The sequence below is a fragment of the Melanerpes formicivorus genome, unplaced genomic scaffold (genome assembly GCF_026170545.1).
Source record: "Melanerpes formicivorus ecotype bairdi unplaced genomic scaffold, bMelFor1.0.p_v2 SCAF_2, whole genome shotgun sequence".
Taxonomy (NCBI): domain Eukaryota; kingdom Metazoa; phylum Chordata; class Aves; order Piciformes; family Picidae; genus Melanerpes; species Melanerpes formicivorus.
The window spans coordinates 44,263,473-45,227,100 of record NW_027142354.1 but is presented as its reverse complement, the minus strand read 5'-3'; the positions used below and the strand labels follow the sequence as shown (position 1 = coordinate 45,227,100).

At 40.3% G+C, this 963,628-nt stretch overlaps 6 protein-coding genes and 1 non-coding gene across 30 annotated transcripts; 4 read left to right on the top strand and 3 right to left on the bottom strand.

Annotated features, from left to right (window-relative positions):
• Positions 1-4,338: 4,338 nt before the first annotated feature.
• PANK3 (pantothenate kinase 3) lies at positions 4,339-24,686 on the top strand. 2 transcript variants are annotated; one of them, XM_068158556.1, is made up of 7 exons: positions 4,339-4,985; positions 11,390-11,742; positions 13,478-13,731; positions 14,350-14,526; positions 16,036-16,159; positions 17,777-17,902; positions 18,341-24,686. In XM_068158556.1, exons 1-7 carry the CDS (start codon positions 4,958-4,960, stop codon positions 18,389-18,391), a joined length of 1,113 nt encoding a protein of 370 aa, XP_068014657.1. In that variant the 5' UTR covers positions 4,339-4,957; the 3' UTR covers positions 18,392-24,686. The 2 variants fall into 2 exon arrangements, with proteins under 2 accessions (XP_068014657.1, XP_068014665.1); XM_068158564.1 differs by lacking the exon at positions 4,339-4,985 and adding an exon at positions 5,051-5,127.
• A 5,277-nt stretch (positions 24,687-29,963) lies between these two features.
• On the top strand, positions 29,964-30,035 carry TRNAD-GUC (transfer RNA aspartic acid (anticodon GUC)). Its single transcript has one exon. It is a non-coding gene; the product is annotated as a tRNA-Asp (tRNA).
• A 36,696-nt stretch (positions 30,036-66,731) lies between these two features.
• Positions 66,732-91,584, top strand: LOC137451174 (rho GTPase-activating protein 7-like). 6 transcript variants are annotated; one of them, XM_068158475.1, is made up of 13 exons: positions 66,732-66,849; positions 74,277-74,348; positions 75,839-75,920; positions 77,242-77,305; positions 78,542-79,896; positions 80,335-80,505; positions 81,450-81,609; positions 83,016-83,214; positions 84,861-85,080; positions 86,937-87,051; positions 87,560-87,696; positions 88,556-88,637; positions 89,776-91,584. In XM_068158475.1, the coding sequence occupies exons 1-11, from the start codon at positions 66,825-66,827 to the stop codon at positions 87,596-87,598; spliced, it is 2,502 nt and encodes an 833-aa protein (XP_068014576.1). In that variant the 5' UTR covers positions 66,732-66,824; the 3' UTR covers positions 87,599-87,696; positions 88,556-88,637; positions 89,776-91,584. The 6 variants fall into 6 exon arrangements, with proteins under 6 accessions (XP_068014576.1, XP_068014560.1, XP_068014570.1 ...); XM_068158459.1 differs by lacking the exon at positions 87,560-87,696 and having other exon boundaries at positions 88,034-88,637; XM_068158469.1 differs by having other exon boundaries at positions 87,560-88,637.
• On the bottom strand, positions 90,306-107,905 carry RARS1 (arginyl-tRNA synthetase 1). 2 transcript variants are annotated; one of them, XM_068158520.1, is made up of 16 exons: positions 107,840-107,905; positions 106,131-106,230; positions 103,044-103,178; positions 102,369-102,557; positions 98,702-98,813; positions 97,610-97,710; positions 97,011-97,132; positions 96,563-96,683; positions 96,121-96,250; positions 95,704-95,808; positions 94,534-94,712; positions 93,400-93,509; positions 92,560-92,665; positions 91,707-91,879; positions 90,820-91,067; positions 90,306-90,457 (listed from the first exon to the last, which is right to left on the bottom strand). In XM_068158520.1, the coding sequence occupies exons 4-16, from the start codon at positions 102,519-102,521 to the stop codon at positions 90,348-90,350; spliced, it is 1,770 nt and encodes a 589-aa protein (XP_068014621.1). In that variant the 5' UTR covers positions 102,522-102,557; positions 103,044-103,178; positions 106,131-106,230; positions 107,840-107,905; the 3' UTR covers positions 90,306-90,347. The 2 variants fall into 2 exon arrangements, with proteins under 2 accessions (XP_068014621.1, XP_068014612.1); XM_068158511.1 differs by lacking the exon at positions 106,131-106,230 and having other exon boundaries at positions 107,840-107,901.
• Positions 107,906-109,296: 1,391 nt separating this feature from the next.
• Positions 109,297-180,274, bottom strand: WWC1 (WW and C2 domain containing 1). The gene is made up of 23 exons (XM_068158446.1): positions 179,965-180,274; positions 149,646-149,755; positions 144,278-144,481; positions 142,834-142,910; positions 141,828-141,907; positions 140,768-140,897; positions 140,084-140,230; positions 138,998-139,071; positions 132,845-133,087; positions 131,098-131,187; positions 128,245-128,774; positions 123,129-123,237; positions 121,313-121,393; positions 120,445-120,531; positions 119,487-119,679; positions 117,384-117,536; positions 116,692-116,792; positions 115,740-115,893; positions 114,903-115,067; positions 113,430-113,522; positions 112,372-112,602; positions 110,571-110,692; positions 109,297-110,053 (listed from the first exon to the last, which is right to left on the bottom strand). Exons 1-23 carry the CDS (start codon positions 180,081-180,083, stop codon positions 109,987-109,989), a joined length of 3,360 nt encoding a protein of 1,119 aa, XP_068014547.1. The 5' UTR covers positions 180,084-180,274; the 3' UTR covers positions 109,297-109,986.
• A 15,710-nt stretch (positions 180,275-195,984) lies between these two features.
• Positions 195,985-882,396, bottom strand: TENM2 (teneurin transmembrane protein 2). 17 transcript variants are annotated; one of them, XM_068158288.1, is made up of 33 exons: positions 882,196-882,396; positions 813,322-813,432; positions 728,480-728,766; positions 689,152-689,427; positions 502,208-502,291; positions 431,482-431,691; positions 381,335-381,569; positions 366,633-366,871; positions 325,584-325,703; positions 313,771-313,976; positions 305,312-305,507; positions 301,946-302,047; positions 298,121-298,153; positions 283,829-284,023; positions 277,792-277,992; positions 276,142-276,354; positions 252,193-252,339; positions 239,748-239,958; positions 234,162-234,281; positions 232,406-232,667; positions 231,433-231,700; positions 229,817-229,960; positions 228,042-228,291; positions 225,374-225,394; positions 221,027-221,259; positions 219,426-219,580; positions 218,059-218,933; positions 211,408-211,583; positions 209,618-209,853; positions 204,831-205,127; positions 202,335-203,949; positions 198,627-198,757; positions 195,985-198,110 (listed from the first exon to the last, which is right to left on the bottom strand). In XM_068158288.1, the coding sequence occupies exons 3-33, from the start codon at positions 728,703-728,705 to the stop codon at positions 197,349-197,351; spliced, it is 8,439 nt and encodes a 2,812-aa protein (XP_068014389.1). In that variant the 5' UTR covers positions 728,706-728,766; positions 813,322-813,432; positions 882,196-882,396; the 3' UTR covers positions 195,985-197,348. The 17 variants fall into 17 exon arrangements, with proteins under 17 accessions (XP_068014389.1, XP_068014424.1, XP_068014397.1 ...); XM_068158323.1 differs by having other exon boundaries at positions 276,169-276,354; XM_068158296.1 differs by lacking the exon at positions 882,196-882,396 and adding an exon at positions 881,837-881,852.
• A 29,453-nt stretch (positions 882,397-911,849) lies between these two features.
• On the top strand, positions 911,850-958,755 carry LOC137446106 (RNA-binding protein 25-like; the record flags this gene model as incomplete). Its single annotated transcript, XM_068148469.1, is given in 5 exon segments — positions 911,850-911,907; positions 929,278-929,288; positions 956,782-957,268; positions 957,271-957,867; positions 958,571-958,755. Coding segments are annotated over 5 exon segments (1,338 nt in total), but the record flags the coding sequence as incomplete, so codon positions are not given.
• Positions 958,756-963,628: the final 4,873 nt, after the last annotated feature.

Below are 963,628 nucleotides of genomic sequence, written 5' to 3'. Positions count from 1 at the left end.
ACAGTGGCTCTGTGTGCTGTCACAGGAGGCAGCTGGTACCTGTGTGTGTAGTGGCCTCAGGAGAGCATAATGACAGCAGTGCCAGGAGGCTGCTGTAGATGATACCACTGCTACTTTGGAGCTAGCACCTCATGGAATAACAACTGATTGTGCTGTTTCTCTGCTCACACTCACTGAGGTGCAAGCCCTGCAGGCCTGTACAGTTTATTACACATCAGGACTCTATGCTGAGCTGGTAAGTATACACCCCTGCAGCCTGTGACACCTCCTGTCTACATAAGAAAGCACAGCTGTTCCTCCAAGCACCTCAGAACCCTACAGGCAGCAAGGACCTCCTCAGGCACATAACGGAGCACATGCTATGAACACTATTTATTAGGATGAGGAAGCATAAACTTATTCTATGACACACAGGGGCATCTTGTAGTCTCACAAGCAGAAGGAGTAGAGGTTGCTGAGACTTGCATAGCTTTAATTCTTGTTCTTACATAATCTCTTGACCTTCTCCTTTCCCAGGGCCTCTGTGCTTTCAAAGTAAAGTAGTCTGGGGAAGGCACTGCCTTCTCCTACTGTCTGTGGTTCTTGTCCCTGTGGCACAAGGGTCATTTCTTTTGTGTAAAAATAATTTTACAACTGTTGTGTCTCACCTGGGGAGGAAGAGTTCACATCCTACCTCAGAGAGAGGTGGAAGGGAGGTTAAACAAGCCCCACACGACCAATGGCTTTTGTACTCAGGGGACAGTTCAAAGCTCACAGGAAATCAGATCAGTACATTCCCAGTGGGCCATTTTTCCAGCTAGTTTTCCACCAGCAGCACTTAATGAGACAGCTCTTCTGCTGTGCCTCACCTGCAGAGGACAGTGAACCTGGACCTTGCACCACTCCAGGCTGCTAGCTGTACACTGCTCTTGTGCTGGCACCTTTATCCTGCCACACCACCTTGTCTCCGGCGCTGAGACCCAGATGCTGTGCTACAGCATGTGATGAATTCCTGCAAAGAGACAATGCCAGAACTTAGGTACAGATTTCACTTCCATGGCAAAATGGCAAGAGGCTTTGGCCAAGAACAAGGCTAGTCATCCCTAGCCTCACCCTTGGAAGATGTTTCATCTGAAACTTAAAAATATGGCAGATGAAATAGCACAAGGCAGACAATAAACATGAAACTTTCACTTGAGGAGACTGAAATTTTGTAAAGAAGTGACAAGCAACTGAAGCCAGGGTGTTCCACTGAGGAAGGTTGTTAATGACAAGCAGATGATTCAGCCCTGCCACAGACATTTTGCATGCAAAGCAAGGTTACAGGAATACAGTACCACAACGTAATTTACTTTTGGACTTTGCAACATAACAGATGCTATCATGCTTTCACCTAGCATGTGATAAGAGTATGCACAGCAGGCAGTAACTACAGAGAAGCTTTAACTTCCTTAATTACACACCAGTATATTTTTCATCTCTTAAATTGCCCTGGTTCCTTTAAGGTAAAGCACTCTCTGAATTGTTGGGGTAGTGGTGATGGGTTTATTTCTTCTTTTTACTGTGTAGAGGGAAATACCAAAGTATGCTTTAAGGCACTAAGATCCAGAGAGATCAAGTTGCTTATACCAAAAAATAAATGAGATTCTAATATAACAATGAAACATTGTTTAGCTCACCCCAAAACATCTTAAGTCATACTAATTTAAAAACAAAAATCCTTGCTGTCTGGTGTATCATTCCCAAAGAACCCTCTTCTGGTTCCATCACACTTGGACACTGTACAGTACCTTGTTAACAACTATCAGGTGGAGCTGGTTATATAAACATATATACATTTATAGAGCAAATCAGGCATTCACCTTCAGATTTGTTTCTGATTTGCAAAGCAGCGTGCTTGCTGAAGCACAAGTAACTCCAAGCTACCAGCGCTTGTAACCTATGAATCAGTTTGATCCACAACTTAAGGAGTGCTCTGAGCTTCTCACAGGCCAATGTTAAACTCACTTTGAGCTAAATCTCTGCTTTGAGATGGATTCCAGATACATAGGAGTTGAGTTTGGCTTGGTTGTTGGGCTTTTTTTTTTGTTTTCAGATATTCTGTCTTAGCCAAAATATTCAGCATTTCACCTTCTTGTGAAGCAGTGCTTGAACTGAACTTTCAGATTTGCTGATACTGTTTTCAACTGAACAGCACTCAGACCATGAATTATCACAGAGCCCTATATTTATCCCCATTTTTTACACAAGAAAATGAATTAAGAAGGTTTGCTAGCTTAAAGTAGGCACCCAGTGTACTCAAATTCAGCATTTGCTCCTAAGAGGCCCATGCACGTGGTTTTATCCCTGAGCAAAGTCAGAGGCTTGGAAAGCAATCACCAAATCTGCATGGCTGGGAAAGAAGAGCTTTAATTTCCTTAGTGAAAGGCTGGCTCAGGAAGTTTTCTGCCTGTTCCAAGACAGCAGGAATTGGACAGCTGTCAGGCTATTGACTAGGGGGTTTTGTTTTCTGGGTTTCATGTATATGTTTATTACTGGCACTTCACAGGGATGGTATTTCATAGCCTCTAGAGTTAGAAAGTGTGTAGGATACGTAGTCAGAGTGCAGGCACTGAAAAACCTCAGTGCAGATCTGTTTTCCCCAGCCCCACCAGAGACGTCTGTGTGACACCAGATAGCTCATTTTACACAAAACATTCCACACCACATAGTCTAGTGACAGGCAGGAAATTAAAAGACTCTATCTTACAATCACAGCGTAGATTTATGAACAGGCACAAGTTAACTTTCAGGTAGCAGCTAAATTCTTGTATTCCCCATATGTATGTAAATACTTGTCTTTAAAATTTCAGTAGTGAACTACATTGGAGCAAAAAACCACAAAGCCACACCAAAATTTCCCCTCTTTAAGAATAACACATGGGAATTTCCACATTTACATGCAGCTTACAGGAAGACAGAAGTTCTGTACTCTTAACTTCCTTTAAAAGCAGGAAAAGAAATGTGAAAAAGAGTTCAGAGCAAGTTTTCCACGTACAGACACATCAGAAATGAAACGTGGTAAATGGGACATGGCATCCACCTAGGAATTACAGCTTTTAAAATGCAAGATTCTGAATAAAAATCTTAGAATCACACTCAACAAAATTGCAATCCTCAAAGCAGATGAAGAACCACAGAATGAGGCATCTGGGCTCCCTTATCATGCACGAAAGTGCTGTGTTCAGCAAAGCTTTGAAGAAGCAGAGGTGCTCTGAAGGTGGCTGTCCAAGGGCATCTCTGGGCTGCCAGGCTTGGGATCAGTTCTTACTTCTGGCGGAGGTAAGAAGGTTTGGGAGCAGATGAATGACTTCAAAAGCTGGCTCATCGGAGGGTCCCATGGGCCAGAGGATGGATTCACCACAGTCATGGCTGGTAGTGCCATTATCAGTGGTGTTGAGTGACCACAGGCCACTGCCTCTGTTTGAGTGCCTCCCAGATGGAATGCGGGGGGGCTCCCATTTTTCTGTCACACACCTGACAGCTTAGCCAGATCTTTATGGGGGGGGGGACTGGGGGGAGACTAAAAGAAGTGTTGGAGGCAATGAGTTCCAACTCAATGCCGAAATGGAAACCAGTTAGGAGTACTCTCCCTCAAGGGTTCCTACCAGGACCAATATTAATATCTTCCCCAGTGACAGGGGGAGTGGGATGGCGTGCACCCACAGCAAGCTTGTAGAGGGCACCAAGCGGAGTGTCCTGGAGGGACAGGATCCATCCACAGGGATGGGAATTCCACACAGAGGAAATGCCCTGAAATTATGCCAGGGGAGGTTTAGGCTGGAGATCAGGAAAACTTTTCTTCCCGAAAGAGCAGTCACTGGAACAGGCTGCCCAGGGAAGTGGTGGAGTCACTGTCCCTGAAGGTGTTCCAAGAAATGCGTGGACACGGCACTCCAAGATATAGTTTAATGGCTATAGTCTTACGTTGAAGGTTGCACTTGATGATCTTGGAGGTCTCTTGCAATCCAAACAATTCTATACCAAGACGAGCGGGCCGGCCGCGCTGACAGAGAGCCTTCGCCGAGTCCCCTCAGCGCCCCCTCACAGCTCACAGTCAGCGCGAACCGCCTCGGTCCCGCCCGCCCGCGCCAGGCGGTGGCGCCTCCCGATTGGCGGCGGGGCCGTGGGGTGAGCCGCGCGAGGCCGCCGGGAGCTGTAGGCAGAGTGCGGCGGTGTGCGCCTGGCCGGACTGCTGCTCCCGGCGCGCCTCGCGCCGCCCTGTGACAGGGCGGGGGGGCAGCGCTGCGGCAGCGGCGCAGCGGGCGCGCAAGAGTCGCTTCGCTGCCTCGGCCCCATTGTGTGGCGCGGCCGCGGCACCCCGGTGCCGCCCGCCATCTTGTGTCGGAGCGTGGGGGTGCTCCGCGCCGGGCCGCCGCGTTCGTCTCAGCCGGGGCCTTCGCGGAAGGAGAGGCCGAGGCTGCGGCCGCCGCCGTCCTCCTGCCGAGAGGGACAGCGGCGGCGGCGGGCAGACTGCACATCGGCCGCGCCCGACCGAGGCCTATCCTGTGTCTCCGCCCCTGCGGGCGGCCCCGGGCCTTTCTCCCCGGCCGCTGCTGTTCCCCGAGGAGACAGGAAAAACCCCGGGGCAGATGCTCGGCTCCTTGCAGCCGGACACAGCCACCCCGCCCAGCCGGAGTTGAGGACCACTCTGCGCCGACTCCCTCCCCATCTCCCCGCTCCAGCCCGAAAGCCGATGCCGCCGCTGGACCAACAGCTGCCCGGGCCGGGGGCGTAGCGGTGGGCGCTGCCAGCACCGCTTCCGAGGAGGCGGGCGCCCGCCGCCCACCGGCCGCGGATCAGGAGACCCGAGGGCCAGCCCCGCAGAGCTGCCGCTGCTTCCCGCCCCATCAGGCGAGGGGCAGGAGACCCACCCCGACTGCCGAGCCGCGCCCCGCCCGCCCCAGCCGGCAGGCGAACCGGGCCGCCGCCGCGCACCATGAAGATCAAGGATGCCAAGAAGCCGTGTAAGGCCGCGGGCTGCTGCCGCCGCGCGTTCCGTCTCCCAGGCCGAGCCGGGGCAGGCGGCATGGGGACGTGGGGGCTGGTGCGGCGGGAGGTTCTGGTCCGTGAATCCGGGAGCTGCCTGCCGAGACTCCTCTCGCTCGTGTGCGTCCGTTTTCAGTGAGGTTTCAGGGTTCAGGAGATAGTTCAAACTCGTGTTTGCTTTGGAAGGGCTACTCTTTGAAGAGGAAGTAATCAGGTGGGGGAGGGATGGGTGCTGATTTTAGGGAAGGTGGCACTTAGTGTACCCAACACCACCTTAGGCGGCTGCATTTGCTATTTTAAGATCTAATCAGGCTTTTATTTATTTTTCTAAGGGATAATATTTGCAAATATTTGGATACAAGTCTTCCATTGACGATGAATGCTTCCTTTCAGTAAGCACAGCTGCAGTAATAACTTCTGTTATTTTGGAGTATCATATTTGGGAGGGCACAGGCATGGTTCAGACTCGGGTGGATGCAGACAAACTGTCTAAGACTACTGGTACTTTTTTGTGGGAAGAGAGAATTGGTTTGAGTTAGCCTACCTACAAGTGGTGGTTTTCCAGTGTAAGATACCCAGCTGTGCAACTCAGCCGGCCTGTCAGACTTAATCGGGTGTACCTATAGTGAAAGGAATGCAGGTATTACTCAGTGAGGCAGGGTTTCATTTTGTCACCATACTCAAAAGACTTATATCGGGTGTGAGTTAGTGTGGAAAAGATGGCCAGTTCTGAAGAGCTGGGACTGCTGCTGTTCTCAGTAATATGATGTGTCTGAAGAGTGTGGAGCTTATGTATATTGAAAGTGTGTGTATTAAATATATCGTTTAAGCAGTCCAACAAAAAGGAAATCACCAAACGTGTATTAACACGGGAAGTATTGGTGTTCTTTTCCCTAGTGTAATACTTAAAGAATGATACCAAGACCCTGAAGTAGTAATTGGCTCTAAGAGGTTGTAGTGGGTTGGCAATTTAAAATGGTGACAGTGTGGCTGCCTCTCCTGCAGCAACGGGATAATTTCAGGAGTGTCTCAGCTGGGCCTCCAACACTTGTTTTCTGTAGTGGTGTTTTAAATAACAATGGCAAATACTATCAAAAATTTTAACTGCTTAAATATGCTAAACTTGTAGTTGCACTCTTCCAGTTCCTGAGCTTGGAGGTTGGATTTATGATAGGATCCAGAAACAATTTTAACTGCATAAGCAATGGAGGAAAAAATGCAGCGTAAAACTACGTTGTTATTTCATCCTGACTCTTCAATATACTTTGAAGCTGGTGGCTGTTTTAAAGACAGTACCACTTAGTTTCATAGGCAGTGAACCTCAGACGCATTCTATGGATCTCTGTTCTTGATTAGTCACACTAACTGAACTGGGACAGCAGCTGTGTATTTGAAGAGGAGCAGATCCACAGAAGCACTGAAGATGGAGAAGTCCACTGATGTTCAGAGGCTTTAATGCCCAAGTGCTGCTGTCAGTTCGGCCTATATGCTCAAATTGACCTTAAAGCTGAGCTAGGTTCACAATACCACTTGTAGACTGTCTAGTTACAAATTATTTGGTGTTGACAGTTGTAGGCTATTGTGAGCACTGGCAAAGTGGAATTGCCATCATGAGAGAAAGAACAATTGCACAAAGTGCCATGCCTGTCATAAGAGTTGACATGGGAACACCTAGCGAGTTCAGGATTTCTGATGAGGTGTGTTGTTCAGACATGCTGGTTTCAGTCCTTCCTTTCAAATTTTCACCTGGTTAGTGATTTTGCTACTTTGGTGTTGTAAAAACTGTGGGAAATGGGGCTGAATTGTTGGAACATGACTCTTGCAATTGGCTGTCCTGAATGAAAAGAGGCTAGTAAGGTGCCATTTAAATGTCTTTTGCAGCTGCTGGGAGGTGATGAGCATTAGAAAGCACAGCAGAAATTCAAATTAGGAAAACCTTGTACTAAGTAGTGTAGGAGTGAAAGCTGGAGGGTTTGTGGAATCTTCCTGTATGGAGGATTCTTAAAAAACGTCAGAGGTCTGCAGTTCATAGCTGGACAGCACTGTAGCTGACCTCATCTGGTGCTGGCAGTTTTCCTGGTAGTGTGAAAGAGAGGCTGGACTAGATGACTTCCAGAGAACCCTTCCCACCAGTTGCATGATAACTCTTCTGAGGAAATGCCGATGGGAAAGAATGGCTGGCTCTTGTAAGAGAAGTTTCCAAAGGTTATTTAGGGGTGGGATGATAAATGGGAGAACAGACTGACTTGCAGGACCTGTGCTATGTAGTATCTGTCTAAGGGGAAGAGACAAGTTGCTCCTTTACAGAGAGCTCTTCAGGCTGGAAGGGGTGGGCAAGGCAGCCTAGAGGAGGGAAGTGCCAACATGCTGTGCTCTTCAGAGGAGATGGGGTTCTTCATCTTGGCTCTGGAGTGTAATGAACCACTGAAGGGAAGGCAGAGACTTCTAGTATTTATTGCACAGTGCATGTTACTTTTTAATTGTTTCTTTAGTTTGAGGAAAATGCCTGTTTCCCTTGAGGTGTATTGAGACATAATAGTGTGTGAAAGTGCATAGTGGAAATTTGCAGAATGCTGAATCAGTATAAAGAAAATACTGACTATGGACACGTAGTTGTGGACACAGTGATCCCATGCAGGATTTGTGTAGTAAAATTCATTAAAAATTCATTTAGGTTGGTGGAGAATCTCTTAAATTGATTATTCTGTTTGTAGAATTTGTTGCTGAGTTTTGTGGTATCCAAGCATTTTGTTACTAGTATTTGAAAGCTGGTGATTATCCCACAGCAGATGTTACAGGCTCTTACTTCACTGCAGTTGAAAAATGTATTTCTTAAAATGGGTTAACGCTTGCCTGGCATAGTTCATACTGTGTTTACATCAGAAGGTATTAGGTTAAGCCTCTGTGTGCTGTATCTCACTATAATAAAAACACCTATCCCCAAAGAGATTGCTGCTGGAATGTCAGCAAAAATGAATAGAATGAGCAAGACGGGAGAAGATGAAAGCACATATATTTTGTATCAGCTTTATGTGGTATACACTTGGATGTGCTAAGTCTAATGAAGAGCAGTTGCAGTAATTGCCAATTACCACCTATTCTCCCACTGCTAAACATGGCCTTTCTGTAGTGTGCCAAGAGGTGGCTAAGTGGAATAGTGTGGTGAGTACAGTTTGTTGGAGAAGTTCCCATCAGAGGTATGGTGGGATGTGACAGTGCATGTCAGAGTCATTGAATGCAGGATTTTATTCTGTCTGGCCCAAATCTATTTTGAGCTGTCCTTGGGATATTTGAACAAAAAAACTGTTAGAAAACTAGTTAGGCAGATAAACTCTCCTGTGTCTCAAGGGCTAAGGACACTTGATGTGCAGTTTTGCTCTGTAGAGGCTCATAGGCACACATCTGTGTAACAGGCACAGCACAGGCACTTTGCTGCCTAGCCAGCAGGTTAATTCCACTTGATTTAGCAGTTAAACAGCCTTCGATGTGTTTTTTCTTAACTTGTCCCATTGTATGTTATCTGCCTTACACTACTAGATGCTACAGGGATTAGAGTTTATTTTTAGTCTCCTGTATGCAGATGTTTTGGGGAAATACTGGAAGTATAAGAATGCCTATGTGTGCATAGGGAAAAAGGCATTTGGAGAGACTTCAAGATAAGTTTAGTTTGTTTCTGTGTTTAGAAACACAAACTGTGTAATAGTTCAGTGTAACCTCTGTAGACTTAACCTGTTTGTTTTGACAATAATTAGATAAGAATTGGGATCAAGGTTAGCTTTGTTAGCTAAGGCTACATACTGACCTGAATTAAAAGGTAAACTTTGCATCAAAACTGATAACACCGCATACATTCGTATGCTATGGTGGCAGAAGTATATGTAAGTTTTCATATGATTTCACAATATTTTTTCATTATTGTATTTTAATCCAGTGTAGAATCATGAACTAGAGCTTTGGCAGTTCTTCCCCAAGATGTGTTTATACTTGAAGTGCAAGTCTGATGTCTTAAATATAGTGCAGATCTCCCTACTTGAAGTGGGGGTTAGCTACTCTTATTTGAATGCTAGTCCCTGTTAATTTAGTGTAGGCTTAAAACAGGTTTATTTTATTTTCCAGTGGGAAGGAAGTATTTTAAAGGTGCTTGTGTTTCAAATGCCATTGCATTCATAGGAATGAGTTTAACAGTAATCTGTTTCTCAGTCTTTAGAAGCTAAGTACAAATAGAGAGTTAAACTGAAGAACCTTATATTTGACTGAATAAGGGGGAAATAATTAAGCCTCTCAAGTATGTATTTCTGCAGCTTTGGATTCAAAATGTGTGTAAAGTCAAAGTAGTAGTATGAGGTCTGGGTGGAGAACGTTGAATGTCCTCTGCTGTGCTAAAGCAGGATTCACAGGAAAGGAAAACACTTCAACCTTTGTGCTGTATTGGCATGAGGAAGAATTTTTATTGTAATTATTATCCTTCAGCATATAAAGACCTTACATGATAAGATATAAGTAACTTTAAGATTGTTGCCAAGAACTATGCATGTAAGGAGCTTGAGAAATGCAAACAGGAGAATGAGGCCTCCCTCTGTAGTTCTCAAGGACAATTTTTAAAAACAGCTATCAGCATGAGTTTTCTTACTAGGCAGAACTGGTACATCAGTACCTGACCACAGCATGTGTCAGCACTTTTCCCATGTGGGAAGTGCTTTTCTACATTGCACGAAGCAGTTCTAGAGAATCCTCTTAAATGTCATTATTTTTTAACTGAGAAGTTTGTCTTTCAAAGTTATCATCACAGCAGGTACAGAACAATCCATAGCTTTATGATGGCAAAGTTTCCTGCTTGCACTGTCGATGCAGGGACCACAATAGCTCCTGGCAGAGCTAGGAGTGAAAGAAAGTCTGGATTTGTTATTAAGGAGGTTGGATATTGTTCTACTCCTCCTGCTGTCCTATCCAGACAGTTCAGTTCAGCATGAAGTATCACATTAAACCACCAGACTTTTGAGTTCCCAGTTTGTGTTCTACTTTGCATATTTAACTCTTCTCATATAATAAAAATCTATATTATATGTATTCTTAAATAGAGCCTGGCTTGACTTCCTAAAAGCAGAATGCAAGTTTGTGAAGTATTTTTATAGTCTATCCAAGGCCATTGGGCTTGTTCAGTAAAAAGCTTGATTCCTGCTCTTCTTTTTTCAAATTGCAGCTGACCTTTGCAGAGGGGAGCCGAACTGGGAAAAGACAGGGAGCTAATTTGTTCTGTGAATAACAGTTAAATTCTTGGCAAGGAATACTTCTGAGCTGTGTATCACTTTTTGTAGAGTGTACTTTGCAATAGGAACAGTTGTATTGAAGAAGAGCTAAGAAAAATCTTTAAATGACTAAATCCACATAAACTGCATAAAGGAAAAAAAAATTAACACATTGAAGCTGCAAAATGATGGTTACAGCTGTGCAAGTCCTCAAACCTCCTATCTTCAGAACTATAAGCTTGGAACAGAGGTGCAATTGGTACTGGTCTCATCCAGGCAAGTTTCTTTAACCACGCCTGCTGTGAGGATCAAGATGATGGCTGGGGATACTTTTTCAAAAGATTATGCTGCTGTCATTCTGCTCCTAAGTACATCACTCAAAGATCCTTGACCCTCAGATAAAACTATAAATCCACTTTTAATAGAATCTTTATGTATTCTCAGCCCAAGGTACCTGATGTGCTATTTTTCAGTTGTTACAAGACAACTTTCAAATAGAAGATTACCTCAAAATTACTCTTGGTTTTTTTCATGGATTTGAAAGACTACCAGCTATGAATGCTGGTATATATGCTGCAAATACCATATGTAAGAGTGAAAGCTCTCAAGCCTCAAAGAGCAGCAACATCACCTTAAGCAGAGTGCTTATGCATGTGTAAAGTAATGCACATATTCCTTGTACACATGGCATGACTTAAAGTAGAGGTGTCATCTTCAGACATTACCACGATTAGCCTAGCTGCTTTTCTGGAGGGGAAGCCTTGTGGAAGACTTGAGTGTGCTCTCCATAGTATGTTTTCTGAGTAGTTGTACTGCATCTCCCCATGACTTTATCACTCTTTCAGTAAATGTAAGAGGAATTGGTGTTTTCACATGGGTTCCCGTTTCCTCCATTCCCCTTCCATCCAGAGAGGATGGATCCTGAGCCAGGTTTGGGGCATTCTTAGCTGGGCTTTCTGAGCACATGTGACAGCATTTAAATGTGAACAGAGTGGCTCATTTTTCCATTTCTGCCTGTGGCCAGCAGGACTTTATTTTGTTCCTGTGAGGACTTCTTTCATGTTTTCTTGTTGAAAAGTAAAGTGTTGCTTTTGTATTAAGTTACATGTAATCAATCGACTCTTGTATCTTTACAGCTTTTCCATGGTTTGGCATGGACATTGGGGGAACTTTGGTGAAACTTGCCTATTTTGAACCTATTGATATCACTGCAGAGGAAGAGCAGGAGGAAGTTGAAAGCTTGAAGAGCATTCGCAAATACCTGACTTCCAATGTAGCCTATGGATCCACTGGCATTCGAGATGTCCACCTTGAGCTGAAAGACTTAACAATTTTTGCTCGAAGAGGAAACTTGCACTTTATTCGATTCCCAACTCATGATTTGCCTACTTTTATCCAAATGGGAAGAAATAAAAACTTTTCAACACTGCATACGGTGCTCTGTGCCACTGGTGGTGGTGCTTACAAGTTTGAAGAAGACTTTCGCACAGTAGGTAGCCTATCTTTCCTCCTGCTGAACCTGATGCTGAAAGCATTGCTCAAGCAGTGCTTTGAAAAACTATGTAATGCCCCCAAAATATTAGTAATTTTTTAAAGTAAGGTAATCTAGAAATGTGCTTTCTGATATTGTAATAAATGTTAGTATCTAATGCTAACAGCTAATTAGAAACTTACATTAATACAGTGAAATGCAGGACATGTTTGTGGAAGTTAACTGTTTCCTAATCTCTTTTATGTGATGAGAAATGTGCTTTAGCTGCTGAGGTGCTTGAGTCACTTTGGATTTTCTTTCCTGAGCAGTCTTTGATAGCTTTTCAGTTTTTGTGGATGGAGTTATTAATTGTGTGACATCACGTGTATCTCAAAGATTCTTTCAACTGCAGAGTGGTTTGAAATTTTACTGAGGGATTTTGAGTCTTCCATTGATGATCAAAATTGATCATTTGTTTAGATGTAATTGCCACCTGAAAGTAGTTGGTACTGAGAATCTTACCACAAGATCCACTGTGCCTGTCCTACCTACTTTTAAAGTGGCAGCAGACATCTTGCACTTCTGGAGACAAGACGACTTTCAAAAGGTCTCTTCCAACCTCTGCACTTCTGCAATTCTGTTTGGTTTCAAAAATCTGTTTGTATTTTCATTCTGGTGCCAGTCTTGTGTTGACCTGGTACATATGTTTGTGGGGGAGAGTCACCATTTGTGCAGTAGAACTAATTCATTATCTAAAGCCCCATAGGTCTAGTTGATGTTGAAACAGTTCCCTGATCTGCAGTTCCCTGGAGCTTCACAATTGTGCCATGGCAAAAAAAGCTGAGGGGACCTAGGGAAGGACTGGCAGTACTGTCATCTGGCACTGATGTAAATCTAGATCTGATTGTATGACTTCATATTCTGATACAGACTACTTTCTAAATGTGAGCTCACCTGATTCAAAGAAAGATTTTATGGGTGTGTTCATTCTTGGATTACCTACCCCACTGGGCACTCCTAACTGTTGGAACTCCCTGCTAGACTAAGGAAGAGAGCCCAGCGGATTAAGTGGATTAAGTATGGCATGAAATTACAGCCTTCCTGGAAGTCACAGCACCTGTTAAATTGTCTCTGCTTTATAAGAGAACAGCAACTTAAATGTCACATGCAAAACTGTGGAAGAACTGTAATGAGGCTTTACTCCAGTCAAATTTCTGATCTATGGTTTCCTTGTGGTCCTTGGAGTGTTAGTATAGTTGCAGGGATAGTTAGTTGGATGCTATTGAAGTTTTTATTTGCTGGCATCTTAAAAATGACAGTTAGACTTCTAAGATGGGGAGGAAACCCACAAAACTTGAAAAGATGTGCACATGTGTGAGCTTTGCTAAGATTACCCTCAGTGGGGCCTCGGGGTATTTGGTGATGTTTTTCTGATTTAGATTGATGAAAAATGTTGCTATTTTATCAGTGGATTAATCTCCACAGATATCCTGGTGCTTACCAAAGCAGATGCTCATACTGCCTGTGTGTTCTTGATTCAAATCGGAGATCTAGTTTTATAGTCAGAATAATTTGCTAGGAGGTGTATTCAGAATTTACTTCTGAACGCTTTGGCTTTATAATGGGACTGAAGTCCCTGAATTAGTACCTGAGATAGCTTCTTAAAGTTAGACAGTACAAATGTACTTACAAATTTGTAGCACATTTAAGCAATGCTAGAACATGGTGACAGTTTTTTTCTTTTTTAACACAGATTGGAAACCTCCAGCTGCACAAACTGGATGAGCTTGACTGCCTTGTCAAAGGCTTACTGTACATAGACTCTGTCAGTTTCAATGGCCAGGCAGAGTGCTATTATTTTGAAAATGCCTCAGATCCTGAGAGATGCCAAAAGATGCCTTTTAACCTGGATGATCCATACCCATTGCTGGTTGTTAACATTGGTTCAGGAGTCAGCATTTTATCAGTCCATTCCAAAGACAACTATAAAAGAGTAACTGGAACAAGGTAACTTAAAAACTTAAGTTAATGTTGTTGCTTTACAGAACAATGAGCCTTCTGTTTTCAAAGTGCTTCCTTTCCCTGACTCCTCCTGCTTAGCCCTTCTCTCACTCTGTTGTATGGAAAAGTACTTTGTCTTTAATTTACAGCTGCATTCATTGAAGCCATAGATCTGTTGAGGAGATGTAATTAGCGTCTTACCTATCAACTTAATAAGTGCTAGAAGTGCTGCACGGTGAGAGTTTTGTAGGTTTTGTCTTCAAGTTTTGACAATGTTCCATGAGCCTGTGTTTCTCTTGCTCCTTAATAGTAAATCTGTCCACTCATGATGTCCAGTAAATGATCAGTGACATGGTGTGGATACTTAGGGAGTTTGTCTGTGATTAAAACTCCAGCTTAGACTTTGAGAGTTTTTATCTATTAGCTCTTACTGTAGGGTCAGCTTCTTATAAGCGACTTAAATAAATGTTCAATTGATTGACAGGTGTCTATGTAGTGAACCTGGAGCACACAAGCAAACAGCTTGGTAACTAAGTCAGAGGGCTTTATTTGTTTATTTTGTTAGACATAAGAATCTTTGTGAGGAAATACTATGTAAAAGCAATTAGTCATCTTTCTTCTTAGTCTAGGTGGAGGGACCTTTCTTGGTCTATGCAGTTTATTGACAGGCTGTGAAAGTTTTGAGGAAGCTCTGGAAATGGCATCTAAAGGAGACAGCACACATGCTGACAAGCTGGTTCGAGACATTTATGGAGGAGACTACGAAAGATTTGGCTTGCCAGGATGGGCTGTAGCATCGAGGTAAGAAAGATCTTTGTTGGCTCTTTTGCTGGTTTAGGGGCCTTCAAAAGCAAGATTTGGAGCTATTAAAACAGAGAAAACTGATATTTGCAAATGTTTATTGTAGTAGTTACATTTTTGTACTAAAAGGACATCCCAGCTTTCCTGAAGACTTCAAGCCACATCCAACTGTGTGTGTCATACAGAGCTTTACATGAGTCAGAGAATGCAAGGTAATCACAGGAGTAAAGAGAACAAAGTGCAGAGAGGAAACAAAGCTAGTTACGTTTTAGCTTAAAATCTTTTAGCAGGCTGGCTGTCCAGAGGAAAGGTGAATGGGAGGTGGCATTTGTGTTGCTCTTACAGTGGCATCTCTTAATTTATTTATTTCTTTGAAGACTGCTTTTTTGATAAGTGATTGTCAGTACATGCACCTGACATAATGCTTTTAACTACTTTTCTCACAAAGGATGCTGAACAGTTTGTACCATGAGAATGGATTCTTTTACTGCCAATGACAGGATTTTTGTCATAGCTGCAATTTTTATTTCCATCGGGGAAGATTACTGGTGATAAGTGTGAGAAGAATAAATTTCAGGAGTGGAACTAATATATGCATAAGAGAGTTCATTAAATTTTTGCCCTTATTTGGTAGTGAGAGATCTTATTTCACAGTAACTTAATTCTTCTCCTGCTCCAGCCAGCTGAGTCCACGTCTCTTGCAAGAGCATATACAGAGAGGTTTTAATATGAGGAAAATTTACCCTTTTAGTCAATCCATCTTAACTCACTGTGTAGGTACTTTTTGTTCTCTTGCACTTTTTAAGACCCTTAGGATCTTTAATGGGTGTTTGAGTTTTAGAGTAATCAGGATTCTAGCACTTTGAGCTGACTTAGATACGGCACAAAGGCCGTACTGGTAAAATGTGTAAGTTATGGATTCTTGTCTTGTTTTATTTATAATTCATCAAGGCATTATCTACTGCATATTGTAATTGAAATGCCCTTCTAATCTAGAAATGTTCATTTATACAATCTAAATTTCAGTCAGTCAGCTGTTTATTTTCATTTTTTGAGGATTGCATTACATCATAAAACCAGCTCATTTCTGGTTTACTTCTGCTTTGAGAACAGAAGATTGGACAGATACTGTGAGTGAGGAAGAAAGCATGGAGTTGGAGGATTCACCAGTCAGACTTAGCTGTTCACTTAACTTACAGTAACTAGGTATGCAGAGTAGTCTTACCTGAAAATTAAGACTACTTTTTGCTGTAGGTGCTTCTTCATGGAAGTCAAACAAAAATACTTCATTGGGGGCCGTGATTGTTAGAAGATTGACTGTTTCCTGTGAAGTAATAGATACACACATTGTAGTTTCAGTTGTCAAATTACCGCATTTCATGTAGGCTTAAAAAGGGAGTTAAGAACCAGTATGGGGCTTAAGTTCTGTTACAGCATAAAAAATAAATTCTGAAATTACTTCAAATACTTTTGAATCACTTTGTACTTAACATTTTTTTCCTATTCTAGTTTTGGGAATATGATCTACAAAGAGAAGAGAGAGTCTGTTAGTAAAGAAGATCTTGCAAGAGCCATATTGGTCACCATCACCAATAACATTGGGTCTATTGCCCGGATGTGTGCAGTAAATGAGGTAAAAAAGCTTCTGACAAGGAAGTTATCAATCTATAGTCATGAGACTTCACTCTTTTTTGACACCTGTTGACTTACTGGTGGATATAGGGAGGCTTCCCTGCCATCTTCTGTTTCTCAGATCTCCACTAAACAGAACCAGTATGCATTCAGTTTCAATATGATTAGCATGGACAGCCAGGAATACTGAATTTAGGCTTTGAAGATAAGAATGTCTGGGCACCAGAGATTTCCTCATTTATTATGAAAAAATCTTTGAACAAAATGAGGTTTAATAATAGATTTCTGTAAGAAGACTGGGGGTAACTGTTAGGTTAGAGCTCTGCTTAAAATCCACTGAGGCGAAATATCAATGACCATGTTAGTTGCAGCAACTCTCCTTTTGCTTAGGAGCCAGACTAAACATAATTTTCTGGTTTTAATACTAGAAGTTCTCCCTCAGTTTCCTTTTTATATGTGTCTTGAAGAAGAAAGTTAGTTTTGTGGGTATTAAATTTATTTTGGCTTTTTGCTTTGTGACCAAGCTTGGTAACAAAACAGGCAAAATGCAGGTGAAGTAGAAAGTACATGCTAGTTGTCTGAGGCAAATGTATGCAGTTTATATTTAAGGTAAATGAGTACAATTCAGAACTTGCAAACTGCACAAATTAGCTTTATTCCAAGTTCTTTTGGTCTAATTCCAACTGTGTCATAGAACTACAAATCACCAGAAATAGTCACTAGTGATGTGCAAACATAGTATCTTGAACTGATGTATAAAGATAAAATGAATTTAATTATTTTAGCTTTCTGCTATAAAGCTGAATTGTGTTTGAGTGCCTTAACAGTCTATTTGCTGTGTCTTCACTGTGAACTATTCAAGATGGTGAAGAGAGTTGTACGTTGGTCATTTGACTACAGCTTGAACTGTAAAATTAGTGTTTGTAACAACTTGGATAGGAGTATCAATCTAATATAATAAAGCACTTAAGCACTAACACAATTTTTCTTTGGTTCTTGCTGTCATGCCATTAACCCAGTGTTTCAGGTTATTTTCACTTTGTGTTGGATTTATTTCAGTGAATGGGGAAAACTTAATGAATTTAACTTTTTTATATTTGACTTGGTTAAAATTTACAGCTCACTTTAGTATTTAAGTCTTAGTCTAATGTTATGCTGATGTGTGTCAGGGTCTGAAGATGAAAGGAACTTATGTCTTACTGTCTTCGGCTTCTTTACAGTGCTGCCTTGTTGCATATGGATCAAGCAGCATTGTACAGGGCTATGAAGGCACTGAGTCTTCTCCACCAAACAGAAGTATTTTTATTTAATTTCACTTTTAGCTGGGCTGTTTCTGTGGCTTAATTATTTAACAGGCTCACTTAATTTGAAATGCAAATGCTGTTTCTCTGTAAATTAAGTCCTTTAATTCTTGAGGGTTGTGGGGTTTTTTTGTTTTGTTTTGTTTTCTCCAAATATGCTGTGCTTTTAAATTTTGGATCCATGTTTCAACTGGAAGTTGTTTTGGGGAGTTTTTTCCTTGCTCTAGACATTGAGTTCTTTGTTAGCTGAAATTTTCCAAGCTTTGTTAAACAGCGAAAAGACTTAATCCTTTGCTGGTTTTCTCTCTTGCTTTCAGAAAATAAACAGAGTTGTGTTTGTTGGCAATTTTTTACGTGTGAATACTTTGTCAATGAAGCTTCTTGCGTATGCACTGGATTACTGGTCAAAAGGCCAGCTGAAGGCCTTGTTCCTAGAACATGAGGTACGTTGTGGCTCATTTTTCTGTATGCACAGTTGTACCATCAATCAAACGTGCATTTATTGAGTAGCTCTCCTAAGTGTGGTATCATGAGATGCCAAGAACTCAGTAAACGTTGAAAAGGAGGCCTCTCTTACTGTATTGGTTCTCTGGGCACAGCTTTCTCTGTCAGGGAAGTACTTCAGTCACTTTGGGCTATTTTGGTTCACACTATAGATCTTTGGAAAGGGACAAGAAAATGTTAAGCTCTGTATGAAAGTTCAACAGTCTTTCCTTGGGTTTGGGTGAAAACAATAGCAAGTATTGTATTTCAGAAGATTATAGAGATCTGAAGCACAAGCCTTTGAAATACCTACATTGTTCTTAACTGAGCTTGAGCAATGTCCTGAAAGTCAAGACTGCTACTTGAACCTGAAATATTTTTTTGTTTCTTTTGAACAGGGATACTTTGGAGCTGTTGGTGCTCTTCTTGGGCTGCCAAATTTCAGTTGAGATACCAGATGTCACTACACTGAGCTATTTTTCTGCCTGAACGACACTTGTTTATGGCTGTGGGAACTAAATGTGGGGAGGGAGAAGAAAATAGCAGATTTTCTGTAACTGTTCTCAAAGTGATTAGCTACTGAACATTGCCATTAGAAGGAAGGGGGGTTCAAGTCTGTTGGGCATTGAAAAATGAACTGTTCAGGGATATCGTTTATGTTGTGTGGTACATGTAGCCAATACTAAACTTGTTGATATGCAGTACATCCTCTGAAACAAGCTTCCAAAAGAAGGAATGCCCAGACCTTTGTGTTCAATGTGGAAATACTGCAATTTTACTCCTGAGGCTTTAGGCCCATCAAATTGGTAGAATTAAAAATTATTTTCATTAGTCATACTGTATTATGAGCACAATTTCTTGTGTGTACTTACAGAAAACAACTTGAAAACCAGTAAGGTACTATCTGCAAGATGAGGAAACTGTAGACAATTGCTTCCCACAGTGAGAATAGTCATTATTTTATGTGGGAAGAATAGAAACACAAAAAATCAGCCAAAGTAGCAGATTAAGCAGTGAAGATGCCCTTCACTTGCCCTTTTTACTTATTTTAAAATGCTACAGGTACTTTGGCAGGCTCCTCTGTCTTTGGGTGAATTGGGAAACTATTGTCATGATTAATGAAGGCATATTTCAGGGTTGGGGTTTATTTAGATTTTGGGTTCATTTGTTGGGTTGGGTATTTTTGAGGACCTGACTACCAAAATGCTTCCTGGTTGTCTTTTAGTGTCTCTCTTATAAATTCTGACATTGTTTGTACAGGTGGCACAAAGCCCTAGGGAAATGAAGAAATCCTTCTAGAATAGACTAAATACAATTCCAATGCTTTGGCTCATTTCTGTGAAGGTTTGGGAAATTTTCTGCCCCATTCTACTAATTTGAAAATGTGACTTCTCCTTAATTATATGAGTTGATCAGAATCTAATTAGATATTGAAAATGAAAGGTCGTTAGCTTGCTTTTGGTTTGGAAGCTTGTTTTTGAAAGTTGAGGACAGCATCAGAGTTTGTATTGCAACACCCAGTGGACCAATAGTTCATGTACTTGCAATATGAAACCACTCATCAAATTGTGGCCTTGGGATAAAATCCATCCTCTGGAACTGTTTTTTGGGGGTTTCTCTATGCTTTTAAAATTGTGATTATTGTAATAAGTTCGGTTCTGCAACCAGGGCACGACTTCTTAAACTTGTAAGACACAGTCATTAGCTGTATGACTGTGGACTACAAATTACTACCTAATTTCTGATACAGTTTTAAAAGTAAACATTTCCTATAATTGCATGAGGACAGCCAGACTAGAACACATTCATATCCTGGGTTTTAAGGTATTTTTGAAACTACTCACTTGAGTATACCACAGCATGGCTGTGTTCCATCAACAGATACATCCACCCAGTGTGTTAGAAACCTCTGCGTGCTATTTTCAGTCTTCTTTCTTTTCTTAACATTCAAAGCCCCATACTAACGTCATGGGGTTTTAAAAAAAAAAAAAAAAAAAAAAGTAAAAAAAACCTTTGTGGTCCTTTAAAGGGGATTTCACTGAGAGTAGCCAGTTCATTAAGCCTGATGCCAATCACAAATGCAGTTCCGTTGATTGTTGCTTCGCCTGGTACTCATATTATGTTTTCATTGTACTTTTTTTGTTTCATTTAAGATCCTAAGAAAAACAAACAAAAACAAAAAAAAACCAACCACCAAACAAAAAAAAAATCAGGCAAATTTCACTCACAGTTTAACTGATGTAATGCTAAATCAGAGCAGGGGTTTTATAGAATGTCTTTATAAATGCTGTATACTGTTCCTTTGAAATTACAATCAACCATAGAAAGTAACCTATATTTGGTTATAGAACTTTGGACATACTTCATTTTCTCAAGGTTCTGACATTCTCCTGAAATTCTTGCAAAACCAACGGTGTGTATTTCTTGCAAAGTGAGGTCCTTCAAAAACCTACTACAGCTTGATTAGAAACTATTGTATCTAATTACTTCAGATCATATTTGTTACTACTTCACTTCTCCCTTTTTTGATACTAAAAGAGCTGCTCTTGAAGCAGTTGTTAGAAGTTACTTCTATATTTAAGCAGAATCATGTGTAGAAGATGATGGCCTAATCACCATGGTTCATTTAAACATTTGAATTTGAAGATGAATACTTCTTGAAAGGAAAGAGAGTTACAGAATAAACTGAGTAATTCTTGAACAGCTGTACTGTAGACAAACTACTGTGAAAATCAAAATGTCTGCCCTACCTCTATTTTACTTCCCTTGAGCTTCTACAACAATTGGCTTCCTTTTGCTGGTTTTATCAGCACAATTGTTACTTCATTACTAGAGCAACCAGAGAAGTTTTCAAACCCAGTTGTAAAACCATGGTGTCCTCTATTTAAGCCACATCTTTGGGTTTCATCTAATTTTTCTCTCAAGCTAGAACTTGCTCCTAGAGTCTCCAGAGGTGGACTCTAGTAGAAATGACAGGCATCACAAAATAGTTGCAAGATAAGCCTTAAAGTGTTCTCATCAACATTTTCTTATAAATAAGCTGGAAAAACTTGTTTCTTTTACACAAGTCGCTTAAGTAACTGGCTTTGCTTTCACCCTTGTCATTTCTTTTCCTCAAAGCTAACTTACTGAAGCAGCTTCAGAGTGAATTGATTCAATGTGATGTACTACAACAGAGAAAATTTGGGGTTTTCTCAGGGCTACTGTTGTCTTCTCAAGTGGAAACACTTCTCCAGAGGAAAGTTTTATGATATTTCTTCTTTGGTGAAACACAAAACTCCTTTTGGCTGTGTAATGGTTTCCAGTTCAATCAGCCATCTGAGTGCCTTTTAATTTTTTTATATAATGCCAATTTTGATGGTACTGGGACTTCACCCGTGAGGTTTCCTAAACCAGTGTTTCTTTCCAGAGAAACAGCAGATAATTTTATTGGTCATGGAGATGATCCCTTCAGTGTAAGTACAGAAAACAATATCAGGTTTCTAGATTCCTAATCCCTGCAGCCCTTATCTGGAGGTAATGCTATTGCATTTCCTTGGTCTCATCCCTCCAGCTTGGTCTTTTAATGTATTATGCACAGTTCTACTGTGTATCTCCATGAAAATCCTGCAGATTTTTTGGTCACAAAGGTGTAGATTTCTGGCCAAAGAAGTCTATTTTTAGGTGAAGCTACTCCAAGTTGATGCAGCTATGAAACTTAACCACTTCCACCTTTCTATCTGTTTTTGCTTAGGTAACTGCAATTTTTTTTGAATGAGATTGGAACTTCTACAATACATTTTGAATATTTAGCATGCTTGAATGAACACATCTTCAGCAATCTGCACTGAAGCTAGCAGAGGTTTAAGTATAAACCTTTTTTTGTTTTTTTAAAGGAGCAATAAATTTAACAGTTCAGAGAGAAGCAGCACTGATACATTTTGTCTTATAGTTTGGTCAAGATTTTCAAAGAGTGAGCAGAAGTCTAACTTGCTCTTTGAAGATCTTTCTATAGTGTTTTGCAAACAAGCTCTTGTGTGATTTTACCAACACCTCTATTTAAGACTTAGAGCATGGAGAGAATGAGATCACGCTGTCCCATTTACTCTCAGCCTGTACATTAACGACACTGTTCTGGCTTCTAATGGCTTAAATATTCTTTCAGCAGTACTGTGAGATTCCTGCTTGCATCTGAGCTGTTGGAAGTATATGTGCAAGGTGATTATATTGCCTTTAAGGACTGCAATACTAACTCTTTGTCGCTATCCAGTGTAGGTCTACTTCCAGATAAGTTGAAATAACTTATTTCTAAATGTTTCATATTATCAATGGGATTTTAATATTGGGACCTAATTAAAGTGTTAAATCTAGAGGAAATCTGTGCTTCTTAAAGACTAAATGGTGTCATAGGCATTCAGGCATTAATTTACATTAATGCCTAAATTTACATTCAATCTATTTCAAAATACCACTTTTCCTATTCACATTCTGGATGCTCGGTGGCTACAATCCTGAGGAAAAGCTGAGTTCAAAGCAGACACAAAAGACAGTGTGGGTCTTTTGATCTAGTTGTGGTCAGCTTTTTATCCTGAGTCCACTTGCATATGTTGTAAGACTAGTTGGTCTCCTTGTCAGTGTTTTCCTAGCAGTAGGGTTTTCTGCATCCTTTTGGATGGTGCCAGCTTAAAAAAACAGCAGTTATGTAATAGAGCTTTGCTTAGGTTAAAAAGTGAACAAATACCTGTGGGTCCGATGAGAAGACCTGTAGGTCACCATGCAGAGCTAGGAACACACTTGCTGCATACAGTTACTGCTCTGGTTGTATTAATTTTTCCATTTCCCACTGACGCACGGTGAGAGGGGGGCAGACTTCACAATCATGGACAAAATGGATGAATTAAGCCCTTGGACGTGACCATGGGAGATAAAAAGTGGTTTTATCACAGTATAAAGGGATAGTTCCCTGCTTACATTCTTTTAAGTTTTACTGCTCTGTTCCAAACTAGACCATCGGTATTCTGTCGTTTGTGATAAAATTACTAATTCTAGTTTAAAAAGTCTGCAAAGAAGCCTGTTTCAGTAGTTTTGTTTGCTTCACATACATAACTCATACAAAGTATTCTTGAAAACACTTCTGAAAACATCTCAAAAGATGCTGTAATATATTTGTAATTATTAATGTGCTAATGGAATATGTTTGAGCAGTCTAGGTTTGCATAACTGAGTGCCAAATCATGCTTTCTTCAGTTACTTGAGTAGGTGATTCTCTTAAATGGGGACTGTTTTAAACTGAGGAGCAAGATTTGGCCTCAAGGTCCTCTGCCTGGGGAACACAGTAGTGCTACTTCACATATTCCTGCTGGTGCTAAATCATTTGTTGAAAATAAAGATTCTAATTAGAAATTGTAAATAAAATATATATGGCCTGATCCTTCTGAGAGACTTAAAATGTGTCATTTGCAAATATTTTTTTTTGGCCTTCATTTGAAGTTTCCCTTTTGTTTTCTATATGTGAATTTTGTTTGTTAATGTGGCAAGTCATTGACAGGTTTGGCTTCCTGTAAGGCCCATAACATTCCCGTTCTGCATTATGGTACAGGTGAAATTCATTGCTGGATTGCAGTGTTACCCTGCATTTTGTTTTGTCATAAAAACGGTGTCAAGTAGAACACAGTTGGCATTTGTTTTCTGCTAAATCTTAAAAAAAAATCAGCCGTTACTTTACTGTAAGCATTTGGGAAGCTGTGGAAAATTAGAAAAAAAATAATAATTTTAAAAGCTAAATGTGCTAATTCTTGCCTCTAAAATAAACTGGAATATAGTGTGTTGATTGCTAACCTTTGCTATAAATAGCATTTCACAGTTCCTCTAGCATCCATTTCAGACCCTTGTACATACAAGCTTTGGGAGGAGCTATATTAGTTTCAGGTTGTGCATTACAGAAGAATTCAGTTGTAAGACTAGTAAATTAGTAGTTGGAAATAAATTACATCTAGAAGTCATCAGAATTAGTGTGTTGATGCTATAGCGAATAGGATATAGAGTGCTTTTGGTAATCTGCACTTCTTTATATTCCTGAATTTTGGCATTTTAGCAAGCGAGTGTTTAATTTTCTATCTACTGTCTCCTCATCTGCAGGCCTTCTAATCACCAATCGCTGTCTTCAGATATTTGTCTTTCTTAGTTAGTGAAACGGACAGGCAGCTCTATAAATTGTAAACCCTTGTAGGATGGAAATTCTCTGAAGAGCCATTTGGTTAAGTTGCCTTATTCTATTACATTGCACTCATCTTATTTCTCCACTTTCTTGTTTACTGTTCAGACACTGAAGATGTGATGTAAAAATACATGCTACAAATTTTTATTCCTAAATTACTGATGAATACCTGTTAATACAGGTCTTGTAAATTATAATCTTTATGCCATCTGTAATACAGCTCTTGTAAATTGTTTAAATTATTTTTTCTTTTTATAGATCCTCATTATTGAATGTACAGATTAGAACCCTTTAATACGTCACTGAATAATTTGACTGGGGGCGCAACTATGGCCAATGCTGTAATTCATCCCATCGAAACTGTAAATAATTCTTTGCTGCTTGTTTGCATGAATGAAGTTTGGATTTTGTTTACTTTGGCATAACCCAGCTCTGCTGTGATGGGCCTACTTTATACAATTTGTTTTCCTGGCTTTATTACCATTTGTTCTGTATGAATGTTAAAACAGTACTTTGTCTTTTCCTAATAAATAACTTGAGATTGTTCACTGTTTGCCTACATTTGTGGGTTTTGAGGAAAGGATTTCTTGGTGGTGTGGGTTATTTTTTTTCTTTTAGCATTGTAAGTTATTGTGCTACTCAATACTGGGGATTGTTGTGTAGCATTTTATACTGAGGAAACTTGACTGCTATGGTTTTCATGTTTGGTTTTTCCTCTCCTTTAAAAGCCTATACTTGACAGTCCTTAGATTCAGTTCCTGTTTGTAAACATTTGATGTCCTAAAGAATGTTAGTTTTGGAGTCTTGATGTAGAAAGCATGCCAGGAAGCTACAACAAGCTTTTGCTTTCATATTAACTTGAGAGCACATGCTGATTCTTGCTCACAGGTGACTCAATGTTATTTTCCTGTGGAATAAAATACTTCAGGTATAAACCCCATGTGATCCATAAACTGCAATTAGTCCTTTGGTGGAGTAGTTCTTCGCTTATGTTTTTTGAAAGTCAAAGGACACGATCCTGATGTTGTGACTGGACGCCTAACAGGCAAGAAGTTGTTGGGACTGCAGTCCATGGCACAACAGCATGCTGGCAATACATCTTGTGACGTGCTTGCTGTGTCAGACACTGCTCTTCAGGGTTTGTATATGCATTTTAGCCATCCAAACTACAATCTTGCTTTAAACTGATAAAAATGCAAGCCTGAAAATTCCCTTGTATGTCATACCGCCATTCTTTCTACCTAGGGAAAGTGAGGCTGGAAGTACAGGCTCCTTTACAAGGGTTTGGGGTGGTGATTTTTAGTCTGCCTTTTAGAGTTTTAATGCAGAAACCTTCCTTTTTTCTGTGAGTGAACTGTAGTAGCCTTTTGTGGCAGCTGGTTTGCATTTCAGCTAGGGTCCTTAACTGCTTCCTGGTGCAGCCTGTGTGCAAGTTCAGGGGAGGGTATGAGCTGTGTGAGCTTTATTTAGTTCGTTCTTATCTGTGTATTGAATGGAAAAAAAGTAATAATTCTGAGAAATATGTGACTTCCTCTTCCTGTAACACTATTCAGCAGCTGCATTTGATTTTTTATTGGACTCAGAAATCCAAACCTAATTTAATAACGCTTGCAGGTTCCCTCTTGTTGTAACTTTGGATTAAAAAATAAGTTTGCTTTTTGTCCCAGAGTAAAACCTCCTTGCTCTGAAGTCATTTCAGTCCATCAGGTGCTCAGTATAGCCACTTTCTGCCACTTCAGGCTACAGTATAAAAACATGGTAGCACTCATCTTGTGCACCGCACATGGCAGTTAGCAGGGTGGTTGACCATGTTCTGTTTCTAGTCTGGCAGGTGCAGACAGAACACCACACCCTGGGGCCTCAGCAGGCATCTGCTGCCCCACAAGCATCTCTGTGCTTCGAGGATGTCCATCCTTGTGGCTACAGAACAATCTGTGTGGCTCCATGTCCACAGGCCAGAACGGTGAGAGAATTGTTGTGCAGCCTGGAGGCATGTAGTTCAGAGAAGGGATCTGGCAGTGGTGGCTCCTTTTTAGCCTTACAAGATCACAGGACAAACTGCCTCCAGGAGCCTGCAGGCACCTAGTGTGGGCCTGTGCAGCTGGGTGCAGGAAGGGAAACTACGGGAATAGCTCTGTTAGATCAGAGGTCATTTCTGAAGAAGCAATATCAACTTTCTTTGGCTACAAATTTCTATTCCGAGGTCATAACACAGCTCTTCACTTCCTGAAGGCGCTTTTCTTGGGAAGGACATACAGAAAGGAAGTGCACCAGGAGTTCTTAACTCAAGCACATTTCTGAGCCCTTGAGGAGCAACCTGGCATTTTTTTCAACATGTGGGAGGACATGCCTCTGGTAGATTCTGAGTAGTGTTGAATAAACAAAGCTGTTGGCCATTGCAGCAGATGTATTATTTTCCTTTACGTAATTCTAAAGGAGATTTAAATACTACTACTTTGCCCTAAACCAGCTCATGCATTGAGCAATGACTGGAGAAAGTGTTCTAGCAGATTCTTGTATGAGGAAATCTGAAAGGAATAGGGAGACAAAATGACAGCGTATTTCAAGCAGATGATTAAATGTATTTCATCAGCTGATGGGGAAGAAATACAAAGAGTAAAGATCCATAGTCAAACTCCAGACTCCTCAGGTCCTGAAAGGTGAAGTGCCTGCAGCCCATATGACTGTAAGGCAGAGCAAGCACCTATGAAATCAAATTTTGAGTAGTTTCTCTACTACTTGTCAGCACCCTTTGAGTCTGGTTCAGCCAATTTTCCAACTACTCTGTTGCCCACCTGTTCACTCTGTATTTCACCAATTTGGCTTTAAATTAACTATGAGAGATGATGTCAAAGGCCTTGCTAAAAGTGGGATAAACAACATCCAGTGCTCCTGCCATTAGACACAGAGGCAGTCATCACAGAAAGCTGTCAGGCTGTCAGTCACAATTTGCCCTTGGTAGCACCACGCTGTTCCTAGTCGCTGCCTTGTCCTTTATGCACCTGGATGTGTCTTGTTCTGTACTCTTTCGGGGCACTGGAGTGAGGCTGACCAGCCCCACATACATCTTGCTGAGGACTGGTGTGGCATTTGCCTTTCTTCCACCATGAGGAATCTTCCTTGGTAGCCATAACCTGCCTGTGGTCACCTCCATCCTTGGCCTCCTGTCTAGTCCCATGGCATCAAGTGTGCCCATCCAATTACAGGGCTCATGAATTGTTTTCCTCTCTAGTGGGGAAAGCCTCATTCCCACCACTTCTGAGGGCAAACCGTGGAAGTGAGAACCAGAGGCAAAGAAGGTACTGACTACTGTAGACTTTCCCCATGTGGCCTGTTACTAGGGGTTGTGGGGCTTAACAAAATGGGGTGGTTGTGTGCATAGAATCATGGCCTAAGCTGGAAGGGACCTTAGTGATCATCTACTCCAACTTCCCCACCATGGGCAGGGAAGCCTCTCAACTAGATTTGGTTGCCCAAGGCCTCATCCACCCAGGGAGAGGCAGCCACAACCTCCCTCAGCAACCTATTCCATACTGCACCCAGCCTGGATTTGTGCCTGGGATTGGCATGACCCCAGACCTTGCAATTTGACTTGTTGAACCTCATGCAGTTGGCAGTGGCCCACTTCTCAAGCCTGTCAAGATCCTTTTGGATGCCATCCTTAGGTGAGTCCAGTGCACCATACAGCTTAGTGTCATCAGCAAACTTGCTGAAGGTGCACTCACTATGCTACTGCTTGTGTTGCTGACAAAGGTGTTCAACAGCATTGGACCCAGTACAGATCCCTGAGGAGCTCTACTTGTCACTGGTCTCCACCTGGACATCGAGCTGTTGATCACAACCTTCTTAGTCCATCCATCTAGCCAGTTCCTTATCTGTTGGATGATCCATCCATCGAGTCCATGCCTCTCCATCTTGGAGACAAGGATGTTGTGCACAAGTCCAGGTAGATGATGTCAGTTGCTCTTTCCATATGTACCAGAACTGTAAACGTAGCAGGCTACCAGATTTGTTGGGCAGGATTTGACCTTTGTGAAGCCATGCTGGCTGTCACCCATCACCTCATTATCTTCCATGTGCCTTAGCACAGTTACCAGGAGGATCTGCTCCATGATAAGGCATATCAAGGCAATGGCCCTGAGTTTTGACCAGGTACTGGTTATCAGAGGCTGCTGGCAGCAAAGGAATGCTAACCTGGTAGCAGGTAAGGAGACTTGCTTTGCACAGTAAATGTGGAGAGCTAACAGCCAAATTGGTGGCATTACAGACGTAGGGGAGAGGTATCACTGGAGGCACTGGCTGCAGAAAATTAAGTTTGCTTCTGTTAAAAAGTACTCTCAGTGTCATAGAGCTGGAAGCTGCACTAGCTGTTCAGGATTACGTCATCTGCACTATTTGACTTTGAGTTTATAGCCCCTTATCACTGTCCTGTGATCAAATTAATCTAGCTTATCACTTCATTGGCATTCCCTTGGTCCTCACCTGCTTTGAGGATTACCACAGGAAAATTCATGACATGAAGAAGGACGGAGTAAAAAAAAACCTTCAGAGAAACAGATACTAAGTTTTGCTGTGGCATAGTTTTAAAAGGTCAGTTCTAGTTTCCACCAGGAACGTATTGCAGATGTTACAAGCATCTAGTAGTGCTGCTCTTTGCTCATATGGGGTGGGAGTGGAACCTCTGGAGATCTCATCAAAGGTGTGTGTGATTTCAAGTTCTCCATTTTCATGTGCTCTTCTCCTTCAGACTGGAACCCAGCATAGGGAAGCAGGGCAGAGAGGTGCCAATGCAAACAGCTCCACTGCCAGACCAATGAGGAGCTTTAGGCAAACACTCCAGTATGTCAGAGGCTCCTTTAGCACACAGATACAGTTCGAAAACACTCTACAGCACACTCCATCCTGGGATATTAATGCAGTATTAATTTAAAGCTGTTTGGTAACAGCTCACTAGCTGTGGTTGCACTTCAGCTCTGTGTCCATTTCCTCTATATCAACTAACAAACCCCAAATTAATCTTGACACAAAAATAGCTGCTCGTTTCCATCCCTTCACTCTTTAGGCACTGCCTCTGTGTGGTGGTTTCCCCTGCCTGCAGCTGGATATGATTGATGAGGATGAGTGGGAGTCCCCTCTTGCCTGTGTTCCCCTCTCAGTCTGCTCTTCTCCAGGCTAAACAGCCCCGGGTTTCATAGCTTCTCTTCAGATGCAGATGCCTCAGTCCCCTCAGAATTTTAGTGGACCTCTGATGGACCTTCTCTAGTAATTCTCTGTCCTCCTTGAGCTGGAGAGTCCAGAACTGGCCATCGTACTCCAGGTGCAGCCTCACCAGGGCAAAGAAGCGTGAGAGGAGAACCTCCCTCGACCTCACGCTTACAAATGCACCGCAGGACGCTATGTTATGCATATACATGAGAGGGTGTGTATGCAAAGGAAACACTGAACCCCGAGCTTGGCCCTTGGAACCCTAGGAAGGTTTGTGGTGAACTCCTGCCCCAGCTGGCGTGGGCATAGTTTGCACACGCGGCAGAGGCCTGGACAGGGCCCGCGGTCACCACCCCGCCGTTAGAGCCGCCTCTGTGCGCCAGGGTGCAGGGGGTCACAGAACGCCAGGTTGGAAAGGACCTCAGGATCATCGGCTCCAGCCAGAGCAACCACAGTGACCTGCGGGAGAGCAGGGTTGGGGGCAGAACAGGAAACCGCCTCCTCCCGCGGGTCACCATTAAAGGATCATTGATAGGAGAAATCACTTAGACAATACAAATTACCCAGGTGGGTCTTCCTTTTGTTAGCTCAAGTACCGAGCAGACAAACAGGATTACAGCTCCTCGTTAGTATAGTGGTGAGTATCCCCGCCTGTCACGCGGGAGACCGGGGTTCGATTCCCCGACGGGGAGATGTGAGATAATTTTTCATCTTACCTCGCCGCGTTCGTTTTTGTTTGCTCTCCTGCTCGTCCGGTAACGGACGCGGGTTCTGAAGAAGTTGGAGGCTGGGGAGCGGTGCTGCCTTGTTGGGGGCAGTGAGAGGCGGCGGGGACGTGGCGCCGGAAGACAGGGAGTGCGTTTATGCCCGGAGAGATGGTGGCTCTCGCATCCCTGGAACCATTCCAGGGCAGGCTGGACGGGGCCGTGAGCGACGTGCTCTAGCTGCAGATGTCCGTGCTGACGGCGGGGACTGGACTAGACGAGCTTTAACGGTACCTCCCAGCCCAAGACAGTCCATGAGTCTCTCGGTAGCTCATGTGGAAGCGAGTCGTACCATCGGCAGCAAGAGCAGAGCGCTGGCTGGGTAATGATGCCTCCTGCGGTGCCGAGGGGCTCCCCCCTGCTCCTCGGAAGATGCTGGGCTGTGTACAGAGCAGAAGCCTTCATGACGCTACAGTATGAACACTGTGTAAAAGGGAGAAGCACCCCCCACGCACATGAATTTGTGTATTAGCTGCCTCTAGTGATTATTTTAAGAAACCTAAACTTCATTTTATTAAACGGCCTACTATGATCATTGATGATCTGTGTGATACCTAAATAGTCTTATTTCAAGTCTGTATCTCCTTATCATCATCTCCATGTTTACATTATATGTCAACCATCTGAAGCATTCAAACGTTGATCAAAAGACATTTTTGAAAGCAAACTTTCACATGAAAACTGCAGGGTTTTTTAACTGGCCTGGTAAATCTGTATGACTCCTGACAGTTCCAAGAGGAACTGTGCACTCCACGTCAGTCACTCGTTTTCAGAAGCGAGCGCCCGTTGTGAAGCCTGCGTGGCCGCCTCTGCTTTCAGAGCAGACCCTGGTCTGCTCTGGTACTCCGGCTTCTGGTCCCTGCAGCACACTTCCTTTGAGTTACAGGCTTTTTTGTAAATGTGTTTGATAGCTTTATGGGAAAATTATTAAACACCTTGTACAGAAAGAATGTTTACATAAGTTTCCTGATGAGCAAGTATTTGTTTAATCAATTGTTTTATAAGCAACATGTCTGCCCTAGGAGTCACAGCCATAACTCCCGTTCCAGAGCTTCTCCCTGAGAATTAGCAAGTCCCTTTTCAGTTCCTGCAGAGCTCAACTGAGCTCTTTAGGAGCAAGGAAATCACTGTGATAGTGATCATCTGTTAGTTTATGTTGGCTTCTGCAACTCTTTCCCCTAGAAGTGGTGGCTGGTTCCAGCTGGGCTTCACTGGAAGGCTGAAATCACTAAGGATGTGAATCTGTGTCAGCTTAGTAAATACGTTTGAAAATAACCTTAGAACTATGTTTTGTTAATCTGTACTCTGGGACACCTGCTTGATCTGAGAGTGTTACTATGGCCACTGGGGTTTGGGGCATCCCTGGGGTGTGCCCTCATCCCACAGCATGCTGCAGTTGAGGGGATGGGGGTGCTGCACCCCAGAGCTGGCCCTGGGGACCTCTACCATGGAGAGCAGCTGCTCATGCTCATTTGTGATGCTGCTCATGAGTGGATGATCTGAAACATGAAGTGACTTAAAGAAAAGTGTGTAACTTCTCATCAGAGAAGGCCCATGCAGCTGCTGCAGGACACATAGGTTAGTGTGGTGTGAGGTGCTGTGTTCCTGCTGCCAGCAAGTTCTGCACAATGGGAGTATAAACTGGGGAGGCTCGAGAGGAAATATTCAGCCTCTGCTTACCTTTCATGAGCAGATGCAATGTGGAACATCACGGTCTCTGATGTTTGGGACATGCAGTTTAACATGAGATTTAACACATCCAAGTGCCGGGTTCTGCACATTGGCCACAGCAACCCCATGCAGTGCTACAGGCTGGGGTCAGAGTGGCTGGAGAGCAGCCAGGCAGAGAGGGACCTGGGGGTACTGGTCAATGGCAGGCTGAACATGAGCCTGCAGTGTGCCCAGGCAGCCAAGAGGGCCAATGGCATCCTGGCCTGCATCAGGAACAGTGTGGCCAGCAGGAGCAGAGAGGTCATTCTGCCCCTGTACATCGCACTGGTTAGGCCACACCTTGAGTACTGTGTCCAGTTCTGGGCCCCTCAGTTTAGGAAGGATGTTGACTTGCTGGAACGAGTCCAGAGAAGAGCAACAAAGTTGGTGAGGGGTTTGGAACACAAGCCCTATGAGGAGAGACTGAGGGAGCTGGGGTTGCTCAGCCTGGAGAAGAGGAGACTCAGGGGTGACCTTATCACTCTCTACAACTACCTGAAGGGAGGTTGTAGACAGGCGGATGATGGTCTCTTCTCCCAGGAAGCCAGTACCAGAACAAGAGGACACAGTCTCAGGCTGTGCCAGGGGAGGTTCAGGTTGGATGTTAGGAAGAAGTTCTATACAGAAAGAGTGATTGCCCATTGGAATGGACTGCCCAGGGAGGTCGTGGAGTCGCCATCATTGGAGGTGTTCAGGAGGAGACTTGATGGGGTACTTGGTGCCATGGGTTAGCTGTTTGGGTGGGTTGGATTGGTTGATGGGTTGGACGCGATGATCTTGAAGGTCTCTTCCAACCTGGTTTGGTTTATTCTAAATAAAGGTTTATTCTAAATAAAAAAAAACCAAGCATGTTACATTGTGCTCTGATGGCACAGTAACGCTTTTGGTCTCTCCCAGCAATAGCCGATTAACACATTGCTGGTCTCTAGTCACTGGGTTGTAGGATCTTGAACACATTTTTTCTGAATTAGAGGGTATTAACAAAATACTAAAAGAAACGTCACGCTTAGAAGCCTTCTGCCCAGTCACTGCAGCTCACACTGATGGAAAGTGTTGCTGGAGGGGAAAAAAAAAATAATAAAAAATCCAGTGCTTTTGAAGAGATTTAACAGCACTTTCAACAGATATGAAACTAGACACGTTGAAATAACACATCTTGTCACTGGTGTGTTTGTTTGAAATATGATTCTAGTTTATAGTATCATTCACAATTGTATTCAAACACCTGTGTTCTCTCAAGAATACAAGGCTGGTATCCTGTCTTGCTCCCACTCACGTACCAACAGTATTTTATTCAAAGTGAATATCATTTTCAGGCTCTAATAACCAGCTTCTTGCCTCTGTCTTGAGAGATGCAATGATCCTCTTCAGCTGTCAGGTTTAAGCCTGGTGCAAACTTATAACTATATTGTTCTGAGACAATGAAAACTAAAACTGAAGGGGTTTGGCACAATATTTTCCTTTCACAGAATTTCCTGGGAAACTGAAAGAATCTTATTTTTAAATAAATTAAAGAACTAATTCCTTTAGCTCTGGACTCTGCTTTCCGCTGTGGATCATCTGTGGGTAGATTGATGGAAAATATGTGTTTATTTTTAACCATTATTTTTCAATCTTTATTTTTTTAAAAAGATGTTGTTTGGGTATTTTTTTTTACTAGATGACTCCCTAGAGCCCCCATGAAGCAGCTCTGCAAGGCACAGCCTCTTCCTCCCCTGCCTCACTAGTCATTCCTCAGCGTGTAGAATTGCTGCTGTGGCTCTGGTGAACACTACATCTGTTCCAGTGTCATTCCTACCTGTAGACATTTCTGAAAGCCTGCACAGGCTGCTTGCCTGCAGTGCTGCGTTTTTGGCTTGGCTCCGGCAGCACATACAAGCCATAAGCATTTTGCTGAGTTCTGATCTGACCCAGCTGGAGCTCAGCACTTCTCCCAGGAACTGCAGCCAGGCCTGGGGTGTGCTGAGATGGTGCAAACATGATTGGTAGGTGACTGAGCTGATGCAGCCAGGACTAAAGGCCCTCTGGTGCTCCATGCATTTGGTATTTCTGTACTTCTATCACACACAAAATAATTATTTGTCCAGAAAAAGCACTTGCAAGCATGATGTGACATACATTAATAGGCTGAAAGAGCCAGCAGTGGGAGGTGTCACAGATGTGTGATTGACTCTTCTGTAACCCTGGGCAATATGTACGTCTTTTCCACACAAACCCTGTCTGTGACAGGGTGATGAAGTGAAATTGTTCAAACAAGTTTTCTTTAATGACTTAGGCTGAATAAAATCTTCCTTAAGCCTCTAAGTGGTTTCTGTAAAACCTAACATTGGTCTTTTTGAGTCATCTGTTGTCACCTTCAGCCCTGGTGCTATTACTGAAATGGATCTGTGTTCCTTCACCGTAACAACACCCTGGCTTGAGCTAATACCTTTCCTTCTAGGGCAGCAGCTCCAGGGTCTCCCTTCCTGCACATCCAGCGGTGCTGGTTAACACCCAGTTAATGCCTCATGGCAGCAGCTGAAGGAAATGCCTCCAGCTGGTGCTTACATTTAAATGTTTGCACTAGCATGTTCCCACTAGGCTAGCTGAATAGCAAAATATTGAGTTCAGTGCACTCTCACTACTTGATGTTTTTATCATTTAAGGCTTGAGACAACTTGTAAATGCTTAAAATAGTGTGAAAATCCCTGTGCTGGCACAGACTCCCAGCCTTATTGGAAGGCTGTCTGCTGTTCTCCTGGCATATAAGTTTCATAGTTTCCACAGAACAATTATGGCAAAGCAAAATTTTAAATAACCAAACCTATATGATAGTTCATAACTTCAGGGTGTCAGAAAAGGAAGTTGACTGAAAAATAAGACTTGATGATCGAGCAGCTGTCCATCACCTGAGTACCCAGCCTTCTGTGGGCTCCATTACAGCAGCTCCATGGATTTCCAGAATTTCTCCACAGAGGTATTAAATAAAACTTTGTTCCTAAAAACCTACAAATAACTACACTATTTCCAGGTTCTTTTTATTGGGAATGTAATGCGTAATAGAAAAATTTCTGAGTAAAGGCATAGGGAACTGGGAAGAGGGTGAAGTTTGATCCTGAGGGCAGCTCAGCTATGGGTACAAGAGCTCATCCTGGTGCAGGGAAACAAATCGTTGCAAGTACATCAAGCTAGCAAGTCTTTCCACATGGATAGGTTGGGCCTGTTCCTCATTTTAGCAGCTCTGGCCCTGGACCTGCTCAGAACCCCATCTTTCCAGGCATCGATGCTCATGGCTGTGTGCTTCCTAGAGTAAAGCTAATGTAGGTCTGCCTTTTCTCTCCTGTGAAACATCTCGTCCCTGCAGAGCTGCCAAGAAAACACATTTGCCTGTATATCTGTCTCTGTTCTGTAACACAGTGCTGTTTGTCCCTGCCTTATATAATGAATCTTAAAATCCTGGTCGTTACAGGGTGCTCCAAACCCCGCCACCCTCACCTCCACCAGCGGAGGTTTGAATAGGGGAAGACAAGGGCGCAAAATTGCCTTCCTCTCCCCCTGGGGCCAGGGTAAAAGGCGCCCATTCTTCCCGCCGGTGAGGTCCCTCACAGGTATTTACCCGGGCGGGGGGGGGAAGGAGGGAGCCCGCTGGGATTTGGAACTGTGATTGGCTGGGTTCTTCACGCCCAGTGTACATTGGCACTGGACACATTGTCTAGGAAGGTCTTAAATGGAGTGACCAGGAAGCGGTCGGGCCTCTCTCATTTTGGGCTCTCTCACTTTTGCGCTCGTTTTGGTTCTCGCTCTGGATTTGTGGCGAAATTGGAGAAACCAGCACTCGGACCTGGCTTCTCCCTGGACCTCCCTGCCCTGGGGTTCTGCTCCCTGCCTGCCACTGGATTGACCCTGCCCGCCGTAAACCTGCGGCTTTCCTTGCACTGCTCAGACAGTGCTGCTGCACGAGTTTTCCCTCGTAGAAGCCGTGGCTACGGACACTTTGATTCTGGCGGGTCGCTTTTCCTTTGGATTTGTGCCACGTTATCCGCAAATTGGATTATAAACCCTGCCACCGAAGAAAGACCTAGGGACTGTCTCCAAATTCGTGCTCCGTCCTCGTGAGTACCACCGGAATTCTCATTTCCCCCCTACGGTCCTGGTTTGCCTCTGATTTTATAAGTGCGTTGAAGCTATTTTGTGGCTTAGCCTTTTCTATTTTTTCTGAATTCTCTAAATTGTACTAAAGTTGCCCACAAGCATCCTGGTAGAATTTGCAACCAAATAGAACCTATAAATAATCAGTTTTGTACAGAATTTTGGGGTAGGGTTTTTGGGGAGAATAACGATAACTATGTTTTTATAATTCCCGCCTCATCAGTTTAATCCCAGTCAAAACACTGGTGAACACTCCTCTTCAGAAGGAAAGAAGCTGTGTTACTGCTTGTAACAGAGGAGTAGGACTGGAGGCGAGAGAGATTTTGTCTGCTTTTACCAACATGGTATTTGTAAATAACCTTATGGATGACAGCAGCTTTGCTCTTTGCTCTGAGTGAGAACATTAACTAGGGATATCTGATCTAGTTACAACCTTCCTCTGCTACTGAAATATCCCCCTTGGTATGGAGCCTGCCTCGGTAAGTGACAGCTTTAGCCGAAGGAAATTTCTTAAGTTGGTATCTAGCAGATGAGATGGCCAATTTTGCATGTGAAGAGAAATCAGACATCCTTCTTGAGACTCTCATGTTTTCATGCCAATGCCTAGCCCTCTATGCTTGCTTGCTCACTACATGCAGACGCAGGACATTGCTTAGCTCGCTCTGGCACCACTCCTTGAGTACTGTAAGAGGCCTTTAGCTAAATGATAAGCCATTTATCTTCAAACTATATTTTGCTTATTTAACTGTGAATAAATACTCCCCTCTGCTGACTAATAAAACTCTTTGGGCAAAAGAGTGACTCAAGTTTACCTTAGCTGTTAAGGCATTAATTATCTTTTTTAACAGTATGCACATGCTCACACCCCCATTTAAATATTTCTGTAAGAGAGTGACAATACCAACACGTGGTTACCAGCTGCATCCAGCTCAAACTAAAACATCACACCCATGGCCTCATTGGGGAGCAGATGAAATTCAGCTGCACAAATGCTCAAGTTGTCCACAAAAGAGGTGCAAAGGTGTGGGGTGTCCCTGCCCATGGCAGGGGGGTTGGAACTAGATGATCCTTGTGGTCCCTTCCAACCCTGAATGATACTATAATACTATGAATACATAGAAAAAGTTGTATCTTGGCCTTTAACATGATGGACAGGCTCAGATTGTGACCAGTTGTAGGCTTTTTATTTTGTTCAAATATCTTGGTTTAGTATTATGGATCATTTGAAAATCCCAGTGTTGCCTAAACACATCCACTGAGTAAGGATGTTTGCTTCACCTCAAAACAGCCTGATGTTTTGGGAAATATTTCAGCCCTTGCAGGAGTCCCAAGGCAGAGATATGAATGTGAGGAGTTTCTAGGAATGTGGATTGACTTTACTGGGTTTTTTTTCTAACCACAGCTTTATTTTTATCATGCCTTACATTTATAGGTTATGTCTGGGAGACAACAGGAGATATTTTAGTTCCTCTATGTGAATATACTGACTCTTTATTCTGGATTATTTTTGCTTTATGAAATATATACTGCTCCAATTAAGGAGTAACCCTGAAAAGGTGTGCAAAGAAGGGGGGAGGTGGTAGCCTGCTTTGCATGTGACAGGATGGCCAAAATACGAATATGACCTGTGCTCACAAACTTCAGGGGACTTAAAGGAGCTGCAGAAGGTTGGTTGCCATTGCTCCTGTGCTTAGTCTAAGCATCATGGTTTAATGAAGAAACTGTTAAGGTGGATAATGATTTCACTGGATACCGTCTAGGAGATCCAGCTACTGGATCCCTGTGGTTCCTCCTGGCTTCATGGTCTCCAGCAATGACAGAGGGGAGCCACATGAGACTGTGGTGGCTCCTGCGCTGCGGCTCCTGCACTGCCTAGCTGCTGTCACAGGGAGGCTGAAACTCTCTGCATTCGGAGGAGCCTCAGAAGAAGAGTTATTAAAGAAAAGGCAAAATGGTCATGTTCTCCTGGTGCTCTTTCTGGTTCTCCTCTCTGATGCCAGCGCCTACCCTGACAAACCACCTCCACATTGCTGCCCAGATGGCCCACCAACTGCACAATGTCTGCTTTCTCACTGCAAGCTGCACAGAAATGTGCTTTGTAAACAGGCTAAAAATACCGAGGGCCCAGGAGTTCAGAGAGGCTGGGAAGGAAGACGGGGTCAGTCTGCCTCGGGGGAGCAGGCATCACACAAAGGAATGGAGCCATCGGATGATCCCGTCCAGCTCTGTAGCAATGGGGGCTGACTAGAAGAGACCAAACAAATCAGACACAGCATCGGTATCCTGCCGCCCTCGTCCTTCCATGTCAGTGGTGCCAGGCCTGCTTGGGTTAGTTCCAGTTGTGACTTGGAAAGCCCCAAAGCTGTGTTTGAAGCCCAGAGTGGCAGTGGGGATAAAGCTTGGTTTTGGTTCTGCTCCGCTTCTGTAGAGCAGTTGTTCTCTTTTTCCATGTCGTTGCATTATTAGGTGGTGCAGATACTAGTGTACTGCAGAATGCCAGCTGGGGTAACACTGTCTTCTGAGCTCCTTTTCTGAAGGGTGTTTTATGTGAGATTCATGTCACCATTTCCTCTGATATCTGGATTGTTCTTTCAGACACCCTATTTCAGAAGCAATTAAAAGCTCATTTCTGTTCTCGTCACACCAGTGCAAGGTGTTAAAGTATGTGACTGTGCTACCCACATCCCAGCCAGGGTAACCAGGACCCAAGTCTGGATATCTCCACAAATGATACAGAGGAACATTCCATCTAGAAAGCCCATCAGGAGCCCTTGCAGTTTGCTCTGCAGGGTTTGCAGGGTTTCTGTAGGGTTTCGTAGTTTGCACCACGAAGACCTTTCACTGCAAGGTAAACTCAAATCTTGATCAGCTGCCTCTCTTGCAGCCAGAAGGAATTCAATAGAGAGATTGTTTTAAAGGCAATCAGCTTTGTTGCGTGAGAGGTTCACCGTAAAAGCACTGCACTTAGCACTCTTTTGCCATTGCCTCTGGCAAAGCCCGAGCAGAGTGTGAGGGGTGGTGTCCGCATTACAGCCCTCCGCAGTCTGCTTTGCACTGAGCTCATTTCGCTGGGCCACGCTCCAGCTGATCGAGGATTTCTCACTGTTGTAGCACCCGCGCTTCAAGTAATCCTGCATGTTCACACGGCTGATGTAAACTGAATGCATCTTGCCTTTGCGTCTTGACAGTGTTTCTTGCTGGGGCCCGTGCCACCCACACCTTGGCTCTGTCAAACTCAATCCTTGTTGTAAAGTCGGTTGTAGATGCTGATGCGAGATGGCAGCCAAAGGGGCTGCTGCTGAATACCGAAGGAAAAGGAGAGGAAAAAACATGGCAGAGATTCGGCGAGATGCAAAGAGTTGCTGGAGGGAGCTGTGACCGAGCTACTCTTTCCCAGGGAGGATTCTCCACCCCATCCTGGGTGGGATCTTGAAAGTCTTGCTTAAAGCCGAACAGTCAGTGTTGGAGTTTAGCTGTCCCAGGCAGGACTTGCTCGCTTGCAGGGACACGGGAATAACTTCTGCATAGGACAGTGGTACGTTGCGGTTCACTCTCCCCATGGAAGGTAGGAAGTTTATTTTATTTTCTTGATTTTTTTTTTCCTCATGAATGTTATTAGCAGAAAACAGAGCATGAGCCAGTTTGGGGAATGGGATTACAAACGTGTGGGTCTGGCTGTTCCGTGCTGGGGATGTACTGCTTCTCTTTGGGCTGGTTTAGACAGAAAGTTTTACAACGACGGGGTTTTGTCCAGAATTTAGAAGAAAAATGCAGCTCTTGGGAATTTTGGAATCTAATGCTGTAGCGTCTGAAAGTCATACACGGAGCGTCTAATAATACAGCAAAGCCCGATTGCTGCAGCACAGTATGCGGGTTTGGTGCTCAGCAGGTTTCTCCTCTAGAGGGTAGCAGCTCCTTTCGCTGTGCGGGAGCAGCGGCTCTGCGCGGTCCGGCTCTCGGCTGCTGTGCCGTCCCGGCGTACGACACCCCCGAGGAGGACCGGAGAGTGTTTTTTTTTGGGGGGATGAGCGTGAATACAGGCACATGAGTATGGTTTATTTTTCTCTACCTCTCACTAGGTTCTTACTCATTAAATTCCTCGTGCTGGCCAAGAAATGTAGGGTTTCGTTTGTTAGATAAAAAATGTCCATGTCTCCCAGTATCAGCTGAGGGCGAAGAGGGCATCAGGAGAGGACAATGGATTCTCCTTTGAGGGATCACTAGGACCCTCAGTGCTCGCCGCTGAAGTCTCGTCCTTGCCGTGTATGTGCAGCAAATGCAGGAGAAGGCTTCCCGCGGGGACTGGAGTGGGGTAGAGGGCAGCAAGGGAGCCGGGCAAGCAGCAGCAGTACATCCTCGGTAGGGAAAGCATGTCAGACCATCACCATTGGAGAAGGCGCTGAGCATTGAAGAGTAATGGCAAAGGTGACCTGTTTACTGAGAGGAAAGAAGCTGAGAGGTGGACCTTTGGGGTGTCTCGATTGGCTTGACCCCCAATTTTCTCCCACTTCACTCGTGCTGCTACTCTCACATGAGGGCTAGAGACCCTCAGCAGCACCCCTAGCCTGCCGGAGCTGATTCTCCCATGCTGGGGTAATCCTGGCACTGCTCTGACCATCAGCTAGGCCAGCCTCAGCTCCTGCCTTTGTCAAAGGCTTGCTTTGTGATGCTGGAGACATCGTGCAGTAACTGACAGACGTCTATGAGGGTATTCAGAGTCAATATGTCAGATGGTAGCTTTTGTTTTATCACTCTGTGTAAAACATTTTGTATTCTCTGAGCAGGAGGTGGAAGTGTTACAGTGAATGTTTTCAGAAAATTAATTGGTGTCATGTTGTCCCTTCCCAGCGACACTCCCCTGACAGACAGCCACTGGGGCTGCGGCTGCCCAGCCTCACCAGCAGTTCCACTCTCACAAGGGCTTTGAGGACTATTTGCCAAGACCACAATTGGGAATAACATTGCATTTCTTGTCCTTTGCCTCTCAGTAAAATACATCAAGCTGAGTTTTCAACCCTCTGTTTGCTGATGCTCTCCAGCCAAGTTCTGAGTCAATTTATTTCTCATTACTTTGTGTCACCCTGGCGATGTGCAGAACACATCACTGAGAAGAAACACAATTAGTTTGCTGCATTTGAGGCCAGGGCTGTGCATCCATCCATTGGTACACACAGGTCTCCTAGGCAGTGGAAAAGGTGTATTTTGTAAGGTAGAAAATTGCTTGTCTTTTGGAAATGAATAAATTGTTGACATAAGCTAGAAGTCATAAAAGGAGTATGGGTTATGCCAGATATTTGCCATGAACATTATTTTCTTGAGTGCTGATACAACAAATGCAGTGGAAGTGACCCAGAGGGTTGCTGGCTGGAGGGTAAGAGAGACAGGAGGTCATGCCTTGCCCAGTGGCGGGGAAGGATCTACCTTGCCCCATGACTGCTGTGGCAGATGGATGCTGGCCAGGGAGGAGCCGTGACCTATGCTCTCTGTGCACTACATTCACTGGTGAGAGCTGCCTGTAAAGCCTGTAGAGGTGCCCATCATGAAGCAGAAGCCTGAGCCAGGCAGTACCTGTTTGGGGTGTGTGGTGGTAGGGAAACTTGCTGGGGTTCTGCAAGGGTCTTGTCCTGTGGTTGGAGAGCTGTCAAGAGTCAGGGAATTGATTCTAGGGCTGTTTTCATGTGGATTTTTGGTCTTTTTTTGGTATAAATTTGCCATTCCAGTTTGTAAACTCCACCATTTAGTAACACTTTTAGGATTAACACTATCTGACACCTGCCAAAACCTGTTGATTGTGATCTGACAAGACCCATGCAAGGGGGACTGAGCACACGCACTTCCCACTGAACCAATCCCTTTTCCACCTCTTTGCATTTCCTTCAGTGCTCCTGGGAAAAGCAGGACCTCGAGCTGTTGAAAGGCATGCTTGTGTGGGAAGGGATCTTGGTTTCTCTGGTGAAAAAGTAGTATCAAATAAGTAGCTGGTTTATGCATTAAAACAGCTTTGTGAAAGGCAAATACAAAAGAAAGGCCCTGCTGACAGCTCTCTGTGTTGTACTGTGGTGCCTGATGTATTCTGGCTGCTGGAACCTGGAGGCTACTTGTGGGTCTCGGCTCGATTCAGTGACCTCAAGCATGTGAAGTAGGATTTGTGCTGGCTGTCCTGGTTTCAGATTTCCAGCACTGTGGTTCTGTACTGCAGAGCTTCCTGCTGCTTCCATCGTCTTCCAGAAATGGGGCAAGAGTGGGGAGTTTGCAGTGAACAAAATTTTGTGGTGGGTGCACAGAAAACGGTTATGTGAAGAGGCCAGTGGTTACGTGAAGAGGCCGGTGCTTGTGTGCTGCACAGCAGCTTCCTGCTTTCCTTCCCAGCTCTGAATTCTCACACAAGAATGAGCATCCTCTTGAAATCTGACCTTATTTTTTTCTGTTTTGATCCTCATATTTGGTAACAGTCCTTTCTTTCCTTCACAAAGCAGCACGATAACCAGATGATGTCTCTGACTTGTGCTAACCAGCCTTGCTTGATGGGACCTTTCTATTTGTTAGGCAAAGCTTATTGATTTGATTTCTCTGTTGTTATTCAAGCTAATATGGGAATATGTCACTGATGATGGTGCATGAAATCGAGCAGAGTCTGAATAAAAGGGTGAAATATTAAACACACTTTGCCAGAGGGCAGGAAAGAGGTGGAGGTGAATGTGCAATATGTTTACATGGTGCCATGACATGGCTGTTGCTCTAACTTCCAGCTGCATGCAGGCTGTTAACACCTTCAGTTTCTGGGAGATGTTGACAGGACCACCCAGGCTGGTCAGACACCAGCACTGGTTGCTGCTGGGGTACATGGATCAAAAGCTATGTCAAATAGTGAATGGCCAGGATAATACCCACCCCCAGCTAGCCACTGTACAGCTGCAGCTGTGGCTCTGAGGGTGGTGCAGGCTAGCAGATAGCTAGCTGGGACAGGAAGAGGATGGGACCTCCTACTGTAAGGAAGGTGAGAGCTGTCTGCTGAGGTGGACATACTGTCCCTTTCAGCAGCACACTTTAGCCTAAGGAGAAATAGCTGCCATACTTGCTGTTACACATAAATATGTATTTATGCATAAAGATGCCTCTGAACAGAGCAGCACGTCTGGATCTGGTTGTCCAGGGACTGTGTGAACGACCCTTCAAACACAGATTTCTCTGGCCTCTTGGGGTAACTTGCCACTAGATGTCACAGCATGCTTGAGTTTGTGATGGGGGACCAGGAAGTGTCACTGGTACTGGAGACCCGCACCAGACCCCCGAGAGCAGTTCCCTAAAGCTCTTCCCTAAAGCCCCTGTGTTGGACTGATGCAAATAAATACCCTCTTTATGTCTGTTCTTTTCTTTTAGAGCATTTTGGAAACATTCTGAGGTCTCATATGTCATTGAGCAAGGTCTGAGAGACCACCAGGTGAATAAGGAAGTTTGCCTGCTGCAGAGATGACCTCAATGGCTCCCCGCCCCTGTCCAATATGCAGTGCCCCCCCTCCACTGCAGCAGACAGCAACCTGTTTAGCATCAGTTAAATTAGCAGGAGCACATTAAGTGTTTCAAAAGCTCTTGCTGTAAGGGGGGCACGTTTTATCATCAGTCCCATTCCCACCAGCACAAGGCAAGTGGAAGCCAGTTCTCATGCAGCTGTCTGGTGCTGACCTCTGCCTAAACCATATCAAACAGCTATTTATAGGCACACAGGAAACCGTGCTGGGCCCTGTGCTTCCGCTCTCCTCTGAGCTGCGTCTTTAGTCAGCTTTGTGTGCTTTTGCATTGAACGCTGAGCTGAGCAGTGCTAGATCTATGTAGTTAGGTCTGGGCAGGCTGGTGACCAGATAGGCAAGTCATCTTCTAACTTGTTACAGTTTCATTAAAAAGTGGGCACGTTGTTAAAAGATGAAAAGTAGATTAGAGTGTGATGCACTTGCTGAATAAATCAATGAATGACAGCATTGAAAACCTCGTGATGGATGTGATTTATGTACAGAGTCAGACTGGTGAGACCTCATCACCCATATCCAGGCAGTTCTTTGGTGAGGTTCAGCTGTTGGAGTAATGGTGGCATCACTCTACTGCATTCAACTGCCATCAAGAATGAGCATGTTTTGGACAGTCTCACATTGAACAAATGACATCTGTGATGGACAGTGGTATTCCTTCCCCGTGTTTAGTAGCCTCACTGATCCTGAGACTAGGATCTGCCTAGCCAGAGCAGGGATCTCATGCTCTGAACACTGGTCTTCAAACTGGAGGGCAGTTCCTCAGACAAGACGCTGCTCCCTTCTTGCATGGGGGAATATTGGCCTGAGTCAGGCATGCTGTGAGAAGAGGCAGGACCTGCATATGGAAAGGAGCTAACATTTGTGATCTCTGGCATGCATGAGTGAGTGTCCTTGAGGTCCTTTTCTCAGGACAAATCTGGGGACCTTCACACACAGTAAGCACTTACTAGTCTAGATGCACTGGAGTCTGGGGGCAGCTACTTCGGGTAGTCTATACAACTGAGTAGTTGACTTATCTTTCTGGACAGCAGCTGCACGTGAACCCCAGCTCACATACTTCTGTGTCACAGGAGGTGCCCTACAAGCAACCCTGAAAGATCAAGAGACCACTCCCAGGCTGGCCATGGTGAGCAGTTCCCTGTCAGACACCCCTGCCAAAGAGGGAAAATGCAAAGCAATGCTTTACTTTATAAGTCACACGTTTGTCAAGCGTGTATCCAATTCTTTTCTTCTCCCCATGTGCAGAAGCAGGGCTGTACCCATGCTGGCTCTGGCTGCCTGCCTGCTATGTCAGCATGTGAATATGCTCTCATAGGGTGCAAGGGGTTTACAAAAGGGTCCACAATTAAATAAAAAACATTCCTAAACGGTTTGTAATTTTCAAAAGTTATCTGGAAAAAAAACTCATTTTGAACCACTGAGGCTGTGAACCCAGTGCCGCCTCAGAGCAGCATAGCAGAGGGCTCTGTAAGTTCAATGCTTTCACTCATTTGGTTACTAACTACAGAAGCTAGAGAGTTGTTTGAAGCAGCTGTAAGGAGAAATCACAGGGATTTTCCTTCAACTGTTTCCAAATGAATAGGACTGTACACAAAGAAGAACTTAGAGAAATTTAAATTGCGTCTTGTGACCTGGATGTCAGACATGGTGCTGCACATGCACCGAGGAGCTGACAAGATGGATGGGCTATAGCTGCAGACTACTTGCTGCTATTAATTTTCACCACATGAATCTTTCTGACCAATGGCACATTATCGTGTTGCTTGTCTGGCATTGCCTTGTTGGTTGTTTTGCCCTCATGGCACCAGTCCAGAATACGTACAAATCTTATTTAGCCACAGTTAGGGACTGTGCCTTGATACTTGGAGTCTCTGAAAGTTCTTACTATGCTGCTTTCTCCTTAAAGAAATTACTTGAGCAACTCTATCATTCCTGTCCATCTACAGTAACTGTCACAGTTGAAGGCACTTGGAGCAGAGCAGGTTGCTACTCTGGAGAAGAAGGGTTTTTGGGTTGGGAGCCAGACCTCGGTGCTGTGAGGTTGGAGCCTGTTTCCAGCTCTGGGGAAACGGTGTAGCCTCATGGCATTTGCTGTTTTCATAGAGGTGATGGGATGGATGCTCAGGATCCATCTGGAGGGGAGAAATTGAAATGCACAGAGGAACCAAGAACATCAGCAAAAGCTTCTCTTGACTGTTCTGCCTGGGTCTTAGGGCTCAGTGAGGTCCTTACAGGCAGCACTGGTGCATCTTTCATGGCCTCTTGGCAGTTCCCCGGTTGGTCCAGGCCATTCTGCCCTTGCCAGGGGGGAATTACTTCAGTCTTGTGAACACAGCATCACACGGTGTGGGAGCAGCCCAGTGCCAGCTCCATGTTCTCACCTGGGTCTGTGACATGGGCAGAAGTGGGAGCTGGCAGCCAGGAAACCAGCATCAGCCCACAGGGCGACAGCCACTGCCTGGCTCCTGCTGGAACAGCCAAAGGCAGGTGATCCCTTCTGCCTGAGCCTCAGTTTTTGCTGGAGTGTGAGGGGGAAAAAAAACACCTGCTGTGTGGACATACTGGTGGCATGAGATGGTGGTGTTATTTGACAGGTTTACCGCTGCAGGATGGTTCTGGGACTTAGAACAGCAACTCTGGCAAAAAAAGCCCAAACAAAAACCCTGAAACAACCAATAAAACAAACAAAACCCCCTAAAAACCAAAACCTAATGCTTAAATTAAAATAAATCTAATTTTCTGTAGTTATCAATCTCAGGTGAATTCTGCAGCATGACCAAACTGCTGGTACTGGTGAGTATATTAAATGTGATTTCCAGACACATTTGGCTTCTCAAGAAGGACATAGATAAGGTGTGGGCTGGCAGGCAGTGGCCCTGGGTGCTCTGCAAGAGGAATGTGTGGGCACAGAAACATGCCAGGCTCTGAGTTTCCTGTCACTTGCTGGGTTTTTTTCCACTCCTGTGCTGTTCTGTTACCCTCAGATGCATCAGCATTTGATCTACACCAGCGAAAGAGCTGAGCCCAGAGCCTGGCAATTAAAACTCCCCAAGGAAAGCCTTGGGTATATTGAAGAGCAGCGTGGCTGGACTTGGCAGTGCTGGATTAAAGGCTGGACTCAGTGATTTTAAAGGTCCTTTCCAACCTGAAAGATTCTGTGACTCTGTGATGTTAGTCTAGCTCCAGAGCAGATGATGGGAGGAGAGCAATGAGGCTGTCACTGGGGCTGCAAGGTAGGTAACTCACTGTTCCAGCAGCTTGTCCTGAGCAGTCATGCAGACAGAGTCTGACAGAGGCTTTAGCACTGCTTCACTCCTTGCCTATGACTACCTGAATACTTCTGGAAGTGTAATGCGCTAGCTCCTCTTCCTCCTGAAGTTAGAACCTGACTTTTTCCAGTTCATCATGCTCCCACATCAGCTGGATCCATACAGACATGTGCTGGTTTCCATGTGACTAAGTGCAGTGCCCTTGGAGCTGTGATCTGCTGGAGCCAGGACAGTCTGCACTCCGTAGCTCCAAGGAAGCTGCCTTTTCAGTTTGCTTCTAGGCTCTACCTTCAGAGCTGCCCAACTTTTTAATGTCTTAATGCAGTGGCACTGAAAGGAGCTGGAACTTACTGGTGGGCAATGCTCCTGAGCCCCCCTCTTGGCACTCCGTGCACCCACCATGGGTCCTGCAGCCTGGTGGGGCTGGGCTTGTACAGGTACAGCTACTGCATCTGCTGCATCCACCATCTCAATGGAAGGGGACTGCAAGCACACATCAGGCTCCTGAGGTGTAGAACTTGCCCATCTCTGGGAAAGAGAAATTCCTCTCTGGGGCCTTTACTGGAAGCATTGAAGGGAATGTGATGCCTCTTTTCAGGTGAAGAGTTAGTGCTGATGCCCCAGAGACAGCATACCTCCAAGTGGAAACCACCCCCAAAATCATTCTCTGTCCAGTGAAAATACACAGGAGCCAAGCTGCTCATTATTTACCTGAATTAAGTATCTGATTCAGTAACAGACCAGTTGAGTCAGTAGGCCTATTTCATAGAATCATAGAATCAATAAGGTTGGAAAAGACCTCAAAGATCAAGTTATTTCCTTTGATTTCAGAGGTGTAGTGTAATTCCTCCACAACATGCTGACCAGACTTTGGGGTCCATCACACAGTCAGGCATGGCAGTGAGCTGGAATGATGGGAGCATGCTGGGCATGAATAAGAACAACTTTGACTGAAATCCCAGGACTGCTGCATGTTTCAAGACAAACTGCACACTCTTGAGCGTGCACAAGCAGAACACACATGCAGTCCCAAGGTATGGGATCCACCCCTCAGTTTGTCCTGGAGTCACTGCAGCAGTTGGCACAGGAGTGATGTTCTGTTGCCAGGAGAAGAGAGCACAGGATGTTCAGGGAGGAGAGGTCAGGTCTCTTCCTGTTTAGATGTTTTGAATAAATGCTTGAGCATTTTAGTGGAAAAATGACTGAGGGAACCATCCAAATTCAGCAACAGGAAATACTGCACTGGCATAAATATAAGTTTGACAGCTGAAATGAAAGACAAGTGGTTATCAGGTAGGGCTGGTAAGGACAGTGTTGTGCCAGCTGCTCGTGCTGAAGCTCAGCAGTCAGGAAGTGTGTTCTCACTGCCACATGCATCACTAGTGTTCAGCCAGCTTGGCTGTCAGAGCCAGGTCACTGAATGTCTTTAATCTTGGGTTCTCCCATCATGGTGCCAGCAGTCAGTAAGATGTGTCCTTCAAGTGGGGAACTCTTAGTATTTCCAGCAGTGGATACTGAAAGCTATGACATTAAAATCAGAAGTTTTATGGAGTATACATTAGAAGCAGACTTTCCAGTGCCAGGTTACCTGTGTAATGAAATTAGCTATTCACAGCTAATGTCAGCCCTTCTCTTGATCCTTTCTCCCCTTCAGCAAATCACCGAAACTCCCCAAGCCCCCTCCTAGCTGTACGTAAAATAGATGTAATGTTTTTAAGCCTGTGCAATTACTGAATTACTCCTGCACCTGATTGCAAGTAATACACCCCTAAAGCTATGACTCAGCTTTGCCCATTGATTTGCTGTGTGACCTTGAGCAACACATTAAATATACCTTTAATATTCAAAGAACTGGTGCTCATTTATACTCATGATCGTGCTATCCAAACTCCTACTCTATACCAAACTTTCCAAGCCAAGTCTGCTTGTTATTTATTGTGAAATTTAAAGACAGGAGCTAACCTCTTCTGAAATACAAAAGAGATCTGGGAGCTTAAGTTCCATTCAAATGCACCTCAAGCAAGTTTCAGTGGAGCTTGAAGAGTCTAAGAAATTTAGATACTTCTAAAAATGTCACCCTTGCTGTACCTCCAGGGTCTGACATTACCCAGACACCTGAATTACTAAGGCAAGTTCCCTTTGCTGATCCAACCTGATTGCTTTGGAGCTTGCAAAGCATCAAGTATGCACATATTTAATGTCTGCTAATGCTGGAGGGGGAGGAGGCCTCAAAGTGAAAACTACTGTGCATTTAAATGTCTTCTTCAAAGCTCATCTCAACCCCAAGCCGAAGGGCTGTCTGGTGTTGCTTGCTTTCCTATTTTAGTCGCTTCTATGTTCTGTGCATTGGAAAGCTGAACTATTGAATCAAGGTGTGGTGTCTTAAGAGAGGTCTTCTGGAAGAGTGAGTGGCCAAGGGAGCTGTGTGGGTAGAGTGTGCCCTGTCACTAAGATTAGCCCCTGCCCTGTGACAATAACAAGGCCTTTGAGAGTGCTTTCTCTTGGGCATGTTTGTATAAGAAGCAACTGTGGTTTTCTTTAACTCTGGAAGATCATTGTGAAACAACATGGACAAGAAGCAAACCTGTTTTCTGAATATTCTAGAACTTGGACCTTAGTTGGTTTTTTGTTTTATTTTTGTATGTTGACTGGAAGTAAACAAGGCTTGGGAAAGCAGGCAGTTGGGTTTGACCCTGAGACCATTCTGGGAATCAGAGAACACAAATAACGCTTTCCTAAAAATGTTCCCTGCATTCACCCTTCGGGAGTGATCTCTGCCATCGTGTAAGTCTGGGCAGCACTGGCAGATGATGTCTGAACTTCAGCTCTTGTTCATCTTGGCAGCTACTCTTATGGCACAAATAGCTCCCTGAAACTAGGAGGCGAATTTTGGGGAAACCATGCAGAGTGAGAGAGAACTGCAGTGCCTGGTTGCTTGTCGTCCCAAGCCAATGAGAAGCCATGGGCTGGGGACAAGAGTTAGGAGTGGGACCTCAGATACTGTGGCAGTAGGATTTCATCCCCACTTAGTGTTCATCTCCATACCTGTACTGAAAAGGATTTAAACTGCAGAATGCATCGGTGCTGTGAGCAGGCAGTGCTGGCACCTCTGCAAACAGGAGCTCTGCTGTGCAAGCTGGTTCTTTGAATCTGAATTCTCCTTGCCTGAGAAACAACATAGAAATGAGCATGATGTGTAATTCCTCCAGATACTCCAGTTTCTACAGATGAAGCCCTTTAACCACTGAAATAGTTCTGCAACATCAATGAAGACGAGGGCAGCAATAGACTTGAATAGTTAAAGAAAGTAAAGCTACCAGACATCAGCTGTGTTCTGATTATTTTCTTTGAATTTGCTTCTTTTTTGTTGCTTTTTTTTTTTTTTTTTAATGCTGAGGCATAAATAATGTTAAATTCCAGATCACCCACGGGTCTGAAATTTAGCTGTAACAAGGACTTCTGCCAACTTTTACGAAAGGATTTTGCTAACATGAAAGAAAAATAGCTCATACATAATAAACACCCTTCCTGACCCATGTTATCCCTTTGCATTTAAGGTCAAACATCTCTGAAAGGGAAAAAAAAAATAGATAAAGGGCATGCAGAGAATCAGCTGCAACAACAACCCAAACCTCTGAGTGAAGGTCCTCCCATCAGGGTTTTGGTTTTCAGACTGTTCACAGCTGCCACTACTTTTTTTTTCTTTGGCCTGAATAATGCAAATACTGAGCTGGTCGTGCTTTCCTTTCCACTGGTGTAGATCTAGTTTGGAGCTCAGACCTGGACTTGACCATGCACACACTTTATCCCTGGGATCTCAGCAGGGTAGCTTGTGGTATGAAATTAATCATGGGTGTAAATCTATGCAGGACTTCTGCCCAGTTCTGTGACTTTGGCTTCAGATGACCTCAGCACAGTTCCTCTGGACTTTAGCTGGTGCAACACAGGCTGAATTGGGTTTAGTGCATTCTGCTGTTCTCACTGTGGAGATTCTAACCAAGAGCAGCTACTTGGTAGCAAACTGATAATTTTGAAATTCTCCCTGCTTTCTTTTACTTAGCAGTATGTCTCTCTGTCCTGCCAGAGAAGATACCTGTAGGTTTCATAACTGGTTTATTCTGCTGCTGAACTCATAATGTATTTTGAATGGCTAAAGTAGATGCTGAAAGTTTTGCAGATGAGTTAAATACTTACCTCCTTCTTACATGAACTCCTTTTTCCAAGCCCTTGCCCTCATGATTCATGGAAGACTAGTGTATGTTTAAGATGCAGCAGGGGCAGACTGGAGATGTGATATTGTCATGCAATGGCCAGTTTCAAATTCTCCTGATGGTTAAATGAAGATGCTAAAAATGCACTTGAAAGAGGACTGGCTGGCTTAGAAGACTGGCAGCAGGAATGAACTTCTTGGTGGTTGAGGGCTGTGTTGAGGTCCACATTATGGGTCAAAGTGTGGCCAGGCTGAGGAGGCCAAGCTGCCTTTTGCCTGCTACCCTGAAAGCTGCCTGGCATACCAGGGCTGGGATGCCCCTGGATAACCATGACATGAAGCTGGACTTGAGGCTGCCGTTCTGGTAGCCCACCAGTCTTTTCCCCCAAGTGCAGTCAGAGGAAACATCAGTTTTCAGAGACTTTTCTGATATAACATATTCTCCTTTGACAGTTTTCTAGGGTTTGGGCAAGCCTGACTCTGTTTTTAAAAACTAATTTCTTCAATCTGTTTTGAAGGGGGGGGGGGGGGGGGGGGGGAGGAAGGCATTCCCTACACCAGGAAACCAGAAAGTGACCAGGCCATGCAGTACAACTCGTTCATTCCTCTGTGCTAGCTTCACCTTGTGCCTAGAAAAAATATGCATTATAAAGAATAACTCCTCAACATGAGGAGCAACTTCTTTACAGTAAGGATGATGGAGCACTGGAACAGGCTGCCCAGAGAGGTTGTGGAGCCTCTGTCTCTGGGGACCTTCAAAACCGTCCTGGATGCGTGCCTGTGTGACCTACTCTAGGTGATTCTGCTTTGGCAGGAGGGGTTTGGTCTCTGGATGTCCCTTCCAATCTCTAGCATTCTGTGATTTCTAGGACACTTAGCACAAGCAGCATGGCAGGAGAGGAATTGCTAAGGGTAGCTGACTGAGGATAATGGATAGTAGGATGAAATTGAGAGGAAAAACTTAATTGGAATTAACTAGCTGAGAAAAGCCTCTTGATCTGTCAGACAGTGAAATTGCCTCCCAAGAGCAATGGTATAGTCCCAACCATGTGGGCATTTAAAGCCAGTGTAATGTCTATGATTCCCCGAGTTAACTGGAGTATCTCAATAATTGGAACTGACACTGAGATTTATCTTCTTTGATTGACTGGCTTTCATAGAGGCTCATCTCTTTGTGGTACTGCACAGAGCTTTCAGGGCAGCTGTTTGCACTTAAACTGCCAGAAGCTGACAATATGTATCCATTTCAGCTCTTCAAATGTGTTCTTTGAAAAAACACTTAAATCACTAGAATAGACAGTGCTAATCAGTCTGCAGGAAAATGGAGCATCCTTACCTGGGGCTCCCTGCTATAAATCTTTCTGTGCCAAAGCTTAGTCATCATACAGCAGTAGAAAGCCATTTAGGCACATTACTGCCAAATGCCCAATGAGCCTGAAAAATTGGGCTGATTTTGGCCGAGACAATGAAAGGAAAAGGTGTTTTGCCAAACACATAGAAACAAATGGCTGGTATTTCAGCAGAAGCTCCCATTTATGATAGAGAAGGATTCATTCCACTGAGATGATGGGGATGGTATCCCATGAGGATTTCAGAGAAGACAGTGTGCACAGCAAGCTAGCCATAAAAGGTGAGGGTTTTAAGGAGGTTTTGTACTCCGTATTGCCCATCCATCTGCTGTGTAACCTGTACAGTGGCAGCATATCTCCTGTCTTGATCTGCCCTCTCCAGTCTGGTGTAGCTTTTCAAAGCAACAGCTTGCCTCCGTGTTTTGGTCCTTTTTACAGTATGCCGTTAGGATCCGGGCAACTGAGGGGTCTCTCTTGCTGTGGTGAAGCACGCTTAGGAAATCAGAGCTTACAGAAACATTAACTCTGAAGCTGACTAGTGTATGAGATTTATGAGATATGTCTAAACACATCAGGTTGGAAGCAGATAGAGCAGTAAGCTATTGCTGCCAAACGTGAGATCTGCTTGGCATGTTTGCTAACTGCAGCATCTGGACAAGCTTCACGTAATAGCTCATGGCTGCAATTTCATCCTTGCAGGGTTGTAGGAGGACTGACTCGTAGCCTGATTTCTCAGCCTAGAGACACAGCCTTTCAAAAGCATCCCAGCCGGTAGGCATACCTTTCTAGGGAGAAAAGTTGTGCAACCTCCATCTTCAGGAAAAGAAGCCAGAGCAGTGCTGCTGACTCTCCTGCAGGTTTCCTCTGAGCAAGTCACTTAATCTCTGGCTGTTCCCTCAGACTACTCCCTCTGCCAATCCAAAGGGCACTGTCATGCTTCTATCAGCGTCTGCCTCACTTGGAAAAAGGAAGCTTTTATGCTCTGATGGTTTCTCTAATGTTTCAAGCTGTCAGAAATCTTGCTCTCCATTACACCATTAAGGTCACTAATGGGTAGATGTGCATGTTCTTGTGCCTCTGCAGGTTCCTCCACCAGCCATGGTCACTTTTTGCCTGTAGGCTAATGTGGAAGGTGTGGGAGTATGAGACATTGCCTTTGCACCAGGATGTGTGTGTGTGTGAGTTTATTCTCTTGCTTGCTCTCCCTATTGGTTTTTGGCTTTATGTGGTGAGACAGAGGAAACAGAAGTGCAAAGCAGTTGGGAAAATAGAAGGACTCCTCCCCTGGGGCTTCAGACCCAACCGCTGGTGGGAGTGGGCAGCTCAGAACGGACAAAGGTGACAAGGAGGGGATGCAGAATCAGGAGATGGGGTACTATGGCACTCTTACCTTGTGAGTTGAGAGGTGCTGGCTTGCAAGCCAAAGCCGTGTGGAAACCACTCATCCCATTGTACCAGAGATATCCCCTTCACTGGTACCTGTGGGTTCTGGGAAGTGATAAGCTCCTCTCTATTTAAAAGCATTTCTTATCCCAAGGTTTCAAGGTCTTCAAGTGTGGAGAGCCAATTTGTCTTTCTGTATGATCAGTTGCACTATTATGGCTCTGCTGTTCACTGCCTAAATGAGACCTAGTTAGGGAAATGAATGTAAATGAAATATGCTAATTCCTTGCCTGGAATGTTGTCAGGTATAGCACTATGAGGATAATGTACTGATTTACTGTTGAAGAGTAAATGGTTATAAAGGAATTTGTATGTCACTGAAGCTTTATTTTTTCAAACTGCTGTTTCTTGGTGTGACTGTTTTAGGCCACACCTTGAGTACTGTGTCCAGTTCTAGGCACCTGAATTTAAGAAGCACATTGAGACACTTGAATGTGTCTGGAGAATGGCAACAAGGCTGGTGAGAGGCCTTGAGCACAAGCCCTATGAGGAGAAGCTGAGTGAGCTGGCATTGTTTAACCTGGAGAAGAAGAGGCTCAGGGGAGACCTTATTGCTCTCTACAACTACCTGAAGGGTGGTTGTAGCCAGGAGGCAGTTGGGCTCTTCTCTCAAGCAACCACCACCAGAACAAGAGGACACAGTCTCAAGCTGCACCAGGGGAAGTTTAGGCTCGAGGTGAGGAGAAAGTTCTTCACTGAGAGAGTCGTTAGCCATTGGAATGGGCTGCCCAGGGAGGTGGTGGAGTCACCGTCCCTGGAGGTGTTCAAGAGGAGATTGGACGTGGCACTTGGTGCCATGGTTTAGTCCTGGGGTCTGTGGTTACAGGTTGGACTTGATCTTTGAGGTCTTTTCCAACCTTGGTGATTCTGTGAGTCTTCTGCTGTGAGAAATTTGGGTAAAACAGATATATATAGATACTGGGGGGAAAAGTGGAAAATGTAAAGTGAAAATTAAAGAGATAGTTGATAGAAAATTGTTATTTAGAGATTAAAAAACAAAAGGAAGAAAAAGATAAATGTAGGCTTTGGGTAATATCTGCAAAGCTAGAGGAAACTGGTACAGCCAGGAATTTTACACAGATGTTTATTCCTTACTACACTTATATCAAGTTTCTTCATTCTTTCTGTTGTTTGTAAAGTGTTCTCCACAGATCATACATTCTGCTGAGCCCAGTTGTCTCTGCATGTGAGCACTTTTCTCAAAAGAAGAAACAACTTCATTCCAAAATATCCCCATTGAATGAGCTGGGCACAGACTATTGGGGAGTCCTTTAGCTGATCAGCGTGGACCAAATCCAGCTAGTGGTGGCCACTGAAGCATCCCAGATAAAAGCCCTGTTGTCACAAGATCCTGCTGCCTTTCCAAACACCCTGCAGCAGGAGCAGCAAGCAGCCTCTCTATTTGCTCTCCACTTGATTTGGGAGAGTTTTGCTTCTGGCCCACCATTCCCAGGCTGGTTTCCCATACCTTTTCTCCTTCAAAAAGTCCTTGAGGAGTGCTGTCCTGAAACTGCCAGATTTGTGTGACAAGCCACAAATCCTGCTACTTCCCACGTTGTGCGAGAGTGCAGATAAATATTGGTTGTAAATTGATTCGGCCTTTACGAAATCCAGCTAGAATGCTTGGCTTTTAGTAGCATCAGCCCCGAGTTACATGTCTGGACTACACACTGCAGAGATGAATTTCCTTTAATTCGTTCCAGAGTAACTCACCATTTAATTTAACTGAGCAGTTCCTTGTTCTCCTGTTCTGGAATGATGGATTGTGAAATGCACTCCTTTGAATTAATCCAGATGCTTGATTTCTGTCAGCAGAGTAATCTTTCTCAGTGGTATGCTAAGTATGCTTTTAAAAGGTATGGTGAATATGAATGCTATGCACTTGGTTGATGATTTAAGTGTTTACACTTTCCAAACATTGCAGAAAAAACAAATGTGGCTTAGCTGCATTTTTTATAACCTTTCAGAAGTGATCATTCAAATAGCAGCAAAAGGACTTAAATGGATTTCTAAATTGGATGGTACAAGTGAGGGCAACTCCCCCCTCATCAGAGAACCATCAATTTGAAATGGGGCTGAGCAAAGCTTATAATGTTTCTGATTGCAGGGCTTCCATAGATCATCCAGAAAGCTTTCTAGTGGAGCCATTAATGGTAAAATATTTCATGTGGCTGCTGTCACTGCTTATGCTGGCTTATGATGTTGCAAGAGAGCAATACCCATTTATTTTTTTTTTTTCTTTTGTTGTTTTTACTGCTTAAAGATGAAGTGGAGTGATTCTGGAGAGGAGAAAAGAGGGGCTGTATGAAGACTTTGTATGACTACATTGTCTCCTTTGCTGGAATTGCAAAAAATGATAGTTGAGTAAGTGATAATGATGTAAACCTACCCATTAGGTTCTATCAGCCCAGACACTCCCTCACTCTGTGTTATCAGAGGTAAGGACTATCTGAAAGCCACAGCCAGAAACTGCACAGCATTCCCTGGGTTCAGCTGGAACCTGACAGCAGTAGTTATTCTTAAATGTGGGAAGACAACACAAATCCTCCTGTCACTGAAATATGTGGCAGTGCTTTGTAGGCAAAGATAAATGCCCCTAAACTTTTAGCAACACACAAACTGCAGTGCACACTTTGCTAAGCATTCATTCTCGGTGGGTTTACACCTACAGAAAGCACCACATCCAAAAACTGAGCCTGGCTGAAATCTGGGTTCCTACTTTGTGTATAAGGGCAATGTGCTGGAAAAGACATTTGGAATCAGGCAGCCTGAAACCTTTTAGTTCACCAGTGGTAGGCATAGAGATGATGCCTCCTCTGCAAAACAGATTTAGATCTATGAAATATGTAAAAGGCTTATATTATCTAAATATTAGGTCAAGATGTTTTGCAGAGAGGGAGAAACTGAGCTCTTCTGCAGGGCACAGCTTACAAGGTGATTGCATGTGCTGACATGCTAATATCGACAGGAAAATGTACTTTTTTTTCTTGATCCTATCATAATGTTGAGTCTTTTATGTATGGAATGCATACTTGACTTGTTACCTTGCCTAGATGGCTAATGTGTACCTCATACTTTCCAAATCTAACCCTGCGCCAGCCACGTTTGGCTCAAACCATTGTGTGGATATTAGGCAAGCAGAGGAAATGGCATGTGTATTGTCTACTATTCTGACTTGGTCACCTTTATCTGCCTTATTGCTTAAAAAAAAAGGTGTAGGATTGCAGCCTGATTCATATTTCCTGACAGCGCTCTCTCTGGGCAACACGTATTGTTGTGACCTGTCAACTCCACAGCCTATAACGTAGAAGGAAAAATAGTTTGGCTCAATAAGGTAGGAGTTATGTTATGCCTGGATACAAACAAGAACACACACAGCCTCCCATCATAAGCAGGCTGGCGCCAAACTTCAGTCTTAGGCAAGGACTGGGTACTGCTGCAAGCTGAAGTGAACTAAGGCAAATCAAGGTCTGTTGATCTGAGGTGCTTTTAGTGCTTTGGGTGGTTTAGTGTCGGCATTTCTTTTTTGAGCTCTTTGACAGCAATCTTCTTGGAATACAAAATTTGTGACATACTCTTCTTTTGAAAACTCAAAGTCTTTTATAGCAAAGTAGTTCAATAACCAACCTAAAGACTTTTAGGTCTTAAAACTAAGCTTTACTGTCCTTGCTGTGTTTCCAGAAAAGAAACAGCGTAAAATTCATTTGCAGTAGTGCCTGGTTAGCAGATGCCTGTTACACTCATCTCCAAGTGGAGAATTTGTGGCCAGCTAGAGATGTTATGGAGGATACAGAGAGTTATCTTAAAGATATATTAAATCAGAATGAAAATCCAGCTGAGCTTTTGTCTTCACTTCAGACTGTTGTGTAGTAGGACCGTTGGCTTATGGCCCTTCTTAGAACTGGAAAGGTTTCCTAGCTAGAATGGATGCTTTCACTCCTGTAGAACAGGAGCTGGACGAGACTGAAGGACCTGACAGAGATCACAGACCCAAAAGTGGTTGTTGATGTCTTCAGTAATGACTTTGGGCTCTTTTTCGTCACCTAAAACATAAATCATGACTAAACCAGGACTAATGCTTGGTGTCTCAGACAATTGCACTGTGAGTACCTAGCTTGTCTCACCAAAGGACTTTTTGCTGGATGCTAAGAGCCTCTGAGGTGCTTGCCAGGGGACTTTGCATAAGCTGTTGTGAGTCACAGGCCACTCCAGAAGAGCTGTGCTTGCTTTGGGCTGACCAGCTTGGGTACACTTGACATTTCTGGATGTCTTCTAAACATGTAGTGCTGATAGAAATAATGTTTAAATATTTGTGAGTTATTTAAAAATAGTGCGTCAAATAAGCAGCCTTGTGACGCCCGACAGATCGCTGGCTCCGACCAATGCTTCGGAGGAGAAGGAAGAGGTCAGCATGAGTTATGTACACAGCCTAAATGCTGATGAGAGATGTGCTGGATCCATCAAACACAGAACAAAAGCAGTGCCCCTTTGGAAAGCCCCCTTGCACATGGGGCTGAGCAGTGGCAGCTGGAGTCAAGCGTGGCTGGAGGGATGCTGCCCATCTTCTGGCAGGTCCACAGTTGGGTTGTGCCTGCTTGGCATTTTCATGTGCCGTGGGCTTGGCGGCCAAGAAGTGTGGATGTGCATGCTCTCTTGAGACATAGAGGGCAGGCAAACTATACTGGAGACTGCCAGGCCTCCCTGCCTTCAATTTTGGGCTATTTAGGTTCTCTCAATATTTTCCCTGCTTGGTACCCATCTACATTTTTAGGAAACTAAATTCTCAGAAGCTTGAGAGAATGAATTTGCAATCTAACCATCATTACGCAGTTTTTTCTCAGTATTATTAGACAGAATATTTTAGGTCAGGACAGATGGGTGCTGGACAGAGGGGAAATGGGATTCCTGTGATAGATGTAAGAGCTGGACATGATCTATTAATTATATGAAATATTTATGTTATGAACTTTAAAATATTCATGGAATGCTGTAAAAGCTGCTTTCATATGTGAAGTGCATTCTCTTCTTTCAGTAAACAATTATCATGTAGAGATTAAAATAATCTACCAGGTATTGCTGAGATACATCATAGTTTGTTACAGAGGCTGAGCCTACTATTACATTTGAATCTAGTTTTGTGTTGCATTTAAATTGGTTTGACACCAATTCCAGACCTACTGTAAAAACGAGATATGTGATTAGAGCACCGCTGTCAGCTTTCCAGGGTTCTTCCACTTTCTAGGCTTGCTGCAGAGGAAATTATTTTTGAAGTGTTCAGAATATTGACCTGTTTCTTGGCTCTTGTCACAATCCATATAGTGGTTGCATTGGGAGATTCTCTGTAGTTAGCTGTCTAGACAACACATTTTGTACATTTGGAAAATGGATTTACAAGTGACTGCTGCAATTTTACACTTCGCCTTCCAGATTCTGATCTGTAGTCTATTTTCTTTTTCTCATCAGTTGCCGCCTCCTTGTTCACTTTGACAGCTTCTTCTTACTTAAAGTGCCAAAGTGAAAAGCCAAAATGAGTCTCAACTTCTCTGAGGTCCAGATACAAGCTGTCCTGCTTTTAAGATGAAAATGCTATGTCTACTTATGGAATATATTGAGGCTATTCATTGAAATCTTTTGGCTATTATTTCTTTCAAATAGCAATTGCATTTTCAGAATATACTATGGGCTTCAAATTAGTGGTTCAAATGAAAAGTTTAAGCAAAGAGTACACAGGAAAAAAAAATAAGAGAAAAATAGTATCATGGTATAGTATCATAGTGTTAGTCAAGGTTGGAAGGGACCACAAGGATCATCTAGTTCCAACCCCCCTGCCATGGGCAGGGACACCCCACACTAGATCAGGCTGGCCAGAGCCTCATCCAGCCTGCTCTTAAACACCTCCAGGGACGGGGCCTCAACCACCTCCCCGGACAACCCATTCCAGGGTTTCACCACTCTCATGGGGAAGAACCTCCTCATGTCCAGCCTGAATCTCCCCACCTCCAGCTTCATTCCATTCCCCCTAGTCCTATCACTACCTGATAGCCTGAGAAGTCCCTCCCCAGCCTTTCTGTAGGCCCCCATCGGATACTGGAAGGCCACAATTAGGTCACCTCTGAGCCTTCTCTTCTGCAGACTGAACAGCCCCAACTCCTTCAGTCTGTGCTCATAGGAGAGGTGCTCCAGCCCTCTGATCATCCTCGCGGCCCTTCTCTGGACACGCTCCAGCATGTCCATATCCCTCTTGTAATAGGGGCTCCAGAACTGGATGCAGTACTCCAGGTGGGGCCTCACCAGAGCTGAGTAGAGGGGGAGAATAGAATAGAATAGAATAGAATAGAATAGACCAGACCAGGTTGGAAGAGACCTTCAAGATCATTGTGTCCAACCTATCATCCAACCTAATCAACTAAACCATGCGACCAAGCACCCTATCAAGTACCCTATCACCTCCCTTGACCTGCTGGCCACACTTCCCCTGATGCAGCCCAGGATCTGATTCGCTTTCCGGGCTGCAAGTGCACATTGAGAGCTCATGTTGAGCTTCTCGTCCACCAGCACACCCAAGTCTCTCTCCTCAGGGCTGCTTTCCAGCCAGTCACTGCCCAGCCTGTATTTGTGCCTGGGATTGCCTCAACCCAGATGCAGGACCCTGCACTTGGTCTTGTTGAACCTCATGGGGTTGGCTTGTGCCCACCTCTCCAGCCTGTCAAGGTCCCTCTGGATGGCCTCCCTTCCCTCCAGCGTGTCTGCTGCACCACACAGCTTGGTGTCATCAGCAAACTTGCTGAGGGTGCACTCAATGCCACTGTCCATGTCACCCACAAAGATGTTGAACAAGACAGGTCCCAGGACTGATCCCTGAGGGACTCTGCTTGTCACTGGCCTCCACTGGGACATGGAGCCATTGACAGCTATGAATAAAATTAATAATAAAAAAAAGAATTACGGTGTTTGGATGGACGGAAAAGGCTGAAACTTTTCAAAGACTTATCTGTTGCTAATAAACTTGATCCAAGAGAATACCAAAGAACCAGTCCATAATCTCTAATAATAGGTTTGGTTCCAACTAACCACCACACTTTCCTACTTCTCCCTGAAATTCTTTAATTCTCTGCCTTTTATTTAGCTCAAAGGCAAAAAGTTCCTGGAGATCTCACAAACAAACCTGTTCTCAGGAGATTTCCAACCAAGCAGATCTGACCTCATGCATAGATAAGCTTGGGATAGTCTTTGATCTAGTCTGGCACTTGCTTGTTGCCACTTCCTTAGCTTGTTAGAATATTGTTAGAATCGGCAACTGTCTTTTCATGTGTAACATCATTCTGCTAAAATTAGGAGGTACTGGCTTTGGCTGATTGGCAGAGATTGACCTGTCCAGCTGCTTTGTTTTGTTGCTGGAACAAGCATCCTCTGGATCTTTAAAGGATCCTCTGTCCAGCTTCTTTGTTCAACATCTGAGATATAATGAAGATAGGAGGAAAAATAAGCTTTTTTCCCTGCTTTTCTAGTCAGGCAAGAAACAGTTGTTTTTCAAGAACTATGACTGAAAGATGATCCAGACTTTGGATATAGGTCCTATTTAACCTGGTCTTGGCTCACAGCAACATCTGAACTCCAGAGGGAAAGCCTTGGTTGTCTGTCAGTCTGCATGTTACATCACCAGCTTAACACAGGACAGTGGCATGCTGCAATGCCCTGAGGAATTCCCACCTGTGACACAGTTTCCTATGTACCAACCTCAAAGCCCAGTGCAGTGGCTGTGCTGCCATCTGTAGGGATAGTGTCAGTGTGGCATCATGATGGAGGCACGCAGCTTCCCCTGCTTCTAGCATGGGCAAAGAACAGGCTAGAATGGACTCACCAACAACTTTACACCTTCAGCCTTGGTCTATCTGGCAGCAGGACATTGCAGCGTGGAAGTGATCCTTGTTGACTATTTTATACCAAAGGTGTCATTTCTTGAATAGATCCTCTTCATGCTGGAGTCTCAGCCATTTTGGAGGCATGTTGGTAAGACATAGAGCAGGCAGATTGGTTTTATTTATTTAAATAGTTGAAAATGCCCTGGTGAGTCTGTTCTCTCTATGTGCTGCTGAACTGACAGTCACTCCACCCTGAAAAAAAACAGGGTTGATAGCTGGGTGCTCCTGGGAAGTGCTGGTGGGAGGGTAAATTTCAGTATCATTTCAGAAGACATGGAACGTTGCAGAGTATAGGCTGCACCTCAGAGACGAGACAAAGGTGATCTGCTTCTTTGCCCAACTGCTTCCCTCATGTAAGATTCATACCTTGAACAGAGATGGCAAAACCTTTCAGAGAGGATACTTGACAGCAAGTAGGAAAAGTAAGAAATTGCAGCAAACCCCATTTTCCCCCCTGCAACCTATGCAAAATTACTATATTTTTTTTTAAGGTTCAACAGCTTGTTCATATGAATTCAGAGTGCTTTGGAACTTTGGAAGTTCTATTTATCCAAAACATCAACTACATTTTAGTGGAAAGGACTGAAGTTAATCCTTCAAGGCTGTGTTACCAGGTAGCTATGTGCTTTCTTTCCTCAGATACTTCTGTCTGTGAAGACAGATTCTGCAGAGCTGTGTCCCTCAAGCATTGTGTGAATGCTTTTATGTAAAGACTTCAGAAGAGCTGGTGGCTTTGCCTTTACTGTCAACTTTGCCTTTGTGATTGACTCTTGAGATAGGAGAAAAAGATAAGTGACTGAGAAATCAGTGTTTACTTTGCTCAGTTTTCTCCATTGTCAGCAGGTCAGAGCTGTGAGTTTGCCTTGGGTGCCCTGTTTTCTGCACCAAGCAGTTAAACTCTTCTATTCACCGTTCCTAGGCAGGAAGGTTTGACAGGGATACATATTCCTGGAGGGGAGACACCTCAAGAACTCCACATGCCTCTTCTGAGCTTTTCCAAGGTAAATGTTCTTGGTGAATCTTCAAAACAAGATACTACATTCTTTGTTGCTACATTATCTCCTTCACATTTTAGGAACTTTGCTGGTTCTGGAAGATTCTTTAATTTGTTTAGTCTGACCATAAAAGTTCCTTGAGAAAATCCCTGGAATTCATTGTGATAGTGTTTTCCACTGCTTGACTTTCTAACAACAGTAGACAAAAGCTAAGTTCCAGATTGAGATTTGACCTGCTCTGAAGAGAGGCAGATTGCACAATTGTAATGGAAGCAGGGATACAGGGATTTAAAGGAGTGAAGATCAAACAAAGTCATTATCACCTGCTGAACAAGACAACACTCCATGCTGTTTTCCAGGATCAGCAATTCCACAGTATTTGCTTTCATAACAACACAGGGGAGTTGTGGGTATTGTAGCAGCAGATAAACAGCCATATATGAAGGACCAACTTCTTCTAAGGTATTCTAAGGTATGGGAATATCAAGGATGCTTTACCCTTCCCTTTTAAAAAGGGGCTGTGTTTTATTCAAAGTCCTGGTACCTGGTACTAGAAGGGGAATTCTCCCTGGTTTTTATTTTGCAGGGATTTCTAGAAGAGGTGAGAGGTACATTTCCTACCATTGTGGGTAGTTATGACCAAATTGTTGAAGGTTGAGTTTTGAAAGGAGACATAAAAAGAATTAATGATTACCTGACCCTGTCATGGACCAAAATCCATGGCAGGACTGTTTCTAGATTTCAGGTCTGTGTTTCCAAGGTGAGCTTGGAAAACAGGAGAGCTTTATCTGCTTCAGGTTTCACTAGAAGGTCCCAGCCAAGTTCATGGGGAGATAGAGAAAGTACAATGAAAACGATTTAAAATATTTTTATCGTGTAGTAAGATTTAGATGGTGCAGGCTGTGAAAATGAGGCCTGAGTGGTTTAGAATGACTACAGCCTGGGAAAAACCATGAGGATATGACTTGGAGCCACACCATTTAATCTTGATTTTCAGGGGAATAATCTGCTGTTAATTACAGAGAGCCATTGAATGTGCTTGTTTTCTCCTACTTCTGTTCTCACAGATGCTTTCTGACAGGAAGGCCAGAATGATAACTCGATGCTGCTTTTACAGTATGATGGGTTACTGTTTTGTCTTTGCCTCAACATCACTTTAGTGTATCCAAGAATCTTATTTTTTAACAATATTCTTATACTCTTGTAAGCAAGGTTAAAGACTTTATTCAGCTTGCTCTTGCACAAGAGAAGAAAAATAGCCATGCAGTCCAGGCTTTCACTCATCCATCTTGCTCCCTGAAATACACATACCAGCACTTTGTCTGATCTGCCCTACCTCATAAATGATAAAGCTTCAGTGTTTGTCCTTCAGAAAACACTTTTCAGTCAATAGTTTTCCCTATAGGGAAGGTTGTGCTTCAGTTATTTTTTTCTTAATTTTATCTATTTCCTTTCTTATGTCCTTTCCTATTGAGCTTATTAATTTTCATCTTTGTAACTGACAATTCTTTCCTGCTACTTTTACTATTCATCCCTTTTAACTCCATTTTAATATATTGCCTATATTTTGTTCTGTGTTTTTCCTCCCAATTGGTCTAGCTCCTTAATTAATCACACAGCTTTTCTCTGAACAACTTGTTGCCATAGAAATATTTTTCTTGATGCCTACTAGATGCTGAAGTTAGATTTCTTGATCTCTTCCATTAACTCCAGATCATCAAGCAAGGAAAAAAATGGAAAACAATTACTTTGGGATTTTGCTAAGAGAAAGTTAGAAATGGAATTCCATTCAGCTCTGATTCCTCAGCAGTGTGTGTTGTGGGAGAAGGCAGTGAAAAGGAGTGAGAAAAGAAGGGAGGAAAAAAGAGAAGTGAGAAGTGATCCCTGCTAAATTTATTTGCATGGGAAATATTCCAGTGACATCAGAGTGAAAATATGTGAGAAGCTTGGCTTTAATGAACTGTGATTCCATTTCTTGGCACAGTGCCTGTCAAACAATTTCAATAACTTGGGGCTTTCATACAGTTTTGGTTATGTATGAGTAAGGAATTTAGAAGTGGCAGTTAATAAAAATTATTAATTTTGTTCATGAAGTATTTTTTGAAGTTGTTTAAAATGACCCACTCTGGAGTTGCCTTCCTCTATATTTGAGCAAGGTGGAATGTAATTGGATGGTGTGCAGAACGCCTATGTGTGCTGACCTACAGTGGGCTGATGGCTGGGGTTTGGGTCAAGCCAGCTTGGAACACAATCCTTCAGACAGACTCTGGAGAGTCTCCAGTGAGTGTATGTGGTTTCAGAAAAGAGGAAATCAAGTACTAATGACAATTTGGGAAAAAGATCCCATTTTCCAGGCTTCGGTCCCAAACAATGGCATAAGCTTTAGCCTTTTAGTAATGCTATTGGGTGGTCCTTGGTTTGCTGCAGAGCTGAGAAGAGAAAATCCCAGATGAGCAGGAGGTAGATTTTCTTGTGGGGCTGCCAATGGAGGTTCCCATGCCGGAGGGAAAGATGACAAGTCCACTGCTAGGCAGCTGTGCATTGAGGGTTTGACACACTGCGAAAATACCCAAACACCTCTTTGGAAGCTGAGGCATCATTTTTCCAGACACCCTTCTGAAAACAGTAATTCCTATTTTAGATATAGGTGCTAAGTGCAGCTCCTGTAGAGTGCAAACTTACTATGTGGGCTGAACCTCTTCTAGTCAGGGACTGATGCAAGGTTCCTCCGTGTTTATTGTACTACAGAGGACACAAAATGATCAAGAGAGGGAATGCGAGCCTTCAGAAATTCCTCATTTCATGCTATGTTGTACTGCAGTACTTCTCCCTAAGACTTTCTGTAGGGTCTTTCTTGATCACTTACCCATACAGCACTAGGAAACTTGTCATAAGTTTTTGAAAGGGAGACAAAAGCAGCATTGTAGGGCTATGCATTGTCACCTTATGGCAAATGCCCCCAAAAAACAAAAGAAGAGTGAGAGAGCACTGGAGCATTGGAGCATTTCTATCATATGGAAGCAGTTCCCTGATGTTATCCCAAGATTTATATTACACATTCTGTCTCCCTCACCCAAGCACATAGCTAAGAATTTAATCAGTGCAGGGTGTGTACTTTTTTAATATTGCTTGGGTGGGTCTGGCAAAAAGCATTTTCTTAGATAATCATAGCTAGATGCCATATATCACACCACTCTAATTTCTTTTGTATTGTGCAGCTCGGGAAGACCAAAGATCAAACATATTTTCTATTGTGCCATGAAAACTGCCAGTTTAGAAACTAAATACATGAAAAAGTAATCAGAACTGTGTAAATGTTGCATTTGGTTGTCATACTCAAAACAGATCTAATGCCAATGAAACACACCCATAAACTGCATCTTCGTTAGGGTATAATGATCCTAAAAGAAACTGGAGTAAAATGGAATGAACAAACAAGTGTTTTAATCTCCACATTGTAAGAGTCTAAACATCACAAGAAGTTGTCTACAGAAATGTAGAGCCTGATCTGTTTATCTGGCGTGGCTCATAGAGTTTGAATTATATTTTGACCTCTGTAAATGAACCCAGCATCCCACTCTTACAGGGTGCAGGAGCTCTGGCTCAGTCTGCCCGTGGAGGTTGTGGAGCTTCCTGTGAAGAGATTCCCAATCCACCTGGACATTGTGATCCTGGGCAGCGTGCTGTAGGTGTCCATTCTTTAGCAGGGGTGTCGGGCTTTAAGATCCACAGAGGTCCCATCCAACTCCCACCGTGCTGGGATTCTGTACAGCCACATATCCTGTCTGAGGGAGACTCGATGGTCCGTCTGTCCTGCAGCACAGACAGCGTGGCATAGACGCGCAGCGCGATACAGCACAGGCGGGGCAGCAGTGTACGCGGAGCGCAGCACGGGAGGTGCTACCGGGCCCGAAGCCACCGCACCAGCCATCGCTTCGGGCCCCGCGGGTCGGGACAGCGGGGCAACACGACGACGAACAGCGGGGCCGCGGAGCAGCGAGGCATCGGGGCGGGGCGGGGCAGGGCGTGGCCCCAGGCAGGCGCGGCCTGGAGCGGAGCGGAGGAAGCCGGGGTGGCGGCGGTGATCTGTTAGGGAAGTCGCGGCGAAGCCGTCCTGCACCCAGAGGAGCGGCTCACGGTGGCTCGGGCAGCCGTGCTGCGGCAGATGACATCCCTGGGTGAGAGGCCAGGTGGGTGCTGCGGGACCTCCCGTCCTCCTCTGCTCTTTCTGCTGCTGCTCTCCCAGCCTGCCGCGGCCACGCTGCCCTCACACATGGGCTGTCCGCACTTTAACTGTGCTCTTCTAGCAGCTGCTGCTTCTGCTTCATAGCCGAATGCGTTCAGGGAATGCTTATTTTCTGACAGTGCTGAGTATTTTTGACTATCAAGCAGGCATATTGAGCAAGTAAAGGGCTGTCCATTGACCTGAACTAGGCAGCTGATAGCAGGCTCAGTTTGTACGTGCAGCAGGCTCTTGCACTAGTTTTCTTCTAAATATAATTTACTCACTGGTCAGCTTCGAATGGGTTAAATAGTTCCTAACATGTGGGCTGAGCCTGCATCACATGCAGTGGCATTATTGGCATTTTGTAGAATTACGGAAAAGTTAGTGCTATGTGATGAAAGAGCAAGGACACTGCACCGGTTTGGGGGTTTGCTACTTTGCTATAGGTTTACTGAAATAAGCAGTCACCCTCCCTGTTACGACTTTTACCTCAAATGTTCCTCAGTCACATACAAGGGTCCTGGAGAATAAGAGCCATAAGGAGCATCTGCAAGCAGACAAATATAGCTGTTCTTGCTTTACAGCCAGCAGGACCAAAGCGCAGAGGACCAATGTATCTGGGATTAGACTGCAGCGAAATTAATCCTCTGTCTCTTACCCCAATTGCCTGGACAAGAGTTTTCTAGTGTGGATGTGGAAATTAGGGAGTTACACTCTTACTTCTCCTAAAATCTGTAGGAGTTAGACACCTAATTCCCCTGAGCACTTTGAAATTCTTGTAGAACAGACACCACCTTCTCCAAGTTAAATTGAAGCAATTAAAAGGTCATCCAGCACTGACAAGCTAATTAATGTGGTCTGCAGAGAAAATGCCTTGAAACTTGTGTAGGTCCCAGTCACTGACACTGGAGGCTAATGACAAGGACCTGAGTAAAGATCCTAACATCAGCCTGGGAGTCGTAGTAATCGGCTTGGGAAGTTAATGCCAAAGAGCTGGATAAAGATGCAATTAAGTTTGCCACAAAGTACTGGGATACATTGCAGTTCCCAGCTGTGATAACTGAAGTATTGGCTGCGGTTCCAAAACATCAGCATGGTAGTAAAGAAGGAATGAGAGGACAAATATCTTGGCCTTTTCATTTTCCAGACATTTATATTCACTATCTGCATAGAGCCTAAATTATCCTGGCAAGATTCCAAGCAATAAGTCTTCTTTACTTTCCTCTTCTTCAAGTGGGTTGGTAAAGTACAATTAGGCTTTGCTATATTGCATTACACAAGGGACAACAGAATAAACATTTCCACTTATTTATGATCCATCTCAGCTTGTGGGGAGTGACTGTTTTAGAAGTCCCTTACTGCTTACCCTGGTCAGCACAAATGCCCTCCTTTGGAAGCATCATATTAGAGCCTTCAGCACTGAGTAGTCAACATGTTCAGACTCTAAGTAAGAGGAGATAAGGAAAAAATATCCTTAGAAATTCTGCCACAGGTATAATGCAGTCTTGAGCATCCTCAGAAAATCATGGTTCTAGTGCTGCAAACACATAAAATGGAATATTTTATTAGCAGCTCTAACTCATAGGGAAGTAATACCAATTTTTATAGCTCCAGGAAGAAAAACAGATCTGTAAGATGTGATGGGAATTTTGTCTTCAAATGGATCTTGACAAAGCCCTGTTGCTTCTACCACTGCCAGCACAACCAAAAGTGACAGCAGCTAAGTCACTGCATAAAGGACCTGGCAGCTTACAGCTGATGGCTTATGAGCTGTAGGAAGAATGCATTGCAGAGTGTGACACGTGGCTGCCAAGTGTCCTCAATGCTTGTTGACATTAGTTCTGGAGGAGTCTGAGAAGGATGCCACTTTGGGATTGTTGGTGAGGAGAGGAGGCAGCAGCATCTCGCTGTGCTGTGCCAGATCAAGCAGGTTTCGAGGCTCTGGGTGTCTGCTTGTCTGCTGCTGTTTTAGGAGAATTACGGCCATGTGGAGAAAAAAGTCTTGGTATATAACGAGAGGTTGGGAAAGAATAAAATTCTTTGGATTCTTTTCTAATTCCTTTCCAGATAGGTGTAATATGTATTCAAAGAAAGTCAGAGTCACTTCTACCCTCTTTTCTGTTCTCCTGTCTGTACTCATGCCATGGGGAGGAGAGGCCATGTGAGTGCCTCCTTGTTGAGGAAATCTGTTCCTTTTGGCAATCACTGCCCTTGTGTGCTACAGAAAAGTGGAGTGGTAGGTCCTGGAGTACATAATGTGTAGAGGTGCTGCAAACAGCAAGAAAATCTGTCAAACTGCTTACTGGCATGGTTTTGGAAGATGTTCAGATCTGAGCACAAATCTCTTTAACTCATTAACACCTGATCACCAAATGGTTCTTACTGGAAAACTATTTTGTATGAAGATAGATGAAAGAGTAATGCATCTACCAGGGTTTTTTAAAATACTGAAAAACATCCCCAGACTTTTAAATTGGAGAGGTCTGTGAAAAACAATGCACAGGTTGAGGTTCCATACCTGATTCAGCTGCCCCAAGTTAGGCTGCTGGGCACTGGTGGGCAGTTGCACTTCCCCATGCCTCTCCTGCATGTGTCCACCGCTACCCTCACCTTGCCACTCATGTTCATTGAATATGTGGTAGCTCAGAAAGCTAAAGCACTACAAATCTGATCTTGCCAAGCAAAGTGAATAATCCCTGCCCATTTGGTTGGCCAGACCTGCCCTCACAGGTTGCAGGATGGCAGCGGGTGGGGTAGGAACATGCATTCATTGGAGAGGAGAGAAACAGGACTCTGGCTTTGGAAGCAAATCTGTGCAACTGGAAAGTCATGCTGCATCCTGAGAATAAGGTTCATTGTACTTTTATACTTTCACACAGAAATTTGTATCCTCTCATTTTATTTAGAATAGGTATTTCTGAAAACGTGAGGTAAAATTTGACACTCAAGCCAAAGTTTGTGATCATCTTGTAGTGAGACTGGCCTGTTTCATATACATCTTCTCAGTGGTTTCAGTAAGTATGGTTTCACAGCAAGCATAAAGCATCTCCCTGCTGTTGTGTGGCCAGCAGGAGCAGGGAGGGCATTCTGCACTGGTTAGGCCACACCTCGAGTCCTATGTCCACTTCTGGGCCCCTCAGTTTAGGAAGGAGGTTGACTTGCTGGAAAATGTCCAGAGAAGGGCAACAAAGTTGGTGAGGGGCTTGGAACACAAGCCCTAAGAGGAAAGACTGAGGGAGCTGGGGTTGCTCAGCCTGGAGAAGAGGAGACTCAGGGGTGACCTTATTACTCTCTACAACTACCTGAAGGGAGGTTGTAGACAGGCGGATGATGGTCTCTTCTCCCAGGCACCCAGTACCAGAACAAGAGGACACAGTCTCGGGCTGCACCAGGGGAGGTTCAGGTTGGATATTAGGAAGAAGTTCTATACAGAAAGAGTGATTGCCCATTGGAATGGGCTGCCCAGGGAGGTGGTGGAGTCGCCATCATTGGAGGTGTTCAGGAGGAGACTTGATGGGGTGCTTGGTGCCATGGGTTAGCTGTTTGGGTGGGTTGGATTGGTTGATGGGTTGGACGCGATGATCTTGAAGGTCTCTTCCAACCTGGTTTGGTTTATTCTAAATAAAGGTTTATTCAGTTGCTGCCTCTCTCTTGTTAGAAAACTGCTTCTTCAGGTGGGGAAAATATCTCCTAGAAAGCCTAAATCTCAGCACAGATGTCTTTACAAGCCTTCCTGTTAACATTGATATTCATTCTGATAAGGGTTTAATACATGTAGCACCTGATTTCTAAGTACTTGATGAGTCTGAGTTTGCCCTTTAGTCCACAAACAGAACCATGCTCAGCTGGGGCAATGCAGTTTTTCAGGTCTTAAGCCAAACTGGATGGAGGAGAGGAAGAGTCAGACAATCTGATGTAGATACTGGGGCTCTGAAGAGAAGGCGGCAGTGGAGCACACAATGTCATCACACTGGGGAAAGAGGGGCAGTAGCCATGGAGGGCAGGGTTTGCTGGGGTGGTTGGGACAGGCAGACTGTGGCACAGCCATCATTTGGAGTACTTCTTTCAGTGAGACTAAACTGAATCGTCATCACGAAATGGACCTTTGTAGCATAGGACAGCCAAAGGATGGCACAGGTCAGGTACTTGTGTATTGTTTCCTGTTAACTATCTGTTAGTAACATATCTCTACAGCCCATGGGGAAAGTTAGCCTGGCATAGAAATTTTGCTGGCAGTCTCCAATCTAAGGTAGAATTCAGTTTTGTAGGTAATCCACCCCCCACCCCCACCCCTCCCTTTTGTAGCAACTGTGTGCTGGCTGGGATTCATGTCATAAAGGGTGAGGTAGAGTCAACAGGCTGTGAAGCTAAACTAGGACTAGAAGCCACAAATGGATCTCCTGCACTAATGTCACATCTGTACTATTTGTCTTGGTGAAAAATAGTATGAGAGTCCTTTCAATAGCCCAAAGAGTCTTCAAGAATATTATCTCTGCTTTTCATGAAGAGAGCTGATGTAGGAAACTGAACTTTGGCAGGTATAAAGCATGATTCAAGATGCTGGGACTACTGTGATCGTTGCTTTAGCACCTCCTTTGGGGCAGTGTTAGTAAGTATCTGTTGCACATTTGTTAACAGCTGCTGCCCAAGGTGGGTATGTTAGTGTTAGCCATTATTGCCACCCATGATCATTGCTCTTTTTACAAATCTCTCTGACTTTTACTCCAGGAGTTTAAGAACTCTCCAGGGGTTCTGATGGAGGGCACTGTTGGAGTGCTTCATCTGTGTTCTGCCATTAACAATGAGTTTTCACTTGTCCTCCAGGCTGCAAGTGCCATAAAAGCAAAGCAGCCTTGCGTGTCAGTGTTGAGTGCAACCCTATGAGAAGCAGTTACTTCCTTTTGAGCAGCCATTTCTTATTTCCTTTTTATTTTCTTCTCTTATATTGATAATTTTCATAGTAACACAGGCTCATCTGGGAATTTCCTTCTACCAGAATAGAAATCCTAGGCGTTCATTGCCCCTTTATGCATTCAGTTTCCAGTAGCACTGGGGGGAGGCCGAAATACACAGCTATCAGTAGAACCCTTTGGGTAGTTGCTTGAACAGTGAAATAATCACAGAATGTCTTATGGTGGATAATTGTAGACATGCAAGGCAAGAACTTGTTAGTGTTTTGTTTGGTGTCTCCTAATTCAGACTCCTAGTTCAGACTGGACAGGAAGAAGTTCTTCACTGTGTCAGTGGTGAAGCCCTGGAATGGGTTGTCCAGGGAGGTGGTTGAGGCCCTGTCCCTGGAGGTGTTTAAGACCAGGCTGGATGAGGCTCTGGTCAGCCTGATCTAGTGTGAGGTTTCCCTGCCCATGGCAGTGGGGTTGGAACTAGATGATCCTTGTGGTCCCTTCCAACCCTGACTGATTCTATGATTCTAATGGATCAGTGGCATTGCAACGTGGGACCATGCAAGGCGTGTTACAAGGTCTGAAGATTTACATCAGCGAAGGAAATTTCTCCAGCTCCTGTGTCCTTGTCTTACAGAAGAGGCCACCTCTAAGTGCAAGAGTGCCACTGTGTTTCAGGCATTGAAAATGTCCTCACCAGCTGCCAAATATTTTCTAGATTGTTCTTATTTGCATCACTGCTTATGGCTTGGTTTGCTCTAAAGATAGAGCTGTACTTTCAACATCCTGGCACAAGCTTCAGCCCCTCCACCTTCACTCTTCTGAGCTCAGCAACACTGTACACAGGCCTGAAATGAGGACAGCTATAGCTTCTCCACATCTGAGGTGGTTGAGTCTACTGTATTTTCCTAAGAGAAGGTGCCTTTGTCTTTGTGAAGACTCAGTGTTCAACTGGTCATCCTCCTGGCTCTTTTCTACAGATGTTTCTTTCCTGTTTTGTTCTGAGTACAATGCTAGTGTTTTATCAGTCTCCCTTGCCTTCATATTCAGTAAATGCTGTGATAAAGTTTATGATCAATTATGGCACTGAGCATAGTAATAAGTGTAGGCAAAGTGTCTATGGGATATTGTGGAAGAAATTAGCTTCTGCTCTGCAGCTTGGGGACAAAAAAGAGTCATAAATCTGTTGTATATTGAAATACTTTTATCATCCTGTAGTAGCAATATTCTCAGATGGAAAAGCCATAGAGTTTTGTGCAGGAAAGCCATTGTCATGGATGGATTTGTCCAAATGAATCAAATTATAATGGAAATAATTTAAAGTGTGGAAGCAGAATAATAAAATAATGGAAATTCTGTAAGTTTTTGGGTTTTTTTTTCCAGCCTGTTGCACTGATGACTTAAAACTAAGAAGTTAGAGCAAAGCAAGCAATGAATTTGAATAGGTGTGTATGTGAAGTATCTTGGAATCCTCAGCTTTTATCACAGATGTAAAGGAAATACTTTAAAGAAACAAGGCTGTTTCTTTAGGCTAGCATGCTACATTTTAAGGTGCTTTAAAAATATCTCTGCTGAGCATGTTTGATTTTAAGGAACTTTTAGAACACTTCTTTTCAATCTTTTCCTTTTGGTTGGTGTATTGTAACGTGCTGGAGTACCCATGGCCATACAAAGAGGGAAAGGGAATCCTCTCCTCAATAAATCCACTCATTCCTGGTACTTACAGAGTTTGGAGCCTGCTGGCATCTACTCATGCTAAATATGTTTATGGTTTTGAGGCATTGGGTGAGTGTTCTGTGATTCTGTGAAGTTATTTGCTATTCCTGCTCCTGTGGGAATGTTACAGTGCTGGCCATAGGGCTTTATGAGTTGTCACAGAATGAGCAGTTAATTCTTGACATCTGCTGTGCTGAAGCGACTGCCAAGATGCGTGGGTAGTTGGCAAGGAGATAAATATTGATAGATCCTAGCAACAGGTACTCCTGAGAACTCTTGTTCTGGGAATACTTGTGCTGTGTCCAGTGTTGCTAATGTTGTGATAGCATTTGGAGTTTATTTATAGGATTTGTTTGTGTCTTATCACCATCTCCCAGAACTGGAATGCATAAATGGGCTTTGCTGTGCAAAGGCTATGTGATACATGTGTATCCCATAGCCTTCTCTGGTGATTCATTGCAACATGCAAAAGATGCTTCACTGCACAAATCTCAGGGGTAGTTGATGTGAATGGATGCCTGACATAGAATCATCTCAGGTATGTGCTCATACTAGACCCTTGTATGTTTGATGTCTATCCTGTGTTGGAATGACTGTTCCAGAGTCATGTACATGTAAGTGCATCTGGTGCAAGAACCTATGGGGGTTTAGTGATATACTAACAAAACATTCATGTACAAGAATCCACTAGATGATAAAACAAGCTTGCCTGTATTATGAAAGCACTAACTCTTGTGAGTGCTGTTAAGTGAACAGTTTTATGTTCTCATTGCAGAAATTGAAGCCAGAGAAGCCTGCAACTGGCTGAGAGCTGCTGGGTTTCCCCAGTATGCTCAGCTCTTTGAAGGTATGATACTAAGGACTTCTCAAGCAGCTGATGCTGAATTCAGGCAGAGTTGTTTACATAAATAATCTTTCAGAGCCTGAAACATTTGATGGAAGCACTTCCAAGTTCTGTAATGTCTTCATGCAAACCTGCAAAAAGCCAACAACCTAGTGTGCTGTCTGGCAGAAGTGATATCCTCAGTAGGTTACCATGGACTAAGGAGAATTCTGTAGAGGACTAAATCTTTCCTGGTTATTATTAGACTGCAACTCAGTCATGCTTCTGCTTTTGTAATTTTTAGTCGCTTGAATTTTTCTCAGGCTCTTTTCCTTGGAGTGTTGAGGGTTTTTTTCCAACTCACTGATTGCAACCAAAACTCATATAAGGCTCTTCAGCCTGTGGTCTTGAGCAAGACTGTTTTATTTAAAAAAAAAGAATGTTGGAAGAGTCCTCTAGAAGTCACAAGTTTTTTAAAACATGCCGAGTAGCAGCCAGCCACCGTAAAAACCAAACACGTTTTCAGTATGTTTTCATGCTGTTACAGCTGCAAAGAGTGCTTGTTAATTGTGGGGGCGATAGGGGTTTGTTGACAACTTGTATAATTTTCAGGCAAAACTTGTGCTTATACCTTAAAAAGGTTCTTTAAAATATGTTTGTGAACACTGAATGTAACAAAAGCTAATCTATTTTTGAGAGAGATTTTATGGAAGCACAACAGTTAAAATACCGAAGAGAGGCTTCTGCCTGCTCCCATTCCCGCTTCCCCTGTTCACTGCAAAATCAAACCCTGAAAGTTAAGCAGTATAGCCAAATGTGAAAGCTCTGTGCTGTGAAACATGGTATCTCACGGAAATGCTTCCTGTTTGACCAAAACAGGTTTTATTATCTAATCTGTCAGTTAAAATAGCTTAGATATAGTATACATTGTCTTGCTTCTGAGTCATGAGTCCCCTGTGTTACCTTGCTGTTCATGCAGTGTCCTGACCTGACTAGGTGAATTAAGTTTGAAAAATAAGCCAAGATATGGATCTTGCTGGTTCCATCATCTGCAAGGCTAAATTTCAGCTGAAACACTGAACTCTTCAGCTGGTGTATTGATTATCTTCAAACAGAGCATGATTTCTCAGGGTCACTATGCCTCAAAGAGCATCTGTCGTGTGCTGCATGGTACCTTGCCATCAGCAAAAGCCTATGGAAAAACTCCTGGCATTATACTGTGCTTGAAGGCAGAAGTGCAGAGAACCTAACCAAAACAAAGCTTTATTTCCTGTATTTCTAGGCTATAGTACTTAGTCACTTCAGGCTCCTAGAAACGCAGCAAGTGCTTGTGTATCTGTAACCAATGGCAGCAAGCAGAGACTGATGTGTTCTCCCTCTTGCTCTATATATTTGTGTGAATATATAGCTATAGAAAAAGATGTAGATTTATCTCACCTGTGATAAATATGTTGCATGATTCAAAGTCTTTGCAGTTACAACTCATATTTCAGATTCACCTTTTTTGTTCACAGATAGGCAGTTTCCTATTGATCTAAAAACTGTGAGGAAAGATCATGAATTTTTAGATGGAGATGCAATTGAATCACTGTTCAGGTAAATATTAATTATGATTCATCCTTAATACCTCCAAGCTCCAAAGTTATTTGTCATTCATCTTTTTATGTCTTAGTTTTTGTCAGAGACTAACCAGTCAGCAATGCTGTGACTGAAGGAAATCACTTAGGCACATATTTTAATACTGCTGAAGCTGGTGTTTTAAGAATTTAAAGGTAGAGTGAGCATGTATGTGTGCATCTTCATCCAAGGTCTCGGTGACATTATCCTAAGCATCACATCTGTCTTTGCTCCTATGTGAAATGTCTGCAGGCTGAGGAAGTATAATCAATTCCCTGCAAGCACGTGGTAGCGTGACAGTGTGCTCTCTAGAAATGCCTATTAGAGAGCACAGGGATTTCCTCTGACTGTGAGATTCCCCAGAGCTGTTCCATCAGATAAACAGCATAAGCTGCCATAGCTGCTTGCAGCACAGAAGTGAAATTGCATCAGTGCACAAACTGTTTCCCCACCTAAGAATGCCAGCGTGGTGTAGAGGTGTTCTTTACTATTTACTGCAGTTTTTGAAGCATTCCTGTTATGAGATGGTTTAGGAGGTGGAATGAACTCCACGCTATCCATACCATTCCACTGGATCAATACAAAGAAATGCAGTAAGACCTCCTACAGGACTGTAAAGTTTCGCTTCCGGCAAAGCAGTTTGTTCCTTTTCTGTGTTGTGAGGTCACCTGAATCCAAACTCTGTACTAAGAACATCAACAGGAGCTGGAAGCCTCTACATCAATAACATACAGCAGATATTAAAGAGCTTTGCATATATTTTGTTTCTTGATATGACATCTGTCCTGAGTGCCTCCTGTCTACTCCCAGTGTGTCTCCCTGTTGATGCCACACATTTGTTTGACAGTTAGGTGTCTGGGTAGTTTGGGGCCTTATTGATTCCGTAAATTGTCATTAAAATGCCACATAATGAAGTCCTTATGAGGATACAGGTTAATGTCTTTTGGGGTTTTTGTCTTTTTCAGAAGCCACCTTGCAAGTTTCTTTCATTTTCAAAATCTTAGCTCAGTATATACAGTTTTTCACAACTGTTAAAGCTCATCATATGATTTTTAATTAACTAATTATTTATCCTCCTTTTCCTCTAATGTTAAGACAGCAGAACTGGAACTGGGACCATCGTGGGGTGGTTAGTTGGTGCTAGTTGTGGCAAAATGGATGGGGAGCCCCCAGGCCTGTCAGCCTTTGACCCCAGTAATGAGGACTCTTTGTAGACAGACATACAGAGCTACTTTGGAGCATGTTTGCATTCAAGAAATAAAATAGTTTAAAACTTCTGTCTTTTTTTCTTACACTCTAGACGGCTGAACACATTGAGCAAGTGTGCGTCAATGCAAGTGGAAATAAGCCGTCAGAGGAAACAGGTCTGCTTGTTAAATGTAGTTAGTTTTCTCATTAAAAAGATGTTTAACTATGATTTACATTTATAAAAAAAGCCTGGTTTTAAAAGGTGTATGAAGGGTTAGCTATTCTGAACTTGTTGCTGTTCCAACTCCATCGTGCAAAGCTGCTTCCTTTGCATTTTCCACTGGAAAACATAGTGATGGAGATTGAAATTATGTAATGTTCCATTTGTAACTTGGTAAAGTAGGTTAAGGGCAGGTTTTGAAGTGGTTTGTAGAAGTAATTTGACACACATTACTGTCCAGTACTTGCACCAGGGCCCCACCTCATCATGTGTTTTCTTGCTTTCCTAAGTAGTTTCATGTCTTATTTAAGAACCTGAAAGTGAAATTTAACTCTTCTTGACTAAACAAATTATAAAAAAACCTAAAAATGGACAATCCACACAGTGCCACTGCCAAATGCCCAGCCAGTGCAAGCTGGATATGTGTTAGCTTTGCTGTAGTTGTCTCTCCTGCAAAAAATGTACTGTAGCTAAAACAGTTACAGCCACATCTTGGATGCTCAACCAGGATTAACTGCAGGACTAGCAAGAAAATATCTTTGGGGAAATGTCTAGTTTTTGGAAAGTTCCACTCTGCCTTCAGGAAGAATGGGGCAAGAGAAGGTCCACAGAGAAGAGACAGGTGATTCCTGTCTCTCTAACAGTTTGCTAGCCAGGTGCTCATGTGGCATGGGGACCAGATAGCTAGCCAACGGAGCACCTGGCACAAACGGACAGTGAGGCTGAGGTCTCCAATAGGCATGCCAGACACTGATGTTACCACAGTCCCACAGCCAAATGATTCTTTGCTGCAAAATGGATGAGTTTTGGTCAGAGAATAGTGAAAGAGTGGTTGATTTGTTTGGCTTAAGGGAGGACCATGCAAACTGAATGCAGTTAACTTTTTCAAAACCTTTGGATTTGCCAGAGATCAGAATGTTTCCTCCTCAGATCAAAGCTGTCACCTCTTCCTGTGATAAACTTACCAGATGCTTGGGAATAATTTGTCAGCAGGTTTTTCAGCTAACAGAACAGAGCTCAGGGCAGACCTTCAGTAACTGAATGGTTACATATCTATATGTTTGTCTTGGGGGATTGGAGGTAGGCAAAAAATTTGTCTCCCTTTTTGTTACATTTTTTGGTAATTAAAAGTTTGCCAAACTGCTCTTGACCTGTACTTTTCTTTCTTTCTTTTTTTTCCCTCCCTTCTAAGAGTGATGAATCTGAAGATGATGAACCTTGTGCAATAAGTAACAAATGGGCTTATGAGAGGTGTAGTCAGAGATGGTCTCGTATTGAGAGCCTGGAAGTTTTCCCAGGAGAGGAAGGTGCTGGTACATCACTCCCAGGCAGTCCAATACTGAAGAGCATCAGCAACAAGGATGATGTCTTTCTGGACCATGGAGAGAAACATGATGTGTCCTCAATTCACAGCGCTAGCAGTGGTGACAGTGACACTGTTAGCTTCCCAAAACCTTTTGAGGATGTGATAACCAGCACGAATTCTTCAAGATGTTCCTCAGTTAAGGTGACTTCACTGGACTCTGCTTGTAGTTGCTCTCCTCCTCCCAGTGAATTTTTAAGTATTACCAACGAGGAGAAGCTTGTGGAAAAGTCACCATACAAAAAGAGGAATAGCCTTCTAAAGAAAATGGAGAAGTTGCACTTAAGGAGCTGCAGCTTAAGGAGTGGTCAGTCAAAGGCCAAACCCATAATAAGTGAACCTGTTCTTCTGGAAGGACTTAATGAAGAAAAGATGAAGATGCTGAACTGTGTAAATATTTCTGACCTCTCTGGCATCCAAATAAAGAACAGTTCTTCCTTTTCTCCCCAGAGTTACAATAGCAGCAACCAGTCTGAAAACAATGGCACAGCGAGCACTCCAAGTCCTGCTATGAAACCCCAAGGCCATGCTGAAGGAAGGGTCATGTATGCAGAGGACTTGGATTCTAACAAGCTCTTTCTGTGGAATGATCTATCTCAGCAAAATCTGAAAAATGACATGGAGTTACAAATGACCCAGATGTTTCACATACCACAAGGCCATAAACCTGGCACTTTCCCTATAGTGCTTACAAACAGCTCCCTGTCTTCAGCAGAAAACTCTTCCATCCGCTGGAGAACTGGGAGTTTTCATGGGTGCAGGAGGAACAGAAACAGAAGTAGTTCCAAGGACTCCAAAGCCCCCAGAAGTCCACTTTCATGCACAGATAACAGACTAAGTATCTATGACAACATGCCCAGTATTGAACTTGATAATTTGGAGGCAGCACAGGTTGGTGATGATGATGTGTTTTCAGAACTGAACAATGTTATAGAAGATGTCAATGGTCTCAAAAAGTTGGTTGATCAGTGGACAGAGAAGTTCTCAGATGATGGGGATTTGGACTTTGCCAGTGACTTGACCTCTTTATATCCATCCTCACCTAAAGAAATCTGTCTTGAAACAGAGGGCTCAGAAGATAAGACAGCAGAGCTTCCATCCACTGAGGGACAAGGCAACTGTGAGCTCAGCAAGATCAGTTCTGCAGACTTGGCGCACATAACAAACTCTAAAAACACCAACAGGTCAGCCATCCTTGGGTTTCCCTGGTAGACTGCCCCTTGGGAACCTTTCCCCATTGGTTCTCCCCCCTCAAAGTGTAGTTGCTTCTCCAGAACAAAGTATTCTTAAGTAAGTCTGTTCTGGATATCAGGGTCTGCACCACTTGTGCCAGGTACCATTGGTCTGTAGGCACTCAGGTATCTATGCCTGCTCTGACCTCTCTTGCAAGTAGGTGACTCATCACCTGCACAAGCACTTAGACTAGCTAGCTGCAGGATTTCTCATTGGACATTTTGTATTGCCAGAGTACCTCCTGGATGAGAAGTGCTTTGTTTAAATGGAACTAACCATGTGGTGTCTGGGAGCTGCAAGTCATTTAGACCTGTAGGTGCCTCACAGGTGCAGGCAGAAAACTTACAGGGACAGTGGGAGCAGTCCTAAGCTTAATATTTCCCCTGTAGGCATGAGAAGCAACACTGGTCTGTGGAAGAGAGCATGAGCTTGGAAAGCCTTTCCGTCCAGACTGATAGCCAGACAGCCGCCCAGCTGGCCCGGACACAGAAGATGGCTTTGTTGAAGCTCACTGCTTTGATGGACAGATACTCCCCGTCCAGCAAGCATGGCTGGAACTGGTAAGTTGTCCAATAATAAAGCAATTTGTGTTGGAAAGAGGGCTTGAAGTAAGCAGGTGAATTCCTGTGTCTGCCTAGGTTACATGTGTTCATAGAATCACAGAATTCTTTTTTGTTGGAAGAGACCTTTAAGATCCTGGAGGATCTTCACCTAGCACTGGCAGGTCCACTGCTAAACCACATCCCTCAAGCACCACATCTACAGGTCATTTTAAATCCCTCCAGGGAGGGGGACTTGACCTCTTCCCTGGGCAAGCTGTTCCAATGCTTCATGGTGAAGAAGATTTTCCTGATATGCAAACTAAACCTCCCCTGGCACAGCTTGAGGCCATTTCCTTTTAAGACTATTCAAGATGAGGAATGTCACTTGTTAAATCATTGGCAGTTTCATGGTTATTTCAATGGCTCCAGGATTTCCTCTGCTATGGACTGGACTTTTGCTCCCCACTGGTCATGTTGTTGCTGATTTTAAAGCATGTAACAGTTACCTCTTTAAATCTGCCTACTTTCAGGTCTTTCTCTGAGGTCTTTCACAAAAACTGAAGGACCTGAGGTGAGAGCTGGCTGGGCTGAGAATCCATCTCTTCAGCATCAAGCCCCTGTTTGAAATAAAGTCTATCACTCAGAAGACTTAGAAATATCAGTTAGCATCTTAGGATAGGGATCTGATACTTGAATATAGAATGAAGTGAGAAAAGCCTGCAGTGTCCTAAAGGGATGGAACTTATTTCATATGAGTGTGCTTTACTAAAGCTAATTTCAGGTGTGAAGTGAGGAAGTCATCCTGGTGATTGCCCTTCATGGTTCTCTCTCATGATGCTGTGTGTAGAGGTATGTGGCAGGATGTGGGGGCATGGCAAGTGTAACCCATACAGGTAATGGAAGTGGCAGGCAGAATTGTGCTGGAGAGCTAATGAGTTGCACACACTGGTTTTTGTTTTCAGGACTATACCAAAGTTCATTAAAAAAGTAAAAGCCTCTGACTACAAGGACAAAAATGTGTTTGGGGTTCCTCTCCTTCTGAATGTCCAGCGAACAAGCCATCCACTGCCCAATGGCATACTGCAAGCCCTGGACTATTTAAGAAGCCATTTTCTTGACCAGGTATGAACTTGAAGAAGCCCAGATCAGCTCTATGCCTTGAACAGATCTCCTCCAGGGAACCAGTCTCTGCTTCCAACTTTTGCACTTTACTTGCATGCCTCCCAAGGCTCTGAATAGTAGAAAGGTGTAGGGCTGAGCAGGTGGCCAGCAAGGAGTTACCAATGCTGTTACTTGGGAATGTACCTTTAGTCCTGTATTGTGTGTCTGTGCCTTGCCACACTGACAGCATCTGCAGCAATACTCTTGGTGCAGACACTCTGTCTTCTGCTGACATTGTCTCTTGCTCCCTTAGGACACAAGGCTACTGTACAATGTCGCTCCTGCCTCTGTCCTGCTGTTAGTGCCAGAGCTAATGTCACAATTAATCTCATTTCAGCTGAAATGTGCCACTAAGCAGAGATAAAACACGTTAGAGCAGTGCCTGAAACATCTTTTTCTGGTTCTTAAATCTGTATTTATCCACTAAGTGGAGATGTGTGCATGGTGGTGAAAATAGGTGTTCCATGGGCTGTTTCTATAGGAAATAGAGGCCTGTGCCATGAGACATAGGAGTCAAAGAAAGGGCTTTTTTTTTTGGTGTTGTTATATTTGTTTGTTTGTTTTGTTTGTCTTTTCTGTGCTTGGCAGTTGTCTAGGTGTGCAATATCATGCTGAGGTAGAGAAGTGTGTGCGTGCTGTGAAGTTCCATTGCAGTTTGGAGGCACATACTGGAGTGCAGGCAGGCAGCGTGTTCCATTTTGAGGTCCTGGTGTTCAGTGGGGGTTGGACTTGATGATCTTTAAAGGCTCCTTCCAACGCCTGACATCCTATGCATGTAAATACTGCCTCAGTGGCACACAGTGAAACATTCAGCAGATGCTTTGGTGAAGTGAAATTCATGGGAAACATATAAATCTAGTTTTGTCTGAAACTGGACCAACATTCATGTTAAAGTCATAGCTTCTCTCAGAATAACAGTTTGTCCTTTGCCAACCTGTAGACCTATTAGATGTATGAGAAGTTAAATCTGAGCCTTGTGGACCTCACACTCTGAGATTGTTTGCTCCAGCAAGGGCATCAGTGTGCATCTGCTTTTGGGGGCACACAGTAGTGCACTGGAAACTTGCAGTTCTAATGTGTGAACACAGCCTGTTCAAGCAAACTGTGATTCTGTGATATGATAGTAGTAATGATTTTAAAGGTGAAAAAAAAAAGAGTAATTTTGCATTCAATAAAAAGCAAGCAAAGGAGCAAGCTGGTTGCCTGGAAGGAATATCTGTGCTGCTTCTAATGACACACAGGCAGTTTGGTGTTAGATCCCACTGCCACAGGGTCTTTGCTATCAAAAGTGAAGGATCAATTATTTGTCAGAGATTTGATCCCTGATGACTCCTCTCTTTGCCTTTAATATTCTCTTTTACCTGCAGGTTGGCCTCTTCAGAAAATCTGGTGTTAAATCCAGGATTCTGTCTTTGAGAGAAATGAATGAAACCAACCCAGACAATGTATGTTACGAAGGGCAGTCAGCCTTTGATGTGGCAGACATGGTGAAGCAGTATTTCCGAGACCTTCCCGAGCCTATATTTACCAGCAGGCTCTGTGAGTCCTTCCTGCACATCTACCAATGTGGGTAACAAAAGCTATGGTTTTCCACTTACTTGAATAGCTTCGTATTCGGCTGTACAAGGCAGTGGCAGACTGGGACTAGTGCCATGTGCCCTTGTAGTCAGAGAAGATAAGTCAGGCAGGTTGTGTCTGAAAAGATTAGTTCAGTGTGGCTCTAGACTTAAGAGCCTCACATTAGTTATCTAAAGTGCCTTTTCTGGTCTTAGAAGAACAACAGATGCTGCAGCAGCCCTCTTAAACTATGGTTTTAAACAGTCATTTCCATATGCAAAATTAAGAAAGAAATTAGTCCCCTCGTTCACAGCATGAAGCAGTTGCTTGTGCAGAAGTCATACTGATGAAATGTCTTTATTAAAGTGACCAAGCATAGCTGCTGTGAAACAGCATCTTTGCCTGGAAACCCTAGATACTTTCTGCTTATGCTTTCACTGTTTCCATCCTAGAGACTCAACCTGAAAAAGAAGGAAATGTGAAGCTGCAATCTAGCGTTGAACACAGTCTTAAGCAGGTTCCCTCTCCAGTACTTTACCCTCAAGCAATGACCTTTCAAAAAGCTGCTGGGCAGGGGATGGAACTTGCTGGAGTGACTCATGATAATGTTGGTACAGGAAGATTCTTCTTCCTTTGATAAAAGGTTTTGAAAACCAGAGATTTCTGAGCTGTTTTCCAGCCTTTTTAAAGTGACTTTTATTGACATGAGTACATGGGCTGCTGCTCTCCTGTGTATGATGTAGGTTTTGCTTTTTTAGCCTGTCAGAATTCTACAGTTTTGTCTGGAAATGGTTGGTTGGTTTGTTTGCTTGAAGCAAGTTTTCTTCTTGCATCCACATATCCTTTAGGTAGGGAAGTCCACAATTCCCATGTTCAATGGATATGGAATCATTTTCTTCTTCTCTCTGTTGTAATCTTACCACTGTCCACCTCCCATCTCTTGTTTTGGGATAGAAACAGCAAATGACTGAACTCACCCATCTTGTGCCACATGTGACTTGAGCAAGCATCCAGATTAAATTACTGTGGTGTTTTCACTAAGCATGTTTTGTGTGGTCTGCATTTGTGCATATACCTGAAGGGAAAGAGGAGTGACTTTCTGCCCTTTGTAGTGCTGTAAGTTGGAGATGTCCTCATGCATGGCAAGATGAACCATAGCTGCTCTCCTGCAGGAGCTGTTTAGGCACAGTCTCACTGGCTTTCAGTGTGAATTAAAATCTGTTGGCAAAGCCACTGATCTCTCACTTGAGTTAACTGAGACCATCTGTTATCTTCATGCCTGAAGCTGAAAGGAAAAGACAGTAGAGTAGCCATCTGCTCCAAAGTATCATTCCAGAGCAGTATTTTATGGGGAGACAAGCCCTTATTTGGAGTGTAACTGAAGCCTGCTCAGGAGAAGATCATTAGCATAGCCTGCAAGATAAACTGGAAGTCAAGCACCAGCATCACTATGTGTAAATGTGCCTCTTGACAGGCAATAGGAGGAAACTGTACTTGTTGATGTGACCCTGATAATGGCCTCTGCCTTGTCTGCTGTGACCTAGAGTGACAGAAAAATGGATGAACCTGCAGGTTCAGTGCCCTGCTTGGATCTCTTTTGATGGATGCTTCCTCTGCAAGTTGTGTGTGATGTTCATCGTTGTTTCTGTTTTCAGATGTGCCTAAGGATCAGCAGTTTCAGGCTGTCCAGGCTGCCATTCTCCTTCTCCCAAAGGAAAACCGAGAGGCTTTGAAAATACTCCTGTTCTTTCTGCGAGATGTGGTTGCTTTTGTTGAGGAAAACCAGATGACCCCAACCAACATTGCTGTCTGCCTTGCACCTTCTTTGTTTCACCTCAACACCCTCAGACGGGACAGTTCCTCCTCTTCTACTAGGTATTAGCATCCCAGTGCTGTCCATAGTGTCTTTCCTGGAACACTGCTGTCCATAGCTATCCTAGGATCAGTGTCTGCTTTTAAGGGAGAAATAGTATTTGTGTCTTGGGGAAATAGTGTTTGTCTCAAACATAGTTGTTCAGGTCTAGCAGGAGCTGACCACAGCAGTGGTAAGGCCCCATTTTCAGGCTCCTAGCCTGCCTTCTTCATGGCTGCTGTGCTCTTTGCAGCTGCCCAGGAATCCAGCATATGGCCACTGTTTGCTGGCCATTGAAAATGTAGCCTCTGCACTAGCAATCTAAGCTCATGTGCAGCTCTAAGGCCCTGCAGATACCTGGCAGATGGTAGCAGTAGCTGGCACTGGCTCTGCTGGGTGATAAGTGGATCATTCCTGCCAAACCAAGCCACAGGGATTCTGTAAATTTATCTTAATAAGTGAAAGTATCTGAGTTGCATAACATCCCTGTTAGTACGTGCAGAGAGGAAGGTGCCCTTGGGCCAAAGTAGACAAATAATAATCTCTAGGAGCTTTCATGCCTTATCTGGCCTCTTGAGCAGGGCTGTTTGCTTTGCTCCGTGCTCCTGTGTACAGACAGACACGTATCAGGGAAGGAGAGGACAGCTGACTTGGATGGAAACATTGTGCACCCATCAACAGAGCAAGCTTATCACCTCACTTGGGGAGCTGAAGATGAGGACTGGTTCTTCTCCCAGGCAACCCCCAACAGAACAAGAGGACACAGTCTCAAGCTGTGCCAGGGGAGGCTTAGGCTGGATGTTAGGAAAAAGTTCTTCATAGAGTGATTGGCCATCGGAATAGGTTGCCCAGGGAGGTGGTGTTTAACTGGATGAGGCACTTGGTGCCAAGGTTTAGTTGACTAGATGGTGTTGGGTGATAGGTTGGACTTGACGATCTCCAAGGTCTTTGCCAACCTGCTCTGCTCTGCTCTATTCGATTCTATTCAATTCTGACTCTGTTCTATTCAAAGCAGAAGCTGTCAGCTGTGCAAGTGGCATCCTTCGAGGCTAACAACAGGCTCTGGATGCCAGAGGGGGAAGAAAACATTAAGAGCTTTTTTTTCAAGCAGTACGTGACATCTGAGCATGTCAAAGCATGGCCAGAGCCTGGGGCTGCCCTGCCCTCCCTGGGCTGAGCTGGCACATGGGAGCTGTGTAGTCATTGTGAGGGTGGCTGGGGATGTGATGGAGTGACAGTGCAGTGGCAGCAGGTCCTTCCTGGATTATGGTTGTGTTTGAGCTCCTAGGAGTTGTGCCTCCTTAGTTTGCATGAACATTACTCTGGAATAGTAGGAGCCCAAATTGGAGAGGTGTTTCCTCTTTGTTGTCTCTCTTTAGCAGCTGTGATGCTTTGAAGCTTTGGCATTTTTGTAACTGGGCATTAATGCCATAGTGCAGGGTTTTAGCTTCAAAAGGTAGAAGCTGACAGGTTCGACTTTGAGGAGCAGCACTGAGGACTCATCTTCCACTCAATTTTCAAGCCATTTGGTAGGAATGCACATAGATAAGAGCATTAGATTCCAGAATTAATGATGGCATGTAATGATTATGTTTGGTGTTTAGTGTGGGCCAAAGGATTTAACAGGTTCTACATGGGTTTTGCAGGGTATCAAAGGGGCTGGATATTTGAAGGTTACATACGAACCAGCTTGAAGTCAGTGCTGTCTTTGGCCAAGAGTGTGATGATGTTTGGGGAATAAAAAGCTCTGATTTGCCTTTCTTGGGCATACATTACCACTTCAGTCCTAAGGCTGGAAACCAGCCTGAGTAGGCATATGCTGCTTGTGGGTCACACATCTTGCTCACACAGCCTTCTTTTCACCTTCTCCCCTCCACAGATCTAGTCAGAGGAAGTGCAGCCTGGGGAAGCCAGACCAGAGGGAGCTGAGTGAGAACCTGGCAGCAACGCAGGGCTTGGCCCACATGATAATGGAGTGCAACAGACTGTTCCAGGTATGTCACTTGCTGGAGCAAAGCAAAAGCCCTAAGCAGCCTGATGCGGGTGGCCTGCTTCAAGCAGCTGTCTGGGCCAGAGCCCCACAAAGGTCCCTTGCCAGCCCAGCTGCTTCTCTCAGCCTGTGGCAGGTGTGAGTTCTGCTGACTCCAGGGAACAGAAAATAGGTCAGTGCAGATTTACCCACAACTGTTAGTGAGGGCTGTGAGACCATTACTCCACTTCCTCCTCCATCATCCATCTACGACAGTCCATTGACTCCCTGAGCTTAGGGCCAATTTAGAGCTGCCATAGGCTCTTGGAGGGAGGCCCTGGCCAAGGCCAGCCATCCCTTTTTGTGGGAGTGGGTGGAAGCTGAGGTTTTGCTGCTAGGGCTTGGCCAGAGCAAGAGGCCTGTGCCTGGCTGTGAACCCCAGTAATCGGGACCTGGACATTGACCCACAGACTGACTTCCCGGCTTGACCTTGGCCTTTCCACATCAATATGGACTTGCCTGGTGATCACTAGGCTGCTGTCACTGGACCTGATCCTGACGTCCCTTGCTAACTCACCTTCCTGGCTCACCCTTGGACCTCATCACCATGGATGTGCCTGAAGAGCTGGACTCTTGGCTGACCCTGGTTGCCACCTCTGGCCTGGCTCAGGTACTGTGGGACCTGGCGGCTGCCCTGCCAACCCTGTTATCTCACTTGACTCCTGGCTCCTTTCCCTTGGGGGTCCATCACCCCTTGTGGTGCACACTGACAGCTTGGGCCTTCTTGTGCTCTGCTCCAGCATAACTGGGCAGGAGCTGATGCCCTGTGGTGCTCTGAAATGAGACATGGCCCCACCCTAGGGTTCCTACCCCAGCACTGATTCCCCCACAACCAGCTCCTGGCTTCTGAGTGGCACCTACTCCTCCCTAGCCCAGCCTGGGGTCCAGTGTCTCCGTAATGGTCCCCAACCAGGCCAAGGCTCCTAAGTGTTCCCCTCTGTCCCCAGCCAAATCATGGGTCTCAGTTTCTCCGTGGTGGCCTCAATCCTTCTTCCCAGCCCTGACGCCGCTTGGGATGCTCTGACATCTGCTGCCTGCCCTGCACCCTACAGTCAGCCCCAGTGACATGGGAGCTGGCTTCCTCCTTGGCTGCATGGCTCCCCAAAATGGCCCTGCAGGGACTCTGAGCTGCCCTTGGACCCACAGACATCCTGCAAGCTCCTGCCGTGACTAAGGACACCAGGCCTGTGAGCTGTGGAGCTGTTGAGGGGTGACAGGGTGTGCCTCTGTCCTGCTGGGCAGAGGTTTGGTGCCAGCACCCAGAAACTGTCTGGAGAGAGATGTCCCCTTCTGCTGATGACCTCGAGGAGAGCCTGCAGGCAGCTGCACAGGGCAGCCTCAGCCATGCCTGTGCCTGGACATGCACCTGCTGCCCTGAACCTTGATCCTGATGCTCAGATATTGGTCATTGCTGGACTGCAGCTGATGCTGCCACCACTGCCGAACCTGACTGCCTGGTTTGTCCTCAGCGCTGATGGATGCACTGCACCTGCAACCAGGACTCAACTGCTCACCACTGCCATCCCCAGGCCCGTCGCTCATCTCCCTCAGGTATGTTGGGACAGGGTACTGGTTGGTGAGGTGCTGCTCAGTCCTACCCCATGGTACTCTGCTCAGCACCTTGGTCCCCCAAGCAGCCAGCAATGCTGCTGCTGCCAGACTCCATAGTGGGTATTCCAGAAGAGCCTGGACTCCTGCCTGTGCCCAGCCTAGCCCTGGGAGGAGGAAGAGCATGGCTATGGCAGGAGTAGGGGTTTGTGAACAGGAGATGGCCAGGGAGCACAACAGCTTGGGCAGCTGGTGAAGCCCCCAGCACGTATGGCTGTTGCACTGCTGCCAGCATGGCACCAGAGCAAGCTCTGGTTTTGTTTGTGGGCATTACTCAGCCAGCCATCAGGAGTGTCTGTTTGCAGAGCTGTGTGCTGGCTTTAGTGCCAGACCTGCGGACATGAGGTGCCAGGCGCTGTCTAGCTGCCACAGCTGAGCCCTTCCCCACAACTGCCTGTGTAGAGACACCCTGGGTCATCAGGTAGATATGATACAGCTTTCTTTTGTATCTTGATACTGATCTGTACAGAGGTATGTGTACACACACACACATCAGTGAGCACCTAAATCAAATGTTACACCTACACTTATAGGTAGCAAAGCCTCAGGTTGGTGCGGCTTTACTGCACACAGCAGAGCTTCCAACAAATCCCAAGACGAAGGCAGGAGCCATGGCCCTCTGCCTTGCAGTTGGCCTTGTGGTTACCAGTGATCAAAATGCCCCCAGCAGAGGTTTGCTGACTCTGCAGGGATTCAAAACATCGCTGTGTGGGGAAAGAAAATGCCCTTGTATCATCCTCTGAGGGAATCTAGTTAATCCATCTGCTCCTCCCATGGGCCTCCTGCTCCTCCAGGTGAAACTGTTGCCTGCCTGCCTGCACCAGCACTGCTGGCAGCTGGTGGTGGTGCTCCCACAGTGTGCAACCTAACAGTGCTGTCCTAAGAGGCACTCAGGAAGCCACCATCCCTTATCTGAGGGAGGGCTGGTACTGGCCATCTGCACAGGGCAGTGATGTGTGTTTGCCTGTAGTGGTACACTCCACAGCCTGGACTCAACTGCCCTGCTGTGTGTTGTTTCACACCTCCCTTGTGTGTTATGTTGAATTTCAGTCATGACTGTCATGTTTGATCTCTTCTGCAGGTACAGGAGTGCTGCCTTGGTCAGCTCACAACTTCCATGAGACAAACATTCTGAGCACCAGGGCCTCGCACTGAGGGCCGGGATGAGACCACCTGGCTCTCTTGAGAGCTCAGTGCTCTGCTGGGGGATGCCGGAGATGACATCAAAAGCTGGCTGAGCTGCTCACACCTGGCATGTAAAGTAAAGAGGATGGCTGGGGTTATTACAGAAAGGCAGCTCCGGGACTGTGGGTGACTGTCACTGTGCTTGGAAGGTTTCAAGGAGGTGACTTGGGCGTTCCAAGTTCTCAGTCCTTTAACTCTGCAGACTGAAGCAAGAGTAGCCCCAGGCATGGGCTTGTGGAGCTTGACTCCTGCACAGAGAATTGCTCTGAGCTGTGCCCATGGCCCTCTCTTACTTTTCTTCCTTATTCACTTCCCCCCTCCTTCCTTTCATTCCTCCCTTCCTTCTTGCCTTTCATTCTTTCCCTTCTTTCTCTAAGGGGTGCTGCTCCCCTAGCGCATCTTCCCCACCCCAAAGACACAGATACCTCCAGCTGTTTAGTCCCTTTATTGTCACCCCACAGGGCACAGTTACATCCTCTGCACAGGCTTAATGCCCAGGATGTCGAATCCTTTGGCCATAACGGTGGCAGTGGCTTCGCACAACAGCAGCCTCCACATGTTCACCTTCACGATCTGACCTGCAAAACACCAACACAGGAGCTAGACCAGTGGCTCAGAACAGCCAGTACTGCCTTCCCCAGGGCAACCCCATTCACCCACAACCTTGGCTGGGCAAATCAACCCCCCTCCTGTTCTCCCTCAGCCAGGCAGATTTGGCCAGCCCTCGTGTTCCTAGATTCCTGGCTGCTCACAATTCTGTACTCAACCTTCCTGCTCACAGGCTGCTCCAGCCACTGTCAGTCCTCCCCCATGGACAGCACTTGCTCTGCAGCAGCAGTAGCGTGACAACAGCCTTCCCAGCACAGGGAAACACCCCACACATTTCCTGTACCATGGTATATGACACAGGCACACAGAGCACCCCTAGGCCGGCACTCACCACTCTGCCTGTCCTTCTCAACACAGTAGCAGTTGTCATAGAACTCAGTGAAGGTGGTGGCCAGCTCATAAAGGTAGTCACAGAGTGTGTGCAATAACAAGTCGTCCAGGATCTTCTGCAGAATCTCAGGGAACCTCAGGATGCACTTGCCCAGTTTCCATTCCTTCTCGTGGTCAAGGATGAGCACCTCCTCCCTGGCTGCTTTCCGCAGCATTTGCTCATCAATATTGGCCAGGCGAGCAATAGCCCTGAAACGGTCCAGAACACAGCCTGTTTGTGAGGGCCCCACTGCTCCACCTGCCACAGGGCCAGTCTGCAGCTCATCACCTAGCTGGTCTGTCTCTGGGCTAGCACTGGCCCCCTGCTGATCTCCTCCTTCACCCAGCCCTGGGTTTCCAGGCCAGAAGATAGCACTGAGCCCTTGGAAGGTACAGGGGGGTGCTGCCCTCCAAGCAACCGAGCAGGGCACTGCAGGGGAACAGGGAGAGATGCGCTCTGGGCACATGCACTGACAAGTACAGCTGCTGCTGACAAGCAAACCAGGGCTCAGGGTGCCAGAAAGGCTGGGGGGACCAGTGACACCTGAGGCGAGTGTCTGCTGGAACAGCTCCTGCTTTTCCAACCACCTCAATGCTCTGATGGAATGAGCACAAGCTCCCCTCCCTGCCAGCTGAAAGCCCAGAACACACTACACAGAGGAGCCCTGTCTCCGATAGCAGAGAACACCATTGCTGATGACAAATAAAATCTTGCCTGTGGCACGTACCAGATGTAGCTGGCTTCTCTTACCAACTGCCCCCACCACCACTGACATAACTGAGTCACCCCTTTCCCCACACCTTCCTTTGTGATAACGATGCAGAGCATCAGAGACTCCCTGCACCTACCTGATCCGTGTGAAGGCATACAGCAAGTAGGCAGCTGTGTTCCCTCGGTCGTCCAGCATCTTGTCAAAGGAGAACACGTAGTCGTTCAGTCTGTTGTGGGACAGGTCTGCATATTTAATGCACCCAAAAGCGACTGATGTCTGGGCAGCCTTCAGCTCTTCTGCTGTGAGGACCTGTTGCCATTCCAAAGCAGGCCACAGTCAAGAGGAAGAATGCTGTGTTGGCATCACAAACCACAAGGCAGCCTTGGTCACTCAGCATGGCTCACAAGGGAACCCATGCTGCTGAGGGGATTTTACCCAGGTGAAAGGGTCACACCCACCTTTCCACCTCAGGGCATCAGACAACCCCATACTCAGTCCTCCCTCCTCCTGCAATCACACAGCACTGTAGCCCTGCCCAGATTAAGACTGAGTCCCTCTGAAGGCCCCCAGGACCTCTGTGCCCCATCACATACTGTCTGCCATACATGCTTGACACCCATTCTGTGCTCTGCTTCCTGCAGATCCCTAACCATCCATCACTAGAAGTCCCTGATAGCCCAGCAGGCCAAAGTTGTAACTTTACATTCTCCCACCACCTGCCAGGTACAGCCCTCCTCTCCCACCCTCAGAAAGCTCTGCAGTACCAGCCAGAGGCCAGTGTGCTGCCTGCAGCTGACGTCCTTCTTTTCCCATGACAGCTCCCTGCCCGAACTGCTACCAAACAATCTCACCGACTGTACACTACCTACAGCATCTCCTGGGCTGCTAAGCAGCACCCATATTCTCAGCTCACACCCAGAATGTGGGAGCCACAAGTCTGAAGAGATCTGTAAAGTCCTCAGGAAAGAGAAGCAGTTTTTCACAGCTACCTTGTCCCGTTCCTTGTCCTTCAGCTTGTCCATAGCTCGTTTCAGCCCTTCTTCCAGCAGGTCTATGAGACGCACTGTGTCCCCTGAGCGAGTTTTGAACTTCTTCCTGAAAGCACACAGCCAAAATTACCGCCTGCTAAGAGGCAAAACACTTCCACTCCCTGTCTAGGCACTATGTGTGCCCAGGCAGATCTAGGATATACATCAGAACTTCTTGCAGGAATTTCCACTGCTCATTCCTTCTGTCTCATTAAAAAGGCACATGGCCACAATCCCCTCATATTAAAGAAACTGACTTCACACAGAGCTACAGTTCTGAGAAAACACTATGGGGTGGCCCAGAGGGGTAACCAGGAAGGCTCCAACAGTCAGAGTTGTCCCAGACTCTTGCCCAGACCAGCAAGACACCTTTCATTTTGTAACAGACCCACAGCACACACACCCAGTCTGCAATGACAGGCAACTGTCAGTGCACTGATCTAGCCACAACTTCAAGACGTGTGGCTGTCACAGGAACAACCCTGGAGCACATGGGCCTGCCCTGCAGACTAGGACACAAGAGGCTCTTTTACCAACTTTCCTCTACCACAAGGCCTTTGCTTTGATACATTTTCACATTAGCTTGCATTGCACTTCCACCAGCCATTCCCAGTGCCCCTCCCCCAAATGCTAGGCAGCAGAAGCTAGGCCCAAGAGTGAACCTGACCACAGGACCAGTGACTATGTAGATCAAGGACCATGACACAATGAAATGACACAGTTACAAAGAAGAAGTCTTCTCCATTCACTCAAACATCTTCCAGAGCATATCCAGAGGAAGAACTATATCCAAAGACTTACTTGTCTTCTCCCAGCACCACTCCAAAGGCAGCATGGGCCACTCTGGTTACTTTGGGATCATACCAGCCGATCATCTGTCCAGCTGCAAACACTGTTTGTAAATGCACCGACTGCCAGGAACAAATACCAACAACTGGTTCTCAATCTACTCCTCCATGTACAGTTTTATTCCCAGCTTTACTGCCTTCACAATGAGAGTTAAAATGTCCCCAGACAGATTCCACTTCAATCTGGCGAATTCCCATCACTGCTCAGATACAGAGCTGACAATTTTGCATTTCCTTATGTAAGGAGAAACCCAAATCTTAGTCCAGATTCATCTACTGAGATTTAGGCTTCACCCACCTCCAGTGGTAATTAGGTCTCACGCTTATCAATCAGTTTAGGGGGCTCTTAGGAAGACTGCCAGTCCCCAAACTAGATTCCCTGTTACATCAACAAGGGCATAAGTAAACATACCAAGTGCACTAAACCCCTACCTACGTTACTGTTGCATTCGCTGGTTAGCATCAGGAGAAGTGTGGCTAGCAGGTCGAGGGAGGTGATCCTCCCCCTCTACTTAGCCCTGGTGAGACCCCACCTGGAGTACTGTGTCCAGTTCTGGAGCCCCTATTACAAGAGGGATGTGGAGGTGCTGGAATGTGTCCAGAGAAGGGCCACAAGGATGATCAGAGGGCTGGAGCACCTCTCCTATGAGGACAGACTGAGGGAGTTGGGGCTGTTCAGTCTGCAGAAGAGAAGGCTCCGAGGTGACCTAATTGTGGCCTTCCAGTATCTGAAGGGGGCCTACAGGAAGGACTTCTCAGGATCTCAGGTAGTGATAGGACTAGGGGGAATGGAATGAAGCTGGAGGTGGGGAGATTCAGGCTAGATGTGAGGAGGAGGTTCTTCACCATGAGAGTGGTGAAACCCTGGAATGGGTTGTCCAGGGAGGTGGTCGAGGCCCCATCCCTGGAGGTGTTTAAGAGCAGGCTGGATGAGGCTCTGGCCAGCCTGATCTAGTGTGGGGTGTCCCTGCCCATGGCAGGGGGGTTGGAACTAGATGATCCTTGTGGTCCCTTCCAACCCTGAATGATACTATGATACTTTCTGATGCTCTGTGCCAGCAGTGGCAGCAGGGCTTGGCATGCTCACCTGGCCACTGTCAACAACGTAAATGAGGATGTCAGCCTTCTCTTCATACAGCCTGTGTTTAAGAGCAGCCAAGTCAGATGTGTCATATGTGTAACCTCCATCTGACTTCATGATTGTCAACGGCACAGGGAAGCCTGGGACAAAGACGATCTTCCGGCCATCATCAACCTGGACAAATCCTGGAAGAGCAATGGAAAATGTCCTATGTTGGACTGCATGGGGGGGGAGGAGGTGGGGGTCAGGACAGGCAGAAATATTCCCCTTTCCAGATGCTACCTGCAAGAAAAGCCCATGCACTCATGTTATCAAGTAATTCATGGCTCCAAATATAGAAAACCTCAATGAGAATTCCCTTGCCATATTCTGAACTGTACTTCCAGAACTCAAGAGCATGCATAAGGAAGTGAATCTGTACAGATCTGGCCTTACCACAAAAGTCCTAATTAGTCCAGTTGTGGACTGCAATAAGGTGTCTGAGCCTCCTCTTCTCCAGGCTAAGCAACCCCAGTCCCCTCAGCCTCTCCTCATAGGGCTTGTGCTCCAAACCCCTCATGAGCTTTGCTGCCCTTCTCTGGACATGTTCTAGCAACTCAACATCTGAACACTTCAGATGCTGTGACTAAAGAACTACCAAATACAGACAGGAACATATAAAACCAGAGACCTGTTATGCTCCCCTAAGCTTCTTGCCAGGCTCAAAGTCAGCATGACCCAAAAATGCCACTGTCTTCACAGAGCTGTCTCCAAGTTCTCATACAGTCACAACACTAAGATCAGGAAGTCTGTTATATTGCTCCTTCACTATTTACTAAGGATACAATAAATTACAGTACTACCCTCATGCTATAGCCTGCAAATATCACAGATTAACTGCTTTTGGCATCAGCAAGAAAGATTCAAGCTTTATGAAATGAAATATATCTAAAGATAAATTCTGCTAATGCTTCTCTGTGAGGAAAAGCCACCAAAGATCCACTTAGGAAGTATGGCTGAGAAAAAGAACAAGGGTAGGGAACAAGAAAAAGAACAAGGGTAGGGAACGAGAAAAAGAACAAGAGTAGGGAACACACAGCTTCAAAAACTTCAGTCCTAAGCCTCACTGGACAGGGGTGAGGTTACCTCACTCACTGTGACTGTTGCAGAACTTCAGACTGAGACCAAAAGCCTCACCTTTATCTTCAAATTCTTTCACAATGTCTTTCATCATGTCATGGTAGAATGATTCTCCTCTCTCTACAAGTGTGATGTCCAAGCACTTGTAGATTTTCTGGAACTCTTGAGGAAGGAAACAGAACAAAATGCTTCCATTACATGTATGCTACAGGGAGCAGTGGCGTACAATTACCAAGAGGTAGATGGCAAGTTCCCTCAGACTAGGACCGAGACCAGATTCTAGAGACAGAAGATCTGGCCGAAAGCCTCCACAGACAGTCCAGTACTTTGGCTGTACTGGGCATTTACTCTAATCTGCTCACAGCAGTACAGCAGTGCTTTTCAAAAGAAACTAGAGGACGGACTCAGACATAAAGGTGAGGAAAGCAACACTGTCGTACTGCTGAGATAGGTTCCTGAATCTGGGCAAGTCACCTTTCCGCGACACGTCACAGATCAGTTCCCACGCCTTAATGAAGTCTGGGTTTTTGCTCTGCAGCAGCACCACACATTGGTATGCACGTTTCTTGAACTCCTCTTCTGTGTCAAACCTCCTCTTGGATTCCTAGGATAGAACACAACACATGAAAAGCACTGCTCTCTGCCCTCAACCAACCTAACATTCATTAACAAGCTCTCCAAGCAGTCATCTCAAAAAGCAGGGAGGCAGCATCCTTACAAAGTCCTCTGGTCATGCCCCACACGGACAACTCAACACCAGATACCACAATTCATTACCCGGTGGCAGGTCACTGCAATAGTCTTTCAACAGTGATTCAATTCTCCAGTCCCCAAAGCTACGCTGCAATTTGTAAAGTTCCTCGATCTGCTTTTCAGATGCTGACATAAATATCACACCCTTTTTTGTGACAGATACCTTGTAAAAAGCCTGGAGGTCCCCAATGGGAGGAGAAACAGTCAGGTAATCTGGAAATTTGTCTTGGAGGTGAGCAATGAGCATTCCAAACTGGGTGCCCCAATCTCCTAAATGGTTTAACCTTGAAGCAATCAAAGAGGACAATAATAATGATTTCTCAAACATATGTTTTAAAATACATGTGTTTAAAAAAATATATGTTCTAGAAGAAGAAATACACATCAGAAACCAAAACCATGCAGGCTTCCCCAGTTTTGCTGCAATTAGCCTGCTGCCCACCTTGACTCCTAGCCCTGCTACACTTGCTCAGCTTATGTGTAGTATGTTACAACACATAAAGGATTATTTGTTATATGCTTATAGCCAAAGACCAATACAGACCAAAGCACAGAAATGGGTATTACATAAATCAGCTCAACAAGGACACCATAGCCAGAAACTGACTCACCTCAAAACATCATAACCTGCAAATTCGAAGAGCCGGCACATACTTTCTCCAATGATAGTAGAGCGCAGGTGGCCAACATGCATCTCCTTTGCAATGTTGGGGGATGAGAAATCCACCACCACCTTAGACAGTATCAAAGGTACAAAGCATAATAAAATCCAGCAGTCATTATCACACCCTGTGTGTTTCATCTGGGTTTTGCTGGCAGGTGGAATGGGAAGAAAGAGGCTCACCTCTGCTGCCCCTCACATCCTTTGCTGCCAGCAGCACACAGCAAAAGAGAAGGGGGAGATCAGAGCAGGCTTCCAGCCTGAGGCTCTGCCGCACCCACCCAGCACAGCGTCAGAGATCGCTCTCAGACTGATCGCAACAGAACATGCAGTCCTCAGGGAGTCCTGCCCCTTACCCACCAGAGACCACACCAGGTACACATGGCCTACTCTGCAGTCCCCAGCCCCTAGTCACAGCCCATTTCTCTGATGTAACAACCAGCTGACATGGCCATCTGCTCAGTGAATCCCTTCAGGGGGAACTGTAGAGCTCCCTGCAGCCCATTTCATCCCTATGGGGACAGGATGACCCTTTCCTTCCTGCCATACCTTTTTCCTTTTGCCAACAGCTGGTGGCTGAACTCCATTCATCAATAAACTGCTCAGCTGCTTTGACACAAAATCCTTTCTCAGGTGGACATTGATAAAACCTTTAGAGGAGAAAACCAGCATTGAGTGCTGGGGCTGCAAAAGTGCCTCAAACCAATTTTTGATTCCCTCCCTCTGGATTTCTGCTTCCTTGCATCAAGGACAAAAGCATATGAAGCCAGCCTGAGAAAACAGAATTTTCCAGCAACAGGACAAAGCTGTCACTGGAAGAGAATTTCTGTTCCCAGATTACAAGCATCTGTTTCACACCAATATAGCCTTTAGTGCAGGAGTCACATGCTGCAAGCTACTCCTCTGACATAACTCCTTGCATAGTGTCACTCAAAGCTGAATTCATAAAAACATTTCTAATGTTTTTCTAATGTTTGTGGAATGCAAAGCCAAACCCTGTTCTGTCTCCTTTTAAAAAATTCATATCCTCAAACAAACATCTTCACCTGGGATTATCCAGGCTTGTGGGGTGACACTACTTTATTCATCCAGCTTCACAGAGCTAATGCACAACCTTCTGCCCAAGCACTCAAAGGGCTGTGCCATGTATTTTTGGGTTCGTGTTGGAGCCCTAAGGCGTATCAGCCCTTGAGTTTATTCCTGGGTCACAAGGACGAAACAGACACAGCAATTAATAACCTCCATGCTACTGCAGCATCTCAGGCCTGAGAGGACAAGGTCTCCTCACCATGCAAGCGTCAGCTGGAAGGGCCTATTGATTTTTGCTGTGATTTCATGACTGTGGCCTGATACCCATCACCAATATTTGAAGGTGAAAAGCTGATCCCTTAAGGATCAGTGAAAAAAATGCTAATTAAAGAGCTCAGGGTTGCACTTGCCAGTTCTAATACAGAGGTAGATTTTCTGATGCCGCACAAGTCTGAGGGCTACAAAAGCTCACTAAACCAGAAGGCAATCCACCCTGTAACTGCAGTTTAAAATCACAAAATAGTTGAACTCATCTTCCCAGCACACCATCCAGTAAAAAATCTCCCTATCTGCTTTAGAACATACACAGTGTGTAACATGAATCCATCTTACCAGGACCGGCGATTTCAACCTTCTCAATGCATTCGTTGGCAGGAATGTTTTTTGATATTTTCTCTGCAATTTCTCTTGGGCTAACCTTCTGCTCCTTGGTTTTGAGCAGAATCTGAAACACAAGAAGATGAAGGAGAATTCAATCCTACAAACCATTCTACAGAGTGAAAGAGAAAGCACAGACACTGCTCACTGAAAGACGCTCATAATTCTTTAGCTTCATAATAGAGAGCCACACAAAGGGAAAACCTTTCTAGGAAATTTTATGGGTTAGACCATCTCTCTCTGCTCAGTATAAATCTAACTAGACCAAACACATTCATTCCTTTCTGCTAAGGATAACTGAAGGCTAGTCCCCGCATCAGAAGAAAATCTTCCAGGCTATTGTTCAACATCCGTTAAGTGGTTTGGGGAATGTGTACCTCTCTAAGTCAGCAAATAGGGACAAGCTCTTTGAAACTCAAGCATGTGGCTTCCCACTCCTGTTCCTCATGCTCATGGATATCTTCAGCTCTGCCAAGATCCACATTGGAAGTTTTAATGCCAAGTGTGGTTTCAGAGCAAGTCTCCTGATTTTTGATTAAAAGAAGCTAAAGTAAACTGCCCTGAGTCCTACCTTAGACTCAAACAACCAATAAATGAGCAGATAAAACCCAACAACCCAAGCAAACAATAATCCTAGCACTGCCCAATTTTCTTCACAGGGCATCAGAAAAAAATGCTGTAGCCTAGCTCTTCTTTTCCCTCCAGACCTAAGTGCCCCATCGAGGAGCTCAAGCAACACTAACATACAATGTTAGCATGAGTATGGTTTGGGTTGGAAGGGACCTTCAAAGATCTAGTCCAACTCCACAATTTCTCAAGAGCATCTTCTCACATTGCTTTTTGTAGATGTCACAAAATCACCTTTTAGGAGGATTCTGTGAGCTAGCCAAACCCATCCTTGCAAAACACAACACTCCCACTATAAAATTCCCACAACTCTTTGTTTCTGAGGACCATTTTCCATTCTTACTCTGATGTGTTTGAAATAATCTATCCCTCTCACTACCATCAGGGCCACACGGTGCATGTACCTCTGTTAACTCAGCATTTACACTCACTACTGCTTCTATTTGCTGCCTCACAGTCTGCTGCAAAAGGTGACTTCTACTGAAGTTTCAGCTGCCTGTTTAACCTGTCACATAGCTGATTGTAACAGGACCCTTCTAAGAGAGTAAAAGCTTAGAACAGGTAAGAAAAGCAAAACTCTGTAGCTTTTAGTAAAAGCCAAACTACAGGAAAAATAACTGCAAAACCAGATTAGGGGCACTGCACACCAGTTTAAAAGCATATTGCTGGAATCATTCCAGAAACAGTCACCATACTCCATTACTCCAAGGAGCAAGCAGAGGTCCTGGCTCAAACCCCAGGCATTAATATGCTAACGAGCTCCCGGGAAAACAATAGGCATTTGTGAGGGCTGCTTCCACATCAGTGCACTGCAGGGAGAGGCTGCTGCCTGGCACGTACTACTGCTGCCCAAGTCAGGGCATCTCCTGCTCTTTGGCAGCCACTGTGACTGCTGTCCAGCTCCGTGCAGGGCACACCCTGGGGAGATGTGCATCACAGCCAAGTCCCAAAAACTTAAGTTGATGGAAAATCCATAACCTGCTGCTCTCAGAGAGAAGTGACTGCACTCCATCCCCTATCTGCTGTGTTGGCATGCTCTGAGTGTGCTGCATGTGTCAGTACTGCCAAGCTCAGGCCCAGCTCACACAGCACGTCTTTCCAGGGAATAAACTCTATAGCCTGCCCAATGTCAGGAACCCCTGTTCACCAGCACAGCTGACAGTCTGGAACTTGAAACCCTGGCTTGAAAGGGACGGTTGAGACAGAGTTATGTGAACGACGTTGATGGTGCGAAGTCAGAACTGCTGGAGAATCCAACAGCAACTTAATTGGGGTGACACAGCGGTCAGGAAGATGGCAAAGCCCTGAGAGGCCATGCCAGTGCAGTCACCCAGGGTGCTCCTCTGGCTGGAGCCCAGCCACAACGTGCTAACAAGACCAAGGCAGGACGACACGTATTTGAGGGCTGCTTCCGCCTTGGCGCTGCAGGGCAGGAGCCTGCTGGCTGGCACGTATCAGTGCTGCCTGGGGAGTCCAACACATTGCAGCAGGACAACAGGCATTGCAGATGACAACCTGGGACAGCAGAATTCCATGAGGGTCGGGCAAGTTCAATGTCAAAATTACGAGTCCAATAGATTACTAAAGGTGAAATGGCAGCAGAACATTTGAAAATACTGCTTCTGTTGTTGACTGAAAAATAGAAGATCTGCAATCACAGAAAGTTTGCCTGTTCGTTCAGAGGCATTAATGCACTGGAAGTTTGGGTGCTTTAGCACCTAAGCTAGAATGCACCACCTTCCTTCTCCCCCACCTTCGGCATTTCCTTAAGCACAGTCCTGGTCCACTGAACAACTTATGAAATGTCTCCTATTCTGTTTGGGTCCTCTTTGGCCAAGTATCTTCCAGGAAGCATCAATGCCATAATTTCCCAAGTAACTGCTGATACCAGCCAACAGCTGAAAGAAGCCCACTCCCTCCTTTGGACAGGCTTAACAGGTGCTCTGGAAAATGGAACCATTCTTACTGTTGCCCAAAAACCTCCGAGATGAGAATATCATAACAATCCCTCCAAGTTTCCTGCCTTTTGCTCTACTAAAAGAAATCTAGATGCTACCAATCACATACAAGTGTACACACATCCATCTGGAAGTGTGTTTGTCACAAAACTGAAAATGCTTAAAGGGACACAACAATCATAAGCCAAATTCAGCTGTAACCCGGGAATTAGAGAAAGGCTTTTGAAATCAAGGAGTGAGCTGAAGGTCAGTTCCTGAGCAATAGTCTACACCTGACTGGACATTGTTAGAAGGTGCTTCACATGTACCACAGCCTGTGAGCAGGCCCAGCAATGACCCGCACCAGCAGGTGCCTTAAATGGCCTATGCTCATGAAGAGCAGTTCAGGACGGGGCACACTGGGACCCATAACCCACCCAGGCACACAGGCCAGTGCCTAGGCCCTTCCTCACTGATGCAGGTGTTGGGTGGCCAGTAGAAAGCTCAGCTGTCACACCAGAAGATGTGTGCAACAAGGGCTAGAATGTTTGTAACCCACCTGCCCTTTGAGAAGGGGACTGTGTGCACAGAACTGTGTGCAAATGTGTGTGGGGAGACTGTACTTTCCTGGTGTTACACAAGAGCATTCAGACATTATTAGGTGTTTATTAACAGTTTGTAACTGTTCAGAATTGTGATTTACTGTTTTGATGATACTAGTTACAAACATACAACTCACTAACTGGTACCTAATTGCACATCATAAGTAAATCAATGCAACACTTAAAGCCTGATTTGATTTAGATCACATGAACTGAACAGCTTTCCTGTGAAATGTGGAAATCTCTCATATCAGTCATCTCAATGGGTTTAAAACTCTTCTCTCTGAAGGCTGATGGTGCTTCCCCTAAAATGCTCTTAAGATACTCACTGAATTCTCAGCCCAGAGGCCTGCAACAGGTCCAATACTGCAGCCTCTCACCGTGCTGTCTGTCCCTCAGCTTCCAACAGACAACATGCCCATTTTTTCTTCTCTTTGTAAGATGGTTCAGATTTACCTGTGTTATGCCCATGGCGCTGTTACACTGGTAATCCCCAAATTTGGGCTGCTGACTGGGTGTCACCACTAGTGGAGGGTTTTCTAAATCTGGGTAGGCAGCCTGAATAGCAGCGCCAAAGATCTCCTGAAGACAGCTGTTGATATTAATCATACTTTTGGCTGTTTTGCTTCTTTCCTCTTGAAGGCTCTGAAAAAAATCAAAATCCAGAAGGCTAAATTCACTACATCTGAGGAGCCATTACATCCCACATTTTTCCTTGGCTGTCTGGCAAAGCATAGCTGACAGATTTGGCTGACACTTCTAGGCACAGCAGCAACACATACAACATAAAAAAATCACATATTCAAGCGCTGCTTCTGCCTTTCAACCTTCCCCCTGAACGCAGGGCTGCATTACTTCTCACACCTTTGGCAGTGGTGCTGGCAGAGAGCTCAGCTGAAGAGCCAAGACTGTATGGTGTGCACTTACTCATCTACTGACATTTTTCATCAAGTAGGTTTCTGTTAAAGGAACCAGGAAATATCTGATGTGCCACCAACAATTAAGGCACCAGAATGCTGACTGAGCATGCTGTCACACATCACTGGCTGTAACAAACTGACATCATTTATTTAGCTTGCCTTAATGAGAAGAAAGCCCACAGGCTACAGCCTGAACGCTCCACTGCCCTACCTTTCGAAGGAAGTTTAAGCGATACTTAAGCTTTGCGTTTTCGTCTCGCAGCCCTTCCAAACTCGGGGAGACTCCCAAGCATCCAAAGTTCTTCAGACGCTCAATTTCTGCAGTTAGCAACTTGATCTCGTTTTCCTGAAAAGCAAATTCAGCTGTGACACAGCAGTTCTTGGGGTGGGGGGACAGAGGGTGAGGAGCTGCGAGATCTCAGATACAGATCTAGTTTTGCCTCATAAAGGCAATGATAAGGAAGTTGTGTAATTCCAATCAATTTCTGTTTAAAGCTGGTTTCTCTTTGTGCCAAAACGAGTCAGTGAGACAATCAGCTCCTTAACATCATGACAGAAGTGCCAGAAGAGCTCATGCTGACAGAGCATACTCAAAAAATGAACACTCTTCCCACTTTTTTTCAGTCTAGTAAAATGTCAAATGATTTGACTTGAAATTCCCCAAAGCCTTTGGCCAGTTTCACCACCTCAGTTTCTATTCCAGAGGCTGAACTACAATTATTCATGAAACCCCAGAAAGATCAAACACCAGCTGAAGACAGTACAGTGTGCTGCTTCACAGGGGAATTCATAGGGCCACCTCTGCAGCATGCATTCACTGCCACCTCACCACACCTTTCCTTCCCTAGCTCCAGCATGGCTTCTCCCTGACAAAAGTCACTCCAGAGCAATCAGGAATTTGAGGTGGACCTCTGTGCTCCCAAATAAACAAACTTCTCTAGGATTCCTCATTCCCCTTCAGATTTCACAGCCCAGGACACAGGCAAATGCTTCAGAAGGCAGTCCTCAGCTCAATGGTTGGAAGCTGCTGCAAGCAGCAGTGTAACTGTCCTCACCCCATCCCCTAAAGAAACCAAGTAACTGAAACATCTGCCCTGCTGCCCAGCTCTTGTCCTTCCCCGTAATAAGCTTTGTGCCAATCAGCCACAAACCTGGCTCACAAATAGAAGTCTGAAGGCTACTGAAAATTTAAGTGACTTGGTGCCACTGCTGAGGAAAAGGCAGCTAGAAGGCGCAAGAACTTCCCGCCTCAGCTCACCAGCCCCTCATCTGACTCCTTCAGCTTCTCCTGTAACAGAACTCCCACAGTGGGAGGCATCTCAGGTTACTACTGTAGTCAAACAGGCCACCAAACCTCATCAAAAATGGTTCAGTTACTTTGTTGCTTTTGAAACAATTACAATATTTAATTAAGGAAAACAAAAACTGTCCATCAAATGTTCTCGTCCTGTATGTTCATCTGAACAACAGCTCCCACAAATGTCACTATAGCAAACCACAGATGCTACAAAACCCAAAACTGAGTCAAAACCATCTTAAGATTGGCCTGTTTGTGGAGCAAACTGAAAATCAGTACTCTTGAGGTCATTTTGAATTTGTGCCTCAGCTTCCAGCACTTCTTTTACAGTCTCAAGGTCTCCTCTCCTACAGAACAGGATGCTTCCTGCAGACTCAGATGTGAAGAGGGGAAAAAAAAGTTATGCAAAAATCTTTGACTCTGATTTGGCATTGAGCCAACTAAAAAGTATGAACAGTACAGCTGTACCTCAAAAGTAACTCCATAGTCCATTGCAGCTTTTCCTTTTGCAGGCTATTGCTTCTTGTTTTAAACCAAGGCAGCGTCCCCCAGCCTAGTTTTATCTTTCACATACATACATAAACCTTCTTCCATATAACCCACAGACACCAGCAGGAGCTTACATTTGACTTTTCTTACTGTTCTGAACTGCTGGCACTGCATGTAACTTACAAACCTATTTGAAAGTAAATCAAACTGAACTTCATGTTTAAAATAGCGTACGAGATCTCATTGCATTGCTTTACAGGCTTTTCACTGTAAGCTTAAGCAAACATTGTTGCTACAGCATGACTTACAGCAACAGCAGAGCAGTGACACATAGAACTTATCCCCCCTCACTCCAAATATGTGCTTTAAGAAAAAGCACACAGGAATAGGCTCTTCTTGCAGCATCTGTACATTCCGTGTCCACTCAGTATTACCTACTCCCTACAAAAGTCACAGAATCAGGACAAGTAAGCAAGAACCTTAGGAGAGTTTTGTTCAGATCCAAAAATTTATATTCTGCTTCTGAAATTAAAATTACTACATATCTGAGCCTAGAAGCAGTGGTATCCTAGTTGTCTACCCCAAAACTGCTGCTGCCATGCATGTCGTGCTTTTTTGCCCACACCAGTAGCTATGACAGGTGATGAAACGAACTTTGTATTTCAAACATCCCAGCAGAAAAAGCTGAACTCCACTGAGCTCCAGAATTAATGGGGTTAAGATCACAACAGCTGGCCTGGGGCAGCTGCACAGCTGGGCACAGCTATCAGCTCCAAAAACAGCAACAAAGGAATCCTCATTCATGGGCCAGTCAGGAAGAGAATGCCACTCATGACCCTCCTCTCTCTGGTAACCAGCAGCAAGACATGAGAACGAAGGACGAAGCTGCACCAGGGCAAGTTCAGACTGGACATTAGGAAAAGGCTTCTGACTGAGAGGATGGCGAGTCACTGAAGCAGTTTCCCCAAGGAAGTGGTCATGGCACCAAGTCTGTCAAGTCCAAGATGCGTCTGGATGACATGCTCAGTCGTATGGTTTAGTTTTAGGTACTCCTGCAGGAAGCAGGGAATTGGACTTGATGATCTTTATGGATCTCCTTCAACTTGACATGTGCTGTGATTCTATGACCCATGCACCCATAACTGTGTTGCCAAGCTCACCTGGAAAAAGGTCTTTAGAAGTTCACACGTTCTCTGTATTACAGCAACCTGTTACAAAGCTAATTCTCTAGCAAACCACCTATGAACATTAGATGTTACTAAAGAGGTATTATCAATTATACACTCTTTCTAAACAAATTACTACATTAAACTACAAACGCTCTTTAAACTCCTCTCTCATAGTCCCATCCAAATGGGGAAAGGTGATAATGCCAACACACCTCTGACCTTCAAAACATGTGATTGAGAAAAGGCAGGCAAAAGCTGCTGTTCAAGACACAAAGATTCACTCCTTGGTTATTCTCCCTGCACAGCCCTGAACATATCACAACTTGTCAGTAAACGGTCATACCTGATGACCACCTCATGAGAAGCTGCGGGAATTACATGAGGCCTTGCTGACATCTCCAAGGGCTCTTTGGTCAGCTGAGTATTAGAAATCTTCCCCTCACCTGTGAACACAAAAGAACTATAGCTTTTTCAATAGGACCAAAATCGCCCTTACATCTTCCTTTAGCACATGGTAATGTCTTCCAAAGACCCCACCAAGTTAATGCTAAACTTGCATGGCCTTCTGTATCTGGGCTTTAATGTGATGGAGTTTTTCTTTACTACATTAAAAACCAAAACAAACCACCAGAAAAAATGGCCTGAGGAAGTGTGGTGAAGGGAGCAGATCACCTCTTCTCCTTTCCCTCCTACTGGCCTGCACAGTTTTATCTCTATTCCTACTCTGCCTTTGGTGAGCTGGCTCAGTGCAGTAACTTGGCACACCCTGTTCTCTGCTGCAGGAAGCACATAGCTGGGGGTGAGAGAGCAGGTAGATTCTGGCTTAGTAATTCCACGTGGCCTCCTTCAGCTTCCTAGAGTTAAAGAACTGAACACAGTCCTTCTTGTCTTGCCCGAGTGACTGGCATTTGTTTATGGACTAAAGACCAGTTAGCAGTGATAGCAAAGGAAGAATCACCTTGCCAGAACACCCAAGATGCCATTCCTCTCCTAGCAGCTATAAAGGAGAACTGCAAAAACAACGTCAATACGGAGATGCAGAGATTCAACAGCCAGACTTACTACCTCAGTATTTTATGGCAGTGCTTACTGAACATGTGAATGCGCTGAAAAGTTACTCAAGAACGTGCATATGGCAAGCAAAAAATCTACTGGGAAGCAAAAGAGCTGTCACTGCCTTTTCTTGCCAACAGAAAGCACCTTACAGCAGGAATAATCCTGTTTGAAAGGCAGGACTGCCTCTAGCATACTTGCTCTCCACCAGGTCCTCTGAAAGTGCTTCTCTGGCTGCTACGGGCTCCCAGGAGCCAGCAGCCCCGGTGCTACCCCTCCTGAGAGCAAGACACCTTCCTACCCATCACCTCGCCTGGCAGCAGAGTGAGCCTTGCATGGCTACCACTGCCAGAGGCCAGCCAAACTAACAGCACAAAAGAGAAGGGCGGTAACAGAAACCGCGTTTGACTGCTTCCGGTTGCTTTTCGAAGTTCTCGTCAGAATTTCATCTTAAGCCGTCACCCTCACTGGGAACTGCCATGAGCTGAACCGCGTGCTCTAACCTAACAACAGAAGGTCTCTGCAACAAGACCCGCACTGCTTTGACTCTACTCTTTTGTCTCATGATGAATGAAAGCAGCCGAGGAAGGTGCCTCAGCCCCCGCCAGCTTGCCGTCTTTCTGCCCAAGCCCAGTCCTTCGCCTTCCCCGCAACCCTGACGGCACGGCAGGACCCAGAAGCCACTCCGGGCTCCATATGCTGCTGAGGCTTCCCCGCGGCGGGACGCAGTGGAGCCTTCCACCGGCACTCTCGTTCCCGCGGGCTTGCCCACCGCCTGTGCCCCTCAGACCCCTGAGACCTTCGCCACTCTCCCCGACGGAGGCCTCCGAGACACGCCGCCAGGGCCCCATTCTGTCCCTGGGCAGGGCGGCCTGCACGGAGCCGGTCCCGCCAATGAGACAGCGGTGCAGGACCCGACCCCGCGCTGTCCCAGACTGTGCCGCGCACCCTTGGCCCGCCCCGCTCCGGCCCTGGTCCTGGTCCCGGCCCCACCCGCACCTGCCGCGCCAGCCGAGCTGCGGACTGCGCCACCCGCGCCTCCATCCTCGAGCGGCCGGAAGCGGACGTGGGGAGAGCGGAAGCGGAAAGCGCGGGGGACGGGCAAAGCCCTGTCGCGGGGGCAGCGCCCCCGGGCGGCAGGGAGGGCTCGGGCAGCGCCCTGCGGCTGGCGTCACCTCCTCCCCAGCGGGCATGGCGGCGCCGGGGCGGTGGGACTGGAGGACTGCCTCCAGAAGCCTCAGAAATCCTTTACTAAACATCGAGGTGGTGTAACGGTGCCAGGCGGTGCTTGCTCAATTCAAAGCCAAGAAGGCAGAAGCAGTTTTGTGCTTCATTAGGAAGGGAAAACTCACAGAAATTAACTAAAACTCAACTTTTAGGTGTGATGAATTGGAATTTTAGAAGGCAAAACCCACATAACATTTAAACCCGATAAAAGGCAGGCATTTTTTATGCTGAGGGGTGTTGCCCAGAGGGGTGGTAGATGGCCCATTCTCAGGAACACTTCCAGGTCAAGCTGGACAGGACTGTGAGCAGCCTCATTTATTTCATGCCCCTGCTGACTGGAGGGATGGTTTTCAAAGCTCCCTTCCCACCCCAAAGCATTCTAGTTCTATGACTACCTTACAGCAGCCCAGTATCTCCACGGTGAGGGCTGCCCCTGCCTCCTCTGAGCAACAGGGCACCCAATAGAGGCCCAAAGCACAGTAACCACCACCCTTACATGGGTAGTTAACTCCTGGGGAGACTCTGACTGGACATGAAGAAAATTCTTCATGAGGACCAGCCACTGCAATAAACCTCCCCAGGGAAGTTGTGACCTCCTCAGCACCCAACACTTAAGATTCACCTTATGGACCACCTTATGTAGATCGTGCTTTTGTGAACACAAGGTTGAACCAGATAGCCTTTGAGGTCCCTTCCAACCTAGGATTCTGTGATTCTAGTATGGGCAAGTGAACACCTAGGAAAAGGCAGTAAATGTACAGAGACAGGGAGGAAAACCAACTAATTCTGTCAGTTACAGCATCTCATGAGACACAGAAGTTGCACTTCAGGTGATGGTAGTGAGTAATGCTACTTGTGAGCAGCCCAAGCACAGTGAGAAGCTTGGCACAAAGATGCTGGGGCTGGGGTTAGCAATTAAGTAGTTCTTACCCAGCCCTGTGCAAAATAACATTTTTTCTGTACCAAATTAGGGAGGAGGTGAGTTACATCTCTATCACCTTTAATAAAAATCTGTATTTAGAAGAAAGGGGGAAACCTCCAGGAGCAGCAAGATTACTCTAGTGCATACTCACCACTTCCTCTCAAAAATGCCTGGTATGAAGGACATAGAGCAAAAGCTATATACTGTCAGCTAGTGACAGAAAAAGACCCAAAAAACCAAACAACTGAACAACAAATTGGATGCCGGCTGATGAGGATTCACATAAGAAAAGAAGCAAGAGGACAGGTTTGTCCAGAAAGGTCACTTTATTGGAAAAACCTAAAATGGACTTAAAACCTGCAGCCCTCCTTCCACAGCAGTGGTTTCAATGGGCTCCCCACGTTACCTTAACAGACCCATTACAGACATGAGCTGCAGTACAAATGTTAAAAGTGCAAGTATTCCGAACTTCACACCCACTTTTATGACCTGGCAGGAAACACAAACGCTTCACAGCTCACAGAGAATTTGTTCACAGCACGTGGGAGTCGAGACTGGCTCCCTGCACTCCCCACAGGGTACAACATACACCACTCAGAGCAGAGTCTGATGCAGAACATCATCGAAGGTAGGGGTGAGGTTCCTTCAATTTATTTTTTTATTTTATTTTATTGCAGTAAAACCTCTAAAAGGTAGAGCTGTACAAAAAGTCTAAACAGCATTATTTAAGAATAACAGCACCTTCTGCTGCATTTGTTCTTATTTAAAATTCTATTTCCCAAAAATACATTCCTAAATATACAAACTATACAATCTTGTCACTTTAATGCTGGTTTCTGTGGTGATATAGCTTTAACCTAAAAATCTTCAAAACATCCACATACTGACAAAAGCTCTAATATACAAATGCCTCGGTACCTTCATAATACCACATAAATAACTTCAAAACCCAAACTGCATTCGTAGCGTTGTCCCGAAAGCAAATACTTTATGGCGATCACACATCGTCCGCAGAGAGCGTTGGAATGTTGATCCTCGGCCGCGTGAAAAATGCCATTTTCTCTCTAAAAAAAGATGATCACTTGTTAATGCAGCAGAAGTCTTGCCAGAAACATCCATCACCCACATTAGAATTTATCCCACCGGCTGTCACCACCAGGAGCAGCAGCATGTCCTCCCACAACCTACATCTCTTAGTTAAACATCAGACATGGGGCATCCTTCCCCCTGAAACTCACCACACTGATCTTATCAAAAAGCCAATTCAGAAAGGCTCAGTGTTTTTTGGGTTTCTGGGTGTGTTACTTAGGGAAGAAAATGGCTGATTCTGTGTAAAACAAAGGATTTGTGAAGCTGTTGGGAGGCAGGGGAATGATCAGGAGTACTGCTGGTTGCTGTGAGATTGTGTACAGTACTGCACCTATTTTCCCGCTCAGAGATTACACATATAAAAATACAGTTCTTTGTTTAAGCAGAACTACTTATACAAAGATTAACTTTCTTCATCAGCATCTTGGTCATACACAGATACATCATGGTGGCAGTCAATTTCTCCTCCCCTTACCAGTGACCTGTAGTTACCTGAATGATTGTACTTCCAAAGGCTCCTTCCGGCTCTGCCCTCGCAGCCTGTGGACATCCTTGGCAGCAGCTCTCATCATTTTATCAGCCTTAAGCTCACACTTGTGTTCTGTTTTTTCCACCTAGATAAATCATGAAAGAGATCTGTTTGTGTTTCCAGAAGGAATCATTTTATCCCAACTCATCTCCAAATATAGTAGAATTGCAGATGCAAATCTAAGGGGTTTGGAAGCTGTCAGCTCTGGAACTCATGAGCTAAAGAAGCTAACCTGAAGGCTTGTCAGCTAACCATGTAATGGAGAGAGCTTTTTGTAAGGTCTTTTTCCAGCCCTTTGTTAAGAGTGATGGGTGCACTCTGCACTTTCCTGCCAGCATATCAGCACACACAGGAATGTGGCAAGCCATGTTCCATCTGTGCCCCACAGAGCACCTTGTACCAACTCACTGCTCCAGCTGGTGCCGTCAGAACATAGTTCCTGCTTCATGTCAGCAGAGGTGCCCCAATAAATCAGAGGCTGAGAAGGAGCCTTGTACAGAAGGGAGGGCATGATGTAGACAGAACAAGGTGAGTGCTAACCATGGCACACCACACCTACTGTGGACTGGGAGACCGCACTTGGCTTCTCCTATTTGTGCCTGTGCTAAGGCAGGAAATCTCTGTGCTGAAAAATGCACAGGTTTGGGACTAACAGAACTCTACAGAAGTTAGAGAGGACAAACTTCAGTGAAGAACAAACCAAAAATTAAAAAAAAACAACCAAGCCTCTAAGAGATGAAGATAATCACCTATGGAATAATACTTAAAAAAACTCCCCCAGTGACAAAACCCCCACACGTGCCAAGGCTGCCCACTTGGTGCATCACCTACCCAGGCTTTTCAGACATCTCTGAAGCTTCACCTACCTTTCCTATAAATACATTCCTGTTGAAGCTAATGATTTTTATTTCAACCCTCTCCAGGAAAGTGACAGTGCGGTGAAAGACAAATTTCATAGAAGCAAACAGAATTGTTTAAGGAACTGTTGGTTGACATTCTTAGTAATCAGTTCTATCTCCTCTCCATCACCGCCCTGCAGCCCACCCTTCCTAAGCAGAAAGATAGATGCCATTAAGCTCTTAAAGGCAGAAAGTCTCCTACCATCTGACTTACCGCTTCATATGCATAAGGATCCTATTCTAAAGCCAAGTGTCATCCATGCACAAGTTTTATGCAGCCATTAGTTCTCTTAAAAAAGGCAAAAGACAGCTGCCACCTTCCTAACCCCTGTATCTGGCAGGCACAGACTGCAATTTGGAATGGGTCCAAAGGAGGCCACAAAAATGATGTGAGGGCTGGAATTCCTGTGCTGTGTTGGGCAGGCTGTGAGAGTTGGGGTTGTTTATCTCTGGAGAAGAGAAGGCTTGGGGGGACACCTTATTGGGGCCTTTCAATACTTTAAGAAGGCCCTTTTAGCAGGGCCTGTTGTGACAGGACAAGGGATGAGGATTTAAAGCTAAAAGAGGGGAGATTGAGAGTAGGTAGAAAGTAAGTTTTTTACACTGAGGGTGGTAAGCAACCTGATCTGGGGGTTGGACTAGACTTTTAAAGGTCCTTTCTAACCCAAACCATTCTGTGATATTATAAATACCACAACTGAGAACAGCCAGACACTCAAGGGCTGCAGCTTCCATTATTGCTTACTCGATGGAGCCATGACAGGAAGACAGAAGTGGCTGTAGTGCTCAGGCTTCATTTCCTAGCTGTCTAAAGACCCCACTTCTTAAACATGTTGAATAAAATGCAAGGGCAGGTATTACTCACTCGTTTTTCCACTAGCCTCAGCAGCAGTCGAAATCTTTCATCCTCCTTCACCCACTGTGGTAACTCTTTTTCACCCTGACTTTGAGCTCGTTCCAGCTGTTCCTTCAATTCCCTCAGCACCGAGATCTCCTGAACCAGCCGATCGTGCCAGGTTTTCGAAGCCTGAAGGTCCAGCTCCAGGTCTAATGAAGTGCGTATGAGGCGCTCTGGACCACAGGACTTGACTGAAGGCTAGAATAGAAAGGGTGTATGAACACAGTGATGAGAGCTGTCCCAACTGCTGACCCATGAAGGGCCACATAGATCGTAAGACCCATTTTCCCCACATGTTTTTTCCCCACACAAAGCATCTCTGCTGATCCTGCTTCCCAATCCATCTCAAGATAGACATCACAAATGCAAGCAAGTCTTACAGATGAGCTTTTTCACTTCAGTGTTTCCACTAAACTTCTTCCTTGGCAGTTTCTCCCAATCAAACCAGTCTTGCTTGCACACCTTGCCCCTAAGTTTAATGTCTCATCTTCAGATGAGTTCATGATGTTGCAGAAAAAAACTGTGTTTGCTTTTTCCAGTTTCAAACTAGCTTCAAACACAAGGAAAATACCTTGTTAAGAGCTGAGCATCAGTATCCCAGGGGAATTTCAGTGATTGCCATCATGATGGGCACAGAAGTTCTTTGTGTGACATGAAGTTACTACAATACCTATGTATCTGAGACATCATTTTCCTTACTGTCCTCTTCCCAAGTCCTCACCTTCATTGTAAGACTCTCACAACAATATACACAAAACTGTTTGTGTGGCTTCTCTGACAAGATGGAAAATACAAGGAAGCATCTTCCTAAACTGATTGTTCTAAATGACTTGCAGCTGAAACACTCCTGTCATATTCTGACATATGAAAGCAGCCTTGAGAGACTTCTCACACACAAAGAAAAGGTTGTGAATGAAAGCACATGGCAACTGATTTATGTTTGCAAATTCTTCCTTTAAAACAGTTTCATGGATTTTGCAAGTGTCTGTGTGCAGGAAAAAAAAAAAAGGTGGTGTTGTTTTTACCCGTTTCACTCTGACGCTTCGTCTCTCCATCGCGTTGCGAACAAAGGGAGGCTTTTTGGATAGCGTTGAACTGTCACTGTCACTGCGGTTCAGCTGAAAATGAAAACCACATCTTTTTCATGAACAAAATACAAACAGTGCATACACACATCATTAGCAAGATCAGAGGGTTCTGTAAGTGACTACAGGCAGTGATGTAAGCAGAACTACGAAGCTTTGTAAAAGGCCACAATGGACAGCTGGCATCCACAGCTGAGGGCACAACATACAATCTATTTGGCAAGGCCACAAGTTTTGAACTTGTTCCCTTTTTGGGAACAAGCTGCACAGAAAGAGAGCCACTAAGTTAGGGTATAATATGAGACTGCCCTTCTCCTGTGCAGGTAACTAGACCAGGCAAAACAGCCTAGAAAAGTAAGTTAAAAAAAAAACCCCAAAACTTCCAAACAAGTTGCTCTTCTAGCATCTGTAAAATATGGGACTATTTTATCAGAGATTTCTCTTTTCTCCAGTCACCAGTACTTTAAGCTAGTGCTGCAAGAGGTAGGTTTACCTGTAAGGTATCCCTTTGGGTTTTTCAACTTAAGAGTTGTCATGTTACACACATACAGCCTGCCTTCTTTTGTCATTGTCTCTAGACCCTTCAAAAGAGCTCAACTCGAGTAGGGTTTAAGATCCTTCTCATGTTTCCTCTCAAAGCTGAGGGCGGAGAGTGGACAGGTGTGTGGCTTCTGCACGTGCTGGGCACAGTGCCTCTTCCACCCGAGCAGAGGCCACTGCTGCAAATTAAATAAGGTTTGCTTGTACAGAAGCACCTGCTGCTGAGTTAGAGAAAACCTGCACATCAAATATGGCTCAGCTGTATTAGGAGTATCATACATGACCTGTCCTGAGTGGGCACAGAACACAGTGCATGCTTGGTTACCAATTCAATTTCAAAGATGAGTTCTTTATAGTTTAGGCTGACCCTCAATCAAGGAAGTAATTGTGAATGAACATTTCAAAGCACTGGAAGTGACATCCTGACCTGGTACTTGGCCCATTGAGCAACCTTTAGACAAGGCACACTGAGGACTTTCAAGCTTCCAGGTTTCTTGATAACATTATCAGGTACTTACCCTTTCCATATCTATGAAACTTTCACATTCACCTTATCTACTGGCAGGTGAACACAGCTAACTCAGTTCTAGTTAACACAGGAATGGGTTTGATATGTGGCTTCTTCATCACTGTCTTACAGCAGCCCTTCCAGGGTAGCTGGCTGCACGTATTGCAAAGTGCGTGCACGTGTACAAATTGGTGTTTAACACTGTTAGTTCTGAGGAAAGATACTGTCTTGAGCAACTTCTCAATTCAAGTAGGAGAGAAGATAGTGTTAGGTCTCTGTAAAATGTTCAGACCAAGTGAACACTGATATCATGTAGTCATCAATACAATTCAGCCTCTATAAGCTCAGGGCTTGATTTTCCTTACCCGACACACGTACTGACTTTGTGGTCCTGGTGAAAAGGTTTTTGAGCGGATGATGGTGCTGCCTCTGACAAACTGGGCTTGGGGTGGATTTGCTGCTCTCTTGTCTTTCGGACGAACTACAGTGGAAGCCTGTGTGAGGCTCTCTGTGTTTGTCTCTTTATCCACCTGAAAGACAGATACTGCTGTGTAAATGCCAGCTTGCCATCTTACCGATGACACGTATCCAGGGCTGTCTGACAGCCACCTGTGATACATCTCCCCTTCCAGTCCCAGAGGCACTGCATTCAAAAGCAGATATTCTTTAGCCCTTTTCATGCAGGGCATCTTGACATTTCACTCTTTGAACTCGGGAGCTGCTACATTAACTGTATCGCTCCCTAAGGGCTCCACATCCATTGATTGCTGTACAACACAATTGATTCCAACAAGCTTTGCCTGTGTGACCTGGCAGTTCCACACAGACAGAGCTATGATTTTAAAGACTGTTCCCTTACTTGTTGTGCATCTGCAGCACAGATCCAAATCCCTGTATGTACATGCACAGAGAGCACGTGTGCAGCGCACGTTTGATAGACTGCTGCTATGTTCTGAATTAAACAAGGTCAAAGCCACTGTCACGTTATTGGAAACAGTTTTCACAAGCAGCAAAAAGAAGGCATGAAACAATGCTTTGTTAAATGTGGGACAAAAATGGCCATATGGAGTTATTTTAAAAGATTTCAGGCAGATAAACATTTAAACATCAATGATGAACCTTCAAAAAACTTCTGTAGCTTTTCTCAGCTGAGCAATGGGAAGCTTAACTTTTCTTTCTGTTCAAAAGGCCTTTGACTTTACCTTCACTGCTATTTCCATGTGCAGCTGGGAATTCAGACTTTCTTCTGTTTCCCACAGCGATTTTCCAGCACAGAATTCTTCCTCCTCCTCCTCCTCCGCTTCATTTTCACTGATCTCATCCTGTTCTTCCTGATCAGGGACTTCTTCGTCTTGCCTTTTAAGAACAGCTTTGTTATTGAACAATGATGTTATTGTGCACACCACTCCTGTGCTACAGCAGGAGTTATCTCCTGTAAGCTGCTGGACAGGAACATGTCCCCAAGGCAGCCAAGTTGTACCTGGCAGGTCCTGTAGCCACTGAGATTACACAAACAGGCTTTTAAAGGAATAACTAAAGCCAGAGCTGTGCTGCACTAGTAGGCAACCATTACAGCCATGAACTTTGTACTGATCTTGCTTCATAAGAGGCAAGCTAAGGGTTCAGCCATGTGGTCTGAACTTAAGGTAGGTGCACCTCAACCAGAGCTCTCAGAATGTCATTAATCTTAGCTTAAAAAGTGATGCTAGACAAAATTGAAGCATTGTTTTAATATCCTTTTCAGCTCTTTTGAACTCACAACTGGCTTCTCCATCAAACTTACTGGTCAGGTTTCCCTTTCATTTTAAATGTTGAGGTTCATTAATAAAATCAGACTCTGAACCACATAAACAACAGCCAAAATTAATACTCAAGCAAAGCCTTGCACCACACAGTGGAGCTTTCACAGACATCCATAGAACATTGTAGAAATAACAACATTAGCATAATGCTATTCACTATTTCCAATAGTTATTATCAGCTTTGTTCTCCATTTCTCAAGCACAGCCTCCAGAACAGTAGAAACAGAATCTTCCACCAAAACAGAAAGAGACAGAAGCAGCATCCCACAGCTCTGTATCATCTGGTTTTTAATTTGCACATGAATCCCCAAATACACCAATCACAATGCTAAGATAGGGGGATGCTACCTACCAGCTCTCTCCACTAGTTAAAGTGCTTCTGCTTTCCTCCAGCTTCTTCTCCACAGCTTCCAGTTCAACAGCTGTCTGCTCTAAGAGAGCTGAGACAGAGTCCTGAGGAGAGCAAGAGGCTTCTTGTGAAGATGTGGCTCTGAAACTGCAAGGCACCCAGCCTTTCTGGTCAGAACAACCCCAACCAGCTTTCCTCTGGAGGCAAGAGGGAGTGGTAGCATCTAGGACCGGTGTGTTCAAGCAGCCTGTTGCAGGTACAGTGCTCAGTGCAGCCTGTGTGAGTACAGCAGATCCACTTCCCCCAGTTACACCAGCTTATGCACATGTGCAGCTACAGGCTGAGTGCATTGCATGCTGTGTGTATGCAAACTAAGTCCCTGTCTTGACTTGTTCAGCAAGTTGATCACAGCAAGGTGAACTGTCTAGTGGGAAGAAAGCTCAGATCTCACACATCATCTCACACATACCACACCTCTCAGGTTCATGAGGAGCAGGTTTCAGTAAGTATTTAGCCTAGGACAAGGGCATATCTGTAATTGACATGGTAATTATTTTGCTGCACTTTACATTTCCAAGTTCTAAATATAAACACACCAGCCTTCATTTCTCTATTCTAATAGTCCTTCAGCCATATAAACCCTCTCATTATTACTGTGTAGAAGAGACTTCTTTGATTTGAGCTGTTGTTCTTACTGTTTTTTCAGTGCAGGGTACTTCAGAGTGAATGTTTGCTTGTTTACTTTTCCTGTTTTGCTTCTGCAGATACTTATAACTAAGGAGGTTGTACCAACGAGTTGATTTCTCTCCGGATCTACATATTTCAGCAAGGCTAATTTGTGCTCCACCCTGTTGAGAGCAAAAACCACAATCTTAGTGTAATATTAAAATGAACAACTACCACATCAGAAAGAAGAAAAGAGACTGAAAATCCAGGACTACTTGATTTCAGCACTTCTGTACCAAAAGCAAAATTGGCTTGTTTATCCCTGTTTCAACAGCACTAGCAATGCTTTATGTTTCATTATTTTTAAGATTTTCTTTGGCTTCCAATCCAAGCAGCAAGCATTTCCCTACAGCTTCTCTGTACAAGAATCCAGAAGTGTGAACAGTGCTACTGTAGCCAGGATAAATTGCAGCCAGAGATTCCATCAAAGAGGAAGGAGCAGGAGAGGAGAACTCCCATTCATGAATTGTGTAAGGCTTACAGAAATCGCTGCCTCAGACCACGGTGCTTTAGCTTTGTGTATTCCATTCCTCTGCCTTATTTTTTTACTGTGTTATATTTAGTACCCAGCCTGACACACATAGAACCCAAGTAAACCTGATTTGTGGTTTCTGTAATCCAAATCCAAGTGGACTCCACCATGCCTGCCCAGTCCAACAGACCACAAAGCAGAGCAGACCTCCTACAAGTTAGCATGGTCCCACCTGGAGCTCAGCTACTGTAGGACTGTTACACACTATATGGAATGAAAAACACCTTTGGAAAACAGATCCTTTCCTGTACCAAAGTCTACTTTGTGAAGCAAGTAGAGGAAGAAACATGGAAGCACCGTAAAACATAGAATCACAGAATGGCTTAGGTTGGAAGGGACCTCAGAGATCATGTACTCCAACCTCTCCACCATGAGCAGGGATGCCTCTTAACTAGACTTGGCTGATCAAGGCCTCATGCAACCTGGCCTTGAATAACCTCCCTGGGCAGCCTATTCAGAGTCTCACATCCCTTGTACTGAAGAACTTCTTCCTAAGATCCAATATAAACCTACTCTCCCTCAGCTTCAAACCATTCCCCCTTGTCCTGTTGCTAGACAACCTTAGACACCTCTCCAGCCTTCCTGTAGGTTCCCTTTAGGTATTAGAAGGCAGCTCTAAGGTCTCCCTGGAGTCTTCTCTTCTCTGGATTGAGCAACCCCAGCCAGTGCCTTCAGTTTATCCTCACAGCAGTGGTGTTCCAGTCCTTGGATCATCTTTGTGGCCCTCCTCTGGACTCATTCCAGCAGTTGCATGTCCTTCTTATGATGGGGACACTGGGACTGGACACAGTATTCAAGGCGGGGTCTCAAAAGAGCAGAGTAAAGGGGCAGAACCACCTCTCTTGTCCTGTTGGTCACACTCTTGATGCAGCCTAGGTCAGGGTTTGCCTTCTGGGCTGCACGAGTGCCCTGACAGCTCATGTACCTCTCCCACCAAGGGAATCAACACATCAACTTTTCTGTAACTTTACAATTGCTTATGTCCTAGCTCAACACACCTTACTCATGTTCTGGAGTACAATATTCCTGAAACAGTTCTATTGAAGTCAACTTGTTCAGGTAATACCTAACAGCAAAAAAGGCCTTCTAATAACAGGAGGTCACTACGGCAATATTAGCACTGAAAAAAACCTACCCTCACATGGATTTTAATAATGTTTTAATAATAGCAGTTTTTAACAACTCCTTTAGACCCCTTTATTCTACAGTGGCACATGCCTGTAAGTCCATTCCCAATTACATGACAACAATTGTTTCCAAAAGTAATAAAAATAGGTAGGGTTTCATTCATATGAAATCACACGAGAAGAGGAATCCACTGGGCTGACAGAGTCACTAATAATTATGTAAGCAAACATTTAGTACACAGATTGGGTTTTTTCTGATCAAAATTGTTATTGCAAAGAACACTGTCTGGGAGAGATCACACAGTTAAGGGTTATTAAGAACACTTTCATGGGAATTGCAATACTTCAGAGTTTAAAATTTTGTCTAATTCAAAAGAGGACACAAAGATATTAAAATAGAGATTAATACTGACCAAGCACTCTTCAAGGTGTGACTTATCTACAGTGCAAACATCAACCCTTAATGTCTTCTGACGCAGAGCTGGGTAAGAGATAGAAACCCAAAACACTTCATTGTACACCAGATTGTCCGAAGCTTCCACTGGTCTTGTGCGAAACAAGCAGCTTGTGCTTTCTGAACAGGGCAGGACAGCCACACGGATGTTCCTGTTGGAAAAACATGGTGATCAGTACTACCCCACAGGTTTGCAGCTCCCTGTGTTGCAACAGCTTCATAAGTCTGTAAGTGAAACTCATCCTAAGCACTGTGGACATTACTGCCCTATCCTATTTGGCATATCAGTCGGCTGAGGGGAAAGGAACATCTCATCACAACATTAGAGACATGAAGTGGCATGAGTTGTCACAGACTTCACCATCCTTCTGAATCTTGTAATTGAGCATCATGACACTGTTTTACATGGCTGTTTATGTCTGTGCAACTTGTCACATTGCTATTGTACCCTTTTGTGGGCAGAAACAGCTATGCAAAGATGAATCATTTTTGTCAGCTTATTCATTCACCACATAGCTGAAAACACCTGTGCCAAGAACAAGTGCAGTAGAAGCTGTGCACTTCCCACCCATGTACCTGTGCAGGTGTCCAAAGATGAGTTCCACAGCAGAATATTATCCCCCTCCACTTGATGCAGTCACAACTAAGTAGTGACAACCTAACTGCTACAGTTAAGAACCTTTCTGGCTAGTTCTAATTCCAGGCAGGCATTTTCCTAGCAGTTAGAGACCTTTGAGATAAAACCAGCACCTAATTTCAGTTTGAGTGTTTGTTAGTTCATACATGTTGCTAGACATAGCAAAGTGTTGCAGAAAGGATAAGTTTTTAAGAGTGTGAAAAACCAGACTCCAACATCTGTTTAATTCCCACTGGAATTCAATCCAAATACTTCAAGTGTGTTCATTTCATCCACTTACACTTTTTGATCTTCTTGTAACAGCAGTGCTGGAACATTACTCAGCTGGATGACCAGTATAGCAAATTGTTTGGTTTTGTCATCATATCTGAATTGGAAAGACACAAAACCCCATTATTGTTAGAGAAGTCTGCCTTGGACTCTATGAATGAGTATTCCACTTGTTTCACTAACCCAAACAACATAAAAAATTTACAAACAAGTAAAACTGTAATGTGACCATGGCTCACCTACAGTTCTGGACAAAACTAGTTTCATATTGCATTAAGTTTTGTTACCAGAACATCCAGAATTTAGATGAGTCCAGAACATCCAGAGCTTGAAGATTCAGATACAATGGACTACAGATTTGACCTAACACACATGGCTTTTCCTGGGGTCTAGCTCAATTGCTCTATTGTAACTGAAACCTTTTGGAAGGCCTTACGTAATCTAAAAAAGTTACAAGTAGAAATACTTGAAGAACAGTGAAGCCTTACCCATTACTTGCGGGACTCAAGTGTGGTCAGAGATTACGATTGCCATTTACTCTCAGCAGTTTTCCCCCCTGCCCTGCACACTAAAGGACACTGCCAGGCAGCAAGTCTTTCTCTAGCCCAGGACTGTCAATGCTCCCATTTCTGGCTTACATTGTCATACCACACTATCACCAGCTGACTACCACTGACGTGAAAGAGGATAACTGGGTGAAAGACCCCCTGGAGTGAAGGGTAGTTCTCAAATCACACTAAGAAGAGGGCAGTCATTAGTTAATACTAACAGAAGAGGATAACAGGATAAGAAAACAGAGCAGAAAGCACTGTATTTTAAATCTCAGGTATCATTCTTCCCATTGGAAGGCAAATCCTGTAAAAGTGTGTAGCACTTACCTCATTGCAATTTGCACTTTAGCTGTCCCAACTGCTTCTGTATCATCATTGTCAAACACCATCACTTCTGACACACATGGTCTGAAAGAAATCAAAGACAGTTAAGGACATGATTCCCCTCTCACTGAAGTGCTAGCATTTCAGTGATACAGGATCTTTTTCCTTCCATTCAGGGGCTGGGTATATGGATTTTGTAAAATTAGCAGCTAAAAGAAAGCCCATTTAAGAAGTAAGTGCAATCATCCTTAGAGGTATGCATTACAGTGCTTATCAGCAGAAAGTCATATGCCTTTCCCCTTCACTGCCAAAAAAAGCCACACAAAAGACTGCAAAAATAAGGCAGTAGGGGATTTTTAAAGGGTTCCCTTGACTGGATTTTAGCAAAGACAGCTGACTGCCCAGCAACAGAAATAAGACTTAAGAACTACAATCCTGTTCTGCTTCGTGACAGCAAAAAAATCTCAAGTTTGATTAGATTTAAGTCTTTCCTTTGTTTCTTTATTAAATAAAAGCTCCCAAAGCACATTAAAAGTGACAGAGCACACTGACTGGTCTTTCTTGAAACAGCTACCTGCATCATTTCCCTCCTAGTGTACTTCTCCAAAGTTTTACGCACTGTAAGTCTCCAAAACTACATTCATTGTTCAACTCAAACTATGCTATAGCAGATGAAAACAGGATCAGCATTCTTCTTGTCTAAGTATTGTCCACATTACGTAGCACTCTCTTGCATGTTAGATTTCAGATACAAAGGACAAATCTATTGCTCACCCTGCCCTCACCATTTATTACAGGCATCAAAATGATACTGCAGTCATTACAAAGGTGGGTAAGTCAACAATCCAAACAACACTGAGTGACATCAGTCACATAAGTGGGCAGGGGATGTCTCCTGTCATTGTCCCTCCTGCCCTGTTGGGGGGACACAGGGGCCCCATGACACCCAGTTGTCTGCTTGGCATGAACCCACTGGGTCTAATTCCATTTTTTTTTCTTGGCAAATTGTGCTGTAAACAACAAAAAAATTCCTCATTTATTCAGAGAATTAATGAAGATAATCAATCAATGATCCTGAGAAATATAAGATGAGCAATTTTTCACCTCTAGGGTCATGTCTTGCAACAAATGACCCCATAATTCATCTCAGAACCAGTGAAAAACAGTAGGGAAAACCCATGTTAGATGCCGCCAAAGCAGGTATCAAGATGATCAGTATCTTACAGTGAAACTTGTGTCAAACCACTCCAGACAGCTTTACCAAGCAATGAAAAAGGTCCAGAAACTGAAGAGCCATGACACTCAGCTCAGGATATAAAGACTTAAACGGAGACGCCTGCAGAAACCACCACATCCTGAATCCAAGAGCTCAGGAAGTGCATCACAGCACATACACATCCGTGAGGCAGCTCAAGGTGCTTCTGCTATCCTTAAATGTCCCAAAGTCCTCTCAGGCTGACTGAGGGCTGTCATTGTCACCAGAAGGGCTGACTGACAGAAGGAGAACTTTACACCTGTCAGATGGCTCTGCTACTCCTGTCGAGGCAGCAATCACAGCTTACCAACATCTTCACAAACAAAACAGCTGATCAACCAGTTCTCTGGGAGCTTGCTTTCAGCTGCTCCTCTTAGGGGAAGCATGGGCCGTTTTGATAACCAAGTTCAACCTGCTCACAGTATGTTCAGAAGTATTACAAAATCTGGGACTGAGAACTTGAGATATCAAATTACAAAAAAGATCATAACCAGCAGTATTCCAGCTGACTCTTGTGTCAGGCTGAGTCATTGGCTTTTTCCTAGAAAGAGATCTGATGTCTACCTTTGCACAGATGCCTCATACACCCCGCTATCTCCAGCGACAGATTCATCAGACACTGCAGCTGACACACACGCCACCTTCAGTGCTGTCCCTCCAGCTGTATTTAAACCTATCAGAGAAGCACAGAGGAAAATAAAAAAGCAAGTGTTAATGAAAACAAAGTGTCTGGATCAGGAGCAGCTTTTTTTCTTATCCTGCCCTCAAACTGCACTTTTCCCCCCACCCTTTTGCCCCAACCATGTAGCACATTTCTGAAAATGGAGAGGACCATGATAGGGAGAGCTGAGCTCAACAAGTGCCCACTTACCCTAGCGAACACAAAGCCCCTGGACAACCAGAGGAACAGCCTATGTGGTGCTGGTGAGAGCAGGGCTTCATTGCACAGTCAATGCCCATTTCATATTTGGGTCCTGCAGTAACCGCAGTCTGAGGCTATGCATTGGTTGCATCAAGTGCATTGCAGCTGGCTACCCCTGGTACATCCATGGGGACAGGCACCTCACAGGCAACGTGAATTTTAGAAAGGCAGGGAGGGATCCATGACAAGAAGAAAAATGTACAGAAGCAGAAGTTCTAGTGAAATGATAAATATGAACCAATAAAAGAGCTCCTACTGGAAGTCACCCTAAAGCAGGCAATAGGCTTCCTGGTCTTTGCTACCCAGAGAGCAGCAGCTGGCAAATGCTTCTGACCAAGCTCTGGTCAAGTATGGATTATGTAGATGGGTATATTCTACCTGGATATAAGAGGCAGAATAGCAAAATCCCACCACCTGTCTACCCCTAAACCCAGAAGGTTAGCATGTAGAAGACAGGTTCAGGAAGATCAGGTTAACTAGTTCAACGTGGAGAAAAAAGAGAGACTCTAGGACTGAGAATAGCAGCCACACGAAGGAATGCAACGAAAAGGAGGTAAGGAAGAGAAAGCAAGGTAGCTAAAGCAAGGTGTTTTGCCCAGAGGTGTTATCTCATGTAGATGTCTTGTGCTACAAACCAAAGATACACCTGGGAAAATTCTGTAAATTCTGCACCTTTTCACATAAACCATCATATTTGTGCTGAGATAAGCTTCACTTCTACAGTCTGTAGAACTGTCTGCCAAGGTAGCTAATGACACAGGGGTATACTCAGCTCTTAGCTCCCTCTCGCTGTCAGGGCTTTGGGAGACATGCTCCAAGACTGAGGAGGTGCCACTTTGTCACACTGGGAGCAGCTGTAACCCCATAGCAGAAACAAGGCAATGTGTTCCTTCCCAAGGCTCTTTCATCTTTCCTGTACCTTTAGGAAAGCATGTCTCCAAAGCCATTTAAAGAAGTAAAAACAGCTTTGAGAAGGTATTGGTGCAAAATGGGTTTGATGGGTGGACCACTAGATGGATAAGGAACTGGCTTGATGGCCACACCCAAAGAGTGGCTGTCAATGGCTCCATGTCCCAGTGGAGGCCAGTGACAAGCGGTGTCCCTCAGGGATCAGTCCTGGGACCTGTCTTATTCAACATCTTTGTGGGGGACATGGACAGTGGCATTGAGTGCACCCTCAGCAAGTTTGCTGATGACACCAAGCTGTGTGGTGCAGCAGACACGCTGGAGGGAAGGGAGGCCATCCAGAGGGACCTTGACAGGCTGGAGAGGTGGGCACAAGCCAACCTCATGAAGTTCAATAAGAGCAAGTGCAGGGTCCTGCATCTGGGTCGAGGCAATCCCAGGCACAAATACAGGCTGGGCAGTGACTGGCTGGAAAGTAGCCCTGAGGAGAGAGACTTGGGGGTGCTGGTGGACAAAAAGCTCAACATGAGCTCTCAATGTGCTCTTGCAGCCCGCAAAGCCAATCAGATCCTGGGCTGCGTCAGGAGAAGTGTGGCTAGCAGGTCGAGGGAGGTGATCCTCCCCCTCTACTCAGCCCTGGTGAGGCCCCACCTGGAGTACTGTGTCCAATTCTGGAGCCCCTATTACAAGAGGGGTGTGGAGGTGCTGGAACGTGTCCAGAGAAGGGCCACAAGGATGATCAGAGGGCTGGAGCACCTCTCCTATGAGGACAGACTGAAGGAGTTGGGGCTGTTCAGTCTGCAGAAGAGAAGGCTCCGAGGTGACCTAATTGTGGCCTTCCAGTATCTGAAGGGGGCCTACAGGAAGGCTGGGGAAGGACTTCTCAGGATCTCAGGTAGTGATAGGACTAGGGGGAATGGAATGAAGCTGGAGGTGGGGAGATTCAGGCTGGATGTGAGGAGGAGGTTCTTCACCATGAGAGTGGTGAAACCCTGGAATGTGTTGTCCAGGGAGGTGGTCGAGGCCCCGTCCCTGGGGGTGTTTAAGAGCAGGCTGGATGAGGCTCTGTCCAGCCTGATCTAGTGTGGGGCGTCCCTGCCCATGGCAGGGGGGTTGGAACTAGATGATCCTTGTGGTCCCTTCCAACCCTGAATGAAACTATGAAACTATGAAAATGTGTGCAAGCTCCATCCAGGGAATAATATAAGGACTTGTTCTCCAATCAACAGTAGAGGGTGCTCCAGGTAGCACCAATTTATTGAGTGCACGTGTCCATCTGGTTTTTGACACTACTATTGAATGGTGGTTTTCTTCTTGGTGTTCCTATGGTAGAAATAAATGTCCAGACCTTTTCCCCATAGACCAAACCAGATGAATAAAAGTTAGCATTTCCAAGGCAGTATGTCAGTCATTAACTAAAATAAATGGCTCCATTTAACGTGGGCACTCACAGTTTAATCCATCCTCCCTCCTGATATGCACAAAGGCCTGGCCTCTGCTGCATTCCTGATCACAGCCTGTGCTGGAGGTATGTGCCAAAGCTATGTTTCTCCTTCCCTCAGTGCTGCTTGTACCTCCTGTTTCCATGGTTTTAATATGAAACTAATTTCTTCCCTGCTGGTTGGATTTCCAGATTATGTTGTTTGAGGTTTACTCACCAGTCCCAGAAATGCCACTCCAGGAATTCATTTGCATGAGGTCTGCTTACTGGGAAGGACACCACTGGTTGGGTTCCACATGTGTAACCTCTTTTCATCCTTTGATTATCAATGCCATCTTGTCATTTCAACTCAGAAAGCTTTCATTTTTGGCCCCTTCACCTGAGCACCTTGCAGCCAAGTGAGGCAAATACAGAGGGTGCACAAACCCCAGCATTTAAGTGGGTATCAGTTCATATAGCAGAATGATGGAGTGCAAACTCAAATGAAGAGGAATGGTTCCCTGAAAAGGTTCACTGTGCAGCCATCACGTTCCTTACTTCTTTTTGCAAAAGATTTGGAAGCTCAGCTCTGTGAGTCTCACACTCACTGAATCTGGCTAATTAACACAACATTTGGATTTTCTGTTTGAAGTCTTAAGTTTCTGAAGAGGTACCAGACTAAAAAGAAACTTTATGGAAAAGTTCAGAACCAACTCAACTCTCTTCTGTATTTCCAAGTACTGCAGATAACACTTCCTAAGTTTTTTCACCATTTTTTCCACCCATGTCAAGAACTAAATGTTTGTCCTTTACTTCCTGCCATCCTGCCTCCCATGGCCTCTTCTGGACACACCATGACCTGGATGTGGAGAGCCACCTCATGCACTGTTTTTATATCCACACCACTTCCTCAGAGAAAGCCAGACCCTGACAGATTCCAGGTTTTGCTTAGTTTCACCTAAATCATTCAGGCATCATTTGGGTGGGGGAGGAAACCTTATTTCAGCCTCAAAGGTAGCAGAGGTTCTGTTCTAAGAGAAACAACCCCCAAATCCCTCAGATATATGTTATTCAGCTCTACTTACAGGAACATGTGAGCATGCTTTGCCCATGAGGCCAAGTATTGACCACCCAGATCCAGTCACTGTGTTTCGGGTGTTACACCAACTCCCCACAAAATGCCTGAGGAGTAAAATCTCATCTCATTATTGCCCTGAAATAAACTACTTATAGTGATTATTTTGTCTGCTGACTGGCTAACAGCAATAATCACTTAATCTGCTTAACACCTGAGCTTTCACTTTAATGGCCTTGACAAATCTCAAGGAGCTAAAAAGGTTAAAACTAATTAGTGCCCAGTTCTAATAGGAATAATTAGCATTTCCTACTCAAATGTATAATAACCTCTTGCTTATAGAAAAATGGGGGCTCAAGAGGGAAGATCTATATTTGTGTCTTTGATTGTATTTCAAATAGTGCCAGCTTCCGTCAGGCAGAAGCGAAAGCAAGGTGCTAGTTCCCTGTATTCACATAGGCTGGTTTATAATCCGATGAACACCAAACCGCATTGCTTGTGCAAGTTTATATTGCCTCTAAAGCTTTTTCTTCAGTGCAATTACAAAGCCAGGCATTTCACTCATCTCTATTGGATTTAACCCAACTACTGTCACAAGGGCTTCAGGCAGGCCCTAGCACAAGTGCCCTGACTGTTGTCTGCTGCTTCCCACCCACCTCAGCCCAGCCATTGTCCTAACAAAGGATGAACCCTTCCCACCCACCAGTAAGCCATATGCATGTATGAGAACATCCACTATCTCCAAATGTCTTACTTTATCGTGCTCACAATCTAAACACGTTTTTGTTGCTAAGAGACCATCCCCCTCAAACCAGCAGAAATTCAAGACAGCCTTGACATGGCTGCTCAACTGAAGTTAATAAATTCATTGCTACTGATTTACTGGGAACCAGAGCAGGACATTGTGCTTCCTGAGGTGATGGGGAAGGGGTTTTATTACCATTTGTTAACTGTTAAGCTAAATGGCTTCCCCAGCTTTCCTCAAATGCATGCCCAAAAGTGTGTGTTAATGTGCCTCCCAGACCTAAAACACTAGTTGACATTCAGAATATTTTAGTGCTAAATTAAACCAGGACTCCCACCACAACCATTTATATTTGCACATGAAATCCCTGCAGTTTGTGTACACATGCATATAAGTAGACCAAAACCACACCGAGATTCTGTCCCCTGCAAGTCTCATCAGCTCAGCAGGATTTTCATGTACAAATTAAACCCCTTTGTCCCATGCAAGATGCAACACACAGTTAAACACTTTTCAACACAAAGACATCAAGATAACAGACAGCTTTTGAAATACTCCCTTCGCAATGTTTTAGAAGCAACAGTAAAAACAAATGCATGCATGTTAACATACCTTGACCTAGACGTTTATCTCCTGCTCTATGCTCTTCCAGTCTACTGTTGCCACTCCCACTGTTTAGGGTGAGTTCTGAGAGATTTGTACTTATCTCTGCATCATCAAAATCCATATGGCTTGAAAAGGCATCACCAGTTAGGAGTGGGTCTATCACCAGTGGAGAGCAAGGTGGAGATGGAGAAGAGAGAGACGACCTTGGAGATAGCGATGTCATGGATTTTGGAGTACCAGAGAACGATCTCAGAGCCTGTACACGACTGGTGGTATCTGCTTTGTGTGGTTTTGCCACTTCATTTTCGTGAATAGTGGTGATACAGCCTGAGGGTCGAAATCCTGTGGCTCCTTCTAGGAGCAAGTCCAGCTTGTTTTGATAGTCTGAGTCCAACTGCTCCAACTGCTCATAGTAGAGATCAGTGAAACTGGCTGAGGTGGATGAATCCTGGCTGGAGGTGGCAAGAGATCCTCTGCTAGATGCAAGAGAACCAGGGCTGCTGCTCGAGGAGAGGGAAAGCATGCTGGTGGACAGACTGAGGAAAAGAGAAAATCATCATACTGTATCTCCTAATTCTCAGCAAAATGCTGCAATGTCAACAGATCTCTAAGTCCATGCAGTACATTTTGCTTTGTTAGCTCAGGCCATATGCGTTAGTCCCCACAACAATCCAGAACCACAGACTAACCAGTGGAACAGTTGGGTCACTTTTCAGTCAAATTAAACAGCTCCTATACCTTTTTTTTTCACTCACCATATCAACCTACTAAGAATCCTTATTTAGTCCAAAACAACTCTAATGAATAGTTTCAAATAAATTAAAATTAATTACAGCATTCTCCTCCCACATCTATCTGGAAAAAAATTTCCAGTGGGTCCTGTTAATTTCCAAAGCAGACCACAAAACTAGCAAGGCTCATGCAAGACAATGAAGTTATTGCATTGAACTGTCTGACCATATGGAAATTTATTTCCATTTGTCTCAATCTCAGACCTGCAGCCAAAAGACAAGATCATAGCTGCCTGGAACTGGCCCTCAGAGATCACAACAGCCAGTAGTTACCAGGAAACTGGCAGGATTTACCTATGTGAAAGACTGCTACATGGAATTCAGGGCCAGCAGAACAAGGGAAAGAGTTGGGGCTGGGCTGTGAAAACACTTTGCACAAATTCTTTATCCCTAGAGGTCTGGGTTTAGAACATAACTGACAGCAAAATTAATTTTAAGCAGGTGCTGAAAAGAAGTCTGTCCAGATGAGAAAGTCCAGACACCACATCACACTGTTTTATGGTCACAAACTAAGATGCAGCAAATACTCCGTTACTGACTGCGACACAGACCATTCCCAGAAGTTCCATTTAAACCAACACTCCTGCTCCAGATATTTAATACCTTGCTCCTTACTAACTGTTTCAAGACACTCATCCCTCACTACAGATATGGATTAACCACTGAAAAATTTCTGCATATGTATAAAGTGGTTTAAGTTGCCCCACTGAAAAACAGTGAGGATGTCACTATGCCTAATAATCCCTTATTATTTATAGAGTAAACCCTAGAAGCTGCATTTGTATAATATGCCTATGACCTTATGAGGAAAAGGCAAGTATGCAGAATTTAGTAGAATTTTGGGCACAAAACATCTTCAGAATTTTTATGACAGATGTGGACTGTATCACATTAATACAAAAAATCTTTTGGGTGCAACATAACTGAAACATGCTGGATGTTTTTGGTTTTTAGGCAAGGACTAATAAATTTACAACTTTTCAGTGTATTTCACTATGAAAGGGTGTGTGTGTATGTTAATTAATCCTTTCCCTGTCAGCAAACTGGCCTCAACTTCATTTTGTGCATACCTTTGAATGCCAGACATTTTGCAATATGGGGTTATTAACAAATGCTTATTCTTTTGAAGGAGCATGCCAAGGACACTGGGCACATAGTCAGGAAGAAATTAGTTTCACATGCTTCTTGGTCACCTCAGAATATCCCTAATCAGCTAGATGACATGAAAATATGATGCATTTCCATCGCATAAGAGCATCACAGATAGCTATTCTCCACGGTGGCTTATTTACATGTCAGTCTTGCACTATGGTTTCTTTCCAGTCTTTTCGGTGTCATCTTCACAAAATGAAACAGAATCCAAGTGCAGCAGAGGCTACAAACAGAGTAAATTCAGTACACACTGACAAAAGAAACCTCGACCAAACAAAACTCCCACCGAACTCTCTTCCTAATCAAAAAGGTAAAACCAGAATGATTATCTGGCCTTACTGCCTGCAGTCATGCATTTGTCTGCAAACAGTAATCCTATGCTCTCCCAAAACTGCAGTCCAAACAACCAGACAACATTGTAACTGCAGAAACATTTTTATATACTCGACAAACTAGAGGAGATTCAGGGATATCTCAATATGTTGTCTACATTACAACCAACAGCACACTTGCAACTAATTTAGAGAGGCTGTGTCACGACATACACTAACATGTAGTTGCATTGCTAAGATTCATTTCACTTGCTGTGTGTGGTAAGCTGTCTTTAACATATTTCAATAGAATACTTCAGTATTTCAAATATTAGTAGGTTAACAGCAACAAAAAAAAAGGAAAAAGAAGTAGTATCTCAGATATCCTTAGTCATCTAAATGTTTCATGTTGCAAATAGAAGGGATTGTACAAATTCCTCCCGGTTAGAAGCACCACCACAAGGTGGGACGTAATCTTTGAGACTTAGGTCGGTAAGTGAGAAGACTTTTGAACCTCCCAGCTGGCAGATGAAATTGTTACCAGAGAAAGGCAGTTACACATTGTGCAGTTAAAGCACCTATGACTTCTGTCAAAGGTTACTTACCTTTTCAGCTGGGTGTGCAGCATGGCAACTAATCGTGTTGTTTCTTCCAGTTCTCGGACTAGCTGATTTCTTTTGCTACTCAACTTCAATCTAAGAGAAGGCAGAAGAAAAAGATGAGCTAAAGCAGCATTTTCTATGTAAAAACAGGAGTAGAGGAAAGGTGCTTTTTCTCCCCTTAAGAAATCCGACAAAAGTTAGTAAGAATACACAATAGGACAGAATTTAGTCAAGACATGTAGGTGTTTACCAACTTCCAATACATGGAACTAACATTCACAAAAAGCAAAGTAATTGCAGCTAGTACTACAAAAGTTAACGTTTCTAGGATCAGGCCTCAAAAATGCCCGGCAGATTTTGCTCACTACATTATTGCATTCTTTTACTACTGTGCTATTAAGCATAAATGCTTTCATTTGCTTTCAGTAAGGTCTAAGGATGACCAAGGTTTACACAATTTAGTTATTAACTATCTTGTTAAATCTTTACATGAATTATGGACTTCAGCAATATCTCAGTTTTATTTCACACCTGAACTAGTTTGAGACCAATACAAGTGCACTTGGGTACTCATACCCTAACTTAACAGGCCTCTGTACAGGAAATCCTTTGCCACAGCCAAGGTATTTCTTTGGCATACTAGAACAGGCACAGATTCCTAAAAATCACATATGAAAGTGTGAGACCAGAAACTTTTGTGGAACCACAGATTTTTTCCAGGCTGGTAAAAGTCCTGCAGTTGAAACACCTGAGATGCCAGTGAATGGTTTGGAAGATGTGTCATGTGAAGAATGGCTGAGGGAGCTGGAGAAGAGAAGGCTAAGTGGAAATCTTATTGCTCTCTACAGCTACTTGAAAGGAAGTTAGAGTGAGGTCTCTTCCCCCAAGTAACAAGTGACAGGATGAGAGAAAATGGGTTTAAGTTGTGCCAGGGGAGGTTTAGATTGGACATTAGAAAAACCTTCTTTACTAAGAGAGTGGTGAGGTGTTGGAACAGGTTGCCCAGGGAGGTGGTGGAATCACCGTCTGTGCTCCGGACACTGAGCACGTAGAAGAAATGCAAATATGCAGCCACCGAGAGAGTGAATGCAACATGCCTATTCCATACATATTAAAGAGACTGCAGCTAAAAGCAGCACTGCCATAGCCACCCACGCCAGTGCATCCAGATTGTAAAGCACTTGTAGGCAATGCCTAATGCTGTATTCATCCTCACGGCACATTCCCGCGAGATCATCCCCTGCTACACAACTGAAATTAGGGAGGATAGTTGGCATTTCTGCAGATAGTTTAGATTCATAGGATATGCGACGCAACTCCCACAGCCCTGTCAAATACCAGTTCCTACAGGAGTCACACACAAGGATGTTCAGAACAAACAAATTTTAAAAATTTAAAATTCCATCTGTTGACATTTACCAAGCTCCAGACTGCACAGGAACTGTAGGAGCTGCTGCAAGGTGCTGGCTGCATACAGAAACAGTATAGTATACTAACATGACACTGAGCTATTTGGAGCATTTATTCCATTCTCATAGAAGATCCATTTGGACGATAACAACCTTTCTCACATGGGGAGTAAGACTTGCAGGTGGTTTCTGTAGGACATGACTTCAGAAACCTTATAAGGAGAAAGTGTCCTGAAATCTGAGAGCACACCGATACCAGCATTCACTCAGGGGATGCCGCTGCTTGCTCTTGATTAGCTCTTGCCCAAGAAGCAAGACCTATCCTACCCCCAGTAACCTACCTCTCAGTTAGAGCTTTACTCTGAGTGTCTCTAGCAGCCTGAAGATCTTCCTCCAGGCGCCTTCTCTCCGTCTCCAGTTTTTCCACCTCTCCTCGAGTCCATTTTCTAGGACTAATAAATCGCATTTCTTTTAAGAGCTCCTCCTTCTCATTAATTAGTATCAGACGATCTCGCTCAGAGTCCAGCACGCCAGGCCAGGCCTCGCTGTCCAGCTTTGCCAGTTGTATTTTCAGGTTTGCTATTCTGCAAAAAAAACCCCAAAAAATGAGAAAAGGCACTTATTCCAGGAGAAGTGTCCGAGTTACTGCTCCAGACACACAAAGGTGCACCAGGACCAACAATATCTTGCCCTGAAGAAGGCTCTCAGTTCTGGGACAACTACCCTCAGTCTCACACCCTGTTTACCAGGGCACTGTCAAGTGACGGCACTGCTGGGAGGTTGAGATGTAAAAAGAGATTTGAACTTGGTCAAGTCTCTAGCTAACCTGCAGTGTCTACCAGTCAGGGAACAATGTAACAGAAATTCTGGATCTCTAAAGAAGCTGTCAGATGTACTATAAGGAGTTCCATACTCCTCACAGTACTTGGTGTGGAGAATATCATGTGTTAAATATTTGATCTGTAATCACTTTTATGGAAAAAAATGGATACTGTTCATATATGATTCAGATAAGCTGAGAGAGCAGTGGTTACTCAAAGTAATTAGATTTGCCTTTACAGTGAGGAACATAATTATATGCATACTGCTACTGGAAGAATCCAACTATTGATTCAATACAAAGCCTTTTGGACACACTACAGAGCTACGCGGCTACTGGTGCAGCATGCACCCGAGGATGCGCACAGTCGAAGAGGCAACACGATCCTACCTAAATCCAGAGCTGCTTTTTCGCATGAAAGTCTGCTGTCATTAGAGGCATCATTCCAGATTTCAAATCTGTATCACTAATTCTTCAGCACCATACCACATTATCTCAGGGAGGAAAGATGATTACTGAGAGCAACAGCAGTAGAGATCTAGAATTTAGCAAGAGCTTTGATTGACAGCAGGACACAGCTCACAGCAGGTAAGGAGGCTGCTCATGCCAACTATCTGCCCATTCCCAATTTGCCCACTATCTGAGCTGCTCTGTCAGCTTCACAAACGGTCAGCTTTGCAACACAACATACAGAGGGGATCAAAAAAGCCAGCAGGAGGCCAGGACAATCATAGTAGTGATCAATAGCACAGATAAAGTTTAGTAAGAGTTACCAAGGACTTGCATTTCTGGAACTCATATTGAAAATGGTTGAGAAGGGAGTAGGGAATTGGGAGGGCAGAATGTGCTGGGGTGGAGAAATTACAACATCTGCTGATTGACAGCTGCCTAAACGTGAGCCAGCAGTCTGCCCAGGTGGCCAAGAAGGCCAATGGCATCCTGGCCTGCATTAGGAATAGTGTGGCCAGCAGGAGCAGGGAAGTCATTGTGCCCCTGTACTCTGCTTTGGTTAGGCCGCACCTGAGTACTGTGTCCAGTTCTGGGCCCCTCAGTTTAAGAAGGACATCGAAACACTTGAGCGTGTCCAGAGAAGGGCAACCAGGCTGGGGAGAGGCCTTGAACACAAGCCCTATGAGGAGAGGCTGAGGGAGCTGGGATTGTTTAGCCTGGAGAAGAGGAGGCTCAGGGGTGACCTCATTGCCCTCTACAACTACCTGAAGGGTGGATGTAGCCAGGAAGGGGTTGGTCTCTTCTCCCAGGCAACCAGCACCAGAACAAGAGGACACAGTCTCAAGCTGTGCCAGGGGAAGTTTAGGCTTGAGGTGAGGAGAAAGTTCTTCACCGAGAGAGTCATTAGTCATTGGAATGTGCTGCCCAGGGAGGTGGTGGAGTCACCATCCCTGGAGGTGTTCAAGAGGAGATTGCATGTGACACTTGGTGCCATGGTCTAGTCATGAGGTCTGTGGTGACAGGTTGGACTTGATGATCCTCAAGGTCTCTTCCAATCTTGTCAATACTGTGATACTGTGATCTTAGAAGGCAAAAGGGCAGTAACTTGCAGTATAAGGCAAGATATTCGCAAAAATAATTAATCTGACTGAAGACCAGAGAGTCAAGGCACACAGGCCCCTTAACATGATTAACTCAGGTTAATTGCTCACTCAGGTGTAGCAAGTACATAAGAAATGGAAGTGAAATGCTCCACGTGTAAAATGAGTCCAATATTCATCTCCCTTTGAAAAGGGCTTTGAGATCTGATGGCAGAATTACTGGGCTTGAATTGGGCACAACAAATAGTTACAGCTATTAATTGGGATTCATCCCTTTCTAGAACCTGTTTTATGCTACAGAAGTGCACAGGATGCTGCAAACTCCTCCAGAAAACCACCACACATACAGGCACACAGCAAATTCAACACCAACTAGCAAAATCAAAGTGTGTGGAGCGCATAATAAGATGCGGATCTGGGCAGCAGCAGCTACACGACTGCAGAATGGCCTTGAAGAATAAAGCTTTGTCTTCCAAGCTCTGGAGGCCAACAGGAACTCAAGCCCCACGAGAGCCTGTGAAGACTCATACAGACTGACCTACCTCCCCCATCACAAGAGGTAAGACTAGAGATCACCTGTCTGAGGAGAAGGCTCACTTTCTGTAAACCCATTTCCCACAGCAGGTTGCTTAGTCTAATTAAAGTTCCATAATTGATAGATATTCAGCTCAACTATTTTTAGGTCTTCTTAGGAGCGGTTTTGTTTTTGAGTGCTTGATTAAGTGCAATACTGTGCTCCACAGAAGAATTAACAGTGGCATTAATTCATAATCCAAGAATTCCTCTGTGCATTTTGAAGGGATATGAGTTTAAGAGGATTGGTTGGCATTAATTTGATCACTTTTGGCATACATTTGCATGGATATGGCTTTTCCACTGGAATTTGTTCTCTATGCATTTCTGAGTCCAACAGCTTTGTTAAACTAACCTCGAGTTTTACACTTCATGAATGACCACTGTTTTCCCTCTTCTCAGTTAAAAGGAGGTTTATTTTTCAAATAAAACAGCACCATTACGAAAGAAATGCTTTGCAGACTGCCTGGTATTTGGCTGAAAACTCCAGCCCTTCAGCATTCACTGACAGAGCCTGAACTACCTCACTGCTGAGCCACGCTGGGTTTGCACTGCAAAGAAACCAGCAATACTGGGCTCTGGTCACGCTGCCCTTTTGAATGGCCACTGAGTTTGCAAGACTGAACAAAATACAGAACAGGAAACTCAAGCTTTATTTAACTGTTTTCTTTTAATCTAGAAAAGGCAGTAGGGTGACTTATGTATTGTCATAGAAGGTCTTTTATTCATGAGGGACAGGGGGTACGTACCTGTGACACAGGCATAACATGAAAATTTGTAGTCTCTTTGGAGATAGTTCAGAACACATGCACCTCCACAAAACTGTACATTAAGGTTTGTAGCCACAAACAGGAATTAATACTCCTGTATCAGATCAGCCTCTGTTCTTCAGAACCAAAAATAATACAAGTGGGAGGTGTGATCTAAAACCTGGCCAAATACCCACCATTGTTTCAATGTTGATGAATGTGACAGTAAAATATTCCATTTTAAGAGATTATAAAACCTGCTTTTACAATCCCTGAAGTCACACAAAACCCAGGAGGGAAGTTTAATTGTCAAAGGAACTAAAGCAGTGCACAGAGTGCAAGTGCCACATAACTGAGGTATTGCAATATGACTGAAATGGTACAGCTTAATTTAGTTGCAACTCTGATTGCCTTTATGCTGCAGTAGTCATTTCCGTGTGAGATGTGGCAGTGACATCTTTTGACACGTGTCCACTTACCAGTTTCCAATGCAATGAAGCTAAAGGTGAATGGTGGGTAAGGGAATACACAGAATTGCACCCTGACAGATCTGGTGTGCTGAATTCAGCAAGACAATCACCTACATCTATGCCTTTAGTCTGGTCACAATTATGAAAATCCTATCTGCTACCATCCACTTTCAACATCATCAGCCCCTTATAAATCTAGTCATTAATATGGGATTATCTTGATTTCAGGCCTTTTACCTTTCCAGATAATGCAGAGCTAGCAAGATATATTTTGACCATTTGCCTCCCTTCATAGTATATGCATGGGCAAAGTACTTGCTTTTCTATTGTGCTTCTGGAACTTACTAATACGATGCTGTAGGGATAGGAAACACTTCTAACACTGCAAGGAGCATTTTTTACAGGACCAGAAGGTTCCTCGTGCATCACTATATCCATATTATTGTTCCAGCTTAAAACAAGTCAAGGTATTTGCTTCTGCAGCTCCTACTAAAGACCACACCAAACCACAGCGCTCTGATAGTTCAAGAACTTTTCATTTTAGCATCAATTATCCATGCCCATTCAGATCCATCTTTCACCATGATAATGTTATATGAACTCTTAAGAAAATCTATAGATTATCTAAGACAGATATGAAATATCAAACCTTCTTTAAATGCTAGATTGTGTTGTATGCCCTTTACTTCAAATGAAGTACTGTGCTGCCTTTATAGAATTCTGTCTCATTTCAAAGAGTATATTAATTATCTTCTCAGGTTTGTCATTATTCACTCACTCCTCCTTGGAAAAGCTACAGGCTAAAGTAAAAGTGTTCCACTTCAGTTTGAAGATATAAAGTCAGTCAGAATTAAATTGCAGTCTTCAGCAAAGCTTAGAAGTGAAAAGTAATTTTAACTCTGAAAAATTAACTACTGTATCTGGAAGATTAATAATTTTATTTTTAAAAGCCACAGAATTATTTGAATGTCAAGATAGTTTGGTAAATCTCTAATTGATAAAATAGACCATCCTCCACTCTGCTCTCCTGAGACCCCACCTTGAAAACTGCGTCCAGTTCTGCTGCACCCATTGTAAGAAGGGCACAGAGCTGTTGAAGCGAGTCCAGAGGAGTGTCACAAAGATGATCTGAGGGCTGAAACAGCTCAGCCATAAGGATAGGCTGAGGGAGCTGGGGTTGTTCAGCCTAGAGACGGTAAGACTCCAGGGGGACCTTAGAGCTGCCTTCCAGTACCTGAAGGGATCCTACAGGAAGGCTGGAGAGGAACTTTTCATAAGGGTGTCTAGCAACAGGACAAGGGGGAATGGTTTGAAGCTGAGGGAGTGTGGGTTTCGACTGAATCTTACAAAGAAATTCTTCAGTATGAGGCTGGTAAGGCTCTGGAACAGGAGGTTCCAAGGAGGTTGTGGATGCCTCCTTCCTGTGGGTGTTCAAAGCCAGGTTAGATGAGGCCTTGAGCAGCCAAGTCTAGTTGTGAGACTTCCCTGCTTGTGGCAGGGAGGTTGGAGTAGATTATCTCTGAGGTTCCTTCCACCCTGAGCCATCCTACCTCTAAGCAGAGACTGGAGAAAACTCCTTCTCTTCTCCTATACCTCAAGTGCAGCTTGCAGCGTACATCTGAAGTTTGTTATTCCAGAACTGCAGTCTCTTTAGAGCAGTTAAAATTGAAGTCACTGCCATTCATGGTTATGTCCTTGAACAAGGACCAGGCCAGTCAATGTCCAAATAATAATGCCTGGTGTTTTTTTCTTTAAATAGTTGATTTAACTGTTATCTATTAAAATAGAGAAAATTTTTGCTAACTTGGCCTGTTAAGTAGCTACAAAATTTTTAAATCTGTTCTTCACTCATCTGAGATAAGAGAACAAGGGTGAGCACTCACAGTCTTACTGATAGGCAGATAAGTTCTGGAACTGTAGCCACTGACCACACCATGATAGGTGTTAACACAATATACATTGCTTCTTATCAGACTTAAAGGCATGCAAACATTCATTTCATTTTGAATAAGGTAAGGAAATGCCTTGCAATTCAGTGTCCTTATTAGGAACGGGGAAGCATTGGCAGCAGGTTTCAAAACCACTTATGTCCCCACAGGTGTGGTCAGACGGAATTCTTCATGTATTAGTCACTCCTTAGTAATTTCTAGGATGGTTATTTATTTCTTGAATGATAGTACTGGCCCTATAAGCCTGCAGCCTCACTGGCTCAAAAATTACCATGTTTATCAGTAATGCTGGACTTCAATCTGAGTGACACATGACCTAGTGAAACATAGCTTCATAAAAAGCTGTGTGACAGCTGAAGCCCACAACAGCTTGAAGAAATTACCTTCTCTTTGCTTCTTCATATTGAAGGCGTAATCTCACTTTCTCAGCCAACTGGTTATTGCTGCTGGTAATAAACTGAAACAGAAAATATATAACATCAGCAACTTGGTAACCACTGTTCTTTTGACATTCCCCATTGTAACTGATAATGTTACACGTTAAACGAGCTTGACAGAAGCAAGCCTATTTGTTAAACCAGTCACAGAACAGGAAAATATGACATTTGATAATTTAAAAAAATTATTTCTTTAAATATTTAAAAACCTACAGGATTTGGAAGCTCCTTTTGACTTAGTTTACCAGAAAATGTACCACATCTATCTCAGGCTTCTATTTTTATGCATATACACATAGCTTTGTAATTTTTCTTCTTGCATGCCATTTGCAATCTTTAAGTGATGCCTTGCATTTTGTTTTGCATGACATCTTGCTTTGGTTGTAAAGCCTTAAAGGCAAGGAACATCCCATTGTGCCTAGTTCTGAAGTTCTTTAGTCACATATGTGGCCCTGACCAAAAGGGGCTGCAAATGTTTTACGTTCACAGGAGAGGCGTCTGTGATGTCCTGTGAGACACAGGATGTACCCACAGCATTGACTGAGTCCTTGCTGAGACTGGCACCAGCCTGACAGTTATAATCTTCTTACACAAGTGGTTTATGAGTGTGTTTGATGGCATCAAAATATTAGAACATATGTCATCATTCCCACTCATAACACACTAAAAGCCAAACATGCTCTTATAGGAAGAGTCCTCATTAGAGCTGAGCCCATATATAGCTGCTGAATATTACTTGCCTAGCAGCATATCATTGCTATGAAGAGCTGAGGGAATATTTGTATCACAAGAAGCTATACCTACAGGCAAAATAAAACTTACTTCCTTCTTATCCCCACCTGAGCTGTTTTAATAGTGTAGGGAAACAGCAGCTTGCCTTTAGAGACACATTAACACAAAACCGATGCTACAGACAAGTTCAAAGCGGGAGAAGCTATCATTTCCTGCACATGCTTGGAAGTTTGTACTACGGCAGTACACTAGTTCAGAGGAATGGCTCCACGTGCACTTGGTTTCTCACACATTACTCACATTTCCTGAAACATCAGTTTGGGAGCTGACATCCAGGTACTGTCGGGGTAACAAAGGGCTGGAGCTTTCCACGGACATGCTGCTGGCCCACAGGTCTGACTGGGATCCTCCGTCATTCACAAAGCTTTCTTTTAACTTGGCTAAGCTCTAAAACCACAAAAAGTCATGAGGTGAGCTCACTTCTGTACAAAGTATCTCAGCAGTTGCATAGCTTTGGCCTTAAGATCTGACCATGTTTGCTGTGTGCACTCAGACTCTGCAAACGTGGGGCCACGGCTAGACTGCACCTTACACAGGACAGAGGAGTCCACAGGCATTAGCACACTGTCTGGCTTGCACAGACAGGTTCCCCGCCAGAGACAGCAGACCAAGCAGGTCACAGCCTCTCCAGGCCTGCTTTGGGACAGCACTGTCACACTGGTTCATTCTTCACTTATAAACCCTGAGACAAACACTCATCACTAAGCAAGTGCTTGCTAACATTAGTTGCTGTATTTTACACTTCCTTATTTCCAGGATCTGAGGAAGAAAAAGGCTGCCATCCAACCAAAATACAGAACTAATTTACATTAATGAAATTCCCACTTACATATCTGAAATACAAAGTACTGAAATTACTTCTCAGAAATTCATTCTGATAGTTATGGTGACACAAAACACTATAAAGCCATCCTTTTACAATACTTGTATGAGGTCTTGTTTTTCCTTCTCTCCTGATGTGATGGCCTTCTTGAGAGCTTTCATTTCACTTAAAATGGCTTGCGCCTCATCAAGTTTGTAGCCACCTTGAGTATCCGACATTTTCATGTCGATTCTGTATGGAAGTTTAAAAAACAAACAAAAATGTAGTAAGCTAACAATTTATCAAGTCTAGTTAATGTCATCATCCTACATACATGCATCTTGACCTTAATTTTTAAGAACACGCTTTCAAGTGTAACAATGACAACAGAAGGAACAAGGAACCCCACCCCCACACTAGCTAAGTTTCTCCACTCAGAAGTACATTAATCTTCAGAGCTCTGATTTTAGCCATGCATCCTCTTTGGCTCCTTAGGGAGCAAAAAGACTCATGCAAAACACCCAGAACAGCAGGTTTGGGCAGATTGCTGCTGGTTATCCTGTTTCTAAAGAGGATCAATGTTGCCATCTATGAGAATTCCCTTGTTTTCAGTCATAATTTCAAAAACCAGGCAAGGACCTGCCATGCATGGATGTATTTGCTTGCACGCCCTAATTACAAGCTGCCTCATCCCTCCTCTTCCTGAAGGAATTCTGCTACAGTTGATGTTTATAATGAGATCTTAACCAGTGAAATTATTTAAAATATGACAGCTGTCTAATCATACAAAGATAAGCACCTGAAACTTTCCTCCCCTTCTACTCCACCCCATATTTTTTATCAGTGCCCTAAAACAATGGCTCTAGTAATTAAGACAAGAACTTGTACTGTGCCATTTGCATTAAGCAATGTTGAATAAAACAGAGTACCATTTAATTGACAAGATTCTGGTTCAAAATCTTTTTGCCATGAAGTCAGCTCTGATGCGGTCATCGCATACAGGCACTGATTTGAGAGAACCACCCCCATGGCTGTGTATTGCTTTCAGTTGCATATCCCTAAAGATAGCAGCAGCAACATATTTCAGCTTGTGTTTAGGCAGCTATTTATAAATGTAGAAGGGGGTGGACTACAAGCCAGAGATATTCTACACTGAAAATAAGATCTTGAGAACAAACATACTTCTTCAGTGTTTGAAATCCATGCTCTTTGTACTGAAGCTCTTGCTTCATGTGAGCTACTTCTCTCTTGAGTTTATTAACCTGCAGCAAAACAAGGTGTTTTTAGAATGATCTTTAATATGACTATTTAAGTACAGCACTACCCATTCAAAAGTTATTCAGTGCAGACAGCACTCTAGACAAGATTTCCAGATAATCAGTTCATCTCAACAGCAGATAACAGCCCTGACTGCCTCCTCATCAGAGCATTACCACTGGGGCTTTACCCAGTACATAGATTACTACACCAGTTCATAAAAGGCTCATGGGAAGGTCCAACCTTCTAAGTGGAAAAGCTGAGAAAAAATTCAAGAGAGACAGGAACAAATCACATGTCAGTTTGGCACAGAAACATTTAAACCTTTCCAGTCATTAAAACAAACATTAAGCATCAGTACGGGAGTTACAAGGCAGAGACAGAAACCATCCTCCAAGATACCAAACTAAAAGGCCCCACTGTATGAGGAACACAGCAGGATGATAATACATATTGTAAATCCACTGACCCTACAGCTTGCTGTTTTATATTCCTCCACAGAGGCTAGACTGACCTACTTTACTTTAGTCCTTTCTTCTTCCCAAACCGAGCTCTGCATGAGAGCGTACACTGCTGCTGCTAACAACCCACACTAAGCTCAGGACAAAACAGCTGCCAGTCTCTGGAGAGAACTTGCAGCTCTCCAGTGCTGCAGCACACCAGCGACCCAGCATGCAGCTCAACACCCCACAGCATATTTCCGTGGCAGGATGTGCTGCCAGCTTCCAAGGAAGTCTAAAGTCTAAAGGAAAAAAACGTGTTTCAAGTCCTTCAGAAGGTAACATTTGAGAATTCTGATAAATTATCTTGTAGATTAGGAATGGCAGCATTAGCTTTTTCAACTGCTTCGGCATCTCCTTTCACTATGTGCCAAGAGGTTTGGAAATATCTGCAGATTACTTGTGGCAAGCAAAGGTCCATTCGTACTTACCCTGGATTTTGTAGTGGCAATCTCCGCTTTGAGGATCTCGGGGTCATACTTGGAACTTGATGATGAGCCAGAGAGCACTACAACAAAGACAACACTCAGTTTAGGAGCTTTAACTTCCTCCCTGCTCTTCCACTAGCCTCATCACAAATTACAATGTCCCATTGCTACAGCACACCTAGCTCTCCACGCATTGCTAGTATAGGCCTTTTGATTATTTGCCAGATTTCACCTCTCAAAAGCAAGGAAAAGGCAACAGTGCAGTGTACACTAAAAAGAGGCCAAATCATATCCTTCATCTCCCTTTAAAGCCTTGCTTCCAGGTTAACACACTTAACTCAAAACTCCCAGATATGTTCTCACTGCATTCAACAGTGCCGCTTCCTGCCATTTCCAAAGGCATTTAACAGAACTGAAGGGACAGACATTGCATAAAGGTTTACTTTCTCTCTCTTTAGAGTTTCTTGTTGAGTAAACAATCCACTGCTTTTCTTTGTTTCTAAACATTCAAAGAAGAAGAAGAAACTGAAAAATATGATGCAAGCCTTCTCACAGCCTTGAGGACATGACCAATCCTATAACATGTCACACTGGATTAAATCATGGTCACATTAAGAGCAGAATTTTCTTCTCAGCATCAGTTAAAACCCTTCTGCTTCAGAAGGTACAGAAGCTCCCCAATGTGCAATGTTGTTAAGAGGTAGCTGTAAGCAAGGGAGATACTTTGATCCTTGCAGCCATCAGTTTATGCCCTATAAAACATAGGAAAGCATTTCTACTTCTTTTTGTCTGTTTGTGCTTCTAAAGACAGATCACATCACACCACCATAATTTATGTTCATGGTGTTCTTAGTGCACAGCTCATAACCAGTAACAAGAAGGAAGAAATTTGGCCTTCTATAAACACCAACTTTCGAAGCAACTGGTATTGATGCTTTCTGTGTGACAAAGAATATGGAGCACAAAACAGTGTTCTTCACACACAGAGAGACACACCACCAATGTTAGATTTACGTGGCAGAAAGCACAGACCCTTAGCTCCCTGAGACAGTCACTCAGCTACCTGGGATGTCAAACTCCAACAGGCCTTGGGAATGAAATTTGAAATGGCCCTCCTTGCCTTGTTTCTTTGGACAGGGGAATTAAGGATACTATGTAACTTATTGTTTTCCTGCTGAGCCAATGACCACATCCTTTCACCTTTGTTGAAGCTCATGCTGAAAGTCTGCACACTGACTCCAGGGACTGAGCCAAGTGCAGTGACGTTTCCTAGTAATTGTCTTTACCAAAGAGGCAGCTGTTGCTTTCAAGACAAAGTGGGCAGACGTAGAGAGTGACACAGCATAATACATCCCAGCATTCTATCAGAGGACTAGCTTCAAGCATTCTACTGCCCTAGGACATCCATGACTAACAGATACTGGATAAGAGTTCACTATCTACTCACAGCTGGTCTGAGAGCCTAGTTTGTGCTCCCAAACATCATGCAGCTGCCGGTATTCTTGCTGGGCCAACTCAAGCCTCTGCTGTTTCACTTGATAGATCTCCTTCTGTGCAGCAATTGCCTCCTGGGCCAGGACAAGGTAGTCTTTCAGCATATGCTCCTGCTCCCGCCGCCATTGCACACGAGGGTCTTCTATCTGTGTTGTTTCTTAGAGACAAAAGATAAGGAGACAAGATCAAATGGTTGCAAGCTTTGCGCTGCTGCCTGGAGAAGCTCCACCTTTGACAGCCCCTTAATACCATCCCATAATAAAACAGTGGAATATGGCCATCTTCCTTTTTTCCTTAGGAGGTGACCATTGTTCCACAATGAACTCCAATTAGCTCTGCTAGGCTGAATTGCTGTATAGAAATACTCATGGTGAAATCATTTTACAGCTCTCCAACTCCTCTGCTGCTGAAGCCATTCTGCCTCTTAAAACATCCACACAAATGCATGCACACACATGCTCTAAGATACTGACACTGACTGTTACAACTTATCTTTATTGCAACTGCTTTATAACATTACTAATAAAGTACTTCTATTTCACTGATAAAAAAAACAAGTTTCAGAAAACATCATTGCCATGTGACTGCATTATACTGCATCTGACAACATGAAAGCAATTATAATTCTGCCCATCCTCTTTGGCTGCCAAGTGGCTTTTATTAAAAAGGGGAAAGAAGCTTTTCACTCAGATTCCATAGGTAAGTAAAAATAAAATCTCATTAAGTCACAGAGTGTATCCGTGAAAACATCTACAATGCCATTATATAAACAGCATCTCAGAAGGGGAGTAAACACTTCCTTCACTGAAAGCAGACACAGCAGCAAATCACTGCAGAATACAGGAGGTGGAGTTTAAGAAAAATATTTTTTGGTAACATAGGCAACAGAGTGAGGAGCAGTTGCACCACTTCCATCTCCCTCACCCCAGCACGACCAACATGTAGCTTTCCAGGTTTCTAATCGTGAAAAAGGCGTAAGGTCACAGACATGCAGCTAGTCCTAATACTAATTAGGCACATTTATTGTCAGTATTTTCCTCAGTTTTGTGAAAAAGTGTCCAAAATATTTTTTTCTTTTATTTTCTTCTTTTTTTTTTAAGGCTACTCTATGTTCTTGCTTGGAACAGGTTCCAATATGCAGTTGACTAAGTGCTCTAAACTGTCTAAACTAGCATGCTTGAATAAGGATCCCTAGTTACCACACAATGAATAATTAATAAAAAGGAGCTGTTTGAAACTATCAGTGGGAATCTAATCTGCATTTCTTAAGAGCCTCTTTAAATATTTAGTAAAAGCTGCCACAGTGGAAGGTATGAGCAGCTCTGAAGCGAGTCAGGCATAAGACTAACACTGCAATACACAGGATGGAGGGAAGAGAACAGCTTGATAATAATCCTAGGAGCCAAACTAGAAACAAGTGATTTTACACAGGGGATAGACACTCAACCATTTTCACAAGTTGTCCATGATCATGCTGAGGAGAAAATTAACAAGATACTCCAGCAATAACTTGTTTTAACAGTCTCAAGACTTGAAAGAACACATGGCATTTCAAGTTACATAACAAAACTTTAGAGAAACTTCAAAAGATAATAAAGACATTTTAAGACACCAACAGTAAAGTTTGCAGAAGCATTTTAACAAAAAGTCCTTTAGAGGTCCTGCTAGTCCTAGTTCAGGACACTGGGTCCTAAGTGTACCTGTAGCTATGGCTTCCTTAAGCTTGGTTATTTCAGTCTTTAAACTAGCAGCCTATTTTCCCCATAATCCCAAGAAGGGCAGTGGAAGCTGCTGCAGGGAAATCCCTCCAATATAAGCAACCAGAAGAAGCATTATGAAAATCTAAAGCCTGAACACTTCTATGAAGTGCTGAAACACTGACAAACATACACCAGGTAACAAAGAGAACACTTAGCAGACAGCTCATGGAGAGGAAAAACACATGTACCAAAACTGTTTTGGTCACATTTTCCTAACTATTCACCCCAATCCTTTCAGTAATCACAGCACTAACTCTGTCTCCCTGATTGCAGCTTTGAGTTTTGATTTTCAAACATGTAATAACAATCAATGAAAATGTTGGCTAAGTGCTCTCGATCTGCCCCAAATAGTGAGACATGCAAAAACCATTCAAAAGTTAGATGAAAAGGACTACAGAAATGCAGGTTATCACATCCTTTATTGTCTTGTGAATTTTTAATTGAATGTTGAGCTTGTCAAATAAATCTGATTGTTTCATGATTGAAGAATGTAGCCTTACTATGCTTGCATCAGCATCTGGCAAGAAAAGTCATCATTTCTTTCTGCAAATCAAATTCCAAAGAAGTTCTCCCAGAAACAGACACTCAGGGCTATGTATTAATACTGTACTAGGAACATTCTGGGTACTCAATTCAATTGTATTTATTTTGCCTCAGAGAGAAGGTTAGCAATGCTCTCCATCTTACTTTTTTCTTAATGGCTCCTGGCTTTAGATTTAATTTAGGTCTGTCCTTGGGCTTTTTTCTGATAATTAGTGTGCAGCAAGAACCAACATGCCTCCATCCCCTTCACACCCTCTGATGACAGTTCCTTCCTGCACAGGGAATTTGCAAGAGACCTTGGAGAGGAAGGAGGTTTTGGACACTCTCCAGAGGATACTTCAACATAAACCACAAAGATGAACCTCTTGATTAGCTGAAAGTAAGTGGATATGGTTTTCTTCATCATGATTTGGATTAGAGCTGGCATAAGAAACAGTGTTATGATTTTGTTTCTTTTTAACCTTTTAGTTGAAATCCTATGTCAAGTCTTGTAGCTTCTGGCATCACATAGAAGTGAAACTGTAGGTATCGGCATGGTTTGAACCTTTCTCTGCTTGCTCTTGAAGCCTGGGGTGCTATTGAGTGGCACTGATCAGGGCTAACTGGACCACAAATGGCTCAAACCTGCAACCAGATCCTTGTTCATTCACCCTGGGGCAAGCTCAAATGTATAGTTGAGATCATGTTTTGTTTGTCCCACCTAGATGCTGCAGTTTCTGCTAGCTGAAACACTCAGTAAGTCTGACAACCTTCCACATCCCACAGCAGGCTTCAGATCAAGGTAACTTTCCTGTACCTGAACTGCAAGCCCCCAAGACTACAGCTAGCCATCCTTGGCAAACACTGAGGAGGAAGTTTTGGCTAGAGTGGGCCGCTGTGACAACAAGCACTCAGGTTCCCGTGGTGTAGATAGGAGAGGAAGACCAATGAAAAGATAAAAAATACATCTCAAATCGGAAAGAAAATTGAGAGGAGACAAGGAAAAAGACTTGGAAACATCCTCTCATCTAAACTGAGCCAAGCTTTTCCCTGTGGTCAGAAGCGACCCTGATGTTCACATCAGAAGCGTGCTGAATATGATTTCTTTCAGGGCAATGCCAGTTGCCACAGAACCTGGAGAGCCCTATATCTACTCCAACAGTCCATGTCACTGCCTGATATACCAACAGATGGAACTGACCCAAAGGAAAAAAACCCCACAGCCCCACAGGTGTTTCACTGGTTAAGGAAGAGGAATAAATACCCTTGGCCAAAAGCGCTGTGCAGGTAAAACTGAATTGGCAGGACCCTCTTAATCCAACACTGCTGCCTAAACACAGCAACTACAAGAGAATATAAGTCTAACCACATTTTTTACTCCTCTGGAGATCTTGCCCAGACTCTTCTCTCTTCCTGGTTGCACACAGTCATGAAAATATTAAATCATTCAGAAGGAAGTAAAAAGAAGTCTTAACCAGAATTCTAAACTCAGCTCTCACTCCTGCTGTGGTCATTACATGAATAACCCAAACCCAAGTGAGACCAGAAAAAGCATTAACATTCAAACTGTCTTTAAAAAGCAACCTCATCCTTAACTCTGCAGAGTGATTTCCTTGTGGAACGGAAATGGACACAAGATATAGGTCTCACAGACCTATAGGGGATTCCAATTTATATCTTTCAATTTAGCAGCTTCTCAAGCAAAGCTCACCCAGCCCTCTCCCCTGCAGATCTCCTGTGTATGATCCTGTAGGCTTGTCTACCTTTCTCCCCCACTATCCTTTCTTGTAAAAGGAAAATAAATCAACATCCCCTGCCTTAAACATATTTTTATTTAGGGCTTTTATCATCCCATTATTACAGTATTTCCATGGCTTTAGCCTAATTATATTTTATATGTCACCAGATCTAGAGACATTTAAGCTTTGCATTACAAAGGGCAGCTTGGACTTTTTGAGAATAGGGTTTTTTCATTCTGCATCTTTAATATCCAAGAGAAGTTCTCAAAATCTGGGGGAGCCAAGTGAAAATGTGGCTTTTCTGGGAAAGGGAAGAGAGTGAAGAAAACCAAGAAAAAGAAAAAACAACTAAACACCCCTTGGCTTCTACATTTTTAGTTAAAAAAGGATTTTGTAACTTGTTGATGAAAAGTTGAAGTTCTCAGTCGAAGTCCTAAAAGATTTAAAATAAAAAACAAAAAAAAAAGCCAACACAACTTCAAGGCACTTTTGTCTTTTACAAGTTTTTCTTCTTTGCATGATTTACAAGCACCTGCAAAAGGGCCTAGGCATGGTTCTGCTGTGAACTTCTGGACTGCAATAGGACCTGTTCTGTGAAGAGAACCAAAGACAATGATTGATTTTATTACTTTTTTCAGGGCAGTTGCTCTATCAAAGCCCAATACACATTTCCTAATGATGCCTGTAATGATATATCAAATTCTCTATTTTCTTATGACACTTCTGGTCTATCAAAGAATCTAGCAAAGACAATAAGCATTAGCTTAGTTTGAGGATAGACACAGAATAAACATACCACATGCCTGAACCGGACTCTTTTCCAGCTTGCACAACTCTCAGGACATCCCAAGCCTATGTGAGCCTTTCCTCTGCCATACAGGTAGCACCTGCAGCAAAGGGAGCTCAGGGAATCACTGAGTTTAGCCCTGCCTGGGAAATCAACATGAGACCTTTGCACTGTTTCCAATGGTCTTGCCACAAGGGCAAATTCCAGCCTAAGAACAAACTCCAGATCACTACTACCTAGTCAGACTCCTCACTAGAGCCAAATCTTACAGGTGTGTCCATAATATCAGCTTGAATGTGACTGCTGATTTGAAGACCACGAAGCAAAAGGTCTCAAATTCCTGTTTTAGAGAGGGCAGTTAACTTGCACAATGGAGAAGGACAGGATTTGATTTCACAAGCTGCAGATCTCATCTGCTCCAAAACATGCTGTTAGCTCTTTTTTTTTGGGTGTTGTGTTCAGTATAGTAAAATATAGTTCAGCATAGCAAAAATATAGTAAGGTGTCACTTACTGGTGTTGTGGTCTATGTAATAAACGCCAACCTGAGGGTCATAAGCTTCTTCCCATCCTAATGGCAATTCATCACTAATGCAGTCTGCAAAGGTTAGTGGTTTAGTGTACCTGAAATGTAAAATAATATTTAGGATTAATAAAAGAACAATTCCACATGTCTGTTCCAAACAAGTGAACAGAAAAGTATCACAAGAGCTTTAGTATAGAAGCCAACAGAAAGTTGAAAAATATTTTAGGCTTTTAATACTGCACAAACTCTTCCCTTTCTTCATCTGAAGTTGCAACATGATGACTTCATTCTGACAGAGCTCCTGAGCCTTGCTCAGCTCAGCCAGCACTCACTCAGCAGAGGAACATTAAGAACTTTGCCAGAAACAATCCCTGTTTCTTAAGTGAAACAAGGCTGTTTGCAGGCAAGTCCTGTATCATAAGTATGTAGACAAGAAGGAGCAAGATGAGAAATGCAATTTGCATAACATGAATAATTAAGACTGCACAATCAATAGCAAGTGCTGAAGACTGTGGGACCACTTGTCATGCAACTCCACTCATTTGCATTGCAATATGTTCAGTTTCATTAATGACAAACTAGATTAGTTTCTCAGTATCACAAAAATGTGTAATCTACTCTGTCCAAATGAGGAAGTATTTCCACAGCATTGCTCAGAGAAGTTTTTCTATTAGAAACTACCTTCAGCAACAGCCTGAAGGCTTCAATGGCTAAAAACACAGTTTGGAGAACCCACTCCTAGAGTGATCCCACAGATATTAGTCACTAAAAACAAGCTCCTTCCACTTTGACTGAGATACTGAAGTTCAGCTTACACCAAAAAACCCCAACCACTAACCAAAGATACCACTGCAGTAGAGACATAAGGCAGGAAGAACTAAGCTTGCAGATATCTCACGTACCCAGCTGCCAAAAGCACAACATGCCACTGGTCCACAGATTCATCACAAGCCCACATGGCATATGTGGAAGGAGGGTCTGTGAGTCTGACCTGCCAGAAGAGCCCTTTGGGCAGAAAGCACAGAATACACCATACAACACTACAGCCCCTACCTAGCACTTAGGATGTGCATACCAAGAGGAACTGGGTCAAAAAGCAGCCATGGGGGAGCAGTAATTAAACTTGTACAGGTGAAGGTGTGCTGTAGATATGAAACATACCTTGACAGCTTAACTTGTATTACACAGTGAGTGGAATTTTCTGCAGTAGAATTCTGCTCAGGACCAAACCCTCCAGTCTTGAGCTGCACCATCAGCCCCAAGACTATTTTCATCAGGCACTGTAGTGCCAACTTCAATACTCCAAAGTTTAATACCAAACTCACAAAGCTTCTGCTTAGCTTTTATCCATTCCTACTTTGCTAGAAGCAGCTGAATTTCTTCTAGATATGCTCAGGAACTGTCAGACTGCACAGGAAGCCAGAACCAAGCAACTGAAGGTTGCTTATTCCTGTTTTCCATATGAAGTGCAATGCATGAACTACATACATCCAGTCAGCTCTTTCAGCTGTAGTTTTAGAAAAAGAGAGGGGGAAAAGCAAGGCAAGATCAGTGTGCTGTAGCAATGACACAAGCCAGCTGGAGACTTGCCAGTTACTAGGGCTCAGAAACAGACAATAATTCCACCTTTGAGATTCCTGTTTTCAGCATATCTCACAAGGAGCACCCACCACCAAGCAGAGACTAGTGCTGTCCTCCCTGGCTGATTGCAAACTTGCAATTATCCCATTTGCACTGAGGGGCAAGTATTCATTAAAGGAGAAATCTGTCATTCAAACAGCAAACAGAAGACTAATTAGTTTTAGAATTAAGAGAGTAATTCCATTTATTACAGACAACATATGTCATATAGCTGTTTCCCCAAATAACTGCAGCTTCATAACCAAATTACTTGCTCTTCTAAACTCCTTTTTTCCTTGCTGTTGTGGGGAAAAAAAAAACTGGCACAAAGCAAAGCAGCAGTGCTACAATTACAGATGAAAGACACACAATATGTTGTGGAGTCAGACCATTAATAAAGCATAAAAAGAAAAAAAAAAATATTTCTTTGTTTAAAGATATGATTTTAGGGGTTGTTATGAGACTGAAATAAACCAATTTTCCAAAAGGAGTCCAAAATCAAGCATCTCCCTAAGCACGCTGACAATGCAGCATGACTGATGAAATGAGCAAAAGGTAAAGCCTCTTTCTCACAGCATGACATGATTCAGTTAGTGTATTATTTCTGCATAAAACAGGACTATTTCTGCATTTGGGAAGTTAAAGCTAGGGCACATCTGCAGAACTATTTCCTTTGAAACATCTCCTTTGTAATTCACAAAGCTTCCTAGCAGCCTCGGAAAAATCTCATCAACTTGGTCCAACCACATTACCATATAATAGGTTCTCTCTGTAGCTAGGCTCAAAGCAGCCATCTAGAAAAATGGACCCCTTTCACCCACTGTGCTTTAGAAGGAAGGAAACCCACAAAACCATCTATGCATTCCATACTCTCCAGGTATATTCACCCAGCTTTCAAAAGAAAGCAGCGCATCTAAAAGTTCAGAAAACCCTGACTTTTGTGACTTTGACTTCTGATCTCCAGTCACAAAGAGGGAACCAAGGGGAAAACTTCCAAGTTAGTATGTATATCATTTTTTATTAAACCCCAACTAGTCCAGTTGAAAGAGATGACATTTTCAGACACATGACTTTGTCTGCATCTTCCAGTCACGCTCACTTAGCTCCAATGCCCTTTAGAGCATCAGTTAGACCAGAATTACTCCTGAAGCACTTCATCTGCTTCTAAGCCGCAGGCTAAACTTGGTGTGGGATTCCTACAAAAGAAACCAGCCTGAGCTAGAGAAGATATTTGTAAATCACAGCCTAACAGGCATTTTAGCTCATCAAAAAGTCACCTACACATTCACCACATATCAGCTCACCTGATTCTCACCTTCATCCTACCTGTAACAGGCATAGGCTAAGAGGAAAGCCATTGTCCACTGGCCAGTGCCAGTGAATGTACTGAGACGTTTTACAAAATGCGTGCCCCAAATAGCTTGAGTATTTGTACAGCCAATGAGGTTTGAATCCTGCTCCCACAGCTAGAAATAGAAAGTCAGTTTCCTAGCTCTAGTTTATAAGTCACAGTTTTAAATGAGGAGTGTTTCTACTTTCCTTATTTTTGATCTATCGCCTTCAGCTTCTTCCACAGAAAACTGAAAACCAATGTTATCATCCACAAACACTATTAAATAGAACCTTGCCCATCAGATTCAGAAAGCCTTTCTATAGTCTTTGGCTCTACTGTTGTCAATCAAAACCCTCATTACATGAGAAACTCAAGGCAAATAATCCTTGTATAACAAGTTTTTGATTGACAGAAGGTTTGTTAAACATGGCTGGAAGATCATAGAGGTTCCTGACAGGAGGAGGAGATGGGTGAATTGCCACTTACAAATCTGGAGTTAATACAACACATTTAACAGAAATAAATTCTACACTTCTTGAAGCAGGAAATGTTCTTTTTGTAATTACTTGATTTCGGTGTCGATTGGTGACCTACAGCAACTGAGGAAAGTCCCATGCAGCGTTTTAGGTAGGCTGGTGGCTGGGTACGTGTGCGTGTATGTGTAGAGCGCATGCCGTGCGCTTGGCTCACTGCAACGGGGAACATTTAGAAACCACCAGGGGATTGCCAAGTTTGTGCTGTACATAAACCCACCTAATCCCTGTGTTTGCAGGGTTCCTCAAACCCACATAACACAGCAAAGCCATTTAAACAGTAGAGCCTTATTTTAATCAGTTCAGTAGAGATCACATGGCCTTACACAAAAGCCTTCATGACTCTATATGGGTGAAACTACAGACCAGGGCACTTCCTACAGTTTACTGTACTGACAGCAACAGCTCACTGCACAAGGAACAAAGGTGGCACCTGGATCACCCGGGGCCTTCACTGTCAGATTCTCGTAGAGCTAACCTCTAACAGCTCAACAGCTCCTTCTGTTCCTCCACTACCCTTTTGTACTCACAGGCACACAGTGAGGGTATGAGGCATACAGGTTTTGTAGGAAAGATGTAAAGCAAGATAACCAAATCATAGAATGGCTTAGGTTGGGAGGGACCTTAGAGATCATCTGCCCCAACCTCCCCACCATGGGCAGTGATGCTTCTCAACGAGACTCAGCTGCTCAAGGCCTCATTCAACTTGGCCTGGAACACCTCCAGGGAGGAAGCATCCACAACCTGCCTGGGCCGGCTGTTCCAGAGCCTCACTACCCTTGTACTGAAGAACTTCTTCCCAAGATCCAGTCTAAACCTACTTTTCTTCAGCTTCAAACCATTGCCCCTTGTCCTATTGCTGGACACCCTTATGAAAAAGTCCCTCTCCAGCCTTCCTGTAAGATCCCTTCAGGAACTGGAAGGCAGCTATACATTACTTAAATTATTATTGAATAATGGGTTTAAATTATTTAAAATCATAATTATTATTGTAAGTTCTAGCAGATACCTCCACTTATACCATTTCTCTTACAAAACCAAATAGATTTTAGACCTAGCCTTCTGTGAAAGAAGCCTAGAGTCAGGCATTATTTTTAATGTCTTCTACTGCATTGTTTGGGGCTTGTTTGTTTTGTCTTTGTTTGTTTGAAATAATTTCTCATTTAAATACAACTTACTGCTCATTATGTGCCAGGATGTGCTAAACAGACCAGGACAGAGAACAGGCTATAAGCACCTCAATTCCAGCTGTGACATTGGGTAGCTGTACTCAAGATTCCTGTGGATCTGAGTTCTGAGGAACCTGTTAATGAGAAGAGCTCCTACTGTAAGTCAGGAGGCTGCTGCAAGAATCTCTGCCAGGAGGCTTGACACAATGACATACAAGCTTCTTTGTTTTTAATGAGGTCATTCCCATTCTCAAGACAGATGCCGATTATTTTTAAACCTCAGCATAGAAAAACCTCTCACTTTGCAGTCTTATTTTCTAGGGCTACAGCAATCTTCTCTCTCCTCACAAAAGCTTTTAAAAATAGACTCCTACACATTTATTACTCAAGTTGATGATCCAGCCCTCAAACACACCAGGGCTATTTGTCACTATAGTAACTGTTTTCCCTTGGAGCATCTTCTCTGGTTGCAGGAAGAATTGCCTTTGGAGGGTGGAGGTGTGGCAGCAAAGAGGCCCTGTTTTACCATCTTGCTGGCAAAGCTTTCCTCACCCTGTCACCATACACCTGGGCACGATGAAACACTCCCTTGTTTTCCCACTCCAACTGCAATTTAGGGAAAAGGCAATGAGAATACCTCATCCCTAACAGCCAGTATCCTCAGCAGTGACACAACAGGCAGCTCTGGGCCAAATGGCACCCTCAATTGCACCAAAACCTCAACAGCTACAATGGGGTCTAGAAGACGGGACCTCCACAACAAGGGGAGCAAAAGAAGGAATTCAGAACCCAACAATCAGGTAAGAACTATGAACAGCACAGTGCTTCCCAGATAACAAGAAGTAACCTTTAAGAAGTAACCATAAATTTGAGAAGGTTCTTGACTATGCTGCAAGGAGTCTGATGAGAGATGAAATATGACATTTGAAAGTTTTGGAAACCAGACAATACTTCAAGACTCACACAAAGGTGCAGCCACCATAAACTTCTAGTTACCAAAGAGATGTCATTTCAAAGACTGCCAGCATGTACAGCATTACAGCCTGGACCTGGTATTGCTGTGATAAAGGATAACAACAGAATTCTACCCCTTAGAAACAAATGGGGTCAAGTCTAAGAAAAACAGCTTACTTGAAGTTGCTGTTGTAAACCACAGATCTGCTTAAAGTATAGCATAACATCAACAGCAACACCCTAAAACCCCAACACATCTCAAGAAACCCAGACTGCAGAGCAGTTCTCTTTTCCTTTGTTGCCATGGTTATTAAGAATCTTTGCAGTCTCCCAACAATCTCTCATCTTGCAGTCTCCCCCTGCCCCTGATGTTTCATGTATTGGGCCATCTCTACAATAAGCAGGCCCAGCATCTATCCTCAGTGCTGATTTTCCAAACTATGGTAATTCTAAACAGTCTTATTGTTAATGAAGACAGAGATGCCCTCTACTGCTCTTTGGCCAGAACATCTTGACTTTTATGTAATTTGCCAGTTCAGACCCTCTGCTACTTTTGCATGAGCAGGAAATTTTTTTTTCTGCAGAAATTGGTCACATGCCACCAATGCAGGTTCTACACAAAGTGGATCAGGAGACAACAAGGACACCTGAAGTCAGGAAACAGCCTGTACTTCCAGCGTTCCAGAAACAAATAAATTTAATACCTTTAATATTAATACTTTTCTAATACTCAGATTCATGGAAGCATTGAGCTATATAATACACAATTTACATCTCCACCAGCCACAACGAGCATGCCTAGTAACTCTCAGGCTAACAGCTCCTTGCTTGTTCTATCCACTTCTGAAAAGGCTTGCATGTTCACAAACTCTACTTTGCATACACTGACAGTTGGTTTGCCTGTGTATTTCTTTTCAGTACAGATCATTTACTCCTGGAAGCAAAGAACTACTACGTTGTTTTCAAGGAGAAGACTATCAAAAAGCATGGACAGATTTTCAATCATTCCCAGAGATTAACAAACTGGTTCTGCTAGCAGGAGAGAGGCAGGAGGTCAGTCATACCTTCTTAATCACTCAAATGTAAAATTCCTGGGATAGTTCAAGGTTAAAAAGTCAGGAAATGGGAGTTGAGGCTTCTCACAACATTAACTTGCCTGCCAGCCTGCATATCCTGCATGCTCTCCTGAACTGATTAAGCAGAAAAGACATAAAGAGTAAGGTACAACTTCATGAGAACAGTGCCATACTACAAAGCTAAAAACATGCAAGAGTTGGAATTTACCCATGCAAGTCATTCAAACACCTTTAGTTTTAAATTATTGAAGTTGGGGGTTGGTTTTTGGGGGTTTAAGTTTGCCTTCAGTTCTAGAAAGAGAAGCAGCCTTGCCACCTACATATCCTGAACAGACTAAAATCAAGTCAGCTCTCTTCACTCAGAGGCTTCACTGTTCTTGAAGAAAAGGACTGGTCCCTACGTAAGAAGGGAGAAATTGTCTACCAAACATCCAGAGTAGTCAGACTAGTTTCTTGACATATTTGGAAGATTATGAACTGGAAGGCTTGTCTATGTTCTTACAGCCTGCACTCCTACTTCTCTGAAAGGCTGACTATAGTGTGGGTGGCAGTAGTTTACATTGGCAAGATGCCTCAAGATAAAGAGGTGTATAGGACAGACTCCCTCCCCTGCAATCCAGATCCTAGAGCAGGGAACCAATAACTACTGTCAGAAAAAGATAAATATTTGAGATTTTGGCAACAAGGTAAGTACTGAACATTTGCTGTACCTCAGCGTTCAGGAACCTGCTATCCCATGGGCCACAGCATGCAAAGATAGGTAGTGACAGCAAAATCAGCTCTGGGCTGACTAGATGTCTATCAAGGGGAACAGATTTGGGGGTCACCCCACAGACAGACTTCACTGGTTACTGAATTTACACTTTATGTATGGGGAATAAACCCCAGACTTCTTTGAGAAGCAATGCATATTACTGCACCCTTAATAAGGCTGCCTGCTTGCTATTTCTGCGTCCTAAATGTACTTACTGAGTTACAGAGGTATTTGATATTCCTGATCCCAAACAGCCACTTTAGCAGGCTCTTTGCCCTGCATCACTCGCAAAACAGAGTCTAGGCAAGCAGCAGGGCATCATCACATCCTTTGCTCTCTGCCTTAAAACATAGAAGCTGCAGCCACTCAGCTTTTGTGTGAGATCTAGATCAGTTCTAGAAACATTCACCACTCTCTGCACTGACAGTGGCCTGTCAGCTGGAAATCTTGTCCAGGTAGAGCGGAAACCAGCTACACATAGGAAGCTACCAAGTCAAGTGAACCCCAAAAGAGCCCTAACTACTATCTCTTGCTGTTTCTATTAGTGACAATGCACTGTCTTCTCAGATCCTGAAAAGTCACACTGTATAAAAGTAAACAGAACAGATGTCCAGAACAATCTCAGGAGAGCAAAGCTTTAGGAGATGTGCAGAGTTAGAAGCATAAGATGAAAACTAATAGGTTTAGTACATTTTTTTATCCAAGATAACAAAGCCTTGATGCATTATGTAGTTAAGCCACAAACAGCCCCCCTTGCTTCTATAGCCAGAATTGTACATAGAACAAAAGACAGCTCAGTATGTCACACATTGGAAGGGAGTCAATACAAATCAAGAACTATTGAAGTTTCTTCGCTCATTTGAGGACAGCAAGAATGAGATTTGCATCACCAAGTGAGTTTAATTGATTTACACTTACAAAGATCGTTTATTTTGAATGACCCACTATCAACATGTTTTGTCAACAGACTAAATTTGCGTTAACACAGAAGTTATGACAGCACTTGCTCTTTGCATTCTCCCTCCCCACCTATCTCACAGCTTAAAGCCCATTTGTAGTCCTTCTGCCAGCTATGGAGTGGTGCAAGCAGCCTGCTGAAGATCTGCATGCCCTACACTCAGCTCAGAAAGAAAGAGAAAAAGTCCATCTGCAGAGGGGTGCAGGCCAGATACTCAGGTCTCACAGTGCAGATCAAACTGGGAGAAGGATTACAGTTCTGGTACTGCTACTTCCAAGAACATGGAAGAATGCCACTAAGGTGAAAGCCTTCTTCAGATTCAGGACACTCATTTCATCAGAAGCAAAGCCAAATATATCAGCACCACAGTATCTTGCAACTAGGATACTGCTGGTAGTACCACCTGCAATTTCCAGCGGTGAGGGAGATCCTTGTGCACAGGGAGTCTCCATAGCTTGTGGGTGACACCAGGAGAGCTGCCCCTTCCCCCTCAAAACACCAGTACACGGCCATGGACAGAATGCTCAAGGGAGGCTGCTTTGCTCTTCTTTCCACAGAATTTACAACACTCCAGGAAAAACAAACAACTTTGCCTAAAGCATCTTAGATTGGTGTATGAGACTGAGAAAGGGGACAGTAATTGTTAAACTCAGCACAAGCATCATCATGCTGATTTGCAGTGTCTCCTGACCAGGAGAAATATTCTAGTCTTACTCAAAATTCAAAAAAATTAGACAAATCCCAGAACTACTATGTCATTTTCCAGAAATCAAGGGAAAACTCATTATGAAAAATTCATTTCCCAAGACTGCTTGCAACTCAAATATTATTGCAGGGAGTATTACCTGAGGATCTCTGTGAACACAAGCTCATGGATGCAATCGATATCAAGTGTTCAAAGAAGATGTAAGTACAAGGGCTCAACAGTTTAAGTACAAGCAATAAATTATATTCTGATCATAAATTATAACTGGTTGACAAAAAAGCAAGGTAGCATTGTTAAACATGAATATGCATGTGCCTGAAGGTGTCACCTTTAGCCAGGGGGGTCACTGACAGTTATTTTGAGGAAAGACTCCTGTATATTTTGGCCTGAAGCAGCTAATCATTAGTTTCTAACTAATGTGGTATATATATTTTTTTTTTTTCATTTAAATGTCCAACAGACCTTTAAAGAAGGACCAGGTATCAAAAGCATCAGTTGTTCCTCAGCTCTTAATACTAAGCATTTCTTTCCACTAAGCAAAGACTCAGCATAGGTACTGCTTCATCACCACTGCTCACACATCACGGTCTAGGTACATGTCAAAGACACAGCTACTGTATAACTTCAGTGTTTGAGAAAAGAGCACAGGAACCTCCTTGAAAATGGAATAAACTTCTGTTTTCCAGTATACTCTGAAGGCAACTAAAAGCACCTTAGACTGTGTCTTTTTAACATTGCTGTATTCCTGCTTCTCCCATCCTTACTTGTTCCTCAGACAACAGATGTGCAAAACTCCTTTAGACCTTGAAAGATGATAAACTCGAGAGAGTAAAGGTAAATCAACTACTCTAACTCTCTTTGGAAGCAACATAACATTCCTTGAAACATTTCTTGTACAACAAATACTCTACACAAAAGAAATCAATTGTCAATGGTCTTAGCATATTATCTTTGCTTTGGTGTGCTGAAGCTTCTTTGCACCATTATCAAATTCATCTTTCTCCATAGTCAGTTTCTTGTTCTTCCAGATTGTAATAAAAGGCTGGATTTACAGCACCCCCTCTTAGGAAAGAATACTTCTAAGAAAATAAAACAAAATCAGAGCAGGCCCTGAAGACTGAATTCTGGGTTCGATTACTGGCATCAGTGTGATCACTGCCACAGTACTGGCCAGTCACCACCAGAAGTCACAGAGCTAATGAGACTATACATGACCTCCTATGCCCATGTTAAGTGACTGAGATACAGGTCCTTATGAGAAAACAATCAGCATTCTACTAAGTGGAAAGCAATCTGGTGGTCCTGTAGGTAGCTCACTCCCCAGAAAGCCAGGTCACAAACTCTGTAGAGTGGGTCAGCATTTAACAATCCACTCCTCCCAATTTTCATAGCATATGAAAGCCGGGGTTATGGAATCGTGCTCAGACCAACAATGAAGCTGACTGGCAAGTCCACCAGTTGTGAGAGAAATGGTGTTTACATAATTTCATTTCCTGCCCAGGAGCAGGCTATGGGCATGCAGCATATGTCTGTAACCAAACTAGATATAGCACATACAGCCTACTGATCCTGACAGCTCTGTCATTCAGTAAGAACAAATACTCTTCCACATGAGCAGAGGTGATAGCAAGACTACTCATTGCACTTCTCAGCAAGTCGATTCAGCTCATTCAACTGGGACACAAGTCTTCGCATACTAGAGCAAATGGAGTGCCCCCAGTCCAGCTCCATCTCACTAAGTAGAAGCCACACCATTTCACAGTAGCTAAAACCAGTCTTCCCCAGTTCATTAGTATGCATCCAAATTCCACACACACACCTAGAGCCTCTACAACTGAAAAAAAAAGATAAGAATTTGAGAAGTGCGACAAGAATTTTGCTTAAACACTGCAAACTAAATATTTAGAAAGACACCGGCAAACACCTGAATTCCTCTAACAAAAACTATACAGCACACAACAGTAAGTTCATATGGCTGTGGAGAGAGAAGTTTTCATTCTATCCTTGCCAAGAGAAAACAACAGTGAATTTTAAGCAGCTGCTCCCAAAGCTGTAGTGCAGTCTCAGCAATAGAAATGCCACAGTCAGAGTCGGTCTGCAATGGCACTCAGATTTCTTCAGGAATGCAGCAGTTAGAGTTCTGCAGTGCATCTTCATAGTCGTAGCAGTTAGTGTTGATTTCTTTGTTGCACTACAAGGGTTGCTTTCTTGCTATCATGACACTTTCCTGGAATGTGCTTCAGGATTAAATGTACTCAATTTTTATTTTTTTTATTTTTTTAAAGGATCAACTTCTAGGCAGTGCAGTCTCTTACCCTGAATCAGCATGTGACTGTGCAAGGACAGAGAAAGGAGAGAGAATTCTGTCAGATCCACAGCACAAAGGCATCAGCAACTGAGCCAGTCCAATGGTTTCTTGCTTCCACAAAAAGCATCTCTCTCACCTTCTGCCCTATGCACCCTTTCCTTGCTTCTCTTCCCAGTTCAGCAACTCTTTTCTTGCCTGTCACAGCCTCCAAGCCCTCCCATAAACTGCTTCCATTCAGTAACACCACAGCAGAGTACCGAGACTTTTCTGAGGGCATTTACAGTTGGGTTAGTGGGACTCAGCAGTTGATAGCATGCCAGTGACAGAGTGTCAGGAACAGAAGCAGCACTGGGGAAAGCCACAACCCTCCTTGCCTGTTGTGATGAGCTGCCTGGCTGCTCACCAGATTTCTGGGCAGCAAACTTGTAGATGAACTGCATCTGCCATGGAATCGTAATTAGACACAGTCCTCTGGAGCAGCCCATCTTCTCCAGCTGCCAGACTGCCTTGCTACTGCCTTCAGACTCAGCATTACTTATAAATGAAGTGCACAGAAATGGTCAGCTGTAGAGGCTGCTCTCTCAGACTGATGTGCACCCCAATCAGGCCAGCTCTGCCACGGGGCCGTGTCTGTGGAAAGGGATCTGCTGAAGATGTCCAAGGAGCCATTTGTTGGAGCTGTGCAGCCACAGCACCCACTGTCAGCCCAGCCGGGCAGCACATTGTGTGCAGCGTGGACGGCGAAGGAATGTGCTCCCTGACTGCACCTTTTCATCTCGAGAATGATTTTCAAGGTCATGTTCGCTTCCCTGCCGGCTCCTCCCCAGCTCCAGTGCAATCCCAAGCATGCAGCCTTGGGCCCTGGTGCGCGTTCCCACCCTCCACGTCTCCTGGACACCAGCACAACCTGTCGCATTCCTCTGCGGCAGCAAACCTCAGCCTTCCGGCTTGCTCACAGCCAGCTCCCTGGGGTTAGCAGCTCCCCTCTCCTCAAGAGCAAGCAGGCACAGCACTGCAGCAGCAGCTGCCTTGCCAGCAGCCCCACCATTCCTGTGCTGCAGGGCCAGCATAACTTAACAATGAGACTTGTGACCTCCAGGATTAATATTTCTGAATTAAGTATTTCATATAAAACAAGGATGCAGCCTGGGCCAAAGCCTGTATCAAGCTCACGGGTCAAGAGAACAGCTTGCATTGCACACACTAATGCACACGGCTACATCGTCTGGTGAGCTACCTTCAAGGGCACTGCAGGGAGGCTGCCATTTGGGACAGCTCCTGTCACCCTGTCCCCACATCCACAGAGCAGCCAGCCAAACCAGCCCAGCATCAGCAGGCAAGGAAGAAGCGCTGCCTGTCAACCCCAGGCTCAGGGAAAAAGCAGTGGTGATGGTGCTGAGCCTGGGAAGCCCTTCTTTGGACACAGGATGCAGCCCCCTCTCCTCCAACCAGCAGCCATTGCTGCACAGATACAACAAGCTTAAAGACCTTCAGACAGTCCTCACCCCACATAAGATTTCCAGATCACAACTGAAGAATCATACATGCTGCCTGCTTACAAAGCCAGCTAATTATTCAATCTGTTAAGCATGTATGCGCACACAACAGTGCCTTGAGTCATTAGAGGACGGGATTTATACTTCACTGCACGCATCTTGCTCTTTGTGAGTGCGTGCCTGGATACAGCCAAAACGAACACAAGTATCTGGAATGTCTGCGGCTCGCCGGCCAGCGCATCTGAATACAAAGCTGAGCCTGCCAGAGTGACTGCCTGTGTGTGACCCCAGTTGCACATACTGCTCCCCTAATCATGTTTAAAATCGCTATGCCTTTTTTTACCACTCTGAGCATCTGAAAGCAGAGCACAGCATAATGTTTAAGCTGTATTCTGAGGCTGTAAGAAAGATGTTGGTGAGGAAAAAGTGTCAGTGCAGGTGATGGGTTGCTAAGACAGAGCTCAGCATTGGACCCAGCAGCTCTGCCTGCCACAATGCAGTCGTCCTGGGTTTTATTGGGGCAGAAGGGCCCTGGCACTCTGGCATGCAGTGACCTCAGTTCCTATGGCAGCAGCCACTCCTCCACAGCCCAACCCACATCAGACAGAGATCTGTGTCCTAGGTGTCTGCCAGACAGATAACACCATGGCACATCAGAGATGCTGTCTCTTCCTTTTAGCCATTTTTTCTTCATTTACTAGTGCCCAGTTTTGCTCCCACTGATTTCAGGTAGACCATCTCTCTCCAGAGAACCCTGGGTGAGCACACAGCACACCAGGGCTGCAGGTCCCCTCCAGCCCCTCCACATGTCCACACACAGCAGTGGCTGGCACGGCCAGCAGTGAGTGGTACAGCACAAAACCACACGGCTGACAGCAGAGGGGATCTGTCTACCTGTGCTCTGTGCTTCCCTTAGCTGCTCCTTTTATTCCTCTTCCCATTAACAAAGCCTTTGGGCACTTCTTATGTAAAAAAAAACAAACCACCAAAACAAAACAAAGAGTGGAGAAAACCAGCTATGTTTCTCATGAGTTATATGGTATTTCCGGCACTTCTGATTTTTAAAGGAATTCATTCTGCTGAGTATTTCACTTCAGCTTCCCAGTTCTCCAAATTATCCAACATTACCTGCATGCGAGCTCTCCTCCCCCAATTCAATTGGCTTCATCCCCATAGCAAGGCTCCATCCTATGGGAAGCCCTACCTTAAGGAATCATATAACTTATGCTGTACTTTCAAAGGGATGCACTCCACACCAGATTTTCCATTTTTACCTCTTATGTATTGCCATTTAGCCTGATTATTTAACAGGAGCTCTAAAATAGAAGAATTTAAAGCATTTGGTGCATAAGGCACAAAATATTATTTAGAAGCTTCATAACAAGTCAAGCCAAACCACCTCCATTTTCACACATTTCTCTTCCATGCATGTTAGGGGAAGTAACAGAAGGCATTAACTCTCTAAGATTTTCAAGTTTGTCTTGGAGAATATGAGTCAAAATAAGCTCCTAAAATCTAGCAGAGATCACACAACTCTAGCAATGTACAGTAGGAAATCACATCTTTCTTTATGCCATACCAAGCCCCAGCACCTGCTCATCTTTAACAGGGTATTTTCACTTTGCAATGTAAGGGATAGAACCAAGAAAAGATGATGGCGGTAAAGCTAAAGCAGCTGGGGAGGTGGGAAGTGTTGCCAGAACCAGACCTCTGTGGGTACACACATCTCCTGTAAGGGAGCTCAGGGCAGACACCAAGGAGTACAGCCTGTGTACACCATGTGTGCTGCTCTCCAATGAAAGTATGCCAGGCACTGCAGATTATCAGTTGCCTGATCTAGACTCAGCTGTAGCTAGTTTATAACTTACTGAAGCTGTTAGAGTACAACCATCACTGTTGCTCAAGGCAATTACCTAAAATATCTCAGCTACTCATTTTCATCCTTCCCTTCAAGTCAAAGTTGTGTTTAATGGCTCTGACATTGTGCCTTATAGCACTGTACATCTGGTCTTAAGCAAGCCATCACAAGAGCTTACAGGTTTGAGATTTGCTACTTTACTGACTACCACTTCACCATCAGCACTTGAACTCCCATGCTAGTAATCTTTTTCAGGTAATAATTTTACTGCATTATCTATTTTATTTATTTCTACCCAAACACTGATCCACACCATCACTGCAGAATTCCCAACCTGTATAATAAGTTCCTCCTATCAGCTCAGCTGAATAAATCATTAGCCTCAGCTCATCTGCAAAGATCAAGCTGAAATCCTCTGGTGAACAAAATACTCCTGTTGCTCTTGTCCAGTATCTTGAAGGTAACCTATAGACTGATTGAGAGAACCAACCTGCTACCAAGTTCCAAAATCTCTGATCAGTCCACATAACTATTAAAAACCACAGATCTTACTGGCAGAGGTCTTTGAACACTCCTCCTTTCCATTAATAATGTCCTTTATTCAATGTCCTTCTAAGAATTGCCAAATTAATGGCATAAACAGATGCTTTCACTGTTCCAGACCAGAGAAAACAAAGGACAGCAATACTGCAGAAGCTGAAAAGCTTGGGATGAACGAAATGTGACATGGTAATTCTCTTTAACAACACTCCAGATAAAAAACATTGAGTGTTTTGGTAGGCTCCTGAGCAACCACAAGCTGAGCAAAGCCAAGATGCAGATAAAATGGTGCCTGCAGTTATGCATGCAGAAGATACGAGGAGAACATCCAGAAAGAGGCACATACCTTTTCAGGTGTCACCTTCACAGTGTCGCAGCAGATGGAATTACAGCCCACAGTGCAGCACTAAGAAAGCAGCAATCTGATATTCAAGCTGTCTGCTTTGAAAGACAAACTATAAGTGACAAGGCTGCCTCACTTAACTCATGCTCACCACCCGCAGTGCCAAGTGAGCACAGCACAACTGCATCACCTGCAGCTCAGGAGCAAGCCATGGCTGCTGGGGAAACCACATTTTGCAGGAAGGTCATTCTCACCCAGCAGGTCACTGCTGCAAAAGATAAGTCCTTGGGCCACTTCAACTTACTGCAGCAACAAAAATTGTGCCCAGAAAAAGAGGGAGCAGTTTTCTGTGTGCCAGTTATTTTAGTGAGGAGGTGGATGTGCCTCAGGGCTGAAGGAACAGACTTCCTTAGCTGCTTCTCAGCCTGCTCCAGGACTGCCATGGAGCTTGTGCTCAGGCCCAAAGACAGACTGCCAGCAGCATGAGAGGGCAAGATTAAACAATGCACTCCAGTTGCAACCAAGCTCTAGGGCAAAGCATTTTGCTTTTTCCACCAGCAAATGTACAAGGGGTCCCTGCACTCTTCAGAAATGAAGAAAGAGGCAATCACTCCTGGTAGCTGAAATGGGGGAAAATAGGACAGAATCAAATTCACATCCTATCCAGCCTCTGCCTGAGCACAGTCATTTCAAAGGTGAGGTTTGTTAACAAATTAATCCCTTCCATTTTTCCTCATTAACATGTGCAGCAAAATATTGATATAAACCCAAGTCACACAGCCTTACAGTAATAGAAACATCATGTCTCATACATCAGCCATTCCCCTGTCTGCACATGAACTGCTTGAAGGGCAGTGTCCACCATACAAAGCCAAGACGTCACCCACTTAGGATTCATTTTAAGGACTGGGTTTATTTGCCCAAATTTTGTCTATTCTGAATAACAAAACCAATTCATATTCGTCAAGTACCCAGTGCTGCATTTTCATCCCCTTATGTGACTAGCCAGCAGGCTAGACACACTGATGCTCTGACATGGCAAACAATAACAAATTCTCAGAGCTGATTGTAAAAGCAACAACTTTTTGGTTACCTGGAAACATTCTTTCAAATCAACCCAAGTACAGCTTTGAACATCAGAGCCCCAGAGCACCAAAGGGACATCACCTCTGCCACATGCTTCCCTGATCACAACACAAGACAGCAACAGGGAATCCAGGGCTCTTCTCTGATCACCAAGGAACAGAACCTACATGTGACCCAATGAGAAAAACAAGTAAACAGGACTAAAAGGGCAATTTTTTACACTTGTGCCAGCTGAAAAATGCATATCTAGTCCTCAGTGAATTGAGTGCATTGCCCTGTTCTCTTGTTCAGTTGAATCAAAGCATCCCAGAAATGGGCTGTTACAAAACAGGAGCAGTAAAGCTAAATCAGACAACGCAATTTTGCAAGGGGGACTAACCAAAGTGGGAAGGAAGGAACGCAAGAACTTTGCTGGCTTTTCCCATCCAGCATGGATGCAGTCCATATTCTTCCCAGTGCAAAACCGATGCACAAAGGATAAAGACCTCACATAGCAACAAAAAGGAGCAATTCCAAAATAAGCCATCAGAAACACCAGAAGAGAGGACAGTAAGCAACATTTTGTGACAGTCCAGATACAACCCACAGCTTTCATAAAGGGCAAAATGAAGATTTATGCTGATGTAACCGAATCTGCTTAGGTATCACAGTATCACCAAGGTTGGAAGAGACCTCAAAGATCATCATGTCCAACCTGTCACCACAGACCTCATGACTAGACCATGGCACCAAGTGCCATGTCCAATCCCCTCTTGAACACTTCCAGGGATGGTGACTCCAGCACCTCTCTGGGCAGCACATTCCAATGGCAAATGACTCTGTCAGTGAAGAACTTCCTCCTCACCTCGAGCCTAAACTTCTCCTGGAGCAGCTTGAGACTGTGTCCTCTTGTTCTGGTGCTGGTTGCTAGAGAGAAGAGACCACAGAGAGGTCCAGTTTTAAGAACTGAGCAGAACTTTAATCCCAGGAAAATATGGTCCTCCTTAACTGATCACAGCAATACTTGAACACCTGTCATCACAAAAGTCCAATGCCTGCTGTGCCAGCAAAGCAGCTGGTAAATCTAGAGGAGACACAGACCTGCTGCCTCTAGCTGCAAAAGGATCCCAGGGACACCAGCGCAGGCAGGAAGCACGTAACACAAGCGCATGACAAAGGCTACTTCCTTCAGACACTGACACTCCAAGCTCTGTCACTCATCTGCCTTGTTCCTTACCTGCAGGGTCAAAAGTTTAGACAAAGGTATTTGACATGAAAATCCATTGAGAAAAACATCCTTACAAGTTTCCAAGTCTATGTGCTTTTTTAGCATGATAAGCTTTACAGTACTTCTTACAAGTCCCTGCTTCACCTATTTTGTTCAAGACTTACTGATCATCCTCATAAAATAATGCCCAAAGCACACCAAAAATCTTTTAATAGAGTGAAAATTAGAGTATCAGATCTATTACACCACCCAGCCTTTCCCCTCCACCACAGAAGCATTAGAGCCTTTGGATATCTCATTTCAACAAGAAGGTTATTTAGTTCTAGAGTTTGGAGTGAAGTATTTAATCACTAAAGGATTTGCAATTTACACATGAATATGCATGTAGCACTTCTCACCATGACATAAATCCTATTGTATATTTATGAATGGATTGCTTTGCCTCCAGCTTCTACATGTATATAAACACCGGGTTTAATCTTCAATTCCTTCCTCCCTCCCTTCTTTTTAAGGAGTTGCTTAAACAAATTTGCATTTTTGGAATCTATTATCTACAGTGCATTTCTTACTTCTTTTTTTTTCTTTTTTAAACTCTATAAACCTCCTTCTCCCATCAGGCAAAATTCTTACTCTATGAAAGGCTTAAAAGACCCTGTAAGCATGGCCATACGAGAACTAAACAACAGCGTTATACAGTTTGTGAGAGAAAGTAGAAGCAACAATTGCTGCTACAAGGAGTGCCCAGAGCATCAGAGGAAACCAAGGCATGAAATGACAGGTCAACAGCTTACCTTCAACTGCAAAGACACTAGCTAGGGGGAAGTAAACTCTCCACAAGCATGTAGGAAGCAACCTACGTAAAAAAACTTCTTACTATAAAATCCTCAATTCATGTTGACTCCATTATTCCCTACACCTTTCACCAGGTATCTAGACTGGTCAGGAAGCAGCTGGATCACAGTAGCACTTCAGCATGTCTTCAACACTCTATTTGGCAAGAGGCACTACTGTCAGTCAAGAAGGTGTTGCCACACATCTGTTCAGCTTCTCCAGGGAAGTAATTCAAACAAGAATGCCTTTAAAGGTCATTGTGAAAGTTATTTAATTTAGGCCATTTCACTGCAAATCTATCCTGCAATAAAAACCATTATGGAGAAACCTACCAACATGCAGCATTCCATCAGAGGCAAGTGTCACCAGTAGATTTCCAAGTAGAACATTTACAGGTGTGAATTACCACTTGGACCATTCTCAATTTTTTACTGCACAGCAAAACTTTAAACACCAAGAAGTTAACTGCACCAGTTGTCTTCCTCTTTCCAAGATGTGGTATCAATTGGCTCTGTTCAGAAAACAGGAGCAGGCATTGAGTCCCACTCTCCACCTTGCTGCTTCACAGTAGAGAGCCCAAGGGCTGTGGCAACAACCACAGACACAGGATGAGAAATAGTCTGACACAAGACTAAGTCCTCCTACCCCCAAATAGTTACCACTTGTTCATGCATTAACACCAGGCTATGAGCTGCAGTCATGTCTTCCTCCAGTAACTGAGGGATATTTCCTGTTGGGAAGAAACACCTGACCAAAAATCTATAGTGAGACCACACTAATAAGGGCCACAAGCCCTTCTATGCTCCTGAAGATGCATCACAACTCATCAGAACTACTATGCAAAATTGCAGGAACCTATGGCTGGGAGGCAGATAGAAAATAAAACAGGAAGCACTATGGGGCATTAGGTACAGACTGCTGGACAAATGGAGAAGAAAGATGAGAAAATTCAACACAGAACATTTGTTTTAGGGATAAGAGTGGCATTATCAAAGGATGCATGAAAACAAGCCTGAGTGGAGGTCTGTGTGACCAGTTGCAAATTTGTCTTTGCAAACTGAGATTTTTATCCATGCAACCCTTTGGAAAATGAGAAAGCCAGGGTCCTCAGCCACATACCCCACCTCCTCCACCCACACATTCTTCTCCTTAAAAGAAATTTCAAAAAGGAAGTGAGGAGTAGTGTCCAAGGAGCATAACAGATCAAGCAAGCAAAAACATGTGCTTTAAGAAAGCATTTTCATTGAGGTTATGCTTCCCTTTGCATCAGCCAAAGATTACAATGGCAGGTACCTTCTAAACTGAATCACTAGTGAGCCAGTTGCACGAGAAACTAGCAATGCCATACAAACAGTCTATGAATAATTAACAGATGACATATGACAACACCTCTACCTTTATTCAGAATTATAGACCAGCTCAACTGGAGCTATTTTAGATGGGATTTAAGATACATCTGGAACCTTCTACATTCAAATTTAAAAAGAAAAAAAAATACAGTAAGGAAGTCTAAAATATCTTGCAAAACCTTGGTGCCACAGAAAGCCATCAGACATGGTAGCAGCCATGACGTTTCACTTTCCTGCATGTATGGGTTAAAACACAAAAGACTAACAGTGAAGACTGCAAGGACATCTCTTTACCAGACAAGTCCACCTGCATCTATAATATTGGGAATCTTACTTTTGAAGAACGAGCTGCTAAATGGCCTAAAGCCCTCTATGTATGTGTCTCTGTAAGAATGAAACAGTCAGTGCCCCACCAAGGCTAGAGACTGCTGAACTTTGATGCTTAGATCTTCGTGTGAAATACTTAGTAGTGACATAAGAAAAGACAAACTGCAAGTCCGGCTCACCGCCTTGCTGGCTGACAAGCTGCTGAGGTTAACGGGATGTAGGGATAACTTCAAGGAATTTCAGAAAAACAAGTGGGTGAACTGACAACTGAAGCAGACAGGGTTCAGATGTTGAGGAATGTTGAATAATACACTGAACAGAGAAGTTTAATCTCCTTATTCTCTGCAAGGTTAATACACGCTACTCAAATACACCCAAGCATCACCGTATACAAGCTCCAACAAAAAACGTCTGCTCAAAATGCTGAGTTGATTTCAAGTTTAGCCATGCCAAAACCCTGTAGTAGTAAAAAAGAATAAATCTGTAACGTGAGCAGTATTTTTATAATATTTTAAAATGTATTTTAAAACACAATTCAGTATGGAAAGATCATCTCAAACACCATATACAGTACAGGTCATCCTAATTCAGATAAGCCTTACAGTTTTATCTTAAAAATACTTCCTCTCCATACAAAGTTCTCCCTTGAGAAAAGTTTCCATTCCTGCTGTACAGGAATTCATCCAGAGCACCGGCAGTCAATGAATCTGCGCCAGTAGCAGCACTCCACTAGTCACAGGGAGCACCTGGAAAATCCTAAGAGCACAGAAGCTGCTGCAGCAGCAAAGACCTTTCAAAAAGGGAAGTTCTCTGGCTAGCTGAGCCCCTCTTGTCCCACCAAAGCTGTAGAAGTCATAAGAAGGAACCAGAATACTGAACCAGAGTCACATCAGATGCTGAGGAACAGCACCAGCAGGCACCATTATGAACAAAGGTTGGGTCAGAACAGTGAAACCCTGTCTAAAGAGCACTGCAACAAACTAACAGCTGTTAAAAACTATAGCAGCATCACTAATGGGACATAGACCTTACCCTGTGCACACTGTTGCAGCAAAACTGTCACCTGCCACATCTCCCAGATCAGTGACATAAGATGCAGCAGCACAGTACACACATGCTGCCTCAGAAACCCAAATAAACCCCTAGTGAACAGACAGTGGAGCACACAGGCTGAAATTTTCTCCTCAGGAAATGCAGCACTGGGTGAGCAGAGATGTCAGCTCCACAGCACCGTGGAACACCCAGGTAAGCTACTGCAACAAGAGCAGCAAGCAGCCCACTCTCACCTGACTAAGTCCCTGCCAGCTCAAGACAAGACCTGCCCCATTCCTGGGGTGCTGCCTGCTTCCCCATTCACACCCACACACCTCCTCCTTGCATTTCAGCAGCTGCAGACCAAGCCAGTTCTACCAAATTAGTATGATAAACCCCACCTCACAAAGAAGTTACAAGCTTCACTGTAGCAAGCACCAGGCTGACTGACCCAGCAACACCCAAAACAGGCCACCAACCCAAGATATTTCACAGGAAACAGACTGGATAATTTGCAGAGCTGCATCACATGTGCCAGTCAAATACTCTCAATTATCATCCCCACCCAAATTCCCTTTGAGATCATTTGGATAAGCAGCTCAAGGACATACTCAATCTTTGAAACAGTCCACCTATGAGAACATCAAATGTTCAGTAGGAAGCTGTCAGTGAGAAAATTCTTTTCATTCACACAGGAGTCCAACCTGGTCCAACAGGTAGCTGCTGCCAACCCATGGTGCCAACCTTCCTGACCCCCTCAAAGGATGTCCCAGGATTTGTGCACTGGATGGCTTGGAGGCTGCACAAGCAAAAGAACAGCCTGCAATGCTGGGCCACCAGCATGCCTTCTAGCAGCTGCAGAGGCTCAAGTGCCATGTGGAATCCAAAGCTGTGCCTGACACAAGCAATATAAACTGCAAAGTTACCCACAGCACAGCTATGTGAGAGCAGGCAGGCCATCATCCTGTGGTAGAGTTGTGAGGGATAAAATAGCAGAGAGCCCTCTCCTGAGCAGAGGACTGCCCTTGTTCCCAGTACAAGGCTACTAAGGCATGCATGAGAAACTTGCAAGTTGTTGCAGGGTCACTTGAGCAATAGCTTCACTTATATTTTAGGTCAGAATACTTCTGTGACTACCTTACATCTCTACTCTGCATAGAGCAGATATGAAGGGTTGCCTCTTGCAAATCAGTACTGTTTATTGCATGCTTTAAATCAATCAAGCTTGCCCCACAGCCTAAATTCTTCTATAACAGTTTCTCTGAACAGTATCATCAGTCCTAAAACACCACCTTGACGTCCCAGCCAGAAAGCACTTTGTCACAACTAATTAATCCCCCACAACACCTCGATAAGACTAAGAAAGCAATTCCTCTGCTTTTTAAATGTGTTGGGTATTGATGCTGCATAACATCATGTCTGGGGTGGAAGCTGTAAGTACCAGCCTAAACAGAGAATAAACCAAGCCAGCAGTACCCATCCAAAAGCATGAAAAACCAGAGAACACTGACAGCTGTAGGACTTGGCTTCTTTGCATCTTCCTGTTACACACCAAACCTCCTGTGACTATCCAGAGAGTCTTCCAGATGTCACTTGACTGGATGAGTAGCAGTGAAAAGCAGCTATTATTCTATTGGGAGCAGTTCTTTCTGTTGTTTGTTCAGCCAATTATTTATGCATGTAGTTTAAAAGGGAGGGGGAGCAGTAACCTTAGGCTCTGTGAAAAAGAACTTCGGGTTTTATTTGAGCAGTTAAAGCTAAGTCTTCATTACCACAAGCAAAGCACAGAACCTTACTAAAGGGGTCCCATGAATGGCAACTATCCAATGTGAAAAGTATTTCTCTCCAAGGAAGTGGCTGATCTACGTAGCTCTTACATGTGTATTTATTAGCACTAGTCTACATACCTCCACCTGACCTTGCCTAACTGCTGCCATCATCCTTTATTCATTTATCTTTTCAGCTAACATTTGCCCTGCTGATGGGGCACCCAAAGACACCAAGTTCTGGCAGACAGGCCCTGCACAGGGACATCAGTAAGGCTTTCCTAAGCCAGCTGTATGATGTCTCCCTTTCTTTAAGAACGACTTGAAGTTCTCCCATAGTTGACACACCTGAGCATCAAGCCCAGAACATTTCAGACAGTGAGATCAGCAGCCTCTATAACACTTGCAGGAATGTGTATAGGGTGGCAACGCTCCTTGGCATGCTGAGCAGAGGGCAAGGCTAGCCTTGGCAGTGCACAGTCACCTTCAGAAGCACAGAATAGTAATCAATCATTTACTAATAGATTCCTCCAGTAACTGAGATAAGAGACGTGTCTGGAAAGGTAGCGTGGCAGGTCAGTGAGAGGAATCAGCCACCTAGCACACAATGTTTTAATGTACAAGTTATTTGATTAAACCTTTTTTTGGACAAGTCTTCCCATGTTTTCCAATAAATTATCTGGCATAAGCTAGAGGAATTTATGTCAGATTCAGACACAGAAAGGTTTTCTGCAAACTCAACTTCCCATAACTGTGCTAGCTATGAAGGCACCAGTGCAAATTACAGCTTTGGGAGATGCTCTGTCCAACCACAGGTTTCATCTGGGCTCCAGCAAGTGAAAAGCCACTCTGCCCATAAAACTCAGTCAGAAATCACAGGCTAAAGCTGAGCACCTCCAGCTCTGGGAACACCTCCTTGGTTTGGCTGGCCAAGGGCCCAACCAGGTCAAGTGCCTAGAGATAGTCTCAGAAGTGCACCCTCAGCAGCATTCCTGGGTTGCCACCAGAGCAAACGCCACTCCCACACCTCCCAGCCTCCTGCTCAGCCCCAGCTGCGCCTGCACAAGCACACGCAACCTGGATCAGTTGTTTCCATAAAATAAACCCAAACTGTACAAACCCCATTTTTCAGCCAGACCAGCTTCCGGACCTTGCTCCCTGCACTGATATGGAATTTCACTCTAGCAGCAGCAGCGGCGGCTTAAGGTTCCCCATCATCAACACCACCAAGCACCCACCCCAGGTAGCCAACACAGACTTCACTTCTCAACTGCCACACCCACATCTTCAGGGAGCTACCAGCCAATTTTCTGCCATTCCAGGGGATGGAGACAAAGACAGCTACTTTGATATGAAAATACATGACCTACATAGGGATGAATTTGTTGATCCTCTTGCAAAATAGTTTCCATTCCACAGCAGCATCACTAACATTACAAACCACGAGTCTTTGAAGCAAAATTAAAGACTGATCTTGTGAGCAAGATGACCTTGCCAGAGCAGAAAATGAAGCTCAACCTATATATTTCTAAAAGCGATTTACAGAGACTTCTTCAAAAGCAATTCTGATCTTTTAAGGTGCAGAACTCACCAAGGTGCATTCAAAAGTTGTTGAGGTGAACAAAGCTTCACATTTTTTTCCATCTTCTGTAGAGAATTTACACAGTCACTGCCAACATCCTCTGTCACTATACATGTGTGCATACCACACCACTTAGCAGTGATGCCCTTGTTAAAATGCCCTGTTGTTTCCAGTTACCCTCCCCAGTTTGAAGCAAGTTTACACACAAGAGAGCACACTGACCACGAAGGCAGTCCCTGCAGCCTCCAAAGAGATCAACACATGCTACATCAGGGTTTGTTGGGGAGAGCCTCAGAAGGAAAAAAACCCAAAATGAAACAACAAACAAACCAAACTCAACAGAATAAAGTTTGAATTTTCAAAGCTAAAGAAGTCTGATTTCACCTCCAATTCAGTTTTTTCCAATTACAAGTTCAGCCTGTGTTAATTCATCTTGGAAGACTTTTGATATTAATAAGTTTAAAACATTTCAAGTGTCACAATAATCTAGCTTGCCATCCTTGTCTCCCTATATGTTAGCACTTACATAAACCAATTCATTTTCATGTACTGTGGAAAAGAAATGGTAAGAATAGCACAAGTCCTACACATTAAGACAACTGTTCCCGGAGATGGCACCGAGATGACTATGAAGACTGCAGTTCTGTCACTCACTTCTGTACTCCTGGAAAATAGTTATCAATGGCATCCATGGGCACACACTGAACTGCCTGTTCTTTATACAATAATCAGCTATTTTGGGGAATGTAAGCATGAAAAAGCAGCAGATTCACACACACATGACAGGGTGTTTGGCTAGCTATCAGTAAAGAATGGCAACAGCAAGCATCAAACTAGCAGCCTTCAGCTGCACACTCTACGCTGTTGCCAGTGATGAAACAAACCTAGGGAAAATAAATGTTCTATCTTTGGGAACTTTTCTCTCTTCTCTTTATGCTTACTGATTTTCATCTACAGAAAGACACAGCTCCTTTTGTTCTTGCTCCTTTTCATTGCCCTCCTTTCTTCAAGTCTTTTTATTATTTAACTCCAACATTTGTTGGCTATATTTAGCTTTATTCCAGTAATTCCAATTATGCTATAGGCAAATAATCCAAGTAGTGGACACTCACATCTAACATTTTAGCATGATGCTCACATCTCTGTACCTTTAATACAGGAAGTTCAAAGTGTGGAGAGAAGCATGGGATGAAAAGCTTCAAGATCAGAATAATACAGGGGAGACAAAATATTCTGCAGGCTTTCACATGAAGCCTAGAAGGCAGACCTGAAGGGGCATGGCTAGGTGGTTGTGCTTTCTGCACAGCATTCTTAGCTTTTCTTCAGCAGGATCCTCAGGCTCAGCAAACTCAAATCTTCCTCAGAAAATAGGTGGCCCTAAGTATTTCAAATGCACACGATGTTCTATATGTGACAGCACACATTGGTACATACTGGCCCTGAATCTTGGCAAGTCTCTTCCCCAATTCTCTTTCCCAAAGCTCTACTTTAGAGGTTCAGATTGGAAAAACTATGATATGAAGTAGGAAGGAATTTCAGTGAGCAACTGCAGAATCTGGGCTTTCATTTAATAAACATCTCCAACCCTTTATATCAATAAGAACCTTAAAGCAATGAAAGGCCACAAGGTGAGGTATTACTGCTTCCAAAAACTGAAAACACCTGCTGCTCTTCGCTTCAGATTCAAGGTGGAAGTGCTCCTATTTCACTAGCTTTCACTCTCAACAGGAGTTCAGTGACTAGGGTACAATAAATTCAGTGAATTCCACCTAAAACAACCTCAGAAAAAACCTGCTTACAACACCATGCCAGAAGGAAGAACACAAAACCACAACTACATGTGGGAGTGGGACAGGTTATCCAGCATTTCCAAATCCTCTGTGCAATCAGGAAGCTTTTGGATTGAAAGGCAAGGAGAAGTAAAAAAAAAAAAAATCCTCTCCTCAAAAAAATCCTCTCCACTTCCAAGACAGTTTGAGGGAGAGCAGATGATTCTCCTAAACCCACTGTAAAGAACCCAAGGACAGCACACCCACCAGAACTCAGACATCCACCTCTAACCCTCACATCTGATGAGAGCAGAAGTCTCCTCTGGGACATTTGCTGCAATTCCTGATTCACACTGAAATTTAAGAACAAGCAGCAGCTAGTGCTAACATTTGGAGGTACCATTCTTCTTCTCTGTTTGCCCATCAGCACAGCAGCTTACACTGCAGATGCACTCTCTGTGCTGAGAAAGCAAGTGGGATAGCTCCCTGGCACGTGTTCCCAAATGTTACGCACTGGTGCGTACTTAAAAGACACATGCCTGCTTTTAAAACTAAGAATGTCAAATTTCTTCCCCTAGCTCACTAAGGTTTGATCTCCCATTACACTGTATCCAAGTCCTCAATAATCTAACTTCAAACAAATCTATGTAAGCCTCCTTCTACACAAGGAAGGACACAGAAGGGTTTGGGGTTTTCCCCATCTAGTCACTAGAACTGCCTTATAGCTTATTACCCTGGAACTTGTTACAAAGTACCTTCATTCTTCTCTGTTACAGCTCAACACAGATAGAGTAATGGTTGGGTCACAAAATTCTTAGATGATTTCCCAGAATGCTCTAACATCTACAGGCTTCCCAGGACTGCCCTGAAATCTAGTATGCTCACAAAAGGGACATGGTAGAAGTGTTCTGAAAAACAGCTGCTTCAAGACTTCAGGTATCTGAGCATCACACAAAATAGCGTTACAGAACAGTGGAACGTCACCAGGTTCCAGTGACTTTCTACTGGCAAAAATCTTGCATTACATGAGAGCTGGAAAACCACCAGCCCAACTTTTGATTTCATATGTCCAAAGCCAGGTGAGGCCCTACGTTACCCCTTCCCGCCTCCCCTTCCCTGATGCTGACGCTTATCCTGCTATACACCCACAGCTCGGCCTGCTTCCCTAGCAGCCTATGAAACCAACCTCAGATAGCAGGACTACAAACCTGACACCAACTGTTGTGACAAAGACAACGGGTGAGCTCATGCCCTGAAGCTAGATCATAGAATCAACCAGGTTGGAAGAGACCTCCAAGATGATCCAGTCCAACCTACCACCCAGCCCTCTCCAATCAACTAGACCCTTGCACTAAGTGCCTCATCCAGTATCCCTGCTCATGTTTATTTCCATTCAATTAAGCCACAATGAAAGATTTAGGGAAAGTTTAAAAACCTGTCCCCTATCTTTAGCTACCAGTTGTTGCTCCCTGAATAAAGGTCTAGTCCAACTGACAAGCAGTTGAGTTCAGAATGAGCCCTAACACATACATCTTCCTCCACATCCATTTGACTTGCAGCTTTACAGCCATGTTTCATAGTATCTCTTGCTTTTTGCTGGGTAAAAGGCATGATGTGTAAGCACAGCATACAGACAGCACTGCAGCAAATACACAAATCAGCCTCTCAGCTGCAGCAGTTTTTAAGATTCCTTGTAAAAGGCTAGGCTTACAAATATTCAAACTTAAAATGCACTAACAAAAGTTCAACAATCAGTGTGTAAATCCAACACCACTGCTGAAAGGAGTAGTTATGACTTGAGCTGATCAGAGATTGTCTACCAGCTAGTTTTCATAGACAGTGGCCATTAGTTGGAAATTTCCTTCCTGTATGTCAGAGCAGGGTTTCAAGTTATACAAGGTGATGGGTAAGTTATCTATCACAGTTATCCCAGCACTGGACCAATAAACTCTTCAAAGCCATAATAATTTACAGGGGGAGTGGCCAATTTAACTTTCTTGGTAGTACTACTGGAAGATGACTCAGATGCAAAGCTCGTCAGGGCCCTGTGTGTTCAGGTGCATTTCTATGTGCACAACAAATATGTCATGTGATAGGAGTTATCAGGAGGTGTTTGAATGTTCTCTGTTAACAGTGGTGACTAGGTAATGGTTCTGCAGCAGCTCAGGACATGTATAAACAAGGAACCCATTTAGTCCTTTCTGTCATTTTGAATCACTAATCCAGGACATTAAAAAGTGTTTATAAGCTAGTATTAGGCCTATTAGATTCCTCACTGGTATTTATCCTCTATTAAGAAAATGAAGATGCCAGGAAAGCATTCCTCACTTAAGCTTGTATTGATTTTTTATGAAGCTTTAAAAACACACCTTGAAACAACTGTGTAACTAGGTTTTCTCAACCACATTACTGAAACAGAAGCCCCAAAACAAATTTCAAATCCCTGGCTGGCAGAAGGTTACATTTATGTACAGTACACAAAAGGATTATTCCTGGAATGCAGAACACTCCTTGAAGTCTTGTAAAACTGGACAATCATTCACAACCATGCTTGACAAAAAACCCCAGCATCTAAGTTGAACTGGAAAGAAGGTAAAGTACTGATATCCCACTAACAATGGAAGCCCCTTCACGAACTGACCGCTGGGGCAAGGGGAAGAAATTTAAACAAAATTCAGGAATTACACCAGCTGCCCTGTAACAAAGGGAACACTCACTGTCAGATGGGGGAAGCATGCAAAATTTATCAGACCACAGTTCCAGACTGTCAGAATTTCCATCTTAACAAGATGGGATTTTTGAGTTGCTGTGTCAGGGAAGTTCAACAGAGTTCAACTACACGTGGAATTTAGGAACTTCTGGATTCAACAGCAATCCAGTAGTTGAGCTCTCTGTATGTTCAAACTACTACTCCTTGCCTTACCATAACAGCCTTCAGGACGGAACTGGACCATGCTAAGACACAGCATTGCTTTGAAAATGAACTGGGTCTTGAACTGTACACCTGTTTGTTTCTTTTACTTTTTCAAGTGAGCAATATAGGGAGAGAACTCATCAGAGCAAGCAGGAGCAAGTGGTGACTGCTGGGAAGCCTGAGCCAGACAGGGGCGATCAGAAACACACCCTGAAGTCAGCGACCTCCGTCATAACCACGCTCACCACGGCCGCAGAGCTGCTTGCAGAAGTGGACCACGAGGCAGGATACGACCCACCGCCACCTCTGTGTCCCTCCTTTGCTGACCTCTCTACAAGAGCCACGGCTGCCGTCGTGAGGTGAAGAGGCTCTGCTCAGTCCCGCCACGGCTCCGATGGCTGCGCTGGTGCCCGCTGCGGCACGCACAGGCGCGGCGACAGGCAGCGTGCAGTGCGGGTCTGCAAGCCGTCCGAGAGGGGAGAGCAGGTGGGTAGGAAAACGAGACGAAAAAGCAGCAACAACAAAACTCTCTGCTGGCGCCCAGAGCCCTGCTAGGGTTGCGGGTATAGAAATGACCGTCCTGCCCTCCCCTCCCGCGGAACCAGGCTGGAGCCGGAGACAGCAGCCATCACCGACCGGGCAACGCGGGAGCGAGCCGAGGACGTGCCGAGATGCCGCGCCGGGGCTGCACACCTCTGATCGCAGCTGCTCCCCGATCCAGGAAAGGAAGAAGGGGACCCTGGATCGGAGCTCCCCGCCCTGCCTGCCCCCCAGTCCCAACGCTGCCACCGCCCACCTGTCGCGGGGGTCGACCCAGCTAGTGGTACGGCTGCCGTGATCGATGTAGTACACCTTCCCGTCGTAGTCCCGCGCCTCCTCCCAGCCCTCGGGCAGCGGCAGCTCCTTCCGCGGCATCGCTCCCACCGCCGGCCGCGCTGCCCCATTCACCGCTTCTCTCAGGGCGGCGGCGGCGGCGGAGGCCGGCCCCGGGGCAGGGCCGGGCCGGGCCTCCCCTCCCGCGGGCAGCGAGGAGCGGTACTGGGGCCGCGCCGGCCCAGCCGCGCAGGGAGGCAGCGCCGCCGGGCAGCCTCACATGCCGGCCCCACGACGGGGGCGGAGCGCGGAGCCGGCTGAGTCGAGGCGGGCCGGGCCGAAGCGCGCGGCCCCACGTCGCTGCGGGGGGCGGGCCGAGAAGGGCAGCTGTCGAGCCCTCGGTCAGCTTTGCGGCGCGGGAAGCCCGGCGCGGCCAGCCCCTCACGCCTCCGTTTCCTGCTCCGACGGCGGCCCGGCAAGTCCCGGGGCGACTCCGCCCCGGGCCCAGGGATGCCGGTTCCTGAAGGCTCCGCTCGCCCCGCCCCGCCGCCGCGTTCACCAGAGCGCCCCCTGCCGGCAGGGAGGATGGGGCACCTGGGGAGGCGTGCGGCGAGGGGTGACCGGCCCGGCGGGGGGAGCCCGGGGAAGGGGCGAGGTCACGAGGTCGAGGTCTCCATGGGGTGACATGGGTGACTTTTGCATTTATGCAGCGTAAAGAATGTAAGCCCTTTGCCGCTGGGTGTGTACGTACAGTAAGACCATTACCAGAGGGCAGGATTATAAAAATAAGTAAGGGCAGCACAAAAAAGTCCTAGGTACAAGCTGTAAGCCAGAAGGGGAGTAATGCCGTCCACGCTGCACGGCTCATTACCCTTCCCAGAGCAGCTGCCGCCATGGCTGTGACCAGTACCTGAGCAGAGCTCTGGCAGAGCTGCAGCAAAGTATGGAAGGAGCTATGAGGACATACACTCCCCAGTCTTTTGTCCCCACATTTAAGTAATTTAGACTTGAACAGACTGCCCATAACAAACTGTCACAATAAAAGCTCATATAACAGTGTGTGATCAGGGCATGAGCTAATATGGGTGCCCTGCACAGCATGGTGATGGAGTTTTGCATGAGGTAGCACTTTCCCTAGGGAGCACCAGCTGACTTGTTTCCTGCTGTCAAGAGTGGGGGAAAACCAAAAGGTTTTTGTAGAGCTCCAGCTATTGAAACGGCAGAATGGTGCAGGGATTCCTGCCAAGCACAAGGGTGGAAAAGGAAACTGGAGGATGGGAAGAGGGGAGCCCTGAAGCACTGGAGAGGAAAAGTAAAAGCAAGAAAGACAATTAGAAATAACATCTTATTTTTATGCCAGATTTGGAGGGTAAGATAACTTCTTCCAGGTTTTCTGACAACCTGCTGGGAGGCAGAACTGCTAATTCACTGGAGGCCAAAGCAGAATGCAGTAGCAGTTGGCCGATGAAGTGGTTGAGCAGAGAAGAAAATGAAGACAAGTAACACTGAAAGTGAGGCATTTGGAAAATAGCCTGATTTAACCCCATTTTGTCTGAAGCCAAACTCGGAGTGGGATACTAAACATGTTTCTTTTATGACCAAGGCCATACACAAGACTTTTAAATTATTAATAAAGCAATAGTGGAATAAGCACTGTATCTGTCCACAACTCTAAACTAAGCTTATGGTTTCTTTTGGAAGCAAAGGCTTGGAGTACAGGGAGCAGTGCCGCTCCAGTGAGCAGACACCAGGACCGCCGGGAGTCTGGGCTGATGCCAGTGGTGTGCAGAGGATTTCTGTGGGGCACTGGGCTAGTCGCTGTGGCCCTTGATTTCTCTTTACTGCTTTTAATCTCGTGTATAATGGTGTTTTTCTCTTTGTAAAACACTCCGCAAAGTGCTTAAGATATTTAAAAGGGAGAACTGTAATAACAGGAAAAAGAAATCAGCAACAACTAATGTTTTGAAATATTTCAAGACAAGATGTGAATAACAAAGAGATAAATTAATGTGTTTTCATATTCTGGTGGTCTTAGTTTAAGCACAGAGGTACTTCCAAAAGGCATATTTCATTTTAAAGCAATTTTTCCAGTTTCCAGAGCATGTGTAGGTGATACAGAAAAAGGCTGTACATGAAGAAACTGACCAAATACCTTTCCTTTTCCAGATGATACTGGCTGTGATTAGGAAGAAAGTAATTGTGGGTTTGGGTTTGTTTTGTTTGTTTTGTTGTGGTTTGTTTGTTGCTTTTTTAAAAAGATAATTGGTTTTGAAATAAATGCTTCAGAAAATACGTGCAGGTAGTTCTGACTCAAGTCAAAAGATCGTATTTTTGTTCTCCTCTTTATTTTTTACCTCAGGACAAAAGAAAACCCAAACACTCTCATTGAACCATATGAATTCATGAATGTAATCAGGAATGTGCATATGGTAACTTACTCCCTGTTACCACTTACACTCACAACAAAAGAATTCAGCGTTATCAGAGTCTGTTTGAACTTTAAAGCAATAAACAAAGAGGTGATTGTTTTCTCATGAGCAAAGAAAGGGAAGGTTTGGTTCCTAGGTAAGCTCTTACCTATGTGAAAAGGAAAAACAGAACAGAGAACAAAGTCTGCAGAAACCTCTTCTGGTTGTTGGTTTGTTTTGGTTTTTTTGCCCTGGGGTCAATGTCTCCAGCACGACCTCATGTGCTGCACACCACAGACACATTCAGCTTTGTAGAATTCACAAATCATTCAGTAACAAGAGCAGCCATTTTCTGTTGGTGATTTCTGTTTCAGAGAAGCTAGTTGCCTGCTGCTCAGGACTGTTTTTTTTTTCCCCAAGAAAAGCAGTCTGTATTTTTGTACTCAGCACTTAAAGCTCTATTCTTAACTGACTGTGAATAACAAAACCACAAATGTAAAAAGCTACTAGTGCCCAATATTGATCTCTTAGCCAGTATCTTCAGGTGCCTGACCTGAAATAAGAGGAAAATTTGGCTTAAATTAAACTGCCAGAGAGCAGTTACATTTTGAAATACCACATTTTAGTTAAAACCTCCAGCATTTTCCAACTTGAAGGAGTCATGTTGTTTCTGTGGAAGGTTACTTTATGTTTTCAGAAAGCCCCTTCTCCACTCTGCCTAGCCCCAAAATGTATGTCAATTTTTTTTCAGTTTCCAATTGGTATCTTAGTGTGGTTGGTTTTTGTTTGTTTGGTTGTTGTTGTTTTGTTTTGTTTTAAGTCAAGACCTAGGTTTGGAAAAATGCAACATCTAATTTTGGAAGTAATCCAAAGCCTTCCTACATTCAGAAGCCATTTCCAGTCCAGTGGGAAGAGCAGAGATGCCACAAAGAACTCATACAACCTGGTGTACTTTCCAGTCCCAACATGAAAGGAACTTTCTGTAAACATTGGCAAAGCTGTTTCATTGTTTTCTTTCATACTCCTTCAAAGACCCATTGCTGGAGGCCTTTAAGAAAAATAAAGTAGCTGCCATCTGCAAAGCTGTCCAGTTGCTCTGGAAGGTATTGGGTGCATCTTGCCCGTATCTCTGCACCCCTTGCTCCAGAGGAAGCAGCTGTTGTTTGATTCTGTATGCATGCTGTATTTGGTACAATCCTTCCTCACACACCATGTTGTGTAGCCTAGGTGAGATGTGAAGAATGGTGAAAGTTTCAGGTTCCTCTGGCAAGGTGACTATTAAATAGGACCCGTGCAGCAAGCTGAATTTCTCACTACCCTGGAAAGCCTTCTGGATAGACTTTTGCTGCATTTTGGCCTCTCACAAGAGGGTCATAAGAGGTCCCTGACTAGCTTGTGAAATATGATGCTGTGGAATCATAGAACCGGTTAGGTTGAAAAGACCAACAAATCCAAGTGCCAGATGCTACGCTTTGGCCACAACAACCCCATGCAGAGCTACAGGCTGGGGTCGGAGTGGCTGGAGAGCTCCCAAACAGAGAGGGACCTGGGGGGTGCTGATTGACAGCCGCCTAAACATGAGCCAGCAGTGTGCCCAGGTGGCCAAGAGAGCCAATGGCATCCTGGCCTGCATTAGGAATAGTGTGGCCAGCAGGAGCAGGGAAGTCATTGTGCCCCTGTACTCTGCATTGGTTAGGCTGCACCTGGAGTACTGTGTCCAGTTCTGGGCCCCTCAGTTTAAGAAGGACATCGAAACACTTGAACGTGTCCAGAGAAGGGCAACAAGGCTGGTGAGAGGCCTTGAGCACAAGCCCTATGAGGAGAGGCTGAGGGGGCTGGGATTGTTTAGCCTGGAGAAGAGGAGGCTCAGGGGTGACCTCATTGCCCTCTACAACTACCTGAAGGGTGGTTGTGGCCAGGAAGGGGTTGGTCTCTTCTCCCAGGCAACCAGCACCAGAACAAGATGACACAGTCTCAAGCGGTGCCAGGGGAAGTTTAGGCTTGAGGTGAGGAGAAAGTTCTTCACTGAGAGAGTCATTAGTCATTGGAATGGGCTACCCAGGGAGGTGGTGGAGTCACCATCCCTCGAGGTGTTCAAGAGGAGATTGGACGTGGCACTTGGTGTCTGACCTTTAACCCAGTACTGCCTAGTTCACCACCATGTTCCTGTTTAACTATGCCGTGAGTGGGCACTGTGTGGAACTAATAGTTTCACCTGGGACTTGCTCTGTAGGAAATGTGCTGATCACTTCCCACAAAGTGCATCTATGCAAGGAAATGCTGCTCTGGTCAGGTTTGCTGCAGGAGCACAAGGCTTCTTTTTTTTTTCCTCCTATTTCCCACTTCACATTAGTAAGGAGTAAAGTTGGGATTTCAGTAGTCTCCCAAAGTGTTTTGCGACAGTATGTATCCATCCTGCTGTGTTAAAACCAAACCCACTTTTTGTCACTATTATTTCTTTTTCCTGATTTGTTTCATACATTCTTAGGTGTCTGTAATGACAGCAGAAAATTGTTACATTTCAAGCTACCTTTGCCACTGTTTATCATGAACAACATTAGTAAATATACTGCAGTTCTTTACACTGTCCCAAGCACTGAAAAACACCTAGCAGAATCCTTCACATTTATTTATTAAGTGGTAAATACATTACTTGCTTTTGTAAGCTCATAGGATAAAATTGTATATCTAAGGGAAAAGTGAAGAATATGTCACACGGAAGCTAAAATAAGAACGAAAAATAAAGGCAAGAGACCTAAGGCTGAGTCTGGAGGCTACAGCCTTAAGAAGCCTCAGCCACTGCAAGCCTTGTGCAAATACATGTGAATTTTCAGCACCAAGTCTGCAGGCCTCTGTCCAAACTGACCCCTCCCCAACCTTCACACCGTGAGTGCCTCATATGACACCGGAGGACACAGGAGTTCTCAGGCTTCCCCGAGCAGATGTTCTTCGAGCTAGTGTTCATGACTGCACACTTGAACAACTTGCCAGGTGTGAAATAATCTTTTTCTAGTCCTTTGTTCTGTGGATATTTTTTTTCAGTGACTGTTCAGAAGTAGCTTGCTGACAGTGTGTGTGGAGGGGGTAATTACACAGGGCTGTTTATGAAACAGAGTGAGATACTGTGGGCTTAGGACAGTCCCCATCCACTGCTGAATCAGGGTCAATATTTACACCAGCACGAATGTTCAGGCCATCCACTGCCACAGGCAAGGCTGCCTCTAATGTAGCAGCATTGTTAACACCAAAGGCAGGAAAACCTGTCAGCTGAGATCTGCCTGGGAACAATGGTTTATACTGTAGGACACTTGTGACAGGGACACACCTCGAGATTGCTGGGGCTGTCTGGGACTACCACTAGCACTTCACTGAGCCACAGATTTACTCTGTGTTGCTCTTCCTGTCCCTGGCACTTTGTACGCTTGCACCAATTATGTTTATCTTTTAGCAAACAAGCCTGCAGCAAGGGAATAAATTCCTACCTGTGACCTTTGAGTGTGCTGAGACTTTTTTAACCTACAAACAAACCAGGATTTTTTTTTCCCCCAAACAACCTTTATCTCTTTTGTTTTATTAGACTCTTGTGTGCACACTGGAAGCACTGTACTGCAATTTTCCCTTGACATTGCTGGGTCTCTGTGTTCTCTGAGTGTGTGGACATCCTTTGTAATGTACACTAGGAGCTGAATATGTGTTTTCTACCTTGCAATAATTGGGAGCTGCTTAACCTAAATGGAAGACCACCTCAGTGAACTTGCAGCTGCTCTAATAGTGGTGAGAGTCTCCAATCTCAGCATATGCTCCTGTGCCAATCCCCAGGTTCTTGGCTGTCTCTGTGGGGCATCAGCAGCTCTTGGAGCTGCTACCCATCTGCCCACCCAGCCACTCAGCATGGGGCTTCGCTGAACTTGGTGGGAGCCAAGGCCATGGCACCAGTGCTCAGGTCCTTCAGCCAAGATGGAAGCAGGTCTGCCCTCACCAGCTAGCTCTGGAGCTGTCGGTGGGAGTTAGGAGTAAGGCAAATAGTCACTCTTAGTTATTAAAAAGTTCTTAACTTTCAATCAACCTGTCATGGAGAACATACATGGCAGAAAAATCAACTGGTTTGGTACCAATTGCTATTTTTACCAGCCTATTATTTTTTTCAAAGGTTAGAGAGACCTCCTCTCATAAGCGTATTGCTCTTGATCATGTGTCAGCCCACCAGCCACAGAGCTGCCACAGCACCAGACCTCTCTGACCAGAAGGTATGATCTTCTGCATTACTGCCAGCATGGCTTATGTCTCCCAAACCCAGTCACCTAATCTTATGAGAGTGTCCCATGGTAGTGGAGTGGTGGGATGTGCACAGGACACATCAAGGCTAGGGCTTGTCCTTAGCATGTGGCATGTGCCTTCCACCGTGCACAAGGAAGGACAAACCTGCATGTGCACAGGCTTGTAAGAGGAAACTTCTCCTTGTGAACCAATACCAGTAATCATTCTTGAGCTGTAAGAACACCACAATGCCATCATCATGCCACATCAAAACGAGCTAACCAAGAACCACTGGGATGGCAACATCCAGGGAAAGGGGAGCAAAATATATTTAGTTTTGCCAACATGCACTATGTTTCTAACCTGCAGATTTGATTTTTCTGTTGGGGTTAATTTGACACTAGGACGGCAACATCAGAGCACTGCAGGTGGGATTTCTGTGTCTAGCATGAGGTGCTGTGCAAAACTTCTGTCTTCCATTAGCCTTAACAAACAGTTTTGGAGGAGCTGGGGGCAGCAGCTCATAGCAGTGCATGGTGAAGGGACAGGTGCCATAGTCTCTCCATGTAGGATGCAGCTGGGTGAGGGACACCAAGGGTGCTCTCATTAGCCAGCTGCTGCTTATCAAGGTAGGAGTGGGACGAGAGCCAAGAAGCTCAGCAGTGTGTCCTGCTGCCTTGGCAATCTGTCCAGCAGCATGTCTGCAACTGTCAAGTGCAGGAACAGCAGAGGGACATGCTTGCCATGAAGTGCCATTGCTGTCTGTAGCATGGCAGGTCCCAGAGGGGACAAGACCACATGCACCAGTGAAAGGCAAAGTACCACGAGGGCAGAAGCAAGTTCTTCAGTGCTTTCTCTTCCTACCTATATGCATCTCATTTGCTCAGCAGCACACTGTTTTGGTCAGACATGACAACCAGCGGCTGGTGAGATGGTGCTGGTACTTGCAGCTTGGCATTATCCCCTTACTACACGGGGCAGGGGTGACAGTCTGAATGGCTGCATGGCAGAGCAGCAGCAATGGTGCTGCTGGATGAATGAGAGTCTTCAGCCCTGCTGCAGTCAGAGGTATATTCCTGTACAGCATGCATCAGCCTCACAGTTCAGCAGCAAAGAAAGAACGAACAAAAAACATCCAACCAACCCCACCTAGTTACTTCGCTACATAAATCAGACACTGAAGAAACAACTGTCCACTTAAAGGAGCCTAGTGTCACTTAGAAAACACTAAACAAGTGGCTAGAACTCTAAAGACCAGTTATTCCAGGATTTGGTAATCCACACGCTGGTCTGTAGCTGCTGCTCAGCCTCATCCAACTAAAGGCATCATGGAGCTGTACTGGTGGAGTGGCTGCCATTCGGCTTTCCTCTTGGAGATCTGGTAGCATTGCACAAGAGACTTCTTGTGATGCCAGGTGAGGCCTGTGACCACAGGGACAGCAGCATTTATCTCCTGTACCTCTCACACCTCAGACCCGGCCCTGGGTGCAGCAGTAGGAAGATCTGCTGCCAGGGCTGGTGGGAGCAGTGGGTGGGAGAGAACTGGAGGCACAAACTGCAAACCTGACAAACTAGGCCAAATTCTTGGGCGTACAGTCAGACACCTTACATTGTGAGCAGTTCTGCAGTGGCATACCCAACATCGAAGTGGACAAGAAGAATTGTTTTCCTATACCTGTGTGAAACCTTGTGAAGAGTACTGGGGCTGAGGAGAGCACAGCAGCACAGCAGCCTGGTGTCCTGCTGACCAGGAAGGGGCAAGGTGCAGCGGCCATCTTGCGCAGCAGTGCCCAGTGCTGCCTGGCAGTGCTTGAGGCCTCTGTTCTGAGCCTGTCTGGGAGCAGAGAAGGCTGCAGGTGGTCTGAGCACACAGGTGCTGAGCACAGGGATGCTGAGTGGGGGGCCCTGGCCACCCACACAGCTGAAGCTACTTTGTGTAATTTTCTGTGGAGTTTAACACAGGGCAGCACAACAGACATTTGGTGTTTCTGTGAAGATCAGCATGGCGCTGAGAACTCCCTGTCCAGCTGCACGGGGGACTTGGTGACACAGAAGAGGCTGAGATACTGAATGCCTTCATGGCCTCTGGTCTTTCGTGATAGGATCTGCCTTCAGCTTGCCCAGGGAGCAGGGAGGACTTACCCTCGGTGGAGAAGGATCAGGTAAGAGACCACCAGGGAGGTGGTGGAGTCACCGTCCCCGGAGGTGTTCAGGAGGGGATTGGATGTGGCACTTGGTGCCATGGTTTAGTAGTCATGAGGTCCTGGGTGATAGGTTGGTCTTGATGATCTGTGAGGTCTCTTCCAACCTTATTGATTCTATGATTCTAAGAGGACACAGTCTCAAGCTGTGCCAGGGGAGGTTCAGGCTGGAGGTGAGGAGAAAGTTCTTCCCAGCAAGAGACATTGGCCCTTGGGATGTGCTGCCCAGGGAGGTGGTGGAGTCACCGTCCCTGGAGGTGTTCAAGAAAGGCTTGGATGTGGCACTTGGAGCCATGGTTTAGTTGTCAGGAGGTGTTAGGTATTAGGTGATAGGTTGGACTTGATGATCTCTGAGGTCTTTTCCAGCCTGGTTGATTCTGTGATTCTGTGATATGGCTGAGCCTGCAGAATAGCTGAGGGACCTGGCAGATGGCACTACCAGGCCATCGTTCAAGGGTCATGGCAATTGAGGGAGTTTCTGGTCAGAGTGGCTGATAAACCAGAGTGTCTTCTGCTGTCCAAGGGCACAGACTGGAGAAAGAGGCTGATAGGAACCTCCTGAACATCAGGAAAGGGAAGTGCAGAGTCCTTCATCTGGGAAGGAACAGCAAGCACTAGTACAACCTAAGGGCTACTCAGCTGGTAAACAACTTTCCACAAAAGGAGAACAACAAGTTGACCATGAGGCAGCAATGCTTCATTGTGAAAAGCAGGCTAATGGCATCTTGGGTTGCATTAGCAGAGCATCAGCAAGAGGTTGAGAAGGTGATCCTTCCCAGCTGCTCTGACTGGAGTGCTGGATCTGGCTGTGGGTGACCCTGTACAAGACAGATACGGATATGCTGGAGAGAGTCCAGCAAATGGTCATGAAGGTGATGAAAGGACTGGAGCATCTGATGTAGGGGGAAAGGCTGAGAGAGCTTGGACTGTCCAGCTTGGAGAGGAGGTGGCTAAGTGGGGATCTTATCAGTAAGAATATCTGAGTGGAGGAATAACAAAGGAGACAGGGTCATCCCAGTGGTGCTGTATGATAGGACAAGAGGAAACAGGCAGAAGTAAAGAAAATTCTGGTTAAATGTAAGAAATACTAATTTTACTGTAAGAGTGACTGAGCACTGGAACAGGTTGCCCAGAGAAGTTGTGTTCTCCATCCTTCAAAATATTTAAAACCCAGTTGGAGATGGTTCTGAGGAGTTCCTAGCAATGAGTTTAGCTTCACCTATCTTGTAATTTGGTAAAACCTAAAGAAAGGGGATGAATTCCAAGCTCTCTGTCAGCTTCCACTCTCAGTACCCCCTGCTTTTTAATAAGGGCCCTGTGCTGTGTCACATGTGAACACTTGTCTCAGATGCTTTGTGACAGGCTGTTTAATGGCTTGGCTTGCCCACCCAGCATGCCTACCAAAGCATGAAGATAAGGATATCTTAAAAAATATCACTACAGAAACAAGAATCTGTTTTTTATCTCTAGGAAGAACTTTTGACAGATGAGTAAGTCTGGCTCATGAAGAAGAGACTATTAAGTCATGACTATTGCTGATCACTAAAAATGAAGATAGTTGGATTACTGATTTATACCACTGTTTCTTCATATTTTATTTACATGATTGCTTCAGTTAATAAAGTTTGGGAAGGGAGAGGTATTTGAGCCAGTCACAAGGCCTGGGCTTAGGCGGAATAAGCAGTAATACAGCCAACACAACTCTGCTGGCAACTTTGTATACACAGCCACAAAATTAGACTAAAGCCTGCCAGAAGCTGTCATCTAAAGATGTGAAACTTCTGTAAATATAATTTCTCCAATAGTAATGCTGTTGAGCTGCTATAGCCCAGCACAGACAGCGCCACAGTATACTGTCTGCCACCTTCTGTACTCATGGTGGCTTTTAACTGCCACTTCCATTGTAAATCCTATTTGTTAAGGATTTATAAATTGGCTGCATTCACTTGCTTCTCTTGGAAAGCTGGCACACAGCTCTCTCCCATGGTGTTTTTTTTACCACATTTTGCTGTATTACTTGCTTTTTTCATTCTGTCCTTTTTTTTCCTTTCTCCACCTTGGCTCAGAAGTACCACAGATGTAGCCTGACTGTAACCCCAGAACCATTAAATCCTCAGTAAAGGCTAAGACATTCCACAGATGCTTTAACAAACAAAAAAATAAGATCAAGCCTAACCTGTTACATTAGATATTTATTTTGAAGAGATAATGCAGAACTTCTGGGGAAAAGGAATACCCCACTCGTGCCACAAGAGGTGTGGGGAAGTCTGGGAAGGGTTGGTGGCACCTGCTGAGCTGCATGTCAGTAGGTGCAAGGCACCTGCTGGGGCTCTGACTCTTGCCTTGATGCAAACTTCACATTCCCCAGGTTAAGAAGTGGCTCTTGGGGCCAGTTGTTGCAGAGGCTGACTGGCATGCAGCACACAGGGTGCTCACAGGCAGCCACCCAAACAATGTGTGGGAGAGGCTGGCAGGGTTGAGTCCCTGCCTTTTATGCCAAGCTGTTTCCTTGCTTGGGTCATCTGGCTGAATGCCTGACACAGGTCCCTGAGCATGTCACAGTAGTGTTTCCACTTCTTGGTTATTGAGTTTTCGTGATGGTGGTGAGGCTGAGATTAAAATGACCAGCCTAGCCCATTAGTGTGATAGGTCCAGCTGTGAGGGCCTGCAAAGCATGTTGTGATGATTGTCATGTGACCCAGTCTGGGCTGCTTGTTAAATACCACTTGCTCTGCCTTGTAGCTCAGGTAATCACCCATGGCTGTTGATACTGCTCTAGACACACATGGTTTGTGACTGCAACTGCCCAGCACCACTATGTTGGGTTAGGCAAATGCAGAAAAGGCTTTATCAATACAGGAGAGTTTGTGCACTAGTATTTGCCTCTAGATACCTTGGTCCTGTTAAAGCTTTGCATAAATATATGCTTATTAGGGTGATGACAGACATACATGGCAAGGGAGAGAATTATTTTGATATTATGGACCTAAGCAAGCACTGACAGCATATATTATTATCTGTATTACTGGGACCCGCGAGCACCAGGAGCCTCTTGTGACAACTTGGTCTCGATGGAGCCACCTGCTAGAGACAGCACACCTTCATTCTTTCCCATGGGCTGAAAGTAATTGTAAGGCTCTAAGTTCTCTCTGCTGATCCAGAGGTCTGGAGAGTAAAATGTCTTTTGCAGCTGCCTCAGCAACTGTACTGTGGCACATGGTGTCTTAAACTCTTCTGTGGGCATGCAGCCCTCAGCACTTGGTGGCACTGAGGTGGACAAGTGAGTCTGATTGCAGAGGAATGACAGATTTCAAATGCAGTGAGTAAAGTTTAAACTAAATAATCTTGTAAATAAGGAACCTTTATGCTGCAGGCTGTACCTGAAGAGCTTGTGAAGGAACTTTTCTTGTTTGCAGAAAAGCTTGGAGGCAGATGGGTCCTGGTACCTCTTCATCACCTCACTTAGCTAAAGCCAGAAAGCTGTTACGCTCTACAGCTGTCTAGTAAAGCCCCATTCCCACATTCAAAATTGCCAGGGGATGTCTACTCAGTTCTCTTTGGAGAAAAAAGAAAGAGATGGCTATAGAAGGTCTTGTCTTTTAGCTCAGAGCTGTATTTACTGAGATTAAGGACCTTTTGCTTAACATTCAGATAGTGTAGGCACCCTGCTTTAGTTTGTTCTTACCTTTGAACAGATGCACAGTGAAATGGCACTATTAACATATTATTCTCATGCAAGATCACCAGATGAACAGAGGACACTAAGATAGGGTGACAGAAGCTTTATCTTTTGATTTTCCTGGGACTATAAGCTCAAAGCTGAAGGGTGAACACATTCCCATGTTCGACCATCACTGGGTGCTTTAGAAATGTTTGCAAGACTATTGGCAAAAGGGTACTCCTAACAGAAGTCACAGCACAAAGCAGTTAATGCACACTGTTCTGATGTTCTTGGATACTCAGGAAAGGCTGATACATGTTTGCTGAGGAAACTGCTGACCAACAAACATGCGAGAACCTTGGTAGGAGGTGCTACAGTCATGTCTGGGGCAGATGAGGGGCATCTAGCTCTTCTGCTCTTGCAGCAACAATGAGCCTGGGCTACATGAAGGTCAGGCGCTTACAGGGTAATATTACAGAAGCAGAATGCTATTGGTACATTAATTTCTGGCAGGAAATGACTTTGAGACTGCATTACCCAAAGGATGTGAGATGAAAACTAACACTACCAGAGCCAGGCTCCTATGCAGGTTTCAGACTGGCTTTGAGCATTCTCAGAGCCCAGTGTCCCTGCTTGTGTCAGCCCTTGAACTCCATGTAGCAAATTGAAAAAAACAATAACCACCACCACCACAAAACCACCTCCTTAATGTTGTGTTGCCCACATTTGTTCCCATGAGGGTATTGTGGAGCCTTTGGCCTGGCTCAGCTTCAGGAGAAGCTTTTGTTGGTGCCTTTGTTTGGGACACATAAGGCCACTAAGGAAGGCCAACACAGCATTGGTGGGGGACCGGCATGGACAGGGCACTGTGAAGAGGCAAGAGCCATCACGTGGCCAAAATGCCATGGCGTGCAACCTCATGAGGCAAAACACCAGTGGTGAGGTGTGCTAAGACATATACCTATGCTGATAGCCAAGTCCTACCTAAGCTTTGGAGTAAGTCAGGAAGCAAACCAGTATTTTCAAGGTGAAGTAGAGAGTTATAATTATCAAATTCCTTTAGTTAAAGCTATCCAATAGGAAAAAAAGAAAAGTACTCTAATGCTGATCCTCCATCTGGTTTTAGCTTCACAGTATCACAGTATAACCAAGGTTGGAAAGGACCTTGAGGATCATCAAGTCCAACCTATCAGCACAGACCCCATGACTAGACCATGGCACCAAGTGCCACGTCCACTCTTCTCTTGAACACCTCCAGGGATGGTGACTCAACCACCTCCCTGGGCAACCCATTCCAATGACAAATGACTCGCTCGGTGAAGAACTTCCTCCTCACCTCGAGTCTAAACCTCCCCTGGCGCAGCTTGAGACTGTGTCCCCTTGTTCTGGTGCTGGGTGCCTGGGAGAAGAGACCAACCCCTTCCCAGCAACAACCACCTTTCAGGTAGTTGTAGAGGGCAATGTAGAGGGCTTCAAACAGAAGCTTGGTTTTGGATTTGCATTTGCTTTGCAGACACCACAGCTTGTGCTTGAGTTAGAAAGGCAAACCTACATTTGAAGCTCGTGGACTGACCCAGGCTCCTCATGCACCTTCCCACAATGAGAAGTGCTTCTCAGGCCAGGTCCTTACATGCCTGCACTCAGCCTGTCCTGGTCACAGTGCTGTTGGGGACACATACACAGTACCACTATTCAAGCCCCTAACTACTCTCTCATAAGAAGGATCCCAGTTCATGTCTCCTTGACATTTCTTTAGGTGAATCACCTAGTCCATATGGAAAAGTGTAGCAAAGAGGCGCAAGGAAAAACAAGAGCTTTGAGAGGAACAGGAGATAGCAGTTTGAGTGAGAAAAGGGAGGGCTGCAGAAAGGAAAAATGAGACAAAAGATACCTCAAGAAACAGGGGAAACTCAGATGGGACTACAGAAGAGTCATTAAGTGGTTAGCCATGGCCACATCAGTCCAGTTAAAGCAATCACTTGTTAAGTGAAAAACTCTTTAGTATAGCATCTAACAGGTAGCTGTTTTTTCCAGGCACAAGAGGATCTAGCCCTTGGTCATAATTGCAAAACACAGTAAGTCTTCCAAGAGCTTTTTAGCTAACTGGGGGTGCTGTGGTTTCTGTGCCAAAGGGACAGGGCTACGAGCATGGAATCTGTATGGATACACAAAGTAGCACAGCAGAGCTGAGGCTGGGAATGACCTTGGTCAGGTCCAGCACAATATCTGGTTGAGTCTAAGAGCTTGTGTGTATGGCTGGGGCATTCCCTGGGATAGAGTTGCACACAGACTTGGGGAACCATAGCTGGCCTTAGATAAATGGTCTTCTGAGTGTTTAGCTGGACCACTTTCAAAAGGTGCATTTAAGAACATCCCGAAGATGCATACGTTATCTGGGAAGAAGCCAGGTACAGAGTTCATCCCTTGCAAAACCTCCTCCCATAGTAATTTATATTAAAAAGGGAGCTTCACTTCTCATTTAACTAAGCTTCCTTTTCAAGCAGCAGAATCACTGATTCTAAAGAGTTTCAGCTTTACGAGAATGATAACAGAATAAAGGACATCAGGGTCTGTACAACACTTTCAACACTTTCAACTGCATGAAAAAAATCCATTCCAAAAAATTACCTAAGAAGCTTTCCAGTACAGTGTGATGGCAACCCGGAGAAGCCGTGCTAATGAAAAATATCTCTGCTTATGATTTCATGTTTTATACCTCTATTAAAAAAAAAGTAACAATACTTCTTTAAGAGGTTTTGCTTGTATAGAAGAGTCTGATAACAAACAACACTTCAAGTCCAGCAGCACAGAAAAACATCTGCAGTGATGGCCATAGAGGACTTCATCCCAAAATGTACCCAGGATAAGAAACAGGGCTTGGGGTTCCAGTGTGTGTGCTGCATAGGGCAAACAAAGTTCTAAGCCTCTGGTCAGAACAGGACCATTTGCACAGCAAAAATTTGGTGCACTTTCTGAGTGCTAGAGGTGTTACACAACACAGGCACTGAACTGTTCTGCTTTAAAAATGTCTCAGAGTGAATTAATGCCCATAATCAACTCAAGCATCTCTGTCGATATCATGAATCATTAAAACCCTCATTTGTAACCCCAAAAGCAAAACTGTTCTCAAAATTAAGTGGAGCTCCCTAGCTACATACTTAAATGAGATAAAAGCAGCAGGACTCTGGTTGATGGATGGTTCCCTTTTAACATCATCAAGAGTGTTTGCTTAAGAGAGGCTCTTTGATCTTACCTCCAACTTTTAAATGTGGTAGAAATCAGCAATCTCCCAAAGAAGACAGATCTCATGGAGACTTCCTAGCTCACAGCACAACCTTCCATGTGCCCGTTAATATCATGTTACTGCGTTTTCCAACTGTTTGGATGTTACTTTAGTGCAACTAAACTAATTCCAAGGTAAACTAATTCCAAGGTTAAAACATATCAGTTTGAGGGTTGCTACTCATGAGGTGCAGGGAGGGAATTTCTAAAGCATTTATCAGCTTTCTGCTGTGTTCTAAACAGAGTTTTGGGTGATGTATATGTAGGACTTTGCTCACTTAGAGATCAAAGGACCAGCCTTCTGTATAATCCATGGTACTGCAGCAACAAACGCTGTATAAGCTGCTATGACAGTGAGACACTAACAGTTTTGCATTGTTAAAAGAGTTCACAATGGAAGACAAGTCATTCACAGGAGTTTTAGAGACTTTATTTATGTATAAACAATTTAAACACTTTGCCATAAATTATCTTTGCCTGTCTCTAGTCTTTGCTTAGCAGCAAATTAAAATTAATATAAAAACTCAATGAACAATTCATACATGTATATTACAAAAAAGTTCTTGTACCAAAGTTCTTATTAGACTTTTTTTTTTTTCTTTTTTTTTTCTTATTTTTTTTTTTTTCCTTTTGTGGTGACTGTAATGTGATTGTCTCAGTTTCTCGACCAAACAAACACACTAATAATTTTTAAATCTGAAACAGTGATTGTGCCTTCTGGCTGATGTATGTACAGGGTGATCTGACGTGGTGCCCATTTGCAATAGTGTAACACAATGCCCACAGCTCTACTGGAACTGATACCAACAAACTACTGAATCTAAACAGACTACACCCTGTAACTGTGTTATACTGTCCACAATGGAAATCTTCAAAGACAAACAGAGTATGAGATTTATTTGTAGTGATTTATAGCCACCATTTTGAATGTAACTTTACACTCTGCCCTCTTTGAATAAGTTAAGCCTCAGGCCAGACAAGTGGAGGGTCAGAGTGCAAGTGTGGTTTTGTTACTTTTAAATATATTTTTTTCTTTACTATTTCCAGTGCGCTCTCACTTGCATTCTCATTGTCCTCCAGTTGCTGCACACAAATCACCCCAAAGTCATGTTTTAAATGCACCTGTATTTTGCTTTAAATGAAAACCTCTTGGATATTTATCAAACAAGCAGTCTGAATCATCTGTGTTTCATCAGCTGGTTAGTGAAAGTGGCCCACTTGGATTTCTTAGTTTGCTCACGTGTGAATGGAGTGAGGTAATACAATACGAGGCCTCCTTTTTGTTTTTCTTTAGACCCAGAACAAGTGGGTAATATTTCAGGGGTACTTTTTAATTTGTATGGTTAGAGTTTTCAGTCTGGCTTTAGTCCACTTCAGGATGTGGTTTTTAATCACTTGAACAGTAGCATCTAACTCAAAAAATATGAGCTTTTTTGCCACTTACTATCCCAGAGTAGCTCAGCCTAGTGCCCCCATTTAGGTCTTCATCTCCTTAGGAGAGGAGATAACAGTTATGACCACTGATTCATCCAGCGAAGGATGACAGCAGGTTAATTTGTTACCTCTTTCCCATTTCATTCTGTCTTAAAAACTGGATGTTGCTGCTACTGTCTGCTAGCTCTGGGTACTGCTCCACAGGCAGGACATAATATCCCTCATAACCTTGAACCCTTCCTGTGTTCAGAAGCTGCTGCTTCTCTCCGTCTGTCCATACACGGCTGCCTTCCCGGCCATCCCGTGCCTTCTGCTGCTCTTTGGCCCAGGCTGATCCCAGGGCTCGCTGCCGAGCCTGGTCTAACACTCTCGCCTTCTCCTCGTCCAGCGTCTCGGGGGTCAGTCCGTAGCGGATGTTGATCAGCAGGGTGGAATGCTGAAATTCAATATTCGTAAACCTTCGAGTCCTCCCGTTGACCAGGAGAGTGGGCTGCGAGACAGTGACGTTGACTCCGCTGTCCAGGACCTTCCGCCCACTGGTCATGGCGAGGGTGACAAGGTCACTGTCAGCCGAGCCTATCTTGACAAAGTAGTGGGTATCCTTCCCCTCGATGCTGTAGTGCATTTTTTCCAGGTAGTGAGCACTGTTAAGGACAGAGGCAATCTTTCTGCTATCGTCTGTGGCTATGCTGGAAATGCCAGTGGTTACACGGCCTTCCTTCACAGCAAACATGATTCCTTTCCCAATGATAGGAGTGGTTGTTGCAAACCAGTGACCTGCTTTTTCTCTAATACTCGCATGTAATCTTTTAGATATCACCTGTCCCTCCAGAGCCATGAAAGCTTGGTTGTGTCTTTCAGTCGTCTGCTGAACTCCTGTAATTAGCTGGGGAAAGTAAAACAAAACAAGAAAACACCAAAGATGATATAGATCTGCAAATACTCATTTCAGAGACCAACATTATCTATGAAAAGTGTCAGTCAAAACATGATGAGAAATCCTGTTAGAGGGTGAGAGGAGCATTTCTTAGCACTGCTGCAGGTAAAGACCTAAGTTTATTGCGATACATATGTTATTAGGATGGTTTTACCCAAGGTACAACAGATGATAAATTACCCTGACAAAGTCTCCCTTTGTCATTGCTAATCAAGTTAATCGAGTTACAACTTGTAAACCAAGGAAGAACTCAATAAAAGACAAACTAATGACATTGTAATTATGATAACAACGAAGGCTGGCAAGAAAGACATATGTTCATTAGTATAAAATCTAGCTATACTCGCTTCATTTTACACTGAAATAAATACTTGGCCGCCTTCTGGAACTACAGAAAAGCCAGCAGGTTCTGTTCATAGAGAGAGACAAACTTGTTGAGAAAAATCATTTAATATTTCTGCCTACCTGCCCATTTTCACATGCTTGACTCTCAGACAACTCGTATGGTGGTGACACAAAGTACATTTTTGCTCTAGGGAAACCAGGAATAATGTTGCTAAGCTGAAATCCAAACATCACCAGCCAGCTTTTGACATCTGTAAGCAGACAAACAAGAAATAAATATATGCAATAAATACAAGAATTTAGGAACTCCACCCTTTGATCTCCTTAAATTCAAGTAGCAATGGAACTTATAATTTCTATGGCACTTTGCAGAATTGTAGCAACTCACCACGAATGGGTGCAGGAAGTAGTGCTTTAAATGTACCCTAAATAGTTCATCACAGATATACTACCTCTGCCATTCTTTTTCCATTACACCACAAGGATTACCCCAACATTTTACTGGCTGCTGTAACCTATGACATGTACTGTAAAATGCTGGTCTAGTAGGCTAGCACTCCTTAAAACATCTGCAAACTCCTTTGGGGGGACACATGGCTCCTCTTCTATGCCCTACTTCTATTAGCTGTTGTCAGGTCTCGGGAGGCTCTGTTAAGCACAGTGAGAAGCTAGACTTGTAATTCAGATGTCTAAATTTAGGCACTATGAACATCCACCTCATCCCTACAGGCCCAGTACAGTACTTTTCTGAAGCTGCATGGGAAGGTTACAGCTCAGCTTGGGGATGAGTCTCGGGAATTTCCAGCCCTGGGCTCAGCCAGTCAAACCTTATCTTCATATATAGGTGAAAAAACCTAGTAACTAAATTAATAACAGTAATTCTCACTCAGCAGGTATTAAGAGCTAATTGTGTATTTTAGTTATCAAAATAATGTTTTCAACAAAAAAAAAAATCTCCACGAATCTGTTTTACATTTCTGTTTCCTGCTGCTTCTCTTTTCTGGCTGTCATGGAGATAAGCAGCAGTGTGGTAGCATGGGCACTTCTCATTTGATTTGGACCCACACTCATGGTAATTTTTGTTTAAAAATCTCTCTCCTGTCTTTCCCAATGGCCTACTATCATCACTGGCCTAGCGTGGCTTCTGATGCTGCTACTACTGCTCTTTTATACAAGGCCAAACTCCATGTGTGAAGAGGCATGACTGTGGCAAGGCACTCTCGGTGCAAGGGGTACTGGCTGAATGTAGACTGCTCCAAGCATGATGTCTGCAACAGATAGGTGCCCAGTGGTCTCTGCTTGCTGCCCACTCACATGCAGAGCACATGTCTGTGCGTACAGGCCTCTGGGGTGTGCTCAGCCACGGCATGGCACCTGCTTGCTCTTGCAAAGCCTCTTTGACCAAAATTTTTAGCACAGGTAATGTTACATCCAAAAGACATCTGGCTGCACAAATCATCTTTTCTTAGCTGTACTGACACAAAATAAGTAGTAAAATGCTCTGCTTCTATGAGAGTATGTGAATGTACCTCCCACCACACAGTGCCTACCATATTTTCCTCTAGCTTTGGGCAGAACAGGGTTACTGCTCATTTTTAAGGCTTCATTTTATTGTATGGTATAAGGAATCCCCTGAACAACTAGGTGCAGCTGCCCTAATTCCACAAAATACCCCCAAACCAACCACGTAAATAAACAAATAAAAAAACCCCACCAATAAAAAAAACCACACTAAAACAACAACAAAACCCCCAAACCAACCAACAAACAAAAATACACAAAAGAGGAGGACCTATATACAAGAAATTAATATTTTGCTTTGCAGCACTGCACTTGCTACAGAAATCCTCTTTCAGCAAAACCCAGGGGTTAACAGTAAGAATGGTCTGGGGAAATGTATTTTGGGTTTGTTTTAAACTGTGACATGTAAGGTGCCACCATAATCACTTCTTCTGCGAGGCAGCCTGTTTAGTCCATACACCAACAACTATTTTCATCACCAATGAAATATTTTTATAGACTAGAATGTGTGTGTGACAATAAAATGCAATATATCTCCCTAGATTTCAGCCAATGGATAAGTAAATTAACGCAATTTCAGAACATAGCAAAATATCCTAAGATGACACTGAAAATCTAAATCAAACAGTAGTGGATAAAAATAGGATTTTTTTTTTTTAATTTAGGTGTGGTGGGTTAACGCCTCTTTCTGAAAACAAAAGAAGAAAGCAGGGTGGAGGGCTTGTGGGTACTTTACACTCCCTGCAGGGCGTTTCCCCCCTGGGAAAGCTGAGTCTGTTCCACTTCCCCCTCCCTGCCCAGCTAGGGTGTAAAAAGCAGGACATCATAGCAGTTGGAGCTCCTTTTTGGCTCCTGCCTCTGCTGGATGAGAGCTACTGCAGCTGCCCTCCTGCTCCTCAGCCACGTGGCCGGACCTGATCCTTTTCCCTGCTGCCTCTGCACCTCCTCAGAGAAAGACTGGTTTTGTATTATTTTTTTTTTCTTCTGTCCCACTCCCATCCATTCTTGTTCCTTGCCCTTGTGAACCTTGTTTTTCCCTGTTATTGTTATATGTATATAATTTGAAGAAAAAAAAAATTATTTGCCTCTCTACTTCCAAGCTGACTCCAGATTGTTGCTTAGTGGATTTGCTCCTTACCCCTTTTTTTTTCCTCCTCTCCCTGTTTGGAGGGAGGAGGTGGGGGGGAGTGGGGAAGAGATTCTCAGCCTTTTCCCATTTGAGCTTTTAACTCTCAGCTAAGGCTCAAACCACTACATTAGGGCAACAGAATTTTAACCCAAGGTAATTTCAGTATTTTCACACTATCATATATAAATCATATACAATCTTCCAGTTGCAAAGTAGCTACAGTAAAATCTATGGTGTGTTCTACATACAGTTAGGTCCCTATTTTCTTATGAAGCTGGCCATGATTTTCCTTGGAAGAAACACACCCTTTTCTTGATATTCAAAGGAATCCTAAAATTAAGACAGTTCCTTTTAAAAAATCATATCCCTGCTCTAATGATTGTACACTGCATATTCAATTCTGGGGGAAAAAAAAAAAAAAGCTTTTCCTGAAGACATTAATTACTTTTCTTTTTAGAACTTGCCAGCAGCTAGTTCAAGCACTGTGTGATCTCAGAGAAAAGTTATTACTAATTATGAAGGTTACTAAGATTTACCCAGTTCCAACCTATGTGATCAAAACCTCATTATTGGTTTTCTTTCTCAGCTCTAACATTCCATAGTCTTTAAAAAGGAAATAATTTTTAAAAAATTAAGACTTTTGTTATAAAGACTAAAGATTATTTGCATGTTAAAAGTTAAATGGGAAAATTAGATCCATTCTTTGTGCTAATTCATAGTGTGCCTGTGGGTTCAGTCAGCAGTTCATTATTAAAGTAGCCGTGAAGGGAAAGGATGATGAGCAGTTCTGATTCCTGATTTTGCAACTAACCTGCCAGTGATTCTTGTAGGTGACTTCACTTTTCTTTACACAGAGTTGGAGTGAACAGATATTTGTACTGCATGAGTTCCATTAGCATAGCAGCACTATGGCAGTGCTGAAAAGAAATAGTTGGGCATTTTTTACTTTTTTTTTCCCCATGACTTATTGTGTCTTCTCATTTGGTGCCCTTCATTCAGGAAGGAGCAGTATAAAAGATGCAGGGCTGGCCAGGCCTGTTCATAGCTCAAAAAGGAAAAAGGCCCAACCTTTATGGGAGGCTCAGCAGACAGGTAGGTAAGGAAGGAAGTCTGATTTCTCTCCCAAATCAGCTTCCAAAACTGTAGTGCTACTTTTAAGACACGTAACAAAGTCTCACCTGTTACATAATTCTTTAGATCCAGTTCATTGCTGAGAGGGTTGTTACTCTTGAACATGTAGAGATTGAAAGGAGCAGGTTCTTTGCCAATGTTTTTCCACATGGTGTAATCAGGAGATGTCCAGCGTCCAGCTAGGACATCATAGTCCCTTTGGGTGAAATGGACGAGTTTGGTTAAAGGATCATACAGCCCTCCGTGGAAACCAATAACCAGCTGGAAATCAGGGTTAGAGTCGTAATAAATCTCCCCATATGCTGTGTACTGAAGCTGTTTGATCATGAGGCCATTAATGCTAAAGACAGCTAATGGAGTGCCGGTGTTATCCGAGGCCACATAATACTCTTCTCCGCTGCTACTCTCCATTGCAAAGAGGTGGCCTTGCAGATCGTAGTACAAAGAGGTAATTTCTGAATTGGAATGATTGTAGACATGAGTTACCCTTGTTGGATTGTGAAGATCAGCGTAAAAGTATTGTAAATGATGCCCCAGGTTAGTCTTACAGGAAGCCCTTCGTCCGAGTCCATCATAACGGTATTGAACACTCCACCCATTTGCTTTGTTGTAAGCTCTTGTTAAGAGTCCTTTGGAGTTGTACTCAAACACATCTGAGCCTCTCTGACACAGGAATCCATCATCATCAATTTTGTAGGGTACGTCACCTAGGCGCGTAATCCTGTCTCTCAGGTCATAGCGCAGAGGCATCAGCCGGACACTGTTTCCAGGATTCAGGAGATGAAGGTTTCCATTCAGATCATAACTGTAACGCCAGGTTGGCCTATCATTTACTGCTACACTTTGCAGCTGCCCATCTCCATCGTAGTCATAGGTGTACTTGGTTGTGTTGGCATAGGGACCAAGTTTCAGTTCTCTTTTAGTGACCCTTCCCATGCTGTCATATTGTACAGTCATCCAGTACATCAAGGATCTGAACATTTCGTACTGAACCTCCTTAATGCGTCCATGGGTATCAAAGTGTTTGCTCAGTGTCATAACTGCTGTAGTAATAATTTGATTTATATCATAATAAATAACTCCAAATTTGCCAAAATGCTCTACTTTGCCAGAAATCTCATCATAACGGTAAAGATCAACTGGCAGAGGTGTCTCACTTATTATGGGTTTGATGCTTGCGATTCGAAAGCTGTTATCATGATAGGTATAGTCAAACCTTGCATTGACCATACCTTCTTCAGAGAACCTGTAGATTTGTTTGTCCACGAGAGGACCAATTTTACGGTAGCGAATTGTACAAGAAAACCCTCCACTTTGCAAGTTCACCATTTTTAGAACACCAGCAGTTTCATCATATCCAAAAGTAACAGCAGTGCTGTCATAAACTATTTCAGACAATTTAGATAGTTTTCCATACTTGTAGAAGACTTGCCGACCAGTACCTAAAAACAGTGTTTTCAAAATCCTCCCATCATCACTGTAATCAAAAATGATGGAGGCATTGCTTTCAGGAGGGTTATAAATGTTCCTGATGTAGCCAACAGAGGTGTGAGTTGACATGCTGTGCCGAGCAACGCTAGGCATGGTGACAGCGTGAAGGCGGTCTGAAGAATCATACTCAAAGATGTACTGGCGTTGACTCTGAAGCAGCAGCACCATTGACTAGAGGGAAGACATTTAATACACAGTTACTAGTTTTCAGCACGTGAGCTCTCAGAGGGCATGAAAGAACAGAAAAGTTTACTGAAGAGGCTCTAATTCTAACTGAATAAAAAGAGAATTAAATACGTGAGTTGGGGACACAAAACTGCTCAGAAATATTGTCAGGTTACCAGATGTTGGGATCTGCTTCTTAGAAATCAATATGCTGTCACTCCAGAGACAGTGAAAGTTCAGAACCTGTTATCTACCCTCCCTTTAGTAGGATTTTTTTTTTTTCCCTGAGAGATGCAGAGTTAGATAAATGACATGATTTATCTTTCTGCTAGCAGTTGTGATTCACAGCTGTTACTGTGAAACATGCAAGCAACTAAGCAGAGAACATCAGCTCTGGTTTGCTTAAAACAACAGATTCAAAGAAGGGAAAGGGAAAACAATATGCAGTTTTAAATTATTAAAGACAATGTCATGATTAAGGTGTCTTAATTAGGCTAAATGAAAATGCATTACAATACTTTCATTTAATAATAATTAGAGATGAATTACCTGTTTCTACATGAACCTTCTGTCAGGTTTACTCATGCATTTTTGGTCTTAATTAAGCACAATTCATTGTGTTAGTTTATGCCATTATATGGCAGCATAACCACTTTCAGGAAAATACTCAAAGACACAAACATGAATGAAGTATTTCCCATTAGAAATTAGTCAAATTTAGTTGACTAATTGAAAAATAAGGAAGTCTGATACCAAGGACAGAGGGATTCTTAACAGCTGGAATATGTCACATTTTAGATAGTTGTGTATGTCTGTCATGTACAGAGCTGAAAATTAAGCCAAACAGTACTTTGCCTCTTTGTAGCTATTGTCTGAACACCACCTACTTTTTCTAGATAGGTGTAGCTCCAGACTTTGCCATCTGCAAACATGCGTGATATGATCCTGCCCTGCTTATCGATATCTGTCCTTTCGCTCATGGCACCACGCTGCAGCCCAGCCAGGCGCCCGTTGAAGAAATAAGAGACGTTGACAGCAGCCAGGCCACTGCTAGGCAGCCAAAGGAAAGGCCGTCCTAGCTGGTCGTAAATTATCCTCAGCGTAAATTTCCGGTGATCATCATAGATTTTTTCCGTGCGTATGTTCCGGTCGTAATCAATGGACAGTAAATTTCTTCCATGCACCTATGGAATGAAAGAAGGCTGCACTCAGTGAGCAGTGGCTACTGCCTCTGTGGATTTTCAGTGTGAAAAGAGCATGCACAAAAGAGAACTCAATCTCCCCACAGGACATCTTCCTATTAACTGGCTTTTGCTTTCTGCTTCTCTGTATATTAAAATATGTAACCTGGAGTGTTTTATTGGGCTATATCCCATCTCCCTGCAGCAAGGGAGCATCTAACAGAGAAAGCCTTTCCTTGTGTCAGAACAGACAGACATACTGTACACCTGTGCAAAGCATTGGCACTTAGCAGAGAAATGAATTATTAACAAAGAAATTAATTATTTGGCATAGAAGGATTTTTTCCACTGCTGCCATCAGCAGTTCTTAGCCTTTTTCCCTACAGTGACTCCAAGAACAACAGAAGATACTAAAATGTTGTGCCTTCATTGAGATTTAGCCACTTAGGTTCTGTAGCTGCAACACTTTGCTTATGAATGAATTCATGTAATGTTTTCTTAATGTACTTTACACATATTCAATAGATGCCTTGGCAATCTGATCACTTGAGATAGGTTTTATTTCTTGTGACTGAAAATCCTGATCATACAGGCTGGGAAAGTTGGACTTTTTGTTTTGAGAAACAAAAGTGTTAAATAATTAGGTTTTTTTTCTTTTTCTTCTCCCCCCCCCCAATTTTTCAGTTTTAATTTTCAAATGCAAGTACAGCAGGAAGTGTTTCAGTCCTAGATTTTTATTTTCTTTTTTATAAAAGAGCAAAACAAAACCAAAGGAGCATTAAGAATGCTAAATGGAGAGGCTTCTAGTGAGAGTGCTATAATGAGAGATACATAAATATATTCACTGGAGGCTAAGCCACAGAATTCAGGCTAACGCTGTAATCTGTTAAGCTTCTTAAGTAATTTAATTGTAGATGTATCATTAATAAAGTAGAAGTCTTTAAATTAGATATAATTTGAGAGCAATGACTACTTAAAAAGTATTCATCAGTTTCTGGAAACTTGGTCTCCAGCTTATATTTTACAGTCACTTTGATTAAGAAATGTTTTCTCTGTTTCAAAATTAAACTGCACATCAAACAACATGTAAATTAACCCTCAGCCTTTTTTCAGGACATAAAAGTTATTCTGAGATATTTTCACTGGCAGGGGTAGACCAAATTCCCATCCCAACCAACTCTCTAGGAATTCAGTGATAGAGAAAGCAAATTTTCAATTAATATGATTTTGTGTTTGCAAAAAAAATGATTATTTCAAATTATCTCTCATTATCTTATTTTTTCCCCCGTTAGTAAAATTTAGCTCTTTAACTGTTTGCATTTCCTCAGTGAGCAATTATTAGAAAAAGCTCTTTTCTGTAGTTTTCCCAAAGGTCAACCCAGCAACACCATCTCCTATGATTCAAAGAAAAGACAGTTTATTTGTTTGTTTTTGAGTACACATTGGCAAAATAAGTAATATTCTGTCCCCTGTTGTAAAGGAAACAAAGCCAGGGAAGCCAAACTTCACAGCAGTATTTTCTCAACTGGTTACTCTAGGTCCTACTCTAGTAGAATCAGTCCTGGTAACAGAAAGGTATCAGAACCCTTTCCTTGACAGAGCTCTTGAGGGAAGCAGAAGAGATCTTTCATTTCTCAAAAACATTTAAAGGGTAGCTGTACAGCTGAAAGATCTTAATTTCTTAAGGACACACAGATATTCTAGAAAGAAAAAAAACAAACTTCAGAAAGATTACAAACTGAATTTTAGCCTCCATTACAGCAGCTGCGACTGCAATCTACATACTGGAGGTCCAGGTATCCTCCCTTTTCTCAAAAACATGGTAAAGGTTTCATCAGTCTTCTTGCCATAGAAAACTAAAGTACTAGGGTTCTTCTCATGCCTACTGAGACAAGAGCTGCACAGGCACACAAACACCTCACCTAGAGATAAAGAAGCATCTGCTTAGATAAATCAATAACTTAATTTTAATTTGTAAAATAAGCAAAACCCGACAGTGTAATTGTAGTGTCACGTTAATGATGGAGAAATCCAAGCAGATGAGTAACTCCCACTCTTCCTGGGAATACTATGAACACTATTACAAGTATTATGACTGAAGACTACCTAAAAAGGTCTGTCTTTGTTCTGCTACCTACATGTGCATCTGTTTCTTCCTTGGCTGCTGCTGAACACGTGGCCCTTGGAACAAGCCCTTTGTGCCTTGAGTAAAGGTCTTGCAACTTATGTGATGTCGCACTGCAACAAAAACTCTTCAGAAGAGAATGCTATCAAGACTTTACCTGAAACCACCACAAGACGCTGAATGTGTGGTGCATAAAATAGCAACAGACAGTAAGTGAGGGACAATACAAAGGTGAAGTGCAGGTCTTCCTTTCTCAGATTGATGAAGTCTGCCCAGGTACGTGTGCAGAGATCAGCAGGTACTGCTGTGATGTGCCTACATCACGAATAAGCAGAGGTGGGGGCCATGGGTAGCAGCACTACCTATGGTTCATGCTGGAAGGGGCCTTTAAAAGTCATCTAGTTTGACCACCCTGCAGTGAGCAGGGACAGCTGCAACTACAGCAGGTTGCTCAGAGCCTCAAACAACCTGACCTGGAAATTTCCAGGGATGGGCCACCTACTTCCCTGGGCAACCTGTGCCAGTGTGTCACCACCCTCACTGTAAAAAATGTCTTCCTTCTACCTAGTCTAAATCTCCCTATTTTAGTTTAAAACTATCACCCCTTGTCCTATCACTACACACTCTACTGAAATATCTCTCCCCATCTTTCTTACAAGTATGCTTTTAGTCCTGAAGAAAAGGGCCTGGGCTCCAGTAAGTACTTCTAAGAGATGAGTCCCCTGTACTATCAAGCCCTTTCAGTAATACTTGACTCTGAACTGGGGATTTAGGAGATGGCTGCACACGCTCTGGATACTTCTGCACCAGTGTACCCTGTCTGTACTGCTTTGTACCCCAGCTGTCCCAGCTGCCACACCCACCCTGCCTGCCACCTGCTCCCCACAATGTTCCAACACTCTTGCTCTATTTCATTCACTAAACAATTTATAAAGATGAATTAGAATAAATGAGATGCAAATAAATTCTCTGTTTTCTCCCTCATTTTCAAATTTCATTTCCAGTCCACTCAACCTGTTATAATCTCTTAGTGATTTTCATTTAAAAGAGCTAAATGGATATGTGATTATTGTTACAGGAACTAGCACCAGACAATTAAATGTTGAGGTGTTGCTAGATAAAGCAGTGTTTTGATTTGCATAAACATGATGCAAGAAAACCCATCTCAGGCAAGGCTTCAGTTCTAAGACGTGTTTAACTTCAGCTAATTACCACAAGTACCTCTATTAAATTTATAGTATTGAGAGTTAGGATTTCAGCAATTTCATTTCAGGACCCTATTTATTTTTATTTTGAACATCCAGTCAAAACACAGTGCTGATCTATTTTCTACTTCTAATCACATTCTGCAGGTCAACACATCAAAAATCAATTATACACCCATGAAATTTAGTCATTAAGGATTAGCTGCTAATCTCATTCCATTTCTTGTCCAACCTTCCCCCTCTTCCCAGTAGGTGCATCCTAAGCATTTGTGAGAAAAATGAAAGGCTTGTTAATTCAGCATTGTGAATTAGATGTTAAGCAATAGGGAAATGCCAGCATTTAACATCTTGAGTCTTGCTTTTTTTTTGTACATTACTACATAATTGTTTACATATATTGCATTTAACATATAATCTTTAACACAGAGAACTGTATCTTATGTCCAGTGTTGCTGAAATAATCATTTAAAGACCTAGGTCTGGCTCAGTGCTACCTTTGCTTTCTGCTCAGTATCTCAAAGCCCTTCCCAACCCGTGCACACTGAAGCATCAGTGAAACTTTAGATACTTAAGGGGTGAAAACCAGGCCAACTAAGCAGAATGGGATTAATCTGGTTGCAGCAGATCTTTAATTTGGCAGGGGATGGATTACATGACCTGAGTGTCTTTCTTATCCTATGCTTATGACTTTGTAATTATGGCAATTATTTTCCAATGGTGCCATTTGGGAAAGGGAATAAACACAATATGCCCATCTCAGTGAATCTGTAGGGGGATTTTACAGAAGCAGAATGTAACTGTGCAAGCTGTAATTGTGTTTGCTCCCTGGGACTAGCTGTGGGAAGCGTGCCATAGCATTTTTACAAATAGTGAGTGGTCAGATATATTTTTCCCCCTCACCTTCAGAAGCAGAGTGACATGCAACAATATTCTGGGTATTTTTACCAGCCTCTTTTAGAAAAGTTTTAATAATGAAGCTTCTATAGCTGATTGCAGCAGTTGATCCCATGCACTTAACTGACCTCTCAAACAAAGGAAAGACTGCCATATCAAAGACAATCCCAGAGTTGTACATTTTTAACAACCCAAAGTAGGAAATGTATGCCATTTAAAATGGAAAATTAATTTTCTGTCCACAGAAGAAAAGATCAGAGTCTACTTACCCTGAGCTTTCTTCCAAACACAGTCACTTTGCCTTTAATCTGTTCCTTCCTCAGACGCCATTCAATTGAGTTTAAACCATTTTCCATTGGTAGAGAAATATTACATCGTCCTATGGTGGGAGTCACAGTCCCAGCCAGGACATGAGGTTCGCTGTGAAAGCTAATGCTCATGCCATTGGCATACATCACTCTCAGAGTACCATTATTACAGAGCTGGTAGCTGTTCCTCACTTGATCTACAGCAATAATGAAAAGAAAATAACTTAGCTGCTCCTGTCATAAAGAAAACATATAGCTTAATTTGATTGGGTTTTTATTGCACTCCTGTTGATGTTAAATGAAGTCACCCTGCAATTACCTCTTATGTGGTACTATGGTGGAAATTACAGATGTTACTGAGTCACGTAAAGAATAGTAGTGTAACAGTGAGCCTGCATAGAGATACTGTGTTTATTTTGTTGTGTTTCCCCCTCAGCCTTAATTGTGAATCAAAATGCACAGTGATATGTGTTCAACCACATAATTTCTTTCTAAAATGAATAAGAACTCCTGAAAACAGAATTGCTGGGTGAACAACAAAGCACTCAACTTCAGGATAAAAAAAAACAAAAGCAAACACTGCTGGACTCTAGGGGCTGGGAAGAAGTAAGCACCTCTTCTTGTTATTTTCCTCTGTTTAAAAACTATGTCCATGCAGAGGCTTTGTACAGAATTGCTGTTTGGCTTTAAAAAAAAACCAGCAACACAGGCTGGCATCCACAGCTGCCTGCCTTCCTGCCACCCCACCAGAAGTCCACTGGCCTGATGTGCACACCCAACCTCTTGGCTGTCAGAGAAGAGTTACCAAAGTAATCCCAAGCAGTTTATGGCTATGTAGTTCACCAGCTGCTTGACACAACCAAGCCCATTCTCTGCCAAGATGGAGAGCTACAATGTGCAACTGTCACCAAAGCATCAATATTTGTCTGACAGGACAGCATCTACCTAATTAATCATCTGGTATAAGAGAAATAAAGCCTTTATAAACAGACATGTCATGGTACAATAGTCTATAAATGCTGACATTTATGTCAGGAGGAGACTATTGGTCGATGATGATATTCTTATTCCAGTGACACTGTATCTTAGCTAAAAAAACCCATCACTCACCAAATTTCTTTCAGTCTGTCTTTGATAACCGTTTCCATTTCATCAGACACAATGCCTGGGTGGTGCTGGAAAGCTCTATATAAACATTTAACCACTTTGTTGCTGATCACTCCTGCAATTCTTGGACTGTAACACTGTTCTTGGAAGTGCCAGCTATGGTGCAGGATCATCCACTGCCCTGATTGTTCTATGTTTTATTTAGTGCTAGTGCACAAATTTGGAAGATTTCCTTTCTAAAGGTAGAAGGGCTGCTGAGCCTCTCTCTAGAAGGATCTCTACCCAAGCAGCCAACATGCAGCAGTCAGACTGCATCTCTGCAGCACTCAGACTGCATCTCTGCAGCACTGAAGTCAGAACCAATTTTGCAGTGAAGTACAGAAACTATGCCAGTGGGTAAAGCAAAACTGATTCAAGAGGCAGCAGCAGGACTAACTTAGACCAGCAGATAATGACGTATTTGACACAAAGCATGACTCTTACCTGTCCTGAAGACCTGTCATTTTAGGGCTTTATGGGAGTCTTGCAAAACTTACAAATTTTCCCCCTGCTCATGAGTGTACTAATGACACAAATCTTTCATAAATTGATTTCTCAAGTTGTGTGTGTGGTTAGGAGATGTGCTGAGAAGTGTGCTTTGGTACCTTGAACAACTGTATAGGAAGCCTCCACAGAGGAGAGATTTGTGATGACTGTGACATCGTCATCCCGATTAGAATTCTCAATGTCGATGGTAATAGACTTTTCCATCTCTCGATGAAGGCTAGTTACCACTCCAGTGGGACGTGTTACATTGGTCAGACGCCCTTCATGATCATAGCTAATGGAAAAGTTAGTGAGAGCAAAAAAAGCATGAGGATATATGTTCAATACCCAATGTATTAATAATGCACCGCATTTGTGCAAAGAAACCCCAAGTGAAACAGCTTATCAAGAACATCCTGGCCATACCTATTTCTCTCTTCTTGAAAGAGTCTCTAATGATGAAATAATAATTTTTAGAGATACTGCTCTCAACTACATGAGTGTAAATCTAGGCCAGCATATTTTAAATTATGAAATTAATTGAATTATTACACTTCTACAGACTGATATTTGGCTCAAACAATTACAATTTCTAAATTAATCTGTATTTCAGTAGTTGCCTTTCACTCTAAGGAGGTGGACTTACACAATTGCATACATGGCACACTTGCAAGAGATTACTTAGTGGAAACTATTAAGTATGGTCTTAAGTGACATATCAAGGAGCAAACTTGCCATAAGAGATTAAAAAAGACATCAGCTTGAGAACATAATTGTTTCATTTAGATCTTATCTGTCGTATTGAACTGTATTTTGGGGTCAGTCTTTTGGCTCATAAAGATGAATGATGAGAGGTCAAATCACAGGATAGGTTGGAGTTGCACAAAGGGCAGCAGTCAGCACTCAGAATATACCTTAGAAGATGCAAAAAAAGGAAAAAAAAAACCCACACAGAACAAACAAACAAATAAAACCACCACAAAAACACACACACACACACAAAAATCCCCAGAAAAACCCCCAAAAACCAAACCAAAACCAAGCCAAACCAAAAAAACCCAACCAACCAAAACCAATCTAACAAACAAACACAAAAAAAAAAGAAAAGAAGAAAAAGGGCTCTCCATGACTTTATTGAGTTAAATTTATTTAGAGGTATAAAGGGGGGGAAGAGAAGGGAAAGAAAAAAGCTGCCTGAAATCAAATGATACTGTTCCTCCCTTTCCTTTAGTATGCTACGTATGTATGCTAAAGAAGCAATCTCTTGGATCTTAAGGGCAAGAAATGTGGACCTGAAACAAAATCAGTATTCCAGTCTGACACTCTGCTTGCTGCAATTCTCTGCTTGTGCAAGAGTCTCTCACCCAGCCGCTACCAAAGTGCACATACTTCTAAACAGCGGAAAGGCAAGAAAAAATGTCCTGTGTAGATAAAGGAAAAAGTTTAGGTAGAGATTGAAACCAACTGGTCATCCTTCGAATGAAGAAATCCAGGGAGTGGGAAGCCTGGAAGAGAACTGGTAAATCCATTGCACTGCCTGAGAGTAACAGAAGAGAAGAGGAGCACATTTAGTATCACAGAGCTAGCCGAGTTCTTTGTATGTTGTGGTTAGCTGTAAAGATGAAAAAAAAAAAATAATCAATGCTTTCAACATGACTTTTTACAATTAAATCATTTAGAAACCTTAAAGCAGGTCACTTGAACTGTACAGCACATCTCCCAAATTAATACACAGATTGTCTCCTCAGTGAATACAAATGTGAAATATAACTTTGAAATCCGTTGCAAATTGTTGCACCTATTCAACTGAATATTTAAGAGGAAGGAAAAAAAAAAAAGAAAAAGAGAAAGAAAAAAAAAAATCACCTGTGGAGCACCAAGTCGTACCAGGCCCAACAGAATATTAGGCAAAGAGCAAACCATTAACACAAAGCATGATGGAAGCAATAATAGAGTGTAAGGAGTGTAAAATGTATTATTAAAAGGAGTCAATAATAATATCTGTTCTTTTAAGCAAGTCATGATCAAATGAAGATTCAGGAGCATGATTTTTCCTAATAGAAGTCACACACACACACATAGATATATATAATTCATACATGTATTAACCATATTGACAGGATACTGGATAAAAGAAAACGTGTTGAGATAATCTATGAAAAGGGATTGGTTAAGTCTATGTAAAAGTCTTCACAAAAAAATACTGCAAAGCACTTGTAAAGCAGAGGTGAGGGAAGTATTTGATCAGGTCAAGCATCCATCTAGCAAAGAAAAAATAAAAGTCCAAAAAATGGACAGTTTCAAAAATCTCAAGGTCACCAATGTCTATATGTGGACTACTTTGGTACATTTTGCCATTAGCAGAGTGATTAAGAGAATATGTAGCTGTCAAATATCACAGAAGAGACAATGTTATTCAGGAGAAACTAGCAAAGTCCATGAGTGGCTTTAGCATGACTATGCAGGGCCTGGTGAACATACAAGAGAAATGGGTGGAGAAATGCCCCATCAGCAAATATATTTTAGGCAATGCAAATGAGACATGAATTTACACTCTTCATCCACATTGCTGGGGTTTTAATTAATGCAGAAAAAATTCCCAGGGATTGCTGTGGGCTACTCACTGAAAATCTCTGTTCACAGTGCAAGGGCAGTTTAAAAAGTAAATATGGATGAGGACATAGGGACTGTAACAGAAAAAAAGAAAATATTCTAATGATATTTCTAGAAATTGGTGTTTTGCCCTCCTCCAAGGAGCCTACATCCCAGTGCTGGGAACGATTTCTGAAATCAGCAATGGCAGGGAATTAAAAGGGTTTATAAGCAAAGGAAAGACACACTTAAAGTGACATGTACAAAAGTACACTCTTGAAGATTTGCAGATAATTTAGCTAGGCATATAAAAAGCTGGCTATACACACTGCAATACAAATGCATAAACCTGCCATTTCTACTTTACCTGTTGCATCAATATTATCCTATTTTAAACAGTACCTTGACAGCAAAAAAAAAAATGTAAAATTGATAAAAACTTTTATGCACTAGAAAATTTAGAAGTGACACATTATTGAAGGGATTTACTTCGAAAAAATGTAAGCATTATGTGAGAGCAATTGCTTAGAAGAACACACCACCTAGACACTGATCTGAATAAAGGGAATAAAGCTATGTAGGAATTAAATAGTTATACCTTTTGTCTTCGTGACATGAACTCAGGTCTAATGAAGTAAAAAAAAATAAAAATTGCCATGGCAAATAAATTGATTGACCAGGGACAACCTGATGTCCTTCAGAAGCAGCCACTACATGCCACAGTCTGTGACACAGCATCAGGCTAGAGGGGTCAGATCTGATAAGCCAATCTTCCGATCTTCAGCTGAGGTGGGTTTTGGATACACTGCAATTTCTGAGCTTTGGTTACTGACTTCAAGTTAGAGTTAAGCCTCTGTCACAGGCTTTTCTGCTCATAAAATTAGAAGGGGAGAGATCCTTTCTTAATCCTAGTACCTTAAAAAAAACAACAGTGTAACATTGTGCCCACCCACTCACTAACATATTGCTAATTGGGACCAAGTCTCCCAAGCAGGTAATGGTTTCCAAGGCTGTGATTGCCAGGACACCTCTGGGTAATGCCAGCCACCAGCAGACAAAAGCTGTGGGCTGGTTCTGCCTGCAGCCTGGAGATGGGGCCTGACAGCCCAGTGACACTGATCCCACCATAGCCAGCTTGCATGTGCTGGGCCACCAAATGCAGCTACAGTAGCTCAACCATAAGACACAGCTGAGCACTTATCTGTCATCATCCCAGATAGCCACAAATGTCTGACCTGTGCAGGCCTTTAGAGGGCTTCTACAAGGCTGCACTCCCATAACCAGTATTATGGCACCTCTTCATCTGCTTGTATCACTTGAGAAAGTACCACCAAAGCAGGTGAGGGTGGTGAGGCACTGGAACAGGTTGCCCAGGGAGGTGATAGAAGCCCCATCCCTGGAAGTTTTTAAGGCCAGGCTGGATGTGGCTCTGAGCAACCTGATCCAGTGTGAGGTGTCCCTGCCTGTGGCAGAGTGGTTGGAACTAGATGATTCTTGAGGTCTCTTCCAACCCTGACAACTCTATGATTCTATGATGCAGCTTTTATTGTTTGCATCCCAGTCACCTTTGAGGTTTGAGATGTGTGTCATGTACAGTACTGCAGGAAGAGGCAACAGCAGCTTTTGGCTAACCACAGAGCAGGGCACAGTGCAGACATTTACACATATCCCTATTTTCTCTGCCTTATAAAAACCATGCAAATTCAAGAAGAAAACTGCAGCATTCTCTTAGGATGCTCCCAAGACCATGCAAATTCAAGAAGAAAACTGCAGCATTCTCTTAGGATGCTCCCAAGACCAAGTGGAATACCACTGAGGACCACTTCAAAGATCTGTGCTTCATGCCCAAAACCAAGCTTAAATTGCCCTATGTGAGCCTGCTGGTAGTTGTCACATTACTTAAGCCTGTTCCTGCTGCAAATAAACTGTGTGTATACAAACATTATATAATGAATATACCTATGGAGTGTATATCCACACCCACACAGAAGAAGAGTTTGTGCATGCATTTCTCTGCATACACATGTGTGCCTGGGTGTACTGCACCAAGTTAATTGCATGAGCAATTCCAAGGCACAGTTTCAGACAAAAGAAAGGAATAGAGCCAGTAAGCTAGCATGGCACTTCAACACCTGGTTGATAAAAATGCACTACAATACATTTTTCCTAAGAACTCTAGTTCATGTAGTATTTTACTACTTCAAAGATACTTGTTCTTTTCCAGTTCTGCTGCCATATTAACAGTTTGGGGTATTGATTATCTCTGTATGAATGTAATGGCACAGAAATGTACCATTTTGGGGGGGCTAGGTATTCATTTAATCTTCAGTTGATATTAACTATAGCTACCAAAATAAACTGCGTAACGATGAATACTACGCCACTTAGAGCTGCTTCAAAGAATGAATAGGAACCAAAAACCAGTGTTGAGTGACTTATGGCCTGTGACTGCTTAGGTTTGTACGTTTGATTTAAAGTATCCTTATAATCTTATTAATAAATCTCTGAACTGTGGGGGGTGCATGAGATGACAAGGCATATTAAGGAGTTACTGCAAGTCAGCTGCTTAGGATAAACCTAAAGGAGATGCATTTATTTTTCTGGTATTTTGTAATTAGTATGTAAAGTTTTAAATTACTGAAATTACTCAATTGAGTAATGAGCAATTAGATTACTCATGTAGAGTTTAAAATTACTTTGCCATTTAATTTTCTACAATTAGTTACTAGTGTTTTGAGAAATAGCTATTTTATATGAATTCTTATCTGAATCTTGAGCTAGCTATTGTGGAGAAAACAACAAAAAGCCTACCTAGAAGGGCATGCACCTCTCATCAGCAATAATGTGAGATTTTACTAGCATCTAGTACAGTAAGCTTTTATTTGATCGTGTAATCAGCAGGTAATACCTTCACGCATTCACATAATTGGATTAATTTTGTAACTAATGTGTGCTAAAGAAATAATCTTGGCAAAATAGGAGGGAGGCAAAAAAAACTCACAACTCTCCACATCGCTACCCATAACCTAGATGAAAAAGCGCAGCCGTTGAATTTCCAGGGCCACATCCGAAAGCGACCACGAGAGGGCACTGCTTTCCTTTTTTACGGAAACAAAGCACACAGTGGACAAAACACTGATGTGCGATGCTGATTTAAGTAACATTTTGAGCAGACTGAGCACAGCCCTTTTTATTCCCGCATTGCTTATGCTATCTCTAAAGAGAAAAGAAATGATGGCCAAGCTGAACGCATTCAGCAGCTAAAAGAGGTATGTGTCATTGTTTGTCATAACCTTAATAAGGCTACCATTTAAAATTAAACAGAAAGCTTTACCCATTCTTTCTACCCACTCATTTTAGAAATGGTATTTAGCAATCATTAATTATTCAAACCAAAATATATTTTTCAATCTATTGTTTAGCTTCCATTTTAAAGACTGTTTTGATCAATAAATGGCAATAAGACCACTAAGAATAGGATAACTCTTAGTAAAAATCTAGCTGCTACTTAGAGATTTTTAATATATTTGTGAACTTTGTGGCTTTCATTTAAAGAAGTATTTCTGTCTTTTTTAATCTATATGCTCAAGAACAGCAATGTGCTTTCGGGTTGTCTACAAATAACGGAAGTGACATCAAGGGTCTGACAGCCTAGCCAGGGATCTCATTTCCTCACTGTCTAAAGAATGAACAATCAGTGAACATTTTAACAACTATGAGTAATACATGAGTCTGAACAGAAAGACCTACAATTTGAATTCCAAAAGAAAGTGCAGCATTAGGGTTCCTAGAGAGAAGCAGCTCAGTAGGAGCCATTGATTGCTGGGGGCTGGTCAGCCTTGCTGACAGCTAAGAGCAGGGGCTCAATCTGGGAAATCAAATATGGGTGTCTTAGTGTGGTACACGGTCCTTTGTGCTGGAGGGGGGTGAGGTTCCCCACTGGCCTCACACTGCAGGTGGGACGTTAGGTGGTTCAGTAGCCAACCAAAGGATGCAGCAAAACTGATGAAACCAAGAAGCCACTTAATCATTTCCAGTATCACACTAGACTGAGACATAATGGCCTTACGCAGTATCAGTGAAAAGCCTACAACAAATTTCAGCAGGGTCAGTTTAGGGCCTACTCACTACCATTTGAAAAATAAATATATGCTTAATATATCCAAAAACATTCTTACTCATAAAATGTTGTCCATCCTGTTTCATCACTCTTCGTTGCTAAGAGACCACTGTTTCCATTATATGTCATTAATCCAAGCTCCAGGGTCTGTGTTGAGACTAGCTTGAGTCCACCATTAGTGCCAACAGCCAGCGTGACAATCTGATTATCCGGCATCAGTAAGTGGCGGGGCATCCCACTGGCATCCCGACGGACCTTCAAGGAGTTGCCATTGTTGTCCATCACCTCTGTGACATCGTTATCGCTGCTATAGGTGAAATTGTACAAGTACTCCCCAGTAACGAGGCTGAGAGTGTACTGGTGAATCCCATCAGCATTGAAGACATACAGCTCCTGTTCTCTTGGAGATGCAGCTTCATATTGGTTAAAAGAATTAAGAATGGGCCTGTTTTTACTGACAGCCCTAATGCGGATATTTCCAAGATCAGCTATGTAGATGGTACCGTCTGGGGCCACAGCTAAGGAAGATGGTGAATTTAAGATGGCATCAGTGGCATACCCATCATCCCCAGAATAGCAATTACAGTTGACATCATTTTTGCAATCACAGTCTGAAGCTGCCCCTGCAAGAAGGCATATTTCTCCATTGGTAGTTACCTGGCGTAGCCGATTAATTTTTTTTTCATCTGTCTCACTGATGTAAAGAACTCCTGTGTGTGAGATGGCAATGGCACTGGCTGATTCAAGTGCAGAATGAATAGCCAGTTTGCTAAGAGAGTAGTCTATACCAGGAACCTGGCAGTGCATGGGGCGTCCAGCAATAATGCTAACTTGATGATTTTCTGTGATCCGTAAAATAACATTGTTCTCTAGGACATAAAGTGAGTTGTCCATGGGATTGACAGCGAGATCAGTAGGCCACTCCAGCCGTACCTATGAGTTGCACAAATTATTACTGTAAAACTCATAACTGAAAAGAACACTTCTAGTGTTTAAAATTCCATGTGTAACAACAGCAAATTAGTGAGGGGTTTATCAGCATAAATCATGAAACCGAGTCATGAATGGCAACTAGTTCAAACAATGACTTTGGTTTTTGGAGATATTAAAGCTATGCGCAGTGGTAACTTTGGCTAATTGTGTTTCTGTGCAAAGAATGAATGCTACATTGTGTAAGCTCTACAATAATTACAGAAAAACAGGCAATTAAGACAATAACTCCCATTAGCGCAACCTTATTTCTCTACAGTTGCATAAATAACCTGTTAGCCACAGTAAAAGGATGGTCCGATCATTTCAGTAATGAATCAAATATGCCATCATCTTGTGCTGCATAATGCATTTCTTAAGTGGCCAGGCAGTCATCCAAAACAGATGCCTAATTTTTCTAAGGTAGAGAAGAAAAGTAATGCAGTAAGATTCTACCTGGGTGACATCCATGCTGGAATCACAGCTGAGAGGTCGCACAGCAGTTAGGTCATTGGAGCCCAGCAGGGTTGATATGATTCCATTCTGATCCACTTTTCTAATCATTGTGGCATCAACAAAATACATGAGTCCATACTTATCCACTGCAATTCCTGCAAACATAAGCCCCAGGCATCAGTGAGGCTCCTAGCTTCCAAGCATGCTTCAGCTTATTAACAAGTTTACAAGATGGTGACATTTATTTACTTCCCCTGTTCATTCCTCCCTTCCAACCTGAGCACAGGTCCTGGAACCCTCCAAATGCCTGTAGTTCTGCTCAATAAATAGCATCAGGCAGATTTCTTTTTTTTGGGGGGGGGCCTTTAATGAAAAGAAACCAACCAAAATCTGAAAAAACCCAACATGCTGAAGAGCCAACAGAATGCATCAGCTTATTTCTACATTTTTCTAAATTCAAACTCTGCATAAGGTACTGCATAAACCATATACACACAAATGTATTTATCTGAAGAATCTCTTGAAGAATTTTTAGAAATCTTTTCAAATGGCTTCAAAAATTCTGAATCATTAAAAGGCCATTACATTCTTTCAGGATGTTTTTTAATTCTTTGACCTGTTGAAGCAAGGAACATGGGAAGAACATCTGGTGTTTCCAGATGAAGAGACAAGGGTTTCCAGCCTAGAAAAAAATGAAAGGTTCAATGTCTCTCACACTGGGAGTCCTTAGAGAGGAAAGACACAGAATGAAAGGGTCCTCCTTTGGAGGAACAGAAGGATGCTGCTGCCTGTTGTGAGGAGGAGCAGGCTTCTTCCCACTTGCCTTTCCTGCTTTGATTTGGCACACTGTCTTGTCTGTTTCTGGGGCTGAAAATAAAATATTGATCTAAAAATTCTGTCTTCCAGTGGTTGCAGTGCTCATGCTATTGGGCAGTGAGAGGAGATACAACTTTGCCTTCCTAACTTCTGTGTAGAGGCTGGAAACACACAAACAGCTCTGCCCTGTTAACATACTCTGTATTTGCTTTTACTATCATCTAGTTACTTTCAACACTGAAACAAAATCCAAAGATGTTGAAACACGTGGCGATACACCTGATTTATTAATCCTTACAATTAAGATGAAACAATGGAAAGAAAACTAATCTTGAAAAGAAACACATCCCAAAATACCTACCATCGTCTTGAAAACATTTTGTTAAAAATCAGATACTGGAAAGGACAAAAATCCTTTCATTTTTCCTCTGCCTCTGAAGAAGAAGGGGATACACAGAATAAAAACTGAGAAAAAAGCCACAGCAGGCAGTTTTTCTCCCCAAAGACAGCATCTCAAACAGTAATTTGTTTCCCAGTTTACATGCTTGCTTCTCGGAGTGAGTGGTATCCTGCTAATTTGTGTTCTGTTCTCCTTTTGCAGTGTTCAGTGTTGGGGTAATAAAGTTTGCTTTAACTAAACAAAGCACGAACACTTGCCAATCCACTGTAATTAAAGCCCAGAATAAAAATTACCGAGCAAGGAGTGATTTAATTGCCAGATAATTATTTCCACATCCAGCTTAGCCTCACACAGTCATTTTCTCCAGCTTCTTTTCCTACGTTACCTCGAGGGCTCATTAGGGTTGCGTCCACTGCCTTCCCTCCATCCCCACATCTTGCTTCATCAAAGGGCAGGCATTGCTCTCCAGTCCCTGCTACCACTTCAGAGTTACCAGCTAGGTCTTTTGTGCCAGTGAGGGACTTGACTTTGTATATCCGCCGGCTATTGGTGTCCGATACATACAGAGAGCCTGAAACAGGGTCCACGGCCAGATAGTATTTATGAGCGGGATTGTTGCTTTAAAGAAAAAGAAAGCATAAAATAGAAACAGCTGAGCAGTCTAGAAACTTCACAGGCTTGGATACTCATCAGGCACAGAGAGATCTGGAAAGAAAGTCTGACACCTTCATACAGTTATGGGGTCTTAAAGGACTACTACCTGAGCATCTAATGTGATTAGGGTCTGGTCAGTCTTTCAGGATTGTCATTTCAAATCTCATTCATCCTACTACACTAAACCTTGCACAGCAGAGCCCAATAAGCCAAAGCTGCACGGCAGACTTTTCTCTTGATCTCTTTAGCCCTTAGATCTGCTCCAGGTCAATTCTCTTTGGCTTACCACTCTCTATGTGTTGCCCCTCCTCCACACCACCTTGTTTAACTTCCTTTGAAAGCAGAAGTCACAGGAGTAAGATCAAAGAATCAGCTTTTGAGTTGTATTATGCCACAAGATTTGTGAGGTCTTGTATAAATAGGAGGCAGAGGCATAATGAATTTATTCCTCAAGCAAATTTGCTCTCATTCATTCTTATCAAGAATCTCATTTACAGCAGATGAAGTTGGTTATAGAACTAAAACCAGAGACCCCAAGTGTCTGACTTTAACTCCAAACCTTCTGTTATTGAAAAACTGGTCCTCAGTTTGTGATTAGAATGGGTGCTCATATGCAAAGTTGCTTCTCTTCTGTAATATATGGTTTTTGACAGCTTGTCACATTTTGGAACTACTTTAGCAAATCATCTGCAAATTGAGAAATGTCACTCTTTACGATATATATACATTCACACATACAAAGCTGCAGTGCAGAAATATTTCCAAATTCTGCCTGGCTACTTTAACTCAGTTTAGTTGGATTTTAAGCACGATGTGAATTTTCCAGCCTTTGGAGCCTATGGGTGAGTGTAAATAAGGTCAATGGTGGTTTGAAAGCATAGAAGACAAATGAAGACAGGAAGAAAAAAAATGAAGGTTACTTACCAGTAACCAGAGGTATTTGCCTCCAAATATCCACACTCCTAGTTTCATGTGGCAAAAGTGCCCATCTCCAAGAGTGAGGATACACAGAGGTCAAGTTATGATGGACAAAAGCCATTTCTTGATCAAACTTGCTGAAGCTATAATAAGGCCACTTTTGGCAGGTGGCTTATTGGCAGTGCAAAGACAACTGCCTTCATGTGGCCATGACCAGATTTGGAGGAAGGAGAAGGCCTCAAAATACCACTTTCTACAGTTATCTTCCTCTATGCCAGTCTTTGACATGTCATGATTTTAGGCCAATAATGGTTTGTTCTAAAACTGTAGAAAGTTGGAAGGACATGGGTTTGATCAGAATTCACTAGGCAGAGATAATACCATCCGCTGAAGTCTAGGAGTGTAGAAATTAGAGATGAAAAAATACAATAAACAAAAAAAATACTTGGCAGGTTTATTTCATGCATGGATCTCAAAGTACTTTAAAAAGATGGGTATTACACCCATTTTACAGAGGAGGAAACTGAGGCACAGAGAGGTTAAGTGGTATAGACAAAGTTATGTAGGGAGACTAGTGACATGCTTGAGAGTAGAGCACAATCTTTATTTCCCAAGTTCCTTGTCTTATCTTTAGCAGCAGACTGCACCTCTTCAGTAGGCCCTTATCACATTCCTTCTCATCTCTCCAATACAAAGCCTAATATTCTTTGCCACACAGATTTCCTTTCACTTACAAGGTTTCTCCTGTTTCTTGAGTACCTGAACCATACAAGCACCTGCACATTTGTCATTATTTTGAAGTTCTGCTCTCTACTTCCACCATGCTTTCCCCTTACACTGACAAACCAACTTTGCTGTCACACTAGTGTTGTGCCACATTTCACAAATACACCCAAACTCAGCTCAGGGCTTTGCAACAGCAGGGGATGAGCCAACAACCGAGTGGTGCAGCTGCAGGCTTGCTGCTGCTGCTGCCTCCAGCCCAGAGTGTCTTTTAAAAGCCTGGTTCTTTTCAAACATGTGGTGTTCCCATCTTGGTCAAACGAGAAGAACCTCAAGCAGGTACAAACCAGAGCTGGGCACAGACATGGCTGCTTGCTGCCAGGTGCAGGTACTTAAATTGGTCTCAGTGGCGGGAGCTGCTCATAGCAGCGCCTAGGGGAGCTACCCCCTGACAGGGAACAGCAGCCACTCCGTGACACTGGAAGGGTCTCTCGTCTTTTCAGACATGATTTTGCCAGCTTGTGCCTACCTTCCTGAGTGAGTACCAAATCACAGAATAGTGAGGGTTGGAAGGCACCTCTGGAACAGTTGCCCAGGGGACAGGCAGTACAATGTCCAGGTGGGTTTGGAATCTCTCCAGAGAAGGAGACACCACAACCTCTCTGGGCAATATGTTCCAGTGCTCTGCAACCCTCTAAGGAAAGAAGCACATCCCTGCTTCCTTTCTGCCCACACCTAGCCTCAGGTGTGTCCCACTGTTACAAGATGGGATAAGATATGAATCAAGGTAAAGAGACTTGGCAGGACATAGGCTTATTCCCCTCTCTTCGCCTGCAGTCACTGGTGTCTCTGTGAAGCTCACCCTTGCCCTTTGCTCCTGGAATCACCCTCAGGGCAGTTTTCCAAGGGAGTCAGTGATCAGCTTTTGTTCCAGGCTCCCTGGAGCTGCAGTATTGCTGCACACCCCTTTGCTCCTTCCTGAACTCAATATGGGAACAGATAGAGGAAGACTCTTCATGTAAAATGGCTGTGAGACTTTGGCAGAAAGCAACTGGTGTAAGGTGACAGGCACTCATGGTGTCCCCAAAGCAACTATGAGATTATCACCTCAAACAGGGATGTATTTTATAAATGAGTTGTAAATATTTCTTCAAACTGGCATCTGAGCAACTAACGACCTCTGCCTCTCTTTAATCAGTGCCACTGTAATCTTTTAAGCCAAGAAGTATACCTTGTTTTAAAAGATTTCCCATAACATTTGGTATTGTTCAGAGGTTTCTGCTAATACCCCTACCTTAAGCCCTCCCTGGTGAATGCAGCGGGTACCACCTAGAGAAGCCTTACTCTGGTCTGTGAGGAAGCCCGGTGCCTGACAGCCAGTGCAGGCAGGATCAGCTTCTCCTCTCTATTGCTCTCAGCTGTGCAGGAAATTCACAACAGTGTAATAATAGCTTTGCCTTAAATGTAACCAAAAGCCTAAGAAGGCCAGAGTGAGTCCCTTAAGCACCTGAAAAATTATGAGCTTTGTTAATGCAAATGAGGAGCCTCCAGCATCACCAAATTGTGAAGGAATTAATCTAGATAAGAAAATCTAGGGTGTTACATTTGCTGTACCAAAATATGTCACAAAGGGGAATCACATGGTTCAGTCCAGACCATCTATTGCACCTGACTTGTATTGCAGAAATGGAAAGTATGGTTTCAGAAGGGTGATGCACAGGATGCTACTGAATTGTTTACAACAGCTCTTCTTGTTCTTGCCCTTGATGTTCTCTCCAGGGTGAACATCCTCCCTGTCCCCGGTGTGGCATGGAAGAAGGTAGAAGCATTTCCTATGCTGCTGCCACGCAGAATGCCTACTGCTCAGGTGAGATGATGAGAAAGCTGTTCTCCTAATGTCTGGAAGGGTTCTGTCTCCCTCATGAATCTCACAGTGTCTGCATCTAGTGGGTGCAAACCAGCCCCACAGGTTGACTGACTGTTAAATGTATTTGATGAAAGAAAATAGAAACTGAATTATGGAAAAAGGACAGAGGGTTCAGAAAATCATTAATGACTGGAAAATTAAGTTTTGACCTATTTGTAGTCATTAGTACTTTTGTGAACCTTCCTGGCATTCATGAAACTACTGCTGTGGTTTACCTCAACCATTTAGACCAATTATAGAAGTGTTTATACAGAAGTTAGTTTGGGGTTCATTATACTTGCATTCTACTAGAAATTTCTAATTACTGTCAGAACTTATTTGGTTGCTTTTTGACTGCATATCATAATTGCTAACGCTCATCATATTCATAACACACAATTAGCACATAAAAATGTTTCTATATATGGTACATGAAGAACATAACAGTACACAAGAAGCACAACACAAAAAGCAAACACAATGAAGCAAACAAACCATATCAAATTATATGGGAAAGAGCTCGTGTCTTACCTATGTTTAAACTCTTTATTTCTTTATAGAAAGGGAACAGAAGGAAAAAAAGAACAAACAGTTAGCTGAAGAATAGATGGTAAAGCAAACATAGTATTTGTTTTATTTTACAAAAGGACACAGGAGAAGATATATCTCTTTTCAGCACTAGCCTTAGCTTGTTTTACAGATGAAGAACGACGGGGAGTGATAGATTTGCTAGCTAGTTCCCTAGGAGGATACCCCTGCCCCCAGCCCCCAACCCCCATATATTTTCACAGGAAAATTTCTGGACTATTGAAAGAGTTTCCACATGGAAATATGTGTAGCTTGTGGGCTAGGAGAGAGAGAAACTGACAGTTTTCTGAATACAGAACTGGCAAAGTGGAAGCACAGGGCTTAGGATATTGTCTGCCAGCTGGAGGCAAACTCTTTAATCAAAATAGTTTTCCAACAGGCTATTTCTAGAATTTGTAACAAATTTCTGCTAGACAGTTCATTTTCCTCTCCTCCTGTTCTCTAAAATAATTGCCTAACGTAAATTTGGATGCTATCTGTTACCTATTTAAGCTTATTGAATCAAATCTCAGGGTGAAAAAAATCCTTCTAAGGGATCAGTTAGATACTGTACATTGAGAAATGTAACAATAATAATAATTGAATTAATAAAAATAACTGACCCCTACTTTACTGTCTAGACCCAAAGTCAAAAGAAAAATTGCCTTTTACTTCCCAGAAGTAAATGACTCTATTCTCCATATCACAGGGACACATTTTGTTTATGCAATTTTCATTTAGGGATATTCACTGAGTGAAATGAACAGGTGCATGACTTCCAAGCTGCAGCACTCAATACACAGCCCCAAACTTGCAATCCCACCATTAAGTATGACATGCAGCACTCGAGTCAAAATTCCTACAAGTCATGTAGCTCAGGCACCTTCATGAAGGCCAGTGTAAAGCAAATATGCACACTGGGATATTCTGACTTATAAAGTTACTGGAGATTTATATTGGCTTATGTAAAACCAAAATTACATCTGCTGTGAAATCTAAATAAAGGGATGTATTTGGTTTGGAATACTTATGGGACATACTATTTGTAACGTTAGTCAAGCTGCTTGGTACTAGCTGAAGACTGCTCTTATCCACACTTACATGGCTCAAATCTTCAAACTGGTACTTGTGTAACTCCTACAGATTTTAAGATGACCACCAAATCATAATTACTGCTGTAGATGATGTTTGCTGGAATGGACCTTACTTCCCCTTACACAGGGGGCAAAAGACATCACTGCAAATCCTAAAAATCTGTGTGTCAAATGATTTTCAGCTGTCCACCAGCACTCAAAATACAATAGCTTTATTGTTCACTGCTAATAGTTACAGCAGAAGCTAAAGAAACTATGCTATGAGAAACCAGTTGTCAAAAAAGCGGACAAAGGCACCTTAAGAAGTCCATCTTCTGTTTCATTGCTAATGTCCTTTCCCATTTTCCCTCACATGTGCTGAAAAGACCAAATTCTGTCTTGTGTCAAGAGAAAGCAAAGTAATGAGACCAACACGGTTGTAAACTTGGAGACAACTTTTTAAAATCCTGGTCTGTAGCTTCTTCTTCTTTTTTTCTTTTCTTTTTTAATATACTGAGGAAAGTGTCAGAGAGTGATTTCAGACTAGAATTGGCCTGAATTGGACCTAATTTCTTTTATGTAAAATTAGAATCCACAATAGTGACATCAACAGAATGACATGAACAAAAGAGAGGTGTAAAAGAGAGCCAGGACTCCTATTCTCAAATAGTGCAAGCATTTTGCACTTTCCCCCATTAATTAAAAGCTAAAACTACAGTGGAAGCAGAGGAACTGGTTATCAGCCATATCATTAAAAAAAAGCTAATGACCTAAATTCAGTCTCTGTACTCAGCAGCTATATCCAATTTCCAAGAGCACTACCACTAATGGCTGAGTGGGCTGCAGAAGTCTCAGAAGACAGCCAGTACAAGCCATTTTTCCTCATTTTTCTACTCAATGGTACTGTAACTATGATGTCCAGTTACATGAGTTACAGTTTGAAGCAATAGCTCTCCTCTCTCCTAGAAGAATGAAGGAAGGAGATGGAACAGAAATGGGTGAAGTGGTACACTCTACACTCATGCCTTCCCTAGTAAGTGACCAAATATAAATGTTTGGGGCAGGGGATGTGGGACAGGGGGACAGAGGTACCAGCTCCAAAAGAGTTCTGACTCTGCATGTTGATCTTAACTGCACTTGTCAACAGAAACAGACCTATGAGTATGGAAAAGAAGAAGGAAAACTTTCCTTCCAGCCTCCTACAACTGTTACCTTTGCCTATTGCTGTGGCTCAGTACGTAAGGGCAGGCAGTGGTGTAGATTTCAAACAAAACTAAATGATGTAGGGTACTGAGAAGAGATTGCATCAGATGATCGCTGACAAGACAAAAGAAGATGGCTTGTGCTTTTTGTGCTAGTTGGTTTGTACTCTTTAACCTTCTCTGTAGTCATTGTTTTGGTAAGCTACGGACTTTGAACTATGCATTTCTGTGCCCCATTTCTCCACTGGAATTTAAATAGGTTGAAAGTGACAATGTTTTACAAAATTATAAAAAGTAATGGCAAAGGCTGATTTGAGCACAGGCTACAGAAATGAAGTGCTAAAATGAACACCTTACCTCAGCTCCAGTATACTAGTGACATTCCTGGATGGGAAGATGCGCCGAATGTAGTTAAAATCCCCAACAAAGAGACTCCCATCAATACCCACTGCCAGTGCTACAGGGGCCAAAAGCTTATTTCCTTCTGCCAGACCATTGCAGCTAGGACAGGATATGCTTCTTCGGCGCCCATTCCCCATGATGCTGGTTATCACAGCTGGCTGCTGAGTTAGAAACTGATTTTCTCCATTGCCTTTGTGCAATATACCTAATAACAAAGAGGACAAGAAGTGGTTATTACCATCATTCATTGCAGGGGACTACAGGTGGTTCCCTTTTCAACAGCCGCTGTTAAGGACTCTACACTGAAATGACTACAGCATTTGGTTCTTCAATGGGGCAAAAAGAGTGTAAGCTTTGCAGTAGTGAAAATAGAAGGTGTAATGAAGGTTTTCTGTGGAAAATCACATGTATACACAATCACAGACCCAAACCTGACCCCAGAGTCCTCTGGTTCTCATTATGAAAGAAACCAATACTATACAACTGGGTTGCCTGGCACAACAGTTTAGACTGTTTTACTAAGTGGAAAGTGAGAAGACAAACAGCAGAGGAGATGTGTTTCCTTTTTGTGCCACTCAGTCCTCTTCTCCAGTTTACTATGCCGTGCTTTGTTTGGACTTTTGTGCTAATCTTACTATTCTCTTTCTACCTCTCAGTCTTTCATAATATTTTCATGCAAAATGAAAAATGAGGAAAGAAGATGCCAGAGAAGACAATAGCACAGAAACTGAAAATACAGGAGAAATATGAAACTCCTAATAGCAGGGATAAAAAGACAAGAGGGAAGCTAGTAGTAAGGATTTTTATTAGGCTTCCAGAAATATCTTTAAGATAGGATTTCTTTCCAAAACATTTGTTTGAAGAGAAGACCACTGCTCCAGGAAGGGAGTGGATTCTCTAACAGAGTGACCATATTCAGTGTCATCAAAGATTGTAGAAAGCCATCTGGAAACTTTTTGCCTCATGTTCTTAGGGAAAAAGAGTTGTATGACCCTAATGTAACTACCTCCACCTTAGTGGCAACAGTGACTATCATTCACTGTACAAGTGGCCATCTTGGTAGCCTTTGATCTGCTGCACAGCAATTCAAGTGTGTTTAAATAGCTTGATCTTGCCTATTGTGACCATGATTTTAGATTCCTTGAGCAACAATATACTTTGTGCTTTGTTAATTTGGGGATCGCAGTGCAAAGCTGTAGAACACAACTTACAGGGATCAAATGAAAGATAGGCTAAGCTTTGAGCTCTCTCTGTTAGAATACCAAGAACAGGAACATTCAGCTTAGGATTTGTAAAGACAAAGAGAAGTGAGGAAAAACAAACAGGTGACACAAGGAGGAGAGAAATTAAACTTGGTGTCTTGTCACAGACCCATACCTCCTTTTTAGCCCCACGCCACATTAGAGAGGAAAAAAGGGCAGACAAAAGGAAGCAGGAACAAGTGTGAGAAATGTCAGCAATACAGAAAATGAAGACAGAGACATTAAAGGGAAAGAAACAGCAGAGCAGAGAATACAGATTAGGACTTTAAGAATGTCATGCTGTGCAGAAGAGGCAAAACTTGATGAAATTCTGCCAAAAATTTCAGATATCTGAAACATCCCATGCTTGAGTGAGCTAAAGATGAAACACAGAGTGGGGGAATTGCACTTTTGTAAACACTATGCATGTAAGTGTTCACAGACAAGACACCACACATCACAGAAAACACATGGAATTAACTAACTCACCACTCTTGACGTTAAGTACATGATGTTTATCCAAAGACCATCCTCCTAAATTTGAAGGTTCTAGTTCAAATCCTTGCAGCAGTGCTGTCCTCTTCTCCCATAAAATGAGACTGGGGCAAGTTTCATATTCAAAACCCACAGAAACTGAAATAAAATAAAATCTAACATACTTGCTGAACAAACACTAAATTAAATGTCCAGAACACATTCAAATTATACAGCATTCCAGTTCTGCAGCCCCTTCCAGAAGATGGAGTGATTATGTTCCTCTCATTTATTCTACAATATTAAATGTTTGACTAAACACAACTCTGCAGGGATCGGGCTAAGGGAGCTGGGGCTGTTCAGCCTAGAGAAGACAAGACTCTGGCAGGACCTTATGACTGCCTTCCAACACCTGACGAGATCCTACAGGAAGGCTGGAGAGGGACTTTTCATAAGGGTATCTAGCAATAGGACAAAGGGCAATGATTTGAAGCTGAGGGACAGCAGGTTTAGTTTGGGTCTTCAGAAGTTCTTCAGTACAAGGCTGGAGAGACTCCAGAATAGGTTGCCCAGGGAGGTTGTGGATGTCTTCTCCTTGGGGGTGTTGAAGGCCAGGCTGTATGAGGCCTTGAGCAGCTGAGTCTAGTCATCAGGCATCCTGCCTATGAAAGGGAGGTTGGAGTACATAATCTCTGAGGTCCCTTCCAATCTCAGTCATTCTATGATTCTTCAAACAGCTGCTGTTGGGAAGGGACTGCATTGGTGAGATTTGAGAAAGGCTATTTAAAAAATAGAATTATTCTATCAGATAACAAGACAAGATCAAAATCTTAATTTGCCAGATGCTCACAGCATTTATTTAGTGTGTTCAGTTTATATACCATATACCAAGCAGCAGTACAAGCTTTATGTGCCTTTAAGCACAGCTGCTCTCTAAGCATTACTCAGGAAAGCAATATTCTATGCAACAATATAAGAAAGAAAAGCTGTAGCAAAGAAGATTTTAGAAATTATGTAAGATTTAAAAAAAAAGTCTTTTCCCCCCACGTTGTGACAGCTCTGATGCCCATTTTCAGCAGTGTTGTACCAAAATTATTCTGATACTCAAATCAAAATGAAAACTTAAAAATATTTTGATCATCACTCTTCTTCCCACCACTAGAATCAAGTGAACCAAAAATAACTCTAGAAATACAAAACTGAACAGTGTCAGAAAACCATCATTTTCACCATCATACCACAAGAGGCTATCACAAAAGCATGCATGACAATCTAAGTGCGCTGAAGAATGCCAGCCAGTCCAGGATGAGATTCATTTGTTAACTGAAACAAAATAAGAACACGGTGATGGACTAGCTTTCATCTAAGTTCCTATAGCCAGTTTTTCCTGTTGTCTGGTCCTAACCTTCTAAATCAGCTACCAGTCAGGAATCACAGGCATGTTGAGGGAGCTTTCACCACGTGAATGTGATCTTTCATGTGTAATAGAAACATAATACAAAGATAAATTGTGTCAGGAACACAAGAATTGTTTCATCTGTATTTGCTTCTCCATAAGAAACCTTTCCAGTTTTCTTACTATAAATTGCAAGTGTTACTTGGAAAGTTGTAGAGCTATAACGATGACTTACCTACAGCATCTGACAACCCATAAACCTTCTGTCCATATGCATCTGTTTTGTCCCAGATAAATGTATATGCCAAGTTGGGAGATGCCTGAAATGATTTTTGAAACAAATGTCCTTCTACTGCTACCATCAAATGAACTTTGATTAGATTCAGAGGCACAAGTGACTGGGTCATGGTGATCTTAAGTAAGGATTTGTATCCAGGAGCACGGGAACTCAGGTAGCTGAGCTTTATACTAGAGCCAGGGATCTCAATTTCTTCGTGAAGAACCTGAATAGGAAAACATTTCATAATTTTAATAATTTCATAATTCAAACATTTCATAATAGTGAGTTGTTATTTTTTAGAATAAAGCCCACACCTTGCATGTTCTAATGAACTTACTACTTTCCACTACTGCAGTGGTTATCCTCAAATGAGTGCAGTGATGCAGTTCAGTTGACATTTCTGGACAAAAAATTATCTAATTATCTTATTTTGAAGAGCCCTCTGCTGTAAGGAGTACAGCTAGTTGTACTGCAAGTTATATGCAAGCAGATCCTAAGAAATACACTCATAGAAACCTGCAGCTTCCACTAATAGTATAAAGACTAACCAAATAATGAAAGAATGGCACCAGTAGAATTTTCCTTTGTCCTAAATAGCACACAAGAAAACACCCTGTGGTTAGCACCACATGCCAAGCTTTTGCAAAACTGTCTTGAAACACCTAAGCTGTCAACTGAGATACACAGATACACTTGATATATTGTATGATAATGAGAAGGTGCAAGGTAGTCAAAGATAAATGTGTCTGGGTGACTTACACCTACGACATCTCCTGCAGACCTCATTAGAAACCTTGGTACCTGTCAGGATGAATGCAGCTCTACAGAGGCATTTGTTACAGCAATTCCAGGGGACAAATGGTGACACCAGGCAGCACTAGCATCTGACCACTGACTTGTAGATCCTTCTTGCTCACACTGTTCTTACCTGAGTTTCTGGTACAATGGGATTCCTGCCAGGAGCATCACTGAAGAAAGTTGAAAGTGGTGATGAAATGATAACTGGGTCAGGACGGACAAAACCACTTAGATCACAGCTGGGAATGGAGTTCTCCTCTGTCTTCATCATAAGTGTGTCCATGGCATAGAAGCTGTTCCACGGCAACCATACTGTCCTCTCCTGACTCATAAATGGGGCCCGTTCAAAGTGCAAGGTTAGGGATGCTCCACCATTTGCAACCAAGTCAAACCTAGAAAAATGTGGGCTTCAGAAGCAACAAGACTGAATAATTCCAGTAATAACATTCCTGGCTAATGAAAAAGGTATACAGGTATGCCTAAAGCAACAGGTATATTTTAAGTGTCATGCTTCAAATGGGATATGAACTTCTGGCAGCTAAACTACTGACATCCAGCCAAGACAAGCAATTATCTGAAGTCACCCAGACAAACTTCATTCCTGTATATTATAAAATATGCATTAAATAAAAGAATACCCCTCCACCTTTAGTATTACAAGTCACCTTTATATACAGAACAAGCGGAGAAGCCAAGTTCATTGTGAGCTGGACACTGAATTATCCCTTTCTTAAAAGATGCTCTCCATCCAGCACAGGATGGGACATGTGACAATAAGAGAATGGGAATGAAAAGTTTTACTCTTTATGTTCTACAAATCAAGTAAGGATTCCTGGCCCCAGGACAATTGATCTATCATTTTTCAGAGAGATTAGGTATTTACTCCCAGCCTCCTACATCAAATCATCATAGCAGTAACATGGAACTGCACAGGCATTATGAAATCTGTCCCCAATGAGTACGACGCTTCCAGGTTGTGCTGACAACAGAAGCAGGCATCAGTTGTTTCATGTAAGTGCTGGCAATGTAACAAATTACTTCATGATTTCAGTAATCTGTGCAGATCCAAATATAGTTCAGCTCACCATTTACTGTTTTATTAATCCAATGACATTATACTTTTATTACAACAGAGTAATAATCTGGGAAACAGGGAAATTAAGTACTCCCTATAGTTGAGCTGACTTGTATTAATTATTTCAATTCAATTGTTTGCATGCAAGATGGAGATAAAATGGCAAATGTTTACAATGCATGTGTCACAGATATGCTAGTTTAGCTACTACAACCAGCATACCAGATAAATCCTGACACATTGGTTTTTGTTTCTCTGAATTTGTGTGCATTTCAAATCAGCTGATACAAGGGGGGGGGGAAGCACTTTTTTTTCTTGCACAGCAGGAGATTGTCTAAATATATTCAATTAAAATATTTTGATTACATTCTACCCTGAAGAAACTCCAAAGACAGTTGATCTTCAAAAAGAAAGAGAGGCAGAAGGTAACTTTTAACAAAATATACTACTCTATAACGACACTTCGGGGTTTTTCTAGCAGTGTTAGCCTGCCTTGCATTTTAAAATAAAGTATTTCTGATCTCAGCTGGATGCTACTGTAGTCCACAAATATTTTCATAGAAATAGAGCAATTTATATGAAAGGAGTCTGCCTGCTAACACGTTATTATCAGAAGTCAGCCTTTTCATATTTACTTGCAGTTAGTATTCAAAATGCCACGTGAAAAATTACTTCTGTGTTTACTTAATAGCTCTTTGCCCTGGGAGGAAAGCAATGCATGATACCACATGGTTCTATTAGATCTCACCATCTGTTGATCAGCAAAGACACTACACACAAAATAGGGAATCAATGAAGCAAGCACACTCACGTGCCGTCCTGACGAGTGATGGTATAGCCATACTTTGGATACTTGACAAATGACACATTGACCCCAACTAGAGGAGTTCCATCTGTAGTCACCACTTGGCCTCTTATGAGAGACACAAGACTGAAAAAGAAAGATAATTAAAGGTATTAAAGTTACAAAAGAAAAGTTATGTTGTTTATAAACTGAGTAGTGGAACACCTGTGCCTCATTTACTCTAAATCCAATTTAACTATGCAGACTTTTAGACTACTGAAGATACCGCAACATTGCCCAGCTCCTCTACTACTTACAGGGAGAAAATGCTGACCCATACAGTGAGATCTGGGTACACAGAATGGCAGTTACTGCCTTCCTTGTCTAACATGGTTTTGTCTTATTGTCCAACGAGGCTATGCAGAGTAGAAAGCCACCTCACGTTCAGCCAAGGCAGAGCTGTGACCCTGAAGCACTGCTGAAACAATGATTGGGCACTTCTCAAAAGTCTCCCCGAGTCCCACAGTGAGGCTATGCATGCCTAACACTTGAAAATTGTGGTGTAATGCCATACATCTTTTTCACACAAGCCATTTTCCAAATTAAGGGTCACGTTCCTCCATCTCCTGCAGTGACTGATGTTTGTACACTGCAGTCAGTCCTGATTTGCAAGCATTGCTTTTCACTTTGACAAAAGGACAAAGGATTTGGCTTTAAAACCAGCTTTATGCACAGGCAAGCAACTTTGCCTAACCCAAAGGAGATGAAGATGGGCTAGTCCTGTCAGGGACATGGGGAGTGCTTTGCTGCTGCTAAGCTGCTGCTGCCTGGCTGGCTGTGTTCTCAGACTCCAGAGCACTGGAAGCATCAAAACCCACTTCTCCCTGCTGCTCTGCTCTTTGTCATGTCCAGGTTGTTCCTGCCCTTCTCTCCATCCCTTGGCTCCTTTCCCTTCCACTTTCCCTGTACCTGAGAGAGGTAGGCTGGTGAGTGGGGGAAGCTACATAGTAACAGGGAGATGGAAAATGAGAAGCTCCTTGAAGATTCCATTTTTACACTGCAAACATGAAAAAAGGAGAAGGCAATACTGGGAAACAGGGAGAGTTAAATCCTGCTGCAACCCATAATCTCAAGGATCGTGTATTGCTGGAGTCCTAGGTGAAAAGATTTCTATTTCAGCACTACATGTTTTTCAGCATGAGCCACTGACTCTCATCTGCAGCTAGAGAGATAGAAAATGAGAAGCTCTTTTTCTGAACTGGCTCTGTGTTGGCAGGACTGGAGCTAGCCCTGAACCTCAGCAGGCTTTGGGCACATCAACAGGCACAGTGTCCTGACATCACCGATTTCTGGACTCAGTCTGAGCTGTAGGACAAGGGGATTAAACTGAGCTGTGTTTTGCTGAAAACAGACAAAACACAGTTGAATCATGGGACAGCTGAACACTTGTATCATCCCCACAGCAAACCCCATCTATTTTCATTACTAGTATCAGGATCTGTTTTCAGATGTTTGACTCTGAAATGCTCAAGGTGCTCTGATGTAGATTTGCAACTGTATGGTACTGGCTATTTAACAACTACTTCCTCAGAATTTTATTCCAAACATGGTGTATTGTTTTTTTCACTATCACATCAAAGAAGCTTATCAATGAAACTTATCAATGAAAATAAGCCATTTTTGTTGCTTTTCTTTTAGCAATTTCAATAATTTCTTGACCCTCTAGGTCCAATTTTAATTTGTGAAATAAACATTTTGTAACAGAGCACAGAATTTAATAATAATTGGTAGGCGTTGGGAAAATCTGCTTGGGAACAAATTGGAACAAGAGAATCATCTTGGTATTACTCATTTTGCTTGAATGATTTTGTGTTACAAACACACAGAAATAGTGCTGGAAGGTAGGCAATCAAGCTTCTATAGAGGAACAGTGCAGAAAGCAGATTTAGAATCATAGAATGGCTTAGGTTGGAAGGGACATTAGACATCATCTACTCCCTGCCATAGGCAGGGATACTTCACAACAGGAATTGGTTGCTCAAGGCCTCATCTAACATGGCCTTGAACATCTGCACTGAAGAGGCATCCACAGCCTCCCTGGGCAACATATTCCAGGGTCTACCATGTTCATGCTGAAGAACTTCTTCCTAAGATCCAGTCTAAACTTACTCTCCCTCAGGTTTAAACCATTCCCCCTTGTCCTGTCACTACACATTCTTATGAGAAGTCCTTCTCCAGCCTTCCTGTAGCATCCCTTCAGGTATTAGAAAGTAGCTTTAAGGTCTGCACAGAGTCTTCTCTTCTCCAGGCTGAATAACCCCAGCTCCCTCAGCCTAAGCTCATAGCAAAGGTATGCCAGACCTTGGATTATCTATGTGGCCCACCTCTGGACTCATTCCTACAGCTCTGTGTCCTTCTTATGATGGAGACAGCAGAGCTGGATGCAGTATTTGAGGAAGAGTTTCACCAGAGCAGAGAAATGGGGCAGAATTCCCTCTCTTGCCCTGCTGGCCACACTCCTCTTGATGCAGCCCAGCACACGATTTGCCTTCTGGGCTGCATGAACTGACTGCCAGCTTATAGTGAGCTTTTCATCAATCAATGCACCTAAGTCTCTTTCTTCAGTGCCACTTTCAATTCACTCTACACCGAGCTTGGATTTGTGCCTGGTATTGGCCAGACCCAGATGCAGGACCTTGCACTTGGACTTCTTGAACCTCATGAATTTGGCACTGGCCCAATTCTCAAGGCTGTCACCCAGCCTCATAACAGAGCTATTGATGTTCATGGCTAATTATTCCCACCTTCAATTTTAACATTTAAGGAAATCATCTGAATAAGAATGCTTTGGACAATAGTCTTCCTTTTTATTTCTAAAATGCCAAAATATGGAAGGCAATGGATTTTGAACTTTGTAGCTAAAAATCTATATAAGACATATCTTGACACTTAGGAGAACCTTTTCTTTGGTAATCTTTTAATACTGTATCTGACAAATGAATTGGATACCTTAAGCCTATTTTTACATGGAAGTTAAATGTGTAAAAACACGTAGCTATTTTTTTTCCCCTGAAAACATTTAATCTTGGTAATGATCAGCGAGATTGAAATAATTTTGCAATCAATATATTTTGTTATTTATTGCTTTACCAAGGTAGGAAACAACTTCTGGTTTTATTTTGCTTTGGTTTTATGATAACTCTGGAAAAAAAAAATCATAGCCATTATTTTGTCCCACTTCTTTGTCTCTTTCAATGGAAAGAGAGGTTGAGTTCGCATTAGGAAGTCATTACATTTCATGGAGCTACTTCTCAAGAGTGTGGCAGCTTCAGGATATGTGAAACTTGGAGTTTAACCCTGTGGCACTTTTTAAAAGTCTAAAAGCATACTTTTAAAACTCCCAGTTTGACAGTATACATTAGATTTGCCTAAATTGGTACCAAAAATAACAGCTGAGCTGTAGAGTTCTCAAAAGCACCTTCACAACTTAGAGGCTAAGGCCAATTTTACAATGTCATTAATATGCCATTTGCAAAGGTATGTTAAAATGCATTGACGTACTTCAGATGAATAAAACAGAGCTAAGACTGCTGCCACTAGGAACCCTAGAAAATATATTTTAAAACAAAAAAACCCCACTAAAATTTCAAAAGAGACTTTTTTCAAAGGAGCTGCAGGATTGAGGTACCCAGCTCCCACTTAGTCTAGAGCTGTACTTCTTGAGCTGTTTTGAAGACTGCAAACCAACCATATATGTACGTGAACAGCTTGATTGGGCTGGAGAGGGACTTTCCATAAACCTGTCTAGCAATAGCACAAGGGGGAACGGTTTTAAGCTGAGGGAAAGTAGGTTTAGACTGGATCTTAGGAAGAAGTTCTTCAGCATGAGGGTAGTGAGACACTAGAAAAGGCTGCTGAGGGAGGTTGTGGATACCTCCTCCCCAGGGGGTTCTAAAGGCCAGGTTAGTTTTTAGTAACAATAAAACTTTATCAGCTAATAGTGAAATACAGAAACAGGAAATACACTAGTTTTTATTCTGAGTGGCCTAATAAAGGAGCAGCTCAAGGACTGGTGTACTTACAATAAGTAACAGGAAACTGCCTGCTTCTCTTTACTCAAGAAAACTTTGCTATCTGTAACATATCTATAAAGCAGCATGTACCAACCAGGCTGTGGACTATGTGCTTTTTATGGTGTAGTCTGTAATTCTTTATGGACAAATTCCTCAGCCTCATGAATTAGTAAGCTTCTTTCTTATTTTCCTTTTCCTGCAACACTGCAGAAAACTGCAAGAATTTCCCCATTTTATTTTTAGGGAGTTGATGGGAAAAAAATCACAGCAAATTTAGATGAAAGCAGAACAATTTTTCCATGTTTTCCAACTAACTCCACGTGTGTACACACACAGTATTTTATAGAATAAAGACTGGAATCCAGAAATAGTTTTAAATTGGAGTAGGGTAGATGTAGGTTGGACAGCAGGAGGAAGTTCTTTATTGTGAGAATGGTAAAATACTGCAATGGGCTGTTCAGGGGTGTGGTTGAGGCTCTGTCCCTGGAGACATTCAAGGTGAGACTTGATGTGGCCCTGGGCAGCTTGGTCTAGTTGGAGGTGTCCCTGCTGACTGCAGTGGGGTTGGACAAGATGACCTTTGAGAGTCCCTTTCAATCCAATGTAATCTGTGAATCTGTAAAATCACTGTGCTCCTGGAGCTTCATAGGGATGAACACAATGGAGACCTGCCTGGTGTTCTCCAAACATATGATCCTTGTTTTACAGACAAATATTTAGTGACTTTCTACATAACCTGGTAGCACATAATGAAATCCTGACTGAAAAGAGTTTCTTGTAACGAGATCCAATCTTTTGGGTCTTATTTGAAATGAAGTTCTTAAGTTTTAACTTTGGCAATATGAACATAATTAACATTTGCATCAATTTCTTAGCATATTTCCATGGAGACATATTTAAATAATATTGATAAATAGTAACACCACTCTTCCTGTAAGTATACAATGGCATCAAATATTATTTAATGAGGTGCTGGCTTTTAGATTCCTTAGAAATATACAATTAACAACTACAGGAAGAACAGACACAGAGAATGAAAACTAAGGAAAAAAAAGAAAACCTAGTCAGATGCATTGATGATGCAAGTAAACTAGCAAGTAAATCAGTTTTGATGTAAGGATTAAATAATAAACTTAACAATAGACTTGAAGTTAATTTGTCTTTGAAAGAGAAATGGTTTTCCATTATTGAAATTTGTGTTAATGACACTAAATAGAATCCAGTATCTTTGTAACTGGAAACTAGTTTGCATTTTCCTTTGTTCTTCATAAAATATAAACCTCATAAGCTTCTGCTCATTGGAAGGAACATTATTCTCAGTGTTGCAGTAAGTTAAAATACTAATAAAACTCAGTGTTACATAATAAAGGCTGCACCATAAACTGCAGGAGAGTGCTCCCAGTGAGACTGATGGCTGTGATTCGAATACGTGAAGCACTTGAGAGAAGCATCTCATGTTAAAACATGAATAAAATCTCTGGGAGAATTTTCCCCATACAATGCAACTGCACAGGTACAGAATCATATTTATAGCTGCTACCTGCTGTTGAAGGGATTTTCTCCTGGGATGATATGAGTGCTGTCCTTCCCCACTAAGAGCTTGATTCGATCATAGAATGACTTCACAGCTGGTGAACCAGAATGGCTCTGCTGTATGATGTCAAGAGGATCACGTGAACCCCGGCACAGCAGGCTGTTTTGACAAGTAGTCTGGAGGCAGCAGTCTGGATCTAGGCAGTCAACCAAGCCATCTGAAAGGGAAGAATCATCAAGATGCAGCCGGCTGCACGGTACTATCAAGCAATAACATCTAATAGAAATCATAAGGCACTGGGAAAAACCATTAATGCTATAACATCTCTACACCATAAAATCAGTAATTGAACCAATAACGCAATAAGGATGAGACTTTCTGAAGTGCACTGGTTAAACACCATTACTGCTACAATTCATTTAAACCACTGTTAGATGAGAAACAATCCAGAATTAAATGTTTAGGGGTTGAAACTAGAAGAAGTAGTGAAAGGAGTACAGGACATTTTGTTTAGGCTTTTTTGTTTGGTTGGGTTTTTTTATTCCCCCTAGATCTTTCCAACTGTTTGTTTCACAAGTCTTTTACATTTCCTGGCTGGGCTGTAAAAGTCTTGAGAATTATGCTGTTTCATTGAATTTGTTCCATCTGGGGAGATGAGGGAAGGAGATGGGGATGACAAAGGAAGTTATTACTTAAGTATAATAAAAATTACATTGTACCCATTTTGGCAATTCATAGGGAAGTGCTGCTGGAACTCCCACCTCCCGCAGATACCTGAATCAGGACTTGTTTGCATGCTTGGATAAAGAAAAAGAGTAGCTGGGTTCAGTCATCATATTACATATTAGGTTGCCCAGTAAGAATGATTCTTAAAAAGCATTTAAAAGAAAAAATAGAATTTAAACACCAGGAATGAAACTCCTCAATGGGGAGATCGATCTGTACAATTAGATAAACCGCAACGGACTATTTTAGTACATAGAGTAACAACTTCTACCATCATCCTTTCCTTCAGTGTTGTCATTTAACTGAAATGTGTTGTCTCAATGGAGTTCTACTGCAATTGAGAAATTAATAACCATTTACTTAAAAATAGTATCACCTTTAACAATTTAGAAACATTTGTTCATCTGCTTTGGCAAGAATCATTACTTAGGTCTGTAAACTTTCAGAGACTCCCCAAAGCATATTCATCTGATGCAAATATGGCCTGGGCATGTACTGAACATCATACACAAGAAAGAACATTCCAGTAGGTTAGGTGACAAAAGCACCTTTGAATAAGATCCTGACTCATGTATTTTCAAGATTTTCAAATGCACAACAGACCAGCATTACCCTATGCAGTGATAACTGGAAAAACAACAACAAACAAAAGCAAAAGAAAATCCAACCCACAGCTGTGATCTTTCAATTAGCCTTCTACTTCAAATGGATTAGGTGTGCCTGAAATGAATGTTTCTGATTTAAAACCAAAATTGCCAAGGTATGATGACAATGTTTCATTCAGCCCTCTAAGGAAATTTAAGTTAGACAAACTACCTTGTTGTGAGAGCTATACATTGCTCTAAGGTCAGTCGCCTAGTCGCATTAAGAGCTCCATTCATCTTGAAATCCTCTCCAACGTGGAGGAAGGAATTGTCTTTTTTTTTTTTTTTGCTATGGTCCATTTTCACTCACTTTATATAATCATGGTAAGGACATTAGCTTCAGATTATAACTCAAACCAGCTATCCTGTTACACTCTTGAGAACTTTTTCTGAGCATCCTGCATTCTTTCTTGGTTTATGACACCTCTACAACTATGAGCTTACAGATGCCACTGTTTAGTCTGTTCAGCTCAGTCATGAGAATCCTTTCAATAAATTATAACTAACAGAATCAAAACACAAAATATAAATGATGCCTTTGGATAAATTTACATTTACCTGTTCAAGCTGCATCATATTTTTGCTATACCTGTTATTAGAGGTAAGCAGATGTTATGCCTGTAATGACCTCATCATGCAGCAGATTATGGGATACTGTGACCCAACACTTCTGATGACACCATGAACTTTCAATTGGCATATCATTCTCTCAGCCTCCTGTCAGTCATGCAATTCACATCTCGATGCTCACAGGCCCCCCTGGATATAGTCTGACATTGCAATCTTCAGTAAATTACCCTGTCACTGCCAATCTCACCCTTATCTCACAAACAATCGAGCAGGCAATCAAACTGCTCTGAATTGCCAGTTCAGGACCTGGGAGGCTAGAAACATCTCCATTCAATACCAAGAAGAAACCTGTATATGATTCCTCTCATGTAGGAAGATTTTTATGCAGTTTTGTGAATTCTCACTTAAATATTCTCAGAGGCTTGCAAGAATAGTTAGAAAAGACAGGAATATACCCCTGACATGAATATACATAGGATTTACTTGTTTGGAACATTAGTACCTAAAATATATGGCTATATTCCCCCATACTAATTTATTCCCAGATGCCAGGATTTGGGAGTTAATATATTTTTACTTTATGCCAACTAGCTGATCCACCTAGTTGCAATGGCAGGACTGAGGTATGGATCTCTTCAGCACATGAGCCAGAACCTGGGCACTGCTCTTTGGTGTCCAAGGCTCATATACCACTGCACTGCTTGCATTCAGTTGCAATGCTGCTATATTTACTTTGTTACTCTGTAATCCCTGACTCTATGTATAAAAGAGCATTGATTACTGTCAGAAAGTATTTGTTTCTGGGTCACGTTTGCCTGATGTGCTATCTGGATGTGTTATCATGAAATGGCTGAGATTAACAGAGACCTCTAGAGATCATTTGGTCCCACCTCCCTGCTCAAACAAGACAACCAAGAATGGCTGCCCAGGACCATGCCCACCACACAGCTTTTGACTATCTCCAAAGATGGATGTTCCAAAATCTCTCTGGGCAATCTGCTCAAGGATTCGGTCACCCCCACCATGAAAATGTATTTCCCAGTTTACATTTGTGCCTGGGGCTGTTCCTCCCCAGATGCAGGACTTTGCACTTCATGAGGTTCCTATCAACCCATTTCTCCAGCCACATTCTGCCATTACATGTGAAGTAAATTGTTACAGAATCATTTAGTTGCATTAGACTTAGTTGATTAAAACAAGGGCTAGAGAAAATGAACCTTCTGTAAGAGAAAACTCTGCCATAAGCATGAATTTTAATTAGAATTCAGTACTTTGTTTTTTAATATATATTTCAGAGCTTGTCATCTTCCAGATTTCCTCAGGCACACTGAATTATTTATATGGTTAATTCAATGACAAAACCCTCACCATTAGCCTGACCAAGATTGTGCTGCTTTTCATAGCATGCACATCTGACTTTAAAGTAGCCAGTTAGCTACTGTGTGCTAAAGGGAAGACACTGTAGAGGGAGTTAAGACGGTGCTAAACCTCCTTCAACAATTTGAGACCAAAAGAAGTCCTGGCTTGGCCTTCATTGAAAAGAACAAAGTAGGAAATTTTGATCTGATTTAAACTGGCAGCACAGGATTAGCTATCCACTGCTGCTCATAGCTGTTCTGCAGTCCCAATTTTTTTCAGAAACAAAGCAAGTGACATGGCATTCCTCTTGAAGTCTTCACTTCTGCTGCTGGATACACACATTTCCTGACTTTATGTGAACCACATCACAAACATTATGGCAGAATTAACTACACAGCTGAAGAAAATGTTACAGTATTACATGTAAGTAGAATAACCTACTTGTACATGTCATGTTTTAAGATGACCTTATAATTGTGCTCCTCTTGAACATCACTGTAAGGCCTAAAAAACTCTCTGTAGAAACAGTGATACATTTTACTGCTGTTGTATTTAGAACCTCTCATCACCAGTTTTCCTTCTCATCAGACACAGGTGCCGGGATTTCAGAATTGTGCCACACCTTTCTTTGGAAAGTTGACACTTGAGCTGGTGTGGGCATTTCAAACTCTTGTACTATCATTAGTTATCTCTACATCTGATACTTTCACATTATGCTTCAGGTTCAAGTCATGATGAATGTGAAAATGAGGCAACTTTGGCCTGACATCCAGCTGCTTGAGAAAATGCTTTCTGTACCCAGCAGGGGACAATTTTGTTTCCAAAGCCAAGCTTCTGAGTACATGCTCAGTAGAGGGCATCCTTACACTTCACTAGCTTCAGGAGCTAGGTGGCTTTCAGAGTGTAATTCCTGGAAATTTTTCTTTTTCCAATAAACATTTCAGTCTGATGATTAAAATGGAGGTGAGGAGGGAGGGAAGAGCAGCTACTATGACCCCTGAGGGCAAAAGGGCCTTTGATCACTCTAAGGGCAAATTAGTTAATTTATCATGATTCGATTTTAATTATGTGTAGTATTAATATACCCAAAGTGAAAGAATTAGAGATGCTCTACCAGATTATCAAAAGCGTAAGCCTTCTCTCTGCCAACACAGAAATATTTCAAATTAACTCTAAAAGCACACACAGGAGTGTTTCCACAGACAGGCTAGTCCACAGCCCAGGATATCTGATTACCAGGAGAGATTATCTAGTATTAAACCCAAATTTTCACTTCTGCAGCTCAGTCTAATTACTGTTAGCTATATTGGCATATATCATTCAAAATAATTCCTCAGAAGTTCCTGGTGCTAATAAGCAAGGAAATGCTTCTAACCCTTTTCTAGACCTGTTCCTCAATTAGTCAAACTGGATAGCCTTTCTGCAAGGTGTCAGGATATCCATTACTCTACTGGCTTTTATAACAAATTCTGAGGACCAGAGTGCTTTCAGAACTGTAAAGTTAAACCCAAACTACCTTTCAGAAAAAGCTGGATTGTAAATCCCAAGATGAGGTAAGGTAGAATAAATCTGCATGTGTGTTTGAATGCCCTCCCCAAAATTCCAAAGAAGGTTTTAAAGTACCCTGGAATAGGACTTTGGGAGAACAATGGCCCCGCTTTCCCTGTCCACTCAGGATCCCTGTGCTGCCCAGAGTTCTGGCAGTTGAATAAAGCCTCATCTCTAAAAGCACCGGCTGGAAGAAATTGCAGCAGGTGTAGCTCAAGATATGCACTCAGTGCTTGTTGGTCCTTCAGAACCTGTGAATACTGGTGGATTATTGATGCTCCAGTATCAGACCACACATTGCTTTGAGCTGACCAAGAGAGTTCCAAGATTAAAATAAGCTTGAAAAAGAATCACAGAATCCTAGAATGGCTTCATTTGGAAGGGACCTCAGAGATCATTTACTCCAACCTCCCCACCATGGGCAGGGACGCCTCCCAAATAGACTCAGCTGCTCAAGGCCTCATCCAGCCTGGCCTTCAACACCACCAGGGAGGAGGCATCCGCAGCCTCCCTGGGCAGCCTGTTCCAGAGTCTCACCGCCCTTGTACTGAAGAACTTCTTCCCAGTCTAAACCTACTTTCCCCCACCTTAAAACCATTCTCTTTGTCCTGTCACTGGACACCTTTATGAAAAATCTCTCTCAAGCCTTTCTGTAGGTATCAGAGGGCAGCTCTAAGGTCCCCTCTGAGTCTTCTCTTCTCTAGGCTGAACACCCCCAGCTCCCTCAGCCTGTCCTCACAGCAGAGGTTTTCCAGCCCTTGGATCATCAAAATACCTTCACTCAGTTCCTGTGTACATATGGATAATTAAGCAGGAACCAGAGCTTCCCAAATCATGGACTGTGCAGTCACTGAATTCTGTACTCTTGCTTCTTCATGGGTTGTAAGAGCACGTTATTGCAGTGACACATCCCGTGAGGGACGGTGCCAGGATAAGCTGGCTCATGTGCAGCAAGGCGATTAAAGCCTGACAAGAGGTTTTAACCACACCGCACACAAGCACACTCATTAGCTCCTGTCAAACTTACACAGCCTCTACTTTTCATATAGATTTTATACTCCTGCCTTCATGATACATTCTGGGCCCCATCCACAACAGATTTCAAGTGCTCATTACATTCAATGTTCTAAAGCTGACTATTGTGAGGGCTCTGGGAAGGTATTTTCTGCGCCAAGAGAATTCTGGGTATTTATATTGAGAACTTCATAAAATCTTTTGTCTGTGCTGAATTAGAGACCCCTGCTGAGGCAACGCTTGTTGAGGCAAGCTAAATTACACGATTTGCTTTTGTGCTGTGAAATACTTGTATTATCTTAAATGTCACAAACCTGATGCAGTATCAAGTCACAGAATTTGTAATTTTCTAAAAGCAATTTTTTTCTAAATGTTTATTGCAGGAAGACACTTCTCTTTTCTTTCTATTTTCTTTCTGTCTAATTTCAGAGATGAGTTTTCTAAGACAGCTCAAATAAACAGCCCTTCAATCAGTCAGGTGCACTGTCCTGGTAGTGAACTTCTCCAGAAATATTATTTTTCTTGTGAACTGAAGAGAATTCAGACTGCATAGCTGCCTTTCTCTCATTCATTATCTTTAATGTATTGTGCCAAACAGAATTACCACCAACTGTACTTCTTGGTGGGGTTACAGCAATATTGTAACAAACTGAAAGGCAAAATTTGCCTTCTGAGAGACATACAACTCTCTCTGGAAAGCCAAGTGGAAATAAATTAAAATACATTTTAAAAAGAATATCCCACTTTGCATAACAAACAAGGAATTCCTCACTCTGTTGAGCTTAATATCTATACTGCTATGGACTGCTTCCTTTCCTTCCCAATTTTACTCCAGAAAAAATTACATTTTCAGAGGAAAATGTGATCTATAAAGTGATATAAGCAGTGGCTGCGTTTAGGCTTCTTCTTCTCTTTCTTTTTTGTAACATGCCTGCACCTGTCCTTTCCACCCTGTTGAAGTCTGAAACAAACTACCTGAAGGGTGGTTATAGCCAGGAAGGGGTTGGCCTCTTCTCCCAGGCAACCAGCACCAGAACAAGAGGACACAGTCTCAAGCTGCGCCAGGGGAGGTTTAGACTCGAGGTGAGGAGGAAGTTCTTCACCGAGCGAGTAATTCGGGAGGTGGTTGAGTCATCGACCCTGGGGGCGTTCAAGGGGAGATTGGACATGGCACTTGGTGCCATGGTCTAGTCATGGGGTCTGTGTTGATAGGTTGGACTCGATGATCCTCGAGGTCCTTTCCAACCTAAGTGATACTGTGATACTGTGATACTGTGAAACCGGTTGAACAAAAATTTGGATTACTATGTCTTTGGGGTTTTTTAACCCAAGATTACATAATTTAGCTGTCTTGACAATAAAAATTAAAAATGTGTAATTTTGAATGGATGCACAAGGTGAGAGAAGAGATGGAAGAGAAAAAAAAAACCCAACACTAATATGAGCAACCCCAGTGGGCAACATGAGCCCCTGGCAGGGCTGCAGAGGTGAGAGCTCTTAATTACCCCTCCCAAATTATCCATTGAGTTCAGGACAGAGGCAACTCAAACATGAACTCCTGGTATCAACTGCATTCAGCATGTAGTGAAACTATACTTCAGAAAACAACAAAAGGCTTTTGCTAGGCATGACATCGTACATTTTATGTGGGAGATACTGCAAGGTCTATGATGAAATCTAGTTAAACATACAGACTTCAGAAGAGTGCCAGGGCCAACTGCATGAGGTTCAACATATCCAAGTGTAAAGTCCAGCATCTGACTCAGGCCAGTCCCAGGCACAGATCCAGGTTAGGTGGAGAGTAAACTCAGAACAGCTCTGAAGAAAGAGACTTGGGTGCACTGATGGATGAGAATCTCACCATGAGCTGGTAGTAAGCTCATGAAGCCCAAAAGGCAAACCATGACCTAGGCTGCGTCAAGAGGACTGTGGCCAGCAGGGCAAGAGAGGGAATTCTGCCCCATTTCTCTGCTCTTGTGAGACCCCATCTCAAATATTTATCCCACTCATAAGGAGGACACAGAGCTGTTGAAGGAAGTCCTGAGGAGGGCCACAAAGATGATCCAAAGGCTGGAGCATCTCTGCTATGAGGATAGGCTGAGGGAGCTGGGGGTGTTCAGCCTGGAGAAGAGAAGACTCTGCGTGGACCTTAGAGCTGCCTTCCAATACCTGAAAGGATCCTACAGGAAGGCTGGAGAGAGACTTTTCATAAGGGTGTCTAGCAATAGGACAAGGAGAAAGGGTTTTAACCTTAGAGAGGGTAGGTTTAGACTGGATCTTAGGAAGAAGTTCTTTAGTACAAGGCTTGTGAGACTCTGCAATAGGTTGCCCAGGGAGGTTGTGGATGCCTCCTCCCTGGTGGTGTTGAAGGCCGGGCTGGATGAGGCCTTGAGCAGCTGAGTCTATTTGAGAGGTGACCCTGCCCATGGTGGGGAGGTTGGAGCAGATGATCTCAAAGGTCCCTTCCAACCTGAGCCATTCTAGGATTCTATGATACACTATGAAGACCGCTCTAAGATATAAATAAAAGTAAATTCAGTTTAGGAACCAGGCACTGTACTGATTTCCTTATGGAATATGTCAAAAGAAATATGAACCTAAGAAGTAACCTTCCTTCTCCCATTCTCAAAATATCATTTCTAATACCTTAATTTCTAAACTAAATCCACTGTGAATTAAAGGGGTTATACATGTCTGTTGGGGGGATTATACATTGTAATCACAATTCTAGGTCTTAAAATAAAGCTATTTCTAATCCCTCCAAAAGATGCTTAATAACTATTAGAGGGACTGATTAAGGAAAGGGATTAGATTTAGAAGTGGCCACAGTAAGTAAATGATGCAATCCAGACATGTTTTGGAAAACAAACATTTTCCAGTTAAAAAATATTTGCAAAGTGAGTCAATGCCAGGAACCCCGTAAGTTTCAGCTAGGCTTCCTCCATACAGAGAAACAAACAGATAAATAAAAGCCTTTAAAGTTCTTTTCAGCAGTCGCCTACTGAATGTAATGACCCTACCCAGGCTCATAATAAAGATTCAGTTAAACCTAGGCCTAGATTTGACATGTGCTTGTAAGGACAAATACAGGCCAACTTCCCAGTGCTGTCTTGGACCACGCACAGCTCTACCTGAACAGCACTAAGGGGAGAAAATAGCTGGACACTCCTCTCTCTGCTCTGGAATCTCCTTTTATTTTTGTGAGTAATACACACTGACATCTCATTTGAAATGAAGATTTGTAAGTCTCAGTGAGACAGGGACACATCTGCTGCTTCTAGGAATAAACCAACTAAAGGACATTAATCTAAAATGGAAAGAAAATATTAAGTATAATCTTTCATTTTTCTCTTTTTGAACTATGGTAAAGAGTTTGCATTGTGGCAGATAATAAGACAAAACAGGACAAATGGGAATCTCTTTGGAGTCAGTGGCAATGCTCTTCTTGACATCCATGAAATGAAGACTTGGCCCAAGGCCTTTGAATCTGATTGTGAGATACAATTGCAGTAAGAATGGCTGAGCAGTGGATGAGCTCCAAAATATGCTAAACCTGTTGCCACAGGGAAGGAAGGTAGACAGATAATGATACTTCCATCTCAGTGAAGGAACTGTACTTTAACAACATGAATAGATGGATGGAAAAAAAGGAGATTCAGCTGTCCAGATAAGGATATCATTGAGGTGAAAGACTATATCTTTAGCTACCCTACTGCCTTTTGAAAGAACAGCCTGCACCTTAGGTACTGTTCCAGAAGTACTTGCTTTTGTTAACAGAGCAGTGTTGATGATGGAGCAGCTGATGAGTTCAACACTTTGCTGCAAATGAACTTTTAACTTTCAAGTGAAAAGAGTGACTGGGGGAAGGGACAGTTTCTTTGACTTCCAGTAATCTTGCACTTTATGTGAAACTTGGGGTTCCAGTAACTAGCTGAATCTAACATTGATTATCACAGGACAGTTTCCAGCTTTGTCTAGGGAGAAAACTGAATTTTATCCATCCCTTAAGTACACAGTCACAATTACTACACACAGTTGCAATCTGCTTGAAACACAGAGCACACATCTCTCCTCCCTCTCCCATCTTGCAGACTCCTGGGGTTTCCTCTGTGCTAGCATTAATAAACACAGAGGTTATAGGATATGTTTCTGACAAGATGTGTAGTGAAACAGACATACAAAGAGTAGTACAGCTTAAGGCAAGACAGAACTACACTTGAAGATACTAAGTGTTGAATGGTTATCTTTATAATCAGTTTTGGATATTTTCCTGGCTCCTGTGACAGACAATTTGACAAACTGATGGGAATGACAATAACTCTGTCCTTACGGCATGTATTGGAAAGAACTTCATGAAGCTGAAAGACATCTGAAACTCAGAATATAATCAAACAAACTAAAACAATTGGCAGCAGTAACCCTTGCTGTGGGTGCCCCTCAACCTGCACCACCTGCCCTGCGCACAGACCACAGCGTGACTGAACCAAAGGTTTTGTCAGCTTGGTGTTCCAGGTTTACCTTGCAGTTACCTGGAGAGAGCGCTATGAACATCACCTAAGCTGCCCTACAGAGAAACTCTACAGAAATCTAATAAGGATACAACTGTTGGAGAACAGGAATGTTCACTGGATTAAGGTCCTGAGCTAATGGTCAGAAGATGAGAGATCAATTTCTGCCTCTATCACAAAATCCTCATGTGAAACTGTGTTGTTCAAATCAAGTTTTCAGGTTGTTTGGACCATGGAACAGGCATAGTTTTTCAACTCTTTCCACTCCTAGAAGAAGCAATAAGCCTCCAGAAAAAAATTACTTCAACTTACAAATGTTGAGAACATCTGAAGAGTTCTCCCCTGAAGCTTTCTAGCCTTCAGCCAGACCAAACTATTCTCTTTGATGTTCAGCTATGGCAAAGCAGAAACCAGGCATTTTGCCTGGCAGTGCTGATGAACATTGCCTATTGCATGGTATATTTATTTCCTGTATTCTTTGCCTCTGATGACCTATTACTTGTCTTCTATAAACTAAGTTTCGTAATTCTGCAGTTTTAAATTGTGATGAACAACTGAATTGTCTCAGTGGTCATCTCCTCCCCGTTTGGCTGTCTGTTTTCCAACTGCAGAGCAGGATCTTGCATAGGTAAGCGAACATCTTATCTCCGTATTTCCAAATAATGTTTTCCAAATGTATCCCTTGTTTGAGGAAAATTTGATGACACATCCATTTGCAAACCTGCCTCAAGTTTTTCGAAGCCTGTAAGACTTGCAACCCTACGCAGTTCACCTTTTAGTTCCTCACACTGCACGTTAACGCAAATTTAGTGGGTTTTGTTGTACAGTTAAATGCCAGCTCATGTAATTTGGCAGTTAAATTCTGCTCTTTACAATTCAGTAACAGCTCTAAAGCAAGTTCCAGTTTCCTGAAATTGAATCAGCTCTCACGCTTCAAAAATATTTCTGTAAGAACTGATCAGATGCGAAACCACAGACTTAACAGAGGATTTACACATTAAAATTAACAGATAATATGGAAGTGTGGTTGATAATGTAGTCAAACTCTAATATACCTCTTCCTCATTTAAGAAGTTACAGTTTCTACACTCCAAAATCTTATATAAACTTGAAGCACTCATTTTAGTGGCAGTTTTGCCTTAGAAGTAGCCATTCAAATAAGCCTGCTTTAGGAACTACTGTAAAGCTCTGAATAACCCACAAACAACAGATGTGGTCTTCAGATTAATTACTGGCCAAAACAAAGCAAAGCTGTCTCAAGGAAGAAACCTGTGTCTGATGTTTGATTTTCATGAAGCACGTGAAAATGAATGAGTGTGAGTGAGTCTACATAACCTACTGAAGACACTGCAATGAAGGGAATAAAAGATCCAATTCCAATGAAGGCGTTAATCTGTCTTGTTTAGACAGCACACCCTCTTAGAACTGCTTCCAGTCTACCTTAGTCTAATACACCATGGAAGGTTCTACAAAACTGAAGTTATCTTTGAAAGTAAATGCAGAACAGAATCTCTACTTAATAGGAATATACCTTACAAAGAAGAGGAGAAATTGAACAGGAATGGCAGAGCCTTTCCATATAGGAGTGCTCCACACACCTCACTCAGCCCTTTGAAGTCTAGTATGTGAGCTGTGCAGTGTGACAGCAAGCTACAACCACTTACACAGGTTATGTGCATGACCCTGGCCTCTAGCACAGACCTCAGTAACTGCTGCTAAAGATTCTGCTCAATCAGCTGCTGTGCTTGTGCACACAAGCACTGTGACTTGTTGCACAATTCACATGGGCCAAGACGCCACAGGAGAAAGTTCTGGACTACTGGGCCATGCTTTCCACTAGGGGCTTCAGTGGGATGTGGGGTGGGACTGAGACTGCCTGTCTGCTCCTGGTGTGTGTGTTGTGGGTCACCACATCTCTCCAAAAGGCCACAGCTCACTAGACTCATACGTTTCAAAAGAAACATAACAGCAACACTTGATAACAATGACAGCCAAAGTCTTTCTGAAGGAAGAGGACTCACGAAGAGAGTGTGTATAACCCTTTGTTCTTTAGGGACTGGGAATTGAAAGACTTGTGCTCACCTCCCTCATTATCCTTGTTATCAGCACAGGCGGTTTCCATGGCAACGTTGCATCCAGGCCCCCTCCAGCCGGTCTGGCAGACACACTGCCAGCTGTTCTGACCCAGTGTGCATCTCCCGTTGCCATTGCACAAATCAGGGCAGCCATCTGGTTGAAGAAATGGAGAAGGTAAATACAAGACACACTTATTCACACTGCCACTCAGACTGCTGACAATATTACTGTGCAGACAAAAAGGCTTGTTCCTGCAGGTGGGACAAAAGCTCTTCTGGCCCAGAGCCACACAGCTCTGAGGTACAGAAGGAGGGTACAGAAGTGTGATACCTCAGAGAAATGGGGGATTTAACTCAAACCAAAAGGCAGGAGGAGTCCTACCATCAGCCCTACCACATTTCAAAGAACCCTGTAAACGTCCAGATCATGAGTTAATAGAAATTACAGTCTGCTGACAGAAAATCACAGCCTCTTATTATTCCCACAGTACACACATGTACATACATCTGAGGGAGAATGTCTTCTTCAACAAGCACATCAATGTTCAGAGCACCCGTTATGACATGCATTGCATAATTCTCCAGAGCTTCTCTAAAGACAATGTTTAAATAAATAGTTTTGAAGATATTTCCCTTCTTTAACAGTCATTTTAAAAGGCCTATTTGTTTAATGCTAATCTTACTTATATAATGATGCAGCATTTTATGTCTTCTGAAAGACACCTTAGAAGAGATACCCCACAAAAGATGTATGTTTTGAATTGGCTATGGATGTGATGTGACTTCTTGTATAATGAGAGTTTAATTTGGAACAAAAATATTAATTAGCTAAGGTGCTTATATGTTCTAACAAAATGTCCATAGATAATAGAAAACTTTGGCTACTTCTGGAAACTAAATGAGTCTCAGGAGGCACTACTGTATCTTACTGAATATTTATTATGAAAGAGGGTTGGGAAACTAAATCTCAGCCTCTGTATATACACTCATCAACACCCAATCCAAAATAGCATGTGTATTTGTCTGTGGAAGTGGCAGAAGACCCCAACAGTTCACAAGCTCTCTCGTTTGGGTTGGAAACACAGTCTAATTCTGACATCTCCAGAACCACCAGAGAACGTGGAATAGTTAATCTCATTGCTGTTTAATCTTCAAATAATTCATAAAGCTTTGTGCTTTCTCATTTTTCCCTCCACCAGCAGTGATGGCTCACTGTTGCCATCAAGATATGCAGGGTCCCGCTGCAGCCCTCCCAGGTCTGAGTGGATGGGTTAAGTCCTTTGCATTTGTCACCATGAACCCAAGCTGTGACTACTAAGAAAGCACTCCACTCCTTTCCCCAGGAATTTGAAGAGCACCAAGGAACTAATGGGCACTCCACCAGAACATGGATACTCCTTTCACCAGCTATGAGTGTTTCCCACTGCTGCCTTCCTCATTCTGAAAGCAAGTGTCTTTTCTTTGTCTGAGCAGCATCACTCCAGATGTGCAGCACAAGACTAAAATGACAGCACACCACCTTTGTGCCTCTTGGCCTCTGCAGGTGACCAGGAATAGGAGCAGCTGTCAAACTAGAACAGCTTTTCCTGCTAGTGCTGAAAGGTTGAACAGCCTTCCAGAGATCACCAATTTAGACTGCCTGTGTGTTTCTACAAACCTGTCAGACAGCCACAGCTCTGAGTGTGTCTCTTCCTACTCCTCCCAGCTGTCTTTGCTGTATCCAGGTGATGCTAGAGAGAAGCTCCTCTGACCCCACAGTGGTTTTCCACACAGCTGCACAAGTTTCCCATATGGGAAAGAGAGCTGCTTTGCATCCAGATACTCACACAACTAGTTTCACAATCTCTTTTACTTTTCCTCATTAGGTTGTTGCCTGATATATTGACAGTGATTAATTAAATTTTAATAGGACTAAGTAGTCCACAGCCACAATAATTTTCAATGTGATTCTGAAAGTTTTCTTTACTGTTTTTTTTTTCTGGTGTGTTTTTGGTTTGGATTTTTTTAAGATGAATGCTGGGCTAGTGGGAAGGTGCTGGGCTGAGACCTCAGCTGTCCCAAAGAAAAAGTTCTCTATAGATAATTGCAATCAAAGTGTTTGTGGTTTGTCCTACAAAAGTGCCTAAACCTGCGTCATTTCTAGCATTGACACAGCAGATCGATCTCCACCAACACTCTGAGGAGTAAGACACCAGATCGCTGTGAATGGCCAAGACCATCCAGTTCATTTTATACAGAAATCCATCAGCAGAGAGAATCAAATCCTAGAACTTTTAGTTTGATGCTGCTGTGTATTAAAAAAATACAGTGCCCCTTTCACTTATATGAAACAGTAATTAAAAGAATTGCACTTACTTTTGCAGCACCTACAGTATATTTCCCAGGCATTTATTTTATCTCTTTCACTTGTTATGTTTTCTGAATAACCACAATGATAACATTTGAGGGGAGACATCATACTGTAGGACAAGTTATTTGTTTTAAATGAAAAACAAATAGTAATTGTGAATATACACACAGAGTTGGCTTTATACTGAGGCACCAGAGAGAATTAAATCAGTGAAGCAGTCTGCTTTGCAGCATATGAGCAAGATGAAAACATGAACACTAGGGAGCTAGCAAAGTCTTTGAGAAGTTTTATGTGCAGCTGGAGATTAATGGACATGACTTTGTATTTGGCTTAAAGAGAGAAGTAAGCATCATTGGTATGGACATGATGTTGCTAGGAAACACTATGCTACCTGTATAGAGTTTATTTTCCAGTGGCCTTCCAAGGACAGACTTTGCATTCCAATAACAAATATGAGAAGGAAACAGAACAATTATCAGTAAACTCCGGTAAACTCCAAGTGCTTGGACAATAATGACCTCGTTGGAAGATGAAATTACTGATGTATTAGCTTTCAAACCAGCTTTAAGTAATGGACAACTATTTAGATAATTTGCATGCCTACGTACTTCCATACGTGTGTTGTCAACGTACGCTTGTTTTTCTTCAAGCAAATAGTTACATAGCATTCTTCCTAACAGCCTCTTGACCAACTAGACACACACCAGAGATCCATTATCATCTATTAATAACAAGTTCTCTTCTAAAAGAGTTTATATTCAGCAGTGTGCCAAATATCTCTTTCAATCTTCCTATGTTTGCACAATTACTAGTACTGGTGAACATCCCCTGCACTTGCAGCATTGGCATGTGGCCAGTGGGCCTTTGATGCCCTTCAGTGGGTTTTGACAGTGGACAAGGTCACAAAGTGGCTAACTTGAGAAGCCTCCAGAATCTCACCAAATGCTCAGTGCTCACAGCTGGATACAAGGTCTTTACTGGAAACATTGTATAAAGCAGATCCTAACACTAAATGCTGTGTTCAACAGCTTTCCCTCAACACTCCTAGTGTGAACCAAGCAGTGTGTTACCCCCTGGCTGTCTTATGAATTCCTTCACAGAATGAGGAAGTCAAAGAGAGAGAAAGGCAGTCACAGAAGGAAGGCCTATCAACATCTAGCCTCAAGAAGTAATTCACGGTATGAAGCTCTCAGTCACAGCAGAGAAAAGGGCCTTTCATGCTAAGCAGACAGGTTGCTGTTCCTGGTGTGTAGGGAAATTCCACTCATCTCTTCTATTACATTATACTTAATGGAAAATGACAAAAAGCTGGGTTAAAAAAGAAGAAAGTGATTGCTTAAAGTGCTGGATTGACAACCTATTTATTCACAGAACAGGCAGAGTACAGGCAACATCAGTTCAAGTGTCTCACACTTTTCTAGCAATGTCTCTGCACAGGCTGCTGCTGCTAGAGGTGAAACACTAATGCAGCCTCCCTTCTGCAGCCTCCAACGTGCCAGCCGGACTAGTAACTGAGAGCTTTAATACAGGTATATAGGCATTTACAATTAACACAGCAAGGCAGAGAGCAGTACTTTTTGCAATGTACTGTCAGGAATCTGTGACTAACATTGTGAGAGAGATCACGAATCAGAGGGAGTTTCAGAATCAAAATGCTTAAATTCATTCCTCTCTATACCACAGACAGACAAAATGCCCATCATTCATTGTAGATGTTTCCTCCCTGGGGCTGTTCAAGGCCAGGCTGGATGAGGCCTTGAGCAGCTGGATCTAGTGGAGAGGCATCTCTGAGGTCTCTTCCAACCTAAGCCATTCTATTATATATATATATATATATCACAGTATCACTAAGGTTGGAAGAGACCTTGAGGATCATCGAGTCCAGCCTGTCTCCACAGACCTCATGACTAGACCATGGCACCAAATGCCACGTCTAATCTCTTCTTGAACACCTCCAGGGATGGTGACTCCACCACCTCCCTGGGCAGCCCATTCCAATGACTAATGACTCGCTCAGTGAAGAACTTTCTCCTCACCTCAAATCTAAACCTCCCCTGGTGCAGCTTGAGACTGTGTCTCCTTGTTCTGGTGCTGGTTGCCTGGGAGAAGAGACCAACCCCTTCCTGGCTACAACCACCTTTTAGGTAGTTGTAAATGGCAATGAGGGCAATACACACACACACAATTCTGACATTAATCCTATTTCACATTATTAATATTCATGAAGAAAAGGAACCAACAACATTTGAGACCTTTGGTTAGAAACAAAACAAACCCAAAGTTCCTTACTTTAAAGGAACTGACTTCTAAAGGCTTAAAATCCAAAAAGCAAAATGAGTTTAAATTACTTGATTTTGTTATTTGCTTGTAGAGCTGCACTATTCATAGTATCATAGTATCATTCAGGGTTGGAAGGGACCACAAGGACCATCTAGTTCCAACCCCCCTGCCATGGGCAAGGACACCCCACACTAGATCAGGCTGGACAGAGCCTCATCCAGCCTGGGCTTAAACACCCCCAGGGATGGGGCCTCGACCACCTCCCTGGACAACCCATTCCAGGGTCTCACCACTCTCATGGTGAAGAACCTCCTCACATTCAGCCTGAATCTCCCCACCTCCAGCTTCATTCCATTCCCCCTAGTCCTATCACTACCTGAGATCCTGAGAAGTCCTTCCCCAGCCTTCCTGTAGGCCCCCTTCAGATAGTGGAAGGCCACAATTAGGTCACCTCGGAGCCTTCTCTTCTGCAGACTGAACAGCCCCAACTCCCTCAGTCTGTCCTCATAGGAGAGGTGCTCCAGCGCTCTGATCATCCTTGTGGCCCTTCTCTGGACACGTTCCAGCACCTCCACATCCCTCTTGTAATAGGGGCTCCAGAACTGGACACAGTACTCCAGGTGGGGTCTCACCAGGGCTGAGTAGAGGGGGAGGATCACCTCCCTCGACCTGCTAGCCACACTTCTCCTGATGCAGCCCAGGATCTGATTGGCTTTGCGGGCTGCAAGTGCACATTGAGAGCTCATGTTGAGCTTCTTGTCCACCAGCACCCCCAAGTCTCTCTCCTCAGGGCTGCTCATGACAGGGTCTAGAAGATGCCATGACAATATCAATTAAAGCGTTCTCCATAGCAAGAATAGAAAAATAAATAGCCTTGAAAACAACACACACTGCTGTTACTGAGATCATTGTGGGTAAAATTGTCTACTGCTTCCTCCAGGCCTATACAATCTTTCATAATCATTTAAAAAACTTATAAGAGATTTATGAAAAGCTAAATTTAAAAAGAAAGTCTGCAGAATCATTCGAAATAGTCAACAAGATCAGTACGCAGTGTGCTTGTTCCTGAGAAAGTGATAGTTCTGGATAGATTTATGGGAGAGTATTTGTGGGTTTCATCTACCATCGAAGTGTTCTGAGACTAAATTGCAATGCAATAAACTAATTTTTGAACTCAGTAAATTAATTGCTAGTATCTGGGCAGCACATCAAAAATTCTAATCCAATTTTTGGGTAACTTCTGCACAGTTCCTTTTCATTTGACTTATGCTCACAAACTCCAGATACACGAATACACAAGTACCCAGCTACTCAGGCATATATGGAGATTTCCTTTGCATAAATGACTTTAAAATTCCAAATCAAACATTTTAAATAAATCAAAATATAAATAGCTGCTGTCCAATGAATTTATGGTTTCACTCTAAACCTTAACATTCATCAGAAATTCCATGTATGGTAGGGCAAATTATTCTGGAAAGGAAGGAAGAGAAAGGGTAGCTAGAGAAAGAGAAGGTCACAGATTTGATTTTTTTTTTTAAGCTTTCAAACTTTGAAGGTGTGGGTAGCCTTTTAGGGCAATTAAAGGACAAAGGGGAACAAAATAGATGGGTGAAAAAAAAAAGTAAAATCTCTCCAGGTGCTCTCTTGCAAACACTTAGAGGAGCAGACATTTTTAGCCTCTACTCAGTCTGTACTTAGAAAACTAGATGTAAATCAAGAGATTATATATGAGTCCTTCTGATCCAAAGCTATCCTCCAAACAGTATCTTCAAGAAGACAGGACAAATTCCCAGCACCTCTCCCCCTTTCATGCACATGTAGTGCAGCTATAGTCTGGAATGTTTCTCTTTATGCCTGACCTCATTTGACACATCCTCATCCAAAGCCTGCTGGGAGTCAGTGGATTTTTTTCACTGACTTGAATTGACATTGGACCAGGTAGTCCTATGAGTGAAGATGCCCTGCAGTATGGAGTGTGTTCCACAGTGCTGTGTTTTTTTCACTCACAAATGAGTTTCAAGGGCAACACTGAAATTATATTTAAATCCTTCTTTTCTCATTCCAGCTCTTAGCTACAGAACTGTGGCAAATAAAAATAGTCTGGGAAAGGACAGTACCTACAGAATAGAGAGACATAGAATAACAGTAGTAATGATAACAGCATGTTTAATTTGGATTTTAGAGGACAAACACTGCTTTCATAGTTTGTGTTCATTCCTTCAGTGAGCTGCTGCTATGCCTATGGCTATCCAGTAAATAATAGATGAGGTACATGGAATGAGGTACCTAGCAACATTGAAAATAAAATTATGCTTTTTATTTACTATTGTTATTTTTTTAATCCTTCAATTCCAAAGCCTGCAGAGCTTAGTTAAAGCCAAAGAAAGGGCACACAAATAAAAATAACACACAGTATTGATTTAGGCACACACAAGCTATTTCCTACAGAGTAATATTTCAACTCAAATAAACTCAAATCCAAAATATATAACTAATTATATGTCAATGCAATATGGTACTGGTTGGACTTGATGATCTTGGAGGTCTCTTCCAACCTGGTTGATTCTGTGATTCTGAGTGAGAGGACAGCTCCAGAACAGGTAGAGAAGCCATGCAGAAGCACTAGCTCAGGTTGTCAAAGCAGGATAGTTACACAGATTGACAAGTTGATAAGAATTAACCCAGCCTTTCAGTGTAATAAAGCCCAATTTCACAGCTGTGCTGCTTTGTTTCCAGGGAGTGCTCACACAGAGCAGGAACTTCTCTGTGGCTTTGAGGCATTTGTCACCAAGATGCTATGGCTGCCTTCCTTTTTTTTTTTTTACCTTTCCCCCCTCCTTTTTGTAATCTAGAAGAAATATTCTTTTTTAAAAAAGTAGGGAGCATCCTACTATACATCCTGCTATACATCAAGCGGAGGAATGTATGAAAGAAATAACTATTTGCAGATGCGTGAGGGGAGATGAATGTGTGCTCGAGTTTCAACTAAAGAATGACCTACTACAATTTCATCCTACGAACAGGCTGGAAAAAAATGGAGAGGTCAAGAAGTAAGTGTTAAGAATCCTGAATTCCTCCACTCTAATACCTTCTGGGCAGGAACACAATTATGAATGTAAAGTAAGGTTCCTTAAGTTGTCTGCAATATGCATGTCACAACAGAATTTCCTTTTAAATTCTATCTATGCAAGTTCTGTCTTTCAGATGTAAAGACAGGAACTCAGAGAGCATCCAGCTTTCCAAACAAAACAGGAAAATGTAAGAAATTACGCATGTCTTTAGAAGAGAAGGAAGCCTCACACACAGGGGAACTGCTGTCGTTAAAAAAGAATTCTCAAGAAGGTCACTTCAGCTTTCTGAGGGGAAAAAAAAAAGAAAAGGAGGAAAGCTCATGTTGCAATACAGGTCTGAGACTGCACCACTCTCCCTTGGCTGTCAGAGCATCAGACCTCGTTTACAAGGGACTGTTCCCAGCAGTGCATTCCAGTCTACCCAACTTCATTTGAAACGACTCAAGCACATGGACTCCCCATTCTTCTTTTTGGGGGAAGATATCCTCAAGGTCTCCCTCTTGTACACACGCAACAGAGTTTTCTAGCTATCAGCAGATTTTAGTGTCACCTCCCTTCAAGCTGACAACAGCTGGGCAGGGAAAAGAGGGTGACAGTTTGTGCTACACTGTCCTGAGACTTGAGCAAACCAAGCAGATCAATAATCAACAAATCCATGTCTGCTACACAAAAGGCTTCAACTGAGCCCAAGAATTTGGGCTGTTTATAATATTTATATTTATATATAAAAGATAGCTTCTAGAAGGAAGGGAGAGTGCATTGATGGGAATATTAGTCATAAGACTGAGAAGTTTCTGTGATGCTAAGAGATCATGTGCTATTTTGTAGCAAGGAGGCCAGATCCAGTCCTGCTGACGTGGGATGTCCACTCAATCCCACTATAATTCTCAGACTGCAAGCAGGGGTAAGAGATGGACTGTGTGGTGTGCAGGCAGCTGACAGGTGATTAGGTGACAGCTAATCCTAACATGAGGACACATCATGTCCTGCACAGAATCCAAATCAGTGCACAGTGCTTTTATCAGTGATTGGGTGACCATCATTTTGGATGTGTAGCCATGTAAATAAAGTAGTTACATGAAACAGATGGACAGAAGCAGTGACACTACTGCAGCCCAAAAACTACAGTACACCTACAGTTTCTCCTATAGGCTAAGCAGATTATTTACTGAGATTTTAAGCAAAAGCTAAAATTTGACCCTTGTAGCACGTTTGAGTTACACAGCGCATTATTCTCCAACAGGACTCTCATTCGCCTCATATTCATAGACCCAATAAAAAGAAACATGACAGATGCAGTAAAATTGGTATTTAAGATAGTTGGTTCTTTCAAGTTAATCTTACTGTAATAAAATCCATTTAGGATACAATTCTGGGTGAAATTGCATACATAAACCAGTACCACAACCACAATCTTTTCTTGTATTAATGTTTCCAATACAGGAAACAAGTACTGGCATCACCCTTTGTAATGTGCAATATAATTCTGAACGAGGAGCCTTCTCAAGTTGGTTTTATCTCTAAACTAGTGTCTACATAAATAGTTTAGTGACAGCGCAATGATAAAGTGACCTAGCAGATAGGTTGTGTAAATTTAGTCAGTTGCAGAGCAACAAGCAAAACACTGACTTCATGGTTAAAAGAACATATAACCTAATTACAAGGTACTAACTAAAAATCCTTACGTTAGCCACAGCGTTATGGCAGACAATTTCAGTTATTTGTTCATACAAATTAGGATGTGCGTGATAATTGTTATTGAAGCTCCTTGCACACAATGCAATTTGCTTTTTTATTATGTGGAATGTGCCAATCACAGCTTTTAAAAAATATGCTTTTGAACTGTTTTGAATAAATGTACTAATTAAGTACAAAGCTTCAAGAATCTCATATACACTGATGCACAAAGTTGTGTCACATTTCCATACTCCTTACCCCTTCTATCCTCTTTGTGTCATAGGTTAAACAATGAGGAAAAATCACAGTGTAGTTCATATATCAACTGGTATCTGTATCTGGCAAAGGGATATTTGCTCTAGGAAGTGAAGCCAGCATTTTTTACAGTGACCTGACAGAATGGTTTCCCTTATATCAGAACTATTTAACAAAAGCTTACAAGAATTTCTAATCCTCATGTAAGGAGTGGAATGTGTGCACAGACAGACACACACAAGTACGCATACATTGTGGTGCAGGTATCACACACTACTTCTCTGGCTTTACATGCCATAAGGGATCCTTAGCTAGGACACCAAGCGGTGAGTAACAGCCTGTCCAACATACAATAAAGAGGGTTGTAGAAAGTCTGCCTTAAAAACTGTGGGCCTGAGTCCAATGTCTGACCCCATAACTAGCCCTGTTTTGAGGAAGAGGTTGGACTAGATGACCTCCTGACACCCCTTCCAAACTGAATTATCTATGATCCCTTCAGTTTTAGAGCTTTATAATTCTCAGGGCAGGGAATCCCAGTTTTCTCTGGCATTATTAAAATATAATTACTTGCTATTCATCAGATATTAATGCCTGCACAGAATTTATAATTTAGCAATTAATTTGCAAGTATGCAAATGCAGATCTTGTGTAAGTGTGCAGGTTATCTGTAGCAGTAGAATAAATATGAGCCTTAACCCAAGTACACATTTTCCTCCATTACTGTGTAACAGATTAGCATGCTTTGTGAGCACCTATTCCTGAAATTCAGTACAGAACTCCGGAATCTCTTCAGGATGAGAAGTGCAACATAGACAGATGTATTATATTTTGCAGCTGATCTTCTTAAAGTATTAATTACATGGATTCCAATAAACGGCTGCACACTGTGTGGTTTCAGACTAGAGAGTCCAAATATTTCAGCTGTCCCAAAGGAAAATCAAAAGGAAATGCTGTAGAAAATAAAAGAGAAGTTTTTCAGCAGCATTGTGGGATAGCTCAGAATTTTAAAAGCCTTGATACCCCTTCTGGCTTGCAGTAATCCTAAATCTTCATAACAGTACAATATGATTGGAAATGACAAAAAAGAAAGGATATTTGATTATTGAAATAAATATATCTCACATGTTAGTTAAAGCTAGAATTTATGGAGTTTAAATATGAAGAAATGTAAAGGATAATTCCCACGCCATAGGAGCAGTATTCTGCCACACAGCCATTGTTTGCAAAACAAATTAAAATACATAAACAATGCACTCTGAGTTATGTGAGTATTTGTGTAGGCTGACTTGTTTGGCAGATGTAGGACAGAAGATGAATATTTCACTACACAAAGTATATTTTATAAACATGCCTTTAATTCTAAAGTGCTAGGCATCCGTTCTGCATCCCTCTTCAATATACATAAGCCTCATGAATATCATGCATTTCTCCAATTTTTATATCTACCAACTGCACAAATAACTAATAAAAGCCAAAGAAATCAAAGTGTCGCATTCACAAACAAGCTGGGTTTAATCCTGCACGCACAGACAAAGCGTAAAATAGCTCTCTCCTTATTCTCTTCACCTGCCAAGCTGGAAAAGCGGGGGAAAAAACCAACAATCATCTTGCAATTCTTTCAAAATAGCCAGTTGTCTTGATATTTAAACAGTAAATAAATCAAGAAAACTGATTCTGATCTGCTAGGGAGATCATCTTCACCATTTAACCCCCCCAAAAAGCAAAGAGTATTTAATCTGCACTTGGAAGAAATCTGAAAGTAAGCTCTGCTTTCTTCACATTTAAATATTTACTATCAGGCAAATGATAGCTCTGCTCCTGCCTGAGCCTCACTACAAGTGCCTTCACTTTCTGAAACACAAACTTAAGATTTTCTGCTTACAGAGTATTTCTTTTCCATTTCACTGCTGAAGCCATCAGAAACACCAGCTAGGCTTACTTGGTTGCCTTACATCTGTATTTGACAGTTTTTAAAGCCATGCTTGGAACAGTCAGGATGTTGTTAGTTGTAAACAGGACTGTTTGCTGGGACCACTTCTCTCAGGAAGACAAACACATTATCTAAGTGAGTTGGAGGTGCAGCCAAGAAATCTAGAGATCACACTTTAGTCACTGATTCCAGTAAGGTAAAAAAGGTGCACAACTATCTCGTGTCTTGATATTTGCATTAGTTTAAATATAAAACAAACAAAGAAAAGCAGACAATGCTATTAGAAACAAAAAACATCCAGAAGGAATTTCCAGTAACAAAACAAACAATAAAAGTAAGCACCATTCACAGGACATCTAAAGGACAATTTGCTGCTGTTTTATGCACTTTGCTCTTCCTTTGCAACACTGACAATACAGCTAAACTTGCTAATGCTATCCCTAGATACATCAAATGATGCCGAAGAAATGTCACTTCTCTGTTTTCTATCTAGGTTATTAACTCTATTAGAAAAGATCAAGGGAAGATTACTAAAAGGTAAGATCACTCTGAAGACTGATATTATTTATTTCCCCTCAGTGTTCAACTAAAACTATAACTTCAGTTATTCTACTCTGCCTGTTTCCCATATTTTCAATGGGGTGAAGTATCATTTCCATTTCTTATACATAGAGGAACTGTTACCAGGTTCTAAGGAACATGTTAGAAACAGTGAAAATAACAATCTGTTCAGAGCTGTGAAACCAAGCAGTATCTAGCAAACTTTTCCCACTGCATGGCAATATTTCATCAGTTCAGAGCAGAAAGTGAGAAAGTGAGGACATGGACCTGATGGAGTGGATCCAGAGGTGGGCCATGTAGACGATCAAGAGGATGGAGCACCTCTGCTATAGGGACGGGCTGAGGGAGCTGGGGTTACTCAGCCTGAAGCAGAGAGGGCCCTGGGGAGACCTAATGGAGGCATACCAGTACAGAAGGGGGCCTACAAGAAGGCTGCAGAGGGATTTTCCAAAGGCCTGGAGTGACAGGATGAAGGGCAATGATTTGAAATTAGAGAAGACAATATTTAGATTGCACGTTAGGAACAAGTTCTTTACCATGGGTGTAGTGGAACACTGGAATAGATTGTGCAGGGAGGTAGTTGAGGCTCCATCCCAGGAGATATTCAAGGTGAGGCTCCAGAAGGCTCTGAGCAACCTGATCTAGTGGAGGATGTCCCTGCTGACTACTGGGGGGAAGGACTAGATGACCTTTGGAGGTCCCTTCCAACCCAAACTGTTCAATGATTCTGTAAGTACTGCCCTAAGTGCAGGGGACTTCCAGAACCATCCACTCGACCATTTAATATCAACAGAAACATTAATCTTAAAAAATGAGATGCATCATATAAACCTTGCTGGAAAGTTTTTAAAAGATGGGGTTTTAGCTCAGAAATGCTGACAAAAAATCCTTAGCATAGTAGGGGAAAAAGAAAGTATAAAGGTTGAATAAACAGATGTGGTCTTAAAAGGAAGGTAAATGTGTTAAATTACTCCAATTCTGCTGAATAAAGATTTCTCTTTACAAAGCATCTCTTATTTAGACCTTCTGTGTAGTAACACTTTTAAAGCAGATAATAAGGATTTTAGGAATTTCATAGTAAATAGAAATACAAATACTGGTCAAAGAAGATAAGACTTTGCTTACTAAATTCTGTGTGTGTGGAAGATTTAAAGATTGAAAGGAATGGGGAAATTGTTGGGTTGTAACAAGCATTGTCTTTATTTTAACAAAATTTCATGCGGTATGAACTTATTAACAATTTCAGGAGACCCTTCTGTGTACCCTAAAAGTTTGCTGAGTGATATTTATCAAAGACTTTATCAAGGTCTTTTAATGAAGTATAAGAACTACTATCTGAAATTAAGGGGGCCTGACCAATTTTGCTTCGCTTTTTTCTTCTGCATATAAGCAAAATTGTTATAGAGTATACAACAAAAGATTCCAATGAGAAATCATAAATCTGATAACCTCCACAGGCACCAAAGGATCTGAATTAAGGTAAGCTGCAACTGCAAGCTAAAGCTTAGGAATCTACATTCATTCATTTCCCCTTCAGCCATCTAGCTACACATGCAAGAGTAGCACAGTATACAGATTGGGCTTCTGATTCTGAACCATCTCTGCAGAGGAATAATGCAGAAATAGTGACTGCAGACCTGTTTACACAAGCCAACACTTTCTACGGTGCAACACTCACCTAGTATTTCCTTCAAGCAACCGCTGCCCTCTCAGCTTTCACAAACAAAGTAACCTTGACTCTAACAACCTGTTCTCTAAATATGGAAGGCTTTCTCCATTCTAAATCAATATTTCTGACTTGGGAGGGGGTGGGGTGGGGTGGTGGGGGTGGAAAAAAAAAACCAGCAGAAACACCATGAAAAACCTGATGTTTCAAACACTCCCAGGACACAATGAAGAATATATATGGATTGGTTTCATGATAAAGAATCAATTAATAATGATCCAAGGGAGGCAATAATGAAAAGCAATTTTACCCCAGTTTCCAAAGAAGCCAACAAAAAGATGAATTTGATCAAAAAATGAGTCTCTACACTTTCCACCCCCCTAAGATTCAACTTCTATTATCAATGCTGCATGGTGAGATGTGTCAACCTTCATTTCATACTCCTAACAAACTCCTATGCAGTGATTTTCTGTCTTAAGTCTAAAACATCCTTTATATAGATATATATATGGAAATAAGAAAAGGCACATTGCCACTATTTTTTCTGTACTGTTATCAGATTGAACACAAAAAAACCCTGTAAGGAGTAGAATTAATCAGAATCTGTTAACATTTTAACAGACTCATACAGTGCAGAAACTTTTCAGCAGTTAATAATGATCCATGGCTTCTTACTTTCAGTGATACTTTTCTTGTTCAATTGCAAGTGATTCTGCAATTTCAAATTAAAAGAAAACAGGGAAGAGACAGAGATATACCCATCTTTTTCTTTATCTGCTTAATTCTGGGCACATTATCTTCCACTGTAAAACTGTCTGCTATAATGTAATTCCTCTATTAATTTCTGAGCAAAGTGATCTGTAACCCAGTACATACACACTTTGCCTTGCTTTGTTAAATGGAAAGCAAAGAGGTCAGATCAGTTTGTATTCAAAATGTGCTGAAAAAGGATGGCAACATGCTGCATTAGGAACTGAGTTCTACTCTGGTATTCCCAGTGGTTAAAACGAAAAGTGTTCTCTCATCTGTGCTAATGTGTCTCTGGTTTGAGGAGAATCATCTTCTGGGACATTCAAGGGTTTGTGTTTGTGCACACTGAACTTACAAAAATAACTTCAGTGCTATTTGTGAGGAGCTCATCCCCGAAGAAGCTCAGCAATCCCTTTAGATTCCTAATGTCTGGAACATCACAGTATTTGAAGCAGTACTGCTTTCAAGGTCAATAAATGACTGTGCTCTGGGTAAACATGTTATTCCGACAATTATCTTTTTTGTTTTGTAATTTATTCTTTTGGATAGTTGCCCTCTTAATCTCATTTCTCACCTAAAAAATCACAACCCTGTAATATTTTTCACTACAAACTGATTTAGCTTTTAATTAAAAACAATGGGTTTTAATCACATTTATACCATTGTGTTTATTTATTAGATAATAAAGCTGTTATCGCTGCTACTCCTCTTCAGAACAGGGACTGCATCTTGATGCGCACTTCAGTTCAATTGTTCAATGCTCTGAAAAACTATTTGAAGGCAAATTAAGACATATGTGGTCTAGATGCAGTATGAATCTTACTCATTTGTCACACTCATGAATAACTTCAGTCTTTCAACATCTACCTAAAAAAATTCTCATCTGCAATTTTATAATTAACTGAAATGAATACAGAAGAGATTCATCTTTATATGGGCTGCTAGAAAAATTATACTGCAATGGTAGAACTGTATATACTTTTCAATTACATGAAAGATCAACTATCAGCTCGTGTTGTCTACCCTAATCACTCCAGAACACTTAAGAAGAAATACTTAAACCTTTCCTTGCAGCTATTTTTAATGGTATCTTATTTTGCATTTGCCAACTTGATCACCCTGCTCTGCATTGGACTGTTAAAAACTGTGAACAGAACCTAAAAATAGAGTGGGATTAGGAAAAAAAAAATAGACCCTGACATTGACTGGCAGTTTGTCAAAACTATGGCTCCACGTTTACAGAATGCAGGAAACCCACAGCCTTTTAAAAGGCTTAGTAGAAGAATGAAAACACAAATGAGTTGGGTAGGACTTCGGTGACATTATGCAAACCATGTTTGAGACATTTCACACGTGAACATCTGGGACTTACTGCAGAGCTCCCAATAACCAACGAGACAGCACTAGAAGAGGCAAGAAATCCCAAATGTGGGGTATCAGTCATGGGCCATAGAGCTAGCAGATTACATTAAGGTGGGAGTAAAAACACTTTTAAGTTTTGTACAATGAGAGGGAGGAAAGCTTTACATGGCTAAGCAGACAGCCATGCCTATTCTACCAAAATTTGCATTAGGGGTAATGTTATGATCCATGTCACATTAATTTCTCATGGCCCACTTCACTTTCGGTTTTTAGTACTATTGACTGTGAACTGCTGCTAAATTAATGAGACACCAGTACTGCTTTGCCTCTCCAGTATTGCTTTATCCCTATCCCAAAATAGATGTGCTTTGAATACAACTGACAGAATAAGATGGACAGTACTATGTCAGTCAATACTCTGTCATTGAAAACACCACAGGAGTATGTGCTGGATGTTGTAGAAATCTACACAGGTACACTTTTATGGCAGCTTTAAATCAGGTAATAATGACTCAAATATTATTCCAACTATCTGCATTTTCAACTTACAGAGAGGAACATAGACAATAACCTCAAAGCTGAACACCATCAAGAACACTCAAATTTGTATTGAGCTCCTACATTTCAGTTACCTTAATGATGTTTGTAAGTCTTTGGGCAAATGAGACACACTACATTACATGATAATTTCTGATGGACAGAAATCTTGGCTTCTTTTTATATGTATAGAAAAACTAAAAGGAAATGAACTGATGCTACCTAGAGGGATCATCTCCAGAAGTGAGGTTATCCTAGCTTTTTGTAAGCAGGTCAGAATAGGAATGAAAAGAAAGAATAAGAGAAAAGAGCTGAATGACATAAATTTTGTGAAAGCTCTGTTCAGTAAGAATGGCTCAAGATCCCTCACATCTGGTACCCTGAACAACTCCCCATATTCAGTCCTTAAGATCTTTTAAAAAATTGCCTAAGTAAGGGCTTTTAGTGAAAGAAGGACATATCAATATTCAACATCACTCTCTATTTCATCCTCAGTGAGTAGATAACTGACAGTTTAAAGAGAAACCTTTCAATAGTTTCATTTTTCCCCCCCCAATGCCCTAAATACATCACAAAGCAAAAATCCTGAGCTGACACTTCAGAGATGCTACAGAGACCATTTTTTCCTTTTTCTTTCTGACATTAGTATTTTTAATACAACATTAAACTAAGAAAACATTAAGTAGAGAATTTCAAAAACTTCAAATACCTTTGGAAGACAAGCCTTTAACTCCCAACGTATCCTACTGTAGATCTGATACTAAATTAACAAGAAGCTGAAAAGGTAAAGCCTTGTGTCTGAATTGTTATTCCATAGAGTTTGCAGCAGTCAGGCAAAACACATGAGGCTTTATTTGCATCTTCAAGCATGAAAGATTATGTGAAACTGATATCGAAGATGCAAGAATTACACCTTGAGAATGTGTAAGCCAGGCTGCAAGTGAGTAAGGAAAAGGTTCTCAAAAGGATGGGCAGACACTGTTCTCTTTTGCTTTGGTAGCAAAGTGTAAGTACTACCTGTATGGCTATACATACATGTTTCTTGAGATGTGGTACCATGCCACTGACCTCTCACAAGCATTTCTGTGTCTTTGTTGTTCTGTATTCAGCAATGCCATGTAATTCAGTCACTTGCTGAAGCTGTGCTTGACACCACAGGGTGCAAAATAACACAGAAAACATTATCTGTGGAATGAGAGAAGATTGCCTGATGCTAGGAATACTCTGAACAGCAAAATCAACTCTGCCCTTTCAAAAGTTAGATCAGCTGCCCAACTGATTCCCCTCCCCCTCTTTTTGTGGTCTTGTAAGAGTTTGACAATTGGCCAGGAAATACACAATATAACTCATGGAGAAGCCCCTCCAAAAGGAGAAAAAAAGAAATGTGATTTTAGTTTGGGAAACTATTCACCAATATCTGCTGGGTGCATCTTTGAAGCACCAGACAAAATGCAGGAAGCTTTGCTGAAAACACACTCATTAAATTTTTTTGGCTAGAAAGAGGAATAAGGTCATGTTCTGCAAATAGTCTATATAAAGAAGAAGGAAAAAAGCCACTTGAGTGTTCTAACACTGCACTATGACATATTTCAATCATTTACAGGAAGCCCTCAGCAAAGAACACAAACAGGAAAGTTCTTCCTCATGAATGATCTTGCCTTTCAGCCAAAAAAGATCCCCAGCTGCCCTGTGTAAATGCTGCAAATCAAAAGTAATTCTGTTTCTAAACTCCTGTTTAGAAAGTCAAACTCCTCTCACTGTATACAAATCTCTACATAGAATTTTTCCTTCCAAATATATATAATCAGCTATCTTGCTCAGCTATAAAGAAAAAGAACACGTGGCATTTCTGAATTCTTTAGTGCTAGAGAAAGTGTTTTGAAGGCTTGCTCACAGCATGTTTTAGTTATTGGGAGAGAAATTTACAAATCAGAAGACATTGACAAAGTTACCAATCAGAAAACCAAACCAAAACAACCAAAATCCATGTAAAATACACACAGAAAATGACAGAGAATCTCTCAGATAATTTCATGAGGTATCTGCTACTCTCCAGCTTTGCTGCAGAGACCTGTTGTGGGGAAACTACTCTATCACACTGCAAATCAAAGCTTGACACCACATACCTAAAAGACTGCATCACTGATGTGCTTATCAAGAAACCTGCTCCCAGGTGTAAAGGCAATAGGATAACTATCACACAGGTGATGAATCCGAGTCTGCAGATACAGAAGCAGCCAGTGTAACATTTCTGGTCATGTCATCATATATATTACCAACATATTTCTAGATCATCAGTAATGAAAAGTGGTCATGACCCAAATATTCTACTCATTTTTCAAATGAAATGAAAAAATGTGCTCCCCCTTCTACCAAGCAAGCAATCTAAATTTCTGTCATCATCATTAGAGGATTTTTTATGCCTTGATAGGTTATAAACTGTTACAGATTAATTTTAAGTTAGAAGTGCATTGGAGAAGTCTAATATATCTAGCTCCTTCTAAATTGCTCTTTGTCAGATATGATGGCTTTCCACTGTCTCCTCCCACACACTTTCCATCTCTCCTGAAAATTGCCTCATCTTTGAATCATTACCATTGTAATTACAACCAGAAAAATCAGTAGTAGAAGAAAAAAAAAATCTTTGACACAGAGAGCATTATCATGGGACAAAAATATCCTGCTGTACCCAAAGATAACACAATGCTGCATTATTAACCTTTCTCTTGATTATTGACTTCATGGTAAGGTAAAAGCCTAAATCTTTACTGTTGTATGTGTTTTTCCTTCTGGTCAACAAAACCCATAAATGTGTCTAAAAGCTGCAAAGGGCATGGTCATCCCCAAACACTCAGTAGAAAAAATTTCAGTAAACATTTTTGAAAGCAAAACCAGAAGGAATACACTATCCATGCAGTGTTCACTTGGATGAGTCTCAGAGCTCTAAAGGGAGAGGATCTGAATTATTTATCTACTGGATTAGTATTTGCTCTTTGTTTGGATGTTTCAGAGTGGCTCGATACATACATTGACAAACCATTGTCCTGTAAATATAGAACACACAGATTAGTCTCTTTGGTTGGATAAATGATCAATTCCACATCTAAGAGCATCAGATTCTTAAAGGAGATTATGACAGTACAAATCTTAACATAGGCCATTATGAAACAAAGCACTTTGAAGGAATGCTTCCTTTGAAGCTCATTTAAAAATCAGACTGGAGGAGAGCTCATGCAGTTCAGTGACTTTCTAGTCAGATTGCTGCTCCATGGCAGGACGAATTACCTTTCTGCTGTTCCTGAGAGACATTTGTTTAAATGGTTAAAATCTTCACTAATGAGGATTCCACAACTTGCTTAGTCTATCTCAGTTTTTAATTTAGCGTTACAAAGTTTTTCCTAAAAAATAACCCAAATCTTCTGTACTGAACTTAAACTTCTTATCTTCATCACCCTGGGCATGAAGATGTGAAGGAAAATAAGAATATTCTTTGTGTTATTTCCCACCACACAGGTTCTTTCAAATCATTCTTATTTAAGGCCCTGGAAACATAGAAGACAAGGTCTAGGACTAACACAGATTCCTTATTTACTAAGGAACATGCCCTACCATTTGGCATTTTCTGTACAGAGGACAAGGATTCAGTGGGGAAAACAGCTCCACCTCTGGAGTTAAGATTCCCAAAAGCAATACCAAGGACACAGGAAGCAATATTACATTTATGGCTGGACTCAATCTTTGGGGTCTTTTTTCAGCCTAAGTGATTCTAAGCAGACCTGCAAAGAGGCACACATTGCCCTTACCTGTGTTTTGCCTAGCAGATAGATAGTTGGAGGTTTTAGCTTTTACAGCTGTCCAAGTGTATAGCTCATTTGCATTGAAAAATTAAAAAAGGAACAAAAGAGATAAGAATAGTCTAGATCATAATCTACAGTAGAGTATCTGTATTATCAAATCACCTTGACTACAATCTCTTGCCACTTTCTGTCTGAAGGCAGGAGTGCTTAACCTACATCTAATGTAGGACACAGGCAGATAAGAGCAAGGCTTTGGGAATATGACAGACAACCTGGTGAGAGCTCACCCTACAAGACACATTTGTAGACTTTTAAATTTTGCTTGTAAATATTTTGGATTAAATCTTGGTTTCAGCAGTCTCACAGTGAGATTTTTACCAGTGACTTAGCAGTTGTATTTCATGCTGCAGGGATATGAATTACAGATGGAATTACACTTTTTACATTATATTTGTGACTGCTAAGATCGCTGTATATATCACACTGTCCTTAGAACACTCCCCTGACAGTTTACACGAATAGCACCCTCCACAACAGTTGAAAAAAGATTATTTTCAGTGAAAGTAACAGATCTATTTTAAAACAGCACACTTCAACAGCACTGATGATTCAAGGAAAAGCTAAATCCTCCATCTTAAAATTCTGGCATGAAATTGGTTCAAGATTTAGCAACTTGGTCTTTCATCTTGTTATTAGTTTTCCAATATTTTTTTTTTCCTGATCTAGATTACCCTCTATTATTTAGTTATAACTTCCTCCATAATTGCAATCAATGAATAGTAATCACTTAATAAACATATCCTGACGTGTCTATTTTTGCACTGGGAAAAGATTAATTTTCTTTATCATCACTCCAGTAAGCAATTTTTCTTCTTACCTGAAGCAGTAAAGCGAAATGTAGTGCCTGGTGTAGAGTTCTGCTCTGCTACACACAGCTTTTAAGCAAGCCCAGACACCACTCATTTCATTTTTACATTGTTTGGATAGAGATTTATAAAAATCTGTGGAACTTGAAATTTGCATTTGCAGGTTTTTATCTGTTGTGCTATTGCTGCACACAGGTAAAAGCTGCTTTACATGAACAGGTTGTTAACACTGAGCTAACAGGGGCATTCTGGGAGACCTTTTAGAGTGCTTTTCTTAAAATGCTGAGAGAAACCTCATTTTTCTTAAATTTCTTCTGCTCAGCTGCTCAATGCCAAAATGCAAAAAAGTGTGCATTCTGTCAGCTGTCTTTAAAGGCTTAATTTGATATTAAATAGAATCAATTATCCTGAATGAACCTGGGTATCTGCAGGTTGCTGTAATGGTTTCTTTTCTACTGCCATGTGAATACAGCACATGAAAATGGGTAAGACATGCAACAGGAAATGTGTTTTGATTTTATATCAGTTTATGGGTGATTTTGCTCACATAAAAGATTAGTTTGTTCTAAGTCAGCATTAGACCAACTTTTTTTCCCCACCAATACTGACGAAAACTAGTTCACCCATCCTTAAGCTCCAAACTCTCTATCTATCGGCCCTGGGTAACATGAACCTGTGTGATCAAGCTGAGCAGTCCCTCTGAGCTGGACTCCATTTCTGGCATCATGCTTTGTGCTTTTGTAAATAGCTTTCATGGTACAAGCATCTGAGAACTCATACTGGCCTGTCACAAGAATATACCCAGCTGCATAGAACAGACAAAACTGCACAAATTTAATCTATGGCAACTAGGAATACAAACCTTTTTTCTGCCCCCCCCCAAGTTTCATCTTTGCCACAGGCAGACCCACAGTAAACTTCAAGGAAAACTTTCTAAAGCATGCCAAACAAAAAATCCTGTTATATTTAATCACTTCAGCAGAATCACTCATACTCCTAAAAGAACTGATTATACCTATCAATAATAGGGAAAATACTTACTTCAACAACTCTGAAAATTAGACTACAATCTCATGTCAGAGTTCACTAGCTCAGTTGTAATTTTCAGAGTTCAAGATATCAGTACAAAGCACCTTTTTGTCTGCACAGTAACAAAGCCTTTAAATACACTAATTACCTCTAAACAGGCATATTACTAAAGAGACTGTAAAGCAAACCAATTTTTTGCACAAAGCAGAAACTTTCAAAATAAGCAATTAGTACACAATTAAATGAAACCAACAAACAAACCAAAACCCAAACCAAAACCAAAACAAAACAAAAGTAAAAATAAAATTACGTACTAGGCATTTTGTAGAGATCTGGGAAATATTTCATATGAAAACAAAATGCCTGGATTCATTTAGCAGAGAGAGCTTGATACGATGGAAGTCAGAAAGAAACTGTGAAACAACCACTCTGATCACAAAGTGACATAAAGCTCTGATTTAAATCACATTAGCATAGCGTGGTGGAAGCATGCAGTACCACAACATCAGAAGATATGTCCCTACATTTTTTTTTCTTTTCTTCTTTCCAATAAAAGTATACTTCTAGTTTCCAACTCATGTGTGTATTGGAAATGGTTTGTATATCCAAGAAGAAATCAGAGGGGAATGAAAAAACACCACAAAAACAAGAACAAAAAGCCATCTTGAGGGATGCAAGAATCTCACCATACTTTTAAGTAAAGAAATAACAATTCACTTGTAATAGGACTGTCCCATTAGGGTCCCTGATTGCCAAGAAAGTCCCAATTGGCCTATGCCTTTTTTTTTGTTTTGGTTAAGTTTATTGCTTTAAGATAATTAAAACCACATGACCTTGGGTTTGGATTCAGGTTTCTTTCAAGGTATCCTTGCAGTCCTCCAAAAATCCTTTGGAGAACAGTACACCTGCCTAAATCTCACATTCTTGTTCCCAATAATTTTGCTCAGACTTCTCAGAAGAAATGTGATCACTCAGAATTTCCCATTTTTGATTACAGCATAGGGAAAATAACATTTATCTTTGTTTCCAGTACCTGATGGCATATATAGAGACCAAAGAGTGAGCTTCATTTAGGAACAATTAATTCCTCTTCACAATACATTTCCATGCATGGTAAGTGAGAGGATAGAACATCATCGCTTTGTGTAAGGATAACCTTTTTGAACTTCCCAGGCTGACACATCACAGCTGAGATGCAATCGTGTTAGTCAGGGCACTCTGCATGATGCCAATGCTGTACTGAGCAGCAGGCTATTAGGAAAGGGTACAGCAGCATGCCGCACTGCTGGCAGGGCCCTCCCATGCTGGGATTGTCTATATGCAAACACCATGCCCACTGTCACAGCACAACACAGGAGAATGCTAGGGAGCTATTTCTGTAACACCAGGAACACTTATTTCTCCACAACTTGACCCCTGCTCTGTGTGGTGATGATGGTGATGTGTTGCAGATGTGATGTATAATAGCAGGAGGGCACTGATGCATCAGACCAGGAAATTAAAAAAGATGCCATTCACACAAAGGAATGTTTAGTTAAGTTTGAATTCCCTGGCTCGGATGATACCGTGATGGACCATTTGTTACATCTTTACTTACTAATGTTCATTTGCTGTGGAATTTGTTATTGTCTGTTTGTTTGTTTTCCCCTCTCCAAACCAGTTCGTTAGTGATTGAAAATAATTCTAAGATCTCATCTGCATTTCCCCCAAGATATCTGGAGTCAGAAATGGTTGGAGGCACTGGGTCCTTAAAGGAACAGCCTATTGCAACACACAACAGTAACTATGTTTCTACGATTTATGAAAAGAAAGCAATATGTGCCTGTTTCGGTGCCTGTCGTTTGCCTACCAATGGTGCAGTGCTCCCCATTCCAGCCCTCTCTGCATTCACATTTCCCATCTTTACAAGTTCCGTGCTCCGTACAACGGGGGTGACACACACGCTGGTCACAGGCCACTCCTGTCCACCCTTCTTCACAGCGACATGCTCCGCCAATGCATACCCCGTGAGTGCCACAGTCTACAGAGCACACTTCTAGAAGAAGAAAAGAAGAAAGGTCACAGCTAGCTTATGGCAGTGGGCGGAAGCAGCAACCATATCATGAAGGAAAAAGTGAGCAGAACAGGTATGCTGTGGCTGAAAATTATATGCTGCCAAAAGCTGGCCTGTGCCTATTCTGACTAAGCCCAGCCTCTAATTTTTGCTTAAAACCAAACAAAACTACATTAAGAAGTTGTTTAAAAAAACTGCTAATGTAGGCTGGACAGACTGCTGTAGACCTGCATCCTCCATGCAGCTACGAACAAGTTTCAGAGATAGCTTCCTCAACACCGGTCAGCAGTGAAGAAGGAGAGCAAGCAGCTCAAATCTGGACCCCTGGTGATTCTGATACAGGCACCGATTTGCTAAAAATGAGATAAAAACTCACCTAAAACTCATTCAGCAGAGAATGGTGACAATTCAGGGTCACTTAAAGTCTAGGAGTGACAGTTAAAAGACACTTTTAAGAGAGAGATTTTGGAATCCTATTACCAACATGGTCAGTTATCCGGTGTCTCAGTCCAAAAATTCTTCTACAGCTCTCTGCCAGTGGAAGTTGTAGAAAAGCAGAGGGGTCTTGCCTTGTACATTATCAAAGAGACTGACAGTGAAACTCATTCATGAATTTTCCTGGCTGCTGATGCATTAAGCAGAAAAACCCCATCCTGACACACAGCTTCACTGGTGGGGTATTCTAAGTCATTAAAGAAATAACTGAATAAGTGTGAAAACTGTAAAGATGATTTTGAGAGACTTGCTTATGGCCTGCAGCTCCATCTCAAGTTTCAGCTTACATTATAAATGCAAAATTCCCAGTATTTTTTCCCAGAAATTGAACATTTGCTGTCTTGTCAAAACTGGTTTCCCCCCCCTGCCTTTAGCTCCTTCTGTTAGAATAATCAAGTATGTGTCTCTTTTTCAATGTTTTCTGCTTTCTCTTTTTTTAAATAGTCCAAGTACAACTGAAAAGGGAAAAATATTCTTCATTTGCACAGAGATTTTTCTGTCTTGTGTTGTTCTTCATAATTGAGCAGTTTCGTGATGTGCAGTAAAGCAAGCCCCCCAAATGTACTTAATTGTAGTGTTTTCCGTTCCTCAAATGTTAGAAGTATATTTACAGATGATGAAAGTTTTCATTCACAGTAGGGAAACAGATGTGAAGCACCCAAGTTACTTTCTCAGTCCAAATGAGGGTCAGTTTTAAAAGGAAATAAAAACTCCTAACTGCACTCTCCTAATCCCCCACATAATGAATATCACAAAAAATAGTATCTAAGATACATGCAGATGTCTTCCCAGAATGACTCAACAGGACAAAACACATTCCAAAGAGAGTTTTCTAAACAATTTTCATTTCAAACTTGCCACAGATGTTACCATTTTAACAAAATAGGAACATTATTGTAAAATCAGGAAAAATAGTTTTCTTACCAACGGAGCAGTCGGGACCCATCCAGTTGGGATCACAGCTACAAAGACCTGTGTCTGACAGGTAAGTACCATGCCCACTACACTGGTCTGGACACTGGGCTCTGGGAAGCTCACAGTTTATTCCACCCCAACCTGGGCTGCAGAGACATTCTCCATTCACACAGACTCCATGGTTGGAACATGTAGGATCTAAGCAATCAACTACAGAAGAAAACAAAACCAATGTGGGGAAAGGTCATTACACACAATAGGATGTTTGGAAAACAGGTAGGTGCATGCTCTGAAAGGTTTATATCACTGTGTTGCATAAAGCTAGTTGATGTAGTTCTTCAAAACACATTAACATCTAGTCCAAGAATGAGAAAGTGTGAAGTGATTTGTGTTTTATGTTAGCCCTAAATAAAGCAGGGTGTGACTGAACAATGAGAGCTTACTGCAGGAATGCTGTAGTGAAGAAATACAAAGACTTATTTAATACTCAGAGATATGTATAAAACAAGAATTCCACACATAAGCCTACACCTGGGGACATTTCTTCTGAAATGCACGGAGGTTTCAGTGACTCCTGTACTATATTTAAATAAACAAATAACAATAACAAGAAGAATCTGAATAAATGACACTTTTAAATGGCTATTTTATATGGAATATCTTCCTCAACACTGCTGTTATTACTGCTCAGATGCTGGAGCATTGTGAGAATAACATTAGGAAATCCACTCTAAGTACCTAGAAGTCAATATATCAGTGGCTTTCAGATTTGTTTAGACTCCTAAATTATTCAGGCACTTCTGAACACTGGATTCATGGCCCACTAGTAGCTGAGTTGTGAAACTGAGCCTCCTAGTAACTTCAACCCCTATTCTAACCGGTATATAATTTCCCTTAGAGAAATCAGTTAAAAACAACATCTAGGTGGATTTCATCTTTTCTCACTCCTGAACCACAGTAAGAAAGTGAAAACAGTTGTGATGGAAAATCCTGCAATGAAACTCCCATTGTTATTTCAGTCCTAATAAATAAAGGAATGTTATCAGCTCTCTTTCAAATAAACTCTCTCAGTAACATTACCATTTTCCAAATTTTCATCTTCTATTATGAATTCGTTTTAAGTATATTATGCTCTACCTCAAATACTATCATAGAGCTTCTACCTACTGCCTTTTGCTGTGGAATTGAGGGTCAAGGTCAAATTCATGTCCCAAATAAAATGAATTCATCTCATGCCTGGTATATATTAGCTCAAGACAAAGGACCAAGAATGATTGGCATTCTCTCCTGCAGCTCCAGGAAGATCTGAGCATGTAATGAAAGTGATTTGTCTCTCATCTTTTCTAAATTGATCCTTCTAAAATAAGGTAGAGACATTTTCACTCTACCTCACATGAACAATACTTGATCTTTCAAATCTCAACTTCTATAAACAGGGAGTCTTGTCAAATTATTATATGTAGTTGCAGAACATTTAAAGTATAAAGATTAGATACAACAGAGATGATTGAGGCAGGCCTATGTAGAGGTGCAATACCATGAGTTATCAGAGTAGTTTTGATCTTAGTTCAGGTCATAGGAATAAATTAGTGTAAAATTACTTATAAGGCTTTCATTTTAATTATTACTGGCCATAGGGTCTTCCTTTTCATTTTTTTTTCCAGTAAGATTTAATGCTTAGTTAATTGGACATGAAACTATTATAATGCAATTTCACATTTACAGGTAAATCAAGATTATATTTACAGATAAAGCAAGACTGTTTTGTGGGTCAGTTAAGATTTGATAAATTCATAATTGGTTTTAAACTAGTCAGAATGTCTGTCCTGTCCTGTTATACCTTCTTGGTGTGTAACAAAATTAGAAACTGTCCAAAGTTTAGAATATGTCCTTCTTACTATTTCTGTTGAACTCAATAAACACATTGTATGTGGCAGGGTTGCTAACTTTAGGGGATATTGATGAGTCCTAATACACTCTCCATGTCAGAAATGTAACCTTGAGTCCTGTGTCCAGTTCTGGGCCCCTCAGTTTAGGAAAGATGCTGACTTGCTGGAACATGTTCAGAGAAGGGCAATGAAGCTGGTGAGGGGTTTGGAACACAAGCCCTGAGAGGAGAGGCTGAGGGAGCTGGGGTTGCTTAGCCTGGAGAGAAGGAAACTCAGGGCTGACCTTATTGCTCACTACAACTACTTGAAGGGAAGTTGTAGACAGGTGGATATTGGTCTCTTCTCCCCGGCAGCCATCACCAGAACAAGAGGACACAGTCTCAGGCTGCACCAGGGGAGGTTTAGGTTGGATGTTAGGAAGAAGTTCTATATAGAGAGAGTGATTGCCCATTGGAATGGGCTGCCTGGGGAGGTGGTGGAGTCACCATCATAGGAGGTGTTCAGGAGGAGACTTGATGGGGTGCTTGGTGCCACGGTTTAGTTGTTTAGGTGGGTTGGATTGGTTGATAGGTTGGATGCAATGATCTTGAAGGTCTCTTCCGGTCCAGTCCGGTCTGGTCTAGTCTAGTCTAGTCTAGCCTAGTCTATTCTAAATGTATCATCTTCCTTCTCCAGTGCAATGAAAGCAATGTACAGCATATGAAAAGCACCACCTTCTGCTACATAAACTGTTTTCCCTCTATCCTGAATTACAGTATTCATGCAGCTGAGACCTATTTCTACAGAATAAGCCTACTGATACCTTTAAACTCTTATTCTCCCTTGCTGTATAGAGTAACACACTAACCACCTTTCTCCTTTATTCTATACAAATATAATTTATAGTTGTTTTGTTCTATCTTATGGGTAAGTAATAACTTCCAGAGGTTAATTTGAAGAGAGCTTTTACTTTGAACTCAAATCTTGTCTATATTAATATATGCTCTTAAGAGTTATCACCATGGGCCAGATCATCAGCTACTAAAATTAGTGTAACATGATTGCACTGACTTAGGCTGCCAAGGTTCTGGTCCCAGGACTTTGTAAGGGTTTACAATGGTATTTAATAAGGATTTATAAACAGAGCTTCTTTGGTGTTTAAACAAAGGCAAACGCGCCTTAGCAAGCTGGTACACCAGACTTAGAACTCACAGCCCCTCGGCAGCTCAGATCATTAGAGCTCATTTAGTATCGGGCTCTCTGTAGATTTGATAAAAAAGGTACTGAAAGCAATTTATATCCCTAAGGACAAAAAAGGAGGTCAAGGAGTTTTCTGAACAATATGTATCATAAAGCCCCCAAAGAGCCATGAATTACACTTATGAAGTTAAATGCCATTGAAAAATGACTCGACCATGAAGCTGACAAGAAAACCGCCCTTAACTTAACTGAATTTGGCAATTTCACTTGTCTCCCCCAAACCAGATTGAATGAAACCTGACAGATACGCCACTTCATCTTGTGTGCAAATTTGTTAATAGAACAATGTTTATGCTGCAAAAATTGTGAATCACAAATATTGATTTTGATGCCACTTTCATTTCAGGTAAATTGAACAATATGACCATGATAAATATTAGAAAAAATAAGCCAAGGGAAACTAAAAAAATTGCTGACCCACTTGCTCCAACTCAGTAGCCTAGTTGGGAGATAGCAAATGAATCAACTTTTGCCATTGCTCTTGGATGCTCAAATCACTAGAGGAGATGTCATATGTTATATATTAATACAGGTAGATTTATTTGCATCATTCTACCATCAGAATGGCAGAATTTGAATTAGTGCAAAAACTTTAGATACGATCAGATGATTACCTTCGACTGGAGAGACACCACTTCATGTTATACCCTCTCTCCTGTAGCTCTTGAATGAATGTGAAAAATATGTACATAAGAGATGGAATTTATAGTAGGAACACAATGGTTGTTTTTGAAACTTATTTGTATATTAATTTATTGACTTCTTGGTTGCCCAATGATGTATGGAAAAGGTTATTTTAACCTTTCTTGTCATGTTATTGGCAGTCAATATCTCCTGTCTTTTTAATCTGTTTATCTTTTTAAGACAAAACCTATCCTTTCAAGCACAATGTTGATTAAATAACATATGTCCTTTCACCTCATATAGTAATTCACCTCCCCCAAAGCTTTGTTGACTGACAGCATTTTGTAGTGTTTCCAATCCTGAATGGTGTTAACATGAACATCTCTGCAAAAAGATACACACTAACTTGTTCTGTCAACTACTCTGGAGTTAGTAATGTGTTTGTTTCACCCATTTCAAACATTCTCCTTACATTAAGCTGACTTAAGCACCCCAAGAGCCCATTTCCCTTATAGGAGTGCTAGAGAGTTCCAGATGTCTAGCCCCGATACACTGCACCATTCTAATCAACTGATAGTAGAGAGTTCCTTGCAAGTAGCTGGGAATTACAATTAAGATGAGGGAGGAACACTTACTGTCTAAAATTTATAGAATCAAATGAAAGAAACCTCATTTTTGGCCATCTACTACAGTCTGAAAACAGGAGCATTTCTACAACACAAAACATGATGGAATTTACGTAACTTAATAAGACCAAGAAAATGATTGTGGTTAGTAGCAGAAAGAGATCTGTCTGCAGTCCCGGGGAATGAACTGGATGTTGTAGAGTACATTAAGGACATTTTTTTCCCTTCTTTGATTTCAGTGAGAATGCTAGCAAGGCATTTCAGATAATTTTTGCACATTTCCTGTAATCATACACTCAGGGTGAACTGAGACCTATCAATTCCAGCAAATAAAAAGGACATTACAGAATTTTGTGAGTATGGCTTAAAATGTAACCTGTTTAAAACCAATGGAAAACTTCGACTGACTTCAACTGAGCTCTAGATTAGAGCTTCAATAACCAGTGCTGTGAAATTTTCTTGGAAGAAGATGACAGGGACAAATTGAACAAACAGTTGTAGCGTTGGCAGACCCACTAGCAAGAATCCTTGTTTGTTTGTTTTTAATTTTAGTAAATAAGTTCACTCAGACTGCTGTAAAATCTTGACCTAAAGGCAACGACTGCACTTCATGCCAGAAAAATAAACCCCTTAGTGGTCTAGGTCCCTGTAGTTTTCTTCCCTTTGTTCTCTGATGGGAGAAACAGCTGTTTGCTGCAGGGTAAGATAAAAACTGATATATGTGGTGGACAGCTCTGCATCTCACTCAGCATACTGCACAGAGACTCTTTAGTCCTAAACCCATGAAGCTCCAGTCCCAGCACTTTAGTCCCCAAACTACTTCTACCTTTGGAGGACTAATAAGCTCTGGAATGTCATCATAAAGTAGCTTGAATTTTCACTGCTCTGAGGATGTGCAAAGTATGCTGAATTGTCTATCTAGCAATTATTTGGAGAGTTAAATTCCCTTTTCTAACCATACTAATATATTCTAAAAGAGCAGCAGTCCAATTTGTCTTGTGCATGCTAAGAGAAAACACCAAATAAAACCAATATTGAGCTTAATCCATGACCACATTTTGCATAGGTTATTTTGTTAAATTTGCTTAGTCTGCATACACAAGGAATTGGATGCTTTCAGCATGAAGACCTTTTCTGCATCCCAAGGAAAGTTGTTGTTTGTGTGTACCATCTATCCTTCTTTAATCCCATATGATTGCAGCTAACAGGAGTAATTTGCCCAGCATTAAGTCTGTAGGTAACATGGATACCTAAGTCTTTCAAATTTGTTTCATCAACCTCTGTCTTAATAGTGACTGATACATTTGCTTTGTGTGAAGCTGTAGCTATACAACTTTGTCTACCACTACTCCTTTATTCTCTGTATTTCACATCCAAATTGTTCAATAAATACAATCCATAAGAAAAGACTTATCTTCACTCTTCAACAAAGGAACTATTCAGGTTTACTATTCATACTGCACAACAATGCATACAGAGGACCACAAATTTTGTCCAAGCTGTGCTGTCAGTAAAATCGCAATGGACTACATTTTGACCCCACTTTACAATTATCTGATACAGTGGTTTTAAATTTAATTTTTAATTCTGTCCTTTCTTTCCCTGTTCCCCTATCCATTAAATAACTCCAAAATGCAGACACCAAACTCACAGAAAAAAAAGTCCTACCTTCTTCACAGTTTTCTCCTTTATAGCCAACAGAACAGACACAGTTCCCTTCAATGCAGGAACCGTGACCTCCACATGAGGGATCGATACACTGGCTGATGGGTACATCACATTCTGGACCTTTCCAGCCACTGTAGCATAAGCAGGTGCCTTTAGAGTACTGACCGTTGCCACTGCACAGAACTGGGCAGGCGGCTGGAAAATTCAATGAAAGAAAAACAAGCAGGGTCATACATGTATTTATCTACAAGTGCATTAAACATCCACTACCAAATATTGATACATGTATTTAAACAGTTAATTTTCTAGGGGAAAAAGATCTAAGGTAACTTGTAGTACAGCTCTTCATCTCCCAAATAAATAATTTGGTTATTTAATAAAACAAGGATTGTTGGGCATTCTGAACACAACTGCTACTCTTCAAAGACTGTTGATGATGTTTGGGATAACTAATGAAGTAACACAAACACTTTTGAGTCTGACATTACTCTGCTTTCTTCTAACTAGGTAACACAATTTTCACAGACAGCAGAACACAAAACGTTCAGTCCTCAGAACATTTTATTATACCTTTCTTCTTCTATAACAATTTAATGTAATACCCCCCCAAGTTTTTAAGCCCCTTGACTTATTTATTTCAATGTAAGAATGTTTAACACAGGAATAACACAAGCTTTCATCTACAACAAATGCACCTTGCCACCAATATCTCTGTTGAACCTTGTTTTCCCAGATCCCAGAGTGACTACTATTACCCTGTGTGCGTTGGCAAGGATGCGCCATTAACCCTTATCCCTCACTCTTGTATTATTAAGGAGGTAAGACACATTCCGAACAAATATTCATTTATGCAAATGAAGTGAAGACTGTGAATAATAAAGGTAGTCAGCCGGGCTTAGAGGCTAGGAATTGGATGCTGTCTATATGCACAGCAATGGAAAGAAACAAGCAGTTTATTAAAAGCCAGCTGCATATAAAGGTTACACTAAGGCATATTCACACTCCTGTATGCCCATATCTCCCATGCAAACACAGCAATCTGTGAGCTTACAAGCCTGCCAAAGACTGAGCGTGTGGTCATCAGTGAGGGAAATAGAAAAATAACAGAGGAATAACAGAAAATGAGAGTAATGAAGTGGATCTTTGAAAAAAGGTGCTCTTTCACTGGCAAAGTTTGATAAAGACAGAAAAGGGTTTCCCTCTCTTTTCACCCTTCAAAGTAATTAGAAACTAACAGCTAGTTTTACACTGCCAAAAATATACTCAAAACCCACTATTAATCACAAAAAGGTCCTAATGTCTTCTTGCTTCTATTACCCCTTTAACCCGAATGATCAAGAAGAACCCAAGTAATTGATTTCTTACAAAGAAATGTGTAATTGTCCAGTTATACAACTTCTTCACTGCTCAGTCCTGTAACCCTTATTAATCTTAGCTGTCCCATTGATCTGCTGCAAAACCACATAGACTTTTCCCAAGACTTTTCTTAGTTGAAATAGGAAAAAGAAAAGATCAGAAAAAACACACTCAGATTTGTAGCCTGAGATGGTAGCTAAAATTTAGAGTGCTGAGAATGATTTCAATTAATACTACAGCAACTTTCTAATTTCATATGTGATAGATGTTCACAAGTGCTTTACTGAGTTCAGGGAAAAAGTTTATGCTCAAGTGCTACCTGTTTTTTGCTTTCTGCAGCTGGTTTCAGAACTAGCATTACTGAACCATAAGACTGACAAATATTCACTATGCCCATACTGCACTCTGGGACAGTCTGTTCTATGTCTTTTTGCACATCATCATCACATGTCCTCCTATAATATACAATACACCGAACTAGAGCACCTGAAATGCTATATGACTATTTGTTTTTTTCCTGAATGAGCTACACCACAGGATCTGTCTCGGTTTCTTGGCACGCACTGCTGTTCACTGCTTAAATAAGTGAACTGCTGCTGCTGCAACTCATAAAGGTGAGCCATAAAGAAAGGGATCAAACTAGGACCACTTCCACTCTTTGGGTATGAGGATATGAGGACAGGGACAACTCCTCTGTCCATAACTCTCCATTCCACTGCACTTAAAAGTCTTGTTTGGGCTGACATTCCCATGTTTTCCCAAGTCACTGTGAGAAAGGTAGTCACTTCAATCCTGCTCTCTTTACTTGTCATGGTGCAGTGGACCTGGCGGTAAGTGAACAGAAGGCAGCTTAGACTGAGGACCTGCAGTAATCATGAGTGGCAAGTTTCTTGATGACACCTTCCACACCCTGACACATTGTAGAGATGCTGCCCTTTATCTGGGCCTCATCTCTAGATCAAGACACCTATTAGGTCCTCTATGTTGTGATTAAGCTATCAGTCCCTTTGTTCACGTCCACCACAGAATAAAGTAATATTGTTAGATGCAAACTCCACGACCTTCAAAGCCATTGTAGACACTCAACATTATCATTACACTCAATGTGAATTCTCCAGCCGCATGGGGACATGCTAGCACATGGGTTGGTTTTGCCCTTCAACCTGCTCACTATGGTGTGATAAAGCTGCATAGAAAGAGAGCGTCCTAGGGAAACTAAATGAATCAGTAAGTAGTAAAGAGTTTCTTCAGACAAATCACTTTTGTTCAAGTAGTTGTAAATACAAAATGTTAGAGTTGGCTTATAAGCTGGATACAAGTGAGGAAAAGTGTTTTTTGCTTTGTTCTTTTTCAGGTCAGCATGGCATTCAGCACCTGAAATGACTGGTGCTCTGCAAACCTCTCCTCTGGAATCAAAGCTCAAATAAAGGCATTAACTCTATTGGAACAACACAGTGCCCTGTAAGATAATATTGTGCCTCTCACCTGCTGTAAGATTACTTCTCCCCTCTCCTTGTCCCTATCTATCATCAAGAAATGGACTATTATTGTCCAGCTAAAAGAGGCATATCTGCTATTTGTAACTTCCTATGGGAAAGATATTCTTGGCTCCCAGTTTTGATCTGAATATTCAAAATTCAACATTTGGGACACCAGAGACTGTCACAGCATATGGAAAACTGTTAGCTGATGCTAAGTCTTGAGATAAAGAGCTTCCACATTAGTTTTTCAGTATGTCATTACTCTGCTTTGGTGCTTCAGGAATTTAACCTTAGGGATGAAACAAAGATTAAGACACTTGCAATCTAAAGCTACAAAGTTTAATCTATATCCTCCTCTTGGGTTATTCTACAAACCCTGTAACAGGAATATCACTTTGAGAGTAAGAAAAATGACAGAGGTTTTTGGTTGGTGTTTCCAACACTGCTATGCCACTAAGATAGCAGAAGAAACATGTAAGCAAAAATGCAAGCAAGTGTAGGTTATACGATGCTTGTTTGTAAACGTTGCAATAAATAGTTCTTCGTTAATACTTCTGCTACGAGCTCATAGGGTGTCCTGCGTGAGAGAAACAGAGAGAATCAAGCTGCTTCTCCACAGAAAACAGAAGCAAGCAGTCTAACAAGGGGTCATAGTTGCAGGGCAAGACCCAAAATAGTCCACTCTACATTTACATCCAGGTATCTTCAATTAACAACTAGAGAGTCGTCTAGAGTTCTTGCTATCTAGGACTACTGAGTTTTTCTATGTGAAGTGGAGGGCTCCCATTCCAGGAAGGAGTTGACTGTTCAAAGTCTGCTGAAGGACTGAGAAGACTGCTGGTTTATTTAATGAAACAATCAAGCTCCACCTCATTTCTATGGACAGGTAGATCACATAAAGACAACTGTGCATTGCACACCAGCACTGCCAAAAAAACAGATAGGGATCTTGAGGAGTAGTTATGGCCACACACAAGAAAATTAAGCACAAGGGTATATGTCCTGAGTGAAGTTTGAATAAGTATAACTGCTATTAACCCTAAAAACAGTTTTGGTGATGAGATTCTACCCATCAGCAAGTACTTAGAATCATAGAATCAACCAGGTTGGAAAAGCTCAAAGATCATCAAGTCCAATCTGTCACCCAAGACCTCATGACTACTAGACCATGGCACCAAGTGCCACATAAAATCCCCTCTTGAACACCTCCAGGGACCGTGACTCCACCACCTCCCTGGGCAGCCCATTCCAATGGCTAACAACTCTCTCTGTGAAGAACTTTCTCCTCACTTGAACAAAACCAGGGAAAATTCTTAACATGGGGCTCAGCTACTTAATGGATATTACAGACCTTTGAGTCATGTAGGCTGCACACATTTAAAAGCATTAATTGAGCATGAAAGACTGGCCAAACATCCCACTAAGAGCTGTCTCCATAAAGGTTATCTTTGGATAGGCATTTTGGAGTAATGTTAACTTTCCTTGATGCATGAGGAAAGACCATTTGATAACAGCTTGTTACACATGGACTAGGAAGGGAGATGGTAACAGGTAATGCCCAAATGGTGTGGCATTAAAAGCCATTGTTTTGTCCAGTGACAATTAACACATAGGTGTCCCAGATACAGCCCGTGTACACATGCATTTCACCCACCCTTATGGTATTCACATGGACATACTCACCAGAGGTGTGTACGTGCTGCTACAGCATGGCAAGAAACCATTAAAGGGTATCTGAGAGGTCAAACTCTTGGAGGCTGTTGCAGAACTTGGTTTAGTTACACAGCTGATTGGTTGAGAGCCCTTCCCCTGCTGCTTGAAGTTCCAAACAGGATTTGAAGACAGATTTCTGTCTTAGTTCCTGGTGCAGAGAGAGTCCTATACCACTAGAATCTGGGCTGTCATTTCTCTACTGCAGACTTTTTTCAGTTTGTCCCCATCAAACAACAAAATGGCATACCTCTCTTGAATGTTATTTGACTTTCCAGGCATAAAAATATGCAGACTTGAAAGGTTTTTGAACTCACGTCTCAATGCTTCCCCACCCTTATATTGCCTTATTGTGCATGCAGCTCAGTTTTGCATCCAAATGTAAATCTTCCAATGGGGCATAAGAAGGTTAGCTCCCTTTGTGCCATCTACAGGCTTATTCAGAGCTCAGGGAAGCTCTCAAGAGCCATTCCACATCAAGACACCATTTTTCAACAGAAAAATATTCCCACAGAATTTTGTGGTGAGATGCTGGAGGCAGGTTGGTATGGGAAGTCACTGCTCTAGATGAAGAAAACTGCATCAAGCCTGATGGGTATTGCTTCAGCAGGGACCAGCACAGTTGTATCCATCATGCTTGTATGCCCTAACCTCAGTACCACTTGGTGTGCGTAAAACACAAACTTGGTGGCTTCTCCACAGTGTAAGCAGTAAGGAAAATTAAGACCACATGTTGAAGTGCAAGTTAAAGGCTGCAGTAATAGAGCACTTAGACACCATCTAAAGTGCCCTTACACCCTATGCACTACTAACTGTTCCATCAACTCATTTTAACAAGACAGTCTGAAAACTTAAAAATCCTAGAACACTCTCTGACTGAACACATAGTTAGACAAATCCATTGAATGAAAATCTACAAAAGCTACTATAAAAAAAAGACACACCATCTGCTGTAGGAAGCCCTAACACAAGTTATCTCTAGAACTAAAAGAATTCACTGAAAGAGCATCAAAGACAGGTAGAATTTATTAGTCTTCCTCATCTATCTGTTGTATGACACCATTAGATCTGAAATGCTGGGTAAAATAGAATTATAGTCTGAGACATTAGAGCTTTACTTCTGTAATACAACCTTTATACAAATATGCTCACAAAAAGAAACCATTCTGAAGAAACACTATTTATACTCCTATGTAAGGTATGTTCAGCCCTTTTAGAACTGTACAAAGCTTTGCCAGACCTAAGAGAAATAAAAACTATTTTTATCTGCAGATGTTCCTGTTTAGGAGGAGCGTGTTTCAGTCCTGGAACTTTTGCTGAATCTCACAGATGAAAAGAAGTGTGCCTGACAGCATATGCACTTTCAAAATTGCAGAAGGATCACCTCTCTGTGTGGTCACACACTGGTCTAGTGTAACTATTATGACTCAACAGTGGAGGATATTCACTAATATTAGCATGCACAGCACCTGTTGAGGTTGATTCAAAATTTGCTTGGAGCTAGACAAAATTTTGGTGGTACTTCCCAACATACAGGGACAGTGTGAATCTTCTCATCAAAAAGAATGTCCTTTTTTTTTAGTCTAGTTTTGCCCCAAGAATTCTTCCCTATACTCATTAGTTCAAGTCATCTCAATGTCTCTAATCTTAGAGGAAGTGATTATGTATCACCAGACAGAGTGAATGTTTTTCAAGTCTTCAATACAACCATATTAACATGCTACAGATGTATCTCAAAAGTCATCTAGACCTTCAGCCTGGGCAATTTGAATGTTCTCTTTGGACAGACTTGCACAAAGTCTTAGTTATATAAAAAAATGAAATACACACAGTAGCATAATAGAAATCAAGCTGCTCTTTGTTTCACTGACGACTGGGAACTCTACTGAAGACAGACAGAGGTCAAATTTCTTATCGAAGAATCTTACTGGTGAACCTTCTGGGTGTGGTTCCTCTAGAGGATAATTAATAGAGAATCTGTAATAGCTCACACTTGGAGTTCCATTTAGCAGAGATTAAGTGGCTATTGCTGAGGGATTATGCATGATTTTGCCAGTATATAAAGAAGATGGATTACTGCTTATGACAGTCTAACCTAAAGCAAATAAATGCATTCCAGGTCAGCTCCAAACTGAAGCAGAAATAAAGGAAAGATCCAAAACCTAACGTTTTCTACAAACATCTAGTTCTGAATACCTAAAAAATACAAATAGGTTTGCATTGTACTTGTGTTTTTCTCTTTGATGTCTTTATCTTGGTGACATATATGTAGCATTTAGTCTGTAAACGCTAATTTCTCTTCAATGGATAAATCAGATCAATATGTAAGCAACTGAAGATGTATTTTACTGATGCTAGAGCTGAATTCTACTACAATGGTGTACCAAAGCCATGAATAATTTTAGATTCACTCCAAAAGCCAAGTTCTTGCCTAGAACTTCCTAAAGTGAACTTATACCTATTTACATATAAACAATCTTAACTCTACAAAACCACTAAAACTACAGGAATTGCAACCATGCATTTTAGAAAATCATCCCAGTTATTTAAGAAATTGTTGACAACCTCATCCAAAATGTTGACTCTAGGCTTTACATTATTATTATTGGGAAAAAAAATAGTACTGAAACCTAACATATTATCACATCCCTTGCTACATCAAGTGTTTGCCCATATTTCAAAACATTAGGAGACATGAAACATGAGTGTTTCATTTGTAGCTCAAAAATGCAAATGTTTTGTCTGACAACACTTTCCTTCATGTTTGCTGTTTAAGCCTATTTTAATCAGTTGGATGCAACTTTCACTTATTACCTGCATGTCTAGTAACTGGAGTTCTTTTATGGATATATGAAAATCTGAAATTGCTTCTAAGACCACTCCATGGCTTATGCTGTTTCACTTTTACTTGCTTATGCTGTTTTTATGCTGCTTTCCTGGTAAGAAGTTGCCCCACTCCTAAGCAAACTTTGCCCCAAGAAAATAATTTTGGCATGGGAGAGTGAATGAATCAAGGAACATCTTCACTCATTTGTTCTTTATGTTTCACAAACAGATATTTGCAAGGGTGGGAAGAAAGGTGTTCGGCTAGACTTCCTGCTCTTCAAGGTCACTAACTTCCATCAGGATGAAATGATTTCAAGAACAGGAAACTCTAGAATATTGAAGACCTCATGCTCTTCAAGCAGAAACCATCTTGTAGAAATTCATGTAGTAGCAGAAGAATGTCAATTGTGACTAGCTGGTACTGGCATTATATGCTTTATTAGTTACTTCATGAAATTGTTGACTTTGACTAAAGAGTACTCAAATAATTTAAATGATTTAATAGTAGTAGTATTCTATGCCTGCAAGCACCAAGTTAGTGCTAAGATGAAGTGTACAGCCCTTTATAGGATTCATGCCCTGCAATCCTTAGTACTCATGCTCTGCAGCCCTTACTTCAGTTGCTCAACCTGAGCCTCACCAAGCTCCCTTGTCTAGCTCTGTCAAACTGCACATTAGTAAGCAAGAAAGAGATTCACAGAAGAATTTCTAGAAGGACAAAAAACCCATCAGGTGTGTCAAATCTCTGACATTCAGAAACCATTTGGGGAAAGCAGCACACGCTGACTTAAGCACTAAAGTATGGATGCTTTAATTAATCCGGGGTGAATTTAATTGCTTTAGTTAAGTGGAAATTGGGTTAAAAATGATGCAGAGCATGCTGGGGTGTGTTAAAAACATGACATATGAGTTGGATGAATCGATAAATTAAAAGCGCACAGATGTTTTAATTAAACCCAGGAAAGTTAACGGAGATCACTAGAGACTTTTAAGCCTATGATTAATTCAATTCATTTAAAATACCTGTAGAGATATGGGGATGCCTCCATTTTGGGAGTTACAGAAGTTCTCAATCAATAAGTACTTAAGCTGTTCTACAGAAAAAAAATGGCAGGATTTTTATAGAAGTGACTGAACATCATTAATTGCACAATGAATATTTACATCCTTCTGAACACTCAGCAAACTTTTGCTCTAGCCAAAATTTATCAAAAAGCTCATAGCTTTTATCCTTACCTTCAGTGTGACCTTATCGCTCAATAAGACTACACTTACTGTTCCCTCCTTTACTCTTCTACAAAGCATGTATTGCCATTAGATAAGTGGTTTGCTTAAAACTACTACCAAAAATACCTAAGGAAGAAAGATGAATGTGTCCCTGTTCCCCTGGAAAAGCCACAGCAGAACATAAAATAGATTTTTCAAGTGGTATAAAACAAACTATAGATTGGATGAGTTGAGCTAGGCACTTGTAAAACCAGCCAACGGTGCCAAGGTTGAAATGTCTTGAGGACTTTCTCTTGTCAGTACACTCTGGATTCAAAACTTCACCAGCCTGTCTGTTCCCCCTCCACTACTGCAGTAACTCTCCAACTATCGCTACCTAAATTAAAGACTGCGGTCTTCCATGCAGTACATGAAGATGGTTTACAGATAGTAGATTTACAGTCAGTCCAATTACAGAAGTCCTTCCTATCTACCACATCATTAAAGAGCAGCACAGTTCAGTTTCTTTTTCAGGTGCATCAATGTACTCAAGGAAATGGAAGCTACCCTGCCCTGATCCTAGTTTCCCACAGGAGAATGTGACTGATTGGTTTGCCACATATTTATGCTTTTGAAAACAGGGGTAAAAAAAGAGAGGGAAGAATTCTTTTCAATTCTCTGCATGATACATGAGAATGGAAGAAAATGTAGATGGTGGATATAAATGTCCTGAAGACGTTTCCTTGCAATCTAAAACTCTTTTTCTGTGGGAGGCAGTAACATGGAATCAGATCTGTGAAATTCCTGCTTTAGATATAAGTAGTGAAGTTGGTACAACTACAAGAACATGCTGAGAAATAAATTTTCCTTTCAACCAACAGATAGGATGGAAATAAATGGATGTTGAAATCAACTACTGTCATAGACCAGCAAGTAGATCTTTATTTGTATGTCTTGATAACTTCATCACTAGCAAAACTGAGAAAGAAGGGAAAACTAAATCATTTTAGAGGTTTCAGTAGCTACCTCTGTGAAAAGAGCCAGGGAGAAATCAAAGACATGAAGCGTCAAGTTCACAAAAACCAAACACCAGAATTATCCTCCCCAACATATGTGTTGTGGTTCACAACAGGGAAGCACTAACAGCATGAGTCATTTCTTCATCTAGAAAAAGAAATTAAAATATGAAATATTTCTTCAAATATTTTTGGAAAGCTTTTGCACCATTCCCAGGGAATGAGGTAGAAACTGTTACTTCTCTGTTAATAGTTTGTGTCTAGCTAAATAGCAATGCAGTAGGTGTAGGACTGCACCTACAGGCTGCTTTGGTGTAATTTTAGTTAATACTATTTGCCTTGTTAAATTTATCAGAAAATATTTAAATCACAACATGATTAATTGCACATTTCCACATTAGCTACAGCTATTTAAACATTTTTCTACATCTGAATTAGAAATCTTTCTGTTTGAGAAAGTAAGGGGGGATGACAGCTAACTGAATTTAGTATCACCCAACTGGGGTCTAAATACAGGAGAAGATCTAAATTACAGGTTCAAATCTACATATAATGCAGATATGAAAATAGCACTGCATGCTGAAATCTGAAGCTGTGATTTAAAGCTGTTTCTGTTATTCAGGGATGGCAAATGTCAAAGGATCTCTTAACAGCTGCATTTGTACAAAACGATTTACAATACTACTTAATATCAGTTGCTTCAATGACATTTGCCATCATTGCAAAGACTCCAAGATGATCCCAACACTACTGCAAAGACAAACTCATAGAACTTAATGAAATAAACAAATGCCAGTAGAAGTCTGTAGAGACAACGCAATGTAACAACAAAATATAGATTGCAACACAATTGAATAAGCTAACCAATTAAATACAAAAACAAATTACAAAGCATGCATCACTGCAAGCACAATTCAGCTCAGCAGAGTATAGAGTGGAGTGATTCTTAGCCACCCCTGGAAGCATTGTAAGATGAGATTTTTGGCCAGCCAGAAACTAAGCTGCACAACAGATTGTGTTGTGCATGTATTTGTATGCATGTCTGTCTCCTTGCTGCACTGGGAACCTTTTGAAATATTTAATTTGTTGGAATCCCATTGAAACACAAAATATTTGTGGCAATAGATGTGTTGCTGTTGCACATGTGTAAGAATGGGAAATAAAATGAAATGTGCCCAGCTTTTATTAAGTATGCATACTCTACTATACTGCTCTTGAAGAAAAATCCATGAATATGATTTTACTGTTCTTCCATATGCTTTCCATCTTGGACATAAGCAAAGCAAACTTCCTTATCACACAAAGCAAGTAAAACTTGGCTGCAGTTTGCAGGCCTCAGCAGCCATACTGCCTGTGGCTTTGCCTGTGGAATTTCCCCCGGCTGGGTAATAAGTGATCACATCAAGATGCACCACTGTTCACTGCAATCAGGGAATCAGAATTATTACATACCCTCTTTTCTTTTTACCTAGCATTTTGTCCAACAGTGGCATTGGCAACTTGTCTCAGTGAGTCACTTCCTTCACCACTGAATTCCTCAGCATTCCCCATTTGTTTCTTAATCCTCTTAGCTTTGTCTAAGAAATTTTCTCCTACAGAAACAAGTCCACCTTTAAGCTGTACCACCATCTTGCAAGCAATTTGGGAAAAGGAGTGATATATAATTTCAAGTTCATAGGCTGCAACATGAATTTAGAAACATGAGAGAGGGCAATGCAACCCATAGGCACAAATTTGGCTGTATGCTTACTGGCAGCTTAATACAGGAAACAAAAGCTAATTAAATTGCTATACTATGTGCAAGTACTGAGCACATTTAACAACAATAAATAAATACCTTTTAAAAATGTAAAGCTTTCTTTGCTGGCCTGTAAAGGCACTATTACAACAAACAGAAAGCAAGATGTGCTTTTAAACAACAGGAGCATCTCTGCTTGAAATTATTTGGGATAAGCTCTTCTGCAGATAATTTCTCTATAACCCTCAATTCAACATTGGAATCAGCAGAAACCATTAAGATTTCCAAGAACAATGAGAAGTTACTAGCTTGCTTGTTGAAAGCCACATTTCAAAGATTGTTTTCCCAAATATTTACAGTGCTAAAAGTAGCTCCTGCATCCCATTTCAACTTTGTCAACATTGTTTACAATGAACACAAAGGACCTGAAGCTCCAATTCTAGACTAGCGCAGGCTAGGGAGTAACCTTAGTACATCTTGCCAACATCTGCTAATAAACACATTTAATCAACAATGTACTACAGTGAGAGGTTCATAGTTTTAAAGACCAATGAAATGCTAGCATGCTAAATGACTTGTGTTGTAAAAGAAATTTAACAAAGTATCTACTGTAGAATTCTGGAATCCAGACTCTCCATTGCTAATCTCCAACAGAGTTCATGAGGATTGATGAGGAAAGCTGCAGACTAGAAACAATGGTTCCTGAATTCAATTCCTTTGCACAACACTGACTGCACACCTTGAACCTGTTGTGGAGCCATGGCCACTAACAATCACAAAGAATTCAGCCTGTGACCCTTTCAGTTCTTGGCTCATGTTTAAATTGCCAATTAGAAAGAGCTGAGTGGTGGATTTTGTGTTGGCTTTACTTGTCTACCTGACACTAGATCAAAGCTACTACCTCATTTCATGCAGGCAAGGTAGCAGCTGATACATGGTAAATGACTGTCAACCATAGGCAAAATAGGTTTCATGCCCATTTATTTATTCTGCAATTATTTAGGCACAGTGGATAGCACAAAACCATTGTCAGATTGCAGTGAAGTTCTATAAAACTAAGAAAACTGAGGGCAGACAGCAAAGCACTGCCCTCTACACAGAACTCCTTGGAAGGCAAGTGAGGACATGATCAGTTTGTCAGAAATGCAAAAAGTCTGCAATAAAAGATGAGAGTTGGAAAATGAGAAGAACATTTATAACAAAGGCATTTTAAGGTACTGAGTTAGAGAGGTGAGAGCTACTGGAGTGGAAGACTGCCAAAGACTGCCTTGTCTGTTCAAGTATCAAAATGATGCTTCCACCCACTGTGAAAGATTTGAGTGACAAGGCAGGGCTGTGCTGCTGCGGCAGCACATAGATAAGTTGGCACACATACACCTATAAACACACAAACCCCAAAACCAAACTCACCCAGGAAGAGATACTAAGAGAGAAACTGTACATGATAAATTTTGTGAACTGCAAGAAAGGAAGTGAGAGATGTGTGGGTGACAAGTCATGAATGCAGCACTTCCAAAGAAAAGAACACCTCTTAATTTTGTATTTTTAACTTACTTTCTTATGAGTATGATGTAAGTGATGAGACGTGCTAGGATTATGAATTCATAAAATATTTGCCAACAAAGGTGTTTTTTTTTTCCTCCCTAACCCACTACTTCTCAGCCCTCCCCCCCATTCCTGCTCTATCACAGTGGACAATACCATCATTCAATCCGTCATTAATGTTCAAAATTGGACGTTATTTTTGACTCACGCATTTCCTGGACTCAGAATTGTTATGCATTACATCTCTCTGTCAGAATTCTTACCCTAGCTTTCAGCAAATAAGATGTACATGAAATCAACACCTTTTCCTCCAGTATTGATAAATTCAGTCTTCAGTCATGTCTGCATGCAACGGTGATACAAAAATCGTGGTGTTAACCTGATAACCCAGCTTCAGCACTGTTGCCCTTCTTTCCCAGTCCTGTTTCAGGACCTCTCCTCTTATCACATGGAACATGAACTCTTGCAGAGCACTTAACCCCGACTGGTCACTGCTAGAATTCTGACTTCAATCTCTCTGTGACTTATATTGTTTTTTTAAAAAAGCAAAATTTTCAGAAGAGTATTTTTAGCTCTTTCCCACACTCTGTCTTCTTTGGAAGGCCTAGTTGTCCTCTGTTGTCCACATGATATCAACTATCTGAACCTTTCCAAAACTTTCCCTTACTACTGTGATACCTTAAACTGACAACAGTCACACTGCTAGTGTCTTTGCAACACTGCCTATCATATTTCCCCCCCCATTTATCTCCATTCCATTCACACTACTTTGGATTCCTAACGTTTGTAGCAGAGTTATGAAGGTAAATGTTTTCCTTACAGAGAGAGGAAATACTAACTCCTACACATGGCCAGCTGGACACCATACATTTATGTGGGCCATGTGCTCTACAGTGATGACCCTGAGTCCTGAATTATTCAGCAAGATGCACTCCAAAATTCATGTTTTCCCCACTGCAATCACCCTCAGAACCTCTTATGTCACTGGGAGTATCCTCCACATGGCACTAAGAGAATAGTTTCAAGCAGAGCATTCAATGGACAAAGCCCCACTTCTTTGTGCACTATTGCCCAAGCAATAAGCCTCTGAATAACCTCAGAGCAAGAAGAGTTCCAAACAGCTGAGATCTGAATAACATCTGAGACAAAGCAGGAGTTGCTACTCCTAGCAATTATACCTTACTTACCTAATAAGTGACAGCTTTTTACATCTTTATGCAGAGATTAACAGCACACACATAACAAAGAAAATGGCAGTGGCAGGAACTCATATTGAGGTGCAGGCAATCATCAGAAACAGCAAATCCATTAGAATAAATTTCAAAAGAGATAGACTACACCTTACATCTTAGAAACTGTTTTAGACTAAATAGATTTTGCAAAAGAAATGAAAAGAAATGTTAAAAAAACCTACCCTTCTTTTTATACTTATTAAAGTGGCGCCGTCCTTTGCCAGTAAGCCAAAAACAAACAGAATGAAAATAAAATAATGAAAAACCCACACAAGGAGAACAGCAAAAGAAATTGCCAATAACATAAATCTGAATTATTAGAGTTCTTAAAATCATATTTAAAAAATTAACTGATCAAACACGGTACAAAGTTTTGGTTTAAAAAAATCCCAAAGCCTCCAAACCATTTCCGCTGAAATATTAACACGTTTCTAATACATAGAACAATCGGCTACAAGCATCTGCTAAATGGCAACATGATGGCAGCTAACATGGGCTATCTGACATGATTTTTTTTCCTTCTTTTGCAAACTGGACATTATCTCTTAATGGGCTATTCTCATCACAGAAATCCCACGTGATGGTACCTCACTTCAACTTTTCAGAATAACTGAGTGTGCTTCTGAGGCGAATCCTAGTGTTGTAACACACAAAATTAAGGGAGGCTCTGAGCACATTTGCAAAACAGTGCATGCCAGTGTCTTTGGGAGTATTTCTTTAAAACAAGTGGAAGACCTGCGTGCCCTTGAAATATATTATGAGATTAAACAAATTTATAGCAACATCTGAGTCTTTTCTAGGAGCTCAGCTCATTGCAACACTGAACTCTACAAAGGGTGAAAAGCAGAACACGATGAAGGATGGCTCCTTGCAGATTTACCACAGAACTCGGCAGCTGAAAGACCAAACTATTATCAGACATTAACAGTGGGAACACTAAGTAAGAAGGACATCTTGATATACTTGGGTGGTCACGTCACAGAGGTTACAGAAAAATAGAGATGAATATAAAAAAGGGACAACACACCAAATTAACAATCACAGCTGCATGTTTGATTCTTTAATTGATCCTTGGTCATAGCATCACTTCTTGCCAATAATTCCTACAGATAACTGTGGACAGAAAGCACCTCACAGTGCAGTTCAATTTACAGCAATTCTTCCACTGCCTTTTACTATACACATTTTCTTTATCAGGATACAGACTTTATCCACTTGAGATTAAACTGTACCATTACCTTTGTTGTGTGTTAGATGGAATTCTTAATCAGGTTAAACTGCAAATGGAATTTTGCTTGACCAAGGATGGATTAAATCTGTTGATACTGGCTACCTAAGTTATTTGAGTAGATACAGTTGAGAAATAGAAAATAACACCCCCCACTTTCCCCCTTCCCCCACCAGTTTTTTTTGCAAGAGTTTTACTGGGTGAAATTTCCTCCACTTCAATCAGGCCATGAAAGTGTATTTAAGCCTGTGGGTTGGGAAAACAGGTTGTCTCTAATAATTTTCATAGTATTTTCCTGGAGGTAATGGGTTCTGAAGTCAAATATGTGTCACCTCTCATAGATTTTCCTTCATTTTTAGTTTTTAGAAGTCCAGGGATGGAGTACAATAAAAGAGGGAGTACATCTGCTCTGCCTGCAAACAGTTTGCAGATCACTCCTCTCAAGATTCATTGTCTCTGATGCCCTCAAGATCAGGCTTGCTATAAAGAAGCATGCCTCATATCTATCAAACTTGCATTTCAGCCCAATGTGAAGCTCTTAGACTTCCATGTTATTCCATGAATCAAACTCTAAAAGCCATTGGAGGAGCTTGTTCACATTTTTTCCACAATTCTCTGTTTGAGTCTTGCCTCAACTGATTTTATAGTGGAGAACTGAGACATTGAAAGGTGTGTTGCTAGGGAAATATTTTTTTTAATCACATAGAAAGAAAATAATTCTATTTCCACACTTAAATATAAATTTAAAATTACACTATATGTATATTAAACGCGTCCATACATATATGCACAAAAAGATTTAACTCTCTCTCTCATCTTACTCTGTTTCACCATGCATACAATCCCAAATTTGATTTCTATCTTCTGAAACTGCTCTCACATATAATCAGTACTCAAGTAAACAGAAAAATCTGTGTACATGAGAAGAGGCATCTCCCAATGCCTGTGCAATGGGTGAGGCATACACTCCTGACACCCTAACCCAGCGCAACACTTCTGGGTCTGTGTCAGAGCATAAAGATGTGCAGAAACACGAGGATTCTGTCAATACACCCATTTTGTCATTTTAGGTCGTTTTTCAAGCTGCTCTGTTCTTTAGAAATACCATGATGTGTGACAAGAAAACAGTAAGAGAGTTGAAAGAAGCTTCTGAGAAACCATTTCTGCTTTTGAGAGGGAAGAGACAACACAGAAAGGACAAAGCAGGAAGCAAAAGGAATGTACTGACGGACAGGAGAAGCCTGACAGAGTTTGACAAGTACCCTATTAAAAAAAGCTCTTTACCTGACATAGCCCAAACAAAGTGTTTGCTAGCATTAACACAGACTGCAGGGTTACACAGAGGTTTTGTACAAAATGCAGCATTGCTCCACAACTCTAAATGCAAATGAGTTGATTTAATGGCTGTGTATGTGCAAAGAGTGGCAGTGAAGCACATGGTCACTGCATGCATACTTTCACAGGTTAACACCACAGAAACGCATACAACTGTCAAAGTGGGTTTATAGCACACATTATCACACCATTTACTTGGTAATATGCAGATAACTCTTCTGTGTATTTGTGAAGTGTCTTAATTTCTCAGGTAATCAAACAACATGCATGCTGTATTTGAAGTATTCTTTCAAATGAGTAGGGCTACTGCTAAAATAATATCATTAGCTTTTGAAGGCCACTGGGGTCACTTGTTGTTGTTATTGTTCTGGGGCACCTTGAATAGCCAAATATGGAGACACAAACCAGAAATTACTCACTCTAGTACAACTATAACTGCTATTCAAGGAGTATTTCATAGACATGCATGGGTATGCTGGCTGCCACCCTGCTACACCAGTGAAAGGTGGAGCACAAACTGTCCTCAGGACTGCATCAGGAGTCTAAAAAGAAATGAGCAAATTTCTGAACCCCTTCAAAGCATTTCAAAAAGCTTTCAAACATCAGGCTTTCCTCCTTTGAACAGTTAACAACCCTATCCCTGTAGAAAAAATTGTAAACATACGATACTGACAGTGTGCCTAAACCTCACACAAACTGAGAAAGAAGCAAACTAGAATGTTATGACTGCTCAGGAACAGCAGGGAATACAAGCAGGTCACTGATTTTAGACATTATATGTGCTACTAGCTGTATACCCTAAAGAGGTCCTCCTTTATGAATCTTTTCCCTATGACCACGATCCCAAACTCTCCAGAAAAGCTTTGTAAACTCATACTTTCAATCCATAGACATCTTTTAGATTGCTGTTTAATTCTTGATAATCATGCACTTCCCAGCTTGAGTTGCTGAAATTTACACTCGACATGTAAGAAAAGGGTTAGTTTAAGACATCAGCATGCTCTACTGCTTGTCGTAAAAACAAAAAGGCATGTTTCCTTTGATCAAAGAGTAATTGTACATACAAGAAAGATGCTATGTACTAGAAGCAAGGCTCAGCTGAGCCAGAATATACATTACATGCTGTTGATGAAGATAATTAGTCTTCGGTTGCAGACCAGTTAATCAGAAAGGATTATTGATATTTCATTCACTTTTATAGAAAATAAATATTTTCTGCCATTTCTGCCTACTACCTTTGACACACAAAAAGGTGTAGTTATGCAAGCTCATAGCTAATGTAGCAGTACTTCCACTTCATTGTATTCAACTAAGAGATCTAAGAAAAAAACTGCGTATTGATTTATTTGAATCTAGCTTGGACCCATGCTAACTAGAAGACACTGTAGATCCATACATCACAAGCACACACTGGGGTTATTTGTAAACATAGGGAAAATGATACCTTTAGCACAATCTGCTCCATGGAATCCTGGAAAACAGTGGCAAACACCTGATACACACTCGCCATTCCCATGGCAATTACGTGGGCAGTCTTGCACTGAATCTGAAATACAAGCATCACAGGCACATTAGCTGGTTCCTATTTAAGTTACCAATTCTTTGCTGAATTTTCATTCAATTTGCTTTGTCTTTAATATATAGAAGAGCAATCCCTGATAATATTAACACCACAATGTTAAGGTGAAGCAGAATGGGTAAGTGTAGAAACGACACCACTACAACTTAAGGTTTTTTGACAGCGCTCAAGTCCTCTACCTCAACAAGTAGACAGGACTGCCTCTTAAGAGCTCTACAGCTATATTTGAAATCATATTATGCAGCAGACATAATGCTTCATCAGGAAAATTGCCAATATTCCTTTTGCAATGAGAATTTGATCTTATACAAGGTCTCTTCCATGTAAAACTGAGTATCATAAGGACTGTAACTTCTTTTACTTTTACAGACATGTAAAGACTCATTAATTAAGCTGACAGAAATATGAGCTGAACAAGACAAAAAGGAGCTCTTCTGCTCCAGTAAGTAATCTTTATACCAAAGAAAAAAAATCTAACAAGAAAGGTGCAAGCAGCTATGTAAGAGGATGAAAAGAGGTCTGTGAAAACAGAGGATGAGGTTTAACACCAGAGTTTAAGTGACTGACTGAAGTGTTGATGACTTTGATAATCTGAGAACAGTAAGCATACCAGCCCAATGATAACATTTCAGCTGCACCAGAATACTTATTTTTCACAATTTCTGTTATTACTTGGATCATCATAGAATGACAGAAGGGCTTAGGTTGGAAGAGACCTCAGAGATCATCTACTCCAACCTCCCTACCATGGGCAGGGACATCTCTCAACCAGACTTGGCTGCTCAACACCTCATCCAGCCTGGCCTTGAACACCCGCACTGAGGAGGCATCCACAACCTCCCTGGGCAACCTATTCCAGAGTCTCACCACGCTCACAGTGAAGTACTTCTTCCTAAGCCTACTATCCCTCAGCCTCAAACAATTCCCTCTCGTCCTGTTGCTAGACACCCTTGTGAAAAGCCCCTCTCCAGCCTTCCTGGAGGATCCCTTCAGGTATCGGAAGGCAGCTCTAAGGTCCCCCTGGAGTCTTCTCTTCTCTAGGCTGAACCCCAGCTCCCTCATTCTATCCACACAGCAGAAGTGTGGCCCTCCTCTGGACTTGCTCCAACAGCTCTGTGTCCTTATGATGGGGACTCCAGAACTGGAGGCAGTATTCAAGGTGGGGGTCTCACAAGAGCAGAGTAAACGGGCAGAATCACCTCTCATGACCTGCTGGCTACACTTCTCTTGATGCAGCCCAGCACATGATTTGCCTTCTGGGCTGCATGATAATTTATACACTATTTAGCATAGTAACATCCTAGGAATAACATCCCAAGTTTGAAATTCATTCTTAAAACTGCTTCCATTTGAAAGAGGTTGGATTTCAGTGGAACATATTTTCAACACAGAATTATAGGGGGGGGAAAAATATCTAATTGGAATGTTGTTACTCTCTGCTATTAATCCCTGTTGTTGTGGGACCTGAGGTTTCAAACTTAATGGCTCAACAAACAACAACAAACAAATAGCAGCTGTGCAACACAGAAAATTAATTTTGGATTTAGAACTAGCAGAACCCTGCAGAGTACTTTGCTATCATATTAAACCAAAGAAAAGGAAAAAGATTCAAGCACAACTTTGAATCTAATTTCACAGTTGTAGGACACTAAATAAAAAGCCTCTAAAGCAAATTGTTGAAGAGTTGTCATTAGTTTGACCTCCTGAAATGTTTCATGTAAACAATGAAAGAAAAATTGAAACATGATACTCAAAGGTATGAATTTGTCTCATGAAGAAGATTGTCTATAGATTTTTTCATTATTTTGCTTCATGGCAACCAAAAGCATTTTCTGTGTATTCAAAATCATGGCAAATTTAGTATTGTCTGGGAGTTAACATAATTTCTGTTATTCTTTCTCCTTTTCCACATCAGAGAAACTTTCAGCTGTCTCAGATCCTTTGATATGAAACATCTGATACTAGGTGTGTGTAGAAGAACCTCTGGACTGGATAAAACACTATATTTTTCTCTGTGTTTCAGTCCAATTACTATTTTTGCACTATCAAGTAACCTATGTGACTATTAGACTTTTGATGCTCCTGAAAGCTCTAAGCTAGACCAGACAACTCTTTCAAGGACAGTTTATAATATCTGAAGGTTTTCTAAGTACAATCAACACATAACAAGATACAAGCACAAACATTCTTGGTTTTGGAGAAGCAGAAAAAGCATTCTTATGGGGTAATAGCGAATATATATGATAGAATCATAGAATGGCTTAGGCTGCAAGGCACCTCAGACATCATCTACGCCACGGCTAGGGATGCCTCTCAACCAGACTCAGCTCCTCAAGGCCTCACCCAACCTGGCCTTGAACTCTCACATGAAGGAGGCATTCACAGCCTCCCTGGGCAGCCTATTCCAGTCTCACCACCTTCAAACTGAAGAACTTCTTCCTATGATGCAATCTAAATCTACTCTCCCTCAGCCTCAAACAATTCCCCCTTGTCCTATTGCTAGACACCCTTATGAAAAGCCCCTCTCCAGCCTTTCTGCAGAATCCCTTCAGGTATTGAAAGGCAGATCTAAGGTCCTCCCTGGAGTATTCTCCTCTCTAGGATGAACAACTCCAGCTTCCTTACACTATCCTCATAGCAGAAGATCATATTTGTGGCCCTTCTATCAACTTGCTCCAACAGCTCTGTGTCCTTCCTATGATGGGGACACCAGAATTGGATGCATATTCAAGGTGAGGGTCTTGCCAGAAGAGAGTAAAGGGAGAGAATCCCCTCTCGTGCCCTGTTGGCCACACTCTACTTGGTGGGGCCTAGCATATGATTGCCATCTGGGCTGCATGAATGTACTAACAGCTCATGGTGAGCTTCTCATCAGTCACTACACCCAGGTCCCTTTCTTCAGAGCTATTCTCAGCCCACTCGGCCCCTGGCCTGGATTTGTGCCTGGTATTGGCCAGACGCAGATGCAGGACCTTGCACTGAACTCAAGATGTATGGGAATGCTAAAATCTTAAAAGATAAATCATCAACTTAAAATGAGTACCCTGTTACAGATATTCTGACAGAGCAGTGCCAAAAAAAACCCAACAAAACAAACCACAAAGGGAAAATATGCTGAATACTGAAGACTGCAAGAAAGTATCATGGCTTTAATTCTATGATTCCATGATATTAATTAGAGGAAGGCATAAAGAGAGGGGAAAAAAAAGCTCACTTTGGGGAGATACTTACCCAAGATAACTGTAGTGAAAGAGACCAGCTCTTTGTCCTTGCCATCATTGTAAAATGCCAGGTGCCACAAACCCACATCCAAGTATTGAACAAACACAGCCTCATTCTGAACAAGGGTCTGAATACTTCGACGTTCCCGTGGGGACTCCACCACACTCCATTTCTCTTTCCCATCCAAGCGTTCCATAAAATCATACTGCAGGGTTGAAAAACAGGGAGGAAAAAAACCCAAACCAACAAACAAAAAAGAAAACAAAAAAAGAACACAAACAAAATCCCAAACAGACCTGAATACAGAATGGTATTTCAACACAAAACCTGATACTATTTTCTCTTCTACTTTGTCACAAAATCGTATTTCAGGAAGATATGTCAATGTGAAACTAGTATTTACTAGTCACCCATGGAACACAGAGATATTCTATGACACTTATCCTTCATTAAACAATGACACAGAATTATGCACCTTTGGTCAGTATAGGGGAGGAAAAAATGTACAAATAGTATTTCTTGACAGGCTGGGTTTGAGAAAAAAGTTGAAATCAATGCCTCAACCCATCAAAATTTAGGTTCCTACACATCTAAACTGAAAACCTCACCCTATGAGAGGCACAAGTTGTTCTGTAAAATCCCCTACAAAAAATTCTTGCTGCAGGAGCAAAATAAATCTCAGATGTAGCTTCAAACATATATAACTGAATAGAAGCCCCCAGAATGTGAGTACAAACAGGAACAGCACAAACAGGAAAAGTGCTTAATCTTAGGTAAATCAGCATCTGAGAAAAATATACAAGTTTTACATCAGTTGCTTACCTGGGTTTGTATGTGGAACAATCAAAGGCAAGTAGGAAACAAAACCCAGAGGAAGCATGGAAAGGAATAACACAAATCAAGTGGCTGAAGGAATTGAACTTTTATTAAGGAAAACTGAAAATTTCTGGTTGGATGGTTTCCAAGTAAGGTAGGACATTACATTAATCTTTGGAAAAGGGATCAAACAGAGCAAGTGATTATTTAGAGTGTAAGAGGGATGGCACCATTAATGGCATGAAACTAAAAAAAAGGAAGAATGAAATTTAAGATGAATGTCAGATAAGCTTCCCATCTATTAAGCTCAGTAATAGCCTCCCAATGGAGATGCCACTTCATCACACAATTAAACAGGACTGCAAGAAATATTGGTTAATCTACAACAGGGAATAACTCTGCATAACAAAGCAGCTGGACTAACTGTCCCTAGTAGGCTATTTTTCTGTCTTTAACATCTGTGATTCTGGAGCTCTCAAGCTGCTGTTTTGCCCAGCTTACTAGCTCTCAGTCCCTGTCTAAGGGAAGCCCTTAAGAAACAACAAAAATAATATAACCAATCTTTTGATAGCAGTATAACAAGTCCCCTATGAAAACACATCTTGTTTTAGACACACTTACCTACATAGGAGTAGACAGAGATAGATAGACGTGTCTAAAGAAAGATATATGCGTTCAATAATACACAGTAACAGTTTGTGCTTGCTTGCCAGGAGTTTCATCGCGCTTCCCTCTGTTCTCTCTAGCACATACAGTTTGTACTTGCAGCAGCTATGAGGAAACACACACCTTCACTTGCTCACTTGCTTTGGGTTTAAATAGAAAACTGTAATCTTGCATCCTGAACAGAGTAAACATCCCCACAGGGCTGTCTTGCACACTGTATCCCACTCCTTAACTGAGTTCTAGCAAGTAACACACAAGATGCCATTTTCCCTTCTAGCAGAAGAGACAGAGGAGCTGCTTGAAAGAATCCAGTGCAGAGCCACTAAGATGATGGAGTGGAACATCTCCCTTATGAGGAAAGGCTGAGGCAGCTGGGACTCCTTAGGCTGGGCAAGAGGAGACTAAGGAGAGACATCATTCATGTTTCTAAAGATGTGACTAGTGAGTGTCAGGAGGACGGAGCTAGGCTTTTCTCAGTGATGTCCAATGATTGGACAAGGGGCAATGGGTGCAAGCTGGAGCATAAGAGGTTCCACAGGATCGTAAGGAGAAACCTTTTCACTGTCAGGGTGCCAGAGCCCTGGAGCAGCCTGTCCAAGAGGTTGTGGAGTGTCCTTCTCTGGAGTCATTCAAAATACCCTGGATGCATTCCTGTGTGACCTGCTCTAGGTGATTCTGCTCTGGCAGGGGGATTTGACTCAATGATCTTTCGGGGTCCCTTACAACCTGAAACATTCTGTGATCCTGTGAACTGATTTAACACTTCAGTGCCATGCTGCACATCTGTCTAAAACTAGGGTGTAAAAGGTGACCTTACTATTTGAAATTTTTTGAACAGTTATACAGGAGTAATATAGAGTCCCTGATAACACTTTGCCTTACAATAAAGTGAAAAGTATGGAAGCACTATTCCCTTCCTGTTAAACACACGGAACTGACAATGATATGCAGCCACAAAGGAAATCCATGGTAGGGTAGGAATTCAAGTCTAGGTCTACTAATGTTGAAAGCTACTGTCACAGTAAGTCCATTATCCACTCTTTCCTATGCCTTTAATCACGAGAAAGAGTAGCAGAAAGGGAATAAAAATTGTCACTGTACTGTTAATGTCAGATTGCCATACACCTGAGCCTGCCTTTTTTTTTTTTTACACTGGATTTTTGCAGGAGAACCTAAATCAGGTAAATTAGTACATTGAAGCCAATGCACACCAGAGATGTAGAGAGTTCTGGCATGTCAGTAACTTTCAGGGTATCAGAGGTGACAAGCACACATACATCTATCTCTCAAATCAATGACATTTGGAAATATTGCTAAAACCTATCGTCTAACAGTCAGAGGTTAAGGAGAGACTCATCACCTCCTTGGGAAATGTTATTACTTGGGCAACATCTTGGGAGAAAGAAATCTTGCTCTTCAGAACAATCATTCACAAAGGGTCAACTAAGGAAGTAGCAATAAAAGCTGACATTTCTCACTGGCAACATGCTGTTCATCTCTGCTTGTGCTGGCAGGTTCCTCTGCCTCCCCTCTGTTTGATGCTGATTCTACCTCATACAGCAGAGAAGGCTCAGCAGTTGGCAAGATCGAAGGGGAAGAGTATTCAGGCTGAAACTGCTTGAAGTAGTTTTAGCTGCAGAATCTTGTCTCACAATGATGGAGTGTGACCTAGTGAGAGCAGGTCCCTTGGCGTGACTCCCCGTAAGGCTACAGTTGTAACTAACTTAAGATTAGCATTGCCCTTATTTAATCAAACTATGAAGAACTATTCCAGGCTCAGGCAAAAGCAAATGGACTAAACCTAAATAAAGTTATGAACGACAAAGAACTGGTGTAAACTGACACAGAATGATGCATTTTTATGTCTGGATTCCTCAGAATTGAGGTAAAAAGAAGGAAAACATATATCTGGTGATGGTTCCCTGGGTGTACAAAACTTCACATGTCCACCAGTAGTAGGTATACGTACACCAGAATCTGAAATCCCTGACTGAAAGGTCACTAAGAATCACTGAAAGGTCACTGTGAATCATAGCCAGATAAGATTTCTTCACGTGGTTGGCAGAATCTTCATTTTGCTTCTAGTGGCTGTGTTGATTTTCTGCCTACCACATGACTATTTTTCTAGCATGTTATGATGAAGATGTTCCTCTTGCTTTAAAGCTACTTACTGACAAATATGTATAGATTACAAGACCCATCTAGGAAAAGGACAGATGTACTTTCAGGATCATCAAGAAGCAACTGTGAAATTTCTCATCTAACACAGAACTGCTAAGGAAGATTCAGCTCTGTCACGTGCTTTGCCAAACAAAACCAAATCTCTGAAGAAATTTGGAAGTTTAATTGATTTTTTTCATATTGAAAGTTACACAAAAATGGCAAAAAACATCTCAGACACCCCAAATAACTACATCTTCACAGTGCAATTTTTCAGGGGAGAATACTTACTATGATTAAAGCTCCATATATCTGAGGAACTTGCCAGCCTACTTCTCTAAACGAATTCCAAATTCACATTCTCAGTGAGTTTGTTTATTTTTACTACACAGCACTCCAAAACACTACTGCATCCCTTTATTTGCAAACCTAAATCTCATATGAAGTTCTTTCTGGGCAATTTGGTTTCATAATTTCTCCATTCAGTGCTTTCTAGCCTCTGATGCATTTTATTCATAGGCTAGCAAGCACATTCTTTGTCCAGTAACCATGGAGAACTAGCAAAACAGTTTGGGGACTTCTCTGTGGTAGTGACTGCTCTGCACAGTGCCATCCATATAGCACAGATCAGCTGAGCATAGTTACATACAGGAAGTGGTTATATGAGCACAACAAATGCAAGAGAGCTTAGCTTGCAAGGGTTATGACTGAAAACACAGAGAACTTGATCAATCTTTGGCTTTTGTTTTTCTTTGATTTGAAACTATTTGCATGCCTCCACAAAATCCTTAAGTGTCTGAAATCAGAAATTGAAAAGAAAGCTTCCTTAGAGCTCCTGTCTGAGAGCTCTTGTCCTAATGGAGAGGGGGCAAAAGGGGAAAGAACCCACATTTGGCATTGTGGCTAGCATTCATTTCTATGCCAAAGCTCTCCAAAGACCTAAGCCGTCGAGAAAACATATGTCAGGGAAACTTGTTTGCAAAGTGCTTTAAAATTAGTTCTTCCTAAAATCCTGTCAGTAATTATTCATTAAAGTACACCCATGAAACATCTGATACCCACAGCGATGGCCAACCAGTTTGTTTCAGCATCTGAATGTGACCCAACACAACCACTACAATGCAGCACAGCATTCAGCTAACAGCACAGCTGCCACCAGGTAACTTTAAAGAGGACAGAGCTCTAAATGTAAACACATTATGTTTCTCGTAGATTTGAAACTCTTTGCATGCCTCCACAAAATCACTACATGTTTGAATATTTTTAGCACTGACTTAAAGCCAAGGCAACACTGAAGTTTCCCAGCTATTCCCCTTGTTTCAAATAAAGCCAGCTTCTGTTCTAAATGAAAACAGTTTATTTTGACATGAAAAGTTTCTGAGTATGAAACACTCTGCTGGAAATGAAAACAGGACAACTCCATGCACTGCTGTCGGCAAAGATTACAGTGATGTTTCTATAAGGCTACCTTATTTCACGCATCATTTGGAATGTTCTACCAAGGTGTAGCAATATCCTAATTGCTGTAATCTCTGTAGAGTTGCTTCATGCATTATTTGACATCTACAGTTCATTTTCTATACATTACCAATTGCATTAATATGACTGCCTTCTACTAATTTCCTATTGATCATTCAAGCCTGCAGTGTTCACTTTGTTATTTCTGTTATTCTTAGTCCCCCCTACACAGGCTGGAAGAATTTTGCTTGAAAGCAATACATTCCTGCTTGGAGTCTGCTTGCCACTCAAAACTGCATTTTTACCTCTTCTCTAGACCTCCTTTCCCTATGTACATGGTACATGAGGACGCTTCTAGGCAAGTTTACAGCTAGATCAGTTTGACTGACTAAACCAGGCATTTGGAATATTTGCTAAACAGTAATACTGTGAAGGTTAAATCTCAGCAGGGCTCTCAGACAGGAACTGCATTTTGTTGTCTCAGGTTAATCATGTATCTAATTTGCTGATTATTGACTTGCTCCCACAAAGGATTTTACTTGGTTTGACATATCAGCATTGATTAGTGATGAACTGTCAAGTGTAGCTGTTCATTGCTTTACAGTTCATGTCCCTAACCTGCAGAAACAAGGATTTTAAATTTCAATGTTAAAATATTGTCTGGTGTCAACTTCAGACTGTTTTCATTAATACAAACCCATTCTGCTCCTTTCTGTCAGAACAAGGCTTCTTTTCACTAACCCAGGTCTGTAACAGCTTGCCTTTCTTTTTCTAAAATTATTTCTCGAGGTAGCAGCTTGGCTGAATTTTGATTGCTGGGCAAAAATGCCAAGCAATCTTCTGCTGTATCACTCTGTTGACAAGCACCAGGACCCTGCAAGAATATGGGAAAATAATTCTACAGATTTTACTGATGAATTTCATTAACTCCAGTTACAGAAGACAGTTGGAATTGCTTCCTCTGAAGACTAGAAAACAGGTTCTCTGAGGAGGAATCCAGCTCAAGAGGAAACACAGTTGATCTTTCTCATTATTTAATTTAACAGAAAGGTCATGGAATTTATATCCTATCCACGTAAGGTGCAGTGAAAGAGAGAGAAACTTTGCCTGATCATAGCCTTCCTAGATGAGAACATCATAATGAAACCTAGAACAAATACATCTGATCACAGTGAAATCGAAATTAAAGTTCAGCTTGAATTAAAAAAATATTTTATACCACCAGTTACATCCAACTGGTGTTCTTGTAAAAGATACAGGCACACCTCCGTCTTGTCATAACCAGGCAATGATAACTATTTATAGAGAGCCTTTTTGATTGCTTAAGAGCTTTTGTTGCCCTAAGTAGTTTTCATTTCATGATTTATACTTCTGTTTGTTTTCTTCAGCTAAATTTTCTTCAGCTGGGTGGGGCTTTTTGGTTGGTTGGTTGTTTGGATAGTTTGCTTGTTTTTCATGATGGAATAACAGGGGAAGCAAGTGCCAAAATTCTGAAATATGTAAGATGTGCTCAATGAATTATGCCATTACATCACTGCAACAAAGATCCACAGTGGAAATTTTGCCCTCAAGACAACATATTGAAATATTACAGACCAAATCAAAACACTCTTAAGAAGGGCTCCCACCCTGGAACATAGTCTAATATACTCTGTGGGTGTCTTCTGGGCTGCATGGATGCCTGGAAATGGCTGAAAATTAGTCAACATCTCAAATTTCCCCAATTTAGCAAGTCTTCCTACTGAATTTCAGGATGCTGTATGCCCACTTCTAGTTATATAAAAAAACTGACCACTTGCCCTTCCTTCCTTAGGTTGGGGACTGTTGATCCTTACTTCTTGCCATTCAAATATATCCATTCAAACATTCAATAACTCAGAGAGCATTTTAGAACAGTGCACTACAGTCAAAGCTCCTTGTTCACAAATTCACAAAAGCAGATGTCATAAACTCATGTAAAACTCTTGTCTCCTTTCTTCCCAACTCTGTTTAGAGATTTTAAATTAATTGCTTCACTGTCTATAACATGAGTTTGTGCATGCACATGGACACAGTTAACTTAGGCTAGATACCTTCTTGCAGGCAATATGAATTTACTTTCCCTCCATGGCAACATGTAGCAACTGCATTTGGTTCAAGTCTCTGGGCTCTTAGGTTAGATCATGTATTTTATCTATTTATGTAAATGCAGTTTGCTTGATGAAAGAAAAAAATATAATAAAAAATAGTAACAGTTCTATGTAAATCAGTGCAAGGCATCTGGAAGTGTTAAATGAGATCATGGACTTGTGCATTTGCTTTTTTGAAATCATATACTAAATAAACCATTTTAAGTTTAAGTGATAATTTATGAATGAAGAACTGATTTTTATGAGCAAGGATATGCAGGAAGGAAGGGGTCCTTTTCAAAAGATAGTTGCTATTTCTGCTTCCCTTGTGCTCTAAAGAATAGAGGCTCTTTCCTTTTAGTATGAGTAACTGCAAATATATTATTTCTCATTAGAGTTCTAATCTAAGTAAATGGGAATCCTTCCATTCACATTAATGAGGTTTCAGTATTATAAAAACATTTCTCTCTGTTACAGAAAAAATAGCTACAGCTTCTCACTGCAGAGAAATTAAAACATCCACTGCACAACCTAGAAGAGAGAGATACTTAAATTTGGTCTCATTAACTTCAAAACTACCTTTACCTACAGCCCTCTGCTCTGTACTACAGGGTCACTGTCAAAATACAGTGCTACCAAGTTTTCATCCCTGAGGCTGCTTAGAAATGCCAGCTGCACGACTTGCCCTATGTCTGAGCCAGGTATTAAACCTAAATATTGTCTTTGAGGGAAAAAGAGTAAAGTTAAAGCTCTCAGACACATGATCACTGCTTTATGTTCTCTAGTATGTCTGGGTAGCAGTGATGTCAAACTCTGCTGCATACCAAAGTGACACCACTCCAAAAACATTGTTAAGAATAAAACTCTGAAGTTAACACATCTAATTGTGCACGCAGTCTGTATTTCAATACTGTGAGTTTGACCAACACCACTCATCATTTCTGACTGGTGAATAACTGGATTGGTTTATCACAAATGGTACCAAGATTTTGTCTGGGATTTAAAAACTTGAGTACTAAACTGCAAGTTATTTAAAAAACGTGAATGGCAAGAACATTATTGATTAGATCTTTTTCAATGTGCTGTTGAGGTATATAACAACCTAGAAATCTTAATATCAAGGTGTTCAGTCAAATAGCACAACTTAATTTCCAGGAAACCCTATACTTAAGGTCTATAAGCTCCAACATAAGTCCAACATAGATTTTCTAAATTTATGCATTCTGACATGTCAAGCCAACAAATACATTAATAAAGTACCTGTGCATGTGATGGTGGGAGTCCTCTTCTTATATAAACACCAAAAAGAGCATCCTTCCCTAAGGATATGTTGAATTTCAGGAACTGTGGCTGGCTGACATGGATCTGAGACCGCCAAAACACTCCGGGAGGCACTTCCTGGGTAACTCTGCGTCCGACTTCTGTTTCTCCACTGTCTATGCTGCTATTCCTGGTGACCCATGGTCCTAGAAAACAAAAGCAAATATAAATCAAATTAGAGAACTGGGTTTTATACAGAGGTTTTTATTCATCCAAGATCAATAGCTATGGCAATTCCACCTTTTAAATCATACTGTAACTTCCCTTTCTTACTCTGATGAAATCTGCCTGAGGTTTCAACTAGCATGTAAGAATTTGGTCCCTATGTTTGAAGTAGGAAGGCTGTGAACCTTTTCTGTGTGAAGCATCTGCAATACTCTAATTCCTCCATCCCTTTAATTCTGAAATTGCTCTTTACTGATCAAATATAGTAGCAATAGAGAGTCAATTAAGTACATATGAATCTCTCTGTGCTCTTTTCACTTACCTCTTATACAGAGTCAGGGTATTAAAAAAGTATCAGAAAGGAAAACTAAAGCGTTAACTCCAATCTAAATGAACGGATGTAAAGCAGTGCAACAAACTCCAGGTCATAGACAAGAGAATTGATGGAACAAATGAAATGCAGAAAAAGTGTTTAGAGGACAGTTTATGGATTCTAACATGCATCATCTCCTTGAAAGAAAGTTAGTTGCCTTTTAAGTTCACGCTGCCTGAAGCAGGGACTGTCTGTAAGCCTTTTTCCCTCGTGCTATGCTTAGTTAAAATCCATCATCTGGTGGTTCTTCAGTATGCATTACCAAAGACAAGATACAAGACCTTTCTGGTTGAGTGCTCTGGCTTCCAGCCCATGCAATAGTCAACCTTTAAAACACTGTGCAATCCCTCCTGTTCTCAGCTGAACAAGATGGTTCTGAAGCTACACATATTTTAAACATGGAGTGCAGTACGTGAAGAGTCAGCAGGGCTTTCAAGCTACAGTATGCAGCATTGTGCAGTTCTGTGTTCCATATTCTCAAACAACATGGTGAGAAATCCATTTGAAAGTTATTCCAACAGACACTATAAAGACCAAAATCAAGACAGAAGATGTCTGTTAACAATCACAGAAATTTAAAGGTATCATTAATATCACTATGAACAGAAGCTGGATGGCAGTGATACCTCCGACAGAACCTAACAGTATTTGTTAAAAGCTCAATGTTTATTTAATTTTATTTTTTTTTTTCCATGATGCAATGGTACTGTCAATAAGTGGCAAGTCATTTCTAAAATCTATTCCAGTACTGTAGGAATGTAACAGGATGGCAGAGAATGACATATAATTCCAGCAGGTAAGTACATAACAGCTTTTCTGTCTTGACGATCTTTAATTGAGAGAGCTGCAATAGCATGGTTTCAATTACAGATTCCAAATTATCTATGTTAGCAGCACTTACACTTGTACATAATGAAACAGATATTATGTTGGCAGTGTTTTGAAATGGTAAAAGAATGTTCTGAATACCAACTGCTATTCAGTTTTTGGCAACTTGGGTTGTTTTTTTAATTTTATTTTATTTTCTATGTTAATGGGCCTACTATAACATCACAGCACTAAGCAAAGAAAGCAGAAGAATACACAGGCAGGATGCAAAGACAGGAAAAGGGGCTGAGAATCTCAAGTAGTGCACCTTTAGAGCTGCCCAAGAACACAGAGAGCAACAAGATTCAAACATCTTTTTAGAACAGAGTAGAATAGAATAGAATTAACCAGGTTGGAAAACACCTTCGAGATCATCAAGTCCAAACCATCATCCAACACCATCTAATCAACTAAACCATGGCACCAAATGCCTCATCCAGTCTTTTCTTAAACACTTTCAGTGATGGTGACTCCACCACCTCCCTGGGCAGCCCATTCCAATGGCAAATCACTCTTTCTGTGAAGAACTTCCTAACATCCAGCCTAAACCTCCCCTGGCACAGCTTGAGAACATGCAATGTTTCATAAAAACATAATTTCACTTCTAATGTATTACTGCAGCAGAGAATATCTCAAAGTTCCTATCTCAGTGGGGCCCAGTAACATCATACTAGAATTTAAATCAGTCCTTGCCCACATGGATAGAAAAACCAAGTACAGAGCACATAAAATCACCTGTTCAGGGCTATACTGGGATCACTGGTAGAGCTAGGAAGACTGAGGGCTCCCGGATCTCCTTTGAGTACAACACTCACTTCACAACTTGACTTACAGAATAAGTGATGAATTTTTTTCAACATTATTAAAATGGTGTGCTGTAGATTATTTCTTTGGAAGCAGATTGAATACTTAAATGGACATCAGCTATATCTAATCTAAGAGCAGACTCCTTGACATACTCTAAAGAACTTTGTTCTTCACCATCAATATATCCGTAGCCAAAGTGAAACAAAGAAAAATCTATTTGCAGACAGTATTACAGTAGGCATTATTACAATGATGATAAAAACTGTGTAAGTAATAAAGGCAGGATGATTAACAGGCCACTGCCTCTTCCAGTATTCTCTGTCCAGACTCATTATACTTGTATTGGTTTAAGATGACTGGCCCTACTAGGAGGCGCAAGGAACAGTGGCAGAGAGCAACAGAGCAAGCTGGATCATATATTCTACACCATGCTGACATTATGCTCACTGTATGACAGGAAAGGATTTTCCCAAGGTTTATGGGACTTGTAATATATTCTATAGTTTGTAAAGGTTCCTGTTCTTTGTTTGTTTGTGTTTTTGTTTGTGGTTTTTGCTTGTTTGTTTCTTTGTGCGTGTGTGTGTCTTTCCTGGTTTCCAGCCTGGGGTTTGCCTTTTACTTTTGTTCTGATTCTGGTTTGTGCGTGATGGTGGTTTTCATGGTTTCAGCTGCTGTGCAAGCTGCTATCTTTTCTCCTGTTTGTTTGTTTTTCTTCTTTTTCTCTTTCTCTGTGTAATTTGACATCCCTGCAATAGAGTAGTGAATTGTCCTTTTCTCAACTGACATTTTGGCTTTCCTGGTTCCTTTCGCCCTTGCCCACCCAGAGGGTAGGAGGAGTGAAGAAGAAAACCTCTGTTATAACTGGACTGCTGGTACTCAGCTATCAGCTGAGTTAAAACCAGGATAATACTCAATGAATTACCTCTATTATATGGTTTGGGTTTTTTTGTTTGCTTAGTTTCCTGTCTGTAACAAAACTTCTCCAGACCATGGAATTTAGTGCATATCTTTGGCATAAAGAATACTAAATAAGTGCAATCTATTTCTGAAATCCATGTGTAAAATGAGTAGGAATCTGCAGTTATAGCCTTCCCAATGTTGGAATATTTTAGTTGACCTTCTTTGTAAGTAAAATTTTATCTTTATAGTTCTTAATACAGTACATACATAGAATTGAGTGGAGCGATGGTCATGTATATTCAGAGATATGACTTGTATTAGAGCACAAATCAAATGTTCCAGTTAGCTAAAAAATAAGCCTACTTTACTTTTCAAAAAGTCTGGTTTGTATTTCTATCTGGGAAAGGACATTTCTTCATGAGTCAAGATTCCTCAAATACATCAATTAAGCTAAAAAGAGAACATTCCAGACTTCAGGAGAACCAGAGTTACATGTCCAGTAGGTATGCCCATACAGGGGAAAAAAAACATAAATCAAACGCATTGGATATCACACCTTCCCAACAAGAAGTCATTAGAAAAAGACCATTCCTTTAAATCACTTGTGGACATTCTGAACTTGTTAGCTTAAAAATTGGTGAAACCTGCAGACAGGAGAGTTGAATTTGTAATTATCAATCAGCCTAGAGACACTATCCAGATTTGTAATACCGAAATTATTTGGTTCAGTTTGGCATTATCTTTGGAAGCACCTCCTTCCTCATAGATACTCTGTATCAGCCCCACAACATTAATGACCTGGTTTCTCATTCTCCAAACCACTCCTGGAACATTTCACTGGCTCAGGAAATTCCACCTAGGGATAGAACTGTGATAGCTGTATGGGTTCAACACAGCAGAGGATTTTAAAGGCAGGTCAGGTAAGCAACTCTAACACCAGTGATCAAGACATAATCTACAACAAAGAATAGCACGGATGGATGATCCCTTATTTTCAAGTCTTTGTTTCTTGAGCACGCAGTGTTTCTGCTCTGTATACAGCCTGACCCATGTGTGGGAGAAACTGCTGCTGCCTCACCTTCAGCATGCTGAAATGGATCCTTATGTTTTCTTTCAAGTATTTAATATACAACCATCCATTTTTTTGGCTCTGCATTACAATGCTGGAATCACACATTAGAGAAATAATTGAAGCTACACTAAAATATAATTTTTATATGTGCAAATTTAAGTAATAACTTATAAAGTTCTAAGTCCACCAGGCTATTAGACCTCTACAGATTATGCCAAATTGAATCATATTCTCGTAAATTCCTGCTGAGTTACTCGTGTTGGTATGAGACAAAAAAAATAGTGGCAGCATTTGGCTCAGCTCCTTGCTTTGACACAGCCAACGCATCTGAGTTGGTCATGATCTTAACATTCTAGGATGACTACTTGAAAAGCAGAAATATAACACAAACCTATTAAAAATTCTCACCTTGAAGATGAGTAATGCAGAGCAGTCACTTAAAAATACTACAGGAGATGGCTCAGTATTAGCCTCCTCATGTTCCTGCCTCCTCAAGTTACAAATATAGAAACAAAATGCAAAGTAGATATGACCACCGAACCTCTTTTCTTAGTTAGCAGGCTGAATTAGATTATTTTTTAACCTGAAAAGCAGAGCGTTGTTCTAGCTTTTTATTTGCAATGTCTTTTCCTGTACTAACAGCTTCACTTATAAATTCTGTCTCCAGAGACTCACTTTTTCTTATTGCTCCCTTCAGTCTTCACCTTCACCATGCAGAGAATGTATCTTGCTGGCTGACTCACTCCCCTCCAGCTATTTTTAGAAGCTTTTCTTTTGTAATGGACCACTGCAGATCGCATTCAAAGAACATCAACTGCATTTAAGTAAAGTCACACACATGACGCACTGACAAATCTGGGAAAAAAGACTAACCCAAACAATTTGGACTACTGTGAACAGTTAAATCCCATCATATCGCTGCTGTGGGTGACACTGTTTTAGAGTTTAGTCTGTTTATGTCATAACCCCATGGATACTTGATTTTTTTTTTCTCCTGTGATTTCCTCTATATAAACAAGTAAATAGAATTTTAAAAGCATACTTCTTCATCTTACCCAGGGGAGCCATTTGAAACACTCAGCCAAACATATATTTATAAACTAAATAACACTTATTCATTTAAACTGCTGTGTTATTTACCCAGTTGAATTACTATTTTGGCATACACATCTGAAAAGACTGTTTTAACACTCATGCGTATTTGCCTTTGAAGTTATCAAATAAGCAATATGTGACAGCAGCAATGCAAACTCCTCCTGCTAAGTTGTCAGCAGGCCTCATCTTTGAGCTGGAGGTCAGTTGCAAAGTGGCAGCTGATAGGACATGCCCAATAGGCCTTTAATTTAATTGATGTCAAGCAGCGTCAGCTATAGAGGCAGAACTGTAACTACACTGAAAGTAGACTATTTATTACACCTCCTCCTGTACTGCAGTTAAAATTAAAAAAAAGAAAAATGAAATTTGTCTACCAGCCGTGTCACGCTACAGACATCGCATTTAAATAGCAATTAACTCCAGTGCTTTGACTGTGTGCCTTTATAACACTGATGACTGTAAATTACATCTTGATAACTCTCGAAAAATATCTAGCAGAGTAACCATTGCAACAGATCCATAATGAACTACCAAGACAATCTGAAGAATTTCAAATTAAATACAAGGAATAAATATCACCACCCTTGGCAAAAGAGAATCCTCATTCACTTCTCTTGTTGTACCTCTGCATTTATTATACATCACTGCTGCAGACATGGCTTTCCTTACCTTTTATAAAACTTCTTCTTTGTTATTTAGTTAGGGATTTTTAGGAGATCACTCACAATTCCAAAGAAATTTATGGGACAGCTGTGTAAAGGAAACCCAATCCATCTAAAAATACATGTCACTGATTTATTTACTTTTGCTAAAAGAGAATGGATAGGAATTACTATAGTTTTCAGTGACAGCTTGATTTTTCCTTCAGGTCACCTGCTACCTGTATGTCCAAACACTTGTTACTGTGTCAGAAACAAACAAACATAAAACCACAACAAAACCAACCGAAACACAACAACAAGAATTAGAAAGTGTCTTTTCTGTACAGATTTCTTCCATGGAAAAAATCAGTGCTTTCCAGGCTGATCACTTCCCATATGAACTTGTACTTCAAAACCAGCTACTCCTAGTATCTAAGTGCCCTAGGTGAAAAGAGATTCTATGTGTACAACAGACTGACTGGTGTTGCTAAACAAATGCCCACAACTACAATAAAGTCAAAAGGCAGGAAATGAGAGTTTGCCTGGAGAAGCTGCTATGATACATTTTTGAACTTGAATTATGCTGGAGATCCTGAGGTACTAATGAGTTCTGCTTTGTCAAGTGAAGAGGAAGGAAGCTCCTGGTCAGTACCCCATATTTTTGTTGTGGTAGAAGGAGAGAAATTCTGCAGTGTGTCTGTTAAAGACCACTGCTCTGGCACAGCTGCAGTCAGTCTGTCCCTACAGGTGGAATTAAGAAACATGCCTTAATACCCTGATACACATTAAAACTTAGCTATATCATCACATTCATGTGGGCATGGTTTCACAAGATTCACTGTTTGCAGAAACAAAACCAAATTATCACTGAAATGAAATCAATATCTGTTAGTTCACTGCAGTTTCACAAAGAACAAAAAAATGCTAGCTTGAATTCCTGCATCAACATAACAATCACCTCTATGTACAATACACTTCATCAGCTAAACTCAAATACAGGAGCTCATACTATCACCATCAACACAATCACAAGATTAAAACTTTTCTTCTGTTTTGTTGAATTTAGTCAAATATTTTGCTTCTGCTAAAGCAGCCCTAGAGCTTAGTATATTTTCAGAAGACCACATCTGCAAGCCTTCAGTGTCCATATTAATGCTTCTGCTTCCTAATGTGTTAATTAAGATTTACATTACATTACCCACATAACTACTTAATAAGATTAATCCACCTGGAAAATGATGGTGTGTCTTGATTAAATTGAAGGAAGGGAACGGAAGTGACATTTAAGATACATTGATTGTTATTACATTCTGATCATCTGTTTCAAAGTGTCTGAAAGGAAGTAGTAGAAACCCAAAGATTTATGCTGTTGACATTGTTAATGAGGTATGAGGTTTCCATATTTTATCTTTTTGCAACATAACAAAGAGATGCCTTCAGTTGTTCCCTACCCCTTATACAGTCTGGTGAGTAGCATTAGGCTTTAGTAGGAACTTAGGAACCGGTGTCTCAGGCACTCAAATCAGGGCCTGCTCTATCTGCATATGAACAATAATTTATCAATATGCAAGGGTAGAAAATATTCCCATTTAATAGTTTTGTTTATTTCTTTCATGCTGCCTGTCTGCTGCATTGCTGCATTACATCTTGACTATTAGAAAATAGTCATTTCTGTGTGTCCATCAAAACACAACTCAGAGCTGCAGCATCTGGCAGAGGTCTCGACATCATTTGGAGAGAGATGAAGACAACCAATATAGTTTCACAATGACTGCTGAGTTTAGCTTTCCACATCTGTTCAAGTCACCTTGCTGCTAGATTAGTAGAAATGTGTTGAGCCCCACTCTCATCACAAGCAAGTAAGATGGTGTCAAATTTAATAGCAAATTTAACTGACTTAATTTCATTGTTGCTGAATAATTACAACGCTGATTCTGAGAACTAGAAACAAGCTGATTTTGAGAACTGGAGACAAGTATTTTTCATGACACTTCAATGGCTTACCATTTAATTGACTGTAATTGTCTTTTTGAAATCCACAGATTGTGGTAGCCTTAGTGAAGTATCTCAAAAATTGAGCATGAACCTGGATCAAGCTGGTTGATCCAAAGACAGACAAACCTTGGATTATGTGAACACAAATTCAAAGATACCTTTTCCAATTAGTCAGTATATTTAAGAGTAATGGAACTGATCTTTCAGGTCTACAATCTGTTAATTATCTTTGGTTTCTTTTAAAATGGGGGCTTCCCAGGATCAGACACCAAAATCTTTTACTGTGTTTTTCAGCTTTATTGAACCTCACTATACTAAATAAGATCAAAAGTATGTCAGTTTGAACGAGTATGAAAGCTGCTAAAATGTGAGCACTCCAAAGGCAATACATCATAAATGAGAAACTCTACACTGAAGCATTCTTTACTCAGATCTGCAACTGGAGATAGTTTGGATATTTCTACATAAATGGTAGTTTAATCTTAGCTGCCCTCTGAAATGATTAAAGTTGACTTTTATAGTGTATCTGCCAATTAGAAAGGAAACAGCACATTGACAATCACATATTTTATGTATATGTGTGTCTAGCCTACAACATAATATTAAATGCATAATATATTTTTGGCATAGATTAACAGAATCTAGGTACATTATCCTCATGCACCTCATGCCCACACAAGTGGGCTTCACCCTCAGAAAGGTTTTTTGAATGCCATCACTATATACCTCATCCCTTTAGCAAGTCCACAGTGCCATGGCTGTCAGCTTTTTGGTTTTAAGGCACTACGGAGGGGTACTACCTTATCATTTGTATTAAGAACAGAATTTTTCTTTACTTTTGACTCATAATCTAAATTCCTAGTACAGTACAACTTCCAGAGACCAAAAGCAAAAAATTACTTCTTGCCAAGGTATGGTTGGCTTCACTTGCAGTTTTACAGCAGCACTGAGGAATTTTCTACCCATTTCACTTGCCTACTCCTTTCAGACAGCCCCAGTATTAGTGAGATGTACTGTGTAATTACAAAACCCCTGCAACTGTGTTATCTTAATAGCAAATTTTGTTTTCATTCAGATAGGAAAATGCAATAATAAAGTAATTTACATTCCTCTTAAACTGCAGTTTTATTATTTCATACCAGAATTTAGCCCCTTAATAAGGAACAAGCAGATCAAATTGAAATACTTGCCTCCTTTTTATTTCTTCTTTTCTTCACCACCCCCCCACCTCCCCCCTTTCAAATTGCTCTACTTTCAAATGCCTTGCTTGCTGAGTAGGCACAGCTTGTGTTTAAGTGGCCGTTCTCAGTCTAAGGGTTAAAGGTTTCTTTGGGAGACCCATGTTTTGAAAAGAATGGCTTCATCCTGAGTTGTGTCAATTATAGAAAGGTCACTCTCCACAGCCAGAGTCCTGAGCCCTGAAATAGTTGTTGTGTTAAAAGCTGTCAGAGGCTTTCCTAAAAACTGCTGGAACAGCAATATTAACTTGAACATAATAAAAGGAAAGGTGAGATGGAAAAACTTTTCACCCTTCCTTGTTGTAAGAACTGTGTTTTAGATATTCCTTGCGTTCATCCAAACCTGTCACTCATATTATTCCTCTGTGGAACATTACTTGTCTAAATGTTGTTCTCTCCTCTTCCCCCAGATTATCAACATCTCAGCAACCTTCTAGAAAATGTCAGAAGAACAAGTAAACTTTTCCAACACGCTCCGAGGAAAGCTAAACTTGCAGCAATTTAAGGCATAACTAGCAGTTCTGTCTCCTTGTCTCCTCTACAGGAGGTTACCACTCCCCAAACAGCCGGCATCTCAGTCCCTTCAAATGTGCAAAGCTAATTAGAGTGGGGCTGGGATAAACTGCCAGAATTTGCACTGAAGTGCCCCAGGCAGATGAGCACATTCCAATTCAGCAATCCTGCTGCCCCGTATTTGCACATAGATGGCAACAAAAAGCTGCAGGGGAGGGAATTTGGAAACGTGTTAAACACTGCAGTTGTCTGCTAAGTGACCATAATTGCAGACCTGAGCTCTTCAGGTTTCTGACTGAAACCATAGGGTCTCTCACCTGTGCACAATCTGGAAGAAGTTCAGCAGAATATAAACATTCTGCCTTGTACTTAGGGATGTGCTGTTCGTCCAGTTTGACCTACAGTGAGTCAGAAATGAAAGCCAAGCCAATAAAACTAGGATGCAGGATTTCTTGAAAAGGAGGAAGCCAAAATTGGTTCCTCCACGGAAGACATGAAGAAGCTGAGGTACAGCAGCATGATTTATTGAAAACACAAGAAAAATCAAGGAATGATCAAACACACCAAAGAACAACTGAGCTTCCTTTCCCAGCTCCATATTAAAGATTCCTTCCCCCTCCCTCCCTCCCCCCCCCCCCCAATATATCCAACACAAGTATCTTGCATTAACATTTGTTTCTAACTCTTGGCAATCAATATGTTTAATGTGAGCCACAGGTCCTGAGAGTGAGGTTATGTTCAGCTCTGAACCACTTCAATTATTCCATCCCACCTTCACAGTACATGCTAAAGCCTATGAGGTGCTTTGACTACTTGAAACAGTGTTTTGTTATCTTACCACCATTTTTGAGACAACCAGGGAAAGCTTTATCATGATGTAGCAAAGAAAACACCTGAACCTCACCTGTAAAAGCATCCCATTTGAAGTACTAAAATTCTTTTCACAACATGTAATTTTTCTGTATTTTTATCACACATTTTGTCCACTTCAGAAAATATTTATCTTTCTAGATTTTTCGCTCAGTCTCCTTGTTGCCCTGTCTCTGTCATTCGACACTGGAAGACATTGATCATACTAATACCACAGAACAGATTATTTACTATAGGTCAAATTCTGCTGTCCTTGATGCTTTCTATTATTAGAAGTAAGTCTTGTCTTAGAAAGAAGAAAGAAACCAGGGATTCGGTCCTGGCTAGAAGCCAAAGTTCTTGGCTTCTCTCAAGTAGTCCAACATACTTCTACTAAAGTCAAGATTTTTCTCTGAGATATCTAACCTATACCTGGAAACAAGACATATAGACAGTCAAACACACATTTTTTATGAGCAAGCACTTCTTCACAGAATCACCATGGTTGGAAAACACCTCTAAGACCATCAAGTCCAAACATTATCTAAGTCTACCAAGTATGGTGCTAAACCATGACCCTTAGCACCACATCTCTATATCTTTCAAGCACTTTTAGAGATGGGGATTCAATGACCTCCCTGGGGAGCTTGGCCAGTGTGTGAGAACCCTGTTGGTGAAGAAGTTTCTTCTTAAGATGCAATCTAATCTAAACCTCTCCTGCGGTAACTTGAGAGTATTTCCTCTCATCCTAGACTTGTTACTAGGGAGATGAGACTGACCCCCACCTCACTTCAACCGTATTTGAGGTAGGTAGAGAGAGGAAGAAAGCCTTCACTCGGCCTCCCCTCCTCCAGGCTAAAGAACCCCAGTTCTCTCAGCTGTTCCTTTCAAAGACTTGTTTACTAGACCCTTTACCAGCTTCATTGCCCTCCTCTGGACCCGTTCCAGCACCTCAATGCCCTTCTTGTATTGAGGGCACCAAGACAGAACCTAGAACTCAATGTGCGCCGTCACCACTGATGAGTACAAAGTGGCAATCCCTGCCCTGATCCTGCTGGTTACACTACTGCTGGTTAACAGGTGAGGTGCCACGACGCCATGATGTTGTGCAGAGTAAGAAGGGGCAGCGCAGCGGCGAAGGCAGCAGAGGGCAGCAGACAGCCGCCTCGCTGACCACCCGCTGGCAACGCCGCGCCCCGAGCCCAGCCCAGCCCAGCGCGCTGCCCGGAAGGCCTCACCTCTACCGCCAGGGGTCGCAGGCGGCCCGTCCTGGGCGGGCAGCGCGGGCCGCAGCCCGTTGCTGAAGGTGTGTCCGTCGGCCGGGCGCAGCTGCCAGTTCAGCCCCAGGAGGTGCATCGCTGCCGGGGAGACACAAAGCGAGACAGTGAGAACCTTGGCGGAGGCTCGGCTCACCGAAACAGCTTTTGGAAAACACGGTAAAGAGACTTGTCTCCGAGCAGTGGTAATACGCAAAAAGAAAAGGCAAAGCCCCGGTGACTCGCATACATTGTTACCACATCATCTGCATTACTGACACACAAAAGCGAGCCACAAACCACCTTGTCCAGCCGCAGACAACCTGCCCAGACTCTGGCGCTGCCTTCCATGTCAAGGGCTAGAGGACATATAGAGGTCTCTTCCAATGCAATGAATTCTATGTTTCTATGATATTGCAGAAGCCTTGACAAGCCTGAATCATTCTCCTAGTGGATTTATGTGCATCTTCACCTTGTATAAACAGAAACTACCTGTACACATCTCCACACTTACATCATACTACGCCTATGGCTTCCTCCCACTGTAATGGAATAGTGAGGGATAGACAAACCCAAAAAGCTGGTTTTATTAATTTTCTTTATGCTCACCATCAGCACTCTTCCTGTTTACACAAGATGTATGCAAACCTACCCACCACAGAGAACAAACTTTTCAATTATAGACCAAGATGGTGTTTGAGAGCAATCACTGCCAGTTTGGAGGCAGAAAAATACATGTAACTACGGGTCCCCTTATAACTGTTCAATTCTGCAGTGGCAGATCCATGCAAGTTTTGCAGATACTTGTCATCCAGTCACAAGCAATGTAGAACAAGTGATGAGCTCCCAAACGGACCAGAAGCGGCCACACAGACAAGTGTTCAGAGATTCGTCAGGGATAGGTAGGGCAAAAGACTTCTCACAGAAGCTACTATTTACAGGGCCTGAGGCATCACTTAGATAATCTCTGAATACAGGGTAGCCATTTAGATGTGGCCTATTCATACACATATTTCTAAAACCCAAGAAACAAAAGCACACCCCACCCTCATAGGATCATAGTATTATAGTATCAGTCAGGGTTGGAAGGGACCACAAGGATCATCTAGTTCCAACACTCCTGCCATGGGCAGGGACACCCCACACTAGATCAGGCTGGACAGAGCCTCATCCAGCCTGGTCTTAAATACCTCCAGGGACAGTGCCCCAACCACCTCCCTGGACAACCCATTCCAGGGCTTCACCACTCTCATGGTGAAGAACCTCCTCCTCACATCCAGCCTGAATCTCCCCACCTCCAGCTTCATTCCATTCCCCCTAGTCCTATCACTACCTGAGATCCTGAGAAGTCCTTCCCCAGCCTTCCTGTAGGCCCCCTTCAGATACTGGAAGGCCACAATTAGGTCTGTCCCAGCTCCTGGAAATCTCAGCACACAATGTCTGCAGGGTTTAACCTCCCTGTTTCTGACAAAAGCAGCTACGAAGCAAGATCGCTTTCATGACATCATCTTCCCCTAGACATACCTACAGACCAAGCAGCTGCCTGAAAACAGTAACTAACATCAGGAGACGTTGTGTGAAGAGGGCCAGTGCCAGACTTTGCATTCATGCTGAATTTGCAAAATTTTAATTATTAGGGAAAAAAAAAATGGAAACTACATTCAAGCATCTGGTGGTTTACAAAATACCAAGTATGAATCTGACAAAGATGTTTAGCTGAAAAAATACTCAGTATCTGTTTCTAAAAAACATTTTAGAATTCACAGAAAGTACAAAAAAATTTTCTGTGGGATCCAATGTTTTATTCAAATGCAATTTTGTTGTTTTGCCAAAATGAACATCTTAAAAGGCTTTTCAGTCTAATCTCCAGAAACTACTTTTCAGTATGGCAAAGAAACTGAAAAATTACTCATAAATCTGAAACAGCAAACAGGTTGTTAGCTTATACAGACTCTCCCCATCGAGTGAGAGACATCATCTCTGCTGGAGATGTGAGAGGGCCAGGGGACACTGGTAGCAGAGCAGCTTGTGGCATGTTTGTGCTGTCAGCACTTCCCACTTGATGCCCACACGCCACAAATCCAAAGAGAGAGTTCAGCTGGACCACCTCCATAAACAGTGTATAAAGATTACGTGAATCTCAGAGCCCCACAAGGAAAACAAGGCATAGAGGAGAATAAGACTTTTGTGTAGAGGAGAATTAGACTTATGTATTTTATACTCCCAGCATCTATTCAATGTTGTAGGGGTTTTGGTTGGTGGTGGTTGTTTTTTTTTTCCTTTTTTATTGCAAGCGTAACCATAAATGTAGGTCACTTGCAGAGATGAAAGTCTGCTGCTTCCAAGTGTGAACCATTCCTTACAACAAAGAGTTAAGGAAATCATAACTAATAGTCTGTCCAAGAGAATTGCAGTTGCTACCTTATAATTGCCAGGTAAATTCAGACAAGGAATTATAAAAGATTTTATTAACACGGTATTAAGGAAAACTTTGATCCATCTGCTTCCAAGTATAGCATGAATTCATTAATAACTCCATTGCTGTGTGTTTTAATCATACATGCACATTAGATAGGAGCAATTAGGGCTCCTTCCTAAAGGGGCAGGGATTTGCACACCTGCTATAGTCCCTTATAGATTAAAAAAAATTACAGTCTCCTGCACAGCTTATGTATCCACTATGTGATCTACAAGCTTCCACAAAGACAGATGAAGTCACAGACACGAGGAATGTTCACATTCCAGCAAAAATATATCAAGAAAAGTGTGTCAGAGGGACCGGAGGGGAAAGCTCTGTGTTTGTATTACATACAGTAAACCTGACTGGCAACCAGCAGGGAGAACATGGAGCTACCTATTCTCGCCTGCTTGTGAAGACTATGAGATAGCAAATTTATATGATTAACCTTTTGTTCTGTTAATCAAACAAAAAATGCCTCCAGCAAAGGAATAAGTAGAAGCCCATTTAATTAGAAATTCAGCAGTTAAATGCATATGTGAGACATTTGGGGTAGTGAATTTGTGCCCGTTTCCGATTTTTTTCCTATTTTGCTTTTTATAACTTACAACTAAATAAGCTGCGGTGCTCTGATTTTGCCTTCTTACCCAACAACACACTTCCACCAGGTATTACACTACTCGCCACATTGCCTTCAAATGATATTCACCAGACAGCTGAGATGAGACACCCGGCCAGATCCAATGCTCATCATTGAGATGAACACTGATTCTCCAGAACAGTCCGTTTAGTCAAATGCTTTTCCACAGCTCCACATTTGGTTTGTAGACTAAACCTTCAGGGACAAACACATCTCTGAAGGTCTAAAACAGAAAAAAGTGTTGTTTTATCTACTACATGTATGATGCATTCATAAATTGTATTTTACAGGCCCTTCTGTATGTTTTGTAGTATTATTTAGGTTTGTTTCCTCTTTTTCCCCTCAACATGCAAGCATATTTTCTTGTCTCTGGCATCTGGTAAAACCTTTGAGGTTTAGATAAAAAGTAATATGCAACCTCTCACTCCCACCCTAACAACACACACACACACACAAAGTGAAAGCACATGGAAACTGAACCTACACGCCCATCAAGAACAAAATCAGAGAACTAGTTCATCACTCCAGGTGGTAGAGCTGACATAAGCTGACTTACATAAGACAAAGTTTGCTAGAGTGAATCACATATTATTTTAAGAAATCCCCAAAGGTAGACAAATCCACAGAAAATTGACAGAACTTGCATGCAAAACTTTCTTGAACATTCTCTAAGACTGAGCGGTTCACTCAGTCTCCTCTTGCTCTGGACATAAACCTAGTGCTCCCTCAATTCAGAGTTTAAATGTACCATGATTTCCAAGCTCAGGAAGCTCCTTGTCTTCCTTTTGTGCTCTCCTGTTACTCTGTTTTTTAAATGAAAGACCTCTGATGTCTTCATGTGTTAGCGACCTGCCTGTAGTACAACTCTGTGCCTGCCAGTAGGCAGGGCAGTAGAGTTTTGCCCTTAATCCTGTACTCTGTGGTATTCTCTTTTAAAGGGAAAAATAGGAAGATTGATGATTCACCAGTTTCCCCATTCCTACTGCATCTTACCCATTGAGGTCTGGATGATATGTGCCACTTGTTCATTAGAAAACTCAGTATTCCCTAAGCAATTTAGAAAGACGAGGAGATGATAAAAGTGAACAGAAATGAGAATGTTTCCATGTATTAGTTTTCCAAGTTGTCATGCTTACTAAGCCCTAAAATACTCTCATCCAAAATTAACTCATCAAACTATGATCTCACTTTATCAGGATATATCTAGTCATGTTATATTTAACTGTAGCAGACCAATCTCTTTCCATGTGTAAAAGAAATGGCTCCATTATATGATGAACATTAGCAACTAAGCAAAGTACATTTGCTATATGTAGACTATTCTATTATAGGGGAAAGGAAACACTAGAATTTTCCTTTCCATCTGCTCATGAGATGAACAATGATGTGACTCTTGTATTCCTATATTCTCAGTCTTGAGCAACAGCAGCAAGATATCCAAATCAGACCCAATGAATCACAGACATAAGGAAACAAAAGGTACCAAATAAATCTTAGTAGCATGTAATTTTATAGTGTACATAGTCAGAGAACTATCTGCACATCCATATTTATTTTTAAATTTCATATGGTCTTCACATTGGTTTAATGCACCACAATGTTTGCATGAAGCAAAAGAAGTTTAGCCTTTAATGCTCCTGGGTAACTTTCAGGTAACTGGAATAAACGTATCCTCCCAAATTAAACCACAGTTAAACTCGTAGTTCTTTACCGGTTACTACTTCTTGATCACACTGCAGAACTCCAGGAATACCAAAAATTTCTCTCATTCACCTCAATTGTTATTCATAAAATAACAGTTACTTAAAAGACTAGAAACATAGTAGTTTAACATTCTACTACCATTCCTCTGGAGAAACAGGTACAAGTTCAATCCAAGTCACAAGTGCAATGAGTGTCTAAGGCCCATTCCCTAGTGATTACTTGCCCCTGTTACAAAATGAATGCACAATTCATCACAACTGACAACCTCTTCCCAAGAGATGCCTGAGACAGGGGTCTGAAAGCCAGAAAAGAGCAGTGGAGGAATGCCACAGAAAAACTTGCACAGTGCCTGAAAATACTTCACTTGATTCTAAGAACTGCTCTTGGGTCTCTTCTCTAGCTGAGGAGCATGGATTATTTGGTAGCTATAAGAAAAGTAAGACACCTTCCCTAGCTCCTCTCAGAACTGGAGAGGTTACCAGGCAGTTCAAACACACAATCAGAATTTGCTGAACGACACCTTGGTTGAGATCCCCATTTTGCTCCCATATCTCACAATTAACAGAAACAATGTAGTGGACAGCCAGGCTTGTCAGAGGGACAACTTTGCAAGCTTTTTTATCCTTTATATCACTGGAGACATTCATTACATGTCCTCTGCCACAGAATTTGGACTTGACCTGACAAAGTCAGATTTCAGGAAGTCATAAATGTTTTACAGAAGCTGACACCATCCTTTACGTGATAATTTTGTTGGCTGGCCTTCAGCTGCAGGAGAAATACAGGCACTGTCAGTATGCAGCTAGACTGGGATATGTGACTTCTTGTCTCACTCTATGGCTGATACAGTTGTCTCAGAGAAAGCTGCTACATCCAAGGACCTGGCCTCATAATTATACTAATGCCCCTTCACATTCTTACTGGCAGAAAGGGACAGTGTCTGAAGGAAGTTCTAATCTCTGATTCCTCTAATTTAAGTGCTTAGAAAATCATTACCAAAGAATATGAGTCTTCATTACAAACGCAGTCTTAAACCATGTGAACAAGTAACACTTTTCCTTGCTGGAAAAACAATGATGTCACTCCTAAAATCCAGGACTAACTGCTAGAACTTTCTACTCTGGGTTACCTAATGACTGGGAGAAGGATGACAGAATCTTCCTGAGCATGTCCAAAAGACAGGATTAGCCGTATTTTCAACCTTGGTATATGAACTCTTTTAAGACAATATGCCATTTAGATCAGGGCTTTGCCTTTAAAGCATCCAGCCAAAAAAAAAAGAGAAAAGCTATTTAATAGAAATAACACTGAGGACATATGAATGAGTGTATTGCTATAGTCAGCTGCAAAACTTCTGCTGGGGGTTACTAATTGATTTTTGTTTAAATAAATGTTACTAAGGATGAAAAAGGAGATATGAGGAGACCTGTAAGATGGTCATCACTGTGTTCATACAGAAGAAATAAGAGAAGCCAAGAAAAGCATTAATTTTAATTTTTATTTTTCTACTGGTCACACTCCCCCCTCCAATCTGACTGATTTCTTTCCCTGTGCATGTCAATAACTGAATGGAATGAAATTTCAAAACACAGCATGAAAGATATACCCACAAATCCCATTAGCAGTAATATGATTTGTGTGCTTATCTGCCATGCAATGCTTTTCAAGTCTGTTCCTCAAAGTCTAATTCCCATCTTTCTACTTGCAAAAATACTTGAAAAGCTTACACACCTGCAGTTACTTTGGGGGTGTGGAAAACTGGAGGATGTGAAAACCTGGCTCCCATCTCCACAGATAACAGTGAAGCAGAGATTCAGCCTTGAGGAACAAGAGTGGTACCTTGGGCGGTTGTCAGCACCCCAGTCACCATCTTGACTGGGACAGGGAAAGAATCCCTGGTGTGGTGGTTTTAGGCTATGCCTTTAAAATTAGTCACAGGTTTAGAGCAGAAAAGTAGAAAAAAATATAAATAAATCACTCTTGGGTGTAAAGAAAGGAAAACAAAAGATTATTCTAAACAAATTCATTGGGTAAATATCTAGAATAAGAGGATCTGTACCATAACAATTCTTCCTTTTTCTCTTCCCTTCTGATCTCTGGCTGTTGTTGCTTTGCTTGAGAGAGATAATGTGGTTTTGGCTGGCCTTAGCTAAATCTAACTTCTCTGCACCTTTCTCTTGTCCCTTTTGTACTGGAAGGGAGGGAAGGGTACGCAGGGAGGGAGAAGCTAGTAGCTTCCCCTGGTCCTTGGCCAGGGGGGTCCTTGTGCTGTTTATTAATTGCAAATACCTGTAAATATGATAAATACTGTATATTTTGTATATATTCATTGCAGTCCATTGTAGAGTGTAGATTTTGCTTGTAAATACAGCTTCATTTGCTTCTGAGTTGGTCTGGCAAAGTTAATGTAGGGGGGGTGAAACTTCAACCCACCACACCTGGTTTTAGACTTATCTTATTCCAGTGCTCTTTATTGAAATGTTTTCATTTTCTGACACTTTGAGCAATCTTTTTCTCACAGGAAGGGTTACAGCATTGCATGCTACCTGCACAATATGGAATCTCATGACAAAGACCTTAAAAGAGAAGCAGAATACAGTGCACTATCCATTTATTCTCATGACAGGCCCTAGATTGTACAGAGCATAGAAAAGTGGCACAGGATCAATCAGTTCCTGAGACAGTAGAAAATGAACTTACTTTTTACAGCAATTTTAAGAATTGAGGCTGCAACCATTCTGCTCTTGCATTTGAACTAGAGGCTGTACTAATAAGAAAAGTGTGTATATTTTTATTTACCTAGTACGGCATCTTTCAGCCTGCACGTTACAAGGTAACTGCTTTACCTGCCTTACCAAAATACTGCCACTTTTAAAATAGGCTTAGAATACCAGAAAGGAACATTCCTGACTAAAACGTGGGGGGGGGGGGAGGTGTTTGGGGCAAGGCACAGGCACAAAATTGTCAGCATTTCATGTTAATACAAAACAAATCAAGTCCAATTTTAATTTTTAATTTCACACCTAAAAGACATCATTACCATGAACAAAGTACTCAGCTTGTCTTTATTTTGTTTCCAAGAGGAGGAAGAACCTAGCAGAAGACTTGAAACTAGCATTTCAAGGAATGTAGAGGAGGAAGGAGGAAGGAGGAAGGAGGAAGGAGGAAGGAGGAAGGAGGAAGGAGGAAGGAGGAAGGAGGAAGGAGGAAGGAGGAAGGAGGAAGGAGGAAGGAGGAAGGAGGAAGGAGGAAGGAGGAAGGAGGAAGGAGGAAGGAGGAAGGAGGAAGGAGGAAGGAGGAAGGAGGAAGGAGGAAGGAGGAAGGAGGAAGGAGGAAGGAGGAAGGAGGAAGGAGGAAGGAGGAAGGAGGAAGGAGGAAGGAGGAAGGAGGAAGGAGGAAGGAGGAAGGAGGAAGGAGGAAGGGACCAGAACAGACTGGAAAAGACCTTCGAGATCACCAAGTCCAACCTATCACCCAATACCATCTAATCAACTGAACCATGGCACCAAGTGCCTCATCCAGTCTCTTCCTAAACACCTCCAGTGATGGTGACTCCACCACCTCCCTAGGCAGCACATTCCAATGGCCAATCACTCTTTCTGTGAAGAACTTCTTCCTAACATCCAGCCTAAACCTCCCCTGGTGCAGCTTGAGACTGTGTCCTCTTGTTCTGTTGATGGTTGCCTGGGAGAAGGGACCAACCCCCACCTAGCTACAACCTCCCTTAAGGTAGCTGTACACAGCAATAAGGTCACCTCTCAAATTTCTGATGCCTGAACTTACAAGACTTAGAGTAACTGCTTTACTTTTAACACTGATCAAAACCCTAAGGGATATCATGTCAAACATTTATTTGACTACATTCATCTTCTGAACCTGCAACTGCCTTAATCTCTACAAACAAGTTGAAAAAAACTTTCAATAACCTAACAGTTCCAAAGCCTTCAGACCTTGACCAACTCTAATTGTTAACCATATTGATAAGATTTTTTTTCTTTCATAACTTCCTTGCATGCACTAAATGAAGTAGAACTGCAAGACGAGGAACAGTCCAATTTCTGTCCACAGTTAGAAAAAAAAAAGAGTACAATTTTGTAATTTCTAATCACAGGCTGTATTCTTCTTTTAATAGAAATTATGCAGACTAATCACCTCACTGTAAAACCTTGCATGAATGAAAAATGTATTGTTTGACTCTTAACACAAAGTAGTTATTTGAGTTAAAAATTCATTAAAAAGAGGAAATAAATTCAAATACAAAAGTAAATATTTCTGCTCCCAAAGATTCTCATTCATAGAATCATAGAATGGTTTGGGTTGGAGGGGACCTCCACAGTCACCTAGTCCAACCCCCCGAAGTGAGTAGGGACATTCCCCACTAGATCAGGTTGCTCAGAGTCTGTAGTGATAGGATGAGGGGCAACGGTTTGAAATTAGAAGAGATTAAAATTGGATGTTAGGAACAAGTTCTTTCCCATAAGAGTGGTAGAACATTGCAACAGGTTTCCCAGAGAAGTAGCTGAGGCCCCATCCCTGGAGATATTCAAGGTCAGGCCCAACAAGGCTCTGAGCAGCCTGATCTAGTGGAGGATGTCCCTACTCCCTGCAGGGGGGTTGGACTAGATGACCATGGAGGTCCCTTCCCAACCCAAAACCTTCTATATTATGCTTCTAACCTCATACTTTTCTTATCCTTGGCATGTTTCTAAGTTTCAAGTTTGCTTATTTTGCCTTCACAAGAAAAAGAAGTTTTTTAACAAAGCAGGGACTGAAATGAGAGCTTGCCCTCCTACAACCACGCCTTCTCATCTTCCCATCTAGGATTCCAGAGCAGGTAAAGAAGTGCAAGCTGCAAGTGAGGACATGATTTTGGTGTGATCACACCAATAGGGAAGAACATCAGCAAGCAGAGAAATCAATGACGGGTTTACATGGTTGCCAGGATTTCAGTTTCAGACCACTGCTTTATTTCAAAGTGTCAGAGCTGCAAATTTTCAGACTGCAGCAATATACATGTTGCAAGGAATTATTTTGTGTGTGCTCACATATGATTAGCAGTTTAACTGCCACTACAGGAATGAAGAAAAGCTTGCGTTTGAATTCCCAAGAAACATCACGATAGCACACCATTGTACACAATTGTACACAAGCTCTTCCCAGGCAACCAGCACCAGAACAAGGGGACACAGTCTCAAGCTGCGCCAGGGGAGGTTCAGACTCGAGGTGAGGAGGAAGTTCTTCACCGAGCGAGTCATTCGGCATTGGAATGGGTTGCCCAGGGAGGTGGTTGAGTCATCGACCCTGGAGGCGTTCAAAGGGAGATTGGACGTGGCACTTGGTGTCATGGTCTAGTCATGGGGTCTGCGGTGTCAGGTTGGACTCGATGATCCTCGAGGTCCTTTCCAACCTAAGTGATACTGTGATACTGTGATACTGTGAAGAGCATTTCAAGCCCTGTGCACCATGCATAGTGGAAGACAATAATATTTAATTTGGGTACCTACATCCCAATTCATCTAAGGAACATCATAATATACACTTAATCAAACACTAATATTTGCATTACTTTATATATTATGTCCTAAAATGCCTTTTATAACACAGGTTTGACCTTCTTGATATTACAAAATTCACAGCAGAGACAGTAGAAATCACTGTTACAGATGAAGCTGCTATCCACAACAGCAAAATGGAGCCATCTTACTGTACAGGGCATTTGATACCTGACCACTTAAATGAAACTTTCCATCTTACATAAAAAGTGGCACAGAAGCCAGTTCCACTGTCTGAGGTCAGCAATGCAATATGCTCAACACCTGTCGGTTTAGACCTGCTTAAAATCAAGGCCCATTGTAATTAAAGTCAAACTTGTCTCTGACTTCAGTGGAGCAAGCTTCACTTCAGAACTTGTCTACTTATTTTAAGTACTTGAGACTCTGAATATCGTAACAGTGCCCAAAAGGATAGGTTTCTAAAAACAACTGCAATGCAACCCATAAACCACTTTATCCTCCAAATTCACCATTTCAAATTGCAGGGTGAAGTGGCTATGTGCGGTAATGCATCGGTGTATGCATCACTGTACACAATTAATTAATGAATCTTAGAATAAAATGAGGTAGATTACATACCCTCAAAAACCTTTGTCTTCAATTACATACAATTCATAAGGCACAACTGAATTACATTAAATGATTAACACAATAAATTTAACATATGTAGCTATGTTACTTAATAATACTATTAAAATAACCAGGAGTTAGCCTTCAAAGAGGAGACAGCTAACACTGTAAGTGGCAAAAAGCAATCTATAGTAGCTAAACAACACATTAGTACTTCAGAGCTAACATTCAAGTACTGTTTCTTCATGTCTGCAACATTGTTTGACCAGCAACCAAACTAGCATTATACATCTTTCGTCTTTGATGGATAAAGACTAAACACGGTATTTGAAATCAAAACAAAGAGCCCCTAAAACTATACTGAAAATCCATCTAGCATTGCAGCCTCACCCTTCACTATGGAACTTATCTTCCTTTTCCCCACTCCTCCCCTTCTCTTTCAAGAATTTGCTTCATCTTGGAAGCAGGTATCAAAGCTGCTCCTTGATAACTTAAAAGAAAAATTGCTACAAACTCCTCATTGTCACTGTATCTGACAGGCTTCTGCAATGTATTTACCTCCTTCTCTCACAACATTAGTAACATTTCAGTGCCAAGAAAGTGCTACATCTGAGATTTTTTACCCCATCCATATTAATTTGAAAAAAGATGCATCTGATTTTTATGGTCTAATAAAGAAAAGCTGCTTCTGTCTACTGGAAGTGGCTGTCCAAACCAATTAATGAGCAATACAATAAACACAACTTTTATTTTACTAGGATATGAACAGGAATTAAAATGAAGACACTGCCAAACCAATTCATGAATCTTAATAAGGCTCACCTTTTAGGACAGGTTTAAAAAAAACCCCAAAGCTCTGTGATAACACCTACAGAGTTATTTCACCAATTTTCCATGTAAATGTGCTTTTGACAATTTAATGACTGCATTCTTTCAAAAATAACAATGGCATTATATGACTGTCATGTAAATGTAACTCAGGATTGCTATCGGTTCATAAAATGCTTTCGGAAATCTGCTCACATCCCATGCCTTTGCAGATTTTACATCAACTGCAGCTCTCCTTTCATTCTTGAAAAATATTTTAACATTTACATTCACATCCTCAGAGGAAAAATTTCAGTTCAGAGGCAGGATTAACAAATTTCCAACCCTATGCTACATTGCGGAATTTTATGCAAAAGCAGTTCTCTTTTTAGAGAGGACCACAGGCCTTAGGGATGAAAGAGTCTCTGGAGCATTGCATTGTTAGCACTCGGGTTGCAGAAAGCACCAGGAAAAAAACAACAAACAAACCAACCTGCTTTCACACTGTGCTTTCAAAAACATAATATTACCCTATCCAGTAAGTAATGAAGCTGAAATGATCAGCTACTGTTCTGAGCAATGTAACTGACTGCACAGTACCAGTGAGGTCTGAGGAAGGAAAGCATTATGTTCTGCTCCAAATTCCTGGATCAGACCTGTGAAGTTCTTTTGAACCTTTACCAAGCCAGTTTTGTGTTTGAAATATTTTCAGAACTTATCTTCACCATTTTAGCAAGCCAGACACAACACACTCCCTGACTCCTGTAATGGAACAATAGGAGGGACTGGTGTGCACTGGCTAAGCACTCTTATTGAAAAAAACAGAGGATGCTGCAATAATTGTCCTGAGAGGCTAGAAAGGAAACAAGACTCTATGCTGACAGCTTAGCTCAGCGGGAACTCTCATTTTTCACACGGAGCTAATTAAAAACTGAAATTAGTTAAATATGGAAATGACACTTGCAAGCACTTTAGCTGAATTCTGGCAAAATCCCTCTAGAGTGCTGCGACACTACCTGCTGCTTCAAAACTCCCCAATTGAATTTCACAGTTAAAAGGCTGAGCAAAGGGAAAGTTATTACAGAGATTTCCAATTCAAAATGTGTCTGTAAAATTCTAAATTAAATTTCATGGTAGCCCTGTCAGTAACTAGGGACATACTGTGCAGCCCAATGATATGGTGCTCAAATAACGTCCCTGCATGTATTCTCTGATTATCTCACCTTTAGGCACTGTGCTGGTGGTGCCAGACTGTGGAGCTCACAAGGATGCAAGGCTCCACAATGCTATAAAGATAAGCTCTATACTGTTGCTGAAGTAGTTCTTTGGAAAGCATGGACGCATGGCACATAAAGGAATTACCTCTACAGCTTAACAGCTGAAATCTCAGAAAATCATAACCCAACCACCAAAATATTTTATGCTTCAAGATTTTAATTTATATTTGTAAGTGCTGAATACATATGCAGAGAAGGGTCTATACTGCAATAAATTACATGGCCTATACATATATCAGTCCTTTACATGCAAGGTAATAATAAAAAGCACTTCTGCATACTTAAATGGGCATAAAGAACCAAGGGACTGGATATGCATAAAGGGTACGATGACTGACATTAGCTTTTTGACTACAGCACCATATGAATTCTATTTTGGTGCACGTGACTTGCCTAGTATGCATAAAAGCAAGAGTATTTGCCCAAGGGCAAATACGATTTCTGAATACAATTTAACGAAACCCGCCCATGGAGCAGATCATTTTGGATCCCTACCAAGGCGTTCAGGGTAGCCAATCACTTTCAAAACAACTGGAGCGTTTGGATTTTATTGTTTTTCCTACATTCCATCCCCTTACCCTTGAGGCAATCCCCTCCCACTGGCCTGCCGCCACTATTGCACCAACAAATTTCTGTCTAGGAAAGCCAGCAAAAGATGGCATGTAGCATGAAAGCCACTGTTACTCCCAAGTCTGCTGGCAGGGGGTATTGCTGCACCCAGTCTGCCAAAACCCCTTCCCTGGCAGCTCTCTGTATAATCTGTACATCACACCCAGGCTTTGCTAGTCCAGAGCCTTGAAACATCTCAGCTTACCCAGCTGGAGGGGATATGCTGCAGCTGCACCATCAGACCCTCTTATTTTATTGAATTTTGAATATGTGGTTTCAAAGCAATCCAAATGAATTTGCCCAAGGCCTCAGATCAGTAAAATTCCTGATACCATCTGCAGCTTCCTAAATTTGAAGCATTTAAAAACAGGTGACAGGATAGGAGCTTTCAATGTAAGGACTGACACTGATGAAAAGCCTGCTAAACAAACTTGGTTGTGCCCAGTTTTGGCAAGGAAGGAACTGTATGGCATGCAGCCCAGTTCTCACAATAGCACTAGTAATAAAGGGAAGTTCCATTTGAAATTATTTTTTAAATCATGTATATTTTTCGAGGTTAAAAAAGAAGCATTTATTTGATCACCAAGTTTCATCTATTTTAAAGCATCTTTATGAGTGGAGATAAAGAGCAGAGCACCGTGAACAGAAACTCTTAACGAAAGGGTGTATTAGGAAATCCACAAACTAACATCTGGCAGCTTTAGGCTTCTTTCAAGTTCATGAAAGTCCAATGAGGTCATTAAAACATGGGCTACCCTAAAGGAGGAAATCCAAAGGTATGATTATACCAACCTGCCCTTCAAGTAATGTTTTTAATAATGTCCATTGCTTAACCATATTTAATAACTTTATACACTCCAGATGAAGCTGAAGTCTGCATATACATGGTATTGTTTAAATCCTGCAGGGACACAAAGACTAACAGCAAGACTACAGTAAACACATACTATATTTTACCAGATCCCTTGCTTAGAACTCTGCTTTCACATAACAACAGAACTGTAAATATCCAGAAAAGTCTGATTATTTATTTATTTATTTATTTTTAAAGAGAGAGATACCTTGATGCCAGGGAGATGTGGAATTACACTGAGCTGAGTCTCCTACAGATTCTTCACTCCCACCGTTAAGCCAGATCTGCTAGCCAGGAAATCACTAATGTTTATCTACTCATAATGCCATCCAATTCTTCTTTGAGCAAGCAGAGGCAAAGGATTAAATTTCCTATCTAGCAGTTGTCCACACCCTGGCTGATACATCAGAAGGTTGTTCAGCAAGACCTAGACAGATTGAAGAGCTGGGAAAAGGGGAACCTAATGAGATTCAACAACAATAAGTGGAGTGTCCTGCACCTGGAGGAACAACACAATGCACCTGTACAGATCAGAGGTTGAACAGCTGACCAGCACCACAACCAGAATTAGTAGCTGGGATGCAATGACAGAGACAGGGATGGTGACAGGCTGTGCTTTTCCTTCACCCAAGACAGGGACACCCTTCTTGGTAAAAAATTACACCTTCTATATATGGCTTAACTTTTTCTCCATTTTTATTGTATATCACAGTATCACAGTATAACTAAGGTTGGAAGAGACCTCGAGGATCATCGAGTCCAACCTATCAACACAGACCCCATGACTAGACCATGGCACCAAGTGCCACGTCCAATCCCCTCTTGAACGCCTCCAGGGATGGGGACTCCACCACCTCCCTGGGCAGCACATTCCAATGATGAATGACGAATGACTCGCTCGGTGAAGAACTTCCTCCTCAGCTTGAGTCTAAACCTCCCCTGGCACAGCTTGAGACTGTGTCCCCTTGTTCTGGTGCTGGTTGCCTGGGAGAAGAGGCCAACCCCTTCCTGGCTACAACCACCTTTCAGGTAGTTGTAGAGGGCAATGAGGTCACCCCTGAGCCTCCTCTTCTCCAGGCTAAGCAATCCCAGCTCCCCCAGCCTCTCCTCATAGGGTTTGTGTTCAAGGCCTCTCACCAGCCTTGTTGCCCTTCTCTGGACACATTCAAGTGTCTCAATGTCCTTCTTAAACTGAGGGGCCCAGAACTGGACACAGTACTCAGGTGCGGCCTAACCAAAGCAGAGTACAGGGGCACTATGACCTCCCTGCTCCTGCTGGCCACACTATTCCTAATGCAGGCCAGGATGACATTGGCCCTCTTGGCCACCTGGGCACACTGCTGGCTCGTGTTTAGGTGGCTGTCAATCAGCACCCCCCAGGTCCCTCTCTGTTTGGGAGCTCTCCAGCCACTCTGACCCCAGCCTATAGCTCTGCATGGGATTGCCGTAGCCAAAGTGCAGCACTCGGCACTTGGACTTGTTAAATGTCATCCCATTGGACTCTGCCCATCTGTCCAGTCGGTCAAGGTCCCTCTGCAGAGCCCTGCTACCCTCTAACTGACTAACATCTGCCCCTAACTTGGTGTCATCTGCAAACTTGCTGATGACTGACTCAATCCCCTCATCCAGATCATGAATGAAGATGTTAAAGAGGATGGGGCCCAGCACTGATCCCTGGGGGACGCCACTGGTGACTGGCCGCCAACTGGATGTGGCACCATTCACACTCTCTGGGCCCGGCCCTCCAGCCAGTTCCTAGCCCAGCACAGAGTGTAGTGGTCCAAGCCAAGAGCTGACAGCTTAGCCAGCAGTTTGCTGTGGGGGATGGTGTCAAAGGCCTTGCTGAAGTCCAGGTAGACCACATCCACAGGCCTCCCCATGTCCACCAGACGGGTCACCTGATCATAAAGGAGATCAGGTTGGAGAGGCAGGACCTGCCCTTCCTAAATTTGAGCTACTACAGAGGTTTGTAGCTCTCACTTCCTTGGATGTCACACAGGATTTATTAAACTGAAATCATGTGGTGAGTACATTTATCACTAGCAATCCCCAAACTGTTGTATCTGCCACCAGAATAAATGAAACAATTTGATTAACTTTTTGAACCTGTGTCAGTGTAAGTCCTTACTGGGGCACTGGAAAAGAGAGACACATGTGAATTTTGTCAAATAGTTCCAGTAACAGCAGGCAGACATCAGGATTTTACCCATAATGTGACACCTCAGACATAGCTTGGTGAGGGAGCTAGAAGCAGAAATGGAGAACCTGGGGAAGGGGATCATTGGATACAACTGGGGAGCTTACTCTGATTAGCAATTAGCCTTATGCCTTTTAAAAGATCCCTCAAGAAAAAGAATTTGCTGGAAAGAACAACATATATTCCAATCAATTTATAGCTATACTTCACATCTGTGATGAATAACCACTCTTTAAAGTGCTTTATGGTATACTCAGCATGTGATGCAAATCTGGGTAAGCACCACTGGGATCAAACCTAAGACATGCTTACGAAGGGGACATCCATGCAGACAACTGCTTTTGTCACAAACACTTCTGGGGAAGTATTTACCCAAGAAGAAAATGAATAGTGGCTTAAAGGTGACAAATTAAGACTAAGGATTTTCATCTTCAGGCACTGAAAGGAATGTAATCATTCTTTTGTTCTTTTCCCTTCTCTTACACTCAGAAATATCTGATAAAGTATGAAAACTTGAAACAAGTTAAAAACCTGAGCTTGCAGGCTCCCCTGGGGGAGGAAGAAGAGAGGAGTGAGCAAAGGGCACTGACAGACAGAAATACATTATTTACTCTTTCCATAACCAATATAGCATAGCAGTGTGAGCCAGGGAATTACATCCACCAAGCACACATGCTACAGTCATCTTTGCCCTTGGAAGAATTATTTCAGCGCTTGGAAGATGCATCAAGCACAACCCAGGAATGTTATCCTTGTGACATAAACCTACCTCCATGAGCAGAAAGCAATGGAGTGGGCATTATTCCCAAAGCTGAGGCCAATAAAGGGCTACTGGTTCCAGGAGACTGTCAAGCCAGGTACCTCTAGAGAGTTTACAAGCTGGTTCTTTGAGCCATAGGCAAGAACGAGACTCATAAGATCATTTAGCTTCACTCTGAACTGCTGCCTCACACTGATTTTCTTTGTAAACAGAGCCTAAAATCATCCCAAAAGAGGCAGAAAGAGTTACTTTTCATCTTTGCCAAATATAAGGTCCTCAGTGGGAGATACACAGGCCACAAACTGGTTCTGGTGTTCCAGATAGTCTAAGTTATTAAATGAGTTCTTCAAATAGCAAAACTTCAGTCAAATTAATTTGCAAATGCAAACCTTAAGTTCAATTATGTTTTACCAGTAGGTGACACAATTACAAGAAAGGAAAAAAAACCCCCAACAAACCCACAACACAAGCACCAAACCCTGTTTCTATAACTCAACAGCCTTTTCCCCTTGGTTATAAATTTTTAAATACAGGACAAGAAAAAAGTGTGCTTTTGAGAAAATTCTGAACACATAAAAGTATCAAATGAGTTCTACCACACAGAACAAGAAATTGTGGTGGGCTTTTTTTATGGTTTTCCTTAAGGTACTGCAAATGATGAATAGAAAATGGCACATACATCAAGATACAGAGTCATATTCATCCCTGCATCTTCTTCATGCCCCATTGGTGGAAGACAATTATTTTCAATGTAGCTGTATCAGTGTGAAAAAGGAATAATGCAATCATGAATCAAGTCCATACTGCTTTTCATGACAATTCCACTTCAGCAAAGCCTTAGATAAAACCTAGTGAACCACAGACCACAGAAATATTTTATCAAATGTATTCAATAAAGTGTATTAAATAAACTTGCCTTTTCTATCTGTATCTTAGCAACCCTTAAAGTATCAGAACACTGGAAGCAAGCATCCAAAATCTTACCTACAAATGCACACTTTACTTTTGAGAACAGCTCTGCTTGCACTGATAGCCATGATTAAGCAAGAAGATTTTGCACATTACGGTTTGAAGGGGGAACTTTAGCCTAGTCCTTGACTGCAAAGAAGTAAAATAAATTATCATTGGATGCAAAATGAAAATAATGGTAAGGTCTATATATTTCATTAGATTGCTGTTGGGAACATAGAGCAGAGGCATAAACAGTTCTTTCTTTTCTTCTGTTGCTTCTGCTTACAACTTTTCCCTCTTTCCTGTGCCCTTGCCAGGGTGTCTTTGTTTTGACTACTGTGTGAGGTAATGGGAAGGAGGGAGGGAGTTGGGGAGGTGAACAGGTACCCTGGATCTGTCCAGGGGGTTCTGAGGAGTTTATGTGTTGTTTATAAACTGTATATATAGTATATTGTATAATTTTGATAAAAGTATCTCTAAATAGCTGAAGTGGTTCATGGCCACTTGTCACATGTTTTATGGTTTCCACTGATTTCAGTAGCAGCCCCCAAAGTCAGTTGGAGGGAAGAATGTGCACTGGCATCCTGAAGACTAAGCTGGCAAAAAGTTGGATGATAAAGCATAATACTGTTGCTTTTCCTCCTTTTTTTCTAGAAGACAAATTTATCATTACTGAAATGTTGTCTTGCCATAAACACGGCAAAAGACAACTAGCTGTGACAGGGACGCAAAACCAAATTGCATATGCCTGCCTGGGAGCTGCCAGGAGAGAGGCATGCAGTCCTTGACCCAGTCCCTGGGACTGACTCCAGCACAGAGACATGCTCTCGTGGTCATCCTTCTTCGACAACTTTCAGCTGCTAGCCACAGCATGCTGCTTAGTTTAGTTTACCTTAAAATTTCCTTGGGGATGGCTGTTCTGTGCATTCATGTCCTCACCCACCGAGAACAGAGCAAAGCACTTTTCCCTTCAGAGTCTGCTTTGTAAAGCAATCTCTAAATTATGTGCTACTTAATTCACATTTTTTTGCCTCGGTCTGATGTAAGACACCTGCTGTGGTGATAACTGACAAAAATATATGAAACATGAGGAGAGAACGAGGAAAAGACAGGAAGAAGGAAGTCTGTCTATGCACATGTGAGCTATTGACAGAAATGCTCAGGCAGTGACATATGAAGGCTGCAGATTGAAGCTATTGCACTTTCTAGCAGCACAACACACAGCATACTATTGCTGTTACACCAGAATATAAGCACTTAAAGAACCATCTTCAAAGCAGCAAAATAAAACATACCTGACTGTTTCAGTTCATACACATCATCAAGAAAACTTGCACTTCTCTATACTGATTACATGGGGAAATTGAAGCACAAAAAGCTATCCAAGAAACACACCAAAATACTGCAGAATCAAACTTAAACAATCCAGAACAACAAATCTAGTTTTACTAATCTATAATTAAAAGACAAATGATTTAAAGCAGCTTTGCAACATCTCTGCTAATTAATCTCTCTCACATTATTTGGATGAAATCATGAACTTCCTGTCAGGATGAAAATATTCCCTGTCTTCTCCACAAAAGAACTATTAAAAATTTTAAAAGCAATTTGTGAAAGTTGTCAAACAGTTGTCAACATTCCAAACAAACAAGTACTGCAAACATTCACATCTTCTTATATTTTATCTTCCTTTTGCAAGGCCTTATAATTTCTTTTTTAGTCATAACATACAAATTACTGTCCTTGGAATCAAACTCAACATTCCTGCAGATTCTTAAATGAGAAAACACATTATCACCACTAACAGCAACACAAACAAACCAGAACTACTTCCACATGTAAAAACACTGAAATGAGTGTGTAGTATCAGCATTAGAAGATGGATGAGAAAACCAGAGGTGGGAAAAGACAGACTATTGTGCAAGCAGAGTAATTCACTAGGGGAGTGGGATCTGCTCCCTCCAAATGAAAATCAACCAGAAAGCAGAAATAACACTCTGCTCTTTTGCCTTGTGTAGTACAGCTCTTTTTCATCCTGTTGCATGGGAAATAAAAAACTTATCTTCTTCCCTTCAGAACAAAGCATGAGTGTAAAATATTAATTATTGTTGCTACAGCTTCTACCACATTAGATTGTACTTTACCTCATTAAATTTTTTACCGTGAATATACTGTAAATAAAAACCTTTCAACTGATGTCCCCGGAACCCAGTGTTTGCCATTTATTCACAGAATAGGAGCAGCACCGAAAGATTCCCCAAATGCTCCAGCTTCACTCCTACTCTGAAGAAATGGCTTCATTATTGTTGTCTATTTTGGATAAATAATATAGCTCAGATGAAATAAAGGTAAACGCTGACTTAATACTGAGCGTGAGCAATGGCTGTCATATCCGAGATCCTGCCAACAGCCAGTGCATTCACATAATTCAATAAGGGCTGGTTCCCCTCAACAGAGCCCTCTGAGAGCTGGGCAGTGCTGATTTCTATTGTCCTTCTGCTCAGCTTACAGAAGGGAAAAAGAAGTGCAGAAATAGCTGCACATCCCCCAAAAGCAGCATATCCCCACAATTTCTGTTGTCTTTGCCTCACAGGGACAGTAATTTGGTGTCTAAAACTAACCAACATATAGATAAGGTTGTGCTGGAAAAGCACATGCTTCATCCTGAAAGACCAGAGGAAGATATCAATCACTTGGGTAGCACCCAAGGCTACAGCCCTCTCCTTACATACAGTTACTGGGGAAAAATTAACCTAGGGGAGGAACAACTGGTTAGGTGGCGCATGACAGTGAAAAATATTCAGATGGACAGATACCCAAGGCTCATCTGACCCTTGCATTAAGTTTTATCAGAGTATCAGAACCAGCAAAATGTTAGTTACAAACAAAAGTGTTGAGACATTAGCTACAGAAAATAATTTTGCCTACTGTAATGGAAAACAATGTTAAAATATTGCTTCAGATGTGATTCACAGATCCACAGAATGGTTTGGATTGGAAGGGAACTTAAAGATCATCGAGTTCCAACCCCCTGCTGTGGGCATGGGCACCTTCCACCACACCAGGTTGCTCAAGGTTTCATCCAGCCTGGACTTGAGCCTGGTCTCCACAGTGGTGGCATACGCAAACCTCCCTGGGCAACCTGTTTCAGTGTCTCACCACCCTCACTCTAAAGGCATGATGAAGACTGATGTGAACACCTAGGACTCTTTGGAAAGTGAATCTCACGTTATCATTCCAACACTTGATGAAAAAGATGCTTCATTATCAGCAGACACAAACATTCACACAGATGGATCTCTCTTCCTGAACTACCTGAAAAATAGGCATGAACCCTCTGTCATGCTTTGCTCTCTTAATAGGCATTAACTGACTATCAGACTTTACCATCTTGTACTATGATGTCCTTCTGAAACCTGATGCTCTTCATTAGATGTAGTTTTTTCACTATTTTCAAATACCAGAATACAAGGCCTCATGCTAGTCAAAACAGACACTCAAACTCAGCAGATCTAAGATCCATTTTTTACAGTAATGTAAAATATATACATAACTGAAACTCAATTTAGCTGTCTGGAATGCAGGAATAACAACATTTACTTTTCCCCAACAGTAAAGTGCTTATAAGCTAAATTAGCATTAGCTATTATTAATCACAAACCTACAAAACAGTGAATCATAGCCTTAATTTCAAGCATTATTTTTAAATAAGTAATTTCACTGAGCAGAAAATAAAACTTTTTGCCTTTCTTTTCGATCCCTCCAAGTAGCATTATTTACCAGAAGCTAATTTAGCCTACTTACAGAAAAATCAAGTCCTCTGTTTTTTTGGCTTCACTATGCTAGAATTAATCAGAAGCAGCATGATTCCATGTTTAATTTCAATCACAGCAGCTATTGTTTTACAAATAAATAAAACTTACAGAAATGTTATTGCTCCTTCATATGATACTTGCTTTATTTCTGAAGGGAAATAATATTTACAATATTGACTTCAACTCTTTTTTTTTCCCCCTTTTTTTTAAATTATGAGAGCCCCACATAAAATGTGTTTTCCCTCAGTAAAACCTAAGTACATATTTGAATCTGTAGTTTCCTAAAAGGCGCCTGCAATATCTGGGTCATTCTGCATATATCCAGATGTCAAGAATCAAAATGCCCATAAACAAATTCAACTTGGGGGTGGGGGGGTTGGGAGGGGGAGGGAGGAAGGTGGGAAGGAAGTTATGATTAAAAGACATCTATCAACTCTAACTTCAACCACAGAGGCAAATACCATAGGGTAGTACATGGAATTCCTTTAGTAGACCTGAGACTTTATTTCAGGTTAAGTTGAAAAAGCTAGTTATCAATTTTCTAGCTACATTTACTAGGAGGATAGCAGAACTTAGCCCCATCTGTTAGTCCTTGGCTAGGACACTAGTGCTATTTGTTTTCCTAGCATGGCATCCCAGCTCATTTCTGACTTGCAAGCTCATACAACAGATTGATGGTGCCAGAGAGACACTGTGAAGTGGTGCCTGCACCACTGCCAAGGGCAGAAAAGAAACGGATGGCCAAATCCAGATGATCTTACATTAAGAGAGGAGGAAGAGCAAAATCTGTGCTGTCCTCTTCTCCTGCCATGCTCACAGGAGACTGCATCTAACCTTCATCCCATGAAAGAGAGAGAAAACTTTGCTTCACAGCTTTAGAGGTGCCCAAGAACACTTTCAGCTCCAGCTTTGCCCAGCTGTGGGCTGGTTTTAAATCCATCCTGTCAAAAAAGAGAGTTAGGACAATTTTCTCCAACTTTGTAACTGGGATAAACTGCTTTGTCCTAAATGGCTTCTGCATAAAGATTTGTCTCTAGTGGTCTCTTTCACAAAAATGTACAGAAGAAATGGCAGTTTTCTGCAAACCCAGCTATCTGTATGCAAAACTGTCAGAAGAATCTACATTTAGTGTTCAGCAAATGTTTTGTATGCTATGCTAAAAGTAACACAAAACTCTACACTGAAACTTCAGCCAACCCTGTAGCATCAATGGGTCTAAGTCACATTTCTCATCATAATACTACAATTCTATAGTTCATCACCAGTAAGTACTGGGGGCCAATATGTACCAGGTAATTCCAAAAGATTAAAGACTTCAGGATACTGGGAATTTCAGCTATTATTGTGAAGTTCTCCCCTGCTACAGAAAAGCTTAAACAAACTATGGTTCATTTGCTCATTCCTTGCTTCTGAGCCCCTTGTTCAAGAAGTACATCAGGAAACTGCTTGAGAGAGTCCAGTGCAGAGCCACAAAGATGCTGAAGGGAGTGGAGCATCTCCCTTATGAGGAAAGGCTGAGGGATACGGGTACTTTTGGCTTGGAGAAAATGAGATTGACGAGATGACCTCATTCATGTTTATAAAGATGTGAAGGGTGACTCTTGGGAGGACAGAACCAGGCTCTGCTCGGTGATGTCCAATAACAGGACAAGCGGCAATGGGTGCAAGTTGGAGCATAGGAGGTTCCACATGAACATGAGGAAAAACTCTTTCACTTGGAACATGACAGAGCCCTGGAACAGGCTGCCCAGATAGGTTGTGGAGTTCTCCTCTGGAGACATTCAAAACCTGCCTGAATGCATTCCTGTGTGACCTGCTCTAGGTGATCCTGATCTGGCAGGGGTGTTGGACCCAATGATCTTTTGATGTCCCTTCCAACCCCTAACAGTATGTAACTGTTAGGAATATTCTCAAGAGTGGACCTAGGGTAAAATTCTGACATACATAAAATAAGCAAGCTAAAAAATGGGAGAAATATTTTCATCATTTCTGTCAATTTACAGTAATGTTAACTACTTGCTGTATTGCACAGAAAATGAGCTACATATGACTTCACTGCATCTAGTAACACACAGCAAAAAGCAATGAAAAAAAATCAGTATAATGTATATATAGAAATGAGCTGAATTTAGAAATATTTATACACAAACAATAAGCAAACTAGACACATGTATAATATAATTAGAATAGAATAAACCAGGTTGGAAGAGACCTTCAGGATCATCGCGTCCAACCTATCATCCAACACCACCTAATCAACTAACCCATGTAACCAAGCACCCTGTCAAGTCTCCTTCTGAACACCTCCAGTGATGGCGATTCCACCAACTCCCCGGGCAGTCCATTCCAATGGGCAATCACTCTCTCTGTGTAAAACTTCTTCCTGACCTCCAGCCTGAACTTCCCCTGGTGCAGCCTGTGACTGTGTCCTTTTGTTCTGGTGCTGGCTGCCTGGGAGAAGAGACCAACCTCTGCCTGTTTACAACCCCCCTTCAGGTAGTTGTAGAGAGCAATAAGGTCACCCCTGAATCTCCTCCTCTCCAGGCTAAGCAGCCCCAACTACCCAGTACAAATTTGGCCTTCTCCTTATCTGCAGCCCAAACACTATTATATAATTTTCAGCATGCCATTTCAGTCTTGACTTCCACAAAGAGGTTTTAGGGGAAAACACTCCTTATATTTAGAAAAAAAAAAACCTAAAAAGTAAAACTATCACAGAGTAATATTACCTTTATCTTACCAGACTAGTTAGAGAGCTCAAAATGAAACAGCATTTTATATTGAGCAATACCGTCTCAATTTGTAAATGGCACGCAGGGCATCTCTATTAACTGATAAAAGCAGGATACCAACTGCAGGATTTCCAGTTTCTGGATTACCAGAACTGACAACAGGAATATTTTCATGAAAGTGACACATAATGGGTTTCAAAGGTCTCCTCTGGCCCACAGCTGGCACTGAGAAATAACATGACATAAGAAAGACTGAACACAGGCTGCACAGTGCACGTGTATTGATGTAAGTCATATTTAACAAAAGATTTCCTAATGAAAGAAGGTAGGAAGCAGCCCCACAGCCCTTCTGAGCCTTTAAGTGATGAGAAAGCTTCTAGAATGTTGTATTTTCCTTCAGCCAAGAAAGGATATGATTGTGTTTACATTTCCATCCAAGAGAAAAAAAGATTTCCTGTTATCTTCAACACAATTGTATATCTTCACCTTTATCGGCACATACTCATGTGCCCAACCATTATGTTGAGACTACCTAAACAGTGACTGCTTAAAAGAATCAGCTTACTTTCCAAGCCTTCCCCCTGCTCTCTGATCAAACCAGTAAATCTTTCATCTGAAGATTTTAATGAGAAACCTTACAGAGCGAAATAAAAGGCTGAATTACTGCCACCTCCAAACCCACAAAACAAGATTTTTGTGTCTGAAAACAGAAAGATTTGGGGTGACACAGTAACATTAAGAAAACTCACACATTTAGGCTAAAAGGATCCACACAAAAACTCCCTGGTGATCTGCTGTGTTCAGTAATTTACTCTTGTGTCAAACCCCTGAATGGTAAATTTGGGAAACCACTTTGTACAACTGTAAAAATAAGACAGAGCTCTGGAGTCATGACTATGCCAAAGAAAAAAGCAAGGTATGCAATATATGCAACTATTATGTCATCTGAAAACTGCTCTGGGATTGCCAGAGTATAGAGATGCAAGCAGATGATGTTAATTGAGCATTTAAAACAAAACCTGCTGCAAGGGATAACTGACAACTGGAAAAAAAAAATCCCTCTAGGACTTTAGAGAACTAGAACTCCTAGGCTTTGGTCTTCAATCTTTGACTTGGACATTTTTATTAGGAAAAGCTAAGATATGTGCTCCAGATGAGGCTCTGTCCTCAGAAGATAAAAAATAGGATGGGCCTCATCAAGTGAGGCCAAGGACATGTGGTGGCAATCCTTGGAAATGACTGAGTGCACATTAATGCCAGGTAGAGGACACTGCATCCTCCACAGGAACTGACAGTCCAAGGTCCTGGCCATAGAGCTGCCAGTGCTTGCCAGGGAGGACCTGTAGCACAATTCATCACCTGCAGTTCACTTTTTTTCCCCTGTTTGTCTGGGGCCCTTGAAAAAGGGCCAGAATGAGCCCAGGGACTTCATGGGTTGTTCTAGTGAGCTACACCTGCCCAATAACTTAAACCACTCCACTGTGCTGTCCTGGGGAATATTCATGAGTAAAACTCTACTTTGAAGACAGGCTGAAAGAATTTGGGCTGTTCAGCCTGAAGAAGAAAAGGCTCCAGGCAGACCTCATAAAACTACATTGCGATATCTGAAGGGGACCAAGAGGAAGGCTGGGGAGGGACTGCTGAGAAGGGCTTGTAGCAGTAGGATGAGGGGCAATTCTTTTAAACTGGAGTAGGCTAGATTTAGGTTGGACATTAGGAGGAAGAGCTCTGCAATGAGAGTGGTGAAATACAGGAACAGGATGCCCAGACATGTGGTTGAGGCCTGGTTCCTGGAATCATTCAATATCAGATTTGATGGGGCCCTGGACAGCCTGATGAAGCTGGAGGTGTTCCTGCTGACTTCAGGGTGGTGGGACAGGATGATCTTCGAGTGTTCCTTCTAACCCAATGTATTATGTGAATCTGTACTTCAGACTCAGGTTGAAATGCAGGTTGGCATGGAGATAGCTTTGAAACTGGTATCCTGGAATTCCAAAACAGTGAATTACACATCAAATATGTGTTCCTCAAGTACGGAAATCACACTCTCTTAGTTTACTTGTCATGTGTTTGTAATCTAGAAGTTTCTAAGCAATGTTAGGCAAATTGCCCTGTCTCTAAAAGGTTTTTTTTCTCTTCTAGCTGTTTACAGTTTTCTAGTGGTAAATATGGGAAAAAAGATGAGAGATTTATGAACACTCTCTTTAAAAAGTCAAACAACATATTAAACCCATACTTCACAGCACAGTAAAATAGAGTTAAGCAGACTGTTTTCACAGTGATATTTATAAAAAGAACATGCTTAGATTTTTGACAGGAAAAAAAGAAGAAAGAATATGAAGATGACAAGAACTGTGTGTATTTGATATTGTTAAACCTTTTTTTTAGTCCTAAAACAGGAGATAAAACTTGCTAACTTAAATATCTGTAAAAATTACAAGGGATTAAAATCAGTTTTTCAACTTCAGTATTTTCCCTTTATAAATATCCTAGGATGAGATTGAGTGAAACCCTCCAACAAACTGTATCCTGAAAACCAATACTATTTCCAGTTTCTCTGTTAATATGAGACTGGGGAATAGTGATCAAATGACAGGAAACCCATCAAGTAGGAAGATGCATCTTGCTGTTTCCTCAAATGTCTCGAAGTTCACTGGTTCCAGTAACAGAAACATCCTTCCTTAGCTACAGGCAGCACTTGCCCATGGCTGCTTCAGCAATTGCAATGACCCAGGTTGTGCAAGCAAATAACGAGGCCCTGAATTGACTAAGGAGTGTCAGAATGACAGAAGGAAAAATTGGCTAAGGGAGCACCTCGGCAGCTGTATGTGCATCCTCAGGTGATTCTCAAGGAGAATTTATATTTTAATTTGTAGCCCATTTTCTGCAGAAGGACAGAAGTTTAAGATATGCCATGGAGTACAATATGGCAATCCGAGCAAAGGAAAGGAAAACAGCTTTTCTGTATTTCTGAGAACAAAATAGCTGTCTCTACTATCACATCATTGTTTCACTATTACCAGCTAATACAAGAGCAGACAGAAAGTGCAGCTGCGGTCCACAGAATATTTGGCATTTCTGGCCCAAGCATAATCCCTCATGTAATGAAAAACCTATTTCTATTTCTGCATCCTCGCTACTCTTCATACTGAAGAGGCTTGCATCTGTCTTCCATTTATTGAAGCTTATTCTTCATCTAGACAGCCGGGTCTGGTTTGTATTAGAAATTAGGTTTTAAATCACTATTTTTCTATTATTTATTTTAGGATTTTCAGAAAGCCTCTAGAGGTGCAGAAAAATTCTTCTGGTTGAAGACGACCCTAATGCTGTTAATGAATCAAGCCCCAAATCCCTGACCCATTTGCAAGAACTTTGATGTTTTTAAGGGTCAAAATAAATTCTAACTATAAAGACAATAACATTATTTTAAGAGTTGAAATGACATTAAAATGTTAAAAAAAAATTAATAAAACTTAAACCTGTCCATGCAAGAGTAAGACTAATGTTAGAGTAAGACTGATCAGATCCCTGAGCTGCTTTTTTTTAATGAGCAGACTCCATTAAAGGCTCCTCTTTCACTTTTCTCCTGTGGTTTACATTTCAGTGATTAATGGAGTCTCAAGGTGCAGCGAGAAATATATATGAAGAAAAGAAACAACAGGTGAAATAAACTTTTGGCTCAATAAATCTTATGGGCATAAATTGCATCCCTTTTCCCTTTATGCTTTCTGCTGCCTTGTGGCCAGTTTTAACCCAATTCTCTATTTTTAGGTCCCAGCTCTGCACTCATATTCTTATAAAAATGCACAGTTCTCTCCTCAGAAAGACCTTATGTGATACAGGCATACCAACCCATTACTGGGAGGTAAATGGGACTATGATGCTACACTGCCTTTCTCTGGTCACTCTGACTTTGTCTGCCGTGAAACTGTTTCACTTTACAGTATTTTGCATTTATCACAGACCCGCAAAAATCTCACAAGTTCATATCTATGCTTATTTACCTTGGGATACTTGCTATTTACTCCTGGCATTTTCCCAGCATCTATTAATTTTCTCAGCATATCAACCCTATTTTCCTCTCTTTTAAAGACTTTTTTATAACTAATCGGAAATCCTCTAGCAGCAGTCCATTCTTACAGAAGTCTCTCCTTTTTACTGCACAAGAAAACACTGTACCCTCACAACTCCAATTCAATTAAGATTTCAACTGTCAGGAGCAAAACCTGAGTTTGCTGATAAACCACATGCCTTGGCTCATACTAGCTTCCCTAGAATTACACAGAGGTTTCTTTGCTTCCATATTTAGGAAGCATAAGCATAGCACAAAGTTCCTAAATTAAAACTGAAAATTTGTAATTTTGTTCTTCTGACTGCTCAGAATTATTTCAGGTATGTTGCCAAATCTTTTGATAGTAGCAGGTTGGCTTCACGCTTGCTGTTGGTACAATTCCACTGAAGTTGCATTATGCAGCCAAACTGGGACACAGAGAAGCAGCAGTTCATGCCTCCTGCTGAATGAAGCACACATGGACAGGGCTTTCTGATAAACTCCTGCCTTGCTCAGAATTCTTGAGCCTCTGATCACTACATTAGTCATACACAGTTCACAAAAGCTGCAGGAGAAAGGAGAAAACTGAAAGAAGATGCAAATATACAAAATATTAAATGTACCCAAAAAGAATAGTGCACCACACTCAGATTTAAACAAAACAGCTGGTAGCACACAGGTACAAAGCAGCACATGTACAGCAGAGCAACTGACCTTTCCAAGAATCTTGTCTAATCCAGGTCATTGCCAATGAAGGACCACAGAAACAGAGCATGCTTCTCAGCCAGCAAATAGGGTGCTGTGCTGCTATGAGTACGAAAGCACATCATCCATTCTCTGCCTTTTCTCAGAAAGTATTTAGTAAGAAAAATGTTGGGTAGAAATCAGCTGATCAACCAACCAGCAAATTAATAAAAGCTTAAAATTCAATTAACTGCAGTGCTGCTATGCATTATGTATATTACCTTTTGAAAATTCAACACAACACAGGGGGATAAATCTGGACATCCCAGGGAAGAAAACAAACCAAACCCAGAGCATACCTAAAGTTTTAGGTAAGGTTCTGTAAGATGAACAGAAGAGAATGAAATTGTTTTTCCATTCAGGAACTATATTAATACAGAATCAATAAGGTTGGAAAAGACCTCAAAGATCATGAAGCCCAACCTGTCACCCAAGACCTCATGACCACTAGACCATGGCACCAAGTGCCACGTCCAGTCCCCTCTTGAGCACCTCCAGGGATGGTGACTCCACCACCTGCCTGGGCAGCACATTCCAATGGCTAACAACTCTCTCTGTGAAGAACTTTCTCCTCCCTGGGTAATTTCAACCCCCCAGCAGGCCATACACTTTAGAAGAACAAAGCCCTTACACAGCTGCCATAAAAGGAATCCTTTCTAACTTTGTATCTGCTCTGCTTCTTGTGTTCAGGCAGAGCGATTCCTCCAGGTACCTTTTGTATTTTTCAGTGGAATCTCCTCATCCATGGCCACCTGACAGCATCATAAAAGCCAGAAACAAAATCCCAGTTCCAGAGTGGGGTCCTTACAAATGCTTTTCTAATAATTATTTTGGAATAGCCAAGATAAAGACATTAATAGTGTCTAATAACCACACAGTGGGGCTTAAGAGTGATTCTGTCATTATCCAATCTGCTCAACATAAGTCAAACCACAATTTTTCTAACTATCTACAGTCTTCACTTTGGCATTGTAATTCAAGCTTCTGATGTCAGACATGATTATGAGAAATGAAGCAGGAAAGGATTCCCTGAATATTAAGAAAGTACAGATGCATGATTCAAAAAAGGAGCTTCTCCTCCCTAGATCCCTTACTCTATTAAATAAAATAGCCTTTGGCTTAACTAAACCCATTATGGTCAAATTCTGTTGTGAAAAACAAACATTCATTCAGTCAGTCATACTCCGAGAAAGGACTGCATGTCTGAAAAATTTAGCACTTATCAGGCAGAAATGCTTCAAATCACTAGAAATGGGGATAACTACATGCACTGGTGCAAAGTGGGGACTGACTGGCTGAGGAGCAGATCTATGTGAAAGGCTCAGGGGCCCCACTGAACAGAGCCTGGACATGAGCTAGCATCATGGAAAGAAAGCCAGCAGTATCTGGGCTGTGGGAACAAAAGCACAGCCAGGAGACTGGGGGAGATGATTATCCCCATCTGCTCTGAACTCATCAATCTGCTTCCTGGGTAACTGCATCCAGTTTGAGGCTTTCCAATATGACAAAGACATCAATAAACCAGAGCAAGTCTAAAATACATCAAGTGAATATTTGAGGCTAGAGCACTTGCCCTGGGAAGAGGGGGTGAAGAAGCTGAGTTTATCTAGCATGGGGCAGAGATGGCTATGGGGGTTTAAAAGCAGTCTGTTGTTAGCTACAGGTCATCAAGAGGAGAAAGCCAGGCTCTTCACACTGGTTTGTGGCAGGAGGATGAAAGACAAAGGGTAAATACATTGAATCAAGGTCCAAGCTGGATATAAGGAAATACTTTTCCCCCTGTGAGGACAGTCAAGCAGCAAAACAGGTTGCCCTGGAAGGTGGTGTACTATCTGTCCTTGGAGATCTCAAAGGCTAGACTGGACTTGAGCAATGACGCAGGTTTGAGTGGAAGGATTGCAGCAGAGACTTCCACAGGCCCCTTCCAATCTGAATTATTCCATAACCTTGATAAACCTAAATCTGAAGTGAAAAATGAGACAGGTTGTGATAGAAGATGCTATTTTTCCAGATTATGAGGCAATCATACAAAGAACTAATAACTAGGCTCACCATAACGTGTGAGGTAATCAAACTCAATGACCATGGCAAGCCAATGACTTCATTATGAACGTATAGAACATAAGATGGCTGGTGCTTCTTTCTGTATCTGAGTAGTGAGGTAAGAAGGTAGCTCCAAGTATGATGCTGCAAGACTACACAGAATTAAACCCTGAATAAGCAAAAGCTGAAACAAACCAGAACACTTTTTCTTCAACAGGTTTTTATAGTACTGAAAAGAGCTAATTTCACCACATTATCTGGTGAGTAAAATTTTCTGTCATTTCATAGCAATGTGTCATTGCTTTTCCCACTGTTCAACTCTTTTTGCTCCATAATTTCCATAGTCTGTTACCTTGTCTTATTATTTTCGCAACTTAAAGTTAAATTCTATTTCTATATTTTGCCTTGCTGCAAGTTCCTTGAATATTCCTTGAGTACTCTCTTGTCTATTTAGTACATGTCAGTATTTTTTGTGTTTATTTTTCATGGCTTTCATAAGAGAGTTGTAAGAGCTATGCAAGCCACACAAATAAAACTACACCACGTCATTAAATCTGTTACCTTACTGTTCTATTCCTAAAAGCAAACATGGACCTCTACACTTAAATGAATTAAATCTGTAAGTACACTAAGTGCAGAACAACATGAGTTATAACAGAAAAGCACAGCAACAAATAATCAATAAAAACTAAACCATAAAAGATCAACTGGTGATCTCAATATAAACAGCTGCTAAGAGAGCAATGCTTCCTCAGGGAGAAATGAGACATTTTACACTGGTATTGAGCATTGACTTTTCAGAGAGAATGACCACAGGTTTATTTGACAGGTGCCTCTGACTTGGCATTATATTAAATCCCTTATCCTGACCCTTCCCCTGAAAAAACGGGGAAGTACATTTGGCCAGGTTAAAAAGCATGGCTTACTGAAGTACCTTGAAGATGCTTCATCATTTTTCCCCGACTCTGCAATACTTGTTTTGCATCTACTTATCCCTGATATCACTTTGCCCTGGCAAGAATTGGTACCTGTGATTAAATCCTAGAATACTAAAAATAAAAAAAACCAAAACCCTGACCAAACCCCATACCCACCCACCCCCCCAAAAAAACCCCAAAACACCAAAAAACAAAACAACCAAACTGAATAAAACCACCACCACAACAAAACAACCAACCAAAAAAGAAATATCCTAATACTCAGTATTTTCACTGATGAAAGAAAGAACACGGTCTGTTACATTGCCACCACGAAATCCAGGATATTGTCTAGTTTGTGCATGGTAGGGCAACAACAGTGCATACAAAGCACAGCATGCACTTCGCAACAGAAAAACAGACCAAAGAAAACAAGCAACTACCTCCGAGTAAGCACATTCTTGCAGCTTTGATTACAAAAAGGAGCAAACTTGTACTGTAGAAATACTACTAAAACCTGCTAGTTCAAAACGCTATCTTATTAAAATGTCTAGGTCAGCTGTTGCTATCCCATTACATCACATTGTTCATTTTTGTGCTACTAACTTCTACCACACCAAGTTTTGAGCAGTGCAGCATCAGCTAATACAGTTGGCATCTGCTAGGCAGTTACTTAAGTTTACAGCAGCACGTTCTAACAGCTTCTGGGCAGCACTACCAGCATCTGTGAAAAATGTTCTCTCATCCCCGTCCTAGACAGTCCTGCGCAATACACATTAAAAGCCAAACAAAAACATGTCCCCAAATCACAATCCCAGTAACACACAAAAGAAAACATCCTTTTAGTCTCCCTGTTCCTTGCCATGGTTTCAGAGTGCGCCCGTTCCACTCGGTAGCTAAGCACAAATGGTTTTCAATTTCAAGTGCTAAGCATGTGATGGCACTTTGTGAGTTATGGAAACATTAGTCTCACTCTAGTTTCAAGTGCTAAGGTTTACTGTATGAAAATCCTCAACAAAGACAAAGAGAATTGAACAGGCTGATAAGAATGCCCCTTCACACTGAAAGGTAGCTATTTCCATTATCTCTGAGATCTCTGCTAGGCAAAACAATAGCTATGTTGGCTTTTCTTGGAACAAAGCTGTAGATCAAGCTTTTATTTTTGACTCAAGAAAAGCACAGGTAAACTATGCCCAAATAATTTCACATAAAAATCCTTGTGGCATTAGACAGAGACAGCAGCTGGAGCATTTTGTCTCTAGGAAAACAATCTCCTTCACCTACTGAATCTCTCTCGCCTTTGGACTGTGGAATAGAGGCCTTTTTAAGATGGAAAGTCATATGTAAAGTTCCTATAGCCAAGCTCCATGATTCCCTGCTTATTTTTAATATGGAATGGGGCCAGATGCTTTTCCCTGAAAAGCTCAAAACCTCTCTTCTCATAGGTAGCATCAGACAAGCTTACAGCACTACTACTCTTTTGTCTCTCAGACTGACTGATATCAGTCAATAACAATCACTGAATGTGTGACATTTAGAATATGACAGGCATATTCTAAAATTTAATTATTGCCCCTTAACTGACATCTATTTTCAATGCAAATTTAAGAACAGAACCTTCTGTCATCAGCTAATCTTGCAAGATGCAGAGCTCCCTTGGTTTACATTGATTTCTATTGAATCTGATAGCAGTGATTGGCAGCCAGACGACCTCTGCCTCTCAGAGGCTCCATCTTTGGATGACTTTCTCATTTTTCAGTCTTAGTATCCAAAATGTCTAGCATGCTTAATTTCAGTGAAGTCTGGACAAGACAAAGTCAGGAGTGTTTTGACTCTACAAGTGAAAAAACCAACAAATGCAGCATAAGAAATCAAATGAAACATAGGCTGACATTTGTCAAAAAACAGCTGAGAAAGAAAAAAGAATAATCAATTGATATGTAAGATAGCACTTGAGCAAACCTGATGAATCCTCAGCTGTGGAATCAGGGTCAAAAAGATAACTGGACTTGGGTGGAAGAAATACAAATATGAATGAACAAGAAACTCTACACAAGCACATACATTAGCAAATACTTGACTCATTTGTGGGAAGAAAATAATTCAAGTTGATATCAACACTTGCAGAATACCTTTTAATGCAAACTGTGGGATGCACACCTATCTGGTACAGAATGAGACACCTACTTCCAAGTCTAATTCTTTTCAGAAACCCCTTAAATGTTGTCTGTCACAGAAACAAATTAATACTTTTTGAATACAAGAGGGATGAGAAAATAAACCATTTATCTGCCTATATGTCTTTTATCATTAAATACTTACTCCAATGCTTTCTAATAGCAAGAAATTTAGCAAAGTTTATTCTGCGCATCGCTATTTTTCAGGTTCATACAGGGAATTATAAAAAAGATGGTTCCCTTTGCTTAATTAGCTGCCAGACCCTTTGGCAATTCAGCACCTTCTGTATTTTCTTAAACCTCGTATTTTAAGCCCAAATAACACCTCAGGAACAAGGTTTGACAGAAGGGGCCATGGGGATTCTTCCCGGTATGCTGCAACAGTTTGTAGGGTCAGGCACATGGGCAGAACAGCGATGGTTACAGCTCAAGTGAAAGCTGTTATCAAAGGAAATGCGGTGACCCAGACAGTGGTACCAGGTAAACAGGTAGGTCTCCAGGCCCCTGGATGCAGGAAATGCCAAAGCCTTGCACTCGCAATGGTGGACTGCAGAGACTGTGTTGGCAGCGAGCAGGGAAATGATCTACTCAGCCTAGTGGCTGAGCTGCAAGCGGAGGTTGAAAGGCTGAGGACTATAAGGGAATGTCAAAGGGTGGAGTCAGGCTCTGCCCTCCCTACAACAGAAATGGGAGCACCTGCCAGAGAGCACCCAGGATCAATGGGCCCCTGTATTCCACCCCTGTCAGGTGCAAAACAGAAGTCCAAATGAAAGGGGTGAGGAGAGGGAACTTCATGGCCCTCCCTGCCCACCTCACCTCCTTAGGTGCATCTGAGCAATAGATCTGAGGTCCTGCGGGAAGGCAGCCAGTCTGATGGGGGTATGGACAACAATCAACCTACAGCAGAGGTCTTACCATGCTCAGATAGGCTTGCCAGCCATAGAATGATCTCTGCACAAGGAAGAGTTGTAGTTGCGGAGACTCACTTCTAAAGGGAACAGAGGGCTCAATATGCCAAGTTGACTCTCATCATAGGGAAGTTTGTAGCCTTCCTGGAGCTCGAATCAGGGATGTCACCAGGAAACTCCCCAACCTGTTATGGTCGTCAGACTATTCTCCACTACTGATCTTTCAGACAGAAACTTCAGAAGAAAAACTTCAAGGCCTTGGGACAGTTGGTGAAAGAGTCTGGGGTGCAAGACCTTTTCTCTCCCCTCCTTCCAATTGTTGGCAATGACATCAGATAGAATAGAAGGATCCAGTCAGTAAATACATGACCCCAAGACTGCTGCTACAGACAGGGCTTTGATGACGGCTAGTTTTATAAGACACCAGACCTAACAGTAGCATGTGGGAAAGGCTTTGAATTTCCCCAGGAAAGTTTTTGTTGGTTTGTTTCCTCCCCCAGCAAAGGAAAGTGCAGTTACTTTAAATTACCACATTTTAATGTACTGACATGTTGATGGTCAGATGTTCTTTGATGCTCAAAGTTAGATTGGCAGAAACCAGAGCAGTGTAGGGGCTTACAAAAATCTGGTATTTATGTTTGGCAGCAACAACTTTGTGAAAAACACAAGGTGACTCTCTTTTTCCTCTCCTACTTTCTTTATGTTTTTTTTTTTCTTTTAAATTTTCCCTCCAAGTTTGGCATGAATCTGAAGAGCTGAAAACTAATTTAACGTGACAAATGCTTTCATCACTCCCTTAACCTCTGAAGTGAACACTTTGACAAAGACAATATGTGTGGTATACGCTTTCCTTTTGACACTGTATAAATTACGTTCTTGTAACTGGGTTTTTACCACCAGGCCAATGTCTTCAGGATGTCCTAATGTGAATGGCAGGTTCCACATTCTTCATATGTCACCCCAGGATAATAGGAGTAACTGCTGGGCTTTGTGAAATGTCTCAGTTGTAGGACAACTTTACTTACTTATTTCATGCTGGAATTCACCAAAACATTGTACAACATGACCAGCTTCCACTCTGCATTTAATTTACATCTGACTACAGAAGAGACAGGGAGAAGTGATAAACCTGGCTTTAAACAGGACAATTTTTATACCATGTAAGGAAAAAGTTAAGCGAATTTTTCCTATTCTGTGCTATTAAAACAGTAAACCACTCACCCATAGAAACATCCTATAACTTTTTTTTGTGTGTGTGTGGAAACAGTCTGATATTTTTTTGCTTCTGCCTATTCCTTCAATACTCAGCCCCCCCCTTCCCCAAGAGCAACCACTCACCCATAGAAACAGCCTAAAACTTTTTTTGTGTGTGTGTGTGTAAACAATCTGATTTTTTTTGCTTCTGTCTATTCCTTTAATACTCAGCCCCCCCCTTCCCCAAGAGCTGCTTGATTTATTTGCAACTTGATGAATCTGAAGTGCGTTTCTGCAGAAATTCATGTACAGGACAGTATGTCGAAGATGGCAAGCTCTGTATCTATGAACCCAAACATATTTTGCACAAAGACATCCTGTATCACAATAGACCCGTGCCATGCAGATTTGCAGGGATTTTGTCCCAGGCAGTCAGGATGTTTCAGAGGAAGATTTAGGAAACATCAGATAATGATGGCAATTACTGCCTTATAGAGTCTATCAAAATGGCATTTTATGATTTTAATCATTGGCCTATCTGTGTCTTCAAAGAGAAAAGAAGCCACGAATTTTCTTTCTGTTGAGTTGAATCTGCTGCTGATATTCAATACCATGATGTGCCAGCTTTGAAAGTGCTGGCCGGAGCAAATCTCAGTAGTATCTTTATTTGATATCAATTATGTAGTGTTGTAAAAAGTTCCAAAGGTTATTATGATGCACTATGAATTTATTTTTTAAGCTCTAAACATATTGCCATTTCATTCTTTGCATTTTTAGTTGTGCGTTACCAGAATGGCAATAGGAATGTCTAAATAATTATTTTAGTATTTGATCCTTTATAATTGTGGTTGCATTTTTTTGGTGTGGGTTTTTTGTGTGTGTGTTTTCTTTTTTTGCTTGTTTGTTGTTGTTGGTTTTTTTGCTTATTGCTCTGAACCACTCCTCATTAGAATTTTTTTCATGCCACCTATGATCTTTGGCAATCCTCTGGAAGTCCCAAATTTAAACATGTAGGCAGCATCTTTTCAATGATCTATCTATCTATATCAATTCCCTGATTTCTTCTTTTATAGGACAATTAATTTAGAAATCCTGAAGAATATGAAGACTTCAAAGTATTCTTTCAATATCATTTACCTCATATTTGCCAGCTCTGCCTTTTTCATTTAGTCCTGCAATGGTCTTGATTAGCATTGATATGATCATCTTCACACAGCCTAACTGTATTGACAAACCTCAGCAGCAGAACCATCTGCTGCACATTTTGATGACATTTTCCGTAACTATAACTTTTAGCTAATGTAACCCCAGTGATATAACCTCTGCTACGGCAGAGAGCAAGAAATTGTCTTTGTGGACATGTATGGCAGAAAAACATTATCAGCAACTTCAAAGCTTGAAGTTCTGATAGCAAGGTGCATCAAGAGGAGTTACTGCAATGCAGAATACTGCCCTTCCTCCTGCATTTCTTGGAGAACTCAACATATTTCCTCATCTCAAGACTACCAGCTCTCCTGGTAGATTAACAGCTCTTCCTTTCCCACTTTCTCAATTGATTAGGACAGAAGTGGGGTTTTGGTCTGATCTGAATACTATTCTGGTCACTTGTTTTGAAAACAGAAAAAACATTTTTCATACTGATAAAATGAGACAGTTATTTTGTGTTCACAGCAGTTCAGGGATTAGTATGTTAGGAGCTCCAAAAGAGCTGGACAGATGGTATGTCACATTGCTGCTCTTTTCTCAGGAAAAGGGATGTTCAGTTCTCTAAGGACTCAAGTTCTGCACATACTGAGGAGAAGGTAATCCTCCAGAGAACTGCAGAACAAGGTTTTGTCCTTAAGGTTGGGGTTTTTTAAGTAAAGAGATGATTTAGCACCTTAAGTACCGAGTACCTTAAGTCATGCTATTGGATGGCAGCAAGGCTAAGCAATCTGGTCTTGTGCTTGCTCTTAATCACACAGAATGAATCATAATGAACTTCACCGAGAGGGTGTCAAACTAACCAACAGTCTAACTACAGCAAATTTTTACTTTTCTGTTGTTTGTGTGCACCTAGAGCAATGCAACTTCTTTTGCTTAATTTTCTTTTCCCTCTCACCATTATTTTAAATTATGATCACAGTGGATCTATCAAATTTACTTACAGGATTAACTTCAGCTATTTTCTGGTTTTTAGAACAGCTACAATTCATTATAGTTTACTGGGTATGGCATGAAGCCTCTCAAACACTCTCTAAAACCTGCTTTCCTGTGTTCACTAGACAACCCTACTGCACTCATTCTTTAGCCAGGAAAGATGACCTCAAAAACTTCTGTCAAAACAGATCACTTACGTCATTACCCAAAATGATAGATTATTCATCTATTATTAAGAGTCAATGCATAACCTTACATTCTCTCGTCTGAGACAGTGTTTGAAAGTATATAAAGCAATAACCATGTTTGAAATGCTTTGCTTCAGATTACAATAACCTAAATACCAAGGAAAAATACATTTGATAATCCATCACTTCAAAGTTATGCACATGATTAAAATATTCGACTTCACTTCCCATGTGCATAATCACTCAAACAGAGAGCTGCTGTATAAATGTCAAGTTCAATAAACCATGTGCTTTCCAATCTTTTTATTTATATATCAAACTAAGCCTGTTATTCTTTTGAGGTTTTCTGCAGAAATATAGAAAGATGGGTAGCTCTGTAGAATTGAGTATGCTGGGACATAGGCCTGGCCTAAAGAGACAGCAGCAGTAGCCAGTCAGCTCTCTCTTATTATTGTATGTATTAATTACATATGGAAGCTCATTAGTATGAAAAATGGGGTTTCCTTAGATAATGTCTATGCTGTTGAGTCAGATTATATGGCACCCCCTCAAAAATAATGGGCATAATAGGGAGGAAATTCGGTATATCTGTATCTGTCTTTTAAGCACTATATATGAGAATAGTTTCAGAGATGAATGTAAACCCACACAGAATAGTCTGGAAAGTATTAACTGAAAACATTGACAAGCTACAATAATTTTGCTGTTTACTCATTGAGAATTTGTGCAGCATATCATTGTCATCAGTATATTGTTAAAAGCACTGTAAAAGTGCACAGCTAGTTGATGTAGACCCTTAGAACAGAATACCCCAACAAATCAATAGACAATGAGGAGAAAATATCAGATATGAATTAAAAAGACAAAATAATAGAAGAACGTTAATTATATCAAAAGATATTAATATTAGCAGAAAGCATTTGCACATGGTGTGCTCACTGATAATATATTCATCACAGGAAATGAGCACAATATGTAGTTTCATACAATCGTAGAATTCTATGGGTTGGAATGGACCTCCAGAGATTGAGTCCAAACTCCCTGAAAAGCAGGAGCACCTAGAGCAGGTCACATAGCAACATGTCTAGGTGGGTTCTGAAGATCTCTAGAGAAGGAGAATCCACCAGCACTTCTCCAGCCAGCCTGCTCCAGTACTCTCTCACCCTCACAGTGAAGAAGTTTTTTCTCATGTTAAGATGGAACTTCCTGTGATTGAGTTTATGTCCCTTGCCCCTCATCCCATCACTGGGTAGTTTCATTTCTATGTATTCACTTACAAAATACTACAGTTATGTGTGGACTATAGAAAAAGGATCTAACTATGTAGACGAACACCATCAGGAATGAGGGGCACTGGTAGATGCAAATACAGACTGAGTCTTATCAAATTGGTTTTGTGGTTTTTTATCTAAAGCAATACAAGATTCAACACCTACCATAATTTTTTTCCAAATTTCTTAAACATAAGGTAGTCCATCGAGAACCCGTTACATCACTGTCTAGGAGAGATGCATATCCATCATCTGAAATAAACACTGTACACCGAGAATCCTGAACTGATTTCTTCCTTACACTGCTCTTGCATGGCAGTGATTAGGATTTGAACATTGTGTTTTGTTCTCATTAATCAGGATAGAAAAAACAATTATTTTCTCTGCTTGTTAAGAACACAAATTTGTGAAACAGACTGAATTGTCATTTGCTAACATAGCCATGTGATTTGACAAGAGAAAACACAGCCTTACCTATGAAATATGCTAGCAGGATGGCAAGCAGGACTGCAGCAGCAATTGCAGATAAAGCAGCGCATTTCCAGCTACAATACTTGGAGGGTTTTTTCAGCTTGAATGCATTCCTGGAGAATGTATTTCTAGGTAACAGTCTGGGAGGTGGAGTATAAACTGTTCCTGAGGTCAACGGGTAACCAGGGGAAGAACTACTGAACAACGGAGTAGTTCCAGAAGATGTCTTAAACAAGAAATGCCTGAAAAACATAAAATGGAACATAATTGAAAATGGCAAGTCCTGTAGTTAAGAAAGGATATCTCTTATTCCTATTCCATTCCAGCTGCCATAATGTATTAAATTCAACTGAATATGAAAAAGGATTTTGTATGAAGAAATAGGGAGATGAAAAATCCTGTATTTTTTTTTTTTCCCTGTAAGACCTTAGTAACTGTCACTAAAACACTGTGTCAGCACATCTGCTTAATCCTTTCTGTGATTAGATGCAACTTGACCAGATACCAGACCAAAACACCACAATGACTAATGAAGTGTCTTTTGAGTACCAGTTGAGACTGCACCTGGAGGAAGTGTGAGCAGTCTCATAACAAACAAAGCTCACGTGAAGAATTGACATCACTATCAGCTCCTTTTGGGTGACTTTAATTAGGACAAAGCTACTCATTTTGCTACAAAATCACTGCAACTTTTGTTAGGATGACAGAACACAACTCATGAGAAAACATCCCAAGATCACAGACGTACATTATTTCCCTATGAATTCCACTACTCAATAAATATTCTAAGACAAAACCAAATTATGAGTCTCATTAACCATCCTGGTAAAAGCTGCCAGCAAAAGTAATTAAGAACACATTGAGCAAAACCCATAGTCCTGCAAGAAAAAAAACCCAAACTTGCCAGGATTAGAATTAGCCATTTTATTATCTTAATGGTACACAGGTTTGGTCTGGACAACTAAGACAAGTAAGATAATCGCCAAAAGCATATGACTTGGCAGAAGAAAAGAGGACTTCAACTCCCATACATTTTTAAAGAAGAAAATAAGGGACAAAATATATTACCCAACAAAACCTCTGTAAATGCTGCCAACACTTTCCAGATAAGAAATGGAGAAAATAAACTAGAGACTGGCCTCTCTAGATTAACTTCTCACATGAGGGGGGGGAAGAACTGACTAAAAGCACATTCCCAGTAGATGATAAAAAAGAGAAACAAAGAATGAAGGCAGTGGTCTTGAAAAAGATCACTTCTTTTGAGACAAAAGAAGTTTGAAGATTTGCTCCATACCCTATCCATTCACAGCTCTGAAAAACAAGTTCTTCTTGCATCTGATGAGAATGAAAACATTCCAGAATCTTAAAAAAAATTATATATATATATAAAAAAATCAAACCCACGTCTTAAAATAACCCAAGTCTTACTTCAAATGCAACAATGTTGAACATTTGTATTCAGATCACAATCCAGCATGCCACTCTGAAACCACCTGTTAGAACTTTAAAAATCTATTTCAGTCACTGTTTATTACAACAATGATTTGGAAGTTTGGAACTGAAATGTGTTCAAGTACCATTCCCAAGCCATCATCATGCATGTGCATACTTCCGAGCAGAGAGTTTACTATATACTTATTATACCGATGAACTGAAGTGATTTTAAGGAGCATTAAAGCAGCATTTGTTTTGAAATGAAACCCAGAGCATAATAAATGGCACAGAATTTGCCTGCTGGTAAAAGACAGTAAAAGGTAGGCTGGATAGGCTTCCAGTTTTTTGATTAAGCATTCATATTTCAAGACGGTTTCTGAAAACATGGTCTTTTTAAATGCAGTAATTAATGAACTCTTTTAACGAACATGAAAAATCAATTAGTTTGATGGTGCCCTTGTCAGGGTTTTTTTGAAACCCCAAATGACCTTGTACATCACTTACAACAGAAATTGAAACTGAGTTTCTTTCAGAAAATATTTCAGTTAGCATTGACTGTTGTAACTTTTCCTTTGTGCTTTAGGGACACGAGGAAATTCTTCTATGAGGAAAGACTGAGAGACCTGGAGCTGTTTAGTCTTAAGAGAAGGCTGAGAGGGAAGATCTTTTTAATGTCTACAAATATCTGAGGGGCAGGTGTCAAGATGAAGGTGCCAGTCTCTTTTTGGTGGTGTTCAGTGACAGGACAAGGAACAATGGGTACAAGCTAGTACAAAGAAGGTTCCATCTCAACAAAAACAGACACCTCCCTTATGGCAAGGGTGATGGAGCCCTGGAACAGGCTGCCCAGAGAGGCTGTGGAGTCTCCTTCTCTGGAGACTTTCAAAACCCACCTGAATGTGTTCCTGTGTGACCTGCCCTAGATGACACTGGATGTCTCTGGAGGTCCCTTCCAAACTGTAATACTCTGTGAATCTGTGACAAGCACATAATCAGAAGTAGCTTTGAGAGCCTATCTCAGATTAATTCTGTGTTTTGGGGTGGATTTTTAAAATGTAGTAAACAAAAGAGGAAATATAATACAAAGGGAGTATGCTAACCAGTTACATTCTGTAATTTTTTCAAGTAGTCCTTCTTTTTTTCATTATGATTGTGGCTCATCAGATGTTAGAACTGCTTCTTTTCTGCACACTATAAGAAAATATAGTAAAGGCAACTGCTAAAAGGGTTTCTTCCTCAAATTACCTAGCTCCTTAAATTAAAAACCACACCTTCCAGTGACAAGAAAGCACAACATAATGAAAGCCTGATTTTATGAACATTTCATTTTACATCTTTCTTTACTTTGCAATACTTGGAATTAAGCTGTTGGAAAAGATGATGTTATCATGCTGGTTGTGTTAGTGTAGAACTATTAACACTTCTGTTCCTTTTGTCTGGTTAAAACCTAATTAATGCTTGTTTGCAGGAGCAGCTTTAGTACTTTCTGCATGCTTGTGGGTTTGAGGAATACAATACTGTGACAGGCACTAGGGATTGAAGTGACTTAGAGCATGAGAAAGGAAGGACGGAAGGACAGAAGGAAGAAAGAGAGAGATCTGGTAAGACAAAAGCATGTAGGAAGGCCTATCTCTCTCATTCAGGCTGACTCTGCATCTGCCTCAGTCCAGTATACTAATCTCCTCCGAAATCCTCCTGGCATGAGTGGTCCTTTCAGGTTTGGCCCGAAGGGCATACAGCAGACAGTTCTTATAGTTCTTCCCTTCTTCCTGCCCAAAAGCAGAGCTCACAGAATCAAACTACAAACTGCAGTCTAGGAAATGTCTTTACCTGAAAAGTCAAGGTTTTTAAACCCAGGAACTTGATGTCCTCTCTAGCTAAGAAGGCAGCTGCAGTACCAACAGAAATTTTAATATAGAGCCTTGTTAAAGTAAACTCAGATATGCAATGAAATTCTTCTCCCATTAAAATTGAATTAATGAATATTTAGATATGTTTTAACAGAACATATCGATCACATACTGTTTCATGTGAGAAGACAAAAAATGTAGAAGAAAAATAGGTCCACTGTGATCTGCTTTGAGGTACATAAACAAGACCAAACTACTTACCAATGTAAAATGGATCTGTAATAATTGTTAAAGCTGATCAGAACTAGAAGCAAAAAGGCTGACTGAAATGGATACATAGAATGGTGCCAGTCTCAGAGGAATAACAAAAAAAGGAAAGAAAGAAAAAATATCATTGGGCAAACTTAATTTTGTCACCCCCGTGATTCTTACCCATGTGTGCTGAAGGTTTATCCCATGTATGCTGAAAGTTTATTGTCTCCATAGAAGGATTTGTGGCAAGGTGGTAATGATTAAAAGATACCACCTTATCTTTAAGTACAGAAATTCTGCCTTCAAATGTTTAAAAAAAACATTTTGCTGAAGATATATTAAATCTCCACCAAGCCGTTTTGGAAAACAGGCACTGCATTCAGAAGCTGGAGCCTGGATTAGCAGAAATACCTTGAGTTACAGCAAAGCACATCACAAAGACTGAGAACATAATGGACGGAATACTTGGACCCCCGGAGTTTTAAGTCTAGATTCAGCTACTAATGGAAATAAATTGACTTGTCTCAACTCTATCCCTAAACTCAATGATCTATAACTATATCTATATGTGGGATTTGACATGCTCTAGTACAACCAATTGTCTGTGGGCCCAAGCTGCACAGAGAGAACATGAGCATTTATCAACATTAATTACAGTCTCACAGCGGTACGACTAGGAGGGATTGTACCAAGACAGTTTATGAAAAGAAATGATCTTATTTGTACCCTTTCACTTAATTTCAAATACAACCCATATAAAAACTTAAAAAAAAAACCCTGTATACTTTCTGTCTTATCTGTTCACTTATCACAGACTATTAAGAAAACCACATTTTCTACCTTCCAACTAGCATTAATAATCTGATTTAGATGTGGGCTAAACATGTTTGGAAAACACAAGGGCACATTTGCTGAGTCCTAGCCCAGTCTCCTTAATTCCTGTGCATCATGAAGACATTCCCATATAAGAACACTATGAAATATGACTGCCAGCATACAAAGATCTAATAATGTAAGTGCCCATGGAAGGAGCCTGAATGCTGCTCACAGACAGCAAGTCAATCCTGGAGCTCGCTCAGTGCTCTGTAGCTTTTGGAGCTTTACAACGCCCCTCCCTTTGTTTTAAGCCATGTTGTGCTGCCGATGTGCTGGATCACAGATAGGGACCTCATCTCCAATACCAGAAGAAAGGTGATGTCTATGAAACTTGAGAAAAGAGACATTTGTGCACACTTCTGTGGTCTAATGGTAAATGGGAAAAGCTATATTTTGCTTTATTCATTTATTCAGAGCTCTCTATAACATTTATTTTCCCGCAGGTCAAAAGGACCTCTGGTGCTCAGGGAATTGTGGCCTGACAGACACTGTATTAACTTCATAGTCTTTGAGAGAACAATTTCCTTCTACCCCCTCCTTTCTGGCCAGATTGTTGTAGCAGCTCATTGAACAAATCAGGTGAGAAAAAAAAAATACTGGGTTTTGTGATGAAAAAGTGTAATGGAAAGGAAGAACATGATACTTTCTAACACAAATTGCTTCTTTGCCTCCTCATATTATCCTATGCTTATTCTGTATGAAAAAAGAAATACAGAGAACTGAAATGCTCAAATTGTCTTTTTTTTTTTTTAATTTTGTTTTTCAAAGGTGTTTAATAACAATTAACAACTAACGGCTTAATTTACTGATTCCAAAACATTAAAAATATGTTCAAGCTGTGGTAAAATCACATCTGTCTATAATCATAAAATGGTTTGGATTGGAAGGGACCTCCAAAGGTCATCTAGTCCTTCCCCTCAGCAGTCATCAGGGACATCCTCCACTAGATCAGGTTGCTCAGAGCCTTCTCAAGTCTGACCTTGAGTATCTCTAGGGATGGAGCCTCAGCTATGTCCCTGGGCAACCTGCTACAGTGTTCCACCTCCCTCATGGTAAAGAACCTGTTCCTAACATCCAATTTAATTATCCTCTTCTCTCATTTCAAACCATTGGCCCTCATCCTATCACTCCAGGCCTTTGGAAATAGTCTCTCTGCAGCACTCTTGTAGCCCCCTTCAGATACTGCAAGGCTGCTATTAGGTCTTCCCAGAGCTTTCTCTTCTTGAGGCTGAACAACCCCAGTTTTCTCAGCCTGCCCTCATAGCAGAGGTGTTCCAGCCTCCTGATCATTTTCAGTGCCCTCCTCTAGACCTGCTCCATCAGGTCCATGTCCTTCCTGTGCTGAGTGCTCCAGAGCTCAACATACTACTGTAGGTGACGTCTTGTAAGAGCAGAGTAAGGCGGACAGAATCATCTCTTTCAACCTGCAGGCCACACTTCTTTTAATGCAGCCCAGGATGCCACTGGCCTTCTAGGCTGCAAGTGCACACACTCTGCTCATGTCCAGCTTCTCATCCACCAGCACCCCCGAGTCCTTTTCTGCAGGGCTGCTCTCAATTTTATCAGACATTTATTCTTAGCAGGAAAAAATCCCAATGAAATATAGACTGCAACAATCTGGCTTTTACTGGAGGAAAAAAAAAACCTTAAAAAAAAAAATCTGTAGTTGAAGTCCTCCAAAAAACCAGCCATGAGTCACTTTATGTCAGTGGATGCCTCAAAGTGGTTGCCAAATTCAGCCAGAGAAGTTTTATAGCAATTTTCTAACTGCCACACAGAAAGAATCCAAGACTGAAGAAAACTACAAGCTGTTCTCATGTCTTTTATACTAAAATGAACTCCAGTTGTTAGACTGGTGCATGCCTTTGTTACCTGTGTAGGGATCTCTCAGGCTTTCCCCAAGGAGGATTCAATTGCACGTTCTTGTTCTCAAGTTCTTGCAAAGAAACAGGGGGTTATCAGCCAGGTTTACACATCTTTCAGGCTCTCTGAGTACAGAAGTTTCTACCCTTTTTAGCATCTAGGACACAGGGACTTGGGTATTCCTCAAATGCACTAAGGGTAGCAATAAAGGTTTAAAATTATGTAATGACAAGAACTTGGCTCGGTTGCATAGGATCTGCTGACTATGCTGAGTAAGACAGGTTTTTCAGAGGAAAGCTATTTCTAATGCACTTAGGCAAATGAACCAGCCTTTTTACCCAAGGGTGTTTATGTGCACCCAAATGCACCCAAATTTCTGGTGCAAACAGGGAACAGCCTTCTTGACAACACACTAGTCAAGTGCTTTTCGGCATACTGCAGATAATCAATTTGTAACTAACTGTGCATGGTGCAGGAACAAAGGATGCTATTAGGCACAGAAACCATAATTCAGAATGAACATATCAATAGCAATGGGACACTTCTACCCACTGTAACATAATCCTGAACCTGGCAGCAGCCACACAGCTTCCAGCACAGCTCTAAAACTACCTTTCCAGCTCCTGAAAGCTTCATGACTCTGTAGAAGCTGGGTTCTTCACATCCCCAGGCAAAGTCTTCTGAAAAAATGCAGAATACTAAGCAGAGTGTCACTGATGTTGCCTTAAGTACCAGACTAGCTCATCACTACCCTCTTCCCACTCTTAACAAAGGCACAGCTGGACACACCAAAACACAGTAATTGAAAGCTGCCTGGCAGGGAGGTAGGATGTTGTACAAAAAGGCAGGTGCCAGTGTTGGGGCACCGTGATCTGTCATATTATTAAGCAAAAACAAACAGGGAGTGTCCACAAAGCTGCAACTGAAAAGAGAGTAGCTAAGAAAAGGCAAAACATCTGTAACATGCCACAGCTGCAGCATTAGCTCTGTACCAGATCTGCTTTTCATCTAGAAGATGGAGTAAACTTTGATACCCTTCTCTCTTCCCAGGAATACTCTCCTGGGGCTCTTGCTGCTGCACACCAGGCCTGGCTCTGGTACTTTCCCCATGCCATAACCTGGCCTCAGGCTCCTCACAAACCTGCCAAGTCATGACAAAGAACTGAGACAATGCAGAAAGGAAAGGTGAAAATTATGGAGAGAGGAAGGACTACTGAGACAGGATCATTGGCAGCTCAAGAATTTCAAGAGAGAGACCACGAACATAAAAAGGCATAAAACCTGAACAGGCAAAATTCAGGAAGGCTAGCAAGGATGCACTGAGTTGAATGGCTGGTGTTGATGGAGCTGGTGGCACATGACAGCTGAGCATTGCTGGGGAGCTCCAGGGAGCTCTTGCCTTCCTGACTGGTGTTTGTGTGGCCAAAATTGATTCTGGCTAGCCTGTAATGGGTGTTGACTACAATGCCTTTGCCTGCCAGCTTACATCCCAGTTAGCCAGTAAAGAAGTGCTTCACCCTTGAAATGCATGCATGTCTGTCTTGCACTACTGTTTATTATCCAGGAATGCAGCAATGAAGCTGCTCAACACCTAGTAGAGAGTAACATGATTAGCTACAAACACACACACACAAAATCAGTTACTTTGCTTATGTACTTCCATTAAGTGGGAGCAGGATCAATAATGCAGATATAGGAAGATTTAGGAAGCTCTGAATCAGCTCAAACTACAGGACCTTTCCCTTCTGAAGTGGAAAAAAGTGTCTCTTCTGCTAGAAAGTTCTGAGTAATATACTGCATAGTGAAATCCAATAATGCCTACATTTGTTATTTCAGTAATTCTGTTGATGATAATGACAGTGGTATTTTGCATTTCAATAGGTCCACTCATTTTTAGCTTACTACATCAATTAATGAACATCATTTCAAAACACGCCTATTTTAAACAGCATGCATGGAAGCTCTTCACTATCTCTTAATTCAACGACTCAACAAAGAATAATAACAGTGCTATTTCAAGTCTATAAGTAACAGATTAGAATAATAAACTCCAGTCACTAAAATAATTTTGTTGTTGGTCTACATCTAAACTTGTAAAACCAGAAACCTAACTCACATCACTTAAGGTGCAATCTGAGGTACCCTAAAAGTTCCTGCCTCTTGCTGTACTCACTGCCCAACCCAAAACTTAAAATACAAACCAGTGAGATCATGAAAACACATAATTGAAAGCAAATTTCTGAGCTTATGTGTGAGTGGGACTACATCTGGACTGATTTTCTGATTCATCATTACATAACCTGCTTTCCTTCACCCTTTTTACTCTCTGGTCACAGTCTGCATTTGTTATGAAAATAATACTGCAGTAGCCTGCAAAAAAATGATCATTCTACCATGATTTTGGAACTCCTCCAACCAAGTACACAGCCTAAATTTGCATGCAGTCCTTGGAGATGGTTTTGACTGTGCTTTATTCAACTCTTTTAATGCTTTTGACTTTCAGATACATCCAGAATCAGTCCAGGCAGATCTGATTTATTTGGGAAGTCCATCCAACCTTCCTGTAACTTTCAAATGCATGAACAAGAGAATGGAGGAATTGGTTCTTGCCCCAGCCCGCAAACTCAGAGGACTAATGTGCTGAAGTGTACAATTTACAGCACAGAAGAAAGCCTCATAAAACAAAGCAAAATTGGAGTGAGGAGTTCATTCACTGTTCCAAGCAGCTGTTTATTATGTGGAATATATCCTAGAAATTTACAACAGCAAAAGGAAAGGAAATTTCAGTATTCTGTTCTGGAACATTTTGCATCATGGACCTGATGGAGAGGGTCCAGAGAAGGGTCGTAAAAATGATCAGGGGGCTGGAACACCTCTGCTACGAGGACAGACTGAGAGAACTGAGGTCGTTCAGCCTCAAGAAGAGAAGGCTCTGGGGAGACCTGATAGCAGCCTTCAAGTGTCTGAAGGGGGATACAAGAAGGCTGCAGAGGGACTTTCCAAAGGCCTGGAGTAATAGGATGAGGGCCAATGGTTTGAAATGAGAGAAGAGGAGGTTTAGATTTGATATTAGGAAGAAATCTTTTACTGTGAGGGTGGTGGAACACTGTAACAGGTTGCCCAGGGAAGCAGCTGAGGCTCCATCCTTGGAGATATTCAAGGTCAGGCTCAAGAAGGCTCTGAGCACCCTGATCTAGTGGAGGATGTCCCTGATGACTGCTGGGGGGGTTGGACTAGATGACCTTTGGAGGTCCCTTCTAACCCAAACCATTCTATGATACTGTGTATATGGATATCAAAATACTGAGACTTCACTGAAAACAGGTAGATAATTGTGGGGAGTGGCTTAACTTGGAACTTCTACCAAGGCAGAAACTTCCAGTTTACATATTAATTTCATAAGTTTTACAGCTCATCCTGACACCTGCCATGATAGAGCATCCAAACACAGTTATCAACAATATTGCAGATATTTAACTGCTTTCTTTAAAAAAATACATACATTTAAACCCATAATCAACAAACCAACCTCCTCAGCACAAAATCCTACTCTTCATAGCCAGTCACTCACTGCCTGGAAGGCTGCAGCTACACAAATGCTGAGCACAGATGTTTCCCTGCTATGGTCACCCAGGATTTTGAGCTCATGCCCTCATTGGTGTAGGCCAGAATATCATTCACACTGTTACTCCATCCATTTATCTCCCACTTTTGTTCCAGCCCTTTATCTGGCTCACCCAGAGTGACTGGCCAAGAAAGAAATACAGCTCTGACCCCAGGAACAGGCAGAAATTTTGAAGAGCAACATGGGGATTTCTTTTCAGGCTAATTTTCAGATTGTTCAAGATTTAAACTGAACTTTCACAGAACCACAGAATGACTTAGGTTAGAAGGGACTGTTAAAGGTCATGCAGTCCAACCCCACTGTGGTCAGCAGGGACATCTTCAAGTAGAGCAGCCTACTCTGAGCCCCTACCAACCTGACCCTGAGTGTTTCCAGGGAGGAGGCTTCTACCCACCACTCTCACCCTCAGTGTAAAAAAAATTTTTCTTATATCTAGTCTAAATCTTCCCTCTTTTACTTTAAACCCATTACCCTCTGTCTTGTCAAACTTTAGTTAAATGGCCACAAATTTGGACTACTGCTTTTATATTACAGCCCACAAGACCTTAAAAAATTGATTTTGTAATCATCAGCAGAGTGACCATCATCCTTTCTCCTGAAATCTGGGAGCAACATCAGCATTTTACACTCTTCCTTGTGAACAAACCCAATGAAATAATAGCCATACAGACAAAATTGTGCTATAACTAAAGACTTGGACTGAAAATATTTTAAATTATGAGACTAAAGAATAAGACTAATTTCTATTCAATTTTGTGGGGTTTTTCCTCCTGAATTAAATATTATTAATTGTAATGGTACCAAGTAAATTAATGTCAAGATAAAGTACCAAAATAGGCATAGTCCATTGGGCAATCTAAGTCATCCATCCATCCATGAAAGTTGTTCTCTTATCCTCACTTATGAGTCATTCAATCTTTGACCAGCTCCTGCAGATGGCCCTGTGTGAGGTTCTCACACCATTGAGGACTCTGACAGTGCAAAGAGTGATGCAGACTTTCCTTGCAAAGCCATACTTTTCACCCTGTGCTTTAAAAGCATTTCAAACTTTAAAGCAGAGCACTGCCTCTCTAGCTGTTTCGAAGTAATGAGACCCACACTGGGATGTTCAAAGGCAGTATTTTCATCATTCATCCTCTTCGAAAGCAATGATTAAGGAAGCAATAAAGGAACACTTCTTAACTGGAAAACGTAGAAACCAGCACTTTGGAAAGGAGGAGGAGGAGATGGTTTGAAACAGGCTGCAAGAGGACAATAAAAGTTAAAGAGCATTAAACAGCAGCTCCGAGCCTAAAGGTAAAGCAGCTAAGTACTGCAGAAATGAACCATAAAAATAGCACCATAAAAATGCTAGGGCAATGCATTATTGCATCCTTAGTTAAAGAGATTTCAAGCCTTCTATTACAGACCCTTATTTCAAAGAAAACAGAACAATCACATTGCCAGCCTGGGGGGTGTGTCACAGCCATAAAGCAGGGGCAGTCCAGGGAAGAATCAGTCCATACTTGTTTGCCTTGACCCAGAAACAAGCCCACTAACATCAAACACATGTCACTGGAAGTGTTCAAGGTCAAGCTGGTCAGGGCTTTGAGCAACCCAATCTAGGGAAAAAAGTCCCAGCCCACGGCAGCAGCGCTCCAACTAGGTGATCTCTAAAGTTCCTTTCCAACCCAAACCACTCTACGATTCTGTGATTAAAAAAACCCAAAACCAAAACACCATAATTAGCAACTCTACATTTTGCAATCTCCTCACTCCTCTAAAAGCAACAAGCTACTGCAATACAGCTCAGCGTAATTATGTAAAAACCACAGAAGCACACAGGGTACATGGGGTGTAGTTGCCTAAAGAAGGTACACAAAAACGTATGCAAGCAGTAGAAGTTTACTTTACACCAAAAATAAAAGTATTAAATCAGGAAGTGGAGAAGCACATTTTCCAAGTGCATCCTTTTTCCAAACAGTCTGAATGTAGCCCAAACTGCCTGATAACAAAGAAAAGAAGGAAAAACAGTCTTACCAGAAAAAAAGAACACCAACCAAAACACAAAGAACCAAAATCAACACACAGACACAGGTGGTATTATTCTGTGATTTCAGCAGTGTTAGATCTGGGATCCAAAATGTAATCTGAGTTTTCTAGTGCTGCCATAAAGCATCCCCCATCAGCCAGCTTGGATACCGCTGCTTCTTTCATACTCACTACTGTGACCACTTGCACATGATCTCCAATTGAGAGCAGAATTTACTAATGGTAACTAAAAGGTTGAAAACAAAAAGTTGTGAAACACTTTCCTGATAAAGCAGGTGCCATCAGTGCTGGCTCTGCCTCCTACGCACCGCACTACTGAGATTAATAAACTGGCAGAAGGGGGGAAAAAACAAATTAGAGTAGTGCACTATGAAGAGTCACAGTATCACAGTATCACTTAGGTTGGAAAGGACCTCGAGGATAAGACAGGTCAGTGTTTCACAACAAGCTAAAGCCATGAAGTAAAAGGTGAACAAAACAATTACCAAAAAAGGTGGAGTTTTGTTGTTGTGGCTAATGGTATGAAAGTAGATGAGACACCAGTTTTAAAGTGAAAGAATTATAAGCTGATTCTGAACATCTCCAACGATTCTGCAGGCATCAATGTCAGCAAACATCACTGTGAAACAGAAGAGAAAACCCTAGCATCATCTTCTGAGTTAATATTCTTGTGATGAAACTTGTCATCAAGTCCTGTCAGGTGTGTAATTTGAGAAAAGAAGAAAAAATCGATCCTGAAGCAACTCTGGAATAGTCTTAGAACACAGCAGTCCTGCCAGGATGTTTTCTAATATCTTAATGCTTACCTATGACAAACTTCTCTACGGAAAAGCTCCGAATAACTGCTGGGTATCCTGCAACTCCCCAAAAATCACAGTATTCACAAGGTAACCTTTTGTCATCAACAAATACACACACATTCCCAGAGCTTTCATGAGAAAAAAAACCACAAAACAAACAAACAAACCAACCAACCCAAAAAAGAACCAACATACAACAACAGCAAAAAAACCCAAACACCCCAGAAAAACCCTCCCCCACAGTGAAATGAATAATCTCCACTGACAGGGAATAGGCATAAAAAATCAGACGGTAAAAGAAAAACAGCCAGATAAAATGCCCACCTATGTTTCTCAGGGATGACAGTATTAAGACAAAAAATCCTTTTGTGAATATCTCAAGGAATTCCCTCCATATAAGGAGCATCTTAAGCTATCAGAAATGACATATTTCTGGTACAAGAACAATGTCATATGAAAACAGATAGAAAAGGATCCATAGGGGGTTCACTCTACACTAGAGTTAAAAGTACATTACAGTCCTAGGCAATGAACCACACAGCAACAACTCACCCTGGCTGAATAGGAGCAATAACCACCAAATTCAGATGCCAAGTTCTAAATAGTGGCAGATATTCCCACAGAAGCTGCAATTAAGAGCTGAGGGGGTGGGGAGGGGGGAGAAGGTGTGTCAAAGTTAACTCCAAACCTTCACTAAATAAGGAACTCACTGCATTTCCCTTTCAGCTCCCCCCATTTGTTCACTGCACCCCTGCTACCATTTTAGCAAAGTAGGGCAGTGTGAATGAAACCCCTTGCGAGTGCTCCTGAACAGCACAGGAGCACAGACCAAGCACAGATTCCCTGCTCTTTTCAGTCACATTTCTTCCCTGTGGTGCTACAACCACTGATTAACAGCACAATAACAATGGTCTAGGTGTTACAAGTCTCAATCCATCTATACCAACTCCTCCCAGAGCTCCAAACCTGAAGTCACTCATTATTCAGACTCTAAGACGGATTGGGCTGAGACTGCATGGTGACCATTCTTAGCTGCTCCAGGTGTAATGCAGCAGAGTGGCATTACACTCCCAAAAGGACATAAACCAAATGTAACATTTCAGAAACTTTGGCAATCCAGCAGCTGGAACCAGGGTGTCACAAGCACTCCTGCTCCTCCACCTGTATGCTGTTTACAGCTATCTGGGCAAGCAAGAACACCCTACTAGTCGAGCCACTTTTCTTCTGCACCACAGTGGCTAATTTTAAATTCTAAGAGATCAGCTCTGCCAGCTCCGCTATTTTAAGTGCAAGTTAAATATGTTTGACATTCCACACCCCAAACGACAACAAACCAGAATATTTAGAACAGCAACATGTCAGGGGTTTATTTATTTATTTATCTGGCATGCCTAAGTGCTGCACCTTTTCATTTATATGCAGCTGTTTGCCCCAGGGGCATCAAGCTGTTAACACATACAGAAGAGATTAAAATGAGCTTGCATGCTGGATGAAATATACATTAAAATTATAGCACTGTCAGTTTTGAATCTGGGATTGTTTCTCAAGGTCTCCCAAAATGCATAATTTCAAACGAGCCTCTATTTGTTGCTTTATGAAAGGCAAAATGTCTAATTTTCCCACAACATATTCAATATGAATTGTAAGTGAGTTATCCCTAAGCCTGTGAGTAAAATATCCTGTACTAATACCATGAGCTATGCAGACAGGGCTGGCGCAGATGAATCATAGCAAAAGGCTTTAAAACAGGATACATAAACAGGGAGATGTTCACCTGTCTACCTTCTAATACAAAGCAAATGAGACACTGGTGGACATTCTAACGCCACTAACTCCCAATGCTGTGTCAGCCAAATCCATTACTGACACAAGGTGAACTAAAGCCCATCTCCTAATGAGCCAAACAGTTCTCTCTGTGCACTTCAGAGAACCATGCAATGGCATCTCCCCAGGGTGTCCCTCCACTAGACCCACCTGGTTTCGAGTGGGACGTTGCTGTTGAGCACCCAGCTGTCCTGGAGCTGCACGGACTCGGGAGTGGTGGCCAGGTCGTTGGGCGCAGGAGGGGGAGCGTGGATCTGGTTCCGGCGATTTGTGAGCGAGTTCCTGTTGAGGGAGTTGGCGGAAGAATGATGATGGGACAGTGAATGGTTGTGAGGAGGAGGGAGAGGTGGTCTCAGTGTTGACTGGCTGTGATGATTTGAAGGGCCTAAAACAGAAAAGAAAAATCAATCACAAATGTGTGTTGATGATACTATTCTCCTTGGAATTTTCAGGGGACCTGGAAAAAAGCCAAACCCTACAACAGAAAACTAAGTCTGTGTGCCTTTTGGACCTGTAGGCATTAAAAGATGGTTAAAGTCAGATCAGTGATCATTAGAGATGAGAGATATAAAGCAGTGTTTTGAGGTTGCACAATTGGGATGTTCATGAAGACTATTTTTAGATTTTAAAATACTTTATGGATTCTCCCTGGAGAAAGGTTCCTCTGTGGAGAAGCCAGGACAGCAGACTAGCCTGACCATTCTGTACACTGGCCGAGAGCAACTTTTCCCTCCTTATTTCTACAAGGGGCTTTCAGGAGAAGAACCTTGATGGATTAAAACCAGCTTTTGTGAATATGGTCTTTAAGATTCTATAAAACTTAATCACAGATCTCCATATGCTTTCAGTCACTCTTAATTTACCTATCAACTTCAAACCTGTTTGTTTACCACACATAAAAAGAGAGCAATGCTGCACTGGTGGTCTCTCACACTCTTCCCTGTGATGAGGATTTGGTCTGTCCTTTTCTATTTAGCAATGCCACAAACATACACCAGGATCTGAACATTGTGCTACTCTTTCACAGCATCTTCCATTGAAAATGACAGATGATGTTTTTTAGAGATAAGTAAGAATCTAAACATCTCTCATTCTTTTAGTGCTGACACATTTGCATGGATAATGGAAATAGTTTTTTCTAATCAATACAGCAAGTGGATTAAAATAAAACACATGAAGAGTAAATAGAATAAGCAAGTGTCATTCCAGCAGTCACTTTTCTAAACATAAATGCAGAATGGTAAACAAGTTTAAGTGCAATTCCACATGCTGCAATTATTTACTTCTCAAAAATAGTGACAAAAAAACCAGAGACTGCCATGGGCTGCATGCTTTTGACATCATCAAGTTGCAGTTTTCTAGTAAATAATAATCAGAAAAAAAAAAAAGTATTATTAGCAAAATGATAGTTAGAATGATGAATATTTGTTTTTAGAAAATGAATAGTTTTGTATTTAAAGAATCAATAAAAGCAAACATCACAAGGGGAAACATTTGCAGCTAGACTGATTTATTTTTACATGAAACAATGAAGTACAGAAAAACTGCTGAACTTATTAAGTTAATTAAGGCAAATATATATATATAAAAAAAAAACAACCACCCCCAAAAACAACCCTCAAAACAGCAAACCATTCGAGGTGAAGTTTAATGCCAACTGAAGCCAGGCCAGAAACTGAAATTGGTACATCATTTCAGGTGGTTGGATGCTGCAGATCTGACTGAAACACACAGTAACCTGTCCAAGAGACAAGTAACTGGTCCCATTTCTTTTGTATGGGGAAACCCACATGATACTGCAGCTGCAGCCCTGGCAACCTGAGGGGCAAAGTGGCACAGTGTGCCAAACTCTAGTGGTGACCATGTTCTGCCTGGGGTCTCCCTACATGTGTACACACGGTGCTGAGGAATAAGGTTTAGCAGGGGACTTCCCAGTGCTGGGTTAATCGTTGGACTCACTGATCTTAAGGGTCTTTTCCTAAAAGTTTTTTTGATTCTGTGCAACAGTCCTGGGATCAGTTCCTCTCTGAGAGTTCAGTTCCTTTCCCAGCACTGCCATGCCAACTGCATGTCCCAGGGAAAAGCAATGAGAACACCTACCCCTAGCAGTAATACAACCAGGAGAAAGAAAGAAGTTTTTTGAAGGGAGAACACTAATTCTCCTAAGCATCTGTGTGGGCCTGGGAAGAGACAGACAGGTTTACTGGGACTTGCACAGGAAGACTAGTAGAAATTGTCCTGTGACTAGGAAATACAAGTAAATAATAAGGAATTCTGCATCCTCTACATGCTGCTAAACTTCTGTGCAGATTCTTTATCTTATTTGCATGTCTGTTGCCTGAATGCTGACCCTATGGCAGTGTCAACTGCTTTATATATAAAGTCACCAGCCATGAAGGCATCCTAAAGTTTAAAGCAATTACATATGCTGCTCTCCTTACTATCCTTGCCTCAGCTATGTGTTACCTAACCTTGAAAGAGACTGTTTAGCCCAGAAAATTTTATGTTGGAATCCTTCCTGTGGCCCTTCCAGAACATCAAATGTCTAATCTACACCAGCCCTGTGCCATTCCCCAACAGCATGTGGAGTAAGACACAGCAGGAAGAAAATGTGTTTGGACAATATCCACATGCACAGTAGCTTAAGTGGAATTACCTCCTAGTCTGTGTTTTGGCTTTAAACAAAGCATTTTGGGATTTTAATAAGTGGATATTTATGGGTGATAAAATACAAATGAGTGCCCTCGTGTTAAAAATTATTTCAGAAGATTCATGTGCTTCATATTTTCTCAACCTTGGATGCAGCTTTTCCTTCTGGAAGGTAAGTATGGAAAAATCATACCCACAAAACCAAAAAGTTTTGCTCTGGGAGATACAGTAATGCCAGCTAAATAAAGACTCTGAATCTTGCAACCACAAAATCATAGAGGCTATTCTTATAAGTGAGCCAACTGCACATCAATAAGGATGAATAGAATTTCTGTAAGATTAAGGAAGCAAGAACTGAATTCAAGTTACCACAAATTAATTTAATCTGCCTCAAGACTCAGTTACCACACAGTAAATAAAATGTAGTGTGCAATATAAGCTGTGCAGAAGCAACCGAACATATACTGCAACTGCAAAACCTCAGAAACCTGGCATAAGACGAATGCCACTTTTAATACAGAGTAATAAACTAAAGACCAATATCAACATTATATAGACAGTATAGCATTTATAGTAAAACATATAAAAACGTGTACATATATATTAACAGTACTGACTAGGGAGCATGCACACATATTTGTGTATATACGAGATGGAAGCTTAATATGCTGCTGCTTCATAAACCTGTTTAAATGAATCAAAAGCAGAACCTGAACACTATTGAACTTGCCAGGGATATAAAATTGGATTCACATCTGAACATCTGAGCACTTCTTTATGAGCATCTTTGCCTAAATTAAAACTTCAACAGCAGTACCTGCAAATCTGCTGAGCTCTTAAGTTCAGAGAGGTAAATCACTTGTCTTGTAATAAAAGATCAGCAGCCTAAAGGACTGGCACAACATTCCTTACATGACATGCTCTGCAGCCTCTTGCAAATTGCTTTATTGTTTGGAAGCTTAACACAGTTAAGTGTCTTGATGGAGTAGACCTGGCTTTTTACATCAGGAAGGAGATTCTGGTTTTGATATAGCAGTGACCAGTACTAGTTTGGGGAACAATACTGAGGAAATGGCATCATCTTCTGTCAATTACTAGGGAATTCACAAGAATGCACTAGAACATCTCAAACATTTAAGATTTAGGAAGAAGTCTTTTAAAACTGCAATGAAAACCAGAGAACTGGGAATGTGAAATACTGCTGCCCTCCTCATTTTGGTCTTTTTTTTTTTCCCCTTCCCATTTCTGATTTACATTCACAAACAGACAAACATACATAGTGCTAATTAATTTTAGAACACGCTGATTGTGCTTCTGAAAAATCAGGGCCTGATAACCGTATAATCAACAGCCAATTCTCCAAGAGATCTTGCTGCGGTCAAGACTATCAGTAGCACTCGTTTCAAATTAGAAGCTGAGTGAGGATAAATTGTGTTCTAATTAAGTAATATGAGGATACAAAGTCTGATCTACATATCTTTGATCAGTAATCATAAGCTATCCAATTGACTTATTTGGATGTAATCAGAACCAATATGTTAAAAAAAAAAGAAAAGTGAAACCCAGTGTTTTGCTCAGTTCATCCTTTTATCTGGTGAAACAATTAAATCGATCATGCTAGTACAGAGGTAACATTTAGCTAAAACAAGATGCAAAATAGCACTTGTCTCCTTCAAACTAAAACAAACACCAGAAATCCCAACTCCGAGCAAAACTCTGTCACTATGATCTTCCCTTCTGCATCCAGCAGAGAGAGTAATGGATCCGCGGCCCGAAGCACAACCCCAGGGCGATGGCCCTGCTGTGCACAGCGCAGGGTGAAAGCAGAAGTGTCAGGGGGAGGGCTGGGCAGCCACTGCAGGTCCCTCGGGAGCCTGTGCAGCTGCATCCTTACAGTCTCATTTTGGCATGAGCCAGGCAACCTCAGGGATCAGGGAGAGCCACTGGATCTCACAGCATTAAAGGTACAACAGTGATGTCTGTGTGCTTTCAAGTACACTTCTCAGCTGGCTTTGCAGTTCACAGCATGAAAGTTCAGATCTGATTTAACATAGTCAAATTATTTTTCAAAGTTCTTCCAAGGCTTTGGTACTTTCACTTAACACATGCACTAAATCCAAGCACAGTGATCTGAGGAGAACAAATTAATCCCCCACCTCAGAGATTAAATTCAAAGCAGAACCAGTATCATCCCTAATCTAAGCAACGCAATCGCTTCTCTGCATCCCAGTTCTTCATCAATCCCACCTTGAAAAAGTAATATAGATTGTATCTTAGTTGTGCTGAATTATCCTTTGTGCCATGATTAAATGCTAGAGATGTAAACAGCTCCTCACCAACCATCTTCACAAAACAGCTACAAGAAAAAACAAACAAAACCGAACATCTATTATTTTCCTGAAATGAACAACGATGCAGCTGTTTCCTTATACTTCTAAGCAATACAAATACTGAGCAGAAATAAAAAAAGCTGATGCACTGAAAGAAAAAAATTAAGTAAATCCACAGAAAAGTCTTGTTAGCTAGAATAAGAAACCAAATCTTCAGTATTCCTAGTGCTTTATTCAAATAACTTCACCACGCTGTTTTCTCAAGGAAACCACATCATCTGCTATCACAATGAGTAACAGGTTTTCACAGAACCACAGGGCCACCTTCCAAGTTAAATTTATCATCAAAGGCAGATCCCATTACTCAGTCAGAAAGAAAAGAAAACATTGAAACACTCAGGAATATAGTCCAGTATCACAAAGCGCAGCCGCCTCCATGGCCAGCTGTCACCCTGGGATTTCAGCCTTCGTTTGAGTTTGGTGGGGTGGGACGTGGGTTCCTTTGCAGCAATATCAACTCTGTTTTATGCCGTGTCTGCTTCAGTTCTTTTGATGATTTGTTTCAATTCTCTCACATTATTTTGCACAAGGCTATAGTGCAATGGAATCTAAATGTTCTGAAAACATTTTCAGCAGATGCTGTAAGGCAGCACGTTATCTCACTCATACCCATGGATATCACTAACTCTCTCTCTTGTAACCTCAAAACATTTGCCAGGTGTTCCTTCTCTCATCTGTGTGTTTGTACAGTGTTTGAGGCAAGAATAGGCTGAATGACTGACTGTCATCCCAGACTGTACCTTTCAAACTGAAAATTCAGTAAACATGGGGTACAAAATTGTAAGTCACTTATCAGTCGCTGCCAGTGTACTGCAGCCATCTCCTCAGCACAATATTAGAGCAGAAAATTAAATGTTTTAGCAAAAAAAAAACCACCACCAAAAAAAAAACCCAAACAAAGCCCCCTTCACCATTGCTTACCCACAATATCCAAATAATTACAGGAAAGGGGAAAGGTGGTTTACAGGATTAAGTCTGAGACTTTGCACAGTTTCTGTATCCTACTCTGAGCCAACCCTCGAGCGATCATGGACAAACCACTTACCTGTAAGTGTCCTTAGCCCTATCCTTTGCAGGACAGCTGAAGGTAAATTACCTTCCCACTTACAAGGCAATCAGATACTGCTGCAGCAGAGACTGTCAAATGCTTTGCATCTGCAACTCCCAGCCTGCAGGCCAGGAGTTCAGCACATGGGAAGCAGAGGCAACCGAATTAATTTTGTCAGACTCGAGCTGTTGCCATGCACAGACAGCACAACTGCTGCTCCATCACATCCCAAAAACAGAGGTGCTGACATCCAAGTTCATCTAGAGGTAATCAGCTTGCTTGGAACATTTGCTTGTTCTCAACACTGCAGGAGCCAAAGAAATAGCAGATTTGGTCTCATTGCTGGATGGGTGGTTTGGTTGTGAAGGAGTGTATATATGCAAGCAAGTGAAGGCAAAGAAGTAGAACCCTTCATGAAAATTGTATCTGGGATTGTATCACTGGACCCCACCTGGAGTACTGCATCCAGTTTTGGAACCCCCAGTGCAAGAAAGACATGGAACTGCTGGACTGGGTCCAGAGAAGGCCACGAAGATAACCAAAGGGCTGCAGAACCTTTCTTATGGGGACAGGCTGAGAGAATTGGGGCTGTTTAGCTTTGAGAAAAGAAGGCTGTGGGGAGACCTTATACCAGTCTTCCAGTACCTGAAGTGGGCCTACAAGAAAGTTGAGGAAGGACTTTTTACAAAGGCTTGTAGTGATAGGATGAGAGGGAACGGATTAAAGCTTGAGGAGGGAATATTTAGACTTGAAATCAGGAAAAAGTTATTTACAGTGAAGCTGGTGAGACACTGGGACAGGTTGTACCAAGGAGGTTATGGATGCCCCCACCCTGGACACGTTCAAGGCCAGGCTGGAAGAGGCCTTGTGCAACTTGGTCCAGTGGGAGGTGTCCCTGAGTTTTTTATTAGAGTTTTCTGTGTGTGAAAGAAGAAAAAAAAAATCCCCACCATACCCTAACAGTCATATGTGATAAAACAGGAGAATTTCAGCTACGAAAATAATGAGCCTTTGACACTGGGTGGTGAAGCTGGGCTAGAATTTCTCAAAATAATGTCTGATGTGACTAGCTTTCAGGTGCTGATCCCAGTCCACATCACCTACAGTTTGGTGCTGTAGGTGCCTGGCAAACAATTGTCCTTGACCCATAATGTGGCAAACTTCAGGGACGGCCAAGCCGCAGTGGAAGCCAGCAGGCATTGCCCAGTGATCCAAGGACTTAAGTGTGTGGCAGAACAGTCACCAGCACAGCCAAGCCAAGGCCAGCCCAGTATGGGGAACATCAGCACCGGTCTGGGATCCACTCCCTGCACTGAACCTACACTGCATTCCACTAGTGCTGGAGGGGCAAGTTGTGCTGCTCTGGGCACAGCTCCACGTCAGTATAGGAATAGCTTTCAGATGGCAGCTGGCTTTCCACCTGCTCACAGACCAGGAAATCAGACTGCCTAACACTCTCGCGATGAGGCACTCACAGAGCTTATGCTGCCCAGCAATCCTCTCAGTAGGACCACATCAAATATTTCACTGCTGCATGTACCATGAACCAATTCACTGCAAGTTAGAAAAACTCTCTCTAGCAAAGAAATAAAGCACCCCACTGAAAACTTTGACTAGCTGGACAAGACCAAGTGTTTCCTTACCTAAACAACATTACCACATGCAGAAACTTGTCTCATTGAGACATTAAAGCTCAGTGCAATGCTATTATGCGAGCTTGAAGAGGCTTTCAGAACAAGGGCTTTAAAAAAAAAAAAAAAATCACTTAAAATCACTGAAAAAGTAAAGACCATCACTACTCATCCCCTGAGACTGCTGCTTACTTACCTGACATCCTCTGCTCAGTTCACCCAGCTTGCCTCTGATACCATAACTGCAATGCAACCATAAGCTTTTGGCTGCCACTTTAATTATGCATTGTTCTTACTTTTCCAGCATGGAGAAGGCAATTGAATTTACAACCTGAAGAGACTGTGTAATCATCCTGGCAGACACCAAACTCTGAAGTGCTTTCACATTACCAGAACAAACAGAACACAGGGAACTGTAAAGTCTTTTGGCAATGCTGCTTGTTCCCAGTGGCAATGCTTCTTGTTTCCAGTGTCAAGGGGAGAATGAATAACACAGTCATACCATTATCTATGTGGCATACATTTTTAACAACTCAGCTTCACCCCAGGTACTCGGATCAACATCCTCTTTACCTGTCCTTCTTTGTCTCAAGGCCATGATTTTATTGAGAAGACCATCAAACTCAGGGAAAGAGCCATAGAAACATGGTATGAATTGAACAATAAAGGAACAGATTACATTTTGTATTTAAGGCATAAAAGTAACTATGATTACTGAATAATCCTCTAGAATGTCTGAGACCATCACAGTACTAAATGGAGGTTAGTACCGTGAAAAGAAGAGAGAGAAAACAGTTCTCAGGTGAAACACTGCATATGCAATAATGACAGTTCCAATATTGAAGAACTTAAAAATGGTGTATTTATCCAACAAAACTAATCAGAAACTAGGGAGTTAAATACCAAGATTGTAGTTTGGCTGAAACCTCTGGATAAACATCTACCTTGCAAATATTGCTAACCACTTTTTGTAATGAGGAGACATAATACAAACTTAAGTTTGAAATCTCTGCTTTAAAATTTATGTGGGCCCCTGGAATCCTTTGGACAGAAAAAGTTCAGGGCAGTTAAAACCATAATGTGATAGATGAATTTCAGAAAACCCCCAGACCAAGTGGCAAAACTTTTTGACACTGAAGCAGACTTATGAAACCATGACAGACAAGAAAAGAAGATAAAGAGGGTTCTGATGTCAAAGAATTCTACTTCTTTGAGATGCGGGGGCAAGGAAAGTCAGCAGGTACCAAGGGAAAATCTAAATAGGTATGTCCTACAAGCTCTTAAAGTAGCGTGACACAGAAAGGCAGCTTCTTCGTGAATGTATTGATTGTATAGGTTATATGGAGATCAGAAAGTAACTTGGCACAATATAAAGATTGGTAGATCGCAGCAGAAGGCCCCAGGTTCCCTCTCTTCTACACTATATGTGGTTTGGGTAGTGCAGAGCAGTAAACCTGGACTGGATCAAGAGTCCCCAACACCAGTGTACTCTGGGGCAGTCTCATGTATCTGTCACTGTTTCCACCTCATGCCCTCTCTAAAAGAGGGAATCCATTTGCATCAATTTGACAAAATACTAATAATTTAGCAGACATTAAGTTGCAATTCTGTGCTCGAAAAAATCCAGTAAGATTAGTTTGGTTTGATGCCAACTAGGACACAGAATGACAACATGCAACCTGTCTCTAACATGCAAGAAAGATTGGTGCTAAGTCGTCATAGGTATTGTAGAGACATGCTCAAGACACGAAGACTTTTCTGAAAGGACTTTTTATCAACCACATTTTCCAAGGAACATTCAGAAACGCAGAAGTCAAGCTTAAACTTTTAAGTCAAGAGGACAGTTTTTTCCTAAGCATTGTAGTATTTTAGGTCAAACTTATTGACATTACAGTAAAACTGTAAATTACAGTTATCTGTTGTAGTAGGATACTAAAGTGTCCCTACTTAATATGGAATGAACCAAAATGAAATCACTTTTAAAAATAGACCTTACCTAGTTAACATGTGGCTGTTAAGTATCTGTGCCTCTCCATGCCAATAATGGCTGCCCTACTATAGATAGATAGATATCCATTAATTTTTAGTGATTTTCTTGCTTCTGGTATACATGAAGAATTTTCATTTACACTCATTTATCAACCCAGAAAACTTCAGTAATGGAGACACTTATTCTGCTAACAAAAATAATAATAAAAGAAAAAAAAATAAACCAAGTGCATCTTTGGAAGTTTTCACAATTGGATACATCCACATGGCACCTGGATAAGGAATAACTACAAATAAGTGTTTCATCAAAGGGCCACAAAGATGATCCAAGGGCTGCAACCCCTCTCTTATGAGGATAGGTTGATGGAGCTGGAGTTGTTCAGCCTAGAAAAGAGAAGACTCTGGGACAACCTTAGAGCTTCCTTCCAATACCTGAAGGGATCCTACTGGAAGGCTGGAGAGGTACTTCTTGTAAGGATGTCTAGCAATAGGATGAGGGGGAATTTAGTTTGAAGCTGAGGGAGAGTAGGTTTAGACTGGATCTTAGGAAGAAGTTATTCAATACTAGAGTGGTAGGAGTATGCAACAGGCTGCCCAGGGAGGCTGCAGATGCCTCCTCCCTGTGTGTGTTCAAGGCCAGGTTGAATGAAGCCTTGAACAGCTGAATCTAGTTAAGAGGTGTTCCTGCCCGTGGGGCGGAGGTTGGAGTAGATGATCTCTAAGAGCTCTTCCAACCTAAGCCATTCTGAGTCACAAAGGCATACGGGTGCCCATATAGCAAAGATTTTATTTGAAATAAGTGGTTTTAGAGAAAGTGTTTACAAACATAGGATGGCAGAAGAGATGTAAAACTGAAGAGTAAGCCATGGTATAGACAGGGATCAGAAAACCCATAAAACACACTCTGGTAATGTAGACTGTGAAGTTTTTATCTATTAAAACTACTTCTAGTCAATGTTACACATGCTGAATTGATCAGTACCAACAACCATGATATAGTAACAACAATGACAATACTTAGTGTTCTCTAAAATACTGGCTATGTGTTCTTTTTAGAGCACTTTTGCAAATTAAGCCTCACTTGGGAAGATGTTAGCAGAATTTTATAGGCATATAAACAGAAAGCCAGTGGCTGAACCCTGGTTTCATGCTGGTCTTTTTCCTCTTACAAGGCCTTCCTTATCTGGCACAGGTTGCTTCAGTCAATTAAACCACATTAAAACACACAAAACCAAAATTAAACACAAATTAAAACACATACAAACTAAATACAGTGGGCACGAATAAAAAGGACCCCATGTTTAGGGTTAATCATTATTTCCAACAGGTTTGGGTTTTGTTGTGTGTATTTCAGCAAGAAGAAACAAATGGGGCAACTTCCACATTGGATAAAGATCTAGAATCAGTCTGTTTAGTTAACTGTTAAAAAAACAACAAAGAAACCCACACTAAAACTCCCACACCTAATCATAGATTTTCCAAATGATACATCACACAAGTCCTAGCTGTTGGAGAGGATTACACTTTTAAGTTAATGTCTAATTAGCACACTTTGAAAGAAATGTAAGAGCACAAGCTATCTTCTACAGGGCATGCAAGTCAGTAATTGTTAAAGCTTAAAGACTCTTCCATGTGTATTTTCTGCATCATAAAAGGAGGAGTCTGGAATTAAACCCAAACTACACATCTGTGTAGGATGCTGATAGACGTTTTGATATGGTGTCACTATTTCAATTTACTTGCATATTGTTTGATACAAGCTCAGGGAAATATAGCAAGCTGTGCCATGAACAGACTGTTCTCTGAAGCTGTATGGTGTCTCTTTTTATTAATTGAGACTCCACCAAACTCTAGATTTATAAAATACACAAGAAAAAAATTATTAAATTATTCATCAGTGATAAGACAATTAAGAAGCAAACTGAGGACCAAGTGGAATCTTGGTCCTGAGGGAAAACAGCTGGTCCTCTCATTAGAAGTACATTTTGGCAGCAAAATAGCCTCTGAACAGAGGGAACCTGCTGCTAAAACAGCCTTAGAGTCAAATTTAGGAGCAACTGACAAAGACTCATGTGAGGAGTGAGATGAGTATACTCTGCTATCACTGTGTGGCTGGTGCAAGCTGCATAAGCCCCATTTTTGGCAAAACGGTGCCCTGACTTTATTGCACTTTGGAGCCACAAGATGAGAAGGCAGCTGCCTCAGCCACTGGGCAACTTTGTGCTGCTGTGCCAAACTACATGGAAATTACCTTAAAATGCATGACAATGTTATTTGTACTGAATAAGCCCTTATCTGAGCACAGAATCTAGCAGCAAGGACAGTGCATGAGTCACTGCATGACCCTGTACCCCTGCTTCAGACTCCTTATTTATCAAACAGAAAAGCACACTGCAGTCCCAAGGACATGAACACACACACAAATACAAGACAGGATATTGAATTGGTAGATACAGCAAAGTTTCATGAGCAGCCCAAGGTCTTCTCAGAAGCTGGTACCATGTACATGCAAGATAAAAGCACTGTCCACCCATGGTCAGGTAAGAATATTCTAGATTTGCAATGCTGCAGTGCAGGTGCTACTGGAAAGAAAAAGGAACTGTATGATGTCAGATGTCACTGAAAGCGTTTCAGAGGTGGAAAAGGGAAGGAAAAGGAATAAGAAAGGTGTCTGTATTCAGCCAATATCTAAGGGTAAACTATAACAGCTGTTCTCTCACCCAAAGAACCCTCCCCAGCTGAGAAGGAGGATTGAGAAAAGGAGAGAAGATTCATGGGCTGAAACAAAAGTGGATTTAGCAGAACACAACATAAAGTATATAAAGTTATATTTAGTCCAGGGAACTTACAGTGGTCACAACAAACAGGAGAGCAGTCCTTGGGAACAGGATGGAGAGAAACAGGAACAGAAGAAGCCTGTGTCCTCAGCAAACTGTCCCCATTAGAGTGAGTGTGAAGATTATGGTCTGGGATCCACCTGTGAGCCAGCTCAGGTCAGTTGCCCTGGCTTTTGCCCCTCCCACCTTAATTAAGCTCCTGGCTGATTCTAAACTGCTGAAGCCCGGCAGTCTATGGCTGGCCTAGGATTCTCCCCCAACAAAACAGAATAACTTTGGTACAGTGTCTTTTACAGAGTGAAGCAGCACACACAAATACAGATCCACCTAGCTCTAGCCTGGTTCATAGAGCCAGAACCACCGCTCCTTTCCTTCTCATCCTCTTTTACTCTTATCTACTATCTTTAGCTTATAGAGTGTTTTTCACACCTTCCTTTTGTGGATTTTATTTCTTTTCCTATCTTGCCATTTCTACAAGCTCAGAAGATTTATCCCTTGGCTCATCATTGCTTACAATTTATCCACCCATATAATCCATGTGAGACTCCTAGTAAAAAAAACGCAAACAACAACCAACAAACAACCATCACTCACAGCACCACAAAGGATTTACTAATTTGTGCAATTCCCTTGCCAAAATATATAATTAGTGACAAGTGTGATTTATGTTAAAGACAGTATCCTTAAACATGACTAGAGCAAAATAAATAAACCAATTGCTGTACCACCCATAAAATGCCCATTCAATGCCATGCACTTTGTTCTACACATTTGAGAAACCTTTTCAAATAACATAAAGGTCCATAATTAATTCTTTTTGTGACACAGAAATGCAAAATTAGATACTTCATCTTAATTTCCCCAAATTTTACTTCTTATTTAGATAAAATACTGCTAAGAATGCCATCGTCTTCTTTCCCACATTACTCTATGTGTATGGAGTATCTTTACAGACAGCAGTAGAAACACCACACAATTTTTTTTTCCTAATCAAATAGTTCTGCTTAAAATTGTTACTCCAATTGTCACCTAAGATTTAAACATCTTGAATAACTGGCAGGAATTCTGACATCCCCACATAGCACCAAATTAGTCTCAGCCTCTTTCCAAACCTGATTCATCATACAAAATCTAACAATTTCCACTCCAGTCTTTCTGTATCCATTCACTTGGGTCAGCTGGCAAAATACACGCTTCAGCCTTTCCTACTGCTCCAGATCTGTCATACAAAAGTGGGTTTTGCATAAAAAGAAATGGCATGCTACTATATTTACTATGGTTTTAGGGCCTTAGTTATAAATACTTCAGATGATGCTGTAGACAGGTATTCAGGTGATGAAGATTTCAGCTCATCACATCCACAAGAAGAGTTACAGATTCAGTTGGATTATCCTATGCTAATTTACCTGACTTGATCAAAGAAAAAGGAGGCATACACAAAGTAGAATTTGTGAAGTGATGGAATTTATACATACCATGTTAACAATTTATCAGGTACACAGAGTGATCTGGGCTTATACAGGCACTGGAGCACACAGGACAACATGCCAACATAGACAAAGGATCTCTGCTACACAGCAGTGGTCTCACTGCCCTGGTACCATGGCTGAGCAGGGGAAGCAGCCCAATCCTGCTGGTCCTGAGCCAGCTCCTGCCAGTGCTGTGATGCTGTGCTGCAGCAACTGTGCTGCTGGGACAGGCATAAACACCTGGACTACACCCTAAAGGTCTAGACCCCAGAAGCAATGGGGGAGAAAGAGGGAGTTGGCAGGAACATTGCAAGGAGGGGAGGAGAGGAGGGGAGAGGAGAGAAGGGGAGTAGCAAAGGCAGTGGAGGAGCTGCCTTGCTGAGGTGCTGATGGCTGCACTTTGCTCAGGTAAGTGGGAGCTACAAGGAGACAGGATCAAGAGAGAAGAGCAAGGAGGTTGTTAAAAAAGGGAAAGGGAAAGGAAAAGCTCCTTCAAGACAATTTGCATTTCTCCTCAGGCAAGATGCAGGGTGAAAGAAAGTAAAGGGACACAACCAGGAGAGCTGTCAAGGACAGGACAAGGGAGGAAAGCAGCACTGAACAGGGGAAAATGTACACTGAAGGTGTATCTCTATAGCTGTATCATGCTGAGCTATATCACATGCTGCAGACACAGCTATACCTGTAATTACTTATAAATACACACTCTTTTTTTTTTTTTTATCAGTGCTACAGAGGTGCATCAATTTGTGTAATGGATTCATACCTTTTCTCTTAATCCTAGCAATATTATTTCATTTACAAATTCAGAGATATTACTGGGCAGTCCTATGCATACAGTTCTTAAACCTCAGTACTGTATCAGAGGGTTTAAAAAATAGCGAGCCAATAGCTATACAGCCATAGAGCATAAGTTAAAATGATCCTTTCATGGATAGATCATTATTCTTTCAACACTGTAGCTTTGGGAAAACTAAATTATTTTTATTTCTCCAGAAAGTGCAGGTTCTGCAAAAAATGCTTCTGCTAAGGCAAAAGAAAACAAAACAAACCCCACTAAAACCCTAACCAAAGCAACAAAAAAAACCCAAACAAAACCCCACAAACAAAAACAACAACAAAACTTCAACAAAACCCCACAACCCAACATCTAAACAACCATCATCTTAATCCATGTTAAAGAAACTGTTTTAGTCCTCCCACTTAGGCAATACTGCGTGAAGGGTCAACCTCACCCAGAACAATGATTGATAAAGGAACTACTTTAACCCCAACACTTTAAGACACCTTCTTTAGAGCCAGTCCTATTCAAAGCAAGCAACCACAAGGCAAAACTGATGCTCCTCCTATAAGTTCTATACTCCTGAAAAAATGAGATTGTTATTCTCTAAACTAACATGAAGAGATCTGCCTCTTTCCTATGCATTAACAATTAATATGGATCCTGCTTATAAGCATCTGCAATGCTTTGGGCTGTATTTATGGTGTGATAACTATCATTTTGAGACACGTTGTGCCATGATGATAGAAAGACATAACTGAGATGTTCACTCATGCTCCTATCTGAGGGACAACACTTTTATCTTGTTACAAAATACTGCCCCAAGCAATGAAAAGTTTCATAAATCTTTTTTTCTACCAGTGTTGTCAGCTACTATTTTTGCCTGTGGCTGAATGTGATTATAATCTGTTTTCACCGTGCAAGAAAACAAAGTGATCTAGAATATAATGACTGGGGAACATTTTGGAGCCCTCCTGAGCTGCAGGATATTTCCAGCTGCTAGCATAGCTGATAACAGACTTAATAGAGCTAATGACTTCTAATACCACTAGCACAAGGCTATTTTCACAGTGGGTAAATAATGACTCTTTTGTTTTGGAAATAGTTAAGGAGTCATGTAGATGTTTGATAAGCACATGATACAGTATAAAAGCAGCAATATTTGGGTAACTAATGGTAGATTACATGATAGCTAGAAGATAATATACTGTTTTGTTTCCTTTTAAGAACTTGAAAGTTTATAACCCTGTTAAGACCACTGTGACAGCAAGGAGATTTCACTGTAAACAATTACAAGTAATGTTTTGATCTAAGCATAAAAATGCATCCATTTATTTCCGTGCACTGCATCTTTGTTTTTATGTTGGTAATTAATATTATGAATCTTCACTAGAAATAAAATAAAACCTAATTGGATAGTAAAAGAAATTTTCTTGAGGGCTGAATGCAGAAGCTGCATTGAAGGGACAAACTATGAATACCATATAGGCCTGTAATAGTTTACTTGGTTGTGACTGCATGAAAATTAACAACATCATCTCGATTTCTTCCTTTCCCGGTGCGCAATCTGTGTTCCCTCCCTGTGTTCCCACCAGGGAGAACTCCACTCTGTAGGCTCAAAGATTCCTTCCAGATTTTATGACATTATGAACAAATAATTTTCTATTGTAAAAGCATATTTCTCCTTCCCTGTTCTTGTCTCCAGATGCTACATACCCATATAAATTGAACGTACAGATCTTCTATTTTGACTGAAAGACATTTGAACATTATTTCCCATGAAGTTCACGGTAGCTACCGGGACCCTTTGGAACATCTATCTGACTCACTGCTGTATTCTGCAAATCCACCATTTCATAGTCCATCCCTTACCCCCAACTTTTCCTTTCCAGCAGCATTCGCTACCCCATTCTTTCTTTTCTGACTGGAGTCTCCAGGCCTTCTGTGGCTGCTGAGTGGGGATGGGCTCAGGCTCTGTTGCAAGGAAAAGTGGGAAGCAGCCAGAAATTGACCCTTTGCCCCCCAGGAGGAGAGTCCCCCATCTCAAAGGGTGGTCTGAGACAGCTGCTGCTCTGTGAATGGTGCATATAACAAGGGACAGGCACGTTGGGGAGGAAGAAGCACTGGTTTGAAAGCAAAATTCAGTGTGAAAGTGTGCATTGGTGAAAACATGGCTGTCAGCAGATAGTTTTATTGCCATTTCAGCTTTCTGAGCTGTACTGAACAACTAAGGGGATTCTCTATATGAGGTTTTATTTCAGCTGTGTGTTCCTGTATCCCCAAAATAGGTGGCATGAAGCTGCATATAATCCAAAGTTCTCAACAAACTGAAAGATTAATTATAATTCTGACGAAGGAAACAAATTAAGGTTTAAATAAAGTAATTGGAGGTAGGCAGAGCTCTTAAAATCAAAATGAAAGAAATAAAAGGACTTATGGCACAAACAGGGGATAATAAATGGTGTAATGCAGCAAAGCAATATCTACCTATTATAAACTTTACAGCTTTTAGGAAAGCATATGAAAACCCCCATTGTGATTCATTTTCACATATCTTGAAATATTACAGGAAGCAAGCAAAAATAATTAAGTTTACCAAACTGTATTTCAAGGTAGGGTTTCTACAGTTAAATGAAATGCAAACTTAAGCAAAGAATCTAATACAGCTGCCGGTGTCAAACTGAGAATGCAATCTCTTCTCTTGTTTGTCACTGCCATTGTTTCATTATGAGAAGAAATTGTAGACTGGAACAACAGAAATATTTCATGGTCTGAGTTAATAGCAGGTTTTGTTTGTGCTGGTGATACGGCAGTTCTAAATGGCAGGTCAAGCTTGCAAGGAACACCACGAGATTGTTCCACATGACAAATAAATCAGGTTAAATATTATGGAGAATAAATCTAGCAGGAACTCCAGGTTCCAAATCAGGTTTTGTATTAAAAAGCCAAGCAATGCAAGGTCTGTAAATTTATATACTTGACAGACACGAGCAAGCTAATGGATATAATCATAAGGAAACAATATGGTGATCAAGTAATGCCAGTTGCATTCACTAACTTCAATGACTTGCTCAAATGTTACTTCTCCCCAAAGCCTACTAACAGGGAAGCCAGAAAGCCACGAGCTGCAGTTATTGATATGCACTCTCAGTGCTAACGCTTTCAGAAAACATTAGGTGTTACATTAATTCCTAAACGCTAAGATTCAGAATTCAGCAACTTAACTTTGAAAATGTTTATATATTTTTTTGATTAGCACTCAACAGAAGTCAGAAATTCAAGATACATTAGAAATGAAACTACAGTACACACCGCCGACAATTTGAGAGGCACATCAAAGGGACTACACAGTCTTAAGCCTGAGAATATTAAGCAAGTCTGAGAACAAAGTGGTTAAGATGCTCAAAGCATAGGAATTAAGGACTGGTTAATTAAAATCAGCTATAGTATCACAGGGCAGAGATATACTGTGTCCAGTTCTGGGCCCCTCAGTTCAAGAAGGACGTCGAGACACTTGAATGTGTCCAGAGAAGGGCAACAAGGCTGGGGAGAGGCCTTGAGCCAGCCCAGCCCTATGAGGAGAGGCTGAGGGAGCTGGGGTCGCTTAGCCTGGAGAAGAGGAGGCTCAGGGGAGACCTCATTGCTCTCTACAACTACCTGAAGGGTGGTTGTAGCCAGAAGGAAGTTGGTCACTTCTCTCAAGCAACCAGCACCAGAACAAGAGGACACAGTCTCAAGCTGCACCAGGGCAAGTTTAGCCTCGAGGTGAGGAGAAAGTTCTTCACTGAGAGAGTCGTTTGCCATTGGAATGTGCTGCCTACAGAGGTGGTGAAGTCACCATCCCTGGTGGTGTTCAAGAAGGGATTGGACGTGGTGCTTGGTGCCATGGTCTCGTCATGAGGTCTGTGGTAACAGGTTGGACCTGATGATCTTTGAGGTCTCTTCCAATCTTGGTGATACTGTGATATCCCATCCATTAGCATATAAAAAACAATAAAGTGGGAATTTTGGAGATCAAGGAGCTCTTCTATATCAAAATAGGAGTTGTAATGCCAACCAAAATTAGACTTAAACATATAAATCAGGAATTTATGATAGCAATAGATAGTTGTTAGAAAAAAGGTAACTGGGCAGAGAGTTACGTATTTTCACTATTTGGAAAATGTTTGCGGAGCAGAAAAACTCTGGTAGAGAGTACTTACTTGACAACTGAAAACATATATAGGGAACAAATCTTTCTAAGTCTAAAAGCTATCATTTCGTTTAAAAAAAAAACCCCAACAAAACAATACACTAGGGCTGTGCTCCAAGGGGAAGTAAATGTATGTAATAGGTGGTGGGACAGGAGATTCAATTCTTTGTTAACAAATGCAAGAGCAATTTGAATTTCTTCTATTGATTATAAGCTACCTAAGTGAACTCCAAGAAGAAAGAGGTGTGGAGGTATGAATTTTTGTAAACAGACCAAGGAAAACAACTGTACTACAGCAGACATTTCAGGATAAAATTGTAAATGCATAACAATGGAAGAAAATCAGAATGCAGTATGTTTTCTGAGCTCTAACATCAGTTGGCTACATGCTGCAACCTTGTTATGGAAGTGAAAGACCATCACAGGTGACTTACAACATACCTTGTGGTAACCTGCACCAGTATGCCAAGTTAGGAAACAGAATCCTCGCACTGCATGGAAGGTGTTATGTGTTACTCTGCAACAAGCCTGCCTCAGTCATGCTGAGCATCGTGAACAGAAAGAAAAAAAAGATTCAAAAAGTCTATTTACCAAAATTGTTCTCTGTAAAATTAGATCCACATTTGGAATGTGACAACAACCCCCCCATCCCCCAACATTCTCTGTTGCAGACAGAGCTGATCCATGTGCACTGGGAGCAGAGGGAACTCAGGAATACTAAGGACCCTAATGCATTCCCCTGACTGGCAAACAGGATGCTGGTATCTGCGGTCACAGTGCCAAATGGATTCCAACAGTCTCCTCAAGCTCTCTGCATTTGCATCTGTGTATTACTGAACACAAACCCATCATTTATTTACAGGCTATGTCCCTAGAAAGTTTGTTCTATTTATATAGCGTGGACTTAGTTCTCTTACAGAATCTGTGGGATTTCTTACCTAAGATTTGGAAATGCTACAAAGTGCACAGATGCTTATTTTTGACACTTCAGTCTTAGCTGAGTGAAGCCAGTATTTAAAAGCCAGTCAGTAATCTCTTCCAGTGAGTTTTACATTAGTATTTTAGTGTGATGTGTGTGCACATCCAAATACGGTGGCTGAGAACAGGCACTTACTGTAATGTCACCCTCAGGTGACAAGCACAGGATTTGGCTTGGTGAAGCGCTACATCTTGGACTAATAAAGGAAAGGAACTTACCCAAAGGCTCAGATAGCCAAAAGGTGGCTTGCAATTGACTCCCCGGATATAGCAGGAAGCCATGAATGCAATCACAGTTTCAGATGTGACCATCACATATCCTGCTATTGCAAAGGACAGGCATTCTTTGGCTGATGATTTCTGTGGAGACATCACCTACACTGCCCAAACAGATGCAACAAGGTATTTCTCTACTGACATATATGAATCAGTTATGTGGGAAACTCAAATACCAGGTTACAGCGGCAGTTAGATCATGGCCAGTTTCATAAACATGCAGAGCTGTTTAAAGGAGGTTGCATAACTATCTGTGTGGGTTCCTGGATGGATATTGTTGAACTGAATTATCTCTACACATGCCTCAGGAGTACTGTATCTTGGAAGGTATGGCTGTGCAGCACCTATGCCTCATGGCTTTTCTGGTGCAGGCAGTATGATCAAGATCCAGTGCCCAGTGGGAGATCAGAGACCAAGCAGGGGCATGCCGAGCTCTTAGTGGCAGACATCTGGGAGTTCAGTGTCCCTCTGATTCACCACAAAACAGCCCTAACTTGTCAAAGGGACTGATGCATCCCCAACAGCAAATGGACGATTCCTGTGCCCATATAAGTATGTATATATATTATTCTTTTCACTTGCAAATCAAGCCATTCATTGGTATATATTGCTGAAATGAACCGGAGCATCAACTGAGCAAAATAAAGACAAAGGCATTGCTTAGGCACAGGCTAAGTACTTCTATTAGTGCCATAAATGACACACAATAATACATTGTCTTCAATTTTCTAACATTTCATAATTCTTCAATGAAAGAGGCAATCCTCCTCTGCTCTCATTTTTCAGTAATTCACAAGACTCATACTAACCAGCTCAGATGCAGCTATAATACGTTTGTTCTTTAGATATTATTAGGTTACACCTCTGATTTTCTACCTCCAAGCAATTAGAAAGCCAGTGCAACTGCAAACAAAGCTGCTGGTCAAGGAGATGTTGCATAGCAAAAGCAGCATAAAGCTTCTCAAGACCATAAATTAAATAGCTACAATGCTGCAGGCTTTGTTTATTAACATTTGATGTGACTGTAAGAGACAGGCGTGTTGTCTGCTTCAATGTTATGGGGGATGTGGGGGAAAAAAAAAGTATCTCACGATTCATAAAGGCTAGAAATAGCTCAATCTTTATTTGTGGTCTCTGAATTATCTATCTGGCACTGTCACTTGTCAGGCTTGCGCAGGCATACTGCTGGGCTGCTTGCACTCCCATCCCACAGAACTGGAGACCTCTGAAAAAAGAAAATCTGTTTTCCTTTTCTTTTTTTCTTTCTAAACATCATGTACTTTCCAACATTGGATTACTTTCTTGAAGCAAACCCAACAATAACTGTTCCATGACAGAAGAAAATAAATAAATAAAATTTTAAGAGAAAAAAAAGAATTAGGAGTGTTAAATGCTGTGACTGGCAAGGATGCTGCTGGGGGAAATGTACTAAATGTATTCACTTTGATGTTTCATAGAGGTAGAGCTTCCAGACTTGAATGAGGCAGGTGAACACTACCTTTGTTTGTCTTTACATATATATGTAGATACATATATATTGCTGCTATTACCAAGTAATAAACAGTTTAAATGCACATTACGCTTCCTTATCACATTCCTATCTATCAAGTTTTGACACAGAGGCTTTCTTTCCTAAACATGTTCATCAGTACTGTTTCCTATCGCGCTGCTGATTATCAGCTACAAATCAGTTGGTATTTATCCCAGGCTCTACACAAATGCAAACTACCTTTCCCTTCCAGATCATGTTCCACAGTATGGCGCAGCATGTTTTCCTCCCAACAAGGCTTTGTGTGCCACCACTGTAGTATGTAACTAATGGTGAACTCATGGTGCATGAAATTTACCCCAAGCAAAACAGAGGGGTCACAGAGGCACTTGAAGGATCTATAGTGCATCATGGGTGTAAATCTATAGACATGAAAAGGGAGCAGGCAGATGCCTTAGCTATCTTGCTCCTATATCCCTGCTCACCTCTGATTATTTAATTGGGTTCCATTATCAGCCTTCATGCCTTAAACTGATTGAGTATTGTAGAACACTTTTTCCATGTCTGCTCTCTTCTAGGCTGATCTGATTGCTCTCATTATTCCTTCTTTCCAACAGAGAAATATTCATTACTCAGTACATAAATCAGACTGGTTGAATCCTTCGCTTATAGCTCCAAATGTGTCACTACACACAGATGATACTGGTATTTCCTACTTACTGAACTATTTCACATGTCAGTTTTTAACCAAACAGATTTATGGAAGGAATTGAACACAAACTGTTAGAATGATTATTATAAAGTAAAAAATTCACAGTAAGCACAACAGCTTCCTGAGGCCTCTGGAAATGCAAACATTTCTTGTTTAATTCTCATTTCAAGCAAGTAATTTGAGAAAACTAAAACAAAAAACACTGTTTGCAAAACCAAACCAACCTGTAAAGCAGCCTAGGTTCTGCAGCACTCAGGACATTACCAGCCCCCCGCTAAGAACAAGGAATAACGTCTTTAAGCCATCATCTGCTTCCATTCTGTGACTTCCTTTCTTTTGCCACAGTGTGCCTCTATGTAAATAGGATTTATTCATTCAGAGGCATTGGCATACCATTGCTTTTGTCAAAACTGGTCTCACTCTGTTGTTTCTGCGCTCTTATAAATGAACTGGAAAAGCAATTAAGATTCGGCGGCGCTCGGGAGAGGGGAGGGGGCAGCAGCGCGCTGTTGCTAACACAATCTCTGTAGGCGGATGAGAGTGCAGAATGACTGCATCTCTGTGTAGAGGGAGATAAGAGAAGTGACAGAGATTAAAACAAATTGTTGATCCATACCAGAGAGGAGCTAGGCAAACAATAGCAGTAAAAGCATAAATGTCAATTTGCGATGATAAAGGATACAATCTAAATGTAATATGAGAGGCCTCCAGACAAAAGGAAGAAATAGAAATTACACATTACTGAAGTACCAGATGCAATAAACAAACAAATATGTAAACACACACATGAATATGCATATGGAAGAATTCAGATCACAGGATGGATTGCTCACAAAACTATATTTCCAAGTAAATTACAGAACAATTGCAAAAAATTTTGACTGCTATATTTGAAGGGGAAAATCTTATTTATGCTCTTGGTAATTTTGTTTTAGTTTTGAATAATCTACACGTACCTCAGTGCGCCTTCCCCTACCTCCTGCATTTGCATATTGATGTCCACAAGACACAGAAACCAATGCCAGGAGATTCTTCCTCACAAGAAGCTGGCTTTTTATCTGCTGGAAAGAGCTGTCAAAAGGTTTCTCTAATTGCTTTCACAATTTCCTCTCCTCTTCCCCTTAACAGTTTCTAGGACCCTATAGCAGGTTGCCAGATGAATTAAGGTTTCGAAGCTCATTTAAATAACCTTACACTTCTTCTAGCCTTAGCAAAAAATAACAGTTTCATCCAGACTATGGCCTAACAAGCAGTCACACAAAAGACCTCTCCAAAATTCGCTTACCACAATCATTCTCGGTAGTAATATTGCTACATTCCACCTGCTACTGTTGGATGATCCAAAAACTTTCCAAAAACATAAGACACCTAAGAAGGCTAAATTTAACTAAATGCAAAAAAGTTCATAAATACAAATTAAATTATTAAATGCTACACATGAAAAATCCGTTTCTAAAGCACAGTACTGCAACAAAAGTTGCTGCAGTGCCACCAGACCGGGAAACATCCCATTTATGAATTTGACCTGTGGTTGAGGTTGTCTGCAGACACACATTGAGCTGTCAAGATCAATTTTTTGATGTGAACAAACATCCACAGTAAACCAAATTAAGCAAAAAATGTGCATATATAGACATATGCAACTCCACACAAACGCATTCAGCCAGTGTAATTACACATGATAGCTGCACAAGAATTGCTGCTAGATTGAGCTGTGCATTTAAATAATCACCATTCCAGGTGCCTGGCAGTAGTGCCACGCTGCACACTGCAATACCAAATGATAACAGTGGCCATCTCTTTACAGTTCCCTCTTTATTCAACTCTCCGTAGTTTAACATTTCAGACTCTGGCCTTCAAATGTGTAAAGATGAGAGGTGGGAAAGAATGAAAACACACATGTTCTTTTTTTCTCCAAGTTGGAAATTCAATTCCTTTTTGAAACATAGTCTCTAAATATTCTGGGTCAGGCTTGACAAGCCCCTGAGTAACCTGATCTAGTGGAGGATGTCCATGCTTCTCTGTAGGTGGGGTTTGGACTAGATGACCTTTTGAGGTCCTTCCAACCCAAACTATTCTATGATTGTATGAATATGAGGTGAAAAAAACCAGAATAATCAATTATAATGTTACTGCTGTTGCATTTGAGTCCTTCAGAAGGCTCTCAAAACTAGTTAAGTTACTGTGTTTCAAAATTCAGCTATTAAGCAATTCTATTACCTAGCACCTTAAAAGCCACACTCACTTTTGGTTATTAAGAAGGACCTGTAGTAGTATCACATTATAAAAGATGCAATGTTTTTCTTTCAAATGTTCTTTTTAGAAATATGAGCTTCTGCTCAATCTGCCTCGCAGGATAAGGTTTCCAATCACAACTACTCTGTATTCTATTAATGCCAGCTTCCTTTTTGTTTACAACCCAACAGCACTGATACTTTGCATTTTCAGTAGTTTAATTTTGACTGTATCCTACAAATACATTAAAAGGAAATCTCAGTATGCGATACAGCTGTTTCAAATACTGCATCTATTCATTGTTATTCCAGGCAAAAAATGATATTTATTTTGCAAACATTCTGTCATTTTCTGCACAGTGGTTTTTTAATATTTATCTTATTCTTAAAGATTAATTCCAATGTAGCTGCTCATATGCCAAGATTAATAAAACTGATACAGGAATTTCAATGATAAAAAGGCAATAAATAAGTTTACACGTCCTCAACATTTCTGACAATTTCCTATCTGTACATATATCCTGTGCACTATAAATGCCACCAACCAATCTTGACCTGAATATTCTGGTTTTCTTCCTCGTAACAGCCCTAAACTGCCTGGTCATTGTTCCACAAAAAATATATTGGTCACTTTTTCTGGAAAACAAACAACAGGAATATTTTGCCTGTATTAAAGCTATCCAAGGAAGGTTTTGTTTGAACAGCTAGAACACCCTGTTTTCTGCAGTAGAGATAAGGCATGTGGAAGTGCAGTGACTCTGTGTCAGGGAAACATTTCCTGCCATCCCTCTGTCCAGGTACACAACAGGGTTTGGGTTTTTGTCACTTGAAAAATGTAATTTTTTCAAAGCCTCTGCCTGCAGTCAGTTGCCTGCCTGGATCAAAGAAAGGCTTTGCCTCTTCCCCCTGCAACTGGGGCTGCAGTCTACTGCACACCAGGCATTTATGACAGGTGATACAACAGCATCATACTGATATCACATTTTTCAATGTATGTGACAACAAAGGCCACCAAAATTATTAGGAACTGGTGGCAGCCTCATACCCTCCTCTGCACTGTCTTGAAGTGTCTGCTCACACAGGCTGGTGATGAAATTACCAGCAAAGCATCTCTGCAGCAGTGATGGCACATATAGGGACCAGACACAGCTAACCTTTTTCTGCCACTTGCTCAAAGAGCAGCGTTCCTTCTTCTCCAGGTAACAGCTGTAGCCAGTAGAGGCACCTGAATGTGTTCAATCCACAGAACCTGAGGATCCTGAGTGTGGTGCTGGGGTAGAGACAAGTCCATCTCAGAGTGGTGACACGAGTACCTCCCACTTCTATCTTACACTGCAGTCTCCACCATGGGGAGAAGCTCCCTGTATTCAAGTGCTGCTGCACTTCCACCTACAGATCAGATTGGTAGGACTGGGGATTATGGAAAGGAGAGTAAGAGAGAAGAGAGCCTCCATGCACAATGAGCCCCTGTCCAATGGCGGCATCATGGTGATGCAAAACATTTCCTGCACACTGCAGGACTATCTAAAGCACTTTTTGATGGGCAGAGACATAGGATCCTACTGATCAATTCAATACAGAGCTGAGAACCAGACATGCCAAGGAAGCCACCAAAGGATGCCAGACTGTGGGACAGGACACTGAAATTAGCCCACTCAGGGGTGGGACTTGTCAGAGAACAGGAAGCCTAGGACTGAGTGCTAGAAAAGATTAAGTGGGATGAAGAGTTGGTAAAGGGAAAGGTGTGAGCGAGGGTGATGGAAGCAACAAGAAAACATCACATTCAGGTGCTGGGAGAAGTAAGACAGAAAGACATACCTAGCAAAGAGAGACACCTGGGAAGATCCCAGTAAAGAAAAGAGGAATTCAAAGCTATGGAGAAAAGAGGGAAAAGGAAAACCAAAACCAAACCAACCAACAAAGCAAAACAAACAAATAACCCTGTGGCAGTTTGAGCTGGGCGCCTCCTGCTGCTGCCACACAGGGTGCACCTCTGGTGCCCTGGGTGCCCAGCCCAGTGGGTGGACATGGGAAGCTGTGTTTTTCATACCCATAATGTCATGCTCCATGTGAATCTATCAACAATCAACAAGGTCACACACTTCCTCTTTCTTCCCTCATGGCTCCCGTGGGAGATGCTCCCTGTCTGGTAATGGAAGGGGAGTTATTTCAAGGCCTCTTGGGCCTGGCTAAGGCATAATGCCAGGAGTGAAAGGGGGAAGGACAATTTCAGATCTGGCCAGCTGAGATTAGCCTAACAGTGGAGGGGGGGGAAAGAAAGAGCCCAGGGGGTTTTGGCTGTACCCTCAGGTAGGGAGAAGGGGAATGCTGGGAGGCTTCTGGGTATGCTTTGGGATCTCCTTTGTCACTGTGCTTGTAGCTCCCTGTAAAACACTACTACTTTTCCATTTAAACTTTCCATCAGTTCTGCAATCCATTTGTCTGAGTCTCATTTTTTTCCTGCCCCCAGTGGGAGGCAAGGGAGGATCTGCCTCAACCTGGGACAACCCCCCGATGAAGCCAGACAAGGAAAGATTGAAAGTCAGTTCGTAAGAAACACTAGTAGATGAGCAAGAGAAATGAGAACTAGGACTGGATAGACAATCAGACTCGGAGCTAAATTAATAGAAGAGCTGGGAAAAGATCACCATGAGACTGGTGGGAAGAGTATCCTGCTCCTCTGGGGTGTGGCACTGTGGCTGGCCACAAAGCTGCCATGGTTGAGGGGACCATAATGATGCTCCAGCTTTCTGTACCCTGAACAGTATAACTGAGCAATTTCAGACTGAGCAGACAGCCTTACTTCTGAGAATTAGCAACCTTCTACATGCTTGATTTCACAACTTCAAGCTTAAGATCTTTTAAGGTTCTGTGTGTTTTATCCTTCTTTGGCCATTTCGCTGTAAAACAAAAAATTAGTGAATAGAGCACAATAGCTTCAGCAGCGAGCAGGAGCTGCAGCTGCTACCAAATATCATGCAGCTATTAATTTATTTGAGGGCTATCCTTATTATTCTCCATCATAATATTCAATAAGCTGTGCATATACACTGATGGAAAACAGACTTCATGGTTTCTGTCAGCATTGCTGTAATTGTTATAAGTTCGAATTGTTATTTGAAGTTTCCTGAGCTTCTTTGTTAACTAGTGAGTCGATCTCAATTTTACACTGACACCAAAGCAGAGCAGATGAACTTGGAAGCGATGCGCAAAGCTTCAAGTGCTGCTGGATCATTTGTCGTTATTGAATGAAGGCAGATTTCTGCATTATATTACACACTGCTACTGCTGCCCTGGTTTCAAACATTGGGATTTTTTCCAACACTCTTTGTCAATTATCCTACATTTAGAGGACTTTTAAAATAAATAAATATTCCTGCATGGTGAAAGTTTGAATTAGGAGACAAGTCCTGAAAAGCCAGCTCATAAATGAAATTCTGATTTCAATAAATTCTTTCTTCTCAGAGAGATACATTTCCAGAATAAATTATCATTTCTAATATCGTTACCTGAATACAGCAAACCTGTATTGTGAAGGGTCTTGGCACTGAATGATGATTGGCGTCAGAGGTGTAATGTTTAATTACTGAACAGAGTTTTCTGGAGAGTTAAGTGCTAATAGCATTCACTTGCTGCTGTTGGCTGTGTGGCAGAATATTGTGGTTGTTACGGTCTGTCAAGGAGAAGTGATTCATGAACTTTGCTGTGTGCTACTCAAACACACAGCTGGTGGGAATGAAAAATGGACAGCTATTTACAGCAGTAAATCCCAACAGGAAACCTCTGACTTTAAACATACATGAAAAATAAAGTCTTAATGAGAAGAGGAACGCACATTCCTAGATGCTGTGAAGCACAAAACACAAATGAGATAATGATACGTCCCCTTGTATCTATATATTTTATGGGCTAAGAGATCTCTGAATTGTAAGGGTTACCATGACTAAACCAATTTTCATGTTAATTAACAAAGGTACCTAACAAAGGTGTTTCATTCAGCAAAGAGAGGGAAGCAAGTTGGGCTTGGCATCGTAATTCAGTATCCTCTCAATGTAAACTATGCAGCAAAGGGACAAAAGAAGGGGGAGATTGAATATTTGGAGGTCTAATTTTTGGTTTGCTGTAAGCAGTAGGAACACACAGCTAGTTCAGCAAGGAAGTGAAGACAAAACACCCCTATGCACTGATAATTTCAGTGACCAGGGGTTTTGTGGGGAACATCAGTTGTAGGTGACTGACTCAGATCTAATGTGCTGATTTTCCCCCAGCCTGTTCTTTTGTTTCAAACCATTGAGAAAGCTGAGTTTAAAAGCCACACCCCTCTCCCCAATATATCAAGAACAAAACATACATTTGAGCATTCTTTTCACTTTGTCCAGAAGTGTGATCAACAGAGAATGCAAGAAAGCAGCAAAAGTGCTATGAGCATTTCTGCAGGCCCTGCATCCATCAGGGCTGCTGCTCCCACCAAAACAATCTTCTTGAAAATACAAGCTCTTAGCACCACAACTGGTAATGTTCACTTTCAGAGACAACTTCAGTAGCCAAGAACATGCAAGTCTCATTTCTAGACATGCTGAACAATAGTAAGAAAAAATATTTGTCATGGTGGTAATGAGAGGCACAATTTCTATGCTAGATACACTCTATTAAAAAAAGGAAATCTACACTTTTCAGTGTTAACTTGCTTTTCAGTATGCCTGAGTAGCTGCATACATCTTTAAGAATGAAGGAAAAAAAGAAAGAAATCCTTCTTTTTTCATACAGGAGCCCAAATGGAGATTAATTCCTGAAAATCTAAAGCTTGATTTTTTGATATTGAACACCAATTTAAATTTGCCTGTCAGAGCTCTGATCTCCACTCTCATCTATTTCAATCTAGTTAACAAAATAATGTTCCATATAATAAATAACAGGAGAATTAAGCCCTAAATTTAACAGTAACCATTAGATAATGAATCAGTGCAAGTCTTGCAAAGGACATAGCTTTAAGTTGTTTGCAAAACAACAGATAAGTTTTTAAAATGAAGCAGAACCCACAGTTGCTCAAGGAAGGTGATTGCCCCTGTTTTGTACGTGCTGACAATAAGGAGAAACTGATCTATTCACTGATAACTAGAAGGAAAAAAAATAGAACACAAGAAGAAAGAGAAAACCAAAACCAGCACAGAAAAGCATAAACCAGAAAAGATAGAATAAAATAGAGAGTCCTATCAGAGAAAGGACTAGTAAAAGGTATAGCATGTTTCTGACACATGGTACAGAGATCTTAGCAATGAGAATCAGTTTAGACTCACAGGCAAAAAGCAAACAAGGAGCAGCACCTTTCATCATGGTAGGACATACTCCAGAGGAGTTATTGACAGAGGACCCAAAGCAGAGATAATTACGAGCTCATCTCTGCACAAATATCTGTAAGAGTGCAGCTTTCCAGCTGGTTTTGACAAAGTCCAGACTACTGCCAAAAAAGACCATTTGGTCCCAGCCTCTTCCCTTTCTGTTGGCAAGTGGTTCCATCAGCATGCTTTGAGTCAAACCAGCTTGGTAATCCAGCTGAAAACAAATCTTGCTCTCCAGACTGGCCTAGCTGCCAGTCAGACCACTTTGATGATCCAACTAACCAGGAAGTTTCCAGAATTGGCATAAAGGAAGGGAGAGCAGCAGCAGTGTCATGAAGTCAGGGACTGGGAAAAACAGGGCTGAGGCTTTCGACAGCAGCACAGTCTTTAGCTGTTGGAAACCAATGATGAAAACGTACCCCAAGGTATGGATCAGCAATGGGATTCCCTGGCCAATAGCTGATTAACTTTGGATTGTTACCAAACTCTATCCTCTCCTGCACCATACTTAATGCTTGTGTAACTGTGGGGGAACATGATGCCAGGAGCTACCAGCTTGTGCACTAAGCACTGATTATTTCCCTGAGGGTGAGATTAATTTCCCTATTTGCTGGAAGGGTCAGCCCTTTCATGGGAATTCTGGTGATGAGACAAGGTGGGGATTGCAACAGGAAAGAACAGCTCACTAGGAAGCATGTGCTCTCAAAGCACATTCTGACACCTTGCCAAAGCCAGAGGGAACCAAGTAAGGAGCTCTCGGGCCACTCAGAGGTGTGTGGAGAAGCACTTAGTGCGAGAGGTTCTGTAGAACTCATTCCATGTACAGTTACTTGGCTCTATTAAGCACTATTTACAGAAGACCTAGGCTTTACGAAAACCATTAGCCAAAAATAACAGCCTTGTCTGCATCCCTCCAAAGACCACTATGAGTCATCTTAATCATAGCTTAAGAGAAATGAGGGAAGAAAAAAGTATTCTAATAAAAGTTACATATGTGTATTTAACACATTTTGAAGGATAAAGATATTGCCAGCAGTCGCATGACTGAAGCAGATATAATCTACATATGTTGCTCCAGTGACATAAGGCATTTTTACCAGCAGGTAAAAAAAATAGTGGCACAATGGTATATGCAGACACATGCATGTGTGCACATACTCAGAGTAGTTTTACTTATTCCTGAGTAGTTTAGCTTGCTAAAAAGGATCAAATTTTAATTCTGATTTAATATTAGAGTTTATTTCACTATGTAGATTAATCCCTATTTAATAATAGCATTTTGATAACTGAAATTTATGTCATCTGTGAACTACCTATTTTAGTTGCAAAAGAGTTGGATAATAATGTGTGGCTTTGTTAAGGCAATAAACCATGACTGAAATAACCTTTATAAGTGAACTCTTTCACAGCTGACTACAGCACTCTCTTTAAGTCATTCTAAAGACTCTCTTAACTTTACCAAAGAGGTTATTTGGCCAGCGCTGTACTGCACTTAAACAGGAGAGATAGGCAGGCTGCACTTACAATGCCATGAAGCTGTATATCACTTGGATAAAAATGAGGTACTTTAGAAACACTGATGCATGTTAAGAAAAAGGTGTCAATCTGCTGCAGAAGTGACATCAGTCAGCTCCTGTTCTAGATGGGCAGGGAAGTTCACCTCTGTATGTTCAGCTGTGGCTGCTCATAGCAATCAGCTCATTTTGAGCCAAGACCAGAGCTGACTTATGCTGCCAAATGAAGGCAGTATTTAGCCCATAAGTCTCAGCACTGGTGAATAATCAAAAGAAAAGGCTCTCAATACTGGCATCATTACAGGAAACAAGGGCCTGGGTCTGAGGCTTGCTGCACTGAGAGAAGCTTGTCAGTAATGATGATTAACCTGAATGTATCTTCATGCTGCAGCCCACAGCTCCTGGTCAGGCAGGAATAGGGGCAGAGCAGAGTGGCAGGAACTGTGCAGACCTACCCTTTGAATGAGGTTTGTATTTCTGCATGCTGAGGGAAACAGTATAAGGGCCACACTAATAAAATAAACCAGGAATATATCCAATTAAATGAAGGAATAAAGGGATTCAGACCTACACATAAGAGCTCGCGTTCTTCACATTAGATAACTTCTGTACCTCAGGTGTAATGCTTTTTGCTGTCTGTCACTAAGTTAAAATCAGAGTGGCTGACTTTTCAAATAAAATAGATAAAGAGAACAGATTACAGACTGTTCATCAAGTGTCATGGACAGAAGTGAGAACACTGTATGATTCCTAACATTATCTAACTTAATTTTCCTTTGTGCTGGCCATTGGTTTGGAGGGTTACATCACCCACTCCCACATATTGCTTGCATCCCATATCCTCCATAACTCAATAGCTCTGCAGTGCTTTTTCATAACTGGAAGTATGCTAGTAAGATGTGACAGCCTCTAGAACAGATACCAATGGCTGATCAGAAATATCTGCAGGTATTTCAGATTACTGTAGCACTTCAAAACATAAGTACTCAGAAAGATTATATAAAGACATTCCCAGGTCTACAGCTTCATGGGATTTTAAAACTTTGATTCATCCCTTGCAAGATACAAATTTGTTGAAAATAGGGTTACCAATTTAAGACCAAGTAATAGAATCTTTCCTTAAAACTCTGCCCACTCATGATACTCAAACTAATGGTGTTCCTCTGCATATTTATGGTTGGATCTAGCTTATTCCAAATTCTAATTTTTGAAACAAGGCAAAGGCAGAAAATACTACTTTCTATTTGCAAAGCATCACCAGAAAGAAAAAAAAAGTCCCAGAAAAATCTCTTGGATGTTTCTTCCCAAAAAATGGATTGTATAGGAAATCAGAACTCCTTTTCTGCCGTGAATCCTATCCCCTGCTATATGGGATCAGAAACACATAAGTGGTGTGATACATTTTTCACTACAGAAAAATTCTGATCATATGGGTGAAATTCCAAGCTGTATGTGAAAGCATGTAGTTGTTCTGTAAAGAAAATAAAGAATGTGTTTTTTTCAGAGCATGGTTGTGTTTAATGAATGCTTTGCAGTGCTTACTAATATGATTTGTGTGTGTCTTTATTAAAGCACAGTGCAATTTGAGCAAAGCAGCATGACTGACCATTTGAAAAACCAAAACCAAAATACCACCCCAGCCAACCCACACCTACATCTTCCCCACTGCTGTCTCCCAGGAAACTGTGACAGATTCTGTGAGAAACCTGGGACTGGTGCACACTGGAAATTCTCTTTCCTGCAGGGTTAGCAGGTGTAGGCTATGTCAAATAAATTTATTGCAGTCTGTGCTAATAACAAAAATTATAGAAAAGCTAGATGAAAGTGCTCTGCATCCACATAATTTGAAGCTACCTTACGAGACAATAACAAGCTTCTAACAGTTTTCCCCTTCTTTAAAATACACTAATTATGCTTAATGTTCCCTGTCGCATTAGCTTTCATGGTAATTATATTTCAAAACTTTTGCAATTAGGGTACAGTTAATATTGTGGAATATTGCAATTATTTTTCATTGTGACACCTCTATCGAAAACTGGTGGCATAATGATCACATTGTTCAACTAAATCAGAACTGTAGAAATATGGCAAATGAACCAATTATACATTATTATTTCTAATTGCAGATAATGCCCTTTTCCTTGCTTTTGTCCAGAAGAATTTCTCAAATAGCCACAGTCCTCCTCATTTTTTTAAAAAACACAATTAACCAATTTCTCTGCCTTCATTTTTCTTTATACATAGACTCATACACAACATGTTTATCACAGTATCAGTCAGGGTTGGAAGGGACCACAAGGGTCATCTAGTTTCAACCCCCCTGCCATGGGCAGGGACACCCCACACTACATCAGGCTGGCCAGAGCCTCATCCAGCCTGGGCTTAAACACCTCCAGGGACGGGGCCTCGACCACCTCCCTGGACAACCCATTCCAGGGTTTCACCACTCTCATGGTGAAGAACCTCCTCCTCACATCCAGCCTGAATCTCCCCACCTCCAGCTTCATTCCATTCCCCCTAGTCCTATCACTACCTGAGATCCATCCTGAGCAGTCCCTCCCCAGCCTTTTTGTAGGCCCCCTTCAGATACTGGAAGGCCACAATTAGGTCACCTCAGAGCCTTCCCTTCTGCAGACTGAACAGCCCCAACTCCTTCAGTCTGTCCTCATAGGAGAGGTGCTCCAGCCCTCTGATCATCCTCGTGGCCCTTCTCTGGACACGTTCCAGCACCTCCACATCCCTCTTGTAATTGGGGCTCCAAAACTGGACGCAGTACTCCAGGTGGGGCCTCACCAGAGCTGAGTAGAGGGGGAGAATCACCTCCCTCGACCTGCTGGCCACACTTCTCCTGATGCAGCCCAGGATCTGATTGGCTTTGAGGGCTGCAAGTGCACATTGAGAGCTCATGTTGAGCTTTCTGTCCACCAGCACCCCCAAGTCTCTCTCCTCAGGGCTGCTTTCCAGCCAGTCACTGCCCAGTCTGTATTTGTGCCTGGGATTGCCTCGACCCAGATGCAGAACCCTGCACCTGGTCTTGTTGAACCTCATGAGGTTGGCTTGTGCCCACCTCTCCAGCCTGTCAAGGTCCCTCTGGATGGCATCCCTTCCCTCCAGGAATTAGGGGTGCTGCATGCCATAGATTTATAACAGATGTGAGCATGGACACGTGTGGATAAGTACATCAGCATGTACATAGACAATGTGTAGTTGATGCAGGTTCAGTCAATGATAGCTATAAAAAACCCACCCAGAAAGTAGTACTGTGTAAGAATTTTACTCATGGACTGATCCTTGGAGTTAACTTCAAATGCATTACAAAAGCACTCTACACATTTCCTTATTGCTGCTCAGTCTTCCTCTTTAATAAACTCTTTCCTTAAGCCTCTAGCTCTCCTTTCCATCATTAAACCTAAACATCATGCCCTCTCCCCTGCCACTGCTGCCCAGATTCACAACCCTGATTCTATGTTTACTGATACTGAACAAGCTTGGGCACTTGACAAACGACGACGATGGAAATTTCTAAGAACTAATCTATGTAATTGCTAAATTTTGCTGTTCACTCCAAGCTATTGAAGAGGCTGTTGGTAATTAAGGCGTCGTATAGCCTGGTAAGACAAAACACTATTACACAGCAGTGCACCCTCAGAAACGCAGGGAAGGGCTCAGAAAGGAGCTGCTATAATAAAGCAGCCAGACAGGTAATAAGAGGCATTTTAAAAGTTTTTAATACTTCAGCAATTCAGAGAGTAATTACCATGCACCAACATTTATGTTCGTCATATGGAATTTTAATCAAAGCTTGCTTAATTAAGTTTTTATTTAAATTACAATAAGCCAGTGATAAATAAATCAATGATCAAATCACTGACTTCAAACAGAGAAGACCTTTACCAAAAACACTGGCTTGCCAAACCCCGCCATCTGTACATTTCCCAGCTACCAGCCTAATGAATTTCAAGGTTATATTATCAAGTGTAAGATATAATCTCTAGCCAACATCAGACAACAGAAACAAAATGTGTATAAGATGTCAGATCGTTTCTGGCATGAAAAAATCTAGCAATGAGTTTATGTGACTCCTTATTCCCCTTGATATAGAACAATAAAAGATTAAATCAGAGCTCCACCAAAGATTATTTCAGGCAGAAATCTGAAAACTGCACATCTCAGCTTATTCAATATTGTGGAGTAAGGTTTTTTAAGAGTAATCTGAACAATGAGCACATTTTCAGAAATGAGCTGCAACTCTTATCCCCTCTGACCCACTGAAACTCTAAAAGCTGATTTGAGTGATTAAATGACAGCTGGAAGTCCTGAGAAATCTGGCACAGAATACAGTTTTTAAGTCCTGCCATCACTAATGTCTCAGCATCACCCACCTTTCCATCATTTCTTGGCTTGTATTAGCTGCTTTTTATACTACATTTTTTTTTAGTTTATATGACTTGACTTTTCTGGCCATGGTGTTTTTCAGGCAATTTCTGTTTCTGATCACTTAAATGTACAGTCTCCCACCATCTGCTGAGCACTGACAAAATGTAGGACAAGTGAACAGAGCAGTAGAGTGTACTTATCATAGTATCATAGTATCATTCAGGGCTGGAAGGGACCACAAGGATCATCTAGTTCCAACCCCCCTGCTGTGGGCAGGGACACCCCACACTACATCAGGCTGGCCAGAGCCTCATCCAGCCTGGGCTTAAACACCTCCAGGGACGGCACCCCAACCACCTCCCTGGACAACCCATACCAGGGTTTCACCACTCTCATGCTGAAGAACCTCCTCCTCACATCCAGCCTGAATCTCCCCACCTCCAGCTTCATTCCATTCCCCCTAGTCCTATCACTACCTGAGATCCTGAGAAGTCCTTCCCCAGCCTTCCTGCAGGCCCCCTTCAGATACTTCTCCCACTCCGGGTAACACCGTCTAAGCACCTGTACAAATGGGAACAGGGCATGACAGGTGGGAGCTATATGCATGTATGTTGTGTGCAGGTTCAATATGAAAATCACCTACAAATTATATAGGTCTCCAGACTGCATATGGCTAATAACCAAACACATCTATCAATATGAATACCTACTAAATATAATCTGCTAAAATGTGCCTAATAGCAAAATACTGTAATAGCCTTGAAACAGTTTAACAGTAGGGTTAGAAATAGCTGTTAGTGGTTTAAAATCCAAAATTGAATTGTTTCCCTCATGATAAAAATAGTAAACATTCCACATGAATAGTGTTTTCTCCCTCTAAGATAATGGTCACATGTAAGATCAGTACTATAAAGTCACAGAATGATAGAAGGGCTTAAGTTGGAAGGGACCTCAGAGATCATCTACTCCAACCACCCTGCTGCGGGCAGGAACATCTCTGAACTAGACTCAGCTGCTCAAGGCCTTACCCAACCTGGCCTTGAGGGCCCCAGGGAGGACCACAACCCCCCTGGACAGCCTATTCCAGAATCCCACCACTCTCGTACTGAAGAACTTCCTCCTAAGATCCAGTGTAAACCTATTCTCCCTCAGCCTAAAGTGATTCCTGCTTGTCCTATTGCTAGATACTCTTATGAAAAGTCCCTCTCCAGCCGTCCTGTAGGATATCTTCAGATATTGGAAGGCAACTGTAAGTCCATCATGTCTGAGAATAAATGAATCTTCAAAGATTCCTCATATCATCATTAACTGGCAAATTCAGCAGTAAAAACATTTTAACACAGTAACCACTCTACATGGCACCTTAATTTTGTTTGTTTGTTTTCTACAGAATAATCCTGTCCAGTTCTTTCTGGATATTTGTTCTATCACCTTACAAAGTAAGGACTGTATGAGTTTAAAGATTTGTAAAACAAAGATGGTATTTACATGCATCTATTTAATTGCTAGCACATCCCCTGCATATGTATCATGTCTATTGGATCAATTTTCTGGAGCAGTGATGCGTGTAAGCATAGGTGTTAATTACCCTGCTCTTCATAATGATCACTTTTTCCATTGGACAAGAATATTTGCCTTACTGACAGCTGCCAGAATACTCCATTAAGATCTGCAGAGGACACAAAATGCACACAGTTCATCATGTGACACACTGGGGAATGTAATATTTCAGCACAGTGCCACCATAACATGTGTGTAAATTTTACTAGTGAAATTCCATTATTGTGTAAGACATTTGGATATTCCAAATTCAATTAGAAAGCCACTGCTATTTTAGGTTGCCTCATTAGGGAGTTTGTTTTTTATAATCAGATGTGTATTGTGTTCATAAATGGATTAGCAATCTTATTTCCTGAAATCTTGACTATGCATTTTTAATTCTGTGCAAATTCCCAATGAATTGATTAGCCTAATGATGCCTATGTGAAGCATAACAATCCTTTATAATGACAGAACAAAGCTATATGGCAGTCCAAGCCACTGACATTAAAGCACTTCCAAAATGAGAACCAATGGCTTTTTCTGGAGCTCTTCCAGTACTCAGAAAACCAAAACCTGACTTTATTATGATTAAAAACAATAGCATTGTATTTTCTGCTTGTCTTGTCTTTGTGAAAATTCAATTTATTCTATTTTTTTGTAGTGATTTAATTTTTATCAATAGTAAATCTCAAATATCTCATGAAAAGGATTCAACAGTGATAAATGGAAGAGCAGGAACATGAAGTCTGATTCTAAAGTAAAAAGCTCCTTCGCAGTGCTGCCTCTGTGTCTTGACTAAATATATAATGTTTGCAGTGGACCAACCAACAAGGCACTACAATTTTAAGTTTGATTATCTATTATTGCTTTTAAATCCTGCAAATAAGCTTTTTAACACTTTCAGCTGAATATTCTTGGCATTAAAGTTTCTGCAAAAATCCTAAGGTTCGCAAACAGACAACATAAAAACTATGTGTATTCTGACATGGATCGCTTGTAAACTATTTTTACACTTAATATTCTCACTTCAAATTGCTTAGCAATGACAACCACAGAATGTTAGGGGTTCGAAGAGACCTTCAGAGATCATTGAGTCCAAGCCCCCTGCCCAAGCAGGATCACCCAGGACAGGCCACACAGGAATGTATCCAAGGGGGCTTTGAAAGTCTCCAGAGAAGGAGACTCCACAACCTCTCTGGGCAGCCTGTTCCAGGGCTCTGTCACCATCACTGTAAAGAAGCATCTCCTCATGTTGAGGTGGAACCTCTTGTATTCTAGCTTGTACCCATTGTTCCGTGTCCTGTCACTGGGCACTACCAAAAAGAGCCTGGCCCCTTCATCTTGACACCCACTCATCAGATATTTATAGATATTGATAAGATCCTCTCTCAGCCTTCTCTTCTCCAGACTAAACAGCCCCAGGTCTCTCAGAATTTGAGAACAGAAGAGAATTGGAACAGTTGCTCAGGGTGAAAGGTAGTGGGAGAAGACACAGAGAGTTTTGGTACTGGGAAACACATGAGAGAAAAAGAAAAAAAACTTTAGAGAGGAAAACTGTCTTTTTTTTTTTTAGCTTCTCCCCACTTTTAAAAAATTTTCTTTCCCTGTTCTTTGATAACACTGTACTTAAACCAAACACTGAAATTATGCAATTTCACTACACTTCTCTCAAACTTTTAAGATGATTTCTCATAAAACCACCTGAGAGCATTTTCAGGGAATTGGAAATAATTCAATTGCAGAATTTTTGCACAGACTGAAACCTGGTGATATTTCTGTCAATCCTTTTAATATAAATCAGGATAACAGAGCATTAAATCCTGAAAGCAAGCTACTGCAATGTATTTTTTTTTTTGTAATCAACTGAACCTAATAGGTAGGTTATTAAAAACCAGTTCAATTTAACGTATATATCAATTTAATATATATCAACTTCTAGGTAAAACCAACCAAACCCCAAAGTATATGCATCCTACTTTCTTCCCCAAACCAAAAAAAAAACCCCAGCCACCTAGAAAAAACAGACATCAAACTAGCTATCCAGACACTGTATTTGGGCCTGTTGATTCCACAAGAATTTGGAAATTTTAATTGAATCTGTCTATCCTGTAACAAAAACACTGTGCTATAAACCAACCTATGAAGAAACTGTTGCCTGCAAAGCAACAGCAGGATCCACCAGTATGGATTTCCTCAAAGAAATCTAAATGTTAGACATTAAGAAGCTGGTATTATCTGAACTAACCTGGACTGAACAGTCTGACTTCCACACTAGCCAGAAGAGTCAGCTACACTGTTGGGGTTCTGGGTCTCAAGGAGCAATTTGATGTGGCTCCCCAGAATAAAACTGCCACGATAAAGAACTGTGAAACAGTACCAGTTGCTTTGTGAGAGCAGGATATTAATGGAAATTATTCCAAAAAAAAAAGAAAATGAAACAAGATATATAATGTATTTCCATTTTTGGCACGATCTCAGAGGAACTGAAGAAAGTGGAATTTTTCCAGATGACAACAAATTAAGAAAGAGGAAAGAATGAACAAGGAAGTATTTAGAGAAACTGGTATGTGGTTGGAAATACAAGTGAAGAAATAAGTTTTGTGGCCATCTATGTACTTTTGAATGCTGATTTCCAGTGATTTGTATTCCACGACTTCTTTCGGTAAGTGATTTAGAAGAAACTGCTGTGTACCCTGTGTAGATGGCCAGGGCCTTAGCTGCTGACAGTATGCTTTTAAACATTTGGTTTCTAGACATTCTCCTGTGCCTTTTCCTCAGATTAGTTTTATAAGTGCAGTCTCTGACCAGTCTTTCTGCATTACCAAAACCACCAGCTCTCAGTCTGTTCAGACACATCAGTCTCCGTAATCTCATCATGCTTTCAAGTCACAGCCTCAAACTGCAAATACAGGGTCTTGGAAATTCTTCTTTTTATTCAATGCAGTTTGGTTTCCTCTGGGTCCCCTTGCCCAGGTGCACAGAGCACTCACAAACCTTACCACATCTACCAAATTCATGGGTTTTTGGAATAAACAGTTATTCTTTATCTTATTTCTGCCTGGTACCTGCCACGTATCACAAAAAGACAAACAATTCATGAATATCCAATTAATTTTTAGCTGGGAAACATAGGGGAGCAAAAGAGAAGAGATGTGGAAAATGTGGAAACATCATGGGGTTTTTTGTCTTCTTTTCTTTTTTTAAGATCCCAGCTAAGCAAAGTAAGGAACAGCTATCACTAAAATCATAAGGATTTGTTCTGTTTCTTTTTGTATGTATTTATTTATGTATTTATTTCACAGAGACCTTTCATCAGGCCTGACTGGAATAAAAAGAATGAAGAGCTCAGTTACTGAAAATCACACTGCTACAGCTCTACAATATCCAACACACATGCATTAAGGAGCTATTGTAATGGAGTGACTTGTGAGGCAATACCTTGATGAGGTGAGGCAGGGACTGAAGGAGAGCTGAATGACAAATAGCACCCCATGTAGATGGAAAAGGTCACTGCCATAAAAGCAACCTAGGGAACTGGAAGCAAGTGCAGCATTGCTACACACTTTAAGAAAACACAGAAACCAAACAAACAGAACAGAATGAGAGACATGGTCTCATTCACGTGTGAATGTCACAGACTTGGCTGTGGAACGTCTGGGGAGCTCACAAAATGCAACAGCCATGATGTCAAAGTTTCTGAAAAAGGTGAGTATTTACTCAGAGCAATTAAATAACTTTTATAAACATTCAAAGTCCTGAGTTTTTCTGTGTAAGAATCTAACAGAAAAATAAATGACATAAATTTGTAATGTAGTAAAGAAGGAAACATATTTTGGGTGATTAGTTTACATGAGACAAACAACCTCTCGGCTATTGTTTTACTATGTAATTATTGCAAACAACAAAGGAATTGGCCAGCTCAGGAACTGCACTCAAACTCCTTCAGTTCCCAAATGTTTATAGAATGATTAGTGTCAGCCATACCCAGACAGGACAGACATGGCTCAGGCACAGATCACCACCACAGCCAGAGCTGAAAAGCCATGCTCAGCTTGGAATGAACCCCATAACATCAAAGCCCCTGAACATTTGCTCAGCTTCTCAACATACAGCCCATGGTGTGCACTCTCCATCATGTCCACTCTACAGGAAACATCCATAAATCTGCATTGTAGTAAAGCAGCTGGTTAACAGAGGAACCACATTTATCACATTTCCACTGTAATAGTGCCTATACAAAGCAGCTGCTAAAGTTGAAATTGTGAGAAAGAAAAAATCTTGGTCTATGAGATTTTTGCATCAGCAAAACCCAGCAGAAGATGCAGTGACGCAAGCAAAGGAGTCCTCTTTATAATACAGTTTAACACATTTGAGGAATTGGATTAGAAAGTCACAAAGTAACAGGAGTGCACATTTTGGTTGGATGAGCTGTTATTTTCAGGGGAGGGTTTCATCAGAAAGTGCAAACCTTTTTATTTTACATAGTCCCAGGGGGCAATGGGGCTGTGGCAGGTAACTCGATGGGAAAAATACTCAGAGTAAAATGACAGAGTTCAAATTCCTCTTTTTTTTTTTTCCCCCGAAGGGATATAAAATACATTCATGGCAGAACTGTCAGGCAAAGAGTCAGGCATGAGTGAGAAGCATTAATAACCACTGAACAGTTTCTCCAGCAATATGGTGAGTCCTCCATCTCCTGTACTTTTTGGTATAAGATTTAACATCTTCTGAAGGAAAAAAAAAAAAGGCCTAATTTCTATTGATTGAAACATGCTTTATAACAAGATGAACTCAGTTTTTAGAGATGTTAGTGTGATCAATAGATGATATATTTACACATCAGCCTGATAAGATCCTAATATTTACAAGCATATTAAAAATAGGTGTTACAGAACTGTAAATAATTTAAGGAAATCTATAACCAGGACTAATAAGCAACATAATGCATAATTTATCATTTAAATAAAGCAGAAATCTATGGCTTTGGTTTTATCAAAATCAGGAAATCCATAAGACATGATATTGACTCAGATGAAAAGGGTCTCCTCGCCTTCAAGTGTTTGTAACAGCACATATTTGTATTTATCAAAAGGAAGAATGAAGTTATTAAGCTCTCTGGTATTACAAACTAAACTATCAACCCACACAACCTCTTGTACACAAATACAGCAAAGAATTATGAAAAACACTTACAGCCCAAACTTTTTGTTCTCAGTTTCATAGTCTGGGAAGTGCATGTGGCTTACATATGCTTGACTCCTCACTTTGAATCAGCTACCAAATTGTATTTGTAACAGTTAAAAAACATACAATATTTTCTAAATGTTGCCTTTTTCACATAAACAGCAGCAGAATCCACTATGGAAAGTGTGAAGACTGTGTCAGTGACAACAAAAAAGGAGATCTAGTTCAGAAGATTAAAAACTCTGTATCAAAAGACAAAATTAATAGGAAGACTGAAAAATTCTTTCCATAACTTACAGGAAAGAGCATTTGCAAGACCAGTCTTAGGCTTTCCTATGCACAAAGAGCAGACAATCAGCAAATGGTCTCAGCATAGGAAAATAATAATAATAAATTCTGCTTATACTATCCCCCCAGCGTCTTCCAATTTTTCAAGCAAGGTACCAAGTCTAGGAATCTTCCTTTTTCTTGGCACAACAGTACAGAGCAATAATATTTAGTCTTTAAGTTTCATAAGCATTACATTTATTTGGGATCTCCAACTAGCTGCTAGAAAGGAAAAAATAAGGATAAGTAAGGATTAAATACAAGGTCTGCCTGGCCATAGTAACTAGGTTGTTTCTCAACCATGATGGTAGATAGCAGAAAACCTCAGCATAACAGCAGCTGGAGAAATGAAATCTTCCAATACTAGCAGTGCAGCTGCTTTTCTCCACTGCTTTCACTGCTACAGAGGCTTTCAGTTCAACACATTTGCAAGCCTAAGCTAAAATGATATAAAAGTAGCCAAAAAAAAATCTCTCCAGCTCTCAAAACTATGGTGAGCTTAAGAAAAACACAAGCAAGAGAATTAGAATCCATTTTTAATGCTACAGCTTCTTATAATGTATTATGATTTTTATTACCAAAGAACCTTCTGTTTGTCATTTGTTTGTCTGTTATGATTATGAATTCATAAATTAATAAATACAATGGTTCTGCAATGTCTTAATTTTAAGAATCACATCTTCTGGCTGAAATTCAGGCATCTGCTGGCATCATCAACATATGCTACACAGATTAGCAGCAGCAATAATTTCAGTAACAGTTGTAGCAACATGGAGCTAATACTCAAGAAAAAGCACACCCTTCATTTTCAATGGGAAAACATTATTAACACTGTTCCCTCCATTTCTAATTCCACCCCAAAGCTCTAAAATTAGACCTAGTGCACAAAACATGCATCAGAATTAGAATTACAGAATGGGAGGGGTTGGAGGGGACCTCTGAAGGTCACCTGCTCCACAAAGCAGGGTCACCTTGGACTGGCCATTACAGATTTAGAGACTTAAGTATTAAAAACAGATTGCTAAAGACATGCATTGTTTAAAACAATGCAGAAAGAGACTATTGCTTAAAACCTCAAACTAGGCCAGGCTTCACGAAAATCAACAGGTCTCAGCTTCTATTCAATCTTATCTATTGTAACAGCAGAAACTACTGGACACATTCCCTTTGCTCAAGAGAGGTCTTTAGGAAATACGGGGTGGTTTATGCTCTTCAAATCAGTATTACTTTCTTCTACTTCTGGGGCTGTGCTTAAAAGGGATGGGTGCCAAGGGGCAAAAAGCCTGTAGCACTGAAATGCTCAGTAAGAAGAAAAAAGTGGACTCAGAAAGAAACATACATAATTTACTCTTACTTTGGAAATAGAAATTAAAATGATCAATTTGCAACTCTCTTTTTTCATTGTTGTAAAATGTCATCAGAAAAACAAAGTTGCTTACAGTATTTCCCTGTGGATATATTGAATTCAGGGAATTTTACAGCCAGATGTACTCCAGGGCTGCTGCTCAGAGGCAGACACTGGAAAGCATATAAAGTAATTTAGAAAAAAATACCAACCCTGGAACCGTAACTAATTGTAAATGTTGCTTCTCTAAGTGTAACTTAGCAAAGCCTAAGAAAGATTTCAGAAAGAGATGCCACTGGAATTCTAACAAATACATACAGCAGTTGGGACAGAAAAGTGAAGGTGGAGAGGGCCAAAGCGCTTCTTTCTGACTACTGTTCCTTCCCCACATGACCTCAAAAGCCATGCACAGACACCTAAACAAAGAACTGCCAACCTAAACAAAGACAGGAACAAACAACAAACACTAAAGTGGTACACTTTTTCTCCCCGTCCCAAGTGTAATATGGACAAGGAAAGGAAGGTTTCAATTCCAGTGAAGTGGTTTAGAATGAGGCTTACCAAATGGGGGGAAAAAATAATAATCTTTCTGCAAAATGAAAAATAAATATTGATGAAGAATTGTTGCTTTTTTTCTGTGCAAGTATGGGGGCAAGACCTCTACTACTTGCAGTGACAGCACATGAGCAAGACAAGTTTGATTGCACCATAATGAGTGCATTGAGAAAGAATGCCAATGGATTTTGAGAAAGTTTTTACTATGAGCAGAATTAAATCTCACCATTTTAATAGTCAACACTGGGAAACTATAAAGTGTCTGAAAGTGCAGTGTGTGGAACAGAGTGATCTGTACCTTCTGTTGAGGCTGCACATGTATCTAACATGAACCTACTCATTGAGTCCTGGCCAGCCTTGTGCTATATAAAGAATCTGGAGGTCCTCCATACCTCTAAAAGCCACTAAGTGGTTTTGAGTATTTCCAAGGATGCAGACTCTGTGGGCAAACTGTCCCAAAGCTTGATCTCCTTCACAGTAAAAGAAAAGAAAAAGGAAAAAAAGAACTTTCTTCTTATATTTAAACTGTCTTTTTCTTCTTTTTTTTTTTTTTACTTCAGTCCATTGTCTCTTGTTCTGTCAGAGGACACCACTGAGAAGAGCCTGTCTCCCTGGATTAACTACAAGGAGGTGGTGGTACTTATGCATGAATAATAATGAGGTCCTAGGGACAGGCAACAGCTGATGAACACAGGAGATCCTTTTAGACTGAATATACCAAATACAGATATTTGACATAACATTACTAGATAATTACTATAAGACATAAGCACAAGGACCCATTCTTTATTTCAGCTCTAACTCACAAACAACATCAAACAACAAGAATTATTTCATTTAATTTCTCTTTCCTTCCTGCCAATAACTGAAGAACTCTAAGCAAACCCTGTGTTCTGCGTGGGCAAATGGTTACACCGAGCTAAATGCTTTTACTATTGTCCCTCCGCCAAAAAGACATGTTAACACTGAGAAATCAGGCATGACCCCATTTCCAATTAAGCTTCAGTAACTACTTTAGGAACCATGACAATATCTAACTCACAATTAAGAATTTTCCCCAAATCCAAATCTTCAAATAATGATTCTGCATCTACTTTCTCTTCGTTAGAATGATTGTAGATTGTAGATCCAATTATGGACCCCTTACACCAAAAGCTATTGTCCTAAGTGTTTACTCAGGTTGAAAAACAGTTTTTTTTGTGTTGAGATCTCAAAACTTGGTTTAATAGGAATAAATCCTGTATTAAAAAGTAAAGGCAAAGGTGCTGGCAACAAAACCCCTAAATCTTTTTTCTCATATAGGATTGAGTAACAGCCTGTTGCATTGTATTATGATTAAAGTGAGCCAGCTTATACTGCCAGTAAGGAAATGTGTACAACATATACAAGATGAAGAAGTAAACCTATTCCTAATGCTAGCTGTAAGAAACAATCAGAAAACTGTGTGACAGAAACTGACTTTCCCTTAAAAGGGGGGGCAAAAAATACCACTAACTTCTCATGGATAAAAGGGCTCATTTCCTTCTACAATATTTGTGGGTTTCAAAATACTACCAGCAGGTGCACCAGATTTGAAAAAACCTCTTGTCCTTCATCATGTATAATTGTGCTGCACATAATATTAAGAAATACAAGCAGCAGAATGTAAGTGATGGGAGTTCAATTAAAAACAGCATAATATCTGTTGCATAGAAAATGATTCCGCAACTGAAATCAGGTTCTAATGAGAGAAAAAAGGAATACATTTTCACATGTTTTTAATTACACAGAATTTCCTCAAACATGATTTTTAATAATATATTCCATTAGGTTAACATCATATTTAAAGAAAGTGCATTTTCTGATTTCATTTTAAGTCTGATTTTGAGCAATTATTGTGTCATTGTTCTGCAGCAGAAAGGTTGAATTCATTTACTGTGTGGTTATGCTAGTTATGATTGATGTCGCTTCTCCAAATGATAAACCAATCACCCCAATGATGTAATGTCATTTTAAGAGTGCTATAATCACATTTCTCTCAAACTGGAAGCTCTGATGAGTTCTAACAAAGATTTATTGTAGATTAAAGACCTTCATAATATCAACAATAGATTGCTCATTTGATGGAAGATTTGATTAGGTAATTTTTTAGGCAAATGATTTTTTCAGATATATCAAGAACAGCTATTGTGAAGGGCACAGGGTAGTACGAGTGGATGACTATAACCTCACAGACAAGAAGACTCATCTTAAACTTGTTGAGGAGCTACCCTGTAATTGTAGAGGTTGAAGCAAGCGTTAAGTGTACAATCAGACAAACAAGAGGAAACTTCTATAATGTAATCAGCATGAGACTTCTGCAAATATTTCATCTTCAGCCTGTGCTTTGAAGACCGTGATAGTAATGTTTAAAGAAGAACCTAGAAAACGCTCACAAATAATTTCTAATGATCAAAGGTTGTCTGGAATCTAAGTATCTTCAAATCTCCCTTTTTAACCCAACCTCAAATTTAAATAAAATATTCAAATTTATTTACTCTCTCCTGGAAGCCTGAATCTATGTTATGTTTCCATAAGAGCTATAACATATTTTTTAAACTATTTCTTAAAATAAAAATGTATTAAATTTTATATATATATATATATATATATATATATATATAAATCAAAGCAGAATCTATCTACCTCTCTATATACAGATGGTAAAAGCTGCTCTGACAATCTTTCCAGAATCACAAAAATAAGGTGATGTTTTCAAGTGTAAGGTATGTTTCACTATCTGTGCTATTTTCTTATAAACTCTCTAAAGGGAATATTGTGAGAATAGAGAGAAGAATCTCATGACTAGAAAACGCTTATTCATTTCCAGAGTATGTATTAAGTCCAGAAGAGCTGATGCTATAATATCACACTCTTACTGGTGATCAAACAACTATGCCTGTTTCTATGGTCAGGAAAAAAAAACCCAAACAACCAAAGCACAAAACCAAAAAGAAAATCAACATTCCATCACAGTTTATGAGAGAAATGGGATATTTTGGGGAAAAAATGTTCAAACATAGAATGAACAAAACAGACATTCACAAACAAATCAAAGCACATCTGAGCATGCCAAAAGGTTCCTTGTGTCAGTCTGCAGTAAACAAGTGTGGAACACTAAGCTTGAAGGATAGGCAGAGACAATTATTATTATTTAAAATGAAACATAAAGAACTCTTCCATCAAATTTTCAGATGTTGTTGCAGTGCAACTGCCTTCATTTGACCTCACAAGAAAAGTCATGCTGGTTCCCTCAGCAGCTATAAATACCATGTACCAAGTATTCAAGTATCCTCCAAGTTTCTTTTGTTCATATTCCCTAACTGACTTTCTTCTACTTAGCAACCCTCCCTGCATCTCTCTCCTCCATTTATTTTCCCCATTCCCTTTGTAAAATGTTTGATCCACTACATCCTTTAGACAATAGTCTCTCTTTTGTTCTTTGTTCCTTTCTTCAGCTGTCAACATTCACTTGTTCCTCAGCTCCACGATGCATGCCTCCAACAATTCACTCCTGACTGGCAATGGTCTATTAGTAACTGTTGAACCAGGGCTGCTTTTTCCATGAACATCACTTTACATTTATCTTCCCTGAATTTCCTCTCCTGTTTTATTGTCCTATTACCTGGTCTCACAAGGTCTTTCTGTGACTCTTCATAGTACAGTCTTGTCCTTAGCACCCTGCTGTCAACTGCCTTTCTTATCCCAAAACTCACCATCTCCTCCAAGCATCTTCATGTGCAGGAAAACACTGTAGAGAACTCCAGCTTCTACTTATCTTTTAAATAATTGCTTATCATACAAAGACCTTCCTTCTCACCCTATGTTAGTTCCCTTAAAAGCACATAGTAATAGATTTTGCAGAGAAAATATAAATATCCTTCACCAACTAGATCATCCTTGATCAGAACTGGCTGACTCTCTCAAAAAACTCTTCAATGTTTCCATGGCAGGTCTACCCTTTACAGAAACTGAAGTGACTTGTCAAAAATAGATCAACTCCACTTTCCTCTCCCCCATTTCTGTGATTTCTACTTATTTGCCCTTTACAGATATTGAGGTCTGCGGCTCCCCAAACTTCTTAAAAAAATCAACCCTCACTCAAAACTGGTAACATTTGCTAACTTCAAACCTTAAGTAGCAAGGAAGCATGGTCAATCTCTGAATTATTATTTCTTTGTGTAATTATGTTTTAACATATCTGAATGGATCATAGGGTTAAAGGATAATTCAGGATGAAAGGAACCCCAGGAGGTCCCCAGTCCAGCTTCCTGTGAAGCAAGGGCAGCTCTGAGGTCAGATCAAGTAGTTCATAATTTTAATCAACCTGCTCTTGAAAAGCTCCAAGGATAGAGATTGCAGAGGGTCTCGGGGCAACTTACTCCAATCCAAGACTCAGGGGGAAAGTTTTACCTTATATCCACTCTGAATATTTTTTATGTTTCAACTTCTGTTCATTGTTTCATCCTCCAACCACGCATCCCTGGTCTCTGTTAAAGGGCATGGTCCAAGTATACCATGTGCACCCACAAAGGCCAGAAGTTCAACACCACGCAGCATTTGCAATACTGTTCAGGTCTGCATTGTTAGAGGAAAGAGCGACCTCGAGCAGATCACAAACTGCATGTAAGATACAAACCTTGAGTGCTTAGCTAAACAGACAGCAACTGCACAACAGGTATTTATGTTCAAACAAAGAAAAGACAAAAAATCAGAAGCCTTCTTTTGTTTTGCCTGTATTTCTACAAGCAGATTGCATCTTTGTTCCTCCATTTCTGTCTGTCAAAATGAAAAGTCAGTATCTGTTAATAAAAAAACAACACCCAACAAAACAAACCCTAACCACTATAGATTATATGACTGATAGCAGAGCTGCAAATGTTTTAAAACAGTGGCCCAAAAGACAGGAACTAATTTGCTGCAAAATAGCAGTATCTTAGTTAAAAGTGACACTGGGAGTAGAGAAGTAGACAGCTTCTGAAACAAGAACAGACACGGAATGACAGAAGCAACACACATTTTAGATACAAACCCCCATCACCTACATGAGATACTGGACTAGTGCATACAGAACAAAGAACCTCTGTGTGCAGGCATCTCTTTTACAAGATGCACAGAGGAGGATGAAGTCACCCCTGAAAAAGAAATCCCTCTGATGACAAGAATACAGTAATACTTTTTCCACTGCTTATAACATTCCTAAAACTGAAAAGCTCTCTATAGTAAAATGAAGGAAAAGCATATATGAGGTATGGTGTTTCCAGAAAGGTTTCCACAAAATAAAGCTGTCAGGTTTTGTTTGCCTCATTTCCATTGATGCTCTCAACTTAGCAGTGACGCAAGAACACATTTGCAAGAAAAAGGCATCAAACTGGCACAAACACGTCACAAACAAACTCCATATGTTTGCAATTTTCTTACCACTGCTGGAAGCCTGCTGTGGCCCTGAACACGCTCTTAGCAGATATGAATTAGGAGAGAACTCCTCATCAGGATTGGTGTCCATGATTTGATGGGACGTATTGCTGTCTAGCAATGGCATCTGGCAGCTAACTGGTGGAGGATTATGAGAACTGGGCAGCTGAGCAGATGGGAGAAGGCTAGACGAGGATGTAGGTGGAATGGGACGACCTGGGAAAGAGGACACAGGGATCAAAGATCAGTAATGAATGTAATGAAAAAAATCCAAACAGTCAAGTAATTGCACTGTAAGTGTCCATCGGTACACACGATTGCTGCTGTGCAGAGCCACACAATCTCTATGCGGGTGCAAACTTGTCCCTTTGTATCATATTCAAGGCATTGTGAGGAGCTATGTTGTGGACTCATTCCAAAAATCTCTTCACAGGATCAGCTTGTAACTCATCAGGTGAACAGACGCTGGGTGAATGAGAGCAGCTGCCCACCTCTGGATCAGAAGCAGCCTGTTCTGCGTGGGCACCACACACAGCAGCCAAATGCTGACAGTACCCAAGCTGCATGGCCAGATGTTGCAAAATGCAAGCACATCAGCTACACATTTCACCAAAATAATTTCCACAGATTTTTCTTTTTTCCTAAATAAGATCTGTGAAAAAGATTATAATGAGTTGATTCCTGGTATTACAAGTCTGTAATAACCTGTTTAAACAATGATGTGTTCTGATTTATTTTTTACCAGGGAAATTGCTCTAGTCCAGGAATCTATTTGAGGCATGTAACAAGGACCAGATGAAGGTTATCTGTAAACTAATGGTCTCCCTGTGTTGTAGATCTTCCCACAAGCCACTGACAAATGTGACAGGAAGCATAGGAGGCAGCAGGACTGAAAGGGAATTAATTCCATTAGTAGAGATAGGCTAAGCTGGAATATGGGTTGGAAAGTCGAAGCTTTCCTGCCCTTTGATTTCTTTCTGCACCAGCGTTATAAAGGCAGAATTTCCTGCCTAGCTCACCAGATATATTAATTTAAACTCTGAAACCCAGTTCTTAATGAGTACCATATACCTCAGCCCACTGTAACAACATATTTTTGGTCAACTAAACTCATGGTCTCCAGTCAATAAAATGCTTATATTTATTTATTCTTTGCTTTTGTGAACTTTCCTCTCCTAACTTTTTATCAACCCATTCCATCAAATGCACACAGATGAAGACAGGTTTGGGGACTTTTTTGACACTGTCTATTAGAATATGACCAGTTATAGGGATGAGAAGAAAAGAAACATGCATTCTGATCTCTGCAAGTTTATCTAGTGCATTGGAGAAATTGTTCATGAATAATTTATACATAGGAAAATATGACCTCTGTGATACTGCCAAAGTCTGTGAGGCAAGGAGAGATCTGCTGCATGCTAGCAACAAATGTTTAAATGCAGCAAAGCTACATAAAATAGTGCATCCTGATTTCTGTCATTCTTAAAGAAACAGTAGCAGAGCAAATACACACTGGCTTTCTCCTTAGTTACAGCTTTGGTTTTGGTATCAAGAACACCACAGTTTAGATGAATTACACTGAATATTGTACCATAATCTTTTAGATAATCTTCTAGACTCACATACCAAATTCTGGAGGGAAAAAAATATCAAGGAAATAAAAAAATTCTGGCCATCAACATAACTTATGCTTAGTGAGCAGCAATCAACAAAAGGTAACCACAGATACTAAAAAGAAATAATAATCTTTCACTGCATGGTACTAAACATGAACTACTTTGTAACCTTCAAAAAGTCTAAAATAAAATAAATACCTGCTATGCTTATCTTTTATTTTTAGCACTAGATACACTGGTGGACTAAATGATCAAACTATCCTATGACAGAAATAGGTTCAAGCTACTCCACAATAAATCCCATCCTCTGTCTTTTACTTAATACATGTTAAACTATTATATCACTTAATTATATAGTAAATGCTGTTGCCATACACAGAGCAGGTTGTCTAGTAATGGCTTTGGCTGGACATGACCCAGAGATGACAAAAGAGCTGGTCAGATGTTCCCTTCCTTTTGTCTGTTAGTTCAGGAAATGGATCTGGACAGCCAATGGAAGCAAAGCAAGGGACATAGGCACTCAAGGGTAGCACACCCACCACCCTCCTCTTCCAGCACAGGCATGTTCTCACTGCATTTCCAAGTCAGCCTAACTGCAGCACCTACACTGTCAGCAGTGTTCTCTTAAAAGAGTGAGAAATGTTGCTAAGTTTGTAGGGAAACAACCAGATAATATAAGATGCATGTATTTGCAGCGCACAGCACCATAAATAAAGCAGGCAGCTGATGATGGGGAAACATTCCTGTGGTACAGCACATTCAGCAGTCTCCTGTTCCTCCCCAGAAAAATTGTTTTCTGCAAGGTAAAAACTCTGTCCTTCAAATACTTGTGCAAAGCATGTCCTGCCAGTGGGCTGGGCACTCTCAAGCAGAGTCCTATTTAATACATCAAATATATATTGTCATAACTGGCACAGAACTATTTTGTATTTGATAAAATGACTGCAGTTAACTGACAAGAGGAAAAAAATCATCCATTTTCTGTACAGTAACAGCATCCATTATTTTTGTAGCTGAAATAGTATTTGTACTTCAGCACCCTGAAGGCCAGTGTGAAGCCCCAGCAGGCAAAGCTTTTCTCAGGGGACAAAGTTATTTTCCCCCAGAGCTAAGCAGCCTGTGCTGGTTGCTCTCAGGGGAAAGACAAGACAGACCATTGAACAGTTACCTCATGCAGCAAGCGGTAATGCTGATCTATTTGTAGAGAGGACTCAGTTAACCCTTTATTCATCAGACTGCACTTCAAGCTGACAAGACAAAAAGCCTCAAATGAAATACACAAAAGAGGGAAAGAAACCTAACCATCTGTGGTAATTTTCTTCAGCAGCAAGTTTCTTTCTTTTGCTTAAACTCCTGCTGCATTTTTTCCTCTAAGGCAAACAAGGTTCAAAACAGGGAGGAAAAAAAAAAAAAGAGATATAAATCAGGATTTGGATGACAGAGAGTTATCACTGAGGAAAGGTTACTTCCCGTGCTTCTGAAGCTCCTATCTTTCTGAAAGCAACAAATGAACAAAACCAGCCAAGCTAAGAAAAAGGTTTTCACAGAGGCTATTTCACATGAGCTGAAGGAGAAAATAAGGTCTTCCTAAAAGCATGGGGCTGACATTCCTGCACATATCTGTTTATTGGTGGGTTTAGCTATTTCTCTGCATCAAAACAGATAGTCAGGGCAACTAAGGATGAAGCTGATCCCATCCTATCATACCAGGGAAAGAGAGGAGGTGGCTTTAAAACAATTAAGAAATAATTGCCACGAAAGAGATCTAGACACAGGAAGTCATCACCTCTGACTTCCATAACAATGAACAGTGAAGACAAATCAGTGCTACAGGTTTGTGTCTCCCGTTTAACAAAATTAAGAACACCCTACCTGCCCCACTTCAGTTTTTCTCAAAACTTCCATTCTGTAAAAATAGCAGAAAATTCAAGAACAGCATGAAGACTATAAAAAAAACACCAAAACAATTATGTAACTGCAGCAGAGGCAAGAATATGCTCTGAAAGGCAATTTCTATCATTGTGCAAAGACAGGCTTGTACCTTTTGTCCATAGCATCTCGGGGAGCAGGGCTACAGAGCCCTGCATGGCACACAGAGCCCAGTGACACTGTTTTCACCAACACACCGTAGATTCTGCTCTGCCAAAGAAGAAATGGTGGAGCTGTTTGTGGAGTGCACTCAATATGTCTGCAGCTATGTCCTTGTAGACTGCATGTATGACGGCTTGGGAACTGTCTACTCTGCTCCGTGAGGCTACCTGGAGCTATGTTCTATCAGAACTTCACTTGGGCCCTTGAAGCCCACTCTTTTGGTGTATGTTTGTTTGGTGGTTTGGTATTTGGTGTGTTAGGAGGAGGAGTTAGCATCAGTGCTGCCAAGACACAGCTCCATCACATCATCAGCACGTCAACTGCAGTTGCATTCAGGGAGTGAAAGCATTTCTGTTGGCAAAATCTCCAAAGATAACACTGAAGTCAAACAGTGTAAGAAATACTCATTCCCTCTCCCCTCAAGCAGGTAGTGCAACTACCTCTTCTCTCAACCCCACCCAGGCTTCTTAGACCCTTTCTTTAAAACCTCAAAATGCAAAATCAACTCTAAGGGGACCAGAAGCACTCAGGAAAAGGGCACTGAAGAAATTAACAGATACTTGCCAAAACCTCTACCTCCTTTATGAGAATATAAAACCAGTAACACAGGATAATCTGCTGCAGCATAAAATATAGTTTTGAAAGCTTTTTGAATTCGCATGGTACAAGCCAAACAGTGCATTTGTTTAGAAAGCATGATCTCCCCTGTGTAGGTACAGCGTTTTCATAGGCCAGACATGTTGTTTAATGTCATTTAAATACAATTATCCTAAGAATCAAGGATATTTCCTCTTAGGTACATCTTATAATTCATCTTTCCATTTCCAAGCAATCCTACTAGGGGTGGATGTAGGGATAAATTAAGAAAATTCTGAATAAAGCAAAATAATCCCAGATTCCTTGTGATAGTAATGCATAAAGTCTCTTTGGCTTAGCAGTGCTGTAGTTATAGTTACATTTTGTCATCAGACAAAAATTGTTTATAAGGCATTATATGTGATAGAAGGGGGAAAAAAGGCAACCAGTTTCTGTTAGAAAAGAAAATAATTTTAAAAATCCAGTGTAAAAATAGATTCATATTTAATATGTTTCTCTTCCCTGTCCTCTGAAGTAGAACCATTTGCCGCTCATCTAGGAATACAGTTTGAGAAATGCAGATAATAGAAAACGGATGAATGAAGAACCACCAGCAAGTCCTGCTCTCTATTTTTTTTATTACAGATGCATTGTGTAAGCTTGTTCATGTTTTGTTATCTTCCTCAAACCATCTGACCTCAGCATGTGGTTATTATTTCCTGAAGTACTGCGCATGTGTAATTCTGGAATATGAAAATCACTGTAGCAATGAAAGATAGTATCATTACAAAAATCTCTGCAGAAGAATAAGACTAACTTGGAAATCAATCACTTCTGACTTTCAGAGATAAAGTTAAATTAATTTTCCCAAGCAATCCATCTACAAAATATATCAGTTTTATGGAATTTGGGTGTTAAAAATAAGTAGAGAGTCATGACTTAAAAATTATCTGAACCAATTCAGTATGTAAAGGAATAATTTGCTGCTGTCAAAAGCTAATGTCACTTAATTCTTGTCTTGTTAAATCATTTGATGCCCCTTTCTCTTTTAGTTAAACAAAGATAAATAATAAAAACAATTTACAGCTAGAAGATGTTAGGGTTTTGCAGCTGTTCAATGTCTTTTGGGCAGATTAGATTCTGTAATGAGAAGTTATAAGCCTCATTTTATAAAAGCTGTTGCTGTCTTGGGAAAAACATCAGTGAATAAGATTAGAAAACTCTTTTCTTTCATGAACCTATTACACTGGCAAGCTGATTACTTGGCATATGTTTGATACCTTCATAGCTGGAAAACAGCAATTTGTTTCAGTGATTTTTTCCATCACTCACAAAGCCAAAATGTCTTTTCTACTCTTACTGTACCTCTGATTTAGCCAGTAAAGCCAAAGCAGGAAGACACAGACAAATCCACACAAGCGTAATTCATATGAACTTGAATTAACTTAGCATCCCTAAAACAGGTTGTACTGATCGAACTGTAACATTAAATTATAACAACTCAACAATTGCCTCTTCCTTGTGGGACAAAACCGACGTGTTGGGTTTAGAAGAAACCTACTGGAAGATTCACAACCATCAACATATGTGACTGACCTTCCACTTTTATAGTAACTTAATCTGTGCAGCTTTTAAAAATTGAGAAGATAAAAATCCTCTAATTATCAATTTTATCAGCTAAGCATTCATGCCAGGAAATTCCACTAATATAAGGCCCTAGGTAGGTAACTACCAGACACCCTATGAAATCCACCCCTTACAAATACTTGATTTCATCTTTTTTTTTCCTCTAGTGACACAGACAGTTCAGGCTATGCTGTGCTACAAACTCGTTTTCACTGTTCAAACACTTCCTGTTTACCTTCACCTTATTTTATTGAAATACTGTTAAACAACCACTCACGCCGTCTCCACAACACATCCTCCTGAATGATGTTGGCTTTATTTCTATTAGAGAAATTTATTTCCAGGAACACTGCAACACTTTAGTGATTCAAGAGCCAAGAGTCACTAATAGGTGGGAAAAATAACACTATCTTGAACAAACATGAGAAAACTCCGACCTGTAATTATTTAACAAACTGTGAAAGTCAAACATAGGCAGTACTAACTGGTGGGAGTTGAATAGTGATTAGAAAGTTTGTGTTGATTAGAAAGTTTGTGTTAACTCTTTGCAACCTTCTAAAAAGAAAGTAGCTCTAATTTCTGATGAGCAAATGGGAAATGAATACAAGGCTTCACATGAGTATTATGTAAAAGGACAAATAAATGATACGCTTAGAATCTGCTCTATCATATAGTGCAGTGCCAGTGCTACGTTCTGTCAAGTTGTGCTTTAGCCTATTAAAATCTCCTCCTCTTAGTTACACCTAGAGTTAGAATAGTGCTGCTATTTGTTTTCTAAATGTGTGCAGAATGCACTTCAGAACTAGTGCTAAACATCTGCCATGATATACTCTAGAGATATTTTTATTTTAGTGCTGGGAAACTCTAAGGTGTAGTAAGAAAAGTATCAGTATGATGGGAATTAATCTTCCATTACTCTTGATACCAATACTTACATTTACATGATATTATCTTGACATTTACATTTTTCTTGCTTTATCTGGTTTCTTCTCTCAAGATCCAGCCTTGCATTTCTAACACAACCTGTTCTGACATTAGCAGAAGTTTTGAGTGTACATGGAAACCAAAGCCTTGACTTTCAGTCACTTATGTCACTGGTGTGATTTTCCAAAGCAGAAAATCACATAAGCACTTAACTTTCTGGTGTCTTACTGCATCTTCAGACAGCATCTTTTCTTCTTCTTAAACATTTAACTGGATGCTACACATGCTGAAGACTGTTATGATATTTAACATTTGTGTGCCCTGACAGGAAATTACCATGCCCCATAACAGATCCTGTGTCAAGAATGATCAATCCACCTTTTAACAGCAAACCACAGCAAAAGCTCAGCTCCAAGTCAATACAAATTCGGCTTCTGACTTTGCCAGAGACAGAATTTCACTCAGGAGTACTAAAAAGCTTTTGCATGGAGAAAAGTTCTCCCAAGAGCAGTCTTTTCCTGACTGAAATACCAGGCTGCTGCTGCACATTCAATTCAGGATGGTCCACTGCACTCAGATCTAGGAATACAGCTTGGAGCTAAACTGCAGTTCCAAATCCAAGGGGAACACAAAATACCATCACTAATACAGAGCAGGCCCATTTAGCCTTTGAAAAATCTCTCTGGCATCTTCTGGTAGAGCTGACTGCTCCCTGAAGGAGACATGGAATACGGGAAGTATCAAAATACAAGACTACAGACAACCTATCAAACCACCAATAAGAGATTCAAGTGTAGATAAAATTTTATTCACTTCCAGGATCAAATAAAGTTCAAAATATTGTGTCTCTGTAAAGCGGATTTCCAGTTCAGAATCTATGAAGTAGACTCAAATAAATAATATCAATTATGAAAGAAAGGAAAATAGCATTCATTGCTTGTGGACCACACCTTACATGAATAATGGATTCTGCTTACATAAAAGCTAAAAGTTGATTTCTTGAGAAGGTTTTCGTCAAATTTCACTTTATGTGAAAAGATTTAGCCAAAATAAAACCTTTCTGAGTGGCAGATTGCAACATAACAGCTATCAGACCATTAACTATTTCACCATTGCTGCACATCACTATAATTAATGGCACTCTGGGAGAGCAGCTCAGGAAATTAAAAAGATAAAATTTCCTTTTAATGAAAAGAAGTCACACACATAAAAGACTATTAGATGGGAAAGGAAGCTTCACTCTGCAGTACTAAGAAAACTTATAACCTGATTAAAGGGCATTTGAAAGCACAAAATTAGATATGTTAAAAAGGTAAGAAATCTTTTCATTATAGTTACAGTTTAAGTTGCCAGAATGAAGGAATAAAGGCACTTCTTCTCCCTCTAAAACAAATGGGTTCTGTTCCCCTCCTTTTAGTAAAGCAAAAACCCCACTGAAAAAAAATCATAGAATCATTAAGGTTGGAAAAGACCTCTCAGAGTATTGAATCCATCTGTCAACAGCACCATGCCCACTACATCATGTCCTCAAGTACTATGTCTACGTAGTTTTTTAACACCTCCAGGATTACTGACTCCATTACCTTCCTGGGCAGCCTGTTCCAATGCCTGACCACCCTCTCACTAAAGAACATTTTCCTAATATCCTACCTAAAACTCCTGCAGGCTATAGGACAGCTTGAACCAATGTGTAGTTCAGCATGAACTGTATCTTTAAAATAATGGCAGTTTCTCCCGTCTTTTCAATCTTCAAACACTTTGTAACTACAACTCAGAACATGGATGGAGGAGAATTAAAGCAACTGAAGCTGAAATATGCTATTTAGGAATCCAAAGTTTGTTTACACCATTAGAAGGCACTCAAATATATATCCCCATAAATGACAAGGTCCTAGCAGCAAATTAACAGGAACAATTTTCCCATCTCAGGAGCTGTCAAGATGGGTTCTGTTAGCCAATTTATCTTACTCTAGCACATCTCTGGTGCTTGTCAATCAATATGTGAAACATTTGGTACTGATTGCCATTTTTCTATCCACTTCCTTTTGCCTCTTGTACAAGGCAATTTACTGCAAGTCAATCAAGGTTGAAGCAGACCTTGTTTAAATAAAACACTGTTGAGTTCTTTTCACACCAACAATTTCAAAAACAGAATGAGCTGTAGCTTTTCACATTTACATTTATACTACTTTTTCTGCTTTTCCCAAATGCCATGTTCAAGCTCTAAGTCATAACTAAACTCAGCCAAAGACTTAAGGAGAAAACAGCCAGGGAAGATGAACTGAATATAACTGTACAACTGTCACACATTTGGTCTATCAGTGGTGAGGGAGAACATTAAAAAGTACTTCAGTAATCTGTGATTATTTCTTTTTCACTCGTGCTTGAAGTCAGGTGTCCAAAACATAAAGCAACTTCTGACTTGTCTGAACTATATTCAGAATATTAATTTCAAATACTCATTTACATAGCAATTATAAGGTAAGGAGATGACTAACCACTGTATTCATAGCTGCATGTCACAAATACAAGTATGAAGAAGATCAGTTCTCTCAGCTAAAAAATTGATCCAATAACCTACAACATGGAATAAAAGAAAATTAAAATTAGATCAATCTCAAAAGACCTCACAAGTAACAGTCTTGTAAGAGTACAGAGGACATATTCCTTTAAAAATGGACACAAAAAAAGGAGATATGTTACTGTTCTTATAAATGAGTTATCTATTCCTCCCTTTTTTAATTTTAAATGACATAAAGGTATCACACAAGATCAAAGGCATTTATATATATATATATTTATTTTTATTTATCTAGCACATATGTAATAAGTATTGTTTTCTAGACTATATATATATATATGACAGAAACTAAGTCACCATATTCTCATGGGCGATTTTAACCTGCCTGATATCTGCTGGGAACTCAACACAGCAGAGAAGAGGCAGCCTAGGAGGTTCTTAGAGTGTATGGAGGGTAGGTTCTTCTCCCTGCTGCTGCATGAGCCTACCAGGGGTAAGGCTCTGCTTGAGCTCCTTTTTACAAATAGGGAAGGGCTGGTGGGAGGTGTGGTGGTTGGAGGCTGTCTGGAGTCCAGCAACCATGACGTAATTGAATTTTCAATACGCAGTTAAGCTAAGAGGGGCAGCAAGAAAACCTCCACTCTGGATGTCCGGAAGGCGGAATTCAGGTTCTCCAAGAAACTAGCTCAGAAGGTACCTTGGGAAACAGCTCTTAAAAACAAAGGGGTCCAGGAGGGCTGGATCTACTTCAAGAAAGAACTCTTGAAAGTGCAGGAACAGGCTGTCCCTATGTGCTGGAAGATGAGCCACTGGGGCAGACGGCCAGCCTGGCTGGGCAATGAGCTTCTAAAGAAATTAAGGGGGAAAAAAAGAGGGTATATCATCTTTGGAAGGTGAGGTAACCCGTAGAATTTAAGGATGTTAAGGATGTTTAAGGATGTTGCTAGGTCATGTAGGAAAAAAATTGGAGACAAAAGCCCATTTAGAGCTTAGACTAGCCTCTGCTGTGAAGGACAACAAGAAATCCTTCTAGAAATATATTAATAGCAAGAGGAGGGGCAAGGACAACCTCCACTCCTTGGTGGACACAGATGGAAACATGGTAACAAAAGATGAGGAAAAGGCAGAGGTACTTAATACCTTCTTCGCCTCAAATTTTAATAGCAGGACAGATTGTTTTCCTGACAACTGGCCTCCTGAGCTGGCAGATGGAGGCAGGGAGCAGTATAGTGCCCCTGTGATCCAGGAGGAAGTAGTTAGAGATGTTCTTGGCCACTTGGATCCCCACAAGTCCATGGTGACAGGATAGGATCCATCCTAGGGTGCTGAGAGAGCTGGCAGAGGAGCTGCCCAAACCGCTCTCCATCATTTTTCAACAGTCCTGGCTCACTGGAGAGGTCCCAGAGGACTGGAAGCTGGCCAATGTGATGCCCCTCCACAAGAAGGGCTGGTTGGATGAGCCAGGGAATTATAGGCCTGTCAGCTGGACCTCAATGCCAGGCAAGATTATGGAACAGGTAATCTTGAGTGCAATCACACAGCACTTACAGGATGACCAAGGCATCAGGCCCAGCCAGCATCGACTGAGGAAGGGCAGGTCCTGCCTGACCAACCTGATCTCCTTCTATGATCAGGTGACCTCCTGGTGGATGTGGGGAAGGCTGGGGATGCAGTTAACCTAGACTTCAGCCTTTGACACCGTCCCCCACAGCAAACTCTGGGCTAAGCTGTCAGCCCCTGGCTTGGACAGCAGCACTGTGCATTGGGTTAGGAACTGGCTGGAGGGCTGAGCCCAGAGAGTGATGATGAATGGTGCCACATCCAGCTGGCAGCCAGTGGCGTCCCCCAGGGATCAGTGCTGGGCCCCATGCTCTTTAATATCTTTATCGATGATCTGGAAGAGGGGATTGAGTCCATCATCAGTAAGTTGTCAGACAACACCAAGCTGGGGGCAGGTGTTGATCTGTTAGAGGGTAGGAGATATCTGCAGAGTGACCATGACAGGCTGCGCAGAGTCCAACGGCATGAGATTTAACACATCCAAGTGCCGGGTTCTGCACATTGGCCACAACAACCCCATGCAGCGCTATAGGCTGGGGACAGAGTGGCTGGAGAGCAGCCAGGCAGAAAGGGACCTGGATACTGGTTGACAGTAGGCTGGACATGAGCCAGCAATGTGCCCAGGTGGCCAAGAAGGCCAAGGACATCCTGGCCTGTATCAGGAACAGTGTGGCCAACAGAAGCAGGGAAGTCATTCTCCTCCTGTACACTGCACTGGTTAGGCCACACCTTGAGTCCTGTGTCCAGTTCTGGGCCCCTCAGTTTAGGAAAGATGTTGACTTGCTGGAATGTGTCCAGAGAAGGGCAGCAAAGCTGGTGAGGGGTTTGGAGCACAAGCCTTATGAGAAGAGGCTGAGGGAGCTGGGCTTGCTGAGCCTGGAGAAGAGGAGGCTCAGGGGAGACCTTATTGCTCTCTACAAGAGAAAGGTTGTAGACAGGCGGGGGCTGGTCTCTCCTCCCAGGTAACCAGCACCAGAACAAGAGGACACTGTCTTAAGCTGTGCCAGGGGAGGTTTAGACCTGATGTTAGGAAGAAATTCTTCATAGAGAGAGTGATTGCCCATTGGAATGGGCTACCCGGGGAGGTGGTGGAGTCGCCATCACTGGAGGTGTTTAGGAGGAGACTTGATAGGGTGCTTGGTGCCATGGTTTAGTTGATTAGATGGTGTTGGATGATGGGTTGGACATGATGATCCTGAAGGTCTCTTCCAACCTGGTTTATTCTATTCTATACACATATGGTAAAAAATTAATAGTTTTTGAAAAAGATCAGTTCCTTCACTGGTCAGCAATTTACTGCTACAATAAAGCCTACAAAGAGCTCACATAATTTAAAAGGATGCCTGATGCAAGTCTGTCAAATATGCTTGCACTAAACACCTTATATAATTTTATGATGGGGAATCCGCAGCACTACTTAAATATGAGACTTAATACCTCCTCAATCTATAGCACATGATAAAATACAAAAAACACTTGTGACAGAGTCAAAGACTAAAAAATGCAGCAAGCCTGTTACAGGTTGTATGCAATCACCACTCTTCTGCAGTATTTAAACATCCTTACATGATGCCTTCATAATGCATGATACAAATCAAATGGGTTTTATTTCACTGTCATTTGGATAATGGATATTAGGAAAAAAAATTTGGGGAAAGTGTTGTCAGGCACTGGAAGGGGCTGTTTGAATTGTCATCTCTGGACACATTTAAAAGTTTTATAGATCTGGTGCCTGGGGACATGGTGTAGTGACAAACTCGGTGGAGTGGGCAAAATGGCTGGACTTGATGATCCTGGAGGTCCTTTCCAGACTGGATGATTCTATGAATGCACCAGTTTAATATAAGCAAATGTTAAGCATCATAGAACATTAGTCACATAAAGAAGCAAACCCCTCCTGTCATATATCCTTACTAGGGGGGGGTTACTGCAGGTAACCCTGCTGAGGCAGTCTCAAGTTTAAGTATGTTCCTTTACACTGCTGCAAGTAATAAGTAAAAATCTCCACATATTATATGAGAGTAAGGTGTGGCCAAATCAGTTACCGTGATTCATGCAAGCCTGTTGGAAGTCTATGACGAAGTAATGACAGCCATTGGCCCACAGGAAAAGGTCTCACAGAGGTAGTGTAACAATTTCAGATTCCCAGGTAGGCTCCACTAAAGACAAAAGAAATCTAGTGATTTCCTTGCCTAGTCTTCAGAACAATGTCTGCTACACTAAATTACAAAGAATGGCAGTTATGTCACATTGATTTTATCATTTGCACTGAAAGGCAAACACTTCCATATTAAGAATTTTCCATTCATTCCACCTCACACATCTAAAACATCCTTGAAGAAAAAAAGAGAAAAACAAAACAAAAGCACCATTTTAATCCTCAGAATGCTCTGGGCCTATTCAAATCTCAACTCTGCCAGTGGTCAAGGCATGCATGGTATTTTTTACAGTCCTTTCAACTCAGAGCTTTCAGAAAGCTCATTTCTGGAATGTAGGTTTACAGCTGAGCCCTGTCAGTTAATTGGAAAGGCAGTTCCTCCAAAATAAAAACAACACAACAAACAAGAAACCCCACATTTGATTGGGAACCATTTCTCTTTGCTCACAGCAGAGATTGTCTTTTCAGCACTGACATATTTTCCCTAACAATTCCACCATTTTCTTGATATATGCTTTCTGATTATGAATGCAAAAGGATATGTAAAATGTTCCTGCCACAGAAAGAAGTCATAAATGATGGGTGAAGTTATTTCAAAGCTGAAAGCTCTAAACAAGCAATTGGCTTAGGTCAGAATGATTCAAAGACTGTCTTTCTTGCTCAACCCCACCTAGATCCTCCGTCCCCTAAATCTTCTCAGACTTTCCATTAGAGCCCTACAGTGACTGAACACAAGATTTGATGGATTTTAGGGGAATGCAGACAAAGTTAGTAGGACAGAGTGGATCGATATAGAGAAGCTGCACACAGAGTCTGACATCTGACCTGCCAGAGGGTTACAAAGGAAGAGTTAGTTACAATTCTCTCTGAAAAGTTGATCATATGTTTCACTATCTTCACCATTTGCCACAAGTCCAGGATTTCCATTTGTTCCTATCCTCTTTCTTTCCCCCACCCCCACCCCAGATGTCTTAAAACCTTAATTTTAACCCAAACCTGCAATTTCAGCTGCTAAGAGAATTGCACTTCCCTTCCTCTTTACAGCCCCAGGGACTAATTGAGAAGAATACCTGAAGGCTCAGGGTTTAAACTCTCAAGGGAAGGGAAAAAAAACAACAACCCTGTTTAAAACGATTCCTAAGAAGAAGAATGACAGAAATAGGAACTTAACTAGGAGATCATTCTGTCACTGGAGGCTTTTATATTTCAAATGACAGCGCACTGTATGTGATCATGTGCTGGGAAAACCAGTAATAATAACACAGTGAGTGTCAGTGATCACTTTTATTGCAGTACATAGAAATCTAAGTGATAGATAAAGAGCTTTTTTCAACACAAATCACAGAACTAGAAAGGAGTCTTAACCTAAAAATATTATCATCTAAGCAGGGGTCAAGTTTTTTTTCTGTTTTTTGCTAACATGCCATGGTGAACAGATGAACTTTTTTAAATATACAAGGCTGAAATACTGTTTCTCTCCAGCTATCATGGAGATCATGTTAAAGTGGTACTGAGGAGTAAATGGAGTACATACATAAGAAAGAGCCAAAGACAGTTTTAAAAGATGTGATTTTGCCTACACTTAATGAAAAGAAAACTAGAAAATCCACACTCCTATCAGAAGTCATGATCCCATCAAAAACTAATGTACAAAACTGTTCCAGTAAGGTCGGTTAATAGAAATAATCCATCACAATCCAGTCCATTTGGGGCTTTTGTTCTTAAACGCTTCAGTAAATGGCCTGTTTGTTAACTCCAACAGATAATTATGAAGTACAATAAAAAATTCAAATTATGTTAATAGGCCAGAGAACAACGGCTGTTTCTGAAATCACTGGCAATTACTAGACATAATGGTTCTCAATTAAGCTGGAGGGTATTTTCAATTGTTCATAATTCACTATTTTAAAAGTATCATAAAAATATATAAATGTGAGCTGTTAATAAAACTTTCAGACCAACAGTGTGGCTGTTTGTCACAGAAAGTAAGACCTGGTTTATTTTTGTAGTGGTTTTTCACTTATGAATGATACGTGAAGACATTGCTAATGAAAGGCAGGTAACTGTATGGGATTTATTTCTCACAGCGCTCCTAGGTGCAAGGGGAACTGTATTTCTTTCTTAAGCAACTTCAGTTTCCCTTAGTAATACAGTCAGCAACGATGCATGTCTCCACCAACTCTGGTTGCAGATACTGCAGCTCACTACATAAATGTTAATGAATATGTGGACATCAACCAGGAGACATGTTGCTTGCCTACTATCAGATTTTAACTTCCAATACCAAAAGCAAAAATGGAAAAATTAAGACTTAAGACTAAGAAATCCTAAGGATCATCTTTCAGTTATAAGATTGATGCATTGTGTATTTCCACCAAACCAAGAAAACAAACCCCCTTAATAAATGAAGCTCTTAAGAAAAGATCAATACACAGTAATTGCTAGCTACACTTCTACTAAAACTACCACTTACTTATCCACCACTTGTGTAACCTTGCATTAGGAAACTGGCACCTTTAGCAATTGCTAAGTTCTCATTTTAAACTTTCCTACATATGATTAATGATCAGTTCACTGGAGACTTGCCTGAATCCCCTAGGCAGACATATTTAAACACACATATGTGCATGTGTATTTTATTTATCTATTTCAAAAAAATCAGTTGCACCTTAAGAACATTCTCTCTTATCCAACCACTCTAATTTTCCCCTGCCAAGACAGTTTCTTTCATTTTTATTCCAATACATTTGCATTTATATTTCTGAGAAAGAGTAAGTAAATCATTCAAGAATTATTCCTAACCATAGAAGTTTATATTTTCCTATTTAAACAGGAACTTGAAGACTTGAACACAACACTGTGAATCAGCAGTGGAAGACAGTCATTCATCATCCAGATCTTAGGATCTGTTGAGAGTCTTTATTGCTTTGACCTCATTAAAATGGTGCAAACCATGAGCTAACATAAATCTGTCTCTCTAAATACTTTCCTCTTTAATTTTTTAATAGTTCCATAGAAAGGGAAAGGTTAAAGCCAATTAAAAGAGATACAAATACAATTATTTTTATTACTGGATTTTGTCATTTCACTTTAGAAAGCCATTACTCCCATTTCTGAGCGAATTATTAATTAGACTGCTTACTGACTTTGCTTGGGGCTTTCTGTTTTCTTGGGGGGTGTGCTGTGTTGGTATTCTGTTTAAACCCTTTATTTTTATTCTGTTTTCTCCTTCACTACTTACTTTTACTCTAAAAGCTAAAGTAAATCTCAAATGCTACAGCTGGATAAGGACATCTACCCAAGGACTAAGTATGTAATTGTAACTTCATTCCAAATGGGACTAAAAGATTCTGAACTCATTCCTTTGCAGTAAGAACTTGAATTTCTATCTCATTAAGATCATCATACAATACCAACAGATGCTTAAAAGCATCTAATGATGAAGGAACTGTTGAGAAAATTGAAGCAGAAGTACTGAATGATAATCTAATGACACTGCAAAGATTTTGCTTCCCTATACCACATCTAGCAAAACACACACACAGAACCTAACACACATGCAGAATACCCCTAAAGCCAAACAAAAAAATCTTCATGAAACAGTCACCATCTTTAAGCTGCTTCATGCTGTTTGGCACTGTGAGCTGCAATCATCATTTTACAGGATGGGAAGAGGGAGGAAAGGGAAAAGAAGAGGGAGGAAAGGGAAAAGAAGAGGGAGGAAAGGGAAAAGAAGAGGGAGGAAAGGGAAAAGAAGAGGGAGGAAAGGGAAAAGAAGAGGGAGGAAAGGGAAAAGAAGAGGGAGGAAAGGGAAAAGAAGAGGGAGGAAAGGGAAAAGAAGAGGGAGGAAAGGGAAAAGAAGAGGGAGGAAAGGGAAAAGAAGAGGGAGGAAAGGGAAAAGAAGAGGGAGGAAAGGGAAAAGAAGAGGGAGGAAAGGGAAAAGAAGAGGGAGGAAAGGGAAAAGAAGAGGGAGGAAAGGGAAAAGAAGAGGGAGGAAAGGGAAAAGAAGAGGGAGGAAAGGGAAAAGAAGAGGGAGGAAAGGGAAAAGAAGAGGGAGGAAATAAGGTAGAGGTTGAAGTCTCCCAGAATTCCCAATGACCCCATTGCTGCTATGCACACAGAACTGTGAACAGAATATTACCATTAACATTATAATCACAGTAAACAAGCATCTAGCTGTCACTTAAAATACAGCTTTTCTCTACCAATAATAAGAAGCATTTTCTGCTAATTTCTGTTATCTGTAAATCTCTCTTGGCATTCCAACTCTGCACTTAATGTGCTGTACAAGCTTCACTTTCTGCACAATGAACACTTGTACCAAATACCAGCATGTCTTCTTTTTACCTTAAAGATAGGCAGAGATTTATCCAAGGAAATATCTACAGCATAAGGAGATAAGGAATAAGGAGATATTTGCTTATGTCAAAGATATTAAACAGAAATATTTATTTTCTTTACAATGGGAAAATAATCATAGCCTATTACATAAAAAGCACTTGTTTCTTGGCTAGCTCCATTAATTTAATTTCAGGGTGGGAGCTGCAGTCAAGTTCAGATCAATTACTTATTTATCAGTGGATGATATATCTAAATGAGGGAAGTACAGAGGTACATCAACCCCAGATGAATGGCACCTGCTCATTTTCAGGTATGGTGATTTGCTCTCTGTGAGACTATTCCTGCATGGATACCTGCATGGATGTCAACCAGAAACTGAGTTGCAAGCAGCCACTGTATTTTGGCTTTTGTACTATCTGTTCTGTTAGACTACTGGAAAATTAATCAGCAAGTGACCCTTAAAAAAAAATAAATATACAAGCATAGCACAATGTAAGAAGCAGCAGCCTTGAAAAGCTAAACCTGTGTAACAAATTTCTGTCCTTCTTGGTTTACTGATGTAAATCACAAGCACCCAATTGACTGGAGTCACTATTATGAAGTCAGTGACACAAGGCTGCCACAGGTTTTGAACTATAACATGGACAAACTATTTCACATGCAGGAGAATTAGCAATATACTTGTTAAATAAAAGAAAACTTAAAAAATCTAAATTGACTTCAAATTGAGTGCCTATCCTTTTAGTTTTTATTAAACTTTGTTTCTCATTCTCCCCCTCATTTAGATGCTTGCAAAATAAACATAATTATATCCAACTTTAATAACTTTAGTACCTAGAGCTGCAGGTGCTAGTTTGCTGTATCTATTACCATATTTTAAGACCTTTTAAGAAGATTGCATTAATTTCTATGATAATTTAGAGCCCATAATGCATTCCAAGACGCAAATAGATGTTAATCACCACAGAATTACTTTCCCCATATACTAACGAAGTCATGCTGTAACCAGTAACTACTAACTTCTAAAATTCAATATTGCCACTGAAAAACTTGATTAAAATTTTGTTAGAGTAACGATACCCCTGAGAATGGTTTAGAAACCCCCAAACTAATGAGCAGCTATATCACACAGTATCACAGTATCACTTAGGTTGGAAAGGACCTCGAGGATCATCGAGTCCAACCTGACACCGCAGACCCCGTGACTAGACCGTGGCACCAAGTGCCACGTCCAATCTCCCCTTGAACGCCTCCAGGGTCGATGACTCAACCACCTCCCTGGGCAACCCATTCCAATGCCGAATGACTCGCTCGGTGAAGAACTTCCTCCTCACCTCGAGTCTGAACCTCCCCTGGCACAGCTTGAGACTGTGTCCCCTTGTTCTGGTGCTGGTTGCCTGGGAGAAGAGGCCAACTCCCTCCTGGCTACAACCACCCTTCAGGTAGTTGTAGAGGGCAATAAGGTCACCCCTGAGCCTCCTCTTCTCCAGGCTAAACAATCCCAGCTCCCTCAGCCTCTCCTCATAGGGCTTGTGTTCAAGGCCTCTCACCAGCCTTGTTGCCCTTCTCTGGACACGCTCAAGTGTCTCAATGTCCTTCTTAAACTGAGGAGCCCAGAACTGGACACAGTACTCAAGGTGCGGCCTAACCAGAGCAGAGTACAGGGGCACTATGACCTCCCTGCTCCTGCTGGCCACACTATTCCTAATGCAGGCCAGAATGCTATTGGCCCTCCTGGCCACCTGAGCACACTGCTGGCTCATATTCAGGTGGCTGTCGATCAGCACTCCCAGGTCCCTCTCTGTCTGGGAGCTCTCCAGCCACTCCGACCCCAGCCTATAGCTCTGCATGGGATTGCCGTAGCCAAAGTGCAGCACTCGGCACTTGGACTTGTTGAAAGCCATCCCATTGGACTCTGCCCATCTTTCCAGTCGGTCGAGGTCCCTCTGCAGAGCCTTTCTACCCTCTAATTGACTAACATCTGCCCCTAACTTTGTGTCATCTGCAAACTTGCTGATGACTGACTCTACCCCTTCATCCAGATCATCAACGAATATGTTGAAGAGGACAGGGCCCAGCACTGATCCCTGGGGGACACCACTGGTGACTGGCCTCCAGCTGGATGCGGCACCGTTCACGACCACTCTCTGGGCCCGGCCCTCCAGCCAGTTCCTAACCCAGCACAGAGTGTAGTGGTCCAATCCACAGGCTGACAGCTTAGTCAGCAGTTTGCTGTGGGGGACGGTGTCAAAGGCCTTGCTGAAGTCTAGGTAGACCACATCCACAGGCCTCCCCACATCCACCAGGCGGGTCACCTGATCATAGATATGAATTGTTATATCCTTCCTATGGAAATTACTAGGACTGAAAATGTTTATTATGTCCATTCCATTCTTTGCCCAGTATTAATAGAAATTATCCATTCACGTTTATCTTCTGTCACCACCACAGACTTAAGTCAATGCAGCAGCTAGATCAAAGATAACAAGCAGAAAAGAAGCTCAGTTATTAAAATATGTTCAATACTACAGGTACATCACTGAAGAGAAGCTGACATTAGTTGTCACACATATTAGAATATTTAGATTGATAAAAATAGGCAAGAGTTTTCCTCTGTAATTTAAGTTAAATCTTAGTTTGTTTCATCAACTTGAACAGCCTCTAACAAATCAACATTAAAATATAAGTGAAAACCGACAATCTTTTCTGGAACAAGCCCATTTACAGCTTTTTCTGCAAGCTAAAAGTAATGAAGGAATGTCTTTTCTGCATTAGGCTTGTCAGTTATTTACAGCATTATGCACTAAACATAGCATACATTGTTTTGTCACTGTTAGGAGGGTGACCCAAAACGATGGCACACTCCATCTGTTTCAAAGACACTGCTGAGTGACCCATTACACAGGCTGAGCTTTGCTATGCTTTGCCCTCTGGACATGCAGGGACACTGGCTATCTGCTTTGTTGGTATGTTGATATGCATGCTACTGACTCTGTTAAAACTCAGATCTGCTTTCAAAAACCAAACCCTCAGTCTTAGCAGAAATTATTGTCGTGCTCCACAAATTCAACATTTTCATTTAACAATGAATTTTTCATCTGTGTTATTATATGGAGATTATAGTTCCCTCTTCCTAGATCTAGAGTTTTCAGGATACTGATAAGAGAACAGGCTTTTGGAGAATTTACCACAAAGTTTGGGTTTTTGTTTTAAGCGAATACAATGGAGCATGTCAGCTGGAAAGGACCTACAGTCATCGCCTAGTACAACCACTAGGCAATCCAGGCTGACTGAGCTCGAGCACGTTGTTAAGGGTGTTGTCTAAGTGCCTGTTTCTCACCGACAGAATTGGGGCCACCCCTCCAGGAAGCCGGTTCCTGGGCCTGACAGCCTTCACAGTAAACAATGCAGCTCCAACAGTGAGTAACACCACCACCTTTGTGTCTGCCCAGATCCCAAGTGATCGAAACAACAGAATCAAGTTGACATTTCAAACTCTCTGTGTGGTTAAATTTTTATACATTGAGTTCCCACAAAGGAAAATTACTGTTTGAACATTTTTTTTTTTTAATTGCCTGTAGACAACAATCAGGTTCAGGCAAGAAGCTGAAAGTCATTATGACATTGTGATAATTCAGATTGCTGCTCCCTCTGTCAACAATTAACCCACGTGCAGAGGTTCAACTGGGTGCTGTGATTCAGCAGTATGATGAAAACTGCATGGATTGGGTTCTCATTATAATCACTGTTTTTCCTCAAAGAATCTTCTCACATTTTATAAAAAATTAGCAACCACTTCAGTGTCATGCCTTAAAGTGGGTTTCAATGTTGGAGGGTCTCTACCATGTTGACAGCACTAGCCTTGAAATGCATTATGATGTGCTGGAAGCAAACCAGCTCCTATGTGAAATATGCACCAGAAAAAAAATAAATTAAAAAAACTGTGGGGCTTACAGATCAACTTTTATTATGAGCACTTAAAAACCCTTGCTGCCACTCTGGCATCATCCTTGATACTGCTGAATACTTTCAATTTCTCCTTCCTTGAACAGAAGTTCATTATGTCTTCCTAAAACATGCCAAAAGAGGGAAGAAAAATTGTAAAAGCCACATCAAAAGGACCCAACTCCTCTGAAACCCTCAAATGTAACCATAGAGTTACAGGAGAAATTTTAGTTTTGAGAGATAAACTGAAGGATTCTGGAAGAATGGTTTATTTACTCTTATATTTAAGCAGTTCTCTTTACAAGATTAATATCTAATTGAGAAATGAAGTATTTGAAGATGGTATACTTTTTTTTTTGCTTTCAAATAACATTCTGTGATTTATTTAATGGTTGGGTATTTTTGTAGCAGCAGTCAATGCCATTTGAGAAGTGACAGGATTAAAGCTGCCACCAGTACAAATTAAATCATTAGCTGCTGCATGTAGAAAAAGTCAGAATCTTGAATTTAAAGTCTCTACAGACAAGTAGAGGAAGAATTTATTCTCACACATTTTATATAAATAATCACTCAAATCTGTACATGTTAAGCACAAAACATGTGTTAGCATAACAAAGTATCCAGTTTATACAAATGGGATTCTCACCCTTCTCATTGAAAGAGAAAAAATTATTAAAATTAAAAAAAAAAAACAACCACCAACTAGCAGCAGAAAACAAAGCAACTGCTTGAAGAATTAAGTAACTAAACAAACAAGTGCAGTATATTTACAGAAAAAAAAAAATATTCGAATGCCTACAGAAATTTTCAACCTGGAAGCTCTACAGAATTTTAGTAGGAAAGAAGAAAGCTTTAAAGAGGTGAATAAACACACCTAAAGAAGGTGCTTATCTGGAGAAGTTCCTGATGAAAGAAGGAGCAAGGTATGCATGGCCCATCACTTCAGTTCCAAAACTCCTATTCCTCATCGCTTTCTGCGGCTGTCCACAACCCTGTATCCTTCAGTGCCTCTAGGGAAGAAGGCCCACCAGGGCTCACAAGCACACCTTTGAGTTTCTCCACATTCCCCATGTCAGGTGTCACCTCTTCCCCCACAGCCAGACCCTTAAGCTGACACCCCACAGGTGTGAGAAAGTGCCAAAGTGCCAGAGCTTATTGAGGAGACAGAGAGGCAAACAGGCTTCCCCCATATCCTGGCCATGTGCCATTCCAGGTAAGAGCTCTTGAAAATTAGTTTATCTTGAACTATAAAACAAGTGGATAGAAGGGCGCAAGGGGCACGGGGGCTGGGAAAGAGGTGCAAAACACAGCAGTAAAGTTGAAAAGGACAGACCAAAAGCTGCAGTTGTAAAAATCAGTCAAACCCCATGATTCTCTACTGTAATAGATCTTGGACATTCTAACAGCATAACCCTGGAGTTTCCAAACCAACATAATGAAAACCCCAGAGAAGACTTAGTATTTAATTTGCCATAACTCCATTGATTCAGTATGATTAAACTCAATATACAGTACTGAAATGGAGACCAAAGTCAGGCCTACCCACTGCTGTAGGAGACAAAGAGTAAAAGTTAATAGAGACAACTCTCAATATAGAAAAATGATTAATGCCACATTTTGTCAGAAATCTTTTCTCCACACAGCTTCACACAGTCAGAAAACAGAAGAGCCCAAACAGGCAACAAGCGTTGTGAAACCCTCTGGGAGCTCCAAAGGACCAACAGACCACAATAAATTTACACTATTTAGAGGAACTGAGGAGAGGATCATGCAAAGCAAGCAACAGAACTATCTATAACAATTAAGTGCATACAGGGACTTCTTTTTTTGGTTCATAAATTCTCCTACTTGATATCACATTGCAAAGTGCGTAGCTGAAAAACCAAGATGACCAACAAAATACAAACTGAAATTTTCAAAAGTAGAAACAGCTGCACAATGTTGATTTGTTTGTTTTTGTTTCTTAAACAGAGAATGCCTGTAATATCACTGATGGTAAACCTATAGAGAATATACAGTTAGGCATTTAAAAAATGTTGAGCTCTTGAGTAAAAAGTACACAATAAACTTCAGTGCTTTAAAAAATAATCATAATAATTTGAATCTATGACAGTTTCCCCCCACCCCCCCAAATATTTTACTTTAATTGTGAAGTTGAAGAGGAATTTTCTACTGTGTAATTTATGGTGTCCATCAAACCAGAGTAAACCTAGGCTAGAATCATGGAGAATTCTCCCTTTTACAGCATCACATTACAATGTGTGTACACTATTGATATTTTAAGACCTATAACAAAGCATTTGCCCTTTGTCACTGTCAAAACCAAGACAATTACTGTAGCTACCTCTTCAGCCTGTTCTGTTGTAGAGTTGTCTGGTATTTTTTGACTTGTCTGCACAATGGATGCACTTCAAAAAGACTCCCTGATATACCTTTTTGAAATGGTATTCCCAGATTCCAAGAAAAGAGTTAAACAGAAAAGTGTTTTAAGCCTTTAAAATCAGTAGTGATGCACAGAAAATGTCAACCAAACATTTGATCAGTATTATTCTTAAAGAAATCAGGCCCCCTTTTAAAATAACATTTTTGGTATCAAGTTGGGGTTTTTTTTTTCCAAATGTAACAGTTTCCCTAAAAAGTCTTTCCCCATTGCGGCTGTACTACCTAACAAATGGCTTCAACGTCCTTTTCCTCCCTTGAATGGCCCTGCATATTTTGCCAGAAACATGAAAGGTAGGAATGCAATTGCATTTGTGCTGATGCTAAATGTTAATGGATTTGCCTAAATGTCTGCTAATAGCACCCCTAGAATTAGCTAGACTAGCGGTGCATGCCTAATGTCTTGTTTTTGTCATTGCTGCCTTAGCTGTTTTCTCCTTTTTCTCTCAATAACAAAAGGAAAGACATTTTTAGTAAACTGTTTCTATACATCTGCAGCCTGTACAGCAGGCATGAGACTAACATCATGTAGCACTGACACAGCATCATTAGGATCATAAATCCCAACATTCTACTGTTTCCTTAAATTAAACATGAAAAGTTTAATGTTTGTTTTTTTTTAAATTAAACATGAAGTTCTGACTTTGCCAGCCAAAATATGTCCTTCTATCACTACTTCTAATTCTTGCAGGTCACTTCTTTTGCTAAAGAACTTAGTTGCATGCAGTCAGAGGATGATGCTCTTCATCGGGATATGTTTTCAGAATGTTGTGGTGAACAAAGTCTTCAGAAAAAAGAAAAGATTTTGCAGGCAAAACCACTTAATAAACATGGTTTGCACTCCCAAAGATCCAGTTTGCTGAGAATCACAAAGCAATTTCACAGAATCACAGAATGCCAGTTGGAAGGGACCACAAGGATCATCTGGTCCAACCTTTTGAGGTAACGGTAGAATTGAAATGAGGTGGCCCAGAACCCTGCCAAGCTGAGTCTCAAAAACATCCAGTGTAGGGCATGTCCCCATTTCCCTTCCAATGTCTCACTGTTCATGTGTGGAAACATGTTCTAGTCCAATGGGAATCTCCCCAGCAGCAACTTGTCCTTATTACCCCTTGTCTTTTCTATGGGACGCCTTATAAAAAGGGAGCCTCCATCCTCCTGGTAGCCAGCCTTTGTGGACTGGTCCATAGCAATAATATCTAACCTAAGTCTTCTCATCTTCAAGCTGAGCAATCCCAGTTCTGTCAGCCTTTCCTCACATGGTAGGGCTTCCAGTCCTCTGATCATTCTCATGGCCCTTGTCTGGACAGTTTCCAGTCTCTCCACATCTTTTGTTTTTCTACAGTGGGGACCAAACCTGCACTCATTGCTCCAGGTGTGAAATTTACAAGTGTAAAAGATATTAAAAATAGGCACCTAGAAGAGGTTTCATTGAACAATGGTATTTTTAGCCCCAAATATCCGTGAAAATCAGAAATCTGTGAGAAAATCTGTTAAAAATTTGTGTCTGCAGCAGCCATACAAATGCATCATGTTCTCAAAGTCTTCAGCAGTTTCAAAGCATAATAAAAGTAAAACTATTTTAGAAATCAACACCTGCCCTTTTAGTAAGAACTGCTAATTTCTAGCTGCCAGTTGATTAAGCCACCTTAAAATAGTTTACTGTTACTAGCACAGGACAGATATTTAGACCTTTTATTTCTGTTAAAAGTACATTAAAAGCTGTATTCTATAAAGCAAATAGTTGCTCCAGGTCCAAGAAACTAACTTTCAAATATCTAATTACAAATTCTGGTCCTGGTTCCAACTATGATAACCTATTAAACCCCCCTACACCTACAAGGTTTTTCATCTATGTCAATGGAAAAACACCACGGTAAAAGGTAGGAAAAATAAGAATCAAGTCTCTGATTATATTATGTTTCAGAAAATTTGTTAGCATGTTATTAGCAAAATGTTTATTTGTTAATTATAATTTTAATTAAGATACAACAATAAATTATCTTTGCAACATTTCTGCAGCTATTTACAACCCCTGCGACTTAGATATCTCATTCTATATCTGTAAGGCTGACTGCAGCAAATTAAAGTGATAGCACAATGACTGCACTTTGCTCACCCAAAATTCCTCCTGTACTTTGAAAGGGGAATGCAGACATAACAATAGCCACTCTCATAAAGAATGCCTCAAACCTGGTCTTCAAGAAAGAAAAAAAAACTATTTAAAAAAGATTTTGTTTTTTTTTTTAAAGTGGTTTATAAGCTGATTGCTGTGGTGTCTGCATAACTTAGAATCTTGCTAATGCCAGTCAAAAATCCAAGACTAATGGCATGACTAGGCAAGAAAAGACTGTGAATCCATACACTACCTTGCTTTAGTGTCGGCTGTTGCCCTCACCTCAATAACTTAGGGTTTACCTTTACAATAAGCTTCCATTACAGGATATCATGTGTAGTTTTCCTGTGTAATAAAAGCATCCTCTGTCTGTATCAGTAAGGCAGGAATGACTGGAAAGTCTAGGCATATTCTTCCAAGATGGACTGCACTGAAACACAGCTTGTCTGTGAGACATACATTTATGATGCAACTTCTGACTTAAGTCTGGTTGCACTGCCTTCATGACTTATCCCAGAAAATACATCCATCTGATCTCACAGGAATTTAGAGAATGCCAGACCACAATGGAGAGAGCGGTATGCGCTAAAGGGCATATCAAATAGAAAACACACCCCAACTGACAGCACATTCTAGCTAGGTTCAGCAGGAGATGCAGGAGCCACCTGCTGCAAGTCTCAGCAATATCAATTTTCAGAATTCTGCACGTCAGAGGCGTTTTTCCAATTTCAATTATCAAGAAAAAAAAATATCTCCCCAGTTGCACTGCCATGATTTCAAAAGTAAGGTATATTAGATTCAAACCCAGTATTTTTCCTTCCTGAAAGCAACAAAGCTTGAGATGCCCTTTGAAGAAACATTTACATTACATTTTATCTTTCATCAAAAAGTATAGATATGAGGTACAATTCTCATTGTGATTCCTACTCAAAATGGCAGTGGACTCTGTACACAACATAGGACACCAGGGAATTCCTTCTCACCTCAAGGCCAGAGTAGCTCTATCCTACAAACATGTTATTTCAATTGAAGGAAGAATGCTGGGTTAGTTTCACCACTATTCCACTCTCACTGTAACAGGGAAGACAGAGCTTGATTTATTTCTTTTCTTCCTTTTTCCATGCATCTCCCATCTAAACTGAAGAGAGTCACAAGGATATCTTTCCACATCACACCTATATATACTGCCTTCTTTTCCATGAGCCAGAAAGCACAAAGAAATGTAGAACACAAATATTTGAAAGGCAAGTATGTGTTGGAAGATGACAGCTATTTGGCAACTCAAAGTCATATATGTCAGATCTGCTTTCTGTGGTGCTGATCTATGGTTCAAGGACACTATACAATAGCACTAATAGAACTATACTACAACACTTACTTCTTCTGGTATTATTATTTCCATATTGTTTCTACTTTTCTCATTAACTGTAATTTACCTGCCATTTTAATGGTCAAAATGTAAAAAGGCCAATAAATATCTGCCAGAAGACCTGCAAACAGAAACAGGTTTTATAAACACATCCAGCAATTACTCAGATTCACACCACCGATGAGGCTGCTGCTCTGCTGACCTAAGCAGTGCTTTCTCGTGCCATGCATAAGAAGGCTTCAAAAATTACTAAGGGCTATGTGTGTGTAAAATACTGATCTCACTATTCATATGTGTCTACCTTTGTAATTTGGGGTTAGTTGGTTTTATTTACCCATGTTCATAGGATTATGTTTCATTCTTTAAATAGCATATAGTTTATGATTAAACGCCTGGAGGAATGAATCCTGAATGATGTGTGCTTTTGCACTTGTCAATCTTTTACAGTCTTTAGCTTAAGATCTTTTGATAATCTTTACATTTTTAATGCCAGCAGCATGTAGTTTAGTACCATTTTGGTTTAGATGAACAATAGTGTTTAGAGAAGAGTGACAGAGGATTCCTGGGCCTCTGAGAGTCGCTGTCTGCCAGACATCTGATCTGCATGCCTTCATCCCCTCCTTACATATAGAAGAAGAACTTGTCAACATAGCCCTCAGTATAACTAAAGTAGTAGTTCCTGGCCTTCTGAAATAGGCATTTTACTTTGCTTCTAGAGACTTATTCTGTTCTTTTGCATCTTTCTCATCTTATGTCTGGGAAAGTTTTCTGCCTCCATATTGCAACCAATGCAAAATTTAGTCTCAAACTTCTCCTTACATGTTTCTTGCTTTAGTACTTTTATTTTATGTTATTTTATTTTTGGCTGTGAGCAGCATCCTATTCCCTGAACAGGTCACAGATTGCTTCCATGTGCACACCTTTGAGCATAACATCATAGTCTGTATGAAAGTGTGTGACTAAGGTATACTGACCTATACTAGTGCCATGCAGCCCTGGGAAGGTACAGGACAACGGCGTTATGTTGGCAGTTGGCTATACTCCTGTATTTTAAATACCAGGATTTATTTAATCTCTGTTTTGACTGTTAATTAAATAAAGCTTGCTGTTCTAGGCTTAAAATTTAATAATTAGGATATAATTTTATTTTAGTACTAATGAAATCTTATTTGGAACTTACTGTCAGTAGCAAATGCTAAGCTGAATTCATCTGCTGCTCTCAACCCCCTGAAAACACAAACCATTACAATAACTTTGAAGCAGTCCAGCTCAAGCAGTTTGATATTACAGTGTTGGAACTATTACAATATTCATAACAGAATGTTTCAAATGAGGAACATGGCTCCACTTTGTCAATATTGTAACTGCAGTTTAGCTTAAAAAAACTGGTATTACCCTGCTTCACAGATTCATGCTTTGGCAGAAGACTGAAGTAATTTTTTCCATTAGATCTTAATGATTTGCAACCACTGGCTTTGGGTTTTCTGGTGGTTTTTTTATTGTTGCTTTTATTTTTTTAGGGATCTTTCACTCTGTTCTTCCATTTCTGCTCCCACTGAAAACAAGTTATTCCTCACGTTTGGAACACTGTCTTGTTTACGCTGTTCAGACATTTGTTTGGTAGGTGCCATGTGAGACTGCCTAGTTTGCACAGAATTTAGTATGCATAACTCATGTTGTATGCTGCTGAACAGTACTGAGGTAGAAAAAAAATCCTGCACCTTTATGAAATAAACAAGCCACATAGAGTGGCAAGAGGAAAATATTTTCTTTTAAACCTTTGCTCCTGAATTCTATTCTAGACACTAAGACAACTGTTTCAGAAAAGCAGCCATCAAAATCAAAGAACTGGAGAAACAAATTAAACAACTCCTTTGATCAATCTGTTATGAAATTGATAATAAATTATATATGCTCCTCGGTGGTTAGGAAACCTGTCCTCTTCCTTGCTGTTCCCATGTCTAACCTAGCCCACAAGCCCATCAGGACAAGGATCAACCACTAAAAAGCACTTAATACTGTATAGATGGATGATGAATAAATAATGCAACAACTCTCAAGGTCATAAGGTGAAAACAAGACATTGCTGGGAACATTAACATGAACCTGTGTCTTACTTCCTCTTATGAAGTAGAGATGATGAAATAACAGCGAGTGAAGGTGGAAGTTGTGCAAGTAGGGACAACTTCCAGGAGTAGTGTTCAAAAACAGAATTTAAAAACAAATAAACCAAATTATAATTATTAAAAAAAATAATCAATATTTACACTAATTTCTACCCCTTAGCTCTTGAAACTGTAATGATTCCATGATTCATTTAAGCCTTTCTGAGCTACTTCACAAATATACCTCATTCCCCAACTACAGTATCACAGTATCACAGTATAACTTAGGTTGGAAAGGACCTCGAGGATCATCGAGTCCAACCTATCAAACAGACCCCATGACTAGACCATGGCACCAAGTGCCACGTCCAATCCCCTCTTGCATGCCTCCAGGGATGGTGACTCAACCACCTCCCTGGGCAACCCGTTCCAATGACGAATGACTCGCTCGGTGAAGAATTTCCTCCTCACCTCGAGTCTAAACCTCCCCTGGCACAGCTTGAGACTGTGTCCCCCTTGTTCTGGTGCTGGTTGCCTGGGAGAAGAGGCCAACCCCTTCCTGGCTACAACCACCTTTCAGGTAGTTGTAGAGGGCAATGAGGTCACCCCTGAGCCTCCTCTTCTCCAGGCTAAACAATCCACTTTTTCCTTCTAGTAAGTGTCTACTTCATGCTGCATTTCTCAGCAGAAATTGTATGCTGGTACTGTTCTGCACAACTGCCATGAGTACATCACAGGACTGAAAAGTAAATCAATACATACCTAGTTTAGGAAAGTTGAAGATAGTATTTAAAACCTAAGGAAGCAAGATTTCTGGATCTCTTTCATATGCTATCAGACATGTAAGACGATACACATTCTAGAAAGCTAAGTGGGAATGCTCCAGCAGCATTCTGCCATTTGGAAGTTCAATCATGTGACAATGAATGGAAAATAAGAAGGAGAAGTAATCAATTGATTTAATGAACTGACCTACAGTATACAATTCAAGCATCCCCCCCCCCCCAAAAAAAAAAGGCTAAAAGTAAAAAAAAAAACAAAACAGAAGGACAAAGAAAGAAATGTAATACAGCTGAGTTCTTTTGAGTTTGGGAGGAGTTCTTTCCTTCTTAAGTATTAAATTCATCAGCAAATGTAGCATTCAATCATGTTTAGCCAAAATATGAACAACTGTTAACCTTTTAAAATGTATTTGAATTATGTCTAAACGTTTCAGTTAATGATGGCAGCAATGGCACTAACGAAAATACAACATAACCTACAGGCAGTTGCAAAAAGAATATTTGCAAGCACTGATATCACAGAATCACCAAGGTTGGAAGAGACCTCAAAGATCATCAAGTCTAACCTGACATCACAGACCTCATGACTGAACCATGGCACCAAGAGCCACATCCAATCCCCTCTTGAACACCTCCAGGGATGGTGACTCCACCACCTCCCCGGGCAGCCCATTCCAATGGATAACAACTCTCTCAGTGAAGAATTTTCTCCTCTCCTCCAGCCTAAACCTCCCCTGGCATAGCTTGAGACTGTGTCCTCTTGTTCTGGTGCTGGTTGCCTGAGAGAAGAGACCAACCCCCTCCTGGCTACAACCACCCTTTCAGGTAGTTGTAGACAGCAATAAGGTCTCCCCTGAGCCTCTGCTTCTCGTTCTTTAGAATTCAATTAACAAAATGCTGTTTCATTAAGGAGAGTAGTAGTTTCATAACAAATATATGCTAAGGAAAGCTTGGACACGGCTTGGACAGCTGCTAAGGAAAGCTTGGATGCAGCTTGGACAACAGCACTTTGCACTGGGTTAGGAACTGGCTGGAGGGCCGAGCCCAGAGAGTGGTGGTGAATGGTGTCACTTCCAGCTGGCAGCCAGTCACTAGTGGTGTCCCCTAGGGATCAGTGCTGGACCCCATCCTATTCAATATCTTTATTGATGATCTGGAAGATGGCATTGAGTACACCTTTAGTAAGTTTGCAGATGACACCAAGCTGGGGGTAGGTGTTGGTCTGTTAGAGGGTAGGAGAGATCTGCAGAGGGACCTTGACAGGCTGGACAAATGGGCAGAGTCCAATAGCATGAGATTTAACACATCTGAGTGCTGGGTTCTGCACATTGGCCACAATAACCCCATGCAGTGCTACAGGCTGGGGTCAGAGTGGTTGGAGAGCGGCCAAGCAGAAAGGGACTTGGGGGTACTGGTTGACAGTAGGCTACACATGAGCCATCAGTGTGCCCAGGTGGCCAAGAAGGCCAATGGCATCCTGGCCTGTATCAGGAATAGTGTGGCCAGCAGGAGCAGGGAAGTCATTGTGCCCCTGGACTCAGCACTGGTTGAGTACTGTGTCCAGTTCTGGGCCCCTCAATTTAAGATGGACATTGAGACCAGGCAACCACCGAAAGAACAAGAAGACACAGTCTCAAGCTGCACCAGGGGACGTTTAGGCTGGATGTCAGAAAGATGTTCTTCACAGAAAGAGTTATTTGCCCTTGGAATAGGCTGCCCAGGGAGGTGGTGGAGTCACCACCACTGGAAGTGTTTAAGAGGAGACTGGATGAGGCACTTGGTGCTATGGTTTAGTTGATTAGATGGTGTTGGGTGATAGGTTGGACTTGATCTCAAAGGTGTTTTCCAACCTGGTCTGGTCTGGTCTGGTCTGGTCTGGTCTATTCTATTCTATTCTATTCTATTCTATTCTATTCTATTCTATTCTATTCTACTCTACTCTACTCTACTCTACTCTACTCTACTCTACTCTACTCTATTCTAATTCTATTCCTTGAATGTCTCCAGACAAGGGCAACAAGGCTGGTGAAAAGTCTTGAGCACAAGCTCTATGAGGAGAGGCTGAGGGAGCTGGGGTCGCTTAGCCTGGAGAAGAGGAGGATCAGGGGAGACCTTATGGCTCTCTACAACTACTTGAAAGGAGGTTGTCGACAAGTGGAGGCTTGTCTCTTCTCCCAGGCAATGAGCACCAGAACAAGAGGACACAGTCTCAAGCTGCATCAGGGGATGTTTAGGCTTGAAGTGAGGAGAAAGTTCTTCACGGAGAGAGTTGTTAGCCATTGGAATGTGCTGCCCAGGGAGGTGGTGGAGTCACTGTCCCTGGAGGTGTTCAAGAGGGGACTGGACATGGCACTTGAAGCCATGGTTTAGTCAGTAATGAGGTGTTAGGGTTAGGGTCATGATTAGGCAGAATTTGGTTGGATGTGTTAAAATATTGTTTTGACCTATTCTATGCCTTAATTACATGCATGCCAGTAGAAAATGACTAATTAAGATGTGACACATGTACCTTCTGATAGAGTGTATAACTTTGCTGTATCATGTAATAAAGGTCCTCGCCTGCTTACATCTTGTCCTGGAAGAAATGCTCAAGATGAATCTAGCATCTATATTATAACAGCGGGCAACCTCTCCTTCCTTCCAAAGATGATACACCCTCTTTTTTCCCCTTAATCCGTTCAGAATTTCATTGCCCATCCAGGCTGGCTGTCTACCCTGATGGCTCATCTTCTGGCACATTGGCACATCCTTTTCCTGTGCCTTCAATATTTCTTTCTTGAAGTAGATCCAGACCTCCTGGACCCCTTTGCTTTTAAGGGCATTTTCCCAAGGTACCTTCTGAGTTAGTTCCTTAAATAACCTGAAGTCTGCCCTCCGGAAGTCTAGAGTGAAGGTTTTGTTGATGCACCTCTTAGCTTGACTGCATATTGAAAACTCTGTTATTTCACAGTCACTGGACCCTAGACAGCCTCCAACCACCACATGTTCCACCAGCCCTTCTCTGTTTGTAAAAAGATCAAGCAAAGCCTTACCCCTGGTAGGCTCACTCAGCAGCTGGGAGAAGAAGCTGTCCTCCATACACTCTAAGAACCTTCTAGACTGCCTCCTCTCTGCTGTGTTATGTTCCCAGCAGATATCAAGCAGGTTAAAATTGCCCATAAGAACAAGGTCTGGCAATCTTGAGACAGCCTCTAGCTGCCTATAAAATAATTCATCAACCTCTTCATCCTGGTTGGGTGGTCTATAACAGACTCCAAACAGGATGTCAGCTCTGTTAGCCTTCGCTCTAATTCTCACCCACAGGCACTCAACTTGATCATCCTTAATCTCTAGTTCCATGGCATCTAGAGCCTCCCTGATGTACAGGGCCACCTCTCCACCCCTTCTCCCTCTCCTGAAGAGCCTGTAGCCATCAATTACGGTGCTCCAGTCATGTGAGTCATCCCACCACATTTCTGTGATGGTAACATCATCATAACTTTCCTCCTGTAACAAGGCTTCCAGCTCCTCTTGTTTGTTATCCATACTGCATGCATTAGTGCACATGCACTTCAGCTGAGCTGCTGGTTTCACCCCTGACTCCAGCTTACCACCCTCAGACTCCTGTCTGGGGAGACTGGTTTCAGCCCCTTCCCCCTTCAAATCTAGTTTAAAGCCCTTGATGATCTCTGAGGTCTTTTCCAACGTTGTTGATTCTATGAAAATGGAATTATGAATATATTAAAAAAAATTTACAGAATTAATTTAATCATTTCAGTTACCCTTTTATTTAGTGTTTCCCACCAGATCAATTCTTTCTCTTTTCAGTCTGTAGCAAGTTTAAGCCTACCATGTAATGGTGACAACTGATCTAAAATTTAAACAAGGACCAACACTACTCAAATCTGTTACCTTGCTTCAGGTAACAAAAAATCACACTGGACAGAATTAATGTTTACCCAACTAAACAGAAACTGATAAAATGCAGTTATTGATATCAGTTTAACAAACTCATTTTTTTCTCCTGTTTCTTTTCTTTATTTAGAATAAACCAAACCAGGTTGGAAGAGACCTTCAAGATCATCGCGTCCAACCCATCAACCAATCCAACCCATCCAAACAGCTAACCCATGGCACCAAGCACCCCTTCAAGTCTCCTCCTGAACACCTCCAATGATGGCGACTCCACCACCTCCCTGGGCAGCCCATTGCAATGGGCAATCACTCTTTCTGTATAGAACTTCTTCCTAATATCCAACCTGAACCTCTGCTGGTGCAGCCTGAGACTGTGTCCTCTTGTTCTGGTACTGGCTGCCTGGGAGAAGAGACCATCATCCGCCTGTCTACAACCTCCCTTCAGGTAGTTGTAGAGAGTGATAAGGTCACCCCTGAGTCTCCTCTTCTCCAGGCTGAGCAACCCCAGCTCCCTCAGTCTTTCCTCATAGGGCTTGTGTTCCAAACCCCTCACCAACTTTGTTGCTCTTCTCTGGACTCGTTCCAGCAAGTCAACATCCTTTCTAAACTGAGGGGCCCAGAACTGGAAGTGTGGCCTAACCAGTGCAGTATACAGGGGCAGAATGACCTCCCTGCTCCTGCTGGCCGCACTGTTCCTGTTCTGTCCATTTTGTCATTGAATTAGGTCTACTTCACCAGAATTTATTTTTTTTTAAACCCCCAACAAAACAGTAACACCATGGTTAGCTGAATCATGTATGTTCAGTCTGAGACTAAATAATTTGAAGTGAACACACCTATGCTAAAGGGATGTCCACTTATTTTTATAACTTTTGGAAAAAATGTATTTTAGTTCAAACACAGCTACTATTGAAGTATTTTAAATTATCCTAGGGCATCAACAATTTGCAGTTTATCTGCTGGCTTACAGCTATTACATAAGGGATAATTAGATGCTGAAACTTCTAGTGACTTAGAAAAACGGTCTACATGTTAATTGCTTTTATGAGTCCTTTAATGTAATCTGGGGACAGAAAGAATTTTGGACCGTCTCTGAATAATAACATTACTGGCAGTAAGCTTGATTTTTGTTTCCTTTTTGCCCCAGACATTTCTTAGAGGCTTTGATAGATTTTCTACCCTTCTTCCTGTATATTTTTACCACCACACTATTAGATTTTCTATTTAATTGCAGCCAATAGGCAATGACCATTTTCCATGTAGCCATCACTAGATTTATCTCCCTCATGAAAAGACAACTACATTCTCAATCAGCTTCTTGTTTCTAGTAAAAAACCCTGTCTCTTCTCTCTTGCTTACCACCCTGTTTTGTGAAATTACAATTGGAAGAGGGACATTTACTTTCCTTTCTCCTTCCAAAACCTCTTGGTGGTATTTGAACTTTGGCTTTCCTAGAGACATGGAACCATGAGCAATCTCCTGACAGTGGTGATTTTTTTTTGCAACTACCACCAGAACAGACTGCTAGAGGCTTAGCTTTGAATGTCACTTAAGAACACCTCAACAAGTGAGGTGAATGACTAGTGCTGAATTATCAAAATCAGATTGTGTCATTTAGTTGAGAAGAGTGAATTTGAGAAAACAGAAACCACAACAAAACAAATTAAAAAATCCCTCACAGAACATTCAAAATTAGCACAGGAAAACACAAACACAGGAACTTCCAGAACACTACATCACCACACTGTATCTCGTCCTCAACAGCAAGTATGCCTACAAAATAGTATTAGCAGTAAGACAAGTATATACTTAGGATTCCCCCTAAAATTCCTCCAGTATTCACCAAATGAAACAACTTGAAGTAGTTATGACAGACTTTTGTAGTCAGAAGGGGAAAGAAAAGCATATCAGCAGAAAGAATTTGGAGAATGACTGAAATCACATGGAAGAGAGGAAATCATGGAAATTCATATATATGCTGCTACAAGATTGAACCTTTTTGTGGTGCTCTCCACTTCACCACCACCCCTGCCACCCCTTCCCCCAGAATTCCAGTAATTTTTTTTTATCTTGTTCACATGTATCAACTACAGGATAATTCAGAAAGTTCACAAGTTCACATGTATTTATGATCTCTCTTAACCACCTACTCTAGTAACGACACAAAAAACAACAACAAAATGCTGTCTGTGCTATTGTGAGCAACAGGCTGCTGTGTTAAAAGTCTAAGCTCTCAGGAAAACCTCTAAAGCCAGAAACTGCATCCAGAATATACCTGAACAGCTCAGCTGCAAGTTGTAGTCGATTCTTCCCCCTTCAAACTTTTCTTTAAAGAGAAAGGCAACAAAACAACAGAACAACCAAGTGTTGATGAACATTTCCTGACTGAAGCCCAGCAACTATTAAAATGACATTACTTCAGTCTTAGCAGTGTTTACTCCATCCTGTGCCAGAATGGTTTGACTGAAGCACAGACTAACCTCTGTGAAACCCTGTTATGAAGAGTAAAGTTATTAGCCTCCGGACTATGTGGAAACAGGTGGAAATGAGTGCTTAGCATAGAAAGTACAGAGGGAATGATTAATAAAAACAGATCTGCAATAAGAGAAGATGCACAAAGGCAGATGCTGGTTGGCATAAGGAAGGAGTACACTTTTGCCTCAGTACCTCTACAAATGGAGGAAGCAACCTGATCTCTGGTCCCAAGACTGTGGACATGACAGACCTCTTGTTATTCGTCTTTGAATTTTACTTTAGTCTCACCTTTTCAAGACTTCCCACTCATGATCCTACTACCACTTCAGTACATCTCTGGCGCTAGTAAAGCAGCATTGTTATTACAGAGATACAGAAACAGCAAAAGCAACATGAGTAATTGTGCAAAGCACAATGTTGTAGGTTAGAGAACAGTTGACCTACCACAGAGATAGGGTCCAGGGGTCTGGACAGCTCATCCCAGAGGGCAGACATAGGAAAGTACAATTTTGTTATTCCATCCTATAATCCTAATGCTAACCAACAATGCTAGCAACATGTGCAGCCAAAGCCAAATCCTGTCTGGTCTTCCTCAGCTCCTGACAGGTGTGCATTCCTAACTTGAGGACAGGACATAGCCTCCTCAAAGCTGCTCAAAACCAGACCATCCCCTGCCTATCCTTTTGCCATTGTACCTTTTGTATTTGGCTTACTTTTGTAAATAGAATTTCTGTTTAACCTCCAATTCGATGTGAGTGTGCTCACTTACTCCCTTGGGGTAAATTCACTGTGAGCTCAGTCCACAGCTGTCTGTCACAGGCAGACAGACCGTTTGGCAATTCTGGAGTACAACATACTAGTGTAGCACACACACTACTGGTGAGCTATAATCAGGCTCTGTGCAAGTTAGTAAGAATCAGAACAAGAAAGATTTATAATTAAAGTAATCAAAATCTTACTGGCAGTGTAATAAATACTCCTGAATTTTTGATGTGGCATGCTGATTCTTAAATTTTGAGAACTACAGCTCTACATGATATAAGCACCCTATTGGGCTCCATCAAATAAAAATCTACATTGTAGAAATCTCAATTCCTTGACACAGATCTGGATGTCAGACTACAGAGACCGATTTGTGTTGCTGGATGAAGAATTGCCCTCTGTCAAAGAACTCAAGGCCTTGAATACTGTGTCTAGCTCTGGTATTCCCATCATAAGAAGGACAGAGGACTGTTGGAGTGAGTCCAGAGGAGGGCCATAAAGATAATCCAGGGTCTGGAACACCTCTGCTATGAGGACAGGTTGAGGGAGCTGGGGTTGTTCAGCCTAGAGAGGACTCTGGGGCGACCTTAGAGCTGCCTTTCAACATCTGAAAGGATCCTACAGGAAGGCCGGAGAGAGACTTTTCATAAGGTTGTCTAGCAATAGGACAAGGAGGAATGGTTTTAAGCTTAGAGAGAGCAGGTTTAGACTGGATCTTAGGAAGAAGTTCTTCAGTATGAGGGTTGTGAGACTCTGCACCAGGTTACCCAGTGTGGTTGTGGATGCCTCCTCGGTGCGGATGTTCAAGGCCAGGTTGGATGAGGTCTTGAGCAGCTGAGCCTAGTTGAATGGTGTCCCTGCCCATGGTGGGGAGGTTGGAATGGACGATCTCTGAGGTGCCTTCCAAGCTAAGTCCTTCTGTGATAAATGTATTACAGCATGTAGAGTTCTTGAAACTACAATAATCTGCTTACCCTCTACCACTTAAGAACACTTCTTTCAAAACATACAAACAGCCCCATGTCCTTCGCCACCAACAGAGTGAAAGTTTGCCAGTAAACTGCTATCAAAATAATTTCTTTACAAAAAGCCAAGAAAAAAAATCCTGTCAGCAATTTCTCTTTTTGTAGCTTCATAATAGGATGTCACAGGAGTCTGCTTACTATTCTAGGGTTAAATATACTTCCTATAACCTGGTGACACAAATTAGATAATTCAGTATCATTACAGATTTAGTTCTGCAGTTAGCATTGTCTTCTAAGAGTGCCTCAAACTAGTCAACACACACTTCCTCGCATCCTCAGAATTCAACTGCATATATACAAAAATTTAAAGTTTTCTATAAATCTTTTGTAAGTACTTTTCAATTACCTTAGATCTAAAACCTACATTCCCTCTTTACACGAAGCACCACTGCCTTTGCTTTATCAAATAAGCCTGGGAATACAGTGGAAAAGAAGGCTGTGCCAGCTCTATTGAGGTCAAGTGGATTGAAGTCTGCTTGTGCTATCTGAATCACACATTGGCAGATGAAAAGACATGCCTTTTACCATCTGTAAATTGTTATGTGCCAGATTTTGGCTGCCATGCAACCTAAAGCATTTACTTCACTGAGGTACACAGAAAGAAAAAAGGATATAAGAAGTTTTTATCTAGATTTAGTTGGCAGCGCTAGATAAAATCAGTTTATGCTACAGCTTGGCCATTTAAATGTAAGCACTGAAGTAAATTTCTCATCCGTATAGAGATGTTCTCATGAAAAGAAAAAAAAAAAGTAGATTGTCTTGATGTCTCCATGGCTTCCTTTCTGTATTTTAGAATAAACCAGTTTTACAATGGCCTTGAAAATGCCATTTCACTAAGACTGAAACTACATACAAATGTCTGATCTTTTCAGGGCTTGTAGTCTCAAAAGACCATTGCAAATGCAAATAGCTTTAGTTGTTACTGAGGAAACAGAAACAATGAGAAGAATAAGAATGGCAGTAGGTGAGGACAAGAAACAAGATAAGTGAGAGAAATTATCTTCCTTGCAGCAGGAAAACTGGAATCTAGCACTGTTTTGCAATAATAAGTCATGTGGTAGACTGAGGATAACTTCAATCACCTCTATAAACCTCACAGTCTGTATTAAACAGCCATGATTTATGCTTTATCCAGAAGTAGTACACAGTGGTGCAGCAAAATACCTTTGGCATATTAATACAGTCACTCCCTTTCTCCCTTATTTAGTCTTTAATCCCCTTCATATTAACCCCTTATTACTTCAAAATCTGTATTGAATAAACTGACATTACATTTTCCCCATAGCTGTCAACGGTTTTTAAGGAAAGGCTATTTTATTATATTTTTGTCAGTTGGATGCCCACTGAAGCCAGGAGGGTACAACAGGATCTACACTTTGGCATTGTTGCTTTTCTCTTGGTGCTAGCACAAATGAGAAGAAGGGAGTCTAAAATTGAGATCTGAAAAAAACCCCAACCCACAACCTAAGTAAAAAGTACACAAAAGACAGATGAGACATGAATCTTGTTGAGAGGCACCACTGACCATGGCAGGGTTGGGGGTTGGAGTAGATGATCTCTAAGGTGCCCTGCAACTTAAGCCATTTTATGATTCTTGCTCTCAATTCTGTTTGACTGCTCTTTTGTAATTTTTCTTTATTTTCATGTTTAAGCATCAAGAGCCATAAATGTCTATCTGAAAAATTTACATTAAATAGGATGAAAAATGTCAAATTGAAGCAAAACCTAAAAAGAATCAGAGAAATTCCACAGATTAGCTGAAATTTTTATCAGCTCACTCTAAAATGGAAGAAATTTCTTCACAAAAAATATCAGAAGCAAAATCTACCATTTCTGGAGCAGGAGGAAAAGCAATAAAGCATGCCACAAAGATACCACAGTTGTTGTGGAAAAGCCTTTAAGCAAATGCAAATCTGGCCGAAAAACTATCTGGATCTAGGGAAGAAAGAACAAAACACGAGATATACAGCTCAGACTTAAAACCATGTTTTTCATCTAGCTGAAGTCACTTTAATACCTACTGAAAACAAAACAAACTCCAAACTGCAAGGGATTTCCTTCATTCTCAGTGACCTGATGATGTACGCATCATCAAAAATACCAACACCTAGACACTTTGAGAAACTCCCACACCTTCCAAAAATAGAAATATTTGAACTGTGGCTACTGAAAAACACAAGACCTCTTCCTAGAAGACCAGCCTCACTGAACTACACTAACTTTTCTGTTCCAAAACCTGTTTTAATGTTGCAGTTCATCTTTATCCTGGAGAAAGCAAAAACAGTACCACAAACAATGTCAGAAAAAGCAGAACTATCACACATGGACAGAACGTTAGATTTGCAAATATGTTTTGAATATCAGAGATCTGAATAGTTTACAAAATAGACACTCAGAATAACCACAAACACATATTTAGTACCTGGCTGTACTTCAGACAATCTAATGCGTGCAAACCTTCCCTAGCAGTGACCACCACAATGCACTCTTGCAGACTCTACAAGTCCACCATGGTAGAGGGAATGGACTCAACACCCCAGCTCTGATTTCTGTGATTTTCAATTTAACTTCCTTTTCCATTGGAACATGGATCACCTGCTCCACCGTGCACACTTCTGCGTTATTAATTTGTTAGCTTGCTTGAATCACAGTTGAAAACCTTTCAGCCTTGGTTTGCAGCAATAAATTCAACTGACAGCTGAAATTTGGAACGCTCACTTAATATTGATTCTGAATGTAATAACAAGCGACATGACCTTTTGGAGGGTGTAAAATATGGCTGCCACAACATCTGTGCCACATTTCTTGCTGTTTAGTAATATGCTGTAACAGCATGGAGCTGGCATTGAAGTTAAGCTTTATTATCAAGCAGATCACTCCATCTCTCTGGCTTCATTAAAAAAAAACACCACATAACCTTATTCCTCCCCTGTCACCTCAAAATGCTTCCCACATCACTGTTTCCAAGATCTAATTTATCCTGCAGTAAGCAAAGAGATATTGGACTAAGAGACACCCCCTCTGTCAGACACAGCAATTCCAGCAGACTGAAAAGCCAGAGTATGCCTTTAGTCAGTGAGGAGAAGGGATTTTCCACCAAGTATCCTAACGAAGTATCTGCCAAGTTGCACTGTTTACAGTCATCTTCCCACGCATGAGAAAATACCTTTACATCTTTCCTTCCATTCTGACAAAGGAAGAACACCCTAATGTTATTTGTGTGAGCTCTGACACCACAAACACCATTTTAATTTTGCATTACCCCAGGATAGCTTGAACTAATTTTGCTAGGCTCAATACAGATTGGTTCCTTTCAGTAATTTCTTTGAAGTGCCAGTAACTTTAAAATATAGTCCAAGGAGGCAGAACACCAATTTCTGTACTTTTTAAAATGCAATTTAAATAACTTTAAATTATCCAAGCAGTCTAACCAACCTTCAAAATGAGATCTCTGCTACAGAAAAGACATCCTCCCTCCCAATGCATTATAAACAATGTTTTAAGTACCTCCTGACTTTTTTGTTGACATAACATGAAAATGGAAACAATCCCTTTACCTTTATGAACAACACCTCTTTGATCTCTTAATGAATGCTAAACACAGAGAGGCAGATCTTTACCATGACATTTTAATTCTGGGTGGTTTCTTTGGTGATTTTATTTCCTACACTGCAAAACACTTGGTAGCAACACAAATTTTAAATGCTTTCAAACTTATCCTTCAAGAAAAAAATAGACAACTTCACAGTTTATAGGTAAAGCTTAGAAATAACAGACCTGTTGGCACGTTAACAAATAGAGATAATACAAAGAATAAGAAAATATTTGTTTTTCTAAAAAATCTTTTTGATCATGTATTCCAAGCTTTGTATGTGTACATCTGTACTCAGTTTGTGGACAGGACAATATAACCTGTCTCAAGCAGATTATGTCACGGTTACAGACTGAGAAGAAGAGAGCTGTTCTTTTAGTAACTGTATCATTAAAAGTTACAAAGACGACTAAAGTTTATAAATACATTCATTGTGGAAATGGATTCCCGATATGTAAGTTTCAAAAGGTATTAAACATTACTCTCTATATGTAGTAACACATACTAATTCACACATACTACAATTAATAAATATATTTGATTATTACTGAAGGCAGGAAAATTCCAAGATACTCAGAATATTAAATGAATGTGGATCTATTATACATACACAGTGTCACTCAGCCATTTTATAGGTATGCTCTAAACATAATTCATCAACTGATCCAATCAGCTCTCCCATTGTATTACAGCAGATGAAGCTGACACAGTAAAAAACACAATGAAAGACTGCTTGGACAAGGTGTGAGAGAATGACTCAAAAAAGAATCATTAAATTGTTTCAGCTACAATGAAGTCTGGGACTCATCTGAAGAAGCTGGAGAATAAAATGCTTTAAAAGCTGTAACTGACCTTTGAGTTCCCTCAAATCTCATTCCATTAAATGTAAAATTAGAAGAAAAAAGTGTTACTCAAAGAGCCAGAGAACCCGTGGTTTTGGTCTTTACCCAAGCTTCAGTATTATATGCAATGTCCAGAAACTCCAGTAGCTTAATCGCTCATTAAGTGTCTTTGAAATGCACGCTCTTCAGCTGCATGACAGTTGTCTTGAAGAACAGTGTTTAGAAGTCCTACATTATGGAATTTATTGAAGCATCAGAGATAGCCATACACTTAACAGCTTTGGAAAAGCGTTCTCACTATCAGACACGAGAGTTTAATTGAACCACCAGGCTTTTGAGTTTTAAGTAGTATATAACCAAAATCACTGATTAGCCTCAATAGTTTCAAACATGTCTTCTTGAGAAGCCGTAACAATTTGAAGGGGGAAACTTAGCCTAGTCCCTGACTGCAAAGACTGAAAATAAATTACCATTGGATGTAAAAGAAAAATAATGTAAAGGTCTATATAATTCATTGGATTGCTAATGGGAATATAGAGCAGAGGCATAAACAATTCTTTGTCTCTTTTCTTCTGTCACTTCTGCTTGCAACTTTCCTCTCTCTCTCTCGTGGCCTTGACAGGGTATCTCTGTTTTGATTATTGTGTGAGGTAATGGAAAGGAGGGAGTGAGTAGGGGAACAGAATGTGTCCCCTGGATCCATCCAGGGGGGTCTACAGAGTTTCTTTGTTGTTTATAAATTGTAAATACATATATATTGTACATATATTGTATATTTTGTACATATTCATTGCATTTCATATTTCTAGATTTTAGTTTGCTTGTAAATATAGCTTCATTTGCTTCCGTTTATTTTGGGGGTACTTTCTCCAAATTAATTGGGGGGCTTAATTTCAACCCACCACAGAGGCTTAAATCTACTTCTCTGCAATACAAAACTAGCTGCCATCCTTACTGATGTGGCCTTGCTTGCACCCTTTGAGGCATCAGAAAAAGCAGAGGTAAACAATCATGAATTGGATTACTCCTACATTCTCAGCTGAGAGAGAATTTAAAACTAATCTGATTATATGTATATTATATGAGCCACTAAGAATCTTTTTGCAGCATTTACCAAGCTTCTACACATAAAAAAGGGCATTTTATTTAGCACTGGGCTAATCTATCAAGTGGTAAGCTTCAAAGGGAATGTTCAGGAAAAAGAAACCAAACAAAAACCCCCTGAAGTAACTTTATAACACAGAGATATTTCTTTTTTATTGAACTGCAAAGAATTATTTCAGACTCTTCAGCAATGACAGATTTTCAGATAAAATACAATTTCTCCTTTGGACTTTCAAAACTTAATTCCCAAGGATATAAGTCTTGTATGTTCTAAAGCACTCCAGAGCAGCAGTTGGAAATCATAGAATTGTTTGGGTAGGAAGGGACCTCTAAAGGTGATCTAGTTCAACCCCCCCTGCAGTCAGCAGGGACATCCTCCACTAGATCAGCTTGCTCAGAGCCTTATTTGAGTCTGACCTTGAGTATCTCCAGGGATAGGGCCTCAGCTATGACCCCAGGCTAACCTGTTGCAGGGTCTACCACCCTCATAGTAAAGAACTTGTTCCTAACACCTTCTCTTCTCTAATTTCAAACCTTTGCCCCTTTGAAAACAGTCCCTCTGCAGACTTCTTGTACTGCCCCTCCAGGTACTGGAAGTCTGCTATTAGGTTTCCCAGAGCCTTTTCTTCTCTAGGCTGAATAACCCCTGCTCCCTCAGCCTATCCTCATATGAGAGGTACTTCAGCCACCTGATCATCTTTGTGGCCCTCCTCTGGACCCACTCCATCAGGGCCACATCCTTCCTGTGCTGTCCAGAGCTGGACACAGTACTCCAGGTGAAGTCTTACCAGAGCTGAGTGGCAGAATTTTATATTAGCACAATTTAGACAAGATTAACTCTGTATTTTATTCTCAAGTAGTGACAATCTTGAGCCCACAGGTCAGAGGTGATTTGGTGCCTGAAGAATGACAGAACAATGTAATTTGCCTTAGCATGTCACTTGAGCCACCTCCCTTTAATTTCCAGCATATTAACATAATGCTGCTCTATTACCCAGCTGAATTTGGTGCTCTTTATGACTACTGAGACATATATTCCGATAAAGGTGAAGAACCTCCTTATTTGGTATTTTGCTTCAAGCTCTGACTCCTAGGAGGAGATGATTATTTGGAAGTCTTAGCACTACAATCCTCCTAGCTTCAAGGAAAAGGCTTTTTTTGAAAAAGGATGTGGGTGTAGCCTAATGATTTAAAATAAAAAGACCTTAAAAAAACCTCCCATTTGTAGAAAACAAGCTCATAATATTGTCAGACTTATTTCATAACCTGCACTTTGAAATTCTCCTTATTTTTAGACCTGTTATTTAACTATACATATATTTTAACCTTTTTGATAGAAAGATGACATCCACATAATCATCTAGACAAAACATCAACATCTCATTTGCATGGTTACTAGTATTATACATTGAAAGATCTTTCTCCCCAGTAACTTCCCTGCTAGTATAATATCATATTAGTGACTTTACAGGATATTTTTAGGTAATTTTTTTTCATTCAATTTCTTTCCTGTGTGTGGAAGACACAATCCCATTCACTTGCTTCACTTTACTGCAATACTGAATACATTGTGGATGTATGGAAGGACAGAACACCTAACAGCAAATAGGAAACCAGATTCTTTCATCATCACCTTTAGAGTTTGGGCATATACACGATATTGCACAAATGCCAAGATGTTAATCTCAGGCTGTGGGTAAAATGTATCTCCCAAAGCTTTATCATTCTATGTCTGTACTAGATAAACTCACTGTGGATGTTTACTGTGAGAGCTGAAGAGTTCATCTACATACCTATTTGCATGTGCATATCAGTCAGCTGCAGAAAAAAATAGAAGAGAATAGGATTGGTAGAGCTTTCGATTGACACACCGAGCATGAACATTTATCCAGCGATCATAAATATGCATTCTGACAACATTCTTCCATGCCAGTATGCATGCTGGAGACCAGAATAGAAAAGAGGAGTGAAACAGACCCTCAGAAACCCATGGTTTCCAAGTATTTTCCAGGAACTTGAAATCACTAAGATCAGACAAAGGCACCTCTGGAACCTCTGTAAAAATGCTGGATTTGTACAGGTGAAAACATATTCACACAGTCAAGTGGAAAAATATTCCAAGTAGCTTATTAATCACAAATACAGAACAAACATACCAGTGCCACTGAAAATCATCAATGCTAATGCAGAAGGCATCTCTGATTAGAAAATGCTCAAAAATGATTATACAGATGAGCGAGCCTGATTTTGGGGATCATCTTCTTTCTGCATCTGACATGTAAATGCAACTATTCTGATAAATCAGAGTAGGAAGCAGCACAGTATAGTAGTGAAAGTTGTATTTTAACTTAAAGTGATTTGACCAACTTTTTAGTAAGGAAGCTGTGATTAAGTTCATGTTTATCTGTTGCTCTACAGAGAGGTTGGCAAAGTGGAGATGTAAAGCATATAAACCATGTTTTGCAAAGTGGGTAAAACCCTCTTTATACTAAGGCTTTCTAGAGCTAGCATGGTTGTGATCATGGGGAAAGCAAAATTACACACAAACTGAAAGAGAAAAAGGAACTGAGAGGGTCAGGGGACAGGAAAAGGAATTAAATCTTGAAATGAGTCCAGAAAGATACCAAGAAGCCATTTACGATTAATTCAACGGACATTACATGTAAAGAATAGTAAGTGCTACCTACTCTTCTCCCTGTTTCTCTGTTGAGTGATAATGATGTCACATTTCACAGAACTGGAAAGCAAAGCAGGTTGACCCACACTACAAGTCTCTTATCTGGGCAGAGCTGATGGGACTGTTTGCCATCTGCTGGCTGGAACACACAAGCATCACTATGTTCAATAGTACCTACTTGACAGTTGGACTATCAAAACCACACACACATATTGAAAAGAAGAAGAAAATATGTCTCCTCAATTTTAGGATATTCTTTCCTGAAATGTCTTCCCAGGTGTAAAATAAGATAATTCTCAGCAAAACTCCAATGGCTCCCAGAGCAATTTTATATATATGAGCATAAGCAGGTGCTCACACATAGTAAGGAGGGCACAGATAAGTACATGGGGAATAAGACCTGGAATGCTCAGGTCCCATTGCTATGAATCCCTGATACTAATGCACCGGCACTTTCTACTTCGACCTCTCAGGAATCAAAGTCACACTCAGAATGCATCACTTCAACAGCTCTGCCAGCAGCAGCACTTTGATTTGTTTGACATTTACTGATCATCTGGTAAACTGAACGCTGCAAATTCTACATTGCAGAAAGACAAAGCTAAGGAAGGGAAAAAAAAATTACCAGCACCATGAGGCTGATGGAACAGAGAAGCCAGGCTAGTGTTCTACCAACTGACTTGAGACAAGTCTACACGTAAGAATGAGAAAGTGAAGGATCAAGTACTAGGGCTAAGTTGCACTCACTGAAAGTCTTACATGGTAATGTTTCCCACTTAAAAAACCTCCATGAAATTTTCAGTGTAAACAATCATTCTCCTCTTACTTTAATTAGGGCCCTCTTCCTGCCACACTTAAGAGTAACTTACCAGGCTTTTAACACAATGCCATTAATAAAACATTGTCTGAAAATCAGGATTAAAAGAATTAGAGCACCATGGAATCACATCTCCAAATCCCATTAACGCTGACTCAGACCATCAGTCGGAAACAGCTACAGAAAGCTCCATGGGAATGACATTATTTTAAAACATTAAAGGATTCAAAACACTTTTCCATTTGTTTCTTCTGCTCAGTGGTGTTCAGTTTCCATTACTAGCATGTAGCCATGGGTATATTTCAGCACTTAGACTGTCAGCATGGGAGTTCGGAAATGGCAATAAGGAACTTTAGAGGTTTTGCATAGCTTTCTAGGATATGCCCGATTCCAGTTTTGGGGCTAATATTTTGTTAATCAGACTACAGAAGAGGAAAAAACCTAAAGTGGAAGTAGTTGTCTTCTTAAGCCAAGATATTTGAATAATTCCTTGTGGAAGGAAAACCAATAGAATCATATAAAACTGTGAGCTTTTATCATAGTGAGTTTGAACAGAAGTTGTGACATTCCATAACTTTGCCCATATATGGTAATGGTTCTTTAAAGAGAATGACAAGGGCTTTACAGTGGTCTAATAAATCACTTGATAATGAACATGAAATACATGGACTGCCAGAAAGTATCACTGATGTTTTATTAACCACCATTATTAGGTGTTTCAAACTTCAGTCAAAGCGAAAACTTAATGCAGATACCCCTGGTAGCACAGAGGCATAAAGTTCCATCAGGAATGTTGAAATATTTCTGATGAGGAAAATACAAAAGGAGCAGAAGCAGCAGACATCTACTAAATCATCTACTAAATGTGCTCATAGGCAAAACATACCTCCAAGCTACCCCATCTACAAGCTGGAACAGCCTTTTGCCTTCAAATGGAGTGCTAGAGATTTTTCTCAAATACAAGAAAGCAAACCAACTAGAACTAATGACTGAAAAAGTAGTGGAGTCCTACCCATTACCATTTGTTCCTTAACATAACTTGGAAGTATATTTACACATTATAATGAATACTAAGATTTGTGGCAATGCTAGCAACGAGCAGTGTGAGCAATCTGGCAGTGTAGGCCTAGAGCCTGACATGGTGGTAGGCCATGCTCAGCATAAGTGCAGAGCCAGCTAGCAGTGTAGCAAAACAGTGCTGTGCCTACAGCATGTAACTAAAACAGGACACTGGTAGCTATAAACACAGAAAGTTATCTTGGAACAACAGGACATGCACCTGCATCAACAAACCTCGCGTGTCATTAGTAGTTGGACCAATAATCTATAATAGTGCCATGTGTGGTCACTCATAGGGAACCAATGAAGCTATGCCAACGAGGCTCTCCGAGTTTATACAAGTTGTAGAAGTTCCCTTGATACACACTTCTACCTTTCCTTTCCCTTCTTCTTCTTTGCTTTACTTTACTGTGCTATACTTGCACTATACTGGAACAATAAAGGAACAATACTCGATCATATCGGTCAGCTGTATTGACTCCAATCTCTGTCGTCTATAAAGATTACAATGAAAAATTTCAACACCAAGATAAAAACGATGAAAGGATCTAGGGGAGTCACAGAAATTCTCTGCAAGCATCCCAAAGCTATCAAACGCTCATCTTTTTTTTTTTTTTTACAACACCAAAGAATAAAGACTTTCCTCTATCCAGAAGTTTAAATGGTCAAACCCACTTTCATTTCCCAATCCAACAGACAGGGTGGGAATCAAAGTATGGTTCAGAGAAACAGAAGGTCCTCAGGCTAGCCCCAAGCACACTGAAGAACTACAGCTGTTGAATTTTTTTTCCTTGATGAGCACACTAGTAACAGTTGTGCTTAGGTTTCATTGGAGAAAGACTAAAAACCAAAGTAAAATGTACAGCTTCAGGGTTTCTTTCTAAAAATAGAAAAGTATGCATGAAACCACAATTTTACAAATCAAATGGGATTACCAGATCTTTTCCCCACATCCTCTCACATGTCATTGGATATCACTCTCTGCTCAAAGGCAGTGAAAAAAATGAGTCAAATCTTTAGCTTTACATTTAATCCAGTGTTTACACGAGTGTGCTTGAATCACACAACATCTCTGCGTCACAAAACAATGAGAGGTATTACTAGTTATTACTGTTTGCCATTTAAGAAAACGTTAAGAATAAGCCAAAGGATATTTCTGATATTTTTCAAGCTATTCTGTTAATTAAATTCTATTTCACCAGTAAGGCTACAAATAATTATTGCATTATATAGAAAATTAGGTTTGTTTTCACTTAATAACACTGATATAAAATGTACTTTTCTATTCACATAGTAAAAAGTTAATTTTCCTTCACGTTGAGTGACAGCAGTTAGTCCTCACAGAATGTAAATTGTATCCTAGGCTACATCAAGAGGAGTGTGGCCAGCAGGGCAAATGAGGTGATTCTGCCCATTTACTCTGCTCTTGTGAGACCCCACCTTGGATACTGCATGTAGTTCTGGTGTCACCATCACAAGAAGGACACAGAGCTGTTGCAGTGGTCTAGAGGAGGGCCACAAAGATGGAATGGAATGGAATGGAATGGAATGGAATAGAATAGAATAGAATATGATGCAAGGGCTGGAGGATAGGCTGAGGGAGCTGGGGCTGTTCAGCCTAGAGAAGACAACACTCTGGAGGGACCTTAGAGCTGCTTTTCCATACCTGATCTAAACATCAACTCTTTTTTTTTTAACTGCATTCTGACCATATGATATTAAAATGGAAACCAAGGCTATATCAAATAACCATAATCAACATTAAAAATGTTTGAAAAATAAATGCAATAGGGAGAGGAAACTATTTGCTACGGAGCTGACTTTCTCGTCAGTGTTGCTCCTCTCCTTACTAATGTTACATTTGGATAATATTGATTCCAGTGTTTAGAGTTTATACTCTAAAAGAAGCTAAAAATCGTAACTCTTTGTGTTTATGGTGTATCTTTGAAGCTCTCTATGGGAAATATTGCTAGAAAATTCTGTGTATTCATTAATATATTGATTTTATACGATACCATCCTATAGAAGATTTGGTTCTGAGCTTACAGCGATACATAAATTCTATTTCCCTACCATGCTCTTTAGTCTGCTTACTAAATCAAGTGTCAAATGAAACATACTCAGCTGAAATAAGCAGCTGTAACATCATCGACAGTACTGCTGGGATAGTGCCTGTTACAGAGGCCAACATTTCCATTTAAATTCAATAGTACAACAAATAGGAGTTTTTATTATCTACCAGAAGTGTGGGGAGAGGAGGCAAAGTAACTAATATGGCTAAATCAGGGAATCAATCCTCCCCCTTCTGTTTTTATGCCTGTAAAGGGAGTCCAATAAAACTCCTACAACAGTCATAACTCAGCAGCAGATAAAATTTATTACACACATCTGGTTTGCAAGAGAAGAGATTTTTAAGCAATTTAATATATAGCATACTAGTATTTGCCCCTTTGTACCTGTAAGACTAGTGAGCTGCACAGTTTGATTCATGTCTTGCATAAACCAGATTTTATTCCAACCCCAGAAAATATTCATACAGCATGACTGACATAACTCAAGGTCTTCCCTTAAAAAGAAAAAAATCCTGTGATACACCTCCACAAAATAAACAATATACGCTTCTACCCCTAGCCCTTCTTCCACCCTGCAGACAGACTCAGCGTGTGGTTCCTGAGGAATTAGTTGTAGAAGAACTCCCCTGCTGACAGCAAAATGCCAAATGCACGTCCTGCACATGTAATGTGTCTGACATTTCCACATCTCACCAGGTTAGCGTTTCTGACAAGTGCTTAAAAATATATGTCTTCTAAAATGTGTGTTTATTGCTGCCTTCCTATCTCCACTTTATAATGCTTTAAAGTGTTATTTTACTCATGGAGACACCTCCATGTTTGTCTTTTGATTTAAGTAGAATTGCTTTTTGAGGGTCAAATACCTCTTTGGAATCGATGGGTCCATTTCAGTTGACGGATAGTAAAAATGTGCAAATACTACCTTCTTCATATACAACAGAACTGTTAAAAACTGAAAAGAATCAACATGATTGACAGATTTAACAGGGGCAGCAATGAAAATGTTATAACACCCTACCTTCTTTCATGTTGTTATTCTTTCAGTAGGAGACCTTGGGAAAATCTGCAAAATTTTCAAGTGTCAGAGCAATTTCTTCCCTACTTCTATTTTGTCCCCATAAAAGTGCAAATTCCTAGTAGAGACCTTTTACAAACTGAAGAGGAATCTGGAATAGACACAGAATTGGTGCATCAATTCTTTTTGTGATTGTCATTACAAACATTTTTCTTAGGGAAAAACCTGTAATATTTGCAGAAGTGCAGTACTAAAGCTGTACCTAACAGATTCTGTGCACACCATCCAAAAAGCTTTATGGCATTATACATAATGGACATGATATTAATTTTTCTCAGAACTTCTAAGATGCCTCTGGACAGTCAGTCAGGCCTCAACTTTAAAATGTGGAACATAAAAAGTGACTTCAAGTCATCACAAAAGACACTTGGTTAGACATCTGCCTTCCTATAAAATAATCATAGCATGCTTATATACATCTACACATTTTTTTTTAATGTTTTATATATGCTTTTGAAATCACATCTGAAATATTTTCTCCTGATCTTTTTCTCTCAATACTAATAGTACTGCCAATGACAGTAACAGTCACTGATGCTAATTGAACTTTATGACTTTGAAGCGAGATTCATAAATTACTATAATTTCTTTCAGATACTGAATTGAATAATTAGGCATTCTTCAGTAACATGCTGCACACCACAAAAATGATGAAGCCCAGAAAAGAGAGACATTTTAAACTCTGCTACAGAATATTAGTATCGTTGAGTAAAAGCATTTTTAACTTTCTCCACTGTCACAGTCTTGTACTTTTAAAACTATAGCCACCTCTGATCGTGATAAAAATAGATTTCAAGAAAAATTAGAAGGTTTTGAACTTCCATGGAATTCAGTCAGAGAGGTCAATCCCATTTCAAAGGAAGGCAGACTCTGTTAGATGCAACACAGAGCACAGAGTTTGCGGTAAATTCCTGCTGTCTGACCCAGCCACAGCTACTCAGTTTTCCTTCCAACTCACAATATATCCTGACAGTTATAAGGAGGGTGGCAAACAGTGTCATCATAATAGTTTTTTACTTCATCTGAAATCACAGTACTTCAAAATATCTCTCATGAATCAACAAAGGAAATGAAGCTTAGCATTTTACTTAGCAAAAGGTAATCAAGCTTGATGCCCTTATACAGAAAGGCCCTACCTCTGGTGCAGGAAAACAGTTGCAGGTACAGAGCAAACTTGGGAAAATGACCTTTGACACATTTAGACACAAGACAGCTATGTCATGTAATTTGCTGAAATACATTGAAAGCAACAGAGCATTACAACCCATCTGAAACCATACCTTCTTAAACTGACCAAAAAATGTGTATTCCCTATATTTGGCATTCAGTGCTTCCCTGCATCTTTTTACAATTCTCTGTGTAGTTTTTGTAAAGACAAAACTCTCCAATAAACCACTGCAAAGGCTCATTTCATTATGCCAGACACAACAGGCAAATATAGTAGTGAGGGCAACATGAGAGAGGACAGAGTAACTTCAGACTGGTCTTGTGCTCATGCCCAAGATAGTACTACATTGAGGACGTGCACTTCAAGAGTGGAACTCCTTTATTTCCCCATCAGGATCTACCCTGTTCTGAACTGCACACCTTCTAAACTAACTCCACAAGCTAAACTCCATCCATTACTCTTGGCTACATAGAGAACTTGGCCTTCATTAGGGATATATTCTGTTCCTGCTTTCTTTCATCAGGAATATATTCTGGTTTAACCTGGCTTACAATTATAAACAAAACTTTGAAATCTGACTGTTTCAGGCTCTGGCTGTGAATGCCCCTGACTCTGAGACAAGGTTAATAAAGTTTATTTATCTAACTAAATACATGGTTGCTCCCCTGTGATAGGGACTATGTAAGCACGTAACCAATTAACTGTTAAGATATCAAATGATCAGATGTTAATCTCTTAACACACTGAAGACATTCACATACCATCATTATGTGAACTGCATTCTATATGTATAAAATGAAAAGAGACCTTTTTGCTAAAATCTGACTTCATTAGTCTCCTACTGTACTTACATCCAAAAACAAAATATTTTTTTTTTTGTAATTAAGAATTTATTTTTCAGTTGGTTTTGTTGTTTCTAATCGCCATAATGTAATGTCAGGGCAGGTATTAGAGTCTATGTTAGTGGTATAAATAATTGTGTACAGCTGTCATTTGAGCCTAATTTTGCACAGTCCAGTCATACTGCATGCAGCATGATACTGCAGCACTTGGCAGTATAAATTTACAACAGATATCACACCCACAGAAAAGTGATATTGCACATCACAGGATTCTCAGTAGCTAAAAAAAATGGGTTTCTCTTCCCCTATTCCTTCTTTTTAATATTAAGCCTTGTAAGAAATACGTGCCTTAGATAGAACTGATTTGTTGCAATTTTTAAGTTTTATCTTTGGGTCCTTTATCTTTCTCAGTTTTTATAATATATTTCCTTGGCATGTAACTGCATTTTTATGAAGAAAGCACTGTAAATATTATACTGTATTGTTAACTGCAGATTAAATTGCTTCATTTTGTTACAAAGTTCGTAAAGCTTAAAAAAGTCTTCAACTCTTATCTAGCTAACAGATTTAATCATGATTATGTAACAGATTGAAATCTCCATAATGGGAGATCATAACAAAATTCCTCTAGAAGTTTGCTACTTCTTAAATGAACTATTCAACACGCAGGGGCATACAACTGTGGAGTAGTGGGAGAGAAAGAATAGAAGTGAGCTAGTGGATTCAACAAAAAACAAAAGGAACACAGAGAACAAGATAACCAGACTTGTTGACAAGGGAGCTCAAAAGCATGGTGAAGAAAAGGCTGTGACTAATTTATTTACTTTAACCAGATGATGATAAAGAGTACCTGTCTGCCTGATTTAGGGATCCATGTGAAAAACACAAGCCTACCTGTCTGAGAAATTCTGTCTTACAGATGTAGCAAATCTGTCTTGCTGTGCCCCTACAAATATCTAACAGCATTCACAGACCTGTTGAAGGAGACAAAAAGATGCCACAGAAACTTCTTCAGTACTCTCACTTTATAATTCCATCTCCCTGTTTTATTTACTAACTTCCAGATAATTAGTACAGAGGTAGCATCAGGAGAAATTCAGATGCTAACCTGTAAATGGGCTTTTCTGTGCCTTATGTTCAAGTGACCATTTAAAGAATGCTCCAGGCAATCATGTCCCTGACACAGGAAGTACATGTACTGTATAGTGAAGTGCCATCAGTCAGGCACAGCAATATGAGTTTGAACAAGAACAGCTGATACATTTCAGCACCGAGGTTACCAACATCTCTAAGCTATTGTAACTAAAAAGCAGAGCAAGCAAGACAGCTGAATGCCTGCAGTCCATCAATTAAAATCTAGGCATTCAGCTTGAGGAATCAGGACCAAAGGTTATCTAAAGGCTTTAGCAACCATTATGTTCAAAAAAGGAAAAGCAAATACATAGGAAGGCAAAAGGTACATTATACTCTGTGCTGAGGGTTTCTTCTGGATATGCTGTGACAGCCATGTCCATGGAACCAACACTGCTAAAACTGCCCAGAACTATACCACAGAACAAACTAGAAAGGGCTCTCTAACACCAAAACAGTAAAAACCAAGCAAAACTTTATTGTGCCTCTATCAGACTCAATCCTTTTGTTATTTTTTCCCCACATAAAGCAAGCCTGACTATTGTTCTCAGTCTTCGTCTAAGCCCCACCAGTGTGATCATATGATGTTACTCTAATTTAACCCCATTACTCTTTTGTCTTCCCAGAACTGAAATGCCACTTCTCTTCTTCCTTTGAGGTTCACCTCAAATAACTGTCTTTGTTCTTAATGAGACCAATCCATATCTTTGCTCCTGCATACTGTGTTCAGTAACAGGAAGATTTTCTAACACTATAAAAACACTGGTTTTGTAGCAAGTTTTGTGCTCTTTTCAATAGCTGCTGTAACCACTACCTTTGATAAAATGCCTCACATTCAACATATTCTGCTTCTGAATAGTGATCCCTCCCATGAACTCAAGCTTATTTATCTCTTCAGTATGTGTATCTCCTTTCCTCAGTTTTTTACTTTCTCATTGTATTGCATGTGTTTAAAAAAGACAAACCCAGAATGTGCAGTGAAGGCACTGATCAGGAAGCCTGCAGCAAAGCACTAAGTGAACTGATGTATCAAAGGTAGGCTAATTCATCAACAATTATACTTTTAAATATGTGATTTGCTGATTATCAATATATAAGAGACTAAATCTTGCCTTTCTTGATGTGAATCAACAAAGATAAAATCACCTTTGCCCCTTGCCCAGACAATAGCTGACGTGTATTAGGAAGATGCCACTGGATAACAACTCTCTGGAATGTGCATAGACAAGATCATCTCTACCCATCAGCTAACCCGGAAAGGGAGGATGGTGAAAAGGACAATGGATTCACCACCTGGACACACCTAAAAAACTGTATAAAAGACCTGAACAATGCCTGCTCAGGAGAAGAAAAACGGAGAATACAAAGATAGAAAAGGACAGACACAGGAGAAAAGACATCACCATGCAGCCTGGAAGCAGCAGACCAGGAGGAACCTGCTCTCTGTGTCCTAAGTTCTGCCTGCTGCAACTCATGGAGCTGAAGAGGCTGCTCAGAGGACTTGGACTTTGGGATCTCTCCCTCCCCTCCTCCAGTGGAGGACAGCACAGACAATAAAGATAACATCTCCAAAGCGGCAGCACCCTCTCCTCCACAGACTCAAACTGTCTTGGGGGGTGGGGAATGTGGTAATATAATTCCTTTCCTCTTCTCTCTCTCTCTTCTCCCTCTCTTTCTCTATTTTTTTCCCTCTCTCTCTCCATTCTTCTGTTTTGTCCACTTCATTCTGTTAATAAAAATCCTCGCTGCTGATATTTTGGCCTTGTTTGTGCCTCTAACTTCATAACACAGGAATGTACAAAAGAACTGAGCCTCTTTCCCTCTCCAGACTGAGACACAGTACATTAAAAAATAACCATTACCTGAAACAAGAATGTTAATCTCTTTGTCTACTTTTGCTGTTTTTTAGCTACTGATCAAATGAACAAGAAATTATGTATACCAGTTACTCAGGTGGTTTTCTCAATAAAAATCAGGAGTATAAAAATAACATAAGACTGACTGAATTAATGAGAGTTTTGTATGAGCATACAAGCACAGTGTGAAAATATTATAAAACTCACTGAAATTACTTTAGCTGAAATTTTACTTTAGCTCCACTTCTAATGTGAAGTAGCTTAATGACTTTTCTTGATTTAAATGTAGACTCCCGTGGCTCAAACAAGTTGCTCTGGCAGCCAGACTCCAACACGACATTGTCAAGTCTCAGACAAACCTTGTGTTTCCATGCCATGCCACCTTATGTCAGAAGCAACAGAAGCATACAATGGTGTGGCGCAGAATGGTAGCCTTACACTCACCAGGGGAGAACCTGACTCATTATGGAAATATCCAGTGTTATCAGGCACCCCATACAGATGTTTGCTTCTGCTTTGCTCACAAAGCAATGCTGAGGAACCCTTGTGGTTTAAGTAATATTCCTGATTTTCTTTAAAAATACATCTTGTAGCTCTGTAAACAAGAGGTAAAGAAGCTCACACAAAGTATCCCAAGCCCTTTGCATATAGTATGCTAACAGTTGATTTGCTTTAGATCATGGTGAATGTATGTCCAACAATTTCTCTTTAGTTTTATCTTGGTGAATCTCTGGTAAACTCATCCAGTACTGAGAAATATCTACTGGGTGTTTTTACTTCAGTTTTCTCTTTCCCCTTTAGGTACCATCTGAGCTCTCCCAAACACGCTGCCCATTTGTAGTCTAACCACTACAGTATCAACCTCCACCAAGGTTTCAATTTTCCACAGTAACCTGCAACTACGGCAGAATTCACCACAAAAGTTTCTCTCTCCATATTCTATTCCTTTGACAATAAGAATACATGCTTCTCAAAAGGCTTAACATCATTATTCAAACATCACCTTTTACCATACTCCCCTGTTTCAGGCAGAAACTTCTATGATCATATTTTGTTCTCCCATGAAATAACAGTTAGGGCTGGAAGCTGAAGAATTCCTACTAGAATCTGAAAACATACATCACACAACAATTAAAACCCCTTGGAACCTCACTGCATGGGCCTGCAGTAGCCATACAGTAACCATAGCTACTTGTTTCAATGGAAATGAAAAGGAATAGCAATGAATAACAATGAAATGATAAAACACATTACGAAGAGCCATACCAAATCCTAAAAGGAAAGAAAACCTTAAGAGTGAAAAATGGGCAAAACAGCCAGCTTTTTGCTTTGATTTTCAATGGACATATTTACCTCTCCAATAACATATTCAAAAAATATATGCAGGTATTCATTTTGACACTTTTGGGCAGGACACAAGCAGAAGAATTTACCAGCTGTGCATTGTTGTCTGATAAATAACAAGAAATGTGCAATTGTCTGTCATAATCCTGTTACACTAAAGTATGCAAAGTAACATCTCTTGTAGAGAACTTAATGTGAAGGGAATGAAGAAAACAGTTTGTTACTGCCTTCTGAAACCTAGCACAGCACCAGACTCCCCATTGCAAATTTACTCAGAACATTCTGAGACTAAAATGTGTACCCAGTGCAGGCAGTCTGCCAGTGTGTAAAGCAATTGTTACTGCTGACCTTCCCACCCACCTTGTACAGTTACTAAATATATGCCATGCAGGAAAAGATCAGCCAATTTTCTCAACTACAACATGGGAGGTACAGGAGGATTTAGAACTTGTTAATTACTTACAGGGTAATTTCTAGCATTTTAATTCTTATTTAAGTGTGGAACCAACATTAGGTTACGAGGCAATGAACTTTTGGTTACAAACAACAGGGCCCCATGACAGGCCTGCCTTTGCCGTCTGCAAGCCTAGAAAGAAGCAATTGTTTATCATCTGGCATTCTCATGTAATTTAATTATAACTAAGGCAGAAGTTGAACTCCTGCTGTTTTATGTGCAATGGAGAGCTCTGTGATCACATAAGATTTTTTGATGATCTGTTACAAGATCAGTTCTGGGAAATACCAGCAGTTTGGGATATAGGTGTCACTTCAGAATGGAGGCTTTCTATTTCTTTGCTATTCACATCACTGGAACAACTCTCAGTGACACAGCAGACCAAACAATGTCCTGCGTTCTGCACAGGTAAGTTTGACACACAACTCCAAAAGGCTCAGTACCAGAAATGCCTATACTTTGGTCAAAATTATTATGATTTAAGGAAATATTACAGGGCTTACACAAATTAATTATCTTCCTTCTATGCCACATACATATATTTATATGGACTTGTAGAACAACTAAGGTTAAAAGGGACATCTTAAGGCCATGCAGCCCAACACGCCAACTTCAAAAGTCAAATTTCCAAGTTAAAGTCAGCTCCTTGCTCTCTTTATTCTTGATAAGATTATCTACATTTTGTAACATCAGATACCTATTTTTGGTTCCTCAAATAGTAGCAGAAAGAGGAACACATGACCTTACAGCCTTTACTTTTGCTACTGACTACATCAGGCATCTAAATGTTGTTGGCACAAGCATAACAGATCTTCTCACACATGCAGACTTAACCAAAAAGCAGTCTCCTCCTCTTGACTGGGTGCACTATGGTTCTATGTTTAGACAAACTATGCAATATGGATAATGGAGATTATATCTAGACCTGAAAACTTAGCTATTTACCGAAATCTATATAAAACAGATGACAGCAAGACACAATGTTCAAATGGCTCCAGTGTCAGAGCTTTAGGCATTAGAATAAATGTTTCTCTTTGTCAGATCTGGCACAGTCATAACTTACTTGTAAAGTGAAAAGGCTGCTTCAAAGCTCCCCTATTCAATGATGAAATCACATTTTCCTGGTAACCCCAAGCATGTCATTTATCTCTGTCAGAAGAAAGCCTTCAATGAACAATAAAGCAAGTGTCACCACTTTTCATTAACAAGAAATCTGCTAGTAATGCTGGCTCTCCCAATCTACTTGTGATACAGATGGGTGAGGGAATGAGGGAAGAAATGTGAACATACATGAATATGAGAACATATTAAAGAAAGTTATCATTTTGAGAGAATAAAATAACTTCAAAAACTACAATTTTAAAAAAAGAAGCTCTCTTCTCCATCTCTTATGTTTTCAGCAACTCATATCTTAACTAATATTCTGCCTTCAATTTTTTATCGATATCTAAATGCAAGTCTTGTGTTTTTCAAGGTGACTTACGAATAGCAAGTTACATAAGAGGTCAGGTTTTTCTAATTCTTTAGAAAGAACTGATGAAACAGTAATAAAGTAATTTGTCACATCACTTGACTAAAAGTGACTTACACCAACACAGATCAGCAGGTGCACTGCTGCATGAAGTGCTCCCTCCTGCTATTACTTGCAAGGTAAAATGTATAATATATCAAGACGAAAATTAAAAGTGGAATTGAACAGCCCTACCAAGCTATGGAACTCCAGGGTTGCAGATGTTTAAGTATAGACACGTTTAGAAGAAAGATGATGATGATGCAGCTGGGCGATGCACTTTGGCTACAGCAATCCCATGCAGAGCTACAGGCTGGGGTCGGAGTGGCTGGAGAGCTGCCAAACAGAAAGGGACCTGGGGGTGCTGATTGACAGCCACCTAAACATGAGCCAGCAGTGTGCCCAGGTGGCCAGGAAGGCCAATGGCATCCTGGCCTGCCTCAAGAATAGCGTGGCCAGCAGGAGCAGGGAAGCCATTGTGCCCCTGTACTCTGCACTGGTTAGACCACACCTTGAGTCCTGTGTCCAGTTCTGGGCCCCTCAGTTTAGGAAGGACATCGAGACACTTGAACCTGTCCAGAGAAGGGCAGCGAGGCTGGGGAGAGGCCATGAGCACAAACCCTATGAGGAGAGACTGAGGGAGCTGGGATTGTTTAGCCTGGAGAAGAGGAGGCTCAGGGGTGACCTCATTGATGTCTACAACTACCTGAAGGGTGGTTGTAGACAGGAGGGGGTTGGTCTCTTCTCCCAAGCAACCACCACCAGAACAAGAGGACACAGTCTCAAGCTGCACCAGGGGAAGTTTAGGCTTGAGATGAGGAGAAAATTCTTCACTGAGAGAGTCGTTCGCCATTGGAATGGGTTGCCCAGGGAGGTGATGGAGTCACCATCCCTGGAGGTGTTCAAGAGGGGACTGGATGTGGCACTTGGTGCCATGGTTTAGTCCTGAGGTCTGTGTTGATAGGTTGGACTTGATGATCTTTGAGGTCTCTTCCAACCTTGGTGATTCTGTGATTCTGTAAAGTTGCATTTATACAGGGCATATTAATCTGGCAAAAGCCAACTGACATAACCTCAAAGGATTTTTTAAAACAGCAACATCTTAGTGTGAGATTATTCAAAATACTGCCTTAGGATATGCAAAAGCTCAAAGTATGGCACACAAAATCACCAACATAACTTAGTGTATAATTATTTCAGTGCTCCACAGGAAATCCCAGCTGTGAGCAAATTAACAGTTTGTAGAAGTACAAGCTAATGTTGGAGATAAATTTAAGACAAAGATTTTAGATTAAAACTCTAAACTCAAATATAATTAGTATCACGTTGTACACATGCACAAAATCTCCTTTATTGAATCTTCAATAGCATTTATTCCAGATGTGTAAGAAAAGCAAAGGTTATGCTGTATATAAGAATACTTTAATCCAAGGACTAAGTCAAACAAACTTACATCACAAACAAGAGAATTTCAAAAGCACCACTGTGTTGTCCTCTGCATGTACCTGCCGTGACACAACTGGGATCTCTCCCAAAATAAACCTGATCAAACTGTTAAAGTTTACAATCATACTGGCTAGGCTTAAGCCTCATGTGGAAAAAATTTCAAATGGTCAGAAAAATAACACAACTCACTTCAAAAAGTAAATCTACTGAATTCTTACCACCAGGAAATGCAGGTCTTAAATTCAGAATTTGCTTTTAATTAAGCAAACATGATATCCTCTGACCATATAAAATACTTGTAATTAAGTACCTTGAAGCTTTTAACCATTGATTAAATAATTTTCATGCCTTACAAAGATACACTGAAATTTATTTTAAAGATGTCTCCAGCTGTCAAGGCTTAAGTGACTAACAAAATTTGATAAGAACAAACAAATACCACCCCCCCAAAAAAACCAAAACAAACAACAAAACCTAAACACCAAACAACACAACAAACCCAACAACAACATTCTGCCAAGGAAAACCATACCCTGACCCAGCTGCAGAAACAAAGACACCTTGGGATAACTTATGATCTGGCAGACAGTTAAGACTCATGGGAACCAAATATCACATGCTTCAGAGGGTTCTGAACAGCAGAAAAACAGTGCAGATAAAACTATATTAGGCAGCATTCTACAGGAAGGGCAGATGCTATCTGTAAATGCATCCAGGAGAATCCTGCTGATTTATGTCCTTTGCTTTTACACTGAACTAAAAGAACCATACATATTATATTCACAGCTAAAACGAAAAACAAACCAAACCCTAAGTACTGTTTCATGCAATATATGAACTGTGTTCTTTCAACACAGTTCTGTAAGCTACTGATTAATTTTCACCTCTATTGTACTAATTGCTGAGTCTCTTAACTGGCTGATTAGAATCCAATACAAAGCACACCCTGGACTCCTTTTCAATAAATTCTTCAGCTTATTGAAAAAGAAATTATGTTGAAACAGCTGCTGGAGTATGTTTAGCACTTAGTTTACTCATCTACGTCTTGTGCGTGTTGTGCCTTTATAGCACAGATTAATTATACACTATGCCTCTTAGCATGGTCACTCAGGGAAGCACAACTTGTGCTGCAGTCCAGAGTTACACTCCTTTGTCTTCACTTGCATGTGTATTTTGGAACAGTAAACATCCACTTACACTACCACTCAGGAACTTAGGTATCATCTGAACCAACAACAAAACACAGTGGAGGCAGCGGATTTTGTGAGGTATACATAAACAATTCATAAAGTACATGCACATCTTTATTATTTAAAAATATAAATTAACTGGAAGAAAATATAAGTTTTCCTTTAATAGCATTTACTTTTCAGTGTGTTTTCCACTCTTTTGGATACCGTTTTACACTCTTTGGATACTAAGTTGATGTAGGCTTTCAACTAACAAAAAAGTGCCCGCATATGACAGGCAATCTATTAAAGATAGAGTGGCACGATCTTACCACAGATTTTGTCCTGCTCCAGCCTCCAACAAAGTACCTGTTGAACAGCACAGTTTACTTGAAAACTACACTTTTACAATATTCGCTAAAGGACTCAAAGAACACACCAGGAATGTTAAGATCTTGAAAAGTTATTTTAACTGCTCTGTCCTCATTTGGAAGCATGCTCAGCTTGTGTTGCTCCCTAGGTTCTCAGTAGCTATCACATTTTGGTCTCTTCTCTCTAGCAACCAGCACCAGAACAAGAGGACACAGTCTCAAGCTGCACCAGCAGAAGTTTAGGCTGGAGGTGAGGAGAAATTCTTCACCGAGAGAGTCATTCGTCATTGGAACGTGCTGCCCAGGGAGGTGGTGGAGTCACCATCCCTGGCGGTGTTCAAGAGGGGATCGGACATGGCACTTGGTGCCATTGTTTAGTCATGAGGTCTGTGGTGACAGGTTGGACTCGCTGATCTTTGAGGTCTCTTCCAACCTTAGTGATACTCTGATAGAAGATGGAGAGATACATGTGAAGCATGCCCATCTAGCCTACTGCTACAGGGTAACACTCCCCAGTGTATTTCCCTCCAGTTTCTGCACATGTAACCTTTTTCCATAACAAAAGAAAAACTTTGGGTTTGTAGTTTTAAGTTATAAAGAAACAAGAGTGTAAAACCAATGTATAGTTTTACTGGTCTTTAATTACACTTCCTGAAGGAACATACTTAAGAAGTGGTTCACCTTTAAATTGACATGTTCAAACATCACTGCAACAAATTAATGATTAAGAATTGGTCATGCAGTGACCCACAGAAATGTGTTTGCTGACACTAGGCAGTGATTGCTTGTGAGATGCACAACCTGCAGAAGAGTAGGCAGGCAAGCTTTGTAAGGGAACAGTAGTAGGACTACTTGACAAGTGGAGTTTACCAAGACATGGATTATGAAACCAAGTTGTATTTAATTTTCAGACAATATCCCTCAAAACTAAATGTAACTTAATTACCTTATGTCACAGACAGTAATCGTTGCCACAGATGAGAGACAGAGGAAAAAGAGAAACCATTACTTTGGAATAAAAAGAAAAAGCTGAGCTCAGAAGTTCTAGGAGTCATTCTAGGAATTCAGAAAGTTAACTTCTGCATGTTTTCTAGCAAAAATAATACAAGAAAGGAACTCACTGTATGTGAATCTATAAAACAAAGTTAAAATTATATTACACAACAGAAATAAGCAGTCATCTGTCACACTGATTAAGTGATACCACTTCAAGAGTAGTCACTGCATTTTCTACTCTAAGCAGGTACGACAAGAAGAGTTTTTCTAGCCACAGATACACACAGCACATCTGAATACCAACTAGACAAGTGTTTAAAAAACCACAAACCACAACTTATGCTATGCTGCTCATACAATCTGACTTCACTGTGAATGTAAAGGCAGCTCAGAAAGAGTGCAATAGATGAGAGATGGAGATTAAGAAAAGGACATAAGGCTGTTCAAGTCCTGTACATTACAGTAAGCAAGACAAAAAGCTCCTCTGTATATGACTTTTAAGAAAATTAATGGATCTAGATGCTACTCTGAAAAGATTTATTTTACTGAATGCTAATTATTATTATTACATTTTGCATTTCAATAACCTTTGTCTTCTGCATTTACATGATCTCTAATCTTTCAACCACAAAAAACATTGATATGCTATGTTCCTGTAGCTTAGTAATGGCTGGAGATTTAAGCAGCACACACAGAGAAAGGTTTAAAGACATCCTTTTGTCTACTACACAATAAGCAACTGAGTATCATTTGTTAGAAGCCTCTTGACTGTGCCTTGAGTCTTGCTTCACAAGTACCTCTGAGCTCTCTCCTGCAAGGCAACTATGAAATACTGCTCCAAAGTCACCTTCCACAGACACCAGCTGAATGGATGGTGTGGCAGAAGGCAACAGGAACTGTGCCACACAGTTTAGGGACACAGAGACGGCATTCCACTTTATTCCCAAATTTGGGTAGAAATATAATTCAAAGATATATTTATATGTATTCAACAAAACCACAGCTACTCATGTCATCTTCCTGACACCTTACAAATACACACACTCCTGTAATTATTTTTAAAGACATTTCTTAATCCATATAAAGCAGCTCAAGTGCTTAGGTTTTAATGGTGTTGCCTTTTGTCTGTATAAATCTCCATAGGTATTTAGTATCTCTCTGTACTCACAAAGAGATATTTCTGCCCTTTCTCATTACTTCACATTTAACTTTGAGATCACTTGATTTCTGCTACCACCACAGATTTAGGACATCTGAAAAAGCACAGTAGAGGAAAGCAAGCACATTTAAAATTTTATAATTATTAATATTTGCAGTACTTCTCTCATATTAATACTACTTTAGCAGTATTAATCACACTGTCAATACGCATGCCTGTAATGACATTGCTTCCTAACACTGCAGCTTTGATCAACTCTGAGCCACCTTATAAGGAATGGCAATAATGCATACCACAGAAGTGGCTCAGAAAATGAAGAAATCAATACAATATATGTCAGTCCTCTTTATCTTCCTTAGATTTACCTAAATCTGGCCAAAACATACTTTCCTTATTTCAGTTCTGCTTCTGTTTGCAGAAATTGAATGCTTTAGCCTTTATTCCATGTAACTGCATTGCACAGTCATGGCAGCTCTAGTCCTGATGTAGCTTAGTTTTTATTGTATTCAAGAGATTTGAGCTACAAAGTGCAGGTGCAGTGAATACTGCCTTGAGGATGTGAAGCTCAATTTCTTACAAAACTAACTATTATTCAGTCAATGTTCAGAAGCTTACCTACCACGAAGTTAATTTTGAGTTTGACCTATGCAATGAATGATACAAACTTCAATGTTTGGAGTAGAAGACAACGAGAAGTTTGACTGCAAGTGCAGTTCTGTTACTTTTGACAAATCTTCCCATAAAGAGAATGAGGCCTGACAGTGGCTAAGGGAAAAGATGCCTTTTATTACTCTGAATATGCCAATTCTAGAGACAAAAGCAGGCACTTGGTAAACTAGAATATGTGGTTGTTCAGTCAATGCAGTGTCAGAATCTGCCAGGAAGGTTGCACAAGCTGGTTTTACTACTGAAAGGAAGTACTAATATATGTTCCCCCAGATGATATTACAACATGACAGTCAAATTTCAGAATCAAAATTCAGGAGCAACATCAAGTTATCCTGAGCATTGCCAAGTGTTCTTTGAGTGGGAAGACAAGGGAGGGCAGAAGTCCAGTTCTGCCCTAACAATTAATATATCACAGCACTCAAAAAAAGGATGGAAAATGTTTCAAGCTAGATAGGTAAGAGACGAAGGTCTCTGGCATCTAAATAGAAAGAGGCCATCTGATTCTTTTTTTCCTACTTGCAGATCATTTAGATTTCCAAACTGCATTCAGTCTCCCACTTCCATATCCTATTTAATAAAATAAAATGAACGCTTTATTAAAAAAACCCAATAACATTATGTGAGTAAGTTTCAGTAAGTCCTATTGGGGGCCTCCTGGCATTACAAACCACATTCAATATTTTAATTTATCAGGACCAGGTAGCTCAAACCATGTGGGATCTGGGGCACAGTAAAAGCAAACTACAGAGATTCACAGAGAAAGCACTAGTCAGGCTCCCTCCACTTTTACCCTAAAAGTGGATCTAAGTAAACCTAAACTAGAGAATTATGGCACTTAGCATAAAAAAAAAGCATATAATTTATTTTTTTTTTAAATCCCTTTTCTTTGTCTCCCTCCTCATTCAAGTTTCACAGCATACATATGGGCATGAATAAGTAAGGGACTCTTCACCCTAACTCCATGCACAGCAGCTTGAGAAACATTTCAGATTAACATAACTGATACTGCACATACATAAGGCTGTCTTTCAGAGATGGTTGATAATTCATAAATGCAATGTTTACACAGATCAGGTCAAGTCAAAAGGTTTGTAATAAAAGTATTTAACTTATGTAAATCTGTTTATCACTGCTAAGGAACAGGGGATGACTTCAGATGCTCACTATCTAATATACGCACATTTGGTGCAATTCGCATGAATTCTCATTCCAATTTTTAATTACTATGCAGTCTGCAAAGACAAAACTCCTCTAAGTCAGACTGCTCTTTTTTCTCTTACCAGAACAATTAACATTGATATTAGTCCACAGGCACTGCTTCTCTACACATTCATTACTAAAAGAATAAATTGAATTCAATTTGACAAAACACATTAAAATAAGTAGTAGTACAGATGTTTATTCTTAACTACATTTCTGTTAATGTTTCCCTAGCCAATAATAAATTGGCTCAAAATACAAAAAGGCATCAACGTAGCTATGTATTTTGCAAGTTACTTTTAGTAGTTTAGTATTTCCTTCATACTTTCATTATTGTTTTCCCTAAACTTATGTCCACATTTAATCACCAAAAATGCACTTTCACCATACAGCAGATGTGTCATTAACCATTTCTGGAAAAAAACCCACAAAAAACCAGTGAAATAAAATCACCCAGCATGAGAATACTATGGAGTAAGTCAATACTCGCAGATGGTGTTTATTTTGTCACTGCTTGTGTTAAAAATTACCACCTATGTAATCAGTTTCTTTAAGGTAGAAGCGTCACATAAAATCTGGAAAAGCTATTTTTTGTAAGCTGTCACAAAATTCCTTAAAGTATAAGTTCTTGTATTCATGGTTTCCAGTTTTCTAGGACATGGTGCAATACACAGGAGATTGGTTTGTATAAATCTGACATGATCAAGTGTTTTCCTAGCTGCTCAGTCTTTCAACACACAATCTGTTTTGTTTCTCAGGCAAATTTGCAAATTCTTTAGTTCAAATACCAGTGTGTTCAAGACAAATTCTGTAATAAATGTTAAGTTTGCTCCTAGGAGAGGCACCTGGTAGAACTGTCAGCTAGATGGCTTTCAGGACACAATGTAAAAGAGAGTTTGACATCTCCCTCAGCACTTCCTTCATTCTCATTATTTTATCACCCATTTTTGGTTTTTTGTTTGGCATTCTCTGATTGTTTGTTTTTTTGTTTTGTTGTTGGTTTTTCAATCCATTAAGAATTCTCCCAGAAAACCAGAAGTCAGAAAAAGTGATATTTAGGACTACTCCACACACTAGATAAGGGAGATATTTTCCTGTAAGATGCTTTCATTCTTTTTCTTCCTGTGCTCTGAACATAGATCTGACAACAATCTCTCTGCCTGCACTTTTGAAGCACTGGCCATTACAATACCCCCATTCAGCACTTAACCTCCTTTCCCCCCATTATCTCTTGGTCTGCACCAGTGGAATCTTTCTCAGTAGCAAACCAAAGGCTGAATACTTCAAGAAACCTAACATTTTATTAAAACACAGTAAAGCAATGTACCCACTAAATGAGCACATTCAATAACTGGGTACCTTTAAAATGAAAAGTCTGAGGGCTCTACTTGTGGCGATAGAGAGTCCTCTTCTGTTGACACAACATGCACACTGAAAGCTTTACAACACTATTTGGATGCATTCTCAGCCAGCTGAGGCTTTAAACCAAGGTTAGTACCATCTGTCTGGTTTTGGCAGCACTCAGATTGATATAAAAAGTCCTATGGCAATTTTTAAATGGCAGAGAGGTAAAGCTTAGTTTTGGTCAATTCCCTTGAATTTTTAACATAACAGATTTGGCTGACACCAATGCCAGTCAGCACATCTGCATTTATAAGTTCAGGACACCTTTCTTACCACATTTAAAGCATGCAATGAACTATTTTACTAAGCATATCTGATTTAGTATGTCTGAGTAATTAGACTGGTAGAAGTCTTAAAAAGTACTTAGTTTTTCTATTGCTTCTTTCAGTTAATTTATTTTTCTTAAATGCATGCTACTTTCAAGCCAGAGATGAGAATTAATACCACCATAAAATATTTTTATTTGCTATACAGCTATTAATACGTTCTCATGTTGTTCATGATTTCTAGAGCCTTGAACAAACACAATACCAGAAATTAAAAGCAACATAAATATATATATATATATATATATTTTTTTTTTTTTTTAATTGGGAAAGGTATCAGATTGTCAGGGAAATAAAAATAAACCAAAGAGAAACAATATTTGATGAAAAGACTCAAAGCTTGAAATGAGAAAAGACAGTGTTTGGATTGATGTAATGTGTTGGGCAAAACCTTTCTGTGACCCTGGAAAACACACCCAACTATTATTCTTTGAGATTCAGGATGGTCCAAATAACATAGCCCATTCATTCTACCTGTGCCAAAATCCCTTCTGTAACAGCAATTATCATGATTGCTTCAGCAATGCAGACATATATGCAAGATCATTTCAGTTCTTTATTAATTTCATCTTTATTACCAACCATACACATGCTACCTGGGGCAATATTTAGTATTATACACCAGTGTTACGGAAATTACTTGTTCTGGCTCCCACTCTTCAAAGAAGCATGTAAACACAAGGAAGAATCCATATCTCCAGGTTGAAAACACAATGACCATTCTTGGGCTGCATTAACTATGAAATGGTCACAGATACACAGTACTTGCCAGAGTTTAATTTAAAAAACTGTCCCATAGTATTTGCTCAGACACTGTTGGAGATTCAAAGCGTAATGTCATTCACTAGTTTTTACCAACAGTCAAGCTATTATGGAAAGAAGCATATTAGAAAAGCAAATCTGGAGTAATATGAAAACCTTGGTTTATAGATCATTAAAATATTAAGCAAGCAGAATATTATTCCTGGTTAGGTTCCTAATTTTGCAAAGCATTTACTTAAGTCCTTAAATGAAAAGCCCTAATGGAAAGGCATCTTCATGTTTGTACTAGGTCATTGCTGCAATGGGAGAAAAGAATGAAACACCAATATATTTGTTTCATCTCATTAGGCAGTCAAATACAAGGCAAAAATTGCAGTGAAAAGGACACAACTTCACAAAAAAAAGGCTCCTGCTAAATTAGTTTGGGTGCATACTGATACTATAGTCAGTATAAGTATACATACAAGGAATGAAAACCAGTTCCACGTCAAGAGAAAGATGTCACTGAATCATTTATCTTTGTATCTAATTCCTTAACGTGCCTTTGGATTTATGCAATTATGGTTCCCTTTTGCTAGAAAAGTGCATTGTATACTTTTTTCCCAAACATCCTCCTCCTCCCAAATGAGAATTGCTCTCAGGGAAACAGAAGATGAGGGGTGTGTTTGGGGGTGTCTGTGTGAGAAGTGGCACTTGGAAATTTTTTTATTGTTAAAAGTCTATCAATGATGAGATTGTCTACAAACCAAAGCAAAATAAATCCCCCTGATACTTTTGTACAGCCCCTATGATATAAAATTTCCCTGATGTGTGACTGATTCTGTAACTCAAAAGAGTAGATCAAACCAAGTCTAAAGGTGAACAGAACGATCACTAAGTCTTCAGAAAGTCAGATTTGAGAATAGCTAAAGAAATTTGTATCACATGAAGGCTTTAAAAAAACAGGTGTAATTGCCTTTGTGAAAATACGGCTAGACACAGGCACCAGAGAGTTTTTAAACTATGCCTGTGTGTACTCAGATCTGGCATCTCTTACACATGTAAGCTCTCTTTCCATCTAATGAGCCCCATTCTGTGGAGCAACATCAGCTCACAGAACATGCAGCTCCCCCACCACCCAGTGAAGACTCACAGTAAAAGCCCCACCCTTGCTTAGTTCCACCACATCAGGAAATAGATGTAAGTAGTAAAGAAAAATCAGGTTTATTCACCATGATATGAAAACTAGGAGGAAAACCAAGCAATAAATAATAAACAGAATAAATAATAAACAGAACTAGATTAATCATTGCAAAACACACGAGTTCTAAACTAGGTTCTACGTCTACAAGTATTACATTTTAAGCAAGATAAAAACCTTACGTATTAGAGAGCTCTTTGCCTCAGCCAGCTGCTGCCAGCTTGTCTGTCTGTCTTTCAATTTCTCAGAAAGGTGTGTGTGAAAATCTAAATGAAACAAAACAAATACATTTTAGACATGGCTCTTCTCCTTCTTTTCTTCCATTCCATTCACTTTTGGCGTAAAACAGCCAACAGAATGTTTCACCACCTCCCACCCAAAGCATGCCTGAATTATAAAAAAATGCATTACTTGTTATTATATAGCATTAGAAAATAATTTTGTTATCAGTTGCACACAAAAGGGCACATTGAGAAGCAGTGAAATCTTGCTTTGCAGGAGGTACGTATACCATTTCTTTGTATCAACCACCAAAAGGACAGAGTACATTAACATCTGGCACACATTAGGATTTAACCTGAAGTCCATGAATTTCCCTACAGTAGGTATTTAAGACCATACTAACTTATTTTCAGTGTATTATCTATTACTTCTATAGCTAACTATGTATCATTTCATCTTCCTAAAAGATATTTTTTATTATCAAAACCCAGACTTTTAAGATACATTTGGATAATGGACACTTCCAGCTGCAGTAAATCACTTCTTACATGTTTATTGCAACAGCATGATGACTTTTACATTTACTATCACCATAATCAGGCCACATCTCAATGACACATGAACCATGAAACTGCACTGCTCCAAAGATGGCAATGAAGGAAGACAGATTTTAACATACATCCCACTAATATTCCCTTTCCCTTTGTCTAAAAAGAAAAGAGTTTGACTTTTTTTTTTTAATAGCACAGCTAATCCTAATTACTTCATTTCAAAATCCAGGTATATTTGAAAGTCCCCTTACATTTGACATGCACAAAATAATTTTGATTTTCTTAACTGAATTTTGTAGCAGCAACAGGAGAGTTTTCAGATGCAGTAAACAGGAAACATAAAATATGCAGCTTTAAAAAATGATTTTCATTAATTTCCTTTCACAAACCACTAAGACAAGAAGCATAATTTCTGGATGGTCATTTCAAATCTTGTCCCTCACTGTCTTTAAGGCTTCATTGGGCAATTACTCTGCTTGGTACATCTCAAGTTCAATTCTTTAATAATTTTTACAAGATAATAATTAATCACCAAAATCAGCTATGAAAATGTGTTCTGTATACCACAGTAATTTATCATATGAAAAAAAAAAGAAAAAAGGCAGCACGCTGACCTTTAAAGAGAAAAACAGCTGACCAGAACAACAGAAAATAAACCACTTTGCTTGCTAAAGGCAGAAGACAACAATTCAGCTATTTCATAGAAGCACAAATATTTTGGAGCTAAAATGCACGCCACAGAAATAAGGTGAAAGAATTTACAGCTTCTAAGTTCTACACTGCTGTCTTTGGGGTTAAAAAGTAATTCTAATTGCAAGTTACAGTTGTAGAAACAATAAAAAACCAGATAGTTTACTTAAAAAAAACTCCCACAACTCCAAAATACCCAGACAAACCCAACAAAACACCCAGATTTAATCTATGAGTAGTTTATCTATTGACATTTTATCACATTACCCTTTAAGCTTGTGTATGTTACTGAATCTGATGTTTTCTCTGTTTTACCTGTCTGCGGCCACCTTGGGACATTTGCTTCTTACAATTACAAAGGGTAGAGAAGTGAACAAACTGTTTCCCCAAGGAAGCCGAGCCATCCCTCTTTTTGATGTGAAACATCTAAAACTAATGGCTAAAACATAAGTTCCCAAGCTCTGTTTCTCTGACAATTTAACAAAAAGGGGAAAAAAAAAAGTTTGTTGCCAAAGCCTGAAGGAAAGAATAATTTAAATGTTAAGACACTTTAAAAATAGTGTCATCTGAAGGGAAGTCTCCATGGGTATTACCTTCCTTTGACACTCACAGGGAGTTAAACCTAATTGCATTTAGGGTTATCTCCAGCAGCTACACTCAGAATCAAACATCCTCATGAGGACTATTGTTCTAACTAATCTACTTATTAGGCTTTTATTCAGATTCAGTACAATCTTTTAGAAAAAATATCTCAAAGGGGTACTAATGGATTTTGCAATTAGCAGACAGGAAAGAATAGACTGTGACCTACAATCTTTGGCCTTACCAAAAATTAGGTAAAAAAAAATAAATCTTTTGTAAGTAAATCTTTAGATCATTAAGTTTAGTCCCTATTGGACATTACACTTCATAGCTGGAAAAAGCGAAACTTGCGTGAATTTACTATTCTTTTGTCTTATATATTCCTCAAAACCACAACCTGCCAATGCCCACAGGTCCATTTACTCCTACAGTAACTGGCAGAGAGTAACAGTTTTGAGCTCGCTGTCTCGAGTCTCAGTCTCAGTTAAAAATCAATGCTGATAGAGCTTATTTTAAATAATGGTATAAATATCAGCAACACTTTCTGAAAATTGAGAAAGCAAATTCTCAAACTGCTCTCCTGTGAGGTATACAGTGTTCAGACTAGCTGCCTGTCTTCTGCACATTATTCTAATTTTCTTCTTTCCTCACAGCAGCCTCTTCAGAAACTGACACTCTACTTCCATCATTCCATTATTTTTTAACATTTATCTCATTTCCCTCATACTCCAACAGTCTCCCACGAGGCCTAGCACCATTATGAGACCTACACAATGTCTTATTGCTGTCCAACAGAAAGGTCAACAAGGCAGGCTGTAATGACTCTCCCGATTTTCACTCCCTCTCTATTGCTCTGCCATGGAACAAACAATCAGGAGGCTCCTCTGAATACCACACACTCCTGCTCATCAGGATCCCACTTGCAGAGCATTCTTGGGCCACAGACAACACATCTTTCCCATCTTTTCTTTTGCGCTGTCCTAACAATAACTTGTAACTGTTACCTACCCAGCAACAAGTACTGCTCCTATCTCTCTTTATCCACCCCCACCATCGCCAGCTATTTTATTCCTCTTGAATGTTTCCATCTGACACATGGGCAAGAACAGAGATGGTTGCAACCTGGGTGCAAGAGCTGCTAGCAGAAGAAATGTGGTGACCCAAAGAGTGGTGTCACATAAACAGGTAGGTGTCCAAGGCCTTGCATTTGCAATAGCAGACTGCAGAGACAGCTCCTGTTGTTGGCTGTGAGCAGGGAAATGATCTGCTCAGCCTGGTGGCTGAGCTGAAAGACATGGTCAAAAGGCTGAGGACTATGAAGGAGTGTGAAAGGGAGATAGACTGAAGGAGTCAGGCTCTGCCCTCCCTGCAGCAGAAATTGGAGCACCCAAACTATAGAGATACCATTTCTGGAAGTGAACGAAGATTATGAAGAAGTTAGAATAAAGTCAGTAACGCAAAAATCATACACAAGAGTGTGAGAATATGAACTGTTCGGCAAGAGAACAGCCACACCTTTTTTTCTTTTGCTATATTGTCTTGATGGAATTGCTATTTGCTGTCTCTTCCACATTTTATACTCAATGTTTTCTTTGATCTCTTACAAAAGTTGTATTCCACTTTCTCCTCTCTGAGGCACATTCACCAAGCCAATTAAACGTACAAAAGCTTTACCTACAGAGTATAATGACAGCTCTAAAGCAAAACTATTCTCCAATGCGAAATATCCAGAAGATATGTTTCTTATTTTGAAGGTATACATTTAAGCATGTTAACACACCACCAAATATTCATGTAAGGAAGATGAACACTACAAAGAAAATGCTCTAATATTAATTCAAGTACATTTGGAAACTTATTAGAGCTCAGTGAATTCAACAGCAAATACATGATTTTCTCTCTCCTCTGTCTACCAAAGGTAAGGTTATAAAATGGGAATCAGAAGAATTTTTGACACATGTTGCTAGGTATTACCAAACATGACCAGTTGTACCAAACATGATCTACTGTACCAAGAAGTGGATTTCCCAAAGGCATTGCCCATGTCTTTTATACAGAATCAACTAAGCAATTAGCTACATTAGAGCCAACACTACAGGACTTCAAATGACAAATACCTTCATTGTGTATTTTTTATTTCCTGTGGACTAATAAAAGCATTAGGATGTACTAGTTCTGTGAGAACCACAGGGGCATCCATGATCCAGATGAACAATTAGTAGAGTGCATAGATGTGTCTAACTCTTTGTCCAGAAGTCGGTCCACACTTCTGAACTTAAAGAGAACTGAAGCTAAATTTCATGTGGATTCATTTCCACTACTAAATACAAGTATTTTTAAGCTCAGATCAGTATTTCCACATAGAAGTTTCCATCCATTTCACATTACTACTTTAAATAAAATTATGTCACTGAATCACTGGTGATTTAAATGAATGTCAAATGCCCCTGAACTATGAAGACCTAACTCTGATGATATTCCTAACTGCCTCTTACCCCAACACGGCCACTGATTCCATAAGATAAAAACTCTTGAGTTCATCACAGTTTTTCTCTTCCTCATGCTGCTTACGTCTGGCTTTGCTTTTTCAAGTAAGGGTCAATTTAACAACTATTACTTGATGCTGTTTTAAATGGCTTAGTGTGCCCACACAGATCAGTGCCTCAGCTATGGGGGAACGTCTCAATAATTTACAAAGCCAGAAGCCACAGCTATCGTGGGAGCGATTTACTAGAGACTACAAAAACCTTCAGTCTCAAACAGCAACTGCAGGTACAGGCTGCTTTCTTTTTGTTTAATAACTGTTCTGTGCTGTCCCAAATAAGATTTTACCAGATATTGACTGCATTTTTAGATCAAAAATGCAATGCCAAGAAAGATCAGTATCTGAATTATTAATCTAAGGGGGAAAATTTAAATGAATTAAGTACAACCTAGACAATTCCTGGTGAAAGTATCATTTTTAAAATCCCAGATGTTTGAAAAAAAGAACAAACAATAAAAACCCACTAAAAACCCACTAAACCCAGTACCTTAGCATAAATATGGCAACAAAATTAACATTAACCAAGTTTTACAACAAATATGGTCAGGTAAAAAGTTTACATTTAGATGGGACTATATGCACTGTAGCACCCTGTTCACTTTTGACAGCACAAAACCTCTGCATAAATAAAAACTGTATGGAGAAGGCTAAATAGAATATAAATGCTAAAAAGGATTTCTTAAAAGGAATTATTTTCCTTATTGTGAGATACATACTGATACTTTGTACTTTTTCATCTTTGCAGGGTAAAGATAGAAAAAGTCAAACAAAATGCTACAGCAAAAATTATCTGCCATATACTAAAAATTATCTGTCATGTTCTACTTTGCTGCTGCTTTTATGAGTAAAGGAATAAACCGAAGTGAACTGCTCTTGATAAGACAGCTCTTGTTTTAATTTATCAGCTAGCAGCAGCGCAATGGAGCACCGTGACAGCTGTGAAATAAACATTAAGGGATTCACAAAACAATGTAAAGAAGGTTTTCCAGTTCAAGCATGCAATTCTAATAGAGTAGATTATAACCACGTTGTGCATTATGTCACCCTATACCTTTTCCAAAATGAGTAGAAACGAGAATGATCAAAACATGATTTCTTCTCTGAAAAGCACAGTGTAAAGCTAAGACATATGGACAACTAAAGGGAAGAAGGTGTGATAGCCCAATCCTCTCTTATCTCAAAACAATGTGTGGGGCAGGGCAGGGCTGATAGCCCCTAATGACTCTAATGTCTCAAACAAGATGTGACATACCACCTGTTGTATTTCATAGAATCATAGAATGAACCAGGTTGGAAAAGACCTCAGAGATCAAGTCCAACGTATCACCCAGAACCTCATGACTAACTAAACCATGGCTTCAAGTGCCACATCCAATCCCCTTTTGAACACTTCCAGGGATGGTGACTCCACCTTGGGCAGCACATTCAATGGCCAATAACTCTTTCTGTGAAGAACTTTCTCCTCACCTCAAGCCTAAACTTCCCCTGGCATAGCTTAAGACTGTGTCCTCTTGTTCTGGTGCTGGTTGCCTGGGGGAAGAGACCAACCCCCACCTGGCTACAATCTCCTTTAAGGTAGTTGTAGAGAGAAATAAGGCCTCCCCTGATCCTCCTCTTCTCCAGGCTGAACAACCCAATCTCTCTCAGCCTCTCCTCATAGGGCTTGTGCTTGAGACCTCTCACCAGTCTCATTGCCCTTCTCTGGACACATTCAAGTGTCTCAATATCCTTCTTAAATTGAAGGGTCCAGAATTGGAGGTGTGGCCTGACCAGTGCTGAGTACAGGGGCACAATGACTTCCCTGCTCCTGCTGGACACACTATTTCTGATGCAGGCCAGCATACCATTTGCCTTCTTGGCCACCTGGGCACACTGCTGGCTCATGTTCAGCCAGCTGTCAACAACTACTCCCAGGTCCCTTTCTGCCTGGCCGCTCTCCAGCCACTCCAACCCCAGCCTGTAGTGCTGCATGGGGTTGTTGTGGCCAAAATGCAGCACGCAGCACTTGGGACTTGTTGAATGCCATCATGTTGGACTCCACCCATCTGTCCAGCCTGTCAAGGTCCCTCTGGAGAGCCCTCCTTTCTTCTAACAGACTAACACCTGCTCCCAACTTGGTGTCATCTGCAAACTTAACTAATGGTTGATTCAATCCCCTCATCTAGATCATCAATAAAGATATTGAATAGGATGGGGCCCAACACTGATCCCTGAGGAGCACCACTAGTGACTGGCTGCCAGTTGGATGTGGCACTGTTCACCACCACTCTCTGGTTCATCCATCCAGCCCTTCCTGTGGATGGGCATCACATTGGCCAGTTTCCAGTCATCTGGGACCTCTCCAGTGAGCCAGGACTGGTGGTAAATGGTGGAGAGTGGCTTGGCCAGCTCACCTGCCAGCTCTCTCAGCATCCTGGGATAGATCCCATCTGGTCCCAGGGACTTGTGGGGATCCAGGTGGCTCAGCAAGTCCCAAACTAATTCCTCATGGATTTTAAGGGTACTACACTGCTCCCTGACCCCATCTACCAGTTCAGGAGGCCAGCTTTGTACTGTTGAAAATGGAGGCAAAGGAGGTATGTAGTACCTCAGCCTTTTCCTTAGTTACAATGTTCTCCTCCAAGTCCAATAAAGAGTGGAGGTTCTTCTTGCTCCTCTATTTAGCATTAATATATTTATAAAAATGCTTCTTATTGTCTTTCACAGAAGTGGCCAGCTTAAGTTCTAACTGGGCTTATGCCTCTCTAATTTTTCTCCTATATGATCTAACAGCATCCTTATACGTATCACGAGTTGCCTCCTGGCCTTTCCAAAGGCGATACACCCTCTTTACTATAGAAGACCTTATTGGAATGTACACCCACCACCAAGAACTAGGACTATTCCTCTGAAATCCTCACTGGATCCAAGGAGTGGTGATATCTTTCTTTTTCTCTCAATTTTCTTAACTTGCTCTTTTTCTCTCTCTCTCTCTCTCTGTTTTTCTCCCCATTTGCAGTCCAATACCAAGTGTTTACACAGGCTCCAACAAAACAAAATCAGTTTTTTTTGTGTTGGTTCACTTTAATTTACTACAAGGGAGTTTTTGAGTCTTAGCATGGTGTTCCCCACTGACCAGGGTTGGCTTGGGACAGCAGCTTGTAACAGAAGGACAAAAGTACAATATTCCTCCCACTGACATATCGGTCATTCCTTTTAAAGACCTCCTGAGTCTTACAACATCCTCTATGCTTTCAGCACTGCTCATTCAAAATCAGGCAAGCCTCTAAAATGATAAAGAAACATTAAAACAAATATACAGTTGTGTCCCTATGGAGCTGCTAATTGAGATCGATGTTCTGGCAATAATAATGCCTTGCAAAACAAAACAAAGGAAAGGAAAGTCTTAATAACTTCAGCATCTGACTTCCTCATTATGCAGTTATGTTCTCTGCTGTTAAGAAATATTGTTTGTTTTTAAATTGTTATGGCAAGTTAATTGATTGATGAGCTTCAACCACATTTAGACCTCCTTTTACTTACTGATCTCTTTTCTCTTTCTACAGCAAGTTCTATTAGTGAAAAAGAATAATCAAATTACAGTTTTCAAGTAATTTAGTTGTTAAAATCAGATTTGTCATCTGTGCTTATAAACACTTTTGAAGAGCTAAGAACTGACAGACAATTCACACAAAGACAAGCAGACAAACATACTGTCTTACTGTGTTATTTGCTGGAGAAAGAAATTACAAAGGACAAGATTTCAGTCTTCAATTTTGCCAGCTATCTCTTCAGCCCCTATAATGAGATCACCTATAGTTTTGAAACAACATTATTCTCTGTACTGTTTGACAAAAAATGCAAGTACAACCTGTAGCAAGTCAGCTCAAAGATCTTTTATAGTATCTCTATCCTAAGGAAAAGTATAAAACTAAACATAGGAAGATAATCCTTCAGAATAGCCACTGAAACTCCAGGGCTTTGTCTGTCAGATATCCTAAGATTTTTATTCAGCAGCCGTGGTTGGATTTGCCTTCAGTTTCTCACATCTGACTTTGAGCTAGTATAAATTGTTAGTATTTACAAAGTCCAGGGTCAAGATGTCCAACAATTTCCCTGAATGCTATATGATGCAGACTTTTCCTCATTTTAGATCTACCATTTACTGATTTGATGTTGTATAGTTCTCATATGGGGAAGAAGCAGTGAAGAATCATTCCTAATTCACATTCTGTCACTCACAACTGCACAGACTCCAATCAAGTCACCAGTCACTGTGGCTTCTTACACTAATGAACTTTTGAGTCATTCTTCACAAAGAAACAATGCTGTATTTTGGGCAACCGATCTCATCGGTTCTTACATTCTGCAGATTCAGTAAATCATGCTTTAAATGGAAGACTGAGAACATGTTGTTCAATGTATAGACAATCCCACATCTTTATTCAACGGCAGTATCAGTATTTTCTGCTTTGTTATTTACATAAAGTTTTCACTGGTTCCTTGTTTGTTTTTAGCAAGGGTCTGTTTGCGCTACTCTAATATCATATGGATATCCTTTCACAGGATTTTCCACTGTCACACTAACATAACTTTCCTGAATAATAACAGATAATTCAGAGCCCATCATATTTCCTCAACAATTATAGATTTCTTCTGCTGTTTTCTCTCCCACCCATTCAGCATTAGTAGATTCTTCAGGAAATTATTCACTATCATAGCTGCCCTGGATAACACCTGGCAAACTGAATGATCACCTCAGCACATACGATTTCCCGGCTCATTAACAAAAACAAACAGACCCCAAAACTCAAACAAAACAAATGAAAAACAAAACCAACAAGAACCCCCAAACAAAACCAACAACAAACCCAACAACAACAAAACTAAATCTGCCTCTTGCATGGAAAAACATGAGTGTAACACTCAAAATACCAGACAAAGTAATTTCTTTTATGTAACAATGTACATTTACCTTGCACATCATGGTAGGTGCTTCTGTCTGCATACAACACAGGCTAGCAGTAAAAATACTCATCTGTGTTTTGATGGACAGAATCTAGCCTGAAGGACTCTGCCGAGTTTCCACAAACCAAGCAGTTTATAGAACAGCCAGAAGAATTGTCTGGACAAGGCATACATACACAAACACATCACAAGTTCATGGTGTACACTGTTTAGAGAAAGCATTAGACACAATGAGTCAAGTGGGATAACACTGTAGAATAAATAAACACAGAAAGTATGTTCTACGTGTACCAGAGAGGTATTTATGATGTGAAAAGCACAGCAATATATTCTGTCTATGCTACAAACGCCAAGTCATGTGATGAATGACCCAGTTTTTATTTTAAGAGTACTTTTAGTTATTGCCTGTTGATCTATGTGTTCATTAAAACCTCAGGGGTATGTCCCTTTGAAGTCTGCTGGAGACTGAATGGACATAGGATGCTTTGTAAAGAATGCTTACGGATTCTCCCCAGTGCTCTCTCTCTTTTAAAGTCATACCTCTAACAGGACTTCAATTGAAGAGCAAATAACCATCATTTGTTTACCTCTATCTTATCTTTGCTTCACAGGAATTGAAATGCAAATGTAAAATACAATGAACATCAAATGCATCAGCTGGTAGTGCAGTCTAATGCCTACAATCAACAAAAGCAAGAATACTATTCTCTCTGCTTACTGCCACAACATGCTAAAGTTGGCAATACTCACTGTGCTTTGGGTATCTTCGTTTTGAAACTCATCCCAGCATTTATATAAAAGTAGTATAATTCATTTTCATGACCTTTTGGAAAGGCATATAACGTTTTATGCAGGCAATTAAGGAGACCATATTGATTGGAATAAGACAAGACAATCCACCTAAGAAAAAAGCCCTCTTAGTGACTCCCATCATGCAGAGGATGTGTTTTTTGGAAGTAGAAACTTCTAATTGTTCTCAAACCAAAAATGTGAAGTCACTGAAACAAGGTCCACTGTTGACAATTTCTTTTTTTTTTTTAGTATCAAAATGAACCATGAAACTTCAAGTTTGTGTACAGACTCTTAAGTGTTCACAGCACTTACAAGCTGCTTTTATATTTTTTTTTGTTTGTTTTGCCTCTTCTCTACTACTGAATTAAGTTACAACATTAACTTTTGGATAATAAACAAGCACAAAATATTGCATAATTACAGTAATGCTCTTGATAATTACATTAGGACAGTCAAGGTTTCCCTACAGCTCTCTATTTTTCAAATTTAAAGAAAGCTATGTGCATGTTGACAGCTCTGTGTGCTCCTAAAACTATTCTTACTTTATCCTTGCCTACTTTTGCATGCTCCACAAATTCAGTTTTAAGCTGCAGTTTTCAAGTATTTTCTCAATCACAGTTTATGAAATGCATTCTGCTAAGGCAGCTGTCAGGACAAGACTTGGCAATGACAAGCTGTCTTAACTCCTGTTCATTCTATCCTTAAGTAACCAACTCTTATTTTTAGCCCTGAGGAGGAGAAACAGTCTGGCTAGAAAAGGCTCTACCTGTTCATTGAACAGGCAGTTGAGTCACTATGTTGGCAAAGCTCCTGATCAACAGAACTAGGAGTACCAATAAATCCTCAGCAGCCCATTTATGCCTGCTTTTTCCTTATCATAAGTGCTACTCTGAAAATACTAGTGTCTCTCTGTACATAGAAGTGATTGAGTAAAAAAGATATACTTCAGGTTGTCAATTTATCATGAAACAGCCTCTAGTGAATAGGTAAAAGCCATCTAAACCATAGTAGAAGACAGTACTACTACACAGCACCACCACATTCCCCACAAAACATTTCTGACAAAATTCAGGCCTCTGCTATACACACACAAAATGATGACAGAGTCCATGACTGGTTTTGTAGATAGTGAAAGGTCAGTGCTTACTGAAGTCTTTTCTTACAAATCCTGGCAATTATCAACTTTGTGACATCTTACGCTGTATAAATGTTACAAATGGTATGTCATAAAGACAAAATTGGGATTATGCCAAGCTAGCCTTTTAGCATTAAAGAAGAACATTCACTTAGAATGACATATCATGATTGGTCTTCCCCCTCCTTCTCAGTTATCATCATGGCATTGTCATCATAGTAAGAGAGTACGTAGAAATCTTTGTCCAAATACTTCAGCTGATCCTATACACAGTCTGCTGTGGGTTGAAGAAGGGAGTTGGGAAACTAGATCCAGTGTTAATTTACATCAAACTCTTCTGCTTTAAAGAGAACAGAATGAACAAGTTTCTGTCTTTATTAAAGAGTTAAAAAAGTGAAGTAATGAGTTCAATTTTAGAAGTGCTAAGTATGTCTTGCACAGGGTGATGTTAACAAAAATGTATTTGAAACAGGTTGGCATTTTAAAACAGAAATTATATGAACTTCTTACAAAATTTTCAATTATTGTCCACCTTTTAAGTATGCATCATTGCCCATTTATAGCATATAGAAAGGGATAAAGCAATGAATGGGCAATAGTAGTTTCAAAATTAAGGGAAAAAATTGTTAGGATATGAACAGGGGACGTGAAAGTACCTTAAAACAATGCCTCCTTGTCAACTCTAGCATGAGAGAAGGTTAGAAACAGAGCTAGAGGTGGGACTAAGACTGCAAGAATATGTCAGAGACAAGATCACAGCTTGCAAATACATCAGCAAGCAGTGTGGGAATAGCTGGTCTGGTGTTGTGTCATAGTACTGTCAATTGGTTTTGTGACAAACTGAAATAAGATGTATGCTCTTGCATCTTCACAACGCTCCCGAACTCTCTCTTTGAGCAGATATTTTTGTATTCTTAAGGTCCCACATAAAGGAAACCATAAAGCAAGTTGAGGATATTTAGTATACACGAAGCATAAATTCTCTCCATTTATACCAAATATTCTCATCTATATTCTATATTCAGGAGCAGGGAAGACATTGTGCCCCTGTACTCAGCACTGGTTAGGCCACACCTTGAGTCCTGTGTCCATTTTGGGGCCCCTCAATTTAAGAAGGATATTGAGACACTTGAATGTGTCCAGAGAAGGGCAACGAGGCTGGCGAGAGGCCTTGAGCACAAGCCCTATGAGGAGAGGCTGAGGGAGCTGGGGTTGTTCAGCCTGGAGAAGAGGAGGCTCAGGGGAGACCTTATTGCTCTTTACAGTTACCAAAAGGGAGGATGTAGATAGGTGGGGGCTGCTCTCTTCTCCCAGGCAACCAGCACCAGAACAAGTGGACGCAGTCTCAAGCTGTTTCAGGGGAATTCTAGGCTCGAAGGTGAGGAGAAAATTCTTCATAGACAGAGTTGTTAGCTGTTGGAATAGGCTGCCCAGGGAGGTGTTCAAAAAGGGACTGGATGTGACACTTGGTGCCATGGTTTAGTAGTTATGAGGTTGGTGGTGACAGGTTGGACTTGATGATCTTTGAGGTCTTTTCCAACTTTACTGATTCTATGATCTAGCTTGGATAAAAATACTGGAACAGGTGAGTAGAAGCTTCTGCTATTTTAAAAGGAATCTCTTCCACCTATTACATGGTGCACTTCATTGCATCACATAACTGCAGTAAGAATTTAGATGTCTATGAACATAATGCAGATGACAGAGATTATAATGTAACAGGTTATTCCCAGAACTGTGAAAGTCTGAAGGCAAAATGACAGTAGCTAACCTTACTGATAGACTAAAATGAGGGCTGCAATCAAGTAGTCAATGTGACTGAATACTTTTAAGATTAGGTCAGGGAGATTGCCAAAGTAGAGCCATTCACAGGATGGAGGATAATCGGCCTAAAATCCATGAGAGAAAACCCAACCAACAAATATACATGTGGATGACCTTAGGTGTAAACGCAAACCTAAGTCCCAAGTTATTCTAAATACTGAACAAATCGTTGCTCAGGACAGTGATCTGCAAAACTTACTAACTTACTAATCTTCTGACTGTTGTTTGGCTGCTGCACAGGGAATTTAATCACTTTACTCAAGGTTGCAAATCCTACTCCAGAAGCAAAGAATAATAGAAACAGCACACAGCACAGCATGTGTATACAAATTCTTTCATGGATCTGAGCCAGCATATCCCTTCCAACTCTGTTTCTAGGACTGAATGCAAAAAACAGGGTTCAGTTTGTTTATTTTAAATATTTTAATCCTTTAGCCATCAGAGTGACTGACAGAACTTCAGCAAAACCTTTAAAGACAGTTCCTGTTCCTTGTCCTCCTTTTTACCCTATCTATACATTAGTTTAGATGTTCATAGAAAAACTGTACCTCATGTTCACAGATAGTTTTCCTGGTGAAAGACTGCTAGCAAAGAAACTACACAGGCAGTTTTTGCCTGTTCACTGCACTCTTTATGCTGACAAATAAAGAAGCACTAAACTAAAAAAAACAAACTGCAGAAAGAACTGGAGTAAGAGGTAAGAGTCAGCCTACTTGGAAACACAGCTATGTAGGCAAGAAAACAAACACACAACGTAACCAGTCACAATTCTGTTAGATCTACAAACCCAAGAACTCAAAAGTCCCAAGGACCAAGAGTCAGAGAGGACTGTCCCAAAAAACTACGTTCAGATTGTACTAGGTGTGGCTGAACATTTTATTCTTCCAAGGCAAATAAACTTACCACCTCAGACATTCTTTCAAATGAAGAATGAGACACCATCCAAGCACTTAAGACTCTATTTAGAATGAGGCAGAGGAAGGGGCTGGCCTCATACAGAGGCTGGATTTCCTCTCCCTGAGGCTGCTGGCACAGCACTCTCAGCACAAGGCTCAGAGTAAGCTTCTACCTTCTTTTTGTGCTGGGCACAAATACTGAACATGGCACTATTTTTCAGTGGATCCAAAGAGTGCATTAGGACAGAAAGCCTACTTTAGGGACAAAATACCCTAGGAACTTCTAATTCAACAGCTAAGGTAACAATATACCAAGAGATAAATTTAAGAACATCATTAAAAACCCCACAAACTTCCACATGCCAGTAATTTTTTAATAAGATTTCAAGTCCTAGCTATGGGACCAATTTAAATCAGTTTGAAAAAAAGGAAGGGTTGCTCTAATAAAATAACTTTCAGCATTCAATGTCTGTGATATCTCCCAAACAAGAAAAGATACTAAAAAATACAATGTATTTTCTGGCTATGGTGCAATAAAATTAACAAAGGGATCAATGTGGACAGCATGAGAGACATTCTTATATAATTGTCAAGAAAGCAGAATGAAAAGATGCAGTAACAGGACTCTTCCAAAGAGAAAAGTTCTTTAAGCACTGCCAGCAAGCTGACCACTAATTCCTTTTTAGCTTTGAAGGAAAGATAAGACAAAGGTAATAGAAATGTATTCCAGACTTCCTGGAAGGCTACATGGAGATACAAGTATACAGATGGAAGACAATTCAAATGAGTGAATGGGACTCTAGAAACCTGTTTTCTCAACAGTGCTTCAGCCCAGTACTACTCCCCCAATTGTCATTTTTTCACTTCTTTTATCACAATACCTCTGCTGTGTCTAGCTAGAGACTGATCAGTCGTCTAAACTGGGATATTAAATATTTCACCAGTCACTTGTGGCCCATGAGCTCTAAAAGAAGTTGGGCTGTTTTGTGGTACATTAAAGGTATTTAGTCACCTGGGAGTAAAGGTATATATTAGAAAACAGGACTTAAACCTAAACCTTACCTGTGTGCAATGATGTTCATCATCCATAAAGTCTATACAGCTGCTGTGTTCCAAAACAGAGAAACTGACAGCTGTAAAACCAGCACTCTTCCAAAATAGGGAGTGAACAGAGTGTGGCAATGATGACAGAGCAGAATCTGTGCTTTACAGAGGAAGTTGCAAATATACTAATTTACTTCTGGACATAAGAATTTTACAAAGTAACATAGCATGATAGAATTCATATACGGATTGAGTAATCAACCAATGACACCCAGACATTTTAACCAGTCTTTCATCATTGGAAGGTCTTTTTTGCCCTAGCTTTTTTTAGACTTGGTCATTATTTCATTACAAGCATTGACAGCTATTTAAGCTTCCGAATAGCCAAACCTATTTTTCAGTAATAACAGATCCTAGATAATAGTTGGATACATAGAGATCATCAGGAAAATCACACCTATAACAACAGTGCTTCATAACAGGTACAAGTACAGAGTGGAACATATTGCTTGCTCGCACTTTTCAGAAGTAACGCCACAGCTGAAGTAGACTTTTCAAAACCAAACTGTCAAAATTTATCCCTCTTTTTACAAATGGTTACTGACAAAACCCTTTCAAGCTGTTACTAGTCAGTATCTCCTGCATGCATTACTTAAAAAAAAAAAATTCTGGGTAGATACCTGTTTACCCAATCCAGACCATGCCAATTTTTTTAGAGTGAAGCCAAACTTCCTATTCTCTACAGTAGGTGGAAAGAAATAAGCGCTCTAGGAACATGTTCAGAAGGATCCGACTTGTCTTCCTCTGGCAAACATCCAAAAGCATCTACCATTCTCCACTGATTCTATAAGGAAACCAAGTGCTTTAGCTGCAAACTTGCTTCATTAAGCACAAGCTATGCTCAGAATTATGTGGATTAAACTTGTGCTTTGGACACTTTGTTCCTTTAATCTGCAGAACAGACTGTAAAACCAGCCTTGCTAAGAACCACGTTCTTGCATGACTGGGTAATATAAATTGATACAGCAAGGAAAAATGTTAAATTTAAATGTCACTAAGCATGAACAATTCGTGGCTGCATTAAGGTGTGAGTTGTTCAGCCCAGGCAACAATTCACTGTGAAAAGAACTCAAGGCCTTGACTGAGCCTACATTTCTACTGTCAGAAGAATCTGGAGAGCCACTCCCACTACTTTTCACCAAATTCCTATTGCTTTGTTCCTGGATTCTGAATGTCCAAGAAAGTCCACTCATTGCACAAGCATTGTTATTGCATAACAATTCGCCACTTTAAGGAAACAAGCATATAAAATGCTACAAAAGTTTATATTCATACCTAATGCCTCTTTAATGGAGAAATGGAATGTTGATATTGAAATAACACACTGATTTTTTGAGTCATTGTGACAACTTACAGGATTTACCATCTAATACAGCATCAGCAGATAATAATAGGAAGTAACAGAATATTCATGTGCTAGACTACTTATGCATATATACAGATCCAGTGCAGTATTACATATTATCACATTAGGCTGCCCAATTTTATTTCAAGGTACACACAGGAAATTTTTAACATAATTATTGAGGATCCACTGTGGATTTTACCAGAACATCTATGATATTCCCTGAATCTTTACCTAAAAATATGAGATTAGTGGATCTAAGTGGGAAATTCAGGACAGTAACTATATTCCACACTATGTAAATATTGTCACAGTCTCCCTTACATGAAATTAGGGTACAAAGGCAGATTATATCAGCAGAATGATGAGATATTGTATTAATTTACCTTCAAATATTAGAAGGCGTAAATTTTCTCCTCATTTCCAGCCTTTCAAGAATCATCTTAATACTAATTATGTCAATGTATCTGTAATAAATGCATTTTTATACTACAGTGTTCTTCCCAGGCCCTTGTGGCTAATAAACATTATGTATACTATGTTTATTGGGTTTTAAATTTTAATTACCTTGGCTTTCAGAAAAAGGAAATGTTCTCATTGACTGTCACTTAGTTTAGAAATTACACAAGTGACTGATGGAAAAGTAGCATTGTTAAACTCTCCTCTCTTTTTGTTTGGTTCATCTAAGAGAGGTAAATATATAAAAACCACAATGAAAAAGAGTATTTGCGACTGGTTATTCAGATGTACCTGCCAGAGCTGCACATCAAGATGAGTAACACCTATCTTGCAGCAGAAGCATCTCTCCTTTGTACAATCACCTGCACAATTTAGCCAGCCTGAAGAGTCTGGTGGACTAAAAAGGGCTATGATAAAAGTTATTTTAATATTGCTGTGAACGAGTTAATTTCTGGTTCTACTTTTCATCCTCAAACAATTATATCTACAACGTTCCTTGCCCCCTCCCCAACTAGTTTCTGCTAACTGCACACACAAAACAAAAGCTGAGAGAACTGTATTGATAGCTGTGGCAGCAAGCCTTGCACTGACAGTGACATACTTTACTATTTGCAGACTAAATCATTGTTTTTCTACATTAGGATTATTCATCTCACACATCTCCAGAATGCTACTTTAGAACTGGGCTGTAAACCAAAATAAATCTGTTCTTGTATCATTAAGCTTAGTAAGTATTTTTATATCCCAGTTTTCCTGGGTTATTCTCCTGTATAGGCCCAACCCCCTACAAAACCAATAATTTATATTCCCTCCTCCCCCCTTTATGCTTTTTTTTTTTGTGTGTCAGACCATCACCTTTCTAAATTATATGTAGACATGGACTCTGAAAAGAACTGCATAAGGTCAAGCCAGTGTGAAATTACAAGTTATCAACTCCCCAACTTACTAAAGGTCTGTAGGAATTTTAATTCTCCAGCAAGTTAATACTTCATTTATCTTGCTATGCTTATTTTACAACTAGGGGGATTTTCTTCCCTGCTGTTGAGAGCATCTTCTTTAATGATATCAATACTACCTAACAATCTATGTGATGTTCACTCTTCCATAGATCTGATTTTTAATCACTTTCACATGTCCCTGACCTTACTATTTTTGGGAACAGAAATACAGCAAGAAAGGACAAACTGAGGTGATTGGGTAAATGAGTTTCTCAAATCATTAGCACCATGAAGAGCCAGGATTCACTGCGTTACTTCAGCTTCATAGGATATAATTACATGTTTTGATTAGCAGATATATTTTCCCAGCCTCAGGTGTCAACAAGGGTTCAAGTGTATAACATGTATAAATGGGTGCTAATTTTACTAGTCATGAAAATGTGTTTCGCTAATTACATTTATATCCTCTTAGCCAATTTTCATTTGATATTGCTCCTCTGTAGTACATCTTCCTGTTTATTTCCTTACAATGACATTTGAGCTCTTCCAAATGCACACTGATTCTGAAATTCAGCAGGCGTGACAAGTGACTTCTCGACTGAACATCTGTCATGGCCATGAAAAACTAACAGGATTTACAGAAGTCTATACAACTTTGTGGTCATTTCTGTATGTGTGTGAATTGTATATCATTTAGGATGTTATCACCTGGGATTAAAATCTTATGGCAACAATGGTGCTCTTCTTTCATCCAGGTGATTCTTGCTAGATGTGTTAAGAATTTCCTACTGTTGACACCCAAAAATAAGGAAGGAACTCTGTTTTAAGAGAATGAAGTTATTTTGCTTGCTCTGCAGTTTCCTGACAAAGTTCCTCATGCTTTGCTGACAGAAACAAGATGCGGATTGACAACAGAAGAATCTCATTTCAGACAGCTAGCCACACAATGGCTTGTGTTGGAAAAGACCTCCATGGATTGTCTGCTTCCATGCCCTAATCAAAACTATCATGGAAAACATGTAAAGCTTTGGATAGGAACATGGGATGAACTATTAGCCTCAAGTTGCTGGAAATTGGAATGCCTAAGTACTAAGAGTATGCTTCTACAATTCAGACTGTAAAACAAGAAAATGACTCAAAAGGTTTCTAACAGTGATATTGTTGGCTACATATCATCATCTCTTGAAGTATGTTTCCAGAAGCAATCTGGTGCATGAATGGCATACAGACTAAACTCTGCTCTCTTGCCCACACCACCACTATTAGTCCAATCTTATGTAGGAAATGAAGTGGTATGAACTGAATCCACTGCTGCTTCTGATGCTTATGAGCCTCAGTATACTGAAAATTCCATCATGATGCAGAGATGCTACAGGCACATATAGCAGAAAAGGAAAGTAAGCACAAAAATCTTACTCTCTAGGTATCTCTGTTGCATATTTAAACATATGGCAATTTCTTAAAAAGAAAAGTTATGAAACAACTTTTTGGCACAAGAGTAACATTCTCAAATTAGTGCTAAGATCTCTTGCCTTCCTCACATAATTAAATGGTTATTATGAAGCCACCATCCAGCCAATTTTAGCAAAGAGCTATAGAAATCAACAGTTGAGTCCTTCAGCTTTACAGTGTGGCCAGGTGCAGTGTTGTTGGGATGGCTGAGGTAAAACTTTAGACTTTCTAAGAAAGTAAAATAGGGTGAGAACAGAAGCTTCCAAAGCATGGCTTAAGGAGTTGCAGGAATGCAGGCGATAAAATACTAGTTAAATATACTCAGAGTCTGCTCTTGTCACTGATACTTCAAGACCATTACTAATTATTATAAACATGAGTAACAACAACAAAGAAAAAAAAATAAGGGGAAATTCACATAGGAATTACTAACAGATTCAGACTGTGTTAAGTTAATGCAGAAGAGTGCTTTTATAAGCTTGCACATGGATTGAAACACTTAAAAACACTCAAAAACTTAATCCAAAAACTTTCCAAGTGAACCGATTTAGAAAAAAGACTATTCAGGCTGCCAGAAATGAGCAGATGTGATTTACACTTCCCTTGTCAATATTCTGAAGGATTACTTACAGAATAAAGGCTACATATTTTTCTGATAAGACCTGATGGCAATTTATACTTACGTTACTTACAGGTAACAAATCTCCTGTTTTAAAGCCTAGCTGGCACTCAATGAGTATTTGAGCACTACTGAGAATATTTTAAAAGAACACAACACAATGTCAATGCTCTTACAAAAAAGGCAAAGAAAGCTCAAAACTCTCAACTGGTACTGGATCCAGTATGAAAGACAACTGACCCAGGCAACACCTCACTGCAGCTGCATGTAAAGCTTATTATAAGAATGTAATCTTCTAAAAAACAGTGAGTAGATATGACCTTAAAACTAGTATCGTGTGGCTAGCACAACAGACCAAATGTGGGGTTATTTTTACTTCTGCTCCTTTGCACGAGCTATATTGTAGAATCAGAGAATTGTAGCTGTTGGTAGGGACCTGTGAACCACCACTGCCAAAGCAGGATCACAAAGGGCAGGCCACAGAGGAACATGTCTAAGAGATGTCTGGAGATCAGGGACCATCAGGTTGAGTGCCTGTGGGTGAGAATTAGAGGGAAGGCCAACAGGGCTGACATCCTGGTTGGAGTCTGTTATAGACCACTCAACCAGGAGGAAGATGTTGATGAGTCATTCTATAGGCAGCTTAAGGCTGTCTCAAGATCGCCTGACCTTGTTCTCATGGGTGACTTCAACTTGCCTGATATCTGCTGGGATCTTAACATAGCAGAGAGGAGGCAATCTAGGAGGTCTTAGAATGCATGGAGGACAGTTTCTTGTACCAGGTGCTGCGTGAGCCTACCGGGAGTAACCTCCTCTTCACCAATAGGGAAGGACTGGTGGGCGATGTGGTGGTCGGAGGGTGCTTAGGGGCCAGTGACCACGAGATAATTGAATTTTCAGTATTTGGTCAAGCTCAGGGGGGTATTAAGAAGACCTCCACTCTGGACCTCCAGAGGGCGGACTTCAGGCTACTCAAGGAACTAATTCAGAGGGTTCCTTGGGATAAAGCCCTTTAAAACAAAGGGGTCCAGGAGAGCTGGGCCTACTTCAAGGAAGAATTGTTGAAGGTGCAGGAACAGGCTGTGCCAATGTGCCGGAAGATGAGCCGCCGGGGCAGACGGCCAGCCTGGATGGTTAATGAACTTCTAAAAGAACTAAGGGAAAAAAAGAGGGTGTATCATCTTTAGAAGAAAGGTGAGGTAACCCATGAAAAATTTAAGGATGTTGCTAGGTCTTGTAGGAAGAAAATTAGGGAGGCAAAAGCACATTTGGAGCTTAGACTGGCTTCTGCTGTGAAGGACAACAAAAAGTCCTTCTATAAATACATTAATAGCAAAAGGAAGGGCAAGGACAACCTCCACTCCTTGGTGGACACGGAGGGGAACGTTGTAACAAAAGATGAGGAAAAGGCAGAGATACTTAACACCTTCTTTGCCTCAATTTTTACTAGCAGGACAGAATGTCTTCCAGACAGCTGGCCTGCAGAGCTGGCAGAAGGAGCAAGGGAGCAGCATAGTTTTCCTCTGTTCCAGGTGGGGTACTTGGTGATCTGCTCAGCCGCTTGGATCCCCACAAGTCCATGGGACCAGATGGGATCCATCCTAGGGCGCTGAGAGAGCTGGCAGATGAGCTGCCCAAGCCGCTCTCCATCATTTTTCAGCAGTCCTGGCTCACTGGAGATGTCCCAGAGGACTGGAGACAATAAAAAGCATTTTTATAAATATATTAACAATAAGAAGAAGGGCAGGAAGAACCTGCACTCCCTATTGGACCTGGAGGGGAACATGGTGACTGAAGACGAGGAGAAAGCTGAGGTCCTGAACACCTTCTTTGCCTCAATTTTTAACAGCAAGGCAGGAGGAGTTCAGGACGAGTGGCCTCCGGAGCTGGGCAATGGGGTTGGGGAGCAGTGTAATGCCCCGGAAATCCATGAGGAATTAGTTCGGGACCAGCTGAGCCACTTGGATATTCACAAGTCCATGGGACCGGATGGGATCCATCCTAGGGTGCTGAGAGAGCTGGCAGATGTGCTAGCTAGGCCACTCTCCATCATTTTCCTCCAGTCCTGGCTCACAGGTGAGGTCCCAGATGACTGGAAACTGGCCAACGTGGTCCCCATCCACAAGAAGGGTCGGATGGAGGAACCTGGAAACTACAGGCCGGTCAGCCTGACCTCAGTGCCAGGGAAAGTGGTGGAGCAGATTATCCTGGCGGCAATAACTGCGCACCTGAAGGATGGCCAAGGGCTCAGGTCCAGCCAACATGGATTTAGGAAGGGCAGGTCCTGCCTCTCCAACCTGATCTCTTTCTATGATCAGGTGACCCGTCTGGTGGATGTGGGGAGGCCTGTGGATGTGGTCTACCTGGACTTCAGCAAGGCCTTTGACACCGTCCCCCACAGCAAACTGCTGACTAAGCTGTCAGCCTGTGGATTGGACCACTACACTCTGTGCTGGGTTAGGAACTGGCTGGAGGGCCGGGCCCAGAGAGTGGTCGTGAACGGTGCCGCATCCAGCTGGAGGCCAGTCACCAGTGGTGTCCCCCAGGGATCAGTGCTGGGCCCTGTCCTCTTCAACATATTCATCGATGATCTGGATGAAGGGGTAGAGTCAGTCATCAGCAAGTTTGCAGATGACACAAAGTTGGGGGCAGATGTTAGTCAGTTAGAGGGTAGAAAGGCTCTGCAGAGGGACCTCGACCGACTGGACAGATGGGCAGAGTCCAATGGGATGGCTTTCAACAAGTCCAAGTGCCGAGTGCTGCACTTTGGCTACAGCAATCCCATGCAGAGCTACAGGCTGGGATCGGAGTGGCTGGAGAGCTCCCAAACAGAGAGGGTCCTGGGGGTGCTGATCAACAGCCACCTGAATATGAGCCAGCAGTGTGCCCAGGTGGCCAAGAGGGCCAATAGCATCCTGGCCTGCATTAGGAATAGTGTGGCCAGCAGGAGCAGGGAGGTCATAGTGCCCCTGTACTCTGCTTTGGTTAGGCCGCACCTTGAGTACTGTGTCCAGTTCTGGGCTCCTCAGTTTAAGAAGCACATTGAAACACTTGAGCGTGTCCAGAGAAGGGCAACAAGGCTGGTGAGAGGCCTTGAGCACAAGCACTATGAGGAGAGGCTGAGGAGCTGGGATTGTTTAGCCTGGAGAAGAGGAGGCTCAGGGGTGACCTCATTGCCCTCTACAACTACCTGAAGGGTGGTTGGAGCCAGGAAGGGGTTGGCCTCTTCTCCCAGGCAACCAGCACCAGAACAAGGGGACACAGTCTCAAGCTGCGCCAGGGGAGGTTTAGACTCGAGCTGAGGAGGAAGTTCTTCACCGAGCGAGTCATTCGTCATTGGAACGGGTTGCCCAGGGAGGTGGTGGAGTCATCGACCCTGGAGGCGTTCAAGAGGAGATTGGACGTGGCACTTGGTGCCATGGTCTAGTCATGGGGTCTGTGTTGATAGGTTGGACTCTATGATCCTCGAGGTCCTTTCCAATCTAAGTGATACTGTGACTGGAAGCTGGCCAACGTTGTGCCCCTCCACAAGAAGGGCTGGTTGGATGAGCCAGGGAATTATAGGCCTGTCAGCCTGACCTCAGTGCCAGGCAAGATCATGGAACAGGTCATCCTGAGTGCAATCACACAGCCCTTACAGGATGGCCAAGGGATCAGGCCCAGCCAACATGGATCTAGGAAGGGCAGGTCCTGCCTGACCAACCTGATCTCCTTCTACGAGCAGGTGACCCACCTGGTGGATGTGGGGAGGCCTGTTGATGTAGTTTACCTGGACTTCAGCAAGGCCTTTGACACCGTCCCCCACAGCAAACTGCTGGCCAAGCTGTCAGCTTGTGGCTTGGACAGGAGCACACTGAAATGGGTTAGGAACTGGCTGGAGGGCCAAGCGCAGAGAGTGGTGGTGAATGGTGTCACATCCAGCTGGCGGCCAGTCACTAGTGGTGTGCCCCAAGGATCAGTGCTGGGCCCCATCCTCTTTAACATCTTTATTGATGATCTAGATGAGGGCATTGAGTCGATCATCAGTAAATTTGCTGACGACACCAAGCTGGGGGCAGGAGTTGATCTGCTGGAGGGTAGAGAGGCTCTGCAGAGGGGCCTCGACAGGCTGGACACATGGGCAGAATCCAACAGCATGAGATTTAACACATCCAAGTGCCAGGTTCTGCACATTGGCCACAACAACCCCATGCAGTGCTACAGGCTGGGGTCAGAGTGGCTGGAGAGCAGCCAGGCAGAGAGGGACCTGGGGGTGCTGGCCGATGGTAGGCTGAACATGAGCCTGCAGTGTGCCCAAGCAGCCAGGAGGGCCAATGGCATCCTGGCCTGCATCAAGAACAGTGTGGCCAGCAGGAGCAGGGAGGTCATTCTGCCCCTGTACACTGCACTGGTTAGGCCACACCTCGAGTACTGTGTCCAGTTCTGGGCCCCTCAGTTTAGGAAGGATTTTGACTTGCTGGAGTGTGTCCAGAGAAGGGCAACAAAGTTGGTGAGGGGTTTGGAACACAAGCCCTATGAGGAGAGGCTGAGGGAGCTGGAGCTGCTTAGCCTGGAGAAGAGGAGACTCAGGGGTGACCTTATCACTCTCTACAACTACCTGAAGGGGGGTTGTAGACAGGCAGAGGTTGGTCTCTTCTCCCAGGCAGCCAGCACCAGAACAAGAGGACACAGTGCCAGGCTGCGCCAGGGGAGGTTCAGGCTGGAGGTCAGGAGGAAGTTTTACACAGAGAGAGTGATTGCCCATTGGAATGGGCTGCCCGGGGAGGTGGTGGAATTGCCATCACTGGAGGTGTTCAGGAGGAGACTTGACAGGGTGCTTGGTTGCATGGTTTAGTTGATTAGGTGGTGTTGGATGACAGGTTGGACACGATGATCTTGGAGGTCTCTTCCAACCTGGTCTATTCTATTCTATTCTATTCTATTCTATTCTATTCTATTCTATTCTATTCTATTCTATTCTATTCTATTCTATTCTATTCTATTCTATTCTATTCTATTCTATTCTATTCTAAGCAGTTTCTGAAAGTCTCTAGAGAAGAAGACTCCGCAACCTTTCTGGGTAGCTAGTTCCAGTGCTCCATCACTCTTAGAAGAGAAAATATTTTTATGGTGTTGAGGTGGAACTTCTTGTATTTTAGTTGGTGCCCATTGCCCCTCATCCTATTACAAGGCACTGTGAGAGACTGGCCCCTTCTTGACACCCACCTCTCAGATATTTGTAAACATTGGCAAAGTCCCCTCTCAGTCTTCTCCAGACTAAACAGCCCCAGGGCTCTCAGCCTTTCCTCATATGAGAGATGTTCCAGTCCCATAATTATCCTCAGGCCCTCCATTGGAATCCCTTTAGTATTTTCCTGTCTCTCTTGAACTGGAGAGCCCAGAATTGGACACAGTACTCCTGATGTGGTCTCACCAGGGCAAAGTAGAGGGGGCAGGGAGAACCCTCCCTTGACTTGCTGGATACACTCCTCTTAATTCACCCCAGGATACCATTTGCCTTCTTGGCCACAGGGGCACATTATGTCTTACCTAGCTGGATGGGAAAATACAGTTGAAGTAATCATATTTATGATGAGAAGCTTCTTTTCTTTTGCTTTACTCTAAAGGCTGCAGAGAGCTTTACCTTTGTTGAAATATTTTAAATTTCATAAATGGGAGAAAGAAGGACATAAATTTGAAGATATTTTATGCATATTCATTTCAATGGAGTTGACAGTTCTATGTAGGTAACAATGGACAAAACTTCTTTCTATGGTCTTGCTAAAGGTTTCAAGCCTAAGAAGCTTCATTTCAGAGAATGAGAATATTCAAAGACAAGTGCATGTTTTAATCACAAGGGAATTCAATGTCCATGTCCTGTACTTGGCTAAAACCCCCATAATTTATAGATACACTTTTCTGGCTTATATTCTTTCCATTAAAGTTATTCTTACTGTAAAAGAGAGTTTGTAGGGAGTATAAACAAAAGCACTGTGGATAGCACAGTAGTCTACAAATGTAAAGAATATTTAATCTTTTTCTTTTCAGGGTTTTAATTGTATATACATCAAATAAAGTCAGCTGCCATTACAGAACAATTGATACATTCATGCTGTGCATTATGAACTCTAATTATTGAAACCTCTTTTCAATCTTGACAAGTTATATATTGATTTGTACTGGATTTCTTTGGGTTTTGTGTGCTGTTTCTGTTAATAGCAGTGTAAAAGTATACATTGTCCTGATAATTTGAAATGGAAACCAGAAACTGCAAGGGAGAAGAAAAACCAACCTTAAATATGAGAAGCAAAGTTATGCTAAAACTAGATGAATTATTAACCACTAATTTAGCTTTTATTTTCCAAAAAGGAATGCATTATGACTAAAACAAAATTAACACTGTACACAATAATTATTTTTAATTGATGAGTTAGAGTATTTCAGTATCTCAGACATATTCACATAAAGAATAATGAGAGCTGAGCCTACAGTTTTCAGTGAAATACATGGTAAGAAGAAATCTCTAACCAATTAGCGATCATCTCAGAACAGTCAGTGAGGATGAAGTGTCCCAGAAGAACAGAAAGCAGTATCTGCCTTTAGAAAGTGAGGGGTAGGGGAGGGAAAAGAAATTAATAGACCTCTTGGCTTAACTCTGATATCAAATGATATGGAACCAATTGCTAAACGAGAATTATATGAAGATAAGGATAGTCAACACAGATTTGTTAGAAGTCAATTAAGAACCAATTCAAATGTGTTTCTTCAGCTAATAGTGATGTGGTCCTTTTGAAAAGAATTTCAACATAGTGTACCATCTGATGTGTTTCATAGCAATTTTATCTTCTCAGTGAAAATATACCTGGACAAAGGAAGGATTAACAAGTCACTCCTGAAAGATACTGCAGAGTGTTTCTAATCCTTAAGGACCACAAACTTTAGAGATGGGTATACTAAGAGACTGCAGTACTTACATTTTGTAGGTTGAAATAAATTGACAGTAAGTCTTTCAGAAATTGCTGAGTAAATTAACACATAAACATCTGACCCAACTCAAAGAAATGGAATAAAATCCAGACTTACATTTCAAGCAAGCATACTGTAAACACACAGCCTTTAAAAAGATTATGATATAAATATTATTTATGACAGTTTTTTAAAGTAGAGATTTTCAAGTGAAAAGAAGAAAAACTGTTTCAGGAAATCATAAAGAAAAATGAGTCTTTCTAGAGAAGCCATAGAAGGAAAGCAATCCCCATTCACGCATCTCTCAAACTTATTTTGAAGTGATGGCGAAACAGACGACGTGCTATGTTTTTTCTTCAACTGTTATCAAACAGACCAGGTGAAGAGGGATACATCCTCCCAACAGCCACAGACAGCAAGCAGGAATTTGTGATGGAAGCTTCCCTTCACATCTCCAAGTACACTCAGAGAGCAGTATTGAGCATTTATTTTGTATTATCCTATTTGTCACAAATCTGGGGAGACTTTGTTGTGATGGTAAAGTTTGGCCTGGATGGGAGATCCCAGAAACCAAACCGTCAGAACTGAACCACTCAGATGTTCCATATGCTTTACACCTCCTCCGCTTTCTCAGGAAGGGATGAAGTGACTGTCTGTAAAGTAAGCTAATTCTCAATAGACAAAGCAGCAATATCACGCAGTTGTTGCAAGCCCTGTCTTCACAAAGCCCAATCTAGGCTTTAAATACACAGTGGTGTTTACCATAAGTTGGCTTTTTGTTAAGGGACTTACAAGAAAGCTGGGGATGGACTGTTTCCAAGTGCATGAAGCAATAGGACAAGGAACAGTGGTTTTAAACTAGAGAAGAGTTAGATTTAGATTGAGCATTAGGAAGAAGTTCTTTACTATGAGGGTGGTGGAACAGTAGAACAGGTTGCCCAGGGAGATGTTGGAGACCCCATCCCTGGTGACATTCAAGATCAGGTTTGATGGGGCTCTGAGCAGCCCAACCTAGTTGGGTATGTCCCTGCTGACTGCAGGGGGGGTTGGAGTAGATGACCTCTAGAGGTCCCTTCCAACCCAGTGCATTCCATGATTCTATGATCTTCTGGACATGCAGGAGTGTGTCAGTCTCCATTTGCAGTGTAGCACCGGGCAAGTAATGTTTTCTGATCTCAGAACACACACTAAAAAACAATTAGGTACTTAATGATACTTATTTTTCCCCTACAGAAGGCTAATTTGAGAGTTATTTTCAAAGATAAAGACCTGATGCTTTCATTGAAGGATGAGAACCCCATTTCTTTATTGCACTGGGAAGATGGCTAGCAGATGTAAAGCACATTTCTCCTACTGTGCTGTGCACCCAGATGCACATTAGAAGCTTGCATAATTCCTGCTAGAAAACAGCCTCGCTATTATTTATTTGCTTAATTCGCAGATTAAAATTTTCAAGCAAAATATAGATACCACTACTTGCTCAACCTAAGCACACTTTTGATATACTTAGAGGCTATTATTAGTTCATCTAGTAATTCAGAAACCGCAAGACATAAAAAGTGAATTTCTAGGTTAGCCCAGCATGCCTTTGGGTAGCATTACATAGCCTGGGAAGTGAAATAATCATCATAAAAATACACGGCCTGCCGTGCAGATGTTACTTGTACAAAATGAACTCTGTATTTAAAAATCAGAAAAAAGAGATGAAGACTATTGGAGTATACATGCAATAACATCGCTACCACAGCTTTGATAGTCCTCAAATCTCAAATGTATTTAAGAGCTAAATTAGCTTAGAACTAATTTCTGTTTTCTACCATGAAAATCATTGCCATCCTTTGTCATCAATTACACTGCTTTTAGGACTTCTGTCAGGTGGAAGCATTATTTACAAACACTTATGTACTGTTTAGGATGCCTAAAGTAAATGTAATGGGTTGAGGCAGACTCCATCCCCACCACAGGCAAAACAAAAGGACTCAGACAAACGGATTGCAAAAGTGATGGAAAGTTTAAATGGAAAGCGGTGAGTGTATACAGAGAGCCAGAAGCGCAGCGACAAAAGAGATCCCAAAGCAAACCCAGGAACATCTCATGACCACCTGAGGGTACACCCAGGACCCCCAGGGCTCCTTCTTCCCCCCCCCCACTGCTAGGCTAGCCTCAGCTGGCCAGATCTGAGACTGCCCATCCCCCTGTGGCCTTGGGCCTACTCAGGCCCATGGCTGGGAGACAGCTCCCCCAGTTACCGGGTGACGGCGAGGGGAAGAAAGAGGAATTGCCAGACCCCATGCTGGATCTTATAGTGGTGCAGAGAATTATGGTATGAAATACCTAATTTCCTGTGCCCGCCCACTGGGCTGGACTTCTGGACACAGGAAGCACCCCAGGTAGCAAAGAGGGTGCCAACTGCTACAGTAGCCCAAACTGCTACAGTAAAATAAACAAAACAAAAGATTCCAAACCAAAACAACCCCAAAAAACCCAAACCCCTTCTATCACTTACATATCTTGTACACAGAGCAACTATCTGTCATGTGCATGCTCGAAATGCCAAGAGCCTCAACCTTATTTTCTCCCTTTCAAAGAGAAACGAAGAGTCTTGAGGAGATAAATATACCGAACAGTATCTTGTTTTCATCTACCTTGATCTCACAGCAGTATCATACATAACATAGTACTCTCTCCCCTGTTGTTGTGGTATTTACATAGCAAGCATGCTGCAGCAAAACCAATATTTTCCATAATTAATTCACAGTGTTACATGTGGTTTGTGGCTTCACCAATAGCTACTGATGAAAACATTTAATGTAATAAAGTTCAGTCCTTTCGTCTGCATTCCTGCTACACGTTCTATTGTCACTAATTACAGCACCTTCTCTCTCTCATACACACACACACACACAGGGAAAGCTGCCAAGCAACTCCCTCTGGAGCCAATGTCATGGCTACTTTTCAGATTACTAGGAGAGAGTATGTAAACTGCACTGCCAAGTACCCTATCCATAGGGATTAAGTGTGTCATTTCAGCATCTAGAGTCTCAGATGAGTCAATCTTTAGTCTTCTTGCCCCATTCCAAGACCTTAGGCAAAGCTATCCTTGCTGGTAGCTTGCACTGTGTGCTGTGGCCAAAGTTAAACCATGAATGCTCGTTTTTAAATCCAGCACCACAACATTTTAGTAGTAAAATATAATCTAATTGATATTCAGATTAGACATTGCAGTTTTCAGTAAGAGTTCAGAAAAAATGATTTTTGATATTGTTACAGATAGTTGTTTGTTAATCCAACAAAATTCTCAGCCTCTGCAAAAATTTCTGTCACTCTGCATTGTTAATCCTCATTCAGACACTTGTGCTGAACTATTTCATTCCTTAGGCCTCATTTCTTATTAGTTCATCAAATGTAAAACAAAACTAAAGCAAGTCAATTCCCTCACTTTCAGTTGAAGTATCTGCCATTTCTTGAGATGTAATTTGGTGAAATTAAAAGGAGGGACAGAGGAGGAGAGGGACGGAGGAGGAGAGGGACGGAGGAGGAGAGGGACGGAGGAGGAGAGGGACGGAGGAGGAATATATTTAGTGTAAGCAGTCTTTTAGTCATAGTTTGCTCATCCAGATGCAAAGATTCCTTTAACTCAAGTGGGATTTCTTGCTCAGAATGACATTTGCTATTACAGGTAAGGCAGGAGCAATAGGTTCTGTTGGAGCAATCTCCAGAGCAGGTATGTGCAGCAGAAAGGGCTACAATGAGCTTTGCAAAAAAACCATCCTATTTTTGGCCACATTTTCAGGCTCTTCCATTACTCCACATTGCACACCAGCACCTTTCCATTAGAAGTGCTCTCTGCCAAATGCAAACAGCAGCTAAGAGAATTTGCTGGCAAGAAATTATTTTGAGTGTAGACCTGGAGGATGATAACTAACCTGAGAAAGGGCAAAGTTCTCAATAGCTGAAGGAAAAGTTTGTAATGTAATTAAGTGGAAAACCAACCTCACCCACCAGATTCCTCATCTTATTGAACAGGCTCAGAAAGCTCTGTGACTGAGGACTACTACTGCTATGCACATCCAGCAGTGTGAAATATTATAGGTGTTTGGGTTTTTTTAATTTTTACACATGTAACTTAAAACACAATCAGGAAAAGAACTCGTATAGAGTAAAGAAGGGAAGAGAAACCAGCATAGAGGTAATTCTGCAGCCTTAACAGAGTATTACTCTATTGAGCTTACAATCACATTTGATTTCCTTATTGTTTTCAGAAAACAATATTTATCTGCAGAATAAATATAAACTAGACAGACCAAAACACAAATATGGAGTCTTTGTGATGGACACATGCATTTAATTTCACTAGAATAGAAGCACTTGTGACAAAACCCCCATCACAGCAGAAAAAAACAAGCCAAAACAAAAGAAAAAACTGACCAGAAAGAAGGAGGAAATAGTTTTGGGTTTGGTTTTTTTTCATTATGCAGAAAGATAATCTGTGCACCAAAGAATTCTCATAAATTTAATAACAGGCAGCCTATCAAAATAATATTCTTATATTAAATACAAGATTACAATTATCTCTTCTCTGGAATTATTGCTTGAAACTTATTTCTGAATAGCTGAAAAGAATCTCCCAAGTTTTTTTCAGCAGAAATTCAGGAAGGACAAGTGTTAAAGATACAGTAGCTGGTAGTATCTCAGCACAGCAGTATACATCTTAGGAAATTTCTGAAAGTCCATCAAAGTCACATCAGAGTGTAGTGGTTTGAGCCTTAACTGAGAGTTAAAAGCTCAAATGGGGAAAAGGCTGAGAATCTCTTCACCACTCCCCCCCCACCACCTCCTCCCTCCAAACAGGGAGAGGGAAAAAAAAAAAAAAACAGGGTAAGGGGCAAATCCACTAAACAACAATCTGGAGTCAGCTTGGAAGTAGAGAGGCAAATTATGTTTTTATTCAAATTATATATATACATATGACAATAACAGGGGAAAAAAGAAAAAGGTTCACAAGGGCAAGGAACAAGAATGGATGGGAGGGGGACAGAAAAGAATAATACAAAACCAGTCTTTCTCTGAGGAGGTGCAGAGGCAGCAGGGAAAAGGATCAGGTCTGGCCACGTGGCTGAGGAGCAGGAGGGCAGCTGCAGTAGCTCTCATCCAGCAGAGGCAGGAGCCAAAAAGGAGCTCCAACAGCTATGATGTCCTGTTTTTTATACCCTAGCTGGGCAGGGAGGGGGGAGTGGAACAGACTCAGCTTTCCCAGTGAGGAAACGCCCTTCAGAGAGTGTAAAGTACCCGCAAGCCCTCCAGCCTGATTTCTTCTTTTGTTTTCAGAAAAAGGCATTAACCCACCACATGATGAATGATGAAAAAAATAATAATTCTGAATATTTAAGAAGTCAGTATTCACATGAAATTTAATTTCACTTTGTCCAGAATAGTCTTTTATCATGTGAAAATAAAATAGATTTCTATCTCAAAAAACCCCAACCAACAAAGTAAGAATATATTGGCAAGTTAGCAGCAGCTTCAAAATACACACAGAAATAAATAAAATACAAAACAATCATCAATAAAAGCCATGATTCCCAACCCGAGTTCCTCTCCAGCGGATCACAGGTGTACATACAGAGAATAAAATAACTGCTAGGCTGTTTTCCCTTCCTTGGGGAACTGCTGTCTTTTCCATCACTGCAAACACCACTTGAGGCAATTGTCACATCTGAAGATTTCTTTGCGCCTCCCCTACCCTTGAACAAAATGGTCTATAAAGCTTGAATGAGAACAGTGTAACGTAGAAAAAATTGGCACTGGCTCCTTAAATTTATTGGAAAAGATCCTTCACACACATCCATTTTAAAATAAAGAAAACATTTATTTTTTTTACCCCCTTGAAGTCATACCTTACTATTCTCTAATCAGGTGGGTCAACCTGTACAAGAAAAAGGTGTTGTCAGCTTCCTTAACTCATCATGTTCATAAAGCATAAACTTAAACTTGAAAGAAATGACAAACTAATGTAATATGAGTAAGGACATGTATGTAAGTAGTTTAGGGAATATACTCATTGGTTGGAATGTCTCATGGTCTTTATCTGCTTTACTAATCCTTTATGGAATATTGTGAATGCAACATGAAACTCTACGCAAGCAAGCACGATAGGTTTTTCATCAAAACCTAAAGAGGACTGGAACTGTTACAGGGACAGCTAGTGACAGCATGACTATTTTTAAAGAGACAAGTACACCAGCAAGGTAAAGGATTAAACTAAACAGCGAGACCTCCAAGAAAGAGACCTTCCTTCCAAGGATACAACAAAGTTATTTACAAACAGAAGTGTGCAAATTTTTATGATTCTGCTAGTGTTTGTTGAAAGCAGTCTACTGAAAAAAGGCCTTGTCCTCTACAAAAATATCGATTTTTAGCAGTGAACTCTGACACATTCAATATCTTCTTGTCTCCCTGAAATTTTAATATAAATGGAAAAGTCTGAAAAAGCAGACACATGTATGGATTTACAGTAAGGAAGGGCAGCTAAAGCCTAATTCTCCAGCTTGGACATTTGAATGAATGTAGTCTGTCATGTTTAAGCACAGTATCACTGGCTGTGCCTGAGACAATTCTAATGAAAGGACATATATATATGCATACAAACCATGTCCAAATGGATGATCCTAGTTGTGTTCCAAAGAGTATCCAGACACGCAAACCATATTCAAAACTGGGATAAAGTATGCAAGAAAAAAAATGTCCTTAAAGGATGTATAAAGAAAAATAAATTTAAAAAAAAAAAAAAAAATCAATAAGCTGAAGTGCAACTTCATTAAGACAAAGGTTTGTACCTGAAGATTCCTCACTAGTACAGCAGGAAAGTTCTAAGTATCTATTTCACACAGCATTCCTCTTTAGCGGTTCACTACTGCTCTCCTGATACATCAGCAAAACTCAAACTGCAGACTACCATACTGTTTCTTAGCTGCATCCTCAACTCACTTCAAAAGCCTCTCAATGGCTTACTGACCACACCCCTCCCTTACTGATTCTGAGACATACCAATGCTATCGTGGATAAATCTCAGGGTGTCTTGAACGGACTGCATTACAATCATTAAGGTAGCCGTTCCTCAGACATCCCTGGAATTATATGTATGCCTTGGAATTCAGTAAAAATACTGTTTGAGGAGTTCAGTGGTGAAGATTAGAGTTAGTTGGAGAACCCAGCTGTCGCAGTTCATTATTTTCAACAGATTCCATGACAGCCTGCCAGAATTTGCCTTACAAATTGTTCCACACTGACTTAAGAGAGAAAAACTGCAGAAAATGCCTACAGGTTGCAAACTCCACCTTAGCTTCCTAAGGCACCAGCTGATCTGAGAACCTGACAGACGGCTCAGAGCTCATGCTGAGTAGTCTTGAAACCAGTGAGAATTTAATTTCTTACCCAAAGCAGCGTGTTTTGGGCTGAAAAATGTTATGGAAATTTCCATTTTTCCAGAAAACTTAAAAACAACATGACTTTTCATTTTGTGTTGTAAGTAGATCAAATTCAAAGAGCTAACTGCAGGTTTTGACTAGGTCAGTGACCATTCCATGTCCTGTGCCCTTGGTTCTGTGATAATTCCAATAATCAGTAACATTTAGAGACATTCTTTATCACAGTTGGTGAGCTAAGGAGGACCCAAATTTGTTAATGGAAATACGGACAGAACTGATTACATCTGCTCAGAAGGAAAAAAAAAGGACAGAGCAATAAAGCCATGAGAATGGAAGGAATGTTTATCTCTTCAAGCCACTGCTTCATCAATACAGATGCATTGAAATTGACATTTTCATGCATAGCAGGATATAATAAAGTGATAAATATATCACATCTGTTAATTTCATAGGTTCAAAATTAACTTTGGTAATCACTTCTACCAGTAAGATCTAATTTTAAGAGGATCTCTATAGTAAACCAAATACACAAGAAAAGCTGTTTGGAGGTTTTGGTACATAACTACTACCACATGTAGCTTTAAGAAAGGCTTACAACACTGTGTGTTAATGGAATTTCAGTAAATAAAACCAGAGTTAGCATTATGTTTGGAAACACTACAATGACCTTTTGCAAGAAATCTTAGTACTCTATCCTTAATTTCATTAAGACAGTGAAAACAAACATGCTAATACTTCCCAAAGCAGGAAGATTATAAAGAAATAAGATTGGTGTGTCCAGGGAATAGACCTGATACATTTACTAATAATCCAGGAGGTGTTTTGATTCTGTTTTTTTCTGAAAACATAGATCCCAAAGAATAACGCCCACATTTCAACTCTTCTGCTGTTACAACTCGTTTGCAAATGCTGTGCTCCTTCAAATGCTCGGAATGTAATTCGTTTCCGTGGAGGAGGGGTGAGAGATTTCCCAGTTTATTGTGTCATGTAAGAAACTGTTTAGCAGAAGTTTAAACTCAACATAAATAACATACACAACAGTCAATTACGCGTGACTATTCATTTGAAGACATCAGTTGGCTAGACCAATGTAAATAATGACTTCAGTATACTGAGCTTCTAAGCCACACTACAAAGTCAAAAGTATCTCAAGGAGAAACACAGAAATATTAATCTCTTTCCCACTTGAGAGGAGTCTCCTCTATTCTTTTCTGATGAATGCAAGTTTAACGAGCCACAAAACGTAAACTAATACCCAAGAAAACTTCCCCCACAAAAATTTATGTGCAACTGCAAAATCAAATGCAGCTTTCCCTCAGGCGACCTTTTTGTTACCATCTCCAGTATTTGGAAAAAGGCTTTGTTGTTTAAATTGGTAATTATTAGGGCAGGACAACTATGAGGTGAAACTTCTGGGGGGGTGGGGGGAGTGGAAAGGAAATCACAAAAACCCCATGTGGGCAAATAAATTAGAAATTGATAGCTTTTAAGATTTCTTAGTTGCAATATTACTTTAGTGATTCACTGTGAGGTATTCTATCATGCATTTTGCATTCTTTTTCAAGTCAAGACAAAAGGTTTAGAATATGAAGCATAAGTTCTACAGAAAAAAAACCCAACCAACCAACCTGTGACAAAACCAGCATTAGCATTACCAAAAATGTAAAGTACTGATTCTCCCAGCCCTCCCAAACAGTTCCAACGTGTGCACATTTGAACTCAAATGACTCACTCTTTCTAGCATAATTATTTAGAGGCTTATTAAATCTATTAACCAGTGAATACTGACTAATGAGTGAGTGAAAAGCTTCTGTTTCTAATGAGCACTTAGGAATAGCAGTTTTATAACACAGAAGTCATACCAAAGTTCTGCTGTTTCTTTATGGGGTAGTCCTACTCTCTTCACTAAGGATAAAATCCATTGGTCTGCACAGAAACTACTATTTGCAGGGATTTAATTTACTGGAAAATGATATTTCTGTATAATTCCTTCAGTATGACAGAGAAATCTTCACAGGCTTTATCTTTTCTGCATTATACAGAACACCAAAAAACAATAAATGCAAAGCACAGTCACATCAACCCCCACAAAATCTTTTCTACTTAGAATGATAGAAGAAATTTTCAGTGAATGTTTTCCTAGTCTGTTTCTCAGACTAAGAACTATGCACATGACCAAGACACAAAGAAATCACTACACTGCACATCTGGTCTAAAGGCATTCATAAATCTACTTATGGATTATGGGCAGCTTCATAGTCAAGACAAGTCAATCAGACAAGTCAATCATTGTTCACTCATGCCTGTACTGTCTTACAGACAAAAATGGATTCACAAACTCTCTCAATCTGCATCTAAAGTTTGATGTATTCACTATACGGGATGGTGTTCAGCTGTACATTTTTGCTAAGAATTATTCTACTTGTATCGAGGAAGAGTAATTTGGGTTTTGAAGAAGACTGAATGAAGACAGGCTCACATCTGAAGCTGAATTATGTAAGCAAGTATTCAAAACATTTTTCTGGACAAAAATAAATAGGCACTGTAAGTTAAGGAACACCTATTTTCCAATGAAATAAATGAGCTCTATATTTACTTCATCTTTTATGATAAAAAAAATCTGCTTTTTATGATGAAGTTTCTAATATTCAAATGGTTGGAGGTACAGTTACAACCATCAAGAAACATGAGTGAAAGATCCAACAGCAAGTAGTTATGACTGAAAGTATCCATCCAAATCAAATTCTCCAATTACTCATATTTGTGAATTAATTAATATTTGATAGTTTCTCAATTATCATTAAAAAACCCACAAAAAAACCAACAAACAAACCCAACAAAAACTAAACTGCACAAATCTCCTAACTAGACATTTTCAGTCTTTTTCACGGTATGCATTAATTCCATACTTCATGAAGCATTCTATAGAATACAGTCCCTCAAATATGCTTCAGGAAAACACTCAAGAAACTTTTCAGTCATCCATATCCAAAGTTTGCAGTTCTCCCTGTTTAATTATCCCATGGCACTCTGCAAACAGCAAGTGTTTTCTCAAAGTCCCGGTCAAGCCATTTTGCAAATCTGCTGGCTCCTGCAAGTCAGAATGTAGCAAGCTTTAGTCCATTAGTATGACAGGTAGTGCTCTTACTAACAACTGCTTTTTACTCCCTCTGACAAATGTGCTCTGTGCCACGGCTGACGTTTGTGTAGTAATCAGGACTGATGGATAGGGACGCCAGTGCTGCCGAAAGTGCCCCCCATTTTAATGTGAGCGATTTGTCAAATGTGCTGCTATCGCGCTGCTGTCAGGCACAGCCAGGAAAGCACTCTGTCATCTTTCCACCAACCAAGGTCACTTTGGCAGGGACAGGAGAACTCTCCAGTGAAATTTTCATCTTTACTGGCTATGCAAATGGCTTGATCTTCATGGTGTTTAGTTTAGTTTAAGCAGTCTTTAGAAGCTCTTGCAAAAACATCCTTGTTATCAAATATAATTCGAAATACAAAACTAACAGTACATTGAAGTGAAAGTTGCACAGCTGGCTAACAGCACAAATTTGGAGTATCAGAAATGCAGACTTCTTGTAAATCCATGCTTGTTGTGTTCTCACGATACAGATTTAAGAATTGTTCAAAAATTTAAGGACTTCTGCCACCAGACCACCTTAAAATGAAAAGAACACAGCATGGAACAATAATTAAAAGATTAAAATGAGAAGTCTACAAAATGTGTGTGCACCATCATGAAGTTCTGAGAAAACTGGAGTCTTTGGGAAAAAGAAACAAAAAAAGAGCTACAGTAAACCAGAGACAAGTAGAACTTTTAATCTCTGCCATATAAAATACAAAGAGTAAATGTTTCTGCACCAATTGTCATCCAGGAATCCAGGAGCATATTACAAGCTTTTTTTCTGCCTCCAGTTCTTAAGCATGCTTTTTAAGTAAATGCTTTCCCCTGCCATTTTTTAGGCCACAACTGAAAAACATACACACACCAACAATGTTTAGGCATTTTACAAAGTTATCTAGACCTTCAGTCACATAAATAAAAACATAGTCTTCGTCAACTAAGTAACTTAAAGAAATTAGCAGGGGATCTCAATGCAAAACATGAGAGGAGAGTTATACCAAAGGCATCTTTTGAAAAAAAAAACAAAAAGGTCTTTTGCAGATGAACCCAGAACACAACAGGTAAGTCCTATCAGTCCTATCAATGCAAGAAACGTATTACAAGCTTATCCATGAGGCAGAATATAAATCAGCACACACACTTGCCTAAAACTCCATCCTTAAGCCAGAATATTTACTGACAAAACCCAAAACCTGTAAGAAAATTTCAAAGTAAAAAGTCATAAGATACATCAGAAGAAAGTTGCTGTAATAGCAGAAAATTAGACAAATCAAACCACCCTAATTTTTCACCTATTATAAACCCCTGAATGACATGGGCAGCCCTGCAAGTTACTCTCACAGCTACAGCCACCTCAATCAGTTATTTTTTTGTTTTCAGGGGTTGCGAAGATGAAAGAGCGAAAGAGACTAGTTCACAAACATTGATGCTACATCATTTTCTGTTGTGGATTCCTCCAGAGCCCCAGATGAACTGGCAACAGCTGAGAAAAACCTCTGCTACTGCAGTCACTCTCAGTGCTCTTACTCACATCCTAAACTTCAAGCAGTGCTGAGTTGTTTGAAAAACCTTAACGTATAATGCTTTTGCAGTCCTAACTTGAGTGTACATTCATTCCATGACTTAGAAGCAAATACATATTCACTGCTTCGGGGATCACTGAAAAACTACGCTCCCCTTTTTCTAAGGCCTTTCATCACTTCACATAGAGTGAGATTGAAGAATTATGGAAAAGGGGTGTTGGAAAGTCAGGAAACAAACAACAACAAAAAGGTAGACATTGCTTATGTTTCTAAACAAAACTGATGTAAGAATGGCTGTTTGCAATAAAACATGTTAAAAACCCAATAGGATATTTGACTGGACACTCTTTAAAGGTCTCCTGCTTTTCTTCTGATCATTTCTTTAATACAAATTTGGATCAGGTAGTGATTAACTTGCTGTGAAAAATCTAAACACAACTTTCTCAGACAGAAGGCTTCTGTTTGGCTGCAGGCTGTGGCTTGGCATTACTGTAAGCATAGAATGTAAATAATGACTAAATATCTATATAGTTAAGACTGTCAAAACCACCCTGTTGTAGGTCAAATTTCTGGGAAGCTTCAGAAAAACACGACAGCAGCATTTAGGATTACAGCTAAGAGAAAACACAATTTCTTGCGGAGGAGGAACTCGTGCTGTTTCTTCTGCTGAAATCTTGAATGCCTCCACACTAGACAAAGAGTCATCCTGCAGCCGTGGGTGGAAGTGCTTCTGTTACAAAAGTTCATACCAAAATAGTCTGAGATTCCAAAAATTAGCACTTCTACAGGTACTGTAAAGAACAGCAGAAAGATATACCCAAAGTTAATGTTCCTTTAGAAACTGGTGTCATCACATAAAAATCAGCCCAACCTTTGTGAAACTACAGTAACAACAGGCAAGGTCCAGGAAGGAAGAATATATCTTCAGCTGTACTTTACATTGTGGCTGCTCAGAAAAAAAATAGAGCAAGCATCTGAGCTTGAATGAGAAGACCTGTTTAGAAATATATATGAAAATCCTACCATAAAAAAATGTTTCAGGTTGATCAATTGCCATGATAGAAAGCTTTTTCAAGTCTCAGTTTAAACGGTCCAGATCTCTCCTCACACCAAAAGAAGGCTATCATAACCAGTTTTCAAACATAAGCACTTGCACAGATTACATTTGGACAGTTGTATATAAACATATATTTTTTAAAACACATAAATAAATACACAGGGAAGAAAACACAGATAGAATCATCTGGGGAAGGAGGTCTTTGTAGACAGAAAAGCAGTGATTCAAGGTCTAAAAATTAAACTGAAACTGTACTTGGGAGCAATCCTAAAATAATGTAAGATTCATGGATGCATACAACATCAGTCAGCAAAACTAATACCTAATTACAATGAATAAAGAACAGGAGAGTTTAAAAAATAAATAAATATGACAACACAACAAATCATCATCAAACAAACAAAAATCCCACAACAACTTCTAATCTGCTCTTACAGTGACATTATATATATACTTTAGAAGGAACTAGAAAACTACTTAGACAAGGAAGAGTTATTAACCACAATAAATAATGGTAAAATGATAATTACATTGGAGATTTATCTTAATAAATGAGATGAAAAGGCGTCTTTATTATTCACTCATCTATCTGTAGAATTTAATTAGTTATCACCTATAAATGCTAATACCAGAGCTGCCAATCAATTTCCTACAGAGTAATAGAAACTCCCCAAAATATCAGAGTGAATGCTGAAGAATTCCTTGGTTAGAAAACAGTTAACTCAACAGCAACATGGAGAGAAGGAATTCCTCAGAGAGCCTAAAGAAAGAGATGTTTTCATCTCATTACATCTACCTTCATAATTATAACAAACTCATCATCCTCTAGATGAATACCATGTATAATCATTTTCCAAAGCAGGAAACCTAACTAGATATAAATGCTACAGAGTAATTTAGGTTATTTGCAGCTCTCATCTTCAACTGAAATAAGAAAAAAAGAAGTATAGTTAAGCTAAAAATAACTAGACAGAGACTTAGGCTTATTTATTTACCCTAATCCTTGCTCAGAGCCAGGTAAGTAACAGGTTTATGCTTCTATAAGGAAGGTAAATTGAGAGCACAGTTAGACTACAGTCTTCAAATAATTAAAAACTGATACAAATAACCAAAAGAGATAGCATGCTTCTAATCTACCTAAATGGATGCTTTCATTAAACCATTTTCCTATACCTTAAAACAAATGAAGAAAACCACAAACCAAAAAAATCCCAAAAAAATCCACCAAAGGAAAAAAAGAATCAGAAAAATTACCCTACCAAAAATTAATTTTACTTACACTAATAAAATAAATAAACAAAAATCAAAACAACAACAAAAAACAAACAGCAAAATAGAGGATTACATTCAGCTGAACAAAATCAATCACATATCAAGTACAGCAATACTAATCAGGAAAATCCTGATACACCCAGTGAAAGTGGAGCTCTGCCAGAAATACATTTCTTGGCAAGGCTCTGTGCCCACTAATTAGAGACTGAACCATTTGGGGAAAGTTACTCTGTGTCCTCAGGAATTGATACAGAGCTGTCCAAATCCACCTACCTCTCCAAAAGTGAAATTGTGTTGTTACACATACTGGCACAGAATAAGATGAAGCAAAAGCGTCCAATGCAAATCAGGAGGTTTACAGATGAACTGGGGGATAAAGGGTGGGTGTATGTACACATGAATAACACCTGCTTTGTATTCCCCCCAGAAAGGCAATATTTTTCTTCATTAGCTGACTGTGCTGGAGAGTGTGCAAAGCTGCCAAACCTTTGCTTCCACAGTAGCAATGCCATTCTGTAGATCCAATAAGCAGATCAATGAAGGATCTAATAGTCTTTCTCTCTACTTTTACCAACAGATACAGAAAAGGAAACCAGCAAATATCCATGTGCCAATCTGACACCAAACACAAATTTCCTGTTTAGTACCAAATCTCGGAGGTGTCCCTGCCCATGGCAGGGTCGTTAGAATTAGTTGATCTTTAAGGTCTTTTCCAACTCAAGACATTCTATGAAATCTGTTTTCTTCACCATCTACCTCACAGTATCAATATTGAACTGAAGGGAGGGGAGACACAAGTGTTGCCTCAAAGAGTGTTCCCAGCAGTGACGTGCTCATATGTCTCTCTGTTCACTGTTCCACATGCTCAAATCCTTATAGAAAGTCAGTGAGTACCACTCCAGTTAGGATCACCTCAAGTTTTTAAACTACTATGAAAAGTGACATGCACTCTGACCCCATTCTGAAGTAATCACAGTTGTATGTTCCTAAAGCCACCTTGGCAGTGGGAGCTCTGCTTCAGCAAGCCTTAAAATCAGAGTTGATCAGAAAACTGGATTTTAATACAGAAAATAGACCAAACCTCCTTTAACACTTAATAAGCATAACAGGAGTCTTTCAGATGTGACATGATTAAGTGTACACCGAGGGAGAATTTCACTTTCTGTTTCAATTTTGCAATGTAACAAACTTTAATTTCAGATATTGTGAGCAAAGTATTTAAAAACGTCCCCTGCCCAATTGCAAGAAATGTTAACAGCTAACTTATGACAGATAAGAAGGAACAAAGCCATATGGATAAATGCAGTTCAAAGGAACTGACACGATCATTCGAACTTTTGGACAAAAATATCTAAGAAGTTTAACGCTTGTCAAAAGCGTGTTTTACACAAACAGTGAAGACAATACACAGCTATTATGGTTGAAGGGCTAATTTTGGCCTGAAATACCAGGTTGAAATCATGTCAGCACAAAGATTTCATAACTTTTTTTTTTTTTTCACCCCACACATTAGTATAGCAGGTGTCTCACTATCCTTCCTGTCAGCATGCTTTTCATTGCCTTTGTGCACTGATTGGTGTGCTTGAAAAAGCCATAAAAGAGAACGGACAAAGAAAAGAGCGGGGGCACTATCTGAGAATATCAGAAACCCACCTGAAGTGCTGACTCACGCTGTAACCATACAAAGCTGAAAACTAGGCCACCGCAGAGAACGCGATGGAAAGCTTGAAAACTTCACTGCCTTCAGTAAGGTGAGAAATTTGTATTTGATAAAACAGCATACAAAGAAAAAGTCCAACTTGCAAGTAATAGCCTTAATTGGAAAATCTTCTGGAACGTATTCCCTTTGCTAGGTCCTGGTGCAGGGAACAGACAAGAGAAATGGGGCGGCAGCCCTCTGGCCAGCCTTGTTTCTGTGCAGGCAGCCACATCTGCTCCCCGCTGCTCTTGTGGGGAAAATTTCTGAAGACCTCAGTTCAGAGGCTCTGACTGTTGATGGTACATTGGAGATACCACCTACCCCCTCCCCCACCTTGACTCTCAGTGTCTTTTTGGATGACTGTTATTCCATACTAATCGAGTAAAGCAGTCTAATAACTTTCCTATTCTGACATAATTCATTATCCTTATTTACCCAGGCTGGCAAAAATTTAGAAAGATTATTCCTTCCAGCCTTTTTAATTACCAAAATTCTACTTGCTTTAAAATACCATAGTCTCCCTTGAGTATTCAGCAGAGCTGAAGATCACCATGGCAATAAGAAAACGGTGCCAATGTTATCTTGGCACCGACTGTCTACAGATCTCAGGAGACTTAACACAGGAGAAAATTGAGCTCACGTAAAAGCAGGAACTCTAACGATTTTAATACCCTTTTTTTTTTTTTTTTTTTTTAATTTCTTGTTAATGAAGTTGAATTAAAAAAAAAACCAAAACAAACCCACAACAAAATCCTAGAAGCATCCAATTTGGTAAATAGGCAAATAAAAAAGCGACTGAGTTGAATACCTCAAGGTGAAATCTACTTTAATTATATGACAAACACAATGTCCTACAGTTAGCAGCTGGATACATGTGAAAGCATTCTCAACTCATTGGTGGAAAGACAGACAGCTCACAGAAAAGTCAGAGAAAAAAATAATTCTGGAGTTCTTAAACTCCTTTTAGATTCAGGCTTCAGGCATGTGACAAAGCTTTTCTGTATGACCACAACACAGAAATCCACAGCTCTGCTGTCTTGTCTAATAGTGCCCATGCTTGGGGTTTACTTGCTTGCTCTTTTTCCTTTCCCCTCGCCCCTTCCCTACGCTCTGTCCAGGAGAAAAGGGACACTACCAGGACTATATCAGTAATCTAATACGCAAGGCAAGCATACAAAAACAGGTAGGAAAAGGAAATGTACTGCAGTGACTACAGTACTGCTCTGAACTTTCAAACTAGACTTTCTGTAAAGAGCTAGTGCAACGTGGAACTATCTCCTGAAGACCAAGTACCATATGGACAGCAGCGACAACATATACCAGAAGAAACTACTACCAAGCCATGTAGGTCAAGGTACAAAAAGCATCTTCCCTTCAAATTGAACTTAGTACCCATAAAACTGCAGGTTTTCTTTTTCATAGTGTCAAACCAGCCACTGATACATCATGTTCTGTTGTAGTCAGCAAACAGGACAGAGAGGGAAGATAGCCCATCTATCATCCCAAAGCCTATACACATAAAAGACAAACTAATTCTGTACTATCTGAAAGCCTCATTTGAAATGTCAACGAAGAATGAAAATACTATATTGCAAACACTAACATGAGAGATTTAACTCTATATAATGCTGAGTGGGATAATCACTCTGAATTAGCAGACTCCAGTGTGAAAAGAAATGTCACTTCCCTCAATTCTCATTTTATAAATCTGGTTTCTAATCTGCATGTACCACTCTCCCCATATACACATAGAATCATTTTGCAAGTGGTTAATATAAAGTGCTGACATTTTTCTTAAGGAAATAAATGGAACATATTAGAATATTGTTTTACAATGACACATTCATTACAGCAATACTGCTTAAGGGATTTTGAAGGAGTAAAGAAAAAGATTCTAGAGGGGAGTGGGGGAACCAACAGTGTGACTCTTACACTTCCTGCATTCTGGTGGTTAGAACATTGCCACCAAGCATATCAAACCCATGTGTAACATCTGTCTTTTACAGGGTCAGAACAGTGGTTGCTTCAACCAGTGTCACTTGCGTCTCGCACAAATACCAGTGAACATTTTAGCAAGAAACACAGCAAGTTGCACTTGAGGTAAGTATGGCTAGTAAAGGTACCAGTGCTACAGTTCCATAATGAAAAATGTGATGTTACAGTAAAAATTACTGGAGTCTGACAGGGAAGAAACAGGAACAGAGACAGTTGCTCTTTGCCATGCCAGCCTTCATGATCTAAAAGGTACCATTGAACTAATTTGAAATCAGCAGGCCTACAACTTGCACATCACTGTGAAAGGATGCTGAGCCAGACACCAGCACACAGAAATAAGTACTCACTACTTCTTATTTAATAATGGTGTTTTTTTTATGTAGGCCTTCAAGACATATGCCTTTCCAATAAACATCCCTGGAAAAACATCTCTTTAACTTTTCAGGATGGACTTTTCAAGTGATCAGTTGGAAACTGCTGTTCCTGATGTTTGATGCAGTGGTGGGTGGGAGATAGGAGGAGGAAGACACCTTTCAAACTGCTAGGCCTCCTGACATTTGCTTAGCAGACGTTTTCTGACAAATAACAGAAGTATCTGCTGGATTACAGTTAGAACAAAGTTAATCCTGACTCAATTAGCTTCTTGCCTTTTTCCCCATGTGGTCTGCTAGTAGCAGAAAATCGCAAGAAAAAATGAATTAATTTACAGTTATTTTTAGATCTTAAGCTCAACCTTTGAAGTTGCTCACCTTCCTGTATCAAGGTTCTCTTCTTCCCAAATTAGTTTTTCTAAGGAAGTTATTTCAGATGTGACCTAGACAAAACCTGTGACCCAAACCAGAACAGATCATCTTGCCTAGCTTGCATGTCCTATGGAGACAAAATCTGATAACCAAGGACCCACAGAAGTATATCATCTGTCTCTCTAAATATGGATGCTGCAGGTTACAGTCCTCTAGGCACAGAATTCATACATTTTAATTCTTAGCTCTTTATTCAAACCTGCCCAACTATAACCATATTTGGAAAGATGCATTTTCCCATGCAAAACAAGCAACTGTTCAGTAACAGAGGAATGGGGGGGGGACGACTGAAGGGAGGGAACTGTTAGCTGTAGAAAGGCTCATTCCAGTAGTCAAAATGTGTTTTGGTTTGAAGGGGCCAGACTACTTTTTTTATACTTCAATCTTCCTGTTGGGCCAAATTCAAGTGAAATAGAAGTGCTACTGAGTCCAAATTGGATCAAGTTTTACTGCAAAAGAACAATTACTGTGTGGACTCAATGATATTCAGTATTCAGACACACTATTTTACTGCAACCTTTCTCCTAAGTTGAAATCAGCAGGCTCAGGATTTAACAACTGGCCACTACATGTACATTCACAACTATGCAGTTCTTTATGTCTAGCTACTTCAAGCTTGCCTGAGTGTTTCCCTTAAGCACTGCATTTTTGTTTTACAGTTTAAAATGAAAATACTGCATGCTTTATTAGGTTCAGCTATCCTGTAATTACATTTGGGCTCAGAGACCAATGCTGTTTGTCAATGTAAAATGCAGCTCTTCGGCACAAATGTTTTATTTACTACTTGTTTCCCCCTCTACCTCTCTGACACATATCAAATGTTTCAAAAAGCATGATCTTGATGGCAGATCAATGTTAGTATTTAATATCCAAGGTCAGCTCTCCAATGCAAGAAGTGAACTGAGGAAATGTAATTGTTTTAAAGTTGTTGTTTTTTTAATAGTTTAATCACAATCCAATCTATTTAAACTAAAACTCACATTAAAGACAAAAAACTGCACAAAACAAACAAAACCCCAGAAGCTGAAATCTATGCCATCACTTTCCAGATGACAGTGCACTCTAAACCAGCAGTTTAGAAGCATATAAACAAAAAGAGTGTAGGTCTGAAGCAAGGAAAGTTGTAATGACAAGCCTTCTGTAAAAGTCCTTCTGCTAGATACATGCCTAACAAGCTGTAGCTCTACAAAATATAATCCAGTATGAAATAAGCGGTTTAAATTCAAATTTTGTTGTATCATAGGAAGCAACCAAACTGTAATCATTACGAGTGAGCATGATGACCAGACCACACAAAATAGCATTAACCAAAAGGAGTAAGACTAAAGGGTCCCAAAATAACAGCAGTTAGGAAATCCGTGTATTTACTGATCATTACCTCCCTAAAAAAGCTTTAGCTTTCACATGGTCACATTGTGCTCTACTTACTCTCTTGTATGTGCATTATGCTTTGTACCTACACAATGTAGAATCAACCCTCCTTACTCCTGTGATGGTCACGTGCACATCTTCACACAAAAAGTGTGAGTAAAAGTCCTGTAACATGTTGCCCATTGCTACAACTTTGTGATTCATATATTTTTTTTTGCAACAGCTGTATTGCCACACCTTGTTTACTGACTGCTATCACTTGTTTACTTGAGAGCATCCAAATCAATTAGGAACTGTACCAGTACTGCTACTGACTGAATCTTTGTTCTATTATGTATTCTCTGAAAGGATGTAGCAAAATTCTGATACTAACACAAAACTACAATGAAGGAATGTAATATTCTATACTCCCTCATTCTACCATTATCATCTAGGCCCTGCTGATTAGAATGAAGATTCTGAGATTTATCAGAACTTTTCTAAAGTAAGCACATTTCTATTAGTATCCCCTTCAGATTGCTTAGAAACAGGAAGGAAAACCTTAAAATATTTAGACACTACCATTTTACGTAAGTAGGTTATAATTAGATTCACTCAACAATGCACGGATCATACCTTCCTACACATTTGTTCAGCACTTAATAAAACTAGACTTTGATCAAGTAAGACACACAGACTCTGTCCAAAGTAAATCAAGAACAGTGTGGTTTCAACAGAGAAGAGTTTGCTGACACATCATTTGATTTGGTTCCAGCTGTAACACTGACCTGCTTCTATAAGACACTGTAAGGCATGTAAAATTCACTACTACTTGTAAAAGAGAAGACAATCTATCCACTCCACAATGCAGAAACTAGGTTCCTGGTTCCTGATTTTACACTTTAAGGGAGTAGATTGTCTAGGTGGAATTCTGATAGGATTCGAACTCAGGCTTTCTCTTCCCAACATTCATAGAAAGGATAAGCAATTGTGATATTCCCTTCTGGGAAGTAATGAATGCATAAAAAGGAGGAGTCTCCAAGTGACAGAAAAGAGATCTAAGTGCCTGTCCACATGTGAACAAGCATGTGTGTGTAACAACTGCAAGACCCCACAAACTTTACCATGGGAATACTGCAAAGATAAATTAATTAATATTTATAGTACTTCTGTAAAGGTATCTCTTGCTTTCTGAGGTTCTGTTATCAAACATACAGGTGGCTAAATAAATACAAGTAGGAAGTTAAGAAGTTACTACATGACCATTAATGGTCGTGCCTTAAGAAGTAGCCATCCATTTCGGTCACAGCCTTTTCTAGTCCTTCTCATTACTCACACGCATGATCTTCGCTACTCACAGTGAAGCAGACAATTGTATTTATAGGCAATGCTAGGGCAGAATCAAATACAAATACTGAAGAAAACGAAGTAGTATCAGTTAGGATGACTCCAATCCTTAGAAGTATTTTCTCATTTTAAAAATAAATAATGTTCAAGTAACTGCCTTGAATAATAACCCCTTTTGTCTTTATTTAAAAAGAAAAGTAGTAGCTAGAAACACTTCATGAATCAAACTAATCCCAACTCAATATGGTATGCACATTGGTATATCAGATCTTGTTTATCTGAAAAGTTACACTGACAAGTACCTCTCAACAAATCTTGCAATATCTGTTTGAAATCTTCCCCTTTTTGATCCTGTCCTGAAATCAGAAGGAAGTTGCCTCGAGCATTTGGAATTTAGCTGTCAAATCTCCATGAAACACTTAAAAAAAAAAATCATAACAGGTGCTGAAAAAAGTTACATACTGGCCTCATTCACTGCTGAAGGCAACAGAACCTCTATATGTGACTTTTTCTACCCCCAGCTGATAACTATTAATGCTTCACATTCCTTTCTGATGTCAAGCTTTAAGAAATCATTCCTCTCCTAAGGTGTGTTACCACTGGAGGTAATTTATACAGATCAAAACAAACAGCCATCATTCTATGTACAAATGTTTCACTCTTACCACTTGCACCTTTTGTTTTCCTCTTGTTTGCTTTACATTTTTGTTTACACTTGTCACACTGTACATTTATGAGGAAAAGAGTAAGGTGCTTTCCTGCTTTTGGAAATCAATTGTACCCTTCTGATTTGCTTGGAGGGTTGGTCGTGTTTCACCTGCAGTGAGATTAAGACACAAATAAGTCAAATGCTGTTTATTACTACGAAAAGAGAGGAACAAGATAGGAAAGGAGGAATGACAGAATAGGTATAGAAGTGTAAGTGAAGGTATCTTTATAGATTGAAAGAAAAGTTAACACCATGGATGGTGCAACAGTGCCTTGTGGGCCCAGCATTTCCAGTGGGGTGGTGTGAAAAGGTCCTTCTCTATTGTGTGGGGAGGGGGTCCTCCTCCATTGTTCCTGATGACTTTGTGGTAGGAGAGAGTTCCAGAGAGAGTATTCTTCTTTTCTAGCTTCTGATGGTACCATTTTCAAACAGCCTGAGTCCCAAAATCTCCATCCAGTTCCTAGAAACTTCCTGCATATGCATGGCGGGAGTGGTGTCGGTGGGGGTGGGCACAGTCCAGTTTGGTGCAGGTTCAGAGTGCCAAGAGGGCTATTTTGGGGGTCACAACACACAAGACACTTCTCCAAGACTACGACCTAGCACCTTTACACCTGCTCATCAGGCACTGAAAACCACAAGTCCTTTCTCAATCAGTTGCTCAGCCACAACACATCTACCTGCAGTGGTTGGGTACAAAACAGGAAACCTCCCAAACATCGTTTGAGAAGTCCCTTTTTAACTGGTTGCCCAGCCACCTCTGGTGCAAACCAAATGGCCTTCTACACCAATCAGAATATTATGGTATCAACACAATTAAATAATTACAAATATAATGATCTTGACTTAAGAGGTATTTCAATATACCCCTTGGCATAATGATAGAAATTTAAAACCCTTCTAGAATGCAGCATACTTGGCACTTGCTTATTTATCAACTTATTAATTTCTGTTCTGTTTATCAAGTGGAGGAAATCTCAAGAGCTTTTTGGTGTTTTGGGGGAGATGGGGGTAGTTTTATCTGAAGCCACTCTCCTTGTATTAAGGAAAAGACTCCCATTGAATGATAAAGCACTCACTGTTACACTATTACAGGAGATGAATTGCATTAACCCCTGCCCTTCCCATTGTACTTGCTGCCCACTGGAAACAACAACAGAATTACTAAAATCCCACACTCTCTAATGGGATGGTAATAGGATTCAGAGGCCATTAGGGTAAAGACAATCCATATTTTATACTTTAATAAGCCTTTGCTGAAGATGCTGGATCCCTCTTCAAAGCCAACAATTACTGATTTAGTATTAACAAATCCACAACAACTGTCAAGACTGCAGAAAGCATTCAAGATGAAGTCAGTAGAAAAATGAAACCACTTAAACTGAAATAATTTGTTATTTCACAGTGATACTGGTTATTACTGTCATCTCAGATTTCTTTACATCCAAGTGTCCTGGTTACTCAAGTTTGCACACAATTGTCTCAGAGCTCTGCATCGTTTGCTTTAACAGGTGAGCACTGCTCTGCTATTTTCTAAGCATACACCTTGCCACAAAGAAATAAAACAGTGAACACAGAACTACAAGAGACCAATTAAGTCATGAAATCAAGTTCTCCACAATCATAGATAATCACACAGACAAATTATTATGATTACCCATAAATGGTTGTCTACAACACTGTGGATTCAAAGGAACCTGTCGTTCTCCAATAGCATGCCTCCACAGTTTATGTTAAAAGCATACATTTAATGAAAATTTAGAGTTGATACATGCTTCCTCTCCTCCAAAAATAGACAACTTTGAGCTCCACTTCCACATATTCTTTGCTTTGCCACATCTAATACTTAAAGAAAGTTTTCAGTCCACTCAAAGAGCAGTGGGGAAGAAAATCATACTGATTTCTGCAGCAATCAACTCTGTTTAGCTCACTACTAAAAAAGATTCCATACACTACTTTGAAAGATGCCTTCCAGAGTATCTAGGGACATCACAGAGATTTTTGAAGCATAGCTTCCAGGCAAACTAACAGAAATAACTAGAAGCCAAGCAAAAAGGGAAATGATGACCTAAGTAGCTCTAGGACAGGAATTGTCCTGTAAGTATTTGACAATACAAAACACAGGTACAACATGAAGAGAAAAAAAGATATCAAACGCTGCACAAATAGCTTCCTCGAGGAGAAAAATAGAGAATACAAACAATTCATTTCTAAAGACCTGTGTATATGGATACATTTAACAACCTAACTATGCTGTCTATACAACATCACCTGTGTGTCACTTTAACAGCCTGACTACAGAATCAGGCTCTTTTTCTGAGTTTAGGTGGTGTGGTTAGGCAGCAGGTGCAAGCAGCTTCAAAGACCCTACAAGCCATGTCTAGCCACAGTGGTGTAAAGAATCAGAAAGCTACATTAGTACATTTCCCACGCCAGTATGCCTTAAAATGGCCTATGGTAAAGCACAATCATTTACCGAGTTGAGTAGCAACTTGTGTGCTGTGGATACAGGCTACCCAGTGCCACTTTTGAAGAACTATTTTGTATCCTTTTTGGACTAAAGTTGGAAAACACTGGTGGTGAGTATGAGTAAGGTTTATAAGTGTTCTATTTGCTTTTCTGAGGTATCTTACAAGGAAGATGGAAAATATGATCTTAGTAAAAACAGAGAAATAAACCCCATGCTTCCAGCTGTTACTGAAACCAAACATGCCCAGCACATGCCATCATACAATCATCTCTATGAATCAATACAAAACTGAGTTGCTGCTAGCACAACACCATCAGATTAATAAAGCTTATTATTTCTGTGTTGACTACAGCAGATTTAGTTTCCAGTATAATTTTGGTCTAACACTCACTGAAAAAATTAGTTCCATAAATTTAATGAATCAGTTTATCATTCTCCTGCAGAAAGGATAGAAGTATAAGCCAGGGTATCTGTGTTTCAGAACCAGTAAAGCTATGGAAATATCTACTTTTTCACTCAGGTAACTCACACACATTTGGTTCAGAACAGTCTAAATTGATTTTTTTTTTCAATATATACTTTGAAATTCTGCACCCAAACCACAATAATTGTGACTCAGAATAAATGAAAACCTTTGCATACCTTGCTTGCCTGCTCTAATGCAGATATCCTTGAGACTATATCAGTGTTAACTCACACTTCATCTACAAGACACTTTCCTACCTTTCTCAACTATTCTTTAGCACAGAATTATAGCTGTTTTAAATTTTGATGTTAGATCTGTAAAACAGCGCTAGAAATAGAACATTTATTTTCCCTTACAGAATAATGCAGAATTTGAATCAACTCCTTCAGGAATAAAAGCTCTACATCTAGGTAGTTTCCCAGAAAACAAAATTAAGCCATGGAATATTAAAACAAACAAACAAGCAACTCCCCCAAAGCCCAAAACTCCCTACAACACAGCAAACTTGAAGCCTGTAATAAGAAAATATCAAAAAGAGGTTTTAAAAATAAAATAGAACACTCTACCACAAGTGACCAGTTCATTCAAAAGATTTCATTTATAGAAGGTGGTGAAAAAGGATAAAACAATTAATTTGTGAAGGCTGGCCAAGGCTAACTGGGGGAACATGAAAAGCAACGTGTTGCCGGCACTGCAGTCCTGATTTGCTCAGCATTTGACATACGCTGTCTCAAAAGACCACTTGAATTTTTATTTCAGTCATTGGAAAAAAATACTCCCAAAGAAAAGGTAGGCAGGAGATGCAACATAATGAGTTATAATACAATAATCATGGTTTGGATTTCTGTCAAATTTCTTAAAACATAAATGAGCATTTATCAAGAATTTGCCCCAAACAACTAATTTACACTCATTTCCGCAACAAGACAGACATGATTCTCTTTCATTCAGCCCTCTGTTAACTCTGATTAATTACTTCACTTCCAAATTTCATTAGAAACATATTCATCTTTTCTAGGTAGCAACAACTGATACGCTGAATCTCAAAGTCTCCTATTAGAAAACTGAACATCTGCCCATTCCTTACATTCTACTGACCTCTAGAGACTGTATGTATATATGTATAGCACATAAATAATGTATATGTGCATGTACACATCCTACAAAAATGTCACAATAGATTGAGTTTAGAGAAATCTGTATGCAGCACTTGATGTTACAGTTTTTACTCCAATCACAAATTGTTCTTCAAAGCATTTTCTTCCCTGTGTTTTCTAGGCATGAAGAATCCTTGCTAGTTTTCATTTTCCTTTTGCTCTCTGTGCCCTTCCAACCCAGACACACCATAGCCTTCTTTATCTGTTCTGTACAGAATTAAACTGCAAGTATAAACACCAATATAAATATTGAGATAATCCAGGTTTCAATTAAGCATAAACAACTGCCAAGGAGGGAGTGCCACAAAGGAAGCTCCCAGTTATTGTAAAATGCGCATGTAAAACTTAGAATCGACTCTTCTGCCCCCCACTAAATGATAGCATCTTGCAGCAGCTTCCTTGTCTCCATTTTGCTGCCAGGAAGGAAAAAAAAAAAAATAAAGAAAGTACAAAACCCTGTGCCCGTGCTGGGTTTGACATTTAGACTAAACAGAAAGGGCTGAAGGAGTTGAGTTTGTCAACTAACCCAATTCAAAATAGACATTAATCCAATGATAAAGAGAAACGAGAGGAACAGAAATGATTATATTCCTTTATAATAATGTTAGTATAACTGACGTGGTTAGGAGCCATCACTTAGGAATACTGCATGGGCAAGTACAGTAAAAACATGACCACAAAGATATTAGCAAGTGAAATTTCAAAGGCATACTTTCAAACTTAAAATATGGTGTACTAAGTTTCACATCAAAATGCCCAGAAAATAGAGAAAATATACTGCTAATGTTTTATAGAGAAGGGCTACACATAAGATATATCCATAATGACTTTATCCCCTGGCATCACAGACAAAGGTAAGTTTAGGAGAATGATTTGGGAAAAAAAAAATATGTCATGCTACAAACACCTTTAGCAAAACAAGTTTTTCAGTTTTATATTTTGTTTACTTTGAGGACTGGGAAGATAAAGCTTTTTAATGCAGCATTTTACACTGCTATAATCATATTGCACACGGTAACAGAATAAACACTTGATTTGGAATCAGCTATGAGCTACAGGTTGAATTTTCTGAAGTCAATATAAGCCATAGATAGCAACTGAAGTCTATCTTTAAAAAAACTGCATGAATAAAGAGAAAGAACTGCATTAGCTAAATATATTTTACACAGTACAGCTGAAAGGAATTACATCCTCTACTTCAAGTTACTCGAGTTACTTCAGCACAAATGAGGAAAAGACATACATCCACATATTTTCCTTTAGAAATAACTTCCTTAGGATAACTTCATCACCAAATCCTGCATCTTTTCCTTTAAATTATTTTTATTCACCTTATATCAAACTTTAATGAAAGTATCACAGTGATGGAACAAATTACACACCTGCATTTGAAACAAGCTTCCCAAATAAGTCATTAAATTACTGTTATTGGCAGTACATTTTCCTATGTACACATTGTGGCTTTATATTTCAATAACATACTGCAAACACCTAGACATCCATTCCTGCAGTATTCCAATAACATGAGATTAGGGATATATTTTTAAATTTGAAATGGGCTTAAATTAAAATACAGAGAAACTGATTTGTGTATTTGTTTATACCTACATAAGCATGCACAGACAAACCTAATAATGCTATATTGTTGCTACTGAGAAACATGGCACTAGACTCAATTGTGACCAGAATTATTTACCCTGCTCAGACACTCTTGAGCTTCTCATATTGTACTCATAGAGTCCCACTATACAAGTGGGCTTGCTTTTATCTTCATGACTTTGAGAAGTGAGAAATACAAAGATAAAAGTTTATTCCTTAGGGCTATATTGTGTCATAAGCCTTTAAACTGAATTTGCCAATGTTTTCAACAGGGAATTCTCTTTAGAAGCTGATGACATATTACGATCTTTTAAACTAAATTATGTACCATTTCCTTGAACTGACAAGTCTGAAAGTAAACTGAAGTAGGGAAGGTACAAGAACATAGCTCTGGTAATATTATCTAACTGGTAACAGTCAGGCTTCTTTTTCTGAATGACACAACTGTAAAAATGTGAAAGTGCTCATGAGCTTCTGGCCATGCCCAGTTGAGATGCACAATGTTCAAAGCCAGTCGCTAATTGTCTCTGCAGCCCTAGGAACTCCTAAATTAGAGCAGAATACCTTCAAAAAACAACACCTGACTATTTAATAAATATACATAGCACTTATGTTTCCTAAACAGTGTTCATAAAACACAAGATTTCAATTCTTCCAGGTATCAAGTATATCAAGTATGCAAACTGTTTTCTGAAGGGTAAGGAATGACCTTAGTATGTACACAGTTGTAGGCACACCCGAATTCAACAATAAATTAAAGAAGCAGAACAGTACAGAAACACCCTCCTGATGATAGCAAATCTGCACAATAAAAAACCATCACCCTGTCAGATGAAAGAATTTTTGGAGCACACATCTGCAGAAACCCATAATAACTAAACTGAACCTACAATAAACCACCTACAACATAAATGACATGGGAGCTGCCACACATTCTTCTATCTGCGTATTTTTCCCCAATTCTAAGCAAAAGCTGAAATTTTCTTGTGCAGTTAAGTAGCAAAGTAAATAAAGCTACACTAGCATGTATTATAAAGTTCAGTGAAACAGTTGTCATAATTCTGATAACTGAAGTCTCTTCTCCAAAAAGATCTCCGAATAATTAATGTTTTTCAGTTTTTATTTAAGGCATATTAGGTACAAACCAGCTCAGTACAGAGAGATCACATTTCTATTCTGACTAGCCAAAGTTTTGCATATTTATCCTGCTTGTCATGAAAAGCTACAATTTAAAAAAAAAAAAGGCACCACACACATTACTGCTTTGAATTTGAAATCAGTTAGGGTTGATCACCTCCAAAAATAAATATTCCCACAGATAGAGGTCAGTGGTTGCCTGAAATTGCATCAGTTAGCACCTGTATACTAGAATCCTCCACTCCTTTGGGACTGCTTTATTATTTGATCAGATTAATTAATAAAATTGCAGTTTTAGCACAGGACATCATAGTTCACCATTCACACATTTCCTATTAGTTACTTCACAATTTACTGATTTGAGACTTATCACAGGACTCCTCTCAGAATTGAAGTATATAAGAAGATGGTAACTCACAATTGTTCACAGCTAAATAAAAAAAAGAGTAAGAATGTAGAAATATAAAAAATCTCAAATATACAAATTAAGAAAGAGGGTGTGGGCTTTTTTACTTTTAAAATTATGTTATGCCTTGCCTAGCTAAGCTCTTACTGTTCTCAAAAGAAAGCAACTTCAATATACTGGAATTCTAATTTTGAGGTTGCATGCATTTCATTTCTTCATTTTTAATCAAGCATTTGCATTTCATAAACATATTTTTAAAAAGCCCACAAACTTCTAAGGACACTCTTTCAGCCTTTCCTCTAAGAAAACATGCATGTGAAACCATCTTAATACTACTGATAAAACATTGAAAGTGGCAAATTAAGAACATGAAAACCTTGTAAGAGAACAGTTGCCTCTACATGTACCTCATTTTCGCACATACACCTCATTGTATTTTCAGATTGAACAGAACCTTGGCTGATGATGTAAAAAAATTATTCTCATATTACTGCACTACTAACAGCCTGTACAACCATTTGCCTTGAGATTTTTCTTTGGCTTTTGTGATCTCACTGCATTTCTTTTTCTCTATGAAGCAATCTTTACTTTGCTCTCCAGCAACATCTACTGGAATATCAGTAAAATGCTGCTATTGCTATTAATCACCCATTTAACATCTAGCAGGGCAGAGTTAGCAAATGCCAAAAGGAGACAAATTATCTGCAATTCAGACCCTCACTCAGGGCTCAAGCAGATCAAGTTAGCTTGTCTTCAGCCTTCTAGTTTTCTGCCATTTCATAAGGAACAAATTCTTTATGACTAATACATATCAAGAGTCATCTACTATTTACATGTAGATGCACTTTCTTTAAGTCACAAAATATCATTTAAAATACCACATTATATCCAGGGACTTCCATTTTTGTCAGACAAGTTAATTTCAGTTTCATTGCACATGTGCTTAAACAGACCTGAGATGTAAAAAGACCTTGAAAGAATGTATAGAAACATTTTGAAAGGGTAAAGAGAGGTATAGTGGCAATTCCATGCAAAAATAATAAACAAGTTCAGCAAAACTATAGCTAAAATTAAAAATGTCTACTACAGATCAGTGAAATGTTGCAAGTTCTTTTGTTTAAGTCCTCAGACGAAAAAATCCTACCCCTTTATGAGAATGAATAAGCGTAATAACTACCACTGAAGATAAAATAAGAACCTGTGAAGTCCCTCTGCACTGATGGGAGACCAGGCTTCCCTGGGCACTTGATCCTATTCAACTGTGTGGTGGCTTGTCACTGCCTATCTTGTAAAATCAGCTCCTGCAAGTGTACACAGAAAGCACTGCCACTGAATTTTGCCGGGTACAGAGCACTGCGCATTTGTAGGTCTGCAGGCGGGAGTGAGTCATTAGGGCAAACTTGCATAAAGACAAAAGTTCTCAAGTAAACAGATTAATTTCTATCTGCAGTATGCTCATTTGGAGGTCTGCAACACTAAAATGTACCCATCAGCATTTACTCTATGACAGCTTCTAGAGCTAGCTTTTCACAGTTCTGCTCTCAGTCAGTTAATTAGTACTCTACTTTTACAAATAACTCTGATCACTGCAACATTATTTGTTATCTTTGTTATCTTTTAAATCCTCAGTAATGGTCTAACTATCCTTAACTGCATGCTCACTTTCCAATATGACAATGAAATTCAGAACACCACCACTGCTCAGAATCCCTTCCTTCAATTTGGAGTCTTAGTTTGCTCAGAGAGAGCAAATGTAAAATGTAAGTGCAGAAACATAGGGAAGGAAAAAAAAACCCAAAACAAGGCACCAAAGACAGTGAAGACCAAAACCAAAGTCCCAACAGCTACACGTTCCAGTTGTGAATAAAAGGCACTTATCAGCATGTAACATTTTTAAAGTAATTGAAATTATTCTTGCATTTGGAATCTCTATAGAGGCTCAATGCATTTTTGTAGAGCATAAGAGTGCACGTTTCCCAAAACCCACAAACAGTTTCAGCTATAAGATTTCCTATTATCACAAGTCTTAAGATCATAGGCTCTGCCTGATAAATTGGCTTCTCTTAATAACTGTTAAACAGAAAGCCCTTTATTGTAATCCAAGTGCACTTGTGGACAGCACTTTCAGAGTTAACTCCATTTGACAACTGACATAAATCCATTATTCTAATTTGGTGAATGCCTTACTAAATACAGATGCAGTTTATGAGTTTTAGTCACGTATTTCATTCAGGATGCTAGTTAATCTCAATTTACAAAACATAAACATGAAATAGGTTCTACAGTATGTCTAAAAGGGTACAGCTATTCATCTGATGAAATTCCAGGCAAACAGACGAGATTCACCTAGACCTGAACTCAATGCTAGATTTTACCTTACTAAACAAATAATAAATAAGTACAATTAAATTTTAGCTGTAGCAATCAAAATTGCAGAATGCCCATTGTAAGACTCCGAAGCTTTTCTTGTACCGAGATTTATGCACCGAATTTAACCTTAAGCAAAGTCCATCTTTAACAAAAGCTGCTTCTCTGATTTATTTTGATACATACAGAAGGGGGGGGGGGGGGGGGGGGGGGAGCAACCATTCAGTGTGAATACAGCACATTCACAAACCCATTTCCAATTCAATTTATAGCACATACTTTACATGTTAAACAAAAGGAATCTGATACACTACCGATGCTGCCTCTTGCTGCAGTTGCTTGCCTCAGTTACAAAACGCTGAAAATCTACTGCTCTGCCCAAGCCACTCCATAAAACATTCGGAATCAGGCACTTCTTACCTGCCTCAGTTGAAGGCTTCCTTCCCTTGTTAGCAGTATGAAGCATCCTCTAGCCTTCCCAATCCTCACCACCAGCCTCAAATTGCACAGCTAAGTCCTTTTTTTGCAAAAAAAAAAAAAACACCCGCTTATTGAAAGTGATTAGTTTTTGTTGTCCCTTTTAAGTCCGTCCTGCGGGAAAGAGCAGGGGAGCGATGTGACGCCACCTTTTAATCTTTTGCAAGAGTGAAAAGGCAGAAAAGGAGCGCTCGATCAAACTGAGCTTCACACATGACTAAAACTCGCCTGAGAGGCTGCAAGCTCTGGCTAAAGCACCACTAGGCGTAAGTGTAAGAACAGAGAAGAGGGGAGAGTCAATGAAATGTGACAACGTATGTGCATCAAAGAAAAGAAAAGAGGGAGAGAACAATACGAGAGAGATCGAGGCAGCAAGGAGAGAAAGAGAAAGAATGAGAATGTGAGGGAGAATAAGCATGAAGAAAAGATAGGAGAGTTCTGAAGCAAAGAATTTGCAGAATAAAGCCAAAGTGTCTGGCAGCTTCTGTTTTCATCTCAGTGAGCATGACATACTGCCTCTCTCATTTAGCAACACATTCTTGTCTCTTCCAGGTTTGAAAACTGAGATAATCACAATGTGTGCCTGTTTTTGCCTGACTGGCATACTTGTGTGCGGTACACCTGAGATTCCCCACAAACATCTTCTAGAGATGCATTTACATGCAATTAAGTTCATATATTCATTAGGAAAAACACCTCCCCCCACCCCCAAAACCCAGGAGCTGCTAATTTCTATTTCAATTTACAATATACTTTAACTGGCAGATGGAATTCCACTTTTAACTACTAACAAACTGTGACTGATAAACAAATGACTGAACGAATGTTTAATGTTGATAACTGAGTTTTTGCAGCAAAAAAAAATATTAGCATTGATAAATGTGTTTAAAAAAAAAGAGGTATTACTGACACTTAGTCTTCTATTTGTCTTGTTGTTTCTATATGAAGTTGCACTAAATAGTAGTAGTAGAAAAAAAGATGTGATGTAGAACTAAGGTGTTTTTTTAAAGAATTAATCAGACAAATGATCAGATTTCAAATTAATGGGAAAAAAAATATTTTGAGCTAAAAACTAGATTTTTAATTATGAATTCCTACTCTTTTAGGAAAGGTCCACACTAAGCTCTCACACAAGTAGAGTTCACTTTCATGCCAGATGAGGGTGGGGTGTGTGTTGGAGTTGTTTGGTCAGTGGGGTTTTTTCCCTAGCTATATATACCATTTGCAACATTAGGACAGGTCTGTAATTTGATTTGTTTACACCTTTTACCTGTTTAAGGTAAAGGCAAATAAGCTTTTAGCCAAGTGGCCAAAAGGCATGCCACTTCTCAGCAGAATCAAAACAAGTCCACAGTCAGACCTGGCTATGGGGATGCAAGGTTAAGAGGGCAGACAAAATGTAAACAAACCTAGACAAGAACATAGCATTTTTGCCTTTGCTGCAGCATCCTACTTGGGCCTCCCTAAGGATCCTACATCTCAATTCTTTTAGGTAAAAAGAAGGACTATGTCAGTGAAAGGATTCTGGAAGTCTGAATCTAGATCTCAACTGTACAGCATACTTCTGTGCTAGCTTCTGCAAGTCACATAGTGCTACATCCAGGCATCTGTCTCTTCAGGTACCCAGCTAGTTTGAAAAAAATGTTTTAACAGCTCTACACGAATTGGCATCTTCTTTGGTAACAATTCCCAAGTACAGGAAGGAGGCTATGAAGAAGAGTTTATAAATTATTATCACGGAATCAGTGGTGAATTTCAGCTCTGACTACTTAAATATCATATTGTACCACACATTTTACAAGAGCTGATGTTTTTCTACTAATGCTAACCTCCAGAACCTCACCACAAGCTGCCATATTAAGCTCTGGGCAGATGGAATCCAGTTTTAATATTTTTAAAGCAAAACTTGAAAAACAATTCTTTAAGCTTGCAAACTGACCCAGACTGCAGGCCTACTGCTAAATTTGTGATTTCTTCAGTGTTTCACCTCTTATTTTTCATCTCCCTGAAAGGATTGGCAATTCTTAGACAAATACGGTTCCATTAAAATCAGATTCACGCTCATCTTTTTGAGCAAGTGTAATCACTTGAGCTTTGAGTAAAATTTACCACGAGGAGAAAAATATTACAAAGAATATTGGGCTTTTAAACCTCTCTCGATATGGGTATCGATACAGCATTAGCCTGACCTGGCAACAGAGCATTTTGTGTGATGGCTTACACAAAGTATTTCTCCTTACTCTGTTGGTGGAATTGAAGCAGTGTAGCTGCTTTAAAGGCCTCCTGTTTTCTCTTCCAGACATGAAGGAAGTAAACAGCATCTGAAGATTCAGGAGGACAGAAGAAGGAAGAAGAAATAGTAATCCAGAGCATTACTAATGAATACTCTAATGGAAGTATCTAGCTACCTTTTATAAAGGAGAAAAAACAAAAGGAAGTCCCAAGTTCCTATAAGAAGCTTACTCTGCTATGCATTACTTAAAATGAATAACAGTAACAATTAGGGAAGAGACTTTTCCTGGCATTTCCCATCTCATTCTCTATTTTCTCACCCTTCTGGTAAATTGCTGTTCTCATGGAAGACTTGATAAGGAGTTTCCACATATCTTACAATTTTCAAAACACACAAACACATATAAATATATATACTCCTGGAAGTACTTATTTATTCTCACAGGCTTATCTACAAATTCACAAATCAATCAAAACCTTGTGTTTACAGCCAAGGTCAAGAATACACTTGAAAACATGCATGCAGTTTGTTTGTTTGTTTTCATGGAAGACATAAGATTATGTGGCTAAAACTAAGCATGCTTATATACTGACCTTGCGCTTGAACTGCTTAGTGCGAGAGCTCCAAGTAGAGGTGAGTGGGAGTAAAGAGAGAGAGACAGATGACTGGAATCACACCCTACCTTCCCTGACTCTCTGTTCCCTCTCTGCCTGGTCAGATGAAGTGATTGAAATGATGCAAGTGGTGGCAACAAGTTCTTGCCTGGCACAGCAGGCATGTGCCCTGTGTGAGTGCCATGCTGCCCCAGGTGCCCTTGCACAATAGGTATGAGAATCTGCAAGTAGAACTGAACAATAACAAGCACAATGGTTCATCTAGCCTGGTGGTGTCACCAAGGTTCTATCAGTCCGCACTCTGCATCAAAACTGTTTCCATAAAGAAATTAAGGTGGGTCACTGTCATAGGAGACTCCCTTCTGAAGCAAACAGAAGGCCCAGATATGCATACCAGACCCACTCTTTAGGGAAGACAGCTATCTCCCTGGGCCCAGGTAAAAAGTATGAAGAGAGAACTTTCTACCATGGTACAACAGGTAGGCAATAATGAAGTTGCAACAACAAATTTCAGGGCAACCAAGAGAGACTTAGAATGATAGAATCATTAGGGTTGGAAGGGACCTCAAGTTCCATCTAGTTCCAACCCCCCTGCCATGGGCAGAGGCCCCTCACACTAGATCAGCATGCTCAGAGCCACATCCAGCCTGGCTTCAGAGAACTTTGAACAGGAGATAGGAGAGCTCACTGAAAGAACTTTAAACTAGATTTGAAGGGGGAAAGGAATGAGGTTTGCAAGACATGAGCCTGGAGGTGGCAGACCAGCGTTAGAGAGACTGTATTAGTGAAGTCCTGTGCGATACCATCTTGATGGAGGTAGGGGCTGGAGGTCCATGCAGCAGCAGACACAAGGGTATTTGATGTGTTAGAAACCATGAAAGCACCTGAGAATGGTCACGTACGAATTCAGACATCTCCTTCCAAAAAAGTGGTGGGATCAAAAACCCTACTGAAGTGGCTCCAAATTCTCCAGAAGGGATAGACAAAGCAGGACTTGGGTCACAGCAACTCCCTACAATCCTAAGGGCATGGGGAAGCGTGGCTGGAAAGATGCTTAGAAGAAAAGGACCTGGGGGTGCTGGCTGACAGTTGGCCAAACTTGAGTAGGCCAAGAAGGCCACCATCATCCTGGCCTGTCTCAGGAATAGTATGGCCAGATGGAGCAGGACAGGGTCGTCTCCCTGTATGCTGAGGTGACCCCTCAAATATTGGGTTCAGTTTCGGAACTCTCCCTCCAAGAAGGGTATTGAGGTGCTGGGGTGTATCCAGAGAAGGGCAACACACCTGATGAAGGGTCTACAGCATAGGTCTTGTGAGGAGCAGTTGAGGGAACTGAGTTGTTTAGCCTGAAGGAAGATCAGGGGAGACCTCCTCACTCTACAACTGCCTGAAAGGAGGTTGTAGAGAGGTGGTAGTTAATCCCCTCTCCCTAGTAACAAGAGATAGGACAAGAGGACACTGGGGAAGGCTTAGATTGGGTATTAGGAAAAATTTCTTCACTGAAAAGCTTGTCAAGCTCTGAAACAGGCAGCCCAGGGAAGTGAACTAAAAAGTGTTTGGATACTGACCTGCTTGAGTCCTGACAACTCCAGAGAACAAAGCAAGTTATTCTCCTATGGAAGTTACTCTATGATTTGGCCACATTTCCATAAGACAGGCTAGGCCTTTGAGTAACATGAATGCAGAAAGTGTGCTCCCATTTAAGCTTCCTCAAACAGTACTCCAGCTGCACGCAGGAACTACACCATAGAACATAAAGTGACTACACAAGGAAATGTACTAGTAATGTCATTTTATGCAGAGACATAAATAACTTGTTTCCAGCCCATTTTCTTACCCTTTCATCATTACAGAGAAAACAACTAATCAGAGCTTTTCCTCAGTCTTACCTAAGGAAGCCAAGTTTAATCATAGAAAACCTCTTGATTCCTTACTTCTCTATTAGAAACCTGGATCATTCTTCTGCCTGTGTGCAACCACATATTGTATGACTCGGACTTAAAAGTTACATTAATAAGAGAACAGAGAATAACATTCAACAAATTTCATCATTGCATTGTTTTAATGATGCTAAATCCCCCATCCCAACAGCCCCCTGCCCAGAAAACACATCAGCGCTCATCTAGAATGTGGAGTGTCAGGACAGCAAATTATGGAGAAACCAAGTGGCCATTGACTACAGAAGTACTCATGCCTATCAAAGGGACTACTGACCAGAAATACTCATTGATTACACATCCTTTGGAGATAAATTAAAGCCTCTAGTTATGCAAAACAGCTAATGATCACTTTCTCTTACCAATATCCTTCTGTATTTACCATCTAGCAAAGTTACCTTTGTCAATTATCCAGTTGGATGACATGAGTACAGAGCTAATTTTCCCAGCACTGTGGTTTTGTTTCTCCTGTTTCAGACCTTAAGAAAGGCTGTGTCTGAAAGCATCTTTTTTTCAGTTATATCAATCTGTTTAATAAAATATACCATCCTTTCCCCCCCAAACCTTGTTTCAATACCACCTCTGAATCTTTCTCTTACCACACTCTGAAAGTAGAATGGCAAGGTAAGGCCCTTCATTCCCTGCACTGCGATCTGTTCATTGCTCAGAGGAAATACAAGAGTAGCACAAGTAGCACAGAAATAGAGGCAGAGCATACAGTCTTATGTTGTCTATATTTAACTTCCTGGTGCCCAGCTGAAAACAAGAAATGAAATGGGTGTGGTAAAAGATGTGTCACAATCAGACATAATTTTATTGGTGAGAGGCAAGAGTTTAAGACCTTGCCCAAGTATGAGCTACATGTAACATCCTGGCAGGTTGAAGGAAAACATGCAATGCCATTGCTGGCATTAATTATAGAACTACCTAAATACTGCTTTTTAAGCATAACTAATACATGTGATAGCATCATTATAAATTAAAAATTGCTTATGACTTCCATTTGTTCCAAACACAACTTTACTCACTACATGCATGGTTAAGCAAATTTATCTGTGGCTGCTGGTGTTAGACGACAGAAAAAATAGCCAAGCATCGTGCAAAGGCAACAAAAAGAAAACACCAGCAGAAGCTTCTTTAGTAGAAGCAGCTTGCAATTTGGCTCTGACTCATATGGATTTCTTAACAGCTACTGAAAATAATCTTTGATTCTTATCATTGTCAACTCAGGAAGTGATGATAACTAATAACTAAGTTATTTGTGTATATAGTTAATGTTTAGCTTTATCTGTTTCATAAAATAAGTGTTAACAAGTTATAAAAGCAGTCATTTAATAAATTAAATCAGTATTTTTTTAAACTGTGCTTGACAGAACTAAAATAGGAGATAATCAGTCTATCCCCAGTTATTTGGGAATACTGATTTCAAAGTATATGTAATTCCTTCTCCCTTTTTCCTTCTCTCCCCCCCTTCCAAATTTTTACTTGTAAAATCGTAAGAGGAATATGCATTAAAAGGACACATCAGAATTAAAACTTGTGTGGCACCAACTTGCACTACTGGCTGCTTGGTACAATCTTGCTTAGAATTTTTGTTCCAGTGACTGAACACAGTCACAGAAGCTGAGGCATTTAAGACTGTCATCAGTACATCAAACAATAATTCCTTAAGTACCTCCCACAGAAGTGTACATTTTTTATAACATCATTACACTGATTATCCTCATCCGTGCCTAAATAGCAGCCAGTTCATGTGAACCTCCTGTGCCTCAAACTAACATTAGGGATGGAAGGAACAACTTACCTACAAGGTACAGGTTTGCCTGCCATGATTTCTTCCTATAAAATAGGCTGAAAGCTCCTTCACACTGCATAAGATATGTTCTGCTTGCAAAGACAAAGACCAGCTACCAGGAGAGTGCTGTAAGGCTTGTAAAGGATTTTCTTCACTACGAGGTAATTTAAGTTCTCTACATGAAGTAAAAACCTACACTGAGTCAGTTAAGAGTACAGGGCTTCACAGCGTACAATTTATTTTACAGTATTGGGCAACACACTTAAAAACTGAATAAAGCCTAGTTTTACTGCCCAGTCCTCTGAATTAACATGCAGCATTCATGCCTTAAGTATACCCATGAGCATTTAGTACTTCTCTGAGCCACAGCTTTGAAGATGCGTTGGTTTCCTATGCATTAACTTGACCTATATTCAGGCTGACTTCTATTCTGAGATTATTTCTGCTGTGAATTCAATTCCAGATGCCAAATACACTGCTTTGCTATACCTGTGACAGAGATCCCAAAAAGCAGGAGGATGTCAACAGATTAAAAGAACACTGCTGTCTTTCCCTCATAACCATGGCTTATCAAAACTCATGCTTTTTTGTGAGCTGATCTTGGCACAAGTGTATTGCCCTGATAATGTGGAAGCACAGAATGAAATCTAGAAAGCTCCTTAAATTATTTGTTGTTATGCCAGAGTCCAAAGACCTGCTGACTTGCCTGGAGCTGAGCTTGATCTGTGCCATGTGCCAAGGATGCCTAAAATGCTTTCAGATGGGGAAGGCTTGCCTAAAAAGGGAAAATAAGCCTGCAAGAGATGACTAAAAGGTGAAGGGGGGGAATATTACAGAACAAAGTTTCAACACAAAACCAGCCAGCTTTCCATTCCTCATATAAGGCATGTTAAAGGAAATGGAAAGCAGGGACAAATGTCTTCCTTTTTAACACTTGCTCCTGTTTACAAGTGTCCTGATTTGCAATTTTTGCATCAAAACACCAGTTTTCAAGTCTGTAGTACAAAGGTCTTACAGAATTAGGCCCTATTCTACTAGTACCATCTTGACAATTCACTAAATGCTTTAAACTCATGTAATGATCTAGTGGAATAATCATATACCATAATAGGACATGTACAATTCCATATATCTCATGAAACACATTTGTAAAGCCCTCTGAGTCTACCAGGTCAATTGAAAGATCCCTGTAGCATTCCAAAGACTTCCATTTTGGCACATGCATAACAGACTCCTGATGAACTTTTCACCAACAGTTACCACAGTAGCAATGATCCAAAAGGCTGCTCTATAAGCAATGCCATAACAGCAGGATGTAAAAACAGCTGTACAACCCCTACTTGCCGCCTGCGTATGTGCAGAGCTCTACTTACATGAGTCAATAGGGTTTTTATGACACAGTTTTGTGCTGTATCTATACTATGACTCAAGCAAATGAGTATGTAAGAAAAAGGGTGGTACTCTCAAGACAGTCTGGTCTACTTTGTTTACTGCTGTGGTTCAGAATAGAGTAAAATTCCACCAAGAAGGCTTAACATGGTGTATAAAAGCACCCTCAAAGCACTTTCCTTGGCATGCCATCAGCTCTCATCACACACAGGATATTGGTTCTGATGAACCTTTGGTATAAACCAGAACAGCTGTTCCTGTCTTTATCCCTGTCAAACCACTAGCAGAGAACACACAGTGAAGCAAAAGACTGGAAAAAAAGGGTAAATGTAGAGGACTGATTGGAATGTTTAGAACAGCAAGAACTTGAGATGTGATTGACTCTTGAGAACTTTAAGACATAGCACTTTAAGTGAATTCTGAAAAAGTGACAAAAATATTTTAAAAAGCATATGTACATTAAAAAGTTCTATAAAAAGGAAAGATGGCATTACATTAGAAATGATTAAAACATAAAAAGTTATTGAAATGCACATTTCAGCTTTGGTTTTAAGACAACCATTTCACAGCTCTGAAATGCAACCAGATCATATTATAAATAGCAAGATGTAGCTTTTAGGTGTGCTCATTCTCTTAAGCATATCCATAAGTAACTCACTGTATTGTAAAATAAGAAGCAATAATACTTTTTCATTCTTCAATTATTTTATTTTATTTTTTTTTAGAGTATACAGGTTTAGATTCTATGGAAACTCAACCTTAAGACTGTGTTGTTTTTTCCACTCAGCTGACTAAAAGCACTGGTGAACTATTCGGCTGTCATTTGAAATGTTCTTCAACCTTATGAAGTCAGAGTGACATTAGAGCAAAAGCTTTCTAGAAAACAGTTCTGACAAAGTGAAAAAGTAGCTAACGAAAAAAGAAGTGTTAACTATCTTTTAATACTTTTCATCCAACCAGTTTACTACAGCCATCATTTTTTGACATTCTCTCTCTTCATAGTAGCAATAAAAAACTTTACTTATCAGCCAACTCTGGTAGAATCAAAGGAATGGTTTGGGTTAGAAGGGACCTTAGAGATCATCTAGTTCCAACCTCCCCACCAGGGACACCAGGTTGCTCAAGCCTCTCTTTTACAATAATCCAATCCTTATGAAATCTGGAATAAACCAGTACAATTTCAGATGCTGAATACCTTAAAACCTGTCTGGAAGCCACCAGGAATAGATATGAGCTACACTACACAATACCACAGAATCACTGCACACATTTTTTGGAAAGTGCTTGCCTTAATGTACCATACCAAAAGCATGATATTTAAAGGGCCTAATCTTGCAAAAACCCCAAAGAAACTCTCTTATCCATGCTCAAATCATCCAATAACCTCCATTTCCTCTTTCCCTGAACTTTTGGAAATATACTTTCTCTACTGTTGTGGGGGTTTTTGTTTGTGTTTTTTGTCTGTTTGGAGGTGGGTGTGTGTTTGTTGTGGTTTTTGTTCTTTCTGTTTTATATTTTCTTGCCCAAATAACTCTTTTTCTCCATTAAAACTGTGCTTGCTGTGACCTCACTGTGACCTCAGAGGGAAAGCATTTGGATCCCTGATGGTACTTTATATAACCTTACTCTTTAGTCCTGGCAGATTTCTGTTTATTGAGGTTTCAAAGTTACTATAATAATGTAAAGTAATAGTATGCTGTTGTGATTTTTTTTGAGTATAAAGGACACGACTGCAGCCATGCAATTCATAAGTCATAAAGGATGTTCTAAGCATTCTGTTGCACAGCTTCTCTTTCATATCACCTAGGTTTTGTTTGAAATTCAACAGATTTTTTGTTTAACCAAATCCACAGAGTTTTAATTGACGTCAGCTGATAAAGGTTCATGACAATGGAGGGGAGGGGAAGTGTGAATAAAGATATAGTACTGTGAATTTAATTTAAAAACGCTTCTCAGTTTGATCAGAATTAGTCAAACCCAATCTATCATCATAGGAGGTGCCTGGTTCAAAGTCTAAGTAGTTTCTGGTATTCACCAGAATAGAAACGTCTCTTTATGCTCGTCAAGAAATCCTTTAAGAGCATACAAAGTGTTATCAAAATACTTTTGACATTTGCTGATGTTTAAAGCTCACAAGACAAAGTTTACCAAAAAGGTACCAGGAAGAGAATGCTTGTCCAGGATAAGCCACTTCACACTAAAGACACATATGCATTTCTCTGACATACGCTATTGAAATAACATCCACACAAAATCCATTTGCAACCCTGCATTTATGGAGCTAATTGCCACCCTCAGGTAGCTCTAAATGCCATGAAGTGACTTACCCATGTTCAGGTTGCATAAAGCATCGCTGGTGAGACCTAGACTACAGGCTTGGTGATCAGTCTAGCAACACCAGCCCACTGTCAACCTTCCTTCCCCCAGCTGTGGGAGAAAACTGTCTCGAGCCAGAGCTATCACCCGCCTCAATTGCAGGGACACCTGCTCAGGGAATCATCACCCGCCCTGCTCTGCAAGTGCCACCTGTGCTGGCCTGGCAGTACTCTGCTCTGGGGGCAGAACTACACAGAGCTCCATGCCCTAAGGTCTCATTTGGAGTTCAACAAATTCCACAAACACCCAAGTGCTCTGCGATGTCACGCTGAGCAACCATTTCTCACTCAGATGAGTTACACTGATAGACGAAATGCAGTGACCTACCTCTAGAGACAAGTAACAGAATGGATGAATCTGCCAAACTGAAGCTGCTTTAATCAGCTCTCCAGCCGCGCTGAGCCATACCCGACCCTAGGACAGGCCCTCCGCGCTCACCTTCGGCAGGGGCAAAAACATGCAGACGGGGCGGGAGCCCACCGTGCGCTGCTGCTGCTGCTGCTGCCGCCGCCGCGGCTGCCGTCGTTCTCCGCTGCGCTGGGCAGCGTCTGCCGCGCTCCGCAGCCGGCTCGGGACCGGAGCAGCTGCGGGTGGGCGCGCGGAGGGGCGGCGACCTGAGAGGTGACACCTGCAGAGCGCCGCGCGGCGATGGCACTCACCGGACAGCCCGCCCGCACCGCGGGGAAAGCCATGCTGGCACGCGGCAGGTGTCACAGGGTGCTGACGCCCGGGTCTGCACGCACCTGAAGGGGGGTCTAGCGCCGAGGCTCCTGTGCAGCAGTTAGTCAGATGAACTCAAGTTTGGGCACCAGCAAATGCTTGGTGTTGGGCCTGAAAAACAGTGGCAGTGTGTGCACCTCGGAGGGCGGCCCTTCTGAGGAAAGGTCAGGAGAGAGGAGAACAGTGTTTGATACAAACCAGAACTGACAACGTCTGAACGGAGAAAGAGCTCCAGGAAGAAGAAAGCAGAAAGATCCTTCGGACACCAGTTGAGGCTGTGATGTGTGATGAATACCTGAACAGCTCGGCTGGGCTCACTGATCAAAAAGAGATGCCAAAGGGACAACACTAATGGCAGTTCTGTCTCGACACAGCTTTCAGCATGACAAGGCTGATGCTGTGGGTGCCTGAAGGAACAGATCTTTCCTTTTCTTCCAGAGCCAGGTATAGACTATAGGCTCTGCTTTTGCATAAAGACCAGAATTAGCACAACTGATGACAGCTGCTAGTAATGTGAAAAATTAAAGAGCACAGTTTTCACTTAATATTAACAATTTTAAACATAGGAATCCTGTGAATTTTTAACTACATCACTGCTGAATGAAAATAATTTTTTTTTTTGCATGACTCCGATCAAAACTGGAAGGTTTACATTAAGTTGCCATCAAATAAAACCTTATTCAAATTTAGTTTCCTGTTAGCTACTTCATTACAATTTAGCAAGATAAAAATCAAAATAGATGAAGTACAAAAAAAGAAAAAAAGAAAAGAAAAAAGGCAGGAAATTGAACAACAGAGGGAGACAGGGACACACAGAATTGGTACATATTCCAAAGAGCAGTATGCAAACATGGAAATGTTTCTTCTCTAGCTACAAAGACCTCACTCAATATTTGTCTATTTGTTTCTTTAAGCAAAGCAACCACTTCAAATCTTACCTCAGCTAGTTCCCTTACGGCCTCAAAGCACCCTGAACTCACTTCCTTGTTAGTATCTTTGATACTTTCACATGTGCATTTCCCAGGTTCTAAACATGCTACATCCCATGCATTGGCTGCTGCTTAGTCTTTGGTGTAGGGGCTGTAAGGCACAGGAGAGTGCTGTCTGTACCAGTGCAAAGGGACACTGCCATTGCATCACCTACACGTTCCTAGGAAAGGACTGTTATCCTGAGTAGTGAAATTAAAAATTAAAACCAAACCAAAGTGAAACAACTGAACAACCCTTCTTGCAAAAGGCAGAAATGAGCACCCTGTGTGAACTTCCACCTCTCAGTCTGTCCACACGGGTGACAGATGCTGCCTACTCCCACACCAACACTCACCGGGCAGAAAGGGAGGTTGCATCTATTTCATTTATTAAGTGGATAATGACTCCATATGCTGTCCTGCAGCCAAACAACAAGTAAAAATTATAGCGTACAGGCCAAATAACTTCCTTGGAATCTAGACACATAACTATGCATAATTCCCTTCTTAATGGTTATAAACAGGCCAGAGCAATATATAAAAATAACATTCTACACAGAAGCGTGATTATAATCAACTATGTATGACATTTCTGTGCCATTTGGGTTAACTTTCAACAGCATTCTAACACAGCTTTTCATTTTTCAGGTAATACCTTGCTCCAGTAATTTTATTTCAAAGTAGAAAACAACACCTAAGGTCACAATTACTAATAGAGTTATAGAAGTCAGCCCAAAGACAAGAAAAAAATAAAATTCCAATGGGAACTCCCCCCAAAACCACTGGGCTAACACTGACAACTTATTTCTTGTGTGATGACTGGAAAATAGAACGTAAACAGTAATATTTTTGTTGTTCAGACAAGTTACATTAAACTCCTGGGAGTCAGTGTGTGTTAAAGCATGCAAAATCCATGACTGAAAAAGAGCTTTGGAGAACAAATCACATCTCCGATTGTGATTCAGTGCTGGAACTTGGGAAAGACAATTACCTTTGATGTGGTCAATTTTTTTATGTTTATATAATGGTGGCAATGATAACCTCATAGGACTCATTTAAGGGTTTAATAACTAATGTGCATACAAAAATTTCAAGTTGCTAATTATAGAATAGGATAGGATAGGATAGGATAGGATAGGATAGGATAGGATAGGAATTAAGCATGTTGGAAGAGACCTTTGAGATCATCCAACACTATCTAATCAACTAAACCATGGCAGCAAGTGCCCTATCCAGGCTCTTCTTAAACACCTCCAGTGATGGTGACTCCACCACCTCCCTGGGCAGCACATTCCAATGGCCAATCACTCTTTCTGTGAAGAACTTCTTCCTAATTTCCAGCCTTAACCTCCCCTGGTGCAGTTTGAGACTGTGTCCTCTTGTTCTGGTGCTGGTTGCCTGGGAGAAGAGACCAAACCCTACCTGGCTACAACCTCCCTTCAGGTAGTTGTAGACAGCAATAAGGTCACCTCTGAGTCTCCTCTTCTCCAGGCTAAGCAGCTCCAGCTCCCTCAGCCTCTCCTCACAAAGCTTGTGCTCCAAACCCCTCACCAGCTTTGTTGCCCTTCTCTGGACATGTTCCAGCAAGTCAACATCTTTCCCTAAACTATGGCCTAACCAGTGCTGAGTACAGGGGCACAATGATTTCCCTGCTCCTGCTGGCCACACTGTTCCTGATGCAGGCCAGGATGTCCTTGGCCTTCTTGGCCACCTGGGCACACTGCTGGCTCATCAACCAGCCTACTATCAACCAGTACCCCCAGGTCCCTTTCTGCCTGGCCACTCTCCAGCCACTCTGACCCCAGCCTGTAGCGCTGCATGGCGTTGTTGTGGCCAGTGTGCAGAACCCAGAACTTAGGTGTGTTAAATCTCATGCTGTTGGACTCTGCCCATCTGTCCAGCTTGGCCAGGTTCCTCTGCAGAGCTCTCCCACCCTCTAACAGAAAAACACCCGCCCCCAGCTTGGTGTCATCTGCAAACTCACTGATGATGGACTCAATCCCCTCATCCAGATCATCAATAAAGAGCATGGGGTCCAGCACTGATCCCTGGGGGACACCACTAGTGACTGGCTGCCAGCTGCATGTGGCATCATTCACCACCACTCTCTGGGCTCGGCCCTCCAGCCAGTTCCTAACCTAGTGCAGAGTGCTGCTGTCCAAGCCACAAGCTGACAGCTTGGCCAGGAGTTTGCTGTGGGGGATGGTATCAAAGGCCTTGCTGAAGTCCAGGTAGACTACATCCCCAGCCTTCCCCACATCCACCAGGAGGTCACCTGATCATAGAAGGTGATCAGGTTGGTCAGGCAGGACCTGCCCTTCCTCAATCCATGCTGGCTGGGCCTGTTCCCTTGGTCATCCTGTAAGTGCTGTGTGATTGCGCTCAAGATGACCTGTTCCCTAATCTTGCCTGGCACTGAGGTCAGGCTGACAGGCCTGTAATTCCTTGGCTCATCCAACCAGCCCTTCTTGTGGATGGATTATTTAGCTAAGTGTTTGTCTAATACATATGTAAGAAAACAATATTAATGTATTCCCAAATATGATTAGGATGATAATTATTATTAATGCCACATGCACAAGTGCAACTGTTCCTCCCCAGCCAAGGCATGATGTTTGTAGGACATTAGGGGTACCTGACAGCAAAGGCGTAGCACAGCACTCTGAAAGTCGTCATGCACAGAAACTATACTTGAAGAGGAAATACTTGAAAGGAAAATATGCTAGCAAGTACCCTCTGAAATGCCATAAAAAGCCCCATTTAGAGTCAGTCTGAATCATTCAGATTAAGTGAGTTACTATCTCTGCTGTGGGCCAGTAATAGAGCTGGTGAGGTCAAGAATAAAGGAATCCCATCACAGGCAACCACAGAAACAGCATCAGCAGTCCTGAGACAGAGGAAGAAGTGGGGAAGTAGCAGGAGTCCTGATGAGAATAAGGCGGCACAGAGAGAGATCTAGGGAAAGAAATGCCATTGCCAGTTTTCTCAGGTAATGTTTCACCCAGAAAAGACTGGGAGCCATTGCACTTGGTACAGTCCTTGAAATAGATCAAGGCTCTATTCCAGCAAACATGAATACATCAGGGAAGTGAATAATTAAGAAGACTTTGGAAGGCTCTGGGAAAAGAAAAATCCTGTAAACAAGATTGAGCAACAAGTTGTTGAAAGAATCCTTTTGTTCCCAGCACAATGCTCCTGAAATCTGCTTCTTCAGAACAGTATTCATTTAAGAAAGGAAAAAAAAAAAAGAAAAAGAAAGAAAGCCAAGAATCCATTTTAAGGAAAAAAACTCTTTAAAATAACTCCTGACTTTTCCAAGTTTTTGTACCTATGCCTGGAGGTACAGTGCCCACACTTATAAATGCTGGAGGTTCTTGGGTTTTACTGTTTGCATGTTTATTAACAAACTGAAAGAGCATTTCATAACAGGGCCATAACAATTTTGTAGTCAGCAAATAAAATTATTTGCATTGTTTGCCCTTCCAGTGGCTAAAGGTCAACACATCCTTTATGGTCTGCCCTTGTGCTTATGGGCAACCAACCATAAAAAAAACCCAAAACCAAAAAAAGCTCTTAGGTGCAGCTCACTGCTTCAGAACACATGTAATTCCACCTGTAGGTAACAATAAGTATTCAGCTGCAGTTAGGAGTGATATGTTCTCAGTTTCAAGTTGGCAAAAACCCACACCATCCGTTTCCCAGAGGAGTCTCCAGAAAAGCCAGCTATCTGCCTCTGGCCAGCAGTACCTTCTGCAAAGGTGGGAGGAATGTGAAGAGGAAACTAGAGACAGGAAGCTTATGAAAGAAGGGTAACAAAAAGACAGGATGGCAGCAGCAGACCAGGGTAGGAGCATGGGTAAGATGGAGGTTTCAGTGGCCTTCAGTCTTACAGGGACTGACTGGCAGTGCTTGCATCATAAGATATTAGGATCAACGTTCCTGATTAGCTTATGGTTGTGTCAGATCAAAATGAAGTTTCAACATATTAAGGATTTCCCTAACAAACAAAAATAGATTGCTATTAGCATATCAAACAAAAGCACAGGTTTTGTTTTATCAAGTAATGTAGAAAAAAAGCTGTTAATAGCTACACTTCCTGCTCCTAAACTGGACTTTCAGTATAGCCCTGAGGCTATAGCAATTATTGTCACCTTTACTGGAGATTATTGCCAATCTATCTCTGCCTAGAAAATATGCAGCTCATGCTTCAGCTTGTCAGTCTACTGCACCTAAGAATATCAGCTCTTCAAAATTATCATACATTTGAAGCATTTTGTGACTCTAACAAAATAGACACAGGAGCAATAGAAAAGAGGAAAAAGGAAATTCTGCTTTCTGTAATGACAACCAATGGCTTCAGAAATCAAACACTAACACTACATTTTTACTTTCTCTCCCTGAGAAAATCTGCTTCTCTGTCAGTTCTGCCTTGAAATAGAGAGTCAGGAAGGTACACACAAATTTGTGTGCATCTGAAATTCCTCAAGTTACAGAACAAGCACCAAAGTTGTCCCTGCTGACAGAAAATTTCTGACACTATCCAAGTGTTGCCTGTTCTATCAGACCAGGTACATGGACACACATGTACAAACCTGAACTCAATAGCCTCCAAACTGAAGCCCCTGCCTGCATCCTGCCAGCAGACTGTGGGCAAGAGAAAGAAAGTGGTAAAGGAAAATTACTGGGAAGGGGTGCAGGGGGATGGCAAGAACTGCTGCCTGGTAATCTCAGATTTGGGTTGGTTTGGGTTTGTTTGTTCATTATGTGCTAAAATCCTAAAATGCTAAATGCTTTGCTAAAGTGAAGAGGGCTGTAGCAATGTGCACTGGTTTACAATGGGATCTGGAAAGTTTTCATTTTTCTTTCTCTCATACTAGCACCCTTGTTGTTCAGTCCAGAGAAAAGGAGGCTGAGGAGAGACCTTATCATTCTCTACAACTGCCTGAAGGGTGGTTGGAACAAGGAGGCAACCAGCCTCTTCTTCTTGATGACAAGTGACAGGACTAGAGAAACTGGTCACAAGCTGCACCAGGGGAGGTTTAGTCTGGATATTTGGAAATACTTCTTCACTGCAAAGTGTTACCAAGCACTGGAATGATCTGCCTAGGGCAGTGGTGGAGTCACCATTCCAGGAGGTGTTCAAGCAGTGTGTGGACCTGGCACTTAGGGACATGGTTTAGTGTTGACCCTTCCGTGCTGGGTTGAAGGTTGGACTGGATGATCTTGGAGATCTCTTCCAACCAGATATATTCTGTGATTCCATGATTTATTTGGCTGTAACTAAGTCTTTACTGAAGTAAATTATTTTTAAACTCTACTCAACCCCCTAAACTAGTTTCTGCAGCCTGTTATACATGTAACATATTTCTCAAAATAAAAATAAAGTAGCTTAAAAAAAAATAATTAAGATGCCTGTATTCTGGCTGAAGTCAACAGTAAGAAATACAACTTACTGAAAAGCAAATTACAATTAAACATATTCATGGCATACAACATATTAAAATTAGATGACAAATCTAAGATAAAAGTGACATTTAAGTGAATGATTTCCATAGTCTGCATCCCCATATGTTCTCAATGTTCAAATGCTGTCTCTCCGATACTATCACACTGACATTGAAGCCCACAGAGATTCCTTCCGGGGCACTTAAAAGTTTTCTATTAATAACTAACAAAATATAGTGATTTATTGCAATATGTTTATACAGTGCTCTTCCTGCTTTGAAACTAAATCCAAAACTACACCATGAATGAGCAACATAAGATGCTCCCTGACGGGCTCAGTGGTGTGGGTGATATATTTCTTGTCTCCCCAGAGGTGAAGTATGTCACATCTTCAATATTTCCAATCTCACCCGTCTGCAAAGCTACTGACTATTCCCAGAGCAAAATATCTCATATTCACACATGCTTTTTATGTGCTATGGGACTAACAAAAGCAAAGCAAACCAAACCCCCATTTTTCAAGCACACATAAATCAAAACCTAAAAGTCGAAGAAACATACACAAATAAATTCCTCTGAAAGAAATAATTTAAGCAGCTCTAACGTTAGGCTTCTAGTGTGTCTATCTATCAGAAAATACAGTGAGGCAAGCAGTCAATTTGGGTTTCACCGACTTGGGAGGCAGCAGGCCCATTGACTTTAATGAGGCCAGGATTTCACTGCGAATTTAATCTGGGAAAATCACAGCAGTATTCTTATAGGACAGGGCAGGGCAGGGCAGGGCAGTCTGCTACATGATTGAAAGGGACGCACAGAAGCATACTGACTATGTCACCAAGACACACAAGCCATATTTTGAAGGAATGAGAATCCAGCACAATGTAGTGCTACATACTGCATTGAAGGCTTTTTTTTTTTTTTTTGGCTGTAGTCATGATTAGGATTATTACAGGTTTTTATTAAAATTATACATAATTGTAATTGATAATATGTTATTATATCCTCCTTTATGTGAGTGTAATGAATGTCCTTAATTAAGCAAGGAAACAAACTTGTAGGTGAATGCAGGCTTGTGCAGGTTGTGATTTATCACAAAGAAGTATTTATCATCCTATGGACTGTTTCAGGACGAAAAGGCAGGGTAGCATTTTCTATGCTTTTTTTACCAACATTAGAATCATAGAATGCCTTATGTTAGAAGGCACCTTAGAGCTTATCTACTCCAACCTCCCTGCCATGGGCAGGGATGCCTCTCATCCAGCCTGGCTTTGAAAACACCCATGGAGGAAGCATCCACAACCTCCCTGGGCAACCTATTCCAAGAGTCCCACCACGTTCATACTAAAGAACTTCTTCCTAAGATCCAGTCTAAACCTAACTCTCCCTCAACTTAAAACCATCCCCCCTTGTCCTCTTGCTAGACACCCTTACTAAAAGTCCCTCTTCAGCCTTCCTATAGGATTCCTTCAGGTATTGGAAGGCAGCTCTAAGGTTCCCCCCCCCCCCCCCAAGTCTTCTCTTCTATAGGCTGAACAACCCCAGCTCCCTCAGCCTATCCTCTTAGCAGAGGTGTTCCAGCCCTTGGGCCATCTTTGTTGCTTTTTTGTTTGAAACACAAGTTAGAAAAATATCCAACAGGTTAAAAATTCTTGAGTCCTATTTAATTTATGTAAATTTTCAGAAGTAGTCATTTAGGTATTCACATTTTCCAGTAGATCACAGGTAGTCCAGATCAGGGAAAGCTGCAGCATAGGTGCAACTCACTCAGCCATATGCTGCTTTCCTTAAGTAACCCATTATACAAAAAAATAAATATCTTGTGACAGATTGTTTTGACAGCTAAAAAAGATTTAATTTTTTTGAGTACATTTGACTGAAAGGCAAAAATGTTAGATAGATGTTAATTTAGCAGATGTCTAGTTTTGCATCATCAGCCTGAAACAGGCAATTTCCAGCAAGTCTTCTTGCTGTATCACAACATGAAATCGTATGAATTCCATACGGATATGCCTTTCACAAACTTCAAATGAGCCATTCTCATTCAAAGGGAAGTAAAATTGTTGTGAGAAGATGGTACCACCTGGTTGTACTTCTGATCAAGCAAGTAAACACATCCAGGGATAATAAAACTGATACACTATCATTCACATGGCAGTCTGGAACAAAAGAACATTATTTGAGACTATATGTTAAAAGCATTAATTTACATGCGAGGAAGAAATTAGATGGGCTCCTAAACCACATACAGACTCCTGCAAATCTAATTATCATATGGATAGACATGGACATAGGACTTTTTTTTTTTTTCCTTCTCCTGCAGAAAAATTAAATTCTGGTTTTGTATATGTTGTAGAAGAAACTGAACTAACTATCACTTTACTACAGATGCTGTTGCTAGCGCAGTTACCTACAGTTTGGGGAAGCTTTGGGATTCAATCATTATCAAAAAACCCATTTTGATGGTTTCATAGCTTCAGAGAGTTATACTGCATAAAAGGAATTTGCCACAGTGAGATGATTTCCTAAAACCAGTACAACACAGTTGTCTATAACTATTTTGGGTCTCACCAGTGGTAAGTACTGTTCTGTGCATTTTTATTTTGGATTTGCATATAGTATTGTTGTTCCCACTTTACAGAAAAGGCAACAGAAACAAAAAGATTACATTACATGGGAGAGGAGGAACTACTTACTACTGATTTAGAAAAGATCCTAGCTCTCAACCCACCATCTGGAAAATCTGTTCCTGAAATATGTGTGTTCACTAGTGCTGCCTGATCTCTAAATAATGAGGATCAACGATATTTACCTGCTTAACAGGAATACTATGAGATAACTCTACTTCATGAAAGGATACTTAAAAATTACACTCTCTGATTTACATGCTTATATGAATTGCATTTACCTATTCTAGTCATGGTCTACATGTTGTGACAAGCCAATATATTACTGAAATTGAACTCAGACTTAAAATCTGCAGTTTTGAAAATGGAAAACCTGCTTCCTCAGGAACAACATTCAGCTGCTCCAGATTCCTTATAAAGTTTTTCACCTTATACTAAGTAGAAACCTGTTACTTCATAACCCTGATTCAGTTTTAACTCTTAAGGAATTGTTTGGGTTGGATCTTTTTCTCATTTTTTTCTTATGTGTGTCTTTTTTTCTTTTATTTTTTAATTGAGAAATAACATGGCAACACACCTACCAGCTGAATAACATTAATGATAACCCAAAGAATTCTGGGAGACAAAATAATCTAAGATTTTAATGTGTGTTTTTTTTTATGAAAATTGAGTAGAAAAATTCTAAGTAGTCTCTGATTATTCAAAATCAACTATCTCAAGAATCAAATCTGGAAAGCTGAGTTAAAGGAATAAAGTTTCTTCCTCTAGTGAAGCTACACCCCAGAGTGACTTAAAAAAAAGTTTTGAAATTTATGTAGATGCTTTTCCAGAGTCACTTTTTACAACAGAGAAAGATTAAAACCAGGAGGTTATAAGCATAAAAGTAGAAACTACAGTAAATAAAGAATCCAAAAGAAGGTTTTTGCCTACATGTCTTAAATATGTTAAGTCACTATACCAAGCACAAAATAACCTTTTACTTTTTCTTTTCTTTTTGTTTTTCAGTGTGTCTTTGCATCTTTACAATGTGAAGGAGAAAAAATATGAAATTAAATGTGGAGGTTAAGTTTTTTACAAGTAGTAAATCATCATGGGATATTGAGAATCTGTTTCTGATTCACCCTTATGATGTGATCTTGGTTGTTTATATACCCATCTGACCTTGCTAATGAGGCTGTGTGGAAGAACCATCATATGTTTGAGACAGATGCCAAACACCTGCAAAACCAACTATAAGCTGCTGTTTACAAGCTTGGTTCCATCTGCTTAACTTAAGAGAAATCTTCTCACAAATAGTGAAAACCCTTACTAATGAAGGCATTCTTTAGTATTATTCTTGGTTTGATTGGTATAATTATTCATTAATACTGACTATTTTAATTTTGCACATTATTCCACTACATAAAATCAATACAGAGCAATAAATCTTTGTATAAATCTCATCTTGATCACAAAAAGAAATTGGGTTTAAATTAAAACAACCCTGCTTGCTCCTGGACTGACATATACGAAAAGCTGGCATACAGGAGTGGATCAATTGAAGGCATTTCTAGAGATCCTTTGAAGAGAAGATAACAGCAGTGTCTTGGTAACCGTATTACCCATGGGGGGGTTGCTCTTGCATTTTCATTGACATGTCAATTACTTGGAAGGGGAGCAGGAAAAAAGCCTAAGGGTGCTGAGTTATAAATTGGGACACTTGAGTTGACAAAGAGATTAGCTCAGTTTTTGCGGAAGGAAGAAAGACAGAGTTCTATAGAATACCCTCTATCAACTGATTCTTTTTTCACCTCTGAATGTTTTAAGACATTCTGCAAAAGTATGACTAACTTCTTGTCCTGACAAAACTGTCCTACTCTGACAAACATGAGGAATTCAGGAGAACTAAAAGACTCCATCCAAGTTTAAACAAACACAAAACAAAACAAAAAGTATTATTGAACACAAGAAAACTCTCCTGTGTTGATTTTTTTTTTCTGTACATCTACTGAATTTAAACTAAATACACTTATATTAAACCCCAAAAGTTCAAAATGCTAAAATGCATTTTGTATTCTGTTGTGCAGCAATTCCTGACCAATTACAGCCTTAAAAACACGGTAAACCCTGCAAAGCAAGACTGTTTGCCTAAACCCCACTTGAATATTTTAGTGAGGTTTAGAAACTCTCATTTCTAGTACAGATAATACGGTTCTGAGGCCAAGTGACTAGAGAAACAAACTGGCGTTTGGAAAAGCAAGTCATACTCTGAAATTTGCTTCAGGTCATTTGCCTCCTTCTTCCCCAATGTTCTCATCTGTAAATGGAGATAATGACAGTAACCTTTTCTATAGAAACACTTTGCAACTGACTGATTACAAGCTGCATGCAATAGCTAAGTATCATCATCGTAAACAGTAGTTGAAATTAGAAAAGTCACAATATATGGAAAACTTCCATTATGCAAACTGTTTGTGCAGCATTTTGATGATGAAAAAGATGTGCTGATATGCCCCCCTAAGTTCTAAAGAACATCAGCAGACCATACCACTGTAAATCAGTCTATTTCCAATAATGCTGTTAAGCCATGCATGCAACCTTCCCTAAAACACATTCATTTTTCCATTTTCACAGATTGAATGCAGAGAAATATCATCTCCTAAACAGGCTTCATTTTACAGAAGTCTCCTTCTACACTTTCATTTTTCCCCCAACATTTTAATTAAGTCCTCACAGAGTCTTTACAATCTAAGTGCTGCTTTTCACACTTTTATTTTCATCTGTGTGTTTAAAAATTTCAGCGGTACACAGAGACCCACAATTTAGGAGTATGCAGGGGGTTTAGAAAAAGGCTTCAACTAGACACACCACGCAATTTCTGTTCTATTTAGAAGGCAGATTCTGGACAGTATGACAAGTTGATACTGGGCAAATATTGCCTCCTTTGGAGGAAACATTCTGCTGTGGACAGCTGAAAATTGGGTACAAGCCATTTCCACTGAAAGAGAAATCAGTTTAGTGGAGATCACAGATGAATTGCTTTTTTGTCTATCCATCTTAAAGTTACATTTTGAATGACATTATCTTTAAAATTAAACTGATAGCAGACAGTTATTGAAAAATGTTTATGAATATGAATTAGAAGGCGGCTTAATTCAATAGACATTTCCTTTTCAGAAAGTTGAACAAAAATGGTTGCATTATCAAATTCAATAGCCACAAAACAGACTAATTGTCCAGTCCTCCGCATTCTGTTGCATATTTCAACAGTATATGAGCATTGTATTGTTAACATTATTCTCATACATTTCCTACAGTATGGTTATTTTCAAAATCAAGCTCCTTTGTATACTGTTTTAGAGTGAACTTGGAAGTGTTGCCAAATCCAGGAATGACAAATAGCTGGTTTTATTTCCTCCTTCACATTTGTAATTTTGATGCTGACAGAAGCAAAATGCTATACATGGAGCAGTACCTATGTTTCTAGTTAAAATGCTTCCAATCTGCTGTGTGACAAAATTAGAATAGAATGGAATGGAATGGAATGGAATGGAATGGAATGGAATGGAATGGAATGGAATAGACCAGACCTTTGAGATCATTGAGTCCAACCTATCATCCCACACCATCTAATCAACTAAACCATGGCACCAATCACCCTATCAAGTCCCTTCCTAAACACCTCCAGTGATGGTGACTCCACCATCTCCCTGGGCAGCCCATTCCAATGGCAAATAACTCTTTCTATGAAGAACTTCTTCCTAATTTCCAGCCTAAACCTCCCCTGGCACAGCTTGAGACTGTGTCCTCTTGTTCTGGTGCTGGTTGCCTGGGAGAAGAGACCAACCCCCACCTGGCTACAACCTTCCTTCAGGTAGTTGCAGATGGCAATAAAAGGTCTCCCCTGAGCTTCCTCTTCTCCAGGCTAAACAACCCCAGCTCCCTCAGCCTCTCCTCATAGGGCTTGTGCTCTAGACCTCACCATCCTTGTTGCCCTTCTCTGGACAAATTCAAGTGTCTCAATATCCTTCTTAAATTGAGGGACCCAGAACTCTTGTGTCTCATGAATTTACCAGCATCTACAGAATTTTCAAGAGTTTTCTGGAGCTTGCTTTGCTCTTTATCAATACAGCCATTTTCTCACCCCCAATTATTGAAAGTTAATTTTGCTTTTTGTTTTAATTCATAGGGTTCAGAGAAAAATAAAAGTTAGAGTTACTGTACCTTAACAAATGCACCTAAAGTGGCACTACTTCTGCATGCATGAAAGCTCAAAGCCTCAACAACTCCCATGAGCGATTACTCTTCTAACACTAATTAGATATTTGCTAATTAGTGTCTGATGTGTGAAATGAAAAACATTTTGAAGCCGAAATGGATAGGGTCTAGAAAGATAGCAGCACTATCCCAATTCCCTTTTTTCTGTTATCATATTTCATAAATATTAATGAGATCACATGATACTACCCCTTCTCTAAAATTATCGTTCTGAAAGAAGTCTATTGTTTGGTATAATAGGGCTGTGTCAATATTTTGCATTTGGTGTAAAGCACTCAATGGAGGGAAGTGTTTTCTCTCAATGTTAGATGTCACATTTCATGCATCATTTTTGTCCTGCATTAACTGATCCCTCTGTTTAAGAGTTTATCTCTATTGCGCTGAAACTAATAATGCAAACAGTATTGAATAATCCTTTACATTTCTGAATAATCTTGCTAAATGTATCTCATTTCAAATGTATCTGGAACAAAATATAAATGATGAAATTATTTTTTTCTTAAGCAGATGCTGAGAAAGTCGAATTAGCATCTCTGCTTGTCATTTCCAGAAAGGGTTTTGGAATGTTACAATAGTTAAAATGCATTATGTCTCAAAAAGTAACCTAGACATTCATACTACAGATGTTTGAACAATACTGATCTTTGATCATGCATAGAAAATTGTTCCAAACTACCAGAGTGAGTTACCAGCAGCATTTAATGATACAAAACTATTTATCTATCAGAATATTAATATTTATAACCAAGAATGAGTTTCAAAGAAAAAAAAAAAATCATTAACCTCATATGAATAACTTCAGATGAGGAAGTTAATTCCAAAGGAGTACTGAAGTGCTGCTTTAACTCCTCACCTGTAAATACTGGCCGTATCACAAATGATATCTAATCACAGGATTGATACCCAAAATTTAAGTAGCTAAGTATGAATTGACAAAGGTGACATTGAAACATAATAATCACTAGATTATCACTTTCCTCAGGCTGACATTTTGTGATTATAATAATACCAATCAAGATGATTAAAATGATAATAAAAGGCAAGTTCTAAGAAGCAGAATAATACAGACACAGGCAAGGTAATATATGGCAAGTGAAGCTACAGTTTTGCATTACACTTTTTCAATGACATTTCTTCATTTCAGGTAGAACTTAGGCTGTTCATTAGTTCTAAAGGAGTTTCTGAAATAGATACTGACTCTTCTACTAGTGCAATATGTTTTGCATTTTTCATGTATTCCACATTCTTCAACATGTATTTATCCTGAGAAAGTAATTTATACCTCCCATTGTTTTGATACTTCTATCTAACTTTCATAATTGAAACATCACAACATTCTTCACACTGATATTCAGGGCAAATCCTGACTTCACCAAATTTGTTTGCTTAACAATGTAAATGTATCAATGTGCACTACAATAGCTCTGCTTTCTATCCTTAAATACAGTTCCTTCCTTAACAGACACTATGGGTCATCTTCTAGAACCTACTGAAATAGTTTGCCATTTCCAACCCTAAAGACTGTAACAGACAGTGAAAGAGATACAAAGGAAACAATACAGTTCTGCTTACACCCAGACAGACAGGTACACTGAGGTGGACAGATGTCTGAGATAGATGACTGCTTTTTCTGTGATTACACAGCTAAGGAAGAACCAGTTGAGACAGATGTGTATGACATGATACAGCACATCTGAATGGTTTTCTTTGGGTTGGTTGTTTTGTTTTTGCATTTTGGTACACCAAACTCAAGAGTTTCCAGGTTCCTATTACATACTCCCTTAAACAGTTATACACATCAAACCTTCCTCAACTTTGCCTTAGGAATCATTCTCCTTCCAAGTCCATGACGGAAATCACTAAAGGCAACTCCACTGAGAAGACCATTGAGTACCTTTGCCAATAAACACAAGGTCTATTAGTTACTTCTAGATTGAAGACTTGTGTGGTTGAGGAAGAGCTGATATTGGCCCTAAGAGCCACGCACAGGTTTAACAAGTTTCAGTGTTCAGGGAACTACAAACTGACACCAAGAATACCTATAATCTGATATTTCACTGCTCTGGATACAATGAGGATATCTGTCCAATGAAAAGCAGAAACTGATTCTGGTTCAGCACACCACTTTCAAGAGTGAAAGGAATCCCTGAGTATTCTGAAGTATTATAAAATAACAGAAAAAAAGTCTGTGCTAGCACATTTGGGATGAAAGTTTTACCAATATTTGTAGAGCTCAGGTAGGTTACGCAGCTGCCTCAATGAGAACTGAAGTCAAAAAAGTGTGAAATCTGAAGTAAGCAGGAATTGCTGTTTCTGGTATAGTGTCCTAAAACGTCTGATCATAAACTCACTGCTAAAATTCACCTATGGTAGTGTCAAAGAAAATCTACATCATCGATATGTAGAATACTAAATATCTGCATCAACCTGTTAAAGATCTATCAGTACTATACAGAATTAACAGAATCTCCAGAAAGGCCAATTTCTTATGGTTCACTTCTCTATCAGGGGATTTTTTTCCTAAAGAATACAGAGAAAGTCAGAGCAGGACAAAAAATCCACCCTTTATTTAAAATAAAAGAAAAAAACTTGAAAGTATTTCTGTTATGACCAAGCATTTATTCATGTAATTGTCTAGAAAAAGAGTAATAGCTTAAGTTTCAAGATAATGAAACTCGCTTTCTATGAAAATGAAATGGTATTATATCGTGTAATAAATGATTGCTCCTGCATTTTCTCAGTAACAACATTTTACTTTCATTGGCAAAGTTTAATTATAGAACTTTTTATCTAAACAAAAAACAGAGAAGAAGAATTTGTCACAAGACTGATTTTATACAGTTGTTAAAAGTGTTTATACAGGAACACATTCTTAGTAGGTATTAAAAGCATTTAATTGCCTTGAATTCATGTAGCTGCAGATCTTTCTACACCTTGCTGCAGGAAACCCAACGACATTTGCATGCTCTCCTAATGTTTCCTGGCACATGGAATCTGCTATCTTTTATCAGATTAATCTAGGTATTTCACACAATTCCATCGTACTTTGGAACTGTTCAAGTTTCTACATTCTCCTCTTTTTTCCCCACAAATATTTGCAAGTGCATGAGCTTTTATTCCAAGAATGAAAGTCTTGCATGACTGAAACTTAATGAGCCAAACATTATGCTGTAATGTTCCTCCTAATGGATGAAATGGGAAGTGTCTTACAGAACAAACAAAAAACCCAACCAAATACAAATTCCCCCAATCCTTGACAAAATTCAGCCAAATCTAAATCCTAAAACACTCCACAAATGACAGATAAGAGCTGGCTGATAAGGTGCGTGGTACTATCATCACCAAATCCCACAGAGCTAATATCCACATGCACTCTTCCACCAGTCCTAAAAGTTAGTAGCAAAAAGGTTCAGGAAATTAAGCAAATGTCTGTGTCCCCATTATGACCACAATTGTTTCTAAGACTGATCTCAACCAGTTTAACTCTCTGGCTCTGTGAAATTCCTATCATACTCGTAGATGTTTCATGGAAGGTCAATAGCAAGAACTGTTCCGGGGAAAGAGAAACTAAATAAAAATCTCATGCATTCATATATTATACACATGAGTGTACAGAGCATAAAAATGTTTAAATATTCCAATTGTAATTCATTAAAAATAGGTATTGATGTCAGGAGTTCAGAAGGTTTATTAAATAGAGTCTTAAAGTACATATAGGACTCACGGTTTTCATATTTATTTTCACTTTTTCTGGTCTTTGGTTATCCTTTTATACACAGTAATATTTGCTAGAGAGAGACTGAACTCCTGGGGAGGAGGAGGGGGTAGCAGTGTACATGGGTCCCATACAACTCAGTGTATAGATGTGCTGCCAGGGTGCCCGGACAAAAGTACAGTTCAGTACTTACTAACAGGAAATGCAATGGCAAAGGAGATGGAGAGCTCAACAGCATGATCCTGCTTGCGAATTTACCCAGCCCAGGAAACCGGGACGTTTAAGTAAACTGTCAGGTAGGTGCTGAACAACTAAAATTACTGTTCTATTACCCCGTGGAACTCGCTGCCACACTAGCACTAAGGTAAAACACCTGAACACTTACACACACCTGGTATGGAAACACCACACGACAACACAATCACAATCATATTACAAAGAATAAAATTGTTGAACTGCAAAAATTCTCAGGCTACCACCAATCCCTTGCTAAGGATTAGATTTTTCCATTTAATAATTAACATATTTATAGTTCTCATATACATACAGGAGTATGTTAAACATCATTATGACATCATTGCTTTCATGCAGTAGAAACAGAAGCTTGACTGGTTGCACCAAACTCCTAACCCAACAGTAAAATTCCCATGGCAATTAGCTGTCAAAGACCTAAACCAGCTGTGTAAGTATGGCTATGATACTAACTACAAATGGTGCAAAGGAGTTGTGTCAGCACTAGGGTTACAAAATACAACCATATTGGCATAATCCTTCACGTAACATGACTGATTTTCATTTTGTAACTTCAACATGCCAGATCTAAAAAGAGCCTCACAGACGATCAATAGCAATTCTCAATGGTGTTTTTGCTATTTCAAACTCTTTTTTTACTGTTTTTATATTCACTACACCCAAAGGATTAGCATGTCTCCTTTCACAAATTATTTCAATTTAAGAAAATATATACATTTACTTCTCATCTCCATATAAATCTGTGAGAAATATTGCATTGTTTTTACTCATAAGAACATTGATGATATCAGCTGTATAAATAAACGTTTGTAGGCAAGACAGAAGCTGTAGATAATCCTATCAGAATCAGACAGCAGAGCTCTTGCTGACTTGTTTAATAGTGTCATGGTGGATGCCAGTAGAAGAGGCGCTGCCAGTACCGATGAAGGTACCAGGCTTTATGCTACCCAACAGCATAGGCTCTGGTGATGCCAACCTTTGTTTGGACTTGTCCTGGCATGCTGAAGCTTTGCTTTGAGCTCTAACTACAAGGGTTTTAATAAGCAAGTAGCTAGTGTTTGATTTGTTTTACTTTTCCTTAGCTTTGTCTGCTTGTGTGAGATAACCATAATTTTAAAGTAATTGTAATGACAGGTGGTTAGCCAAGGCAGCATTTAGTATTTCTGACCCTAGCATGCTGACTGAGTGGCTGCAGCACAAGTATGACTGCAAAGACATGGGCACAGGTGACATGGGGAACCACTCCAGGGGGCAGTTAAAGCAAAACAGGCCTGGAAGGTGAGGAAAGTTGCTTTTCAGAGTAACAAAGCAAACAATGAACAAGTCTACACCACACAAAAGATGCTGCATATGCAGTAAATTCAGAAGTTACACAAAGCTGCAAAGGAGCAAAATGCAAAAGCATGGCAGAACATTAACAGGAGCCTCAAGTGTTCCCTAGAGCGAGGAGCACAAAGAACCCACTGACACCAACATCTTGCTCTTCCCAGCAGAAGAGAAAAATGAACTCCTCACCAGCAGTGTCATACCCTCCTGCCACAGGAGTGACTCACCAAAACCTCTCGCAGTGAAATCCACAGCCAAGGGACCCAGGGGCAATGGAACGTAGCAAAATGTGAGAAAGGAAGGGGCAGAGCCTAGGTAGCATGCACAACATTTTAAATTCTATTATTATTGAGAATTGTATTATGTAATGGCTTTTTTATTGAGATTTTTTCCTGTAACAGCTTTCTCTCCTCTCCATTTCCTTAGTTTTCTGTAATAGCTACATCTGGCCTAACAGTAATTTTTGGTTAGTCTGCTATGATTTCAATTACATTAACAATAAATTCTTGACTTTACATATGGCTGCGATTCTTTTTTTGCCCATAACAAAGACTTGGGTGATAAAAATAAGGAGCTAATGTGCAGATAAGGCTAGAACCACAGTTCTCCAGTGGAACTGTGAGCTTCAACAAAAACAGGAGATACAAACCATCTTATGCTTCTCTAAGAGAAGGCAACAAAAGCAGAGTGCATTCTTTTACTTATTCATGTTCAAAATCCATATAGATTTTGATTTGAAAGGCTAACAGTGTGATTAAAGAACAGAAGGAAAACATATGTCTAAAGAAGCACTGTTAAAAAATACTTTAGAAAAGTGTTTCATTGCATAAACTCCCCCAACTTCAGGAGCTATTTAGCTAGATATTTGTGCAGAACCAACAGGAAAAAATGACTGAGTCACTCCAAATGAGTGCGAATTGGCAGGTCTGCAGAGCTCAGCACTGGCTTTGTTGCCAAATGTCATGCTTCATACAGAAGACTCACGCATCAGGTGTCCATGTCACACTTTTATTTCACTCTGCATAAATCTCACACAGAGATATCTTGACAAGGTTTGTTTTATGCCAACACAAGTACTCCATAAGCATTGCTCTGATGGGAACTGGGAAGACCAAGAGCTGGCAGCTAGATCAGCTTAGGTGCAGTTCTGATTCCTACATCCAATATGGAAGCTACCCAGCAAACTACTGTGCCAGTTGTTGCTGGAGCCTTAGCACTCACCTAGTAACTTCAGTGTGATGTCCTGAGAGCTTCAACAGCCTGAGCAGTCATGGCTATGCTCTGCTGCACTGGCAAATCTAATACACATTGACCTTGGTAATACTTCTGCTTTTCGGCTCTGGAGAAAACTTCTTTGTTTTTTGTCAAATGAAAGATATAATGAAACCTGTCATGTGGCAAGCCACATTCAAACACATCTCAGTATGTCATGTAACTAGCATTTTGTCACAGCACAATATAAGTTGGAAGGGACCTCTAGAGATCATCAGGTCTAACCCCCCTGCCAAAGCAGGATCACCTAGGGTAGTCTGCACAGGAATGCTTCCAGATGGGTTTTGAATGTGTCCAGAGGAGACTCCACAACCTCTCTGGGCAGCCTGTTCCAGTGCTCTGTCACCCTCACTGTAAAGAAGTCTCTCTTCATGTTGAGGTGAAAGCTTCTGTGTTCAAGATTGCACCCATCACTTCTTGTCTTCTTACTGCACACCATCAAAGAGATTGCCCCCCCTCCACTTGACACCCACCCCTCAGATACTGATAGACATTGATCATATTCCCTCTCAGTCTTCTCTTCTCAAGACTAAAACAGCCCCAGGTGTCTCAGTCTCTCTTCACAGGGGAGGTGCTCAAGTCCCCTAATCATCCTTGTAGCTCTCCATTAGGTCCCTGTCTCTCCTGAACTGGGGAGCCCAAAACTGGACACAGTATTACAGGTGTGGTCTCACCAAGGCAGAGTAAAGGGGGAGAATAACCTCCCTAGATCTGCTGGATATGCTTTTCTTGATGCACCTCAGAATACCATTCTTTCTTGGCCACAACGGCACATTGTTGTCCACTAGGAATCCAAGGTCTTTCTCCATGGATATGCTTTCCGGCAGGGCAGATCCTAACCTGTACTGGTGCCTACTGTTATTCCTCCCCAAATGCAAGACCCTGCACTTGTCCTTATTGAACTCCATGTGGTTTGCCTGCACCCAGCTCTCCACTCTGTCCAGATCTTGTTGGAAGGCAGCACAACCTGATAGGTGCCAGCCACCCCCCACCCCCAGTTTTGTATCATCAGCAAACTTGGCTGAGGGGATTGAGTGTACCCTCAGCCATGTTTTTGATAAAGATACTGAACAAAACTGGACCCAATACCAATCTCAGGGGAACACCACTGGCCACAGGCCTCCAAGCTGACTCTGACACTTGATGACAACCCTCTGAACTATGTTGTCAAGCCAGTTTTCAATCCACCTCACTGACCAGCTTTTCTTGAGCTTTTCTATGAGGATACTATGGGAGACAGTATCAAAAGCCTTATTGAAGTCAAGGTATATGACATCCAGTGCTCTTCCCTCATCTACCCATTTGGTCATGGTTTCACAGAAGACTATCAGATAAGCCAGGTAGGATCTCCCCTTGGTAAATTCATGTCAGCTACTCCTGATAACATTCGTTTCTTCCATGTGGTTAGAGATGAGCTCCAGGATGAGCTGCTCCATCATCTTCCCAAGAATGGAGGTGAGACTGACTGGTCTGCAGTTTCCTGGGTCCTCCTTGCCTTTTTTTTGAAGACTGGAGTGACATTTGCTTTCTTCCAGTCATCACACACCTCTCTTGTTCTCCATGACTTGTTGAAGATGATGGAGAGAGGTTCAGCAACAGTATCAGCCACATCTCTCAACACTTATGGATGCACCCTATCAGGGCCCATGGATTTGTGTGTCTTCAGATGGTATAAGAGATGTCTCTAGAGTGGAGTGTCCTCTTCCCTCCAGTTCTGCTCCCTTGCTTCGAGAGACTGAGGTTCCTGAGGGCTGGTTTTAGGAGTAAAGACTGAGGCAAAGAAGGCTTTATTCTATTCAGTGTTTAAAGTTCACTCTTTTCTACAACACTCACATTTAGTTTAATTCTGTCTATATTTTATTCTATTTTGTCACATCTGATTAACCTCTGTTTGAAACTCTTACTTTGCATTAGCACACTGGCTCTCTTCATATCTGTTTTGAAGCTACATGGATAAATCATGTGTTTGGAGCACTGCCTCAGTAATCAAATTGTCTGCTGAGAGTGCAGATTCATGCTGTAATTTTTGCTGCTAGTGAACCCAGTGTAAACAGATCCTGCCCTCCTCCTCCTCTTGCACTCACTCATCTCTGCCCATCCTGCCAGCTCTCCCCCGCTTGGCATGCTCAGCTATTTATGCCGATGGAAGTGGCAGGAGAAGGGAAGACAACTGCAAACATATTAGCAGAGGATCTAATTTAGACTAACTGCTCTATCCTCAAAAAAAGCCCCAAAGCAACCAAACAAAAACCAAACAAAACCCCCACAAAACTCCCAAACCAGATGTCATTTATAAACTGATCTGGAAATTTCACCTGTGCAATTTCACCTGCACAGCTACAGGAACTGTCAGAGGGCAGGAGTAGGAAGCTGAGCAGAAACCAGGCAGGTGCTTCTTAAATCAGCCTTGCTGGAAGAGATCATTAGTGTAGACCTCTGCCTGGAGGGCAGGAAGATGATGGGGGACAACACGCATCTTAGAAGTGAAAGGTCATGATCCTGTACATTTCCCAAAGAAGATAATTATGCGAAAGATTTCTTCCTTTATAGAGAGACAATTTCCACTTTGAGCTCCCTTTCCTTTATACATTTTGTTCAGTACATATCAGAACATCCATCCGTTATTTTATATTGTGTTTGAAGAAATAGCGATGCGCACTGCAGACTGCAGAATTTGTGAAATATTCCGTGGCAGTTTTGCATTTGGATAATTTCCCCCCATGTGTTTTCCATGAATATTACACATTTGTTTTTAAAATAACTATTAGACCTACACACCATGTAGGAAGGAAATATATTCTAAGAATTATCAGAACTTACCATCTCCATAGTCATCTAAGAGAAAGGTTCTTCCCTTTGTAAAGCCCCTGCAGTATCTACCAAGTGATACAGCCCACAGAGCTAAGCTGACACCTGCTTTGCAAGACGCGGGAACCCTGGGCATTAGGAATCTTCAGGTCTTTTACTTTAATGTGATACTGAATCTCCTTTTGCATTTGCTGCCACCCTTGATCCTCCCAGTGCTCTGATGCCACACATGATTTGGCTGCTGTCTTACCAAGAATAGTTCTTGTAATAAAGTGTGCCCTGGAATCACTTCATTCAGAGAAGGAGGTGTCATCCTGGGAGCAGCAGTGTTCAAAAATAATAACATTTAGCAGGAAAAGAAATATTGCTGTGCCTTTATGCTGTCTGACAAAAATTCCCTTGAAGAGTATATGGGGTAAGCAACTATAGCACAATGCTTTTGTATGCACAGATTTCCTTGGAAATTTTTTTCACCAATAGACAGAATGTGAAGTCTGTTTCATATCTCCTCCATTTGCACATTTATTTCCTTATCTTTTCAACTTACCTTTGAAATGCTTTATGACCTCCCTGAGTCTTGCACCAACTCAGACAGCAAACCCTTTTCCCCATTAGAAATGACATGCAATATCCTGCACCTGAAACTTTACTAACCTGAAACAAGGAGAGATAATTTCATTAGAGAGAAATGCAAGCTTCTTCATTAAGTAGAATAATTATTTTTTCCCTTTTAGTGACAATTTCATGATTTTAGTTTCAGCACGTGTTGTCATGTGAAACACAGTGGAAAGCTGGCAGATATACTGGTACATTACTAGAGTTTTGTTTACCATGTGTTGTAAAACCTTCTTAGATAACACCTCTATTTGTCTGGGACACAGCAGGGAGTAAATGAAAATGTTTATTCTGACCCCTCAGCAGAAAGAACTCCCTTAATCCACTCACTGATGAGATAACACTGTAGGATTACAATAATCAACTTGCAGTATGTCCTCTATTAGGGCACTAAAGATATGGCATTTCATATCCACCGGGAAACGTTCTTCCCTTACATAACACTGACAGCCATTCACCCTTTGAGATCACAGTTTTCACCCCATGCTGAGTCCTCAAACTGCTTCTGTATCAAATGGCTAACATTAAGCTAAATACTACAATTCTAAGAGAGCTCAACTAAAAGAAAAATCGTATGTAATGCCCACTATTGATTGAAGTAATGGAATGATAAAGAGACAGAAGTTAACAATATACTTAAGCTTCCAAGCATCCTCATAGGAGTAGAGTTACAATGAACTGCTTGTGAAGGGCTCTTATTTAAATGTAGATACAAATCTCAATCACTTCCTGCCCTAACACATTCGAAAACTGCTAATACTGTGTGTAAAGCGATTGCTATGTGGATTCTACTGCAGTTCAAGTCATGACCATTGCCTAATACTATGCAGGATTTCACCATTTGCTACAAAATTATTGAGTTTTGTAAAAACTCAGATACTGAAACGAGAGGATTCAGATAATTCATTCAAAACTGGATTTTTTTCCATACACTTTTCTAAAGGAAATTTTAAGTGTCAAAAAATACATATCTTGTGCTCATTATTAAATGCTAAATACCACAGTGTTTTGAGCTGCCTTGTGGCCATTGTAAAGAAAACAGGTGTTCTGATAGATTATAAAGTGTGAGTCAGAGGATGTGCAGAACAGAATTTTAATGAGGCTGCGAGCACATAAGTCTGACTAGCCTTTTGAACATGATGCTAAAACACTGAAAGTATTCTTAAAAGAGACAAATAGCAGGCGCACAACTAAAAAATCCTCATTAACGTGCGCTGAGTGAATGTGATCTAGAAAGTCATTAAGTCAGGTTTTGTAAGGTGCTGGTGGAGCTGATTACCGCAAGGGCTGCGGTGGAAGAGTCAGATGCTCCGGACAAACCCCTCGGAGGCGGGGTTGACTGGTTTAAAGGGGGATTTATCATCTTCGCCTTTGGTCCGTCCTACTCCTGCTGCTAACACATGCAAATTTCTTAATGATTTGCTCAGCTATATGACAATCCACTCTGATGTTAGAGCAACAACAGCAGAAACATCTTCACTGAGCATCTACTCCAGCCTCCATTCTCCATTTTCTCCTGTACTAGCAGCAGATGGCACAGAGCCTCTGTGTGGGCATGCTGACGCTAACTCTGAGACCTTCCCAAAACAAGAGCTAAAATAATCCTTATCACATCTGATAACCATTCAAATCACTCCTATCATTGCATTCACACAGAGTCTCTCCAACAGTTTTAAAAGATTATGAACAAAGACATTCTGTGATTGACACTTAGGAATAAAGTAATTTTGAAAACTTAAATAATTCCTGCAAATCTAATATCTCAGGAAACCTTGTTCTGACCAGTAACAAAATTGCTGCCTGAAAATCAAACCTGGGCTATGCTAAAATGAGTACATCTGGGTGGGTGTGAATGAAAGTGGGCTTTCAAACTGACTCCACACCAACTGCCTTCGAGATAGTTTTACTGATGTTGTTAAACCAAAGAAAAGGATGGAAGGGAAAAAAAAAAACACCAAAAAAAACCAAAACAACAAACCACCTCTGGACAGAGTTTAAATGAGCATTGGTTGTGCTCTCTCTGAGCTCAAAGTTAAGCATGAATGGAACAGTAAGGATTGAATTGGATACAAATCTGTGAGCAAAGGATAGACAAAAAAAATATTTTGAGCAAAAATATGACATTCACTTTATATAAATTATCTATGTTAGTGTCATTCCATTAGACTGTTAATTAAGCACACACTTTATTAAGATTATTCTCTCCCCACAAATTTCTGTCAAGCACATACTATCAGTAGCAGTACTGTGTTTCTGCAGCTATCTAGCACATGCTTTCTGAAGCACCCACGTTGTTAAGTGTATGCATTTTTTGCCTCCCACACACTCTTGGACATATGCTGTTTACTTTTTAAACTCCAAAAAGTGAGCATAGAAAATTACTTTTACACAGAGAGGATTTCTTTAGCTCAGCCTTAGAAGCAGCATCCACTTTGGTTTCCGACGTCAGAAGCTAATGAAAAATGACATTGCATTAACAGCAGAGGGAGGGAGCTATTCATTATTGCAAGACCTATATTCAGAAAAGAAAAAAATAAACAAAAAAATCAGGTATAGAAGCCAGAACAGAAACAAAAGTTCATTATAACACCAGTGGACAATCTTTTTGGATGACACTGGAGGCATGACTTGTAACATGGAATAAGGATCCATATCCTTGAATACAAATGCAGAAGAGTCCAGTCAGCTGGGGTGTACTATTTTTCAGTATAGAGGAACAAAGTTTTGACCGTTTTCCTGAAGCAGAGAAAGTAAAATGGCCAAGCAATGGGAATATCTCAGAAAAGGTAAAATGGCCAAGCAATGGGAATATCTCAGAAAAGGAACCGACAACCCATGTGAGAAATTTCAGGAAGCCTGAATAAGAGGAAAGCCTGGGAAAAGCAGGCTGCCAGCCTGCTGCCAGCTTTAGTGCCTTGGCTGGCTGTCACCTTCAAGAGATTTAGAAAGTGTAAAAATCCAGAATGCCAGGAGAAGGTTTCAAATCCAAAATGTCAGAAGTTGCTTAGAAAATGTGGTCAGATGTTATTGGAGAGGGGGGAGTAGCGGGATGGAGGAGGGGAAGGAGCGATACAGACAACTGTGCTCTCCTAGTGTCTTTGTGGCTATATGGATGTATCGAAGAGTGTGTGTGTGTACATTTGTATCTGTGTGAGAACATATATTCTATGTCTGTGAGAGTATGTATCCTATGGATATGTAAATGCCAACTTCAATACAAAATATCCTTTAGCAAGGGAAACCTGGAGTGCCATCTCTCAAGAGCAGAACTCATAAATCACAGAATACTCCCAGGAATGGTTTAATCCTTTCATTAAGCCTTTAACCTTCATACTGTACATTTGGTGTTATTTTCTGTCACAGTTGTTTCAGTTCTGTTGTTCTGCTGGATAGATTTATATATTTTTAGAACAATGTCAAATTAAATTGCTCAATATAAAGATAATCCTAAAAAAACTTTGAGGATGTTTCTTATTCGCTTTCATTCTTCTATTCTATTCTATTCTGCCTGCTATTATAGCAAACAAAACAACAACAACAAACCAACCCTACACCACATAAAAGCCGCCCATACCTCCCCAAAACAAAACACAAAAAACAAAACAAAACCAAAAAACAACTTGGTAAAGCCTAACAAGAACATTCTGAAGCTGAAAAAAGTGTATGAAAGAAAGAAAATGAGTACTTGAAAGAGAATGTACACTGAAATTCTGGGTTGTCTCCTAAGTAAGCAGAGGAAGGGCCTACAACTAAAATGTATGCACCAATGCCTTAGTAGGTACAATTAGAATGAAACTACACCAACTTGTACTGAAGTGCAAGCCCACACATAAAGTACCTCTATTATTATAGCTTAAAGCACACATGTAGGTGGTGTGAAAGGTGACTATGAGTTTCATTTTCCTTGTCCCTGGTCTTTCTTCAAAAGAAAAAAGCCAACACAGCAACTGGAAAAACAAGAACACATCAGGATGAATACTTCTAAATTAATCCACACACCCACCTCTTCCAATCACATTCAAAACAATTCATGATGCAGAAAACCTGTGACCTGAACACACTTGCTGCACTAAAAATACAATTCATATGACCTATTTTCAATTCTCATGAACAATACAACACATACAGTGGGTACATCTGTATCACAAGTATCCAATCTATAAACTGCCAAGCACATTTAGCTGATTCTTTAGCTCCCGATTTTCCCCTTCAGGCAAGTGAAGATCAGTGGTGCCAAGGATATTCATTCAGCCATGAACACAAGATCATCTCTAAGCACTTTACAGAATCTGTCTCTTAAGAAGCTTTTTAATGTATAGTTAGAGATTTGTACACCAAGTGAATACTTGCTAGCTCTTTACAATCTTCTAAAAAAAAAAAAAAGAATGGCCTGTCCTGGAAGAGGCATCAACAAGCCAGCTAAACCTGTTTGAACCACTGCCCTTTCTCCTCCCTCCCCGTTTGCAGGGTCCAAGTTTGAGGTCAGGGAGCCAACAGGCAGGCACCGTTAAGGCTGCCTGGAGGGGGTGGAAGCTGGACCCTGAGCCTCACGTTTCAGAAAGGCAACTGCACATGTTAGAGGCTATGGGAGAAGGCATGTGCAGTTTTGCCTGCCAGACAACATTTTGAACTGATTGGCGGGATGTGAATAGCAAATGTGCCATTTGACTGTTCAGTTTTCAAGAGGGAATGTATAGGGGAAGATTTTAGAGCATCTCTTGCTCTTTTTCTCTCTTATCTCTTGTCTTCTCCCCCTGTTCGATAATGGGATTCAAGGCAGCGACAAGCACCTACTTGCTCCTGTGTTCAGGGCAATTAGCTTCTTTTGTCCTAGCAGCACAGTGTTTAGGTCTCCACCACAGCAGCTGTCTCCCTCTCTCTTCCTCTAATTTTGGATACTACATTTTGGATTATTCCTGCCCTTTCGATTATGAATACAAACTCAGACCATGGCTTCATGCAGCAAAGGTTTTGGTAGTTCACAGCTTGGCAGTTTGTGAGTACCTTATGCTAATGTATCTGGTTATTTCTAAGGTTTATAGCTTGTTTACCTGTTGGTTAGCTCTGTTGTGAACCCAAGGTGATCCGTCTCGCCACCCGGGCAGCATTGCTGTTCGTGTTGCACTTATAAGGAATTTCCAGTTTGTTCCTCTGTATTCCAAGTTGTGATTTTTTTCTAGACTGTTATTCCACTGTTTATTGGCATCCTATTGTGTGCAATTAACCGATCATTGACCAGGCAAATGAACCTAAATCAAACTGGCTTGGAAAAATATTTTTCTATTTAATAAATCATATTAATATCTTATCATATTTCTGGGTTATCAATTTGATCAAAAACTAAATCACAGCCTGAAAGGGTATTTTGGGCATCTCAGCATCAGCTCGTATCTGGAGATTCCTGTGGATACTGGACATTTTCAAGGCGTCTATTTATAAGCACCCAAACCAAAAACATAACCACTAGTACTTCACCTTATTTTTAATAAAATAAAAGAAGCTGCATAGATATTTTTCTATTTCAACCTTTAGTTTTCACTAGTATCTTTTATTTCAAGTTGCAAAATGATTTATGAAAATGGAAATTTTAGAACCTTTCCTTAAATGAATAAACATTTGCTTCCAGACCTCCTTCACCTAACTCCCTGTTCTCTCCAAATCTCTACTAGTACAATCTAGCTAAGTGTGCTGGGTTGAGGCAGCCCCCTTCCCCACTACTGGTAGCAATAAACACTCAGACAAACGGATTGCAAAAGTGATGGAAAGTTTAAATAGAAAACAGTGAACATTTACAGAAAACCAAAAGCACAGTGACAAAGAAAGATCCCAAAACAAACCCAGAGAGATCCCATCCCCACCTGAGGATACATGCAAAAACCCCAGGGCTCCTTCTTCCCCCCCCACTACTAGACTAGTCTCAGCTGGCCAGGTCTGAAACTGCCCATCCCGCCGTGGCCTTGGGCCTATCCAGGCCCAAAGCCAGGAGGCATCTCCCCCAGTTACTGGCTGATGGAGGAGGAAGAGAAGAGGAAGTGCTAGACTCCACACTGGATCATATAGTGGTGCAAAGAATTGTGGTAGGAAATACCACATAATTTCCTGTGTCCACCCCTCTGGGCTGGACTTCTGGACACAGGAAGTAAACATTGCGGGGGGCACCCAGCTCAAACTGCAACACTAAGGTGTGGGGCCACTGCCAGTACGGAAGTCCTAACACCAGCCTAATGGAAAATGGCTACTTGGTTCTTTACAGTAAGGGTGGTGAGACACTGGAACAAGTTGCCCAGGGAGGCTATGGATGTCACCTCCCTGGTTCAAGGCCAGATTGGATGAGGCCTTGAGCAACCTGGTCATGGCAGGGAAGTTGGAACTCAATGGTCTTTAAGGTCCTGTGCAACCCAGATCATGCTGGGATTCTATGATGGCATCTTTACTGATTTCAGAAAAAAAAACAAAAAGGGAAAAAAAGACAGAAAAAAGAAAGACAGAAAAAAGAAAGACAGAAAAAAGAAAGACAGAAAAAAGAAAGACAGAAAAAAGAAAGACAGAAAAAAGAAAGAAAAAAAAAGGAAAGAAAAAAAGAAAGGAAAAAAAGAAAGAAAAAAAAGGAAAGAAAAAAGAAAGAAAAAAAGAAAGAAAAAAAAGAAAGAAAAAAAAGAAAGAAAAAAAGAAAGAAAAAAAAGAAAGAAAAAAAGAAAAAAAAAAGAAAAAAAAAAGAAAGAAGAAAAAAAAGAAAAAAACGAAAGAAAAAAAAAAGAAGGAAAAAAAAAAAAAAGTCACCACTAGTAATGTCCAGGCTTGGAGCAAGTAAATGTTCTAAAGTTTTAGCCTTAGTGTGGCACAGACACCATTCTTAAAGGCATAGCCTAAAACGGTCACAAAGTGACATTTCAAAATAACTCTGTTGTAATCACTGCATATTAATCAGTTGCCTACAGAGAAGAGGTAGGAGAAGTTTGACAACGTTGCTAAAGAAATGCCCATAACTGAAAACTCACCGCCTAAAATTTTAGTTGGAGAACAACGCTTTTCATTATTGTAGGTAAGTTACAGGTTTTTTTTTTTTATGGTAAATACCTAATAATCAGTAGCTGAAAGTTAGCCTGCTAGGTTTGGGAATAAAACATTTCAAATATTTAAATAATAATACCAGTGCAATGGCCCTTTACAATTAAAATGCATGAGGAACAGTTTGCACTCTTCCCTAATTCAGTTCAGAAAGCTCAAATCTTCAAGGAAAATAATGTTACAGCATTTCCATTTCATTCTGTAATGTCTTCCATAGCATGCAAAAGAAGAATCAAAGCAAAAGGACTATATAAATTTTATTTCTAATCTATATTCTTGTTTGTTTGTTTCCAAGTTGATTCCTTGGATATAACCATGCACGAGCCTGTCTATAGATCCTAACTAAACAGAAGTGTTTAAAAATGCCAAAGGAATCAGCAGCTTTTCTTCCCTTCCTCACTATGATAAAAACAAAAAATTGCACAAATACACACCTAGCTTCCAATATCAAATTCAACAGTTGCTGGTCTTGTGAAATACAGAAAGATCATTTTACAATTCATGTCAGAACTGACTGTACTTCCTTCGTTCACATAAAAGAATTTCCTGCTAGCCCTGCTGCAGGAGGGAGCTGTACCCTTCTGCAGGGAAAAAGAAATACCACCCATCTCCCCTTGGACCACAGAGAGGCACGTGACTGCATCACCTGGCCATGTAGGGCTTGTCTAGATTTCAATGAGTTAGAAAAAAGAGGCTAAGAAAAAAGATGTAACAGTGGCTGCAGACTAGTAAACACAGTGACGAATGCAAACTTTGCCCGAAAATGAAGGAACACATACAGTAAGATGTAAAACACCCCCCTCTTATTTTTCACCCAGAGATTTTTTTTTACAAGCAAAAATAACTTTCAGAGGATTTCCATATTTGAAGTACAGCCAAAAAATGGTACTGCAGGAAACAGCTGTAACACTTGCTGCTAGATATATTAATTTTTGTTTCTGAGCATCATTCCAGTGGCACAAATGATATTTCCCACATGCCCTGAGTCTACAAAAATGATGATGGAAGCTTCATAAATTACTGATGCATTGCTTAGACACACTTTATAAAATTAATAAATTCTTCATGAAGCAATGGAACGATGTGAAAGCTTCCAACAGAGATTGTATGTAGATCTTCCTTGGGTAGCTGTTAAAAAGAAAAGCCTCTTTAGAATTGTGATTAAGATGGACCAGCTTCATGATTAGACAGAACACTCACACAGCAAAGAAATTAGGAACAACTTCATTATTTTTCCGCACTCTAAAAAGCATTCACAAAAGAATAATGAAAATAATACTGCAAGAATGTAAAAGGAAGAGGAGAATCAAGAATGCAGTGGGTCAAGTCAGGACTTATGTGTGACTGCTCTGTACAACTAATATCTAGTAAAAATGGGCCTCTCGTTACCTTCTATCCTTTCTCCTGGAAACCTGTCAATTGAGAAAGTAAGTGACTTTGCAGCACATTAATTAGAGCATGCTGTGTATTTAGTGACAACCCCGAGTTCTCACTTGGGTTACAAAAACTCTACAAGGTCTGCAGGGCATACACGAGCATGTGCTCCATCTATTGACTTTGAATGTACAATTTGTCAGCCCTATAAAGCTCAGAAAAGCAGCATGCAGGAAGAAACTCAAAGTAATACATTTTAAATATTACAATGTTTTCAAATTATTTACAGAGAGATCAGCTCTGCCTTTTCTCAATGGATGCTAACATTTAAAAGTTCAGATTTTATTTTCTTCTGCTAAATGTCAGATGCGCCCTACTTCATATTTCCACCAAAATATGCAGGACAAACCTAAACTTGCTGTTCAGATGGCTAACACACCCAAACAAAAAAAAACCTAGCACACGCTTTTCTGGAATGGCTTTAGAAACACGATGCCATTTTCAAACAAAAAATCATGCACCAATCTTTTTCTTATGCCAGGGCAAATGGAACAGTAGCTAAGGTAACTATCCCCAAATAGGCATAAGCTTTATCATGAAATTAACGTTCTTCAGCTTTAATATGTACAATGGACTATGAAGGGACAGTAGAAACACTTGAATAAAATGTATGCTTAATTTCTCACTAGGCTTGAGGCCTGATTATTGAACATCTGGCAACCCTACTGCAAACAATACTTGTATTTGACTACACTTAGTGGAGCTAAGCAAGTCTACTGAAGAATATAAATGCTTTCAGGGTAACAGATTTGTTGACACAGTCTTTTCCTTGAAACTAGCTTCTATTAACATTAGTCAGAAAATCTTAAAAATCAAACTGAAACTTGATGCTATATTCACAAAAGTATCACCTTGCACACGTTACTATCACTCGTGCTGCAACTGTTTTATAACTACGATAGGTTCTGATCTTTTTCTTTGCTGCAATTATTGCCATCATTCCTGCAATGCCATAAACAGGACTTGCACTGACAGCATGAGTTTCTTTCTCAGGTTTCTTGGATGTACAACAGCGGAAGTGAGCTATTTATGGTTCCTTGGTGCCATGAATTCCTGTCATTTCTAGAAACCACTTCTTCTAACTACATATCCAATTCTACCTTAAATGAACAGGTCCACATATGAGAAATTAATTCCTTAAAATATGCAGTGGGTAACAGAGAGGGTTTAGAATATGACTGAGATGATATTTGCAAACATGCCCATAAGTTTGGGATAAGTGCATATTCTGAAATCCTGCTGAAATGAAATTACTTCAGATGATGAGATCTAGAAATGAACCCACTGAGGAAGCAGAGATGCTTATGATTGGGAAAGAAAAAAAAGTTGTTTGAAAGTTTGCAGACTGAAAAAAACATTTAACCTAATAGTTTTAATAAACAAACAAGTACTTCTTAGTTCTACAAGTATTTGGAGTTCATTATTTTTGAACTACTTATTTTGCAGGTAAATAAAGACATTGTTCAAGCCACTACAAATTAAAATCACATGCAGAACATCTGCTTAGTGTATTGAAGTTATTTGGGAGAGTGGCAAATCATAGTTTTCAATTACTGTTGGGGTGCTAAAACTAGAGAAGTTTTCTGCAAGTTCTTTTGATCAGTATTCCGAGTTGACACAAAGTTAAAATGTGGATATCACATATTAATAAAGACATAACTTTCACATGAACCCCATATAAACTGAACCCTGAGTGCAGCCACGTATTATCAACACTTTAAAAAGAAGGAAATCCGTGGTCAAAACACATTTGCAACCATAACATGGATTGGCACTAGCCTCCAGCAAGAGACTAGAAGTGGATTTAATGAATTAGTCAGATTTGGTTTGTTTTGTTCTTAAATGATTCTCCACCAGCCTTAATGCTAAACACCAATGAGCCAAAAGTTTGGTGTCAGCAAAGACACAGCTTTGGGAAAGAAAGGAGACAAGGTGCTCACTCTGTTTAGAATCCCATGTCGTATCTACAAAGCCATATATAGCAGGCAATTTATCCACAGCACAATCATACACAAACAAGGACCTCACAACAGTTCTCAAACTGTACCCTACAAACAAATGACTTCTTCATGCTTACAGTGAAACTACCATGCTGGGCAGCAAGGACAGACAGATTATTTCCTTAGGCAAGTGAAATTAGTGCAACGCTTCCCAGCTGAACAAGGGACTACACTGCCACAGATTGTTAGGGTTACCAGGCTGGTTTATGGCTTTGCTTTGCAGAAGCAGCTCTGTAGGTTTTTTTAATAGTCATGTGCCCCGAGTACTTAAAAACATGTACATCCTTACCAATGTGTAACACGCCCCTGGAGCCAGGGGAACCTGTTCAGTAGTGGTTTATGGAATATGCCAATAGCAAAGCCAGCACCACTCTGCAGCCCTTATATTTAAACAATCAAACAAACAAAACAAAAAATGAAACAAACAAACAAGAAAACCAAAACCAAAATAAAACCCAACCCAAACAAAAAACCCCACCCCAAAACAACCAACACAAAGTATCTAAGAATGGGCTGGCCAGTCCTACTGGGTATAAGATACAGGTGTGTGTCAGAGCTTCCTGCTCCTGTGCTACAGAAAGGCCTGATGTTGACCAATAGGAAGTATCCCAGGTGACTCATTATTTGTATCCATTCAGGACGGTCACATCCAAACTCATAAGAAAACACACAGCACAATTCCATGCAGACTGTCTACTTGCTTGAAGGTTTCAGCACATTACATCCCATGCAACACAGAATTCCTTTTTCCTGCTGCAAATTTTTAAGCCAATAGTACGTTTTGGACACACACACAAAAAGCACAGCCAAAAATGATCATCTTGAACCGCTTGACAGGTTCTTTCCCTTCTGAAATTCTCAGATTGTGACCATTGTTCAAGTCATCCTTTCTAATTAACTGGGTTTAAACCCACAATCAAACAATAGAGGAATGACTTTCAATCATAGGACTCTAGCAAACAGTTTAATTTATATAGATAATTAAAATCACCACCTTACTGTCCTTCCCTTGTGCTTGGTACTGTAGTAGAAATTGTAGATAGTGGAACATTATCACCACTATCTTCACATAGTATTAGAAACTTTTACAAAGATGAGTAGCAATTTTCCTACTTGAAAGCAGTATCAGGCTTCACTACACTGAAATGAAACGAGCAGAGCACAATCCTCACACCTATTACTTATCCCATTTCTTAAAAGATCAAATAATACCTTTTGAAAGGGCTTCTAGCAATGAGCTTGTATTGGTTTAAGCTGACTGACCCCACAAGGAGTGGTGGGAATGGAGCTGCTCCTCCTTCCCCCACCTCAAGTGGCACAAAGCAACCAGTTAAGTCAAAACTAGGAGAGTCCTATGTTTTAAGAACATTATTTATACTATTTAAATTAGTGAGTTTAAATGTAACAAAAACTATAAACATCCTGTGACTGAATGATTAAACATTCCTGCATCTGGGTCGAGGCAATCCCAGGCACAAATACAGGCTGGGCAGTGACTGGCTGGAAAGCAGCCCTGAGGTGAGAGACTTGGGGGTGCTGGTGGACAAGAAGCTCAACATGAGCTCTCAATGTGCTCTTGCAGCCTGCAAAGCCAATCAGATCCTGGGCTGCATCAGGAGAAGTGTGGCTAGCGGGTCGAGGGAGGTGATCCTCCCCCTCTACTCAGCCCTGGTGAGACCCCACCTGGAGTACTGTGTCCAGTTCTGGAGCCCCTATTACAAGAGGGATGTGGAGGTGCTGGAACGTGTCCAGAGAAGGGCCACAAGGATGATCAGAGGGCTGGAGCACCTCTCCTATGAGGACAGACTGAAGGAGTTGGGGCTGTTCAGTCTGCAGAAGAGAAGGCTCCGAGGTGACCTAATTGTGGCCTTCCAGTATCTGAAGGGGGCCTACAGGAAGGCTGGGGAAGGACTTCTCAGGATGTCAGGTAGTGATAGGACTAGGGGGAATGGAATGAAGCTGGAGGTGGGGAGATTCAGGCTAGATGTGAGGAGGAGGTTCTTCACCATGAGAGTGGTGAAACCCTGGAATGGGTTGTCCAGGGAGGTGGTCGAGGCCCTGTCCCTGGGGGTGTTTAAGAGCAGGCTGGATGAGGCTCTGTCCAGCCTGATCTAGTGTGGGGTGTCCCTGCCCATGGCAGGGGGGTTGGAACTAGATGATCCTTGTGGTCCCTTCCAACCCTGAATGAAACTATGAAACAGGTGCAGGCCCAAACTTAAACAAATTTAACTTGGCATTATTTTACCTAATTCACAATCAAGAGCACGTATAACTTTCAAAATGCTAATTAGGCATGTTGAAATAAAACCTTAAAAGGTATTCAAAGAGTAACATTTTGCACGATTTCTGAATTAACCTAAGCCAGCCACTTCCTTCTCCTAAGAACTAAACAAGAATTCAATTAGATGAAACAGTTAAACTGGCAGCTTTGAGAGCAACTCTTCTTTTTGCTTTCAAATATAAACACTTATCTTAATACCAAGCCAGGCACTACTAAAATCCCTTGTATTCAAGGGAATCCTTGACTCTTGTTATATGAAGCAATTCTGGTATCACAAAATCATTTGCTTGATTATTTTTGTTTATTTATTTTCCAAAATAAATTAGTATTTTCCAAAGCACTTCAGATGTGAAAACAGCTTATTTGTGAAATTACAACTAGTTGGTTCAAGCTTCTTCTAATCCTCAGTTGATGTGAAGGGTCAGGTTTATTCTTAGTGATCTGAGCAACCAGTACCAGAAAAACCTGGTCAGAGGGTCCATGTTTAATTCCACAACAACAGCAAGGACTTTCCAAAATGATACACTTTCAGAAACTGCATTCAGATAAAGACTGGGAAACACTGACTGCCCCTATTAATCTGTGATCTCAAAAGGGAAATATTTCTCCATACTCACAAAGCTTTGTGCATGCTTTTACTCTCATGTGTTTGAGTGATGGAAAAATGGTACCTTGAATCTGCAGGTAGAGTCTGTGGATGAAAGGAATCACAGACAATACAATTACCAAAAAATTAGTACATTACCTGTTGTTTCGAATGCTATTGATGCTCACCAGGATGTTTTCTTAAGACCTAGTAACATCAAAACCCGCTGGCTGTACAAAGGATAGACAAAGTGAAAAAGTAAATAACCATCTTCTTTGCTAAGGGATACTCACTTCAGAAGAGCACCCAACATTTGTACATGCAGAAACTAAATAAAAAAGCAGCATAACAAGCAGCCTCCCTGTAACAGGACCCCAAAACGTCCATCACAGCACTTCTGGAGTCACGTTGCTGCTGGATGAAGAAGCACAGTACATGAGAAAAGATAGAGCAAGACACAGCATTGGTCTCCATGCTCTGCTCTGACCTCTTTTTTTTGGCAAAGGGCAAAGGTTTACTTAAGAGGGAAATAGCCATGAAAAGTCAAAGGAGAGAAACTCTGAAAAGTAGCAGCATTAAGAGACCAAGGCAAGGCTAGAAGGAAGCCAAGATAATGAGGGCAGGGATGGAACCAGCTAGAACTGACAGTCAATTAGCTGCAGGGCAGAGAGAGCCCCCTTCAGAACCTCAGAAATACTCCTTCAATGGCAAAAGCTCCTTGGTTTGGACACCTTCTCAGCTGCTCCAGATAAGAAGGGTTTGTCATGCTGCATGACAAATGGAAGCAAGAAGGTATCACCCTGGCCTAGCAATTCTCCCTTCTATGAAGAATCTTTTCACATTAATAGATTATTAACACCAGCTGCTTATTCCCCTCCAGGCCAGGGAAAGGAGCAGCAAGCAGGTGAGGCTGCTCATTGCTCTGCTCCTCATCCCCATGCAGGCACTACTCTTGAACGTGACCTCTAGTACCAATCACTCATGAAGAAAAGCAAAATGCTTACACCACCCAATTTCCCTGTGTGAGCAAACACAGTCACTTCATTTCTGTGAATAAACAAGGGCTTGTTTTTCTCATTTTGCATTGTTTTGTGGTACAGTGGTTTGCTTTTCAATAAGGCTAGATACTAGCATTGTTGCAGCAGGTTAATTATATTCTATTTTAATAAGCATCTTGGTTTAACCTCTGCTTGTATGAGATTAAACTCTCAACCTCATCTCTGCATTGTTTTTTTTCAACAAGGGGAATTGCAGCCTGCCTGTGGTAGTCATGATTTTTACTTTGTGATAGTTTTTCCAATACATCTTAATTTATTATTAACTATATCTGCAAGTGTTCTGCATATAGAATATGCAATGGTCTCAACAACTGACCCAGCCCTCAAAACTTTGGTGTGAGGAATTCACCTTGCACAGACTGATAGTCATAAACCACTGGCTCTGTATAAAGCACGCTGAAGTAGATGGGAGATGATAGCCAGGAGTGCTGAGATCCCATCATTTCTTACAGAAGAGCTTGTAGATAAGTCACCCAGCTCCACTCCTCCCTTCATGATGCTGAAAGTGTGATGAAGGTGCCCATGCTCAGGTTACAGCACTGAGGCACTTCTGCCATGTTGCAGATCTTTGTGTAAATGCAGTCACAGTATCACAGTATAACTAAGGTTGGAAGAGACCTCGAGGATCATTGAGTCCAACCTACAAACACAGACCCCATGACTAGACCATGGCACCAAGTGCCACGTCCAATCTCCTCTTGAATGCCTCCAGGGACGGTGACTCCACCACCTCCCTGGGCAGCACATTCCAATGATCAACAACTCGCTCGGTGACGAACTTTCTCCTCACCTCGAGTCTAAACCTCCCCTGGTGCAGCTTGAGACTGTGTCCCCTTGTTCTGGTGCTGGTTGCCTGGAACAACAGCAACAGCCTCTTCAACCCTTGCTCACCCACTTCACATAGGTCCCCTCTGGGGATGGGAAAGCTGGGGAGAGGGCATGGGCTGCACCATGAAGCCTAGAGGGACAGATAGGTCTCTTGGCTCAGGGCTTCTTCACTCCTCCTTGATTTCAGAAAAGAAAAAGTATCTTGCCCAATATAAACACAGAAAATAATACAAACACAGAAAATAATGCAAACACAGAAAATAAACCAATTGTAAGTAAGGGTTGAGAAATTTACAGATTTCTCTAAATCATCATTCCAGCTACTCTTAGCAGACCAGGCAGGTTTTTTCCTGACAAACAGCTGGTGCCTCCTCGGTTCAGCAGTGTACTCAAGGCAGCCACCAAACTCAGAGGCAGGTATTAATCTGTGTCTCTCTGTATGCATTCCTCAGCCAGACATCAAGCAGGAGATAAGAAAACCTCAACTGCTTTTCCCTCTTGGCTCTTTAACCTTGTATTTTCATATCAGAACTCCAAAGACCCTTCCCAGTGAAAACTACTGGTCAAATGACAAGCACACACAGTCCAACAAAGAGAGCATGTTTTTCTCATGTCATGATTTGCTTAGGATTTGCTGGCCTAGTCATCACCTCCCCCACAGCCATGGGGGGTTGGCTATTGGTGAAACCACAACCACATGAACACAGAAATGACCACAGCACACCCAACTCTGGACTTCAGTACATACTGGGTTTTCAAACCATGCATTGTGAGAAGAAATAAGGAAATGGAATTCAATTAAACAAAACAACCAAGGGGGAAAGGAAAGCCAAAGACAAATTTTTTTCTGACCAAAAGCATGGAGATGGATGAAAAATAACATCTGAGTTTCAACTAGGGCAGGGACAGGGGAGCAGCATTTCAAAGATTTGTTTAACTTCAGTATTTCTATAATCCTATGCTGTACTGGAGCACATTGGAGTAACTGCTGCACACTGGCAAGATGAAAAGAAGTGTTTTCTCTTGCAGGATGCACATGATATTTCCTACTATGGTTTTAAGATAAAGATTCATATTCAGGAAACAAACAAACACAAATCAATGCTGTATGTTTAGATTCTGCATATCTGAGCAGCCGTGATGAATTAATCACAGCAACAATGAACTGCAGGAAAATAATATCAAGGAATGCACTGAACTTCCAAATTTTACGCTGAAGCAAAAGAATCCCCTCAAGTTATACAGTGCCATTACCATAACACTGCTCAGCCCATGCACAGTCAGTTAAATAAGATTAAGTTAGCAACTTTATCAGTAAGTAATAAACATCTTCATGTACAGGCCATGTTTGCTCATTCATGTGCTCTGGAGTTTCGTCAGAAATTATTTCTTCAATTAGCTAGATACAGTGTCTAACGAAGGACCTACTTCTCATTAGGGATTATTTAATCACATGTGGAGATTGGAAGGCATTTTCATCAGCTATTTTTGTGGTCTTGATTAATTTAAGAGATGCTTAAAATGTTTTTCAACTCTATTTACATCTTATAATAATGCCAAAGAGTTTGCTCTATCCCAATCTATTTTCCTGCTCCCATCAAGCACAGGAAACGTGTGAAGGTTGTCAGAGATGCACCAACAGACCTCCATCTACAGCAATCAGTACTCTGAAGCCTGTGACAGGAAAAGGGAAGAAATCAGTCTTCACAAAATTACAGAAAGACAAGCAAGATACAATCTGCTGCACAATTCCACTGTCTATAGCTCCTTTCTTATTTCAAAATCTGCAAACCTCCAATAGTACTACACTTTAGCAGAATTCTGCAACTTAAATCAACACCTTTTAGAAACTAGAATAGTAGCAGTATTTTTAGCTTGTGGATAATTATTACCTTGGTTTCCACCTATGAAAGACTATACAGTATGCAAACTGATACTTTTTCAATCATCTGTCCTGGAATTCATATAGAAGTGCATTACACAACAAAAAGGTCTCATAACATATAGCTTTCACTCTAGACAACACAATGAAGGAGAGATGAACTTTGTAGCTGAAGCACTGAAGTAAAATAAAGCATCAGCAATCACCATATTAACAACAACTTAATCTCTTGAAAATGAGAAGCAGAAATTAAATATGAAAAACTATTCCTGAAAGCTATGGTTACAAGTGACAGACACAAATCGTGTTTATAGTTCTCTTTCTTTATGAGCTGGTATTTTCCCTATCCTGATACTTGAGAGCTGACTATGAAAGCAATGCCAGGGTCAAATTTTTTCTTGCAACTCTTCATCTGTTTTAATTCCCACATGAAATGTAGCAATAGGTCACACCAGCTCTAAGTAAATTAGTATGCTAACTTCTATTAGCAGCACCCTAAATTTGCCTATAGTACAGCACAAGCTGCTGACACTTTCATATGTACAAATAATTGCTTTTAAAGAAAGTATTTCTTAATCAGTACTAAGTTATGGAGTACTAAGTAATTTGTGAGCAGCTAATCTGAGAAGTCTACCACATGGCAGGATTTCCCATCCATTTAAATAAACACAGCTGAAAGGAAAACTATCATGTTCTAAATATTGCTCTTCCCTCTACTATTATTTCCATATATCATCATAAATACTGAATTAGATTTAGCAAATACAGGGACTGGCAAAAATCATTGCTTTTTGGGAGAGAAATCCTTCCTTGAGCTGTCTCATAACCATGTTCCTTTTCTGCCTTACCTCCTAGCTCTGTTCTGTGGCTAATTCAGACCACTGTTTTCTCTGCCAGTCTTCTAAATCCTTTACCTTCACTTTCACTTTCCTCCTATTACCATTCCTGCTTGTCCATATTTTAGCTTTATTTTGGAGATGGGGCAGTGTGTTACAAGATGCATGAAAATGGTAACTGTTAAGAACAACTCTAGAAAATAGTGCTTGCATACCTGATGTTCCATTTCTAACATGCCTGTCTTACATCATTTCAGACCTTAGGCACAAGAGACTGAAGTAAATTCACCAGTGTCAGCGATGTTCCAGGTTCCACACTTCCTCTAAGTAGACAGCAATGTCATTAAGAATAGCACATTTTCTGTGACATTTTTGCTTGAGTCCTTTTTCCCTGAACTGATAACAAGAATAGAAAACAAATTATATGGTTTATACACTTAAGTGATTTGTAATGAATTCATTTCACACCAAGATGTGGTAAGTAACACCATCCAGCATGCAAAGTCAGTATCACAGAGTTTGTGACTCAATGTGAAGAATAACTGTACAAAATAGAGGTAAGATATCTAGGAAAGCTGGCTGAGCTCTCTCAGTGCTTCTCAATGACAGCCCAAACTGATCAGCTTCCATCAGGGTCCTGAGGGGCAAAACCCCAAGGACGTTTTAAGTTACAAAGGCATGGCTGCAAATGGTTAAAGCATCCCGATTCCTCCTGGGCAGTAAAGAATCCACCTAAAAGAGCATGGCCTCAGACAGGCCAGAGGGACTGAGAAAGCCTTTCGGATGGTTGCAGTGGATGGAACATACTTGGTGTACTGAAAAGTAAAAAAACCCTCAAAACTCAACCCCCCAGTCAGCAGTTAGTAAAAGCACTTTTTTTTAAAAAGTACTTTTGAGATCTCCTTTTGAGATTTATTTCTTTGATTTCTTTTGGTAAAGGAAATTAAGTTTCCTTTCAAACTGGAAAAAGAGAGTACAGGGTTAAGTTGCATGCAAATCTATTTTCTTCAGACTTTGTAGAGTCTAAAGAATCAGAAGACACTCCAGAATCCCTAGCAATATGGTTTCCCAGCTCAGACTCTGCAGGCTACAAGAATACCTAGCATTGTTATTTTGTGGGGTGGAATAGCCTTTAAAAGGTAAAATAAGGACACATGACTAGGAATTGCAAAGAAATGTTATTCAAGCTATAGAAAGCTTTATGGTGTAGAAAAAAAAACCCCACAACAGAGAAAGAAATGTACAAAACAAGGAAGGTATCTGCAAGTATAACAAAAATATGAACTAAAGAAATAGAGATCTATCCTCATAAAAAGTATCAGAACTACTGATAAAAAATTTTATTCATCAACATGTTTGAGAATCACCTAGAAGAGTAATTACTTTAGACTACAATTGACAGAACAGAGCAGATCTCACTAGGTACATGCCAATTAGCATATTATAATGGTAATGTAAAAGAACTGAAAAGTTTCCAGTTGATTTGGGTTCTGATTTATTTTATTGTTGATTATTCAATGCTCCTTTTTCTTCCATTCCCATTGACAGAACCAAAATAAAAGAACTACTCACATTATAAAGGTCCTCCAGAGATTACCTGCTCTGGAGTGCTGCTCAGATCAGGTAAAACACAGACTAGAGACCACGGTGCACAGGGCTTCCTGCAGTTACTTCTTAAGGATCTACAGGGATAGATATTTCCCCAGCTTTTTTTGGGAAATCTTTTCCTGAATCTTTTCAATAAAAAAGAAAATACTAACCAAATCTAAAGAGAAAATGGGTTTCATGCCCACAGATTATGAAGAGTTTGAGCAGAAGTTGTGAGGCTTATGCGTGTAGAACTGTCTACATACAGCAAGTAAGGATGTCAATGTATGCAGCCTAGTGACTCCTACCTAAAGAGTTATCTCAGCTCAAGCATTCTGCAGTCAAGACTTTTTAGTGGGAGTTTGTACTATATTTAAGAAGAAAAGTGAGCAAAGAGAATTTTAGGCAAAGAACCCAAGCTCAAAATTTATAGTTTTGCCTTGCCCAGACTGCTCCAGACCCTAGTTACCATGACTGGTAGAAATGGTACATACAGAAAAGGGATACCATGCCTCACACTGATTCAAGACGAATGCCTCAGTGTATTTGTCTGAAAACTGGGCATAATCCCTGGCCTTGTTTGACCAGACTCAGCAAATAAGACATACATCACAAAGCTTTCACGCATACTGTAACAGTAAGAAGGAAGCAACATAAATATTTCATTTGAGGCCTTGGGCAACCAAGTCTAGTTGAGAGGCATCCTGGCCCATGGCAGGGATGTTGGAGTAGGTGTCTCTGAGGTCCCTTCCAACCTAAGCCATTTTATGATTCTATCTCAAATGTGGACACTCGGTAAACACATTTTAGAGATACACACGAGAGAATTGTATGCCTGGTGCCTCTGATACAGGCTGACTATATCATAGCTTGGAATTCTCCAACACTGGCCTGCTTGATTTCTTAACCCTAAACTGCATAACTCATAGGTAGCTTTTGCACCTAGTATAAAACACTTTGATTTTGTAAAGCTTCCTAAGGGAAGTCAAAGCACTTAGAGCCCTTTAGAGGGCTCTAAAACCATCTAGGTTTGTGGGAGGAAATTTTTTAGGGACAGGATGGATACCTTCCCCATAAATGGTAACAGAAATCCTTCTCCTTGTAAGAACATAATTTACTTTGGTGGTTACCTTCAAATGTCAATGAAAAAAAAGAAAGAAAGAAAACAACACAACACACCAAGATTCAGTTTTAAAGCTCACAGTTGTGTTGACTTGTACTTTTGCCAGGTGGTTACCTTTGAATTGCTTTTGAAAATGCACTGCTTGAAGAATTAAGCAAAATTTAATCCTGGTATTACGTTTCTTATTAAAATCCAAGATGGTTCTACACTTGTGGATTACTGCGATTTAGAGAAGTACAGCTACATTGTAGAAGAAGCTTCATGAACTCCTCAGCAGACAAATCCTTACTTCTGAGTATTATACTAGCTCCTGCTCAGGAAATCTTATTACACTGAACCCTCTTTTATTAGAAACTTTATGATTATCAATGTCAGCACAGTTTAAACTGTCTGAATACTTTTCTCACATAAATATATTAGCTGAATTTTACTGTTGCATGCTGTATGGGCTCAGCCTCAAATCCTACTCATAGCAGTTATATTGGCAATGATACAACTGACACATAAGTGGGTATTTTCTTTTAAACTACTGCTCTTCACTCCCCACTCCTCCAGCAGAGCACATGGAGAAATTTTCATTATTAAAATCTTTCTTTTTTTAAACTTCTTTTTCCTGTTCCTTTATCAAGTTACAATACACACAGCAAATTATACTATATAGCAACGCTTCACAAAACTACTAGTAAGACTCAAAAGAAATGGTATATATTTAAAGAATCTCAGAATGACAGAATGCCAGGGGTTGGAAAGGACCTCAAGAGATTACCTAGTCTGCCCTCCCTGCCAAAGCAGGATCACCTAGGGCAAGACACACAGGAATGCATCCAAGTGGATTTTGAAAGTCTCCAGAGAAGGAGACTCCACAACCTCTCTGGGAAGCCTCTTCCACGGCTGTCACTCTCACCGTAAAGAAGTGTCTCCTCGTGTTGAGGTGGAATCTTCTGTGTTCTAGCTTGTACCCATTGTTCCTTGTCCTATCACTGGGCACCATCAAAAAGAGCCTGGCACCTTCATCTTGACATCCACCCCTCAGATATTTACAGAAATTGATAAGATCCCCTCTCAGCTATCTCTTCTCCAGACTAAACAGCCCCAGGTCTCTCAGTCCTTATAAAGGAATGGAATGGAATGGAATGGAATGGAATGGAATGGAATGGAATGGAATGGAATGGAATGGAATGGAATGGAATGGAATGGAATGGAATGGAATGGAATGGAATGGAATTAACCAGGTTGGAAAAGACCTTTGAGATCATCAAGTCCAACCTATCATCCAACACCTTCTAATCAACTAAACCTTGGCACCAAGTGCCTCATCCAGTCTCTTCTTAAACACTCCACCACCTCCCTGGGCAGCCCATTCCAATAGCCAATCTCTCTTTCTGTGAAGCACATCTTCCTAACATTCAGCCTGAACCTCCCTGCTGCAGCTTGAGACTGTGTCCTCTTGTTTTGTTGGTGGTTGCATGAGAGAAGAGACCAACCACCACCTGGCTACAACCTCTCTTCATAGGAGAGATGTTCCCCAGTCATCCTTGTAGTCTCCATTGGACTCTCCCCAGTAGATTCCTGTCTCTCTTGACCTGGGGAGCCTAAAACAGACATAGTATTTCAGGTGTGGTGTCACGAGGGCAGAGTAGGGGGAAAGGACAACCTCCCTAGACCTGCTGGACACACTTTCTTGATGCTGCTGGCCCTCTTAGCCACAAGGGCACATTGCTGTCTCAGTACATCTTGTAACATTCACAATACTTGAGACTGTGTTAGAAGAGAATGATGTATTGAATATCTAACTACATTACTTCATTTTGAACATAGAGATGGTACTAACAAAAGTTTTTACTATAAATATTGAAGAAAATTTTCTCAGTTTTGGAAAAGTGTGTCTTAAGATTCCTTTTAAATATGGTTTATGATAAAAAGTTAACATTTTAGATTTCTCAGACATGAAAATATAACAAAAGTTCTGACAGATGTTGCAATGCCTTTTTGGTAAGAATATTTACTTTGAATAATCATGATTATTTATTACATTCTGTCTGCTCATCCACTTGTAAATTCAGCTAAATTATAAAATCTGTCTCAAAATGACAAACTCAAAATAAAAATGTACTTTTTCATTTGGGAAGAATTCTATGAAATAGCTTGTCTAAAGCATTGATATTCTGACTTTTCTATTTCTGTCTAACACATAACTGAGTCATCAAATCTGATGCAAACAGTTCTAATTTTACCTAGCTTTACAGTCTGCTTAAAGTGCTATAAGAAGATTATTTGTAAAAAGCAGGACCAATCTTCTAACCACCATCATGGGAAGGGAAACAGCTCCTACAGTTGTTCATAACCATCAGCACCCAGTACCAGAACAAGAGGACACAGTCTCCGGCTGCGCCAGGGGAGGTTCAGGTTGGATATTAGGAAGAAGTTCTACACAGAGAGAGTGATTGCCCATTGGAATGGGCTGCCCGAGGAGGTGGTGGAGTCGCCGTCATTGGAGGTGTTCAGGAGGAGACTTGATGGGGTACTTGGTGCCATGGGTTAGCTGTTTGTTTGGGTGGGTTGGATTGGTTGATGGGTTGGACACGATGATCTTGAAGGTCTCTTCCAACCTGGTTTGGTTTATTCTAAATAAAGGTTTATTCTAAATATTTACATTATGGCACTGGGCAGACAGAATCATCCAAGGAGAAGTGTTGTGTAGAAGACCTTGTTTGGAAAAGGAAAGACATAAACTCTTGTTACAGCAACTTGGTTTTATGAAGTGAATTATTAGAATCTCTCTTTGAATTTTTTATATATATGTTATATATATGTTTTAAGTTTCTCAAAGATATTGCCTTGCCTAATGCAAAGAATCACTTTAGGTGAGATTCCCTTGCTTTACTGCAAACCCAGATGTAGTATCATTCTGGTAGCTCAAGGAAATTAAAGATTAGAACTAAAAAGCAAATTTATCTTATTTTAAAAGTCAAAGAGAGTGAAATGCAAAATGTAAACAAAAATCACACACAGAAAAATATCATTAATCACCTAAAAACCTACGTGCTAATCACAAATACCTGAATTTGGTTAATAGTTGGTGGGGTTTTGTGTTGTGGGGGTTTCTCCCCCCTCAAAAAACAAACAAACAAAAAAAAGATATGAAGCACTTCAGGAACATCAACATTCTAAAAAGTAAGGTCATTTGCTCCAGTTGTATGAGCTGCTTTTTCTCTCTGCTCCATTAACAGTACAATTATTTGTGGAAACTAATCATTAACATTGTTATTTGTCACAGCAAGAATCTGAGTCCATTATATTTAAGGTTTTTTTGAAAGCTCCCTGTGATTTTTGACATTTTGGAATGAAATGAGTGAGTGGGAGGGTTAATGTGCATGTGAGCAGCTGTATTAACTTCGCTGAGAGCTTTACAATAGTCAGCAGCGCTGCGCACGAGGTTAGCAAGGAGCACAACTGCGGAGCTGCGCTGCAGGGGGCAGCAGCATCAGTCCACCTGTCCGACTTGAGAAACGAGCTCAAATGCCTCAACCGGCCAAAGGCAATTACATTAAAAAAAAAAAAAAAAAAAAAATTACAGTCTTAAAATTGAAGACAAGCATCTCAAGTTTGCATTAAAGAAAAGGATCCAATCTTCTATCTAAAATCACAGGGCTGCGGGCTTTCCTTTTGTGTTTCTCGTCCTCTGACTAGCCTTTTAACATAGAAAATAGAGCTAGCGCAGGAATTAGGACAAGGAATTAAAGAAAAGTCTTAAGGGTGACAGAAATATCTAGGAGCAGTAAGTTGTTTTTTTTTTATAAAAGCAAAATTAAAAAAACCCACCTTATTGATCAATGCAATACGTGTGCAGTTAAATACAAAAGCAATGGAGCATTTATTAAAATGGTGGTTGCCCAGGTTCATTCCATTTGGTTCCTTAGCCATTAACCCTGTTTAAGAAACCTACAACAGTATTTGTGACAAGAAAAAGTTCACAAAACCATCCTAAGTATATATCTCTGAGAAAAAAACTGGGGGGAAAAAAAAATCACCCTAGGAAACAGCCATCATATTTACAATATAAGGCAAAATCTTCATGTTAAAGACACATTGGAAAGTTGCAAATGACAGCATCTGAAAGCAAAATAACTGTGAAAGTTTTAAGCACAGCCACTGTTTCACTGAAACTAAATTCTGATTTATTTTTCATTATAAATAAAAGTTTGCTTTGAGACATCAAATGTAGTAGATAATTTGTCATGAAAGTGAAAGACTATTTAATGTTTGCACTGCAAAAACAATAGCTACAAGAAAGAATCACTTGTTCACAACCATGAGCTGCTAAATAGAACAGTCTGGGAGATATTTGATAAGAGACTCTCACATGCCTATTTGCCAGAGCCAAAAGCAACACTTGTTACAGTTCTTCTGTCTTCATTTGTATGTGTAATTTATTCAAGAGACAAGTAGGTGATAAATTATCCATAAACTTAATTTTAGAAACAGAGACTAGAAGGGCTTTGCAGATTACCTGCAGGTGATTTGCTACGGTAGTTCTCTGTATATCTGACATGTTATCACATGCACTGCTGGCATGTTTCCTTGATGAACAGCTTCAGTGATGAGCAACTAAAACCGACTGACAACATTAACTCAGGAAAGTAACCTATTTGTGCCACGCTGTTTTATATATGTAGAAAGGGGCTAAATACAGTGAGACTTCGTACACAGCATCAGTTGTAGGTGTCTGCCCAACATATTTTTTGATCATATGCCACCTTCAGAGAACAGTTTCCTTTTGCATCTTGCATCAAGACTGGTCAAATATATGCTGGAAAATCCTACGATAATCAGAGTATGTGTTAAACAAAGCGAGAACTGAAGAACTTGTAGTGATTTATTGTAATGATGCAGTTAGCACTTTGTACCTGAGATCCTGATGCTACACGTGGAATGACACCTCATTCAACTGTCTTCAGTGGGAGACTCAAACCCCTAATGCTGCCGAATATGCTTTAAGCATATCTCAACTTCCTGTGACTCTACCTACGGGCAAGCTGCTAGAAATCACTGCTACTATTGAGTCTCTGATCATCAACCAGATTTTAAACTCCATGACTTTTGTCTGGGTAAAAGCAATGCTCCTACTGAGTTCCTGTAACACCTGCCTTTTATCATTCCTGAACAGTTCAAAAAAGCCCAAACACTATGATGACTTTATTACAAAGATTTTTGTCATAGCTGATGATTTGTATCATCAAAACAGTTTTTTTCTCATAGAATTTATTCAAAACAAGACAATATGCATTGTGAAATCAAAGGAAAACTAAGTTCACTTTAAGAACTAGGGCAATTCAAAGCAGTAGCTTGCTTGTCACTTAGGAATGTGATATTCAATGGTATGCACATTGAAGTACTTGAAAAAAATCTACTGGGTTTTTTTTCCTCCCATTGTTCCCATACTCAGAGGCATACAGAGTCTCACTGACTACAGAAAACCACTCAGAGCTTTGATTTACAGACTTTCCCCTACCATCCCTACCTGGCACTGTTTTTATAATCACACACATCACTGCACTTTAGATTGTTAGTTTCATAAATATTTTCTCTGCCTATGGCACTGATAGATATAATCAAATAGCTCTAATGGATTAGCTTACAAAGCCAGAACTTTCATCACAACATATATGAAGGACTTGTACAAGAAGAGAAATGGACCAACTCCACAGCTGGCACAGAGCTGAAGGCATGGTTTTATTCCTTCACAAAGTCAGAAGTTTTACTGCTGGAGCTTGTATTTCATTCGCTGACTTCTGTGTACACCAAGGAAGTAGATCACAATTAAAAATGCAATTTAAATGAAATAATGTAAATAAACCATTTACCTTTTAACAACATTTCTGTTATTACCTGGTTGTGGGTCATGCATTATGAAGGAGGCTTGACTGGCACTTAGTAAAACCCTGAGTTTGGCGTACACAGCACTGCTGTAACGAATAAAGTTTACACTTGCCCTAACAGCCTGTCTGGTAACTGTTAGTTATGAATAGCAGCATTCAGGTAGGTGGGACATCTTCTGGGAATATGGTCTGAAACTCTTAGTTTTAGTTCTTGAGACTGCTGTATTCACTGGATGGCAATTGAATAAAAATAACGCTCTGGAAGCCTCATGCAGCTGCCTGGAAACACACTGTTCCCACAAGGCTGACAGATTTGGTTAATTGTGAGGAACTCCTTCGCTCATAAAATGAAATGGCTTCATGTCATTTCAACAAGTGTATACCTGGGAACTACAATATGAATTAGTCTTAATTTATCTGCAGTGCTGCCTGCATGCTTTATGAAAAGTATATGTGTATATAGAAACAGGGTAGAAATTAACTTCTGCCTGAGGCTACCACCAAATGTCAATTAAGCTGCCAGAGTTTCAGGGGTTGGTATTCTGTGTCTCTGCCTGGGGGAAGCTTTGTATTCAATTTATTGTTGAATAAGACAACCAGTTTGGCAGCGAAAACAGATTAACAAATTATACAGTAGATTTTTAAAAGGTGAACATAACTTACTGAAAACAAATTTGAGGAAGCTTTCCTACTATTGTTACAACTATTTTTCATTGTGTAAAGCAGGAGGGGGAAAAACCCATCGTCTGTCGGTAAGCAGGATCTAAACCGAGCAATAAAAGTTAAAAATGCACTCTTGGCTTTGTTTTATTATGTCACTATTTTATTAACATATAAATATTGGTGGAAGAAGCTGCTGCCATGCCAGGCCAGAGGATGCAAAAAACAGTAGTGTTCTAAACAAGATACTAATTCACTCTCCGTTAAAAATGTCTCGTTCTTTCTCTTAAACAAACACATACATTATCTCTGAGTCTTTCTCTTTGCAAGGAAATACCATGTACCATTTCAAGCTTTAGAGATGCTCTAATAGCTAGATGCCAATTGGTACCCCAATTCTATCCAAACACAGTCATTCAACCCCAGATTAATTAATTACACTAAAATTCACAGTGCTATTGTAAATAGAAAGGGTAACGAGTTTGGGTTTACCCTCCAGGATGCCTACAGTAGTTATTTCCACAAAAAGCCCCCAAATCTTTGTGATTTGAAGTTCCCCCCCAAACCCTCAACCCCTAGAACTCACACAGTTTCCATGTCAAGCAGAGGGTAACATTTCTATCATGTTTCTAGGCCAGGCTCTCCACTTGCTGATGCTCTTCCTCAGGCTGGAGGTTCCCATTTGAAGCAGCCTGTGCCATTGATTCTGATGACGTAAGATCTAGTTTGTTTACTCATAGCATATATATAATCAAACTCTTCCTCTAAAGTGTAAACTGAGCCATTCAGAGGCAAAATCTCCACATGCAGCCACATGTATGCAGAAAACCTACATCCAGCTAGGTGTTTTCACTCTCCATTTGTGGTTCACTAATATGGCCAGGTGTCAGAAAGGGAATGTAGTCTTTAGTGTTATTTTTATCCCAATTTTGAATAGAATTCTGGTTTCTCTTGTGATCTGAAGAAACTGAGCATTTACAGAAGTTATGACTGCAGGGATAGGAGGACTCCTATTCTCTTATCATGTGATCAATACAGAGCTGTGAGAAGCTGTAAAGAAAACAGCTCTAGAAGTCACCAGGTAAATGGGCATTTTGTATGTTTGGAGAACACAATAAGAACATCTTTCCATAACTGCTGGGGCTCCCAGAAAATCTAAATGTACTGTCTCACACCAGGAACCTGAGGCAGATGATAGTGTGGCTGCTCTGCTGGATTGAGCACGTGTCCCCATATTGCTCATGCGCAGTGAAAGTGTTTTTCATCGGTCTGCCAAAGAGGGCAATGGGGGCAAGGGAGCATTTCCTATACAACAGTGGAGCTTCTTCTGCTCACTCTGAGTAACAGTTTTCCTGCATTTCACTCTCATTACAACAATATCATAATGACTAGAAACCACCATGTAGATGTCACGCAGCTCAGCTGCTTGGAGCTCATGCTTTAACACTTACTCTATGTACTCCAAGTATATTACACAGTGTCTTTACTACTCTGTGTACAGTCAGTTTATGCTTTTCCAGGATCCATTAAAAGTTACCAACATGCTCACCACCAGCTTTCAGTGCTTGGCAACAAATATTGGCTAAAGGGTTCTTAGCTTCAGCTGAACAATTTGCAAAAAGTTTCCAGCTTACAAACACAGAGTACCAGAAATAAAAAGGCTCAAGAGAGTGCTGTGGCAAACAAGATGCACCTCACAGATGGACTAGCTAATCACTCATTTTCTCTCCAGGAGTATTCTTCACCATTTCTTCACCCCTGTGGCTGTACAGTAAAAGTATCCTTTGCTGTACTTCCTCAAGCCATCATTTAGTGAAGTGTGGAAAAAGATTGAAAAAAAATATAAACATTACTGAAAAAGAAGGAAAAAATAATAATTGTGCAGGACCACTAGATTTTCCTTTAGACTATTTTGCTTATCATGGCTATTATAAAATTTTAGTCTCTCTTTGCACAGAGCCTGATGGACTCTTAACTGGTGCAATGCTAAGGGCCTTCCTTCTACAGTTCTGTGACTTGAGCCCTCAGCTGTGGGGCAGAGCTTTCCCCCTGCTCCTACACTGATCTTTCTGTCCTGTTATTCTCATGGTGATGCAGCTTTAAATCCCTACATTGTTATGTAGGGATCCTCACAGCATGAAATCCTCTACTTCTTTCCTCCCCTTTTTCCTACCCCTTGTTTTGTAGCTTCTTGTTCTTTAGAGGAAAACAGTGCTTAAAAATAACAAGGTAAACCATAGTCTTTTAAGTCGGCAAAAAACATGGCCCAATAATAAGCCTGCAGTAAGCCAGATGGTGTGTGCCACCTGCCCATGTCATATCACACCCTGCAACTAGTAAGCATCTTAACCAGGAATGAGCAGAAGGATGGCTGATGTGAATCATACTGTCCGTATGGGACAGGTACATGAAGGGGCACCAGCTGCAGCACTGAGGAAAGCACACATTCAGGAAACACTGCCTTTCCTCAACTGACCACTGGGAAGTTTTCATGTCTTTCTGGTTCTCTCCCCTTTTTCACTACTTACACACTTAGAGTTGACACATGCCATTAGCTATGGTCCCTACAAGTAAAACTGGCAGATGTAAGCCTGTCTCACCATCCTTTCTGCTGTGCTCTGCAGTTATAAACTATGCCAGAGTAAACCTCAAAACAACTCCTGACACCATTAACTTCTGTGGAAGCCAAAGGCAATTTCAACAGGAAACATTAGCAAATCTTTTGGATCACTACGACTTTAAGACAAAGGGGCAAATAGGGATGTAAGGCAAAAGAATCAAGTTCCAAAAGTGAAAAACCCCAAAAAAACAACAACACAAAAACCCAAAACACCACAAAACATACTTTTGATTGTGGCTTTTTTCCCCCTCTAAAATGCTAAATACTCTTCCTCATGGTAGCTTCTGGTTTTTTGTGGGGTTTTTTTTTTGCAATTAGGTACAAGTATACTATTTACCATGGCAGCAGTGCTCAAATCTCATTGAATGGACATCATTACAGCAGACAGAGCTCAGAAAGGTTATTAAAGACTCATCTGAACTACGAAAATGTCAAGCCAAGTGGGAATGGTGAATGGCGATATGAAACTTACTCCAGTTATCTGATATTAATGAGAAGAAACAATGAAGAGTTTTCAACAGAACCAAAGAAAAGTAAGGAAATCAGCAACGAGACGCACTTGTGACCAGAGCAAACAATATATTCAGGTTTATGTATTCCCAGCATCATTAAAATAAGTCCATCTTACCATTAGTCTTGCCTCCAACCCACCAAACCAGCTTTAGCATGCTAGAGGTTTCTAGTTACAACACTGACAAAAAAAACCCCACTATATATATAGGCAAGTAAAAAAAAAAGCAAAAAGCCTTCCTGAAACCAGAGATTTATAATTGCTCTTCTCTCACTAGTAAAATTCCTGTGTCCAGTCACATTTTTCTTCATAAGCTTTTCTTTTCCCCAGGACATGGCTCTCAATTTATTTAATGAAGTTAGAGAAGTCTGACAAGATTTTAGGAAAAAGAAAAAAGTATACCATAATAATACAAATGTGAAAAAGACTGGGCACGTTCAAAATGCCTCTTTTCACTTGTTACATAGCTTTACTCTTTCAGAATGAAAAAGTCCTAATAAGACAGTCAGATAAACATGTGACTAAGATGTAGTTATTACAGTCATTTTGAACTAACATGTTGTAAACTAAATTAACCAAGAATTTTACATTGGGTTTTTTTTGTTGTTGTTGTTGGGCTTTTTTTTTCTTGGGGGGGGGGGGGAAATTGTAGTTTGTTTATTTTGGTGTAGAATATATCATTGTTGTTTTTCAGCTATAGCTTTTACACAGGTAGAAAGCACACCAACTTAAGAGTGCTATGTCTAAAATATATCCTGCCTAACCCCACAGACAGAGCCTTATAAAAAAATGCCACCTGCCCATAGCAGCTCACGTGCATTGCACAGCCTGTGAGCGCTGAGGTTGTGTGAACCACAAAAAAGGTTTTTTTTCAAGACCAACACAAGGAAGAGTATTGGCTATGATCTTTTTTTTTACTTCTTTAGTGTATATCTAAGTGTTGTTTTTCTTTCACATTGTGTTCTACAAAAGATCTTTAGCACCTATTTTGGCAGAGAGCTTAAAATATTACAACAATCAGAAAAGAAGTGTAACAGTGACTGCACAGAAAATTGAAGCTGAGCAACACAGAGGAAAAAGGATCCTCAGTAACCCATGTATGGCTTCTGTTTGTGGTTTTGCTTAGACCTATTTGGTATAAAGTAATACTTAAACTTTGGACTGTTTTTTAAAAAATGAAATATTTTTTTCAAAAGCTGTGCTTACACAATAATCTATCTGCAAGCCCATCAGTAGTCACCCAGACAACCCAAAACCCACAGAGCAGTCAAGACCTGAACTGGAAGACGGGGTTCATGGACATTAAAAATGAAGCATTATTTAAAAAGAATAATTAAAACCTCACACTATAGTTCTCCTACCTTTTTTTCACACTAAAACCGGTATGATAAAGGAATATTAATAAAATCTGACAGATGACCTTCAGAAATTCATAGGTAGGAATCAGTAGATTCCAACAAACATTTCACATTCTTATTTTCTTTGTTCCTATTTAAGACTGTCACATTGATTTGTTGTGTGGGAGGATTCCCATATCACTGTCTTTGATGGGACTGCAGTAAACTTGAGACTGTAGAGCAGATTTCAAACCATAAGCCTGCACAGATTTATTCACTTCTTTCAGCAAAGTCAGTTGGACTAAACTTAAATTTAAAAATTAGAGTTTCTGGAAACCTGAGATGGACCTTACATCACTGTGACATAAACCTTCAACGCAGCGAGACTTTCAAACTCAGGCCTAAAAGTAATGACACCACAGAGAGTACAACTAGTCACAACAAAGTGAGTGGAAGCATGGAAGCAGAAGGGGCATAGGCATTGCACAAGAAGAGAGAGAGGCAGGAATAAACAGCCAGAGTAAAGAAGCAAATAGAACTTGTGCTCCAGGTCTCCTGTAGTCATGGCTGCATAGCTCATAAGGCTCAACATTTGAAAGGCTATGTTGCCTTATGAAGAAATGTTATCTTGATCTATAATTACATCTGGACCATATAAAATAAGCAATTATTTTTTTTATCAATACAGATTAATACCATTTATGTATTTAATATCCAAGAAACTGATCTGTGTGTTTGTAATCTTTGCTCATTTCATTTTGTGAGGCTCCCTATTACTGGTTTATTATAGCCTCATTATATTATTAAACTCAAACGTCAATCTTGGTTTCAGTCCAGACTCCTCTCTGTATTTAGAAATTACCAACAGAAGTAATTTCCAATAGCAATGAATTTGACACTTGCTGGCCAATACAGTGTTTACAGTAGCATTCTGAGACTTCATTCCTTTAGCTAAAAGGATATATTTACTCAAGATTAATTTGCAGTATTGGAAAATGTGGAGCTAGGAAGATCTTTGTATTACCTGTCTTTGTATGTAAATGATAGATACACATACATGCATAGGGAAAACTCTCCAAGCTACCCAGTTTATGCTGCCATTTGTCCCACCTGTGATCAAGACAAGCCACATATTCTACTGGACTCCCATGTGTTTATTAGAAATGGACAGCTCAAGTCCTGTTGGACTCCAGAAGAAAATGTTTCACCATGAAAACAGTCAGGCATTGGAATCATCTCCCAAGGGAAGCAGTGGATTACCCCATACTGGACAGTTTTAAGACTTAGCTTGACAGGGTGCTGTGCCAGCTTATTTGGACTATATTAGTACCTAGAAAGGTTGGATCCTTGAAGTCCCTTCCAACTTGGCATTCTGTGATACTGTGAAATCTCCATCTTTCATGCCATCTAGAAGGTAGAAGCAATTATTTGCTTTCCAGCACAAGTTAAGCTTGTCATATTTCAATTTTTCTGCATAGTTGGGAAAAATCACCTCAGTAGCTATGCCTATCACCATAAAACCCCCAAGCTTAGCTCATTCCTCCAGCAGGCATTTTGTTGTTTTTCTTGTATTACCAAATGCAATTTTAACCAAAACAAATGAGTAAAAAAGTGAAAATTTGCTTTTAGAATTTCAGAAATCAATGAAATAATGGCTTTGTAGACAATCAGCCTGCAGTCAGGAAGACTGTCTAAGAGATCTCTAAGTAAATAACCAGATACACCACTATAAGCTGAAGAAGCATCTAATAATTACCCCAAGCTACCACTGGATTAGGAATTGAAAAAGTATTTTCTATATTAAACCAGGATGATCTAGTCTACCAGGAACAGCTTCCACAATTCTGTCTAATGTCTTGTCAGCATATTTCAAATTCAGAATTCAATTTTTAAAACATTGTATTTTTTTTTTCCCAAAGATTATTCTCATACTGGCTATAAATGATCCCCATCTGTGAATTAAAATAAAGATATGTAGGAAACCATCAAAATGTTCCTTAAAACCAAACATATGTTAAGTGTTCAATATGTCAGGCTCAAGCTAATTTCCCCAGTAGCTGGGCTTCTCCCCATATCATGTTTTTGGCTTGTGTGTTTGTTTTCTTCATTTTAACCTGTTACAAAAGTTTAATTAGTTCAATGGGAAAATGTGTAGGATCTGAATAAGCCATTTAATAAGGTTTCTTTTTAAATGCAGATCAGAAAAGTACGTTTTGAGGGTTTTTTTATGTTCCGCTTCCAAAAGAATAAACACCGTACCGATGAAAGGCTCCTAGGAGAAAAAGGATGTTTTAAAGGTTTTTTGGAAGAATACAACTAAGGAAAAAGCTCCAGCTCCTCAACTTGCTCAGCAGTGTTTTGCTGTGTTATGAACTGAACTAATTCCAGATGATAAATTTAGAAAAGAGGGATCTTCATCGTTTTGTGGATCAATCCATAAGTGTGAATCCAGTACCTCAGACATCAATGTGAGGGAAAGGAAAAAAAAGCAGTGGAAAATTTCCCCCCAAAATTTCTAATGAATTAGGGGCAAGAGACAGAGACATTAAGTATGCACTGCCTTTGACTGATTGCAAGCAGCCACCGTTTTCCTTTCCATTTATGCCTCAAGTGGGGGCATCAGGTGGGCCTAAGCAAAAGCCAGCTAAGCTGTCAGCTGGAAGCTTGGACCACTACACTCTTTACTGGGTTAGGAACTGGCTGGAGGGCCGGGCCCAGAGAGTGGTGGTGAATGGTGCCACATCCAGCTGGCGACCAGTCACCAGTGGTGTCCCCCAGGGATCAGTGCTGGGCCTCATCCTCTTTAACATCTTCATTGATGATCTGGATGAGAAGATTGAGTCAGTCATCAGAAAATTTGCAGATGACACCAAGTTAGGGGCAGATGTTAGTCAGTTAGAGGGTAGAAAGGCTCTGCAGAGGGACCTCAACCAACTAGACTGATGGGCAGAGTCCAGTGGGATGGCATTTAACATGTCCAAGTGCCGGGTGCTGCACTTTGGCCACAACAACCCCATGCAGAGCTACAGGCTAGGGTCAGAGGGGCTGGAGAGCTCCCAAACAGAGAGGGACCTGGGTGTGCTGATCGACAGCTGCCTGAACATGAGCCAGCAGTGTGCCCAGGTGGCCAAGAAGGCAAATGGCATCCTGGTCTGTATTAGGAATAGTGTGGCCAGCAGGAGCAGGGAAGTCATTGTGCCCCTGTACTCTGCTTTGGTTAGGCCACACCTTGAGTACTGTGTCCAGTTCTGGGCCCCTCAGTTTAAGAAGGACATTGAGACACTTGAATGTATCCAGAGAAGGGCAACAAGGCTGGGGAGAGGCCTTGAGCACAAGCCCTGTGAGGAGAGGCTGAGGGAGCTGGGATTATTTAGCCTGGGGAAGAGGAGGCTCATGGGTGACCTCATTGCCCTCTACAACTACCTGAAGGGTGGTTGTAGCCAGGAAGGGGTTGGTCTTTTCTCCCAGGCAACCAGCACCAGAACAAGGGGACACAATCTCAAGTTGCACCAGGGGAAGTTTAGACTCAAGGTGAGGAGAAAGTTCTTCACAGAGAGAGTCATTAGTCATTGGAATGGGTTGCCCGGGGAGGTGATGGAGTCACCATCCCTGGAGGTGTTCAAGAGGAGATTGGACGTGGCACTTGGTGCCATGGTCTAGTCATGGGTATGTGGTGACAGGTTGGACTCGATGATCCTCGAGGTCTCTTCAAACCTTGGCGATATTGTGATACTGTGAAAAGTGATAGATTCTAAGGGACAATTAATTTATCCAATTGTCAGGCTTAGAACAAGAAATTGAAGTGCAGACTTCTCCAATTTCTCTGTTAGTTTTTCCTGGTTTTCTAAATCATGTAACAATGTCTTTATTAATATTATTGGTGCATACAGTTACCAAAAGCAGACGAAGGCTGTGGAAGACTTCTCTGGGGCTGCGGGCATATGGACGAGTGGAGTTTCCCAGCACAGTGGGCAAGGGGCTGTAACATAGATCACATGAGTGTTGACAGTTGTTCACAGAGAGCTCTGAACAACTAACTCACCAATGACTAAAACTCCCCGCAACTGGGTTACTCAGATGGAAGTTTTTGTGCTTCTAAGTTCCTCAGCCTGCCCTGAATAGGTTTCTTATTAAAAAAATAACAATCAGTTAAAGCTGATTCAGTCCATTATTTTTAGTCAGCTACCTTTAGAGGCCAGTGGATAACAACAGAATGGAAAATTCCTTTCCTTCTGCAGCTCTGCAGGTGCACTTGCATCATGAAGGAGCTTCTGAATAAAGCAAATTGTACATATTACTACTGTCTTCAAAACAGCTTATGAACTTTTAGTCCATTGTGAACACAGTTCCCTGTATTAGAAGGGAGCCTATGCCCTTAACTCTGTGAACTCTTTCCTTTATAGTACCCAACATGAGAACTTTTTCAGGAACAGGAAAGCCTGAACTCTAATGAGATCCTCTCTGACAATTGTAGAATAAAACCTTCTATTATGTGTACTACAGAGATTGAAAACACTTTTGCTATACCTCTCATTTTTCTTTATGATCCTCTCAGTCCCTTAACTAGAGTACAATGTCCCTGAGTAGATTTTCTATCATGCTTTTTGAGATGCAGTAAACAGCAGATTGCAGAACCTAATTGCTTAAGGAAAGATAACTTCATGGAGTGACAGACTATTGTGAACTAGATTAAACAAAGCAATATATTAATGCCTGCAGTAATAAATATAGAAATATGGACAAAGTGACACTTCATATTCTTGCTTAGAAAATCAACCAATTAAGTGACTAAAGAGCAAACAATAAAAATGCATTCTGGAGTATCCAACATTAAGCAGGTTTTCTGTTGTGTAGCAAATATCTGAAGGTTAAACTTATTCCAGAAGATAGGATCTAAGTATCCAAGTCTCTGTGTATATGGAGTGAGAGAGTAAAAGAAGCAAAGCACAACAATATGATGCAAGATGTAGCATTTTGACTGTATATTCTCTGCAATCCTGCACAATAAATGGAAGTGTAAGGTACAGGGGCTTAAACTTGGGAGCCTGCCTATGGAGCGCAGAGCACTTGTGTTCAGAGTTTGAATTCCTTAAAGCTCCATTAAAGCTAAATAGGAGGTAATATTTCCATTCCCAAATAAACCGAATATCAGCTGTTGCTATTTAAGAACAACTGATCTTAAAGTTCAGAGATGGTAGCCTTGATAAACACATAAACATTATGTTCAAGAGAAGAACAAGGCAGAGTGCAAGCTTGTGCACAATTCATATAAATGAATTGTGGCCAGAAATTAAGGCTAAATTTGAACAAGACAATGCCAGTGTTGGCAGGGAGGGTGTTGTTGCTTGGTTTATTGTCCATTTGGTTTTTTTTCCCCCCAAGAGGTAGAGCTGCTGAAGTATGTATTTCAGTTGTGGGTCATATACTACCACTTACTCTTCACGACCATATAACCTCTATCACTGTTTAGATAGAGCTATCTGGCCAAGCAACATGAAGCCTCATTCGACCCAATTTCTGCTCTAAGTGGAGCGCAAGTACCATTACTGGTCTGTTATCAAATGCTCACAGCTCTTTATTTGGATAGTGTTAGCAATGTTCAAAGTTAAGATGAAGTAATCTTACCTACTGACAAAGGTGAACTGCAGATTTAGTTACAAAATCATAGAGAACTACTACAGGTTTATGGATGGAACCAGCACATCAACCCTCCTTTGGCAAATGGTATTTGAAGCCCCTGAGCTACGTCCAACAACAACAATGTTGTGCAGATATATAGCACACTCCACTAAAGACACGGAACAGATTTACACACAGATGTCTTACAGCTCAAAGCATTCTTGTGGTTAGCAGACATCACTGCTACTACTAGTAGATGTCACTGCTACTACTGTCATCCTACACTTCAGGAAAGGGAAAAAATGAAATAAAAAGACTGAAAAATATTCCCAGTATCACAAAACAAGGAACAGAACTCAGGTATTCGTCATCCTTGGGCATCATCATCGCTCACAACAGCACCCTGTAAGACAATGCTTCCAGCTACCCTTCACTACTGCATACATGACTGCAAAATGCTTTTTTTTTTTCCAAAAGAGAACATTCTGGTTTCAACACAATATTCCAATTTTATATTATTGGAACTATATCTCAAAATAATTGAGGCTTCAAAAAGCCTAGCTTAGACTGTGTCTATGGCATTGCATGCTCTGCATGAAGATCTCCAGAACTGCAAAAGAATCCACTATTAGTTTTTTAATTTTTCGGGTTTGGGGTTCTTTAGGTATTACACATGCTCATTATGTGCTTTCATCACACCTGACCTTGACAGCTTAAGCACCTGAATACAAAACCACAGCATAGCTGAGGTATATTCTCTCAAAATGCTCCTCTAAACAATCACAGTAATTTCTTTTCCTTCATAAATATTTCACTTCTCCTAAATTTTTAGTTGATTGTGGTGTTTGTTGTTGTTTGATTGGTTGTTTTGTTTTATTTGTTTGTCTGTAGGGAAAGCCATTTGATAAAAAAAAAAACCTCATGCCCCATACAGTATATCCTAAAAGTACATTGTAGTGACTGTGTTAAATAATGGCTACAGGCCAACAGGAAAAGGCTTGCCTGGCAGTTTAATTGACAGAGTATCTGAAGTGCCCTTGAAAATTATTTAAAAGTTTATTACAGTCCTGGAGGTCAAGAATGAAAGGCTTCCAACAGAAGTTCTGCTGAGGTCCTTCTCTGAACCAGATGCAAAAACTTTGATGTTCCTATTAATTCAAAAATTTAACTTAACACACAGACACCTTCAAAAACTCTTTGGAAAAATCTGCAGACATGCATATACTGTAGAGCTCAATAATGCTGGAATCCCTGACTGGAACAGAAATCTGTGCTGAAGCACAATTACCTTAAACAAAGTAATCTACAAGATGCCACAAGCTATGGGACAATAGGCTTCAAGGGTCACTAATTTAATATTTGAGTTGTAAAGAAGTGAAATGTGTTGAAAACAAGTATATAGCAACACAAGTATTTTCAATATTTATGGAATACCTCACAACATACTTAGAGCATTCCCTTCTGTGAGAGTCTAATAAGTTTGTCTCTCTCTATGTGAGTCAACAAAGATAAAGTGATAGCAGAGCCACTGGAAAGAAGGTGGAAAGAATCCTGTCCACCAATCCTGGATGCAAATCAGCTTGTGATTGCATCGTGATAACACGGGAGTACAACAATGGACCCAAAGACCCAGCCATCACGCTTTCTGGGCAGGGTGGTTTCCGCCCATCAAGTACCTTGGGCAGGGTGATACGATGGTTTCCACCACCTGTGTAAAGGAATGTGGGAGGACTTGTCTGGATGGAGATGGGGTAGACGGAGATTCCCCCCTCGCCTCCATCCAAAAATCTTGCCCACATACACAGCAATACACAGAAAGATTTCCGGGGGAACAGATACCTGGATTATTTCCTTGCCTCTGGAATACCTGACATACCAACACCTGCCTGAGGACTAAAAAACTGTATAAAAGACTTGAGCAACTACTGGTTTGGAGAGAGAAACAGAGGAGAGAAACAGAGGAGAAAAACGGAGATGAAGGAAAACACAGGAGACGAGCCAGGCCGCTGAGAAGAGAAAGCCGGGACGATGCTGCTCCGGAGAAAAGAAGCTGCCTGGAGGACCACAGCTCCAGCCAAATCCTCAGCACCCCTTCTCTACAGACCCAGGCTGCCCAGAGGAGCCTCAGCACTGTTCCTGTATCAACCCAACACCTCCCAGAGGACCACAGCTGTTCTCCAGCAAAAGCCTCACCACGGTTTCTCTACAAACCCAACATCTCCTGCAGCACCTTTCCTCCACAGACTCAAACTGTCTTGGGGGGGATGAGGGGTGTGGTAATATAATTCCTTTCCTCTTCTCTTCCTCTTCTATCTCTCGTCTCTCTCTCCCTCTTTATTTTCTCCCTCTTCCTTTCTTATGTCCACTTTATAATTCCTTTCCTCTTCTCTTCCTCTTCTCTCTCTCCCTCTTTATTTTCTCCCTCTTCCTTTCTTATGTCCACTTTATGTAATAAATAGTCTAGCTGTTGATACTTTGGCCTCGTTTGTGCCTTTAATTTCACAACACGGGAATATTTAAAAGAACTGTGTCTCCGGACCGAGACATCTAATGTCTCCGGACCGTGACACCTTCTCATGAACATTGTCACTGTCATGAATTTTGGAAGATAATACCTGCTAAATAAATAGCAGTTGCTGTACTTACTAATAAAGTTTGAAAAAATTATGATACCTGCAAGAAAAGTATGCTATCTACACTGGCACTGCCTCCATCAGAAATCTTCACAGTATCACAGTATCACAGTATCACTTAGGTTGGAAAGGACCCCGAGGATCATCGAGTCCAACTTATCAACACAGACCCCATGCCTAGACCATGGCACCAAGTGCCACATCCAATCTCCCCTTGAACGCCTCCAGGGTCGATGACTCAACCACCTCCCTGGGCAACCTGTTCCAATAACGAATGACTCGCTCGGTGAAGAACTTCCTCCTCACCTCGAGTCTAAACATCCCCTGGCGCAGCTTGAGACTGTGTCCCCTTGTTCTGGTGCTGGTTGCCTGGGAGAAGAGGCCAACCCCTTCCTGGCTACAACCACCTTTCAGGTAGTTGTAGAGGGCAATGAGGTCACCCCTGAGCCTCCCCTTCTCCAGGCTAAACAATCCCAGCTCCCTCAGCCTCTCCTCATAGGGCTTGTGTTCAAGGCCTCTCACCAGCCTTGTTGCCCTGTATCTTGGGATACAGATTGCACTTTAGAAGAGTTCTTGTGTAGATATTTGTGTAAAAAATAAAAAAATGTCTTCATACCCAATAGAAAATCTAAATTTTCATTCTGCCAAAGGACAGAGAATACACATACACATAATTATCATCCTGGCAGGCTGACAAAAGAGGTTAACTGACAGGTACAATAGCTTCACCTTAACCCAGGTGTCAGGAAACATGTCATTATTGATATTCAAAGCCAGAACTGAACAGTTAAGTGAGTCAGAAAGCTGAATAGACAGGTATTTAAAATATCATGTATATGAGAGTGAATTCACAGCTCACCTTTTCTTAGGAAAAAAAGAAGTCTTTTTTGATTTGTTTTTATTTTAGAACTTACAGCTTCAGATGATTCTGCAATATCCACTTGTGGTTTAAAATAAACTGACCAGCTTTTCTCAGTGTCTTCTACATTAAATCAACAGAACTATCAAAGTGTTACGAAAATATGAGCTCAGAAGCTGGCCTAACTGCTCTGACTGTTACATAGGAATACAAGCTCCAACTCAATCAAACATGAAGTGCAATTTAAATCTGTTAATGATGCTGGTCAGAAAACACACATGGTGAAAACCAAACAGGCATGCCACACATGTTTGATTTTCAAGAATACAGAGCATTTGACTCATGTTAATTACGAAAACATAGGATAAATCTTTCAAGGTAAATGAAGGACAACACATGCAAACTGCTTTTAATCATCCCTCCTCTTCCACAAACATATCAGGTGTTCTCAAAAGGACTTACGAGCTGCCAAAACGAGGCTCATCCACATACTACTTTCAGAGCACAGATTTTTATGTCTACATGAAACCCCAAAAAGATGCTATATTAACATTAGATATGAGAACTGTGCGGAATGCAACTACAGAGGACCACTGAATGGATTTCAGTACTCTCTCTCACACACAACATCCATACTGATTCGTTTATTAAAGTTAACTAGGTTTTCATATTCCCAGCAAAAGTAGTTATAAACATTTTAGGAGAATTTACTTTGAAAGAATTTAGTCTCTTGCTAATACCAGTGAAAAGAATACGAATGATGAAAGGATATCCAGCCTGCATCTGAAAACAGCTATTGGTTGTAAACTCCACATACTGAAATTATTAGACAAATTAGGGTCTTCAAGGCACATTAAGAATCTTTCTTCACTTTCCTTAGAACAGATTTATAAATCTGGTCTCCTCAATGGCGGTGAATAATTTACAGTTCCCCACCTCTAACTTGATAATGACAAAGAGTCACTTTTAACTCTTTGACACTGGAGAATATATAATGTGGAATTAGAATGTAATATAAAAGCAGGCCAGATCACCCTATTAATAATTTTGTGAACTTGGCTAAAAAAAACCCAAAAAACCACTATTAAGAAAATTGGTCATTCAAATGAATCATTACATTTCAGCAAATGTTAGCTTTGGTGTTCCTCATTGAAGAGGAATTCCTACTTCTATCAGAAGTATTTGCCCAGAGTTGCCTTCTTTCCTAAAACAACAGACCTCAGTTACCCCCCCAAAGAAATTTGTTCTCACAGACTTAGATAACAAGATAATTTGAACCCAGAAAACTCTCAAGTGTTCTCCTAAAAGAAACCAACAAAACAACGCTAAAATTCTCTTCCACTTTGTGCCCACTTTTGTAGCTAGTTTTCTATCTTTATTACAACCACATGTAAAACTTTACAGAAAGGCAAGAATGCAATAGCAGCAAGTTAATTGTAGTTAGTACTTGAGTAGCAAGAGAACTCAAAAAATGGATTAAAATGATGAATCATGATGCTTCATCTCTTGGTAATGACACAGAAGGATTCCTACTGTTAAGATCCTGAAATTCATTGCAATCTTCACTATAATTCATAACCTAGTTCAATTTGAATTCTTAACAAAAGAGATAAAAAGGTCAATCTACCAGACACTGGTAGACAAAGCTATATAAAAAGACACTGCCTGAACTGACATTGAATATTCTATTTCAAGCACCCATCCTTGACAAGCAAGCTAGAATTAATACAAGATTTACTTTTTGTGCGTCAAGCCCTTGAGTTTGATCTGTGTAGCTGCACAAACTTCCCTCTGTTGTTTGAAGCATCATTTCAGACTGTTCAGTATAAAAATACATAAAACATGCTCAGAAGATAACAGTCATTCCCTTCTGTCACAGAGCCGGTCTGAACCAAGGATAGAGAGGACAGTCTGAGCAGCAGTACCCTCAGCTGGAGTTCAAGACTCCGAGCTTTATTTCCCAGCTCAATGACAACCTTCTGGAGACTTGGACAAATCTCCCATTCTGCTGCTCTCCCCAGCCTATGATGCAAGTGTTCATAATAATAGCACCAAAATGATACTACAGAAAAAAAAAATACATTAATTAATTTTGATGCTATTCAATTACTCTACAATGGGGGCTATCACTCAATGTACAGGCACTTCTTTCCTGCATCATTGTAGCAGAAGAAAAGTACACAGTGTGAGTTCAAATAAAGGCTTAAAAAAATCTAACCTAAAGCAAAAAAAGATCACACTGCCTAGTCTAAGCAAATCTAGACTTTATCTTTTCTCAAATACATGGATATAGCAAAGATTCACAGAATCCTACAGATTGGAAAAGAACTTCAGAGGTCATCTAATCCAACCTGCTGCTCAAAGCAACTCCAAATACAGCAGGTTGCTCAGAACACTATCCAGTGAAGTTTCTTCAAAGATAGATAATGAGGTACCTCTCTGGGCACTGTCATGATAAAAACCTTTTCCTTGTATTGAACTGCAATTTCCCATGTTGCAGTTTGCATCTATTATCTCTTGCTCTATGACTTTATACCTCTAAGAAGACGCTTATCCCTCTCACTCCTCCATTAGGTAGATGTGAACAGAAATAAGGCCTTCTTAACAGACTCTTCTCTAATGTCATGTCCTCCAGACTTGCACTAAATGCCATGGTTTAGGTGGGTTGGATTGGTTGATAGGTTGGACACGATGATCTTGAAGGTCTCTTCCAACCTATTCTATTCTATTCTATTCTATTCTATTCTATTCTATTCTATTCTATTCTATTCTATTCTATTCTATTCTATTCTATTCTATTCTATTCTATTCTATTCTATTCTATTCTATTCTCTTCTCTTCTATTCTATCCTATTCTATTCTATCCTATTCTATTCTATTTGCAGCTACTGTGTGCACATCTCCCTTGGTTATAGACAGCATCTCAGTTACATGAATAGTGATCAGATCTATGAGACTTCCCCAGTCTGTCCATTGTCTTCTGCCCTAAACAGAATCTGACCAAAGTTAGAGCTGCAGCTGAATGACTCCAGCACTGAATCCCAGCAATTGCTCCAAGGCCAGCTAACAAAAGGATTATGCATCTTTAAAACAGGTAGCTGTTTCTAAGTTACTAAGTAACTAAGTATCTCCTTCATGTGTCAGACTTGTCACAGCCACCTATCAGGTAAGTCATTGGCTGATGTACTCTCAAATATCCACTAGTTATGATAGGAACTCAACGTGATCTAAAAAGGTATTATCTTTTTAAAAGAAAAAAAAAAAATGCAGAAATTGGCAGAACATGGAACAACTCCTGCAACAGTTCCTGTACTATACCACCTGATAACAGGGCAGAAAAAAAGGCTCTAAGCCATTCTTTGATCCGCTTGTGTAACACAGGAGTATCACTCAAGAAATACCTCGTGGGACAGAGATAAACAACAAGGTAACACAACTGTTGTATTGTGTCCAGCTTTGTACATATCACTGATCATCTCTCTCTTGAAAAACGTTACCAGCTTCTGAAATCCAGCTTCTTCTCCTTCCTCTTCCTCATTAATTGAAAGCTGGGACATTGGACCAGTAGTAGCAAACATACTCTTGACATGTAAGAGAGAGAAAGGAGAAAGGAGAGCAATATCTCCTTAAAGGGCTCAAAGAATAGCAACCTAATAATCACATAACTGACTAAGGGCATTGAACTAAAACCCACTACCTAGAAATTGGAAATTTGTAATGCCTGTCAATTTGTAACAGAAAATCTTGTCATCTTTGTATGATGTGAAGAGACATCACATGCATGTATGAGATGAGCAACAGTACTAATAAGCAACCTTTTATGAATGATAAGCCCAGGAACTTAAAGACTACAACTAGCTAATAATGTGAATGATTTAAAACACGGACTTTTTCTTTGCTATCTGAATAGCCACTACTTCCTATAAAAGGGTATATTTCATTTTGGTTTAGATTTTTTTAGGGGGTTCTTTGGTACATTCTATATTAGAAATGCTTTGGCTCATTGCTGCCTAAGTTAGGTAAGAAAAGGAGATAGTAATCAGATAAAGATCTAGCCCTCACATTTTTAACAGCCTAAAATGTTCAGAGATGTCAGATATTTTTACACAGACTATTCTCTCTTGTATATTGCAACTGAGAGAGCATGAGAGCCAACGACCATTTAAACCATTAGAGCAACATTTTCTACTCACCTAACCGTCTTTGGAGCCTCAAGTTTCATTGATTTTCCACGGGACTTATCTTCCTCAGTCACTCCAGGGCTTTTGAAGACGTCATCACTAAGCAGTAATCTAATATTTTTGTTTGTTTGTTTGTTATCAATTGCTACCAGCCCTGACTAGTCAAAGTCAAAACCATTCCACTTCCTGGCTTAAAATAAATACCTGAAACTAAACCACACAACAAAAGTTTGATTCACTACAAACACTATTGACAAAAGACCACAAAAACCCACCTTGGGAACCAGATGGGTGTTGCTCAGTGAAGAGAAACGGATTAAAATACTCAAGTGAATCCACATTAGTCATCCAGCCTGTGAACAACACACAAAGCTCCATTTTGCCTTACTTATTTTTTTATTAAATAAACTACTATCTTCAAGGAATAAGGTGGTTCAGGACAATTAAGCTGCCATCTCAGATAGGCTAAGTTGGCACAAAATTTCAGTCATGCAGCTAGATCTGATCTATTCTGAACTGTTTCAGTCTGATGAACCATGTGTAGTATGAAAATGAGTAAAAAAATCTCCCTCCTATGCTGCTAAAAATACCAGTAGCAGGTTAGATAGAAGCATTTAAGCCACACAAAGGAACAAAAGAGGAGACACTCAATGAAACCTGCTTTCCTCTGTTTCTTGTGTTTTAAGGAAAATTCATAAATTCTTTATGTACATCTCAGACATTAGAAGGCAACATTACTGCAAGATGTTCTCTGCATTTGAATAAAACCAGCAGAAAAATGTGACTGAGAACTCGATAGAATCAGTAAGATACAGAAATGAGGATAAATTCTAGAACTTTTCAATACTCATCTCTAATTTTCATCTCTATAAATTGCAGACTAGCTCCCTGCTTGGGTGGGTTGGTAATATTTCTCCCTTGGGTTATTATACACTCAATGCTTCTGAGGCCAGCCATGCCCCAGCTATACCTCCTTTCTCATTACTGTCCCACTTTTAGGAAGCAGGAGGCATTCAGTATATACCAGCACCATGTTCACCAAAAATTTGGAAGGATTTTTTTTTCTTGGAGGACTTTTCAGGTCAGTCTACGCTTCTGCATTTTGTGAAATAAAAACAAAATAAGATTTTTTGGTGCATTTTGGCTTTGGGTATTTTTGACAATCTTGGAAAACAAACCCAGGACTGCATTTTTTAAAAATGGATTTGAATTAATCTGTCTGCAGGACAGAATTAATTTCAGTGATTGTTCAGATAATATACAGTGACTGAGCATTATGTTTAAGGTCATTGTGCCCCCAGAAAGGAAGAAGTGCATGACTACACAGCATAAATGTTAAAATTTCTCAGAGACCTCCAGCTGCAAGATAAGCTTATATCCCTTGTCTTTCTGCAACAGGTTGCCCTATTGTAGGTCACTATAAGGGGATAAGAAGGTAATTACCCTGCATCCTTCTTACCCACTTAGTAATAATTTCTTCCCTGTATCCCCTTTCTGCACACCAGCATGTCTAGTAACAGACAAATACTGCTTCTGGAGAATGCTGAATATTGCTCCTACCTGTTTTAGGGAAACATAACCACAGCATCATGAGGAACATTATGAGGAATTTTAATAGGTGCTTTAAGACCATCACATCTAGCCAGTTTCATAGTTTCATTCAGGGTTGGAAGGGACCACAAGGATCATCTAGTTCCAACCCCCCTGCCATGGGCAGGGACACCCCACACTAGATCAGGCTGGACAGAGCCTCATCCAGCCTGCTCTTAAACACCCCCAGGGACGGGGCCTCGACCACCTCCCTGGACAACCCATTCCAGGGTTTCACCACTCTCATGGTGAAGAACCTCCTCCTCACATCTAGCCTGAATCTCCCCACCTCCAGCTTCATTCCATTCCCCCTAGCCCTATCACTACCTGAGATCCTGAGAAGTCCTTCCCCAGCCTTCCTGTAGGCCCCCTTCAGATACTGGAAGGCCACAATTAGGTCACCTCGGAGCCTTCTCTTCTCCAAACTGAACAGCCCCAACTCCTTCAGTCTGTCCTCATAGGAGAGGTGCTCCAGCCCTCTGATCATCCTTGTGGCCCTGCTCTGGACACGTTCCAGCACCTCCACATCCCTCTTGTAATAGGGGCTCCAGAACTGGACACAGTACTCCAGGTGGGGTCTCACCAGGGCTGAGTAGAGGGGGAGGATCACCTCCCTCGACCTGCTAGCCACAATTCTCCTGATGCAGCCCAGGATCTGATTGGCTTTGCAGGCTGCAAGTGCACATTGAGAGCTCATGTTGAGCTTTTTGTCCACCAGCACCCCCAAGTCTCTCTCCTCAGGGCTACTTTCCAGCCAGTCACTGCCCAGCCTGGATTTGTGCCTGGGATTGCCTCGACCCAGATGCAGGACCCTGCACTTGCTCTTATTGAACTTCATGAGGTTGGCTTGTGCCCACCTCTCCAGCCTGTCAAGGTCCCTCTGGATGGCCTCCCTTCCCTCCAGCGTGTCTGCTGCACCACACAGCTTGGTGTCATCAGCAAACTTGCTGAGGGTGCACTCAATGCCACTGTCCATGTCACTGACAAAGATGTTGAATAAGACAGATCCCAGGACTGATCCCTGAGGGACTCCGCTTGTCACTGGCCTCCACTGGGAAATGGAGCCATTGACAGCCACTCAGTTCAGCTATGAGATGAACTGAAGAGAGTGTCCATTTGACATTTACACAGAGGCTTCTTCTTTGATAAGTTTGTCTCAGAAAATCATGCATTTAGAATCGCTCTTTAAATTGTTTTTTTGTGAGAAAGCTGTTTGATTTGTATTTCAAGATGATGAGGCCCAAAACCAACTGCCAGTTGCGAGTTGATTTTTGGAGCTTCCTTTCAGCTGCGCTAGCTCCTGTTTATTAAATTTAAGATATGTATTTTTTATTTCTCAACAGTACTTTGTAGTTTTTTCCATTACTGGCAATTAATTTGATCAGTGAAGGAAAAAAAGAACACTTTCATGTATTGCTATGTTTTTTAATTCTCTGCTGATGTGTGATTAAGTATTCTCTTTCACACAGAACAAAGAGACTTGTTTCTCTGTTATTTTCTTCTCTTTTGTTTTAGGAAGTACAGATGAATCCATTTTATCTCAATGTGATATTTCTAGTAAAAATTACACTGATTATTTATTTTATAAAGTTTTTTTAAAAATGTCACTTTTCCCCCCAGAGTTACAGATAAGCTGAGAATTCAGTATTTTATGTAGAACTTTTTTTTTTGTTTCCTGAATGATAAATGCTGTTAAAGGAAGCTTACTGTAGAAAGTATAGACATAAGTTTGATATGAAGATTTTAGTGTTAAATCCAAAAGTCCTTCATATTCCATGAGGACCTGCCAGGCAGTTCACCTTACATTTTTTGACTCTCAATCTCTTCCAGAAGTCAGAACTACTTTACAGAAAGGAAGGAACCACAGCATCAAATGGCTTGTTTTATGTTAAACACAGAAGAACAAGGGGAAAAAAAGCAGTTTGTGTGGTCCAAATTAGCAAAGATGAACCAGATTTCTCATCCTGATCCCACATTTCAAGACATGAAAATTCACCTAAAATTGAATTTAAGAGTACTTTAAAATGATGGATGTCCATTTAAGAACCAGGCTGAATAAACTTAAGGAATGAATTCTCATTATTTGAATTCAAGCAACTGAAAAATAATTGTAACTGAAGAACTGAAAAGAAGAAACCAATACTGGAAATAATTAGGTTGGGTGATGGTCTGATCTTACCAAAAAGAAAAATAAAATGATAAAGGCAACATTATTGCAGAGAAGGCAGGCTGTTGCAAGGTTAGTCAAAGAGAAATCAGATATTGAAAAGATTAGATTATTTTTTGTCAGCATCAACATTTATAATGGACTGAATCCCCAGGCTCTTATGCATCCAGGTATCACAGTCTCAAGCTGCGCCAGGGGAAGTTTAGGCTCAAGGTGAAGAGAAAGTTCTTCACTGAGAGAGTCATTAGTCATTGGAACGGGCTGCCCGGGGAGGTGGTGGAGTCACCATCCCTGGAGGCATTCAAGAGGAGATTGGACGTGGCACTTGGTGCCATGGTCTAGTCAAGGGTCTGTGGTGATAGGTTGGACTCAATGATCCTCGAGGTCTCTTCCAACCTTGGCGAAACTGTGATACTGTGATACTGTATTTATGGTATTTACTCCTGTTTGCAGGGAGGAAAGGAGTATTTTAAAGAACAAAGACTTTCTGGGAGCAAAGAAGAACAACTTTCTACAGAGTTAAGATGCATATTGGTCAAAAAGGTCTAGCTGAAAAACATAACAAACAGCTATGCTAGGCAGACTGGTAAACCACCCAGGAGGAGAAGACAATCTAGTGCAAGAGTAGTAATAGAATGTATGTTGAGAAGGGCTTTGGAAATACTGGAAAAAAAAGATCATGGTTTTAAGAAAGCAAAGAGTTGGTGAACTTTTGATAGGTAGAGAAAATGAACTTAGGGAGGGGTTTTTTGAAGAAAAATGTTGTTATGCAGTTTTTAGCTATGATAACAAAGCATTTCCAGCTCTTTTAAAAAATCAGTATGAAATTAAAGGGCATAAATCTCTACTTCCTGCACAAGACAAAGGCAACATCAGACTAGATATAGGAAATAGCTTTCTCCCAACCTGTTTGCAGTGCCTCCAAGTTGCACATGAAGTGGCAAGATTTTACTGTTAAGTCTTTTTTGTCATTGTTTCCTACAAAGTCCTTTTTTGTTTGTTCCCATAAAATCCTTAAAAGACGCAATCCCTATGAAGGTGGCAATTAAACAAAAGCACCTCTATGCGACTGACAAAGAGTGTTCGATGAAACAGAATCTAATACAATTTTTTTTAAAAGCAAATGTGTATCACAGGAATTTAATAAGCATCAATGCACCTTATTGTATAAAGCAAAATGGTGTAAAATGCTAATACAGGTAGGCAGGGAGGGAATTAACACTTCAACATTTTTTATTCATTTGCTCCAACTGTACAAAGAAAATAAGCTTTATGTAAAGCAAAACCTAGCAACCTACACATCAAGGCATACCTTCTGCTTACATCTGCATACCTACAATTACATTAGATGGTCTCATTTTAAGAAAAATACTAAATACTCAACATTTCCTACTTTGCTTAATCATTGCAACAATAATTCAGTTCAGTTGCAATTGGAAACCTGACTATATTATTCTTCCATTTTAATAAGCCTTACAAATGGAAATCTATTATGCCTAAACAGCCTGTATTAAAAAAAGGGGGAAAAAAGGAAAAAAAAGGAGAAAAATCAGAGGCTATTAGAAAGCATTCCTTCTTTTAAAAGTGTGCTCAAAGGCTTTAGAAAACATTTAATGGTGATTCATTCTCTTTCCATTCGACAGCCATTGGCTCTGAACTAGAAATGAATCTCTATAGAAGAGGTCTCTAGGATGGGTCTGCATACTCTGAATGCCACGATGTCCCTCTTTGTTGGGCATCCTAGGACAGATGGCTCTGCAAACAGCCTCTTTCATAAAGTGTATATCAATGCCAAAAAATCAGTTGCTATGCAACTTCAGTATCCCTTCACACCAACAGAAGTAGGTGATGTAAAAGCTTGAAAAAGCTAGTTGTTTAGGGTAAAGAGCCTGCAAAGACGGTACGATTCCAGGTTTTCCCATAGGTCATTGTCAAAGTAATCTGCAGTAGCTGAAATGGAACACCATGGCAACTTGCCTGCTGACCTGAACTAAGGTGAACCTGAACCCTGTGTGTCAGCTGGCAGTCTGGCAAGCAAGCAGCAAGGAATCCTGAAACAAGTGGACAGTGGATCTCCACGTGCTAAAACAATGATTATTTCATTTCTCAAAGGGGCAGTGGACAGTAAGACATCTTCAGCAAGAGCAATAGAGACTACAGTACTCTATAAATGAACACAAGTGTTTGCCTCTCTCCTTTTGTGGAGTGGTGAAGAGATGACACTGCTGGAGGTGTAAATTATTTAACTGCTAAGTAATTATATGAAGAGGGGACTACGACCTTTATTTTGCTAACTGTCTATTAGAAGAGCTTCTCTAATTTTGACTGGGTCAAATTAGACAATTTCCAGAAATAGTTCTTGACCTTCAGCACATAAACCTCGAAGGCAACTATTGCACACCAAATAATTAGCTAAGTGATATATTACTGGATCATACTATAGCGTCCTTTAACAAGATGACATTCTACATATGCAGGCTCTGAACTCCTATTTTCCAAGTCTGAGTTCTGCACAGATAAAAGTGAACATTAATAAGGGAACAGAAACCAGAGGCTCAAGTATCTGAACCATGAAGAGGAGAATCATTTAAATTGCTTCAATCTTTTGTTTCTGGCACCACGCCGTCTAGTCATATAAAACTGTAATTGAAACCATGCGGTGTGTGTAGTGGGTTCATTACTGGCTCTGACTGAGTTGTCTCATGTGCTAACCATGTACTGATTTTTTGCATCCTTAGGGTCAAGAATGCTTCACCTATGCATTTGTTACCACATACAGGTTCTTACTCCTTCTAGGAAATTAAAACTATCTAGTATTTAAGAGCCACAGATTGATTTCTGAGTCCAACCCCTATGTGATACTGAATGGCATGTTCAAGGATATGTAAAATAAATCATCTGTGAAGATACTGTATTCATAGACTTCAAATTTAACAACTATTTAAATAATTGATTCACAAGGCTTTACTATAATATATATACTTGGGTATGATAAACACTCCATTTACTGCAAATCATTATTTGCTGAGTAATAGCTTTCCAGGGCTCAAAAGAATGCATGCATTTTAGAATCAAGTACCTTGCTTACAAATAATTAATATATGATTTTAGTATAAAGTTTAAGTTTAATTACATGTGGAGAAGACACCAAGTATCTCCTCTAATACACCCTATAATGAAACCCGTATATTTTACACAATATATAAAATTAAAGTCTGATAATGATACTTTTGTAGAATTTAACACAATTGTAACTATTTCGTTAGACTTTACTCCTTAGATTAGAACTGTCAGAGAATTAAACTTTCCTTCAGAAAATGCAGGTCAAAAGTCTATCAACATCCAAAATATTCCTTGTCCTCTAAAGTAATGCACTGCCAAATAAGCTGAAGCACTAGGAAAATACAAAGATACATGTGACTGCAGGGTGAGAAAGCTGTAAATGTTGACCTGAGAACAGTGAGAGATTTTCAGAACAAGCACTATACTTTGGGGCTCAAATCTTGACTTGTTTTAGAAGCATGAACAACAAAAATATTTCACACAATTGGTGTATTTACTACTACTCTTGGACATGCATTGCAACTTATTTGACTGCTCCTATTCCATCTTGAGGTCACCTTTCTTCTTTGGAACACTGTTAGCCACTTCATCAGCCTATGAAACCATAAGCACTTAACTTTTACATTCCAAGCTCTAATAATCCATGGCTGCCCTGGGAATTCATGGAGGGAATAAGTTAAGCACTTCAACTTAGGAAAAAATATTATTAACATGAGATAATTCAGCTTGTACTTATTTGTGAATACAAACATGGCCTGTGCAGGCTGTGAAACAACTTTCTTTAGCTATAAATGGAAGTAACTGCAATTCTTAAATAAAAATGTATTGTTCTTTCACACCACCCAGGAGCTGATAATATTTATGTCTGTATATGCTTCACTAAGGAACTTCTTTGACAAAGAAGAAAATCTGAGCATAGCTGGTTTGCTATTTATCCATACAAGTATTGTCATAACAAGACAGGACTACTTTAAAACTAAGATGGTGGTTTTAAAGAAAGTAGCCCTTTTATTTACACTAAATAAAAGCTAAGCTATAGCACATGATTAGTGTAACATTTTAAAAGATTCTGTGCAAACAGTCAGCAACTTGTAGATTTCCTCAGCGTGATCCATTTCCTTCTGTAGCTTAGCAACATTAAGACTATAACAAACAAAAATTAATTGTGCCAATGCTAATTTCCATATGTGATGCTCATCCAAGTGCACTGGCACCATTTACATTTTAACCTGCAATGTGCCTACATTGCATGCATACAATAAGAAATTATTACAATGCAGCTCAGGGAACCATAATGGTGTTGTGTTGCATGTAAGCAGGAACTGCACTCTATCAGTAATGCTGACTGTCAGTGGGAGCCAGTGCAGCTGAAGCAGATGTTTCATGTTGATAAACAGAGACTGGAGATTTCTAAGCCACTTTTTCTTTTTTCTTTACTACCTCTACCATACTTGGCAACACCTGATCTAGCACGTTTGCCATGTGCAGCCACTCTGCTTAGACTTGTTCATCTTTCCATAATTCCAAATTAGCCATGATAAATTACAAACCCCCTCTTTCAAAGCTCCACATTCCTTTGGCTATCAGATAGGGGCATTTAACTTTCTTTTGGTTATCCTTTCTTCAGAATTTAAAAGGGAAGGATTCAGCCTACATCAACACCATTTATCAGCACAGCTATAAAACAATGCACAATGGGTATCTCCAATCTAAGGCACACATTATTTTATTGGAAAAACAAGTGAATTACCAAATGCAAAATTCAGTACAATGCTTCAAAATTATACTCTGCCATGCTCACCATATTTCTTAAATCCACCACAGCATGAATAGTCATAGCTAAAGATAACTAAGGTAACTGAAACCATGTTCTGCAACTAAGCAAAACAGGTAGGTTGGTACAAAAGCTACCCTAAATTCATGCAATAGTTTATATGGGATGAGACTTCTGTGGCTCAACTAGTCCAAATCCCAAGTTCAAAGCAGATCCAGTAAGACCTGACCAATCAGGACACTGCCCAACTAAGTTCTGAATATTTTCAAACATGAAGTCCTGATGTCCTCTCTGGGACCCTTATTTCAGGGTTTGACCATATTGAACAAAACTGATCCTGCATTAACTGAAATGTCTTGTCTTTCAACCTGTGTCTGTTGCACCTTATCCCATAGCTGTGCATCTTGAAGAACAGGATGGCTTCATTTTCTCAATAACATTCTGCTGGACAGCTGTGGACAGCAATACCTGCCCCAGAGACATGGAAAGGGTATTCTTGTAAGCCCTGGGTTTACTTGCCTGGTCATTTGAGAGCAGGTGTAGGAGAAGGGTTATTTTTGGATAGCTTTGGAACAGCTATGTTTGATCTCTGACGTAGAAAAGAATGCAAACATCTTGTAACCGAAGGGAGAAACTTGGCAGAATTTGGTTGGATGTGTTAGAGTATTGTTTTGTTATTTTAACCTATTGTATGCCTTAATTACATGCATGTCAGTAGAAAATAACCAATTAAATGTGACAAATGTGCCTTCTGATAGAGTATATAAATTCGCTGCGTAACATAATCAACATCTTTGCCTACTAGCATCTTGGCCTGGAAGCTGTGCTCCTGGGTGATCGAACACCTACACCCGTATTACAACAAGCAGGTGTGGAGAGAAAAAGGTTAATCACTTATCTACTACCATTCCTGAAGAAATAAAGCACTGTACACTGAAATGGTCTCAGAGCCTGTCTGTGGAGTCCCTTCTTCAAAGCAGTAACTTTCCCTGCTGCCCTTATGGCATGACCTTGGACACCCACACAAGTTACAGATGTCTTGGGTAGTGTAGTTCAACACTTCTCTTTTTTTTCTGACCATTCTTTAGATTTGGGAATAAACTCCTCTTTGTAGGTGACATCTCAAACATCAACCGAAAGGACAATTTTTTTTCAAGTATCTCTGCAGTTTTCCTCTCTTTCCCCTCAAGGAAAGGTCATGTTAGCTATACATTCCAAACTTCTGGACATAACTGAACTATGCAGGGTTTTAGGAGCCGTGTATCAGCCTGAATGTCAAGGGAAGACAACCTTCCACCTTACAAATTAGTTTATAAATTAGGTAACAGTTTACCAACAGAGGACAACGTTGGGATGCATTCTGGAAGATGTGAACACAACACTCAACCTCGATTCAATCTGAGTTACGATTTATGACAATGAACATAAGTCTAACAAGAAGACAAATTATACCTTCCTCAGTGGTTAAAATATTTGGAGTAGAAAAAAATAATAATGACAAAAAAAAATAATAATGACTCTGGAATTTATTGTCCTTTACAAGTTCTATAGTATTAGTTGCAATCAAATCTCTACTAATTAAATGTAAATTAGGCTAGAGGAATCAATGTACATAGAGGAAGTAAAACAATGGCAGAATGTAGCTTACAAAATATAGTGAAAATAGCTTGCTAAAATGTAAGGACTTCCAAATACTGTGAGGCTTTTCAAGATATTTTGTTATCACTAGGGCTCCTAGCTTTGCAGAGTCAGAAAATATTTAATGTTTAGCAAAATTCAGTTGCAGAGGAATGTTAATATGTAAAAGATTATTTTAAGAAGCACAAATTATTTCATTAATTGAATTACTAGCATAAAAATGACAGAATTTAGAGAACATCAGGGACACATTTTTAACACTAAGCCAAGCATTAGAAAAAAAAATTATTCCACAAGCCTTTCTCTAATCACAGCATCAACACTGCCAGAATCTTCAAGAGTAATGCAGGTAAAATGTGGCTGTTGTGTTAAATTTCCAGAGGTTTTCATCACCGTCACTGTAACTGTGCCGCCTTTTCCCAGTCACTGATCACAGTAATCTCTGCCCACCTTCAAATGGCACCGAGTAAAGACTAGTTATTCTAAAATTCTGCCTTATGAGCTCCCATACTATGAGGTTAGCTGTGAAGATCTCTGTGCAGATCTCCTTCTCTTCCACTGTCTGATCCACTACCTCAGAGGAGATGCCACACCAAGAAGCAAGTCAGGGATTCTGATGCTTCAAGGGCTCACTGGGTGTGAGGGCTCACTGCCAACAGGTCAGTTGAGCTGTCACTAGGGAAAGACTGGGAGCCGAGTGCCTGTGTGCAGAGGAGTTAAAAAGGGGCTCTGCTGGTTTTGTCCCACTGACGAGCTGGGTAAAATAAGGCAGAGCTTACATAGGGAAGATGAGCTACTCATATAGATCCAAACTGCTTTGGAGGCAATGTTTTAGGGAGATAGTCCATTTGTGCTGTGCACAAAAGACAGAAGCTGCTCTGGAGTAATGGTACTGGACAAGAGACAGCCCTCCGACAGGGCTATTTCTGGGAAAAGGGACAATGCACAACAAATGATTTATTCAAGCAAGTCACTGCGCATGAACAATTAAAGTATGGGAAGGAACAGGGTAAAATACTCTGAAGCACCTACAGGACTTGGCAATCTTCATTTTGGAAACAGATCAATTTTAGTGGGAGTCTAAAATTCTTGTCTGCATCTGATGCTATGTAAAAATCTCACTTAAGTCCTGTGAAAATTCTACCTTGGTGTAAACCATTAAATCTGAACCAGAAGGTGGGTTTGATTACATCTTCTGGTACAGTATATTTAAATATATTTTTATCTTACTAAGAGAGTAACAAAAAGAATGCAATGGGATTTCTTAATCCTTGAATTATAAACTGTAGCATCATTGAGACACTCGTTAGCCACTGATAAAGGCTTCTGTGCATATTATTTTATTATTTGTATTTTAGATTAAAAATCAAACCAGCATCTAGCAATGATAAACACCATGAACCTGGCACTGCCTGTCAGACCTGTGCCTGCAGGTATAAATTGGTATTTTCCAGTTACTTTATAATCATGAATAAAAATAAATACCTTTCCATCTGTATGCAAATTTAAATACCATGAAGATTCTAAACTTGGTGTGTGCATATATACACATATATATACACATATATATATAAAGCTTCTAATTTCCTTTTGTGCCTTTTCACCCATTCAACCTTTGTGGTATTTATGACTGGTCAAATGTTTACATTTGTTTGAATTAACTAATGGCTTAGGGTTTTGTGAAGGTCATCATGCTGGTTTACACACATGGCTGAATTACTCATCTCCAGAGCTAAAAACATCAGATATTAAATTTTGAGTTAAGCATCCTTTCTAGCAGGGACTGCAAATCACCCTCTGCAACAATGCCCTCCTTCAACCTTGACAATGCCCTAAATGTCAGACACTACCACCCAGCCATCAAATCCCTGCAGCCTTCTGAAGGTCACTGCTCTCACATCCTCCAGTCTGAGCTCAGACATTCAGCACAGCCTTCTGGCTGAGGAAACCCCTGTTCCCACCAGCATCCTTTGGTAAGCTGGGCTACATCTGCAGCCCTTCAGCACAGCCACAGTTACTCCTGACTCCCTTTTTATGGAATGAGGAACTCGGTGAAGAAAGGAGCCTGCAAAACATACTAATCCAACAGGTCCTATGTTCTGCATCCACTGTGGAGCATCTAGTCCTACTCTCAAAGAATAAGAAAAAGACCCTGAGCATCCATTCAAACCCACAAGTATTTTTAGAACTGCAGGACAGATCTGACATCTGAAATGCTCTCTTACTGTCACAAAATAGTACATATGTCTTAACTATGTAATACTCAGTAATGGTAGCTTCTGCCATCCCCCCTGTTTTTCCTCTTTGCTACAGCTATTGCTCCCACAGCACACTGCCAAAAACACAAGAGATGAAAGAATGAGAAGGAAAGAGAAAGAGCAGCAAAAACTTAAACTTAGCCAAACTTGCTTGGCTTACACACTTGCAAGAGGAAGCAGTCTTCTCCCATAACTACACTTGACTGCAACCCATCACAGAAGGAAAACACAACAGGCAAAGAAACTGCAGCTGTTACTGGAAAAGATGTACGAAGAGATGCTGCCAAACTTATTTCCAAAAGTATCACAAACCTGAACATCCCAGGAACACTGAGACTCTGCAGTATGGCTGTGTGTAAAGAGAATAAGCAAAGCCATCAGAAATGTTTATCTGCCTGTATGACATAAAGGAAAGTGTAGATATTCCCTCATTGACAAAAACTAAACAAACAACTAAACACAGCTTTCTAAGAACCACTGTGAGGCCAACGGAAGAAGAAGAAACAGACCTAGGAACCTTGTAGGGTGCTGGAAGTTATGCCAACCTTTTATTTCAGAGCTCCCAATGTATCATTTAGGTGTAATGGATTAAATGTATAATGGAAATGCAGAGTCATATTAATGGAGGCAAAAGCAACAAAAAATGCAAATGTATAGACTGTAGAAAGTAATGCTACTTGAATTGCTAATAATTTAATTACACTTAATAAAAATTAAACAGAAGTTTCTCACAGCATGAGGTTGCCAACGTACTGTGGGCAGAAGCAGACACATTACACAGAACTGAAGAGTTTGAACAATTTCCTGCGTAACTGTATAAAAAGTTTAATAACTTTGTGCTCACAACGAGAAGTTCTAACCTTTCACATCTTATCCAGATGCAAGAACATTTTGTTGAATACAGTCACCCAGAATGACAGCACTTAAAGATGTAAAACACTGCTGTTCACCACAGCCCAGCATTAAATCTGAACCTTTCAATCATGACTATTTAGCTCTCAACTTTGTTAGTCGCCTCATATAGCTTCTTAGCAGGTTCAGCGAGCTGATGTTGGTAACAATAACCCATCTATCTGTGCACAGAAACCTATTGAAGTGAGTACAGCTCTGAGGCAGGGTGATAGGTTCAATCACTTACGGACAAAAAAGAACAAATTTTAAGTCACATTGCTCTCCTTTCCCTCTCCTAAAGTAAGGAAGTTGAGGAGTTATTTTACCTGTACCAGAAGCACTCTAAACACCCACTAACACTAACAGTGTGTCCTGAAGTCTGAGCAGCTGCAGAAACAAATTATATTCACATTATACTGAATTCTCAAGGAACAAACAACATTCATTTTGTGTCATTATTAACCTAACAGACCATAAAATGCAAATAATCTAAAGTATGATTCAATTAATGTTTTAACAACTACAGCTATTCTTAATAAACAGAGGAAGGGGAAAAAAAAGACAGAAAAGAATAGCTCAGTTCCATTTTGATGAACTTACTTCTTTTCAGTAAAGTAGAATCATAGAACGGTTTGTGTTGGAAGGGACCTCCAAAACTCATCGAGTCCCATTTCCCCACAGTAAGCAGTGACATCCTCCACTAGATCAGGTTGCTCAGAGCCTTGTTGAGCCTGACTTTGAATATCTCCAGGGATGGAACCTCAACTACCTCCCTGGGCAACCTGTTGCAGTGTTTCACCACTCTCATGGTGCAGAACTTGTCACTAACATCTAACCTAAATCTCCTCTTCTCTACTTTCAAACCATTGCCCCCTGTCCTATCACTACAGGCTTTTGGAAACAGTCTCTCTGCAGACTTCTTGTAAGTTTGTGAAAGCAATGAGGATGCATTTGCTCAAGGAAAGTTTGAAGAAGCAAAGACATGTACTTTAAGTAGACAGGATCATTAACCAGCCTTACCAAACCTGCAGAATTTCACCTCAATCCAGTTTATCATATTTCTTATTAAGATCAATCCCCATGAATATTGAGATGCATTATGTTTTTATTGCTCAGATCAAGAGAAGGTTTCCAGTTTCTGGATAACCAGCTGTGTGGTCTGGAGACTAATTCTCACCTTTTTGACATCATAGGTTTTACTGCTTTGGAAGATACAATGGGTAAGTTAGTTTCAACTTTGTTAACTGATACAACTGGCCTGAAGTTGGCAGGTATGCATTGGTGTGGATGTATTACCTAGGTACATATGTATATACATTCTCTTTTCTCTCTTTCTTCCCCAAAAAAATTGGAAATTCCATAAATAATCCAAGAAATAAAATAAGATTTACAGTTGCTATGTAATGAATTAGTTGCATGTAGACTAGTGATTGCAGCAACACAGTTTGTTCTGCTGAGTGAGGAATAATAAAACCTAGGGACCAGCATTTGCTGAAATATTTCAGCTTTATCACTCAGGAGGGTGACACACTAACTGATGATACACCAATTCCAGAACATTTCAGTTTATGGAAGTCAATTTAAAAGTCTGAAATATCCAAAACTTTTTCTAGATTTGAGAAAATCAAACTTTGCTTTGCTTTCAAAAGATTTGGTTTTGATACCAGCAAAAAGTAATATGGTAAATAGATGGGAAAATATGGACTATTTTAAGTGCTGCAGCTTCTAGATGTGGAAATTTCTATCTCTGGTTGGAAGGCATGAGCCATGGGCTAAGAAGGGAACAATATTTCACAAGCAAGAAAAGAAAGTCATTGCAAATAGACTGGCATTTCTCACTGCACCTATGTTATCCTATACTTCTAAAATTAATTGAATCCAATTGCCTAGGTTTCTATGTGAGAAAAGAAAACAAAAGAACAAAAGGGGGAGAAAAAAGGCAAAAAGCTAGCAGGGGAGTTGAAATGAAGCGCTAATATTTAATTGATATTAAAACTAAGTTGGGAGCAAATCAATACCCAATAGATTAATTTTGGTGGTGAACTATTCAAGTTATTAATGGATTTCTCTCCTCTAACAAACTAATGTCTTGCTGCTGTAGAGAATTTCTAAAGTTTTGTTTAAAAGTTCAATTAACCCTTTGATGAATGGAACAGTAATTTGTCGTACTGCTGTGACAAGCAAAGGTGTTTCAAGCAACACACACACCAGATCTATTAAAAAAATTATAAAGAACTTTCCTTCTAGTTTTATATTGTGAATCAATAATTTTCCCTGCCATTTTGCCTGATGTTGCATTAATGGTGCTGATCAGGTGTCAATAACTTCAACTACAGTGAATTAATACCCCTCAGACCCTTCTCAGCACAAACTCCATTCACTCCCTCTTGATCTGCTTGCTTTGTGTAAATAATTCCATTGACACACAGCACAATTTGTGTGGCTAGAACAGATCTCTAGGAATCCAGACTGCTTTCCTGATCTAGAAACTACACAAACAATTGCTGTTCTCCAAAATCCAGATACAACTAGTGTTATCTACAGCATAAGATAACATTTCATGCAACCACTGATCAGTACTGTCTGCATAATTATTGCTCAAACCTTGGGAGCTTCACCAAATTTTGTATTCAGCATAGGCACTTTATCCTGTTCCTCTGCATTTTTGTTATGATAATTCTAAATTGACAACATTATTCTTCATGACAGAAATAGCTCATATTACATGAATATTAACACTGCAATAAAATATCTGCAATTTTGACAAGATAAACTCCAAAATTTTAAAAGCTATTAAAATAAACTCAAGTAACTTTTTTTTTTTTTTTCCTTTTCTTAAACTACATAGTACAAAGTTGCCAATGTATTGTAAGTTGTTCCTTTTTCCACATCCTAAACATTACAACCCTTCCATGTTGGGTTTGGTTGCGTGTGAAAATCATTGTGAGACTTAAAAGAATCAGAGAGAGAAGAATGTTTGTCACATATAAAAAGCGGCACCAATAATTATTCAATTAATTTAGAAATCGGCCCCAGCAGTGAAGTATATGAGATTCCTGCTGATGTTGGTCATCTGAGAAATGATGATTTATTTCTCTTCAGTGCATGCTTACTTATTTGGATACAATTTTCCATTACGAAATCAAAACAAAATAAGAAGCCCAAATATTTGCATGGTTTCTTCAGACAGACTGAGAAATAAATTCAATACTAATAAGTATGCTTAGCACAGCTGATTTAGTCCATGTCCATGAAGTGTAAAACAGGCAAACTCCCCAATGTAGTTGTTAACTTTACATATACTTTTTTTTTCATGTGTTAATCAATAAGTGGAATTCTACGCAAAATTAGAAGCAGACCCTGCAATATTAATTTCTTAAGGATATTCTTAATGATTTCTGTTACTTGCCATAAATCCCAATCACAATTTCATTCAGGTGAATGCTGCTACTTTTGATTTATAGCAAGGCAATGAGGTTTCATATATGAAAGTTTAAATCACCTGTGATGGCTGAACAGGAAAAGGGAAAAAAAGGTAACCTTTCAGATCCAGCCTTTTAGTTTGCCCCTTCAACTATATACATGTTTGACAGCTGAGTCTGAAAATATGCATAAAAAGTAGCCAGGTAACACAGCAATACAGGATGTAAGAATATGCAGCACTACATCCCACAGACTCATCATAAGCAAGACTGGAGACTGGATTACTCAAAAGAGCAGCAGAATGTCCCCAAAAGGTACCACACATCTTTGAACCAACAAAAACAAAGTAAATTTGCAGGACAATAGAGAAGCAATGAGAAGCTGTATTGGTTTTAGTCTGTAATACTATTTCTATAATTTGATGTGGTTAACCTACATGGTATTAAAATAACCTTAACTTATTTACCTTTGAAGCTGATCTGCCTGTTCTTCACTTCGCTTTATGGAAAAAAAATAAATCCAAAAGCATTACCTTAATGGCAATGCTTGGATTAAAGAGGGTCTTAAAAATCAAACAATATCTTGTCTGTAAATGTGACTCAATATTCCCAAAGTTGGTAGAATTACCACTTCTAAAAATGTACAGTAATGCCAGATGCTGCAGCCAGTTGTTGTTGACTACTAAAAGAGAAAAAAAAAAAGTAAATTTGAGCACAACCTGACAGTGTGATGCTCTATTACAACTCTCATGTTTCTTGTAGAATTCCAGCTGGGAAATTATAACTGGAAGACATCTGTCCTTGTATCTTATGTTCCAAAAAATCTGGAAATGACAAGCTTTTTATGGGACTAGTGAAAGCTTTTTGTTGAAAATATAATTTCTGAGATAATCAATTATCTATCCAATTAGATAGCTTTTTGAATAAATTTATCTTTTCAGATAAAGGAATGACAAGTCCTCAGCCTCCCACTAATATCCTACGAATATCCTAATCAGCTTCCTACAGTCACACATGCTCTGTGAAGCAAAAGCGTGATTGGGTCTCCTTGTAATTGTGAGACTAACTTCATCTAATAGCTCTTGCTAAGTAATAAGCTTACCAGATATCATAAGAAAATTATGGCACCAAGTTGAATGCATACTTTGTACTGCTCCTGAATGAATATGAATGCCTGTTTAACTTTACTCAGCACTTGATCCTGATTCCATTCAGCTCACAGAAGAAAAACAGTCCTTGATATTAATGCAGCAGAATCAAGTCAGTATGCACGTAACCCACTCAATTTCTGCAGAATATTCAGTTAAGAATATTTAACTCTGGTTAAATAGATGCCTATGCACTTGTAAAAATGGATTTAAATATTGGAAATTCAAGAGCCAAATATTACATGGTGAATGATCACTTCCGTTGGATCCCAGCTATCCTACAACTGTTGGCAAGCTTGAGTCAAGAATATCAGACCACTCTACTTAGTGAAGTGTCTAGGACCTTTCCCTGCAATCACCCCACTTCAGAGAGTGGCCAGACTCTGCACAATGCGAGGGAACACAAGACAGGATAAATAAAGCACTTTATGAGAGCTAGTGACTTCTAGATAATCTCCAGCCATTCCTTCCGACCTAAAATGTTCAGTGCTTTGCTAACACAGATTTGAGCACAGGACATCAGTTTTGTCTTTTCAAAGGTAAATAAAAATGTGAACAATCAGGAATGGACTAATCCCGCTCACAGCTGTATCACAGGTTGCCTACCTTTTCCCTTCCTCAGTTAAAACTGTTTACATACTTAGGAGAAACTCCTAAGTTAAAAGGCTTTTGATGATCATTTTAGCTTTAAACAGAAAGTAGCTTTTCTTCTACATGAGTCCCTTCAAAACCTCCTAGACATTTTTACTGAATAGAAATCTTGCTAAACACCCCAGTCAGGTGTTGAGATACTTGTACTCCATCAGTAATTTCACTTTCAACGGTCGAACAGCAAAGTCAACCAATTGCTACTTTGTTCCTCTTCCTCAAAACAGATGAGAAAAATATTGCAGTGGTAAGCACAAAGAAGCAGCATTTGAATTTTAACTGGAACTAGTAAGGTCAAAAAGATCTGTGCTTACGCAGCCAAGTCTAGCAACATGGGGTATGAAGTGACATTGGGTGAGTATTCCAAGAGTTAATGAATACCAAGGGGGACACAAATAAATTTATGTTGATATTTTGATGGAGAGTTTGAAAGAGATTAGGTTCATAGCACGCTCCTGAGGGAACCATGACAAAGATAAGAAGGATAAGCTATGAGACTTCATTTCTGAGAATTACTTAAAAAATAAATAAATAAGCAGCCACAAAAGTTTTGATGACTGGTGTACAGAGACTTCTACCTGCACTGCAACCCTTGGGGAACAGTTCAGAAAGACAGACCAAGAAATAATGGATTTCCAAGCAAAAATAAGATACACTGAAAACAAATGAATAGAAAATGCAAAGGGGTGGTAGAAATGAAGCCAAGATATTCCAGTGAACTACAGAAACCCAGAAATTTGTAAGTAACACATTTAAACCACCACAAAGATAGATTCATTGAGGTCTTTTTCCTATCTAAATGTCATAGTTCTATTTTTAGGCACCTGGTATTTAGCACAAAATATGACCTGTACTAATTGATATTCCAATACTCTATTCAATTTGTAAACGCTATATAAAGGAAAAGACAAGACAAATGCGTTATAGACATTAAGACAACAGCATCAGCAAGGACAGTGATGAAACCTGGAAGGGTTTAGTTTACATCCTCTCAGCTAGCATACTGCACACATCAGTCCCTCACTGTCTGTTTCACTAATTTGCATGAGCACTATAATTGACAGCTTGTTAACAGTTTATTAGGAACTCTGAAACCCTCCAACAAAAACCACACACAAAACAATAGAGTGGACAGGGACTCCAGTCAGAAATTCAATTATAAAAATCCCAGTTGAAACCTGCAGGTCAAAACCTGCATCTTGATTGCATAAGAAATAATTATAATTGGGGTGGGACTAGAAAATTAGCAGATAAAGGAGTAAGAATATGAGCACAGCCACACCAGGTTAGACAAGTGATCCATCCAGCGTAGTTTCCTGTCTCCAACAGCAGGAAGCACAATGATAGCTTCCACAGTCTCTCTCAAGCACAAGCAATATGTAGACCTGGGAGCAGCTAAGCCAGGAGCGGTGTTTCATGTTTAATAGCCAGGGATGGATTTTATTCTAATATGAATCTCTCTAAATGCATTTTGAACCTTTGTAAAAGTTTGAGCACAATAAAATGGTTTAAAATATATCACTGTTGCAAAATTTTCTGTAGACAGTATCCTAATGTTGATATTTTTTGGGGGGGGAGGGGGGGGAAAATAAATTATTATGGAACCTGCAACTCTATTTTTTTTTTCTGAATTTCTAAATATCCTGTAGTTACAACACGGCCTTACTGCTGCCTACAAAGGAAAATGTCTATTAGCATGAATTGCAACATATCACATGAAAGACAATAACAGCATCATAGCACACAGAGAGAGCTATTTGTATTTTCTGGTGCAGGAGTACAGAACTACTGAATGTTGTCCTTACTTATCTTAGGATGAAAGCCTTATTATAAGCTCATTTCAGCTGAGCAAATCTCTCTGGGCTCCCTGCTGAGCAAGGCATTTAAACTTTAAAGCTAAAGGCATTCATTTTCTTTTGCTGACAGTGAAAACCTTACTGCACAAGCTCCACGATGCACATGGAAGCTTTTAGATCGCTCGGTGGCAGAATGCATTAAGGCATTTAGCTGCTTACTGCGTTGCTCTGCAGTGAACGGACATCAAAGGCATTCATTTCCACGAGTAGCAAGAGTGGACTCTTCAGTGCAACCATCGTTATCCTGCTCAGGTTTAAGTGCTCTTTAGATTCCAAATAGAGAATATGGTGATAAAATATTCTGGGCAATATTTTTCAGATCATTCTGACTTGCCATTATTTCTGAGGAGTATTTAGCATAGTGGTGCAGGCAATGGAGAGCTGAGAGGTTCTTCCCTGGGTCGAGGTACAAATTATCCATCAATATGGAAAAGACGCTTGTTAAAGAACCACAGCTTTATACTTTTTACTGTCCAAGTTCCCACCAGCTTTGACCAACAAAACCTTTTTTTTTTGTTTTCTTTTTAAACAAAATAACATTTTTCTTATTCCAGCTGGTGATCACTGTCTATGAAAAGTTGCTGCCAGACACAAACATTCACAAGTCCTTCTGCATCCTACAAAAGGCACCAAGTACTTTTATATACAAATTTATGAGCAAGGCCTTAAATGCTTATCTTCTTTTGTATTGGGTGACTCAGAGATCAGAACCAAAGTTTAATCGCTCCAGTTCACCCAAGTGTAACATCTCTGCAGATCAAACAGCCAAATCATAGAAGCCCCCTGCCACATACAGCAAGGCAAATAAAACAGAAAATCATTTGCTCTTGCGTATCTCTTCAGTTTTTCTTAGCTGAAATGTCGGATCTAGTCCTACACTCACTAATACTGAAATCAACAAAAGTTTGCTTTATTTCACAAAGGTGGTTTCTGTTCATCTGTTTTCAGAAGAAACTTCTACTGTAATACCAAAAAAAAAATAAAAAATTAAGTAGTGATGCCACAAATATGGCAGAAGGAACAAGTGAAATTAAATATTATGTTGTCAGTTATAATTTATGTGTGAGGGGTTTTTTGCTGTTTATTTGGTTAGGCTTTTTTTTTTTTTTAACACATTCACAATTTACTGTTGCAAATAAGCATGCAAGTAATTTAATACTAATTGTTATCAGTACATAGATCAGGGAGATTAGGAAATTGCTGTGTGACTGTAGCGTTCATTACCTAGACTGCACGCAGGTAGCACTACAGAGTTCACAATGCTGCAGGAATAAAGCATAAAACCAAGCCAAAATTTCATTGAAACACAGACTGATTGGCATCTGAAGAGCTAAATAGATGCAGTAATTACAGAAACACTGGCTTACCAGACTGTATTTTTTAATATATCTGTGACAAAGGCAAAACACAAAACAGAAACAAAACACAGCAGCAACCATTATTAAGTCACAACTTCAAGGAAGATTTTGTCCAGGTCAGTCCTAAAAAAGGTACACATCCTTAAGAATTCACTTTGTTGGTTGGCAAATATTTACTCTACAAAAACACGTACATATGTGACTAACCTTTAGGTGTATGAGTATTTGAGCTATTTCAGAAGTCAAATCTGCTGGAGTAGACATGAGGACAAAAACAGTTTGGATATCAAAGCACCACACAGCAAACAGGGAAGTCTCAAGAATGTACCTATGTATCAGAAAGAACCCAGGAAGGATCAAAATTTATGTAGTGGTTACCTACAACTCATCATATAGCCAGTAAAAATATAACAAAGTATTTCATGCTCTTCCTTTTCTGTACAACTGCTTTAACTGGCATGACCAACATTAACAAAAATTACTTAACATTCCACTTTCATAAAGCTCAGTAAGAATTTTTGTCTGATGTTAAGACTATATATCCATGGTACTACCAAAACACAATTTATTAGACTCACACAGAGAATGAGTCAGCTCTAGAATCTGCCCTCCTTCTGTATAGTCTGCTTGCATTTATATCCAGGCTCTGCCTGTTTCTACTTTGAAAATATGTGTAGAATTGCCTTAATGATTAGAAATCTGACAGACAGAGCCAACCCACAATATGGTAAATGGTAAAGTGGCAAGATTTAAATTTAAATTCCAAGTGTCCAGCAGCAAAGAACTGCAAGCTAAAAAGAGTGGGAATTGCTACAACGTTGGCTGGGAGTCAGTTCATACATGCTGATTGCCTACTCTAACTACCACTGATTCTGATGGTGTTTGGCAATCTTTATTTTACTTTTATTTGAATAAAGGAAAAATAAGGCATTTTAAACAGCCTCGTATCAGTTGTAAGAATAAAAACCAGCTGTATTTACTGTCCTACTAAAAAGGCCCTGCTGCTGTACCAACATTTGTGGTGCTCTGTAACTACTGAAATTTTGATACAAGATTGCATTCACTTTTATCTTACCCTAAGCCATACTATTTTCTACAACTGTAAACGAGCGGCACTATCATATACTATGCACTATCACATCATAATCTATTTAAAAGAACTGGCATAGCTACAATAGAAGCCATCCTTTTCTGTATCTTGTTCTTTGCAAATCACCCAAATGCTTGCACTTGAAGAGAGCCTTTGATTTCTTTTCATGTTGGCACTGTAAATCCCCTCTTGTTCAATACACACATATCCCTCAACTTCTGTCAAAAGCAGGAACAAATTTCCTAACCAAAACTGAAAAGTCCTTGGCTTTTCAAATGACTATAAATTGCATGGCTAAGTGCATATGGCCACAGGGCTGTCACAGTTACTTTTCTTGACAATTCATCATAGCATACTAATTCTGTAATATCATTACTGTGTCTCTTCTCACTGTACTGATCCAGCCAGTTAATTTAATCAACTAATAATAGATTCAGAAATGGATGCAAAGGGCCCTAGCACTTCAAATTATATTACTAGAGATGCACAGCAGTGAAAGAAGCATATTCTGTATTTGTCATTATATATAGCCCCAGTGAGTTATATTCTTCTAGTAAATTGGACATTTTCCTTTAAAAGGAAAAGAGAAAAAATATTTGTAGATGTTTAGAAAAGATGAAAAATTCAGTTTATTTCATACTAAGCATGACTTAGTGTCATGACATTGTACTGATCATAATTACTGCAAGTGAGTTTTAAGGCAAAAAAGCACTGCAGGAAAGAGATACATAGCTGTAGTGGAAACTAAAGGTGTAAGATTAACTGCAAAGTGAACCATTCGAAAATGGACAATTAATTTTATTAAGTTTTAATCTTCTCTGAAAATGTCAATGATGATTAAAAACATTATTCTCTAACATCTCAGCCCATTTTGCTTGTCATAATGATGAATACTTAAACTTTGCATAATATAAAAAAAACCCAAAACCAACAAAAAACCCTCCCCCAAAAAACACCGAATATGTACACAAAACTGAAATGCAGACTGCATCCAATTTTTGCTGCTGAAACTGACAATCCAAGCAGCACTCTGTGGAACTTCTGGGTATGCAACACTCTGATCTGATCTGATATTTGCTTACTCCAGCTGCAAAATCTACACAATCTGAGTGGCACATCCTGCAAGATGCCACAGAGCTAATGCAGAGGCAGGCACACTTCATACTCCATGTGGCAATTCAGAGATACATAGATACTTCTCCATGTATGCAGGTGTATCTAGCACACATACATGTATGTTCAAAGCAGCTGCATCTTTCATCACTCACCTGGTTTTGCTTTGCTGTTCTCACAAGGTGAGGAGCAAAGCTCTAACCCAGGACCACATGGAGAGCAGCATTACCTGCAGGGGTGGCTGTTCCCCTGGTAGTGACCAGGGACTGCTCTCACCTGAAGCCATGGACTGAGCTGTTTCAAGTCCTGTTTGCACTGTTGGAGTGTTGAAAAGGACAAGGATGCTACTCTGGATATGGTGTACTGTAAGGAAATCACACTCAACAGACTTGATTTAAACCCCCACATAGAATTTTCTACTTAAGATTAAACCTAGATGAATTGCCAATGTCAATCCAATTAATCTTTTGGGGAGCTCAGACTAAAGTCAATGAATCTCTTCACTTGCTGAGGCATTTTGTGTATTGGGGCCTAAAACAAGGCAAAAGTGTGTTTCCTGATGTAAACAGTTAATTTTGGCAAATCTCAGTGAGCAAGGGTGATAGAGATTTATAGACTTACTCTCTGGCCATGATTCAGGAAAGCAAATGTTTAACATTTTAAAAGCGATTAGAGACCTCCAAACCGCAATGAATCTTCTGTACCTGCCAGAGCACTTTCTCTGAAACGAGGCTGCCTGAATTCAGACTTATATTAAGGCCAGACTAAATACATATTTCTTAACACACATTATGCAGAGATCACCCTGTACTCTCTCTTTAAGGTGGCCAACATCACTTGTTACTAAGCATGATTCAAGTTATGCCTCCCTAGTCTAAAAGCAAGGCATCTGCTTGAGTACCATAATCTAACAAAACAAATAATTTTCCTTTCATCAATATACAACAGCTTTGTTCATTACTGGGAAACGTTAGGTGGTGAAGTATTGAGTGCTATGCATTTTACACTTAAATCAATGCACTGTCTTGCAGTTATGCCACCTAATGTGTTTTTAAGCCATGCGCTACAGAAATCAATGTGGTTCTTATTTGATATTCAGTGTTAAGTTCAGCCTCATAAATTTAGAATTGCACTCTGTTATTTTGATGGTTATGTATTAACCATGTCCTGTAAGTTTTATGATTTTATATTGAGGCATGCAGTAAATCATGCCAGTTATACACAAATGGCATAGGGTGGCTTTATTTTTACTGTCCATTCTGGAAGAGAAAGAAAAAGATGATTCATGTGACCTATCGGGAAGAAAAAATACAGTATATCAGATAAATTTCAGAAGGTGTATCAGTAACAAAATGAGGCTCCATAAAATTTAACTGAGTCTTTTCTGGGACAAACTGATTTGCAGCAGATAAATGTGTTTGATATACTTCATCTTACCAATATTTCACACTGGAAGAGGCACACAACAGTTGATCATTCTTTGTAACGCATCTAGCAGGTGCTCTGCTGTTGTCTAAAAATCAAATGCTACACTCTATTTTTTTTCTTAAAAATTGAAATTGATATACAGAATAAAACCCAAGCCCTTTTGCAGAACCTTCTAAGATGTTTTAGTAATGGAAAAAACTTTTCCATTTTTATATTTTTTCCGTGCACCTAGAAACTTTCTCTTGTACAAGAAGCCAGACACTCTGTTCTCCACAAGGTAAAAGGGTATCACAGTATCACCAAGGTTGGAAGAGACCTCAAAGAACATCAAGTCCAACCTGTCACCACAGACCTCATGACAAGACCATGGCACCAAGTGCCACGTCCAATCCCCTCTTGAACCCCTTCAGGGATAGTGACTGCACCACTTCCCTGGGCAGCCCATTCCAGTGATGAATGACTCTCTCAGTGAAGAACTTTCTCCTCACCTCAAGCCTAAACTTCTCCTGGTGCAGCTTGAGACTGTGTCCTCTCGTTCTGGTGCTGGTTGCCTGAGAGAAGAGACCAACTCCCTCCTGGCTACAAACCCCCTTCAGGTAGTTGTAGACAGCAACGAGGTGTTGCCTGAGTCTCGTCTTCTCCAGGCTAAACAATCCCAGCTCCCTCAGCCTCTCCTCATAGGGCTTGTGCTCAAGGCCTCTCCCCAGCCTCGTTGCCCTTCTCTGGACACGTTCAAGTGTCTCGAAATCCTTCTTAAACTGAGGGGCCCAGAACTGGACACAGTACTCAAGGTGTGGCCTAACCAATGCAGAGTACAGGGGCACAATGACTTCCCTGCACCTGCTGGCCACACTATTCCTAATACAGGCCAGGATGCCATTGGCCTTCTTGGCCACCTGGGCACACTGCTGGCTCATGTTTAGGCGGCTGTTTGCAGTTTAATTCCTTGCCATGAAACAAACCATAGGTTCCCAGACCACATAAAAATATAAAGACTTTTTGCTAGCTTCATTAAGTAGGGCTTCTCTTCAACATTTAGATAGTTTGGGTTTGTTTTTTTCATACCATAGTAATGTCACTCCTTATTCAGTTTATTTCAAAATAATTTTCATCTGTAATTAATTTAAGAATTGGTTTTCCCCTCATCACTGTGATGGTTTTGTCTGGGATGGAGTTAATTTTGCTCATAACACATCATATGATGCTGTGTTCTAGATCTGTGGCCTAAACAATGTTGATAACCCAGGGATGTTTTAGAGATTGCTGAGCAGCACTTATAGAGTCAAGGCCTTTTCTGCTCCAGTGAGCAGCAGGCTGGGGGAGAATACGAGGCTGGGAGGGGACACAGCTAGGACAGCTGACCCAAACTGACCAAAGGGGATATTCCATACCATATGACATCATGCTCAGCTGGGGGAAGAAGAACAAAGGATGAGATGTTTGCAGTTATGGCATTTGTCTTCCCAAGTCCCAGTTAGGCATGATGGAGTCCTGTGTTCCTGGAGATGGCTGAACACCCACCTGCCTGTCGATGGGAAGTGAGGAACAATGTTCTCCTTTTGATTTGCTTGTGCATGCAGCTTTTGCTTTACCTGTTAAACTGTCTTTAAGTCAGTCCATAAGTTTCCTCACATGTCCCCTTCTGACTCTCTTCCCATCCCATCTGAGGGCAAGAAGTGAGTGGCTCATTCCCCAGACAGGTACAAAAGAGCCCATCATACCACTGAAATGACCAGCACCACCAGATTTTCCCAGTCTGGCAAATCTCCAAAATGATGAGCCAGCAGTGAGAATGTGTAATGCTCTTAGTAACAGAGGACACCACTGTCACACCAGACTTCATCTATTGTCTTCTGCTTCCTCAGGTGAAATCCTAAAACTAAGATCCTCTTTAATTTTCTAAGAGATGTTAAAAGTGAGAAGACCATTTCAGGGTGTGCAGCACTGGAATCTTTCTAATGTCATCATAGCTAAAAAACTAAATGGATAAGAATCACAGGACATATTTTGTGTTTCACCTGATAGGCATTCAAATCACAGAAAACAATCTGACAGCACCTACAGTGAAATACAGACATAGGAAGTTCCATGTAAACATGAGGGGAAAAAAAAAAATCACTGTGAGGGTGACCAAATGCTGGAGCAGGCTGCACAGAGAGGTTGTGAATTCTCCCTCTCTGGAAATCTTCAAGACCTGACTGGATGCATTCCAGTGATGGGTATAGGTGATCCTGCTCTGGCAGGGGGGTTGGACTAGATGATCTTTGGAGGTCCCTTCTAGCCCATAACATTCTGTGATTCTGTTAAGGTCCTCCCAGAGTCTTCTTTTCTCTAGGCTGAACAACCCCAGCTCCTTCAGCCTATCCTCATAGCAGAGGTGTTCCACCCCTTGGATCATCTTTGTGGCCCTCCTGTGGACTCACTCCAACAGCTCTGTGCACTTCTTATGATAGGAACACCAGAACTCAACACAGTATTCAAGGTGGAGTCTCAGAAGAGCAGAGTAAAGGGGTAAAATCACCTCTCTTCACCTGCTGGCCACACTCCTCTTGACGCAGCCTAGGATGTGATTTGCCTTTTTGGCTGCATATTTTGGAGGACCACAGGTCCTTCTTTTCCTTTAGAACAGCCATCAAAGATTATCAAGAGCACTGCACACAGAGAGAAACAAAAATAACAATTGCAAGGAAATTACAAATGACTGGTAAGAAACATCATCATGCTCAAATTAGCTGTTGTACAGTGGAACTTCTATTCTTTTACAAAATTTTACACAACATCATGCTGGCATGCAAAATTCATGCTCTTATCTTCCAGTTTTTTACTATAATCCTGAGTCCTGATTTTCTTTACACAAACTACATACAGATTTACATTTTAACAGTGGCCAGTGGGAAATATTTATAGTTAAAGAGAAGGGAAAAAGAGAGAAGTGTTGCAAAGGCTGGATGTTAGGAAGAAGTTCTATACAGAGAGAGTGATTGCCCATTGGAATGGGCTGCCTGGGGAGGTGGTGGAGTCACCATCATTGGAGGTGTTCAGGAGGAGACTTGATGGGGTGCTTGGTGCCATGGTTTAGTTCTTTAGGTGGGTTGGATTGGTTGATGGGTTGGATGCGATGATCTTGAAGGTGTCTTCCAACCTGGTCTGGTCTATTCTATTCTATTCTATATTACATAATTATTATCTTATTTTAAATGAGCAAAGTTATTATTCAATGTATCTGGTAAGTAGAACAAGTTTACTGCCACAGTAATTTATGGAAAGGGTTCTCAAAAACTGAAACTTGTTGGTTTACTAAAGCCCACAGCTTCATGAGAACTGTGACAACTTTCCTTTGAAGGAACACTTCATTTTATATTAACAGCTCAGGTCAGCATCCAGATAAAAGTAATTTCATAGAGACACACAAATGAGAGAGAGGGCAAGAAAGGGAAGAGACCATAAGATGGAAACATAACTTTACTAAAAACATTAACCTACAAGGTCCATTTCTCTCAGATTCTTTCAGAAAAAAAAGTTTCCAGATAGGTTTCATTGACACACCAACAGCCCATGTTTTAATGACCCAAGCAGAGATTAAAAGGCAGCAAACTCTTATAGGATTAAACCCCCCACAACTAATTATACAGTATGTTTCCAATTTTATTACACTGGCAGGGGAAAAAGCCCCAAACAAATGTCCAAAACAAAAGAGCAGCAACAACAAAAATTCCCTTTCTGAACAACAAACTTTGCTGAGTAATTTAGCCCTTGGCAAACCATGAAAACAAGCTCTCCAAGAAAGGGTAGATACAGAACAGATCAACACAGTGACTTTCATGGAGCAAGGGAATACAGGTCAGACTACCTAGAAAAGTCAAGAGGAATGACCCCTCCGCACTCTAGATCGTACCTGCCCAGCAGCTGGCAACAAGGACCAGCTTTTAAGGAAACATCCGGTGACAGAGACTATGCATCCAGTAAGGAGAGGTAAGAAAAATGCAATCAAAAAACGTGGTTGGTTGACAGAATGGGAGAGCTGCAAGATGCTCAAGAAACCTCATTACATTTTATCATTTTCTCCGAAGAAGGAAAGCAAAACCCCCTTCTGCTACCACCAGACTCTTCACACTATTTCTGTGCTTCAGTAGTAGTACCACTGTGCAAAGGAGCCTTGGCTTAAACCAGTATCCTTGCACCTACAATGAGACATTTTCTCAGCACTTCATTTATATGCCCAAGGTCATTAAAACTTGCTTCTACTACACGTACGACTGCATTACATGCATCTTTCTAATCTCTGCTTCTCACTGGGAGAGCACTGTGCTTTAAAATCTGCAGTGTATTTTTTTTTGAAATGTTCTTCCTGCCTACCAAGGGAAAAGATTTTCCAGCAGCCATTAGCTACAGCCATTTTCACATCTCATTTTAACAAGCTATAAAAGCGGAACAACATGCCAATTACATGAAATAAATAAAATGAGTGGGTACAAGATGGCTAAGAAAGCCTCTTGCACTGCATATATTTGTTGGAGAGTGTATTAGGGTTTCGCTAATGCATTTATAATCCTGCAGAATAGTCTGGCACATCTGCATCTTCAGTACAACAGAATGGCAAAGATGATACAATCCTCAGAGAATTTCTATTTGAAATAATTTTAGATCTGTTTTATGTATACCAAGGAAGCTGTCAGTCAATCTGATCTTCAAACATGCTGAACTCCACAGAGGCAACTCCAGTAAACTGCAAACTGTTCACCTAAACGCATTTGTTTTAGCAAACGTGAAAACTAGCAGCTGCATTTGGCTAATAATACACTGCATGTTTGGAACGCTGTTAAATACCTTAATTGTGTAATAGAGAATACGGCAGTTAATTTACACAAAAGGACACAGAGGTGAATCTTATGTCTACATCTCAGAGCAAAATAAGTAAATTCACTGAACATATGGCTTATTAAATTTAATAGTTCCTTTCCAAGATGATTCTGATTGCCATGTTTTGAAAGATAGGATTTAGGAAAAAAAAAATCTTTTGGATATTTGCCGTTAAGCAGAGATGCCATCTGTCTCCTCCAACAGAAAGAAACTCAAGACTTTGATTACTATTTTCCAAACCACAGTTTAGGATAATGTCTTTCTAGTCCACTGATTAACTAGAACTGACATCACATCCCGGACCGGTTTATTCTTCTTCTTCAATGAACTACTCGCATGCACACATGTACTACATGATATGCAAGAAGAGAACCATAAGCAAGCACCACCACCTCTTGCATCACTTCCAAGCACTGCTGGTGACACTGTGTTATTCAAATAGGCATCTTGTATTTTCACTCAAGTTTTAAGGAGACAGATGTCTAAAGCATAACACTCTAAACCGGACCTAGAATTTCTGTCACAAAATACTCACATTAAAAAAGGAAGTCACTTACAAATGTAATTGTAGAAATGTATCACAAATAAGATGATGGACTGAGCTGGTGACTCAAAGTCTGTATATTGAGGGGGAAAGTGTAAGACTGACAGTATGCCAAATTCTAGTAATTTGCATATTTTTTTTTACTTCAAATTCTCAAAAATCCAACTCATTTCTCCTGTCTAGTTATTTTATAGGAAAATCTTTTTTGCTAGTAGCCTTGGAGCCAACACAAGCAGGAACTCACCTGTGTCTGGATGAAACCGATCCTCTCATTCCCCCTGACAAACGTATAGATTATGTGTCTACTTCTTAAGCCACCAAGTGTCTCTTTCAAATCCAGCATGAAGTGGAAGAGAAGCCCAGGAGCAGCAATCAATGGGAAATTGGCCCCTGATCAGTCATCAGGCCCAATAAGGTAACACAGCCATTGCTACAGCAGAAGCATGGGATGGTTTGGCCCTGGCTTTGAAGGTGAATATCACTGTTCATTTAAATCACATGAAGCTTCAATTGGGACCCTGGGGCATGTTATGTCTAACACTATTACAGCACTGAACAAAAAGAAATCCTATGTATAGTCAAAAGCATGGTGGAAAAGCTCAAGTGGCAAAACCTCAAAAATAAACCCCTGGTTTCCGGACAGATCTTCCATAAAAAACTCTTGTACAAATTTATCAGAATTCACTTACTGAACTTTATGTTTCAACAGCACAAGAAAAAAAAGATGTGTAAAAAACACTGTCAGTGAAATTTCAATTCATCAGAATTCAGAAACTCTTTAGAAGATGCATCCAGTATTTGAAGACCATCAGTATACACGAATAATTTCATCAGATTTGCATCCATTTCCCAGGATGATGAATTAGTTTTTTTCTGAGCACAAACGAACAGAGCACTGACTATGCATTAGTACACCAACACTCTGTGGTTATTATAGGTTCCATATATATCATCATCGCATTTTTGTTGCCTTGCCATAAAGTCACATGCATGCAGCACAGAACCTTCCTTCATTAGTATTGATAAATCATGATAATAAAGTTACTCTCTGAGTATTTCTAAAAATCCCTCTTAAAACACTATTACCATTATTTATATGAACTTAAATGAACTTACAGAACCAAGCCTTTTCTTTCTAATTACTGTAAATTTCCTTTGAATGTTATGATGTACCAAGCTTTATTATAACATATTGTGCTTACATAAGCATCATAACAGCTCACAGAGTTGTGGAATTTACCTTGCCTTCTATAAGTAAGTATAATAGATCTTGAAAAATTAGCTAAATTGCAATGGAGACTATAAATTTAATTACAGTGTATCTTTCCTTTTGGGCAGATAGGCAGGTAAGGCCTATCTACAGAAAGCTACAATAGCAACTCTCCTTTCCTGCTGCTAGCTTTTGTTGCAGCTGATCCGTGAGAATGGGGTTCACTACATTTCTGTTCTGATGCAAACATTTTTACATAGCCAAATGATAAATTCCATTCATATATGCATTTTAAGCACGAGCGAGTAATGTATGGAGAGCAGCCAGGCAGAGAGGGACCTGGGGGTGCTGGTTGATGGTAGGCTGAACATAAGTTTGCAGTGTGCCCAGGCATCCTGGCCTGCATTAAGAACAGTGTGGCCAGCAGGAGCAGGGAGGTCATTCTGCCCCTGTACACTGCACTGGTTAGGCCACACCTCGAGTCCTGTGTCCAGTTCTGGGCCCTTCAGTTTAGGAAGGATGTTGACTTGCTGGAACGAGTCCAGAGAAGGGCAACAAAGTTGGTGAGGGGCTTGGAACACATGCCCTATGAGGAGAGGCTGAGGGAGCTGGGGCTGCTTAGCCTGGAGAAGAGGAGATTCAGGGGTGACCTTATTGCTGTCTACGACTACCTGAAGGGGGGTTGTAGACAGGCAGAGGTTGGTCTCTTCTCCCAGGCAGCCAGCACCAGAACAAGAGGACACAGTCTCAGGCTGCGCCAGGGGAAGTTCAGGCTGGAGGTCAGGAGGAAGTTTTACACAGAGAGAGTGATTGCCCACTGGAATGGGCTGCCCGGGGAGGTAGTGGAATCACCATTGCTGGAGGTGTTCAGGAGGAGACTTGACAGGGTGCTTGGTTTCATAGTTTAGTTGGTTGGGTGGTGTTGGATGATAGGTTGGACGGGATGATCTTGAAGGTCTCTTCCAACCTGATCTATTCTATTCTATTCTATTCTATTCTATTCTATTCTATTCTATTCTATTCTATTCTATTCTATTCTATTCTATTCATGTATGGTATGGTATACTCATGTATGTACTGATGTATGTAGGAAAAATGAGACAGAAAGTATTAGTTATAGTAGGAGTTTTGGTCCAGGATCTGCCTTTGGATAGGCATGTCTTATTGCTGTGAAAGTCATGTGGGCTTTTATCATACAGGTATTATAGCCAACAGACTGGACTTTCTAATGATGAAAAAATTCTGCTGTCATACATACACAGTTTCTATCCACACTAATATATGTTAACTAATTACTTTCAGTTTTAGGAATCACTTTTTTTTTTTTTTTTTCTTTTTTCATTCCTTTCTCTTTTTCCTCTCCTTTCTCCTTAAAGATTTAACAAGAAGGTATGATTTTATTCATGCTGCTTGATATAAAGCTTGTACTGCACTGGAAGCCTTGAGTGACACCAAAAGTTAATGCTGGGCTTGAACAGTCATTGCATTACCCCTGATTATTCCATGTCAGAGCAATCTGGCATCTCTGTACATGCAATAAAACACATGATAAAATAAAGTGTTTGAGCTCATATGAATGATTTGTCTCCTCACACTTACCCTGACACAGCTCAGGGTTCTAACAAGAGCCTACACTGCAGTACTTGTCTGGTGGTTTATAACAAACTTCTGAAAGTATCTCTTTAGGTCTATGTCTAAACTAATTTCAAAGTCACTGTCTACATTCTCTTCTCTCCCCTTGTACAAGTTTGTGCATCTTTATAATACCTTCTGATTAATTTATCACATAGTAAAGGTTTAAAAAAATCATTATCCTTTTGATCTAAAAATCCTTATATTTCATCTTTAATATGTTCTTTTGAGAGGATCTTTCTGGAGAAGTTGCCATGTATGTTCTACTCCTCAGAGATATAACAGCAGAGCTCAGGTAAGAATTTAAGAATTCCAATTCACATTGAAAATTGTTTGAAAAGTTTTTGTTTGTTTAAAAATCTCATTTCTTTGATGTTTAGAAAAATGAGAGCACTACTGCAATACATATGGCACAAGAAGACAAACAAAAAGGAAATACGTAAAACCAATATTTGAAAGAGTGTCAAAATTTATCACTGCAGAAGTGCTTTGAACCATTTCTAACACACAGTTATTTCGTGAACTAGACTCAAATAAGGAGGGACAAAAGTAAAGAAAAGAAAAATATTGATTTCTTCAGACTGTTTTCTGAGATGATCATTATTTCTGTAAGATGATCTGTTCCTCCAGGTTTTTTTAAGCCATACAGAGAATTCATCATATGTAGGGGAAAAAAACATCCCACTAAGCCTCACTTTGCACATTTCCTCGGTAATATTCTGCTTTATAGAGAGTGCTTTTAAGCCACCATGTGTCAAACAAAACTAGGAGATTATCTGGAACCATATTAAAGTCTTAAACTCAAGGCACTATGTTATATTAAAAAGAAAATGCATAAAGTGGGAATAAATGGGCTTGCAGACAAAGACTAACAAATGCCATAATATTTCCACCAAGACTGAAAGTGATGGAAGAAAAATATGGTGGGGAAAAAAAAAAAAAGAAAACCAACCCAACCAACCAGTAAGAAAAATGAAATACCTAAACAAAAAAAGGATTAATATAAATTACTAGGGGATTAACCACAGCCCCAGGAAGTGTACAGATACCTGGTCTATCTCCTTACGCTTCACCATCTACCATTATTTCCTAGAACAGACTAGACTAGACTAGAATAGAACAGGACCAGATTGGAAGAGACCTTTGAGATCGAGTCCAGCCTATCATCCAACACTATCTAATCAACTAAACCATGACACCAAGCACAATGATGCTGAGAAGTCCTCAGAATTACGTTCAAACTCCCTTCCCCCAACAGCGACTTTGACATTAAAGTGCTGCAGCACTGATTGCTCCTGGAATGCTTTCTCATGATCTCTAGCAAAACAGCTGGACTGAAGATGAGATAGAAAACACTGATTATTTATGTCTGCCTGCTGTGGTTATAGGTCAGGCTTCTAACATTTATCATAGGTCTCTGATTTATCCTTTTGTCAAAGAAACAAACCAAAAAAGGTGCCACACAAAATATCATAATTGTAATCTCACCAGGCTGCCTTCATCTGTCCTGATATCTATGGCAGCAAAATGTAATTATTTAATTCAAACTATCACAAAATATGAAATTGTAAGAGAATTCTACTTCTAAATTAATAGAAATGCTCATCTAAAAAGATCAGATGGCATTCTGTCACCTAAGAGAGCCTATACAGTGCTTCATTATGTATAGAATGTCCTTACTTGTGGGTAAAGACATCAAGTCCACAAATGGAGTCCACAGGAAGAGGAGAATGAGTCACGATCAAGACAGAGGACAGGCTTGGAGTATGATCCTATTTCAAAATTTAGGACTGAACTGAATATGGGAACCCATCTTTGGATACTCTTTGCAAAGCAAAATTATAAATCATACAAGAAAGTACCTTCAAGAATAAAATGTGGCTAAGTATCACAATAGAAGTGGTCTTAAAGCATGTAGCAATTATCCTGGAAATTAGAGCTGTAAAATTATCTAGATGATCAAGACTCAAGGAGATATATTGACAGGTCTGGGCAGATAAGATTGATTATTTCCACTATTACTAAAATGAGAAAGATAAAACTCCAAATATTTGTTTCTCATTCACAAACACAAATAGAAGTATTCAAGTCCTTGCAGGATTGTAGCATTCACTGCCATATTAACACTTCAAGGCCAACAGCTTAGAAGGTTTGCTGTAGTAAAAGAGGTTACTGAAGTGAACATCAGTATTTACATACAGATGAAACACATTTTCTCTGCATCACCTCAGCATCCACCCATAGTTTGTAAAAACCTTTTGGAAGGAAGATTACTGCTTCCTTGGAGAGGTATGTTGTATCATTACCTTTCCTAAAACGAAGCATTTGATGAGTTCTCTGCACCTCTACACCTCATGTTCCACTACATGTCCTCACACACTCATCTTTTCATACTGCAGATGACAGCCTCAGCCTTTAACTGATTCTTCCTACCCCACACCTTTTTTCCCATGCATTGTACAAATCTGTTCAGTACAAGTGTTAGGGATGATGTGTTTTACTTAGCAAAAATAAGTTTGAAAAGGGAAAACAAAACAAAAAGCTACAAAACACAAACTCCACTCTGTTAAGCAATTATATCCATTCTCTTGTTTTGAACACTGTAATATAGCTTAAAGCCATGGCTTTATGTGGGAGGTACAAAACCAGCATAAAACTTCGTAAAAATAATTTTCCTCTTTTGAAAGAAAACTGAAAAGAGGAGCAATTTCACTGAAATTCATCTTATTTCAAGTTTACTACACAGAAGTGTTTTATGGAAAACTGATAAAACTAATTTCTTATTTAGTATCACTCCAGGATTTAAAAACAAAACAAAATAGCAAACCAAACCAAACAAAACCACAAACCAAACCAAGCAACCCACAAAAAACCACAACAAAACAAAACATCCCCCGTCGCCTGGAATCATTATTATTCATTCTTACAGCTCAAAATCCGAAGAAAGAGAAGCTATATTCTCACTCTTGAACGCCAATTTGATGTTGAGAAAAGTCCCTTAACCATTTGTGTGAAAAAAACCCCAACTGCTACCTTTCAGCATTTCTGAATGACAGTCATGGCTGTAAGCAAACAAATGATGCTCACATATTGTGCCTTGCCTACAGGCATGTTGTTATAATTCAGTGATATTATGCCTTCTTACAAGATGGTATCTCAGTTTCAATAGCACAAACATGGCAAGGAAGTATCAGTTTCCATAGGTGTCTTGAACTTCCTGACAAATACAATTTCATCAGCTGAATGGTCTTCCTCTCTAGATCATCCACACACTACTGGAAACGCTCAGAATGACTTGAACATCCAGCAGCTTCTGAGGTACTTTTAACAACTTCAGAAATCACAAAAGCCATCCTTTCCACTGAATTGCTGCTCAGCTATAAAATCTGTCCCAGAAAGGTGTTATTTGAAGGTCCTCAACAACACCAGTATGGTTCTCAAGTCAAAATGCGAAAGCTTACCAAAATTTCCTCTTCCATCTTAGTCTCTGAGAAAAGAAGTTTGAAATTTTTATTTCATTTAACTGGATAACTGCATTGTGTACTTGGGAGCACAGAGAAAATATCACAGTATAGAACATGTAAGTAGGAGTTCATATTGCATCTAAATACAGTCCGACATGCTCTGAATAAATTGTACCTGAGAAACACTGAATGAATAAACTAAGTTTCTTAAGAGCCCAGCTTGTGTCATTCTCTCTCTCATCATGTGACCACAGATGGGTAATTACTGTGCAACCAGAAATCTAGGTGGACAGATAGGACTTACAAGTCTAAGGCTCTTACACATTTTTTATATTAGGAAAGGGATCTTGAACTGGATGTCTTGGAGAGCAAGCACAGAGCATACTAACAGCCTTTTTTGTAGTAACTGTACCTCTCCCTGCCAGTTGTTTCACAAATAGAATAGAAATAGAATAGAATAAATCAGGTTGGAAGAGACCTTCAAGATCATCCCGTCCAACCTATCATCCAACACCACCCAACCAACTAAACTATGAAACCAAGCACCCTGTCAAGTCTCCTCCTGAACACCTCCAGCAATGGTGATTCCACCACCTCCCTGGGCAGCCCATTCCAGTGGGCAATCACTCTGTCTGTGTAAAACTTCCTCCTGACCTCCAGCCTGAACTTCCCCTGGCGCAGCCTGAGACTGTGTCCTCTTGTTCTGGTGCTGGATGCCTGGGAGAAGAGACCAACCTCTGCCTGTCTACAACCCCCCTTCAGGTAGTCATAGACAGCAATAAGGCCACCCCTGAGTCTACTCTTCTCCAGGCTAAGCAGCCCCAGCTCCCTCAGCCTCTCCTCATAGGGCTTGGATTTGCTTCCTCTTCCGACACCAGCATTATTCTGCTGTACAGTACTAAGTATCTAAAAAATTGAGGTGATTTTCTCTGTAAGAAATGAGTGATGTAGAGTTTGTAGCATCTACAGTGTGAGTAGGGTTAGTTGAATGTTTTTACATAACAAATCCAAGTGGGTAACAAGGTTTCGGGTGTTTTGGTTTTTTAGTATTTGGTTGCTCCAAATACTAAACAGCTTGATTTCCTGAAAGCAACAGCACTTGAAGAATTGAATCTACACACAGCTCTGTTGCCAGCTGTGCAAATTATTCTCCAGAAGGCTGCTTTTTCTTGCCATGGCTTCACAGAAATAAAGGAAAAGATACCATTTAGAAGTAGTACCTCTTCCAAAATTCAGTGGGCTTTAGCACGAGAATGTGGAAGATCACAGCAATGGCACCCTCTGGTGACAAACAGTAACACGCTATAATGAGATATATTATTCAGCCTGAAAAAAACATTTAAAGCTACTGCTTCTTGTAAGCCTATTACACAGAAGGAATTCCTACAGTAAGTTGCAAATGTAGGGGGTTAGTTTTAAGAACAATGATAATTAGTCCTCAATAGCAAGGAAGTTCTTCAACGTAACTTCTATCTCTCCAGTACCATCCTATCTTCTTTTTATGGCCTCTAGCTTAATCTGATGTTCTTAAACCATTCGAAAATAAACGGTCCTCTTTTTATCATAGTATTTCATGTTCACATATGGTTGAGGTTTCATCATGGCCTCTGTAATACTACCAACAGCTTTTGAGATGTTGAAGAATATTGATGAGCGGTGCATGAGTCAAAGACTGAACAGGTGAGTGTTTTGGAAGGGGACAAACAGGTTCTCACAAGAAATCTTTTACTTGATCTGAGAGGTAGAACTTCAGCCTTTATGAAGCCTTGCCAGTCATCCCCGTAGCTTTTCAAAGCAAGAATGTCAGATGGTCACCAATTTCAAAAGAAAAACTGAAAAAAAACCAAAACAAAACTATTTCCCTTATCAATGTTGAGGAAGAAGAATGTGATAGACTGTGTAAAACCTTAAATTAAGCATAAAGCTGTCTTTAATCCATGTGAAATACACTGAAATTAGAAGTAAAGAATGTATCTGGTTTCCAACAATTCACAAGAAAACCTTTATGCGTTAAAAAGTAAAACTTGGGCTCATGAATTTGATACCTTCTCTGATCTAAGGAATGGAACTTAGGGCAGAAGTTTATAATATGTTTACAATATGTTTACTTAAGAACTAAATTACAAAAAAAAGCTTTTTAGTGAAAGAGGAAAGCAATAATAGTCATGAAATTCAGTAATAGTGGGATTGGTTAGTTTTCAGCAAGTTCTGTTCACTCTAACACAGACATATTAAAACACTGGCAGTTAAAGGTGTAGTTTCCTATCCATTTTCTAACTGAAGATGACATCTCTTCTCCCTGAATAAAATGTTACTTTTCAACATCGTGCTAACACTCAATTCAAGTACACAGTCTTGGATGAGCTGCTAGATTAATTGAAAAAGAACAGAATGCAAAGTGTATAAAAGAGAATACTTAGAAACAGTACTAATATTGAAACAACCACACGTGCAGTTCTATGTGTATACGGCAACTACACATTCACTGTACTACCAAACAGAGGTCACTGGTCACACTTGGGCCATGCTTCATAAATGAAAGGTTAACTAGAAAAAACAGTATGTACCTTGACCTAATGATGGAATTATAGAATCACTAAGGCTGAAAAAGACCTTTAAGATCATCTAGTCCAACCATAACTCAACTCTCATGACCACTAAACCATGTCCTGAAGCGCCACATCTACAGCTTCTTTAGTACCTCCAGCGATGGTGACTCCACCACCTCCCTGGGCAGCCTATTCCAATGCCTCACCATTCTCTCAGAAAAGAATTTTTTACTAATTTCCAACTTAAATGTTCCCTGGCACAACTTAAGCCCATTATCTCATCCTATTGCTGGTTACTTGGGAGAAGAGACCAACACCAGTCTCACTCCAACCTCCTTTCAGGTAGCTGTAGAAAGCAGTAAGATCTCCACTCAGCCTTCTCTTCTCCCTCAGCCACTCCTTCTCAGACACCCTCCAAAACCCTCACCAGCCTTGTTGGCCTCCAGATACACTCCAGCACCTCAATTTCTTTCCTATACTGTGGCACCCAGAACTGAACCCAGTACTCAGCTGTGGCCTCACGAGGGCCCAGTATGGAGTTACAATCATTTCCACACTCCTGCTGGACACACTGGTTTTGATACATGTCAGGATGCCATTGGCCTTGCAAGGTTTTGTAATTAGTAAGATTCCTAATATTGGGATATGCTACATGAACAAATGTGCCTTGACAAATTTAGAGAAGGCTTTTGATAAAATTTCCCACTCTTTTGAAACAGAAGACAGAAAATAAATTCAGTGTGTGGTTTCCTGTGACGTGTACTCCAGGTTACAAGGGCAATTTAAAATAGGCTGTTTTGTTTTTTTCATGTCACCATGATACATTTAATTAAACACCATATACAGGCAAACCTTCCTGCAAAGGTTTCATCGCTCATCAGCCACTCACAATACATTTATTACCAAGTGGGATACACTTTATCAGGTACAGAACAGAGAGGGACCTGTGGGGGCTGATCGACAGCTGTCTGAATATGAGCCAGCAGTGTGCCCAGGTGGCCAAGAGGGCCAATGGCATCCTGGCCTGCATTAGGAATAGTGTGGCCAGCAGGAGCAGGGAAGTCATTGTGCCCCTGTACTCTGCTTTGGTTAGGCCGCACCTTGAGTACTGTGTCCAGTTCTGGGCCCCTCAGTTTAAGAAGGACATCGAGACACTTGAACGTGTCCAGAGAAGGGCAACAAGGCTGGGGAGAGGCCTTGAGCACAGCCCTGTGAGGAGAGGCTGAGGGAGCTGGGATTGTTTAGCCTGGAGAAGAGGGGGCTCAGGGGTGACCTCATTGCCCTCTACAACTACCCGAAAGGTGGTTGTAGCCGGGAAGGGGTTGGTCTCTTCTCCCAGGCAACCAGCACCAGAACAAGGGGATACAGTCTCAAGCTGTGTCTTCACCCAGCAATGTTTAGACTCGAGGTGAGGAGGAAGTTCTTCACAGAGCGAGTCATTCGTCATTGGAATGGGTTGCCCAGGGAGGTGGTTTAGTCACCGTCCCTGGAGGCCTTCAAGAGGAGATTGGACGTGGCACTTGGTGCCATGGTCTAGTCATGGGGTCTGTGTTGATAGGTTGGACTCGATGATCCTCGAGGTCCTTTCCAACCTAAGTTATACTGTGATACTGTACGCATCTCTGCTATAGAAAAGTGTGAATAGGCATTATTCTAACTCAGCTACACTTTGAACCGAAGTGCTGCTGCTTGCTTCCCTAAGTGACCTATATCATCTAAGTTTGCTTTACTAAAACTAATAATCGACAACCTGAAAGATGTACCATAATGGAGTTCTTGTTAGGCATAGTGTCATCATTTCCTTCTAGTAGATGGAAAGGCTCATAATTAAAATATTAATTGAAAAAATCCCATGGACATTTTGAGATTTTTTTTTAAAAAAAAAAAAAAAAAGCTCTCCATGTTATGACCTTCACACAATGATGTAGATACAGCTGCATGCAAAAGCTCCTTCCCAGTGAATTCAGGAAAAAGGAAGATCACAGCAAGCCTCAGCAGTTTATGAAACCAGCTGCTGCAGCATTTTCCAAGTAGCCTTCATTTACCGGTCTCTATTTCTGTTTTCCTCAGTTTCCTGGCTGAAGACTGGATTCCATTTCCCAGGTCTCAGTTTCTGCTTGCCTTGGTTCATACAGTTACCCAAGAAAGTCACTTTGAATGAGAGACTACAAAATGGGGTACAGCTTCAGTCAGATCCTTGGATGCTGTATGAACCAAAGCCACAGCTGTCAAGGCTCAGTAACCTAAAAAGAGCTGTCACTTTTGCCACATCTTCCTCACTCTCCAGAATATCACCAAAACCTGTGTTCCAGATAGCATTTACTTAGCTCTTTCCATGTACCTGTATTTTAGTACTAATTTCACTGCATCAGCCTGCTGACCTACACCATTACTGGGTTGTACTAATTTTGTAAAAAATGTTTAAGATTTTATATATTGTCGTTTCAGAATCTTGTCTTCCACAAGGCTTTAAAGTGTACTAGTACTACACACCCATTTTCTGTGCTTAACCCCATCCTCTAGCCTCCTTCTGCACTGAATGCCTAAGCCATTTCCCGGGACAAAATTGTAGTTGATGTCTGGTTAAGTCTTCAAAAGTCATTCGTGCTAGTCAATTCCCTCATTAGGAAACCACTTCCTATCAGAAGTGCCCTCAGGTTTTGAAAGCACATCAAAATTGGATCCACTTAAGCAACCAAGCTTTGATAGAGTGCTTAATGACTTTCTAAATTTGCCATTTACAAAGTGCTTTACAAGCCTTCCTAAAGAAGAGATGAAGTATGCCTGTGCACAAGCTAACCTTCCTAGCACTCCTTCTTAAGAAGTCTAGTTGATGGTATGACGTATGCAATTCCATTTTCTGAGTATATGACATTTTATTTCAATCTCTTCATTTCCTTGGGACCATCTGGATGCTTTCTCAGCTAGGAACAGATTGTACAACTGTGGCAGCTCTTCCTTGCTTCATATCTGTCCCTCCTGCTGTTTCCAAGCTACCTGGGTGGATCTGGAGCGAAATGGGTGCAGTGTTCCCAGACAGCACCAACAGCCCTAGCAGAACTCCACTATGCACTACACAGTAGTCTGCAGCCACCCACCTTCTTGTTCCTAACACAGACACTGTATCAAAATCGTAAGGCTATACTATCTTTCCCTCCAGTTAAACATTACATAGATTTGCTCTACCTGTATCAGCACTGTTTAAAATTCCCATTTAAACAAGGGAAGTATTTTCCATAGGCAAAAGTGAACATTTCTTACTGGGAATATTTAAGAAGAAAGCCTAACCACCCAGTCTTATAACCTGAACAGAATTCTGTCACCAGAAATGTTAGAACCTACTTTAAATTGCCTTACCACTCAGAGACACTAGCATGCGTGTAACAAAACCAAATTCTTGTCATGTGTAGAATCACAGCATCACCATAACCTTTTCTGCAACTATGAAGTGTGAAATAGAAAGATGAATAAAAATTAAAGTAATAAAATATTGAGAACAACATGTCAAAACTACAGCAGTGAAAATAAGAACATAAAACACCTCAGCTGTCATCTGTCTGGTGCTTCTTTGTAAGCACCTCTGATGCACTAATACCTTTTCTACTGCAAATCGAAGCCTGTTATTCAACGACATCCCAGGAAAAGGCCAGATTACATTGCTCATAAAATTCTCTATGCATTTGAGAAATTACTATATGAAATCAACAACAAAACCTTCATCACAGAGAAAAAAAGACGACAAAATATAACTTCCTTATTGTTTTCAAGACATTCAACCACATTACAACAGAGATACAGTTTTTTCATACTTTATCTTACAATTGTCCTGACTTTATTTTACTGCATGGCAATCTAAATTTTTTTGTAATAAGTGATATGCACACATGGTATTGTCTGGTATTCGTACTTTTAATTGCTACAATAAGAACCATCACCAAAGTAAAGCAGGAAAAATAATATAACTTATTGTGACCAATATATCTAGCATAGCAAATATTGATGGATATTGAATCTGTTAAGCATCGTACAACACCTTTCCATGTGGGCTGAATCTTCAAACCTGATGCTGCAGACAGGCTGGCTCCAGTGAAGTAGGAAAGAACTTCTCCAGGAGGATAAGGAGATGAAGTGAGGAAAAGACACACATGAATTACTACAGTACAACCTTGAACAATTTCCCTTGTTTTGTTGAAGTTTGAGATAGCTTTATTTTATCCCCACTTATTTTTGTCTTGATGTTCAATCCAAAATCACTGCTAGTAAGATAAAAGCATTCCTTGGTCATCTCTTTTTTTTTGGTCTGACATTACTTTAATGATTTGGTTTCAGCCCCAGAAGTTCTCCTCCCTCCCAAGACACACTGTTCTTTCTTTTCTGACACACAAATGTAAAACAGAAACATATCAAGTGTTTGATATTATAGTATCAGAGTAGAAATTTCATGATAAAGATTTTATGCTATGACCCATTCTACCAGTGATATTATGCATTATACACAATAACAGTACTAATATAAGAAGTGTCAATGTAAAAGCCTTCTACAGGAAAAAAAAAAGTCACTACTACTATTTCAGATGTCTTCTCTCTTAGGAGAATTAACACCATCTAGATTGACACCGAACTTAAAGACGTCCTTGTGGATTCTCTTTGGGTCTAGTAGTTCATTAGTTCTGTTCTGTAAACCCAAAGCAGATCTGAGTAATATTTCAGAGTGCTGAAATCGCAGAATGGTAGAAACAGTTCTATGATTTATATGGCTCTATGATTTCAGCACTCTGAAATATTGCTGAGATTTGCTTTGAGCTGACATGCTACTTTTGCTTTCTCTTTTCTTCTACCTAGCATTATGCTTTCTCTTTATTGCTGGTTTGTTCGGCTTTTCACTTTCATCTGCCTAATGCTGGTTGAATTTAATCACCTCCCTAACAGGCCCTAACTGGTCATTCAATAACAGTGAAGCCAGGAAAAAAGAAGATTGAAGAGCCATTGGAATTGCATTCTCTACAACAATCCTCCTTAATTATGACTGTTCTGTTTGCATGGATTTTAAAAGTGAAAATTTCTTTACTTTAAAACATGTTTTTTGTTTTTGAGAAGAACATAAGTTTAATCTCAAACTGAAAAACCCAAACACCCAAACCAACAAGCAAAAAACCAAAACCAACAACAAACCAACACAAAACACACACCACCCCCTACAAGAAAACCAAAAAACACCACCAACAAAAAAAACCCCAACAAACCACAACCACCACAAAAAACACCCAACAAACCACACAACAAAAACCAAAGTACCTCCAACCAGTATCCTTTACAAAAAGATATTAAAATGTGCTTCAAGGTCACTACCTAAACACAATCAGCTCCTAGGCTTTACTCTGCAAATAGGAATATTGTAGGCTTAGGAAAGAACACATGACAACTGATGGCAAGCACTACCTTCAAAAAGCCTTCCATGATGTTTGGAATAAATAGTTACAAGATTCAATAAAAGGAAAGGAAAAATAAGCATTCAGGAACTCTGGTATATGCCCTATACTCTGTACCTGTGGGTCCCTCCAAAGAATTCTATCTACAAAGCTGGAACATGAAATCAGGGGAGCAATGAATTTTGTATTTCTATCACAACAAAAGTAATTTACTTAAATCTTACAACTCAATACATTATGATGAATAATGAGGTGGTTACAGACACTGCCATGTCTAAAGACGAGATGCCCAGATGCAGACAGTAGCAGAAACTGAGAGTTACAAGGACGTAGAACCTTATCAATCATGTGAAAATCGAAGTGTTGTTTTTCAAAGTAGGTCATCAGAAAGGTGTTTATTTAGGAAGAATTTTATTTACCAAGTAAAACACTATATTTAATTGAGTTTGCATTACTTCACCCATAAGCATTTCAAACTTATTAATATTTTGAGGCTCACAGAATTCTAATTCATGGTAAAATTAAGATACCAAATCTAGAAGTGCAGAAAATGGTCATAGGCTTTGTGACTGGATTTTTATGTGAACAAAACCATATTGTTAGTGCAGCTTTTAGAAATGAAATCTTTTTCATGCTACTTAGAGATGTACGAAAATTAACACAATAGATTTAATGTTATAAGAAAAGGGAGAAGTTTGGTTTGTAGTTGGGTTTTTATTAAGTGTGATGATGTAAATTGTGCTAGTATCTCACCATTAAAAAAGATACAAAACAAATAATAAGAACAAAAAAAAAAAAACCTTTTGGATTTTAACTACTCTTTTGTAACACAACATTTGAACCGTATCAGGGGAAAAAGCTGCACTGGTATTTTAAATAAATTCTGTAGTCTATGCATCATGAGTTCTTTCTAACACTGCTAGGCATAAATGGATTAAAATCACATACCAAGAAATGTCCAGTATTATGCTGGTATCCTGCAAATCTGAACCCATATCAGAGAGCGAATTTCTCTTGAAGTATAGATCCTTGTTACTTCCTCTTCAAGATGAATACCTAGCAGGCTATTGATCTGCTTCTGAAGGACAGTGTTTATTATGTAGGAAACCACTGCTGGGCACAAGCATGAGAAATTAATGATGGTTTTGTAAGTGTCCACACTGTGGTGCTGAACCAGTGGGGCAACTGTCAATCTATATGATAATGCATCCCAAAACTTCATAAAATCAGTGATGTGAAGCAGCATTGATTTTTCAGCTAACCAGGATATGTGAGAGAGTAAGACTAAAAAGTTTCGTGAAGCTAACACCTCTGTGTATATAACAGCTGCTTCATACTTGCCTGACTTTTTTTTTTAAACAACCAAACACATAGAAACTCTAATCACAAAAACCTTTCAAAGTTAAAATGAATTCCACATACTGGTTTGTATCTTGCATGCTCTTTGATCCTGTCCTTCTTTCTCTTAATAGCAACACTGTTAGAAAAATTACCTATTCAAAACGGATTCACTGCACTGTATTTCCAATTACTTAATTCAGGTATTATAAGGAGGAAAATGCAAGTAAACACAAGCAAATTCGTTCTTTTATCAATGTCTGCAATAGTATGTATGGAAGTAGGTGCTGAGATTAAATTTTCTCAGACATAAGGTGTGGCACGGTGCTTCCAATGAAACAGAGCAATCTCCTTCACAGAAGTGAATGCATGCTATACAAATGAATCCCTATTGTTCCATAATGCCAGAAATTCATTAGTTAGGCTTTTATCTGAAATTATGCACAGTAGCCACAGTAGTCAATAGAAGTTGTCATATTTTCTGTGAATAGTATTGGGGGAGGGGGGGAGGGGAAAAATCAATTAATCAATCACTGATTCTTTTTAAAATACTGGCTTCCTTGTATACACCATTATTAGCAAATACACTCTTCCTCTTTAGAAATGTATCCTGCTGTGCCTACAGAGAGGAGATATTACCTGAAGATTCAATTTAAATCAAAAAGAAAAGACTGCTGTTACAAACAAAATCAGCTGTACTTTTCTGAACTTTATTACTATCAGTATGAAAATTGTAATTCAGTTATGCCTTCTTTGCTTTGACAAGCAGTTGCTTGTGTTTCTAGTGCCTGGCACATGGGTTTTGTTGAAACAAATACTGCTGTCAGTAAGTATTAGGTGGAGCCTAAATTAAACATCCGTAAAATATCCTCTTCTGAGAAGCACCTAACATGTTCCAGATTAAATTTCATTACAAGTACTATGCCTAGCAAAGAACTGGATTCATTAGCTGGTATCAGCTGTCTGAATAGTTGCTCTGTGAGTGTAAAGGTAGGGAGATTCCTCTTTACCTTCTCAGAACGGCAAGTACCAAAACCCTTAGTTCATATTTGAACTAAGATGAATTTGCACCTTCAGTTCTTCACAGGACGAAGGACAAACTCCTGCAAACCCATTTTTACTACTTTTCTGCTTTAGTTTAATTAAAAAATATGTGAGCATTGAAAATTCCCCAAGTAAAAGTCTGTAATGATAGATGTGAAAAGCACAAGCTGGGGTTACCCACATTTTCAAGGAGAGCTGGCTCTGTGCAATTTACTCTGAGGATCAGCCAACAACTCAGTGTCTGTCACCAATGATTGTTGTACACTCTAAATTCTCATTTCTATGAACATAAACTACACTAATGAGAAGTGCTCTGCTTCAGTCTGATGCGCAGGATTGTATTCTAAAAGTCCCCCAATACTTACCAATAACCAAACAGCAAATTAATTGCATTTTTAAACTACTTCAAATACATGAAAAAGCACACAGAATTAAACCTGATTGTTACAAATTAGCACCATTGTCACAGCTACAAGCATACTGTAGATTATTAATATTATGTCAAGCTGTGTGTAAAAAATCACAGATGAGAAATGAGTTCTCTTACAAAATTCCTTTCTGGCTCTCCTCATTAAGTTTAATTTAATGTACTCTAAGCACAAACTTCACTGAAAGATTACGGTGTGGAAAGTAAATTGTAAAAGAAACTCCAATATATATCAGATTCTATGGTACAGATGTAATAGAGTTTCCCAATATTGATGCTAAAATTAAACCAACATTCAAAAGCAGCTTTAGTCAAACTGAGAAACAAAAGTGAAAAATTCGCCCTGCAAAGAGTGAGTTTATCTTTAAATGCGATCACATTCTCCGACACGTGCATTAAGAATAAACTGAGAAAAAGGCCTACCATTTTCTTCATCTGACTTATTTTCGTTGTCAGAGTCGGTAAGTGTGAGAGCTGAGTTTTCACGACTTGACAGACCGGAACTTCGCCTGGATTTGATCCCTCTTCCCCACAGCCTGATGGCATGCTCCGGAGACATTCCTCCCTCCGTGTCCGAGTCAGCGTCAGAGCCGGTGCTCAAGGAATAGCCTTGATGCAGTATTCCTATATCTGAGCAGTAGCCACTTCGATGGGGAGAGGGCTCACAGATTCCTAGTTCTGCAAGGGTGAAGTTTGTTCCTAAAAGGATAATTGAAAAAAAACATAAAGTTAAATCATATAAAAACTAGGGGATTTATTTTAAGTTTGCAAACTGACCTTCTACATTACTTTTGACTATATACCAAGCCTTTGTAGTGAATTATACACAGAGATCTCCGGTGCTCAGATCCAGCGAGACTTAACTAAAACACAGTGAATGTAGTTTAAATGCATTAAATACACAAAAGAGAGCAAAGACACAATGAATTAATCACTTTGGTAAGTGATTAATATAAAACTCCTGACAAATGCTAATGACACAACATGCTTTATTAGGTATCTAACCTTAAATCTGTAGGAACAGAGCACAGGCTTTGAAACAGAGCCCTTGATTACTTGAAAAGAGGAATTTTCTCATTATGAAGTTGATTTTTCTCATACACAAGTTTTTCATAGAGATAGGATTGTTAATTTAAATTGTATTATAATTTCTTATTTCACAGAAACTAAACAATTATTTGGGAAAACAGATTTTAAAGGTCAGGATCACTTGAAGGAATGATAACTTATCAGTGATGCAATGGAAAATCTTGTCATCAGCTTTGCACTTTCACACTTGGTGGGATTGGTAGTTCAATATCTGCTATAGAAATCCAGACAGATTCCAGCATCACTGTAATTGTTTTCTATCTTTTTTCACTGTATTGAAGAAGAAAGTGCATCAACACCAAAATCAGGAGGTTATTTGGTTTAAAGGTGATACTTTCAGGATCAATGTCAAAACATGTGACCTTTAGCAGTGAGTAACAACTCCATGGACAAAGTCTCATACATTTTTAAAGCACATGGAGTTCCCCAGGGATATCAGAAACTACAGACATGCTGGCTGATATCTGTTTAGGTATTTCTTTTCTACAGTAATGAACATAGGTAAAAAAATCTCAGGAACTATTCATTGGTCTCTAAGGCTTTCAAAGGTTTTTGAAAAACAAAATCATTTTAGCTTCACTACATTGCGTTAAAAATGAAGAACAAAGACTAAAGCTGCTGGAAGTGTAACTGCTAATTATTTAATTAATTTCTTAAATCATAGGGAAGTTAGATGTGTGGTCTGTGCTTCTAATATGGCTGGTTTAGTTTGTCCAAAAACAATTTCTCTTTTCTCTCCTTCCTCTATGCCTTTATCAGAATGAAGATGTACAGTGGAAGTTCATGCCCTAAATAAAAAACCCAACTAAGTGTCTTGTATTAATAAAGACATTATCCAGATGTTTGGGGTTTTTTTTATCTATTACAACTTCTTTCAAAATACAAATACTAAATATACCTCTCCAGCTGTTAAGTGGTATTTGGATATGGGATATGTGCATACATCTATAGAAAGTAAACCCAGGCCTTACTTAAAATTTATTCTTAGAGCTCGTCAATTAATGTATGGTGATCAATTTCTTATCAAAGACCGAGCTGTGTCTTCACCCAGCAATGTTTAGACTCGAGGTGAGGAGAAGTTCTTCACCGAGCGAGTAATTCGTCATTGGAACGGGTTGCCCAGGGAGGTGGTCGAGTCATCGACCCTGGAGGCGTTCAAGAGGAGATTGGACGTGGCACTTGGTGCCATGGTCTAGTCATGGGGTCTGTGTTGATAGGTTGGACTCGATGATCCTCGAGGTCCTTTCCAACCTAAGTGATACTGTGATACTGTGATAGACAGCAACATTAAACAGGACGAGAGGGAAGAGATGTGCTCTCTTTTCACCCCTAGGTTAACCAGTAAACGAGCTGGCAGCAAGGCAATGGCCAACAACACCAAGTACAAAAGTACCCTCTACTGCATGCTTCAAAAGAAATGAAGCACTTAGTGGCAATGTTTAAGAAGGCTGACAAAAGACAGCTTTCATCAACACCAAATTAGCCCAACCCCTCTGAGTTAAGAGTATATTTTAACTTGCCTTCTAATATTTATTCTGAAAAATAATCAGAAATTTTCTGATTTCGTCAAAGGCAGTGAACAGTCCCAAACATTAGCTCCTCAGGTACACTTCAGTCCAGCAATTTTTTGCCCCTTCACCCCCCTTTTTTTCAATAAATAATAGCTCTATAGTCACAGATGAAACAAAGTGACTTTTAAAAAAAGGGTAAATCTAAATCATGTGAAATTGCAGTAGAAGATACTTAACAAAACCAGCATGATAGATGTATTTTGGTTTAGCCATATGAAGAAACTAACCTTAAAGTCATTGAACACAAAAAAAAAAAAAAAAAAAAAAAAAAAAAAAAAAGAAAAAGAGGGAATAGGGAAAAAAAAAAAGAGGGTCAAAATTAAGGCAAAAGATGTGTACAAAAATCACAGAACGTTACATGTTGGAAGAGTCCAGCACAGAGCCACAAAGATGTTGAAGGGAATGGAACATCTCCCTTACAAGGAAAGGAAAGGCTGAGGCAGTTGGGTCTCTATAGCTTGGAGGAGACTGAGGGGTGACCATTGGTTCATGTTCATAAAAACGTGAAGGGTGTCAAGAGGATGGAGCTAGACTCTGCTCAGTGATGTCCTCTGACAGGGCAAAGGGTAATGGGTGCAGGCTGGAGCATAGGAGGTTCCACAGGAGCATAAGGAAAAAAAAATTTCACTGTGAAGTTGACAGAGCCGTGGAACAGGTTGCCCAGGGAGGTTGTGGAGTCTCCTCTCTAGAGACATTCAAAACCCTCCTGGATGCATTCCTGTGCAAGCTGCCCTAGGTGCCCCTGCTCTGGCAAGGGTGTTGGGCTGGATATTCTTTCAAGACCCCAAACTGAAGCCTACTGTCTCCATGCTTTCTGAGCTACGCAGGCAGAGTGCATACTGATATTAGATACATATTAAAAATACTGAAGTCATCATGGAAGTGAGGTTTTTCAAAGGTTTTTTGTTAGCTGGTGGCACAAATGCCTACAAATACACAGCAATTATGACTATATTAGCTTAATTAGGCAGGTTTACATACATGGTAAAACATTTTAATGATATTCTGTGGATTTTAACAGCCATTACAAGCCCACATGATTTCACTCTGATTAGCATCCTGTATTGACATCAAAATCTGACTATAACATGTGATGAGAAAAGAAATCTTCAGAGAAATTCTTCTTTGATTTGACCAAGGAAAGCAGTAAAGGCACTGGTAATGGAAGGAAAATAGAGTATTCACAAAAATCATTCATCCATTTGAGTTAAATTATCTGGGAGACTGGTATCTCACATAAACATGGAGAAAAAGATTTGAAAACTGACCAAATTAAAAATAAATAAATTGAGAAGTTGATCAGATCAACTCAAGGATGCAAAGAAAATCAGTCTCTGAACCTCCAGGATAGGATTTTCTATGCTCCTTCTCACAAATCTCCTTACAGTCTTACAACAGACAATCTCAAGCATCCTGGTGAGAGACATGAAATATTCCAGAGATTTCCTTTCCAGAACAAACATGTTTTACTTTAACAGATTATGGATTAGTTTCTTTTATTAATTTTCAGTGTTTGCTTCTGCAAAGTATTACTGCCTTTTACTAAAAATTCAATTGCAAAGTAGAACTGAAATGTGCAGGCAGAATCCACTCTTGCACATTTCCTTCCAGGTTCTTGTACCATCTTGTAACATTGCTGGTGATACTAAATGAAAAGAGATAAGTAACAGCAGATCCTTTTTGGTACAAAAGAAAGAAACTGCTTTCTCCTGAAGAATACACCAGAGAAGAAGGAGGAAGAAAAAAAGGACACAGGGTGGGGGATTTTTGCTTTTTCACATGCAACAGAATTTACAGGCCTCCATCCCCAGTCCCTTCATCCCCACCTGAAAAATCCATTGTCATTGAAGAAAAGCACTTACTACCAGCTGTTCACTTAAAGTGCTTGCAATCTCTCATACAAAACTAGACTAAAGTATAATAGAATGTTAAGTTCTTGATCATCACTGTCTATAATCTACACACTGTGAATGGACTCTCAGTAAAGTAGAAAAGGTATCTTCCTTCTCGTTGCTACGTTACTTCTATGAATTTTGAAGTACTTTTCCCATTACATAAATTTACTACCGAAGTTACTTAGTATACAAATACTTACTAAAAGTGTGTTTAATTCAGCAGTGTACAATTCTACTCAATATATCATCTAAGAGCAGAAAGCATTCCCACCTAAGCAAAGGTTATTCTCGCCTGACCTCTAGGCAGCAGTCTCATTTGGGTAATTGCATGCTGCAGGAGTTGCCCGTCTGACTAATCTAATCCAGCTGTGATAGCTAAAAGATGCCTCAGAGGAAGATACCTGAGACCAGCAATGCAACAGGTATGATAAATTTGCCTTCAACACTGGATCAGCAGGCCAAAAGTGGACTAGGTCTAAAATCAAAAGGATAAATACCTCTTACCTTCTTTGCTACTATAATTGATTGTAAGGATATCAAGAGCACATCTATTTAAGACATTCCATCCTTTCTCAAGTTTTTTGGTGTTTTTTTTTTTTAATGTTCCTAGCCATAATGATTTTTGCTGGCACAAGCACCACTATTTAGCTCCAATCTGTGGCATATGAAGAGGTCATGCTTTTTAACAAATTCCTCAATTCTTTATGCATTAATTTATTATAATGACAGGGAGAACAGATTATTCTAATCTCATTAGTTTACCATACACATTTTTAACATTCACCCTTTCTATTTGTCTTCCTTATCTGATAAACAACTACCATCTTTTTAGTCCTCTCCTGTATTTCACCTGTTTGAATACTATTCTTTTTCCATGGTTAAAGATTCTGTTCTACAAAGCGTTTGACAATTTTGTTCCTAACTCTATACAATCAGATGCTCCAAACTGAGGCTCCAACAGTTTGCCACAGTTTACTATTTTTGAAAAAAATGACATTAATGTAAGCCCTTTCTTTTCTCAATGTCTCCTTCCCTCTCCCCTTTGATGCATCATTAGACAACATATTGCACCTCTCTAATGGTTTAAATATACCTAAATCAGAAGTACCTTTCTGTGCAATATGCAGGAATTTTAACTATGTAATCACAATAAGCAGCCTCTGTGGCAAACTTAATATTAACATGAAATATGCTTGGAGGATTCTCTCATTTAAGATCACTAATATTACAATGACTGTAATGTTCCATTTCTGAAAAGAGCACAAATTCAAGAAGAAAAGCATAAGGAAAAGACAAGCTACCCTTTCACTGTGATTCCTTCAAGCAGAGTGAACATCCCATGGTTTGGCAGGTAAGAAAGAGAAGACAGTAGCCACTCTAGCCATAAGACTCACCAACCTAGGACAGGCGTCCCAGATGGCTTTTGCTCCCTTTTGTAATGTTCACAAACATTCTTGCATGAACTCCTAACTCTAGCCATTTTCCCCTTTATAAGCAGCTGTGTAAGCTCCAAAATAACAAACTTTCCTCTGATGAAACACTAAAAATACTGGGTATCTTAGAAATTAGAAAAGACCACCAATGAACAAGCTTTATCTTCTTCCAAGCTTTAAAATCTGTAGCTTTAGTTAACAACGGCAGGGCCTCCTACAGATTTCTGCTGTTGCCTACTAAAAAGATTTGCAGGTGACACATTTCATTTAAGATTATTAAATCCCAGGTATTGGTAGTCAGGAAAGCTATATAAGTAAGCAAAAGTGAACTTTAACTGTTTAATGATGATAAATCTTACTTCATAGAGCACAGATGTGATGTGTTTTAGCAATGTTAGTGAGAAGTATGAGAACACCACAGTAGTCTTGATGCTCACCTCTGATGCGCTGTCATCCAGCTAACAGGTGGGTACATTCATACACACTCCACTCCAGTAATACTTACTATGACTTAGAATATCCACAAACCTCATGAGATTTCATTACAAACACTAACACAGCAGTATGCAGACAGCAATTTTTAAAATACAACAGAAGCACAATGGTTTTCTTCAAAGTGAAGCTCTTGGTCCGTTCTGTAGCAAACTGACTAGAAGCAGCAAATGGAAATCCATACACACATTACAACACATGCTTTGAATGCAAAATGTATTAGCTAGCTTCCCTCATCAATGACAGCAAAATCCTTTAATTGTTTGTTTTTTTTTTTTCTAATCCTCTTTCTGCCTTGCTTCTTTCTGACTTAGAGATCTCCAAGCCTAATACTAGAATACAGATGTTTCTGGTTTTGACAGTAAATCTGTTGACAGTACTAATACAGTAGGTTCATCTCCACTTAAAAAAATAAGGTTTCTAAAAGCAGGCATCTAAAGAGATTTCATTCTAACCAACAATATTGTATAATCTTCAATTATGTGACCAGATTCTGTTTTTTCACTACAATTTCCTCCTTCAGTGAAGAGCCTGTGGAACTGCTCTCTCATTTTTGACACACCAAATAGAGAATACAGTATTTTTAATTATTTCATACACATTTTCTAAGGCTGTGCTGAATGTAGTCTCTGAGAACATCCCAAACACTTCTTTATTTATATTCACCTTTTTGCAAGGTGAGCTTTGACCACCCCTATTTTATAGCTTTTAACTATGGAAGGAGAGAATAGGACAGCCTCTTTCCAGAGCACACACTAATTTTGGCAGAACAAGTACCATCTGAAAAACTGTATTTCTAGCATAACCTTAACTTCCTCTAAATGACATGCTGGTTTAGGGCAAAGTATGCATTTATCATTTTCTCCTCAAATGATGATTTTGATTAAGGACAAAATCAGATTTGGGAGGACGAGAGGATGAAGGTTAAGTGGCAAACATGGTTATTATTTATTATCTACCCAACACACCCCAGGTTAAATGTAATTCTTCAGGCTAACATTTTACTTTCTTAGGCAGTCTTTCATTTATTGTAACCTTTCCAACTCTTCCAAGCTCCAGGCAATGGGAAAGGGAAAATGGTTTCATTTATTTCAAAGGGATGCACTATTGCTACTGACCTGTCCATTCTGAAACCTGTGCAGTTCTGATCTCCTCTGCTGCTTTGTCCCTCTGTGTTCTGACCAGGTGCATTTCTTCTTCTCCTCACTGATTTAAGTGCCCACCGAAAGCAAATTCAGGGCTCAGTTCTCTTGCCTACTCCACAAGCCAATGCTGGGCAACAGTGCAGAAAGAACTGCTATGGGGAAGTCCTGCTCAGACATGACCCTGCATGTTGCCAGCTGCTCCTCAGAACAGGTGCAGGCTTTCATTGGTTCTGCAATCCTGCTGCAGTCTCTTTACTACATTTCAGAAGAGATACATAGATAGATAGCAGGGAGAGATCTCCCAAACTTGGCATCTCAGATTCAATGGATAGAGATACTTTAGTTACAATGGTCATCTGATGTTTTCACCGCATGCAAAATAATGTATTTTCTCTGGCATCATTCTCTGAACCAATTCCCATCGATTTCCAAACAAATCAACACAAAGTAGATAGAATTCATACAGTATCACAGTATCACCAAGGTTGGAAGAGACCTCAAAGATCATTGAGTCCAACCTGTCACCACAGACCTCAAGACTAGACCATGGCATGCCAAAGTTCACCTAGAGTGGTTCAATCTATCAAAGTTTTGTATGCAGAATCACATATTTGTTTTGATTGGAAAAGAATTCTAAGATCACAGAGTCCAACCATCAACCTGACACCCCCACGGCCATTAAATGATGGCACAAAGTGCCATGTCCACATGTTTCTTGAACATTTCCAGGGATGGTGACTCCACCACCTCCCTGGGCAGCCTGTTCCAATGTCTGATAACCCTTTCAGCAAAGAAATTTTTCCTAATAGCCAATCTAAACCTCCCCTGGCACAATTTAAGGCTGTTTCCTCTTGCCCTATCACTTGATACTAGAGAGAAGAGACCAACATCTACCTCACTCCAACCTCCTTTTGGGTAGTTGTAGAGGGCAATGAAGTCTCCCCTCCACCTCCTCTTCTCCAGACTGAACAACACCAGCTCCCTCAGCTTCTCCTCATAAGACTTGTTCTCCAGACCCTTTAGCAGCTTCATTGCTTTTCTCTAATACATTCCAGCAAAACAGCTGTACAGCTATATGTGACATTAACATGCAAAGAACTTCCTTTCTCAAAGCAAATTGAAACTCCACAAGGTTTTATGAGCAAAACATACACAATGCACGCCTGAATCTGCATAAGTATATCCCACGTTTATAATGGTTTGCTGGGCAACCTCCTGCCCAAGGGAAAAACGTCTGCTATTCTCAGGGCTACTTTGTGTCCAATGAGACAAGTATAACCAGTAAAAGCTAGAACACCTCTAACCTGATTTTCTTCAATTTTTGTTCAAATGACATGAAAACATGAGACATGTTTTATATCTAAAACTACAACAATACACTTTTTCCCCTATGTGAGTGAGACTGGAAATGCTTCTGCAGATACCACAGTGGACATCTTAGCATTTTGAAAGTGTTTGTGTTAATATTATTCATGCCAAAATGCATGCACGATAGTACAGCTAACAACCAGGCAGTTATGGAAACTAGCAGAAACTAACTTTCATATATTAAAAAGACTGACAGTGACAGCCACAAATTCTGTTCTGTCCTTCTGTGAAGTGTAGATAGCAACACCATGCATTTTTGGGATAAAACCTGCACCAGCTATGTACACTCCAACAAGAATGTGGCTATTAATGACTACATTTCAGTTTCTAATATTTTTTTCTTTTGGAGGTAGAAGAGAAAGAGCAGAACATAAGGCAATGTTGCAAGTAATATGGTTCTTGCTGTAAACTTCCCATCTCCAGTCCAAACACTGTGGTTTATGGATAAGGTTTAGGTTTGTGGGTTTTTTAAGGATGGAAACTTATGAAAAGGAGTTAAGAGTGAATGTTTTCTAGTCCAAAATGACTCAAACTGTGGAAAAGTATTTTTATATGCCTATTTATCGTTCAGAGATTGTGAGTTTCTAAATAAAATTCACCAAAGACACACAAATAAAAGATTTAAAATACATTGCATTTGCATAAACAAAGCAATAGCTACCATAGAAGAACACAGAAAAAAATACTTTTTAAATTGTTGGGGGTTTTTGTGTGTTAAACAACCTGCTCAACACCTGGTACTATCTCCTGCCACACTAGCACAGTATCTTCCTATGAAGGAATACCAACTACAACACCATGGAACATGTAAACTTTGAAAAGAAGTCAGTTTTCAAGACAATATAATGAGAGAATGAAGTGCCATCCCAAAAGACAAGAGCTAGCATTTAGTACCTTTACTTACTGTCCGTGCCTGAAATGCACACTTAAGCTCATTTGGCACAAACACCCACAGAATCTAAATCTGCATTTACACCACTAAAATATTCTTTGAGTCTTTTGCATTCTAGTTTAAGATCATCAAGATGTTGGTCCTCTGATCTAGAAGCATTCTAGTTATGCCAGACAGGGACAGTGAATTATCTTCATCTACAGGAAAAAAGAATAATCCAACATCTCAGTTGACCTTAAATATATAGATACAAGTACTTTCAGGTAAAATCACTGCAGAGCTACTAATCTGCTCATACACAAACCTGAGTTCAATTATTAAAAAAGATTGATAAGAAAATCTGTAGGAAACTAGCAGGGGATAAATTAGTTGGTGATAATTTACTGAATCACAAAAAGTCTTTTCTTATTTTCATATGATGAAATCAAGATTTTAAAAACAGTGAAAAATGAGCCAGTGTTCCAGACTTGATAAATAAACAGTGCTCTCAAGAAAGAGTAGAAGTCACAGTAAGAAGCTTTCATACTTTTGTTATTGTTTAATTGGGAACTCCTGAAAAAAACAAACAAACCTGAATCAGCTCTCAGCACAGACAAAAGCTTATTTGTTTTCTTTTATACCTTGCTTCACAAGTTAGAAACATGGATATTCTACATTTTACGAAGGTCCCCAGGCACACACAAAGCTGTCAGCTGTTAAGTCACAAGGTGCTTCCTCACTGTAAACATCATGTCGCTGTGGTGTGTTGAAGTTTCCCCCAGAAATAATGGTAATGTAAACTGCATCCTGCACAGCAGAATAAAAGAAATTTAAACTGCTCAGAACTTCTGTATTTACAGTCTGAAAGATGTTGCTCCTAACAGGTTTTAGAAATGCCAGAGTTTCCAGCCTTTAACTCTGCATTTCTAATCCTGCTAGAACAATCAGTAGATCAATATGAATGACTCTGAGCACTGGAGAAGGCATTAATATAAAATGGAAAGAAGAGTTTCCTCCAAAACTCAGTCATTTCAATCAAGCACTATATGGGTTAAAACAAAAAAAAAAGGGCAAAACTCTAGACCAAACTGAGAATAATGAAATTGAAATCACTTGAGAACAACAATTTTGAAGAAAAAGGTATATATCATAATCAGCTAGCAAGGCTGAGCAACTGTGGTCTGAAGTGGGTACTGAGATGGATGTGAAATGGGTGACGAAAAATTGCGGTAAATAGGACAGAGTCTACTTGAAGGTCTGTATCTATTGGAGTACCTCAGAGGTTGGTACTGGGACCAATGCTGTTCAATATATTCATCAACAGCCTGGAGGAGAGAACATGGGGCACTGACAGAAGATTTGCTGATGACACCAAACTGGAAGGAGTGGCTGACAACCCCTCAGGCTGCTGCCATTCAGCTAGACCTGGACAGGCTGCAGAGTTGAGCAGGGAGAAACTGAATTAAATCCAAATAGGGACAAGTGTAGAGTCTTGCATCTGGGAATGAACAACCCCATGAACTGGTACAGGCTGAGGACTGACATGCTGGAGCAGCATCAAGTATACCCAGGTATCATCAATGAGGGAAACTGGATTGAGTTATTAATTAATCCTCACATTAATTCACACCTTTTTTCAACCAACCATTGTAGGGTAGTTCAGGTATTTCCATTTTGGTTAGATGGGAGTCATAGGCAGTTTTCACCCTAAAATAAAGGCAGTACTGAGCAGCTACAGACAGCACTTGAAGACCAGAGATGGAAATAAATCCCCTGCTTGCAAAATACAATGGATGAGAGAGCTTGCCCATTCTGCTCCCAGCCTCTGTCCCATTAGGTGAATGCTGGCAGAACCGCTCTGACTGTGTGGTACAGCTCTTGCCTGTGGCCTTTCAGTCACTGTCTTATCTAAACAAACTCTTTTCTTAATTATCGGCATGATAGAGCACATGAGCTAAGCCAGTAGCTACTGTGAGAGGCTCTGGATACTTCACAGATTTAACCATCACTTTCATACTGACAAACATCTGATTCAGCTAAATATATTAAAACTTGCAAGCACATCTTTTTAAATTTCAAATTTGTGGTTCTCAAAGGCATTTGGTTCCTCTACTTTCTTCTTAGTCATCTCTTCAGCAGCTTCAGGACAGGAAACAGGCATACACATTGGAAAACTACCTTTGATTTAAGCTCTCCTACAACTTTTTTTGGTCAGGGAAACAACACAGCCTGCATTTCATATCCTTTTAAAAAAATATAAGATTTTTTTTTAAATTTTAAACTGGGAATTTGGTAAACAATGTGCATGGAGGTATAACCAAGAAGAAAGCCATTTAACTCTTCAATGGGAAATCCAAAAGAAAGAAACCTCAACCCAAAATAGTGAACAACCCATAAGTTCCCAAGGATTTCTGATCTGGAAAGTCAAGAGAGAAATCTACAGCTAGATAATCAGACATGTACAGCACTGGTCGGCTGTGTTTCTCTAAGTCATTTTAGGGATAACTGGAAGAAGTCCAGGAAGAAGTCCAAGCCTGGGGACTCACAAATCAAGCTGTTCAGAGTCAAATATGCTCTCCGTAGCTGGGCAAGATAGACTACTTTTTTTTAAAAGCAGAAAGGATCTGCACAAAATCATAAAATGGTGTGAAAGATGGCCTGGTGAAAATCAAGCACTGAACTAATCATATTCCTGTTGAGTCTTTTAAAAATTACTGGCTATTCAGAATACCTTTGAAAAGGAGACATAAAGTAGAGTTGCTTTGAAAATTAAATGCAAGACGAAGTGCATGGACAGCATGTAGCACACACCCTTAGGAACTACTCACCCAAATAAATATTGTGCACTGACCACACAGGTAGCAAAATTTCCCAAGGTGGTTTTGAGTGCTGCAGCTGGAGCCCTTTGTTAGCCTGGCAGTCTCTATGTCCTCCATCTCATAGGACTGGCTTGACCAGTCACATCTAGCCGGAATTAGCAAAGCCTGACTTCAGATGGATGGTAGCAATCTGTGCCCATGGAACTGAATCAATGGTCATCAGACACGTGCTCTCTTCTAGTTAACCCCTTAGAGACATATTTAAATGAGAAAAACACTGCCATTTTGTTGGACTTGATGATCCTCGAGGTCTCTTCCAACCTTGGTGATACTGTGATACTGTAAATTTTTGGCGTTTTTACCTTTGACCTATTTAACCACACTTGCCTCTTCAGAGCTCCACTGCAGGAACAGCACACAGCAAATGGGAAATACTGACAAAAATGTGTTTCCATTGCAGCATAATGCCACTGCTATTCTTTTATCAGCTTTTAACACTTCTGTTATCAGCAAATTGCCCTTTTTGGTGGGGGAGAAAGAACCTTACAGAAGCTTGCTTTAAAGAATGCCTCAAGCCTTCAAAATTAACAGTGAGAATCTTGTGGTCACTGTATACGCCTGTCTTAAGAGCAGATGTGGCACTGTATAGTTTTAGTATTAAGTACTGTGAAACTTCCTTTCAAGCAAAGAATTATTTATCTACTTAACACAGAACATAACCAACTTTTGTAAGTTTCATATATTACATTTATTTCGAAATGCTTGGCACTATTAATCCTTTTTATATTGTTAATATAAAGCTTCTGCTTCAAACCCTCAAAAACTCAGAAAGTTTATTTTTTTCCTCTCTTTTTTGCATTGCATGCACTGATGAACCAGCCTGCTCAGCAAGCATTTAACAGATTAGACACTTGAACATGGTTTCAGGCAATGCTCTCTCATGTTTCTGCGTATTGCCTGATAAACACTTCAAAGTAAACCGCTCATAAATATGAAATGAAAAGCCGAGAAGTCGTTATGCACAGCTTTGAGATACAAATCTCTTTATTCCCCTCTGAAGTGGAGTTTGATTGACATAATGAGTCATAGATCCTGTCCAGGGACACACTGCCTTATCCCCTTTTCCTCAGGAGACATGGAGTCTTTAAAGAAATCCACTTCAGAACTTTGTGATAGACAGCTACAGAAAAGTTGAATGCTACACAAATTCATTATTTCATATTAATACCTACTTTAACAACTGTGGCATATATCAAAGACTGATACCAAAGCCACAAACAGACCCCAGCATCTAAACCTTTTTAAGGAGGCCAAAGCCAAGATGTACGTTGTATTTGAGCTATCACTGGCATGGCAAGGTAGGCCTTGGGTTGCAAACAAAGGAAGACTCAGAGCTAGAAAGGGCACTGGCTGAACTGGGGTACTGTGCCCTGCTGCTGTAGGCAGGTATCTACATACCCACATTGACCCTTTGCCAGCTTGGGGAGCAAGAGCTGCATTCTCACCCATTCAGGAACAGACATGACTACCAGAGCTTCAAGAAGAGACAGGTGAACCTTTTTGGCTTGGGCTAGTTCACTACCAAGCCACCTATGTTCCCTCTGATGTTTGCACAAACAGCTCCTGACTGCAAAGCTGCATCTCATACATTTGCTGCACAGACCCCTCAACTGCCTGGCTCTACCTGCTAGACATGTCTCACCTTGAGGGGAGAGGGAAAAGAGGGTGGCCAGGTGATGCTATCATCCTGAGGAAGTGCACATTGCTACAACCCTCATTAGGAGGCATATTGCTCAGGTACAGACCCCCAAATGTAATTTCCTGTACTTCACAGGCCTCTGCTATAAAGATTAAGACTTTAATGTGAGATGGAACAGTTAAAAATAATCTAGCCTGTAAAACATCTGAAATCCTAACTTAGGTATTGCTGTTACTAAAAGCTACCCATATGAAAATGACAAAAACTATGAGACATGTAATTGCTGGCTACTGCTATTCCATCAAGCTTTAAGCCAGCACAAACTACTAATCAGTAGCACCATAAACAAAATTATGATGTAATAAATTGCTACCTTAAAATGTTATATTCTCAACCTGCACTTGTAGTATTTGTGGAGGTTTACAGAATGAATCTAGCAAATATCTGCCTGAGATGCAACTTCTAGCACTTTAATTGCTGGCCACACAGAATGCTTTACATTATACATTGTTACTGGCTCTTACTAGTCTCTACTCCCCATATGAATTAACTATATGAAGTATCCAAGATCTATCACTCAAAGCTTTGCTTTCTTTTGTAGTGCTACTACTAACATTAGATGTGAGCCATACACATCATTTATACAGTCATACATACAACATTAAGATTAAGAAGCAACAGTTGACAAAAAAGCTTAATTTGTGGTGTCCAAAATGCACTCCAAAGTACTTTTCTTTTGCCACTAAAAACAAAGGCTAGTTATCTATAAAAAAGCATCCAGTGAAACAATGAAATGGTGAGAAGACTAATGAATTCATATTACATGTAAATAATGAAACACTCAAGCCTAGTTTTGCAGCAAAAGGCTGAAAGGAAGATTTAGAAGCTTATGATGATGAAAAAGCCACAATGTAGTATCGTCATCCATTTACAAAGAACACTGCCGCCTCTTCTCAGTCCTCAGTGACTAACTCAGGCATTATTTTTCCCTCTGACACATTTATTGTCAAAAACTTTTACTGTTGTTACTTATTGTTTGTGAACTGTAAACACATTTTGACCCTGCCTCATATATTGTTAGTGCTCTTCTTTCTCTACTGCATGTGATCATTCACATTTTAGGAGACATTAGTCTGCACTGGCTTTTCTAATCACTAATAAGCAACAGATATTTGCATTGAAATTCAATACATGAGCTGCAACAAATACTGAGCAATAGCAGGAAGTGCTGAGAAAGAAAAAACCCAAATCAAAGCTTATGACTATAAACAGATATTCTCTAATTCTGTAATTTTTATCATAGATTGCAATTCCTATGTAAATTAAAAATGTCTGGCCCAAATTGCAACCATTTGCAACTATTTGTAACATTTGTGAGGAATTATTCTCATACACACAACTGAGAAATTGTGGGCGTGCATCTCAGCATGGATCTGAAAAAACTGTCATGCACAAGTATTAATTTTAACATACATATTATTCCAGTGTACTGTTGGTAGTTTGCCACATTGAAAAGCAAATGAGACATCTGAAATGTTCTGGTTTACTAAAAGTCTCCACAACATCTTCTGCAGCACTTACAATTCCTGTGTAATTTAATTAATACCAGACATGAGTAAAATTAGATACTTCAAAAAAAAGAACTAGACCCTAAAATACATAATCCTCTTTGATGATAACTGATAGAATTAAAGTGTATTTCTAGAAACTAATGTTATTTCAAGAGATTACACCTCTGTCTACCTCTTGCTTTCATTGTGAGATGTGAGATATCATGATAGGGCTTGAAGCAACATTAGGTATTCTGATGAGGTCCAAGGAACACAGCTGTCAGTCATATGCATGGCTCTGTCAGTCACTTCAGCACACTGAAAGCAAGTTGTCTTCAGGACAAGTGCTCCTTGGAGATCTGCAGTTGCTGCTTGACCTACAGCTGAAAAGCAAGTGCTTCACTCACTAGATCTATTAGCCCTTTGACTTCATTCATTCACTAGCTAACATTAAACACACTGCTAAAGAGAGTAATTAATTTAATTTCTTTAGACAGTGCTAAATTTCTGAAACCTCTTGTATGCCTATCCACAGGGGCTCCAAAACACTCATATAATTAGCTCATATAATATATATAGTTCAAAAACATAGAATCATAGAGTTAAAAATATTCCTACAATTAAGGAGTTGCAGTTAGAAATCTGGTAAGGGCCACGAAAATTTTCAATTTCTTCCTTTAGAATAAACCTTTAGAATAAACCAAACCAGGTTGGAAGAGACCTTCAAGATCATCGTGTCCAACCCATCAACCAATCCAACCCACCCAAACAGCTAACCCATGGCACCAAGCACCCTGTCAAGTCTCCTTCTGAACACCTTCAATGACGGCGACTCCACCACCTCCCCGGGCAGCCCATTCCAATGGGCAATCACTCTCTCCGTGTAAAACTTCCTCCTGACCTCCAGCCTGAACTTCCCCTGGCGCAGCCTGAGACTGTGTCCTCTTGTTCTGGTGCTGGCTGCCTGGGAGAAGAGACCATCATCAGCCTGTCTACAACCTCCCTTCAGGTAGTTGTAGAGAGTGATAAGGTCACCCCTAAGTCTCCTCTTCTCCAGGCTAAGCAGCCCCAGCTCCCTCAGCCTCTCCTCATAGGGTTTGTGTTCCAAACCCCTCACCAACTTTGTTGCTCTTCTCTGGACTCGTTCCAGCAAGTCAACATCCTTCCTAAACTGAGGGGCCCAGAACTGGACACAGTACTCGAGGTGTGGCCTAACCAGTGCAGTGTACAGGGGCAGAATGACCTCCCTGCTCCTGCTGGCCACAGTGTTCTTGATGCAGGCCAGGATGCCATTGGCCCTCTTGGCTGCCTGGGCACACTGCAGGCTCATGTTAAGCCTACCATCAACCAGCACCCCCAGGTCCCTCTCTGCCTGGCTGCTCTCTAGCCACTCTGACCCCAGCCTGTAGCTGGGGTCTTCCTTGCACTCTTCCTGCACTCTTCCTTGCAAGAATACCCTTTCCTTACTGCACCATGGTATCATTTAACGTAGACACTAAACTAACTACCATCTCTATCTAGTCCTTTTTAGTTATCTTTGCACTGCAAGCCTGGTTAGCCACTCATCTTTCCATTCCTTGTGTGTCCTTTGCAGGTTCGACATCAATGCAGCAGCTTAAACAATAGCTTGCTGTTGTTCTAAAGGAACAAGACATCCATTAAAAACTGGAGGAGGCAGTTTAAAATAGGATAAAAACCCAGAAGACTTATGCAAGTACTGTAGAATGCAAGCCTTTCCCCCTACTACAGGAAAAAACCAACAAATATTTCAAATTACACAAGATATCAATACATAACAAGGAGTCTGGAAAGCATTCTGGCATCAATATCTGGGAATGTGACCTGACAGTCCATTGCTTTGACATAAAAAATGCCATCTTTTTCTTCCATATTTAAGACATATTATATCTTGGCATCTTCTAACCCAAGTATGGCACTGTGATTAAAGTACTAGACAATGCAAGTGTCCAACCTAGAAGAGGAAATACCCTTCCAATCACATTGCTTTTCATTGGTGGTTTTTCTTTTTTCTTTTCCTCATTTGCACCCATATAGAGAATATATAAAGTCAGTTTTGATTCTATCTAGTAAGTTTTGTAAATGAAGCTTATGTTAACCAAACAAGCTCCAGATAGCTGGACATAATAGGGGAAATGAATCTACAACAAATTGTGGAAAGAAAAGAAAGTATACTTTTACATGTGTAATAGTCTGCGCTAGTAGTCTGCGCTAGGCTGACATACTGGAATAATGAGAAAGAGGCTGTGTCAGCTAGTCACTTATCCGCCCTGCTTAAGCTTCACCAGTTTTCAAAACACAACACCCAACAAAACCCATACACAAGAATACCACAAAACCTCAAAGAAGTCTCTAAAATGTGCAAAAAGCATCACTTCCAAGCTGCTGGTAATGCAGAGATTCATTTTCAGTGCACACAGAATAGCTGCAGCTCAGTACAGAGAATGGAGCAAAAATATTTTCAGCCTGAGCATATGTTTATATTTACAACAAATTCTCATTTATGCAAAAAAAATTCAATAAGCTAAAAAAATCTGATAAATAGTTGAAAATTCATCACTCTTGTAACTTAGACCTTATTTGAAAGCTGGCAACCAATTGGAAGAATACATTTGTGAAGTCAAACCAAACAAGTTAAAATATATATGTAAATACATACACTTCTCTGGTTGATATTTTCAGCAGTGACATGTATATATTCTGGTACCCTCAACCCAGGAAATAATTACTTTGGGATGAAAAAAGTTTGCTTGGATGACCTGCAGCACACAGCTGTCTCTGCAATGGCCAGCAATAGCCTGAGCTCAGCATAACTTGAAGGACGCCTTCCAAAAGACTGCATTTCAAGTGATGGAAAGCACGATCCTTCCTACACAGTATGCACTGCACTATGCACTTAGTCCTTTGAGAGCTCTCAGGATGAAAAGACTATAGTTATTACTACCATCATTATTATTAATGAAAAATACACATGTAAAATTAGGTTTCAAACACAATGTTTTATAGCCCCTATTTGTCTCTGTGGACATTCACCATAATGGCTCTAACAGACCTTTAACACTCACTGACTAATTAATCTTTACACTCAGGGCCCAGCACTGAGTTTTATTCAGTGAGGAGCAGAAAATAGCATCTGTGAATTGGGCTTGCAAGGTCCACTGCATGAATAAATTGACAGGCTACAGGAAAAGTCAGTATTAAAGAGCTCCTCTCCTCCCCTCAGTACTCCTGGAGCAGCCTTTGCCAGTCACTGAAGCTTCCCCTTGCAAACTTCTTACATACAATTTATTTTTATTTCCTAAAGTGACTCCTTTCAACCTTACAGAGACTCAATCTTCCAAAGACATTGACACAGATAGAAAAAATATTACAGGGACTAGGCATCACTTTAAAATATAACTGCATTTCCAACACAACCAAAGCATGCACCAGCACATTCAGCTTTCCTAGGGAGAGCACAAACCAACCATACAAATTATCAACCATACAAATTAATAGACCTCAGCAATTCGTCAGAAAAACCTTTAGGCTCCCATTTCAAACTCAAACATGTTCTAAATATGGAAAAGCACAGGGAAAACATGCTGCAAAAAGAAAGCACAGAGAGAAAATGCACCATGCAATTTCTTAATAGAATAATTAAAAAGAACAAGCATATAGGGGTAAATTGCCCTCATCTCATTTTCATGATTCAGTTATAGTCAATATAGATTACCTGGACTCTTGCCTTACTTCAGCTATAAAGCCAGGCAACCAGAACACCATAGGTAAAAAAAATTAAAGTGTTATGAGTTTACTAGTCAAGCTTCAGTGGTAGAGGTTTCACCAATGTGAAATTATTTGGATTCTAGGAGTTTTTTCTAGTAGAACTATAGGTAATACTATGGAATTCAAGAGCGTGATAGCTGCTTTGTTTCATTAAGCTGACCTCAAGAATGGCTTTCTTATTTTTAAGTTAAATTCCGTTTGGAAATAACCCTTGTGACTGCAGTACAATAAGCAACAGTGCTGACAGCACAGCATTCATTTTGAGTGTCAAAAATTAACCCCAATAGACTGTTGACTTACCAAGGCAGACCATGAATTAGTTCTATTCCTTATAGTAATGCACATATTTCTCTGTATGCCTACAGAGACTATATCTGTCAGATTAGATCTTTTGCCTTTGGAGTTGTTACCCACTTGTTTGGTGAGTCCAGTTTGCATGGTAAAGAGCTATTAATTCATGTGCAGTAGAATTGAAATCTGCAAGTAAAGACATGTCTACTCCTACAATTCTGTCTACTGCCCTTACTTCCCATGTTCTTTCTCTCTTACTGGAGCACATTTTCAGTTTCCCTCCATAAATTCCACAAAAACCTGCCTATCAATGAACCATATTCTACTTTCAAGCCACCTCTAACTGATTGATGAGGCTTAGAAGGGGAAAGGGAGGTGAAACAGCTAGGAAACAAAATTCTCATTTGCCATTGCTTGATCTATTCCAGCTTATAGTTTTATCTCCCCAAACGTTTTTCCATTATGAAAAAAATGGAGGCTAGTATTGGTCTATGCATCAATATCTACATAACATTAGACCGCAAAATATCATGGGAGTTTACAGGGACTTAGCAATGTGAATTACACTCATACAAAACCAAAACAAAATCTAAAGTAATTTCTATTGCCATTTACCTGCCATTTTCTCAAGTTGGGGAGGAACATTACCAAGCACTTTGTAAACCTGTCCACCTGCTTTAGAATGAAAATAAACCTCGGCATACAAAAACAACAACGACAACAAATCAAACCCATACCTAGTCCATTAGGTTAGTTTTTACTCAGATTAACTACGCATTTTGCAGTTATCAGATGGTAATTCATATTTTCTTCCTTTCACAATATAAATGGGTGGATAAAGAAAGTCCTGTTCTCCATGGACAGATGAGGGTTGCCACCACACACACAATCTATACATTTCTGTTTAGAACTGCCAATATTAAAGCTACATCATGCTTTGCAAATATACTGAAACATCATATAGAGGACTCATACCGTTACCCACCATGTTACAAATAGGAAAAGAGAGCTCTTAAACCAGCATCTGCTTGAATACTTAGAAATATTATTGGCCAAGTACAACAGCAACAACTCAAACCCTGCATTTTAACTTTCTAGTTTAAGTCAAGTCTGGCTAGATAATTCTCTAAAAGTAGTCTTTATTTTTGACAGCAAGATGTACCCAGAAGTTCAAAAACACAGAAACTCACCATGTTTCAGAATTTTAATGAATGCAATGCATTACTTAGAAGGATAGAATAATCTGAATAAGGCAGTCTGGAAGCCTTAGCTTCTTCATTTTTTTGATAAATGCTAAATATTGCACATGACTGCAAACTATATTGGCACAAGCAATATAAGTTGTTATCAGCAACGGTACTGCAAAGAATCAAGTGACCACAACAACATACTCAAAATCCAATTTTCCTTCTGAACATCAAACACAAAAGCACTCATTTGCTAGAATAACAAAAATCCCTCAGGTTTAGACCAAGAAAGTGACTGAAATACTTGTGCTTTCAAATGTGAGAGGTGACATCCATGCCATGCTAAGCATTGTCTTTTTTCTTGTGATGCAAGGACATCCATACTCAGAGTTCAGGGGCTGCATTTTGTCTGCTGGGTCTTCCCAATGGAAAACTGATTCTTTATTAGATATCCTCACACCACAGGGCACTAATAAATAAGAAAGTATTACAAAAATGGAGACTGTGGTCAATTCTAATTTAGAGTATCACTCTGACAAGCAGCAAAAAAAACCCTATCTCTCAAAAAGATCCTGCAAAGTGAATACTGGGTTTATCCATCGAGGTGAAATTAGTCTTAAATTAAGTATTTGCGTTTTTTGAGGAGTCAACACAGTGAAAAAATGAACTTTGATTCACGATGCATGACATGGTTAACACTGACTTCTGAGACCTTATTCCCACTTACCAGTCAGAATGAGACAACTTCTAAAAATTTTGGCAAATTCAGCTCTTTTTTCTCTTCTTCTGTAGCAGAAGGCTGTTTTCATACATCTTTAACCATATATGATGACAGTTGTGTTAGAATGAGTTAATCGGTACAGCTCTGAGTATTATATCTTTTCTGGATTACATCAGTCTGTTAGACATGCTATGTTATAGAACTTTTCCTTTTGCTGTATAGTTAATTTTGCTTTGCTTGCTTCTATGTATGCAAAGAATGTTAGAAAGGTCGATCACTATAGAAAAAGGGGGAGAAGTAGGAGAAGGCTGTTTTCGGTTAGCTTTGGAAGGCTATGTGGAATATTTGTCTTCGTTCAAATTAGAGAAGGTAATGTTTAGTCTTCGACTCAGAAAAGAATGCAAACATCTTGCAACTGAAGGAGAGAAATTAGGCAGAATTTGGTTGGATGTGTTAAAATATTGTTTTGTTATTTTAGCCTATTGTATGCCTTAATTACACGCGTGGCAGTAGAAAATAACCAATGAAGATGTGACACATGTGCCTCCTGATAGATTATATAACTTTTCTGTACAATGTAATAAACTTCTTTGCCTGCTCACATCTTGTCCTGGAAGCTGTGCTTGGGGTGAATTGAACATCTATACCACAACATTCTTCCTTTAATTTTTACCTTCAATATTACCATTCATCTCTAAGGTGTGATAGTCTTCACTCAGCCTCCACTATTGTCTCTCTTGAAGCCTACCTTTCCTCTTTCTTTGACTATCTTTTGTTCTCCTCAGTCCAGCAGCATCAGGCATCTTTATTAAAAAACCTGATGTGAATAAAGCTGTCAAACTGCTTGAGCATGAGCATAACTTAATAAAGCCTAGTAAAACCATGTCTTTGACTTCATCTTCATATTTTTCAATTCTATTTTGTAACAACACATAAAGTACCCTAAGCTTTATTTTTCTAAATGCTTATTACATTTCTGTAATGGATAAAGGCAGCAAGTATTTGCCAGAAACACCAGAAAATTGGAGAAGGCAAGACACATGGAATTAGCTCAAGTGAAATTGTCTCTTGTTAGGGATCGTTTGAAGTTTCACTGATCAGAGAATCAAAGTAACTAATCAGAATCAAAATAATTTTTGATTAATTAAGAGTATAGGCTAAACAGTCAATAGATAAGTGAGGCAAAAAAAGCACAGTGTAAATATTAAGTAATACAAATAAAAATGTATTACTAATTTAAGTGCAAATACTTTTTTTGCTCCTTTTTCTGCTCACAATGTTATTCATGCCACTAAGCAACTCATTTAATCTTTTTTTTTCACACACTTTGTTTGTAAAATGGGAATGAACCAACATAATTTATTGCACTACTGTAACACGTGAGTTAGAGCAAGACCAAAAAATAACAACATCCAACCATCTCATAATTATTTCAATAGGATTTGGTAGATCAGAGTGACATACATAATCTAAGCTTCTGTTCCCTTCGGGAAAAAGCCTATGAATTAGTTAAAATGTATACATTTTTCACTTCTAAGCATTCAGCTGAGTCTTTGTCTTCTTCTATGCTATATTGCTTTCAGCTCCATAAAAGATGAAGTAGATGCATTTCAAGCTGTTTTCCTTAGACTTTCAATCTTGAGTAACTCTTCTCATTTACCACCTTTCACTATGGATTAACATGCACATCAAGATAACACCATTTAGAGGCCTGTTAAAAGAATTCCACTAAGGTGCCCTGGATTATCTACTGCTTAATAAAAGCAGTACTGAATAATTTTATCATTCAGAATAATAGGTTTGCCTTTCTCTTTTCCAATCAAAGAACTGAAAGTAAAATTTATATTCTAAGTAAATAAATGCTTATTGTTAAAAAGTACCATCCTATTTACTTTCTAAAGAGAAAAAACAAACACACAATTATAGAAATAAAGTTATGATATGAATGCATTTTGTTGCTTTATAAGGCCATACTTTGAGAACCTGTAAATGAAAAATTCCTCTTAGCATGTAAAAATCCTAATTCAGATAAAAACAAACATTCTCTGCATCTTACAGTTCCATTATTAATAACTTCAATTAAAAAGTTTGCATACTACCTAGGACAATAATATACTACATTTGTCTAGAACGACTGAAACCAAGCTTAGCACATGACTGCCCTGCTGACATGAAATTTCACTTCCTATGAGCAAAGTGACAGTTGCTCTACACTCAGTTGCCCAGCACAGGAGAACTATAAAGCGAAGAGAACATTTAAATACAAGACAAACAGCAGTGGCCAAGCAGTCACAAAACCCTAAGCAAGCATTAATGATGGAATAATGAAAACTATACAAATTAAAATGGCTGCTTTTTAAAGTTAACTCTGATATACCACATCTGATTATTAAAGGTTATAAAAAGAAGAAAATATATAAAATATATATATATATATATATATATATGAAAGGCAGCAGTTTAGCTACAGGCCCTGCAGCAGCAGGGTACCTCAAGCTCTGAATTTTCACTGAGTTCAGTCACAAAAATGTAAAATATGGACTGTGGGGGAAAAAAATTTAGGCAGGGAAAGATGACATGGGCAGTGACTGGCTGGAAAGCAGCCCTGAGGAGAGAGACTTGGGGGTGCTGGTGGACAAAAAGCTCAACATGAGCTCTCAATGTGCACTTGCAGCCCGCAAAGCCAATCAGATCCTGGGCTGCTTCAAAAGAAATGTGGCCAGCAGGTCAAGAGAGGTGATTCTTCCCCTCTACTCAGCCCTGGTGAGACCCCACCTGGAGTACTGCCTCCAGTTCTGGAGCCCCTATGACAAGAGGGATATGGAGGTGCTGGAACGTGTCCAGAGGAGGGCCACAAGGATAATCAGAGGGCTGAAGCACCTCTCCTATGAGGACAGACTGAAGGAGTTGGGGCTGTTCAGTTTGGAGAAGAGAAGGCTCCGAGGTGACCTAATTGTGGCCTTCCAGTATCTGAAGGGGGCCTACAGGAGGGCTGGGGAGGGACTTCTCAGGATCTCAGGTAGTAATAGGACTAGGGGGAATGGAATGAAGCTGGAGGTGGGGAGATTCAGGCTGATGTGAGGAGGAAGTTCTTCACCATGGGAGTGGTGAAGCCCTGGAATGGGTTGTCCAGGGAGGTGGTTGGGGTGCTGTCCCTGGAGGTGTTTAAGCCCAGGCTGGACGAGGCTCTGGCCAGCCTGATCTAGTGTGGGGTGTCTCTGCCCATGGCAGGGGGGTTGGAACTAGATGATCCTTGTGGTCCCTTCCAACCCTGACTGATACTATGATACTGTGACAAAAACAACTCCAAATCTGTGTAAGTCACTTGTTGAGCTCAGCATTACCCAAGAAGAGCACCTAATAATTACCCATATACTGACACTGCCTCAAACTCAGGTACCTCAACATTTTTTTTCATTCTTAGTGCTGTATTAATTTAGATCTACAACAGAAGTTCTCCAGAAAATATCCTTAAACATGTACTTCATAAATTACATTTTTTGGGGGGATAAAAACCCAAATTTGTCCACTAACCCACACAATTCTCCACTCCCAACAGTGCTCTCGTAGGCAACATGAAAATTAATTTTACCACTATATGTAAATTCACACTGAATTTTAAACACAATTGGAAATTAAGCCAATAAATACAAACTTCAAACTCTGTCAAGTATGCAAGGTGATATGGAAAACCTTATCCTGCCAAAGAACAACATGCTTCTAGGTCATGAATTGAATTAAAAGAGACTGGACCTTTGAGAAAATATTGATGCAAAATTATAGAATAGAATAGACCAGACCAGGTTGGAAGAGACCTTCAAGATCATTGTGTCCAACCTATCATCCAACCCACATAATCAACTAAACCATGCAACCAAGCACCCTATCAAGTCTCCTCCTGAACACCTTCCAATGATGGTGACTCCACCACCTCCCCGGGCAGCCCATTCCAATGGGCAATCACTCTCTCTGTGTAGAACTTCTTCCTAACATCCAGCCTAAATCTCCCCTGGCGCAGCTTGAGACTGTGTCCTCTCATTCTGGTGCTGGTTGCCTGGGAGAAGAGACCAGCCTCCACCTGGCTACAACCTCCCTTCAGGTAGTTGTAGACAGCAATAAGGTCACCCCTGAGTCTCCTCCTCTCCAGGCTAAGCAACCCCAGCTCCCTCAGCCTCTCCTCATAGGGCTTGTGTTCCAAACCCCTCACCAACTTTGTTGCCCTACTCTGCACACGTTCCAGCATTATATACAGCATTTTGAGTGTTCATTGTTTTGTGATCTATTGCTTTATGTATGGTTTTTTTTTCCTCAGTCTCCAACTTACTTTTTGATCCAAATTGCTTTTAAAAGTCTTACTGTGATTTGTTCTGGAAACTCCTCAAATAATATAAATACCATGGCGTTTTCACCTCTCAGGAGGATGTACCGAAACTTCATCTGGCTACAAAACCAACAAACTTGTTTTCAAACTGATGTTGTCCCAGTGGGCAACTTTAGATCTACTTGTCCATTCAGACCATATTGATGCATTAGCATTTCAGCATGCCACTTATGAGCCTTGCACTCTTAGTTATGGCTATGCAACAAAAATAAACACACAGTGACTTTGGAAGGTGGAATCATCACACCTACTTCAAACTGTTGTAACAGTTAAATTCCTCAATATTCTATATTGCTGCTTAACAAAAACTGGAAAAATCACATTGCTAGGAAAACATTTGATTCTGCTCGAAGTTCAACATTCCTCCTATATTCTCAATAATCTAAATAAGGAAAGCTTTTTTACTCAGCTCTACTTAGGTGGAACAGCTTTCCAGGCTGCCTGTCCCACAGCCCACACCAAGGCACCCTGCCATTCACACCTGCAAAACTGGTCTCAACATGCCACTGCACACGCTGTGGATTCCGGTCAATCCATTGGCATCCCTCCTCATCCAGAAAACGCTTTCTCTAGCTATTATCTGTTAGAGCACTCTTTCACTTTTAGGCCTGCCATGGTAAAAACCATGTTTTATTCTGACAATTGTATGTGTAACATAAGGTTATTTTGAAATCTTGCGCATTAGGAATTCCATATAGATATGGACATGACCATTGCTGCATTTCAGAGCAAGACAGTTGCACCACTTCAGCCAGTCTGTGGGTTTGAAACATTAAACAACAACATGGCAATATGAATTTAACAGGCTTTTTCCCCTCAAGCCTTGATTTATACTTGTCCTTTAAGAAGTATCTAGGCTACACCACTGACCCCAGGAATTACTAAAAAGGCTCTGTGCCAGGAGAAAATTTCTTGAGGTTTTAGGAAAGGCATTTTGCACTATTTTTACCAAATTAATACAAAAAGCCAAATGGCAATTTAAGAGAGCTGGCAGTAAGATTATTTGGAAAAGCTCATGATCTTTTTTTAAATTAAACTCACAAGCTGAAGAAGAAAGGATGGAATGCTAAATGCAGTTCAGTCACATCACTTTCAGATAAATAAAGCCAACCACATATATTTCAGCCATCTTTAAGCATCAGCTGTACCATATGCACTAAGCAACAACAGCAAAGAAAAAAATTACTAGTATGAACATCCATTACATTTGCTGCCACCACTGCTCATTACTTCTTGGGGGCTTGGTCAATGTAAACCTTGAGGAACACAGCTTCCCTTTCCATCGTTCTGACATTGTCAGACAATGCCTCCCAGGTTGTAGAACACACAAACTGTTTTCCTGGCTTCCATTTCCCAAAATGCAAACACACTGCAGATATTGGAAGAAGAGGACCCAACAGGAGTGTGAAGGTAAGCAAGGTTAAAGCAGGAACTGCCTGTGGTACTGAAAGTACATGGAAGCTGATGAGCTTTAGGATACTGCCTCCATCTACAGCCATGCCATTGGCTCCCCACAGATCTCTTTTGATGCTGTCCACAGCAATTCAACTATGGAGGCAAGAAACAAAACCCAGTCTGCTAACATCCCTAGCAGATGATGCTCCCAAGCTGCACAAAGCAATGTCAATTGATACTATCCTACACATGCTTTTCCTTTTACCTTCTCTTCAAGGCCATTTTGCAAAGCCATATTTACAGTTCTCACCATGGCTGGGATGGCCATTTTATTGCTAAGACCTTCCAGATAGGAGCTAGCTTCAAAACTTCTGCTCGTGCTTTCTTTTCTTGCTGCTTCTATCCAGAGTTATCACCCTAAAGCCCATACGGATACGTTCTTTATCCCTCTTCCAGCATTACACCTGCCTAGCCATATAAACCTCCTTTGTCTTATCCATATCAATCCTCACATCATAAAATTTACTTGGTCTTTTCAACACTGAAGGTACTGCCACTTCTCTCAGCTTCATTAGAATTTTGTTTTTCCTGGGATTTATTTACCAGTATCATTCTGCACAGGTTAGGAGCCGTTAAGAAAGGACAATCAATGTGACAAAACCATGTAATTTATTGGTGAATGCAGAGAAAAAAAAGAAAAAAACCAACAAATGTATTCAAAATACTTTTCCAAAAATCTAAAGGTACTTGCAAAGAATTCCTTGAGAGAAAAAAAGAACTAGAAAATTTGTCAGACACACTCTACCACCTGCATATCCAAAAATATCTAAATTTCAGCAGAAATATAGAGCTTCACGCATAACAGTCTCCTTGACAGTAAGACAAGAAGCCACTTTCCACAAGTGCCCTCTCTCCCCTCATCTGCATTTCAGATTTTGCTGTATGTTAATTGACAACCTTGTGTCATCAGAAATTTAAGATAGTCCATGCAGAGATGTTTTTAAGTAGAACAGGAGGAAGTTAAAAGATGAGGTTACACAGTTTGTCCTCCTACGCAACAGGGTCTACTTATTACTTCAGCTGCTCCAACAGCTAACAGATTTCCTTTGGTTTTGGGGGGAGGTTTACAGCTGCCAAAGATCACATGCAGAATTAAACCACAATACTCTCTTCTCATAGGTACTGACAACAGAAAAATACCATTTTATTAAAAGTCTATAGGAAGGTAAAGTTTATGCAGAGATTTATCTCAGCTTCACCCTCTTTCTTGAAAGCTGAAGTGATAAAGGTCTTTCAGATATGTCACAGAATACCTTTGGTTGGAGTGGACCTTCAAGATTATGTAGTCCAACCTTTCACCAAGCATTGTACACTCACCACTAAGCCATGTCATTAACCACCAGATCCACACATCATTTAAACACCTTCTGGGATGGTGACTCCACCACCAAGTGCAAGGTACCACACCTGCATTAGGACAATCACAAGCACAAATATAGGCTGGGCAAGGAGTGATTTGAGAGCTCTGTCTCTTAGTTGACGAAAAGCTCACCAAGAGCCAACAATGGCCACTGGCAGCCCAGAAGGCAACCATGTCCTGGGCTGCATCAAAAACAGTGTGAGCTGTTTTGGTGAGACCCCACCTGGAGACCCCCAATGCATCCAGCTCTGGTGGCACCAGCATAAAAGGGACATGGAACTGCTGGAACGGGTCCAGAGGAGGGCCATAAAGGTGATCAGAGGGCTGGAGAACCTACAACACAAAAGTAGTGATGCTGGGCTAATAACATGTTCTTAGAACAGCACTCAAAATCACTACATGTTAGGGCAATTACAATTTTCAGGAAAACAAATTTGAATCCAAATTAAATTCCTATTCTCCCAATCCACTGTTCCATAGCTGAGCAAATTCATACTTTAGATTTGATAACTGAATCAGTACCATTAAACCATATTGGTATATTTTACAACACAGTATTACAACTGTGAAAATCACCTCTTAATTTTGGGTTTCTTTAATTGCCAAGTAATTTTGTTTATACTAAGTTGCTTCTACGCGCACATACTCCATCTTGTTCTACAGTAACCATCATGTTTTGGAATGCCAAAGTTTCTGTTTTATAAGTATCACATCTGCATGGTAAGAAGATAAGATTGCCACACTTGTGAATTATTTTTCTGTTTGGTACACATTTTCTTAAACAGGATTTTAAGATCCTCAGCAGTAAACCAGATACTAGATATAAACTGGATTAATCCTATCCCGTTACATTTTTGCAAGCTATAGAAATAATGAGTAAACACACAGATAACAGAAAATTCACTCTAAACCAATACTTCAGAGGACTTTTATTAACAGGGACTGTTCTGCCTACTGCAGTGATGTCCAGAAAGCAAATGCCACACAGAAAGTCCCCTGTGTGGGATAGATATACTCGGATCAAGGTAAAACATTGTTACGCTGTCAAAAACTGAAGGAAGAAGATGAATTTAAGAGACTGAATTGAAGATGAAGGAGTCTGTCATGCAATAACAGCTTATAAGAGTTACAAAGCCGACATATAAACACAAAAAGCAAAGCTGACATATTTGATAACCACAAAGCCTGCTTATTCCAAATACACTCTCAATTACAGTCATTCTGGATTACACAAAATGAAAAAACGAGTTCAGGGAACTGCAGCATTACAGCACTCATCTCAGTTTCGATGCTGTCAACCTCTTAAAGCTTCCCTACATGCAACAGAGTCTAGACAACCACCCACCTGGGCAAACCCTCGTGGGAAGAGAAGGCAGTTTCCCAGCTTGCAACCGTGCAACACACATCCCACCCCTGCACTGATACCCAGGGCACTGCAAGGACAGGGAGAACACGTCACAGCAGCTTCTTGTGGTTTGAAGCTGACCATCATCACAGCAGTTACACGTTTTTCTTAAGGATCAATTCTACAGCTCAAGCTAAGCCTTACTTGTGCAATAGCCTCTCAAAAGCAAACAGATGTGGGTAGTGGGCATTCAAAAAGATCTTAATACATTAAGCCAGATCCTCACCTTTGCCACTGTGTTGCAATTAGCCCAAAAGAGCCAAGGCACAGTAACCAATGCTTCACTACAGTTTGTTAACAGTAAAAAATAAGCACAAAGGTTCATTTTACTTAAGAAATGGTAAAGAACCCGGCAAACACAGATGAGAGATTGTTGCACTGAATCAACAAGAGAGACTCACATAACTCAAGTACTGAGGACATCTAAACCCACAATCTGTTGTGTACACAGTGATTCCAGAGAGCAAATAACATTTCATTTTTCTCTGCTGTGTTCCAGTTGAATCATTCACATTCGAATACAAGTACAGGATTGTAGTCCTCTATCAATACTAGATAATATACATTTCCAAGTTCCTCAAATTTAATGTTCTTTCTTCTAATGAGACTGCTGTTACATCTGTAGGCAGTCTTATAAACCACTTTAACCTTATTTTAATTTTTCATTATGAAAATTGTAACTGTTCATTAACTTTGGAAGACACAGCATTATAGCTGTGATATATCTTTCCTCATATTATTAAGAACCTACTTTACGAATTCAGTGCTTGAAGCAGACATTGGGAATAATGTCTTATACACTTCAGTTTTGTGTTTGTAAGAATTTAAACACACACTTAGTTGACAATCCTTACAAAATCAATATTTACCATCTTGATTTTAAAATTACTGACAAAACAGAATTGCATCAAAGTTAGCAGAACTATTAAAATCTCAAAGCCCTCAAAGAAGCAGCTTTCTGACTAATAGTAACCTCCCCACCTCTTAAGCCATGTGGTAAGATTATATTTAAGGAGGAATGTCATCCAGATGATCACTTTTTGTGCATTAAACTTTTAGCATATTGTCAGTATTTTTAAAAAAGGTAATGGTTTCCCACAGAGATTAAGCACTATTTTAGCTTTGCTTCAATACTCTTCAAATGCCCATCTTAAGGACAGAAAAACTCCAAGACACAATTGGATATCGCTATAAAATCAAATGGAATATCACTTATAAAAAGTTTTTGTGGTTCTGTAACCACATAATTTGAAAGACTACTATTATGACAGCTAATACGTTGCCTTAAACTGCCATCTTTAAAACACAGCATTCTACTTGAAGTAATCAAAAAAAGGTACAATACTCTGCTAGACCAATTATTCCATGATGGGCATACTTAAACTGAATTGATTTTGATGTATTTGAGAAGGCCAAGTTTTGCTGAGCTAAGTCATCCTGCAATCGAGCACTTACTGTTTAGTACATGTGAAATGTAAACTTGTTTCCAGCCAGCAGATAATTTTCACTTTTTCACATGGAATACAGGAAAAAATTACTACTGATATTGAACATGTTTAATTTTTCTTAATATTAGACATTTCTTTACATTTTACAACTGCCAGTGGAACTACCAAACTAAAAACTTTCACTTGTAGCTCTCAGTATAATCCCCACCATACATGAAGCTTTCCATGAGGTTTATGAATACATGGAAAAGGTGAGCTAAGATAAGAAAGACAGTGACAGCAACTACCAAGATTCAGAACTTAAGAGTGGATAAATCAGCTGATCAAGAAAGAAGGATTCTGACAGTGACATGCACACAGCTGAAAGACATTTACAATATTGGGAGTGTCAAAGCATACCCAGAATGACATCTTGGATAAAGGAATCAGTGTAAGGAGTAGAACAAGATGGATATTGGCACAATCTTCCAAGCAAAACTTGTATTAATCTGAAGAAGCATATTGTGTGACAATAAACATAAGACCAAGGCTTGACCTTCAAAATTACACTGGACAAATGACACTATACTAACAATCGAGTTGTTCTTCTCTTGTAGTCTATTTCAACAAGTACTGTACTTTGTGGAAGCAACAATTGTGGAAACATTTGATTGCTGTAAGGAAAGCAGAGCTAGCCAGCATCATCAAACACAATGGCAGTTACACAGCCCAGAGAACAGAATCATAAGGAAGACAACAAGCACAGAAGTGTTATGTCAAGAACACTTCAAGTGTCAAATCCTGTTTGTAGCACCCAGGTTTTGACCAAAGTTTAGAAAATAGCCTAGTAGGCCTTCTATAACATTTCTCTCCTTTCCTCTCTCCTTTCTCTGGTCCTGCTTGAAATCAGCTACAACAAAATCTCAACTTTTCTCTGCATTAAGAACAGAGAACTTTTTTTTTAACTTTTCCTGTATAAGCTTTTCGTGCCCATTTTAACATGGTTCTATCACACACACACGCAAACATCTGCAACCCATTCTACACAGGGTATAAGAAACAGCATTCCTCAGAGAGGCTTTTCTACAGACAGTTTTAAAAGGTACCTTTTCATTTGGATTTCAAGAGGAAGTATGGACTGCCACCAGCAGAGGAGTAGGAATCACAAAAAGCTATAACCCAAATATTCCAAGGAAATGTAAGCAAGTAATTACAAATAAAACCACTTATATTCCTGCAGCTTGTTTGGCAACAGCATTATACCATAAGGAAAGCTGCTACAATTCATAACAGCATCTTGTAATAAAACAGCTTTATGCATCCCTCTCAAACTGTTCAGTGCTCAAATCTCATCAGATGGCTGAGTAAGCATTACACTTTGGGACAGTAAATCTCTGTTTCCAATATGCTCTGCATTCACAGACATGTACTTTTACATTCACTGTAAGACACTTCCAGCTAAGCACTTGTATTAAAAAATTGCAATATACAAAAATATCTCCATGCTATTTTGTCTCGTCAGCTATCCAGCCTAGAAAAATTTAGGAACCTTAAAGGACCAGTAGTCCAACAGGAACAGCTACCAGAAAAATCTCACCTGAAATTTGGATTTACTGACATGAAAGTAATGTGAAAGACCTGTCTTTATACATGTCACTGTCCCTTCAACGTGTTTTTATCCACATCACTGAGGCAAATACGCCATTGCTATGGTACTTTTTCCTTCATTTGGGTTTGGAAATGAGCAACAAATAGTAATTCATGACAGAAGATGCTACTATGCATGCAGATGCTTGAAGAGCTCTACCTAGCTAGACAGAACCCATGGAAAAGACACTGAGTGAACTATAAAGAAAAAAAAAGTTGGGTATTATGGGCATTCCAATAAAACAGAAAAGGGCATCACTAGACCTAATGGCTAACAACAATGGCTAACTCAGTTTCCAAAATCCAAGGAGAAGCTGGCATCTGCTTTTAAGATGGAGGCTGACCTCCTACAGATGCTGCCTATCAGTGGAAACGATGGATTTTCTGCCTGTTGATGTTTTCAAGACTCCAGAATGTGCTGTATTCAAGGACAGATTATTGGAATCAATGGAGAAATAATATGATGAATGTTAATGAGCAACTGGGTAGAAGGCCAAACAAGATAACTGGTAGTCTTTCTGACCTTAAACTCTGAATGCAGAGAGAAATAATAAAACCCAAGAAGAACAAACAAAAAAGTGCTGGACCCTGCTTATCCAATTATACTTGCTTCTTGTTTTCTTTTCTACTAATTTGGATTCCCATTTATAGGCTTTAGCTGAATTTTCATCAGGACTTTGACTCAACTCCAATTCATCCATGATTCTCTAAGGAAGATAATGAGGTTTGGGTGGTGGTTTGGTTTATTTGTTTGTTTCAAAGTCTCCTTATGTTCTTCTTATTAAGTAAACTGTGCATTTGAGTCCAATCACAATATTTGAAAAGCTTCTCAAAATCACATAATCCATTGAGGTATTAGGAGAACAAACAGGAGCAGGAAAACAAATATAAACATAGTCATAATCACCACAGACCAACCAGCTGTCCATTGAGCCTAGAATTTAGCCCCCAACAACAGTAAGGTAATTCAAAAGAACATGGGCGGGGGTCAGGGTGGAGCAGGAAGGTGTAAAAGACAATTAGAGAAAAAACACCTAAAACTTGTTCCCCATGCATTTAAGCTGAAACCTGAGTGTACATTGGAGCAGTGCATACACTCCACTGTTTAAGCCATCTTCCACACAGTCAAAAAATATACAAATGTCCAATCCATTCCTTATTTTCCCAAAGATGGGATTGGTTTCTTGTTCTTGCTGTGTTGTTTTTCTGTGGTTGTGTTTGTTTGATTGTTGGTTTTGTTTAGTCTCATTTGGATTTTGTATTGTGTTGCTGTTGTTCTTATAGTTTTAGAGTCCTCTTTTTTTCTTCAAGGAATCTATTCAGTATATTCGGAGAAAAGATGCAGTATTTAATACCCAAAAGATGTGAGTAGTATAGCATAGTAGCACAATATCACGTGAAAGAAAACCAAGTGTATTATACTTCCCAAGTGCCCCTCTCTGAGAATTCCACTGCAATAACTTGATTTTCTATTTGAAGTTAATAAAAATCCTGGACAACCTTAAGGGACATTATAAAGGATTTATTATAATCATTGTCACTAGCTTTTTCAAACTCCTGTTAACATGCCTCTAGTGTTAAACATGATACAAAAAGTGCATGTTTTTAAGTAAAAAAAGACTAATAAAATGGAATATGAGCTGACATCCAGAAAGGTATTGGGTGTTGCTCTTTAGTGAAATTATCTTGCCATACAAGAAGAGATGCTGTGACACATACAAGGAATTCAGCCATGATAATAAAAAAAAACCCTAAGTATTTCAGAAGGCTGTTTGGTCTGGTTTCACTTTGATTATATTTTTTAGACTTATTTTTGGTAACTTCAGTCATATACTCTAGCTGTTCTAACATTCCACAGCAGAGATTTACTGCTAAACTAGATGTGACCTGAGAATGAGAAAGCAGTCAACTCACTGTAACTATTGGCTAATAAATTTTGCATCAGCTGAAGCCTGGCATTTGGCTCAGGGAGAAGCACAAAACCCATGAGCTATGAATGCCAAGTGAAGAACTCTGGAATAGCAAGGTTTGCAAACACCCATTCAAAACCCTGTTTAAAACTCTAACAACTTAGCAGAGTGCTCTTCTAGGCCCAATTTGTCTACAAGGTATACTCAAAGCAAAATTGCCCCTCAAAAGCAGCCTCTTTAAAGAAAGGGTTTCCAAAATCCTTAGGTTTTGTCTTAAAGTACATTTACCTTCACCATGCTGTACCAGCAGAGGAATCACAATGAAGTTATTTTCTTGGGGCTAAGGGGGGAGAAGATTGATAATTAGTTCTCTTTGTTGGAAAAATGCATTGCATGGAGAGAAACTCAAGTACTACCATAAGACTGTAAAATATTCCAAATATACAGAGGTGTCAGCACTATTGTTAAGCTTTTGAAATATCCTAGTTGAAAGTACAAAAAATTCTAATTATTTGAAAATAGAGCATTAAATAAATCTTGTAAATGTAGCAATGCTTTCTCAGGTCCACATAAAGACTGCCTGTTTCAGATCTTACAAGTATCCAGTACAGGTAAAACCAAAGACAAATTAATTAGCTCAGTTATGTACTGGACCTGTCATTTTAGTCAATCTGAACACCTGTTCTGAAGACGATTGGAAAATAAGTTCAACAGAAAAAACCTAAACCTATTCTGTGTGTCTATTGTGCAGGTATTATTACTGATATGTTAAAAGCAGAGTATAAAAGGGGAATTCTGTTACTCAGAAAAATTGCAGGTAAATATTGTAGGAAAAGCACAGTAGAAGTAATGTCAGACTAAGGTGCTTCAGGTCCTATCCAGGCATGTCACCTTCACTGTCTTCCAAACATCATTCTAGAAAGCAGCATTTAGGCAAAGAGGAACCTTCTTTGGTAGGTACATTTGTCAACAATTACCCCCCCCCCCCCCCCCCCCCCCCCCCCTTATTTTAAAACATGCAAATGATGATAAAGTTTTTAAGTTGTACTCTGGGAGCTAAACTTTAACGTACATTGATTGTTTCTTTCAAATGCTTTATTCACACTAGCTTAGAGAGGGATTTATACTTTGGAGATGTGATTTTTTTGATGAGGAATGAGACAAGTAAGTCAGAACAGGACAATGAAATTCTAAGAAAACCAGGAAGATTTGTTTCAGAGTTCTGAGCTTTGACTCTAGTTTTTGTTACTAGCATTTCACTGTTGAACTGTCATAAACAAAAAGGTACAAATTGGTCTCACACTCAACAGATTTTCAAAACAGACAACTGTTAGACCAGGCAGCAGCTAAAAACGACTGCTTTGAGCAGTTCCACTGCCATGGTTAAACCAAATGCTTTTTCAGTAAGTCAAATGCATGCAGCTTTAGTAGCAGAAAGGACAAAATATTGAAGGAAATATCTAAAATTGCTTAAAAAAAAAAAAAAAAAAGTATGCCAAGCTGTTATAGAAGAATAAAAAATTCTCTAAAGACTATTTATTTTAAGCATGTTTATTTCCTACAGAATTTAATCCCATCAAAACATCCACTCAAATTTGGAATAAATTTACATGTATAAATTCCTAGATGTCTGCAGCTGGAAACCACATGCATAGGATGTAATGAACAGTATTTCCTCCTGTATCAACCACCTTTTTATCCATATAGTATTAATGTAGAAATTGAGAATGCGGACCAAGTCCTAATCTGATCTCCTTACTGCATTGTCTCAAGTTTCATGTTAGCAGAGGAACTGAACAATTGGAAATATAATGAGCTGCCAAACAATCATCTTACAGACTTATTTTCTAAAGAAATTTGCTTTGTAAACTTAACAAAAGCCATACCACTTGCAAAAAACCTCACTATTGGCTCTCTAAAATAAACCTTATTCATCTAGACATAACAATACAGAGTAGCAGGGGATGGGGGTGTAATGGATAAAATAATAATAATAAACAAACAAACAAAAAACAACCAGAATGAAATCTGAGCATTACAATTCAGTTACCAACAATTTGCACTCCCCCTCATAAAGAGGGCAGACAGGAACACATTAAGAGCAGGAGGAGGATAAACAGTTGTCAAATCAGTAATCAAGAGAAAAAGAACACCCTCATGAAATGCTGAATAATGACCTGGAAACTAAAATGAGGCACTTGAGCTGAAGCATCAATCATCCAGATAGGGAAAAGTAATATTTAGATGACTCCTGTACACAAAGACTGAACAAACCACAATGAAAGTGGCTCTGGGAACTTGCATGATTTAGTTTAGTTTGAAGCGTTACCTTTAGGCAAATAAATACCTATAAGCAAAGAAAGACACTACATGAATAGGCATTACCTCAGAAAATAGGCAAATCAGGATCAGGAATTAATTAGCAATGCTAATTAATAGATGTTTTGATTTAAAGGTGAAGACAGACACTGTCTACTGGCGCAATGCTTTAAAGGAGTTGCATGACATGATATCAAGTCTAAAAAATTACCTTTTATTGAATGATCTCCACAGAGAGGTGTGATAACTTAGCATCTCCTGACTCACAATATTATGAAAGTTTAGCACAGAACTGTCATACAACATTAACAAGCACATGTAGAAAACAGCAGAGTTTCAACAAGTAAAGATTGCTAGAAAATTTACCTTTCATCAACAGGCACAGAGGGCTATACATTTATGCCTCAAAACTGCTTGATGTGAACCATATCTGGTTCTTCAACTGAAACCAAATCAAGTAATTTATTTTTAAAATCATATCTAATTGTTGACTGAGTGAGAATTTAAGCAAGTGGCTGTTCAGTCAAGTGTCCTTATTTTGGCTTGGACAGAGTTAATGTCCTTCCTCATAGCTGGTACAGTTAGTTCTATGGTTAGGATTTAGTGTGATGATAGCACTGATAGCACGCGTCTGTTTCAGTTGTTGCTAAGTAGCGTTTAGCCTAAGTTAAGGATTTTCTGTTTCCCATGCTCTGCCATCAAGGAGGTGCTCAAGAGGCTAGAAGCATGGCCAGGAGAGCTGACCCAAACTAGCCAAAGGGATATTCCATACCATAGGACACCATGCTTAGTATAGAAACTGGAGGGACCTCGCTGGGGAGTGATGCAAACTGCTGTAGAAGCATTGTTCTCATTACTATTATGATATTTTATTTTGGCTGTTATTATTGTTATTATTTTACGCCATTTTAGTTATTAAGCTGTTCTTATCTCAACCCATAAGTTTTGCTTTTTTTTCCCTTGACTCTCTTCTTTATCCCAGTGGGAGTCGGGAGGAGTGAGCAAGTGGCTGTGTGGTGCTTTGTTGCTGGCTGGGGTTAAACCATGACATGAAGTCAATCAGCTGATTAAACACTATTACCATGAAGCAATGCACACTAATGGTTTCAACACACAGACTTAATGTTTACTGAGACAAGCAAATACGTGAATGAGAGTAAAACTATGCATGTGTACATGGCAAAGTTATCATCATAGTTTTTTTTAACAAAAAACATTTGGATTGCTCATTCACAGAATATAGAATGTTAGGGGTTGGAAGGGACCTTGAAAGATGACCTAGTCCAAACACCCTACCAGAGCAGGATCACCTATACCAGACCACACAGGAATGCATCCAGGTGGGTTTTGAATATCTCCAGAGATGGAGAATTCACAAGCCCCCCCTGGGCAGCCTGTTCCATCACCCATTCTTTAATTCATTGGACAAAACAGGTACTGGAAGCAAAGAATGTTTTATAAAAGAAGAGATTTCATCACCTTGTTTCCATGATCACACAGGCAAGTTATTTCCAATATTAGTTCTAGGATCTCAATGCTGTGATAATGCACTAGATAAAAAAGCAATTACATGGGTTTCCTCCTACCAGTTTTTATGAGGTAAGGGCAAGCAGTGACAAAATGAAGCCAGAGGAAATAGTATCCCCATTCCCACCTTTCAGTTACACAGCAGTTGAGAATAGGAAAGGAATTCCAATGCACCTGATGAATATACATATGTGGGTTTACCATAAGAGTACTTCAGTATATGCCATTAGTATTTATAAAATGAACCTAGGAGATGGAACACAAAGAAATATGCTTTCATTAAAAAGTAAGTTGAAAAAAAGCTTTCATTCAAGCTCCATATCTACTGATCTACCTTAATGAGAAATGGGGATTGTCTACCAAAGATTATGGATAAATAAACCAGCTGTGGCTTTAAACATACCTTGTCTTGGAAACTCATCAGACTCCCTGTGAACCAGGTCCGAAACTCGGTTTCCATAGTGCATCCTAGTGTCATGATCATATGCCTTCAGTGTCTCACTTGAGCTGTAAGACTTCTGAGTTGGTACTCTGCAGTCTTCACTGTCCAGCGAAGAACTTGTATAGCGACATTCCTTCCCACACCGGCCCCTTGTCAGAGAACGATGCCTTCTATCTTTTATATCCATTACTCTGAGCTAGGCAGGACGTTTTTGGACAAGTCACTCTTATATCTGGGGTCAGTCTCACCTAGAAACAGGAAAGGTTAAGAAAAGAATGAGCAATGTTGCTGCCACGTTTTGCTTTATTCTACTCCCTCCGACTCTTAAAAAACAATGTGGCACAGATTGAGGAGAAAAAGAAGACCCACATGATGCACCCTTAGAAATTCAAATAATTAACCTGAATGGCTGGGCACAGGGGAACCAAATGTTGTAAGAGCATTGCATTCTATCTAAATTACCATCTCATTGAAGAGTGTAAAAACAAAAATAATGATGAAACAAAAACTTATCTTTTGATTTTTGAATAAGCACTGATAACAACACGGAACTGACAGCATAATATTTGTTCCTGTTATACAACATTACATGAAAAGCAGATTCAAACCAGCTTTAATGATTTCCGTTCTTCCTGCAGTGTGCAATTAAGAATGAAGCATGCAGGAGTGTTGCATAGAGATGATTCCTATTCAGCATTAACATAGCTCAAACTTGTACATTATCCTTTAACAAGGAGTTCACAAGTTGCAGCAACTGATTTTATTGCCTCTGGATAACATAATCCAAGTCTCCACTCTCAACAAAAAGTTGAACCAGCTATCTCCATAGGTCCTTTCCATCCTTGACATTTCTGCATTTTTATGATTCTCTACACAATCTTAGCGAATTGGCTGCTCTTGTGCATCAAGTGCCATGACTAGATCCCTCCAGATGACCAGTTTATCCATCTCAGGAGTTGGAATTCTTTAAAACTGTGTAAATATCTTGCTCACTGGACCAGAAAGAGGCAGATTCATACAGTCTTCTTAATTAGAACGCTCTTACTCTGGCACATATACTTTAATATATGCACAGTTATCATGCATAAGCTGCAAAACGAAAGATACTGTATAAAGCAAGAAAGACACTAAGTATGAACACCCTAACCACTGGGGTACTAATTATTTTGAGCTGGTATTTGTAGGCGAGTCTTTCTCTCATGGCTTCTTATGCCCAGGTCTGTACTAGACCTGAGAAATCCTCATGACAAAACCTTTTGCTGGAAATGAAATCTTCCCACATAAAAATTAGATTTGCTAACAAGCAAAAATTGGAAAAAAGACTGTTCTTCTATACATGGCTAAGGAGGTGAAAAACCAATTTTGACAAATTTGGATGGGACATTTGAAGATGTTTTCTTTCCCGCTGTCCCCTCTCAGTTCAGGTGTCTATGCAAAAGCCCACTCAGAAGAACAGGAATGGTGCCTGCACACCATCTACACTCAGGCCGAGGCCAAAGTCTTTACTTAAAACTACCAAAGCAATTAAGGACTATGAATCCTTCAGACACTTATGCCAGCAATAAACTCCAGTGAAAGCTGACACAACCAGAGAAGTCAGTCATGTCTTTCATTGTTGTAGGTTGCACCTGAAGGAGAAGAGGCCATAAACACTGGCATAAGTATTGCCTAAATCATTGGGTTTTGCCTGAAATAGATTATGTCCTTAACAGAGAATAGATGCACTTGGCCAGAGGAGCTAGTGAACTTGAGAAAAGGTTTCCTGGCTTCACATTAGACTTGTGGATTTGGGCTTTTAGTTTTCTTTCCCCTTTCTTTCTGTATTTTAAAGAAGAAAGTTAGGTAACCAGTAGAAACAGCAGCTTTAAGCCACCCACAGGTACTCCACAATCTGTTGAGTGATAAAAAAGTGTAAACATGCTTATTTTTTTCTCCTTTTTTCCCTATTTTTAATTATGATGGTACATTTCAGTGGCTAAAAAAACCACAACCCACAAAACAATGCACACAGAAAAATCAAAATCAGAAGACATTCAGCACTTAAAACTGGCAGGGTTAGTTTTAGAATTTTAAAGAGAAAGGAAGACTATGTACACATTCCTGTTTTGCACCTCACTGAACACCTGGTATATCTTAATTATCCTGCTCAATTCCTTAGCCCTGTAATATTTCTTAAGCTGTACAACACATTAACTGTAAAGCACATTGACACTGATGGCACAGTTGGTTGAAGTTTGAGGAGATAGACGATAGTTTAGATTAACAATACCTGGCCTCTTTGATCCCAGTTCAATCCTATCTCATCAAATTCAAATACTAATATATCACAATTATAAAACAACTAAACAGATATACACAGTAAAGTATTGAGCAAAACCTGCCAATTACTCTCTGGATGTCTTCACACTCCTGTTCAATACAAAAGCCTATTATTCTATATGAAGGTATTGTCTGTCAGTTCAGAAAAACAAACAGCTTTTTGTTTTTATGACTGCCAAACGTTAAGCTGGTTGCCTTGATTTCTATTGTTTCTGCAAGAATATTTAATTCCTTGTTACTATGGTTAAAAGAAGGATTTACTATGACTCAGATAAAGCTTCTGAGTATTTCCATGATATTTGTGTCTTTAAAGCATCTTCTCAGGCAGACAAGATTCTTCTAAATTCCTCCCTCAATAAACATGGGGGGTGTAGAGTTTTATGCAGTCACCCTACAAATACTGAAATAAAAGGAAACAGCAAACCAACATTCTACTATTGATAATGCCAAGACATACTCCTAAGTCATGCTCATGTGCAGAATGCAAGACTCAACATCTGCCCTGTCAACACCATGCAAGTCCAATAGACTATCACAGCAAATAGATCTAGAAATAGGAACAGTAGGTCCCAGAAGGTTTACTTCAATCTTTTGTAAGGAAAACCTTGTTAAATAAATCAGATGTCATAACAATTTGGTGAATAAATTGATCTTCATAACACTAAGCTGTTCAAAAATGTCTTTAACTTCACTAAATTTTAAGAAATGCTTGAAACATTCTGGATAATTTGGAAAACATTCTTACTGGTGCTTTCACTCAATGACATGTGCATATTTACTGCAGTACTTTAACTTGTTTTTCCTGATTTTCCTAGTACTTTTTTTTTCTGATTTTCCTATTAATATTAAACATCCGCCTAAATGCAAAAAAAACCCATTCTCATAGGTTCTGCTCTTATCCTCATCTCCGCTTTTTTTTGAGCATTTCTAGGAACAAAACGGGCAATAAGCAGTTCCACAGCATCCTCAACAACCTGCTCTTAAAATGCAGACATACCATGCTACACAGTTTAAAATATGACCAAACTAAGTTGTAACACACTCTTAGAAAACTTGTTTCACATTTTTCTCATACTAAAATAGATGAAATACTATTTCAATTCAATGCTAACTGCCTTCCCTCTTAGGTAGTCAAATCTTTATGTAATGTATTCCTGGAAAGGTGAAATGTGGTAACTTTGGTTAAGCAAGAAAAATGGTGAGATTCAATTTGAGTTCAAAATTCCTTATACTCTCTGACTTGCCTGTCTCAAGGGCACTCTATAAATGGTTTATTTTGAGTAATCGACCTAAACAGTAGCTGATTTAATAATGTCTTTTGTTTCACAGGATTTCACTAAGACTGCTCATATTGACCAACTTACACTACAGAGTATTACAACCACTAACAACTGATTTCATCTGTTTTTCATTATTTCAATTATCCATGAAGCACTAATAGTTTCCCATCTCACTTTCTGAATAAGATCTTTATGACCTGTAAAAGTGTTGATAGAGTTTCAAAGGTGTATAGGCTCAGCTGATCCAGGTCTAACACAGAGAGTGAATCTAAAGCAATAAATAGGATACATTTGCTGATGACATAGACACACATGGCATGTACACTGAGTTCCATGAGTCTAATGAAGTTTGGACGCACTCTTCACTCAGCAGATAAATTCTTATGTTCATGTTCAGCAGCCATTTTATCTGATCACTACAACAGTGCTGACAAGATTGTAAGTGCTAACTGTGGGGTGGTCCAAGGGCATTAAATCACTGTATGTCCTAAAGACAGATGGGAGGGAGAAGGGAGAGATAGAAGAAGAGAGAGAGGGGAGAAAGAAGAAAAAGCTGGGGAACTGAAAAGTGAAAACCTTTTTTTTTTTTAGGATTTAAAAAAATTATGACACTTTTTGTTAGCAAATTCAAATCAATAGGAGGTTTGGAGGGAGGACTCAAGAAGAATTCTAATGGCTAAGTTGATTTTTACACTGATATTACTTAAGTTGTGTGCTTGTTTCTTGCATTTCTAATGATCCCTTACACTCTCTTACAGCCTACATAGCCATTAGATCTGCCCCTCTCAACAGACAGAATGCAGTGATCACTTGGAATTTCCAGAGAAAATAAAGTACTTCACATTTGCTTTGTGCCCCTAAATATCCTAGCACAACTACCTCAAAACATTACAACAGTGCATACAATATTAGAAACAGTCTTTAAAGAAAAAGGCTAATAAAAACCAGGAGTACACTATGTACCAGGCCATTCATTAAAAAGCAAATCTACTAAAAGCCTGTACTTCTTTTCATCATCAACAATTGGAAATAAGCTTGTGATTTAGAGATTCAAATGCTGTTCATTACTTTATGCAAAGACTATTTTTGAAATGAGAAAATTCAATATTTCAGCTGTATCAGAGTATACATTTTCAGGGAATAAGTAAGAAGGTTATTTAACTACTGTATTTTTGGATGATTTTAATATTAGTGAAAAAGTACATCTCTACTTCTGGATCACCTCCGCTTTTTAAATAAAATCTTGCAGTTTTAATAAATTGCACTTTTAAATGAAACACTATCACAGTATACACACAGTGTTAGATGAAATAATGTTGATGACAAGTATGCTGGTTTTGATCTGGGACAAAAAATTATAGAATCATAGAATCACTAAGGTTGGGAAAAAACACCTTTAATATCATTGAGTCCAACCATAATCCAACCTCCATAAGCACTAAACCATATCTTGAATCACCACATCTACAGCTTCTTGAACACCCCCAGGGATGGCAACTCCACCACCTCCCTGGGGAGCCTCTTCCAACATCTCACAACTCTCTCAGTAAAGAATTTTTTCCTAACATCCAATCTAAATGTCCCCTGGCACAACCTGAATTCATTTCCTCTCATCCCTTTTCTAGTTACTTGGGAGAAGAGACCAATACCAGCCTCACTCCAGCCGCCTTTCAGGAAGTTGTGAAGTTCAGCAAGATCTACCCTCAGCCTCCTCTTTTCCAGATTAAACAACCCCAGTTGCTCCTCATACACCATGGCCTCCATAATCCCTCATCAGCCTCGTTGCTCTTCTAAATTTGGACAGTCTGTTTGGTGTATTAAAGCAACCTCATTTCACACTGAAAAAGCTTTGGCTTTTGTGTGTTCTTTTGTCTTTTTTTCTCTCCATATCCTGAATTTTCCTTTTAGCTCCTCTGCATATTGAACTGAAAAATAGACGTATTTATTATGGCATGTGAAATAGCTATTTCAGAACAGTTTTGATGACTGATTCAAGTTTAAGTACTAGAAGATACACAGTGCTTATAGGCATTCTGTGCTGTGCTTTATTGCAGGGAAAACCAGCTTTTCCCTCCTTTTCTTGTTTTTTAATTTCCTTTCAGTAAATAAAAGGAAGTATGTTCAGACTAAGGGCAGTCAAAATTCTAAACACAACAACAAAATCAAACACTGTGCCAAATATTTATATCACATATGTATTTTTATCTACTTAAACATACATATTTTCATTTCAAGACTATCTTCTGAGATTTCTGTACTCCAGGAACTCCGTACAAATCCCAGAACTGTTTAAATCTATTATGAAAATAACATCCCATTAAGAAAATAACATGCCATCGAGAAATGATGAAAAGCCCAGGAGCTAGGGGACAGCTTTCTAACAGTCTTAGTCTCACATCATTCACTTACTGCTGAGGATTAACCCCTTATTCTCCTCTGAGTGTTGGGCAGTGAAGGCTGATACATGTGAGACCAGCCTCTTCTCTGTACTAGCAGGCTTCAGAATCATAGCTGACCAGTTGATACTGAGTTTCTTAAACGCACTTTGTGTCAGCTGAAAAAGCTGATAGACAAACTCAGACACAAATTCCTAAACATTATCAAAGGTGTCTTCTGTTTTGTGAACCTCATGAGCTGGGGATTACTAGCGAATTGGAAACTGTACCAGGAAAATTTTCACAAGATGGAACAGCACCTTGTTTGTTGTTTTTAGCTGAGAGGCTTATACTGCAACCTTTTTACTACATTATGAGGAGTCTGAGGCATCCTAGAATTTAAAATGTTTCTGAAAGTACTTTTATGGAAGCTGTTGAGATTTGAGGTCATCCATTTTGTGTGCCTTAACATGATGTTCTGTTTTCTTCTGTTTACATTTTCATTTTTCCTTTTGTTTTTTTCTTAGCTTACCCTGAACCTTTAAAACAAAGGATCACTTTGGAAAGTTTTTACTTCTGATCAAATCTCTCTATTTAGAAAGGCAGAGAACTCTCAAAGAGGAAGGTTAATAGTTTACGCCAACAAAAGGACTCTTTTTTCCCTTTTTTTTCCCTTTCATTTTTTTTCCATGTGAAAGTTGACAGTATTAAATTGAAGTGAGAGAGATTCTGTGGAAGCTTTTAAAGAAAGAAGGGGAATATTTCTTGGACAGAATGAGAGCAAATGATGTAAATTTAGAGTCAATAGCAGGTGGTGTTCTTGACAGATATGATAAATACCTAAACTCATACGTGTCTGCATGATTACTACATTGGTGAGTTCTGAGAATAGTCTTGTAGAGGTTTGAAAAGCACTGGGAAACCTCTTTCGCTGCTGATCCTATAGTAGCATCCTCTGATGAGGTGTATATAGGAGCTCTGCTTGAACTCAGATTCTATCAAAGTTTCCATTTAAGAGTCTATTAAGGGTAAACAAGAACTGAATGGTGCATTCCTAAAGGTTTTTTTCTGGCTGATCTTTTACCCAGTGGTACGGCTTCTGCTATTGCCAGCAAGAATGAAAGTGCCCAACAGATGTAGAATTAAAGAATGTTTGAACATAAGAATTGGGAAGGAACTGTCTTAAAATTCTTGGCATTGGACCTACTTGAGTGCAAGAACCATACAAGTCCTTTCATGTCAGTTACATTTCTCCTACTTTATAGCACAAGCATAAGTTTAAAATGGAAACTCCTGAGTGTAGTATGGCAGCACAGTGCCCAGGAGTTCTCTGAGACGGCTGATGGATTAGCCTGGGTGTGAGAGAAGAAGTCTGAATTCAAATTCATACCTGAAACTAGGAGGATAAATACAGGTTTTTGAGAAAATGAGAAGACAGAGGAGCCTTACAAGAGGACAGAACACTGGAAAATGCTTATTAAAAACATAAACTAGTGACTAAGTGTCCCTGAATGAAAAAACAAACAAACAAACAAACAAAAAACCTGCGAGAATGTCTAGAGCACCATTTGTGCTCCAACCAGATTGCTGCCTAGGCTCCATTGCTAGTAAGGCTAAAAATCCCATTAACTTCAATGAAAGACAGCATTCTACCCCAGGATTAGGAAGAAAAAAAGACCCTCACCAACGGTCAGTTCAATAAAGGAAGTTGTCATTCATTGCATGGACACTTAGATCTACCTCACTTCTATAAATGTTGATCAATTTGATCAAAGACCTAATAAAAAGTATTTAAGCAGTTATTTCCTGATTCTAAAGTATTCTCTAGCATTAGGAAACTCTTCTACAGAATCGTTAAAGCATGCTTAACAGCATTGTATTAATTATGCAATGATAAATTGTTCCACCTGTAAAAATTGATAGCATTTTAGTAGTAGATAATAGTATTGTTTGTTCCTTCTAGACAATAGAATAGTAATACTGCTCTTTAAGCAATTACTCTTAGCAAACTCAGTCTTTTGAAGTGGCCAGTTCATATCTGATCTTTAAATCCCTTTTGTGAGCTTGTTCAGCTATACTAATTTCAAGTCATTATATTAATTGAGAAGTTGGCTTGTGTTGTTCTATGGTGATTTGATTTGTTTCTTTTATCTGACTCCATAGAATGATACACATATGTAGATCACAGTTATACTTGTGAGCAGGAAAGCAAGAACTGGAACATGGGTTCCCAGTGTTCAGCAGACTCATTGTGTGATTCCAAGGGCGATGCTGAGCCTTTTGGTGTTTAACTTTTTCTGCAAAGTAGAGGCAATATGAATTTAGCTCTCATGGCTTTCCTGAAGCCAAATAAGTATATGTAAAGGAAAAACACCCTCCAAAAGGAAAATCTTGAAAATTTCCCACAACGGAGATAATCCAGGATAGACAAAAATTTTTACTGTTACTTTCTTTACTTCTCCTTCACACTCTTTCTACTCTTTTACCTCTGTGCATCTAGGAAGAAAAGCAGCTATCATTTCAGCTTCACTTCTATAACTCGTAGTGTTCTGCTCAGTAGTTTTTTTGGGCTGGTTTATAAGCCCTTCTCTGAAAAAGTAGTTAAAATCTTTATATGTGTCACATGTTTTTACAAAACATGGCCATCTTTCTGAGTCAGTGTGATGCAGTCTTCTAATTGCTGCTGTAACATCTGCAATGGGAATCAACATGATACTTGCCATATCTTTTGATGACCAGCTGTGGAAATATTTAGGATGCAGGTAATATGTGAGTGAGTTTAAAATAGCTTTTCAAGAAATAACATACAAATATGGCATGTGATCTAATCAAGGCACTAAATCAGTTTTGTCTGATGGAGCCTTAAAGGCCACTGTTTTTTTCCCTGCTCTGGCAACTGTCACGTGTTTGTGAAGCCTGCTATTTTTCATGTTGCTCTCAGTGGGTGAAAAGTATGCAGTTTGCAGCAGATGAAATGAAAATGAAGAATTGGTCGGTTCATATGTGCCACACCCTGCCTCAGACACTAGCTTAGCTATCATGAAAATTTTCCTGGTACAGTTTCCAATTTGCTGGTGATCCCCAGCTCATGAGGTTCACAAAACAGAAGACACATTTGATAATGTTTAGGAATTTGTATCTGAGTTTGTCTATCAGCTTTCTCAGCTGACACAAAGTGTGTTTAAGAAATTCAGTATCAACTGGTCAGCTGTGATTCTGAAGCCTGCTAGTACAGAGAAGAGGCTGTGCTCACATATATCAGCCTTCACTGCCCAACACTCAGAGGAGAATAAGGGGTTAATCCTTAGCAGTAAGTGAATGATGTGAGACTAAGACTGTTAGAAAGCTGTCCCCTAGCTCCTGGGCTTTTCATCATTTCTCGATGGCATGTTATTTTCTTAATGGGATGTTATTTTCATAATAGATTTAAACAGTTCTGGGATTTGTAAGGAGTTCCTGGAGTACAGAAATCTCAGAAGATAGTCTTGAAATGAAAATATGTATGTTTAAGTAGATAAAAATACATATGTGATATAAATATTTGGCACAGTGTTTGATTTTGTTGTTGTGTTTAGAATTTTGACTGCCCTTAGTCTGAACATACTTCCTTTTATTTACTGAAAGGAAATTAAAAAACAAGAAAAGGAGGGAAAAGCTGTTTTTCCCTGCAATAAAGCACAGCACAGAATGCCTATAAGCACTGTGTATCTTCTAGTACTTAAACTTGAATCAGTCATCAAAACTGTTCTGAAATAGCTATTTCACATGCCATAATAAATACATCTATTTTTCAGTTCAATATGCAGAGGAGCTAAAAGGAAAATTCAGGATATGGAGAGAAAAAAAGACAAAAGAACACAAAAAAGCCAAAGCTTTTTCAGTGTGAAATGAGGTTGCTTTAATACACCAAACAGACTGTCCAAATTTAGAAGAGCAATGAGGCTGATGAGGGATTATGGAGGCCATGGTGTATGAGGAGCAACTGAGGCAACTGGGGTTGTTTAATCTGGAAAAGAGGAGGCTGAGGGTAGATCTTGCTGAACTTCACAACTTCCTGAAAGGAGGCTGGAGTGAGGCTGGTATTGGTCTCTTCTCCCAAGTAACTAGAAAAGGGATGAGAGGAAATGAATTCAACTTGTGCCAGGGGACGTTTAGATTGGATGTTAGGAAAAAATTCTTTACTGAGAGAGTTGTGAGATGTTGGAAGAGGCTGCCCAGGGAGGCAATGATATTAAAGGTGTTTTTTTCCAGCCTTAGTGATTCTATGATTCTATAATTTTTATTCCAGATGCAGGAAAATTAATTGCTAACTGGGAAAACTAACATAGCTATTACAGAACATGACCAGCAGTAACTCAGAACCTCTGAAGTGAATTTCCAGTGTATTAAGGAACACAGACACAGCGTCCATGGAGCAAGAGGTTGGCAGGGAGAGAACTGCCTTAACTTGATTAATGTAAATCTTTTTAAGAAGCTTGGGCAGGAAAAATGGGCTTCTAGGAAACAAACCAGGCCAAGACTACAAGAACCTGCAAATATCTCGTAATATTTTACAGTCACTCTGCAGACATGACTACAATTCTCTGTTCTATCTCCAAATCATGAAGAAAAAGGCCTCATCATTGTGGAGGAAAATCAGCCTAGAGAAAAGGTCACATACTTCAAGACAGTATGTAGTAATTTAGGATAGTATAGGCAATCCAATATGTACTCTCACACTGCAACTACCTTCTGCAGACTTCTAGGACAGCATCATTTTGCTTACTGTCCTTTCTCTGTGGATATGGCCAAAGAAAGTCAGGTATTTGATGGTGGATAAGAGGTTTCATCTGTGTCACTCAGCAGCCACTGCTTAGGTAGCTGAGCTGTCAGAGGCAAGTCCATCCAGGCTCCTCAGCTGCCACTATTCTCAATCCTGCATATGATATTCATCCAACACTAGCAGGAGATTCCTGAAGGCACCTGGAGACAGCACGGTCTTAAACTGTACCAGCACAGAAGATGGAAGCTCACAAGAAGATATTCTCAGCTACTTAGCTACTGCATGAGAAATACATAGAGCTATCTCCTGTTCACAATGTGTGGCAAGAACAGCAACAGGGATGTAAACACTTAAAAAACAGTCTTGGAACTGCAAGGAATCTTTACAAAATCCATTTTGTCCTTTCTTTCCATTGCCATTTCACAAAAAGAACAGTAACTAAGCTGCAATGTCTAATTTCTTCTTGACTAAGCTCTATGCATTCAAGCCAGCCCCCACAATTTTGCCATCTGGTGCCTAGATTGCTGTGTAGCCAGAACAGAGGTGTCCACATTCTTCAACTGCCATGGTCAAACTTTCCAGGCAAAAGCATCAGTACTTTTTGATATGGACAGAGATCAAACCTACAGGAAGCTGGCAAGGAAGATTTAAAACAAATTTAAACCAAACATTGCTTTACCTGCCACATTCAACTGCACCATTGACCCTTGCAAAATATAATTTGTAACTTCAATGAGGATATTTGATTTAAACTAAGCATCTATTGTATCTGTATTGCACAGACATCCTATTTTTACATATACAGTATACAGAATTTAAAGTATTTTTAAAGTGTTGTTAAAATTATTTATCCTCTAAAGATACTGCAATTGATAAAGTTTATAGGTTTGCTTTCAGAGAAGTAACTACAGAACTACAGCTCTAACAATTAGTTGATTCTTCAACTAAGGACAAGATGTTATTTAGAGAGAGCAAAAAGAAATAACACAGCTGAACAAAAATTGCATTGTGATACTATAATTCTCTACAGTAATAACCAACAATCCTTAAAATGCACTTTGTTCCAACACTGTATTTTCTACCTGGGTAAGTGATTTCTTCCTACTATTAATTTTAGCAGTACTTTACAGATGGCAACACTATTGCACCGAGTTCTCCCCCCATCTCCCAACACAACAGAGATGTCCGTGAATTGGCATGAGTCCAGGGAAGGATGCCAATGTCTCAAGAAACTGGAGCACGTAATCTGAACTGGGCTTGTTTAACCTGATGAAGCGATGGCTAAGCAGAACCTAGCAGTAGCTTCCCTGCACTAAAAAGACTACAGAGAGGAGGAAGCCAAGGTCCTAATAATGGAAACCACAAACAGTGAGGTTCTCTGGTATTCAAAGCCTCCCTCAGCTTCAGTAGGTTGTTGTGCCTTAGAGGCAGTGTGCACACCTCTAAGTAGGTGTTGTGCCTTAGAGGAAAAACAGTCTCCTATCTCTCTACTTCTCAGAGCAGGAAGGACACTGAAAACAAATACTATAAATGCTTTATTATCCTGAACTGAAATCAATAAACTATAAACAGTTTTAACCTAATTTACCAGGAAACAGAACTGGAAAGATATCTGACATCTTTTCATACACATTAAGAGCCATCAGATTGTAAGTTTTGGTCAATAACAAGACACCAAACGACCTACAGGTGAATGACCCCTATACCATTATCACTTCAATCAGTTGTTCAAGTTACTTCAGTAATTTCTACCTTGCATGAAATCCTCTATGAATTATTAAAACAAAAAAAGCAAAAGGTAAAGGACAGAAGAGCAATCTCATCCTTGATGCCATTTGCAGTGGTATGTACACGTTACTCTTCAAAAGTAAATTGGGCACAAGCGGTGGTTGAGGCTGGGGCTGCCAACTAACTCCCACAGATACCAGACCTCTGAGCTCAGTCCATGGCCATGTAATATAGTAGCACTCAGGTATTGACAAAAGAACTCCAGATAACTCAGAAGTAAATGCCTTCTTACAAACCTGGGACCTCTCACACTCTCCAGAACCAGAGTATCCTACCCAAAAAGAAAGACCAGATTAAAAAGTATGTGTTTTAGTATTTTGTAAGTGGCACAAAACAGAGTGACATCTCTTAGAGCACTACTGTAAAGATGCCATGGAGACAGAAGTGATTGATTCTAGACAGCCCTAGTTCTGCCTTTCCAGTAGCACAGAATACCAGGTGGCACAGAAGACTATATCTGAATATCATATATTAGGCAGCAAGAATACCTTCTGCATTAGTAATTGTCTCTAGGAAAAGCTGCTCTCTGAACCATACAGCCAGCTTTCTGTGGACAAGAGTGTTGTACATATACAATCATCTAGAATTTAAAAGAGGAAGAGGAAAGTATTTGCTCTATCGTATGCAATTGGATGAAAAGGCAAACAAAACAAGAATCTGTGTATTAACCACCAAACTGGTTTCAATTCTAATACCATTAATGATACCATCATTTATTATTATTATTTCAGCTACCAGGAACGCAAAGGTTTTCCATTTAGGTCACTAGGCTAACCCCTGTTTCATCCCCATTTCCTAAAGGGCAAGCTAAAAGAATGACAACCACCAGACTGAGCAAGCATGCTAAGAGTTAACAACAGAGGAGCAACAGAAAATGAGCCTCAGCAATTTAAAAAGACTGTCTGAGTCCACAATTCTGACTGAAAATTAAGTTTTAGTCAAGATCTGATGTGCAAACACAACTTCTACACTTCCTTGCTTGATTTTTTGCATAAGGTATTGATCCAAATAAATAAACGAGATACTTAGTTACTTCAGCTGTAAGTCCCATTCCTCATTGTTATAAAAATATCATCAAGGACAAAGCAGCCTGCATGAACCCTTGTTCCTTCAGTTCATTTTTTTAGCAATTATTCAATTTCACTGTCAAGCTACAAGTCTAGTCTCAACTCCATTTTTATTTTTTTTTTTAAGTAGTGTAATAGCATGGTCACAAACTCAAATACATATATATGTGTGTATATATATATATATATATATATAGAGAGAGAGAGAGAGAGAGAGAGAGAGAGAGAGAGAGAGAGAGAGAGAGAGAGATAAAACCAGCACCAGAACAAGAGGGGACAGTCTCAAGTTGCATCAGGGTAGGTTTAGGCTAGATGTTAGGAAAAAGTTCTTCATAGAAAGAATGATTGGAATGGGCTGCCCAGGTTGGTGGTGGAGTCACCATCACTGGAGGTGTTTGGGAAGAGACTGGATGGGGCGCTTGGTGCCATGGTTTAGTTGATTAGATAGTGTTGGAGTAGAGGTTGGAATCAATGATCTTGAAGGTCTTTTCCAACCTGGTTAATTCTATTCTATTTTGTATATACATATATATGTGTGTATATATATATATATATATATATAGAAGGGACGACAACAACAACCCTCCCACAACCTTAAGAATAGCTTGCAGAGCTGTCTGCAGTTTAGAACTGGTGGTTACATTTATATATTACAAGACCTGGAGAAGAGAGATTCCTTAACACAGAAATCTCTAAGCCTAAGACCTAGGTAAGTCCCCCAAAGAAAAACCTGTAGCAATCTGCCACTGAATTTATGTAGGTAGAATAACTTTTGTTTGAAAATAGCAATTCTTATGCATAAAATAAATGTAGTTACCTTATTTCCTATAAATATCTTCCAGGGTGACTCTATACTTTCAGAATACTTTCAGCACCAGAACAAGGGGACACGGTCTCAAGCTGCGCCAGGGGAGGTTTAGACTCGAAGTGAGGAGGAAATTCTTCACCAAGCGAGTCATTCATCATTGGAATGGATTGCCCAGGGAGGTGGTTGAGTCATCGTCCCTGGAGGTGTTCAAGAGGAGACTGGACATGGCACTTGGTGCCATGGTCTAGTCATGGGGTCTGTGTTGATGGGTTGGACTCGATGATCCTCGAGGTCCTTTCCAACCTAAGTTATACTGTGATACTGTGAATATCTTGACAGAATCCCTCAGTCTTCCAGTTGGATTTTCAGAACTAATATAGTTCTTAGTAATTCTGGCCTGAACAAGCAAATTTCCCCCTCTGTTTTGCAGAGGTGAAAGAATGTCACTTAGCCATCTAAAATGTTTCGATATTCAGTATTGCAAAAAACTTCCATGAGGCCACTGGAATAATTTCCAATAATCAAGGCTAGAGAATTAGGAACTGTTCCATTTAGAAATTGAGTTTTGAGTGATAAGAAGGAAATACAAATTGCTCCATGTTTCCAGGACTCCATTTAGACTGCACTAATATTAATTTTTAAAAAAGTACCCCACCAGACAGATGGGCACATCGGTGCTTCAAATGGCTCTGATCTTAAAGCTATAATGCAACAGGAAATTTTGACATAGCAGGTAATTAGATTCTTTAAAATAAAGAATAGAAATGCTTTTCAATGTTATTTCTTTATATAGGGAGACTCATCCATACTTCCCAAGAATTCCAAATATCAGGTAAGTCTATGGATAAGTCTACTTATCTGTGCAGAACTTGGCTAATCCTCACTTTGCGAGGTAAAATAATTTATCAGGAAATTTGAAACCATCTCCAATGAGTACAGCATGGGACAACAGCACAGATTTGCAGAATTCAGCTATTCCTCATGCGCATTTCAAAAATGACTGAAAATTAATGAGTTTCTACTGTGTGTATTTATATACAACTCTTTGAAGTAATCATTACTAGCCAGTAAAAGTCACTTGGAAAAACAGGTTCATAAAACAAAATACACTAATACACTCTCCTTGTAGCTGCAGTATCATTCAGTAATCTCTCTAATTATTGTCCTGTATTCAAGCTGCACCAACAGCCCAAACTCCATATCTGACAAGTAAATGCTGACCACAATCATGAATTTTTAAGTATGCTGAACATGCCTTAAAAAAAGTGAAGTCTAAAGCCTTTTTTCTCCCTGGAAGGTAAGTTTCTCTACCAAGACTCAATTCCCTTTCGTCCCAAAATAAATAAGATTTCATGCACAATTAAGTTTATCTGCCTCAGATCGATGAAAGCATTAAAATCTGTCTTCAAAAACACCAACATACATATAGTTAACCAATCTGATTATTACTGCAAGCCTTGTAGGAACACAGATGTGCTGAATATGAAATTTGCTGGTTGAAAGGTACTTTGGATGGTTTTTAGGTATTACTAGAACGTTTTCAAAACATGTGCAGCCACTTACCAAAAGTATTCAGGTGCATCAGCCAGTCTGCAAAGCAGAGATTCTTCATGGCATTAGTTTTGTAATGTCTTTTCAGGAAATTGCAAAGAATATATGGTTCACATACTTTAAACTGAATTCACTTCTAATTCAGTGTTTGACAGAGCTAATTCTTAGTTGTTTCTAAAGAGCCTACAAAAGGAAAATATTTCTTATTCAACAAACATTTAACTAAAACTATGTTTTGCTTTGTTTTCACACTAAGGATTGAATTTGACACTATAATAGAGAAAAGCAGCCTGTGCTAGTTAATGTGATTTTCATTTCTGTAGTCACAATTCTCCTTGTCTTGTATTAGAATTAATTTAATGAGACCTAGTGTTTGGAATGTGGCATTTATGCTTATACAAGAGGCCTTCTTCCAAAAAATTCTGTCCCACCATCCAAGCAATCCAAAGAACTGCCTCCTTGGGAAGCCTATTCCAGTGCATTATCATCCTCATACTGAAGATCTCCTTCCTAATATCCAGTCTAAAACTACTCTCCCTCAGATCAAAACCATTACCTCTTGTCCTGTCTCTAGACACCCTTTTCATGCAGGAAAACAATTAGGGAGGCAAAAGCCCATGTAGAGCTTAGACTGGCCACTGCTGTGAAAGACAACAAAAAACCCTTCTACAAAGATATTAATAGCAAGAGGAGGGGCAAGGACAATTTCCACTCCTTGGTGGACACGAAGGGGAACATAGTAACAAACGACAAGGAAAAGGTAGAGGTACTTAACACCTTCTTTGCCTCGGTTTTTAATAGCAGTATAGGTTGTCTGCAGGACAACTGGCCTCCTGAGCTGGCAGATGGAGTGAGGAACAGTATAGTTCCTCATCCAGGAGGAAGTAGAGACCTGCTTAGCTGCTCCCACAAGTCCATGGGACTGTATGGGATCCATCCTAGGGTGCTGAGAGAGCTGGCAGGTGAGCTGGCCAAGCCGTTCTCCATCAGTTTTCAGTGGTCCTGGCTCACTGGAGAGGTCCCAGATGACTGGAAGCTGGCCAATGTGATGCCCATCCACAAAAATGGCTAGTTGGATGAGCCAGGGATGAGCCCCACAGTTGGTATCTCCCAGTAAGTACCTGAGGAGGCACAGAACTGTTTCTGACAAGGGGTCCATCCCACCCAGCATGCTGGTTGCAGCTGTGGCAGTAACTAGAAATCCAGGGAAAAGGAAGGAGGATATGGGTCTAGTACATCCAAACTCAGGATCTTTTTGGCTCCGGATTTGCTCCAAGTCACGTAAATTAAGTCAGACTTGAAGTACTTTTCAACCTCTTCTGCCACTTAAGTCAATTTTTTGCAGCCACAGTATATACCGGCATGGAGGCTCACAAGCCCAGGCCACCTGCTATATGAAGAACCACTTTGTTTTGTTTATTTTTACTCAAACTGGAACCCACACTGGGTCATGTGTAGACTGAAAATGTGTGAAATGGACGAGGGCTTTTGTTTTTAATAGAAAGCCTAAAAAAAAAACCAAACAAAAAAACCACAAAAAAAAAAACCCTGAGAAGTCTTACATAATCTGGGAGGTTTGGAAAAATGACCTTCAAAGATCACTTCTAAACTCAAGCACTCTGTGATTCTGTGTATTTTATCCCCGGAATCGTATGTTCTTTTAAAAGAAGACCATCATGAAGAACTGTCAGCAATTCCCTGAAGATGAAGAGGAAATAAAATGTAAGATTTGGACTCAGAATTTGTAGTGCATCATTACAGAACTTGTAATTAGTTGCTTAAGGTACTTGCAAGAAGAAAAGCACCAACATAGAAGCAACCTAGTGAATATTCACATACAAGCTTTAGCTTAGTTTTCTTTTGAACCCAAAGGGTTTGCACCTTATTTCCCCTTACACGTGACGTACACAAACATTCAAATGCAGAACATTCTTTTTACATTATGGCACACAGGAAGATGGGAGAATAAATTCTATGGAGAGGACAGCCTGAGTGGAAAACTAAAAAGTTGTTTATAATGGACTAATAAAACAGCATCTATCTTGGTCACTTCTGTATCTGTGCATGTCATGCATTTGGACTCGTATATTTTATAAGCAAAGATTCCAGATAGTTTCAGTAAAAACCCTTCAAGGCTGGTATTATTTGATGGACTTTTAATCTGAATAGATAGAAAATATGATAGAAAATACTCTCTTCAGATTATTTTCAGAATCTATGGGAGGCTTTAAAACCTCCTAGAGACCTCCAAAGGCAGAGTTTTTCAGATTTACACCTGACTGAGATGGAAAGGTCTGTGTACATCAAATATTAAAACCAAGCTCACTATAAATAACCTCTAACTGAAGCACAGCCCCTGTGACAACCAACATTTTTTTTTTTTTTCTCTCATTTTTGCCCCTTGACATTGCAGTGTGAAAACAGTAAAAGATGGAATATGTATCTATAGAATGACCTAAAATTTTCCAGTTCTCCTGAAGTTACTAGTGGAGGAAATGTACAGGGGTGTGTACGGTCTTTACTTTCACATTCCAGTTTCTTTATTGTATAAACAAATGAAACTGCCCAGAAAACCATGTTAACTACAGCATCACAGTATAACTTAGGTTGGAAAGGACCTCGAGGATCATCGAGTCCAACCTATCAACACAGACCCCATGACTAGACCATGGCACCAAGTGCCACGTCCAATCTCCTCTTGAACGCCCCCAGGGACGGTGACTCAACCACCTCCCTGGGCAACTAGTTCCAATGACAAATGACTCGCTCAGTGAAGAACTTCCTCCTCACCTCGAGTCAACTTCCCCTGGCGCAGCTTGAGACTGTGTCCCCTTGTTCTGGTGCTGGTTGCCCAGGAGAAGAGACCAACCCCTTCCCGGCCACAACCACCCCTCAGGTAGTTGTAGACAGCAATGAGGTCACCCCTGAGCCTCCTCTTCTCCAGGCTAAACAATCCCAGCTCCCTCAGCCTCTCCTCATAGGGCTTGTGTTCAAGGCTTCTCCCCAGCCTTGTTGCCCTTCTCTGGACACGTTCAAGTGTTTCGATGTCCTTCTTAAACTGAGGGGCCCAGAACTGGACACAGTACTCAAGGTGCGGCCTAATATAATATAATACCACTACATCATTGGTAATAAGATACCTGACCACCACTTGGCATTTGCTTCATGTTAGCAGACATTTTCTTGAGTAGCTGTGCTTGAATAGGTTATAAAGAATAAAAGGAACCGCTGTTTAGCTGTGGTTTAAAAACCCCGAATAATTTCCATAATTTGTGACAGTTGACAGATTTGGATAGTATCTCACATTGATTTTTATGTTTCCAGACGACAATCATTACACTATTATCTGCAGTTTGAGCAGTGGAACCTAACCTCCCAATTAGGATGAAAAACTTCTCTAGTTGCAACCCCAGTAAGTCAAAACAAGTCAATAATTTTAATAAGAATTAATTTTGAAAACTCTACAAGGTTGTATTGGAAGTTATTCTGGCCTGTCTATCGATTAACACTTGGTATTACATTCTGTAAAGGACTCATTAAATACAGCATCAATCTAAACGTAGTATTTTGGTATTTCTTTTATTATTTTTTCCCTTTTATTTTTTTCCCCCCTTACTGTAATGTGAAACAAAAGGCACTTCAAGATTATTAAGGTAAAGCAGCTTTTTGATCGAATGTGTTAACTTCACACCACATTTGCGACTAATACGAGGGAAGACTTCTCACTGCTATACTAAAAGGACTGAAGAAAGCTTGCACATCCTTTGGATGTCAGCATGAAGTTTCTCAACAAATCTCACAGATTTCCACAAACAAAATATCTAGTTGTTGCCACATACAGAATCAGTCATGTACTGGATACTGTGAACCTGGGGTACGTGCACTAAAATCCCGAGAAGACTTCTTCATTTTCTATTTTCTGCTTTATTTTGGAAAGACATCGCTAATTGAAAATACATCATTTTATTTTGAGAGCTGTGGAAATAGTAGAATAGCATAGAATAGCACTAGAATAGACTAGACTAGACTAAACCAGGTTGGAAAAGACCTTCGAGATCATCGTCTGACCCAACGCTATCTAATCAACTAAACCATGGCACCAAATGCCCCATCCAGGCTCTTCTTAAACAGCTCCAGTGACAGTGACTCCACCATCTCCCTGGGCAGCCCATTCCAATGTCAAATCACTCTTTCTGTGAAGAACTTCTTCCTAACATCCAGCCTAAACCTCTCCTGGTACAGCTTGAGACTGTTTTCTTGTTTTGGTCCTGGTTGCCTGGGAGAAGAGACCAAACCCCACCTGGCTACAACCTCCCTTCAGGTAGTTGTAGACAGCAATAAGGTCTGCCCTGAGCCTCCTGTTCTCCAGGCTAAGTAAACCCAGCTCCCTCAGCCTTTCCTCACAGGGCTTGTGCTCCAAACCCCTCTCCAGCTTTGTTGTTCTTCTCTGGACTTGTTCCAACAACTCAACATCTTTCCTAAACTGAGTAATATTTATAAACATGGCATCTACCAAAACAAGCTTGGGAACCATCAGTATTAGCTATAATATTGAATCTGTTTAACAAAAAAAGCATTTACTACTCCTGTTTCCATTTGTCTGAATTGAAAAGCTTTCCACATTAATATTTGAGGTTTCTCATGTAAAAAATGTCTTTTTCCAGCATAGACATTTATACTTACACAGCTCCTAACAAGGTGCAAGAGAAAAATAAATGCAAATGAAAGCCTCAGAGTGATGCAGCTGTAGATCTACAAACACACATACAAATCTGGGAGCTGATGCTAGGTGGCAGTACTGTGTAATTAAACACCAAAGATTCCTTCCCTCCATCTAATTCACTTCGGGCATTTTTCAAAACCACCAACTCGAACGTTTTGAATAATAATTTAAACAACAAAGTGTTCCATTTTCCCCCCTTTAGTTTTGCCTCTTGAGCACTATATTCCTTATATATAAAAGGTCTCAAAATGAAATTTCCTATCCATAAACCTGTGTTCTAGCATAGCAGCATTATATGAAACAGCTGCTCACAAAACAAAAGCCAGACTTTGTTTCCACCCGTTTTTTTTTTTTTTGTGTGTGTTACACAATGTCTAACTTCTGTGTAGTTTCTGACCTTGCTTTTCTTTGCATCTCAGAATTACCTACTGTTTGAGGGATGTACTTCAAAATACTGTTTTAGTCTCAAGTTGCATTTGATTGAAGAGCTCACTTCTAATCATTTGATCCCTTTAAATGCTACTGCCTTTAACAAGTTACATGTTCACCACAGAGTAGTTACAAGTACTTTTAGCCATCACAGATGATCAAGAGTTAGCATATTTTTCTATACTGACTTTTGGGGATGTGTCTCACAATGTTTATTTTGAGAAGGACAACCTATTCAGTTCACACAATCACCTCAATTACAATTCAAGAAGGCTTTCCCAAGCCAGGTAACACAGCCTGTTCAGAAAGCACCAACGACAGAAAGCTGCTGGTAAATGTTTCAGCACTGTTACAACCCCACTAATCACAGTAACAGACAATGCCAGTTAAATGCAGCTTATTCAACAGTGAGTACTGCTAATATATTATGCAGTGTATGTAAATAATACAGTGAGGATTTCTTCCTCATTTAAACACACATCCAAATGGGGATACAGAGGAGCTCTTCCTGTAATATTAATACAAGAACAACATATTTGTTTTTACTGTGAAACAGACTGTTAAGGACCAGAGAATCACTGATTATGTACGAAGAAGTATCAAAGCTCTCTTCCCAGATTTTACTAATGATACACATACATTTACTGCATTCATTACACAGTATTAACTGAGATGTACAGAGTCCCAACTCAATATAAAAGTAGAGTAGTCAATTAACAGGCCTCAAAATAACAGCACTGAGACTTACAGATGAAAGCCAAGGACACGTGGCTGCTCCCTTGCTAACTGAAGTAAACTTATCCAAAAGTTCTGGAGTTCAGTTACAAACACATCTGATCTCATTGCTTCCATTGCCAACTCACATATTTACCTTGTGTAACTGACCTTACCATTATTCCTCACACATTAATTTTATCTTTCTTTCCAGTTTTGACCATTGCCTTATGTTATATTATTTGAAAAACCTGTTTATTGCAAGGTTTTCTAGTGTGGAATGTGAACACTCTGGTGTCCAAACATATCATAGAACAGCTTAAATTGGAAGGAACCTCAGACATCATCATCCCCAATCTCCCCACCATGGGCAAGGATGCCTCTCAATTAGACTCAGCTGCTCAAGGCCTCTTCCAATCTGGCCTTTAATGCCTCCAGGGAGTAGGCATCCACAACCTGCCTGGGCAGCCTGTTCCAGCACCTTACCATCATCATACTGAAGAACTTCCGTCTAAGATCCAGTCTAAACACATTCCCTCAGCTTAAAAACATTTCTCCTTGTCCTATTGCTGCCTTCTGAAAAGTCCCTCTCCAGCCTTCATGTAGGGTTCCTTCAGGTATTGGAAGGCACCTCTAAGGTCTCCTCAGAGTTTTCTCTTGTGTAGGCTGAACAACCCCAGCTCCACCAACCTATCCTCATAGCAGAGGTGTTCCAGCCCTGGAATCATCTCTGTGCCCCTCCTCTGGACTCACTCCAACAGCTCTTTCTAATTCTACAACACAGAGTAAAAAAATATAATCGTGTCACTGGAACACAGCAGTCCTTACCATGACACTGCCTGTCTGTAACAACATTATAGTCTGCAGAAATAGTAACAGAGAGGGTGGTTTCATTTTGCTGTATCATATTAACACTTACATATAAAATGCTTATTTTATGCAACTGTGGTAACGCTAACTTTATTGCATGCCCAATATTCTTCTAAGGAACAGGAGGAAAGTTACTAATGGACAAAACCCACCAACAACAGAAACTTTGAAAAAAACGGAAGTTTGTAAACACTCCACATCTGCTGAAGAGCTGAGTCAGTCCTGTAATGTCTGGTGTTGTGCCACCCTGCTGAATGAATACTTGAGGAATTAAACTACAGCTGTGAACGTTTTCCTCAAAAAACTCTTTTCCTCTCACTAGTCAAACAGTAATTGTGGCCCCTGTGGCCCTGCAAAGACGGAGGATCTTCATCATTACAATCTAGTATCTCAATCTAAACAATCTTAGAAAGAAATTAACTCAGCTGAGGGATGCTGAGCTTTCTAACTCCTAGGCAAGTAAAACCAGCACCATTTTATTCCTCCCTTTTAGTAGCTTTCTAGAGCTTTCCCACTGAATCAAAATCACTTATTTATTTTTGAGTAAAAGGTTAAACCCTTTCTGGAAATGACAAGCCAATGTACTGTGGTTATTTTCCACAATGCAACAGTTTATAATTGACTGCTTATGTAGTAATTGCTCTATTTATAGTGATTATTTGCATGAGAGAAGTGATTGACATCACCTGCTATTAATGACAGAGAGGGTTTATTTCACATTTATGACCTAAAGCTCTTATATAAATGATTTTCCCTTCCTAAGATGCTGATATTCTACAGTCTTAGGAACACAGCTATGAAATGAAATGTCAACCTAATCTGTTGTATATTAAGTATCTAATAAATAGCACTCTCTTTTCCCCAAAAAATTACTCTTCTAATCCTCTCTTTTTGTAAATTTCCTAAATAAAACTCTCCCTACTAACGCAGCACAGCAACACTTGGCAGCATGGATCTATGTCTGTAATGCTGTTTGCCCTCCAAGTATTCCAGCACAAAATGTATTATATAGTGTTTAATTCTGTATTTATATTTCTTTTCCATGCCTGTGTTCTAGAACTGTAGCTTATAGCTGTTTATACTTTGAATGGTAACATAAAGACACAATATACAGAAATTGCTCAAAATATTGCATGTCTTGTACTAATTCAATCATTTTTTAAAAGATGAGAGTTTGAATATGATTATAATTGATCCCTGAAATCACCTTCTTTGTACTACAGCCTGAGTCTGTAAATGAAAGGAAATGCTCTTTTCCATTATACACCCTTGTTCTTCCATACCACAAAAAAACCCAGTTACATTATTGTTAAATAAATTATGTCCAAGCTATCAATCAATCAAAGACAACTGAAAACAGGAATCTCTGCACCTGTGTGGCACTATCTTCTTATAACCATCACAAGTACAAACTATGCATTTTGGGAGGTAATACTGGGATGTTACAGGAGGGATTGATAAGAAGAATTGTACAAAGCTTAACATCTTAATTCAAGGCTTAGCCTCACATTTTACAAGCTACTTAGGAAGTACTAACACCTCTGTTGCTCACAGCAAACCTTTGAAATCTATCAAGGAGATAGCCTAAGGGTTAAAGAAAACATGCCTTTTCCCCTTGTGAGAGTTGATTTAGTTTCAGCAGAGCTCTAGCACAGAATTTTGCTTCTCCCTCTCCACCCCTTTCCCTTGGCTGCACACAGAAGATGTCAGTACAATAGGAATAATGACAATTTAGCATGAATTTTCTTGAGATGGGTTCCCTCTGTGCCACTCTAGCTAAGACCCTGTGAACGCAGAGGGGGTACAAAGAGACAGATGGAGGGAGTAGGAAAAAGCTTCCCACAGAGCTGCCGCCTTCTCTACATTTAAAATGTAAGAACTCAACTCACAGTTTTGCACTGGCAGCTGCACCAGATGTTCTCTCTCTTCCTACTCCATTCAAGGCACAAAGCAGCACTTTCCGGACTGCGATGAGGCAACTGAGACCTAGAGGGACCCCTCCAGATAGCTCCTGAACTTGGCATCTACACCATTCTTGCTGTCCAGCTCACACACATACCTTCCATGCCAACTATTCTAAGTCCAGCTCAACTGCAAAGAACATTCAGGTTTCAATTTATGATGGGAACTCTGGGATGCATCTCATCAGGTCCCATAATGAAGGGGGGTGTGTGGTGTGTGTGTGTGTGTATGTGTTCAGATTCCTGAGGTAGCCACAAACCTTGACTTCACCTACAGTGGGAGGGTCTTTGTCACCCTGGTCCCCATCTTATGGTTCTTCAAGTTGGAAGGTGTGATGAGAGGCTGCTAGTGAAGACTGAGCTGAAAACAGTTTTGAGAACCTCAGCCGCCTTCTCATCTACTGTTACTAGCTTGCTACTCTTGCTCTTTGGGGAGTTGAGGGGATGTATATTTTCTTCAACTTTCCTATTTTGGTTGACACACCTGCAGAAGCCCTTCTTGTTATTCTTTGCAGCCCTCACAAAGTTCAGCTCCAGCTGTGCCCTGGCCTTCCTGACCTCATCCCTGAACAACTGGGCACCATCCCTATATTCTTCCCAAGTCCCTGTTTGAACTGCTTGTGCAGCTCCTTCTTGCCTTTCTGTCTGACCTGCAGGTCTTGACAGTCATGCTGCTCTCTCCCTTTCCTTGCCTGTTTACACTTTCAATCCTAATGTAGCAATACAACTCTAGTTTTTTTGCTGTGCTTTTAAACATACTGGCAGCATCTTTTGAGACTACACCAGAATATTAAAAAGTCCCTAGTTAGTTGACATTTATTTTTGAAAAAAACATAAGAATAATGATTAGGTATAAAGCAGAACATCTGAAGAAGTGCTTTAACAAATTGAATATAGATCACAAAACTAAGCCAACTACTAATTCTGTAAAACGAAAAGCCGACAAAAGAATTGCTAAATCATGTTTGGGAGTATTGGCAAGCTATGAAGAAAAGCCTTTGCTCTCCTCTCTCTCCACACATTTTTATTTTTATTTCTAGAGGCAATTTTCGTCTGTTACTCTGTATGGAACCAACATCCATTATATGAAAAGACAGCATCTTAATCAACATGACTTCTTATATGGGTCTATTTAATAAAAATTCATTGTTGTAATCTAGTAAGTGTAATATTCATGAAAACTAAATGGTGTTTCTTTATTATTCAGTTCTTGATGCGTCTCTGTGGTTCTCTTAAAGCTGCATATGCTTAGTAAAGCCAAAACCCAACAAAAAAACCAAACACCCAACCACTAAAAAAAGCCTCAATGGCATTTTCTGATGCAACAAACAATGGTTAGACCAAAACCCATGGGTAGGCTCTGCTGCTATGTGACTTCCACACCACTTCTAAAACACTTCAGATACAAAGCCTACATTCATGTACCTAGGATGTTTAACAGGCATATTACTGTTTAATAAAAATCAATGTACCTTTTAGTAAGCAAGCAAGCTGATGTCATATGTTGTAAGGATAAACTTTACCTGACAAAGTTTGAAAGGACATTTCACTGAATACGTATGTTCTGAAGAGAACTAATGAAAATGGAAGTAAGCAAGGACAAAGTAGCTCCTGATATTGAATGAGGACATTTCTTTTCTTACATTACACTTCTAAACATGCAGTGATGTCTCAGTTCAGCCAGTAGGACTCCTGCCTCACTGCACAAATCAGAGCACAGAACAATAGACACGAGGTGTGCTACTGCAGCACACACTCGTTTCCTGAAAATGCCCCTTTTTACTAAATAAATACCGAGTGCTTGCAGCAGCTAAGAAAAGACTGGAAATGCAATCAAATTTTTGCCTAGAAAAACGTAAAACTTCACCTGTAATGACACCCACTGAAACAAAGAATTGGCTCTGTGAGTGGGACCTCTCCGTTTCTCCTTTCATGTCGTCTTCTCATTCAGATCAACACCTTCATATGGTAGGAGAAGCATGATTTCTTTAATCTCCCATCTGAACTCTGTTCTTCAGATAAAACCAATTTCTTGGACTTCTTCCAGAATACAATCCTACAGATCTCCTAACGCTACTCAGGCTCTCAGCCCTACTGCTTGCAAATGCATTGAAGCAACAGACCAAACTCTAATTTGCACCTTTAAGAGCTTCCCAATTGGAAGTCTGTGTCCAGCAGAGTATCTGAGCAACTCAAAGAACAATTTTCCTAACAAATTTACTTATTCAAACAATCAAAACCATAAAAGATTGCTTTCATTCCTACCAATAGCTCCCAGCAACTATTTAAAGTTAACTGTCTCAGAAATGTGCCATATAGCCTGATGCTCAGACTCTGCATGCCCTCATTACTAGGCCATGCTCTCCATTTATGAAAAAGTTCGTTGCTGCTTAACAAATTTATTGTTACCTCATGCCCTCGACCTTTGTGTACAAAGTGTGTGACACTGCGACACAGAGGAGAAAAGAAGAAACAACTAATTAGTAATCCAGTTGTGGTCCTAGATAATATCTTGAAACTATTTATCCTGAGACATTTTATCTCTGGATGCTGTTTTATTCATTCAGAAACTAAAAGGTGAAAGCAATTTTATTACTAAGCAAAGTCCCCAAAACACACTTGATAAAAACAGAAGCGCAGGCCTCTCCCCAGTCTGTCATAACAACTACTGCAAAAAAAGGCCAGGGTCTCCAGACCCTGCTCTGCAGGGAACTGCCATGCTTCGTGGCTGACAGACATGTCTCAGACCTTTTCAGCTGCCTCCTTCACTAACTGCACTAAGCTGGGAAGGTAGCTGTGTTGCAGTTGTAATCATCTAAGGATACAAGCAAGACAAGGAACAATAATGGCTGTCATTAGACCAAACTGTAGGTTAAAATACACAACCCAACATACAGCAAACAAGGTGTGATTTCTAACAGATTTCTCATTTCTCTTGAAACTAAGAATCTGTCGCTGAATTTTCATCTCCGTGTCCCACACAATAATGTGTAATGCTCTTTCACTTCCTATTATCAACCTAGAAGAATGTGTGTTTTCTTTCATACACAGGCCAAACCCTGACATTTATAAACATGAAGTATTGAGAACTCCTCAAAATCCAATAAAAAAAGCACATGTGCCCCTCAAGACACATTGCTAGCAGTCAAACTTGTGTGGTCACTGACAGCAGCACTGTGACAGAGTAATAACTACAGTGTATGACTACATACATTATCCACACCAAAGTAATAATATCAATTATAGTCAAAAGTCATGAAGCTCAACTAAATGCCAGATCAAGATGACTCAAGTGCCATTTTACAGTCTAATATTAACAAGGCAATATTTCATAAAAGGAGTAGGATATATACACTAATATCATGTTTACTTCCTGTGGAGATACTAGCCACAGCACTCTTAATTTTATGTTAAGATAATAGTTGAAGGGTGTTGACAGTTTTAACCTACATCTTTTTATTCAGAAAGACTTCTAATCCCAAATCTTGGCTCTTTGTTTTAAATCAGGGTTGTATTGATTAACTGTGAGACTGAGCGTATCTCAGCAGTGGCCGAGTTGGGTATCCACTATGGAATTAGGACAGTTAAACACTGGAATCGATCCTCTCATTGCAGAGCCATGGATGCTGTGGCAAGCAGTTTCTCTAAGCTATTAATTTTATTATTAGCACACCTGGAGACATTGTTTCCCTGAGGGAAAAGCAATTCAATTGTGTGTGCTGCTACGACTAGTGGCAGAAGATCAATGAGACAGCTGGGACCACAAGCTTTCTCTTGGAGCGCAGGGTGGGTATGACAAAGTAGCTTGTAAAACACTGACGATACAAAGCAATATTACTTTATGTTTTATGCATCTCATTGAAAGCACAGAGAGAGTTTACAGCTTCCAGACTCTGGCACTTTTAAGCCTCTTTTGGAGTAGCTCACTGATCTCAGTCTTTTGAAGATACCTTCCCTATGTCATCTGGCATCAATTGATGACCATCCCTTCCCAGACCACTTTCTCCTTTCATCATTTCACTGTGCCTCCAAGGCAGCAATATGCAACCTTCCCTTAAAAGTCAACAGGGATATTTGGATTGAAATCCACTACAGGATAGAATACTGGGGACTGTGTCAAATGCTTTAGAGAAGTCCAGATAGATGCCATCTGTTGGTCTTCACTTGTCCACTGATGTAGTCACTCCATTGCAGAAAGCCACTAGGTTGTCAGGCAGTACTTGCCTTTAGTGAAGCCATGCTGGCTGTCTTGAATCACCTCCACATCCTACATGTGCTTCTGCACAGCTTCTAGGAGGATCTGTTCTATGATCTTCCCAGGCACAGAGGTGAGGCTGACAGGTCAGTAGTTCTGGGGTCTTCTTTTCTGCTGTTCCAGTCACCAGGGACTTCACCTGATGGCCATAGCTTTCCAAATATCATGGAGCATGGTTTTGTGACTACATCGGCCAATTCCTTCAGGACTTTCACTCCACAGGCATCGAAACTCCAGTTAAAATAAAATCAACATTCTATTCTGATTATGCATCCTGAATGAGGATTTGATCTCTGCTGCGCAATCCAGACACATACCGGAAACAAAAAAAAACTCCCTCAAACAAGTAACTTAGTTTTGAAGTTCCACTCCACCCCATCTTTTTTTCCATCTCCTATTTAGTATTTGACCCAGTGTAATCTAAGAGGACATAGGTACAACTACTGAGTCTCTTCTTGTCTGCCTGTTTGGTTTGGGTTTTGCACATTTGACTGGCAGCTAGTCACCAGCAATCACCTATTAAACACTTTCTGACATGTTCTGGGGCCTTTTTCAACACGAGGCTAAATGTCTGCCTCTACATACTTCACAAGAGAAGGGGAAGCATATCTCTTACCTTTAAAATTTATATTGTATAGCCATCTTGTTTATAGAAGTGATTTTTTGTTTGTTTAAAAAAAGAGGGAAATGCTCACTCAGCATTCATCATTGTGCTTTTCTGCAGCAAAATGCTTCCTAACAAAAATTATCATCACAGTAATCTGATACAGGCTAAAGCTCTAAACAGTGCATTTCAGATGGTGATACACCACAATTTGGTTCCAATTATCACAAGGCAGAAGAGTACAAGGAACAGTATAAAAAACAACCCAACAAACAAAAGCCTACAGTAAGAAAATCACCAAATGAATCCTTCTATCTGCATACCTCCTACCACAAGCTTTATAAAAAGCACTAAGTATTTTATAGACCCTAATGAAATTTAAAGGTAGGTTTAAAAGAACTTGAGAAAAACTTCTGAGAATTACAGATGCCACACAGCCTGAAAAACAAGCAAGGCTCAGCTATCACCTTCCAGACTGCATGATCACTGACACTCCTTTCTAGGTGGCTATCAGTCATTATTATAGCTAATATTTTACTAATTCCAAGTGTGACTATGTATGATTGAAGATAAATCAAGCCCCTGGACCAAGCCTGAATGAACACATGACCTGTTAGTAGTGTGGAATGGAGGACTTGAGTAATTGCAATCAAACCAACCCAAACACAACAGCTACTTTATAATCATGCCAGTAAAGGTATGTGGGGGGTATGTTTAGTTTGCCATGGGGCTTATGAACTACCCTTTGAGCAGGTAAGCAATAGGAGAACAAAATATAAAAATAACAAAAGTAGCAAGCATCTCAAAGACCAACAGATGAGCAGAAAGTGCATCTGCTGACTGGTTGTTTTCAGCTTGAAGACGTACCCCCCACTTAGTTCCCAAGAGCCTCATCAAAATTGCTTTTCACTCTGAAACACATTTTTGTGCAGCTTCTCTGAGCACACTAGAAAGGCTGTGTATTATGACAAGGAGAGCAAGGGGTTTCAAATACAGAAAACAGATTTACACTGTCTGTGCCCTCTGATCTGTAAGTCCCTGTTACACAAGTCAGCTTGATTTTGCCAGAGGAAAAAAGGCACACTTACTCCTCTGGAGGGTATTCCAGAGGTAGGTTTTTTCCTCCCTCTTAGCACCTAGAAAAATGTAAAGATATAGCCTATCTAAAGCCTACAGCCTTTTCTGCTGTCTACCCATACTTTTTTAACTAAACACAACATGCAGTAATTAATCAAATGGAACAGTGCTACCACTGTAGGATATGGTCAAAAAGGACCTTAGACTTGGGGGAAAAAAATGTTGTGGTCAGTTTGCTGTGGAGAACAGCTTTGCTATCAGTCAGTATTACTAGGTAACAGAGTTAGCACCCTGAAGACAATAGCAAGGAAATAAGAAACATAGAAGGAGGAATGATTTAGTATCCAGGAAAATAAGCAGAAGACAGGGATGGTCTGCAGCTCCATGCTAATGCAACTGCACTAACCTTTAATGCCACACATGGTCCATGAAGTTTTGCAGTTGAGCCATATTCAAACACTTCTTGGTCCATCCATTCGCAGTCCAAAAACCTAGCTACAGTCCTACAGGTTGACAATCAAGACCGCTCCATCCAACATAACTTCCATTTCAGGTTTTGATGAGGAAACATTGATTGCAAGCACGATGAAATGCCCATATTTTAATGATTATTTAATATGTTTTAAATTAACCTATCATTACTGGCACTTCTGTGCTAAAATCATTCTGTCAGCCTACTTTGTGCCTAATTTGCGCAATCAAGACATGAAAAGATTTGGGATTCACTACTCTGATGGTGACAAAAGCAAGCCATAACCTTTATCCTTCAATTTCCAGTATTTCTAGAAGTGAAATAAAATAACCTTTGTCATTGACTGTATGCACACATAAAGATTTGAAGTGGGGAGGAGATCTAGCCAAGCCTCCTAGTTACGTGGGCTCTGAGATCTCTGCCTCAGGGAAAAACTATGGAATGCTGGAATGCTTTCATTTCAGTAGATTTGAGACTACACTGTTCTATAGTCAAATAAAACCACTAAACTTCAGCAGTATAGTCAATATAATCTCCTATACAGGACAAACAAATCAAGTGTTAGGGACTTAACAAATTTCATTTGCTAACAGAAACAAAGTTCTGAGTTTAGAGTTGTTCTCCCTGTACTATCTGAGCGACGCTTTTCACAGAGAGAACATTAAGAGCAGAAATCGCTAACATAGACTACATGTGCACAGCAAAGTATGCAACTCAAAGCAATGCAAACATTGCAAGAATACTAACATCATTAGCACAGAACATTGGTAATCTAATGAGATTACCTATTTATAGACAATAGACACTGTCATATTATTATGCATTTAACCACAAGTCTGCCTACACACTGTATACCAATGATGATGAATTTTCTGTACAGCAGAACCATGAGCAGGTTTGGAGTACAAGCAGGAGCACAATAGAGATCACCAACTGGATTTGACACATGCAGCCAGAACATACACATTACCACAAGAGAATAATTGCGAGCAAGGCAAAACAGAAGCCCAATTTCCAGAGACTCAAGCTTAATGAGTAATCAGCTCCCACTGATGTGTTCTTCCAACCTGTTTATAACCAATATATTCCTTACTGAAAACAAGAGTAAAAAATACAGTCTTAAAAGAAATAGATCTCAATATATTTCCTTTAATGTATGTGAAGAGAAGGCGTTATAACATCTCACATGAGTCATTCTGCCCCTGTACACTGCACTGGTTAGGCCACACCTCGAGTACTGTGTCCAGTTCTGGGCCCCTCAGTTTAGGGAGGATGTTGACTTGCTGGAATGAGTCCAGAGAAGGGCAACGAAGTTGGTGAGGGGCTTGGAACACAAGCCCTATGAGGAGAGGCTGAGGGAGCTGGGGCTGCTTAGCCTGGAGAAGAGGAGACTCAGGGGTGACCTTATTGTTCTCTACAACTACCTGAAGGGGGGTTATAAACAGGCAGAGGTTGGTCTCTTCTCCCAGGCAGCCAGCACCAGAACAAGAAGACACAGTCTCAGGCTGCACCAGGGGAGGTTCAGGCTGGAAGTCAGGAGGAAGTCTTACACAGAGAGAGTGATTGCCCATTGGAATGGGCTGCATGGGGAGGTGGTGGAATCGCCATCGCTGGAGGTGTTCAGGAGGAGACTTGACAGGGTGCTTGGTTGCATGGGTTAGTTGATTAGGTGGTGTTGGATGATAGGTTGGACGTGATGATCTTGAAGGTCTCATCCAACCTGGTCTGGTCTAGTCTAGTCTAGCCTAGTCTAAAACATGCTCTAAATCCAAACATGGAACAAATGTGGAAGCATCAACACATGGTATCTAGTCACTCAAACATGGTTTGAAGGCAGGAGAAATGCAATTACTCTGCTGTGTTTCACAGAACTCACTTCTCAGGGTGCCCAGAAAACTTTTCTGCTCTGTTTTCTAGCCCACCGATTCTGCCAGCTGTACACTCCTGTGAATACACTCAGGAAGGCCTGCCATTGGTCTCACTTTTCTTCTCTTAACAAGTTGGTTCCAAGATTTTCACAAATTTGTTTAGCTATTCAATTCCTATATAATTTTAAAGTGACAGCTAGCCAAGCTAGCTTTTTTGTGCCTAGGGATGCAATCACATAAACATTAACATATTTCTTGAAATTTAAATCAATTAATAGTCTCAACTGAGTTAGCAGAACTACTCTTGGTCTTAAACATGTGGTCAATTATATCCTGAATTGGACATTAAATTCAATTTATTTTAACTAATAAAAAAAGTCTTTGAATTGCTTTGTACTGGAAATACTGGAATTATTCTTACTTTGTAACACTGCTGTTTCTCATCTTCATGCATTTACATGATGAAAAAACAGTGAGGACTTTATTATTATGTTTTGGAGGGAATTTTCACTTTAAATGCAGCTTACCGTAAACATCCAATGTATCTCCCTGATTTTACAGGCGCTGGCAATTCATATGTGAATATCTACAACAAATTCCTAAAATTAGGGAATGCAATATGATTTCAACTTGTACACGGCAAATGAGCTGGACTGTAGCTTAACTAAGATTGTTTTACCAAGCAAGGAAACTCTGGATATAGTTTAGAATTTTAAATGAGAGAAATAATTTGTTCTTGCAACAGGCAATTGGACAAAAATATATCAGGGGACAGTTATTAAAAACCAATCAATCAATAATATATTAAATAAAATAGTCTCGTTTTGGACAGAGTACCTAAAAAGCTACGTGCAAGCATTTTCATTTGCCTGTCTGTAGACAACATGATTTACATCAGTGGTATTAGTGCAGTTCTTGGAAGCACAGAACCAAACCTCCTTTACTAAATTTAAAGCTTTCTGAGTTGCAGACAAACCTGGCACAGCTAGTCATGGCTGTCATGAATGGATGCCTGAGCAAAACATATTTTCACTTATTTACATATCCAACAGCTCCCTCAATCTTACACTGTATTTGCTTTTTTGCTTATCAAATAGAAAAGGGAATGTCTAAGAAAATATTTTTTTCTGACAATGAATCAGTTTTAAATCCAACAAAATATGTTGGATTTATATAGGCACAATGTCTGAGCTGAACCTATGAGAGGAAACACCAATTCTCCTTGGAGATCCATCATGATTAATGCCTAACTGGGCAAAGGCTTGGGGGCATATTTTTCATGCCTCTGAAAAGGAAAATTCCCACTGTACTTAGGGAGACCCAATTGATGGTTTTGCTAGTTTCCATCTTTGAGATGCATACCAGGTAGCCAGGTGGCTGTATAATAAAAGTGCAGGAATTACTTCTCACTTTTACTAGTGAACTGGCTCAGAACCTGTCATGGTACGTAGTGTTCACCCATGCCAAGGAGCCAAACTACTGCATTCTCCCATTTGTCTGAAACATTAAATTAAGAATAAAATTAAAAGGCAATTCACACTTCAATGCAAAAAGAGGAATGAAAGTTGACATCCATATAAAGGCATGCAAATCCTTTACAGATTTCACTCCATTTGTACTAATATAAAGACATTTGCTGGATTTCTGTTTGATTCCCATCAATTGTAAAATGCTGGAGAAAAACCAAGGGAAAGGAAACAAGCTGTTATTCTATGTGGTATTCTTTTCAAATAAACCATTTATCATCCTACTGGACTGTATCAACAGGCTGAGGGAGCTGGAGCTGCTCAGCTTAGAGAAGAGAAGGCTCTGGGAGACCTAATAGCAGCCTTCAAGTACCTGAAGGGGGCCTACCAGAAGGCTGCAGCAGGACTGTTTACAAAGGCCTGGAGTGATAGGATGAGGGCCAATGGTTTGAAATTAGAGAAGAGGAGACTTCAACTGGATGTTAGGCACAAGTTCTTTATCATGAGGATGGTGGGAACACTGGAACAGGTTGCCTAGGGAGGTAGTTGAAGCCCCATCGCTGGGGACATTCAAGGTCAGGCTCAACAAAGCTCTGAGCAACCTGATCCAGTGGAAGATGTCCCTACTTACCACAGGGGAATTGGACTAGATGACCTTTGGAGGTGTTTTCCAACCCAAACAATTCTATGATTCCATACCAACATAAGGTAGTCATTACAACATACCAATGAGACAAAAAAGAGTGTAAGCCACATCACAAAACTGGTGAATACTTGAGTTACCACTAAAAAGCAAAGTACTGAAAAAACACAGACTTTTTTTAATTTTTGCATTCTCTAATAGGGCTTAAAAATCCTTGGGGTTGAATAAGTTGTTTTCAGACTGTTATCTGTCCCAGTAAGACTAAGAGATGTATGTATGCGTTGACCTCGCAAAGACTTGGACGAAACTCTGCTGACATGTAGTTCCCTTAAATGGCACTCCTTATCATTCACAGTACAAAACCCCTTGTACTACCTTGATCAGGGGAAGACAAAATATGAGTAGGGTTATTATGTATACATCTTTTCTTCCACTTGGCAACTGCAGTATATGAGTAATTGCAAATGAACTTTAAAACTTCACTGCATTAAAAACCCCACACATATTTCTATACCTCTCCTAATAGTACAGATTTATTTTTCGCCTGTTTTACTGTGTTATTAAAGTACAAAGAGATGGGGAGAACAATAACATATTGAAGAACCTAGATGTTCTACAAACTGTATGTTTGTAAGCATGCCTCTTAAGAGTAAAGGAAAAAGATTATGAAGGAAATACATTAAATTTTGCTAACATGTGAAACAACAACTTAGATTCCTATGAGTACTGCAAAATTACTACTATTAACAACAAATACCCATACATAATTTTTACTTATCTCTGTTTTTCCTTCCTGGTTCTATAGTGTATTCTCACTGGATTTTGAAGCACACTTTAATGCTCCAGAAATACATCTTAGAGGAAAGGGCTTAGAAATGTAATTTCTACTGAAACGTTGTAAGTGCTGCACTGAATGACAAGCTGAGTATGCATAATTCAGAGGCTAGAACTAGTTCAAACTAAAGAGTACTTGGATGGATGTAGGAAATAGCCACCATAAGAAAAATTAGGATATTATTGTTATTTTTTTAAACAAGATCATGGGGGTAAGAAAAAAAAGGATAAACATCTCACTAATGAAAAGGAACACTCAAACTAAGTGAATTCTGGTGTCAGCATGCTGCATGAACAGTCTGATATAGCCTGTACTCCATGGAGATATAAGGTAGTTTGTCCATAAGTGACAAAATACTTGACGCAGTCTAAGAACATGATTAGTCACTCCCTGAAGAACAGATGACTTGTGAAAACCACCAGACTTACTCTGCAATAACCTGATAATGTGCCCATGTCAGAAAAGCTCACCATGGGCATGAAATGTAAGGAGAAACTTAACACACATGGCTCTTTCCTTTGATTGCATACATAATGAAAGGCAGTTATTCCACTCCCTTGGTCCTGAACACAAGGACTCTGTTCTTCCATCATCTCACTGTATGTTGCTTCTGGTATTTCATATAGTTCTAACTTATCTGATGATAAGAAAAAACCGGAATAAACTGCAATCAAGATAGTTGTATTCCCCTGGTCCCTGGCAGATGGGAGGCTAAGTCTCCATGTCTTAAATATGTCTCAATATGTGAAGAGAACACTTACACAATGAACGCTGCTGAAATCCTTCAACACTTGATAAAATGTGAACAAATAAGTGTAGATTGCTTGCTGAGCATTAGGACTTTCCATATCCAGCTAACTGCCACCAACCAAGGAGTTGGAAGGAGGTAAAAAGATGCTTTATTCCAAGAACCGAAAACATTCTTCTGTGAGGTTACAGCAAGACACCAAGATTTGCTGCTAAATCCTCAATCTCCTCCCCAAAGAGTGCCTACATGCCCTCCATGTCTTGGTTAGGTATTGCTGGGTCTGAGCCCTATGCTATGCTAAATGACAACAAACACAGAAAAAATTGCTGCTTGAGAGAAATATATATATATATGAACAAATACATCTTTAAGCTCTACAGATATAGAATTTATACAGATGCCCTTAAGCAAGGAGTATAGACAGTTACAACCTGCACATAGTTCTAGTGCTCAAGGGTTTGGCACTGTAGGCAGACCTAGAGAGAATGCAGGATATGGAAGTGAACTTGACCAGAAAACAGATGTCTTCTAGAGTTACAAGGACCCTTCCATCACGCATTTTACATGCTACAAACTGGAAGGGTGCATGTGGAGAGTAATACTGAATTAGAATATTTAGAATAAACCTTTATTTAGAATAAACCAAACCAGGTTGGAAGAGACCTTCAAGATCATCGCGTCCAACCCATCAACCAATCCAACCCACTTAAACAACTAACCCATGGCACCAAGCACCCCATCAAGTCTCCTCCTGAAAACCTCCAATGACAGGGACTCCACCACCTCCTCGGGCAGCCCATTCCAATGGGCAATCACTCTCTCTGTATAGAACTTCTCCCTAACATCCAACCTGAACCTCTCCTGGCGCAGCCTGAGACTGTGTCCTCTTGTTCTGATACTGGCTGCCTGGGAGAAGAGACCATCACCTGCCTGTCTACAATCTCCCTTCAGGTAGTTGTACAGAGTGATAAGGTCACTCCTGAGTCTCCTCTTCTCCAGGCTAAGCAGCCCCAGCTCCCTCAGTCTTTCCTCATAGGGCTTGTGTTCCAAACCCCTCACCAACTTCGTTGCCCTTCTCTGGACTCGTTCCAGCAAGTCAACATCCTTCCTAGACTGGTTCTGCATCAATCCTACTACAGTGTTAGGATGGCTTAACACCAACCTGGGTGTTTGGCTTGAAATTATGAGCTAGTAATGAACACGGCACATACATTTTTTACAATATATGAGCAAGTTTATGCATGATAAAGCTTTAACACAGTATTTTACACTTAATAATGCCTATAACTTTTTCTCTATATTACTTCATTAAGGTACAAACACACAGTTATAGAACTTTTCCTATTGATGAAAAGCAGACATGCTTAGGAAACAAGTCAGCAGCTGTTTAATAACTCGAAGCATTATTGTACTGTAGTTAAGAACAAAAAGCAAAGAATTAAACTGCTAAGGAATTTAGACCCAATCTAATTTCACAAGTTGGAATTTATCCAAGACACTGCATTTAACACCTTTACTCCTGTGAACAGTGAGCAAGCTCTATAATGACCACAAATGGTCAAGACCTCAGTTTTAGATCTCACCTGATAGACAGGCTAATGAGATTTCCACCACTAGTAGGCTTTGCTCAGATTGACAGCCACTATTCCATAGTATTTCCACATTTCCAATCCCTTAAGGACTGAAATAGCAAAGCTGTGCAAAAATGATAATAGGGAACATTTTTTTTTTAATCCTCCAAATCTCAAAAGCAGTTTGACTCAGGGTGAGGATGTGCTTCAAGTGTACATATGCATCAGTTCTTTTACCTTACATGTATTTTGCAATCTTTGACATCCAAACATGTACACACACTTCTCTGAAAGTCATCACACCAGAAACCCCAGAATATTATTTCAATATATCATGACTACAGAATATCTTCTACAGCAATTTAAAGGATTATTACTGTAACCATGCCTTTCATATAGAAAAGCATAATACATAAACAGCAGACTGTAATGTCTCAAAAGGATGTGCCTTGTGCTAGCTATAAATAATTCAGATGGAAAAACACCAAACTGAAATTAACCAGAGTGTCAGAGCTGAATAATTATTCAGAATGCTTCTCTGAAACACAAGCATGCCATTCATCCTGTGAGTGCCAGATCTCAATTTAACAGATAATCATTAATACTTTTGTACATTATAAGTATTAATGATCAGTAAAGTCCTAAACCCTAAACATAGCTCCATGTAAACCACACCACTTCTTAAATACACAGCTGAAGCACTGTCAGTGGCTATGCAACAACTGCTGCAGAGAAGTGCTTAACTTGTAGAACACAGGCTGCCTTCCATCTGTTGGAATTATTCATCTTAGACCATGATCTTGACTTGGAAAGCTTTTATTCAGGACAGAGAGAAATTCAGAAGTACAGAATAATGGACTGTCACTAGTATTTGCCCATTCTCAAGTGACATCTTCCGCCATAGCATCTCCTCTACAAATTTGGCATGGGATGACAATGAGCCTCTGGGAAACAATGTGCCTGTGAATGAGGTGGATAAAATTCTGGTGTCAGCTAATTAACTCCCAACTACTGTCTTTCACAAAGCAACTGAAATGTGCAGTATATTCTGCATGCACAAATACCATACACCAAGCACTCAAGCACTTCAAGGTGGAATAACTTCCAGCCATGGATTAGCAAAACAACTCTTGGGTGTCTCTCCTTTAACACTATTTTAAAAAATAACATTTTGGTACAAAGCTTCTAAGAGATCTAGAACAGTATCACATATTACTGTTCATTATCAAATACATACCAAATTACAGAGCAAAATTTTATACCTGAAACTTGTTTTCCTGTAGATGAGCAACTGTACTATATTGTGACTGTGCCACATTCTGTGCCTGTTTTAAATGCAGTGGCATTGACTCAATGTTTTTTGTTAAATTTACCACAAAATGGCTTTTTATCCAAAGATAATGGCTTTTTATCCAAAGGCTCAATATAGATTTGTAACTCTGAAAAGCATCCAGGATTTTCATTTGTTTCTACTTTTCAGGCAAAGTCCTACTAACTGCTTTACTCACAGCTTTTCAATTTACCAGTAACAAAAGCAACAACTGTTCCAGTTGAAATTTACCTACCCAAATGTCCTATCCCCCTTCTCCCCCCTCTCTAAACGGTCTCCATAAACATTTCACTGGTAAATAAACAAAATTATTTATAAACACTTATGAAAATAAGCACATTCGCAGTAACATTCTTCAGGTAAGTACCCGCACCTGCTAGCAGTCTGCTTTGATTTTGTTATAAGCCACACACTACAAAGTTTCCACTATCTAAATTAGCAAGAAACTTATCTGTGAACTACATTTGACATAGGAAGGTGGTATTTTTTCAGTCCACCCTTTTAGGCCTGCGTTCATCCTCATTTTTCAATTAATTATACTAGAAATTATCAGACCTACAATCTAGAACATAAAAAACAAAAAAAGAGCTTTATTGAGGTGCACATTGTCTTTAATTAAACACAAATAAAATATGCTTAAGATTACTATTTTCCTACTATACAACAACAGTAAGAGCTAGCTAGAAGCTTTTGTGCTGATTTAATAATCATGTTGTTAACACCAGAGAATAAGAATCTTTCAAACAGCGAAGCACTTCTCTCTGTTGCTTTAATGTTGTGTTGAAATTACTAACAGAAGTAATGAGTTCTGCTCGAATTTATCAGATCCTCCATGGCACACATTGTATTTTCTAACTCTGTGAATTCCAGTCATGTGGCACATGCATACTAGAGAACTTTTCTAATCTATTCACTGTCAAAATAATGGGAAAAAAAATACGATTACCTGGGTTTTGCGCTCAAAATTGATTTTTATAACAACTCATTTAATCTTGAATATTTTATTTCTAAAACTACACCTATACCATGTGAAACAAGAACAGAGTACGGTGTTAAGTCTGACTTCAATGACAGTCAATTACCTGTTTGCAGACCTATTGCTTTGCTAGTGAACAATAATCTATGTAAACAATGTATTCAGTGGATCACTGCACTACAATCAATGTGCTTCACCATTTTCATTATATCTAAAATTGAATACAAGGGATTTCAAAGTCTATTCATGTTATTCATTATAAAAACTTATAGGCAGCAGAATCTAAGACTGAATCATACTGAAAAGCAGAGTAGGAGAGTGGTGTTTGGAATACTGTTCTTGAGAGGTGTTTCCTATTACCCCTGCCTAAAGCATTTCAACTGACTGCTGCATTTCTCATCTGGACAAACCAACTATGGGGCAAGAAGCCTTAATCACAAGACATAAGACTTACTGAAGTGATCAGAATTTTATTTTGAACCCTGTTATTTTCCCAGCAGTCTTTTTATTCTTGCTTCCACATCATAAATACGGAAAATCCACAACTTCCTAAAAATACAGATCCTACCACGCTTTTTTGCCTATTCGCTAGCACAACAATACTACCACAAGCGGTTATGAGCAAGTGAAGAAAGAGAGATTGGTAATTAGAATATGGGATTTGGTGGGGGTTTTTGTTTGTTTTGAAAGGGTGTTTTTCTTTACGTTGATACTGTTGGTTTTGGCAGGGTTTGGTGCTTGGGTTTTCTTTTAATTTGTTTTTCTAAACTGTCATTCTTTGCAAGTCGGTCACTGAAATATCATAGAATCGTAGAATCAATAAGGTTGGAAAAGACCTCAGAGATCTTTAAGATAAACACAAGTTTATCTTAAGGCAAAAGATGCTTAGGCCTGGCTGAGCAGTCAAGGCACAGCTGTAGAAGCGGTCCTTCGATACGCATAAAGGCTTGCAAAGTGGCATACAAGCTAAAGCTGCAAAGCCTATGCATTTCATTAAAGAACAAATGTACTTTGGTTTTAGAGATAAGGCACTTGGGCTGTAGGGAGAGGACATAACAAACATTATTAGCACCTGAACAAAGTATGTGTTTTTCTGACCTGAACTCTTCTCTCTGATCTGAAGATGATGTGCTGTTCAGTAAGGCACAGACTAACAGGTACCAGCATCCAGACAGATCCACAGCACTTGATGTTTTTCTAGTGATTTTCTACATTGAAATTAAGATCTTCTTTATTAATATATTCTCAATACATACAGGCAACATTTGAGGCAAGAATCTGCACTACTACACTGAAAACCCTTCTGCATTCTTTGGAAGCTGAAGTACTAACACTCTAAGTAGGCACAAGTGAAAAATGTTATAAGCATCTCTTGCAACTGCTGCAGCAATGCAATTATGTATGGCAGAGAAGTGGGAATAACACAAGTGTTTATGAAAAGGTGTCTGATGGTCTTTTGTTATGTTATGCAAGCCTTCACTCCAATAATACAAACAATAAAACAATGACTAAGTCATTACTGTGTATCACAGAAAATGGGGAGCAACGGGAATTTGAACTCTCTAGAACAGCTGTTTGGTCAAAATTGAAATTCCTTTTTCTTAAAGTCATGCTTTTCTTTAAAGTCAAGTTGGAGTTGGCTCCATCACTTGCATGCATAGATACAGCATCAAAAAAAAATATTTCTCCAGGAAATGCAAGCTTCTACTCTGTGGATTTTTTATCATGTATATACTAAAATGCCGACAATATGTCAAGCCCAAGAAACATCCTTTTATCCTATTTTAAAGCCAGTATTCAACTTAAATGGTAAGGCATATCACTTGATCTTGTTTTGTAAAGGTTGTACTTGCTACAGGCTTAACACAACTGTGGGAGAGGGTATGGAAAGGATCGATAAAGTAGTATTACCCTTTGTGATAGTGAATCTCTGCAGGACATTTCAGCTTAACTCTCTTGCCTGCACTTACACTTCACACTTTCCCACTGGGAGAAAGAGCTAAAACATAGTAATGGACTAACAAGACAAGAAGAGGTGTGTAAAAATTCCCCTCTAGCCCTACAGTTGCTACCTTTCTCTAAGTGCCACAAAATAAAAAATATTTTGAAAATTTTTTAAAAATCCCACCAAAAAAATCTCTGTTACAGGGTTTGTTCATTAACACAAAATATACTCTCTAGCCCTGCTGAACACAGGCCCTGGCTTCATCACACAGTGTAGATGCACGGGGTTATAATTTCAGATTTAGCAGCATAACTTAAAAAATAAAATAGAATAGAATTAACTAGGTTGGAGAAGACCTTTGAGATCATCAAGTCAAAAAATGCAGTGCCAGAGAGATGTGATATTACTAATAACAATTCAGGTTACCACTGTGAAACTTCCTGAATGGCAACTTCCTTTGGTTTTACAGAAGCATAGAACATGAAAGAGCTCCTGTTTCAGCACAAACTGGGCTGTTAAAAATCATATGCGAGTGATTTTAGTGAGGCCAGTAGGCTGTATTGATGACAAGTTCTCTATAGGAGAATCTGACTTGTAAAAGGGTTCTTGCTGTCTGAAAAAAGATCTGAAGAGACAGGGGTATTTTGGGCACAAAGCAAAGTAAACAGCTTCAATTATAAGTGGTAGCATGGAAAAAGTCACAGGCACTTAAGTGGGTCAGACATAAGATGAAGACTGGAAGAAGAAAAGAGGAGGATGCTAAAAACAAAGTTTTAAATACAGTTTAGATGAAAGAAATTAGGACAAGTGTTTTAGACTTGAGTCAGACATGAAGGGTCTTACAGGTAGAGAATGCAAAGGTGGAGATGACATAGCTGGTACAGCAGCAAGAGAACCTCCTTTAAATACACATACAGATTGCTACAGAATCCCATTGTAAATGACTAAAATATCCTGGTACAAAGCCTAACACCAGAGCCAGGAGGCAGTTGTGTAATAGCACTTTGCCAAATGTGCTAAAAATATAAATGCACACATACAGAAACAAAATCAGCCACCAAAATCTTTGTGCCCTTTAAAACTTCAGCACTCAGGAAGAGATTACAATAAGCCACTTGTACAGTGTGTCCTTGAAGAGTGGCACATTATGTGTGTCCTATATTCCTATTCAGATGTTTCAAGTTTGAGATAAGAAACTTCTCCTGAGTTTTTCTGAAATGGTGCAAACTAATAAAGAATTAAATGTAAGAGGGAGGTAGGTATGAAATTGAAAGCAGAAGAGTTAAAAAATAGGTGATAACAGCAGGTGGAAAAAGTAAATGGAGACAGAGACAAATGCCAAAGCTATTTGTGTGAAAGGAGGCATGGAAATAATACTGATTAACTCTAGAAGCCTTAAACCCACTGAGTTTGGTCAGAAAGCTATCATGTCTGAGGTTGGTTGAATCAGGCTATGCCCTCCCTCTAACAGAACTGAGAGCACCTACAGAAACCCAAATGAACGCTGTGAGCAGAGGCAAGGTCGTGGCTGTGGCAAAAGAAGAGTGCCCTCCTTGCCCACCTTGCCTCCCCACGAGCCTCTGAGCAGTAGATCTGAGGCCCTGCTGGAAGGTGGCCAGTCTGATGGGGTTGTAGATGATAGGCAACCTACAGCAGAGGTCTTACCATACTCAGCCATAGGACAACCTCTATCACAAGGAACAGAAGAATTGTCATTATTGGAGACTCACTTCCAAAGGGAACAGAGGGCCCAATATGCCAGGTTGACCCTCATCATAGGGAAGTCTGTAGTCTTCCTGGAGCCCAAATCAGGGATGCCACCAGGAAACTCCCCAGAGTCTGATGTAGTCATTAGACTAATCTCCACTACTGATCTCCCAGACAGTTGGGGAGGAAGCTGCATCTCTTAGTCTGAGGGGAATGAAGAGAAACTTCAAGGCCCTGGGATGGTTGGTGAAAGCATCTGGGGCACAAGTTCTTTTCTCTTCCCTCCCTCCAGATGCAGGCAATGACATGGGATGGAATAGTAGGATCCACTTCATATTATTATAAAATGTAATAATAGCAATGAAAAGGAATATAACAGAAATAAAAAGAGAAATAAAATGCCAAAAAAAGCCAAATTATGCACAATGCAAGTTGTTCATTCCCCACAGCCAGCTTTGCCCAGATTCTATAATGAGTACATACATCCTCTGATATGGAATATCCCTTTAGCTAGTTTGGGTCAGCTCTCCTGGCCATGCTCCTTAACCACAACTAAAACATCAGCATGATATTATTGCTTACATTTTACTTAATAAACCACTCCTATTTCAACCCAGGAGTTTCCACAATTCTCCTCCACATCCCACCTGCAGAGAGAAGAAGTGAGAGAGTGGTTGCATGTTGCTTAGTTTCGGGCTGAGGTTAAACCATGACAACTAGTAAAAGCTCTGCTCAGTCTGTCTTGTTACAAGGACAGAACCAGATAAAGTAACAAAGTTGCCTAAAAACATGATGACAGAAATAATCAGACTCCAGAATTAATCTCAAGTTCTTCTTATGCTAAACAATGCAGAAATATATATAAAATTATGCATATTGTTGTGAGCATATATATACCTCATGTATATATCTTCATGTAATAGATATTTATATAAATACAGATGTTTATAAACCAGGGTAAATAAATATGTATCATTTCTACCTTTACTTGAAAAAAAGTGATTCTAATAAAATCATCACTTCATAATCACTGGAGATTTAAATGAATAATTTCTAATAAACCCAGGTTGATGAAATTTCAGGAAAAAAAGTGGTTAAAATTCATCTTTGCTTTTCAATGCAAAATTAGATTCCACTTTATCAGAAAACTTTCAAATGCAATATTATTTTGTGTTACATATACAGCCTGCAACTTACCTAGGGCACTATTTATCATTCAGACAACTTAAGTACAACAGAAAAAAATCACCTTGAGACAAATGAGAAATTCTCTCTTGGGAAACCCAAAACTGTATTAATATGATAAGCAGTAGGGCTTCATTTTTCCTCCATTAACTCCAACAGACATTTCTGATACAGCCAAGTCAATTTTTGTTTTTAGTTAAAAACAAAACAAACAACAACAACTACTACTACAAAAAACCTACAACCCTCCAAGGTTCAAATATCCTTATGGTCATATAAATCGTTTTTGGCTTAACCAACTTTATTCACTGCTACAGAAGTATTCAAATCAGCCGAAAAATTCAATGCCCACAAGGAACAAAATGCTTAGATCATCTAATCTATTTTGGAAATGAAGAATTTATGTCAGGTATTTAGTAACTGAGAAGCTGGTCCTTGAAATTCAGCTGAGTAATATTTCATTAGATTTCATCAATCCCACTGGAACAAAGAAAATTTTGGGGAAACACTCAGTGTCCCTTATGTAGCTGAGACAAATAAACTGGAAAATCCTACACAATTATTGCTGTCCTCTTTCTGTTAATATTTCCTGAATATATTGCTCAGTATCTACTAAAGCTATTTTCAAACTCCTGAAAAATGCAGAGCAGCCATTTCGATTTCTCTATCTGCAGCTCAGTTATGTTGTCCACAGCTTTACATGCTTTACAACTGTGTGCACAATTCCTGCTCTGCCCAATCTCCTCTTAAAAAAAACAGGAGAAAGATCTACCCCTGCCCAAGCAAGATGTTTAACAGCCTAAGATTATTAACACTGAGCAGTTTGTAGGAAAACAGTCTGTTTCATGCATTCAGGGGTTCTTGAAGCAGATGAGCACTCACAGCATCCACCAGTGTGCTAGAGACAGTTTTAAAAAGACTTTAACTGAGGGTTCTTTAAGCTAAGATGTTTCTCAGTTAAGATTCTGGAAATAGTTAACATTTCACTGAAAGAAATTCTCAAAATCTACAGTCAAAGAACAAACAAACACAAAACTTCACCACAAAACCCAAATTATCTTTTCAAGCAACCAGTTTACACTGGTTTTAAGAGAACTCTCTAGCTTTGACATAACCTAGCATCCATGCAAATGTGTTTTATGCTGTGGAATCTAGCATACCAAGCATCTAAGCCTGATTAAATGTTCTATGCTTAGAGTTTAAGGTGGCTTTATATTTAGTTTAAAATAAAACCCTTCATCATCTTAAGAGATCATCAAGTAGGCCTTGAACATACAGACATTATGCAAATGCTGGTTAACAGATAGGTCTGTACTATACACAGCTGCTTTCAAAATTTACTGACTCATACTTGAAAAAACAGAGTAATTTCAATTCAAAAGAAAAATTCTTTGGTAGACTAAGATCCCATCAGCAAGAGTGTGATTTTCACAGGATGCTGCTATGATGAGGACCAGTGCTTACTCATTTAGCACCAGCTAACCTCACGTCTCTGCCTAACTGAAGTGAACAGGAAATTTGGAGTCAGAAGTCTACGGCTGCTGCTACAGCCCACAAACAAATAAAACATAAAGCAACATTTTTGGAATGTTATTAATTTGGAACAGCTGCTACTTCTTGAACAATTAGTGACCAATCAGGGCTGCATCAAGAGAAGTGTGGCCAGCAGGTTGAGGGTGGTGATGCTCTCCCTCTACACCACTCCGTTGAGATCCAACCTGGAGTACTGCATCCAGTTCTGGAACCCCTATTACATGAAAGATATAGATGCGCTGGAGCATGTCCAGTAAAGGGCCACAAGGATGATCACGGGGCTGGAGCACCTCTGCCATGGAGACAGACCGAGAGAGTCGGGGTTATTCAGTCTGGAGAAGAGAAGGCTCTGAGGAGACCTTATTGTGGCTTTCCAGTATCTGAAGAGGGCCTACAAGAAAGCTGGTGAGGGACTTTTTTGGGGTGTCAGGTAGTGACAGGACTAGGGAGAACGGAGCAAAACTAAAAACGGGTAGAATCAGATTGGATGTTAAGAGTCATAAAAAGCTTCCCTCCCTTCCCCCAAATCTGGACTTGAGGAGAGGCTGAGGGACCTGATCAGCCTGGAGGGGAGGAGGCTCAGGGGAGACCTTATTGCTGTCTACAACTACCTGAAGGGAAGTTGTAGCCAGGTGGAGGTTGGTCTCTTCTCCTGGGCAACCAGCAACAGAACAACAGGACACAGTCTCAAGATGTGCAGGGGGAAGTTTAGGCTTAATCATAGAAAGAAGCTCTTCACAGAAAGAGAGATTGGCCATTGGAATATGCTGCCCAGGGAGATGGTGGGGTTGACATCCCTGGAGGTGTTTAAGAAGAGACTGGATGAGGCACTTAGTGCCATGGTCTAGTTGATTAAACAGGGTTGGGTGATTGGTTGGACTTAATGATCTTGGAGGTCTCTTCCAACCTGGTTGATTCTGTGATTCTGTGAAGAAGTTCCTCACCATGACGGTGGTGAGACACTGGAACAGGTTGCCCAGGGAGATGGTAGAAATCCCATCCCTGGAAGTTTTTAAGGCCAGGATGGATGTGGCTCTGAGCAACCTGCTGTAGTGTAAGGTGTCCTGGCCCATGACAAGGGGGTTGGAACTGGATGATCTTTGAGGTTCCTTCCAACCCTGACAATTCTATGATTCTGTAAGACCAAGTTATTAGAAGTACCTTAGATGAAAGCTAAAGAAAAATGCAACACAAAGTTTGAAAAGCCTGTGTGTTCCTCTGCTTTTCCACCTTTTCCTGGTTCCAAAAGATTCTAGTTCTCAAGGACTTTTCCAGTGTTAACAATTCTGTAATAGTTAATGTTCATAAACAGTCAGGAAATACAGAATGTATTCTAAGGCAAGTTAAGTATATTACTGGTCTTCACATGGCAAGCATATCCAAAACACTGGGTTACAGGGCATTTCCAAGGAAAAAGATCATCACCTTCAACATATCTATGACTTTCTTGTAAGCTAATTCCTGCTTGTGATTCATAATTTCTCTGAATAAAATACTAAAACATACCAAATAATAAAAAGAACAATATCAGGATATTCATTACTTGCTAACAAGCATAGCAGGATGGACAGAAGCAATTTAACTCTGCCCTGCTGAGTGACTTTGGCTGTCCATCTACATTGAATGAACCTAATTAGCTGCTATCAAAAATGCTACAGATTGAGCAATGGGAAAAATGTATGAAACAAAATCAATCAGCATGAGACACCTTCGGTTCCATTTACTAAATATTAAGTGCATTATTTTGTCCCAAATTAATTAAGAGCTGGTGAAGACCTTATTTTACAGCATTCTCCTCAAACTCAGAATGGAAGAACGATTGTTTCTGAGTACTCAAGTGAATCCATCCATTCCAAATTCTACCAGGGTACACCATATCATAGCACATTTCAACTAGCATTTGTAACACAGTGTTCAACCACAGAAAACTATAATAAAATAACTGATGGTCTGTTTTAGACAAATACAATTAGAGACAAAAATTCCTGCTGACTTTATTTCATAGATATATATACACACACAAAGCCTCATTGATTAATGCGCTCGTTCTATCAACATGAGCATGCTACGTGCAGTAAGATGATCTGTTCAGCATACATTTCTTTTTTTCTCTCTTCAGCCTCTACCCAGACAGTAACTGACATTTTTACCTGGTCCGCACAACAGCATTTTGACCTTGCTTTTAGAGGTTCTTTAGCATAAAACAATCTTTGTGGTTAGCACCTGCAATTTATGCTGAATTATGGGTACTTTACAGTAAGGAAATAACAAAAGCATAGCCAAATGTTGAGAATAGCTCAGTGCTTTCCCCACAAGTCTTCTAAAGAACTAGCCAATTACCCTGCAATTGGCACAAGTGACTGAAAAAAAACCTCCTCATTTCTAGCATTTGTAAATTTATTTGCAAGTAGCTCATCAAAATGAAATGTATACTTATTAGACACAAAGGCATGTTTAAATCACATTAAAGGGATAATTCTATGATACTTGTAATTATTTTCAAAAATGATTTTTCTATGCTATTTGTAGTAATCCTCTGCAAGCTTCAAACTTACTTTACTAAACTGTTTTCTTGCAGTGTATATGAATGCTGGTTTGCTCTAATAGGATTGCTCATGAGCACCAGGCTTCTGGCATTGATCTTCGTAACAGAAAAAGGAACACTGAAACGTTTGCTGCTGGGGGTGAAAGAATGCACAGAAAGGACTACATGACATTTTAGGAAGTATTTACAGAAAGGAAGCAGATGAAAATTGTGACTAAATCAAAGATGGTTGCTGCTTCACACACACCCCCCTCAGTCATGACAAACTGTTAAACATTATTAACATTAAAGAGTTTTATCTAATAATAAATCACTAAGAACTGGTATTAGGTACCAAGACAGTAACACTCTACTGGTTTAAGCTGACTGGCCATAATAGCAGGGATGGGGCTACCAGGTCCACCCATGGCACATAGCAACAGAGCAAGCCAGATTGTATATTCTACACCATGCTGATTTCATGGTCACTGTATGACAGGAAAGGGGTTGGCCAGGGCTTATGGGATTTGCAATATATTCTATAGCTTGTAAATCTTCCTGTTCTATGGGTTTTGTGTTTCTTCCTCAGTTTCTGGGCTCGACTTCAGCCCTTTTCTTCTGGTTTCGGTTTGCATCCAGACCCTCTGTCTGGATATTCTGCAGTGGTAGTGAGCGTTGAGTTCTGCCAGTCTGCTGTTTTCTTTTGTGTCCCCTGCAACAGAGTAGTAAATTGTCCTTATCTCAACTAACATCTTTTCCTTCCAGGCCCTATTTTCCTTCTTGACAGTGTGGTGGGAGGGAGGGGAACCTGTGAGCCCAGGCTGTGCTAACCCCGGCCACATTCATGACTGTTTTTAAGCATTACTTGAAAGGTTATTCACAATTCTTGTCACTGGATTATCCAAGTCTTTCATATATGTATTTATAGTCACACAGACTATAAATACCATTTTTCCTCCTCTTCCTTAATCTGAGAAGCCTTTGTTTTTTGGGGGGTGTTTGGTTTTTGTTTCTGTATCAGTTGACAAATACAGAAATTTGTGGCAGAAAACTTCCTGGATAGCACCATTTCTATGAGCCTGCATCATTATTATTATTTCAATTATGAGGTTATTATACTTTTAGACAGAATGTTCCTTATTCTCCAACAAATGTATTTGGGGCTGAAAGCACTTTTAAAAGGCATGCAAATGAGGAATAAAGAAAAGGGGGAAAAAGGAAGAAGAATTAACACTTAAGCTACAGCATGAAATAAATTGCTCTGTCCTTCAAAAAGAAAATCACATCTAAATGTCAGGAAACAAACAATTTAGTGAAGGACCACATTTGAATATTCTCCTTCAGTCTCATGAAAGCTTCCAATATTTTTTTTTTTGGTGAAAACTCAGCTTTACTTTTCCTCATTACCAACACATACCTCACAGGTACTAGAGGTTTTAAAACTTGGGGTGTTTAATCACATGATAGCAAATTTCAAGCTGTAATATTCAAGACAAAAACCAACCCTGTGTCTGGATATGCTGCAGCCCCTCAGTACTCACCATCATCTCCATCTCCTTGTTCTCATCTCTGTCATCACCCAGAGAATTAACATCTCTTTCTGATTAAGGGTACCTTTCATAAGGCTACACACAGCAAAACTGTCCTGAGCACCAATTCAGACTGCACATCAATCTAAACCCTTAAAGTAAGCTTTATGTTGTGTTCCCCAGAAAGTGGTGAATTTGCATTGCTCTTCTAGAGCAAGCTGCTCCAAACCTCCTCATTCAAAAAGCCTTGTGTTTGAAAATCTGCACGTGAACTGTGGAAATATTGCTTCCACAGCTCCTGTGTCCAGGAAAGTGTGGATTCTAGCCCTCATGCAACAGGCTTAATTTTGAATGTGTTTTTCTGTCCTCCTGCATTCAGTTACTCCTGTGTTTATTTTTCTATCACATGAGAAAAATAATGGGATGATGTTTTATGGACAAGTACAGAATAACTGTAATCAAGATTCCAAGCTGCGACATGGCTGAAGCAACTCCTGATTGCTGTGGTTTCATACACATAAACCATCTGAATTTATTTCTGGTCTATTGTTTGTGAATCAATGGTGCCTGTCTCACTCATATAACAAAACCTCAAAACATGGAGAAGCAGCCACAGTAAGAAGGCCATGTTTCACATGACCTAACATAGCCACTGGGGCTAGCATGGAAGATTTTACTCCTGCCACAACAAACTGTCAGTTTATCACATTGAGGTAATAACTTCACACATAACAAAACATTTCTGCAATGTTAACCCCATGGACATTTGCTGCAAGGACTTTGACAGAGGCGGGGAAAGCATGCTGAGGAAAAAATGGTAAGTTGACTCATGCAGAGTCAAAGCATTGTGAAGAGCAACAGATGACACAGGGCCCACCCTAAAAGTGAGTGCTATGTGACAAGTAACTGTGCAAGAACTTATGGAGAAAATGGCACAGCATCACCACTAGCTTTACACTGTTTGAATCATGGAGGAATTACAATGCTCCCTAATAGCCCACCTTAATCAAAGGTGGAACGATAAATACTAACTCTACAAATCTCTTCTAATTCCTCATCCAAACACTGATTACTTGAGATCTGCACACAGAAGTGTAAATTAAATCTTTCTTCCAAGTCATAGCAGCTAGATAAATTATGGAAAGCTACATAAAACTGACCTTCAGCTACCACTTTCTGATAACACAGAGGAGTTTCTCACCTTTCCATTTATCATATGTCTCATAATTTTCTGCAACAAGATTTCCCTATATTTAGAAGCCAATCACAGTGCCAGCAGCTGCAAGATTTGCCTTCCAAGCAATCAAGGGTTGGAAAAATGTAAGTCAAGAGATCCAGTGAGGCAGAAATTTGTGATGAGACTTTAGAATAAGCAATTAGGAATCTATATTCCTAACAGGTAAAGCTGTGACTCTTCAAAGCACAACACTTTGAGGCACATTTCTCACACTGGGTGTTCTCAGGCTACATTTCAGAGTAAATTTGGACAAGTGGCATGAACCTACAGGACTGTCAAAAGCTGCCAGGCCAATGAAAAGTATGTAATCACTATGAACTACAGAAATAATTATCACAGCAAGATGCAGGAGAAACATGAAGCCGTTCTGAAGCACTGTACTGCAGCCTTAAAGTACACCCATCTGGATCCAGGGTGATTGGTGCAGCAGTGTTTGGCCACAGGATTTCCAAACACTGTATTTTGAAGAACTTGAATTTTACGATGCACATGATGCAGAAAGCAGTGACTAAAAGAAGATGAAGTAATGTTTAGCCAGTATGCCTACATCATCTCATGTTATTCCTCAAAATGAACCATGGTACAACAGAAACTATTTCCTCACAAAACAGAACTCAGAACAGAACATGAATTCAGAATTACCCCATCAGAATTGCATTTAAATCAGCGAAGGGCTGAGGCCAAATAAGCAGGCTACATCTGTTGAAGGATAGAATATTTCCTTTATTTATAAATAAATTTATTTATAAATATATTTATTTATAAATATATTATAAATTATATTAATAACCTTTTATTAATATGAAAATTGCCAAAATGTATCAAAAGGGTCAGTGTACGGTTAGAATATATTTACAATGGGAATGTACAGTATTTGGGCAACTTTAACAATCTAACTATTTTATGCAAACTGGGAGGAATATAACAGAAAGAGAATTCTCCAGGAGCGAAATGGTGCTCAACCATGGTGGGGCGGGGAAAGGCTCGACAGGAACTGTTATGCCAAAGGGGTGGTGAATTAACTATTCACAACTTGTTGTAACCAAGTAGGGAGTGCTGCTGATGTGTGCTGAGGCATTGGAGCATTCATGTGCCAGATACTGCAGGTTGACGGCAGGAATGCCATGCAGTCGTTGATGGCTGGTCTGCCTTCAGCAGATGGCAGGCTGTTAACAATGCTATCACAATGGGTGCTTGCTTTGTCCTGGGGAAACTGAGGCACAGCAAAATCCTGGTCACAAGGGGAAGCAGGCTTGGCTCCAAATCCTAAGCACATGGCTTCTCTTGTAGCTTGTGGTGTGTAGGCTCATGGCTATATCCCAGGCTCTGGACCAGACAACTCAAGGCTACGCAACTTGAGGCAACCTCATGCCAGACAAGGTCCGAGCAGGTTCAAGCAGACAACACTTGAGCAAGGAAAGAGCAAGGCTTAAGCAAGGCACAGGCGACTAGAAATTAGTCTGTATATAAATCTTGCCCCAGATTGATTGGGCCAATGAAGCAACTGAAACCAGCACATAACTACCCAATAAGAAGGGGTTCTGCCAGGCTGTGGCCAGAGCATGCTGTCTCACCATAGATACGGGGTTGTTTACCAGACGTGCATGGTCCTTTCCCCTTTGTTCCTTTTCCTGCTTTACCCTGGCTTTCTACAGGAAGAAGCGGGGAGAGGGGAACCACATCTAGACACCTTATAGTCTGTCTGTATTTGTGCTGGGGCCATTTGGCCCTACCATGACAACAACATAGTAGTCAAATTAAAGATTCTTATTGACACTGTTTTGTGTCAATAATTGTTATTGACATGTTATTGACACTGTCTTAACAGTGCATATGCACTTATCTTGTGTGGGGTTTTTTTTTCCGTTGACAGCACAATATAAACCAAAAGCATGCCTATCTCTTGTTCTTCTTATAGCACACTAAGCATTTTAGCTGTACCAGTAGCAAGATAAAACTTACAGATTCAAAGCCTTAAGATACACCAAATCTTTCTCAAAGAGATGCAGTCATGTTAGTGAGAAGATATATCTTCTGATTTATTGAAATTATGATTCTCAGAGTTCTTCTGTTAAATATAAGTAGGAAAAAAAGTAACAAAACCTTGCAATGTATTTCAGAAAAATGTCTTTGAACTCTCAAACGACATAGGAGTTTGCTTTGCATCTGCTACCACTTAGCTTCCAATCACCCTTTTGATATTATCTGTATCTATTTTACATGGAATAAAATCCAAACTTACTTAAAGGGTTAGAAAAGTTGCTTTCTACTGATTTGGGGCTACACTGAAAGTAAGTTTTCACATTGTGGTCAGAAATGCAGAATCTCTTCCACAGTCAGAAAGATCTACCCAAAAATTAGCAACAGTTTTTCAGTAGAAACACCTATTCTATATGCTCTTTATAGCTTCTCACATGCAAATTTCAGATTGTGAACTAGAAAGATCAAACTTCTCTAGAAAATGTAAAGCAGTAATATTTCACCATAATGCTTTTAATACTACTAGACACATAAGCAAAGTTCTATCAAGGACATAAAAGCAACGTTCCCTCAATAATAAAGGATAAAGTGCTGAAAGGAAACAAAACAGAATGAACAAGCAAGCAAAAAACCCCAAACAAACACCCCAAAACCAAAGCCCTCCAAAAAAAACCAGCAAACCAAAACAACCAAAGGAAAAAAACAAACCAACAAGACACAAAAAGAATGGATAATTTCCTACTTAAAAATACCAGTTAAGGCCATAACTACCAACAGCATGAAAAGATGTAAATCTGTAATCAAGCCTGAAAAAGGTTTTAATACTCTCATAGCACCTCTCCCACAGCCAAAGAATGGAAATCCTCAGCTCATCAACAAATCCCCACAACCAGTTGCTGTGGACAATTGATGAAGGTTATTGTTATTTAATTAAATGGGAACTATGATCATAACCATCTTCTACCTCTACAAAAACCCCCATTTTTTTGCAGCTCTACTGCTGTAGTCAAATTGTAGATCCTGTTTTCATCCAGCAATAAAAATATATCCTACTTTTAAAACATATGACAGGTGCTAAAGGAATATGGGATTCACTAGTTCTTCCAACTTCAGTAACATACCTTTCCATAAGAAACACAAGATTTACCAACTATGCTATTTCAGAGATAAAACCCTGAATCTTGCTCAGTAACTTCAAAACACACAGCTCAGTGTGGAACTCCACTTTTGCAGGAAGGAACCAGAACATTCTGTGATTCTTGTTTTTTGACATGTTTATTGTTCTTCCATACACAAGGAGAACAAAAGCAGCAGCATGCCATATTTATTCAATGAAAGTTGAGCCACAGGGGTTATGGCACATTCCTTCTCCAACATCATCCAAATTATCTCAGTGCCCAACTTTTAAGAGGCTGCAATACTCCTCCATCATTTGAGAATATTGGTTGGTTTATGCATCATTTTAACAGCATGAAGGCAGACTGAGATCATCTCCCTGTTACAGGAAGCTGGAGACAAGCAGCAGCCCTGGTGAATCCTTTTCATACAGTCTTCTTACTCTTCTCAATACCCTTAAAGGGGCACAACCATATTAGTCAGTCCTCATTCAGAAGATAGAGTGAGGAGTTCTCAGGATTGAAACTTTGTTGTGCTTATCTTAGTCTGTACAATAGATAGATAGGTATTTGGAAAGCTCCAAAATAAGGTAATTCTCTCTATTAAAATAGAGAACCAAGGTTCCCTATAATCAGCTCAGAAATAACCTTTGCAGGTATGAGACCTGAGTGCATTTGACTGCAATGTTCCAGAAAGAATGCAGAAAATTGCCTTGAACAGTACCATGACAAATTATTACTACCAGGATTGGATGACTATGAACACAGTATGTGTGCAAATATTCACATACACAGATAGTTTTTTCACTAAACAAGACAATATTAGGACACAATGGAGCAGTGACTGATGAAATAAAGATGATAAATTAATTGCTAATGAGAAATCTCCTGGCCCTTAAAAAAATTAATTTATTTCAATATAAGATGTTAGTTGCCTTCCAATACCTGATGGGATCCTATAGGAAGGCTGGAGAGGGACTTTTCATAAGGGCATCCAGTGATAGGTCAAGGGGGGAAGGTTTAAAGCTGAGGGAGAGTAGATTTAGACTGGATCATAGCAGTAAGTTCTCCAGTAAAAGGATGGTGAAGCTCTGCAATAGGTTGCCCAGGGAAGTTGTGGATGCCTCCTCCCTGGAGGTGTTCAAGGCCAGGCTTAATGAAGTTTTGGGCACCTGAGCCTAGTTGAGAGGTGGTAGGGAGGTTGAAGCAGATGATCTCCAAGGTCCCTTCCAACCTAAGCCATTCTATGATTCCTAACAAGATGTTAGCTCTTCCCAGAAATCTAATTCTTTAAAGCAGGATTTCTTTTTTTCTTTAAAATAATTTCAATTCAAAAGAATGCACCAAATCATCCCTTTCAAAGAAAAAAACAACCTATGTTCAAGTGTGAGGCCACTGAAGCTCAGCTGGAGTTTCATCTTCATATTTGTAGGAAATTTGGGTATTTTGGATATTTGTAGTAAAACCCTTCAATTTTGTTTTCATTTGGACTTCAAGTAAAGCAGACTTAAAATACAGCACCAGAAGGGCTATTTCTATCAGACAAGCAATATCTACACTTCATCCAGTGTCCCAACAGCAAGCACAATAGAGGTTATTCTCCTAGTTATTAGTGCTTTAAAGAAAAAGAAATGCTCATTTTCCTTTGGATATGCAATATTGCTCTTTAAGCTCTGACAAACACAGCAGCCTATGCAGTGGATGGCTGGAGATTTCACCAGAGAGCTGTCTAGTGCAAGTTTGGCAAATGAGTGAATGGCAGGGAGAGCAGCCACAGCTGGCTGAGCCAAATAGCCCCATTCTGCTCCACCACACCCCAGGAACCAGACCAGGTGGTGCAACATTCATGTTGCAGAGTGCCTGAAATTGGGACACCAATGGCCTGGAGAGACAAGTGAGAATAGCAAGTCAGTTTCAGGTGTTGCCTCAGGGAAAAACAAATAAGAGTATCAGAAATGAAGACTAGCAATTTAGAGACTAAGCCTCCAATAACATTTTGATTTTTTGGTAGATCTTCGTATTTTAAAAGCACAGATTAATTCAGGTGATTCTGAAATCTACAGCTGTATGTTAAAGATTTACTTTTTTATCCAAGTGAGAGATCGGGCCCAACATAGAAACTGAGGCATAATGCATCACCAAACTGAGACTAAAGGGTGCCACCAATAGATAATGTTGAGTAAACTGCAAGGACTTTGACCCCTCATGCCATCCAAACATTCCCACTGCCTGGGCACAGGCTCCTATCCTGTGTTTTGTGACAGAAATCAATAATAGTGGCATTCAGAGAGTGAAATTACAGTAGGCAGCTCATTACCCAAAGATATTCTATTTGTAGGCAAGCAAACTGGCAACCTGAGCGTCTCTCAATAGTCCTCAAGATTGGAAGAGATGCAATAAAAAGTTCATAATAAAAACACCCAGAAGAAGAACCAATATACTGACTGGCTTTGGATTCAGGCTAAAAGCCAGGCTAAGTACCTTTCACTTTATCTCAAAATAACAGAGATGTTCTTTGGTTTTTGGGTCGTGAGGTAAAACAAGCTTCAAAAGTCATGTTCAAACAACCACAGATATTCAGAGCAACTGCCCCAGGTAAATTTTTAATGCTAGCAGCGGCCACCATTGGCAGGGAGGAAGCATGTCACTATATGAGAGTGACTAGCACTGTGAGAAAGTGTGGGATCCTCTTCCTGGCCCACTTGAAAGGGATGTCAGTATGCTCTTCAGATTGTGACAGACAGTAGCATTAAAGGCTTGGCAGGATGCGCCTGAGGGCTTCTACTTGATCTTTCTTTTAAAGAAGTGCCAGTAAGCTCAGAAGCATGGAAGAAAGCAGGCATTACAAAATATGTATCCTTACTGGAATTCTTTTCCAATCTAGGAACAAATACAGTTGGGAGACTTTCAGAAAAGTTAGGTTAATTTGTGGTGTGACAAGCAGTGTAGCAGTATACGTAATCAAAAGGAATCAAGTCAGGTCCCCAGAGGGGCACATAGTCAGTGAAGACATTGTGCTTCCCTGGCCATTATATAACGCTCCAAGGTTTGTGCTGTGCATATTCCTCTCGGGAAAAACAGCAAAGTGGATTATCTATTCTGCTCTCAGAGATGAGAGTTAGAAATCTGGCACTCATGGGTGCCTGCAAGTCCATGATGATGCATGTCCAGCACTGGAGATTGAGAACCTAGTGTCTTCCTGTAAAGTAGAAGGTTTCATCAACAAAAAGAAGTATTACTCTGAATGGAGAACTTCATGTCATTTTGCATCTGCAACTGGTGCAAATGACTGATGAGAAGGATGAGGGTGAATTCTTTTACATGTAGCTCCTAGAAGCTACTTTATTTTATGTAGTCTTCTTGACTTCCTGCTTGAATCCTCCTGGGCAAGGGCATTTGTCTCAACATGTTTGCAAATTAAATTAAGTTCAGGATTGGTTTGGTTTGGTCACTTAGTAAAATCTAACCAAAAGGACTACTTAAAGGCCAACCCTGACCTAGTTGGGGGGGGGGGGAAGTATAGAAGACTTAGCTTCCTGAGACCAAATGAAATAGCTTGATGAAATAGCTCTATACAAATGAACCTAGTGATATCAAAACAAAATCAAACACAATTGTAAAGTCATACAAATTGTTCTGTATGCCAATGGCATGGTATTTAAACAACAGTATTGAACAATACATTCATTCACAGTTGTCTTTGTGTCTGCTAACCAAGTAGCAGATCCATTACGTGGCTGGCTTCAATGGCAGGTACTGACTGAATACTGCCTCTCGGACATGTCATACTCAGTGACAGCTTAACATCTAATTGCAACAGCCTCAGCACAATCAATTACATCTATGTCCAGAGCTCAGCAAGAAGTGATGCTAAGCAGACCGGACAAATCTCATACAGGGTAAAATACGAACCCATAGGAGCAACTACCCAACAACACAGGTTTTGGTGGACAGAAGAGTACAGAATTCTTTAGGCACTACTTGTCTCCTTTCTTCTGTCTATTCAGCTTGGACTGATTGGTTCTGACATTGCTCAAAATACAGATTATACGGCTGAAACATCAAACTCACAAGTACAATATCATTTACACTCTAAATTATTGTATTTTTTTAAAGTATGACCTGCCTTTACACCAATAAACTCTCTGATGTATAAGCTTCCTTTAAACTGCTCTTGGCTTGGAACCCTAGGCTATGGCCAAGTAAATCCTCCTGTGAATACAGAATTGGTATTTACAGTCTTCATTCTCTCCCTACTTAGCTCTGCCTGGAAGCCTTAGGAAACATAAGAAAGTGTGAAATACCTTGATTTAGACAGACTTTCAAAATATTCAACTTTAAAACCAATATACAGTGTTTAAGATTATTTCCTTTGTTATGACACATGAGAAATGAACCACTACCAACCTGCAAACCATTACACACAAAATGAATGTCCCTTTCAACATCATGGCAGGGAGCCTAATCCAGCTATCTGTACTGCTGAAGAAAGACCATAATTGCATATAATAAAGGTGTAGGAAGCCCATGAACAAAAAATCATTAGTTTTAGTTTTACTAAAATGCCTGCACTGTTCATATTTCAGCCAATGAAGAACTTGGATGTAGATGCCTCAATGCAAGGTTTTTCTACTGGCAATATCAGTGTAGGGAAAGTCAATACTTGGGCAATCACGTCCCTTCACAAATTCTCACAAAATAAATGAGCTCCATTTTGCTCCTTTAACTATGACAATGACTGCATCCTTCTCTGTTTTCATTAATATTTACTCATAGATCATCAGGCCGCTGAAAATCATGTACACGTGTTACATCTAATTGCTGCCAGTCTTCATATCAAATTCTATTCAGCATATGAACAACAGCTAGCTCACAAAGGGAGAAAACTTAAGACCATATTGCAGGGATACGCAGAATATAAGCAAATCCATCGGGTTTAACACACCTACTTGAATACTTCTTAAATTCAGGATAGAGCTATACCAAAGGCCACAGTGTTTCACAAATCATTGAAATACTTGAGCCAAAGCTAATCACAAATGAAAGAACCACTTATATTATTTTATATCCTTGTGCACTTGACCACTCAGGGTAAAAACACAAGCCTGAAAAAGGAAAGAGTCAAATTACCATCAATCTGCTAAGAGCTCTGATATAAAGCTTACAAACGTTAGAGATTGTTTGTCTCAAAAACCCCCAAACACACCCAAAGACAAAGCACATAAAAATGCAATGTGCTCTTTAAAGGCTACGCCATAAGAATTGGGACTGCCTCATTTTGTAGGTGTTTTTTTAAACGGCATTGTAAGTGTTCCTTCACAGAGTGACTTAATGACATTTGATTTTGATAATTTGTTCAATTTGGCTTGATTACAAGTCTGTTACTTTGACATTATCTACTTAGAAGGTACTGAACTAGTACTCAAATATTTCACACTAGAGTGGCAAATCACTTAACTGACAGACCTTGACCAAAACCATAATAAAATCATTATATAGGTAGGTGTTCTTATGAAAACAACCATGTGAGATATCATTCCTGGTCAAGAGATCACGGAGGTCAGCCTCCACACCTGAATAGTCCCCACAGCAGCTGGGCAGAGCAGCAGTGCTCAGTGAACAGTCTTTTTTTACCCTAAAGCCAGGAGACATGTGGGGAGCAGAGCAAACCCCCTCACCAAGCTGGAATAATCATGGTGAGCAGAGCAACCCTGGGCCACAGGACAGGGAACTGTTTGAAAGTGTGCAGCACAGAGCCACAAACATGCTGAAGGGAGTGGAACATTTTCCTTATGAGGAAAGGCTGAGGAAGCTGGATCTCTTTAGCTTGGAGAAGAGGAGACTGAGGGGTGACCTTACGTTCATGTTTATAAAGATATGAGGGGTGAATATTGAGAGGACTGAGCCAGGCTCTTCTCAGTGATGTCCAATGATAGGGGCAACAGGTGCAAGCTGGAGCACAGGAGGTTCTATGGGAAGATAAAGAAAAACTTTTTCACTGTGAGGGTGACAGAGCCCTGGAACAGGCTACTCAGAGAGGTTGTTGAGTCTCCTTCTCTGGAGACATTCAAAACCTGCGTGGATGCATTCCAGTCTGACCGACTCTAAGTGATTCTGCTCTGGCAGGGGTGTTGGACTAGATGATCTTTTGAGGTCTCTTCCAACCCCTAACATTCTGTGAGAGTTATCAGCTCTGTGAGTCTCCCCGTATTCACAGATCTAAGTTAATCAATGAGATATGATGCAGCTCTGTAACAAGGGCAGATTCCATTCATCTTTCAAAAAAACCCAACTATCCAAACAAAGAAACTTTTGCTGAGTAAGGAGGACTAAATTCATGCAAAGACTAAGCACCTATTTTAAATACCAGACTGAAATAAACCATGTGAGGTACAAAGACAGATGCTGACACTGTATGAGATGTAAAGAAAAAGCACAGGTATAAAAGATGCTGAGGAAGTCCATTACACTCTCAGCGTACCAAAGCACTGCTGTAACAAGTCGAAAGCATAAAAAATCTCAAGAACAACATAGGATTACCTTAGGTTTTTCTTTTATCTACTGATATTATATTTAAAATGTTACTATTTCTGTTAAAAAGGATATCTTTAATAGGATAGCTACATTACAACTGAATTCTCCGCAACACAGGAGATATATATATGAATTACAGTGAGGTGTGATTTCTGTCTTTGAAACTTAGCACACTCATGTAGGCACCTTTTTGTTCTCTCCCCCCACCCCCCCCCCCCCCCCGAAAGAAAGCCTTAAGAGAAGCAGATTGTTAAACATAAATGGTACTGAACATTTTATAATCACAGATTTCCCTATGATGATAATCACATTAGAATTGATTCTTCTTCTCCAGTTAAGAAAAATCAGGCTTTTCCTTTGAAATGCTCCAACCATAAACAAAGGAAAAAAATAAAACCCAAAATCCAATGATTGTAGTCCTGCAAAAGAGGCTTCATTCCAGGGCTGCTGTCGAAAAGGGAGCATTTATACCACAACATCATCAAAAGGAAACACACACTGCATGAAGAGGATGTAGCCCAGTATTGACACTCTGTTTTGTTTCATTTTCATTAAAACTGTTGGTGCACACAGTTCTGACACCTCAGACTTACTCCAGGTCTGCAAATGACTTTGTGCAGGTTCTGAACTGGCTGTGCATGTCAGCAGGCTACAGGATGCCAGCTTTGGGCAATCATCACTTGAGATGCAGCACTACCATATGACTGAAATCACCACAGAAAGGATGCATTAGAAGAGTCACCCAAAAGAAATTTGTACAAGGAAAAAGTGAGAATGTCCAGGGGAGTTCTGATATGTTTTCCATTTTCCATCAATGGGGAAAACAATGCCAGTCTCTCCTCAAGTTTACAGGATTATCTGTCCTATAGCCTAGCAGAATTAATTTAACATTAGGACATTCACTCTTGTCAAATTTGGAAATCAGTCTAAAGTTTAAAACTGAGCAAGGACAGGAAGGGAGAGGCAGAAGCAGAGAAAACAGGGATAGATTGACGGCATTACTGCAGTAAGACCCAAGGATAAATATCGTTAATGAAATAAACATCCTTCACTCTCTGCTGTCAAAAGCTCCCCAGCTACAAAGCTGAACAAAAGGATTGTGAAATTTTCCTAGTTAGATGGAGAAATTACATTCTTTTCAAGCCAATGTCAGTTCTGCCTGTTTAACTAGTTATCATTATTTTCAGGAATTCTAGTATATTGGCTTCCCCCAGAGCCAGCTAACCTACCCATGCTGCTTTCTACCACATTCATAAAATATTGTTTGGAATTTTTTTTTAAATGTCTGCTGTTGCAGTTCTGGAAGATATGTCATTTTATCTGTGGCACAAACTTTCTGACCGCAGGTTCCAAAAAGTCATGTTCCAACAGGACATTCCATTCCAAATGTAAAAACCAAATACCGGCCCCCCACACCTCCTACTTATTCTCAGCAGTCCATTCTGCTATGTCATCACTACCCTAACATTTTTCTGCTTCTGTGTAATCCCCTTTATTACATGCTCTGAAAGCTATACATTTGAAACAAATAAAGGAAGAACATCTAGGACATCAAGGTCACTTATGCAGTGAAAAGTCCTGCTATGAGAAGGGACTACTGCTTTGAGAATGCTGCTGTGAAGGGATGACCTTATAGATGATAAATGCTGCTTTTCTTTACTGTGCATGTCACTGATTAATCCTTTGATCTGATCTGATGGTTCCAGAGAGTGCTAACAGGAGCTAAGTTCTAATAGCAATAGGAACTGATTGGTTCAAGAGATGTCATTATCCCTGCTAAAATGCATCGATAAAAGAAAATAATTTCAGACCAAGAGCTGACGGAAGTAACCGAGAGATCACCATAATTTTTCCTTCATTCATAGAATTCCCAGTGATGTGCATATCTGAGCAAATCTTTCATCAGGTGGCTTGCTTCCCTTAGCTAAGAACATCTTCTCTTGCCTGAGCATTTCTGTTCAAATTCACATGTGTGGTTTACCACTCAGGTAAGCACAATTTGTTTTACGATAACACCCTTCTTGTCCACTTTCATGGCTCAGTTCAAGAAGTGGTGCCAAAACCCACTCCTGTAGTGGTCTAACCATAGAAATAAATAAAATTCACTAGTTCTTTCCTGCCATTGTGCAGCAGGAAGACTGATATAGTTGCTATCACAGAAGCACAGTGGGCACAATTGGAGTGCTGTAATGGATGGCTTTAAACTCTCCAGCAGGGTCAGAAAGGAGAGGTGGTGGGGAAGTCATCAAAGCACTTTCTATCATTTACCATCACTGCTGGCTAAGTGAGGAGGTTCCAGTTCACTGGGATTTAGCAAATGTGACACCTATGTACAAGAAGGTCCAAAAGGAGGATCTGGGGAATTACAGTCCTATCAGTCTGCTTTATGGATCAGAGTTAGAACTGTTGAAATGAGTCTCCATAAATGTATTGTAAACTCTCACACTTGCAGAAATAACCCCCTAAAAATAGTAAAACTCCAAATTATAAAATTCTGTGACATAAAAATTTTCAGCTACTTTGCCACCAGAGCACATTTTCATGATAACAAATAATTTTTCAGTATACTATGTTTAAATGTTTGTTTATATTGCATATTCTTTTCGTTCAAGTTGTGTTTTAACATAGGGAGAATAAAGCAATTAGTGCTCTCTACAACTACCTGAAGGGAGGCTGTAGACGGGCGGATGTTGGTCTCTTCTCCCAGGCAGCCAGTACCAGAACAGGAGGACACAGTCTCAGGCTGCGCCAGGGGAGGTTTAGGTTGGATGTTAGGAAGAAGTTCTATACAGAGAGAGTGATTGCCCATTGGAATGGGCTGCCTGGGGAGGTGGTGGAGTCGCCGTCATTGGAGGTTTTCAGGAGGAGACTTGATGGGGTGCTTGGTGCCATGGGTTAGTCGTTTAGGTGGGTTGGATTGGTTGATGGGTTGGATGCGATGATCTTGAAGGTCTCTTCCAACCTGGTTTATTCAATGTAATTCTATGTATACTATTACCTCCATGCTATTTCATCTTTCTACTATGAACATAAGATTGCAGCTTAACTAGTTTGTTTTTTGGACACTTTACCTCCAACGGCCACTATAATAACAGTGTTAGCTGTATCACAGTGATAGTTCTTAATTACATTAAGCCCTTGTGGTGTACCCCTAAAAGAATCACTCAAAGTTCTCATTATTCCAAGGCAACAGTCACATAAAACTGTAGTGATAACACGCTAACTAGTCTATCTTAGAAAAGCATAGTTTAGCTTTCATTCATTTTGGAAATGTAAAAAGCCTTTAATTCAAGCAAGGAGAATTTATGTTGGCAGAAAAAAAAAAAAAAAAAGAAAGGAAAAAAATATCACCCCCATGGGATCATCATAATTAGAACTGCCATTCTTTTCCATTTTGCCATTTCTGCACAAATTCTGATCCGTAGTCCTAAAGTCATGCAACAGAGTACTTTGTTTTTATAGTAGTTCAAATTACATTTGGGCTAACTTGAACCTTCTTCAAAACTGTTTTCATTAAAAATAAAATTCAAATCTAAGAAACAGAAACTTGGTGTGATAGACAATTTTGTGGACATTTCTAGAATGCATCTTCAGTAGCTGGTAATAATTAACATGATCAATAGAAAGTCCCTTAGTAAATTGAGTAGGACGATTATCACAATTATTAGAAGCCACAAATATATTTTCCCCATACTAAGGGACAAACCCTCATAGTTCAGTCCTTCACTAACGTATTTCTGATGTTTTGCCTTCAAATTGTGCAAATAAAGTACATTTTCAATTGACCAGGAGAGCAGATTACCAAATTACAAGCATATATTAGACAACTGCAAAAAGCAGTAAGTTCTGTGCTCTTTTCTTCCGCCTTCCATCAGTTGTCTTGGAAGCACATCAAGAACAATACAGGTGAAAGAAAATAGTCCATGAATTCAGTCTGCTGTGGGCTTTTTTTTATTACCTTTTCCTCATGCACAGTGGTAGCTATGCAAGAACTTAGCTAGAAGTGGAAATAACAAACACATTGTTAAATGTGTTACGCCTATTAATTATTTGCAAGTCCCAAGTATGCGATGTGAGAAAAACAAATGAAAACACAACTAAAAAAAATCACAGATCCCATATGCTTAAAATTCCCAAGGAATTCAGGAATGGCATAAGGCCTTTATAGAGCTCATTGAAAATAATTAGGTTGTAAGAACAATGTAGTGCACGTGCAAACAAAGGATAATGCCATGTTTTCCTAGTTTCAGTAATTTCTCTCCTTTTCCTCGATTGTATGTGCTAGACATAATGCTTATAGTCTGAAAAAACAACTAGAAAATTGTACCTTTTATCATCTTTTACTGTTTCCTAGGCATTCCATATTGCATTTGTTTACCAATGCAACTCTCATACCATACTCATACAACTCTAGCACTCCTTTTGTCCTCTCCTGCATCATTAGAGGATATTTAACAATATCAACTACTAATTTCCTTGTCAGGTTTAAATTAGAACAGTTATTACCTGATCAATCAATTACTCATTCACATCAATAACTATTACATGTTATCTCCTGCTTTCAAGAGTTCAAGTTATCTTCTCTTCTACTACACAGGACAGCAATTGATTCATTTTATCAAAGGCCATCTTTCAGATATATTCACAAATGTCTTGTTTTAGCTGATGGTTTGTCATCTGCAGCCACGAAAATAATTAACTATATGACATTTGATTTTGAGATGGTAAAATTTCTTTGTAACACAGAGGTGCAATCTGAGATGCTCCACCTGAACATATCTTTACTTGGTCCATGTAGCGAGTAAAAATTAATACATACTAACATATTAACATAAAATTGATATAATGAGCAACCTCATGTTAGCCAAATTAATTATTTACATTCCTGTGTATTGAAGTTTTTCCCTTCTGCTAATCCATTTATTTTCTGGTTGTTTAATTTTTTCTGTAAGCTCTGTGGCTTAATTTTAAGGTTACACTGTAGTCTTTCTGCAGTTGTACTTACATTTTCAGAAACTCACTGGAAAGGATTGGGTCCTTTTTCCAGGTGATGTATTAACTCCTAAAATGAAGGCCTGCTTATGACTCCATTCAAGAAAAGCATTCACTAATGTTCACTTGAAGTAATTTGTCAAAACACATTTGCATAAAGTTATTTTATTCTGATAAACTGTACACGTAGGTTTTGAATCCTCTTTAGACAGCTGCTTTTGTTCAACTTATCAATACTTCAATTCTCATTAGAGCTTAATTTTAAAATCTTTTTGTTTTCCTATATTTTGTTTCTCTGCAAAAAAAATTCAGTGAACATTTCTTATGGCTTTCCCTTGCAGTTTATTCTTTACATGTTTCAGATGACAACTGCAGTTGCCCTTTCCAAGAACTCTATCCTCACAGATCCATCAAGGTTCATTTGATTTCCACAAAAATTTTACATTTTCTCAACTTTTAAGCACTCATTTTACATCAATAGTATTTACACAAAAGTAACAAATCCAATTGCCTCAGAATTTCAGCAGTGACTTACTAAGAAAACTATGAAATAATATAACTCCAATGTAGTCAGAACCCCATGACTGACAGAGAGTTAAATTTTCAATCTCTCTTATTTCATTTTTCTATAATACTTGGGTTTGACAGCTCTTTCTCAATAAGCTCTGACAATTCATGTTGAGAAATAAGGAAGTCTGGGAAATTCCCATACATTTTGCTGTGAAACACAACTCTCTTGGCCCTCTTCCTACACATACACAGTCAAGAACGGAAAAAAACCCCAACAAAACAGCTATTTGAAGAAGCAGCCATGTAAGTACATCGCAGAACAATTTTTTGCAGAGCTGCAGCAACTGAAGCATGACACGTACAATACAGAAACAGAGAATTTCAAAGGCAAGTATTAGGACTGTGCTGGTTTGATGGCATGTAACTCCTGCATCCACAATGGATACTGGAAAGATGTTCAGACAGAACAGCAAAACAAAGCACTAAGCTTCATCACTTGAAGGACCACTGGTCCCTGACAACTTTTACAATAAAAAAAAGTCACAGTCACAGGAAAGAAGTAGTTCATACCAACAATTACAGCAGAAGGTGCTTTCCATATTGTGCAATTACTTGATCATTACTGCGGAGCAAGTATGAGTGTCTACTGCAAAAGCAACTTGTCCGTATCAAAACAGTTACCATCCAAAGGAGATGCAAAATCATCATAGTAAAAAGCTGAGATTAAAAGAGCTGACTACAGGCTTTAGGAACAAGCAATACAATAAAGAACAGAGAAACACTATTCAAAACTAAAAGTGACAGAACTGTTTAACTGACAGAAATGACTCTGGCATTTAAGGTAATGAAAAATGCACCAAAAAGAATCAGAAGTATGCACACAGTATCTTTTGATGCCAAAATCCTGGGAGGACCCTATCCAGATTATTAAGAACAGACTTCTATGCTAACTTAAAAATTTGATACAAGTGTATCAAGAAATTATATTACTCTTACAGTGACAAAACCAAATTCAGTAACTGACTACTTGTTAATTGAAAATAAAGAACTTTTGCTAATCCTTAAGTGGCAGCTCTAAGAAACACCCTCACTTGGTCAACAACCATAGATTTTCCCCTAAATACCTGAAAAATCCAAGTTACTTTTTTATACACAAAATACTGTCTCATGCCTTGCTGGTAACTAGGAACATTCGAATCTCATTCTTTTCCCATCAGGTAATCTCTGTAAGTGCCATAAATGACAAGAAACACATAATTAAGAAAGTGTTTTATATTATAATTCTATGAACATGAATAAAATAATAATTAATTCCAAAAACTTCCATATAGAAACATGGGGTGAGGAAACTGTGGGAATTACCTTTGCCCTTAAAACTTGTGTAAATTTAATTCAAGTTTGCATCGAAGAGAAATACAAGCCAAACACAGGTGTCTAATTCCATCACTCCAGTCCTCACCTCAGCCTAAATTGCATTACCAGTTTACCACATCCTAAACAGTCTATTAAGATGACAGGTCAACCATAAATGTGAAATGACATGCAAACCTGAACTGCAGAGAGAATGGCGACAGTGCATTTGAACTGAGACTGAATCAAAACAGTAGTCTCTCTCCTTCATCATCAAATGCAAGATCCAAGATGTGTAAGTTTCTCCTCTTCCTAGCTAGAAGTGACAAGAAAAGATTTTGCACTGGATGACGATGGATTATGAGAGCACATGGCACAATGCAGGAGGCTGAGACTAAACACCTAATCCTCCTTGCTTTTCACTCTCTCTTAGCAAAGACAATCAAGACTACCAATTCTTCATAGCACAGTTCATGGACTTGTTATCAATGTTCAACAAAAGATACAGCTAATTATCACTGATAAATAGGCTGGTTGATTTCCTTCCTCCTTTCCTTGATCTATCTGCAAGAAACTTGCTACAGGCAATTAACTGAAAGACTTGAGACAGCCACTAACACAGAACACCATCAGACAAAACATAAAGGCAAAATCATTGGTTTATATGACTTTAGTCAGCTGCTAAAACCCACCAAAGTAGTGTGTATAAATCTGCTTTAATATTCACCATTTCAAGATTTCAGAAATGTATTACAAAACAGGGATGCAAGGTATGTGTGTGCATCTTTCCGTATGTAAGGCCAACTGAGCTATGCACCCAGCTGAATGTGCATTATTTCCTCTCTCTCTGTGAAACAAACAGGATGCTCAAATGGCAAGTATGCAATGTAACCTGGGGAAAATTCCAGCATTTTCTATATACTCTCAACACTCAGACTGAAGTATCATTCATTTTCATCTCCCAATTATTAGGCTTCCTTAAAACTAATTAACTCTAATCAATGTCAGTATATGGAGAAAGAATTTGATAATTTATTTCTTCATCTCAGTACAAATATATAGCACAGCCTACAAGAACACACTTCAGAGACTGGATAAAGAATTATCTACAGTTACACTACAACCTCATCAAATTTTATCAGGTCTGCACACATTTTCACTTAGATTTCCCAGTATTTGTATTAACTTTTAAAGAAAACAATCATTTTAAGAGAGGAGTTTTCTAGTACAATGCCTAGCAGTAAGACATGTAAACTGCAAAAACCCAATACATTTTTTTAAAAACTCTACTCTAGTTTTCTGCAGGGGGGTTGGATGAGATAACCTTTGGAGCTCCCTTCCAACCCAAACCATTCCATGATTCCATGAAACCTTATGTGGTTGATTTCTCAACAAAATCTATTAATCCTGTGAGCGATGGAACTAATGACATTCAGTTGCTGGTAAGATCATGCAAGACATTTCTGTGTGGCTGATTGACTTTGGTGCCTTACAAAGGTGCATTCACTGAGGAACTTTGAAATCTGTTCTTTCTCCTGAGACCTCCTCATAACCTCCTCATAAAAGTTCTCAATCATCTAGCAGGAAATAACTTATCTCAGAGATCTCTTGGCCTTTAATCAAAGTCAGTGGACATGGGGAAAACATTCAAAATGTAGGCTGAAGAAGTTGACAGAGATGCAGAAGGCATCATCTCATAAGCCTTGTTAACATACACAGAAGCTAAGAATGCTTCCAGAGCAACTCTTCAGTCCTAATCTCTGTCCCCATCTCTCAAACTCCCACATAACAACACAAATCAGGTGATTTAAACCCTAGCATATTAAGCAGTAAGTACACCTGTCCTCAAACCACTTGAGGAGTAGCTTTTTGAAGTTACCAGGTTTTGAGAACTGAATGTAATACACTCAATAGAATAAAAAGGAGCATAACTACGACTTGTGCACATACTTCTAGTGGCTCCATGAACAAGAATGAGCCTACTTTGCACATTCTTGAAGAACTTTCGTAAGGCAAAGTCTAACAGTTGGGCTTTTGTCAGTGTGATGGTTCAGCAATGCAGCTGAGCAATGGGCTGCAGTAGCTAATTTAGACTATTTCTACTATTACACTCTTTTCATCCAGTTTTAGTTCTTTTTTTTATTACACAGAAAGAACATTCTTCAGTAACTTTAAAAGACTTAGCTATTTTCTGTGTGTTTTACAAGAACCAAACTAGCGTTCTATGTTCTAAAGGTATTACTTGCATATTAATCAGTAGTTACTCATTTTTACAGTACCTTCTTTCTTCTCACATTCACTCCTGCTCATTATTGCAGCAGTTCCCTACATGTATGACAGGCTGAGTTCTGCCAGTGAAGTAGCTCTAATTCTTTAACTTCTCATGCCTGATTTTTAGTTCTTAAACATCCTCCTTCCTTTGACTATTGGCCCTAAACAGAAATGAGCTAGAAAGAAGATGTGTGACTGACCCCCCCATTGACATTTCCTTTCGAAAAGCATAAGCCACTCCATGAATAACCTGGATTCAGATCCATAGCAAGATGTAAATGTGAAAGTGCAGCATCACTTTGCATAAGGGCAACGGCAAGAAGTTTGTGTTCAAAGTCCACACAGGCACATACAATAGTAAGAGACAGATATTCAACCTATATCAAAAGAAGTATCTTCAATAAAAGCAGCTACATGACAGGATCAACCAAGAATTTAAGCAATGAAAAGAAGCTGTAATAAATAGGCCACTTCTACACTTCAGCTCTGCAACACCTGGTATGCTAACAAGCTGAAGCAAAATGAATGGACTGATGCTCAATAGCTGCATATTCTAAAACCAACTGTAATTTTTAAATTGGTATTTCATTACTTGTGCTATATACAATTATGCAATTAAAATATCACATAGTCAAAAACATAATTTAAAGGTCCATTACATAGTCTCTTCTACAGCAACTATTAATCTTCAGACAGTTCCGATAAAGATTCACTGCATTAAATCACATGAGGAAAGATGGAGTAATCCTGATTTACATTAAAATAGAGAAAAATGCAACAGCTCTGACATTTACCCAAGAAATCCTCAGGTGCTTGGGCTCATCTCTCATTTCAGTGATGAAGTTGTTCAGCGAAAAACAGCTACTATACATCATATATAGATTAGTGTGCTTCTTGCCAAGTGGGCTCTCTGTCAAATATTTCTGATGTCCCAAGCTTATAGGTATTTTATAATGTATGATTATTGTTTTAGCTCAGAAATATGTCAGAGAAAGGGACAAGAGGAATAATATTCTCCAAATTAAGGTAAAAATATCTGAATGAGTATCAGATCAATCATTTCAGTCAGGTTGACACACTTCATACAAATAATGAGAACAGAAGCATATTGGTCTGAAAGTAAAGGGAAGGAGGGACACGCCTCCTAAACACTACACAATGTTCAGATAATAATAATAGTCCAGTTTGCCCAGTTTTACATATAGACACAGAGCTTCTAATTTATTATACATGCAAGAACATTTTCAAACAAAAGCAATTTCTACTGTGTTACACATGTGGATTGGTTTAAACTGACGGGCCCCACCTGAAGGGATGAGGGACAGGGGGAGATGGCTATCCCCCGTGTAGGGGGGATGGGAGGGGTTGTGAAAGTGGGCTGTGTTAACTCAGGACAACATAATAAATATAAATATATTTCTATTCATGCAGTTGCTCCTGAAACAACAGAAATGTCTACAGAAGGTGAAGGAAGCAGACCTGCAATGTGCTTTTCACTTGCAGCAAAACAGATTTAATTTCTATCGAACCAAATAAATTAACTTTTAACAGACCTCAACTTTTCTTTGAATTTAAAAGTAAATCCATTCTCATTCAAAACATTCTAGTGCAAACAACTTTTGAGTTCTCAGGTTCTTCTGCTGAACTAAAGCTTTTACGCTCTTGAGACTTTTTTAAGACTCTTGCAATCAGGAAAGTAAGCAATGACAAGAATTATCTTGACAAGTACTTCTGAATAAAGACAACCTTCAATCACTCTAATTTAGGACAGACTTCACCCAAGTTAGAGACTTTTACTTTGCTTTCAACCTTTGCTTCTGCACTCTCAAATTATAACTGAACAATTTGCATTTATCTATCACTAGAACTAGAGCATCTTAGAGTGATACAAAACCAGTCTCAAAGTAACTTTTCTTCTTTATGTGAAAATTTGGAGTCCTCATACATGATTTTAATTTTAACAAACCAAGGAAACGAATCCTTTCTTTTTTTTTAACATTATGTTACAAAACTGAATTCCAGAGCCTGAACTACAAACTTCCAACATTCATGGATGCTCAAAAAATCAGCAGGAGCGTTGCTTGACTACTTTTACAAAGAGCAGCTACATAAGGGCTAAAGTAGCCTTGAATGGAAACCCTGAAAAAGGAAAAACAAACAAACCAACCAACCCCCTGTATCTTCTAACAGAAGTACAATAATGCAAAATCCCTTAATTAACTAGAAATTGAAGAACTATTCGTCAGCTTAGATATACCCCCTCCTCATCCTGCAAATTCTTTCACAGGTAAGAATCTGCTACGGTTCCACAAAATGCAGGGAAATACCTACCTGAAGGCCTATAGTTCCCATGTGGATATGGGTAATGCTAACTATACAGAATGAGAACTTGGACAAGTGCTGATGTTTACATCCATTGGCCAAACAGTTACATATTTTGCTTTAGTACAGAGAGCAGTTCATGGGAACTGTGAGCCACAGGAAAACTAAATACACCTAAGTCACAAGAACAGTAGCTGAATTACAATCTGAATTGCAAACTATAGGGGCATTATTTTATAGGCAGAGTTAGTAAGAGAAGTGAGGCTCTCACAGCTCCAACAGTGTTTGTCTGTGGCTTATAATTTCAGCTACACTAATACCAGTTTAAGGTACCCTTATATCTAACTTCAAATTAAATTTATTTTATCTATATATAATAAAGTACGGTTGATATACAGTGTCTGACAAAAAAAATACTTTATCTACAGATTCTGATAGACAGCAAATCAAAATAATTCAAGCAACAAAATGCACTTTGTGGAAGTAGCTTATTTCACTGTGTAGGCTAAATGTGTTTTGAGAAAGGATTACATTTTGCTTGGCAATTTATTTTATTGACAAAGCGTATTTCATCAGATATCGCTTCGCATTTTGTAGACAAATGCGTGTTGTCGAATACCCTATTTTCCTTTGGTGGATGAAAAGTATTTTTACACAGCTTTTAAACTTCTCTGGAGTGCACAATGGATTCCACACAACGGATTCCACACAACAGTACGTTCCACAGAGAAGGCGTTTGCATGATACACTCATTAACAATATCATGACTTGAGTTTTAAAGATTGTACCTGGAATATATCACTTTAAAAAACGCTTTTAGTATTGAGATGTGTGTGACTGATCTGTGCCTGTTACTATAATGAAGAATCATTAGTACAGTTAAAAAAAAAATAAAAATAAAAATCAGTATCTAAGTTTATGTTTGAAATTATGCAGCCAAGTCTAGTTGAGAGGCATGCAAGGAGGTAGGAGTAGATGACCTCTAAGATTCTTTGCAACCTAAGCCGCTCTATGATTATCACAGTAGTACAATGTCGGTTTATGAGACAAAGAACCTGTTCTAGCATGGTCACAAAAACTAGAAATTACTAATTCAACTAACAAACAAGAAAAACCCATCATCAAAAAAAACCAACCCAACCACCAAACACCCCAAACCCTTCCCAGGCCCACCAAAACAAAGCGTAGATGAAAGTCCTTGAAAAATGGCAATTAATGAATTATATTTACATACTTTTCATGGAGTTGTGAAAAAGATTCTGAATACTCAATCCAGTTGAAGTACATGTTTTAACTATATTGCAACGCTTACTTCAAAAATACTGAATTTAAATGTGTATTTTCTCCTGTTACAACCTGTAGTAATTTCAAGATAAAACAGGGTTCAACCTGAAACATGAAAATTGTGTCTTATTCGTATTAGCATTAAATTGACTGGGACTCATTCTTTGAGTATCAAGGAAGTATCCTTCATGAGAAGTCTATCTTTAGAAATAACTGGCAGACAGACATCACAAAGAGCTGCAGAATTATCAGCTATTACCTTTAGGGGTAATTTACCAAGAAGGTTAAAAAGGCACCCATTTGCTGTGGAAGCATTTGAAGAGTTATATCCATTAACCACATGTGGGAGCACTGCTCCTGAGAGTGCAGTCTCTGTCAAGCACCCAGTGTCACTTTTTCACCCCACTTTAACGATTAAAGAATTACCTATTTTCTTCTAAGCACTTCCTCCCTAAGCAAGTGCACAAACCCACGAACAGCAACAGATAGCCTGCATATGAAATCTAAACACACATACAGCATGAAAGAAAATGTGCAGTTTACTCTGAAATACTCTATAAGAATCATCTACATCTATTTAGAGCACAGCAAGGGTTAATCAATGATTTTCCAAAATCCAGGAAACAACGAGACAGAGCCAAGGGAAATTTCGCCTTTCAGTGAAGAGTAAAGTGGGAAGAAGCAATATCAAAAAAATCTCTTTCATATTTGAAATGGCAAAATGGTCAGCAGAGGACACAGATAACTGAAGTTTCTGCTCCTCTTACCTCAAACCAACTTAACTCTTTTGCACTTTGTGGTTACAAACTTTCAGGCACTCCTACAGAAGTAGGACACAGTCTTTCCGATTTGCAGCTTAAAAGAAAGAATTTACACCATCTCCTACTTGCAAGAACAGACCTCAAATTCCAGCAATCCAACAAGAAGGGAATCAGAAGCTAACCTAATGAATGTATATACAAGCTCACATGAAACATTACCACAGAGTTCATACACCTGTTCTAATCCCATTTAGAGAAGTTGACACTGACAGCAAGATTTCAACTCTTTTATAGATACTCTTCTTTTATAAGTTCAATATTTATTTCACCTGCATAAACTGAATAAACTCAATCCTTAACAGCAATAACCATTTACTTACTACAGAAGCCAACACCAGGCAGAAGACTCTGCCTACAAAGAAGCAGACATCCCTTGTGGCAGCCTGTGATGTCACCCTGCCCACACAGCAAGACACCAGGTTTAGTACTTAAGTAGGGCTCTTCCCTTCAACAGCAGTACCTGTCATTTTTTTAATGCTATCCCTGACCACAGCTGATAAAAGCCTTCCCTTCTGCAATCCTACTGTAGCTACCTTTCTTCCTCTCTTACCCACAAGTTACAGTAGGCTAAATAGACAATGGTGCTCATCTTCACTAAAACTCACTCTCCCCTCTCAGTCTTCCCAAAACCATCTTTGTTCACCCACAAACAGAAAGCCCCACTTTCATCATAAAATGGATGCAAAAAAATATGCACTTACTGAGGAATTAGTAATGGTTTAATGTTTGCATTTTGTGCTACTCTGCAAATCTACCTTGATTGCAGCTGAACCTCACTATGGTTTTAGCGAAGTCTAAGGGGGACTATGGCCTGTTACCTAAAACTCCCAGGAAACAGCATTTGGGCAGCCTGCCCATCTCTCTGATCTACTGGCAAGTTTTAAAAGGATTACAGCCATAGTTTACTGCTCACTGCTCCACCCAGCTCATCAGATCTTCTATGGAGGAAGTTTTCAGCATTCTTGGCCTTCACACACGCTTCAGATGGTTCTTTGCTAAAGCTTCACAAAACCATTTTTGCCATCTACATGTGCCAGAAGCACACTTATACAGAACTATTATTTTCAGGTTTAGAGAAAGACAAAAAAAAAAGCATCATGAAGAGTACAAACATGATTAAAGGTTGTACCGTAATAGTGATTATCCTTACTTTTTCTTTCTCCAATTCAAAGTTGTGCTCCTCCCTGGAGTAAAAGGCAACACAAACAATTTATTTTCTTTTGGCTGCTATGCAAGTCAGAGAGGATTACAAGCAATAACAGAATATGCCCTCCCACCCACCATCCCCACCCCCCAAAAATAAGCCAACTGAAACACAGAAGCAGACACACGCTGCAGAAACTTCCAAGAAAATCTGCTACGTGTCTTCAGTGTGCAGGTACACTGAAAGAAGAATTCGAAACTGTCATGTGTAAAGTGACTGTCATTTCTATTCATTTCACTGTAGAAGATAATATAATTGGCAAAACACTAGTAGCCTTTCACTAAATCCTCACCATTGCAGATTATCTTCTCATGATTGGCATGTTTGCAGGTAGATTTCCAAAATACACTCATGATCTTTCCAGGGTTAGGGTGGCCATCATGTACAGAAAAGCCTTTTATCGGTCTGACTTCACCGCAAGACTGTTACTGATCTTCATGTGATGAGCTGAGTTGGTGAATATTTTCAAGAAACAAGTTTCATAGTTTGCCCTAATATTCATGCAGCTTCATCCATGTGCAGCTAGGTGGGGAATAAAGAGGAATTTAGGAATAAAAGGCAGCACCATGAACTGTTGCTGTGCACCCACCACCAAGAACACACTGACCACACAAGATGCTACTGGCACCTAGAGTGAGGAGACTTTTCTTACCTCTGATCTCATTTCACTTTTCACTTTGGTCTTCTCTCTCAGCCTCTCATACTCTCGGTCTCTCTCTCTGGCATGTACTAGGTAATCACCTGCTCTGCCTTAAGAACCACTGTATGATCCAAGTAATCTGCACTAACTTGTAATCAATACATTGCAAATCATTCAGCCATTTGCCTTACTCAGTCCTTAGGTATCCCTAAAGAGCCTACAGCAAACCCCTCCTCTGAGGTCGGGTTGTGACAATTTGCAAGGGCATGTATATTTAATCATCTGTCTTCAAGGCAAAACCCTCACCGACTTGAAGTTGCAAATTAATACAACATTCAGTGCAACAACAATCCACATATTGATACTAAGTATCTCTTAAATAAACCCGACATAGCCAAGCTCACTCCTGTTTCTGTCATACAGAAAATCATACAAGCAATGTGCTGTAAGAGCTCTCCTAACCAGCACAGGTTAGTCAGGTAGTCATATTTCAATTAAAGGAAACAGCCAACTGTTGCATGTCCTATTATCATACTAAAACATCTTGGCAACAATTCATAGCTACCCAATTCATAGAAATTGCTTTCATTATTTTTGAAGCAGCTACTTTCTTTGACCATAATGACTAAGAGAAAAGAAACAGATGTTTCTGTTGCTAAGGAGACTGATAAAAATGAGATAAAGCAAATATTCAGAATACTTTTCTTTTTTTTTTAAAAAAAAAAAAAAAAGAAAATTCCTTTCACTTGGATTTAGCTACTTGCTTTGTAACCAGCAGTACAGACAGCTATATAACAAAACACCAGTGCTAATTCTCCTCCACTGCAAGATATTCTGCATATTTATTCTCAGACAACACAGGACAACAAACAAGGGTGTCTCAACACATACACCAGCATCTCTGATTCTTGAGTAGCTGCAGATGCTCATTGACAAAAGCGAGTATCTGCATTAGCAGCTCCATTTCCTCTACAGTGAGGGAAACTTCAACTGCTTCTGAGATGAACCACATCAGTCATGACAAAGCTAATATTAAACAAAAAAAAAAAAAAAAGAAGAAGAAGAAGATGCAATTTTGTAAACTAAAAAAACATCTAAACCAGTAGGCAGATTGTTTTAATGTACCTCACGTTCTACAAGCACGGACCAGACTGCCAGGGGGGATAAACGCTAGGTCAGTAAAAGCCTGTATGAAAAAAAGCTGCTTCTGCTGCACATGTTCCAAATGATAAGGTTATATCCATCTGCCATTAACACAGGTGAGCAGGTGCTAGGTTGAAAAAAAAAATTAAAAAAAAATTAAAAATCCAGCTATATTGAGTTTATCAAACCAAAAGTATAATTTTAAATTGGCCTGCTGAAACCTGCATTTTTAAAGTTAGGTATATTTGGGTTTTCTATAGTGGGTCATGCAAGACAATAGCAGTCATTACTGGTTTTCCACTTCAGGTCACTGCAGACTTACTACCATTGTGAAAAATGTTTATGTAAATGACAAATTTATCACTGACTGCGCCTTGTATAAGGCAGAGGGAGACTGAAGAATAAATAACAGGTTGAAAACAACTGGCAAACCACAACCCTCCCTGCACACAACTTCAAATTTAAAAGAAGAATAAAAGTGTAAACCAAACATTATTTATGCTGTGAATCATCTTGCTTCATATACCTACTGGAATTGCAACACTGCTACACTGCAGCATAATCTTGTCACTCTCCAATGCCCTACTGACATGTTTTTCTACTGCATTATTAGCACCTTTGGAGGACTCCCTATTACTCAAAACTGATTTATTCTTGCAAGGTATCTTGCTCATTCTAATATCGCCTTCCCTGCAGTCAAAAGCAGCAATCTCCAGGATGACATCTGAGCCTGCTTTCAGGCTTATTGTAACTGATTCATGTCCCAACTTCAGAGGCAAATATATATAGCTGTCAGGTGGAGTACTTACGGTGGTAGCTCTTTGTGATACCAAAATGTTTGTGAGTGCGGAACATTTTGGGTTCTCACTGTGATGGCAGATTAGCTCTATCTACTATTTTCTATCTCTAAAAGATGACTTTTTAAGACCCTATACAGGTAGATATAGCTTGTTGACTAGCAGTTAACTTGTGATTTGATCTGAGACTGATTCAGAACTAGAGCATATTTTATAATAGGCAAAGATTAATGAACAAGTTTGTACTTGCTACTTCTCTAAATACAAATAGCACAATGAAAAGTGAAGGGGAAACCTGCAGGAAAAGGTCTACCTGCGCAAGAGTCTTTTTCTTAACGATTTCTTTTCTTTACATACACAAAAATAAGCTGTTCTTGAGGGCAAAGAAACTGACCTGCACCAGAATGTCTGGAAGTGAAATGCAGCTTCAACCACTCATTCCTCACGTGTTCTCTATTCCACCAAAAACATTTATCAAACACCTACACAGTCACAGTACCTCAAACTCCAGTCACAAAGTAATTACTAACAGAGGGCTCCTTCCAAGAAGGATGCTGACTGCAAACCTTTTCCTTTTCATGAAGTAGTTCTGAAATAGTTCAGCTCAGGATTCATCATCAAACATGAAGGGCTACATCAGTCTTGGGCACATGTAATTTCTTCTGAAATCACACCAAGTTTCCAGTAAAACTTCAGAATCAGTTCCACAAAGATCTAAAATTGCCAGTTCAGAGTTTTCAGCACAGAAAAGAATGGATAAAATATAAATAAATAATAGATTACCAAGCGCACCACAGATGGGATTTTATGTTTTCCTTCCTGTCAAATATCCATATTCAGTACTTGTAGCAGGTTACATGGCAGTCTTTCATAGACAGTCATCTGTGATGAGCTGTAACTCTTTTCTTAGGGTTCGCCATCTCAGTGTTTCTAGTAAAGATCTGTCTCTTTCAACCTCACCTTGAGAAGCAATCAGATGGTGAGCCTAAAATTTCCTTCAAGTTTGCATTCTAGGTCAGCCTACAGCATTCTTCCCCCAACCCTTCCACCCACAGTCCCGTACTCTCATAGAAGCACAAAGAAGAGCTCTCTTCTTAAAACTACAACATGTAGTTAGAAAAAAAGTCCAAGATCAAAAAAAGTGTTCACTTCAGGGTTTTTTGTTTGATTTTGGCTGGTTGGTTTATTTGTGTGTGTGTCTCTGTGTATGTGTTTTATCCACAAAGACATTTTATACAAAGCCCCATTATTTACTGAAGTATATTTAAAAATATACAAATTATACAGTTTCACAGCACAGAATGGCAATTGTTTTTATTACAATTTGTACCTAACTCCAAGAGAATCTTTATAAATTACTGAATACTATCATATCTGCTCATCATCACTCACCTTTGCATGCTACATAGTAATCAGTCAAAATTCCAGGATTTCAAACATCTAGTTATGTTGGCCAGCACATTCTGTGATAATTCTGTGGTATTATACAGCTAGTTTTCTCATTATAGCCACTCAGTCATAACTACAGTCCACTAAAAATATTTTAAGACACAGTCATCTTTCCTTTCCCCCCCACCCCATAAATCATCCTAGACTTAGCGTTCTGCATGGAAGACTCCCATCTTCCATATATCTGACAGAGGCCTCAATTTATTCAAAAGAAGATTCCATTTCTCATATATTCATACAGGACTTGAGAAATGACAGTTCTTCAGGTGTCTCCCAATACAAAATCTTGTGTCTTAAGAAATGCTGCTAAATAAATGTCTCTCCTAACGAGTACTTTGCAATACTAAGGCCAACGTGTGGGCATATGTCCTGGTAAATTTAAAGCTACCCCTAAAATTTAATGGCTTAAACTCCATTGATGTTCTAGTAGCCTCCACTGAAAAAAAAAAACAAGGACAGAAATGTAAAGAAGGACTACCTCTTCTTCCTCAGAATATGTTGGAGTAAAGGTAATGGGCAACAGACATAATTTGCCAAAACGTGGGTACTGATTCTAATTCTATAATCATCATTCATATTGTAATGATGCACTTTAATCAAATCTATATCCTTGCTCTTTCATAAGGTTGAGCTATTGCTGATAATTCCAGGAAGCATATGTTTTAGTGCATTCATTTAAAATAAAATAATCAGAACAATTCTGTGATGCATTGTTTCTTATCCGGCATGCAGATTTTAGGTGAGCGGTGAGGAATGGCAGAACAACACCGCAGCAATTCTGATTTATTGGTTAGTTTATAATTTAGAGTAATTTACTCTAAGTAAGTTTTATGCTTACACAAGATGGTACTCTGCCTTTGCTGCCAAAACAGTTATGCAGGAGGGAGGGAGAAAAAAAAAAATCAATAGCAGAAGTTACATTGGTGTAGTGCTTCCATTTCTGAGTGCAAATATTTTATTTATCAAGTTCTGAGTGTGAGTTTGCTGCTTAGGAAATAAAAGCCACGCTATTCAAAAACAAGTGTGCAAAAATCACTGGAAAGGAAATAATTTGCTGTAGGGAAGGATAAGAGCATGCTTAAAAATGAAATTGTTTCCAAGACTACTTTTTTAGAGAATATAGACTTTTTCTTCACATCTATTGACTGCTCTTTCAGCAAAACAATAAAAGATACAAAGTAAGTTTACACAATCTCATGGAAGAGAATCCATTCAGTGGAAATGAACTTTGGGCATTTGCAGGAGGGTTGGGTTTTGGTGGCTGCATTTTACATCAGGATTTTTGGCAGAATTGCCACAGGATGGGATGGAGGTGAGACTGTGAGCACAGAACTACACTAGAAAAGGGACAGAAGCCAGATAATTAAACTGCTATGAAAAACTTGTAAGCACAAGTAATTACTGTTAACCCTCACTGAACGCAACTCTCAGGAGCTTATTAGAGGACACAAAAGTGTGTGCAACTGGCAGAACCTGCCCTGGAATCTAGCAGAAATTAAGACAACAAGAAGTATAGGCTCAAAACCAGATTATTAGTGTTGGTGATAGGTGCTGCCATTTGGAAAACTGATGAACATTTTTCTATAATTTTGTACACTTTTGTTCTCTTGGAATATCATTGGAAACTAGCAAATCAAACATGGTGGAGAGGCATTTAAGCCTTGTTATAAACAGAGGACTGCTGCAGCAATGTCCTATAAGTAGTTTTGATTATTCATACAGAAGGTTTTCAAACAGAGTGGTACCCCTAAAGGTGCAAAAAGATTTGCATCCTCCAGACCCAGGACTCCGAAGAGAACTGAAGATGGCACTGATTGAGAGGCTGTTTTCTTCCCACTCCCACAGAAGAAAGGAATTTACAGTCAAGATGCATAAATCTAAGAAAATTATTTCTCCCTCGAGGATAAGTCCAGGAGGGTTTTGTTCAAGAACCTAAACTTGTTCTTTCTTTAAGGTAGTTTCTAAAGGCTTTGATCCACCATGATAGAATGACAGGAGACTTTGTTGAAAAGAAAACAAATAAAACCACAAGAAAAAAAGCAAACCTAACAAATATACTGAAACACAGAAGTCATAGCAATGGCCTCTGAATGTGGACATTTGAGAAGGACACAATGGAGGAAAATGAATCACAGAATTTGTTTGGGAACTGATGGTGAGTCTTTGTCAGTTGCATAAAGAAGAACAAATGAAAAGGCAGAAATGGGCAGTGTTCAGAGGCTGGGCAAACAACACAAAAAGGAAGTAAATGAGAAGTTACCAGCACTAATTATCACACCAACAAATCCACAGGAACAGAAATTTAATGAGGAATATAAAGATTGAGATAGTACTGGTTCACCACTGCAAGCTCAACAGCAGAGCCTACAGCATGCTAAAAACAAGTCACCAGTGCTAGGGACAGAAACCCAGACAAATTCCCAACCCTAAACCCACAGGTAAGGAAAATTCATTGTGACATTGAAAGATAGAACATCTCCCAGAATCCCAAAGCCTCCAATATAAAACTCCAAATCAGATGTGTGCTGTGTGTGACCTTTTTTGTGGTTATTGTGTTGTTCCCTTGCCTCCTGGGTGTCTGTTAAGACTCCTGTCTAAGCTGGACAAATTAGTGGAAATCCTCTCAAGCAACTACTTCTCTGTGAAGGAAGGCTCCGCTCCTCACTAACACCACAGTATCAAGGTCTCTTGTCCCAGCGTGTGTTTTGACTCATAGCAAACTGCCACAGCCACACAATGGGGAGCAGTAGGAAGGATTTGTTTGTTTTTTTTTTTCCTCCCTGTACTTGAAAATCCTTCCTGGCCTCAGTATTTTTTTTTAGAGCAGTGCAAAAAAGGAAATTCCGGTTCTAGGCACCACTGTGAAAAGTTTAAATGGGCACATTTGCAGAGAATCAAGAATGTGATTTCACATTTGGCTTTGCTTCTGACTTGCTGTCTGACCTTGGGAGATCACTTGGTGTTATTCAGGTTCTTTTGTAAAAAAAACAGGCAGTAAAACCAAACAAACCAAGACTACCTTAGGGGGTTTTGAGATTGAGTTATCAGTTGCTTTGAAATTTTCACTGAGGACCTAACTTCTGCAACCTTTTCCTGACAAACTGCAGTTGAGACACAGAGCTAAAGTGAGAGCTTCTGCACCAGTATCTTTTATCACTTAATGTTTGCTCTCCAGGAATTTGGTATGAGAAGTACTTGCCCATCTGAACTTTTGAATTAGAGTTTACAGATGCATTTGTAATAGTAAAATCTATTTTCAAGATTCACTTATTGCATTTTTCCAACACCTGATCTTTTTTTTTTTAATTTTTTTAAATGGGAATTGATCAAGTAAAGGTTCTATTTCCTTTACTCTTGATCCACTCTGAAGCAAGACAGCCTCCTTCCACTGGTGCACACACTGGGGTGAGTGTATCACTGGATGTAATTATGTGAAATCCCAGGGTCTACACACAACATTATTTACATTATGGGATGTCTTCTGAGCATTGAGAGAAACCACAAAAGTGCAGATAATTTGAAAGGCTCTTCCCTTCATCTTTTCTTTGTACAGCATATATTACAGGATATGCAGATTTACAATCTGCGACCATGGACAAGAAGGCCAAAGGTATTCTGTACAGCAGGTCAAGGGATCTTCTCTTCCCCTTCTACTCTGCTGCCCAGAGCAGTCTCCTTCTCTGAGAACTTTCAAAATCCACTTAGATGTGTTGCTGTGAAACTTGATCTAGGCATACCTGTATTAACAGGGGCTTGGACTAGATGATCTCCAGATGTCCATTCCAACCCCTACCATTCTGTGATTCTAAGATCTACAACTTTATGATACACAGCCATTCACACTGGCGACATAGTTTTCGCTCTGTTAAGAACCTGAATAAAAAGCCCACTTGAGCAAAGGAAAACTTTCTCTTGATGCCAGGGGCAGTAAATTCCTGACTTCCTTATTTGATCCTGAATTTGCCAGAATGGGCAACTCCAGCAAAGGAAAATTCAGGTAGTTAGAAAAAAGGCATATTTCTTTCAGTGAAGCATTCTGAAGTAATTCAGCAGAGCTGGAAAAGCCTGGAGTAGATTCACTGAAGAAAAGTGCTGAGAAAAATTGCTTTCCTCTACAAAAACACTTTCCTGCAGAGATCTTTTTAGACATTTTTCAAGCATAGATGAAGCACTTCGGTTGACAGTATAAATACATCTCAGAGCAAAACAAGATACAAAACTGAAGTTGTGACTACTCACTGAAAGTGGAGGTCAGCAATGCTCTATTTTGTAGTCGTTATGGGTTGTGTCTTTAGCTCATCAGGTGAGAGAGAATTCTTAATACTCAGGGCAATGAAAAGGAAGAAGGATCTGTCAGGAAGGAAAAAAAGTATAACTTTCAGGAAAAAAAGTAACTGTAAAATACTAGTAGGCAAAGACTTTAAAAGTATTTCAGTAACACAATCTACCCAATCTAGGATGAAAAAGCAATATTCTAAATGCATCTTTCCTCATACCTCTCATTTTCCCTCCTCCCTGCATCAAAAGTAGAAAACCGAGCAATGAGACCGCTTTGTCACTTAATTTTTACACTACTAAAATTAGCAGAGATGTCCTCTCTACTCAGTTCCCAAAGACAGACATGGCATTCTTGGATAGAATTCCTCAAATTGTTTTGATGAAGACATTTGCTCCTCCAGGTGTCTTCATTGTGAAAAGTTTATTTTCAAGTACTCTCAGATGTCACCACTTCACAGACCACCTGTTGCTTCCTCTGACAATTTTTCTTCTCTTTCTCACTGTGCCATACTTTATACTACCTGTTGGTTCCCACATTTTCTTCACAATTTTCACTATCCTCTAAAGTAGGTTTGGAAAGGAAAAATGACCTTACATGTCCACAGTCTCACCAACTGATTTATTCTTCATCTGGTCAATTAAGTGATCTAGACAGAGCCATAACTACTTGTTAAGATGAGTTGCAAAAAAAAAACCCCAAGTTTCACCTTGCATTATGAAACTGAAAAATAAGAAAAAGCAGTCAAGAAGTGATTGGTCATGCTGCCAAAGAAATTCACACAGCTGATAGCCACCTACTCAAAAAAATACAAAACCACCACAGGCTGGAGGTGGAACAGCCAAGCAAACCATCAACACGAGAGCCAAACGTTTCATAAATGCATATAAAACCCCTATAAGGACAATCTAATGTCTTCCATTTTCAAACAAAATCAAAAATGAAACTTTTAAGCAATTTTCCTTTAACATTGAGAGTATTTAATTCTGCCAGCTTTATCTATTGCTTTTAGTGAACTTAAATTAATGGTACTTATTTCTGGTCAAAAAAGAAGCTTGATGTACTAGCGCTACTTAACTGCTGAGGTCTGTCTCCCTAGAAATGAATAGACGCAATTGTATTTCAGGCCAACAGCTTTCTATATAGCATCAATTATTTAAATAAGACAAAGAATTCAATACACACTGTACATTTGCATGATGTAAAATCTTTAAGGCCAGAATCATGGCATGAGATCTTCTAAGAATATGAATCAACGTGAAAAAAAACCAGCACTTATAATTCACAAATATGAAAGCTGAAACACAGATAACCTCACTAATTAGGGGTTGGAATGTAGTCTTTTCTTTCATGATCTCCTTATTTTCACTATTACACTTACTGTCTTTTGTGCAACCCTATCAACCTATGAATCAATGCAAATTAAATGTTGATTACATACCTCCTGCTTTGGCAATTCTGTGCCATTTACTCTCTTTGCTCAAAGTTGCCAATTCTTTTTTACCTTCCCTGTTTGCATATCACTATTTCAGGAATTGCTGAATTTGGAACAGAAATATTGGTAAAGGAAGCATTGGGTTACACTGAAATACCAATGCTTATAATGTACCCCAAAACAATAACAGTAAGCAATTTGTGGGAGCCAAAGTCTGCCTCCAGTCAGATTCATGCAGACAGTGGTAACCAGATGTATAGGATCATCTTTTAATCCTCCAGGAAGATCATCTCATGCAGATTCTTAAAACATGATCATGGGGAGCTCTTGAATACCAAAGACATGTGGCAACTGTTAGCTAAAGCTGGAAGTATTTCAACTTCAAAAGGTAAACTAACTGGAACAGACAGCACTCCTCCTCAGCCCTTTATGCACCGCACTGCCAAGAAGCCACTGCTGGGAGACTCACCATGCACACCACCTCTTTTTGACTCTTGTGCTGCTGTTAGTAGGTCTTCTTATGTAGCAATTAGTAGGGAAGATATAGAAGATGATGAAAAAATTACTTTGAAAGCCTTAAGTAAACATTGAGTTTTACAGATACAGTGGAGGTTTAAAAGTATTTAATTTTCTTTCTCCTTTGACACTGTGAAAAATACTGTAGTGCTACAATTAACTGCCTTCAGTCTCTCTTTGGCCTGTTTTACTGTAAGAGAGCCAAGAAGGATGAACGAGTCTAGCTATAATTGAATAAAATATATATAAAAAAACCAAACAACCCAACCTAAATACATGTAGCAAATTAATTAGCAAAAATAAAAACAAGCTTCATGTTTCATTATAGGGCTTTCCAGTAAGGCATGTGTTGCCAAGGGTAGCTCAAAATGCAATCTGAGACATTCAAATGTCTCTCTAAATTCTAACGAGTGATTTTTCACTTTGATGTTCAGTTCTCCAAGAGCACAGGTGAAAAACTTTTATAGACATCTACTAACATAAATGAATAAGCAAAATGAAGCAAGAAGCACAACCAGACCAGGTGGAGTCGTTCCTTTCAGACTTCTCTTACAATAAATAATACCAGATTCCTCAAAAAGAACTTCAGCAGATCCTACCCAACTGTGCAGAAAACCTGAGTAAAATCTTTTTCAGAGAAGTCATATCCCATTACTGGCCTGTCACTGACTCCCAGCATTTCTGTAGACTCTGGCTCTCTTCTAATTTATTAACATCTAATGAGAAGAGATGATTATTTCCTAAGCAGCAGGAGGAACAGGGCACTACCTTTCTCGTACCTGGAAAAGCAGCTTTGCTCCACAGCCATACTGCAAGTTTAGATAAAACTGTCATCAAACAGTCAATTCATCAGGGGAGATTAATAAGAAATCATCTGCACTGAAAATAAAGTCAAAAAGTGTCATTTTGCCAGCTTCATTGTTGGTAATTGCAGCAGGTGCCCAAGCGCTGGCAGAGGCTGCAGGGTGGGCTGTGTGAGGAGAGGCCGAATCTGCCTGGTGCCAGGCACAGCCAGTTCCAGCCAGTTCCAACCAGTTCCGGCCAGCTCGACAACAGCCTCATCACCACAGTTTGCTTATTTTCAGAACTTTTCTCAACCTCAGTGAAGATGAGGTACATGGAAAGATCTGTAACTCCAGTTACAAATACTCAACACACTCAGGCCACAGCCTATGCTGCTGCTTCACTTTCAGCTACTATCAGCAGTGCCAGTAACCACAGTAACAGCGCCCCTAACCAGAGCACAAAGGGAGTTAATTACACATAAAGAAAAGTCATAAATTACTTTGAGAGCCACTGAAGTAACTGATTAAAAAATCCATACATTTACTATATGCTGCACAACCTGGTCCTTATAGAGCACCCTGCCAGAACTGTCGAGATGTGACCTACAAGCAGTCATATGCTTACAAACTTTGAGCGACGATTTGGCACACTCCACACTGTTGCATGCCTTGCCCTTGTTAATGATTAATTAATGAGCTGTGTTTCTTAGCTGAAGGTTATAGATTACACATGCAGTAATGACAGAAATGGAGTATCACAGCTGCAAGCACATAAAAGCCAGGGAACTGCAAAATCTACGTAACAGACAATTTGTATTTGGACTTGGCTGGCACATACTTTATGTTGCACTCTACTATTAATTAATTTTTTTTTCTTTATTACTAGATCATTTAGTGGAAGGCAATCACTCTCTGTTTTCCTGCTCATTTTTGAAACTGCTGGCCCCTGGCATGGCCACACTGGCATGCCCAGTGCCATGCGGCCCTAACCACACCGCACCCGAGAGGCCACTATTTCCATTTAATTGGCTAGGATCTTGGCACTGGAAGATAGGAAAAATAATACTGGGTGCCCAGTTTTCATACCACTTAGCATTATACAACACTTTGCACACTTCAGGTTCTGTGTGTCTTCAGCTGTAAGTTAAAAATTATAAACATTTTTATTACTTAAGGTAACCATTAAATAAGGAACAAGTAAGCATTTAAGGACTCAAAACATGTCAGGTAATGCAATAAATAACATCTTTCAATAATTTGGAGAGAGAAAAACAAGCCAGTTGTGAAGAACTCATTCATTTCTTGAAAGAAAAAAAAAAGGGAGGGTGGTTAGAAGGAGAAAGCAAAGAGTCAAGGAAGTCACTCTGGTGTTGTACGAGAGGACAGTGAGAAACACGTTGTAGGCTATGCCCACCATGGCCTGTGACTCAGTAAAGCCTCAATTCTCCATGACCAACAAGAAAAATCACTGTCTCTTAATATTTAGTTTTGGTTTAGTTTTTCTGTTTGAAGCAGCTCAACTAAGCAAAACACTCATCAGTGTCACTGTAGAGTACAGACTGCAGCATAAACCTGAGCAATTACTAAAATGTGCAGTGCTGGTATATCTACATGCAGACATAAACACCACACTGAGCAGTGTGACTCAACTGAGTCCAAGGGATTGAGTGAAATGATACAGACAAACAAACAAATAGATAAGAACCAGAGCAAATGAATCAGGAGCTTCACTTGTAAGCATGAAAGTAAATATAAGACTGTATTTACCATTACTTTGCACTGAGAGTTTCCAATTACAAAGGATAAAATCAAGTGAAGAAAAGAATAAAACATACAGTGAAAATGCCAGAAAATGAACTTTCAGAACTACTGCATAAGTTCAAAGATTGGCATCATAGTAACCAGATTCAAACAGGAGTAGACAGTTATTTAGGTGAAGCCACAAACATCAGGGGAGAGGGAGTGGAAGAGGTGGATAATCCCATTAGGCTGGACACAGCTCACCTAAGGATGAAAGGAACTGCGGCTACCTGAAAGTGAAGGAAACATCAGCAGGGGAGGGACAAGACCCGTTTCTGTCAGCCTTTTAGTGCTGCTAGGAGCAGCAGCTGGCTCACATTTATGGCTGGTCAACACCTGAAAAGATCTGCAGCCTTGCTAACACACCCTGCAAATAAAGGCCTCGTCTTTACCAGCCACTAATAGAGAGACACTCAAATCAGCTTCAAGCATTGAGAAACATCCTTGTGGTGCACTAAAGGAAAGTGCAACTATTCACAGCACGATCACCAGGCACTACTCGAAGTACAAGTATAATTTGCTCTGGATGTATATTAAGAACTTAGCATTCCAATAAACAAAGAACAGTATTTTATGAAAAATCAATAGTAATTGCAATTCCACAGTGTCTTTGGATAAGTTATTATTTACATGCCTACTGAGCTACCCTACATATTGTCTCTTTAAAAGGGATGAATAAAGTAACTCCAGAAGAGTCTCTCAGAGACATAAGTGTGTGAATAAATAAATATATATATATAATTTTTTTCAGAGGGGTACTCACATACACCTCTCTACATATGAAAAGCAGCTAATCTGAGTTGCTAAAGGCATGTGCACTTGAAAGACAGGATAAGAATGCCTCTGTTACCTCATCTCACACAGGTATACATTCCTATAAACTGTCTAGACCACAACAAAAATACCATGATTCACAGCTCTTTACATTAAATGGTCTAAGTCCCTATGGGCTTTGGTCAGATCGGAAGAGAATAAGCAATATGGTAGTGATCATTTTCCCCTCACCTGCCTGGGTGCTCAGGAGGAAAACATCCCCTCCCAAAACCACAGGGCACATCAGTCTCCTCGTCCCACCCTGTGTACAGCACTGAAAACAGCAATACAGCAAACAGTGGGCCCTGCACTTAACGAATTCCGCTTTGACAAAATCATACCACTCAGAGGAAAGGACACCACAGAGAAAGCTGCCAGGTATGTTATCCCGACCTCCCTGTCTCTTTCCATACAAAAATGAGAGGACATCAAATAGAACTAGCAGCAGTCTGGTTCAAAACATTGTGTTTTTTTCTTCCTGCCCCCTCCTTAGAAAAGGTGATTTTTTACAAAGCAAATGCACATTTGCTGGGGAGGCCACAGGTTTACATGGATCTAAGCAAAGACAAGAAAGATCCACAGAAGAGAACCCCACTGAGATTTCCCATGCAGCTGAGACCACATCCAGCTCAGGAAGTCCAGGGACCAAAAGGGCTGAAAGCCTGGGAAAGAGTAAGTGGCATTTCAATTATGATTGCCTCTTTTACTGTCCCCAGGTATCCACTTACAGCCATCGATCTGAACCAGTATGGCCTAGATTCTATTTCTTGTTCCTTCTAGCATCTCTTTACCTCTGGCCAGAGATAGAAAATAATTATTTGGCTTGATACCCACCAGCTCATCTTGATAATGTCTTTTGCACTGGCAAATACAAAGTTATATTTACACTGTTCCCCAGATTATTAATCCAATCACAGAATACTAAATCAGTGCATCAAACTCTATGTATTAACTTACATATTTTGCCCCATAGGATGGTATGACTAAGAAACACAGAATCAAGTCACAGAACTTAAAAAACAGGCATTATGAGATTCTAACCCCCTTCAGCAAACAGAAGATTCAAAACCCCACACAGTTCCTTTCTGTCCTTTCATGATTTCAGTAGATCCTCTTTCTTTAATTATGGATAATAGCCACTCTGGTTTACTAAATGGCACAAAAAACACACACTGCCAAGAAGGGTTTCACCTGTAAATACCTTCTCTGCTGTATACAGTATTAGTTATCCATGAGCAGCAAGGGCTGTGGGAGAGCAATGTAGCACCTTGGTGCTGATACATTGCTGCTAATGAGCATAAACCGCTTTGCATTGAGCAGTATTGTTAGGAAGTGTGAAAAGCTGGAAGGAATATTTCACTCCTCTATATTTATCCATATTGAAAATAGCTAAATATGGCCTTGATACCCTCCTGAAGTGTGAGTTGCTTTATAGCAAAACTGCTGTAATGAAATTTTCCCATCTCTAAGTGTAGCACTGCTCTAATGAAACAGTGACATAAAACCACATGGTTGGTTAATTTGTGACACAAAATGAAAGGACAGCTGAGTGGCAAGCCAGAACTGTCATTTGAAATGAGGGCATATGACAGGAGTAATGTGATTCAAAATTCAGATTTATATTGGGCCTCATTAAGCACTTTAGAGAAATTCATACATCTTTTGATTTGGTCCTTTTTTTTAAAACCTAATTACCTTTACAGAATGATGTACATAAATACATAAAAATACAGTACTTCTAAATCATACACTGTTTTAATATTACATTTCTTCAACTCCTCTCATTTCTCAGCTATGAAAGAGGAAAAGGCAAGAGCCATCACATTTCATTAAAAAGCCACAAACAACAAAACAATAATAAAAAAATGTGGCATATGTACTGGATGTTGCTTCCAAAATAATTGCAAAGTAAGCAGCACCAAATATTCAGACAATTCAGAAGCAGGTTACCGGTTGCCTTTTAGGTAAGAGTTATATTTATCACAGGACTGAAGGCAATTTACATTTGGAAACTGTAATTTAAATACAGATTTGCTTTTTTAATGAATGTCCTGTTTATTATTTCTAGCCCTTGCCTCTCTCAATACCTGTCAACTCTTTAGTTTAGGGCTTAAGCAAAGACCTTGACACAATGCAGCAACATAGCTTGTATATCTGGAAATGCTTATGCCTTATCACTAGTCCCTCATTAACAGAAATAATTTGATTTGGTCATTAGCTCCTGAAGAGCCACGTGTACATTCTTTGCCAGCACAAGATTCAGTGACTGTGGTTTATTCATTCGCAGAAGATGTCTGCTCAGTCTATTTACATGGTAATCATTACAGTCGAAACATTTTTTTATATATATTTACTAAAACAAACAAAAAAAAAACCTACAAAACAAAAAAATTGTTTGGTTCATTGTGGTTTTGTGGTGGGTTTTTTTTTTTTCACACACCCTTGTGAAAGCAATGCATAGAGAAAGCAACTTTGTGTTCACCAGGAGATACGGTGCTGTGAAGCTAAGCAAAAAGCCGTCTTGCCAGGCACAGTATAGTTATTGTGCTCCCAGATATTTCTCTTGCAATGCTCTGCACTGAGCAAATGGGCCAATTTCCAAACTGGTAGACATTTTCATTACATACCCATCGATAAATACACTGTACATGCTTTCAATTTTGCAAAGCACAGAAAAGACTCAATGCAACAAATGAGCTTAAAGGCCTCAACTGAGAGTACTGGTATTCAGATTCCAAGTACTGGATAGCACCAAAGCGAGCATAAACACACTTAGAAAGGATTCTCAGGTATTAAGAGCTAAGGCAGTGTGAAGTTCTACATAGCCACTGATAGAAGTAGAACTTCAAATGGACACTGATTGCTCCTAGCTTTACTAACTTAACAGTAATTGGTAAGAGGTTTGAACGATTTCCCCTTTACAATGAAAACAGTAACTTCAAGTATCCACACACACATTGGCAGGACAACTTTTAGGTGGCAAATCTCTGGAAAACATAACTAGCATTTAAATTTCAGAGAACACAATTTCAAATGACCTTCTGAATGATCCGTGTTGTAAAAAGGAACACCAGGAGTTGCACCTAGGCATTCAGTAATCCCAAATAAATATTGCTGATGTAAAACCCCATGAAGTACAAAACCTTATAAAGACAATGGCTAATCATTTGCAATATGACACCAAAAAAAAAAAAAAGAAAAAAAAGCTGCAAGGTACCTTCTGTAGCTATGACTCACAAATTCTGTCTGAGTGCCTGCTGGGTTTAAGTTGCTAAAATATTTTCTACATTATCATGCTGCTTGCAAAGAATCCTCAAGAAACCATCTTGAGGACAGACTGTCACCCAACTTCTATTCTCACACAGTAATGCTGAGCATCCCAGCTTTTTATACATTTTCCTGGCGTAAAGGAAAGAAATGTTCACATGTGGGCTATTATTCAGAACTTTTCTTACCCAAGTAAGAATCTTTATTCTGCGACATTTACTGCTAAATACTATGGTGGCTGAATTCTGGTGCTGGTTGCCTGGGAGTTTGAGTACTGTGTCCAGTTCTGGGCCCCTCAGTTTAAGAAGGACATTGAAACACTTGAACGTGTCCAGAGAAGGGCAACAAGGCTGGGGAGAGGCCTTGAACACAAGCCCTATGAGGAGAGGCTGAGGGAGCTGGGATTGTTTAGCCTGGAGAAGAGGAGGCTCAGGGGTGACCTCATTGCCCTCTACAACTACCTGAAGGGTGGTTGTAGCCAGGAAGGGGTTGGCCTCTTCTCCCAGGCAACCAACACCAGAACAAGAGGACACAGTCTCAAGCTGCGCCAGGAGAGGTTTAGACTCGAGGTGAGGAGGAAGTTCTTCACCGAGTGAGTCATTCGTCATTGGAACGGGTTGCCCAGGGAGGTGGTTATCGACCCTGGAGGCGTTCAAGGGGAGATTGGATGTGGCACTTGGTGCCATGGTCTAGTCATGGGGTCTGTGTTGATAGGTTGGACTCGATGATCCTCGAGGTCCTTTCCAACCTAAGTGATACTGTGATACTGTATTCAGGACACATTCGTGCATCACACACACTTGTGTGGATTGCGACATGACAAGAGGCTGAGAGCTGGGACTGCTCAGCCTGAAGCAGCGAAGGCTCGGGGGAGATCTCACCGGTATGCGCATATCTCTGAAGGCAAGGTGTAACTGAGAAGAGCCTACTAACAGGAACGGAAGAAAGAGACACAAACTGAGGTACAGGACATCCTAGTTAAATGCTGCTGCCTAGCACAGGTGGTCAAACACTGGAATAGGCTGCTCAGAGAGGCTGTGGTGTCAGCAGCAGTGGAGATATCAAACATTCAACTTAAGACAGTTCTTAGCAACCTGCTCTATTTGACCTGGCTTAAGCAGGGAGTCCAGAGGGACTGGGAAAGTAGGAGGAACTGGTACGACTCCCGAAGTTCCTTTCAGCCTCATATATTGCATTATTATTTACATTTCGGTATCTTTTATATGCTGTAATAACATAATCTGCCATTTTTCTTTTTGGGAAGCTAAAGATTTTTTGTATTCATTCTCCTCTTCTTGGTATGTTAAAGGCAACCATTTCATACTGTCCTCAAGCACATGATCTAGGAGGCTGTTAATGAAAGTTGCATATATGCCCTTGAAAACAGTAAGGGGCTAAGCACTCCTTTCCTGAGTTGTGCTTGCTTTCTATCCATTCAATAACATCACTTCAAGGGTGGTAACCACTGCACTTGATTTGAGAAACAAGAAAGCAACATAGGAAAAGAGCAACAGTTTACCAAAACCAAACTGAAATTAGTCTAACAAAAACCAATCACTGGAAAAGGAAGAGGGAATAAAGACACACTTTTAATATCTATTGATCCATTTCTATGAAACTTAACAGAAGCCAGTGTTCCTGAAGACCTTAAATTCCCTTGAGCGCCAAGAAAATCTGTCAGATAGTAAAACAAGAGATTTGAATTATCATCACCTCTGAGAAGAGAAATCTGAGGCTAATAACTGTTTGCTAGCAGACCAGCTGCAACTCAGCACCTGAGTCACCCAGGGCCAGGCAGAAGCACTGCTGTTGGCTACAGAAGGCAGGAGGAAACTGCAGAAGGTATTGAGGGAAGATTTAAAGAATGGAGAAACATGGTAACTGGCATTATTGCAGGGGAAAAAAGACAAGAGGAAGATCATAGTAAATACGGGCAGACAGCAAGTAATAATTCTTCTGGTGATGGTTGCTGACATCAGGGATGAATGGCAAAAATCTGCAGGCAGTGAAGCTTCATTAGTCCCACTAATCACAGACCAATTTGTTTACAGGAAAGTGTTTTAGTTTGTTTGTTGTTTGCCTTACAAGGATGAACAGGTGTCTTAATATATTCTGTATGTGGAGTAACAGAGGAACAGCCAATACTGAGAGCACTCTGTTCAGGTTCAATTTATAAATGGAAAAGTGATTCTGCATTCAACAGGAAGGATAAAAACAGTATCCTGCTGTTCACAGTGGGAGACAGAATTTAAATATCCTGTAATATAATTTGGTACATCACCACATGTCAGGCTTGACTTTCCTAATTTACACCAATAAGTTCTCACACATGAATAAATCTTTTCAGTTCAAGGCAGTAACTTCTGATTTACACCAGGGCAAACAGAAGAGCATGAGGCCCTTCTTATATTAATAACATTTGTCATCTGCTGTTAAACACATTAATGGCAGATATAATCATATGTTAGCATCGTGTTACATGATAACAATATCGGCACAGGACTGAAAGGGGAGATAGATTACTATTTCCAGTGAAGTCATTTACACCATCATTCACAAAAATCAATTAACAGGTGGCAGTGTTCTCCAATTTCAGTTGCTTTCTAATTAAAAGAATAAATCAAATCACAACTAAAAAGAAGTCAGAAGCATTCACTTTGGGGAAAATGTTTGTAAAAGACGGCTTTAACTTACACTATTACATTTAATTTTAGATAATAAAAGGTCACAACAAAGGTATAATTTCTTTCAGTAAATTCACACCTTAGTACAGGGGAACACGTTTTCTCCTTCAGTTCCCCAATTCTTCCATGGTACAGTGGTGATTTGACACAGATTTGTAGAAGACAATGCCAACAAATCACCAATCACAATGCAAATACTCTGGACTACATGATTCTCGTGAAGATTCTCTTCTCACACAGCCCATTTAAACCTATTTAGAGGACTGCCTTCAGCACCCCCCTTGACTTTCAAGCCGAAGGGCCCTCTGCTGGCCACGATTGCAGGTGTCTTGCCTCACATATTTCATAGGTAATGGGTTTTAAACCTGAAACGTCGTTGGAAGAGGGCATACAGACTGCTGCAAAGGCAAATAATTGAATTGTTGAAAATTAGTTCCTTTTTTGCACCAGGATAATCTGAATTAAGGAAAATTATAAAGGGGGTTTAAACTTTGCACCATAAAATTGAAACTTTGTTGGCATCGCACTGTTGTTTTACTTCTGTGGCTAGATGACAGGCAGAGAAATAAACAAGAAAAAAATGAAGCAGTAGCAATGCTAAGGAACACCAAGAGAGCAAGCAGCTACAAACACAAACTAGAAGATAAAATGTATAGGAACAAAGCAGAAGAGACTCAGCATGGAGATCCAAGAGAGAGCAAACAAAATCCAACCATGAAGTAAACCATTAGGCAGCTACGTCCTTCCTCTTCTCCATACTGCAAAGTGTAGTTACTAAAGGCTTTGTGCTGCTTCAGGCAGTCACATCACTCAGAAGGAGAGAGACAGAAGGACTGAAAACAAATACACTGGGAAAAAGATGTTAAACCTGATCTGCAACCTGAAAGTATACCTTGGATCAGTAGATCAGGCACAGAGAATGAAAGCAACCGCAAATAGAGGTCCAGAACACAACTAGGAGAAAAGGAAGTTAGGTATCATTTGAAGGGAGGAAAAAAATAGTTTAAAAGACTTTGTGTTTAGCCAAATTAGATTTCAGCCCTGAACTTAACTAGGATGATGAAGTCACCCTTTATTTCTCCTTCTGAACCTCCTCTGAATCTACAGATATCTATACACTCCATAGCTGCTTCCTTTGATTGCCTTAAGCACTGTGGCAATCTAGCTCTTCAGAAGCTCAGCAAGGGTAACAGGAGACCTGTCTATCTTTGAGGAAAGAGAACAGCTTCAGACAAAGGATATTACCTATGGGAAGTGCCAATAAACTCCTGAGAGATACCTACCTGGCCCTAAGAAACAATAAATTACTTGCAAGCTGCTCCATCTTTTCTTGCTCTTACTTCACCATGGAAATCCTTCATGAAGAAAACAATGTAGGGAACCCTTGTTTTCTTGCTCTTAAAGGTTATGAGCAACAAATGTGCATTCTTTTAGGGCAGGGTGTTTCTCTAGTAGAAACAAAAATAGGACTGAGGCGGTAAGAAGGATCAGTAATGCTAAGAACCACAATTAAAACCTAAAATTGATCTCAGGCTGCCCCTATACATCTTTTGTTATCCTTACCATAAGCATTAGTTCCTCTATCATAAAACAAATATCATCCTTCAAAGGGCAGGTGAAGAAATCTGCTTATATGTTTCCTAACTGAAGGAACTGATAAAGGACACCAAGTATTAAGATGCATCCAGATCATTAAGTCTTTGTCTACAAAGACTTTTCATCATTACCAGTTACTTTTCTCTGCTACAAAACATTTTCTTCTGTTCACATTTAACTTAAAACTCAAGCTCTAGAAAACTTCCAGTGTTTTGCTAAAAAAATGTTTTTACCAAAGCAGTTTTAGGATTATTAGGATGACTCTTCTACTGTATTATATGAACTTTAATGTCATCAGTAAAGGTGGGGGGAGGCAGGGGGTGGTGGACAGCCAAGCTGAGTAAGTTCCGCCAAAATACAGACACTGGCTTTCAATCACGTGCCAATAGTTCCAAGCTTTCTGGAACAGAATCTTGCCACACATCCGTGATGCTTCCATCCAGTAAATTCTTTTTTTAAAATGTAGCCCATTTCACAGCCATAAAGCAAGGTCAATTTCACACTTCTACATTACTTAAACAACCTTGAAATAATGACAAGATGAAGAGGTACCCTTCATTTTTCTGTGCAGTCTAGACATATACATATCCAAAACACTGCTTTTAGTTCTGCTGTTGTAGCAATAGGTGGCACTGTCAAGTATCAATTTCAGAAGTATCTATTTTGCACCACATTGTCCTATATTCAAGTGAACATCTGTAGGGAACTGTGGTGAATGTTATTTTCCTTCCTGCTTTCCTTAAGCAGAACAGAAAACACATCTTACAGTTGTTTTGCTTTCTGTTTTAAACTGTAACAATGCTCAAATACAGCTTTACAACAGTGAGAAACTCAGGAGAAATCTGTTGTTATTACTCTGAAAAGTATGCTACTTTAGACAAGTGACAAGCAGATAAACACACCACATGCTCTGGCAAGCTGCATTATAATATATTAAAAAAAAATTAAACCCACACTTTTAAAATAGGTATTCTTTCAGCTCTATCAGCTACTTTCTTGTGACCTATTTTTTTCCTTCACTTTCCATGTTTTTTCATATTTGTAGATAATATACATGGTTGGCAAGCAACACATCTTAGCTTTCAAAATAAGCACTTTGCTACTCTCCTCCTTCAGCTTCTGACCTCCTTGCTCTTTCTTCTAAACTCACCAGTTTCATTCCCTGTGCAACATCCACCCTTACATGCTGCCCTCTTCCCTTCTCCCACTAGTGGTATGTTGGCTCCGCAGTACTGAGTTTAAAAGATGCTCAACAGCTGCAACACAGAATCAGAATCCTGAGCCCAGTATTTATGAGGCTGCTCATGTACATAATAAAGTTTTTGAGATTTGCCACTTCTCCTGTCTAGTTTTTGAAGATCCAACTCCAATATAGCATGCTTCTCACCTAAGGGATATTCCTCATAGGAGAGGACTGTATAATTGTCTTGGATTTTAATTTCTTTGGTTTCAAAGTAAAATGCATTGAAAGCTCAGAAAAAACTTCCGTTTGTCTCAAAGCAAGGAAAGAATCAAACACAAAAGTCTTTTCTTATGTCTTTTGATTATGATGGCAAAAGCACTAATCACAGAATCAGAGAATGCCAGGTTGGAAGGGACACCAAGGATCATCTGAAACAACTATTGTAGGTGATAGTGCAGTTAAAATGAGATGGCCCTGTGAAGCTGAGTCTTAGAACTGTCTGATGGATGGGAATCCATTGCTTCCCCTGGGAGATGATTCCAGTCTCTAACCGTTCTCATTGCGGAAGATGTTCTTTTGGACTTCAATAGGAACTTGTCGCCATCACCCCTTGTCTTTTCCATGGGACTCCTTGTAAAAAGGGAGTCTCCACCCTCCTAGTAACCACCCTTTATGTACTGGTCCATGGTAATAAGGTCTCCCCCAAGCCTTCTCAAGGCTGAACAAACCCAGTTCAGTAAATCAGTCTTAAAATGACTACATGCCATTAACAACCTTTTACTCTTTCTCCACAGACCAGCTCCATCCCTGCAACTTCACAGCACTTTCTAATGCAAAGCATGCCCAGACTCCACTGACAGTGCACTGACACGACATGCTTCACTTTCCATTGTCCACTGTCCTTAGCCGTTCATTATCTTCACTGCTGTTCCTACAGAATAATGACACACTTGGCCTCTGCCTGTGACTAACACGTTTTGCTACAGGGCTTCTTTTAATTGAAACACATAGCATATACTTTCCATCTGGGAGCAACAAGCAAACATTTAGTAGAAAACTTATTTGCTTCCCCAATTGGCAGAAGGCAAAAGTATGTTTTTAAGTAGGGGGTATGTGGCTAAAATAAAACAGCACCTCCACTGGCTGTAAACAAACCCAGAGATTCTCACAGTGGTCTGAGAAACATTGACTACAAGTTTCTGCTGTGCTGAGAAATGCTTTCTACCAAGAAAATTCTTAAATATAAACAGTTTCAATCATAATTAAACACATATGAAATTGCTAGGAAGTTTTCTCACCTTCCAAAATATAAAAAAAACCCAACCCACAAACAATAAAACAACCACCACCAAACAGAAACCAAACAAACACTCTATAACTTGGTACCCATGTGATGATTTCAATTCTAAATAACCAGAATGGTTTAACTATAGAATGATTTAGAGTAGAGCTTAGCCAAAACCCAACAATCAGCTCATAACTACAGCAGATGTTCCCCCAGCTGAAGCCACTCAGTTTAATTCTCTTACTCAGTCACAAGAAATCAGACATCTAAGACTCAGGAACTGTCATATTTAGGTTCTCAGTAATAAGGAATTACTACTAGAAAAGTTATGGGGCATGAAACTGTCACATATTTAAATGAGATGATAGCTTTGAAGAAAAATAATAATAATTTCCCCAAAAGAGGGTAGCAGATTTTGTTTTAAAGGCATCATTAGAAAAAGTCTGACCTGCAGAAATAATCAGTTCTGATCAAAGGAAATAATCAGCTGAACAAAGAAAAGCAGAGACTCCAGCCATCTCACTGGCTGGCTAACAGAGTAGCAGCATCCAAGGTGTGCAGCAAAGAACCCAAACAACCCCATAAGATAACTTGATGCACAGGGGAGAGATTCTTATTTTTAATTAAGATAAAATTACTGAACTTCTGACATTAATCACATCAAAATTTTGATTCAATGAGTTCTTAGTTACATCACCTGTATGCCAGCAATAAATCCCACTAATAAATACATTTATATTACAGCTGCAGTTCATATTTTCACAGTACCATCCTTTGTATGTTTAATCTGTGTCTTTGTAGCATAATCTAACACCTTCTGGTTGCCCTGGCCTCAGACCTACCTCAAGACTGCTTCATTTGGTGCCAGAAGTAAATTAACCTTGGCATAGGCATATAAACACAGGAAACCTGTTACAGCAGCGTCCAGTCTGCATCTACTTAAAGGACTCAGATGACTGGCACTCAGTCTGCAAGCTGGTGGTGCTCACCTGCAGTAGGTGGAACTGATCGATGGTCAGGAGGTAACACCCATGAACATGATTCTGACTCATGAAAAGAGAAAGACTGGTCTCGATCTACAGAAGATGGCTATGCCAAGCAGTGAAGCCTACAGCAGAGCAATGACGTTGACCTTGGCTCCAGCTCTCTTCAAGGGTTTTCTAGCCTGGACATTCCAAACCCATAATAGACAACAAGGTCTAATACAGCTCAGGCTTACTTGACTAATATTTGTAACTACTAACCAATAACAATAACCAAGCTACTAACTTCACTATTACTGGATAGAGTGCCTGGCAGTTGTACATAAACACACACTTGTTTGAAGTCTGGAAATGTCTTTGGTGTCTGAGTCTCTCAGAAATCTCCCATCACAGTGACTCCCCAGTCTCCTAATAACAACAGCTTCAACATCTGCTATGCCACTGATTCACAGTGTTGTGAGTACACACTGAGAAAGCCGTGTCTCAAAGTAGTGTCCTCTCCTTTATTACAAGGAATACAGTAGGCTAGGATTGAAAAGGCAGGTTCATGTTACTGGACAGACCAACAGGTGTGCTCTATATATAATTATTTTTAAATTGTCACCTGGATTTCTGTGCAAGAGGAGCACATACACCATTACAAGTCCTAAATGATTACATTTCTTTACATGTAGAAACCAAAGTCTGACTGCTAAGGGCAGTAAATATTACATTGATCATTGCTGCAAAGCCAGCAAAGGCAGGTATCTCCTCAAAAAGCCCTAAACTGCAAATACATAGATTACCTTCACCAAGCAATTAAATTTTATTTTTAAAAGTTTGGGCTATTCCAGTAAGTTTTAAAAAACAAGAGTAAGTAGACTGCATAAGTAACACTCTTTTAGAGGACTTCTGAAAATAAGCTACTAGTAAATCTTCCTTGCATGTGGAACAGTATTAAATTTCAGTTCTGCCTCTAGCATAATTAAGTATCCACAATAGCATAAAACCTTCATTAAATTATGGTGTTTGGAGTGAAATGTAAATTTGTCTTCAGATATGAGGTGGATATTTCAAGCCCTCTGCAGCCTGAATATCATTATGGAATGTGGAAGGGGGGAAAGCCACAGAAGAAAAAAAGAGTTATTGAGCACTCCTCTGGGTACTGCATAATCATGAAAGATAACAGTTGAATGTCCATGTCTCTGCCACCTCCCCCCATGGGAGAAAATTAAATAATAATTTTTAAAAAGAACCAAAAAAGCAAGCTAAAGATACTTGCTAAGTGCAACCTCACTGGAAACTGTAAATACTTTATTAATTCTTATGACATTCACATGGAAGTTATTTTTTTTCCCCCCATCAACAACCACCTTCATCATGGGCAACAAAAGCAAAAGAAAAAAGCTCTCTCCAAAATAAAATAAAAAAAGAACACAGACTCAATTAGGTACCCACTCAAAATCTATTACACTTGGGTCACTCTTTGCAAAAACATAGAATCATAGAATCAATAAGGTTGGAAAAGACCTCAGAGATCATCGAGTCGAACCTACCACCCAACACCTCGTCACTAACTAAACCATGGCTTCAAGTACCACATCCAATCCTCTTTTGAACACCTCCAGGGACAGTGACTCCACCACCTCCCTGGGCAGCACATTCCATTGGCCAATAACTCCTTTTATGAAGAACTTTCTCCTCACCTCAAGCTTAAACCTCCCCTGGCACAGCTTGAGACTCTGTCTTCTTGTTCTGGTGCTGGTTGCTTGGGAGAAGAGACGAACCCCCACCTGTTTACAACCTCCTTTCAGGTAGTTGTAAAGAGCAATAAGGTCTCCCATGAGCCTCCTCTTCTCCAGGCTAAACACCCCCAGCTCCCTCAGTCTCTCCTCCTAGGGCTTGTGCTCAAGACCTCTCACCAGCCTTGTTGCCCTTCTCTGGAGGCGTCCAGAACTGGACACAGCACTCAAGGTGTGGCCTAATCAGTGTTGAGTACAGGGGCAGAATGACTTCCCTGCTCCTGCTGGCCACACTATTTCTGATGCAGGCCAGGATGCCATTGGCCTTCTTGGCCACCTGGGCACACTGCTGGCTCATGTTCAGCCAGCTGTCAACAACATGGTCTGGCTACTAAAGGAGTGAAGCACAACTCTGCCTGCATTTCACCAACTGAAACAATTTCCATCATCTCCTTTACCCAGTTACCATGGAGGACATCTGCTGCCCCTATGAAGATCCTTCTCATCTGTTCATGGTGTCTTCACAAGCTTCTACATCCTCAGAGACCCTTCTGATGCATGGATTTACTTAACACTGGATGGTCATTTTGGCCAGCATGTGCCCTTGTCTGAAGGCATCACTACTGCATCAGGTCATACAGTCTTAGAGCAAGAAGTAACGTGTCAAACCAAAATATTCAACTTTTTGTATACAATACAAATTTCCCAACATGAACAACTTGTGGTCACAGTTGGGACCTGCTTAAGTATTTCTTATGCATGAGAGTGACACCACATAAAGCAACAGGAAACTCAAAACACAGTATCTGATGAATGACCAAACAAGAATACATTTTTGGTAATAATCAGTCAAAACTAATCACAACAAATATTAAAATCTTGATCTATACTTCAAATACAGTAATAAAGATGACACCAGATCAAGTTTATACCAGAATTGTCCTTACTCCTGGATTACATTCAAAACCCTTTTCATTTGTGTGTATACTTTCTGACTGTGCAGAAATCATCTGACATTAACAGGCGGGGCTTTTGGGAAGGCCAAGTACAGAAAGGAGGCATTGAAAATGGCATTTTAAGCATATATTTGGGGAGGGGGAAAAAGGGGGGGGGGGGGGGGGAAGAGCACAACAGAAAAGAGAAAGCCTTGTACAATGTCACTTCCTATTTTTTTTCATCTTTTAAGCATTATACAAATTAACTTATCTGCAGAACTATGAGACACTAAACTCATTTGTCAATAATCCAATTTTTTCAAAACATTAGGATTGAACAAAGTACATCTGGAGCGGGGAACTCAGTATGCTCTTGATACAACAAAACATTGTCTCGTTAAACATTTCTGTCTAGCTATATGTTACAGAAAACACATGTATAAATGTAGTAACAATAGCAGTGAATTCATTTTAAGAAAAAACAGAACAACAAATGCCACAACAAAAAACACCACAACAAAATCAAACCAAACAACACAGGAAACCTAGAACTGCCACAGAAGTTGTAAAAAAAAACTTGGCAAATTAGCATGACTTCTGCCACACATCACTCTCTCCTTTCCTCAAAATATGCAGAATTGTAACTCAAGTCTCAAATTCTCATTCAGTTTTAATGGCCAGAAACTGACTTCAGCTGTTTTTCCATTTTATAAAATTTTTTCATTACCATTTCTATTTAGAATTTTCTCCTACAGCATGCTAGTAATTCTGAATACCCAGAGGTGGGATAATCAAATATCTCACTTCAGAAAGCCTAAAATAAACATTATTGTAAAACAATTACTGTCAGTTTAGGAACTCAAATCCATATATTATAGGAGCTTAGAAAGATAAGAACATCTATGATCCTACCTTATCACTTCAGCTCCTTACAATGTAAGTTAGAACACAATTAAATAGTTTCCCATTTTGTCTACACATCGCGCTGTGTTTGAAGCCTTAAAAGATGATTTACAATTCAGAGTATCAATCTTCATCTACTGAAATCAAGAAAGTATGTACATTAAAAATAGGCTTGTGCTTTTAAGTTGGAATAATAATTACTTTTCTGTATTTATCTCCCAGTGTTGCTGCAGCCAAATCAGAAAAGCAGCAAACGTTCAAGCACTCATTTACAGGCATTCTCTTTATAATGAGAACAACAATGAAAGCTATTAGATGGTACATAGCTGAAGGAAAAAGCTTTTCCTTTAGGTCAAATATATCAGTACTAGATTGTAATAATCTAAATAGAAAGATTACTCCTTTCAAAGTCTTTAATTCTTGACATCTATAGTTCTAATCCTCAAGTAATTGTTGAAGTCCAGTTTAATGTTTGTGTTACACTGTTTACATTTTGGTGTCAAGACTTTTTTTCCCCCAATGCTAAACTACTCATGCTTCACTTTCATAATTTATGTCATTTCAGAAGCCCTTAATTTAATTAAAACCTTGTCAAACTAAGCAGGTTTGACTTCATTTTCTAGATGCAAAGGAAAAGAAGCACATTACTTTGATATTTTGTTTGAACAGCTCATTTAAAAATTTATTATAGGTTACTATCAGACCGAGAATAATAAAGATATATTTTTAATTACTTTTGCTCTGAAGAACAGGCTAATACATATTCCATCAATATTATGATCCCCTTGGATGGAGAGAAGCTAAATGCTAACCCAAACAGATTTTAAAGCTATAATTACTTGATAAACAAGGGAATCATACTAAATAATTCTACATTGAGTTCTTATTAAATTAAACTCAAAGAAGTTTTAAAGATCCTCTGTATTGTATTTTTCTCTTTTGCTCCTGTTTGCTGCAGTGTCATTGAGCATATCATTATCCGAGTGACATTGCTCTCGAAACATGTTTTACACAAAGCAGGCAGACTTTGTGCAGAGCTCCACTGCCTTGCTTCTCTCCCTGGTGATGAAGTATAGATAAAGATACAATGCCACTTCACGTACACCATATTAAACAGCAAAACCTTGCTTTGATGATGCAGTGCCCAAATGAAAAGCAACAAACCAGGAGGTCACTCAAGCAAGGTCATGCAGGAAGATTATTTCTAATCTGCTTTTAAAATATTATTAGGGCTTTTTCCTATGATGTCTATAGAAAGGCTCTCTGGTTGGCTGAATAATACTGCTATCTGTGACATAAAAACAAACCAAAACCAGCAAGCAAGCAAGCAAACAAAAGAAAAAAATATTTTTGCCCAATTCAGCCATCAAAAAACCCCTTCTCTTTAACACAGACTGATGACCTCCTCTGAAATTCAGTATTTCAGCATTAGGAAAAAAGGATCTCCTTAAAAGACCAGGCTACAACAGAGCACTGCATATGCAACACAGCCAAGTTTCTCAGAACAGTCTTTCAAAGAAAGACATAGGCTGTAAAGACTAATAATTTCACTAGAACACTTAAGCTTTGCTCTTCTGAGCATTTCTCCCCAACCTGAATGCACATCAATAGGGAGCTTTGCTAAATCTGCAGGCATTACTGTTAAAGGTCTTGGTATGTCATGCTCCTGTTTCACAGTGAAATCACCTGCTACAATCATAGTTTCCCAGAGGCAGCATTTATCACCCTGCATTGGCAAGAATTTTCCAAGTTCTAAGAAATGCAAACATTCATTTGTTCTGAACACACAGGAACATGCACAATTAAGGGTTGCACTTTTTGGACCTGACCCAAAACTTCCCCGGGTGATTAAAACCTTCTCCAACAAGTTCACTGGACTTAAACAGACATCAACATTACCCGGGAACTTGGCCTGAGAAAAGCATGAGCACTGCTGGCCTTATCATGGGGCAGTACAGGATCTTACTCCTCCAAACACTTTACTTAACAGGGTAAAAACTGGTAATGCTGCTTTTTAAGCTGCTACAAATTTATGCAATTGTAGAATGATGTTACAATTCTGTATTCTGTTACAGAGTTTTAATCTTTAATTAGACTGGAGCATAGCAAGGATGAATCACACCTTATTAAAAAAACTAAATTAAAAAAGAGTCAAACCTTGCCATTAAGCTCCTTGTGCATGCTTAGCACACAGAACATCTTGTACCAAAAAAAAAATAAAATAAAAAAGAAAGAAGAAAAACAAACCAAAAAAACCCATCAGTAGACATTGGTTTAATCCTTTAAGCAGTGCTGAAAACACTTGGACTATGTCAAAGAAATTTGAAATCCTGATTTTAACTGAATTTGCTTGCCTAGCCCAATACCACCAGCAAAACCTGTCACATGGTCTCCTACAACCTCAGGGCCAAATCCTGACACAGACTCTGACTCAGGCCATCATTGCAGATGTGGTGAAATCTTTTCTCAAGTCATTAACTGCCTTTGGCAAATTTTCCTGCAGTTACAAAGCCTCTCCTTGCTGCATTAGCCCAGCTGAAACACATCTAAGTGCAGCTGTGCTTCTCCTGCCCTTCTTTGACATACCTCCTGCAGAACATGGTATCAACCTCTTAAAGGCCAAATTCCATCAAAGTCATCAGGCAGCTCCTGATTTACCTCTAGCAGGCATTTGATCAAAATGAAGATTTGTGTATTTTCCCAAGCTTAGCTCACCACAGACAGAGACTTTTAGCAGCAACCACCATCAATAATACATTTTTTCCAAACCTGAAGGAACTGGCTTCTCCCAGCTTAGAGGCAGTTGCAGCTAAAACTCCCTTGTGTCTCAAAATAGTAAGACCATGCCCTGAGAATATGCAACTAACAATAAGGTACTGCTTCAAGGAAAAACCAAATCAATAACCTCCACTACGAATCAGTTAAGGGTTAAACAAAAGCTTCAGGTAGTCCTTGTAAGCATTAAGTAAAGAAGTACTGAGAATCTAAGGAATTTTTCCTTTTGAAAATCTCACAGTTTGACCTTCTATTTGACAACAGAAGGGACAGGCTGACCAAAGTAGCAAAGGCATAGTCTAGCTAGACAAGTGAAGAGTAAAGGGAGAAAGCTATTTTTAGAGTACTCCATCTCAGAATACTCTTAAGGGATCACAGTCAAAATACAAGAATGCAGTGTCGAGATCTGTAGGGATGTGTGCCGGATTCAGTGCAACAAACATCTTGATTGAGAAGCTGCAGCAAGGGGTTGGGCCAAAGGATATCCCAAATTCCCTACCAAACTAAATTATTCTATCATTTTCAGACTAAAATCTGGAGTGTTTAAATCTAGAAACAACATGAGGATGAGAAAGCAATGTGCTACCGGACAGGTTGCAAATTAAAATTCAGTTTGACATATGGGCAAAATGTTTCAGGGAAAAAAAAGCATTCACGACAGTGAGGGAAAGGGCAAGATTTTTCCTTTATGCAGTATTCAACTGCACACAAAGAGATGAGATACAAGTAGTTCTGCAGTTAAAAACAAGAAAAACCAAAAAAGCTGTTGGTTGTGGCAGATCACGAGCTGCACATGAATCAACATCATTCTGTTCCTTGCTCTAAGTATACATCATGTTTGTATTTATATATGGCTGTATAAACAAGAAAACAGACTCAAATAATCCTTGCAACTCTGCTCGGTCACAGTTCTGCACATAGTTTGTGGCACTGTGCTTCAAGAATAAGGAAGGTCCAGAAGAGTGCCACAAGGATAATCAGAGAAAACATGACCTACTTAAAACCAGACTGAAAAAAACACTAGATGGTTTAGTGTAAAGTGGAGTTGACACAGTAGAGGAGGGGAATAGGACAAGACAACACACTTTCCAACTGTGTATAATGTGAAAGAAAAAGGAAAGGAAGAGACTACTATCATATGGTCATTAAGCTCACAGCAGTAAGAAATTTAACTGCACTACCCAAACTAGGTTCAGATTATGAAATACTTTTAAATTATAAAGACAGAGAATGGGTTGGGCAGGCAGGCCAGATTTAGGTAGGAGGGACAGACTCACCATCATTCAAAGACTTTAAAAATGGTTCAGCCAAATACCTGATAAGAATGACATTAAAGAGACTGTATCTTGTCCTCAGGCGAGAAACTAACCAGAGTCCCTCTTAAAGTCATCTCCAGTCCTATTTTTATATGATCCTATCACTTCTGCTTGGCTGGAGGTTGAAATGTTATCTAACATTGCACGACTCTCTTATAACTGCAAGCATTATTTGGTTTTGCTTGCAACTCACTGCCCTTAGAATCCTTACCTCCAACAGTGGGTCTCATGCCTTTGGTGTCACTCAAGCATGACCTGAATCCTAACAAACCAGTGGCAGTCCACATGCAGAGAGAGGTTAATGGGTAAAGTCCAATCCAAAGCCCACTAACACCACATCCTAAAACTCAGAGAAATGTGCTGGCTGGTAAAATACATTATTGCACATTTTGGATCAGCTCTGATCTAGAGAATAGCCAAATGCTCATGTTCAGCAGGAGGATTTTATACCATCTCCAAGTGTGGTACGGGCATACACATGGCAGGAGGTTCAAATGTTTATCACATTTCTCTGTTGTGAAGGGAATCCTGTGGAGACTGAATCTTTTATAGTATTTTTGAAAAACCGCCTTGTTTCCTTTAATTCCTGCAATGATTTGTATTAAACTGGTGAAGGCTTTGGCAAGATGAGTCTCAGATCAAATCAGTTCAGTTACAAGCACAACTAGTAAAGAATTCAGTCTACTCCAATGTATTTGACCACCTCACGTGAGGTCTGGTCCACCACACAAATCAGATTATTCCATCAGAAAGTCCTTAGGTTAAAAGAAGCTACTATAGCAATAAAAACTTATTGTTTCCTACTGACTGTAAGTATTTAGCTTTATTCAGTGGGAAAATATATTATTTATTAATTCTTTTCAAAATCATTATAACTTTAACTCGATAGCAGCAATCCTAAGATTCAAGTTCACTTCCTCACACCCTTGATGCAGGGACGTGAAGGCAGCTGTGCACCAGCACACAGCTATATTCTCTTCAACATTCAACTGCATGCCTTTGCAACAGCAAATACAACAGCACTGGGTGTGAATCACTGGTTGGTTTGTTTCTGCTTTATTTCTGGTTTTCAAGTACTCAGGAGTGAAATACTGTGCTCAGCCTTTCAAGAATTATGTAAGATCTGAAATTAGAGACAAGCCACTTGGAACTAGTGCTGCAGCAGTACAGCCCTCCTATGTAAGTTCATTTGCTCTCTTAATCTGTGGTCTCATCCTCAGCACTTGTGCTGTGTGTTTTATTTTCAGATGGTCAGGTGTACTTGACCTTCAAATTTGGGCACAAATTCTACAAATTTCTCAGACTATGCTCCAAACACCTCAATGTTACTTTATGATCTCAACTGGAACACCATTAAAAACACTCTTCTCAAAACCCTAATTCCCAGTGCCCTATTTCCAAGATTTTGTATCTTTTTGCCCCAACTCATACAGAAGAACCAAGAATACACTTCTGGCCTCTCCCACCCAATTCTACAGCTTCATCCTACAGTTGGTGCTTTGCTGTTACCAGCTTCTATGTCCCAAGTCCCCTTACCTTAAAGAAAAACTCACATTTTTTAGCCATCAGGGTTACTACTGACAGGCCTCACATCACAGACTACACAGTGAGTCAGCAGAATAAGCATATGCCTGAACCTGAATCCAGACAGAAGATCTGTGCAGCCCTATTCCATGAAAGCAGAAAATTCCAGCTTGGCTCTGCTTTTTCATGCCTGTATTACAATCTCACACTCTGCAACTCCAATTTTCCTGAGGGGATTTATTTTTTTGCTGTTCTTCTGAACATAATACTAATCTCATCATGTATTTGTCATGTCACTCTTAGGGCTTCCAACACTTTTTTGTGCATCCATGCTTTCTATAGAAAACAAAGCACCTCTTATTACCGTACACTTAAAGGCTACTGAGGTGATGATCTCTGCAATATTCCACCTGTGCTTTCAGTAGTAGGATACCCTCTTTCTGCTAACAGTCTTGCAATACGTAAACACCATTTTGTTTTGCATAGCAGCTCAATTCACGACATTTAATGGAATGTTTCCCATACCAACAATTAAAATGAACTTCCTAAAAAATAGAACACATCCGTCCCCACCCTGCCTCTCCCTCCTTCCACAAACACCCCTGTCACACTCAGATACTCTCTGAAGAGCTGCTTTGTAGCTAAACTCTTTTTTGGAAGTTGATTTGAAAGCACACTGCAATTTAACTTAAAAAAGAAATTAAAATTATGGCAGGGCTGGAAAACAGAAATCCAGGCCACACTTCAAAAAAATCCCACAGCAAAACAAAACAAGCAGAAAGGTGAATGCAACAGCTTTTATTTTTGCTTTATTCAACGACTACAAAAAAGAACTCAAGCCTGAGATGAAATGATTTTATCTTTGTATCTAAAAATACAACTCCTACTTTAACAGAAAACTTTTTCTACTGTATTTAATGGTAACAGGAGCATTAGCAGTTTAGCAGTTTAAAGAAAGACAAGACAGACACTCAAACTCTCTAAAAATTCTAAAGAATATTTCCCCTTAACCTACATCCAAGTCTGAATCATCCTTGAAATATTTCACCAACTACAGGAGAGAAGGCAATCTCTTAGGCTAGGGCACTTAAGCTGGCAGCTTCTTATTAGGGGGCTTGTTAGGAATGCCTCCCAGTACTAAGAATTAAGGAGCAACAGGGTTTTTATCCTTACCTAGTTGAGAGCTGTCCCTGCCCATGGCAGGGAGATTGAAGTAGATGATCTATAAGGTCCCTTCCAGCCTAAGCCATTCTATGACAATAAAATGAGAATCACAAGCCTGAAGGACACTAGGAAAAGTAACTGGAAAGGAGTTGAAAGGCTACAGACCCTGCCTGTGTATTCCTCAGAAGGCATTTCTACATTTGCAAAGATGGTGAGCATTGTGGAGGTTATTCACTTGCCTGGGACTTGTCAGTCCTTCAGCAATGCTGCTGAGTCCCAAACTCCATGAGGGCTCCTTACAAGAACTGGTGCACAGAAAGTGCATGGTAGAGATAAAATACTGAAAGAGCAAGGACCATGGAGCAAAACATGTTAGGAAAGAGTCTCCACACTTCCAGCATTGCCACAACAGAATTTTAGCCCCTGTGGACATTAATCGCTTCTTTAATAACATAAACATAACAACACAGCACTGTGTCACCCTACTTATAAGTTCACAGGTAATTAGTATAAGCCTGGCAACAGGTGTTCAGGTTTCAACTCTCAATCTGCTCTTAAAATATGTTAAAATACATATTCCTACTTTCCAAGCATTGAAAGAAGCTCCCTCCCTATGCCAAAAATAAGCTTCATTCTTAGGCCTAAAAGTCTTCTTACCATAAATCACAAAAGCAGTATGAAAAACATATCTCATTCTGGGAAGCCTTTAATTGCTATATGCATTTTGCCTCAGTCTTGAAAGCAAAACCAAAGAAAATCCCAAACAATCTATACTGGCATGTTATTGTGCCAGAAAAATTGACAATTTAATTTGTCTAAATTTAGCATATGGGAAGCAGCACGTTTCAGTGGAGCCTAAAAATATAGTTTCAACCTCAAATTAAAGAAACAAGCGATTTCCCCTAAGAAGCACAACTGCTTCTCCAGAGAAGTCTCTCAAATGATTTTGCAAGTCAACTTAGTACTTCTCATAGATACAGGTCAAGGGGCAACCCTATTTCATAAGGGCTGACCTCCTGTACATCAGCATGCTTTGGCATTTCATTTGATTACTTCTGGTTTAGAATAAACCAAACCAGGTTGGAAGAGACCTTCAAGATCATCGTGTCCAACCCATCAACCAATCCAACCCACCTAAACAACTAACCCATGGCACCAAGCACCCCATCAAGTCTCCTCCTGAAAACCTCCAATGACGGCGACTCCACCACCTCCTTGGGCAGCCCATTCCAATGGGCAATCACTCTCTGTATAGAACTTCTTCCTAACATCCAACCTAAACTTCCCCTGGTGCAGCCTGAGACTTTGTCCTCTTGTTCTGGTACTGGCTGCCTGGGAGAAGAGACCATCACCCACCTGTCTACAACCTCCCTTCAGATAGTTGTAGAGAGTGATAAGGTCACCCCTGAGTCTCTCCTCTTCTCCAGGCTAAGCCCAATAATCTATGCTGAACTAGGACAGAACTTCTAATCTTAATATAAAGGTTCAGAGATGGATAATTCACCATTTCCTTTGGTACTTGATCCTAATGCTTACAGATCAGTCCATTACTCTGTCTGTCTCATAGGTAAGGATTATTTGAGTTCTCTCTGGTATTCACAGAACAGTAGCGCTGACTTGTCAGTTTGAGATCTTAAGTTTCTCATTATTCCATTTCTTATTAACTTCACTTAATATGCTTTTTACTTCTTAAGTGTAAAGCTTAGCATCAGACTGAATTGGAATCTATTATGTTTGAATGAAGGCAGGATCAGTATAGATAATCCTGTATTACTCCCTGCCTTCATTATTTACCATTTTGGTAATCTTTGTGTCATTTGCAAATTTTATCACAGTTCCATGTGCTCCAGATCAATGATGAAACTGTTAAATGGTGTCAAGCACAGTGCTGATCCCTATGAAGCTGCACTCTATTATTATGACTCATTTTTTAGGTTTGTCAGTTGGCCAGTTCGTAATCCTTTTAACTTGTGCTGCACTGATACAGAGCAGTGCTATTTCTCAAACCGGAATGTCATGAAATGCAAGGACCTGTCTTTCTAAATGGCCTGTTACAGCTATACCTTCACCTTTATCAGCCAAACCTCTGAACTTCTTTAAATATTGAAATTAAGCTTGCTCAGATTTATTTCCTGTAAAGCTACACATACCAAAAATTGCCTCCCTATTGCTGATTTCTTTGTAAATCAGACTTTGGAAAGACTTTAAAATCCTTCCCAGGACTGGGGATGTTCTATCCATAGTTATTCCAAATCTCTCCATGTTCATCTCCAGAACAGAAGATTCCTGAACACAAACAGACATGTGATCTTGCCATTAACCATTCTTATCATGTCCTCCCCTGAGCAGAAATAGATATGGCAAGAATAGTTCGTGGTGCAAGTGCTGATGAATTAATACAGTTAATGCCATTGTGGTTTTGGTACAATATTAGGATACACAAAAATGCCTTTCATTGTATGCCTACTGTAAACAAAACAGGTTTTCCTTGCCCTTCTGATTAAATTTTCTGGATTTCATACAGAGACAGCTATAGGATTTCAGTATCTTTAAAAAGGAGAGTGTGGTAACCCAGCAATAAAATCTGTGAGAATCTGAACTTCAGATGTTGAATAACATCCAAATACTGCCCTTTAGTATAATTTTTCATTCACTCATTTTGTGCCACTGTATTTCACTCTATACTGCTGTGACAATCCCAATGAAGAATTTGCCAAAGCAAACACCTGAAATTGTGCAAAAGTCAAGAATAAAAGATAAAGCAGGAACATGTTCAGAGAAAGGCCACAAACGAAATACATTGCCTACGGGTATTGGCCATCCAAAGCGTCGTGCATGTGCCAAAACTCCAGCAAAGTGTCTCAAGTAACATTCCACCTAAAACTAAAAACTATAAATAGAAGCACACTTAGCTCTGTTCCCTGTCTTAAACTGTAGGTAGTAGCCAAGGTTAGCAGTAGAGATCCTGATGACAGTACTTGGCTATTCACACCCTCAATCTACAAATCAAACTGCTCTGTGACAGAGCTAAGGCTGTTGTCTTTCTACCTCGCCCAAAAAAACCATACATGCCTCCAGCTCAACAAGGGAACAGCACAAAAAGCTTTCAGTGAAAACATTAACAAGAAAAGGAAAAGAAAAAAAAATACCATGACACTATCCATATTTGATTAATTTGATTCTAATAGTTACAAACAAATTTTCATTACCCCCTGTTGTTGAATTTTTAAACAAAGACCCCCAAAACATGCCATCCCTTTTAATGCTGCTTAGCACCTTCCTCCCCTGTAATCAACCCTACAGTAGACTGTGACTCAATGTGAGTGAAGGCATCAGACTGAGCTGTATGTAATTACCCATTTGATCCTATTAAGACACTGAATTCTAAGATTATGAGGCTGAGGACTGTGTATTGGTATGCTGCCATATACACAGGTACCCCAGCAACTTCACCCTGGAAAGCTACCTACAGTTAGTAGTTCAGCTCTAAAACAAAGGTACTTATTACTCAATACATTACAGTAATAGAACTGTTATGCATAATTCATTGCTTTTAACAAGGTTAATGTAGAGAACAATACAAAGGAAAACTCTAGGAGTGTAAAATATCCACATATAAAATGTATTTTTAATGTCACTAATGAACACATTAGCACAGAGGTATTAATTCACTAGAAAGATGTAAAATATACATATGTGAGCCAAATCTACTTTTGAGGAGTTTCAAGAATTTGATTTTTCATTGCTGAATATCTTAAATGTCTACATAACCATTTATGATGAAATTTATAACAGCATAACTGATGTGAAAATACTGAGAAAAATATTCAGCACTGCAGAAGTGTACAATACATTGTCAGAGCAGAATTCGGCACATTGTGTTAGCAGCAATAGTAAGATACTTCATTTGCAATCCCAAAGAAATCTAGTGACTTAACTCATCAGGAAAAAACCTTCATTCTGAAAAATGTACACACATGCTCCCACAGTATTCAGATAAAGAGCCCTTTCAATCATTTTATGCTCATTTATATAATTTGTTTCTTTGCTACCTGACACATACAGCCTTCAACTATTAACATGAATTGCAGAATTATTAATCAATAATCTACACTTAATTTTGAGATTTGTTTCTGTTAACTTCAATATACTTGTGTGAATACAGTATTAGAGACATGTAGCTCAGTCATCTAAGAAACAGAAATCATTCTACACCAAGTCTCCAAAACCTGACTGAGTTCCATCCTCCTTTGCAAAGGACAGCCAACTCTGTCACTAAGGGGAAGGAAAGAGCTTGCAGACTCTGAGCCATATGTGCTCTTGATCAAAGGAAAGTACAGAGATGAAGGCATTCAGTTGCCACCAGTTGAAAGTTTTATTAAGAATTACACCTCCACAGCTAAAGAAACACACAAAGAGCAAGCTAGGAGGTAGCTGAGATCCTAACTGTTTCTATTCAAGCCAAAGCTACTCAAACATCTTCTTCCTCTAGATAACCTAAATTTTCTAGATAACCTAAATTGAAAAAGTACCCTCCTCCAGTTGTTCCTTGTAATGGTGAACAATGAATTATGAACAATCAACCCTGGATTTTAATTTTTAATTAAAAATCAAACTGTCTTGGCAACTCTGAATAACAAACAACATCCTTAACAACTCTTCCCTCAGAATCCAGCACTACTGCTCTCCTGGGTACCACACAGCAACTAAAGCCTTTTGCATTGGTCTGTAAGAAAAACAATTCCATGGAGGCAGGTAGGAATGATGGGGGTCAGTGTTTGAATCGTGGGGGTAAAGGTCAGTCTTGATTCCAACTGTAATTAAACACTGCAATTACACAAAAGAGAAAAGTAAAAATTCATAGTAGTGTGAAGTGAATCAAATATCAACTTCAAATTACATTTTTTGCTTCATTTAGAGATCACCTCATACCTTTTATTATTACCTGGGAAATGGCATTTGAAGTCAAAAAGCAAAAAATTGTAATTATGAAATTATTATTTTCTATTAGCCCTAGGAATAATATTAACAATGCCATTCTTTTCTCTGAAAGCACTGTCCAAACTAGTGCACAAGGATATCTGAATGGAGGAAGGGAGAGTACAAATATGCTTTGCCTTAAAAATCATCCTTGAGGCATCTTGCATTTCAGTGGCAAGAATCAAATTCCATAGGTCATTGGCATATAGTGGCAAGGGTCCATTTGTAAGGATTTTTGTGAATGTTGTTGTCCTTTGTGTATAATTCTTAGTTATACACAGTGTCACCAGCAGCACTGAGTGCAGCAGAATAGAATAGACTAGAATAGACTAGACTAGACTAGAATAAACTAAACCAGGTTGGAAAAGACTTTTGAGATCATCATGTCCAACATGTCATCCAACACCACCTAATCAACTAAACCATGCAACCAAGCACCCTATCAAGTCTCCTCCTAAACACCTCCAATGACGGTGACTCCACCACCTCCCCAGGCAGCCCATTCCAATGGGCAATCACTCTCTCTGTGTAGAACTTCTTCCTAACTTCCAGCCTAAAGTGGACCAAATTGCTTCATATCATATATTAACATTCATATATCAAGCCCCAAACCCTTGATTGTGAGAGAACCATTCTAGAAAGCTGCAATGACAGCCTACATTAGATGACAACACACCATCAGATGGCAAACCCAGTGCTTGCAATATTAAACTACTTCTAAAGCACACACAATAAGGAAGATCATCATCAAGTTGGCATGATAAAGGTCTATTCTTCTCCTAAAGTTAACAAAAACAACTTCTCAGAAAAACAGTAGTTAAGAAAATGTTTAAAAACTTGTTCTACAGCTATACTTTCTTCACATGACAGCCATCAACAAGGTTACAGAGAAGTACACACACAATTTGATAGCAAACACTTCCTTCTAGTTGACTTCAATTGATTTCCAGTATTTCATATTTCCAATGTGTTTATCCCTACTCGTTTCCAGAGGGACTTTGAACTGTGCCATTGAATCTGTGACACTACTGAATACATCATAATACTACTCGTTTATTAACAGCTTGAGGAAAGTGTTGAAATAGAAAATGAGAACTTCTATTTTCACGGCTTACTGCACTGGGCTAACCTAGCTGTATACTTCTATACCTTTGTGCTGTTACAGAGCTGTTTCAGCAAAGAATGTTTAAAATAAATATTAAAAGATCAAAAAGATGTAAATAAACTAACTTTAAGATAGAGTTTTCAGTTTAGTTAGTAGAATGATTAAGAGAGAACAAGACATATTATCACCAACATTTAAATACAAATATGTGAGTATCAGCTAATGTGGATGCCTGCCAACATTTAGTGAAAGAATATCCAAATAGTCCAGCATGACACTCTAGTATATATATGCAGCCTTTGCAAAAACAAAGTCAGGAAGCTAAGGAGGTGAGGAGTACCTTGGTAGAATTTAAATGCTTTGATCTGACAACTAGGCTTAAATTCTGGAAACTGCAACAGGATTTATGACCCATATAAGAGTTCAGCTCCCTTTGTACCAAGAATAATATTCATTTCTGTATTAGTGAAACAGCAGCACAGTACAACTGACAAGCATAAAATTATGCAGAAATTATTACTGAGAGCTAAAAGAGGGAAGAAACCAAGAAAAAGAAAGCATTATGTATTACCCCAAATGAGTCTACCATGTAGAACAATGCAGTCTGTAAATGACAGCTTCTCTCAAAATCCATCGCTTCCTTATGGTGGATGGCTAAACAGCCACAACAGGCATTTGTCTGACACCAGAAATGCAGGAAATAACGCCAGCAGTGTTTGCCTATAGTGCAGTGTAGCTAATACTAACTTGGAAACATCTAAATCTGCTGTTAGTTGCTCTGAAGCACATCAGCACAGCATCCTTCTCAAAGAAATAACAGAAAGTAATCCTGATAGAGCTCCATACTGCCCCACCACTGCTTCCCCAACTACAGCTAGCAGTCACAGTCATCTCCAGCATCCATAGCTGCAGAAGAAGTGGGGTTTAGCTCTGGTTCTATCAGTCCAGAGCACCTGGAAACAGCCACCTCAGAGCAGCCACAGTCCAAGCCCAAGGAACATGGCTCATATACAATGCTATATATACATACACAATGCCCCAAGGATCACTGCTGGGCTCCATGCTCTTTAACATCTTTATTGATGATCTGGATGAGGGCATGGAGTCCATCATCAGTAAATTTGCGGACAACACCAAGCTGGGGGCAGGAGTTGATCTGCTAGAGGGTAGAGAGGCTTTGCAGAGGGACCTCGACAGGCTGGACAGATGGGCAGAGTCCAAGGGCAGGAGATTGAACAGATCCAAGTGCCGGATTCTGCACATTGGCCACAACAACCCCATGCAGTGCTACAGGCTGGGGTCAGAGTGGCCGGAGAGCGGCCAGGTAGAGAGGGACCTGGGGGTACTGGTTGATGGTAGGATGAACATGAGCCTGCAGTGTGCCCAGGCAGCCAAGAGGGCCAATGACATCCTGGCCTGCATCAGGAACAGTGTGGCCAGCAGGAGCAGGGAGCTCATTCTGCCCCTGTTAGGTCACACCTCGAGTACTATGCCCAGTTCTGGGCCCCTCAGTTTAGGAAGGAGGTTGACTTGCTGGAACGAGTCCAGAGAAGAGCAACAAAGTTGGTGAGGGGCTTGGAACACAAGCCCTATGAGGAGAGGCTGAGGAAGCTGGGGTTGCTTAGCCTGGAGAGGAGACTCAGGGCTGACCTTATTGCTCTCTACAACTACTTGAAGGGAGGTTGTAGACAGGCAGAGGTTGGTCTCTTCTCCCAGGCAACCAGCACCAGAACAAGAGGACACAGTCTCAGGCTGCACCAGGGGAGGTTTAGGTTGGATGTTAGGAAGAAGTTCTATACAGAGAGAGTGATTGCCCATTGGAATGGGCTGCCCAAGGAGGTGGTGGAGTCACCATCATTGGAGGTGTTCAGGAGGAGACTTGATGGGGTGCTTGGTGCCATGGTTTACTTGTTGAGGTGGGTTGGATTGCTTGAACGCAATGATCTTGAAGGTCTCTTCCAACCTGGTCTGGTCTATTCTATTCTATTCTATTCTACCAAGACTAAGAAAGTCAGGTGGGATTGACTGGCAAATCCTTGACAATTTTATATCTCAAGCTTGTACTTCCGCAGCACAATTTTTCAAAAAGCTTATTAATACTCATGAAGCACAGATGGATTTTAGATGACCAGAAGCATATTCCTGACACTATCTATTCACTAGATCTGCCAATCACCAAATAAAAAGCCTTTTTCAAGAACAAAACTCCAGCTTTCCAAAGCTAAGCTATTTTGCAGCCTGCCCTTTTAGTCACTGAGCAGTCTGGCTGTTCTACAAAGTGCAAGATCCTTAAAAGCTGGGCCTCCACACAAAGACCAGAACTGTGAGCAGGATTGCTCTCTTGTATCTGTGTGCCCTTGAAAATTGAGTCAGTTCCCATCTGCCCAGCAGCCCCAAGGTGAGCATAGCAGGGATAAGAACTAAATAAAATGTCACAGGCAAGACAGACATTACAAATAGCAGTACAGCGTCAGCAGGGAAGCACAGTGCATATGGATTTCAGGTGCACTTCAGTGTCATGTAGTGGTCTTACAGGGGTAAATTGAGCATCTAACTGTGGCTTACACAGTCCTCTCTGCTTTAATAAAAATGGAAAAGTGAATATAGAATTTTAGCCTGACTATGCTGAAGTTCCGTTCTACAACAATAGCTTTAAAACATCGATGTACTCACACTTTCTTTTGAAATTATTTCAGACACCTAAACAGAAAATTAAGCATTTGGACACAGTGATTGTGGAGCACCTCACACAAACCAGAAGGTGAAAATGCTTTTGTCTTTTACAGTTACAGTAACAGATAACAGTTCATTTATTGAGGCCCATTTATTTAACATTCTAATAATACTATGCATTAATGCTGTTCTTCACGTCAAACAGTTTATGATGTGTAAGCCAGAAGGTCCTAGGACAAAAAAAAAGAGAAATCATGTAAAGAAAGAATAAAAGTAAAGCAACTTCTTACTAGTCAATTTTATCTCCTGAGTTTTGTTATGCCTGGCAGATGATGGGTTTCTTCTTCTTCACACCAGAAAATCCTATTACAGGAATTTCTCCAGTGCCCCCATAATTTCTTCTCCTTAACATCTCCCCCACTGCATATCTAAAAGTTAACATAGAGTGAAATAGAAAACGTGGTGTCCGTCGTATAAACCTCCCATCCTGTTATACTCGTACAGCAGAAACCAGAAAGAAGACCTGGAGATCAGTGGAGTGGAATGGAATGGAGTGATGCTTTCATTGGCTAGGTGGAAAATATCAAGATCTGTCTTGTTTTTTCAAAAATGCTTTTCACCATCTGTGCTCATGGCAATTTCATTCTGGGCCAACAAATGGCCTTTTTTAGAATAGAACAGAATAGAATAGAATAGAATAAACCAGGTTGGAAGAGACCTTCAAGATCATCGCATCCAACCTATCATCCAACACCACCTAATCAACTAACCCATGCAACCAAGCACCCTGTCAAGTCTCCCCCTGAACACCTCCAGTGACGGCGACTCCACCACCTCCCCGGGCAGCCCATTCCAATGGGCAATCACTCTCTCTGTGTAAAACTTCCTCCTGACCTCCAGCCTGAACTTCCCCTGGCGCAGCCTGAGACTGTGTCCTCTTGTTCTGGTGCTGGTTGCCTGGGAGAAGAGACCAACCTCTGCCTGTTTACAACCCCCCTTCAGGTAGTTGTAGAGAGCAATAAGGTCACCCCTGAGTCTCCTCCTCTCCAGGCTAAGCAGCCCCAGCTCCCTCAGTCTCTCCTCATAGGGCTTGTGTTCCAAGCCCCTCACTAACTTCGTTGCCCTTCTCTGGACTCGTTCCAGCAAGTCAACATCCTTCCTAAACTGAGGGGCCCAGAACTGGACACAGGACTCGAGGTGTGGCCTAACCAGTGCAGTGTACAGGGGCAGAATGACCTCCCTGCTCCTGCTGGCCACACTGTTCTTAATGCAGGCCAGGATGCCATTGGCCCTCCTGGCCACCTGGGCACACTGCAGGCTCATGTTCATCCTACCATCAACCAGCACCCCCAGGTCTCTCTCTGTCTGGCTGCTCTCCAGCCACTCTGACCCCAGCCTGTAGCACTGCATGGGGTTGTTGTGGCCAATGTGCAGAACCCGGCACTTGGATGTGTTCAGTCTCATGCCGTTGGACTCTGCCCATCTGTCCAGCCTGTGTTGATAAAGCAGACTTAAGAACAGACACTTCTTACGAAACCATCACCTTTGTTATATGTTAAATCAGTATAGATGGGTGTTACAGAAGTGAAACATCAAACATTTTCCAAAGATATGTGGATGACCACACTGGGACACAAGTGTGCAGAAAGCATTGTATATTTTCTGCTCCCAAACCCTTTTTACAAGAAAGGTGATATCTGCAGATACACTCACAAAGAGAAATACAGATGTACCAGTTCAGCGGAGAGGAGGAAATCATAATGTCATTTGTCACATCTCTGAGGTAAAAGGGAATCTTTTTCTCAAAAAAGCAAAGTTAGACTCTACCTACAACTACCTTCAACATTTATCTACTTTGCAGTCAGCAGCATTGTTTTTAGCAAATGCATTTTGCTCTATACTTATTGCTTCATTTTGCAGTTTTCTAATAACGGGAATCGTCATAATTTCCATTTTCAGGAAGTACCAAATAAACCTCCCATTGCTGTGCCACTCTCCATCACTGGTTTATAGCCTGTATAACCCAAAATAACTTTCTATTAGTAGAAAAACTGTACTAAATCCTCACCCAGAAAAATTTAAAACTAATCTCGTATTTCCAAACTATGTATATGAAGCATTCTTTTTATTTTTACATGCAGACCTAAGCTCAGAGCATTCTCTCTCTAGTAAGAAGAGAGATTATCACTATCACTTAAATCACACCACAAGAAATAGTGTTGCAATTCTGCTTAGGTGCTAGTGATTTTATCAGCTCCTACAGGAAAATTCAAGGGTGGAGTTTGGCAAGCTTTAAAATAAAGGATTTTACGCTTAAATCTTAGTATAAAGCTTACAGACTTGATTTAGTGTTGATTAATAGAAGCAAGAATGCTTCAACTCTCAACTAAGCCACAGCTAAAAGGCAGATGAGAAGATACAGTTATGTTTATGTTACAGAAATTCAAGCATTTTTGCCCAATGGATAGCTATCAAACATCTTGTTTTAGTTTATGCATTACCTACAGGAAATACTTATGTGCAAGTGAACAAACAATATACAACCGGAAGGAACACAAGTTGAAGGATAAAATGTTACATCTCTGTAACAAATGATTGTGTAGCACTATCTATCTCCCAGTAGTTTCATGTCATTAACATCACCTCTTTTTCATCAGAGTATGAATTTTCATGATGAAAGTCTTTATGTAACGCTAATCTTTCTATCATGACCTGAGGGAATATACTGTAATAATACTAGAAATCTTCATTTGTTTCTTCATTCACTAATTCAAAGATGATGTCTTGGTTTAAACAGAGCTAAATAACAACAATAATAAAAAAATACTAATGGGCATTATGCCATGCCTTTTCAGCTGCCCCTACAGAGACCAAGAGCACAATTTTTTTATTGTAAGAAGCAATCACCCTCTGACACAGGTTATGGCAGTATTATCATCATTCACTGTTATCCTGAAGTCACACCATCATGGAGCAGTAAGTCAATGGGAGCCCCATCACTGAGGGCATGCTTCCTTCTAAATGCTGGACAGCTAGTAAAAGGCTCAAGAGGCAACAGAAGAGCTCTTGTACTAGAAACATTAGATAAAGAATCTGGAATCTGGCTACAAGATGTTAAATAATTGCAACCATGACAAGGACATATTTTCAACTCTTTACAATTCAATTCTTGCCATGTAAGCATGCTTTCTCCAATTGCCTTCAAATGAAAAAGCAGAAAATTCAAAAGCACACAGACAGATCACTTGAAGAGTTCGGGCAAAGAACATGGCTGCTGCTTGAGGACCTTTCACAGAATCATTCAGATTGGAAAAGACCTCTGAGAACACCAGGTCCAATCATTAACCCTACTCTACCAAGTTCACCATATGTTGCTAAGCACCACATCTAAAGGACCTTTAAACACATCCAGAAGTGATGACTCAGCCACCTCCCTGGGCAGCCTGTTCCAATGCTTGACCACTCTTTCAGTGAAAAATATTTTCCTAATGCCTAGCCTAAACCTACAGTGGTGCAGCTTAAGGCTGTCCCCTCTTGTTCTACCATCTGTGAGAAGACACCAGCATCTACCTCTTTATATTGTCCTTTCAGGTAATTATAAAGAGTGATAAGGTCTCCTCTCAGCCTCCTCTTCATCAAACTAAACCATCCTAGTTCCCTTAGCCACTATTCATCAGACTCATTCTCTAGGTCCTTCACCAGCTTAGCTGCTCTTTGCACCCACTTCAGCTCTTAAATGTCCTTGTGTACTGAGGTTCTAACCAAACACTATACTCGAGGTGTAGCCTCACCAATGCCGAGTGAATGGGAACAGTCATTGCCCTACACTATTTCTGAGACTCCAGGATGCCATTGTCTTTCTTTGCCACCTGGGCACACTGCTGGCTCATATTAAAGGGATAAGGAATATGAATCCCCCTCCCAACTCTTGATAAAATGGGGGGAGAAAGACCATCAACATTTCTGAGCGGTCGAGATGAAGATGTCGGAAAGCAACAATGGTAGTATTGGGGGAAAAGATCCAAAGCCAGATCAAGGTAATTTGTGGACTTTTCTGCTAATGACAGGCAGGGGTTGGGAAACACAGCTGCCGGCAACACCCAGCAGCATGAGTGGCTGACGCGGCAGTGAGGGGGCTGCGCTGGGATGCAGTGCGGTTGTTTTGACACGTGGGGTGACACTTGGCACAGTAATGTCGTGTGAGAAGGAAGAGCTAGATCTCAGCTACATAGGTCAGACAGTCGCTCCTGACTGACACCTGGGGCAGCACGGGGAGCGTTCAACGGAGAGCGAAGGGGGTGCGCACTGACCACCCCGGTGAGGACTAATGCCTCTACCTAGACTGAGCTGCCGAAGGTAGCAGACACTGAGCTGCAGCAGTGCCTCTCTTGGGGTGGAGATGGGGGCAAGCTTGCCTGTGAAAGGTGTGCTCAGGTAGAGGACCTCCTGCAGCAGGTGGCTGAGCTGCAGGAGACAACCAGAAGGTTGTGAAGTATAAAGGAAGCAGAAATGGCGACAAACAACATGATACAAGTGCCATCTACACTGAACCCACGGCCTGTGGCCAAACAGCCCCAAACTCCCCCACCAGAATAGCCAGAAACAGGGAATGCCAGCAAGGGTGGGGAGTTGCAAACTGCAAGAGCTACAACTAGCAGGAGGAAGAAATTCCATTAAAGTCCAAGGTGACCCTGCAGAATCAATTCATGGCTCTGCAGACAGGAGGACAAGAAGCCTGCATCCGGTAGGTCCACAGACACAATCAAGATGGCCAGATCAGCTCCCTGTTGTATAACTACTGTAGCAACAAAGAAGCAATGGGTGATAGAAGCATCCATTTGCTGTCCCAAACAAGAAGCCAGAAGGGTGTGCTGCTTACTGGGGGCTTGCTCAGGGATGCAAGGGAGAAGTCGCCTGACCTCCTATGTCCCATTCTTGTCCACTGCTGGTGTTTCATGTGGGCAGCAATGACACAGAGCATCAAGGGGGACTACAAGGCACTGGGAGCAGCAGTGAAGGACTTGGGAGCACATGCTCTCTTCTCATCAATCCGCCCAGTAAAGGGGAAGGGGTTTGAAAGGGCTACTAGACTAGGGAAAGTCAATAAGTGGTTGAGGGCTTTCGCTATCTAAACTGTCCTCCTTGCTGAGTGTTAACTTAGGCTCCGCAAGGATCTGTTAACCACACCTGCTAGCTCTCCTGCACTTTGTAGAGTCTGATATTCCTCAACAGCAAGTCAGTTTGGTCCTCAAAAGATCTGTACTTGTAAGGGTTAAAAGAATTTTAAAGATTTTAAGTCATATTTTCCATTGGCTAATCATTACTCAGCTTGAACTCCTGATGGTGAACTCCTTGACACTAATGAGCCTACATCTGTTCCTCTAATTCAAAATTACTTTGCTCTATGAGCTACTTTTATTAGCAGACCAATGACCATAATGAATTTTTGACAACGGACAGTTATTGAGCACAAATCAACTTAAGCAATTCTTCCATCAAGTTTAACTGTATTGTGTTAGAGGAAGTAATTGATTGCTGCTGTAAACTTGTGCCTCCCAGGCAAGCTGATTTCTTCTCATGAACAATACAAGTAACCAAAAGGCAAGCAAACAGAACCCCCAGATGTTGCTTATGGACAGCCAAGCCTATCTGGTATCAAGTAAGCAGACTAAAATTTCTGTCTCAGTGAAAGTCAGGAGGTTAGATTATAAAGCACAAACTAAATGAAACATAAATATTCAAGCAACCCTGAACTACCTAATCTATATGACCTACAGATGTAAAGATATTAATTGGTCCCATGTCCTGTGAGTTGTACTTAATTCTACAAGTAAAAATGCATACGGAAGTCCACGTGTTGCTTTTTCCCCAGAAATATTGCCGTTATTTGGCAGCTGGAGATAGAGTATCCATTTCTCCCCCTATGCACAGCTTTTAACAGCAGCAGTACTCCTATGAACAAGATGGAGAGACTGGAGCAAAACATCCTGTGCTTCAATATATTCTGTCAGGAGTTGAGAAAGCTGCTTAACTTCATGATCACTGACAAAGCTTGAAAACTGACGCCTTCTCTCTGTTCTGTTCAAGTGACCACAAATGAAGCAGTAACACCCTGTTTCTATCAGCTTCGAGTAGGCTTTAACCACTGAAGTTTGCAGATACACTTCTTTTATATACTTAGCAGCAAATACAGTAACAAATAGGTATAGGAAAAAGCAAGCTGTATGTCTTCTAGTATATGAAATATGGTATTTCCAAAGGTAAGGAAAAAAAACCAACTCTAAATTTACCTGCATTTTTTTATCTCAAAATAAAACCATCTCCTTCCTCATCTTAATAACTTTAGACTCCCCTTTACACCCCAGCTGTAAAGCACAGGATGGCAATGACACTTCAAGGTACACAGACAAAGTCAGAAGCAGAACAGTAGGTGAAATTTATGGGTCAGATATGTCAAAAATACCTTATGAAAACCCATTTCCTCTTACTAATAGTCTCTGAAAGCTCACAGGCATTGTCAGATCTTTTCTCAATTCAAGCCCCAGTGCTGATCTGGATATTTATTTACATATACATACATATATATTGCATGCTATATGTGCAGATGCTGAAATATATTAATGTAAAATGCAGCCTCCAAGACATAGATACTGCTGATGTCTGACACTTGACAAGGTCTAAAACAGATGGAAGAAGGGATTCCAACATTTATTTCAAAGGCATTTCACAAGATGCCTGAATTTAAAAATTCATCCCTAATCCCAAATAGGCAGCTGACAGTTATTTCTTGTGTAATGTATTTCAGAAATAACCTAACACGATCACAGCATCTCCAAACCTAACATTCTCATTAAGAAGTGAGCAGGTGGGTTTCAGAGTACATGAAAGCATCACGCTCCTAGTAGAGGTAACCTTCTTTGTCCTCATTAGGATGAGTGATGACAGCAGTGGGGAAAAAAAAAAAGAAAAAGGCAGTATTTTCCTTTTCTTTTTCCCTCCTTTTCCCACTATAGTAACAATAACCAGCAGAGAAGTTTCTTTGCAGCAGATTAATAGATCCACACTGGTTTCATGGTTTAGTTTATTAGACAAGAAGTATCCCAGCTATTTCTATCTTGTGTTTGACTCAAGATGACATAAAAAGAAAATGCTGCTTGCTATTGCAGCATTTGATCCAAAATTCTCCTTTCATCTTGTTCTTACAACTTTGCATTTTGTTTTTCTTTCTATCATTTTTTCCAACAGACTTCAGGATACAAATCAAACAGCACACCGTCAGAAGGGCAAGATTAATAGTACACACCAACAATCCTATGGCAAGACACAGCAACTAAAGTTAGGAAAGACCATCCTTGTGTAAAATCAGCAGGACAAGTAATTCAAAGTCAAAGAAAATCAGAAAAAAAAAATATGGCAATTAAACCAAAACCACCTAGAATTTATACTAGATAATTTAAACCTTTTCCATGACAACTCATGTTATCAGAAGTAAATGCATTTACTCTGGAGGTCCCTTCCAACCGCTAAAGTACTGTGATACACAACAAATCTGCCCTACATGTATTTCCATCTTTCTACATCAACCATTACATATAGCTTCACTAACACTCCTACATTCCCAGGGAATGTAGAAACTGGAAGGCATGTGCCCCTTGGGCCACCGTCAGGCTTACTGGGTCATCCTACTCTGTTGGAAAACATCCCAGAATATTATCTAAAACACTGCACAAGGAGAAAGGAAAAAAACTCCATGTTATTTCACAGGTTGAAATAAAACAAGTCGTACTTCCTAATCGCACTTGAACTTTTTCCTACATGGATCAGTTCCCTGCACCACTCTTCTGCCTGTTCTTCAGTCCTCACACAAGCAACGGAGGAGACAAAATTTGGGTAGCATCCCAGGTCTTCTCACTAACAACACCGCCACAGACTACTGGCTGCAGCAAATTCTGCTGATTTGGAAGCAGTAACAAATGCAAGAACAGGGAGAACTTTCAGATTGCTTCAGTGTCAGAAACCAGGGGGAGTCATGGCTCATACTTTGTGTCCCAAGGGAGAAAAATCAAGGTTTTCTCTGTTTTGTTCCAGACACAAGTACAGCAAGGGAAAGAAGAGGAAGAGCATAGAAGAGCTGATTCAGTCTTGCAAATGGTCCATTTCAGAACAGAGAGGAGCAGCCCATTGCATTTCCAGTCATTATCTAATTCAGTTTTCCCCCTAGCTGGTGTTCTTCAAGCAGCAGGCCAAAAGTCCATGTAAGAACATATGTGGTGATGCAAAACTTGCAGAAATAAAGGATAACCAGAACCAAAAGAAGTGAGTCCCAAAATCAGCAAGCACCCATCTATCTTTGCAACCGATACGTACAGTTAAAACTTTGTTTGGTTCCAAGGTTCACAAATAACATTGTACCTTCAAGAGCTCAAAAGGCAAGAAAACCACTTCTCTAACATGGCAATAAGAAGAGGTCTAAGATATGCCCTAAAGAAGGAAGCTGTAGGCTCTATCACAGTGAAAGAGAACAAAAATCATTCAAAAACTTGGAAAAAACAGTAGAAATTAAATATTCTGCAGTGCATCATAACAAAGGGGGGGGGGGGGAAGGGGGGGTTGAAGTTTCTTAAGGCTGAAATACTGGTTTTGTTTAAAAATCCTCATACAACTTTTTTCAGTTTTGAAAACCAGACATATTCTGGGCATATGAAACCAAAACAGGTATTAGCTTTAATTCCTGCTAATATAGAATGCTAAGGAGGTTGCTCGAAATTAATTTTAAAATATTAATTAAATTCAGTCACAGGACCATAAAATTAAGCAATCTAATATATCAACACTTGAAAAATACACTTGAACATCCTTCCCTAGTGAGTAGTGTAAATTGTCAGTGAACAGTCTAAACTATCAGCTTCTGTAAAATTCTAACACCAACACCTCTATCCACAGAGTTTCAATGATAGCACTTAGTTAACAGCTCAGCTTTGCCTTCCTCAGTCTGTGGGCAGTTCCAGCAGTTCTGTAGCTGGGGATGCTGATGAACACTAGAATGAACTAACTGGCAAAGACTAGTTTCATAGGTCTTGTTCAGAAACATGTGGGAGGTTTTATGATTTATTTTTCATGCTGCAGCTACAGCTTCAGAAAGTCATAGGGTTGGACTCGAAATTTTCCTTGAGAGAAACAGAGAGTATGAGTAACAGAACAGCCTATCCATCTTTTCTTGCCCTCACCTATAGACAGGAGACTTTGAAGGAGAGGGTAACAACAGAACAGTAGTTCTGCATCCTCACAGTTCTTGAGATAAAGTAGGAAAGGGCATTGTGCTTTCCTTGAACCATCACATTTTTTGAACACCTACCTGCCTGAAGCAGGTATAAAAGTCGAACTCTCGCTTTACAGACAGTACAAGAGATGTCCAAGGGTGTGGCATGGTAGAAATACCATGGTGTGCTCTCTTCTGATGGGAGAGTGGGTGAAATTCTTTATAAAGTATTGCTTCTGAACTTACCTGCCATCTATTTTCACTCTTTTTCTCTCTCATCCATTTTTGACTGGCTATGTCAATTTTCTATCCCAGTAAATAAGAGCACCTCATACATTATGCACTTACTGCAATTTAGGGTTTAACTAGTATCATTTCAGGTCCTGAAAACCCAATCTCAGTAACCTTTCCTTTTCTGTTTACCGCATTATACAAAGTCCAAAACACTGAAGCTTCAAGTTCAAGGTTGCAGCCCATCTTTAATCTTCTATTAAGATTAGAGGAGAGCAGTTCTGAAACATTATGGTCCTGTAATTATGAAAAATTAGTAATGATTAGCATAGTCATATTTTACAAACAAGACAGTGCTCTTCCTTCGGCAAGCACAATCAATAGCGCTTTTGTAATATTTGGTTTGCTAAATCACTGGAGTGGAGGGACTTGATGATTCCCTTTTAAACTGATTTTGACTGTTTCGCAGCTGTCTGGTTCTCTACATTTATCATGACACACAAAGGTAAATTAAAAATTCTAAACCATCACCCCAGGGCAAAGCTTGATGGAAAAGTGTGGAACAAGACTCTTTAAACCCAGTAACAAAATATATCCCAACATCATAGGGAAAACACCCTGTAATTTTTCTGTGTGCATTTACCACCCTTGCTCTTTTTAGTAGATGGAAGTTTCATGCAATCTAAGCACAACACACAACTCAAATGAGTGTCTCACACTATTCTTTTTTTGAATAGTCTAATTCAGTTGATCACAGCAATGGAATCTCATATTCATGACGGCATGTGTTTAGGCACAGAGGTTAGATGTCACATCTGTGATTGATACTGTTTGTTTTGTGCTCTGCTTTTCAATAACTCTTCACTTTAAGCAGCATTTTGCTTCTGAACAGGAGTGGGTGTAAGGACACTCAGCATAATGGAATGGGCCAGGTTTAATTCCCTTAATCACTTGGTCAGGGCAACAGAATTAACTGTCCACATCTGTTCCCTCCAAGCACACATGCTTAGTTCTCCCTCTTATGCAATAAAGGAGTGTGGGGTCATGATGCCACATCTAGCCTACCTTTTCCTCCAAAACTGCATCCACAGAGAAAACCCACAGACTGATTTGGGATCAACAGAAACTGATTTTCAACCAAAAAATACTTGTAATGTGACAAAAGCAGGTCAATCTCAAACCTTAAGAATCCTTTTTTACACAGTATGCTATAGACAGAACCCTTGTGCCACTTGTAAACAGCCAAGCAAAAACCCACACTAAAACCCTGACAAAAAATAGCTGCTTACTAAAGGTGGTCTTGCTAGACCTCTGACCTCAGTTAGGGTGAACTGTTCAAATAGGTTCATAATAATCAATTTAATCACAATGGTAAAGATCACATTTGACGTTATTAATCACACTGACAGAGCACTCTGGATAGCTGCTTAACAAAATCCAGGGAGGGTCAGATTCAAATGAAAAGTTTCAAAGGCCATTTGAAATGGCAATTAAATCAGACCCACTGGTTTGTGCTTCTGGCTTGCCTCTCAAACCTTGTATTTCTGTACTTCTGAAAGCAAGATGACAGAGGCCAATTGCTCCAAGCCGCTGGTGTCCACAAAATGGTGATTACCATGATACTCAGTCTCAGTCTGGAAACAGTAATGAGCCACTTCCACTCACCTACTTTTGACATCTGTTCCAACTATGCTTGTTTAAGGATAAACAGACACAGAAATATTAAGTCCAGGAAAAAAAAACAAACAACAGAGTTCACGCTGGGGAGCAAACACTGAATCACCAAAAGGGGAAGGGAGGAGTCACCAACTACCAGGTATGTACAAGGAACAAAACAGAGTAGCAGAAAGGGATCTTCAAGAAAGTGACAAAACCCATTAATTTATAGGAACAGCTGCACTATTTTGTGGTATAAGAAATAAACTAGTTTTGGAAAGAAAGCAAGCAGCTTTCTCCTTTAAGGCCAAGGACTTCGCAACAGGATTGGCAGTAAATGCTACATTTCACCAAGAAGCTGTTCTGTGCAACAGACATCTTAAGACATACTGGATGCAAAAGGAGAAGCTGCCAGGTCAGCTGACAGTGAGAAGGTAAGGGAAAACTTCCCAAATTTATTTCATTAAAACCTGATTAAGGTGTTGGGTTTTTTTCCCTGACTTACACCCTTTGCAGCAACATTTGTGTTGTTTAGTTTGGATGCTGTGACTACTCTCAGCTGGCATTTTGTCCTTTGGCTGACCAGATCTAAGGGTGATTTCAAGATAGCAGGTTAAACACAAAATAATCCCCTCTCCAGACTGTGACAGTCTCTGAAATGAGACAGGAGGTAAGACATCTATTAACTCCCTACTATATGATATTCCACAGGGTAACCCACAAAATTGGAGGCTGAATCTGTCTGTGCAGGAGCCCTGTGGCCCAGGGAACAAGAGAGCAGCCAGAGCAGGGGTGAAGCACCACAGCTCTGGGGCATGAAGCAAGGTAGCAGAGAGCACACCTGAGCTCCAAACTGCCATAGGAGTTTGTCACATCGGTGGTGAAAGCGCAGTGTCCTCCTGGTAACCACTACCAGTTTCTACATATGCAGAACTCAAGACAACAGCACTTCAGACCTATCTATGGACTTCTGATTTTATCATTATGGTAAATAATAAAGGAGTGCAAATGAGGATGATAATATCACTTGTCTTACATGCCGAAGGTCAGAGAGCATGGATTACTTATTCTCCTATGTAGACTAGGGCTCACTCTGTGATGGGGAAGAGTAGACTACAAAGGACACTATTTCCTCTCCCCCAGTTAAGTAGAGACACGTGGTGCTGTGATTCTGCCTGTCTCATCCATGAGCCCACTAACAGCCAAGGAACGCGTAGGAGAAAATAATCAACTACTGTCTGGAGATAAAAAACATATTATTTCTCCAGGGAGCAAGTGCGGGAACCAGGATGCAACAGCTGTTTTCAGTCACACTGTTTTTGCTTGGGACTGCTCCCACTGTGTAATGCTGCCTTACTACAGCTTGAAAAGAAAAGGCCATATTTATAAATAGAGATAAAGAGTTGTGACTGTGTGCATGTGCGCAGCTGGTTGCAATGCAAAAGTAAGGAGAAAACACCCTTCCCAGATACATTAACGCAGAAACAAAGAGAAAATACCCTTCCTACACACATTTATTTTAAAGTGTATGCTAGCATAATTTTATTTCAGACAACTGGTTACTCCATTTTTGGATTGTGTCCTTACTGCACTTAGCAGTATGGAAACAAAAAGTAACTCACAGGGCAAACAAACATTCATTTGAATTTTTAAACAGCCTGGCAATTTCCTGTCTCCATTTCCTATTACAATGTAAAGCATGTTAAATGGAAAAATGTGGTGTGAATGCAAAGCCTCTATATGTGAAAACGTACGGAAAGAGCAGTGAACTACAGAGCAAAGCTTAAAACTAGTTTTCTACCAACACAGAAAAATCCTTGTTACCAAAAAATAAACACACCAGGTGTAGGTAATGAGACAAATTCTCTGTTCTGTATGTTTCTGTAAATTGATCTAGAATTCATCCAGTGAACGCTTAAAGACAGTGCTGGAAACACTTTTTTCATAACTTAAACTTCTAGAACTAGTTGCTACAATAATGTGATGTGCACCTAAACAATGATTCATTTAATAGCATTCAGTCATCACATAATTACATGCACTGTATACAGCAAACATTTAACAATACAGATAAGCCAATTTAGGACAATATGCTCATCCACTAAGCTATTACAGCTTGGAATGATGTTCTTATCCACTTTGAAGTCCAACTTACCATTATTTGTTTAACACTAATAGTGTTCTGAATAAATAAAGTCAACAAATTGAAATGCTATAGTTAATTGTAATTAATGTGGCTGTGCATAAAATCCTACTATCATAAAGAGTAAGATGGCAAAGAAGATAGCTTTGCACTTTGCTAATGAAGTTTGAATTCTTCCACTACAAAACTACTTACCACTACCATCTTCACCCAAATAAAAAATGATCAGATAAAAGTTAACAAAGTGGAGCCTACATTTCATAGAAAACATACCCTTACTGTTATTACTGACTTCATAGGAAGGGCATCTGCATTGTTTGCCTTTCCACATAGGTGTGTACAGACACATACACACATATATATATGTAGGAAAGGCAACACATCTTCTCCAGAAGCCTCATTTATACGGTTTCTAACTGCAGTTTTTGTTGTCTTTTCCCAAGTCTGTGTTCTACTTCTTTCTCTCACATTTCTATATTCAACTCAAATCTGAAAGGGAAAAACAAATCAAAACAACCCACAACAAAACAAAATCAAAGCCAAATAATACAAAGGATTTTCATCTTTATCTATCTGCCTGTATCTCTTGGTTATATAATCACAGCTGTAATCTCTAGTAAATGCAGACTCAATCAAATAGCACAATAATGCTGGGGAAGATGTCTCAAAGCTGTGATGTGTTGTGCAATCTAAACTGACTGCTAAAGCTTCAAAAAGTTTCCTTCAAATGACCAGATGGAAATGCAACCCCTCAAATCTTCTACAACAGTGAGTGTAGCAGGACCCTGAAACATCCGTTTGTCCATCATCTGTCTTGTAAATATTGGGAAGAAAATCTGAAAGAGGGACACCTCCTCAAACATTTCTCCTAAGTCATGCATAAGAGACTGTACCAAAACATATCCTTTTTGAACAAATAACAGGTATTTGTTTGTTTTCTCTTTCGTGATTCAGAAAACCTTTATCTTTTCTAAAATTAAACTGTGAAGTTTCTTCTCTATGGTGAGAGCACTGCCTTCCTGAACACAATGCTATCATCTGCTGACATGCTCAGGTCAAGAAAGATTTTAAAAATCAATTTATCCCATATAATATGAAAACTATGATCAGGATGGGTGATTTTACCCTGTTCTCAAAGCTGTAACTTAACGGACTTGAAGCAGAACTGTTCCTCCCAAGTTATACTAGGAGATGTTCCTACCCACAGAACTATATGGCAGAAATCTGCCAGAGTCCTGAGTGTGCAATACTACACAACCTAGAACAGAATGGCAAATCCTGCCATCATCTGCTTTGTTTCTTCGTGCTATTAAGGAGCTGAAGAGAATGAATTGTTACCATTAAAGAGAGAAATAAAATGTTGTTGTACATAATAAAATGACTTAAAAACACTGAGGCATTGATACTGTATGAATGCAAGTCACATAAGCAAAGACATCTTCCAGTTAATGGTGATCTCTGTGGATGAAGTCAGAAGCAACATATACCACATGGAGTAATGGAGCTCCACAAAGCACAGGCTATAAAAGAAAACACTTTAACATAGTGTTCACAGTTCCTAGCTATCAAAGGGGTACAAGCTGCCAAGAAGTGGTCCAGATGCAGCCTTACTTCTTTTAAATCAACAGACTGGTTAGAAGTGCAATACACCAATACACTGGTAACGCTGCAAAAAAAGAAAAACAATGTAAGAGAAACGACTGAGAACAACAGAGAATTTACAAGAAGGGAGTAGATCCAGCCCTTACTGTTCATACACAAACAAGAAAGTCCGATCTTGTAGAGTTTTATGTAATACTGCATTTAATCCATTTTCCCTGAGTCTGAGGCAGAGCTATTTGCCATCTATTTAAATGTAACACCAGGTGTTTGAACATCACTTGCTAAGCATTCTGAAGACTCCACATTAGGCTGCTCATTTCTATTCAGCAGGGCAGGAATCAAAGCTGACTTAAAAATCCAATATAGCCATCATGGCTTTCTCTCTCTCTCTTTTTTTTTTTTTTAAGTATTATGAAATATAGTATCTTTGAGGATATATTTTATGTGAACTGTAAAAGAATGAAAGAAATCTGTAGCACTTGTAGTCTGAATCACACAGAGAATTGTTATGTCTTGTAACTTCTTCTTCCTGAACTACTTCACCTTTAACAAAGGTGATAAACCACCCACCTTTGATGACCACACTCCTCTGAAATGCTATGCTACTATGCAAATTTAAGGTGATATTTGCAAGTGACTGGGATAAAGAAATACCTCGTTTTATTCAGATCTATCAGAAGAGTTAGGTGCAGGCAAGATTAGATTTTTTAAGTCCGTTTATGCTATTTGCCACATTTACCACACCCTTTGTGAGAGAGAAACCATGGCCAACAGGAAACTTGCATCTTCAGTTGTGGAAGGGTAACAGAGTACACCCATCTAGGCTTCAACATTTCATTTCTGAGAACATAAATAAAAAGCCCATTGCCATAGAATATGGAAGTGAGAATCGTGAAATAAATCCTGCTGCACCATTCCTGACAGCTTAGAAAAGCCCAGAATTTGAAGTGCCAGAAGACTGAGATCAAATATGAAAACTCAAACTCTTCAGAAAAGGCCTGTGACAACACTTAGGTTCAGAAAGTTTGTCCACAATACTTTATACATCTAATTTGGAGATGCAGAGGCATATCCATCCATTCCTAGCCATCACACATTCTTTCTCCTCACTGCTGTCAAAGACAAGGTACTCCCACCCAAGGTACTCCCACCCAGACAAATAAATATGTCTGAAGCAGAAAGACCATCATGTTTCCTCATGTTCTGTCAGCTTGTCACAGATTACAAAGTGAAAAATCTTTTCTCAGGTATTAGACACCCACTATAATTTCTCAAACAGGGTGCCATGCCAATAAAAGGATGACGGACAGTAATACTGCATCAAGCGAGAGGCCAAAACAACTCACCCCAGTAACAAAATCTAAGAATTCCTACCTTTCTGAATCAGTGTAATTCATTCACTTAGATGTCACATCAGAGCCCCATTAGAGGAATGAACCCCAGCTGCAGCACAGCAGCCATTTCTCTTATGACAGGCCTGTCTTACAAAGGCAACAGATACCAAAACAAAGTGAATCCTGCTGTTGCACAGAACTGACTCAAGCAACTCTGCCAACACCCATGCCTGGCTCAGGCTGCACCAGCAAAAGGTAAGTATTAGATGATGACATCATGCTATGCAATTGGTTTTGACATGCCTTGGTCATTAGGAAGCTGTGTGAACTGCTTAACAGACAAAACAATTTCTGTGATTTTCTGCATCACAGAGAAGAAAAATTATATAGTTCAGGATGACAACCAGTTCAGAGGCATCAGGACCATTAACTCTGCCCTCTAAGCTGCCCTCTTGACACTCTGCATGGCCGCAAGCTAGCATCAGCTATGAATTTGTATCCTTCAGTGCAGCAGCTGAACAATAAACAAATTTCCTTCACATCATCTTACCTCAGAAAGCTCCATATGCACTGCATTGCACGTATTTACAACACAACAGCTCTTCCTTCTCAAACGAGGTGCTAGATAACTTTATTACATTTTTCCCACAAGATAATCAAGGATTTAACAGTCGTTGCACAGAAAGAATCGCTAGGCTGAAGATGTATAAGAAACCTGTTAGGATAGGTTTTGCCCCAAAAATGCATATTGTAAAAGTGTAACAGAGAAGCAAATTAAAGAGACAAATGGTTTAGAAAATGCAAAAATAAATTAAGAACGCTTTAAAAGGTTGGGGTATTTTACATTCTCTGGCACAGTAAATTTAAGACTTGCAGACTGCATATATTTATATGCCTAGTTTTTTTGGAGCAATTAAATGCAACCTAATGAGGTACACACAGATATATTTTTTCCACAGCAGTTCTAAACTGCTTTATTTTTAATTTTAAACCACTGAATATTAAAATTATATTATGCATGTGTAGTACAATCCAGCGCTATATTGCACTTTGTACTATAATGTGTTTTGGTTTGGAGTTTCATAATAATAACCCATAACTCTCTTCTGAAAAAAAAATTTCTTTTCAGTCTGTCAGAGATCAGCCATTGGAAGCCTTTTAGTACCCAACAAAGATTTAGAGTCAGTATCTGTATTTCTTTCCAATTTTTACATGCAGATCTTACACTGGGAAACAATATTTTGGTATGAGAAAGCTCAACAGATAGTACAGGAATTATTTAATTCAATGGTATTATTGTTAAATGCCTCCTCTTAAGAATTCATTTCAGACTTCATGGAACCAGTAATCAGAAACTTAACTTCCCACATTTAATTTTCTGAAGGAAATGCTATGTATACATGCATATCCTCCCACTTTTCTCAACACAGGAACAAACTAATAGCCTACATGGTGTAGTGCTTTCTCCAGTATAGATTCTGAGCAGCTAGAAATTTATGTGAGATTGTTTGCCAAGTCTTAACTCGAAGTATACTTTTGTAGTATTACCATCACTTTAAACTATTGACTCATAGGAAAAGACAGCTGCATTATTTTTCTTTCAATACTCATAGATCTGAGACTTTTTGGTTGTTGCTTACTTTCTATTTCTTAGAAAAATAATCACAGCTATCTAATGCTTCATAGATTAATGTTTTGTAGCTAATCTAACTAGGTCAAAATAACAATCACTATACTGCAAAAGGAAAAACAAGACAAAAAGTACTTTGTGAGTAGCTAATGGAAATTCACTTACTACAGAAATATCACTGGCTGATGACAAAACAGATGAATGATTCAGAAATACAAATGTGAAAAAAAAATGTTCTACAAAAAGAATACACATTTGATTTTAGACACAATTTAGAAATGTGTTTACAAGATGTTCTAAGACACAACACATTCCTTCCAATGCCCTTGCAAAAGTCCTCTAGCCCGTAACACGGAAAGCCTTATCCGCTAACCCAGAACACCACAGCCACCACTGTGCCCTGCAGAATATCAGTGCTGCAAGAGCTAAGGATGCCACAAACAAAAACCCTACTAACTCAGAAAATTTAACTTAAAACTAAAACATCACTGAGCTACTGATTTAGTCATCTACAGCAAAGACATATAGCAGAAAGCATTTACTGGTTTCACAGTGACACGTTTGTTTGCATCAGGCCACCAGGCTGGCTGTGATGGTTATTCAAGCACTAAGCAAAACAGCAAATGAGACTTTGCACTGTCCTTTCTAACTGTCAGGCTCAACAATGACATCTCACCTAAAATGTCTGAAAGCTGAACTGGGCTTTGACATCACACATCAATTGTCTTCTTCATGAGCTTAGCAGACTAGGTCTGCTCTTCCAGCTAATTCACTGAAATATCTGTAAGGATCACAGCTCTGTCACCAGGGGTGGAAAAGCCTTCATAACAAAACCTCAAAAAATTATTGCCAAGTTTGAGGGATTTTTAAAACTAACGATTCAGTAGCCACTTGCCATTTGCCCTTCATTAGAATTTTTTTCATTATCGTGTTGCAAAAATCTATTACATTACTGACTGAAGCTATTAATCACTAAAAAGCCACTACCATGTTCCCCAAACTGGGGAATCATCATTACCATTAATTTCAAAAGATAGCATTAAAAGAGACAATATTCAATATTTTACTTGCTAATTCCACTGTAATTTATATTACAAATGCATGCAGGGAGGTTATGCCAGCCTAGATGATTGGTCATTTTTTCTGAGCCATTTTGTTTCTAGGGAAAGCCTCAATAGTATCTAGGGCATCTGGGGATAGCTCCATGGAATTCAGAGTTCAAGGAGCCGTTCCGCAGTGCTGATACAGTGGCAGCCGCAGAGGGCACCTATTTCCGCATTTTAAAAGATCAGTACTGATGCAATACAGGGAAACAAGGAGAGAGGCAGGGCATTCCTTCACAAAGCTATTATAGCTTAAATCTTTCATCTCATTCTATTTCATGTGTGTTCTAGGGACTACCGTGAGGACTTTGCTCCTATTATCCTTTCCTCGCAGATTTTCTGTATCATCTAAAGCATGATCTCTTTTTGGGTGCTTTTCTCTTTCATGACAGGTTCATTCACTAAATATGGACACTTTCATTTTCTTTACACCATATTTGTTGCAGTCTCATTAGATGCAAAATTTCAACTATAGAGTTAGGAGGTTGTTAACAGCACTCACAGAACAGTTCAGCTCATCATCTGTCTTACTCATGATCTTAGCCTCTTTCTATACATTAAGAGCTTGCTTAGACAGGAAGTCTCAAAAGGGGAAAACAGTTTAACAAAATACAAACCAATGTCTCCACCTTGTAGTCACAAGGATTTTTGCACCCAAGTTGCAAACCCATGTACGCTCATGCACAGCCATATATACACATACCTATTTAATCTCAGATACCACTGACTGCCAAAAACCATTTTCAAATTATCCAAGTTTTCAGTTGTCCTGTTTCAAAAGTCCAGCTCAGGAGCTTGAAATATACATTACATTTTAAAGAAACATACCTTGAAAAAGTTGGAGGGTTTTTAGTAGACATCTGTTTAGATCCGGCTATTTCTATTCTAAAGTGCAAGTCCAGCACACAGCAGAAAAATACAGCTGGCAGGTATGTCCACTGCAAAGCTGTCTGATTTGTCCCCTAACTGCAAGACACTATCGCTGGTAATGCAATCAGGCGAGATGGATGGTTGTCTACTCTGTGCTGTCATAGCTTTAACAGTGAGGATTTCACAGCCCCTGCAGATACACTATTTCAATGTTTTATTATTGTTATCATTTGAAAGAGGATTTGGGCTTTCAATGTAGTTTGTTTGCCCTGATTTCTAACCTCAATCTCTCTTGGTGAAAACAATTCAACCTTCCGGGAAGTCCTAAGTGAGAGCAGGGTTGTGCAAAGGGTACCTGAAGTGAAGCACAGTCAAGACCATACAAAAGAACAAATAATCTTTCTAGGCTGGAATTCCTGGGAAAACCAAGAAGATGAAAAGGTCTGAGAAGTCAAAACTAGACCAGAAGGCTGAAACTGTCCTTGTAGGTGTGTCCCAGGAGTTAAAGCAGCTCGGCCCTTGTATTCCAAAATGTCAGCTTTTAGTCAACACACATCTTCAAAGATGACAAGGAAATGGGAAACAAGATGACAGCTGGATTTCAGTGTTTCCACCCACTTTCCATTCAGGAGTGCAGATGCAGTCATGGTCACCAGTGAGGTGCATCTGCCCTGCTCACCAGAAGATTTCAATCTTGTAAAAGTTTGAAGAGAAGGGCCATACTGGGCACTCATTCTACTGAACCTGAGCCTCAGTAATTGAAAGAAGAGTACAGTTCCATGCTGTGCTAAAATCAATCAGTAAATAAGCCACCTAGCTACCATATATTTCCAATAATACAAAGCCATTTTCGTTTTCTCTTGTCCATGTTCAGACTAATCACAAAAGGAGAAGATAGCTTCTATAATAAAGCTGTTTATCTGAAATTAACAATTTGATTAGTTTTTCTTTCCCTCCTATGCTACTGGAACCTCTTGCAACTTCTATCATCTTCCAAAATACTTTTCCCAACTGAAACATTTGCAATTAAAAAAACCAAAACTGTGACGCCAAAAGGTGCACAAGTAGCAAGCCTAAAGACATGCATCTTTATAGGCAGTAAATCCACCTCCCAAATGAATCTTCTATAGCAAGTCTGGAAGGCAAGTTTAGATTGTATGAGTGGGTGAAGTGATCAACAGAATTTTGTCTGCTCTTCAGAGGCAACAGATCCATACCCTTACCTGTGGGACTGCAACAGCTCTTTTTCTAACTGGAAAATAAACCTATTATTCAGTGCATTAGTTTAGCCTGCACCACTGCTTCTGTACTAAAGAAAGGATTGTTTTCCAAAATACAAAAAGCTATTATAGATTTACTATGTGAGCAAACCAATACGTTGAATAGCTGCTAAGTAGGGAAGATGAATAATAGCACGATGGACTCCTGAAGTAATCCAAGTGGAAATAAACACTCATTTGTAACATTCAGCATTTAGCTATAATCTACTAGTAATAGACACAAGTAAAGATTTCACATGCAACAGAAGAAATGGTACCAAGTACTTGTACAGTATCCAGCAATAAGGTAATCAGTCAACTACGAACACTAAAACTGTCTCTATAAAATCTTCCCCCATCAAGGTCATTCTTGAAGGAAGCAGGGTAGGGAAGGGGAAGGGAGGAAGGAAGGGGGAAGGGACAAAAAGTATCACCATCCAATCAAAGCGATTCTTCTAAGGGTTATGGCATAAATGTGAAGAACTCACCACCCACCAACCTGCCACAGAAAGCATTATTCTAAAACTCTCAATGATATGCATACTGTGGCTTCTGACACTGACAGACCTCTTCCTAATAAATCTGGGGAATTATACTCCAAATATTCATGAACTGACTGAACCAAGTCAAATAACCCTTGGTCATGGAGCTTATGTCTTGCAGCTTAAAATACAGCCATGCAAAGTTAATTTTAGAGCAGATAAGTGAAGTCAGAAGGAAGACAGCAAGAAAGATTTTAATCCACATTTTTGCTAGCTCACCACCTGGACCCAGGAAGCAGCACACTAGGCATAGTTCTTCCAGCCTGCCATGCCTTTCAATATTATTTTGTGCAAACCAGGTAGGACTCTGATAGAGTAACACATAGCTGCTCTTGAACTAACAGGAGAATGCCTAGTTTTACTTTTCTTCACACTGACTAAATAAAGAGCAATCTTAAACCAAGTATGGAGTATTCTTCTTTAACCTGGCATTATTTGTGTAATGTGTGGTGCCAGACCATTTTTTTTCCCCTTGCATATGCTAGGTTTGATACATAGCCACCACAACCATGGTGAAGCATCCATTAACTTTATCTGCCACAAATTCAAGCTCATGTATATGCTTGCTGCTGCTTATTTGGAAAACAAAACTTGCTAGCTATAAATTATAGGTTCATCTATCCCAATATTATGGCTTCCTAAGGACTACACAGTATTTCATTACCAAAATTAAAGTGACATCCAAACGTCTTTTAAGTGTCCTTCTTCCAACAGCATCAATTAAAATTCATTGCAAAGGGACAACAGTGGGAAAGCCACTTTCTAGTGGAGCTTGACTTAAGGAAGTGATCCTTTCTTACACATACTCCTCTGAACAACAGTGGGACAGCAGTAACTGTTCGCAGGATCAGACTCTAATAGTCAAACATAGCTAATTCAGGATTGACTGAGTTACACCTAAGTATTGTTATGTTGCAAATTTAAAGATACCTCTACTCCACAATGCACAGGGATTAATTATTTGGTTTCATGGAAGATGTCTAAAGATTTTTCAATACCCAGCAGGTTTCAACCTTACTAGGACTAACCTACAGGACTTATAACACATCCTTCTAGGGACCAGGTAATTGTCAATAGCACGAGACTCTTTGGTATCCGGGACTAGATGGAAAACCTTTGGCAAAGAGGTAGCAGAAGGCAGCAATCACAGCAGCTTTTCAAAAGATCTAAACCCCATACCTCATACCACTTCTTGTCTGTAAGAGCAAGGGAATGGAAAAGTATTGTGGCTTTCCTCTTTACGTGGCATCACCAAGGAAGAAGGCAATGACCACCTGTGCTGGAAGTCTCAAGAGAATCTGAATTCTGACTTTCTCCAAGTAGACTGCAGAGACAGAATGAAACAGCTCTCCTGTGCAAAGAGGAAAGGCCACCCAGAAGCTGGAATGCAACTAATTGGAGTGCAATTAAATCTTAATCTTGCAACACACACTAAGTTAAAGGCCTACAGAACTGGTAACATATAATTCCTATACCTGGAGCTAAAACAAGTTATTGGCAAACAGTGACAGGCACTGAGGAAACTCACAAGCTGCTCTGTAAAAGAGCAATCTATTAAGGACTTATATTTTGGATGGTTTGAGAAATACAGGGTGGGGAATGATTACTGCTCCTTTAAAGGAATAGTGCAGGAAAAAGAAAGGCAATTTAAGCCTGGAGGTAGCTGATACAGAGTACCAGCTGAACTATAAGAACCTACAGAGGCCCCTGGGATTGCTGGAGAGGTGGAAAAGAGTTTCAGTTAGGTAATTAGAGCTTCAATAGAAGAATAAATACTTCACAGGCAATCCACAGGTTCTTCTCACCTCTCACCACTTCTCTTCAGTGGTGACAGCTGCTTGTGAAAGGTCTCTCTCATTCAACTCATTAGTTAGTAATCCTCACTGGTAATACAACAAGGCATACAGTACCACAGGAGCTGCCAGCCCTTCCCGCTACTGCTCCAAGACAGAACACAGGGCTCGAGGTCTCACAGGCACTCATCCTAGTAACAGTGATGGAGCAAAAGGCCATGACTACACTTCTGAAAGAGCAAAGACACACCCCAGGGCAAGCAAAGGAATATTCCAGTTATTTTTCCTGCATTATTCTCCTGCTACTCCTGTTTCATGTGTCAGAGAGAAAGAGACTGACTGCTGTTTGTAACCAGACTCCTGAAGCAGGAGATAGAACCTTAGTAGGGAATGGCTCCAAAGAAGTAGAAGGAAGAGAGCAAACAGCAATCCACTGAGGATTCACTATTTCATGGAATCATAGAATTGTTTTGGTTGGAAAAGACCTCTAAGATCATCAAGTCCAATCACAGATCTAATACCACCATAGCCATTAAACCTTATCCTGAAGTACTATGTCCACACATTTCTTGAACACCTCCGTTCTACCACCTCCCTGGACAGTCTGTTCCGGTGCCTGACTACTCTTGCAGGAAAGAAATTTTTCCTAATACCCAACCTAAACCTCTTCTTAAAGTGAGGGGTTCAAAATTGAACCCAGTATTCAAGATGTGACCTCAGCAGTACTGAATACAGGGACACAATCACTTCCTTGCTCCTGCTGGTCACACAACTCCTGATACAGGCCAGGACGCTGTGGGCCTTGGCCGCCTGGGCATACTGCTGGCTCATGTTCAGGTGGCTGTCGACCAACACCCCCAAGTCTTTTTCTACTAGGCAGCTTTCCAGCCACTCTTCCCCAAGCCTGTAGTGTTGCATGGGGCTGTTGTGACCCTAGTGCAGCACCCAGCACTTGGCTTTGTTAAACCTTGTACAGTTGACCTCAGCCCATTGATCCAGCCTGTCCAGATCTCTCTGAAGTGCTTTTCTACCCTCAAGGAGATCAACACTCCCACATAATTTAGTGTTGTTTGCAGACTTACTGAAGGTGCACTCAATTCCCTCATCCAGATCATTGATGAAGATATTAAAGAGAACTGGCCCAAATACTGAGCCATAGGGAACACCATTTGTGACTGGCCACCAACTAGATTTAATTCCATTCCCCACCACTCTGAGTCCAGCCATCCAGCCTGTTCTTAACCCAGCAAATCATCCAGCTATCCAAACCATGAGCAGCCAGTTTCTCCAGGAGGATGCTGTGAGAAATTATGTCAAAAGCTTTACTAAAGGCCAGATAAACAACATCCACAGCCTTGTCTTCATCCACTAAGAGGGTCATCTTGTAGAAGATCAGGTTCTTTAAGCAGGACCTGACCTTCATGAAGCCATGGTGTCTGAGCTTCATCATCTGATTGCCCTGCACATGCTGCATAATGGTACTGGAGATAAACTGCTGCATGACCTTCCCCAGCACCAAGATCAGACTGACAGGCTTGTGGTTTCCTGGGTCCTCCTCCCATCTCTTCTTGTAGATGGGAATCAAGTTTGCCAAGCTCCGGTCAGCTGGGACCTTCCCACTTAGCCAGGACTGCTGGTCAAAGAGGGAGAGTGCCTCAGTATCCTCAGATGTTTGCCATCTGGCCTCTTGGACTTAAGTACATGTAGGTGCAGTAGGTAATTAACCATCTTCTCTTGGACTATGGGGGCTTCATTCTGCTCCCCATGCCTATCTTCCAGCTCAAGAGGCTGAGTATCCAGTGAACAATGGGTATTAATATTCAAGACTAAGACTAAGGCAAAGAAGACATTGAGAACCTTGGATTTTTCCTCATCCTTGACCACTATGTTCTCCCATGAATCCAACAAGGAACAGAGATTTTCCTAAGTCCTCCTTTTGCTGTTATTTGTTCTCTTTAACATGTAAAGATAAATTAATTTCCAGTTGGGCTTTGGCCCTTCTAATTTTCTCCCTGAGTAATCTCATGACAATCTTGTAGTCTTCCTGAGTGGCCCGCTCCTTCCAACGACCACAGACTCTACTTTTCTCCAGGCCCTTTCTTCCCTGCAACTCACCTTTAGGCATACGGGGACCTTTAAGAGTTCCCTCTTGAGCAGTGTCCAGCCTTCCATGACTTCTTGGCCCCTCAGGACTGCCTACCCAGGGACTCTGTCCACCAGTCTCCAAAACAAGCCAAAGTCTGCCTGCCAGAAGTTTCACCTGTTTTCTATAACAGTAAGATCAGTTACTAATAGAAAGCATGTTGGTTATCAATGTCATGACGTGAAAGAGACTACTCCTCTCCTTGCCCTGCAACAATAAAACAAAGTACCATGAAGTTATTTCCACCTTCCAGAAGCCTTGCTTCAGAAAGATGACTGAGATAACTGTTTGATTCCCTACAAAAATGCTGCAGCAAATTCTGCACAGTGAGTCACTTAGGCATTGGCCCTGAGCACTGACACTGATTATCTGAAAAGATTTGTTCTGTGCAGCTCCACTCTCATGCTATCTCTCAAGCTCAAGTAGGTTCCACAGAAGAAAGAAGGCAACAATATTCTGGATTTAAGTCAGCATCTAAGGCAACAATGTTCTGGATTTAAGTCAGCATCTAAGGCAACAATGTTCTGGATTTAAGTCAGCATCTAAGGCAACAATGTTCTGGATTTAAGTCAGCATCTCTTGGGAAGTAGGAAAGCTGAAAATACAGACAGGCATATAACTTATTCTTTATTCCATAGGTGGGGCCATTAGTGTCAGCTAAGATTTGCACTGGAATACCACATACTTCAGTACTGGTTAATAAAGCTGTGACCTCCACATTTAGCACTGCACTTTTTTTCTCAGATTGCTCTTGTGCCCCCAAGTAGCTGGAGAGAAAAGGAAAAAAGGGCTTATCTCCTTTTGTGGCCAATGCTATACACTCTGTTACCATACATTGCTTTTCAGACTATTAATTATCAACTTGATGGTTTGTTTCTCATAAATCTTCCCTGGAAAGACTTAAATATGAAATGTACACATCAAATGTACACTTATGTTAGGTGCCTTAACTGAAATGCCTAGATGCAGGTTTTAGTCTCAAAAGATTTTCTGCAGTCACAGATGCAGGATAAAGTGAAGAGGGATGTTAAGAATTGAAAAACACTTCCCTATCCTTTTATGGGCTCATGGTTTTGTGGATGTTCACTTTGGTATGTTCTCATGCAAAGCCAGTGCACCAGCCATAGCTCTCTCACTCAAAAAACACAGAAAATTATAAAAGCACTTTCTCTGTGTCAAAACTATGTAGAGAAAAGGTAAGAAAATGTCTTAAGAGAAAGGTCTGTGTTACAGACTTTATTCCTGGCAGCTTCTGAAGACCATGGCTTTCTCAATGTCCCTAGGCACTAAACCAAAACCAAAGGCACCAAGAACCTGGCACATACACCCCCGCAAACATGTAATCTATGCAACTATGAACTAAGATGGAAATTTAATTTCTTTAATTGCCAATTATTCAGCAATAGTAAAAGCAGGTATCTACACAGTGACAACAGAACTAGCCAAACAGCATGCATTGATCAGTGTTTTTAATGACATTTGGGGTTTTTTTTAATATTTAAGTGTATTATGTTGCATATTACTTGTTTTAATTTGGTTGAGAGAATTCATTTAATATTTCAAGTATGAAACAGGTAACATTATTCCCTAGAGAATACTTACTTCTATGCTATGAGAGGTGAAGTTTTTACCTTTGCCACTTTATTTCCATTGGTCTTAAGGCAACATGTCATTTCTCCAGAATCTGATTTGAACACAGTATTTCATATAACATTAGAAAGATCACGGTAATAAGTAAAGTGAACGTAATTTTCAAGATCAAAAATCTTGTCTCTAGTGTCACTGTTCTATCTCAGCATCAAGTACTTCACCTTTCTAAATCATAGAATCAACCAGGTTGGAAAAGACGTCAGAGTCCAACCTATCACCTAATACCTAACACGTGATGACTAACTAAACCATGGCTTCGAGTGCCACATCCAATCCTTCTTTTGAACAGGGACTCCACCACCTCCCTGGGCAGCCCATTCCAATGCCCAATTACTATTTCTCCTCACCTTGAGTCTAAACTTCCCCTGGCACAGCTTAAGACTGTGTCCTCTTGTTCTGGTGCTGGTTGCCTGGGAGAAGAGACCAACCTCCACCTGTCTACAACCTCCTTTCAGTAGAGAGCAGTAAGGTCTCCCCTGAGCCTCCTCCAGGCTAAACAACCCCAGCTCCCTCAGCCTCTCCTCATAGGGCTTGTGCTCCAGACCTCTCACCAGCCTTGTTGCCCTTCTCTGGACATGTTCAAGTATCTCAGTGTCCAATAGTCAACTACTTTGTTTGTTTATTTAAAATAGGTTCTTACCAATTTTTTTAGTATGCAGTACAATACTGGAGCTGTCAACAGCTGTGTTTCAAAGAGATTAGAAAAGCCACTAGGCAATCTATACTTGCAAAAAGATTTGGGAAAATCTGTTACTTCCATTTAATAGGACTTTCTAGGGTTTACTGTTTTATGTGTATTTACACATGAGCCCTATACTACTCTGTAATAGTGGCTTCAGAGCAGAATGTGTTTCCACTTACCATTTATCCGCACCTCTAAACTTACATCATCCACAACACAGTTTACATGTAGCACTCTACAGAGCCATTCAAAACCACAACAGAACCAACACTCCCAGCCTCATTAGCTTAGGAAAAGTGACTTTCCTAAGCATTTTTCTCCTCTTAAATAAAATAATGAAACATAAAATAGATCTTTTATGATCAGTCTAAAGAAAACACACATAAAACTCCTCAGGAGGCATCTCGATTCTTACATAGCTAACCACAGAAGTACACACATGGAGACAAGCTGTTTGCTCTTGTACATATGCAGAATGAGGTAAAACAATGACTTGCAAGGTTTAAGGTGCTGTGCTAAATTTTGGCAGACCTGAGCTCATATCCACACTAAAAGCTGCTCTGAATCTCTCAGGCTGTGCTTCAAAAAATTTGCCCTACCTGTACTCACAAAAGCCTTACATGAATAAGGATGAGCAAGAGAAGACCAATATGTTTCTGTCACTTCCACTGCTTCCCTCAAACAGCCCATCAGCATGAAACCATAAGTTTTTCTGCTTACTGTGCCTGCTCTGCATGCACAGCCATGGTACAGGGCTTCAAATGCTGTCTCTTCACATACTTTACGCAGAAACTTCCAGAAGGACTGTATATAGAAGTTATTTCCATACAGTGTTTCACTGATATATTAATTAACAATTTTGATAGACTCACATGCCCCTCAGAATGGTCTCTGGTGCTTCCCTTGCCTGTGTTGGCTGAAAAAAACAGATAAATCTGGAGAACTGAGAGCAACCGAAAGCTTTTAAAGTTCCTAATGAAGACATAAACGGTGTGCTCCAAACTGCCATCAAAATCCTTCAAGAGCAGCTACTCATACGTTTTATACAATTCTAACACACATCTGTAGTTCTGGAGGATTACGGTTAGTGTTCAGCCTAAATGTACATACTTCTATGCCAAAGAAGTCCCTTAAAAACAAAACTACAATGAAGACTATTACTCAAACAGGGTGATACCTTGTTCTTAATTTCCCCACACTACTTGACAAATGAAAAATCCCCAAAGTCAAAGCCAGCTCCCCACCTCATTGCAACTTCACTTTCCATTTATTAAACAAAAATATTTTCTATGAAACCTGCTTCTGAGTTAAAGAAAGAAGCATGACTTAAGATCAGGCGTTTCTTTAACTATGACCCCAGAACCTGTCTGAACGCTGCCACTGGTGTATGCGTCACATATCCACTTGCAACCTGCTCAGCTAAACATGAGTTCATAATGCACACTTGTGCAGCTTCTTGCGGAAAAACTTGTAATTACATCCCTGTTTGGATCACTACTATGTTATTAACATTCAGCAATAAACATAAAAGTAGAGAATTTATTACTATTCGATACTGAATGTCAATCAATTCCACCAAAAAGAATCTATTAAATAAATACATAAATGGAGAGTATCTAAGCTTAGTGCACTTTCTGCTTATATCTGATCGTAGTGAATTAGTCAGGAAGGTGGATTTAAAACAATGGGTTTGAACTTCAACAGAGTTATGAGATCCAAATGCACACCAAAATTTGTGAGATAAAGTTCAGCTACCAGAGAATGCCCCAAATTACCTCTTAAATCCATACACAGATTAGCTGAGACTGTACTGCAGAAAACACTTACATGTTGCTGTAGCCACTCGGCTAAGTGACTGAATAAGGATCAGGACAAGGAGCTCTTTGAGGCTAGAGAGACAACCAGGACACAGATTTGATCCAATCTGTCATTGTAACAGCCTGATGCAGACAGAGTCATCTCATACTCTACCTCCTACACAAACAAAAAGCAAAGAGCAGCTGTTTTGTGCAGTAAGGTATTAGAAAGATGAGATACTATCAGTTGGTATGAAGGCTCTGGGATGTGATACCTCAGGTCAGAAAGTGTGGCCTAGTTCTGCATATGTTTGTATCAGCAAAAATATCTTGTCTATTGTAGGCCAGTAAGTATTATATAAAATTATTCTTCCTGATATTCTTCTTTCCATGTAAAATTTTAAATAAAGTATAGTTAAAAAGAAAAGAAAAATTATCCTGGAGAACACTTGCCATTTCTATGAAATTCTAACCTTCTGAAAAACCAAACTGGGACTGAAACACCTTATCTTAATCACTTGAGTAGAAATTAATTTAATTTCTATTCTAAGGTTGCACTTCCTGTTGTGGACCTGGGGCAGGGGAGGACAAACCCTTTAGAACTATACATTTACATAAAAGAATATTAATATTTTTTGTCTCATCTGTAAGCATGGGCTCCAGAGGTGCTACTCCTACATGCGCCCTTTGCTAAACACGTTAAGGACTGAGAGATTAAATTCACAATAAACTGCAAACAAACACAAACCAGCTTTTCAAACATCCGTATATTGACTTGAGTGGTCTAACAGTGGCTTGAGCTTTGTCTCCATCTAATTCGACCTTCAGCTTAGTTTAACCTCTCAGACAAGAAAGTCTAGACATTGACCTTGACTGAACTGAACAAATATTTTCCCTTTTCTGTGTTGTTCTAAATAATTCTAAGCACAAGATCACTACAACAGCTTACACCATTATTTATTCTAACAGTAATACTGTTCACAATAAATCTTCTTTGCCTGCAAAATCCAAAATGACAGTCTTTGACAGGAAAATGTCAAAGCCATGACCAAAATATATCACAAGGTGATACATGTGTATATACACACACTGCTGGTTTACCCAGAAATAAAAAAGGGTCTTTAAAGGGCAAAGTAATTTAACTATTAGCCCCCTCAAATCAATGCTTCTGTCAATCTCTGTAACCTAACAAGGAAAAGTGCCTCCTGTATTTTCTTATGCAGCTCTGTGATTTTTATTACAAAATACTAAAAATTAAAATACAGTCCAATTTAATTAGAGGAAACCACCACTAGCGGTACTCATGTGTTAATTTTCCCCAAGCTACATAAACAGCTGAAATCTGATGACACAGAAACAAGATTCTTTTATTTTTATTATCTACATAAAAAATAAGTATGTAGAAAATTATCACAGAAGCACTGTCTTAGCAGGACATGTTTAAAAGGAAGCAGAATAAAAATTCAAACATCTAGATCAAAACTTTTTTTTTTCTTTTTGTAGGAAAAAATATGATGAATCTCTATGAATAATTGGGGAGAATTTGCTTCTGTGAGTCAGCTAGAAAAGTTTTCCTCTCAAAATGAATTAAAGTTCAGACCTCGCAGATGGCATTCTGAGTACCAAACAAGCTACACCAATGTAGTATATGAAATGAATAGTTTTTATTACTCAGTGACTAGAAACCTCAGCACATGGGCCAAGCTAATTAATTGTCAACCTGGTTACTGATTTGCCAGTGCACAAAAGAATGATGCCCAAACACAATCACACTTTATACATATTTTAAACCTTGACAATGCCACCTATCTCGAGCTTGTCAGCCCCCTGTAAAAATCCACTTTATCTAGCACTTACATAAGCCCCTTAGAAAAGCACCTGTCATCTTTTTGCAAGGTGGAGATTCACCAGGTTCTCAAATCAGTATAATTTGAATGATAATACAGATGTCTTGAACAAAGAACCACCTTTCTCTAAATTCTGCTGAAGTTTGAAAGAAAACTTTGAGGCTGTGCAACCAAGGTTGACTACTAACATGTACAGAGTAACTGTACTAACAGGTAAAAGCACTTTTCCATTAACTCTTCATTTAACACAGACTACATTTTTAAACACATCACATTTCAAACAGCATTAATACAGTGCTCTGAGAGGACATTAGACAACTAAAAATACTTATTGACAACTTGCATTCAGTTCTGTTTCAGCGAAACTTCATTTTCTTAAATTAGTGCAATACTACTACTTCTAGACTTGACTTCTTTAGAGAACATATGCATTTTGAATTTCTTTGTCCTTATATAATCCTTTACCTATACAACTAAAGATTATAAACAAAGTCTCCTTTAACTCTGTTCTGGCATTTCAACTGTAATGCCTGTTTTCACTATGTAATACATGGTTTGGTACCTTTCAAGTACAAGTCAAAGATTATATATATAATAATATAAATATTTATGTGCACACATACACACAGAGACAGACAATACTTGCCATTACATTTTGAGCCTTGTAAGAAGACAGAACACTTAAACATGGAAACAATAAAAAAAAAAGGGGGGGGGGGGGGCGCACAAAAAGCACGTTACAAGTATCAAGTCATCTGAAATTGCTACAGAAGATAAATGCTTACACTAGAATTTACAAACATCCTAACAAGAAGTGTTGAAAAAGGAGTCTGGTTCAGAGATAAAGATTTAAGAGCTCAATTCACATGCATTAAGCTGCCTTATTTCAATTTCAGTTTGAACGTACGCAAAAAGCAGAATAGTATCTTGTCAAACTGCCACTCCATACAAGGTCTAGCAGGGACTTGGTCTGGTGTTAGCACACGTTGGTACATTGTCTCAGCAAGGTACGCGATACATGCCGGCAGTCTCTTCCTCCACAGCTATGAATTTATTATTAAGTGCAATTCTGAAACACCTCAATTGCAGGGCTGCACCATGAAACACTAAAGCTCTTCTACATTTATTACCTTTCCAAACAACACCATATAGCTGTCCTTTTACTGCTTCGTGCAAATCTACAGCAATGAGGCAAAGGAACCTTTTTTTTTTTTTTCCTTTTAATTCCCTTTCGGAATACAAATGCCTGCCTTCTCTTATCGCTCCCTGCTCCTAACCAAGGCGCACTGTGGACAATAGTTTCTGAATCAGCGATACCTTCCCATGCCGTTTGCAAAAACGGGGGGTGAGGGGGGAAGGGGAGGGCAAGAGACGTCGTACTTCAATGCCAGAAAAAAAATGTTTAAAAGAAACGAGAGAAACATAAAATAATGAAGCAGCTAAAAAAAAAACCACCAAACACAACGTTAAAACACCGCGAAAATAAAAGAAGTACCAGCGATTAGGGATGAGAACGGGCAGAAAAGCAGCAGCACTTATTGCAGAGGCACAGAGAATCCTTCGTTGGAACTCATGCAACTAATGACCTCTCCAACTGCTGAAATATACGGCTTCAGGAAAGAAAACACTTACTGCCTGGTTTTAAAGCACACACCAGAAGTTGTCAACTCCGCTAACGCAATTGCAGAAAAGGCGAGGGGAGGGGGAGAGGGGGGCGCGAGAGGGGGTGGGGGGTGGTAGAAAGGAGGGGAGCGACAGAGACAGAAATGCTGCAGCTTTAGGCGCTATTGCCGAATAGAGAGCAGTAAGGAGAGCCCTGAGCATGTAGGCAAGTAAGAAGTGAAGAGCATTTACCAGCAGCAGCAGGTTGAGCAGCCCGAGAGCCTCACACCGTCTCTGGGAGATAACTTAGCACCGGTGCGGATTCCTTCACTGAGCAGGGACACCCCTCTCCTCTCCTCTCCTTTCCTTTCCCTTCCTTTGCTTTGCTCTGCTCTCCCTTTCCGTCCCGTCCCTCCCCCGAGGAGCGGAGCAGCGGGAACAGCAGCAGCCTCCCACCGCCCCCAGGGAGCGGCGCGGTGCGACGAGCAGCGGAACGGCCGCGGCGGGCGGGAGCTAGGCGGCAGGCGGGAGCGAGGCGACTGAAGACGGGCGGGAGCGCGGGCCCCGGCAGCCGCCCGCGCCAGCCGCGTTCTGGCCGCAGCCCCGCCGGCACCCGGCTGCACGCGCCGTGGCCGGCCGCGCCAGCCAATCCCGGCGCTCGGCACCCGGCTGCGCGCGCTCGGGGCCCCTGCGCGCTGCCGGGGTCGGCGCGGCTCTGAGGGCGGCAGCGGCAGCACTTCGCCAGTGCCCCGGTTTGCCCTGGCAGCCCACGAGCAGCGCCTCCGTGAGCCCCGGCAGCCCTTCCACCGTGGCGCCGCGGGCTCGGGTTCGCGATCTCCCGCAGCGCTGCCCGGGTGTCCTTGTTGCCTTGACCGTCACTGCGCATAGCGCGCGTCAGTGCTCCGCGCCCGGCCCCCTGCGGAGCGGAGCGGCTGCCCCAGCCGAGAGCTGCCGCAGAGGCGCAGGACCAGGGGAGGCCCCTCACCTCCGCTGGGTAAACTAGGCTCACGGCACTGACTGTGGACATGGGCAGGAGCCTGGCAGAGGAAGCTGGCGTCAGGACACCTGTCCCTTCGCCCCAGCGTGGAGCTGAGGACTAGGAGGGGAAGGACAGAGGCTACCCTCGTGGAGGGCCGCAGCTTCTGCCGGCCTTTTCCCGCTGGAGCCATGAGGAGGCGGCGGCAGAGCCGCCGTGAGGAGGCAGCGGGAGGCGCCGGGTGCCTGGTCCCACTGCCAGTCCCGCGCCTCCTGCCGCGCCGCCAGCCCAGCGTGCGGGCTACTGCTGCGAGCGGCCGGGCCCTGCGCGGCGAGCGGGCAAGGGCAACTGACAGCAACAAAGCATCCACAAAACCTCACCAAGGGAAAAACTTAGAAAATTGCTTCCGCCTTCTTGCCACAACTTAGAAACGTTTCTACAAACTGTTTTACACTTCTTCGAAACAGAATCACTTTACTTTTCATATTCTTCTTCATGACCTGGCTGTGGGTCAGCCTCAGACGGCACATTCTCTATAACGTTACTTCCAAATATTGTGCAGAATACTTATCCCTTCTGCAAAATATGATTAAATGTTGACTTAAATATTTAAGTTTTCCCTTTTGCCTACACATCTATGGAAGCACCTCAAAGAAAAGGAGCACTACAGCAGAGTAGATCAGGAAATAAGAGAATGGTGAACTGCTAGAGACAAGCTGTCAACTCATAAAACTATAGATTCATGGCAAGGCCAAGAGGAAAGTATAGCAACTTATACTCACCAGGATATACAGGAAGAACAGTGGTAATAAGAGCTTTGAGTAAGGCACGGTAACAGGGCTAACAATGCTGCCCAAATGTAACAATATTCATGTCTGTATTCCATAAAATAGGAAATCTGTATGGATAAATAAACTAAAGCATTCTGGATTACCTGTAGCTGGGAGATGTGTACTGTAAATGTCTGATTACGGACAAACTACAGCAGAGTTAATTTTCCAACTGCAACTGTAGTTTTGTAACTGTCAACAAAGAGCAGGAGTTTTAAGGGGCAATCCAGATATCAGCAGGGAAGTATCTCTCAGCTTTTCAAGGTTAATTGAGAAGAGGGGAGAGCTGAGCATACTACTAGAACTTGGTAAATTGCATGTAATGCTGTAGCTTGAGGACTGCATCTATTCACAGGGGTAAAGAAGATCTATGTAGCCACTTTTCCCTGCCCTCATCTTTTTTCTGTGGCATTTCACAAACTTCAAGATGCATTCTTGTCTCAAATGATATGGTCAAAATTTTAATGTAATATGCATAGTGATGTCTTGATTCTGTAGTGAGACTTCTGTAGAGATGCTATGATAACTGCTTTACTGGAAATAATTTCTGTGCTTGAAAATAAAGTAGACTGCAAAAATGGATGTTAGATATGTATGAAAAAAATTGTTGCAGTTAAGTAGTGACTTGTCCGTATTAGGAAGAAAGACTGAAAATTACACTCAGATGGAAAACAAATCTCATCAAACTGCATTTTGATGCAATGCAAGTTTCAGTGGAAAAGGTCTATAATAGCAGTCCATAAAGCAGGTGGCTTGATGCTTATGATGGTTAAACAGAAATTAGCAAAAACCAGAATATGTTTAGCCTGTACAGTCTTCAGCTCTCTGGAGTATTTCTAGCAGTGACACACAGACTACTACAAAGTTACTTAATATACCAGTGATTTGAGAGAGAATAAGCAAATGGCTCATTAAATACCATGCAACAAATATTTGTTGATGGTCAATTATGATGGATACAGGTTAATGGCACAGACCAACCCAGACACCTTGGTAAGAGGGCCTCATCTGTTCAACAGAATGGGTGAAGTCAAGGTCAGGTATTCAGTGAAAAAGAACACAGGTTACCTTTCAGGTTAGGGGATTGTTTCTGGAAGGCAGTTTACAGAAAAGAGTATGTCCTGGTGAATGACTGAATGTATGCTTCCACTGGCAGAGGACACCTCGAGTACTGTGTCCAGTTCTGGGCCCCTCAGTTTAGGAAGGATGTTGACTTGCTGGAGCATGTCCAGAGAAGGGCAACAAAGTTGGTGAGGGGCTTGGAACACAAGCCCTATGAGGAGAGGCTGAGGGAGCTGGGGCTGCTTAGCCTGGAGAAGAGGAGACTCAGGGGTGACCTTATTGCTCTCTACAACTACCTGAAGGGGGGTTGTAGACAGGCAGAGGTTGGTCTCTTCTCCCAGGCAGCCAGCACCAGAACAAGAGGACACAGTCTCAGGCTGCACCAGGGGAGGTTCAAGCTGGAGGTCAGGAGGAAGTTTTACACAGAGAGAGTGATTGCCCACTGGAATGGGCTGCCCGGGGAGATGGTGGAATCGCCATCGCTGGAGGTGTTCAGGAGGAGACTTGACAGGGTGCTTGGTTGCATGGGTTAGTTGATTAGGTGGTGTTGGGTGATAGGTTGGATGCGATGATCTTGAAGGTCTCTTCCAACCTGGTTTATTCTATTCTAAAGATGATAGGTGTGAGTGGATGGGTATCAGAGAGACTAACAGCCAAAATAAACAGAAGTTAGATGTCTAGGCATTGTCACTAAGATCAGTGTGAGAATACTGACTTTGTGTCCACACTATATAAAAATTAGAATATCTGAGAGACAATTAATGTTTTAGAAGGATAACCATGTCTTCTCCCTAAAGTAAGAGTCATAACAGAAGACAAGGAACCATGCTCTCCCTTCCTTTTGTACTCAATTTAAATCGATCTTGGATTCTTTTAGGTGTGGTATTACAGCTTTGACGAGAGTTTTGTTCCCATCCCTTTCATCTGGTGGTAAGGGTGTTCTCCTGGGAATAGGAGACATGAGGCAGAATATGCATGAGGCTGCAGAGAATAAACTAAATACCTGATTTTTTGGGTTAGACTTCTTTAACTACTGATTAGTAAGTAAATGGTGACCACAGGAGGCTACTTCTCTAGCATATTTCAAATCCTTTAGCTCTGTTTATTTCTTTGGGGGAAAGAATGGAAGTGGCTGTCTTCAAGAACAAATTGCAAGCAGTGATGTCCAAGTGAATATAAGTGCATTTCTTCAGATTTTAGTGACTGAGGAATGGGACTGCAGATGTATCACTGCCCTATTTCCTCCTGGCTATGTTAGTTACTGCTCCTTGCCTGAGATGCTTTAAAGGTAGGGCCGTGATGCACAGCCTAGAACCTGTGGTCCCTAGTATCTTTGGAGTTTCTCTTAGTATCACCTTCTCAGTTACAGCACCTGCTGACATAGGAACGCCTTGTCCACTTTCAGAAGAGCTATGGTTCTCTTTCCCACATTTATTTGAAAAACTGATCTTCAGTGTGATTTGAAAGGAGAGGAAAAGAGGAGACAACACAAAAGGTTTGCAGTTTTCTGGAGAAAAGCTAGATGCTTGTCCCTTTGCCTTTTAAGCCTTTGAATTTTATAACCTGGAACTGTTGGTTTTCCCATGTGTCTTTCTATATCATCACTCCTTTATTAGTATGTTGTTGCTCCACCACACGCATTGCTATAACTTGATCAAAACTGGCCTAATTAAAGATGATTTCTGGAAGCTGATGCTCTGTAAATGCATTGTACAATGAAGGTGAAATTTTAATACTGCAACTAATTAATGACTGAAGCATTTTACCTATGGAATGCAAATACTGTATGGCTTGGAGTCTTTAAATAGAACTGGCAATGTTTCTGAATGTTTCTCAAACACAAGTTATGGGATTGATGAAGTGGTTACTTGGGTGAAGTTCAGGTGATGTTTACTGGCTGCCATTACACAAGGGGTCACACCAGATGATGGGCATAGTTTTTGCAACTGGGTAAGCTGTAAATCATGATATGCAATGATCCACTCTAACTATGCAGGACTCAACTCTTCAGAACAGAGAGCTTATCTTACTGAGAAATGTCTCTTAAATGCTTTAACACATTCTAAAGAGGATTATTTTAATTAATTGGGACAATTTCCCCCATTATACGTACTGGAATATGATTAGCTGCACCTCATTTAGATGCCCTATTTTCATTCTTAATCCTATGCTGCAATTGCAGACACACAGCCTCCAAACACTAGTCCGGATTATAAAAAAAAGTAGGAAAAAAAACCCATGCATGGAAGCATCTGTTCCAAGGAACAGCAACCACACAATGGAACAGAAGTATCATGCACTGAGCTACCAACAAAGAGGGAGCAGCAGGATCAAGACTTTTAACACTTTGCAATTATCATCTTTGGTAATTCAGTAAACATGGTGCAGGTTTGACCTCTTAAATATTGCCTGAAGCTGCATGTAATTTGTCAAAGAAAAAGAGAAAGGTGTTGAGATTGTATGAGTATTTTCAGGTAGTCCCTTCAGCAATTATTTTTTCTTCTACAGCCAGCCCTTCTACCTTGTAAGAATTACAGCCTGTCTTTGAAATGGCTCAAGTGGAAGTACTGAGCAGGTAGAAAGCTACTTGCTATATGCTTGAATGGCTCCGAACAATTCAAAGCCATCAACAAGTTTGCAGTTCCAGGAGAAGAAGTGGGGGGGAAGGTGGAGGTGGGGGGGGGAAGATGGAAAGTCTTTGTGGGTAATACCTGCTCAGTGGAAAGTAAAGAAAATGTGAAGAATTTTATAGGCAACAAAGCACTGTTGTGCTGAAAGAGGGATCATTTTTCTATAGAGAAATTCCCGTCCAACAAGGAGCTTGTTTGGTGTGCACAGCCATCCCCAATGAAACCCCCACCCCATGCACAATTCAGCAGAATACCTGTTGTCTGCTATGGTGCATGTCTACAGTATGTTCTACATATGTGAAACTCTAGACTAACACACCTAAGCCCCTTTTCCCTACACATCACAAATAATCCAAAGGAATTATGAAGAATCTGGCTGCCAACTTGAGCTAGCATCTGTAAGAAAATGATGAGCCTTTGCTCATCTGGCAGATCAAGAGGGAGAATTCATTGAGCTCTGAAAAGAATTGTCTACATTCAAATTGTCCAGCTCACAGGAAACAATGCTTGGTGGTCACTCATGAAGAGTTTGTGAGATGCACTGTTTCCACTGCAGTTACTGTGCTAAGAGTGCTGACATGATAATCCTAACCCCCTAATACAAATGTTAAATTAAATACACCAACATCAGCACAATTCTTACTCATGTGAATCAGGATGTGGGTGTCTTACCTTCTTCTGCCCCATCCAGTTACTAGAGTCATGTCTGTTTCTAATGCATGTTTTAGATTCCAGTTCCCCAGCACTGAAGCCTGTACTCTCGTTACTGTTGTAACAGAAACGGAAGATAGAGTTGCTAACTAGTCTTCAGTTTGGTTTTGCAAGCTACTGACTACTACTGAGTGCAACTGCAAGCTATAACAGTGTTAATTTTCTTAGCCATTTTAATGACTCTGACACCAGAGGATAAACAGTTGCACTTGTCTTCCTGCAGCAATTACTGAGAAGTTACACTGTATCACATTAAAGAAAAAGTACATGTTTTATGTAGTTGTCTGCATATAGAAACACCTTTGCATGTTTGGTCTGGGAGGAAATGCTACAAGGTGCTTATTTTCAAAACTGTGGAAGTCAGGGACCATTCCCGTTAGTAGCAATGATTTCACTGACTAAGTGAACTAAGGATAAAAACAACATTTACTTCTGCTATCAGAAATACTTTTCCCCAGCCCTCTGTGATGTGGTATTGGTATGGACGGGGTATACCACAGCTGCACACTCTGAACAACAGTAAATGAAACTAAGTTTAGACCATGGCAACAACTCACAGACAGTTCTAGTATCTAGTCAAGGTAAAAAGTCAGTTTAACTGGTTTAGCCACAAGATATGGTCAAATAATATATCCAGAATTATACACAGAGAAGGGGGGAGGGGAGGGGGAAGAAAAAAGAAACTATCAAAGTGTGAAGATTGCAGTAGAAAATTTGCATAATAGTGAAATTTGTCAGTCAGTACAAGATTTAAAATCTGACTCCAGACCAGTATTAGGTTAGCAGTATGCTTAAGCAATAGGCATGTAAACAGATGCAGATATATCATCTACTGGAAGGTGTGAGCGAAAATACAGCCAATGACTGGGGAAAGAGTAATGAAGATCAAAAACCCGTCAAAATAAAAGTGTCTAGTATACAAAATAGGACATGCAATTTGTGACATTTTCTTTCTAGCTGATACGCTTCTATCCCTACATAAAATGCCCTTGCAAACTTTACTAACAGCACTTGTGCCTTTTATAAATAAGCCCACTCTGGGGACTGGGGGAGGAATTAGTTACCTCAATGAATCTGTTACTTAAAAATAAGATATATCAGTGGATATTTTAACTTTCATAGGGTCACTTGGCATTAGAATATATAGTAGAACAATATTTTGTTTTAATTTTGAGAAATATGAAATAATAATAGAACAAGATAAATTTCACTCAGTTGGAGTAACATTTTCCCAACATCTAGCCTAAATTCTGTGGTTTTGCACAGCGTTTTCACCAAAGTAATGAAATAATAGAGACTATGTAATTGGTGTTATTTTAAGTAAGCTATTAGTTAAACAATTTTAATCTGCATTTGCTTAACTACAATTTAATTCCATCTTTCCTGACTCATTTTTATGCTATAGTCCTTCTTCTTCCCCCTTTTAATGCAAAATATTTTCCTTGAAATAAAGTTCTACACAATCACACAAAAGCATTCACTTCCTTCATTTATCTTCTAACAAAATCCAACTACTTCATCCAGGATCAGGGCCCCATCTTTGCTACTGCCTAAATAAGACAGCCCAGTCCTGCCAAGGTCATGGTTTAAATACCTATGTCCTGAATATTGTATGAAAGAGGGATGATCAGCTCAGCTGTTACCAGTTACTTTGTGTGAGGAAAGGTGCAAGATACAGAAGTTTTCATGCCTGATCTCCTTCCATTATCTGTTGTGCTAAACTGCAGTGAGCAGTCCACAAGAAGCCCCATATTTAATGGATTGGCTGTAACAGCACTGGGCAATAGATTTATAAAGTGATAGGGTATACACAGTTTATTTGCGGTAAATATGTATAATGCAAAGAAACATGTTCATTTATCACTCCTGCCAGTAAGAACTCCTGCAGTGCAAAGAGAAATGAAGACAGCCACAGAAGAATGGGAAGTTAAAGCTGGAATTATATGTGCAAGGATGAATAATCTAGAATGCCTAGGAAAATAACATGCTATAGCAGTCTCTACCAAAATACCTACATTCAATAATATGTTCTTTTAAGCTGCAGATAAATAGGAAAGATGACAACAAAACATTGTTAACTGTAAGGTTTACTATATCTCCATGTTTTATAAAGTTGGAATTTAAAGAGGGGTTTGGAACACAAGCCCTATGAGGAAAGACTGAGGGAGCTGGGATTGCTTAGCCTGGAGAGGAGGAGACTCAGGGGTGACCTTATTACTCTCTACAACTACCTGAAGGAAGGTTGTAGACAGGCGGATGTTGTTCTCTTCTCCCAGGCAGCCAGTACCAGAACAAAATGACACAGTCTCAGGCTGCGCCAGGGGAGGTTCAGGTTGGATGTCAGGAAGAAGTTCTATACAGAGAGAGTGATTGCCCATTGGAATGGGCTGCCTGGGGAGGTGGTGGAGTCACCATCGTTGGAGGAGACTTGATGGGGTGCTTGGTGCCATGGGTTAGTGGTTTAGGTGAGTTGTATTGGTTGATGGGTTGGACGCAATGATCTTGAAGGTCTCTTCCAACCTGGTTTATTCTATGTGATTCTATGTGGTAGGAGAAGGCAAGCAACCCAAGGGAAAATGAGAATATACAGTCAGCTAACTTAGTTGAATGGCTGTTTTCTGTTGGTTTCTTACTTAAATATTTCAGTTAAAAATAAAAAAATAAGTAATGTTTACTATAAAAATTCTATCAAACTAGTGAAATACAATTTCCTTCTAGTTTTAATGTCACTGCATTTTTATTCTTCAGTATTTTCAAACAATTGTTTACTCTGCCATGCTCATTAAAGACATATTTTCTTTGTATTCAAAGGATCTTGTAATTGCTGGTTAACACACTGCTACACCAGGACTTATTAAGCAAATTATTCTGTCATTTCCATTCTCTTCCAAAGACACAGAGATATACTTAAGTTATTTAAAATAATTTCTTGCTGCTCTCATATTATTCGGTGTGAAACAGGAGAATTGCAGAACATTCACACTGAAACTGTGAATGGCAGAACTTTTCACACTGAAACTGACATTTGTGAAACTGTATTTATATGTTCTCTGCATTCTCCTGTCCTATTAGTGTTAGAAAAGTTTGGAGGATACTTTGTACTTCTCATTTCATAAGCTATTCCCAGGCTAATTTCTGATCCCAAGAAAAAAAAGTGTAAGCTGAGACTGTCAAATCCTCAGTGCCAGTGCATAAATGGGATATAAAGGTACCTCAAAAAGAGAACTTGAAGTTCTCCCACTGCTTTCTTAGAAATGTGAAACTCTGCTTACTAATACTTTCTAATTAGCACTATTGAAATAGTAAATGAAAAAGAAACATATTCAGTAGAAAGATTATGTACAAAATAAAACAAAAATACAAAATATCTTTACCATTGCTAGTAAGATTCTAAAAATGGACTTTGCTCATCACTGAGTTCATCATACAAAATTTATCATAAGCATGCTGCAGTCTCTCAGGTTTGATAACCTGCTACACTTACAGAAGAAGTGAAAACTGATTTTTGCTGCATTCCAAATAAAGATTACTGTAACATAATTAAGAATATATTCCTGTCATGGAAGAAGACAGAATTTGCCTTTTTTCAGTAATTTGTTCATATTCAACTCAACACTTTTCTAACAACAGGCCATAAAAACACTTGGTGTCTGTCCATGATACCAAGCATTACTACCGGCATAATGAAGCTTTGCTTCTCAATTAATCACCTTGACTGCCAGCAAATAGTATATTTATCTTAATTATCTTCCTACGTGTAAGTCTCTCCTTTATGCTGTACAGCAGAACCTGATATGACATCTGGCTACAGAATGGACAGAAATTCAGCCAAAACATCAGTGGAGGCACAAGCTGTCCATCATGTCAGCTCCTCAAAAGGTGATCCTAAAGAGCATACCTGAATTGAGACACTGCTTTGTCATTTGTGCATCTGCACAACTGGCAGGAAAACAGCAAACAAGAACATACAGAGTAAGCTAGAGCACGCCCATTCTGTCAAGGAGCTCTGTGTCTTTAACTGTAACTTTATGCTACAGCCATATAAAACATGAGTACCTCCAAGAGTATGGCTTCGTGCTTTCAGCTTTGTCATAGATTTTAATTAAAGACAAACAGAATTACGGACAGCACAAATTATTTTTCTCAAGTGAGAAACAAAAGGGAGGATGCCTGGCTAATTTATTTGCTTTTGTTTGCATCTCCTTTTCCACGATTATTTTAACAAATGAGTTTACCAGCAGGAATGCTTGGTAAAATAATGATGCAAATATTGTTAAATATTGTGATTATTCACAGCAGAACCTATAAGTTATGTTTCTGCAATTCAAAAAGAGAAATGTGTTGCACGACCTACAAACCCATTCAAAAAAAATAAATAAATAAAAAAGCTTGAATATTCAAAAAGCTCTGAATGAATTACAGCCAAAAATTATGCACAGATATTATTCAGCAAACAGTTTGAACATATACATCAGAAAACTGGTTTGTTTGGAAAACTTGCAAACACAAAATGGAGCAAAGAAATTATTCATTATGAATTATTTGCACAGCATCTGTCTTACTTTCTCATGTTAATTGCCTCTGCTAAACCACATTTTCTCCCCCTCAATATGTAAATTTAAGTGATTTTGCATATTCTCTGAATACCCAGTAAATGCAAGTTTCATTACCTTACCGCTTATGTCTTTTTTTGTCAGTATAATTACACTAGAGTTTATATAATTTTGAAATTTGACCTACCAGCTTTCTGTAGATTGCAACCTCTTCCACCAGATTTGGAGTGTCGCCTAGTATCAAAAAAAAAAAAAAAAAAAAAGAAAAGAAAAGAAAAATAAAATTAAGAACAGTTAAAAGCATGCACATTGACTGCCGTTGTGAAAGATCTTGTAAGGTATGTGTTAATTCCCCCTGTATTGATACCTATTGAAAAGCTCAGGTTTGATTTTAATCACAGTTCTTTCAAGGACATGACCCACACCTTGATGCGAATTAACACAGAATTTTATTGGCTTTTGAGAGCCTGTGCAAGACTTTCCTCTATAGTAATCCCTGTATCCTTTTGTGCTCCCTAGGAGGTACCACTCCAGTTGTATATAATTATTCTTTCTACAAATACAAGCTTAATCATCAGGTAGTTTGGTTTCCTCTTAAAATATGCCTTGTTTCCACTGAATTGTCTGACTTTTTGATTCTTTGACCATGAGAAGAAAATGTGCACATTATATCATACCTTTTCTTTGCCATAGCCTCATACCACCAATAGAAATAAGCGTCTTGTCAAAAACTGCGCTGATCTTAGAAACTAAATGCAAGTTTAATCTTTAAGGCCTGTTAAGAGAAATGCTATCCCCAGCCAACTGTGTCCCACTGGGTCACTGAGAATGTCACCTAAGTGAAGCCTCAGGATGTGTTCGTTATCAGCATATATACTTAATTAAAAAGACAGATCTGCAGAAAGCACTCTTGTTATACCGCTATATTTAGAAGCCAAGTACTTTGAGTAGCACAAAGATACACTTTCCTAATGGCATAAAACCTTCAGTTCAGAATTCTGTCTTCGATGTACCACAAAATATATAATCCCTGAAATTATTTGTTGGTTGGGTTTTTTTTTCCCATTTTATACCGAGGTTACAAAACAATGTGTTAACGTGGGTAGCACAACTGGGTAAAAGCACATTCATTCATTCATTTACTTCTGCGGTGGGCAGAAACCTGGCTTAATGCTTACAGAGAGTGTTTTGCAATAGCCATTAGTACATTGCCAAGGCACAGTAGGTAGATGTTATTGCCTGTGCATCTCTACTGAAAACTCAGATGTTCTAAAATCTTAATGATTACAACAGGGGGAAAGGAATCATGGTGCAGTTTTATGGTATTTTGCATCTATACAAAATTTAATTGACTCTGCAGGTATTGGTTCTGCCTTAAGGAGTTCCCTTGGGCGTCACAAAAATCTCAGTATTTTTGCTTCCGATCCATCCACCCGTCTGTTCTGTAAGGCACCAGGCCTTACAGAAGTCAGATGACTCCTGAAATGAATGGCACTGATAAAATTTTGGGCCTTATCTTCAGCAACTAATTTTTTCATGACTGTTTTTGTAATATACCTTTAGGCTACAAAACACATCTATAGGTTTTTCCTCTCTCCAGGATGTGTTGTCCTGTATGCTTTAACAGTTCAGTGAGCTGAGCTGATTCAAATGAGCCTTGAAATGTTAAATACAACTTGTAATATCAAAGGTTCTCATATCAAATAATTTTCTTCCTGTGGATTCTATGGAGATTAAGGACTCATGCAGGGACTAAAATGTCCAATACTCACATCAGATATCTCAGAATTGGCTGTATCATTATCTGTTCATTGAAGGAATGGCTCCTGCATTTCTTTATTTGTAAACCAGGTGCAAGGGACATAGTATTAGGTCCACAGGGGACTGAGTGAAAGCTAAATATTGAGTAATTGTGTGACAGAAATCTTCGTATACAGCCCAGAGGTGATGTTTTCTTTGCAGCTGCTGTAGAAATTAATTTTGGGGTCAGAAAATAAACTAAGTGCTGCACTTAGTTTTTCCTCCAGTCTGGTTATCTCAAAGCCCAGAGAAAGAAGTTGTCTCTTTGTTGTTGTTTTTCTGGTTTTGCTTTCCTATCTTGCAGCAGTGTCTGTTTATATCTTGCTTACCTTTCTTTACTTCTGAGCTGAATTAAGATGAAGTATGGTTTGACTCGTCCGAATACCAGTCCCCAAAACATTCCTGTATTTTCTGAATTTTGAAGAAAAGGAACTATCAAGAAATTACCTGCTGCTTTCCCACCCTTCACTTTGCTGATGTGGAAGGGATACTTGGAGAAGAGTCCTTTTTGATTTTTATGTCATGTATCTGGTCTGTTTATCAATACAGCCCTTGTGTGCTTGTTATCACATACAGGACAACCATACCCATGTTGACAGGCTGAACTGGATCTACAGTCCTAGTTCTGGCACATTTTTCTGTGCTATAATTAACTTTAATTTTCTTATCATAAAGCAGGAATACAACTTCTCTCTATGAACTTCATGATACTCTTATTAAAAAAAAATACTTTGAAAAGTAATTAGTAAGCAAATCAGTGTGGGGAAAAAAAAAAAAAGGGAGTTGTTTTCCAGGACTGGCATTTTAATTGTAAATGCAGTCACACGGAATCAAATGTTTCTAAAGATGCTATTTGAATAACTCTGAGAATGACAACAGTTAAAAGGATATATTAGGATACAGACAATAACCCCACATTTGTTTCAGAACTGTTGTTTAAGGGGAAAATGCAGGGCCTTGATGCCACTGTGGAACAACTCTTAGCTGCATAATGAAAATCACTGTGTACAGAAATGAGACGGGAGTATTTTAATGGAAAGCATATTGTCATTTTCCTTACATTAGAAGTCAAAGGCAATTAAAACATAATTTAATTAGAGAATATCTTATCAGCTGTAAAAAGTAAAATTGATTAATATGCAGTGTAGGGATAACTTGGCCATTGCTACATGTAAAGTGATGGTGAGGCTGACAAATTAGTCACTTGGGGTTTTTTATTTGATAATTTTATGTGTTTTTATATTTTCCTTCACCACTGAAAGCATTTTAATTAACTAATGTTTGATTGCTCATTGTTTGTAAATGGAAAACTTTCTAAATATATTGTGATCTGAAGAGCTGCTGGAAATCAGATTAAGCATCTAGCATGATAATATCCTGCTCTTTCATTACTAGAAGTATTTTTCAGATACTAGAAAGAATTTTTCTTATGATTCTTTCTGTTTGTATTACTGTTCAACAAGATGTTTTAGTCTCCAGCTTGAGCATCACATGTAGCTGCAAACAGGTCAGCATAGCTGACAGCAGCTACAAATCCATGAGCAATCTCCTCATTTGGAAGAATCCATGTCAATCACCCAAGGGCTGAATTTGGCCATGCAAGGAATACCCAATCAGTAGTGAACGCTGACAAAACAGCATTCTGTTTTTTAAAATTCACAAGGAAAGGGGTAGCAGAAAAAATAATTTAAAACTCACTCTTACATCCATTAAACCAGTCATTACTTCAGTACAAATTTGAAAGGCAGCTTGATTCCTTATAAATATTAACAAAATATATAGGTATCTGTTCTCTTCTGTTTGTTCTGTTCTTTACAAGTGCAAGAGTTGATGACGTGGGTTCAGCATTTTTTGTCTATTCCTTTTATTTTGTACTAATACTGCTCTGCTAGTGACAAAATTTCAGCAGAAAATATCTACATGGATTTCACCTTAATGCATTACCTCCCTCAGAATGAGCACTTCTACAAGGAAATCCTACAGCGTTCTCCAAGGACTGGTAAATAAATTAATTAATAAGTAATTTACATTAAATTGGTCGGCAACACTTGAATACAAAACAGATGCCAGTGCTTCAGTAGTAGGACACCTGAATTTTGTTTATAATCCCTCTATTAACAGGACTTCTACAGCACTTGCATAGATTGACTGGATAGAGAAAAATCTTTTGTTTGACTAAAACTTCAGGTGTTGTATTAAAGCAAAAACAATCAAACAAACCAACCCCCAGACCAGCAGTATGTTGCAAGAGATTCCTAAGTGCACTGTTAGGAATGTATAATAACTAATAACTAGTCTGGTCCAGCTGAAGACCCCCTTGCTCACTGCAGAGGGGTGGACTAGGTGACCTTTAAAGGTCTCTTCCACCCCAAACCATTCTATGACTCTATGAACTAAGACCAGAGAATTATTTACAAGTTTGTGAACAAAACCACTGAGAAAGCCTCGAGCTGTATCCAAATGAGATGGCTCATGAAAAACAGTGCAGTTATTAGGTCAAAAGCTTAAAGAGATAAAACATCGATTTGTTATTTCACCAATTAAAAGTAATCGGCAAGCAGTAGTTACACAGCCTAATCAAGTGTCTCTCACTTTTGCTGCTCATTATAAAATCTCTGTACTTCAGACACTTTGTACTGTGAATTTTTAATAAAAATAACTGAAAGTACTAGGGGTGCCACAAAAGGGTATGATCACCTTTAAATAAGTAACAAAACAAAATCTTGGAAGCAATGGCGGGCATGAGAAGTGTTCAGAAACCATTAGCTCCCCTCCAATTAAATTTTACAAGACAGTTAAATCTCACATACTAATCTATGAAGATGAAACTGTCTGTGCATAAAGTTATCATTGCTTTCCTTCCTGCTGTTGAAAACATCATACAGCTGTTGAATGATGGTAAAAAGAGTCTAACAAAAGTGCTAGTTCATGGACTTGGTTTCATGCTTTCAGTATATTTCATATAGCTGGGCCTGGGTGATGTCGGAATGTGGTCAGAAACAGTCAGGGTTATTCACAACATTGGACTTGGACTGAAGTATCTGCGGAAATATGAACTATACTGTGAGGAAGAGAATAAGGCTCCTAATTTAAATGACCCAACTGTATTTTTGAGTCTTCATTATGTTTACAGGGAGTCCTCTTAGAGCTCTAAGACAACCAGTGAGATAAAAGCCTCTTCTTTTCAGTTAAAGTGAGATCTACAAGAAGAATATCTATTATTTGTGCCTTTTTTTGTTTTTGAGGAAGTTTTTATGTTTGTTTGGGGTTTTGTCTATTTTTTTTTAACAGGGAATATAAGAAAGATATTGAGGAACATCCTGAAATAATCAAATCATAGAAACATAGAATGACTTAGGTTGGAAGGGACCTTAATGATCACAGGATCATAGAATCAGTCAGGGTTGGAAGGGCCACAAGGATCATCTACTCAAACCTCCCCACCGTGGCAGGGTCACCTCTCAACTAGACTCGGTTGCTCAAGGCCTCACCCAGCCTGGCCTTCAACACCGAGCATCCACAGTCTCCCTGGGCTACTTGTTCCAGACCACTCTTGTACTGAAGAACTTCTTCCTAAGGTCCAGTCTAAATCTAATCTCCCTCAGCTTCAAACTGTTCCCCCCCTGTCCTGTTGCTCGACACCCTTATGAAAAGCTTCTCTTCAGCCTTCCTGTAGGATCCCTTTAGGTATTGGAAGGCAGCTCTAAGGTCCTCCCACAGTCTTCTCTTTAGGTGGAACAACCGCAGCTCCCTCAGCCTATCCTCATAACAGAGGTGTTCCAGCCTTTGGAAATACTACAGAATTCTGCAGGACTACATTATAAATTGATGATTCAAAATAATTTTTGTTTAGCCTTAAAATTCCCATGGAAAAAAATTAAGAATAATCTATGATGTAAAGCCATATCTTTAAATATCTATTGAAAAAAATAGCTGAATACAAACAGACAATAAATTCCAGGGTTGTAAATCTTTAACAGCCTAGAGGAGATGGATGATTTAAACACAGTACTGTTATTTCAGCAAGCCAATTTACATCTGGGAGGCTGAAGAGTGCTGGTAATGTCCACCTTGGGAGCAACAGCCACACCATTCAAATGCATGTTTTTCCAAGTCTCACTTTCCTGCTTAAAAATACTTCTCTAATCATCTGTGCTACCATATTAGCAGGAAGGTATCAGATACTGTTTGTCATGAATCATATAGGATTAAATAAAAATAAAAATGCGAAGGGGGATCTGGATGGTGTTAGATTGCATTTTTAGTACACACTGTTTCTTTCAAAAATGGCAGAAGTATTAGGGTTTTTTTACTAATGTAACCAGTCTCTTAAAAAATTGTTCAAGCTTCCTAATGATAAGCTGCAAATGAGAAACTAGGACAGGCAATAGTATATTTTTGATGCATATTTCACTCAAAGGAATCCCAAAGCCCAACACAAACAGTACCGATCATGCAAAACTGTACACTCTAGAATAATCACTGCCATTTAAAGTAACAGCACCACATTCTCAGTGATAAGTTTCTAATATAGTAAAAGGAATCCTCAAAAGTTCTTATAAGTGATAGTAGTCCTGATAAAAATGGTAATGGATTTTTGGCCAAGAAACTCAATATAAAGGCAAATATAGAAGAGATGTGTTAGTCAAACATAAGTTATTGGACTGAGTACAGAGCAAATGGATGAAATTATACGACATGCTATAGAGAAGGTCAGGTTACACAATCTAATGATCCCCTTTGGCCTTAAAGCCTGTGATTCTATGAAACCCTCCTCCTGCTGGAAGTCTGTAATTCATGTACTACTACTGATTTATTTATAAGAGACCATACACAGTAATAATACCTGTGCATGATTATCCACGGTATTTGTCCATGAATTATGTCAGCAAAAATGTGTTTAAGTAGAAGTATGACTTGCATATTTTCAATTTCATGCTGAGATCAAGGCCTAAGGAGGAGAACAGGTATATTAGTCCCCTAAAGGAAAAGCATAAAGTGATGGGTTTTTTTTGTTTTGTTTCGCTTACTGTTTCACATTCTTGTTATTATCAGTGCATCTTCTCTGTAACCACAGAAAGCTGGAACAGAAGAGTTCCAGGTACTGCCCCTGTAACACAGAACCACAGTATGTAAGGGGTTAGAACGGACCTTGAAAGGTCATCCAAATCTAACCCCCTTGCCAGAGCAGAATCACCTAGAGCAGGTCACACAGGAACGCATCTAGGTGGGTTTTGAATGGTGCCAGAGAAGGAGACTCCACAACCTCTCTGGGCAGCCTGTGCTCCATGATCCTTGCAGTGAAAAAGTTTCTCCTTATGTAATATCCCAAAAAGTGTTTTCTCCAGAGACTTGCACCAAATACTGTGACTACTCTATGTGTTAAAATTCGTATCATACCTTTCCCTAGAGATGCATTGGTGATACCACTGGGAATTTTGGTAAGAAAAAGGCTATTAATGTGTTGCCTTCTAATGATTTACAGATGATCTCCATGCAAATCAAACATATTTTTAAAAGAAATCAATGTAAAACAGCATGACCACAACTCAGAGCTCACAAATTTCTGGTTCTGATTCCTGATTCTGTCAAATGGACATTTATTTTGTACTTCATGAAATGATGCAGCTGGCTTTTTGTTTTCAAGCATCATTAAGAAAACATGAAACGTAGTAAATTACTGTAGAAATACAGTAGAGCACTAACGAGAAAGTATTACAGCCTAGGAGAGCCCAGTGTTCTACACTTGTGCATCTCATTTTGTAGGGACATAGGGTGTCTAAAGAAATCTCTGTGTCACAAACTTGTAATACAAAGTTTTCATTTCAGGTAAGAACAAAATGCAATGAAAAAATCCATCAGAATATATAGAAGGGAAAACTCTTGCATTTATCCTATGTATATCCTTCTGCTTTTACAAGTATTTTGGGTGTTAGTTTTTAACAGCTTTTTCTCACTATCAAATTTTCAAAATAAAATCCTGAAAGACACCTGAAGCTATTCACCAGTACAGAGTTGTTATTCATAAAACATTTCCTACTTTTTACTATAATTAATGCCAGTATAATGATATTTGGTAATTAATTCCTTCCTTCCTTCCCAATTCCTTCCTTCCTTCTTCCCTCCCTCTCTCCTTCCCTCCCTTCATCACAACAGGGTAATGATACTGAATTGTAATATTTATGTTCCTTTCTGAAATCCTACCAGATATTTCTGCTTCTCAGAGATAATGTGTAAATGAAAGGATAGAATGCAGTGCTGAACAGTGTACCAACTGTAGGAATAAACTAAGATGAGGTACTGCAATCCTACTGAATCAGGTAGAGTATGCAGACCCAGTCCTGCTCTCATGTACATGTGAACCATTCAAAGATAGCCATGTAATGACCCTGAACTCCACCCTTGCAGTACCTCTGTTACAGGTTTCCAAAGATGCTACCAAGAATCTTGATCTTGGCTTGGATTACCACTTCCTTCCATCACTTCTAACTGTGGCTTTATATTTCATAGTGTGAAGATCTGAAAGCACAGGTGTCCTGGACGAGGCATTAACAACACAGATAAATCTGTTCTGAGCCATTGCCCATTTCTCCTCCCTCTCTGTTGCAGGGTCTGGATTGAGGTCAAGGAGCCTAACAGGCAGGTGCCATTAATGCTGCCTGGAGGGGGGTGGAAGCTGAACCTGATCCCCAAACCTCACGTTTCAGAGAGGCGACTGCACATGTCAGATGCCATGACAGAAGGCACGTGCAGTTCACTCGCCACATAAACATTTTGAATTGATTGGCGGGATTTGAATGACTAATGTGCCATTGGGCTGTTCCATTTTCAAAAAGGGAATTTATAGGGGAAGGCCTCCTATACTTTTTGCTCGTTACGCTCATCCCTCGCATGCTCGTTACTCTCTTACCTCTCTCCCCCATTCGTTAATGGGATTCAAGGCGGGGATAAGCACCCTCCTTTCTCCTTTCTTCAGGGCAGTTAGCTTCTTTTGTTTTAATGGCACCGTGCTCGAGTTAGGCCTCCACTATAGCAGTATGCTCTCTCATTTCCTCTAAATTTGTGGATACTGTCCGTTGGACTATAACTACAAACTCAAAATATCTCTTCATCCAGCAAAGGTTTTGGTAGTTAGCAGCTCGGTGGTTTGTGAGTAAATTACACTATGTAACCTGGTTGTTTCTGAGGTTTATAGCTTGTTACCTCTTGGTTAACTCCGTTGTGAACTCGAGGTGATTTGTCTATGCCACTCGAGGCAGTATTGCTGTTTGGTTTTGCGTGCATAGGGAGATTCCAGTTTGTTCTTCAGTATTCCAAGTTCTAATTGTCCTAGACTGTTATTCTACTGTTAGCCTGTATAATCAACCTATCATCGACCGGGCAAACGAACATGAATAAAATTGGATTGGGAAAACAATTTTTGATATTTCATAAATAGTATTAATATTTTATCATATTTCCAGCCAATACATTTATATAACTAAAACAACAGGAGACTAACTCGAGGGAGGGGCATACATGCAAAGAAAGCCTGATACCCGGAGGCATGCTTCTCCAATGGACTGCTCACATCCTGTGACCCTTTGTGGTTTATGTGTGTTGTTTCCTGTTGAAGTCTAGTGCCAAGAGGAATTTCATTCCAGATCTTTCTGGGAATGATATTCCAGAAGCAGTAGATACTTCACTGAATCTCATACTAATAAGCTATGATACTAAATACAGCACCAAAAATCTTAATCAAAGTTAATGGTATCAACAAGAAGCAATGTAGCTAATAAAGATTAGCTGCTCAACAAAAGTTTTCTATGAGTAATTATATTATAGAACAGTAATTTAGTTTCTCTCAATCTGTAACTTCAAATATCTATACTAATTAGTTGCCAATCTACATCATAATAAATGAGATAATGAAATAAAGATGTTTTAAATATCCCTTTCTATTACATGTATGTTTTGCAGAAAGTTAATACACAAGATGATTCTGATATTTTTTCAATGATATATTAGCATATCAGTATGCCAATTAATACATTTTTCACAAGAACTATGTTCAACTGCTAAATCCACAGGAATCTGGACACAAAACAAAATATTGTATGTTAGATGAAGGCTGGCATGGGTTAAGCTTATCGTGAACACAGAGACATCACACCTTTCTCCATCACATTTGCACCTGCTCATGTGGTACACACTTCTGCTTTGATGGAAAATTCCTTTGGGTCTTCTTGGTGTAAAGCTGTTGGTGCTTGCAGCAAAATTTGGAGAGCTAGTAGTGAGCAGAGAACGTTTTCATTTGGCTGTTAAGCCAGAGAAATACCAACAGCATTTTTCACAGTTCATGAAAGGGACTATCACTTCTGTTAGCTTTGTTCAATTTGGGAACAAGACATATGAGCCTTTTGAGTTTTATGAATTTGTTTGAAAAATAATATTTATTTATCTGATTTTTTTTCTCCCTTTTTAAAAAGAAAACTACAGTTTTTAGATTCTGAATTTATACAAAAGGATTCTGCAGTATTCCCTTTGTAAGCTGAAGAAACTCTTGAGAAGCATTGCACAAAGCGAGGGAGTATTATTTATTTTTCTGAACGCAGTGATGGCAGTCAAAGCATGAGCAGCATAGCTTGTTGTATATATCAACCTTGCATGTTTTCCTGTCAGCTTTGCAGTTTGTCATCCACAGCTTAGCCTCCAAATGGCATGAACTTTGAGGACAGCATGCTGAAATGAAAGACTTGCTGCCTTCCTCCTACAGAGCAGAAACAAGACCACCAAGGAAAAGCAGAATATCTGTTTATTCCACTATACATAGCTTAATTTGTGGAAAAATATTTCATTATTAGCAGAAAAATAATACCATTCTATTAATGGTAGTGTAATTTGTTGCTACTATTTAGAGTGAATCTGTGAGGGAACTAGCTAGCATAACAAACAAAATCATAAAAGAAAACACTAAATGCAAAATCTGATATACAAAAGCAAAGACTGAGTTGGAGCAGCTGCAGTGGCTTATTATAAATACTTCTCAGCATTGTTCAGCTTGGTCAGTATTTGCCAGCTGGAGTGCAGTTGTTCTGAGAGGGAGGTGAGATATCCCTCCTCTCCATGTGGTGAAACAACGCAGCTAAGTGAGCAGAAATGCACAAAATAGTATGGTATTTTGTTCCTAAAATGATTCCCAGAGACAGAAATGTATTAGACTATTTTATGGCAGTATTGCCAGATTTATGACTGGCCAGTCTGGAGCACACTGATAAAGTTTAGTCTTTTATCATTGGAACCTTTTGATAACATTATCAGTTGTTGGGGTGTTTTTTTTCCCCTCTTAAGAGTGATGACTCTGGGTGATCTCCCTTCAGATGTGTGGTCACTGTATTATCTGGGCAGAACCTGCAGAATTTTCTCCCAGTTCTGCCAGGGGATTGAACAAGTTGGGAGCTGTGTCCCCATGTATGACAAGAAGCTTCCCATTACATCACATTCACAATTTACCTTGACAAGTTATCGTGGAGAACATTGGTGTGCAAGGCGATATAAATTAATAACATATGAATTTAAAAAGGAGTCCCAAACATCCACTGATAATTAAGTGCAAGAGGGCTTTTTCATTAATTAAAACTGGCATACACTGAGTTTATTAGACTGAAGGCATACAGCACAGTGGTCATTAGGTTATAATCAGTTTAAATATGCTAAAAACACAGCATGAGACTAAATTCAGACAGACTTGCTGGTCAAACAGCACTACTCAAACTGTTTTATCTGAGGTTTGATCTAAACCCCATGAGAGTCTGGCTATTGCATTCAGTGGGCACAGAGTTCAACCCTTGATGAAACTGAACACTTATCCTTGTATAATTCAATTACTTATGTCACTTGCTGAATATATTACTTCTTAGATAATTCTTTACATGTAACCACCAATACATAGAACATCCTAAACTCTCAAACCAGTTACTTTTGTTGTTTTCCTTTTCAACTCCTTCAATTCTTATTATTGCCTCCTGCTTCTGCTACCACTAGCATCAGCAAAAAATTGTTTTCTGTAACAAGACATATTTATAATACAATTGTGAAAGGCATTCACGTGCTTTTAGTTACAGTACATCACATCTCTTCTGTTCATTGGAGAAAATTATATGTAAGCAGCAGGTATTTTATTAAATTACAGCTGCAGTGTGGCCATATTTTACTGTGAATTGCAGGTACCCAACATAGTCATGCATGGCCATGTACAGGTGTCATCAGCTTTTTTTATTATGTTTGTCTGTACCTGGTGAATTTGACCATCATCACATGACAATCACACAGAATGACTGAGGTTGGCAGGGATCTCCAGAGCTCATCATTTCCAAGTTCCCTGCCCAAACATAGCAACCTAGAGCAGCTTGTCCAGGACCATGACCACGGATAGATAGAGACATGGATAGAGACTCTACAACCTGTCTAGGCAGCCTGCTTCAGTGCTCAGTCAGTCTCACAGTAAAGCATTTCTTGATGTTATGACAAAGCTAAGCCTTGCATGCTTTAGTTTGTGTCTATTGGCTCAGGGCAACACTGAAAAGAGTCTGACTCCATTTTCTTTCCACCCTCTCTTCAGCAATTCTCTTTGCTAGGCTGAACAGGCTGAACAGCCCTGGCTCTCTCAGCCTTTCCTCAGTTGTGAGATGCTCCAGTCCATCATCTTAGTGGCCAACTTTGCTGGACTCTTTTCTATAGCTCTCTTTTATACTAGAGAGTCCAGAACCAGACACAGTGATCCAGATACTGCAAGGATCCAGTCTGGGAAACATTTATTCATATTAGTACATAAACTAAAGCATAATGTAAAAGAATTATGAGCACATACAGTTTTAAAAAATAAACAGAAGTGAAATTTCTGCACACAAACATCACTAAATGAAGGGAAGGAGATTTCATGTTTGCAACTGAGTGGATGATTACAGGGAACTTTTTGCACTCCCCAAATAACAGTATAGTAAGCATGTCTGCTGTAGAGAGGATGAAAATGGCAAATCATCCATTAATAAGTATCTATTTTCCTTGACAAATGCCTAATTATTCAGCAGAGTAATTTAATGTTCCGTAGTAAGCTAAGAGGAACATGGATTAAAATACCCACACATCAATGGGCCCTGTTCAGTATTCCCTCCTCACTTCCACCCCAACATTCACAAACCTCGGCAGGGAATTTTCCTGAGGAGATCAGCTAATAATGTATTGTGCCCTGCAAATGAGCCCTTAAATCTCTACAGTTGATTTTTGTCTGCCAAATCACAAAATTGTCTTTCTCTCCTTCTTCTGTTAAGAATCTTCTGCCCACGTGCTCAACCTCTCCATATATACCAAGACGCAGCTACAGTTATTAAATCCAAAGAAAGAAAATATCACAGTTTAAGGCAAAGCAAAACTTTAGCCTTTAATAAAGAGACTCAAATAAAGCCAATAAGAAGTGCTTATATTTCAGGAGAAATAGAAGACTGAAATTTAGAGGACTGTGGAAACACTTGAAAAATAATTAGTCACAGCCATAATGCAACCAGTAAGACACGCTTCCAGACTACCAACCAGGAAGCAGCTTGTGAAGCAAAAAGCGAATATACTGGACCAAGAGGAATAGAAAGGAATCACTATATAAGAAAAATGGCATTGCAGACTAGTTCAAAGATGGGTCTGTAGAAGTCTGACCCAAAAATACCTGAAAAAAACACATACTTCCAGAGATAATGGTCCCAACCTGTTGCTTGATGCCAACAGCGTGGAACAGGACGAAATCAACTAAAGGAACCAGGGTCAAATTACAGTATTATTTTCATGAAAATACAGGTGAGGAAGACTTAGCCACACTAGAAGATATTAGTAGAAACCTGGTATTTGCAGTACCCTACTTGGAGTTGAATAGTAGTGAACTTATAAGGTAAGCAGCTGAACTATCAAGGTTTACTATTTAGAAGAAGAGGGCAAAAATGTAGCTGTCTTTAAAAGTAAGACAAACAAAGCCTGCATCCTTAACAGATAACTGAAGGACAGTATATTCATTGAACACCAAAATAAGTGCATGGGTTCAAACATCTTTCATCTCCAATTTGCTGTATGAAATGAAGAAGCATTCATTGGGAACATGCAGAGATCACATTCCACATACTCTAGCACATTAAATGTCAGTGGAATTAGCTATGAATATGACCCAGGAAAAAATAGTATATGCTTAAAATTACATAATACCTACATTTATGTATTTTTTTAAATGAAGTTTTTGGTTTTGTTGTTTGGTGGGTTGTTTGTTTGTTTGTTTGTTTTTGGGGGAGGTAGAGTTTTGTATTGTTTTTTGTTTGCTTGTTTGTTTGCTGCCTAATGTCAAATTCTGCTTCAGCCCTGTAGATACTGGATCCCAGTGACTATAGGATTTTGACCATGACTAGGCTTAGTAGGCAATACCTCTCATAACATGCAACAAGGAGAAGAGAGGGCTATTAAGAGCCACACTTTTCTCTTAAGCCATTTTCTGGTTTCAGGCAGTATTTTGTGTGTGTCCACGTCAATGTTTTTATGTGTTTATGCCTATCTGAACACAGCAACACCACCATTCAGTTACACAGTTTCTTCCAGCCAGGAATCTGAAAGTACTCCATGTGCTTTAATTTAGCCTCACATCTACAGAAGTATGTGCAGTAGTGCTTTCTGCCTTAAGGCTAGGTTCAGTAAAGGATCTTCACACCTAATTTGTGAGGATTTCACTGGACAGGAGGGTAGAGGTTGCACTTGGGCCAGGCATGGGCTGTCTCTCCCGCACACAGCTAAGGTAATAGCACTGGCCAGAGACTGCTCCCACACAGCCTGGTATAGACATAAGAAAATCTAGCTTATGCCATTCCAGATCCTGCCCCATTTACTGTACTATACAAACTCCTATACCCATGTAGTGCATTTCTATCCAATAACCATTCTGCATAAATAACCCTTTAAAATAAACAGTGCAGAGATAGAAAAGCTGAAGAGAATGGTTTCCTGCGCTAGGCTCTGTGCTACATCTTGTACCCTTTCTCACCATCAGAATAAAGCTCAAATTCCCTTCTGCATCACATCAGAACTTCAGCTGGAGTGTGTGATAAATATGAGAGGGAAATACCCTGTTAAAACAGAGCATGAACTCAGGCCTTCCATTTCGTGGGAGAGAAGCCCTTCAGATAGCAATTACAGCAACAGTACTGTTTATAGTCATGCTAGTCTACAGCTACAAGCAAAGTTTGAAGGAAAAGTTATTTTTTGAAGGCTAACTGATTCAATGAGCCAAACCTCCATCTTTTTACAAATCTGGAGTTTTTTTGGTAGGCAGGATGAGCATTTGTGCTGCTACCACTGCCTTCCACTGGGCTATGAAAGGATATGGAAGTCTACCACATCACCCTTCAAGGACAGAGCTAGGAAGAGGGAGAGAGAAACCCCAAATCATCATTCCTTTTCCCCTTCCAAATGATGATACGTCATCATCTCTAATCACCTCCAGACCAGTAATGAGCATGCATTGAGCCCACTCATGCCGACAGTATTAAGCATCACACAGCAAGGTTGTATGAAGTAGATGGATTGATCTATGGCAAGATTCAAGATTCCACATCAATGCTCAAGCATTTTTTCAAAAGTTGCAAGGATTTTTTGTTTGTTTGAGGCAAGGGTAATTCAAATATAATTGCTAAACATCAGGGCATGCCATCGTAACAAAAGCAGTGATTTCAAACCTGGGGAAATGTAGTGCTCTCCAAGGCGTTCTCTTGAGCCTGTGTAAGGGGTGACACAATACGCTTTCATTTAGCTAAAACTTGCCAGTGTGAGAGTTAGGAAGATGAGTCTGCAAGGGGAGAGTCTCCCACTGCTCAGTGTAGCCCAGGAGAGCTCAGCAGCTGTCAACAGGACTGTGGAGAATACACATGAGCTCACATGCTGCAGGTAGCTTAGCATTCAAGCACTGCTATACCTTGTGCAGTTTGCTCTTGCCGCTCAGACCTAAGCAGGTATCCAGATGCAGAACCCACACACCAAAAAGGGAGAGAAGGGTAAGATCAACTGTCACCTGCAAAGTTCGGCATAATTTGAGCATGGGTTTTCAGGAAAGCAGTTTTCAATTTATATTCCTACACTTTAAAGTTCATTACTGCATTTGGGTCTTATGCCCTAGTTTTTGTTATGAACAATAATGTATTGCTTAACCAGTCTCTTTTGCAAGCAGTAACTTGTCTATTATGCAAACTTCAGGCCCCCTTACTGCCAGTAATATCTGTTTTAGGGGAATGACAAAATGCTTACTTGTAATAACAAAAGAAGTGGTACAATATATGCTTAGCTTAATAACTGAAAAATATCTTTAATTAAAATTGCTTTCCATTCAGGGGCTAGAATTTTAGTTAACCAACTGCCCTATGATAGCTACCACCTAGAGTTTTCATTTTCCCAGTACACAGCTGCAGAAAAGATTTTATTCTGGTGAAAGAAGAGCTGTACAATAGCAAAGACAAAGCTCACTTAAACTAACAATGGAGCCATGGCAAAAGTCACAACCTTCTGCTGTCTTAGGGGAAGCACACTTTCTGAATATAATCTCTCTGATTATGCCTAGTATGCAAAATGCAGTTTTATATCTGCAGCTCAAACAGATTTCAGTATTACCAGTGAATACTAATCACCGATGCAAAACCCGTACATCTCCCCCAAGGCATTTCAAAAATCTTGATTATTTAATCAGTGCTCTTGATTTATAAGGCGAGCTGGTTGATGACTACCAAAATGTGACACATTGGACACTATCCAGATGGAACGCCAGTTTTCATTTGAGGTTAAAGAGGTAGAACTCTACAAGAGAGGTTTTCCAGTATCCTGGACTAGAGCTGGAGTTATATCAGATGATAAATAAAACCTGGCAGTTTGGCTTGCACATAATATTAAAACAGAAACTTCACTGAACTGTCAGTTGTAAAATGAAGTAATCAACTTTCTTTTTGCTTATTCGCTTTTTCCCCTGTGAACTTCTTATTTATTTCACGTTTTTCATCTTAATGTCCTCTTATCTTTTTAAATAGCACTACTTTCCTTTCCTTTTTTACAAATATATAAGCGGTGAGTGCTGCCTTTTCATAAACACTAATTTCTCAGCCAGCTGGATGCAATATTTGAAAAGTTCAGGTTTTTCTACCATAACTACAGAAATATATATGTATTTGAAAAGAATTTTGCATCTACATCTTTATATATCAACATATGCTCATGGAATTGTCAAAATTTGATTAAGATGCAGATGCATAAGTTACATTCATTTTTTCAACAGATTTTATGACCTAAATTGCTTGGGCTTTCACAGTCTCATCTCCATCTTATTTTTCAGCAATGATATCCTATTAAAGGTTTCCATGTAAAATTTTCCAACAGCTTTTCTATTAAGACTTTAAGGCACAGAATGACTTAAAATTCAAATAGTAAAGAATTAAGTTCATGTTTAGACACCTAATTTTAAGCCCAGTCCCTAGAAGTTAGCAGTCTGATTGGACTTGATGATCTTAGAGGTCTTTTCCTACCAAACCCATTTTATGATTCTATATCTACATGGATACAGGAGGATACGTTGCAAACTAATCTTGAAAGTATGGTCCTTGCTCAAAGCAGTGACTGGTATTTCATATTCAAAGCAAAGCTACAATGACAGAGAATTATTTTACCAAATCAGCCCTTGGTCCATGTTTATGCTGCAAGTGGGCAGCACAAGCTGAGCACCTGGAGGCACCCAGAGCTAGCAGCAGTTCCCCTAAACTAGGGCTCCTTGCTGCATGCTGGGGGAGCCAGCCTGTGCTCTGCAGCAGCCTGTGATGCTGTGCCTTCAGCATTATTTATAGCCATCAGTAATACAGCTAATATATCAACACAGATAAGCACAGCTCTGTGGCAAGTGGGGCAGCCTATCATTCCAACAGAAGTGAACATGTCCCAGCAGATAAGGAGAACCCCTGCAAACACAGAAGTGATTTGAAGGTTAAGAGGCACCCTAGAAGGCTGACCTGGAGGCTAAAAGCATCCACTCAAACCTTCTAAAACCAAAATGACTAAAATTATAATCAAAATATAGGAACTTACTGGAAAGTTTCATAATAAATCAGCATCAAAAATATGGAATGCTGTCACACCAACATACCGTGAAGATAAAGCCGCACCAGAAAAAATGACTAAGTAAAAGACTTGCCATCAACCATCCTGTGCAGTGGGTAAGAAGCTTCCCAGGGAGCTGAGGGTCACAGAGGGGCCTGTTGTCATGGAAATAGCCCTGCTTGGTGGCAGTGCAGCAGAGAACAGGAACTGACCTCACAGCACTGGGCAGAGGAGCAGGGGTGAAGGCTCCCATGTGCTCCCACCCTGGGTTTGGGAAGTTGCAGCTTGGCTGCCATCAGCATGGTTGTGCAGGCGAGTGCCCATGCAGCATCCAGCCTAGGTCGGTGGTGACAGGGCCTGCCCCCTCATCTCTCCACTGCAGGTACTTTTCGTGGCATGATTTCCCACACCTATGCAGCCAGTGATCCAGTCTGCACTGGAGTCTACAGGACTTGGCTCAGGCTCTGAGGGTGCATCAAAGAGAAAGCAGCAGGGCTGCACAGAGAGGAGAAGCTCAACTTTATCTTGCTTGGGTACAAGCAGCAGCTCCGGCTGGAGCAACATGAAGAGCAGCATGTGCTGATTTAGTACACGTGGCAGCCTTGCTGATTGCAGCATGCTCCAACCACCTCTTGTCTGGCTCCTTTGTTATGATTCCTCCTCAGTACCCGTGTGACTAATACTCATAAAACATTGTTTTCATTCCTCCTTTTAAAAAGTTTGCTAGAAATGTCAGTAGTCTGTACTGCATGGCACAGCAGAAGGGAGCACAGAGTATGCACTGACTGGAGCCCCCAGGTGCCCTTGCCAACTGCACCCTCCTGATGCAAATGGAGCCACATCAGCTGGGCACCAGGCAGGCATCCCATACCCCAAACTGCTCCCAAAACTCTAAGAAGTGATAGTGTCACCTCCACAGAGCCCTTGTATCTAGGTTTTGGCAAGACTGCAGATTGGTACTCTGCAGATTGGTACAAAGCCAAAACATATTAATAACTGCAAGAGTTCACATATGAAATCTGTGTTGTTTGGGCTTCTGCCCTTAAACATTATATTCCTGTATCTTTCTCTGTACATTTAGATTGATTTCATCTGAAGCTTTTGAAGGAGTATCTTATTTGACTGGACTTGTGGGTAAAGCAGTCATGTGCAGTTCAAATAGATGAATTATTCCATTTTCTGTCAAGAAGCCAAAAATCTGCTTGAAACACAGATGGCTATTTCCTGGTCATCATCTAGCTCCTCATCTGATCTCACCATTTCAGCTTCATGTTTTCTAATAGTTTTCACACAGCTTTTGCACCTTCCTCTTTAAGAGTGAGCAGACTACAAACTGCAAAGTGAGGATGTTTTGATTGTATATGAGGCTGTCTTACTGAAAACTGCACCACTGGATAACATGCTGGGTGATTGCCTCAGGCTCTGGTAACAACGTCATATATATCACAGTTACCACTGGGCTTTCTGCCATGAATACAGCATGACAAAAATACCTTGTAGAGATTACATCCCCATGTCCCAGTCTTGCAAGGCAAGCAAGCAAAAATGCTGGAGTCAGAATTTACCTAGCAAGGAAAAGAAGGATCTGCTCCCCTGCAGGTTAGAGATTGCACTGCAGGGGAGAGTGCTGGGCAAACAAACACCCTGGAAGAGATGGGAACTGGAACTTCTGTTTACACCTTGCAAATGACACCATTGCCCACCTTGTCTTGTCCTTCCCCCAAGTCCTGCCTAGTTTCCCCAGAGGTAACCATGTCAAAAAGCCATGTGACTTCATAAAAGGCTCCACAGGTTTCAGACCTAGAAAAGGGAGTCAAGATTATTCTACTGCTACCACGCCTTTCTGTCTCTGCTGGTTACATTGAGGCAGAACTTTGATTCTCCTTCTCTGGGTATAGCTAAGCAAAGTTAAAGCCAGTTCTCTAGATGCATTTGAACCATTAAGGACTTCCTGAGCAATTAAGCCATCAGGACACTGACTCCTGTCACTGTCTTCATGTCCTGGCATAGACACATATTGTGCAATCATAATTTTAATCTTAGCTATGGCCTTAGTTTTTCTACTTTCCACTTCATTCCTATACGTATGTCTCTACCCTCTCAAACTATTTAATTATTTTTTATGAATTGTTTCAATAAAATGAAACCAAAACAGTCTTGGCAAAGCACCTCATAATGATCATCTTGTGGGTGGGGCCTGTGTTTAACAGAACATTGTGCAACACGAACAAGAAAATTATCTGGATAATTTCACGTGCCTGACACAACCAGTAGGATATAGACAGGGTAGGTCAGGACAGAGAGCTAACATGTTTAAGGAAAATGTTTGGACTGATTTTAATGTGTGGGTAAGTGTGCATGAAAGCTGAACACATTATTATTCTCAACCGCCATTTAAAAAGTGACCGTGAAAAAATCTGTCTATGTTCAAAGAAGAATTTTTCTGTTTCTTCACTGTAACCCTATACTGCTGTACCAAGAACATAATAGGTGCAGCCTAGTTGATGGTGCAACTGCAGGAGGAAAGATCATACAGACTCCTTCAGAGAAAAGGCTTTAAATCAATGTTCTGCATTTGTGACTCTTTGAAACAAGAAGTAGAAAGCAATGTCCTGAGATTACCTTGAAAAATTCTGCTTCGCACAAATTACTAACAGTAACATCAATACAGACAAAAGCTGTACCCAAAACATTACACATTACTGTAGAATTAGTGGTGGAAACAATACTAAATTCCTGTTTTCACCAGTTAGGTTGATTCTAGTCTGTCCCCTACACATGTGTATACTATTTGTATACAAGCAGTAGAAAAACAAATTACTCCTTTCCAGAATTTGTGTATGTACCATACAACAGTAAAAATAGAAAGTTGCAATCACTTGACTTCATTACTGATAAACCTGTAATTTTGTCGGACTACAAAAGGGCACTAACAGCTCAGTCACCACAATATCTGTATTAAATGTAGGGAGAGATATCTATCTGCTTCCAGACAGATTATTCTGATTTGCAAGGGCAGAGAACTGGGAGATTTTATTCATTCCATGTACACACACCTTTGTCAGAACTAATAACCTAATTCAAAGGCAAGAAGTTTCATAGTACTTAACTAAGTGGCCTCTTAACATGTCATGCTGATTGAATTCATACGATCTTATATATTTGGATGTCAAAAGACGTTTATTTGTCTTAATTAGAAACACAGATTCAGTGCAACTTGCCCAGAAAATAAATTCATATACATTACCTCTGAGCAATGAGAAACAGCACTGCTTGAACAAGGCTATTTAAATCTCTGTGGTTGGCAATGTTCTTCAGTGAATTTGTTTACAAAATGGAAAGAATGAGATGCTGTCAAAGAATGAAAAATAAAAGCTAGATTTCTTGGGAAGGAGACATCCCTCTTTCTCTATTTGCAAATGCTGACGAGCAGGGTTTAAGGAGGGCTAATGTCATCCATTCATCTTAATTAAAGAGTTAATTGCTCATGTATCTTGATTTGGTTAGTTGATCTTGGTATCATGGAAAGCATTTGCTTGTGTGTGTTTTATTGACCACTATAATGACATCATCAGCAAGACTCAGGATTTACTCACGCCTCCTACATAATAAAACTTCCAGAGGGAAGGAGTTCTTTAGCATGGTGCAGAATACTGAGAGGTCTGTTCAGACCCTGTTCAGAAACTGTTAAAATGTCTCAGTTCAGCCATCATTGAAATACTACTTGAAAGTCTAGATAAATAAAAAGTAATTACAAAGACCAGTTCTCAGCAAATGCATATGTGGAAATAGCATAAAACATGTAAATCCAAATAAAAAAATCAAATAAAACCCCACAAATCAAATATAACTAAGAGACTTAATACTATTCAGTTTTCCACATCTGTAATAACAGTCAAATAAGCAGTGACATATAAACAAAGAGGGGAGAATGACAGCATGCTCTGTGGATTACAGACCATATTGGTCATATGTCTTACAACATAGAGGGGAAACTCAGATCCAAAGAAAGACCAGCTGACTAACTAGGAAATCTGTGAGGTTTTTCTGTATAATGCCTTTTACCATTTACTGCAGCTCCTGATGTTATTCCTTACAGATTATTCACAGCAATGAAATCCAATTTTATGTAAAATGGACAGCAGTAGTGCTTTTTGATTAATCAGCTTTGCAGTACTTAGAAATAAAAGAATGCATTACAAAACATAATACATGATATTCACTTATCCCAGTAAGGAGTCTTCAGAACTTATCTATTTATGTCATGCCTCTTTCACGGGATCAATTTGGGCTGCTAGTAGGACACATAACTTACCTAAAGTGTTGAACTGGCTTTTAAGAAGCTCTGTGACCAAACGGAAGTGATCCTAACAGCCTCACATGCCATGAGCACCTCCTTGGTTTGGTAACAGTCACGGGGCAGCTGCTCTGACTGTGCTGAAATACCAAGAAGGCACTAAGAATAACGCAATAGGGTGCTACAGCTCACCTAGGTTTATGAACGTCATGGAAGACTTCACTTCGCGTTCTCTTTACGCAGCTTAAGCTTCTCAGCTGACTGGTTCAGAGGCCAGTACTGACTGCTCTGCTTTTTCTGACAGACAGGACATTTGGGGTTCACCCCTTAGCAAGTTTCCATGGTTTCTCAGAAAACTTTCTCTAAAAAATATTTTTTTAAAAAAATCAAATAACCTCCATATGATACAAATACAAAACTACTTTGTCCTTCTCATAAAAGCAGCAGGCAAGTCCAGGACATACAAAGGAGTACAGTGCAGTGGATCCATGTTATACCCAGACCAAAGTAGCCAGCCCCAGAACCAATCTGCCTGTGACAGCTTGATGATGCCTCCAAACCTATTAGCACTGCTGAGAAGCAATGTGTGTGAACACGGAAACAGGACAATACGTCAGATGTTGCTCTCCTTTTAGGTCTCTCATATGATGCCATGTGGGTCAGGAATATGTCTTCAGCCAGATCACACATCTCTACAATTATGTAACTGTGCAATGTGTAAAGGCAAGAGCATGGGAAAGCCGGAGAATTGTTAGCTATCAACTGCAGAACCACCTGGCTGGGTAACGTTTAACAAGTTGCTTCAGCTCGGTCTGTCCCAGTTCACCCCCAAATCACCTGTATCTCTCTTGAGAGAGACTTTGATTCATGGAAATGTGCTGAGAGTTAAGCAGCATCATTGTTTCTGAATAGTTCACTACTGAAAAAGGCAGCATGGTTAATGTTTACAAGCAGAGAAGAAGATAACAACAGAGGTTGGATGGGACCTCAGAAAGTCCTCTCTCCCAATCCTGAGCTCAACACAGTGTTTTTCCTGACTTGAAAAAGACAAGGATCAAGACTCCACAACCTCTCTGGGCAACCTGCTCCAGTGCTGGATGGACCTCAGGGCAAGGACTATTTATGTGAAGGAATGTCTATGGCTATGTAGAAGGTGGCGACGATAGCAGAGTTTCCCAATACTTTACAAGGGTGACAAGAATTTCTGTTCCATTTGGGCCTCTGGGCAACAGTGTTAGCTTATACAATGTGTTCTATACCCAAGTTGAGGCACAGTGGCACTCAGACAGAGCAGCACATAGGCAGCTATAGCCCCAGCTGGAATCTCACCCTGTCTTGTAGTCACCCACACCTATTTGGTTAATTCATAGATCCCTGCACTGCACTCTTCTGACTGACCCCCCATCTACAGGGTAAGGTAGGAACAAGAGCACTGTTCAGACCACAGCTGAGCCTTCAAACCACACCAGTGTTTGCTCTTTCAAGATCTTAAACATACAAGTCAGTGACCCTGGAAATAGTTTTAAGCAAGTGCAACTTTTTCATTAATTTTGAATCTGTTCTGTTATCTCCAGTTTCTTTTGTTTTCTCATGCCTCTACTTACACTACAAAATCATTTCTCAAACACTTAAGGGAAAAAACTAAAACCATTCTTGGATATAGAAGGTGGACAAGGAGCAGTGACTGTCACTTTCAAAAGCTACTTTACATATCATTAAACTAGAATGTGAGTAAAGAGAGAGGAGTAACATTTTGTTGTTCAATGGAAATGCTTTGGAAAATGCTGAAATAAAATCTCTAGTGGCTCGTGAACTATTTAGTTCAGTTGTTTAGCAACACCTTTTGATTTGTAAAGCTTCCAAGATCCCTTAAAATAACCTAAAGAGAGAGAAAGTTGCCAAAGTTTCCTCTAGCTAAAACCACCTGCTGTAGCTTGACTAGAAAGTGAAAGTTCATAAGCACAAACTTCTTTGGAGATAACACATTTTGAATTGCTCTACAGTAATTTTGGTACACTACATCAGGCAAAGGCTAGTGCAACTTCTTACAGCATTACTTGCTTGCTAATAAACGTGCATGAAGCAGAACGGCGCGTACAAGGGAGAACACTCTGCCTGTGCCTAGTAACATAAACAGGTCTGATACTGTCAGTTAAAGAACTGAGGAATTAAACAACTCAAAAGACTGATGTAAAGGATTAGACATGCTAAACAGAGATGGAGAAAAGAGGCCGATAAGAAATGGAATAACATTCAAAAGCGAAGCAATAGACCCACAATGTTTTGTGAATGGAAATAAACATAGATGTGGGAAGATGCTTCATTGACGTAAGAGTTGTAACAAAGCTGTGAATATCATGATAAGCAAAAATTGGGTTTGAAGAAAAAAAACAGCAAGCTGTTTAGCTCTTCAAAGACTAGAAAAGTTCTAATAGATAGAAATGAATTAAAAACAAAACCACAACAAAATCCAAAAAACCCTCAACAAAACAAAACCCAAAACACAACAGAAAAGAAGAGAGACCAAAAAAATGACATACTAAGGCTAAGATCAACTTACAGTGTCCTGGTATTACTCTGTTAACCCTTTGGTGCCAAAACTGTGAAACCAGTTTAGTGATTAAAAAGAATCGGTATTTCAACATCACAGCAGTCAGCTGTCTCAAGTCAGCTTTACAGTTCCCTTCCAAAGCCTGCTTCTTCAACCCTCCATCCTGTGTTTCACCCCACTATGTATCTCAAAAGCACACCTGCAGCTTGCTTCTTGGCTGGAAGGCACAACAGCTACCTTGCCCAGCTCTTCATGTTGCTCCCATGCCTGCATACGGAATGCACAATTGTCTTGTCAGAAAGAAGCCACACAAATCAATGTGCCCTGGGTGGGAAGCCCATTTGATGTTGTATATCTAGTCACAGAGAATAGGATTCAAAAGAGGGACACAGAATGTGTAATTAAATGTCCTACTGGTTCTATGGTAGAAGATGCTGATATTACAAGAGATAGTTGTTTACTAAATTCAAAAACAGCCACAAAAATGACTTCTGGCTTTAGCAGAACAGAACTAGCCTTTAAAGAACTAAAAAATGTAGTGATTTTCTCCCTGCAAATTGTAGAATACATTTGAATCCCGACAAGGTATATATAACACCATTAATCTGCAGTAAGATTGGATGGTAGGCAGAAATTGAGTTTAAATGATGCTGGGGAAGCTGAAAACTAAGTGGCTGCCACGCAGAAAACTATGCATAGAAAAAGAGACTTAAGAAAAAATTCAAAGTTTAACACATGTACAGTGCAAGACAAAATCAAAATAAAACTTCTGCAGAATTTGCTTTCTAATGTCTTTGCACATGAGTTTCTTCTCTTTGGCTGACTGGTTTCCCAAAATCTCATCCTGAAAGCTTACACCACATCTAAGAAAATGAATTGCACACTTCCAAACAGCTCTTTCAATCGCCCCCCCCGCCCCCTCCCCCTTTCAAGTGATTTTTGTAGACACTGGCAAAGTCTGTATCACGTTGGTTTGGTATTTAGTATGCTGTGAAAACCAAATTTTGTTTACGGCAGGGCCAGATTTTCTAAGATTTTATTTTAGATAGTCATTCCACCCCCCCAAAGATCCTTTATGTGTAATCTCTAATGACATTACAACCTTCTCTAGTTGCCCTCAAGACCAAGCTGATTTGCAGCAGCAAATATTTGGCATCTTAGTTTGCAATCTTAGAAAAAATATGGGAATAGAAAATGTCCTATCAGAAAAAAAAAAGCTTTTGAATCTGCTGTTTCTGTGGTGATGTCATAGAAATTGGTATGTCTGAATTGAGAGTGTACCTGCTTTGTGACTAATTGTTGTGTCAACACCTAGAGGTACCTGCCCTTGCAGTTAGCACTGTGGTTGGCCAAATGTCTCCCCACTGCAAATACAGAATGGCAATAAACAGAGAGATTGGCCTACTGCGTGTTTGGATCCGCAACACGAATCTTAAAACTGCAAATCCTAACCGAGCCAGTTTTTTATTATGTGCTGCTGATAAGCTAGAAGAGACCTCTCTCTCTTTTTTTTCTGATACACTGTGATTAGTGCCACCCATCTCTCAAAAATAAGAGATCCTTACTCAAAGTCATCATCATATTGATGAATCCTAACAAAACCGAACGTATGCAAATTTCTGTATTTATGGCTGTAAATGCTGAGGTTGACTCAGGCAGGATTTTCTTTGTCACTGGAGCCCAGGGTGCTATATTTTATGTCATTTAATTTGATAATCCTTTATTTATTTTTTTTTCCCTCTCTTACCTAATTTTATGGTCATGTGAATGAAAAGAGAAACACAACTATAAGCTGAGTTAGGGAGATGGCAGAGGGCGATGTCACTGCTCTACAAGGATGCAGAGAATATCAGAATATCTATCAAATCTAACATTTAATAGTTTGACTTCTTAAAAACATAAACAATTAATTTGACCACCCATTCCCTTTTGGGGCATTCAATTGTGTTATTTTCAGTTGATTAAAATCTTCTGGAAAGTAACTGAATCTAAGGACTGTGTGTGTGGCTTTTCTGTTTCATCACATAGCCATGATGTTTTTTTCCCCCACTAATTTCTCCCTTTAAGTATACCATATTAGCTGCTGGTGGCCTTTGGAAAGCTAGTGGTTCATATGATGCTGGCTCTCCCTCTTTCCATCTGCTAGCCTGCATCATGAGAAAATAAAAATATATATCAAATAATACTTTTTAGGAAACTAATTGGTGCAGATGCTTCAAGAACCTCTCATAAAAGGTTTTGTGTCAGAACTTCCCTATTAAAGTAAAGCTCATCTAGAAAGTTGGAAATCCTTGTATTTAAGGGCTTCTCATTAGTAGCACACACTAAACAATGATCACTACTGTACAATGAGAGACAAATTAATGAATCAAACATTACAGATTTCATCACATTGGCTCATTTGCATTTAAGCTGCTATCCAGCTCTGTCATGCATTTGCTTTTAAACGAGCCCCTGTGGATAATGCTGAAATGTTTGATTCATTAATTTGTTTCTCTGTATACAGCCAGTGCTCACTGTTCAGTATACAGTGAAATACTTTGAAAATATTTGTTTTAACCACCTATCTTTTATTTTAACAAAGAAATAATAACCCTGAAGAAGGAGATGCTGGCTGGTTTGCAACATAGCCCCTGCCAAATTTCCCAGTTGCTGCCCCAGCCCATTGTTATACCACTGTGATATTATCTGGATTAAGTCTTCACAGCTTGCTTTCACATATTCTACAATTTCATAAAGCTTTGAGCCAGCTCTTTGGGTTAGTATTATAATGCCCAATTCAGCTCCTGGGAAGTTAAAGGTGGCTTTAAGCTTCTACTCTCTGATCCTTGGATCAGTCCCAAAGAGCGACTTAGATCAGCCTCCCGGATGCTCGGTGACATTCTGCCACTACTGTGCCTAGTGCACTGGTTCCTCCACATTACAACAGAGTGGGTTGCTTGGCACAGCCATCTCTGCAAGAGCTGCAAAACTTTGGAATGGGTTTTTGGTTTGTAACAGCTTGAATTTGGTGACCTTACAGTATGCTGAAAGAACCATCTGTCGTAGAAGAAAAAAGAGGCATGTTCCCTAGCTGGTCAGTGCACGGAGACAAGTGTTTTGGTAATTAGTTGGGTAGTTGAGTTCTTGAGTTCCTATTTGAACCTCAGATTTGTAAGTTTAGGTTCTTGAATACAAGATGAATTATACACATACTGTTTTGTTGTAGGGATCAGTGATCTTCTTCCGTTCTGAAGAAATAAATACATGTACCAAATGCAAAATATGGAAGTTGGTTTAATAGGGGCTAGGAAATGGAGAACAAAATTATTCTTTAGGTAAAACTCCCTTCCTCTGACATTGCCATGATATATTACAAGGTTATAAAGGCAAGATCATCGGACAAGAGGATACATTTGGACTCCGGGATTCACGGAAATGGGAGCCTAATGACATGTGTTGGGTTTTTTCATGAAGCAGGCAGGTTTGCATATGCTGAGAAATGGAGTAAAGTATCATCAGCACATTACATTGTGCAGCCATTCACCTCCCACATTTCATTGCTTTTTAAAAATCACTTCCTCTAAGCAGTGTGCAATACATGTTGAACGGGAAAAAAGAAATGTAATTGATATCTAAATTCAAAAAAGAAAGCCACCAAGGCAGAAAGACAACATCCTAAACCTCTTTTCCAGAAGACTTAAACAGAAATGAACATATTTTTCATTTTTGCTTACTCAAAGTTATCCATAAATATAACAAACAAAACCCAAAGCCCAGCCCCTGCCCCCCTTCCTAACCTAAAAGAAACACAAACCCTGCCTCACTGTCAAACACAACTGGTGAAGCTACAGTTTGCCAGGTGCAAACAACAGGAAGTCTGTCTTACAGTCAGAATCTCATACCAGGAGGTCGTACATAGCCTGTATATGAGCCCTCTACTGAGCAAACCACACAGAGAAAAGTTTTCTCTTGTTTCCAACACATCAAATATCCTCCAAGAAAGATTCTTAATTTTGCCTGTGTAAGAAAGGGCAGGTGAATTTTCTAAGGGATTCCGACAGCTTTAGAAAGGCAGCTTGGCATTTTTCCTCAAATGTATGCCTGGTAGTTTCTGCAGGTGAAAACTGTTTGGTCTTTCCTTACAAATGCAATACATGTTATCAGTAATCATATCCTTAGCTCCACCTGTAAAGAATTATGTAATGCTCATAAGGTGGGAAATTCTAAAAATTATTTGAAGTGCTGGAGTAATTTTAATGTTTATTACAGAAAATGTGCCTCATGGAAAATCAGAATTTTAAAAATCCAATAAGTTCCACATTTTCCTTCCTTGAAAGATCATATTTCATGAAGACATGGCAAATACTCTCAGAGAACAGCTAGGCTGTCTTTATATGAAGGCAAGAAATCATAAATATTCTTGTAGGAGCTAGCTCAATCCAATTACAATTTTTATACTAAATACCCCATTAGGTCACTTTTGCTCAAGGTAGGAATCACTTGCTCATACCTGCAAGTATACTGAGTCAAATCAATAAGGCAATACTCAAAAAGAGTGGCAGGAATGTGAAAATATGGAACTCAGTGTTAAGAGCATGTTAATTACAGTATACTTTTGTTTTCTTCCCAGCTCTCCCACCAGGCTCACATGGACCCAGAGCAGTAATGATGGAGGAGGAAATACATTTTTTTCCATGAAGGAATGTGAGTGCTGTCCTCCTACTATCTCAATCAGAAGAAACTCTTTGGCTGGTTGCTTCTCTAATTCACAAAATACCTCCAGTGCACAGCATGGCTTAGTCCCTTAAAATGGCTGACTTCAGAACAAAGAGTACATTATTCAATTTCACAGTATTTTGACCTGCTGTCAGAAGTCAACCATTTTTAAACCCCCTCATGAACAGTCCTGTATACCTGATGAGGGAAAAAAAACAAACCAAAACAAACAAACAAACAAACACCCCAAACCCCAGTAAAATCCGAACGAACCAACCAAAAACCTAAACAAACAAAAAGCCAACCAACCAAACAAAACCAAAACTCAAGACCCACCTAAAACCCCAACAGTCATAAACTGCAGTGAGAAAGATGCATTTTAAATGTTAGGAAATTATTTCTTTTATTTAATTTAAGGCATTTTGAAGCCAGGCTTTTAGCCACCAAAAGAAGGTGACTCTTCTCATTTTAAGGCGAGTTCAAACAATGCTTCTGACCTTCCACTCATGGGAATAGATGCCCAGCTAACACCTGTATTTTTGATAGCAAAACTAGGTAAAATTAGTCCCAACCTAATGAAATCACATCAAGTTTATTTAAGCACAGCAGATTGCTTATGCTGCCTATGAATTTCCATCACTCTTGGTTTTTTAATTGATATAACAGGCTAATCTCTGTCAGCTACAGTTGAGGCACACTTTTGTGTTAGGAGGTGCTATCAAAATTAGCCATCATTATGGTTGACTCTTCCTCAGCTCTTTCAAGTTATTATATCTTCCATTTTATTTAGTCACTAAGGAAAATTGCTTCAACAAAACCATCAATGTGCAAATAAACTAACAGTCTTAATTCTCATACCATGAGTATGAAAGAGTCCTCCCATACTTCTCACTGATGTCCTTTCCATTTATAGGAAATTCACATATCAGTTAAATTCACCTATTAATTAAAAGATTGTCTGGAAAAATTCTTGCTAATTGGAAGCAAAAGAAAGTGTAAAAAGTATCTGAATACTGAAGCTTTGAATTTTAATTACTTACTACGAGGTTTGTTCGTGATCCCTCAGGTGTTGGCTGGGCAACAGCAAAGAGCTGGAAAAAAGAAACAAAATTATTTTGCAATTCCTGCTATGGGAAAAAAATGTGTTGAGAAGGCTTCCAATCCTCTCTTCTTCTGTTTAGATTTATTCTTTATTAATGTATTTTTTAAGAGAGTATCTACACACAAAGAAAATAAGATTCCAGAAGACTGCAGGCAACTATAGTGAATCATTGTTCTACAAATTCTATAGTTTAGGGGTTTTTTAATAACATCAGAGTTCCCATTGTGTCCCTCTCACAATGGAGAACAGCGACATAACTGAAAAAGTGGAAATAATGTGTAGAAAATTGGCATAAAGACTACAGTTTTTATCAGATCACACACACACACATATATATATAGAGAGAGAGAGAATTTGATTTGTTGTTTATTTTATAAGCATCTAAACGGAGAAGACATTAACAAATTTAATAACAAGTCTGGAACTCACAGAATTTGATCTCTCCTCTCTAACTACCCACAAAGGGTTTGGATGGTTTTCTCTTTCTTACACCTGATCTGTCTTAACAGAGAAGGATATTTCATCTTAAGAAAAGGATTCTGTAGATATGGAGACAGTGAATCAAAGGATCAACCAGGTTGGAAGAGACCTCCAAGATCACCCAGTCCAACCTATCACCCAGCCCTATCCAATCAAATAAACCATGGCACTAAGTGCCTCATCCAGTCTTTTCTTGAAGATCTCCAGGGCTGGTGACTCCACCACCTCCCTGGACAGCCCATTCCAATGGCAAATCACTCTCTCTTTGAAGAACTTCTTCCTAATATCCAACCTGAACCTCCCCTGGCAAAACCTGAGACTGTGACCCCCTCATACTGTTGCTGGTTGCCTGGGAGGAGAGACCAACCCCCATTTGTCTACAACCTCCCTTCAGGTAGTTGTAGACAGCAGCTGTAGAAGCTCCCCTGAGCTTCCTCTTCTCCAGGCTAAACAACCCCAGCTCCCTCAGCCTCTCCTCATAGGACTTGTGTTCCAGGCCCCTCACCAGTTTCGTTGCCCTTGTCTGGACATGTTCCAGTACTTCAACATCTCTCTTGAATTGAGGGGTGCATTACTGGACACAGTACTCAAGGTGTGTCCTGACCAGTCCTGAGTACAGGGGAAGACTAACCTCCCTTCTCCTGCTGGCCACACTATTCCTGATACAGGCCAGGATGCCAGTGCTCTCCTGGCCACCTGGGCACACTGCTGGCTCATGTTCAGCCTATTATATACCAGCACCCCCAGGTCCCTTTCTGCCTGGCTGCTCTCCAGCCACTCTGTCCCCAGCCTACAGCGCTGCTTGGGGCTGTTGTGTCCAATGCGGAGAACCCTGCGTTTAGCCTTATTAAATAGCATCCCATTGGCATCTGCCCACCCATCCAGCCTATCGAGGTTGCTCTGTAGGGCACTCCTCCCCTTCAACAGATCAACACCTGCTCCTAACTTGGTGTCACCTGCAAACTTACTGATAACGGGACTCAATCCCCTCGTCCAGACCGTCAATAAAGATACTGAACAGGATCGGACCAGCACTGATCCCTGCGGGACACCACTAGTGACTGGCTGCCAGCTGGATGGGGCACCATTCATGACGATACTCTGGGCCCAGCCCTCCAGCCCGTTCTTGACCCATTTCAGAGTGAATCTGTCCAAGCTACGAGCTGACAGCTTGGCCAGGAATTTGTTGTGGCAGACAGTGTGAAAGGCTTTGCTGAAGTCCAGGTAGACTACATCCACAGCCCTCCTCACAACCACCAGGCCTGATTGTAAAAGGAGAACAGGTTGGTCAAGTAGGACCTGCCCCTTCTAAATCCATGCAGGCTGGGCCACATCTCCCACCACCCTTCTCTATTTGTAAAGAGCAGGTGAAGCAGGGCTGCAGCCCTGGTAGGCTCACACAGCAGCTGGGATAAGCAGCTATCCTCCATACACTCTAGGAACCTTCTAGACTGCCTCTTCTCTGCAGTGTTAAATTCCCAGCAGATGTCTGGCAGGTTAAAGTTGCCCACAAGAACAAGGGCAAGTGATCTTGAGGCAGCCTCCATCTGCTTAAAAATAATTAATCAACCTCTCCTTCCTGGTTGGGTGGTCTATAACAGACTCCAACCATGATGTCAGCCTTGTTGGCCTTCCCCCTAATTCTTATCCATTGAGACTCAACCTGATCATCCTTAATCTCTACTTCTGTGACATCCAGAACCTCCCTAATATATAGGGCCACTCCTCCACCTGTCTCTCCTGAAGAGTCTGTACCCATTGATTTCAGTGCTTCAGTTGTGCGAGTCATCCCACCATGTTTCTGTGATAGCGACAACATTGTAGTTTTCCTCTAGTACCAAGGCTTCCAGCTCTTCTTACTACCCATACTGCGTGCATTAGTGTACATGCACTTCATCTGGGCTGCTGGTTTCACCCCTATCTCTGGCTTACCACCCTCAGCCTCCATCAGTTCATCTCTAGTACTGCTGTGTTTAACCCCCTCCCCCTTCAAGCCTAGTTTAAAGCCCTTTCAACAAGCCCCACCAGCTCACGTGCCAGAATCTTTCCGAGGTACCCCAACTGTCACTAGCAGACTCAGAGACATATAAAGTTCCCCAAGATCAAAGAACTCAAAATTTTGTTGGTGGCACTAGCCTCTGAGCCCCTTGTTAATCAGGCGTGATTTCCTGTTCCTCTCAGCATTCCTACCTGATGAAAAAATTATCTGTGCCCCCTATCCCTCAACTACTTTTCCCAGTGCCTTGAAGTCCCTTTTGATTGTTTTTAGACTTAGAGCTCATCTGCTTTTCCTCATAAACTCACATATTTTAGTAACCCGAATTTGTTAGTGTCCTTTCATTAAGGCCAAAGACCTGGGCTTCTGATTTCTTCATGTAAAAATTATTAGTCCAAAATTTCTTTGTGACGTTTTACAGAAAAACTTGAGGATTTCATAAGGTGTCTGACAAATGTGAGAAACTGGGCCATCTGAATCAGATTTTCACATTCAGCTCCCCCAGAACCAGAATGAGGATTTTCATTTTTTTTATGACATACACACAGCATATGTAATCTGTTAAAAAAGTTCAAACTGCTATTGCAAATTAACGCTACTCTTGCAAATTAACTTGCATGCAAGTAGATGACAGTAGCATGGAGGTAAATGTGTTCATGTGGTGTAAGCTGACTTTCCTCAACATACTTGAGTTTCAAATTGTGAAAGAAAACCCCAACCTTCAATAGGATCACAAATGATAAACAGCCCACTATGACCTAATTTACTACATATATAGACCACATTCAGATATACTGAGTGAAAATGCTAAGCAGAAACTGAAGATATGTGAGCGTGGCTGTTCAATTCTGATTCAGGACACAAGGCAGTTAAAGGAGCAGATGCTTTAAAGTGCATTTAAGGGATGAGTAATGTTAAATGTCTTACATTCCACTCATATTAAGTTAATGATCAAGATTTCCTTAACGGATGACTAAGACTTTATGACCTGTAACAGCACAAGTCATTTTTGGTTGTCACACTCACCTGACTGCCACTGTTTTAGCAGCATATATTCAGTTATATATCAAATACAGCCTTCTGCTCGCTGTGTTCAGCCAAAAATTCTGAACATTGTGCTATTCAGTATTTCTAGGAGCCTTAAATAAATTAAAACAGTAGAGTACACAAGGAGTGGATGAGGAACAGGGCATACAAATTTTTGTCAGTTATAAAAAAGTGAGCAGGTCGCTATAATACATTTTGTTTTGAAGCTGAGTGTCTTTCAAATGGGGACAACCACTTGTTTTCTGCAGTTTACTTGGGGAAAGGCTTTATAAGCAGAATCTTACTTATAATTGAAAGTGCATCACACCAGGAGTAGCCATGATACATTCAAACACCCAGGCTACAATTACCGAGACATTTTATGAATCTGTAATTCATAAAAGAATGCCTCATGAAAATTCAAGACATCAGCAGGTCTTATGTAGGTTACTTGTAAATATGACTTTAAAAATTAATACATATTCTTTCTGGAAGAATGAGAATCTTCTCTGAGGAAACGACAATGCCATATGTAGCTGAACTTCAACATTAAGAGCTGAGGAAGTATTTTGTAGCTAACACCAAGTGTAATTTAAAATATTTTGATTTAAGAATTGATTCAAATGACAGTTCCATCTTCTACTGCTATTTATAAAAAGCCTTCCCTTTCTGACCCACGATGGATCATTTGGTCCAAGGTGATGAAAATACCTTTTAAAATATTTTACCTCCAAACAAATCTAATTCAATGACAGCAGAAGTGACTGCAGACAGAACAGCATCATAACCAATCCACAGGTGTGTAAGACAGTCAGGGTGGCAGGATAAATCAGATTTTCCAAAGCAATAGATAACACTCATCACTCACGAAATCCACCCATTTCATTCACGACAAGTTATGTACCAAACCTGCCATTACAATGTAACAGAGGAAAAGTTTGTGCTATCACCGAAAGCAGAGAGTTGGTGTCCCTCATCATGCCCCAAAGTGAGGTGCACCAGGGAAACCTCATCCTGGATTTGAGTTTTTAAGATCTAGTGGCAATTGTAGAGCGAGATGAAGAATGTCTACACTCACGACATAGCTGCAGACTATATTCCTTCCACAAACAGCAGCTGCTGGCTGTGGATGCTAGTATGAAAAAGAGAAAAATTGGTCTGCACATGACACTTGACAGTCACTGAGGCAATGAATAAGTTCTGTCACAGAGAATCAGAAAAGTCTTTTTAAGGCCAATTATAGTAGCCACTGCATTCTTGTACTTCCTCTGGGATTGAGGATGTAGGATGGAAACTCTACAACAATTTTCCCAATCGCATTTTTTTTTGTTATATCTTAAGTATGAAGACATTTTATGCATTCGTTTCTGTTGAAGATGGAACAATGAAATTAAGAGGAGCAAAGAGTGGTAAAATACATGGCAAGTTTCCCCAATGTTTTGCATTATGCAAAGCCTTCAATAAAAACACCAGCTGGAAACAACGGTAAGTTCCTAGGAGAAATGGTAAATGCTAAAGATCATTTTCAATCTAATTCTCACAAGTTTTTCTCTCTTCAGCACTAGTTTACTGATTTTAACCTTTTGCTATTTTTTCTGTATGTGGATTATTGAATTATTCATCTCTTCACATATATATATTCTAGCCTTAAAATGCCGAGATCTTTAAACAACAACACAGAAATCTTAATAATTTTGACTATTTCCAGGAAGCATTTTTCAGTCCACCTACTGAGTTCCAAATTGCTCTGAAAGTGTTCTTTAAAGAACAGTAAGAAGTTCTTTTTCATGCAGCCACGCTTTTTTTGTTATTCTTACTTGCTGGCATCCAACATGAACTCCAGTATTTTGTGCATATTACTGTTAATTTGTGCTTCATGGGCAGTGGCTGCTCTTTTCTTTTATGGAAACAATCAATGACTGCTTTTCAATAGTTATGAGACAGAATCCTATATAAAAATGGCAAATCATATTAGGCTTCTATATGATCCTTGATCTTTTGCCAGCATGTCTGATCTATTTCCAGAGTACACGAGTCAGGCTATGTGCCTTAGTTAATAAATAAATAGTTCCTGTAAAACTTCTTTTTGTTCCTAGCATCTTAACTCTTCCTGTCGTTTGAAGAAATCTGTGTTGGATTTCAAACACAATCTCTTCTCTTTTCTTAAGAGAACATTAGTAGTGTCTTAGGTCTGAAACTTTATAAACGAAGTAAAGCTCTTTTTTCCCTAGCTTTTAGCAAAATATTTCTCACAGTATGTTATCATCACAGATTTTCTAAGTCCCAACAGCCTGGTCTCTTATGAGTAAGAAATTTCTCTTCTCCAAGTGAAGTGAAAGGATAATGTATGTGCATTAGAATTGAAATAATTTTCTGACTGTTGAGTGCCTTCATAGTATCATTCAGGGTTGGAAGGGACTACAAGGATCATCTAGTTCCAACCCCCCTGCCATGGGCAGGGACACCCCACACTAGATCAGGCTGGACAGAGCCTCATCCAGCGTGGTCTTAAACACCCCCAGGGACGGGGCCTCGACCACCTCCCTGGATAACCCATTCAGGTTCTATTCTTGGCCAATATGAAAAATTATATCTCATTATGATTAGTAGTATTGGCCTGTATCAACTGAAACATAGCTATAACTGACAATAGCTCCCAAAACAATTTCAAGTCACCACTAAACATTTAAAGCACTCAAATGATAACATTTAAGCTGCTGCCAGCTTGGTCCGCATTTGATAACTTCTGCAAGCATTTGTTGATCAATTCTTTTATCAATTAAAAAGTTATTTTGGATTTACTGTTATATTTAACAGTATAACTATTATAGACAGATAAAATACTAGTTTAATTCCTCATAATCAGTTTTGCTATATTTCTGTCTGGTGCAGAAGTTGGAAGTACAAGGACTTTTCCTCAGAACAGACTTGCTGAGCTTAGTGGCAGTACAGCACAGGAGACTCTTACTAGCTGAACACAGCTAATGTGTATCAGCTTCTCATACTTAACATCCAGAGACTGTGGGATAGAATCAAAAGCTACATTCTCCAGCACTGCACCGGACAGCTCTTTCATAAATTTGGCCACTTTTCCAATGCTGCTAATGAAAGGTGAAACCAAAAATGCAGGACGTGAGCCAGTACTGTATGCTTATACACAAGGTACTTCTGCTTTTGGATGAATGCTGCTAAGATTGGGGATTGGGACGCATTTTTTCCTACTGGCGTCATGACTTTTCAGCAATTTATGAATGTCCAATTTATACAAAAAGATATAGTGATGACTTTTGTTAATTTCTAGGATTTCTAAGCGAGTATGGAATACTTTGTCAGCAGAAATGAAAGCACAGATTAATAGATTGGAGAAAGATCTGAGCAGAGCAACAATCACATTATGAATGTCAGAGCTGAGCAATTCCACACAACTACAAGAAAGCTGCCATCGGCAAACAGTTCCCGCTCTGAAGTGTCAGACTACCACTGTGTGACTGTGTTACAATCCCAAGGTCACTTACATGGAGAGCAGGTGGCTTGATACTCGGCAAGCCAATATCACAGCTCTGCTTTTACTTATAGTTACTCCCCAGGAAGACAAAGCTTCACACTTCAAAGTGACTTCCACACCCCACACTCCTTTCACAAACTAAAGAGCCCAAGACAGGAAGATAACAAGAAAATGCAGAAAAAGAAGAAATAGAGAAGATGGGACACTTGTATCTTACAATTTCTTACAGCCTATGGCTTCTATGCTCTCACCAGAACATCACAGAAGTCTGACAACTGACAAGCTTTGCCTTCTGATACAGACAACTGATACCTGAGGCTGAAGGCATCAGGTTGGGGCTTGAATGAAGAGTGATTGTGACTCTCAACCTCTTGTGCCACAAGATGATAGTGATACTATTTTAAAGCAGGAAAACCTGCTGTTATTACAATGCTGGCTTCCAGTTTCTCACCCCAAAGCTGCTGCATTTTCATGAACCAAGCTCTTTAGTAATAGACTTCTGCATCTCATCTACAGCTTGAGATTGACATATCCAAGTCCTATTAACCTCGGAGATGTTTATAGTTTCCTTATCTTATTCTCCTAGAGGCTGACTGGTCTAGCCTTCTGTCCTACTGTTCAGACCACTCATGCATGTTATGTCAAAATAAATAACCCATTTTAATGAGATCCCAATATTCGATTACAGTGTCAATCTCTGGAATATAAATCATTATTCAGCATTTTAAAAATAGCATAAAATATATTCAATTTTAAAATCTGTGGGGTGCTAACTAATCCCAGTAACAAAAAAAGGTATAGTGAAGGAATTTTAAGTTTGACATGAGAGTAAATGGGAGAATTCATCACTCAAGAGATCTCCCTGTGCCATTTCTATCCAGACACTCGACGGCAGTCAGTATCTCACATAATAGGAATATTTGACAGTGCAGCCATTTCTTTCAGCATCTAAATGAGGAACAAAATTTTAGAAACCATTGCTCTGCTGGCTCTAACCACAATGTTCTGAATGTCTGGGATTAACAACAATTAGATGTGAAACTTCAGGTGTGATAATGAACAGCTTTCATGAACAGCCTTAAATTCATGAGGACAATAATATCTTCTCAATGTATTCATCATTTTCTATGTGAAGTGTTACTATAATTTCAGCTGATCTGTAATCTCGTTCTGAACCATGATGAGCATACAATTGTTGCAAGTCTCTACTCTTGTACAGGGTAACCAGAGTTTTTTGACATTTAAAATACCTAGTGGCATGACAAGACTTTGTATTTGCATATACATAAATTGTGCCAAGGAAACTAGGTGAGTGACAAACCATCAACAAGCTGCAGCATTGCCTGTGGCTTTCACATCAAGCATGGCTGCATATAAAAATGTTAAATTGTTCAGAGAGACTAGCTTGACTGCCACAGTCCCTGTTCTATACACACAATCCTGAAAAAGAAAATATATCGTTTAGAAATTACTGTAGAGAAGAAAACTGTTTAGTACATTTATTTGAAACCTTTTTGTATTGGCAATTGGTTGAGGGGGAAAAAGTTTCCTTTCTACTACAATATTTGACATAAGCTTCTAGGTGAGAATTTTCTTTCCTGTCCATCCCTGGCTATGAGATATGGTATCTCCTGAGGTTAAACCAGGCTGTGTGATGCCTGTGAAAGGTTCGTTATAGCTTACTACTGCATCCCACCGGTGCACCTTCCATCTCTCACCTGAAAAAGCAGCTGCACTGTATAAGTAAACTTATGGCTAGTGAGAATTAATGTCACAGAAAAGTAAAACATGATTTTGTTTTCATGTGACTGATAGTGCATATCAGAATCACAGCAGAATCCAGAGGGAGATTTCATGCAGCTGAAACAAGCAACTCATGCAAACCATCTGCAGCATAACCACATGACAGACCCAGTGGTGATTTCACAGTTGCCAGTGAAACAAACTCTGATTCCTCCCAGAGAGAAAAATGCTGCTGCAAAAAAACCCAGAATGTTTTACACCTTGGTGTATAAGTCTTGTAAGAGATGACCAAAGGAAATGGAGAATAAAGTAAGGCAGAAAGTAGATCTAAAAAAGGAAACTAAACTAATGCTTTAAATCCCTTAAAGCTAGGGACTAATGTACTAAGTAAAAACACTTTTGTTGCATAACACCCTGCTTTGTCTCCAGCTAGTAAGGTTACATATTGGAAGAGACAGTGCAGTAAGTGCACAAGTGTGCAATTTAGCATTGCATGCTTTCACCCAAAGCATTTGTACAATACAAGATAAAAATGGAATGTGGAAATAGGTATGAAGTTCCCTTGCTGAAGTTTTCCTATTTTTCTAATGAAAGCAGTTTGTTTTGTTTGGTTTGGTTTTATTTAGAATTTCTGATGGGTACAAATTGGTATCACAGAGAATAATGAGCCTGTATGGGGTCAGAACTGTAAAAGTTCCCAAATTTCCATGCTTCTGAAGAGGAGGGAGGAACTGCTTTCTAGAAAGAGCTTCGCTCCATCTGCAGTGTATCGAATGTCTGACTGCCCAGATTGCACCTACTCTGTAAGCCTTGAAGACCCATCATGAGTTCTCCAGAAACGTTAAGTAGTTTGGACAAATGCTCACCACAGGGACATAAGCTACCCAGGAGGTCCCGCGGGGGGCACACATCAGCTCAACAGCAGACACTGATGAACTCAGAGGCAAGAATTCTGTGGCACACCTTCAACCAAAATCTGACATTTGTAAATGAAGAGTACAGATGGATTTAGCAGACAAAAGAGTTGTACTTGTTTCCTCTTCCTGATGTATGTATTTGGAAAGGAGGTAGTCACCTTGTGAGGCAGGAGAGTTACATTAACAAGTGCTTGGTAGGTCACAGCATTTCTTTCAGCTGATTCAACAGACACCTGTTGCATAGCTATTAATCGATAATCTCTAAGTACTTTTTTATGGTTGCAAGTAGCACAGCCACATTACAAGCAATTTCTGCAACTATGGAAGCCACTAATAAACTTATCTTCAATTTTATTACACAAAAATGAGTCTGATTCTTTATAAAAGACTTAAAGTACCTCGGTACCACTACTTTTGTTTGCTTGATGTGACCTGATACTACACAGCACAAGATGATTCACAAGTTTAAAGAAAGAAAACATCCCCAACAGGCTTATCACTTTCAGAGCCTCATATATTACACAAACTTGCTTTTGCCCCTTCTGTAAGGAATTTTTACCTATGAGTAATAAGATTAATGAATGAGTATCTTGTGAGTAATTACTGTCTCAGGCACCAAATATACTTTGCATTCTGGCTGCTGGGACACACTGATGTCCACACTGGATATGAAGCTATGGATCTCAAAAAGCCAAAAAACTAGTCGTGCCAAACTGCTAACTAGTTAAAAAATATTGACTGTTATAACTCTGTCAAATCTTTTTGAATCCCCCACACTTTGGTTATGTTAAATCTTCAAAAATTAAGACAGACATTAAGTTTCAGAGATGTTTTTGTATAATACATTTGTTTGTTAAGATGACAAGGAGGATTGCTTTTATACTCTGTAGTTTGGGCTACATAATTTGGGAACATGAAAAAGAAAAAAAAAAGCAGCTCTCAGGCACTTGACTGAGAGTTTCTTACCTAGATGCCTACATAATGGTACCTAGAAGGAAAAAAGCATCCCTTTACTATGGTCCCTGTATTTACAAGTTAGGGGAAAAACTTTCTCAATACCTTGCAATTGTTGCAGCTGATGCCTCTGAGGTATGGCCTGTCATCAAACCCAGCAGCCATTAAGCAACACAGAAACACAATGACATAATTACACAGAAAATAAACAGGATAATCTGCAATGCTTATTGGCTTTGTTCTGCACTCTGCAAGCTCCTGAAGGTAACAAAAGCTTTAAAAAAAGAAACAAAACAGCCGTTTTAATTGCGTTTGGTGGCTAAACTGCAACAAAGGGGTGGGGGACTGCTTACACTCCCGAGTCTTACACCCAAGAGAAATACCTAAATTACCCATTGGGTCCCCCATACAGCAATTAAAAAGGGTCAAAAATCCTTAGCTTAGTGGTTTCACTTTACTTGGACTGCCTTGAACTGCTTCAAAACTCTTCTTCCTCTCCTGCCCCTGCCAATATAGATAGCCAACCACACAAGCTGCCTGTCTTGGGAGTATCAGCAGAATTCCTAAAATAAGACTCAGTGACTACCTGCAAAATTTCCCTTATATTAACTTTGTTCCATTTTAGCAGTAACTCTAAAAAGAGAGCTTAAGACTGTATGGCACTTGTGCAAATGTTGTCATGTATGGAAAACACATTTTAACAGCAAAGAGAGTACATCCCAACGCTTTCATGTTGTCAAGCTCTCTTCTTAGCAAAGCCATACAACATTTCCGTCTTTCTTGGAAGTCCCTGTGTTCTGAGTTGCTATTTCAAATTAACCCAGATATGGAGATTAAACAACCATTTGGGAAAACGTGCTAATCACAGGGAAATAATATTGTCAAGTGTTTCTCAGCCAGTGGCTTTGGTATGGATTAAATTTAGAGCACAGAAAACAGAGATGACTCTTAGAAATAAGAAATGAAACCACATATTTTTTGTGACCTCCTACAGTAAACAAGGCTTGAGCATAGCAGCAGAGAATCCCCTGCATATTCTGGTGGGTGGTGATCCAGGGCTGACTTGATTTCAGGCTGCATCCCTTGCGAATGACTGAGAGGCTGGCTTTTTCTCCCCAGCCTTGCAATCCTTTGTGTCCACAACTCTATAGAAACTCCCAAATAAAATTCCCTTCATCAAAATGGGCAGAGAGTTGACTTGTAACCAGCATCTCTTCCCACCAGTTTAAGGTTCACATGACACAGAGTACTTGAGGCCCTGGGTAGCAGATAGCTGAGTCAGGTGGCTCATTTCAGGTATACGTTTAAATGTGGCACTGAGGTGGAGTCTCCATCTGGGCCATGTGTTCAAGAAGACAGCTGAACCAGACTCACAAGTCTGATGACAAGTCTGCACTGTCGAAACAGCCTTTACAGTCAAGGGAAAGAGACTTTGCAGTCAAATCAAAAGAGATGAGGGAAAACAAAGTCATCTGATGTTCTAGAAGCTGCCACTACTTCTGGGAAACAACGTAAAGGTCACAAAGTTGTATGAATCTGTCATCTCACACAACTGAGGACAGCAGAAGATCAGGGAACACCTTCTCCACATCTCAGTCACTGGCAAGTGACACAGAGGTTGCTCAGCCTCCCTGCAAGGACTGATGGAGGTTTCCATGGCAGGAAAAAACCTGCTTCACATGATTCACTCAGGAGAGTCCTAAAGTGACTTGGAGTAATGCCCGTGTTCACACAAGGCCCAGTGGACTTAAAAAATAACAACTCTCATGTTTATAAGCCACGCTCCATTCCATGGCTATCTTGATTTCTCCACGACTTACAAGAAATGCTCATAATAGGATTTTAAGTCAATTTATAGAGCTTTTTAGCTTTCATTTTTTAAAACTGTGTTTTTCAAAAGCACACATGAATAATCAAAGCAGAAATAATGAATTAAATCAGCAAACGCAGTAATTTCTATGTGTAAAATAGCTTCAAATCAGAAATTGAAGTTATATTTATACTAATGACAACCTTAACATCCTAACAGGCTCCAATTTTTGCATAAAAATGATACATTTTAAACATCCAAAAGCTTGATGTGAATTTTATACTCTGTTTATGTTAAACCAAAAAAGTGAACTTAAAGTAATCATGTAAATTGAATGATAATAAGACTTCTTTTATATTTTTAGACTACTTCAAATGAATAATTTAAAAGGCATCAAGCAAAATATTTTATTAACATAAAGTTAATGGTATATTTTTGTAGTATCTGATTTTCAGAAATTTGTACTAAGGCATTATCATAATCAGCTCATGTCAGTAGTATACCACTTCACATGCTTTTATTTTTCACTAGTTAATGTACTCCCTGGCACAGACATTAATTCTAAATCTTCCTCCTAAGCTCTCACTACTGCCTTTATTAAAATGCTTGTAACTTGTTAACTTTTACACAAATCTAAAAGAAAAAGGACCGAGCTGTGTGAATTGAAATGTCTGCTAGGATGCATTTCAAAGAGAAAAATCAAAGGTTCGACATTCAGAAATTCTAGCACTCTCAGACAAAGAGAAAGAAAATACAAATGATTGGCCACACAAAGCAGGTATTGTGAAACCAAGACAATTACAGAATATGAAGATACTTCCACTTCATTCCCTGTCTAGAGAAAGACAAAAACTACCTTTACTCAGTGCCCAATTGAGGACAGGGAAAATTATCTTCATACCATAATACTGGATTTCTAATTCAAAGGTTTGTGGGGTTTTTTTTTGGTTGTTGTTGTTTGTTTGTTTTGCAAAGAAGAGATTTATTCTTGTAACCATTAGTGAAGAACACTTGAAAAGTGAATTCTCTCCACAGTCAGATTCAGTCACAGAAGCTGTCTGCAGGAAGACCACAAGTTTCAGCTTCAGCGGTGGAGAGGATGCAAAAGCAAGTATATTCTTTGGGTTGGCATTTTCGGATTCGGTTAGGAAATGACAATCATGACACTTACTACGGTATGGGCTTGTAAACCCCTGCCAAACCTACATCTAAACTGCATTAAAATCCACAAACCACATTTATTTTGTCTTTAGACGTTATTTCATATAATCCATTAAAACATTTTCCTCTGAGAAATATGGATATCCTGCTAAATTCATTTTCTGTCTTCCCAAAGGACACGTACAAAACTCCTGTCAACAGTCACTGCAAAACTGACATTTACTTCTCTGCAACTGCACTTTCTAAAGCCCAGTTTTATTGCATATTCCAAAAGACTATGCTGTAGCTACCATTGATGACGAACACACCGCCCCTTAGAAACGGATGGAGCACTGCCATTGGCCTTGCCATAAATAGTGTGGGCTGCAGTAAGTCATGTCACATAGCCAGAGACTGAGCAATTGCAAACTTAGGGGTACAGAAACAAACTTGGCATGGTTAATTACCCTTAGCGAAAGACCTGAAATTTTTATAGTGTACTGTTTAAAAATGCTGTAACATTTGAGAATAGTTTAAATTTAAAATTCCAATTGATGATTTGTCAAAAAAAAAAAAAAAGAGGCTGTGAGGGTGAATATGTACCCTCATGAGCCTGCTTCAGTACTTCAGTGACTTAATAACCACACAGTAAAACATTTGAAGGCCCCCAAAATATTCAAATGATTAATTTAAAAAAGAAACAAAGCAAGAAGATTTTTCAATGTGGAGTCTGTGACAGACTTCAAAGATCCCTTGAAAAGGGAACACTTTGTGATGGAAATATTTTTCCTCAGGGGTTTTCTAACAGCATTTGAAATTTTATATGCTTTCCTCTTAATATTTTGCCCATTATATTACCATCTTCTCTGTAGCAGTAAGAAAATTATTAAAAGATGAGAAGATGAAGGAAGTCCACAAAATTGCTTAGTCTCATGCTTTGAATTGGGAAAATACATGATATTTTTTCATTCAAATAAGAAAAACAACAATCTGTAAGGAAAGCATCATGAAATTTAAGGCAATAAAGTCTCCTGAAAGTGCAGATTTTGGGGTTTGGGTTGGGGTTCTTTTTGGTGTGGGGCTGTTTTGTTTTGGGTTTTGTTGTTGTTTTCTAAACAATGAGTGGCACAATAAGCAATTTTTGTGTTATTTATGAAACACTTCTAGATGTACACCAGAGTTCTACCTGGAGTGCCACATCTCTAACAGTGAAGTTTATTAGTTCAAAACCTAAGCATTACTTGAAACACCTGACTTAGATTTTGAAATCTCAGAGGACTTCGGGTCTGCAGAAACTGACGTTCCTAAATATACATCTTATGTTGTTGCTTATGTGCATCTTTGCATTGAAAATACAGAACCCCCCCACAGATATCACTTAGTTTTCCTATTACACAGAATAAAGATGAAAAAAAAAAACCACCTTAAAGTCTAAACCCAGAAATAAAATAAAAAACTACCCACAGCTGCCTTGTTCTTATGTTTGATATTAAACAGAATAGCTACAGACTTTAGTATTCTTGAAACACTTAAGCTATTTAACACGATTCCAATTCAGTTTATCAGCAAATTTCCAGAAACTTGTAAATGAAAGGAAAATTAAACACAATGAAATGTCTTTCATTTCTGAATCTGAGAATTTTCTTTTTATAGCCATGTCAGAATCTCTTTCTTCCTCTTTTTCTAATGCCATGACATGTTACATTAACATCAATTAACCACTGAAAAGAACTACTAAGTGAATTTGTATATTCTCATTTCCTAAGATTGTTAGAACCAGACTGTATGGATTTCCAAAATATTCTACTCATAAAAGTGATTCCTCTTAGATGGGTGCAATTAAAGATTGCTGTGAGCAGATCTAGAAATCAGATTATATAATCTCTCTGCCATGAATTCACATTTCTAACTCCAACGAGATGAGAACAGAGCATACAGAGAAGTGAAGTCCAGGGAAAGCCTCATTTGGCATCCCCCTTGCATTGTTGTGGCACCTACATTAATTTGTGAAACACAGAGCAGTGAATGTGTTCTGAAAGGATTCTGATGGCTGGAGAAATGCTGTTGAAGTGGTGTGAGGCTGGTGAGAATACTAACTCTCTGGAAATGCTGCTAAACAGTTGTAGAACAAGGAATATTCGTTAACATGATCCATATTAAATGGATATTCTTTAACATGCTCCATCTAGAATAGAATAGAATAGAATAGAATAGAATAGAATAGAATAGAATAGAATAGAATAGAATAGAATAGAATAGAATAGAATAGAATAGAATAGAATAGAATAGAATAATAAACCAGGTTGGAAGAGACCTTCAAGATCATCGTGTCCAACCCATCAACCAATCCAACCCACCTAAACAACCAAACCATGGCACCAAGCACCCCATCAAGTCTCCTCCTGAACACCTCCAACAATGGTGACTCCACCACCTCCCCAGGCAGCCCATTCCAATGGGCAATCACTCTCTCTGTATAGAACTTCTTCCTAACATCCAACCTAAACCTCCCCTGGTGCAGCCTGAGACTGTGTCCTCTTGTTCTGGTACTGGCTGCCTGGGAGAAGAGACCAACACTCACCTGTCTACAACTTCCCTTCAGGTAGTTGTAGACAGCAATAAGGTCACCCCTGAGTCTCCTCTTCTCCAGGCTAAGCAACCCCAGCTCCCTCAGTCTCTCCTCATAGGGCTTGTGTTCCAAACCCCTCACCAACTTTGTTGCCCTTCTCTGGACATGCTCCAGCAAGTCAACATCCTTCCTAAACTGAGGGGCCCAGAACTGGACACAGTACTCAAGGTGCAGCCTAACCAGTGCAGTGTACAGGGGCAGAATGACCTCCCTGCTCCTGCTGGCCACACTGTTCTTGATGCAGGCCAGGATGCCATTGGCCCTCTTGGCTGCCTGGGCACACTGCAGGCTCACGTTCAGCCTGCCAATTACCAGTACCCCCAGGTCCCTCTCTACCTGGCCACTCTCCAGCCACTATGATGCAAGTAGAAGCAGCAAATGATCTTTACGCAAAATTTCTGTACATATTAAGAAATGTAAATGTCACAAATGACGTTTGCACTCAAAACTGGGCTCCAGTGATGCGTAAGATCCATGCTGAGGGAGAACTTCCATCCACTATTACAAAACTATGGAAAATAAAACTCCACAGAGAAAAATACCACTTTCATTTTCCTGCTGCATAAGGCTGATAGTTTTTAAAAGTTTAAAAGAGATGGCTTTGATTTGAGGGTTGGTTGGCAAAAGAAAAAAACAAAGAAAAGAAAAGGAAGTATACCTACTAACCATGTCTTATCCTTATAAAAACATTAATTATTATAACTATAGCAGCATATTCATTCTCATTTGTTATATTATCAGCACTCCAGCACCTTCATAATAAGTCTAATTCCATTCAAGTGTACCCAGACTTAAAACAGTTCAATCACCTCACTGAAAATAATTATCACTAGAATTATATCCAACTTTTGACACGTTGTCCTCTTGTTAACACTTCTTTTATTTTGAGCAATAACCACCACTCCCTGGAAATCAAGGACACAGAATGGTTTCCTTCAGCTCCAAGTAAGAGGCTCTGTAAGAATGTTCCTTCTTGATTCACCAGTTAAAGTCCTTTCTGGAGATGTTACTTCCTGAAGGGAAAAAATAATCAAACCAATCTGCCCTTTTGGCTGTTCAATATTGTATGCAGTGCTTGTCCCCTTGTCCAAGAATGGAGGGCAACCAGGATTATTACCTCCTCTGGAAATTCTGGGGGACTGACCAAAACAAACAGTATTGCTAAATGTTCCTAGAAATGGTTTAGGAATGGTTTTAAGTTCCCTACCCATGACTGCAAGAAAAGCCTTGACAGTCTAGAAGAGAATGAATGATTTTAACATGTTTATGACCATCTTACTTGTAAACCCAAGGAATTTAAAGCCAGAACTGCTTGCCTTTTTTAAAAATCTCCTTCTAAGAGGACAAATGCCTCACTGGAAGTGATTAGGAAAAAAACATTCAGCCTGTTTTCACCTAAGTAATCAGACAAAATATTCTGGAGAGTGGAGATGACCAGCCTTTGTAAATCAAGTGGAAGGGCTTATCACAAACAGAAAGCTCAACACCGGGTCTCCAGATGAGATGATACACACACAGATGGATGGAAATGGTTTGGTGGTCTTAATTCTTTACTGTTTAATGCAAGTAGGCAGGAAACAAGATCCACAATTTGCTGTGGCCTCCATGCTGTGGTTATTTTGTGCTGAATAGCACAGAAATAAAAGCTTTCATATGTATTTTTGGAAGTAGAATTCTTACAGTGGTAAAATAACTGTAATCAAGAACAAGCTGAATATGGAGTGTAGGAGGATAAGAAAGGTTTGCAGGGCTAGAGGGCCCAGCAGAAGACAAGAAAGTTTGAGGTAAATATAGTATTTTTAATTGTGCTTTATAAAATACTTCTTGATTTTAATAAATCTCTTTTGGGGTCCATGTGAGGCCATTCCTTGTAAGATGCTTACATGGATATTTTTGGTGGTATTCTCAGCTGTTAGTGGATTTATACAACCTTCTATGATTACCTCATTTCAATTAGAAAGCCAAAAGCAGCCAGGATAATTCTTCATTGCACCTTTACCTATAGAGAGGAATAATTCTGTATTGCTTAATGCCAAGATGGAAGAATGTTGATGGCCCAGAACAAGAATATGTCATATACTTGAGGAAGTGATTAAAGCTGTAAAAAAACCTCATCAGCCAGCCCGTCAGATATCTAGGATATATCTGAATGCTAAAATTCACATCTGTTTCCTAGTCTCGTCCAAATGTGATGATTTAATTCAGAATTTTGGCTCAGCATCATTAAAAAAAAATTAAAAAGCAAAACTATTGACAGAAGTGGTGAGTGTAAGGGTTTACTATCCCTCAATTGGTTTTGTACTATTCATTTACTCCAGCAAACCGTAAACACTCTTCAAAAATTCTTTGCCTGCTTTGCCAATATGATTTCTTCTTCTGCCATGGCTAAGTACACACTCAAATACCCTCTCTCTACTGTGTACTCACACCCATGCTAGGGAGACATGGCATAACTAAGCTCAAGCTACCTGCTAAGGATTTTGTTCTTTGTGTACACATCGTTCTATAATGACTCAAACAAACTCCTGCCTCTCCATTGTTTATTTAAACAATGGCAATTTTTTCACAGATTGAAATACAATGCTTCAGTCTTATCATGAGAATTAGTGAGGGAATAATAGCAGTGCACATACAAAAGGAGAACAAAGTACTCAGGCTTCTCCTTTATGTTTTATTTGCATCCATCCATGCAGTGAAGGAAAACACACAACTGTACACACACACACCCCCCAAGCTTAGATGGGAACATTAGTATAAAATACAAATGCACTCCATTGTTGTGTGACTTCTCAGCAGTGTCAAATGTACCTTTTTCTGCTTAGTGCTTAACTTCTCTTAACTCTTATAGGCAAGAATTTTCATTGGGTGATATCCAGCTGGACATCAATAGTAATTTCTCTCTCTTGCCTTATTATATGTTATTATCCAATTCAGCAACTATAATCTATACAGAAATAATGCTTTATCTGTTGATTGTAGTCCCAGGAAGAATAACAACAACAACATCAGGAAACAATAATTTCAGAGCAGGAACGTTTGAAGATATGAGTAACTTTCCATACCAACTGCAGCAGTGTATATTCAGCAGATGTGAAGTGCACAGCTTGACAGGTAACTCAAAAGCTTTGTTTTTAATCCTTCCTTAAAATTTTGCCCCCTTTAAGGAAAAAAACAATCAAAAAAACCCCCCAAAAATACAAACCCAAAACATTTACAAATAAAGCAACAAGTTGCCACTGCTTGGGCTGCTGATCATATTGAGATAATACTGATGGATAGTATCTCGTAGTACCTTTGTACCCTTCAGTTTTTATACACAGTTTTGTAGTTAACCTGTAAAATCTCTGGAACAAGGGAAATCTTTTGCTTTTTGTCTGTGCGTAGTGCATGATGCAGGGTCCTGATTAGTGACTGGATTCCCAAGTGCTGTGACGTAATACAAGTAATGAATGACAGCACTTAATTTTTAATTTAAAATAAAGTTGTCAAAAGTGATTACTAATTTTAGACTTATCAACCAGAAACAGCTGAGATCTCATTTTAGGAGATCCCAAGCATCTACACTTTTAGATAATTCAAGTGCAGCTGGAGTGCTCAGATTGAGCACCCAATATCCTCAGCCCTAAAATTAATTGAGGATTTTGAAAGTGCTGGCTCAAATATTACTGCATTCCATTGATTATCCTTTGGAGTGGCCTGGTTTTTCTGTGTTGGCCATGGCAGGCAAAGAGGCTAACTGTCTCCTCTTCTGTCGTGTTGCATTAATCCCTTTCTTTTCGAAAGGACAGTTGCAAATAAAGCCTCTACTTGAGGACACCCAAAAGAATCAAATCACCTATACCTCAGAACTTAAATGCATTTCAGCCTCTGCCTTATTTTTACCCACACTGTTGTCTGCTCACATATTGGGCATCTTTCAGTGATTCCCCCCAGCAAGGGGAGCAGGGACAAAGCTGCCTTGGATGCCGCCGGTGTTCTTGGATGGTCAACAAAGGGTGCTAATGGACATGGCAGCTGGCTTTCTCCCCCTTGAGGCTAAACATTTTCCCTGCACTAACTCCACACTTGACTGATCCAAAAGCTGACAGCTGTGAGTTTGTCCTGAAACCATGCTGCAGTAACCGCTGCCATTTCACAATATAACTCTACTTTCTCATGTGGATTTAGTGCCAAGTACACAGCAGTTTGTGAGCCACGCAGTACAGAAAAAAGCTGAAAGAAACAAACACATTTAATTTCAGTCTACATCACTAGCACTTTTCCTTCTTTATTCTGAGGGTATGAGATAAAGAAGAGTATAAAATGAACCTGAGGCATTTAAAAAGATACATCAGTAAAATTTGCTTTCGCGTGAATGACAAACAGAATTACAGATTCTAGTGGAGACTTAAACAGATCATCTCTTAGCAATCTACTGTATTTTATTAACATTTATGAGTGTACTTCTAGTGATTTTCATTAGGAATGAGTTGAGAAGAGTTGGGAGAAAAAAAAAACAGAGGCTGCCTCTGACGTGATGCATGCATATGTGACAGTTAACTCAAAACTTAGTGCAGTATGTTGCAACTTAGAATTATGATTCCCACTATGTCAAGCTCAATGCTTTACTTCCACTTTGCAGACCAATAAACAACGGAAACCAAACTAACTGAAATCTGTCACTTAAGTCAGGCAAACCACAGACAGTAAACTCAGCATGTGCAACATGAACATGTATAGTACAGTACCGTGACAGGTGTCACTTAAGAGCACTCCCTTATATTTTCATTTCCCTCTGATTTTATTCTTACACCCTGAAGTATAACTAAATGCTCAGGAGAAAAAAGTTAGCAAATCATTAATGATTACATTCCATTAAGCCTTTAGAAAACTGGACAGTCCACCTATTTTTAGCAGGTAAATGACTGTTTTAGAAGGTAAAAAGCTGCTGGAGACTATTTTGGTGTTCTGAGCATTTCAGGAATGTTTGTAATGTCTCACAAAATTCATTAACATTTAGAGGAAATCGAGCAACTAAATTATATGCTATTTTCAACAATTAATTTGAACATAAAATATTTTCAAAAGATAAAAATTCATTGCTAAAATAAACAGCAGAACTAAACCAAGTAAAATAATCAGAAATGCTAACAACTCTCAGGAATTCCAGTGTCTTTGCAAGTCAGGCCCCCTCTCACTTCCATGCCTGCACGTAACCCTGTAAGTCCAGGGTAACTACAGGTGCCACACCTGACATTTTCAGCACCTGATCTCAGCAGTCAATTCATTTTGAAAGCTAGAATTATTTTCTCTCTCTGAAGTTCTTATAATAGCTTATAATAACAGTCTGAATCAATTCCTTGAAGCCAAAACTCAGGGCTGAAGAAAATACGCATGCATTTATCACAACAATATAGCACTGGAAAAAGCAATATTACTATAACGAATCTGGAACAAACAATGAGTACAGGGAGAGGTGGAAAACAGACTGTTCCACTGATGCCAGAAAAATTTCACGCTGTAATACAGGGCTCTTTCTATTTTTACTGCCTGTTTTTTTCTTTCTCTTTCTCTTTTAAGAGAATCAAAACAAATTTAAATAAGAACTGTGAACGTTCTCATGCATTTGATACTTTATATGCCACATTTATATTCTTCTAATACTTCACTTAACATTAAGGAAAAGGGTTTTTTTTAGGCTACTGGAAGATTCCACAGTTACAGTCCCCAATATCCAGGCTATCAGCAGAAGACCTAAAGCTCAGACAGCAGCAGTGCTGACATCTCCATGCTACCCTCAGCAAAGTGCTTCAGCCTTGAAGATCTCAGTTGCAACCAAACTGGGATTTTAAAACCTCCCCAGTTTACATGGTCTTTGTATTCCCTTCTGAGACTGTCAAAGGGTGTTATCTGGCTATCTGGCTGTAGCCTGAGGCTTGAGATGCGAGCACCTGCCTATTAGGAATGAACTTTTGCATTGCTGCAAACCTGAGCTTTAAAACAATAATGAAGTAGAAATCCTTACATTGCTACCTGTTGCTTGTCACCAAAGTCTCTAAACATTACTTGTACTTCATTTTATTTTCAGAACAGGGCAAGTGTGGGGAACATTACCATCTATATGAAACACTCTGAGCTTCTCCAGCTGTGGCAGCCAAAAGGGGTTGAAAAGACAGGACAGCAGAGGATGCTGTCACTCAGCACAGAAACAAGATCTTCACATTCTCTCATTCTTTGTTCTACTGATATATCCACAACAACATCATGAAAACAGCTCTGAATATGGACAAGGGGAAATGAAAGGAGATTAAAATATTTCAAGTAATTTTTGTGGAAAGAGATGTATTTTGACTGCCCATTTTCAGCGCAAATGGGCTGCATCAGCCCAGTACTGATACTCTGAATAACCTCTGCAGGAATTTGCTTCATTCCATTGATGCTTGACCAATCTCTCTGGAGACTCACCAGCAAGGTCCCTTGCCATTAGGTGCTGTGAATGATGCCCCCAAACCACTCCCACCTCTCAAAATTCTCCCCATGTCCTGCTATGAACAGAAAATAGCACAGGGAGAGAGAAGGGAGATGACATTCAGCTCACGTTCATTTTCCCATGCGAGTCTTCAAAAAGCCACACGTGGAAGGCTCTTCGAAGAAAAACCTGGGCCCTCAGCTGTCAGCTTCCTCTTCCTAACATTTCAACCCCCATCTTTCTTCTCAACAACTTTTTTATGTCTTTTGTTCTCTCTTTGTTTAGGAAGCTGCTCAGGTTCCATTCCTTCACAATGCATCTCGTAAAAGTCATTCATTAAGTAACAATTCTTCCTTACTTGCACTGATTTAGAAGAAAAACACTACTTTCATCCCCCCATTAAATTATCAATATGTCCATTCTATACTCACTTTTGAGTGTAGAATCACAATTCTGAAGTAAAAATGAAAACACAACATAATGCCATGGTTATTCATCAACCACAGCCACAGTATTTTTGTAAAACTGCCAATTGCTTATTATATAAAATTGTATATTTAAAGGACTTGAAAAGGGCTAAAAAGAACACTATCTTTTTTCTCTTTTCCTCCCTTCAATAAGTTAAGAGAAAGAGTGCACAATCACGGCAAATGTCTAGTCCTTCTGATGCTAACTTCATTTTCATAAAGTACTGTTTTGCTTGTATGCTTAAAAAATAACCAACAGAGAGATTTGCTGCTAAGCTGAATTTAGAAATGGATGTTTTTAAAATGCTGAATAAGGAAAGAATTTAATTTTATCATTTTAGATCAAAACAAGGAGCTGGAATTGGAATGGAAATGAAAAGTTGTGGCTGAAACTGTTAAAGTAGTTGAAAATACTGTTTGTTCAGAATGTATTCCTTTTTCCATTCACCACACATTTATAAGCAGGCTACTTTATGAATCAGATCACAATTAGTGGACCCTGGATGAGAATGTATCTCAGCATCAGAGCTGCTGATGAGTTATTCATTCTACTCTGCAATATTCATGATGTGCAATTGGTCAGCTAAAATCATGGTATCACTTTTATTCATGGTGTAGACAACACTTCTAATTGGAAGAACAGAAAATATGCCTACTGATGTGTAAATACCTTTGTTTGTAAGTGGTTAGAGCTGTTTTTATACAAAGAACAGTCATTCCACCAGCAAAAATAGCCAATAAGGTATCATGGTATCATAGTATCATAGTATCATTCAGGGTTGGAAGGGACCACAAGGATCATCTAGTTCCAACCCCCTTGCCATGGGCAGGGACACCCCACACTAGATCAGGCTGGACAGAGCCTCATCCAGCCTGCTCTTAAACACCCCCAGGGACGGGGCCTCGACCACCTCCAGGGTTTCACCACTCTCATGGTGAAGAACCTCCTCCTCACATCTAGCCTGAATCTCCCCACCTCCAGCTTCATTCCATTCCCCCTAGTCCTATCACTACCTGAGATCCTGAGAATGTGAAGAATTCTGAGAAGGTGAAGAATAAAAAAGGCCTCACAAACTCAAATCATATTTCTTGAATATTTTCAGTATTTGATGAGCCTAATTTATGATTTTCTATATAATAATAATGAGTCCTAAAAAATGGGTAACATCATGTGTGTCATTTGGGGGTTTTTGTTAGATAGCTAATGTCACCACTAAGCATGGAGAGCAAAATTTATATGGCCAACCTGCTTTTTACATTAATTTTTTTCTCATTATCTCAAGTTTGATTTTCAACAACTACGAATCTGAAGTCCCCATCCACATAAATATAAGCACATGAGGATTATCATGGCTCCACTGGAGTCAGCAGTGATATGGAAGACACTGATCTAGTGAGGCACTTAAGCACACGGTTAATCACTGTGCTGAAAAGGTTACTATTGACTTTAGTAAAATGCTCTTTTTGACATATATTAGAACCTAAAAATCTTTGACTGACAGTTAGACAAGTTGGAAAGTAATGGAGAGCACCGGTGTTCAACAAGTTCTCCACTGTCCTGAGTGCCTCTGCTGCAGAGCAGAGTACAAGAATGAGCAGCCTTTCCTGCAGGTTGTAAGGCAAACAGTTATCTGCATGGACTTCCATGTAGCACATGCAGTCCTGCATGAATTTATATAATTTGTGCATAAGTTCTTATACATACACTTCCCTTAGCACCTAGAAACTTAGGAAGTGACAAATCTTTTAGTAGAAAGTAGAAGACAGCAGATCAAAACATAATAAACTGAGTACAAAGTATGTGATTAAGGCTTTGTAAACTTCTATTTCACCTGAGACATGAAAAAAACTCATCAATTTCAGACTCTCACACATACTAACACTCTCCCTCATGTTTACAGAATGTGTTCCTCAAACACCATCAGGTATCAGGGCCTAGACACGTAGATCAGACAGACTAGTATACAGCATAAGCGCATTTCTGATCCACTGGAAAATGCGAGGAGGGAAAATCACACCCTAAAAATCTCGAATTGAGAATAAAATGTCAAGAAGTAACACTGAGAAGTATAGATATGAGTCTCCTGGCAGTAGGGGATGGATAAAATGATACAGATTAAGAAATGTATGCAATATATCTTCCTGTGTATTAAAACAATTAATCCTAATTGTTCCTTCTGCATATATAGGCAAGCATGCTTGTATACCTCAAAGTTCTGCTGCTATTGTTAATTACTCTTTAGTAGCACCTAAGTATGTAGAAAGTATCCCTCTGCATTTTCATGGTACTGATTTGCACCATCACAAGACCTATCTTATATTTTGCTTTACTAGTGAAAAGTGCCAGTTCAGTGCTGACAAACAAATCAACGTTTAAGCAGGTATATTCCTTCAGTAGTTTGCTTTCAAATGGATTGGGTTTATTTATTTATTTTTACTTTGTATTGTCAAAACAGCCTTGGTCAATCAAACAGCGTTTCCTTGTTGCTGAGTCGTGATTGCTTCCATGACAACGATGCTATTTTATAGCAAGAATAGCCTCATAAATAATTAATATACAGGATATTATATGCTTTTTTTTTTATATTGAATTTAAAAGATAACTCAAAGAACTCATTAAGTTTCTTCAATTGTGGTCTCTGAATAGTACTCTTAAATCATAAATATTAAGAATTAAGGTAACCTAATGTTCTGTTCTTTAATGGAGCTCTTTCATAACTGCTATTAAAGCTCTAGACTCTTCCATTTAAGCAGCATTGAATATGAGTGACACATTATTTGGAAACTGCAAGTCATGAAAATCTAATAATCAACAAAAATAAGGGACACACACAAGAAAGGAGAATAAGCCTCACCCAAACATGAAAACACGAGCTCATTCAAAAATGTTATCTCTGCCATGGCATGCACCTGGTATTTCCCAAAGCACTGCAGAATATCTTCAAACACACAGACACAGCCCACATGTGCTGCCAGGAAGTACCTGCAGCAAGATGTGAGTTTCTGCTGAGGCTTCCTATTGGAGGTTTGCTGTCAGTCCTGACTTTGTTGCTTTTGAGAATTTAATTCGTACTCAGAATTTGTTTTGTACTTCAGTAGCGATGCAACGATACCAAGGACTGTGTCACAAAAGAACCTGGAGTTCAAAAGTAAAATCATTTAATGAATGCATAGCACATGCCTTATTCATCATGCTGAATCCAGCCCTGGAGTTGGGCAATGTATACGCTAATTCTCTATTAGAAATGTGACTCTACATTCCTCATTTAGAAAATAGCATTAAAAAAATCAAGATGTTTGGCTAAAAAAGCTTTCATGCCATTTTGAACTTGCCTAGTATGTTTTTAAAAGCAGGAGATAATCCTTTTTCTCAGCTATTGTGTTTTATTCTGTTGAGGGTTGCTGGCTGTAAAACATTGTACCTCCCTTTAAACTTTTCCATATAACTTGATTAGACAGCAGTAATCTCTAATGCTTTCATGTGCAAATGTAGGAGTGACCCGGAACAAACGAGTTTCCTTCATTGCCATAGCAACCAGGACGATGGAAGAATGCCACTCACCAGGCAATGCAAGGCAAATTTCATCTCTTTGATGTTAATTAACAAATTGCTTTCAGAAAAGTCAATGCATTTTTCTTCTTTAAATGTTTGTGATAAATTTTTAATATGTCTGAAAATGAAAGAGAAATACTGAAGCACCAGCTGCTGACAGGTGAAGTGTGGACAACTACCTTGGCAGATAACTCATGCCCCGGTGCTACAGCAGAGATGCACCCACTGAAGGGTTTGTATCAACTGGCTGCTCATAAATCATCTTGGGTGGATTTTGGGACTTGGAGCCAAGGACGGATGCCTCCAGCTAGTTTATTTCTAATACACAGTAATGTGGGCCCTGCTATAAGAAAGTGGCCCATCCATTTTGAGTTCCTGGCATGAAAAAATAATAGAATAACACATAGGAAAAAAAATAAATAAATTGTAAGGATGCAGCTATAAGAATATCCTCAATATTTCTAATGGATTTAGCATGGAATCCACTTCTCAAATATACCTTTTATTTGCATAGTTCTTAGGCTACTTGTTATTATTCTTCCTCTTTCCTCTCTTCTCCTAATGCTTTACAACCTTTATCAATTCATAGTACAAATTCCTTTAGGAATTACTGGATTGTTCCTAATTTTGCTGATAAGAGAAGGCTTGAAACTTGTCAGCAAAAACCTCAACAAAACTCATCAGAGCTCCTACTCTGAAGAAATATGTTGATTCACTGGCTAAAATGCCTAATCCAGACTCTTGAAGAATGTGTTTTCCCTTCTGTCCCTGATTTTCTAGATCATCCAGAACTAGTCATTTGGACTAGAACTTCACCACAGATGGAATCCAAATAATTCCAGTGGAGTTAAGTTCAAATGAAGCAGCCACACTGTAAACTAACACCCTACAGAAACTGATTTGATTGCTCTATGGTATATTTTTACTGGACTCAGTCTGATCCACATCTTCTGTTCCCTGATGCAACTTTCTTAACTACGGGTTTGTTTGCAGTTAGAGGCAACACTGTGACTTGAGTCTGTTTCAGCAAAGACTCCTGTTCACCCTTATTCAACAGGAGTAGCAGAACCTCAGAGGGTCACAGGATGTTCAAGGCATTGAACAGGTTGCTTGGACAAGTTACAGTCCTTGTCCTTGGAGGTTTTCAAGATCAGACTGAAGAAAGCCCTGAACAACCTGCACTGACCTTAGAGCTACCCTTGCTCTAACCAGGAGGTTTGGATTTCACAACCTCCTGAGGTCCCCTCCAGACTAAAATATCCTATGATGCTATTATCTGGTGTTGTGAAGATAGACACAAAAACCCCTGTGAGGTGCCAGATATTATGGTGAAAGATGCAGGCTTAAGAAATCAATGTTTTTGTTAGCACTTACTGCTCCAAATTACTTTTTCCTGCAGCTGAACTGAAAACAAGGCTTGACTGGACACTAACCCCAAGTTTCTAATCTCCAGCAATGAGACATTTATACCAGGAAAGCCTTCCTTTCCCTGATGTTTACAGATTCCCCTAACTCCAGTGATATTTTGCACCTCCTCATCAGTTAGGAATTGTGTCACAAACTCCACAATGTTGTTCTAGAATGTGTTACAGTGAAAGATTCTTCCTAGCCATCTTCTAGCACAGCAGGAAAAGTCCATTAGAAGAATAACATGCAGAAATCCCAGCAGAGTACAATGGAAAACATCACAGAAGGTAAAAGGTCACCTCCTGACTACTCCTGGCTTTAACTATTGAAAACCAAAACCTAAACACAAATTTGCATGGCTGTAATCACAGAGCAGCAACAATGCTGTGCTGTCTGACGACGTACATCTCGCCCTAATTCACCCACACACTAACTACACTTACCAATACAAAATATAGAATTTTACTTGAGTCTGCATCTAGTGAACTGCTAGCTACTGGCCCATAACTCTCCTTCAAGCATGACAGATGGCAAGAGTGAATGACAAGAAGATAAATATCCCACCTTGTACAGGATAATGAGCTGAAAAAAAAAAAGGGTCTTTGAAGCTACAGGAGAATCCTTCGTGCCCAATTCAGTGGAAGGAGAAATGTACAAAGTAAAATGCTTACACCAAATTCTAAAATAATTTTCTAAATCAGAAATTTTAAGATGTGAGAAATGAGTCTAAAAAGATCCCATGTAAGTGTATCTTGAAAACCAAGATCTGTATCTCAATTTTAATTTAGTGTCTGAAATCCAAATCCTCTTTGTACACAGTGATATGAAAAGAATTTCTTTCAAAAGGACTCTAGTTCCTAAAGACATCAGGGCAGTTTCAGAGACTCTAAATGTGATTTCATGTGCTCAGATTTTTCTCTCTTAATATTTCTTTCTTCTTCATTTCCTACCCCTCTCCCTCCTCCCCCCCCCCCCCCCCCCCGTTAACGTTATTATTTATTTTAATGCACACATCTGTACCATCAAAATAATACTTTGATAAGCTCTCCTGGTCAAACAGCTTTAAATGTTTCCCAGCTGGCAGGTTTTCAGCATTATCATTTGACACACAGGAACCTGTTTTCCACAAGATACATAGTTTCAGAAAATTACGACTCCAGTGTTTGAAAGTTAGGGGTTTTTTAGCCATCTGAGAGATGTCACTCCTATCTGCTAATTAGGGATTGGTCCAAGGGCTGGGAGGAGAAATCTTGTTTCTTGGAAAAAAAAACCCAAACATAAAAAATATGCATATGCAATACAGTAAATAAAATTAAAATAAACATGAGGGTTTGAATTCTGTTTACGGGAAGTAGCTGGCTTAACTGTGCAACTGCTCAGCCTTGTATGTGAGTCATGCTAATGTATGAATTCATTCAATACAGTAAGATTATTTTGCCAAGCAATACATTAAAAACTCTTACCAGAACTTCCCAGAGCAGCCAGTCATATAAATTCATATCTCAGAATGAAAAGAGGAATCAGTCTGTAGTCTAATATAGAGCTATATAAGGATCCTTCCCAGTATTCTAAATATAAACTACTACATACTATCTTTGTATGATTATTTTCTAAATTAGCATATTAAACTAAAATTGCTGTCAGAATTTATTGGGGAAATAACTGGACTTTGAGGAAAATACAGCACACTGGATTACTCCCTGAGAGCTGATCTGTAAGTTTTTTACTTATTTCCAAGATACTTTCGTTATAGCTGTTACAAGAAAATCATTATAGTTTCATAGTTTCATAGTTTCATTCAGGGTTGGAAGGGACCACAAGGATCATCTAGTTCCAACCCCCCTGCCATGGGCAGGGACACCCCACACTAGATCAGGCTGGACAGAGCCTCATCCAGCCTGCTCTTAAACACCCCCATAGTTTCATAGTTTCATTCAGGTTTTTATATTTTCTGTACAATATATTACATTTCCTACAGCCTCGAAAGTATGTCAGTACTTTTACAAGCATTACGTTATAATACTGTCCAAAGGGTCTGACAGGAATGGATGTGCTCTGGTGCCTGCCTTGCAGATTTAAGGAGCTATTGGAGAGGATATTAAGTAAAATCCTGGAATAGAATAAAATACATCGAATAAACCAGGTTGGAAGAGACCTTCAAGATCATTGTGTCCAACCCATCAACCAATCCAACCCACCTAAACAACTAAACCATGGCACCAAGCACCCCATCAAGTCTCCTGAACACCTCCAATGATGGTGACTCCACCACTTCCCCAGGCAGCCCATTCCAATGGGCAATCACTCTCTCTGTATAGAACTTCTTCCTAACATCCAACCTAAACCTCCCCTGGTGCAGCCTGAGACTGTGTCCTCTTGTTCTGGTGCTGGTTGCCTGGGAGAAGAGACCAACATCCACCTGTCTACAACCTCCCTTCAGGTAGTTGTAGACAGCAGTAAGGTCACCCCTGAGTCTCCTCTTCTCCAGGCTAAGCAAACCCAGCTCCCTCAGCCTCTCCTCAGAGGGCTTGTGTTCCAAACTCTTCACCAACTTCGTTGCCCTTCTCTGGACTCGTTCCAGCAAGTCAATCTCCTTCCTAAACTGAGGGGCCCAGAACTGGACACAGTACTCGAGGTGTGGCCTAACCAATGGAGCGTAAAGGGGCAGAATGACCTCCCTGCTCCTGCTGGCCACACTGTTCTTGATGCAGGCCAGGATGCCATTGGCCCTCCTGGCTGCCTGGGCACACTGCAGGCTCATGTTCAGCCTGCCATCGACCAGTACCCCCCAGGTCCCTCTCTGCCTGGCCGCTCTCCAGCCACTCTGACCCCAGCCTGTAGCACTGCACGGGGTTGTTGTGGCCGATGTGCAGAACCCGGCACTTGGATGTGTTAAATCTCATGCTGTTGGATTCTGCCCATCTGTCCAGCCTGTCGAGGTCCCTCTGCAGAGCCTCTCTACCCCCCAGAAGTTCAACTCCTGCCCCCAGCTTGGTGTCGTCAGCAAATTTACTGATGATGGACTCAATGCCCTCATCAGATCATCAATAAAGATGTTAAAGAGCACAGGGCCCAGAACTGATCCTTGGGGCACACCACTAATACTGTTCATGAACAGCACTGCTGGAACATTGTCTTATTTTGTACATCTACAATTTGCTATCTGTAAGGTATAGATTAACCTCAAAGTACTATGAAAAAAATCAGGTGCACCAAAGGACCATATCAGTTCAAGCTGCAGTCACCATTTAAATCAAAGTCTATATATTTACAGCATGCTTCAGCTCAGGTATGTAAGCAGTAAAATACACACCCACCACAGAGAAGTCTGAATATCCACAAAGGCAAAGAGCACAACATTTCAGAATAATAGGAAGGCTTCACTTATTTATTTCAGTTTTCATCTCTGTTACTATGATCAAAGTTTAAAAAGGAAAAATATGCTGGAATATTAGTATACAAGGAAGATTAAGACAGTTACAGTAGTTTAGTAGTTAGGCAGTTAATTTGGTGTTATGTAAAGGAACTGAGCCAAATTCATGTTGGCACACAGAGTAAATTAGTAGACTTAGCAATTAGTAAAGATATTTCAAGTCTACCAAGGAGGAATTTCCACAGCTATTTTGCACAAGAGTCTGGGTTCTGTCATCTTTGAGGGGAAAAGAAGAAAATACCCCAAACAACAAACCAATCAAACCAACTGGAAAAAAAAACCACCCAACAATCTAGCTTGGGCAGATATATTTCTTACACTGAGCAAAACCAGTGTAAGTAGTGAGAAGGAGAGCAGGACAGTTCTTGTTCATGGCACTAACATCAAGAAACAAGACTTGAAAGCAAATAATTTAATCTACACACACACTCTATTAACTGGTTATTTCAAAGGCAGCGCTCAGAGTACTCTGTATTTGGGAGGTGCTTTGCAGAGCTGAGCCATACACTGCCTGAAACTACAGGAGAGGTACAAAAGGGGAAATCTCAGTTGCACTCATACAACTGTCAATAAATTACAGGAGAGTGTTTGGAAAAAGCACATGTGTCTCAAATATATAAGCAGGCCTCTGCAAATAAGGGAAACAATTCTTGCGTACAAAGAAAACCACATACAGCCAAGAGGAGAGGTGTCTTCCTGTGCAACTGGCTACCAAGCAGTGCAATTTCATATTTCCTATTATGATTCCAATTGAGACTCTCAATATGCTCTCTATAGTCTACAGTGCAAGGCTGAGGAAAGGAGACTGTTGACAAAAGAGCAAAAAGAGAAGAAAAGAAGTTGTAATTTTTCCTGCTTGATGGCTAAGTATTCACCAGAACACCTTTTCCTTATTAAACAACAAAAGGGAGATGTGAATATGTAATGTTTATTGGTATTTTCTGTGCTTGGCAAGAAGTAGTTTGCTTCTGCAACTGTGATGTGAAAAATCTCTTCATGCTGGATGGCTTTAGTCTACTGGCACCCCGATGAGCACTAAGAAAGAATCACAGAAAGAGCTGACACCAAATTTGCTGCCAACAACATCCTCACTTTACTGTAGTACAAAAAAGGAGAAAAACAAGGATATGCACAAACAGTATGGGTTTCTTTTTCTGTGCTTCATATCAAGTAAGTTGCTAATATGTTTGTGATATGAAAACATTTCACACATACATGAGTGCTTCCAGGCACCCAGTTGAGACCATAGCAACAACAGACTTCAGTGCATTACTGCAGGAAAAGACTTTCCTCCTTTGCTTGCTCTGACTCCTTTGTAAAGCAAAATGAGTGACCACTTGTCTATACAGTAGCATGCCTGTCTTCTCTCCATGCACACTGTCAACCCATTTCAGAAAAACACCAGAAATTACTGATTCCTGAGTACGTCACAGAGAACAGAAGATGTGCTCTCCTTTTCAGTATATTTTATTGTCTTAATTTCATACCCTCATATTGCATTTTTTTTTTTTTTCCCTGCCTGTCATCATGTACAGCATTGTGTCTCAGTTACAGCACAGGATAATATAAACATCTGCATAATGTATTTTATAAAGCATTTGCTATCAGCTTAGCCAGGTAAGTGCAGTATGTGCTGCTTTCACTGCACTAGCTCTAAAGGATTCAACAGATAATTACTTATCATAACAGTGCTAGAGAGATGGCCTCATGCATCCAGAGACAAAGCAATTGAGGAAAACCCACCTCAGATATTGATACAAGGGTTCTGCATTCAAAGCTGACTTAAGCTGGCTATTTTTGTTCTTATTTAAAGGATTCATATTTTACTGTGAATAGTTTTTACTTCATATTGAATTTACAGCACACCATATACTATTTAAAAAGAATTTTCAGTTTAATTAATTAGAAATAGCAAGGAAAAGGAAAAGGAAAAGGAAAAGGAAAAGGAAAAGGAAAAGGAAAAGGAAAAGGAAAAGGAAAAGGAAAAAGGAAAAGGAAAAGGAAAAGGAAAAGGAAAAGGAAAAGGAAAAGGAGAAGGAAAAGGAGAAGGAAAAGGAGAAGGAAAAGGAGAAGGAAAAGGAGAAGGAAAAGGAGAAGGAAAAGGAGAAGGAAAAGGAGAAGGAAAAGGAGAAGGAAAAGGAGAAGGAAAAGGAGAAGGAAAAGGAGAAGGAAAAGGAGAAGGAAAAGGAGAAGGAAAAGGAGAAGGAAAAGGAGAAGGAAAAGGAGAAGGAAAAGGAGAAGGAAAAGGAGAAGGAAAAGGAGAAGGAAAAGGAGAAGGAAAAGGAGAAGGAAAAGGAGAAGGAAAAGGAGAAGGAAAAGGAGAAGGAAAAGGAGAAGGAAAAGGAGAAGGAAAAGGAGAAGGAAAAGGAGAAGGAAAAGGAGAAGGAAAAGGAGAAGGAAAAGGAGAAGGAAAAGGAGAAGGAAAAGGAGAAGGAAAAGGAGAAGGAAAAGGAGAAGGAAAAGGAGAAGGAAAAGGAGAAGGAAAAGGAGAAGGAAAGGAGAAGGAAAAGGAGAAGGAAAAGGAGAAGGAAAAGGAGAAGGAAGAGAAGGAGAAGGAAGAGAAGGAGAAGGAAGAGAAGGAGAAGGAGAAGGAAGAGAAGGAGAAGGAGAAGGAAGAGAAGGAGAAGGAGAAGGAAGAGAAGGAGAAGGAGAAGGAAGAGAAGGAGAAGGAAGAGAAGGAGAAGGAGAAGGAAGAGAAGGAGAAGGAGAAGGAGAAGGAAGAGAAGGAGAAGGAGAAGGAAGAGAAGGAGAAGGAGAAGGAAGAGAAGGAGAAGGAGAAGGAAGAGAAGGAGAAGGAGAAGGAAGAGAAGGAGAAGGAGAAGGAAGAGAAGGAGAAGGAGAAGGAGAAGGAAGAGAAGGAGAAGGAGAAGGAAGAGAAGGAGAAGGAGAAGGAAGAGAAGGAGAAGGAGAAGGAAGAGAAGGAGAAGGAAGAGAAGGAGAAGGAGAAGGAAGAGAAGGAGAAGGAGAAGGAAGAGAAGGAGAAGGAGAAGGAAGAGAAGGAGAAGGAGAAGGAGAAGGAAGAGAAGGAGAAGGAGAAGGAAGAGAAGGAGAAGGAGAAGGAAGAGAAGGAGAAGGAGAAGGAAGAGAAGGAGAAGGAGAAGGAAGAGAAGGAGAAGGAGAAGGAAGAGAAGGAGAAGGAGAAGGAAGAGAAGGAGAAGGAGAGAGAAGGAGAAGGAAGGAAGAGAAGGAGAAGGAGAAGGAAGAGAAGGAGAAGGAGAAGGAAGAGAAGGAGAAGGAGAAGGAAGAGAAGGAGAAGGAGAAGGAAGAGAAGGAGAAGGAGAAGGAAGGAGAAGGAGAAGGAAGAGAAGGAGAAGGAGAAGGAAGAGAAGGAGAAGGAGAAGGAAGAGAAGGAGAAGGAGAAGGAAGAGAAGGAGAAGGAGAAGGAAGAGAAGGAGAAGGAGAAGGAAGAGAAGGAGAAGGAGAAGGAAGAGAAGGAGAAGGAGAAGGAAGAAGGAAGAGAAGGAGAAGGAGAAGGAAGAGAAGGAGAAGGAGAAGGAGAGAAGGAGAAGGAGAAGGAAGAGAAGGAGAAGGAGAAGGAAGAGAAGGAGAAGGAGAAGGAAGAGAAGGAGAAGGAGAAGGAGAAGGAAGAGAAGGAGAAGGAGAAGGAAGAGAAGGAGAAGGAGAAGGAAGAGAAGGAGAAGGAGAAGAAGAGAAGGAGAAGAAGAGAAGGAGAAGGAGAAGGAAGAGAAGGAGAAGGAGAAGGAAGAGAAGGAGAAGGAGAAGGAAGAGAAGGAGAAGGAGAAGGAAGAGAAGGAGAAGGAGAAGGAAGAGAAGGAGAAGGAGAAGGAAGAGAAGGAGAAGGAGAAGGAAGAGAAGGAGAAGGAGAAGGAAGAGAAGGAGAAGGAGAAGGAGAAGGAAGAGAAGGAGAAGGAGAAGGAAGAGAAGGAGAAGGAGAAGGAGAAGGAAGAGAAGGAGAAGGAGAAGGAAGAGAAGGAGAAGGAGAAGGAAGAGAAGGAGAAGGAGAAGGAAGAGAAGGAGAAGGAGAAGGAAGAGAAGGAGAAGGAGAAGGAAGAGAAGGAGAAGGAGAAGGAAGAGAAGGAGAAGGAGAAGGAAGAGAAGAGAGAAGGAGAAGGAGAGAAGAGAAGGAGAAGGAGAAGGAGAAGGAGAAGGAGAAGGGAGAAGGAGAAGGAGAAGGAGAAGGAGAAGGAGAAGGAGAAGGAGAAGGAGAAGGAGAAGGAGAAGGAGAAGGAGAAGGAGAAGGAGAAGGAGAAGGAGAAGGAGAAGGAGAAGGAGAAGGAGAAGGAGAAGGAGAAGGAGAAGGAGAAGGAGAAGGAGAAGGAGAAGGAGAAGGAGAAGGAGAAGGAGAAGGAGAAGGAGGAGAAGGAGAAGGAGAAGGAGAAGGAGAAGGAGAAGGAGAAGGAGAAGGAGGAGAAGACTTGGGAATCTAAGATAAATAGAACATAGCAATCTAATTAGAACACCATTCAGATTGTGTCCCTTAGTGCCTTCAGTCCAATGGTCAGAAAACACAATTACGTCCATAAATACATATGTTAGCTCAAAGATGCACTATCAGTGAGACAGATGTTCATTACACACATTTCTTAAGGGTTAAAGCATGTACAAGCATTGAAACTACAATAATTCTAAATTTATTGGCTTTTACAAAATTTTACCTTGGGTGTAACTACTTCATTTTTGCTTCATTCGAGCTCTGCTCAAATCCTACCAAAAGTAACAGCACAACATCACAGTGAGATGCAGACAGCATTGGAACATACTTCAGTTTGCCTAATTTTTTTTTATTATTTACCCTTTTCCCCTCAAAACTAATTTTTCTTTTTAAAATCAAACTGTTAATCTTAGAATCACAGAATGGCCCAGGTTGTAAAGGACCTCAGAAATCACCTACTCCAACCTCCCTGCCATGGGCAGAGATGCCTCTTAACTAGACTCAACTGCTCAAGACCTAATCCAACCTGTCCTCCCCCAGGTAGGAGGCATCCACAAGTGCCCTGGGCAACCTGTTCCAGTGTCTCACCACTCTTGTACTGTAGAACTTCTTCCTGAGGTCCAGTCTGACCCTGCTCTCCCTCAGACTAAAACTATTTCTCCTTGTCCTGCTTCTAGACACCTGCTCCCACCCTCCTGTAGGATCCCTTCAGGTACTGGAAGGCAGCTCTAAGGTCCCCCAGAAGCCTTCTCTTCTCTAGGCTGAACAACCCCAGCTCCCTCAGCCTATCCTCATGCAGAGGTGTTCCAGCCCTTGGATCATCTTTGTGTCCCTCCTCTGGACTCGCTCCAACAGCTCGGTGTTCTTATGATGGTGACACCAGAACTGGACACAGTATTCAAGGTGGGTTCTCACCAGAACAGAGTAAATACTTTGACACTTTCAAAATACAGCACATAGTTTGTTTATCAGTGTCACACTGAGGATAGAAATCAATTTTGCATATTAATCTATTGAATAATCACAACAAAATATATTTGAGCACAGTAGGTCAAACAATTCCGAATATAGCAAAGTACTCTTGTCCTCAGGCAGGCTAACACAAAACTTCACTTATGATAAACTTCTAGTGGCTAAGAAATTACAAGCTGTACTGTACAAAGCACTTACCTGTTTTACAAGCAGTTTTCCTAAGTGTGTAAATATATGCCTTCCACAAACTGCATTTCAAACATGTATTTCCCATCTTCTGAATAACTGGATTTTCCTCTAATGACACTATGATTCTAATAACTATTTCCCAACTCATACCGAAGGAACTAGTTTTCAGTAATAATGCCATTAGCTTACAGAAGTTGAGTTTAGGGTTTTTCTTTTTGCCTTTCCCCCCTCCCCGTGATTATTATAAGCATTTTTTAAAAAGAGATTTGTGGTTCTTTGCTATACCCTACGGCTTGTGTGCTTTTAGGTTCCAGTGTATTATGAGCAGCGAGTGCTGCCTATTTGCTGCTAAGCTGATATAATAAATCAATTTCTTATTTTATAATTGTGTGGCCAGCGAGGAAACATCAGAGCACTCAGCATTGTATGTGATATTCAGTCAGACAATCCTTACATTGTTTGGCAGATTTGATTTTCTTTTCAAAGCAAAGTGGGGCTACAGATGCTTTTAACACATTTGCTCACTTATGGGTTGTGAAACTCTTAAGTGTCTTAGGATATCCTCTTTTCACTTTTCTAAAAAAAAACAACACCCAAACTAAATGAGAGGGATGTTGATGCCTGACAATGTCTAAGTCCTGTTTCATGTTGGTCAAGATGGCTCATATCACTGTGTTTTCACTTTGATGTCAATCAATTATGACCGTGCTGCTCTCTCTGAAGATCTTTGCTCTGTCAAGTATTTTGAATTTTGTGATAATAAAATAAGATGGGGGAGCAATGAGGTTCAAAGAGCCAAACAACATACAGGAATGCTGCTATAAAATAAAATAAGCTAACTGAGGATTGGAAGCAGAGAGCTACACAATAAGGAAGCAGATACTTGATTTAATTTTAAATGTTAAGTGAAAATTCTCCATTTTAGCACTTGGACTTCAAAACAAGACACCTTAAAAGATAAATATACACCTTCATTAAAAAACAAACAAACAAACAAACAGACAACATATCTGGCTACATTACATAATCAGGATTTATAATAGCAAAGGTTTCTTTTTCTGCTTTTTCTTTAAAGCAACTTCCTAAAAACTATCTGCCCTCATTGTCATCATTTGCTGTCAGACTGCAAAAGTTATGTGAAGTGCAAGCATTGATAGGGTTATTAATTTGCAAAAAGTTTTGTTCTAATGCAACAAAATCCTTTTAATTCTGCTTTCAAGATAAAGTGGGAAAGCAAAACCACATTAAATGCTTGCTCCTAATATTTCAAGGCAAGATAGTAGATAGCTCTTATCTTCAGACCACTCTGCCCTCAGTCACCCCTTCTGTCTTCAGAGAAACTGCAATTTGCACTGCAACATGTAAGTCACATATCTAGTAACATGTACAATCTTGCTTTTACCTCTTTTAAAAAACATAAAGCATTACTACAGTGACTCCACAAATATTCAGTGACATTAGCCAAAAATGGTAGATTGCTGGCAGAAAAAAATGACAAACATTAAACAGACCAAATTCAAACATTTTCACTTCTGGAACCCAACTTCCCTTGTGCAACACAAGCGCTCATCCAAGTAGCAGTAAAGAGTGGAATGTCTGCAGCCTGGATTTATGGTACTGGCAAATGTGAATAACAGATGAATCCACTCAGAGCAACAAATGACTGAGCATTCCCCCACCCCGCTATTTGAGAGGCCATTTGCAGGTGATGACAGTTCCTCCAGGCCCAGCTGAGAGAAAAATGCCACAGGCGCTTCCAGCACCTTCAGCAAAACTGTACAAAGAAGCAAAACCACAGGCAACTTGCTGATGCCATCTCCATGAACCCTGCAGCCTTGCTGGGCAGCAAGGAACAAATTGAGCGACCCATTGCAGGGCTCCTCTGTGCAGCACATACGACTCTGGGATTGCTAATGGCCAATGTGCAAGCTATTGGACAAGGGCATAAAGGACAGATGAACTCATGAGGTCGTAAAAGGACAGAGCTGGGAATTCTGTGCATACCAAAGTCAGAGAAAAACAAAAACTCATAGGAAAAAACATATTAGGAGTGGTCACCTGGACATCATCTGCCAAAATCTCCTTTTAAAAGAACTGAATTGTCTCATAGTCAACTTCCTTTCCAATAGGAACCCCAGATCCTCCTTGGAGGACCCTTCTCCTTTTCTTTTATCAAGTTGGGCACAACATTTGCTTTTCCCTGCAAAGAAGAACCCATTTGTCATGACCTTTCAAGGACAGTGAGCAGCAGCCTCATAATGACACAAGCCAGCTCCTCCACATCTTTGACCGCATTTCATCTAGTCCCAAGATGCTGCTGTACAGCTGAAAATCTATCGTATCACTTACAGAAATATTGGAAAGGATTTGGAGCACATATAACTGTGTGTTATGTTAACATAATGCACAATCCCAGCTGGGTTCACAAGCAGAATGACAGGCAGACAGAAATGATTGCTGAGAAGAGGACACAAGACTGAGATGTCACTAGAGACAGCCTGGAAGGAGGCTTTTTTTCCTCTTCTGTTATTTGGCCAGGGAATATAAACTCTCCCATGTACAAGGAGAATCACAGCTATGGGATACGACAACATGTGGCCCATCCAGTTGGGTGAGATGAATACAAATGGTTTTAGCCAGAAATTTAGAGGTCAGGAAGGAGCAGGAAGTCTCACATGTCAGATAGAGGTGTTTCAGTAGCTACTGAAAAGACTGCAAGCACTGCCACTTGTAAATATATGGTTAATATCTACCCATACAGACCACGGATTGGTCGCTGTGTATGTTATGCAGATGCTAAAAAAAAATGTCAAATTTTTTAGAAACAGAGCAAAGCAAATTGCACTTCTGCTCTGCTGATCATCTGGGGGGTTTGCCCTCAGAGGGAGAACCACTCTTGCATAGCAGACTTCACACAGGGGCATCAGGGGTGTGGAGTGCCTGGAGAAAAGTATCAACCTCTAAGGAGGGCCAGCAACATTTCTGAACTGCTGCTATGCTTCTGCCATTGCTTGATACACAGCTTTGATGGAACACTTTAACAGAGACAGCCTAAAGGGTCATAAGAACCACGTGCTCGGTGACATAAGCTTTCCCCAAAGGAGGGACAAGTTTTGATAACTTCTCCACTTTAGGAAAATGGGAAAGGGCGCATGTAGGTGACTTCACTGTCATAGAGGAATTTTCCCAGAACAAAAGACACATGTAATACTCTGAAAGGAAACCGTACCTGCATTCTGCTGGTGGTTGCTTTCCCATTCTAAAACTGGAATCTGAACTTCA

Excerpts from the sequence above, each read along its gene's own strand:
- LOC137451174 (XM_068158459.1), top strand. The coding sequence starts at position 66,825 with ATGACATCCCTGGGTGAGAGGCCAG. Across the intron at positions 75,921-77,241 it reads GCAATTGAATCACTGTTCAG|ACGGCTGAACACATTGAGCA; the intron begins GTAAATATTAAT and ends CTTACACTCTAG. Across the intron at positions 81,610-83,015 it reads GAAGCCATTTTCTTGACCAG|GTTGGCCTCTTCAGAAAATC; the intron begins GTATGAACTTGA and ends TTTTACCTGCAG.
- WWC1 (XM_068158446.1), bottom strand. The coding sequence starts at position 180,083 with ATGCCGCGGAAGGAGCTGCCGCTGCCCGAGGGCTGGGAGGAGGCGCGG. Across the intron at positions 139,072-140,083 it reads AAACTGATGTTTCAGGAAAT|TTTATTACCAGCAGCAATAA; the intron begins GTGAGTAATGTG and ends TTTCTGTTTCAG. Across the intron at positions 110,693-112,371 it reads TGAGGCTAGTGGAAAAACGA|GTGGAAAAAACAGAACACAA; the intron begins GTGAGTAATACC and ends TGATTTATCTAG.
- PANK3 (XM_068158556.1), top strand. The coding sequence starts at position 4,958 with ATGAAGATCAAGGATGCCAAGAAGCCGT. Across the intron at positions 4,986-11,389 it reads CAAGGATGCCAAGAAGCCGT|CTTTTCCATGGTTTGGCATG; the intron begins GTAAGGCCGCGG and ends GTATCTTTACAG. Across the intron at positions 14,527-16,035 it reads GGATGGGCTGTAGCATCGAG|TTTTGGGAATATGATCTACA; the intron begins GTAAGAAAGATC and ends TTCCTATTCTAG.
- TENM2 (XM_068158288.1), bottom strand. The coding sequence starts at position 728,705 with ATGGATATAAAAGATAGAAGGCATCGTTCTCTGACAAGGGGCCGGTGT. Across the intron at positions 302,048-305,311 it reads TTTCACTACAGTTATCTTGG|ATTCAGTGCAAGACTGCCCA; the intron begins GTAAGTATCTCC and ends CTTGTATTTCAG. Across the intron at positions 231,701-232,405 it reads CCATTGTACCAGAAACTCAG|GTTCTTCACGAAGAAATTGA; the intron begins GTAAGAACAGTG and ends TTTCCTATTCAG.
- RARS1 (XM_068158511.1), bottom strand. The coding sequence starts at position 107,884 with ATGGAGGCGCGGGTGGCGCAGTCCGCAGCTCGGCTGGCGCGGCAG. Across the intron at positions 91,880-92,559 it reads AGGACAAGGAACGGGACAAG|GTCCTCACAGCAGAAGAGCT; the intron begins GTAGCTGTGAAA and ends GAATGGCAACAG. Across the intron at positions 90,458-90,819 it reads TGAGAAGGACAGGCAGAGTG|GTCAGATCGTGAAGGTGAAC; the intron begins GTGAGTGCCGGC and ends GGTGTTTTGCAG.